We start from the raw sequence: 1,064,929 nt of genomic DNA on the forward strand, positions 1-1,064,929 counted from the left end.
TTGTAAAGGTGATGAGCAGAGGGGTTACAGTTGCATACATAAGGTCATGAGTACATTTCTTGTCAAATATTGTTACCCCAAATCCTTCATGTTTTAAAGTCATTTAGAAAGGTGTTCTCAGTTAGGGATTAGGAAAATAAATTTTAATTTAAAGTGAATTTTTATATGTTTTGATCATATGTTTTTATAGAGATTGGTTTTCATTTCATTTTTGATTTGGCATATATTTTAATATGAGGATGTTCATTGGTGACAGTTCTATGTATGTACAAAGTACAATTTAAACTAATTCACCTCCTATACCACATTCCCATTCCTACTCTTTCTCCTTTTCAAACAGCACTTGACAGAATTTATTGAGAGGATTAATTATTATGCACACATATGCATATGTGTGTGTGTGTGTGTGTGCGTGTGTGTGTGTGTGTGTGTGTGTGAACCTTTGGTCTTCCTCATCCTTCAGTATTACTTGTGAACTTATCTCCTTTTTACTTCCCATTTCCATTACTACTCTTAATAGGGTTAATACTCTTACTTCTCTTAATAGATAATTTCTTTAACCTATTTATATTCCAACCATTTCTAAATTTTTGTCCTCCATGTCTAATCATTGATGTTTCTTGCCAGACTAACCCCCCCCCCAAAAGTAGACAATATCCTTTACTTGGATAAAACCCATCTTCTTGGTCTTTATTAATAAGCGTCTCAATATGCATTAAAAGGACAATTTTAATCAATTAAATGGTAAGCAGGTTTACTGTCTCTGAAATGTTGGGTCAAATAGCTGGCCACTGGCTGTCACATAGCCAGAGTGGCTTTTCATTGTCTCTTTGTGACCCTGTAGCTTTTCTACTGTATTTTGTGTTCTGGGTCAGAATGCTATAGCCTGCAAATGTTGTGGTGTTGGTAGGATTAATTCTCCTCTGTCCAGCATTAGAAGCACCTTGCTGTTTTGTAATCTCATGATTGACTTTCCCAGTTGGACATTCTCAGTGTGGCAGAGGGAGCTCAGATATATTCGCTTTCACCTCACTTACCCCTATGATGTGGACTGTTTACTCAATTTATCTTTTTTACTTTGTTATTATCTCACTGGAAATTTCAGCTCCACAACAGCAGATGAATCCTCTCCTTTGCACAATGCTAACAATAATCTCACCTATTAAGAAGATGTTCAAGCCAGACACCAGCAACTCACACTTAGAATCCTAGATACTCAGGAGGCAAAGGTGTGAGTACAGTTCAAAGCCTGCCCTAGCAGGAAATTTGTGGTACTCTGATCTCCAATAAACTACAAAAAGCCAGAAGTAGAGCTGTAACTCAAGTAGTGGAATGAACAAAACAAACTCAAGTATAGCACCCAGGCCTTAAGTTCAAGCTTCAGAACTGACAGATGTGAATTTTTGTGTGGCATTATTAAGATTCACATCATTAATATTAATGCTAATACCAGAACAAATAGTGTTCTTTAAATCCTTCCTACCATAGCAAACATATGGAATCAACCCAGATGCCCTTTAGGTAGATAAAGATACGGTCCTTATACACAATGGAATTCTATGCAGCCATCAGAAAGAATGACATCACTCCATTTGTAAGTTAATGGAAAGATTTGGAAAAAATTATATTAAGTGAAGTAAGCCAGACCCAAAGGAACATAGGCTCATTGGTTTCTCTCATTTGTAATAATTAGTACATATCTAGGACTCTCCTAGCAAAGGATTACAGTAGCTCAAACTCTAGGTACATAAGTCATCTAGGATGAGACTAAATGAAAGGATCTCTAGGATATGGAAACAAGAGCTTTGTCGTGTGTGATTGTTGTTCTTAATGTACTATGTAATATCTCCTCTTTTGTTGCCCTTTAGTTAATCTCATATTGTTACTATATTCGACTTTGTTATCTGGCATATCGTATATACATTTATTTGTTTATTTGAAATATGAAAGGGAAGGAGGGAAAACAAGAGGGAGTGGGGGAAGGGAAATGGGACAATAACATGAGAAGGGGTACCAATGTGTGAGAAGTAATGCACCTACTATCTGGCGATTGTAACTGTAACCCCTCTTAACATTACCTTGACAATAAAAAGTAAAATTTTAAAAAATTAAAAATCCTTCTGTTCCATTGTTTATTCTCATCTTTAACTCTTTCATCCCATTCCTAATTATTCTAATTTTCCATCTAGAATCCTGGTCATTTATTAAGGTTTCTCTCATTTGGCTTTGTCAATCAACCTCTGGATATATGCATGACTGCAGAAACTAATTCCGGAAAAAGCAAAGTATATTATATTTTCATCCTTTTCCCTATGAAGTTGGACACGAACAGAAAAAGAGTGGGTTTTGAATACATAATGGACTTTTAGTACAACAAATAATTCTAGCAGAATCCTTTAGAATGACCAGGGAAATCTTTACTTTTCCAGACATATTGTACCCACCATTATTCTCTATTGATATTTCAAACTTTCTTTATCTACTCAATTTCCTTGATTCACTATTTTCTCCTCATGCTCATCCCTAGTTGACTAGAATAGATTCTAAAATGCACAATTATTACTACATGTCCACCATTCTCTTTACAAGTGAGGTATCTTTCGGTATACTGAAGGTCTCAAAACCCTCTTGAGCAAAAAGGAAGCATGAGCATTGACACTTCTTAATTGAAAATATATTGTTTCAATCATGTCCTTTTTCTACACTGTTAATGAAACTCTAAATATAGTTATTTTCTTTTTTTTTTAATTTTTTTATTGTAATTAGTGAAAGGGTTACATGATATTTGCCAGATAGAAGGTGCATTAATTCACATACATTGATACCCTTTCACATGTCTTGGTCTTAGAAATTTTGAAAATATTGTTTAATCTTCCTGAAAAGTTTAGTTGCATGTCTTAAATTTGACTTTTTTTTTTTTGCAGAAAACCGCTTATTCTTCTATCAGGAGAAGATACAAAATGATTCAGTAAGCCTTAAAAGAAAAATGGGTAAATAGAAAACCGTAAAAACAGGATATAATAATTTTCCTTGAAATTAAAAGTAGATTTTTTAAAGGTATTCGATACCTTGGGAACATTATCCATAGGTATAAAGTAGCAAGAATGGTGAGTGAATTTGGCAAATAAGGAAATAAAATGAATGTCTTTGATTGTGAGGTTAATATCTATCTATCTATCCTCTCTCTCTCTCTCTCTCTCTCTCTCTCTCTCTCTCTCTCTCTCTCTCTCTCTCTCTCTCTCTCTCTCCTCTCTCTCCTCTCTCTCCTCTCTCTCCTCTCTCTCTCTCGTTCTCTAATGGGTACTGGGGCTTGAATTTAGGACCTTAGTGCTGTCCTCGAGCTTTTTTGCTTAAGACTAGTGCTCTACTATTTAATGTACAACTATACTTCTGGGAGGGGGGCGGTGGTTTGGCTTATTTTAATGTAGTCCAACTTATGGAAACAAGTTGTTTTTGTTTGTTGTTGTTCTTTATTAGTGTACTGTGTGATGTTATTTATTTTTACTTACTTTTGCTCCCTTTGACTTATCACCTGTTGTCACTGTATTTGATTTTGGGTCCCTGTGTTTTCTACATACACTTATCTGAATTAGGGAAGGGAAGGGGAACAACAAAATGGTGAGACAAAGGACAGAGGTGAACCAATGCAACAGCGATACTCACAATATTTTGGAAATGAACTTTATAACTTGGGGATGAGGAGTGGGGCAAAACTAGGAAGGAGTAACAAAGTTTGCCAAGAAATGTACTCATGGCCTGGCAAAGTGGGTCACGCCTATATTCCTAGCTACTCAGGAGGCTGAGATCTGAGGATCAGGGTTTAAAGCTAGCTTGGGCAGCAAAGTTCCTTGGGATTCTTATCTTCAATTAAACACCATAGAATTGGAAGTGATTCTGTGGATCAATGGTTAGGGCAGTAACCTTGAGCTGAAGAGCTCAGGGACAGCACCCAGTCTCAGACTTCAAGCCCCATAACCAACAACAACCAAAAAATGAAACGTACTCATTACCTTACATATATAACTGCAACCTTTCTGTACATCACCTTGACAATAATTTTATGTTTAAAATAAAAAAGAACCTCATATAATTTCCAGTGGTCCAGTAGGGCTGTCTTTGAACCATGATCCTCATAGCTCAGTTCCCTAGAGTCTTAGAATTACAGTTGTAAGCCAGCAGTATTGGTGTGAGAATGATATTTTGAGAGACACAAAAAAGGAGAATACAATTCAGATTGGAAGAAAAATTTAGTAAGCAATCAAATTGTGGATTTGTGTGAGTCTACAATCTTCTACTGTAATCACTTAAAAAGAAATGAATTTCCAATTCAGATATCTGACAGGTAACACTGTGGAACAGATTCTGAATATTATTGCCATATACTTAGATAATGTCTAGGGAAATATTCTGTATATATAAACATGAATACGTATTCCTACTAGCTTGGACAAATTATGATTTGTATAACCTTATATGTGTTCAGATTATGTTTTTCACCTAAATATAATCATAGCTGCTAAAGTAGAAAAAATGTGTTATTTTAGAGATATTTATATCTTGAAGTCTGAGAAAAATTAAATAGAATGTATTATAGACAGATATGAAGAATCAGAATACAGTACAAAAAATCAGAAATAAATACCCATCTATTTAATTTATAATGAGAAATGTAGTTTAAAATGATCCATGGATTGCACTCAATATATGAAATAAAAGTAGAAAGAATTAACCATAGTGAACTTTATGTTTAAGGTCAGAGGAAACGGGAATAAATCAAAGACGAAAATAGTTTCAAACCATGATCCTAAGATCTCAGCTTCCTGAGTAGCTAGAGTTACAAGAGTGAGCCACTGGTGCTGAGCTAGTTTCAGAGGTTTTAATTGTGTATTTATATCTTGGTTTAGATAAAATAATCACCCATTTTGTATCATAAATACCTATGTTTTTGCCAATCATGCGCGTGAGCTCAGGGACTGAGCACTGCCCTTGGGTTTTCTCAAGGCTAAAGCTCTACCACTTGAGCCACAGCACCATTTCTGGTTTTTTGCTATGCATGTGATACCGAGGAATCAAACCTGGTTCTTTGGGCATGCTAGGCAAGCACTCTACCACTAGGCCAAACTCCCGGTCCCAAATACATAAATTTTTAATAAGCCACTGCTGTCTTTTTAATTTTGCTCTGTCCCTGAACTTTTTTACTCAAGGCCAGCACCCTACCAATTGAAGCACAGTTCTAATTTTAACACAACTAATTCTTAAAATAAAAATCAATTTTTAACATTTTTTTGTTAAAGAAGAAATATTATTTAATCTCCAAGTGGGTAAAATACAATTTGAAGGTTATGGCTTGAAAACAATCTTTATGAATTATGAAATATTTATGCAGTTATATGAATAAAATTAAACTTTTTATGAATTTATTATAAAAATAAGTAAGGATGTCTATGTCCTATAGGGGATTTGGAATATTTATTATTAAAATGTCATGCTAAAATAAGTGTTACTTTGAAGTTTTAAATGTTCAAATTTTCAAAATTTACCATAGCACACAAAATTGGAAAGACAAATGAACAATACTAGCTTAAAATGCCATTAATATAGATTTATAGAGATGTTCACTTAAATATCAAACCAGCTAATTTATCATAAGCCACAAAAGCCGGTAGATGAAATTAATTCCACATTTCAACAATTTGTGAGTCTAAATGAATGTTAATTTAACATCAGCTAAACATTTGATATGACTTCTTTACTTGTCTGCCATAAACTTCACATTACATTAAAATGTTAGAGACAGACTTACAACTTACCTCTAAAGTGACATTGAAGTATTTTGTTGCTCAGTTCTATACGTCATTGATCTAGCACATAACCCATGCCTATCACGATGCTCATTAACATTTGCCTGGGAGGGAGTACTGAGGCCTAACCTCAGGTCTTGGGAATTTAGTGCTTAGTTCTATCCCTCAAAGCTACTGCTCTACCACTTGAGCCATAGCTCCACTTTTCATTTTTTTAGTAGATACTTGGAGAAGAGACTTGCTTATCTGGGCTTGTTTGAAACCATAATCTTAAAATCTTAGCCTGTTGAGTAGCAAGAATTACAGGTATGATCCACTGGCACTGAGTTATATTCAAGCTATGGCTTCCCTTGATTGGGGGAAAATAGATATTTTTAAAAAAATTTTATATGAATTTGTTGGAATAACATTTAAAAACACATGACTGAACATTGAGCAGGTTTATTATATTTTAAAATATTATTACAACATCCTTTAAATAGTCTGATTTTAAATATAATCAGTTTGGGGTGAAATATGGCAGAAAATGAGGAGTGTTATTGAATTAAGATGCATTGAATTTATAAGTTGAACAGACTTTTAGAATTAAAATCACTTTATAATGACTAAATAAATATTTTTAAAACAGTAATTACTCTTTCTTGTGAATATATTTATATATTTATAGTCCATGTACTAATATCTTTTAGTAAACTTTTCATTATAGTTCAGTTTTTAAGAGTTAAGCATTGAATTTCCTGTTTTTTTTAGTTTGTTGTCAAAAATAATATTAAGTTTCACTATAAAATTTCCACACAGTGCCTTGTTCCTAGTTACCCAAAAATTCTTCCTTAAGAAATTCTAATACCTATTATAACTTTAAACTATATATTGGAGTACTAACAAAAAGGAATCACAACAGAGATACTTTCTTTCCAAAAATAAATGCTATTACGTGAGTCAAGTTAGTTCTCATAGGAAATTATATTAAAATATTCATTGACATTATTACTTAATTTCCCCTTTTTTTATACTTATAAATCATAAAATATATTATAAAACAGCACACATGATGGGAATAAATCAGCCAAACCTACAAGCCTCTGCTTCAATACCAAACCAGGTTAATCAAATAAAATTTTTTTCATATATTTTTATTGTAATTAATAGAAGGGTTACATGATATTTTCCAGATAGATGGTGCATTAATTCCCATACATTGATACCCTTTCACATGTCTTGGTCCCCAAATAAAATTTTATAATATATCAAAGACTTAACAATAATTTTCATTATGACTGATGCACTTACAGATGATCACTATATTGGACACTTGTGAAATAAAAATAACATACTGTTTTGTGAAATATAGAGACTCAGAAAATATTGCATAAACTTAAGCAGCCATACAATCTTCCATTTTGAAATGACTGGTTTCATTTTTTTCTACTTGTGGAATGGTTGAAAGGGCCAGGAGTTTTAAAAGACTACAGAGGATAGCATATTAGTTCTTGATTTATTTGTACTATTTTTCTCTCTTCCTCTCTATCATAGGAAATACAGAAGTCATAAGGAATAAGAGGTAGCATAAAAAACCGCATGTAGTTATTATATTCATCTCTTCTGGAGTGTAATTGACAGCAGTACTTGCATCCTAGCATTTGCCTGGGGCTCTGTCAAAGATTAATCTGTTGAAGGATAAACTGTCTTTAATTCATTGCTCTTTCATAATCTCTTAGATTTCTATGATATTACATTATATTACAACTCCTACTTCAAAGAGCTTGGAGTGCTACACAGATGTTATATATTAATTCTCAAACTCCCTCCAAGGTCATATCTACCAAGAATTATTTCCTCTATTTTATTTTTTTGCAATGAGGTTACTCTAAACATGTAGCTACTGCAGAGAAGTGTTCAGGGAACAGAACGTTTAACTTGTAGTAATAATTAATGTTAGTCTAAGAGCACATTTAAAGGTAAGAAAATACGTTTTGTTTTTTAGGTGAGGAAATATTTAACAGCAAATTCATCAATGGATAATAACATTTTAATTGTAATAGTTCTCTAATTTAAATTTCAGGGCTATAATACATAAAAAGTATTTTCAACGAGAATCATTTTGGGTTTGTTGTTAGTGTTACCTTTGGCCATGGGGCTTGATCTCAGAAACTAGGAGTTGTCCTTGAGTTCTTTCACTCAAGACTAGCATTCTACCAAAACATCACTTCTGGATTTTTTTTTTTTGTCAGTTGTGTGGTTTGGTCTCTGGGCCTGGGCTCTGTCTCGGAATTTCTCAGCTCAAGGCTACCACCCTACCCATTGAGCCACAGCTCCACTTACTCTTTTCTAGTGATTTATTGGAGATAAGAGTCTCAGGGTCTTTAGTGCCCAGGCTGGCTTTGAACCTAAATCCTCAGGTCTCAGCACCTGAGTAACTAGGATTAAAGGCAGGAGCCACTGCACCCAGCATTTGTGGATTTTTCTGAGACTTTTATTGAAGATAAAAGTCTTGCCGACTTTCCTGTTCAGGCTGGCATCCAACTGCAATCCCTGGATGGCAACAGCTTCCTGAGTAGCTAGGATCACAGGCGGGAGCCAGCAGTGCACAGCAAGAATCAATTTTTAAGTATACACATATGTAAATAATGTAGGTTTAACACATTTTTTCACATAACTCTTTCAAGATACATGAATACAGATTGAAATTATTCATTAAGCTAGTTAGCTTACAAGTTTCTAAAACTCCTGGGGTACTTTGAAAGTACCTGTAACCCATTGAATACCACATATGGTTATAATTTGAAGGTAGACAAAACATATTAGACATACTTTGTCTTCCAATTCAATGGGTATGTATACAGATTGTTGTGTATCAGCAATGGAGTCGATTAATAACCAGACATTTTGAATCTGAGTAGATAGCTTGCACCTGAAGCAAAATGAGTTCCACTTAATATTGCCTTTGTAACTTAAATAAAACTACAGAGGACATTCATAAAACAGAATCACAGAGTCCTCATGAATTTCAGTGTAGGCTCTGAACATCTTCATTTTTGTTTAGGTATCTAGTGGATACCTAACTTCCCTGTCTTACTAGCCACAATTTCTGTCTAGCTTCAGATGTTATGGTCACAGGTACTACAGTTTAATCAGATATGTATGACTAACTGAGCACTGGGTATTGATACCTGTAAACTTCACTATTCAAGAAGATACTTACCCATCAAAATTGTTTGCCTCCCCACCACACCCGAAACCTTGGACTTAGATACCACTTAGGCTTTTAGGTGTGTATCACCATACTCTGTCAATTCTTTGGTGCTATTAAATAATTATGAAATAGATGGTTCTATAGCAATGCCAACAAGATTTACATTGATGCTGAAAGAAACAGATCTCTACCTTTTGCCTGGGTAGTTGTCATAAGGGTTCAACAATGGGTCAAATACTTAAGCCTAGTGGAGAGGCTGGGTTCACAGCACTTGTAAGGTGGACATTGGGTGAAGATGGTTTTTACTTCAGCCTGGGTTCCAGACTGAGACCTACTCACACAAAAAAGGGGAGGAGCCTAAGAGAAAAAGACAAAGAAAACAATACTTAAGTACTCCATGTTTTCATGTTAAGGAAAAAAAATTGTTTAGCCATATGCTTGATTTAATTAGAAGAACATAAAAAATTACTTTTTTATATGAGGGCTCTCATGGAGAATGTTTCTAATTTTATCTAGGGATGTTACATGTTATCTCCAATTAAAATCTACATATGTATCTACTCTTTTCTAGGGTGGAAAATGTGGCTAGAATGAATGTTGTTTTTAATTTTTTTTTGCTAGTCTTAGCTTGAGCTCCAGACCTGAGCACTGTCCTTGAACTTTTCTCAAGGCTAGAGCTCTCTACCACTTGAGCCTCAACACTACTTCCTGCTTTTTTCTCTGTGTGTGGTACCGAGGACTCGAACCTGTGTCTTCGCGCATGCTAGACTAGCACTCTACCACTAGGCTAAATCCCCCGCCCCGAAACCCTTATTTTTAAACAGTAAAGCAAATAATATTAAGGACATATTTAAGCCTACATATGAATCAAGTGTGAAGTGTATTTGATTGCAAATAAATGTATTTCACCGAATATTTGAATCTTTCGGTCTGATATAGAGACAAGTTGTTCCAGCAGGGTTTATCGCATGAATGATATACAGAATCAAAACACAGAACATTGTAGCTTAATGATATACAGAATCAAAACACAGAACATTGTAGCTTAATTGTTGTGACAATAATTTATGGGAGTCAATAAGATAAGATTTTTTTGGCACTTTTAAGTTATTCTACATTGTTCTTATAGCAGGTGTCTATAGAAGTCACTCAGTAACACATAGCACAAAGGAAGTTGGGGGATATAAGTCACTTCAAATACAGTGTATAATATGTCATTTAGCCTCCTGAAAATATTATTTGTTTCTGTTATTTTTACTTCTTCACTAAGAAAGCAATTTGGTTGGGGTCCGGGGATTGATAATTATAATCCTCACTACTCAGAAGGCTGAGACCTGGAGAATCAAGACTCAAAGATACCCCACATAGAAAATTCTGAGACTTTGTCTCTAATTAACCAATGAAAATCAAGGCATTGCATCAGTGAGCCAGACAGCTGAGTGAAAATGTGAGGCCCTGAGTTCAAGCCCCACTACAAAGCAAAGCACAAAGCAAAGCTTGAAAAGAAAAGAATAGAACTAAGCAATATAGTTTTAACTGAGAACACACAACTCATTAATATTTGCTAAATACATGATATAAGGATAGATCAATGAGCAATAACGAAAGTAACTTCCACTTGGATTTATTAAGCACAGAAATATATCTTATTAGCTTGTTAACCTTTTGATGTTAAAGTAAGCAAACTCATTTCACAGGTTCTTCACTCCATTAACTCTTTATGATCACTCCTTAGAGTTTTTTTCTTTGCGCTTTCTTATCACTAATCATAAGAATTCATTAGTTGAAAAATATGTGATTATAATGTTTTTCAACAATTACTATAAATATATTGCCATTCATGTACTTTATTACAAATAATATATTTTCTATATTTATGATATTTCTAATTTTCAATTTTCCTATAAAGAGTATCATAAAATTTTGTGTTTGGTATTGAATGAAATATATATTTGAAACTGAGCACAAGTATATGAATATGATTATATGATGTTTTTTCATATGAGGGATGACAGAGGCCAGTGTTTTGGAATCTAAGGGGAGGCCCTAAGACCAATTATAAATGTATGTAGAGGAATAATTGTGTTGCTTTTCTTTAAGTTATCATGATGCCATTAATATGATTAATTTGCCAACAATGCAACTTTATGGAAGCTTTGTAGAAATACATTAGTTTTTCATTTAAAATGCTCTATTTCTGATTTGTTTGGTCAGCACCTATGTCTTACTATGCCCACGATTAGTGTAAATGAGTTAAAATACAAATGGCTTTTTAATCTTCATAACAAATTAATGAGGTTGGTCTTAAAATTACCCTCATTTTATTGATATGGCAATTAAAACATACAAAGATTAAACAATTTATTCAAGGTGATCCCACTAATGAGAATTAGGTTTGAGATTTATACAAAGAAATCTAGATCCAAGCAGTGCTTATATATATTACTTGGCCTAAGTTATTAGAATTGCCTTTTTTCAAAATCATTTGTGAACTTCATTTTATACTGGAGCATAATTATGCTCATTGTAGTTCTTCTAGCTAACCATACTGATTATGTTCTTATTATTCCTATAAGTACAGCTTCATTATCAGTCTTTGTATCTCATGGGATTTAGCTCCTTTACCTTTTCTTAAAATTTAATATAAACTTGTATTCTAGTCCATGTTCACATCTAACCTAGTAGCTGAGTTATGATCAGTCTACATTGGCAAAGGTAAAAAAAATAGCATAATTTTTCTTTTGTAATTTCCTGTCTCTTCTCCCTTTAAACACAAATTATTGGATCTTCCTTTCCTATACTTCAATGACACAACTGCAAGGACCAACAAATTTCTGGTAATTTTACCTCATTCACCTCAAACCCACATTTTAAAGTCATACTATTTATTAGAAATTTAATATTCCACCCAACTTTAACACTATTCTTCATCACATTCCCTTTCCTTGCCAGCACAGCTCTTATCTACAATTTATAACTCTGGATTCAAAAGTTGACATTGATGTGTGTGTGTGTGTGTGTGTGTGTGTGTGTGTGTGTGTGTGTGTGTGTTATTACATTCTATCCAAACTTTCACATCACACTTCTGGAACTCCAGAAAGCAAAAAGACAATAATGAAGGGGGGAAAAAGACACAGCTTAGGGAACTTGTCTTTTGGTGGGGCCTCTCTGTTTCAGGTGTTGTTGTGGTCTTTGGTCTTAGGAAGCAGAAATGCCATTGGGGATTCCTCCTGCTTCCCTCCCTACATACTGAAATGTAAGAGGCATCCATTTGAGGGCCTTTCTCTGAAACTGCTGGACCAGTGGGTCCTTGGGTCTGGTACCTGAAATTCAGTTCTTAGACTCAATATCAGTGTGTTCTGCAGCATTAACTAGAAGAAATCACACACACCCTTGTGTTCAAAGATCTCTCAGAGGTATTAAAGGGTATAGTTACTCCCTGCAGAAACTATCTTCTGTGTATTTAAACCCATGTTCTACATATCCTACACCATACTTTCTTAATATAGTCTCTGCATATTATTTGTATCTCTGAACCAGATAGATCCTGTAGATTCTGAAATTTTATCTATATCTGTGTATATATGTGTGCATTCTCTCCTTACTCATCCCCCCACAGCCTAGTCTTACCACTTCATAAACAATCACAGTGTATATCAGCATTCTAAAGCCATTGTTTCATATTTCTGTGAAATATAAATCACATATTCAGAGCTGTTGAAATGTTACATATGTGGTTATAAAAGGCTACAGCCTAGAAATCTATTATTTAGCAACAATTGATTTAAAAAGTTTTGGAGTATATTTTATGATCAGGTCTAAGAACATATTATGTAATATAGGTTTAATTGGCCCTTTGTCTTTGTTTGGTTTTGAGAATTGATTAAACCCAAGGCATTTTAATGCTAGGTAGATACTCTATCATTGAGAACTACATTTCTATCTCCAATTGCCTATACTTATCTAGTATGTATCATGTGCATGATTAGGTAAATCGTATGTGTCATACGTTTTTATTTTAAGTTAAGAATACTTTTGGAATTTTAAAATTATATACATTATATTTATGAATAGATATATCAAAGTTAATACCATATCTAAATTGAATATGTAAAGTTATGGGAAGAATGAAGAAAAATAGGAAATATCATTCTCAAAGATAAGAATAGACTGTGACTCTAATAATATCTAATTAAAATTTGCTCATACTATTGACAGTTAGCCAGATGAAACTAAAGCAAATTCTGTAATAAATTCAAAGAATAGTAATATAATCTGTGAAAATAGATAAAGTTGATAAAAATGCATATCTATAATAGTATGGTTGACTTACTTCCACTTTATTAGTCAACAGCATCAATAATTTGAAGGACATTTTTATAAATGGACACTGAAACAATATAAAGATGTGTTGGTGAGTCATTGAGAGTACTGCCCATGAATTAAATGTGTGTCACATTTATTCAATTACAATCTAGTTCTTAATAATCCCTGTTAATAGAGGAAGATGGATAAAATAATACATATTGGCAAATTCATCATTTAGCCATAATGGATGACATTTAACATTATGTTTTACAATAAATCATTTGGATATTGTCCTTACTGGAAATCACTTCTTGAATTATAAATGTTTTATTAAGATGCCATCAAGGGAGAGTCTCTTAGTGTTGAAAGCTCTATTTAATGGCTACACAGGAAATGTGTGTCTTTGAGAAAACTTTTAATGCTTCAGGCAACTATGTAAAATCTGGGGGGAAATGCTTTATAGCATCCAATAATGACTGAATCTAGTGCTGTTTTTACTTTGCTCTCACATATATACATACACACCATTGTCCTCAGTTGTTTTATTAAGAATTTATTAACATTGATTTTTACATCATATTTCAAATGCCATGTTTAACAAACAAGTATTCAAGAAGGGAATCTCTATATGCAATCACTGGCATTTAGATTTTAGAACACAATTAAAATTAATCTGAGGGTTTGTATGTCATAGATACATATTTATGTAATAAAACATTATTTCTACAGTCATAAAATTTTATGTCTATGTAGTTATGTTTATATCTCCAATACCATGTCCATAACATTGGGTACCCAAATATTGAGTCATCACTCTTGTACTACTTGCATCTAATATCCGCATATTAAAGATGTCATGCACATTGTTTTTAAAAATTAAATCACCTTTCGACCCCATGATAAAGATTTGTATGTAGATCAAGTCTTCATTTGAACTGACTTTGAACAGTCCTTAATTTTACAAAAATTTCCTTGGAGTATAAATGCCTGCCAAAGACCATCTGTCCTGGAATGACAAGCTGTGTCTTAAATGCCCAAATTATATTTCTGATAAGAGAAAAACTGAATATAACAGACATGTGGAGTCAAAGGGACCCACTATGTGACAGGGCAGAAGACTTGTATCAGTTATCATCTTGCTCTATACACTATAGGGAATTGTATGCACAGGAGTTACCTTCCTAGGAGGCAGGGCAGTGGCACAACTCTGTAAAATCTCCACAGTTAGGTCACATAAAATGAATCATTGCCATAGAATTCAATTTTCAAAAGTTAGTGATAGGTTTCTTGAAGGATATGTTAGAACACAGATTTCTAAGCACAGCTGAATGATATTCTCTTAATACTTCTGTGAAGCCTGAGAATGACATTTCTGTCATGACTGAGTAATGCACATTCAGGGCCCATGTTATGAAACCATTTCCCTAGAAGATCCTATTGTTACTGTGAATCATCTTTCCAAGGACTAGAGAAAGTCCACTCTCCATAAGTAATACTACTCTGTGACTCTATAGCTTTATAGATGATATTTCTATATCCATGGATTAAGGATGTATGAATTCAGTCAATTGTGATCTAGCTAGAAAGGCTGTTTCAATTTTAAATATTAGAGATAATTTTATAGTCATTATTACCTAATGATATATTATCCAATAATTGACATACCACTTACATTAAAAATAGTCTGCAGCATATTTAAATTGCATGAGGTTATAAGTAGATCAAATACCAGGAAACATTCTTGTAAGAAATCCTATGAAATAGATGGAAGTTACTTTACCCTTTTTGAAGTCTACTTATCATTATCTTTCCAAATCCTGAGCACTCAAGCTCTACTCAAACTCTTGCTTTATACTGTTTTCTAGTAGCAAAATGAGTTGGGCAAAATGAGGTGGGCTGGGAATGTCTGACAATCTGGCAAATATCAAGTGTCTCTAAGAATAATTACCTTAAAATAGTTCTGAGTTGTTTCATGGGGAGTGGAAATACAACAATATTTCTTACCTAAGAGGAAACCAGTTTATTCAAAACAATGTTGTCTTTGAACGTAATTACTTTGAGTTGTCGTTGTGTTTGTATATGTGTGTGTATACATATATATGTATGTGTTTATATATTAATATATATGTATATACATACATATATATATATATAGAGAGAGAGAGAGAGAGAGAGAAAGGATGATACACCAGGAGAAAAAAATCAGTTTTTCTAACTTCTAATGTCTCCAATATGATCATAAGATATATCTCACATTTCTCTTGAAAAAGTAGACATAGGGCTGGGATTTTGGCCTAGTGGTAGAGTGATTGCCTAGCATGCACAAAGGCCTGAGTTTGATTCCTTGGTACCACATACATAGAAAAAAGCTAGAAGTGGTGCTGTGGCTCAAGTGGTAGATCTCTAGCCTTGTGAAGACCTAAGGACAGTGCTCAAGCCCTGAGCCCAAGCCCAGGACTGGCAAAAAAAAAAAAGCAGACATAGATATCACTAGCTCCAATGGAGGAATAATCATTATGTAGCATTCTATTATAAAATTGTCAATAATAACATTGTCATTTTTGAGATTTATAATGTGTTTGATGAAGTAATTGTACATGCTTCTGAGCTACAGCATTAGTTTTCAACACTGCATACCATAATCTCAGACATTTCTCATTCCTCTCTTTCAGTGTCATTCACAATGCTTACCACTATTTATTTTGAAGCATATTATTAGTGGTGTGAATACAACTTTGATTAAAAAATTAAGTTTACATATATATATATTTTCTTAATTTAAAAGTGATTACCTATCAATTTTGAAGATAAATATATTTGAGCTTTCTTAGCTTTCTTTATAAAATTTATTTTTGAATCAAAGAGTAAAAGTTTTACCAACTCTATTCAAAATTTCAACTAGCTAAACTGGGCACCCTGAAAAAAATACTTCATACAGTATATATCAAAATACTTCATACAGTATATATCATAGATAAATCTTCCTGAAAATGCAAAGAAAATGAGTTAAGCAAAATCAAAAATTTAATTAGAGGCTGAGAGTTTGACCCAGTGGTAAGAGTGCTTGCCTAGCATGCATGAAGACCCAGGTTTGATTCCTAGATGCCACATGCATAGCAAAAAGCTGGAAGTGGTGCTCTGGGTCAAGTGGTAGAGTTCTAGCCTTGAAAAGGCCAGGAAAGTGCTCAGGCCCTAGGTTCTATCCCCAAGATTGGGAAAAGTTTTTTAATTAATTGTATAGGACATCTATGGAATAAGACATTACTATTATGAGGTAGACAATAATTGAACATTAAAGCACTCATCTCTATATCATTTCACAACAGATACTACTTTTTATCAGGTTTTTAATGGATAATTTATTGTGAGAGATAGAAATTGAAAGTATGGAAATTCACTAAACTAAAACCAATTTGGCTTTTGCTATGATATGATATTAAAAGTTATTTCATCCAGTCACGTCAATTGTTCTCTTTTACACATCCTCAGTCATTTGTTTACACACAGAAATAATTTCAGTTTTTCTAGTTGAAGACTCAGGTCGTTATGATGATCATATTTTTGTGACAGAAATAGTGTTAATTTATAGTTAAAAGTGATTGATTAGCTCAAGTTTTATTTCCTCTCATTACTGAAAGCAGTGGCATCTAATTTATCCTAATATGCTGTCTTGCTAAATTTTCCTAATTTTAATATCATAAAAGCTAGGAAAGTTACTTTGAAGGACTCAAAATGTTTCTTAAGGAAAGTAAGCAAAGTTTATATAATTCAGTTATACAAGGTGAAAAATATAAGATATATGAATTTAAGAATGAGCTACATTTGATATAATTATATTTCTTTCTTTCTTTTTTTTTTGCCTGTCCTGGGCTTGAGCTCAGGGCCTGAGCACTGTCCTTGGACTTTCTCAAGGCTAGAGCTCTGCCACTTGAGCCTCAGCACCACTTCCGGCTTTTTTGTATGTATGTGGTACCGAGGAATCGAACCCGGGTCTTCGTCTTCGAGCATGCTAGGCAAGCACTTTAACCACTAGGCCAAACTCCCGGCCTTATCTTTCAAATACATGACATGTTGTAGAACATGACAGTTATCCATTAAAAATTCTCCAAAACTGCAAAAACTGAGAAGAATATTAGGAAGAGAGACAAACAGTAAAGAGTGTGTATGTGGGGAGAGAAGAACTATATACAAGAAACAGAATTTTCTGTAATTTTTCAAAGTATAGACAAATTTATTCATGTTTCTTCATGTTCTACACACCACTTGTAGAACATATGAATGACTGACAAACGCAAAAATTCAGTTTGGAAATGATTTGTCACTGAATCATCAGATAAGGTTTAAATATGAAATGACCCCACACACTAGTATGCAGGCTCAAGATCTAGGCTATTTAAAATCTATGAGGTTGGGTTTTGCTGGAGGAAGTGTGTCACTAGAAGCAGGATCTTGAATGATTTCTTGTCCTTGGCTTCTTCCTATCTCTCTGCTTCTTAGATACCATGATGTGAGCAGCCCTGCTTAACCACATGCTTTCACTCATGTTTGGTCTGACGACATTCCTCCAGCAATGGCACCAAGCCATGTGGACTGAAATCCCTGTACCATGAAAGCAAGATAAATCCTTCCTCTCATTAATCTATTAGGTATATCCAGTGTTTAATTCAGGGATAAGCAGCTAACTAACACATTCCCCCAGCCAGTATTTACCATTAATGGTATATGACGGTCCACATATGATTGGATTGAGAACAGCCTACAAAACTTTACACGTTTCTCGGTGTAACAGTCAGAGCACCTGTCCTCAATGGAGGGAGGACCATCCCCTACCCCCACTCCAGGATGCCGAAGTGGAATCTAAACAATAAAAGACAGTGCCTACTGATGAAGGAAAATACTCAAGTACTCTGCTGCCTACAGCTCTGAATTGAAATCTCTGCCTTCCTTAGTCCAACTTCTGTCATATGGTCCTGCCTTGTCAAAAGACCCGACATCGAATTTCCCTATCATAGCCTGAAATTAGGAGACAGAATAATCCCTTTCTCCTCAAGTTGTTTCCTGGAGTGTTTTGTCACAAAAAAGTCTAACTTACAAAATTTTTACCAGAGCAATAGAGTTGTTGCTGTAATTTAGCCTAACATGTGATTCTTAAGCCTTTGGAAATGATTTGTGGGAAGAATTTGGCAGAGTTTGGAAAGGCAGGATAAATGAAGTCTGAAATACTCTAAGCATGGTTTAATTTGTGGGACTTTAGAAGGCCAAAAGGCCAAGAGAAATTCTGTCAGTAATGAATGAGTTTTTTGAGTTTTAGAATAATCTATTGAGAATGGAACTAGAGGGAATAACTGTTACATTTCAGCAAATATCTTGAGATTTAGCTTGAGGCTACATTTAAAGGTAGCCTGGCTAACATGGCAAAGAAATTTGTAGCCACCTCAGTTTTCAGGCTGTGGCATTGTTATTGCTTGTCTCTGCTTACACAGGCATACAGTGAGAATTGTAAGGCAAAAGCAAAGTGAAAAGGTTGGAAAATATCGTAGTTTGCCCAGCAATGCAGCATAAGGAAAGCTGGAGCTAACCTGACACATTATAATATGAAGCTAGGAGGGAGAAGCTGAAGAAACAATGAAGAGCTCACAAAGCTAGAGATGCCTGAAGTCTAAAGAATAAATAAACATATATAGAATATACCATGTAACAAAGTCAAATATTGTAATAATGATATTAACCAAAAAGCAACAAAAGAGAAGAGAAAAAACATAGTACATTAAGAATAAAAATCACTCATAATTAAGCTTTGTTTCCATGTCCTAGAGGTCCATTAATTTAGCCATATCCTATATGGCCTTATGTATATAGGGTTTGAGCAATTGTAATCCTCTGCTAGGAGGATCCTAGGTTTTTACTAATTATTATAAATGAGGGAAAAGATGAGGAGAGGAGGTAGGGGCAGGGAAATGTGGACAAAAGCATGAGATGGGGTATCAATGTGTGAGAAGTAATGAACCTTCTATCTGGAGAATATAACTGTAACCCCTCTACACATTAAGATAAAACTTAAAAAAAAGGAATAAAGCATATGGCAATGAACAAAGCCAGTCTTAACAGGCTATCCTCAGATTTGTAACTGGCAAGGCTGTAAGCATAAGAGCTTATATCATAAAATGAATATCCTAGGTGTTAGACATGGATCTACAGAATCTAATATTTGTCCTCCCTGCTTTCCATTGTACTTGCTTGGGTCAGGTCTCTCCATTTCATTTCCCATTCTGCCCTGAGGAAAGGAAATGTCTATTCTGTGCCATTGTGTGTTGGAACTGTATAACTTGTCCTGAATTTTGTTAGAGCTCAAAGCTAAACATTTGCCTTGATACATGGTAGGCACTGCCGTATATGGAATGTTCTAGTTTAAAGAATCTTGTTCTATTTCCAGGATGGAGCCTGGAGATGATTAATTTTGATTGTTACCTTAGTTGGTTTGAGAAAGATATTAGGTTTTTAATTTTGCAAAGAGGACTAGCAAAGGTGGGAAGATCAACTATGAATATAAGCAATGACATTTACAAGGCTGAGGCACATAGTCAAATAAAATAAAGAAACATTGGCTAGAGCAGGCATTCTTTCGGTGTTTCCTTAACACTGTGAGGAAAGTTGCTCTTCTGAATGGCATCTGGCTTACCATTGAAGCCGAGTGCCAAAGTCTTCCCTACTTTAGTGTGTTGCTGTCAAATATTTGTCATCATAAAGTCTAACAAAAACATTTCAGTGGTTCGTAGCTCCATATTAAAAAACAAATATCTGTACAAAATTTATTAAAGCATTTCTTCCTAACATTCACCAAATAGCTAATTATAAATCACAACTATTAAAAATCAAGCTCATTCAGACCACGGAAATTTAGTTTTTAATAAATTTCAGATACAATAATATTCTCAATGGGGAAATAAAATGAGAAAGTCTTATTGGTAAAATTTTAAAAATGGATACTTGAAAGCAGAATTTAGGAGTGGAAATTCAAAGCAGAAATGGGGACTGCATATAACATTCTAACTTCCTACAGTGGGAAGGGGTACTAAAATATCAAAGAAACAAGATTAACTCATCAAAAGAGACCTAGTTTGTCAAATTTTCAGTTGGGGCTTAAAAATTGGCTAGGTTTCATGAATGGATGCCTAACATTTTACATTTGAGATATTCATTTCATTTCGTTCTGAGAAATATGAAGAAATGGGTATTTTGGCCAAACAGTAAAACTTAAAATAAGGAAATATTGTTTTAAAATTCAGTGAAAAATTAATGTAAATGTTTAAAAAATTTAACCACAAAAACTGAGAAATAAAGTAACCCTACTAATTACCATTATGGATTTAAGATATACGCTACTAGTTTAACATTAATTCAAGAAATATTGAAGAATAAGTAAAAAAAATTCATTAATAGATTGTGAGGAAAAGTATATTATCTCAAACATTAAATATTTAACTAAAAAAGTACTAAAGTAGGGGCCGGGAATTTGGCCTAGTGGTTAAAGTGCTTGCCTAGCATGCATGAAGACCCGGCTTCGATTCCTCGGTACCACATACATAGAAAAAAGCTGGAAGTGGTGCTGAGGCTCAAGTGGTAGAGCTCTAGCCTTGAGAAAGTCCAAGGACAGTGCTCAGGACCTGAGCTCAAGCCCAGGACTGGCAAAAAAAAAAAAGTACTAAAGTAATATTCCATGTTTCTAAGTGATTTGATTCATAGGTAAAATAGTGAAAATGCTTATATATATACAAATAATAATATAATAATGAGATGAGGTGTCTAATTTACATACAAAAAAACTAAAAAGAAGAATATTATTTAAAGAGTTTAGAAATAATTGAACAGAGTTTCAATTGCCAAAAGGAAGACATACTTACTCGTGTACTCATTTAGCAGCAGGACAAAAACAAATGTACAAGCCAATCAAATGCTCTGATTTTTTCCATATATTTTTTATTGTAATTAATGGAAGGGTTACATTTTATTCACCAGATTGAAAGTGCATTACTTTACATGCATTGATACCCTTTCTCATGTCTTGGTCCCCATTTCCCTCCCTTCACCCCCACACCTTATCTTGTATTCCCCCATTCCCTATCTGATTTCAAATAACCAAATACGCACATATATCGGTTAATAAGGTGAAATACTGTAAAAATATGAGATAACCAAGGGACAGCAAAAGAGATGAGAGATAGCACAGTACATTAAGGACAGCAATCACTAATTATATGGCTTTTGTTTCTATATCCTGGAGGTCCTTTCATTTAGCAACATATTATATGGCCTTATATATCTAGGTTTTGTTCTACAGTAGATCACTGTTAGGAGAGCTCAAGGTTTCTACTGATTATGACAAATGAGAGAAACCATTGAGCATATATTTCTTTGAGTATGGCTTATTTCACTTAATATGGTTTTTCCTAAGTCTTTCCATTTCCTTACAAATGGGGCGATGTCATTCTTTTTGATGGCAGCATAGAATTCCATTGTGTATACATACCACATCTTGTTGATCCACTCATCAATTGAGGGGACTCTGGGTTGAGTTTGCTATGGTAAATAGTGCTGCTAGGAACATCGTTGTGCTAGTGGCTTTAGTATGTCCTTGTTTCTGGACAGTTGGGTAAAGGCAAAGAGTGGAATTGCTGGGTTGGAGAGATCTATGTTTAATCATTTGAGGAACTGCCATTCTATTTTCCTTAGTGGTTAAATTAGTTTGCATTCCCATCCACAATCTAGTAATGGTCCCTCCTGGCAACCTCCCCTCCAGCATCTGTTGTTATTAGATTTCTTGTTCATGGCCATTCTCACTGCAGTGATGTGGAATCTTAGTGTTGTTTTGATTTACATTTCTTTTATGGCCAGTGATGTCCAGCATTTCTTCATGTGTCTATACGTCATTCTTATTTCTTCTTCAGAGAAGACTCTTCAAGTCTTTGGCCAATCTTTTAATGGGATGGTTGTTTCGTTGGAGATTAGTTTTGGAGTGATTCAATTTTTTGAGCTGTTGATTAATTTTAGATAGGAGGTCTTTGTCAGTTGTATGTTTACTAAAGATCGTCTCCCACTTTGTAGGATTTCTAGATGATTTTCTAGCTATGTCCTTTGCCATACAGAAGCTCTGCAGTCTAATGCAGAACCACTTATCCAGCCTTTGTCGGATTTGTTGTGCTTCTTGGTCCTGGGTAAGAAAGTTTCGACATGTGCCAAGGAGACCTAGCGAATCTCCTATTCCTTCTTGTAAAGTTTTCAGTGTGTCTGCTTTTAACTCAAGGTCTTCGATCCATTTGGAGTTAATCCCGATGTAGAGTGACAGAGAAGGTTCCAACTTTAGTTTTCTGCAGGTGCTTAACCAGTTCTGCCAGCACCATTTGTTGAAGAGGCTGTCTTTCTTTCATTCTATTTTTTTGGCTCCCTTATCACAGATTAGGTGGCTATAGGTCTGTGGTTTAATATCTGGGTCCTCATTTCTATTCCATTGGTCTTCAGGCGTGTTCTTGTGCCAGTACCAATCTGTTTTGATCACTATTGCTCCGTAATAAGAGTCTCAAGTTTGGTATTGAAATTCCACCTGTGCTGTTCTTTCTGCTAAGAATTGTTTTTGCTATACAGGGTCCTTTATTATTCCATATGAAATTTTGGATTGCCTCTTCTATTTCTTTAAAGAATGACAATGGGATATTGATGGGTATTGCATTGAATCTATAGATAGCCCTAGGCAAGATTGCCATTTTCACAATTTTGATTCTTCCAATCCAGAAGCATGGGAGGTTTTTCCATTTCCTCAGTTCTGCTTTAATTTCCTTTTTCAGGGTTTTAAAGTTTTCATCAAAAAGGTCTTTTCCATTCTTAGTTAAGTTAATTCCTAGGTACTTTATTTTCTTTGAGGCTATTGCAAAAGGAGTTGCTTTCCTGATTGTTGCCTCGTTCCTCTCACTGTTGGTATATAGGAAGGCAGTTGATTTTTGAGGGTTAATTTTATACCGTGCTACCTTGCCAAAGTTTTGAATCAGCTCAAGGACCTTGAGAGTGGAGTCTACAGGGTTCTTTAAAAACAGAATCATGTCATTTGCAAAGAGGGAAAGTTTCACTTCCTCTTTCCCTATTTGGATTCCCTTATGCTTGCTTCTTGCCTTATTGCTCTGGCTAGGAATTCTAACACTATGTTAAAGAGGAGTGGAGAGAGTGGGCATCCTTGTCTCGTTCCTGATTTTAGAGGGAATGGCTTTAGCTTTTCGCCATTAAGTATAACGCTAGCTGTGGGCTTGTCATACACAGCCTTTATTATATTGAGGAATGTTCTGTGGATTCCTAGTTTCTCCAGAGCTTTTAACCTAAAGGGGTGTTGGATCTTGTCAAATGCCTTTTCTGCATCTGTTGAGACAATCATGTGATTTTTTGTCCTTGCTCCTGTTGATGTGTTGAATTATAGTAATTGATTTGCATATGTTGAACCAGCTTTGCCTCCCTGTGATGAATCCTGTTTGATCATAGTGTATGATTTTTTTGATGAGTCGTTGAAGACGGTTGGCCAGTATTTTGTTGAGAAGTTTAGCATCAATATTCATCAAAGAAATGGGTCTCTTTCTTTGATGAATCTCTGTCTGGTTTGGGGATGAGGGTTATACTGGCTTCATAAAATGAGTTTGGCAAAGAGCCTTCCTTTTCAGTTTTGTTGAAGAGCTTGAGGAGTATTGGTGTGAGCTCTGCTTTGAAGACCTTATAGAATTCAGCTGTGAATCCATCTGGCCCTGGGCTTTTCTTAGGTGGAAGGTCTCTTATTGCCATTTCTATTTCAGTGCTTAAAATAGGTCTGTTTAGTTGGATTAGGTCTTCTTGGTTCAGTGTGAGTATGTTAACATTGGCTAGAAATTCATCCATTTCTTCTAGATTCTCACATTTGTTTGCATAAAGGTTTGAAAAGTATTCCCGTATGATGCTCTGGATCTTGGTAATTTCTGTCATGATATTACCATTCTCGTCTGTGATTTTGTTTATTTGGGTGTGACCACTTCTTTTTTTGGTAAGATTTGCTAAGGGTCTGTCACTTTTGTTAATTTTATCAGAGGACCAACTCCTTGTTTTGTTGAATCTTTGTATAGATTTTTTACTCCATTTAATTCTGCTTTGTTTTTAATAATTGGCTTCCTTCTACTGGATTAAGGTTGGTTTGTTGCTCTTTTTCCAGGAGCTTAAGGTGACACATTAAATTATTTGTTTTTGATTTTTCTAATTTGTTATTGTAGGCACTCAGAGCTATAGTTTTTCCTCTGAGTACTTCCTTTGCTGTGTCCCAAAGGAGCTGGTATTTTGTGTGCTCCTTTTGTTAAATTTCATAAACTGTTGAATTTCTGTTCTGATCTCTTTGATGACCCATTGGTGATTCAACAATGTGTTGTTCAATCTCCATGAGTACAGGGTTTTTGTTGGTGGAGATTGGTTTTCAGTTCCAATTTGATGCACTTATTATCTGAGAAAATGCCGGGAATAATATCAGTGTTTCTGAATCTTCACAGGTTTGTTTTATACCCTAAAATGTGGTCTATTTTGGAAAATATTCCATATGCTGCTTAAAAAAAAACCTTTATTGTGATGTTGCTGGGTGGAATGTTGCAGATGTCTTTTACATCTATTTGATATATTCAGGTATTCAATTCTGAGGTTTCTCTGTTTATTTTTTCCCTGGTGGATCTGTCCATAGATGAGAGTGGTGTATTAAAGTCAATGAGAATCACTGTGTTTTGATCTAGGTGTGGTTTTAATAAATGTAAATTTTTGTTCATGAATTTCAGTGCTCTGGGATTTGGTGTGTCGATATTTAGGATGGTTATGTCCTCCTGGAGGAGGGATCCCATTATTAGTATGTAATAACCTTCTATGTCTTTTCTCACTAATTTTAGTTTAAAGTTTATTTTATCTGATATGAGGATGGTAACTCCAGCCTGTTTATCGGGGCCGTTCGCTTGACAAAATTTATTGCAATCTCTCACATTCAAAAAATGTTTTTTTTTTAATTTGGCAAGATGTGTGTCATGAAGACACCAGAACTAAGAATCTTTCTTTTTGATATAATTAGACTGTCCATGCTGTTTAATTGGAGAGTTAAGTCCATTTATATTGAGGGTTAAGTTTGAAAAATATTTACTAGTTCCTGCCATTTTTAAAAGCTTTTATTGAAGCCCGTGGCTTGACAGTTCTTGGGGTAGCTAGCTGGTCTTATATTTAGGTGCCATTTCTTTGTCAGTATCGCGTTTGTGTTGGTTTTCAATGTGTAGAACATCTTTGAGAATTTTCTGTAATGCTGTTTTGGTTGCTACGTAACGTTGCAACTTTTCTTTGGAATGGAAGGTTTTTATTGTTCCTTCAGTTATGATTGAGAGCTTAGCTGGGTACAGTATTCTTGGTAGTTATTTGTCTTAAGGGCATGATATATATCCTTCCAATCTCTTCTTGGTTGCATGGTCTCTGCTGAGAAATCTGGTTTTCCTTTGCAGGTGATTATTATCTTCTCCCTGGCTGCTATTAGGATCCTTTCTTTGGTCTCTATTGATCCTGCACAGTTTATAATATGGCTGTGGAATGTCCTTTTTGGTCAGGTCTGTATGGGGTTCTAAAAGCTTCTTGTATTTGCATGGGCCTACCTTCTGGATATCTGGGAAGTTCTCTGAGATGATTCCCTGAAGTATATTTGCAATGCCATTTACCTCTTTCTCCAGGCCCTCCTCAATAGCAATTAGTCTCAAATGAGGCTTCTTAATTCTATCTTGGACCTCCTGAAGCATTCTCTCATATTTCCTAGATATGGTTTGGCTCATTTTCTGCTCTTTCTCTATAAAAACTGGATTATCTTCAACCCTGGAAATTCTCTCTTCTGCATTGTCTAAGCTGCTATCAATACTTTCTACTTTATTCTTCATCTCCCCCATTCCACTTGCTCATTTTTGATGCCTGGTATCTCTTGTTTTAGATCCATGTATGGACTTCTTTAACTCCTTGATTTCCATTTGTTTGTTTAACTCAGCAGCTTTACTCTCATTGGACATTCGTTGGAGTTCGATCAGCTTTTTGTTTGTGGATTCTATGAATTCAACCATATTTCTTTCTTTAGCTTCCTCATGTTCATGTAAATCCTTTTTTATTATGGCCTCCTTTATAGCTTCCTCATGTTCACATATCACATTCTTTATGGTTTCATCTCGTTTAGATATGGCTTCCTCTCGTATCTCTTACTGTATGTTTTCACACTATTCATTAATGATTTTTATCAATTGCATTTGTATAGCATTTAGATGACTCTCATCTAGTATTGCCATTGACTGCTCTATTGCCTATTTATCATGGGTGGGATATGCTATTCCATTATTTGCCATTTTTCTTAGTTTGTTGTGCTGCCCATTTGAAAATGGAAGCAGGATTAATACTGCAAAAGATTACAATTTATTAGATATAACCAACCTAGAGCTCTTTAGCTGGCCAGACAATAGATGTTCACAATCTAAATTTGTATTGTCACTCTCTCTGTTTCTTGTGCACTTACAAACCAAACTAATACCATCCCCTGTCACTGTGTTATGACTAAAAACAAACCCCACAATCCAATCTCTATTGTATTTAAGCCCCTGCAGTATAATTGAACATCTAGATATACAGTATTGCTCAACAAATATCAACTGTAGATCCATGCATTATAAAAGTTGAAGGATGAACAGAGGACCAGAGGTAGAAAAATAGCATGAAAAATAAGAGGGGCGTTATGAAAAGATGGCCGACATCTGGCTAATCTGCCTCTGGAAAAACCTTTGCCCTTTTGAATGATAGCATTGCCAGCACCACTTCTCAGTTGGTTTGGCAGGGTCTTCACCAGCAGTCAAGATCGAGCTGCTCTCAGCTGGTGGGGGAGGGGATTCCTTCCCAATGCTGTTCCACAAGCAGAAGTGGAAACTTCTCCATGGAGGTACTCATAATACTCATAAATTGCAGGGTTTTCTGGTTCCATGAAGCTGGCAGGTCCACACCATGGCCGGGTGATGGCTCTGGGCTCGCCCAGGCTCTGTCTGGCTCTGTCTAGAGCCGGCAGGTCTGTGCTGCAGAGAAACACTGTCTGTCCAGATTCCAAGGGAGGCTTTGTCTCTCCAAATGCTCAGATTTTTCTCTCTGTTTTCCATAGTAGAGCTAATAGTTTTCCTTATACTAGGGCAGGTAATGTTACAAGGTGAGCATGGGAAGTCTGACAGAAAGTAAGCGATCAGGTAGAAGAATATATATACAAAATATTATATATATATGAAATATGTTAAGGCTTAGATGCAGAAAATGTGCAACTATTTGCACATTAAGATAATCACTTTGGTTTCTGTTGTGTATGAAAAACCTTTAAGTTTGAATTCATGTTGACTTATAAAGCAAGATGAGTAACCTTACAATAGTATAATACTTGTGGTGATTACTATATCAACTCCTTATTCAATAACTCAAAGATCAATTTCACATCAATAGTTATGTGGATAACTTTTTCTAAGGTGAGAACCCATTTATTTAATATAGAAAGTATGTTATTTTTTTAAATGTGTTCTATACAGATTCTAATAAAATAATTGATCCAGGCTAGAATTATCAGTAGAAACCATTATCCACCTTGAGTTAAAGTGGATGAAGTGAGGCACTGAGAATTAAAAGATATGTCTGCTAACATGTTAAACAAACTATAACCTAGTACTACTATAGCATTGATACACTACCATTGATATACATCAATAAAGGGAAGATCCACTGACCTTCTGTGTCCTGATGTTTCCACAGGTGACATACACAAAGTGGCTTCAGTTAAATCTAACCAATTGTTTAAGCCTGAATTCCATTTTCTTGGAAATAGAAGATTTCAAGCATTCTAGTTACAAACAATCTAGACACAAACAGAGCAATGTAGAGAGTATGACATTCCACAAGAAAATAGCACTTGTTTCTTCAACCAAGAAGGAAAATATGACAGATGATTCTGTGTCCAGACTCAAAACTTCAGTGTATTCAACATGCTACATGTGAACATTAAAAAACCTAGAAAAAGTGTTCTGATACAATTATGAAAATAATAGTGAATGTGATATTAACTGATAGAGGGTGGATTCTGGGTTCTAAAATCAAAGTCTTGAAATCTTTTTAGCTCATATTAATGAGGGCTCATATTAATGTAGGTGGGCTCTCTTTGAGTTTTTGCCTTGATTGACTTTGAACCACAGTCAGCCAGACTTTCTGAGCCAGTCTTTTGATCTGCTAGCATTATTAGTATGAGCCATCAATACCTAGCTTGAGAAAGCATTTAATTGTGTGTGGGATTTAAAACCCCTACATTTAGCAGAAATGCACTGAACATTATTTCCATTGCTTCCTGCCTATATAGCAACTGTGGTAATATGCAAAATATGTGGAATCTAAGGACTTTGTGTATAGTGGTCCTTTGAACTAATCAGCTTTTTCAATATTTAAAAATATATTGTAATAGGTATAATAAAATATTATTGCCTTCAGCTTCTGTTGGTCTTTATATCATTGTCATTTTGCTGTCTCTTACTGAGGTATGTATTTTAACAGGAAGTTTATTCCTTTAAGATTAATTTAAACAGCTATTCTCCTGAACATTCTACCAAACTTCACAGTAACAACAATCCATGCCTATTGTGTGTGTGTGTGTGTGTGTGTGTGTGTGTGTGTGTGTATGCCTGTCTGTGTTTCTCTAATAATTTTATCATTGCTATTACACAAATTGTGTTCTATTTCTCTCATTTTATGTCCAGTTTTAAATACTTTCTTAACTCTAGTATCTTTTTCTATGTGATTAAATTCTTAAGATTTAACTTTCATAAATCCAGTATTTTACATCCATAATATTTTAGATTATAGACAGTTGGAAAATTTTTACACTGTTACACTGTATTTTATTATAACATGGTACTCAACCTGTGCAAGGAATGTATCTCTTCTGTTAAAAATAACAAGCACATTATAATTAAGTACATCTATTGAAGTCTTGAGGAGAATTTTAACATCCTTCTTTGAGTTTTGAGTAAAACTTAAATCATAATATGGATTTTATAACATATTGGAAATAAAATATTCTAAGAAATTTAACATTTTACATAATAAAAATATCTGCACCAAATTTACTCCTAAACTTTATACTGTACAATCTGGTACTTACAACCTGATAAAAATCACTAGGAATGATATTCAAAGAAGTTGAAGAGTTTTGTTTTTAAATCTTATTTTATTTTACTGGTTTTTGGGGTTTGAACTCCAGGCCTCAGACTGACTCACCTTTCTTACACTGCTGGCACTTTTCTACTTCTGCCACATCTCCAGTTCTACTGGAGGTTTGCTAGTTAGTTTCAATCACTATTTTGGAGGTGAAACTCGAACAGTTTTCTACAGAGCTCAGCTTTCAATCCCGATACAGACATGAGTTACCTAGGTCTAACTAAATTGCCTATTTAGTAACCTAGACGTTTTATGCTCTAATCATACACTTCTTAAAACTATTTTGGCAACTTTATTTCCCCATGAAATTGTTTCCATAATAATATGTGATAAGTATGAAATTTAAAAAAAAAGCTCTCAATAACGAGAAATTCTAACTAAGGTCCTCTAATGTGCTTCTGCTGAGGGCGTCATTGATCTCATTGCTGTTAGCTTTCTGTTACCATTACTGACACTTTAATACCACACTTTTTGTGAGAGAATTTAGGTAATGAGTGGTGTAGCATTTAATTAGCTTCTCACCAATCCTATAGTTTAGATGACAAAATCAATTTCTTTAATATACAGAACTAAAATTACAAAATCATCACCTCATTTTGTCTATTGATTTCTTTTACTTTTTGCTGTTATGTATATATATTTTTTTCTTATGCTTGGATTGTAGTTTAGGTTTACAGCTATGGATATTGCTATACTACCTAGTACTAGAAATGAAATAAAATACCATTCTTTTTGCTGAACTGCTTGGCCTTATCATAGAATTAGAAACCTTATTCCCTCTCTCATACGAGTGGCACAGCTGCTTTTATGAAAAGATGCGACATCCATATGTATTAGACAAGGCATCAAGCACTGGGCTGCTATGTAATGCTTTTCAAGCACCCAGAGCTTGTTCACTGCTTATATCTCAACACTGGAGAGAAACAAAAGGCTTATGGAGGCTTCTGTTTGTTCTGAGGTCTTAGTTTATTCTGCCAAGTAGAACTACAAAAGGCTTTAGAGTTCTGTGTCTTTTTTGATGATGAGTCCACAAAGGAAATAATTTATATGGCTACTCTTCTGATACATTGCCCCGTAACTCAAAAGAAATACACTTTAAAATAATGGATATTATTAAAAACAAAAGCACTAATTCAAATACACTCACAGGCTCTAGTCTCTCTAAGCATTGATTCTCCAACAGGATTTCAGGATTGTTCAACTTAAATAATTATTTCCTTTTAAGTGGCAACCGAAACAAATGAGAAGGCGACTAGGCATTTTTCTCTTGTCAGGTTGCATTATTCCAGGGCTGAAGAATAGGAGCAAAGCTATTCTGAAACTTTTTCTCAGTATCAGCCTAAATAAGGATAGTAAAATTATGACTTTTTGTATAATCCTTCATGTTGTAAAAGTATGAAAGGATTCTACGATAGGTATACACATTTCATATTACATCTATTACAAGTAGGATTAAAAGCTCTTTGGGGTCAAGTAATTTCTTAACGCAAAGTACACCCGTAATTAACAGATCATTCTTTTATGGTCTTGATGCTATTTTGTAGAAGCAATGACCATCAATGGTTATAAATAATTAGATTCTGAACTCAGACTCTTAAAGTGTTTTCGGTTTGGTTGTTGTTAATGTTAGCTTTGTAAATTCTATCCATTGGCAGCTGTGTACATTTATTTCAAGCTTCTGTGCCTGCATTTCCTCACATATATATTTAGTTTTAGAAGTATGCAAATAATATCTCCGGAAAAAGTTCAGGCATGTTAGGTAGAAACACTCCTCGCTGAGCCACATTACATCATTCAGATGAAAAGGAAATGGAAACCTGGAACTTATTCAATATATATTATGTGGCCAAACTACATCCCACAAGTAATCCTTTAAATTCTAGTACTCCAAAATCGAAAGAAGCTGTATATAAAGAGTTGGATTATCTTGTACTTGTATAGTGGTATTTTTACTTCTCTAGCCTTGCATTTGTTTCTGAAAGTATAAATGCATCTTTCTTCTTTTATTTGCATGTAGTGATTAAAAATTCAACGTCTCTCTTTCTTGCTACTGAATTTGATAGAGTTCTTATAGGTTACTGATTGACAGTAGGAACAAGTGTGTGAAGAAAGTTTTCAGAACCTTAAGTATGAAGGTTCTTTTTGAGCCACACACAAAATCCCTGGGATTCCCTTCTCTTCCTGTGCTCACACAGCTAGCTTATTGCATGACACACTCATAATTCATATCATACATTCCCTTCTTTGCTAAAATTTGACTTCTAGTACCCTTCTTCAATCTTTCTGTTTGTATGCAAAGCCAACTGTCAACTGAGAACATTTGAATAGATACTCATGCATGTGTTTTAAGTACAGTGACAGTTAAGAAAGCTTTGTATGCTCAGAACAGATGGAAGTTCTGGGCAGGGTGAGATGGGTGCTACCTCATCCATATTTGGTACATCATTATATAAACTTCTGCCAAAAAGAGATAAGAAATATCATCACAAATGCATCAGATTCTTTTTTTCATATATTTTTATTGTAATGAACAGAAAGGTTACATTATACTCACCAGATAGGAGGTGCATTACTTCACATACATTGATACCCTTTCTCATGTCTTAGTCCCTATTTTCCTCCCCCCACCCCCATCCCTGATCTTATTTTCCTACTTTCCCTATCCAACTTCAAATAACCAAATACACATATATACAATATATCATATAACCAGGTGAAATACTGTAAAAATATGAGATAACCAAGGGACAACAAAAGAGATGAGAGATAAAATAATACATTAAAGACAACAATCACTCATTATATGGCTTTTGTTCCTCATTTGTCATAATCAGTAGAAACCTTGGGCTCTCCTAGCGGAGATAAAACAAAACCTAGATAATTAAGGCCATATAGAATGACGCTAAATGAAAGGACCTCCAGTATATAGGTACATCAGATTCTTTAGTCCTACTTTTTGCTCCTCATAAAAATAAATTCTGTTAGATCATGGATTTTTTAAAGTATTTTGTAGATGAAATCTATTCATCATCATAACACAGTAATTATCTACCAATAGAATGAAAAGAAGTCTGTTGTTTATATTAGATTACCAATTCTTCAGAAAATCAGGAGAAATGTTCTATCTAGCTTTATAAATGAAAATATTACTTTGATAATAATATGAAATATTTAAGGACCATTTATTAGATATACTGATGGGAGTTACATGCTTTCATCTGTTGCTTAGTGAAAGACAATAAGGCAAATTATCTAAAGATTTCTGTGCCTATTTCTATACTACGATTGGAAGCATATACAATGGTCTGTGGGTCATATTAAGATATTTCAAGTGTGCACATGAGGTAAAGGTTTTTCTGGAAAGTGTGATAATTAAAATCAGTTCCAAGGAAATCATTTTTTAAAACTGAGTAAAGCACTCAGAAGACTGAAAAAGAAAAATGAAGTACAATTCAGGAAAATGCAACATGACTCGGGACTGGGTTGTAGAAGGAAATAAAGAAAAGGAGGTAAGATTGACTAGAGGAAAAAAGCAACAGGAAACATTTTATTTTTTGTTTAAAATGATTAATATATTAAAATAACAAAAGCATTTCCTAATATTCGTAATGCTTGCAGTTTCTTTTTCTCACCCATTACCTCAACTTTGAAACTTTTGCTTCCTTAGAGAAAATACTGTTTCATAGCTGATTGTCCAGGCTGACAATGAACCTCAATTTCGAGATCTTAGCTTCTCAAGTAGCTGGAAACATAGTCATGAATCACCAGCATTCAGTATTATGTTTGTTTTTTGTTTGTCTTTTTTTGTTTTTGTATTGGCCTTGGTGTTTGAGCTCTGGGCCTGATCACCATCTCTATGCTCTTCAGCTCAAGGCTAACACTCTGCTTTCTGAGCTATTGGGCTACTTCCTGTTTTCTGGTGGTTGATTGAAGATAAGAGTCTCAAGACATTCCTGCCCTACCTGGCTTTGAATCATTATCCTGAGATTTCAGCCTCCTGAATAGCAAGGATTACAGATGTAAGCCACTGGCATCAGGATTCAGTATTGTGTTTTCTAATAAGACTAAAAATACTGTGTGTTTGTCTACAACAACATAAAATGAAAGCATGAGAAATAGACCAACTAGATCTAACAGACATCTGCAGATTATTTCACCCAGAAACAACAAAACATACATTTTTCAGCAGCACATGGAACATTTTCTAAAATAGACCACATTTTAGGGTATAAAACAAACCTGTGAAGATTCAGAAACATTGAAATTATTCCCGGCATTCTCTCAGACCATAAAGGAATCAAACTGGAATGGAACACCAATCTCCACCAATGACAAACTTGTAACTCATGGAGATTGAACAACACATTGTTGAATCACCAATGGGTCATCAAAGAGATCAGAACAGAAATTCAACAGTTTATGAAATTTAACAAAAGGAGCACACAAAATACCAGCTCCTTTGGGACACAGCAAAGGAAGTACTCAGAGGAAAAACTATAGCTCTGAGTGCCTACAATAACAAATTAGAAAAATCAAAAACAAATAATTTAATGTGTCACCTTAAGCTCCTGGAAAAAGAGCAACAAACCAACCTTAATCCAGTAGAAGGAAGCCAATTATTAAAAACAAAGCAGAATTAAATGGAGTAAAAAATCTATACAAAGATTCAACAAAACAAGGAGTTGGTCCTCTGATAAAATTAACAAAAGTGACAGACCCTTAGCAAATCTTACCAAAAAAAGAAGTGGTCACACCCAAATAAACAAAATCACAGACGAGAATGGTAATATCATGACAGAAATTACCAAGATCCAGAGCATCATACGGGAATACTTTTCAAACCTTTATGCAAACAAATGTGAGAATCTAGAAGAAATGGATGAATTTCTAGCCAATGTTAACATACTCACACTGAACCAAGAAGACCTAATCCAACTAAACAGACCTATTTTAAGCACTGAAATAGAAATGGCAATAAGAGACCTTCCACCTAAGAAAAGCCCAGGGCCAGATGGATTCACAGCTGAATTCTATAAGGTCTTCAAAGCAGAGCTCACACCAATACTCCTCAAGCTCTTCAACAAAACTGAAAAGGAAGGCTCTTTGCCAAACTCATTTTATGAAGCCAGTATAACCCTCATCCCCAAACCAGACAGAGATTCATCAAAGAAAGAGACCCATTTCTTTGATGAATATTGATGCTAAACTTCTCAACAAAATACTGGCCAACCGTCTTCAACGACTCATCAAAAAAATCATACACTATGATCAAACAGGATTCATCACAGGGAGGCAAAGCTGGTTCAACATACACAAATCAATTACTATAATTCAACACATCAACAGGAGCAAGGACAAAAATTCACATGATTGTCTCAACAGATGCAGAAAAGGCATTTGACAAGATCCAACACCCCTTTAGGTTAAAAGCTCTGGAGAAACTAGGAATCCACAGAACATTCCTCAATATAATAAAGGCTGTGTATGACAAGCCCACAGCTAGCGTTATACTTAATGGCGAAAAGCTAAAGCCATTTCCTCTGAAATCAGGAACGAGACAAGGATGCCCACTCTCTCCACTCCTCTTTAACATAGTGTTAGAATTCCTAGCCAGAGCAATAAGGCAAGAAGCAAGCATAAGGGAATCCAAATAGGGAAAGAGGAAGTGAAACTTTCCCTCTTTGCAAATGACATGATTCTGTTTTTAAAGAACCCTGTAGACTCCACTCTCAAGGTCCTTGAGCTGATTCAAAACTTTGGCAAGGTAGCACGGTATAAAATTAACCCTCAAAAATCAACTGCCTTCCTATATGCCAACAGTGAGAGGAACGAGGCAATAATCAGGAAAGCAACTCCTTTTGCAATAGCCTCAAAGAAAATAAAGTACCTAAGAATTAACTAAGAATGGAAAGGACCTTTTTGATGAAAACTTTAAAACCCTGAAAAAGGAAATTAAAGCAGAACTGAGGAAATGGAAAAACCTCCCATGCTTCTGGATTGGAAGAATCAAAATTGTGAAAATGGCAATCTTGCCTAGGGCTATCTACAGATTCAATGCAATACCCATCAATATCCCATTGTCATTCTTTAAAGAAATAGAAGAGGCAATCCAAAATTTCATATGGAATAATAAAGGACCCTGTGTAGCAAAAACAATTCTTAGCAGAAAGAACAGCACAGGTGGAATTTCAATACCAAACTTGAGACTCTATTACGGAGCAATAGTGATCAAAACAGATTGGTACTGGCACAAGAACACGCCTGAAGACCAATGGAATAGAAATGAGGACCTAGATATTAACCACAGACCTATAGCCACCTAATCTGTGATAAGGGAGCCAAAAAAATAGAATGGAAGAAAGACAGCCTCTTCAACAAATGGTGCTGGCAGAACTGGTTAAGCACCTTCAGAAAACTAAAGTTTGATCCTTCTTTATCACCCTGCACTAGGCGATCCAAATGGATCGAAGACCTCGAGGTAAAAGCCAATGCATTGAAAACTTTACAAGAAGGAATAGGAGAAAGACTATAGATACATGAAGAAATGCTCGACATTTCTAATTATAAAAGAAATGCAAATCAAAAGAACTCTAAGATTTCACCTTACTCCAGTTAGAATGGCCAGGATCAAGAAATCTAATAACAACAGATGCTGGATGGGATGTGGCCAGCATGGATCACTACTACGCTGTTGGTGGGAGTGCAATTTCATTCAGCCACTATATGGAAAGCAATATGGCAGTTCCTCAAAGACTAAATATAGAACTCCCCTATGACCCAATCGTCTAGAAATGAGGACATACTAAATCCACTAGCATGATATTCATTGCAGCACTATTTACCATAGCAAAGATATGGAACCAACCCAGATGCCCCTCAGTTGATGAGTGGATCAACAAAATGTGGTATTTATACACAATGGAATTCTATGCTGCTGTCAGAAAGAACGACATAACCCCATTTGTAAGGAAATGGAAAGACTTAGAAAAAATCATATTAAGTGAAGTAATCTAGACTCAAAGGAACATAGTTTCAATGATTTCCCTCATTTGTCATAATCAGTAGAAACCTTCGGCTCTGCTAGCAGCGACTTACAATAGAACAAAATCTAGATTCATAGAGCCATATAGTATGATGCTAAATGTGTGGACCTCCAGGATTTAGAAACAAAAGCCATATAATGAATGATTATTGTCCTTAATGTACTATGTTATCTCTCATCTCTTTTGCTGTCCCTTGGTTATCTCATATTGTTTCAATATTTCATCTTGTTATCTGATATATTTTATATATTTGTATTTAGTTATTTGAAATAGGATAGGGAAAGGGGGAAATCAAGATGCGCGGGAGGTGGGAGGAGGGAAATGTGGACCTTAACGTGCGAAAAGGTATCAATATTTGCGAAGTAATGTACCTTCTATCTGGTGAATATAATGTAACCCTTCTATTAATTACAATAAAAATATAGGAAAAAAAGAAAGCATGAAAAAAGAAGAGAGAGAACCCCATTATCCACTTCAAATTAAAATTTTTATTTTTTTAAGTTTTAATTTAGAACTATATGATCTCTCTATTGTTGAAGAATATGAATTAAAAGAAAGCTATGGAGCTAAACAATCAACATTTTACACATGAATCAATAGTCAGATCTACATTGAAATTATTACATTTAACTGCTACCAGCATTACTCATTTCCAAATAGGAAATAGTTTTTCTAGATGTAGATGTGTTCCACAGATCAAGGATAGGTGGTCAAGGCTTATGGATGTAGCATACTGGTTGAGTGCTTGTCAAGCATAGATGAGACCCACCCTCATTTCGTAGGTATAGACGAGCATACACCAATATGTACCTATACACATATTTACATATACATATTCACGCAGGCACACAAACACACATGCTTCCATCAGGAATGTAACCTCTTCATATTTGTTTTCATAGTCACTGGAGAGATGATCTTCCAAAAATCTAACAAAACTTAATCTCAGCACAGTAAGCAGCTCTTGAGTGTAACATTCAAAAATATAGGAACGAACTTAACTAGGCCACAGAAGCACAGCTACAACAAAACTACAAATTATCCATGAAGATTTAGCAGGGATGACTGAGCCTTATAGTCCTAGATACTCATGAGGCAGATATACGGAGGTTAACAGTTAACAGCAGATTCAGTCAGAAAGGTTCATGATAACTTTCTTCTCAAACATTAGCTGGCACCTTTTATCCTACCATTTGGCTTAGCAAAAGTAGTTGAATTCTAGTCACAATCATGCATTCAGTTAGGATGGATGAAATAACCTAGATCCCAGAAGTAAGTAGTAGCGTATATTACTGGAAATATAGCTCAGCAGAAGAGCACCTGCCCAGCAAGAATGAATCCCTGAAAGTTCAAATCCCAGTATCACCAAAAACAATCAATATTTGGTATCTTTGGGACTGAACAGTAAACTTCAAAATGTAAAACCAACATTTTTAAGTTACTGTATCAATGTTAGTATCTTGTCTGTGATATATTGTAGTTTTATAAAGAATTTATTTTTTACATCATGTTTAACAAATAAGTATTCAAGAAGCAATCTCTATATAAAATCATTAGCACTTAGATTTTAGAACATAATTAAAATTAAGCAGAGGGTTTGTATATCATAGGTATATATTAATGTAATTAATAAAACATTTTAAACATATATATTTTATCTCAAACTGGCTCATGAAGAATATATAATGAATTTATTTCATGGAGTATAGTTAGAATTATTGAAGATTTATTTATATGTCTTATCTGAGAAGTGAACCAAAATGCTTCTTCATGAAAAACTTGATTCTAATTACTGCTACTAACTTTTAAATACCTTAAATTAATATCCATTGGTAGAAGAAGACATGCCTGGCATCTGCTGCTTTATATTTTTATTATCACACTGTTCAATGTAGAAACCACAGAGGAGAACCTTGTTAAAGACAATACACCCTGACAATAAAATAAAATTAAAATAATATAAAATAAAACCACACAATATTGTCATACCGCAAGCCCTCACCATTGCGCAGGAAAGTATATTTGTCATTCATGTTTGTGTCTTAACAATGAGCATGATTTACAAATTAAACATGTGATGTTCTACTCTTTATGTGAATCATAGCCCTAGCACTGAAATGATTGACTCAGCCATCTATTTTCTTCACTATTATCACAACAGATTGCAGTGCAACAATTGGAGCCTTGGGACTGAAGACCTTATTACTTCCTTTCACCTGCCTCCACTTCCATCTGCCACTATGTAAGTCTGCTATTTCCTTAGAAACTGCCTGCACCAGAAGGAATTGATGGAGTTTTTAATAAAATAAACTGGGATCTCTGATTTAACAACATTAAGTCAAATATGTTTACCTCATTTCCACTAAATTAAATAACTAAATAAATAAATACTCCAATATCAAGAGAAAAAGTAATATGGAAAGAAGCCTTTGGTGCAACTGATATTCTAAAAAGATTCAAATAAGTAAATTTCTTGAGGTAAGTGGTGTATTAGATGGTCATTTTCTTTTTTCTTATTTTATTTGATTGTCAGTGTGAAGTATAGAGGAGTTACAGTTATATTTGACAGACACAGGGTACATTACTTCTAGAACATTTTTACACCTTCCCATTATTTCTCCCACTTTCTCTCCCTCTGCCCCTCCCAATTATCTTGTGTCTCCCCTTCCCTTCTCTATTTAAAATGAAGAAACTAACATATATACAATATGCCAGGTACCAAAGTCAGATACAGTAACAACAGGGGATAAACAACATGAGGAAAAAAAATAGAAAAAAATAACTTCACATAGTACATTAAAAACAAAAAGCAGAGATAAACCTCTTGTTTCCATATCCTCGAGTTCATTTCTCATGGACCCATACTATATGGCCATATGAACATAGCATTTAAGCTATTGTGACTGTCTTCTTGAAAAATCCTAGACATATACTAACTAGTACAAATGAGGTAAACCATGGAGCCTATGTTTTTTGGGGACTGGCATTCTTCACTTAATATGACTTTTTCCAAGTTTTCAATTTCCTTGCAAATGGGGCAATGCCATTCTTTCTGATTGCAGCATAGAATTTCATTATGCATAAATACCACATTGTCTTGATCCATTCAGTTACTGAGGGGCATCTGGGTTGGTTTCATATCTTAGCTGTGGTAAATAATGTTAAGATGAACACGGTTGTGCTGATAGCTTTAGTATGGCCTTGTTTATGGATGTTTGGGTAAATGCCTAGGAGTGGGATTGCTGGGTCATAGGGGAGCTCTATGTTTAAACTTTTGAGGCATTACCATAGTGCTTTACAGAGTAGTTGAACAAGTTTACATTCCCACCAACAGTGTAGTAGGAATGCCTTGTGGCCACATCCCCACCAGCATCTGTTTTTACTATATTTCTTGATAACAGCCTGTCTAACTGGAGTGATATGGAATCTCAAAGTTGTTTTGATTTGTATTTCTTTTATGGCCAGAAGGGTGGAGCATTTCTTCATGTGTCTATAGACCATTCTTATTTCCTCTTCAGAGAAATCTGTCTTTAATTCTTTAGCCCACCTTTTAATGAGATGGTTCTTTCTTTGCATGACTTATTTTTGAGAGATTCAATTTTTTGAGCTGTAGGTACATTTTAGATATGAGGGCCTTGTCAGTTGTATGGCTAGTGAAGATCTTTTCCCATTTTGTGGGCTTTCTCTTTATCTTGCTAGCTATATCCTTTTCCACACAGAAGCTCTATAATTTACTGAAGTCAAGTTTGTCCAAACTTTCTTTGATTTGTTGTGCTTTGAGGCCTTTCTTAAGAAAGTTTCAGCCTGTGTCAAGGAGTCCTACTGTATCTCCTATTCCTTCCTGTAAATTTTTCAGGGTATCTGCTTTTACCTCAAGGTCTTTGATATATTTGGAATTAATTCTGGTGTCGGGTGACATATAGGATTTAATTTTAGCTTTTTACATATGTGTAACCTATTCTGCCGGCACCATTTGCTGAAGAGGCTTTCTTTCTTCTTAGATGGTCATTTCTGATGAGAAAAGCATGATGGGAGTTTTAAGGGATGAAAGGGAAAGATATCTCTTCTTTAAGGGAGATACAGAAAAGGCTATATTTTTTATTGTAAATAATAAAAGGGTTACATGATATTTGCCAGATAGAAGGTGCATTAATTCACATACATTGATACCCATTCACATGTCTTGGTACCCATTACCCTCCCCCCACCCCCAACCCCCATCTTGGTTTTCCCCCCTTCCCTATCAAATTTCAAATAACCAAATACAAATAAATTCAATATATCAGATAACAAAGTGAGATACTGTAACAATATGAGATACCCAAGGGACAGCAAAGGAGATGAGAGATAACATAGTACATTAAGGACAACAATCATGCGTTATATGGCTTTTGTTTCAATATCCTGGAGGTCCTTTCAATTAGCTTCATACTATATGGCTCTTATGTATCTAGGTTTTGCTCTATTGCAGATCTCTGCTAGTAGAGCCTAAGGTTTCTACTGATTATGACAAATGAGGGAAACCATTGAGCCTAAGTTCCTTTGAGTCTGGCTTACTTCACTTAATATGATTTTTTCTAAGTCTTTCCATTTCCTAACAAATGGGTCGATGTCATTTTTTCTGACAGCAGCATAGAATTCCATTGTGTACAAATACCACAACTTGTTGATCCACTCATGCAATTCCACTACTTGGCATTTACCCAACCATCCAGAATCTAGGGCATACTAAATCCACTAGCACAACAATGTTCATTGCAGCATTATTCACCATAGCAAAGATATGGAACCAACCTAGATGTCCCTCAGTTGATGAGCGGATCAGCAAAGGCTATCTTTACAGCATGCAATCACTCTGATATTGGCATGGAAATAAATAGCTTCTCTAGATGCCTTGCTTCATCCTCTTCCATGTATTCTAAAAGCAAAGACCCAAGAACTTCCTTCCCACTTTTCAGGGTGTCTTTGTAGAGAGACAGAGGGGAAGGGAAGTTACATCCTGAAGAGGAAGCACATAAAACAGGAACCAATGGCTTCCAGCTGTAATTCTAGCTACCTGGATGCCTGAGAATAGGTAGATCGTGATTTAAGAACAGCCTGGGCACAGAGGTTTTTTAAAACCTTTTCTTTAAAGCATAGTAGTTGGGTACAGTGGCACGTAACTGTTACCTCAAACTACAAAGGAAACAGTGATTTGGAAGATCACAGGGCCTGACCAACTCAGATAGGAGTGTGTGTGTGTTTATTTGAGAGAGAGAGAGAGAGAGAGAGAGAGAGAGAGAGAGAGAGAGAGAGAGAGAGAGAGAGAGAGAGAGAGAGAGACTGACTCATTTTCACAGGGAGAAAAGAAGCTAGACACCTTGTTTCACTCCTGTGAGACTAGTGACAATGGAAAGCCTAGAATAAGTACATCAAACCTCAGGCATGCATCCAGATGCCAAGGAAGACCCTATGCTAAAAATAATCAATACAAACCAAGTATTTACCTTAGTGATATCATGCCAACCTAGTAAACATGAGATCCTGACTTCAAAAGCTCAATGCCATCAGAAGTACAAAACACAAAAGGAACATCACCTCCACCTTAGTTCCGTGTTTAACGACATATTCTTTAGTAACAAATTTGGAAGAGATGGGTGTAGTAAAAGGAAGACACATCTAAACGTATAGCATGCTTTCCTGAAGTCATGTCTAGTCAGAATGAAGAGAAAAGCCTCACAAATTTCTAATATAAAGGTCCACTTTCTTAATTGGCATCATTGTGTGCCATATAAATGAAATACAAGGATGAAATATTTCTTAATGTTTTGATGAGAAAACGTTTTCTCTGACAGCTAGAAATCCATATCAGGAAGCATTAAGTAAGAGAGAATTGTTAGAAAATACCACACAATTTTTCAGACATGTCTTAAATAATAAACTCAAGGATTTCACATATAAAATATATTGTACATTTTCTTTTTTTAACCAAGATCAACTAATGTTTTGGTTTTTTTTCATTTTTTATTGTAATTAGTTACATGATATTTGCCAGATAGAAGGTGCATTAATTCACATACATTGATACCCTTTCACATGTCTTGGTACCCATTTCCCTCTCCCCCCACACCCCCCACCCATCTTGGTTTTCCCCCCTTCCCTATCAAATTTCAAATATCCAAATACAAATAAATTCAATATATCAGATAACAAAGTGAGATATTATACCAATATGAGATAACCAAGGGACAGCAAAGGAGATGAGAGACAACATAGTACATTAAGGACAACAATCATTCATTATATGGCTTTTGTTTCAATATCCTGAGGGTCCTTTCAATTAGCTTCACATTATATGGCCTTATGTATCAAGATTTTGCTCTATTGCAGATCTCTGCTAGTAGAGCCCAAGGTTTCTACTGATTATGACGAATGAGGGAAACCATTGAGCCTAAGTTCTTTGAGCCTGGCTTACTTCACTTAATATGATTTTTTCTAAGTCTTTCCATTTCCTAACAAATGGGGCAATGTCATTCTTTCTAACAGCAGCATAGAATTCCATTGTGAACAAATACCACAACTTGTTGATCCACTCATCAACTGAGGGACATCTAGGTTGGGTCCATATCTTTGCTATGGTGAATAGTGCTGCAATGAACATTGTTGTGCTAGTGGATTTAGTATGTCCTTGTTTCTGGATGATTGGGTAAATGCCAAGTAGTGGAATTGCTGGGTCATAGGGGAGTTCTATGTTTAGCCTTTTGAGGCACTGCCACACTGTTTTCCATAGTGGTTGAAGGAGTTTGCACTCCCACCAACAGTGTAGTAGTGATCCCTCCTGGCCACATCCCCTCCAGCATCTGTTGTTATTCATTTTCCTGATCCTGGCCATTCTAACTGGAGTGAGGTGGAATCTTAGAGTTGTTTTGATTTGCATTTCTTTTATGACCAGAGATGTTGAGCATTTCTTCATGTGTCTATAGGCCATTTTTGTTTCTTCTTCAGAGAAGACTCTCTTTAAGTCTTTGGCCCATTTTTTAATGGGATGGTTGTTACTTTGGCGGTTAGTTTTGGAGTGATTCAATTTTTTGAGTTGTTGATATATTTTAGATATGAGGCCTTTGTCCGTTGTTTGGTTGGTGAAGATCTTCTCCCACTCTGTAGGCTTCCTGATTAGTTTACTCACTATGTCCTTTGCCATACAAAAGCTCTGCAGTTTAATGCAGTCCCACTTATCCAGCCTTTCTCTGATTTGTTGTGATTCTTGGTCCTTATTAAGAAAGTTTCGACCTATGCCAAGGAGGCCTAGTGTATCTCCTATTCCTTCCTGTAAAGTTTTCAGTGTGTCAGCTTTTACTTCGAGGTCTTTGATCCATTTGGAGTTAATTCTAGTGCAAGGTGACAAAGAAGGATCCAAATTTAGTTTTCTGCAGGTGCTTAACCAGTTCTGCCAGCACAACTTGTTGAAGAGGCTGTCTTTCTTCCATTCTATTTTTTTGGCTCCCTTGTTAAAGATTAGGTGGCCATAGGTCTGTGGTTTAATATCTGGGTCCTCAGTTCTATTCCATTGGTCTTCAGGCCTGTTCCTGTGCCAGTACCAAGCTGTTTTGATAATTATAGCTCTGTAATAGAGTCTAAAGTTTGGAATTGAAATTCCTCCAGCGCTGTTCTTCTGTAACACTTTAAAAAGGTACACCAGCAACATAATGTAAAAATTGAAAAAAGGAAGTAGAAGAAGATTTAAAAACTATTTTTCTGACATACAAACATTTAAGGAACATATTTGACATGTATTTAATTTATAAATATGTATATGATTATAAATAAATCTATACTGATGCATAGCAGACTGATAAAATGATCATGAAACTCAAGATATTCAAAGAACAAATATTAAACATAATATCTTGTCAAATTGGAAAGCCGTACATTTTGTTTGCATTATTTTAATGATGATGGTGCTATTTATACTCATATGAGAACTTACTATCAGTAGGCCATAGTATAACTGGTGTAGCAAGCATGAAATTAGTCTGTAATTTTGAAATAGTCATAACATTTTAGAAAAAGAAATGTGAATATATCATTACAGAATGTTTTCCCTATCATAAATCTAAGGCTTATGGTAATAGGTAAGTATATTTATATTAATTTGGAGGTAATACTTAGTATTGACCCTAGGGTCATATGCATGTTAGACAAGCATTCTACCACTGTACTGTTCCGTAAACCTCTTTGCCTTTTTCTTAATTATAGTTTTTAAAATGATTTATAAGTTTGGTACTCACAAAATATTTTGTTTGTGTAACAAAAATCAAATAATAAAAATACAGGAAAGTTGGTTATATGATGAATATTTCAGTAGTTTTCGTTAGAAAATTAATGAAACATTTAGAAACATAAAGAAAACATTTAATAGTAAATATATGTCATATTTTAAAAATTTATCTTTTGCTTTTAATTTCCCTTCTGAAGATCTCTTTATCTTTCTATATCTTGACAGCAACTTTACTTATGTCCTAAGTGAAGTACTAACTTTTTATACTACCAAATCAGTTGCTAATTGATTTTGTAACTGAAGGTGATATTAGAAGCAAAACAATTATTTCAAAGTAGAATTGTGAGAGATTAGGTCAGGATAAAGTGATAAATTTAAATTTAAAATACTTAATCTATTAAATATTTACATTTTTCTGGTATGGTCTTTCACTATGTAAGATGTTCAATCAATAGTAAATAAAATAGTACTATGCTCACTCACTATGTAGCGAACAATCTCAACCATCAGATATTTAATTTTCTGTCTTGTAAACTTTCTCTAAAGTGATGTGAAAGGTGATTGATGGGTTTCAAGTATTTCAATCATAGTCATATATATAATCTTTATTTAAAGAACATATCTTAATTATCTTATCCTAATTATGTTAAATATTTTATGTATTTAATTCTCCTTGTTTAGACACAACATATGGCAGAAAATCTACTGATTTATTGTCATCATCGTCCTCATTATCTTCATCATCTACACAAGTAGATCCCATAAATGATGCATGTTCAACATGTTAATTTTGAGAATTAATGGTTCTGTAAAAATGACTAAAACAAATAAAAATACCTAAAGATTTTCTAAGCCACCAGAATCACTTAAGAGAGCACTGATGTTCTAGTTTGTTGAAATAGAATATAAGAAATATGCAATATAATTTAATATATAAAGAAAACATACAGTTGGGCACACACCTGTTATCCTATTTATACAGGAGGCTAGGATCTGAGGTACAAAGCTCAAAGTTAGCACAATAGAAAAGCCTGTGAGACTCTTACCTACAATTACATTAGAAATGGAGCTAGGGCTCAAGTAGTACAACCCTACCTTCAATTAAAAGGTACTATACTAAGTCCCTGAGTTCAAGCATCAGGGACTGGTGGGGGAAAAAAGTAAAGCAAAAATGAAAATATACAAACAACACAATTAAGTATTTATAAATTTGTCGTAGATTTCATGTTCAATTGCAATTTTAAACTACATGGCTTTTCATTCAAAAGACAAATATTTTATTATTAAATTGTGTATTCTTAATTTAGTGACACATAAGGATTTCAGATTACCTGTAATTATATTAATCTAATGATATAGAATCCAATTATGTGGGAATATAATCATGTATCCCCCTACTTTTGGCCCTATACCTCTAGATCAGATTTCAGAAGAATATCCCGTTACCAGCTATACTCACCTCTATTTAAATTACCAAAAGAAATCTTAAAACACTTACTGAAAAACCTTGTTACTAGTTACACTGCTAGAGGTAAGGATTTTTATTTTATTATTTTATGATAAAATGTAGTGCAATATAAGAAAACTATTATAGTGACATTAACAATTACAATTGATTTTCATGAAACATTTCAACTTGGAGTTTTCTAATGTGCATTTTGATATTTTAACAATGTTTTCAGACTGTATAAGTTAAAGCTGCATCCTTATAACTCATTATATTTGATCTCAATTATATGAAACAACACACACACACACACACACACACACACACACACACATACACACACACACCACCTGCCCCTTCAAAAAAACAGAAAAGGTACTTTGGATTAATACTATTGTCTCAGCTACTCTGGAGGTGGCTGTGAGAAGAATTAAAATCAGAAAGTCACTTCAATGCAAGTCCCTTGTGGGGCTTGAACTTGTGGCCTTGGCACTCTCTCTGATCTCTTTTCCTCAAGGCTAGTGCTCTACCACTTTGAAACAGAGACTCACTTCCAGGTTTTAAGTGATTAATTGAAGATAAGAGTTTCATGGGGACTTTTCTTCCAAGCCTGGCTTCAAATCTCCATTCTCAGATCTCATCCTCTTGTGTAGCTAGAATTTCAGGCATGAACCACCAGCCCCAGGCCTAAGGGAAAAATATGATACACTATCTGAAAAAAACAACAATGAAACTTCATCTTTAAATGCAATTTGAAATTATTTATACATTACTTTTATAAAAGAAAATTGGTCTTTAGAAAAATGAAAAAAATGCAAGTTAAATTGGAAACTAAGCTGCCTCTAAACTTATAAAAGATTCAAAACCTCTAAATTAGGCTGTGTATGAAAGTTAGCCCAAACTCAACAAACTTTGGGAGAGATTATTTTTACCCAATGTTAGTTTGCATACTCCACATTTGCAAAATAGTCAAAGGTCATATGATTACCAGACTTGTTCCCACATTGCAAAAATTGTGAACATTTATAGAGATGAAAAGTTATTTATATAATCAGAACTGTGAAATTTAAAGCTCAAGCTTTAATAAAATTAAGTACAAAATGGACATATCTTCTAACTGTAATATTGTGTAGTTATTGATACCTTTCAATTGAAAAAAAGGCCATTAGGTACACACAAATAATCATTCAGAACAAAATATTGATTAATTTAGTCAATAAAATATTGAGTGCAAGCAGGCAGGCAGGAAGTGAAGTTAGAAACCAAAGGAGATGGGTCTGAAGAAAAAAGTCTGTTAATATAATATAGTATTCCTAAGAGCAAAATGGAAAGGCAGTGAAGGCTACTTCTTAACCAAGAGACATATATGAAAGAGCAGTAATAGCTCATTAATAACTTTTTTAATTCTGAAATTTGATAGAGTATTTACATTTAAAGTATGTTGACAACCAGAAGAAGATGGCACCCAAACAACAGGGACCAAGCCTAGCTCTCTTCCACAAATGAGAGAGTTGGGGAGTCCGAGGAGCCAACTATGCTAAGAAATGAACAACTACAAATTTACAAATCAACAGAGAACTATACAAATGGGAAAAGAAACACAGATAAGCTTATAACCAATGCTCTCAAAGAATTAGAGACTTGAGGACCTCTTCCCCACCCTATATCACAGAGCCTCCTAGCCGTAAAAGCAGCTTCATCCCACAGATGCATGGCTGATTTATCATTTGAAAATCAATTAATGTAATCATATCAATAGAGCTAAGGTTAAGAATCATAGGATAATTTCTCTTGATGAAAAGCCATTTGACAAAATACAGCATCCATTCATGTTGAAATCCCTAGAGAAAATAGGAATAGGAGGTGCATTCTTTAAAATAATTAAAGCCATGTATGACAAAATGCTCATCATCTCTGGCTATAAAAGAAATACAAATCAAATCAACTTTGAGATTCCACCGACTCCAGTTAGAATGGCCATTATCAAGAAATCTAAAAACAACAGATGCTGGCAGGGATGTGTCCAGGAGAGATCACTACTACAGTGTTGGTGGGAATGTAAACTCATTTAACCACTATGGAAAGCAGTATGGTGGTTCCTCAAAAGACTAAATATAGAGCTCCCCTTTGACCAAGCAATTCCTCTCCTTGGAATTTACCCAATCATCCAGAAACAAGTACATACTCATTGCAGCATTGTTTACAATATCGGATCATGCCTGCAATCCTAGCTACTCAGGAAGTAAAATCGGTGGTTTGAAGCCAGTCTGGGCAGGAAAGTCAGTAAGACTCTAATCTCCAAGTATCAGCCCAAAAGTCCTTAGTGACACCATGACACCGTATTAGGGTATTAATCTTCAAAAAAAAAATTCAGGGACACTGCCTAGCCCATGACTTCAAGTCTTGGGACCAGCACAAAGTAAAAATAAAAACAAAACAACAACAACCACATCAAAAACAATGTAGCACAAGATTACAGAATGGGTTCTCTTCATTAAGGAACATTTTCCATTTGGAAATCGTTAATTGTATTTTTTGTAGGGGTGATCTGCTACTAGAAAGAAGAATGTACTCTTTAAGTGGCAGGGAAAACAAAAGCCAGATCAAAGTAGTAGAAATAAGAGTATATATGATGACATATATAGAATACATATTATATAATAAATATATACATATAAGAACACGAATGCCAGTTTAATACATCACCCCCTTTGGGTACCCAAGTTTATGGACATGGTCTTGGAGATATAAACATAATTACATAGACATAAAATCTATGATGAGATATACATATACTCTCTATGTATGGGATATATACTCTATAAACAATGTTCTATAGATCTATATGTATCTATAACATACAAACTCTCAGCTTAATTTTAATTTTGTACTTATATTTATGTGCCAGTGATTGAATATAGAGATAGCATTCTTGAGTATTTACTTGTCAAGCTTGACCTTTGATATATGATGTAAAAAAATCAATGTTAATAAAACCTTTTTTAAAAAAGTATGTTGAAAACACCATACAATAAAGTCCCTTATCACTAAACTTTCCCCAAAGGAGGGAATTCCTCCATTATCATTTTCTTAACTCCTCAGTGTGTAATTGGAAATGATATACATAGCAACATGGCAGATTAGTAACCAATGCATCATTTGTTTGACCTTTCAGTGTGAATTAGTACAGTGGGAAAGGACAAGCAGAAACTCTATGACTAAACCACAATCAATACTGCATTCCAGGAGGGCAATAGAAACTCCTGTCATCATTAAGCATTTCACGGATGCAAAAGCAGTGATCTCTACCATTTTACATTAGCTTGCCCACACAGAAAACACGTGGAAACTGTGGATTCACTGTGGTCTGCAACAGGCTTCATGGAGCATAAATGTTGGCTATGGTAGATGCAGTATCATGCCTACAGAAAACCACTGATCATGTAATATACATTGGTTTGTGGCAAAGAGTTTGGGTAACTGAGTGCATTTGCTCATAGTTTAAAAAGAATTAGAAGCACTTTCATTCACTTGGAATGTATGGCAATTATTAATTGCTGCTTTTTGAAGACTAACAGTAATGTAGTCTGAGGATGTATCAATAGTACATTGATATTTCATGAACCTTCAAACATCCGTGTATTTATGGCATTCTCTTCATTTAATAGGTCATGCGAATTGTGACTAGTACAATAAAAATCCTTATAAACCAGACATCATCTAGAAGCTCAAGAGGACACAGGTTCAGTGAGGCACTAGGGAGTAGTACTTAGGAAAAAAAGGTCCTCTCTTTAATTTGAAAGGAAAGTCAACAGGCATGATCCACTGGCATCCACTGTTCATCCTTGAAATGCCAATTTTTTCCTCTGGATAAAATTAGAATGTATGTACAACACACACACACACACACACACACACACACACACACACACACACACACACACACATTCTACCCTAACAGCCTCAGCCAGCACCATTACCAGGAAAATTATGGAATGGTTGATTCAAAAGAGAAAATATAGCATAGATAGTGGCCATGACTGTTCAAATTCAGCCATTTGTGTGGAAACTCCAGAAAACTGTACACAAAACATTCTTGTGATGACCATTGGAGGCCAAATTCTGACCAAACCATGTGAGATCTCGTAGGACTGTGTATATTCACCCATTTAGAGATTTTCAATGTTGGTATGTGAATAATACAATAGTAATGAATTATCACTCAACATATATAAAGGATATACTTAAGCATAACAGATAAAATGCATGGTAATATACTGAAATGCACCTGATATATACGAATTTGAGGAACATTGTGAGCTGATAGATATATCTACTATTTCATCCTCTTCCCATGTTTTCCTTTAGGCTGCATTTCATCTGAGACAGAGTGAAGCTAAGGGTAATTCTTGCCTTTCCCTGTGGGACATAGGATCCATTCAGAGAAATTGCAATATGTGTAATTTTTAGGAATGTTATTATACTTAGATATTCTCAGCTGAGTGCACTGGTTCATAACTAGAATCCTAGTTACACTAGAAGTTGAGATAAGGAAGATCCATTCTTGGCCAACAAAGTTTAAAATAAAAAGTTCATCAAATTCTATCTCAACAGAAAGAGCTGGGTGTGGTTATGCATGCAAAACATCCCAACTATGGTAGGAAAAATAAGTAGGAAAATTGTGGTGCCAGGCTGGTCTGGCAAAAGAGTGAGACCCTATCTCCAAAATAATAGAACAAAAAAGGCTGGAGAAATGGCTCAGTGGTAGAACATCTGCCTAGAAAGAAAAATAGTTCAAACCCTACTACTACCTCTATCAAATTATTTTTGTACATAAGTTATAATAGATAAGGAGCCTCTATCACACAGTGTATGTCTCGTCAACCCAGAAATCCTTTTGAATTACTGAGAAAAATTAATGAAATATGTTGAAAAGTTCTTGGTCCATTATTGAATATGTTGATAGGAATACTAATTAGGCATCAAAATAATTAAATCCTCACATCCAAAATTTACATATCTGGTGATAGAAAAAAATCTACAGATTAGCTTCTGTCTACATACACCATTTTACTACATGTTTGCTATATATAATAAAGATTTTGATCATGATATTGTCATGCATATCAAAAATATAATTATATTATTTTTACCCTTCCATTATTTTGCATATACTCCTTCACTCTCCTCTTTTTTTCTACACTCACATAACTTTATTATTTTCTTTTACTTATTTTCTCTGTTGTGTCCATCTAAAAAAGAAAATATTCAAAAATACTTGACTTTGTGGGAGTAACTGTTTTCACAAAATATTACAATATAAAATTTCATCCTTTTACCAGCAAAATACATGTTTTCATATTTCTTCATTGATGAGTAAAATCTGATTGCATATGTACTATATCTTCTTTATTCATCTGTTGATGGACTTTAAGACGGATTCAATAATTTGTCTATTATGAATAATGATGAGACAAACATGTATATGCAGGTATCCTGTGGTAATATGATGAATTTGAATTTTTCTATCCATAACCGAAGGGATAACAGTAAGCTTAATTTTTTGAGGCTACTCCATAATTATTTCAATTGAGGCTGGACAAATTTATATTACCAAAAGCAGTGCACAGAGTGTTTTTTTCAGTACATTCTTGCCAGCATTTCTGTTGTATGGCTTTTTGATGATTGCCATTCTGACTATCTTAAAATGGAGTGCATATGCAGTTTAAATTTACATTTGCCCCAGAACTAAAGATATTGAAACACTTTCTCATCTTCTTATAGGCTTCATGGATGTCACTTGAAGTGTATTTGTTTAGATTAATTACTTATTTATTGACTGAATTGTTTACTGTGAGTGTAACTTTTTAAGTCCTATGAACATTCTAGAATAAATATGAAGATGTAGAAAATATAAGTATAAATATCTGCCAAAAACTTTTCTCCCTGTCCACTGGTTGTGTCTTCATTCTACTCTTGTAATTGTTTTCGTCATTATACAGAACTTTTTAATTTGATGCCTTCCAATTTTTCAATTCTTATTTTTATTGGCTTGGACACAGGAGTCCTAGTCAGAAAGTCACTTGATATGATTCTCCCATACTTCACTCCAGCAGTTTCAAAGTTTCAGTTCTTATTCTAAGACCTTTGATCTATTTTAGATTGATTTTTGTATGGGTTCATCTTAAATCTTATTTATACTGTATGAGGACATATAGTTTGTATTGTATTCTATAAAGAATATAGAAGAGAAACCATAAGCTCATGACTTCAGGTCAAGGAATGTGTTGGCATAAAGCAAAAATATTTCTGACAAAATAAAAAAAACCATGTTTAACTGTATGTAAACCACATAAATCTCACTTATTCTCTACTCAAAATACCCTGCCAAATTCCCATAATATTTTGGCATCTTCAATATTTTCCAGCACAACAAACATTGGAAATCTAAGTGTAAAGAAATAGCAAAGCTAACTAATTTTGTTCCAAGCATTCGAGCCGATTTTACACATGTTTACATGTCACTACATGAAATGGTGCTTATTGAAATGAACTTCAAGAAATGGAAACATGAGCTTTTTTATTGCATTCTTTTAGTTATTTCTTTTTTTCCTTCTTAGTTTTTTTCTTTGGTTTATTCCCCATTGCCATTGCTTTTGATTTCTGTATCTTCTATTTGTTTGTAAGTTTACCTGATCTGGGGAAGAAAATGGGAATCACAAAGGATGAGTAACTAGTGATAATCACTATACACTATGTTGGAAAATGAACTTTACAACTTGAGGGGAGTGGGGGAATAAGAAAAACTGAGGGAGTAGCTAACACTATTCCAAAAGAAATGTACTCATTACCTTTCTTATGTAGCTGTAATCTCTCAGTACATCACCTTTACAATAAAATTTAAATTAAAATGATAATATGAACATATTTATATTGAAACCACAACTTCAGTCCCTTGAAAGAAATCTTGAAAAACATATCACTTTGTAGATTAGAATATATTCACTTTATGGTTCATGTGTCCTTTACCTTCAACAAATGTACATGTTCATTTCCTTCTCGTAAATTTTCTATATCAGTTAATACATTCATCCCAAATTCCAGATTACTCATAAATTCTCTCATTTTTTGTGTACTTATCCATAAGGCCATTCTTTTGCCTGGACTGTTAGGATATTGTCATCTTCTTGCTAATTATATTGATGTTAGAATCACTTAGTGTGAGACAGAGTGACTCAGATTCTTCCACACAGAAACAAGAGAATGGGAGTACAAAATTAGGATGATCTCAAATTGTCTCCAGCTGTTTTCAGCTTCTTTGGAAATACACTGTGATAATCCTTCCGAATATAACTTTATTGATAAGTCTACACAGAAATTCTTAGGTCCTGTCCTTTTGTCACAGATCCGAAGACATCTCTTAAGTGCTCATCTTATTTATGAAGGCCAATACTTCCTTCTCATATGATGTTATTGCTTTTGACTTTCAGGAAAAGTTATAATACAATAGTAATTGATTGTTTTTGTTTTTGTTTTTTGTTTTGGTCAGTCGTGGGACTTTGTCCTCTGGGCCTGGGTGCTATCTCTGAGCTCTTCAGCTCAAGACTACCACAGTGAGCCACAGTGCCATTTCTGCTTTTCTAGTGATTAATTGGAGATAAGAGTCTCAAGGTCTTTGTTGACCAGGCTGCCTTTGAACCGAGATCCTCAGATCTCAGCCTTCTGAATAGCTAAGATTACAGGCATTAGCCACAGCACCCAACCCAGTAATTTCATTTCTTGTTATACAAAAGATTTCTAATGTTTGGTAAGGTAGGATAGACAAGGTGGTTTTTTTGTTTTCTTTCTTTTCTCTTTTTTCTGCTTATGATGAATAATTGCTCTCAAATATTTAAAATAGGTATCTCATGTAGAAAAAATACATTAGACCTTAACCTTAGTTTAATAACAACTAAGCAATCAAATACTAATGCATTTAATTTAATGATTTTTTTTAATCTGCCCTAGGGCTTGAACACCATCTGGTTGCCTGAATGCTTTTTGTGAAGGGTAGGTAGTGGTTTACCACCGTGAGACACAGCACCACTTCTGGTGTTCTGGTGGTTCACTAGAGGTAAGAGTCTCACAGACTTTGCTTCCTGGGCTGGCTTTGAGGCACAATCCTCAGTTCTCAGGCTCCAGCTCTCAGTCTGTTGGGATTACAGACATGAGCCACCAGCACCTGGCTTGTGAGATTTGTTTAATGACATCAGCACAAGAGAAATATATTAAATCTCCTGATGGAGAAAAGCAAACTGCCGTGCCTAGTGCAGGTGAGCTTCATGAAGTCACGTGAAGGCTGGAACAAACAAAGCAGGAGAGTCAGGAGCCTTCCTGACTGCCTCCCTTGCTCAGGGACCCTGCCTCCACAATGGGAAGTGTCTGCTCTTCCCCAGTCTTGTGCCTGTCCTCTTATGGACTAGAGCAACACCATCAGCTCTCTGAGCTCTCTAATTGGAAGACTCATCTGTAATAACATACGTAATTACAATTATTTTTAACAACTAACTAAGGAAATAAATACCATCTTGACTACTTCCCTGGAAAACTCTAATAGACTGATACTGCTTGGTTCCTAATACTCAATATCCTGTGTTTTTCTTGATCATTATTTTTTCTTTTGTATCTAGGTAGACACCCAGGGGAAATACTAAGAACTACATGAACTATTTTGGTACATACAATGAAAATTTGAAGCATTATATAAGTTTATTTACCCTTATTAATGTTTGTGTCATTTCTTATATATATCCTTTTACTTAGACCACCCTTCCTTATTGTTTATCATGTATGGTTCTATTTTAATTAAATTTACATGTTTTATGATCTGTTCTTTGAAATCTCTACCATGAATGAATACATGAAAATATTTTTCTTTCGGTTTGTATATAACAAAACATTTTAAGACATTCATAATTTTTCTTAAGTATACAATAAATCAGTTTTCTATATGCATCAGCATTTATCTCATTTCTGGTAGATATCAAGCATAATAAATGATAATAATGTAATAGTTTACACAGATTTCATTTTTTAATTTTATTATATTGTTGGGATAATGTATAGAGTGGTTACAGTTACATCCATCACATAATGGGCATATTATTTCTTGAAACATGATACCCCTTCTCATGTTTTAGTCCCCCTTTACTTCCTCTTATCCCCTCCCAATCATTTTATTTTCCCCCTTTCCTTTCTTATTTCAAATATACAAATAAGTTCAGTAAATTCAGTATACCAGGTAAGAAAGTCAGATGCAGTAACCACATGAGATTAACCATAAGTGGAAAAAGAGAGAAAAGAAACAACTTCATTTAGTGCAATAGGAACAATAATAAAGATAAACCTCGTGTTTCCATATCTTAGAGTTCATTCAGTTTAGTCTCATCCTGTATGACCATATATACATAATTTTTGAGGTATTGTGATCCTCTGCTAGGACAATCCTAGTTGTGTATTATATTTCACTTTTAATGTAATTCTTGAATACATTTACTAGTCTCTCCTTTGGCATTTCTGCTCATTTTATCCTGAACGTACCACGGCAATATTCTTATCTCTTTGTTTCCCCAAGTTTTGACTCAAGATAGCCAATATACAGGCCCTCCTAACTTTCCCCTGTTGCTGCTTGTCAGGTTATACCAATTTCATATGATGCCAATTTCTATCCACAAGGGACAACACTACCTAGCTGATAAAGCCATTATGTTCAGATTTTTGTTCCTTGTCTTTTTTCTACCATGGAGATTACTAAGAAGTGCAGTAATTATTTTCATAGCCTGACTTCTAGACAGTATTGCTACCATGACAATCACATCCACATTATGGAAAGAAACCTTATATCCCCAAACAATAAGATAAACATCTAATAAAAACAAATGAAAGATTTGTCAAAAAATTTGATTAAGTATATATATATGTGTGTGTGTGTGTATACGTATATATATACATATATACGTATACACACACATATGGTTAGGAATGTAGCCTAGCAGCAGAGGGCTTGCCTAGCATACATGAAATTCTGAGTTCAATTCTTTGGTTCCACATATGCAGAAAAAGCCAGAAGTGGTCCTGTGGCTCAAGTGGTAGAGGTCTAGCCTTGGGACAGCTCAAGAGCAGTGCCCAGGCCCAGAGTTCAAGCTGCAGGCCTGACAAAAGAATGTGTGTGTGTGTGTGTGTGTGTGTGTGTGTGTGTGTGTGTGTGTGTGTGTGTGTGATGAGCTGAAACTTAGGCCAATAATTCTAGTTTCTCAGGAAACTAAAATCTGAGTAGCCTGGAAGCCACCCCAGCAGACAAAATTAGGAGACTCTTACCTTCAATTAACCAGAAAAAAAAACCAAACAGAATTGAGTTTTGACAGGTGGTAGAACACCAGCCCTTAAGCTACAACATGTGATTTAGAGTTCAAGCTCCAGTACTGGTACACACACAAAAGAGATAGGTAATTCACCAGTGAACAAATATACAGATAAATAGCATTTGTTATCTGAGAATACCACTGCAATTTCACTGTAATTAGCACTAGCACATATTTGTGAGGCTGAGACACCAGCACAACTCTCCTTTGCTTATAAAATTGTAAGAAGAGCACACCTCTTGAAATCAGCAATTTAAGTGATAGGCACTGCTTCAGAATAAATGAAAGCACAATCCCAACAAAAGTTTGTGATATGTGTTTAGAGTATCTGTATCACTAAATATCACCAAATTGCAATCAATCAAAGTGCCCAACAAGGAAACAGATCCACATAATAATAGAGCAATATACTAAAAATTAAAAGAATAATCTTCTAAATAGAATACTGTGGATTAGTTCGAATACTGATTGAGCCATTAAAGCAGGACAAATGATATCTATCTCAACTTACAGAACATTTCCAAAGCCTCAAAATGAATTTATATAGTCAAGAAATAGAATACAGCCTTCCCAACACCTAGAGTGGAGATGAGTTAGAATGGACAAAAGTAAAGGGTTAAAGAATATAGTCTATATACTTTCAGCCCTGATGGAAATAATATCTATTTTGACTGCATTAGTATTTATCAAACTATACTTGATTTATTAACAACTAATTAAACTACATTTTAAAGTAGGAAAATAACAGACTAGTAAAACTGATTAAGTTTAAAAATTCCAAATGCTTTTTAATCAGATTATATTAATTTTCAATTTCATATGTCATATATAAAACATTGGGATTTTAAATTATTTTCTTTAATTTTAATTTCTTTTTTTTGCCAGTCCTGGGCTTGAGCTCAGGACCTGAGCACTGTCCTTGGACTTTCTCAAGGCTAGAGCTCTACCACTTGAGCCTCAGCACCACTTCCGGCTTTTTTCTATGTATGTGGTACCGAGGAATTGAACCCGGGTCTTCATGCATGCTAGGCAAGCACTTTAACCACTAGGCCAAACTCCCAGCCTTTAATTTTAATTTCAATCACATATTTTTTTCCTTACTAGCTACCTGTCTGTGTTATACATGCCTAAACAGTGCCTTCAAATATGTGTGTGCAAGTATGTTTTGATTTGTACTATTTCTACCCTCAAAACAGAGCCATGGGTTTGGAGGTAGGGGAGCAAAATTAATTTAACCATAAATTTTCTATATTTTAAATTACGTGTAGTAAGACCATTAAAATCCATATAAACTTCAAGGATATCCATCCCCTTAGAAGCTTTTCAGTCGGGTTCAGGAGGCCAATACAAATGCAGCAGTAATGTGATAATAATTGCAATGCAGGAAATATACACACTTCCACAGCTGGGTGAGAGCACAAATGCTCTACACCAATGCAGCTACAGTAATTGGTTTGTTCTGCTCCAAATTCAATCTGAAATGACAATTATTTTTTCAATGTGTGATTTAAATCATTAAGGATATATTATAGGAAAAAGGAAAAAGCTTTCGAATTGAAATGTAGAGTCACACAACTAGTTATGGTGAAGAAAATTAGTGTCCATGAGATAACATTTAAACTTTATGTTATGACTTCAATCAAGAATGAATTTAAATTGTAGAATGTATTATAAGTGCCTATGAATATATAAGACAAACCATTTAAATATGACTCTAAAACTGATTGTTCAATTGTAATTAAAGGTAGTAAATGAAATCTTATTCAATATGGCTGCTTGCCACATTCTGAATTCATAAATATCTATCAATGTTTCTCTATGTGTTTTGCATATGTTTTATCAATAGTATGATATTATACAGCAGATGAGATGATCTGGATTGAATGATGTCAGGTTCTTTCCATTCATCACAAATGCTTCTTTGCAAATAAATGTATACATGTGATTGTTTGGATAAAAAAATACACAATTTGATTGAGTGATGAATTAAATATGACTTAAAAAATGTCATTACATTTAAATTTCAATATGGTGAATGTACTGGGAACTAATAAATTATTATGAATCTCTTGGTGAATAAATTATACCAGAGACATATTGTACTGGTATATTCATTTTATATATGAAATTACAAAATTGTTCTAAGAGTTTCTTTAATTATAAATATAATTATTTATATTATTATTATTATTTCCTTTTTCTTGTAATGCAGTGGAACTTAGCATGTTTATCATTTCTATTTTACCATGATTTTCTCTATTACACCATGTAGTTTCCCACCAGAAATACAATAACCTGCCAGGCATGGTGGCTTGCTACTCAGGAGGCTGAGATCTGAGGATCAAGGTTGAAAGCCAGCCTGGGCACAAAAAGACCTGAAACTCTTATCTCCAATTAACCTCTAGAAAATGGGAAGTGGGGCTTGGCTCAAAGGTAGGGAAGTAGCCTTGAGCTAAAGAGCTCAGGGACAATGCCAAATGCATGTTCAAGCCCCATGACCTACGGAAAAAAATACAATAAACTATATTCCCCTTATATAATGTTTAATATATAAGTTCTATATAATGTTTTATATAAGGTTTTAACCAACAAGATAACCTGACAATTTTTACATATATTTTTATTTCATTTCTTTATGGTTGTACCCACTCCTTGGAAATGATTTTGACTACAATCACTAATAATCTGCAGTGGGACAGAATGTGTAATAAATGGGATCAGTGCATTTCCACAAAGACAAAAAAACCAACATAGTATGGACACCTGACTTTTAGCAAAGAGACATTCTAAAGATAGATAGGTTTTCTTTTTATAACATAGAATTAGGAACAAAACCAGAGCAGCTTAGAGGAGGATTTAAAATAACAATGTATTATATTTAATTATGTACTTATTCTAGGCACTGTGATATATAATTATCTCCACATAAAATTTTATTTCTTCTGGCCTAAACAAAGTATCATGTGGTTATTATCACTTTAAGACAACAGCTAAGAAATTAAATTTGTAAAGATGTTTCAAATTTGGGTTAACCTTTGATAAATGTGTGATGTCTCTGCTCCGTCTCTGTCTCTGTCTCTGTCTCTGTCTCTGTCTCTGTCTCTCTCTCTCTCTCTCTCTCTCTCTCTCTCTCTCTCTCTCTCTCTCTCTCTCTCACACACACACACACACACACACACATACACACAGCATTTTTTACACATATTTTTTAAGGTTCAAAATTTCAGGCATATTTGATTTTTATCTATTAGTTCTTATAACAAAATATTTTATCTATTAGTTTACATAAAAGGTGCTAGATTTTTGTTCACCATTACAAAATATATGACATAAATAATTTTTATGTTTAAGAAATGGCCATCTGCATTGGAAAGCTCAATTGTATTTGGGCTGTAGTGAAGCACATCATAGGTGGAGGCAGAGCAGTCCACTCTGTCCTGGCTGCACAGCAAAGGGACAGCTAAAAATGGGAAATGGGTACCAAGACATGTGAAAGGGTATCAATGTATGTGAATTAATGTACCTTCTATCTAGCAAATATCATATAACCCTTTTACTAACTACAATTAAAAAAAAAAAGAAAAAGCCAAAAAAAACCCAAAACTCTTCTGAAGTAATCACAAACAAGGGGCAAAAATAATTCAAGAAATGCCAAATATGCAAATATTTTGTAATAGGTATATATAAATATAAGTGTATATTATATAAATGTATATATAAGTATGTATACCTATATAAACATATTATAGTGCATTGTAAATATGCATTAATATGTACATTGTAAGGTGCAATTATTTCACTTCTTTTATTTAAACTATCCTGTAGAAAAATTTCTGGATATACAAATGTGTTTTTCACACATCCATTAATGTATGATTTTTTAGTGTACTATGTTATTATGGATTATATTAGTTGATCTCAAAATATTGGATTAAGTTTACATCATTATAATAAAATTACCTGGTCATGATGAAATAAAATTTCGCTAAAAGTACTTTGTAAAATATATATCATGTAAATATGACATAAAATTTAAGTATGAATGTAAAATTAAACCAATTTTTCTAAAGCACAATTAGGGAATTATATGAAATTTTTCTGATGTTATGTAAATAAATATATATATATGAAAAACAGTATTACTGTTAATATATATGTGGGAAATCTTTTAAGTAATGTAATAATTCCTTGAACTAAACTCAACATGCTGCTGGGAAAATATCAAGAAACTGGTTTTAAACAATAATCCACAATGAATCACAGTTTGCTCCTTTAACTATGTTATGCTTATCACTTTAAAATATTTTTTCTTGCAAAGTAACATAGAAAGTTGATGACTTGGCATTTAGAATAAAAAGAATTTAAGTTAGACACCAGGACTTGGAGCTCATTTCTTTTCCCACAATATAGAGATATTTAACTGTAATCAACATGCTGAGATTTCCCATTTGTCATTGAATCTTATAATATTCTTTCATCAAAAGGATGACTAATTTGTGAGAAGAATTGCAAAACAACTTGATTATGCTCACTTATTATTGAGAATTATATATGAATTAATCAAGATATTTATTAACTAATTCTCACAGCCACTGATCCTATCATGTGAAGTTTAATCAGAACAGTTCCTTAATTATTTGTAAGTGAGCTTCCTTTCAAATCCCCTTGGTAGCATTCAACTATGTTTGCTCATTTATGTAAACCTTAATGAGTGCAGACAGAATAAAGTTTCATTTTTTCTCTCTTTTTTTCCTCTAGATTGTAGAGAAAAAAAACTATATAATGAAATAAGGAAAAATTTGTTAGTGTTGTATCTGGGCAAATATTCCAACAATATTATATCCTTTACAAGAGATACTTTTGAACTCAGTTTAAATGTATGTCCAATAATGAGATTGTTAAGTGTTTTTCCAGAAATAAAAACTATCATGTATGCTAGTAATGTTCATTATAGGGAAAACCTTACAAGGAACTAACTATCTATAGGTTTCTATGTTTTAATTCTATGTTTTGGTCAAAGCCACGGCAGAGTGCCTTGACTGTTCTGGGTCCATGAAACTGTAGGTAAGTTTGAAAACAAGCCAAATCTTTGAGCACTTCAAGACAATGATAAAGATATCAACTTATAAAAACTAGTTCCTACGCTGAGCTAAATTCCTTTAGCTTTAATATGAATATTTATACTCTAACCCACTTTCTGGATATCCCTAAACAAAATGACTTTCTTTTAAGAGCTTTCTGTCAGGAAGATGCTGTAGCCTACTCTAATGAAATTCTCATAATGCGTACTTTAGACTGATTATTGTGACAGTAAGTGTTTATTTATTTGTTTACTTTTTGAAATCCTAACTGGTTTCATCTTGGGTGATTTGGGTTAACTTCACCTGTCCATATATGATCTCTCTTTCCTCTAATTTAACTAGACATTAGGTAAGCTGTTTCCCCCAGTATTTTAAAGCAGTAAGAACTTTATAAGAAGTTTTGTTTAGAGGCCAACTCTAAACCATCAATATAGTTTATTAACTTTATCAGGAAGAGTAAGATGAAAAATAGTTTTCAATAGAAAAATAAGTTGTAAGTAAATGGATATAAGCACATGTTTTTACTTAAAAAATCCTGAAACTAACAAATATGAGAATATATCTCCAGGTCCTTCCATTTTTTTTGCTAATGATGCAATATCAGTCTTTCTAATGGATGCATAAAATCCATCCTTCTATATTTTTGCTAGTTATGCATTATCAGTATTGCTAATATATGAATAATATTTTATTGTGTCCATATACCACATATCAATTGTCATTTGAAGGGTATCTGTGTTGATTCTATCTCTTGGCTATGGTGAGCACTGCTGCAATGGACATGGGTTTGCTGATGTCTTCACTTTATCTTGATTTTCAGTCTTTTTGATGAGTGCCGAAGTATGGAATTGCTTCATCATAGAAGATTTTTTGAGGAATCCCCATACTATTTTCTACAGTCATTGAATAAGTTTTACATTTCCACCAACAGTGTATTAAGGTTCCTTTTTGCCCACATTTTTTGGCAGCATCTATTATTATTTGTATTCTTGATGAAGGCCTTTCTAACTGGTGTAAAAAGGGAGAGTGCTTAACTTGCAAGGCAAACGCCCAGAGTTTCAATGAATAATAACTGTTCTGTATTATCTTGTAATTGTGTCATGGAGTAAAAATTAGTTCTGAGAGGATGATAAAATTATATTTTTTATATATTTTTATTGTAATTAATGAAAGTGTTACATGATATTTGCCAGATACAAGGTGCATTAATTCACATACATTGATACCCTTTCACATGTTTTGGTCCCCATTTCCCTCCCCCCACCCACCACCCATTCCCTATTGGTTTTCCCCTCTTCCCTATCAAGTTTCAGATAACCAAATACAAATAAATTCAATAGATCAGATAACAAAGTGAGATACTGTAACAATATGAGATACCCAAGGGACAGCACAGGAGATGAGGGATAACATAGTACATTAAGGACAAAAATCATTCGTTATATGGCTTTTGTTTCAATATCCTGGAGGTCCTTTCAATTAGCTTCATACTATGTGGCCTTATGTGTCAAGGTTTTGCTCTATTGCAGATCTCTGCTAGTAGAGCCCAAGGTTTCTACTGATTATGACAAATGAGGGAAACCATTGAGCCTAAGTTCCTTTGAGTCTGCTTACTTCACTTAATATGATTTTTTCTAAGTCTTTCCATTTTCTAACAATTCATATCCTATTAGAAGTACTTTTCCACAAGTTGTTTTAATGATTTCTTTTCCTATTTACCATAGATAAAAAGTAAACAATATACACAAATCTACAATTTGAAGATTTAGATATCTAAATACATCTTTCCCAATTAATAGTTTATATGTAAAAATTACATGAGCTAATATTTAAGGAAACATTTATATTATATTGTGCTGTTGTGCATATAATTAAATACATTATATATATATATATATCCTGTCCTTCCCATTTTCTTCTTTATGCTCTTTGCAATCATTAAAAACAGTTCCTATATTATGCAATTTCACTTAGCTAAGCAATTCATTAAAAGATTAAATTTTATCACAAAATTAAGTGATTGCTTTAACAAAAAAACCCTCAAATATTGTTGAATGAAATGTTGATTTATTTTTTAAACAGATACAATGAATGCTAGTTACCATCTTGAAATTTAGAAGAAGAAAACTGGAATGATAAATGTGTTCTCCCTCTAAAAGCAAATTCATGACAGAAACAGATCATGTTAAAGCACTACACAATGGGTCTATTTTCTTGAAAATTGCATTATTTTAATGTACTCATCTGTAGTTAAAAACTGTCTATTTTCACTCTGCCTTTCTGTAGTGCTTTGATTCTCTGATCACCTCTATATGCTGATATATTCCCAGTAATTGGAGTTGACACTTCAGATACTATGGCTCTGTACATGGTGATTTTTTGTAGTTATCTTAGCTACTTTTATTACCTTTTTTCCATATATTTTTATTATAATTAATAGAAGTGTTGCATTATATTCACCAAATAGAAGGTGTATTACTTCACAAACATTGATACCCTTTCTCATGTCTTAGTCCCCATTTCCCTCCCCCACCCCACCCCTCATCTTGTTTCCCCCACCTTCCTTATCCTATTTCAAATAGCCAAACAAGCATATATCCACTATATCAGATAACAAAGTGAAATACTGTAATAATATGATATAACCAAGGGACAGCAAAAGAGATGAGAGATAACACAGTACATTAAGGACAACAATCACTCATTATATGGCTTTTGTTTCTATATCCTGGCGGTCCTTTCATTTAGTGTCATACTCTATGGCCTTATGTATCTAGGTTTTGTTCTAGGCTTGACATCTCTGGGCATAAAAGAAATGCAAATCAAAACAACTCTAAGATTCCACCTCACTCCAGTTAGAATGGCCAGGATCAAGAAATCTAATAACAACAGATGCTGGAGGGGATGTAGCCAGGAAGGATCACTACTACACTCTTGTTGACAGTGCAAATTCGTTCAACCACTGTGGAAAGTAGTATGACAGTTCCTCAAAAGACTAAACATAGAGCTCCCCTATGACCCAGCAATTCCACTACTTGGCATTTACCCAATTATCCAGAAACAAGGACATACTTAATCCACTAGCACAATTATGTTCATTGCAGCACTATTTACCATAGCAAAGATATGGAACCAACCCAGATGCCCCTCAGTTGATGAATGGATCAACAAGATGTGGTATTTACACATAATGGAATTCTATGCTGCTGTCAGAAAGAACGACATGGCCTAATTTGTAAGGAAATGGAAAGACTTAGAAAAAATCATATTAAGTGAAGTAAGCCAGACTCAAAGGAACATAGGCTCAATGGTTTCCCTCATTTGTCATAATCAGTTGAAAACTTGGACTCTCCTAACATGGTGATTTTTTTTTGAATTTTAAATAAATAATACTAGTTTATTCACATCTTGTGGTGCAAGTAGAGTTCTAGGGCCCTGACTCTGCTTGCTGTTGGTCAAATTCACCTATTAGTCTTTTGATATGAGCCAGCTTGTTATGGAGATACTCGCATCTGTATTTTTCTTCATGGTAATTAGGACTAGACTGCTTGATCTTCTGATATTCCTGTAAGACTTCATCACAAACATGCTGATACTCCTCTGAGCCTGGAGAAAGGTGCTTTCATTGAACATCCAGTTTAATAAACCTTCTAGCCACGGTCTCCATCCTGGCATGTAAAGCCCTGTATTAATTGTACTCTGCATTGAAGTCATCCTTATAATTCTGGCGTTGCTCATAGGAGACAATAGCAATATATTTTATCAAATAATCTGGGAGTTCAACTGTATAAGAAGGCTCCATGGAAGCAGTGCAGTCCTCTTTAAATCTTTCACTGGAATTTGGACTGGAACATGGTCATTTTTTAAAACTATGCTCTCAGCCTTGCTGTAGATAGAAGGGTCATTGCCAACTACCTCCCTAACAAAATGTCTTTGTGTACCCTAGTGTGTATTTCTTTACTTGAATATTATTTCTTTGATTGTTCTAACAGAACCAATATGTTTTCCTTGAGTTCATCTATCACAAAACAATTTACAGTCCCTCACAAACCTCACTACCTAAGAAAGAATGCATTTATGTTTTCTTTGGCTCAGAGCGAATAGCTCAAGCAGTGCCATATCCCTAAGGCCTTGTTCTTTAGGTCCTTTCCATTTAAAGAAAATACGTTTAGGTCAGACTCTGAAAAAGGAGCTATGTTTCTGTAGCTGTAGAACCAGGGGTGGAAAACGCATGGCAAGGAAACTTTCCTAGCAAAAGTTTGCTGAATTTAAGAGAACTATAGCTTAAACTGTCTGCAGCCTTACATTATTTAAAATTACTGAAGAAGACATTTATCTAATACCATAGGATGTCTTCTATTAGAATTCTACCAGCATCCATGATATATCTATGATTCAGGGAGAAATCAAACAAATTGTTTTCATGACATATTAAAACAAAACTGTAGAATTTATATCCATTACAGGGATCACAGTATAAGAATTCTGTAAAGTGAAAACATTTGGGAGAAATTATATTTCCTTTTGATTTTTTTCTTCCAGTTCTTTTGTTTATATTAGTATTATCATTACATATAGTGCAGGAAGATTTTCCAAGGCATTTTGAGTTATTTCAGAGTCAAAGAAAACTATACTCCCTGATAATGTATGGGGAATGTTTCTCAAGCTCTGCTTGAAAACTGCACTAGTTTTGGAAGATAGGAAAGAAGTGTTTCCTGACAGCCAGGCCAGAACTGCAGGTGTTGCTGTGGCTCACATCTATTATTGATCTCAAGACACAGTATCATTCTCCTGTACAATCTCCACCTTTGAATTAAATGTTGTTGTAGGAAAGGGTGCATATTTGAGGAGATGGAATTAGTACTTTTTACAGGTCATTCCCAACATCACAGTACAATCTAAAGAAAAATAGGAAGAACTATCCGTTCATCCTGGGACTCAGTGTAGTTTTCCAGATTCCATTTGGTTCTTAAGGTTTCCAAAGATTCTACTATTGCCTTATTTGGCACACAACTTCTACTCTTCTCTATTCCTCTGTTAAACTAAGGTGGGAATTTGAGGCCAGTCATCAGAAGGCATTTGCATTAAGGCATTCGCATTAGGCCTCATTCCAAGACAGTGTATAGGGTAGACACTAGAGAATATCTCTTTAATACCATTTCTCATTCCCCTCAATGTTTCTGGTTTCCTTATAAATCACAATGACATATATGTTGTTAAGGAAAAGAAAATGCTATTCATTTCCAAATTTCATGACATGTTTCCATCATATTTCCTTATATCAAACCAAACTGATATCACCAAATATCACCTGTTTATCTTCCAGTGCCCCCTCAATATTTTTCTCCTGGCTGAAATCATTAAATGAAAGAAAACAAGCACAAAAAGACAAAGACTACATTTTCTCAATCATATAGGGAAGCTAAGTGAGTGGATCACATAGGAAGTGAGATTAACAGTTACCAGAGACTGGACAGTATGGTTAGAAAACAGTTGTATACAAGTTAGTGATCATAGTAAGTTGATTTTTATGCCACAGGACAATGATTGCTGCTAGTAGCAATTTATTTTATACTTCAAAAAGCTAAAGACTTTCAAATGCTAAAACAAGCAAGGACATGCTGAATATTTGCATGATACATATGATGATTTTTTCTGATTTGAACATTATGCAGTATCTACATGCATCAAAATCTTGCATTGAACTCCTAAGTGTGTATGAACAATTTTCCAATTAAAGTTAATTTTTAAATAGTGATTCAAAATTTAACAAAATCCTCATATAGACATTAATTTAGAGGTTTTTTTTTTACATTTTGGGAGCATTTTCAGGTTTTGTGTCATTATTGTTTCGTGTTATATTGTGCAATTTTCCATGCAATTTAATTCTCATCATTTTCTTGACACAAAAATCTGCTTTTTACTAAATAAAACATGGTTTTCTCCTACAATAAAATATTCTTTAACTAAAGGCAATTTTAAAATCTGAACAGGTGTAGAATATATATTTTCTAGACTTGTAATATGAGTTCAATATTATTCTTTCTTTACTCAATACTTGACTTGGAAGAAATTTTTCATAATTTTGTCTATCTGAATTCAAAGAGAATATCTTCTCACATATTCACAGAGTACATTACATTTTGCTAGATACTGCTTCTTTCTTTAATTTTTTTTATTTCAATGTATAGAGGGGTTACAATTATATTCCCCAGTTAGAGGGTGCATTACTTCTCACACAAAGATATCCCTTCTTATGTTTTTGTCCCCTTTTCCTTTCCCCACCACCTCCCCTCATTTTTCCCCTCTTATTTCAAATAAATAAGCAAACATCTATATAATATACCAGGTAACAAAGTGGGATACTGTAACAATATGAGATTAACCAAAGGGCAACACAAGAGAAGGAAGAAAAACATAATACATAAAGAATAACAGTCACTTATGATTAAGGTCTTGTTTCCATGTCCTGGAAGTCCATTGACTTGGCCTCATTCTATATGGCCTTATGTATTTAGGGTTTGAGCTATTGTAATCTTCTGCTAGGATAGTTTTAGATGTGTACTAATTATAACAGAATGACCCCACATAGCAAAAACTATTCTTAGCAGAAAGAACAGTGCAGGAGGAATGTCAATACCAAACTTTAGACTCTATTACAGAACTATAGTAATTAAAACATCTTAGTCCTTGCACAAGAACAGGACTGAGGACTAATGGAATAGAACTGAAGACCCAGAAATCAACCAACAGCCCTATGGCCACCTAATCTTTGACAAGGGAGACAAAAAATAGAATAGAAGGAAGACAGCCTCTTCAACAAATGGTGCTGGCAGAACTGGTTAAACACCTACAGAAAACTAAATTTGGATTCTTCTTTGTCACCCTACACCAGGATTAATTCCAAATCGATCAAAGACCTCGAGGTAAAAGCAGACATCCTAAAATCTTTAAAAGAAGGAATAGGAGATACCCTAGGCCTCCTTGGCACAGGTCAAAACTTTCTTAATAAAGACCCAGAAACACAACAAATTAAAGATAGCTTGGACAAATGGGAATGCATTAAGTTGCAGAGCTTCTGTATTACAAAGGAGAAAGCTAGGAAGTTAAATAGAAAGCACACAGAGTGGGAGAAGATCTTCTAACCTTACAAAAAACAAAGGCCTCATATCTAAAATATTATAGCTAAAAAAATTGAACCAATCTAAAACAAATCTCCAAAGAAACAACCATCCCATTAAAAGATTGGCCAGAGACTTAAAGAGACTTCTCTGAAGAAGAAATAATAATAGTCATCTTATTTATACAGAAATTCTGATTCATTAACATAAAGCTCAGTAATCATATTGCATCAGTCCACTTGGTAATGCTCCCTTTAAGAGTTTAAGAGTTTTAAAAATACATTTCCAAGGGTGGGAGTTTGGCCTAGTGATAGAGTCCTTCCTAGCCTGCACAAAGACCCAGGTTCGAGCCCTCAGTACCACATACATAGAAAAAGCCAGAAGTGAGTGGTGCTATGGGTCTAGTGGTAGAGCTCTAGCCTTGAGAAAGTCCAAGGACAATGTTCATACTCTGAGCTCAAGCCCAGGACTGGCAAAAAAATCCATTTCCAATAATTTAACTATATTTTCAATCGTTTAGTTTAAATGATTCACAAAATATCTTTGAAATTACAAGCCTGAGAACAGAGTAGGAAATTTGTATATGTCTTTTCTCAACAGCAGTGAGACAATTATAATGATTTTTGGAATTTTTAGAGGAAATAGTTCCCAGTTGGTCCTATCCTAAAATTTCTCACTGCCTGTCCTCTGTCATATATCACCAAGATACTGACTTTGGAAAACAATAAGAACTAATTCATTCCTCAGTTTCTTTGGCTTCATGATTTAGTCCAGGAATTTCAAGAGTGAAATTATTACAAAAATATCTTCTAACTGCTTAATATTCTTTAATGTTGACTATTATCTTTATGCAAAGCAAATGGAAAGCAAAAATGATCCCTCTCTTCTATATGTCTTGGAATAATTAATCCTATAGTTTCAAATAAATGAAGCTATAGAACAACATTAGGAAAGTTGTTCTTGTTTTTCTACATCATTCACAAAATGCATGGAAATAGGTTAAAACATGATTTATATTGAATGGTGCTAAGATCCTTATGGCACAATGTTAAAAGATGTGTGCTCAAGTAGTCAAGTAGGATCGATATTAAATGCTAGCACTCTTACAAATAGATTATATGGGAAGTCAATAATGAAAATATAAGCGTTATCCAGAGTAGTGGCTCACATCTATACTCCAAGATACTTGGAAGGCAATCAGGAAGATGACAGTTTGGAGTTTTCCTGGGTAAAAAAAGAAAAAAATATATAGGAAGACCCTGTTTTGATCAGTAGCTGGGCAGGATGCCACAAACTTGTGGTCCTAGTTTCATGAAAAGTAAAAATAGGAGAATAATGACCCCAAAAGTCATCCAAGAATTTATTTTGTAAAATAAAGCCACAAGAATAAAAATGTCCGGAATCATGGTATATGTGGCAGAATGTTTGGCTAACAATGTGAAGCCCTCAATTAGTTAGCAGTATGACTAAAAAGTAAAGAGAAGGGAGGACAATGGAGAAAGAGGATAGTAAAGAAGAAAAGAGAGAGTAAAAAGGAACGAAGGGAGGGAGGAAAGGAAGGAAGGAGGGAAAGAAAGTGAAGGAGAAATATGTGAGAGAGGAGGAGAATGGATGAATAAAGGAAAGGAAGGGAAGTGAAGGGAAGGGGAAAGTAGAAAGGGTAAAGAGGTAGTAGAAATTGAGAAGGAGGAATGGGGATATGAAAGTGATATATAAATGTTGACTTGCTAGAGTAGATCCCTGAAGACTGGTCTATCATTGAAACCAAACCACCACTGCTGAGCTTCTAAGGAGGTAAACTCAGATGGTAGTAAATGTGCAGACCTAGCACATGGCGTTGGTGTAAGTTTGAATCTCCGTTCTCCCCTACAATGGTTATTTTTTGCTAGTGTCATCGTTTTGCCCATTATTCTATTAAACTCCCTTAACTACCCTGTAAAGCCAGGGTGGGATGAGACCTTTGTAATTGTGCAGGTATCAATAGAAATGAGAACTGGTTCAGTTCCTCTCCAAGATTCTGCTATTAAGTCCTGTTCCATCCTTGATCCATGACCCAAAATGTAATTGGTGACCAAGGCCCACATCCCTACCACTGACCCTGCCATTCAATGGACGCCCATAAATTGCTCCTCAAGCTCTGGTGGTGTTTGTTCTAACCCCTCATTTGACCTTGTTTGCTTCAATTCATATTTCGCTTTTCCATTGTGCGTTTCTCTGTAACCTTCCAACACAGCATTGTAGTACCCTTATATGAACTGAATGTAAAGTTCAAATTCTGTCTACAGTATTCTTGTGTTTATGTCTTAATGATCATCTATTCCTTAGAACTCAAGTCAAATGTTATTTTTCCATGTTTTACCAAACTTCCCTGCTAAAATTACGCTGGGATAATCAGCTTATTTTGTATTGAATTTACAGCTTCTTCATTTTCTAGAAAAGCACATAAAATCATGGTTTGGTTTTATTTTATTTGATAGATTTACTTTCCCAGAAAAATAGGTTTATACAGTTAGGCAACATTTATCCTTTGCTTCCTCTCACTTAGCACCATGATTAAGGCAAAGCACCAGGCATTTGCTATATTTGTGAAATCTGAACTCTGCCATGAAAACATGATTTGGATTTACTATGACATAAATAACCAAAATATTTAGATAATAAAGTTCAAAGCTACAATTTGAATGAAAATGATGCCACCATCTGGTTTATGTCAAAGAAAATGAACTTCAAAAAATAATTTCTCAGAACACTGATTATGAAGTCAAAACATATTTTGCAAGTCTTTGAGGGAAACAAAAGGTTTATCAGAAATGTTTCCTTTAAATGCCACTCACAATTTCAAAATATAATTGGAGAATTTGAATTTGAACAAATATGAGATACATTTACACAGTAATTGATGAGGATCTCTGATCTCTGAAAAAGAATCTGTCATTCCAATTACTTACTTTTATATTTAATTACATAATGTTATCTGCCTTAAAATAATTTATTTAGACATATGATTCAAATCCTGTAATTTATTCGATAAAACAGCTCCCTGACATGTGAAAGGGTATCAATATATGTGAATTAATGCACCTTCTATCTGGCAAATATCATGTAACCCTTTTATTAATTACAATAAAAAATAAAAAAACATCAGCTCCCTGAAATTGCAGGTGGTAAATATTTCTTCAGCTATTGATATACCTTGTACTCTATGCCACATATTAATTTTTTCACATATATTTGACTCTTTCTCTACCACTTGGCATAATCTTAGCTCACTGATGGTATTTTCAAAGATAACAGACATTTTGTTTTCTCATTTTAGAATATAGACATGAAACCTAAGCAAGAAGAGTATGTGGGTGTTTTTCCTTCCTCATGGAAATGAATAGGTAAATATTCGACAAGAATGCTGCATGGAGGAGGAAAATCCAGAATGGTTATGGAATCTATGAAGGGGAGAGACATTGTCCTTTGACCAAAATTAAAGTAAGACTAAGAAAACAAAAAACACAGCACAGTAGGTTGAAATTGAACTACCCACAACTTGTGGGTAGGAATGAGAGGAAAAACTGGGAGATAAAGGGAAGAGATGACATGGACCAAAAAGGAATGTACTCTTTACCTGAGTAATATGACTATATACCATCTGTAACAATACTTTTATAATAATGATTTAATTTTTTAAAGAAATATAAGGAAAAACAGAAACATTGAAACTGAAAAGTCTTATCACAGCTTGACTAACATTGTCCTGAATACATGAATCCAAAAATGCAACCAAGATGATGGCAAATGCTTGTAATCCCAGTATACTTGACTCCAAGACTGAGACAGAAGAGTATGGCCTTTTGAGGACAGCTTGGGATATATACCAAGATGCTGACTCAAAGAAAAGAAGTAAGTCAAAACTGACTTGTGCTTTTGAATTTCTGTCCCTAAACAAAATCTCATTGCCTATATCAATATCTTGAATTATTTTCCTTACTTTCTTAGAGAAAATATATGATGAGCATAGATTCATAAATAAATGCTTTGTGGAATTTCATGAAACTGAATTTAAACCTAATAAAGATTAACATACTATGGTCACATGAGATTTTCTGAGAGAATCAAAGATGGATATACATATACAAGTGAATAAAAAATTTTTAAATCATGAGACATTTATATTAGCAGCAGATGTAGGAAAAGCATTCATGATAAAAGACCTAAAATAATCAGGTAGGGAAATAACATATTTCTAATTACTCAAGGCTAAAATAAATATGAAAGACACATAGGAAATATCATCCTGAATGGTTAAAACTGAAAGTATTTCCATTAAACTTAAGGAAATGATTTTTGCTTCTAGCACATTTACTTAATATCATCTTTGAAAGGGGAATCTGGAGGGGGGAAGAAAAAGAAGTAAACTGGAAAAGGTGAAGTTAACCTGTGCATACTTTGTGTATAAAGAAGTCTAAATAATCCATCAACAATGACATGTCATATGTATGAAAATAAAAGGAAAAATCTAATTTCTAAGTCCAGTGTCATGTAGCTTATTTTTTTCCAGGAGCAGTAGTTAATAGAGGAATCCTCTGTGAAACCACACCTTTCATTGTTACAAAATGAATTTTATGCCAAACTTATCACACATATGTTTGGTATATGAGTCATGAGAAAGGGTCAGAGTGTGAAATCAGATTTGGTCTGTTACAAGTTTTTACATAGTTGAACACTAAACTATTAAGAATTTTAAATGGGTGTTTAATAATCATTGGCGAAGAGCAGAGATGTAGTGGTTTTGCAGTGTGCCTTTCTACCTTCCTGGGTAAAGCTGTTCCAGCTAAATTGTGGATTCAAAATAAGAAAATGTGTGATTTCTTCGTTTTCATAATCAGGACATATTTTAGTAATAAACTCTCTGTTTTCTCTCCATATATTTCTTATGTGACATTTTCAGACTCATGTCCCATTACTTCATAAATTCCAGGTCTATCATAAATAGTCACAAAGCAAAAGCCATCTTAGTCAATAGGTTTGCAAGAGCATATATCACGTGCAGGCAAAGGCTTTTTTGTTGTCATTTATAATTAGTTTGCTGGAAAAGTGAGATTTTACAAGGATTATTCATAAGGATATTAGTCCAGGAATACCTATTTGTATCTGGGGGTTCTTCAACTACAAGAAAGGGGATAAAATGGATGCAAGTAAGTTCCAAGTAAGTCATTAATTTTTCCAGATCATCTACTTTAAGTGAATACAACCCAATATGAAAAAGTTAGGAGTAGAAACTTCAGATATTAATAACCAATAATAGATCAATTTAAGTTGATGGTAATCCAACAACAATAAACAAACTATTGCAAATGAGCTAAGGTAAAAAAAAAAAAAAAACGTGTTAGCTCTATGGCAAGTCTACAAAAATCCAGTGCCAAAATTGGTGAAGGTTTTATTCACAGGCATCTATAACTTTTGAAACTGAATTCTTCAATTTAACTTCCCTATGTTGTACTTTATACCTCTAAATTGTTTTTAAGTACATAACTTCAGAATATGTAGGTTAAATTTGACAAGCTTCACATTATCAATTCTTATTTTTTTCTATAATAAAAAATACATAATTCTCTGTAGAAAGGATATGAAAGTAAATAAATCTCACAGAAAGAATGATGTTGCTTTTGAGCTTTAAAAAGCAACCTACAGTCAGGGCATGGTGGCTCATGCCTGTAATCCTCTTAGCTACTAAGGAGCCTGAGATCAGAAGATCAAGGTTCAAAGCCACTCCACACACTAAAGGACCTGAGACTCTTATCTCCAATTAATCACAAGAAAATGGGAAGTGGGGCTGTAGCTCAAGGGGTAGGGCCATAGCCTTGAGTGTAAGAACTCAGAGACAGCTCCCAGGCCCAGAGTTCAAGCCCCATAACTCACAAAAAAGGCAACCTACAGAATGAATAGTGGCACTAAAATGTATATTATGCAACATAATGTAAAAATAAAGCAAAATCTATCTAGCTAAAATACTTAATTGAATCCCTTTGTGACTTACTTAAAATTACATAACATTACTTAACATTTAGCTGCTAACTACACCATCATTCTTTAAGCTCTTTGTTGGATTTTTAAATAATAAATGCTATTAATTATACTTTAAAGCCTTCAGTCAAATTTTTATGAATATCTTCAGTAATCATCATTGTCACATTTATTATTTACCTGCTAAATAATAAAAACTATAAGAATGAGGCCAAGAGTTTGACCTAGTGGTAGAGTGCTTGCCTAGAATGCACAAAGACCTGGGTTCGATTCCTCAGTACCACATACTTAGAAAAAGCTAAAAATGGTGCTGCGGGTCAAGTGGCAGAGTGCTAGCCTTGAAGAAAAAGTCCCAAGGACAGTGCTCAGGTCCTGAGTTCAAGCCCCAGGACTGGCAAAAAAAAGAATTGTTGATTGAGTCAAATATTGATCAAAAATGAAATTAAATATTATCCTTTGATATCTAAAGTAAAACCACAAATAAAAATAGAAAATGTGTTACTGGGATAATAATTTATGGCAAATTTACAAAAAAATGTTCTACTGCCTTGAACAAAATGAGTAAAAATACTGTGATGATTACTTAAGACTGAGTATTTACAAGAAGAACTTAACTAGTATGTTCCTTTATATCTTTATCTGAAATAGGGAAGGAAAGGGAAAAATAAGATGATTGGGAGGGGATGGAGGAGAACATGAGAAGGGGTATCAATGTTCAAGAAGTAATGTACCTAATACCTGACGAATGTAACTGCAATTCCTCTGTACATGACCCCAAGAATAAAATACAATTAGAAAAAAAAGAAATTGCCATGTATATTTTTGAAAAGAATTGTCATATTTTCTATTTTAAATAGTTTGCACGAAGTTGGAAAAAATTAAGTCATTTTTTAAACTTTTACTTCATGCCCATTTTGTGGCATGGCTGGGAGGAGGAGGTAAATTCAATTTGAGCATATATTTGTAAATTCTAATGCAAAATTATAGTTTTTCCTAAAAACAATACCAGTTTTAATTAGGGAGTATTTCTCTAGCCTGATTTTCAGTCTAGAAGAAAAAGCAATGAGTAAAACAAATAAAAGGATTACAGTGCTGCATAGTCTGAAGTTAGCACATCTTGACTGGATCATCTGCTTAGAATACATGTATTACAAGTCTGTATGGCAAGTTTGCAGCAAGACCATGTGCATATCATCCCATTGTAAAGTGACTTCAAAAATATGGGAACATGGTTAGTTATTTTTACAGAGTTCTTTTTGTTTTTGTGTGTATGTGCCATCGCTTGTCGACAGGACCTTTTGTTTTCCTCAATAGGGAGTGTTGCTCATTTGTGAGCCTTCATTAATTCAAAGTGAAATGGTCAAAAATATTTTTTCTGTTAGAATAGGCTACATCTTTTTAACAACTAATTAAAAAAAAACTAAAGCTCTGGCTTTTGAGATGACTTATACTAATTTACATTGTTTACCAAGCTGTAGTGCTTTAAGAATACTATTTAAAAAGCAAAATAAACTTGGTTTACATTTTTAAAAAATACCTGTTCACATTTTGTTCTGTGAATAAATTCTAAGTAACCCCTGATGAGACCATACTAATAAACTTCTGTGATCATAAAAAAACTTAAAATGCACAAATATATTTACTATTTGAGCTAAGATATCATAACAAAACTCTTAATACATTCAAGGTGATTTTCTTTTCATATAATTAGGGATAATTAATAGAAAGGCAAACCAACTGGTCATCAAAGAAAAGAATGACTGTCTTTTATGTATTACTAACTGTATTTTCATTTTTATTAAAATATCCTCATCTCAAAACTGTGCATATGTCTTTTCTAAATCATTAATGTCTTTTGGGATACCAAGTACAAGATGCAAGGATTATATTTCTGTAATATATATGTCATATAAAGTATATTTTAGCTTGTGATAATAATCTTTTTTGCCAATAACATTGTTAATATTTTATTTTTGAATAGCTTTTTCTGCTGTACTGAATTGTAACTTAACATATTTTTTATTGTAATTAGTAAAAGGGTTACATGATATTTGCCAGATAGAAGGTGCATTAATTCACATACAATGATACCCTTACACATGTCTTGGTACCCGTTTCCCTCCCCCCCCACACCCCCCACCCATCTTGGTTTTCCCCCCTTCCCTATCAAATTTCAAATATCCAAATACAAATAAATTCAATATATCAGATAAGAAAGTGAGATACTATACCAATATGAGATAACCAAGGGACAGCAAAGGAGATGAGAGAAAACATAGTACATTAAGGATAACAATCATTCATTATATGGCTTTTGTTTCACTATCCTGGAGGTCCTTTCAATTAGCTTCACATTATATGTCCTTATGTATCAAGGTTTTGCTCTATTGCAAATCTCTGCTAGTAGAGCCCAAGGTTTCTACTGATTATGACAAATGAGGGAAACCATTGAGCCTAAGTTCCTTTGAGTCTGGCTTACTTCACTTAATATGATTTTTTCTAAGTCTTTCCATTTCCTAACAAATGGGGCGATGTCATTCTTTCTGACACAGCATAGAATTCCATTGTGTACAAATACCACACCTTGTTGATCCACTCATCAACTGAGGGACATCTAGGTTGGTTCCATATCTTTGCTATGGTGAATAGTGCTGCAATAAACATTGTTGTGCTAGTGGGTTTAGTATGTCCTTGTTTCTGGATGGTTGGGTAAATGCCAAGTAGTGGAATTGCTGGGTCATAGGGGAGCTCTATGTTTAGCCTTTTGAGGCACTGCCACACTGCTTTCCATAGTGGTTGAACAAGTTTGCACTCCCACCAACAGTGTAGTAGTGATCCCTCCTGGCCACATCCCCTCCAGCATCTGTTGTCATTCATTTTCCTGATCCTGGCCATTCTAGCTGGAGTGAGGTGGAATCTTAGAGTTGTTTTGATTTGCATTTCTTTTATGACCAGAGATGTTGAGCATTTCTTCATGTGTCTATAGGCCATTTTTGTTTCTTCTTCAGAGAAGACTCTCTTTAAGTCTTTGGCCCATTTTTTAATGGGATGGTTGTTACTTTGGAGGTTAGTTTTGGAGTGATTCAATTTTTTGAGTTGTTGATATATTTTAGATATGAGGCCTTTGTCCGTTGTTTGGTTGGTGAAGATCTTCTCCCACTCTGTAGGCTTCCTGATTAGTTTAGTAGCTATGTCCTTTGCCATGCAAAAGCTCTGCAGTTTAATGCAGTCCCACTTATCCAGCCGTTCTCTGATTTGTTGTGATTCTTGGTCCTTATTAAGAAAGTTTCGACCTGTGCCAAGGAGGCCTAGTGTATCTCCTATTCCTTCCTGTAGAGTTTTCAGTGTGTCAGCTTTTACCTCCATGTCTTTGATCCATTTGGAGTTAATTCTAGTGCAAGGTGACAAAGAAGGATCCAGCTTTAGTTTTCTGCAGGTGCTTAACCAGTTCTGCCAGCACAACTTGTTGAAGAGGCTGTCTTTCTTCCATTCTATTTTTTTGGCTCCTTTGTCAAAGATTAGGTGGCCATAGGTCTGTGGTTTAATATCTGGGTCCTCAGTTCTATTCCATTGGTCTTCAGGCCTGTTCCTGTGCCAGTACCAAGCTGTTTTGATAATTATAGCTCTGTAATAGAGTCTAAAGTTTGGAATTGAAATTCCTCCAGCGCTGTTCTTTCTGCTAAGAAGTGTTTTTGCTATACGGGGTCTTTTATTATTCCATATGAAATTTTGGATTGCCTCTTCTATTTCTTTAAAGAATGACATTGGGATGTTGATGGGTATTGCATTGAATTTGTAGATAGCTCTTGGCAAGATTGTCATTTTCACAATGTTGATTCTTCCAATCCAGGAGCATGGGAAGTTTTTCCATTTCCTTAGTTCTGTTTTAATTTCCTTTTTTAGGGTTTTAAAGTTTTCATCAAACAGGTCCTTTACATTCTTAGTTAAGCTAATTCCTAGGTACTTTATTTTCTTTGAGGCTATTGTGAAAGGAGTTTCTTTCCTGATTATTGCCTCGTTCCTCTCACTGTTGGCATAAAGGAAGGCAGTTGATTTTTGAGGGTTGATTTTATAGCCTGCTACTCTTCCAAAGCTTTGGATCAGCTCAAGGAGCTTGGGAGTAGAGTCTATAGGATTCTTTAAATACAGAATCATGTCATCTGCAAAGAGGGATAGTTTTATTTCCTCTTTCCCTACTTGGATCCCCTTTATGCTTGCTTCTTGCCTTATTGCACTGGCTAGGAATTCTAGTACTATGTTGAAGAGGAGTGGAGAGAGTGGGCATCCTTGTCTCGTTCCCGATTTTAGAGGGAATGGCTTTAGATTTTCACCATTAAGTGTAATACTAGCAGTAGGTTTCTCATACACAGCCTTTATTACATTGAGGAATGTTCCATGGATTCCTAGTTTCTCCAGAGCTTTTAACATAAAGGGCTGTTGGATCTTGTCAAATGCCTTTTCCGCGTCTATTGAGACAATCATGTGATTTTTGTCTTTGCTCCTGAATTATATTAATTGATTTGCATATGTTGAACCAGATTTGCCTCCCTGTGATGAATCCAGTTTGATCATAGTGTATAATTTTTTTGATGAGTTGTTGTAGACGGTTGGCCAGTATTTTGTTGAGAAGATTTGCATCGATGTTTATCAAAGATATAGGTCTATAGTTGTCTTTCTTTGATGAATCTCTGTCTGGTTTGGGGATGCGGGTTATACTGGCATCATAGAATGAGTTTGGTAAGGAACCTTCATTTTCAATTTTGTTGAAGAGCCTGAGGAGTATTGGTGTCAGCTCTGCTTTGAAGACCTTATAGAATTCAGCTGTGAATCCATCTGGCCCTGGGCTTTTCTTAGGTGGAAGTTCTCTAATTGCCATTTCTATTTCAGAGCTTGAAATAGGCCTGTTGAGTTGGCTTAGTTCTTCTTGGTTCAGTGTGGGTGTATTAATATTGGCTAGGAATTCATCCATTTCATCTAGATTCTCAAATTTGTTGGCATAAAGGTTTGAGAAGTATTCCCTCATGATATTCTGGATCTTGGTAATTTCTGTCGTGATATTACCATTTTCATCTGCGATTTTGTTTATTTCGATATGCTCTCTTCTTTTTTTGGTAAGATTTGCTAAGGGCTTGTCAATTTTGTTAATTCTTTCAAAGAACCAACTCCTTGTTTTGTTGATTCTTTCTATAGTTTTTTTGGATTCCGAATCATTTAATTCTGATTTGATTTTAATTATTTGCTTTCTTCTACTGGGATTAGGGTTGGTTTGTTGCTCTTTTTCCAGGAGCTTAAGGTGCGACATTAACTTGTTGGTTTGCAATTTTTCCAACTGGTTGTTGTAGGCACTCAGCGCTATAAATTTTCCTCTGAGTACTGCCTTTGCTGTGTCCCAAAGGAGTTGGTATTTTGTGTGCTCCTTACTGTTAAATTTCATAAACTGTTGGATTTCTGTTCTGATCTCTTCGATGACCCATTGGTGATTCAACAATGTGTTGTTCAGTCTCCATGAGTTACAGGGTTTTCGTTGGTGGAGATGTGTGTTCAGTTCCAGTTTGATGCCTTTGTGGTCTGAGAGTGTGCATGGAATAATTTCTGTGTTTCTGAATCTGTCCAGGTTTGTTTTATGGCCTACGAGGTGGTCTGTTTTGGAAAATGTTCCATGTGCTGCTGAGAAAAACGTATATTGTGTTGTTGCTGGGTGGAATATTCTGCAGATGTCTGTTAGATCTAGTTGTTCTATATAGTTGTTCAGTTCTAAGGTTTCTCTGTTGAGTTTTTGCCTTGTTGATCTGTCCATAGGTGAAAGTGGTCTGTTAAAGTCACCGACAATCACTGTATTTCGATCTATGTATGGTTTCAGTGCAAGTAAAGTTTGCTTGATGAAGTTTGGAGCTCCATGATTGGGTGTGTAAATATTTAGGATCGTTATGTCTTCCTGGAGGAAAGACCCCTTTAGTAGTATGTAGTAACCTTCTTTGTCTTTTCTTACTAATTTTGGTTTGAAGTCTATTTTATCTGATATGAGGATGGCAACTCCAGCCTGTTTATCGGGCCGTTAGCTTGATAGAGTTTATTCCAACCTCTCACTTTCAAAAGATGCTTGTTTTTTTGGGTAAGATGTGTCTCTTGAAGACAGCAGAACGATGGCTCTTGCTTTTTGATCCAACTAGACAGCCTATGCCGTTTAATTGGAGAGTTGAGTCCATTGATATTGAGAGTTAGGATTGAGAGATATTTATTAGGTCCTACCATTTTTAAAAGCTTTTATTTGGGCCTGTGTCTTGACAGTTCTTGTGGTCCTTATGTGGTATGCTGTTTAGGTGCCATTTCTTTGCCCATATTGCCTTTATTTTGGTTTTCTATGTATAGAACATCTTTCAGAATTCTCTGTAGTGTTGGTTTTGTTGCAACATATTGTTGCAGCTTTTCCCTGGAATGGAATGTTTTAATTGTTCCCTCAGTTATGAATGAGAGCTTAGCTGGGTACAGTATTCTTGGTTGGTAGTTATTTGACTTAAGGGCATGACATATATGCTTCCAGTCACTTCTTGCTTGCATGGTCTCTGCTGAGTAATCTGGTGTTATTCTGATTGGTTTTCCTTTATAGGTTACTGAACCCTTTTCCCTGGCTGCCTTTAGGGTCCTTTGTTTGGTTCTACTGATCCAGTTCGGATTACGATGTGGCTGTGAGATGTTCTTTTCTGGTCAGGTCTGTTTGGGGTTCTAAAAGCTTCTTGTATCTGGATGGGTCTGCCCTTCTGGATATTTGGGAAGTTCTCTGAGATGATTCCCTGAAGTATATTTCCAATACCATTGACCTCTTTCTCTAGACCCTACTCAATACCAATTAGCCTTAAATTAGGCTTCCTAATTGTATCTTGGACCTCCTGAAGCGCTCTCTCATTTTTCCTAGATTTGGATTGACTCATTTTCTGTTCTTTCTCTACAATAGCTAAATTATCTTCAGCCCCGGAAATTCTCTCCTCTACATTGTCTAACCTGCTATCAAAGCTATCTACTTTATTTTTCATCTCCCTTGCTACTAATTGCTCATTTTTGATGCCTTGCATCTCTTCTTTTAGATCATGTATGGATTTCTTTAGCTCCTTGATCTCCATTTGAGTGGTTAGCTCAATAGCTTTATTTTCTTTGAACATTTGCTGGAGTTCGGTCACCTTTTTATTTGTGGATTCTATGAATTCATCCATCTTTCTTTGAACAGCCTTTATTATGGCTTCCTTTATGGCTCCTTCTTTTTCACTTATCACCTTGTTTATGGTTTCCTCTTGTTCAGATATGGCTTCCTCCCTTATCTCTTTCTTTATATTTTCACATTTTTCATTAATGATGTTTATCAATTGCATTTGTATAGCACTTGGAAGACTCTCCTCTAGGCTTGCCAGTGTCTGTTCCATTGGCTGTTTACATTGGGTGGGGGAGGTGGGAGATGTTGTTTCTTGATTTGACATTTTTCTTGAGTTTCTTGTTCTGCCCATTTGAAAATGGGAGCAAGATTAATACTAAACACGATTATAGTTTTTCAGATATAACCAACCTAGACCTCTGTAGTTGGTAGACTCTAGATGTTCACAAGTTTTGATTGGTGTTATCACTCTTTCTTTCGTGCAGTTACTGACTAGTCTAATTATTCACTGATAAGCGATTTATATCCAAAACAATAAGCCTCTCAATCCAATCTCTATTGTCTTTAAGTCCCTCTGAGCCTAGAGGATAATTAAACACCTAAATATACAATGTTGCTCAACAGCCATCAAGTGTAGATCCATGCAGTATAAGGGTTGAAAGAGGATTAGAGGTCCAGAGATAGAAAAATAGAATGAGAGAGGTCAGGGGGTAAGTAGGTAGAGTATTTGAGTACAAAGTTTGGAAAGTATTAGAATAAAACTTATGTGTTGCTGCGCGACTAGTTCTTAGCCCAACCAGTGGCCTCACAGTGGACCATGGGATGGATCTGCGAGCTTCCCTCTGAGCGTGGTTGGCGGACGTTTTCCAGTGCTGCTTCCAGGGGCGGCCCCAAGCCAAGGGTCTGGGGATTGAGAGTTTCAGGAGCTCTCAGCAGGACCAGCAGGAGGCCCCTCTGTTCCCAGGGGGGGGCCCACCTGGGGACCTGGGCTCCAAGGGTGGAGCCCCGCCTTTTTGGTTCTCAGAGGGGGAGCTTGGCTGCTGGTTGGCCCTTCAGATCTCTGCTGTGTTTCCACTGCTTTGTCAGAGTCTGTGACTGTGGGGGGGGGCCCTCGGTGGTGTCTTGCTCAGGATTCCCAGCTGGAGGATGCCCTGCTCAAGAATTGAGGGGGGCAGATGCTGGCTCCTATTTACCCGCACCCCCTACCCACTGTTGTAAGGCAGGGTCTCAAAATCCTCCACTCTCCAGATCCAGTGGCCTGGGTGAGGAGCCTGGTGGGCGGGTGGGAGCTGGGACAGCTCCGCCTCCCCTGGTGGGGTGCTGAGTCTTAGGGTCCGCCTGCTTGTCAGTCTCCAGTCAGAGGGCTGGGGGTTGAGCCCGTTGGGCGGGTGGGAGTTGTGGCAGCCCTGCCTCCCTTGGTGGGGTGCTGGGTCTTATGGGTAGCCCGCCTGTCAATCTCCAGTCAATGGCCTGAGGGAGGGGGCTGTTGAGGGGAGGGACAGGATTCTAAATTCCTTGCCCCACTGCTCCTGCCAGTCTTTCTCGGGCGGGGTGTTGGGGTCTGAGTTAAGTTCTATTGCTTGGCACCCGCTCCGCTTTCCCGATGTGTTTGGGGATGCGCTGTATTACTCACGCCTCTGCGTCCGTCTGCGGGTGCTCCCCGGTGGTGGGGAGTCTTTCACTCCCCTCGGGTCTCCGCCACCGCCTGTGATCTGTGTCTGGGTTCCGCTGCTTGCTGTTCTTGTGATAATATTCTATATGCCTGTCATTTCAACATTTATTTATATGATATTTAAGTAGTAATTAACTTTTCACTTTCTGTGTTCACATAAAGCATTCAGAGGCATGCCATATAGCATTTATGTGTTTAAAAATTACTATGGAAAGCCGGGAGTTTGGCCTAGTGGTAGAGTGCTTGCCTAGCATGCACGAAGACCCAGGTTTGATTCCTAGGTACCACATACATAGTAAAAAGCCAGAAGTGGTGCTGAGGCTCAAGTGGTAGAGCTCTTGCCTTAGAAAGTCCAAGGACAGTGCTCAGGCCCTGAGCTCAAGCCCAGGTCTGGCAAAAAAAAAAATTACTATGGATAACTTAATTAAAGTACCTTCTGATAATTAGGTACTATTATTCATCACTGAGAAAATGTAAGTCGATAAGCCATGAAAACGCATGGGAGAATCTTAAGTTCTTAAGTGAATGAAGCCAATAAAAATAACTATAGACCTACTTAGTCCTCAAGAAGAAACTAAAAGAAAAAGCAAAACAAAATAGAAGAAAAACTAACAAGACAGTAAAAGAAACGATGATGGCCAGGGTTAGATAAAAATGGAGGGATGATGCACAGAGAGCAGAATTTGAGAGAGTCAAAACATAGTGTGACACTGCGTGAGGAACACATGCAATGCATTCTGCTTTTGTCCAAATCCACAAATTGAACACAGTGTAAAACAGGCTGGGTGATGCAAATGAGCCATGCAACACTGGGATAGACACAGAGAAGAGGGACAGGTTATGTATGTGTGTGAGGAAAATAAATATGGGAAATCACTTTTCATTCCAATTAGTTTTTCTGTAGACCAAAATTAGCATAAAAATAAAGATTAAATAGGTATATCACAGTAAAAAATGATCATCTCTTTTGATTACTGTTAAAAATTATGAAAAGCAATACTGTAATAATAAGTATATGTATTAGTCAGAGGACTCCAGGAAAGTAGAACAGATAGATCTCTCTCTCTTTCTCTTTCATATATATATATATATATACATATATATATCAGCATATATGTTTATAATATATCTGCTATCTACATCTGAAGCTGTTTTATATTAAAGAACTAAGTTTTATATTTATAAAGACAATACTGGGATTCCCCTATCAGGGGAACTAGGAGAGTTGCTGATCGTGTTCAGGCAGAAGCTGAGACATCATTGGTCTAAGGAGAATAGGGAGGCATTTGTGACAGGCTTCAATCTAGTTGACCTCTCTGCAGGGGGTCAAACCAGGAACAAAGAATACCAATAATAACAAAGAATATATTTGCTGACTTTCAGCCAGTACAATTTTGTGCATTTTTACTAACAAAATAAAATGGAATAGTTGGCTTACTGTATTTTCTTTATTGCAATTTAAGTATGGGTAAAATAATACACCTGTGTGAACCTGTGTGAAAAAAATGTACTCTGTTTATATGCATATGCATGCACATGCACAAACAGAAGTTGTTATATTCTGTTTCCTTTTATAAAGCATATAGATTTCCAATGTTCTGTTTGCATTTTCTTATTTTGTTTTTACAACCTGTATTTTTATTCCTAACCTTAGATTTGAAAAATAATTCTGCTTGATTGTTCTAATACACCTTTCCCTGACATTCCAGATGCCTCACTGTAGTTTTAACCTCTACTTTTATATTTATTTGTGCTCCTAACAATGAAGGTCAGTTATGTATGTATTCCTATGTCCAACATTTCTGATGGTTGTGCCTTTATTTATGTGTTTCCTTACACCTGGAAACCATTTCATGTTCTTTCTTTTGTATTCCTCAAAAATGATTTCTTCTACAAATGATTTCTTCTGAAGACCTTGAACTGCACTGGGAGTTAACAGTTGATAACTGCAAAATAAAAAGGCCAATTCAGAAACAGCCCAAAGAAGTAGTGCAGAAACTCTTTTCCTTCTTTCTTTTGTATAGAAAAAAACTCAAAGGAAATGGTTGATGGTTTTAAGAACAATATAGAATGTGTGAAAAGATACTGAGAAATCTTTGTTTAGAAAGACATAAAGAAAAAGATGTCAAATGAGATACGAAGACACTCTCAAAAATCCCCTAGTTTGATAGAAACAGAGAAAAGAAGGTCATTTTTGTTGCATTCTTGCACAATGTGAAGAAAGGAAACTATAGCCTATTTGAGGTTTTATATTTTGAAAAATATAAAGATAAAATACAAGCACACCAGTTAGATAGATAGATAGATAGATAGATAGATAGATAGATAGATAGATTTTATTTGGCCTCTGGCTTCTTACATCTATTTAATTCCTTGCATAATTATTATTATTCAAAACAAATTATTTTTAATAATACTGTTAAAGATTGATCATAGGGCAAAATTAAGTAAAAGATGTCACTTACAACTAATCTTTCACAGGATGCATGAATTTGATGTGATGATGACAAAAACAGAATAATATAATTGCCTAATGGAAATCTTTCCTCATGGAAAGATTGTGTATGTTTTTATATTCTATTATGTTTCTTAGAACTCCTGAAAGTCATATGATCCTTAGTTGCTAAAATAACTTTCTGCTGCCTTGCAATAAATTTCTTTAAATTGTGGAGGAAATAAAATCATATTTTTATGTTTTCTACCTCCAGTAAGTTAAGATTTCTTGGACTTCAGATAGTTGATTGAACAAGGTATATTATTTGAAATATAACTTTAACATCATTCTTGTGTGCCTGGGACAATTGTGTATCATCACTGCTGTGTGTTCCTAGGTTCACGTTCTTAAGATTTTGGAACTTTCTTCAGTTTTATGGAACAGTTTGAGATGTAATGGACTGAGGTTTTCTTTTTCTTAAGTTCGGTATAATTTGACAATGAAAGCATCTCTGTTAGACTTTCTGTTTTCAACCCCATTAAGCACTTTTGATTTTTTTCAGCTTTTCAATATACCCATGTTCAATTTTTGCTGTATTATACATTCTAAAATCATTTATTTCTTCCAGATTTTCAAATTTGTTGACATGCAGTTCTTCAGTCTAGACCTTGATGATATTTTGCATTTCTATGGTATCAGTTGTATGCTATTTAATTTGTGACTTCCTTAATAGTTAAATACTTTATTTATTATACTTCAGATTTTATAAAGGCATACTATATATCAAACACAAATCCCAGAGAGTCTAGCTGAGACATATCATCAATCAAAACCCTTAAAAAAAAAGCCTCAGGGGAATGAAGTCTCATTCTCCCAAGAGAGAACAAACTAAATGAACTTACTTCTCTGATCCTTTAAGATTCACAGTGGTAAAGCTGAATATCAAGGGCATCTCTAGTCAATGGATCCGTGTTTAAAAAAATAAACCCCATGATTAAGAAAAATATATCAATAAGCCCTTCATTCCCAGAATGAAATAAAACTTTGACACCCAAATGACAGCCCTCTCAGTCTCCATGTGCAGAACCGGTGTTAGCCTACCCCAGAGGCAGCATATCAAGTCCTATGCACTTGTTGTATAAGGTACATTTCATTGTGACAATTCCAAAGTTACATGCAATGTACACCATCAAACTCATTACGTCTGTCATTTCAATATTTTATTCATTTTAGTGTTCTCATTTTATTTTCATTGTTCAAAACACTTGTCAATTGTGTTCAACTTTTTAAAATATAGCACTTATTTTCTACTTGGCAGTATTTTTTTAAGTTTTATTTTGACGCGTTTTGCATTGATCTCTTTCTTTTAATATATGTATATATATACACATATATATATGTATATATATACATATATATACATATATATATGTGTATATATATACATATATACAAAAATATATATATTTAAATGTTATATATACAAATTTCTGCATACATATCTCTATATACATTAATATGTATACGCATGCATATTTGTATATGTTGTGTATGTGTATATATGTGTGTATATGTATATATGAATGCCTATATGTATGTATATACATATGTATATGTACATGAATATATGTATATATATGTATAAATGTTCTATAAGCCACACCATTGATTCTCAATTATTCATTTGTGAGTGTGGCTATGTCTTTATTGTGAGACATGCTTCCCATTTAATCCAATGTAATGTTTTGACTTTCAACATATTATTTTCATTTACTGAGTTTGTTTAGCTTCAAGATTTAGCTCTTCTTTATGTCTTCTAACTTTTGATTTTCTCACTTAGAAAATGAATTTGCTTTCCTGATTTCATTTAAAGTGGGTGGTTTGTGTAACCCAATTACTTTCTGAAACTCTGAGGAGCAAGCTGCTAAATTCAATCTTCCAGAAAGTTTAGCAGTTTATGCATGAAGAAACGAGAATATTATTTTCAATGTTTAGAGCATTAATATTAAAAAGGTTTTCTAATATTTTACATTTAAAACATTCAAAGAAAAAAAAATCAAACAAGTGGTTTTGCAAAATGAAAACAACGTAGAAAAAAAGAAAATTGTAGCCAGCAATATCTAATGGCAATCGTATAAACAGGAGAAAAGACAATAGGACAAAAAATAGATATATAAGAAAACAGGTATAAAGTAGGGCTGAGTTACTAGGTCTTAACTTTTTGAAATGGTATTGAATAGCCTAATTATTTAATATTGTTTTCTCTGTCTATGATCAAGCTATCAGTATATGTATGCTTATATGAATAAAATGTATAAAAATACAAAGAAGAATTTCAGTATTTATGCATATATAGGACTGAGTGGGGGAATATCCACATTACCTTGTTTATGCATTTTCTAAGAAAGGGGAATGTTACTCAAGAGAGTTTAGGATAGACTGTCAGGATTGCACAAGGTAGTCCTAATTTAGGAAAAAAAATTACTTGGTCAAATAGTTTGAGCTTTTCAAAGAGAGTCGTTACTTATTTCCAAATGTACTTAAAAAATGTATCATTGGGGCCGGGAGTTTGGCCTCGTGGTAGAGTGCTTGCCTAGTATGCACGAAGACCTGGATTCAATTCTTCAGTACCACGTACATAGAAAAAAAAGCCAGAAGCCAGAAGTGGTGCTGAAGCTCAAGTGGTAGAGCTCTAGCCTTGAGAAAATCCAAGGACAGTGCTCAGGCCCTGAGATCAAGCCCAGTACTGGCCAAAAAATATGTATCATTAATATGTATCTATGACATACAAACCCTCAGCTTAATTTTAATTATGTTCTAAAATCTAAGTGCCAGTGATTGTATATAGAGATTCCCTTCTTGAATACTTGTTTGTTAAACAGGTCATTTGAAATATGATGTAAAAATCAATGTTAATAAATTGTTTTATACAAAATAAATAAATTTAAAAATATCAAAAGGTTAATTTCTACTTTTAATTAAATGACTAGTAAACATCTGTCTTCTTCATTCTAACCTCTGGTAAATCGTGATCTAAATTTATCTGCTTACTAAAGACATTAAGCCCCCTTTTAAGCATTAAGAAATCTATTTTCTCATTTAACTGCATATCATAGTGTTGTTGACAGCTAGCCTTTTATCCATAAGACTCTTATTTTCAATTAATCACCAAAGAGTTGGAAATGGAGTTGTAGCTCATGTGGTAGAACAATAAAAGTTAATGGACAAAGCCCCAACCCAGAGTTCAAGCCTCAATACCATTACAAACAAAAAAGTTTTGATTAAAATAAGAATGTATCCATGGAAAACAAAAGAGAAGTATGGTAGATGGTGGATAAAAAGAGATTAAGGAATAGCTAATTAAATAAAAAATAAGTTTAAAGGCAAAATAAATGTAGATTTAAAGATTGAAAGGTTAGGTAATTTGCAATTTATTTAAGGGAAATAATGAAAGAGCCAAAATCTGAGAGAATATGATTTATCCTAACTTCTATAATTGTAGGAAGAAAAGCAAAATAAATTTTTTGTGTATGCATAAGCATATGCTTCTTTTGAAAATTTAGTTGCTAGCACAGTTTTACACACACACACACACACACACACACATAAATAAAACATAATTTTCACATACTAAGTGATATAGATTCTGATATTATTCCCAACATCTCTGGTATACAGATTTTACACTGAAACAAATACTATGTAATAAAACAACAGTTAGCATGTCAGTATGACAAATAAGAATTATATTTCCAAGACAGCAGAGTTTATTAGAATAATTTAATTAGAAGATGAGTCTTAACTGCATCAACTGATACACATTTCTATGTGGTCCTTTGTGTTAGGGAACAAGGACCCTGGGAAAGGCCATGTTTATGAGGCCCTCTGGTGAGAGGCTGCAACATTCCCTAGAATTATGAAAAGAGAGTTCAGAAGATTTGGTGTAAATGCCTGAGGCAAGCTTGAACATTTTAACTCACATTATGTCCTTTTGCTGGAGAAATGCCAAAGCAAAAAAGTAGTTAGAAGATTCATAGGTAAGAATGTCTTAAGAAATTAGAAGACAAGAATAAACTGACAGAATATAATACATACTGAAATGTGTGTGTGTGTGTGTGTGTGTGTGTGTGTGTGTGTGTGTGTGTTACTAGGAAACTAACTCTGGGCCTCACATTTGTTAGGCAAATCCTCTAACGCCAGAGACAAACATCGAGTCCTTTTTTGTTTTTGCTTTTTTTTTTAAATTTAGATTGTTGTTTCAGATGAAGTCTCAAATTCTCTGATTCTCTCTGAATAGACCCTGAACTGTGACACTCTCTTTTTAAAAAATATTTTTATTGTAATTAATAAAAGGGTTACATGATATTTGCCAGATAGAAGGTGCATTAATTCACATACTTTGATACCCATTCACATGTCTTGGTACCCATTACTCTCCCCCCCAACCCCCAACCCATCTTGGTTTTCCCCCCTTCCCTATCAAATTTCAAATAACCAAATACAAATAAATTCAATATATCAGATAAAAAAGTGAGATACTGTAACAATATGAGATACCCAAGGGACAGCAAAGGAGATGAGGGATAACATAGTACATTAAGGACAACAATCATTCATTATATGGCTTTTGTTTCAATATCCTGGAGGTCCTTTCAATTAGCTTCATACTATATGGCGTTATGTATCAAGATTTTGCTCCATTACAGATTTCTGCTAGTAGAGCCCAAGGTTTCTACTGATTATGACAAATGAGGGAAACCATTGAACCTAAGTTCCTTTGAGTCTGGCTTACTTCACTTAATATGATTTTTTCTAAGTCTTTACATTTCCTTACAAATGGGTCGATGTCGTTCTTTCTGACAGCAGCATAGAATTCCATTGTGTACAAATACCACAACTTGTTGATCCATTCATCAACTGAGGGACATCTAGGTTGGTTCCCTATCTTTGCTATGGTGAATAATGCTGCAATGAACATTGTTTTGCTAGTGGATTTAGTATGCCCTAGTTTCTGGATGGTTGGGTAAATGCCAAGTAGTGGAATTGCTGGGTCATAGGGGAGCTCTATGTTTAGCCTTTTGAGGCATTGCCACACTGCTTTCCATAGTGGTTGAACAAGTTTGCACTCCCACCAACAGTGTAGTAGTGATCCCTCCTGGCCACATCCCCTCCAGCATCTGTTATTATTCTTTTTCCTGATCCTGGCCATTCTAACTGGAGTGAGGTGGAATCTTAGAGTTGTTTTGATTTGCATTTCTTCTATGACCAGAGATGTTGAGCATTTCTTCATGTGTCCATAGGCCATTTTTGTTTCTTCTTCAGAGAAGACTCTCTTTAAGTCTTTGGCCCATTTTTTAATGGGATGGTTGTTACTTTGGAGGTTAGTTTTGGAGTGATTCAATTTGTTGAGCTGTTGATATATTTTAGATATGAGGCCTTTATCTGTTGTTTGCTTGATGAAGATCTTCTCCCACTCTGTAGGCTTCCTAATTAATTTACTAGCTATGTCCTTTGCCATGCAAAAGCTCTGCAGTCCCAGTTATCCAGCCTTTCTCTGATTTGTTGTGATTCTTGGTCCTTATTAAGAAAGTTTCGACCTGTGCCAAGGAGGCCTAGTGTATCTCCTATTCCTTCTTGTAAAGTTTTCAGTGTGTCAGCTTTTACCTCCAGGTCTTTGATCCATTTGGAGTTAATTCTAGTGCAGTGTGACAAAGAAGAATCCAACTTTAGTTTTCTGCAGTTCTGTCAGCACAACTTGTTGAACAGGCTGTCTTTCTTCCATTCTACTTTTTTGGCTCCCTTGTCAAAGATTAGGTGGCCATAGGTCTGTGGTTTAATATCTGGGTCCTCAGTTCTATTCCATTGGTCTTCAGGCCTGTTCTTGTGCCAGTACCAAGTTGTTTTGAGAATTATAGCTCTGTAATAGAGTCTAAAGTTTGGAATTGAAATTCCTCCAGCACTGTTCTTTCTGCTAAGAAGTGTTTTTGCTATACAGGGTCTTTTATTATTCCAAATGAAATTTTGGATTGCCTCTTCTATTTCTTTAAAGATTGCCATCAGGATATTGATGGGTATTGCGTTGAATTTGTAGATAGCCCTTGACAAGATTGTCATTTTCACAATGTTGATTCTTCCAATCCAGGAGCATGGAAGGTTTTTCCATTTCCTTAGTTCTGCTTTAATTACCTTTTTTAGGGTTTTCAAGTTTTCATCAAAAAGGTCCTTTACGTTCTTAGTTAAGCTAATTCCTAGGTACTTTATTTTCTTTGAGGCTATTGGGAAAGGAGTTGCTTTCCTGATTGTTGCCCCATTCCTCTCACTGTTGGCATAGAGGAAGGCAGCTGATTTTTGAGGGTTAATTTTATAGCCTGCTCCTCTTCCAAAGTTTTGAATCAGCTCAAGGAGCTTGGGAGTAAGTCTATAAGATTCTTTAAATACAGAATCATGTCATCTGCAAAGAGGGAAAGTTTTAATTCCTCTTTCCCTAATTGGATCCCCTTTATGCTTGCTTCTTGCCTTATTGCACTGGCTAGGAATTCTAGTACTATGTTAAAGAGTAGTGGAGAGAGTGGCCATCCTTGTCTCATTCCTGATTTTAGAGGGAATGGCTTTAGATTTTCACCATTAAGTGTAACACTAGCCGTGGGTTTCTCATACACAGCCGTCATTATATTGAGGAATGTTCCATGGATTCCTAGTTTCTCCAGAGCTTTCAACATAAAGGGGTGTTGGATCTTGTCAAGTGCGTTTTCCACATCTATTGAGACAATCATGTGATTTTTGTCCCTGCTCCTGCTGATGTGTTGAATTATATTATTTGATTTCATATGTTGAACCAGCTTTGCCTCCCTATGATGAATCCAGTTTGATCATAGTGTATAATTTTTTTGATGAGTTGTTGTAGACAGTTGGCCAGTATTTTGTTGAGAAGATTTGCATCGATGTTCATCAAAGAAATAGGTCCATAGTTCTCTTTCTTTGATGAATTTCTGTCTAGTTTGGGGATGAGGGTTATACTGGCTTCATAAAATGAGTTTGGCAAAGAGCCTTCCGTTTCAGTTTTGTTGAAGAGCTTGAGGAGTATTGGTGTGAGCTCTGCTTTGAAGACCTTATAGAATTCAGCTGTGAATCCATCTGGTCCTGGGCTTTTCTTAGGTGGAAGTTCTCTAATTGCCATTTCTATTTCAGAGCTTGAAATAGGCCTGTTGAGTTGGCTTAGTTCTTCTTGGTTCAGTGTGGGTATGTTAATATTGGCTAGGAATTCATCCATTTCTTCTAGATTCTCAAGTTTGTTGGCATAAAGGTTTGAGAAGTATTCCCTCATGATATTCTGGATCTTGGTAATTTCTGTCGTGATATTACCATTTTCATCTGCGATTTTGTTTATTTCGATATGCTCTCTTCTTTTTTTGGTAAGATTTGCTAAGGGTCTGTCAATTTGGTTAATTCTTTCAAAGAACCAACTCCTTGTTTTGTTGATTCATTCTATAGTTTTTTCTGGTTCCAAATGATTTAATTCTGCTTTGATTTTAATAATTTGCTTCCTTCTACTGGGATTAGGGTTGGTTTGTTGCTCTTTTTCCAGGAGCTTAAGGTGAGACATTAACTTGTTGGTTTGCGATTTTTCCAACTTGTTGTTGTAGGTACTCAGCACTATAAATTTTCCTCTGAGTATTGCCTTTGCTGTGTCCCAGCAAAGGTATTTTGTGTGCTCCTTACTGTTAAATTTCATAAACTGTTGGATTTCTGTTCTGATCTCCTTATTACCCATTGGTGATTCAACAATATGTTGTTCAGTCTCCATGAGTTACAGGGTTTTCATTGGTGGAGATGTGTGTTCACTTCCAATTTGATACCTTTGTGGTCTGAGAGAGTGCAGGGAAAATTTCAATGTTTCTGAATCTGTCCAGGTTTGTTTTATGGCCTAAGATGTGGTCTATTTTGGAAAATGTTCCATGTGCTGCTGAGAAAAACATATATTGTGTTGTTGCTGAGTGGAATATTCCATAGATGTCTGTTAGATCTAGTTGGTCTATATATTTGTTCAGTTCTAAGGTTTCTCTGTTGAGTTTTTGCCTTGTTGATCTGTCCATAGGTGAGAGTGGTACGTTAAAGTCACTGACAATCACTGTGTTTCGATCTATGTATGGTTTCATTGTAAGTAAAGTTTCCTTGATGAAGTTCGGAGCTCCATGATTGGGTTTGTAAATATTTAGGATCGTTATATCTTCCTGGAGGAAAGATCCCTTTAGTAGTATGTAGTAACCTTCTTTGTCTTTTCTTACTAATTTTGGTTTGAAGTCTATTTTATCTGATATGAGGATGGCAACTCCAGCCTGTTTATAGGGGCCGTTAGCTTGATACAGTTTATTCCAACCTCTCACTTTCAAAAGATGCTTGTTTTTTTGGGTAAGATGTGTCTCTTGAAGACAAAAGAACAATGGCTCTTGCTTTTTGATCCAACTGGACAGTCTATGCCGTTTAATTGGAGAGTTAAGTCCATTGATATTGAGAGTTAGGATTGAGAGATATTTATTAGGTCCTACCATTTTTAAACCTTTTATTAGGGCCTGTGTCTTGAATGTTCTTGTGGTCCTTAGATGGTATGCTGTTTATGTGCCATTTCTTTCCCTATATTGCATTTATTTTGGTTTTCTGTGTATAGAACATCTCTGAGAATTCTCTGTAGTGTTGGTTTTGTTGCTATATATTGTTGCAGCTTTTCCCTGGAATGGAATTTTTCTATTGTTCCCTCAGTTATGAATGAGAGCTTAGTTGGGTACAGTATTCTTGGTTGCTAGTTATTTGACTTAAGGGCATGACATATATGCTTCCAGTCACTTCCTGCTTTCATGGTCTCTGCTGAGAAATCTGGGGTTATTCTGATTGGTTTGCCTTTATAGGTTACTGATCCCTTTTCCCTGGCTGCCTTTAGGATCCTTTCTTTGGTTTCTATTGATCCAGTTCAGATTATGATGTGGCGGTGGCATGTTCTTTTCTGGTCAGGTCTGTTTGGGGTTCTAAAAGCTTCTTGTATCTGGATGGGCCTGCCCTTCTGGATATTTGGGAAATTCTCTGAGATGATTGCCTGAAGTATATTTCAAATACCATTGACCTCTTTCTCCAGACCCTTTTCAATACCAATTAGCCTTAAATTAGGCTTCCTAATTGTATCTTGGACCTCCTGAAGCGCTCTCTCATTTTTCCTAGATTTGGATTGACTCATTTTCTGTTCTTTCTCTATAATAACTAAATTATCTTCAGCCCCGGAAATTCTCTCCTCTGCCTTGTCTAACCTGCTATCAAAGCTGTCTACTTTATTTTTCATCTCCCTTGCTTCTAATTGCTCATTTTTGATGCCTTGCATCTCTTCTTTTAGATCATGTATGGATTTGTTTAGCTCCTTGATTTCCATTTGTGTGGTTAGCTCATTAGCTTTATTTTCTTTGGACATTTGCTGGAGTAAGATCACTTTTTTATTTGTGGATTCTATGAATTCATGCATCTTTCTTTGAAAATCTTTTATTATGTCCTCCTTTATGGTTTCTTCTTTTTCACTTATCACCTTCTTTATGGTTTCCTCTTGTTTAACTATGAGTTCCTCCCTTATCTCTTTCTTTATATTTTCATGTTTTTCAGTAATGATGTTTATCAATTGCATTTGTATAGCACTTGGAAGAATCTCCTCTACGTTTGCCAGTTACTGTTCCATTGTCTGTTTACATTGGGTGGGGGATGTTGATTCTTGATTTGACATTTTTGAGTTTCTTGTTCTGCCCATTTGAAAATGGGAGCAAGATTAATACTAAACACAATTATAGTTTTTCAGATATAACCAACCTAGACCTCTGTAGCTGGCACACTAGATGTTCACAATTTTTGATTGGTGTTATCACTCTTTCTTTTTGTGCACTTACAGACCAGTCTAATATAACCACTGGTAAGCGATTTATACCCAAAACAATAAGCCTCTCAATCCAATCTCTATTGTCTTTAAGTCTCTCTGAGCCTAGAGAATAATTAAACACCTTGATATACAGTATTGCTCAACAGCCTTCAAGTGTATATCCGTGCAGTATAAGGGTTGAAAGATGAACAGAGGTCCAGAGATAGAAAAATAGAATGAGAGAGGGCAGGGGAGGTACAAGAGGATTAACGTAAGAGTGTAAGAATATTGTAGTAATGAAGAAAAGGTATAGCGTAAGGATAACTGACCTAAGTTGATAAGTAGGTAGCGTATTTGAGTACAAAGTTTGTAAAGTGTTAGAATAAAACTTTTGTGTTGCTGCATGACTAGCTCTTAGCCCAACCAGTGGCCTCACAGTGAACCATGGGATGGATCTGCGAGCTTCAATCTGAGTGCGCTGGGCAGATGTTTTCCTGTGCTGCTTCCAGGGGCGGCCCCTACCCAAGGGTCTGGGGATTGAGAGTTTCCAGGGGCTTTCAGTAGGACCAGCAGGAGACAGCTCTGTTTCCAGGGGCTGTGCCCAGCTGAGGACTTGGGCTCCAAGGGCGGAGCCTCACCTTTTTGATTCTGAGATATTTCACTCGCTATACATGACCATTTTACTGTGACAGGAACAAACCTTCTGTTTCACACAGAAGAACCAAAATGGCATATTCATATACAATCTTATTTAAATACACTGAAATGAAAATTCTTGAAAAGACAGAGATGGTTTTCACTGAACAGGCTAACAAATCCAGCTGGAGCAGGGCAGTGATCAGCTGAGATTCACAGAAGAAACCCACTAAGGAAAGTGTGAAGGGCAGGAGATGATGAAATGTGATTATAGAGTTTGGGATATACTCATAACATGAGGGACAGACTGGAGGGACAAAATGAGAAGTGTTCACAAAGCATTTGCCAACATCTGCTTTAGCCCAGCTCAAGCAGTGCTCTCATTCGTGAGTGCTCTGTGTAACACAATCTATTGGTTACAGCCTGTCAAACTTAGACGTCCATTTGAGAGAGACAATGAATATGCATGTCAATGCTTGTGTACAAAGGTATGGAATTGTTCCAAAAGCCCTTTATAAAATGTGCATAGTAGCTATAGATGAAAATGCTAGGTATGTGTGGCATGTTGTAGATATTTTGTATGTATGTATCTGTTCTGGGACTTGAACTCAGAGCCTGGGTGCCATCCCTTAGCTCTTTTGCTCAAGGCTGGTGCTTGGTAACTTGAGCCACTTCTAATTTATCTTTGGAGAGTGGTGGTAGTAGTACTTAAGTAGAGATAAGAATATCGTAATTTTATGGGGCCGGGGGTTTGGCCTAGTGGTAAAGTGCTTACCTAGCATGCACGAAGGCCCGGATTCGATTACTCGGTACCACATACATAGCAAAAAGCCTGAATTTGTGCTTAGGCTCAAGTGGTAGAGTTCTGAAGTCCAAGGACAGGGCTCAGGCTCTAAGATCAAGCTAAGACTGTCAAAAAAAACCCCAGAATATCACACTTTTTTCTGCCTGAGCTGGCTTTAAACCGTAATCTTCAGAACTTCCCTCTCCCTACAAGTAACTAGTATTATAGGCAAGAGCAGCCATTTTAGTAGCTCCATAGTCTTCAACTTTGCACAGCTGGGTGTGTGGGGAGGAGATGGATAATTTGGTCTGTATGTAATTATTGTCCTGTACTTCTGTGTAGGAAGTGTTTTTAATGTGTTCAGTAGAAAATAGAGCCTTTCTGGAGGCTTTAGTGAGGACTTTTGAAAGAATTTTCAACAAGAATTAGTTGTCCACTGGGCAGTGACATCTCAGCCTTTCCTGTCTTGTCTCTGTTTGCTTGCTGCTGTTCTGCTCCTGTGAAGGCAGCAGGACCCTGTACCCCATACTTCATTAAGAATCCTGTGGAAGAAAAGGCACAGCTGAAGAGATGCTTTCAATGAAAACACTGGGGTTTGCTTTCTTCTGAAAAAAGTAAATAACCGTCTGTTCTTTGTTCTTAAACTCCTGCAAGTCAACTTAACTGAAACTCATCAACTGCTTCCAATTTTCAGAGGAAAGTGCTCTTCTATTTGTTTTGCTGTCTAGCTCAGACCAACTCACCTTTCCATCTGTTTACCCTGTAAATATCTGAATAATCTGTCCTTGATGAAGCACTTAGAAAGGATAAGAGCTGGAAATAGGGCTATGGTTCAAAGGGTAGGGCAGTAGCATTGAGCTGAAAAGCTCAGGGACAACACCCAGGCCCAGAGTTCAAATCCCAAGACTGACAAAGAAAGAAAGGAAGGAAGGAAGAAAGGAAGGAAGGAAGGAAGGAAGGAAGGAAGGAAGGAAGAAAGAAAGAAAGAAAGAAAGAAAGAAAGAAAGAAAGAAAGAAAGAAAGAAAGAAAGGGATCTGTTCACTTAAATAAAGGAAATATGGCAACACCAGTGGTTGATGTGGAGTTTTCCCTTCCTCTCTTTGAGGCTCTGTTAATTTTATTTTTGATTAAATGATTGACAAGTAAAGATGTAAATATTTTCTGTTCTTCCATATCTACCACCAGTTTTCCTGATTCTAATGTTGCAAATGTGAAGTGAAGAAAATGCTAACAACTTGTAGTTCGAAGTATACATGCAAATTAAAAACCTATCTCTCTGATAGCTAATAGAACAATTTAAAATTTTACAACAACTCTACTCTTAGGAAATGTAGCTTTCATTAATGAATAATAAGAGTGGTGTTATTCCAATCATCTCTTTGTGCATAAGGGGATAAAACTGACATTTACTTTTATTCTTTTCAAATATCTACAAGGAACAAGAGCAAAACGATAAGTATTCTGAACTACTTGTTTGAATTGCTATTTAATACAAGTCCTAGATTTTGTTGTTTGAGGAGTATTCCTTTGACAATAATATAATTATTATTTAAAAGGAATAGAGTGTGGGAATAAGACATTGTGTTCAACTTCTGGCTCCCTCCTGTTTTCTGAGTTTCTAAGAGCTACCTTCCTTCTCCCTTCTGGGCAAGTAAAGAAGATAAGGCACTTTGAATTTTACCTTCTGCTCATTGGTTTCTTCTGGCTATGCTGTTCCTGAAGGAAATAGAAAGTGTCAGGAAGATTAGAAAGTAGCTTATATGTTATCTAGGCTCTTTTTCCACTCTGCTTGCTTAATAAGGCAGCATGGGAAAATTTACATTCCTCATACTCTTAGGCCTTTTTGGCTAAAAAGAGAGAGAGAGAGCAATGGATTATTTTTTAAATGCTTACATAGAGAGATTTATCAAGTAATAGAAGGGTGGTACAGGGCCAGGAGTTTGGCCTAGTGGTTAAAGTGCTTGCCTAGCATGCATGAAGACCCGGGTTCGATTCCTCGGTACCACATATAGAAAAAAGCTGGAAGTGGTGCTGAGGCTCAAGTGGTAGAGCTCTAGCCTTGAGAAAGTCCAAGGACAGTGCTCAGGCCCTGTGCTCAAGCCCAGGACTGGCAAAAAAAAAAAAGAAGGGTGGTACAAATAGTTCACAGTTTCCCTTTATTTTGGCCACTTATATTGCCAAAAATATGAATAAAAATTAAAGAAGCTAGTGTTGAAACATGCTCTTAACTACAATAAAGAATTTGATTTTACTTCCTCAATGTTTTCTATCATTACTCTATTTGTGACCTTAAAAAACAATCTAAGAACTCATACCATAATTGTCATGGCTTCTAATACTTTTCCAATATAAGAGATAGCTTAACATTTCATTTTGTTTTGCTCTATTTTTGTGGGTAATGAGACTTGAACTCAGCCTGAGAGCTCTCCATGAGCTCTTCAGCTCAAGGCTACTGTCCTACCCCTGGAGCCACAGCCTCACTTTCCATTTTCTAATGGTTAATTGGAGATAAGAGTCACATTTTTTAGTGCCCGGCTGGTTTTGAACCATAGTCCCCAGATTTCAGCATCCTGAGTAGCTAGAATTACAGGCATGAACCACCATGCCCAGCCTTATTAACTTCTTTTCCTTTGGTTTTCTTTTCTATTATTGGCCACAAATTTGTAACTTTTGACATAAAAAGTATTTATTATGAATTACTAATGTAAGGTTGCCATTTTCACTTTGAAATTCTTATTTTATCGATAATACCTTGAGACTATACATATATTCTGTTCCTATTTAATTTTTTGTCTCTAATTTCTATGTCTATAAGTAGACTGATTATTTGCCATGGTTTGCATCCATTCTACTATACTTGGATTGTTACTGTTGGTATTTTCCTGAGTTTATTGATTTATTTTGTTTCTTGTATCATACAGTTGCACTGATGTTTAGTTTACTTTTAGGGTTATAATTGAATGCTATCATTAGTGTCCAAGGTCTTGTAACTTTGACTCTGGAGAGGTGTTTCAAGAAGGCTTCTAGGCCCTTGGACATTACCAGTCTTTTCTCTATAGGACTTTGTTTTAAAAAATAGTTATTTTCCTATATTCAGGCATCAAAGGATGCTCCAGGAATCTTTTGTATTTCCTTTCTCTCTCTTGAGAATCAGTCATTATCCAGAGTGTGCAGATTCTGTTCTTGAAAGAAAATTGTATTTAGAAACCAAATTTTGGCTATAGTTTTGTTTACAGGGAGCCTATACTATAATATAAATTGTTTCATTTTCCTCAGGAAAGGGTTCCTTGTTTTCTCTAAAATAATTTAGTGTAGTCACTATGGAAATCAGTATGGTTCCTCAACAAAACTAAAAATAGAATTGTTCATTCCTGGATATATATATGAAGAAATATATTGCAGTATTCCACAGAAATACTTGCATTACCATGCTAGTTTATTGAATGCTTCAGAATAGCCAACCCGTAAAAGTAGATTTGGTGCCCATCAACTGGAGAATGGATTTTAAAAAAGTCTAAATCTACATAACAGAGTATTATTCATCTGTAAACAAGAATGCAATTATGTAGTTTGCAGGAAACTGGAGATCATATTGAGTGATATAAACCAAAATCAAAAAGACAAATACCATGCATTTTCTTTTGTATGTAAGATATAAACTTGAAAAATGACATAAATGTAGAATGACGAATGTTGAAGGAAGGTTAAGGAAGAGGATATGAAAGTAGAATAATAAGCTTAAACAAAATTAAGAAAATGACTTAGAGAAAAAGAACAATGAGGTGAATTATCAAAGTACATTGGCACGTTCTGGTGGTTCATGCTTCCAGTCCTTGCAGTACAAGCGACTGAGGATCAGGATTCAAAATTAGCCTGGGAAGAAAATTCATAGCGATTGTATCTCCAAACAACCAGAAAAGAATCTACACTCTAGGTATGTGTCAAGATGTAAAGCACCAGCCATTACAAAAAAAGAAAAAAGGTGAACAAGAGTCCAAGTTCCTCGGTATAAATACTAGTACAGCCAAATTTATTTTTGATACTAACTGATATGGCATATTATTTTTGAAAGCTTGCTTATCATCATGATTTTACTAAAACTTTTAATAAAAGTTTGGACAAGCCTGAGGTTTTTTTTAAATTCATACTTAGACTGTGTGAAGTTTTGGGGGAATAAATAATGTAACATGTCAGAATATAATAGAGGGCTGAGGAGAGACTAGAAACAGCAATTCTCAAACAGCACAGAGAGACTCTAAACCAGAACCCGATTAGAGGATGACTTGAGAAAATAATTTATCAGTTACTGCCATTCCTAATTTAAGTTTCAAGATTTTATTACCAATATGTAAACAACCTACTTTGAAAACAATCTTTGAAATAAGAAGACATAAATATATGCCCTATTCATACATCATTATCTTATTTTTTTGTTGTTGGTACTAGGACTGGTATTGGCCTGATCACTGTCTCTGAGTTCTTCAGCTCAAAGCCCTACCAATTGAACTACAGCACCACTTCTCATTTTTTGGTGGTTAATCTGGCTGGCTTTGAACCTTGATCCTCAGATCTCAGACTGAGAGCTGAGTAGCTAGGATTACAGGGGTGAGCCACCACGCCTGGCTTATTATCTTCATTCGTAAAGTCATTGTTATGCTGTCTACTATGACTATATTTACTTATAAGGTAGTTCCTTGACATACTTTACAAAGATGTATCTCCAAAAAACAGCAAAAAGAGAGAGTTATAGGGTAAAATGAAAAGCATGCTGCACTCTCTCAACTCAGAGTCTATAGTTTGAAGAGACTATAAAATAATTATATAAACACATCTCATTTTCAGAGACTCAATGCAGGTCTTGGGCCAAGAATAGATAACTATTCCAAGGAGAGTATAGTTAAACCAGAATCCAGAATTCCTATCTTACAATGGAAGAATATATATATACACATACACACACAGGCAGAGTTACACACACAGGCAGAAGTAAACAATGACATCCAGAGATACACGCATATATAGATATACACATACTCACACATACAAGGTAAACAAACACAGAAACTTTTCTGAATACATTGAAAATAACAAATATCATTGATTCAGTAAACATATACTAGGTACAATGTTAATTGTAAATACAGGGCCAACTGACTTATTTGACTTTTATAATTGTAGAAATGTTCTAACCATACATAAGTAAGATTGTGTATTGAAACAAATAATATAATTCAAGGATATGACTTCTAATTTTGAATGAAGTTTAAATGTAAAGGCATAAAATATTTTGACAACAGAATTCTTGAAGAATTTTAGTTGTTTATAATACAGCATGCTAAAATTTCATTCAGGACAAGGACAGTATGCTTTGAGTGTCATTACATAGAAATCAGAGAGACAAAGAGGTACTGCATTTTCTGACAGCTGAGGCCATCAATGAAGGAGGAAGTCATGTAAAACTCCGGTACTGTCCAGGCTCATAGCACAGGTCATTACTGGTTATTCTGAGAGTAAAGAAACTTAGCATGTAAAGGAATTTCAGGGAGATAGTCATTTTTCCAGAATAGCATTTTTCCCATTGATAGGAGATTCTTTTGCTTAATTATGAAAAATACCAAAGGAGAAAAATTAACCATATGGCCTCAGGATTATGGTGACAAATTCATTCCAGTTTTGCTATAAAAATTTAATTGACAAAAATATTTTTCTAGGAACCGGAATTTAGCCTAGTGGTAGAGTGCTTGCCTAGCATGCACAAAGACCAGGGTTCGATTCCTCAGTACCACATACATAGAAAAAAAAGCCAGAAGTGGTGTGAGGCTCAAGTGTTAGAGCTCTAGCCCAGGACTGGAAAAATTATTTTTCTATATTTGTAGGGTATGATGAACTATATGAATATATTATAGCAATATATTTTAAATATGAATATATTGTATTAAAGGTAAATTAAGCTGCCCATCAAAAAAGAGTTCAACAGGGAGCTGAGTGTACAAATATCCAGTTTGTAAGGACATATAGTGAGCACCAGTAGGTGATGGCTATCATGTTTAAAGAAAGGGTTGGCTATTGGGTTCGGCAGCAAGAATAAAAGCTACAATGTGACTGTGAGAAGAAAGGGAATCCTTGAAACTATGCTCATGCCAGAACCTGGGGTATGGAAGCAATGTGTAATGAGCAAAGTCTTCAGAAGTTATAGTAAATTTAAATCCTAAAGGGCCTTGTAAGCTACTGGACTGAAATGAAGTATCCCAAGGTTCATGTACACTAACCTACTGCTAATACTCAGTATGAAGTCATTTGTGGAAAAGGAAGAGGTTTGTGTATACAAGTCAATAGAATGGCTATTGTTTAATACACTTTTATCATTCAGCCTTATCACTTTCAATGGAAGGTGTAATTTAATATCAGACATTACCCTTGTTCATGTAAATTGAATATCTTAGAATAAATTCTTAGAATTCAAGTATTTAGTTCTTTTGGAATGCCAAAATCAGTTACAAAAAGCCAACTCAATATTAGTTACACTACATTATAGCAAATTCATAAGGACCATCAATGAAATGATTTGAAAGTTCTGTACAAAACCTTATAATAGACTTTTTTAATAATAAAGTTCAGTTTCCACAGCAAATGAAGAGTCTGAAAGGAGAGGAGAAACACACAGTCCACTGCCTTTTCTATAATGCAACTTTTGCTTCTATTTCTTGCTCCAATCTAGGGCCCATCACTATGACAAGTGGAGGTGGCAAAGGTCAAAACTCTAGAAGTGATGAACTCAATCATTATGAAAACTATAGAAAAGACATGAATAATATTTCCGTGGAGTGAAATAGCAATGTATATATATAGTATGTATATATATATAATAAAATATTTCCAGCTGTCTGCCAAAAATCTAGGCTGTTTTTCTCATAATTTGGAAATCAGTTCTTGATTATCTAAGCTAATTGGAGAAGTAGTGGCATACCAATGCTGAATTCCTTTGTACGAGATGACTGACTCAAGAGCACTTCACAATGCTCATGGTCTGTTGAGATTCTTAGAGGACCCCATACCACTGATCTAACACTGGTATTCTAATATGAATTCTTAATATTCATATAGTGCCCTTGAGAAAACTGAAAAGGAGTAAGGCACAAAAATGGGCCTTCTATTTAAAATCATTAACACTAAAGAACAGGACAGGCATGGCATTATCAACGAACATATAATTGTCACTGGACTGTCCTGGATATGTCATTTACACACAGTTTAAAATTTAGTCCTCTAATGAAAACACTGTCTTTAAAACTTACATCAAATAAAACCTAGTATAAATTTACTATATTATTAAACACTGATCAGCTATACATATTCACAATCAAGCTTCAGAGATAAACATTTATAATTCTGACTAGTTAGATTTGCAAGAATAACCCCACAAAAATCTCTCTCTCTCTAGCTCTCTCTCTCTCCCTACCCCACCACACATATTCGCACATAGATTCTGTATGTCTGTATCTGTGTGTGCTTTACAGATCAGTTTGTAATTCTGATGAAAATTATAAACACTCATTTGACCAAAACAGTGTATCAGTTTTGTCAAATAAATTATAGTTTGAGGAAATTCACCAATTCTCAAAGAACTACCATGTTAAACAGTAAGTTTTCATTCCAGGCTCAAGGCCTTCCATTTTAGCTGAAACTCTCTCAAGTTAGACTGGCCTTATATTCTTGGAAGGAAACATTATACTTGTCTTTCTTCTGGGTTCATGACTGAGAAATGACAATATACAATGTTATATTAATATTGTATAAACACCACCACTGTGTATAACTTAAGTTAAAGGAAGCATTTGTTTAAAATAACTGGGTGAGGTTAATCAATTAATTTGTAATATATGTCTTGCTCAGCTTGCTTGTTCAGCTAGCACTCTGCCACTTGAGCCAGGCTCCCAGCCTAGTGTTTTGCTAATTATTTTAGAGAAGAAATCTTGTAGGGTGACTTCAAGTTATATCCTAACGATCTTAGCTGCCTAGGTATGTTGGTTGACACACATGAACCATAGTTTACAGATAAATTTTACCGTTTTCTGTTTTTATTTTTTTAGATACTTTAGCCAAAGATGTTGACTTAGTTTAAGTGTTCCATTAGGTCTGAATTATTAAAAGACTGAACTAGATCAAATTAAGCAATAATTCTTCATGCTGCATTTGATAAAAAGCCTATCTCTACTTTGACATCAGGTACTTTGTTACTGACATTGTTTTTCTTTATATATGGTGTCATGGTAGACAGGGCAAATTTAAGTTATTTTAAGAAGAAAGTCAAATAATCATACCTCTGCTTGAGAAGCATAAGGGAATCGTAAAGATGGTAATAAATAGTAAGCAAACCGTCATCTATCATTACTGGTAAACACTGTAACATCAGCCCAGCCTTCCTTGGCTGTCTAAGATAAAGATCCAGATACCCAGAGCCTTTGGAAGTTGACACAAACTTAGAAATTCCACGTGAGATAGCCAAAGAGATATCACACTTCTTATAGATTTTGAGATTCTTACTTGGATTAGTGACCTACAATGTGGGGCCAAAAGATGTATGCTTTTTTCCATTCTGAGGCCATATATATGCCCTAGCACCTTTCCCTATTACAATTGCCCTGATTATTTAGTATTTTTTTCCTTAACCCTTTCCATCCTTGTGGCAACACAGTTGTATGTCTATTCTTAGGTGATTTAGAAAAATATTAACATATTCTCACATGATTTGACCTTATCTTGTATTATTCTTTCTTCAGCTTCAAAGCCTGGCTTTTATTGCTGTGCTACCATTTCAACCTACAAATAGTTCCAACATTTTTGGTTGTCAAAAAGAGTAGGAATATGCAAATCGTCCATCTACAAATCCAATAACCTTTTAACCTACCCATTCATTCAACATGTTCAAGACAGCTGAGCAAACTCACATGAGCCACTGAGTTCAAATAGTACAGATGAAATTGTAACAAAGGAATCAGAAATAATGAAGACAAATTGCTCATCATGAAGGATATCAAGGCCTACAGAGAAGAATAACCACATAAATAGAATCCAAGAAACATAGAATATGGCTTGGCTTTGTTTTGCAGTGGAGATTTGGGAGAAAATATCTCTGACAGCACAATATCAGAATGAAAGTGTGGTTAATTTCTGAGAGTATTTCTTTCCTGTATTAGAAGAAATGCTTGTTACAAAGTTATCTAAGTTCACCATTTGATTGAATGGGTTGTGGGTAGGAAAGAGAACAGATATACGGAAATTCAATCCAAGTTGTAATGTCAATGTCAGCACAAATCCACATTCTATAACAAAGAATAATCCTTAGTTAGCAAAAAGAGCAATAGAACAGAACCACAACTATCTTCATCCAAAAATTTATTGCAGCTATTTACTGTTGTGTCCTACAAATGTTCTATTGCATTTGGCATCTGAAATTACTTATGCCTGGTCAGTAGTGGCCAAGATAATCTATAAATCAGGCTCCATTTACTGACCTCTGCTAGTGTCACTCGAAGAACAATCAGCATCTGAACTCCGAGTCCATCTCTGCTGCAAAAAAGAAAAAAATCACTTTTGCTACTCATTCTGACCACCTGCCACCAGATTTCTTCATCTTTTTCTCTAAATATAACCTTTATATAGATGTAGGCATGACAGACCATCTAACAGCTTTCTTGCAAAGACGGGGCACACATGTGTGTATGTTCATTTGAATTTTAAGCGACTATTATGTGTTTCTTTGTACTTGTGCCTACTTGCAAAATTCCCACTGCCAGTTCCATATTTTTGCTATTAACATTTGCAGAGGCTGCCAAGTTTTGGGTTAAATACCCGAGGTGAGTTTATAATTCAGATAGTTGTGGCAGACACAAAAATGTGTCATTTGCTTCTGTGACTCAAGTAAGGAAGTAAATAATATCTGCATTGTTCCTGACACCTAGCAGGAAACAGTCAAATCACTCACCTGTTTCAATCTCAAATGCCATTGTCTTTAAATATTACCTTGTATGTGTATACCCTTTTAATAAATAAGTATTTATTAAATAAATTTAATATTTAATAAATAAATATTTAATAAATAATCACATACTCAAAAATCAGAGGACTGTAAGCTCTCTCTCTCTCTCTCTCTCTCTCTCTCTCTCTCTCTCTTTCTCCCTCTCCCTCTTCCTCTGTCTCTCTCCCTCTCTCCCTCTCTCTGTTTTCTCCACCACAAAGTGCACTCTTTCTTTTGTCATCAGATTTCAGAACTTTAAGTTTGAGGGTTGTTCCTTGCCTATTTTGCTCAAGATTAATACTTTAACACTAGTGTTGCAACTCCAATCCAAATACTTTTGGTGGCTAATTGGAAATAGGAGTCTCATGGACTTACTTGCCTCCCTGACTTCAAATCTTAATTCTCAGATCTCAGTCTATTGAATATCTAGGACTACAATCTTGAGCCACAGCCTCCCAACTGCCTTTGTCATTTTTGAGGTAAATATTGCTATATGCCTTTGCTCCCCTGGCTTGAAATCCTAAAATTGTTTCTTCCTTTCTGGGGGACACCTAGCAAATGTGCCTTCCCTCAAACCAGAGTGACAGTCAGATACTATTCTGCCAAGCCATTGGTTGAGATAGAACCTTGCAAATATTTTTGTTGTTGTTCTCACCACACAAGTAGGAAGACTTGAAACATAGCACTAGTCTTCATCTTTAGGTTTAATTAGGAACCAAATCACCCATGGCCATTAAGGAAGAATGGAAAATAAAATCCATGTTTTGTTTACTTATTTATTTACTTAATTACATATTTATTTATTTATTTAACTAAGGGATTGCCAATTGGGATTCAATTGAAGAAGTCAGATTCTGAGTACAGTGCATCTTAATGAAGGCTACCCCTGCCATTTTTCTTCCAATCTTTCCCCATCTCATTCTAGCTTATGCAGGTGCAATCAGTGATTTTCCTAATCTTAATTTTCTATTTGTTTAAATGAAACCTCTTTGACAATATCAGAGGTGATGTAAAAAACTAAAATAAAAAATATAAGTTGCTAAAGCATCAACTTAAAAAAATAATATTCTCTATACTTCTGCCAATTTAGAAGTTTATCCTTTAGCCATTTCCGAGGTTCATTTGTAAAAATGCTTTTGCTGAGTGCTATAATTTATTCATTCTGCTTTAATGATGCCATTTTCTATACTTTTAATTTGACAATAGCACTCGCTTGTTTCTTCAGAGGATCAAGGACAGCTGTAGAAGTCAGGCCCCATTGCAGGCTGGCAGCAGCCCACACACATAGAAGGCTGTTTGGGATACAAATGTAGTTTAATTTAGGTTGATGAGAAAACACATCAGAGTTTGCTTGTCAGAAATTTGAACACATTGTTGATGAATATTTAAGCACTTCTAAATTTCTCTACCATTTTTATGAAATATTATGTTTGTCTTTTAGCATTTTGTGTATTAAAGTGCTTGGAATTTCCTCAAAGCTTTTTTGTTAACTTTTTTTAGTTTTATTTTTATTGTAAAGGTGATGTACAGAACAGTAACTGTTTCATAAGCCAGGTATTGAGTAGATTTCTTTTTGAAGTTTCAACCCTTCCCTCACTTTCTCCCAGGTTTTTCACTTCTTTCTCTTTTACCCCACAATCCTGTATAGTACATTTCCAACACAGTGTCTAGAGAGTATCTCTTCCTAATACTAGCTTCTAATCACTTGGTCAAATATGATATTCCAAAAGTGAGAGAATCAGTCCTGTGAAGCTGAGGGATGTTTTAAAAGCTGAGCTAGTCAACTGGAAACTGAATTTCAGGATCCCTATTGTTCTGTTAAGAAAGAATTATAAAATAGTTTTTTTCTGAATTGGGTGCCAGTCATTCATACCTATAATCCTAGTTACTCTGGAGACTGAAATCAGAGGTTCTGAACTTCACTGTTCAAAGCCAGTTGGGACAGGAAAGGGCATAAAACACTAACCTTCAATTAACCAATAGAAAACTGGAAGTGGATCTATGACCCAAGTGGTAAAGTGCCTAGACCCTGAATCCAAGACCAGAATTGACACATACACATGCATACCCACATACACACACCACATATTTTCTGAATGAATTTCTAGCTATAATAATGCAGACTCATAAATACCATTTCCACCTCAGATACTTACCTGATATAAAATACCACAGGACCATTATATAATAATCATAGTTCTCTAAAATCATTATAACAATTCCCTTCTCTGCTTTTTCATTTGGAGTTAGATATCTTTACTTACTTAAAAGTTTTATATACTGATTCTATCTCCAAATGACCACCCAAAAACCCAGAAGTGGAGCTATGACTCAAGTGGAAGACCACTAACTTTGGGGAAAAATGTTCAAAGACAGCACAACAGCCCTAAATTTAAAATCCCAGTACTTGCACAATATTAATATTTTTTGCCAGCCCTTGCCTTTGAACTCAGGGCCTGAGCACTGTCCTTGGGCTTTCTCAAGGCTAGAGCTCTTCCACCTGAACCACAGCACCACTTCTGGCTTTTTTTTTATGTATTTGGTACTGAGGAATCAAACCTGGGTCTTTGTGCATGCTAGACAAGCACTCAACCACTAGGCCAAATTCCCGGCCCCCATAATAATATTTTTAAAGTTCTGCTTGTAATAATTTTTGAGAAATTTAGATTTTGTTCTCTTTTTTCCTCTTCAGTTTGTCTGTTTTTAACTTGCTCTATACTGGTTAAGGCCAGTATCTCCATTTGTTAATGTGAGAGGACTGTGTGAGGAACTACAATCAAGAGGCAGGATGTGTTGCAATCACTTTCTGAGTGAACTAGCATTTTAGGAAAGAATCAAATATAAGAAAATGCAGGGAACTTCATGGCAATAATAGGGAATGTAGAAAGAAATATAAAAATGGAAAGGCCAATGGCATGAGAAAGGAGATTTTCTTAGTTATTTTGTTAGGACTTTGATGTGGAATAATGAAAGAGTGAGACGGTATTAGATTATCTTCTAATTTTATCCTTCCCAATAATAACCTACTTGACTGATTTTTATTTGTGCATCTCCCAGGCTGATGTGATACTGATGGGACTTTTTTGAACATATTGCAGCATCCCTAATGAATTGCAACTGACACAATTTCACTTTGGCATCTGTACTACTGTACACATTATTTTACTAAATGTTTATTAGAATGTTACTCAATAAAAGGACACTTTTGTCAATATTTTAGTGTTCTTTATAGTATCTACCCTCTGACTTAACTTTCTAAAGACGTTTAAGGGTTCACCACAAAGAATACAATATTGAGATACTTCTAACATTTATCTCATATATTATTATCCACTATCAGGAAGTAAAAATCAATCATATACCTAAATCTCTCTATATCCATGTGCAATGATTTTTCATAGTAAGTATCCCCTTTCTAAATCTTGACTACAAGTTCAGGTAGGGTCCTTCTTGTTAGCCAAAGCTACTTTAGTTTGGAAGGAAAAAAGACAGATTGCCTTTATACTATGTTTGTTCTGTTTATGTTGTATTTCTAGACACCCCATTTTCTGGAAAAACTTACAAAGGAAGCCCAACAGTTGGAAAGAAAGAAGGTACCAGCCTGAGGACATGTTATTAAACAAGGTAATGGATTATTTCACAAGATATATTTGGAATCTGTAAAGGGAGAAAACTAGAATTACTGTACTAAAAATTAATTATCAATTACATATGCAAGCAAGAGAAGTACAGAAGAATGTGCATAGCACTTCATACTCTTAGAGACAATCCTCATTCACCTTGCATCTTTCTCTTACTAACAATTTTGATATAATATGTTATCATGGTGAAAAACAAAGTCAAGAACACTGCAATGCTGAGATAGGTTCATTTTTATTAGCGTGAGCCAATTATTTAACCTGTAACAAAAAGGCTAGCCATTACCCTTTAGAATATCGACTACAACACTATGACATTTTATTATTGCTAGTGTGGTGCATGTGCACTCATATGTGTATGGGGGAGGAGTATATGATGAGGTTTCTAGGGCTTGATCTCAAGATGTGGGCACTGTCCCTTAGCTTTTTTGCTCAAGGCTATCTGTCAACAACTGGAGCTATGCCTCTACTTTGTTGTTTTTGGAATTTTGGAGGGGAGTTGATAGTTGGAAATAAGAATTTCAGAGACTTTCATATCCAAAATTGCTTTAATCCATGATACTCAGATCCTTGACTCCTGAATAGTTAGGATTTGATGAGTAAACAACTGTCATTCAGTGATGTTACTTATTACTTATGTATGTGTATATTTATTTATTTATTTTTACTAAGGCAACTACAGGAGAAAAATATCCGACTATCCTTTCAGCCTCTGTCAATATGTCTATACCAGCACCATGCACACAGTGCTAGCTGCACATACAGGGGGAGCAGTGAGGTGTTGACAGATTATCAAGCCATGTCAAATGATCCTAGAGGACCCTTCAAGAACAGTGCATGGAAATTAGGACTGAACTCAGGACAAAGAAGTATGTTAATGACCATAGAAACACTGATACACTGAACTATAAAAGAAAATGGGAATATTCTAGAACAAGAGCTCAACTTTGCCTTTAGTATTCACTCTTACTCATACAAAGAAAATCATTTCCTGTGAAATGGAATTCACTAGGTATTTCAATTGCATTATTTTTTTTAATTACATACTTTCCAACTAAAAGCTTTTTGGAACCTTTAAATGATGAACTACTTTTAAATACCTTCATAATATTGTACCTAGTGTACAATTTTTTAGAGCAAAAAATAGCAGCTGGTAAAACATTACTTATTAAGGAGAGATATCAAGCTCTTTAAAAAAAGCTGGAAATGCATTACTCTGGCACATTCTAAACACAGATCGTTGGAAACCTCCAATTAACAATACATTGAAATGTATCTCTGTCATACCCACTAATCACGAATGAAAACATATATTCTTTTCAGTAGACTTATTTTAATGCTGAATATCAAAATGTAAATATGCCCCTATGGAAAACATCAACAACTAAATTCCCTTAGTGACATTCTACAATTAATTTCAATATCTATGAACTAATCACATAAATTCCTCTAGCAGCAGCATATGCAAATGTGTTTCCGAATATCTTTGAAGTAGCTCTTATTAAATGCAGATACCATCTCTTCTTGAGCAGGCAGAGCATTAAAATAATATTTGCAAAATAACAAAAGAGTCTGTATATTATTTTCTAGATGGTTTTTTTATTTAATAATTTTCTTTGGACAAGAAGTTCAAAAATATTGGAATAAATTCCATAAATTATATTCATGAAATGAAATGTGAGTCTCTGAATAAACAAGGGAAATTTAAAATAATTAAAATTAACATCCTCTACTACAGAGAAAAAGAAACAATTAAATTAAGGAATTTAATCCTAAAGAAACACTGCTTAATAAATTCAATTAGACATATAATCAAATTAATTTTCACAAATGGTAAATTTATATTATGTTTTATATGTACTGTATTATGAAAGAACATCATCAATCATATAAACAAAAGTTTTAATCAATAGGTTTTGAAAACCAAAATATTGTTAGGTACTTTGCACAAGTAAGGATGTGAACCAATACAGTATTCATGTAACAAAGCTTAGAAAAATATGTGGGTACATATGCATATCATTCAATAAATTCTTGTAGTAATTGCCATACATTGTTCAGACTGATATTTGAAATACAACACTGCTTATCTGATGAAAAGTGACTTCTCAAGTGTAACTGGGAAAAATTGGGGGATTATAAAGTTGAAATCTAGGCATCACATTGAAGCCCTTACTTTAGATTTGGTTAATATTATTATAGGCAAATATCTTTAAATATTTATGGTTAACTTGGAGGAAATTACATATATTGTAATGGAAGAAAAAAGAGCTTATGAACTGTGAAAGATGAAGTATCTGTAAATTTCCAAGCTCATCATTCAGTAAGTCTCCGAAAATGTATTTAAATTGGAATTTGATGAAGAAACATACAACCAAGTGTAATTCTTACTGACAGGTCACTTTCCATATCACTGCCTTGTTTTGTATATTTCTGGTGAACAACAGACAGTCATTTAAGATATATTTAGTGTAGAAGTGGTTCCCCAAAGAAGGGAAATATTAGTTAAGGAGATGTGATTTTAAAGAACAATAAAGATTTCAAAAGCTCATGGGTATTTTCCACAATGAAAAAAAAACTAGTCCCATTTCAAAATTAGATCTTAGAAAATAGCATTTCATCAATAGCTCAAGAATGAGAATGAGTGGAAAAGAATTTAGGAAGTACCTCCTATTTCTTTCAGTATAATTGACTAAAGATCCTAAAGAAATGAATCATAAATAAGTAATTAAAATATTACATATTTTATTCAAATGTAATATATTAATATTTCTCTGAGATGGTACTCATTTCCCTAAAACAATTTCAATGAGATACAATTAAAATTTAATAAACTATACATACTCAAGGAATATAATTTTATATATTTTGAATATATATACTTAAATATATACTCAAGAAAAATTTACCAGGTTTACCTAATGAATATATCTATCTTCCAAAAGATTCCTTCTAGAAAGCTCTTTGATATATTTTTGAAGTCTTTTCCTTCAAGTCCTTCCTTAAATTTCCTGTCTTTAGGCAATTTCAAATTTTCTTTATTTAATTTTTTTATTTTTATTTATTACTTTTTATTTAATTTTTATTATTGAGGTAATGTATAGAGGGGTTACAGTTACAATTGCCAGGTAGTAGGTGCGTTACTTCTCACACATTTATATCCCTTATGTTTTGGGGGTTTTTTTGTTGTTTTTTTAAAATATTTTTATTGTATTTAATAAAAGGGTTACATGATATTTGCCAGGTAGAAGGTGCATTAATTCACATACATTGATACCCTTCCACATGTCTTGGTCCCCATTACCTTCCCCCCTAACCTCCCTCTTGGTTTTCCCCCCTTCCCTGTCCAATTTCAAATAACCAAATACAAATGTATCCAATATATCAGATAACAAATTGAGATATTGTGACAATATGAGATAAAAAAGGAACAGCAAAAGAGATGAGAGATAACATAGCACCTTAAGGACAGCAATCATTCATTATATGGCTTTTGTTTCAATATCCTAGAGGTCCATTCAATTAGCTTCATACTATATGGCCTTATGTATCAAGTTCCATTTTCCTCCTCCCACCCACTCCCACTCATCTTGTTTTCCCCACTTCCTTACCCTATTTCAAATAAGCAATTGAACAGATATACAATATACTGGGTAACAAAATCAGACGCAGAAACAATATGAGATTAACCAAAGGGCAACAAAGGAGTAGAGAAATAAAATAGTACATTAAGAACAATAATCACTCAAGAAAGATAATCTTGTTTCCATAATCCTAGAGATCCTTTCATTTAGTCTCATCCTATATGACTTTATGTACCTAGGTTTTGCGTTATTGTAATCCTCTGCTAGGAGAGTCCTACATGTGTACCAGTTATTACAAATGAGGGAAACCACTGAGCCTATGTTCCTTTGGGTCTGGCTTACTTCATTTAATATGATTTTTTTCCAAGTCTTTCCATTTCTTATAAATGAGGCAGCATAGAATTCCATTGTGTATAAGTACCACAACTTCTTGATCCAATCGCAAATTCAAATTTTCTTAATTTTATTTTTCTTTATTTTTTGCCATCCCTGGGGCTTGTACTCAGGATCTGGCCACTGAGCTTTCTAAAGGCTATTGCTTTAGCATTTGAGTCACAGCACGACTTCTGGCTTTTTGTGTGTGTGTATGTGGTATTAAGGAATCGAATCCAATGCTTTGTGTATGCTAAGCAAGCACTCTGGCCCCCAAATTATACATTTTTTAAGCCACTAGAGTGTGAATTTTATATGTATTATACCACACCATCTATTTGTTTCTGTCTGAATTTCTTTTTTTTTTTTACTAGCTAAAGCACACACCAGTTGTTCATTCTACCGATCAGTAAAGACTTTCTAAAAGAATATTCTGAGATCGGCGGAAGATTGTGGCGGTTCAGGGTGAGACGTACTGAGCTCCTGCCAAGATTCATGTACTGGCAGTGCAGGAGACAATACTCTATCAGAAATTGATCCTAAGTAAGCTTTAGGACCACAGAGAACTCAGGCAGAGAGGAAAAAAAGGCAGAATACCTGTGCGAGAAGAGAGCAGGAAGCTCCGCCATGGAGCGGCCAGGGAGACAAAGGCTCTTCTGAATCAGAGCAAAGACAGCACTGTCTGGACAGCGCAGACCCGCCAACTGCAGACAGAGCCACACAGAGCCTGCGTGAGCCCAGAGCCGATACCCGGCTGTGCACTGACCTGCCAGCTTCATGGAACCGGAGAATCCAGCAATTTGTGAGTAGCTCTGAGGGGAAGTTTCCACTTCTGCTCCAGGAACGGCATTGGGAGGGAGCCCCTCCCCCGCCCGCTGGGAGCAGCACCATCTTGACTGCTGGCAAAGACCCAGGCCAAAGCAATTGGAGCCTGAGAGGTGTTGCTGACAGCACCACCATTCTAACTGGCAAAGGATTTCCCAGAGATCCCTTAGCCAGAAATCCAGTCCCAGTGCTGCTGAAGTCCATCCCCCTGCACCGCCCTCAGACCTGGTAAACAAAGCTGCCCGGGGATCTTTCAGCTTTGTTTTACCAAACAAGCAATCTGATCCAAAAAACCACAAAGCCAAATCACAAGAGAAAAAGACTTTGTGAAGTGTTTAGATGCCGAATTTAGTGGAGACACAAGTTTCCTATCCTGCCACCCCACAGAAAAAAAAAAAAAAAAAACACTGAAGAATACCCTTTTTTTTCTTGTACCCCATTTAATTTGCATTTTTAAATGTTCTTATTTTTCTCTTTGCAATTTAACCTACACCTTCTTTTCTAATGTTATGATTCGTTCCTTTTTTTAAAATTCTTTTTTTTCTTTTTTTCTCCTCTCTTTTCCCGAAATCCTGCTGTCACGGTGGTCATTCCTAGAAACACAGTGACAGCTCTGGGTACAGTCTGAATAAAAACAATACCCATATTGATACAATCACCTGCTTTTTAAACTCCTGGTTCTCAACCCTAGTATCTCTTGGGTAAGAACTCAGAACAGTGAGGAATCTCCCCCCACCTTTTTTTATTTTTTAATTTTGGTGTGTGTGTGTGTTCTTTTTTCTTTTATTTTGTTGCTGTTTTGTTTCCTTTTTCTTTTTTTTCTTTCTTTTTAAAATTTGTATCATTGAAATCTATATCTACCTCCCTCTTTTCTCTATATATTCTTCTTATTACTCTTCTTTTTTGATTTTTTTATTACTCTTCTCAGACTCCTGCATTATTCTTTTCCTACCTACCTTGTTGTCTTTCATATTGTTTTTCTATCCCTGGTCCTCTGTTCATCCTTCAATTCTTATAATGCATAGATCTACATTTGATGGTTGTTGAGCAATGCTGTGTATCTAGGTGTTCAATTATACTCTAGGACCAGAGGGACTTAAATGCAATAGAGATTGGATTGAGAGGCTTATTGTTTTGGGTATAAATTGGTCATCTGTGATTGTATTAGATTTATATGTCAGTGTACAAAAAGAAAGAGAGAGTGATATTCCCAATCTAAAAGAGCGAACATCTATTGTCAGCCAACTAAAAAGGTTTAGGTTGGTTCTATCTCAAAAATCATAATCTTGTTTAGTATTAATCTTGCTCCCATCTTCAAAGGGGCAGAACAAGAAATTCAAGAAAAATGTTAAATCAAGGAATAGCATCTCCCACCCAACATAAACAGGCAATGGAACAGTCACTGGCAAACCTAGAGGAGAGCCTTCCAAGTGCTATACAAATGCAATTGATAAACATCATTAATGAAAAATGTGAAAACATAAAGAAAGAGATAAGGAAGGAAGCCACAGCTAAACAAGAGGAAACCATAAACAAGGTGATATGTGAAAAAGGGGAAGCCATAAAGGAGGCCATAATAAAGGTTTTTCAAAGAAAAATGGATGAATTCATAGAATCCACAAACAAAAAGGTGACTGAACTCCAACGAATGTCCAAAGAGAATAAAGGTGCTGAGCTAACCACTCAAATGGAAATCAAGGAGCTAAAGAAATCCATACATGATCTAAAACAAGAGATGCAAGGCATCAAAAATGAGCAATTAGAAGCAAGAGAGATGAGAATAAAGTAGATAGCTTTGATAGCAGGTTAGACAATGCAGAAGAGAGAATTTCCCGGGTTGAAGATAATTTAGTTGTTATAGAAAAAGAACAGAAAATAAGTCAAATCAAATGTAGGAAATATGAGAGATTGCTTCAGGAGATACAAGATACAATTAGGAAGCCTAATTTCAGGATAATTGGTATTGAGGAGGGTCTAGAGAAAGAGGTCAATGGTATTGGAAATATACTTCAGGGAATCATCTCAGAGAACTTCCCAAATATCCAGAAGGGCAGGCCCATACAGATATAAGAAGCTTTTAGAACCCCAAACAGACCTGACCAGAAAAGGACATCCCACCGCCACATTGTAATCCGAACTGGATCAATAGAGGCCAAAAATAGGATCCTAAAAGCAGCCAGGGAGAAGAGAATAATCACCTATAAAATCAAACTAATCAGAATAACCCCAGACTTCTGAGCAGAGACCATGCAAGCAAGAAGAGATTGGAAGGATGTATGCCATGCCCTGAGGTCAAATAACAACCAACCAAGAATACTGTACCCAACTAAGCTCTCATTCATAACTGAAGGAATAACAAAAACATTCCATTCCAGGGAAAAGCTGCAACATTTTGTAGCAACAAAACCAATATTACAGAAAATTCTCAGAGATGGTCTACACATAGAAAACCAACACAAATGTAATACAGAGAAAGACATGGCACATAAAACTCATAACATCTAAGTACCGCAAGAACTATCAAGACACAGGCCCTAATGAAAGCTTGTAAAAATGGCAAGAAAAATAAATATTACTCAATCCTGACTCTCAATATCAATGGAGTTAACTCTCCATTTAAACGATATAGATTATCCAGTTGGTTCAAAAAACAAGACACATCGTTTCACTGTCTTCAAGAGACATATCTTACCCCCCAAAACAAACATTATTTGAAAGTGAGAGGTTGGAATAAACTCTATCAATATAAGGCCCCCATAAACAGGCTGGAGTTGCCATCCTCATATCAGATAAAAGACTTCAAGCTAAAATTACTGAGAAAAGACAAAAAAGGTATTACATACTACTAAAGGAATCTTTCCTCTAGGAGGACATAACCATCCTAAATATCTACACACCGAATCCCGGAGCTCCAAACTTCATCAAGCAAACTTCACTTTCACTGAAACCATAAATAGATCAAAACACAGTGACTTTAACACACAACTCTCACCTTTGGACAGATCAACAAGGCAAAAACTCAACAGAGAAACCTTAGAATTGAACAACTATAGACACCAACTAGATCTAACAGACATCTACAGATTATTCCACCCAGCAACAACACAATATATGTTTTTTTCAGCAGCACATAGAACATTCTCCAAATTAGACCACATTTCAGGCAATAAAAGAAACCTGGACAGATTCAGAAACACTGAAAATATTCCCTGCACTCTCTCAGACCACAAGGACATCAAATTGGAATTGAACACCCATCTCCACCAATGAAACCTCTGTAACTCATGGAGATTGAACAACACATTGTTGAATCACCAATTGGTCATCAAAGAGATCAGAACAGAAATCCAACAGTTTATGAAATTTAACAATAAGGAGCACACAAAAGACCAACTCCTTTGGGACACCGCAAAGCAGTACTCAGAGGAAAATTTATAGTTCTGAGTGCCTACATTAACAAGTTGGAAAAATTGCAAAGCCACAATTTAATGTGTCACCTTAAGCTCCTGGAAAAAGAGCAACAAACCAACCCTAATCCCACTAGAAGGAAGCAAATTATTAAAATCAAAGCAGAATTAATTGAACTAGAATCCAAAAAAACTATACAAAGAATCAGCAAAACAAGGAGATGGTTCTTTGAAAGAATGAATAAAATTGACAAACCCTTAGCAAATCTTACCAAAAAAAGAAGGGAGCATACTGAAATAAACAAAATCACAGACAAAAACGTAATGTCACGACAGAAATTACCAAAATCCAGAGTATCATGAGGGAATCCTTATCAAACTTTTACGCCAACAAATTTGAGAATCCAGAAGAAATGGACGAATTCCTAGCCAATATTAACATACCCACACTGAACCAAGAACTAACCCAAATAAACAGGCCTATTTCAAGCACTAAAATAGAAATGGCAATAAGAGACCTTCTACCTAAGAAAATCCCAGGGCCAGATGGATTCACAGCTGAATTCTATAAGGTCTTCAAAGCAGAGCTCACACCCATATTCCTCAAGCTCTTCAACAAAACTGAAAATCAAGGTTCTTTACCAAACTCATTTTACGAAGCCAGTATAACCCTCATCCCTAAACCAGACAGAGATTCATCAAAGAAAGAGAACTATAGACCAATTTCTTTGGTGAACATTGATGCAAAACTTCTCAACAAAATACTGACCAAACGTCTACAACAACTCATCAAAAAAATTATACACTATGATCAAACTGGATTCATCACAGGGAGGCAAAGCTGGTTCAACATACACAAATCAAATAATATAATTCAACACATCAACAGGAGCAGGGACAAAAATCACATGATTGTCTCAATAGATGTGGAAAACGCACTTGACAAGATCCAACACCCCTTTATGTTGAAAGCTCTGGAGAAACTAGGAATCCATGGAACATTCCTCAATATAATAAAGGCTGTGTATGAAAAACCCATTGCTAGTATTACACTTAATGGTGAAAATCTAAAGCCATTCCCTCTGAAATCAGGAACAAGACAAGAATGCCCACGCACTCCACTACTCTTTAACATAGTACTAGAATTCCTAGCCAGTGCAATAAAGCAAGAAGCAAGCATAAAGGAGCTCCAAGTAGGAAATGAGGAAGTAAAACTTTCCCTCTTTGCAGACTCTCAAGCTCCTTGAGCTGATTCAAAACTTTGGAAGGATAGGAGGCTATAAAATGAACCCTCAAAAATCAACTGCCTTCCTCTATGCCAACAGTGAGAGGAATGAGGCAACAATCAGGAAAGCAACTCCTTTTGCAATAGCCTCAAAGAAAATAAAGTACCTAGGAATTACCTTAACTAATAATGTAAAGGACCGTTTTGATGAAAACTTTAAAACCCTGAAAAAGGAAACTAAAGCAGAACTGCTCCTGGATTGGAAGAATCATGAAAATGACAAACTTGTCAAGGGCTATCTACAAATTCAATGCAATATCCATCAATATCCCAACGTCATTCTTAAAGAGATAGAAGAGGCAATCCAAAATTTCATATGGAATAATAAAAGACCCCATATAGCAAAAACACTTCTTAGCAGAAAGAACATCGCCGGAGGAATTTCAATTAAAAACTTTAGACTCTATTACAGAGCTATAATTCTCAAAACAGCTTGGTACTGGCACAAGAACAGGCTTGAAGACCAATGGAATAGAACTGAGGACCCAGCTATTAAACCACAAACCTGTGGCCACCTAATCTTTGACAAGGGAGCCAAAAAAAAAGGAATGGAAGAAAGATAGCCTCTTCAACAAGTGGTGTTGGCAGAACTGGTTAAGCACCTGCAGAAAACTAAAGTTGGATCCTTTTTTGTCACCCTGTGCTAGAAATAACTCCAAATGGATCAAAGACCTGGAGGTAAAAGCCAAAACTCTGAAAACTTTAAAAGAAGGAAAACGAGATACACTAGGCCTCCTTGGCACAGGTCCAAACTTTCTTAATAACGACCAAGAATCACAACAAATCAGAGAAAGGCTCGATAAGTAGGGACTGCATTAAACTGCAGAGTTTCTGTAGGGCAAAGGATATAGGTAGTAAATTAAATAGGAATCTTGCAGAATGGGAGAAGATCTTCACTAACCATACAATGGACAAAGGTCTCATATCTAAAATATATCAACAGCTCAAAAACATGAAATCACTCCAAAACTAATCTCAAAGGAGCAATCATCCCATTAAAAGATGGGCCAAATACTTAAAGAGAGTCTTCTCTGAAGAAGAAACAAAAATGGCCTATAGACACATGAAGAAATGCTCAACATCTCTGGTCATAAAAGAAATGCAATTCAAAACAACGCTAAGATTCCACCTCAGTCCAGTTAGAATGGCCAGGATCAAGAAAACTAATAGCAACAGATTCTGGAGGGGTTGTGGCCAGGAGGGATCACTACTACACTGTTGGTGGGAGTACAAACTCATTCAACCACTATGGAAAGCAGTGTGGCAGTGCCTCAAAAGACTAAACATAGAGCTCCCTATGACCCAGCAATTCCACTACTTGGCATTTACCCAATCATCTAGAAACAAGGACAAACTAAATCCACCAACAGCACTATTTACCATTGCAAAGATATGGAACAAACCTAGATGTCCCTCAGTTGATTAATGGATCAACAAGATGTGGTATTTGTACACAATGGAATTCTATGAGGCTGTTCAGAAAGAATGACATCGCCCCATTTGTTAGGAAATGGAAAAACTTAGAAAAAATCATATTAAGTGAAGTAAGCCAGACTCAAAGAACTTAGGCTACATGGTTTCCCTCATTTGTCATAATCAGTAGAAACCTTGGGCTCTCCTAGCAGAGATTTGCAATAGAGCAAAACCTCGATACAAAAGGCCATATAGTATGACGATAAATGAAAAGATCTCTAGGATATAGAAACATAAGCCATATAATGAATGATTGTTGTCCTTAAGGTACTATGTTATCTCTCATCTCTTTTGCTGTCCCTTGGTTATCTCATATTGTTATAGTATCTCACTTTGTTACCTGATATATCGGATATATTTGTACTTGGTCATTTGAAATTTGAATTGGCAAATATCATGTAACCCTTCTAGTAATTACAAGAAAAATATATGAGAAAAAGAATATTCTATCATTTAACAGATGATGGACATTTGAACTATTTCTATTTTTTGGCTCTTAGAAATAAAAATGCAGTGAACAGTCATGTAGAGATATTTAGTTACATTGTGTTTAGAACAACTATATCATGCAAAGGGATTACTCTTAAATCTGAAACTTCAGTTTTTTTTTTCAATGTGGATGTAATGGTTTACATTCCCCCTAGAAATGATACAAGTAATAGTTCTCCCCATCTTGCCAACATTTTTATGACAAAACTGTTTAAGTTTAGCCATTTTAATACTTGTATATTAGTATCTTGTTCTGGCTTTAATTTACATTTTTCTAATGACTAATAGTGTTAAATGTCTTTTCATTTGCATATTCCCCATCTGTGAATTCTGAAGTACCTGCGTTAATATTCACATTGAAGTGTTAGGTCAAACTTTGACTCATTTTTTTCTCTTCTCTCATTTTCATTACATGCGTTTATGTACACACAGGCATGTATACATGTACATGTATATGTGCATACATACATGCAAGCATATATTCAGAAACCATGTGTGCACAAACATGTGTATGCATGTATGCACATAGTATATGCATATAAATACATATGTAGAGCAAGAATATTAAACACATGATAGGAAATAATTCAAAACCACAGAGATGTTAGAAATCACAGCTTTATTAGCTTTATGTGACTGATATTTATTTCTTTTTTCTTTTTGACATTTCTGGGACTTGAACTCAGGGGCTGAGCAATGTCCTTGAACTTTCCTTGAAAGTTCATTGTCCTTGAACTTTCTTAAGGCTAGAGTTCTAACACTTGAATCACAGCATTGCTTCCACTTTTTTCTATGTATATCGTAGTGAGGAATTGAATGCTAGTTTTCATGCATGCTAGGCAAGCCTTATACCACTAGGCCAAATTCCTGGCCCAGTGACTGATCTTTCTAGTCATGTCATGTTTTCCCAAATATACAAGCCACATAAATTTTTATTTTATGACAGACATATTGATTTCATCTCTACTTGATTTTGGATATTTCTGGATATTTTTAATGATTTTTATAATATATAGGTAGCTGAACAAAGGATTACTGTATAACAAAATTAGTGTACAAGTAGAATGCATGTTGTTTCACTACTTTCATCACCCCCCAGCTCTCTCCAAACTCATATTCACCCTTCAGTTTTCCTTTTTCATAGGATATACATCGAATAATATGACTTTATTATTTACCTGCTTGTCTACCATCCCTCTTCTTGAACCCACCTTTCCATAATATTTCATGTTTTTATTTTGGTGGATTGTGAGTTCATTTTTCTAAGGAATTGCAACATTTAGAAATATTCTTGACTATGTTTCTATGATTCAGTTATGTGGAAACTATTCCTTTTTGTTTTGGGATTTTTAAAATTTCTTTTTTTTATCTAAAGATAAATATATTTTTATTGTAATTAATAGAATGGTTACATGATATTTGCCAAATAGAAGGTGCATTAATTCACATACATTGATACCCTTTCACATGTCTTGGTTCCCATTTCCCTCCCCCAACCCCATCCCTCATCTTGTTTTCACCCCTTCCCTATCCAATTTCAAATAACCTAATACAAATATATCCAATATATCAGGTAACAAAGTGAGATACTGTAACAATATGAGATAACCAAGGGACAGCAAAAGAGATGAGAGATAACATAGTACCTTAAGAACAACAATCATTCATTATGTGGCTTATGTTTCTATATCCTAGATATCCTTTCATTTAACGTCATACTATATGGCCTTATGTTTTGCTCTATTGCAAATCTCTGCTAAGAGAGCCCAAGGTTTCTACTGATTATGAAAAATGAGGGAAACCATTGAGCCTAGGTTTCTTTGAGTCTGGCTTACTTCACTTAATATGATTTTTTCTAAGTCTTTCCATTTCCTAACAAATGGGGCAATGTCCTTCTTTCTGACAGCAGCTTAGAATTCCATTGTGTACAAATGGATCAACATCTTGTTGATCCATTAATTAACTGAGGGACATCTAGGTTTGTTCCATATCCTTGCTATGGTAAATAGTGCTGCAATGAACATTGTTGTGCTGGTGGATTTAGTATGTCTTTGTTTCTGGATGATTGGGTAAATACCAAGTAGTGGAATTGCTAGGTCATAGGGGAGCTCTATGTTTAGTCTTTTGAGGAACTGCCATACTGCTTTCCATAGTGGTTGAACGAGTTTACACTGCCACCAACTGTGTAGTAGTGATCCCTCCTGGCCACATCCTCTTCAGCATCTGTTGTTATTACATTTCTTGATCCTGGCCATTCTAACTGGAGTGAGGTGGAATCTTAGCGTTGTTTTGATTTGCATTTCTTTTATGACCAGAGATGTTGAGCATTTCTTCATGTGTCTATATGCCATTTTTGTTTCTTCTTCAGAGAAGACTCTCTTTAAGTCTTTGTTTCATCTTTTAATGGGATGGTTGTTACTTTGGAGATTAGTTTTGGATTGATTCAACTTTTTGAGCTGTTGATATATTTTAAATATGAGGCCTTTTTAAAATTTCTAAATTTGCACCCATGCTAAGCACAGTATTTGGAGTCAGGATTACTTTTCTGTCATCATATTTCTTGAATTATAATACATTATTTCTCTCAATCTGCCTAGAAGGAGCCAGGCACTCTGCCCAGTCTTTTCTGAGTCACATACAGTACAACCCTTAAATTTTTGAAGGCTGATTTATATAGACATACTACATATGAATACACAGGTGTAAATGTACATGAAACATAATACATAACAAGACATTTAATTGCTTTCATTGGTGAAACTAATGTAGAATAACATTTTATTGTGATATTTTCCTGCATGTGTATATCATGGTGATCAGATGTGTCCCATATTATTCTTCTTACCCATCCTCACGTCCTTGATCTTCCTCTATCTCTCTTTCAATACCAGATGGATTTTGAGCTGAAATATAACGTACACATTCTTAAATAATTCTAAACAATGTGGACAAATCTACCCTTGACCTTTAATGTGGGAGTGATATTCTCCAATATTTAAAAAAGAGTAAGCATTCTAAAGAAAAATTAGTAAATTAAATTCAAAGTAAGAAAATTCTGTTATTCTAAGTTTGTAGTGGGAAAGTACAATTTTGGGCCCACTAACTGGAAGACATTTCAACAGTTTGCCAGTTAGTAAGCCAGAATTTCATTATAATAGAAAACTCAACTATTGATACAGGAACGGTATTTTTCCATGAGAAAACAAAAATGAATAATAAATACAAGGATTAATATTCAACAATAGAATATGTGTGTTAAACTTGCCACAAGGAAGCATTTCACAATAAGAAACTTCTAGAATGTAAAGTATACTGCTGATGTTTTAAGCAGGAGGAACAATGTCCTGATACCATGTTCCTGATGCCAACACTTTATAAAATGTCACCATTTGTTCTTAATGTTAATTGTGTGATTTTGTGGACAAGCATGGGGAAGTGCCCCAAAAAAATGTATCATGAAAACTTCATTGTGGAAAAACCTATGTTTTTCAAGATAGGGTGGCAAAATATAGGGATTAAAAATAGAAAGTAGAGAGCCAGGAGCATGGCCTAGTGGTAGATTGCTTATGCTGCAAGCACAAAGCCCTGGGTTTGATTCTTGGTACTGAGTGCACACACATAAAAAAAAAGCCAGAAGTGGTAGTGTGGTTCAAGTGGTAGAATGCTGGCCTTGAGAAAGCCCAAGAACAGAGCCCAGGTCCCGGGTTCAAGCTATGGACCGGCAAAAAAAATACACATGAGAACTCAAATAGCATAATCCTCTAGAAAGGCAAAATGATTGTTCACTAGAGTAAATATCAGGATTCTGGAAACATGAGATGCCTTAGTGACAAAGGGAAAGGGTAGACAAATGAAGAAGAAAAAGGGAAGAATGCAGTCAAGAATTCCATATGGGGGGCAGGGAGTTTGGCCTAGTGGTAGAGTGCTTGCCTAGCATGCTCGAATACCCGGGTTCAATTCCTCAGTACCACATACATAGAAGAAAGCCAGAAGTGGTGCTGAGGTTCAAGTGGTAGAGCTCTAGCCTTGAGAAAGTCCAAGGACAGTGCTCAGACCCTGAGCTCAAACCCAGGACTGGCAAAAAAGAAAAAAGAATGGACCCTACATGATTAAGAATTAGAGAGATCCAGGAGTTTGGCCTAGTGATAATAGTGCTTGCCTAGCATGCACTAGGATCCGGGTTCGATTCCTAGGTGACAGGCATATAGAAAATAGCTGGAAATGGTGCTGTGGCACAGGTGGTAGAGCTCTAGACTTGAGCTCAAAACCCAGGGCAGCACTCTCTCCACTCCTCTTTAACATAGTATTAAAATTCCTAGCCAGAGCAATAAGGCAAAAAGCAAGCCTAAAGGGGATCCAAATAGGGAAAGAGGAAGTAAAACTTTCCCTCTTTGCAGATAACATGATCCTGTATTTAAAGAACCCTATAGAGTCTACTCCCAAGCTCCTTGAGCTGATTCAAAACTTTGGAAGGGTAGGAGGCTATAAAATTAACCCTCAAAAATCAACTGCCTTCCTCTATGCCAACAGTGAGAGGAATGAGGCAACAATCAGGAAAGCAACTCCTTTTGCAATAGCCGCAAAGAAAATAAAGTACCTAGGAATTAACTTAACCAAGAATGTAAAGGAGTTTTTGATGAAAACTTTAAAACCCTGAAAAAGGAAATTAAAGCAGAACTGAGAAAATGGAAAACCTCCTGTGCTCCTGGATTGGAAGAATCAACATTGTGAAAATGACAATCTTGCCAAGGGCTATCTACAAATTCAATGCAATACCCATCAAAATCCCAACGTCATTCTTGAAAAAATAGAAGAGGCAATCCAAAATTTGATATGGAATAATAAAAGACCCCGTATAGCAAAAACACTTCTTAGCAGAAAGAACATCGCCGGAGGAATTTCAATTAAAAACTTTAGACTCTATTACAGAGCTATAATTCTCAAAACAGCTTGGTACTGGCACAAGAACAGGCCTGAAGACCAATGGAATAGAACTGAAGACCCAGATATTAAACCACAGACCTATGGCCACCTAATCTTTGACAAGGGAGTCAAAAAAATAGAATGGAAGAAAGATAGCCTCTTCAACAAGTGGTGTTGGCAGAACTGGTTAAGCACCTGCAGAAAACTAAAGTTGAATCCTTCTTTGTCACCCTGCGCAAGAATTAACTCCAAGTGGATCAAAGACCTCGAGGTAAAAGCCATATATTCTTTTTTTAATCTTTGAAATTTCTGTATTAGTTTTTAAAACTTAAATTCATTATGTTGGGTGGTAATCTTGTTGAAAACCCTTTGCTACTCTACTAGAGGAATGATTTTAAATATAAAAATATGTCATGTGAAACATTTCGAGCCTTAATAATCATATGCCTTACAGTTATTAAAACACCAAAAGATTAGGACACAGTAATGAACATGATTGTTTATTCACACATAAAAGTCTTCTGAAAATGATTCTAATAAGTACTGTAAGTTCAAAGGCATGATTTAATAAATAGTATTTGATGCAGCTGTCACAAGTTCAGAGATATGAAACTGTCAGAGATTTTCCCTGATGACAAATCATAGGTGCTTTTAATGGTACTGTGGATTGTTATCTATATAATATAAAAAATGCTAAATCTCTTTTTTTGCATGAGCTTGGGTTTCAAATTCAAAACTTTGAACTTGGTAGGTTATTTACCACTTGAACCATGCCATTTTAGTTTTTGTTGTTTTTTTATTTATCTATTTATTTATTTATGCCAGTCCTGGGGATTGAACTCAGGGCTTTGGCACTGTCCTTTGGATTTCTTAAGGCTAGAGCTCTACCACTTGAGCTACAGCACCACTTCCAGGTTTTTTTTGTGTGTGTATGTAGTACTAAAGAATAGTAGACCATGCTTCATGCCTGCTAGGCAAGCACTATATCACTAGGCCATGTTCCTGCCCATTATGTATTTTTTAAGCTAGGATTTTGTGAATTTACTCAGTCAGTCTCAGACTGCAATCCTCTTATCGTTGCATCATGCATAACTAGCATTACAAGAGTGAGTCCTTATGCCTCAATTGCTTTTGAAGATAAGGGCAAACTATCTTGCCAGGGCCAGTGACTTTAAACTGTGACTCTTATTCCATTTCTATCTCTCATGTAGCTGGAGTTACAAACATGCATCACCATACCAACACAAGAAGTGTTAAATTTCAAAGAGAGCTTATTCAAATTATTAGACCCCCTGAAAATCTATATTCTACAAATACTTCTTTGAGTATGTCACCCAGTCCTGATGGCACATGTCTGTAATACCAGCATTGGGGAGGGGAGCCAAGAGGATAGCAAGTTTCGAGGGCAGTCTAGGGTAATGAATCCCTGTCTCAACAACAACAAAAAAAGATGTCTAAACAATCTGCAGATATCTATGAAAACCAGACCACCAAGTTACATTTGGGAAAATAGTCTTTTCAACTTTATTTTTTTAATTCTATGATTTTAAAAAAAATCCTTGAGGGTAATGTATAGAGGGGTTACATTTACATTCATCAGGTAGTGGGTACCTATTTCTTGAACACTGATACCCCTTCCCATGTTTTTCTCCCACTTTCCCTCCCCCCACATCCTCCCAATCTTCTTGTTTGCCTCATTAGTAATAATGAATACATGTCTAGGATAGTCCTAGAAGAGAATCACAAGAGCTCAATAGCTACGTATAATATGACCATATATTGCTAAGTGCAATGAACTGCAACATATGGAAACAAGAGGGCTTTCATCATTGTTGTTTTTAAAGTTTTTTTTCTTTCATTTTTTTCCTTAAATTTATCCCTTGTTGTCACTGTATTTGACTTTGGCAACCTGTGTCTTGTATATATGTTTATCTGAATTGGGGAAATGGATGAGAATAACAAAATGGTGAGACAAAGGACAAAGGGTGAACCAATGTAATAATGATACTCACAAAACAATATGGTGGAAATGAAGTTTACAGCTTGTGGGGAGGGGGGACTGGGAGGAAAAGTACGAAAAAATGAGGAAGAGGATAGCAATGTTTAACAAGAAATGTACTCTCCACCTTATGTGTGTCATTATAACTCCTCTGTATATCACTTTGACAATAAAATTAAATTGAAAAAATAAAAATAAAAAGAGTGCATTTCTTTTCCAACAGTATCACAGGATACTGAATTCCAATAGGGATGAATTTTTTTTCTTCTGTTACCACCACCCCCTCCGTGCTTTTGAACATGCAGTGATCTTTCTTACAAGATCTTCAAAAGCTGTTTCCTCCTATTGCTTGCATGATGCCTCCTGCTGATCCCATGCACACCAACACTAATCTCCATGCATCTTTATTCCTCACGATTCATTCCTTGTCTCTATATATTTTCTAATGAAAACATCTTGTACTACACTGATTCATATCTTTTGTAGAATTGGGTATATTTCCAACTGTAGACTCAGAGTTACTCAGAGCGGTCAATATACAAATACATGCTTTTGCTCAATTCTCAGCTCAGGGCTTAACACAAAATGAATTTTAATAAATGTTTATGAGATAAATGACCAAACTCATGTGAAACTTCAGGAGGAGAAAAACGCAGTAAGCAGAGTACAATTGTTCAGGAGGCTGTGACTCTGCTGGACACTGAAACTGTGAGTCTGGGTGAGCAAGTGCATATGCAAGACTGTCAGGAGCAACAGCAAAGGACCAAATATTAAACCATGTAAATTAAATAAATGATCCATTGGAACAAAAGTTCAGAGAAGAATATTAATTAAATTGGGACTGCAACCTAGTAATTAAATTGAGATTGTAAGATAAACTATCATTCAAGAGGTAACAACTGAACTCACTTTAGTCGTGCCCATATATTCTTCTAAGACTAATTCAAGTAGTCAGAAAATGTTGTCTGAGGATCACAGTTTGAAGCCAACATGAGCAGGAAAGTCTTTGGGAGGGAAAGACCATGAAGCTCAAGTCACCAAGTATCCACCATAAGACTGTAAAGTAAAGCTGTGGCTCAAGTAGTAGAATGCTATCCTTAAGCGAAAAAGCAAAGGACTATGATGTTTCAAGCTCTTTGACCTCACACAAGTACACACACACCCCCACACACATACAATATGTAATTATAGTGCAACTGAAATGGCTCCAGTGAATCCAAATTTAAATCAAATAATGCCCTCTTGTCTCAAATACAACGATATGCCTATAACAATAACCTCACCAGTTAATTCCTTTATCCCTCAGGTATCCCATAGGACATATTTGCAAAGTTTCAGCCTTGAAGACAGAGATGGAAAAGTGATTATTTCATGGCTCCATAGCTTGCTATGTGAGGGCCAGGAATATGTAATTTCATGAATAACCCCTGGTCTGTAGCAGTGTTTTTGACTAAATGAATTTCAGTCAGCAGGTATGCAGAGAGGGAAAAAAGACATAAACCTAACTCAGACACTTACTAATGGTGTGATCTTGTCTGTACTTGTCTTTCTCCATCTGTAACATGGGATAATTATCTTTTCTTCTAAGGAATTATAGGAGAATATAGTGACAGAACTATTGGCCTCTTATACAGAACTCAGCACGGGCCTAGCTTTTAATCTAGTTGTTATTAATGAAAATAGGAATCAATCTCATTTTTCTCCTGTTCACATTATTAGGTGCTGCTATGGCTAGTTATATTTTACACTGAGAAATGTTAGAAAGGGGGCTTAAATCTCTTCAAATAAGAATTTTAATCGATATGTGAGATCATATATTATTTTGTCCCTTGGGGCAGAAATTTTGTAAAGAATGATTTTTATCTCATCTTGGCTAAATTAATTCTTCTATGAGGCAACATAAAATATCACAATTTTCATTTAAGTAGAGTGTTTAAATAATGGTACTATTTAGGCCCAATTATATTTTAGTTATTTTATGGTTATAGTAGCTCAAGCATATAATCCTAGCCACTCAGCTTCCTAAGATTTGAGAATCAAAGTTTGAGATGGGCTTGAAGAGCTATATCTATTAGATTCTTAGCTCCAATTAATATTGCAAAAAGCCAGAAATGGAAGCATGGCTCAAGTGTTTCAGTACCAGTTGTGAGCAAGTAAGGAATACCCTGAGTTCAAGACCCAGTACAAATACAAAACATAACAATGAAAAACAAACAAAATTGTATATGTATGTCTGTGATAGGATTCTGGTTTGAGGTGTATATCACTCCATTTCTAATCCCTACCCTTCAACCTTGCATGCTGCCCAAACCTGGGGAAATGATGATATATTACTTCCATAATTAAATTACATGTTATGTAACATTTTCTGTTTAGATTACATGTTCTTTTCCAGGACACAAGGGCATGGAAATAGGGCTGAGAACTAAAGTGAAAGCATCTCCCAGAAGCTCTCTAGGAACTGAACAGGGACGCGTGTATCTGTCCAATGGCTCAAGGAAATGAATTCTGCCAACAATCTTGTGAGGGTTTAAGCTTCAGGAAATGGGATGAATTCGCTCTGAGTGACCTTGAACAGAAGACCCAGTGTGACCATATCCAAATATTAGACCAGTGGAAACTGTGAGATAATAAAATTGGTTTAACTACTTAAATTTGGGATAATTTGTTAATGCATAGGTATTAAGCTTAAGAAGAAAAATGACTGATAACAGCGAGTAATCACAGTAAAGCATGAGGATATTGCTCTCCAAAAGAGCAGATTTTCTAGTTTTAAGTGAAAGGGTTAATTGTTTTTGAAGAGGGGCTCTGAACTGTTTTACACAGCGTTAACACTGAATTAGGCATACCTACAGCACGCAGTCAGTGAGAATGTTTTCAGAGTCATTTGTCTCATCAGTTTTATATGTATATATATATTATATAAATACAATATATATGTGTATACATATACACTATATATAGTACATATATATTATATAAATATAAATATACATATATAAAGTCTGAATATTCCTACAAACTTTTCCCCAAGAGGCACTCTTCAGAAAATGAAAAATATGAAGAATTCTTAAAGTGAGAGGAAATACAATGTGGCTTTCTAATAAAATGTATCTCATGAAAAATTAAGAATGAGGGGAGGGAGGCATGGGTTACAGTGTTGATACAATGCACTCATAAAGTGTTTTGTTAAAAGGCAACTCCTGTGTACAACTACTTAAAGATGAGAATGAATATAGAAAATATTGAAAGGAAATGCATTTTATTGACTGTTCTGCTTTAACTGGCTTCAAATTACAGTCCTCCACATCTCAGTCCCCTTAGTAGCTGTGATTACCAAGAGTGAGCCCCCAGTGCCTGACAAATTATTTTTAAATGACTACACTTAGATATTTTACTTCTTTAAAAGATGACATAATAATTTACTATTGCTGTTATAACAAATAACAACAGTGAAATCAAATGACACAGATTTATATTCTCATAATTTTAGGTGGAAAGCCTAAAATTAACTTTACAAGGCTATAATCAAGAGAATGGTAGCACGGATTTTGCTGGAGACCTTTCCCTCTAGATTTTTTTTTCTCAGTAGTGAGGCTTGAGCTCTGGGCCTGGGCTTCTCCAGGGGGCTGATGCCTTATCCATTAGGCAACTTGGTCACCACGGCCTAGGCTTTCTCTAAGCTCTTCAGCTCAAGGCTATCACTCCATTCCGGGCCACTTCCGGGTTTCTGGTGGTTAATTGGAGATAAGATTCTCATGGACTTTTTGTGCCTGGCCTGGCTTTGAAACTGTAATCCTCAAATCACAGCCTCCTGAGTAGCTAGGATTACAGGAGCAAGCCACTGGATTCCTGGTCTCTTTGTAGCTTCTGGGAGCACTCAGCTTTCCTCAGCTTCAATAGGGCTATCATATATTCCCCATGGGTGGTCATGTCTCGGTCTCCTCTCTGTGGACCTTGTCCTTACCTTTTGTATGGGACTCTGGAAATGCATTGGGTCTCCTGAGATATTCCTGTTCAATATTCTCATTTCAACATCCTGATGTCATCCCATCTGCAAACCATCACTGAAAACACTGGTGCATAGGTATTATTAAAGGCTATTATTTCGACTAGTACGGAAGTACCTACTTCACTTTCCAAATGAGAAAACATATCAATTATTACCACATTATGGGAAAGGAGACTATTTGACACACAATAAGCACTTACAAGCTATATATTGAACCAGGTAAGCTGTCCAGTTACTGTTACTATCCCAAGAACGTTTATAAAATTTATTTTCTTTTATCCATTTTAAACTAAGTATTTATTATTCTAATCAAAAGGTTCAAATACTCAAAAATATCAGTATACAATTGTTGCTAGAAATTGGGCTGCATTATCAGAACTGGGAACGAGAAGTTACTGGAAAAAGAAGACTTCTGGAGATTGCAGACTTTCCTGCCAGGCCTGGCTTATATTCATAATCTTCAGATCTCAGCTTCCTGCATGGATAAGATTACAACTTTGAGCTGGCTAAGAACAAATAAGAAATGAAAGCAAATCCCATGGAAAGTATATTAGTGTTTGGCATTGTGGAAGAAGAGCAGTGAACATAGTTCAAATCTGGAAGCAGGATTAGAAATTAGATTAGTCAGACATACTATACACCTTACACAACTCTTTTGAATGTATTATTATTATTTCATTTATTTGAAATTCCACAAGGTTTTCTAGTTCAATCTTCACTCATTCACATAAAAAATGAACTAGTTTATAACTATCTTGCAAATGTCAAATTATAATCTCATATATAGTTTCCTTATGCAGGGACCAGTTGGAGAACAGTCACACAAATGAGTTTAGAAAAACACTGACATATACAGAAGATTAATGACAATTAAGATTTCCTATAATTATGAAGAAAGTATGTTTACACACTTGCATAATTGTTATATTATTACTGTATCTTTAGCATTTTTATCATGTGCATTTTAGCACATCATCACTGAATGAATACTAGAGAACCATCCTTTCACATTACAGACAGCCGTAAAAAATTTTCCAAGCATTTTGCAAATTTATTCTTAAGGCAATGTTCTGAGATTATTGAAACTTGACAGAAAATTGCCTTTGGAATCCCAATAAAGCCGTGAAATTGGAATTTGTTTATGGTAACTTGGGACTGGTGCAATAGATAGCACAATACAATGTAGTCACGGTCCAGAGAGTTTTAAAGTTCAGTTTTATGTATGTATACATGGGATTATGGAACCAGAGTTTATACATAATTTTACAGAAGTTCCAACATGTAATTTTATGTTTATGTATCCTATGGGATTTTCTTGGGTAAGAAATTACCCAAGTGTTTACAAAGACCACTTTATCTTTCAGGGGAGATGTATAATGAAAATGTTCCTAGTTTATAATACAGAACACGTGAGGAATTTCTTTAGGGTTATTCATACATTGGAGCTTTCAAAAAATAAAATGGCAATCTTATTCTACAGAAGACTTATTTAGGTGAAATCGGTATGCAGAAACTTGCATATATTTAAGATGCTTGATTAGTGACTTTTTTATTCATCTGTAATCCATCACCAAAATCTATATCAGAAGCACACACTTCTTCCAGAAGTTTCTTCTTAATTTCTTTACTAATTATTATATATCTTCATTCCCATTTTCCCTTCATTTAGGAAAACATGGTTAAGAGACTAAAATAGTGATAATTTAATGCCAAAATAACTACCTAGGTAGTTAAAAAAAACCAATGTTGTTCTGTAACTTTTCAACACAATGACATAAATATCTTTAGACAAATGCTTAATTTGATTTTCCCTTATTTGTGACTTGTTTTAAGACTAATTCTTTGTTGTCCAGGTTTTATCATTTCTATAGTTCATCTTTATATTTCTCTGTGCTTTTCCATTGAACTTCCATTCAGTTAGCATATTCTGTCTCATTATTTTCTATTTCTTTACATCTTTGATAACTTTACTGAAGTTTTTTTATTTTTCCATTTGTTTGTACTATGTTCAGAATTTTCATTGAAGAATTTTTAAAAGATTATGATTGCTTTAAGTTTTATATGCAGTGATTTTAGTTTATGAATTGAAAGATTGTACAAAAATGTCTTCTCTTGCATATTTGTTAATCTATTGTGAATGATGTTACTAGAATATTAAAAACTTTAAATTTGCTTTTTCCTATGCTGTCTTTTTCTGATAAAGAAGGTATTACTATGCATCTCAGAGTAGACTCAAACTCTAGTTCCTTCTGCCTCGGTTTCCTGCGTACTGGGATTAGAGACCTGAGCCACAATCTCCAGGTTATTTTTTCCTACCATTTGCCTTTATTCTTCTGCAGAACATCAGGAACATTATGGAACATTATGAAATCTTGTCTTTAAAGCATTCCTTAACCCAGTCCTTATAAGGCAGACATTTGGAAACAATACATTTGGTCATGGAATAGATAACAAAAGGGTTATCATAAACAAGATTTACAAACAACTTCATTAGAAATAAGGTGAGCATCATAAATTTTGATTGATTTACTATTTGAAAAGGGGAAGTTAATCACCCATATCAGGCAGACTTGGTTAATGACAGTTTACAAATCTATAAAAAAAAAATAGTGGAAAAATAGAACAGACTCACTTGTCTAAATTGCAGCATAAACATTTTCTCTATTTCCAAGTAACAATAGAATTATTATTTTATTTTCCTCAGTGAAGATCCACCACAGCTTTAAGTAGAGCTTACTAGGAGAACATGCAGTGGGAAACATACACAAGAGAGTTATTTAGCCTAGATCTGCTTTTCAAGTCTAGTATAAAATGTGGTGTCAGTTGCAACACACAAAACCTAAGCTGTTTAATTGCCCTCCAAGTGGAAAAGTATGGTTCTAAGCAGCCACTTAAAATAGTTATCTAAATTTAATGATTTCATACTGTGGCAAGTTTAAGCACAATTAAGTTTGACTCTCTCGTATCTTACCTATTAGAAATAACTTTTTATGGAAATCATTTTATCTGACATTTCATTTAAAACTGGCTTTAATATCAGTATAAAATATTGTGTATTAATAAGTGAAAATCATCATAAAAATGAGAAAATAAGTAAGAGCTACTTTCATTTCATTTATATTACATACAATATGCAAGCCTGTCTTGCAATACTTGTTTTCAAGGTAAAACATGCCCTTTGTCTAGACTGTCATTGAGTCCAGATGCCTGTCAATGCAAGATTCCTTCCTCCATTTATAAAACAGATTTTTCTAGGTGTATCTTGTATTTTGCATAAGTCTCAAATATCAAGGAGATCAAATACAGGTAATTATTTCATTCATTTGAGAAATAGTTATTGTATGCCCATTCTATGTTAGGCAGTAGTACGTAAAAATTGCACTATCCTAGCCCTTAAGGTGACCTCATTAATAGAAAAAGTAATCCAGTATAAGGCATTCTTCAAAGGCAAGTACCTAACTCATGGAGGTGAATTTGTAGATTTGGGAGAAGAAGGTTGGTCATCTCTTTAAATTATGCAAAGCCAATACATTTGATTCCTTAGAAAATATGATTCCATACTTTTGTCCAGAAGAGCAAAAGGCATGTAGCACCAATTATGTCAAAAAGTACTACTGTAAACAAAAAAAAATTGGATTTGAGTAAAGGGAGAGCAATGATATGATCTGGTAGTGTGAGATTGATTTGATAATGCAGAGAAACAAAAATAGGGTGCCAGAGCCCCTTGAGCTTATCATGAATATAAGACTCTGTCTTTTCACTCAAGAGAACAATTGAAAGATTTAAACCAATTTTTTGAAAAAAAAAACAACTATTCCCATTTATACTTTAGAAAAATCACTATGAGAGTTGCATAAAGGAGAAATCTGAAATGAAACAAAGATTGTAAGCCATGACTGAGACTTATAAGCCATGACTGAGATGAGGATGGCCCATCCTGCAGCAATATAAATAAGACTAGGGAGAAAGCAATGGATTTTAGGAAAGTTTATAGTCAAAGGATAAAAAGGTGAAACAAATGATAAAATAAATTCACTGAAATCTACAAAACATAAAAGAAACAAAGCTTACATTTCTATCAGTGGAAAACTGAATGTTGCATGTTGTGAAAGCTTCTTTACAAAACAGCGGGAGAGCCAGGCTCGGTGGATCATGCCTGTAATCTCAGGAGGCTGAGATCTGAGGATCAAAGCCAGCCTGGGCCATAGAAAGCCTTGAGACTCTTACCTCCAATTAATCTCTACAAAACGGAAAGCCAAGCCGGTGCTATGGCTGGAGGGTAGGGCTGAAGAGCGCAGGGACACAGCCCAGGCCAGAGTTCAAACATCAAGACAAAAAAAATAAAAGAAAAAAATAGTGGGAGAAAATATGTACATGCTAAGGGTGTTTTTTGGAAGATAGAACTTTAGGAAAGAGAAACAATAGTTATCTAGAGGAAGGGAACTTGAAGATCAATGAAAGTGTGTGTGTATGTGTATGTGTATGTGTGTATGTGTGTGTGTGTCTATGTACCAGGGTTTGTAAATATTTTATTTATTTTCAATTCTATGTTATAAAATTGCAGAAACAGAAATCAACTGGTAGGTTAGAAACTGATAAATGTGAACTGTGGAAGAATAAACAGAAAAGTAATTTCTCGTAACAACAATGTTTTATAACAGTGACAAAGAAATAGGGTAAACACACTAGAACTTTGGCATTAGACAATCAGAAGAAGAAAGAGCTGTAAGCTGACTGTATTATAAGTTAATTTAGACCTTCCTAGAAGATCTCCAGATGTGTTTAAAAAAAGGATGTTATGTTTTGTATATTTATTTGTGCTGTCAATTTTCTCTGAGACATATAGGACTGAAGTACTTAATACTATGATGATGTGCTTTGTTAGCACTCTGTTTATTCATATTTTCTCTGCCATATTAACTGTTTAAAGTGAGGTCTAATTGTGTAACTAGGTCACCACCAATCTTTGAATGCTGTGCCTTTGTTATATTTAACCAAATGAGCAAATAACATTTTCTTCTGGGTAATATATTGGGCAAGGTTCCAAAGCTTACTACTCTAATTGTACCCTAAGTACTGGAAATAAAGAATATGACCTCCCAACTTGTCAAGTAGTTCAGGAACCTCATATAGTTTTATGCCTGTTTTCCTTTCACAGTTTTTCATAGTAAAGCAGTCACTCTCAAATATGTCTTGGTTTGGATGAGAAATAAAAGAAGTGCAAAATGAGGACAATATAAACAACTCTACTGAGGTACAAAATTAACAAATAAATCAAATCAGAGACAGTCAGGCACATCAAATGACAGAATAAGTAATAAAAAAAAAAGATTTAAGGATATCTCAATTGGAAAGGAAAAATAAAATGGAAGTTTATTTGCAGATGTCATGATCTTTTACATAGAAAAATCCTAAAGTCTCCACAAGAAAATTTTATAATACTATTATAGTTAGTTGCTGAAGTTGCAGGATACAAAGAATCATGCAAAAGGTTCTATGATGGTTTTCTACATGCAAAAATGAATTTTCAGAGAAAAATTTGAAAAATATTCCCATTAACAATAACAAGTAAGGAAGAACTAGAAATTTGAAAAATATTTCCAATAATAATAACAAGTAATGAAAAACTTAGAGATAAATATAGAAAAAATATATATCTATACTGAACACTATGAAGCATTGGGGAAAGAAGAAAGACATTAAGAAATGGAAACATTTCTGTGTTCATGGATTAGAAGACAGTATTTTATATATATGTGTGTGTACATATGATAATGTTATCAGTAGATACAAATAATAAAGCTTTAGAATCACTTTCTAAGTTGCAAACACATATCAATGGTATAGCAAAATTCAGTAGGTTACTGGCATAAGGATCACACAAACCCCGGGAGTGAGGAATGATTTCTCTGCCAAGAGCCATTTGAATATTTATAACATAATTTTCAGTCCATAATGAATTGTCAACTTAGCAACTTTATGCCATGTTTGTTCAGATTAATTCACACTAAACATGATAGCTTCTCTTCATTTAGATCTTATATAAAAAATGACTAAAGAGAAGAAAACTGAGATCATAGCTTCAGTATTTAGTAGTAAAGTAGCTATCTAACAAGAATGGGATCCTAAATTTATGCTTATGTAATGCCCCCCAAAAGAATATACATGTATATATAATGTATATATATTGAGAAAATAAAAATAAATCTCAAAGATGTTCTCATTCCTATGTCAATTTCAGCATTCATCTTGATAATCAATGCTGTAGAAATGATTTAAATGATTACTTATAGTTAGATGAATATGCAAACTGTGATATGAACATAGAATACTATCTAGTATTTCAAAAACAGGAAACTGCATCATGTAACAATATGGATGAAAGTTCAAATATGTGGCAAATGAAATAATCTAGTCACAGAAAGACCAACATTGTGGGTTGTGATGGCTCACACCCGTAATCCTAGCTACTCAGGAGGCTGAGTTCTGATGATCCAGGTTCAAAGCTAGACCAGGCACTAAAGTCCATGAGACTCTTATCTCCAATTAACCTCTAGAAAATGGGAGGTGGTGCTGTGGCTCAAGGGGTAGGGCAAAAGCCTTGAGCTGAATAGCTCAGGGACAACATCCAGGCGGAGTGTTCAAGCCCCATGACCAACAAAATGAAAAGCAATATTACTTTATTCCAGTTAGTATAATAAGTTTAGGTAAGTGAAGTTTGAATAAAGGCTTGCAGAGCCTGCAGAGACAGAAGACTAGGAATGTAATGATAATGAATGACTATTAGCTTTGGTTAGAAAAAATCCATAACTTCAAGTGATCTGTTGTAAATTATCATAGCTAAATTCAGCAATAGAGTATCATGCAAATAAAATGTATTAAGAGATTTGGTATGATGTGTTCCTGTCAAAATGTGTTAGTAATTGGAAGATAGTGACATATACAATAAAAATCTTATTCTTCTTGGAAATGTGTTAGTGAACAATCGAAGCTGGTGCATGCATGGCTCCTATGGAGAAATGCTCTGACCCTGGTTGTTTTCTCTCATTTATTCACTGTAAAAATCCTAACTTCATTAAGAAGATGGAGGAGTGTGGTCATTCTGATTCTATGATATTTACCACATTTACAGTTTTATCACTAGTTCTAATACTGTGTTTACTAAGGATCATTTCAATAGTCTTTATTTCATGAAAGACTACACATATACCCTTCTTTTTTGGCTTTAAAGCCTGCCATGTGTCATGAGTTTTGGTAGAAGCCAGGTACCTGTGGCTCATACCTTTTAATTCTAGCTACTTAGGATGCTGAGATCTAGGGATCTCAGTTCATGGCCAGCCCAGGCTGGAAAGTCCTTGACACTCTTATCTCCAATTTGGAAAGTCAGAAATGGAGCTTTTTAGGCACTCAGAGCTATAAATTTTCCTCTGAGTACTGCCTTTGCCGTGTCCCAAAGGAGCTGGTATTTTGTGTGCTCCTTTTTGTTAAATTTCATAAACTGTTGGATTTCTGTTCTGATCTCTTCAAGGACCCATTGGTCATTCAACAATGTGTTGTTCAATCTCCATGAGTTACAGGGTTTTCGTGGGTGGAGATGGGTGTTCAGTTCCAATTTGATGCCCTTGTGGCCTGAGAGAGTGCAGGGAATAACTTCAGTGTTTCTGTAACTGTCCAGATTTGTTTTATGGCCTAAAATGTGGTCTATTTTGGAAAATGTTCCATGTGCTGCTGAAAAAAACATATATTGTGTTGTTGCTGGGTGGAATAACCTGCAGATATCTGTTAGATCTAGTTGGTATGTATAGTTGTTCAGTTCTAAGGTTTCTCTGTTGAGTTTTTGCCTTGTTGATCTGTCCAAAGGTGAGAGTGGTATGTTAAAGTCACCAACAATCACTGTGTTTTGATCTATTTATGGTTTTAGTGAAAGTAAAGTTTGCTTGATGAAGTTCGGAGCTCCAGGATTCGGTGTGTAAATATTTAGGTTCCTTATGTCTTCCTGGAGGAAAGATCCCTTTAGTAGTATGTAGTAACCTTTTTTGTCTTTTCTCACTAATTTTAGTTTGAAGTCTATTTTATCTGATATGAGGATGGCAACTCCAGCTTGTTTATGGGGGCCGTTAGCTTGATAGAGTTTATTTCAACCTCTCATTTACAAAAGGTGTTTGTTTTTCGAGGTAAGATGTGTCTCTTGAAGACAGCAGAATGATGGATCTTGTTTTTTGATCCAAATAGATAATCTACAGCGTTTAATTGGAGAGTTAAGTCCATTGATATTGAGAGTCAGGATTGAGAAATATTTATTAGTTCCTGCCATTTTTACAAGTTTTCATTAGGGCCTATGTCTTCATAGTTCTTGTGGTTCTTAGATGTTATGAGTTTTAGGTGCCATGTCTTTCTCTGTATTACATTTGTGTTGGTTTTCCATGTGTAGAACATCTTGAGAATTTTCTGTAGTATTGGTTTTGTTGCTACATAATGTTGAAGCTTTTCCTTAGAATGGAATGTATTTATTGTTCCCTCATTCATGAATGAGACTTAGCTGGGTACAGTATTCTTGGTTGGTAGTTATTTGACTTCAGGGCATGGTATATATCATTCCAATCTCTTCTTGCTTGCATGGTCTCTGCTGAGAAATCTGGGGTTATTCTGATTGGTTTGCCTATATATGTGATCTCTTCTCCCTGGCTGCTTTTAGGATCCTATCTATTGATCCAGTTCGGATTACAATGTGGCGGTGGGATGTCCTTTTCTGGTCAGGTCTGTTTAGGGTTCTAAAAGCTTCTTGTATCTGTATGGGCCTGCCCTTCTGGATATTTGGGAAGTTCTCTGAGATGATTCCCTGAAGTATATTTCCAATACCATTGACCCTCCTCAATACCAATTAGCCCTAAATTAGGCTTCCTAATTGTATCTTGGCTCTCCTGTACCATTTTCTCAAATTTCCTAGATTTGAATTGATTCATTTTCTGTTCTTTTTCTATAGCAACTAAATTATCTTCAACCCGGGAAATTCTCTCCTCTGCCTTGTCTAACCTGCTATCAAAGCTATCTACTTTATTCTTCATCGCTCTTGCTTCTAATTGCTCATTTTTGATGCCTTGCATCTCTTGTTTTAGCTCTGAGTGCCTACAATGACAAACTGGAAAAATCATAAACCAACAATTTAATATGTCACCTTAAGCTCCTGAAAAAAGAGCAACAAACCAACCCTAATCCCACTAGAAGGAAGCAAATTATTAAAATCAAAGCAGAATTAAATGAATTGGAATCCAAAAAAACTATAGAATCAACAAAACAAGGAGTTGGTTCTTTCAAATAATTAACAAAATTGACAAACCCTCAGCAAATCTTACCAAAAAAAGAAGGGACCATACTGAAATAAACAAAATCACAGACGAAGATGGTAATGTCACGACAAAAATTACCAAGATCCAGGGTATCATGAGGGAATGCTGCTCAAACCTTTACACCAACAAATTTGAGAATCTAGAAGAAATGGACGAATTCTTAGCCAATATTAACATACCCACACTGAACCAAGAAGAACTAACCCAACTAAACAGGCCTATTTCAAGCACTAAAATAGAAATGGCAGTAAGAGACCTTCTACCTAAGAAAAGCCCAGGGCCAGGTGGATTCACAGCTGAATTCTATAAGGTCTTCAAAGCAGAGCTCACACCAATACTCCTCAAGCTCTTCAACAAAATTGAAAATCAAGGTTCTTTACCAAACTCATTCTATGAAGCCAGTAAAACCCTCATCCCCAAACCAGACGGAGATTCATCAAAGAAAGAGAACTATGGACCTATTTCTTTGATGAACATCGATGCAAAACTTCTCAAAAAAATACTGGCCAACCGTCTACAACAACTCATCACAAAAATTATACACTATGATCAAACAGATTCATCACAGGAAGGCAAAGCTGGTTCAACATACACAAATCTAATATAATTCAACACATCAACAGGAGCAGGGACAAAAATCACATGATTGTCTCAATAGATCCAGAAAAGGCATTTGACAAGATCCAACACCCCTTTATGTTAAAAGCTCTGGAGAAAATAGGAATCCATGGAACATTCCTCAATATAATAAAGGCTGTGTATGACAAACCCACTGCTAGTATTACACTTAATGGTGAAAATCTAAAGCCATTCCCTCTAAAATCAGGAACGAGACAAGGATGCCCACTCTCTCCACTCCTCTTTAACATAGTACTAGAATTCCTAGCCAGTGCAATAAGGCTAGAAGCAAGCATAAAGGAGATCCAAGTGGGGAAAGAGGAAGTAAAACTTTCCCTCTTTGCAGATGACATGATTCTGTATTTAAAGAATGCTATAGACTCTACTCCCAAGCTCCTTGAGCTGATTCAAAACTTTGGAAGGGTAGCAGGCTATAAAATTAACGCTCAAAAATCAACTGCCTTCCTATATGCCAACAGTGAGGGGAATGAGGCAACAATCAGGAAAGCAACTCCTTTTGCAATAGCCTCAAAGAAAATAAAGTACCTAGGAATTACCTTAACTAAGAATGTAAAGGACCGTTTTGATGAAAACTTTAAAACCCTGAAAAAGGAAACGAAAGCAGAACTGAGGAAATGGAAATCCTCCCATGCTCCTGGATTGGAAGAATCAACATTGTGAAAATGACAATCTTGCCAAGGGCTATCTACAAATTCAATGCAATACACATCAATATCCCAACATCATTCTTAAAGAAACAGAAGAGGCAATCCAAAATTTCATATGGAATAATAAAAGACCCCGTATAGCAAAAACACTTCTTAGCAGAAAGAACAGTGCAGGAGGAATTTCAATACCAAACTTTAGACTCTATTACAGAGCTATAATTCTCAAAACAGCTTGGTACTGGCACAAGAACAGGCCTGAAGACCAATGGAACAGAACTGAGGACCCAGATATTAATCCACAGACCTATAGCCACCTAAACTTTGACAAGGGAGCCAAAAAAATGGAATGGAAGAAAGATAGCCTCTTCAACAAGTGTTTCTGTCAGAACTGGTTAAGCACCTGCAGAAAACTAAAGTTGGATCCTTTTTTGTCACCCTGTACTAGAAATAACTCCAAATGGATCAAAGACCTGGAGGTAAAAGCTGACACTCTGAAAACTTTAAAAGAAGGAAAAGGAGATACACTAGACCTCCTTGGCATAGGTCAAAACTTTCTTAATAACGACCAAGAATCACAAGAAATCAGAGAAAGGCTGGATAAGTGGGACTGCATTAAATGTAGTGCTTTTGTATGGCAAAGGACATAGCTAGTAAACTAATTAGGAATCCTGCAGAATGGGAGAAGATCTTCACTAACCATACAATGGACAAAGGTCTCATATCTAAAATATATCAACTGCTCAAAAAATTGTATCAATCCAAAACTAATCTCCAAAGTAACAACCATCCCATTAAAAGATGGACCAAAGACTTAAAGAGTCTTCTCTGAAGAAGAAACAAAAATAGCCTATAGACACATGAAGAAATGCTCAACATCTCTGGTCATAAAAGAAATGCAAATCAAAACAACTCTAAGATTCCACCTCAGTCCAGTTAGAATGGCCAGGATCAAGAAAACTAATAGCAACAGATTCTGGAGGGGTTGTGGCCAGGAGGGATCACTACTACACTGTTGGTGGGAGTGTTAACCGGTATGGAAAGCAGTATGGCAGTGCCTCAAAAGACTAAACATAGAGCTCCCCTATGACCCAGCAATTCCACTACTTGGCATTTATCCAATCATCCAGAAACAAGGACATACTAAATCCACCAGCACAACAATGTTCATTGCAGCACTATTTACTATAGCAAAGATATGGAACCAACCTAGATGTCCCTCAGTTGATGAATGGATCCACAAGATGTGGTATTTGTACACAATGGAATTCTATGCTGCTGTCAGAAAAAACGACATCGCCCCATTTGTTAGGAAATGGAAAGACTTAGAAAAGATCATATTAAGTGAAGTAAGCCAGACTCAAAGGAACTCAGGCTCCATGGTTTCCCTCATTTGTCATAATCAGTAGAAACCTTGGGCTCTCCTAGCAGAGATTTGCAATAGAGCAAAACCTCAATACACAAGGCCATATAGTAGGACGCTAAATGAAAAGATCTCTAGGATATAGAAACATAAGCCATATAATGAATGATTGTTGTCCTTAAGGTACTATGGTATCTCTCATCTCTTTTGCTGTCCCTTGGTTATCTCATATTGTTACAGTATCTCACTTTGTTACCTGATATATTGGATATATTTATATTGGGTTATTTGAAATTGGATAGGGAATGGGGGAAAACAAGGTGAGGGGTGGAGGTTGGGGGGAGGGAAATGGGGACCAAGACATGTGAAAGGGTATCAATGTATGTGAATTAATGCAACATCTATCTGGCTAATATCATTACAATAAAAATATATGAAAAAATTTTAAAAAAAAGAATTGCTTTTTTATTTATATATGTGTGACTTATATAATATATGTGTATATATAAATTGAAACACTTTTATAAAAAAAAGAAATGGAGCTTTGGCTTACATGGTAAAGAGCTAACTTTGAGCAAATTTAAATTTAGGACAGCACGAAGGCCCTGAGTTCAAGTCCCAGAACGGCACCAGAACACACCTGCATCCCTACCCTCTCAACACACACACTCACACACACGCACACACACACACACACACACACACACACACACTATTGTGGTAGACATTGAAGCTATTAAGATGGAACCTGCACTCAGGAAGCCAATAATATGTACACTAACAAGTCACAGGTAAGATCTTAGGTATAAGCAACAGTGGCTAAAATCAGTTCTACTGAAATCACATGAATTGCAGGCAAATTCTACATTGGCTGTTGGATATATATACTTTTCCCTACCTTGTATACACACTTCTTATAATTATTTGGTAGGGTTCAACAACCTTGTTTATATTCCACATACATTTCTGCTGAGCAGTATTAATTCAACTGCATACTCCGATGAGTCTTGCTTTAACTTCTTAGAATTCTCCCTGTTATCAACTTTCTTCTCCACCCTGTACATCTTAGTTGTTTTGGGATTCCCAGGCATTTAGGACAACAATGTAAACTCTGGGAGAAAAATCACTAGTAATCACTCTTAGGACTCATCATCATTTTGTATCTCCTTTTCAAGTTCCAGAGTATATTATTTCATATTATTTTGTTTGTTGTTTTATTTTTCAGGTGGAGGAGAAATTATGAGCTCTCTTACTTCCCATTGTCCAGAAGTAAAAATATGATATATACCTCTAGAAATGGATTTAACAAGCTTTTAAAATTTATATTCTGGGGGCCGGGAGTTTGACCTAGTGGTTAAAGTGCTTGCCTAGCATGCATGAAGACCCGGGTTCGATTCCTCGGTACCACATACGTAGAAAAAAGTTGGAAGTGGTGCTGAGGCTCAAGTGGTAGAGCAGAGCCTTGAGAAAGTCCAAGGACAGTGCTCAGGCCCTGAGCTCAAGCCCAGGACTGGCAAAAAAAAATAAAATAAAATAAAATTTATATTCTGTGGGGCTGGGGTTTAACTCTATGGCAAAGCACTTGCCTAGCAAGTGCAATGTCCTGGGTTCAATCCCCACTACCAAAAAGAAATAGACAAAAATATATATTCAATTAACTGCAGAATATATTCTCCTATGTAAGAATTCGCTAACACCTACAAATATATATTAACTGCAAAATATATAAATCTATGTATAAATGTTCCTCAAATACATATATATATTTACAAAACATGTAGATTCCTTTTGATTCTGCAATCCCTCATGGAACACCAGATTTCCTATACAACATTTTTTTAAAATTTTTCTACTTGTGTTTTAATATTCTATAGGTTTCAACAAATTCCTAAGATCCTGAAAATATAGTACCATACACATTAGTGACACCTCTGGAAAGTATATCCAATGCTTTACCAGTTTAACTTTAACATATAAATATCTAAATAAAGTAATTTATATTTAAGACACATCAATGTGTCAATGTTTTATGTGACTTGATGTGAGAAAACATTATGTTTCATGTACAGTTGTTTATATGTGCATGCAGGTATCGAAAGGAATATTGGACTCTTTCAGTGATTACAAATACTTGTGTGAATATTTATGAAATTGGAAGCATAAATATTTGTGAGGACAATTCTTTAATCATATGACATAATGGTATGTAAGAAACTGTTGAAATGTCTCCTGCTAAAATGTGTGGCTATACTGATTTGCTTTCCCACTAAAAGAAATAAGATCCAGATGCTTGAGGCAGGAAAGCATGGGACTAATCTCTCTTTAATCACCAAGAAAGCCAGAAATGGAGCTCTGATACAGTGCTATCCTTGAGAAAGAACAAAAGCTCAGGGATAGCACTTAGGACCTGAATTCAAACCCTAAGACTGGCATTCAGATTAAATAAGTAAATACATACCTGGTACTGTTAAACTTCACCAAATATATGTTGGATATGAGAAAATCTTCAATAAATATTGGTTTAAAAAGTGTATGTCATTACATCTCTGATTTCTTGAGTTTCTTATAGTTTTGAATTCAGGAGTCAGTTCCCACATTGCAACACATCTCTTCTTCAGATTACATTGTCATATTGCATGTGTGACTTTACAGAGGGTATTTTTCTATTCCATTGGTGAATGTTTGAAACATTCTTAATTAATATTGTTGATACGTTTCTATCACTTTATTTCTATTATATTTGGGACGACTTCTGAACATCAGCTACTCCAACATATTGTATGTATTTATTTTAATTATAGCCATTGTGAAATGTTTAATTTTTCTCTTTATCAATTTGTCTATTTTTTTACATTAATATGGAATTAAAATTAAATATTTTAGTTATGAATAATTTGATGATTTATTATGATTAGCTAAATCTGGATTGTAGGTTTGTATTTGTATGTTTTTTACATTGACAATTTTGTTGTATTACTGAGTATATATTAACTTCTTAATTATCCTTTTGTTATTATGAAATATTGTCAATTTTCACATGAGTTACATGCAAATTGCAAATTCTTGGGATTTTTTAAAATTTGCTGTGATAACCTTGTTAATAGATTGGCTATGTTCATCTTTTGTAATCTTTAGTTCTGTTGATCGGGTAGTTTCAAGCTAGCGTTGTTATTACAGGCTCGCTATATTAGTAATAAAGGGAACTGTCTTTTCTTTCAAATGAAATCTGAAGGTTCTACTTTTCTGCTTAGCCAATGTATTTTACAAAATTATTCTGTATTAATCTCATCATAACCATTCTCTGGTACCTTTCTGCTTGCCCAATATATTTTACAAAATTCTTTTTATCCAATATGAATATTGATTCTCCTGTCTTTTAGTTTTTCATATATAATAAAGCAAATTTTTCATAACACATTTTCCATTATACATGCTTTACAAATATGCCAGTAGTTAATTATTGATATGAATTTTTATGAGTTAAATAATTACACAGAAGAATATTCTTAGTACATAAAAAGGAAAATGCTTTCATACAATTTGTAATTTTAATAACATGATCATGGTGATCATTAACATAGGAATATTATTTCTACCATGTTATTTTTTCTACCATATTTTTATGACTTTGCATTTTTAAGCTGCTAATTTTTATTGCTTTTCTGGTAATCTTGTAATTTGAATATATGGCTTTTTACATTTACTTTAAACAATACAACTATAAACCTATCTACAGCTTTTTGTAAAATGAAATAAAAGGACACAAAACCACAGTAAATATCTCACATTAAAATGTCAATCTATCCAAAAAAGAGACTTTTTTCTTTTTTCTTTTTTGTGGGTCATGGGACTTGAACTCTTCCTGGGCACTCCCCTTGAATTCTTCAGCTACCCCTGGGCCTGGGGCTTGTCCCTGAGCTCTTAAGCTCAAGCCTACCACCCTACCCTTGAGCCAACCCCTACTTCCCATCTTCTACAGGTTAATTTGAGAAAAGATTCTCAGGTCCTTTTATGCCAAGACTGGCTTTGATACTTGATCTTTAGATCTCAGCCTTTTGAGCAGGTAAGATGACAGGCATGAGCCACCGCACCTGGCAGACATTTTTCATTTTTAACAAATGCATAGCTGTTGAAGTATTAAGTGGATTCATATGGTAACATTAACATTTTAGGAAAATGTGATAGCTTGAGTTTTATGAAGGTTTAGAGGGATATTAAGATAAAAGAAATAGAGGAAGGGAGATAGTGAGGAGGAAGGGGAAGAAGAAGGAAGGGAGGGAGGGAAAAGAGAGGAAAGTCAAGAGAAAGAAAAGAAAGAGAAAGAAAGAGAGAGAGAGAAAAAGAAAGAAAGAAAGAAAGAAAGAAAGAAAGAAAGAAAGAAAGAAAGAAAGAAAGAACGAAGGAAGGAAGGAAGGAAGGAAGGAAAGAAAGAAAGAAAGAAAGAAAGAAAGAAAGAAAGAAAGGAAGGAAGGAAGGAAGGAAGGAAAGAAAAGAAAGAAAGAAAGAAAGAAAGAAAGAAAGAAAGAAAGAAGGAAGGAAGGAAAGAAGGAAGAAAGAAAGAAAGAAAGAAAGAAAGAAAAGAAAGGAAGAAGGAAAGAAAGGAGTAAAGGAAGGAGTAAAGGAAGGAAGAAAGAAAGAAAAAGAAGGAAGGGAAGAAGGAAGGAAAGAAAGAAAACAAAAAAGGAAGGGGGAGGGAGGGAGGAAAAGAAGGAGGGAGGGAAATGCTAAATATCTGGTATTAAATTTTGCTACACATAATAACAAAATCTGAACATTGAAAAGATGATAAAATCAAAACCAACTTTGAAAATTAACTCCCATAAATCAGGAAACAGAAGTAAAAAAAAAAGATTAAATTGTTTGTGAAATGAAGATAAAGGAAGATTAAATACGACTTCAGGTTCCCAGTTTGGGTAATAGTGTGTAATATTGTAATACACATGGGAAGGATGTCACAGAATGGTGAGAACTACAATTTTTTCTCCATCAGTCCTGTACTCAATTACCATTAAATTGTAATAATTTCCTCTAAAGAAATTTTGAATATATATTTTCTGTGAAACTCTACCAGTGCTTCACTTTAGAAATCATACAGTAACTTATTACCTAGTCTATGGCCTCCTCATCTTACTTAAAGAAGTCTCAAAACTTCTGACAGAATCACACTTTAAATTAGCTAGATTGAGCAAGGTGGCATAGCACTGTATTCATTCAGAAAATGGAAATAGAATAGGAGAATTGTAAATCCCAGACCCATTCTGCTATGGAAAAGAAGGAATTACCTGGAAATAGCCACAAGCCAGGGTCATCCAGAACTTATCTATTGTAATATGAATGACACATGGACCATACTGAAGATTTTCTTCTATGAGTCTCTACACATGTGGACTGTTATTTTTGCATTTATCTCTTATACATCATGTCAAATAATTATTTAATGAGTCAAGTCAAATATTTTTGAATTGGTAAATTTATGAATCCATGAGAGAACAGCAGAAAGATACTTAAGTTTGGATTTTTAGAGAGATTACAGTGAGAAATAAGGTTGACCCATGACTTGTGAAAGTCTAAAAACTTTATTTCACCTACATTAGAAATCTTTGAGGAGACACAGTATAATACACAGACTAGAATCTAATATATCCTGCAATCTAAGTGAATGGGTAGAGGAGGGATGGATGTAAAAGTGGTGACAGTGATCAAGATATATTGTATTCATGAATCCATTTGTTAAATGACAACTCCTTCCTAGAAGCAATGCAACCACTACCTGAGGAATGTAACTGTAAGCCACCTTTACATTTCCCAGACAATAAAATACAATAAAAAAGAAAAAAGAAAACAACAACAAAAACAATTACTTAAAGATAATAACAATATTTAATAGTAACAACAATAATAAATACAAAAACAATCATTGACTTTAGTAGAAATGTCTTTTGGAATTCGTATCTTTAAATCTGTATGATGTATTCATGGAAACATTGGTTGCTTTACAAGGTTTATCAACATCAGTTGCATTTTATCATGGATTTCAGGATATTAATTGGAAATAGCCCTGTCCAGCAGAACTCTTTGATAACAGAAATGCCACTGTACTAAAGTAGGTATCAACCACATCGGACCATTAGGCATTGAAATAGGGCTTTGAGTAATTGGTGAACAGAAAATAGAGTTTTACTTAGCTGCAACTGTTTTAACCAGAAGCATAAATAGTTGCATGTGGCTGGTGGCAATTTATTATATAATGAGAAACTAAAAAAGGATGTTTTGTCTTCCAATTTGAATCCTGAATAACTAATAAATATTACATGCGCTTTAGCTGTTTCATTTGCATCTGGTTTGATCAATTTGACTGTCAATTTGCCTCTTCTAACTATGCTTAGGAAAACTGTCATTGATCTCATAATCTATCCTACTCTCAAACTCACAATTGCTTTTCCCAAACTCAAGTTCAGAGTTCTCTGATTTTAAAACTATTTGCAGATTGACTAAAACTCTCAATCTTTTTACTCTTTCATACATGCCATGAAGGTCATCATCATCCTTGAAACACAGGCAGGCCCAAAAAATATATTTTTAAAATATTAAATAATATTCTACTAGGACCACTAGATGATATTAGATAAGTAGCAGATCCTGGAAATATGTAACTCTTGATATCAGTATAAATAGATGAACATACAAATCAATAGCTACAGGTGACAAGACAAAGTAAATATTAGAAAATATATACATATACATATATACATATACGTTCATATACAAATACACATTTATGTGTATGTATATAATATGTACAGTATATGTGCACATATAAACATATGCATATGTATATATTCATATGTACATATGCATACATATACACACCATATGTGTACATATACATGTGCAGCATATATGTGCATATATGTATATATACATGTATATATATGTCATGACTAACAAGCTAGAGCAGCATATAACCAAGTCGTGAAAGGAGAGAAAAAGCAGTGAGGTAAAGATAATGCTGTAAGAAGTGATGTCAAAAACTTCACCAAAATGCAGAGAGCCATCTGGCCTCTACAATCCCATTAAAGTCAGGAAAAGACAAAGAAGTAGACTTTTTTCTACCACATTCAATATAACGGAGTCAAAGAGAGAGGGAGACAGGGAAACAGAGACAGAGTAAAAGACAGCCCCAAACAGAAAAGAAAATTTAAAACAATATAAAAAAATGGAAGAGCTGGGAATGTGGCTCCGTGATAGAGTTCTTGTCGAGCGGGCATGAAGCCCTGGATTCTATTACTCAGTGCAACATAAACAGAAAGGCTGAATGTGGTTCTGGGGCTCATGTGGTAGAGTACTAGCCTTGACCAAAAGAAGCTCAGGGACAGTGCCAGGCCCTGAGTTCAAGCCCCAGGACCGTCAAGGAAAAGTAATTATTTACACATAATGATTGCTTACATTGAAATAAGTGTCTAGATACAAACAGATAAAACTAAAGAGAATTTAATAAGGTGTCTAAGTTCATGAAATATAAAAGTAAGTGTGTTTATGTCTTGTACTCATTTAAAAACAATGAAAAACAGGATTTAAAAAATACAAATCTATACTAGTTACAAGTTCTTAAAAATCTATGGACAAATTAAACAAATATATGTGGGAACTCTAGAAAAAATGTCATAAATATATATAAGTATTTATGAAAATAATATCAAGCAAATGTAAATATTTCTAATGATTTTATTTTATTTCAATCAAAATTCTAATATTTATGTGTGCATATTTGTATGAATCTATTTCTGGAAACAATGAATGAGGAATAGGTTTTTTTCCATGCCAGAAACAAGTTAAGATATTATAAAGCTATAGCAATTGAGATAATAAAGCATTAGTATAGTAAAAGATGATGTAATAAAAAGAATTCATAGAGCCCAGAAATAAATGTATATGAAATACAATGTTCCAGGTACAGCATCTCACAAGGAACTGATATTAAGGATAGGAATACAGAAGTAGGGATGTTGAATCTAACCCTAGCCTTGTTGGCTATGTAGTGGATGATAGATTATTGGGTTTAACTGGTGCCATCTTGTTTTCATGGTAGAAGCAGGCAAGTCCACCTCCCAAGTGATGGGTGTGTCTGCATTCATAGAGAGTGGTCAGGGATTTGGGCAGGAGATTACTAGACCTGCCATCCAAGTTGCTTGTTGTAAACTCTGAAGTTCCTTGTGACCCTGACCCCCTGACCTGACCATATTTTGGGCCAGACCAGCTCATATTCAGGATGCCACACATCTCCTTATTCTTGTCCTGTCTCTTGTCTCTTGTCTCTTCTCTGGTCACTATGGTGTCCCACTTCAGCTGTCCATTAGAGGTGATCTGGTTTGTTGGCATTGGGGTTTTTTTTCTGCTCTTTCTTTTCTGGCTCTCTTGGCTCCGTTTTCTGACAGTGTTCATTGCATTCGCCAGGCTGTGGATCTTTGGAACAAGAGCTCTTCTGCAGAAGCCCAACTTTTAATAGATTCCCAATTCAGCCTTTCAGAATTGGCTTCTCCATTTTCTCATGGTACAACAATACACTTTAAAATGTTTTGAAAAAGTAAACAGATAAATATAATTCTGTTATCACTAAAGGCAATATTTCTTAAACAAAATAAAATGTGCCCCCTCAAAGTTTATAGTCTGCTAATAATGACAATATTAAAATAATAAAATGTTTGTCATCAAAGTATACTTTAAAGAAAGTGAAAATTATTAAAGCATTGTGAGAAGACAAAAAAATAAAAGTTAAGTAACATGTAGATAGCCTCTTTCATGTTTGGAATCCTAGGGACCATTAAAAAACCGGAAATTTGAAAGACATTTCACAGACAATTAAATACATGCAGCTACAGGGCATGGAGAAATAGCAGAGAATCCATTCACAGCAAAACACAAAATAAGAGCACCATGTTATTGCATCCCTGAGATAAATAAAAATTAAAAAATTGACAAGACAGAGTTGGAGTAGGACCATATTATAACATTATCTTCATTGTCTATAATCACACGACTAATTTGAACATTGACTGGACCATGTTGATTTTTTAAAAATTGCAAAGCAAGGTCATTGGATCAAAGTAATAATGTAAGATAAATAAGTAACTAAATGAAAGATGCAGACAATGATACTACTCACTGCAATCTCTTCTATTAACTTTCAAGAGAAATAGCCATAAAGAAAGAAATGAAATTTCCAGTCTGGAAGAGGATATGGGAAAACATTAAAATATGAAAGAATCTGCTAGTCACATTTGGACAGAAAGTCTACTGAGATTGATAATAAAAGGAAGGCATCAATGTAACAGATTTGGGGAATCTGGAATAAACAGATGTTTCAGATCTCATAGACATTTACATTTGTTTCTGTATCTGCATTTATTTAATTATCAAAGCCTATGACATGTAACAAGCACATTGCTGTCTGATACCATTCCCAGAAACTTCAACTAGGTGAGTATGTGACTAATTTCTGACCAAGGGAATTAATGGGTATGAAATATCTTCATAAGAGCTAGGCTTGTTTCTTTCAAGTTTCCTTCTGGTAGAAAGGTGGATATGATGCTTGCAGCTACAGAATCCATCTTGAACTACAGAAAGACCTCACACAAGAAGTTGTGTAAATGTTACAAATATTTTTAATTGTTATAGGTAAAACATTAGTTTAGTGTGTTTTTTTGTTGAGCCCTTAAACTGAAATATTTTGATTAGGGTGAATGGAATTTATAATTTTCAATTGGTTAATAATATTTGATTAGATACTAAATACTACAAATTAACCTTAAGGTTAACTATATTGACAGCTGAAAGTAGTATAATTTTTGGAAGTATAATATTATAGAACTACCAGAAAAGTAGTAAAACAGTTATTATCCTTGGTAAACAGGTATAGAAAATTTTTTGAAATCTTTTCCAAATTAGATTCATAATAAATATAAACATGATACTATGTGAAGCCATATATTGAAGATAAGTCTTAAGATTTTATATTTCAATAAGAAAGTATTCCTCATCTATATTGTAACACGTTTCTTGAACTTTGTAAAAAAATTGAACTGACAGTGTTTTCAATTAGATGTAAGCCCTGAGGGTATAAATTACATGGCTTCCAAATTTAGCACTGCTTGACAGATACTAAAATAGAAAGATTCCTCATTTCAGAAATGTTCTTGGCTCCATTTTGCTCAATAATTTTATGAAAGTCATATTTGTATTAATTGTGAATATGTTTTTAGAAATTTTTTAGAAATTATATTCAAGTGTAAACATAACTACTATTTCACTATATTCAACTTAGAATAGTTAGAGTTTATATTTGTTTCTTACGCTTTTCAAAAAAGAAGCTTTAATTCCAGGTAAGAATGAAAGATTAAAGATATTTATATAGCTTTCTAATTTTGCTCCCAATTCAACCATAAAAAACAGTAGTACAGTACTGATTTTTCTTCTTTTTTAAAAAATCAAGTACAAGGAGCCAGGCATCAGTGGCTCATACATCTAGGAGCCTGGGATCCGAGGATTACTGTTAGAAGCTAGCCCAAGAAAGAAAGTCCATAAGATTCTTATCTCCAGTTAACTACTAAAAACAGAAGTGGATCTGTGGTTAAAGTGGTGGAGTGCTGGTCTTGAGAAAAACTCAGCATAGCACCAGAAGCCTGAGTTTAAGCCCAAGACTGGTCATACACTTACACACACACACACACACACACACACACACACACACACACACACACACACACATGCACACCAAGGAAGATGAAAGGAGAGAAAAATTGGCAAATATATAGAAGCAAATAAAGCACATGAACAAATAATAGTTAAGAGCCTTCTTGAGTAAAGCTAACTTGCAAGATGAAAGCAGAAGCAAACAGAAAGTGATTTTCAACTTAGGATTCCTACATCTAGCAGAACAAGCAAGTATTTGCAAAGGTTGAATAAAACCAAGTTTAGAATTGAACCTTTCATCTGGTTCATGATTGTGTAGTTGGGATGTACGTGCCTCCACTAATTGCTTCAAGTCACATGGTCAGTTATTGGCTAGGGAAGCAGATTATCTTCATCTTACGATTTGATCATTGCTGTTTAGAAATATGGCTACTCCAGTATATTAGTTGCTTTTCTTTCATTGATCAAAGTAACTCAGATTTCATTAATAATTATGCTTACCATCTCCTATATGAATAATCAACTAATAGGTTGATAAATACCTTTTTCTAAGAAATCATGGATATCTTCCTAGAATTTGATTTTAAAACAATATTATATATATTACATGTATTTTGCATCTATGTTATGTTCAGAATGACAAGACAAAATATTTTTAAGTCATTAAGGTAGCAATTATCAACATTTTCTAGAAATGTATTTTCTGACTTCTTATCAATAAGGATGCATTTTTCTACCCATTAGGAACTGAAAAATAATAGAGAAGGCTGTCAGTATGGTGTAGTGGTATAGTGCTTGCCTAGAATACAGGAAACCCTGGATTCATTTCCTTGGTCTCACATGCATAGAAAACTTCAGAATTGGTGGGTTGGCTCAAGCTCTAGCTTTAAGAAAGCGCAAAGAATGTGCGCAGACCCTGAATTCAAGTCCCAGGACTGGCAAAAGATAAATAAATAATTGAAATCTAAAGGTAATTGAAATGAAATTGGTATTCAAATGCTAAAAGGATTATCGTTATCTAAAACCTAAATAAATATGTTTACTATGTTACTAATTATCTGATTTTCATTAAAGGACCTTACTCCTGTTTTTCCTCTTTCTTCAGTCTTGCTACTGGCAATTGAACACACAGCTTCTTGCTCTGGGTATTTTCTTTCTTTCGTTCTTTTCCCCTGAAGACTAGTGCTCTATCATGTGAGTTATACCTCCAGTTCAGGCTTTTGACAGGTTAATTTGAACGTAAGTCTCTCAAGGACTTTTCTGCACAGGCAGGCTTGAAGCTGCCATCCTTGGATCTCTGCCTTCTGAGTAGCTAGGTTGATAGGTGCAAGGTACTAGTGCCTGGCTCCCAATCTGTATATTTATAAATTAACCCTGTGCCAAAATTATTACTGAACTATGGTTTTAAATATTTTGAGAGGACTTGAATGTTTTGTGATTTATCTAAAATAAAATTTGATTATGAATAATTGGAATTAGAATAAATATTTCACAGGTTTTCTTCCCCCTTCTTTGGTCATAAAATATAAGCAAATTTTTGAGAAAGAAGTTTCCAGTAGTATGTGGACATCGAAATGTCATCATTGATTATTAATATTGAGTTTAAATCCTCCTTTTCCTTTGATGAACTAAATTGAATAATTCATGTGCAAGTAATTCTTACAGTAGGAGTTGAATATCAAATGTATGAATGAATATTCCAACAAACTCTCCAGATAAGTTAGACTATGACTGAAAATTTAGAATATTTAATGACTTTTCTTTCCCATTTTAGATACCTAACTTTCAAGACATTTGTATAGCCCAGTCCAGGTTTGCCTTATTCTGAGTGGCACTCTATCTATCTATCTATCTATCTATCTATCTATCTATCTATCTATCTATCTACCTATCTATCTATCCATCCATCTATCACCTACCTACCTTTTCTCCAGAAAATTGGGCAGTGCACTCTAGGAGCTGATTACTCACAAGGCATCAGGATATTTTCCTGAATGCAAAGAGGAGAAGAGATATTTACTACACATGCAAGAGAAAAACCCAAGTCAAAGCTGAAAGTAAAATGGACATAATTTTAATGATTTTTTTTTAAATTTTGTGCATTGGATTCAAACAGCAAACTGTGTGCACTCAACTCTTATCACAATGTTGTCAAGAGGTCTGTGTCTTTTTTTTTCACCGTTTTACACACAATTGTTCAATACAGCATGTTGTCAGCCTCATGGAAACCTGGGGTGTGGATGGTAAGCAGTGGTGGTAGTGCACCTAGCCTTTATATTATCTAACTTGAAAATATGTCTCTTCTATGATTCCTTTTTTTTTCTTGATAAAAATAGTTTTCACCAAACGTTGGTGGTGCACACGCACTACCATTCATGCTTCACAGCAACACCCCGGACAGAAACACAGGTTCTTATTTTGTTGATAAAAAGTATTACAAAAATTTCCATACAAAAACTATTTTCATAGAAATCTTGCATTTCCACAAATAAACCTGAACATTTTTTTTGAAAAAAAAACTGCTCAAGAATTTTGTTCATTTAACATTGTGACTGTACCGATCATCGCAGTCCACTTCAAAGTTCTTGGCACAGACTTTTCGGTAGATGACAAGTTCCCTTTCTCTCATCACCAAGATCTGCCCAGACTCTATCAAGTTCATGTATAACAGATTAGCAAGTTTAGACTGATGTATCTGAATACTAGAACAAAAGCTTCAGTCATTCACATAGCCATCAGTTACTGAACCCTCCTTTACAATTTGAGATTACAAAATGCCATCTCTTTAATTTAGAATCAGTGAAGCAACTGTTGCATTTTTTTCTTTCTTCTGTTTTAAATTTCTAGTGTGGGATAAGGGACAGAGAAGTGGGTATGAATCTGGTAGAATTGCACATGAAATCTCCTGCCTTGAGAAGCAAGAAAACATTATTGCCTTGGTTAATTTCTATCTCAATCATTGACACAGACTATCAGGGGAGGGAAGGGGAAGAAAAAGGAAGAAAAAGAACTGATGAAAATTGGCTTTATATTCCACTTGTGGTGGAATTCAGATGTGTTTTGCATTACATGTTTTTCACATCCTATAAACACATATTGCCTAGTCAGATGATAATTATACTGAGCGTGGGGTACGGCTAGGAACACGATCACCTCTATTTATCAGTAAACTGTATTGTTTATCACTAGAATTTCTGCTGATTCCCAGTACTTTTTATTTTTAAAAGACTCTTAACTTGTTACCCCATTGGGCACTGATATTCCATCTCCTGGCAACAGTTGGGCTTCAGAAGGAACCTGTAATTTCTCACTGGACTGCATTTGAAACCAGCCACAAAAATGCGTATGTAACATTCACTCAGAAGAAGGGAGGAACCCATGATAACCAGTGTAACCCCGTGTTAACTTGGTTGATCCAGGATGCTTGTAAATCAAGTCTGATCACTGCAACTGCTCAGATCACAGAGTCTCTAGTTCATAGACACAGCGGCATGAGGTAACTCATTTTTATTTTGCACAGGTTGCATATTTCCACAGGAAACATTCTCGCTAAATTGTTTGGAAAAAAAAAAAGACGACAGTTTGTGCTTGGGTGTTTGGCCTCCCAGCTTCATGCCATGGTTTCTTTACCTGGCAGCCTTCTGTCGTTAAATGTGTGCATGTTGATAACTTCTTCTGTTTTCACAATAACCGGGGCCTGCGGCTTATGTTTTAGCCGGCGCTGACACTTCAGAGATATCCTCAGCTCTTCTACCATAGCACTACAGAAGGACCTCTACAGAAGAACACAGAAAAATTGAACATTACAAAACAGAACGACTGTAAATGCCCCCAAGCAGTGTCAAAATCATACTTAACAAACATACTTGTCAACAAAATAGCCTTGAAGTAGCCTCTCGTTACAAAGGTTATCACAAATTGTTACATTTTTAAAGTACAGAACACATGATAGTTGATACATGCCAGCTAAGTAATATAGTTTAAAGAAAATTTCCACATGGGGGACAAAAAACCCTCTCCAGTCATAAAGATGTAATTCACACATACATATTTAAATTGAATTAGATTTTTTCTGATGACACTATTGTAAAATTGGCATAGGACAGAATACTACCCTATGATTTAAATACAAATATACCCATAACTGTACCAGAAATTCATTATAATGCTTTCCAATTCTTAAGCAAAGATATGTAAATTTTCTCTAAACTTGGATTTTTCTCCTTGTACATTTCAAAACAATGAAAACAGCACTCACACAGACATAAAAATATAAAAGAAAACTTTCCAGTAGTTAATTACATATTTTGTGATTATTCCTATAAAACATGGATGATGATTAGAAACAAACACGATCTAATCACAATAGGACATTTTGTAACATTTTAAGCATCAACAAACAAATATTATTTTAATTTTGTCATCAATTTGAGAGCTAGAATTTATCTCATGACAAAAATACATTTATAATATACTATATATTATATATAAATATATACAGATATATTTATATATAATATATACATTCCCATTTCTGGCAATAGATTTTCCTATATCTTCTGAACATCTGGGTCTTGGGTTCCTTCTAATTCATATTGCAGAATAATAATATATAGTACAGAAAAAAATTTAGTTTTTCTTCCCACCTGTGGTTAAGATACACGTGGGTTAGTTACACATAGATCAGATTCTTGAACGGACTACAAAACTCAGTTGAAGCTCACATGGGCTGATTCTCTGATTCTTATATTAGAGTATTTCATACAAGGAACAAAAATGTAAACAGTGATCAAACAAGCGTGCATGGATGAGAAATTTCTACAATTCTAAAAGTGCTCTGAGAATATGATGAAGTAAATCTAATCAAATAAGGATGGGAAGAGGTGTTGGTTGATTTAGGTGTTGTTACATTATTGTTTCTGATTCCAAATTCATATAAGATAAAAAAAATTTAATGATACATATACATCTAAATCTGCATAGATAGATGTATAAAACATAAAACTGAAATTTAAATGTATTTATGTATTTAATGTATTGCATGATCCTTTGCAGCATTCATAACAATATTATGAATTAATTAAAATTTTCTATATTGGACAACTACTAAGTCAGAAAGAAAGTAAATAAAATTTTGCAGTTCACACCTGCAACTCCAATATAACATGCTGACACCCAAGTTTATGATTTTGACCCTGTTCTTGGACCTTTACATTTATGTGTGGATATAACTTCCTTTTATTTATTTATTTTGAACAATTCTGGGACTTGAACTCAGGGCCTGGATGCTGTCTCTGAGCAAAAGAAGCTCAGGGACATCACCCACCTGCTTGAGCCTCAGCTTCACTTTCACCATTTTTGAGTAGTGTATTGGAGATAAGATTCACAGACTCTCCTTCCCAGACTGGCTTTGAACCGTGATACATCTCAGCTTCCTGAGTAGCTAGGATTACAAGAATGATCCATTGACACCCAGCTCCTTCCCCCCATCCATCTTCTTAGGTTCTTTAAACAATTTGCTTGATGTTTCTCCTATTGTGTGTTTCAACTGCAAGGGTACACTATTACCAGGATGAACTTTCTTTTAATGTCAAATACTAATAATGTTTTCTTCTTTAAGCAACAGTCCAAATCTGTTTCCCCCATTATCTAACTCCCATTCTGACTTTTCTGAACTACTCTTCTACCTTTCTCCTTACCAGGCTGTCATTCTGTCCTTCCTCTCACAAAGCCTTCTCAGCTTTTCTCCTTTGCTTATCCTTGCTCTGAAACCCTGCTGTGTTCTTGTATCTTGCACATAGCTCCAACTTCATCCCTTACCACAGGATATGACTCAAGTTTTACCTTATTTTGAAAGCTCTTACCCTGAGCTCATTACTCTCAGTTCTTTTAGATTATGCCCTCAGTATTTTTCACTTGTCTCCATATTTTTCTTGATGGCTTCCGGGTTTTCTATGTAACAATCTGTCACTAAATTGTAAAGAATAAATTTCAAGTTTTCGTGCCACTATTTCATTCACATATGTGTTCTTTAACTATTGATCAAGTTAATAATGGCTACACTTAACCCAAATATTTCTATTATTATTAACATTATTTTGGGGATTCCAGTTGCTTAAAGGGATTCTTTTTTCACGTTTAGAAGCATAGCAAGCTGTATTGTAAAACATTAGTGCTTGTTTTAATATTATTGAATTAATAAAAACATTAAGTCATTAGAAATTGTCTTGAATGATGATTAACTGCTGCCCATGAATTGTCCATTAACTACAGAGTCACTGCTGTGCCTTAGGTATTCTGTGTTTAATTTTACACTCCTAATATTTATGAATTATACTTTAATTGAAGTATCTATATGTCATTTGATGGTCAGAATATGGTCACAATGTTTTGTGTTGTTTAATACCTACTATTAGATGAATTTATTAAGAACATGATGATAATGATGATGAAGAAGATGATGATGATGAAGACAACACAGTAGGAATGGAAAAATCTGACTCCAAAAGGGGGAGGAATACATAGTCTTGAGGCAACTTAGTCTTGGCTCTCTGTTGAAACATTTAACAGAAAATCGGTTAGATAATACAATAGGGTGAAAACCTGGTACCATTGACATCATAAAATGTTAAAGGATGTGAGTGATCTTAAACTATTCGAGCAATAACTGATTAATCCAAACAAATTCATTCAGAATTCCAGTATCTTCACTTTGCAATTTCAAACTTTCAGACATTTTGTGTGATCTTGAAATGAAATGTTGGAGTTTTTTTTGCTATATACAAAAGAAAGACTAAGGAATGAATTTTCTTAGCAAAAAAAATCCTATAAAGGTACAGAAATATCCAGCTATGAAATAACAATTTATTTCTGGTAAATTGAGAATATTAAATGATTAGTACCTGCGTTGTTTCACTATAAAACCATACATGTTTAAGAATATATATAAAACATAAAATTTGTAATACTAAAAAATAAACCATCTACAAAGCCCAGAATATTTTATTTTTTAATTTAAAATTTTTAAGGTAATTGTATTTAAAATTACAAACTATCTTAAAGCTAAAATTTAATAATCCTTTACCATTTTATAATTTTTATATTTTATAAACAATTCTATAAAAATACTACTCAAAATTTTTAATCAGATCAATAACTTTATTTGCATAATGTCAAAATATCGTTTAACTTTTTAACTGAAAAAGCTAAATTTTGCCAGTACTTTTTTATTTTTCATGTAATGTCGGCCAATAAACAGTTTTGAGTTATTAAAAATTATGTGGTATATTTGTTATGTAGAGAATAATTAAAATCCAACATAAGACTTTGATGATCTTTAGATTTGAGTAAGAATTTAGAATTGAAAGGTAAATTAAATGGATTTAAAGATACAACAATAAAATATTACTTACTCATGTACTAATGCAAGCATTCTCCTTATTCTCCCTTCCTCCCTTTCTTTCTCTCTCTCCATCTGTTAAAGCTCTAGAATGTAAATATAAATTATCTACCTTTATCTTAATATTGATTTGTGTATCTACAATGGAAATCACATAGAGGTGTGTTAGAGTCCTTACTCAGTGTATGTAACCAAAATTTTACTGTCATCTTAAAATAAAATTTTGACGGTGTTATCTAACAAAATTGTTTTGCGTACTACTGGTAATGTTTGGAAACTTCAAGGACTTGATTGTACTATGTCAATAAGTCTTTAAAACCTTCATGTGAATGCAATAGGATTTTACAAGTTTATCATAAGAAAACAGGAATAGAAGGAAGAAGGAGAAGAAGAAGGAAGGAGAGAGGGAGAAACAGAGAGAGAGAGGAAGGAAGGAAAAAAAGAAAGGAGGAAGGACAGAAGAATGAAAGGAAGAAAGGAAGAAAAGAACAAAAGCTATATACATATGGTCATACATGATGAGACTAAATGAAAGGAACTCCAAAATAGGGAAACAAGAGGCTTATTGTTGTATTTGTTATTGTTGTATTTGTTATCCTTAATATACTATATGAAATTATTTCTTTTCTTTATTTCCCCTTATGATTAATGTCATATGGTTACTGTAGCTGAATTTGTTACTTGGCATATTGTATATACATTTATTTGTCTATTTGAAATAGGGAAAGGAAGAGGGAAAACAAGATGATTGTGGGAGGTGGGGGAGGGAAAGGGGGACAAAAATATGAGAAAGGCTATCAAGTTTTGAGAAATAATGCACCCACTACCTGACAAATGTAACTATAACCCTTCTATATACTACCCTGAAAATAAAATACCATAAAAGACAAGGAAAAGAAAGAAAAAAAGAAAGAAAGAAAAAAAGAAAAAGAAAGAAAGACAGAAAGAAAGAGGGAAGGATGGAGGGAGGAAAGAAGAGGGAGGGAAGGGAAGGGAAGGGAAGGGAAGGGAAGAAAGTAGGAAGGAAGGAAGGAAGGAAGGAAGGAAGGAAGAAGGAAGGAAGGAAGAAGGAAGGAAGGAAGGAAGGACACAAGCAAGCAGTGAAGAGTGGGGCAAGGAGAAAGGGAAGGGAGGAGGGAAAAAAGAAAGGAGAAAGGGAGAAAGGGACAGAGAGAGGGAGGGAGAGAAAACCTTAAAAATATATTTCCTTTGAGGAGAGAAATGGATACTGTACAGTGTGTCCTCAGATAAAAAAGTATTAGTCCTAAGAATGAAAACAACAGTAAAAATGTTTTTCACATTAAGTTAACATACTACAGAAAGAAAAAAAGAAAGCCACAAGGATACTAACCATTATTAAAAACCTCTTTTAGTAACTTTCAAAAGTTTACTAAACAGTGTCTGGATGGTATGGTGGCACTAACCAAATAGAAGATTCCTGAAAATGAAAATTTACATCTTTGAGCCATTAGCATATATAATCGCATTAAATAAGTAAAACTCTCCATATTTTGCTATACTGAATGAAGCAACTTGTATTAGCATATCCCTAATTCTTGAAATAACAAAGGCCTGGAAATATGAAAGTAAGAATTTTATAATAATGACATTAGTTTTTTTAAAAAAAGTCCTTTGGCATATAGAAGCTAATAAAACACACATATCTAGTTCACAGATAAATATTTTCACAATTGTCATTGTTGGTGTTGCACAAATATTGATTCTTAATAGTTTAACTTACTAATTTAGACATACATTTGAATATATAATGTGATATCATTTGGAGAAGCACAGGTATATTATATATTGGCAATATAGTTGGAAATATGCTTCACCATGAAAACTGACATATTTCAACTTTAGTTTTTTTGAACCATCAGTTAATGAAAAGGTAATGTTTGCTTTCTTTAACCTTCAGGCCATCTCTATGTTGAATAAATGTATTAATTTGTCCCCCGAATCATAAAATATGTTACTATTAAATGTACATTGATACACTTTTGTTTTTATGAATAGAGGTCTCTTTTGTGTGTCTTGCTATGCTATAACAATACTCCAGTTTTTACTCAGAATAATTCCCAATAATGTTTATATGCAGTTCTTACTGAATCTCTGTAGAAACTGCTTTGAGCTGCTTTTCTATGATAGATTGTTGGTCAATGCTCTAATATCCACCAGCATATATCAAACAACATATTTCAGTTTTGTATTTATCTTTTCAACAGTTTCTTAGCCAATTATCAGTACATATGGGCAGTCCATTGTTTAACACCTCCAGTTACATTCTGTTTCTATTGGCCAATTTGTTCTTGAATCATGAATCAGATGAGAACAAGGAAAGACAAAATGGTAAATGCAGTTAGCTGGAGAAAGTTAGATCTCATTAAATAAATAATAGCCATACTAGATAAAATGGAATAAAACATGTATAAGATATAATATTAAATACTTATGTCCATAAGTTATAGTAAATAAGGAAAACAATAATTCCATGTAATGTGCTGATTTAAGTATCTTTAATTGGCAACCTTTAAAACAATATCAAACACCTAATGCCATACAGCACAAGTCAGAGCTGATTTAAAGCTACAGGATACATACACTGAAGCTATGTGATAAAAATGATGCCTGGTTAGCCTGTCTCTTGGGCTCACACCTATAACCCTAGGTACTCAGGAGGATGAGATCTGAGTGTCATAGTTCAAACACAGCCTGGGCAAGAAAATGCTGAGCCTCTTATCTCGAATTAACCACTGGAAAACTGAAGTGGCTCAAAGGTAAAGCATTAGGCCGTTAGCCAAAGAACTCAGAGAAAGTGCCCAAGCCATAAATTCAAGACCTAAGACAGACAAAAACAACAACAAAAAAAAGAAAAGGAAAGTAAACTGGCTGGTTAAAATACTCTTGTTCAAAACTATGTGGCAACTTTGATCATGATATTCACTTTGGTTCCAGCTTTGATTTTGAAAATGTTAGCATTCAAATAAGCTTCATAGCTAGCAGTCAGAAGAAACTTTATGGGGAGAGGTTTTCTTTAGCAATCCTGTTGCTTAATCACTACAATTTTACAGAAACAGTAACTAAAACATAAGGAGTAAAGTTACAAATTGAAGGCTAGGCACATAACTGATATCAGAGCTGGGACAGGAACAAAGACTTATCTTAACTCTCATCCTACAAATGTGATCGTACTGGAGTCTGCTTTGATCCAGGTCTCAAAAAGGATTTTTTCAACTGGAGTCTGTCCTTAAATTAAAATTTTTCCTCATACTAACTTAAAAAGCACACAGGAGAAATTGTGAAATTTCAGTGAAATAATGATGAAAAGAATCATCAAATATGCTAAAGAATTAAACAAAGTACAAACTTGAAGGTAAGTTAATCAGCATTTTCATAATGCATTTTCCAAACACCATGAGAAAGAGAAAAAAATGGAGCAACATTGGGTACATTTACACTTCCTCTATTTTAACAACAAAAGTCACTATGTGAGGTCTGACAAGCTCTATCACCATTTTAGTCACTGGAAAAGTAAAATACACCTTAAAAAGCAATGTCTATAATCACATTTTTGTTGATAGCCAAATGAGTCACCTTTCTAAAGCATCTAAAAAACGAATGCTTATTTCTTTCTAAACAAGCTCTCTTCCAATAAGATAAAGTAGTTAGAGGGTCTTGTCTTTAAGGATGACAGAAATTATATAAATATAACAGATGCCTTTTATGCTGAGTTGCTTGAAAAAAATTTGACTTATCTTGATTATCTGAACTTTGAAAGTTTAAGATCCCCAGCTCATGTATCATATAAATAGTGCACACGTTCCTAGGGGCAATAGCACCTGTATATATACATATATGATGCTGTCTAATACCTCTCTCTCCCTTTATTATTTCTTTACAGAGAATATATTCAAACACACACTTCCAGCTTGTTCTCATATGGAATATATTATCAGTATCAGTAGTTTCCCCATTCGGCAATAGCACACCAGAGCTTTCGCTGCCTTTGTAAGTGTAGAATAGTACACATTAGTCAGCCTGATCTCATTCCTCCCCTTCACCCTCTCTACAGCTACTGCTAACAAATTCTATTCTCAATGTCTATGAGATGAACTCGTAGATTCCACATGTAAGTGAAGCCATGGAGGTTAATTTTCTCGGTTTTTCTCAACATGATAATATCTAATCCTATCCATGTTGTCTAAAATAGCAAGATTTCATAACTTATTTCTTAAAATACTATATAAAAAGAAGTTAATTTACAGGGGCAGGGGGATGATGATGGAAGGGGTGATATCAAACAAGATGCACTGAATTTCTGAATGGATTTATTAAATGGTAGCACCTTTGTATAACCACTTAATGGTAATGAAAATATAATTTAAAAGATAAAACAAAATGGTTAATCCAGCTAAAGCCTGGCAGCTAGTGTTCAAAGTCTGGTTCATGACTCTAATTATTTGATTATTTTTCTTAAAAAGTAAAAGGCAAATAAGTTTAAACATGGTAAATTGAGACATGATTGCAAGAACATAAATGCCTTCTGAATAATTTGATAAGTGATATAGACAATACCACATTTTTCTAATTGTTAATCTGTGTATTTCATCAATAGAGCTTGAGAAAAAATCAAGAAAAATGTTCTATATTCAAAGTACATTTTCTGTGGTATCGTTTGAACAGTATTGGACTGAGTATCTTTGACTTTGGGTATCAAGCTTTGTCTCTAAGATACTCCTCATCTGCATAATGTAGATAATAGCATTTCATGGCTCCCTAAGATGTTTTGTACTTAATGAGGTATTACATTTCTAAAATCTTTAAAGTCATTTATAAAACTTAGCAAAATGGTTATTTGTCAAAGTACAACTTTAGTTTCAAACTGTTTGTTATAGGAATAAAAATAGTACAGACAGAGACATAAAAATCCTCTAGATGACTTGGAAGAAAGTGAATAAAATGAAAAGACATATCTCATGTTGATGTATTTTATGAAAATACACATAAAGGTACATTTTTAACATTGCCTGTCTCACCATTATATGCACGTTATTTATAGAAACTGAATGATGCTTTGTTCTCAAGGACTATGACATACATATAATACAAAACTGACCATTTGTTCAAAGTTTATTTATAACTATTAAGTAATAAATGAGGATTCATTTTTGTAGCTAAATTTTCTTCACTATAAACCAGCTAAAAGCTTTTGACCATTGAAAGAAAAAATACAGTTAAAATTTCTTGCATTAAAGGAAATATATGGACAGTAAAAATACTTTACAATTTGTAAAATAAACATCAATGGGAACATGACATAAATGTTAAAATAAAACATTACAAATGATTCAGAACACTGTCTACCATGCATTCTGGAATCAATTTACTTTTTTAAGATAAATACTACAATTAAAATGAATTAAACATTGTGAAACAACTTCTTAATAGGAACGTGAGGACAATATATTTTCTATGAAATGCGATTCAGGAAGCTTTGAAATGTGGCTTGATAAGCAGTAGGCTCCCCAATCTTATCAATTTAATCTAAAAACTCCAATTTTCTACTTACCCAGATGGTACTGTTTCATTTTATTTGTGTTTCAACTGCTCTGATCTACAGTCAACTTCTAAAAATTTGAAAAAAATCTATATTTGTTCGTTACCTATAAATGAAAATAACATGTATGTCCTCCAACATCTTATTCTACGCTATCAGTACCTAGGAGAGATTAACTTGAAAAAAGTGTATCAATGGGAATTGGCCAAAAGTAGACCAAAATAGACAAGGTCTTAAAAGAAAACCACCATACTACTGAGATCTTGTAATAATACATACTTTAACCATCCCAGAGAAAACTTAGAACAAATACGTGTTTAAAATATACAACTTGAATATCTAAACAATTTATCTCTGACATATTGACAATTGTGCATATACTAAATAAAATGTATAGATACACTTTATAAAATGAAAAACTCTTATTATCATTTAATTTTTCTAAAAAACTCAATAAGTCATGGTCAAGCCATCTAAGGTACATAATTTGAACAGGGAAATTCATTTTCTATTACAGAAGGAAGAAAATATTATGTATGTAACCCTGATAAAATATATAAAACTAAACTTTTTACTACCCTTACTCAAAAGTGAAAGATAGAATAATGGATATCTTTTAAGTGAGGACATTCTGTAATTAATAAATCATTTAAATGCAAATTAACAAACCACAATCATGATGTAATTTTATTTTAAAAATTCAAGTATTCTAATTATTTTATAAAGCCAAGATTCTACATGTAAAATTTTGTTTGAGGTATCGATAAGTACATAAAGAGTAAACAAGACCTTTCCAACAAATTTATGTGCCTAAATCTCAATGCTATTTATACCTTAAGTAGTAATATATTCAAAGAATTAGAGGGAAACCCAGAAGAAAATCAAGTATAAAAGATATTTAGGGATTGGTAATTTTTCAGATATATCTACACAAGAAAAAATTTTTTATGATAATACCTTTCTAAATGGTCACACTAAAGTGTCAGAAAAAAATACTATCTCAAAAGTTTGAACAAGAGCTACAAGATCTTAGATGTATTAATATTTGCATAAAAAGCCATTATTTTAGAAAATAAGAGCAAATTGTGATTATCTTATAAAAGACTTAATATTTTTAAAATGTCTACTTTATTTTGTGATTTCATTTTTAGATTTTCCTTTTAAAATCATAAATTGTTATAATAGGCTTATTTATCAAACAACTTGGAGATATGAAGAAGACTATGTTACCAAGAACTATAAATTCCTATTAATATTTTATAGTATAAATGCTAAAAAGGACATTTTATATTCATAGTTGAATAATTATACTCATTGTGATATTTTATCATCATCAATGCTATCACTAGGGATGTCTTAATACTGAAATACATTAGGGCTTTAATTCACTAACTTGTGCTCTTACGTGGCTATTTTGCTCACAACTAATATTCTCCCACTTGTGCCAACTTCTACTTCCATCTTCTACATAGTTAGCTAGAGGTAAATCTCATATATTTGTCTGTTCAGGATGCTGTAGAACTAATTCTCTAATTTCTAAGTAGTTAGGACTTTAGGGTTGTGTCATATATACTTATCAGTTCATTTTGTGAAATTCATACTTAACTATAATATATATAGTATACATATTGTATCTGGCAGTATATCTAGATTTAAATTGTTTTTTCAAAAATAAAAATGATAAACATTATTAAAATAATATAAGCCAGAGAAGAAAAATAAGAGAAAATATAATATAGCAATCTAAGGCTGGAATATTTAATAATATATTCTTACTTAAAATTGAATACATGAAGCAATTCATTGTGGCTGTGGCTTTTAATAAATTTTGTTGTGTAATTTCACAAGGGTTTTCATCATTTCTAAAACAGAAGAGGTTCAAGAAAGAGTCTAATAAATGTAAATAAGTTGGAGACTTCTGTTTGTACTCATACAAATTTAATAATAAAAGTAAATATATGTCATGTTCAATTTTAATAAGTCTAATAGGTTGTTAAATAGCTACATTAACCAGTTTAGGAGAATTCTTATGAAAAATTGAGAATTGAGTCAAAAATCAATCATGACAATAAAAGATATGAGGGTAGTGAGACAGAGAGATTTCCTAAACATAGAAAAACCAAACAACAAAAACCACTAAGAACTTGGTCTAAAAGGAACAAAATATAACAATTTATTAGGGTAAAGATGCTTCTAATCAGATTTCAAATATTAATTCAATTATGTGCTGAGAAATTATGATGATATACTTAGGATTCATAGGGAAGAGTTATCTGTGTGTAATGATGAAAATGAACTTTCCTAAGAAACGTACACTTCCCATCCTTCATGATGATACAAGAATACATTAAATGAGAATTAAAACCTGAGAGGAACTTAGGCAAACAGAAAGAAAGAGAAAGGGAGAGGTAAAAAAAAATATCAAATCACTATTCAGTCTTGTAAAAAAAAAATACACTGTGCTCAGCACATCTATCCATTGGGGAATCCTTCTGGGAAATTGAATGCCCAGCTTTATTTACTTGTGCTTGTTTGTTTTTAACAGGCAAGGGCCTTGAATTTGAGGCTTGGTGCTGCCATTGATACCTCTCGCCACTTTGAGCCAGATTTCCATTTCCTAGTGCCCAGTTTTGAATGTTTATTTAAATTAAGGGTAACATTTCAAGATAGGGAAAGGGGAAAGCCTTGCTCCAGCCAAAGTGAGAGCCTTAGTTTGGGAAATAGACAGTACTTTGTCCTAGTTAAGAAAGAGGATAAAGACAAAAGTATAAGTGCACAGGAGCATGTTCTCCAAGGTCTCGTGCAAAAGTGGAGATTTTGGAAGTCATTAGGGCAGCTACCAAGAGGTTTTGTGAAAGCATTCAGGAGAATGCTAAAATAGTTAATATCAATACAAGTATTCTTTCTCTTCAGTATCAAAAACCTCATCTGTATTGGCTTAAAAATACACTAACTCTTTTTTAGCAATCTATAGAAGGTCCTATAGATCTGTAGAACTTCAAGCAGTCTTTGAAAAACTCAACTAAGTTGGTTATATTGAATAACAATGAGGTAAACAGTTTCAAAATTAAATTATCATGCCCTTTCTTTATGTTTTACAAAGGATAGTTTAAGGAAAATGTATTAGGACACAAACTACATTAACCAAATAAACAAGACACCTTGAGATAAGGACAATTGAATACCACATATTGTCAGGGTGAATTTGTTTATTTTACTATTAAGATATAACTTATGAAAAACATTACATATGGATTATTGGAGATTCCACTAGAAAAAAGCCAATTTCTTTCTATAAATTTTGTATTTGAGCATTAAATAATCAAATATTACACTTATTGGTAAATTGTAGTAAAGTGGTAGTTGGTGAGATAATATTTTTCTCTTAGTCTTTGAATTTAATATCAAAGATAATTTTGACATTATAAATGAAATGATAACACAAGAAATGTCCATAGTAAAGTAAGTAGCCACAAGTCCAACAAATGTTTGGCATGAGCAGCCAGTGTTAATATACTAGGAAAATAAATTGTGTGATATTCTGAAGTCTTCAAAATTTAAAAATGTTTAAGAATAGATAATAGGGGTTATTAAAATATTCATTTCTATAATAAATATTTTGAAATATTTACAGATATTTCATTATTTATACATGTCAAGTACCATAATAAAATTAAAATGATTCTGTAATTAAATTTCTGATTTCAAGAAGGGTTACTATTCATTTTTTCAATGAAAAGGAAGACATTTTTCAACTATGTTTTCCAACATAGTTTAGAAGATCAAGTAATTCAAAGAATTGCAGCACAATATTTTCTTTTTACTAGTATTTGATATTACTTTTTAAATGCTACCTTTTTTGGACTTTGTATTTACCAATAAAATTTAATACACCTTTCAGGCATTAAAGAGAGTATAATCTTACTCTTATAGGTTATAAAATTAAGACAGTTTCCATTAAAACAAAAGAGCTGTTTACATTCAAATAAACTGATAAAGTGCTGGAAGAGTTCAAAGTACTAATTTATACTAGTGCTATAAATTTACATACAAATCATAACATATATTCTCAGAGAAAAGTAATTTTTGGTTTTCCTCGTATTTATAGCAATGAGGAAATTGTAGAACTAGAAATATAAATTTCAAGTCAAGTCACAAACTTTACAAGAATAGTATACAAAAGCATTTATACAAATGGTTAAGGGCATTAAAATACAAAGAATATTCTAAGTTTCAACATTTTTTCAACATAAAGACTCTGGAATAAGGAAACAAAAGACTACCTAAGAATACTATTAAGTGGCATAAAAGAAACAATGTCTTTTCATACATTCATTATCATGGAAAAATTGATAATTATTTCTAAAATTCAAGCTAAGATTTTTAACCACAAATATATTAGACTATTATGTTCAAATGACATATTCAATTACTCTCTTGTTTTAAACAGTTAAGTAACTGCATCTTTACATCTTTTATATCTGTTCTGTTTGATTTTTATTTCCAATCTCTCCTAATTTTTGCTTCCCCATAAATTACCCCCAATCTGGTAAACTAACTGCAATGAAATTCAGCCACCATTCTCCTTATTCAGTCTTCAATGAAATGGAAATAGCCATTCATCCTGAAAATGGCTGCAATTGAATTTATTTTAAAATCATGAGGATGATCATGTGGCCTTTTTTGAAATACATTATATTTCACAAAAAATATAATTTTTGTTGTGTGATGAATGACAGGAGACATTAAGAGCCGTACTTCTAAGCATTCCACTTGGTTTGAAAGGTAACCACCAGAAAAACTTCCTATCATTTCATTTGTGTTTTATCATAACAAAAATAAGTCTTTTGAATTGCAAGAAAGTTATATTTACCTTTTCTAACTGAGCGTTTTTTTTGGATTTGTATAAAAACTCTCCCACTGCCACAAAAACTGAGAGCACCAAGCCGGCTGCCAGAACAATGAAGATTCCGCCAATATTCTGCACCCCCAGGGCACTGGCCTCCTTGCTTTCCTCCTCTGGACAACCGTTGCCTCTCCACCACTTCTCCTTCATCATGTGCAGCTTGCCTTCCTCCTGCAGCTGAAGGATTGCTATGGTGATTTTGTCTCGATATGGAGAACCTATAAAAGGAGAAGGTAGGTTAACTATTTCAAGGAAAACAGAATTCCCTGGTTAGAGGAGAGAGTTTAATGGAGGCATAAAGGAGAGCCAACGGAGAGGATGAAGGATGGGAATATGGCCAACATACTTAATTTACACATGAAAATGGAACAGAGGTACACTGGGATGGGGCACATGTGGAGGAAGGAGAGGTGAGTCTGCAGTCTTAACATTCATTTGCATATCCCATGCCAGTCCTGGGCTTGAGCTCAGGGCCTGAGCACTGTCCTTGGATTTTTCTCAAGGCTTGAGCTCTACCACTTGAGCCTCAGCACCACTTCCGGCTTTTTCTAAGTATATGGTACCAAGGAACCGAACCCGGGTCTTCATGCATGCTAGGCAAGCACTCTACCACTAGGCCAAACTCCTGGCCCCGATTACAAGAATATTTCTTTGGAATAAAATATATCAATACATGGGTCTATTCAACCACCAAATCCATCTAACCATCTATCCATCCATCTACCCATCCATCTATCTACCAATTTCTTTGACTTCCTTGCATAATGAGAGGAATATTGTATCTAATTAATAGCATTCTTATCTTAAAGTTTAAACAACAGTCTTATGATTTGGGTCTTTCTGATGTAGTAACACAATCAATTAGGGCTAGGTTTGTTTGTTTTTGTTCTTTTTTAAGTCAGCAATCTACAGTTACTGAGTTAATAATACAATTCACTAGATGCATTAGGTCAGATGTGATGTCACTAAAGTAAGCCTTATTCTGAAATAAGCATTCTTTAATGTTTTGACCTTGAATTCATAGCCTCATGTTCATTTCAGCTTGCTTGTTCAGCTGGTACTCTACTTCTTGACCCTCTAATCTGGTCCTGATGTTTGCTAGTTATTTGGGAACCAAAAATTCAACCTTGTTTCCCAAGTGAGCTTAAAACATGTATCCTCCAGACTTCAACCTCCCTTAGTAGCTAAGACTAAAGGTGTGAGCCACTGGTATCCAGTTCAAAAGAACTGTTATTACTACTGCTTTTATCAATATTCAATTGTTCATATAACTAGTTTATCAGTTTTGGTTTTACAGTTAGAATCGCAGTTTCTGAAATAAACCGAGTATTGAGAATATTTGGAAAGATGATTGCATCTGTCTAACAGAAAAAGGTTTTTTGTGTATGTGTATAAATACAATTGTAAGAAAGATTATGGTGTTTTTTTCATTGCATAATAGGCTCTTTCCACATCCTGACCAATACTGAAAGAATAATATATTATTGTCAATTGCAATAATCATTCAACTGTATTGGGATGCTTATGTTAATGTCTTTAAATAAAACATTCTCACTATGTTTTCACGCACCAAACAGCCTACAAAAAGATTCACTTCTCGGCAAGTGATGAACATCTCTTATTTTTTGTCACCTGAGTTTCTTATTTCCAGTGATATTAAAATATTCTATTGCTAGAAAATCTCAAGACACTTTCCTAGACATTGTAGTTTGTAATCCACATTTGCGTTAACAACACATAAAATTACTATGCATCATTTTGAGTTTTTAACAATGAAGTGGTGAATGGCAGAAAATCGCTAAAGTTCTACTTAGTTTTCTGTCGTTTATTTAGTTCAAGTTTTTTATTTTGTTTTGTTTTTAAGGAAAGGTGTTTGAACAATGAATCATTATGTCTTCTATAGAAAATAGGATGTGTTGCACACAGGAAAGAATTCCTGTTCCTACATGGATTCTATCAGAATTCAAATATGGGCTGTAATTTCATCAGATTGAGAAAGTTCAAGGACATCTGAGATTAAAAAGCAAAGATGTCTTTCATTCTCCTTGGGGCATGAGTAGCCATCCACTTACCCTTAATGAAATGATCAGTCATTAGTTAGTTAGGGAGATAGAACTTTTCTATATTCCAGTTCTATAAGCCAGAAAGCAAGGAACTGCCAGTAGTAAAGGTAAATGTAGGGATGCTAAAGGCTTATACTGTAAGCTTAAGAAAAAGGTGAACAGGAAATAACTGAGGAAATTATCAATATGTCTATTATAACATGAAAGCAACTCATGTGGAACCTCAAATATTCTGAGAGCAGAAAACTTTTGTAAATGAAGAAAGGTACGTGGGTATATGGAAAGATGCAATGTCCAGAATAAATAGGGGTGCACTACAGTTTCAACTGTCTTAAAATAATAGAGGTTTTGCATATTTTCTTTATTAGGGACATCATAGGAAATATTGGTTTGAAAAATCTGTACATTTTAAATGTAAGCAAATATGAAATTTGAAAAAAACAATCACAAATAAGCAGAATTTAGCTATAGTGTCTTCATTATGTAATCTCTACCTTTAGTTTTTATAACGTTTCTATTCTGAGAATTTGATTATTTAAACATATGCTATATACACAGAAGTGAACTATTATTTTTCTAATTACCATTTTTTGGAAGATAACAAATCCCATCTGCAAGGTAGAAAGTGTTCTAATTTTCAAAGAAAGATGAGGGAGTCAGAGAGAGGTAAGGGAAATAAGGGAGGGAGAAAGGAAGGGAGAATAGAAGAAAAAAATGAAACAAAAAAGGAAGGAAGGGAGAAAGAAATAAGGGAGGAAAGAAGACATGCATATTTAATAGACAAGTGTTTTCATGTGTCAAGATTTGAAGCATAAAATGAACCTTTCCTCATTCTTTTCTTTCTTTCTTCCTGACCTCCTTCCACTCTCCCTTTTTCCTTCCCCTTTCTCTTTTTTTCTTACCCTCCTTCCCTTCTTATTCCCTTCCTTCTCCCCCTTCATTCCCATTTTCCCTTTACTTACCTTCCTTATTTCTTGTTTCTGTCCTCCCTTGCCTCTTCTTTCTCTTAATCCTTCTACTCTTGCATTTCTACCACTTTGTCTTTTTTCCTTTTTACTATTTTTGTCACCCTCTGCCTTTGTCTTCCCTTTAGTTCCTTCCCTCCATTCCATTTTCTTTCATTCCATTCCCTCTGCTGCTCTCTTCTCTTTTGTCCTATTTTTCATCCCCTTCCTTCTCTCCCTCCTTTTATCAGTTTTAAGTGACTTCCTTTCAGAATGCACCACACATGCAGGAACATAATTTGTTCTAAATTTTAACCCAGCTATACACAATTTATTGATAATTACCTTAATGAAACATGTCAAAATCAATCTTCCCTAAAATGGCAATTTCTCATCCATACTCATAACAGTTTCTTTTCAACAATAGATTTCTGTATAGTGTGATCAATTATAAAAAATAAGCAATGAAGCTGGAAGCCTGAAGTTCACCTTTAGAATATGACCTCCTTAGGAAGATAAGATCTGAGGATTAAGATTGGAAGTCACTACTAGGAAGAAAAGTCCTCTGGACTCTAGGTCCAATTAATCCAGAAAACACTGGATTGCCAGTGTGACTCAGGTGGCATGGTGCCAATGGGAGAGTAAAAATTCATGCAAGAGCTCTAGGCTTTGAGTTCAAACCCCAGTAGAAGCTAATTAAGTAATTAAGAAATGAGATAGGTCAGGAGTATGCCCTACTGGTAGAATGCTTGCCTGACGTGTGCCAAGCCCTGGGTTTGATTCCTTTGTACCACATACATAGAAGTGGCACTGTAGCTCAAGTGGTAGAGTGCTAGCCTTGAGAAAAGAACATGATCAGGGCTAAGGCCCTGAGCTTAAGTCCCTATAATGGCAAGAAAAAAAATTCGGTGACTTTTTCCCATCAATATATCTTCTAAAACTCATACAACATTATTTTCCAAACCTGTATTTTTTCACTTTGGGGAAACATAGCTGGGTTTCATTTCTTGATCAACGAATCCTGAGCAGTATCATATATATATATATATATATATATATATATAGTAATTTTATATATATTATACTTATATACATGTTGCAAATTTGCTTAACATAATAGAAAGACTAAAGACTTCTATCAATCCATTAATGGACAAAATAAAGCAAAAGCAAAATTTATTTATAGTGTACAAGATCATAAATTTATTATCTGAAAAGTGACTCTATAGGTGATTACACAAATGATTAAATTAAAACATCCTTTAATTATAAGAATCATGCTCTAGAGACTTTCGATGCACTATTTTTCTTTTTTGGGGGGCAGATCATGAGGCTCTATCTCTGGCCTTGGCGTTGTCCCTGAGCTCTTCAGCTCAAGGCTACCACCCTAAACTTGAGCCACTGCCCCACTTCCTATGTTCTAGTCATTAATTGGAAATGAGTCTCTCAGCTTTGTAATGCCCAGGCTGGCTTTGAACCTCAATCCTCCAATCTCAGTCTCCTGAGTAGCTAAGATTACAGGTGTGAGCTACTGTGCCTGACTCGATGCACTATTTTTCATGTTTATTATATTTACTTACAGGGGAAGAAAATTTCTCTTGCATCTTTTGATGCCCCCAAGTCCTTTCAATTTCAATTTTTACTTAGAAATAATAGTATTTTCCCATTGTATGCCACTACCATATATAACAGTAATTACTACTAGTGTTATATTTTTTCTCCACTCAGAAATAGGTTGTTCCTTTTTAGATCCTCTGCCTGGTCTTGTCCCTATGTCCCTTTCCCTGTCTTTGAATTTACACAGTGTGGTACCCAAGAAAGTAAGATGTATTTCCATCCCCTAATCCATTGGTTTCACAGACGTTCATCCTAAGAGAATTGTCATCACAGTGAGGGCTCTATGTCTGGCTTTCAAGTTTCTGTAAGGTTATGTTGAGATACAAATGTTATAAGAATTATTTAATTTATGCCCGTGCCAAAACTCACGAAACTAGTTTTGAAAGAAAAAAAAAGGATACCGTTTTTGTTCTGTACTCAAATCCTTTTAAATATTTTATCAGAAGCCTAGACTGGAAGTGGTGGCTTGCTTCTATAATTGTAACTACTGAAGATGCCAAGTTCCAGAGGATTAACAGATAAAGCCAGACCAGGTAAGATGTCTGTGTGATTCAAGAAAAAAGAGTGAACATGGTACATGTGTCTGCCACCCTAGCTATGACAGGAAGCAAAATAAGAAGAATGTAGTCCAAGAAGGCCTAGACAAAAGTGACCTTTTCTCACCAGAAAATAGAATGAAATGGTGTTGGGCATATGATCAAGGATTAGGGACTAGCATGTATAAATCCCTCAATTCAAACCCCAGATAAAATCATCTGAACCAAAAGTATGTACAACCATAGGTGATTCATCCCTATAACACTGGCTACTCAAGAGAACAAGCAAGACCAGAGTGGAAGATCAAATTCATTTTCAACAGAAAAGTCTTCTGGATAATACTTCCAAAATAACTAGCAAAACCTGTAGGAATCAGTCAAGATACCCCTCAATGGACAAATGGATCAAGAAAGAGTGGTAAATAAACAATAGAATTTTCTATATTTGTTAGGAAGAATGATAAGTGCCATCCCTAAGGAAATAGAAAGATTTAGAAAAGATGGACATTGGTGGCTTACATCTGTAATCCTAGCTACACAGAAGGCTGAGATCTGAGGGTCACAGTACAAAGCCAGCCTGGACAGGAAAGTCCTGGAGAGACTTTTATCTCCATTAAATAACTAGAAAATAAAAGTGATAGTGTACTGACCTTAAGCACAAATGCTCAGAGAGAATGCTCAGGTCCTGAGTTCAAGCTCCAAGATTAATAATAATTAATAATAATAATAATGACTTAAAAATATATTAAGTGATGTAAGCAGGTCCAGAGAAACAAAGGTTGCATGGTTTTCCCTCATTTATGGTAAATAGAAGGTACGTATAATTCTATTAGTGTACACAGTGGTATGCAAGTAGTTACAAATGAATTAATGGATGTACAATTGCCTCTAAAAAGAGCTCAAATAGTAAAATCTTTTATAAAGACTAGGTCAAAGCCCAACAAAATACCCAGGAAATGGGTATATGTGAGAAGAGGAGTGGGACCAAAGGAAAGGGGTAAATGAATGAAAGAATTAACTGTATATGCCACAAAATTAAGAAAGGTAAGAGAGAGGGGATCAAAGGGGTGGTGCGAATGTTGAAAGGATGAGACAGATACATTGTATTCATAAACACATTGTTAAATGGCACCTTCTTTGTACATCTACCTAAAGTCAATAATTAATTTTTAAAAGAAAAGGAAGTAACCACCTCAAAAAATGAAAATAAAGCAGGCTTAATCAGACTTCGAATTCAAATGTCACTACTGGAAAGAATAAGTCTAACATGCTTTTGAATATTGTTCAAATTTGTAGTAATACGTATTGTCTGGTTGATTTCTAGAAGACCTCAGATTTCTTCATTTTATATCTCTTCTACATTCAGATATAATTATGTGTTGATCATGATCAAAAATTATGTAATTGCCTAGTAAATAGTGTTCTTTGGGAATTTGGAGAGATATATTTAGTGAAGTAACATATTAACATATCTTTGAGACTATTAACATTCCAAAATAGTTTTCACTCTGAAGTAATCATCTGTATATCTGTAGATAGATAATTAAACCATAAATTTTTGCCATGTATGTGCTAGTAGTAGAGCTTAAACTTGGAGCCTGTGCTCTCACTCTGATTCTTTGCTCACCACTTGAGCTCTACAATTTAGAGCAAATCTCTGCTTCTGGATTTTGCTTGGTATTTGGAGATAAGCATCGTCTGGATTGGTTTTTTTGTATTATAATCCTTAGATGTCAGTCTTCCAGGAAGCAAAGATTATGAGTCACTGGTTCTTAATTTATACCATGTAGAATTCTAGAGAATAATGCAACAGTGATACTCACAATACAATATGTTGGAAATGAACTTACAACTTCATTCGACAAGGAATGTACTTATTGCTTACTATGAAACTGTATCTTGTCTGTACATCAACTTGACAATAAAATTTAAATAAGTAAACAACTAATCCCCTCCCAAAATCTTAGAAATACCTTAATTGTTCCTTTGAAATACTTTAATCTGGTAAATATTTTCAAGAAATATATGTATTAAATTCCTTTAAATCTTAGGTTAGGGGCCAGGATTTCAGCCTAGTGGTGGAGTACTTGCCTACCATGCAAGAAGACTCAGGTTTGATTCCTCAGTACCACATACATAGAGAAAGTTGGAAATGGTGCTGTGGCTCAAGAGCCCTAGCCTTCAGAAAGTCCATCGACAGTGCTCAGGCTCTGAGTTCAAGCCCCTGGACTGGCAAAATCAATCAATCAATCAATCAATAAATCTCAAGATAGCACTAGGATACTTGTCAGTGTAAGCAGTCAATCAATATTTATTTCATTTCATTCAGAATTAGCCCAGTGGCCAGCTCCTGGTCAGCATTTAGAAAATGTTTATAAATAATGAGGGGTAACAATGATGGATAAGAAATGTACTCACCACCTCACATAGGTAACTGTAACTGTATATTATCTTGACAGTAAAACTAAATTAAATTAAAAACTAATTCAATACATTGTTATTCTAATGAGGCTAATATGCCAAAATAAAATATGTGAGCACCTCACACAATCATGGAATTATTGGAGTTGAGTCCATTTAATACATCTGGGGCTAGACACTTGAGGAAGCAAGCATGAAAGCCATACTTATAAATTCCTTTACTTATTTCAATAAATCAGAGTTTCCTTGGGCAATGCCTTAAAAAATCACAGTAGTGTAGCACAAAATAGTCTGAAGGTATCTGTCAGAATCATCAGCTTTGGACATAGAAGAAAGTTCTGCTGGCTGTATTAAATCTTATGAAACAGGTCCACACTTCTTAGGCTGAGATGAGTACCCAAAGGCACAACAGATTTTGAGTGCTTTTTTGAGATTTTTCTTTTCTAGACATTCTTTCCATGACAAAATATTTTAAGAAGATTGGAACCGTGGGCATTTTCTTATTGAAAGCTGAGTAATTTTTATCCTTAATAGTACCACCTGTTCGCTAAAACCAAAGAACTGCTAAGTCAAACTGATACTTAAATTTCAGATTGCATTTCATATCAATGCCTTTCCATTCTGGTATTTTCATTTCAACAATATTTTACAATGTAAAAACACATTTATTGCTTTTGATTTTGCTGATATTAGAGCCTGAATTGGACTGACACTTGAGCCATACCTGAAACTCTACCCTCAACTGGAGAAGGAGTCTCAAAAACTTTTGACTTTGATGGTTTCAAATCATGATTCGCCAGGTCATGGCCACTTGTAGCAGTTAGGCATAAGCATAAGCCACGGGTACCCAATCAACACTATTATAACTATAATTATTTACATGATTATATTATATATATTATTTATTACAGAATTGCATAGCAATTATGTAGTAACTATGACTACTATACTGAGGTTTGAACTTGGGGCCTTGCATTTGCCAGGCTAGTAGTCTACAGCTGACCCAAACATCCAGGAAACATCTTTATTCCTTTGTTCTGTAGAGTTTGCTTTGGTTTACAACAAAAATCATTTCTGTGATCACTGATTAATGCATATTTCCCTAGCAGAGTATAACTTTCAGGACTCTTCCTATTTTTCAGTATTCTATTTGGAGCAAAGTAAGTATATAATAGTTTTTGTGCAAGTCGTTGGGCTAAAATTCAGAGCTTGGGCACTGTCCCTGAGCTTTTTTGCTCAAGGCTAGTGCTTTACCACTTAAGCCACAGCTCCAGTTTGGTTTTATTTTTAGTAATTAATTATAGATAAAAGTAACACAGACTTTCCTTTTCAGGCTGGCTTCAAACCACAATCCTCAGATTTCAGCATCTATGTAGCTAGAGGTATGAGCCACCAGAACCTAGCTAGAAATTGTTCTATATTCCTTTATAGCAGATCCCAAAGTTTAATATCATATGATCTCCTGATAAAAACATAATGCATTCTACTTGAAGAAAAAGTTGGTAACATACGTCACCTACAATATATAATTAAAAAATCTAATTATTGACTGTATCAAAGACAATCCCCTTTTAATCACATTGTCTAAATTATGTGAAAAGGGAAATGGAAGACCAAAGTTATGAAATCCTAACAAAACAGTCTGATGTCTTCACTGGTGCTCAACCAGTTCATTTATTTTAGTTAAAATAGATGACAACATTTTTGTAACCTTAATGAGTAATGAAACTCTTATAGTGTTGAACATGTAAGTAATTTGGGGGGGGGGGTCATAGGGCTTGAACACAGCCTGAGCACTGTCCCTGAGCTCTTCAGCTCAAAGCTACCGCCCTATCCCAGGGCCTGGGCATTGTACCTAAGCTCTTCAGCTCAAGGCTACCACCCTATCCTTGAGCCAAGACCCACTTCCCATTTTCAAGATGTTAATTGGAGATAAGAGTCTCAAGTCTTGTTGTGCCCAGGATGGCACTCAGCCTCCTGAGTAGTTAGTATTGCAGGCATGAGCCACAGTGCCAAGCACATGTAAGTAGTTTTATCCAATAAACTCTGCTCTCCTTGTGATTTTGACATTTTGTTGGTGATTATTTGATTGTGGTAGAAATGGATAAGATTTTCTCACTATAATGCTTTTGTTCCAATTTTAGTGTATGATCTCAATGTATAAATTACAAAAGTTGGGCTATGCTAAGTAAGTAAAAATGTTAATTGAGAAGGGAATCAATTTTTTAATGAGTAATTAGCCATTTATTTTTCAGTGATGGGACTTGAACTCAGGGTCTGGGCACTGTCCCTGAGCTTTTTTACTCAAGTTCAGCACTCTACCATTTTGAGCCACAGCTCCACTTCTGGTTTACAGGTGGTTAGTTAGAGGTAAATTTGACATGGACTTTTCTGGCTTGGGCTGGCTTTGAACAGCAAACCTCAGATCTCAATGTCCTAAGTAGCTAGGATTACAGGCATGACCCACCAGCACCCAGCAATCATTCTGTTATAAAACTTTTGCTTTTAAAATAGATGTTTGTATTTGTGGTGTTCATGACATTTAGAAGTCTACTTTGTGGCATAAATGTTATAGCTAATTAGTGTATTTATTGCTTCACAAAGTTGTTAGTTTCTGTAAAAAGAACATTTCATAATCACTGTCTTAGTATTTTCCAGGTACAAATAGCACATATTCTTCCAATTATTAGAAAACAGTTTTTGAGAAAAATCCTTTATAATAATTTTATGTATTTTTTGCTTGCTTTTAGATTGACAGATAAGACAACATGTGTTTCTTATGTTCAGCATGATGTTTTGAAGCACATGTATGTTTTGGCATGACTGAATCATCCTTGGCCACACATATGCTCTTGCTCAAATATTCTGCCTATAATGAATTTCATTCTTTTCACTAAGAAGAATATGTTGACAATACTAAATCCATTAAGTCTCAGAGGAGCTCAGTATATTTCTCTAGTATTCTTCAAAAAGGAAAAAAAAAACCAAGGTTTTCCCAAATTTATCAGGATATGAAGGCTAAGGACACTGTGCAGCAGGCTAAGAATAAACTTAACATGTCCATGTGTTGGCTAACTTTTTTCTAGTAAGAGTGATTCATTGTACTTAGCCTGATTAAGTGAAAGGTCTAGTATAATCAGACAGAGGTAATTTTAAACAGAATTCAGATCCATAGCCTTGGACTAAAAGAATTAAATGATCTAGTCTTTGTGCATAAAAATTATCCACACTAGCTCTGGTTTTATGTAAATTACCCCTTTCCTCATTGTTTGGATACCATTTAGTCATCATTTTTAATATTAATGAAGGCGCCTTTCACTGGTGCTCTCAATTCATCAAATTCCCCTTGGAAACTTCCTAGTTTCTAGAATGCAGAGTCTGTTGAGTGTATTTGTGGAGTAGGCAATGCTTACTGAGACGCTCATTTGTTTTCACTGACACACAATCTAGATTTTAAAAATTATCCCAGGAATGCACAGCTTCTACAGGTGTAACTTGACTTTTTTTCAAAAATCAGTTTCTGAAAATTATTAGATCTCAATTTATCCTTGGCAAATTCACATCAATAATATTAAGATTATGCTGCTTATGCAAAGACAAAATAGAATGCTTTTTAAAGGCAGGCTTGATCTGCAGAAAGATGAATAATTTGCATCAAATTTTGTGCATTATGTTAAACTAATGAAGACAAATGTATGCATTCATTCTAGAAAAGCTGAAAAGCTGAAGGCTGGCAATTTTATGCATCTATAACGATGAATATTACAATGCTTATTACATGATGAACTGGGAATTCTAGAAGTTGATGGTGAGGAGAACTAGAAGAAAACATTTCCGGTACTGATTTCTAGTATTTAAAACACTGCAGTCTGACTCAAACAGTATGCATCCTTGAGTACCAATTTTATATCTCATTCTTTATTAAATAATGAAAATAATGCAATGCATCTCATGTAGAGAATGCATGTCATGTTAGAGAATCAAAATAATGACATATCATACTCAAATGTTAAGGTAGATCATTTGTACAATGAGACAGTGATATAACCAACCCATTCTTACATGTGTTACTTTCGGCTAAGTATGGATAATGACATTTCGATTAACTAAAATTTGCATGAGAATTATTTAACAGGATTACTCTCATTATACACACATTATTATAAAAGTATTTTATAGCATTATGTATATATCTACTTCATATTCACATTCTGCTCTAATTTCTGTAATTCTATAGCTATGACATGACAAATTATTTAGTAATGAAATATACTTTGATTTATAATAATTATACAATAAATGTGTAGAAGTATTATTGTATAATTCCACCATTAAGAAAGGTATATCATCAACAGTTTTCAGTCATGAGCACAATGCTCTACATCCCGTTCCTGTGGCCCTGTACTGCATATACATTAGGAAAACTGTGAATGAAGTAGGAAGTGAAGGAAACAAGTTATTAGCTTATTGCTCAGCATAGAAACAGTAGTGAGACACTTTATTCAATTTCAATATTCCTGCCAAATTGAACAGAGAAAAGAATAATAACACAAACTGGCTTTTGTGAATTTTTCTTTCTTCTAGGTCTCCCCCCACCCCTCCGTGTTCTTCTTCCCTTCCCTCCCTTCCCTCCTTTCCTCCCTTCCTCCCTCCTTCCCATCCTTTTTTCCTCCTTCCTTCCTTTTCTTCTTTCTTTCTTCTTTTCCTCCCTCCATCTCTCCTTCCCTCCTTTATTCCTTTATTCCTTCCTTCCTTCTTTCCTTCGTTCCTTCTTTCCTCTTTTCCTCCCTTCATCTCTTACCCTTCTTTCTTCTTTCCATCCTTCCTTCCTTCTTTTTCTACTGGCTCATAGAGTAATGGGTGTGATTGCTTGGTCCCAATATTGTCATATTCATCCAAACTTTGAAATATGGAAACCAAGAGCACTTTTAATATGGAGAGTTCAGACAGAGGTAAACCAGCCAAAAATTCCATTAAGTAGAAAGGCTACCTGTTCCAAAAAATAGATTATCTTCTATGGTAAAGTAAGTAGAAAGATTATAGAAATTCAGGCATTCTAAATATTTCATAATGAAACTGCTGTGATTTGCTTTAACCTCACCTAGAGCTTTTTGGAAAACATCTTTTTGAATGAAATAGGGAAGTTCAGTTAACTTACTATGATGAGTAAAATCATCTACAACTCTCAACATATACCACCCAGTAAATGCCACATTAAAATAACATTGCTGCTGTCAGGAAAACTGTGAAAGAAATTTAATGTCATTCAAAACTTAATTAAAACAGCTTATGCTTACTTAGCATGTACCTCCACATCATTGTTGATGGCTCCACTAAGGAATTTTTGTGTAAACAGAGCTTTCCTAATTAAATAGCTCATATCTGAGTCATTTGGTGATTTCATAGCATACTTTGGGCAGTAATCATCCCACTAAATATGGTGGGAGGCCCCTAAGTGAGTCACAAAGGAGAAGGCCTAGCAGGCTTAGATTCCATGGGAAAAAACTAATAGGAAAATTGGGGACCACGTATAAGTTTGAAAACTTGTTTTTTCATTTCCAATTCTAAAGGAGTCAGTCTGTTTTCTGTGTTAATTTACTTTATGAATGCATTAAAAAGCTCCATAACAATGTCAAAATCTGAACAGTGATCAAAGCAAAGAAAGGAAGCACCTCTCTTATTAATCACACTAAGAATATTGGTAAAGATGAGGTTTTCTTAAGGGACTGTAGCTCCTGAAGATATAAATTCAACATCCCAGAGAATTTCTGGAAATGTTCTAAATTTTGTCTAAAATTGGCCATTGATATTCATTAAGAAAAGAATTAAGGCCTTAAAAACCATTTTTTCCTCATCTCTAAATGCATGTTTTATTGGTGTTTGACTAGTGAAAAACTGAAAACAAAGTAACTGCAGTGTATTAGCAATATTTTTTATAATGACCAGCCAATAAGAAGAGGAAACGCAAATGCTAATTAACTAGTTGACAATTTTAGATAGTAGTGGTATTTGCCAGACTGTGGTAAGTCAAGGCATTCATGTATTACATTTGTGTAATCATCGTATACCTGTGTGGCATTGTACTTATTAATGCCTAACAAATATAAATAATTCATGGAGGCACGTTTCTAGCAGAAGTATGAAGTGGGAAATCATAAATTACTGCCTGACACATGTTTCTATTCAGGTAAGTAAAGTATGAAACGTCTGTCTCTAATCAAACTTCTTTTAAAAGGTCCTATGAGAAAGTAGAGTCATGTAATGTGCTGAATCTAAAATTAATTTTTATGTTATGCTCTGCTTTGAATGAATAGGATTTGACTCATCAAAGCTAAGAACTTATCAGTGTCACATTAAAAAGGACAACAAGCTATGTAAGTAAAAGATATAAAAATTGTATTTCAATGTCTAGAAATGAAAAATAGAATTTAAGATTCATTCCTTTGAATTTGCATTACTGTGTTTGAATATGAGGTTCATTCAAAAACAGATTTATTAAATATAGTAAATATATTTCAACTAGATCTTGAACTCAGGGCCTCTCACACTCTCTTGGCTCTATTACTCAAGGCTCTTGTTCCACCACTCAAGCCCCACCTCACTTCTGACTTTTTGCTGGTTATTTGAAGGTAAGAATCTCATAGAAACTACCTATGCTCCCTTTGAACTAGAATTCCTAGATCCGCAGGTTTTTGCCTCCCAAGGAACTATAATTACAGGGATGAATGACCAGCATCATCCTTATAAAAATGACATTGTAATAAATTTCAATACAGCATTATTTGATAAAGAAATAAAAAATTGAGCTAAAATATTATTTGCATCATAGTACTTGTAATATCAAAATATTATTCTAATGTGCTTAAAATTTTTATTACTTTACACTGAAGTTTTAGTAAGGTCTTCATGTATATCAAGTTGTTGTGAACTGTTGACTTATTTTTTAATTATTTAAATACAAATATAAATATACCATATATTATATGGCACCAGTTCACATAATAAAGCTATCTACCTAGATATGTACTGTAAGTCTACTTTACTAGATTGCTCATTCAAGTGGCCTTTCCAGTATCCATGAATTTGTTTCACAATAACTCAATCTTTCTCTGGAAAAACAGAATTGATCTGAGGAATGCAGATTTAAACTGATAACAGGAAAATTTTCTCCATCGTCAGGCTTATACTAATTATTTGCTTTCTCATGTCGATGACAAAACTGAGCTTAAAATTAGAAGAAACAGAAGCTAAAATTAGTTTATGAAAACATAACTAAATGCTTTGTGTGGGATATGCAAGTGAATAAAATACATTAACTGACATAAAGGACATACAGGAGAGAATTCAAACAGCATAAATCCTGGTTCAATAAAATAAACACCAGGAAATGAGTACTTGAAAGGGTTGAGTTGGGGTCAATCGGTGTGGAGTACAGGAACAAAATGAAGAGGAAGGGTGAATGCAGTTAAAACTTCAATTTCTATATCCTATACAAGTAAGAAAAGTGAGGAAGTGAATGGGTCACAAGAGATGGGTAAAAATGTTGAAATGGTGATATTGATCAAGATGTATTGTACTGTTTTACTGATTGGTAACTTCTAAGTACAACTACTTAATGGTAATCAAAATATGAAGAAAAGAAAACTTACATGATGAATTTAATCATTCCCTAGTATACTGTGTTACACTAGTCATCATGTCTATGTATCTATCAATATGTTTCCAACAGGCACTTAGCAGAATGAAAATCTGGCTTCCCTGGCCCCATTTCAAGTCTGTTCCTTTTACTGTAACTCTCCCTCTTGCATCACCATGGGCTCAAGGAAGAACAAGACTGATGGATACTTCGTTACAACATGGGATGGAAACTCTTCTCCAGGAAATGAACAGACTAGCTTCACAGACAATGTTACCCCAAATGAGTAATATTATAATGATTCTGACCCAGGTGCCATGCCAACAATCCTTGCTACTCAAGTGGATGATATCTGATGTTTGCAAAGCAAAGCCAGCCCAGGCCAAAGAAGAAAAGAAAAATGTCTGTGACACTTCATCTCCAATTTCTCCAACTGAGAAGTCAAGGCTGCTCAAATAATAGACTCCCAGGGCATGAGTAACAAGAGAGTGCAAAGTTTTGAGTTCAAGTCCTAGCACTGGTAAAATTATTATTATTATTATTGCTTCTATTAATACTGCAAGATTACACTTCAAAATAATGAATGATTGTATCAATGAAACCACATTACTTTTCTGAAGTGTTGATAGTCATAACAATTTTGCCTGAGACTCTTTAAATTCAGTACAACTCTCTCCCCTGCTCCAGTTCATCCTCTGTTAGAGCCTAAAGTTCAAGTTTGTACCCTACAGATGAGCACAAATTCTTGTTTTGTCACTTCCTGTCACATAATAAGAATGTGTTCATTTCCTTTCACCACTGCCTGTCCCTTTATTTGGCCTGTGGGAACGAGGACTGATTCTGAAATGTCAGAATCTCAAGAGTTAGGCCACTGGCCTAGAATCCTAGCTACTTAGTGTATTGCTTTCTAATAAAATTCCTTTGGTAAATAAGTTATATCTTTTAATGGTGTCAGAGATAAGGTGAGATCTTCCTGCTTCATTTTTACAAATAATTACAGAGAACTCAGAACAGATCCAATTGTTTTCTTTCATTTAAAAATGGCCCTCAGAACAGAAATCTTCTTATTAGCTTTTGAAATTTATAAAATATATTATTCTAATTTATTTTTAACCAAGATTCTCTCAGAGCAAGCCAGTATGATTAAGAGAATCTGGCATGTGGGCAGATTATAGTCAGAAAAGAAGAAAACAAATAAAGAACTCAATTAAAGTTTATATTAAGGTGTAAGTCAAAACTCTTGAGAAATTTTGATGAGTGTTTTCTGTAACTCTCAATAATAAATAACATCTGCTACATGAACTACAATTTACACACCTACTTTCCAAATAGGATCACTAATTACTGAACTTAGTATCTCACTTTTGAATTCTTCCCTAAGTCAAATAAACAATAGTACTCAATTTCACTTATTTAATGAAGTCATCAATTTAATAATGCAACATTCCATGCTCATATAGTTCTAAAAGTAATTTATTTTCTTATTTATAAATCTTGCTGCACTATCATATCTTTAGATGGAAATTTTATTTTTCTGGAAATAATAACTAAGGCCCCACAGAGAACAGATAGACTGTGTATTAATCACAATGATACTAACACAAAATTGCCCATAATCTTTGCCATCATCCAGACAACACAAACCAGCCAAAGAAGCAGAGAGGGATACATGAGAATTGCTCCTTTCCAAATCCGCACTGATAGGTGAACACATTTTCTTCTAGCTCTTTACAAGTAAGAGTGTAAGGCAATAAGAGCAGAGAAAGTTCCTGCTCTTTCCCTCAGACTCTAAGCATATGTCTGACCTTACTTCTCCATGTAATTTGTTGAACTACATAGATACGATTCTAGATATCTATTGGGCACATTATTTGAAAAGTGACTCCAAGTTTACTATTTAAAGCATATTCTGGTAATGTAAGCATCTTATTTTATAATAATAAAGTTCCTTTTTAGCAAAAAGGAACTTAGCCAGGTACAGTGGTGGAGGGAGTACTTGGAAGGACAGAGTAACAAGGAGAGTTAGTTGTACACAAATTAATAAGAGGTGCAAGAGTTGAAAATGTAGGACTTCTTTTTTTTAATTCTTACTAAGGCAAAGGACCATATAGTATCTACCTCTGGAGAATGTGATGGTTAGAGCACTCCAACAACAGACAAGCCGAACAGCAAATCTGAGACTTATGTGAAATAAGGATAACATTGCACAATTTTTAGTCAGTCCTGGGGCTTGAACTTAGGGCCTGAACACTGCCCTTGGTCTTTCTCAAGGCTAGCACTCTACTACTTGAGCCACAGCACCATATCCGGCTTTTTTTTCTATGTATGTGGTACAAAGGAATAGAATTCCCGTCTTGAAGCATGCTAGGCAAGCACTCTACCACGAGGCCAAATTCCAGGCCCAAATATCACATATTTTTTAAAGTATGTTTCCAACATAGTTTCTTGTGACTATTGCTGTTGTGTTCTCTCTCTCCCTATGTGCTTTGTCTCACTATTTTGTTACAACTTGGGGAGGATAGGAGTCAGGGAGGAGGGAAAAGGAGAGAGAGGACACACAGTTGGACAAGAAATGTTCTCATTCCCTTATGTATGTAACTGGAGTCCCTTTGTATATCACCATTTCAGTAAAATGAAACAAAACAAAATGAAAAATTATTTCTAGGATCATGCAGTCATTTTATGTATTTATTATGTTTAAGATTAGTTATGAAGCTGTTTTGAATTTATACGTGGCATAGATCACAGAGACCCAGCTACCAGGATGTTCACTGATATAGAAATAAACATTGCATGCTCACTACAGAATTTAACAACAGTTGTAGCATCAGATATCACAATGCATTGCCAGGTCTAATATACATTAGAGATAGAATATTCCTCCTTGAAAATACCTTTTAGTAGAAAAATGTTCTAAGAAATTACCTTTTGTCTTTTGTTAAAGTAAATGTTCATGTTTTTTATTCCCTCATAAACATCATATGCAAGTTGGAAATTAATTTTTTAATGCAAAACATATTAGATCCCAGAAAGGTGTGGGCTGATTTATACTTGTACATTTCTGGATGAAGAACATGGATCCTTAGTTCTTTGAACTACTAAAATGACTTCAAGTATTTTTAAATCTACAATATAAAAGCTGAAATGTGTTGTACTATACAAATTAGAATCTGGAAATTTTCTTTTTTTATTGCCATTCTAAGTTATTTTGAATCCTAATGAATTTTAGATGATGTTACCAAATATAATAGGATACAATGTGAATTTTATTTTTGAAAGTATCTGGAAATGATCTGAAAGGACAAAGAAATGAATAGTAAGTATTGTACATTCTGTAACTTTTAAGAAATGATGTTTTTGCACTTGTGTTTCCAACTTTCTAATTCTGTATGAATTTTGGTTCATTTTAGAAAAAGTTCTCAAAAGTAAAATTAAATTATTAGTGAAACATATTGATAATTATAGTTTAAATATCTATTGAAACATGACTATATGCTTTATTTTCAGTAAACCACTCAAATTGTTTACTGTGATGAATAGCTAATATATGCTTTCTTCTCTTCTTTAAATATATACTGTTCAAATTAAAATGTGTCCATTATTGTTTTCTCATTTTGTAAAATGAGTTGCCTGTTGCTATCACAAATTTCCATGAACTACGTTCTTAGCCACATTGCCTAACTTTATTATCTCACAGTTCTGTTACCAAAATGACTACCTTAGGATTTACTCAGGTAAAGATACCAAAGACCATATAGGATAAGGCTAAATGAATGGATCTCCAGGATATGGACACAAGAGCTATATAAAGTGTGATTGTTGTTCTTAATGTATTATGTTTTTTCTCATTTTTTTTGTTGCCCCCTGGTTATTCTCATATTGTTACAGTATCTTACATTGTTATCTGGTATATTGTATATACATGTGATTGTTTATTTGAAATAGGAAAGGGAGCAGAGAGAAACAAGATGAGGGGAGGGGGTGGGGGGAGGATAATGGGGACAAAAACATGAGAAGGGGTATCAGTGTATGTGAAGTAATGCACCTTCTATCTGCTGAATATAATTGTAACCCTTCAATTAATTACAATAAAAAAATTTAAAAAATTACTCAGGTAAATCCCTGATTCTCAAGATGATTAATTTAGTTGTGACTGCTACAGAGTTAGAGAATTTGTGTATTATCTCTTTGGTAAATCATTATTCTGTCTCAAGTACACAAATGTACAGTTATGTGGCTTATATATTTATACTACATATGATACATATTATAAATATGTGTTCATATATTATCAAGATCTTCATTATGCTTTTTGAAAATATTTCTCTGTAAAAAGTTTTCCCTGTGCCAGGAACATGGCTTAGTGTTAGAGTGCTTGCCTAGCATGCACGAAGCCTTAGTTTCCATTCTTTGGTACCACATACACAAAAAAAGCTGGAAATGGTGCTGTGGCTCAGTGATAGAGTGCTAGCCTTGAGAAAGTCCAAGGGCAGTGCTTAGGCCCTGAGTTCAAACCCCCGGAATGGTAACACACAAAAAGAAGTTTTTCCCAGCCTTGCCTGGAGTTAGTCAGAGAAGCCTAACACCTAGTTTATCTTCATGCGTAATTAGATCTACACATGTGTGACATCTTGGTTAGCGTGAAAAACTACTGTTTTGTTTCATCCTAATATTGTGAATGAAATAACTTTGCCACTTGTAGCTGTGTGGGAACCTTGTAATAGTCAATTAACCCTGAGTATAAAATATTGTAAATATTATGTCACTAAATTGCCTGTTATTTGTTTTTGTTTTCCCCTAATGTGAGACAATTAAAATAATATCTACAGGAAACATTGTGGTTTCCTCTTTTATTGAACTCTTGAACTAATAATCAAATCTAAAAAGTAAATTGCTAAGCTGGGCACAGGTTGCTCATGCCTTTAATCCTAGCTACTTAGTTGTTTGACATCTGAGGAAAGCCAGTCCAGCCAGGAAAATCCTTGACACAATTATCTCCAATGCACTACATAAAAAAAAAAAAATCCAGAAATGATGTTGTGGCTCAAGTAGCAGATTGCTAGATGTCAGCAAAAGAAGCTCAGTGACAGTACCTAGACCATGAGTTCAAGCCCCAGGACTGGCAAAAAACAATGCTATTGCAAAAATCTATTTATAGGAGCCAAGAGTTTGGCCTAGTGGTAGAGTGCTTGCCTAGCATGCACATGCTCTGAGTTCAATTCCTTGGCACCACATACTGAAAAAAGCCAGAAATGGTGCCATGCCTCAAGTGGTAGAGTGCTGGCCTTGAGGAAAGCCCGAGGACAATGCTCAGGCCCTGAGTTCAAGTATCAGGACAGGCAAAAAAAATCTATTTATACTGGTAATACTATTAATGAACATAATATTGGGCACAGTAGCTCTTTAAGGAACTGCCATATGAAGAATGTATCCTGCGATTACTTGTTTATTCATTAAGAAACATGAACATCATGAAACTACTTTTCTCTAAAGATTAAAGAAAAGAATAATACCCACCAAGTACATACAACATTTTCTTTCTTTTTTTCTTTACTTTTTTTTTTTCATTTGGTCACAGCAACTTAGATCAATGTTCAAAGCAGAAAAAGCTGGCATATAACTTACCCATGGGCGTGCCAACACCATAGCCTTTGGAGTCTATCAGACCACCGATCTGTGTCAGGTTACAGTTCCTCTGGGTGACAAACTCAATGGTTGTGGACTCCATGAGGAATGCATAGTCTGAGGTAAGGACTCGTTGGATCCCTTCTTCATTACTCTTCACCAGCACAGACTGTCTCCTGCTACTCATAAAAGCCCACATTTTGTCATATGTGGAGATTTTTGATTTCTGGAGAAAAAAATGATTACACATTTTAATGATCATGATCTTAGCTGTCACATGATCCTACAATATTTAGACACAATCGCCTTCATTTAATTCACTCCCACCATCCTATAGTTGGTTGATAAATAATAAAAATTCCTACTGGAAATAATGTTAAAGTCTACAAAGCTCCTCTCAGTACTTCTTTTTTGTATTGCCAGGTGTAATATTAATTTATTTAGTAAATACATTAAAAGAGTCTTGCTTCTAATAAAGGTTAAAACAATGAAATTACAGAAAGTAATGAAACTATCACAAATAACTGAGTTGTCTTCATAATCATGGAAAAGAGTTAATAATACCCACTTATGAGAGCTCATCTCTGAAACCCTCTTCATTTGACTCATAAAATACAAAATAAAGACAGAATTGATAAACATAAAGAGGAGAAACTATGATCATTCATTTTTATTTTCAAGAAGAGAAACAAATCTAAGGAAACAAAGGGTCAAAGTGAAGAATATTAAGGCGATGACAAAATTCTTACTGATATTATCATGACCAACTGTGAAGGCTTGCTTGATCTCATTTGTCTACAAAAATCAGCAACACACTAAGACTGGCTAAAAGAAATTCATTTTCTTTACACAGTAAATATTTTTTCTTCTCATATTTTGGAGTGAAGACTATATGAAAATAAAATTAAAATGATCAGATACCTGTAGACTGAAGAAGTTTTATATTAAAAAGACACTATTTCTGTCTTAGTCATTGTGAGATAAACAAAAGTAAACATGATATAAGTGAGATTACACTGTATTTTCATGTGTGAGCATTTAAAAGTAAACATATATAAAGTGAGTAATGATGATATTTAAATCCTAGTGTCATAATATACATTATAAGGCCAAACACTAGAAAACATTAACTAGGTTTATGAAAAATTATTCTGTGTACATTGGCTGAAAAATTTGTCTAATTGATCTTCTTTCCTCTGCTTATCTGGAAATTAACAGAAATGTATTTTATTATTTTTGTGATTTTAATTCTATTTTATGCTATGTTCTTTCTATTGTTGAGTTCATTGTAAATAAACAGGACTAGAATTTTTCCTGAAAGAAAACAGAACATATGATTATCATAAAGTAATCACAAAAACATCATGACGTTTCAAGACATGTTTTTATAAATATCAAAGTAATACTTTCAAATTTAAATATTGTTTAGGCAGCATAAACTGTTTTGACTGTATTGAAAATTGTTCATAAGTACATTTATCCATAAATATAAGTGGTAAAATATATCAAGCCCATTTTTTAGTTAAAATGATTAGTGCTTTTTTTAAAAATGTTACAACTTTATTATGCAGAAACATATACCATTTAAAATAATGTATAGCAAAGTATGTTGACATATTAACCATTAATAAAAAAAGTTTTTATAGGATGCTTTCACTTGAAATTCCTAAAACACTTTCTAAAAATAATTCTTCACTGGGTGCTTTCTACAATGTGAAATATATACTCATTTTGAAACTAATAATTTTCTATGTCCTTTGCTATTTTTTTTATTTATTGCTTGCTAATTTTCAGGATCTATTGTCTATAACTTGCATCCATCCTGTGTAAAGAAAGTATATTTCCATTATTCATTAAATTACATGATAGCATTTGTTAGAAAAGTCATCACAATTGTTTCGATTTTAAAAATAAATACAAAAATTTATATGAATACAGCATTTAAAGAAGTATGATTACGTGGTAGTCATATTATATCAGTGTAAAAGGAGTCAATTTTTTTTTATGAGACTGATGTTCTGCCTACTATGCTAAGGAGGCAGATTGGAGTTTAATTTTCTAACAACTGTCTCTGTTATTTGTTTACTTGTTTTGTTATATAGTTACCCTTTCTGTGTAAATATTTGTTTGTATCTCCCAATAACGGCATGTCAGTGCCATAATTCAATGCCTTAAGTGGGAGAGATATGACAGAAATATGCACCACTACCTTTTTGTATGTGTGCTTTATTTACTTCGCTAATTAGAACTTCTTATGTAGGTAAACAATATTAGAAAATTGGCATTTTAGAATTTTAAAGATGGCCACATTACCTTAAGTTTTTTGTTTAATCTATCTTGGACAAAAATCTAACCATATTTTTGTGATCCCAGCAATGTCATAACAATCAAGCAAATTTTCTGAAATTCCGGCCTATTAAATAATTCACCTCATAACTATTCCCACACAAATGTAAAAGGAGACCAAATATTTGACATTTTTAAGCAGTTCTATTACTTCTATCATTTCTAAAGCTGTGATTAATGGTTTAGACAAGTCTGTATAGCAAGAATATTATCTGAATTCTGGCATTTGAAAATAATTAAGAGTAATTGTAAAAAGTTTTTGATGCAAATTCTCAGACTGAAAAAGAATGCTTTATTTTTTTCTGTATAACTCTGACCATTGGTAAATAATTGATTACAATTATTTAGGTAACATACAAGTGAACTTTGAAGAGAGGGTTACAGAAATAGTTAAAAATAAAAAAAAATTAGATTAATTATTAATTCAATATGTATTGGTATGTCAACTATTTAAGCTCTCAAATTTCAATTTCTACAGCAACCAGATGTATTTGCTGAGCTTACAGGTTCATTTTGAACATCAAATGAGATACTGTTGGGAAATGCCTGAAACACCAATAAAGGATGTTTACATTTTAATTTTTTTTAAAGAAAGTAAAGAGATTCCTCCTTGTTGCCCATCTCTTCAGAGAAGAGAGTTTCTCTACTTTCATTTGCACCTTTCCTTTTGCCTTTGACTACCTTGCAGAATGAGAGGGAGGTTGAGGTTGAGGGAGACAGACAGACAGACAGAGAGTCAGACAGAGTTACTATGATTTCATAAAACTAATACCCACTACCAAGCAAAGGTTAAAGACACTTTCTTCCTATGCCACAAGGAGATCCAGAATGGGAAGAGAAATAGACACTAAGTCATTTTGGAAGTTGGAAAGCAAATGCTTTGTAAAAATTAACTAAAACTTTAGAGCCCAACTCGCCACACAACACAGAAATACAAAAGACTGGCCCTGCCAGTCTCCTAAAACCAGAACCAACATAGATCAAAACATTCGTGATTTGGAGATGAAGGCAGAGCATAGTGGAAAGAGGATCTGTGGAGACCCTACTGAAATTAGAACAGATGAGTCGTGCAACCAATATCTGGTCTGCTCTACTATCTGGGTTGCTTCTTAGAATTCTTGCAGGAAGAACCATAGAAGATGTTCCTAAGCAAAGCAGACATATCCAGAGAGATGCCAGCAAGAGATATTACAAGAAGAAGAAGGAGGAGGAGGAGGAGGTGGAGGAGGAGGAGGAGGAGGAGGAGGAGGAGGAGGAGGAGGAGGAGGAGGAGGAGGAGGAGGAAATTTCAGCATATACCAGATAATTGTAAATTACTTAGACACACTAAATAAAATTTTAATTCATCTTCTGTGAAATTATGAAACTTACGGGGAAGAGTTAAGTTGAGGAAAATGATGAAAGGTCTGCTATCATTAAAGATGCTCTGTATAAACTAATTTGTATAATAGTAACCTCCCTTGTAAGTATAAATAAAAAAAAAAAGCAGGTGTCTCCCACCTGTAATCCTAGCTGTTCAGGAGGCTGTGATCTGAGGACCAAAGCTTGAAAACTAAACAGGGCAGGAAAGTCCATGAGTCTCTTCTCTCCCATTAATGAACAAAGCAGGCAAACGTAGAACTCTGAGTCAGGTGAATGGCTAGCTTTGAACATAAACTCAGACAAGTAACCAGGACCTGAGTTCAAGCCCTAGGACTGGTGCATACAAGAAAGAAGAAAGAAAGGAAAAAAAGAAAGAAAGAAAAAAAGAAAGAAAGAAGGAAGGAAGGAAGGAAGGAAGGAAGGAAGGAAGACAATAAAATGAAATTTTAATTTTGAAGAGCTTTTATAAATTTATGTTTCTTATATAGGGGACACTGATAGAAAAAAGTGAAAACTAGCTGGCACAGTGGCTCATACCTCATAGCTACTCAGGAGGCTGAGATCTTTGGATCAAGGTACAAAGGCAGCCCAGGCACTAAAGAATGTGAGTCTCTTATCTCCAATTAATCACTGGAAAATGGAAAGTGGGGCTGTGGCTCTAGGGGTAGGGAGGTAGCCTTGAGTTGAAGAGCTCAGAGACTGCATCCATGCCCAGAGTTCAAGTTCCATGGCACACACACACACACACACACACACACACACACACACACACACACGAGACAGTGAAAACTTCAGGTGAAGTATTTGAAGACAGATTTAAAGAAATCTGACACAGAGTAGAATATAAATTAAAGGACAGTAAAGGACAGGAATTTCCTGCAGGAAATAAAATGAACAGATTAAAGTACATGTTGAATATATTGAGAAAGGTCAAGAAAGATCTAGATCCAGAAGAAACTTAAACATTTATAAGATGCTGTATGAACATGAATGTGACATGTGAGACAGGACAGTACCCTCTGTCTGAAGCAAGAAGAGCCAAGAAATGTGGTGCTTAGAAATACATTATTATTATCTATGTGTCATCTAGATATCATATAGATAAGGATAACGATAACAAGGAATATAAAGCTCTTTATTCGCTTTCTAAATTGTAAAAGGCTCTTCCTTGCTCCATGTGCCTGATGGCAAGTTCTCCCAGACCTTGGCTTAATTCAGTTGGCCTTCAACTAAGATCTTTCCCCTCCTTTCTCTTAGCTCATTACCTGAGGAACCTTGAAACTGTAAGAATTTTTCTTGGTCAGTTTGGGACATAATTCTTTTTGAAAATTTTACAACTGAGGGTTGTCTCTTCGAAGGGTCTGAGAAAAAGTAAAATCATCAAATACCTTTCTATCTATTTTTCTTTTTCTGAAGACTCAGAAAAGCCCAAATGTAAGGGATATGTTTAAGTTGGAAAAATATCTGCTTTTTGCTTTGACTAAGTCCCATGAGCAAACATTGATTGCAATTATGCCCTCTACCTCTTTCAGCTCTTAACAACAGGTCTATAAACCCTAGGAACAGAGCATTTTAGAGAGCCCTGCACCCCTGTTTAATTAGCACAGCACCATTCACAATGCAGAAAAACAGAATCAGCCTCTATGCTCATTATCAGATAAGTGTACACAGAGAGTGTGGGATAAACATCCAATAAAGTATTAATATGTCATGAAGAACTCAAATCATCTGTTTTCTGGAAGGCAAATAGAATTGAAGATGGTTATATAAATAAAGCAGATTAAGAGACAAACACAATATATTTTTCTCTGATATATAAGAGCTAGATGAACTTGAAAAGAAGACATGAAAGTAGATGGGAGACTATTTGGGAAGAAAGAAATTGATGGGAGAAGGAGGAGTGATAGGAGAGTGTAATAGAGAGTATAATATGATTAAGTGTTTTATATATATATAGAGAGAGAGAGAGACAGAGACAGAGACAGAGAGACAGAGAGACAGAGAGACAGAGACAGAGAAATTCTAATCCATTATTGTGTATAAATAACATATTCTAATTTGGGGAGGGTGAAGGAGGATTTGGTGGTTTGAACTCAGAGCTTTGGCACTGTATCTGAGCATGTTTCTCAAGACTAGCACTCTGTGGCTTGAGCTATAGCTCCAGAAGCTACAGTTTGTGGTTTATTGTAGATCAGGGTCTCACAGATTTTACTGCATGGATTGGCCTTAAATAGCAGCCTCAGACTACTGATGAGCTAGAAGTACAGGTGTGAGCCACTGGTGTCCAGCTAACTTTTATTTTTGCCAGTCCTAGGGATTTAACTCAGGGCCTAAGCACTGTCCTTGACTTTTCTCAAGGATATCCCTCTACCACTTGAGCCACAGCATCACTCCCTGCTTTTTCTGTGTATGTGGTACTGAGGAATTGAACCTAGGAATGGATATATGCTAGTCAAGCACTCTTACCAGTAGGTCATACTCCAGACCCCTCTCCTGCCCACCCCCTGCAGCTAACTTTTAAAGATGTTCATCTAAAAATTCTTCCTACTTTTTTTTCAGTTTCATTAGTTTTTTTTTCTTTCTCCCATGTTGCTAGAATAAACTTTGCTAATTTAAATGTGGAAAATGAACAGGATTAGACTTGCTTAATTACTACTGGGTTTCTGGTTTAAACTTGAGTTTCACTGACAAAATGCAAAATGAAAGGCTAGTTTGGTGTCTGAAGTCCTATTTTGTTGTTACTTGTGCCTTAAGAGCCTCCAAATAGATCTTTCATGTGAAATAAGATCCTGGTGTTAAATTCAGTGTAGCAGCCAAAGCTAAAAATGGAGGTTTCTAGAACCATCCTTCAATATATTTGCCAAAAACAGTAGCAAGAAAGAAGGTAAAGAAACAGTAGAAGATGAAGTGGATTTTAGGATTAAGTTTTGTTGCCTACTGACTGGCATAGGAATAAAGTGCACTAATCGACAAAAGAGAATGAACAAAGATGAAGAAAGAAAACCTGGAAACTAAGGTCTCCAAGAAGTTATAGTTCAGTGAAGCAGAAATCACTCTTACTTTTTTCAAAACAAGCAAACAACCCTACAAATAATACTCAATTTTGTTTGAATGTGTAAATAGAGTATTCCTAAGTTAGCAGGAATTAATTAAGGAGAGTAAAGGATTTAGCAGTCATATTAAATTGGAAATGTTAGGAGAAAGTATATCTGAGCTAGAAAGTGAAAAAATAATAATTAAAAGGCAGAACACTGAAGAAAAAAGGATTATCAAGACCAGTAAGACATTTTGCTTTGAGTAAGATTTTTATGATTGAAGAGATTTGAACATGTTTAAATGTCAGTGGGTGGGATATATAAAAAGAAAAGGAAAAATGAAAATGTCAGCCTAAGAAAGATAAATAACTCCAAATTCACTTGACTAGCATCTTTCTAGATCCACCTCCAACCTTTCAACACACATACACACACAAACAAACCACACACACACACACACACACACACACACACACACATGTAGCCACAATTCTACTGTCTGCTTCTGTAAGTTTTACCTCGGCAATTCCATACATGAGATCATATAGTATTTGTCCTTCTGTTTGTGACATTCACCACTTTGCATGGTCACCAAAGATAATTATATTGTATTTCATACTTGATATTTGTGAATCATTATATCTAAAATGGTTATCATAAAAATAAATAAAAGTAAATATCATGGTAGATATATCAATTATTTTGATTTTTATTAGAGATATCATTTTATAATGTATGCATATATCAAAAGCAACATGATTCTTGTCAGCTGTATCTCAATACAGTTGGAAAAATAATGCTGGTTTTCTAATAATAATTACTTTCAAGTAGAACTTAAAATGTCAAGTAGAATTTCAAATGCTCAAGGTCTGATTTCAACATAATTTCATTAAACACACCTGAAATTATGTTCACATTTTAAGCTCTCTTATATAGAAGAAACTAAAACAGGCAAAGACCGAGTTAGTTTCAATGAAGTAGGAAGTTGATGAGCATTCTTAAAGTAAAACAGGCTATAGAATCAGGAAGACTAACTTAACAGATGAAACCTGCTTAATTAAAAAAAAGAAAAATATATTTAAGATGAGTGAACAGCTAAATAAAGCAAAATTAATAACCAAATATGTGTACATGGTTGTCAAATGAAAGATATATGACTTCAAAAAGACCTATGAAGTTATAGTGTGCATTAGAGATAATTAGATGAAGCTTATGGGTGTATTTAAGGAACCAACTGTAATAATTTTTACAAAATTTCTTCTGACATGGGTTAGTTTCAGTTTATGAAGCAGTTACAGATCATAGTCAAGTCACTTGACAAAGCGATACCACAGGACTACATGGCTGCACCAAAACATCCATAGCCTTCAAGATATCTGGTCACACTATTGTGGAGAGAAGTGTACTAAGAAAAAATACTAGGAAAAACTCACTGAAGGGCTCACTGATGCTACAAATTTTATTAAGAAAGTCTTTTGAAGAAATGCAAATCAAAACAACTCTAAGATTCCACCTCACTCCAGTTAGAATGGCCAGGATCAAGAAAAGTAATAACAACAGATGCTGGAGGGGATGTGGCCAGGAGGGATCACTACTACACTGTTAGTGGGAGTGCAAACTTGTTCAACCACTATGAAAAGCAGTATGGCAGTTCCTCAAAAGACTAAACATAGAGCTCCCCTATGACCCAGCAATTCCACTACCAGGCATTTACCCAATTGTCCAGAAACAAGGACATACTAAATCCACTAGCACAACGCTGTTCATCGCAGCATTATTTACCATAGCAAAGATATGGAACCAACCTACATGTCCCTCAGTTGATGAGTGGATCAACAAGATGTGGTATTTGTACACAATAGAATTCTACGCTGCTATCATCAAGAATGGCATTGCCCCATATGTTAGGAAATGGAAAGACTTAGAAAAAATCATATTAAGTGAAGTAAGCCAGACTCAAAGGAACATAGGCTCAATGTTTTCCCTCATTTGTCCTAATCAGTAGAAACCTTGGGCTCTCCTAGCAGAGATTTGCAATAGAGCAAAACCTAGATACATAAGGCCATACAGTATGATACTAAATGAAAGGACCTGTAGGATATAGAAACAAAAGCCATATAATGAGTGATTGTTGTCCTTAATGTACTATGTTATCTCTCATCTCTTTTGCTGTCCTTTGGTTATCTTATATTGTTACAGTATCTCACTTTGTTATCTGATATATTGGATATATTTGTATTTGGTTATTTGAAATTGGATAGGGAAGGGGGAAAACAAGATGAGGGCTTTAGATAAGAATGTTAAGTACTACAATGCATAACAATATTTCTTGCAAAAAATGTAAAACACCCTTAGATTATCTTTTGAGTTATGGTACACGTAGTAGTTAAGACACATACGGCTAGCAAAACAACTTTAAATTATATTGAAGAAAATTCCCATGAAATACAAAGGGAACCAAATACATAAAATGTAAATAGAATGGTTCTGTCACAGCCAGTGCCTGTGGCTTATGTCTATAATCCTAGTTACTCAGGAGACTGAGGATAGCCATTCAAAGCCAGCCCTGGCACTAAAGTCTGAGGCTTTTTTTCATATATTTTTATTGTCATTAATAGAATGGTTACATTATATTCAATAGATAGAAGGTACATTACTTCACAAACATTGATACCCTTTCTCATGTCTTGATCCCCATTTCCATCCCCCATCCCCACCCCTCACCTTGTTTCTCCCCTTTCTTTCCTATTTCAAATAACCAAATATGTATATTTATAATATATCAAATAACAAGGTAAAATACTGTAACAATATAAGATAACCAAGCAAAAGAAACAAGAGATAACATAGTACATTAAGGGCAACAATCACTCATTATATGACTTTTGTTTCTATATCCTGATGGTCCTTTCATTTACCATCATATTATATGGCCTTATGTATCTAGGTTTTGCTCTATTGCAGATCTCTGCTAGTAGAGCCCAAGGTTTCTACTGATTATGACAAATGAGGGAAACCATTGAGCCCATGTTCCTTTGAGGCTGGCTTACTTCACTTAATATGATTTTTCCTAAGTCTTTCCATTTCCTAACAAATGGGGCAATGTCATTCTTTCTGACAGCAGCATAGAATTGCATTGTGTATAAATACCACATCTTGTTGACCCACTCATCAACTGAGAGACATCTGGGTTGGTTCCATATCTTTACTATGGTAAATAAGGCTGCAGTGAACATCATTGTGCTAGTGGATTTAGTATGCTCTTGTTTCTGGACAATTGGTAAATGCCAAGTAGTGGAATTGATGGGTCATTAGGGAGCTCTATGTTTAGTCTTTTAAGGAACCACCATACTTCATTTCATAGTGGTTGAACGAGTTTGCACTCCCACCAACAGTGTAGTAATGATCCCTCCAGGCCACATCCCTGCCAGCATCTGCTTGTTATTAGAGTTCTTGATTATGGCCATTCTAACTGGTTTGAGTTGGATTCTTAGAGTTGTTTTGATTTGCATTAACCCACAGACCTATGGTCACCTAATCTTTGATAAGGAAGCCAAAAATATAGAATTGAAGAAAGACAGCCTCTTCAACAAGTAGTGCTGGAAGAACTGGTTAAGCACCTGCAGAAAACTAAAGTTGGATCCTTCTTTGTCACCCTGCACCAGGATTAACTCAAATGGATCAAAGACCTGGAGGTAAAAGCAGTTACACTGGAAACTTTACAAGAAGGAATAGGAGATACACTAGGCCTCCTTGGCACAGGTCAAAACTTGCTTAATATGGACCCAGAAACACAACAAATCAAAGAAAGGCTGGGTAAGTGGGACTGCAGAGTCTGTATGGCAATAGACATAGCTAGCAAACTAACCAGAAAACCTACAGAGTGGGAGAAGATCTTCACTAACCTTACAACAGACAAAGGCCTCATATCTAAAATATATCAACAGCTCAAAAAATTGAATCACTCCAAAACTAATCTCCAAAGAAACAAGCATCCCATTAAAAGATAGGCCAAAGACTTAAAGAGAGTCTTCTCTGAAGAAGAAATAAGAATGGCCGATAGACACATGAAGAAATGCTCGACGTCTGTGAGACTTTTATCTCCAATTAAACACCAGAAAACCAGAAGTGGTGCTGTGGCTGAAGAGCCCAGGGACAATGCGCAGGCCCAGAGTTCAAGCCCCACAGCTGACAAAAAACAAAAAAGTAAAAAAAAAAAAGTAATTATGTCATTCAAAGTTATAGTATTTTCTATTGTGAACACTAGTACAGATTACTTCCTATTTTATTCATTGTTTGTTTAAATGTTGTCCATATACATAATATTCTCTGTTCAGTGAATGATGGGACCTCTCTGTTTAGGAGTGATTATTTTATCCCAGTGCTGAATGAAGCTTGGGAGCTGCTTTGTTTTCACACTGTCATCACAAAGCCAATGAGATCAATTCATAACACACTGTCTCCTTATAAAGGCAGCTTCCATGAACTAAAAAAATATCAACAAACACATAAAAGGAAAGATCTTGGATAAATATTAAGTTAGATCAGTGTGTCATTTTCCAAAATTTCTTCACAGTTGCCTGTAGATTTTGTGCCTTGCAAAAATCATTTGAAATAAATATTTATGAATCTATATTTATACACATATCTATAGAGATATGTACTTATTTATAGATTTATTTTAAATATATCTCTAATAATTTATAACTAATATATATATTAGTTCCTTTGCAGCTAGAATTCCAAATAAACCTGCCATTTCAAAATTATTTAGCCTTTGGCAATTTCTAAATAATGAGATTTAGGCACTTTTCATCTACTTTACAATCATTTGCTGAATTGATGCAATATCACTGCAAAGATAGTACCTTGTAGCTTTATTTCTATTTTGTTAAAAGATTATGCAACACTGAGAATGTAGAGAGCATTAATATCATGAGAATGGGTTTTCATTTTGCTTAGTCTGTTCATTACATTCTTTAAAATATTAAGATACATTATTTTTCTTCTTTTTTATTATAATTAATAGGGGGATTATAGTTATATTTGCCAGATACTAGGTGCATTACATCTCATACATTGATACCCCTTCTCATGCTTTTGTCCCCATTTCCCTCTCCCACCACCTCCCAATCATACTGTTTTCCCACTTCCCTTTCCTATTTCAAATAAACAAATATATGTGTATACAATAAAGTTGTAACAACTTTATCTTAAGGAATAAAATTTTTATATCCTCTGTTTATCTTGCTTGCTGTCAAGTACAAATTAAAATTTAGAAAACATCATGAGCTCACTATTATAAGCCTGACAGACTGCTCTAAGAGATAAAATGGCATTATCAATATTTTTATGAATAGTGACATTTTACTAATGAAAATATCTTAATTTCACCAGTGATTAAGCTATTTTTTTATTGTAATGTATATTCGCTGGAAGGTAGGGTGCAATACTTCTTAGACATTGATACCCCTTCGCATGCTTTTGTCCTCATTTCCTACCACCCACCACCTCACAGTCATCTTGTTTTCTCTCCTTCCCTTTACTATTTCAAATAAACAAATAAAAGTATATACAATATGCCAAATTGTAAGAACACAGAATTTTTTAAGTATGTGCTATGTAAGTTTGTCTCCATGCATTAAATGAAAAATCTATATCTGTGATTTTGTTTTAAACCTCATAACAATAAAGTACCAAGAATAGAAAAAAATGGGTGATGGCTTCAATGTTTTATTAATCATATTAGAACTGCTGACCTCAGGATTTTAAAATTTTTAGCCACACGGTAGCTACCAAAACATATTTTTGATTTCACAAAAACAAATTCAATTAGTTCTAACTTAGAAAATAAACATTCATGAATAATTGGTTAATCTCTTAAGTCATAAGTTTTATGTATTTATTTAAACTGTTATATAAAGGAATATGGTAAAATTACTACCAGGAAAGAAAGTAGTAATTTCTGACCAATTTTCTTGAGGTAAATTGGGTTGTACTTAGAATTCATTGAAATTATTTCCTATTAATAAATTGCACAGGACAAATATTCTCTCGAATATTAAATATTTGGTGATGAGTTTTATATTAACTTCTTTTATTTAGTAAAAGTAACCTGCCATGGATCCTAGTGTATGGTTTGAGAAAAGCCCATAACAAGCTCTCCCTTGGTAACTGAGAATTTGGCTGAGATTTGCATTTTAATTTTTTATTACAGTAAATAAATTGCCAACAATACTGGAACATATGTGCTAGGTAAGAACAGCTGAGCCCAACCTGGACTCATCTGACCTTGGTCACTAGGAAATTGAAGTTAATTCAGGAAAACAGGACTGAAGCCATATGTGGCTCTTAAGCAGAAATGGATCTGAGACCAGTGCAGTGATCTGAAAAGCCTTGGTTGTTAGCAAGCCTGTCACTCCTTGGAGGTATTCTGGCAGTTCTATCTCCAAGCATCTGCAGTCTCCTACAACAGGATATTTGAAGGAGATGACAATGAAGCAGAAGGAGTGGCTCATCTAGGTGTTATTCTCTGTGATATTAAACTAAGCATCTAAGACAGGCAGCAAGTTTAAAAATGTTTGGTGCAGCTGGGAGGTTAATTTTCTTGGGGTTGAAACAGTGTCTGGTTACTTTTCCTTTCCCTTCCATTCATTATCTTTCAGAGAATTTCCTGATCATTACATCTAATTTATATACTTAAGTTATTATGTAATTATTTATTTATTGTGGTACTGGGTACTGCATCTAGGGGCTTGCATTTGTTAGGAATACACTATATACCTTGAGTTATATTCTCAGTCTAGTTTTGCATTTAGTTTGTTTAGTTATTATTATAAATTATAACTTTGCCCTAGCTGATCTTGAACTTTTAACCTTCCTTGCCTCTGTCTCCTAGATAGCTGGGTTTTTAGGCATGCTTTAGAATACTGACCTGACATTGTATTCTTTAATAAGATTGTAAATCTCTCTCTTATTAATTATAGCAATCAACAATGTGTTTGCTTTTATTTAGATAAAATAAAATAAAATTAGAAATCTTGACCAGACTAAGTCAATAAAAGCCCTCCAATAAGCTACAAATTCTCTGCTCTCTCTAATAAAAATCTTCCTTATCAATTATTACAAATTATGGAAACCATTGAGTCTATGTTCTTTTGAGTCTGGCTTACTTCATCAATATGATTTTTTTCCAAGTCTTTCCATTTCCTTATTAAAGGGGTGATGCCATTCTTTCTGACAGCAGCATACAATAAATACCACATCTTCTTGATCCATTCATCTACTGAGGGGCATCTGGGTTGGTTCCATATTTTAGCTATGGTAAATAATGCTGCAATGAACATTGTTGTGCTAGTAGCTTTTGTATGCCCTTGCTTGTGGACATTTGGGTAAATGCCAAGGAGTGGGATTGCTGGGTCATTGGGGAGCTCTATGTTTAGTCTTTTGAGGAACTACCATACTTCTTTCCAGAGTGGATGAATGAGTTTACACTCCCACCAACAGCGTAGTAGTGATCCCTCCTGGGCACATCCCTGCCAGTGTCTGCCATTATTAGATTTTTTGATAATGGCCATTCTAATTGGAAAGTTGTTTTGATTTGCATTTCTTTTATGGCCAGAGATGTCAAGCATTTCTTCTTGTGTCTATCAGCCAGTTTTATTCCTTATTCAGAGAAGCCTCTCTTTAAATCTTTAGTCTGCCTTTAAATGAGATGGTTTTTCAGAGTAATTTGTACACATCTAGGATTCTCCTAACAAAGTATCACAATAGCTCAAAAGCTATGTATGTATGCTCATTCAGGATGAGACTAAATGAAATTATCTCTAGGATATAGAAACTAGAGCTTTCTTTTTATGATTGTTCTTAATTGACTATATGAAGTTATTTCTTTTCTCTTTTTTCCCCTTATGGTTAACCTCATGTGTTACTGTATCTGACTTTGTTTCCTGGTACACTGCATATACCTTTATTTTTTTTATTTGAAATAGGGTAGGAAAGGGGGAAAAAAGATGATTGGGAGGGTGGGGGAAAGAAAAGGGGACAAAAACATAAGAAGGGATATCAAGTAATGTACCCATTACCTGATGAATATAACTGTAACCTCTCTATACATTATCCCAACAATAAATACAATTTTAAAAAATCTTCCTTATCAATATCATCAACATTGTGAAAGTTGATCTAAAAATCTTCCTGAAAGCCATACTGATGCCAAAAACATCAGAGCTTACTACTGACAATTTATGTAATTAATGAAAATAAAAAGTTTATATAATATTACTGTATAACACAATATACTTATGCTTGCATACATGCCTTTAGATTTAGAATAACTTGTATTCATAAGGTTGGAAAAACATTCTTCCTTTCTTCACTCTGATAAGCTCTCATAGCAAAAGAACTCTGAGATTTCACCAGTGCTCCAGAAGGTCTTTAAGCAACATGTCCTATAATGGCTGCACTTTCCAAATAAAGAACCTCCAAGGTTCCAAGTTTTCTTTTTGATTTTCAGCTCCCTCTATTCAATAATTCACTTGCTTTTCCCAATCTTAGTTGAACACTGGTGAGCCTGCCGGGCTCTGCTTACACAGAAATTAACCAAAAGGAAAGCATGGCTTGTTTTCTGGCAAAGCTTAAAATCTCATGGTACATGACAAGGAAACTGAGAATCAAAAACAATCTGGTGAATGTCATGACAAATGACAGACTCAGGGGATGTAATTACTAATTCTTCAATTGCTAGTCACAGTTTTGCTGGCTCTCTTCCTTATCTTTCTAACTGAAGTTCCCATCTATGTATAGCAATAGAATAACAACAACAACAGCAAGGACAAAAATAGCCTCTGCTTTGAGACTTTCAAAAGAGCTTCACTCTAAGCCATCACCTTCTCTAAGGTTGCTAAACTTCCCATTTGCTGAAGCTAACTAACTAGAATAACTAAATACCTAAATGAAAAGAAAATGGTAATCTTGAATTCTTAAATATGCATAAATTCCCTCTTTTTCTTTCCTAACACTAACTAAATGGCTTAAACTGTGTCCTAGGAAAAAAGATAAACCATTCTACCTACAACTTCATCCACAGCTAGAAAAGCCTACTTGACAACAATGATAAAAAAAATTTGAGATCTGTATAGTGACTGCATCCATGATTACTCAAATTATTAATTTGAGACATACTTCAATTAGAAGAACCACATGCTAGTTTACAACTTTGAATGCATTATTGTTCATGGCTAGAGAGACATATCTAGTAAATTCAGTTTAATTTGATCTAATCTCTCCACCACCTTTTCATGACTTTTGACATTAATCTTATTCATAATTAAAATCCCTACTTGATCACAGAGATCCCTATCTTCCTCCTATATAATTACCATCCACAACATTTAATGACTATGTAGTATATTCCTAATTTCTTTTGCTACCTCTTCATCTGTTCCGTTTCTAAACTCCACCTACTAGATGTTAAATTTTCAAGGTCAGAATTTTTGTTTCTCTTTACATCTCTTGTAAATGCCCATTTTATATTAAATACCAATAGCTATCTATTGAATAGATTAGAAATAAACATTAGTAACTAAATGGGTACTATGAAATTCTTCCTATTGCACTGGAATTTGAAAATGTAATATTAGCTTTGCTTCTCTCATAATCAATGTCCGTGATCTTACTCTCAGATTTTGTTTATGGCTTAATTCGGTAAATAAAAGTATCACTGGCCTAGTTTCACAGCAGGGTAGAAAGACAGTTGGATCCTTGCTCTGAATAAACAATTCTAAGCTGTATTTAACATAAAATTGCGGCTTTAATTCCTTAATGAAAATAAATTTCACATCCCACATACATCAAGAATAGTATGTAGCAGCCAGGTGTAGTGGTTCACACCTGTAATCCTAGCTGCTCAGGAAGCAGAAATTGAGAGGATCACAGTCTGCAAGTAATGGAGGCAAAATGATAAAGACACCACCTTAAAAAAAGCTGGGCATGGCGATGCTTGCTTGTCATTCCAGCTAAGAGAGAAGTAAGAGGTTCTTGGTTCAGAACTACTGGACAAAAACGCTACACCATACCTGAACACTAACTAAAGCAAATATGTGAAGTAGGTATGGCTCAAATGGGATAGCTCCTCCCTGGAAAGAATAAAGTCATGAGTTCTAACACCAGTATCACAATATGGGTAAGTCCCTCCATTTCATGTACATTGATCTCATTCTTAAGTATGTTCAACAATATGCTTAATGTTCAACAACTATTTTTCATCTGTGCTTTTGTTGGTTTTGAATATTTTTATTTATATTTCAGTGTTGCTGGCTGATATCAACTTCCAGACCCAAGGTCATCAAAATTATAAAATTTCTGAAAGTCAGACCAAAGTCTACAGGTCCTCAGCAACTCTTCAGCCATTTAAAATTTTTACCAAAATCCATGATTATATGATTATTATTAATTCCCAAAAGTTTCTCTGCATTCAAGATCAATGAAAAATATCCCGCTGTATGATTGACACTTGATTATTTATTATGTTTTTTCTCTGATGTTAATTTCTCAATACCTCTGGAGTCCCAGACCTACCAAAAGCATACAGTCATAAATTATGAGGTACTACTCCTTTGTTTATTTATAATTTGTGTGAACATCCATGCTCCACTGAGTATGGCCAATATCCTAAATCATTAAATGCTCTATTAGGGGTAACATGGAGCACAACTTCCATGCTAAACAATTCCAACTATCAGTGTTCTGTCAGTCTGTTCCCAGCAGCCCAATGTATCTGAAGAAATGCATACCACTGAGTGTGAAGCTGGAGTAGGTGTACAACATTGTTCACAAATTTTATTACTTATCATAGTATCTCTTCTACACATTGTCCTTTCTAGAAACTCCAAAACTTCTGTGAAATCATTCATTTTAGACAGTTAGCTCTGCCTTTAGTTCACAGAGAAATATTAAAACTTATATGGGACCATACTCAAAAGCAGTTCAAACTTCTCTTTACATAAAAAGTATTCCTCTATTTCTTTAAAAATGTCTTCCAAAACAGCTTGGTACTGGCACAAGAACAGGCCTGAAGACCAATGGAATAGAACTGAGGACCCGATATTAACCCACAGACTTATGGCCACCTAATTGTTGATAAGGGAGCCAAAAATATAGAATGGAAGAAAGACAGCCTCTTCAACAAGTGGTGTTGGCAGAACTGGTTAAGCACCTGCAGAAAACTAAAGTTGGAACCTTCTTTGTTACCCTGCAGCAGGATTAACTCAAATGGATCAAAGACCTGGAGGTAAAAGCAGTTACACTGGAAACTTTAGAAGAAGGAATAGGAGATATACTAGGTCTCCTTGGCACAGGTCAAAACTTGCTTAATATGGGCCCAGAAACACAACAAATCAAAGAAAGGCTGGGTAAGTGGGACTGCATTAAACTGCAGAGAGTCTGTATGGCAATAGACATAGCTAACCAGAAAACCTACAGAGTGGGAGAAGATCTTCACTAACCCTACAACAGACAAAGGCCTCATATCTAAAATATATCAACAGCTCAAAAAATTGAATCACTCCAAAACTAATCTCGAAAGAAACAAGCATCCAATTAAAAGATGGGCCAAAGACTTAACGAGAGTCTTCTCTGAAGAAGAAATAACAATGGCCTATAGACACATGAAGAAAGGCTCAACATCTCTGGCTATAAAAGAAATGAAAATCAAAACAACTCTAAGATTCCACCTCACTCCAGTGAGAGTGGCCATGATCAAGAAGTCGAACAACAACAGATGCTGGAGGGGATGTGGCCAGGAGGGATCAATACTACACTGTTGGTGGGACTATAAATTTGTTCAACCACTATGGAAAGCAGTATGGCAGTTCCTCAAAAGACTAAACATAGAGCTCCCCTATGACCCAGCAATTCCACTACTTGGCATTTACCCAATTGTCCAGAAACAAGGACATACTAAATCCACAAGCACAATGATGTTCATTGCAGCACTATTTACAATAGTCACGGTATGAAACCAACTCAGATGCCCCTCAGTTGATGAGTGGATCAACAAGATATGGTATTTATACACAATGGAATTCTATGCTGCTGTCAGAAAGAATGACATCACCCCATTTGTTAGGAAATGGAAAGACTTAGAAAAAATCATATTAAGTGAAGTAAGCCAGACTCAAAGGAACATAAGCTCAATGTTTTCCATCATTTGTCATAATCAGTAGAAACCTTGGGCTCTACTAGCAGAGATTTACAATAGAACAAAACGTATATACGTAAGGCCATATAGTATGATGCTAAATGAAAGGACCTCCAGGATGTAGAACCAAAAGCCATATAATGAGTGATTGTTGTCCTTAATGTACTATGTTATCTCTCATCTCTTTTGCTGTCCCTTGGTTATCTCATGTTGTTTTTATATTTCACCTTCTTATCTGATACACTGTATATATGCGTATTTGGTTATTTGAAATTGGATAGGGAAGGGGGAAAACAAAATGAGGGGCAGGGGGTGGGGGTTGGGGAGGGAAATGGGGACCAAAACATGTTTGTCAAGTAATGCACCTTCTATCTGGTGAATAGAATGTAACCCTCCTATTAATTACAATAAAAAATATATGGAATAAAAGAAAGGAAAAAAATGTCTTCCATTTCCTTGTTTTCCACAGCAATCTCTATCATCGACCATCATCCTTTATTAATAGATTTTTGAAAATGTCATTTATTCATATCCAACCTACAATACTTTTAACTACTCTTCTAATCACAGACCCTCAGCTAGCACCTCTCTGTGTACCACTGTTTCTGACAATCAGGGGATGGTTTTTAGAAATCTCAAATTCCATGTTTTCAACCCATACTTTATTAACTCACTTAGAAAACCTCATGTTACTATCACAATAAAATAAAACCAAGGTTCCTTGTTACTCCTGGGACAAAAACAAGTAATATGTTGTTTCAAGAGTCTATCAGGTTTAGCAAGTCAGCTATGAGGCATAGCTAATCATCTATCATGTGCTTCTAGCCCCATATTCATCCTACACTCCCTTTCATAGCAAGATGGACATGTGAATGCATCATACCCACTTGTATAATAGTAAAACATAAATAATACTTATTTTTTTTGTTGTTGTAGGGCTTGAACTCATAGCTTTGGTGTTATCTCTGAGCTCTTTAGCTCAAGGCTAACATTCTACTACTTCAGCCACAGGTCCACTTCCAGTTTTTGTTTTTTTTGTTTGTTGTTTTGCCAGTCCTGGGCCTTGAACTCAGGTCCTGAATGTTGTCCTTGGGCTTTCTCAAGGCTAGAGCTCTAGCATTTTAGCCATAGCACCACTTCCGGCTTTTTTTCTATGTATGTGGTACTGAGGAATCAAACCCAGGTCTTATTGCATGTTCCGGCTAGACCAAACTCCCAGCTCCTCCACTTCCAATTTTTTAGTCTCACAGGGACTTTCCTGCTCAGGTTGGCTTCAAACTTCAATCCTCAGATCCAGGCTCTTGAGTAGCTAATATTGCAGATGGAAGCCAACAACACCTGGCTTTTCTGATCACCAGCTCTTCATGAAAGAGAGTCATGTCTATAATTTCCCAAAGACCCACAGTATAATGTAGTCAATTTGTAGGATATTGTAAATTTTATATTTTATTATCTTTAAATAGCTGTCCAGAGTGATTTTAATTACATATTTAAATGTTCTATTAAATATTTGCATGGTTGATATCCATAAACTGCATGATCTTTATTGCAACCATTGTTCTTTCATATATAGTATTGGTATGACAGAAAGCAACTGGCTACATGGTTGAAAAAGTAGCTGCTGTGAACTAAGGAAATAATAAAAGAGCTATTAACTATGGAAATTCAAATTGTGAGGTATGTTACTTCAAATGCATCTTAAGGGAGAATTTAATAATATGTTTTTCTTAATTCATCTTTCTTAATTAATGATGCATAAATTTATTATAAAGTACCTAAGAAAATATTCAATCAACCATTTATTAAAGTTCATAATCATGTGGATAAATTTAAATCATGATCTAACTACATTAATCTCACAAACCATTAAAAGATAGGTACTATTCTTAATAGTACCTATTCTTAATAATGAAACACTAGAATCATTTTTATAGTACAAAATGAAAATTAAGCTACTTAGAAGTCTAAATTAAACTAATACCAATAATTCTAGAACATTAACTTCATGACTGTTAATCAATATTAAAATGTCATTAATATTCACTACATTATATAAATATATATTTTAGTGAGTAGCATTATGAGAACTGAGTTAAATATAAAATTTTTCCAACACAAAGTGAAAACCAGGGTGCTGGGAGTTTGGTCTGGTGGTAGAGTGCTTGCCTAGCATGAACTAAGTCCGGGGTTCAATTCCTAGGTACCACATACATAGAAAAAAGCTGAAAGTGATGCTGAGGCTCAAGTGGTAGAGCTCTAGCTTTGAGAAAGTCCAAGGATAGTGCTCAGTCCCTTAGCTCAAGCCCAGAACTGACAAAAATAAAGTGAAATCCAGTATGAATATTGTAGGTGGACTCTTTATTTCTATATAGCTTACATCATTGCTCATTTTTATAGATTGCTATAACTAATTACTATTAGGAAAGCTAAAAACAATGCCAATTAAGGTTTTATAGTTGATTTGAAATAACAGTTTTTCATAAGAGTACAATTGTCCTATATTATATGACTTTGTTATTGTTCTTCTAGAATCAGAGGTAATTAGTTTTGCATTGACTGACCCTTCAACAAGCTCCTAAATTCATCATAAACCAGGATCAGTTATTGTAGGACATTCCTCTTGCTTTATTAGCAATGACCATAAGAATCCTATCAAGTTACTCTTTGTCTACTATGTCCTATGTGACATCCAATTCCCTGGCTCATCTGCAGTAAGGATCTCATCAGATGAATTTAACCCCTTACGATTCCTTCTAGAATCAAATTCAACCAGTAATTCTTACCCTGCCACCTGATTATAAATTCTTACTTCCATGATATATTTGGAGTTGAACCTAATCTTTTCTCAAGTATGAAATGATCCAGAAAAAAAGGCTACCATACTTGAGAAAGCATGTTTTCTTTAACACTATCAAGCAGCTCATATGTAGATGGTTTATAACAACTTGAAAATAAAAGCTGCAAGTATTTTGTTAGTGATTATACTAGCAGCAACACTTTGGGTCTCTTCCATTGTTCAATGGCTGTCATTCTTTTATGAATGTATTGCATTAAAAACAAAACTACATCTTAATATGTAAAACACTTTTAACATCTTTATGGTAATAGGATGTTAACCAAAAATAATTTTAATTGAGACACAAAGAAATTATGGACTAAGCAGAATGGGAAATAAGTAACTGAACATACCTTGTCGTAAGTGATCTAGAAAGCAATTAGATGCTTGTTTGGACAATGGACATCTAAAAATATAATAAAATCACTTGACAAGTTATTCTGAGAGAAACCTGTTAGAAGAGAAAGAGATTCTGGCCCTGTGATTGTTGACACTGTTTGCCTTGAGTGGGTATGAATGTGGAATGTATGTCATCTTCCAAGCATGATGAGAAATGACAATTTAGAGATGTACAAAAATCCTGCATGTCATCAAACAGAGAACTGGTGTGCCACAGAGATAAGAAAGCTGGAGGATACATAATAGAAGTCACTGTGCCCTTCCAAGGATGTAAGTTGACATTTAAACGTGAAAAACAAATGGAACCATGTGAGTCTGAATGTTCAGCTAGAGATGGTGTAATTGTACATCTTTCCAATACAGTAGTTATAACAAGAGAAAATACCTCTTATGGTTGGCACAAACTCAGCAGCTGCTGAGGTAGATGTTAAAGTAACTCCTCCAGAACATGTTTGTTAAAAGATGATTCAAGTGCCTAGGTACCCAGCCTTTGCTGATGGGAAGGTTCCTGTAACACCATCCATCAAAAAGATACCATGTCCGGACGACATCACACCAGATGGTAAAGACAAGTTTTGAGATGACAGTTTGACTGACTCTAGCCCTAAATTTCTGCTGATACATCATTTTGATTTGATAAAAGTAAGCAGAATTGCTAAAATAACCAACTGATTTGCCAGAACAACTGCTAGTAACAAAAGATATATGTAAATGAAATGTAAGCAAATTTTATAGTGTTCACAAATTTAGTTGAACACATGGTTGCTCACGACCTTTTAAATGAAAAACCCCCATGAGTGCTTTGAAAACTGACTTCAAACAAAATTGCCACACAACTAGAGTCTCTCACAGAATATTGTAATTGCTGCTTACTTGAAAAAAATACATTGTTACATTAGTTAAAATCAAGATTTTTTTCAAGCCTACATTAAAAAATGCTGCTTGCAAACTAGTATATGAGTTTTAGAAATCATCACACAAACACACAAAAGCTGAACAACCAAAGAATCAACAGTAAAGAGATTTGACTGGAGAAACTACTGCCGTAGGAGAGACAGGTAAGAATAAAACATTTCATCTCACTGAAATGAGCCTATCTTGGAATAAGTCTTTTGGGCAGAAAACTATACTGTCACAGGTAAGTTGATGGGGGTTCAGATATATATTTGTATACATACATAAACTTACAGCAAAGTCAGAAGGCTTCAATACGTGTACTATAATGTAGGCTTTCTAAACTATATGAACATTATTTACTATTACATTTTCTTGTTGCTAACAGTCTTTTAATATTTTCTCAAGGAATAGTCCATATTCTTAGCTCTCTTCCCTACAGAGTTATTATTTCCCCCCTCATGTATGTCTCTGCTGAGCACACACACAGTAGAGAGGTGTATGGTAAGACTTTGGAAAACTAAAGGCAAGGTTAAGGAAATAAGCCGTCCAGAGGATGGGAATTCTTTCAGCAAGGAACTTGGAGGTTTATGTATTTAAGTAACCCCTATTCTTTTCTTTTTGAGGGCAGGGTGGGGGGGTCACTGAGCTTGAACTCTACCTGAGAGCACTGTCTCTGAGCTCTTCAGCTCAGGGCTACTGCCCTACCCTTGAGCCAAGCCTCACTTCCTGTTTTCTAGAGGTTAACTGGAGATAGTCTCAGGTCCTTTTGTGCCCGGGCTGGCTTTGAACCTTGATCCTCAGATCTCAGCCTCCAAAGTAGCTACAGGTGGTACGGTAGTATTACAGGTGTGAGCCACTGAACCTGGCAGGAGAGCTTGTTCTTTTTTTTTTTTTTTTTTTTTTTTGTCGGTCCTGGGCTTGAGCTCAGGGCCTGAGCACTTACTCTACCACTTGAGCCTCAGCACCACTTCTGGCTTTTTTCTATGTACGTGGTACCGAGGAATCGAACCCGGGTCTTCGTGCATGCTAGGCAAACACTTTAACCACTAGTCCAAACTCCCGGCCCGAGAGCTTGTTCTTAAGTCATTATTTTCTATCTAAGCAGTGTATGACTGCCTTTAGGGCTGGCATTTTGGGGAAAAAGTTTAATTTCTCCACCAGTTTCTGTCAAAGGCAATTCATGGGGAGAAACTGAACTAAACAAGAACATTAGCCAAAGAAATTCATATCGATCATAAACTAGGAAAAGAAAATAATATGGCATTAAATAACCGTAGTTTCTAGAGATGCCTATAACCCCTTAGCTTCAAATAACTGATTCAGAGAATTGGAACTTACATAAAACAGCTTTTAGAAATAGCCTCAACATGATGTAAAGAGGGACTCTGTTCAAATGCAGTGAACACTGTGTAGCTTGTGGTGAAAGAGCACACAATGGAAAATTAAAAATTTCCTTAATTCTATCTGCCAGTTTTTTTTACTGTTCTTATATTTAGAGAATGCAGACTAATTCCCTATATGTTTCATAAAGTAATGAAAATAAAATCAATAGAATGATGATTACATGTGAGTTTTTGAAATATTTGTCTATATAAATTTATGTCAATTAAAATAAATGTATATAAAATTTATAGATTCATGTCAATAAATGTATATCAATTAAACCTGTAATTCTGTTTAAGGTTACTTTCAAGTGTATTGATCTAAACCTGTTATATAATTTAAGTAAATAGTGGTTCAATGTAACAAATTCATGGCCAATCTTTGCCGAGTAAATGTTGGTTTTTAGTGGTTTAGATCAATGAGGAAACACGCCATGCAAATAGAAGAATGCTAAAGCTAACAAAGGACTCTATCTTGCTCTGCTTGCTTTCTGATGAGATCATAAACATTCAAAATACAAAGATTACTACTCAGCAGTAGCAACCTCTTCCTTGTCTCCATTCCATGTCGGCAAATAAAACATTCATCAAGCTAATACAGTAATCAAATGACAGTAGCACTGAATAAGTTTTGCACACAAAGGTATTCTGCTGGAAGATCCACTTATTGTTTTTTATATCAATAAAAATTTAAAGAATAGTCATGCCCATTATTTTCTAAGACTGTAAAACAGAAGCAAAGCTAATTGCAGATGCTGTATATGGATATTTGTTCAACAAATACAGAGAAATGAAGTAATAGCATTTAACACATAATCAGTCTTTTTATATTCAAAGACCAAATACATTTTTTAACTATAATGTTGTGGAATTTAAGGCTAGAGAATAATGAATCATTCATTACCATTATTTGAAAACTATATATGAGCTTAATACCGTTATCTTTTCTTTCTGTATGTAGTCTTTCTTCAAATGGACATTGGTGATACAATAATTGGAATAAAAGACAAGGGAAATAACTGGGGATGTAAGTAAATGACCTAAATGAGGAAACTTCAGTTTGAGATCACTGAGAGATTTGGATTATCTATAGAGAGAATATCCAATAAAATATTAAACCACGGGACCTAATTTAACTGAATGTGACTTTGGGAATAGACAGACTACAACATTAGCTTAATATCTTTCCCACACAGAGAAACAAATATATGCATAGACTATATGATTATGTACATGTATACTAGTATGACAGATTTACATACACTGCTTGTCAAGGATTACTATCTGTGTACTGATTAACATGTATATCTGCCAAAAGAAAGAAAATTAAGAATTTAAACAATTCTTTCAATGTCAAACTATGGCATTATTGTTTAGTGACAAGGTGAAGTAGACTTTTATTTTAGACACCAACCTGTCCCAACTTGTAGCTACTTATGAAACTACCACTAAATTATTAATGTTGCAAAACAAAAACCCTATAGGTCTGATCATCTCTGAGCCTTTGTTAGTTCTTGGAAGATACCTTACATTGTGAGTGTTTAAGAAGCTGAATTAACAATAGATGTATTTGAAAAATATTCTAAAATGAATAAAATAGGTTTACCTCTTGACAAATTTTCAGATATTTGTATTATGTGAATAAGATCTGTATTACTGTTGTAGCCTGCTTCTTCCTGTTGCTACTGCTCCTGCTTTTGCAATCCAGAGTCAGCAAAATGAGGGTGGAAAAATTCTTTGCCTTGATTCTACTAAACATTTGTCACAACTGGATCCAGCAAGGTCACAGGATACAAGTAACAGAAGTATTTCAAAACAAGAACATATACACAAACCCAAATATGCACCTATGAAAAAGATCTATTAACACACCCTTAAAATTATAAATGCACATACACTCATACATGTATTTTTCGTATGTGATATAAAGCTGCATCTAACTTGTGTGTGGAAGAAAATCTACACACATTTTGAAATTTCTTTCTAAAAAGACTACTTTAAGCATCCCGAGTGATAAAATTCCTTGATAAAAGCTTCGTTCATCGTTTGATTTCATCCTTAGAATATCCTATCGCTTTTTCTGTTGATTAAAATAAAAGTTTAGTTTGTCTGGAGAGTTCAAACTCTCTTCTCTTAGAAAGCTCTGCTGAGAAGTCATTAAAGATTGCCTACTGTGCTTCTACAAGCTGAGCCTGATCTTGTGACCTTTGTGCTTCACTTTTAAAACTTCAATCTGTCTGAAATCACTAGCTAGATTTTCTTTTTGCCTTCACCCAAATCCTCTCTGTTGACCTCGGTTAGTTTGGCCCTCACCCATATGCACTGTGATTAATATCAAAGAGGAGCTGCATTAGGCATTTTGCTTCCACTCCCTCATTATCTCTCGTCTTGGTTATTTTTCTTTGAGTTTTTTTTCAGATGTATGAATTCATTAGAAACTGACTGGAGGCTTTTGGCTATCTTATGCCCCCTAAAAAGGCTTTTTATCTCTGTCATTTCAAATGCTAGAGCAATACTAAAATATTTCTTGAGAACATGGAGTAATCTTATTTGTTTCAAAAACAAATAATAGGGAAGAGAGTTAATTGGAGGTCAACGTTACTGTTTTACTCGGGAAACAGCAGATTGAAACTCTGTGGAGAAGCTATTTACAGCTGACTTCTGTGTCTGATCATTTCCCTTATACTCTTCTCCTAATTAATATAAATATGAACACCATTGAGCATAAGAACGTCTGAAGAAAAATAAGAATTTTTTTTGTTTTTGCCAATCAGTCAAATACACTGCAGAGAAATTTCCCTTTTCTGTATTATTCCTAGAAAACAATTTTATCCTTTCTAGAAATACAGTATTATCATGCTCTATAAATGAGTCCACTTGTATGTACATTTATACACATTTACATATAGTTTTCCATGATATATTTCATGTATCACATATGCATGAATACTTCTAGAAAGTTAAAATATTATCTAGTTCAGTGCTTTCACTCATAATATACCTGGACACTTCTTTATACCACAAACTATTCAATGTGGGTACTGCAGAACCAAAAGAAGAAAAACAAGCTAATAAGATAGGTTAGAATGCTAAAAGAGATGACAAGATGCACTGTATTCATAAACTGCTTTGTTAAATGTCAACTCTTTTGTACAACTAATTAAAGTTTTTAAAAAGGAAAAAATGTTAGACAATAGTCTGAAGAACTTTGGATATTTCTGCCAACAACAATGAGAGAATTAGATATATTCACTAATACATAATAGGTATATTGTAAATATATTAGACATATATTAATATATTTCATATATTTTAACTAGGAATACAAGAAATGTTTAATTTTTAATTTTATAGAGAGTTAAATTTGCTATAAGTCTCTGTATTTCTTTGAGAAAATATTTCATTATTTTATTTTGCCAATATAAAAACTGGGGATTTTAAAAAGCTATATTTCAATTTCCTCTAACATGTTGCTATTGTATATTTTTCATTTATTAGTATTGATAAAATAAGGGAAGTAAGGGCCGGGAGTTTGGCCTAGTGGTTAAAGTGCTTGCCTGAAGACCCGGGTTCGATTCCTTGGTACCACATACATAGAAAAAAGCTGGAAGTGGTGCTGAGGCTCAAGTGGTAGAGCTCTAGCCTTGAGAAAGTCCAAGGACAGTGCTCAGGCCCTGAGCTCAATCCCAGGACTGGCAAAAAAAAAAAAAAATAAGGGAAGTAAATCACAAGCCGTAAAAAGAAATCTAATAAGGTCCTGGGTATTAGAGTCAGATATGCTAGCTGTTTACTAATATTTCCTATTGTCACTAGGCAAGTTGTTAAACTTCTCTAAGTTTCAATTTCTACATCTATTGTATAATTCAGCTATATTAACACTGAAGAAGTCTCTTAAGACAAAAGAAGTTACCAGTAGCTCAGGCTTCTAATCCTAGCTACTCTGGAGGCTAAGAGGATCATGGTTTGAAGCCAGCTTGGGCAGGAAAGTTCTTGAGTGAGATTTAAGTATCAGAGTAAATGATTGTTGTATTGAAAGTATTAATCTAATATGACACAATAAAAGTGAATTATAAAATTATTATTTATATTTTTGTGTATGTTTTACACAAAACATACATAAATCTTTTGTAAAACATGCATTTGTCAATATTTAGCTCTTTTATTAGATAGATTATTTGCTCACAATGAAATGATTTAGCATACACCTTCACCACTAAAATAAAGCAGTATTTTTTCATTATAATATTCCATGCTAAGGAATATTCTCTAAGTAAGATGCAAAAAACTGAAATTTATAACAATGAGACAATATTCCCTCAGTGACTCTCATAATTTTTGTGTCATTTTGTTACTTTACACAATTCCTTATTTCTGACATGAAGAAGAGCATTGTAAAACACAATACTGTAAATAACTTAAAACTTGTGAATTGCCTTAAAAATTCTTTTGACTATAATATTCTGGTTATGAATTGTCCCCTTTACTAATATGTAATGGCCACCATTATCTTTATGTGCTGATTTTACTGAAAAGTTAATTTTGTCAGAGATTAGTATTGCTACTCCTGCTTTTTTGCATGGTGCATTGAGTGGAAAATTCTTTTCCATCTCTTCAGTTGCAATTTGTTTTTGTCTTTGGCAGTGAGGGGGGTATCTTGGAGGCAACATATTGATGGGTCTTGTTTCTTAATCCAATCTGCTGCTCTATGTCTTTTGACTGGACTGTTCAGCCCATTTACATTTAGGGAAATTATGGACATGGTATTGGAAATATAAACACAACTACATGGACACAAAAATTTATAACTATATAGACATAATGTTTTATTACATAGATTAATATGTACCTATGACATACAAACCCTCAGCCTAATTTTAATTATGTTCTAAAATCTAAGTGCCAGTGATTGTATATAGAGATTCCCTTCTTGAATACTTATTTGTTAAACACGTCATTTGAAATATGATGTAAAAATCAATGTTAATAAATTCTTTAAATAAAAACTTCTTTTGACTGCCTCCAATAAAATTAGAAATAGAATGCATTTTAAAAGGATCTTTGCTCTCTTCCTTATCTAGCATTGTATGCTCTTATTTCAATTTATCTTCTATGTTTTAATCGTCTCTTTTCAACCCTAGAGCTCTTCAAGCTTCAAGGCATGTCACTATGAACATTCCAACTTTCGTTGCTTTTCAGAGAAAATGAAAGTATTAAGCGAAAGCTGGAGTTCACAAAAGAGCAGAAATTCAGTAGTTTGGAAGTATGGTTTGAGTTCATACCTTTGCTGTGACACTTTGTCTTCCATCATTCCTCAAGTCTTATAACCTGTCACTACCCTGCATTTATAATGTGGCTAAAAGGATTTGCTCAGATCACACATTCTTCATGAAAACTATTAGGACAAAATGCATATGAAAAACTGCCTTGGCTCAGGATGCTCTATGACTCACGGATACTCATTGATGGAAGACTTACCCACAACAATTTGAGTAGAAATAATGAGTCTATCCTCCAAAGAGGAAATGTACCCTCAGTACCACTACAACTAGAAGTGTCACAATCACTGCATGTATTATCCACAGTGAAATCAAAGTTATGTTTCTGAAAAACAAGTAGATTTTCTGAGAAAATATCCTTTATAGATGACATATTCTTATCCAATCTCATTTTTTCTCTAATGATTATAGTGGATTCAAAAAACATAAGCAAAACATTTATCAAATCTTTCTTCCTATTGTTAGCATGTTTACTAAATTACCACCTCAGATTCTATTCTGAGAATGTCAAACAGTAATAAAAACATTTTTGATCTTATGATTGTCATTAAAGAAGTGATCCTTAAACTTAGAACAAATCATATTAAGTGAAGTAAGCCAGACTCAAAGGAACATAGGCCCAAGAGTCTCCCTCATTTGTCAAAATCAGTAGAAACGTTGGGCTCTCCTAGCAGAGATTTACAATAGAACAAAATCCAGAGACATAAGGCCAATAGTATGACACTAAATGTAAGGATCTTCAGGATAAGGAAACAAAAGCCATATAAAGAGTGATTGTTGTCCTTAATGTACTATGTTATCTCTCATCCCTTTTGCTGTCCCTTGGTTATCTCATATTGTTACATTATTTCACCTTGTTATCTGATATATTTTGTATGTACTTAATTGGTTATTTAAAATTGGATAGGGAACGGAGGGAAATCAAGATGAGGGTGGGGAGGGTGGGAGGGAAATGGGGACCATGTCATGAGAAAGGGTATCAATGTTTGTGAAGTAATGCACTTTCTATCTGGTGAATATAATGTAACCCTTCTATTAATTACAATAAAAAAATTTTAAAAAAATCCTTAAAAAAAGACGTGATCCTTTGTTATATACCAATAAAGATCCAGGCTTTCCTTATTTTGTACTGTTCAATTGCAAATTACTAAGAATTTTACACAGTAGGCTTAGGTTTGAGATAAACTGAATAAACTGAAGTTCAGCATCGCAACTTCTTGGGGTGAAATAACTGAAAAATGTTATTAGGTTCTTATTAAATACAAAGCTATTTGTCTTTGAAGGTCATTCACTTATTTATATGAACAAAATTGTGGTCACTACCAAAAATACTACCTATATATTTTTGCCTCTACTTTCCCTTTGTTTTCTTCCCCTAAAGGAACTGATCAGAAGACTTAATACCAAGTAAAAATGTTTTAAGTAGCTTGGCAAATTAAAAATCATGTGCTCTATCCATGCATGTTTACCTCAATTCATAATGAGCTGAAGTCATAACATAACAGAATATTCAAAGGCCTTAGTTTAATTTAATTTCTGTGTATCTTTGATGTGTTAAGAATCGCCAAATACAAAAACCACTATGATATATTCACAAATCAAAAGCTTTGAGATGTGCCACAGAAATAGGCCATTTGCACAGATATTTCAAAGTAATTAATGAGCTCCTTCAGGCATCATTATAATTTTTTTAAATTTAATATGTTTTAACTTCAAAAGTTGGGCTCAAAAGTAAATCTATAGTATTTATCAGTTTGAGGTTTATTTCATTAATATTTATTGCTGAGGCTATGAATGTAAAGATGCAAATTGAATCACTTTTCAGATCATTAGTAATGTATTATCCGATGTCTTAAATTAAAAATAATCTGTTTTCAGTTTGGGTAGTTATATGTATGTATAATATACATATACACAAATATTCATACAAAAATACACATATACTTCTATCTATCTATATCTGTATATAATATTGTCATGTTAATGAATCCATGAAATAGCTTCTTTTATTTCATTTTATTTAACAGAAAAGTTACAGAACATTAAGTAACTTTTCTAGAGACACACACGTAATATTTGGTGGACCCAGAATCAGACTTAGGCCATGTAGCTCCCAAATCTATATTGTTTTCTGATAGATTGTGCTGTCTTTCATAGAATGGGTTAGATATACAAATCCACAACATTGTACATATCTTACAAATAAAATAGTTTCCTACACAGTTAGAAAGATTAAAAGTCATGAGAGAAGATATTTCAGTATCCACATTTTAGACTTATAAGCAGATGTCCTGTAAAAGTGGTAAAAAGAAATATACAAGATTTCTAAGCTTAATTTATAGTCAGTCATCCATTCTCATTTCTCCACAAACACACATGCTCTGACACAAGTACACAAGTTGAATCTGCTCATTTCCCACAGCACCGACTTAGGTAAAGCAACAGATGCAGGAAGAAGAAGGTAGTTAAAAAAAAATAAAGAAAAATGCTCTTTAAATAGTTTCCAAGATAACTGGATACAGACATTGAATCTATAATCAGGAGAATTGAGGGGTCTGTTCTCAAGAAAAAAAGGAAAATTAATGCTAAAACAAAATAGTTAATAAAACCAAATCAAATGAAAAATTAAGCTCATAGGAAACACCAAAAGGAGTTATGGAAAAATGTACTTATGTTGATTATGTATAGCTACAAATCTATAATTACTAGCCTTTAGAAAAATGAAGTTATTAAAATGCACATTTAAATATAGAACATAATATAAATATTTATATGGTTAGATATAATTATACATATAATTACTTGCATATTTACTTGTCTGTTAATAATTTATATAAATGAAATTAATTATAATGAGCTAATTTTGTTAAGAATTCATTAGTTTTAGCATAGTCTTTATCAGTCCTATGTGTTTTATGTTGTGTCTTTTCATCATTTACATACTAAAGATGAACTTACAATCATATTACAAGGATCAAAGAGGAATGGAGAAGCACTTCAAAGGCAAAGATTTGTCTTATCTATTCAATGCTCACAGAGATCCACACTACCACAGAAAATATCAATCATCCATTTATATTGCAGTTAAAACTTTAGGGACAAAGAAAACTACGAAAGCAAATTCCTGGTCCATAACATAGGACCAACCACATTCTGGTTTTATTTGCATAACATTAGAATTCCAATTCTTTCATTCTAAAGGGCTAACCTAAAATATAGTCACATCTGTGTCTTAACTAACACATATGCATAAAAATTCCAAAAGATGAACATAAAGTGCATAAAAAATTGCAAAGGATAAACATAAAATGAGTAAAAACACACTTTTCATCACTTGCCAGTGGCTCACCCCTGTAATCCTAGCTACACAGGAGGCTGAGTTCTGAGGATTGTAGTTCAAAGCCAGCCCAGACAAAAAATTCCACGAGACTCTGATCTCCAATTAGTACCAAAAATCCTGGTGTAGAGCTATGGCTTAATAGTAGCGTGCCAACCATAAGCAAAAAAGCTAAGGGACGGTACTCAGGCCATGAGGATTGTCAAAAAAATTAAAAGACTGGCATAAGACTGGCAAAACAATCTTTTCATGTAGTGATGGAAAGACTAAAGTTCTTAAACCAAGAATTTATATAATAGAGCAAGGCAAACAATGTACTTCTCTTGTAGTGAAATGCATACCATAATTTTTGAAGTAAGAGTTGCTTTTAAGCTTTCTACATTCCTAGAATGGATTTTCTTGTTGAGAGATTTACTCGATGAGGTCTAATCTCTGTTTCAGGCAGGAAATGAAACAGAATGATTTGATCTGGTCCAAAAATCATAATCAGGCTTAAGTGCAATATTCTTCCACAGCCTCAACAACGTATACAAGAAGAAAAATATTAATGTGTCAAGACAAAACAAATGTGTAAGTTCCTACGTTCAAGTATATATAATTAAGTAAATAAACTCTCAAACTTTTGGTCATTCCTCACTCTTGTACTTTCATGAATTTTAATGTCCCATTACTAGTTCAGCAGAGTGCAGTCAAGGTCAAACTTCAAGAGACAATATGAAATCTGAGATGTGTGTTCATGTGGGGAACTATTCGGTTAACAGTATGCCAGGATGTTCATGAACTATTAAGTAGGTTCTCTCTTTTAGGGTATGTGGTACAACTTTGTCATGCACATTGAGTATATAAATGTAAAGTGAAAGAATAATTTCAGGAAAAAAATCCTTTTTCTTTGATCCTAATTTTTGTGTTTTTTTCTGTCATTTGAAAAAATAAAAACTGTCTTCCATTTGAGAGTAATTGTAACTCACTACAATAAAATCATTATATTTATGAGAGCTTGGAAAAAAAGTCCAATGGCATTTAAAGTATATCAAAATGCAGTTAGTTCAATTTAATTGCTAATTTGCAAGAGATTGAAATCCAGACATTGAGATAAAAGCTCATAAATTTATATTCAAATGTAGTCCTTCATAGTATAAAATGAACATGGCATGAACTTTATAGGAGAAGCAGTTTAGTATCAGGATAATAAAAGACACAATATATATTTATATATTTTTTCTTTGTTAGTGGATAATATTTGACATTATTGTATAATGAGGAAAATACATAAATGTATAATTAAATAAAAATTATGTTCACTCTCTATTGACTTCCATACGTCATTTTCTATATTTAATGTTTTTCTTTCCTACCTCTCTATTATAATTCATGTTCTTTGCATATACACTTTTAGATGGTTTTGAACTATTCTTTCACAATTTGTCACAATTATTTCCTTTTTTCCTAAGACAATGGTCTAAGTGCTATGTACTTTTATAGTTTGTGGTTTCTACGGGTGAGATGCTCCTCATTTATTGACCATTTCAGCTTTGTCCAGCAACGTTAACAGTCAATATATTCAGAAAATATTAAGGTATACATCACACTGCCAAAGGTCTTAAAAAATCTTTGAAGATTTAGTAGCTATTCAAGAAGGCTGTAAACAAAATTAAAACAGATTGTCTCTGAGTAGATTGTTGAACTGTGACTCTGGATTGTCAGCAGAGCTGGGGCTTCAACATATCACATGGCCTAAACATTAAAGACAGTGATGGCTTATAGGAATAAACTAAAATGTATCTCTAAAGAATGCCACGACACTCATCCAGAATGTGTTACGAAAGTATTCTCCAAACAAAAGAAGAATTTACAGACATGTTTTCTTTGACGGACCACAATTTTCTATTGAATATGAAAGCAAGATTTAGGGAATGATGTGGAATCCAAATTACTTCTCTTCCACCACTAGCAAAATTTACTTCCTTTGCTTATTACCAGAATGCTTGCTTCCGTGTTTGGTGATTTCTAATTCATAGCAACATGCTTGCTGCTATGATCTGCCAGGCTATTGGATTTAACAGGGGAGTTAATAGAGTTTTCCCAGAAGACAAGGGTGCAGAGAAAACTGGACTACCATGTTCTTCATGGGGCAGCAATGAATTCAACAGTTGGGTAAGTGTTATTAATAATAGTATTTTTAGAAATAGCACTCTTTGTTTCATAAATAGTACTCCTTGTTTAAATAAAATGGAAAAAATTCTGCTTCAAAAATGTAGTTTATTTTCATCAGTGGATCTGATTTATTGATCATGTTATAATTAGTTATAAGGAAACCAATTTTAACTTGCACGACTGCTATTCCTGTTTCATAGAATTTGTGTATGTGTGTGCACACACATCACAAATAATTGTTTACTATCATATCAGTACACAATTGTGGAGGAGTACCACAAAACTTAAAATAACATTTGATAATGATATTAGCAGCACCCAATTGCATAAAATGTAGGCCAAACCAAAAGGAGATACTATGGACCTATTCTTGTTATTACTCTCTGTGACTCAGTGCATTGATATATACTAGATATTAAAGCATTTTTCACACTTACTTATTCTTAATAAGGCTTTTCATCTCCACTATATCTTAAGAGAACAATGTTCAAAAATTCATTTCAAATAATACTAATAATTTGCTGATTTATAAGTCACTTGGATTCACTTGCACGTATGTGTTTGTGTGACTATTATCACACATTGTTTTTCCAGAAAAGTTCAATCTCTATGAGAAATAGGCACATCAAGGAAAAACAAATTTCGCATAGCTGATTCAAACAACCTCAAATTGTCATACAAGTTTCTATCATGGTAGCTGTTATGAGAGTCTGGAATTTAATAATTAACAGAAAAAATTTCAAGCATTGACATCACATTAAATTTTCAAACTCTCCAGTGTCTCTCTGTTATTGTGCCAGTCTTTCTGTCTGTCTCTCCACTTGGTTGTCTGTTCATCTGTCTGTCTATGTCATTCCTTGATCTCTATTTTCATTGTCCTGTTTTACTTTCTTTGTTTCTTTACTTTTTTCTTTTTTTCCCTGACAAGTAAATGATTTTTGTTTGGGGAAGATCTTTGGTGCAAGTCTTGGGACTTGAAATCAGGGCCTGTATGCTGTCCCTGAACATTTTTGCTTTTGGCCAGCACTCTACCACTTGAAACACGCCTTTTTGTGATTGGAGGTAAGAGTCCTTTTTTATGATAGCAATGTTTGAGAATTTGATATTTTTCACTCTGACCACTAGTTGATGCCTGTCAGATAGATGATGAAAATCTATTCCTTCTGGGATGGAAAGGAAGGAGATTCTGGTTTGTTGGCTATTTTACTTATTTGGTTAGAGCACTAGTCAATTGAGTCCACTGAAATGAAAATCGCTTTTTTATAGTACTGGTGTTGCATTTTCTTTTGACCATTGATCCTCGTAGTAGGAGTCCAGTTTTGACTTATATTTCTGATATGACTGGTTTCTACCTTTAAGGATATTCTTTATGTATATCTCCTGAGAATATGATTGCATTAAATTACAAAAAAATAAAAAATGAGCAATTAGAAGCAAGGGAGATGAAGAATAAAGTAGAAAGCTTTGATAGCAGGTTAGACAATGCAGAAGAGAGAATTTCCGGTGTTGAAGATAATTTAGTTATTATAGAGAAAGAACAGAAAATGAGTCAATTCAAATCTAGGAAATATGAGAAAACGCTACAGGAGGTCCAAGATACAATTAGGAAGCCTAATTTAAGGCTGATCGGTATTGAGGATCTAGAGAAAGAGGTCAATGGTATCAGAGATATACTTCAATGAATCAGAGAACTTTCCAAATATCCAGAAGGGGAGGCCCATCCACATACGAGAAGCTTTTAGAACCCCAAACAGTCCTGACCAGAAAAGGACCTCCCACCACCACATTATAATCCTAACTGGGTCAATGGAGACCAAAGAAAGGATGCTAAAAGCAGCCAGGAAGAAGAGAACAATCACCTATAAAGGCAACCCAATCAGAATAACCCCAGATTTCTCAGCAGAGACCATGCAAGCAAGAAGAGATTGGAAGCATATATGTCATGCCCTGAAGTCAAATAACTACCAACCAAGAATACTGTACCCAGCTAAGCTCTCATTCATAAATGAGGGAACAATAAAAAAATTCCATTCCAGGGAAAAGCTTCAACATTATGTAGCAACCAAACCAACGTTACAGAAAATTCTCAAAGGTGTTCTACACCTTTGAGAACACAAAATACCAGCCTCTTTGGGACACGGCAAAGGCAGTACTCAGAGAAAAATTTATAGCTCTGAGTGCCTACAATAACAAATTGGAAAAATCGCAAACCAACAATTTAATGTCGCACCATAAGGTCCTGTAAAAAGAGCAACAAACTATCCCTAATCTCAGTAGAATGAAGCAAATTATTAAAATCAAAGCAGAATTAAATGAATTGGAGTCCAAAACAACTATAGAAAGAATCAACAAAACAAGAAGTTGGTTCTTTGAAAAAATTAACAAAATTGACAGACCCTTAGCAAATCTTACCAAAAAAAAAGGGAGCATACCGAAATAAACAAAATCACAGACGAAAATGGTAATATCACAACAGGAATTACTAAGATCCAGAGTATCATGAGGGAATACATCTCAAACCTTTACACCAACAAATCTGAAAATCTAGAAGAAATGGACTAATTACCATAGCAAAGATATGGAACCAACCCAGATATTCCTCAGTTGATGAGTGGATCAACAAGATGTGGTATTTATACACAATGGAATTCTATGCTGCTCTTAGAGAGAATGACATTGCCCCATTTATTAGGAAATGGATAGACTTAGAAAAAATTATATAAGTGAAGTAAGCCAGACTCAAAGGAACATAGGCTCAATGGTTTCCCTCATTTGTAATAATAAGTAGAAACCTTGGGCTCTACTAGCAGAGATTTGCAATAGAGTAAAATCTAGATACATAATGCCATACAGTATGATGCTAAATGAAAGGACCTTTAGGATATAGAAACAAAAGCCATATAATGAGTGATTGTTGTCCTTAATGTACTATGATATCTCTCATCTCTTTTGCTGTCACTTGGTTATCTCATATTGTTACAGTATCTCACTTTGTTATCTGATATATTGGATATATTTGTATTTGGTTATTTGAAATTGGATAGGGAAAGGGAGAAAACAAGATGAGGGGTGGGCATGGAGTGGAGGTAAATGGGGACCAAGACAAGAGAAAGGGTATCAATGTATGTGTATTAATGCACCTTCAATCTGGCAAATATAATGTAACCCTTCTATTAATTACAATAAAAATATATGAACAAAATTCAATTAAAAAATTGACATCCTGTTTAGTTCACCAAAATTAATGAAATGATTGCAGAAAGTGCATACTCATAAATACTTAGAAAAATGAGTTTTAACAAATAGGTTTCTAAAATTAAAGATGCTCCCCAAATAACATGTTATACAACAATTTAAATATAACAGGTTTATTGATTTTGATTTAAATGTAAAAACAATCCTTTTTATGAGTTCATGTTAAATTGTCAATATTTAATAATACTAACAATCAATTTCATTTTTTTCCTGTCTGTCATGGGGCTTGAATTCCAGGCCTATGTGCTTTTTGCTCAAGGCTAATAGTCTATCACTTTGATCCACAGTTCCATTTCCAGCCTGTATGGAAATATGAATTTCTGGCCAGTCTGGCTTTGAACTATGATCCACAAATTGCAGCCTCCTGAGTAGCTAGCATTATGATCATGAGCCAAGAGCACCTGGCTTCAATTTCATTTCTGTAAAGCATATTTTACTTCTCATTATACCAGGTTTATTTAATCTGAATGTCTAACAATTCCTATACTGGGTTTCAAATAAACATAAATTTACTCATGTGGAAATATTTAATGTAAAACTTTATTTCTAAAAAAATTGGAGTCATTTCTTCTGTCTTTTGTACTGGGATAATCCCCTCTGTGTAGTTCTAGATTTGAACCTGAGGTCTTATGTTTGCCAATCAGATGCTCTATCATTCAGAACATGCGCTTCACCCTGTTGACTTTTGTTTTATCATTTTATTTTTTTCTCAGATAGGAAGTTGCATTTATGTTCAGACTGGATAGAGGCATCATAGTCCAAGCTAGCCTGGACATAAAGAATGATGCTACCTTGAAAAGTAACAGGCTAGGAGAGTGACTCAGGTGATAGATTGCCTCCTTAGCAAGCATGAGAGCCTGTGTTCTAACCCTACACATATGAAAAGTTAAAAAAATATTAAATATGAAATAAATTAACCCAACACTATTTGTAGAATCAGAAATAATGGGCTATATTAAACCATATGTTTAATTAGCTAATTTCTTTGGTAATTTTAAAGATCTCAGTAAGTATTAAGGGTTTAATATCAAAGAAACATCTTTCTTAGTTTCAGATGAAGAGATAAATCATTATTAGAATAAAATATAAAATAATTTAAAGTTTTACTAAAGGACCTGGCCATGTTTAGAATATTCACTTTTTATTTATTTTATTTTTTTAATTTAATTTAATTTTTTATTGTCAGGGTAATTTATAGAGGGGTTACAGTTATAATCAGCAAGTGATAGGCACATTACTTATTACACATTAATGCCCCTTCTCATTTTTTTGTTTGTATTTTCTCCCCCCCACCGCTCCCAATCTTCTTGTTTGTTGTTGTTAGTGGTGGTGGACTTGGGGCTTGAACTCTGGGCCTGAGCTATGTCCTGAACTCTTCAGCTCAAGGCTACTGCCTTACCCCTTGAGCCACAACACCACTTCTGGTTTTCTGGGGCTTAATTGGAGATAAGAGTCTCATGGACTTTAGTGCCCAGGCTGGCTTTGAACTCGTCTCAGCCTCCTAAATAGCTAGGATTAGAGGCATAAGCCACTCCAAGCAGAATATTCTTACTTAAGTGAATTTACTGGACAAACTTTTATCAAAGTTATGTGTTCAGTGAATGAAGAGTTTAACATCTCTCTGTTTTAATATCATTTGAAGCCAGATGCCAGTAACTGATATCTATAATCTTATCTCTTAAGGAGGCAGAAATCTGAGGATCTAAGCCAGCCCAAGCAATAAAGTCTAATACTTGTCTCCAATTACTCACCAAAAACCTGCAATGAAGATATGTATCAAGTGGTATAGAAGCTATGTCTCAAGTGGTAGCGTTGATTAAGAAAAGCTCAAGGAGAGTGCCCAGACTCTGTGCTCAAGCCCTAGGATAGTCACACATACACACAAATACACATACCCACACCACATTTGTTACTGGAATAATGTTTTTATAAAGGCTCTGCCAAAAACTTGTGGATGAAGTGTGTGCATTTAACAAAGGGCTTTCAAGAACTTTGTGGGAAGGCTATATATATACTTTAGGTTCTTCATGATTAATACTAGATTCTTAAGCTTAAGCTTCAAAGTGACATTCCTCAGAAACTTATCAGGCTATAACAATAGACCGAGTTAGGACTTCCTGGGCTCATTCACACAACTGTGGAGTGATTTCATTAATACTGCCCTAAGATCAAAGAAGCAAGCATTGATAACAGAAGAATTTGTTGATAAGGAAAACTGAATTGAGGTAAGTTTTTTTTTCAGAATATTGTCAACATTCCCTTTCATACTATGTCATCATGGTAATATGAGAAAGCATCAATTTCCTAAATTGCTTGATATTTAATTTTGTTAATTTATTTTGCCAGTCATGGGGCTGGAGCTCAGGCACTGAGAACTGTACTTGGCTTTTCTCAAGATCAGAGCTCTACCACTTGAGCCACAGAACCACTTCCAGCTTTTTCTATGTATGTAGTACTGAGGAATTGGACCCAGATCTTTGTGCATGCTAGGCAAGCAATCTAGCATTAGCCAAACTTCTGGCCAATTTTGCCAATATTTAATTTTGGTAAACATTAATGAACCTATCAAATTATGGCAAATTCCCCAAAAGTTCACCAATTCTTGTTAAATCCCCTTATTCTATATGTCAATAAATGATTTGTATTGAGTGTATAAAAGCATTAACTACGACGTCATTAGACTTTGTGAACAAAACTTTATCTAAAGTGTCATATTTGGTGATAAATTCCTATATAACCTGGCATGCAAGCTTATTGTTAGCAGTAAAGTTTAATTGCCTAAGGTAGCCAAAAGATGAGAATTCCTTAAAGTGGCCTATATTTGCTTTAAATGTCCCAGTCTTATCACTGGTCAGCAAAGTAACTTCTGAGTTATGCATGAAACACAGGAAAAGGGATTCATCTAAATTCAAAGAGGCCAAAGGAAAAAACATGTGGGAAAAGTTCCTTAATCTTAGTCAAGAAAGAGAAGCTTTTTGAGTTCCAGTACACGACTACTTAAACATAGGTCCAGACAATAATTCTATGTGGCAGTCACTGAAAAATACTGCATAGGTCTAGATTTACACAGTAAACCTGAAATGCGACTGCTATTGCATGTATGCAATCAGCCACAAAAGTGTCAAATCAGATTGTTATTGCATGTATGCAATTAGCCTGCTTTCACTGATTTTGTTACTAAAATAATCAGTGAAATTATGCCCAAAGAAAAATATTGTCCATATCTAAGAAACTGGAAAATGGAGTTGTGAGGTGTCTCAGTGGAGTGTAGAATAGTATCCAGGCTGATTCTACAAGAATTAAGCACTGGAAAATTTAAGAGCAAGATAAAGAAAAGTATTGGTACTACCTGTAAATTAACACATTAATTACTAAATTAATGACAGTTGGAAAAGCCATGGGCCAAAGCATCTTATTTTAACAAAGATGATCCCTGTATTTCTAGGAGACAAATTGTATTAACACCTATTTTCTGGATGAAGAACTTAAAACCTAGAGATGTTATACTCATATGTTTACATAGGTGGTAATAAAGATGTTCCAATCTGCTTGACAAAAAAAAAAAAGATTTAAGCACTGGACCAGGAGTGTGGCCTACTGATAGAGTGCCTGCCTAATATGCACTAAGCCCTGGGTTGAATTCCTCAGTACCACATACACAGAAAAACCTGTAAGTGGTGCTGGGGTTCAAATGGTACAGTGCTAGCCTTGAGAAAGCTCAATGACAGTGCCCAGGCCCTGAGTTCAAGCCCCAGGACTGGAAAATATTAAAAATAAATAAATAAAAAGAATTAAGCACTGACTACACTATGAAAAATCACATAAGGTTGCAATTCAGAGTCATATAAATAAATCTTGTTCACATCAATACAAATTAATTATAAGTAGTAGAAATAAATTAGTTTTTAAATCCATGTATGTTTATTAAATTATACAAAAATTCAGAATTTTGCAGCTGTTAACTAATCATTTCTACATTTCTGAAGCAATTATCCTGGGTTTTTCTAAGGTGGAAGTTTTACTATGAATTTATTTTAGCCTAACAAAGATAAAGTAGGTAGAAATAAAAAGAAAAGTGGGAAATTTTCCTTTTTCTCCAGGTAAGAAATAGGAGTTAAAAACCCTTCAGGGTTTCTTTTATATGATTATCAACATTTTTGAGTTACAGAGATGAGTAAAATCCTTGATGTGTTTGTTCTTTTTATATTTTTACACCTCATGTTTTTCACTTTAAAACAATTACTGTTTAGCATCACAAATATTTTGTGAAGTGTCTTTGAAGTATCCACTTACTTGGATTTGAAAAAGCATAATGCAAAAAGGATGTTTTAACACTAGCCCTGAACTCTCTCTAGTGACAATGACATTTAAATTCTCTGTGTTCTTCAGAATGGCTGGTATATTAAAGAAGAAATACAGAAAAAATATATCAAGACACTTTGGTCCTCATTTTGCAGATTTAGTTTTGGTTGGTCTTCTGATTCATATATTTAAAAACTGTTCTGTTGATTTAAAGATAGGTGTGGATTAAAGTCTAATGTATTTTTCTATCATACTTAAACCACAGCTAAGAACAAGTGTTGAAAGTCTATTGTCTACCCTTTTTATATATTACCCACATTTTTTAAAGCTCTTGTAAAGATTGGTGTTATTCTTCTCATCTCCAGCTGCCTATCAGTTATACTCAAAAACACTCAGTTTAAATCAGACTACCATTTTTTAACACATACTCTCCTATTTATATAGCCTTCCTTTTATTCTAATCTGGAAGCAACTTCTCCCTCATCTGTCAGTTTCCAAAAGTTGATTCTGTACAGTACCTTCTCTGAATGTCCTGTCTTTGCATGAAAATTCTGACATTGACATTCCTTCAAAATTAAATAAATTTAATCTTTTTTTACTTTCTCTTATAATGTATCATATGTGCATGATCCCAGATAACATTACTATCATATCATGAGATAATTTATTTTTAATAACATTGCTCTGCTCAAATTCTTCATCACAACCCCTTAATTCTTCAGCCTGCAAACACTTCAATCTATCCTCAAAAAAAAAAATACCCAATTCCAAATCAGAAAGAGAACTGATACAGGCAGGTACTGTCATATAGTCTGAGTTTAAAAACAAAAACAAAGAACAAAAAAAACACACAAAAAGAAAGGCCCAAAGCCGGAAAGTAAAAAGAAGAATAATTTTCTTTTAGACACTGATTCAGAACTATGGCAAATTTTTTATTATCTATATTCAGAACCACTCATAAAGCGGAGGAGTTATTTAAAAGACCTGATGCAGAATATGCTTTCTTAGGCTTTCACATTTCACTTGCTCATCTGACTCCCTTGATTGTGTGAGTATTTATTAGAAATCACTCAGCCTCTTTCATTTCTCCACACACTAGAATCAGCCACACACTGACAATTTGTAGAGCACTTCCACAATATCCTTGGTTACATTATGCACTCAAGAGCAACAGGTAACTTTAACATTCAAGTCCTCTTTGTATCTTGCTTTAGGAGTTAAAATCCAAACAATTAGAAAAGAGTAGATTTTGTAGTGTGCTTGTCTTCTTCCAGGAACTGTCAGCCTTTTAAAAAACTATCCTTACAATGGAATTCTATGCTGCTGTCAGAAAAAACGACATTGCCCCATTGTTAGGAAATGGAAAGACTTAGAAAAAATCATATTAAGTGAAGTAAGCCAGACTCAAAGGAACTTAGGCTCAATGTTTTCCCTCATTTGTCCTAATCAGTAGAAACCTTGGGCTCTCCTAGCAGAGATTTGCAATAGAACAAAATCTTGATACATAAGGCCATATAGTATGAAGCAAATTGAAAGGATCTCCAGGATATTGAAACAAAAGCCATATAATGAATGATTGTTGTCCTTCATGTACTATGTTATCTCTCATCTCTTTTGCTGTCCCTTGGTTATCTCATATTGTTACAGTATCTCACTTTGTTATCTGATATATTGGATATATTTGTATTTGGTTATTTGAAATTGGATAGGAAAGGGGGGAAAACCAAGATGGGGGATGGGGGGGAGGGTAATGGGGACCAAGACATGTGAAAGGGTATCAATGTATGTGAATTAATGCACCTTCTATCTGGCAAATGTCATGTAACCATTTTATTAATTACAATGAAAATATTTTTTAAAAAACTATCCTTTCTGTCAGCCTAGAAACCTATAGAACACCACTTCTTTCATCTCATTTTTCCTGATTTCTTCCTTGCTCTGACCTAGGACAATCAATCACATCATTCTTTATGCCTTTTAATTTTCTTATTTCTCCCACAAGAACTGTAATAAAATAGAATGTCATTATTGATTACATACTGGAAGTACCTAAATTGATTATTTTATGTATTAACTTATTTATTTGTTGGAATGAAATAACTCTGCTTTGGAAAATGCTTATAAAATATATCAGTTCTCTTGGCAACATGTTTTTGATGAGGATTCTGAACTACATCTTCACATTATTCTTTATAACAAAAGTAGACATTTGATGTCGGTTATTAACATTCCATTGCTTAACAGCATTTGTGTAGCTGGAGACTCTGGGTTACATTCACAGCACTAAAAATAAACCATGAATGTAAGAAATATATGCACAGTAAAAATTCAAAAGGTATAGACTAGACTAAAAATTTAGCAAAATAATTATAACTGAAGCTGAAGATAAACCTTCTCTCTGGTTATAGACATGGATGCTTTCATGAGGGTGACAAGGTTGAGTAAGTCAGAAATAAAATGTTTTATCTTTTGAGTCGTTACTATGGGCAGATGTTTCAGCAGGTTTTCCAATCTAGTCCAATATGCAATACAGTATTATAAAGCTGATCCTGTATGCATTAAAGCAAATATCCAAATATCAGAAAGTACATGATAAGAAGTGGCCGAGACATGTATTTCTGATAGGATCAGAAAGGGTATACAAAGGTATTTACCTCTAACTAGGCATAACTTGTTACATACACAATCACACACATACACATACACATACACATACACATACCACACATCTATTCATGTACACACATATCTTTTAAGTATTTAGAAATAGTTTTATTCTACATTCAGAATATTAAAGGGAAGAGTATAGGAAACTACTACATCTGACTAAGAGCAACCAAAGTACAATGGTGTTGGAACTGCAGCTGTTCGAATCTTTCAGTTATCATTACAGACCAATGGCTCATATGTTGCCCAAGCATAGAAGCAAGATATGGAAAATGAGAAATCTGAAGCTCTTTTCGAAAGAAATAATTTGATTTGGTGTAGAATATGAGTAAGTTCAAAGTACACTGTCTGAAACACAGGAAATTCTGAGGATAAAGGATTCAGTGGAAACTGGTAGAACCATGTCATATTATTGGATTTTTTAATACTATATTGGTGAATTGTTAGCTTTGTATCATATAGAGAAATAATAAATAAAAATTATGTCATTAAAAGGAAACCTAGACATATAGCTGTATGATTTCATCAGTTACAGAAATTCAAAACTTTGCTTAACATTTGTCCAACAAACACTGGACAAATAATTCAAAGTTATTTGCAAATCACATCAGAAGATTTTACATTTACTTCCACTGTTGTTTTTTTTTAAGGCTTTGTGTGTCAAGATTTTGGTAATATAACTGCAAGATGGATTCAATCTGATGTTTTGACTAACTATAACATAATATAACCCTTATCTTTAAAAGTTGAGATTCCTGCTATACACTTTGTATGTGAGCCTGCCTTAAGGGGACATAGAAATTATTTAACTGGTCTTTGCTCAACTGGAAGTGCCAAATTCCTCTTACTGAAGCCTAAAAAACCCAGAACATCGTCAAATTGGAGGAAAATAAAATAAAAGAGAATTATCTAAAGAAACTAGATAGATTTTTTTTATTTCTGACAGTGATTTCACAGCAAAAGAAGGAATAATTTGAAATCTGCTTTTTTAAAGTTTCAATGTGATACAAAGCTACCAGAAATCTATAAAACAGGTTAGAGCATTCACAAAGTTAAAAAATGGAGAAATTTAAAAATATCAAGAGATAGAAAAGAAAATTAATATTACAATGTTTAAAGGGAAACTATAAAGTAAGATTATAAAAATAATTATAGATAGTAAATGCGGAAATTTTCAAAAGAAATCAATGGCATAAAATAGTGCTGACATTTTTTCTAAACTGTTAGAAGTAAAAAAAACTAGGTAAAATAATGAGAAAGTTCTTTGATAGTTAGGTCATTAAACACAGCCAGCCTGTTAATGCTTTGGACAATTCCGTTCTAGCCCAGGACATGAAATCAGAACCAACATAATTGAAAAGAAGTTTCCAAAGCTGACCAAAAGCACAATTCTGAATGTGTATGTAAAATGTACATAATATATTTTATCATAACCTTTAACAGTTATAAACTTAAAGGGAGTTCATATATCTCAAATCTTGGTCTTTCATTCCAAACTTGAGAATCACAAGAAAGTCCACGGATACATATGTTATTGTTAGCATAAATTTAAGTTGTCAAAACTTTATTAGCCAAGGGGTATATTTAATAATTAAAAGTATTTATTTTCTCAGAGTAAAATACTAAAAGGTGCATGGGTCATAAATGAAGGGATCTGTACCATTATGGAACATTTACAAAATTACATAACACAGTTCTATAACTGTATAAATATGCCATGGCTTTGCTTCAGAGTGGCAATATGTTACCTATTATCTTGCTTAATGATGAAATATAATTTGCTTGTTTTGCCCTAAAACCTTTAGAGTATTTGATTCTATGTCTGACAACTTTATGTACGTACATACACATTGTCATGTATAAAAATACAGAAGTAAAAAACCAATCACATGTGAAAAATGGTTGTATCCAAATTCTGTACTTTGTATCCAAATTCTGTACTTTGACTCTATCTAAAAACTAGTGAATTGGAGCTTATATTACTTGATAATTAGAGTGTTATATTACAAAACATTACAGCTTCAGAAGTCTACAAATCCTTTCCTGGTTAAGTGATTCTACATTCACATATCTCTCACTACTTCAAACAGCCACCCTTGCCACATACACCATAACTCAGTTATCCTGATGTCTCTTATTTTGCTTAAACGTATTTTTACAATCTTTAACACTTTTTTTCTTTAAGCACTGGTAGTCTCCAATCATTTATTTCCCAAATAAAGTTTAAAATCTTGTACAGATTTCATTTAAATTTAGTTATTATTTCAAATAATATTTGTCAAAATTTTTCACAGTTTCTATATTTTGACAAATGTTTATATGGATTTTTTTCAATGTACTAGGAAGACAGCCAAATAGATGCTTGGGAGTATAGTCAAAGTTTTCTGACACAAATTAGTATCTGAAAGTATATATTCAGAAGATCTGCCTTGAAGTAACATAACATTTGGAATCAAAGTAAGGATCTGTCATATGTGCCAAAGCCTATATTACAATAAGGAGGTAAGTTTTCCATATCCAAAACATGTTAATCCAAAATTTCATTTATCTGTTAATAAGACTAGCAAAAGTAGATAAAACTAATTTACTAGATAAGATATTATTCTTTTGTATTAGATTTCCTCAGCCTGGATACCATGTAATTATTCATCTGCTGAATGATATTAATATAAATCTGTATGTAGATAGATTTCTCATAAAGAATTGCTGCTTATAGATCAAGAAACATAGTAGAATGCAGACTACACAGAACTTATTTTTTTGCCAGTCGTGGGGCTTGAGCTCAGGGCCTGACACTTTCCTTGGACTTTTCTCAAGGCTAGGGATCTACCACTTGAGCCACAGCACCATTTCTAGCTTTTTTTTAGGTATATGGTACTGAAGAATCAAACCTGGGTCTTTGTGCATGGTAGGCAAGCACTCTACCACTAGGCCAGACTCCTGGCCCCCACACAGAACTTTTAAGCACAACTTACAACAATAAAATTTCCATTTTTAAGATTTTTTAATTTAACTTATATGTTATTAATAGAAATTGTGGAAGAATTGAATATATCACCAACAAATTGATCTGTTTTTGTTAATAATACTGCTCTTATAAAGCTCTAAAATGTTAGTACTAAAAGTTAACAGAGCTGGAAGCAGGTCTCTCGCCTGTAATCCTAGCTACTTAAAAGATTGAGATGTGAGGATTGCAGTTCAAAGCCAACTCGGGCACTAAAGACCTTGAGACTCATCTCCAATTAACCACTAGGAAGTAGGATGTGGCACTGTGGCTCCAGGGGTAGGGTAGTAGCCTTAAGCTGAAGAGCTCAGGGACAACGCCTAGGTCCAGAGTTCAAGCCCCAGGACCAACCAAAAAAAAAGAAAGTTAACAATTATGTTACCATATTGAAAAAAATTTTCCATTCTTCAAATATAAAAGAAACAAAAAAATTCAAGCCACATAAGGCATTGTAAAGGAGCAAAAATATAAACAATAAAAATATAACATGAGCAATAAGTATTACAGTACTTTATACCTGATACCATCTCCTTTACTAAACATCACTAGTACTGTGATTAAAATTCACACCACAATCAAGGTGGGAAGAAACAGCCACTCTACCACATGGCTTTGGTATCAAAGGTCATTCCAGTATGTTTAAACGCTTGGGGTCACTAGTGAAGTCATCTTGGATTTGTATTAAATGGATTTTTCTAACTTGAAGTCCCTGAGCTCCATATTTGTTCAGAAGTTACTTTAGACGACTTGAAATTATAAACCCTCTCTCTCCCTTTGAGAGGTAATGTGTTTTAAAACTTCCTGTGAAATCACAAAACAGCAGTAGCTTTTTCCAAAATTAACAGCCCTCTCTTCAAACCTTAAACTTCCAGGAAGGTAGGTAGTATCCCTATCTCACACTCCGTGGGAGATGCAGAGCTAAAATCCAACAGAGGTTGAGCCAAAATGATCAGCTTGCTCCTTGAAAAAAAGACTACAAAGTGCAATTCCCCTTGGATAAATTCAATTGGCACAAACAGGCAGACTACGATTCAGTTGGGAAAATGAGTGACACTACTTTGGTTAACTTATACTGAGAAAAAGAAATAAAAATGGAACCTAATGTGCACTTGCTGTTTTCTCTTTTTTCTCATGACTCTATAAACTAGTAGAATCACAATATTTCTGCACACATACGTATATATGCAAACTATGTACAGTACATACATAGTAAGTAATATCTGCAACTGAGACTAATGCATTGAAGAGTGAGTCAGAAAAGTGCACACCCATAATTCTGACAGAAAAGAATAGCATAATAAGGAGAACATCAGGCTCCATTTCAAATTCTGATAAATCTGGATTGCTTTATTTAACTTAGTTTGGGACATCAATCATAGTGATAGCAACAAAGCAAGCCATATTATTCTACTTATCTCTGGAATTCTCCTCTGATAACTTTTAAACTACTACATAGATTAAAAAAAATATCTAAGCCATCAGTTTGTGGTTTTAGTACAGACACTACCATTTCTAGGTGGTACATGGTGGCATAAGGCTATAAGCTAAGCTTTATGGGATATGGAAATCCCCAAGATTAGACAGTGGAAAATATGAAACCTTGTTTGACAAACTAAATCCAAAAACACTGAATGCATGTCTCAAGTGGTAGAGCACTTACTTAAGAAATGTAAGGCACTGAGTTTAAACCCTAGTTTCACCAGAAAAAAATATAGTGGATTTAAACAGAGAAATCCCTCTATTTAAGCCTTAATTCTGAGCATAAATTGTTTATCAACTTAAACGCAACCTCTATTTTTATTTCTATGAGAACCTGCAAATTCAAGTGAAAATCATATCTCTTTCATTGCAGAGGTACAATAATACATAGTAATAAAAATGACTACTAATTAAACAGGCATACATTAGAAATGGATTGTGGCTCAAGTTATAGAGTCTCAGAAATGGGAGTAATAGTTACACACACAATGACATCCATGCACCATTATAGCATTATAAAGAGAAGTTTTATGGTGTAATATAACATAAATGTGTATAGTATATATATTATACAGCATACATATATAATATCTGCTATAACAAGACATAATCTAGCCCTGTATTACACAAGGCAGTCATAAATTTTGGCAAACTTATACTATATCTAGTATCAATAATGAAACACTGTATTAACAGTAGGCTTTAGGTAATGGGGTCCCACTGTAGGGTCATCAATTATAAGAAATGCACCATTCTGTCTGGAGATGCTGCTGCTGTGCATGTGTCCACAAAGGGAATATAGGGAAAAGATTTCTATTTCTGCTGTTTCACCATGAATCTGAAATTGCTCTGAAACAAGACTTTGTTAAAAATAAACTACCTGTAATTTATGGATGAAATTAGAGCAGCAGTATGTTTACTTTTCAGTGTATCAAAAAGTGGACCAGAATATTTTATTTTCTTTTGTCACCTACAAGCAAGCCAAAATCATTAATGAAACAGGAATTCAATTCAATATCAGATGTCAGTAGTAAGGTTAACTGTATTGTATTTCAAGGAGTGTAAACATTCATACTGGAAAAAGAGATTTTTGTCACAGAGTTCAACTATTAAGCTCTACAAAATATAATAGGACTGCTGATAAATGGATATTGAGACGTCATTATGTATTTAGTGCTTAAATAAACAATCCTAAGACATAGACTTATACCTCTAACTTCCTTTTGAAAAATCATAAGCTCCAAGAAGTTAAATAGACTCCTACTCATTGGATATTTAGAGTTGCATGCTGCAATTTAGCTTATACATATAGTCATTATATTAAACTATTCCATTGACTGCAGAATCATTCACATCCCTTATTATGCTGCTTTCCAACTCTTCAGTCTTTAATTATTTTATAATAAATTAAAAAACATAAGCTCATAAAGTTCTGAAAACAGTCAAGGGACCCACAAAGCAAAATAATTTATTGTGCAGCTTGTAATTAGCTGTAATTACAATGTTTAATAAATGAAACACCTACATTTAGAGATAATCAAATCCTTTCACTGAACTCTATGACTGCTATTGTGTATACAATAGGCTAATAACAATCAGAAGCATTATTCAAATGCTGTCAAGAAGTGTAAAATGTAATTTATTGCCAATCCTGAACTATTCTTCTTCTAAAGTAGATTTAATATGGATACTTGGTATAAGAAAAATGAATTACAAATCCTCTACAACTTAACTGTAATTCAGATAGCATATCTTATTCAAACAAAACATTCTCAATCAGGTATACATGCACACACACACACACACGCGCGCGCGGACACATTCAGTCATCTGGGAAGTTCTTTATGAAGTAACAAAAGAATTTCTCTACATATAGTAGGTGAATGAAAGTGCTAACAAATTGTGCATTAGAGAATGAAACAAGTCTGACACGGTGACTACCACATAAGTCACCATATAAAGATGAATTCAATTGTTTTCCATTTTGGTATCGGGAAGAATAGGACATTGTCCCTTTTATTGTGTTCTTTGTTTTGTTTTGGATTCATTTGGTATATTTGTTTTTCAGTTTCACAAACCAATAAAAAGGCTTTTAAATTTTATTCAGTCCTTTCTACTTGTCTATCAGAGATAGAAGGGAAGGTGGAATTAAATGGGGTTCAGGTTTCTTGTGAAAATACATGAGAGAGATAAGATCATTGCCCAACAGAAGGGTACATAGCTTTTGTGTTTTCGCCAAAGAAGAAAAGGAAGTATTGCACTGTATTTCAATGTTTAGAGAGCCTAAGCATTGAAGATGACAGCAGTAGTAAAATTAAAAGTAGTAAAATCTAACAAATCTTCTTTCACATTTTACGAAAAGAAAAAAGAAATATCTATCATGTGGTATGGTCTGTTTACTCTTAATCATTAACAACATAATATTACCACTACTAGTTTTGTCCCTAGGAAGGGTAACAGAAGGCAGATGAACAAAGAAAAAGAAAATTCAACTCACCAAACATTGTGGCTGTTTTTTTTAACATTTATTGTTGCCATAAAAAAGCTTCCCCCAGAAAAGAAAGCATAAGCATAAAAATCCATGAACACAAAGTGCAAAGTATATTATGGATACATATGAATTGCAGGATATAAATCACATAAGTAAAGGACTACATAAAGAAATAAAGATGCTCTGTCTTTTTAGTACTTTCAAGTAGAAACTTTCTGACAAAGAAAGGAAAGGAAAAGAAACTCAGAAAGCAACACTGACCATGATGCCAATAAATACAATTTTCTCAAAGTATCCACATTGTTTGCCTGCTTGTTTAGAAATCAAATAATATTTTTATTCAGCAGTAGATGGACAGTGAATGGGATTTTCCATTTAGTTATTTCATGGAAGAAACAAGCACCTTCGTTTTCACAACGCTAAGGTTATACTTTCAGTAATATTTATGACAGCCTATCTTCTGTGTCCAAAAATATGTCCTGCTCAAATTTCCTTCAAAATGTTGCCTAACCAGTGGCTACAAACTCTCACAGTGAAAACTATGATCTATTATCCAGCACTTGTCATGCCAGCTCACCATCACTCTATTAACTGACTTGAGTTTTCTCACTCCCTGCGGGGCCCTGGCTTCTAAGATTGATGAGGTAAGACATGGAATTTGAGTCTTCCTCCCTGACTTGACGAACATCACAAATGGCCCTTTGGCTGGCAAGGAGGAGAGCAGGTAGACAGGAGAAAGAGAAAAGACAGCCACACTGCATTCCTGAAACTCTGGAATGGCAGCCACCTTGTACACTGCCTGCTTTCCAAGGCAATTTGAAAATCGTTTAGCAGATTTTACACTCGAGTCTAACACAAAGCTTTCTTTCTACAATTAAAGTGCCCCAATGTTGCATTAGGACAGATTGCAAATGTAACAATTAGAAAGGGATTAAACTTCTGTCCCTCAGATATCTCAGAGAAGCGACTTTCTAAGATAAAAGTTGCTGCTCCTTCCAACTTTAACTACACTAAAACTCTAATCACTTCTTATAATTCCCAAAATGGTGTTATCGCTTTCTTTTTTAACTATTGAATTCACTCTGGCAGAGCTCCGGCAATAAAACCCATCATATTCTGATTTTCAGACAGCTTGATAGAACCAATGTTCTCGCTATAGATAAAGTGTAATGAAGCACTTTCTTTCCCATAGGAAAGTCTTTGACTCATATGCTTTGATGCCAACTAGCCTTCGCATCTGCTGCTTCACCATTGATGGCTGTAACTTGGCATGCTAAACTAGTGTCTGATGAAGAAGCTTTACTCAAAGGCACCATTTTATTTCTTGCAATGAGAGCATAGTAAAATGGTGTTGGTTTCCTGTAGGCCTTATGCAAATCCCTGTAATAAACACAGGATCAGGCCTCCCTTACAATAAATTGTGTGTTAGACAAGGAGGAGGAGGAGGGAGACAATCTCCTTGGGTAAAAATAACTCCTTTAAAGGCAAAGAAAACAAATGAATTACTTTATTTAAAATAGGACACATAGGTATCAAAATTTTATTAGATAATAATAACAATTTTAGTATACCAAACTGATTTTTATTAAACAACTTTTTCCATTAAAATACCACCTTCATATACTTTATTACCACTTAATCTAATTTTAAGAGGAATGTATTGCCCACAGCCAAATATTTGGTACCATTCATAAAGAAAAAATGACTTGAAAGAGAGAAATTAACTATTAAAACCTTCACTGCTAACATGTTCTTCTTTTCAGATATGTTATTAAGTAGAATATAAACTAAAGCAACCACAACTATGTCTGTTGTACCATTGTTTGCCATAGTCAAGAAATAGAATCTAACCAAATGTCCCTCAACAGAAAAATGGATAAAGAAAGTGTTGAGTACTAAGAAGTGTTTTTGCTATACGGGGTCTTTTATTATTCCATATGAAATTTTGGATTGCCTTCTATTTCTTTAAAGAATGACATTGGGATATTGATGGGTATTGCGTTGAATTTGTAGATAGCCCTTGGCAAGAATGTCATCTTCACAATTTTGATTCTTCCAATCCAGGACCATGGGAGGTTTTTCCATTTCCTTAGTTCTGCTTTAATTTCCTTTTTCAGGGTTTTAAAGTTTTCATCAAAAAGATCCTTTACATTCTTAGTTAAGGTAATTCCTAGGTACTTTATTTTCTTTGAGGCTATTGCAAAAGGAGTTGCTTTCCTGATTGTTGCCTTGTTCCTCTCACTGTTGGCGTAGAGGAAGGCAGTTGATTTTTGAGGGTTAATTTTATACCCTGCTACCCTTCCAAAGTTTTGAATCAGCTCAAGAAGCTTGGGAGTAGAGTCTATAAGATTCTTTAAATATAGGATCATGTCCTCTGAAATGGCCTATAAACACATGAAGAAATGCTCAACATCTCTGGTCATAAAATAAATGCAAATCAAAACAACTCTAAGATTCCACCTCACTCCAGTTAGAATGGCCAGGATCAAGAAAACTAATAACAACAGATGCTGGAGGGGATGTGGCCAGGAGGGATCACTACTAAACTGTTGGTGGGAGTACAAACTCATTCAACCACTATGAAATGAAGTATGGCAGTTCCTCAAAAGACTAAACATAGAGCTCCTCTATGACCCAGCAATTCCACTACTTGGCATTTACCCAATCATCCAGAAACAAAGACATACTAAATCCACCAGCACAATAATGTTCATTGCAGCACTATTTACCATAGCAAAGATATGGAACCAACCTAGATGTCCCTCAGTTGATGAGTGGATCAACAAGATGTGGTATTTGTACACAATGGGATTCTATGCTGCTGTCAGGAAGAATGACATTGCCACATTTGTAAGGAAATGGAAAGACTTAGGAAAGATCGTATTTTTTAAATATTTTTTATTGTATTTAATAAAAGGGTTACATGATATTTGCCAGATAGAAGGTGCATTAATTCACATACATTGATACCCTTCCACATGTCTTGGTCCCCATTACCCTGCCCCCCACCCCCGTCTTGGTTTTCCCCCCTTCCCTGTCCAATTTCAAGTAACCATAAAAAGATCATATTAAGTGAAGTAAGCTGGACTCAAAGGAACTTAGGCTCAATGGTTTCCTTCATTTGTCATAATCAGTAGAAACCTTGGGCTCTCCTAGCAGAGATTTGCAATAGAGCAAAACCTTGATACAAAAGGCCATATAGTAGTAGGACGCTAAATGAAAGGATCTCTAGGATATAGAAATATAAGCCATATAATGAATGATTGTTGTTCTTAAGGTACTATGTTATCTCTCATCTCTTTTGCTGTCCCTTTGTTATCTCATATTGTTACAGTATCTCACTTTGTTACCTGATATATCAGATATATTTGTATTTGGTTATTTGAAATTGGATAGGGAAGGGTGGAAAACAAGATGAGGGGTGTTTGTGGAGGGAGGGAAATGGGGACCAAGACATGTGAAAGGGTATCAATGTATGGGAATTAATGCACCATCTATCTGGCAAATATCATTTAACCCTTCTATTAATTACAATAAAAAATATATGAAAAAAGAGAGTGTTGAGTGCTTATTACCTAAAGGACATAAAAATGTATTTTTAATATAAAGAGCAGATGAACATTTAAAGAACCCTATCAATAATGAATCTAAATTTACCACTCTGAAGCAATTAGTATTAAGAAACCTATATAAGCTGCAATTTTTAAGCATTGTCTAAGACATTTCAATATGAAGAAGAAATGAATGGACTCCACAAACTTCAACATGTGAAACAAAAAATATTAAAAATAAAATCTCTATATATTGTAAACTACCAAAGTTATTTTCAATTTGTGATTTACAAACAAGTTGGCAAGAATAGCCCTTGGCTGATTAAGTCTATTAGGTTTTTCATCAACCAAATTTTGAGCAGAATATTATATTTTATACATATTTTGTTTTGATTTGCAAAGTGATATTGACAACTCTTCAACAATTAAAATATTTTATCCACAATACGGAAAGGAGTAAACATAGTCCACAAAATTACAGGGTCAGATAGCATACTAGGATAACAAAACTACATCATCTCCAATCTAAAACTCTTGTTTAGAACCCACCTTAATGTAAACATACAGATTTGGGCAAGTTAATGCTAACGGTTTAATGTCAATTATAAGCCATGTTTTTAGTGGCAAATAACTTTCTTAGAGTCAATTAAAATAACTTAATTTACTCCCTAGAAGGTAAGTACACCATTTATTTGTCAAACCTTTCTATGACTTTACTATATTTCCTTATATGTCTGTTCTCTAATGTTCCACTCAGGCAGACAAACCAGCAACGAATTTCTGCAAAGAAACCAGAACATAGCTGGGCGTGGTGGCTCACTCCAGTAATCTTAGCTACTCAGGAGGCTGAGATCTGAGGATTAAAGTCAGCCCTGCACAAAAGGACCTGAGACTCTTTTTTTTTTAAATAACCAAATACAAATATATCCAATATATCAGATAACAAAGTGAGATACTGTAACAATATGATATAACCAAGGGACAGCAAAAGAGATGAGAGATAACATAGTACATTAAGGACAACAATCATTCATTATATGGCTTTTGCTTCAATATCCTGGAGGTCCTTTCAATTAGCTTCATACTATATGGCCTTATGTATCAAGGTTTTGCTCTATTGCAAATCTCTGCTAGTAGAGCCCAAGGTTTCTACTGATTATGACAAATGAGGGAAACCATTGAGCCTAAGTTCCTTTGAGTCTGGCTTACTTCACTTAATATGATTTTTTCTAAGTCTTTCCATTTCCTAACAAATGGGGCGATGTCATTCTTCCTGACAGCAGCATAGAATTCCATCTCCAAATAACCTCTAAAAAATGGGAAGTGGGGCTTGGCTCAAGGGTAGGTAGGTAGCCTGGAGCTGAGAAGCTAACCAACAGTGGCCAAGCCCAGGGGTAGGGCAGTAGCCTTGAGCTAAAGAGCCCAGGCTAAGTTTAAGCCCATGACCCACAAAGTTAAATAAAAAAAGAAAAGAAAACCATAACATAGACTCTCCAGGATTTATCTTAGAGTCGGCAACAACAATGAGTCAGGATTCATCCCACAATAAAACCCTTAGAAATAAATATTTAGCTTTCTCCATCCTGATCTATGCCAATTCACACATTTGTTTATTAGAATCCTCTAAAAATATTATCAAAAAAACATGTAATGCCATTTGCTCTTTGAAAAAGATATAATTCTGTTAAGTAACTTGTAAAGAATAAGATCATAGGCAGAAATTTATTATATCATGCTTTTGTTTGATTTTCTATTAAGTCTGAGTATCACAAAAAATAACCAACTAGCAAAGCAAAGAAATGGAATTAGATGTGATCAGTTATTAATATCAGTATCAAAAAGTAGATATTTCAATTAGTAGGGTTTTTTTTGTTTTTTTGGCTGTCCTGGGCTTGAGCTCAGGGCCTGAGCACTATCCTTGGACTTTCTCAAGGCTAGAGCTCTACCACTTGAGCCTCAGCACCACTTCCGGCTTTTTTCTATGTATGTGGTACCAAGGAATTGAACCCGAGTCTTTGTGCATGCTAGGCAGGCACTTTAACCACTAGGCCAAACTCACGGCCCCCAATTATAGTTTTAATAAATATGTATATAATAGATTCACTCAAGTAAATATTTTTACAAAATTAACAGATCTGATTTGGAGCCTTGATCTCATGATTCTCTAAAAGCTTCTCAAATGATTCTAATGTATTAGTGTCCAGTTGTATTGAGAATTGCTGGCTTAAATATAGACATATTTTATTATACTATTAATTAATATTGTTTTTACAATTTTACTTAAGAATGATTGATAAAAATTGTCTATAGTTAAGGTTTACATCATAATGTGGATGATGAAACAAGCTAATTAACACATCCATTACCTGACAAATTTAACTCTTGTGTGGTGCATGTATGGTGGAAATATTTCAGATCTATTCTTTTTTTTGTGTGAGTCATGGGGCTTGAGCTCAACCTGGGTGCTGTGTCTGAGCTCTTCAGCTCAAGGCTACCACCCTACACTTGAGCCAAGCCCTACTTCCCGTTTTCAAGAGGTTAATTGGAGATAAGAGTCTCAGGTCCTTTTGGTTTTGGTCCAGGCTGGTTTTGAACCTTGATCTTCAGATCTCAGCCTCGTGAATAGTTAAGGATTACAGGCATAAGCCATGGCACCCGGCTTTTCAGACCTATTCTTGAAACATATTTCCTGTATGTGATTTGTTATTTTTTTGGTATTATTACCATATTAATTCTTAGTAGTTCTCTAGGACTAATTCACAATTGGAATACATGACTAAGTAACATTGCACAGATGTTTAAAACTTGTTGAATAATGCATACAAGGAGGTCATTATTGTAATTGTCCCTCAACAAAAGGAAATGTGATATAAAAACACAGCAACTTATCATAGTGATATAATGTTATGTCCTTAAATTACTAAGTTTCCTAGAAACCTGAATGCTATCCAGCCATTCTGGTTTTAGCATGGATACATTCCCTACAATTTTGGCATTTAAAAAAAAAAAACACTGTCCTAGATAACTTAAAATTTTCATTTATCTGAGTATTCTGATAAAATAGACAATATCCTTAACATTGCTAGACAGTGATATAGACTTTTCAGATGTATACATAGGGCAGTATAATGTACAAAAACCAAACCAAAACAAAAATAATAAAAGGGGCCTGGAGCATAGCTTAGTGGAAGAATGCTTGCCTAGCATGCACAAAGCCCAGGATTTGATTCCTTGATACCACACACAGAGAAAAAACTGGAAGTGGTGCTGTGGTTCAAGTGGCAGGGCAGAGTATTAGACTCCAGCAAGAAGTGTCGACAGACAGTGCCCAGGCCCTGAGTTCAAGCCCCAAGACTGGCATAAAAATAAAAGTAAGAAAATAAATAAATACACAAGTTTTTGAGCTAACATACATATTTATGTTAATTTTTGACTTTTAAACTGTTATTTTTTTTAGAATAGAGACAATATCACTTATGAGCTGTAACTTGAAAAGTTATTCCCCTACACTTGGGGAATAAGAAAGAATGTTGGGCCAGGAGTTTGGCCTAGTGGTAGAGTGCTTGTTTATTATGAAGACCCAGGTTTGATTCCTTGGTATCACATACATAGAAGAAAAGTGGAAGTGGTGCTGAGCTTAAGGGGTAGAGCTCTAGCCTTGAGAAAGTTCAAAGACAGAGCTCAGGCCCTAAGCTCAAGTCAAGGACTGGCAAAAAAACAAAAAACAAAAAACAAGAATGTCATTACTAGCTTAAGCTGACTCTGAATATGTAATGATGATCTGATTAGTTATCTCTAAGGCTATTCTGACACCAGTCATTACTAATAAGAATTCAATCCTGATTTTATTGAAGTACCATACATAGTGTCTAAATATCATATTGCTAAAAAAAACTCTACCTAAACAGAGGTGATAAATAATTACAATATATAGTACTTGGTAAATATGTGCACATTTAAAGTCATAACTCAATATGTCTCCCTGTGTTAATCAGTAATTGCTGGATCTTCTATATTAAATCATTTACTTGTATGAAAACTGGTCTGCTTATACTATAAATAACAGACAAAAATTATTACTTGCATTCATTAGAGAATGATATATTTTTATAAGTCTACTCACTAAGCCTATGCTATACATTGAAAATGTGTCACATTTTTATCCTTCCTTTTGAAAATTGTGATTCCCTCTTGTTCAAAAAGTCAAATGACTCAAGTTCTGAAATCATTGCATGGCAGGTTAGCACCTGCATTATCAGTCCAACATAATTTAATTTAGGAGCTCATTGAGCTGATGACATCAGGATAAGTATCAGTATCTACTGAACCTGTTGTAGCTGTATCTGTTCTGATGGCATAAATGTTTCAAGAGTTTAATGAGATCCAACAGTTGAGGTCATGAGGTAAACCACAAAGACTAATACACTTAGCTCTTCTGAGTAATGATGGTTATGTCACAATGTCTTTCATTATTACTTTTAGTATGATACAATGATCCCCTTGATTATTGCTTTCATAATGAATAAGTCATTTAACCTCTCAGTGGCCCAGTTTTCCTATCTATTAAATGAGAATAATGGTAATTACTTCCCACCTTTCTTAAGGGTCTATGAAGAATAATGATCTGGTGGTTAGAACATAATATGTTTTCTCCTACAACAGGAGCGTTGTGAGTTGTGTGTGCAAGAGAGAGATAGAGACAGAGGCAGAGAGAAAGAGAGACAGAGAGGGAAAGGAAGAGGAATAGGGGAGACACAGACAGACAGACAGACAAACAGATAGACAGACAGAATAAACAGCTTTTCTATTTTTAGACATTGGGAGGTAAAACTTTATGGCCCAGATAGAATAATGCAGAGAATTTCACCACACATTCAAATGCACTGACTTTCAACCAACAGATATAGGCAATACTATGTAAAACCAAGGATTCTGAAGAAAATATTTTACTTAACAACAGTATTGTGTTAGTAATTAAATATCGTTATAGCACCTTTGCCTATGTCTTTATTGCTGTCAGAACAAATCAAATCTAGGTCTGATACCTTGAGCTACTTCTTGTTTGTAGTATTCAAAAATACACCACTTTGTGAAACTTGAACTGAAAATTCCAAAACAATCGGGTAACAGTGAAATCAGCAGAAACATACAGAAGATTCTTTTAGAAGCAAAGCCTTAATAAGTATTTTCTAGTTAATTCAAAAAAATAATGTTATCAAATATAGAGAATATATGCTACTCCGTAGCTTATTTTAATTCCTAAATGAGTCTGCACTTATTTGAATTCCTAATTGTTGTATTTTAAAAATTGTATAGCATGGCTAGTATATCCACATAATTTAATAAACCAAGGCATGAAATTAAAATTAGAATCTCTAAAGGCTACACTAAAACACCCCAAAAAATTAAGTTTTGACTTTTTCCTGATTTCAACAGTAAGCATTCAGAATGACCAAAATGACAACATAAGGTAATTGTTAGCTCAGTGATTATCTCTGTATGGTTGTTATTTTAACTGTACATTCCAGAAGGCTTCCATTCCAAAGGAAATCTGTGCCATTGGAAATAAACTTGCTTCCCATCAATTTTCTCCATGTCCTAGAAGTATCCTATTGTGCCAGAAAGGAAAATAATAGATGAAAGGAGATGGTAAGAAGAAAATCAGTAGCAAGGAAAAGTTATGGTAAAACAAAAATGACACTACATATGGGAACTGAACTGAGAACAAAGAACAAAAGGTTGAGAAGTCATACAAAGCAGAAAACAAGATTAGAAAAGAAAAAAACATGATACAAGTTGTTGAGGATAGAAATTGTTTTTGGAATTGGATTTTGTAAGATAAGCTTTTTTCATAATATATTCATTCTTAGAAGGTTTCTACTAATTTTGGAGAAAAAAACTGAAATTAAAACTCTGAAATATCTGTGGGATATAATAATATGCCAATGTGTGCAGAGTAGAATAGCATACCAAACACCACAATTTGACACTGCTGATTACACTGAAAATTCAACTTCAAAAGTTCCTGAATACTGTAATGATTTAAACATATCACATATTCACTTCTTGCAAATTTCTTTACCTGAAAAATGCACTTTTAGCAATTCCAATGTTTGAATACCTAAAAAATGTAAGCCAAGTTTTATAAGAAAGACTCCCTATAATAATTCCAATTAACTAGGAAAAAACACTGGCTTATTTTATTTAATATAGTCAAAGAGCACCTGGTTGAACAAAATGTTTTGTTCAAATTTGGCAGTTCAGTAAATTTAACAAAGAAATAATAATTTTCATTGAGATATATCAAAACTTTAGCCATATGAGAAATTCATTTTGAAAATAAATTTTAAATGGTATTGATCAATTAAATGAAATCTATAATTTTTAAAAAGTTGAACAAAACAATTTAGTATGAGGTTTTTCAAAAAAAATGTATTACTTGACAAATCACATAAAGGAAAACAATTCTACAGTTTCAGAATTTTGCATCCATTTTCTGCTAACTATATAATCCCTTAGGAAAAGATAATTATGTCATATTTAATATAGAATTCCCAAGCAATACACTTTGTGGAACTCTGTAGGTACGTGGTGCTTGCTTGATAAAAGAACTGTCCAGCTTGACCCAACTGATTTTTAAACAATATCTCCCACTTCTACTGTGCATTTGATCTTCCACCTGTATATATATGACAATGCAAGGGAAATACCAGTCCTTAAATTTTTGCCAAACCTACCTACACATCTTTAAAAATAATGTATAAAATAGAACTATAAAGGGGCCGGGAGTTTGGCCTAGTGGTTAAAGTGCTTGCCTAGCATGCATGAGGACCCAGGTTCGATTCCTCGGTACCACGTACATAGAAAAAAGCCGGAAGTGGTGGTGAGGCTCAAGCGGAAGAGCTCTAGCCTTGAGAAAGTCCAAGGACAGTGCTCAAGCCCTGGGCCCAAGCCCAGGACTGGCAAAAAAAAAAAAATAGAACTATAAAATGATACTAACTTTTTAAAGTGAAATGCTATTCCCACTAAGAGTAGTAGGAGAAAGGAAAGAAAAAAAAAAAAAAACAGAAAAACCACAAACACAGAACAACAACCAAAGGGGCAGGATACTCTATATGCCAGAAATTTCACCCCACCACATTTTCCAAGTAAATGTTCCACAGAGTTGCCTCTCTAGAACTCACTTTGAATTCCACAGAGTAGCTTATTTCCAGACTCCATTCCTTGCCAGATATTAAATAGATAAGTATACAGATAACAAGAACTGATTCTTCCTGAACTTGGTATGTACTTCCTCATTTCCACACAAGTAAATGTACACACAAGAAATAATTCCTGCATGTAAGTGTTCTGTTATGGAATAATCAGTGTTTATAGAACTTGAATCTACTACTATACTTTTATTTTGCCAGTTGTGGGACTTGAACTCAGGGCCTGAGCACTGTCCTTGGACTTTTCTCAAGGCTAGTGCTCTACCACTTGAGCCGCAGCACCACTTCCAACTTATTTTATGTATGTGGTACTAAGGAATCGAACCCTGGTCTTCGTGCATGCTAGGCAAACATTCTACCACTAGGCCAAAATCCGGGTCCCAGACTATTCTTTTTTTTTTCCCCTTTAGGGGAAGGGAGGGGAGGCAATACTGGGGCTTGAACTATGGGCCTGGATACAGTCATTAAGCTTTTCTTCTCCAGGCTAGCAATCTACCACTTGAGCCACAGCACTATCCTCAGCTTTTTTCTGAGTTTATTGGAGATAAGCGTCTCACAAACTCCTCTGCCCTGGGTTGGATTTGAACTGCGATCTTTAGATCTCATCTTCCTGAGTAGCTAGAGCAAGTAGGCATGAGGGGCCCGGGAGCCCAGCTATAACTCCATTTTTAATAAATGTATTTACTTATTTCTTCAAATAAAATTTGATCAAGAAGAAATGTTACCTTTGGGCAGATTTTCCTTAAAGAAGAAGCAAATGCATAAGATTCTCACCATTTTTCAGAGATTAAAATTTGTCCCCATGGTCATATACTGACTTGTATGGCTCTGTATACTTTCAGGTAAAGGAAATTAATCATTTGATGCAAATCATAGCATTGCTACTCCTGTTAGATTTATGAATAGACAGAGAATTACTTGTGCCTTATCACATTGGTATGTAACTATTAGTAAGAAAGTAGGACTTACCTTGAAAAAAGTCATGGTTGCACCATCCTCCACTGCTCCATACTCTATCTTGGTTTGTTTAGCTAAATCGTCAGCAGAATCAATAGGGGATTCCATGCGTTCCACTGTCAGAAAGGCGGCTAGGTTAGCAGTATACGAAGAAATGATGATAAGTGTGAAAAACCACCAAATGCCTCCCACTATCCTGGTGGACAGCGCTTTGGGCATGAGCTCAGAACCTAACAGAGATTGGGGGAAAGGTAAAACGAATACAAAGAGTTGGATCAGCAATCAGATACTTTAGTTCACAGTGAAGGGATGGGATCACTGTGTAATAAAAGGTTAAGCCATAGATCGATGTCCTGCTTTCATAATAAGCAAGCAACAACCATTAAAAGAGCAGATGCTAACTCCAAGATAATAGACATACTTTTCAAGTGCTTGGGTTTAAGGATAGTAACAGGAGACACTGGTTTTTAAGATGTTACAATGGACCAGGTAAAACATCACTGCATCACATTTATAATGCTCTAAAAATTCTCTGTAGCCTATAAACTCTATTTGTAGCTGTTCATATTCTTGCTGCTTGGGGGCTCAGATGAAACCTTTAGCATCTGCTTAAATTCAATTTTTTAGTAAGTTTTACACAAGGTTTCATTTTCCATGTGTATATAAGCCCAAATATTTTGTCTCATTTAAAAAGAAATATTGCAAATGAAAAAATAATTTTAATTGCCCACGATCCTTCAGATGGGGTTTTAGTCCAATGTTTATTACCATACATCATTTCCTATGCATAAGCAAACATCTCCCATCACTATGGCTTGCTTTAGTGAGGAAAGTTAGGATAAGAATAAATGATAAAAATTGTCACAAATTTGTTTTTATACATATAGAAATATTTCAGATCATACTACATGGCTGGAGTTGCCTGCCCATAGTATTAATAAAATAATAAGATCTAAGAATAATTTTAATTGATTATTAAAATTTAAAAAACATTTAGATTACCTTAATTTTTTTAATTGGCTTTATAGTTTGAATTTATTTAACACATTTAATCCTTCTGCCACATTACGTCAATAATATGATTGAAATATCAGAATGTAAAGTTTAATTAAAGTATAAACTAAATTTATAGGTATATAAATGTGACCATTATCTTTTTGAATCATTTTGAATCTATAATCAGAAAAGTGTTTCTTAAAAATAGTGAATTTTTAACTGGGTTTCAGTAAAATGGAATGAAGCAAAGATGGACTCTTTTTTGGCTGACTTGTTTAGAGTCAGATCTTCAACATAATCATTGATGCAATCAATGGAATAACACATTCTTGAAGACTGGAAAAGTTAAATAAATTGTACAAGTTAACACTGAAATATGTGATATTATGACTGCAGTTTCTCAAAACAGCCCATCTTACACCACAGTTCATCTTACCCTTGCAATTTCAAACAAACAAAATAAAAATTTGAAAGTAGGAAGAACTGGACATGACAGCCAACTCCAGCTCCAAACTCTACCTACCGCTCTGCAAGGAAAACAAAAAACAAAAATAACAAAAACAAAAAAAAAACAGGAAAGTACCTTTCTGATGTAGTTGCTCCTAGGCCCTTTTCAGACACACAAATGGAACACTGAAACACTAAAATACTTCCAAAAGGACCTGTAGCTGCGGCTGAATATTTTGCTTTTTAATTATTTTTTTTAAAAAAAACAATAAAGTCAAACAAGACTGGGAAAGAAAACAATAGTGGAGACATTTGACAAAAAATGGCCCAATTACCACAAGTTTGTATCTTACCCAAGGACTGAAATTCAGCAAATACCTCGTAGGCTTGTGAATCAGAGCCTGGTTAGGGGCTGACTGTCATGTACTCAAGGTAACGTCATGTCCAACACTATATCCCACTAATTCCTGAGGATCTGGGCATCAGCCAGGATAGTATGGGGTCCTCTTTCATGTATCCACCAGCAATAAAGGTGATGTGTGGCAAGGTAATGTATATTTGACTGTTTCATTCTTTAATTACTTCAGAGATTGAGATTGCAGGTATAGTCATTCCTAACTAGCATTACTGAAAGTAAGTTCATTTTGTGAACATACAAATTCTCAAAGACTTCCAACAACTTCAGAGAATTTAAAAAAATTTTAAGAGTTAGTTTACTATTCAATGTGGTATCAAAATGTTTTAAATAAATCATTACAGAGGTTTATTATTAGTAAAGCTCACTCCACAGTATTAAATTTCATATTTGACAGGTCACTAGCAGTTTGTCTATATGAATTGTATTTTATGCAATGACGCCTATAAAAGAATTACCCCCATAAATTTAGGCTTTCATTTACTACTAATATTTTGAAAGAACTCCAATATTGTCTTCCAAGTGTGCATAAGCCTATGCAAGAAAAACAACCTTACCTTGATCCCAAAATATAGGAAAGGGAAAATACAACTGTTTACACCTCACTTTAGAGTTAAAAAAAGAGATGCCACAAACTAAGATTAGCTCATATAATACATATGTTCATATTTTATAAGGAGAGATTTATTTCAACATGGTAGGTTTTACTAACAATATACATTAAACACTATTTAATGGTAAATTGTTGCTTTTATCAAGTCTATTCTCACTTTACAAAAATTTATAAATGAGTATTAATAGTTAATATATTTATGTATAATATTAAACATAGGATTTTATTGTATCTTTTAAAAACATTTTATTAGTGCACAATAAATTTTCATTCCTTTGGGTCTATAATAGAATAATAAAATGAATTTTTTTTTTGCCAGTCCTGGGCTTGGGCACAGGGCCTGAACACTATCCTTTCTCAAGGCTAGAGCTCTACCACTTGAGCCTCAGCAACATTTCCGGCTTTATTCTATGTATGTGGTACTGAGGAATCGAACCCGGGTCTACGTGCATGCTAGGCAAGCACTCTACCACCAGGCCAAACTCTCGGTCGTAAAATGAATTTTTTAAAAAAGATAATCAACCCACCACCAAACTTTACAGAAAAACATTATGGCAGGTGAAGTAATTTTTACAGGAATATGTTTACCTCCTTACTCCATTGATTTCCAGTTGTTCAACTTTCAGATACAATCTGTGTCTATTAATTTTAAATCTTAAATATTACATTTCATGTACATAAAATCTTACATCTTGATTAACCTCTTATTTTGAGTAATAAACTATAGAAATGTTCAAATTTTAGTTATATATTAAAATATTAATAAAAGAAAACCAACAAAACATATCTGAAAAATTGTAATATATTCATATAAAACATTAACATATCATTACATGTATGTTATCACTTTCTAAAATATAGCCTTTACTATTAACATTTATATGATAAATTTTAAATAACTATATAAAAGTATTTTTGCATGCATTCCTGAGCATGCAATAAAGTATATTCTTATATGCTATTAAATGCAGCTAATATTTTACTTAAAATCTAATTTTAAATGGTTTCAGATTTTAATTTTACATATTTATATGCAGTGGTTTAGTAATCATGCAATGCATCTAATCATCAAGAATTAATATGAAAGAGGATAAGTTTTTACATCAAAATGAGACAGGAAACAGGAAGATCACACTGTATTCTTGTCTCAAGGAGATGTAATTTTAGTAGTACCTTAAATGCAGCTTCTAGCTAATGAGTCAGGTTAGCTTTGTTATCTATGAAATAATGTACCTACTGTGGGTTAAGAAAAGAAAATTAGATGAGAATACACTATGTGGATTTGCAAAAGAATTTCTCTGGGATAAGATTTGAGAAGGCCTACAGGCATTAGGTAGATGGAGAAGCTGGATTATGGTTACATGCATAGAGGCACCCATGCAAGCGACTTTTGCCAGCAAGAGCTGTCACCCCCAGCAAAAAGTGGGATATGGTGCCCAAGGGAATAGCAGGCTGAATCGTATACCTTGCTGCATGAGAGCTCCAACTCCAAACCAGAAACTATTTAGCAAGGTAAAATTGTTTTCCACCACGTCTGAGTCAGGATTGCAAGGGTGTGGGTTATACCACTCATAAGGACTAAACCTGTGGTAATTGACAGAAAAAAGAATATATTTAAATTGCAGTGAGAAGAAATCCTATCCAGCATTTTTGCTGTAAAAGAAACAAAAAGACAGGTAAGATTAAATAGAATCCAGAAATAGACATTCTTATAGTAAGATTTCATATGCATGACAGCAAGTGTGAAATTTTAAAGATCCCTGTCCTTATCAGTTAATTTCCATTCGAAGATAAGAAATGACATTTCTTTACAGTACTCTCAGTGCAAGAAGAAAAACTGTGTATCAGTCAACCAAGAATTTTTTTAAAGGGGCATTTTCATACTCCAGATTTGTTTAAAAACTCATTTAAAAGAAACCTAGAAAAACAATCATTGAAAAAGGAAGCAACTTTAGTTTAAGAAATGAACACTTTGTTGGACTAAGGAAACATTATTAAAGACAAGAAGAAATTGACAATCATCTCTACACTGTCACTATATAATAGAAACTACCAGTAATAAATTAAAATAATTTATACACATTTACATAACCTAAGAGAATGATACTGCATGCTTTCATATGTGAACAGTAACAACTCTGAACAACAAAAAACCCCAAAATCTCTGTATTCTAACAAGGTTTCAATATCATTCTGAGTTTTAGAACTTCTAACAATATGTATATTATCTGCATTATGTAAAAAAAAACCTGAAAACAGAAGATGGCTTTTTCTCTTTTACTCTGGGCTCAAAGAAGAATTCATTTGAATTACATGTTAAGATAAAGAAAATCACATGTAATGTTACGAAATATCAGCACCCTTCATATAATTCAAACTGAAGACCTTTTTAATTGGCAACTTCACATAGAAATTTATTTGTGTTAATTAAAACCCAGACTTATTTATCAATTAATAGAAGTATTCAAACACATCATCTCCATAATTAAAGTATAATTAATAAACTAAAATATTTCCCCCAAATCTCAAATTTAAAGCCACTCTTTTATAAAACAAATAACTATATATACCTTTTATGAAAGTATATATTTTTAAATCTTGCTTTCAATAAAGGTTATGTAAATATTGTATCTATCACTTCAGAGAGCCCAATTTTCTCCAAAATAATCTTTCTGACCTTTTAAAATTCAGAAGATCAAACAACCATTTTTTGCTAATGCAATTTTAGAACACACTTGTTTTGATAATCTATGCTTAACAAATGAAGGGTTTTGCATCAAACTCCAAGTTAAACTAGCATGATGAACACAAAGTCATTAAACCTTTTGATCTGATATAATATGCATGAGTATAATTGAACTAGCATTGTTAGACTTTTGTTTTTAATTTATATTGCCTTTTACACTAGTGAGGATAGTTTGTATATTATTGTTAAACATCAGATTGTTTTTCAATTTCTATTGATATATGTATATATGTAATTTTTAAACCACTCTTTTATGAAGCATACATACACACACACATATATATAGATATATGTGTGTACACATAAATATATAAGTGTGTGTTTGTGGGTGTGTTTGTTTATATTTTGTGTGTATTGTACTGGACTTGAACTCAGACCTTCAAATTGAGGGCCGTATTTTCTCTCTTGGCTTTTTTTAATCCTTTGCTGGCACACTGTCATTTGAAGTATACCTCTAGTCTCACTGTCTCATTGGAGATGGATTCTCTACGCTCTTTCTATAATGGTGATTTTTAATTTTGATCCTCAAATTTCAGCCTCCTGAGTAATTAACCACCCATACGAATGGACTACAGTCTTTATACAAAACTATTTTCTTTTTTTTTTAATTCACCAGTAAATTATTTAAAATACCATAGTTCATGAGAAGCAACGTCATCTAGTCGTTATAGGTGATGACATTTGTATTTCAACCACAGATCTCAACTATGGTGCCTGTATTCCTTCACCTCAACAAGGAAAGGAGTAAAATGAACTAGTTGTAAGGATTTCAGGTTGAAAAAGGTTGTGAACTCACCTTCAGTTACTTAATTTTAGTTTTTGAATAATTAAATATTATTTTCCTACTCCTGAAAATGTATGAACTCTAAACTCCAAAAACCTAGTGGAAAAAAGGGCTCTCAAAAGACAAAAGTCTAACTTACAAAAGTCAAACTTGAATATTCAACTTTGTCTTCCTCTGTGTCCCTTTGATTTATTGCCCTTATCCCATTGGCAATCTCCCACCCCTCTTCCCTCCCCAGGGTTATTGAGTTAGGACTTTCAAGCGATACTCCAACATTGAAATATTCTCTCTTACTGACCTTGCCCTGTTTGTACATAAAATGTTCTCTCTCCTTCATGTATTGGCACAGCTCCTCTTCTAAACTTTGTTTCTAAGCTAAATGACCCTTTCCCTCTAAGGTTAAGTGCTTTTATTACCACTGTCCACTTTAACTCCAGCATTTTACTCCTATTTCAAAACTTAATTTTATTATGAGTTAATTTACTTCACTGTCATTATTATTAGACAAAAGCCTAAACTTTCACACCTGAATTTTGACAAGTTGGAAGGAATTATTGCTTGAAAATGTACACATTGTAACTATGATTTTTCTATTTTTTTAAACTTGACCTTATTCTGGTTAATTACTTCGTTGTCGATACAGAGATTTCCCATCACATTTTATCCATTGGAACAGGAAAATGGTGAGCTTTTCAACTGAATCCATCTCAAAGAAAATAGACACAAACATTTCCAAAATGAATTAAAAAATAAAATACTGCAATGTATGAGATATACAAAACTTCTTAATATTACATGCAACTTAGTAGGTTGGCTGTGGTTTTATCATTTCATGATCATAGACTTAAAGGGTGTTTGGAGACCATCTATCTTTGGCTACTTTTCAGTTTAAGTTCCAAGTAACTTAAAAATTCAAAATGTGATGCCCAGTTTTCAACTGTTAATTCTGCCATTTGTGCAAACAATCTTATTTTGTTCACTTGTTTAATTAGAATTGAGGCAGGTACTAAATAAAAATACTGCAGATTTCTTATAAGAAAGAAAAATTGATAAAATAGCTTATTTCACCCAATTTTTTTTTTTTTTTGTGGTTCATGGGGCTTGAACTTCAGCTCAAAGCTACCACCCTACCTCTGGGTCTGGGTTTTGTTCATGAGCTTTTCAGTTTAAGGCTACCGCCCTACCCTTGAGCCACACCCACTTCCCCCGCTATGCTATCTGGAGGTTAATTGGAGATACGAGTCTCAGCCCAGGCTGGTTTTGAACTTTGATCCTCAGATCTCAGCCTCCTGAGTAGCTAGGATTACAGGTGTGAGCCACTGCACCCAGCATCACCCAATTTTTAATAAATCAGCATGACATGGTTTTGGGTGTAATAACAAGATCCAGGTTAACATCTATACATATTAGACTTATTTAACTTAGTAAAAATTAACCTAGATTAGAACTCTTCACATGACTAGAAACCATTTTCTCTTAATTTAGAAACCATTTTTATAGTCTTAAGTTTTTTAAGAATCACTGGCTGCTGCCACGTGCTTTCAAACATAGATGAACAGAGCTGGTTGATGCTAACACAGATGAGTATGAAAACATTGACTTGTTTTACTTCCATTGTAGAGCATGAGAGAGAAATTCATAGCCACTTCAGTCATAAAAGCAAATAGACACAAATGACAATGTATTTCTAGAATCTAGACTCCTAATAGTCACAAGGGTAACTTTGTTTATAAGGTGCAGAGTTCCTGTTAGTGAGTTTAGCTTGGAAATGCCACATTCAGGACCAACTATAAGAGCAGTCATACTAGGTAGGTAGTAAGGCAAATTAAACCAAAATAAAAATAGGAAAATTACTCCTGGCAGGCTAGCCAGGGCATGAACAATCTGAGCCTATTTTGTGTGCCCTGTTAAAACTAAGCTGTTCTGATATGTTGGGAACAGGCATTAAACAAAATTCTTTTTGAAAAGCAAACAAACCTTCTACTGAGAGCATAAGAGAAGATGCCGTAAAGGAGAACTTTAGGCATTCCTGATGAAGTGAGCTTTCATAATAAACTATGAACATGAGACATGTAATTATTACCTTATATCTGTTTCAAACTTGATGATTATACAACATCCAGCTTTTTTATTTCATTTATGATAATGAATGATCTAAGATCATCACTATTCTTAGGATTTATAAATGATTTTTTATAAAATAGTAATATTGCCAAGAGTCCACAAATGACTAGTGCCAAATCAGTCATGGAGGCCACTGGTAAGCAACATTTTAATCTCTTACTGAAATTCATTTCAATTCAATTTTTATCAACTTGCAAAGAAATAGAAAGTATATTTATATGATGAATGCACTCCCTATTGACAATAGTATAATAATTTCTAGTTGTCGTATGCTCTAATGTTTAAGGGATTTTTCACTATTTATCCAGGACAGAATATTCTTTCTTTCATATTTTAGTACATTAATATCCTGCACTTCTGAGAGCAAACTCAGTAACACTGAAATACTTATAAAGATTTTCATCATAGCACACATCAGACTACAAAAACTTCATTTTATTCCAAGATAAAATCATATTTGTATTAAGGGAATTGAATACTGATTTCTATTAAAACTAAAACAAATGACTTTTTATCTGTCATCACACGAAACCCCTAATACTGAATGGTTTAAATGCTACCATTAATTTATACACCATCCATATATATATGAAATCCTTCAAGAATTTCAAACTCATTCAAAGTCTACACTAATCCTCCAGTATTATTGTCTTATATCTTTCTATTGCCAGCCAAGTTTTAAAAGTGGAGCAAATTGAATAGAATATTTCCTCTTTTATACTTTAAGAAGTTAACTTTTTAAATCCAGGAAGAAATGATTAAACATGACAGAAGCCTCAGAAATTTTAGTGAATCATCACTAAAATATTTGAAAAAAATAAATCAAGCTCAATGTATTAGAAGAAGAGAGAAAGAAATCTTCCTGGGTAGATTATATTTCAAAACTATTTATTTATAATTAATGTGCTCATAAAATAAATATCAATAAATAAGCCTAAAACATCTTAAGTCAAACAAATATAAAGTGATATAACTTCAGAATATGTACCATGTCCTACATACTGTTAGTTATCTTTCTAATATGTTGACCATGAGAAAACTTCTGAAAAATGTGCCTTTGCTGCTTTCAAGTTTAGTCTGTGCTGTTACCTTTGATAAAGTTATTAGAAATCTAAAATACTGATCTCATATTTAAGTGATATTTTACTTCATAATAAACCAAATAATTACTTCTTTTCAGTAGCCTCTTCTAGCAACATTCCATATGATTATGAGAAATTGTTCTGGGGATGGTTTGCATTTAACTGGCAAGTAGAATTTCACCTGTGGATGTGTGCTTCATAAATTTATTCCTTAAGTCATTCTAAACAGATATTATCCAGAAAATTACTGTGACTAATATTCCATAGTTTTCACAGCTTAAGTAGGCTTAAATGATCCCTTTTAGAGAAAATAAAGAATGCTTGATATTCTTTCAGCTGATATTATACAGCATATGTTGTTATATATTACACACATATTACAAAAAATATTCCCTATTGTTCAATGTGTTAATTTTTACACTCTAAAATGCAGTTTAAGTTGGACCTCTAATGACTCATCTTGTAATCCTACCTGTTCAGGAGGCTCAGATCTAAGGACATAGGTTTGAAACAAACCCCAGTGGGAAAGTCCATGAGACTCTTATTTCCAATTAACCACTGGAAAACCAGAAGTAATGCTGTGTCTCAAAGTGGTAAAGTGCTAGCCTTGAGCCTTGAGCTCAGGGACAGCACCCAGGGCCTGAGTTTAAGCTGTATGCATACTCCTCCTCTACAAACAAACACAAAGTAGTTCTCCATGCATTAGAATATAAGACATACATTGTAATATGGAATTATTTAATTGGAAATATCTTACTTAAAATTTGAATTTTAATTATATATGCAATTCAACAGTACATACTTGCTTAACATAGGCAAAGGTCTGGATATGATTCCTAGCTTGCCAAAACTTAATTATCAATAATAATAGTAATAATAACAATAAGTTGCAATAGTAGTAGTTTCTAAGAAGAGAAATCCCTTGATACAGTTTACTCTAGTTATCTTCCAAATTATTAATGAGCAGGATATTAATTAAGGTAGTGTTTTCTATGCTCAGATGTTTAAGACTGGATAATGTAAAATGATATGGTGATATTTTCAAGTTGGATGGTTAACCAAAGTTAGGAAAGAATGGAAGACACAAAACACTCAGGAAACACTAGTGTATGAACAAAAGGCACAATTAAAAACCTAGAATGGCAATTTTCTATAAAAAAATGCAATTTGATATAAGTAGATTTGATCCAATTAAACACATCACCAGGCTTCAGAATTAACAGACATGTATACCCACATTAACTGATAAATAAACATTGTGGCTATCTATTAGCCATTAGCACTATGTTTACACTGTACATTTCGAAACACTTCCATATCTCCAAATAGTAATGTCAATACTTTGTTCATTCAACCATCATCAGGAAGTTTTGATTCTCTTATCCACATTTCCTTTTAGGCAAGATTTCTCAAACTTTAGTCCTCTAGTGCTCTTAGATTAAAACTTGGCAACAAGTCCTATTCCTTTCCATTCAGTTCTAAACTCTTCTACCTAATATTGAAGGCTTCAATAAGCTGTTAGTTCATCATGGTCTCTACAAAGCTCTAAGAATATATTATAATTTATTTAATTAAAACAATAAAGCTCATGTGTGATATTCATACCAGCACTTTTACTTCCCTGATGAAATATTTTCTATTAGAGGCAATTAGTTCATATCCTGCTTATATATTAAAATCAACTTTACTTGAATGATAAGTTCTTTAGTAGGAGAGGAAATGCTCTATTTTATTTAACATCTTTTTATTTTTATTTTATCTAAATTTTATCTCTATTACTCTTAACATTTTCTTCATGTTTTAAAGTCTAACTTACTTACTTTTTTGTGATAATAAACTTTTTAAAGGGAAGGAATATGTTATTTTATTTTATATTTCTTCCAGCATAAGAAAAATACTGAGTACAGAAGTGATCAGTAATAGTTTTACATTATTTAGCTGGTATATAAAAATGCAATCCTTTCTTTCCAGAAGATCCTCTGAGTATAATTAAGAATAAATAATAACAATGGATATAGAAGATTCAGAAGAGGATAACTTTCTCAAGGCTAGTGCTTGAGCCACAGCACCACTTCTGGTGTTTTTGGTCTTATGCAGAGGAATCTAACCCAGGGCTTTGTGCATGGTAGGCAAGCAGTCTACCAATTAGCCACACTCTCTATCTTAGTAAGTAATTACTATCATAATATTGCTTTTCAAAAAATAATACACAGAAATATCTTAATTATCCTACAGAAACATGGTAGTTTGTTCAAGTACTATAAAAATGTGTCTGTTCTACATGAGAAAGGGTAGCAATGTTTGTGAAGTAATGCACCTTTTATCTGGCTAATATAATGTAACCCTTCTATTAATTACAATAAAATATATTTTAAAATGTGTCTGTTCTTTATTTCCCATCTTATGAGGCAAGGAGACCATATTCATCACAACAGCTAGTCAATATTTAACACTTAGGAAAAGCAGCATTTGTCTTCATTTCCTGTGTTCCCTTGTCTACTTGTCATGTTTGTAATCTCCTTTCTGAACATAATTACTTCCTAAACTAATGGAATGGAATAAATATTGTTCCTTTGTATAACAACACATACTCAGAATCGTATTTTTATCCAATCAAATCTTTCCCTACACAATAAACAAAAATGCCTAGATAAATGTCAGCATACAAAAATATGTAGTTAAAAATAAACATTTCATTAAGTAAGAATTTCCTCAGAGAAATGCTTGGGGAGTTCTACAATATAGTTGGTTTATAAACTCCATCTAATAGATACATTTCCTCTAGCACATATAATAATAATTAGAACTTCACACAACTGTTGGATAGACAGCCTCCATGAAAACAGGATAAAAAAATGGGTGAAAGATATTTTCTGGTGGAAGAAAGAAGAAAAAGAAGAAGAAAGGAAAAAAAAGAAATTAGATGTGGTGAATGGACATTCCAAGAAACAACAAATCCCTTCTGAAATGCAGGAGTAGGAACAATACTCTCTAGCCCTGTTAGCAGAATCTTGGCTAGGAATGAAAGCATTACTTCTTAAAGTGAAGGGAGAGAAGGGAGTCATATTCATTATTCAACCTTTTCAAGCTCAGCTTTCCCACCACCGCTAATCATTGTTGATAACATGATCTCCAGCAAGAATTAAAGACCAGAGTGTGTAAATACTGGAAACTGACAGGGATGGAAAACTGGTTGGCATCCTTGGAAATGCTATGTACTGAAGTTTAGGTAGCCTGCTGAAATTATAATAACAATAATAGTAATAGTAATAATAATTAGCAAACAGAATCATAATAGTAATACAACTTTTCAAAACCTACTTTTTGCTGTACTTCCTGACATTATCTGAAGTGCCTAAAGTGCTTATACAAGTGAATTAGAAACCCAGAGAATCATAAAATTAATAGGGATAAAACACATCACTGCATGTAATCTTGTCTATGATGTGGCTTTCTCTCCGCCCCCCTCCCCTTTCTGTGTGTCTGTCTGTCTGTCTGTGTGTCTGTCTGTCTGTCTTTCTCTCTCTCTCTCTCGGATGATGGATGATAAAATAAAGCACTGTTTTTTATTCTCTTAATATGACTCCCACCATGAAAACAAAGAATCCTTTGTGGAGACCTTGGTTGAGACTATTTGAATTATTTTAAAGGTCAGATTCAATATGCTTGGGAATGAGGGCTTCTATTGATCAGAAGGAGATGAGAGAGGAGGAAGGGAAGTGCTAAAACTATTTAATTGCATAAAATACAAATATCCTATTCAAATATCTAGACAAACAAATTAAATTGTTTTAGTTAATTGCTCATAAATTTAAAGGATGTGTAGTATAACTCAACTGTCCCTAATAAAACAGGTTGAAACTGTAACAAACTCAAGAAAACTATTAATAGAAGGAAAGGAAAGATTATGTTAGAATCTACTTATTGGCCTAAAACAGCCAATAAACTAAAATGAAGTATTCTGTATTACACTGTATAGTATATGGAACTCTAAATTTATGCTGTCTTAAAGGTTAAATACTTTCAAAGAGCTTCTAAAGGAAGAAGAGGACACAAATTAGAAGCCATAAACCAAAACTAATGAACTAATGCTAATAAACTAATAAAATAAACCCTAAGTAACAGATTTCCTCTGAAAACTTCTAAGCCCATTTTTAGGTATATGTGTTAACATCCTACAAATTCAAGATTTTAAACTTCGAGCTTTGCTAATTATAAGTGGTAAAGTTCACTTAAGGCCTACAATAGGTTGGAAAAATCTTGCCTTCCTGTTGTATGTGATGTGTTCTCTGTTGCTGGTACCTTGGTTTCTATTCTCTGATTAAAAATTAGTCTGGGGGGCCGGGAGTTTGGCCTAGTGGTAGAGTGCTTGCCTAGCATGCACGAAGACCCGGGTTCGATTCCTAGGTACCACATACTTAGAAAAAGCCAAAAGTGGGGCTGAGGCTCAAGTGGTAGAGCTCTAGCCTTGAGAAAAATCCAAGGACAGTCCTCAGGCCCTGAGCTTAAGCCCAGGCCTGGCAAAAAAAAAAAAAAAAAAAAAGTCTGGGTCATTTTGCTTTATTTCTTTGTTCTTTTCTGCATTTACATGAGTTTCTCCTGATTATTTGTTAAGCATTTTAATATCAAATAGGGACCAATACTTTTACATATTTTTCCATTTGAAATAGTATGTGCTCTCTTTATTAGTCATATAATTCAGTTTACAAGTCACAATGCGCCTAGCACTATTCATATACCATTCTTGTCATTTCTGAAAACTAATCTGCCTATGTGAAAATTCTGCTAGAACTTAAAATTTTATTTTAGTAAGTAGGATAATCAAAATTCCAAAGTCTAATTTAAACACTATGCAGAATATTTCAATTCTGCATCATCTTTACATAGCTAACATTTATTTAAACTTAGACTTTCAAATCATCCAGATGATCTTCAGAATTGTATCCAGCAATTCAATTGCCTTTACTTTAAAAGGCATTTCATCCTTTTTACATTGTTTTCATAACTTTTATCATTTGGCAGTCTTGCTCATGAAGCTTCATCTATTGTTTCTATTTGGATAGCCATGCAACAAGTGCTTTCTTTTTAAAATAATAAATGAGGAAAACAGTAATTTAAGCAATTGTTTGTGAAACTAACACATTCTAATATAGGCTAATATCTTCTACGTTTGTAAACCCAAGTATCAGTAGGTAAGAGGTAAGGAACAGAGCTAAAATTATAAATAAATTCACTATTATATTCATATAGTCTTTAAACATAGACAAACATGAATAGAATCACATCATTTGTAGGCTGTGCTTGATACTGAAATGCCAGCCATGTCTTTTCAGCCTTCTTTGTGAGTCTGTGCAGATTTGTTCCCTTATGGGGACTGTAGTTTCATCTGTGTGACTTTTACCCTTCTGTCTCTGGATACACTGCTTTGCTAGTACTTAGGATCTTCCTATGCACATTTGTTCTTTGCAATACTAAATAAAATATCTCCTATTTAGATGGTATATACATTAAATTGGTATTTTTTCGCATTGCTTAGAATGAATTTTCAAATTTTTAGGAGTAAATGATTTTACTCCCCAAAGGGCATCTGAGCCAATTCCCTATCTTGGCTAATGAGTACTGCTGTACAGTGGTGCTGGTGGATTTACAGTCTTCTGGTTTGTGATCTTTGGGATAGATGCCCAGGAATGTCATTGCTAGATCATAGGGTGGTGGTTTGTTTCTTCTTTCTTCTCTTTATCTCTTTTTTTTTTTTTGAGGAACCTCCTTATTGCTCTCCAAAGTAGTTGAAAGCATTAACCTTTGTGCTAAAAGTGTATTAGACTACCTCTGCCCACATCCAAATCAGTATCTGTTATTATATATGTTCTTGATGATGGCCATTATAACTCAGATAAGGTGGAATGTCAGTGTAGTTTTGATTTGAATTCCATTTATGGCCAAATAGGTTGAACATTTCTTACAATGGAATTTTACTGTTACATAAGACAAAATGATTTTTCATCATTTGCAAAGAAATAGGACTTGGAAAATATGTAAGATGAAGTAAATAAGGCCCAGAGACACAAAAGTTGCATCGCTTCTCCAATTTGTGGAAGCTAGAATTGATTCGTAGATGCATAATCTCTTGGGTGGTATATAAGCAGACATAAATGTATTAATTGAATTACAGTGGATTTAGAGGAGTAGTCATACAATATATGATATTTAAATGAACAAAATAAACATCAGAAAACTGATAGAGTTGGGATAGGATCAAGGAGAAAGGAGAAGACAAAAGAAGATACGGAGGAGAAAGAAGAAATTTAACGTATATCGTATAAAAATTAAGTGAGGGAAGTGATAGGTTGGGAGGGATAGGTGAGAATCATGAGCATGACCACATTGATCACTGCTTTGTTGAATGGCAATCAACACCTTAATATCAGGGCAATAAGTAGTTGTAGAGAGACTATTATTATAGATTAATAGGTATGTTCCATGGCAAAAAACATTGAGGAACAAATTCACTTGTCTTCTTTATTTGTAGAGCCTCCATTTATTATTTGTATTCTTATCCTAAGGGGAGAAAGTATTACCAAGTCCTCCTGACATTTTATGACTATGGAGTTCTTTTCCAACCTAGAAATCGTTTGCCATCTGAGGTCCTGAAATATGTCCTAATATATACTGAATTGTTTATATTGTATAAGCATTATGGAGACAACACAGGAAGAAGTGACATCTATGAAGATTTGTTGTACAGATAAACTGGCATGCCCTTTTAATTGAAGCCCCTGTTTGCCTAGTCCTAGACTATATTCTTGAGGTACAACTATGTTGCCAATTGTTGGCAAAATACTAATGAATTATCATATAATATCTTAAGTGATGTTATAAAATTCAACTATTCAATGCTATAAATAACTATTTATAATGTGAAACATCTCAATATACTAATTTTAGACCTTCCCATTTATGAACTATTCAGTCAGGTTTCCCGTTAGCAAGTGAACTTACTTTAAGTTGCTAATGGTCTTTTGGAGGACCAAAATAATTGTGCATAATAATGGTACTGAAAGATTTTAGAAAATCCTTTTCAATAAGAATTTAGTTTTTGACATTAGAAACAAGCTCAATAATTCAGAACACATTAGTATCCACAATGATTCATCCCTTAAGATGATCATGTAGCTAAATACCTAATTTATTTTTTCTTCGAGACATATTCATACTAATTTAACCTTCAACTTCTATGAAAATTACCTAAATATCAAATTATATTTGTAATCCTGAGGATAAATTAGCAACTATTAATGCTTTAAAAATAATACAAATATCTGAAATTCCTTGACAACAACAACAAACTCCACCCCTTTCCATTGCTATCAGGCCTGCACCTTATAAACTTCTACATATTCTTCTCATCCATTCCACCCAGCTTTGTAAACACATTCTACCTGAACAATTGCTTATTCACACTCACCTACTGTTACTCTCTCTTGTTTTATATATGGCAGATGGATAGACGGACAGACAGACAGACAGATGACAGGTAGATGTGGTAGATAATATGGATATATGATAGAGAGATAAAATGAAAGATTTGTGATAAAAGAAGGGAAATGAAATAAAGGGCAGCAATAAAAGGAAAATGAGGAGAAAAAAGGACAAAGTAGGAGAGAAGGGGGAAGGAAGAAAGGGCATGAGAGGTATGACAAAACCTCTTCAAGCTGCCTTTGAGAATCAGTCTTCAAACTATTTCTAACTCTGGATTCAGAAAATCTTTTCACATAGCTTAATACTGGATACAAGTTAGAATATTTAAATGGCCCTGGAAACTGGCAAATGTATAAACCATAGCCTCTTTCACGACCATAGACAAATGATTACATTTGTATCATTGAACAATATTGTGTTAATTTTTTTTCATTAATTAACCTGGATACTGTTTAATTGGATGTTGGTCACCTACAAAATTACCAGAATTACAGTATAACATGCAAGAATTATTTATGTGAATTGTAATAATATGCTCTTTAGCATATTATTAAATAGATCTCAATGCATTGGAAGTTTATGAAATGGTAATGGTGAATATTTCCGCTGCTTCATAATATAATGAAAAACTTGAATTGTGAATAAATAAAGAAGATAAAATGATGAGTATTTAAAGTGCAGTCCTCACTGCTGGATCATATTCAAAATTTAAATAAAATAAAAAATAAACTTCATTAACATGCAGACTCCTATTCCAAGGATTATTTTAAAGAAAACCTAAGTCAAAATGGAAGAATGAACCTTATTTACTTCTTTTGCTAAAATTGTGTTTGCCATTAGAGGATTTAAAAACTCTTTATTAGAATCCTTGATTGGTCAAGCTATTTGGAGGAAAATAATCATACTCTTAGTGATAAAATTTTCTAAAGTAATGGAAAAGCATAATTCTACTCTTAAAACTAAAAATCTAAAATTACACAATGGCTTTAATATATTCCCATTATTTGAGAAATCTGTTTTTTTAATACTCAATCGCTCCATCAAATTAATTTAAGAGTGGCTTTAAATTGAGAATAATAAGGGAAGCGGATCACAAATCATGGTGGAAATAGACGTGCCATAAATTTGTTTCTTACAAGTTAACTATTTGTTGCAAATGAAGTACCAAACATTAAAAAGGAGATATTTTGCAATAAATATCAGCATCATTTACATTTCAAAAATTCTCTCTTAGACTTACAGATTAGAAGCAAGTGGTTATCTTGTGCTACCCTTGCTAAGGATTTTAAAAGCAGTAAGTCCAGAATTAAAAGGCTCAAGGCAGACTGCAGATCAGTCAGATAGTCATGTGGTATCTAACACTGAAAAATGAAGCAGACTATGCCTTTTTTTAAAAAAAAAAAAGATAAGAATAAAATGGACACTCAATCAAAAGATGTTATCAACAAGAACTTGAATCTAACATTTGAAAGGTAACATTAAATATTTTTGTCATCATTTGGCAATTTAATTTGAATTATTAACTAATGTGTAACTGGGCTTATACAAACTTACAAATGTCAGCAATTACAAACATGCAAGAAATTTACACTTTTATTCCTTGGCTAACTAGGAGTTTTAATTATAAAAACTATTTTGATAAGAATATCCACTTACATTTAATAATTGATAAACTTCCTATTTTTCTGACTGGAAATGTCTTGAAAATATACAAGGTGGCATCAAAGAAATTAATAAAATATGGTTTAGTCCTTAAAACAATAATGGCATGTTCAGAACTTGTTTCATTTTGTACTAAATTATCCATATTAGTAACAATAAAAATTCTTGACAAATAGAAAATTTGAAATATCTGTCATATCTTTCTTTTTGTTTTCATTTTTGCCCATCCTGGGGCTTGAACTCAGGGACTGAGCACTGTCCCTGAGCCTCTTTGTGCTCAAGGCTACCACTCTATTATGTGAACCACAGGGCTACTCCTGGCATTTTCTAAGTAATTTATTGAAGATGAGAGTCTCATGGACTTTACTGCCCGGGCTGGCTTTGAACTATGATCCTCAGATCTCAGCCTTCTAAATGAGTAGCAAACACTTGGCTGAAAATTGAAATAGAAATGAAGTATGTTTCAATAAACATATATTTCAGTGAATGTGAACTTCTTTTTTGTTTCTCTATCTACAGGAATTTTTGGTTTACTATTTTTATTTTTTGCTTGCAAAATCACTTTAGAAATACAAGTTTCCAAAACATCTCTCCAGTCTAGTTATTAAATAAATTTATATTAATAGACATCTCCCAACACCCCCATTCTCAATATCAATAAGTAAGGGAAGCAGGGAAACACTTACCTAGTTTAATTACATTAAAATAATATTCAGGTGCATATTCTGAACCAACTTAGATGACAGTTGTAGCCCTATTCTGGTTATAATGTTTATCATGCCAGTAACATTGAAAACCTACAATTTCACCTTTGCTTCAAATATCAAGTTCATTGGTTTCAATAATAAAAATCTATTGTAAATTTATTTAGTTCTTTTTATCACTTCAAGTGTAGAGAAAAACTGGAGTATAAGGAAATAAAAAATGCTTTCAAATAAGATTATGCAACTTTCTTGAGAAATATTAGGAAACTGCTATATCCAGATTAGGGGTGGAAAAAGAGTTATCCCTTATTTAAATTAGTAGATATTAGAAACTAAAGTCTGTGTCAGTTCCATAGGCATTAATGGAAATAGAATCACTATAGCTTTAAAATGCAGATGTAGATAATTATTTCATTAGCAACATTTTTCTTCCTAAATATATAAATTTTATTTCTTTGCTTTCAAACAAAATTTCAAAGCTAGGTGTAAAACCAATGCATTTCTAAAATAAATAACCTTACCTTTTCATTGTCCCTAATTATGCGAGGATTAACTAGACATATTTAAAGCTGTACATTGAATATCAATTGAGTAGTATGTATTGTTTTACTAATTTGTACACAAAACAAATGTATTCAAGTTCTTTCTACCCAAATATATTAAAATGCTCATTAGTATTGGATAGAGCCACAATATTTTTTCTAACAAAACTCCCTCCCTCTCTCTCACTCTATTCAACAGGATTGATATGAAAACAATTTAACTTGAATGATGTAATTATGTAATGAAATGTAAAAAATTATAGCAATTGAGGTGTTGTGACATGCTCTAATGAATGAAGTTATACTGGTCGATGGCACTGTACCTCCTACTCATTAATTATTTGGATAGAGGGCATTATTTTTCTTAATATGAAGAAATAAAGTCATAAGTTACAACTAAAAGTTTTGTCTCTACATTGTCATTTCATATTGATGATACTTCTCTCACAAACATGACTCAGAAAAAATAAAGTAATCCCAAGTAGCACTTGATTCTCAAGGAAAAAAAACCTCATAATGCATTTATATTTTTCACTTTACACAGCTAGCAAATTTTGGGAAAAGAAATTAGGATTTCTTGGAATAGGATCACAAGACAACTGTGATTCACTAAATTTTAAACGTTCTTACTTTTTAAGATAATAAAAGAAACATAATGTAAGTAATAAAATAGACAGTCTACTCTTTCATTGTGCAATTTAACATAAAAACTTTGGCCTTTCTTGATTAGACGTTGTAAAATATTTTCCAAATAACTTCTAAAAAAGCAGTTGGCACTGGTGTCTCACACTGCTAATCCTTAGCTACTGAGAAGGCTGGGAACTAAGGATTGTGATTTCAATTAGTGCCCAAGCAGATAAAATGAGAGACTCTTATCACCAGCAAAAAGGGAAGTGAAGTTATAGATGGAGAGGTAAAGGGAAAGCCTTCAGGGAAAATGTCAAGCAAAATTATGAGGCCCTGAGTAAGCACTGATTTTTTTTCAAGATAGTATTAAATAATGAAGACCTTTAAATCTTAAATTGACTGAAACGATAAAACGTCATGGGTGAATATTTTTTCTAATCACTAGGAAAAAGCAGAAGTTCATCTATATTTAGAAAATTGACAGAAGCAAACTGTGACCAAATTTATGAACAAAACTGAGATACATCTATGTGGTAAGAAATTAAATTTATGACCTTCAGGAAGCTAAGTGGATAATCTACCAAGTTACATGCTCAGACCTGAGGTACCATTTTGGTAGGGAAAAAGTAACCATTTAATATGTATTACACTGTAAACATTTAATTTCAAATGTTTAGTATTCTTCAATTGCTTAGTGTCATCCCAAACAGAATACATTGTCAAAATTCATTTCTGTGATTAACTGAGAGAGACACTGTGTAACTTCCAATTGGAAACAACTGTCACAGAATGACCATAGTTGTCAAAAGTTTTTTGGTCACAGTATTTATTAATTATACACACCTAACCACATCTAAAGAGACATTCAGTTCTTTGGTATCCAGGAAACTTTTAAGTTCAAATCTGATAAGGCAGCAAAGAGAGGCATAGTGGTAACTGATTTACCCATAAGATTTGAAAAAAAAATCTGTTAAATTTTTACTCATTCTTGCATATTTAGTTTTGACCTAACAATCAAGAACAAGTAATCTGGAACTATCTGAAAGGCTCAGTAGAAGAATGTTTATCTAACATTCTGTAGACCCTGGGTTCAATTCCCAGGGCTAAAAGTAAAATTTTAAAGCAAATAAATAAATGGCATAGGGAGGAGAGAAACAAAACCTTATAAAATTATGCTCACATAATTATTCAAAAGAGAAAATACTAACAAATGTAGATTATAGAAAATATGAGAAAAAAACATTGTAATCTCTTGCTATCTCAGGTCCTAATCTCATGTTATCTCAAATAAACTTATTGTTGTAAATTGCTGATAGTAAACAGAAAAGTGGAAACACCTCCCAGTAATATTGGGTTTTCTATTCTTTTCTAGTTAATCTGTTTTGATCTCTGCTGCCTGATATCTCTTCGCCAGAACTGAAAAGAAATCAGTTTTCAGTTAATATACTTTATTTAAGCTAGGAACTGAGGGAGAGGTTAGTTAGTATCTCCACCTCTATCTTATAGCCAGGAACATGTTGAAACTATGACAAGTGGTGCATTGTGAAAATATGAGCCTACCGAATAATAATTGAGAGAAAAAAAATCATTTGGAGTAGAAATAGCTTCACCACTTGTGGCAGTTATTTACTTCCTAGTGTGATAGTGTGTCTTGGTGTTTAGTAATTTTAGTGTTTTTGTTTCTTCATTAAAATAAACATGTTGATATGTAATGAATTTTTGCAAACATTTTCATATATGTTAAATGCAGAACATCCCTTTTGTTTCTAATACTGGAGATTGAACTCAGGCTCTGGGCACTGTTGCTGAGGGGTGTTTTGCTCAAGGTTAGCATGCTACCAACATAGCCACAGCTCCATTATTGGTTTTTAGATTGTTAAATGAAGATAAGTCTCATGGCTTTTCCTGCCTGGATTGGCTTTCAAAGGCAGTCCCCAGATCTTTCCAGAGTAGCTAGGATTCCAAGTATAGGTTGCTAAGACCTGGCCAAAGCAGTACTTAAAACCCAAACAAGTAAATTCTAGAAAAATTGGCTAAATGGAAAGAGTAATAATAAATAGGCTTCTTTATGAAAGTCAGAATAGGTCTCAAACTGTAGCCTATGGAAAGGAAAACTCAAGTGTTTTCCTGAGTAAGTGGTTTGCAAGTTGATGGCATAGGCACACAACAAAATAGGCATTTCATTTTAATGTGACAACCATCTCTTTGACAGCAGATTAGTTTAACACTGAACATCCCACCCAAACAGTTATCCATTTCTAAGTGCATAATAATTCATTGTTGCCCTTCACTGTATAGGAAATGTCACCCATCATTGTGACAGAAATATAAAAGCTATTGAAGTCAGGAGCCAAGATCAAAGCTGTTAAAGCAAGCATTTTGGGCATGCTTTTCTATCACTCGTTAAACCATCCAAACATCTATGTTTAGTACATTTTTACCTCTAAGCTCCAGAGGAGCACAGAATATTTTTTAAGTGTAGGAATTCTTAGTAAGAATACAGATATGTCATCTTGAAACTACAAGCCATGTTAGAGACAAAAATGTATGTCAAGACATTCTGTTTTTTCCTGTAGTAATAAACCCTTGAATAGATTCTAAAAGCCACACATTACATAATCTAACAGTATTATGGGTAATATTCTATTATTTTTAAAAATCATGCAAGTTAATTCAACATCAAAGCAAAAGAAATTTCATGTTTGTTTGTTTACTTAAGAAACTTATGTGATATATTCAACACATTGAGTATTCTTGTTTTGCGACTCAGTGAAGAAAAGCAGGTTAGCTAATCCCCTAAATATTTTTACTGTTGTTTCTTTGTGTAGCCAAACTCCTTTGTTCATTTCAGCAGCCAAAAGTTTTGGGTCATGTTTTTGATATAAAATTTGCTATACTATTACTTCTTTTCTCAGATTTTATTTTATTGCATTTAAAATATAAATGCAAAATAGGTGTATAATAGTCTTACATGCTTAGTAAAAAAAAAAACTGAAGTCACATCAATCCTGTTGAATAGGAATGTGTATACTTCTCCCATCTTTCAGTTTTTGTCCTCTGTTATTAATGTGTATACCAAACTACAAAGAATCCTAGAACAAGATTTAGATGCTAAATTTAAGAACAGCTGTGGTTGTCTTAAAGCTCTTTGTAGTTGAAAGAAAAAAAATCTCTCATAGCAATGGGAATTTAAATGGACTCATATTTTAGCTAACATTTATAGTATTTTCTGTTTATAGGAAATATTTGAAGCAAGGTGAAAATAACTCTTATCCATATAATGCGTGGGTGCCCTAATCAGTCTTATGTGACTAACTGCTTTCATAATAATCTTAAATCTAAGTCAAAGAAAAAGAGAAAAAAGAAGGAAAAATAAAAAAGAAGAGTTCATTATAACTATGTGACAGTCCCCTGTGAACAGATCTCTTTCTAAATATTTGACAGTCGAGATCTACTCTTAAAATACTTGAGATATGTCCTCGCATTCTCTGTATGGAATGCAGCATCCCAGCCTCCTCTTTAGTCTTCAGTGAGTTCTCAGCTAATTCAGAGAAGCATGCTGATTATGTCATTATGCTATAAGAGACCATACAATGTAAAACTATACTAAGACAAACATAAATGGCATGGCTCCTTTTGATGACATTGGTAAAATCCATTTAGAGCATTTCTGATTTATTCTTAGAGGTGTTATGTATAGACTAAATGAGAGAAAAGATTTAAAGTTCATTATTCAAACTATATATTTTTAAATATATCTCTAAATACCTGAATCTTAATAATCACTAACTTTTTAAAAAATTTTCACTAAAGTTATTAATACTATGTTAGAGTGATGTTCAACAACCTTCAGTCAAAACAATATGCACAATTTTTTTAGTGGAACTTTTTTTCTCCAGTGAAATAGGTATTTTGAAAAGCATTTTTGAAAGTCTGCTAAAATATATGCATTCATAAAAATATTAGGATAGCAATAAAATATTCTCATGTGGTGTTTGCCATCAGATTAATATCTGACAGTGGACTATTTTATGAATAAGAATATCCAATCATCTCTATCCTTGAACTTATTATCTGGTACAATTCTTACTTAGCACATTATACATAGTAAGTAGAAAATTGTTCAATAAATTGTAAATAGACGACAGATAAACTTTTTTGAATATGTTAGTGAATACATGGGGAGACAAATTATACTGCTGTGGGATTCAAGTACATCCTTACTAGAGGCTTAATGGTTATTTGACTAATTATGTGAGCGACTGATGGAATAATTAAGTCAGTATAAGACAAATTGAACATATAGCTCAATAGCTAAAATGGCACAGATTAATTATAAGAATAAAAATATAAAAACAAAGAATGGTCAATTTTTAAATCACTTATATTTCACATTTGAAATCAATGATCTAAGTATGTACCCTTCATTATATACTATCCTAAAATTTAATGACGTAGCCTAATGACTAATGAATTTTGTTAATGATGTGCTTTATGTAGACCTTTGTGTTTATTATTGTCAAAGAATATGAGTTGCACATCAAAGAATTACATTTAAACACACTTTTCCTTTGTAATTTTCATGGAGATTAAATATATGTATAAAGAAAATACTGTATAGTGTTATAAATAACATAAAATGATACCTAATTTAGAGGAGTCATTAAGCTCTACAACCTAGATATTACAATTTACACTTTCATTTTAGAAGTAAAATTGAATCGATTCAAATATTTCTTTAGATTGGGTTTTCAGTATTTTTTCTTCCTGAGTAGAAAGTGTTTCTAAACAAGATTATTTCATTATTCAGAACTGAACAATATATTGTGTAAAAGATTATTTTAACTCTATATTATGTATTACATTATAATGATTGCATATTATGCATTACTTTTTTCAAATAGTATTTATTATTTAACACATGCTACCTAACATTTAGAATTTAATAGCATATCTATTAATTCATCCATAAAGTGCTTTTAGAAAAGTAGTTATGAGTTTGTATTAATATTGTTCAATAAGAAGTAGAAATCAGATCATTTTAAAATTTACTAATGACAAAATATATTAGCAACTTTCCAAAGTTATAATGTACTAGAAAATGATACAACATCTAAGTTTATATTTTCAAATACAATGATATGGATGAATTCCTTTTTGGTAAAAAAGCAATACAACTACCAAAATGATAAAGGCATTTAATCAACACAATAACACAGTTACATAAGATTTCACTTTGATACAAAGTGAGATTTAAAGATATATATATATATATGTATATATATGCCATTTGTCTGTATTATCCAAGTGGTTCTAAAGTGGAAGAGAAATTACATCTTTCAGTACTTGCTCCTGATTTCAATTTCAACAGATCTGGTGCTAGCCCTGTGCTGGTGGCTCAGGCTGAAATCCTAGCTTCTCAGGAGGCTAAAATCTGGGGATCAGGGTTTGAATCCAGTTTTGGAAGGAAAGTCCATGAGACTTATCTCCAACTAATCACCACAAAAGCTTAAAGTGGAGCTTTCAATGAAGTGGTAGAGCATTTACCTTAATTACAAAATGCTCAGTGTCCAGGACCTGAGGTCAAATGTCAGGATGGGCACACACACACATAGACACACACAATCTGAGATTGGGAAGATTAGGTATCTCTAAAATCTCTCACACAAATTCAGAATACCATAAACATCCAAATTTAAGAGCTCCAGCCAGCTACAGTTAGACTTTTCTTGGCTGCCATGTACATAGTTCCTCAACATTTTCTCAGGAAATGACTTATGATCCTCAAATCTCAGTCTTCTGGGTAGCTAGGATTACAGGCATGAGCCACCAATGCCTGTCTTGTGTTCATTTTTATAGAATCTGAAATTGTTTCAGCTAAAAGCTTCTGAACTTCATGCTAATTACTCATATTTGAGGAAATTAAGACAAATACTAACAGACTACCCTTATTCTTCAAATGTTACAAGATCATGTGATTCTAATATACATTTTTCAGGCATGGGAAAATGATCATTGTTTTAAATTCTCCAGTCTAAATTTAGAATCAATTCAGTAAAAATTTTACATTTATATAATAATTTATATAATAAATTAATATATAATAATTTTGTATAATTGATATAATTTTATAGTATTTATCGTGACTACATAAAATAGAAGTGTATAAAATATTCTACATCTTTAATTGATTTTATTTTAAAAATTAATGAATTAGATAACTGTTTTACTATGATGAAATTAATGGCGCCCTCAGAAAATTTTAATGAAGGAAAAATATTTTACCAAGGAATTTATGAAAATGTAATCAAGGTCAAGACATTTTCATATTTAATTTTGTCATAGGATAAAAAGTTACATATAATTTACATGTTAAAAACTTTTAAACATAAAAAGTTATATGTAAGATTCAAACTTATTTTGGAATCATATATATCTTTTACTACCTAATAGAATATTTTATGTCAAAGAACAAAAAACATACATGACTGTCAATGTTACAATTCAGTGGACTTCTAAGCCCTGAGACACAATTGTAATCTTAATTAGGTCAAGATAAAACTAACTCATGTTGAAATGACTTATCAGCTAAAAGTTTGGTAGAAATGTAAATATCAAATTATCACAAATATCCAGAAACACAGTGGAAACACCCACATGGATTACAATGTTTCACAGATTTTATAAGCCATCATAATAATTTCAGAACTATTCATTTTCTACTGAGGCATTTAGCTTTCTACTTAGAAACATACACGAATGCCAATAACAAGATTAAATTGTTGAAATGCTGTATTTATTCTGTGACAAAAACAACAAATTTCAATGCAGAAAACCATGGTGATGTTTTTAAACTTAAAATGATTGTTTTAAAAATAATTGCCTAGGCTCCTTGTAAAGAGGGTCTCCTTTCAAAATTTACTGGTTTGATTTTATTCTTATGTCTGAATTACTCATTTAAGTGTGTGAAATATGCTATATTTTGGTTCAAAGGTATTTTCAAAAAGAAGAACTTATCCTTTTATCAGAATAATTGTGCCGGGTTTTTGAGTTGATTAAGAGCCCTATCATACTTATAGCTTACTGACACAACCAGCATGCTTTCTGCCCCCAAATAAGGTGGCCCTGTAGTACATTGAAGTAAGTGCATGTAACTCTTCAAGTTCCTCCTGTCTTTCTTTAGCACCCATGGGTTATAAAAGGAAAAGAGAAGTAAAATTGATTGTGACTTTTGACAATTATTAGTTAGAAAAAGGAGGTAACAATTGCCAAAAAAATCACAAAAGTGAGCATGTTACCTGGCTATGACAAAGAGCACACAACTGACACCCAAGTAAGCCAGCAGAATATACATCCAGATATCAGGGGAGAGAGGATTCAGGAAGGAGAAGACGCCTGGGTTTGTACCATTGGGCTTGCGGTACAAAATACTTATTCCAAGTGTCATAAAGGGCTTGGAAAAGTCGATGACCTTCTCTCGAACGTAGGTAATAGCCAGTGGAGCAACTGCAAGGTCAGCTTTCTGTGGAGAGAAACACAAAGGAAAAGAAAGAGAAAAGATTGGTATGACTCACAAGAAAATCAGGCCGCTGAACAAAAATTTTACTTTTGAGAATGTTTTTGTAGCACTTACAGTAAAATTGAAAGCATTCATCCCTCTGAAATGAATCACCTAATTTCCTAAAATATTCCAGATTAGCAAATCAGTATTTATCACAAGCAGTGAGCAAAACTACTGAAGAAATTTGTATACATCCAGGATGTATATTCTTATTCTATTATCCGTTACATAGTTGCTTTCACTTTAGGTTAAAAAAATTCTAGTTAGTATCTATTATAATTTTCTAAATGCATTAGTTTAAATCCTAATTGGAATAGTAACTATAAAGACTTATTTATCTGAAAATCAAGAAAGTTTTTTTTTTCCTGGTTGGGAAGACATAGAACAATGTAATTTTAATGCTTCAGTCTTCCATTAGATAAAACATTCTTGAAATCATCATTTATTATGATTCTGTTTACTACCTCTGAGTCTTCTATCCTTCTTATTTGTTTTATATTTTTCAATGAAAATCCTTGCAGCTTTGCCTAAATTGCATTAGGAAATGAGATTTCTTTTTCCAATTTTCACAAAGTTGCTAATTTTCCACGGAAGCTTAAAAATGTTAAATTACTCATGCTTTTAACTCATCATATTATAACCATCTGTCAGGGATTAGTTTATGCTCTAAAATATTGCAAGAAATGATTCTAATATTTTAAGACAACAAAAACATCTCTGTTGAAAAGCTGTATCACTGCATTTGTTTTCTTTATGATAAAATTTTCAGAAAATGAATAAAAATGGTTCATTTTAAAACACAACAGAGAGAATTAGAGCAAAACAAAATGAACTCTGTTCGCTTTTTCCTACTCATTTTCTGCAGGATTTGGAGAGGAATCATCTGCAATATCTAAAACTTTATTGGCAATATTATTCTGTATGTGTGCTCAAAAGTTGGTTTGTGTGAGAAAAACAGAGCCATTCATATGTTTGGAGAGAAGGTGTTTGAGAAAACGTAGAGAGAAAGAAAAATAGTGTTTCCATATACTAAGAAAAATCAATGTCAGAAGTACTGCTGTTGTTCAAGGGGTAGGATAGTGGCCTTGAGCTGAAGAGCTCAGGGACAACGCCCAGGCCCAGAGCTAAAAAAAAAAAAATCAATGCCATACTGATCCTGAGAAAGGAATTTTACAGGTATCAAAGAGAAAAAGCATTAAATTCAAAATTATTGTTAAACTTCTTTATAATTCACTGGGAAGCAAATCTTGTACTAGGAGCTTCATATGAATTATGGTATTTAATCCATATGCATTCCTACCATTATTTCCTCTTTGAAACAGTAAAATAACACTTGGTATCTTAGATCTGAGTTCACTGTCAAAATGGGATCACCTGGCGTCTATGTTGAGAGCTTTACCATGCCATGATCTCTACAGTTAGTAAAGGACTCATGGAGACATTGTTCATTCACTCAAGCTAATGGAAACATACAAGGCTAACAATCCACAATTACAATCCTTTATTTCAGAGGCTAGTGAAGACTTCAAGTCTGGGAAGATAGAAAACAGGCTGCAAAAGTAAGCAACCTTATGAGAGAAAGAAAGAATTATAGAAATAGAAAGTACAAGTAAAAGCCGGCAAGAGGATGTCATGGTTAACCCTGTTGTGGAGGGTGAAACACAACACAGTGCAGTTCAAGTGCCTCTCCACTCAAGGCATCTTCCTGTGGAAGATGGCAGCTAGGTCATTGTCCCACCCATTATTTCACGTGGCTATCATTTGTGATGGGAATTCTTAGCTCTTAATTAATATCATCTTCATAAATGGAATCTAAGAGAGTAGATGTCTTAAAAGTACAGTGTGTAATATCTGGTACAGGCAACAGCCACAGGGACCAGAGCAAGAGTGGATGGGAAGTTAGGAGGATGCATGCACAGAATAACAAGTTTTGATTGAGCAGTACACATAAGTTCAGAAATATAGTATTCCACAAAATGGTGACTACTGTAAATGATAACATTTTAGTCTTGAGAAAGAGTAAAATATTTTTAACAAATGACAACAATTTCATGAAACAATTCAAATAATATATTAAACAATACCATCATCTAACTCTATTTTTTCTAAAGGTATGTATTAGCAGGAGTGACAATACAATTCCCTAAAATAAAAAATTATCTTCCAAATATTATGGGGGGGACTAAAACAAACATTAGAAAAGTAAAGTATTTTGAACTATAAAGTCAGTCATTCAAGCAAAATACCAGTGGGTTCTTCCTAATAATGAAAAATAAACAAATAAATAAAGCAAAATGCATGTACATCCATACAGTGGAGTATTGAAAATAAAAAATAAGATTCTATGAAATGACATGGAGGAGGTCTAAATACATATTATGTAAAGGATTAAATTTTGTAGGGTTCCATGTATCTTCAAGTAAAGAAGTGGCTAGGACTCTTGGAAGATGGCGCCGAGACAATAGGGACTCTGCCTAGCTCTCTCTCACAAAAAGTGAGAACCAGGGAGTCACACGAGCCAACTACCTTAAGAAATCCACAACAACAAACTCAAAAAGTAACGGAGAAGGACTCAAACTGGAAAAGAAATCCAGATAAAGATCACATCCAACTTTCTCAAAGAATTCAGAATGGGAGGACCACTCCCCCACCCCTCGCCTCTGGCTCCAAGCCGCGAAAAGCCGTGAGGAAGGCAGCCCCGACCACGGTAGAAACCAGCATAGGACGGGCCAGCTAGCCGCAGAAGCAGCTGAACCCAGACGCGGAACCAGAACAGCAAGCAGCAGAACCCAGACGTGGACACAGGCAGCAGCGGAGATCCAATGGGAGTGAAAGACTCCCCACCACCATGGAACACCCACAGACGGAATGCAGAGGTGTGAGTAACACAGCGGGTCCCCAAACCCACTGGGAAATCAGAGTTGGTGCCAAGCAATAGAACTTAACTCAGACCCCTCCATCCCGCCTGAGAAAGACTGACAGGAGCAGGGGGGCAAGGAATTTAGAATCCTGTCCCTTCCCTCAACAACCCCCTCCCCAGGCCATTGACTGGAGAATGACAGGCGGGCTACCCTAAGACCCAGCACCCCACCAAGGGAGGCGGAGTTGTCCCAGCCCACACCCACACAACAGGCTCCTCTCCCAGGCCTCTGAATGGAGACTGACAGGCGGGCGGTCGCTAAGACCCAGCACCCCACCACAGGAGGCAGAGGTGTCCCAGCTCCAACCCGCCCTACAAGTTCCTCTCACAGGCCACTGGGTCTGGAGAGTGGAGGGCGCTGAGACCCTGCCTTACAACAGTGGGTGGGGTGTATGGGAAAATAGGAGCCAGCATCTGTCCCCTCAAATCTTGAGCCGGGCACCCTCCAGGTGGGAATTCTGAGCAAGACAGCACCAAGGGGCCCCCCATAGTCACAGACTCCTGGCCAAAGCGGCAGAAACACAGCAGGGAACAGAAGGGCTAACCAGCAGCCAGGCACCTCTTTCTGAGAATTAGAAAGGTTCGGCTTTGCCCTTGGAGCCCAAGTCCTCAGCTGGGCCCCGCCCCTGGGAATGGAACAGACACCTGCTGGTCCTGCTGAGAGCCGCTGGAAACTCCCAAACCCCAGACCCTTGGCCAGGGGCCTGCCCCTGGAGGCAACACAGAAAAACCAACCCTCTGCCCAGCACGCTCAGACTGAAGCTTGCAGATCCATCCCATGGCCTACTGTGAGGCCACTGGTTGGGCCGAGAGCTACTCGTGCAGCAACACATAAGTTTTATCTAATACTTTCCAAACTTTGTACTCAAATACGCTACATGCTTACCAACTTAGGTCAGTTATCCTTACGCTATACCTTTTCTTCATTACTATAATAATCTTACACTTCTACGTAATTCCTCTTGTACCTACCCTGTTCTCTCTCATACTATTTTTATATCTCTGGTCCTCTGATCATCTTTCAATCCTTCTAATGCATGCATCTACACTTGATGAGTGTTGAGCAATACTGTATATCTAGGTGTTCAATTATACTCTAGGTCCAGAGGGACTTAAATACAATAGAGATTGGATTGAGAGGCTTACTGTTTTGGTCATAAATTGGTTATCAGTGGTTGTACTAGGCTGGTCTGTAAGTGCACAAAAAGAAAGAGTGATAACACCAATCAAAAATTTTGAACATCTAGTGTCTGCCAGCTAAAGAGGTCTAGGTTGGTTATATCTGACAACAATAATCGTGTTTAGTATTAATCTTCCTCCCATTTTCAAATGGGCAGAACAAGAAACTCAAGAAAAATGTCAAATCAAGGAATAACATCCCCAACCTAATATAAACAGACAATGGAACAGTCACTGGCAAACCTAGAGGAGAGTCTTCCAAATGCTATACAAATGCAATTGATAAACATCATTAATGAAAAATGTGAAAATATAAAGAAAGAGATAAGGGAGGAAGCCATAGCTAAACAAGAAGAAACCATAAACAAGGTATAAGTGAAAAAGGAGAAGCAATAAAGGAGACCAAAATAAAGGTTTTTCAAAGAAAAATGGATGAATTCATAGTATCCACAAAAAGGTGAATGAACTCCAGAAAATGTCCAAAGAAAATAAAGCTACTGAGCTAACCACTCAAATGGAAATCAAGGTGCTAAAGAAATCCATACATGATCTAAAAGAAGAGATGCAAGGCATCAAAAATGAGCAACTAGAAGCAAAGGAGATGAAGAATAAAGTAGATAGCTTTGATAGCAGGTTAGACAATTCAGAAGAGAGAATTTCCGGGGCTGAAGATAATTTAGTTGTTATAGAGAAATAACAGAAAATGAGTCAATCCAAATCTAGGAAATATGAGAGAGCTCTTCAGGAGGTCCAAGATACAATTAGGAAGCATAATTTAAGGCTAATTGGTATTGAGGAGGGTCTGGAGAAAGAGGTCAATGGTATTGGAAATATACTTCAGGGAATCATCTCAGAGAATTTCCCAAATAACTAGAAGGGCAGGCCCATCCAGATACAAGAAGCTTTTAGAACCCCAAACAGACCTGACCAGAAAAGAACATCCCACCGCCACATTATAATCCAAACTGGATCAATAGAGACCAAAGAAAGGATCCTAAAGGCAGCCAGGGAGAAGGGATCAATCACGTATAAAGGCAAACCAATCAGAAAAACCCCAGACTTCTCAGCAGAGACCATGCAAGCAAGAAGGGACTGGAAGCATATATGTCATGCCCTGAAGTCAAATAACTACCAACCAAGAATACTGTACCCAGCTAAGCTCTCATTCATAAATGAGGGAACAATAAAAACATTCCATTCCAGGGAAAAGCTTCAACATTATGTAGCAACCAAACCAACATTACAGAAAATTCTCAAAGGTGTTCTACACATAGAAAACCAACACAAATGTAATGCAGAGAAAGAAATGGCATCTAAAACTCATACCATCTAAGTACCACAAGAACTGTCAAGGCACAGGCCCTAATGAAAGCTTTTAAAAATGGCAGGAACTAATAAATATTTCTCAATCCTGACTCTCAATATCAAGGACTTAACTCTCCAATTAAAAGACAGAGATTATCTAGTTGGATCAAAAAGCAAGATCCATCGTTCTGCTGTCTTCAAGAGACACATCTTACCCAAAAAAACAAATGTTTTTTGAAAGTGAGAGGTTGGAATAAACTTTATCAAGCTAACGGCCCCCATAAACAGGCTGGAGTTGCCATCCTCATATCAGATAAAATAGACTTCAAACTAAAATTAGTGAGAAAAGATAAAGAAGATAACTAAATATTATTAAAGTGATCTTTTCTCCAGGAGGACATAACCATCCTAAATATCTACACACCAAATTCCGGAGCACCAAACTTCATCAAGCAAACTTTACATTATTTGAAACCATACATAGATCAAAACACAGTGATCATTGGTGACTTTAATACACCACTCTCACCTACTGACAGATCAACCATGCAAAAATTCAACAAAGAAACCTTAGAATTGAACAACTGTACAGACCAACTCGATCTAACAGACATCTGTAAATTATTCCACTCAGCCACAACACAATATACGTTTTTTTCAGCAGCACATGGGACATTCTCCAAAATAGACCACATTTTAGGGCATAAAACAAACCTGGGAAGATTCAGAAACACTGAATTATTCCCTGCACTCTCTCAGACCACAAAGGCATCAAATTGGAACTGAACACCCATAACCACCAATGAAAACCCTGTAACTCATAGAGATTGAACAACACATTGTTAAATCAAAAATGAGTCACTGAAGAGATCAAAACAGAAATCCAACAGTTTATGAAATTTAACAAAAAGAAGAACACAAAATACCAGCTTTTTTGGGACACAGCAAAGGCAGTTCTCAGAGGAAAATTTATAGCTCTGAGTGCCTACAATAACAAATTGGAAAAATCGCAAACCAACAATTTAATGTCACACTTTAAGGTGCTGGAAAAAGAGCAACAAACCATCCCTAATGTCAGGAGAATGAAGCAAATTATTAAAATCAAAGTGGAATTAAATGAATTGGAGTCCAAAAAAACTATAGAAAGAATCAACAAAACAAGAAGTTGGTTCTTTGAAAAAATTAACAAAATTGACAGACACTTAGCAAATCCTACCAAAAAAAGAAGGGAGCATACCGAAATAAACAAAATCACAGACGAAAATGGTAATAGCATGAGAGAAATTATGAAGAACAAGAGTATCATGAGGGAATACTTCTCAAACCTTTACGCCAACCAATTTGAGAATCTACAAGAAATAAATGAATTCCTAGCCAATATTAACATACACACACTGAACCAAGAAGAACTATCCCAACTAAACAGGCTTATTTCAAGCACTGAAATAGAAATGGCAATAAGAGACCTTCCACCTAAGAAAAGCCCAGGGCCAGATGAATTCACAGTTGAATTCTATAAGGTCTTCAAAGCAGAGCTCACACCAATACTCCTCAAGCTCTTCAACGAAATTGAAAATGAAGGTTCTTTACCAAACTCATTCTGTGAAGCCAGTATAACCCTCTTCCCCAAACCAGACAGAGATTCATCAAAGAAAGAGAACTATAGACCTATTTCTTTGATGAACATCGATGCAAAACTTCTCAACAAAATACTGGCCAACCGTCTACAACTTATCAAAAAAATTATACACTATGATCAAACAGGATTCATCACAGGGAGGCAAAACTGGTTGAACATACGCAAATCAATCAATATAATTCAACACATCAACAGGAGCAAGGATAAAAATCACATGATTGTCTCAATAGATGCAGAAAAGGCATTTGACAAGATCCAACACCCTTTATGTTAAAAGCTCTGGAGAAACTAGGAATCCATGGAACATTCCTCAATATAATAAAGGCTGTGTATGACAAACCCACAGCTAGTATTATACTTAATGGCGAAAAGCTAAAGCCATTCCCTCTAAAATCAGGAACGAGACAAGGATGCCCACTCTCTCCACTCCTCTTTAACATAGTATTAGAATTCCTAGCCAGTGCAATAGGCAAGAAGCAAGCATAAAGGGGATCCAAATAGGGAAAGAGGAAGTAAAACTTTCCCTCTTTGCAGATGACATGATTCTGTATTTAAAGAATCCTATAGACTCTACTCCCAAGCTCCTTGAGCTGATTCAAAACTTTGGCAAGGTAGCACGGTATAAAATTAACCGTCAAAAATCAACTGCCTTCCTCTATGCCAACAGTGAGAGGAACGAGGGAACAATCAGGAAAGCAACTCCTTTTGCAATAGCCTCAAAGAAAATAAAGTACCTAGGAATTAGCTTAACTAAGAATGTAAAGGACCATTTTGATGAAAACTTTAAAACCCTAAAAAAGGAAATTAAAGCAGAACTAAGGAAATGGAAAAACCTCCCATGCTCCTGGATTGGAAGAATCAACATTGTGAAAATGACAATCTTGCCAAGGGCTATCTACAAATTCAATGCAGTACCCATCAATATCCCAATGTCATTCTTTAAAGAAATAGAAGAGGCAATCCAAAATTTCATATGGAATAATAAAAGACCCTGTATAGCAAAAACGCTTCTTAGCAGAAAGAACAGTGCAGGAGGAATTTCAATACCAAACTTTAGACTCTATTACAGAGCTATAATTATCAAAACAACTTGGTACTGGCACACGAACAGGCCTGAAGATCTATGGAATAGAACTGAGGACCCAGATATTAAACCACAGACCTATGGCCACCTAATCTTTGACAAGGGAGCCAAAAAAATAGAATGGAAGAAAGACAACCTCTTCCACAAATGGTGCTGACAGAACTGGTTAAGCACCTGCAGAAAACTAAAGTTGGATCCTTCTTTGTCACCCTGCACTAGAATTAACTCCAAATGAATCTAAGACCTGGAGGTAAAAGCTGACACACTGAAACCTTTACAAGAAGGAACAGGAGATACACTAGGCCTCCTTGGCATAGGTAGAAACTTTCTTAATAAAGACTAAGAATCACAACAAATCAGAGAAAGGCTGAATAAGTGGGACTGCATTAAACTGCAGAGCTTTTGTATGGCAAAGGACATAGCTAGTAAATTAATTAGGAAGCCTACAGAGTGGGAAAAGATCTTCACCAACCATACAACAAAGGCCTCTTATCTAAAATATATCTACAGCTCAAAAAATTGAATCACTCCAAAACTAATCTCCAAATAACAACCATCCCATTAAAAAATGGGCCAAAGACTTAAAGAGAGTCTTCTCTGAAGAAGAAACAAAAATGGCCTATAGACACATGAAGAAATGCCCGACATCTCTGGTCATAAAAGAAATGCAAATCAAAACAACTCTAAGATTCCACCTCACTCTAGTTAGAATGGCCAGGATCAAGAAAACTAATAACAACAGATGCTGGAGGGGATGTGGCCAGGAGGGATCACTACTACATTGTTGGTGAGAGTGCAAATTCATTCAACCACTATGGAAAGCAGTATGGCAGTTCCTCAAAAGACTAAACATAGAGCTCCCCTATGACCCAGCAATTCCACTACTTGGCATTTACCCAAATGTCCAGAAACAAGGACATACTAAATCCACTAGCACAACAATGTTCATTGCAGTACTATTTACCATAGCAAAGATATAGAACCAACCTAGATGTCCCTCAGTTGATGAATGGATCAACTAGATGTGGTATTTGTACACAATGGAATTCTATGCTGCTGTCAGAAAGAATAATATTGGCCCATTTGTAAGGAAATGGAAAGACTTAGAAACAAATCATATTAAGTGAAGTAAGCCAGACTCAAAGGAACTCAGGCTCAATGTCAAAATCATTTGTCAAAAACAGTGGAAACCTTGGACTCTCCTAGCAGGGATTTGCAATAGAGCAAAACCTTGTTACTAAAGGCCATATAGTAGGATGCTAAATGAAAGGATCTCTAGTATATAAGCCATATAATGAATGATTGTTGTCCTTAAGGAACTATGTTATCTGTCATCTCTTTGGCTGTTCCTTGGTTAGCTCATATTGTTACAGTATCACACTTTGTTATCTGATATATTGGATATATTTGTATTTGTTTATTTGAAATTGGATAGGGAAGGGGGAAAACCTAAATGAGGGGGTGGGGGGGAGGGTAATGGGGACCAAGACATGTGAAAGGGTATCAATGTATGTGAATTAATGCACCTTCTATCTGGCAAATATCATGTAACCCTTTCATTAATTACAGTAAAAATTATTTAAAAAAAGAAGTGGCTAAACCTAGTCTTGGTTGTCAAGTATCTATAGGGGAAGAAAGAGAAGAAAACACAAATCACATTTAAAGAATAGGAGCAATACATGCATTGTACATTTACCCAAATTCACAAAACTTTGCTTTTGATAATAATGAATTCACCAACAATCTTCATCAATTTTAACAAAAAATAGCACACTAATATAAAGTGTTAATAAAAGAAGAGTTGCACTGAAGGTATCAAGAATTGCACTGGCAGTAGGTACCTGAAAATTCTACTTTCGGAACAATTTTTCTATAAACCTTAAAATTTTCTCTAAAATTATATTTTATCAATTTTGATATATCAACTGGTTGTTTTTACTATATTCTCATTTATTTTGCTGATGACCACATATTTAATATATTGTTGATTAATGAAGTAGAATTTTTTTGCTTCCATGATTGATCAGCCATCACTTATCAAACACGTGGTTTTCAACTGCACACTGAAAATCAGTTAATATGAATTTAATAAGTGAAATTTAAATACTCTCATAAGCAGTAAGACCGTCTTATTTACTTGTTTTCTGTGAACACAGTTTAAGTTTTATGACCATCTCTTAATAATATATTAATAACTTTGAATAAATAACTTTATTAAAGGTGTTCAAATGATAGCTGTGGTATTTTCCCACTAAATGTCATGCTATTAAGGAATAAGCACTTGAGAAATAAAACAGTCTAGTGATAATATTGAATAAATATTTTCTCTGTGGACAATGGTTAATATGATTTAATGAAAATAGCATTAATTGATTTCTGATTTTGAATAAAATAATCCTTCATTAGAGAAAACATTGTACAATTGTTTTAAAAGCCATTTTTAGCAAAATAAAAATGAGTGTGTTTTGTATTAGTAATAGAAAGGAAAAAGTGAGTTTACTTTTACTTGACTGAGTCAGAGAATTCTAGACTAAAATTCCAAAAACTTTCAACTTAAACAATGATTCTGAGTTGCCCAAATCCTAAATTGGAGAGTGTGTCCACAGCAAGAAATATAGTACCACAGAACTGGCTAGAATTAAATTTAGATTTATGGTCCAAGACTACATTATATTTTCCCCTATTACTTCCATTGACCCTCATTAGATCTCTTAACATTTTCAGTGACTTCTTAAGTGAAAAATAGAAACAGAATAAATACTTTCATCTAAGCAATTGTGACCCCAAAGTTAACTTAGCTACGCTTACCTATATCCCTTTAGTTTCCTGCATAATAATCAAGTGTGTCATATGCCACCTTGCCCTTTTGCCAGTTCTTCATTCCCTTGTCTAAAATGATCTCCTTTCTCCACTATCCACATTCTCCAACATACATATGTGATACTTTTCCTCCTTCATCAAATATTTTATCCAAATGTGTTTAGGTTCAGTGATTTGTGTAGCATTTGTATGCAAGCACAATCCAATTTATCACACATTAATATCTTGTGTTATTCCTTGTATATAGGTCAGCCACTATGGTGAGAGATATTTGAATATACTATTTTTATAATAATATTGTCCACATGCAAATGAGGCTTTAAGTATTTTATAACCTAGAGAGATTCATTAAAATCGAAACATATACCTCTGACCTGAAGAAATGGCAAAGTATCCCTCTGTGAAAATTTCAAGAACATATCTAGGAAGTGGATATCTTATCAAATTAATAAGCATTAATTTAATATTCTGTGTGAAACCTTGCCAATTGTTTTATTCACCTTTATAATTGTAATGAACCTAATATCCCTAAGGCGCTAGAGACCAAGGAACTGCCTGGTAAATGTTTGCTGAATATGATTTCAATCTAACTGAGCACAATTTTTAAAGATTAAAAGAAAAGTATTTGAAGAATTTTAACTGTTTTGGATTGTGTTCTAAGCCACATAAAATAAGGTTTCATTCTATAGTAAATATAATCCCAAATTAACTAACCATCTATAGAGAACAAGTAATTCATTTATGGGGGTGTAGCTATGAACAATCTTAGATCTTATAGAAACAATGATAGAAGTTATAATAAATTATACATTAATTAGACAACAAAGCGTATCTATACACATATATCCAAATTTGTCTGTAGTATGAAGACTTACTTTATAAACTATCACAAATCAATAAACACAATGATCTCATTTTATATGATCTTATTTTATATAATCATATCAGGGTAACATCTGAAACATACTTTTCAAAACTAAAGATTTAATAATGGTAAACAAATTCTAAGAATTTTTTTCTTGCTTGTGATATTATAAAATTCTTAATGAAGTGGGAAAAATCAGGAATCAAGTGTATAAATCAAATTTACAAGAACATTTTAATCTCACTTAACTAAAACTTTTTAATCTCACTTAGCTAAAACTTTTTAATCTCTCTAAGAATGTTAAGCTAGTTAATTAAGCCTAACCATTTTAATCTCACAGGAAGTCTGTATCACACTTTCGTAAATGCTGCACTGTATAACTATAGTCAAATACTTTGTGAATCCGTAGTGAAATACACTTGGCTCTGTGGAATGTCATCTCCACTGTTAATAGCCTCAGCCTCTAATATCTTGCGTGTATATTTTTGCTGAGGTAGGATCTGTTCTACACCTTAACGTTCTAAGACACACAGCAGATCACTGCATTCTTAGAACTGAGCGATGGTTTCTAGCACAGACAGTCTCTGAACACTTCCTTAACATCTGTTCATCATATTCTCAGGCTCCCTTTCAGTGCCTTACCTCTTCAGATAAAAACTAATCACTCACAGCCGAGTCCAAGTCCGGTGGCTCACTCTGCAATCCTAGCTACTCAGGAGGATGAGATCTGAGGAGTTCAAAGCCAGCCCAGACACTAAAGGCCATGAGAATCTTATCTCCAATTAACCAGAAGAAAACCCGAAATGGGGGCTATGGCTCAAGGGGTAGGGTGATAGCCTTGAGCTGAAGAGCTCAGGGACAGCACCCAGGCCCAGTTTGAATGCCCCATGACCTACAAAAGAAAAAAATAACAACAAACAAAAACAAAATCAACTGACAACTCACTCGTTCATCCACAGGTGCCCTCTCAATCCCCTCAGATCTCAGCCTCCTAAGTAGATAGGAGTACATCTATAAACTACAAGCACCCAGCTTATGTTTAGATTGAATTGAAGGAACATACATTTCAAATATAAGAAAATTCAAGTTTCTATAATAGCATGTATATAAATAATGTATCTATACTTAAATATATCTATATGTAGATATATTTATATATGCATGTAAGTATATAGAGATTATATGGATATATAATATACCTATATCTAGATAAATTGTAATACATATAATATGTATACATATACATACACTGCTACACAAATCTGAATACCTACTCCTTGGTTTAAAAAAAAACAAGATTTCATTTTAGAAGTGAGTATTTTATTCAAATCAATAGTTACTACATAGTATACATACAGTGAAAAGCAGAAAACTGCAGTGTAACATATGGGGATTTCTTTCACACTAGTGGGTCCTGAATTGAAATAATTAAGGAAACATGATTACTTCCACAGTAGATTTAGCTGCTGTTTTAACAGCGTCACTGTTATGTAAAATGGTCTGTGATAATTTCAAACCAAACTAACCAAGTCTGCCAAACCTGCCCTCGATAGCAGAATGAAAATGAACTTTTGAAATGGGTTAGTTCAAAGAAGTCCCTAGGACCTCATGAAGCTTGGAGAGGACGAATTTGTTTGTTGCACTTTGTTTTAAAACAATTTACTTTTTGTACATTTTCAAATTATGTAGTTTGTTAAATATTTAGACTCACGCACTATATCTTTTGCAATATTGTTTTTACTTAACTCTGTCCATTGGACATATTAATATTTCAATGCCATTTGAATAAGTTCAGTTCCCTAGAGAACATATGTATCTAGAATTGGTAATGGAAAGTAAAACAAAGTTATTTAAAAATAATCAGAATTAGTATATGTCAGTAATCTAAAGTAAAAGTTAAGGTGTGTATTTTTCTGAGAAGCATGGTATTTATTGTCTTACTTTGCAGGATTAGTAATTTCCTTTCATAAATGTAATCACTACGTTTAAAATATATTTTGTGAAAGTTATTATATCAAGAATAGTCACCTATATACAAAAGATGTTCTGTTATGTTCTACATTTATTATTGTTTAACTTAGATAGTACAGAAGGAAAAACAGTGCTACTCAAAAGCAGAGTTATTTTTTAAAGCAAATAGTTGAGGAAAAAAGACAAAATTGTAATATAATGTATGTATGCAGATTTTCAAAACACAATTAGAATGTTTGTAGTTAGTATTAGCCCCTCTAAAATATTCATACTAATTCTGTGTTTGATTTTCAGTGATTCCATCTATATATTTCCTGGTAATCCTATTTTACAATCCCAGCTCAAATGGCTATGGAACCATAGCCAGTGTTTTAGCTAGCAAATACTAACACTAAGCTGGATGGTAATTGACAAGCTACTGAAATCCTGAATTTCTAATTCTGTTCTAGTAAATCTTTCTTCATTTGGCAATAAATAAATGTATTGAATTTCCATGTTCTCCTTTTTAAAAACAGGTAAGGGATAATGGTTATAGAAAGATAATTTGGAGGTCAGTAGCCTTGTGCTGAAGTGATCAGGGACAGAGCCCAAGCCCATAGCCCAAGCCTCAGGACCAACAAAAAATAAATAAGTAAATACAAATAAAAATAAAGTGGATACTATTTAGTTTATGCTATTTACCAAAACAAAAACTTCAGTTTTTCATCCAACAGAAAAAGTAAACCATTTGATGCATGTACTATAACATTGCTAACCTGCTTTTCTAAATGAATTCACATTTTATGCTGAATTACTAAATAAATTCTGTTTTACAATGGGACAAATTCTGTTTTATATGCTTATAGTCAGAACAAAATCTACATTAATATTTGTTAAACAGCTAAACTCTTAGGCTAGCATAAGAATATTATACAACAAAATATTTAAATATATATAAATAGCTCTAATTATTAATATAGGCATACCCCTTTACAATCCAATAATGTTATTTCATAATAGGTTCTATCTGTTCCATTAACAAGTGACATTTTCTGAAATAGCACCATTTAATCAAGTTTGTTATATGTTGAATTATAATTTTGTAATAAAATATTTTTTGAATTTTTTGAAATATGAATGCTTGCAAAATCCTCCATTTAACTGAATGTCATTTATATAACACATTCTACCTTCAAAACTTTCATTATGCAAGTAAGACACAATAAATCCACAAATTTTTATGGTTTGTTTATTTAAGCATATCAATATGAAGATACATATACAAAACGTTCTATTTGACCTCAGTTTATAGATAAGCTGCAGTAAAAAACATTACTTATGTTTAAAAAACAAAGTTTAAATGAGGTAAAGATTTAAAAGACTACTGTTTATTGGTTTCAGTTTCTAACAGGCAGCCAATATAATTTCCTATTTTGAGGACAAAGACAAATAAGCTTTCTTTTCCTAGATCTATTTATACCTGCATAGTTCTGATGGAAACACTGATATAGAATATTAAACTCTATATTGGAGGAAATTTTTGCTACTGCATTTGAAGGTTACTGATTTTTATCTCATACATTCATGTACTTTTTCCAGGAATAAGAAGGAACAATCATCAACCAGATTGCCTATATTTGCGTTTAAAAAATAAGACTTAGAACACAACCAAAAATAGAGATATTAAATGATTTCAGGAAGAAATTACCAATCCTTTCTCTTTTTAAAATATTGAAGTAAGGGGCCATGAAGTGTGGCCAAGTGGTAGAATGCTTGACTAACATGCACAAAGCCCTAGGTTTGATTCCTTGGTACCACATACACAGGAAATGGTGTTGTGGCTCAAGTGGTACAACACTAGCCTTGAAGGAAGTCCAAGAACAAGGTCCAGTCCCTGAGTACAAACTCTAGGACAGACCAAATACATTACATATATGTATATATTCCATTACATATTATATATACAAAATCTATTAATCAGTATTTACTGATGGAATAGGAAGAATGGAATTACAAAGGCATTTATATGTGTTCTATCTTACAGCTATATGCATTTTCTTGAAGCAAGAAATATCCAGAGAAACCATAAGATCACAAATGAATTATCTGAGAAATTGGTCAATGCTTTCATTATATGAATATTCACCAAATAGTTGAGACAAACTAATAGTAAAACCAATATAGTAAAATCAATATAGCTGTTACTAAACATGGTATGCCCTAAACTTTCCACCATTTAGTAGCCATCATTTTTTTTCATACTTGGTTGCCCAGAGAAATATATTATATTTGTATATTCAGCACATTGGTTATAGCTCCAGTCACAGCTAAAGAGGGATTCATGCTGACACAACTAAAGTACAAAATGTCAGATACTAGAGACACACAAGATCTACAACTATAAATATTTCTGCATCATTTTCATAATAAGACTGCCCTTCCACTGCCCATGTCATCATTTGGAAGCTAAAGCATTGTTTTGACATCCTGAAGCATTCAACACCCTTATTATTAGGGACAGTATAAAGTGATGATAATTTGACCCTAGCATAACACCTTGGGTGATTGTACTGACTACTACCCCTTGAATGAGCTCTGATGTCACCCAGCTCTCCCCACAAATTCTCTCCTGTAGAGAATTCATTCCCTGCAGATATATAACTGCCCTACCCAATTTTTACTGTAATTTTTGAAGGGTTTTTTTTGCCATTTTCTCAACTTGAGTGCTATTTTCCCTCTAAATGTATTTTCATTTTGATATAGATTTGTTCTTATTTTGTCCCTTATTCAAAATATACATTTCATTTAAGTGTTACATGTTTTCTATCAATATTCCCTCAAAATTGTTAGCTGTTATTTCTTTAATGTTATTCTAAAATCTTTTCATATGTTTGACCTTCTCTTGTCTTATTTCTGACCTGCTACTCAATATTTGGTGGTACTCTTCTTACTTCCCATGTCTATTAGTCCTATCATATACTGTAATCAAATCATTTTATCTTCTGTGCTGTCTACTAATTAAATCTATAAACATTTTCTGACAGTTCACAAGTTTTCCTTAGAGGGAATAACAAAACAGTAGGTATGATAAAGAAAATAATAAAAATGTTACAAGAAAAGGATGATGTCTGAAGAAGAGAAAAAAAGATCAAATCTTCTTGAATAAATAAGATGGAATGGAACAGTGAGATGGAAAGGATAGCTACAAACAGGAAAGCAATCTCTTCATCAAATCCAAAAGGAGGTTGAAAGGATGGGTGTTAATGGAGAGATTTGTCAACTTTCTGGAACACAGAGTACAGAGTTTCTTATTTACCAGTTTCTATTTGTCAAAAAATTCAAAATCAGTATTTATGCTACAGGTTACAGAGTATTGAGTATCATGCACAAACAGAATGGAAGTTAGAGGATTTTTGCAGAACATGAGAATGCATGGTGGCTATACATACTCAGAATCACAGCGCAATTGAGATGGTTCACTGTAATTTCCAGTAATTCTGTTCTTTTCACTTGGTTGAAAATTCTCCGTCCTGACTCTCTCTTTAAGTAAAGATTATAAAGGCAGAACTTTCAGTGAAGTAAGCCAGGCTTACAGACTCAAAGGGTACATGTCTTCTCTCACAGGGGAAGTTAGATCTAAAGTACAACTATGAACAGTAACATATGCAAGGCTCCATGCATTTACAGACAAACAAGCTGACCAAAGAAGAATGTAGTTAAAGGAAGAATCCAACAGCAGAATTCTAAAAACAACAACAAGAAAAATTAATGTACTGTTTGTAAAAAGGAATGCCAAAGCATGGAAACATTTTTAGGAGGAAGGATGAGCAAATGTAGTCATTATATTCAATCCTCATTATGTAAGAATGAACTCTGTAATTTGGGAGCAGGGATATGAGGGGAAAAATAGCAAAAAAACAATGATTGACATTTACCCAAAAGAATTGTGCTCATTCCCCAATTTATGGAATTGTAAATCCTTTGTATCAATAGTTAATAATTCTTTTAAAAACCAAGAAGATTCCTATAGCATCAGATTTTTAGAGGAAACAAGGGTAATTACTAACAATGACAAAGTAAGTTTAATATTGGAAGACTGACTCTAATAAAAGCCATATAAATATGATAAAAATAAATGATTGACCAACTTGTAGATTTGATGGGACCCAACCAAAAAGTACTGAAATCAACTAAATCTGTAATAAAGAAAAAGAGCTAAGTTTATAAATTGTTGACCTAAATGTTAGTGTAGCTTGGGTTATGGTCCAGTATTATCTAGTACTCATTAGGCAGACGCTTATTTTATTGGTATATGTGTGTGTGTGTGTGTGTGTATGTGTGTGTGTGTGTGCCGGTACTGGGGCTTGATTGTGATATGACTGTAAGTATGTGGCTGAGAGGTGCCTCAGAGTGAAGAAACCAATCTTAATGTCCAGGATGAAGGATGATTCTTCTATAAAGACATTGAATTGACCTATAATTAAGAAACTACCCTGAAGTAAAGGCTATGAATGAGTCACTTGCAAAAATTAGCAGTGGAGGAGTGAAGAGGAGTAAGTGGGAGGAAATGAGGGTAACAGTGTTTAAAAAGAAATGTACTCATTACCTCATTGCAGTAAATATAATAAAAGAAAGATTAACAGTAGTTGAATAACCATGATCAGGAAGTGTGTAGGTGTGTGGGTGATAATATAAGAAAGAAACAAGCCACTGGGGTGCATATGGTTTCATTGGGGTCTAAGCAACTCATGATTTAGAAAGAATTTTAGGGATCCTGGGTAACTGCTGACACTCAGTTACACTCCATATAGTTTGTCTGCAAAGTACACAAGAAATTGCACATCATTTTTCCTCTGAATATGCATGCAACTTGCTTTAGTTAAGTGGAGATAGTAGAATTGGTATACTGTCACTTCTGTGAAGATATGCTCTTGTTCTGCCTCCCAGAAAGGACAAGCCATCACAGAGTGAACCTTTGAAGACTCACTTGAAAGCTCAGGTAAGAAAGCACAGTTGAGAGCCTCAGCTAACCAGTAATCTAACTGCAATGATGAGGGGACACAATCTCTGTGGGTAAAAGTGACTATAATTTTTTAAATGGTGTAACACTGGGATTCCCTGGTTCATGATATTACATGAGCTGGAATCTTTAAGTAGAATGTGAGAGATGTTGTAGTGCTTTGTGGGTATTGACAGAACACTGGAGGAAATGGTTTTAATACAAAGAAAAAGAAAGAAAATAGGACAGTAAAATATCAAAGAAGAATTTGGTGATCAAAGACTATGAATGATGAAAGAAGATGAAAATACATAAAAGATAATGAACCACTTGGTGGGGGGTTGGGAAGAATAATAACTTGGGTCAGTGTAAAGTCAACAAAAGATCAATGCATTCTGAATAGTAAAGTAGACTCAAAAGTGCAGAAGTTTTACAAATTCCAACAATAATTTTGTGAAGAATATTTTTAATTTTCTCATCTGTTTACAATATAATTCTCAGACTGAGATTTTGCATAATTCACCAAGGACAGTGCTCAGGCCCTGAGTTCAAGCTCAGGACTGACAAAAAACAAACAAACAAAATAAATGGCTTGATGATGTCAGAAATGTTTTAAGCACTTAGAGAAAGTTAACTCTAGTCAGTAGTTTTTCTTTCCATATACAATTATTAGCAAAATCTCTGAGTTGCTCATTTCCTCTTTCATTCTTCACCCCCTTTCTCATGAAAGTTAACAGAATAACCAAATTAGGAAATCTCTTCATTTCTAGGGGAATCTACACCGGAATCACAAAATTTCAAGGTTAGGTTTTCTAGTACAGTATGTTTCACTGACATTTTCATTCATAGGGTATTTTTGGTGGTACTGGGGTTTGAACTTGATACGCAGATACTCTACCACTTCAGCCATTATTGTCTTAGTAATTTTTTGAAAAAGCTTCCAGAGTTTCCCTGGGACCACGCCTAGCTTTGTCTACCTAAATACTTAACTTGTATTCAGATAGTTTAATTGCTTCAAAATAGACTTTAGTATTGGAGATATAGCTCACCCAGTAGAACAATTATCAAATAATCATGAAGCCTTCAGTACTACTCAAATATTAGTTCTACCAAAATGGAAGACCCCATATCATATTTTGTATACATAAACAGTCATATGTTAATGAAGATTCATAGAAATATACGCATACATACATTTAATTCCTTCATTAAATTGTAATGTTCACAGTATATATGTGCATGCATGTATGTACAACTGTAATATTTCACTAAGAACTTAAAAAACTGTAAAGTCAAAATGCACAGTGAATTGTATAGAGGCAATGTAAAAGCATACCAGAGGATTAAGATTAAAATTAGCATGCACATTACATATTCCAGCTTGATTAATCTACTGATCCTCTGCTGTTATGACAAATCCTAACATAAATAATTTATGTAAAGAAATGTATGGAAATGAGTGACTCTACACAAAACACCTAGAAGTGAAGCATCTCTCACTTATGGAGATAAAATGACCTGAAAAAACTGGCTGGCAAAAAAAGACTCATCAAGATTCAAAAAATTCTTTACACAGTGATAGATTGATCTGAAAACAGAAGGGCAGTGGGTGTTTTGTTACTATGGCTCTTCTGGGTAGTAATTCAGGGACTGCAACTACACAACCTCACAAAGAGCTTGGAAATTGACTGCCTTAACAAAGGGGCTCAGCAGGACAGTGAGTGCTGCACATTAAATCTCACTGTGCATTGATGAGCTCCTTTTGAATTTTGCCAGGGATTAAACAAAGGAGACAGGTCTCTGGCACTTTCAGGATCTGAGTTCTATGGAGAGGGTCTTTTGTTTTGTTATGTTTATGTGGGAAACCTCATTGTCATCACTCAGACTAGATCTTATTCCTATTATAGCTGAGATCTAAGGAAAGCATGCAAAATATCAGGAAAGAGGATTCAGGATAATTTTCAGGTGAAGAATAGAAACCAGAGTTCCTTTTTGATTTTTGCATTTAACTTCCAAGTAAACAAAGCTGTTGCAGATATTTTAATAATATCATGAGGGAGAAAAATACAGATATTTCATCATGTTAAATATTTAATAATTTTATTTAGCTTATAAGAGTGATTTCATGTTTTTGTCCAGTATTGTTGATACAAATAAAATTTATCCAAGTGTTTTTCTTCTTAAATTTTGATTTAAATACTGATTTTAGGTTTACATATATATATAACTCAAATTTTATATCTATATTTGCAAAGTTCATTTAAAACTCATAGATTTTTACAGTATCTGTACATTTGTTTGTATGTGTGCAATGTGTACATGTGTATTTCAACGAAATTCTAGAGGAAAATGTGATCTACCAGAAGATCTGTGCTATGGGAAGAGATAATGAAATAAATGTACTTGGAATATGTTACATAAAAACTAATAGTGTTAATAGCTTTTCGTAATGTTTAAAGTGAATAACACTAGAAATAAGATAACAAATGTCAGTAGAGACTTTACCAACTTAAGATGAGTAAAATATGAACTGAAGGCAGGGGGTGGTGGCTGAGAATGTAGATCCAAAGTGACTCCATCTTAGAACCAAGCGGCCATCTTAACCTCCAGATAGCCTGCATCCTCCTGGAAAAGTCACAAGAAAGCATGCACCTCTTGACTAATCCCCTTGACTAATCCTCCAAAAAGTAAGCTTTTCCAGTTTGATTTTGAAATGCAATTTGATTCTGAAATTTGAATTGTGAGTCAATCAGAATGCATCTACTATGTTGCTATGTTCCAAACCTAAATGTCAACCGGGTATGTGTATGTTAAGCTTGAATTCCCCTAGACTTGATTACCTAGCATCATAAAAGCTGCTGTAAAACTGAGCTCAGGGCCTCTTAGCATCACAGGGCAACAGAGTGCTCAGAGGATCAAGCTTGAGCTTGCAATAAAGGACTCTCATGTGCTTACATTGGATTCGGCTCCTTGGTGGCCTTTGGGGACCCCCAATTCTGGGCACAACAAGATCACCATCAGTGTCTGCACAGGCAAGAAAGTCCATGAGACTCTTATTCCAGTTAGCCACCAAAATGCCAGAAGTGGTACTGTGGCTCAGCTGGTAGAGTGCTAGCCTCAGAGACAGCACCAAGACACTGAGTTCAAGCCTCATGATCTTACACAAGAAAGGTCAGACAGACAGACAAACAGGATTTTTGTTGTTGCTGTTTTAGTATTCGTGAGACTGTGGAAGAAAGCTCTTCATTTCAAGGCCAGCCTATGCAACACAATGACATCCTGTCTAATAAAGCCAATGTAACTGAATAAATGATTTTACATCTCATTGATGTTTTTTTCTTCTGAGAAGATATATAAAAATCTACATAGAAATAAGGGGGAAATAGGACAATTTTTTCTTCCTATGTAAGGATGCTTTGTTTCTTAGATCCTGGCATAAGTGCTTAGAAAAATAGCTTTTCAACATTTAAGTCCTCTGTTTACTAAAGCTATACCCTTTATCTTGACCATAGATCTGTAAATTCACTTCTAATTGAAGCCATGAATGAGAATTAGAAGGATGAAGTGGGTTTGGACCTGGTTACATTGACTTAGACATTAATATACTACCTTATAAATCAGTCCTTTGTGTTTAGATAGTTCAATAACCTTAACATAAACACTAAGGATTTGTCTAACTAAAGTCTAGTCACAATCAGGAAACCTAGACAGAATCTCACACAGGCATTGCTGTTTTACCTTTTGATTCATAAACAAGTTTGTCAACATACATTTGAACAAATAATGATATTCAAATTATTTAAATTCTGGTTGAAAATTGAACCAACAATTAAACTTAATTGTGTGTGTGCATGTGTGTGTGTTAAAAGAAAGTAAGGCCAGGTTTAATGTGAGGAAATTCAGAGTAAGTTAAAGAGAATAAGCAATAAGAAAGAGATACAGTGAGATAGTAAGCATACTGCAGAATATTGCAAGCAGAAGAAGAAAATAAGCTTATAAAAGAGGTAAGAAGAAATAAAAGTCCATGGTTACAAAAATATGCCTGCATAGTTTCATGTACAAAATATGAATAAGATATTTGGAAGATACAGATTTCATATTTCTGGGTGAATGAAATGTAAATTATAAGATTATCATAAGAACATCATACAGGTAAAAAGTTCCAGATGGGGAATAAAATACTTGTAAATAAATTCTAGAAATGTCTATTCTATGAAGAATATATTAAAGTGCTTAGGAAATTTTAGACAAACTCAGTGGTGCCCTTGTGACACAATCCTATATTACTAGCTACTCAGGAGATTGAGATCTGTGGATTGACCTTTGAAGTCAGCCTGGCAGGGAAATCTCTGAAATTCTCATGTCCAATTCACCACCAAAATCCCAGAAGTACAGCTGTGACTCAGATGGTAGTGTACCAGCCTTGAGTTAAATCTTAAGAGGCAGAACCCATGCCCTTAGTTGACCAAGCTCCCTTACTCTCACTTTCCTATCATACTGATGCTAAAATTGTTCCTTTCATATGGATGGCATGTTAATTATAGGATGCAGTTCATTCCCAGTGTACATCAATTTTGAAGATATGCAATATCTGTACATATGCAGTTATATCTTTTTTGAATTATTCCAATATAATAAGAGACAATTACTGGATTTTATTCAAAAGTCTTGAATTTTATGTTTTCTTACAACATTTAAGACAAAGTATTGAGAATTTCCTATAGGACATGTCTGCCTCATATCATGACATTTTGTCTGCCTAAGTAATATCTAGGAATAGTCTTATTGTGTGTGTACAGTTGGGTTATTGTGTGTTTCAAAATGTGCTTTTATCTATTATTTCATTATAACTTTTCCTGTATTTTATAATATTTTGGAACTATTTTGTGCTGATCCCAAGAGTTAAGAGTCAAGACCTAGGCACTGTACTTGAGCTTTTCTACTCAGGGCTGATGCTATAACTCTTGGGCTACAACTCCATCTCTATTTTTTTTATTGTTGTTTGTTTTTTGGTGTGTGTGTGTGTGTGTGTGTGTGTGTGTGTGTGTGTGTGTGTGTGTATCAAATGAAGACAATGAAGACAAGAGTCTCCTGGGTTTTCCTGCTAGGCTGGATGTTTGCTTTGAACCATGATCCTCAAATCTCAGTCTTCCGAGTAGCAAGGATTACAGATGTGGGCCACCAGTGCTTAACTTTTTTATTTCTACTTTAAAATTCTAACTGTAAATATTCAACATCTTACTCCCCCTGCCCTCCTCTTTTGTTGCCCAGGATAAATCTGTGATTTTATCACAGCTAATGTTTTTAAGTCCTCAAGATGTGGTACAAAGTTCATTGGACCACACAAATATCTAGGATTATAGGCCTGAGCTGCTGGGCCTGTCTGCATAGCTTATACTCTAACTACAAAAAGGTCCTAAAGATGTATCTATTGAAAAGTAGGAGATAATGCTTGATTTTTTTTCAGTTCTGTAGTTTTTGAACTTAAGGCTTTACAATTGCACATCAAGCACTCTGCCTCTTACAACATGACCCCTACCCCTTTTTGCTTTAATACCATTTCAGGTAGGATCTAATATTTTTCTGCCCAGGCAGGCTTTGAGTCACAAATCCTCCTACTATGCCCTCTCTAAAATAGCTTGGATTACAGTAAAGTTCCACCATTCTTCTCTTACTTGCCAGGATAAGATCTCACTGACTTTTGTCTGAATTGTACTCCAATTGCAATTCTTCCTATGCCTCTCTCTCAAGTAACTGGCATTTCAGGTATAAACCATCTTACTAGGCTAGAGAGGTAGGTGTGTGTGTGGGCGTGCGTGCGTGCGTGTGTGCATGTGTGTGTGTGTGTGTGTGTGTGTGTGTGTGTATGCTGGTATCAGTGATTGAACTTATAGGTGTATGCTTTAGCTTAGGTTTCTTGTTCCACAGTTAATCTGAAATCCAGTTATTCCTCAATGTGTATAAATGTGTATCTGATCAAATCGCACGTCATTTAGTCAACCATTTGTGCTATTATATACAATAGCATCCTTTAGGTAGAATTATATGCTGAAATTAATTGTAGCATAAAAATAGGAATTTGCAGAAAGTATCTGTCACTCTCATATAGTTCACACTGAAGAACTTCCCTGGTCCCTTTGCTTCTGAACAGGATTAAAGATTTCCTCCTGTTTCCTAAAATACCTTAGAAAGATATCTGTATTTTATTGACTAAAATGTATAGAAAATAATTTCACTCTTACCTAGAATTTATCCTCTTTATATCTTCAGTGCCCTAAAACTATTGACATAGAACTAATGATATAATAAATTATGTACCTATTCAGGACTATCACGAAGAATATCTTTAGCAACTGTATTATTTCCATTATTCAAATTTACTTTAAAAAGAAATGATATAATTTCATGTGAAATGAAACTAGTCTACAGTGGAAATTTTTTTCTGTTAAAGAAATTTCCTATTTTGGTTTTCCTTTTATCAACAATTTATTTTAGATTTTGCTTAGGGATCTTGTTTTCTTCATTTACTTTGTTCTGTGTTTGAAGGAAAGCATCTCCTATAAAAATTCCCTATTTGTTTGTGCCTGTTTTCAGTTACATATATTCTACTTTCTAGTAATAGATGCAAATCAGTGTTTATTATTTAATAGCACAGAGATGTTCTGTATACCACAGATAAACAGATTTTCCAGCCTACTGCTTCAGCAGTGTCTCTGAAAATTTGCTCTCTGAACCAAATACAAACATTTTATTAATGACTCAACGAATCCTGGTGTTTTTGAATATGCTTAGATTGACAGCTTCCTTTCAGCATACTCTTGCCCTTAGTTTATATTTATAGTTCATTTTCACTTCAGATTTCATTTGTTTGAATGAGTAAATTCCTACCTTCAAATCTTTTCCATTCTTGTTTTCTTTGTTCATTTAAGAAGGCTTTGTTGAGCAATAGTTTTTATAGATACTTTCCTGAAAGGCAAGGTTCCAAGTCTGGCAGAGGGAGATTAACTAGTTGGTACACATTTATAAATTTTATAAAGAGGATATTTTATAAAGTAAGTTTTATCAAGATAATATATAGGCAGGTATAAAGGCTCCTATGCAATTATAAGTATTACAATCTTTATAATATTGATTTTGTATTTTACTTTCTTTTAGCTTCAAATTTTGTCTTTGTGTTAATTATGTTTTCTCTAGTAGCATATTTATAGCAGTTTTACGAATATTTTAAATACCTTAACTTCAAGAATCATGTCTGAAGAACTTAGTAGTTTACCCAGGGCAAATTCAGTCAACCATATATAACAAAATTACAAAATAGGATAATCTTAATTGTCTAATTTTAGCCATTATAATTATAGACAATTATCAAAAAAATTCTTGCTAGGAAAATTGTCCCATTAAACAAAAAGTACTTTTCTCAGAACAGACATTCACTGAATATTTGTTGAGTATCTACCATAGGATAATTTCCAGTGAAATAAATCTAATACCGTACAAATCATAATTATACTTGTTGGTGATAACCTGTCTCTGATGGTTTGCTTATTCATATCTAACAACACTTTCTGCTTAAATCTGCAAAAAATAGAGAAAGTTCAGTTAAAAACATTTATACTAAGCTAAGTTTGGTAGGACAGGCCTGCAATTCTAGCATTTAGAATGCTGAGGTAGAAGGATCAAGACTTTAAGACCAAAAAGAGCTACTAAGGAAGCCATGTTTAAAACAAACATGAAAACAGACAAGCAATTTTTATGTATATGTGTATATTTAAACTGGTGCTTTTAAAAATGTTATTGCTTTCCCTAATTTCTAATGCTTTTCATGCTTTAAAAATAATCACAGGGTTTTTCATTAACTGTAAAAATAAATTCCTTTCCAAGTCTTTTTTTTTTCATAGCAAAGAAGTGTGTTTCAGCCTTAAGTAATTTTTGGCATAGTGTCATAAAGAATGTAGAGAAAACTTAGACTGCTACTTAAGTGGAGATCCAATGAATATTCTATGAATGATTAGTAGGTGGACAAAAGCACTCTGAAAGGGTAAAACTTTAAGACTCCTGCATTTTTACATGTGATAAATGTGCACTTGTACATTTTTAAATTATTAACAATGACACTGATAATCACGTTACTATCCAAAAATATCTCTTGGTTTTTGTTAGCAGTGGCTACTGTTTACATTTATTTGCTTTCACCACAAGTACTAAAGCAAAGTATAATGTGGTCCCCTAAGACTCATTGATAAATCCTAAAAGCCTTGGATATCAATTGCAATGCCAAGACTCCATGTTGAGTCACCCAGGCAGCTGGAAACACAGGGTCTGTAGGTCTGCATAAAAATAGTATAAAGCATGAGTGAATTCTGACTTCAATGGACTTCTCCATTTACAATAGTTATTTCAGAGCCTGAAATAGAACTGCCTTCCCATTCTGTTTCTCTGAGAAACCATATCAAATGTTCATGTGTTCATAGTGAAAATGTAACTAGTATTTGAATTTACAACAAAAAAGTGGAAAGAAATAGCATTAATGGCCATAAAAGAAATGCAAATCAAAACAATTTTGAGATTCCACCACACCTCAGTTAGAGTGGCCATTATCAAGGAATCTAATAATAACTGATGCTGGCGGGGATATGGCCAGAAGGATTCAACAACTCTGGAAAGCAGTATGGCAGTTCCTCAAAAGACTAACCATAGAGCTCCCCTGTGACTCAGAAATCCCTGTACTGGGCATTTATGCAATGTCCATAAAAAAGGCCATATTAAATCTACTATGTTCATTGCAGCATTATTCACCATAGCTAAGATATGGAACCAACCCAGATGCCCCTCAATAGTACTTCAAGAAAATGATGTACTTACACACAATGGAATTCTATGCTGCCATCAGAAAGAATGCCATTGCTCCATTTGTGACGAAATGGAAAGACTTGGAAAAAATATTAAGTGAAGTAAGCCAGTCCCAAAGGAACATAGGCTCCATGGTTTCCCTCATTTATAATAATTAGTATTTATACAGGACTTTCCTAGCTGAGAAGCACAATAACTCAAAAGCTCTGTGCATATGGCCATATAGGAAGAAGTTAAGAAGGATAAAGAAAAAAAGAGACTTATCCTTGTGGTTGTTGTTTTTAATATTCTGTGTGGAGATATACTTTTCTTTTTTTCATTTTTTGGGGGGATTGTGGGGCTTGAACTCTGGGCATGGGCTCTTCAGCTCAAGGCTACCTTTCTATGCCTAGGCCTGGGCACTGTCCCTGAGTTCTTCAGCTCAAGGCTACCACCCTCCTCATTGAGCCACAGTGCCACTTCAAGTTTTCAAGTGGTTAACTGGAGATGAGTCTTCATGCCCAGTCTGGCTTTGAACTGTGATCATCAGATCTTAGCCTCCTGAATGGCTAGGATTACAGGTGTGAGCCACCACACTAGGCTGAAGATATTTCTTTACCCCCCATTTAAAAAATAATAATTATAATTAGAATAAAGATCTCATGTAGATCTGTTGAGATGAGTACAAAATATCACTTTCATGTTTTGGCCACATTGTAACATGAGGTTGCAGAACTTAGAACCTATCCCTGTCTTTTAAACCTACTCTGTAAAGTTTCTTCAGATGAATTTGATTGTGAGTGAGAGATGTAAGGATGAGTAACTTTAAGTATTAAGGAATGTTTACAATGTAATATCAAAAGTAGTTCTCCAAGTGTCCATGAGAATAGTCTCTAAAAGAGTGACATCCTAAGAAGAGCCCAGTGGAGCAGGCTCCAAATCTCTGGCAGTGATCTTTATTTTTTATTGTGATTAATAGAAGGGTTACATTATATTCACCAGATAGAAGGTGCATTACTTCACATACATTGATAACCTTTCTCATTTCTTGGTCTCCATTTCCCTCCCCCCACCCCTTCCCTCATCTTGTTTTCCCCCCTTCCCTATCCAATTTCAAATAACCAAATAAACATATATACAATATACCAGATAACAAGGTAAGATACTCTAACAATATGAGATTAACCAAGGAACAATGATAGTATATTAGGAACAATAATCACTCATTATGTGGCTTTTGTTTCCATATCCTGGAGGTCCTTTCATTTAGCACCATACTTTATGGCCTTATGTATCTAGGCTTTGTCCTATTGTAAATCTCTGCTAGGAGAGTCCAAGGTTTATACTAATTATGACAAATGAGGGAAATCATTGAGCCTATGTTCCTTTGGGTCTGGCTTACTTCTCTTAATATGATTTTTTCCATGTCTTTCCATTTCCTTACAAATGGGGAGATGTTCTTTCTGACAGCAGCACAGAATTCCATTGTGCATCTGGGTTGGTTTCATAACTTTGCTTGGGTAAATAGTGCTCTGGCAGTGATCTTTCAGTAAGAAGCTGAAGATTGCATAAACCATGGGATGTCAGAGACATTGAGAAAATAGTTAAGGCCAACAGAAATGCTTGGAATTGTATAATGTGCTCTTTCAAGATCTTCTAAGTTTTTCTTTATTAAGAATGTCTTGAAAAAGCATTCATGACTAAATAAAAATACGAATGTGATGTGTAATTTCAATTCTAGAGAAGTTATTAGAATTATCTAACCCAAAATGATGTTGTAAATATTTGAGCTTTATTGGTGGATGAAAAAGTAAAGGGTGGGGACAGAGCTGAAGCCTCTTTTTAACTGGTACATCATGATATTTTATGTAGTGTTTTATTAGCTTCTATAGGAATGTTTACAACCATGAATCATTCTAAGGTTTTTCTGTGCCAAGGGAACCATCACCAAGGACTTGAAAGAAATGTAACTACCCTTGTCACTTTTAAGTAGTCTCAAAATGTTGCTAGCTGATTACAGCTTAACTATTTCCCTTCATGCTGATGAATAATTCTAGTTGGAGAGGGGGGGAACATATTTAACAAATGTCTCTTAAAGACAGAATGAGTTATTAGCTAGAAAGGTGATTCAGAAGTGAAAGCTGCAAGTAAAATTTATGTCCAACTTAATATACTATGCTCATTCCTGATTTTACTGTGGTTTTCTTACTAAGGTAAGCTACCTTGAGGAGTGAAGAACTTGATCAAATACATTATAAAATGGTATACAGAAAGTTCTGATGTTTTAATTTTAGAATGAAGTATGACACTGTCTATTTCTCTGCTGGTTCTTAAGTAAAAGATTCTCTTGGAAGGCAAAATATGCATAGAAGCATTTGGAAAATATATACCTAGTCTCTAAGGAGCGTGGTGCTTGAGTTTAACATTTGTTATATAACTTTGAAGAAAATTTGTGTCATTCGTTTAATAAATACTGTTGTATGCTGAATGTTTCCAGCACTCGTATTATTTATGTCTCCAAGTTATTTTCAATACATGTGAAGCAGATGGATGATGGAAACTGTACTACAACCATAGGGCTATGGAGGCAATGAAATAAGAGAAGAAAAAGGTGTCCTAATTTATAGCCAGATCAGTCTCATGGTTCATGAAAATGATCTTTTTCTTTTTAACAGACGAACAGCAAAATTCAAATTAGAATGAAACAGGTCACCGCAGTCATCAGCAGATCTCAAAATCTCAGCATGATGGAAGGGCCTCCTAGAATTAAAATATATTTTAAGTATTTCTCTACAAAGGGTATGAATCTAAATGTTTTCTTACCTTCCTCTATAGTAGAACAAAATATTAGCAACATTTCAAAAATATCACTAACATTTTTATTTTCTAAAAATTGAAGTTGTGACAAACTGGGTCACATCTTTAAGAACTTAAACAAGGAAAGGAAAACAAATCATGTTTAGCCTTTCATGTAATTCAAATCTTACACCCTATTAAAATCTACAATAAGACGATCATACATTTCCAGAAAAGGACAAATAATACATAATGGTACAACCCAATGACAAACTCCTAATTTCAGCCTTGTGGGTTAGTTCTGAGGTGGGCACTAGTTCATTCTTGGGAAATTGATTTACTCTATATTGCTATTATTACTACATAGATTTTGCTGACTTTCTTTCTGAAAAAAAAAAAAGACCCAGATAAAGCCTGGAGGAGAGACTATCAGCTTCAGTATGATCAACATTAGAGCACATAATTATTTGATGTAGGAGGCTGCCTTGTGGAATGGTGGTTTGTGAAAGAAAGAGGAAGTATTAGGTAGAATAAAAAGTGGAAGGCATACCGACTGACTGATAACATGACCCATCATGGAGCTTCTTGTTCCACAGTGCCTTGGGCTCCTGTTAAATTATTTACTTATAGTTACCTGGATGAACACTCAAGAAGAAAAAGGTGCCAGAATGGTACATACAAAGGCCATCAAGCAATGAGCATAAAGCCCAAGGAAGAACATATGGGAGGAGTCCACAGTATAATAACCATGATCTAATAAGACTCTGCTGGACTCTTCTCTGGGGCCTCTCTTTGAATATAGTCTCTCTACTTCACAGCTTTCCTTTTGCTTTCAAATAAACTTACTCTATTTACCTTAAACATTTTCCTGCTTTTTAATTCTTTAATAGAAAATGAATATGTGCTTCTAAACGGCATTAGGGGAGATACAGGAACATAGAGCATAACCCTCGACAATTGAATATTTCTCTGAACATTGCCAAATATCCTAAGGAAAGCTGAAGTTGTCACCCACAACCACAGAGATTATGGACAGTGTGTGTGTGTGTGTGTGTGTGTGTGTGTGTGTGTGTGTGTGTGTGTGTGAAAGAGAGAGAAACATTGAGGATCAAACTGAGGGTCACAGACTTGCTAGGAAAGCAGTGTAACATTGAATGAAGTCACCAGTCCATTTCTGCTTTTGTTGGTCTTTCAGATGGGTTCACTCATTGACCCAGGCCAACTTTGGTAGGTCTTACAACCTAGTCCTCCTTACTACTATGGTTAGAGTTGTGAAGCTCCCTAAATGATTTATCTTGCACATCTTTGTCACTATGTGGAAAGGAAGTGTATTGCTAATCCAAAATTAATGAAAAAAATTTTATGACTATATCTTTTTCAAAGCTCTGCCTTATATCAAAATATAAGAAATAAAAGTGAATGTTAAATTTGTTTATAGAGAAATGAGACTACAGACAAATGTGTCTGCATTGTGAATAGCTTGTACATTTTATGTTTACTCAGTGCCTGATCTAAGCTTGAGCTTGGCTTTGAATTGTAAGTATGCTTACACTTTGACGTTATTTTGAAATAAGAAAATAAACTAAAATATAAAGAAATTAAAAACAAATGTGGCAATGAAACACTAATAAATTAATTAAAATAATTTTAAAAAGGCTTGATAAAGCACACTAAGTATTTTCTCTCTTTTTCTTTTCTTTTTTTTGGTGTCTTATGGTTTATCCTTCATCACTGCTGTATCTGACTTCGGTACCTGTTGTATTGAATACACATTTATTTGTTTATTTGAATAAGAGAAGAGAAGGGGAAAAATAAAATGATGAGACAAAAGATGAGCCAGTGTAACAGTGATATTCACAAGACAATGTGGTACAAATGAACTTAGTAGGGTGTGGGAGGAAGGAAAGTGGGGAAAACAAAGATGGAAAGGGGAAACAATGTTCAAAAAGTAATTACTCACTACCTTATGAATGTACCTGTACCTCCTCTATATATCACTGGGATAATAAAATTTTAAAATAAAGACTAATTAAGTGAGTGTTAAAGAAAGTGGTAGAAAGGAAGAAGTAACCTAAAGAATAAGAGTAACACAAGTCCATGTGGCTGGAGAGTTCAAAAAATCAAAACACAGAAAAGTATATCAATAAGGAGACAGACAGACCAGACTGCAAACTCAGGTAAAAATAAATGAGTAGGATCTAGGTACTATGAGGCTAATACTATAGAAAGGATAATGGTAAAGCCCTGATTCTCATCTATTAAGGAATATTATAATCACAAGATGGGCTTTTTAAAAGACATTTCTAGGCATTATTCCAGAGTTTCACTTTCAGTAGATCTAAGGATAGACACTAAATTGTGCATATCTAACTAGTTTGTAAATGATGTCCATTCTGTGGCTGTGTGGGACACATCCTGAGAACCAATAGACAGAACAACAATTTTAAAGGATAATGCTGAAACCTGAGGCTAGTAGCATCAGAAAGGCAATCATTCAACTTTGAGGCTAGAGCAGATTCCACACAACAGGGGAGACTTGCATGCTGCATGCATCATTACTAGGAACTGTGGCATTCCATGTAGGATCACAGCCGTGTCTGACACAGCATTGCATCAAGGGATGATAAGGACTTTGTGTTCACTTTTCCTTTTTTTTTTTTTAACCTACCTTGAATCTGCAGTTCAGGAGCCTTGTTGATTCCATCCCTACACAATTTCTGTGTTTGGAGGTTGAACAGAAGCATAAGTCTTATTTCTTTTTGGTACTTACGAGATATTTATAAGGAAAAACATAAGAGGTATTTAGATGCAGTAGTATAAATAATCTCAGCCTAATTTTTACATAAGCTGGCTACTCAGAGTTCTGTACATTGAATTAGGTTTCACTGTACTTTATTCAAGAATAAACACTTCAATTTCCTCATGATAACCCGAGTTCCTAATTTAAAATCGATATAGCTTTACTGTATATAATCAAGGTTCTTGATTAAGTGACCATTTGCTCCAAATTTTCCCATGAGACCATTTTCCTCTGAACTAGATAATTTGTTTTGGCTTCATCCACAATATGGTTTCTGACTATTATTTTGTAATTGTGACTGGTAGTGGGTATATTCATCAACCTGGGCACTAATATGAAATTATTAAACTATAAGTGCTCTATTTCTGCCTGCATGATTAATCTAGAGCTGCTTAGTGGAAAGTCTTCTTGAGAGACACCTCTTGAGAGACACATGTTAAAAAAAGTAAAACAAATGCAGAAGGTGAAAAGTGATTATAATTAGAATCCAGATTCTAAATGCTGATGTTTGGATTGTACCACATTTGTGACCTTTTGGTTCCTCTGGACTAAGTTATCATTTTTGCTTAACCAGCATCAGATACAATTCTAGAATTTATGATCTTGTTAAAACATGTAATATAAAAATTCAAAGACAAAGGTCAGAAGATGGCGCCGAGACAATAGGGACCCAGCCTAGCTCTCTCCCATAAAAAAAGAAGAGAATCAGGGAATCCCACCAGCCAACTACCTTAAGAAACCTACAACTACAAATTCAAGAAGCAACGGAGAAGTACACAAACCAGAAAAGAAACCCAGATAAAGCTTATATCCAACATTCTCAAAAACTCCAAAACACAAGGACCCCTCCCACACCCCTCCAGAAATAGAACCACATACCTATAGTCAACTTGCATTTGACAAAGGAGCCAAAGATATACAGTGGAACAAACACAGTCTATTCAATTATTGGTGGGGCAAAACTGAACAGCCACATGCAGAAAACTAAAAATTGACCCTAGCCTTTCCCCATGCATAATCATTAACTCAAAGTGGATCAAAGACCTTAATGTCAGACCGGAAACCATGAAACTGCTACATGATAGAGTAGGAGAACTCATAGGCACAGGCAAAACATTCCCGAACAGAATCCCAGGGTCACAACAGATTGAAGAGGGACTCAATAAATGGGACTACTTAAAAATAAAAAGTTTCTGCACAAGAGATTCACAAAAGAACAAAATCTAGATACATAAGGCCATATAGGATGACACTAAATGTAAGGACCTCCAGGATATAGAAACAAAAGCCATATAATGAGTGATTGTTGTCCTTAATGTTATCTCTCATCTCATTGGCTGTCCCTTGGTTATCTCATATTGTTACAATATTTCACCTTGTTATCTGATATATTTTATATATGCTTAATTGGTTATTTGAAATAGGATAGGGAAGGGGAGAAATCATGATGAGTGGGGGGAAGGGGAGAAGAAATGGGGACCATGACATGAGAAAGGGTATCAATATTTGTGAAGTAATGTACCTTCTATCTGGTGAATATAATGTAATCCTTCTATTAAATACAATAAAAATATATGAAAAAAAGTTTCTGCACAGTTAAAAGCATAGCCACAAAAGTAGAGAGACAGCCAACCAACTGGGAAAAGATATTTACCAATAATACATCTGACAAATGCTAATATCCAGTATCTACAGGGAACTCAAGAAACTAATACCGCCCCCCCAACCCAACAAACCATTTACTAAATGGGCAAGGGAACTAAAGAGAAACTTATCAAAAGAAGAAACTAAAATGGCAGAAAATGTTCATCATCCATTGTCATAAAGGAAATGCAAATAAAAGCAACCCTAAGATACCACCTTACCCCAACAAGAATGGCCAAAATTTTGAACTTAGACAATGACAGATGCTGGCGGGGTTGTGGAGAAAAAGGAACCCTACTACACTGCTGGTGGGATTGTAAGCAAGTTCAGCCACTCTGGAAAGCAGTGTTGAGGATTCTTAAAGAACTGAAAATTGACTTTCCCTACGATCCTGCCATGCCACTTCTGGGCATCCACCCTGAACATCATAACCCATGATATGATAAGGACACCTGCTCAGCTATGTTCATGTCTGCACTATTCACAATAGCCAGGCGATGGAAACAACTCAGATGCCCTACTGCAGATGAATGAATACAGATAATGTGATATATATATATATATATATATAATATACACAATGGAATTCTACATAGCCAACAGACAAGATAAACTAATGGCATTTGCAGGGAAGTGGATGAATCTAGAGCGAATCATGTTCGGCGAGACAAGTCAAGACCAAAGGAACAAAAGATGCATGGTATCCTTAATATGTGGCTATTAGATCCAAACAGTGCAAGATCGAGGACTCAATATTTGCCATACCCAATGATATGGACATAGTATGGGAAATATAAACACAACTACACAGACATAAAAACTTATGACTTTATAGACATAATGTTTTATTATATTGATTAATATGTATCTATGATATATAAACCCTTAGCCTAATTTTGATTATGTTCTAAAAATTAAGAGCCTGTGATTGTCTATAGAGATTCCCTTCTTGAATACTTGTTTGTTAAACACATCATTTGAAATATGATGAAAAAATCAATGTTAATAAATTCTTTAATTAAAAAAATAAAAATACATAAAACTGGAAAAGTTAAAAAATTATGTTTAGCTTTAATTCATGTATCTGACTTTTTTGTTTTGTTTTGTTTTACCACAGTGTTACCAAATAAACAGTGGTTATTCTCATGCAAAAAAAATTCAAAGACAAGCACTCAGATACATTTTGTCATTTTCCCATAGGCCACAAAGTTGATATGCAGATATTCTACTTGTGGGTCACTGTTAGCTCATACCTGTAATCCTTGCTACTCAGGAGGCTGAGATCTGAGGATAGCAATTCTAACCCAGCCTAGGCATGAAAGTCCTTGAGACATTTATCTCTAGCCATCAGAAAAATGGAGGTAATGCTGTGACTCAGTGGTAACATATTAGCCTTGAGCTGAAAAGCTCAGGGACAGGGCCAGCCCAGACTTCAAGCCCCACAAGTGACCTCCCCATATATATACATATATATATATATGTGTGTGTGTGTGTGTGTGTGTGTGTGTATGTGTGTATGTGTGTTTGTGTGTGTGTGTATTATATATTATATATTATATATATTCTACTTAACCAGATTCTGAGAATAACTGCAATGTCTAGAACATGAGATTGTATTTAATTAAACTCCAAATTATTAGAAAAAACATGTAAAAATCTGAAGAAATAAATGTATTATTAATACTTTATGTTGTTACTCTGCTTCTACCTAAAGCCTAATTTCTCTTATTTTTTAAAATTCAGTTTTTATCTTTATTTCAGTAATAAACATTATTTTTTAGTGTCAGTATTGAAGCAATAGCAATAAAGTTCTTTCAAAAGACTGTGCAAATTAATGTTTTATTAGTGTGACTGTGTAGTTAGAGATTTCTTCAGCTCAAGGCTACTGCTCTATCCCTGGAGTCACAGTCCCATTTCTGGTTTTCTAGTGGTTAATGGAGTCTCACAGACTTTAGTGCCCAGGCTAGCTTTGAACAGTGATCCTTTGCCTCCTGAATAGCTAGAATTACAGACATGAGCCACCATGCCTAGCTCATTGTTATTGTTCTGTGAAATTGTAATCTTAGTAATAATTATGTACCTATTATTATTGAAAATTTCAAAATAAATATAAAACAAAATGAAATTCAATTTATCATATAGAAAGTATATCTCAAAGAGATGAATTGACACTATCATCTCAGAAGTTCTGAAATAATGCTAGTCTGAAGAACTTTTCAACTAAATAAAAAAGTGTATATGACAGTCAATTAATTTAATATTCTTATTTGATTTTTATATTATCTAATTTTACTCTTTTTCTTATAAATGATAAAAGGATTATCTATTGAATTAAGAAATATCTTGTTCCAGTTCATGAATCATTTAGCACTAAATTGAGACTGTCTCACTTATACTCTCTGTTGATTCAAAAGTTAGCAGGAAAAATAAAGAAAATACACACTAGTGGGAAATCCATGCCAATTTGTAAATTAAGATCAACCATTTCAAAATATTAAACCTGTATATAAATGTAAGACAAATATCTATTTCTCCTAGGTTTTATATGTTTTTCTTAGATTTTGTGATGAAAATAAAATACCTTGACTGTAATTCTTTTTTTTTTTGGCAGTCCTGGGCTTGAGCTCAGGACCTAAGCACTGTCCTTGGACTTTCTCAAGGCTAGAGCTCTACTACTTGAGCCTCAGCACCACTTCCGGCTTTTTTCTATGTATGTGGTACCGAGGAATTGAACCCGGGTCTTCGTGCATGCTAGGCAAGCACTCTACCACTAGGCCAAACTCCCGGCCCTGGCTGTAATTCTTGAAGAGAATACATAATTGATATATACCTCTTGAACTTTTAAACATAAAGAGAAAGCAAATCTCCTAACAATCTATCCAAAGTATGTAATAATAAAATACTCACATGATCAATTAGTTCACGAACCATTCCATTCCACTGTCCATTAGCATCATCCTGGGCTCCATATTTCCCATCCTCTACAAGCCTAATTTCATACGTAAAGCCAAGGATCGTAGACAACTCTCTGAGGAGATCAATGCAATAGCCCTCAAATCGGTCATTCCCATAGAGAGGCTTGTCAGACTTCTTAAACAGGACATAAGGCTCTTCCTGGAAACATTGAATATGAAACAGGAGTTATCAATTAACCTTGTGACTTGCCATCAGAATGACATCTTTTTTGTAAGATAGATAAATTTTTCCATTAATTTAGAAAAAAAAAGCTACCTTAAACAGTATTTGATACAGTTTGAAATTTAGCAAAAGAAGGAAGGAACTCAGGGAATGAGTACTTCATGAGAAAATATTTAACTATATAATTGTATAATATATATATATAAATTATATAAAATTGTATCAAATTTTATATATTATCTATTACCACAATAAATATTTTACAGGTGGTATATGATATATATAATAATGTACTATTTCAACATGAATATTATATCCCAATTTGAGTTATTCTGGTGAACAAATTATTATTGCACCCTATATCAGGCATGGATGAAAAATAATTCATTGGTCATATAAACAAAATGCACTAAGAATTGGAATGAGAATTTCTCAATACATAATGAATCTCTGTCCTAAAACTATAAAAATTTCAACTGCTTTATATAGCTAAAATGGAAAAAGTAATCACGATTTTAAGTTCAGTGAAATGAACATAAATTAAGTGCTTAAACATTCATCCAATTTCTTTTGTGGGGCACCTAGCAAAAGCTAGCCCTCTCATAAAGGAACAAAAAGAAATCCTTCAGCCATGAAATTCATGATATAGAATAAACAAATATGTAAGTAATAAATGTTCAAACAAATAGGATGTATAACTTCAGATACTGATATGTGTCACCAAAATATAAAATTGATCAGTAGTGTGAAAAACTGCAAGGTACTCAGGAAGATAAGACAAAATTGAGTAATATAAGTTGATGTATTTTAAAATGAGGCAAGAATTACTGTAGAACCTAAAATATGAGGAATCTATTTCTTAAAAATGGAGAGAGAGAGAAAGAGAAAGAGAGAGAGAACATTTATTTGTTTATTTGAAATAAGAAAGGGAAGGGGGAAAACAAGATGATTGGGAGGGGATGGAGGGAGAGAAATGGGGACAAAAACATGAGAAGGAATATTAATGTGTGAGAAGTAATGTACTGTCTATCTGGCAAATATAACTGTAACCCCTCTATACATTACAATTTTTAAAAAAAGAAAAAGAAAAGATAAGGGACACAGTAAATAACAAAACTCTGACACCAAAATGATATTGAAGAGTTTCAGGAAGAAACAGTAGCTCCATTACTAAAGCTATATACAGTACTTAAAGGAATTCAGAATGATACAAATGAAGAATCAAACAGGGAGAATCCAAACCCTATGAGACTCTAACCAAGCATGCCACACAAACATTTGTATTTTAAACACACGTGTTTTTGGTTTCAGACTGAGTCCCTTGCCTGATCTTTTCCTCCTTCCCTACTTAAGGCAACCATTAGTCTTATCTCTAAAATTTGCCTTTTTCAGAATGTCTCATAGAGCAGATACTATAACAAGTTTTACCTTTTGGAATGGTTTTATTTCACTTCGTAATATGCCCTGACATTTCCTCAATGTTCCTCCATGGCTTCATAGTTCATTTCATGTTAGTATTGAACAGTTTTACATGGTTTGAATTTGCCAAAATTAACTTTTCCCATCATCTATGAGAGGAAAATTTTGGTAGCTTCTAAGTTTTGATAATTATAGACAAAGCTGCTATAAATATTTATGTTCCAGGTTTTGTATGGACATAAATGCATAGTTTATTTTTTGCAAATGCCATGGAGCTCTCAATTGAGAGACCACCATTAAGTTGTTTAGTAATAGACAAATCAATCTTCCAAAGTGGCTGTAGCATTCTGCATTTCGATGAATTATGAAGAAAAGTTCTTATAATAATAAGAGCTCCATCATCATGGGAATTTGTTATGGTCAGTGATCTAGATGCCGGACCTTATAAATTGCCTTATTGTTGTTTACAATTGCAGATCTCTAATGAATCATAATCTTAAGTATTTTCATATGCTCTGACCTTTTATTCAGATTGTATTACTGTTACTATTCCAATATGAAGAGTTTAAATAAGTTTCCTCAGTCTGATAGCTAAAAGGAGTTGATGAACAACTAAGAAGAGACAAAGAATCTTGAATCAAAGTTCAAGCTCTCCTAAATTGATTTTTTTTTCTTTTTCTTTTTTGCCAGTCCTAAGGCTTAAACTCGGACTGGGCACTGCCCTTGGACTTTTTGTTCAGTGTTAACACTCTGAGACTTGAGTCGCTTTTGACTTTTTCTGTTATGTGGTATTGATGAATTGATCTCAGGGCTTCGTGCATGCTAGATGAATACTCTACCATTAGGCTATGCCTCCTGCCTATAGTCATTTTTAACACCATAGCATTAATTGGGAGAGAAACATATATGCTAGATTTTTGTGAGTAACTAAATTAAAAAGGAATATAAACAGTACCTGTAATTATATCCACTACTAAATATTTGGCCTCTCTATAAGTTGAAGAGATGGTTCAATATGATCTAAATTTTATGTGTCATCTGATCACATACAAAATTTATTCCATGCAGGTATGATGGAAATTATGTTCCTCCACCACAGGTGTTACTAACATCCATTTACCTCACTTACTCTTCCTGGCTTTTTAGTCCTCTAAGTTAGTGAATTCATTTCTATAAATCACAGCTGTCATGTCCTCCTTGTCCTAAAAGGATAGACTGGCTAATCATCCCTCTGAACTGAGTATATATTTTTTTTCAAGGATCTCTTTCTCGTGCTCATTCACTTTTGCACACTTTGTAACACCTATTGTGCTGGTATAAAATGTTGATTTACACTGCTGACTTGAGCAATTTATTTGAAAATACAATTTTTTAAGGGAGAGTCTAAGAATTCTGAGTTAGTAGAATGGTAATCAAAGAAGCACACAGGTAGTAGATTAACTACTATGAAGGACTTCATGCTTAGGATTTAACAAATTGAATACCTTCATATTAACAAAGATAAATTTTATTTTCTTTAACTAAAAAGGCACAGAGACTGATAATTTGTTAAGCCCCAGGTACTATGAGCTCTAGCATATCCAGTATTTTTGATGCACATAGAATGTACCAAGCTGTGTTATACATGCTTTAATTCTATTAACTTATATATACCACTGTGGCTGTTTAGATGAGGAGGAAGATCCCAAAAGGGAGGAGCTATAACTCTGGCTGCCTTGTGACTTCCTACAATTATTGAAATCAGTAATATTACAATATGATTTGTCCCGTGTTAGGAAGGAAAATATTGAAAAGAAAGGTGCTATTTTAAATTTTATTATTTATTTATTTTTTACTCCACCCAAATCTCCAGTATACAACCCAGGTAGCCAGAATGCTTGGCACCTACTATCACACTATGATTCCAGGTTCAAAATACTTGCAGTCATCATTTACAATCCATTTGCCAGTGAATAATTGCCCATACTTCATTCCATAATAAATACATAGTATATTGCCTTATTATTGTCCTAGACATTTGGTTTATGTCACAAATTTAAGCCCCTGGGCCTATCGTAACAGAGAATTATATTACTGATTGCACTGTGAAACATTAAAGGAAAAAATAAGAAATGTATGCATGTTTGTTTTCTACATAAGAATACATCTTCTCTGCATAGTGATACATCTTAGTAAATATACTTTCAGCATTTGAAAAGGTTGCAGGTCAAGTTCATTGTATTCAGAAGATAACAATTTGAGTACTGATGTTTTAAATTTACTGATTACATCATCATTATATTTAATATTTATTCTGAAATAGTCTGATGTATTTTGTACTCTGTAATTTAAAACTTGAAAAATAAGGTAAATAATCACTTAATACTAAGTAAGACAGAGGAAGGATATAATTGTGCAAGGAACAGAACTGTAGCAAAAATATTTTTAAATGTTTGTAATTTAGATCACATTGATAAAAGTTTGCTAAGTAGCCACTGTACTGTTTAATTGATTCTCTTTATCTACAAGCTAATAAGAAAATATCTGTAATTCCAAAAAAATGTTAATCCATGAAATATCAAAGTCTGTGAGAAGCAGATTTGCACATCAGTAGAAGAAAATATAGGTCTGATTGCTTCTTTTAGTATTTATGTATCTCTGCAATGTCAAGTGTTACTGTCCTCATATTTAATTCTGATATGTAAGACACAGTTTTCTAGCTAAGATTCCCATCTCCATTTATAGTGTGTCAAAAGATAGTTTTATATCAAGTTATGACTCCCTTTTAAATTCTCTTTCTCTTTTTCACATGGCATAAGGATAAATAATAACCTCGTGTAAGGATAAGAAAAATGGTACCAGAAGCAATTACTGCATCATGGACAGAGTTCAATGAATAATATGATAAACTCTCCTGGGCAACTTTACTGATTTCTCAGTCTTAAATCTGCACATCAGCATTTGCTGGAGGTAAAGACACTTCATTCCACTGGCATCTGTAATGAGGACTTCTCTGAATTTCCTCTTTTCAAGACTAGTTTTAAGGAGCACACCAATAACTCATGTATTTTTATCTGTATTACACTGGAAGTTGGCACAAAATGAATCTAAAAAATGAAGTGTGAAAAGTGAAATATGTTTTAAGGTTTGGGGGAGCAAATGTTTTATTTAAATATAATAAAACTTTTAATAATTTTAAAGTATATAACTCATACAACCCTCAGCTCGGATCTAGGACTCAACTATCATTTCTATGTGTTAGCCTTTAGTTGTCATTATCATGTTCATACTTTTCAAAATGGGACATAAAAATGCAAATTACTTTGATGTGCTATATGTAATATACCTAGTAAGACTGAACTAATTAATGAACGTCCATATGTACAGAACCTCTGTCCCAGTTTCTGTTAGGAACTGCAAACAAAATAACACAGAAATCCCTAGTCTCATAGAACTTCCAATCTAGTGATGAATTAAAAATTCTTATGTTACCCAATATTTGCTATTATTTCCATCTGTATGCCTATTTAATAAATCCTAGAGATAAAGTATTCATCAAGAACCATAAATATACTTTTTCTAATATACTTGCTTTGACCTTGCTTTCCTTGCTTGAGTCATACATCTAGTCAAGCTTTTGCTTGTTATTTGGGGATGTAGTCTCACAATTTTTATGCCCATGGTATTATGAGCTATAATCCTCTAGATTTTGTGACCTTTTTTGACATTGATTTGTTGTAATCAGCTGAAAACCAAGCTACATGAGTAGTAATACATTTAGAAAGTGCTGTTAATGGTGCTTAATTTAATCTTACTAAAAGTAGAGCTGATGAAGCAAAACAAGTTTTTTTCTTAAAAACAAAATATAAATGCAATGGACCAAAAGAAAAATATACTGAAAAATAATACTGATAATAAAACACAATTATTTGCGCAACAACAAGGAGCAGTTGATACTTTCCTTCCTTCTATTTTCTCAGTCTTACCTTTACTGGGTTTTTCTTGTGTCTTATTACTTCCCTAACCCACAAGTCAATAAATCATAAATAGTAACAGAGAATCTGGAGTTTTAGAGTAAGGTGATAAAAAAAGGCATCGGGAGGTGAGAAGTTGACTGACAACAGAAGGTGATTGGATGGGTATCAGGTAGAGCAGGGTAAAGTAAGCACTGAAGTCAGCCCTGAGGAAGGTGAGTCAGCTAGGAAATCTTCCTAAGAGACAAAAGAAAGTACAATCCTCATGCCCCACTGCATGACTACTCAAGAGAATCTGAAGTATACAATCCTATTTCTACAGGATATAAGGATATAAGGACATAACCAGGGGGACAGCAATAAGAAGGAGGGAAAGAGATAAAAATGTGACACCGTCCCAACCCTGAACTTTCTCACTGTTCATAAGAATCCCTACTTGAATAAAAGAGGAAAACTACCAATGTAACATATTATGCAACATATCCATAGTATTCTGTTGTGCTGAAAAATTCAGAGGGCCAAGGACCTGGGTGGCTCATAGCTGTAATCCTAACTATTCAAGAGATCATTCTAGTTCATAGCCAGCTAATACAAGAAACGTCAAGAGACACTTTTCTCTCATCGACCACCAAAATTCACCAAAAAGAAAAGTGAAAGTGGCATTATGACTCAACTTATAGGGCATCAATACCAAGTCAGAAGCTAAGGGATAGACACAAGTGCCAGAATTATCACAAAAATAAATTAAATCAATGATTTCTTGAGTAGCTAGGATCACAGGTATGAATCACCAACACCCAACTGGTTTGGCTTTGTTTGATAGGGTAAAGTCCTTACTTCCTCTTTGAATCACTATAGTGAGGTTAACTGGAGTCAAGATACAGTCTATCATTTAGAACACACAATAAATCACAAATGAAGAGAACTAATTAGGAATCAATATCAAGTAATCAAGTGGTGATTGAAAAACACAGAGATCGGGACCTGAAAATCAGATATTTATCAAAGACAATGAAGTTGGGTTGTACGTAACTGACACAATTGAGGGCCTTCTGGATCTTGAATGTTTTATGGTTGTCATCTCACAAACAGCCCTTCCCTGTATGTATGAAGACCTTTTGAGCCCACCATAAAGCATAATGCAGATTGTCTCTGATTTAAAGCTACTACAAATTACCACTTTTAACTATAATGATGCTTAAGCATACACATTTAGTGAGCCACGAGTACCTGTATTTTAAGTTTGTTTTTTTTTAGTGATGCTTATAAGTGGCAGCCAGCCACAGTGCCCAGAAAGCCACAAAATCACAACAGGAAGCAATAAGTTATCTTCAGGAGAGTGTGTTGCTTGTCTATGATGCTTAGACTTCAGGTGTACTATGTGTATTTTAATGTTGGTTCTTTTGACATGGTTTCTATTTAAGACTCTTAAACTTCCTTGGAAGCCCTAACTAGATATTTGCTCATCATGCCAAAGAGCATTAGAATAGAATAAACAGAAGGATCAGGCCAGGAAAGAAATATGAGTGAAGCAATGTCCCAATATGTATGATAGTAAACACCATTTCCAACTCTCATTTCCAGACCAAATTTTACTACACCTACAAATGGCATTGTGATAAATGTGCCATGAATAAATGAATGCAATATATTTGTAATTAAATTCATTTTAAGCTGGGCGCTGGTTGGCTAATGTCTACAGTAGGCTGAGATATGAGGATCAGCAGTTCAAAATCGGCATGGGCAGGAAAGCCCATGAAACTCTTATCCCCAATTAATCCTCAAAATGCTAGAAGTGGAGCTGATGCTCAAGTGGTATAGCACTAGCTTTGAGCTAGTGACAGCACTTAGGCCTGAAGTCTAAGTCCTATACATGGATACCACACACACACACACACACACACACACTCACACACACACACACTCACCTGCATAAGTACAGAAAAACTGTCTTAAGAGTAATGCTACATTTTCTAAACATAAGAAGTGCATCTCTCATATGTAGGTCACAATTACTACTTCATGGGGGAAGGAATCAAGATGAGGGAGGGGTGGGCAAAGGAAATAGGGACAAAAACATGAGAAGGGGTAGCAATGTTTGTTAAGTAATGCACCTTCTATCTGGCCAATATAATGTAACCCTTCTATTAATTACAATAAAAAAGAAAGGAAGAACATAAAAGAAAATAAAAAACAATTACTACTTCATGGGAGAATGACAGAGGTCAGAAAGTGAGCTTCTGAGGATTTCTCAAACACCAAAATACCATATATTGGGACAATGTGTCAGAAATCCTATCAGTAATTTTGCATGTCAATTTGGAAAATGAATTAAACAGAAGGTCACAGAACCTCATGAAGGCTTAGTCCCTTAGCCATGGTTTGAAAGGCATCTTCTTTCCCAATCAAAAGTCCTTGTCCAGAAGTCTGTATTCTGTACCAAATGAAACTATCTGCCTTTAATAATTTTCTTTTTGTATGTTCCTCTAGTTAGATTAGGTAATGCTTGTCTTTCTGTTTCTAGTTTACTTTAATTGAGCCAGTGTGTTCTAGAGTCACCTAGGTTGTGGTCTGCTGCTGGAGAATGCAAGCAGACAAATTTGCATCACCCGGAAAGCAGAATGGACGAATCATTTCAGAAATTATACAGCACAAGATAAAAGAAATGTAGGTCTAGTTGACTGTCTGCATCCATGGAAATATTAGGGTCACTAACTCTAGTAACTATGCCATACTACAGTTCGCCCATTTTCAGGCTACACACACACACACACATTTCTCTAAAGAAACACATTCTCTAACGAGCACATTCTTAAGAAAAGACAAGAGGAGTTTCTACTATCAAGTTATAAACAAAACAGAGAAAATAAAATACACATAAAAATAAAACAATAAAGAATACATGAAAACGGTTATTTTTTAACTCTACACTATTTTGAACCAATGCTATTTTAAAACTTGGCAAAATCTTTTGGAAATTAAATTTGTAAGAAAAAGAAAAATATTTAAACCATTGTGTGGTCTGGAGATAAAGTTGCAGGTTTTTATAAATTTATTTTATAGTATAAAGACTTTTTTTTTGTAAGAAAGTTACAGCTTGAGGTTCCTTACAATTATCTAAGGATAGCTGGGTATGATAGCACATTCCTCTAATTCCAACACTCAGGGAGTCAGGTGCTTCATCACCATATTATTTGAGTTTCTTTTCTGTGGAAGCTATATGTGGTACACAGCCCCGTCTTATTTGCCTCTTGTCTCTAACAAAAAAAAACTAAGCGGTTTCTTCAATCACTAAAGAAATTCTGTGTTCTAGTTCTTCTAAAGTATATAAGTTATGATCATTCTCCTATATGTGGGAGTTAATGATTTATTCTGTCTGACTGATTCAAAAAGGGATATTATATATGGATATATAACTACATTAATGAAAATGTTAATGAATTAAATTATAAAAGGTCATAGTTATCAGGAAAAAAATTAAAAACTAAATACTGGAACCTTCTGTGGCCTAATATAAATAAATGATGTCATGACACATAGGTTGTTTCTGTGCATAGCAAATTCTTTGAAACAAGATTATCTCTATTTTTTTTAGAAGTGAACAATGCATATATAAAGAAACAAAATTTCTGATGGTATATATCCAACATAGAGCAAGAGCATCTGCTTAAATAGACAATAGCAACCAAACTAGAACAGTTCATTAAAATATTTTTCAAGTATAAACAAAACTGGTTTATTTCCAGGTTATAAATGTTTTATTATTTGAAAAGTATTAATGGAGGGGCCAGGAATTTGGCCTAGTGGTAGCGTGCATGCTACCACATGCAGGTTCGATTCCTCAGTCCCAATTACGTAAAAAAAAAAAAAACAGAAGTGGTGCTGTGGCTCAAGTGGTAGAGCTCTGGCCTTGAGAAAGCCCAAGGACAGTGCTCATGCCCTGAACTGAATCCCAGGACTAGAAAAAAAGAAAATTAATGGGGGCCAGGAGTTTGGCGAAGTGGTGGAGTGCTTGCCTAGCATACAGGAAGAGCAGGGTTTGATTCCTTGGTACCATATACATAGAAAAAGCCAGAAAAAGCCTTGAGAAAGCCCAAGGACAATTCTCAGCCTTGAGTTCAAGCTCTAGTACTGGTTTTAAAAAAAGAAGTGATTAATCATGACAGCAAATGCAACCATGATAATTAATGACAAACTTCTGTAGGTGACTAAGTGATTCAATCATCTAGTACCCATTCTTTAAACATAATCTTTTGGGCTAAGTGCCAAGGGTTCATGCCCGCAATCCAAGCTATTAAGGAGAATAGCATCAGACAAGCCTCTGAGGCCTACCTAGGCCAAAAGGTACTCAAGACTTTATATCCAAAATAACTATCTGTGGGGCACAGATAACTTCAAAAAGCCTGAGAAGAGGCATGATTCACCAAGCAAGACTGAGCATGAATTAAACCACGGTGTTAGAAAAACTAATAGTAAAAGACTTTGTTGATCATAAATCTGTTATCTTAGTTAATAATAAAATAGTGTTAAATCATATAAAAATACATGCTGAAAGTTTTAAAGTAGGCAGAGTAAGAAAGAATAAGCTTGCATCTTGTCAAAAGTTTACTTTATAAATAAATGGAAATATAATGAAAATACCTTCAATTCATATATGCTACGTGTCAGGGTGGGTGTTGTGTGATGTGTGTACAGAGTAACAGATGTGGATGTGTTCGAATACTGGGACTTGAACTCTACACTTGGCATTTTTCTGGTACACTACCACTTAGCCACACCTCTAATCCATAGTTTAAAAACAAATTCAGAGTACAATTATCAAATTCAAATAAAATAAATATTGATAAAGAGGAATGAAGTTTGACTTTAATGAATTATTAAATATTAATTGTAGATCTCACAGAGTATTATTTCCATAGAAACACTCATGCTAAGAGCCATATTAAAAAATAAACTACTTAGCTGGGTGCAGTAGCTCACGCCTGTAATCCCAGTTTCTCAGGAGGCTGAAATTTGAGGATCACAGTTCAAAGACAGCCTAGGTCCTAGAGACCCTGGGACTCTTATCTCCAATTTACCATTAGAAAATTGGAAGTGGCACTGTGGCTCAAGGGGTAGAATGGTAGCCTTGAGCTGAAGAGTTCAGGGACAACTCCCAGGCCCAGGGGTAGGGCGGTAGCCTTGAGATAAAGAGCTGAGGGACAGCACTCAGGCCTAGAGTTCAAGCCTTATGATCAACAAAATTAAAAAGAAAAAGAAAAAGAAAAGAAAAGCTACTTTCCTTTCATTAGAACAGAGTATTTTTTAATCATTAAACCATAAACTCCAATTAGTGTATATTCTAGTGAAGTTGTGATAAAAGGATCTTTTAAGCTTTAATCCATCATATCATATTTTAAAGCATTTTTTGTGAATTTTTTTTTCTCTGAATCTTCATGGGAATTTTACCTAAGCAAATCTTTTACAGTACCTACCATTGACAATACCTACCATTATAAACATCTATGAGATTATTTTGTTGATTTTCCAGTAATTCTAAAAATTTGCTCTACAAAGCCAACACTAGAATATAAAAAGGAGCACCAGCACCATATGATATATGATGAAAAATAAGACAAACATAAAGGACCAGGCTCTTCATAAAGGAGAATTCTGTGTTTTATTTCTGTAGCTTCTCTGCTTCTTCAGATCTACTGCGCAGATATCGTAACCAGTTTTCTAAAGAACCCTCTCTCTCCTCTTCAACTTGTTAGCTGGCGTAGGATTCCAGGCCATGGTCAGCCAGATCCAAAAAAAATGAGAAGTGTCCTAATTGAATAATTTCTACTTTTTCCTCCAGAAGATATGTTTTCTTATTTAACTTCAAGGACTTCAGACCAGGTGTTACTTGATTTTAATTTAAAAACTGGATTGTGATGAGAAAAGAAAGTTTCTAGATGTTTATTCTGTTACGTTTTGATTAATATACATGACTGAATTTGTAAATCTCATAATTGGCAAATGATTTTCAAAATAATTTCATAGTTTTTGTGTGAGAGTCCTGGAACTTGAACTCAGTCTAAGCACTGTCATTGAGCTCTTTTTTTTCAAGGTACTTGAGCCACAGTGCAATTTCTGACTTTTTAGTGGTTAATTGGACAGAAGAGTCTCACGGACTTTGCTGCCTGAGTTTACTTCAAACCATGATCCTCAGATCTCAGTCTCCTAAACAATCAGGATTACAGTCTTGAGCCACCAGCACCTGGCTCATAATTACTAATATTAGGAAAGAAAATATATAAATGATAATTGAGTCAATTATGTTTTATATATTTTTAGAAACGAAAGCAGAGGTAAAGATTGTTACATTACACAAAAATTATTTTTGTAAGTCATTGCTTTGCATTATTTTAAAAGGATACTGTTAAATATAATGAAGTGTAATGATAAGTCAATATCACTATTATTTGTAAATATAACTATTCAGTTTTCCAGCATTCAGTTTTATGCAGGGCCTGTAGGGGATTCTAAGCTTATAATTTCAATTCATGTCTTATAATAAATACCACTACTAGCCTAAATAATATTTTGTCCCTTTAAACAGAATCCTCAGTTATTTTTTTTCCAAACCAAATTGAATTTTGTAAATATAGGTAGCAACATTTATATCTCAGAAAGGGAAAGGTGCAAATTTCTAAGGGAATAGTTGACAATTAGGTTGATTTCTAGCATTTTGATTGCATTCAGTGATTCATAGTACTCTAAAAGCAGTAGGAAAATTTCACATAAATTAAGCAATGCAAACCCCAAATAAATTTCTAACACAGTCATAAGAGATGGTTGATAGAATAGTACAGAAAGGTGTAAATAACAACTTGAGCTGTTTATTACTATTCTGTGGACAAGCCACTACTTGTTCATTTCTATTTTTCTGCTTTTGCCACTACAGAAAATATTGTGCCTTTTCTGCTGTATAGACAAGAATATTTCCATTGTCCAAAACTTGGTCTTTCAATTTTCTTTTATTCACAGTGGCTCTTAAAAGTCTGAATTTTGTCATCCCTAATTAGCATTCAGGTCAGAAAACCATGGTGCAGGACAGGTTATCCCAATGGGAAGCCTGAATACCAGGAGGAACACGGAAAAGGACTAGCAGCTGCCATGAGAACAAATTAATGTTTTCAAACATAGGAAATACTAAAGATGACTAATTTGTTAAGAATCAAAAGTACTATGAAGTGAATCCCGATCTGGACTCCTATGTTTTTCTCTTGCCTGGAAAACAAATGCCATTTCCTTATCTCACTATTTTAAAAGGTACGAATCACATCACCTACTAAGATAGAAAAAAAAACAATCTGGAGTGTAGGTTTCAAACACAAATGGAAACATGCAACAGGCAAATAGACCAATATTTTACTTTTGTAATTTTTTTTTTGTTATTGCTGAAGACTGAACTCAGGTTCAGGTCCTACACTGTCTCTGAGCTTTCCCAAGGACAGTATACTGCTACTTAAACCACAGTACCATTTCTGACTTTTTCTGTGTATGTGTACCAAGGAATTGAACCCAGGTTTTCGTGCATGTTAGGCAAGCACTATACCACTAGGCCATGCTCCTGGCACTTTAATAACTTTTTAGTAAACTATACTATCTATTTACTTTTTAAAACAAATTGGAAATATATCATGAAATGACCTATAAAACTTTTTTCAATTTCCAACTTTCTCTTTATTTTCCTCCCTCCTTTCCTTCCTTCCTTCCTTTGTTCCCCTTCCTTCCTTCCTTCTTTCCTTCCTGTCTTACTCCCACCTCTTTCCCTTTCTCCTTCTTTCTCTTTCTTCTTTAATTTTGTAAGTCTGTTATTCAAAAGCACTTTTTGTAGAAAACATCTTGCTTTTACTTTATAACTAGAAAAAATGTACTGAAAGTGGTGAAGTTGGCAAGAATATCTTCCTTTTTGAAAAAAATAATATGTATGCACTTGCAATTACAGTGTATCCTATAGAAATAATGTCTATATTACAGTTGAACTCATATTTCAATGAAACAGCCAAAGATTTTCAAGTTTTGTTGTTTAAAATTTCAGGAAAGGTATTTTGTGATGCCAGAATGACACAAATTAAAAGAAGGAATGAGCATACTAATTATTAAGCACACTTGTATAAAGAAAAATGTACCCTACTGTAGTAAAACCTGGCATGCCTTTAACCTCTTCCACTTGATTGAAATATCAGTTTATGTAGGAGGCCTTGCATGTTACTATCTTTCTGTTGATATTGATATTTTGGCCATTAAATAGTTCATTAGCTTAATTCACAAGAACAAAAATGAGGAAAAAGGTGAAGTTCAAATCAATCAAATGTACCATTTCACTGCTTTTCCAGTAAAAGATTTGATGGGAAAGAAGACTGCCCCTATTAGCTAATCTCCAAACTGAGATTTGTATCCATCTAATTTATTATCCCCTCACATTAATTATTGATATTTGACTGCACAAAATTTATTGCCAGCATCTCCATTCATACATGACTAAATTGAATCCATTGTCTCCTTTCTCAACACACTTTCCACAAACAGTAGTAACAACCCTGCCCTCTAGATCTTTAACTACAGACCTATCTCTCTAATGAACACAGATGCAAAACTTCTCAATAAAATATTAGCCAACAGAATCCAGAAACAAATTTTTAAAGTTATATACTATGATCAAGTAGGCTTCATCCCTCAGATGCAAGGCTGGTTTAACATTCACAAATCAATCAATGTAATACATTACATTAATAGAGCTAAGGATAAGAATCATATGATAATTTCTCTGGACATGGAGAAGGCATTTGACAAAATACAACATCCACTCATACTGAAAGCACTAGAAAAAAATCGGAATAAGAGGTACAATCCTTAAAATAATTAAAGCCATATATGACAAACCTACAGCCAATATTATACTAAACAGTGAAAGACTGAAACCATTTACCTTAAAATCAGGAACTAGACAGGGATGCCCACTCTCTCCACTGCTCTTCAATATAGTGCTGGAACCCTTAGCCAGAGCAATAAGATAAGATAAGGACATCAAAGGGATCCACATAGGGAAAGAAGAAATTAAACTATCCCTGTTCACAGATGACATGATCCTCTACCTGAGTGACCCAATAAACTCGACTCCCAAACTCCTAGAATTAATAAACAGCAAAGTGGCAGAATACAAAATTAACTTTCAGAAGTCAGTAGCCTTTTTGTATACCAACAATACACAAACAGAAGGCCAAATCAAGAAAATGATTCTGTTCACAATAGCCCCCAAAAGAATAAAATAATTAGGAATTAACTTAACCTTTAATGAAAACTATAAAAGCCTAACAAAAGAAATTAAAAAGGACACCAGGAAATGGAAAGACATCCTATGCTCATGGGTAGGGAGAACCAATATATTGAAAATGGCCATACTTTCAAAACTTATATACAAATTCAATGCAATCCCATCAAAATCCCAAAGACATTCTTTACTGAAATAGAAGATACAATCCAATGGTTCATATGGAACAAGAAAAGACCTAGAATAGCCAAAACAATTCTAGGCAAAAAGAGCAATGCAGGTGGTATTAAAATACCAGACTTCAAACTCTACTATAGAGCCATAATAACAAAAGCAGTGTGGTATTGGCACAAACATACACCAGAAGATCAATGGAATACAATAGAAGATAGAGAAATAGAACCACATACCTATAGTCAATTTGTATTTGACAAAGGAGCCAAAGATATACAGTGGAACTAACACAGTGTATTCAATTATTGGTGCAGGAAAAACTGGGCAGCCACATGCAGAAAACTAAAAATTGACCCTGGGCCTTTCACCATGCACAAGCATTAACTCAAAATGAATCAAAGACCTCAATGTCAGACTGGAAACCTTGAAACAACTACACGACAGAGCTGGAGAGACACTGGAACTCATAGGCAAAGGCAAAAAATTCCTCAACAGAATCCCAGAGTCACAACAGATTGGAGAGAGACTCGATAAATGGGACTTCCTAAAAATAAAAAGTTTCTGCACAGATAAAGCAGAGCCACTAAAGTAGAAAGACAACCAACCAACTGGGAAAAGATATTTACCAATAATACATCAGACAAATGCTTAATATCCAGTATCGACTGGGAACTCAAGAAACGAATCCCCCCCCCAAAAAAACCACAATCCAATCACTAAATGGGCAAGGGATCTAAAGAGAGACTTATCAAAAGAAGAGGTTAAAATGGCAGAAAAGCATATGAAAAAATGTTCATCATCCATGGTCATAAAGGAAATGCAAATAAAAGCAACACTAAGATACCACCTTACCCCAACAAGAATGGCCAAGATTTGTGAACTGTGGGGTTGTGGAGAAAAAGAAACCCTACTGCACTGCTGGTGGGATTGTAAGCAAGTTCAGCCACTCTGGAAAGCAGTGTGGAGGTTTCTTAAAGAACTGAAAATTGACTTTCCCTATGATCACACCATACCACTCCTGGGCATCTATCCTGAACATCATAACCCATGATATGATAAGGACACCGGGTCAGCTATGTTCATCTCTGCACTATTCACAATAGCCAGGTGATGGAAACAATTCAGATGCCCTACTGCAGATGAATGGATTCAGATAATGTGATATATATATATATATATATATGTACAATGGAATTCTACATAGCCAACAGACAAGATAAACTAATGGCATTTGCAAGGAAGTGGATGAATCTAGAGAGAATCATGTTCAGTGAGACAAGTCAAGACCAAAGGAACAAAAGGTGCATGGTATCCTTAATATGTGGCTATTAGATCCAAATAGTACAAGAGTGAGGACTCAATATTTACATACACAATGCTATGCACATGGTATTGGAAATATAAACACAACTACATAGACATAAAAACTTATGACTCTATGGACATAATGTTTTAATATATAGATTAATATGTACCTATGACATACAAACCCTCCGCCTAATTTTAATTATGTTCAAAGTCTAAGTGCCAGTGATTGTCTATAGAGGTTCCCTTCTTGAATACTTGTTTGTTAAACACGTCATTTGAAATATGATGAAAAAATCAATATTAATAAATTCTTTAATTAAAAAATATGCATTACCAGACCAGGAGTGTCGCCTAGAGGTAGTATGCTCTCCTAGCATGCACCAAGTCCTGGGTTTGATTCCCCAGAACCACATACTCAGAAAACATCAGAAGTGAGTCTCAAGAAAAAAAAAATTCAATTGTCTCTCTTCTTTCTTCTGTAGAAAACAATATATTGTTCGTATTAAAGTAGTCCTCAACAGAATTATAGTGTGGGCAATAATTTTGACAATAATAAAATCATAATAAATATAATTGCTAGACTGATAAAAATTGCTGAAAATCAAATTGCTTATGGATCTTGATGTTCATAGAAAACTGAAGTAGACAGATGAAATAACTAGAAAAGAGAGTTTGCTTTTGCGAATGCACTTGTTTGTATGTATATGTGTGTATGTGTGCATAGTAAAAATTAAAGAATAAAAATAAAGTTCAGGTGAATATACTATAACCCTTCTATTAATTAAAATAAAAATATATGAAAAAAATAAAGTTCTGGTCAGCTAAAATGCTTTAAAATTAAGATGATTGGGTTTAAGAAATTAATTATAATTATATATCAAAAATCTTGTTTTCTATTTTTCCACCTTTTTACCATCACAAATAGCATTATAGGTGAGAGAATGATAAATAAAATACTTTAGAGATGGGCCAAAAGTTTGGCCTAGTGGTAGAGAGCTTGCCTAGAATGAATGAAGACCCAGGTTCGATTCCTTGGTACCATAAACATAGGGGAAAAAAAAAGCCAGAAGTGGTCCTGTGGCCAAGTGGTAGAGGCCTAGCGTTGAGAATGCCCAAAGAACAGTGCTCAGACCCTGAGTTCAAGCCAGGACTGGCAAAAAAATACTTTAGATGTAAAAATACAGCTGTCAGAGCTGAAATGATGAAAATGAATGTAATCTCAATATACAGTCTTCAGTAGGAGAAAGTAAGGTGAGAAAGGTTTGATTGCCTTAGAACACAAAGATTACAGGAATTGGATACAAGATTATGTTATGCCAAATCCTTCTTACCTTACAGGCTGGAATGTAAAGTATTGCCCATGTGACTCTAGTACATATTCCATACATTATTTGACCCTATTAGTTCCACAATATATGCTTATGCCTGTTTAGATGCATGAAGATCTTTTTCTTTGTGAAGCTGTAGTTGTGTAGGTTTCCAAACCTGAATGCTGTACAACTCTCTAAGAAGAACTACATATGAAATAGGCTTTCTAGGACAATGGATTAAAGAAGAATCAAAGGGAAAAGTGATTGTAATGGCAGATTGGAATCCTTTGTTGGTATTATAGAAGAAGCTGCAAAACCACTCAGGGGAAGACATGGTCACTTCTCTCTTTTGTACTGTGAATCTTTCTGTTGTCCTTGGGAGTTTGCTCCCAGATAAGCCTCTGTATCTGTGAACTGTAACAAAAAAGCTTTACAAGCATAAGCAAGTAAACTGGAGACTCAAATATACAATCTTCCACATAATACCAGGGGATGGGAGGGGTAGGGGGAATAAATAAGGCTTAAGTTGTAGGTTCAGGCACATTTGTTAAATTCATTGAGCAACTGGGAAGAAAAAAACTACCATCTTGAAAGTAAATGCTTTCCTAGAAAAAGTAATGCATAGCTGCAAAGCATTGCTATTTGCATACTAAAGTGCTTCCAGTCAGGAAAGGAAAGAAATGTACAGTTACATTTAAATGCTAGTAATCTTTTGATGGACAAAAATCAATTATTATGCAGAAGAAACACAGTGGGAAGCACTCAACATGTTTAGACGAGACCAAAAAAAATCTATTGAATACCAAGAAATTTGAGGGGAAATAGGCACTCCATAAATGAACTTAAATAAGTATTCAGTCATCCAATCCTCCCTCTAGCTAGTGGATGTATAAAAGACAGAAGAATCATGGATTAAACGAAAGCTTTTAGCACAAGTTATTCTGAAGACTAGGACTTATTTTCATTAGTAGGAATATAATTTAAGCAAAGACATGACAAATAAAATTATTATGCAAGAAAACATGATTCCAATCAGTTTTGTTATATGAAGAATGAAAAACAAATGAAACCATGTTGAACTTCAACTTCAAAGGCCAGAAAAGCAGTATGTGAAAAGAGAAGATATTTGACTGTAGCAGGAAATCTGAACATTTCCAGATTTGTGATATCTTAAAAAATATTGAAGCATTAAAGGAATCTATATATTACAAAGATGGTTAGTGCTTTCTAAAATGAATTTTCTTCATAATATACCTGCATATATTGGGTCTATTGCCAAGATGAATAAAATATTTATATACAACCTCAGTTCTTCATCCAGTTTCTAAAAATAAAAATAATAAGTTCCTATTATATTTTAAACCAACAAGAATCTGAAATTTTGGGGGACAGGAGTTTGGCCTATACTGGTAAAGTGCCTGCCTCGCATGTAGAAAGATCTGGAGTTGATTCCTCGATACCAACATACATAGAAAAAGCAAGAAGTGGTACAGTGGTTCAAGTAGTAGAACTCTAGCATTGAGAAAACCAAAGGACAGTGCTCAAGTCCTGAGTTCAAGCCCCTTGACTGGTAAAAAAAAAATAGTCTGAAATTTTGATGTACAAAAGCTCAAAGTAAACTAATATTAAATTTGGACAATACAGAATCTAGAGGCCTATTATATCCAAGAATAATGGCCTAAGTACTATCCTCTGTAGAGGAAATACTAAGATACTTGGTGACACACTCACAAGACCATCATAGCACTTGCATACATGACATAGGTTCTGATGACAAGTAGTGCTTTTGGTGAGTGATTCTCAATCAAGGTGCTGTTTTCTTAAGAAATGGGTGAAAGGGGAAAAACAAGATGAAGAGATAAAGGACCAAGGGTGAATGGACATAACAGTAATATTCACAATACAATATGTTGAAAATTAACTTTACAACTTGGGTGGGGGGTGAGAAAGACATGGGAAAAACATGGGAAGTGGTTACAAATGTAACTGTAACCTTTCTATTCATCACTTTGACAGAAAAAAGAAAAGAAATGATGTGCCAGATACCTCATTGTACAGGGTGATATTGAGTTACAATGGTGCTATTAGATTTTTCCATTGTAGAGCACTGGAAATTTATTTACAAGATATTAGTAGTTCAATCTGATTAAATATATTCTAAGTGACTCTACTGCTTTTTGGCTGTACTAACTATAAGAAGATACAAAATAGTGCTATCTATAACAAAAATTCAGATGCCAATTTCACATATGCATGGAAAGTGTATACCTACACAGTAGGTATACAATAAATTCCTGCTATTCCCTTTGCAATTAACCACAATTACCTATGTATGAGCTGAACAAAGCAAGGCACCATCCTCAGTCATTATGGATTTCCTTTAATTCTGAAATCTTTCTGGTATAGTTTTGGTTTAAGATCTTTGCATATATGATTGTGTATGACTATCATACTCTTTTTCCTTCTTTTGCTAATTTCTTCCACAATTGAATTTTAATTGCCTATCTATCCACTGGGAGTTCCAATGTGACTTGTCTTTCTATTCTTAATTTTCAGTATAGTTCAGTTTCACTCATAAAGTGAATTATCTCATCATTTTTTCCTTATATTATAATCACAAGCTATTCATACATAATTTTCCACAGGAATCAAGTAAATCTTTTTAAAAATTTCATAAGAACAAAAACTATATCTATTTCATTCATCAAATACAGCTAAATTAGATAGATGATGGTTAAATAAGATAACGAATGGATTAACTTAAATAAATGGGTTTTAATATGCTGGACAGGAATTGTTGCTCCCCAGTAACACCAGTATGAGAGGGACATCCAGGGCCAGCCTGAAGTCCCAAGGAGCTCAGCCCGATGTCAAGTATCGATAACCCAGCCCTCCCCCAATTACCGGGATAAAACATCACTGAGCCAGGAGCTGTGTCAGCCATGAAAGCGCAGCAGATCTCTCTTCTACTGCGTTGGGCACTTAGTTATATACTATGGGGAAAAGAGGAGGTGGGAAAGGGGAAAGGAACCAATAGAAAGAGGCCAAGGTGCTATCACTAAGGGTCAGGGCAAACTTTCAGGTTTTGAAATACTGGGCAGGATGGGTCCAGGAATGCCTGTGGGCTGAGGACCTGCGCTATGGGGTTCAGTTGAGTCATGTACACAGAAATACCTCAAGACAGGTATGCAAGGAATGCCTGGCCAAAGCCCTTTAATGGCCGCTGAGCCAGAATGGTGAACAGGCCCGAGACAGCGATCAGGCCCCAACAAGGAATGGATAAAATTTCACTTTTTTTCAAAGAACATATCATAAAAGTAGGGAATAAGAACCATAAATGAATTGCTCTTTGTGTCCCCTCTACATGACAGTGACTTTGAGAGACATATCATTAATCACAAGATACCTAGGATTTCCTTTGAGATTTTTCTGAAAGAGAAAAACAAAGAAGACTAGCCATAACATTAATCAAGTGATCCAAATCTCTCCATAAATAATAAATGAAATAGTAGTAAAGTATACTGAGCTTCAAGTTCACATAAATCAGGTAAATAGTCGCTCTAAGTTTGATCTCTTAAGTTTTCAGTACCTGATGACCAACATTTTGAGAAATGGAATAAAAAAAAAACACTATAAAGAAAAGAGACTCTTTTTTCTTGTAGACATAATATCTTTTTAGAAACTAACAGTATTTTATTCTTAAATTAAAATAACCTACTTATGGTATCTAATCATGGAGCAAGTTTGATAATTACACTTCATTTAGTTATAATAAGTATTGATTAAAGCACTTCTCATGTGTAGTTGTACGTCAACAGTCTTTGTGGAATTTTAAAAGATGAAGCTATCAAGCCCAAAGCTGAAATACACTGCTTCAAATGGTATAAAGTATGTTTGGAATAGCAGAGGTTTTCCTAAAGCCTTATGGCTGGCTCTAGCATAAATTTAAAATTAAATGTTACTTGATTATAGATAAATATAAAATTCTTCCTCATTAAGAAAATATCTGAATATTTCCCATAAATTTACCTTGAGCAATTAAACAAGACTGAGAAGCTACATCAGTAATATTACACATCTGATTTGTTTTCATTAAGATTGCAATAACTGCTATACTTGAAAAATATTTTAGAGCAGTTATTTAAAGGTAGGTTATTCCCCTCAACTGCTCATTTAATTAAATACCACTTATTAAATTTAATTTGATAAACCTTCATTGAATGTGCTGCTGTGCTCAAGGCTTCTTTCCTGAAACCTTGAGAAACATAAAATATTAAACTTCCAAATATAAGATTAGATTATTGACCTTGTATAACTCAGTTCATATGGAGATAGAGACACACAAAATTGTGTTTTGCAAATTAAAAAGAAATGCTTGGTAAGGGCCATTATGAAAGATTATGGTAGGTGAAATGTATAACCTCCTGCTCGTAAGACACTCTCAACAAAGAGATGGAAGAGTTTTATGGAATGGACAGCACCTAGAATGAGTCTAGAATGATGAATTGCATTTATCCAAAAGAAAATAAAGAACTGAGCGATGACTTTGTAGGCCTAGAATAAAGGATAGATTTAAGAGTACTTGTTTCATGGAGATTACAGAAAGGAATATGGTGGCAGTATTGCTGAGGTTACAGATTCCTTCTGCATAACCTTCCTTACCTCAGCAAGCATTACAGAGGACATGTGGTATTGGGGGAGAGAGAGAGAGAGAGAGAGAGAGAGAGAGAGAGAGAGAGAGAGAGAGAGAGAGAGAGAGAGAGAGAGAGAGAGAGAGAGAGAGAGAGAGAGAGGGAGATTGACACAGAGGTACTCATCAAATTCTATCATTCCAAGGATCTTCAGGGTGTCTGGAAAAATAAGGTACCCAAGAAATAACTGAATAGCAAGATATCTATTCTGACTCACAGATAGTACAAACAAATACTACACTACCATAAATGGAAAGGAACATCTTGCAAAGAGAGAACAGAGTATACACAATGGATGTAAGTTGCAGGCTACCTGGTTTCATACTTCCGTTAAAGCACAGACTGAAAGGCGAAAATAGAATAAACACCAGAATAAGTTAAGATAGTAGAAGGCCTCGCATATTAAGACTGGAATTTTTGAGCTTGAGAAGTTCTCAGAGATTCTCTAAAAAATTATCTAAGTAAACAGGGAAGTAGAATTCCATTTGTAAAATGGAACTCACTGTTAGTGAGGATACAAAGCACTGAGAAGGAGTAAGGATGTAGGCATGGAGAAGAGATGGTTACAGTTACTGCAACAATTCTAGCATGGTAGAATGTGGTCACCCACAAAGGGTGGATAGAACAGGTGTATTACTGTCTTGTGAGCATACTTTGACTAAATCATATGGCTACCTTGTTTCTATGAGAATTGATTTTGAAAAGAGAGATCTAAAAATCACATTTAAAAAGGACTCCAAGTTTAGATACAGATGAAAAAAAGTGAACTGCGGTCTTTTGTAGGGCAGTAATTAAAGGCTTGACTAGTTCCAATGCTCCTTATAATTGCCTTCTTTGCTTCACTGTCAAAAAAGTCTTTAACTCAATCTATATTCTTTGGACATTTCTAGTTCTAACAACCCTTTTGCTAGTGAAAGTATAATATTATTGAGTCCTTTTGGCTTGATTTGTCACTTTAAATCAAACTAAGAAATTATAGAAATGTTGAACATTTCTAAGTGACTTGTTGGATGCTCGTTTGATGACTGAAGTGGTCTAAGAATGAGCATTGATAAACTTCCACAGGTAAAAAGTACTATCTAGATAATTGTATGAGTTCCTTGATTATTCTACAACTAAAATTCCCCTTGGCAAGCAAAATAAGTGACCATTATTTTGCAGTCTAATTAAAGTATATAATTACAACAGCAGTAAAAAAAATCTAGGGTATCAGTAATGATGTGATTATTTTATGTTGGAAGTATTCCTGCCATCTGAAAGCACTTGTTATCTGATTTTTCTAAGGGAGAACAGTGGGGAATAAATTATTCCCCAAACTAAAAACAATGAAACTGAAAGGAGAGATAAAATCAATATTAAAAAACAAATGTTATAACCCCTGAAATACATTTGCAAGGAAGAAATAGAAATAAAGTTCACATCTGTCTTTATTGAACCGTACCTCTATATCTACATGTTTGTGTATATTTCAAATCTTGATGTTGGCATTTCTTTGGTAGTGACTAACTCTAATGGAAAATATATGAAACTATATTAATCAGTACAAACACCCTGAACAATATCCTTGAACTTACATCATGCAAGATTAAAAAAATAAATAAACATTTACTGAATTACCATTGATTAGTCTGCTATGCAGTAATTGCTAAATAACTACAAAATATACTACATTCTGTTCATTACTGTTTCAAATATAATGCACTTTTCTTTCTATGTGGATGAAATCTAAGCTTGTCTGAAAATAATGGAAAATAAATACTTACCAAAATGGTGGTAACAATCAAAGAACGATTTGATAAGGAGTCTGTGATGTTAGCTGGTTTCCCTTTTTGACTTTCAGTCATATTCAGACCACTGGCTGGATCCCAAGTTCCAATCTATAAAACAGCACATGTACTTTGTAAATTGTCCATCAGGTACCTCAGAGCAAATACTGCAGGTGGAAGTTAAGACTGCCAGCACTTATTATTCACCTCTGCTGCATTATGTGCTGTCGTTAAAGGCTGCTTGTTTTAAGCATGATTCACTGCTCTGTGAAGTGTGTCCAGTGAAGTGTGACACTGAAGAACAAAATGAGCCATGGAACTGCCCCAGTCAGTGTGAAAGTTTAATTTTCCATTCAAACTTCCTTCCATTCACTCAGATAAACCACATCCAATCATATTTTGATACTGGCTAGAAACTCATAAATAAGGTATATCTTTAAGTGTAATGGGCCTATTATATACCTCATTATGAAGCAAGTAAGCCATATTATACATGCCCGACTTAAAAGACAGAGAAAAACCTGGGATAAAGGCAGACACCTTCTTTCCAGTAAAACAGTTCTTGGAATTATCTTTGGAAATTATATATATATATATATATATATATAAATTACTTCTTTGTATTTTAAAAAATATTCTCCAAAAGAAGCTTACAGCAAAATCTTATTTAGATACATTATTCTCATATTTCCTCTTGTACTATAATAGAGATTTTAATGAAAGTGATACTTTCAGTTAGAATAGGCCACAATACATGATTATGTAGGTCTCACATGTTCAAACATGTTATACCCACACAACACAGTGAATGGATGCTTACAGACAGGCCTCTGGACAAACAGATGAGGCCAGAATCACACCAAATACATCATTTGGTTAGTTTATGGAAGCTGCATTACCATGTTCTCTATGATCATCATTAACTGAAAAGAAAACCAAAAAAAAAGAGAAAGCAGTAATTCTTTGCCTTTACTCATCAATCCTGGGAGTCATAAGTAATGAAACTTGCCTTCCATTCTACCCTAGCCAATTATTTCAGTTACTTATAGGAAGTAAAACTTCTGGCCTACTTTCAAGAAGAATGTTGCCTATAAATTACATTTATTTATTCATTTATTGGTGATCATGGGGCTTGAACTCTGGGCCTGGGCACTGTCCTTGGGCTATTCAGCTCAAGGCTAGCACTCTAACACTGGAACTACAGTAACAATTACTAAATTATTTTTAATATGACATTGATTTGTCAGTTATTATATTGTTCTACTTATCAAAGGTGCTAAGTTTTCAGTATAAGTATTGATATCTTTTTTACTCTTCTAGTTCAGTATATTCACTCAGTTGGGCCCCCTTCTCATTTATATGACATTCTTAGTAACCTATACACACAAATGTTTGAAGCATTATAATATTACAAAAAAGAGAAAAGAAATAACTTCACATACTGCATTCAACAATCAGGCTCTTGCCTGTAATCCTAGCTACTCAAAAGGCTGAGATCTGAGGATCAAGGTTCAAATCACTAAAGGACCTGAGACTCTATCTCTAATTAACCTCTAGAAAATAGGAAGTGGGGCTTGGCTCAAGGGTAAGGAGGTAGCCTTGAGCTGAAGAGCTCAGGGACAGCCCCCTGGCCTAGTTCAAGCCCCATGACCTACAAAAGTAAAAATAAAAGAACAACAATCACAAAGATAAACCTCTTATTTATCTCACCTCTTGTTTAGGATGAAGTTAAGCAAAACAAACATTCTTAATTACATTTTGTAGCTCAGATATATTCAAGTTAAAAATTAAATGGAATTAAAATTATACTTTTGGACTCTGTTTTTAGACTCATCTTCTGACTAAGAGCTTCTGCTACTTTCTTTTATAGTTTTTCTTTCCCTTTCTGATAAACTTACTTCTTTTACCTTGAAAAACTTACATTTTATTTTTACTTAACTTAGACATAGACTCTATTAAGTATACTTTACACTAAGTAGACATAGAATAGATTCTTACGTGATTTAAAAGAAGGAAACATCAAAATCTTTCTATACCCTAATTTCATTTAGCTTAAACTTAAGTACTCTAAGGGTTGAGATTTTTATAAGTATTTTAGCCTAAGGATTTGTATATACAGTTTCTTAAGCACATTATATACTTCTTTAGCCATTTGTTAGATAAAGAAATGTGTTATTGTCCTAATCTTAGAACAACACATATATTACTTTGAATTGAATTAATGTCTCAAAAAAATCTTCCTTCTCATATAAAAATGTGTTTATTGGTAATTTTCAATGGACTTACCAGAAAAAATCTAAATGCATACATTACAAATGTGAACCAACATACAGTGAAAATATTCTTTAAGTACATTCTTAAGTTCTACAAACCTTTGTTCTTTAAGGTAGAATTAAGTAAGATAATCCAGTGTAGTATTTACATTTGGGTTCAGACCTAATTTACTTTATGAAACATTAAGTTAGATATTTCTTTGAAATATGACTCAGTAATGCATGTTTACATATAACTAGTTCACTTTTATAGACTACTCTAAGTAGGAAAGCCCAAAAGAAAGTAAAAGCTGTATATATAAAAAAATACTAAACCAATTTTTGTAGTTATCACATAAAATGTTAAGCCTAATTAAGATTAGGTACAATATAAGTATAGTTATGTATTGTTAGCCAAGATTGTACACACCGAAAAAAAATCCCAAACCCATGTGAAAATAAACTGTTCCAAGTGTCTTAGGACATTTTATTCTTGAATCTTTTGTCAACTCATATTTGACATAACAAATTGAAGTTCCATATTTCAGAATTACTTAGTGAAATTGAATATAAGTGAAATGAGTCAACTGCAAATATTTTTTAATCTTACATTTCCATCTTACATTTCACTTCATAATCAAAGTAAGTAAACTGAAGAAGTCAAGTACCTTTTCTAGACCTTCTTCTTTGAGACTGATCACATCCAAATCAAAATCTGTTCGTAAGCCATTGGTTTTATTGAAAGTAATTCTGCCTGTGAGACCTTCCCAATGAGCCTATAAGAAAAGGAAAAATGAAAAATATACAGCTTTTAGTAAAAAAGATAAGATTAAATGTTTTTCTGCAAACACTAGGGAAAATATTATCTTTAGTTTAACATAAATTTACATTGATCTAGATTTTAATTTTTTTTAAATTTTCTTCTTTAATATGGAGAACATCTTTTCTAAATAACGTATCATGGATTTGCTATGAAATTTGCTGTACCTTCATTTTCTACAATTTTTTGTTTCCAAGGCTCCATGAGAAATTTTGATGATTAAATAGGGAACTCTTTTAAACAGTAAGAAGCACTTAGTCTCTTGAGATACTGAATATCTTGTATATTGTACATAAAATGGTTAGAAAACAGCACCTCTAAGTTTAGAATAATAAGAAATTTACAATAATAGTAAAAAAGATCATTACAGTAAAATCAGTCATCTATAAGAAACCAGTTTTAGCCAGGCGTGGTGGCTCCTGCCTGTAATCCCACTCAGGAGGCTGAGATCTGAGGTCATAGTTCAAAGCTAGCCAAGGCAATACAAAGCTGTGAGACTCTTATCTCCAATTAATCACTAGAAAACGGGAATTGGAGCTGTGGCTCAATGGGAAGATGGTAACCTTGAGCTGAAGAGTTCAGGGAGAGTACCCAGGCCCAGAGTTCAAGCCCCATGATCAAATTAAAAAAAGGAAAAGAAAAAGGAAGAAACCAGTTGGACTTCTTCAATTATGTAATTTCCCCTACAATAATTACTTTCTCACATTGCTATTCCCTAAGACTTGCAAGAATGTATCATAATTATTTTCTATCTAGCTATATTTAGCTTTCGATACACATTTAATTATCAATCTAAAAATTTCTCCAAGGTGAGCAAATATGTAAATTTATTTCTTTGGCAATATAGTGTTTTGAACTCGGGACCTCTCATTTGCTAGGTAGGCACTTTGTCCCCTGAGCTATGCCTCCATCGCTTTCTGATTTATTTTTTTAATAGAACACCCCATTGGTGTCCCAAGTAGGCCTACACAGAGTTGCTTTTATTTGTAATTCTCACATAGTTGGGAATACCTTTGATTCGAATTTTTTTATTTGAATCTCATCAACTATTTATCTGGGTTGACTTTAAAGTGATCCCTCAATCTCTGCTTCATGAATGTCAGTCAAGAGCAAATAAGCCAACTTGGACTTTTTTTTGGGGGGGTGGGGGTCAGTTATGGGATTTGAGCTTTGCTCCAGAGCCTGGGCACTATTCCTGAGCTCTTTTGCTCAAGGCTGTTTCTCTAACACTTAGAGCCACAGCACCACTACTGGTTTTCTGATGGTAACCTAACAGTCTCATGGACTTTCCTGCCTAAGCTGGCTTTGAACATCAATCCTTAAATCTCAGCTTCCTGTGTACCTAGGTTTACAAGTATGAGCCACTGGTGCCCAGCATTTTTCTTTTTCTTATTTTTTTTATTTCTGTTCTCTTGATTGAATAAATGAAGTTAAATGTTCTTCATGAGTTGACCTTTGAAATATCTTGGAAAAAAATTATGTGAAAAATAACTGGTAAAATGTACATTCACAACTAGTGTTTAAATAAAATACACTAGACTAACATAAGTAGATCTCCATAGTTAAAGATAATATTTAAATAATGTTTGAAATTAAATACCTTTATTTGCAATACCTCTTGGTCTCCTTGTGTGTTTCTTATTTACTAACTTACAGGATTTAAAAACAGGTTTAAGGGAATAAATATAAATAAAAGAAAAATATTGTCATCTTTAGGCATATTGCGATATGCTTTCACTAAAGCATTTGTTAACTAATTTAAGAAGAATTATATTTTTACTCAGTTTTATCACAAGAGAAAATTTTGGTTAGCAGAAAAAAATAACAATATAAAACCGACAAAACAATCAGCAGTTAAAACAATACATCTGCTACAGTTCTATCACAAATCGAATATTTAACTTTCTCAGACAACCAATGCAGAAAAGACAGGATGAAGAAAAACCAATATAAAAGATCACAGTTGTTGACCTGCCATCTGCTCAGAAGAAACAGCTTTTTCTGGTGTTGAGAGACATCTCTCCTGCTGGTCCTCTCAAAGGAAGCCCGGGGTGTTTTAATGGACATACTTCTTACTTACACCCTATGGTAAATACAACTGGGAAGGGGAATGCCATACAAATATCTCTTTTAGTACTGCTTGACACACATCATAGTCTCAGTGTTCATGTGCTGAGTTCAGAAAAATTGATTTTTTTTCAGCTCCTGAGACCTGTGATCTATGTTACAACTCTGTGGTGCCTGGTTTTAAGCCAGATGTCGATTGGTAGTGTGGAGTAGCTAATAAACTCAGATTCTTCAGGGAGCAGCATCAACTTGCCTACTGAAAAGTATAGTGAAGAATTAGACAAGGAAACTTTGTTAATAAATCTTTGCCAAGAACTAGATGTTCTTGTTCCTGATCTCATTAAGACTTTTATTTCCATAAAATCATTTTTTTTTTTTGCCAGTCCTGGGGCTTGGGCTCAGAGCCTGAACACTGTCCTTGAGCTTTCTGCAAGGCAAATGCTCTACCACTTGAGCCACAACACCACTTCTGCCCTTTTTTTCTATATATGTGGTACTGAGGAATTGAACCCAGGTCTTCATGCATGCTAGGCAAGCACTCTACCACTAGGCCAAACTCCCAGCCACATAAAGTCAATTTTTACAAACTTGATAATTGATTTAAGCAAATAAAATATTCTTATGTGGTAGTAATCTTATGTGATTCCTTTGCAGTGAAGATTAAGAATTACTTAAAAATTCATCTATAAAAAGTACAAGAGGGTAAGAAATGTCTTGATTTACATGACAAGAGGAAAACAATGAGCCCTATGCCAGTGTCTGTCTCCTCCCTGTAATTCTAGCTACTAAGAAGGCTGAAATCTAAAGAATGTACTTTGAAGTCAGCCCAGGAAGAAAAATCTGTAAGACTCTTATCTTCAATCAATCACAAAAAAAAGAGAGAAAGAAACAAATACACATGTTCATGTATGTATAATTTTCTTTCTTTCCCACTTTTTTCTACTTTAGACTTGCTCAATGTATAAAAAAAACTAATTAGAAATGATAGATGGTTACATTATTTGATATGATGTGAAATTTTCACTTCTTTGAATAGATACTTTCAATTTTTGTTTAAAGATCTTACAAATATAACTGGACATTATATTTTAAGATACTAAGTCAAAATAACTGCATTTTAAAACTCATACATTTGATAATTATTTAAATGTACCTATAGCATCTATGTTAAAAATACATTTGTTTTATTACTTAATATATTCTTTCCACTATTTTTCCACTATCATTATAGAAACATCTGTATCTCTCTAAAACAATACAAAGATTTACAGAAGAAAAAGCTAACAGTACCATAAATTACAATTTTTTTTTATGATTCACCAACTTTTTTTTTTTTTTGCCAAGTCCTGGGCTTGAGGTCAGGGCCTGAGCACTGTCCTTGGACTTTCTCAAGGCTAGAGCTCTACCACTTGAGCCTCAGCACCACTTCTGGCTTTTTCCTATGTATGTGGTACCAAGGAATCAAACCCGGGTCTTCGTGCATGCTAGGCAAGCACTTTAACCACTAGGCCAAACTCCCGGCTCTGATTCACCAACTTTTTAATGTTCAAACCAATTTAATTTTCTATTGTTTGGTAATAATTTTTCTTGGGGTGAAATGAAAGCTTGGTATAAAAGATGGAAGATAACCTTGTGTGGAGTGTGTGCAATACTCTCACCTCTTTCTTTTTTCTTTTTTTTTTTTCCTCTTTCAATGGAGGACAGACACAAGGTGAGAGAGTTCCTCCCCTGACTTACCTCTTTGATTAAGCTCATAAAGCGGGTGCCAAAACGCCAGGGTTTGTGTCGGTTGCACTGTAAAGAACTGACCGTCATCTGGGGAAACTGCTGGACTGCCACGGACACAACATGCACAGCATCATACATTAGAGCAGCATCCGTCTGAAAACCAAAAGAACATTGATTGAATACACACGTGCAACAGAAGCTAGTTTGAAATTGAAGAGGACAAGTGAAGGAAATACATATGCAGTCTTTCTTAATACTAGAAAGCATGCATTGTGTTTCCCTATTTTACCTGGGACATTGTGGTTTAATAACCACACCAATTCCATTAAAATACTTGTAATAATTCTATTAAAATACCCATTTCCTGGCGTTTATTTTGCTTGGCTTTGACACAGTCTTTCTAAAAGATTGTGCTCTTTGAGTTCTCCATAGATTCTATTGTATATCAGTTAATTTATGTGTAACCACTTGTGTACCAGCCAATGTGTTTGCTCATGAATTTATAGGTACAGTTTACCCCAAATGAAGAAAATCATGCACATTTATATCTTTGGGTCTGTTTTACTTCTTCACTATAATTTCTTTCCAAGTCTTTCCATTTCTTTAGGAATGGTACACTATCATTCTAATTATTCATTTTCTCCGTGCCTACTTCCTTTCTCTCTCTCTCCTCTCTCTCTCTCTCTCTCTCTCTCTCTCTCTCTCTCTCTCTCTCTCTCTCTCTCTCTCTCTCTCTGTTTCTCTCTCTCTCACACACACACACACACTGAATTTAATTCCTAACATTTTGAATGACTATACAGATCCCATGTGGAATCCAATAACTAAGCGGTTCTCTTGTACAGTAGGAAGAAAAGAAAGATTTTAAAGCCTATTCACTCCAAAGGCTTAAGGATATAAACCCTAATCATTTCTTCAACTCTATTTCTGAAATATGCAGTCTCAGCAATGGTGTCACAGTTTTGAATCTCAATACCTGCATTAATCCCCTTTCAAGAAAACAAGCTTAATCCTTTGTGCTATTTTCTTCCCGCAAAATTTCCATATCAATACAAGTTCATTTGGCTTCTCAAGGAAAAAGAATAGGAATGAATGCTACTGAGCTGCACCTGCTTAAATGACCAACTAGAGGTTCATGATTTAAAAAAAAAAAATGTTTGCGAGTCTTAACAAGACAGAAATGTTTGCGAGTCTTAACAAGACAGAAACTTAGTTACTGTCCTGTGCTGTGGTACATGGACTCTTATTTGATTGATCTATAACAGGTTCAGTACCTCACTGACAGGGCTCATGAGCTTTGAGCTATCAGTGTAAGATGCTTCAGAATACAAACATATATTTCCTCTTCCTCTTGAGGCAATTAGTGAGCTGTGAAATGAATTAAAAAAAGAATCAAGACCTTATAGATTGCAATGCTTGATACCCTACTGTACAAATGGTAGTTGCCATGCAAATGGGTACTGAGGAGCTTTATCCTCTTTAGCTGGAAGACAGGTCAAGAGCACATAAAACCTACAGAACACCACAGCAAAGCCATGGCAGACCATATTTTTGAGACATACCAACTGAGTCTTCACTTCTTTTTAGAATTATCAAGCTGATTATTGCATTGGGTAGCTGAAGTGAAATGGGGAGTTAGTATAGTTAATATAAACTGTGAGCCCGAGGATTGCGCTAATAATTATCTTCTGTCTTCATTAACAGTCAACAGATACTTAATACATCACACCTGTAGTCACAAAAACAATTACCCAAATGTAAAAGGTGTATGCTCATGTCAAAATAAAATGAATTTTTAAAATATGTGATGCTTAAAAATATAGAAAAGCTAACTCTTTTAGTTACTGGTAAAAGAATATGAAAGACTATTACTATATCACTCTAATGGTGTCATAAGGATATCCCTATTCCTTCCAACTCATCATTCTTCTTTTTGGAATTTGTCCTAAGAAAATCAGGGATGAGAACAAAGGCTGAACACAATAGTTGTTTTCTGAAGTGTTATTTCTTTTTTAAATTGTAGCTATATCACTCTTTTGGACCACATTGTCTTAAAACTGAAAATTAATAATAAAAATGGTAGCTACATAAATAGCAGAAATTGAATAGCTCCCACTAGAACAATCAAAATAGACCCAGTTACAATTAAGAAGTAAACAAAGAAAGTTTTAAACAGCAAGAATGGAGATACAGGATTAGAAAACTTATGTGGTACAAGAGCAGACCTAAAAGAAAAGAAAAGCAAGATTTGAAATATGAAACTTAGTGCTCTACCTAAGAAACTGGAAGAATTAAAAATAAACAAAGTCCTAAACTAGTAAAAGAAAAGAAACAACAAAGATCAGAGCAGAAACAATTAAAAGGCATATTTACAAATGTTTGAAGCTGAATGCTGGTTAATCTAGTAACATTTACTACTCTGTAGACTGAGATCTGATGATCACAGTTCAAAACCAGCCAATGGCAGAAAAGTCCATGAGGCTCTTATTTCTAACTACTTAAAAGCCAGTAGAAGAATGCCATCCTTGAGTGCAAACACTAAAGGACAGCCCCTTGGCCCTGAGTTCAAACCCTACTACTGGTAAAAAAAAAATTAGATAGATAGATTGATAGATAGATAGATAGATAGATAGATAGATAGATAGATAGATATAAAATAATATAAACAATCAAAAAACTGAAATGTTGTCTTTCAAAAAGACAAGGAAAATCAAAAGAGGGTAAGATTTAAAGTAAGATATGAAAAGATATCCAATTATTCCAATTAACACTGCTAACATTCAATAGATACAGAACTCAAGGGTAAAAAGGTAGAGCTTACTGGACACTGATGAAAGTGAACTATATAATCTGGTGGGTGGAGATGAAAAGGAGAAACTGGGAGAAAATGAGGGAACAAAAGACACTGCATGAAAGGAAATGCACTCATTACGTGACTCATGTAATTATAATCCCTCTGTATATCACCTCATAACAACAAAAAAGTAAATGAATAAAAATTAAAATAAAGTGAATAAAATAAAATACAGTGGATGATCAGAAGTTATTATGATTATAAAAATTTGGTCACCTGCAGGAAATGGATAACTTCCTGACCATATGAACCTTAATAACATTGTACTATGAAGAAACAAAAACTGAACATATCAATGATGAATAGTAACATGATTTAATCAGTCATAAAAGGTTTTCCAACAAAGAAAAGCTCAGAACCAGATGTCTTCATTGCAACTTCAATAGAATATTTAAAGGAGTTAAATTGTCTAAGTCAATCCTTAAAGACCATCATTCCCTGATACTGTTATAAGTTGCAAAAACACAGAAGCCACATTTTGAAAGGTTAAATCTTGGAGTCTTTATTAAAGGGCTGGTGACTGCCTGGTGGACTCCTGTCTCAAGACCAGCAGCCAGCAAATACAAATAACAGTGTTAGGAAGCTGAGCCATGAAGACCAGAGATGAAAGAAAGAACAAAAACAATACCAACAAATTGAATTGGGATGATTTGGTGACTTGAGAAGAGGCAGAAGTCAAGAACCAGGACAGTAACGTGAGACACCTGGCATGGCACAATTGTATCTGAATTAGTACAGGCCTAAATAGGGTCAGGTCAAGAGGCAGAGTCACAGGAAACTCACAGTCCCTGTCCCTGGACTGACCAGTTTAGTGACCTATCAGCCAAGTGCCCACTTGTGTCATCAGGGATTCAGGCACATCCATCCCCTGGGAGACTGGTGCTTCATCCTCTCTCACCACGAAGACAAGATACCAGACCCTAAGATCCATCATGCGGACAAGATGGAGCTGGGCAGATCATAAATTCTATTAAGAACAACGAAAAAAGAAAACTGAATACCCTAATTAATATAAATGCAAAACTCAAGAAAATACTAGTAGGTTGTTTCGAATGGCACTGTGAAATGAAGGTCTCAAGTGCACAAATCAGTAAGCACAGATAGAATAAGATACAAAAATCATGTGATCTTTACATTAGATGCAGATAAGTCATTTGACAAAATCGAATATCATTTCATGATAACATTTCTGCACAATTTCCTACAGAAAGAGTAAATATTCATCATACTAAAGGTCATTGTCCCAAGTCAACAGCTTATATCACTTTGAAAGGGGAATAGGTAAAGATTTTTGCCTGTAAAATTTGCAATTAAAAAAATGTTGCCTGCTTGGACTACTTTTATCTGGTCTAGTGCTGGCCTAGCCAGGGCAATTAGGCAAGGAAAATAAAGGATATCTGATTAGCGAAGAAGTCACAATGTTATTCTTTAGAGCTGACCTAACCTTATTGGAAACTTCAAAAAAATGCTATCAAAAGTTATTTAAATTAATAAATCAATTCAGCACATCATAAATCTAACACAGAAATAAATTACATTGCTCTACAGCATACTTAATTATCTGAAAAAAATCAAGAATACAACGTTACTTAAAGCAGTTCCCTAAAATAAAATAACTAGAAATATGTTTAATGGAAGAGATAAAAGGTCTCTACAGTGTAACTATAAAACACTAATGGAAGAAATTGAAGAAGATGCAAAAAAACTGGAAAGACATCTGGTGTTGATGAATTAGAAAAATAAGTACTACTGAAATATCCAAACCACCTAATGTAGATTAGAAATGTAAGGATTTGTTTTATATCAAAATGCCAACAGCTTTTTTCACAGAAAGCTAAGATAAATAATGCTAAAATTTGTACACAAACACATAAATTAGAAAAATACATAAAGTAGCCAAACAATCTAAATGTAAAGAATAACATAAGGGAGACTATAGTACCTAAATTCAAATTGCAAACATTATAGTCAAAATAGCATGAAAGCATCATGAAAATAGCCATACAGTTCAACGGTACAGAACAGAGAACATGGAAATAAATAGATACTTCACAGACAACTGATTTGCAAAATATGCTAAGAGCATGCAATAAAGCTATTCAATAAATGGTGCATATATCGATATATATGTATATATGCATATATTTCTATATATCCATATATAATTTTGATAATTAGTAAATATTTGCTTAATAAAAATGCACTGAAAATTAAGGAGAGTTACAGATTAAGGAGTGTTTGCATATATAACTCTATGGAAAAGAAATACATAGGTTCAGTAATAATGGAGATTGTCAGTATAGTGGAATAACATCTGCTCACAGAACTAAACTGAAAGCCACATGAAAAAGAAATCAGATTGCTAAGAGTACACACACAAACATTTAGGTATATGTACTTCTTTATAGATATCAAAGGAATTAGAACACATTACAATCAGTAAGATTTCCTAAAATTCTTAAGCCTTTTTATAAACAACACCATATTGATCATTTACTTCAAAAACATTGGTCTATATTGTAAAGATTTTAAAAATAAATATTCTAAGATTTAAAAGAAGTTAAAGTAGAATATACAATTTAAGCTTGCAAGTGTGGTTAAAGACAGATAAAGTTGTGGGCCTCATTTTCAGGTCTTGACTGAGTCACCACACACCCTGCAGAAAGTCCAAATATCTCTGATCATGATCAAGTAATTAATAAAATTTGATCACTACATAAAAAGAGAAGTTATCTACACATGATTACATAAAATTTATATAAAAAGTAGAGAGGCCTGGGCCGAGAGTTTGGCCTAGTGGTTAAAGTGCTTGCCTAGCATGCATGAAGACCCGGGTTCGATTCCTCGGTACCACATACATAGAAAGTGGTGTTGAGGCTCAAGTGGTAGAGCTCTAGCCTTGAGAAAGTCCAAGGACAGTTTTCAGGCCCTGTGCTCAAGTCCAGGACTGGCAAAAAAAAAAAAAATTAGAGGCCTAAGATTGTCCAAAAAAAGATAACCTTAAAAATATGAAAAAAAGTCAGTAATAAATGAGAATTGAATTCTAAAGAGTAACATCAGAATAAGATTCTTAGAAATACTGACCCAAGCAGTTACAAAGATGAGTTTTATATTAAGTGAAGTAAGCCAGACCCAAAGGAACATAGGCTCCATGGTTTCCCTTATTTTAATAATTAGTACAAACCTAGGACTCTCCTAACAGAGGATTACAATAGCTCAAAACCTAGGTACATATAGAATGAAACTAAATGGAAGGCTCTCTAGGATATGGAAACAAGAGCTTTGTGTGATTGTTGTTCTTAATGTACTATGTTATTTCTCATCTCCTTTGTTGCCCTTTGGTTAATCTCTTATTGTTACAGTATCTGACTTGGTTACCTGGCATATTGTATTTGTTTATTTAAAATAGGAATGGGAAGGGGGGAAACAAGACGATTGGGAGAGGATAGGGGGAGGGAAATGTGGACAAAAACATGAGAGGGGATATTAATGTGTGAGAAGTAAGGCACCTACTATCTGGCGAATGTAACTGCAACCTCTCTCTACATTACTCTGAAAATTTTAAAAAAAATAACAAAAAGTATTTAGTTCATGGACACTGGTAAAACTCTAATCTAATGCAACATTTTTTTTTTTTTTTGGCCCCCTTCTCTTTCTGGCCCCGCTCGCTCCGGCCACCACTCGGTTGGGCTCCTCTTGCTTGCTTTCGCTCTCTGTCGCTTGTTGCAGTCTCGTCTCTGCCACTTCCGGCTTGGTTGTGTATGTGGGATACCGAGGAATCGAACCCGGGTCTTTGTGCATGCTAGGCAAGCACTTTAACCGCTAGGCCAAACTCCCGGGCCCTAATGCAACATTTCTTAAAGGCCCTCTTCCTCACTCTGATTTTCTATCTGGTTATCAGGAGATGTTTCAAAGAAGTGTCTTTCAAGCTCAAGGTTAAAACTGAAAGTTTTTCTTACTCCGAAATGTATAGATTTAGCTGCTTCTAAATCTTCTTGTGTTAATTCTATAATCCTTTCCTTTACTCTTATAAAAAAAAAAAAAAGAACTTAGGAGAAATGAATGGATGGGTGTAATAGAGGGGACATGTTAGAGGAGATACAGGTCAGACTTTAATGCCATTATTTTTATGCTGTTTTCACTGTAGTCATATTGATGCTTACTCTATGAAGCACTGCTGATAATTCCTTTACATGAAAAATCTCATTGAATTCCCACAAAAGGCTTATATTTTCAGTATTACTATTTAAGCTCCCAAAGGTTAAGAAAATTCAAATTCTTAACGAGATAGGCAAAAGCAAAATTCAACACTTAGTAGTCCCCAAGGACCATATTCCTACAGTCTTAGCAAGCAAGATTTAGTTCATAGGAGGAAAGGGAACAGATATGTCAAGGGCTCCTATTTAGAGATGTTCTCATGAGTACCAAAAAATATATATGACTCCGGTTATCTTGGAGTGAACAAGAGCTTAGAGTGGATTTGGTTCCTAAACCAGGTGTCTGTTTCTGTTTGTTTGTCTGATTTTTTTATTCTATAGCTACTATAAAAAGTACCTTCAGAGGTATCAGCAATAAATAATGCACAATTTACCCTATTTTCCTGGAGTACATGACAGAGCAAGGTTATTAATAGATTGGGTAGGTAGACTGAGGTAATAGGACAGAAGCATATATGGACTTCCCTACTTCTTCACTAGTTTAAGAATCTATCTATTGGATTAGGAGCAACTCTGAATGCCTATCTTAGAGGAGATTGGATAATTTTGTCAGACATCTGTAACATCACCACATACATTTCAGTGGAAGTGCTCTTTCCAAATAGTTACCTGAAAACAATTTTAAATGCCTGCAAATACATTTAAAGCCTGGGCTAAATTTCTCACTTTCTTGGTTTATCATACTAATTGCAATTATTTTAGGAATAGAGTATCTAACAGGGATGCCCATACATGAGTGACAAATCGTAGTTTCTGTCATGCCTGTAGAGATGGTTGACCATGTCAATACTTAATAAAATGCACAATTCTAACGTGGGATATTTATAGAATACAATTTTATCCCAATGTAAGTGTTAAAATTGAATACTATTTCTGCAATTCTCTGGCATAGTGGTTCAGACATGGAATTGTTTCCCAGTTGAATCTAGAATCTTACTAAATACCACTGTTCTACATCTTCCTTTCTCACACATTCCAAATTTCTCAAAACTGTTTATGGTTTGTTCATCTTTTAAAAAAAATCTAACTTTTCACAACTCATCATTTTTTTGTATACTAACAATTCAGTACCCCACCCAACATTTTGTATAGTGTCCTCCTAGTGTCTTAAGAGCATTTTCAAGTGAATACATAACTTCAAAAGGTTCATTTAAAGAATCTGTGTTTGAAAAGTCCGAATAACAATCACACTTTGCCACCTAAGCTAGAATGTATTACGTCCCAGAGGTACAGTGAACCAAATCTGCCAGCTGCACCATCCTGGGAGGAATGTGAGAGCAGCTTCTGTCCCATTTCTAAATGAATTTATAGTAACAGCTCTGCAAACACATTTATCTTTCCATTAAGTAAGTGCAGGCAGGTCCCCTTTGAGAGAAGAATGCTAGCTGGCAGGAGGCATATCCATTGTAGAATGCCTGTGTCTCAGATTGTGCTCCTTTCTGACTTTTCAAAGAAAGAGCTACACGGTTTAATAAATGGAACATAAGTGCACAGATTCTGTGTTTTTAATTGGTTTAGCCTTTACACTAAAACAAATAATCAAACAAAATATTCCTTCAGCGTAGGTTACTCCAATTATAATTGGAAATAAAAAGTGATATCTGCCAAAGGACTTCCTTGTTGGAATAAAAAGTCAAACAGCCACTTCCAGGAGCAATACAATTTCACATATGGACTGTTTATTTAGAAAATAAGGATATTAAGGGTAATATGGTTAAAGGAGTAGATAATCCACCTCACCTCCTCTCCTGCATGGTCAGCACAACTCTAAATGGGACAGAGATTCAACTATTTCTCTGAGGTAGGAAGTGAGATCACACATAGAAGTCAGGCCGGTATTCACTCATTCAGCTGGCACACTGTGCCCAGCACAAAGCAAGTACATTAAGGCTGTTAAATAGATGTGAAGGGATGATGAGGAAAATGCCCTCAGAACCAATCAGAGCCATTGTCAGAGACAATTCTACGAGTTCCACTGCAGCTGCCATGATGTGTTCTCTCTCTGTTGCCAGCTCTTTGTACCACTCTGAAACGGAGCTCTTTACCAACAGCTGCGTGGGCCGCCCAAGCTGCTGAGATAATACATTAAAGCAGTTTGCACAGTTCCTGGCAAGTTGTGCACAGACAGGTGTTAGACGATGGTGGTGATGATCACCAGAAGACTAGGAATCTCATGAAGATGGATCCCCTCCAAAACAAAGAGCGGGTTGACAAAACATAAAGTTTCAACCTTTCCGTACCCACTGTTAACTGAACATGAGGACTAGGCCTCGTGTTATTGAAGAAAACCAAACAGCTACTAGAGAGAGAAGGAGCGAGAGGTAACTGGCATACAAACTGGATCCCTATGAAATGTGATGTGGGCCCAATGCTGCAATTCAGCTGAGGTCAAACCTTAAAAAAGTAAATAAATAAAACCTGTTACACATGATTTATAATTGAGAGTTTAAGAGAAAAAATATAGAGGAAGTTACTATATTGTTATTAAAAAGAAACTATTTGAGCTGGGCGTTGTTGGCTCATACCTGTAATGGTAGGTACTCAGGAGGCTGAGACCTGAGGAACATGGTTCAAAGCCAGCCTGTGCATGAAAGTCCCTGAGACTCTTCTCTCCAATGAACTACCCCAAATCAGAAGTGGTGCTGTGGCTCCAGGGGTACGGTGGTAGCCTCGAACTGAAGAGCTCAGGGGCAGAGCCCAGGCCAAGAGTTCAAGTCCCATGACCAACAAACAAAACAAAACAAAACTACTATTTGATTTATTTATTTTTGTGCCCACACAAAGGCCTGAACTCAGAGCCTGGGCTTTTTTTGCTCAAGGCTAGCACTCTTTAATTTCAACCACAGCCACAGTGCTACCAGGACTGTCTTTTGAACTAGTTAATTTTGGTAAGAGTCCCATGTACTACCTACCTTTGCTGGTTTCAAACTGTGATCCTCAGATCTTAGCCTCCTGAGTAGTTATGATTACAGGGATGAGCCATCAGCAACAAGCTATATTGTTTTCTGTTTGTTATTGAATGAAGGATTCTTATTGGACAGAAAATTTCACATTATCAATGTGAATATGGACAAGCTTCACTCATTGTTTCCCAAACCTAACATGCCTCATTTGTAAAAGGAAGGGACACAACCAAGTTGACAGTAAATGTCATTAGACATTCTACATCTGATTACTAGGAATTCTGTGACTTATTCTAATATTATATTGGTCTTTTTAGTTCTATCATAATCTTTGTCTACCTTTTTAGTTTTTTGTTATGGTTTGTGTGTCCATTAAAACATTTCTTTATAGAGAAAATGTAAAAAGAAGGAAGGAAGTAGGGTAAGTTGTCTCATTGACAAATTGATAAATTAGGAAGACAATCAAAATTCAACTATGTCTGAAGATTAAATGAAGACCATAGAGACAGTCGCTGCTGATATTAGGTAAGAAATGGCTTGGGCCTGAATTAATGTCATGAGCAACTTACACAGAGAACTATTTGGTGTTTCTGTGAAGTTCCACCTACTAAAAATGTACATGTATAAATAAATGTTTATGCCTCTCTAAACCATACTTTCTAACTCAAACTAATTGTTTTATTTTGAACACTATGAAGTATAGCCTAAAATATGACAGAAGCTAATTATGACACTAAGAATTTTTCTTAGTCTTTTCTGTTTACACATTTTGGGCTCTCAATCTTTCAGTAATATTTGATGTGTCATTTCTCTTTACCATTCAATAAGGTAATCATTGAAACAATGCGATTTCCTGTAAGCTTTTAGAGATTTTTAAGGAATGAAATTCAGTACATTGGGTTTTAAAGTTGAAATTGTTAAAGCTTAAAGAGAAGATTGCTCTGAATTGTTTCTAAAAAGTGCATGCGTTTATCGTGAATCTTGCCTATATTTTTTCTGACATACATATTTAAAATGCACAATTTCCCAAGTAAAAATTCTATTTGTTTTTATTGGTCACACTTTCTAAACTCCTTCAAACATTTTTAGTCTATTTCCCAGGTATTTAGATTTCTTTCTGAGTTATGTAGAGGTATTCTTCACTTTATAAAACTAAATGATTAAGGCCCAGCTGTTCAGTAGGTTAAAAAATGCCAACAGGTTTTCAATTAAAAGTTCCATTTAACTGATGTAATTATTCTTACCTAATTAATTTTTTTCCACCAAGATCAGTCCATTGAGATATCTTTCTCTTTTAAAATGTTCCATGAAGCTCTTACCAGTGTCCATGAGCCATGCTGTATTGATGAGATTGTTAATGAACTCTCCAGCAACAATGCACAGGCCTTAATAATTTAGATCCTGTTAAGTCTTGTCTGGTTTTTACTACATTTGAAAGTGCTATTGATCTAAACAAGAGTCAATATCATGGAGAAGAATTTTTTGAGCCACCAGCTGGTCTCCAATGCATCCAATTACCTTGATATTTGCAGTTTAAAATAGCTTCTTGCATGAAAAAATTTTATCCATCAATATTGCTTATATTTACTTTTAATATAATTTATATTTATACTTAAAATATATTTATATTTATATATAATATTGTTTATATTTACTTTTTAAAAATAAAGTTAGAAAGTTTTATGGTGCTGACTTTGATCCTTTCCTAAGTGAAATTCATAAACAAACATATATAGAAATATAAGTGCATCTATAAATGCATATACCAGAAATTAAAGATTGTAATTTTACATGTTCATATGAGGACTAATTCCAGATATCTGTAAAAAGCAGTTAAAAACTCATAATAAGTTACCTGATACAAAAGTTATGACTAAGATCTACTTTAACCATGATGCAATGTATAAAAATATACATAAATTTCTGAAAAGCTAAAATAATATTTATGGAAATAAATAAAAATATGTGTGATTTACAGATTTTTTGTTATTGTGCTTTGTATATTTATTTAGCTTTATATATTGTGCTTGTTATTGTCCTATAAAAGTCATAATAACATCTAAAAATGTGAAAAAGTAAAAGTGTGTATATGTATATGTATGTATGTATATATACCTATACACACAATGGAAGTCTATGCTTTCATCAGAAATAATTCAGAAGGAAATGGAAAGACTTGGAAAAAAATAATTTTAAGTGAAATAAGCCAGATTCAAAGAAACATAGGCTCCATGGTTTCCCTCATTTCTCTCTCTTTTTTTTTTTAAATTTGGCTTACAATTTAATGTATTTAGTGCCTTTTATCTTTACTTTATTTTAATTTTTGACAGTTATGGTGTTTGAACTCAGGGCCTGAGCACTATTCTTGGGCTTTCTCAAGGCTAGAGATCTACCACTTGAGCCACAGCACCACTTCCAGCTTTTTTCTATGTATGTGGTACCGAGGAATTAAACCCAGGTCTTAGTGCATGTTAGGCAAGCCCTCTACCCCTAGGTCAAACATCCAACCCCGTGTATTTAGTGCCTTTTAAACATTATCTTTAAGTTGTTGTACTTAACAAAAGAGATTCCACTTAACAAAACAGTTTATGAATGCAATGCAGTTTTACCAATATCACCCATTTCAATATGCTCATCCATCCCTCCCCTTCTACTCTTTCTCTCGCTGATTTAAAATTTTTAAGATATACATTGTATTGTTGACTGCATTCTCCTCTTCTTCATTTGTCTAATTTCTACCCCTATTACCTGTTTCCTTTTTATTTTGTGGAATTTTGACTTTGTGTCACTAAGGATATGCACTATCCAAGGTCTCCCTTGAGTCTACCATGTTTCAGTTAATACATTTGTATACACTAGTTATGTTTTACAAACAAGTATTCAAAAAGAGAAATGCTATATGCAATCACTGGCACATAAATTTAAGAACATAATTAAAATTAAGTGGAGTTCTTGTATGTCAGATACACATTTATCTATATAATATATCAATATGTCTACAGAATATATATCCCATCATAGACTTATATGTCTATATAGATATATCTATATCTTCAAATTCATGTCAGTGGCCTGGAGTACCTGAGTATGAAGTCATTGCTCTGTACTATTTGGATATAACACCCACATATCAAAGAGACCATGTACCTTTTGTTCCTTTGGTCTTGGATTATCTCTCAACATGATTTGCTCAAGTCCCATCCACTTCCAAGCAAATGCCATTATTTCATCTTGTCTGGTGGCTATGTAGTTTTATTGTGTATTTGTACCACATTTTTTTGCATCTATTCATCTGTAGTGGGGCATCTGAGTTGTTTCCATCACTTTGCTATTATGAATAGTGCAGTGATGCCCTCCTTTCTAATAATTAGTATATGTCTAGGATTCTCCTAGCAGAGGATCACAATAACTATGCATATATTACAATATGAAATTATGCTAATAGAAATAAACTCTAAGATATGAAAACAAGATGATTTATTCTGCCATTCCTGGGGCTTAAAATCATGGCCTGGGCTTTCTCTTCGAGCACTTTTGCTCAAGGCTAGTACTTTGCCACTGGAGCCACAATACCACTTTTCCAGCTTGCTCTGTGTATGTTGTACCAATGTATATAACGTAGGGCTTTGCTCATGCTAGGTGCACTCAATCACTAGGTCACACTCTCAGCCTTTTGTTTTTGTTTCTTTTTGTGGTATGTGTTTAATTTACTGTGTGAAGTTATTTCTGCGTTCTTTCCTTTGGTTTATCCTGTTTTGTCACTGTTTTTGATTTTTGATTTGGAATTTGATTTTGGGATATTTACAGTAAGACAAGTAAGATAATCTTTCTTAAGATAATGCCATATGCAAGGTAAAAGAGGAATGTGCAATTATATCAGGAGTAGTGCTGGGAGCTGAGTGCAGGGTCAGGCTCGCCCATGAATCTGCATCACTGAGTAGGATAACCACACAAAGAAATGAGCTGTCAGGTATGAACACCATGTCTAACTTGGAGCTATATCATCGGTATTGTGAATCATTTTCTGCTGACACTTGATTACAACTGGTTATGAATGTGTTATTGCTTTATCGCTCTCTGCTGAGACCTATAATGAGAGTAAACACATGGACCTCCCTGTCCTGCCCACCTTTGTGCTGATAGGCTCCAGCATCCGATATTAGCTTGAGGGACTTTCTCAATAAAGGAGTTCCTCGCTGACACATCTGATTGTCCTCTGGCAAGGGAGTGCTGGGTGCGGGCAGTCAGTGGGCCTTTTCTTTTCTCAGCTTGTCCTGGTAGGGGCATGTTCTCCCTATCCCTCCTGCAAGTTCAGAGGGATCAAGGACTACAAATCCTGATATTCTGGCACCCAATGTGGGGCACAAAAAGAGTGCTCATCAAAAGCGACTCCGTCAGCGAGTCGAGCGAAGCAAGGTATTTGAGTCTGTGATCATTCCCAGTCTGCCTCCAAAGTGATGCATCCTTGTGGCAGGCAGGGACAGATTAGTGCTTACTAATGCTGAAAATTATTCATTATTTTGATAGATGTTCTTTTAATATTAGTAAGATCAAAAAATAGGAATGGAGAAAGTGTTTAAAAAGTAAAAGGTGGAAGAAATGGTAGTCTAATAAACTTGTCAAACCAGCAATCTCATGAATCTTTTCAAAGATTTTTCTTAGGTTGTTATCTACTTTCAGACCATAAAATTCACTTGTCATTTTGTGGAACAAATATTAAGATATTTTCTATATTCCTCATACTTCTGCAGAGAAAGACTACAAGAATTTCATGACTCAGTAAACAAGTTAGGTTTGAGTCAAGCACCATTTTTGATGAGATGCATTGTTTTTCTTTTTTTCATCTCTTCTCATTTATTACAAGCAATCCTCTTCACCAGACTTTTCCCTAACTTAATCTAGTTTTAAGGTGTGAAGAGGTCTGGTCACAAGTATTTCCTAGGGTATGAATGACTACATGGGAACATGGGTCAAGAGTTTAACTAGGATCTTCTAAGGAAGGCAACCAGAAATAGACACATGTTTCTCCCAGATTTCTCTGCTGGTAGAATTTTTCCTTCAATACCATTCTGCACATAGCTGGAGAAATAAAGCAATTGAGAGAAAAGTGACCAGTTGATAAGAACTTCATTTCTACACCGAATCCAACTGTGTTTAAAGACAGATTCATCTGTGGTGCTTTGTCAGTCAGAAGACTAATAAGCTTTCCTTCACAACTCATGGTAACAGAATTTTAGAGAATTCGGTGGAGAGAAAAAATAGTCTCAGACTTCAATTCCCTTAAGGAAAAAAATTATTCTTTTATCCTCAAAGAGTTATACTAATATTTTTTACAGATTTAATAAGAAAAATCCATTGTGGAAATAACCATTTATAATACAGAGGAAATTCTTAGATAGTTAATGATGTTTACCAAAGAGTACTATAAAAACACACTGAAACAAATGTGACACAGGAGCATTCCATAGCCGTCAAAATACATGGGTTAAATTCTCTCTATATTAGCTTTACTCCTCTTTAAATAAACCATACAGGTTCAGGAAAAATCATGATATTAACTGGAGGAAAATCTTTCATGGTACACTGCTAAACATTAATAATAAACAAAGAACTCTAAAACCAAATGCACACTAATGTAAACCATGTCCTTTTAGCTAATAGGTTAATAGCCTGGCATCAAGATCGGCAGCCAATTAAACAGTATCACTTAATTCTTGACATTTATACTTTTGAGTTTTATACTTGATTAAACAAATTATAAATCATAAACCAGGACACAAAAGGCTCTCAGTATAACAAGAGAGTTTTTTTGTACTTCTATTTCATTCAGAAAATTAATTCAAAATAAACAAAGCACGGGAGGGAAGAGCCATCCCATTTTGCTTGGAAGAAAAAGAAATAGCATCATAAACTTCACTTGCTTGACGTGATCACTGAACAGCTGCAGCCAAAGTAAGAAGGAAGGGTGGTGTGTGGGCAAGAGTGCAAAGGAAAGCTTGAAGAAATAGTAGCATATTTGAGGAGAACTTAGCAGCAAGAGGATGTTAGAAATGTCATGAAATCCATGGTGGTCTTGTCAGAACACAATATATGTGTATGTGGAACATCATGATGAAAACCTGCATGGAATTAATATATACTAATGGAAAATGTCACAAGAGAAAACAAAGAACCACCATGTGAAGTAAACAAATATTACAGTGATAAGAGTCGTAAAGACAAACTACAGAATAAAATATTCTTAGTGGAAACAAAGTAATTCAATACAGTTGTTTTATAAAAAGAACTCAAGTTAATGTTATTCAGGATTTATTCAAGTCCATTCCTGAGCATGACTGTGAGAACTGGGGGATTTCATAGAAGAATACTATGAAATCAATATTGCCCATTGCAATGAAGGCCCCTGACAGTAATCCAAGGAACTTTCATCCAAGGATATACCTGTTCTGTAAAAACTTAGGTTTTGCCATGCACAGTGGTCATATCTGTAATCCTAGCTACTCAGGAGGCTGAGATCTGAGGATCTCAGTTCAAAGCCAGCCCAGGCGTTAAAGAACCCAAGCCTCATCTCCAATTAACAACTAGCAAACAGGAAGTGCGGCTGTGGCTCAAGGGGCAGGGTAGCAGCCTGCCCCTTGAGTGGAAAAGCTCAGGGACAACACCTAAGACCAGGAGAAGGGTGGTAGCCTTGAGCTGAAGAGCTCAGGGACAGAACCCAGACCCAGAGTTCAAGCCCCATGGCCTACAAAAACAACAACAGAAACAAACAAACAAAAAAACCAACTTAGGTCTTTCACTGTTTCATAACATCGCACTTATATATTGAGAATATGCATCACAGCTTCCTAATTATACTTACTACTTCTTTTCCCTTCACTTATTTTTTGCTAAACTACCCTAAAGTATTACAACATGACTGATATTTCATGACCAATAAATATTTGTAAACTAATATAAAAATTCCCCAACATTTTAAATTGGTAATTATACATTCCACTGTGTTATTTATTTTGGCTAGTGTGGTTATTTTTGCGGTAAACATGGGAGGGTAGATATTTCTGACAGGCTGACTTCATGTCCTGTGAATATATACCTAGTTGTGACCTCACTGGATCTGATGGTAAGAACTTTGCATTTTAATGGGATTAAGCTTATACATTAAAAAAATGTAAGGTTTATTCATGATGTTAAACAAAGGAAAAAGCACTTGTAGCATTTAGCATTTTTTTGACAAACTAAGCGGTATGAAGCATACAGGGAAATATAAATCTGCCTTTTGCTATGTTTCTAAATTCTAGATCAAGTGTCATTTCACTCAAATTAATCTCAACTGAACCTTAATTAAACATAGTGCAGATTTTTTTTTCAAGAATATAGGCTATTCTACTATGGGGCAAATTTCTGCTACATGGAGAGGAAGAAAAAAAGACAGGTTTCATATGATGAGACTTCTCACCTGTCTTCACGACTGCTCCAGGGAGTATATCTTGTATGTGCCTATGGGTTAGGTAGGTTCCTTTGAAGATTGACCTTTGAAGCTTTTGCAAAAGAGAAAATAGATGTAGTCTCTAAATGAAAAGGCATCTGAAATAATTGAATCACTCCATTATTTTTCATAGCAAATGCCAACTATTCAAATTTCTGTTCCCACCATCATCTGTATTTAGATAGAAGCTGATTAACATGCTCGTAACAATATTTACATTCAGTAGGAGATCAAAATACAGAGAAAGAGGATATATCACTTGATATTCAGCTGCCCTGGGATAGGCACTGTGCTAATGCAAATGACAAAACCATAAGGAAGATAGATGTAACGCCTGTCTTTATGAAGTTCATGCCCAGTAAAATTGAAGCAATTCAAGATGCAGTAAAAATAAAGTGTGCTAAGTGCTAAAATTGAAATAGGATCAGAGAGCTATAATAGGCATAGACCAAAAAACCCTAACTTAACTTGAAGGACTCACAGAAGGCTTTCAAGAGAAAGTGGTGTTGGCACTGAGGCAAGGGGTGGGCAGATAGAGAGGGAGAAGAATGTGTGACAGCTGAGAATGCAGGGGAAAGCAAATCCATTCTGAGGAGCCCAGCAAAGTTCCCTATAAAGAAATCCCTCACTTCAGTTTGCAAATAAAAATTAGAAAATTAAAGGTTTTATCAGTCATGCATGGAGTGTACATTTTACCTGGAGGACAAGGAGAAAAGTCATTAAAGTGCTTTATGTGCAAGGTGAATGATCAGAGTGCAAAATAGAGGCAAAGAAATATTCAGGGGCCTTATCCAAATAATCCTAGTGACTGAAGACAGCAATATACATCTACATACTAAGACCAAGGAGAAAATTGGATGAATTCAAGACATATTTGGAAGTAGGGTTGATCATAGACTGGGAACTAAGGCTCTGCCTTGGCAAGCAGGGAGAAGGCTGTAAAAGTTCCCAGATTGATTATTGTCTGGAGCCACTGATCATATTCATTATTTATAGATAAATACTGTCAGAAATATGCTCTCACAATTATTTTTTTTTGTCTTATGTGGGGTTCTCCCCCAACCCCCCGCCCCCAAGCACTTACATTTTAAATGTGCAAAAATCTCTGCTGAGCCACAATCTCCATGGGTACAGAAATTTGATTGGCTGCTGCATCCACATTAGTAGACTAAAGGTTTCACATGGAATGATAATGTTAAGCCTGAATTGTATCAAACCACCATGCGAATAGCACTAACTATCTGCACAATGGGACAAATACAGGAGATCATGGCTCAGAAGCTAGAGATTATCCTTGGAGATAAACTTTCAATAGACAAGAATAAAAACCATGACAGCAAATAACACTCGAGTGTAAGTACAGAATAAGAGAATAAAAGCCCTGCCAGCCATTCATATATAAAAAAGAAGAGCATGAGGAAAATGTTGCCTACAAAGAACTTAAAAGAACAGTGGTTTAAGGAAAGTCAAAGCCTTCCTATATGATTTCCTGAATTTGAATTCACCTTCCTTTAATATATTTTTTATCTGTCTTTCATGTCAGACAAAAAGTCCATATTACTTTTGGTCTAAGGCTTAGTTAATTGTGCAAGTACAGACTCTTCAAATCTATTTATTACAGCAAATACAAATGTGTATATTGCTTGTATAGTTCAGTGAAAAACAAAAATGTACAATTCCTTATACAAATAGTACTACTAAATGAGGTACTGAGTAAATATTTGGGTCACACACATCCAAAAAAGTAGTATAGAGAATGATGTTTACATTTCAATCTGGTTTACTACATTAGGTAAGAATATAGTTTTTTTTTACTAGAATTTCTCTATTTTATCTACCCAAATTTCTTAAGTCTTGAGGGAGGGAGAAGGATGTTTGAAGTTTCCTTTTTCCACAACTAACAGGCAAACAGTTCCCTCCAAAAGGGAATTGGTTTGACTAGAAAAGAAAGACAATCTTGATTGGTTGAGTAATTGAAAATGAGATGCTGACATCCTTATGTTAAGAAAAGAAATGTGTCTCTTTGGAGATCTATAAATACTTACAACACATGCATGTAGTCAGTTAATTTGTGTTGCTTAATCAGTTGCCAACAAAGAACAGACAGTCACAAAATAAGACCAATATTCTGTTTCTAGAAGCATTAGATTCCGGACTTTATCAAAATGGAGTGAATTAGGACAATTACACAGGCCCAGAGCTTTGGTGTCCAGGGAATCATTCAGTTGTGAAAAGCAAATCCTGCAACTCCACTGTTTTTTCCAAATTGTCACTGAATGAAAGCAGTAGGGACAGACCCTTTGATTTTCTGCCAAGACCCTCGATCAGTACATTGTCCTTTTGTCACTTCTCGCTCCTCTGGAGGATGCCCTTGATGTTCTTTAAAACATTATTTCATTTGTACATGAGAGTCTCGAAGGAGCACCAGCATGATTTGTCGTGGCACTGTAGCCTCCTGTTGACAGTTCTGGATCTCTACCTGCTGCTGACACTGGTCAGACCTCTTCTAGCTGGATGCAGTAAGAATCAGTTCTATAACCCACTGATTGAGAAACCAATGTTCCTCAACAGCTACAACAATCTGGCACTAAAATGATAATCCTTCCATTTTTAAAACAATCCCATGGGAGTCTGAAACTAATCTACCTGTTATACAAGCTTTTTAGTTGAAAAATTAACTAGACAAGAAAATTGTAATTAGCATCTTGAATTTGGACAAACTTCTGACCCTGTCAAAGCATATACTGAATGACACCATTTTTAGACTCAGCCATTAATCAGTCATCCAGAGAAATGCTGATTGTGTCATTTTGGGCACAGGGTTCAGCAGCAAACAAAAGCCAATCCATTCCTTCTTGTTCTAAGTACAGTAAGAACCGTGGAATATGTTCTGATTTTTTTTTATTAATGAGAGCATTTTAAGGTGTAATGTGGTAAAACTTTTGCATTTTGGTTTTGTTAAACATTTAAACTAAAAATATTGTGGTGATAAAAGTGTTCGTCTAATATACATTTGGAGACATCTCAAGGTTTTCTAACATCCTCTTCTTGTGAAAAATTAAATAATACATGAATTTATTGCTACAGAGAAAAGGTTTATTGATTGAATAATTGGAAAAAGAAATATTTCAAAATAACCATGCCATGACTATCAGAAAATGAAGAAACTACAATTATAAAATATTTGGCTGAACTCATTTTCATAGGGGTCAGTTATATTTACCTCTGAAGAATGTGCTTTATATAGGTGAAAGAGAGGGCAATGGGAAGGGAAGACAGGTAGGGAAGGAGAAAGGAAGGAAGTGATAATAAAGAATGGCAGGTATAATTCCCCAGTCATACTGTCATAAATACATCCTTTTCACTTCACTTTCCTGTATCAGCACCCAACACTAGACTTAAAAATCAATCCATCTTATTTCTGTTTAGAGCTATGAACTGTAACACTGATAATCCCAGTACTGTAGATGTACTTGGAAGAACTAACTTGTAACTAGTATTCTTCCCTTCTTGAATTCCATGAGCTTTCTAAAAAGACTCAAAAAGACAATTTCAATACGTGATTTCTTGGGGACATTTAGCTGTCTTTCACAGTTTTGCTAATTTCACATGAAACTTCATGGCAGTGATCATCTAAAAGCTATTATTTAATAAACTATTAAATATCTTACATGAAACATCTCTTGTAGAGATGTTTAAAGAGAATGGCTGACAAAAAAGATTAAAAAAACCAATTTTGTGTGACAATCTAACTCTCCATAGAAACTAAACTCTCGAAATAAAATTGTACACAGCATAGACAGCATAGATTGTTTCACCCTAAATATACATATATATACACATATATGTGTATATATATACACATATATACATATATATATATGTATATATGTGTATCGATTCTATAATTTACCTAATTAAATTTCACCCAGATAATACTAAGTAGTTTCTGAAAACTTTCACAGGTTAATGATCACTCAGTGTTGTTAAATGTTTTTCAATGTATTTTTATTTACACAAACTATCCAGTTAGTGATTATTTAAAATTATTATTGGTATAATTCATAGATGTCATTTACAAAAATGCAATTATGATTCTGGAATAAAATGCTTCCTAACAAATACCAATACTAAATGTTGGTTGGTTAATATAGAGCCAAAGTTGGGTGTTATTGTGACTTAAACTCTTGTGCTAAACTTTTTCAAACTTAACCAACTCCGTCCAGCAGTACCTCAGAACTTTACCCAAATCCACTTTCCTCATCTCATTTAGAGGGAATATCAACCGCTCTCTTTCCTGAAACAGAACATAATCAGCTCCAAGGATGCTATGTGTCTATTTACCTCTATACATTAAAAAATTGGTATCCAGCTTTGGGGAAAAGTGTCATTTGTAATCAAAACATTTTTCTCAACTCCAACAAAGGAAAAAAATTCAGGAAATCTTGTATATGTAATCTATATTCTCCAGTGGCAGATTCAGTGATAAGTGATATTTCTCTAAGTGATAAGCAACATGTGGAAGAAATAAACTTGAAAAGTAAGTTATTACACATCTATATAAAGCTTCAATATAATTATTGTAGGTACAAATAATGTGCCTCAGGAACATTTTAATTTGCTACTTGAAATGCGAAAATGGAATTATCTCAAATCGCATTGCTGTCGAGCACCATTTAGTTAGAAGGCATTTCAAATGGATATTAAAAAGAGGAAAATTGGTCAATTCTACCTGATCACAAAATACTTTACAATATTTCAGTCCTAATTTCAATATGATTTTCACAAGATTATTTTACGCTTCTGAAATTAAACAAATAAATGAAAGCTCTTAGTAGTTTCCAATTTATTTCTTTTGTTTCCATAAAGCTTTCCCATATAAGACAATTATTTCCAAAGAATGAATTAAGAAGAAACAGCTTTAAAAGAAGACTAATTCCATCACTTTATCAGGTAATAAAATCTATTAACCCTGAAATCATTTCACGTAATTCTCACTTGCTCATATATTCCATACTCCATTTTGCTGAGTGAAATTTAATAAATCTCTCAGTCTGGGATTAAATTTTACTGTTTTATGAACTGTTAAATTGCATTGTATGCTTATTAAAGCTGGTATTCTCTCACTTCTAAACACATTCTCATCCCTACCCTAGGGTACAATTAAATGAACTGCAGAGATTTTGTTTTCCATTGTAGTATCTTCCAACAGGGAGCAATTGATGAACATTAGCAAGTCATTTAACTATGAACAATGTGCACTTAATAATCTGTGCATACTTTCAACTACATAAACTATATTTCAAAGAGAGGAAGGCGTGAAATGAATAGAAATCTTCATAAGTTTTGCCTTAGCATAAAATAGGTAAGGAGACAGACTGTCAACAAACATTAATAGGCTTTAGGAATATAAAATACTTTTTAGTCAACCTGGCTAAAATAATTTTCATGATTACAGAATGTGTCCACTTCTTTTTCATTCATACTGGTCCCTGGGGCTTGATCTCAGCGTCTGTGCACTGACCTTGAGTTATTTTTTTTTTGTCTTGCCTTTTTTTTTTTTCTCAAGGCTAATGTTCTACCAATTGAGCCACAGATCCATGCTTCCGTATTTTTCTTCCTTTCTTTCTTTCTTTCTTTCTTTCTTTCTTTCTTTCTTTCTGTCCTTTTTTTCTTCAGTAGCTTATTGGAGATGAGTCTCATGGGCTTTTCCTGCCTAGAATGTATTCAAACCATAATCTTGATATCTCAATTTTTAAGTAGTTAGGATTACAGGTGTGAGCTATTATAGGGGCCCAGCTGTGTTTACATCTTAATGACAGAAAGGGAAGTGCCATTTAACATTCTGATAAAAACTATAAATAGGAGTCTACTACATTATATTATAAATATATATACAAAGATGTATATCTATATATACAAATATGAAATACTAGAATAAGTGATAAACTTTAGAATAGATGAGAAAGACATAAGAAAACATTTGCTTCCATTTGCAGCACACTACAGTAGACTTCTCAGATTATTCCTGAGTGAGGAACTACAGGCATAGTTCTGGTGGTAGGGTCTGTGCCTAGCCAGATCTGGGGCTTGAATACAATCACCAGCAACACCACAGAGAAAATTCCGATTCAGCTAATGCAGTTAATTCATGTATGGATTGATCAAAGAGAAATTCTAGGAATTCAAATTGTGAGAAAGATGGGAAGACACATCAACTGTAGACTGTGTAGTTAGACAAGTTGACTCTCCCCTCTAACCTTTATGTATTCACCCATGAATTAGGAGAGTGGTAGTGTTTCCCTCAATTGACAGTTGAGAAATAAAGTAAATTTAGTCCCACTTGGAAAATTAACATAAAATAATATAAAAGGATCACTCTATAGGATAAACCAGCCCCCAAAACAGCTTTTATTCTATATATACTCTGACAGTATATATTAAACTTTAGTTTAATACTTGCATGTAAGCAGTGCATCATATCTATTATAACTTTTTTTTCTTACTGTATCATATGCTCCCTGAAGAAGTGGACTTTACTGAAATTTATTATTTCCCCTACAATACATATTGAGTACCATGTAAATATTTATTGACTCCATTGGAAAATGGTGTCCAAAATCTCAATTTTCGTGTTACAAAATAAATTTATTTTGATAGATAATATAGCAAAGGGCTCCAACCTTTTATTAACTTAAAGACAACAAAAGCATAATAATCCAGATGGCCTTATCAATGGCTACACAAAGATGTTATTTTCTCCTTCCTTGCCAACACTGTTCCATCAGGTATTGATGGAACTTGCAGTGAATAATGACTTACTGGTTTCAGAGTCTCAGATTTTAAAATTAAATGAATATTTTCTAAAGATATACTTTTTAAATCTCCATGATATTTTTAAGAAAATCCATGTGATTTGAGGATGAGTGCATTCTTTGTATAACAGCAGAAGGAAAGTTGAGTTGATAAATTCATGAAAACCAGCTCTATTTTATACAAATAAAAATTGGAGGCAACTCATCTAACAAACTGTAGTGTTGTTGCCTTTGCAGTTAACTCTGACTTTTTAACAGACTACTTCATAAAAACAAGATGCTGACCATTTGAAGAAATTATTTTTGTAGAGTGAGCTCAAGATCTGCTTTCAAACTAAGTCTTCATAAGCCTGTCTTATTATTAAGAATCTGTAGGAACCCCCAGATTAAATGGCCTGTTATCAGCCAGGGAGATTCAAGTTTGGCATGAAGCTTTTGCTGAGGGGAAAAAAAATCATTATTGAAATGCTATTAGAATTAAATGCTTATGTTTTATTTATTTTTTTCATATATTTTTATTGTAATTAATAGAAGGGTTACATGATATTTGCCAGACAGAAGGTGCATTAATTCACATACATTGATACCCTTCCACCTGTCTTGGTCCCCATTTCCCTCCCCCCCTCCACCCCTCATCTTGTTTTCCTCCCTTCCCTATCTAATTTCAAATAACCAAATACAAAAATATCCGATATATCAGGTAACAAAGTGAGATACTGTAACAATATGAGATAACCAAGGGACAGCAAAAGAGATGAGAGATAACATAGTACCTTAAGGACAACAATCATTCATTATATGGCTTTTGTTTCTATATCCTAGAGGTCCTTTCATTTAGCATCATACTGTATGGCCTTATTATGTATCAAGGTTTTCCTCTATTGCAAATCTCTGCTAGGAGAGCTCAACGTTTCTACTGATTATGACAAATGAGGGAAACCACTGATCCTAAGTTCCTTTGAGTCTGGCTTACTTCACTTAATATAATTTTTTCTAAGTCTTTCCATTTCCTAACAAATGGGGCAATGTCATTCTTTCTGACAAAATGCTTATGTTTTGTAAGTGTAACCTTTTATAAATATATCCAATTGTGGAAACTAGAAACTTATTTTCCTAAGCAAAGTTATTTCCAAAATGCTTTCGGAGGCTCAAAGGTGGATAATAAGCTTTGTCTTCCTTTGGCCTCTGTTGTGCTTTTTTTCACTTGTGCTTGCTTGTGGACTCTAATTTGTTTTCTAAATATCCCAGTGCTTCCCTCAGTTTAATTAATTTTCTCACTACTCCCTTAGGGAAATTTACCTCTTTTCCTAGTCCTGTCTGAAAGTGTTCAGCAACCGTGCTAACAAGGAATAACACTGCATGCCCTCAGACATTATTAAAGAACACCATGCCAGAGGAAGTCCCCTTCCAGGTCCTCTACATCTTCTGGACAAATCCTTAAGGATGAAACTGTTCAAATGGACTGTCCTCATGCCTACCTTTAACATGCTATTCTTTATAAACATGTTCCCTGAGGAGTTAAAGTTGTAGTTTTTAATAACTAATTAAAAATGCAATTTTCATTTCAATAATGATTCTTAAATTGGTTTCCTCCAGTGATATGAATTGCATAAATCAGTTTTGAGACAGTGCTGAGAGAATAACATATTTCAGAGTAGTTAGTCACTATTCTGTAATATGTTAATTTTTTATAATGCTGTATCTGATTCTGCTCCAAGTACCAAAATTCAGTAGTGACAATGTGGAGACAATGTACTAACTTAATGGAAGAATAAAACATTTCTTCTCCTCTACATGAAGATAAACCTTCTTGAGAACTTTTTAGAAACCAAACTAGAAGGCAATCTTGTCATTTTCGATAGCATAAAAAATGGAGGAAATGACAATGTAGGGGGGCTGGGAGTTTGGCCTAGTGGTAGAGTGCTTGTCTAGCATGCACGAAGACCAGGGTTCGATTCCTTGGTACCACATACACAGAAAAGGCCAGAAGTAGTGCCATGGCTCAAGTGGTAGAGCTATAGCCCTGAGCCCTGAGGAAAGCCCAAGGACAGTGCTCAGGCCCTGAATTCATGCCCCAGGACTGGCAAAAAAAACAAGACCATGTGTTTTTTTAATCATATATCTAATCTTACAAAAGCTGATCTAACAGAAATAGAGACACCAATGAAGGTTCTCTAAGAGTGCCTCACTACTGCCAGGATCAAATCCTTACTGTCCCTGTGGCTTGTGAAGCACTAAGTAGGCCCCTCTCATCCCATCACTCTCTTGTTTGTCCCAGGATCCCTGATCCCTTTAAGTTCCATGATTTGGAAGCGATAGCTAACTTCCTCCTTATGGCCACACTCCTCATCATTGATCCTCTGTACATCTTGGGCCTTCTCTATGGCATCACTCACTCTTTTTCCCAAGTGTCAGTTTTCACACACCTTAGGCTGTATCTCCTTAGTTACCCAGGAAGTAGACTACAAGTCTCTACCTTGAATCACAAGGGACCTCTCAAGAGATTTATTTTGATACAAATTATGGCACATTTGAGGTGATATTATGATAGCTATATGTTAAAATCTAATTTCCAGTAAGATGCAGCTTCACAGTCATTTAGTCTATGAAAATGTACAATTCCTGAACTCTAAAAGTAATTCTGAACATGCACAATCATAATCATACATTTTATGTGACCAGTGTGATGTATTTTTCATTACTTTTTTCTTTTGTGTGTCAGTACAGGGGCTTGAACTCATGGCTGAGTACTATCCCTCAGCATTTTTGCTCAAGGTTAGTGCTCTATCCCTTGAACCATAGCTCCATTTCTAGCTTTTCAGTGGTTATTTAGTTCAGGCTAGCTTCAAACTGTAATCCTCAGATCTGAGCCTCCTGGTATCTATGATTATGTGTTTGAGCCGCCACTGCCCAGCCCAATGCCATATTTAAATAGAAAGTGTAATCTACAGAGGAGATATTAGGATGTTTCTTCTTTAGCAATTGCTAACCAGATAATTGCTACTGTTTTTATTTAATAAAACTAATATAGTGTCACCTTTCATATCAGAACTCAATATAAATTCAAGTATTTTTTGATGGCTTCAGTTTATGGGACTTACAATATACACTAAACCTTTAAAAAGGAAGGATGTATTACATTTATTTAACTAATAAAAATTTTAATTGACAAAATCACTGTTTTCCCATTCAATTTATACTCTTATTTTAATATAGTCCATGTAATCAATGATTCACATTATTACACACAGTAGAAAGCCTCAGCACACCTTACCAATGTCAGGAAACTTAATTTTTGTTTGGCATAAATAGAAACCACAAACTTCCATTAGTGTTCTATCCCTCATCTTTGTCCTATGAACATAAAACCCGCTTGATTAGTAGTTACTAATGTTCAAAGAGATGACCTTTAAAAGTGAAAGAAATAAATTAGTGCTCCTAAGCATTGTATCTGGAAACAAATGTTCACCTTTCATGTATGATATTAGTACCTATCAAATTCACTTTCCTCATAAATATGATAAAACTATTGGATATGGGAAGCAGTGATAGATTCTAGGTGCTAAGAATGACCTAACGTCTCAGGAAATTTTACACTTATGGGAATATTGTAGAAAAGCATTGTGCAAGAAGAAGCACAGGAATCACCATTTTTTCCCTTCCATTGTTTGTCTTTCAGGATTATCTTTCAGCAAAACCTAGGCAAGTGCGGATTCTACCTAAGCCACACCTTTATCTTTTGAATAAAGCCTTCTGCTTCTTGCCTAGGTCAGCTTCAGATTACAACAATCCTGCCTAGCTTGGATTGCAGGTATAAAATAACTACATCCAGATGACTAATTTTTGTCTAGTCTGGTCTCAAACCATGATTCAACTAGTCTCTACCCTCCAAGTAGCTTAGATTGCAAGCTACACTGTATTTATTTAAAATATTCAGTTTCTAACTGTGTACCAGAGGCTCACGCTTATAATCCTAGCTACTCAGGAGGATCTAAGATCTGAGGATCACTGTTCAAAGCCAGCCTGGGCATGAAAGTCCCTGAGACTCTTACCTTCAATTAATCACCAGAAAACTGGAAGTGGCACTGTGGTTCAAGGTGGCAGAGTACTAGCCTTGAGCAGTAGAGCTCAGAGACAGTACATAGGCCCTGAATTAAAACCCCAGTACCAACAAAAAAAGAAAAGAAAAAAATTCAGTGGTTTGTGTTTCAGATCAATAATTCAAAGTTTACCTATTACTATTTCTGTCAGTATGTATCATAATTATAAATTTTTATCCTTTGGAGATGTATGTGACCACTTCGAAATATATTTGTGATTACACCTAAAAACAACTGAATTCTTTGCAGGACAATGGTTTATCATGTATTTTTACACATAAAATATTACTCCTCTATACACTATCATCACAATACATAGTAATGTTCTAACTGCTGATCAGAGACCCTTTCATGTGTGCATGGCATAAAGCAAAGGATAAACACATGGTAGCCTAATTCTTTCCTATGTATTATCACTGGAAAGCTAGGGTCTCATATCTGGGGAAGGAAAATAAAGATATAAGATATTAAAAGATTCCACAGAAAGCTCTAAATTGGAATAGGAATTACAAAAGTCAATCCTGCATTTACTTATCATTTATTTATTACTATATTTACTTCCTACTATTATTTACTTATTCATTGGACAGTACTGGAATTTGAGAAAATTACTCTTTTAAGGCTAGAAAAGGAATGAAGAGCAAAGGAAAGAGTCGTGAATGAAGGAGCCAGTAGAACTGCTATGAAAAGGATCATGGGTTGCCCAGGGAAGAAATACTGGCTATGTATCGACAGGTAAAGGGATTTCTCTACAAGGTTGATATCTTTTACTTTCTATACAACAGTCAATAAATATGATTTGATGATTTTTTTAAACAAACATTTATGTGGGATTCCATGAGCAGGTAAAACAGAAAGAAAAAAATAGAGAAAATACCATTCATACATTATAAAATCTGGCTCCCAAGAGAAGGGCTGCACTATTTTTTTAATCATTATAATGTATGAGCTTTTAATTTCCTGATACTTGTGTTTAAATCATATTAGGACATTTCCCTACTATGTATGCAACATTGGCCAACTTGATCTTTCTTAGAATTTACAATGATGAACTAGTAAGCAATTATGAGAGTTACCAGAGGCGGTATATGATAATATTTATCTTGGAAGCTAGAATATACAAGAATTCAATAAGCTGCAGTTATGACACTTTATTATTGCTATTGACTGGATCTAATATGATGACACACATTGAGAACTTGCATTTACTGAAGAGTCCTCCTTGTTTACGATGTAGAAATGGAATGAAACAAGTCAGATACTTGTGCCTTACTTATTTAGAGTAGTCTTACTATAAAGAAATACTGTCTTCATATTTACTTCAATGGAATACACTTATGAAGTTTTGTTATTAGACTAGGTAAAGGCCACACTCTAGAAATCAGGATGTAGATCTAATTCCTAAAGATACAGCTCTGAAATCTTTTTAGAAGAAATAATTGTTCTTAAAACCCATTAAAACATTTTCATAGGTGAATTTATTAAAAATCAAATCTCTTTTCTTTGTCGAATTCAGTTTTCTTAAAATGGAATGAAAAGATACATTACATTTTTTCACTATTTTATGTGAACTACATTGCATGTAATCTTTGCAGTAAATGGTGACATAATTTGGAGGTAGATAATACCTTGTAAATATTTTAGTCACTTAATCTGAATATTGGATGCAACTGTTCTGGAGAGTGGTCTTAAGATTTTAGCAAACTAATTTCTGCATTTCAAGATTTTTTTTTACCACCTTCCAGGCATCTGGTGCTGTGCTAAATACCAATAATTTTGCCTTAATGCAATAAAAAACTGGTGGAAAGAGAAATTTATGCCAGTTTTCATATTGAAAATGGACTTGAAATACTATTTAGGTTGAAGCATATGAAATAATAGCAATCATTTTCACTCATAAAAATGGCAATGTCTTATGTTTCTATTGACATATTATTTGCCATCCTTGGTTGTTGCTGTTGTTGTTTGGTACTGCTCCTGGGACTTGAACTCAGATTGAGCTCTGTCCTGAGCTTTTTTGCTAACTTGCCACTTGCGCTCCAGTTATACTTTCAGCATTTTTGTTTGCTTAATTGGAGATAAGAGTCTCATGGGCTTCACTGCCTGGGCTCACTTTCCACCATAGTGGAAATGATTTTAGCAATCCCAGAATTTCATAACATTGATCTTTTCTTCAAAACTCATAATTTCTTGAATCTAAATTTGTTATCATTCCTAAAAGTTTTGATTACTCTAATTTTATAGTGATCCAAAGGATCACAGAATAAAATTGGAACTTTGTTTTATAATTTGCCCTCACAGAGAACGTAACTTTGTCCATTTTATTTCTGACATCAAAGAGGAAAAGAAATAGTTAATAGGAATTTTTCATCACTTTGCCTGCCTGTAAATATTGCAGTTACATACTTCACATGATTACATCCTATAACTTACATTTTGCTTTCTAAAGTAGGTATTATAGCATTATCATTCTACTAATCTTTGTCCAGAATACAAACATTTTATGTAGAAATTCTAGCATTTGCAATGTCAGATTCCTTGGCTGCTGTCTGACTTGGCACTCTTTGAATCTCTCCTGCAGAGGCTCTGGCTACTGGCCTCTGCCACATGCCTGCCAGCATAGGACAAAGTAAAATATAATTGTTATTCAGTAAAATTCCAACATATGTTATGCATTTCAGGTTTCTTTCTTTCATGAGTTATGGTCACAAAAATTGCACAGCATAGACACACATTCTATTTTCATCTGGATTTAATTAGTAATCCAGATAGTTAAATGACCCCAATAAGAGTAAATGATGTGTCTACCCAAATTAATGCTGGTACTGTTATGACAAAATAGCACTATAAATCATTGCATTATTTTTGAAATTCATTAATATTGACTCCATAATTGAAGACAGTGCATACATCTTAATTTTATTTATCAGAAGTAAATTATAAACATTCTCAAAATACCAAAAATCAGATATTCATGACTTAGGGGAAAAGTTTTCAGTTCTACACAAAAAGGGATGCAGGGGCCAGGACTTTAGCCTAGTGGTAGAGTGAGTGCCTAGCATGCACAAAGAGCCAGGTTTGATTCATCGATACCACCTACACATAGAAAAAAACCGGAAATGGTGCTGTGGCTCAAGTGGCAGAGCTCTAGCCTTAAGAAAGCCCAAGGACAGTGCTCAGACCCTGAGTTCAAGCTGTAGGACTGGCAAAAAAAAGGGATGCAATCCTGTAACTGAATAATGCCTTTCAATAACCAAGAAGGCAGAGTAAATAGGGGTGTGTGTGTACGTGTGTGTAATGTGTGTGTGTTTGTGTGTCTGTGTGTGTACATGCTTGTGTGCATTCATGTGTGACTGTGTGGATGTGTATGCCAGTACTGAAGCTTGAACTAGGGCCTCAAGCTCTTGCTTAGATATTTGACTCAAAGCTACCAGTTGAGCAACAGCTCTTCTTGCTTTTAAATGAAGTTGATTGAATGAAGATAAGAATCTTAAAGTTTTTCCTGAGTAGCTAGAATTACATGCATGAGCCAGTACAGCCTGGCTCAGAGACAAATATATACAAACATATAGGTAGATAGATAGATAGATACAAACACACATACACACACATACACACACACACACACACACACACACACACACACACACACACACACATTCACACACACATACTTCACATGGCCACAAAGAAAGTACATTGTCCTGGTAGCTTGCATCCAGGCCAAAAGAGAGCAACCATCTAGCAAATGCCAGGGTCTGCTGATTTCTGTATGAATGATAGTGTCATGATACAAATGTAACTCATTTTCAGAAGCCATTATACACCAGGCAGAAAACTAAAGGACTCCAAGGACTCAGATTTTTTAAAAACTCTTATAATTCAATGTATGGTTAGGGGAAAAAATTTAAATGCCAAGCAACGGTTTCCACAGGTAGGAGTAGAATTATTATTTCAGATATCCAAATGGGTGGCATGGTTGGGTAGAGATTCCATTTTTATTGGGATAAGTGGCGGTATTATTTCTCTGATGAGCCACTAATTTAGGGAATTTTCAAGCAAAATTTTTCAGAGGGAATGAAAATATCAAAGTGTTAACAAACCAACAAAGTGAAATGCAGAGGAAAAAGCACTAGGGAAATAACCCAAGGTATTATTAGGAAAACATAGCTATATGCTTAATATATCAATGGCCAGGATAAAATAAAATGGAGAAGCATGTATATGGTATTTATATATAAATGAGTACATATATATTTACCAGCAATCACAGAGAATTTCAGTGTTGGAATGGAAGAATGTAGGTGGATATCTTAATAGAAGAATCTAGTGTAATAGATTCTTTTTTATCCTTCCTTCTATGAAGGATAGAAAAGAAATCTTGTCCACTAGACCTCAGGATATTTTTACTTAAGTAATCTGGAGTATTACTGGCACCATTTGTGTGGGCAATCTGGATTATTCTGCTATGATATTAAATTGATGATTTTTCCACAATTATGCAAAAAGTTTGGAGAGAATAGTTTTTTGCTGTACAGAAACAAAACAAAACAAAATGAAAAAAAAAGACACTCGATTCTCCTAGAATCATTACCCAACCAAAGAAGTTTATTTCTCCACCTTCATGGCAAGGTGTCAATTTAATCCCTCATATGCCAAAAGAGTTGTCAAAGTTACTTTGGATCTTTAAAAAAAAAAAGGAAATGATATTGAGTTTGTTATGAGAAAAGTCTATGAACATAACTTGTGACCTGTATATTAGGGGAAGGATATTAGAAGATGAGGTTAATGATATACAATTATAAGTGATGCCCCAGAAGTGGTGGCTCATGCCTCTAATCCTAGCTATTCAGGAGGTTGAGATTTGAAGATCATGTTCAAAGCCAGTCCTTGAGACTCTTATCTCCAATTAACCATCAGAAAACCATAAGAGGCACTGTGGGTCAAAGGGTAGGGTAGTAGCCTTTAGCTGAAGAGCTCAGGGACAGTGCCTGAGCCCAGAGTTCAAGTCCCATAATAGACAAAAAAATTATAAGTGATGAAGTATGATATACAATTATAACTAAAATGAATGTACAATTATAAATGAAGATGCACAATTATAAATGCTTTAAGAAACTACTCTGTACAAGACTTTCAGAAAATGAAGAATCCTAAAAATTCTTTAACAGTGAGATAGTTCAATTAGGAAAGATTTAAACGGAACCCTTTGAAAGCGAAAATTGAACTATTACAATCCTAAATGGTTCCATTAAGGAAGGATGTTAAGGAATACTAAAAATAGAAATGCAAGTAGAGCTTTTGAAAGGCATTTGCAAAATCCAAAAATGAATAAAATTAAGAATGTGCATTATTTTCTCTTTCCATATTGTCATATTTTGTAATTGTTATGAAATTTGGATGACCTTCCATCTATTTTAATGTAAAGCTTCTTTCCATCCATTTCAGCAGATTGGCAGCCATTTTTTATAATGCATCAACTGTTGGCACAACAGAATAGCAGGGCTCTTGTCCAGCTGTTTGCCATGAACAGACTGTCAAAAGTTAGGTTTGGAACTGACTCTTGCCAGATGATTCAATGTGGCTTGCTGGCTATTCACTCTGATCCAGTTTCTCAGTTGTCTAAACCTAGAAGGTAGACCTCAAAAATGCCTAACACTTTTGATTCCAGCCGATATCTTTTCATTAAATAATATCTTTGATCAAAAATTTTAAAACAAAGGAAATAAATATAGTCTAGTCTCCAAGGTCTCTGTATAAATACCGCGCGCTAACCGATTGAGCCACTGGAGCTCCTCTCAAGGTCTCTGAATGGAATCCTTGTGACAAGGAAGGCTAAGATGGTTGTGGTCACAGTTGCAGGCTAAATCAGCAGAAATAAAAATAACCCATAAAATTCTTTCTCAATAAAGAGCTAGAGTCAGTGTGTTGTGCTTTCTTTCCCTAGTTACTGAGAAGCCTAACACAGGTGGATCGTGTTACAGGGACTCAGTGCAGCAGGATGGGAAATCCTACCCTCTCCAAAATACAAGCAAAAAATCGGGGGTGAAGGCATAATGCAACAGTTAGTGCCTACCTTGCAAGTGCTAAGACTTCAGTTTAAACTCTACTACCACCTCTGATCCTGAATCAAATAACCTCAAAAAAATGTTATTAAGATCGTCCCTTGAATAAGGTAAGCACAATGGTATGTACATATAGTCCTTGCTACTTGGGAGACTGCATTAAAAAGATCGTGAATCTGAGACCATACTGAGAAAGGTAGCAAAATACTACATCAAAAGAGCCATGTTTTAAATATTCCATATACAATCTTGGATTTAATAAATTTGTCATATAGTGCATAAAAAGTTATCATCTCAAATAAACTATACAATTTTCTTTTATTGCCAAAAAGGCTGTATACTTTATTTTTTGTATGTTCTTGGCCTTATCTACAAAGGAAGCTCCTAATAAAAATTGTGTTCAAAGTCAGCTAAGGAATCCCAAATACTTTCCTTAAGTAGATGTAATTTCAACATCATTTATTTTTGAGGAAGAAGAAAAAGAAGTGATGAGACTTGGCACACAGAAGTTTTGTGATCGAAAATAAAGATTAGGGCAGATATTAGTAATCAGAGAAAGAGCAAGAGGGGGGAAGGAGGAGGGAGGGAGGGGGGCAAAGGGAATTAGATTGGAGCTGTTAGCTGATTTAAATAAATTTCTGTACTGAAGTGAAATGTTTCTTAGTATGCTTAATATACTCAAGCCCAGTTAAAAATGGCATAAAAAATAACCCAGGCCAGGCACCAGTGGCTCATGCTTGTCATCCTAGTCACTTAGCAGACTGAGATCTGAGGATTTCTGTTATCTCCGTTCAGGGCCCAGCTAAGTAAGGAATGTTTGTAAGACCCTTATTGTCAGAAGTGGGGATGAAGTTCAAGTGATAGAGTGCTAGCCTTGGGCAAAAGAAGCTCAGGGACAGTGCTCAGGCCCAGAGATCAAGTACCAGGACTGGCAAAAATAAAGAGAGAAATAAACAAATAAAGCAATAGAGCTACGAATTTGAATTTTGTCCAAAGTAAAAGAAACAAGAAGCAACTATATTGTGAGAATCTTACCAAGAAAAAATCATTGGCTTATTTATTAACCTCCATGGAGCTGAAAGCATCAATTAAGGCATACTTACAAACAACACTGCCCTTGAAGTCAGGTGAGCCTGAGTTAGTCCTGGCCATTCTCTTTATCTGCTGGTGACAATGAACAAATTGTGTGACTTGGATTACAAAGCTAGGACAGAGTAGCACTCAGTTTTACTACACTAGTACCACTTGCTGCTATGTACATTTATGGTTAGTTTTATATGTCTCTGCTTTTCAGAGTTATCAGATATAAACAGATGGCCTTTTGATATAAAGAATATTTTAAAGTGAAAACCTTTGAGGTGCCAAAGATGAAAAAGAAATCTTTGTTGAATGGTCCTTATCTGAGTTAAGCAGAATGCCCTCACAATATAACTTCCATTAACCCCTCCATAGAAGTTTCCTGTGAATTCAGCTACCAGGAGGATAGACTGTCCACTCTCATTAGTATCAAAAGGCCTCATAGGTTTCCTATGCTTTCACATGCAGACTTAAAAAGAAAATATCTGTGATGAAATGACACGTGCATTTCATATTAGTTACCAATCATTACATATTCACACATGCTCAGACATAAAAAATTGTTTTCTTTCCCTGTTAATCTGCTTACTGTCAGTTATCTCAAGATGCCTAACCATCTGAAGCCAAGTTGTAGTAGAACTACTTCCTTCCTAAATAGATGGCTTTTTAAACAGAAGTTCTGCATTTCAATGGGGAAATACATTATATTCACCTGATGGGTATGTTAAAAATTCTACCATCTAAGTCAGATCCTATTCAAAATTATACAAAAGATGGAAAAATCACTCTCCTCAGATGAAAGTTCTAGTTGGATCCTTGCCTCCTGTGACTTTCCCTAGCCTTGTCCTCTTCAAAGTGATGTGCATTGTTCTATTTTAATCTGAATTTTTACATCCATGTTTAGCTTTTTAAAATTGTTTATGAAAGCCACCAAAGCCAATTAAAATATCAGATGACAGGTTGAAACATGGGATCAAATCAGGAACATAAAAGAAAAATAGAAGCAATAATTATATTCTGAACATACTTTAAGTGCAAGTAAGCACTATACAAATGTACAAAATAGGGCTAAGTCTTGAAAGAAATAGTTTTCTCTTTCTCCCTTCTCTCCTCACTTTTGGTGATTATTACTAGGAATCAACTCTAAGAGTACGAGTTTATCAACTCCCATGTACTATGCTAATAGTTTACTACAAAACTCAATTCATACAAAGCAGCTAATATATTTAACTCTGTATAGCCAAAGAATTTTTCAGGGACATTAAATGGCTGGGAAGGTTAAAGCAACAGAGAGAGGAAGAGTCTGACAGTAGAAATGCTAGCTAAGCTACTTTCTCACAATACACACACACACACACACACACACACACACACACACACACACGCACACGCACACACACACACAGAGCAGGCCTAGGCTTGATTGTGTGTAGAAATTTTATCACATGCATTCTCAATTAGGCAGACTGAGATTTGGCAGGGCCAGTGGGATTCACTTCTTCCTATCCATGCTTGTACTATACTTTTGGAGAGGGGAAATATTTGTAGATAATTCACACTTATGCCATCAACATTTAGAACAGTTAGGAAAATAACTTCTAAAAGTTTTCTTGAGGTCCAGGGAGTGACAAGGAAAAGAACCACTACACTTCTAGAGAAAAAAAAAGATTTAATTGTCTTGTTGGCCACTAGAGAAACTCTTATGCTCACACACCTTCAAGTTGTTCTAACTTTTTGTTTCAGCTAAAACGCTGGTGAAACTGAGATCCATCAAGACCAGAGAGCCCTTTGATTCATTCTATTAGACCTGAAGGTGACTATTGAACTGAGCTTGCCTAGAAGTGTTTATAAATGTGAATCAACTTTACTTTTTAGTACTTTGGCCTTAAATTACGTTTGCCCGCACTATAGCCTTAAATTAAGTATGCTTATATATGTTCAACTTAAACCATGCATATCCAAGAAGGTGGACATCTTTATTGCATGAATATACTATATATGCTTTAATACATTCACACCTAGAACTCCCTAAATAAAAACTTCCTTATTCCCTTATTTGTGGAGGAAAAGCAATTCCAGTCAGCTCCATATCCTCTGAGGGTAGATCTCATTGTACCCGAGTTAGCACTCTTGAAGCGTTGAACCCATTGTATGTAATTGCCTCTTCTTTCTGATGAGACCACAGCCTACAGAAAGTTCTGTTAGGATTTCTATACACGGGACACAGTCTAGAAAACTATAGGGAGATTGGTGCAGGTGGTAAGGGATCTGAAATTCTTAAGCAGATAAAAAGATGAGTAAGGTGAATGGAAAGAATATGAAGCAAAAAAAAATCATGACTTATTCTTCCTCTGCATCAATAATATCTGGGGGAAAAAGAACAAACCACCCTTAACTGCTGCTCAGAGTTTTAAAGAAAAAATTTTCTTAAAATATTTTAATAGATGATTTTTTTTCACTTAGTGCACATCACAGAAAAGCTGATGATAAAAAAGATGTAAGAGTCTTTGGAGAAGATGTGAAAGGTGAGATGATTTGCCCAAGTGAACAGCAAAGCCTGAACTTCCTTCTAAGAATCTCACAGTTCGCGTATCTTCCATTCAGAATCCTGACAATTTGCGAACCCATAAAATTGTCAGGTTTGCCATAAGATAGATGAAAATAATGTAATAAACAGAAATTAACAGACGGTTTTAAATAAATACACCCTCCCATCACCCACAGAAAGTCTGTGTGACTTATTGATCTTTATGTCTTCCAGTGGCGGAAACAGGACAGTGAAATCAATAAGCTGTGATAGTCCATTTGGAGCTATAAATACTCTATTCAGTTGAGATTCTTGACATATTTAGAAAACATCTTTACTGTGACTGTGGCATTTTGTAAATAGTCAAGAGCCAGAAATAATTTAATCATGCAAATAATATATCATGCCCTTGCCTTAATTGGTGATTTCACAGACAAGCTCTCAGTGAGTGATGGCATCTGTGAAAGAAACAGGGCTTTTACATCTCTGCACCACATGGATCGGTGTCCCTGATAAGAAAGCTTTAGAATCCCTGTCCCTGCTGCCTCCTTTATCATAGCTCCAGTTCTGACTTGAGCTTATACAGTTCATCACTGCTTATATTTTGCTACATTATATTTTTATAGTCCATTTCATTCCTATAAAACAATGGTTCTTTTCAAGGCCACTTTTATCAATTGGAGAATAAAGGTACTGTTTGGAGGTGTTTTTTGAGACCCACAGCAACCGTAGAAATAAAGAATGCTACTAAACACCATCATAGCATTCAAAAGACTCTTACAAGAAAGAATACACAGTTCCCAGTGCCAACAGTGCTAAGGGGGAGAATTCTTCCAGTAAGATGCAAGCATTGAGAAACTAGAATATCTTTAGTTTTGCTGAAAAAATCTGTACCATTCAAATACATATATGGATAGATGAAGGAAGAAATTAATTAATGGTCTAGAACAATGGTCAGGAAAATAGACAAACTGACAACATGATAGTCTGAAGATAACTTGAAAATGTATATTAAGTTCTTGAGCTCTCATTTCAGAGAATTTTAAACTAATTCTGAAAACAATAGTGGTCTTTAATCTAAAATATATGCCTATATATACAAGCATAAAGCTGAAAAATAAAATATCACTTATGTTGTTTCTGTTTGCCATATTGCGATAATTTTCAAGACAGTAAAATTTCAAATTACACAGAATGAATAGTTTCACATTTATCCTCAGCAGGAAAAAATAAATACATTTCATAATCTTCTTAGAACTGATATTTGTGAGTAATCAATAACTCATTTGCCTCTAGAGCTCACTTAATTATTCTCATTCTCAATATCCTGTTGACATTGAAATATTTTCCTCATTTTAATAAATTCTGACATGGATTGATTATTTTGTTTAACCTCTTCTTTCACAGTGGCCCATCATGCACTTTCACATCTGCAGCCAAATTTGAAAGAGATTCTGTAAGAATATATCTTGCTGACAAATGTATAATAATCCATAAAGCATCATCAAAAGATAAAGCAAAAGTCTTAGTTAGGGAAGCTCTGGTGCCTCTTCCTTTACTAAAAATGAATGTGTTTTCAAATGATCATCTTTCTGTTTTTCTCTCTTCCTTCTTTCATTTCCCTTCTTCTTACCTCCTTCTATCTACTCTCCTCTAATTTCTTCTGTGTGTATTATTAGACATTGGATTTAGGGCTTAATGCTTACTACTCAGGAATTTTAATACTTGACATATACCTACATTCACGTTTTCCTTTTATGTTTGTTTTAAGATAGTGTCACACTAACTTTGTGCTTGTTAGTAATTGCTCATTTCATCATGTTTTTACTGTTCTGACCAGATTATTTCAATTTTCTTTTTACAGTTCACCAACAGCTTACCATTGTCTTAAGAAAAAAGACCAACTCCTTGAATATATCCTGCATGGCCCTGTGAAATGACTCTGCTTCCTTTCCATCCATGTTAAAATCTTTACCTCTGTGCTTCCAGTGAGGAGGGTCACAAGGTATCAAAGTGTTTGGATAAATGTTATCCTGCTTGTATTTTTGATAAAATAATAGACGTTACTTGGCAGGCTGAGTAAAGATTTCCCTCCCATATAGGCATTATCTAACCAGTTGAGGATCTCAAAGGAACAAAAATACTAGTTCTTCCCTTAATAAGAGGGAACTACATTTGCTTGACTCTATTGAGCTGGAATATTCATCTATATGTTAACTAAATTAAATATTAAATAAATTAAAATGTTGGCTCTTAAAAAATAATCATTTTTTTATTTTCCTTAGTCGTTCATAAGAGTATCAATTCAACTTGCCAATTTGTTTATAATTAGTCTTGATCCGTGTCATCCCTTTCATCACCCTCCTCTCCATTAATTCCAACCCAGATTCCCTTTCCAGTTTCACAAGTTTACATATGTACTTTTATGACTCTAGTTTTAATACTGGAACTACAATATCATTTCCCCTCAGTTTCCAGCTTGCCAACTGAAGTTAGATCATCCAGTGCCTAATATATATATTTAACATACTATATATTAATATTAATATATGGTATAATATATTATAATATGAAATATAATCTATATTATATTATATTATATTTTTAGTTCCATATTTATTTCTGAGGTCTCAGAAATACAGACATGTTATTAGAAACAAGGAAATATGACTATTGCTATTAAAAGGCAAATAACATGGCTGACCTATGTTCTAGAGCTTGTAGAAATTCTGACTTATGGAAGATATAACTAGATGTTTAGCTGAAGACATTTCTAATCAAAGAATTGATGAAACAAGTTGGTTTGTTCCTCCTAACTACTTCCAATAAAATGTAAATAAGAGAGTAAGAGGAAATTGTTGAACAACAAAAAGGAAACTAACATCAAAATTAATAAAAATTTTCAGTCTGTTAATACTACACAAAAGTGACAAAGCCTATTCTAAAGAGAATACTAAAGATGTGACTTAAACTAATCATTTGATAAGGAGATCCTGGGCTAACACTACTGGATTCAGTAAGCCATTTTTACAGAGATTAGAAGAGTCGGAATTATTCAAGCAAAGGTATATCCAGATTTATCTAAAGAGACAGAGGCAGAGAGAATGAAGAATGGTTGTCAGGCATTCTGGATGTCACAGGATCATTAGCCACTCATTTTTCTGTATTCTTTACAAAAAGGGAATAATAATGTTAAAAGCAATCCAGATATCAGAGTCCCCTCCTCAGTTCCAAGGTTGGATCCCATAAGTTCAGTTTCAAAAGACCATAGAGAAGTATTGAATCTTTTTTCATGTCTATTGCTCCCTTTTGGGATAGGATGTTTGTGCTATGCTCATTGCACCACAATATGGTAGAAGCCCATAACTTGTCTAGTTTCACTTGTTCACAGCTGGAGACCCAGTTTTTAGTTAGGATAAAATAATTTTGTGAGTCTCATAGACAGATGACTTTAAGTTGATGCTGCATTCAACTCTCATCCAGGGTCTGCTTGGGCAGAAGGAAGGTATTTTTTCCTTCAATGGAATGATCTTCAGAGGCTGGGAGTAGAATGAAAGCTACTCAAAAATTGTTGAAACCCTAAACTTCTATGTGATGGTTATTACACGGGGAGGTGAATTGATTTAAGACCACCTGAGTAAAGCTCTCATAATGGGATCGGTGTCTTAATAAAAAGGGATCTTTTTCACATTCTATATCTAAGTCACCTCGAGGAGGTTGGTATTTGCAAGCCAGGAAGTAAAAGGGATAAAAGTAAAATGAAGGGTAGTCTGTATACACCAGATCAAGCAGAAGCTGAAATACTTTGGTAAAGAATGTATGACTGAATATTTTTTAAGCTGGGAGGCCAGTGTGATGATCTGCTTGATTTTATAAAAATATGAATAAAAGGTACACTTTGATTAAGGGATGCTTTTATCCAAATTACCAACCAGAGTGAATATAATGTTCTAATAAGAGTCTCATTATAAAGATAATGGAAGAACAGAGATAATCAGTATGAATGTTTGCAATTCTCTATAATATTTAAATTTTGCTTTGAAAAAAATTTCATTTGTGTTGGAGTTAAAAGAAAATGAGTTATACAATAAAGAGAAGTATGTATTACATTGAAGCAAAAACCAGCCCTTCTAAAACTGTTTAGAATACTAGGAATACTCATCTTTTCTCTTGAACAATAAATAACATTGTAAGTAGTTAGTTGATGCAATCTGAGTAAGGTGAAAGCTCCTAAATTAGTCTAATATATTAAATAAATATAGCATTTCTTCTATTTAAATACAGATGCCAGCTACTTTGTTTTATTCAGAAAGATAATGTCTCATTTCAAAGATTAGATCAATTGATTAGACCAAATGATTTATTTATTCATTTTTCTTAAAATGTAAAAAAATTGATCATATTAATAAAGAGGTTCCAGTTAATTTCCACATTCCTTTGGGAAAAAAAGTTGTGTCCCACTCATAGCCTGTAAGTGTATCTGATCTTCAGCTTCACCATTCAGTAATTATGATTTCTGTCTGGTTTCCTTGTGAGGTATGTAACATTGAATATGGGTTCATTTATATTGGCAGGAGGGCCATTACTGTTACCTTTTACCTTAAAATGATGGCTTATGTAAAATATAAATTTTGATTTTTCTCTTATTAAACACCTTAGGAGAAACCCAAAGTGGTAATGTTAGTGTAATTTGTCTTTCTATTTTTTATTCTAAAATATACACTCAATTTTCTCATACAGTCTTGGAAAAATCACCAGCACTGTGATTTTGCCTACTAGTTTTATTAGTTATGGTAAATTTCGGTAGAGACTTTGTATATAGTTTATTTTTACTCTTTCTTAAAAATCTATTGTTATTAATTTTTTGCCAGTCCAGGGGCTTGAAACTCAGAGCCTGAGCACTATTCTTGGACTTTCTCAAGGCTAGATCTCTACAACTTGAGCCACAGCACCACTTCCAGATTTTTCTATGTATGTGATAACAAGGAATTGAACCCGGGTCTTTGTGCATGCTAGACAATCACTCTACCACTAGGCCAATCCCCCGGCCCTCCATCATCACATCATCATCATCATCATCATCATCATCACCATCAAGTAGTTGAACAAAGGGGTTTCAATTCAATTTATGAGAATAATGCATATAGATCAATATCAGGCTTTTTGAAATTTTTGAAAATGGCCCTCTCTGAGGTACGCTCTAAAAAATGAGTGAAATAAACAAAGGAAAGAATGAAATACAACTATGGGAAGCAGCAAAGAAGTTCCTAAGGCAGCTGCATTACTAGCCACTGATCACGAGTCCCAGTTGTTTTTTATTTTTAGTATATTCCTCAAGATGAGTAAAGCTACCTTCATTGCTTGGACAATGTCTAAGATTTGTTAGCCATACAACTGTAGAGAAGTTGTTGAAACTCTGCTTGTAAATAAAGTGAGAAAACTATGAACAGTAATCAATAATCTATTTTGCATTTCAAAGTGGTGATAACATTTCATAAGCTTTTGAAGATGAATATTCAAGTAAGTTGCAGAATGTGAGGAGCATGCTTTACTAACACTTCAGACTCAAACTTATTTTCCCTGTTTCCCTCAGTATTCTCTTAAATCTTTTCACTTTGATTCCTCTACATCTTGCCTAGCTGTGTGATATCCATTCCTTCTGTTGTTCTTCCTCTTCCTTTTTCTTCACCTTTTCTTTTTTTGCCAGTTTTCTTCTCCAGTCTCCTTTTTATTTATTTTTCTTGTTTCTGGTGTAAATTGAGAGACCAATTAAAGGAAAAGAAGAAGAGAAAGATAACTGGTATATAACAATCGCTTTTGGCAAGAGATTAGCATTTATTAGTAATAATTACTTGATAGCTTTTATGACAGTTAAATAGTGTCAACATTGTGTGTATGTGTCTGTGAGTGTGTTTGTGTATCTGTGTGGGTTTATGTCTGTGCCTGTGCCTGTGATTTTGTGTGTGTCTATGTCTGCCTGCCTGTCTGTACTGGGCATTGTACTTGATCTGGGTGCTGTCACTGAGCATGTTTTTTCAAGGCTAACTTTCTAGCTCATGAGCTAAAGTTCCACTTCTGACTCCTTCTCCCTCCCCTAGTAGTTAATTGGAGATAAGAGTCTCATGGGCTTCCTGCTCAGGTTGGCTCTCAAACTGATGCTCATATTTTAGGTTGCTAGGTTTATAGATGTGATCTACCAACATTAGCTCTCAGCATTCTTTCTATTCTTCTTTTCTTTTAAACTTCAGTAGTTGTCCTGGAGAGAAAAGAATACAGTTTAGTGATGTAATGAGAAAAAAAACTGCATTAGAGACTCCCCATTTTTGAACCAATGGGGGTTACCTTCCATGGTCTTACAAAAAGGGCTATATTTTATTATTGTTGCTGTTGTTGTTGGGAGTAGTAATAGTAGTGTGGTGGTGGTGGTATTTTGGTCATTGTGTATGCTGGTCCTTAGGCTTGAACTCAGGGCCTGGGTGCTGTACCTGAACGTTTTTGTGCAGGAGGAGCATTGCATTCTACCACTTGAGCCACAGCTCCATTTCCAGCAGTTTTGGAAGGTAATTGGAGATAGAGCCACATGGCCTTTCCTGCCTGGGCTGGCTTCAAACCACATCCTCAGCTCTTAGTCTCTGCAGTTGCGAGAATTACAACTATGAGCTGATTATAGAGATGGAGATGCTCACATGGGGCTTGAATTGTGTTCCCCAGTGATCGCTTTAGATCATGCCTGTAACACTAGATATAACATATACGAGTGTATTTTAACACTTGACTTTTACTTCCCTGTGGTTCACTGATCATTTATTCTGCACTTTAGGGTCCAGAGGTTCTTTCTTCACTGCTTTAGATTTAAACTCAGGGCACTGCTTCAGTAAATCTGAATTCTGCATACCTATACTGTGTTTTGGGAGTTTCTTTTGTTTGTTTCTTTTTAAAAAATTTTTTTTTATTGTAATTAGTAAAAGGGTTACATGATATTTGCCAGATAGAAGGTGCATTAATTCACATACATTGATACCCTTTCACATGTCTTGGTACCCATTTCCCTCCCCCCCCCACACACCCCCACCCGTCTTGGTTTTCCCCCCTTCCCTGTTTGTTTCTTTTTAAGTGAAAATAAAAATCTGCAAAAATACCATCTAGTTTATCATTAGTTAACATTATGAAAGCCTCAAAGTGACATTTCACTTATCAAAATCTGTAGATCTGAAACACCTATGACCATTTACAGTTTACAAATAATTAGGTAAACTTTGACTCAATAATCACCTAATTGCTATTCATATAATGAATCACTGATAAGTAATTGAATTTTTATATAAAGTGGCTTTCATTCTTCAAATATCTCTAAAATATCACTATTATTAAAAGAAAAAAAGGATAAGATATCCAAGCTATCTATTTCTAAATAAATGTTTCTAAATTAGCATATATTCACAATAGTAAAATTTGGATATAGCAAAAATCTAACTTTTTTCAATAACTGATCTTTTATGCAGGATAACTGCTTCTCTTCATTTTCTTTTTCTATCAGTTGGTCTGTCTTCTCTGTCTGTATCTCTGCTTGCACAGTACTATTTCATTGACCTAATTGTTAACCTCTATATAATCTCAAATTATGATAATCCAAATTGGAGCCCTTTGGGATGCTGAGGAAATAGAGAGCAAATAGAGATTGGAAGACTTAATTCAGGAATAATCTTCCTCTGCATCTCACCTCCTGCTCCTTCTCCCCCAGCCTCCAGCCGCCCCCCCCCCACCCGCCACAGTGATCTAATAGAATTCCTATTCTCTAAAACAGGGCATAGAAATCCACCCCTTTACCCCAAAGCAAGTCATACAACCTAAGAAATGCAATCCTTTCTGACAATGAGTCTTACCCCATACTTTGGAGGAAGGAAGGCTTTAGGGTGGAAGAAATATCCAGACAGATGTACTTTGCTGTGATTTTATTTTTCTCCTCACTCCTTAAGATCATAGCTTTTTCTTTAAACGTTCCATATGGGTATCGATTCCTCAACTAATCTAAGTATAAGATCAATTTTATGAAGCATCAGATGTTGATTTCTGAAGGCTCACAGGGCAAATATACAATAAATTAAGTATTTCATTCCTTTCTCTTATTAATCTGTTTTATTTGTTGTTATTACTATTGCTATTGTTAGCATGCCAATCATGATCTTTATATTAGAGAAAAGGTATCATATTTTTGCTTTTACTGCTCCAAAGTTCTAAATCTGACAATTCTTTGGAATGATAACAAGTAATGTTTCAGTTAGTCAATAAATATATTTATTCACCTTAATTATAATTTATCAAGAAAGGCTTACAGTCAGGAAGTGGTGGCTCCCACCTGTAATAACTAATTTTCCGAGGCCATCCCAGAGAGAACCATCTAGACTGTGTGATTCAGCCTCGAATTAAACCAATAAAAAGCTGAAATTTCAGGTGATGCTCAAATGTTAGAACATCAACCTTGATTGAAAAAAAAAAGGAAGCTGTGTGCAGTTGGCTCACACCTGTAATCCTAGCTCTTCAGGAGGCTGAGATTTTAGGATTATGATTCAAAGCCAGCCCAGACAGAATAGTCCTCATGAGGCAATCAGGTCCAATAAACTACTCACAAAAGCCAAAGGAATCTGAAAAGCCCTGAATTCAAGTCCCAGTATTCTGATTACAAGTACTCTGTATACACTACTCTCTTTGCAAGCTTACAAAGCAGGAAATTTAGCCATATATGTACAATATCTAACCTATTTATATTAAGTAATAACAGATCCTATAATTTCATAATTAGTACTTTATGTACTCCAAGGAACAATTATCCAAGACATTTCAGCTATTTTGAGAGAGTAAAATTAATGTCTAAAATGGCTTTATATGTCTGTGTAACTATGTTTCTATATTTATAAGTGTAAGTCAATGCATACATCCATCTATACATAGATTGATAGAGAAATAAAAAATTGGGGACAAACATACTTCTCTAATTAAATGTATAATCATGGATGCTGATCCATGTTACTGATGCTAAATGTTTTTTCCTTTAATGAGGCATTTTAAACGAAATGGTTGCCTGTAATTAGACATCTGCAATCCAAGGAAAGCAAGCCAGCTTTGAAGCTGGCTGCCAGAGTTACAGTGCATTCCTCCATAGGACAATGAAGAGAAAGAATAGTTGTAATTATAACATATACATCTTTAGTGCTTCAGTAGTTGACAGCATGTGCAAAACAAGGCTTTCTAATATATTTAATTGCTCACTGCTAATAAAGAGTTGTCATGAAGAATTGCCTTTAATATATCTATATTCCATTAACAAGATTAATATTCACAAGGCACCTATGTCAACACAGGAGCTATCTGAGAACTAGTAAGTGACTTTTTTATAGGCTTCAGCCATTTGTGTAGCATCACAGGAAAAGGGTCATGTAGATTGTCCATTATGTTCCTTACATTGCCTTTTAGACAACTAATGACACCCTTAAAATATTTTCATGAACATCAACAAAGCAATACTTCTCAGATAACTCAGTCCGTTATTATAAAATATCCATAATACCAACTGCTTATTTTATGTTAAAATAGAGTAACTTAAATTCAAATGAGGAAAGTCACCACAATAGTGGTTATCATAATTTAAACACAAGTCTGATTTTCTTTCAAGTCCATTCTTTATTAATTTAGTTTATTTCATTTCTTCCCTTTTAAAACAATGTGCTAATGTTACAGTTGTACATGCTACTTAGATATTCCATTTTTTGATTAAGCTGTTGCGCCTCTTTTTGTTTTGCACTCATTTTCTTTGTATATCCAATGGAAATACAAATAGATACTATGCATTGTTGATCATAGACTTGAAAGACAGTATCTATTTTATGTTGTCCATTAATGTACATTCAGTGATTTGACTTATGTAGTCACAGGTATATGACTCAAATTGCTTAATAGCTTGAGCTGGCTACAGCTGTGATAAGCTAATAAACTCAACTTCAATATCCTTCATTGAAATGAGAAATTTCTCCTTATTTTAATGAAATAATCTCATGATATTACATGCAGAGAGGATCTTACTATGGTGAGTTAACTGCACTCAAACTCTTGGTTGGCCTTGTTTCAATCTCAAAATTTTAGGATTTCAAGCATTCATCCCCATATCTGGCTAAGGAAATTATTTTACCTTTGGTGGTCTGCAAGTATAAATAATGTATCAATCGAAAGGTAGAAGATTTACAAGAGAACTCAAACTGTGCAAAAATTTCTTGGAGAAAAATGAAAATCATAGTTCGACAAAAAATTGGACACTGGGAAATGGATATTTGAAAAGAGGAAGAGGAAGTCAAGAAGAGTGGGGAGATGAGTGAATAGAAGAAGAGAATGAAGTAGCAAATTCAAGTGAGTTGGAAGGATAGCTGTGCAAGATGAAAGGGGTAATATTAATAGATCAATGTGCATTGTATTCATAAACTGCATTGTTGAATGGCCACTCCTTAAAATAAAATGAATAAACAACAGTAAAATGAATAAATAATTACCAGTATTTACTCATTTCTATGAGTACCATTTGATGGTTTATTCACAGCCATCTGACATAGGTCTTTTTGCAGTTATTGATAAGATCAATCAATAAATATGTCTCATTATTCCATCATTTCATGTTAACTATTCAACTGTGTCCCCTTGTTATTCTCACGCACACATATCTGCTTCATGTACAAGCAGGTAACTCTCAGTTATCCATAGGCCATCATTTTCTACCTTTTAGCTTCCTATTTCACACTTATATCTCTCTTCTATAGTTATTGTATAATTTGTATTCTGCTCACGACTCAATGAAAAATGAACTGGACCCTCATTATAACAGAGCCATGAGGAAAACCTATGAAAGCACAATTCCAAATAACTCTGCTTTCCATCCAGGAAAAATGGAAAATAGACAGAAAAAAATGCTAAAAGATTAAAAGGAAATGTATAAGATCTGATGGGTCAATCTTATTCCTGCCTGTTGAGCTAAGCCAAAATAAAGTTGATGAGTTGCATAGGAAAGCAAAGCTTGGTTACCTATGTGGAATCTCTGATTTCTTAAGGTTCTGTACAGTCTAAGGATATCTGTATCCTTATTTGAGGCTTTATTCTTTAAAGGACATCCCATGTTAAATATCTTCTATTTTCTTCTAGGTCTACAATAATCAGAATAGTATTACTTGAAACATGAGCTAACATCCATCTTCCTCAGACTTTTACTATAGAGGATTGCCTATATCTGACTATACAGAAAAAGATCATGTAAATCAAAATGAGTGTCTCATGTTGGAAAATCAACATTATTTGGAGGAAATATATATATAAATATATATACATTAACTTTTATAATATATACCTGATACAGATTAGTTCCTCAAAATAAATGTTTAATATAATGTACATTTGTTGGAAGGAATTCTGGCCCACAAAAGATACAAAATAATTTACTGGGAAATATAAAATATCTGATACTAAAACACAAAGATAATATGGTTTACATAATAGCATCAATATTTAATTTTAAACTTTCACATGTGTATTCAGTTTATATATAGTTTAAAGAAGGCCAACAATCAAACAACATCAAAGCATAAAACTACTTTAAATGCTTTTGGCCTGTTTGCTATGTACAGGTTAATTTTAAAAACTCACTATTTCGTATCAACCACTGTTTTCATTTCTTTTTTATCCTTTTTTCTTTTTGACAGTCCTGGGGCTTGAACTCAGGATCTGGGCATTGTCCTTTGTCTTTTTCAAGGCCTGCTTTCTACCACTTTAGCCACAGCACCACTTCCATATATTTCTGGGTATGTAGTACCAAGGAATTGAACCCAGGGCTTTTTGCATGCCAGGCAAGCATTCTATCACTAGGCCACATTCCTCGCCCCTGTTTTCATTTCTTAAAAATTTTTGTTATTGTTAATAAGGTATTGTACAGAGAGGTTACCATTTCATAAGTCTGGTAAAATGGGCATTTTTTTTGACAATGACTCTCTTTACTTCCTTTCCTTTTCTCCTGGGTCCCCCTCTCCTATCTCTGCCCATAATAAACCCAAACCCAAAACAAACACTTCCACCATCATCATCAACAGTAAGAACAAGAAAAAGGTTCCATTTCCTGTATAAATAGTATTTTAAAGGTTCAGAGAAGTTACATATTTGTGTTCTTCCTCTAATATTCCTCCTTTAGTCTGATTAAACAGAGTATGAATGCCTACAATAATGCATGGGTTATCCTGTCATTGTATTTGAAATCTACATTCCACATATAAGAGAAAACATGCACCATTTCTCTTTCTTAACTTGGCTTATCACTGTTTTCAGTTTGTAAGAAGCAAAACAAATGTGAAATTTGGCCAAATAAACGGGAGAATGCACAAAATTATATATTACTTCCACATATATATACATATTTGTGTGTGTGTATATGCATACACTGAAAATCAAGGTTTAATTTTTTTTTGCCAGTCCCCAGGCTTGAACTCAGGGCCTGGGCAGTGTCCTTGGGCTTTCTCAAGACTAGAGCTCTACCACTTGAGCCACAGTACCACTTCTGGCTTTTTCTATGTATGTGGTACCGAGGAATCAAATCTGGGTCTTCGTGCTAAACAAGCACTAGTTTAATATTTTAAAAATATATTAAATTGGGTGTAATGCCTCATTTTTACCAGCATAATCCTTGCTTTCATTTTTAGGCAACTCTAATCATTAATGAAACTGTCATAGATTTATTTCCTATCAGACGAGTGCTTACAAACGTTGGAACCCTGCTGCCACATTAGATTCCCCTCTGAATATTTTGAATTAATATTTGTATGCGTTACAAGTTTACTTTCAAATCTGAGCTAGAAGCAATATCATTCAAATTTTTGTTTTGTTGCAGTTCGGGGCATTATAGTCCTGATCTATGTCATCAGCCATTTTCAATACCGCTTAGTTTTGAGACAGAGTCTTGCTGTGTAGGCAGGAAATTCATTCTGGACTGCAATCCATCCATTTTAAGTTTCCTCTCCTAGCTGGTAAAGCGCATATCAGCATGCTTAGATGGAATCTCTTGGGACTTTTCTGCCTGGGTGTGCCTGCCATCAGAGACCACCCCGTGTCAGTCTTCCCTGCCGCTGGGAGAAAAAGAATGACACTGGCTTCTATGTGCAGATATTCAATGGGTCTTGATACTTTTCTGCCTGAATTGGTCTTTCATTCTCAGCCTCTCAAGTAGCTAGCAGAGCCTAGCTTCGAGTTTTCAAGTGAAAAAAAGGAAAAGTAGATCATTGATCAATTATAATAACTTTCATTACATTTTGGGAAACTATGACCGTCATCTTCTGAATCCACATACATAGTCCTTACACTAGTAAGTTGACTTTTATGTTAAACAAAGGCTAACCATCATAACCACTTTCAAGGAGGACTAAATATTTTCTCCGGACAATGTTGGCTTGAATGGCTAGCCAGCAAAGGAGGATATTTCTTCAAATCCTTCAAGTGAAGAAAATGATAGGAAGTCCTCAAGGCCCATGCTAGGATTGCTTTGTATATAAGAGTAAAAAAATATCATTCTTTATATGATTAAAAATATCCTGAAAAAATCCAATGGTTATATTTAAAATGAATTGATTAGTTTTATTAATTGAATGTGTAGAACACCATCATTGTAAGTTACTTCCGGTTTTATAATCAATCATCAAGTAATTCACATTAGGAAAAGTAAAAGTGTCATTTATTAATATATAAAGTTTATCTTCATTTTCTGTCGAGTCAAGCAATCAAGAAAGTATGGTATATATCCTCACCTAACCATAAACACCTCTCACACACATTTGGCATATCACATAAATCTATTCTGTAAAGACAATGCCGAAGGTTAGCCTCGAGGGGTTGATGAGATTGAATGATGTTTTTACAACAATCAAATTAAGGGAATGAAATATCTCCAAAGCAAAACAAAATATAAAACCTTTGACCTAAGAAAAATGTAACTACAACTTTTTTAAGAGTTAATATATAAACAGTTATGGAACTATTAAATTATATTTTTAATATATATACCTATGAATTATATACAGGAACTTCAGAGCATTTCATTTTCTTTCTTGAGTTCCACTTACTATTTATTCACTTTCCCAGTATTTTTGACTTTGGCTTTGGACAGGAAACAGTAGCTGCTGATCTACCTTCAGGATATATATGCTTTACATTTTCTTCATTCTTCTGAGAGACCCATCCATTCCCTCCCTACATGGGAAAGTGATCTTCCAATGGTAAGAAATATTTCACTCTTGAATACCACATTTACATGCATTAAACATAGCAAGGATTTTCTTACTCCTGAAATATTTTAAGCAGTGAAGAATCTTAGAACTACAGTAAGCAATTTAAATTTTCTCAGGGTTAACACCAGCTTAGCTCTGGTGTTTTCAAAGAGCAAACTGCTGTATTTGGGGGAGGTGCAGCAAAAATGGTAGTGATCTACATTATTACTGTAAGTCCCTCACAAACATGTTAGTCTGAAATTTAGCAGAACTGAAAATAATAGTACACATGTTTTTGTTGTTGTTGTTGTTGTTGTTGCTGCAAAGCAAAGGCTAAGTAGTGAATTGTTATCCAGGTATTGGTGGTTCATGCTTGTAATCCTAGATATGTGGGAGGCTAAGATTAGAAGTATCAAGCTTCCATGCCAGTCAGGCAGAAAAGACGGACATGGAGGCAAGTACTGGTTGTGACAAGTTCCGGTTATGCCAGTACTGAAGGGAACCCAGCACAGGCAAATTGCAACTTAGGCAAATGATCAGGCAGGAATCAAAACACTATCCTAAAACTAACTGGTGAGAATTTGGATTGGAGAGATGGCTCAACAGGACTGTGACAGTTTAGCAAACCTCACCAAAATTTTGAATTATTTTATGTCAATAGTAATTGTACCTTACAAAGCAAACCTTAGATATATAATACCAGTCTTTGAAATATGCTTAAAAAAGTCTTCTGGGAGAAAGTCTATAATATTAATTTTTATGTACTTACTGATGGATCGTTTCCTTCCTGTTTTAAGGAATGTGCTTTTTTCCTTTTAATTTAACCACTAGCAACACTTCCAATCATATCGGTTCCCTTCATTGCATTAAAAAGTGTTCCTTGGTGTTTGAAGGCAATGATTCCATAACTTATCTCTTCTAAATTGCTGAACAATTGCATAGTAACTTGAACATATGTACCGACTTACACTTTACTATACAGGGGCTGTTGAGTATCTATCTCAAAAGCTTTATTGGATTCCACCTACAATCTGTTCATTTAGCCAGATGGATTTTAGGACTGTGCCAATTGATTAGTGAAGTACCTTTCCATTCTGTAATTGTAGGTTATTGAAATATAGTACAAAATGTATCCTCAGCCAAAGAGGCAGGGCATTGCAAGATATTTTTTAAGATAAATATCTTCCAGGTTTCTCCTTACTTACTTACGCAAAAATGTTACTAGGTATTCTCTTTTTATATTTCCATGATAATATTTACTTGAGATGTTCAGTGAAATATGAATCATCTTCACAGCAAGACTCGGTGGAGTTCTATTATAAAAGATTGATAAACACTCTCTGTCTTTACATAAAATTTTTACTTTTGAATCCTGAAGATTCAGTGTTTGTGGAAGAATAGATCTGGAAGTAAAAAGTATAAAGGTAAGTTTTCATGTCTATATCAATACTAGCAGAGAAATTGTTACCTTTTGTATTTGAGGGTGAAATTATTGCTCAATTCAGAGTTTTGCATATGCTTTCAGATCAATTTTTCCCTAAAAGTGACCATAGATAAAATCTATCTATCCATATTGTCTATTTATTTCTAGATGTAATTAAGCATAACTTTCCACAAGACTAATATTAAAATGCAATGCCTATAAAACATATGGTTAGGATGCACCATGATTAAGAATACTGGTGGCTGGGCGTGGTGGCTCATGACTGTAATCCTAGCTACTCAGGAGACTGAGACCTGAGGATCACGGTTCAAAGCCAGCCCAAGCACTAAAGAACATGAGACTCATCTCCAATTAATCACTAGAAAACGGGAAGTGGGGCTGTGGCTCCAGGGGAGCTAAAGAGCTCAGGAGCAACACCCAGGCCAGAGTTTAAGCACGATGACCCACAAAAAAAAAAAAAGAAAGGAAAGAATACTGGCATGTGACAATAGCTGGAACTTAAAAGTGACTGCCTGAGGTTGGGAGTTTGACCTACTGGTAGAGTGCTTGCCTAGCATGCACGAAGACCCAGGTTTGATTACTTGGTACCACATGCATACATGCACAGAAAAAAGCCAGGAGTGGTGCTGAGGCTCAAGTGGTAGAGTTTTAGCCTTGAGAAACTCCAAGGACAATGCTCAGACCCTGAGCGCAAGCCGAGGACTGGCAAAAAAAAAAAAGTGACTGCCTGACTCCAAAATATTCTATTGATCACGTGATCACATAGACTTCCTTTGCTTTGGTCCTTAATCTACTTAACAATCAGTTCTAAGGATGAAGTTTGTTAACCTTAATGCCTTGCATGTATGTAGTCCAGGTAAGAATTAAACAGAACTAAAACTGCATCTTGAATCACTAGCTTTGAGCTTATTGGCATTATAAGCTTCATAGATCTGAGTTATTTTCTAGTTATCTATATAGACCTCTTCAGAAATAAATGTTGTACAGCTCATGAAAATAAACATGATCAAATCACAAATAGATTTAAATGTTACTAGTATAGAAGTCAAAAGAAATAAGACAGAAAAAGTGTAGCAATTGGTATATTTTAATACAACAGCATAAGATTAAATCAGGTTAGAACTATTGAAAGATTTGGTAGACACACAGACTCATCTACTTCTGCTGTAGAGATAGTTAAGCTTTTATAATGAAAGAAGAACAGAAAGATTGAATTTGATCTAAGAACATTATATACCATTATGTAAATAGCATGATGAAACCCCATTGTACTACTAATACGCATTAACAAAAAAAGAAAGAGAAAAATGAGGCATCCAAATAGCTTCTAATCATTTATACCATAATTTTTCTGCTTAAAATAAGAGCTTCAGAAATTACTAAAATGATCAAGGTGTAGAAATAACAACAACATTTAAAATATAGCTTAAGTCAGGTGCCAGTGGCTCGTTTCTGTAATTCTAGCTACTCAGGAGGCTGAGATTTGAGGACTGCAGTTCAATACCAGCCCAGACAGAAAAGTCTCCATGGGACTCTTGTCTTCAATTAGCCACTTAAAACCCCAAAATGGTTCTGTGGTTGAAGTAGTAGAGAGCTAATCTTGTGCACAGAGAGGCTCAGAGATAGCAGCTGTGCCCTGAGTTCAAGACCTACAATAAACAACAACAAAAAAAGAAGGACACAGCTTAACACAGCTCCTCAGAGGAGGGAAGGCAGAGGAGAGGGATGGAAAATGAATCACTTGGAGTTACAGTGAAGATCCAAGTTAAACAACAACAGCAACTGTTTCTTAAAATGGATAATTGAATCAATTCGATTTATTTTTCATGCAAAACATCGTTTTCTTTTTCTCCTTTTATTCCTGAAAAAAAAGATACGTAAGAGCTAAAATATATATAACAACTTGTGCCTCTTTAGAAATAACGGAGTGCCATCACCATGGTGGCTGTAGGAGGAGAGTTAATGGACTATTAAATGGGAAATCATCTGTTTTCAGATTTTACTTTGCCATCATTACATTCCTCCAGTGAGCTGTTTTCTGGTGGAAGGGGACTTAATCGCTTCCTGTACTGGCAGAAAAACCTCCATGCATTTAGTACAGCTATTCAAATCATAACGTGCAACCATCTCCACAAAAAAAAAAATCCAGCTGAAATACATACTTTCCCAGTAGAGCACAGTCAGTGCATCTAACTGTCCACTGAGCTCCAAAGACCATACCCCAGCATGCTGAAGGCTCATTATTTAATTGGATAACTCAAAGTTGCTTAATCCTCCCTCTCCCATTTTATTTTTTTTCCTCTTGGGTTTTAGTCCTTCTGTTTAAGACATTCACAGACTTAAGTAAATGCTATAAAACCCATATATTACTAGATCATGTATACAATCTATTAACAGTGAAAGTATATTTTGCTAACAACTCTGCCTGCTCTAGCTGTGTGGTTCATGGTGAGAGGATCTGAAAGCAAAATAGCAACCAGTAGGCCTAGAGAGAATGTAGTTGATACTTTCCCTAAACAGCTGCCACTCTATTAACAAAATCTACCATGCACCAAATTAAAAAATGTCTAAAACAATTATGGTAGCCATGGAAAAAAGCCCTTGCAGTATGTAGGACATTTCTAGAAATATATTTACATATATTATTTAAAAAACTATGAATATATTCAAATTCATACATAGGTATGTGTTGTTGTTTTTGTTGTTGTTGTGTGTATATAGTTCCTCGAGAAAATGTGAAATAAAGTCTTGTTCTTGAGAAAAGTGATACAAATATTTTACATATGAATTCTCCATGCTTAATAATTGTACACATTTTCACCAAGCTGTTTTCTTTTAAGGTGTAAGATTACTTTATATAAGCTATATATATAACGACTTTATTCAAGGTATGAAGGCACTGTGCCAAAGTTCAGGTATGATATGAGTGTGCACCACGATGGCTGACATGTGAGAGCTTACTCTCCATTAAAATATGTTGCACTGATAGACTCTTGACTAGGTAAAGCTTAAAGGAAGATACTTTATGGTGGCATCTTAAAAAAAGATTAATGTAGCTCTAGTGGATGCTAGAGTGAGATCAAAATTTTTTAAAAAGAGCAAGCCTGGCTCCCCAAAATTACTTGACTTCCTTCCAATCTGTGATATAATATCACCTTTCTGAATATGGACTACTCCCTTTCCATTTCCCCAGCGTGGTATGAGGCATTTGCTCAGATGCTGGTGCCATTGTGTTCAACTCATTAAGCTAGCAGAGTGATTGCCAAATAATATTCTTTAATTTCCAAAGAAAAGTACAATTTCTGGTCTCTTTTTTAAAGGCAGAATATAAACTAGCATACTATACCATATCAGCACTTAAACTCACTCTTCATTGGGACTCACATGCGTGATTTCTAATCAAATCTTCACTTCCAAAAGACTATAGAGTTTGAAATATGGTATTGATATCCCTTCAGCACTGTTTTTCCTGATAAAGATTATTTTTGCTATTCAGGGTCTTCTATTATTCCTTATGAATTTTTGTGTCACTTCTATTTCATTAAAGAATGGTATTGGGATTTTGATGTGTATTGGATTGAATCTGTAGATAGTTTAGGGCAATATTGCCCTTTCACAATGTTAAACCTGCCAATACAGGAACATGGAAGGCTCGAATTTTCTTTTCCTGGTCTTCAAATTAATGCTAGGTATTTTATTTTTTTGAGTCTTCTACAAATAGAGCTACTTTTTTATTTCAACCTCATTCTTATCATTGTTGGCATTCTGGGGGTTAATTTTATGCCCTGCTACTATGTCAAAGTTTTGGATCAGTGCAAGTAACTTGGGAGAGAAATCTGCACAATTCTTTATATATAGGATATGTCATCTGGAAAGAAGGAGAGTTTTACTTCTTTCCCTATTTAAATCCCTTTTCATTTATGTCTTCCTTTATTGCTCTTCCTAGGAATTATATGAAAGACTGGAGAGAGTGGACCTCCTTGTCTCCTTCTTGATTTTAGAGAAAATGATTTTAACTTTTTGCCATTAAATACAATGCTGGCTGTCATATACAGCTGGCTTGTTGTATATAGCCTTTATTATACTGAGGAGGGTTCCATGAATTTGTAGCATCTCCTGAAGTTTTTTTAATCATAAATGGATATTGGATCTTCTCAAATGCTTCTTAATCTATTGAGATAGTCATGTGGTTCTCATCCTTGTTCCTAATGATGTGTTGAATCATATCAATTGACTTGCATATATTGAATCAGCTTTGCACCATGGAATGGATATATTTGATCAGTGTATAATTTTTGATTAGTTGTTGAATTCGGTTGGCCAGAATTCTATTGAGAAGTTTTGCATCATTGTTCATCAAAACGCCATAGTAATAAAAACACCTCAAAGTAATAAAAAAAGTTTGATAACAATAGATAGATGACCCAGAAATGAACCCACAAACCTATAGTCACCAAATATTTGATTAGGGAATCCAGAGCACAGGATGGAAGAAAGACAGCCTCTTCAACAAATGGTGCTGGCAGAATTGGTTATACACATGCCAAAAACTGAAGTTGGATCCTCACATATCACCCTCTGCCAGAATCAAAGACCTCAATGTAAGACCAGATACCCTGAAAATATTGTGGGAAGGGATAGGAGAAATAATAGAGCACCTTGGCTCAATTAGTAACTTCCAAAAAATAAAGAACCAAAATCACAACAAATCAAAAAAAGACTGGATAAATGGGATTGCACCAAACTGTAGATTTTCCATATGACAAAGGACATACTTAACAAGTTAAATAGAAAGCCCATAGAATGGGCTTTGCATCAGATAAGGAAACTCATATCTAAAATATACGGAGGGTTCAAAAAAATTAAATCCCCAAAAGCAAGTCCCCAAAGAAACAACAATACAATTAATAAATAGGCTAATGACTTTCACAGAAACTTCTCGGAAGAAGAAATAAGAATGGCCAATACACCCATGAAGAGATGTTCAACATCTCTGGTCATAAAAGAAAAGCAAATCAAAACAACATTGAGATTCTACCTTGCCCCAGTTACAATTCCCATTATCAAGAAAACTAACAGTTCCAATGTTGATGTGAATGGTGTGGCCAAAAGGGAACATAAGTACACTGTTCCTGGTTATATAAACTTATTTATCCACTCTGTAAAGCAGTATGGAGGATTCTCAAACTTTCCTATGATGCAGCAATCCTACTCTGGGGCATCTATCCAATTGACTACAAACTAAAGCCATCACCACAATCATGTTCATTTCATCATTTTTTTCTTTAGCTAAGATGTGGAATCAACTAATATACCTTTCAGTGAATGAAAGAAAATGTGACATATATACAATGAAAATCTATGCTTCCATCAGAAAGAATGGCATTACCCCCATCTGTAGGAAAATGGAAACACTTGGAAAAGTACTAAGCAAAGCAAGCTAGACCTAAAGAAACATAAACTTCATGGTTTCTGATATTTTTAATAATTAGAATGTGCCTATAAATCTACAAATAAGCCCAATGGATAGTAAAAGACAAAAAAATTATACTTGGACATGATTAATTAAACTGGACTCTACATATTAACAGGGTGAGACTAAAGTAAGATAGTCTTAGGAGAAGATGACAAGGTCTCAATCGTTACGTGCATATGATTTTATAAAATGATGCTATGGGGCCTAGTGACAGATACTCACCTAGCATGCACAAAGCCCTGGATTCAATTCCTCAGTCTACAGAGAAAAAACCAGAAGTGGTATGTGGCTCAAGTGGTAGAGCAGTAGCTTTAAGAAGGCCCAAGGACAGGACTCAGGCCTTGAGTTCAAACCTGAGGCCTGGCAAAAATATTATGTTTACAGAAATTAACTCCAAGAAGTGGAAACAAGAGGTTCTTTTATTGCCTCTCTCTCTCCTGTCCTTCTTTAATTCCTTCCTTCCTTTCTTCCTTCCTTCTTTCCCTTTTTTTCCTATGATTTATCTTTTTGCTGCTTCTTTTGATTGCTATACCCTTTGTATTGTATATAAGTTTTTCTGATTTGTGGAGGGAAAATACAGGGGACAAAGGGATAACCAATTCAGCAATGACCTCACTAGACACTAAATTGAAAATGAACTATACAATCGGGATTAAGGAAGCTCATGAGGGAAGAAGTAACACTATCAATAAAAGAATTGTACTCATTACCTGACCAATGTAACTGTAACCCCACTGTACATCACATTCATAATAAAAAAAAGGAAATGAAATGAAAAAAACTATAATGGTATAAGCTCCAAAGATGTCTCTGGGCCTCAGTGTGCCCACATAATATTAAAGACAGAACACTAGATAATTTTTAAAAATGAATAAAAACTTCTCCTTAGAACAGAATATAATCACATATACATGTTATGCTTACACAAGGATATTTCTCAGTAACCTGGAAAAAAAAACAAGATGAAGGGATGTAGGGATCTGAGATTCATAATCCTTACTTCAAAAAAGACTTGCAACTGAAAAGTAATTTGTAAGAATTGTGTATCTTCAATTGTTATTGGGATATCAGTTTTTAGTAAGTCATGAAATATTTTGCATCCAAATTAACAACTTAATGTCTGGTCTCTTGTCTTATATTTGTCATGAAATTGAATTGTTAGTAGTACAATGGTTCTTACAATTTGTAGCACAATTGTATATTTTACATTAAATTGCTTTCTAGCTCTTTTATGCCATAACTATTTTTCCTTATATTAAAATGTTCTACAAAGTAGCAAATATATTTTTATTTTTCTTAAAAGGCACCTAGAATAAAATTAATGTCTTTACCAATGGAAAGAATGAGCCTTGCCCTACACTAAATTGATATTAATATGACTATTTCTCTTTTATTGTAATAAATGAAACAAAATAACAATCGTAATCAAATAATTTTCTGGCATAAGAATATAGCAACTGGTACAAAAATCATGAGCAAGAAACTAAATAATATTGTATTAATAAATATATTTATGTTGATAAGAAGAATGGCTAACAATTATATTTTTTAAATTATCTTCATGTAAGTTTTACAGAAGTTTCCATTTCAGTTTATAATTATGATGTATCTTGATCACTGTCATTCCTTTTTTAAGCAAACATAATTTAATATGACATTTTATGATTTACAGGAGCCAGATATTTATGAGCCTAGAATGTTGAGTAGAAATTAAAAGCCTTTCCCTAAATATACAGAGCCAAACTATTTATACACAGCTTGTTAATGAAAGGGACTTCTCCAATTCCTCCCCACCTTACCCCTCTTTGGGGGTAAGGAAACTCCCTCCCTTTCCTTTGTAGTCAGAGCAGTGCGCCAGAAACCCACCGAGATGATAGGCCCCTTCAAACAGCAAAGGTGTCAGTGGTTGCCCCAGCCATCAATCAACTATGTTGAATTCCATTGGCCACTTGTGTATGGCCAGCCTAGCCACATGGCTGGCGGTCTATAAAGGTAGATTAAGGTAGATTAAAGGTAGATTAAGGTAGGTAAGATTAGGTGGTGTCGCTCTCTCACTCCCATCTTAGAGTCAGCCCTGACCGGTCAGTATGATTCTCGATGCTAGGCGCGGAATAAAACTCTGTTTAACTTAACTTCCAACTTCCACTTTTGTGTCAGACTTGTTCCTTTAATCACGGACCCTAACAGTTAATTGCACAAAAACATTATTTGGGAAGATTATTATGAATTTAATCTCTTAGTATGGGAATATGGGATAACTTCAGCTTTAATGATAGCTTTAAAATGATATTATCTATGTCAACTTACCCTTCAATAGAGATGCACTAATTTCAGTACATCTATACTGAACATAACATTCCAGCCACTGTTTTAGATCTATCAAGAAAACACATAAATTCCTTACTACAAATATTAATAAATATATGTAGAGTTTTATCCCATTGATTTGCATTACATCAAAGAGAATTCTAAAATACAATATTTAAGGAATCAATTTTTGCCATTTATAACAACTTCAAATGATACTCTGCAAATTCTAAATTCATAACAAAACTAGTAATTTAGAATGTAGCTACTGCTGATGAATGTACTGAGTGGTGTCACATATGAAAGAAAAAGAACTTTCTTATATTTAAAGTTTTATTTAGCTTTGTTAAAAAGAAGTATCATTGAAGAAGGAGTCAATGAGAGATGGTTTACTTTTCCATGAAGATATGTCAGGCATTACACTAAAATTCCAACCTCTGTCTTTTGCTCTTTGCTCATCTTTTGCTCCTACTCATGGCTCCTTTTTCAACACCTCATTCATAAGACTTGCTACACCAGAAACACCCCTAGAACAACTCTAAACACTTTGCATTCTTCCTTCAAACATCCATTTCCTCCACAAAGCTACTTAATTAGATGGAAGTGAAGTGCTAATTTGCTGAGGGGGAAAGATCATTTGCATATCAATTTACATGCTTTTCTCCAAGTATTTATAATTAGAGAGCAATCAACAAGCTTTTGAAGGCTGATAGAAAGGAGAAAATGATTCTGGTGGAGATTAAAGAGCCCTTAAAAAAATGTAAAGGAAAGGGCACCAGAGAGAAAGCCAGATGGCTTCAGGTCACACAATTAATTTAATCTTTCAAAATCTTTATTTTTTTTTAGCCATGGAATGGGAATGACCATGCTTACTTTAAATCTTTTATAGGTGACCAAGACTTAATTCACAGGGTCCAAATCTCAGAGACTTCAATTTATAAAGACCCAAATACAAAGATCTTGTCATCATGACTGCCAATACAGTCAATTAGGAATTCTTCCGTAAGCTTTTATTGGCACTAATGCTCTATAAACAGAAAGAAATGTACTTATACCTGATGTGTTTGCAAGTTTAAATAAAAACAAGATATTTGAAACATCTAACAAATAAAAAGTAATAAACATTGCCTCCAATGCCTATTTTAGTAATAGACTTTACTGTAGTTTAATGATTTTCATAGAGTATTATGACCTAAACTTGTATAACATTCTTAAGCTGTTCATTCCTTCTTTGGTGTATCCCATCTATACTGCAAAATATTGTATTACCTCAGTTCCCCAAATTTATTGCTTTTCTGTATTTTTCTTCTTTCCTGTACAAATTAGCCAATTGAACATTTGTTACTATAAATACAATATAATGTCACAAATTAATATTCAGTCCAGTATTGTAGCCATTAAGTCTGCTGATAATTTTTGTTCATATGTTTTACAGGTTACTATATTAGTGCATTTGTTTACAGTATAAGTGTCATTTAAACTTGCAAAGCATTTCAAATTACTTAATATTTGTTAGCATCCTAAGACATTAAAATATCAATTTTCCTAATTTGAAAATATAAACAAAAATAAACACTTCTAAGTGCAGAGATTACACACATTAAAGATTAAAAAAACAAAACCATAGGCTTGACAAAGCAATTAAGAAGTAAAATATGAAGAATGAAGTTAGAGATGTACATGACTTAAACATGAGAGCAAATAAGATATCAAAACAAGTAAGCACTTGTGTGAGAGCAGATCTCGAATGGCTGCCTGAAAAAATTCTAAGCTGAATACAACCATTTAAAAAATAATACCAAATAGCAATTTTAAAGAATTACTCTTGAACATAGAATTCAGGTGTAGTCTTTTTTTTAAAAAAAGTTAAACTCACAAGTGTTCATTAAACACTTTGAAATATAGGGAAAGACATATCTATTTACTTTAAAGATCACAAGGCTTTTACAGAAATTATTTCTAATAGTAATCTTAAAAATTGATTTTCTAATTCATTTTAATTTGAAGGTATAACTCACAATTTTAATTTAGAGTACAGTTCTTCTAGCGTCAAAGTTGTCTATTTGTTGACAAATATCTGTAAATTGGTAATACTAAAACGTCTTATCAATCTGGCAGCCTGTGTCCTTGAGTCTGATAAATACCTAACATATGGGCTCCAATGAACATGCTGGTCTTACATATTTCAGTAGAGCAAGTAGGAAGGTGTTTATTTTTGTAAGATGAAAGCTTGTTTTGTAAGCAATATACTTCTGGGGATAGTTTGCATTTTTCAAAGTGGGTTAAAAGTAAATTCAATGTAAACAAAGAAATAGTCTTAGAACTTTCAGAGTATTGTATGCTTTACCCTTATCACATTTTCACATTTAAAAGATGAGAAGGTCTATCTGGCAAATATCATTTAACCCTTCTATTAATTACAATAAAAAATATATGAAAAAAAAGATGAGAAGGTAAAAGGACAACAGACACCTGCTTCAGCGAAAAGAGACATCTAAAAAGATAAGAATTAGAAGTTTAACTTTGTCAATCACAGGTACAGTCAGAAGTATGTCCATTTATTAATCACTGCTATTACAAAAAGGAATTTCAATGTCCTGAATGCCAGAGACAGAGTTTAAATGCTAATACAGAAGCTAGCAGTTACTTATTGTATAGACAGTGGAAAGCAGTAAGAATGAAGATGGCAAAGTAGCTTCGGTGAAAAGAAACTTAACATCATCTCTTAATATTTTACATCACTTCATACATCTTGTGGTTGAAGGTGAGAAAGCCCACTTAGACCTTTTACTATGATAAACACATGTCTCCAGTTACATCTTTTGTCTAACTAAGCAGAAATTGAAGACATGTTTGTAAACAAAATATTCCACTTGATTGGGGTCATCACTAACCCAACCAACTGAAGGAAACTGGCTAATGGTGTGACCAAGAACATAATAGCACCATTTATTAGAGCCTTGGGAAGCTGCATTCACATGAGTTATAAAACTTAAAGAAGGAAAGGTCAGGAGGGTGTTTTTCATGCATACAAATCAGTAATGATGACAGACATCATGCCTCTAAGTGGATTAATGGTATAATTTTTCTCTGTAGAATGAACAGTTCCCCCAACCTGAAAGACAGTGGGCCTTGACCTTTGATCACACTCTCATCTCTCTTCTGACAGCTGCCCTCCTACACACAGAGAGGGGCTGCATTCAGTCCTTCTTTCACACTCTGTCCTTTGTGACAAGTTCTGGCATGAACAGAAAAATTGGAAGGTTTTTTTTCCCTCTGATTTTTTCATATATATTAGTGGTATGGTTTTGCTTATATAATTAAACAATCTCACTGCACAGGCAGGCCCTAAACTCTTGAAGAACAACACTGAGTATGAAAAAGCGTATATTATTGGAAGAGAAAAAAATCTGATTGTATCAATTGTGTGGATTTTAAAACAGGAGGGAATCTCTTACTTGAAGACTAATTGGGAACTGAAAATAAATTTTATGCTGCTGAATTCTGATTTGAGAAAATTCTTTATAGACAGATAATGGCATTGACTTGATGGATATAGGGATGTGGTGTATCTCTCCATAGTGATAAAAATGGAAATTAAGTTGACACCCATTACTAAGAAATGCTTTGTTGCTTTAATGAAGTATCTGGGTAGTTTTAAATCTTCTAGGAACAACAAAAAGAAAATCAATACCTAGTTAGTGGAATATAAAATACATGTTGCAACAGTTTACTCATGAATGTGGTTTCCATGGCTTCACATATATACAGAAAGATAGTTGGTATTTATGTTAAAATTAATAAGGTATTGCAGCTTACCTTGGTGGGTAGTTCATGCTTATTATCCACAAGCAAAAATGCAAAAGTATATGGCAATATTTTAAAGGAGCACATCCTCAACTTTCATGGGCATATAAATCACAGAAGGGCTTGTTAAAAGGCAGTCTGGATTATGGTTCAGAATTCCATGTTTCAGCCCCAATATCGATACTATTGCCCAGTGGACAGACAAAGAGCAATGTTATTCTAACTAATAGTCATCAGCTTTAGTTCATCCTGTGGTTGAACATTTATGTGTCAAGAAGCTAAATATCTCCCCTATTACGTGGTTAAGTTTAGTTAATGTGGATTATATTTCCAACTATAATTGGAAAAAATTCTAGTCTTGTCTATGTTGAAAATTTGTTCAGCCATCGAGAGTTATCAGACCTATGTGTATGTGGGAGAGTGGCATTTGCACTTCTGATTTTACCTATTGAAAGTAAATTAAAACAAAATTACTTCAATCTTTGTATAAATTTATGTTAGTATTGATAGGAACCCCTTAAATATGAATTTGTTCTAGACATTAAGTAGTATGCCACATTCTAATTCATTTGTTTGTTTGTTTATTGTCAGTCCTGGGGCTTGAACTCAGGGCCTGGGTACTGTCCTTGAGCCACAGCACCACTTCTGGCTTTTTCTGTATATGTGGTACTGAAGAGTCCAACACAGGTCTTCAAGCATGCTAGGCAAGCACTCTACCACTAGGTCATGCTCCCAACCACTAACTTATTTTTAAGAGAAAAGTTTCCAGCTTTTATCAGCTAACATTTTTGGTTAATTCTTGCTGATATGTGCATCTAGAATATACAAAAATGCCACTAGATGTTTTTAGTTAAAATTCTTTGAGTATAGATTGAAGTGAGAATTCTTTCCTGACTTTGGTTTATCTGTCATAACACACTTCTTTTGATCTTACAGCAAGTAAATAGTACTCTCTGACATTTAAATTCTCATCATAACATTAAAGAAATTCCATTTTGCTTCTTTGCTTCAAAGGGCTTGAATAGCAGTCACTTGTTTGTCAAGAAAGTTAGGTGTCATAAGCAATGCCAAATCTCTTTAAACTCAATCATGACCTTTTATGCAAATTACTATATTATGCAGTTTACTAATTTTACAACTACCTGTGAAGCATGAATGTACAGAAATATGTTCACCATTATCATGAGAATTGCTTTTCAGATTTCAAATGAGAAGTATGAATTTTTTCTATCTCATCATAGAATAAAATTGAGTATGCATATGGATAAAACATACACAAGTTTTAGAAAATCTATTTTATATCAATTAGCTATATCATTGTCAAATTATTTGCTATATTGTCAGTATATTTTATTATAACAGGAATTCGTTTCAATAACTGTATCTGTGATTTTAAACATTCATAATTTACCTTCTTTACATTTACTAGATAGACATTAATTGTAATCACAGCTACTCAGGCAGTGGAGACAAAGGGATCTCAGTACTAGGACAGGCTGGGAAAAGGTAGGGAGAGCCTATCAGACCTTGTCAGAAAACAAATGGGTTGTGATTGCACACATCTGCAGTCCCCCAGCAGAGGGAGAATAGTAGGGAGGCAGAATCAGAAAGGTCATCAGTTCTAGACCAACCAGGTTAATAAAACCTTCTATCAAAATAAGTAAGTTAATTAAATTAATTACAAAACAAAGTGACTAGGAGCATAGCTCTGATGGTAGAGCACATTCCTAACATTCACAAAGGCCTGTGTTCAATCTCCTTTCAGAGAGAGAGATAGAGATAGAGAGAGAGAGAGAGAGAAACAGACAGACAAACAGACAGACAGACAGAGTCCAACAGAGAGAGACAGACAGAGACAGACAGAGAAATAGAGAGAGACAGAGACTACTGTTAGCTATAATTAGGAAACAGAGCAGGCCTGTGAGGTAGTAAAACAGGTAGCAAACAGAGTGACCCAAAAAATTGTGTCTACAATGAAGTGAATGGAGTAGATGAAGAGTGACACTCAAGATGTGACCAGACCTGCATGAGGACAAGTGGTGCAGCTAGTGTAACGTGAATGCAAAGGATGGGGAACACTTTAAAATTCTACCAATAGAAATCATGTCCCTGTAGAAGCAATGGTCTGAAACATTTTTGTGCCAAATGCTACAAGTAGATCATGTTTGTAGAACAAGATGAGAGGGAAAAAAGATTCCTTTATAATCGAAACGTGCACGGACTCAAGTAAGGAGACATTCTACTGACACTCATGTTTCACTCCGGCTTTTAGATCAGCGACATAGATATAAGACGTGTGTCTGATCTTCATTTTAAGAGTACCTGACTCAGAGTCTTCATAATTTGTTAGAGCAGTAAATAGCATACATCAGGAATTTCTAAAGATCATCTTTCTCAAAATTCCTTATCTGCTGTATTTACTTACAACCAACCAGAACTTTCGTCCTCATGAACAGGACTGAATCCTGACTGAATTCTGTTTGCAAAACTGCTTTACTGTTTTATTGTTTCACCTCCTGCTTTACTGTTAGGACTAGAAGGCCAAGTGTCTTGAGAATTCTGAAATGTCATGTCAAAACACTTAACATTTTTCAGGTGAGATACAAACAAAGCCCTTTCAAGGAATAGTAGATGACAAAGCAGATTTATCCTTGAAGTATTTTCTTATTGTCAAAACAGAAAAGATACTTTTATCAAAGTTATTATCAGATTGTATACTCTGAAAGGCATAATGGTGCAGGAATTGTGGCATATGATCCAGAACAATAAGTCTTATGATCTCATATTAAGGTAGAACCTCCTTAGAAAGTAAAGTAACCCTGGAGTAGAATCTGTGAGCTCTCCTGAATGATTCTTCCCCCCTGAATCAAACAAACATCCATCTATTGTACAGCATGTGCTTTTATCCCTTGATTATATATTACTCACGTTTCATTAGTAATAATATACCCACAAAACCAAATCACTTTTAATTCAAACCAAAACTGCTAGATCAGAAAAACTGCACATTTTTAGCATGCAGGATTTCTAAAATGTATTCACATTTGACCTCTACAATAGGGTGTGTGTGTGTGTGTGTATGTGTGTGTGTGTGTACCAGTAATGGAGCAGGATTTAGGCACTGTCCTTTGGCATTTTTTTTTGCTCAAAGACTATGACACAGGTCTACTGGCTTTTTAGTTGTTAATTAGCGCTAAAAGTCTCACAACTTTCTTGTCTAGATTGGCTATGAACCATAATCCTCAGATCACAACCTCCTCACTAACTAGTGTTACAGAAGTGAACCAAAAGCACACAACTACAACTTTTGAGGTATATTTTGTAAATCTCATTTGGCCAATGAGAAAACAGAGTTCAAGTCACCATTCAGTCACCATTCGAAGGATCCAGCTAGCATGGTAAAAGGCAAGGATGAAAACATAGCTCTTTGTGGGGCCCCTGCCCTCCCATCTTACTTGAATACCTCATGCTGCTCAGCTCTCTCCTCACTCTAGAAGATGACATTTACAATACATTCTACTTGAATGTATGTATTCTCTTAGTGAGAACTCATCAGTGGACTCTTCTACTTACAACACAATAAATATCATTCTCATCAATTCACTGGAAGACCAACCATATCGGAGAGTGGTATTATAGTTTTGTATGCACCTTTACCTCTCAGGAGGCAATCCCCAGATGCCAATAATAAACACAGACTATTCCTGAATTAGACACTGTCAGAAGCTCCTTTCAATCCAGAATGAACCCCACATATATCAGCATCCTAGTTCAACTCTTATAAGAGCAAGCTGAACATTAACTGTGAGAATTCTCTGCTTTCTTTCACAGAAATAGCAGACGTTTCTGTGCCATCCTAAACCTGTGCCAAAATCTGAAGCCTAGAGATAAAAGACTTTCCAAGAGTCAGAAGCATGAGTTTGAACCCTGCAATCCAGACACTACCATGGTCATAAGCTTAAATACCTATTCATTTCAAGGCTCAGCAATTCAGCTGGAGGGATGGTACTTAAGCTATCGAATTAATGGAAATTTCCATTCCTTCAGCTTTTCCCCATAGTAACTGGAGAAAATGGATTAAATCCTTTTTTATTAAAAATGAATAGGTGGGTTGGGGGTTGGGTTGGGAGTTTGGTCTAGTGGTAGAGTGCTTGCCTAGCATGCACGAAGACCCGAGTTCAATTCCTCGGTATCATATACATAGACAAAAGCCAGAAGTGGTACTGAGGCTCAAGTGGTAGAGCTCTAGTCTTGAAAAAGTCCAAGGGCTCAGTCAGGCCCTGAGCTCAAGCCAAGGACTGTCAAAAAATTAAAATAGAAATGTATTATACATGTATAAGCTATCTGAGTATTTTCAACTCAGTTGTTAGGTTGATGTATGTGCTTGTTATAGGATTGTTCTTTCCTCCATGCTTAAAAGTATGTTTTCCTATTTAATTCAGTATTTAAGGAATTCTTCACTAAAATGTAACCGCTACTGCAAGTTTGCATACATCTATTAGTATCATTATGTGTTAACCTCAAATGTGTGTATATTCACTTGCAAACATGTAAAGGCCTATACTGAATATCTCAGCCTGATGAAAAACTTCTAATGTGAAATGGAAATTCTATAAATCCCCATGTACCTAATTCAGAATTTCTGCATTGTAGTCTCAGGCTCTCAGGCCATTATCCACTATTGCATACACTATTATCTTCCCTATTCTCTTTTCACAGGTTTCAGACTGGCATATTGGTTGGTTAAAAAAAATCTCTTCATAGTCTATTTTTCTGCCTCTTTATTCTCCATAAAGATATATGCTAATAAATGGTAAATCCATCTAATCTCTTCTTATTAGTTTCCTGGAGGGCCAAAGCCTGCACAATGATGAATGTATCTTAGTTGTGAAGTTAAAGGTAACTGATATTCACAATAGTAATGTTAAGGATTTCCAAAACGTAGGCCAATATGATAAAATTCTGAACAACAAATGCTCGAGCACATGAGTTAGGATGACATAAGATTTTTCCCCATGAGGATGGTAGCTCCCAAATTCATTTAATTTGGCCAAACATTTTCTAATACCTTCAAAAGTTTATTTTATAAGACTGCCATGTGCAAAGCAATGTATCTGCTAGAACAAAGACAAGCAAGGTCAACTTTATAAGGAGCCTAAAACAAAACATGATAAGTCATTCCTTCAGTGGCGTTCTCATGATGCTTGCTTTTGAACTGCAAATAAAAATCAAAGCCTAAAGCACATTCATTGATTGCAAGTTGAGTCACATACAGGCAATACAGATCTTCTAAAAATCACAGAAGACTATTCAGCCCAATACTGTTCTTGTGGGTATACTGTGGTAAAAGCAAATATTGAGTACAAAGCCATTACTAAGAACAGGATTCTGCAAATCTCCTTGTATGTTTTCTATCATTTTTTAAAAAAAAAAAACTTGATTTACCTTTCACTGGATTTCCTCAAGACTTATTAAAGGGGAATAGAAACAATGCAGTTTAGTGAATTGCTGCTTCAGTGTTTAAAAGGTGAAGATAAGCAAGGAGGTGGTCAATGTAATTAAAACAGAGTGAAAACAGTTTGGTAATCAACTTACACTTCTGAGAAATGAATGGCAAGAGTGTAAAACAGATTCTATCCACATGGAGAGGGGAGTGTGAATGGAGAGTGCAAAGAAAAGAGTGTGTATGGTCAAAATACTTTATGTACATGCATGAAAGTGGAATAAGCTGAAATGGACTTGGGAAGAAGAAAATGAGGAGGGAGAGTGGTAAAGGAAAGTCTGATGAAAGTCAGTTGTCCACATATATGGATACATGAAGATGAAACTTGGTGGAACTAATTGATGCTTAGACAATATGGAAATAGATGAATAAATAAAATGTAAGTACTACAAAATTGGATGGAGAAATTAATAAAATACTTTATCATATTTAAATTCACCATTTGGCAGCAATGATGAAAGATTATTGTCATCCATTGGTACCTTATTGAAAGAGTAGCTTCAGCTGCTTATCACATCTTTAATTTTACTTTATATAGAATAGGATAGATTTTACCAAACTGCATGTTTTCTTTAGGTCTGTGGTCTTCTGAAGCCTGCGTACTAAAATGTTTCAGTGCTTTTTAAATGAATGTTGCCATCTTTCAAAAAGAGACAGGCATTAAAAGGAAAGTTGCAAAAAGCAATGAGCATTTAAGTATATTACCCAATTAGCAAGTGGGATTTTCTGCATTTCCTCTTATGATATGAGGATAATAAGTCTGAAGTCTCACTCTGCACTCTGCATCTGTTTTTACGATGAGAAAAATAAACGTCTGCTTGTGCCTAACTCCCTGTCAATATCTCATTCCTGCACTTCAACTTTGCAGAAGGGTTTCTCTTTCTCACTTCACTAGTTATTTTCCATTTTACAATACAAACATGCCTTAGCAACTAAACTTGGGAAAAAACCTCCATGTACTTGATTATGTCACTTCTGTGATATCCTGAGTGGAACTCTCTCAATTACTCTACAGATTATATCTGAAATCACCCCCTTCTAATCTCACAATTCCTCCCCACACACACATACACACAGAAAATAATTCCATGTGTTTACTGATTATATTTGAAACTTCCCTCATCTCACCTCACAACTTCACCACACACACATACACACAGAAAATAATTTTGATATGGTCACTAATAACTTATTATTTTCAAATCAAAAGCATAGAGTCTCTAATCTTACAACATTCCAGTTCTGTTAATAGCATGGTTTGACTCAAATGACCACTCAGGTCAGTCCAGACAGGAAAGTACATGATACACTCATCTCTAAATAACTAAGAGAGTCTCATCTTCGATTAACCACCCAAAAAGCAGAAGTGGAGCTGTGACTCAAGTGGTAGGATGCTACCTTGTACAAAAAAGCCAAGACGCTCGCACACACCTGCACATACGCGAGCACACACACACACATACACACACACACACACACACACACACACACACACACACACACAAAGTGAAAGTCTATCTTAAAAATAAATGGAACAAAAAGGACTGTGGATTAGAAGTAGGGTGCCTGTCTAGCAAACATAGACCCTGAGTTTATAGGTCAGTAGTGTCAGAAACCTAATTCATTTTCTAGGAAAAAATATTGTGTTCCTGTTATGTAAGGATACTGTTAAAGCACAAAATAGAGAACAAAATATATTATTGGAAATTCAGTTACATAGGTCAAAAGGGTACTCTATTTTTTTTCCTGTGAATTCATGAAAGAGTAATTTCTTTCTTTCTCTCAGCCACACCTTGTTGATTCTCATGCAAAGGAATTCTTACAAGCTTCTCCATGTCCCTGAGATGCTTCTTTAATAAGTCTTTCTTTAGTATCTCTTGCCATTTAAGATTTTTTTCTATCCCTTCCCACATCCTAAAAGAGCTTCCCCACTTGTAGTCATACTCTATACTCTTACACTGATTTGTTTTCTTCCATTTAACTCTTCTATGTACCAAATGGAAGAGAAACTTTACCTTTGTTTCACTTACCACTGTATTCCTATTCCTAACACAGCACACTTCAAATTAATACTATGTTAATTATGCGAAAAACATACATGCCTTAAGTGCCATAGAATATTTTGTAGAAATAAATGCATAAATGACCTTTATTTCCAAAGCAAACACAAATAATATCTCACCAGTTAATTAAAATGGTCTGCTAAAGCATATATATTTAAATTTTATTTTAATGAAAGGCATCTAACTGTAAACTTGTCTCTTAAAACTTTGTCCTATATTTGCTGATTAGAAATCTAGTCTTATATATAATTTCCAGACATATTAGGTTTTCTGTTTCCAACTTTAAGTACTTTCAGGGGAAGTATAATAGACACTTAACACAGAAATCTCCATGTAGAATAAAGTTTTCAAGATTACCTTGCATATACAAAGCAAGGTATCTTAAGTCACCTGCTTTTTTCAAGTTTTTCCCATGTAATAATCTCAGTTTCAAAGAAACAATGTAGTATTTTATGTTATTTCCCTATTTTCTACAATGTTTAATTGACTTATGGAATTAATAAGTACAACAGATAAACTAATTATAAAAGAAGCATTATTGACCAATTTAAAATCGTCCACACTTGGGGGCAAAATGCAGGGGAGTGACAGACTAATTTAGTAGCTAGTTTTTGAATATTTTTGAAGATTTTACTGATATCAGTCAATTTTTATTTAACTAATAGAGAGCTCTGTTTACTTCTAAAACCTGCTAAGGGAATGCAGATCAACAGATCTTCTGATGATTGTTCAAATGGCAATTATTACATTGGTTGTTGTGTTAATTACAAAAATGCTTTTGTATTTGAAATATTTGCTAAGGTTTACACATTTTCACAGGCTTTGGTATCTATGAAAAAATATTTTTTAACAGACACGTGTTTGTGCATCTGTGGCACCATAGGGCACACTGTAGTGTAAAGTTGAACATTCATGACCAAAGCTCACTACTATAGTTCAGGGACCCGGGGCTACTTCCCTATGATGCCATCAACATTTCTAAAATCTCCAATAGGAAGATTTCATTTCTCAGGGCACATATATCAACATTTTCCTCTCAAAACACATATATCCACATTCTCCTCTCAAAAGGATATTTCCATAACAGGCAATATTAAAAACAGAAGGGAAATAATCACAAGCAAATTAGTAAGTAACATCTGTATTTACCTCATTGCAATTTTGATCATTCCAAATTGTATTTAAAATTTTACTTAAAACCTTTTAATTTGCCATTCTCAAATCAAGAAAGTTATGTGTGAGGATTTCTTCTTTAATTCATTTGTTGTTGTTTTTTTAAAGAGGAATTTATGTATCTCTTCTTAGAGGTTAGAGAAATTTATGCTTCAAGGTTTTTCCCAGTCTTTATCACACTCATTTCCATTTTCCTTTTGATAAAGGATTGAGAAAGATGAATAAATATTTAATAGATGAAAATGAAGTTTGAGAAATTGATTCTTAAAGACAATATTTAGCAACTGTCTAGAATTAGAATTCAAATTAACATCTCGTTCTGAAAGCATTCTTTCCAAGAACTAAATATAAGCCTTCTGGTTCCTTAGGCTGATCTTAATCAGTACTGAGAAATAAAGGCACTAGAAGATGTAAGATTGCTTTACTAACATTCAAGAATCCTTAAAATCTCTAGCTTTCAGAGTTTGAGATACGTGGCTCAAAAGGTTAGATAAGTTTTTGTCCATAAAGAGTTGTAATCATGTGCTTAAAGGAATCAGGGGTATTTTCCCTGTTGCATTCACAGCCAATATTACTATAAACATCTTAAGTTATTATTGTGGTGAAAGAGTACTCCAGCTCTTACATTTGCAAATACTCAATTCTTTGGCTATCAAAATAGTCTCAAATTCTTCATATCTTTTTGTTGTTGTTTTTGTTGTTGCTGTTATATGACACTGTTCATTTGTGATTATACGGCAAACATGACCATCGAAATGAAAATTAACTGTGCCTTATATAAGAAGGAGACATAAGCAGGAAATCTATTCACATCATCACCAACAGATGAATCTGGAATCCTATAATATCACATACCTACATAATTCTCACAGAACCAATATTATATTACTGATCCAGGATTCACTAGTCTATAATCAAGAGTCGGATGAATGAAAGATTTGATTGATAGCAAACAGGTTTTTCAGCTTCATGACCATAGAAACATAGACAATTTTCTACTCAGATTGTAAATATTATGAGACACATGGCCTTCTTTCCTGAGGAATAAATGTAAGAGTTATATTTTACATATTAGATAAAAATGTTCATTTAAGGAAAATGACAAAACAAGATACATACAGTCTCATCTAAGAATCACATACAATGAAATGTTTAGTCACTTTGTTATTTATAAAGTATTATCAGTGTTTAGTGATTTTAAGGTTTGTTAATATCATTTCTTTCTCAAACTTCCTGTTCTTCTAGACAGCCCAATTTTTATTAAAATCTCGGAAATACTTCCAATCACCTGAATTAAAAACTCAGCCTCTTCTATCTCCCTGTTCATATTCCTACTTCAAAAAAGTTTCCTATTCAGTTACTCTTTAAAGAACCCCCTGCTCTTTCCTAGTCTTTATTACTTCAGACTTGGATTATAGCACTCTGTACCCAGCTAGAGTGTGTTTGATGTATCTGAGCTTCTCCAGGAATAAGGCATAATAGGATGAACACAAGTTATGCCATTAGAACAACTTCTCCGTTTAGATGTACCTTTCTAGGACACTCTTGAATGACCTTGGACAATATACTACAGCTTCAGTCTTATCATCTGCAAAGTGAGAAATAATAAATTCTACAAAATAGTTTTAAATGAAGAATTGGTATAAATCCTCATTATATCTTCTCTATCCCAAGTGGCATGTGTGACCAAGATAAATATAGCTTTTATTATAAACTGTTTATAATGTCCCATTCTTATTAGAAAATCATATTCTAGCTCTCGTCTATTCTTATCAAAATGCTATTTTGTGTTCAAATACACATTCAATATCCAGGTCAAAAAATTAACTCCTCCAAATTCCTTTCCCAATCACTTCAAAGTTGAATTTTTACAACACAACAGAGGTGTGTCCAGTACTTTGTAATACTGAAATTACAGCAAAAATATAGTAATATTAAGTTATCACTGAAAAAGAGAAACATCCAATTTACAAGTAATATATGTCTCCTGGATCCATAAGTGATTAAACAAAATGTAAATAGATGAAAGCTGATTCTGCTCCATTTTCCTAGCAATCAATGTACCAAGCAATTGAATTTATAAGTAACAGGGCATTTGAAAATGATGAAGAAGTGAATACATTTGCAAAAGGGTCTAGGAAACCACAATCAGAAGAGAAAGAAGAATTTAGATCTGAGAGAAGGCACAATCTCGATAATTCTCAGTTTTGGAGAAAGGCTGGATCTAGAAACTCCTGTATCTACATGGGCCAGATTTTACAGGACATGTGTGTTGCATAATCTAAGTATTTAACATAACAAAGTGATGAAAGAGAGACCAGGTCAATTTGTGTGTGTGTGTGAGAATTTAATCGCTGATTCAAGAGATCAGTGACTAGAGAGAGGATGTAGAGAGATAACTGAGAAAAACTGATCTCAAATACCCCAGGGTACAGAAGTGTGAGTAGACAGAGATAACCATTTGACTACTAAATTATAAGTGGAAATCCTAGGACACAGTACAATTCCAGGATAGTATTCATACTTCCTATAATGCTTCAAATCTGGTAGCATCTATGAAATCCTTCCACTGTCACCGAGCTAAGTAAGCTGAACATACTACAATAGAGCCTATAGCTCAATAGGCCTGATCAACCTAGTTCAGTTTCTACATTTCCTGGAAATGTAGAAATTTATGTGGAAATGAACATTATTTCCTACACAAAATGGGTTAAAACTCTCTAAAAAATACACTATTTTTCACATACTTTAAATTCCAGGTGGACGTTGTCTAAAACATTGATGCATATACTGTATTTTGCTTACTAAAATGACACTTTCAATATTTATTTTCAATAAATATTTGGAGAATGGGTGAATACATAATAATGCACAGAAATTTTTTCATAAAGGATTGATATGGATGTCATCTCAATATAGTGTCTGTTTAATAACTTTACTTTTCTCTCCTGGTCCAATTTGGTCACAGGGTATTTTGAAGATTAATGAATAAAATATTTATGAGCTCTTTTAGAAAGACAAATGAAAGATCAACATAATATTTCTCCTCTGCATAATAAAGCACAAGAATTCCTAATATCCCTTAGGCAGATTCACCCTAAAATTCTTTATTTCATTTTGTCTGAAATATTCTTTTGATTTATTAATGTGGATTTAAAGAGTATTGGCCAAGCATGGCACGGGAATTACTGAATCAAAGTAGATTGACTATTTCTCAAGCTTTTATATCTCAAAACTGCATAGACAGCATACTGTAAAATATATTTAAAGTAAATATAATTACTGGAATATTAATGTCACGAAGTAAACAATACCAGCTTGGTTTTGAAACTAGTTCTGATTCATGTTTACTCACTTTGCCCAACAAATGCATTTTAATGCTTACTTTATTGAACAATTTCCTGAATTTAGATTTTTAAAGGTGGCATTTACTCAGTTGCATTCAAATTCACTTGTAAAATTTGTACAAAACAAGCCAACAAAATACTCTAAAAATAATAAACTTTAACCTGATTAGAAATAGTACCTTCACTTATACACAAGAATATCTTTGCCCCGATATGGGAGCTCTGTGTAGCATGCTTAGGATACTGACGTGAAGCAGTATAAATGCTACTTATTTAATTTTCATATTACCATTATGATGTTAGCAATACTATTTCCTTTGAATATATGACATAATATTTTGCCAGTCTTGGGGCTTGGACTCAGGGCCTGAGCACTGTCCTTGGGCTTCTTCAAGGCTAGAGCTTTACCAGTTGAGCCACAGCACCATTTCCAGCTCTTACTATGTATGTAATACTGAGGAATCAAACCTGGATTTTCGTGCATGCTAGGCAAACACTCTATCACTAGGCCAAACTCCTGGCCCAAAGCTCAGAGATATTACATATTAACAGAGGGCTACAAAAGATAGAAGGAGCAGAATTAGATTCAGTAATCAGATTCTGATTACAAAGATATTGCTCTAAGATAGAAAAACAATAAACTCAGCTGTATTCTACAATAGGTGTAAAAAACACTAAGCAAAAATCCATCCTTCACTTTAATGGCCAAAAAGACATATACTTACCTAATAAAAAAACATCCTGGCACTTAGAATTAGTTAATAGCATACTCTTTTGATTAATTGTTTTGGGGCTAAAACTCAACACCACACACACATCTATAGATATACACACACACAACATATACTTACTATAAGTGTTACTAAGATAATAAACAGAAATAAAATAACGCTTAATAATCAATTAATGAATATATTAATTGAAATATAATGTTCTCCAAGTTGGCAGTAGGAGTTTAAAAGGAATCAATAATACAAAATAATAAGAAAACAGTATATATTTATAATTTTATGTAAATGTAGCATAACATTAGGTTAATTCATAGCATAATTTTATATGTAAATTTATTTCTTTCAGTTCTTTAGAACAGACTCCTACAATTCATTCTTTCTATGATAAGAGAGGTTCAAGGACCCTGTCTTACTTTCCTCAAGTAATGGCATTAGTAAAATGTGAAAATGTAATTCAGCTATTCTTCTGTAACCATTATGTAAGACTTAAATGAGAAGGAGTGCTCAGAAAATCAAATATTTACTAACAGAGCAATCTGCATAAGAAACTTTACTAACTTAACTTTAATTTTGGTCAGTTTACCCATATATTTACCTTTTCACAGTTCTCACCACAAACCCTTAACAAACAAATCCCCTTTCTTTTGTCTTGTTATTTTCTACAAATTATTACTCTTTGTTAACATGCTTATTTTTTATGGGCCCCTTTGATTTAGTTCCATGAGGTCTCTATAATGTATGTTCAATGCCTTCATTTAGGTAAGTTTTGATCGTTGGTCTTTTGTTAGTGTTTCTTTTAGATGACTAATTTGAAAGGCTAATCAAAGAATCTAAGGAGTTAGCTTAACTTACACTGAAAACTAAGTTAAGAATCTAGGGAAAAAAAGCTGAGGGAAATCATGAGAAGAAATGTATTAATTCTATAGAAATGCCTCAATGAAATACCTTTGTACAATTAAGATATTCCAGTATAAAAGAGAAAAAATAAAGGCATTTATCCTTACTGATATTTATTGCACAATTTGATAGCAATGCTTTGAAGGCAAAATTTTGCACTTTAAAATGGAGGGAAATACAAATATTTTATTCAGCCTTTTTTTGCTGAGAAAAAAATTTTATTTCCCTAAAAACAAAGGTATCTATGGAGATAATGCTTCACTGCAAATGCCATTTTCCATGTAAACAATAATTACTTTAAATAGAAATTTCATCCATTCACACAATTTAAATAAATGCCAATTATTTAATCTTCCCAAGAACAAAGCAAATAAGATGGAATGCTCTATGATAAAAGATGGAGATTTCTAGATGATCTCAATTTTTCATATTCGGTTTCTAATTGAAGCCTACTTTGTCATAGAAGATGGAGAGATATATGCAAACACATTCCATGTCCTTTCACATCCTTTAAATCATGCATACATAAACATAATGAATGGGACACTTGTGACTTCACTGCAAACTATGAAATATCTTATACAAATATATCTGTCATGTTTGATTATACTATGGACCGCAACATATTTCTTCCATGGTAGTGCCAAGAATAACACTAACAGTTATAAAAATTTATATTATCAGCTATAAAATTTATATTAACAAGTTTTATATAATGTTGCCCATTTTTCAACAAAATACTCAAGGTTATATAAAATCCCTCTAAACATACTGCATAAGGTAAACTCAGGGGAGTTCATTGATTTCATCTGATATGTTGCAATAGATTTCAACAGAATAGACCAAATAAAGTGGAGTTACTTATACTAAATGCAATGTAATTGCACTAAAACTTTTAGGAAACAGTCTGAGTTTTTGCGGGATGTTTATATATGCATGCACCAAAGCCTTATATTTATTCTCATTTTAATTGAAATTAAGAATGATAGCTACCAATAATTAAGATGGATAGACAGCCGCCAGGGAGGCTAGCAGTGCCAGTAAAACCTAGTATGTGCTTGGTCATATTTTATTTCCCTGTGGTCTTATTCTCATTGACTTGATAGGCAAGTGATTGAATAGTAACCGAGTGGTTTCTTATGATCCCTTAATGTAGGAGCTAACCCATTTCTGTGAATAATATATGTGACACGCTCACCTCTAAGTTAAAATGGTCAAATAATGAGAGAAATTTGGAGTTTTCTGGTCTGTAATTTATTACTTAAAATCTTATCCTTAATAGTTGCTATCTGGGAGAGGATTTCAAGCACAAAAAGACTCACATCTCTGATGAACATTCTTTCTTCCTTTGTAAAAGAATAGGAATTGTTCTAATCCATTGTGCTTTTGCTATTTAATCAAATGCACTTCTAAGCTTTCATCTGGTGGAGGTATTTTTTTTAACAAATAATTGAGACTAGCTTATTTGAATTTTCCAAATGATTAGCTAATTTGATAATAGAGTGGAAGTAGATAAATTTCAAAAAGTCTTCAAGATATATTTGGAGGAAACAGAGCACCTACTGATTAGAACCACATGTAATATGTTAAAATATCTTCTTGTAAATACAAGTCATTCTTTCATTATGGAACCTATATCGTACCAGACAGTAAAGTGGGCATACGCACTTCAAAGAGGTAATACATCTTTCTTATATCCGTTGGGTATGGACTATGAAGATAATCAAAAGCATTATCATTATAGTTCAACATGAAATTCTCTGTAACATGCATAAATAATCAACCTCATTTATAATGTTGAACAGACTCAGTAAGTTCACAAAAAGCTATAACTTGTCTGAAAAAAAATTGAGTGCATAGGGTAAGATGACATATTAAAGTAGGAGCAGGGGGTTTCAACAATGGGAACCCTCTGCTAAGATGGATGAGTGATGAAGGATGACATACCAAGGATATATTGATGGCTTATGGTAAAAGAAAATAGATGAATACAAGTTTGGACAAGTAAGCAGGAGCCAGAGCATGGAGAGTTTGCAAGCACTGCTAGTACGCTCAAGTATCACTTAGTAAATGATGAGCAACCATTATGTGGGGAGATCACACTAGAAAGAAGTTAGAAAGATATTAGAGAGATTGTTAGAAGTTTTTCTCTTCTTTAAAATGTCAAGAAGTGGACAATGAAAAGAGCATGAGGTTATAACTAAGATGAGTTTTAAAAAAGAGCATTTAAAAATATTGTTATTTTAGAACAAAGAGTGGTGCTTGTTTAGAAGAAAGAAGCTGGAGATTATAGGTAGTTTGCACAATTCAAAACACCAATTCTTCCATAGAAATCCCAGTGACAGATTTATTGATTTGTGCATATACCTGCATTATAGATGAACATATGGCATTATATAGCAGCACAGAAAAAGATTCATTATAATCATTAAGCCACCAGCGGGATTATGGACACATTCATATTAATATATGAATATGAGGCCTACTGGATTCACTGGGAAGGATTTGTGAATTGTAGGTATTCCACTTAAATTTTACTTTGAGTTATATGTCCCTCGTTCCACTCTCTTGAGTTAAGATGGCTACAAACTCATTGGACTAATAATGAGTACAATTATCATAAAGCTCTGAACTCATTGTCAACTCCTAATAACCACTCAGAGAGCACAGACAGCATTTGGGCATTTGAGGCTGGAGGAAAAAGTGTTTCATTATGCAGAAACAGACAGTACAGTGCTCACACAGAGGGACTGCCCCATGCCTAGCAGCAGGAAAAGGGGTAAATGTCTACTAGAGAATGAATGGTACATCAAGAACTGGTTTTCAAACATGGGCTCATGTATAGGAACTTTACAGTATTATCTGGATAGCAGTGTATGAACATAAAAGAGTAGAACTAAGGGTAATAAAAAAAAGAAGAAAGAAACTCTTCTTGTATAAAAGAAACTTAGGTCTTTCCTTTAATTAGGTAGCATATATGGTAAGAGTTGGTTGATTCATTGTATTTATCCTGGTGAAGATAAAAGTTGATTCTTCAGTAGATTTATAACAAGTGAAGATAAAATCTGCACGGAGACAAGGAACATTAACACTTTTGATAGAAAGGCCAAAGACTATAAAACAAGGAACTTACAACTGGAAAAGTGTTCTTCTATTCACTAGCCATGTAGCTGATAAACAGTTATCCTAGAGGGCAATTAAGATGCTAACTCAACCAGAAAAAACTTTTATGAGTGCAATTCATTGTTTCCTTTTATAGCTCAAACATGAAGAGAGGATGTGGGAGCTGTAAGCACTATGATCTTACATAGTGGCAAATGACTATGATACTGATAATGATAGGTCTTGCTCCATGCAGTAAGGACTTGGCTGATAATTCCATTTCTTTATGGACCATAGTGTGGGGGGGTGTCAAGAAATTCATAAACACTGAGGTCTCCTGAATTGACTGAAGGGAATATTGCCAATGCCATATTGCCAGCCTGTAATTCTTCTTTTTTATAACTAAAATCCCCTTAATTTCCTGAGTCTATTTTGAGTGGAAATAGCCCATTAAATTTACTTCCTAAACATATAGTGACTTAGGAATATGTTTATACTCTAATACTAAAATAGCAAAAAAAATGAACACTCATGCAAGCCACTAATATATCGATATTTTAGCACAGAGGCTATATTGCTATTATTTTTACTTTTGTAAAAATCAGTGCATTTTGTAATAAAAAGAATAACTGTTATATAAAGAAAAGATTTCATGTATAATCCACATTTATGTTTTATATAATAAAAGGATTTGTAAAATATACTGTCAAATTTATAAAAGAAGACTTGCAAAAACAATTTACCCATCTTGGAAGAAATTGATATATTAAAAAAATGCTCATATATATTTCAGAAATATATTGATGTTTCTTTTATACATATAACAAGTAATAATATACAGTTCTAATGAGAAATATTATTCAAAGAATGTTCATACAAGTTAACTTCCCCACAGCACATTTAAAAAAATGTTCTTATAAGTCTCCTAGTAAAATCTTTATGGTTTGCAATAACTCAGAACCAATACACATGAAGCTGTAATTATTTATGTTAGAATTTTCCAGAGTTTCCTATTTAAGGTGTTATTTGAAATGTATTCCCGGTTTAAATAAAAAAGTGTCACATTCAGAATTTTACAATTCTATGTTCCATATACAATGCCTACAATAATAGGCTAATTTTCTCAGTGGTTTACATTTACTCTGTCATTTATTTACTTCACAATATCACTTGCAAGTTCATAAAAGCAGAACAGAGAAAGAGGAGATCATAATACTTCCTGACGCCCTGATGCCATTACCATCACTAAGGGTGAATTCTGTCCAAGCAGCCCTGCTTTTCTAGGCAAGAAATTAATATAACCTACTTCATATTTATCTGTCTTCAATAGTCTATGTAAGTTTCTACAAAGTCATTTTAGGGCATGACTTGATTTTTCAAAGGATGACTCATACAAAAGCTGGAGCAATACAAATATTTTGAAGTAAATTTTGATGTTTTTTAGTATTCATCTATATAGAAAAGAACACTGCTCTGTGGATACATCAGTAGAAGTCTTTTTTTTTTTTTTTTTGCCAGTCCTGGGCTTGAGCTCAGGGCCTGAGCACTGTCCTTGGACTTTCTCAAGGCTAGAGCTCTACCACTTGAGCCTCAGCACCACTTCCGGCTTTTTTCTATGTATGTGGTACCGAGGAATCGAACCTGGGTCTTCATGCATGCTAGGCAAGCACTTTAACCACTAGGCCAAACTCCCGGCCCCCCAGTAGAAGTCTTACAGTGCAAAAGTATTGAGGTTGTCATAATGTCACTTGATTAACTTTTCCTAAAATTTTTCAATTGTAGCTTATGAATCTAAATGATAAGACATTCATTCTGAAACTAAAGAATTATATTAAAATATAATTATAAAATACCTTTTATACTATAATTAAATTATCATGTATAAGATATGAATGCCATACACATAATTAAACAATAATTTAGAGTACGAGTCCTAGATTTACAAGTAACAATGTCTTAATTTCCAAAAATTTTCTTCAACATGTCTATATTGGTAATAAAATGTAGTATTGGCATCTAGAAACAAGTACATGCTAAATCCACTAGCACAACGATGTTCATTGCAGCACTATTTACCATAGCAAAGATATGGAACCAAACCAGATGGCCCTCATTTGATGAGTGGATCAACAAGATGTGGTATTTATGCACAATAGAATTCTATGCTGCTGTCAGAAAGAATGACATTGCCCCATTTGTAAGGAAATGGAAGGACTTAGAAAAAAATCATATTAAGTGAACTAAGCCAGACTCAATAGGTTTCCCTCATTTGTCATGATCAATAGAAACCTTGGGCTCTCCTAGCAGAGATTTACAATAGAACAAAACCTAGGTACATAAGGCCATATAGTATGATGCTAAATGAAAGGACCTCCAAGATATAGAAACAAAAGCCATATAATGAGTGATTGTTGTCCTTAATGGACTATGTTATCTCTCATCTCTTTTGCTGTCCCTTGGTTATTTCATATTATTTCAGTATTTCACCTTGTTATCTGATACATTGTATATATGTGTATTTGGTTTTTTGAAATCAGATAGGGAAGGGGGAAAACAAGATGAGGGGCTGTGGTGGGAGGAAGGAAATGGGAACCAAGACATGAGAAAGGGTATCAATGTTTGTGAAATAATGCACCTTCTATCTGGTGAATATAAGATAATGCTTCTATTAATTATAATAAAAATATATGAAAAAATGTAGTATTGGTAGCTTATAAGTTTATATTTCATCTGGCAATATGTTGAATAATATTTTGATTTTAAAGTTATATATGAGTTATTTTCTACCAAAAACAGCTCTCAGGTGTATCTTAAGTTAAAAATAAAGTAATAAAACAATTCAATTATCACTCATATGCAAGATATTCAATTTCCTCTCAGGTATTTCTTTAAAAATTAATGTAGCTATAAGATATTTAGAATTTCTTTTTATTTTAATTTTATTTTTATTGTAATGCATAGAGGGGTTACAGTTATATTCACCAGATAGTATGTGCATTACTTCTCACACACTGATAGCCCCCTTTTCAAGTTTTTGTTCTCATTTCCCTCTCCCACCCCTCCAATCATCTTGTTTACCCCCTTTCCTTTCCTACTTCAAATAAACAAATAAACATATATACAATATGCCAGGTAACAAAGTCAGATACTATAACAATATGAGATTAACCAAAGGGCAACAAAAGAGAAGAGAAATAATAGCACATTAAGAATAACAAACATACAAGATAAAGTTTTGTTTCCATATCCTGGAGATTTAATGAAGTCTTTTGGATTTTTTTTTTTTTTTTTTGCTTGCCTGGTCTGGCTCTAAGCAACACTGCTCAGATTTCAAGTTCTGGGGCTGCTAAGATTAACGGTGAGAGCCTAGCTACATAATGTAAGCTTTTGAATTTTCCCCTGAAAATGTTATGGTACTAACTGATGAAATCTACTCATCCTAAACTTTGACATGTTTTTAAGTTTATTTTCCCATGAATGATGGGTGATATTTAGAATTTCTTGGTGAATATTTTTTGGAATTAAAAGACACAAAGTATCTTTTGCTTCCTATCACAAAGGTGGTGCCTTAAACTGCAACCATGTTTATCTTCACAGTTTCTGTGAAGGTATTTGGTTTACTAAATCTCCTATATGAAAAAAAAAATCAAGTATCTCCTTTATCTTGCGATGGTATTACAAATTATATTTAAGTCTTCCTTGAAATAATTAATAGAAAAATAATAATCATAAAGGAAAAATTTGAAGTGTTAAAATAAAACAGTTTCCATTTTATAAAGTTGCCATTTAATCTAATTCTCACTAAAAACCTATGAAATTCAAACATTGCCATAGTACTGAGCTATTTTCTAAACTGCATAATAATTTAGTCTGAAGACAATGGATTTAATAGGAACACATTTTTGTTTCATTTTTGTCAGTTCTGGTCTTGAACTCAGGGCCATGATGGAGCTTGGCCTCTGTCCCTGAGTCTCTTGCTCTACCACTTGAGCACAATGCTACTTCTGGTTTTGAGTGGTTAATTGAAGATAAGAGTCTCAATATGACTTTTCTGCCATTGCTGGCTTTGATCTGCGATCCTCAGATCTCAGTTTCTTGAGTCAGTAGGATTACAGGCATAAGCCACTGGTGCCTGGCAAGAACATATTTTTAAAGGATAAACTATAAACCAACCTGTCTTTTCAAGATAGCTATTAGCCATAAGACTACTGGGAAAATGTGACTATAAAATAACTCATCTCACTCAATATGCATGGTATCAAGTACACAGCAACCTACAAAGACTTAATGGGAAAAATAATGCAAAGTATCAGATATAGTTTTATACATCTATTGCCAATGAACATTTTATACAAGGCACATGGTCACTTTTAAATTTCTGATAGTTATGTAAAAATGTTATTAATTTGTTTTATTAAAGTAGTGCAATGAAAATCATATTCTTCATCCAACTCAACCGTTAATTGAAGATAGTTTATACATCAGTTCATTTTCTAAGCTTAAATTAGGTACTGATCATGAAAAATGTGATTGTTGGTTAATATTAAGCTCAGGGAAGATTTTTTGAGTGGTATTAAGTCATTCATATAACACCAGAAATCCAAAACCATCATGACAAAAACATATTGGGAAGTATGATCAGACTAATGGCATTTTTCAATTTTTTATTGGTCTATATTACCCTGGATGGCTTTAGAGAAATTCCCATATTGTCATAGCCTAATGATGGTTGTAATATCATTGAAATTTTAATGGATAAAAATATAAACTAGTCAGGTAAACTTTTGTAAACCAAAAGTTTTGTAAACTTTCAAAAGTGTTCATAAAGTTCTTTGCAATAGTAGCTTTAATATCATACCTTTACTGTTAAATAAATAGAACCTAATAATTTAGGCAATATTATTTAGGAATATACAAAGTGATCTTTAAATGGTTATTCATACCGTCATAAATCCATCCAGCAAACCTGAATCGGGTTTCGGAGGGGCCTGCAAACGTTCCATTGACCACTTTTCGATGATGGAGGAGACTTGAATATTTTCTGTATTTAATATTCTGAACCCTGTCATATTAACACCACTGTATCTGTAGGGTTCTACATCAAGAGCGAATAGGTCCTGAAAAATAATTTTCTCATGTTATTACAGGTAGACTTGATTCATGTACAAATATTGAAACAGTCACTTGCTCTTAGTTTCCTTAAAATAATAATTATTATTGTCTCTTGAACAATGTTAAACATCACACCTCAGCAAGGTTCAAATAGAATTTCCTCATTCTTCCACAATGCAGATATGTATGGACTATACATAGACATATATGAAGGAACCATATATTTGCATTTAAGATTTGTGTAAGCTTTCTTTCCCATGTTAAGGATAGATTGCTTTTATGTTTTGTGCAGTTCCACTTTACTACACACTAACAGATTTTTTTTTCCCCATGTCTTGCTTTCTTAAGCCTATATTGTCAGATGATTTTAATTTGTTTGGTCTGAAGTTTTTATTTCTTTAAAACACAGATCATGAATAGGGCTTTTGACTAATAATAGAACTATATGAATTATAAGGGAGAGAAAGTTAGAAAAGAACATTAGCCCTGTTGGTTGTAGATCCCAGACATCCTTTGTCTATCAGCAACTTTACCCTAAAGATTACTTTGATTTCTGTTGCACTTCTTGGGTCCTTTTGCAATGAATGGCTCTGGCTTTCTTTTCCTAGGAAATGAGAGACCAAAGCCATGGAGAGAGCTGAGTGGACATGCAGCCAGTGGGATTACTAGCCTTTCTATGTGACATTGGCTCACCCTCAGATCTTACAGACAATATTGAGAACCAGAGTAAGACAGAGGCCAGTGCCCTGTGCACAGCTTGTCTAGACTAGACAGCAGGAATAAAATTCCATGGAAAGCAAACTGGCATTGATCTGAGTCATACTCAATGCTCTTGGACTTGCTTTAGGCTTATTTTAATGTTCATGGTAACACCCAGGAGATAATATATTTTCTAGGCATATACATATAATACACGACACTATTTGCTATGGGATAAATTAGTGAAAATAATAAGCAAAATAGAAGTTAGAAGCAAAACAAACAACTGAATTTTATTTTTAAGGAAAACAGAACTTCCTTTGTGATGCAGCTCAGAAAACTGGCAATTTGAGTGGTTGTTTCTTTTGTTGTTGTTTTTTGCTTTTTATTTTTTTTAGGGTAAGAACAATCCTGGAGCTTGAACTTAGGGACCAGTGCTGCTTGTGAACTTTTAACCTAGCGACTAGGGCTCTATCATTTGAGTCACAGTTTTACTTCTGGCTTTTTGGTGATTAACTGAAGATAAGAATCTCACAGACTTTGTTGTCTGAATTGGCTTTGACCTGCAGGCCTCACATCCCAGCCTTCTGAGTAGCTAGGATTACAGGCATGAGCCATCAGTGCCTCATATCTGAATATTTTAACCTGAAGAAAATTGGGAAAGCTGCAGAATGAGATGGGTCACTATCTACCTTGAAATGAACCACAAAGTACTCTTTCACTTACCAAAAAAATCCTACCCTTAAAAGTAGGTCATAGACCCTCATCTTATATGTATCCAGTCTAATACTTTAAAACCAAAAAGCATCTGACCAAAGATTTATTAAATTCCCCCAGTTTATTCTCCTTTATACATTTCTGTATAACTGCCCACTCCTCATCAAACAAATGCATGACATAGATAAATTTCCCTGTCTTGTTTTGTGTGGCCTCCATGTGTCATTCACCTACAATTAAAAGAGGTATTTTTTTCTTGCTAATCAGTCTGTTGCTATAGATGACTCAACCATGAACTTTGTTTATTTGAATCAAGGAAGGGAAGGAGATAAACAAGATGATGAGACAAAGAACAAAGGATAAACCAGTTTAACAGCAATATGCAAAAGATAATACATTGGAAGTGAACTTTACAACTTGTTTGGGGGAAGAAAAGTGGGAGGAAAACATGGGAAGGGGTAACAATGTTCAAGAAGTAAGGTACTCAAAACCCTATGAATGTCATTGTAACCCCTCTATATATCACTCTGACAATAAAATTTTAAAAGCAGAAAAGAAAAATGACAAAAATATGAGTAGATGCCAGGATCGTGTGGCTCCTATCTAATCTGGAGGCTGAGATTGGGAAAATCATAATTCCAAGACAGCCTGAGCAAAAATGTTTGCAAAACTCCATCTCAACAGAAAATATTAGTTATGGTGGTAAACACCTGTCAGAGTGGTTATGACAGAAAGTACATACAAGTAGATCTCAGTCAATCCAGCCTGGACCATAAAATAACCAAAGCAAAGGAAATGAAAGGAAAAGTGGCAGAGTCCAAAATGAAATGTACTCATTACTTGACTTATGAAAGAGTAACCTCTCCCTATAACACCTGAACAAAAAAACAAAATTATATTAAAATAATAACTAAAGCAAAAACGGCTACCTCAAATGGTAGAGCACCTACCTGTCTAGCAGGTAAAAAAACTTCAAGTTTAAATCCCAGAAAACAAAGTAAGTAAAGACATAAATATGAGAAAATATAGTTGCTAGGCATGGGGTTTTTCTAGATCTGTTTGGTTGTCAATAAGAATTCATCAAGGGAGATCAGAAGAAACTAAAATGTGGCAGTGAGCATTGAAGTATCAAAAGCCTTAAAAACTAATGAGTTGCAGCTGTCCTAAACAAGTTGTTCCGTTGTTTTCTTAAAGGATTATTTCCATTTTCGTGAAGCCTTGTGATTTTAATAGAGTTTAGTTGTAAGATCACTCAATATAGTTTACTGATGAGGAGAAGCCCTCAATGTCACCTGCCAACCACTACATTTCTTATAAGCTACAAAAATATCACCAAATAAGAGAGGATGTGGAGACACAGTTGAACCAGTCTAGCTTTCTACAAATGAAGTTCAACCTAGGACATGAAGTATTGTCTGTTGGATAGTTTTCCTCCTCACAGGAAGCTATTGGGTTAACCACATTTTAGTCATTTGCTCAGGCAACACTGAGAATTCCAAAAGCAAGAAAAGCTAACAGAAAGATTGTGTGTGTGTGTGTGTGTGTGTGTGTGTGTGTGTGTGTGTGTGTGTGTGTGTGAAGAGGACAACCATCAGGCTGGTCAGTGGGGAAACAGAAGAAGATAGATGAAAGTGGCCAGCAGAAGAAAACCAACAGTAGAATTTGGTGTGTGGTACAACCATCAGAGATAAGGCAAGTTGTGAGCAGATTTGGAGAACAAGAGTTAAGATTTAACCATTTAAAACCTATCCTTTTTATGTGCTCATGGGGCTAGCTAGGCAAATGTTTTACCAGTGAACCATATCTCCATTCTTTCTGTGATAGTTCTTTCTAAGGTAGATTTTGCTACCTGCTAAACCAGTTCTGGGATAACAGACTCATAAGATGATGCCTACATCTTTCTAGGAAGATGGAGTCCTGCTGACTTTTTTATTTGAGCTGACTGATAAGTGCACTTCCATTGTATACAGTTATTGGATGAGAATGGTTTGGTAAATTTTTCTGCTTGAACTGACCTAAAATTCTAATTCTTCTGATTTGTGCCTCCCAACAAACTGTGATTATAGGGATAAGCCATCAGCAAACACCATTTCCAATTACCTTACTGTCATGGTCATTTATAGAACTTTAAACAGATACTACCAACTCTAAATTAAAATAAATGAAAAAATGGGGCTGGGAGATTGGCCTAGTTGTAGAGTGCTTGCCTAGCATGCACAAAGACCTGGGTTCAATTCCTCAGTACCACATACATAGAAAAAAGTCGGAAGTGGTGCTGAGGCTCAAGTGGTAGAGCGCTAGTCTTGAGAAAGTCCAAGGACCGTGGTCAGGCCCTGATCCCAAGCCCAGGACTGGCAAAAATAAATAAATAAGTAAATAAAATAAAATAAATGAAAAGGAAAAGACAATAGGATGGATGTCCAAACTTGAATTCTATCATCATAATTTCAAAATCAGTAGTAAATAATTAATTAGTGAGGAAGAAAGAAAATCTTTCCACATGGAAGGGAAGACATGGTCATTTGTGGATAGAGAAATAAAACATGCTGCGTGTGATAATATGTACTTATATTCTCAGCACTATGAAGGAAGCAGCAGGATGACTGTGAATTTAGAGCTAGCCTGTAATAAATACCTTATCTCAAAAGAATGAAAGAAAACTAAGAGTAAGGATTGATTTTATAAAAACAATCATCTATTCATGAATAGAATAAAACAATGAGTTGAGTATGTTAAGACAAAACATAAACATAAAGTGCAATTTACTAATTGCAAATTAAAACATTCTGGTTTTCAGAAAACCTAACTGAATATAGAAAATTTAATCTACTGAAAGGGCAACTTGAGAAAAACCTGATTTTCATAAAATGAAGAAAGCTAATAGAATGGTATTAGAATCTGTGCTTGTCTAAGACATTGATTTTTTTCAACAAACTAATTTTAAAATCCATTATGTTCTGAAAGTCCTCTGAAGCAGTATAAAAATGTCATAAAATAGTTTGAATTGATATTTTGGATGATATTATTTCATCAACTTCCTACCAGGAGTAGTAGTTGTCTCATAATTCCCATTGACATATTTTTTAATTTTTAAAAGTTTTATTGTACAGAATGGTTATAGTTGTATAATTCAGGTAATGAATATATTCCCACTTGAACAGTGTCACTCCTTCCCTCATTTTCTACCAGTTACCCCTTTCCCATCCCTCTTTAGATTGTATAGTTCATTTCCATCATAAAAATATGATCTGAATATGGTTTTGCTCACTGATAATCTCAGGAACAATATAAAAATATTGCAGTCTGAGGATGTAAAGGCAAAGAGGGGTGACCTTATCAGAAACAAATTATAAAGCCAAAACAACTGGGAGCTTGGATCAAGTGGCAGAGCACTAGCCTAACAAGAACTAGGCCCAGAATTCAATGCTTAGTAATGCCAATTATAGTACTAGTAATTGTTGCAATAATAGTAGCAATAAAGTATAAATACAAACTTGTCATTCCTCATATAATTTCTTCTCACTCAAAACCATTTCTTTTGCAGTTTTAACAATCATACTTAGAGAATTTTCTTTATTCTTTACTAAATTACTTACCAGAGTGGTAAAGATATAATGGTAATATTCTGTCATCATTCCCATAGCTAGTGCCTAAGATATAAAAAATGAAAATGTTACTAATGGAGATAAGCATAACATGATATACATTATGTCAGTCAATAAGAGAGGAGAGATATAATGAAAACTTCAACCATGTTATCAAGTTAAATCTTTTCCCAATAGTTAAGAATGATAACCCATTAATGAAATTTCTGAACTAATTTTCTTGATAGAAAGGCTAATTTTTTTTAACATTTGGAGTTGATAGCTTTACACTTTACAGAGACAATAAATTAGAACAAAAATGATTCTGAAATTTGCCTATCTTTGTTCCTTATACTTTTTAATGTCTTCAGTGCAAATCATTTTTATTCAGACAAACATTTTAACTCAGGAAAAATACATTAAATACAATCTAAACTGTAATTTTAAGTACTTTGGTGTACTTTTGCAATGTTAATGAAGGAAATATGAGTCACAACCATGAAGAAAGTACAGATAACTAAAGAAATATTTGTTATTAATATGCCAGTTGAAAATGCATAACTTCAAGTCAGGGTGGCTCACACTTGGAATCTTAGCTACTCAAGAGGCTGAGATCAGAGGATGGTAGTTCAAAGCCAGTGTGGGCACTCAAGTCCCTGGGACTCTTATCTCCAATTAACCACTAGAAAAGTGGAAGTGGCACTGTGGCTCAAGCAATTAGTCAGTAGCCTTGAGCTGAAGAGCTCCGGGACAGTGCCCAGGCCCAGAGATCAAGCCCCACAACTGACAAAACAAAAACAAAAACAAAAAAAAAAACCAGAAAATGTATAATTTGTTTCATTTTCATAGTCCTTAGCAAATTTAGATGATCAGTCTTAAAGCAAGCTCATTGCAATTCAAAATTCAAGTAATAAGTGTCATCATATTTCTTAGTGAAAATAGAGTATGTGCTTGAAATAACTGCTGATCAATGAGCAATCACTGGAAATGGTAATTTAAAACAATGTGTTTCTTTAACTTAATGAAAAGCTCTTAGTAAAAATAAGTATTTTCAAATGCATCTAACAGAGTTCACAGACTGCATATCACAGAAACTCATTTCTAAGGCACGCTTAGCTAAACTTTGCATTGTAAATAAAGAAAAATTAACTTGATGATTGGTCAGCAATAATCAGTTGAGTAAAATTTATAATTTTATAATGGGAGACATTTGACTATAAAATGATAGAGACACATGCAATTTTGAGGCATAGCAAATACATGAAAGAAAAATGTAACATTGCTTTAATGAAAACCAGCATCAGCTGGGCAAAGGAAAGAAATGCAAGAATCATCAAATAATAACTCTTAAATGAACAATCAATATATGAACTTCTAATGTGCTGACAGTTATCTTAAAAATTTTAAACTTCTCTTACTAAATAAAATTTACATTCTTAATTTTTATTCCATTCCTTCATTTCTCCATTTCTCATGTATATGTACATATGTATATGTATATATATTTCTCCATTGATTATATATCTTTTTCCATTTTCTCATATATATACATAAATATAAGAAAATGTATAGACATGGAGAAAATATATCTGTATATATATTCACATATAATTATATGAGTCTTTTTGGTAATACTGAACTCTATTGATTTTCAACTCAGTAGATGAAGAAACAGTACATAGCTCTCTAGAGTTATATACATATAGATAAATAGCCATAAATATACACACATGACACACATAGCTATGTGTGTATGATATTTGTATCATGTGTGAGAACAATATATATTGAGTGCAATGTGAGGTACAATAAGCTTACAGTGTTTTAAGCTACATAAAAACCTTAGGAGTTAATATTCATAAATGACGAGACTAAGGCAAAAGTACGACGAATAAATTGTTTGAAAAATGAGACAGTGAATCAACATAGACACTGTGACCAAGTAGTAGAATGCTAGCCTTGAACAAAAGAGCTCAGGGTCAGCGTCCAGGCTTTGGCTTCAATCAAAACTACCAAAAAAAAAAAAAGAGAGAGAGAGAAGAGAGAGAGAGAGAGAGAGAGAGAGAGAGAGAGAGAGAGAGAGAGAGAGAGAGAGAGAGAGAGAGAGAGAAAAGAAAGAAAGAAAAAGAAAAAAGGGAGTGGAAGAAAAAAAGTAAAAAGAAAATTGGATTATTTTGGTTCAGTCCAAAGCTCAATCAGCTTGAACCTGCAGCCTGTTACAAAGGTAAGTGCTATTTTAATCTTTTTTTTGACATTATTACAGACTATGACATTTCAAAAATTACATAAAGATGTTAATCCATTTTAGAATCGCATGTGTGTATATGTATGGATATTTCTTTTTCCTTTATAATTTGAAAATTTTAGCACTCTAGGCCAGTGCATATGATCTTGGTGGTAGGGTAGAAGAGAGTTGAAATAGATGAGGTGGGGCTCAAGGTTAGCAAAAGAGAGCAGTAAGACTCTGCAGAAATCTTACATTTGAGTTTATTTTGCTTTCATAGAAGTTTATTTGCATCGGCTCTTACATTTTTTTCCCACCAAAGGTAAAACTTTTTGTTTCATACCCTTTGATCTAAACCTTGAAGGTCTTGATTACTATTCTCCCTGCATGACAGAATATCCTTGTGAGGTTTTCCTTCTGGAATATCTTGTTTCTGCCCTAGAGGCTTCTCCATAACCAATCTGGATAGAGGAGGAATCCTCCATCTGAAGCACGCACAAATGAAGCACCATTTGTCACTGAGGAATCCACACAGTCGTACCCCCTTTTCACTTTTCAATCAAACAACACATTCTTCAATTTCAACTGCTCAGTGTTTAGTCAATGCTTGATTAGTTTAAATAAATACCCTAAATAAATTGAGCAAACAAATCAACAAGGTTAACTTGACAAAAGCCTGTTCCTTTGTCCTGATTCTCCTGGTATTGGTAAATGAAGCCAGATTGGCTGAAAGCTGCCTTTCACTCCTCCACAGTCACCTGCCACACACTCCCGCTTGACAGTGAGTAATCTCAGAAATTTCGATAAATCACAGCACAACTTCTTACTAACTTTACTGCTGCAGTTATTAGAAGGAAGTTATTCGCTTTCTTCTTAAATTGGCTTTCCATAACAACTAACAAATGCAACACAAATTCTAACACCAGCTACATTAACACACACACACATATATATAATATATCCATATATATATTAGCCACATATACTATATAATATATACCACATTATATATCCATGTATGTACATATGTCTACTAGTGCTGCAGGCCATTACAGAAACTTTTAGGACATTATTTTCACCACTCACTACACTTTGACTTACATATTTTTCTCTTTAACTTTGCTCTAATATTTCATTTACTGGTCTTATTAAACTTGCAGATTTCTTTCTGTTGAATATATTTATCATTATCGTCCTGTATTTCACAGAGCACTTTACATAAAAGAAACCAAAACATAATAATGGATAAACAAATAGAAGGCAGAAAGCAAATTTGCCTTATCAATGGTAATGATATTCTTAACTTTTCATACAGGAAAAATGAATTTGAATTAGTTCTTTAGTGAAAAGACAACTGATTTTATATTTTTTGGAGACTGGGAGAAACAGCATAGCAAAGTGACTGAAACAGTAGAGAGCTTTGAATATAGAAAGTATCCTTTCCAAATCTGTATTCTAAATGAGATTGGAAATTATATGAAAAAAATCTCTCTAGAATTCAGTAGTAATGTTATTAATTTTTTTAATTTATTATTAAAACAAGTCAAAGAGGGCTGGGAGTTTGGCCTACTGGCAGAGTGCTTGCCTAGCATGCACAAAGACCGAGATTCGATTTCTTGGTATCACATACATAGAATTGGTGCTGTGGCTCAAGTGGTAGAATTCTAGCATTGAAAAAGCCCAAGGACAGTGCTCAGGCACTGAGCTCAAGCCCCAGGACTGGCAAAAAATATGGTTTTCTACTATCCATTTAATTCTATTTTCCAGTTTGCTGTTAGTTATGAAGAGTATAATGTACAACTTTGTTTTATTGCTAAAAATTTTTTCATTTGATTGATTTAGCAACATCCTTTTAGTTAGTCATTGCTTTATTGTAAACAAATTTCTCAAGTGGAATATATTTCCTTGGACTATTTTTTGTTGTAACTAGTCAATCACTCAATCATTCCAAGAGGAGACTAGGTTTCTTTGTAAAGTGAAGGTAGTCCCTACTTTCTGTCTATAGTAATCATGAAATATTGATATAACATAATAATATATAATAATGTAATAATGATAAAATATGAAGGCATCTCATATTCTAAATACAGAGTAAATGTGTTTGATTGGCATGGATGAGGAAAGTATTCAATTATGGACTCAAATTATATTCCCTTATTTCAATAAAAGACAGAAATGTCTATTTCATGAATCAACAATCTCAATAATAAGCAGGGTTGTTGGTGTTTGAAAATAACCTCACCACTTCAGACTCCTTTGGTGGCAGTATTTACCTTATATTTCCTTTAAGACAAATAACTAAAAGCACTTCTCAGACTTTCTGTTATAAAATAACTTCCAGGTGATGTCTCTGGCTTTTAATTATGCAGCGTTAGCCCTGTATTACCTTTTTCTCTTTGAAAAAGATCATAGTTTAAGTGGAAGCTTACAAAGGAACCAAAAATTTTAGCAATTTAAAGCTTACCTGTTTGAGAATACCTGCTGCCATTTCATGGCTACAGTCGAAAATTACATGGAACTCCTTGCCTCTTTTCATTTCTTTCAATAAGGGCTTTGCATCCTTTGTATCAGAAGGCAGCTGACGGATTTTAAGTCGAAGATTGTACCTTGATGGAGCTTTGATAAGCTCCTGCAAACGAATGAGACCTAGAATTAAAAAGGGAAAAAGATATTAGAGGCAAATCAGATTGGATGTGGAGGCACATTCTTTATGATGCAGAATTTTGTGCATTCTTTATGATGCACAATTTTCATCATGTATAAATGCATTTCATGAACATTCAAATTTCCTATTTGAAGAAACTTCAGTGTGTTGTTTTTGTTAGGATACTGAGCTTTCAAATTCCTTAAAGGATATTTCAAATAATGAAACCCATGATTAGAAATTAACATAAAACTACAAATATGTAAAAAGATATAGTGTGAGCTAGCCTGGCCCCATAACCAGGATTTGGCTGTGGGCTGTTAATATCTGTGACTCACTGTATATTGTTCATAATTTTTTCATTGCACTCACACATTTACACATACAATTTTGTTCTGTTGGATTGTTTTTACAGTATATTAATTACCTATTTTTGACAAGGGCAGAGAGGTCTTTGTAAATCATCAACCATTATTCTAGTTTGTCCTTAAAGAACATTGTGTTCTATCATGCACCTAATTTATAAAGCTACAAGATTTTAGTAAAGACTCTAGTTGCTTCTATGTTGTCTTTAATGCTATGGTATATATACATGTACACATATATTTAGTACATATATTTATATTAGGATGAAATAATTTTTCATTATAAATTAAGTTGTGAATAACTCGAAATATATTTAATTACAATTGCTTTAAGAAATAAAATTAACATTCTTGTTTTTTTGGGGGGTTAGTCATGGGGTTTGAACTCAGAGCCTAGCGACTGTCCCTGGACTATTTCGTTCAAGACTCGCACTTTATCACTTTGAACCACAGCTCCACTTCCCAGTTTTTGAGTAGTTAATTAGGGATAAGAGTCTCACTAGGATTTTCTGTCTGGGCTGGCTTCAAACTGTGACCTTTCAATCTCAGCCTCCAGAGTAGCAACAATTAAAAGTATGAGCCACCTCGCCTGGCACACAGTTAACATTCTTTGTGCAATTTTCTAGGCATTTCATTCTAAGTAATGGCAATATACTGTGTAAGTGGCTCCTGATTATGTTTCAAAATATAGCAAATTAATGGATAAATTAATAAGCCATAGAAAATATAAATTAAAAGTACAGATCATTTAATTTATTCCTTTATATAATGTTCAGGTAATGAAACACGTGTAATAGCTAATTTAGAAAGTCCAGTATAAGGCGAGGGCACAGAAAAGAAAAAAAAAAGAACTGATTCAATTCCAAACAAGGGAAACAATTTCTTTTTCACCTCTAAATCTTCACCTCTTTTTTTAAAAAAAATCATCTGTATATTTCTCCCTTCCCTAAAAAAATCTCTGTTTATCAAAGATTAAAATATTTTTTTAGGAAGTGAACATGTTCCCAAAGAGAAAGAAACTATACAGTTACTGAAGAGCTCAAGAGTTTGGGATTGAAATAGCTCCACTAAGTCAGAAAGTGAACTGTTCTGAAGGATAGCAGACTAAAGAGCATTTGTAGAGTTCCTCTCCTCCTAAGTATAAATACTGTCAAGTACTTTCAAGTCTCTTAGGAGTTCATGTGGATGGTTGATTGAGCCATCGGGTACAACAAATGTTTATAATTCTCTTCACATGTACACACCTTTGCTGGCATTAATGAAACAGATTTCAGTTTGTAAACTTCCCTAGGGAATTATAGGGATAGGGAAAAGCAAGGAAGATAATATATATATATATATATATATATATATGTACATGTCTTCTATGGACAAGATACTGCTTCAGCGATGAATATAATCATAGTAATAATAGTATTTACTCAGTCTTTTCACTGCATGAGATATATAGTCTGACTATGGCATTATAATGATTTTCATGTCAATTTTTCGAATAAAAATGATGCACCATTTCAATCACAAATCTAGAGAGCAATTTGAATGCTAAAGTCAAAATAGGATTTCTAAATCCTAATTGCTATCTCTCCCTGTATCCAGTACTTGGAGTCTTCACTTTCAAGCCTTTGTTGCTCTTGTCATGTGATCCTGTTTCTCATTCTCCATATTTCCATTCTCTGTCTTTTGCCTTCCACATTCCTTAACATTTAGAAATCTCCATTTGAATTTTAACATTTAGAGGACTTTGGATGAAAGGGGGAGGGTAGAGAGAAAAAGGACATAATTGTTGTTGCTTTATATTTGCACTTATTTCAGAGAAACTTTTAAGAATGACCATTTTCCACCCATTTTATGCAAAGTACTTGATAGCTACCAAGTAGTATAATTTGTAAAGGTGAAGTGTTTATTCAAAGGAAAACAGCTTATTAGCAGTGATGTCTTTTATCTCTACTATTGGCAGTGCATTTTCCTTTTCGGGTCTCTGTCTGTTCTCCTCCCCCTGGTCTTCTTTTTGTAAAACATTATGTTTGGAAAATGCCATTTATTTTCTTTCTGAAAAATGATTACTCAATTTAAACCGATCATTATGCAAAAAAAATTTGTATCTCTTTAAAAATAAAAGATCATTTTCTTCTTAAATAAAAATTGCTTTCACCCCTCAAGAATGATATGGCTATGCATAATTCTGTACATAAGAAATAAAGAACACATTTATTAAATAAAGTAGATATCAATTCAAATCAAAATCAATTCTGCTGAAAAAAATGATGAATCCAAATAATTTGCACACAACAGTTTTCAAAATTATTGTTTACTTTAACAAATTTGGCACTCACTTAAGTTATTTAATGAAAAGTAGAATTATAACTCTTTAAAACCGTCTTTTAATTAAAATGCCCCCTTTCCCCTAATGTAATTAGTTTATGTAATGATAATAAAAAAGCAACAATCTGCACAGATGGGTTCCTAAAATTCTCCTCACAAAACAGAGCACCACATTGCAATTATCTCCTTATTTTAGTAGATGAGTAATGTTCCATTACCTCTAATTCCTTCAGTGAAAGTATATTATTGTTGTTTTATTTTAACCTTTTGGTTCTTTCACTGATTTCAGCAGTAGCTGAAGTAAAGGTTTATCTTTATCTTGCAGGGGCAGAGATCTGAGCTGTTCTTTTCAGAAGTTGCCATCAATTTAGCTTTTAAGGAGAATCCAGAAGGAGCCATTTATGCACACTCCAGCTGGCATTCTCTCGGAAGGAGATCAATCACATCACTTCTTAGGCAGGTCCAGCTTCCCCCAGCCCTGGGAGGGAGTCCCAAGCCTCCTCCCTACTCAGTATCCATTTCAGCAGCCACATGAACTTCAGTTTGGCCACCTGGCTCCATCAACAGTATCATTTATCATTTGTGTTAGGGTAGTCTTTGTGCAAGCTCAAAGTACAACCATTTATGACAAGCAAAATAAACAATATAAAAAGAAAGAAAACTGACTGTTTTTCATCATTACATTATTTTCAGCTAAGAAAAGATAACAATAATAATAGAAACTAGAGCAAATCATGTTGAGTAAGGTAAGTCAACACCAAAAGAACAAAAGGTGCATGGTATCCTTAATACGTGGATATTAGAACCAAACAGTACAACAACGAGGACTCAATATTTGGGTACCCAAGGTTATGGACAGGGTCTTGGAGATATAAACATAACTACATGGACACAAAAATCTATGATGGGCCATAACTCTATAGACATAATACTGTGACATACAAACCTCAGCCTAATTTTAATTATGTTCTAAATTCTATGTGCCAGTGATTTGTATATAGTGATTCCCTTCTTGAATACTTGTTTGTTAAACATGACATTTGAAATGTGATGTAAAAATCAATTTTAATAAAATCTAAAAATATTCACAGATTAGCAATTCATCAATACCAATAATAATAATAATAATAATAATAATAATAATAATGGTATTTCCATCAGTGGTTTTTAATTAGAGTATTTTTACCTGAAATACAAAAGTAATTTAAATCAAAGTCAAAAGTGCAAGCATACTTGCATGGATCTTTTGTATGTCATTTGCAAAAAATAAAGAAGGGAGATGATAATAACAAGAAATGGTTTTGTTAGAAATGACAACTTGGTATTAATTTTAAAAATACAACTCTTTTCTCTACTTTTTATCAGCCATCTTCTTATAAGGGGTATGGTAGTTATTTTTAGTACAGAGATAGGAGATAGGACTCTAGCTAATAGTATGCATGGATTTATTATATATACATATTGTTTCATATCATTATCTGAAGAGGTGAACACTGTTCACAAATTCAGTGGGATTGGAAAATCAAGACTCTCTTGGGCTCAGCTATATGCATATCTGTGATAAGCCATGATTAACTCAATTTCTTCCACTGTTGTAAATTATAATATCATTGAAGGGACCATTTCCAGTAAATTTGAGGCACCAGAGTGGATGATCTTGATGAATCTTGAAGTTGTAGTTCATGTTATAAATGAGAACAGTCTTGGAGGTCCTTGACTTTTGGTATTCTTTGGGACTCAAAGAATTTTGCTACACCTCTGTGTGATGTCTAGTAGATACTCCAGATGGTATATCTCACCTGGTTTTTCAACCTGGTCCCCTCCAAAGTTGCTGCCCCATCATTTGCCTCTACCTAGAATTAGGTTAATTTTAAGCTTTCTAGTTACTCAGGTCAAAACACACCAGTGTCATGTAAGATTGCTCTACTGCTGGCACATACCATCTCTACCATTTTATTTAGTCCTACCCTCAAAATATACCTAGTAAAGGACTGACAAAATAAACCTGGCCACCATGATTTCTCATTAGGTCATTGCAATACCCTGTTATCTAGGCTTGCATTTATTGTACAGTCTCCATAGCTTACGTTGAAGCTAATGCTCTGTACATTTATGGGACAAGAAGTTAGGAGTGAAGAAGGAAGAAATGAACAAAAAGATTTGGTTCAGGACTGAACACCCTGAGACAAGCTAAATTAAGCCACAGTGAGTGGTCATTAAATTATGGAGGCTTGACATTTAACTCCATGTACAAAAAATTCCAAAGCAAGAGTACATTGTGATAATGGCTTGAAATTCTCTATGTTTGCAGTGAGAAAAGCTTCAGGGGTTGGCATATTTGAAGGGACACAGTACTCCCTATCCAGTGTGAGCCAAGAGTAGATGTGGTATGCAAGATAAGCTGCATGGATGTGCCATCGGACTCTGGACATTCCAGGATACGTTGACATCTTTCTGAAATGATATACAATGATGGAAAAAGACCCCTGGGGAGCCCTCGGAAGATATTTCAACCACGTCAATGTAGAACTCAGTCTCCTTGGAAAGAAAAGGAAGAGGCTTCAGGTTGACAAATGGAGGGGAGACAAAGGAAGTGGACTTCCTCACTCCCTGTAGTGATGCACAGAAACTGATCGAGGCTGTTACTCTGTGCTTCAGTTAAAAGAAGAGGTCTGGGTCTGCTCACTTCCCCATCAGCTTCCATATTCAGGAGAATGGATCTCTGAAATATCTGAAGGGTTCACATGTGGACAGATGTTGCTTGGTCAGTATCTCCAGCCCAGAAAGATGAGTCAGTGATTGAAATAAATGATCTTGACCTTGTCTGAAATTCAGCTGCTTTGATTCAGCAAGAAACAACTGTTGAAAAGAAGGATTCCAGAAAATTCTGGGATAGAATCTATCTTTCTGTGAAAGAAACCATTCAACAGGCTGATGAATAAGACCTAAATGTTTTTTAGTTTGTTTGTTTTTTCTTTTTTTTTACAGTTAAACCAGCTTCAGAGACACCATCCAGGATCCTGATACTACTTTGTGGCATTTCAGTGATGCAATGAAAGAATTATATTAAAGAAAAAAGAAAATGTAAGTTGCATATCACCGAGAGGGGTATTTCTGGACAGAGACACTATTAAAGACAGATACTACATGGAGTTTACTGGGAATTTAGCAGTAAATTATGAAACAAGTTAGGAACTATCAGACTACTTCTCCTAAAGTCAGCCAAAATGTGCCTTCTCTGACTCTTCTGACAGTAATGTGAGAAAAGCAATTGTGCCACATTTTAAAAGTAAACTGTGCTTTGACTACACTGAGCAAATCCCTATGACTTCCAAAGCTTTCGGTTCTAAGTTCAAAGTGTCTTAAAGTCAATTCTTTATTCAAAATTAATATTTTGGTTTAAAATTAATTTCCTTTGCCTTTATTTTTATTTATTTTAAATAATTAGTTAATTGATTCTTTTGCTGGTACTGAGCTTGAACTTGCAGCCTTCTGATCTTATTTGGTTATTTCATTTTAAGCTATCACATTACCACTTGAGCCCCACCTCTACATCTGGCTTTTGCTGGTTAGTTGGAGATAAGAGTCTTGCATTTGATTATCCAAGTTTGTTATAAACTATGATTCTCAGATCTCAGCCTGCCAAACTGTTAGAATTACAGGAGAGTGCCACTGACATCTGGCTCCTCTGCTTATTGCCAATAAAATAGTTTTATACCTCAATTATGGAAGAACTAGAACTGTAATGACTGGCTCATGTGTTGTCCTCACCTGGGTCACCTCAGTCATGGTAAGTGACATTGTTCTAGTCTGGTGTAATGTTATACCCATCATATCATCTAATGTTTTGTTGTCCGACTTATATAAATACTCTCACTGATGTGTGTTGTAATACACCACGTAAAAGTTAGATGGTTTAATAAAACAGGAATTGTGTTTTCAGGACCCTTTGGATTGTATGTGCAGATGCAATTGAAACTACACTGAACAATAAAAAAAAAGTCACATAGCTGAAAATAAATGCCAGGTTGAAGCAAGAAGTTATTTTTCTTATGGCTCATTTTGATTTTCCTCTATATTGCCTCCATTACTTAACGATACAGATGACCCACAGAACTTCACAATGATGAAAACTGATTTCCCACAAAGGTTCTGCCACAGACCACAGAAGCATCAGGTTATTTGGTCAGGGGGAAGAAGCAAGTCTGAATGCTTAGCCATGTGGCCTTAGAGAGTGGTGAGTGAAGAACATGAAAGTTATCTGAACAGTTTAGACTAAGAAAATTCCTTCCAGAATGACTTCAGAAAACCCAACATAAATTAAAAAAAAAACACTCAGAAATATATCACAGTATGCTTCAGAAAACTCTCTGAACAGGATGAGAGTACATTGGTTTGTGAGTTCTACTTGGCAAGATTTTGAGTCGATGATTGCTTACATGTCCAATCCACTATCTTTTTTATTATACTGTACTTATGAAGAGCAACAAGGATAGATGCAAGTACTAAATAGTAAGAAGAGGATAGCGTGCACACTCTAGGGACATACTGGATAAAGTAGGAGGTTTTCCTTTTAATTCCTCTTCCTCCCCAGCATGCTTCATATTGCCTCTGACTTCCTTCATCATTACCCTGGCACTGATCCTGACCCACCCCCAGTGGGATTGACATACGCTTTGTTCAGTTCTGATTACTATGTTGACGTTCCTTTGTTTCCTGACAACCAGCCCAGATGTACACCTGTCCTTCTGTCATTCTTGCTGCCCTCTCTGTGTGTGATAACCCAACTTCAGCTCTCCAGATAGTGGCTGATTAGATAGCCTGCTGTCCTTTAATCCTCACTTGTGTCCAGGTCAGTGCAACTGTGAAGCAACAATCTTTCACAGCTCTTATTTTGGCTCTGTCCCAGGATGCTGCTGTTACTAGCTTTCCCCTGCCACTTCATACATCACATAGGATTTGAACATGACAATGACAAATTAGCCTAAGAAGCTTCATATGGTTGCACTCATAACTAAGAATAATTACCAGAACCACTATATGCTTTAGCATGTGTCTGTTTAAGGGCTCAGATTTCATGTCACCATTTTTTTTTGCTCCAGGAAAATTAATCACCATCAAACACAAGCATTTGATTAATGAATTTACAGAGCATACATCTCATGTTATTGAGTAGTTGGAAGTCATGAATACATGAAAACATAGGGCACATATGTTTTTTCACAAATGGTTGATTTGTTAGTAAGTTTTTTTTACCTAATTTTACACTATATAATCTATTATATTATATGCTTATGTAGATATGTGTATATGTGCAATATGTGATAATCTTATGCCTATAAGTAAGGATATTGTAATATTATCAGGTATAACATATATGCATATATGCTTTTCTTTAATTATGTTTTAAGGTTACTATTTTGGAAATCATAGAATAATATCTTGGGAGGCAGAGAGGCAACTATGGAGTCATTTACAAGCCAATAGGAACTAGCACAAAAATGTTAATATGGTATTTTTTCAATATTTACATATGCTGAAAGCAAAAAAAAAGACCTCATGAATCCTTTAACTTCATATAGATGACTTTCTTTTACACAGTTAGTTATCAAAAAATATTGCTTCCAATAGAGGCAGACCACTGAACAGATAAGAATAGAACATAGCTAAAAGCTTTATTTGCTCTAAATTTGCTTCTCATGAACACAAAAGTCTTTCAAAATTGAGAACCATGTAAAAAACACTTTGGCAAAGCTAAGTAATATGTGTTTTGAACTCAGAGGCAGAAATTAATATAGAAATATAAACCATATTAAAAATAATTTTTCTACAATGAGTTATTTTACATAAAGTACAAGGGGAGGTGTGGAGAGTGCCTGGGTAGATGACCATTTAGTTTGTGAAGTAGAAAAGTGGATTTGAGAAAGATAAAATATGTAAAATGCACCCTTTTTGGAAAGTGTAGAAGTCAGCTTGATACCTAGAGGTAGAGATTGAAATAACAGCTCTGCCTGACAGGAGAAGAGGTTAGATTATCACTGGTAGATAAAATCCACTGAAGAAAAGCATCATGATATATGGTACTTTCTAAGAACTACATAGCTGCAGTTATTTTCAAAACAAATTTCCATTGCTTAAACAAAAAAGTAACACTTACTAGAATAAAATTAGGAGGTTTCACAAAAATCTGTTGTGTAAATTCATTCTTTCTTTAGAAATGAGTAGAAAAGAACTTTTACATCTTTCACTTTTGTTCTTTTATGTGTGTCTGCTTCATCCCTTCCTTTCTAACAAGAATAAATGTTCCAGAATTATACTTCATGTAGAAGACTCAGCCATTTTTTCAGCTCCGGAGTTGACTTGTTACAGGTTCAGTAGCTAGTAGAAACTCACTAGTTTATAACTCAACTGTGAAATCCTGCAAGCCCACTTGATCACACTCTGATCAACTTTAACAAGGCACAGACTCACTCACCTTAAGGCCTGAATGTGATAGGTTGAGCCTCATCTTTGATGATTAGGAAAATGAGGTGTTCTGTGAATGAGGTATACTTCCCCTGCCCATTCATATCCACTAAAGGAACTACGAACGATATCAACACATTTCTCTGTAGAATGATCACTGGTGTGTCTCTAAGATTGGAGTTATCAGGGCTGGGATTCTGGCCTAGTGGTAGAATGCTTGCCTAGCAGGCACAAAGACCATGCCACATACATGAAAATAAAAGCTGGAAGTGGTGCTCTGGCTCAAGTGGTAGAGTCCTAGCCTTGAAAAGGCCCAAGGACAGTGCTCAGGTCCTGAGTTCAAGCCCCAGGACTGGAAAAAAAAGATTAGAGTTCTCAGTGGTGAACTAAGGCATTGAGATAGTAGTACAATGTATTACTGAGGAGGTGATCGTCTTTAGTCCTTTTTGGCCTTAAATGAGAAAAAAAACCCGGGGGTATTTGATGTCTTCTTTCATTCAAGATTAATAGATGATTAATCTATCATGTTTCTGTATTAATTCTCTGTTTTTATTTCATTAGAAATAAAAAGTGTTCATTTGGAAATGCATTGTGGTTCAAGTGATAAAGTGAGCACAGGGACAGTGCCCAGGCCCAGAGTTCAAACCCCACAAACAACCAAAAAGTAAAAGAAAAAAGAGAGGACCTGGGAGGTGTTAAAAAAAAAAATAAAGTGCAGTTTAGGTACACTAGCACTTGGTGGAACTTGTCTGTTAGAGCAACACGAGTCTAGCTTTAACAAAAAAGCAAACTCTGTATATATTACAATGGGTTGTACAGACTTTTTCTAGAATAAGGCATGAATCCATGTATCAAAACTCTTCCTAAAATGATCATAGGTGAATTGTACAAAGTTCAGATGTTTTAAAGGGTGACATTGATGGAGGTGCATCGTACTCAGAAAGTGGCAGGTTGAATTGAAACCCCTTTGTATCACTACTTAAAGATAGTAACAATCAATGTGTGAGAAGTAAGGCACCTACTATCTGGAGAATGTAACTGTAACCCCTCTATACATTACAATAAAATTTTTTAAAAATAATAACAAAAAAGTTTTCATGGGTTGTTCTTTTTGGTAGTGTTCAAGGTTCAATTCAACAACCTTATACTTCCTATATAGGAATTCTACTATTTAAACCATACCTCCAGCCCAAGTTTGCTTTATTTTTCAGACAAATCTTGTAATTTTACATGGGGCAACTTCAGATCAACATTGTCCTATCTACATTCTCATGAACATGCAGGCCCATAAGTAGCAGGCCCAGCTTATTAACAGAGAAGAGGTGGTCATCTCAGCAACTTTTTACTCAGGCTGGCCTCAAACTGTGATCCTTCCAACCTTCTCTAGAATTACAGATTGGTGGCAGAACCCAAATCTATAATTTCCACATAGAATAATTAAGGACTAAGACTATTTGGTTACCAGTTATGACACAGGCTCTGTTATGCATTGAGTTTTCCTTTGAGAGGCATTGGACCAATCTTGCCTTCATCTGAAATGGCCCTTGTCCTGATTTCTGATGACCTTTCAGGTTCTGATCACCTTTGAGTACCATGATCAATTTCACCCTTAATTTCACTTACTCCATTACTCCATGCTTCCAGGATACCTCACATCCTTGATTTTTCCCATATTTGTGGGTAATTTCCCAGACTTTGTTTAGACTCCTCTGGTGACGATACCCAGTTTCATGACTTCTATGTTCTTTTCTTTTTTTGTTTTTCATTCTTTCCTTTTAAAGTTTTATGCAAATGTATCATGTACAAACAAGCATTTGAAACAATACACTGTTTACCTCTACTGTCTTTTTTTTTTTTTTGGTCTTGGGGCTTGAAATCGAGGCCTGGGCACTGTCCCTAAGCTCTTCAGCTCAAGGCCAGCACTCTACTACTTTGAGCCTCAGTGCTGCTTCTTTCTATGTTATTTTCAAATAAATATTTTAGCTAAAGCCTTACTGGATTTCTAGACTCCTGTTCCAACTGTACATTATCACATATATACCAGAATGTTAGTGGAATTAGCTACTTTATCTATACCTAAATCAGAGCTCTGTCTCTGTCTTCCAAGCCAGTTCAGGCTCCCTCTGATTTCTAGTTCTTTTGTCTGGAATATTTTATTATTTATCTACATAACCTGCTCTCTCATCCACATTGACTATTTTTTTTACTAATTACCCAGTTAATTTTTTATGCTCCAGATTCTGTGCACATTGGTACACTGCTTTCTGTTGTTTGTCATTTTTAACATATTCTATATTTTATATATTTATAACATTGATTTAATTAAAAAATGTATCTCTACTAGACTATAAACTCCACGGAGCAGGGGGTTGTCTGATGAATTCTTGGTTTTCTCACAAGTGATTAGAATGTGTTTAGCATGTAGTGGAGGTTTAGACAGGTTTGTTGAGTGAACGAATGGCATGACATGAACGTTAATATTGGGATGCTTGTAGTCCATTTGGAGAAAAAAATTATATGTTGAAGAAAATTAAAAAAGGATGTCTGCCAGTATGCGACAGAATGTGCCAAGGGATAAGTGAGGAGAACAGACCTAAAGTGCTAAAGCTTTGTTTTTTCTAAGGATTCAGAAGACTGGGCTCAATTTGAATAATTCATTCTGTGGGAAAATTGATCATAATCTAGAGAAGTGGAGATGAGAGTAAAACATTTCAGATGACAGCAATTTAAGGCCTCAATGCCATTTCATCTCTGAATTTAAAAGGAGGCTATTTGTTGCCAAAAAAGTATATATAAAAGGATTTCATTCCAACTGAAGTTCTCTTTCTTCTTTGTGTGCTGATCTGCAAAACAATACTCCAATAATAGGTCTTTTGGTGAATGCATATGCTATGGTTGTTACTAGGATGTGGGGAAGGGAATCTGTGCAAGGAAAGAAAAAACTCATTTGGGAGCTCCATTTCAAACCAGATGTTTTCAAGTCAGTTAACTGACAAATAAAAGGGAGGGGGAGATTAAAAAAAGAAAAAAAGTAAGTGAAAGTGAGCCAAAGGGAAAGCTCTGAAATCAAATGTGGAAAAATGTCAATGCTGACTCCGGCCCTGATGCTTCAACCACTTTGAAGTGCTTATTTCTAATGGAGAAAAAAAGGGGGGCGGGGAGACAGGCACTTATGAGCAGCAGGCTGGAGTCTCTTTGGGCCACCCTTAATTGCTTACTGTCAACATACCTTGAGGTTTGGGGTTGTTTTTTGTTTTTTTGGGGTTTTTTTGCTGATATAACCCCTCCAATTGTCAGCTGTGCCCATGCACAGGAAATTATGAACTGAAACCAACCATTTGTTAGCTGAGTATTTGGGACATTTTGGGCTCTGTTGAAAAGGGAATGGATGAATTTTGCTTTTGCCCTTTGAATCCCTTCATTGTGCTTTCTCACAGCCTATGGGAGAACTGTCTCTGGTACTAAAGGAAACCAAATGGATTGTGTGCTTTCCCTTGTTCCTGGGTCCAAACAAGGAGTAGTTATATGCCTGATCACTTAGATTGACAGACACACACACATATATATAGCTTTCTAGTCTGTTTCCTCTCTTGAGGATTATTAGCATTTTTCTATCTTCACTTTTCAGGGTGGTCTGCACACAGTTATCTGCTTTGGGAGGTTAACTGATGTACCTGAATTGAACATTAATTTGTCAGGCTGGTCCAAAGAGCTAGTACAGGGGCATTTACTCAGCTGAGATTGTATGAGATATTCTTGGGGGAAAAAACAATAACTAGAAATCATAGTGATTCCACAGTTCTGTACACTCATCCTTTACACAATACACCTCTTGTCCCTCCTTTCCTTAGCTACATGCTATCAGCTATCAGCTATACCTGGGGCATATACTCTAGATTTTCTCTGTTCTTGGTTGATTTCTGCTCAGATTTCCCTAGCCTTGCTTTGAAGCACGATAACATTGCTCATGCCTGGAACATTCTATAAATTCACTGTCCTGCTCTATGTAAGTCTTAAGCCTCCAAGCCCATTATGGAGAATGTCATCAGAAATGATAGTAGGGAGACTCTAAGGATAGATTGTAATTCTATACAGACTGACATTATTTAGAAGAGCTAGACTGGTTATCAGCTAGTAGATTCTTCAGTGGTGTAATGACTAGTGTTTATTACCTATGAAGAAAATGATCACATAATATTTTATAGGTATAAGTCAAATCTCTACAATCCAGAGGCAAAATGGAAGAGATATTAAAGCAGAGACTTGATACTGGGGCAGACATAGATACCAAGTCTTGTGTGATGTGGTCAGAACTCAACTTTGACTATGCTGTCTCTAATTCCTCTCTTTTTCCTACAGGAATTAAAGAAAATGATAGAAATGAAATATTTAACCATTTCTGGAGCTATAATTGTATCAGTGGTTGATTTTTAGTAAAAATCCTGAATTTCCTTTATAGATGAAAATTGAAAAAGTAGTAGAACAATGCTTCTTAAAAGTAATTATTTTTCCATCTCCTACAATTATGTAACAAAGTGATATTTTAAAATGTCATGCTAGCAAATAATGGACAAGCTATGTTTATACCATGGAATACGAATTTTTACTTTTTCATGTGATGGGTACTAAGAGTTGAAATCAGGGATTTCACTTGCTAGGTAGACTCTACCATTTGACAGTACATTTTAGTTTTACTTGTGCTTTAAATGGTCTCAAAATTCTGCCTGGGAAGGCCTGTATTACAGTCCTTCTGTTTAAGCTTCTCATGCAGCAGGGCTAACAGGTACACAACTACCTACCCCTTATTGACTGAAATGGAGCATGACACTCACGTTTTACTTAGCTCATCTCAAATGACCTTCAACTTCTTCTAGCAAATATTTATGGGCATAATCCATATGCCCAGCTCACAAATTTTATAATGTATACAACCTTCATTTTTGTCAAGAACAATAATGGCATGTGCATGTTATTTTGTATCATTTCTTTTAAAAGAAAAAAACCTAAAAAATAGTTTCACAAGGAATGTTTACATCCATTTCTCACAGGGGAATAGTATGTAAATGAAAATATTTCTACCTAGTCATAAGTGAAGAGGATTCACAAATCTGTTGCTTCTGAGATCCAACAGAAGAAAGAAAAAAGAGTAAGATTAATAAAATAAAATAGTTTATCTAATCTTTGGTCCAATTTGAATCTTAAATGTGCCATTTAATTTGTGTCTATAGAACCTGGAATAACGTCAAGCACTTAGTATGTGCCTAACCAACGCTTATGTGACAATGTGTTTTCCAATTCCTACTGTATTCTTGTCTATGCTACAGAAAGATTTTCAAGCCGGAGCATACCTAAAGTTGTAGCTTAACTTTATTGCAAGTCTGCAACATAACTCTTGAATCAATAGCTATTTGAGATATATCCCACAGTTCTCCACCAAGGGTGATAATATTTTCAGGGATCATTTAGCAATTATCAAAAAATCTCATTTGGAGGTTTATTTGATTGGTATAACTAGAGCAGGGAGCAGAGACTGACAGCTACTGGCTAGAGACTAGAAACGCTGATAGACATCCTATAATACATGGAATAGTTTCCAGAATAATGGGGGCTATTCAAGAGAATGAGAGCTGAGAATCATCATCCAAAGCTAGCCTGAGAAGACAAATTCATGAAATTTTTATTTCCAGTTAATTAGAAAAAGGCTGAAGGAAGGTGTTACTCAAGTGGTAGAGCACCAGCACCAAGAAATACAGCCAACTGAGAGAGACACCGAGTTTAAACCTCAATACATACACAACACACACACACACACACACACACACACACACACACACACACAGAGCTATCTGGCTATCTGGGCCCAGTCAAAATGGATAAAATTGATCTAAGCTAGGAATACTTGAAACTAATGATGCTGCTTACCATTAAAGCACGGGGTGCTTTATCTACTAGTTCCTAAGATGTGCAGTCCAGCCATATAGATATGTTTTCCATAATTGAACTTTAAATTGCCTGTCCTTTTGCAATATAGCAGAAACTATCCATCCTAAGGGGAAAAATACTGTATTCCAGGAGGCGCATGATATACCCTTTTTATAGTGACAATGGCCTGTTTCTGATATAAACTTTTTCCTCTAAAACGAAAGATGCTATGTACCGTTTACTCTTCTCTGTGTATCTCCTACTTTTCTTTGTCTGGCTGTTTCTTATGTCTCAAAAAATAAAACTTGACCTAACGTGCACTTTCTTATGGCATTAGAGAAGATTTCGGATGATCAAAATTGCATGCAGGGCAAGATTTGGAAAAAAATCACAACAGTTATTACTTCATTCTACTGCTTTTTGAATGCTTTAACATTCCACTCTCTAGAGTCACTTATCTATATCAGAGCTCTGTTTTGCAGAAAACATTCAATGGAAGGGAAGTTTAGACCTTGAGTCCCTTTTAGTACTAAATGCTCTCACTTTTCATTGTTTCTGAATGTATGTATATGTATATGTATGTTTAAATGTATATATTTATGAGTAATACTTTGTGACATATATATATACATATATGATATATTGGGTCCAATTTCTGAGTGTGTCATATGATAACAGTGTCTCTTGGGAAATGTCATGAAGCCTCATATTTCACATTTGTTTATGTAAGAGCATGACAAAAATTTTCATAAATAGGAAAAAGAAAGCATGCTAAATGTCTGAAGAATATCTTTTATTTTTTTTTATTTTTTATTTTTTTGCCAGTCCTGGGCTTGAGCTCAGGGCCTGAGCACTGTCCTTGGACTTTCTCAAGGCTAGAGCTCTGCCACTTGAGCCTCAGCACCACTTCCAGCTTTTTCTATATATGTGGTACCAAGGAATCGAACCCAGGTCTTCGTGCATGCTAGGCAAGCACTTTAACCACTAGGCCAAGTTCCTGGCCCTGAAGAATATCTTTTAAATAGCAATTTTTTAATGTCTAGTTTCATTATGATCTATACTGATACTCTCATGCATTTATGTCTTTTCCCTTGTCATTTGTACTTTAATATTATTAGTACAATTACCTTCCAAAAATCTATTTATCACCCAACTCAATTTAAAAGTTATAACAATCTTAGAATTCTAATTTTTCTCTGACAAGGTATGTAAAGATTCTATTGGCAAATAATTTTTTAAATTATTTTTAAGTATTGAACAAAGGGACTATAAGTAAAATGTGTCTTTATCAACATCACTTCTTCATCATTTACTTCCATCACTCCTAATTCCAACCCTTTCCTCTACTTTCCTAGTTATGCTTTCTTCAGTGATATTTGAAAATCCTGAAAGGTAGCTGCAGAATTTTAACAGAAAGGATTCAATTGGAAAATGAACCAGTTAAACATGTTAGTCTTATTGTCTTTAGATTTTTTTTCTAATTCTCTCTGGTAAAACTAAAAGAAAGTAGTTGTACATACACACACACACACACACACACACAAGTGATCACCACCAGAGTAATTTCACAAGTATTTCCTTTACCAATTAATCTTCCTTTTTGGCCCCATATAATGATGCTTACTCAATCAGAAGGAAAGGAGGTAAGAATTAACTGGATTTACATGAAAGCCTTAAAATGTCCAAATGACATATACAGCATTATAATTAAGTCACTAATATAAAATTTTTCCTTTAAACTCCAATTAAAGAATATAGATGTCAAATTATGAGTTCTTGGGCTTAAAATTGAACATATTTTCTCATTTGTTCAACCAAATGAATAGGCATTAACAGTAAATAAATAGGTAATAGTGCTTTAATATAGGGCTCAGTTTTGGCAGCACATACACTGAATTTGAAAAATACAGAAATTACTACTGTGCTAGGGCAAGCACGACACACACATTTATGAAGATTCTTTTTGTAGCTTGTATAAAAAGAAAAGAAGGAAGAAAGGAAAGAAGGAGGTAGAAAAAAAACTTGTGAAACCATTAGGACAAACCTAGGACACTCCTAGCATAGGATTACAATAGTTGGAACCCTAGAGACATAAGGCCATATAGCATGAGGCCAAACCAATGGACCTCCAGGACATGGAAACAAGAGTTTAATTATGAGTGATTGTTGTTCTTAATGTATTATACTTTTTCTCTTTTCTTTTGTTGCCCTTTGATTAATCTCATTTTGTTACAGTATCTGACTTTGTTACCTGGTATTTTATATATACATATTTGTTCATTTGAAATAGAAAAGGGAAGGGGGTATAAAAGAGGAGGGGAGGGAGTGGGAGAAGGAAAATGGGGACAAAAACATGAGAAGGGATGTCAATGTATGAGAAGTAATACACCTTCTATCTGGTGAATATAACTACAACCCCTCTACACATTAAAATAAAAATGTAAAGCTGTGAGTTAGATTCTATAAAGAAAAGTTCTCAGCTTGTCAGAGCTTAGCTCATTTATTTATTTAGTTAGTTCGTTAGTTGTTGTTCATGGGGCTTGAACTTGCGCTGTCCCTGAGTTCTTCAGCTCAAGGCTACTGCCCTACCCTTGAGCCAAGCCTCACTTCTCATTTTCTAGAGGTTATCTGGAGATAGGAGTCTCAGGTCCATTTGTGCCCAGTATGGCTTTGAACCTTCTTCTCAGCCTCCTGAGTAGCTAGGATTATAGGCATGAGCCACTGTGCCTGGCTGAGCTCAGTTCTTTTTGAAGTGGGGTAAGGTGGCTCTACCCATCATAATTCCCAAACCTCCATTTTGGAACTTGTCCTCATTATCCTTATTATCACCAACATTACCATTACCATCATGGCATGGGGAAGGAAGTGTGACAAATGGAGCATTCAATTTTAGAGTGTCTTCCAAAAGATTTGGTATTTTCACTCAAGTTTCATTAACCAAGCAAAATGACATGGAACTGTCTAGATTTTTGAAGAATATGAGAAAATACATTTCTGCTTAGAATCTGAGAATAGAACCAGATATGCTCAGTTAATGAGATCAATAACTAGAGAACTTAATCACTACTTCATATTTTATATAGCTTATCACTTTAACAGACATATTAAGAACAATTTCTGCCCCAATTTTGGACATATTTTTTTGCAACAGTTGAGAAATCTATTTTGAAATTCATATGGAATTTCATACTCAAGTGATTCTGAGTAGCCACGACACTCTTGAAAACAAAGGACAAAATTGGAATATACACAGATCCTGATTTGCAAACTGACTACAAAGCTTTGATAATTGTACTGGCATAAAGACAGACAAACCAATGGAATAGAACAGAAAATTCAAAAATAAACTCTAGCATATATGGTCAGATAATTCTCCATAAGAGTGCCAAGATTACTAAGTCAAGGTAGGACAACATTTTCAAAATTAATTTCCACATACAAATGTATGGAGTTGGTGTCCTCCCTTTTACAAAACAGAAAACTAAATTAAAACAGGAGCCAGGAGCATAGCATTGTGGTAGAATGCTCACCAACCATGCACAAAGCCCTGGGTTTAATTCCTTGGTACCACATACACAGAAAAGGCCAGAAATGGTACTGTGGCTCAAATGACAGAGTGCTAGCTTTGAGCAAAAGTGTCTGATGACAATGCCCAGGTATCGAGTTCAAGCCCCAGGACTGACAAAATCAATCAATCAATCACCAAATACTTTAATGTTGAATCTAGAGCCTACAAAACAATTGAAAGAAATCACAAGAGGAAATCCTCTTGATACTGATTTGTAATCATTTCTTGAGTATCACTGCCATAGATACAAGCAAAGAAAAGAGTAGTAGATAAACTATACTATTTTTTCATAAATATATTAAAGGATATGATCACCAGAAGACAAAACAAACTATGCAATATGAAAAAAAATCAAGAGTTTTACATGAGAAGGTGTATTAACACCTCGGAATATTTTTTAAAAAGTCTTTTGTAATGGAAACAAAAAAAAATCTACCAGCTCAAATGCAAGCCTAGTAGCTAAGAGCCAGTGGCTCACACATACTAGCTACTTAAGAGTCTTAGGTGTGAAGATCAAACTCCAGGACTCACCACATACACACACACACACACACACACACACACACACACACACACACACACACACACACTGTATGGACCAATAGACAATGCGATAAGTATGATGGAATAGTATTTAGCCTTAAACAAAATAAAGTCTGACATGTGATACTAAATTGATGCTCATCTCTTGCCTATCACTCTCATCCACAAGTCATCCTGATTTTTCTAAATTTTGTAGACTATACACTGAATTTTAAAACTTTCATTTTCCATATGAGAAAGGGCATCAATGTATGTGAAGTAATGTACCTTCTATATGGTGAATATAATGTACTCTTTCTATTAACTACAATAAAAAAATGAAAGAAAAAAATTCATTTTCTCCCCTTCCACTCAAGCAGTCAAGTCTACATATTGTAAAGGGATATTCAAGATTGTCAAGGAACTTTTGGAGCCCACACTATTTTTTCAAATGCCAAGGCATTTGCAAGATTTTAAACATTTCTGAGGAAAGTGCATAACAAATGTGTAAACTATCATAGCAGGTCACAGTGTAAGTGAAATCTGTTCTGCCTGATTTCCATAGAAAGATTGGAAAAGAGGGAAGATAGAAAGATAGGACAGGGAGAGGAGAGGAAGATGTAGAGAGGGAAGACAAAGGAGGGAGATGGAGAGATTAAAAACCATTATTTAAGGGCAAAGAAAACTACTCTTTGTATCTACCTATACCCTGTGTGACTATTCTTTGATTTTTGCTAGTGGTTGAAAGTCTTTATGTCAATAACATAAGAGCAAAGGTTTGGACAATGTTTCCAAGCTCCTTATATTTGTCTTCTTTCAACACATAAATAACACAAATCTCAATGTTGTGTTTTTTTCAGAATATATCATAGCCTTTACATTTTTGGTGAATAAATTTTGTATCAAGTCTGGTAGCCCATATCAGTAAATTCAGATACTCAAGAGATGGAAATCAGGAAGATTTGAGGTACAAGGCCAGCCAAACTCAAGTTAGGTGGAGCTGATTTTTCAAGACACCAACTCTACCAAGCCATACTAAAGATTGTATAATCCCAACTACAATAGATGCATATGTCAGAGGAATACAGCTCAATTATGAAAAAGAATAGGTTTTTAAAAAACTATTCTTTAAAATAATGATCCAATCCATTGGCCTCATCGTCTTTTGTAATATTTGGTCTCTAGGTATGCCAGTTAAAGTAGCTCTCTGACCTTCAGACATACTTTAGGAAAGGGAATTATAGCTTGTCATTTTTTTATTGTGCAATTAATAGGGTAATTAAGAAGTTGTGTTAAGATTTCAAGGGCTGATTTAATTTGCTGTCTTTAATGCCACGCCAATTAGTTCAATCATATAAAAAGTTAATTGTAAAAATGGAAATAAAAAATTAAAGCTAATCAACAAATAAAAATTGTTACCTGCACAATGAATAGTTTTTGAAAATCATCAAAAGTTAAATTAAAAAGTATTTGCAATTTTTATGAAATAGATATAAAGCATTAGATCAACACAAGATTCTTTAAAATTTTTAAAGTTTAAATTTGATTATTTTTTCTGAAAGCTATGTCATGTTGAAGTTACTGCAAAACCTTTTTAAATTAAAAAATTTATTCACATTGATTTTTACATCATATTTCAAATGACATTTTTAACAAACAAGTATTCAAGAAGGGAATCTCTATAGACAATCACTGGCACTTCGATTTTAGAATATAATTAAAATTCGGCTGAGGGTTTGTATGTCATAGATACATATTAATCTATGTAAAAAACATTATGTCTATAGAGTCATAAATTTTTATGTCTATGTGGTTGTGTTTATATTTCTAATACAATGTCAATAACATTGGGTACACAAATATTGGGTCCTTGCTCTTGTACTGTTTGGATCTAATAGCCACATATTAAGGATACCATGCGCCTTTTGTTCCTTTGGTCTTGACTTGTCTCACAGAACATGATTCGCTCTAGATTCATCCACTTCCCTGTGAATGCCATTATTTTATCTTGTCTGTTGGCTATGAAGAATTCCATTGTATCTATATACCACATTTTTTGTATCCATTCATCTTCAGTAGGGCATCTGGATTGTTTCCATCGCCTGGCTATTGTGAATAGTGCAGAGATGAACATAGTTGAGCAGGTGTCCATGGTCATAAAGGAAATGCAAATAAAAACAACCCTAAGATACCACCTTATCCCAATTAGAATGGCCAAGAATTTGAACTCAGACAATGACAGATGTTGGCGGGGTTGTGGAGAAAAAGAAAGCCTACTGCACTGCTGGTGGGATTGTGAGCAAGTTCAGCCATTCTAGAAAGCAGTGTGGAGGTTTCATAAAGAAGTGAAAATTGACTTTCCCTATGATCCCGCCATACCACTCCTAGGCATCTATCCTGAACATCATAACCCAGGATATGCAAAACTGTTTTAAACACTGTAAGAACAAAAACATTGAAGAGAATTGGTAGTGTTCAGAACTTCAAGCAAATGAAATAAATATTTTTTGAAAGTTATAATTTTGCTTGGCAACGGTGGCTTATGCCTGGAATTCTAACTAATCAGGAGGCAAGTTCTGAGGATCTCTGTTTGAAACCAGCCCAGGCAGGAAGGCCATGAGATTGTTCTCACCAATTAACCACACAAAAAATTGGAAGTAAAACTGTCCCACGTGGTAGAGCTCCACTAGCACTAAGCAAAATGTTAAGGGACCAAAGTCAGGTCCTGAATACTGTCACATATACACATAAATACTCACAGTAATCATTTTGTCAATGTTCAACCACTATAAAACAATTCCAAATTCAGTTTGAATTCTTAAATTGTTTTTTATAAATGATGCCCCTGTTCATATATTGACAAATTTAAATTACTATCAAATATTTTTAATATATAAATATGTGTATTTGTTAAGATTTCTTTGGGGAGTATATTTATATAGCAATCCCTAAGTTTGTTACATAGCATTGCACTATTTGAGCTAAGTTGCAGCTTTGGATTTTCTTTATTAGCATCAATTTTTGTTTTTAAATATATGTTTATTATTTTTAAGTAGTTGTACAAAGAGGCTATAATTCACCAAAACAGTTAATGTTTAAGATGAGTCTTGATCAATGTGATCCCTTTCAGCATTCTCACCCACCCTTCTTAAACCACACTTTCCATTACTATTCTTAATTTTATATTATGTCTGGAGGCTTTGACTTTAAACAAAGCAATTTGTGCATATAATGCCTCTTCTTCTGTCTCATCACTTCTACATCTTCCCTTCCCTTTGATCCATCCCTTCCATTATGATTATGTCTCAATTCTGTGGTATGTACAGTCAATTCCTGCTTGCTTTTTCCATCTTCCCCATCTTCATCTTTCTATCTTTCTCCCCTGACCATAATCTTCCCTCTTTCAAGTACCCATTTTCTAGCACTTGTTTTGCTGGGCTTTGAATTTGTCTTTTAAGAGTTTCTCTATTTGTGTTCTCTATAGAGTCAATTACACTTCAGTTAATTCATTTGTAACCCATTATTTACCACCTAATGTGTTTACTCACAGGTTTGCAGGTACCTTCTAGCCAGCAAAAATGATGGAAACCATACAACCTACATTTCTCTGGGTCTGGATTACTTCACTTAATATAATTTTTTCCAAGTCTTTCTATTTCCTTATGAATTGCACAATATCATTCCTTCAGGTGATTGGGTAGAATTCCAGTGTGCATATATTTTCTTGACCATTCATTAATTGAGAGGCATTTGGCTGATTCCATATCTTGGATATGGTAAATAATGCTATAATAAACATGGTTGTGTTGGTAGCTTTAGTGTGACCTTATTTGTGTTCTATTAGATAAATTCCCAGGAGTCAAATTGCTGGGTCATAGCGTAGCTTTATGTTTACTTTTTAGAGGAACCTCCTTATTGCTTTCCCTAGTGGTTGAATAAGCTTATGTTCCCATCAACAGTATCCTTTTGGACAGATTTATTATTGTTTAAGTTGGCCATTCTCTGTCATGAAGTGGAATCCTAATGTTGTTTTGATCTGCATTTTCTTGGTACTAGTAACATTACACATTTCTTTTTTGTGTAATGCGTGAATTTACTTCTGAGAAATCTCTCTTAAGTCACTTGCCCATTTACTACTTGGGTAATTGTTTCTGAGAGTTTATATTTAGGGGCGGCAGAGAAGCATATATTGGATGTTAGGACTCTGTCTCATATTTAGCTGGTAAAAATTTTCCAGGGACGGGAGTTTGGCCTACTGGTAGAGTGCTTGCATGCACGAAGACCCAGGTTCAATTTCGCGGTTACAGCGTAACATAGAAAAAAATGCCAGAAGTAGTGCTGTGGCTCAAGTGGTAGAGCTCTAGCCTTGAGAAAACCCAAGGACAAAGCTCAGACCCTGAACCCAAGCCCAAGACTGGGAAAAAAAATCTCCCATTCTGCAGGCTTTCTGTTTATTAGGAGGTAAAGACCATAAGGATATTTTTTTTCATTTGGCTCACTATTTTATCTCTGTCGTCAAATGGTCAAATGCGCAGTTGTTACATGACAGCTACTTAAATAATAGTTGGGGTAAAAAAAATAAGTAAGTAAATAGATAAATGAATTTTACCACATTTAGTGCTCTCATGTCCTGAAAAGCATCAGCACTGCAAAATGGGTTACATGAGTAACATGAAAATCAGGACTGCTACAAAACTGCTGGTAAAGTTAACAACTAGATTAATGCTGCATCATATCCATTAAAAACAAAGTTATCAGCTCACAGAAGGTTATGTTCACAAGGTGATTTTGAGGTGCATTTTGAAGGTAATGAGTAGGTCTCTAAATGGAGCACACACATCAGGCAAAGAGAATAGCCTGTTCACAGCCCAAAGACTGAGACTGCAGAGTATGATGGGTAAGGGAAAATCACAAGTATTCAAGGAAATTTATGTTGAAGGAGCTAAGAAGAAATAACAGGATCATAAAACCAGAGGATGGCATGTGATTGACACAGATGTAGGTTAGGCTCATCCTGCTGCTTCCAAGAACTGGGTAGCAGCTGAAAAGTTTAATGCCAAAAATAACATCATTAGACTTCCATTTCAAAAATGTTAATTTTGTCTGTGTCAGATAGAAGAACTTCTATAGGAAAGACAAGACATAATTTAGGCAGTGAATGGCAAGAAGACTGAGACAAGTGATAGGGTTGCAGGCAAGGAGAAATTTTTAAGAAATTTGAGATAACAATGAGAATTATTATTAGTCAATTATAAATTAGGGATGCTGAAGAGATAAAGATCTTCAATTGTCACTAGGGATTAGACTGAGAACTTCTGATGAATAGGGTAATGCAAGAAAGTAAATTTTGGAAGAAACATACCAAGTTGTGTTTTGTTCTGTTTCTATTGGACATCTAATTACTAGTGACCAATAAGTACCTAGATCTTTGAGTATGAGAAATCTGGAAACCAGTGTCTCTCTCTCTCTCTCTCTCTCTCTCTCTCTCTCTCTCTCTCTCTCTCTCTCTCTCTCTCTCTCTCTCTCTCTCTCTCTCTCTCTCCTCTCTCTTTTGGTGGGCCATGGGCACTATCTTGAGCTCTTCAGCTCAAGGCTACCGCTCTACCTTTGAGCCAAGCCCCACTTCCCACTTCCCATTTTCTAGGGGTTAATTCGAGATAAGAGTTTAAGGTTCTTTTGTGCCCAAGATAGCTTTGAACCTTGATCCTCAGATCTCAGCCTCCTGAGTAGCTAGGATTACAGGCCTGAGCCACCGTTCCCAGCTATACATCAATTTCTGTCTATAACACATTCACAGAGGAGAGAAAACTGAGAGTAAAATATGCAAAAAAGAAAACACGATGACTTGGAATAAACTCTTAGAAAAAATAAGCACTTAAAGAACAAGTTAAGAGAGAAGAGTGCAAGAGCCTGTAAATGGGAATTTATGGCTAGAAAAGAGAATGGTGGCATAGAAACCAAGGCAGGAGAGCTTTGTTTTCTCATGGAAGGAGAAGTCACCATAAGCAAGTACTTCAAAGGAATCATTTTCTTTCCTATGTGCTGCATAGAGAAGGATAGAGAAAAGAAAAAGGAAAGGCTTCAGGTGGGTACCTGCCAACATGCCAGGTTCACTATGAACAAATTTGAAAATTTTAAATTTAGTTAAGCTGGCAAGTATCTGGCCATCCTCATGAGAATTATTTTCACTTAATAGATTTCTTTTTCAGCAAAGGCAAATATAACTGACCACTAAAATGTGTAATAAAACCTGCCCTATATATTTTTTTTAAATATATTTATGTATTTCACTATCTGCAGCTATATGCATTATGTGAGCATTGTTGATTAGACATTTCATTCTTGTCTTTTCCTGTGGCATACCACAAATGAAAAACTTAGATAACCAATTAGTCTGATGAATATGATCATGTAATCAGAGCCCAGGAACTAGGACTTTAAATAAAAAGAAAACAGGAGGAAACAAACCAAGTTCAAACAAAACCAATTTTGTGGAAAAACTACTAGGGAAAGATATATAATCTACTATATCCAAATAATTAGGTTTAACTTGTAATTACTAATTGTATTTTCAATTGTAATTACAGCACACAATATTTGAAACTTTGTACTTAAAATGTGCAACATATAATCATTTTAGATTTAAATGATCCCATACCCCAAAATAAAATTAATATTATTTTGTTCTATTCCGTGCAATACAAAAATTGTTATATTCTTCAAAATTAGTATCTTCTAGGACTATTTCTACATTAACATATTTATTGAATTATTTTATTTCATTTTATTCTTCTTACATACATATAGTGAATAAAATAAAATTCATTCTTCACTATTGACTTTATATTTTCATTAAAACAATACCAAAACCACACAGTTGTATTTAGAATGTGTGTGTGTATGTGTGGGTGTATGTTATAAGGAAAGTGTCATTATTTAAGGTACTGAGTTAGGCATTTTTTAAAAATGATTATATTATAAAACCTAATTAAAGTTGAAGTAGTTATGTGTTACAATTCCTAAAACAGTCGTTGTTTTTCAATTGCTAATGAAAAGAATTTACATTTTATCTTCTCTTTTTATGTCTGCATATTTAGTGACTGCTAACACATGAACATAACTCAGCATTCTCATACTACAATTCTATTAGTCTTATTGGGTTAGGAACTTTAAATTGGCCAACAAGGGACTGAGCAAACCACCAATGATATTATTGGTTGCTCATTCAAAATTCCTATTTTTTGAAGTTATAAAAACCTATAAATATTTTTGATACTTCAAATTTAATGCGAAAATTTAATTTTCACTGCCTCCTCCTCTATGTATGTCTTTTGTTCCACTTCCTAGACCAGAATTTATAGGTTAATATTTTATTTTTCTTTATCCTCACTCCCTTATCTCCTCCTATATACTAAGTATCCATTTCTCAAATCATAGAGTTGTCTTACTCAACATCATTCTATATAAAGTTCCTTACTAGAAACTGTACTGTGTTCTCAGACACTTCTCTGTGTCTGCTCTTGCCTTATTCAGCCTCATATCTCAATAATCCCAACAAATTTTCCACACTGGAATCAGAAACTCTGTATTATAAATTACTCTAGCTATGCCATTTGCTTATATTAAATACAGACAAAACTGGCTAACGAAAGGAAGGAAGGAAGAGGAGAGATAAGGAAAGAAGAAAGAGAAAGGAAGGAAGGAAGGAAGGAAGGAAGGAAGGAAGGAAGGAAGGAAGGAAGGAAGGAAGGAAGGAAGGAGAAAGAAGACATGTTATAGAATTCAATGAAGTGGTTTCTGGAGTTAATTGCCTAAATATGTCAAGATTCAAAACTTTTTTATATCCAAATTACCAATCAATATTTTCTCATGTTAGCAAATGATTAACAGCTCTTTTTCATAATGTATGGTGACATACAGAAGACACACTGCATATGGTATTTACATTGTTGCAAATTCTTTTCTTTCCTTTTTTCTTTATTTATTTTTTGATTGGTGTGGGGGTTGAATTCAGGTCCTGCATGCTGTCCCTAACTCACTTTGTGCCTAAGGCTAGCACTTGAGCCACAGTGCCACTTATGGTTTTGAGTGGTTGACTGAAGGTAAAAGTCTCACAGGGATTTTTCCACCCCATCTGGTTTCAAACTGTGATCCTCAGATCTCAGCTTTCTAAGTAGCTATGATTACAGATGTGAGCTGCCAGCATCCCTTTCATTTTTGAGAGTTTTAAGCATGAATTACATGTGCTATAAGTAATTATTTCATAAAGTATGTCAACAATTCTATGAAATACGTCCTGTCTTCAATGGAAAAGGCTTCAGCCCAGGCTTTTGGAAGTTGTTAAGGGTTACACAACAGGGTCAGGATATCCAATTTAGAATATTGTGGAACCAAAAGTTGTAGGAACTATGTTTGTCCATGCTTGCACATTCTTTCTCTTGGTCTCCTTTTCTGAGTCCCTTAATATATTCCCATTTTTTTTTTGCCAGTCCTGGGCTTGAGCTCAGGGCATGAACCCTGTCCTTGGACTTTCTCAAGGCTAGAGCTCTACCACTTGAGCCTCAGCACCACTTCCGGCTTTTTTCTATGTATGTGTTACCAAGGAATTGAACCCGGGTCTTCGTGCATGCTAGGCAAGCACTTTAACCACTAGGCCAAACTCCTGGCCCTACCCTAAGTAATCTTATGGTTGGTAGGCAAAATACTTCTTTGAGTAATAAAAATATAAGAAATATAGGATAAAGCAGCATTTTAGTAATCAAGAATTTTGTATGCTAGGCAAGCACTCTACCACTAGGCCAAACTCCCGGCCCTATATTCCCATTTGTGAGGCAAACATTTACTACTTAACCAATACTGCCATAAAGATGTGTACTCCAGGTCATCAAAATGGGACAAAAAATGTTAGGACATCAAATTGAAATGTCTCAGTGATCTTTTCTACCCTAGTTTTTTTTTTTTTTTGCCATGTTTCCCTCCCAATTCCTTAACTTCCTGTTTCTGAAAATCCCTCACAGGGAAGTACTTGCAGTTCACTAACAAACCTTATATTCATACACACACACACACTTTTCCAGTTGGCACACATCCATTAATCTTTCAGGATAATTTCATGATCATGCCATTTGTCTTTTCTCAAAGCTATAAGCTCCTCCTCTCTGAGCAGTCATAGTTTGCTTCTTCCCTCTCAGATCTTTTTATACCACAGTAGTGTCAGCTACTCTCCCCACTCTACTCTGAGCTGTGCCTCTGCTTAGGGAAGCACATGATATGCAGAAGAAAGTTGGATTGTGATTTTCAAATCAATTAATAAGTATTTACTTATCACTAAAATAGGATATAGATCCAATTTGCTTTAATTTTCTAACAAATAATGGAAGAGATTATGTAAACATCTGTGAAAATCATCATTCATTTCATTTAACTGAAAGTATTTATAAGGTACTAACTGGACTTGACTTTGGGCAGATCACATAACTCACTGACATTCACGGTTTTTTTCACATATTTTTATTGTAATTAATAGAAGGGTTACATTATATTCGCCAGATAGATGGTGCATTACTTCAAATACACTAATACCCTTTCTTGTGACTTGGTCCCCATTTCCCTCCTCTCACCCCAGCCCCTCATCTTGTTTTCCTCCCTTCCTTATCCGACTTCTAATACCCAAATATGCATATGTACAATATATTAGATAGCCATGAGAAATACTGTAACAATATGAGATAATCTAGCAAAAGACATGAGAGATAACCTCATATTGGTATAGTATCTCACTTTGTTATCTGATATATTGAATTTATTTGTATTTGGATATTTGAAATTTGATAGGGAAGGGGGGAAAACCAAGACAGTTGTGGGGTGTGGGGGGGGGAGGGAAACGGGTACCAAGACATGTGAAAGGGTATCAATGTATGTGAATTAATGCACCTTGTATCTGGCAAATATCATGTAACCCTTTTACTAATTACAATAAAAAAAAGAAAAAAAAGAGATGAGAGATAACATAGTACATTAAGGACAACAATCACTCATTATATGGCCTTTGTTTCTATATCCTGGAGGTCCTTTCATTTAGCATCATACTATATGGCCTTATGAATCTAGGTTTTGTTCTACTGTAGAGCCCAAGGTTTCTACTGATTATGACAAATGAGGGAGACCATTGAGCCTATGTTCCTTTGAGTCTGGCTTACTTCACTTAATATGATTTTTTCTGTCTTTCCATTTCCTTACAATTTGGGTGATGCCACTCTTTCTGATGGCAGCATAGAATTCCATTGTGTATAAATACCACATCTTGTTGATCCACTCATAAACTGAAGGGCATCTGGTTTGGTTCCATACCTTTGCTATGGTAAATAGTGCTGCAATGAACATCATTGTGCTAATGGATTTAGTATGTCCTTGTTTCTGGACTATTGCGTAAATGCCAAGTAGTGGAATTGCTGGGTCATAGGGAATTTCTATGTTTAATCTTCTGAGAAACTGCCATATTACTTTTCATAGTGGTTGAACAAGTTTGCACTCCCACCAAGAGTGTAGTAGTGATCCCTCCTGGCCACATCTACTCCAGCATCTGTTATTATTAAATTTCTTGATCCTGGCCATTCTAACTGGAGTGAGGTGGAATCTTAGAGTTGTTTTGATTTGCATTTCTTTTATGGCCAGAAATACCAAGAAACACAACAAATCAGAGAAAGTCTGGATAAGTGGGACTGCATTAAACTGCAGAGCTTCTGTATAGCAAAGGACATAGCGAGGAAATTAACTAAAAAGAGTACAGAGTGGGAGATATTTATTAGCCATACAACAGAGAAAGGCCTCATATCTAAAATATATCAACAGCTCAAAAAATTGAATCACTCCAAAACTAATCTCCAAAGAAACAACCATCCCATTAAAAGATGGGCCAAAGACTTAAAGAGAGTCTTCTCTGAAGAAGAAATAAGAATGGCCTATAGAAGAAATGCTCATTGGCATTTCCTTATCTAAGTAATGGGTAATAATACCTTCAAGTCTTTATTCCATAAATACTTATTAAAGTATACCCAGGTAATATTTTTTGAATACTGTTGATAAAAATGACAGTTTTTTAGTACATCCTGTTTATATCTTGGTTCAGTGGAAGAAACAACCAGAAAAAAAATTATTTTCAGTGTGACAAACATTCTCATGGGCAGTGTCATAGGAATTACTGTGGTGTTTTGGAAATGTGTTTGGGTGAGACCTGTTCTAGATATTGAAAAGGGAGCCAGGAAACTCTTTCTTTGTGACATTCAAGGCAGATGGTACTTATAATCTATGTGAAACTATGCATGTACACACATGTGTACACCTTGTATTAGGAAGGGGTGGCAGGAATAGGATCTTTCACATGAACAAAATTGTATTTTTAACAATTGAAATACATTTAACAGTTGATTTTGAAAGGAATAAATTTTTTTTCAAGATTAAAGCATCATTGGAAAATGAAAGGGACTAGATCATTTACAAAGTATCTTTAAAAGCTTTGACTTTCAACCAACGAGAAGCTAATAAAGAGAAATCAATCAAAGCTGTATTTTTAATGAAATGTAGACACTGGATTATAGAAATGCAAACTGAAATGGAGAGTTCAGTTCAGTGACGGAATTTATGAAAGGTAATGCTAATTATGGTGACTCCATATGGAAGGAATAAATGAAGAGGATAGACTTGACATTTAGGGCTTGACCGTGGAACCTATGTAAGGAAGTAATCAAGGAAGGTGTTTCTTTCTCTTTTAGGCTGCTAGTGGATAGGAAAGTCAGTCATAAGAAGCATGGTAAAGTGATAGCCTGGGTTTTTTTGGGGGAATGCACTGAATTGCTTGAAAGATTAAGTAAAATAATTTATTTGAAAGCAACTATCACAATGCATAATGCACAAAAGCTTATTTCTATAGTCATTTCCACCTATATCTTCTTCCATTGCTGTTCGAATATTTTAATAGCAAAACTGGGAGTAGAATCCCAGGCTTCTGGTTCATAGCACAGAATTCTTTGCTAATGGGCTGCTGATTTATAAACAAAGATGAAACACAGAAAATTTTAAGCAAATATTCACAACTTGTTCTGGATTGGCTTACAAGCTGACAGCTATCCAAGTTATTTTTAGTTTATATTTAAAATGAATCATATGTTCTAAAATGACTGACAGAAACACAGCTTTGTTTCCAAAACCAATTCTTTTCCATCATTTTTGGACGTCATTCAGAGCTATAACAGATTTGCATGGTGTTTAAAAGCATTCATCCAGGACGACAACAAATGCTAATTATCATAAAAATAAATAGATCCTGTTAATATCGTTTTAAGAATTTCTCCTTCCCCAGCCCAATATTTCATTGTCTATGCCATCTGTTTTGGGACAGGATCAAGGACTGAAAATATAATGTTCATGTATTAAACTGGACAACACTGTGGAAATGAAAGGGATATAAATAAAAGTATCACACATAATAAATAAATTTGGAAAAAGAAAGAGGAGTCATGTTAGTGATAGTTTGTGTGTGCCCTGTAGTAAACAGTTGATAGGGAGGTCCAAAATAGAGTCAATAATGTTTATCTTGCTGGGTTTGAGGGAGGAAATACTCATTTCCGTTCACAGTTCCCGCTGTCATATCACTTTCCATAGTGTCACATAATAATCCTGTTTATTTGGGAAGTTTACAAATCCTTTTTTGACTTCTTTTACTAAGAATCTATCATGGAACTTTAAAATACAAATAAAAAAGACCAAAGGAACATGTAAGTTTATTAATGAATACAGTTCAGAAGGACTCCTTTACTTATTTTTCAGTCAATTACCTTATATCAAATAATGAGTTCTGTAGTTACCCCTTGTTTTCTACTTCTTTCAGGTAACTTAGAACACTCACCTTCAACCAAAAGTGATATAAAATAAGAGAGATAACAAGTGAGCAGTTACAAATAAAATTAGCTCATTAGGAATAATCAAATGTCTAGGCTATGCTCCAATCAACATGGTTATGTTGGTGGGCTTATTGTATCCTACTTTGTAATTTTCTGGGTAAATGCCCATGAGAAACATAGGTGGATTATAGGGTAGTTTTATGGGTAATTTTTTGAGGGACCTCCAATTGTTTTGCAGATTAGTTAAATATTTATGTTCATATGGTGTATAGGGTTCCCTTTTGGCCACATACTCACCAGGCACCTGTTGTTTCCTTTCTTGAAAATAACCAGTCTAACTGAGGTCAAATAGAATTTCAATGTTGTTTTGATTTGCATTTTCTTTATGGACAGAGATGTTGAGCATTTCTGCTTATCTGTCTTGGCCAATTTCATGTCTTCTGAGAAGAATCCTTTTTAGCTCATTTGTTCATTAATTGGCCCACTAATTAATTTTCGTAGCTGTTAAGAATCTCCCAATTTAGTATGTTTTCTTTTGCCCTGCTAGCTATGTCCTTTGTTATGTAGACACTTTCGAGTTTTATGCAGTCCCATTCATCAAGTCTTTTTTCGATTTACTGTGATTCTATAATTTTACTCAGAAAGTTTCCACTCATGCTCAGGGGCCTGAATGTTATTCTTACCCTTTCCTGTAATAGTTCCGTGTTTTCAAGTCTTACATTGGATCTTTGATCCATTTTGAATTGATGCTGGGACAAGGTAATAAATAAGGATCTAGTTCCAGTTTTTTGCACATAGATATCTATTTTTGCAGATCCAAGTTATTGAATTAGCCCAGGTTCCTCTAAACAGACAAATGGATCAAGAAAATTTGGTATATATATACCCAATGGATTTTATTCTTCAACTAGAAAGAATGATAATGTACCATTTGTAAAGAAATGACTTGGAGGATGTGGCACTGTGGCTCAAGGGGTAAAGTAGTAGTTTTGAGCTGAAGAGCTAAGGGACAATTCCCAGGCCCAGAGTTCAAGTCCCATGAGCAACAAAAAAAGAAGAAAAGAAAAAGAAAAAGAAATGACATGAAGGGTCCAGTAGTATGGCCTAGCATGCACAAAGCCATAGGTTCAATATCTTGGAACCATAAGCCAGAAGTGGTGTGTGGCTTAAGAGGTAGAGCACTAGCTTTGAGAAAGTCCAAGGACAGTTCCCAGGCCCTAAGCTCAAGCCCTAGGACTGGCAAATAAAAAAAAAGAAATGACATGGAAAAATTATGTTAAATGAACTAATTCAGCCCAAAGAGAAAGAGCATTTATGCTCTTCCTTATATATGGAAGCTAGACTTAGCTTATAAACATAAGTAAATGTTTTGGGTGGTATGCAAGTGTGTGGAAATGTTTTAACTGAAATGTATTAACTGAAAAGAGGTAGATTCAAGAAAAAATTCAAAGAGTGCAATTCTCTAGAAAGGCAAAATTAGTAAAATAAAACCTCAGGTTTTGGGTTCTTGTAATAAGTGGATATAACCAAGGAGAAATGGGTAGACAAATGGAGAACAGAGGTATCAAAGAATGCAGTCAAGAATCCTACAAAATTAAGAAGAGTGAGGGAAGGGATGGGTAGAAGTGGGGTGGGTAAGAATATTGGAAAGAGCATGCATTATATTCAGAAACGACTTTGTTAAATGGAAACACCTTTGTAAAACTACTTAATGATAATAATAATGATAATAAATTAAGTCTTAGAAAGAAAGAATTAAGCACACTTTATTGTAAATTAGAAGTTTAACAAAGGGAAGGGCTTTGTTTCTACACTGACCTATAAACACATGTATAATCACAGTGCAGGTGTCCATTTGATATGTGTTAAGTGAATTGTTTAATAATATGGACGATTAATAAACATTGTTTTTTCCAGAGGACTTTAAGGCATATATTCTGTAAACCAATGTCATAATTTTAGATTACAAAGATTTAAATAATCGATGACCTTTGAAATATTCAAGTATGTGTGTTATATTAAAAATAAGAAAATGAAATTTTTTCTGTTAATAATAATTTAACTATTTTAATTCATTTAGTCTTAGGTCAGTAACCTACTAAAATTGCCTAAGTAGAAAAGTCTATAACAGGCTATTTCAGCTGATCTTGATCATAGACATGTTTACAATAATATTTGCAGCAAGGGGATATTAATTTCACATACAGCTTTACCAAGTTGGAGTATAACTTGTTCAGAAATTTGATTATTTTTTACTCACTCAAGAAGTTTCATATAGCTGAAATAGCTGCCAATTTCCTTCTTAGCCTGGAGAGTTGTAAGAATGCAAAATATCACACATACCTGTGTACATTATAGTTGTTCATATGAAGTTGTAAGATATTTGAATAATATTTGGAGAATACATTATTCACCTATGGCTCATGCTGAAAATGGATCCATTTTCTATGCTTCTGCGACCAGCTACCATATACATGAAGTGAACCAATTTATAAAGAATACTTGGATCATTACACATAATGCAGACCTAACAAAACATTCATCCCTCACCTCCCACTCAAATTAAATTATAGAACTTTACAAATAAACAAAAAATGATTTTGGTAAAATCATAATACACAATAATATCTCATTTGAGTTAAAAGACAAAGATTGTTGAATAATTTAAGGGCATGTATGGATATAAACCTAAATATTTTCATAAATATTTAATGTTTTTCAGGAAAACAACATTATTCTATTAATTTATATTTAGGCTATTTATCTTAATAAATACAACTTCATAGTTTTTTTTGTTTTTGTTTTTGTTTTTGTTTTTTGCTAGTCCTGGGCTTGAGCTCAGGGCCTGAGCACTGTCCTTGGACTTTCTCAAGGCTAAAGCTCTACCACTTGAGTTTCAGCACCACTTCCGGCTTTTTTCTATATGTGGTACCAAGGAATCGAACCTGGGTCTTCATGCATCCTAGGCAAGCACTCTACCACTAGGCCAAACTCCCGGCCCCAACTTCATAGTTTTTTTTAACTGCAATTTTCTATTCCCTAGGAAGAATTCTTGTCCATTGGTTTGTAATGATCAATTTTACTAACAAATGCAAAAAAATTCTACATTGAATTTTGTACTCTGCCAGCATACAAAGTGAATAAACACAAAGGACTAAAGTACGTTCCTGTCATATTTATGGATGATCTAAATTCTAGTAAATTTCAATCATGATATAAATTTGAAAGCCTACTGAAATGTTCTAAAATGAAATGCTTTACATCTTAATTTGAAGACCACTACTTAGACTGCATAATAAAACATCCTTGAATGATCTTTGGCCATAACAACCTGAATGCACTTATCTCATCTAAAACATCCATGAATGCAATCATGTGTCATTGTATATTTAGCAGGACAGTTTCTTTACCAATACCACTGTCAACAATTCTTGAAGGTTAAACTTTGGGGTTTATTTTCTTCTAATTTTCTGAAATTTGTTTTTCATTAACCCAAGGTAACCATTCATATATAAATACCATAATGAAATTAAAAGAAGAAAGCAGAGACAATAGTGAAAATATACTTTTATGATACTGAAATAAAGACTATTGTAATAAATTTTATTTTCTAGTGTCCACACAAAAATGGCTCTAGAACTCTGGAATGCTTCAGTCAGTATTATGTTGTTCCATGTTAAAACTGCATTGTGCCTTACAGATGCAAATTTTATTAATGTACATATATACTACATTTAAGACGGAAAAGAATGTTAAAGCAAATTTGTGAATTTTCTTAAGGAGTTTCATTGACAACCAACCCTGAAGCTTTGCTCTAAGAAGGGGCTCTTCACTTATAAATACTGCAGACGAATATTTCAATGTTGTATTTTACCTGCTTCTATTGTTTATTCCATCTATAGTTCAAGCTAGGTGATATTTCACTGAAAAGTAGACTATATCTCACAAATACAGAAAAAAAGTCTAAGTTAGCTGGTATTTTGTCTGGAAATGTAACATGAAAATTGGTATTCACTTCTTTTAAAGTTGGTCTAAAAAAAAGTGAAGAGTCCCAGTAACACAAAGGACAAAACCACAGTGAAAATCTGGGATGGTGAGAAGAAATGTATTCACTATCTTACATAGGGCACTACAACCCTTCTGTACATCACCCTGACAATAAAATTAAATTAAAAACAGAAAGAATGCGGAATGGGACCCCAGAGAACGAGGCACATTTAACACGTAGCCCAAAGGCTAGTGAGTTTTCTTACCAGTGCTGTCATCATACACCACGGTGACTGTTTTCCACTTGAAAAACTGCACCAGGTCTAAAATGGCACGGCTGAGTGAAGAGAAGTCTGGGTAGAGACTGACGTAGAAGGAATCTTTGTTGTCCGACACCTGGTGTTTCCAGCGAGTCTGGATGTGTGGAACGCCTAGAGCATTGCAGATGGACTGCACTGCATTGGCTGAGGAGCTGTGCGAAGGCCCGAAGATGGCAGCCACCCCCAGAGACAGCTGATCACAGGCTGAAGGAGACAAAAGTCCCGTTAGTAAGACAAGGGTGGGGGAGCCAGTGTGTGAACACTCAAATCGCGTTAGTATTAAATGTCACAGGCATCGTCCTGATGAAAGACTTGCCTTTAATATGTGCTTAGTCCATACATTTTATGATTTACCTCTGACCATTTTCAAGTGGCTATGAGAGGGTTAATTTGGGCTGGGAGTTTGACCTAGTGATACAGTGCTTGCCTAGCATGCACGAAGACCAGGGTTCGATTCTTCAGTACCACATATATAGAAAAAAAGCCAGAAGTAGTGCTGTGGCTCAAGTGATAGAGTGCTAGCCTTGAGAAAACACATGGACAGTGCTTAGTGCTCAGGCCCTGAGTTCAAGCCCCAGGACTGCCCCCCCAAAAAAGAGAGAGAGAGAGAGAGAGAATGAGGGTTAATTCAGCCAAATGTCTGAAAGTCAGAGCTAAATAAATCCATAAATAATGCTAAGGAAGAGAAACAGAGGCTAAAAAAATACATATTTTATTTATTTATTTATTTATTCTTTATGGTGTGAGCCATTTGGTATGGCTTAAACTCAGGGCCTGTGCTCTGTCCCTGATATTTCCTGCTTAAGGCTAGTGCTCTACCACTTGAACCACAGCTGTTCTTCAAGCTTTTCTGGTACTATTAATGGGAGATAAGAGTCGCATAGACTTTCTTCCTGTGCTGGCTTCGAATTGTGATCCTTAGGTCTCAGCCACTTGAAAAGCTGGAATTACAGGCTTCAGCCACCAGCATTTGTCTCAAAACAAATACTTTTTAGCTGCCAGTGGGAATGACATGTTTACTTCAGAAGATAGTAGTTCATAATATGAATGTAGAAAAATAGCATCATTTCACAAATTCATTGGTAATTAGGATATCCGTGTGTGTGTGTGTGTGTGTGTGTGTGTGGTGTGTGTGTGTGTGTGTGTGTGTGTGTGTGTGTGTGTGTGTGCATAGATGCAAGATGAACTCAGGGTTTCATAGTTGCTCTTGGCTTTTTTCCTCAATACTGGTACTCTGCCATTTGAATCATAGCTCTCTTTCCTAAACTTTCAAATTCTTAACATAATGAAATTTTGTTCCTTCCCCCCACTGAATTATATATATGTACATATATATATATATATATATAACAATGAGAAGAAATTTATAGACACAGTCCAAATATTCAGAAAAATCCTTACTAAATATATTAGGAAGAACAGCAAAATTATTAATTATTCAATACAAAATTATTAGGTAAGTATTCACTTATCTATAAATTAATGGTTTTTGTGTTATACACCTTTTATATTACCCCCAAATACAAATTTTAGAGTCAACACTTACAGAAAAATTTGCTTGCATAGATAATAATTGTAATTATGAGCAGAAGAAACATACTAGAGTATTCAGATTAAAACACACATACCAGTAACTATGAATCTATAAGTTACACTGAACCAGATGGTGAGTTTGTGTCTAGAAAGTAAATAATTTTGGAAACATGAAAATTATCTTTAAACATCCAAAGACCTAGTCAGGGAAATGTCCTTTGTTTTATTTAACTTTCTAAAGGAGAATTAGAAGGAATGGTCGGAAGTTTCTCATGGATTTTGATCCAAGTCAAGGTTATAAAAACTGTAAGGAAAATAGAAAATATACCCAAATGAAATAGTTTAGCCCAAGAGGAAATGGCTCTTCAGCAACAGTAACTGCAGTATTTAAACAGAACTAAGTAGCATTACAGACACAAAATAGGTGTTAAATCTCAATTCTTACCAAGTATAAAGTCGACAATTCTGAGAAAACTTTTTTCTATCTTCTACATAAAATATAGCATGATGTATGAGTTCTTAAACAAAGAGGCACTAAACCAATGTGATCTAAATAAATTGATTCTGAATCTATACATTCTTCCTAAATGATTTTTACAATTCTGAGTCAGCAGGAAGGAGGATGGAAATTTTCACTCTACCTAGGATTTTCTTATATACATTGAGAACAAATGATCTTTTTAACTTTGTAATTTTGACCAATTACAATCCAAGATGAACTAAAGAGAATTATATTTGGCCAGGTATATTTCAAATAATATAAGTATCTTTTATTTTCTCTTTGAGACATGGTGTCTGTGTTCAGGTTAGCCTCAAACACAAACCCTCCTGCCTCTTCCTCCAAAGTTTAAAGGGAGATGCTCTGCTTAAGAGAGCTTTTAAAAAAAATAATGTAGATGTGACATAATAAGTCATGTTCTAGTATATCAACTATTTTGTTAACAGAGGAAAATAATTTTACTTATTAAATGTGTACGAGAAAAGAAACGGAAATCTTACATTTAATTTCTAATTGTTTTTATTTTACTTTTGATGTGGTAGTAGGGTTTAGACTCAGTATCTCATGATTATATATATATATATATAGTATTATACTATATATATATATATATGTACCAGTCCTGAGGTTTGAACTCAGGGCCTGATCACTGTCCTTGTCCTTGGGCTTTCTCAAGGCTAGTGCTCAATCACTTCTGAGACACAGCACTACTTCTAGCTTTTTCTGTGCTTGTGGCTCCAAGGACGCAAACCCTATCCTCGTGGGTGCTAGGCAAACACTCAACAACTAAGCCAAATTCCCAGCCATGATCTTATATTTTTAAGTTAGTAAAGTAATTCAAAATAATTCATATACTTTGAAAATGGATTTTTCCCCTTACATTGTATTTCCAACATATTAACCTATCAAACATTTCTGCATTCTATAAGATGTAATAGGTCAACAAACAAGATCAAAATTGCACTCAACATTATAATATTATAATCTTCTAAAAAGGTACTCACAGACTTTTATTAGCTTTTCCTAGCTTCAGGCCAGTGTCAATGAATATGTTTTATTTCCTGTGGATGACAAATTCCTTGATGTTTTGGAAATAAGTTGACTTCATCAACTTATAAGTTTGCTAAAGTATGTCAGGCATAGTATTCTTGTGTTTTTATGCCACTTCTTTGAAATTTTGGTAAAGAAATCTATTAATATTTTATCTATATTGTACTCACATCATATTCTGAATGCTTTCATTTGAGGCAGAGAGTCTTGTTCCTAATGAAAATAATCATGAACTATGCCACTAATCAAAGGCACTTGTCTTGCAATTCATGACTTATTTTGTGCTTGTGATGACAAATACAGCATATTTTTTTGATAAACTTTAACCTTTTCTCCTATCAGCCCTCCAAGCCTCTCATCATCCTGATACGATTCTGAAATGTGGAAATTTATTTGTATTCATAAATATATGAATTCAAAGGGCAGGAAGAAAAGAGCTTTGATAAACACAAGTTAGCAGCTGGGGGAAAAAGAAAGTTCTTTTCATCTTGAGCAACACTGTTCTTTATCACCTGCTATTAATATTAATAATCTTAGCAGAAATATTCACAAACTCAGAATTTCAAGTAATTATGCACATTTTTAGTAAGGTAAGGTACTAACAAAGCAATGTTATCACTGCCTCCAGGCAAACATTGGTGGCAAGTATGAAATGACATTCAGGCCCTGGCTGTTTGCTACTATTCAGGAGTCCTAGCTAAGGAAGCTGGAACAAGAATTGTGGTTCAAAGCCTGCCTGGGTTGGAAAATCTACAAGACTCCTTCTACAAATAACCAGAAAAATAAGCTAGGCTAGAAGCACGTTTCTGGTGGCAAAACACTATCTGAGAAAGCAAAAGGAGCAAGTGAAATGGTCTGAGTTCAAATCTCTGAACTGGCAGAGAGCTGGAGTTGGGGGTAGGGTGGGGGGAGGGAGTGGAAGTGACAAGTGTCCTGTAAGCCCAGTCCTTTAAGAAAGTTATATTCTAGAAAGTTATATTCTAGAAATACTTTGTATTTTTTTCAATTAAGATCGGACATTTTTCTTTGGCAGTACTAGGGTTGAAATCAGGACCTAATACTTTACAGGCAAGTACTCTACAACTTGAACCATCGTTAGCCTTTTGGGCATTCATTGTTTTCAATGTAGGGCCTTGAATTTATCACCAGACTGAATCAACAGGCATGGCTTGCAGGCCTCTTACTTATGTTTCCTACATTGCTGTGAAGAAAGGTTTGTGCCACTGTTGTTGGATTTCATTGGTTGAGATGGAGTATCATTGCTGGCCTCAAAGTTTGATTTACCTAATCTCAGCTTCCAAAAGAATTAGGATTGATATTGGACACTGGTGGCTCACACCTATAATCCTAGTTACTCAGGAGGGTGAGATCTGAATATCTTGGTTCAAAACCAGCCAGGTCAGGAAGTCTGTGAGATTTTTATCTATGATTAACCATCAGAAAACCAGAAATAGCTCTGTGACTCAAAGTAATAGAGAGGTAGCCTTGAGTGAAAGAGCTCAGAGAGAGCATCCAGGCTCCAAGTTCAGGCCCCACAACCAACAGAAAGAAAAAAAGAAAAAAGAAATAGAATTAGGATTATAGGTATGAGCTCTGAGTCTTCTGGACTGATCTTTTAAAGCCACAAACCTTTTTTGAGGTAGTCAATAAATGGTAATACAGTAAGAATATAATAGGGCTGATGTTGGTAATAAAAATAAAAATTTAAGAATGTCAAGATTCACTGAAGTTATTTTATTTTAGTGGGCTTATAAAATTAGATACAGTTTAATTACAAGGCAGAAGAATCAATAGCAGAAAAACAGTTGACAATATTAGATTTAATTGTACGTATATGTAGATACTTTTGGACAGTTATAAAAGTTTACCTTCCTTATAAAAGTTAGGTACATTTTCCTTTTTTTTTTTTTTGTGGGTCATCGGGCCTGAAGTTGGCCTAGGCACTGTTCCTTATCTCCAGGCTCATACCCTACCCTTGAACCAAGCTCCACTTCCTGTTTTCTAGAGGTGAATTGGAGATGAGTCTCATGTCTCTTTGTGCTAGGGCTGGCTTTGAACCTTGATTGTCAGATCTCAGCCTCTTGAGTAGCTAGGATTACAGACGTGAACCACCACACTCTGAGTTTTGTACATATTCAAATGAACTCTTCACATGCAATCATTTTTAACAATTTATTGAGTACATGATCAAATAAAGAAATCTCTTCAGAAAACTTGGGAATTTGAAACCCAGAAACATAATCTCAAATATCAACTAATTACCTTTCTTGGATGCTTCAAAACTGTCATAGAGGTTTATCTTCTGGGTATCATAAGTTAGGGTGGTATTGGGCAACAGAGTTCTGTTTCGGTTGATGGTATTCACAGCAAATCGGAAAGCCAGTTCCTCCGCTCCCATTGGGCCAGATTCCACATATTCAAAAATACCTCCTAGCAAAACAAGAGAGAATAATCACACAGCTCTTACAACACAAAGAACATGTCAGATAATTCCTGGATTTCATGTCAGGGTGTTTGTGAGTATGTGTGTGTGTGTGTGTGTGTGTGTGTGAGTGTGTGTGTAAAATCTCTTTTAAGTGAATAAATTTTGTGCCTATTTTCTTTGAGCTTTAGAATAGAGCTCTTTAAATAAATGAAAACTGACCAAATTGCCTCAGTATTTCTGCCAAAATTTAATATTACTTAAATGTAATTTTTCTCTTTCATTTTTAGCAATGATATATTTCTTTAATAAGCATTTATGGATGTTGTCTTAGTAAGGAAAATTATCCCCAAAAATTTTGAGCATAATCCCAGAATCGTAAATTATCTGTGATGTCACCAACTCTAAAGCTTAGCATGGGCAAGAGACAGAAGTTAGAATTCATTCAAATTTTATGATGTTAAACTTGTTAATATTCCAAAATAATATCAAAGCCATCTTACAGCGAAAATAAAGTAGTACGTCTCCGTTCATTTTATTTTTAGGCCCTTTCAGAAAGTACTTGATGTATATGGTGTATACTTCTCCAAAAAAAATGCATATCTCCTAATTAATAACATTGCAGCATACTATATATATATATATATATATAACTGAAAACAATATAACTGAAAACAAGTCCCTTCATTTTGCTACTGTCTACCAGCTGTGTCTCTGCCTAGCTGCCTCCTTCTGTCCTCTGCCTTGTTCCCTGGAATCTCTCTCTTCAGCTGGGAGAAACCTGAGATTTTACGTTAATAGTATATCCTTTGTTAGTTTGTTGAGTAGAAGGAAAGAAGAAGCACCTAATAATGCTAGACTCTCTTCTATTTTGGTCACTAATGAACTAATTCCTTAGATTGAAGAGCCACATCCACAGATAGGTATTTTGATTCAGGAATATCAACTGACCACAGTACAAGCATACCACCTATTCCTCTAGCTCTGAGGTGCTGTAACTTTTTTTTTTTTTGGCCAGTCCTGGACCTTGAACTCAGGGCCTGAGCACTGTCTTTGAGCTTTCTCAAGGCTAGAGCTCTACCACTTGAGCCACAGCACTATTTCTGGCTTTTTCTATGTATATGTGGTACCAAGGAATCAAACCCTGGTCTTCGTGCATGTTAGGCAAGCACTCTACCACTAGGCCAAATTTCTGGCCCAGAAGCTGTAACTTCTAAGACACAATGATATAAGGAAATTTGAAGATGGGAAATGCCTATAAGGGATGGAAGAGAGGTCTCAAAGGAGTCTCTATTTTAGGGGAAATCAAGAAAGGGGTCCCTTCATTCCCCCCTTGTTTTGGAAAATGAGTCAAATCCTTGACTCTTCCTCTTATCCCATGTCCTCCTGTCATAAGGGCCATATTGAGTCCACATCACTGGGATTTTAACCGCTCCTACTCTCCTTTGTACAAATGATCATTAGTACAATGCAGGGGCCAAAAGCAACATTAGTAAAACTAGGGATTATGCAATTGCAGATATTCAGGATGTCATCCATGGACACGAGCTGGATAAGGTTTTATACACCATCCTTGGGACCCAGGTTTCTCTTTTGATCAAATCTCTTTTATAGAAATTTCCCATGTTCATGACAAAGGAGTACCTGACTTGCTGAACATCAAGCTGGGGGCTATAAATTCCCTGATAACAGACCTAAGATTACAAGAGCAGCTTAACCAAGTGGAGTTACCAGAGTTCCTTCCCCATCCTACCCCCTTCACATGCCAGGAAACTCCCTCCCTTTCCTTTGTTGTCAGAGCAGTGCACTAGAAGACTGTGGAGATGATAGGTTAGCTCAAATAGCAAAGGTGACTGTCAGGGGTTGCCCCAGCCATCACTCAAGTATGTTGAGATCCTATTGGCCACCTGTGTATGGCCAATCCCAACCACATGGCTGGTGGCCTATAAAAGTAGCCTGTAAGATTAGGCTGCATTGCTCTCTCACTCACATCTTAGAGATGGCCCTGACCAGTCTGTATGATTCTCCAGGCTAGGTGCGGAGTAAAACTCTGCATAACTTCCAAAAAAGAAAAAGACTATTTGATCCCATATTGATTTTAACCAATGAATAAAATATGCTTTAAAATGAAACTTCACTATTAATAAGTATCACAAAATGGTTGAAAGACGAGCATATTAAATCCCAGGGTTTGAAGGCATTTTTTAATGATAAGAAAGACAAAGTGGCTGGGAGTTTGGCCTAGTGGTAGAGTGCTTGCCTAGCATGCACAAAGACCCAGGTTTGATTCCTCCTTATGACATATACATAGAAAAGCCAGAAGTGGCACTGTGGCTCAAGTGGTAGAATGCTAGCCTTGAGAAAAACCCAAGGACAGTGCTCACGCCCTGAGTTCAAACCGCAAGACTGGCAAAAAAGAAAAAGAAAGAAAGAAGAAAGAGGAAAGAAAGAAAGAAAGAAAGAAAGAAAGAAAGAAAGAAAGAAAGAAAGAAGGAAAGAAAGAAAGCCAATGTGTACTTGCAAGGACATAAAATGAACAGGAAAGAAATTCTAAGTTATATGAAAGAGAAGTCAGAAATAGTTATGTGGAAACAAGGGTTGGCAAGAGCAAAAGCCTGGGAAATAAGGCTAAGTGCTGGGAGAAAGGGCATTTCATTCACCAAAGTAAGATGAAACTACCTGTAATTTGCAGTTAGGAGATGAACAAGAAAGAGAGAGAAATGTGTCTCCTCTGCTCACTTTGTGAAACAGAAATGAAATCTACAATGAACCAGTTAGCTTTATTCAAAAAGGATTCTTTTGATTTTAATAAAATGCTATTAAAAATTAAATAGCAAATTGTGAAGTACTTTTCTGCCTCTTTATGAATTTGCAAAATAATAAATGTTCACATGATTTGAGCAGGCCTTTCCTCTTCATATAGCTTAAAAGCATAATGATATTCATTTAGTGCTCTGTATCTCCTGCAAAAATAAGTGTTTAGACTTACCCATTTTATGCTGAAGCATCAGAGCAGCAGGTAGGTAATGCTTCATAAGCATGTATACATGGAAAGAGTATTGGTACCCTAAGTAATCTTTTTTTTTTTTTTTGCCAGTCCTGGGCTTGAGCTCAGGGCCTGAGCACTGTCCTTGGACTTTCTCAAGGCTAGAGCTCTACCACTTGAAGCACCACTTCCGGCTTTTTTCTATGTATGTGGTACCGAGGAATCAAACCCGGGTCTTCGTGCATGCTAGGCAAGCACTTTAACCACTAGGCCAAACTCCTGGCCCTACCCTAAGTAATCTTATGGTTGGTAGGCAAAATACTTCTTTGAGTAATAAAAATATAAGAAATATAGGATAAAGCAGCATTTTAGTAATCAAGAATTTTGTGTTTACTCTCCAACAAGCATTCGTTCCATTTCAACTTTCTTTGAGTACCTTGGGACCCTTTGTTGTTTTCAAATCCTACATTTTCTGTGGACTTACATATATATTACTTGTTCTCACACTTAACACTGGATTTTTCAGCTTTGAAAGCATCATCTAATTTTATCCACCTTACAGCTATCTTTTTTTCATATATTTTTATTTTAATTAATAGAAAGGTTACATTATAGTCACCAGATAGAAGGTGCATTATTTCACATACATTGATACCCTTTCTCATGTCTTGGTCCCCATTTCGCTTCCCCCCACCCCCTCCCCTCATCTTGTTTTCCCCCCTTCCCTATCCAATTTCATATAACCAAATATGCATTTATCCAATATATCAGATAACAAACTGAAATACTGTATCAATATGAGATAACCAAGGGACAGCAAAAGAGATGAGAGATAACATAGTACATTAAGGACAACAATAACTCATTATATGGCTTTTATTTTTATATCCTACAGGTCCTTTCATTTAGCGTCATACTGTATGGCCTTATGTATCTAGGTTTTGCCCTATTGCAAATCTCTTCTAGGAGAGCCCAAGGTTTCTACTGATTATGACAAATGAGGGAAACCATTGAGCCTATGTTCCTTTGAGTCTGGCTTACTTCACTTAATATGATTTTTTCTAAGTCTTTCCATTTCCTAACAAATGGGACGATGTCGTTCTTCCTGACAGCAGCATAGAATTCCATTGTGTATAAATACCACATATTGTTGATACACTCATCAACTGAGGGACATCTGGGTTGGTTCCATTCTTTGCTATGGTAAATAGTGCTGCAATGAACATCATTGTGCTAATGGATTTAGTATGTCTTTGTTTCTGCACGGTTGGGTAAATACCAAGTAGTGGAATAGCTGGGTCATAGGGGAGCTCTATGTTTAGTCTTTTGAGGAACTGCCAGACTGCTTACCATAGTGGTTGAACGACTTTGCACTCCCACCAAGAGAGTAGTAGTGATCCCTCCTGGCCACATCCCCTCCAGCATCTGTTGTTACTAGATTTTTTTATCCTGGTCATTCTAACTGGAGTGAGGTGGAATCTTAGAGTTGTTTTGATTTGCATTTCTTTTATGACCAGAGATGTCGAGCATTTCTTCACGTGTCTATAGGCCATATTTGTTTCTTCTTCAGAGAAGACCTTCTTTAAGTCTTTGGCCCATCTTTTAATGGGATAGTTGTTTCTTTGGAGATTAGTTTTGGAGTGATTCAATGATTCTGTATTTAAAGAACCTTATAGACTCCACTTCCAAGCTCATTGAGCTGATTCAAAACTTTGGAAAGGTAGCAGGGTATAAAATTCACCCTCAAAAATCAACTGCCTTCCTCTATGCCAACAGTGAGAGGAATGAGGCAACAATCAGGAAAGCAACTACTTTTGCAATAAAGTACCTATGAATTATTTTAACTAAAAATGTAAAGGACCTTTTTGATGAAAACTTTAAAATCCTGAAAAAGGAAATTAAAGCAGAACTGAGGAAATGGAAAAAACTCCCATGCTCCTGGATCAAAAGAATCAACATCATGAAAATGACAGTCTTGCCAAGGGCTATCTACAAATTCAATGCAATACCCATCAATATCCCAATGTCATTCTTTAAAGAAACAGAAAAGGCAATCCAAAATTTCATATGGAATAATAAAAGACCCCGTATAGCAAAAATATTTCTTAGCAGAAAGAACAGTGCAGGAGGAATTTCAATACCAAACTTTAGACTCTATTACAGATCTATAATTGTCTAAACAGCTTGGTATTGGCACAAGAACAGGCCTGAAGACCAATGGAATAGAACTGAGGACCCAGATATTAAACCACAGACCTATGGCTACCTAATCTTTGACAAGGGAGCCAAAAAAATAGAATGGAAGAAAGATAGCCTCTTCAACAAGTGCTGCTGGCAGAACTGGTTAAGCACCTGCAGAAAACTAAAGTTGGATCCTTCTCTGTCACCCTGCACTAGAATTAACTCCAAATGGATCAGAGACCTGGAGGTAAAAGCTGACACACTGAAAACTTTACAAGAAGGAATAGGAGATACACTAGGCCTCCTTGGCACAGGTCGAAACTTTCTCAATAAGGACCAAGAATCACAACAAATCAGAGAAAGGCTGAATAAGTGGGACTGCATTAAACTGCAGAGCTTCTGTATGGCAAAGGACATAGCTAGTAAACTAATTAGGAAGCCTACAGACTGGGAGAAGATCTTCACTAACCATACAATGGACAAATGCCTCATATCTAAAATATATCTACAGCTACCTTTTTATCTGGTTGGTTTCTTCTACTACAAGAAAAGTTTTCCCATCTTCTATACCATCCCTCTATATGGAACAATAAAATCCCTGAAGTTCTTTATTACGTATTTATATTAAAATTTAAAGAACTTCTTGGTCTACTGCAAGCTGACTGAAGAAAGGAGAATTGGGTTTTTTTGTTTGTTTTTTGTTTTTTTTTTGGAAACACAGCTTTCCCTCTTTGTTTTGGAGATGAGAGAACACCCAGTGCTGAAACTTGTCCCATCTCGGCCGCTGACTCTTGAAAGAACAGCCTGGCTCGCTTCAAAATGAAAGATTTATTAGTCAACGCTGAAACCTAGCCAATGCCTTTCTCTTACAGATCAATTTTAACTATCACTATGGATTGTGTGACTCATAAATCTGTGATGGATGGTCCCTTCTAACCTCTGATACTGTCCAGACCAGTACTATCTTACAGTGGGTACAATCACTGCAATACAGTCTTTCAATTTAATAAGGAGACTGATGTTCTTTCTGAATGACAAATTATCTATTGTTCTCCAAGAGGTATGCTCCTATTTTCAGTTGTTTTACTAAACTGATTTGCATCTATACAAAAAAGTGACCCCCCTGGTTTGTAATTTTGTTTGAGTCATTATCCAAAGAATACAGATCATTAAGCTTCTTTAATGTTGATAAAAATACAATATCAGTCATTTTTTAAATGTTCTAGATATTAAGTGCTATTAGAGATTTCTTTTTGTTTTTTTTACTCCTCCAGTAAATTATAGTAGAATGGTTATTTCAGAAAACATATTTGTTCTTAGGTCACCAATATTGAAGTCCTCAGATATAAAGAGAACCACAATAGCAAAGTAGGGAAAATAATTATGAAGGTAATAATTATATGAGTATTTGTTACTTAATACTTAAACTTTTCTCTGGATACTCAGAACATCTTTCCTCTATTCTACAAATTACAAATGGGCCTCCAGGAATGAACCTGCTACCTACTTGCTGTGGTCCTGTTGCCTTCCAGAAAACTCTATCACAAGGTTCCCTTATGTATGTATTAACACATCCTTTCCTCACCTAAGAATTATAATTATTCTGACTGGCATGTACTTATACTCAACTCACACAATATCACCTTCTAAATTTTGAAAAGATACTTCATCTTTTAATTGTATTTCTTTTAGTCCAGTCAAAACTTCCATATTTTATTTTTTTATTTTTGCCAGTCCTGGGGCTTGAACTCAGGGCCTGAGCATTGTCCTTGGGCTTTTTCAAGGCTAGAGCTCTACCACTTGAGCCACAGCACCACTTCTGGCTTTTTTTTTCCATATATGTGGTACTAAGGAATCGAACCTGGGTCTTTGTGTATGCTAGGCAAGCACTCTACCACTTGGCCAACTCTCAGCCCCAAACTTCCAAATCTTTTGATTGTCATATAACTATCTTTACTTTCTTTTCTTTTTAGCTCATTTAAAAAAAAAACACTCCATGTGGTAATACCAATTATAATGGAGCTGTCAATTCATTGGTTATACATAAAAATGAGCAGTAACATTTTTGTTCCAAAGTACAAAATCTGCTAATTCATCTTAAGTATGCTGTTGAAAAAGAGTAAGATTGCTAAGCACTATCTTCCTTTCTATTTATTCTTTTTAATTTCCATGCACCACTGATTTGTAGAATTTAGTAAGAATTGATCTAATTTTCTAACTAAGTCTATTCAGATTCTGATGCTAACATCCATTGTTAGTTTAAACTTCTAAAATATCATGGCAACTTATGGTTAATCTCATTTTGTTATTGTATCTGACTTTGTTACCTGGTATATTGTATATATATTTGTTTATTTGAAATATGAAAGTAAAGGGGGAAAAACAAGATGATTGGGAGATGGTAGGGGGAGAGAAAAAGAGACAAAAACATGACAGGGAGTATCAATGTTTGAGAAGTAATGTCCCTACTACCTGGCGAATATAACTGTAACCCCTCTATAAATTATCCCAACAATAAAAAATTAATTAATTAAAAAAATGAAATATCATGGCAAGCTGTTAAATCTACAAAAGTGTATGAGATGTTTTCATTTTCCTATATTTTTAGGTTATTCATAGTTTTGCCTCCATTTCCAAATAAGTAATAAAAGTCATAAAGTCACAGTGTGTTAGGGTCAAAGCCACATATCACAACTTTATAGATATACTAATTGAAGACTATCACACCAACTAATGCCCTGTTCAATTAACCCACCTGATAGTTTATAGGCCTCTACTATTTCTACAGCTATGTTACCATAAACCTTTTCATATACACGCCTAAGACTGAATACAATATCTTCCATCCTATCCTAATGTGTCTCCGTGGGATTTTTCATAGATTCCAGCTCCCACATGGCTTGTCAGTTATTGCTCTCCATCGCAAACAGTTTGCATTTCTAAAGTGTGCCTCTGAGCCTGTGTGGATTCAACTCTCTCAATAATTATTAAGCATTAAGCTTTAGGTTGTTTTGAATGTACCTGACACCCACATTTCCCTGCTCCTTTCTTACCCTCTTTGTCAAGAAATTTAAATTATTTACACTATCTTTAATATATAGAGTGTTATATATTTTATGGGTTTATTTTATTTATACGGAGAGGGGTTTCACTGTATCCCCACATATTGACAATACAGTCAATTCCACCCTTTCTATCTCACTTCCTGACTCTTCTTCCTAAGAAGTAGTATCCCCGATGGATTCTTTTTCCATTTTCATAGTTGCAAGTAGTCTATTTAGTCAGTATTCAAACTCCTCTATCCTCCCTAGCAGCACAATGCCTTCCACTAGTCCCTACCAGCCCTTTGTCTAATCCTCTTTCCCTACTCCTTGTTGATTATCAGATTCTGTTGAGTTTCTCTGTGCTGTTCTCATATATATATGTACAATGTATTATGAGGATATTCACTTTATTTTTTCATTCTCCTTGCTCCTTCTGAGCAATCTTTTACCTTTATTCCTGTTCTATGTTTAATCATAAATGTTTATTCATGGAATGGATATACACATAATTATATACACACACACCTATGTATGTTTTATATTTTAAGTTTGAATGTAATTGTGATATTTAAATTCTCCAAATTACTCAGCCCCTACGATCCACGAAGTATTTTAACCCTTCTCTTAAACCACCTGCTTCCATGGGGTTGTGCTTTAACAACACCTTACAGCAGGTTCAGCATCTTGAGTATCTTGCCTAAGGTCAGTTCCACACTCAGCAAGGAGTGGAAAAAGGATTAAAACACAAGAGACCCGAAGCCAAACTTTTTTAATCACCATACTGTACTGCTTCCTGCCAGGCAATCAGTCTTCAGATTGAACTTTGGTTGTTTCCTCAACAGTTTTCCTCATTCTAAATGATACATTTCTAATAGCAAGAATAAGGAGTTTGGGAAGTTTTCAACATTAAGAGATAATAAATATCTCCAAAAATATTTTTCATCTGACTTATTCATTATGTGACACATGCATGTATTAAACTTTACATAGCATTCTATTAATATGGATAACAGTTATATTTTTATGTCAATTAAAAAATAGAAGAACGAATTGTAACTAATTTTAATTCCCTAAAACAAGTTCTTACTGTTTTCCTTCCACACGAAGCATGATCATAATATGCTGAAAATGGTGAGGTTGGTGGGACCTTTGCTTCCTAGGTTCATGCAGGTAGAAAAATACATGTATACTTGGGCCCTAATGATTGACAATCACAAAGTGATTGAATGGAGATGACTAGAGCAATCAAAGACTTTTGCAGCTAAGAAATGATGATAGATCTTCTTTTCATACATGAACACTCATGTCCCCAAGAATAGGAGACACATGTTGCATGCCCTCCTTGCTTTTGATTTTCTTGAGCCAGGAAGGAACACATATTTCCAGTATAATAAAGTATAATAAAATTACCTCCAATAATTTCATCCAGCTTTTGAATTCCAATGGCATCAAAATGAAATGAAAACACATACAAATGCATACAAGTTAGCACTTTGGTCAATATTTTAGGGAAAATAAAACTATGCAAATATGTGATCAATGATAACTTTATCTGAGAAATGTATTCAAATTGGTATGGTTCTAAAACTCTTCAGTGTGGGGAATTTTGAGGCTATTCTTGGATACTTTCTTCTACTCCTATTGTATTTTCTACAACTCAAGCTTGTACTAGAGATTGGGGAAAGGGAAGTTGCTTCAGCAGTCTAGTATAAAGTGTGAGGGGAAAGGTGGTATATAAACTGGAATCAAGTGGCAGGAAATAATGGAATGCTGACATTAAACAGGCACTGGTTGTTCATGGGTATATGAATGTGATTTCTTACTTTAAAAATAAATAAGCTTTGAACTTTACAAACAGCCTACTGTTTTCAACATGTTTTTCATTAGTGGACAGGAAATAGGTGCTGACTTCTTCCTAAACAGACACTTAAAATTCTAGGGGAAGCCTCAGAGCAACATATTCAAGTCATATTAATTTTGAAGTAAATTTACTACATACTGAGAGGAAAATTGAAAAATGACTACTTAAATGTTAGCAGTTTTGGACATAGAAGGAAGGCATACTGATGAGAAAGGCAGATGCTTGAATAATATCAAGAGAAAAATAGAAGTGATGAAACAGAGTTAACAAGAAATACCAAGAATGATCACCTTATATACAACATAATATCAACCATTTGAGGGCCAAGAACACAAACATTAATTATATTGATTAAAAAAAAGAGAGATCAACTAATTGGAAACAAAAAGGCAAACATGTGATTGAAGAAGCAAGCCCTTTATCTATTCTATACAAACAACCCTAAAATTACATGTGTTCAAGAATTTTTGTGACAGAATCATTTTTATTAATGAAATAAACTAGAGGAAATCTAAAAATATTTAATCTGGGAGATGGCTCTCTAAAAGATTGGAAACCACCAGAATAATTAAAATATCAGGGCAGACTCACATTTGCAGAAATGGAAATTATCCAGAGAATATTGCTAAAAGAGGATTACAATAGCTCAAACCCTAGATACACACGGCCATAAGGATGAGGCCAAATCAATGGACCTCCAGGACATGGAAAAAAGAGCTTAATTATGAGTGACTGTTATTCTTAACATATTCTGTTTTCCCCTCTTTTTGTGTTGCCCTTTGGTTAATCTCATATTGTTACAGTATCCCACTTTGTTACCTGGTATATTATATAGATGTTTACTTCTTTATTTGAAATAGGAGGAGAAAAATGAGGGGAGGGGGATGTGGGTAGGGAAATGGGGACAAAAACATGAGAAGGGGTATCAATGTGTGAGGAGCAGTGCACCCTCTATCTGGGAAACATAACTGTAACCTGTCTATACATTAAAATTAAAAAATAAATAGAAAAAAATATATTGCTAAAAATGCAAAGGTAATATTGCATAATGATTAAAAAATAGGGCCCTGAAATTAGTCTTTTCACAATTCCTATTGCAAACTTTTTGCCTAGTGGTATGAGGTAAATTGCCTAAGTTTAGTTTCTTAAATTCTATATTACTGATATCATCAAGAAACAACTTTGTAGAATTACCATGAAAATGAAATGAGAGAATGAATTAAAATTCTAAGAATATCATATCCCCAAATGGCAATACTGGCAAAAGCTGTCTACAGATTAAATGCAATATTGGTCAAAATTGCAACACCAGTCTTCAATGAAATATAAGAAGCAATCCAAAAATTCATATGGAATAATAAAAGACCCTCAATAGCAAAAACAATCCTTAGCAGACAGAACAGTGGTGGAGGAATATCAAAATCAAACCTCAAACTCTATTACAAAGACAGTAATAAAAACAACTTGGTACTGGCACAAGATCAGGCTGAGGACTGATGGAATAGAACTAAAGTGCCAGAAATGAACCTGTAGATCTATGGCCACCTAATCTTTGATAAGGAAGCTGAAAAAATAGGGTGGAAGAAAGACAGACTCTTCAACAAATGGTGCTGGGGGAATTGTTTAAACACCTGTAGTAAAAAAGGAAAAGAAAAAGAAAACGAATGTTAGAGCAGGATGTGGTGGCGCAGGCCTGTAATCCTAGCTATTTAGTCCCCAACACTAACATTTGTGAGACTCTTATCTTCAATTAACCACCAGAAAACTGGAAATGGTGCTGTGGCTCAAGGGGTAGGGTGGTAGCCTGAGTTGAACTGCTTAGGGACAGTGCCCAGACCCAGAGTTCAAGTACCACGACCTGAAAAAAACAAACAAACAAACAAAAAACTAAAGAAAGAAAGAAAACTGAAAGTTAGAGGTAAAAGCAAATGCCCTGAAACTATTACAGGAAGGAATAGGAGAAACACTAAGACTCCTTGATACAGCTCAAAACTTTCCTAATAAAGACCAAGAAACACAACAAATAAGAGAAAGGTTGGACAAATTGGATTGCATTAAATTGCAGAGTTCCTGCCTGGCAAAGGACATAGCTAACAAGATAAGTAGAAAGCTCACAGTGCAACCATGCTCATTACAGAATTATTTACTATAGCTAAGATATGGAACATATTAAGTGAAATTAATCCAGACCCAAAGAAACACAGGCTCAATGATTTCTCTCTTTTTTTGTAATAATTAGGTATTTAGGATAGTCCTAGGAAAGGATCCCAATAGCTCAATAGTTATGTATATATGACCATATAAGATGATACTAAATGAAATGAATTCCAAGATATGGAAACAAGATTTTTTTCTTAGTTGTCTTTTCAGTTGTTGCTTTTTAATATACTGTGTAAAGTTATTTCCTTTTCCTTTTCCTCTTTCTGCTTTAGTTTATCCTCTGTTGTCACTGTAGTTGATTTTGGTACCCTTTGTCTTCTATATACATTTATCAAAGGAAGGGGAACAACAAAATCGTGAAACAAAGGACAAAGTTTGAACCAATGCAACAGTGATACTGGCAAGACAATATGTTCGAAATGAACTTTACAACTTGTCAGGGGTTAGGGGAAGTTGGGGAGGGAAAATGGGAGAAAAACAAGAGAGGGGGTAATAATGTTGGACAAGAAATATACTTATTACCTCATGTATATAACTGTAACCTCTTTGTACTTCACCTTGACAATAAAATTGAATTAAAGAAAACAAAAAAAGAACATTGCATCTCATTACTGTCATGATAATTTATTTTCCCTCTACGAAACAAAGAGTTTGAAAGTTAAACAAAAACATCATCTGGTTTTAGAAAATGACTAAGACCAACCATTCCTTAACTGTAGTTCTTTCTACTATTTCTTGAGTATGTAAATGACTTGACTGAAATTTTCTTTCCAGAATTCAATATGCTATTTAGAGTTACAATCAAATTATAGCTTAAATTTGAAATCATTTCTGAGTAGAATGAGGGGAAAAAAAGAAATTAGAAGATATTTAGAAATCAATGCAAAGCAAGTATATGAGAAGGATTTTTAAAATGCTCTCTTCAAATGTTTTTCTGTTTGTAGCTATGTTGACACAGAAAAGGTAAATGACAAATCTTTTTTTAAATTAAATTTTATTGTAAAGTTGATGGATTATGATTACTTTTCACAATTCTGAGATAGGAATCTTGATACTGTAAAGAGAGTTTGCAAAATATCAGCAACGAATGGGTCCTACCTGCTTTTAAAGATTATTTCAGTATTTTTCTCTTTCAGGAAAAAGAATGAAAAAGTAACCTTTATTTAATTCATTTGTCCCCCATAGCTTTTGCTACTTAGGTCCAAACTTACTAAGTGCATCCTCAAGTGCATGCAGATTCTAGGTTGAAGCATTACTTCTCAGATGTCTTGTTAGTCTGAGGTTACTCTGTTTTTAATTACTTTTCTTATACTACTATACAAATCACAATGAAAGATAAACTATTTGATTCCACAAAGAAAACCAGCAAACAGCACTCATGTGAAAACAATAAAAAGTAACTCCTGTTTCTACCTCTGCTAAGCTCAAGAATGATAAATCTCAGCAACATTTTCAAACATTGCCATTTGCATAAAGCCACAGATCAGAAGAGTGACTTTTAGTGCTTGACAATTCAAAAATCAACTCTCATTCACTGTTTCATTTATCATAACATATGTTCTAATCATCATTCCCAGGTCACCATGGAGAGTGTAAATGTTTATATAATTAACAAGAGAGAAGAGGTTAAAACACTGTGCCTCATCCAATACTGCCAACAATTACTCGACCCAACACTTCACATACAAGGGAACTGCAAGAGAGTAAATGCAAGTACTATAAACATACAGAAGCCACTACTAACCCAACCTTCAGAAATGGATTCCTCTTGGTAGCCACACCAGACCAGTACAGCTTATCTCCTCATTTTTCTTTCTGTGACCTTTGGAAGGAAGACTAGAAACTTACACTAAACCTCTGCTACATTTATGGATGTCATTCATTTATGTTTAGTATTTGTCAGAGATAATAGATACACCATATTCTTAGTTTAAGTGAAAGCATTATTTTGTATTTTCACATACTTATTAGTGACATAGAAAACATGACACAAGGCACAGACTATAGAAAAGATGAGAGAAGGTTATCAGTAGATTCATAGGACAAAGATTCTGAGAAAATGGTATAAACATGAACAAATCTTTTATTTATTTTTTCACTAAAGCAGTAAAAGGTTTTCTTGGCTTTTTATTTATATGGCAATAACTCCACCCACCTTAATTCTTCTGGTATCTATTGTTAATTTTTTATGAATTTAAGTACTGATAACAACAAATCATTCTTATACGTTTTATATTATACATGTGTGACTTTGTGAGAAAAAGTTAAATGCCAACTGGCTGAGTTTCTACTTCTGACTCTAGCACTAACAGATTCCATTTGAAACAAGTCAATTAAGTATTCAGGGCCTCAGTTTACCACTCTATGAACTGAAGAGCATGACATAATCCTGTGCTGTCTTTTTTTCAACAACTTAATTCTAGGACGTAGGACAACACTTATTCCATAAGCTAAGTGAACATGGATGGAAATAAAGGAGTGAATAATTTTTATAGATCAGTGATTGAAGGCATTTATAAGCTCCTTGCTGATCTAAACTGCTTGTGATATTATGTAGTTCATTTTCAAAGCTGGGAAAATGAAATCCTGTTACTGAGGAAACAGTGTATTTTCTGAAATATGTAATAATATCTAGAGAGTAATATTACAGTACCACAAACTAAATCCCCTGTCCGTCCAATGTGAATCATGCACCTGTCTGGAAGATACAGGGTTCATATAATGACTTAGCCTACTCAGCCAGTGAGAGCCCAGTAATACAGACAAAGTTAGAGACCCCATCCATGATCAAATTTCCACTAGTGGTGACTTAATTAACCATTGACCTTGTTCTGAACAGCAGAAACCATAACTATGGATTTCTGTCAGCCTACTGCCTTTTCTGCTAGTGCTACCTCCACCAGCAATTTATTATCTTGTTCCAGAATAGAAATCCAACTCAACTATAGAGAAACAAAGTACTTATATGAAATAGAATCTGATCTTTTACTTCTATCCTCTGAAATTATTATGTTAATGATTTGCTCTCTACAAAATCATTCTTCATGCCTTTCCTTCAAGCTTAGGAGAAAAGTTTAGGAAAAAATAACACAGATTTGAGCCTACACAAAAGTAAGCAACAGATTTCTGGTGACTTTGTAGTTACATAACAACTGAAGACCAGCATAAAAGGTAAAAATTGGAAGTAGAGGGTTTATTAAAATCATACCTAACCTGTAGCAACATGAGGAGTAATTATTTAAAATTTTGTTATTTTTAAGACATCTTCCTTAGTAGTGTTACAAAGATGAGAAAGGAGAAAAGGAGATACAAGTGGAAAGAAAAAGGAATTGAAGAACTGATCATGATTCAAAAGCACTTGGTAATTTACACAACATAAGCCAGCAGATTTGCCAGGGGAAGAGGAAGAGTGGTACTGCTAACCGTTTGACTAAGAAATCAGAGACTTACTCAGAAAAATCAAGGGACTTGTTTAAGATCATGTAGTAAAAGTGATTAAGACTGAAACTTGGAATAATCTGTATGAAATCACCAAACTTCTCCATTTCATATCAGCCATGACATATACATTTGCTGATATAGCACGAGAAAATATGACTTGATTTTACAAACAAAACCAGTGACAATCTGTGCCTCTTGGATGCTCTCGTGCAATTTCTCTTTTCTGTATGTCAGCCAAAAGTAAGGGACAGAAAGTAATGAGTAATTCTATAACGTTCCAAAAAAATCATTAGTAATTGTGAGCTCTTCCCATCTTAATATATACTTTCTTGTTGTTGTCCCAAATTTCTAATTCTATGTTAATTTTCATGGCTCAAGCTACCTACAATAAGAACTGAATTGTTTCCATAGAATGAAAAATTTCCTAATATTATTTTTTAAATGTTGTATGTTATCACAGGATAAAAGTAAGATATTATATCTTGTTTAGCAATGCAGTAAAAATGCTCATTGTAAAACAGATAATTATATATTTAAGTGAACTATTAGCATTTAAATCTCATTATGTGCATAATTAACCAATCTTATCTACTAACATCCTTCAAACAGCATAGGATATCATCCTCAGTTCTGAATTTCCTCTGTGGACATTGATTATTAAAATGAATACAATGAATGTTACAATTTTTGGAAAATATTTCTTCTTAAATATTTACTTCTAGGACCAGGAGTTTGGTCTAGTGGTAGAGTGCTTGCCTAGCATGCACGAAGACCCGGGTTCAATTCCTTGGTACCACATACTTAGAAAAAGCCAGAAGTGGTGCTGAGGCTCACGTGGTAGAGCTCTAGCATTGAGAAAGTCCAAGGACAGTGCTCAGGCCCTGAGCTCAAGGCCTAGGACTGGCAAAAAAAAATTTACTTCTAAATCCCACCAACAATTTAAAGCTGTGCAGTTTATCACTTGTTTACACATTGCCTGTCTCATTTTTCATTTCTGTTACCGTGTCATGGCTATAAAATTAGAAGGCCTGAGATTATGACTCCATTGCACAACTGCCTAGGCAGCATGAGATTCTGAACTCAAATTCTTGTATCAACAAAGAAAGAAAGAGAAGGAAAAGGAGAAAAAGAAGAAAAGGAAAGAAGGAAGAAAAAAAGACAAAAAGAATGGTAAGTCCCAGCAGCCCAAGCCTAAAATTTTAGCTACTTGAAGGAAGAGATTATTAGGATATTGATATTCAAGGCCAACTTGGACAAAACTTTAAAGTACTCTGACTCAATGACTAGCTACAAGGAAAGCACAAATAGGAGGAAAACAATCTAAATAGACCATTTCCAATAAAATTTTCCCCATAGTAATTACATTCCTACTATTCAACTTAGAAATTGTGCTCCTTCTCCCAGACATAAAACAAGATCCTTTCTCAAAATAACTAAATGGAAAAGGTTTTGTGGAGTTGCTAAACTGATAAAGTAGCTTCCTATAAGGGTAAGGTTCTAAAGTCAAACCAATAATATTCACAAGACATTGCCAAGCAGATAACAGTTTATTGTTTAGTATCAAGAAGCCAAGAGCATCCACAACATACTTTCTTATATGTGGACCTGTTATCATCATATAATTGCATATTAATTAAGATTTTATTTTGAAATGCTTAATTTTGGAACGAAAAATGTTAAACAGTTTTTAAATGGTATTAACCTTTTAATGAGAAACAAGGGACTTAATCTGCATTTTAATTTTCTTGAAATTATTTGTAACTAATCTTTTCTTCTTCTAACAAAGATAAATTCTCTATAGGATTTCAATTTCAATTTTAGTAAATTACTACTGGTACTACAAATTTTCAAAATGCTATACAAACACTTTTTCATTTATATGATTTTTTGTGGCAGTAGTATACTATTCGATATTTACATTTTATGGCATATTATCTGACTCCTCACAACTAAAATTCATAATGAATAGAAAACTCCGATTTTAAATCTAGAAAGTGTATATTCTTATTCTTAGCAATTATAAAAGTAATTATGAAGAAGATTGTTGGTCAGATGTGTGAAATTCCTGGTTGCTAAAGCCCCAGCTCATAGCTTCTGCTTTAATGAAATATGTCATACAATGCATAGTTCTCTAATATCATTTAACCCATAAATTGGGCTTCTGACCCCTTTCGTCAATTGAGCAGAGAATACAAAGAATAGGATTCATTATAAATTCATGGAGCTTCTAAAACATGAAGAGATACTGGTTATAATTCATTCATGAGTTATTTTCAGTTTATGAAAGAAGACTTTGCCAAAGAAGATACTAAAAGCCAAATCATATTAAATCATAAAATTAGACTTTGCTGAGCATGAATTTTTAAGTTTCCCACAGCTTCAGTGTCAATCTCATTCCTAGTATTAAACATATCTTCCTCAACATGGGGATATCAGCATGACAACCAAAGATCTTTATCAAACATGCAGTTATGCTCATCTTCTTTTTCACAGAGATCTACCAGACCCCTTCTCTCCACAGCCCATACTTCTCACCTCCTCCTCCATCTGTTTCACAAAACAAAACCATCACCTCCTTCTATGGTGTCTGTTGTAAGAACACTAGAATACTATGGTGCCTGTTGTAAGAACACTAGAATAGGTGATACTGAGTTTAATTTGTTTTGTATGGCAGTACTTGTTCTTTTCTTTTTGCCAGTCCTGGGGCTTGAACTCAGGGCCTGGACACTTTCCTTGGGCTTTCTCAAGGCTAGTGCTCTACTTTTGAGCCACAGCACCACTTCAGGGGTTTTCTGTGTATGTGGTACTGAGGAATCGAACCCAAGCTGCATGGTAGGAAAGCATTCTTCCACTAGGCCAGGCATCCAGCCCTTGTTTTGTTTGTCAGTTGTGGTACTTGAACTCAGGACCTGGGTGCTGTCTCTGAGCCTCTTTTTGGTCAAGGCTATTGCTCTACCACTTAATCCACAGCTCCACTTCTGGTTTTTGAGTGATTAATTGGATATAAGAGTGTCACAGGGACTTTTCTGCCTAGGCTAGCTTCCTACTGTGATCCTCAGATCTCACCCTCTTGAGTAGCTGGGACTACAGGCTTGAGCCACAGATGCCTGAGGCAGTGATCGTTACTTGTTCTTTTAGATGTTTCATAGCCTAAAGTTACATTTTTTTTTCAGATCAAAGATTGTTTCAATGATTTGATTTATGCTTTCATTGAGGGAGTTAACATATTGAAATAACAATTTGGATATTTATCAGGCAAATAAAAACTGCATTATAATATATCCAACAAGAAGTCAGAAAGACAAACGCTGCATTTTCACACAAATGTAGAATTAAAGCTGAAAAATCACAGCCATACAAGTCAGGCGTGGTGGCTCACACGTGTAATCCTAGCTACTCAGGAGGCTGAGATCTGAGGATCAAGGTTCAAAGCCAGCCCCTGTACAAAAGAACCTGAGACTCTTATCTCCAATTAACCTCTAGAAAACCAGAAGTAGGGCTTGGCTCAAGGGGTGGGTGGTAGCCTTGAGCTGAAGAGCTCAGGGACAGTGCCCAGAGGGAGTTCAAGCTTCAAGATCCCCCCCCGCACACAAATAGTCATACAGCATGACTGGTTCAGAAGGGGAATCAGTTGGTGGGTGGGACAAGACAGAAAGGAGCTGATAATTTTAGAAAGCTATATTATTTATTTATTTATGTCACATTTAGGGCTTGAACTCAGGGGTCCAGATGTTGTCCCTGAGCTCTTTTGCTCAAGGATAGCACTCTAACACTTTAAGCCACGGCTTCATGTCCAGTTTTTGATTGATTACTTGGAGATTAGAGAAATCTCATAGATTTTTGTAGAGAAATCTCATAGAAACCTCTTAGAGATTTTTCTGCTTAGGCTGGCTTCTGGTTGGCCTAGAACCACAATCTTCAGATCTCAGCCTCCTGAGTAGCTAGGATTACAGATGGGAGATACTAATGCCCTGCTGTACTCTCCCTCCCTCTCTCTCTCTCTCTCTCTCTCTCTCTCTCTCTCTCTCTCTCTCTCTCTCTCTCTCTCTCTCTCTCTCTCTCTCTCTCTCTCTCTGTATATATATGAAATGCTCTAATGAAACCCAGCAAAAATTGTCAAAAGGTGGGAAGTCAAGGAGCAATATGGGGCCGGGAGTTTGGCCTAGTGGTTAAAGTGCTTGCCTAGCATGCACGAAGACCCAGGTTTGATTCCTTGGTACCACATACATACAAAAAAGCCGGAAGTGGTGCTGAGGCTCAAGTGGTAGATCTCTAGCCTTGAGAAAGTCCAAGGACAGTGCTCAGGCCCTGAGCTCAAGCCCGGGACTGGAAAAAAAAAAAAGAAGGAGCAATATGTCCAAGTGTAGAAACCATAAATACCTCAATGAAGATTCCTTGTATAGCTAATTTATGCTAATACTTTTAAAATATTAAAATGAGAAGAAAATGATGTAGACTGAACATTTATTTCACTGCCTGCTATAAGAAAGTAGAATGTGAACAAAAGAAAGTACAATATACATAGATTGCAATTTCATCCTGGAAGCTAACTTTCTCTGATTAGTAAATACCTCATGCAACTTCATGCAAATCACTCAGGAACTCAAATTAAGAATGATTCCACTGTTAATATAAGTATAGAACATTCATAAAAACAAGATTGCCTCCTTCCAATTAAACATAATCATCCTTCTACTTTATTATAAAATTATGCAACATACAAAGGCCAACTCACCACCTATTTTATGCTTTCTTCTTTCTTTAGATCATGTTTGTTAGTGGATTCTATTGTATCAATATAGAAACTGGACTCATTATCAAAATTTTAGACTCTAAAAATCATGTGAATGTGGAAGTAAAATATATGCAGTTCTTCCCTTTCTTAAAGTTATTTTATTACTTGAAACTTTTTTTTCTTTGTCTGTCCTGGGGATTGAACTCAGGGCCTGGGTACTGTCCTTGAGCTTTCTCAAGGCCAGCACTCTACCACTTGTGCCATAGCATCACTTCTGGCATTTTCTACATATGTAGTACTGAGGAATTGAGCCCAGTACTTTGTGCATGCTGGGCAAGCACTCTACCACTAGGCCATGCTCCTGGCCAATTATTTGTAACTTTCTTTATAGCAAAATCCCTATCTACTTCAAGTTCTGAACAATAAAACCATCAGAAAGTACTAGGGTCTAAGCAACAGGAAGACAAACAGGTATGTTTTATTTCAAGTTGTTAGAAGCTTCAATTATACCTTAAATACTACAAGCCATTGAGTCAATGCCTTTCTATCCAAAAGAAGATTTAGTGATTATCTCTTCCAACTATACTTGGACACTTCTCCTGATGACAGACTAATTGACTGATGAAGCCTGGCACATTACGTTTTATTTTCAAATTGGTTCAACATTGTCAAATTGCCTCTATCACATTATTAAATCATTCTGAGTTTTTTTTTCTTTTTCAGATATCTTAAGGAAAGCAATGTCTTTCTAAATGAAGAAAACCAGTATTACTTATGCATTATAATTTTACTCTTATATGCAGTGTTTTTATTCCTGAGAGGTTTTGTTTATATAACATAAATATAGCTACCTACACATGGTTTTTACTGGGGAAATATGCATGTTAGCCAAATACTTGTATTATCATCTGTCTGAAAATTGTGGTATGTTTTCCAATAGTGGGAGGTCCCCCAGATGTGAGATTACACTGAAGATAACATATGAAGCTGTCATCTGCTCAAAAGCTAAACTTGCTCATTCGGAAGTAAAAAATGAAAAAGTCAACGTTAATATTACTTGGTGTCTTCTTTTGGCAGCATAATCTATAACTCCTAATTTTATGAGACTGTAGTGTTCAAATATGAACTCCTACTCATCTTGTAAAAAGAATTCTGTGGTCTATCTTCCTACTTGAATCTACGGTGAAAATAAACTTTGTAGCTTGAAGAACTTTAATAGTGAGAACAGAATAATAACATCTGAATAGGTATTAGTCTTCACTTCTGAGCATGGAGCATTTCCGGTTCTCTCTGGCTTGTGGCATGCTTGGGTCAGATGAACAATGAGATCACTCTATGAAATACAAATAGACCCATATTGTTTTTATCCTCAAAAGAAGATATAAAAGTTGGATCAAAATGTGCAAGATAAATACTGAGGCCTGTGGGAAATTGTAAAGGAAGAAATCAACTGGGCACAGATAAAGATTTTTGAAAGAAATTTCCTCTCTTCTCATCATTTTCTCTGCCATCTCTAACTAGTTTGCCCAGTTGTCCACTGGCTCTTGCTTTCCTAATAGTCTAATTTACTGCACCACCATCAGAGTTAGCTCTAACAATGGTCTTCACAATCTTTTGTTTATACACCCATCAGAACACCTAAGATTTTAGAAGAAGTTTAAACTCCCTATTTCAATTTATTTTATCCTTATTTCCAACTGCTAAGTGTCCCTAACTTTCCACATCAGCTAATTTCCTGTAGTAATGATTGTATATATCATTAATTTGGTAATTTGTTTTTATTTGTTCCAGCAAAGACTTACTGTGGCTCATTTGGCAATTAATCATGTAATGTAATATGTAATTCCTTGTGGCATCTGTTCCACTGCTGCATCAAACATTACTTAAGTTTTTCTTTCCTTTAGTGTTTCCTTTTTCTTTTCTCAGGAAGACACTACTTACAATTAAAAATTGGCACTATATTTTAAACTTCTCCCCACATCCATACTCCCTGGATCATGCATACGACTTTGTTTAAATTTAGTCCTCAGTATTGATTAACTAATGAATAACAATAAAATTGAATAACTAATCAGTGCCAGGGTCATAGGCCTAGTGCTTTCATCCCATCTATGGCAAATCTGAAGGTCAACTCAGCTTCGAAGCATCCTTGAATATATAGCTCATGCCAGTTTGTATTTCCACTGTAGCCAACTTCTCCCTTACATTCTGCATAAATTTAATCTGAGTTAGGTATAACTGTGGATCACATATGATTTAGTAATTTTTATCAATCTCCCTCTTTATGCTCTTGTTTTTTCTTTTTAAGAGTAAATTTAACACTGATTATCACTGTTAATTCATTTTTAAACAAGTTATCTGTTATATAAACCATCAAAATCAATAACATGTTTTAAAGAATACAAAAATAAAAATGGTCTTGAAAGAAAGATTGAAGACATAATCGTTAATTCCCTTTAAGAGTAGTATAATATCTACAAAGGTTCAAGAAAGAAAAATTTCATGGATGATGCAGACTCCAGAAAATGAGCAGAATCAGAGATCAGAAAGAAAGATGGAAAATTAAGCAGTGATTAAATTCAAGTCATACAAATAAAATATGTAATATATAGACATACATTTTATGTGTGCTAGATAATCAATATATTATATCCACTTATGTGGATGGAATTTTATAGAAATTTAAACCAGATCTCAAATCCCAGGAATCAGATTTTTAAAAAACTCACACAGAGGGGCTGGGAGTTTGGCCTAATTGTAGAGTGCTTGCCTAGTATGCACGAAGACTGGGATTCGATTCCTCGATACTACATACATAGAAAAAATTTAAAAAGTCATTAGTGGTTCTGTGGCTCAAGTGGTAGAGCTCTAGTCTCAAGAAAGTCCAAGGACAGTGCTCAGGCCCTGAGCTCAAGCCCAGGACTAGCAAAAAAAAAAAAAAAAAAAAAAAAGAAAGAAATGGGTTGGGCACTGTGTCTCCCTCCTGTAATCTTAGCCACTCCAGAGGCTGAGATCTGAGGAGAGTGGTTCAAAACCAGTTTGGCAAGATTATCAGTGAGCCTCTTTGCTCTAATAAACCACTAAAAACCTGGAAATGGAGATGTGGATCAAGTGGTAGAGTACTAACTTTCAGAAAAAGTGCTCAAAAATGGCACCTAGGCTCTAAGTTCAAGTGACAGGTTCAGAATCCAGTAAAAGCAAACAACCAAGCATGAAAGAATAACACCATAATAAACCCTCTTCTTCACAACCTGATCCATGTCTTTGCAGACAGCATCCTATCTTGCTCTCTAGTCAAGCCCAGAACTAAACCTTTCATCTTTTATTCTCCTTTCAAGTCATTCTCTAAATTGTACCAGTTTTTCAAAATATTTTTTCTTCTCACTTGGTCACTTGTTCTCTCTGTCATCATCTTACATCAGTCTACTTTGGGTCTCATTTAGAACTCAACCTGTCTTTCCACTGTTTCCAGAATGGCCTATCAAAAAGAGCCAACTGAATTTATCATCTTTATACAGCTTTTGATATGAAGTATGAAGATCTTTACAACTGTTTATCACCACTACTGCATCATATATTGGCCTAGAGACATTTTTCCCTACAAACCTTAACCTACATCCATCCTGTCCAAAAATTTTGACCTTTGCAGTTTCTAAATGTAACTGGAATCCCAGACTTTCAAGCTTTTAAATATAGGTCTTTACTGCTCACATTTTACTAATTTTCATTTTGAACTATTTTTCTTACCTTCAAAATAATATCTACTTGTATTTGGATACCTTTCACATATTAAGTTAAATTTATATGTGAGTCTAACAAAGTAGATCAATGGAAATTCCATCTTTTCTCCTTAATACAAATTATGGACAATGTTATTCTGTCTAATGAGATTCTCTTCTTTCTGTTTTGTATTACATTTCCATCTTTTTGGCTGCTGCCATAAATAATACTTAGAACTATTTACACCTATTTCTTTACCAATTCATCCTATAATACTTCACAATTATATGAGACGATAAACAAAACATTATTGCAAATGTCAACAGTTACTTATATAGCTAGATGGTTTGTATGGAAGATTCTTTTCCTTTTCCTTTTACACTCTTTGCTTTCTCTTGTCTTTTTATATTTATAAGAATATGAAATGAAATCAGTTGGACACCAGTGGCTCCCACCTATAATTTTAAATGCTTAGAAAGCTGATAATAGAATTTTGCTTTTAGGCAAGTCCAGGAAGAATCATTCACAAAACCCAAACATAATCTATACCTATGAGTAGTACATGGATCTGCTATCCTAAGCTCTGTGGATGGCTGAGTCTAAAAGGAACATGGTACCAAACCGGCTAGGGCAGAAAAGTTTAAAAGAGTCTGAGTTAAGAGGAAAGCTGGAAGATACCGCAATATCATCCCAGAAACTATGAGGAGACTAAACTAGGCGGATCATGATTCAAGTATGTGCCTGGGCAAGAAGTAAGGCCTTATTTCCAACATAATCAGTATAAAGCCGTCATGGAGGTACATGCAGTAGAGTGCCTACCCTGCAAAGCACAGGCCCTGAGTTCAAATCCCACTCTACCAAAGTAAGAAAAGAAAAGGAAATCAAATTTAAAAGGTTACTCAAGTGTAAGAAAATGAGAAATGCTCACTTATTGAATTTTCCTTCTTGTAAGAACATAGTCACCTACTGGAATTTTATCATGTAACTTGGTCAGGTCCCATGGCTTTGCCTTTTGTGTGACTTCTGACACATAGTTATATAAATAAATGTGTAAGTCTTTATAAGCAGTTATCACATTAGACATTTGAGAAGCCCTTGCCACACTAATCCTGAAATTTTCTAACATATAATCTGGGTAATATTGTGATACCTTTGTTTGAACATGCTGATTTAAATTTCTGTCTGCTATATTGGTTAAATCTATAAAAACTGAAACAATGGTGCATTGTAGCTACAGCTACTGTCAGCATTTAAGCTGAATCAGTCAACACAAATGTGTTTTTGTTTTGATTTTATTCTTCTAGATTTTCTTCCTTAACTACTTTTCCTAAATTCAGATTTCTTATGGTATTTTTTAAAGGTTGGTGTATCACGGAAAGGACTTCTGATATGGAACAAAGTAGCACATGTATTAGTCTCTTTTTGAAAAGAAAAAAGTAAGTTCTGTGAAATTGCATTATACACATCCATTTTCAGTTAGAAACTTAAGAGGTCTGAGTTGCTCTGCAGAGAAAAAGATATCTTCCTCTGGTGAAAAAGAAACAAATGTTATAAATGCTGAAAGAATTTTAATTTTCTCTGACTAGACAGGAACAATGAATTGGAGGAAAATATTTGATTCGTTTTGAGGATTCTTTCAAGAGAACTGGGTTGTACCACTAGATCCAAGAAAGAAAAAGTACATACTACAAATGAATATAATTAAAATATTTTTAGGATGGAGGAACACCTTAAACATAAGTTCACATCAAAATATTATAATTAATTCAAATCTTTTCAAAAGAGAGATAACAATAAGAACTTGCAAAGCAAAATCCAATTTTTATTTTATCCATTTATTATTTATTTCTTTTATTTATTTATTCCATTTTATATATTACTGTATAATTAATCAATTATAACCATAGTATTCAATGACAGTTGGCATATGGTATAAAGAAGTCTAGTTATGTACATCTACATCATATTAAATCTTCCATATTAAAAAGGCTTTTGCTCATATTAAAGCAACTTCCAATTTTCTCTGCCAGAGTAAGAAATTTATTAGACGACATGTTTGATAGGAGCAATTGAATTCCTATTTTTTCAAGACATTGACGTATTTCATGGATAAGACATAAGCATCCAACAAAAGCACAAAATGTAATAACAGAAGAAAATGCTGAGAATTTTTTGACTAATTTTTCATTAGATTAGGTTTGTTCTGTTTCTAGCTGTTGAACTACAATAGACTACTTTCTGGCAATAGTATTCTATATAGAAAATACAGAAGCAATATTTCATTAAAATCATAGAAAGTTTTTTCACTGTTACATAAACCCTTGAAAAGCATCCATTCAGTTCACTTTGTCGAAGTACTGCAGTTCCACAGAGGAAGCCAGTAACTTGAGGGTAAATGACTTCGAACAATACCCTCAAGATGAAAGAAACAGCAACTAACGCAGACAATGTAAAATAACGAGGACATATGGCATAGTGACAGGAGGTGTTGAGGCAGAAAGATGCTCACAGAAATCAAAGAGAAGTTTTTCATTATTCAGGATCAATATACTGCTCATCGTATTGCTCCAACAGCATGCTGTAAGACCAAGCATCTACACATGATCCTGACCTTAATATATCCTGGTAAGCAAAGCCTAGATACACAAGTCCTGGCTTCTCTCAGTGTTTTCTGGTTTGTTTGTTTTGTTTTTTGACTAATTTTCCTTCTGTCCACAGGCTACTTTTTTCTTGTATATTATTTTTCTCACCTCAATCAGTCTCTTTTCAAACATTCATTAAACCTTTATTTAATTACAACTTCTGTGTTATCTACAAATACTTGTAACTTCTACTTACTCATGATTCCTTCTGGCTTCTCCCTGCCTTATGACCTTTCTGTTATACGGCTGTTACTCTGGTCTAATTGGCTCTTTATTTTATTGTTCACTTTCCCAGGAGGCAAAACCTGATTCACTTGAATAATTATTTCAGCTTGCGAGAACAATGCTTTCCATAATAGGTTATTCAGAGGATTTTTCTCACTATTGATTTTATTGTCTATGGACAAAGGAGAGCTCAAGAAAGTGGGAAAATTACATGGAAATCATGTGGTTTCCATTTGCCAGAGACATGCATTGTCTACGTCCATTACACAGAGCATCACTCCCTTAATGTGAATGTTGCCTTCATTCTTCTCAAATTTCAATGCAATCAGTTTTTTGCATGCAGTATACATGTTCCCATTTGTATGTAGATTTGCTCCATTTCGTCCTTCTATAAATCTATACATATGGGCCAGGAGTTTGGCTTAGTGGTAGAATGCTTGCCTAGCATGCATAAAGATTCAGGTTTGATTCCTCAGTACCACATACATAGAAAAAAGCTGGAGGTGGTGCTGAGGCTCAATTGGTAGAGCTCTAGCCTTGAGAAAGTCCAAGGACAGTGCTCATGCCCTGAGATCAAGCCCAGGACTTACAAAAAAAAATCTATAATGTTTCAATCTTCAACTCTTCCTTCCTCTTTCAGACACTGTCAAATACTCAGGATCCACTTTTCCAGAGTCTTTCCTCAAAGGATTTTAACCTTTCTTTCTCACATTGTAATTATTTATGCCATTTACCATGTTCTCTCTTATATGATAATTATATGTGTTTATTTCATAAACTCCATTTTATTTTTTTAAGTGTAAAATATTTATTTCCTTATCTACCCTAAGTAGCATCTGGGATGATGATTGATATCTCATCTTTAGTAAATTCAGGGCTGGACAAATTCATTTAACTGTTCCGTAGTATTTGTTGAGTAATTCATACTTGCCACGCTAACATACAGTAGTGACATGAAAATACAAAACTTCCTGATCTTTTGAAACTTATTTCCTACCAGAGGAAACAAGTAGATAAACAAATGTGTGTGTGTGTGTGTGTGTGTGTATGCACACATACATGTATCTTTGAAGCTAACAATATTTGATAAGAATATCTGAAGAAGAAGCATTCCCGATAGCAAAAACAGCCAAGTAGGATTGGCCATGAATATGAAAACAACTGACATATCTAGAAAAGTACAAAGAACTCACAAGGACTAAAGAAAAATGAGAGAAGAGGAGGGTCCAAGGACAGAACGATCAGGGTGACCTTAAAAATAATTGAGAAGGTTTTTGAATTTTTAAAATTAAATTCTATAAAATGACCTACAAGTTCAGAAGAACACATGAATTGTTCATAAACAAAAGAAAGAAAAAGGTCCTAAACAAAGGCATGGGGTCAGAAGCAATGTTTCTGTAGTAACTGTAATAATACAGGTAAGGGATTCCAGTGTCTTAGGACAGAAAGGTCACTGTAGCAAATGCAGAAACAGATCAGATTCTAGATTTTAGATATAACTTGAAGAGGGGGGTGACAGTTTGGTTGGTATCACACATGTGACATAAGGAAAAAAAAATTGACAAAGAATTTCATTTTCTTTTCTTTTTTTTTAATTGTAATTAGTAAAAGGGTTACATGATATTTGCCAGATAGAAGGTGCATTAATTCACATACATTGATACCCTTTCACATGTCTTGGTACCCATTTCCCTCCCCCCCCCCACATCCCCCACCCATCTTGGTTTTCCTCCCTTCCCTATCAAATTTCAAATATCCAAATACAAATAAATTCAATATATCAGATAACAAAGTGAGATACTATACCAATATGAGATAACCAAGGGACAGCAAAGGAGATGAGAGACAACATAGTACATTAAGGACAACAATCATTCATTATATGGCTTTTGTTTCAATATCCTAGAGGTCCTTTCATTTAGCTTCACATTATATGGCCTTATGTATCAAGATTTTGCTCTATTGCAGATCTCTGCTAGTAGAGCCCAAGGTTTCTACTGATTATGACAAATGAGGGAAACCATTGAGCCTAAGTTCCTTTGAGTCTGGCTTACTTCACTTAATATGATTTTTTCTAAGTCTTTCCATTTCCTAACAAATGGGGCGATGTCATTCTTTCTGACAGCAGCATAGAATTCCATTGTGTACAAATACCACAACTTGTTGATCCACTCATCAACTGAGGGACATCTAGGTTGGTTCCATATCTTTGCTATGGTGAACAGTGCTGAAATGAACATGGTTGTGCTAGTGGGTTTAGTATGTCCTTGTTTCTGGATGGTTGGGTAAATGCCAAGTAGTGGGATTGCTGGGTCATAGGGGAGTTCTATGTTTAGCCTTTTGAGGCACTGCCACACTGCTTTCCATAGTGGTTGAACGAGTTTGCACTCCCACCAACAGTGTAGTAGTGATCCCTCCTGGCCACATCCCCTCCAGCATCTGTTGTTATTCATTTTCCTGATCCTGGCCATTCTAACTGGAGTGAGTTGGAATCTTAGAGTTGTTTTGATTTGCATTTCTTTTATGACCAGAGATGTTGAGCATTTCTTCATGTGTCTCTAGGCCATTTTTGTTTCTTCTTCAGAGAAGACTCTCTTTAAGTCTTTGGCCCATTTTTTAATGGGATGGTTGTTACTTTGGAGGTTAGTTTTGGAGTGATTCAATTTTTTGAGTTGTTGATACATTTTAGATATGAGGCCTTTGTCCGTTGTTTGGTTGGTGAAGATCTTCTCCCACTCTGTAGGCTTCCTGATTAGTTTACTAGCTATGTCCTTTGCCATACAAAAGCTCTGCAGTTTAATGCAGTCCCACTTATCCAGCCTTTCTCTGATTAAAATCACATGATTGTCTCAATAGACGCGGAAAAGGCATTTGACAAGATCCAACACCCCTTTATGTTAAAAGCTCTGGAGAAACTAGGAATCTATGGAACATTCCTCAATGTAATAAAGGCTGTGTATGAGAAACCCACTGCTAGTATTACACTTAATGGTGAAAATCTAAAGCCATTCCCTCTAAAATCAGGAATGAGACAAGGATGCCCACTCTCTCCACTCCTCTTTAACATAGTACTAGAATTCCTAACCAGTGCAATAAGGCAAGAAGCAAGCATAAAGGGGATCCAAGTAGGGAAAGAGGAAATAAAACTATCCCTCTTTGCAGATGACATGATTCTGTATTTAAAGAATCCTATAGACTCTACTCCCAAGCTCCTTGAGCTGATTCAAAGCTTTGGAAGAGTAGTAGGCTATAAAATCAACCCTCAAAAATCAACTGCCTTCCTTTATGCCAACAGTGAGAGGAACAAGGCAATAATCAGGAAAGAAACTCCTTTCACAATAGCCTCAAAGAAAATAAAGTACCTAGGAATTAGCTTAACTAAGAATGTAAAGGACCTTTTTTTACGAAAACTTTAAAACCCTAAAAAAGGAAATTAAAGCAGAACTAAGGAAATGGAAAAACCTCCCATGCTCCTGGATTGGAAGAATCAACATTGTGAAAATGACAATCTTGCCAAGAGCTATCTACAAATTCAATGCAATACCCATCAATATCCCAATGTCATTCTTTAAAGAAATAGAAGAGGCAATCCAAAATTTCATATGGAATAATAAAAGACCCCGTATAGCAAAAACACTTCATTTTCTTTTCTTGTAATACCCACTTACTAAATTAGGGAAGATTGCATATATATATATATATGTATATATATATATATATATAATGTTGAAGAATAATATAAGCCATTCAACTTGAGTCTCATGTAGAACAAGAGAGCCATGATTGAGATATGAATCTGAGAGTTATCAGATTATAGAGGATATTTAAAGTCTTAAAGAATAGGCACATATCTCAGAACAATCCTGTAAAGAAATCTACCAATGACTGTAAATCCTGATATAAAATTCAAGAAGAATCTCAAAGATGTTCCAGGGAGAACAACAATCAAGGTGGGGTGAGGGGGAGAATCAAAAGTGTTGGCAAGCCCCAAAGCCAAGACAAAATAAAGTTTCTCTTGAAGCATATTTAGCAAGTTTTTGTAGAAAATAAAATTTTTCAAATGTTTTGAAATTAAACTAAGCCATTGTAAAAAAATAAATAGCAATCGAGGGAGATCTATGGAACAATTAGAAGGAAATTTCTTTTCATTTTTTGTTCTTTTTTGTTTTTTTTTTTTTTTTGCCAGTCGTGGTGCTTGAGCTCGGGCATTAGGACTCTCCTTGGACTTTCGCAAAGACAGAGCTCTACCACTTGAGCCTCAGCACCATTTCCGGATTTTTTTTCTATGTATGTGGTACCAAGGAATTGAACCCAGGTCTTTGTGCATGCTAGGCAAGCACTCCCAGCCCCTTTTTGTTCTTATTGTTAGGAAAGTTCTTTTAAAGCAATTTTCCTGGTAAGAAAAAATATATTAAGATTATGAGTTAATGTAAGATGAACACTAATCATGAAATATATAAACCTCTGATTTGATTCCTTATTATATTAGAATGTTTATTGGACTTGTGTATTTGTTTGTGTATCTCAAATCGGGTATTATGGGGCTTTCAGCATACTGGGTCAAGTACTGGGTTAAATGCACATGCATGCTTACTTTATACATTCAGCACTACCATGCTAATTTCTATCAAGATTCCCAGCAAAAGAGCACACAGACATTGAATGTATGTATTCATACTAATAAACAGCACAGTTGTGCTTGAAACCTGTAAGATCTGTCTGGCATCAAAACTGTTCTCAATTACCTTTTTATTTTGCATATGAGTGGATGAAATTCCTAGGATGTCTGATGCAAAACAGATATTTAATAAAGGTTCACTGAAGTTGAATAGGCCCTCAGAAAGACTATTATAAATCTGTAAATAAATCATCATTAAATAGCTCATGAACAATTTAGGAAAACATCCATGAAGGCAAAGGGGAATCTTCAGGTAAAGAAGGTTGGGAAAGCCAAGGAATGTAATTTAGGCCACTTACAAGTAGAGTGGCCACAGCTGTTTCATCCCCTCACCGCTACCTCTCAAGTTACCAAGAAATACCCAATGCTTCTGAAATGGCCCAAATGCACAACCAGGTAGTTAACATCCATTTCCTTGTTCAAATGTCCCATATGTGAGACTCTGATTAGCTTTCTTGGCATTGGCACACATACCAATCTAGGGTGGTTGTTTTCTGGCTTGTAGTAATCTGTAATAAAGTAGAGCTGAGACTCAAACAAAATGAAATGTTAATTCGATGCCAAAGCTATTCTACTCTTTAAATTCCAATCACCAATACTGAAAATGAATAGTTCAGATTTTACCCACTGGGATCTGCCATTTGGTTCCTAGGATGCTGTCAATAATATGTTGACATTATACTCAGTCCTGCCCACTACATGGCTCATGACATCTACATTAGTGCTCTGTTGATAGCTGCAAAAAGAAAGAAAAGAGACCATTAAGTGTTATAGATAGACAAAACTGCCTCCCTGGCCCTAGCAAAAAATGCACTGCTGGATATATATCTGCTGAAAGTAGCTATTGATATCTTCTGGATGAAGATTCCTGGGCTCTTGTCATGTCTGAGAGAGGGGACCTGAGGTGAAAGACCCTTACGATATCAATTCACACTGCATGGATTGACTTCCAGTTACATGGAGCAGGCCAGGTTTGTGACCATCCTCCCCACATTTCCTATCTTTTCTCCAAAGAAATAGAGAAAGTCCTTTTCCATTTATCAGATTGGTGATACTTTTATTTGTTCCTTTTAATAAGGCAATTTCTATAGGGGGGTAAAGACAAGAAAGAATTATATTGTACTGACCTATCTTCTACAAAGATCCACTCAGTATGATAAGCAATCTGTTAGCTTGATCGTATTAAGGAACAGAAATGTAAAGAGTCACTCATTCTCCTTAATTCCTGCACTGACCTGTGATCTTTATTCTTAATATGTATTTACAATATTACCAATATTCAACATGCTATTGCTGGGCTAACAAGCTTAATAATTACGCTTTAAAAGTTAACTATTACTTGCAATCTAATGACACATTCAGAATAGCTAATTTCTAATATCAAAGCACAATTTTAAGTAGTTTATTCATTAGCTTTGTTATTTTAAATTTTTAGATAAAATTATATCCACTTACAAGTATTATAGGATGTCTTAAAAATACTCATTTTTCCTTCTTAAAATGACAGAAAAATGGAATATTTTGGTAATATCGAACAAAATTTTTCAGTATATATACATTATGAGATAGATACATCTAGCCCATTAACATATAACACTTCCCATAGTTATTTGTGTTATGAGAACCTTTCTAATGAAAGGTTGAACGTGACATCATTTGCTTCTAAATACAAGCTAATTATGCTTCTAAATATAAAACACAAACATCATTTTGTATTTAAAAAATTCAGATTTACTTATGCATCAAAAGGGAGAAATACTTTTCTGAAATGGCTTTGTTTGCACTTCTTTACCTATTGCTACAATAAAACCCTTAGATAAAAACAGAAATCAGTAGACATTTTTCATATTCAAGTCGTATGTGTCTCAGCAACACGCCTTATTTGTACAAGAAAGCAATATACAAAGGTCATTCTTTTTTCAACAGTCAAATGCTTATGTTTTTGTCTTGGTAAGCCAACAACAAAAGAGATTAATTTGGCAATGAAAGCCAACATAAAATTCACTTCTATGCATATTGAGACAGATACTTTAACCTGTGTGTATGATCTCAAACAGTCAAATAACAAAACATCAGGAAACATACCAATTTCTTACATAAAAATACAAGGATGGAACATACTTGCCCAAGGTAAATAATAGTTTTCTCTGGGATAAAAAAGACAAAAACAAGAGTAATTTCATTAACTTTAAAACTTGTACTGGGAGTTTCAGATTATGATGTCTTAACAACTAGCATTAATATTATAACTGCCTTCCAGACCATAGCAGTGACCTGTAGTGACTTATCTGTAGATTGACAAGCTGAAGAAATTTAAAGCAAAATCCTGGTTATCAATGCCTTCTAGAATTACTACCTCCTTGCAGTCTTGGTCATTGCCCTCTAACATTGTGAGTGCTGGAAAAAAAAATATATATATATATATTTCTTTTTCTTATCAGTGAAGTTGAGCACACTGTGGAATATGTGTGGAAATGTGTGACAAAAACAACCCATTTTATTCTATCACAGTAAATCCAAATAGAGACAAATTTCAGATACAAACACATGATCATTTAGCGAAGTCACAATTATTTCTCAGTTTTCCAGAAATAAGTATAAATCGAAATGGATTGGGATAACATGTATGTATCATCACATGGACTGCATGAAAGAAGGATAGAGTAAACACAGAAGATGATAAGGAGGGAAACATAGATCTGGCTACAGAGGTGAGTTGATGATAGCACAGTACAAGATGTAACCAGCTGCCAAATAAACATAATTAATCTCATTATTTGTGATGTGAAGATTTTAGTACTAAGGCTTAATGATTTTAATAAAAATAGAAATAAGGGCTTGAAGTTTGGCTTTGTGCTTGCTAGCATGCACAAAGACCTGGGTTCAATTCCTTGGTACCGCATACATAGAAAAAAGCCAGAAGTGGTGCAGTGACTCAAGTGGTAGAGGTCTAGCCTTGAGAAAGCCCAAGGACAATACTCAAGCCCTGAATTCAAGCTCTAGGGCAGGCAAAAAAGTTAAAAAGAAAATACAAACAAAGTTACTATTGCTTTGAGACAACTGAAGAGAAGCAAAAGAATGTTATATATACTGTGTATCAGAATTCATGATTCAATTTAAAGTAAACTACACAAAATGTAAGAAGACCTAGTTTGGATTACCAACAAAATGAAATATATATTTAGTAATGTAGATTTGTTACAGCTAAAATATTCAGAATTTTCTGAATGGACAAAACCAAAAGTTATACAACTATTTATGTCATTTACTATTATATTTACTTATGTATATATTTATTATTCTTAGATCTTATTTAACAATTTTTTTCAGAGTAATGCCTCATTTTCACACCTGTGGTTAAAATCTGTTCTTTCTATTGGAAGTTAGGAAAGCATTATATTAATTAACTGCATAAACTAAACCAATGTAAAATTACTTACTCCTTTCCTTATGTAATGTCTCCATCAACAATTAAGAAATTTAATTGGTTAGCACCTGCGAAGAATTTTATTGTACTTTTCCTTTTTCTTTGAAGATAAAGAGACACATATTTCAAGTAAGAATAAAATTATTCTAAAATATGAGTAAATGGCTAATTATCCAGAAACAAGGACATATTAACCCCACTAGCACAATGATGTTCATTTCAGCACTATTTTCCATAGCAAAGATATGGAACCAACCCAGATGCCCCTCAGTTGATGAGTAGATCAACAAGATGTAGTATTTATACACAATGGAATTCTATGCTGCCATCAGAAAGAATGACATCACCCCATTTGTAAGGAACTGGAAAGACTTGGAAAAAATCATATTAAGTGAAGTAAGCCAGACTCAAAGGAACATAGGCTCAATGGTTTCCCTCATTTGTCATAATTAGTATAAACGGTGGACTCTCCTAGCAGAGATTTACAATAGGGAAAAACCTAGATACATAATGTCATATAGGATGACGCTAAATGAAAGGACCTCCAGGATATAGAAAAAAAAGCCATACAATGAGTGATTGTTGTTCTTAATGTACCATGTTAACTTTCATCTCTTTGCTGTCCCTTGATTATCTCATATTGCTACAGCATTTTACCTTATTATCCGACACATTGTATATATGCTTATTTGTTTATTTGAAAGAGGATAGGGAAGGGGTAAACAAGATGAGAGGAGGGGGTGGAGGGAGAGAAATGGGGACCAAGACATGAGAAAGGGTATCAATGTTTGTGAAGTAATGGACCTATCTGGTGAATATAATGTAACCCTCTATTAATTATAATAAAAGATAAAATATGAGTAAATGAGTAATGATATTATATATCAGATGTAATATATTTTCATTATAGAAAGTCAATTATCCAAGCCGGGTGCAGTGGCTCATGCCTATAATGCTAGCTACTCAGGAGGATGAGATCTGAGGATCAAAGCTCAAAGTCATCCTGGGCACAAAAAGATCTGAGATTCTTATCTTCAATTAACTTCTAGAAAATGGGGAAGTGGGGCTGGGCTCAAGGATAGGGCAGTAGCCTTGAACTGAAGATCTGAGAGACAATGCCCAGGCCCAAAATTAGGGCAGTAGCCTTGAACTAAATAGCTCAGGGACAGCCCCCACACTTAGTTCAAGTCCCATGACCCACAAAAAAAAAAGGAAAAAAAGAAAGTTAATTATCCACAAAATTGTAGAGGTATTTGTTTTCAATTAATTTATACATTATAATTTCAATGAATATAATAAGGTTGTTATTTTATCCTTGTGTTGTTGTTTTAATGTAGTATGTGAAGTTATTTCTTTAGGTTTTTTTTCTTCTTTTTCCTTATAGTTTATCCCCTCTTGTTATATGATCATATGCATATAGCTATTGAGACCTTATGAGCCTCTCCTGAGAATATCCTTCTTTGGTCACACTGTGTAGATGCTTAGAGTCCTGTTTAATTTGAAATGGAATAGGAATCTGATGTCAATGTAGGGAATGCTGGTTTCAGAAGAAAAGAATCAAGGTATTTCTGTTTTCATTGAGTGCCTTTTATCAATAAGTGATCTGTCTGCTGTGTATCAGTATGACATCAGAAATAGAAATATGGAATGCTGAGATGGAAAATAAACAGTAGATACATGATTGTACAACTTAGAAACCAAAACTTTACAGAATCAACTGAAAAATAAGTACACAAATTTTGTATACAATAATACACAAAACAAAAATGGGAATATAAAAAACTTCTATAGCTAAGAGGCAGCATTGTAAACATTGGCATAGCTATTATAAGTTGGCATAACAAAATATCCTACATAATGAAAACCTACATAAATTATCTCATAGTTGTCACAATGATTCTTTTTTTTTTTTTTTTGCTTTGATCTCGAGGCCTGAGCACTGTCCTTGGACTTTCTCAAGCTAGAGCTCTACCACCTGAACATCAGTAACACCTCCGGCTTTTTTCTATATATATGGTACTGAGGAATGGAATCTGGGTCTTCATGCATGCTAGCAAGCGCTCTATCACTAGGCCAAACATCCAGCCCCGTCATGAAGATTTTTTTAAAATTTCCCTTTGTATCAAAACAAAATGGATCTTAACTTTATAATGGGCAAAGCATTATAAGGATCTTTCTCTGCCTCTGAATCAAGATTATTAGCGTTAATTTTCATGACATTTAAGTGCTGTAAAATATGTCAAGAAATTTCAGGTAGCAGGAATGAAGAAAAAGCAATTAACAGTCTGTTATATTTATAAGTATAAATGTATTTGAGCTTTTGAAATTATTTTAAAACATTAGACTGAATTGAATCCAGAGTTCAACTAAAACTATCCTAAAATTTGGCTTATATATACACCTAATGAAATCTTTAGAGCGCATATTCTTATATGAATTAAAAAGTAAATTTAGTTATTTTGTCATATGAACTGTACTGACTTGAATATGTGTTTATTTTAATCCACTATAAAATACCATAACCTTATCATATCATTTGTCTTTCTTTAAAAATCAATATCAAGTACCTTTCTAAAATATAGTAAAATGGTTAAGAGCCTGAGATTTGACATTAAATAAACCTGTTTGAATATTTAATCCTCCATTTAGTAGCTAAGCAATCTAGACAAGATGCTTATAATGCCCACACCTGGTACCTCTTTTGTGCACTGGGAAAGCACAAATCTAACAGGTTTATTATAAAAATAAAAGAACCTGCTGTATCTGAAGAATTTCCTAGGGCAAATAGCAGAGGAATATCATAATAAATGTTAGTTATTGTGCCATTTTTGAATTCTTATAATCTATTTATTTTTATATTTTTTTCAATAATTAAAATAATACATGAAATACATGGGCAATGACAACTGTTAATTTTTGAAATAATTTAATTTAAAAAATATTTACAAGCCAGGTTGGTGGCTCTCACCTGTAATCCTCCCTACACAGGAGGATGAGATCTGAGGATCAAAGTTCAAAGCCGGGGCACAAAAGGACCTAGAAAACGGGAAGTGGGGCATGGCTCAAGGGTAGGCAGTAACCTTGAGTTAAAGAGCTCAGGGATAACACCCAGGCCCAGAGGTAGGGCAGTAGCCTTGAGCTGAAGAGCTCAGGGACAGCACCCAGGCCAAGTTCAAGCCCCATAAACCCCCCACCCCCCCACACACAAATGAGCTAAAGATTTAAAAAGAGACTTCTCTGAGAAGAAATAAGAATGGCCAATAGACATATCTCTGGCCATAAAAGAAATGTAAATCAGACAGCCCTGAGATTCAACCTTATCCCAGGCATAATGGCCATTAGCAAAAATAAAAACTGATACTATGGGGATATGGCCCAAAACAAACACTATTATACTGTTGGTGGGAATGTAACCTTGTTCAACCACCCTGGAAAACAGTATGGAGTTTCCTCGAAAGACTAAACATGGAATTTCCCTATGACTCAGCAGTTCCACTCCTGGGAATTTATCCAATTGACTACAAACCAGCCCACAGTAAAGTGACAGACAACTGTTCACTGGAGCATTATTTACCAAGGTTAATATATGGAATCATCCCAGATGGTCCTTAGCAGATGAATGGATTAAGAAAATGAGGTATACATACACAATGGAGTTCTATGCTTCCATTGTAAAGGAAAGCATTGCCCCATTCACAAGGAAATGGAAAGACTTATATTACATTCACTTATATTAAGTGAAGTAAGCCAGGCCCCAAGAAGGATAGGGTGCATGTTTTCTCTCATTTGTAATAGTTAGAATATGTCTATATATGTACAAGTTAATGCAATTGTAGTAAAAGATAAATATACTTAATCGAGATGGAATAAACAGCACTCTAAGCATTCACACAGTGAGAACAAAGGAGGATCATCTTAGGAAAGGATCACAATGGTTCAAAAGCTATGTACATATGACCATATAAAATGATGCTTATTGAAATGAACTCCAAGAATTGGAAACAAGAGGGTTTTTTTTATTGCACTGTTTGCAATTAATTCCGTTATTATTTCTTTCTTTTCCTTTAGTTTATTCCCTTTTTTCACTAGTTTTATTTCTGTATGCTTTGTCTTGTATATAACTTTATCTGATTTGGGGACGGGAAACAGAATCACAGAAATGGTGGGACAAAGCGGTGAACCAACTCAACAATAATACTCAGTAAACACTATGCTGGAAAAGAATTGTACAGCTTAGAGTGGTGTGGGATCAGGAGGGAAAAGTGGAAGAAAATGAAGTAGAGCATCATAATGTTCAAAAAGAAATATACTTATTACCTGACTTAGGTAACTATAACCCCTCTGTACATCACTTTTACAATAAAATGAAAACAAGAAAGAAAACTTTTACTATGTAACTAATATTCTAATATATGTAGCTAAATTAAACGAGAAACAATACTTTCATTATTAAAACTGTACAAAGTTATTTTAGATAATTTTCAAAAGTGCTACAATCTTGTGATTATTAACATTTATGTAATTATGTAAATATTTGTAACTTGAAGATATATACTATATAACCAAAATTGTACTTTGTCAAAGTATTTATGAACTGCCAATACTAAAAATGCAATGAACTCCTAAAAATTTCAGTGTTTGATACTTTATAACCAGGTTCTAATTTCTTCCTCCTTTATTAGCTAATTTATTTTGGTTTTCCTTCTTGTATCAATATGTAGTGTTACAGTGGTTTGTTCAACATTTATTATTCCACATGAAAGAAAATTTCTCTACTATAATGTGTTTATTTTTGTCTCAATAAAAGTCAGTAAAAATACATTAAATAAGACAGTCAAAATGACCATGTATGCATTTTTTCTACTTGTTAGATTACTGATTCATGAAAATGCAATTGAAAAAGCAGTGTTTAGTAACATAATTAGTATTTAAACATTTTACCAACTATTTTAATGAGTCTCCATTAAATAAATAAGCTTAGTACACTATTACAATGATGTTCATTTTATGTGGCTCAAAATGGTAGAACACTAGCCTTGAAGGAAAGAGCTCAGTGACAGCACCCAGGTCCCGAATTTAAGATCCCACCAAGAGAGGAGAGAGGAAGAGAGAGGGAGAGGGAGAGGGAGACTGAGAGGGGAGCAAGGGGAGGGAAGAGGGGGTTGAGAGGGAATGGAGAGAAGGGGAAGGGATAGAGAAAAAAGAGGAAGAAGGAAAGAGAATGGGGGAGTAAGGAAGGAGGTGGGGAAAGGAAAAAAAAAAAAGGAAAGGCAAAAATTCCTGAGCCAGATGTTTCCTAAAAATCAAGAGAATTCTCACATTTCTCACATGTGTGCTGCTCGTCCTGAGAAAGATTATGTCCTGTTTCCTCCACAGGAACCCTTTAACTCCCTTGAAGGGGAAACTGGCAACTAGCTTTACTTGAAACAGAACACATCCTCCTACTGAGTGGGACATTCATTTACACTGAAAACTAATAGGATTTTTGTTTCTAATCACAAGTATAAAAGCAAAGAGATCCCCCCAAAAAGAAGCACTAAAGTTGAAATTTCAAAGTTTAGGTTTCTCCAGAGGGAGACCAAAAAATACAATTATTAAATGGGAAAAAAATTGTAAACAGGAGAATTCGTTGAAGTTCTATTGAAATTTTTCTGGTTTTTGTAAACTACAAGTACACAACAGCAGTAAAGAATGATGTGAAAATTATATTTAATGATAACTAATTGTTAAATTTTCCTTTTTGTATATTATCCATACACTGGAGATATTTCATATAAATATAATTGAAAAATCAATACTAAAAGCAGTGCATTTTATAACAAAGAGCTGCCTCCTCCTCTTCCTCCTTCTCTTCCTCTTCCTTCTCCTCCTCCTCCTCCTCTTCCTCCTTCTCTTCCTCTTCCTTTTCCTCCTCCTCCTCCTCTTCCTCCTCCTCCTCCTCCTCCTCCTCCTCTTCCTCCTCCTCCTCCTCCTCTTACTCTTCCTCCTCCTCCTTTTTCGAGTCCTGGAGCTTGAACTCAGGGCCTGAGCACTGTCCTTAGGCTTCTTCCTCAAGGCTAGATCTCTACCACTAGAGCCACAGCACCACTGCCAGCTTTTCATGATTTACCCAGTTTCTCCCATTTTAACTTTGTTCATATTCTTTTAACGAATAGACCCATGTGGCTCCTCTAATTGTCCAGAACTTAGTCATATTTGCATAATTCTACAAACAACAGTAATACTGTGTGTGTGTGTGTGTGTGTGTGTGTGTGTGTGTGTTACCTAAAGGGTGATGCATTCATTCCTTAGGTTTTTATAGAGAATGCATTATCTCCAGGATCTGCTGTAACTTCTAAGGTTACCGCAGGGTTCAAGGTAATTCTTCACCAATCAGCAGTTTCTACACAATGAAATGTTTGAGCTCTGACAATTTTAGAAACTAAACGTGCCCCCGATAATAACACATTTTGACCTAACTGATGAATCTGTGATATGTTCTCAAACCCTGGAATCTTAGAAAGACCTCGCCATTTACCCACGAAAAGGGAAATGAACATCGTGAAATCTACAACAGTCTGTGTAACTCCAGCTGACTCTGTCAGCATATTTCATGTCCCATATCTCCAGTACCTGACAGAAAACTGGCCTTGACTATGGAGTGAATGAGAATGAAATATTCACTGATATAGCTATCAGGCACAAGTAATATATGATCACTTACATTTCCAAAAATAATTATAAGTAGACATTAAAAAACATGCTCTTGGACAACTCTCCCAGATATAGGAGATTCTAGTCATCTGACCTTCAGGTATAGATTGCTTTGAGACTATTTCCCATGGCTTACCTTTGAACACCAAGAAAACAGTCAGCAGACACCTCAAGCGCTAAAAGAGGACTTTTCATTTGTAGTGTTTAAATTCCCAAGAGAAAGAACATTTGTAATAAAGTGTTGAGAACATCACTTTTTCAATTCTCAGGAGGGTGGACAGCAGGCCCAACACAGCTGCACTGGGATTAGTGCCTCATGGAATGCACTGATGCATCCAAAAGGCCAGCCACACTGAATGAACACAAGAAGATTTCCTACCCATATATAATGTAATGGTGGAGCACAGACAAAATCTACTTCAAGGGCAGAAACCTTCATTCGAATCTCTAATGGAACCAAGTGCCAGTCACTCATTCCTGTAATCCCAGCTACTCACAGGGATTAACTCTTAGAGGATCATGATTCAAAACTAGCCCAGGAAGAACAGTCAGTGAGATGCCACTTCCAGCTAACTAGCGAAATGCTGTACTAGAGGACAGAGTGGCAGCCATGAGCAATAAAGCTAAAAGCATGAAGTCTTAAAGTCAAATCTTGGAAGTAGCAAAAACAAAATACAAAGAAACATTTTAAAAAGAGTCTCTAATGTTTGAGGAACATGTGGTTCATGCCTCTAATCCCCTTCTCCTCAGAAGGCAGAAACTGATGATGCAAGGTTGAAGAACAGGTTGACAAAAAAAAAATTGTTTAACTTTACACTCTTCCCCATTTATCCAAGTGCCTGTGATTCTAGCTACAGAAAATGTCCAATGTAGAAAGATCATGGCCAGCATTAGCCAAAAATCAATGGCCCAATTAAAGCAAAGATGGGTGGAGGATCTGTCCTAAGTATTAGAGCCTCTACCTACCACTTGGCAAATTAGCTCAAACCCCCATATCATTAGCATCAAAAAGGAGATAAAGAAAAAGAGAAAGAGAGAAAGGAAGGTAGGAAGAAAGGAAGAATGGAGGGAGAGAAGAAAAGGATCTCTAATAATCATCAAAAGATAATAATCTAAAAGACCGTATAAGACCATATAAGAATAGGAAGAAACCCAAAAGACTTTCTCTAAAGGAACATAGCCAAAATGGAAGAATGAAAATATGTGCATGAGATCCATAAAGCAATACCAGAGAAAAAGCAAACAAGTAACAGAGATCCTTAAAGTTATCATAAAAGTAGAGTTAAGAATGTTATCCCTCTACTTCCACACCAGAGACTGCTCAGTGAATTTCTATATAATTCTGATATAACATTTGAAATATTTCAACTCAGATTTCCTCCCCTGCCTACTAACAGGAATAGCTGAGTGCATTTATTCAGTGTGATTGTGAGTTCTCGCCCACATTCCTGATATGCTCGTACGAAACACTACTACACAGTTTTTCTCCATTCTCTTTTACCTAGTATTCTTTTAGAAATCCCACACATGCAGCTATGGGTGGTGAAAGCCTGTAATCTGTGCTACACTGGAGGCTGAGATGCAAAGGATCACAGTTTGAGGCCAGTCTAGGCAGAAGAGTCTATAAGATCCCTACTTTTTTTCATATATTTTATTGTAATTAATAGAAGGGTTACATTATATTTACCAGATAGTGGGTGCATTACTTCACATATATTGATACCCTTTCTCATGTCTTGGTCCCCATTTCCCTCCCCCCACCCCCACTCCTCATCTGATTTCAAATAACCAAATACGCATATATACAATATATTAGATAACCAGGAAAAATACTGTAATAATATGAGATAACCAAGGGACATCAAAAGAGATGAGAGATAACATAGTACATTAAGGACAACAATCACTCTTTATATGGCTTTTGTTTCCTTATCCTGAAGATCCTTACATTTAGTGTCATACTATATGGCCTTAGGTATCTTAGGTTTTGTTCTATTGTAAATCTCTGATAGGAGAGCTCAAAGTTTCTAGTGATTATGACAAATGAGGGAAATCATTGAGCCTATGTTCCTTTGATTCTGGCTTACTTCACTTGATATGATTTTTTCTAAGTCTTTCCATTTCTTTACACAATGGAAGGCTATGCTGCCTCATTTGTAAAGAAATGGAAAGATCCCTTCTTAATGAGAGCAGAACACCATAGCAAGTGCCTATTATCCTAGCTAGGCAGAAAGCTTAACATAGGTTTGTCATGCCCAGGTGGGGATCCTGTCTCAAAAATAACCAACAAAAGCAGGTATGAAGTTGAAGCTCAGCAGTTGATCACCTACCTAGTAACTATGAAGCCCCCAGTACAAACTCAAGTGTCACTAAAACAGAAGCAATCCAACAAAACATACCTACTTCATTCTTAGTCACTTCCCGCTATAACCAAGCCTCTTGACAGATAAAATTAAAATGTATCCAATACTATGAATTTATCGATTTATTACTTTAGGTCAGCATTATGGGTAATGTTGAAGAAGCTTTATGTTAATCTCAACTCAAAATGTTTGCCACACTAACTGAAAGTGAGCAGGTTGCTAGATATTTACATTTATTTCTATTTTATTAATACTTTGCTATTTCCTAGTACTATCTTTTGTGATTAGATAGGCGCCTAAAAATCAAAAAAGTAAGGGAAAGGTAGAATTACCTTAAACAAAAGATCATGACTAGATGAAATTCAGCTGCTATCTCAGTACTGAATGCTTTCTGCTGTAAGTCTTATCAAGTCAGGGGTTTGGTAGAACTTGATGTTTTCTGTGTTCTTAAGATCTAAAACAGTGCCTGGTGTCTTATGAATTCACAAAAATTTCATTCCTATTAAGTGAGACAACAGAACTAACTGGAATTCAGTCCAGTTCAATGCTAATGATAAGCTGGCCAAAAGCTTAGGCTTCCAGATCCTAACTATAACAGTGTCTTGTTTCTCAACATTTTGTATTCTATCTTAATCCCTATGGGTAGTGGTAAATGATGTATTTTATTAAATTATGAATTCTTAGCATGCATTTAAAAGTGAAATTGAAGATGATAAAAAAGCAAACACCACATTGAAGCCAGGATACAGCTTCAAGCCCACGTTTGCAATTGCCGTGTGAATGAACCACATTCAAATAGAATCATACTTAAAGTAGCCAACTAGAAACCAGTTGTACAATAATCCAAAAAGTACTCATATTCGTTATGAATATGAATTTACAATAAGGTCAACATAAGGTCTCTCAGGATAATGGAGTAGGAAGGAGCAAATTACAATGAATTAGCTGAAGCTACCCATCCTTGGGGAGGCAAAAGTTGATGTGTGAAGGTAAAGAACTTATCTGAGTCTTCTCTTACACATCTTAAGGAAAAGATCAGAATGGTGAGAACAGCAAAATTCCTAATATCAATAGATATAGCTGACTTTATCTCTGACTCTAACCCTCTAGTCTAGGTAAAGAAAGAAAAATGAGGGAAATGAAGATACAAGTTACTCAACTTACTAGTGGCAGATTGTTTTCTTTCTAAATCATAAATGCTTTGAAAGGAAAGCTACATCCACCGTGTGTGTGCATACACAGCTTCTTTCTGCATGTACTCTATATATGGGCATGTGCCATTCACTGTTGTGTAGATTAAAAAGGTAAATTTGGGCCAATGCATATTTAATTCCCTACTGTAATAGTTTTACATTCTGCCTTCAGACAGCTGGCATAAGTGATGACAGCTTGGAACCCCTGAGGATATCCAAACTGTGGCAATTGAAGAAAAAGACGTAAGTACCAAGCACTGCAAGACCTACTCAATGACATTACAAAACTGATTCAAACTATCATCTTGGATCCTCAATATCCAATCTAGGAACAATAGACATAATTAAACATAGAAAGCTGTAAATTAAGCAAGCTAAATGATAGGACAAATCATTTCATATTTTGCACCTGTGAAGTACAGTATGTCATTGTTACTTTTTTACATCCACCCCTCAGAAAAAAAATGTAGAGAGAACAGACTCGTTCACGGACAATTATCAAAAGGGTTCAGAGTAGTAGCAGCTACTCCAGACAATAGATTTTTTTTCAAAGACTAAAAGGATATCAGTGAATGTTAGCTTTCAAATCAAAGTGAGGAATACACAGCAGCTGCCATGGATTCTATTTAATATATTTCAATGTTACTAATTAAATTTTTTTTTAAACTTAGGTTTTTCTATTCTCAAGTTAGTTTAAAAAACAGCAGAGAATACAGAAATACAAGCTATAATTTTGTAGTCATGGCAAAAGAGCTTTTTGTTTGCTTTGAGCCTGGTAGCTATAGAAAATAGCGTGTGCAGTAAAGCACCTGGCTTAGAAATGATTGTACAAATTTGTTAGGAAATGGAAAGACTTAGAAAAGATCATATTAAGTGAAGTAAGCCAGACTCAAAGGAACTTAGGCTCAATGGTTTCCCTCATTTGTCATAATCAGTAAAAAACCTTGGGCTCTCCTAGCAGAGATTTGCAATAGAGCAAAACCTTGATACCAAAGGCCATATAGTAGGACGCTAAATGAAAGGATCTCTAGGATATAGAAACATAAGCCATATAATGAATGATTGTTGTTCTTAAGGTACTATGTTATCTCTCATCTCTTTTGTTGTCCCTTGGTTATCTCATATTGTTACAGTATCTCACTTTGTTATATATATATATATATCGGATATATTTGTATTTGGTTATTTGAAATTGGATAGGGGAGGGGGGAAGACAAGATGAGGAGTGGGGGTGGGGGGGAGGGAAATGGGGACCAAGACATGTGAAAGGGTATCAATGTATGGGAATTAATGCACCATCTATCTGGCAAATATCATGTAACCCTTCTATTAATTACAATAAAACATATATTAAAAAAAAGAAATGTTTGTACAAACAAGATGGTGCCACAGCTAAGAGCATAGATTTGAGGGACAGAGACCCGGGTACAAATTCTGCTTTACTATCTATGTAGCCTTAGGCAAGTTAAATAACCACTCTATATTTTGCTTCCTTTATCAATAAAATAAAAACAATGTAATTATTTTTATAATAATAGAAATAAGGATATGTATAGTTTCTTTCTCATTGAATTATTATGAGAATTGAAGCAATAGTATATACAAAACACTAAAAAAATACAGTCATTGTGGCCACTGTACAAGTGTGCATTTTATTATTTTGGTTTAAATAGTGGATATATTTTAAATTGTATCAAATTATCACATCTATCTTAATATCTATTCTTCTCCTAACATTTTGAGAGCTGATTCATGACAGCAATCAAGGAAATGTCATTTTCAAAAAGCTTTCCAAAATTATGTATTATAATGGAAATCTACATTGAAATCAGATAAAAAGTAAATAAACATGTATGCCAATACACAGTGGAAAAGTATTGACAAGGAGAGGAAGAACATTGAGAGAGAGGGAGGGGGAAGAGAGAGAGAGAGAGAGAGAGAGAGAGAGAGAGAGAGAGAGAGAGAGAGAGAGAGAGAGAGAGAGAGAGACAGAACAGTGTCACCTCCACCCTGTATTGAACTAAAAGAGCTAAGGGTAAAATCTGCCAATGAGCCCACCACGAACTAGCATAAAACCACCTGCAAAAGCTATTCAAGCATCTGTGTCTGTGAAATGCCAAACTTCCTCCTCTCACCCCACCAGCTGGCTCCATTTCACAGAGAGCAATTCCATGGGCCATCTTCTCTTTCATTTATCATTGCTGGAACTCCTCCATTTGATCTTCCCAGGTGGGATTATGTGAAATCCTACAGAGAAATGCATTCTCCTTCCAGTTCACAATAGATGCTCGTATTGGCTTTTCCTGCTAATTGATTACCTGCCAAACTCAGTCAGGATGATCCATATATTCAAGCATGAGGCATGTTTAATATCCCTTGAATTAATCTTCACATTTTTTTGTGAGAGAAATAAATGGTGGACATGAGTTTGTCATACCCATGGCAGGTCACTATCTTCTGAAGGATTAAAGAAGAGAAGGAAGCATGGATTTTTTTTTAGGATATCATTTTTTTTTCTGAAGCATTGTGAAGGTAAGAAAGCAGTGAGATGAGCATCTACAGACTTGCATTTCCATGTCTATAACTCAGGTAATACGATTGCTTACTTTATGTGATTTCTGTGACTAGTAAACTACATAAAAGTTTTAAAATGCTTAGACTATTTCTTGGAAAGTCCTAACTATGCATAAATTCCAGACATGGTAAGGCCATAATCATAATTGTCATGAGATAATGATGATGATGATGATGATGATGATGATGATGATGATGATGATGGTACAATGACAATAGTACAAGGAACTGCTAATGGTCAAGGCACCTAATACTGTGAAGTGATGTGATAGAAATTTAGAGAGAAAAATTAGAACATACAGTTTATGTTCTGCTTTTAACTTTACACATTATAACGGGAAAGGAAGAAAACATACTGTAATAACAATAATTTATTTCATAGACATGTGCTTAAAAATGGATAAGAGTTACAGGAAATAGAAAAGCTAGAATAGGAAAGGGATTCTATAACAATTAATAATTATAAGAAAGTAAAATGATATTATAGAACAATATTCATAACTATTCATCACTTATATTATCAAGCACTGTCTTATTTAGTCTTTAAGATATATTAATAATTTAATCCACGCAACAATTCTGTGTGCTAAGAACAGTTATTCTCAGAAAATTTCCTCAAGGTCTCATTATTGAAAAAATGGCTTTAAAAAGAGATTTAATATTTTCAGCTGGTTTTTCTCTGATCTTTGCTTTTAACTTCACTCCTGCAATATCCTCTAGCATATGGAGAAACAAACCTTCCTCAAATCTTTAGCTTATTAAGAAAATTAAAGCAAAATTATTGGAAAGATATAAAAAATAGTCAAGTAAAAGACAACAGTGAGGGTACAAGGTTAATTATTTTGAATGATTAGTATGCAGTGTTTGAAGTGAGGAGATTCTGTTCCAGGATAGAAACTTTTATTGCTTTTTATATAATCACTTTTAAGAAAACCATACTATTTTATATTTTTATTTTAATATTAAAGTTACTTGGTCTAGATAAGTGTTTCCTGATGTTTATCATGAGTTATCACAGTTCAGTATCAATATTGCCTGTGGGAAAATGGAAATTATCCTCCAATATTTGACAGCTCACAATCTAAAAGTGAATAACCATGAATATAATCAGTGTATAACATATGCATGTATAGAAAAATGTCATTATGAAACCCAGTCCTCTGTATAATCAATATGTTCTATTGTAAAAGTCCTGCAACACATTAAAATAAATATATTTTAATAAATTCTTTTGTCATATGAATTAATAAATATAAATAAAATTTAGAATTAAATAAAATCCAAATAAGATTTTTATTACATTTGACCCAAGAGAGAGATAGAAGGGACAGATGAAAAAGGTGGAGGATTCTGGCTAGAACAAAAATATTGAGCAAAACTGGCAGTTCAGATACTATGGAAATAAGGAAGGAGACTTAAAAATAGTAAAAGAAGAAAAATATTAAATATCTCATCACACTAATTGTAAATGCAGGCTAATTATAAAATGCAAATCGATTTTAATTCCTGTGCAAAATCCTTAAACGTGTTCCTTAAACACGTAATATAGCCCCTCAGACTAACCTATTTCAAGCCAAGTGAAAAGTTGCATATATGAAAGGGTGCTACGTAGATTTTATTACTCAAGTTCACAGCATGTTATTTTTTTGTTTACACCAAAGCCAAGCCAAATGCCTGTGAAACATCAGAAATAGAATCACTCATGTTGAAAAATTACACTGTGCCACATATTTTCAGAAATGATTCTATCATCTGGTTTTGTAGGTTTCCACATGAACCTTAATTTTCCATGAGCTCTGTGATTATCAGGGTGCAGCACTCTTGTTTGAATCTAAAATATCCCAACTATAGCTCAAATGTTAAAAAGTTTGTCTGCCAAGTAATGGGCTTGATGAATTGGTGGATTCATATTATGGTCAAATTATTGGCGCGGGGCAGGGAGTGTTGAAAAGTTGGTGATGGGATCATGTTGAAGGAATTAGGTATAGGGGCATACTCTAGGAGGAATATATTCCTTGTTTCTAGTCCCTTCCTGCCTCTCTCTCAGATTCCTAGGTACCATGTGGTAAGGAACTTCCTTCCATCACACTCTTTTATGATGTTTTAGCCTATGAGCCTATGAGCAAGAGTCTGCCAACCACATACTAAAATCTCTACAACAATCAGCCCAAATAAATCATTTCTCCTTTTGTTTTTCTCAAGTAGTTTTTATCGTAGCAATAAAAGCAGTCTAATATGCAATATTCTCTTCCTAAAACATAAGCACACTGGGAGGGGGAGAAAGAAAGGAAATAGGTAAAAAAAAACATGAGAAGGGGTATCAAGGTTCGAGAAGTAATGTACCACTAACTGACAAATGTAACTATAACCCCTCTAAACATTATCCCAATAATAAAACACGGTAAAAAGCATGAATCTGTCCAAGATAAACAAGGTACAAAAGCCTACATAGGAACATTTTATTGAAAAGTTGAGAAACACAGTGCTTTGTATTTTAACATACTTCTCTGTATTTCAGAGTAAAATGCAGCTGTATGGGGAATTTACAAGAAGAAACAGCAGACTCCCAGGTAATTTTCCTTGAAAACAAGTCATTTCAGGATATTCAAGTTGAGAAGATTCACTTAAAAACTGGGCTTTTAATGACTTTTAGGTAACTAAACTATAGGCTGGAAGAATGACAGCTTCTTCAGCAAATGATGCTGTGATAATTGGTCACCCATATGCAGAAAACTGAGACAGGAACCTTATTTATCATCCCGCACCAGTATCAATTCAAAATGGATTAAAGTTCTCAAAGTAAAACCATGAAAGTCTTACAAAGAGACGTAGAAGTAATGGTGCATGGAATTCCATCAAACTAAAAAGTTTCTGCATGGCAAAGAATATAGCAAACAAGTGAAAATGATAGCCTACAGAATGTGAGAATATTTTTTTGCCAGCTATACCTCATCCAATGGCCTAATATCCAGAATATGTAGAGCTTAAAAAGTAAACCCTCAGGACAAGGAGTTTGGCCTAGTGGTTGAGTGCTTGCCTAGCATGAATGAAGATGCAGTTTCAATTCCTTGGTATCACACGCATTGAAAAAGCCAGAAGTGGTTTTGTGGTTCAAGTGGTAGAGCTCTAACCTTAAGTCCAAGGACAGTGCTCAAGCCCTGAGTTCAAGCCCCAGAAGTGGCACAAAAAAAAAAAACCCTACGTGGGAAACCATTTCAATTATTTTCCCCATTGGTAATCTTCACTAGATTTTATTATTTTTATTTGGCTTTCGAACTCAAGGTCTCATGCTAGTTAGACAAGCACTCTACTATTTGATTCATGCCATGCCTCTAGCCCACTTTTAAACATAAGAGGACAAAGGACAAAGGAGTGATAAGATAAAGGGGAATGAAAACCAGAAAAACAAAGATAAACCTCTTGTTTCCATATATCTCACCCCTACATTAAAATGCAATAAAAATTTTTACAAAGGGAATAAAAACTACATTTGCTACAATACTGAAAAAAAAGATGAAAGAAGCAGACCCAGCTAGTGCTATTTTGACACTCTTCCATCAAGAAAGCCTAGTGTCTGTTTATTTTAAGTAATTACAACCCCGGGTTCATGACATATGCTCAACCAGTATCCCACAGAGAGCACAGTGCTTCTTCTGTTACATTATACTCAGCATACTTAATCATTTTCTATTACCCAGCATCGTTTGGTACACATAGCTAAAAGCAGTATGTTGGCTTTCTCCTTACTAAGCATTGTAACTGACTATTTTATTATCTGGGTTATATTTTGTTCTCAATAGCATGTATGTCCCATTGATTGCAGACCAGTGACTGCTTAAACACTTTTATAACGTTTTAGTTCTAACAATGCTTAATGGCCAAGAACTCACATCCTTACAAGGCACTCAAGCAATCATAGCACAGAGAATTTGAATCACTTATCTAAACCTATAGCACTTGGCAGAGTTGCAGTTTGAATCAAGGCCCAGGAATCTATGATATACCTGATGGGCCAGTGATTCCTAGTTATCATCTTAGCTGCTCAAGAGGGTGAGATCTGAGGATTGCTGTCTGAAGCCAGCCCACCCAGTAAAGTGAGACTCTTATTTCTGATCAACCACAAAAAGCCAGAAATGTAACTGTGGTGTAACTGTAGAATACCAGCCTCCAGTGAAAAAGCTAAAGGACACTGCCCAGGTCCTGGAGTTCAAGCCCAGATTTACTACAAAAAAACAATAAATTAACAGCTAATAGTGTTCCTCCCAAGCAGAAATAAATAGTTATGTAATATGTATTTACAATGTTTAATATTCCATGTACATTTATAGTATAAAATGTATGTTGTTTATTGTTATCATATGCATTGATAATTACAAAATGAGATTGAAAAATAACTGGAAGTTAGTAACAGCTAAATAATTGTTAGACTTTTATTTTATGATGATATTGTTCTTAATGGGTAACAACTTATTATATGATCCTTCTGGTATGGTTTATTTGATTTGTTTCATTGGTCAACCTTTTTTTGTGTGTGTGGTTCTACTCATAGGGCTTAAACTCAATTCTTGGGTACTTTCCCTGAGTATTTATGCTCCAGTCTAACACTTGAGTCACAGATCAAATTCCTGAGTCATGGCAGTTAACTGGAGAGTCTACAGATCTTCTTGCCAAGAATGGCTTCAAACTGTACTCCTTAAGCCTAGCCTCCTGTGTAGCTTGGATTATATGGTTGAGCCACTGGCACATGGCACAACCTTCTGCATATTGGTGCAATGGTTTATGTTTCCAAGGATTAAAAAAAAAAACACTGAGAGAGACCAAATGATATTTTCTTAAAGTTCTTTTTAATTCTATGAGATCCAAATAAAATAAAATATTAAAACTTGGGATTTTGTTTAGGCAAGGTTTACTAGATGAATAAACATCTAGGCTTAAAACATCTGTCTTTCCGACATATGGGAAAGTAGTACTGATACATTACAATGATATATTAGGGACATTCATAAAACCAGGCTTTCAACAACGATTTCTGTAGCATAAGCAAGCAAAACAGATTCTTAGGGAGGACAGCTATCGCTTGCAGAATTGAATGAAAAATGAGCATTAGAATTTAGAGAAGGATGGGATCCTTGGCAGCCCTGAATCTCAACACAATCAGTTGACAGCTTACTTTACAAACTCTGACATCCTTCAGGGCCTCTATTCAGTATTCAATTTCCAGCAAAAATCAATGTATCCTAAGACACAGTTCAGGGATACGCTGCTCATATAGCCACACCAGGGAATATAAAAGGATATTACTAGGAGAGGAGAAAGTATCAAGGACTAGGAAGACTGTTAGCTGAGAGTTGTACATAGAAAGAGAAACAGTTGGACTGGCACAAAATAAAGAATAAAGATCTTTCTTAAAGAATGTGATAGGAGTGAGGAATGCTGAAAGCTAAAACAATCTGTGGAGCCAGGAGTTTGGCCTAGTGGTTGGTTGAGTGCATGAAAACCCAGGTTCGATTCCTCAGTACAACATGCACAGGAAAAAGCCAGAAATGGATCTATGGCTTAAGTGGTAGAACCCTAGCCTTGAGAAAGGTTAAGGACAGTGTCCTAGGCCCAGAGTTCAAACCCCAGGAACAGGAAAAAAATACAAACAATTTGTTGTTTTATTTTATATTTCTGTCTCCCTAGTGGCCTCTAAGATCCTTGGAGTCAAGGATTATGTCTTTTTCACTGTGAATCTTCAACCTTTCCCACTACCTTTCACACACAAAATTTGGGGACATAAATACTTGTTGAGAGCTCAAATAAATAAATAAACTATATGAATTTAAACTATTATATTAGGAGTTTATTGGGAAACATTAGATAGCTGTGAAAAATACTACTTAAGCTTATTGATTTACTGACCTGCATAGGATATTTAAATAGGTGCTCTCTTTTGATCCTTTTATTAAATATTCCTTCCTTGCTTCTCCCTGTCTGACCTCTTCCCTGTCTTCACTTGTTTTCTTTCAATAATACTATTTACTCTTATGGTCCATAAAGACAATGCAAATTCTTTTTTGCTTCATTAACAAAATATAACTATTCATCATTATTTCAATGAGAGCTATTGTTTGTATTCTCATAATTATTGAATGCAGCGGATGGACTGTATGATTCTTTGCCAAAAACATCTTGAGGTTTTTTTTTTTTTACTGTTTCTGATGTTTCTAAGGAAACTGAAATAATCAAGTACCTTAACTGATACTTTTAAGCTTTGATGAAACCGAGTTCAAAAGTAGACCTAATCAATTTAAAATGAGCTTTGAGAGAATTTTTTCTTGTAAATTCAAAGTGAAAAAAATGACAGAATTATTAGAGAATTCAAAATGCTATTACAAGGCTGAAATTCTTGGTGAAATTAGAAATGAGCATCTTTAATACAAGTTGCATATATCTATATATACATATGAGAGTTGTTGTAGCAACATTTGAAAAAATATCCGCAGAAACTCTGGACTCTCTGCATTTTTAGCAGTTTATCTATACAAATGTTTACATACTGATAACATACCTTTAAAATGTCACTATAGCAAGGAGATTGTATTTCATGCATAATATCTAGAAGAAGCAGTAGCATATTCTTTAAAAAGTGAATTTCTTTCTGTCAGCAAATGTACATTAAAGATAACAACTTTCACTATTTCAAGTACTATGTCAGCAAGTCTAAGACTACTTACAAATAGCAATTGGAAAAAACTCTATGCATATTGGAGTTTTATACATATATTATTATATATTAACTGTGAGAGCATAAATAAACTCACAGTTAAGGCAAAAAATAACTAGACTATGAATTATTAATTTCCACATAAAATGAAATTCAATGACCTTAAAATGCTACATTAATAACCACAAATGGCTATTTGGAGGATTGTCATGTCTTATTCAGTTGCTCCAAGCTTGCTACAAAAGAAGAAGAAACAATAAGTAACAACTGGAAGTATACCTTTTCTTCCCCCCACCCACCTTTTTTTCCCATTTTAATACTCATTTGGGGGCATGAACTCAGCTCCTGAGCACTTTCAAGGCTCATGGCTTGTTGTCTATCACTTAAACTCATCTCCACTTTAGGCTTTTTAGTAGCTTATTGTAGATAAAGACTCTTGCAGATTTACCTGCTTCGTCGAGCTTCAAGCCATCTCAGTCTTCAGAGAACCTAGGATTATAGGAATAAGACACAAGCACTTGGCTTAAAACTTTTATTTCATGGAGAATTCCCTGTGTGTTAAGCCATATAAGAATAAAGTACATTAAATACAAAATTGGCTCTTTTCATCTGTAATATATATATATACATACATATACATATGTGTGTGCTTAGAACTGGAATGCTAAACAGTATTAAAAATAGAAACAAAAATAAAAGGATGAAACAAGAAAATAGCCAGATGCAGTGGCCTACACCTATAATCCTAGCTATTCAGGAGGTTGAGATCTGAGGATAGAGCTTCAGAGCCAGCCTGGGGAAGTAAAGTTCCTGAAACTTATCTCCAATTAACCACCAAAAACTGAAAATGGTGCTGTGGCCCAAGGGGTAGGGTAGTAGCCTTGAGCTGAATAGCTCAGGGGCAATGCCCAGGCCCAGAGTTCATACCCCATGATCAACAACAACAACAACAAAAAAGAAAATAGCATATTTCCTTCTCTCTCTAAGTAATCAATTACGTGAGTACCTGTAACTTGACATTGGGAGAGCTTTCTTCCATACAGGACAGTGTCACTGCTTTTGAAGACCCTGTCCTATACATACAGCTGTTCTTTAATATACTCATTGGTGGGCAACTCACATTGCACTGGATGCTCCTACTTGTCAGAATGACATGGCATGTAGCTAAGAGTCATTTGCTCATACTTTTTCATCTTACATCTTTTCAATGAACATTAATGTATTTTGTCATTTTCCAAAAAGGCCTAAAGTTAACTTGACACAATTTTCTTACATGCTCCACCATAAACTGTCAAAACAGACTCAAATTCCTCTAAGATGGAGAGGCAAAAGAGTATGCATCCATACGGACTTCAACTTCTACCACAGAAAAATAGCCATGCTTGAATAGATATTAAAAGATCAGGTAAAAAAAAATGCCAAGAACTACTGACCTTTTATGACAAGCTGCCACAAAAATGAGTATTTTTTGGCAGATATTGCAGCTTCAAAGGCCAAGTATCAATGGATGCACAGTCATCTTCCCCTGTTTAATATGATTCAATGAATCTTAGAATTGATAAGGACTTGAGTAGTTAAGAAGCTAAAATCCTACCATGTACTGGGAACTCACTGCTTGTCTCTAAATAAAACTGCTGCCACTTCTTAAAACTTGGATTTCTAAAACAAAATTTTTGGTGATTTAAATATGAAAACACTTCTATATCTAGAGGAATTAGGACCTTAAGAGTTGGATTCCTTTATGACTCAGCTATCTAAAACACAAAACTGAAGGTGGAATTTTCATGCTACTTGGGAAATATCAGCCTAGCAAAAGTTACAAAAGACTGCTCACCAGAAATTCAGATAACATAAAAGCAATAGTCCCTTATTACTGGCTCTCCTACCCAGATGACTATTGCAAAAACTTCAAAATTGAATTTCAGTTTTAAACTAGTTAAATGAGATAAAAAAAATAAAACTTTAGGCTGCATGGTGGTAGATTACACCTTTCATCCTTATGACTCAGGAGTCAGAGGTTCAAGAATCAATGTTTGAAGCCAGCCTGGGCAGAAACATCTGTAAGACTCTTACCTCCAGTGTATGACTAAGAAAAAGCTGGAAGTGGTGCTCTGGCTCAAGTGGCAGCACACTAGTCTTGAACAAAATTAAGTTCAGGGACAGTATTCAGGCTCTGAGTTCAAATCCCAGGGCAACAACAACAACAAAAAATCATTTCAAAATTTCATGATTTAATATCTTTTAAAGAAAAACTTTTAATTATTAAAATTATTTCTTCCCTTCAATTGCCATCAAATTTGTATTACTGTTCTGGAATCTGCAGTTAAGAGGCTAGGGCCTGAACGCAGAGGCCCATCAGAGATGTGTTTTCACCAAATAGTTATGCTTACTCTATGCATGATTGCCTATACAATCTGATAGGAATTTTGCAAAGTAAATAAGGTTAACAAGTTAGATTTACTATGAAGAACTAAAGTAAATTGTCCTTCAGAAGCATTGTTTGTTTTTTTATTTCAAGAATTTGTTACTCATTATTTAACCAAAGGCATGAAGTGACAGTTCAATTTCGTTTCTCTAAGTAATGATTATTTGTTGATTGGCTCAATATTCTTCAATTGACTTGCTAGATGAACCCTGAAACTGTCTTTTCTTCTCCTACCTGCCCATACTCTCGTCTTGGGCAGCAGTGGGTCTGGTGGCACTTTCACAGCATAGTAATGTCTCCAATTGTCCACAAGTTAGCCATCCAGCATTTTGAATGGGGTGGAATTTGACTGTAATTAGGAGTTGATAAGGCAATTCTGCATACATTTTTATAAAATGTTCAGTAGGAGATCCACAGTTTAATTATTAGGAGTGAACAGATACAATTAGAGCCTGTTTGTTCTTGTTCTACAAATATTTCTAAACTATTCCCAGGGTTGCAAAATGATAATTAAATGAATATACAGAAAGCTAATACACTGGACGCAGCTAAGGTGTAGTCATTTTGAAAATGGCACTATGGTAGTGTGGATTCATTTAGACTAAATACAAGCAATGACACATTAAAGTACACATAGTCCTAATACAAGTATTGGCTCCTAAACATGGGTCTGGAGTATAAAGAACATTTTTATATGTGTTTTATATGTATAAGAACATAAGAACATATTACCTATCAATAAATATTCTATTATAAATGCTTAACTTTTTTAAAGTACTTGTACTTTAAGTCTTAACTTTATAGGAAAATTGCCTTGAAAAGGAATCATTTTTAGTATTTTTAATAATATACAACAACTATACACATTCATGTGATTTTTTAGAAACTATACCCTCAAATTTACTCACATGCTCAGCAGTTCATTTGCTACCAATACATTCACTTATGTTATACTCTGAGAAACCTAATTGGTTATCACTGCATCCAAGGCAGTCCCACTTCTATGACTAGCACGCCAGTACACAAGTGGACATTCTAATAAAAACATAACCAAGGTTATATTGTAAGGAAAAGATGCCAGCTTATGATGTATCAATCCTTGTGGGTAATAAATGCTGTCACTGTGCCTGCTTTGTTGTTTCCTTTTCTTTCAGCTTCTCTTGTCAGTCTAAACCTGAATGTTGCACCTCTGTTGCATTTCATAATTCTTTACGCAAACAATACTATTCAGATAGCTTTAGACAATCTTAACATGCTATGAAAAGAAATGTCTGCTCAACATCAGGCACCAGTGGCTTATGCCTGTAATCCTAGCTACTCAGGAGGCTGAGATCTGAAGATTGCAGTTCAAGCCAGTCCCAACACAAAATGTCCATGAGACTCTTATCTCTAATTAACTGCCAGAATTCCAGAGGTGGCACTTAAGAGGTAGAGCCTTGACCTGATGTGCTCAGGGACAGCACCCAGGCACAGTGTTCAAGCCACACGACCAACCAAAAAAGAAATAAAAAAAAGTCTGCTCAAACACACACACACTCTCTCTCTCTCTCTCTCTCTCTCTCTCTCTCTCTCTCTCTCTCTCTCTCTCTCTCTCTCTCTCTCTCTCTCTCCCCCACACTCTTCCACTAATTTTGTTGAGCTATTTAGTTTAATAGCAGCAGCAAGTGTAAAGAAGTATAAACAATGATCTGTACCAGTCACCTAATGACTACAATCATGTTTTCTAAAGTAAATAGAAAATTAGGGAAACCATTGGCAGTTGCTATGAGTTCATAGGAAAATTTGAAATCCTCTCAAACTGTTGTACTTTGCCAAGCAATTATACATACGCTTTTTGTGGAATAAATTAGTGTCTCGGCAGACAAGGGAACAGAGATCAAGACTCTCTGAAATATTTTCTTTCTGCCTCTCACTCTCATTTTAGCACATAAAATAATTGTTAAACTATTAATTTGTATCAACTAACTTGCTTTGGCAAAAATATGAACATTCCTACCTTGATTAAAGTGAATATCAATTCATCAAGCAAAACAGATATCCTAATTTATTTAATAATTAAAATACATTATAAATATCCTTTTAGTCTATAGTGAAAAGAAAATATTTAATGCAAATGGAAAATACGAGGAATCAAAATAAGGAGCCCAAAGTACTTCACAGAAAATAATGGATCAGCCCCAGAAGAACTTGAACTCCTCTGACATATAAGAAGATTGTTTCTTGTTCTCTCAGGAAAAAAAAACAGTAACTCCAGGGACCTCAGTCCTTAGTGCAGTTCTAACCCATTTTTTTTCATATATTTTTTATTGTAATTAATAGAAGGGTTACATGGCATTCACCAAATGGAAGGTGCAATACTTCACATACATTGATACCCATTCTCATGTCTTCTAACCCATTTTTTTGAATACCACTCACTTTAAAGGCCGTGCCTTTACAATTTGTCTTCATACATACTCCATTAGAAAATAAAAGTTATATAGTATTCATGAATGAACAATGTTAGATGCATTTGGATTATAATATTGTAGCATTGATTAAAACAAGAACTAAAGAACAAATAGAACAAATGTAGTGTGTGTGTGTGTGTGTGTGTGTGTGTGTGTGTGTGTGTGTGTGTGCATGCGCCTATCATAGAGCTTCAACTCAGGACCTGGGCACTGCACTGTCCCTGAAGTTCCTGAACAAGGTTGGTATGCTACCACTTTAGTCACATTTAGTCACAGCTCCACCTCTGGCATATGTGGTATATAATTAGAGATAAGAGTCTCATGGACTTTCCTGCCCTGCCTGGCTTGAACCTGATCTTTAGACCTCAGCCTACTGAGTAGCTAAGGTTACAGATGTGAGCCACTGATATCTGGCTTCAAATGTAGCTTTTTATTTTTTCCCTTTTTTAAAGAATTCTATTTTTAAAATTTTTATTGTAATTAATAGAGTGGTTACAGTTATATTCACCAGAAAGAAGGTGCATTACTTCTCACACATTGATACCCCTTCTCATGTTTTTGTCCCCATTTCCCCCACCCCCTCTGCTCATCTTGTTTTTCCCTTTCCCTTTCCTATTTCAAATAAACAAATAAACATATATACAATATACCAAATAACAAGGTCAGATACTGTAACAATATGGGATTAATCAAGGGGCAACAGAAGAGATGAGATAATATAGTACATTAAGAACAATAATCACACAGTATAAAGCTCTTGTTAAACCTTTGACTCCCCTAACAGGATTACAATAGCTCAAAACCTAGATACATATGGCCATATAGGATGAGGTTAAATTAAAGAATTTTATTTTATTATTGTCAGGATAATGTATAGAGTTACATTCATCGGGTAATGGACATTACTTCTATCCCTTCTCATGTTTTTGTCCCCTTTTCCCTCCCCCCACTCCCTTCCCATCATCTTGTTTTCCCCTTCCCTATCCTATTTCAAATAAACAATTAAACAGACATACAATATACTAGGTAATAAGTCAGATACAATAACCACCTGAGATGAATCATAAGTGGAAAAAGAAAAGAAATAACTTCCCATAGCACTTTAAGAATAACAATCACAAAGTTAAAACCTCTTGTTCCCATATCCCAGAGTTCATTTTGTTTAGTCTCATCCTATATGACCCTATATATCTAGGCTTTGCATTTTTGTAATCCTCTGCTAGGAGAGATGTGTACTAATTATTACAAATGAGGGAAACCATGGAGCCTATGTTCCTTTGGGTCTGGCTTACTTCACTTAATTTGATTTTTTCCAGGTCTTTCCATTTCCTTATGAATGGGGCAATGTCATTCTTTCTGATGGCAGCATAGAATTCCATTGTGTATAAGTATGACATTTCAAATGTAGCTTTTTAACTAAAATAATTACTCAATGGAATCAACTAAATGAATGTTGCAAAACTTTTTGAAGGAAAATTCCAATAGTTTTTATAAAAATTAGATCATATTCCAAAATATGTAGCTAAGTGTCTATTAAAAAATACTAAAATATCCCTCAGTAGATGATTGGATCAAGAAGATGTGGTACTTATACACAATGGAATTCTATGCTGTCATCAGAAAGAAGAGTAAGCCAGACTCAAAGGAACATAAGCTCAATGGTTTAACTCATTCGTAATAATTAGTACACATCTAGAATTCTGAGCAGAGGATTACAATAGCTCAAAACCTAGGTACATAAGCTCAGATAGGATGAGATGAAACGAAAGGATCTCTAGGATATGGAAACAAGAGCTCTACTTTGTATGATTGTTGTTTTTAATGTACTATGTTATTTCTCTTCTCTTTTTTTGCCCTTTGGTTAATCTCATATTGTTACTGTATCTGACTTCTTTACCTGGTATATTGTAAATACCTTTATTTGTTTGTTTGAAATAGAGTAGGGAAGGGAGAAAACAAGATAATTGGGAGAGAGTGGGGGAGGGAAATGGGGACAAAAGCCATGAAAAGTGGTATTAACGTTTGAGAAGTAATACACCTACTACATGAGGAATGTAACTGTAACCCTCTATACATTACCCTGACAATAATAAATAAAATGAAAAAAAATACTAAAGAAGTTTTGCCAACTGGAGAAATTTCATGTCACTTTTTTTTTGCCAGTTCTGGGGCTTGAACTCACGTCTTGGGCAATGTCCTTGGGCTCTCTCAAGGATAGAGTTCTACCACTTGAGCCATAACAACACTTCTGACTTTTTTCTATGTATGTGGTACCAAGGAATCAAACCCAGGTTTTTGTGCATACTAGGCAAGCACCCTATCACTAGGCCAAACTCCCGGCCCTCAGATCACATCTTTAAAATGAAAAACAGAACAGAACAGAACAGAACAGAACAATCCAAATAATAATAATAAGATAGGGAATCAAAGAGATATAACTCCTTTAAATATCTTTAAAAGTCTTGTTATTTGGTGTGGGCTGTTCTCCAACCCTTGTCCTCATCTCCTAGTTTTTCATATCTAAAGAAAACAAAATCTACAGATTTCATTCTGATCAAACCTAACTGAATTAGGAGAAGATGGGCATGTAAGAACTAAAAAAGATATGCCCGAGATACTGGAGATCATTCTTGAAAATTGAGTACATTTGTTTGTAATTTAATAGCATTCTATTCAAGTACTCTAGAAACCATTCTGATACACATCCCTGATACGCAATATAAATCAAGTATGTTGAGGAAATCTCTGTGATTTCTGAGCACTTCTATTATTAAAAAAACATATTTGAGGGTTAGAAGTCAGTTCACACAAAAAGAAACAACATCCATTACCCATACAAAATGTCAATGAAACAAATATAAAATGAAATTCGTAATAAGCACTTAGTATAATAATGTCAGATGATCGTGAAATTATTGTTTTCCCATTCAGCTTTTCTATCTGTCACCATGTAAACAGGAAGGATCAAATTCATGAATACTAACAAAATGAAAATATGCTTTAGAATCTGCTAGCAGGCTATATATTTTATCTGTGAAGTATGCCTTGTTAATTGGTTTGATGTTTTGCTAAACCTAAAAGTGTGTGACCAAAACATTGTCACAATACTTCATTTAGGTGCTTACTGCCGTTTAAAAGCAGAATTTTTCAACATGAAAATGTTCTGTCTTCATAAAATATGTCAGCATAATGAAAGAAAAGAGAAAGGAAAAAAAATCTTGTAAATTGTTTCATGTAACTCATCCATGAGAATATAATTGTAACACTACCATTGCTTTTGCCACAGAAGACAATCCAACAATTGTACAGCATGGTCCTGTTTATGCATTAGAATTTCATTCATAGAAGAAAGATGGGACATGAGAAAATATACTGAAAACTGTAATAAGAATGTTGGTAATTATTTGATTACCACTTTAATATTTTTAAGCCACTTCTAATTCCTCTGGCTTCCCCGAACAAAGCCATCTTGGGATACTGGATTTTATCTGGCTTATATTTTCTTTACATTAACAACAAGAAGTCATGCAATATAGACAGGAAAGGAGTCATGCCTTAGATCAAAAAGTGAATTTTCATTTTCATGTGGTACAACTAGGCAGTTATATTCTGTTAGATGACAAGTATGATATTGCTACCATACTGATGTAATCTCAGCTTAAGTCCAATATTTCATGAATGTTTCTCATTTCTAGCCAAGATTTAGAGATATCAACAGTAAACACATCATGCTTTTATGGCAGTTTTCCTTCCCCTCTGACACACCATTTTAGTGATACATTTTGTTACATTAATAGAATTCTGCCTTTTTATTTTTTTTACAAGACTGAAGCAATACCTAGTTATTTTCAGAGAAATCATACTTTTTACTACTTGGAGAAAATGTGGGGTATTATGCCACGAAATGAAACTACTTTGCTTTTTCTCATAGGCAATATGTTAATGATGTAGCTCAGAGCCCAGTAAAATAATGTCAAACTAATCTGCAATCTGCCCAGAAAAAAATGAAATGTCAGCCAATTCCACCAAATGGCAAATGGCTTTGCTGTTCAAGTACATGGCTTATAAATCTGCTGGTATAGAGCAAGAAAAGAAAGGAAAGAAAAATCAGAAGCTCTGAAATTTCACTATATTAGTAGTCTTTTATTCTTCCACAGGACAAGATACTGAAATTTTTGTTGATGAGGTTTCAATTAATAAGTTTTGTTTGGTTCTTGTTTTTTGAATCTTTCAAAGGTATGCTTCAATTGTAAGTTACTCACTAGAATTTAAGCAACATAAATAAGATACAAAATATTACATTAATATTTTTATTAGAATGTATAGCATATATCTTACAATGATATTTTAAGTATTAAGAGTTTAACTAAAATATACCATTATTTTGTCTTTTCTTTTTAAAAATATTTATCTTTAAGTAGGTGTACCAAGCAGTTGTCAGCCAAAGCAGTTTATTAATACAATGCATCTTGATCAATTCCATCCCTTTCAACATTTTCACTCACTGCCTTCAACACACCACTTTAGGTTATGTATTGAATTATTTTTGCTATTTAACAAGCAGCTAATGTGTACAATGCATCTTAATCTGTGTCACCACTTAGGGGCATTTTCACCCCCTTTGACCTAACTCTTCCTATTTTGTTCTTAATGAAGTGAGAATAATTGAGTTAGTAACTCAAAGATGTGTCACAATTTTTTCAAGGTTTTCATCACACTATGCTTCAGAAGAATTATCCACAAGGAAAGAATGTCTTTCTCAAACTGTAGCTCTTCTTAATATAACTAAAACTAATAAGTGAATTATTATATAACATGTGATCTACTTGTGTCAAGATTCACAAGACCTTTGAGGTTGTATTCAAAATCCATCATAATGAAAAGTAAGACCTATAAAACACAAACTGATATATGTGCCAACACACATTTTTGGGCAAATTTTAGAACCATCCATCACAGAATTAACATGTTGATTTAATATTTACTGGGAAGAAAACAAAGCAGTGAATTCAGAAGCAACCTATTTTAAATACTACTTCTTTTCTTAGTGACTTAAATACCACAAACAGGATGATATCTGTCTTATTAGAAGCAAAATTTGAAATTATTCAATAGTACTCTTCAGCACAATGTTAAATAATTCTAACGTCAATAATAAACACTGGGATACAGAAACTGAGAATATTCTGAACACTACTTTTTCTAAAGCTAGAGGTATTTCTAGATTTTGTAAAGTAACATCTGAATAAATTAAGATGTGGTTTATACCACAATTTCCACTTCCCATTAGCTTAATGTCATCACTTTCTTAGAAAAGTGGGGAGATGTTTGATCTTGGTGTTCTTGTTGTTATTCTGGAAACTCTTCTCTTTTGATGGCCTGAGGAAGAAGTCAGTGATATTGAGTATGAGGTCTTTTTAACTATGAAATATGTAAACAAATAGAAATATTCATATAAAATCCAATGACTGCAAGAACTGAGAAGTTACAGGTTGTTACTAATGATAATGTTACTGCTGTTTAAATTCCTTCACGTCGAAATGAAGTGGTTCTGCAGCTGTAGTCAAATCACTGAACTCTAAGGGTTAGGCCCTCATGGTTAAAACCAGAACTCAGTTAAGATGGCTCTACAATGTGAAAGACTTAGCAGCACTATGAGCATTCGGCGTGTGACAGCCACTCAGTACATCCCAGCTGTTTAAGAGACCATTCGAAATTTCCACACAGTTCTGCCATTTCGAAAGAACTAAACATTCTCCTGTAGATACTGTGATATCTTTAAGAGTACTAAAGAATGCCTTCCAGACAGAGACCAAAACAAAGAATGGAAGCTATTAATGCTGTTCCCCAAAGACCCATGCCTCTTCTCCAGGCCCCAAGAGTTAGTTGACTTCCAGTTACTGTGTGTGTATCTTCTGATACATTACATAAATGTTTCTTTTTGTTCTTTATGCAACATTAATACCTGTGTGGTTATTGATGCTTGGATGTTCATGCTATGTTTTTGCAGCAACTTTTGATAAATTTAGATCATATAAAGGATCATTTCCAAATGACACTCATTCTCTGGGTATATAAAGAGTTTCTCTCTGCATAACAGGCCTAAGTCAAAGTGTTTATGATGTGTCTCTTTTTTTCCTCTTTTTTCTTTTTCTTGCCAGTCCTGGGTTGGGGACTCAGGGTCTGAGCCTCTTTGTGCTCAAGGCTAGTGTTTTACCACTTGAGCCACTTTCAGCATTTTCTGAGTAGTTTGTTGGAGGAAAGAGTCTCATGAACTGTTCTGCCCAAGATGGCTTCCAATCATAATTCTCAGATCTAGCCTCCTGAGAAGCTAGGATTACAAGCATGAGCCACCAGTGCCTGGTTTATCATCTCACTTAAACGCCCCCCCAAGCTTTTGGGGCCGAGAGTTTGGCCTAGTGGTAGAGTGCTTGCCTAGCTTGCACGAGGACCCAGGTTCCTCCCTACCACATACACAGAAAAAGCTGGAAGTGGCGTTTTAGTTAAAGTGATAGAGCTCTAGCCTTAAGAAACCCAAGGACAGTGCCCAGGCACAGAATTCAAGCCCCAAGGACAGCCAAAACAAAACAAAACAAAACACACCTCTCTGTACTCTGGCATCAAATCTGTCACTGATCTTGCAGATGGCCAGCCTGCCAAAATAAAAGGATGAAGAAACATGTACATCCACTTTGAAAGTTTCATGGAAATGTCTGTGATCAGCTGACCCTTACTGTTTATGTTGTCTTCATATCAATTTCCTAGAAAACTTTCCTTCTTTCCACCAAAACCCCCTCAACTACTTCCCTGATGTTACATGTAAACATACAGAACTATGTGTTAAACACTAAAGACACAAAGACGGTCAAGACAAAAACATCTCTTTCTCTCTCATTGTCTTCTCTCTTTCTTACTCAGAACTATATTCTTAAAACTTTGACTTGATTATTCTACAGCATTCTATATTGTCCCTTAGGTCTTCCCATCCAAATCTTTCAGAACTTCTATACATATGTATTCATATGACATATTTAGATCATTCCTATGCACACAGAATACACACAGACATTTACATAAATATGTAAATAGAAGTATACAATATATCATTGGAGAGTTGTATCTCCAATTAACCAGAAAAATGCCAGACAGAAAAGAGCTATGGCTCAAATGGTACAACACCAACCTTGAGTAAAGAAGCTAATAAACAAGGTCCTGAGTTCAAGCCCCTGTACCAGAAAAAAGAACATTCATTGTGAATAGGGTCAATATTCAACCAATATGAATGTACCAGGAAAGTGGACCCATCGGCATCATCCATTCTGAAAAGCAAAGCACCTCTTTGTAATTTTAGTTTTAGAAGTATACCTAATTTAACTAATCAACTATTCCTTGATGAATAATCAAACGAAATTATTTCAACCTTTTTTAAATGAAGATGAATGGTATTTTATCTTAGTGTATTTTTTGTTTTTTGGTTGTGGCGCTTGAACTCTGGGCCTGACCACTGTTTCTGAACACTTCAGCTCAAGGCTGCTGCTCTACCATTTGAGCTACAATGCCTCTTCCAGTTTTCTGGTGGTTAGAGATAGGAGTCTCACAAACTTTAGGTCCAGAGGTGGCTTTGAACTGCGCTCCTCAAATCTCAGCCTCCTTAATAGCTATGATTACAGGCATGAGCCACTAGTGCTCAGCTTTACTGTACTTTTAATGAAAATTTGCTCCATTGAAACATTTTTGAAATTTCTAACCAGAAATGATATTTATCTTTCTTTTGAATTCCCAAAGGTCAAGCCACTGCATTCATAATCTTTGACCTTAAATTGTAATTCTTTTAGTCTTCCTTCCCTAATAAAATAAAAGCTCTTTTAGGACAATTCTTTTTATAGATTCCACAGTAGCTGGATCAATAACTTGCATATTACAAACATTCAAAATTGTTTGTTTAATAAATGGCCATATTAGGGTGGGGGGGAGGGTAATGGGGACCAAGACATGTGAAAGGGTATCAATGTATGTGAATTAATGCACCCTCTATCTGGCAAATATCATGTAACCCTTTTATTAATTACAATAAAAAATATAAAAATAAATAAATAAATAAATGGCCATATTAATGAGTGTCGAAAATAGATCACCAGAGAATACTGTATCATCAGGCCAATTTGGAATTTAGTATGTTGAGATTATTTGTAAATGTTCAAATAAAATATGTAACCTAGCCTAAATTATCTAGTAAGTAAATTAGCAACTGCCAATGAAATGAGAAAGAAAAGAAAGGAGTAAGACTTATTAAATAACTATTTCTCATAAAGCAATTAGGAAAGCAATTAATAAGTGGTGATCCTTGGAGATTATTCTGGAATTATTGGATAGAAGGCATTTGTTTAGCCATCATTTTCTTAACTGTCAAGCAAAATCCCACAAAGTTATTTGTTGATGGTCCTCTTCTTTGAAGACTCTAAAGGAGTTTTGTCGGCATCAATAGAACCCTGGAGAATTTGGAAATGTAAAGAAAAACACAAGATAGATAAATAATGCAAATTTACATTCTGAGTGCATGAGATTCTTATGTACTCCTGTTTTTGTGTGGATGAGAAAGAATTCTAGCTTCATACTCCATCTGAACCATTATGTAGATAAAATGAGAAGTGATGATCTTGTGTAATAGAGAAACTAATCATAGGCTAAGCTATAGTCGAACCCAGCCTTAGGCTTTAATTAGCTAATTTTCTCGATACCAATGGTATCATTAAGAAAATGCTTTTCCTTGACTTTCCTAAATGTCTTAACCAAAAGAATGGTATGAATCTTCCATAGGAAGGAATAGCTGCAAAGGATAAGACCATAATAAGAGCGTGGCTTATTATTTAAACCTGTGAATCAACATTTTAGCCTAGACTCATTACTATGCATGGCTTCTACTTATTGACATCAGTGATATAAAAAGTTTCAGGACAAAGCTCTAGTATTAGAACCTTGCAGGTAAGCCCTGGGTTCTAAATATCAATTCATCCCTGGACCTAGCTTTAGAAAAAATAAAAAATAAAAATAAATAAACTGAAGCAAGTACCTGGGTGGCTACAACACTGAGTTTCACCCGCATGTACATCTTTTCTACAAGACTGTTTCAGATATAACGGAGGCAATAATGGGTTTGATCTAAGGGCCTCATGCTTGCATGTATGGGTGTTCTACCACTTGAGCTACATCTTTAGCTCTGATATTTTTTGCTAGTTATTTTGGAAATGAAATATAGAGAAATTTTCTGTCCAAGATGGCCTTGAATTATAATCTTCCAAAATCCATCCTCCTATATATCTTGGATGACAAATGTGTCAGTAACTTTATGATAGTAGATCTTACTCTTTCCTCACTTGTAGGTGTCAGGAGAAATGCAGTTCCTTATCCACACTCATTCAACTCTGAGTCTTGGCTCTCTTTATAATGTTCCAGTTACCTGAATAAAAATGAACTGTCTCTAACTACACATCTGGAACTAGCAAAACATCTGCCATTATTTAATTTGCCATATTTGACTGAAATTAACTAGAAAAATAACTGATTTCATTATTTTCTTATCTAGCAAATATCTCATAAAATGAATTAAAATTTTCTGATTTATTTTTTGTTTTATGTCTGGTTAAACATCTTAAATAAAGCAATTTTGAATGGCTTTTTATAGCCATCCTAATTGCTAGAATTTCTAAACTAACTTTCCTGCTCAATTTTCATTTTTAATATCCTGTCAGTAAACATTACTTTTTAAAATATAATACATAATAAATCATGAATTGTTACAGAGTGAACAGACAAACAATCCATTATTAGTTTAAAAAATGTTAGCAATGGTATCACTGATGGAAGTTTTTTTTGTTTTGTTTTGGTTTGTTTTCCTAAAGTCCAGGATGACTATAGACAATAACAAGAAATGAGCTGACTGCCTGGAACCAGACAGATCCTGGGTACAGATTAGGAATCGATTTGCCACATCAATCCTGGGGCTGTTTCTTGTTTATACATTCTAATTAATCCTCACAACCCCAATGCATCTTGCTAAACAGCACTTCTGTTTGATTCTTTACCACATGACACTTTCTATAGCATAGGTAATGTTTGTTTTCCTCCCTGTGATTCACCACATTATGCACTCCTTGAAATAGCAGTGGGATTCCAAGGAAGAATATGTGAAAGAATGAGCCTGATTAACATGCCAATTTGGTAGTCTACCCCCATAGAATAGAATCGACAGTGTGTAATTATACAAAGTGCATTATTTTCTTAAAGACATACGCTTGGTTCATATTGGAAATTCCATGTGCACTTGTAATATTTTACAAAATGAGAGCTAGCATCCAAAATACCTTGAACTCATCCTAAAGGATGAGGAAATTAAAACCAGAGCTTGGAAGTACAGAAATGATTACAACTTTGCTTTTCTTTAAGTTTCAAAGGTGGTCCTTTATATGTATCAGGTGACACTGGGCATGGTGGCACATACCTAGAATCTAAGTACACAGGAGACAGAAGCAAGAGGATTGTGAGTTTGAAGTCAGTCTGGGATACAGCCTGGGATACGAAGCAAAACACTACCACAACCAAAAGTAAATACATAATCATTTGAAAGTAAAGGTTTTAGATGTTTAACAAGGGAGGAAACTGTTCATTAGAGTCCTATGTTTCCACATCAGTATTTTCTCCATATCACTACTTTCCTACATACCTGAAAATAGGATTTAGTCTTTTTATAAGTTAAATGATTCTAGCGCATTGTCAGTATTAAGAATAAGCACACCATCAAAGCAACAGAATACTGAAACCCCAGAGCCAGTATTACACACAGTTCTCTGAGTCTTTCAAAGTAATCATAAATACTAGTTTCTGTTATGAATGCCCATTCTTCTGATAATATGAATCCAATCTAAATAGAAACTATCATTTATGTGTAAGTGACTACATAAAAAGATAATTACATTATGCTTTTCTTAGAATAAAAACATACACATAATCTTGTTTAAGATACAGAGATAATAGATAACAATAGATAGATAATGATATAGAGAACGAGATGAGGTAGATAAACAATGAGAGCTGTGCACAATGTACTATCAATAACTCTAGTGAATAAATTAGTGTATTCTTACTTTTCTGCCAACTCCCTTAGAAATTTGTTTCTTTTTAAAATATATTTAATTTTATTTTCGAGGTGATGTCCAAAAGCGTTACAAGTACACATGTACGGTTGTGGGTACAATTTTGTCGAACATTGTTAGCTTCTTTCTCATTTTCTAATATGTGTATGTATATGCATATGTGTGTGTGTATATATATAGCTAGATATTAAAGAGCATTGGTTATATGTCTATTATCGTAATTATAGTGCCAAACTCAAAATGACAGTGATTATATGTAAAAAATAGTTATTCTGGTTCATAATAGAAGAGTTTTGGTTTGTACTGCAGGTATCCAAGAGAGAAACTCTCACCTGTCAGCTTCAAAGTTATGGAACAGAAGTATAAAAATACCAGGTAGTCTTCTTAGTAATTTGGCTCAGAAATGATTGACATAAATTCTGTACTGAGCCTATTGACCTGAATTTGTCAAATTTTCCCTCATAATAGCAAAAGAGAAACATAATCCTGTTTTTTTGGTGGTGATTAGAAAAAAACAAAGGATGTTATTGAGCAAACCTATGTTCAATGTGAACATGGGAACAGATTTCCATACTTCTTTCTTCTTCAATGGCCTGCTGCCCTTTTCAATATGCTCAAGCATGGAATGCCCAGGCCAAATGCTCCTTCACATGTAAAGCACCTCCTGGTATACCTTGTATAAATTTACTGTTGATAGGTGATCTAGAAATGATAGCTCAATACTTGGACAGATATGCAGTCATTCTTAGTATTTTAAATAGTATCAATTATATAATATATACTATACAGGTGATTTGTTCATTTAGAAAAAAATTTCTTGCCACATAGTAGGTGTACATCAAAATTAAACCATGGGAATCTAAAAACAATTAACACAGACCCAACTGAAGTATTTGAAATCCGAATTAGATGTTAACTATAGAAACACATTAGTTCATAATTCAACCATGGTTGTTTTGTTTGTTATATGATATAAATAAAAAAATGAATAGACACAGCTCCACAAATTCTGAGGCTTACAGTCAAAAGGATGAAAAACTATAAGATCCCTTATGATAATGGTTACAGAAGAGACAAATTGCAGAGATGAATCCAGAGGAGAAAGATGAATAAAGTGTGGGCATGCCCCCCCACAAGTACGAGAGCGTGTGTGCACGTATTTCCACACACACACTTTTTTTGTACAGAAGGATGGAAGAAAATGTGAATACCCACCAGCATTGCCTTTTTAGAATATGAGCGCAAATATTAGTTCCAGAAAGAAATTCTACAAAAAATGGCTTCAGATGGACGCACATAAGAAACACAGACACCACATTAAGAACAGCAGGCCCTAACAGCCAATTTTTATACACAACATCCTCGAATGAGATTTCACTCACATTTTAGTTTGCTAGGACTCTGAGGTTTTGGTCTTTCACTTACTATATCATAGTTTATTGGTGATTAGCTAATTAAAAAAAAAAAGACAAGGAAAGAGGAAAGGTACAAATGAGTTGAGGAAAGGAAAAGTAAATGTTTGGGGTCAAAAATAAATATTTTATGGAATTGGAAAAAATTAACTTCATAATTTAAACTGCAAAGCTTCCTAACTACTTAATTTTTAGAGATTTTCTTCAAAGTTGTTTGTTGTTCCTGAGTTTCTGATAGTTGTAAAGATCTCAGATACCCATCAATTTTATAGTGATGCATCTCATTTCCATAAAACTTTTGAAACTATGTTCATGAAAACATGCACTCCAAATATGTATTGAACTTTCAATAAGTAAAAACAGTCTGTCTTAATGTAAATATTTTTTATTTACTTATTCTAAACAATATATTTCCCCCAAAATAAAACTTTTATGTTTGGATTAAAAATGTCAAGCCTTTTCTATTCATTTCTTATTAATCTCTCTAAAAAGCATAAACCAGGAAAGAAGAAGGGTAAAGGAGTACAAAATGAGTCCTCAACTTAATTCACAATAAATGTAAATTGTCACTAAGGAAACTACACAATGGTTTTACTATATAGTAATGGCTTTTTAAAAGCACTTTCTTTCTTTTCTGTAAGTCGTGGGCTTGACCTCAAGGTCTGGGCACTGTACCTGAGCCTCCTTGTGTTCATGGTTAGCGCTATAGCACTTAAGTCATAGCGCCACTTTTGGATTTTCAGTGGTTAATTGGAGATAAGAGTCAAGGGGACTTTTCTGCCCAGGTTGGCTTCAAACCAGGATCCTCAGATCTCCGCCTCCTGAGTACAGCGTGGATTATAGGCTTGAGTCACTGGCACCAGGCTTTTTCATCTTCCTTTGAAATGAAAAACTTCTACTGCACTCAATATTTGCAAATAAAATCTTTATAGAACAAAGTTTTATGCTGACAAGGAACGTAGTGTGAGTAAAGAATGCATATATGTGTCTGTGTAACGATGCTTTAAATAGCTAATTTCTGGAACTAATAACTCCTTAAAATAACACTCTGAAATATATAGAAAAAATCTTATCAGTGTTGATTTGCCAATAAAGTTAATGATATGTCTCAATGTTTTATTTATTAATAAATAAGTTAACAGCTATTAAAATACATCTGAACTCAATTAAATCTAGATGAGCTTTATGATAGTTTCATTTTCCCAGATACATAAGAAAACACCAGTTACTAGAAATTGCAATTGGTATGTATTCTTGAAATTATAACTTTTAGGCTTTCATTTCTTTAGAGAAACTAATTACAGAAAATGAGTATAAATATTTTCATCTGGAAGTATAATATTTTTCAAAATGCCATCTGTATAATTATGTAAAGAAACAATAACTGGGACAAATGCTACCATTTGCTTTTTTACTTATTAACTTTCTTTTTAAATATTTTATTTAAATGTATGTATTTGTATATGATAATTATATGCAGTGTACATGTAGCAATTTTGAACATATTATACATGACAATAATCAGAGACAGCACTGAATTTTCTTGAAGATCATAAGACACTGCTATGCCTAATAAGACTGTAATGATAATTCTCGTTGAGTGGTATTGAATTGTGGAAGGTACTAATGAGATCGTTTAAGTACTTTCTAAGAAGAGACTCAAATGCTTGAGCCACTTTCTGGCTTCTTTTGATATAGTTATTTTTGAACAGAGTCTTACTTTTAGCCTGAGACAATTTGACAGGTATCCTCCTATTTATTCTTCCTATCATAGCATGGAAAACAGGTGTGAATCACAAAACCTAGCTTTTTCTATTGATATTGTGTCTTATGAAGATTTTTGTCTTGTCTGGCCTAGAATATTAATCTACTTAATTTCTACACTCAAGTATCTAGAATGATAGTTTGAGTCAGCAGAAGCCAGCTGAGACAGTGTCTTGCTCTTCTACACCTATGCAATCAGTTCACATTTGTTTGCATTCTTTAAATTCTTAGTCAGATTGCTGACCATAACAATTAATTTTCTCAAAAATCAGTTGAAAATCTTATGTAAAATAAAATTGGTTACCAAATAAACAAGAAGTTTCTGGCCCATTTGCTCTATTCAATAAGATTGGGAAATTTTAGAAGCCCTATTACCATTGTGCTCAATTCCAATTCCCCATGTACCTTCCTTTTATACTCTGTTCTCATTTGACAATCCAAATCCTGCAATATTAAATGTATAATAGCTGTTTATTAGTAACTACTCAATTCTCTGTACAAAGTCCCTCCATTGATTACTAAACCCTCTCAAAAATTATTGGAATAAGCAAATAATAAAAAGCATACTGAGCAGTCTGAAAAAAAAATCCCCAGAATAAGTTAGCTAAGAAATTTAAGGAAAAGTTTGAAAAAAATGTAGTCAAAAACAAATCCTCAAAGAAACAACCATTCCATTAAAAGGTGGACTAAAGACTTTAAAGAGCGATTCCTCTGAAGAGGAAATAAGAATGGCCAATAGTCACATGAAGAAATGCTTGACATCTCTGGCCATAAAAGAAATGCAAATCAAAACTTTGAGATTCCACCTCACTCCAGTTAGAAAGACCATAATCAAGAAATCTAATAACAACAGATGCTGGTGGGAATGTGTCCAGAAAGAAATGCTACTACATTGTTGGTTGGAGTGTAAACTCTTTTACCACTCTGGAAAGAAGTATGGTGATTCCTCAAGAGACTAAATAAAGAGCTTGCCTACAACCCAGCATTTCCACTCCTTGGCATTTACCCAAATGTCAAGAAACAAGGGAATACTAAACTTACTAGCACAATGATTTTCATTCCAGCATTATTTACCATAGCTAAGATATGGAACCAACCCAAATGCCCCTCAGTAGATGAATGGATCAAGAAGATGTGGTACTTATACACAATGAAATTGTATGCTGCCATCAGAAAGAATGATATCACCCCATTTGTGAGCAAATGGAAAAACTTGGAAAAAATCATATTAAGTGAAGTAAGCCAGACCCAAAGGAGCATAGGCTCCATGGTTTCCCTCATTTGTAATAATTAGTGCACATCTAGGAATCTCCTAGCAGAGGATTACAATGCCTCAAAATTTATGTACATATGGTCACACAGGATGAGACTAAAAAAATGAACTCTAGGATTTGGAAACAAGAGGTTTACCTCTGTGATGGTTGTTCTTAATGTACTATTTGAAGTTATTTCTTTTTTTCCTCTCTGGTTAATCTCATGTTGTTACTGTATCTGACTTTGTTACCTGGTATATTGTACATACATTTATTTTTTTATTTAAAATAAGGAAGGGAAGGGGGAAAACAAGAGGATTGGAAGAGGTAGGGTAGTGGGAAACGGACAAAAACATGAGAAGGGGGATCAATGTGAAAGAAGTAATGCACCCACTAGCTGACTAATGTAACTGTTACCCCTCTATATATTACCCTCACAATAAAAAATGTAGATACTTTAGAGTTTTGAATATAGAATATTTCTCTCACATTTTTAAGGTATAAAGTAACAACTTTGTGAGGTTCCATGCATTTGAGAATTTTATACTTGATCGTCATCATTATTAATCATCATCATCACCATCATCAACATCATCATTATTAAATTTATACATCAGAATAAACTAAACCCAGGGTGGAGAGTCTCATAGCTTTTGGAGCAACAAATTTGAAGCAATCTGCTTTCCAGTCAATCTTTCTCATGTGTCCTGCAATGGAAAATAAATATTTGTTTCTTTTACAAATCAAATTTCAGTTTCAACTCTGATTACAGTAAAAGAAAAGAATGACAGTCAAACTGTTGTTTGAATATCTTCTTCATGTTGGATATTATAAAATTCCTCAAGAGAAACTAAGGTACCAAGCACCAGATAAGCAGTTTAACTTGTTCCATTTAAATCATGAGAAGTTCAGAACTTACTTCTGAACTTCATGCTTTGTATGCAAGTATACGGTGGAACAGAAGTGCCAGCAGTGGTTCAGAACCTCTCCTTTTAATATCCCATTAAAAACTGTCAAATAACATGAGTCTCAATAGGATAGCAACCTCATTTTTCCCTCAGAAAAATTTAGAAGACATTTGTATATTCACAGACTTTCGAAAACACTCTCAAGATAATACAATAAACGAACTAAATTCCAACTTCCCAATGGAATGGCTTATTTATTTATTTATTTATTTATTTATTTATTTATTTGCCAGAACTGGGCTTGAGCTCAGAGTCTGAGCACTGTCCTTGGACTTTCTCAAGGATAGAGCTCTACCACTTGAGCCTCAGCACTACTTCCGGCTTTTTTTCAGGGTCTTGGTGCATGCTAGGCAAGCACTCTAACACTAGGCCAAACTCCAGGCCCAGAATGACTAATTTCTTACAGCCCTTAGCAATTTGATTTGGAGAAATTAAATATAACTTCCATTTTTGAAGTGTGACATAATAGCATTAATATCATGACTTTTGAAATACAATAAAATAATAAAATGTTTATGTACCTGCCTGACATATGACAATACCACCAGCAAAAATGCAAAACAACAACAAAAAACACAACTTTAATTTCATAATATACCAAGTGTTCATCTGGGCTTAGAATTTGGAGTTTCAAGTTCATGTTTATATCTCTTCCATCAAAATATTGCTGGTACACTATGGGCACTGTCAGTCCCACCTGTTCCAGAAATCTTTTCCCAGTCCTTCTGGCCTCCATACATGCATGTGTACACTTCATCACAGTATCATATGCTGTGTGTATTCCATCATCCAAAGAAACACAAGGAAATATTGTGAAGAATATTTTATGCCATGCCAAGGAGATTGCTCTTATAAAAGGGAAGCTTCTGAATATAGGTAAACTACTAGAAGTATGATTTCCCCAGCCAAAAAAGTACTTATATCTTGTATTTTTACTTGTGTTGCCAAATTTTCCTCCTCCTGAAAAGTTGTTAAAATCTCCACTGATCTCAATAACTCTTTGCAAAAGATAACACTTTTTAACTCAGCAGTTAAGCCTTTAATAGTAAGCATTCCCCACCTCTAACGGGATGCTCTAATAATTTAATAATTCATTAGACTCTAAGAAATATTTCTCTAATGTGTGTTCTTACAGGAGACACATAGAACATAGTAAAAAACAATCTTCACAATTGCTTGGACAAATGATTTTATAGGCTTGCTTATAGCAGGCCCTTGAGTATGTAAGACAGGAGCTGCCAAGCTCTGAAGGAAATACATATTGAGCCACATTTCCCAAACATATTTGGCCAGAGCATTTCAACAAAATAATGTTTATGGAGTATTTCAGGAAGTGCTGATTGGTGCCTCTAGTTTTATCATCTCTACATTCATCAGCACATACTGCTATCTGCATCATGTGGAAGATTTCTTTCCTCTTCAATGTGATAGGCAGCCACTTGCCATCTTTGCATCTTACCATCTTACCATCTTTGCATTCGGCAGAAAAAAATAACACAACACAAAGTGCAAAAAAAGATATGCAATCAATCTTTACTGATTAGCTGGCAGATTACATGTTTAACAAAAGGGAATTATATATGCTCCGAGTTCAAAGAGTACATGTAAAAGCAGAGCTTTTATGTAAGTGGGACCCAAAACCATTTCCATCTTTTTAACTAATGAAAGTACTTTTTGCTTTTATCACACACAGAAGTGCCATTTAAAGCTGTTATACATTAACAGTGACTATTTTCTCTCTAACTACAATTAAACAAACAGCACCGCTTTTCTCTTCACTTTATTGCCAACATATTTGTCTTAGCAACAAGACATATTCCAATAAACGCTTCATGGTTTTAATAACTCAAATCACTTGGGGGCTCAAAACATTCATAACAGCTCTATTTGAGAGGAATATAAAATTATTTTTCCTGCTTAAAGAAGAACAGCTTCAAGTTAGAATGTTGGCAGCTTAGAATATTCAAATAACTTCTGATGGATAAAAGACAAGGGAGTTAATTCCTAAGTATGAAAACCATAAAGGGAAAAGAAGGTCAATTATCAAATAACTAATAATGCCACAATTAACTCTCTCCTTCAAACATCTTAATTTATCATTAGTTTGTCAAATAGAATAGAATTTGAAATTTCATCAAAATTGTTGACATGTGCTACTTCATAGAAAGGTAGTGAGTATTATATAATATCTAATTAGAAGGTATGTGTTTTCAGTAATTACAGCCAAGATTTAAAAGTCAACCGAGTAGGTTTCTATTTGCGTAATGCCTAGCAAAAGCACAAGATAAAGCTTAACCTAGAAGACAATACAGAGTTGGAAAACTCTTTTGGAATGCTGGATTTCTCAAACATGGTAAACACAACATCCAATAATATTTTACCAAAGGTGAAAATAAAACAGATAAACATATGATTTCTTGATTGGCTCCTAATGACAATTTCTTTGTATGCAATGCAAATTAATTTTGTTAGTAACAGCCAATGTCCTTTCTCCTATATGAGTCTACCACTTGTGTGAGGTCAACAATATTCCTGGTTTTACAGCTAGTAAATGACAAGCCTCAGTCCCACGCTCAGTCATTAGCTTGTTCTTCCTGTATAACCTAATAGTGACTATCAACATTGTCACAGTCTCTCTTAATATCTTGTTTAGTATAGCAAACTGTTTATTAAGCCTGCATGCTTGGTAACTAAAAGTAAAAGTGATTAAGCAATTAATGTATTTAATAGATATAGGAAACACACAGAATTAAATTCTAGAAAAAAATATTGCTTAAACAGGAACCTATACATCTTTCTAATTTGTTCCATCAGTGCATCTAAGAATACAAAACTGAGGTACTGTTGTTGCTAATTGTCAGAGTCAAAATTACCAAAATGATAATGTGTTCCCTTTCTCTCTCTCTTTTGCTTTTTCTCTTGTGCTTTTTCTTTATCAAACACACACAGATGAAGATACCAACTTGTTTAATAGAGGAGGAAATTGAGTTTTTATATACTTGCCTTTTGCTGGGAAGGCAGCCAAATTTCTAACTCAATGTAAGTCTATATTTTATTCTAGTTACGTGCATGTAAATGAACAGTGTATAAAACATAGGCAGTTTGCTTTCAGGTTATTTAAACCAGGAGGGATTATTGTACCACTGAGGAAGTATTCAGTGATCCATCTTCTTCAGATGCTGAGGATTTCAAGATGTCCTCAAAAATTATATTTGTCATTTCAGGAATTCAGTGTTTCCATGAATCTATATGAAAGAGCTACTTTACTTTATCTAAAAACATATGATCTCACTTTGAATAAATCTAGTTGTGCATGTCTTTATTAGAGATGTCATTTAATTACGATCTTGTTCTCTTCAGAAAAGCCCCTGTTCAACTTTCATTCAGGACCGCCATACAGCTCTGACTCTAGCATGTCTCTGACTGCTATATTGGTTTGATAGCTTCAATAAGAAAATATAACTGTAATAGCAAATCAGTCCCTTAAAACTAGTATCTCATGATAAAACTTAGTAAATATCACATATGATAGTGTCAGACTAGGTAAAATATTGCATACCTTAGAGACTGTAACAATATCACTCACAGAAAAGCCACTATTTATATGAGGCATTAGCAAGAGATTTTGCCATAAGATTTAAAGTCAGAAGTTTCCTGAATGTGAAGGGGGTTTGTCAGAGCAGTAAACCTGTTGATAAGATGATTTTCAGCTACTGTGAATCTTTATAATTCTATGCATTGAGATGGAAGTGAACATAATTGCTATTTATGAGCATTGTGGGTTTTGTGTAAAAAGTAATTTATTGAAGAGAGCTAATACTATAAAAATAAAAATGGGATAGAAGTGGTACTTAGAAATATTTTACTTATGTGAAATATTCTGGGAAATATTTTTGTGAAATATTTTACATGATTTTGAAGCGATGTGCTCAAAATATGTCTATCATTTTGCAAATAGAATAAGCGACTCTGTGGTCATAATTCATCCACTGGATTTCAGCAGTCTTGGCAAATTTTGGCCAACAATTTGTGTTTTCAATCTTTCTATCTTCATGAGTTATCACCTTAGGGTAATATGCATTAAATATCCAATAAATCAATGCTTTTTCTCATCATCATCTCAATGTCAACAAATCAAAGCCCTAAGCCAAGTTGTAAAATAATGCCAATATTTAATTGTCTCACCTTACATTTCATTGCTCAGTTGTTTTAAGGCAAAAATGTTTCTACTAGGAATAAAACAACAAAAACTTTTTTCCTCAAAGATAAGTTCTCAATGTTGCAGTGATTCTCACTAGATTCTATGTTGAAAATGACTATAAAATTTGTGTTTGGGATGGGAGGGAAAAATTGGGAAAGAGTAAAGGAAGGGATACATTGCCAAAAATGAAATGTACACTTTATCTTGTGTATGCAACTGTAACCCCTCTGTAAATTACCTTTATAATAACAATTTTTTATAGATCATGGGGCTTCGACTTGGCCTGGGCATTGTCCCTGAGCTCTTCAACTGAAGGCTACAGCCCTACCCTTGAACCAAGCCCCACTTCCATTTTCTAGAGGTTAACTGGAGTTAAGAGTCTCAGGTTCTTTAGTACCGGGGCTGGTCTTGAACCTTGATCCTCAGATCTCTTGAGCAGCTAAGATTACAGGTATGAGCCACCACGCCCACCAACAATCAATTTTTAACTCAGCTGTCTATGTTTATTTTATTTTTAAGATTTCTACACTGTATTTTTAAAATATGTATGGTAGAATTTAAAGATATATATTATATACATATTACAATTATTACATTATATTACATAGATTATTACTAGTATAAGCATATATATTTAAACCAATGATATTAAACAAAACTTGCTTTAAAGAAATATTTTTAGCTTAATTTTTAGACTACTTTCTTTGGGTAGTTTCCTAATTTCACCTTATGGCCAATAATTATATGGGAAGTACCAACAACTATGTTACCAACTCATTTTTCTCAGAGTTGGCTTACAAAGATAAACTACATCTTATAAACTAATTGTTTTAGCCAACATGTAAATAAATCAGGAATAAGACTATTTGAAAGAATACTGGCCCATCATGGTGGTACACTCCTGTAATCTCAGCTACTCAAGAAGCAGAGCAGTAATGTAAATGAACTAAAGTCTTGGCAAACTTGGAGACCCTATATCAAAAACAAAGTACAAGACATACGAAACCAAATTCAAAACAGAACAAGTTTAGCTCCACTGAAGTGTTTGCCAGCATGGTATAGACCTGAGTACAAAGTACTACAAGAAGAAGAAAAATAATGCTATTTTAGAGGTGTGTGATTAACAACCTATGATAAATCCATTAGAGACTGTGACTAACAATCACATGCCATTTGTTATTAAATTCATTTTTATTATCTTTAAATAATTATACAATGGGGCTTAATTTTACCTTGTCAATTTCTTGCAAAATCGATCTTGATCAATGTCACTCCTTGAATTGTTTTTTCCTGCATCTATCCCCAACCTACCTTTATCCAGAAAGGTTAAGATTTTTTATTATCCATTATGCTAATTTCCTACCAGAGAAATAGAGACAATAATCTATTTTTCTATTTGCTTTTCTAATAATATGTTTGTATTTTTATAATTTGAGGGAGAACAAATATGTAATATTTGTAAACTAGGTGATATGCACATAAATTTTAAGTAAATATTAAGTAAAATCAGAAGAGAATCTCTGTAAGAGATCTTACTCTGTTTAATCTTAATTTTATGTGTAATACTCAGAGCTACATGAGTTTAATATTTTATATAATTTTAACAAATCTTATAAATCTTTCCTAACAATCTCATTCTTCAAGTAATTGAGGGAAGACCGGAAATTCAATACTTACAGGTCAAGAAGCCAGGTCATATAAACCTCTATCCACTACTTTCTCCATTAAGCCACATAAATAGATGCAGACTTATGGCCAAATTAAATTGTAATGAATGATTTGTTACTGGAAGTGAGTGTTTCTGGTAAATCTTTAAAGAATTCTCTTCATGATAAGTAGCTGTAATTGGTATTTCCAGTCTGAAAAAGTATTTACCTGGCTTCCCCAAGGCCCAGGTAACTAGATACTTATAACATCCTGAAAGTTTCCTATAACATTATGAAAAAAAATAGAATATCTCCTATTTCGAATCGATTATTGTGTGCTGATTTGTAAGTCCTATTTTATTAGATATTTATCATTTATTGCCTGCCTGGCTGACATTCATTGTACGTTCTTTTGGTAACAGCAATATTATTTTTTGTTTGAAAATTTATTCCTCCCCAACACTTCCAACCTTTAGAACACAATATAGGTCATTAAAATACATTGACAGGTTGAGGACATGAGGGGGGGCACAAAAATAAAACAAACAACGGAGAAGCTTGAAAAATGAAACCATAGAAGCAACAGAGATAATTTTCAGCTGTCACTACTAGAAGTTTAATACCACCTTAGAGCATATACCTTAATGGATTCTTTCACGATAAGCTTTCCTTTGGAGCCAGGCATGTTTCTTCACTGCACTTTCTCTGATAGGGCCAAGAATAAGCTCTTTGCCATGCAATTGTGTGAAATCACAGGATGTACTTGTTGTGAATGTAAGTCATGCCTTCTCTTCTACTTTTGTGCATGAATTTAATTAGTTCAATACAAAATTGACTCAGAGTCTCTTCTCCTTAGTGATCAAATCTGATGTAATTTCCATTCTCATCTCACCTTAGCAAACTTTCTAGTCTCTTCTTGCAAAACAATTGCTTCATCAGTAGTTTATGTATCATTTATCTTTTAACTTGGGCCAAGGTACAGGCATGAAAGTATGTTTGAGGTTTGTTTTCACATCTGAAATTATTGTGCAATGGCAATTATAAAATTGTTTGGTTTTTAGGAATTTTATTTTCTCTTGTTTAAAATTTTATCAATATTCAATAACTGAAAGCATGAATACATTTTCATTTCTATCAAAAATTTTCTATCAAAATATGTTTTTGTGATTGTGCACAGTACAGCCCATGTTGCAGGATTATACCTCTACCAAGTACATAACCCTTAAGTAACAAGTTAGTAACAACTTTTTCCACATGTCTCCCAAGTGTCAGGACAATGTATCTCAAACTTACTTATGCGTTTGAATTACTAAGGGGTCTTAGTATAATGTAGGTTGCTGTATTTATTTATTTATTTATTTATTGCCAGTCCTAGGGCTTGAACTCAGGTCCTGGGCACTGTCCTTGGACACTTTTTTTCTCAAGGCTAGTGTTCTGCCACTTGAGCCACAGCTCCACTTCTGTCTTTTCCTGAGTATGTGGTGCTGTGGAATCGAACCCAGGGCTTCATGTATTCTAAGTGAGCACTCTACCATGGCTGTACTCCCAGCCCTATAAAGCAGGATTTTACTCATATATTTAGTAACCAAGCAAAGCTTTCCTTGGTCCAAGAAAATATATACAAAGAGCAAAGATGAGAGCCACTCTGAAGGATATGTCAGTGTTTCCCATTCATCTCACTTGTACATAGTTATAGTCACATTCTTTCAATCAAACAAGGCTTGTCTTCCATATTCCTACAAAGGCTTGCTTTCCAGGTGTAGGGTTAAAATACCTAAACATCTTTAAAATGTGTTTATATCAAATAAGCAAAAGAAACAAACTAATAAAAACACTGAATTATTATAAACTAAAATGTACAAGGTATAATTAAACAATAAATGCTGAGGCTGGGAGTTTTGCCTAGTGGTAGAGTATTTCCCTAGCATGCACGAAGACCCTGGTTCCATTCCTTGGTACCACATAGGTAGGAAAAAAAAAAAAAAAAAAAGCTAGAAGTGGTGCTGTGGCTCAAGTGGTAGAGCTCTAGCCTTGAGAAAGCCTAAGGACAATGTTCAGGCCTTAAGTTCAATCCCCAGAACTAGAAAAAAATAAAAAATTAGAAAAATTTTCAAAAACACCATTAACTCTAAACTATAATGCTTTGAGTTTTAAAACTGATTTGTACTCCAGCTCTTGTATTTTTATTTATTAAGAAAAAGAAGCAAAACCTAGGGATAGCAGAACACATCTGAATTTTCCATTGGAAGCAGATGTGGAAGAAACTTATTTCAAAGGCAGCCTTGATCAAGGTTAGGGAGACTGTCTACAGAGCAAAACCAAAAGGACTAGGGCCAAAAAGAAGTTGTAGAACTCTTATCTGTGAAGCAAAAGGCCCTGCCTTCAATCCCCAGTACCAAAAACAAAGAAATAAAGAACAAACAAATAAGACCCTCCTGATAGCAATGCTTTTTTGATAAAATAAAAATGATGCAGCTTGCAGTTCTTTGTTTGAAATCACTCAGAGTGGACTCAGGTGCCTTTAATTCCTAGGTCACTGAAATATTTATTTACACTATAAAGATCCATACAATCATTTTAGTGAAATTGCATATATATTAGTAAATTTTACAAAATGATTTTAAAAATGTAACCATCGATAAATATGCATTTCCAAAAAACTCTCATGCATTTCTTACTTTAATAAGGAAATATTACACTCTATAAAATGAAAATGCATCATGGAAGTTTTGTATTTTTTTTCTTTGTCTTTTAGAAATGGTTGAACCAAGTAGAGGGGAAGAAGTCAATGTAAACTATGTACTCTGGGCTATGACTCCACACACAGGGTGACATTTCCACACTCAGCTGCCATGAATCACAGGAATCAAGCAGAGAATATCAAACTGCAAGTAATTCAAATATCATTTGGAATGAGTGTGTTGCCTTCTATTTGATTACAAATACCCTTGATGTCCTAGAATTTACAGGCAGGACATTGAACTAACCAACAAAGCCAATAAGCCAATATTAATATCTAACTCGGGAACAGATGGAAAGTTTCCCAGATCCTTCATCTTCTTTTTTGGATCATTTCCTGTCTGTGCCTATTCCTTCCCAGATGAAAGGAACGAAACAATCTGCTGATCATCACAATGATTTCTTCCTAAGTGTTCAGCCCATGATCTGAAGATAACTGTTCATTTTTCTTTAGAACATTTTTATGACAACCTAGCTAGAGCATTAAACACCTTTGACTAGCAGTTCTTACTAGTGAATTCATTTAAAAATTCAGTTGCTAGCAAGTCACTGTGGCCCACACCTGAAATCCTAGCTACTCAGGAGGCTGAGACTCTTATCTCCAATTAACCTCTAGAAAATGAGAAGTGGGGCGTGGCTCAAGGGTAGGAAGGTAGCATTGAACTGAAGAGCTCAGAGACAGCACCCAGGCCTAGGGGTAGGGTAGTAGCCTTGAGCTGAAGAGCTTAGGGACAGTGCCCAGGCCAAGTTCAAGCCTCATGCCCCTCCCCCCCCCAAAAATGGCTGAGGACTAGAATTAGTCCTCAGAAGAAATTCAGTTTGTGCCTATTGAAGGCCTTATTTTTAAGCTGTCTTAAATCTTTTCTATCACAGTCCTTACTATATAACAGCTCCTGTGCACAAGCTGATAAGGGGCCTTTATGTACATCATGAAATTGAATCCTCACAGTTCTATGTGAGCATACTACCAACTCCACTGCACAGGTACAGAAACTGAGGCTTCAATAAGTGGTTAAGTAAATAAGTGGTTCAGTACACAATTTATCTCGAGTTGTTAAAAATGGGATGAAAATGTCAGACTGGGACTTGAAATGAAGCATTTCCTAAATAAATACAAATCTGATTGTTAGGGAAAGGAGGAGGATTTATTTAGTAAAAAAATACATCATAATATCGTAGTCCAAAAGTCCCTAGCATGAAAATAAATAATCCTTTAAAGAAGCTGCAACACCGTTATTTCAAGGAATTGATACCTTCAATTTAAGATCACAATCTAGTGAAAAGGATACTCCCAAGGGAATCCTCAAACTCATTTTTTTTTTGGTCAGTCGTTAGGCTTGACTCTGGGACTGGCACTGCACTGTCCCTGAGAACTTCAGCTCAAGGCTTTCTCCCTACCTCTTGAGCAACGGTGCCATTTCCAGATTTCTGGTGGTTAATTGGAGATAAGAGTCCCACTGACTTTAGTGCCCAGACTGTCTTTGAACAATGATCCTCACATCTCAGCCTCCTGAGTAGCTAGGATTATAGGTGTGAATCACTGTACCCAGCTTCTCGAACTCAATTTTTGTCTAGATCTATTTGTTGTATGATGTTTTCCCTTTTTATAATTTTTACTAGCATCTTAAGATGGTTTACTCTTGAGACTTGCTCATTTAAATTTGCCTGACGGATTGTGTTTTCAGACTGTAGCCTTAAGAGACCTTCAAGGTCCCAATAAACAGACATCTCTCTTCCTCACTCTAGCAGAAAGGAACCTGAGTCTTTAAAGTAGTGAGTGAACTCCATAGATATTTGTTAAACTTAATTTTTGCATATGCTTTTAGTATGGAAAACAGTAAGCATTACAATATGAAGCTTTAAAGAAGGACAAAAATATCAGTAAGTCTATTTTTGATCTCATGGTCACATGACAACATTTCATTTGCCTCAGTGTTCCATTTTACTAGTATCTCTTAAGGCATATATAAGACAAACAACAAAAATTAACTACTGTCTTTCATCTTTATCCTTTATGTAGCAATTAATTGATCACAAATAATAAACATTTATGCAATCTGAGGAACAAAATGATCAAAGTAACTCTTGTGGTCCCAACAATTAACCAAAATCCTATAATTTTCCCATCATCATTCCCCCATCACCAACTTACTACCCCATGGCCACATTTTCTGACTTTGGGGTCTACTTTTATTCTTGCCTCTTTTTTTAATAGAAAATTAATTCTTTTTTTCTTTCATATATTTTTATTGTAATTAATAGAAGGGTTACATCATATTTGCCAGATAGAAGGTGCATTATTTCACATACATTGATACCCTTTCTCATGTCTTGGTCCCCATTTCCCTCTCCCCCACACCCACCCCTCATCTTGTTTCCTCCCTTCCCTATCCAATTTCAAATAACCAAATACAAATATATCAGATAACAAAGTGAGATACATAAGGCCATATAGTGTGACACTAAATGAAAGGACCTCTAGGATATGAAAACAAAAGCCATATAATGAGTGATTGTTGTCCTTAATGTACTATGTTATCTCTCATCTCTTTTGCTGTCCCTTGGTTATCTCATATTGTTACAATATCTTGCCTCTATTTTTAAAAAGAATAGTGTTATTATGTTTGATTTTCACTTATATATGTGTGTGGGTGTGGGTGTCTTACTTTTATTTTATAATGTCTTATTTTTATATTAAAATATTATATATTACATTTTGTTTTATTTTGAGCTTTATAAAAATAGGACAATCCAGGTATATTAGCCTATGCTTGTAATAGTAGCTAGCTGCGAGGCAGGGGTTGTTATATTAGAGTTTGAGGCCATCCCTGGATACAAAAGTTTTTGAGAGTACATCTCAACCTATGGGTGGATGCAATGCTGTGCATCTGATACGCTAGCAATACAGGAAGGATCTCAGCCCAGGATGACCCAGGCATAAATCCAGACACTTAAAATAACAATGGAAAAGGTGTTGGATTCTCCTTTAATTCTTTGCCCAATTCACAGATTCCACAAAATATGTCCATAAGGTTATAATTTGAGACATTTGAACATATAATAGTCATTTAAAATGTATCACAAGCTATCAATATCAACAGCAGTTTTCAACATTGAAACAAAAAGCTCTAATGATATATTGATCTTTTCTATGTTTATGGAAGTCTGATCTTTGAAAAATGTTTACTCATGCAATATCCATAAACCAAATACATGAACAGAAGTTGAAACGTTCAGCCTTAAGCTCATGTACATAGAATATTCATGTTTGCTGTTTGAATAACATTCTAAAATAATTCATGTTTACTATTTACTAACTATATTACTATTTTACATGCCTGGCATTCAGGTATAAAACAAATAGCTGTATATTGCCTTGAAAAATAAGACAGCAGAAAAAAGTTTTAAAAATTGGGTTTTCCTTAACCATTCAGAATTTCCAAACAAATATTTAGTCTAATATCTTTTGAATAGCAGGACAAAAGCCAATCTTTGAACCTTGTTTTCGTATCTATGAAGAGTGATCCTAACTTAGACATGTCTGTGGATAGGGTTGGCCTATGAGTGCTAAAGCCACCCTCCTTGGCTGTGCACTCCAGGAGTGCCACTCCTCTGTGGGCACAAAAGAATTACACAATGCATGATTTTCCTCATCTATAAAATGAGAACAATGACAAGAAGTAATACACTGAGTGATAGTGAGCCCTAACTTGGTTCACCTGTTTAATGGCCTCAGAACAATCTCACCACATAAGAATTGTTAGTGTGTATTTTGTAACTCAATGTCTAATATACCCCTTCCTAATTTAAAACCACCTCATGTCGTCTACAGACATGAACATTGTGTATTACTAAAAATACGTTCATCAAACGAGTGGAGATCATCAGCTTTTTGCTCTACTATTCCAATAAAAATCAAAGCATTTTTTTGGTTTTCAACTTTCTCCATAGTTTGAACCTTCCTGATATCCTCCTTACAATATTTCTAATTAAGTCAAACTTTTTTTCCTGTACCTTCCAGGATAGAAGGAGGCATGGAATTGATTGAAATAAATCATACTCACTGTAAAACCCAAAGTGTTTTAAAAGAGCACAAGGAACTTTGTTTAGGTTGTAGAATAAGTGGGCAAGAAGATTCTGAAATTTACATCATAAATTATGGATGCAGCGAATTCAGAGTGGGAGATTTGCAAGGTTATTAAACAATGTTTTATCCATCAAAATCTCAGCAAAGTTTCAAGAAAAAAAGTCAAAATTAGAGCAAAGTAACTTTTTTGGAAGTCTTCCAAGAAAAAGTAATCACAAACTGCACATCTAAAGAACATAATTGATTTGCTGTTTTGGTTAATCACTTGAGGTTTGGATGCTTACCAAGAATGATGACTTTTGATAGGTAACATAAAATATAAAATTGCCTTCAAAAGTCAGTAAGTGAAGGACAGACTGTCTTTCCCTTCCCTAATTTTTTCTCCCTCCAACTCACTGCTAGGTATTTTGAAAGGAGTGATCTATAGTAGAGGCATTCTCACTTTCTGTATATCTATTTATTTTGAGCAAGATACTGTCTTGCCTTCTAACTCTTTTGTAACTGTCATCAACAAGGTCAACAAATATCGCTCTGTACTTTAAAAAAATCAAAACAAATAAGAAAATTAAAAATAAAAACAACTCTTTTCCAAACTTAATGTATTTGACTTCATTACAGGTTTTCACATCATTAGTAATTCCTTTCTTAAAACTTTGTGTATTCCTTTCTAATACCTGAATCTTCTGGCTTCCTTCTATCTTCCTATTTACTTCTTTGGCTCCTCTGCAGAGGTTACTTTGTTCAACCTTTCCCTGATTTTTATAGGTCCTTTTATCCTTTGTCTGAGACATAAACCTCACAATCATCTGTCTCTTCACTAGAGCAGTTATCTTCAGTTCCAGGAGGGGTGGGGGAATTTATAGAGCATTGGCAGTAAAGAGGGAGATACTAAATGCATCTAAAAAAAAAAAGCTCTGGTCTCATGGATGAGAAATTGTCTAATTGTGAAGATTCCGGGTCCTCTAGCCAGTTATATCAATATGATATTTTGTATACAAACCTATAACCAAATTCAGGTCATATTCTTACTAAACCTGATGGCTTGACATGATAACAAATGGGTTCATTAAAGAAAATAGTAGTTTAATAAAGTCCCTCAAGTCCTTTGAGAATTTGCCTGTGTTCTAAGGTATCCTGTCCTGTTTAGTGAGAAGGACACTCTGAACTAGAGTGTTGATGGTAATGGGGTGAATGGCAGTGGTCACATAGCTAGCTAGTAAGCAAACCAAGTTTCACCTCAGATTAATCCAGTTTTTCCTCCAGACCTTGCAGCTTTTAAAAAGAGGACACATGGGGAAGTCAAATGTAGTCCAATGTATTCCAGTGTATAGACTATGTTGATTAGTAATTGCCTCACTTCACAATTAGAATGTAAAGCCATCAAACTTTTGTCTAGACACAATGAAGTGTGGCTAGTGAGTAGATAAATATGACATATGCTGCCTTTGAAAGATCTGTGCACCAATTATGCAATCTGTAATTACAAGCAAGTTAATTGGTGTAAGTAATTTGACAAAATCATTACTTACCGTAATGATTTTAGTTTATATTTTATGCATAATATTAACTTTTAGTTAATGGCATAGTCTGCAAAAATGAAACTAGGACTGGCTCTAAGACTCTTATTAGTCTTGAAAATTGCTTTCAAAGAAGGACGTTTCTTGAATTCAATGAAGTTTTTTTTTAATCCACTCTAAATAAGGTTACAGAATTAGAAACAAATACCAAAATATATGCTGTAATGTCTGAAAGGCATAACCAGATATCTCTCTTATTCAAGACAATCTTAGGGAGCTTTATTTACTTCCAAATATGTTATGGGATTGCCTGAAGGAGTTGTACTTCAAGTGGAGAAAATATCTGTCATCAATATTCAAAGTCTAATGCACTATCATAATTACCTTAATGACAATCCCAGTTTTCAAATGAAGAACAATCTAGACTGGGCCTTGTGGTCACACCTGTAATTCCAGCTGTTCTGAAAACAGATTAAATCATAGCTCAAAGCCAGCCTGGGGAAAGTGTGGAAAGTTTCCATCTCAACAAAAACAGCTGGACATGGGGACACGTGTCTGTCAGCCTGCTCTACACAAGATATAAATAAAATAATCACAGTCCAGTATGGGTCAAGAATACCATATTACACCCTACATGAAAATAAACCATGCAGGGGTTGGGGGCATGGCTTAACCGTAGACTGACTGCTTAGCAAGTGTTAGTGTCTAAGGAAAGAACAACTAGAAAGTCATTAAACAACAAAATATTGCTAATAACACCTAGCATTTATCAAGCATTTCAGTAGGCACTAATATAAACTTTGACACAACTTATCTTGATGCTTCATTAACCTCTTGCAGACATGCTAACCTCAATTCACAGGTATACCTAACCTCCCTTTAACTCACTGCTAAATATTTTGAAAGGAGTGATCTATGAAGCTAGTTGACAGTACAAACTATGGTTGGAATACCAAAAGTAGATTGCTTTATAATTCCATCCCAGAAATGTATAGATATGAGTTATCACCGATAAAATGAGCTACCAAGAAACACCAGTAAAAGTCTTTCAAGGATAAACATTTTCAAACAACAATTCCTGTCTTTCCGAGATTATTTTTCCTTTAGAATGTATTTTATTCAGTCATATAGGACATAGTTATTATCAAGAGAAACAAATTCATATTTTTTTTTGCTAGTCCTGGGCTTGAGCTCAGGCCCTACGCACTGTTCTTAGGATTTCTCAAGGCTAGAGCTCTACCACTTGAGCCACAGCAACACATCCAGCTTTTTCTATGTATGTGGTACAGAGGAATTGAACCTGGGTCTTTGTGCATGCGAGGCAAACATTCTATCACTAGGCCAAACTCCTGATTCAGAGATATTATATTTTAACAGAGGGTTACAAAGGATACAAGGAGCAGAATTAGATTCAATAATCAGATTCTGATTACAAAGATATTGCTCTAAATAGAAAAACAATAAACTCAGCAGAAAGAAAATATTCTACCTTGAAGACAACAAATAAAAATGGAATAATTGAAAAAAATACTACAAATAATGAAAATGCATTTCTGTAAAATTAACTAATTTTACACTCAAATGGAAAACCTAAAATAAAATGATGTATAAGGGAATCACAAAAAATAGCATTTTAATATTTCCTGAAGTCTACAAATATTGACATATGTCTATTTATCCCAGCATTCAGGAGGCTGAGACAGGAGAGTTGTGAATTTGACGTCACTCAGCTACATACTGTGACAGTGTGATAAAATCCTAAACAATAAAATTAAGATGTACTTAAATATCATTGTCACAAGCTGAGTGTGGTGGCTCATACCTGTAATCCAAGCTACTCAGGAGGCTGAAATCTGAGGACTGTGGTTCAAAGCCAGCTCAAGCACTAAAAAGTCCATAAAACTCTCATCTCCAATTAACCACCAGAATACCAGAAGTAGTGCTGTGACTCAAGGGGTAGGGCAGTAGCCTGGAGCTGAAGAGCTCAGGGACAGCGCCCAGACCCAGAGTTCAATTCCAACAACTAAAAAATTATATATATATATATATATATAATTGTCATTTTCCTATAACAGTATAAGACTTTATTTGTTGTAAAATTAATATATTCTTTCCAAGTAAAGAGAATTATACTAGGGTTACTATACAAAGTACTAACATAACAATAAACTAATATTTTATTTTAGATTTGCCAAGATATACATATTTGGTAGGTGAAAGCAATTATTGTTATTTGAAATAACACTATATTTTCCTAAATCAGATTTTATAAATATATCTCATCTTTACAATGTTGCTAGCAGTGTTTATTAATATAAAGTTAAGTTTGCAAAAATAAAAAATGTTTAACATTTAAATGGTAGTATTTAATATACATACTTATGAGCATTTTAGCCATTTTAAATCTGCTTTATAATTTAAAGGAAAATGTCATACCATTTCAAAAATGCAGGCTGTAAAGTTATCCTTAAATTAGCTGTGAATGTGAGCCCATGGCACCTTTTAGATAAGGAAAAAAATCTTTGTATGAACTATATGGTATTGAATATATAAACAAAAGCATAAGCGTATAGTAGGTTCAACATTTTTTTCAGCTTCATACTTCCATCTGGTGGAACAAAAATGTTATTACTTTATTTGAAAATGTGACAACGGCACAAATGTTACATTTAAACAAAGCTAGATTCGAAAATGGATAAAATCCCAACCTTCTCAACTCTGTATATTTTTTCTAAATCAGTCATTTTGGTTCCTTGGCTTTTTATGAAGCCTGTAAAATATTTATTGAGTGGCTGCTATGGTGTCCAGAATTTTGGCAGGTACTAGAATCTGACTGAAAAGCTAGATCTGGTATGTGAAATTTGGGGTCTTATCAACGAACATAGGAGATGAGGACTGAATACACTCATGAAAAGAAGTCCACAGAAATGCAGGTTTGGTAGTTTACAAAAGAAACGAGAAGTGAAGGGAGAAAAAGAGAAGTGTTAGCTTTCTCAGACTGCCCTGTGCAAAGAAATAGATTGTTGTAATTAGCTAAGAAAGTGAATATGAGAAAGCTTTGAAGTGGGAAGGAAATAAATGTTTTCAATAGAGCAGCTGTAGAAGAAGTTGGAGAGGAAGAGAAGGCAGGGAAGGGAATGAAAGGTGGACGACGGGAGAGGAGAGAAGGGGAAAAGTGCAGGAGAGGAGAGAAGCCTAGGTGATTCTGATTTGGCTGTATATTTTGTTCAAGAAGTAATGCATTCAATACCTGATGAATGTAATTGTAACCCCTCTATACATTACCCCAACAATAAAAATAAAGGAAAAATGTATATATTTATTTTAATAATTGTTCAGCATATTTTGTCCATTTTATCAGATATAAAAAAAGAAATCAATAAGAAATGAAATGTTAGCCAGGTGCAGAGGCTCATGCCTGTAATCCTAGCTACTCAGGAGGCTGAGATCTGAGGATCACAGTTCAAAGCCAGCCCAGGCACTAAAGAGTCTAATATCTTCAATTAACCACTAAAAAAACACTATGATGTATTTCATTGTTACTACATCCTTAGACTGTTTACTAAATCCACTAAGCGAGATATCCACCTAAAATAAGTAACATTCTAATCCATTCTTTGGGTCTGATGTTAGTACATGATCACTCAAACTTCAGAAAAAATCTAATCACATCTTTGTCAATTAGACATAAAAACTATAATTTATGTATCTTGAGACCTTAGTTGCTTTACACAACTGTGTATTTTAGAAAAGGCAGAAATGCTGTTTCTCTTGGATGTTAGAAAAATGAAGCATTTTCTAGATGCCAAGTTAATTCTTGTTGGCAAAATACATACTGTGCAGAGTGTTTGTGCAATTTGTAATTACAAACTGACACCCACTGACAGTGTAGAATAGCTTGTACCCCAGCAAGTAGTTTCCAATATTGAACACCATTGTCTGATCCCATAAGGCATGCCATTAACTTTCATTATTACTAATGGGAGTTATGGGCCTAGTTCCAAAGTAAATCATAGACATTGTGTCCCACCATTGCTCTCAGAAGGGCTTTATTTTCAGGTTGAATATTTTTAGCCACATAGGCTTTTAGCTATTTTATTCTTCTTTTTAGAAAAAGGATAGACATGCAAAATACATACCAGGGCACATTCTTCCTTTCTCATCCTATTTACTTTCCTTGTAAGGATGATTTAGGAAATAAAATAAAAGCAGCTTAAATGTTTAATTGGAAAATACATTAAGAAAAGCAAAACCTCACCAGGCAATGGTGGCTCATGCCTGTAATCACAGCTACTCAAGAGGCTGAGACCCTAGGATCAAGGTTTGAAGTCAGTTTTGGCAGGAAAGTCAGTGAGACTCTTATCTACAATAAGAGTCAGAAGTAGCAGAAATGGTGCTGTGGCTCAAGTGGTAGAGCTCTAGCCTTGAGAAAGCCCTAGGGCAGTGCCTAGGTCCGGAGTGTAAGGCCCAGGACTGGCAAAATAAATAATTAAATAAATTCAAACTAATGTAATTCTCAAAATATAATTAAATATGCACATGTGCCCAAGAGGTGGCAAACATCTTAGAGAAATCAGTGAAGTTTTCATAATGCCTAGAAATGAGTTCAATGTTGTCTGCATCTTAGAAGCTGAATGACACACGAATAACTAGAAACGTGGAAAAATAGGCAAAGGGATTGTAATTGGGTCATGTATATATATATATATATGTAGACAATAGATCCTATAATAAAACATTAAAATAATGATATTTATTATAAATAAGTGATAAAATGGAATTGTTTGAACATATAGACATTTAGCAAATGAAGAAATTACAGATAGTTTTCTTCATTCTACTATATGGTGTTGCACAATATGGAATATTGTTTGAATATGAGTTGTAAAATATATATTGTGAACTATATTGTTTGGGATATTCAATTATCTATAATGAATACTTAGGGTTGTTTTTGTTGTTGTTGCTGCTGCTGCTGTTTGTAGTCCTGGGATTAGAACTCCAAGTCTGGGCACTGTCCCTTAGCTGCTTTTGCTCAAGGCTAGTGCTCTACCACTTGAACCATAGTGCCACTTCCAGCTTTTTAAAGTAGTTTAATAAGAGTCCAACAAACTTTTCTGCCCATGCTGGCTTCAAACCATGAACTTCAGATTTCAGCATCCAAGGTATCTAGGATTAAAAGGATAAACTACAAGTGCCCAGCTGATACTAAGTTTTATAAACAAGATAATCACCCAAAACAAAATTTTCGAAGATTTTAAACTTTCATACTTATATACATGTGTGTGTGTATTTTTTTTCTTTGCAAAAGGAGCTTTCTAAGCCAAGCACCACGGGCTCATGCCTGAAATCATAACTACTCAGGAGCCTGAAGATCATGGTTCAGAGCCAGCTTGAGCAGGAAAGTCTGTGAAATTCTTATCAACTATTAACCACTAACAAGCCAATGGGTAAGAGTGCTGCTCCTGAGCAAAACAACTGAGGAACAGTGTCTGGTCCTGCTTTTAAACCCCCAAAATGGCACAAAAAGGAGAAACAGGTAAACAGTTCAGCCTGCTCAGCCTCCTTCACTGGCCTTCCACTTGTCCTCACAGTTCCACCTTATGCAGCCTTTCCTCTATGTATGTGAGTTAGACATTTATTTCTATTCCTTTTATGTTTACCCTAGAAATTATAACAGTGAACTTAAGAAGACTCTAAATTTAATTGTAAGATAGCACAAGTGATCCTTCTAAATTTAATTCACTACATTTTGATTGGTTAAGAAACATTTCTCAATATTTGCTGTCTGGTAATATTTGTTTTGTTATGTTTGGAAACAATAATGTAACTAAGTATATAATTCTATGATAAGAAAGAGTTACTGTCTCTTAGAAATACAAAATATTCTTTCACTAATTTTTAGTTCCCATTGTTTCTGTCCAGAAGTGAACTATCAATCAAATTTGATTCTTCTGTAAGTACTTTATTTTTCTATTACTTGCTCTTGGGATTTTTTTTCAGTCTGTCATTATTATTGTGCAATTACATCGCAATGTGTCTAGTTAGGAAATTCTCTTTTGTAAGATTTTCTGAATAACAGGATTCGTCATTTTAATATTTCCAAAATCTGTTTCACCATTATCTCTTTGAATCTTGTCTTTATTCTCTCTAGTGGAACTCAGTAGCCTGATTAAATATGTATTATATTCTATCTTCTACATCTGAATCTCTCATTAGTACTCTATTGTGGATAATTTGACCAATTTTTTTAGATTATTAGTTCTCTGAACTGTGTCAAACCTACCACTGAAGCCATATTTATAATACTGTGTGTGTGTGTGTGTGTGTGTGTGAGAGAGAGAGAGAGAGAGAGAGAGAGAGAGAGAGAGAGAGAGAGAGAGAGAGAGAGAGAGAGGCAGACAGACAGACAGACAGACAGAGACAGAGGAAGTGTATGATTTCAATACACAGCATGATATTACTATGATGCATACATATGGTTAGAAGGGATACAATATTGAAGCAAATGGACGTACTCATCTACATACACCCTACCTCTTATGACAAGTAAAGCTACAGCTTAGTCCTTTAGAAAACCTCTTGCTAAGTTTAGGTTGTACAATAAGTTCTGGTCTTGTTCACCCTACATATTTTTTTTCATATATTTTTATTGTAATTAATAGAAGGGTTACATTATATTCGCCAGATAGAATGCATTAATTCACATACATTGCTATTTCTATTGTCTGACCACCTTCTTCTAATTTTCTTAACCCTCCACACACAGAACCTTTGTTTTATTCACAGTTTCTCTATTTGTCAAATTTTTAGATTATACACAGAAGTGATATTCAATTTTTTCTTCCTATATTTGGCTCATTTTTACTTGCAGAATTTAACCCAGAAAGAATTAACTTGAAAGAATTAAAAAGTAACAGAACATTTTAAACCATCTTTTGCTTTCAAATTCACATGTTGTTCATGTATTCTGATTCTGGTCTGCAATCCTTTAAAAAGACTAAATGAAAGTCCAACAAAAAATAAGTACCAGGAAAGGGGTACTTGCAAGAAAGGAGGCTGGGTCAAAGGGAGAAAAATAGAAGAATGAAGACAGAAGTTGGTAGAATGCAGGATAGAATTTATTGTACATGCTACAGAATTGAGAAATAGAAGGGAAGGGGTGGATGGAAGAGGAGTAAAGATGGAAAGTGATGATACAGATCAAGATGTTTGTATATATAAACTGCTTTGTTAAATTGAAAAAATGAATATATAACCAAAAGGTAATATAAGTAATGAAAGGGGTAGTTTGGGAGGGGTGTGTGAAAATATTGAGAGGGATAACAGTGATGGAGTGACTCTATTTATAAACTGCTTCAGCAAAAGGAAACTCCTTTGTACAAGTAAATATTCAAAAAAAGAGGAGAAATCACTGCTAAAGCTGATGGTAAGGAGCTGTTCCCCAATGTGTTCTTTAACTTCAATAAATATTCTTATTTTACCTTCAAGAAATTATATTCACTCTTCTTAAAACCTGCCTGGTCATTTTGGCCTGTGTATTTTTTTTTTGCGTTGTTTTGTTGGTTTTAGGGCTTAGGGGTTTTTTTTTAATTTTTCACAATTCACTTTTAATTCTACAAATATTACAAGCATAATGCTTTTTAATATAATTGGAATATTTATAAATTCTGATGTTCTGATTCTAGAATTTGCATTTTTGCTATCTGTAGTGAGATTCATGGCTTGTATGCTTTTTCACTGAGCCCTTGTAAAGTTTATCCAAGGGAACTGTTTATCTTTAAAAAGACTCTTCGGTGTCTCCCTGAAGAAAAGCATAATTTCAGATCTGGAACTGGTAAGGAACACACAGATCCCAGAACACGTTTTGCTATACAAGAAGCACACTCTCAAAAAAAACAAATAAAAGCATATAAAAAGATATAAATGATAGACAATATGGTCTTCAAAGAATAATAACAGTAATTTATTGTAAAAATGAAATAAGTATTTGAAAAAAGTGAATCATTATGATGCTCAAGAAAGAGAAAAAGGTGAGAGGAAAGATTCTTGTTTAACTGTGGTAATTGTAATTGATGCTTGTATGTTATAACCTTCTCTGTAGATGAAAAGATAAATATATATGTATATATCCTTTAGCTGACACAATTCATTCCCAATAGATGAATGAATAAGCATCTCTGTGGAAGAATATCAGCTTCTAATGTTAAACACCAATGAATAAATATCAACCCTCAGACTATTTTATTCAACTATGACACTGAAACTAATGGCTGAGAAGTTACTTTGAAAGAAGACATCCTAATGATGTAACATCCTAATGATAACTTATTAGTTGCAAATAATACATTTATTAGAAAGCTGAGTACATTTATTAGAAATTCTGTAATCAACATTTTAACTAAGCTACTAACCTAATAGCCCGATTAATAGCTCAACATTGAAACATCTGGACTCCAGGTAAGAAGCAATATGAAATGTGTAAGAGAAAAAGATTCTTATTTATAAAAGTTTATACCTCCCTGGCATGTAAAATCAATTTCAATACATTAGCACTTAAAATATTCACCTATACACACTGCATATATGCATATATATCATATGACATACATAAATCATATTGGAACAGTGGTTGGAAAAAATGACTAAAAAGATTATGGAAATTTGATAATTTATGAATTATTCTAAATATATTTTAAAATAATGTCATATACAACACAGTTTTTTGAGAAAATATATGTTGAAATATTTATTTATGGATAAAGTATTATGGATATCTTCAGGTTCAAAATGAGATAAAAAATGTAAAGACAATAGCAAGGTAAATTTTTCAAAAGGCTGACTTACAAAACCTAAATAGTGACAGAGTATGGTTGCTCATGCCTGTAATCCTAGGTACTCAGGAGGCTGAGATCTGAGGATCTCAGTTCAAAGCCAGCCCTGGCACTAAAAATCATGAGACAATAATCTCCAATTAACCACCAGAAAACCGAAAGCAATGCTGTGGCTCCAGGGGTAAGGATGTAGCCTTGAGCTGTAGAGCTCAGGGACAATGCCCAGACCCAGAGTTCAAATCCCATGACTCCCACCACACACACACCAAAAAAAAAAAAAAGAAAAACATAAGTAATAAATTATGTGTGCTCATTGTACTATCCTTTCATATTCACATCTGAATTAAAAAATATTTATTCCTATTGTAAGATTGTGGTTGCTCCTACATGGGTCACAATATTTATTCCTGTTGTAAGATTGTGTTTGCTCCTACATGGGTCACAATACCAATGACTACTGTATTTCTTTTTTATAGATATACTTTACAAGGGATTTCATGTTGTGACTTTTCCACACATGCATGCATAAACTTTAATCCGATTCACCATCTCTAATAATTTTCCTTATAACACCCCTTTTAAAAAACAATTCTGATAGGTTTCCTTGTTTACTTAACTATATTTTTAATTTGAAATTTTCTGGGTCATAGCCAACAGGATATACACTCCATCACCAAATAAATAAAAATAATTTTGAAGACTTAATAATTTGAAGACTGAAGAAAACATTTTCATGTGATGTACTTTGTCGTTTTAGTTACAGCCTTTACCATCACATTCCTAGAGCTAATGGGCTGGCTGCAGTTGACTGCTGTTTTCTAGATGAAAGAATTCTTCCCAAAGGAAGGACAAATACCAATGTCATATTAATAATATGACCTCTTTTAGCAACATCTATCTTACATCTCTGTCTCTGTCCAAAACAATTCTACCCCCTTGAATGCCTTCACTTGCATATTATACATTTCTAAGCAGACCTTCAGAAATGATTTTGCTAACTCTTTCTTTTTCTGAAACTTGACAGCAATTATTTTCTGGACTATATCCCCTCACCGGTACAAGATTGTAGGGAGGTTAATAACATAGAGTATTCAAACTTGTCTCTCTCACTAATGTATATATATGTGCTGGATATCTGAAGATTGTTTTTAAGTTTCCTGTGTTTTTGTTACCTCATATGCAAATTTGTCAGAAATTCCTTTTTATTGCATTCTATTCATGGCCAAATGAGATGACACGGAAGAGTGGCATAGACCATGGCATGTAGTAAATCATAAATATAATCCAATGCTCATTTTGTTCCATCTAAAATTCATTTGTCCTTGTAGACCACAAGACTTTTATTGAAAAAGCCACATTGCATGCATGTTTGGGGTGTCTATATTAAGATAATTACTCTAGTTATTTAAGAATATCACCATTATTTTCCTTTTCCTTATGAGCATATGGGAATGTTGCATCCACATCTTCTTTTCTTTCTGCCAAAGCACTTGCCTAACCTGAAGAAACAAGCTCTCTAATAATGGGACTCTCTAATAACAAGCTCTCTAATAATCGATAAACATCCGATAGAGAAGTAACCTTGGGTACTTGGATTTGCCTCCACCTATAAAATCATGATGAAAGCAAAAACAAACAAATAATAAGTAAATTAAGTAATGCTGCATCTTTGAGGATGAGATACGACACAACACCACAGGTTTGGCTAGTCAATCTAGTAAGAAGATTGCTTTGGCCTAACAGTGTGGACTGGTTAAACAACAGCAACAACACCCCACTATCCTACCAATCTTGGCAATGTGTTGCATTCACAAATCTATCTACAAAAGAAGTGTCTCCAGATATCACTGTTACAGAATTAAAATGCTGGACTCTGTCTATACCTGAAATAAATGGGTTTCCACAGTAAATAATTAAATGATACTCATTCTTCATAAGAAAAGCTTCCATGGAAGACACCGTGCTCTGCTTCTACTTTGCAGGATTCCCCATTTTCTGACGGTAAATTGGAGATAAGAGAGTCTCAGGAACTTTAGTTCCCCGGATGGCTCTGAACCATGATCCTCAGATCTCTACCTCTTGAGTAGTAGGATTACAGCTTACAAGTAGATATTTTAAGGATCATAGTTCAAGTTTAGCCAGGCAATGCCTGACTTTTCACTCATCTCCGCCTATCTCTATGTGAGGCAGAAGCAGGAGGTGAGCAATCCAAGGCTGGTAAGAGCAAAAAAATGTGCAAGACTCTATCTCAAAGGGATGGTGGCCAATTCTAGTACACTGCCAAATATATGCATGCACACTGGGGAAGCCCTGAAAGAGTAAATGATCATCATTAGCAAGTAACAGGATAAACACATTGTTTGCTTCTGACAATAAGCATATTTCTCATATTTGAAATCACAGTGTGTAGTAAACCTCACAACCCATGGCCTCTTTTACCTGTTTCCTCAATATGTCCTGTCAGTAATGGTATGAACTTTGAGATCCCTCAAGTATTTATGTTTAATGGCTGTTCTCAGAGAAAACTCTTAGATCTTTTAATAAGCATTCTATATTTTAAAGTAGCAAACAAGTCAGGATAATTTGGATAAATACGGGCATGATGATTCTTTATAAGGGAAATGGAAAACACTTTAAAATATTATTAGAAGCCCTAATGATGTCTAAATATTTTGTGCTTTGCTCATGTCTATTTTTATGTTTCCTTGTACTCAAATGTAAATGCATTCTAAAGAGAGAAAAAAATGATAGGAATTTTAAAAATTCACTATCTGGCAAATATAATGTAACCCTTCTTTTAATTACAATAAAAATATATGAAAAAAATGTAGCTGAAATCCACTAAACACAATTTTGGGCTAGTCATAAAGAACAGAGTTTTCTTTTTCTAACATAATGTGTTTTCTTCCTTTCCCTAAAGAAATAAATGATAGTACATGATAATACAATTTAATTATTTTTATTTTCTATGTGATTCTGATAAAAAATAAAATACCTATTTTTTCTCTCCCATCTCATAGAAACCTTTTAATAAATTCATATTAAATTCTATTTTTTAATGTTCATAATTCTAAAACCTAGAATACCATAAAGTATCACTAGTATATCAAACTAATAAGCATTTGAGCACATAGTGGAAAGAGATGTCAGACCTCAAGATCAGTAAATATCAGGAGTTGAGGTTTTGGAATAATCTTTGGAGTTCAGTGTGAAATGTAAGTGGTCTTCACAACAAGCAAATCCTCAAGGAGGTCTACCCAGGTGTGTGTGTGTGTGTGTGTGTGTGTGTGTGTGTCTGTCTGTCTGTCTGCCTGTCTGTCTGTCTGCCTGTCTATGTGTATAGTGCACACAGTACTTGAACTCAGGACTTAGAGCTCTTCCTTGGTTTATTGCCATTTTCTCTCCAAAATAGTATGGACTGGTAGTATCTGCCTCCGGGTTGTACATGAAGGTCTGAGGTTCAGGGGGTAGGAAGACCTACTCCCTAAAGCAGTTGTGTGCAACAGTTAGGGTCTGAGACATGAAATGCCACAGTCTCTGTGACACCAGTGTCCATTTCCAGGAGATATGCTGAGATTTTCTTTGACTTAAATGAAACAACCTAGGGCATTTTAACCATCTCATAAGTAAATCTTAGTAAAAAATTTAAATTTTCATATAGTAGTACTGTATCAACAGATTACTTCCTACATATAAGCTTATTTCTTAACAGCACTAAATAAGTGGGAGGGATTATTATGTGAGAACATAACTCAATACAAAAGCAAAGAAAAGGTCATTTGTGTGATAGGATTTTATCAGCCCTTCAATTCCCTTAGATTCCCCTCAGATTCCCTCTAATCTGTGACTTAGATTGAATAAAAGAAGATGAACTAAGGAGAGATTGATCCTGAACAATAGTGTTACCCAAATTAGCAAACTGCAAGACCTATCACTGAAGCCAAATACACACACACACACACACACACACACACACACACACACACACACACACACACAAAGAGGTAACAGTGGGGTTTGAATTCAAGGTCTAATAATTGCTAGACTGGTGCCTTATCCCCTGAACCATACCTCCACCCCAAGTTTCCCTAATTTATGCAGGGTATTTTTGAGATATGGAGTCTTGCCTCTCAGGAGCCATGTCTCGAAGCTATGATCTATCTGCTTTAGGCTTCCCAGCATCGCTGGGGTCTCTAAGACATGCCACTGCAGCCGGGGCCTAGAGGACATGCCATTGCACCCAATGTCTCTCTGTAAAGAGGAATCTTGGGGATTTTTCTGCCTGTCAGGCATGGCACCGTGATCATCCCAATGTCAGCTTCTACACCATGCGGGACGATGGGACATCCCATCATGCTTGATCTAGAAACACCATCTTCCATTTGTAGCTTCCCAAGCTTCAAGTCAGGAGCCCTGCTGTTAGCCAAACATACTTGAAAGTACATTTAGACACTTGCTCTTGCACTATGGAACACATTCTTAGTGAAATTCCATCCTATTTCACATACTTAATCACTGAGAGTTAATAAGTACTTCAGTGTTGCTACAGAGAATCTTATGGATGCCAGTATTTCAAGTAGATTACCTGAACTCTACCTTCTGTTCTATATTATCATATACCCTCAGTGATTTATTGCTATCAACTATGAAAGATGAACTTAAGAAATAGGTGTGAGGTTTTTATTGGAGTCCACTTTCATATTCTACTAGCAAACATGCAATATTATCGTGATTCTTTCCCAATCTGATCTTCCTTGACTCAGCAATGAGTTGGTCTGTCTTCTGGAAATATACCTTAGGGACATTTTTTTTAACACTTGGCATATATTATGCAGAAAGAGGACCACTTGATTTGGCAGGCTTTCTGCAAGTACTTGTTCTCTTTCTCACCCTTTCTGCAAGTTTCCATTATTTTGTTCCCCATGCAGATCTCATGTCGATCTTTTATGTATTATATATGTATCCTATGCATATACACTCAGCAAGGTGCCTTGCAGTGTAACTGCAAAGGACTATTTTTCCCCATACCTTCTCAAACTATAGATTGCCTAATTACTCACTTCCTCCCCTTCATATAAGTTTTTCCTTTATCTAAGTTCTACCCATTAAAAGTTCTAAACAGGATTGGTGTGACATCACACTTATAATCCCACCAGAAAATTGGAATCAAAAGATTATGAGTTTGAAGCTGGTCTGATCTACATAAAATGAACTTGCCTTAAAAAACATTTCTAGACCACCAAAGATTCATATGGAACAGGCAAAGACCTAGAATAGCCAAAACAATTCTAGGCAAAAAGAGCAATGCTTGAAACTCTACTATAGAGCCATAATAACAAAAACCACTTGGTATTAGCACAAAAACAGACCAGAAGATCAGTGAAACAGAATAGAAAACCCAGAAATAGAACCACATGCCTATAGTCAACTTGTATTTGACAAAGGAGCCAAAGATATACAGTGGAACAAGCACAGTCTATTCAATTATTGGTGCTGGCAAAACTGGGCAGCTACATGCTAACCCTAGCCTTTCGTCATGCACCAGCATTAACGCAAAGTGGATCAAAGACCACAATGTCAGACCAGAAACTGCGAAACTGCTACATGATAGAATAGGAGACACTGGAACTCATAGGCACAGGCAAAAGATTCCTGAACAGAATGTCAGGGTCACAACAGATTGGAGAGAGACTCAATAAATGGGACTACCTAAAAGTAAAAGTTTTCTGTACAGATAAAAGGATAGTCACAAAAGTAGAGAGACAGCCAACCAACGGGGAAAAGATATCTATCAATAATACATCTGACAAATGCTTAATATCCAGTATCTACAGGGAACTCAAGAAACTAACCCCCCCAACCCCAACAAACCATTCAATAAATGTGCAAGGGAACTAAAGAGAAGCTTATCAGAATAAGAGATTAAAATGGCAGAAAAGTATATGAGAAAATGTTCATCATCTATGGTCATAAAGGAAATGCAAATAAAAACAACCTAAGATACCACCTTACCCCAACAAGAATGGCCAAGACTGAACTCAGACAATGACACTCTGGAAAGCAATGTGGAGGTTTCTTAAGGAACTGAAAATTGACCTTCCCTACGATCCAGCCATACCACTTCTAGGCATCTACCCTGAACATCATAACCCAAGATATGATAAGGACACCTGCTCAGCTATGTTCATCTCTGCGCTATTCACAATAGTCAGGCAATGGAAACAATCCAGATGCCCTACTGCAGATGAATGGATACTGAAAATGTGATATATATATATATATATATATATATATATACACACAATGGAATTCTACATAGCCAACAGACAAGATAAAATAGTGGCATTCACAGAGAAGTGGATGAATCTAGAGCAAATCATGTTGAGTGAGACAAGTCAAGACCAGAGGAACAAAAGGCGCCTGGTATCCTTAATATGTGACTATTAGATCCAAAGAGTACAAAAGCGAGGACTCAATATTTTCATACCCAAAGCTATGGACATGGTAATGGAAATATAAACATAACTATATAGACATAAAAACCAATGACCCTATAGACATGTTTTATTCCATAAATTAATATGTATCTGATATACAAACCCTTAGCCTAATTTTGATTAAGTTCTAAAAACTAAGTGCCAGTGATTGTATATAGAGATTCCCTTCGTGAACACTTGTTTGTTAAACATGTCATTTGAAATATGATGTAAATATCAATGTTAATAAATTCTTTAATAAAAAAAATTTCTAGACCAAAAGAGACTGAAAGCAGGCACTAGTGTGTGATTCCTCACCTCCCCCAGGAAACACTTTTACCTGGGAAAATACTAATATAAGGTTAAAATTTATCTGTTCTCACTAATTTCATTACTAAAAGGTTGACATATTTAATTTCATATAACTATATAACAGTATACCTAGGAAGCTATAAATTTCATATCATAATGCTTTACATACCACCATTTTCCCCTTAAGACAAATCTCTTTTTACTAAGTATAAAATAACACATGAATACAGTTAACTTAAAATTATAAAATTCCTTTGGATCACATAGCATGGATCAAAAGATACAATGCTTTTTCTTTGCCTATACTATATGTAGCTGTAATTGTATTATTTTTCTAAAAAATATTGATATTGAAGACTTCAATTTTATATTCACATTTTATCATCCAAGTTTATTTCAGTGTAATTGCCCCTTTCCTCATAAATCCTTCCTGACTGGTGTTAACAAATCTCCTAATATTTATGGGATAAATCCTTTTCTAACTTCCTTAAGAATTACTTTTCAGAATTAATGATTAAAACAAATTACTAACCAATAATGCTATCATTATATTTTGTATAAACATCTAAAGTTCTCCCAAAATATTCTAAGTGTCTGTCTCTGTACTAGGTTTTCTTAAGACTACAAAGTTCTCAAAATATTTCCATATACATAATTAAAGAGAAGTTACTAGTTATTCCAAATAGTTGATTCTGCCTAACCATCTAAATTTACTGCAGTGCAAGATTACTGGATTTGGTTCAAATAATGGGTCATATATTATATTCCCCCTTGGCCACTCACCATCTGCTTGGTCTTAGGAAGATAATTTAACCTCTATGGGATCTACATGATCTCTTCTAAGAATTTAAGACATTGGCTTTTGCTCTTTGTTAGTTTCTTTCACAATAGATGACTGTAAAGTGGTTCACATAATTTAGAGCAAGATATAGGATTTAATATATGGGTATACTAAAGCCTGTTTCTTTTCCTGAAGCAAATAATCTGTGTTTTGCCAACTATGTTGCCCTCACATTATGCAAAGTCAAAGGTATCTGATGTATTTGTTTTCCTGATATGGAATGTTGTTTGATTGAATTACAGGGGACTTTGCAGCTTGATTCCTTGAAGACAGCAGCAGTCTGCTGTCTGTCAGCTCTGCCAATAAAAGTGATAAATGTTTCCTGTGATTAAGTTATTTGTCAATAATAGAAGAAGCATTCTGAACTCATAAATTCCACACCTATAATTTCACACTTGTCTAGAAATACATAATCTATATAAGCATTGAGATAAAACTGGAGTTGCTGAAAAAAGCCAACAGTATGTTTTCTAGGTTAAAGAAATATATTTTGGCTCAAATTTCTGTGATGCCTGAGGGAAAAAAAATCTCAATAATCACAATGATGATGATGATGATGATGATGATGGTTATAGTGATACACTTGAAACTTTCAATTGACACATTGAGAGAAATGCTTATCATCTTCATACCACAAAGCCAGATATTTTTCCTCACCAGTCATAAATATCTATTGATCATATCCCATGGCAATACAAACATAATCACATATACATGTCAAATATATTACAAATACAATATAAAATCAATTAATCATATTTCAAAATAGAATACATTTTAAGTTATTTTCTAATCTGTTAGTATTTGAAAGAAAATCTTTCAAAAAATACAAAATTGGCAATATGCTGAAGTAGTAATGAGTAGGCTGTAGCAGGTCTTGAGGGAAATATTTTGTGTTCCCTTCAGCTCTCATGGAAAATCTAAGTAAACAAACCCCAAGCAGCAGGATTGTTTTCCCTCTGAAAGTAGGTGGTTATAGATGTATTAAGGAATATAGCATATGCTATTAAATGTGAATAGTGAATAATTTATATGTGCTATCAAAAGAGCTGAGAAGCTAGGACGATTATGCTGCTAAAGTTACCTTTTGGCTCTTTGTTGTCTATGTCAATCAGCGGATTCACAGGGTAAATGAAAATAGTGTTGACTGCAAAGTTGTAAGAAAAACAAACCAATTAAACTTAGGTTCTAAACCAGTTTTAACACATTTCCCTATTTTGAAAAAGCCTACAAAACTCTTAACGGTCTCCCTGATCTCTCTTCATAATCTAAGTCATGCAATAGGAAAATATTCATATTATTTTTTCATCTTAATAAAACTTTGAAGAGAAAAACAAAGTGGACCGACAAAAACTGAAACAGGTAAATTACATAACTCTTTCAACTACAGAGACTTTTGTGAGTAGAGATTAAAATGGACAGTCATTGCCTACAACATTCAAACATTTACATACACAGGTGAACATAAATATGTCTCAGAAGTTGGCATGGAATCAAAAGTTTTAGAAGTAACATTTCTGAGCCTACAAATGATACCGCAGATGAGTAAACAAAAATAGGAGGTACTAATTTAATAAATATTGTGTGTGTGTGTGTGTGTGTGTGTGTGTGTGTGTGTGTGTGCTTATTGGCTTGAACTGAGTGACCAGGCACTGTCCCTGAATATTTTTGTTGTTCAAGGCTAATACTGTACCAGTTCAGCCACAACTCCATTTGTCGCTTTGAGGTACGTACTTGGAAATGGGAGGCTCATAGATCTTCCTGCCTAAGTTAGCTTCAAATCTGGATCCTCATATTTCAGCCTCCTGAGTGGATGGGATACAAAAGTGAGCCGAGTGCCCAGCTTAACAAAATATTCTTTGATAGTAAAATCCTTACAAGAGGTGGTATTGTCCCCTATCAAGCACAGCATCTGTCACAGTGAAAATCCAAAATGCAAATTTCAGACAGAACTCCATAAATCATAAAACCCACTACCATAAACTCCGCATCATTTTAAATCTATGAAGAAATGAAACAGAATGACCTCTACTTCTGAAAGACAATATAGGATGATTTATGATGACTGTGATGCATTTGCAATCTAGTTTTATTTGAATATCTTTCTGTCACAGAGCTGATGTATAAAAGTCACATATTTGATGCAAGTAACTTTTATTCAAAGTGACAAATATAAAATAATTCTCAGTTTCCCTTTGCATAATTTGGTAAAATACCAGGCAAAACCACTTCTGTATGCACACTGCAGGATAGCCAAATTTCAGTTAATAATGGGCATGGCCATTTCAGAATTGTGCCTTATTCCCCTCTCTTTCACTATATCCTAAGACATTGACAGAGCTAACCCTTCCACTTTTATGTTCTTCTCCAATCCCATTCCACTACTTTAATCTAGTCCTGCCATTTCTTACCTACTGTAACCCAGAAATGGTCTCTTTCTTTCCCTGTTCTTTAAATTCACCTAAATACTTCTAGTCCCTAAATACTTTACAAATCTTCATGCCTTCTGCAATGATTACCCTTAAATACAAATCAGATGCTCTTCCTTTGCTCAAAAATCTTTCAAATGTTTATTAAGCTTTATACTTTATATAGTAGTTCATAGGCACTGGTTTAGATCCATTTTTCATATCTTACTCACACTTCTCTCTGTCACTTCATCTTTAGCTCTGTCCTCCTTTATTCCTTTTTCTTGTAGGCAACATAAATTATTTGATGTGCCTGGATAATAGAGGGCACTCTCACCCCTCACATCCTTGGTTCATATCACTTAGTGTGCTTTTCCCTCATCCTGCTTACAGTAGCCTACAATTTCCAGTTGGTGCCACCAGTTCTGCAAATCCCAAGCTCCAAAACATGTTGTGAATGTCCAACATTACATGTTATTTCATTCTGAGCAGTAACTAAGAAAAATGTGCCATGGAAAATTCATCTTGCCTGTTGAAAATTAGGTAAATCTATTAAGAAGTAGCGGTATGAATCATTTTGCTTTTACAATGCTGAGCATAGATTTCAAAACATTAGGTGCTCAATAAATATTTATTTTATTCATGAATGCAACATGAGCAGCTTTGATCTAACTAAAGGGAAATACAGCATCTGTAATCATCAGTGATCTGGGTCTAAAAAGCAACTACTTACCCATGGCAAAAATATACTTGACATTTCTTAAGTTAAATTTATTTCATTAACTGAACGATATAAAATTGTAGTTTGCTGAAAATACTATGCACTTAGTACCTGAATATACTTTGGAGATTCCCTTTAAATTGATATAAAGTGATTATAAGTTTCAAATGAATATTGAATACTTTTACAATATAATAAAGCCTTGTTTTACAAATGTACTATAAGTAATGCCTTCAACATATCAACATTATCGTCTACACATGTGTGATAGGAAATACTAATTAATTGATCATGATTGCTTTACAAAGAACTATGAAGATTCATTTTGGACTTGCTTCGGGTGGAATGGATGGAACAGAATAACTTTCTGTATTAATTCCAAGTGGCACAAACAGCCAATAAGCTCCCTTGAAAAAATAAAAATAAACAAGACTTCAACATTTATATGAGGTCCTAACCCCAACCAAACAGGACTCCCAAGAAAAACCCGAAATATATATTCCCTCAGTTATATTAGAGAAAATCAATGTCAGTTTGTCACCAAGGAGTTTTTTTTCTAATTACACAAACTTTAGAGTGAAATCAAATGGAAACTGAATCATAACATCAAAATTGTCCTTGGGTTCAGAAATGGGTTTATCTATACATTTCTAAATTGTACTTTCATTTTGTGTATGTGATTGTCCAGACATTATCTATGACAGCTTCCTTACTTCACATGGATCACTTTGTACTCTGATACTTTTGAATTGCCAAAATATCAATAGTTGGTTTTATGTTTCTATACCAACATTTATTATTATGGAGCTTTTGTATGTTTTTTGATAATCTACTAATATTACCAAGACTAACAAAAAGAAAACCAAATTAAGTAAACATTATATATGGCATTTTGCATTTTGTATGCATCTAGAACTATTTTGAGTATGCAATCTGCAAAAGAAATCATCAGCAACAATCTAAAGGATTATTATCTTAGCAGACGGTTAAAAAAAAGTTTTTGTTACAGAGGAAATTTTTCCTCTGGGAACACCTTGCACACACCTATGGAAATAATGTTTGGTAATGGTGGAAGCCAAAGAAACAGTGAAACTTTGTAGGTAATGGGAAAATGAAATGTCCTTTGAAGTAGAAAATGAGTTTGGTTTTTTTCTGCAACAGTAGGAAGACAACATCAGAGAGGATGATAGAGACAAGATGAAATCCAGTAGAATCAGAGGATGTTGAGACCAGCTGAAATCATGATAGATAGCATAACAACAAGAGTTTTAAATTCAAATTGAAAGTGATTGAAAGTGATCTGATAATATCCTCCTCTCTTGTTCTCCTAAAAATCTCAACAAAGTTTATTGTTCTTGAAACTAATTTTTATTGCTGCTGCTGTTGTTGTTTTTCTGGGCATTGATGAAGACACTGATTCCACCCTTCCTTGCTAAGATGCACAACAGAAACTTCTACAAAAGCAGCAAAAATGCTTTGGCAGAATGAGCTTGAACACCCCTCTGTAAATTTGTAGATATGGTAAGAGACTGGTCTTGAATAGGACCCACTAGAGGCTGGTGAAGTCAATAATGTTAAATTTTCTGATAATGTTTAAGTTGCTTTCTATGTTTATCAGAGTTAGTTAGTTCTACCTTTCTGCCTACTAAAGTAGGCAATGCTCCTTAAAACTGAAATATTTTACATAAAAATATTTCAGAATCATCAAGTAAAACTGGCAAAAGTTTTGACTTTTCTTCAGAAAAGTAAAGCACAATGGTACATGAGGATTAAAGAGTCATCTAGTGCTTCTTATTTTCTCTTTAAGATTATTTTATGATCCTTTTAGGAAACATAACATTTCTTTTCTTTTCCCTTATTTCATTTTATTTTTTTCTTGTTGGTCATGGAGCTTGAACTCTAGGTCTGGACGCTATCCCTAAGCTCTTAGATCAAGGCTAATGTTCTACCACTTGAGCCTTAGCACCACTTTCAGTTTTCTGGTGGTTAATTGGAGCTAATAGTCTCACAGACTTTGGTGCCTAGGCTGGCTTTGAACTGCAATCTTCAAATCTCAGACTCCTGAGTAGGTAATATTACACACGTGAGCTATAGGCACCTGACTAACATTTCTTTTTAATATCTTGACTATAGCTTTTACAGTTTAACAAAAACTCATGTTGTTGTTAATTTCTTATAAACTCACCAATTCTGATTGAAAACAAAAAGACATCTAGCACCAACATTTAACAGTCAATGAACTCAAATGACCAGTAATAAAACCTATTACATTAACAAAAGTAACTTGGAATATTCATGTTAAAAATCTGTTGCAATAAGTAAGAAGAATTAAAAGTTAGGAAATAATGAACTTGGTGAAACTTTTAAAATGATAATTTCACTGGCAAAAGTTAAGAATTTCAAAACTGTAATGTTGGGGTGTGTGTGTGTGTGTGTGTGTGTGTGTGTGTGTGTATACATGTGCATACCATCACAAGTCCTAGGTCTTGAATTCAGGACCTTGATGCTGTCCCTGAGCTATTTTGCTCAAGGATAGTGCTCTACTATTTAAGCCACAGCAGCTCACTTTGTTGGTTAAATGGAGATATGAGTCTCCAGGATTTTCCTGTGTAGGCTGACTTTGAACCTTGATCCTCAGATCTTAGCCTCTGAGTAACTGAGATTACAGGAAGGAGCTGCTGGCATCCAGTTGTAATTGTTGATTTTTAAAGCTAATGTTAAATACAAATCATGGGCTGGAAGCATGGCCTAGTGGTAGAGTGCTTGCCTAGCATGCACAAAGCCCTGGGTTTGATTCCTCCGTATCACATATACACATAAAGCCAGAAGTGGTGCTGTGGTTCAAGTAGTAGAGCACTAGCCTTGAGAAAAGCCCAAGGACAGTGCTCAGGTCCTGAGTTCAAGCACCAAGACTGGTAAAAACAACAGCAACAACAACAAAGATACAAATCATGGTCTGTACATTTACAATCAAAAAAATTTTTTTTGCCTCCTCATTAGTATGTATTTACCAAATGAATACATAGGGGAAATAGCCATGATGGTAAATGACTAGGTTAGTTTTTTCAACCATAGGAATTCATCTTTACCTTAAAATGCAAAGGAATTTCTTCCTCTCTGAGAAGGGAATACTTACAAGATTTAACTAGTTAGAAAATATTTCTTTATGCCACCTTTATATCAGATATTTTCATGATCATTGCTAATAATAGTTAAAAAGGGGTATAAACTGCTAAGAATAAAGGTTACAGAGAAAAATAAGTCCCAAGAAATGAGATTAGCAACTGTAGTTAGTGGTAGGAATGAGAGCTTCAGCCTATCTAGACATTCCCTGTCTAATTTGCGTAATTGTGTAAGATCAAGTTTTAAAACCAAAATAAAATAAAGGCAAACTATCAATTTCCTTATTAATTTGTTTTTTGTGTATCCTTATTGTCCTCAACTAAGAAAAATATTGCTGATTTTGTAGCTAATATCATCATGATAATCTACTTCAATAAAATACCAATATAAGCTTGAAGAATTATGATTATGCTACTGCAAATAATACATAAGGGTTTTACCCAACAAGGTAGATATAATAAATAGAAGAAAACTGAATATTATACACATCAACAGAAAAGTCAACCTTCAATTTTTTTCACCACTTCTTAAAGTAGATGTTATATTAAAAAGATGAGGAAAAGTATAAGTTTACTCCTCTGCAATTTTAATAGAACTTTAAAATAACCTCCATATCATGTCTTATTTAAACCCTTTCTGATCATTTTAAACATTTATCCTGTTTTTGAAACTGTTTACAGAATATGCTAAACAAAACTTTATTTGAAACCATAGTATTCAAATAACACCCATGTTATTTGAATATATTAGCTGTGTATTCATAACTAAGCTATTACCAATATTTTAAGTACTTTATAGTTTGAAAATAATGGACTCAAGAAAATTCACTCATATTTAAAACTTGGGTTTAAACACCATATTCACTAATTTTTTAAAGTGTCAGTAAATAAAGTTCCCCATTAAAGCATCATATATTTTTTTCATTATTTAAGTCAGGAGAGTTCATAACACACCTAAGACATTCCATGGAAATTCAAAGGTGATCACTCATCCATCTCAGCTTGTTTTAAGCAGTGGCTGGCACAAATAGCATATATTTGATTTTAAAGACATTTGCATTTTTAAAAGCTACCTATAGCTCTATTTCTAGGAATGGCATGCAGTATAGCCCCATAGATATCAAAGGTATTACAATAAAAAATGCAATTTACAATATAAATATAAATGATGCCCTACACTGGTGAAGAGTGGAATCAATTAAAGTTTAATCCATTGGAAGTTCATTCTAAAAGTCTCCACGAATAAAACACACCTCCCTCCTGTTGCTCATTTGATACTGGCATTTCTATGTGGCAGATGGCAACCTTATCCCTGTGCTTCAGCTAAAAAGATTTTTATTAAAGCTAAACAAGTGTGAACAGTGCTAATTTCTTACAGCAGGCAGATATGAATAAATCTCTAGAATGAGTAGAAGTGCTCTGCCTCACCATATGGCTAAGGTCCATATCCTGCCAATAGATTGGTCTGAAAAATAGCCAGTATGTTCAAATCCTGCCCTGATCCCTAGGTTCCATCATTAGCCAGTGAGGCAAAGAACAACCCCAAAGGAAGAGAGATCATAACGGATAGAAAACATAATTTGATGAATTGCTTAGTGGGCTAAACTCTAAAAAAAATAAGTCCAATGTGGCTAAACTCTGAACTAATGAGAAGACTTTTCAAGATTTTCATATTCTTGTGCTTCACTCACTTTTCTCCCAAACATCAAACCACTCTGTTTCCCTCAACATAAAGCCCAAGGACTGCTGATAATTATATGTCTGGTAAAAAAAAAAATCCCAAAGAGTTCCTTAAATTATGTATTCCTCACTCTTTACTCTTGAAGAATCTATGCATCCTCTTTAAAGAGAATAACAGATTTAAAACCATTCATTATTTTACCATGTTTCCTAAATCCATAAGAATTAGGTATAATCTAGTGGTACTGTAGGCCATACAGAATTCAAAATTTTTTTAAATGATTTAACTACACAATTCATAAATTTAAATTAACTCTGCTTTGCTGCCTTATAATTGTGATTTACTGTTTGAGATTTGAACATGCATAAATTCTCTTACATTAGCCATATTGCACCAAAAGGGACCAGCGATCTCGTGACCTTGTCTACTACCTGGGCCGATATGAAAATTCATTCGGGGAGAATGATATTACATTATTGGCAAAGAAAAAATTGGAAAAAAATTATGTTAAGTGAAATAATTCAAGCACAGAGAGACAAAGGACTCAAGTTTTCTCTTACATGTCGAAGCTAAACCTATTTTACTAATGTACACGTAAACACCTACAAGGCTGTATATATCTATGCGCAAATGTATTAACCAATGAACAATATTTGCAAGGGGGGATTTAAATGCTTTAATTCCTTAGAAAAACAAACTCATAGTACAACAAAATGAATACCAGGAAACTGATACTTGAAGGCTGGGAGTGAGGGGAGAGTAGAAGCGTTAAGGGAAGAAAGTAGACAAATGAAGAAAGGAAGGGAAAGGAATGCAGTCCTAATATTCAAAGCACATGCTGTGAAACTAGGACTACTGAGAAGAGAGGTGGGGTTAAGAAGTGTAGGAGAGAATGATGAAACAGGTGATATTGATCAACAAGTATTGTGCTTATAAACTGTTTTGTTGAATGCCAACCCCTTTATGTAACTACTGAAAGATGATACAAATACAATACTAATAAAGAAAAAGCAAATAATAAAGAAAAATTCATCCATAAAGACTGGCTTGTCAAAACTTGGTTTAAACATTGTATAAATGCAAAGCATAAGCCTAATTTCTGCTCAGCTCAATAGCTAGATCTTTCAGAAATTGATGCAGACCAGGATTGTTTCATAAGCCATCAACATGAGTTTTCAAAATATTAAATGTTCTTATGGGAGAGTTTTAAGAACTATTGTAAAATTTCCTCCCCTCTCTCCCTTGCTACAATATAATTACCACATAAGTAATATGCAGTGAACCCTTTCCAAGTTTCCAGTTCTTTCTGTGTCTCATTTCTAACAATCCATCCTATAAAATAGACCCTGTAATTATCCCAATTTTATGGATGAAAATAATAAGAACGCAGTTAGTATGCAAGCAAGTCTTGGTGGGCTCAGCAGCCGTTCCCGTTAGTCATTCCAATGCATTGCCTGCCAACTTCTTCTCATCTAATGGTCCGGTTAAAAGTATCCTGCCAGTTAACTTTCTTAAAGAAATTATCTCTTCGCCTCTTGACATTTGAGATTCTCAATTTCATACCAACCAATATGCAGAACAATAAAAATAGAGGTGATTTGTGAAAGAATGTTTCTCAAATAAAGAAATATTTCTTGCACATAAATACTTATCCACATAATTGTTGACCATTTAGCTCTAAATCCCAAGATCCATTGTATCAACCAACTATTTTGTTAAATGGCAACTTCTTTACATATTTCTTTACACATTTTTAACTGACTGAAGTTTACAGTCTAGTTTAAAATGCTATTAATCCCAAATCTTGTTAACTGCACCCTATACAGATATATTTCCTATATAGTATTAATATATACTTTATCATTTTGACAGACTGAAGAATACGCTAATGATGATAAAACAAAATAAACTCAGTATGGATTTGTTCACCAAGTCGACTTTTTTTTAAAATTTGCTTCACACAAAAAGATGACAGAATCCTACTTGTGAGGGAAAGCATCAGATCTCCAGAACACATTACACCCTTCCAAGGATATTTCAGTTTCTAACATGTTTTAGCCTTCACATGTGTTATCACTCATCAAAGACTCAGAGAAGGCACATAAAATTTCTCTCAAGAATTCTTTTTTCTGAGGCCTCAAAGGAAGTCTTCTATAATTGATCAACATAAGAGTCACACCTTCTGGTTATCTGGGAAATTCAAATGATCCATGTAATGAAGCACTCTCATGTTACCTTGCATGGGATCATAGAAAGGAAAAAAAATCTGTCTACTGAATGAGTACGACAAAAAAACTGCTCTAAAGACTTTCATTTACAATGATACATATTATACACCCCAGACTGTGCACTACTTACAGTCCATATGACATGAGCTTTCTTTCAAACAAGTATCTATATTCTATATTCACCCTAGTACATTAGTTATGAAAAGTTATCTAATATTCCATTTGAATCCTGTGACTTGGGCTGTGAAAAGACTAAGTAGGGAAAACCCGCCACACTGCCTGCTTTTCTTATGGAATCTGAATTTATTTCAGAGTTTAACGATGAAAATAGTTCCATTAAACTACTGCTTAATAGAAATATTAAGTAGAGTATAAGCATCTTGGATTTGTATTCTAGTAGTAAGAGTTTTATAGGAATAGTGGCTTCATTGTATGTAAATCACCAGACACCAAAGTGGGAGATGTAATAACCAATTCTGAACTCATCATAAATAAGACATTTTAATTGCATAATTTAGTACTTGCTACACTTATATTAAATGTAAACCTCCATAACACTAAGAAAGAGTTGTTATCCTGTAGGAAACTAAAATTGGATCCTTATTTGTCACCTGAACCAGAATCAACTCCAAGTGGATCAAAGACCTTGAGGTAAAAGCAGATACCCTAAAAGTTTTTCAGGAAGGAATTGAAGATATACTAGAGCTCCTTAGCATGGGTCAAAATTTTCTCAATAAAGGCCCAGAAACACAACAAATCAAAGAAAGTTTGGAGACAAGTGAGACTGGATTAAACTAGAGCCTCGGTATGGCATTTGTAATAATTAGTACACATCTAGGATTCTTCTAGCAGAGGAGCACAAGAGCTCAAAAACAAGCCATACAACTTAATCTTGTGTGATTATTGTTCTTGGTTTACTATGTTATTTCTCTTCTATTTTTTGCTCTTTGGTTAATCTCATAGTGTTACTGTATCTGACTTTGTTATCTGCTGGTATATTGTATATACATTTATTTGTTTATGAAGTAGGAAAGGGAAGGGGGGAAACAAAATAACTGGGAGGTTATGGGGGGAGAGAAATGGGGACAAAAACATGAGGATTATCAGTGTGTAGGAAGTAATGCACCTACCACTTGGAGAATGTAACTGTAACCTTTGTATACATTACTCCAACAAGAAATAAATAAAATAAAATAAAATAAAAAAGATGAGCCTAAGTGAAATGAACTGCAGGATAGGGAAATGAGATTTAGCCTGGTGGTTGTGGTTTTCAATGTTCAAGAAGTAATGTACTCACTACCTCAAGAATGTAATGGTAACTCTTTTGTACATCACCTGCCAATAATTTTTTTAAAAAAGATGTTACAAGTTTTCCCCATGTTCTGGCCATTTCAGTCCTCCTCAGATACATAATTTTTAATGGACAACTTTAAATCTTCAATCCCAGATGATTGGGGCATTTTAAAGGTCTTTGTGACAATATTTAAAAATTTTATTCAAGTAGATTTATTTTAAGTGAATAAACTGATAGCAACATTTAATTCAGTACAAAATAACCAAAACTACGTGTGGAGAGATGATATGACATCAGCATAACAGGCTAGGAAAGGAATGTTTCTTGTCTCTTGGTCCTCTCACCCTAAATGCACTCTCCAAACCTCTTCTCCAGGAACAATAACATAAGAGCTATTCAACAGGCAAGGGGTGGAGGAAGGAAGGCATGAAAAGAACTAGATGTATTTGGCTAAGTGGCTGACAAGTAAAAAGGAATCAGGAATCAGGATTTGTAGCCATAAAATGGTGGGAGTATGTGTTAATATTGGTACAAAATTTTGCATGAGTTTAATTTGTCGCATGTAAAATAAAGCAAAATGAGAGACAGCAACATCTGCTGCTCATTTTCGTGTGTGTATGTGCTTTCCATTCAGTGATCGATCACCACATCTATTCCTCAAAGCTATGAATGTGTTTTACTTTAGGATGGAGTAAATGAATAAAATTTGTTACAACCTCAAAGACATCCACCATGTTGAGAACATGGGGGGAAAATCAGTCCAAAACTAGTAAAAGAACCAATTGCTTCATTTATTATTATGTCTTAGAACAAAATATAAGCTATCCCAATGGCAGCAAAAGATAGTTTTATCAAAATTAGTCACTGGAAATCATTGGCTCAATTCCAGTTTCTTTTCGTGCTTCTGAAAGAAAATAATTTGTTTCCATATACAGACTGTTAGAACAATAAAACATAAATCACTAACATTATGGAGCCCAGCAGAATATTCAATGATTGTTATTAATGAGGAGTCACATTCCAAAGGTCTCCCAAATCAAGGTGGAAAACAGGATAGCATGCACAAAGAAAAAATGGAAGTAGTACTTGTAATAAAAACCCTAACATTCTTTCAGTTCTTAAAAGAAGCAATAAATAAGTAACATCTCAAAGCTGAAATCAATTTATTACTTTTCTAATGTAGTATATCAGATTCTAAATTAAACAGGGAACACTAAGGAAGAGTGGCATTCATTGTTTCTTATTGTATGTGTTTGTGTGCCTGCATATGTTAAGAAATTATACAGAAATGAAAGAATGTTCCATAAATCAACACAAGATAGGCTCAATTAGAAATAGCCTCAATTTTATTTATCAAGCCTCTTTTACTTCTCTCCTCACATCTATTCTAAAGTTTCTGTTAAGCTAAAAAAATAAAAAACTGAAAAAAGAATATGATTTGTTGTTTTCCAAATTCTGAATATATCATGTTTTTCATTCTGAAATGAGTATCAGTTTTTAAAATTAGCAATCATAGAACTTTCAAAGAAGACAGTGCAGAAACTGCATAATGATTTTAAATCACTAGAAGGAATAGCTGCCAATCAGCTAATTGTAATTATGTATTGTGCCAGCTCCAATAGAACCTGAAATGGAAATTGTTTCTTATTCACACACTTAAAAATAAATTTCAGTCTGCACAAACTTCATAAATTTTGAGTAGTCTTTAGTCATGTGTCTCTCAAATCATGAGAGATTTTCCTGATTTCATAAGAATCAAAAAAAGCCTTTAGTGCCTTTATATTTTTGTAAATATGTTTTGAATGCATTTATTTTAAATGCATATATTCAGTATGAGGCAATCTATGATGTGTCTCCTAGGATTCCACACTGAATACTAAAGTCAAACTACATAACCCTGGGTATTTTGAAAGATACCAGAACAAAAGGTAATCTTCAGTATCAATGTTTCTAAATAGTAATATACCTCTATGGGGAACACAATTTCAACAAAAATAAGGCTCAAAGGAAACTATGTCTTTGAAAGACGATTTTTGGTGCTAAAATTTTCTAACAGAAAACTATCCCAAAAGGGAAGCTTTAAAAGAAATCTAAATACTGTCAATCATAACATAACATCTAAAAGAGTAACCTTCAAAGACACATTTTTTTAAGAAAAAGTTATTCCTCTTTGGCAAACAAATACTGTAAGTAACTACACTAAGCTAAATAGCAACAAAGTCCTTAGCAGTTCAAATCCAATAATCAGATTCCTATAAGAAAAACAATATTTCAAATGTGGCTTACTAGCAAGAAGTATATTCTTTTTTTGAAGAACATTTCTTTACATACAAGACACTATGACTTATATGGTACATAGAGCTTACCTTAAATTCACAACATGTTGACATCTATTCCATTAAAGGGTATTATTACTAACAGAAACACACCAAAGGGGAATTAATATCAATGTGAAGGCATGGTTAGGCTTTATCTATACAAACAATGTTTAAGAATTCATCATTTTAAGCCATCTATTTATGAGTCAGAATGCTAAATTCTTTAATGAGATATATTGCATTTCATAGACTTGGCAAGTAATAACAAGATTAAAACTATGATGATCTTAATTTTAAAAATTGATCTTTCACAAAGATCAGAGCAATCCAGGTTCCTGCTAACTACTTTAATTATTGCAAAATAATCATATTGTTAGTGTTTAGTTGTTAGATATGTTTTTCACCTTGTGAAATTAAATGCTAGTACTCTATGTCCAAAGCATTGATTGTTCTACTTTGAAATGGTTATATAAAATTAAATTACCAGCCGGGCCAGTGGCTCAGGCCAGTAATCCTAGCTTCTCAAGAGGCTGAGATTTAAGGATCAAGGTACAAAGCCAGCCTGGGCACAAAAGGACCTGAGACTCTTTTCTCCAATTAACCTCTAGAAAATGGGAAGTGGGAATTGGCTCAAGGGTAGGGTGGTAGCCTTGAGCTGAAGAGCTCAGAGACAGAGCCCAGGTCAAGTTCAAGCCCCATGACCCACAAAAGAAAGAAAGAAAAGAAAGGAAAGAAGGAATGTTAAATAAGCACTTAATCTCCCAAAGAACTTAGTAAAATCAGATGACAGATGAAAAACGTTAGACAAATTCGTTATGTAATTGGCTTAATACTGGTTTTATATTAGGTATAATATAAGTAGTCAAACAGAATTTTTCCAAAAGTACATGTAAACTTAAAATGTTGGCTACACCACAGGAGAACAAATAGAACTGATAAAACACATAATTCAGCTGGGTGCCAGTGGATTATATCTGTAATCCTAGCTACTCAGGAGGTTGAGATCTGAGAATCAAAGTTCAAAACTGCTGGGACATGAAAGTCAGGAGACTCTTATCTCCAGTTAACCACCAGAAAATCAGACATGGCACTGTGGCTCAAAATGAGGGAACAGTAGATTTGAGCTGAAGAGCTCAGGGATCATGCCCAGTTCCAGACCTCAAGCCTCACAATTGACAAAAACAAAACAAAACAACATGGTTATTATGATGAGTTAAAACACAAGAAAAGTACTAAAAGATATTCATACTTTCATAATTATATTCAACTTAAAACTGTGTTCCCAAATATATTACTACTTGTAAAAATCATGACTGTATCACTCAGTCCACTCAATGGTTTCATATATATAAAATATATAACAGGCAGAGATGTAGAATACTTATTCCATTGAAAAATGCTATAAAATGATGTGTTAGGTTATATTTCCTTTGTTGAATTTAATATCAGTGTGTGGGAAGATGGTGAATTTCCTGTTTCTCTGCAATCTGTGACTAAGCTTACAGACAGTGGAGAAAGGCTAAGTAAATTTGAAGATAATTATTCTCTTGTGGGCAGCCAAGCCTCACTAACATAATCACCTTACTCTTGCCCATTCTAGGATAAATACCTTCTAACACAGAATGCTTTATATGAGTAGATGGTTTGAAAAAAAAATGTCACCTTAAAGTGCCAGACTTTACAAAAAAAAAAAAAAGACAGGATTTTTTTGTTTTCTTCTAGAGGTCTTAGGCAACAGTTCCGTAATTATCCCCATATATAACTGAGCAATGAAAGAGAATGGAAAAGAGATGGCATGTTAAAGAGAAACAGGTTGTAGAACAAATTGCCTTAGCAAAAATGTAAGAGGATACCTTGGGTCAAGAGAGGAGAATCACTTGAAGACATTTTACTAGCACTTCACTCAAAAGAGAAAAACATTAAGGAAAGCTCGGCTGCATGAACTGCCTGAGACAGAGCTAAGGTGCATAAAGGAAGTCAAGACAGGTTTGCTTATTTAAATGACCGCAGTGAGGCCACATGAAGCCTCTGAAGAACTGGAAGAGACCTGCTACCACATCTGCGGAGGCATCAAAACCTTGCTAAATGAAAGGACCTCCAGGATATAGAAACAAAAGCCATATAATGAGTGATTGCTGTCCTTAATGTACTATGTTATCTCTCATCTCTTTTGCTGTCCCTTGGTTATCTCATATTGTTACAATATTTTACCTTGTTATCTGATATATTGTATATATGTTTATTTGGTTATTTGAAATAGGATAGGGAAGAAGGGAAAACAAGATGAAGGATGGGGGTGGGGAGAAATGGGGACCAAAACATGAGAAAGAGTATCAATGTTTGTGAAGTAATGCACCTTCTATCTGGGGAATATAATGTAACCCTCCTATTAATTGCAATAAAACATATGAAAAAAATAATATTTTCCTTTGTCTTGAGTTAAGAAGTATAAGAAGAGTAATTATCTCATCTGTAATGGTTTCTCCCCCTTTTTCACCTGCACTATCTTCCAATGTTATTGAAAAAATAATTAGTATTTTGAGTGGTGAAATAGTTTAGATAATTGATCCAGAAAACTAATGTGAAAACACAAGCATCAATGGTTTTGAACAAACCATTTTGTTGTCTCTACTACAGAGCTTCAACCACATAATTTTCTAATTGGAGAATTATCCATTTCTCACTTATGCAGACAATTTTCTTTCTAATTTCTGAAGGGCAACACCCAAACTCTACCAGTGTTCCAGTAGACCTGGAGCAATCTTTCAGCCTACCCTTCTTCAGTCCACAAACCTGCTGCGTTTGCTGTTGCCCAACAGAAATGAATCTAACTGACCTGTGTTGGGAATAAGGAAATATCAGGAGATATTAGGTTATTATAATATGGAGCTTTGGAAACATACAATGATTTTTTTCTTTATTGATCATATATAGAAGAGAATGTAAACTAATTCTGTGACTTAACAGCACACCACAGTCCTAGAAAGCTCCTAAAATTCTACTTGTGAAATATCATCACCTTTTCCATATAGTATTTGATTATATGAGGATTTAGGCAGACAAATTGGGTCCAGTAAAATGAATTTCATCTAGCATTATAATCTTATCTATTTTAAATGGGAATGATTCTTGAATCTGTATCAAAAGCAAACTAAAAATTACGAGAGGTAACCCATTCATACATTGTAACTATGTTGGCTAAAACAGCATTTTTTTAAAGCAAAATAAAGTCTGTCCTGAGTTTTCCTTACAAGGTTCATTGTAAGTTCCAGAGATAACAATTTTAGCTTTGGTTCCACACTAAAAATGAATGCACACTTATAAAAAGCCATTTGAGGTAACTGGAATTGCAACTAATGTTTCTTTTGGATCTACTCCCGTACTATTGGCAGATTCAAATCCAAACCTTCTCGTGTGGAATTAAACTTTAATGAAAAATAGAGAAGTGAACTGAACTCATGTATAAAAGGTAGAAAAGAATGAGTAAGTAGTATAGCAGCACACAGTAGGTTCTTTCTTAGGAAACATAGATTCCCTAGATTCCCTCTCACCTCAGAGGTGTATTTATTGTGAATATTGAAGTGCATAAGGTCTATATGTTGATGTCTTAATTGACTGTTAAGCTTAGATAATATAAGGAGGTAGAGATGTTACCAGTTGGAATGTAATATTTCCCTTGCAATCTATTGTCAATTTTGTTACTAGCAAAGTATATAAAGGTGATACTGAATAATGGGAGCTCGAGCCCAGTTTGTTAACTCTGGATGTTAATAAGGATGGAAGACTCCAGCTTCCTCTCTTCTGCATTTGAATCATGATTCATTTTAACCAAGCTACAAAGAGACATTGAAAACCTTGTTCCAGATCCAAACCTTGAAAGCTTTTTATCTTTTATAAAATCTCTGGTTATGTTAATGCAGCACAATCCATAATTGGCCTATCCGTGTTACTTTAGCATCTGGCAGTTTTACAGACTTGACTAAAAATATATGCTTAAAGCCCACTACTGTATAATTAAATGAAATTTGGCTTTATTCAAAAATGCAAATGAATTCTTGGCTTTTTCTCTTATTCATTTTCAATTATTTATATGTATTCCTCATTCATAGTACTTTCACGGATCCAGAAAAAAATCATTTTCAAATATTTTCAATTTGTTTAAAATTTTACACAGAAAATGATTTTAAATTATACAATTTAAATATATATATGTTGCTGGAAAAGAGTATAAAATATGTCTTGCGATATGTAAGCTTCTCATCTAGATATGAATGGACACTTCATTTAATTATATATGACACTGCTACTATTCATGTATATTAGTAGATACTTAGATCAAATCTCAGAATAAAATTTATTTTTACAAAATATGTGAAAGCAATTATCAAACATCTTAAAAATTCATTCATACTTTGAAATACTATCCTTTAAGTTGCTCACATCTATAATCCTAATTAGCTACTCAAGGGGGCTGAGATCTGAGGATCATGGCTCAAAGCCATCCTGGGCACAAAAGTCTATGAGACTCTTACCTCCTTTTAACCATCAGAAAACCAGAAGTGGTGCTGTGGCTCAAATGTTCTAGCTCTATCCTTGAGCTGAAGAGCTCAGGGACTGTGCCAGGGCCGTGAGTTCAAGTCCCATGACCCACAAAAAAGAAAGAAAGAGAGAGAGAGAGGGAGAGAGGGAGAGAGCGAGAGGGAGGGAGGGAAGGAAGGAAGGAAGGAAGGAAGGAAGGAAGGAAGGAAGGAAGGAAGGAAGGAAGGAAGGAAGGAAGGCAGGCAGGCAGGCAGGCAGGCAAGCAAAAAGCAAATGGGGGATGATTCCCTATTTTTGTATAAGCAACAGCCAACATTTCTACACTTCAACCTTGATCATTTGTAAGAATTTTCACTCAAAGTCATCAAAGTATATAATAAATCTCTCAAAATACAAGAGTTTTTATAGTTCCCTAAAATTTTTGATTCTCCTTTGCTCTTTATAAAGCTGAAATGTCAAGAACATTTCTTACATCCTATATGAATGAAAAGCAATTTATGCCACCTAACAAGTCAAAGTACATAAACAGCTTTTCAGAGAGTTCCAAACTCTACTTCATATATCAAAGTAACCATTGAGCACATCTGCATTAACTTAAAAAGGCTTTCTTTACATGCCATTGAATCTAAGTGTGATGTAAACACCAATAAAAATTAAATCATGCAAGATATCTCCAATTGATTGATGATCTGTGTGCAATATGGGCCAATCGTGGGGCTTGAACTCAGGACCTGGGTACCGGACCCTGAGCTTCTTTTACTCACAGCTAGCACTTTACTACTTGAGCTACAGTGCCACTTCTGGCTTTTTCTAAGTAATTTATTGGAGATCAGAGGTTTACAGACTTTCCTGCATGGGCTGGCTTTGAACTGAGAGGCTCAGAGTTCATTCTGTTATGTAGCTAGGATTATGGCATGAGCCAACAGAACCTAGCTGACTGATGATCATTTTTAAGGATGTTCAATACATTGACATGCTACTGATACCAGTAATGTAATTGTAATGTCAATTGAGCTATTGGATAGGGAGGGGGGAAAACAAGATGAGGGGTGGGGGTGGGGGGGAGGGAAATGGGGGCCAAGACATGTGAAAGGGTATCAATGTATGGGAATTAATGCACCATCTATCTGGCAAATATCATGTAATCCTATTATTAATTACAATAATAAATATATGAAAAAATAAAATAAATAAAATAAAATGTAGCAAATGTTGAATATTAATCTTCTAATCTTATCTTTTAAGTAAAATTAACAAAATGGGATTTTATTAATAAACATATCAAACATTACAGACTCCCAACATGTGACTCTTTTTTTAGACAAACAGAATTAAAATAATGCAATAGTTACTTTCAATGGAAGGAAAATTTAGAAGTTTCAAGGTGATGATACTGTGGCCTAGAACAAGTACTTTGACAAATTAAAAACACTGGCAATGACAAAACAAATATATTTTGGAAACTGAAGAAGTGTAAGCCACAATAACCTAAAGAGTGAATGATCATAGCATTGACTGGAAGCCAAGAATTAAATAAACCTGCTTGTGATTTACTGTTGCTCTTAGTTTTTAAATCATTAGGGCATATGATTTTACCTAATGCTTTTAGACATTGCCTCCTCCTAGTCAAAACAGTACTCAACTCCCATATGACTGGAATTAATTTAATCTTAATCTTCAAATTGAGGATAATTTTCTTTCTGAGAAATGTTGCTAAATTCTTGACCTGACTGGAATCTTAATATATCTGAATTGCCTTGATTAAAATAACAAGAACGGCCTGCTTGACATTTCCCAGATTGTTTTTTTTTTCATTTTGCAGTTTCCAAGAGTCTCCTCAGATTAATGGTTTCTATATCTCCTACCTGAGAAATCTCTGAGCCATTTTCTCTAAATCTGAAGTTTGACAAGACAGTTTCATAAGTTCTCCAAGAAAAGTTAAGGTTGACTTCATTTCAAATCCATGGCCTCCTTGGACATTTTTTATTTCAAAACTGCCTGAGAGTGTGCTACAGGTGATGAAAATGTAGGAAAAGATTGAGGAAGTGCTTTGGGTAAGGCTGACTTACAATAAAAACAAAGCAAAACAAAAAAAAGAAATGATCCATTTTCCCCAAATACTCCATCTCTGCCAAGTATTAATCCTTTCCAAGAACATACCACATTTTATAAGAAGGTACAGTAAAAAGAAAAAAGTATAATGAACCATCTTGCAATGGCTTATGACCACAAGCAAAGTTCATAACCTGTTCCACTGAAGCATTTCCTTCCTCAAGGGAGACCCAATAAATCTCTAAACTGTAAACATCTAACTCTAGCTGACCACAGCATTGAATTGTCTTCAGTTAACTAAAGTCACCTATATTATTGCTACATGACTTACTAGACTGCATCCTTGATAAGGATTTTACTTTTTTGTATTCTGTATTTTGCACATCTCTTTTTTCCCTGAGATTGTCTAAACTGCTCACTTCCAAGTCTGTATTGATGCCTTGCTCCCTGTTTCCTCCTTGGTTGTATCTGTCTGTGTACAGACACATCACCTACATGACTTCACAGAAATGAAACCCCTATTGAAGAGGAGGAGAAGGAGTAGGAAGAGGAAAAGGAAGAAGAGGAGGAGGAAGAGGAAAAAGAAGAGGAGAAGGAGAAAAGAAGGAGAAGGAGGAGGAGGAAGAGGTGGTAGTGGTGATCTTTTCAATCTAGATACAAACACAAGTTGCTCATTAAAAGAAAAATGAAGGTATCTTAAATCCTATCAAGAAATATCAAAGTAAAAAGGATTCTCCAAGGCTGCTTAGTTTACACTAAGAAAGGGAGAACCAAAACCAGTCAACGGCTAACATGAGAAAAATGCTAAGTTCCACCACCATGAACTAAAGCTGGTCTAGGAGAGGGAAATAAGTTGCACAATCTCCAGTGACGACCTGGATCACCAATAACAGCCTGTCAACAAGAACAGAGACCTGAGAATTCAATGATTCTCTATAGGCCTTTCTTGTTAAATGTATTAAACATTGTATTAATACTAACTGGTACACATGGACTGTGAAAATAAGCTGACCTCTTACACGAAGAAACAGTTCCAGAGATCTGATTTTCATTCCCCAGAACACAGATCAAGACAGATCAATGCTTATACTTTCCAAGATGTATCTGTATCTACCTTTAAAAAGAAAAGAAAGACTACATTATAATGTAGAAAGATTTTTAAAACAGCACCTTGGGGCCAGGAGTTTGGCCTAGTGGTAGAGTGCTTACCTAGCATGCACAAAGACCTGGGTTCAATTCCTTGGTTCCACATACATAGAAAAGGCCAGAAATGGTTCTGTGGTTCAAATGGCAGAGTGCTGGCCTTGAGGGAGGAAAAGCCCAAGTACAGTGCTCAGGCACTGAGTTCAAGCTCCCAGGACAGGCAAAAAAAAGAAAAATACAAAACCTTGGTTTTGATTTCAGGAGAGAGAGAGAGAGAAAAACAGAGAGACTGTCTTCATAGATGATTTTAACCTTCTGAGAAATTGCAAATATTCTTCCAACTTCAAAATAATCATTCCTCAGGAAATCTACTCTCCAATTATATCATTGCTTTTTAGAAAATGATTGGGTTCACTTCCAGATGCAGCATACTTTTACACAAGATTAAAGGTTTATTAAATGAGGTATATTGGAGTACTTTATACCAATGTATGGTATTGTCACAATGGAATATAACTCATACTATACATGTATTATAGATAACTCATATAGAATTATAAAATTATTTTTAACATGTATAATTTTATAATTATCTGTAACTCATGCATAATTATGTATAATTCATATACTGATAGACCCGAACAATTCTAATGGAACAATTCATTAGCAAGCTAACATTTAACATTATGAAAAAGGTAGTAAAATAGACCCTTTTTGTCTGCAGTTACATGATTTACAGGAGAATACCAAGGAAACACCCTGATTCCTTAAGATGCATAAGGTTCACTATTGTGATTGCTTGATTCATTTTTCCCATAATGCTATCTATCTCCCATCATGACATAACCCACCACCAAATCTAAACTTTTCCCTTTCAAATGATCACTTCAAGTAGTTTGGATGGGAAAATTATCAAGATTTTCACCTCTTTTGGGCAGTGTTACAAAATCATTTATTTTGTCTTTGGGGGAGGAATATTTTTGCAAAAATAAGTGCATGAGAACAACAAATAGATAACACAACAACTTAAACTGATGATAATCCTGTGCTTTCCGAAAGCTTCTCCACATCAAGAGAGCTGTGTAATATGCACCTAGTGATTTAAATTTTACTTATTTTTTTCACCACTCTTGGTCAAAACTGCATATGTTAAATCCGTAAATAAAGTGGGCTTACTTTATCTCTGTTTCACCTGAACAAGATTAGGCACAGACAAGTTGCATAAATTCTCTCACTGAGGTGTTGAGAATCAAGTAATTTAGAACTGACATTCACGTGCAGGCAGCAATGTGAATCAATACTTCAAGTATCTTAATAGTTAATAACTCTGTTACTGGTGGCTCCTACCTGTAATCCTAGCTATTCAGAAGGCTGAGATCAGAGGAGGATCAATGTTCGAAAACAGCCTAGGCAGGAAAACGAGGTGCTTATATCCAATTGGCCACCAAAAAGTCTTAAACCAACCACAAAGCATCAAAAACAGCAAACAGCACCCAGGTACTGAGTTCAAGCCTCAAGTCAAGCGTACACACACACACACACACACACACACACACACACACACACAATTAATATCAAGGCCTATAACTTTCTGACATTCTGATTCTGTACAGAAACTATTATCTGTGAAAACAACTGGTATCTAGAGCTTAAAAATGAAATTATAATTCTATTTTGGGGGAAATGGAAGTAATATAACTCAGATAATGTTAAGTGGTTTTAGCAACTGGCAACTAAGAATTATGACACTCATGTTCTTTAGCATGTGCTATGTACATTGTGTACATTTACTCCCTGGAATCTGGGACTGTTACCTGAAGGGGCAAAAGGAAGATGCAGAGGTGATTAAGATTTCACACCTGGGCATGTGGAAATTATTACAGATTTTCCTGGTAAACTAAATCTAATCCCATGAATTTTAAAAATTAGACATTTTTACTGGCTATGAGATCATACCTGGCTCTCTCATTGCGTTTGCTTTTTTGTATTAAAAGTTTTAAAATATGACTCTCATACCCTAACACTGATCCATTTTTAAAGTATGCGATCCAGTGATTTTTTTTTTAGTTTTTTTTTCACATAATCTGGAAGATAGCAGCACGGTAAATTTTTGGACATTTTGATCACCCAAAAAATAAACTCCATGTCACTTTTACAAACCCCATCTTTCAATCCCAAGTAATCTCTTATTTACTTCCTGTATCTATATGCTGGCCTTTAAAATAATAAAGCTTCTATCTCATTATAATTTCATGTACTCTGACCAGGATCTACTAGTACTCTTTTCTTCCTAACCACTCACACCTTTGGCCATCATTACCTGGCCTCTACTCCTAAATGATGAGCCTTTAAGGTTTCACATATGAGAGCAACTGTGTCGTGTGACTTTCTGTACCTGACTTATTTTCACATAACAAAGTTCTCCAAGAACATCAACATTAGGTTAAAATCGCAGGAACAGGCCTTGAGAAAAGGCCAGTGTTAGTATCTAGAACCTAGGCCTTGACCAGCAGCAATATATTAATGGGATTTCAGTGCTGTAGTCTCAAGGAATAGAATGCTGTTAAAAGGCAAAATATGCAGGAAATTGATTTTACTCTAGATCCTTGAGAAATAATGCAACCCTGCCAACACCTTTAAGTTACAAAGCACAAGAACCAGTCCTGAATTCTTATCCACAAAATAATGAAAAAATTAGATCCATGCAGTTTTAAGCCATGAAATCTGGGTTAATTCTTTATGGGAGTACCCAAGCCATTGTCAATATCTGTAAAAAGCCCACAAGGGCTCATCTCCAGAATTTCAGAACTAGGAAGTTATTAAATCTTTTGTCTTTGTTAAAGAATACTAACAAAACTAGAGCTTTGTCTACACATGGCATCACCCTATTAGATCTCTGTTTAGTGAGATTCAGGATAATGTCACACACACTATACACATCCACACACACCCACTGTTAAAGAATCTTACAGCTGGGCAACAGTGGCTCACACCTGTAAGCCTAGCTACTTAGGAACCTGAGATCTGAGAATCCTGGTTCAAAGCCAAGCTGGGCAGGAAAGTCCATGAGACTCTTATGTCCATTAAACTACACATAAAAAAAAGCTGAAAGTGGCACTGTGGCTCATTAGCCTTGCACAATAAGAAGTTTGGGACAGCATCCAGGACCAGAGTTCAACCCCCTGACTGGCAAAAATTGAAAAATTGTTCAATGCCAGCCAGGGCAAAGACGTCTATGAGACTCGTATCTCCAATTAACCACCAGAACCAGACATGAAGTTGTGACTCAAAGTGCTAGCTAGAGTGCTAGAAAGAGCTCAGGAACAGTACCCAGGCCCCAAATTCAAGCCCCATAACCAATAAAACAAAAGTCTTACCTGTCATCTCTGATTCTCAACATAAAATGGCCACATACATAAATTTCACTGCAAGGATTCAATTTCTTGTTAAGCCAATATAAAAATGACAGATGAATTCTCATCAAAGAAAAAAAAATGACTTCTCAGGAATGTTCTGCTTTCCCTCCAACTTCTAAGGACACAAAGTCTGATGTTAGAACTGGGTATTTAGTTCCTCCAGGGATCCTTCCACAGAAAATTAAGGAATTACCTAGTGGGAATTGAAGAGTCTCTATATGAAGATAACCCCCTGCTGTTAAAGCACACATAGTGGTGTGCTTTATCATTCCTACTCTATTAGAGAACAGGAAAACTGCAGAAGATGATCCTATTGTATTTGCAACACCTTTTCCCGGTGTTAAGAACATGCACACAGATGCAAATGAGATTATGAACTTGTGTTGCATTACTAATGCAGTAAATTTACTTTAATATCCATCATTCTAGTCAAGGAGAAACAAGCTTCCAATTAAGAAATACCTTCACCTTCGAATTTCATCAGAATGTTATACACTGTCTCTTAGGCTTATAAGATTATTTCTTTAGAAAAATGCTTTTACTTCTTTCAACATTTGTCCAAATGTGAACAAACCAAAATGACCCCAGGGAGAAAAAGCACACACAGTGGCCCTTTATTTGAGGAGCAAGAATCTGGAGCAAAACCAGAAAGTGCTTTCTAGTGCAAGTGAGCTTCAACTGTGGTTTTGGAATTGTCATGCCTCATGGAGTAAACTGAGAGGCACACGAAGGAAAGCAGAAATGAAGTAGAGGCAGAATTTAGAAGACATGCTTGTGTGAGCAAGAGCAATTAGAGCAATTTCCATGGTCAAAAAGTGTTGGTAGGGATGAAATAGGTGACATGGATTAACATTTATTGTATTCTTAAGCTTCTTTGTTGAATGGTGACTCTATACAGTTATGTAAAGACAACTTTTAAAAATATTTTTGATTAAAGAAAAGACCAGCTTTATCAAGTGACAACTCATCTCAAAAATGAATGAATAGATAATATTTTTAATATTTTTATTGTGACTAATAGAAGGGTTACATTATATTCACCAGCTAGAAGGTGCATAACTTCACAAACATTGATACCCTTTCTCATGACATGGTCCCCATTTCCCTCCCCTCCTCCCCCCGCTTATCTTGATTTCTCCTCTTCCCTATCCAATTACAAATAACCAATTAAGCACATACAAAATATATCAGATAACAAGGTGAAATATTGTAACAATATGAGATAACCAAGGGATGGCAAAAGAGATGAAAGATGACATAGTACATTAAGGACAACAGTCACTCATTATATGGCTTTTGTTTCCTTATCCTGGAGGTCCTTACATTTAGTGTCTTAGTATTTTTTAAAGTTTTAAAAGAACAAAATATCCCTCAAACTACAAGACTATGAGACTACATAAGGCTATCCTGTTTGGGATTAGCTCATTGATCACATCTCTTCATATAAAAAATGCAAATCTGGAACTTTGAGTTTCTTCTATGCATAGTTGAGATTCACCTAAGCTATGTGTTTAAAAGAATATATTGCTGGGTGCCAGTGGCTCATGCACTTAATCTTAGCTACTCGGGAAGTGAGAAGTGAGGAAGGTCATTCAAAGACAGCCTCGGCATGAAAGCCTGTGAGACTTTTATCTCCAATTTACCACCAGAAAACCGGAAGTAGTGCTGTGGCTCAAGTGATAAAGAGGTAGTCTTGAGCTGAACAGTTCAGGAACAGTGCCCAAAAGCACAGAATTCAAGCCCCACAACTGACAATATTTTTTTCTTCTTCTCTGACAACAACTATCCTATGGTGAATATATCAACAGTGAATGGGAAGGAAATTTCGGTTAAGTACACAATATAATGTGTTTCCTTAAGGTGCATACTAGGTATACTGATGCCTCCAGGTGGAAAACCAAATGGTTTCCTCTACACTGACAGAAACTGTAAAATATGAACATTACTATGCTTCCTCTTTGAACTGAATCATGTTTTAAAATGACAACATTCAAAAGTTCGATTCAATTTAGGTAATCATCACAAATGTCAACTGCCTTTCAAAAGATCCTTGGAGCCTGCCAAATTATGCTTGCCCTCATGCATGGATAGAATCCCTTGACAGATTCGGCTTCTGGTCAATAAAATCATGTTCCTATGAAGAGAATATGCTGGATACCTTAACCTCTCAGTATTAACCTCCCAAATAGCACTGAAGCAGAAAGCAGAAATCCCAGAAATCTTCATAGTTCCCATTAATGAGAATCCATCTTTGGACATAAAAACACAAGTTTTGATGCACTGAATACTTGTAGTTTCTTCAAATACTTAATGCACAAAATTTAGTGGTCATCATCAAAAAAAAAACCCAAAACGCAAAAAAGTCTGAATTATTTTAACCCATACTACCTATATTCTTACCTATTAAAAATAAATAAATGTGAGCTGAATGCTGTGTATCATACTTATACTCCTAGTAAGTTAGGAGGTAGAGATGTAAGAATTGTGGCTTGAGAAAGGCAAAAGTTAATGGGGCATTATCTCAATGTAAACTCTGGGCATGGTAATACCCACATGTAATTCCAGCTATATGATAGGCATAAGTAGAACATTTGTGGTCCCACCTCTGTGTAAGCGAAAAAAATAAAAATAAAATAGTATGAGACCCTATCTGAAAAATGAACTACAGCACAAAAGACTGGTGATCCTATCTCAAGCAATAAAGTACTTGCCTAGCAAGTTTAAAACACTGTCAACCCTTCTTGCTACTGAGTCCACAGCTCAGAACCGGGAACTTTCATGACCAGATGTGTGCCAGGTTTCCCCAGTGAATTTGGGTCCTGCACAGAATCCAGAGGGAATCCTGATCTTCTTTGATGGGTCTTTGTACCATGGTGGATTCAATCGAAGGCAAATCTGAGAATGTTGCTGATCATAAAAGCCTCTGAAGAGGTACAGGCTTGTAGGGTATGGCAGGAGGCTGGAACAAGCATAGGCCTTGGGCCAGAAGCTTATAGCTGTCAGCATCCTTCCTTTTATCACAGGCCATGCAAATCTGATGGCTTTCTATATACGATGGAATGTGAAAAATGCATAAAGCCCTAAACTAAAACAAAATAATTATTCCCATCAAGAAAGATGAGGAACAAACTAGGAATATACCTGCCAAAAACAAACAAAAAGTTTGGCTCACAGCTTTTCACAATCAGAACTCTATGGAATAAATCACTCAGTAGCATAAAATCCTTGCAATAACAATAGAGAAAATAATTTTCATGTTTTTTTTCTTTTTTAAATTTTATTTTAATGTACAGAGGGGTTACAGTTGTATTCACCAGATAGAAGGTGTATTATTTCTCACACATTGATACTTTTACTCATGTTTCTGTCCCTACTTCCCTCCTCCTACCCTCTCCCCTAACCTTTTTTCCCCTTCTATTTCAAATAAACATATATATAATATACCAGGTAACAAAGTCAAATACTGTAGCACTATGAGATTAACCAAAGAGCAACACAAGAGAAGAGAAAAAAAGTAGTACATTAAGAACAATAGTCAATCATAATTAAGCTCCTGTTTCCATGTCCTTGAAGCCCATCAATTTGACCTTATCCTAAATGGCCTTATGAATCTAGGTTTTGCCCTATTGTAGACCTCTACTAAGAGAGTCCTAGATTTGTACAAATTATTACAAATGAGGGAAACCAATGAGCCTATGTTCCTTTGGGTCTGGCTTACTTCACTTAATATGATTTTTTCTAAGTCCATTTCCTTACAAATGGGGCAATGTCATTCTTTCTGACAGCAGCATAGAATTCCATTGTGTACAAATACCACATCTTGTTGATCCACTCACTCATCAACTGAAGGACCTCTGGGTTGGTTCCATATCTTTGCTATTGTAAATAGTGCTGCAATGAACATCGTTGTGCTAGTGGATTTAGCATGCCCTTGTTTCTGGACTTTTGGGTAAATATGTCAAGTAGTGGAATTGTTGGGTCATGGGGGAGATCTATATTTAGTCTTTTGAGGAATCGTCATACTGCTTTCCATAGTAGTTGAATGAGTTTGCACTCCCACCAACAGTGTAGTAGTGATCCCTCCTGGCCAGATCCCTGCCAGCATCTGTTATAGGATTTCTTGATCATGGCCATTCTAACTGGAGTAAGGTGGAATCTCAGAGTTGCTTTGATTTGCATTTCTTTTATGGCAGAAATATTGAGCATTTCTTCATGTGTCTATGGGCCATTCTTGTTTCTTCTTCAGAGAAGTCTCTCTTTAAGTCTTTGGCCCATCTTTTAATGGGATGGTTGTTTCTTTGAAGATTCGTTTTGGAGAGATTCAATTTTTTGAGCTGTAGATATATTTTAGACATGAGGCCTTTGACAACTGTATGGTTTGTGAAGATCTTCTCCCACTCAGTGGGCTTTCTATTTAACTTGCTAGCTAATTTTCATGTTTTTTAATCAAGAATTTTTCTTTTAAAATATTAGATTCCATCTTAGAAGAAAAAAATTCTATTATGATACAAAACCAAAATAAGAAAATGTAATCGCTCAGTACAGTAATTTAGTTAAGTAATAGAAATGTATGATTTAGTATTTTCTAATTAGGGCCATTGTGTTTTAATTGTAACATACATTCATTTGCCCTAAAAGAATCTTCAGACATGATGATTTGAAGTACCTTTTTGTTCTTTATCTTTCAAAGTAATTTACTTTCAAATATTTGAAAATGATATTTAATGGTTTAAAATAAAAAATACTCTGGAAAGGTTAATGGTTGCAATTTCACTATAAGAGACTTTTTTTGTTTCTCAGTGAGTAGTGCTCACCTTTGACATCAGGCTAAAAGCCATAGGATTCTCAGTCAGTTAAGGAGCTGTCTAATGAGACATAGCTAGCCATAATTTCTAATTTCAAGTCAGCCTTGTTAGAAACAAGAAAACATTCAAAGAAATAACCATCTGTGACATCTCAAATCTCTGAAGCTTAATGACATTGAAATTCCTTGCTCAGTATAAGAGAATGAAGCCAGGCATAGCAGTGCATGCCTGTAATATCAGCACGTGGTAAGCTGAGGCAGGAATATTGCAAGTTTGAGGCCAGCCAAGGACATATAACCATCATAATCAGTTCCAAGGCAATCTTGGCTACATAGCCAGGCCTCATCAAAACAAACAAACATAAAAACATCCCATGTGTGTTTCTGGCAAGTAAATATAACTTGACTGAGCTGTAAATTATGAATATTAAAGCCAAAAAACTGAGCAAATTTGGTGGAAATAGAAAAATTTTAGTGCTATTTAAGATGGGTTTAATGTTGAGAATCACTGCCAATACATATCATCAATGCAAAATGCAAAGATAGGAATTTGATTAATACAGATTACAGACATGTGTGCAAAAGAAAAGTTATTGACATCTCAATTATGGTAAGTACCATCCTGCTACATTGCTAAGTTGTATTTAGTACCATCTTGTTATTATTTCCATGAGGAATTACTCTATTAAATGCAAGGTAACAAGCTTTGCTAATAATCAATATGTGACCTCAAGAGTTGCTAAGTTATTAACAATACTTATGCTTCACTAAGTTTAGCATGCCTTCTTACAATCACCTAATTTTGAATATTGATGTTGATATTATGTACACAAATAGATGAGTAGATGTACTCAGAATGTGTTAATGAATTCTGATGTAAGGGTTTGATTACAGATATTCATCTGCTGCTTAATAAAGAGAAGACTGTTAATCATATTCTGGGATCCCCTGATCATAAACACATATACAAAAAAATCCATGAATTGTTTAAAAATCCACTCAATAATCCATCTCCTCTAAATTCTATGTTTTCATCATGGCTTTCTTTAAATAGGCAACTAGCATCAATCTATTTGAGAAGTTGCTCAATCAAAAATGAATTGTGGCTAGGCACGATGGCTTACTTCTGTAATCCTAGCTACTCTGGAGGCTGAGATCTGAGGTTCAAAGCCCAGGCACAAAAGGACCTGAGACTCTTATCTCCAATTTACACCTAGAAAACAGGAAGTGGGGCTTATGTCAAGGGTAGGATGGTAGCTTTGAGCTGAAGAGCTCCAGGAAAGTGTCCAAGCTGAGTTCAAGGCCCATGACCCACCAAAAACAAAAAACAACAAAACTGTGTATGCTTCAGATTTTTCTCTGGCATTATTTGGCAAGGTACTTTTCATCTATGAAAGTTTATTTTTCTTGTGTATTATAACATAAAAATATTTTAAAACACATATTTAGATTAAAAATATGAATGTAGCTACAAATGAATGCTTTACCCAGTAATATAAAGGTCAACATTTTAAAAAGAAGGAATACAGAAATGGCTTACATTATTACCTTCTTTATTTTTTGAAACTTAGGTTGTATTTACCCACAAATACACATATGCACATTGCAACATATATTTGAAACTCAGTTGAACCATGTTATTTTTTGCATTCTTCCAAGAAAAATGAGCATTTGTTATTATGTCCTATCTTGCTCTCCAGGTACAATCTATATACAATTTTTCACTTCAAAAAATATTACTGCAATTTTTCAGAATTTGATTTTTCAGCCCAGACTTGACTAGGTGACACTATACTTATCTTTCCCTCAGCCCTATCTACTCGGCCTAAGCAAGTTTGAGTATAAATTATCTTTAGAAAACCTTTTCAACTCAGTTTTAAATATATCCATACCCAATTCTGGGTTTCCTGAAGCATTTTTGAGTCCTAGGATTTCAAAATACCTCTTCTTTCAAACCAGGGCCGTATTTTTCAAAAGCAAAGTTTCCTTTTAGTGTCATCTTGCCTTCACATGTCTCTTTCATCATTCTTTCTTTATCAAATTTCCCATAATTCTTTGGGCTAGTGTGTCATCATCTAGATCTTAGAAACAATCCTTGGGGTTCATAACCTAGACCCCTAATTTATTATTATTATTATTGTTATTATTATTATCTCTTCTTCTTCTTCTTCTTCTTCTTCTTCTTCTTCTTCTTCTTCTTCTTCTTCTTCTTCTTCTTCTTTTTCTTCTTCGTCTTCTTTCCTCTTTCTTCTTTCTTCTTCTTATGGGATGTGAAATCTGGGCCTGGGCACTGTACCTGAGCTCTTCAGCTCAAGGCTACTGCCTACCCCTTGAGTCTCAGCCCAACTTCCTATTTTCTAGTGGTTAATTGGAAAGTCTCATGTTCTTTAGTGAGCAGGCTGACTGGACTGGCTTTGAACTATGATTTTTAGATCTCTGCCTCCTGAGCAACTAATAATACAGGCTGAGCCACCACACTCAGCCCCTAATCTCTTCTATACTAGGCACTTCTCAGAAGCAAAGCATCCAGCCTCTAATCTTTTCTATACTAGACACTTCTCAGAAGCAATGTGAGCATTTATTGAAGGCATTTTCAGGCCCAGCATCAATTTCCTTATAAGTGCATTCCCTAATGAACAGCAGCCAGTTTATCTGATAAGCCAAGCTAATGTGTTAATATGCCCAACCAGGATAACAGATAACTTTTCACAGTAATATATCACATGTTAATAGGAGATGCCTAAAGGCACTTCCCTAAACTTCAAGAATTATTGCAATAGTTGAGAAGACAAGCTTTCAATTTGCAAGCTATTTCAGATGTGGAATGAACATTCAAGATCTAGCCGAAACTCTTCATTTTCAGATGAAGAAATGGAATGCAGAAGTCTATTTTTTCTCTATCTTTTTAAGACCTTGTATCTGGTCCCCAAAATGTAAGCTGCAGATTTCTTTTACCTTAATACATTAAATGTTTCTCTCATTTTGGGATAAACTACCAGTTGTTTTATTGAATTATATGTTGAGCAAACTTAGAGCTTATACAACTGTCATTCCAATTTGATGATACTCACTAGCAAAGTCATTATAGCATAAGCAGATCGCATAAAAAATAAAGTTGGTTATCTTATCAAATCATAAATAGCTTTCTTTAATCCTCTGCTAAAACCTGTTACTTAATCCCTGAGGTTTTTAAATGAGGTTCATAGTTAATGTTGCTCATTGTCATGCTTATTTGATGATTTCTAAATCAACTTAGTACCCACCTATACCAACCAAGTAAATAAATTATTGAGAAAGAATCTAGAAAAAATCAATATACCCTTATTTAAAAAATCAACTTTCCATTAAAATTAACTTAGGAATATAACAATAGACTGGATATAGTTATTTTATGACACAACATGTATAACACTTCTTTGATAAAGTATCCAAGCCTTCTAGAATATAAGAATTATGCAGTAAGGAATTCAAATTAGAAAATAAGTTGCAAAAATATACCTTCCTATAATGTTCTGCCCTGTCCATTTAGCAAGCATAGTCTTCAATTACTAAATTTTGCTCAGAAAATTATCAACGTGCAATGTAGTGTTAAAAATCATTAGAATTAAAGAATTTGTTATCATTTATTTTCATATGTATGTGTATATCACAGACCTCAAAACAAAGAAATCTATACATATGTCTAGCAGAGAGCAACTCTTCTCTCTTTCTAGACAGCATACACACTTAATCTGTTAACAATAATTACTGTATATAAAATGTGGGAAATGTCCATAAATTGTAAATCTTAAAAATGATTACAAATCTCAAAGAAAATTCAAAATCACATGAAAAAATAACATTAAAAAGGTGGGTGTCAGTGGCTCATGCCTGTAATCCTCTCTAGTCAGGAAGCTGAATCTAAGAATTGCTGTTCAAAGCCAGCCCAAGCAGAAAAAGTCCCCAAGAGACTCTTATTACTGATTAATCACTCAAAAACTAGAAGTGGAGCTGTTGCTGAAAGTCATAGAGCGCTAGCCTTGAAGACAAAGGCTTAAGGACAGTGCTCATGCCCTGTGAGTTCAAACCTCATGACCAAAAATGATGATGATGATGATGATGATGATGATGATGATGATGACGACGACGACGACGATGATAGCATCAAACATTAGACAAAGTGACACACGTGAAATTTTTAGAATGCTCAATTATGTGGATGTCATTATTCTTCACGGCCAATGTCTGAAAATCTTGAGAACTAAACAAATCTTTAAAGATAAGCTCACTTTCCTTCCCAGGTATACGCTAAAATAGATAGCCACATAGCTCTCACAAGGCACTGTCCAGTAAGCTTTATGCCTCACTATAGAAAAATAGACAATAAATCTGTAGCTTCTTCACTGGCAAGTTTATTAGAACTTCCCTCTAATACTATAAAATATACAGCAGGATGCAATGAACTCTAATTGTTATGTTGACCTTTCCATGGTTTTAGTTCTTAAAATTCTGAAAGGAGGGCGCTCAGTTGAGTGGTCTCATAGTCCAGCCCATGTGCTTGCTAAAAACCAGTTAATCTTCTATATTGAACCAGAACAAGTAACTGGAGGGCAAGAAACAGGATCAATGGCTTATCTTGGAGAGTTGCACCTTTTTCAGGCCCTGTCCCTCTTGAGAAGGTCTAACATGTTTGACCATATTCAAGTGAGAGCCAGAAGCAGGACAGGGTAATTCTTATTGGTATATCATGAATGTATATTGAATCTCTCAGAATGCTTTAAAAAAAAAAGCTCAGTCTCATAAATAATTGATCATTTTCACCTTATTAGAATGTATGATTATAAACAAATAGCCTTTGGCATTCTGGAATTTATAAATTCTGAATAGTTTCTTTGTCTAGAAAGAAAGTAAAAGAATTAAAACTATTTTACACTAAGCCAGATGCTTTATTTAATTGGTCATGCTACCCAAACAAGAAGACTAATAGCAAAAATGCAGAAAGGGAAGAAGAAGGCAACAGGAAAATAGGCATTCTATTTCAATTTAGCATAGGAAAGCACACCTCTTCTTAATGACAAAGATGAGGAGTAAGATTTCTCTTTGTCTTCCTTTATTTAGTGTAGTGATTAATAGATGTTTAATATATCAGGATTTTTTTACTTTTCATGTTATGCTTTGTTCAAATAATCAAGAGTCTTCAAAGCCTAATAGTGGAAATCAGTGTTTTATATAAAATTCTAAAATATGCATTTTTAGAAAGAACACGTAGAGAAACAAAAAGGGAAAAATTATTTCTCACAAAATATCATGTACATGTGAAAAATAGGTGCTTAAAAAACATGAAAGAACAGACTCAAGGCACATGGAATCAAAGGCCCTACAACATTTAATTGCATAGCATCCTTGGGGAATCTATCCAACAGATATTTTAGAAGAAAAAGGTCACATCTGTATTGCCCTAGTGATTGGATAGTTACCAATAACATATTTTGAATGTATCACATCCAACACTGTGGAAACCTATCCTTATTAAACTAAGTTAACACTATCAATTTAAAGTCTACTTCTAACAGTTCAAATACAGTTTTGGCCATCTAATACGTTTGCAAGTCTTAAATGGTTCCACATTTCTCTAAACCATAATAAGAGCATAGCATGAATATTTAAGCAGCTTTGCTTTGATTTAAATATATTTGCTCAGGATATGCTTGGCAGTCACCCAAAATGTAGTGTAATACCCTCAAAAGCTGGCAATTCCAAACTCATTTAAGAAAGCAGATAATATGGGCTGGCAGCATTAAAGCAAATAAAGTCAATTAATTTTTTTTCTTAATTTGTTTCTTCTAGCTTGAAATTGCCAAAGCTAGATAAATCTGATGATGAATTTTAAAAAGGAAATTACTGGGAAGGAAACAGAAACATAAAAAAGAAAAAAAGTAAAGCTGCTATTTCTTATTCTCATCTTAATAGAAGGTTACAGTTGAATAATAGCATTATCTATTGGATGGCACTGACATGTAGGGAGAAATATCTATTTTGAAAACATTAATATGTAGAAAATCAATACATCACTTTCACAAGCCATAGCCTAAAATGCATGTGAGAGTTGTTTTTGAGCACAATCATGTGACAGAAAAATACATTTTATAGTAAATGAAGATGTAAGTTTACTGCATAAAAGAAAGCTGCCATTTTCTTTTATTGACACTAATCACATAGCTTGAATATTGATCACTTGTAGATTGAGACTACTAAAACCTGAAATATTTCGATAGACCACCCTCAGCAATCTGTATCTCTTCAACCCATTTTAGTTTATTTTGGGGCTATAAAGTCTTTCTTTGAAGATAGGATGGGCAAGCAATAAAGAAACATATTGAAATGGAATTCTAACTTGCTTTCCAATAAAAACACTGTTTGCATTATTTAGGTTTTGCTGGAAGGCATTTCAATTTTTGATGCCGAAAACTGCCTTAAGTGTTAGGCAAACATATCTTTCATACTATCATAACCACCTTTTTAGAGGGAAAAAATAACCCTCACAATGTCAAGTAATTTTTGAGGAACTTAAAGGCAATGTCTTATTTTATCCTTTGAGAACAGCAGCTCTCATTCTTGTCCATATTTAGAAAGCATTGGAAAAAAAAAAAGAAAACTCCTTGAGCATAGACTTAGATCAATTGAATAACAATGTCTATGAGTAAAACCTTAGCCATTGTCCAAGTTTCAAACTTCCCCAGGTATATCTGTATGTGGCCAATCTTGAGACTCATTAGTAAAAAAATTTTTTGCCAGTCCTGTGCTTGAGCTAAGGGCTTGAGCACTGTTCTTGGACTTTCTCAAGGCTAGAGCTCTACCACTTCAGCCTCAGCACCACTTTCAGCTTTTTTATATGTATATGGTACCAGGGAATAGAACCCAGGTTTTTGTGCATGCTAAACAAGCACTCTATTGCTAGGCCAAACTCCCAGCCTCTCGCTCATAAAATTTTTATCCATTATTATTAGGATTTGCACTATTGTCAAATATAGGATAATAGTCTTTAGTTAAGTCAGGCCACAATACTCTGTTGATTATTCATAGCATAGATATTTTCCTTGAAGGAAGTACTCAACGTATCTATATATCCATACATTCTGCAGGCAACATTCAAAATGCCATTTTAGCCTGTTGTCGCTTTCAGAAGAAATATACCAACATGTATGAGCTCAGTAATAGAAGGATATTGAATACATCCATACCATAATTAGAAATGAATAAAATATTATCTACTCCATCTTCATGCAAAAGCACTTATTGCTATGTTATTAGAAAATAGCATTAATTATATATTAATGAATACTTTATTTATACTATAATATCTTAATGTCTCAATGTTATTTATCAACAAAGATAAAACATCATAAAACAAAAATAAATCATATAAAAATCAAAGTTCTAACTTTCATTAAGTGTGGTAAACAAGAAACTGAGCATTTGAAAGGAACATGCTCTAGTTAGTCCATTAACATATACTGTAACATCTTCTTAAAATAAGACCAGGAAAGAACTGGTAACCCTCCTCATTATGGGTGTGAAATGAAGTCTGAATGGTGCCTGCATAGTTAAAACTGAGGTTCAAACAATGCATCTAAAATAAATGAACGTTCAAGCTTGCCACTGATGGCTCACACCTGTAATTCTAGTTACTGAAGAGGCTGAGGTCTGAGGATTATGGTTCAAAGCTCGGCTGGGCACAAAATTCCATGAAACACTTATCTCTAACCACCAGAAAACTGTAAGTGGCACTGTGGCTCAAGTTATAGAGCTGTAGCTTTGAGCTGATGAGCTTAGGGACAGCACCCAGGTCTAGAGTTCAAGCCCCTTGAACAACAAAGAAGGAGGAGGAAGAGGAGGAGGAGGAGGAGGAGGAGGAGGAGGAGGAGGAGGAGGAGGAGGAGGAGGAGGAGGAGGAGGTGGTGGTGGTTTTTCAGAGATTGGTACAAAGTGGTGAGATTATTTGAAGAATAGAAGATATAAATGATGATGTGAGCCAAGCGAGTCAGTTTTCACCAATGAGATCATAATCAAAAGACCTGAAAGCCACCTTAAGGAGGCGTAGGCAGGATCTTCTAATCTAACCCTGAACAGACTAAAGCTCTGATGCCTTATGTGTCACCATCGTACCAGTAAAGGCTGGCAGACTAAATGTAAAAATAGCTCTCAGTAATCTTACTTCAGTTCCTTCTCCTGCCATTCTTCCTCCTTTACCCCTTTCCTTCTTTTCTATTTTTTAACTCCTTTCCTAGTTTTCTTTTCATTTCACTTTTGCTACAAGAAGGATAAGGAAGGCCACACTATGGTAGGCACATTAAACAGCATGAGGGAATGTTGACTTAAATCACCTAAGCCAAGAGTAGTTCTTGCTGTACTTCAGAAGACCTCATACTTAATAGGAAAATGTTTTCTCATGTATACATCAAATCTTCAGACAGTTGGCTACTGGACTATAACTTCTGAAGCCAATCCTGAAAATGCTCCTGGCCTAGAACCACACTGATATAGACTTCAGTCTCCCTAAATTTCTTACATGTTAATGAATCTCAATATGCCGTATTTGCTGAACATACCACCTAAAGCCAATGTTTCCATATATGTTGCCTCATTTTAATGTTTCACTTCCCAATTTCTTTAAAGTTGAAACAGAATGTCTCTTATTAGTTTTTATACTCTCTAAATCTGGTTATTACTAGAGCTACAAATGTTCAGGCTTTTGGGCAGGAGATTTGTAATTTCCAAGATTTCTCTTGCTAATTAGAAGCCCACAAACCAATGGCCATCAGAAAAAAAAATGTATACATTTCTTGAATTTCAGGATGGCTCTCAAGAGACTTACTAATATTCTAGAGTTTTCAAGTCACAGAACAGTACACTTACAAAAATAATTTTTCTAGAAAAACAGTAAAGAAAATTAGTACTCTAGGATGAAGTCATGATGTTCAATTTAATTCAACTTTTCCCAATTTGGTAAATATTTCCATTTCCCAGTTTTATCCTCAAAGTTTTAATCTTAGTTTTGTTAACATTTGTACTTCCAGAATATCATATATAAAGTTTCTTCATAATTTATTCCTCCTCTTATACCCTAAAATACATACTAAAGACATCTCAAATACGTGGAAAATATTAGCTTGTTAATAACTATACATAGGGTTGTAATTCTGAAGTAAAGCACTTACCTAGCATATAAGGCCATTGATTTGATCCTCCCAACCAAAAAGGAACAAAGATGAAGTGATAAACATATTCAAGATATTATGCCATTATCAGGAAACAGCGTAAATATTCACAATGAAATACTAGTGAAGTCTCCAGAATGTATGACATTACAATGGCTTTCAATGTGCCTCACTTCTGAAAACCAAAATATCTTTAACTGATGCATGCAATTGATTTAACAAGTTGTTAATTTCATAGGTGAATTGCATTGCGCAGAAAATGTACTAAAAATTTAATCCTAAAAATATTACCTAAAATGAACTAGTCTCAATTTAGGTGGAACATATAGTCAATATTAGTCAATCATATAACTATACAGATTCTAGCTTTCATCATTTTGGCATTGTTGGAATATTGACAGTTATCTAGAAACTTACTCGTGAGTAAGAGTTGTGGATTTCACAGTTATTCAGGACTTTAAATTCTTTATATAAACTATTATGGCAAGGAATTTTAGATACTCAGGTTGGGGTACCAGTTCTGGAAGACTGACCTAAGAACCAGACTCAAATTTTGTCCAAGTGATCTTCACGTGAAGATTTAATGAAGGAAAGCATTCAGTTAAAATTTTTAATTGGAGCATATTAATTGGCATTTTATATAATTTCTCTGATATTACATGAATGATGATTTCAATCAATATGAAATCTGACCTTCTCATGAAATAAGTATTCTAGGTGACATTCCAATTTCAAGTTTATTCAAATGGAACCTAATTGTAAAAGTCATATATATAATAAATTAATAACTGAATATAATTATATATTAAATAATTTAAGCTACAAATTTAACATTGATGTTTTCATGTAAGTGAAGCTAACAATGTATGGTATTTTGGAAAAAAGATACATACACATAAGTATGCATTTTCTATAGAATTATCATTTTCAAATATATATACACATAGGTATGCATTCTCTGTAGAATTATCATTCTCAAATATATATATATATACTGTATACATATGCAGTATACTAAAAATATACCAATAAGAATTCTTCAAGAGAAAAATATGAAAGCACTGATGTATCCAACCTCTTTAAAATAATATAGACTAATGTTCATCCTAATTAGCACTTGCTGGGATTTATGTCTTAACTAACATACATATAGCAACAACAACAAAAATGCTCCAAAGTACATAATATCATCAATAGAAGTATTCAGCATGGCTCCTAGAAGGACATTTATCCATGAAAATTATAGTAGAGGAAACTTGAGAAATGAAACATATAGCAGCTAAGTTCTTCCTCATGCATCTTAACAAGTAGAGAAATCTATAGGCCACTAAAGATCAGTAAAAATAGTATTTCCATATTTTTTGAAAATATCCTAAAATGTTACATAACCAATAGCTTAGAATGATATATGACCTACCTTCCCAGATTATTTGTAATGAAAATTCCTGAAACATTATTCCAAGGACATAAAGAAAGCAAACACAAACCTGCCTCATCATTCTCCACTGGACTTTAAGAATTATTGGGTCTGATTATATCAAATGGTTGGGCAGAAATCAAATGTATAATTTAAAGTCCACATTGAGAATTTTGGTTAATTGAAAACCTACTTGTAAACTTCTAGGCCCTTATGCAAATAATTTCCCTGTAAGGGTCCAAGATCCTGGGTCTCCACTTGCCCTCTCACTGTGATGACAAAACAAGGTTTTAGGTGCCTGCTGTTATTAAGGGAAATGGTAATACTCCTCAGATGTATTGGAAGACGAAAAAGAAGCATGATGGTATATGCACTAAGTCCTTTTCACAGTCAACAAGTTATAATCAAAAGCAAAGCTAAATAGTGATTGAAATGCCTCTGATCAGGCAGAAGAGGCATGTCTGCAATTTTTCTCTCTGAAATATTTTTAAAAGCCATGTGTGAACTGTTTTGACACGTAATACAATTGTCCTTCAAGGTGCAAGACTTTAAGGGACATTTTGAAAATACATAGTTTGAATGAAGTTATTTTTCTAAAGAGTTGACAAGAAAATAGATCTATCAATCTATTTTCCTTGCTAAGGGCTCATTCAAAAATATGATTTACCAACAAGAAGCTGATTATCTGATGTGATTAAGCTATTTTGTAAGATGTTATCTTTTGCTACCAAAGGCATAGAATTTCTAGTACTTTAAAAAGGAATGCATTATCACTAAATAGAAACACCAGAACACTGTGATTTTATTCTGTGTATTAAATTTACTTTCCTTATAATAAAGTACAATGGTAAATTTTATAAATAAAGAGAACCTAAATTCACATAAGTCATATGAATAATTCCAGAAACTTTTGCTATCGGGAATATGTTTCTAAATTTGAAAAATGCCCCTCAATTTAATTGTGTTCAACATAATTGGTTTATTTATCCAACTCAATAAAAAGCATTGAACTAACCACTATCAAGATTAACTGGACCACAGAGTCTTACAGTCAGGATTATCCCAGATAAAAATATCAAGTCATCAAAGCCAACAAGAATTTTCTGAAGTGCCTAGTAAAGAGAGGTCAAAAAGAAGGAAATAGTATTTGAGCTAAATCTTCAGGTTGCAGGAGGGTATCACAGACAGACATCAGAATGAATGAAACACTAAGTTTGTAAAGTGTGAGATGTATTTACAGAATGAGAAGAATATGAAGGTCTTCACCATGTTACCTCAGTAAGTCCTCACAAGGTTTATTAATGTAAGCACGGCAAAGATTTCAATGTTAGTCATAGGTGAGGACTCATATAGAAATAGCTTCTATGTGTGTGAGTGACAGGAAAAATCCTGGGATCCTACAATTTATAGAAGCGTCTTATCACCCCAACAGTGAATGCATGAACTAGAGGTGAAAAAAAATAGCTGTGACTTAACTCCCTCAAAATTGCAAGCGTGTACTTCCAAGTTAGTTAGGGAGCAGTCATTTGGGTCCATAGCTCATGTCAATTAAATTTGTTGGCCCATTACAAAACAAAAGGACACAAGAGAATAGCTTGAGCTGTGGAAGGATGAAAGGAAATTGGTAAGAGATCAAAGGGACAATAGATTCTAAAGAGGTTGAATGTACACTTTTGAAATGTCAGTCTCCAGAGTAGAAGCTGAACATTTAAACAGATGAAGTAAGATGCAGAGGACATATGAGAAGGACAGAATGACTCAGGGGAGGAAATAAATGAAGAGTTCATTACGAGAGCAAGGGGAAGATGCGGCATAAGAACTCTTATAAATAGAACGTGTTCAAGTAATGATAGTGTAATCAGAATGACAGGAAGTTCAGACTGAACAGAACCAAATGTCAGTAGGTTTTAGGAGGCAAAACCATTGGGAGATGTGAATTACCCCAGTTTGAGGACATGGTTTCTAGATAGATGGTAAGACAAAATCACTGAAGTTACCAAAGAAGCTACCAAAGAAGAGAATAGTTGTTCACACTGGCTCAGGATGTTGGGGCATCCCATATGAATAAGGATACCAACTTGAAAAGAAGTTGGCAAGGCAAAGTTCACTTCTGTAGAAGGGTGCAACATCAGTCAAAACTCCCTAATACAGCAGGCCCTGCATCTCAATTCAAAATGGCTGACTCCAGGTTCACCATCTACTCATGACTGTCTACTTTGAAAAGGATAATATAGCTTAATTGCTCACACCTTCTATTTTCTTTACCTGCTGATATTGTCTTAGCAGAATGATCAGTAAGAGCCCAGCCACCATGCCAAAGCAAGAACTTTTAAGCAACCCAGTTTAAGGAGCAAATTGAGCATACCTCTCATTTCCAGAATTATCAAGGAGAAGCAAGCAGCATGTGCAGGAGAGGAATTTTGGAGAGTCCTGAAATTTGATGTTATTTAACAAGAAAAGGGACAGAGTAGGCAAGTATAAGAAAATGATACAATATGGTGACAAACAGAGAAGACTCTGTCGAAAAAAAGGCACAGAAAGTAAATAAATAAAAGCTCACAGTTCAGAAATGAGACAAAAATAGGAAGAGACAACAAGGAAATTAATAGAAAAGTCTCTGGTACCATCCACCATGTGGAGCAAATATATCTTGTGTTTCAATCTGAAAAAAAAAGCATAGATTTTCCAATAAGAAGATCTACAATTCTCATACTGGGAACCGTTGATTAGTCAATGAAGTATATGCTTGTATTACAAAATGGAATTAAGGTGGACTTCACATGAAAACCAGTGGAGAGCCAATGGTTCCTGTCCATACTCCTACTTGAGAAGAAAGCCAAGCTCCAGAGGACTGTGATCCAAAACCAATACAGAAAAGTCCATTTTGCCAAAATAAACTCAGCATTGATTAACAGCAGAATACCAGTCAAGCAAGGGAAAGGCCATGAGGTCAAGCCTCCGTTATACAAAAGATTTTCTTTTTAAAAGGAAGAGAAAGTGAGACAAGTCAAGACCTAAGGAACAAAAGACGCATGGTATCCTTAATATGTGGCTATAAATCCAAACAGTGCAAGAGCGAAGACTCAATATCTGCATGCCCAATGCTATGGACATGGTAACGGAAATATAAACATAACTATGTAGACATAAAAACCTATGACTCTATAGACATAATGTCTTATTTCATAAATTAATATGTTTCTATGACATACAAACCCTTAGCCTAATTTTGATTAAGTTCTAAATACTAAGTCCCACTGATTGTAAATAGAGATTCCCTTATTGAACATTTGTTTGTTAAACTTGTCATTTAAAATATTATGTAAAAATCAACGTTAATAAATTCTTTAATAAAAAAAGGAAGAGAGGGCTGGGAGTTTGGCCTAATGGTAGAGTGCTTGCCTACCATGCACGAAGACCCGGGTTCGATTCCTCGGTACCACATACATAGAAAAAAGCCAGAAATGGTGCTGAGGCTCAAGTGGTAGAGCTCTAACCTTGAGAAAATCCAAGGACAGTGCTCAGACCCTGAGCACAAGCCCACGACTGGCAAAAAAAAAAAAAAGAATACTGAAGAGTAAAAGAGAAAACTAGAATCCAACAGTCCCTATAGACTAGTAAACTATGATTTTTGTCACAATTCAGAAACCTTAACATATTTTCTAAGCAACATTTTACAAATTATGTATTTATATAGCAAAGGCTTGTGGATGAGCCATTTTCAAAAATTTAATATAAACTTTAAAAATTTCTAAATCATAAAAGGAGTAACTATAAGAACACCTACAAATATAACTCCATCTAGACTTTACCTCAGCACATAAAAACATTCTTATTTGAGAAATGAGTAATTTAGGAATATATACAATTTTAGACTGAGATACAGAAAATTACATTTTCAGTAAGAATATGTTTGGATAGTATCATATTTGCAGGATGAGGAATAAAAAGGAAATAAAAAACTATTAAATAATAGCTTTGTTATCATGGATTAGTACATGTATATCATAAAACAATCTACCTTACTACACGATCCAGTAATAATTTCCATTGACACATAGCAATGATTAACACCTTCAAAATGATTTTTTTAGGATAAAAAAAATCATTTCATTGAGTCTAAAATTAACTTCCCCACTTCAACTTTCTTCTTGTCTCAGAACATATGGCAGAACAAAATTGAATTCCCTTATTAAAATTCAAAACCACATATCCATTTATTTGCCCTGAGGAATAATCACAATACAACTACATAATTTATTTTGATGTCTAATATATTCTGCTTTTTAATATCAATCACTAGATGTTTTGGTGCTTTCCTATGTGGTAGTATTTTTTATGTAAATTGAAATTAAATTACTTATTTTTAAAATACATATTTTGTATAGTAACTGACATTTTTTCTTTATTTTCTCTCAAGAGATCTGCTTGATACTTGAAAAGAAAAGCAATATTCTGGTATTCACTTTTCACCTGTACATAGGATGTTATTTACATCTCTTGTTCCCTAAGTATGTATGTTTCTCTTATCCTGGATATTTTATTTTATTTTGTTTGGGGCCTGGGAGAGGTGACATTGTGAGCTTGAATTCATGGTCTGGGCACTGTCTGAGCTTTTCAGCCCAAGGCTAATCCTCTCCTCCAGCCATTAGAGTGCTTGTTTGTGGGGGTGGGAGGGGGGAAGAGCAAGTTAAGTAATGAGACTATGTCTATGTGACCATGTGTGAGACTAATTGGAGATTAGAGTCTCACAGGCTTTCCTGCCTGGGCTAGCTTTGAACTTCAGTCCTCAGATCTCAGCCTCCTGAGTAACCAGCATTACTAGTGTAAACACTAGCACCTGGCTTAGAATTTTTTCTTGAAGATTGCTTTTTTACTTCAGAAATTTAAAAATAAGAATCAGCCAACTTTAAGGTGATAGCTCTGTGATCTGCTCTATGACACTGAGATGCAATGTGACTCATTGCATTTTTTTACATGATAAAATGCAAACAAAGAGAGCAGAAAGAAAAAGCAAGCGTATTCATGTTTAATTCTGTACAAATATTATAGAAAATAAAGACAGAGATTCAGACATCTGTGCTGTTTCTTTACTGGCTCATGAGATACAATAATTGCAATAGTAACACATGTCACCTCTATGCAGTGCTAAAAGGATTTGGGTCTTCAATGCAGACAATCACATTTGGGGGTCAATGCAGGGTGAATGTCTTGGGATGGGAGATGCAGATAAACTTTGAGCTGCTCTATATGATAAAAATCAACAGAAGAATGAATGTGTCAACCTGTTCCAGAGCCCAGATGAAATCCAATCATTCATTTCAGTTATTCCTTAGTTGCAAAGACCTAGAGTAGTAGAGCATTCACGAATGTGGATCTTATCCTAAAAGTACAAAGATGTGCAGCTATCAGTCCCCGCACCCTGTCCAGTTACTTTCTACTGGGCACAATAATCTTCTTCAAATGATTTTCCTTCAAAGCTCACTGATCTTAGAATTGGTTGATTACTGGATTGACTGTGCAAGCATTTGTCCTAGGGTTCTGTGGATCCAAACCATTGGATAAAAAAATAGAGTCAAGTGTCTCAGCAGGATTATCTTAATTACTGACTAACAATGCACTGACCTAAATTACAAGTTAGTTCATTTCTCCGCAAAATCCAGTATTTCCCTGCAGATTTTTATAGATATTCACCGACCCTTACCAAATAAAATCAGTTCGTGCTTTGTTTCAGACCTAATTCCATTGAATTTTTCTCTGTTTACCTTGATGACTTTGAGCATTATTCTAATTCTTGTCCAAGTATGTTTCATGAAAATATAGTTTCACTTGAATATTTCATTTCTTTTCTGTGACTGTGTGTGTCTTAAAGTATATGTTTCCTAGAATTTATTTCTTCTATTGGAACCTGATGGCATTGATCTAATAAACATTTTCATTAAACATTAAAGTTTGCTGTGACTGTATTATTTTTTTTCTCCAGATGGCTCAGTATTTGAAAAGATCTACGTTCCATTCAGGGGTTACATATAAACATTTATTTTTAAATCTAATAGTAGAAATAGTCACAGGATGTATTACTCTTTATCATTTTAAATAGCTCAATAAAATTCATCTAAAGAATTAAAGACTTGTGCCACTTCAAAACAAATCATTCTGGTCAATTATATCATTTTGTGAAAACATTTCATTTTACTAAGCTCAAAACATGAAGAAATCAACAGCAATAACAAATAGAAATCTTCTCTGAACTAACTAGATCCTTATCTACTTCTAGAGCCACAAGGATCACTAACATTAGAATGAAAAGAAGCTTCTTGTATATATCACACATTTGTCACTTAACCAAATCATATCCAGTTAAAAACAGAACAATACGAGGACTCTAGGTCCTTTCATTTTTAACTGAAAATGCTTTGATAGGAAATGGGTACTTGCAAGGAAGGAGGGGGTCAAGAAGAGAGGAGTAGAAGAATGAACAGTAGAAATTTGTAGAATGCAGGCAAGCATGCATTGAATATGCCAAAGAATCGAGAAAAATAAGGGGAAGGGTGGGCTGACAGAAGGGTGAAGCTGTTGAAAGCATAACAAAGATCAAGATGTAGTATATACATAAATTGCTTTGTTAAATGGCAAATATCCAATGCACTCCCTAAAAATTAAGGAAAGTGAGGGAAGGGATGAAGTGGGAGAGGCGGATGTGAAAGTGAAAAGGGGAGACATTGATAAAAAGGTACTATATTCATAAACTGCTCTGTTGGATGGCAATTCCTTTGCACCGTTACCTAAAGAAAATTAAAACATGTTAAAAGAATAAACAAAAGAAAGAAGACCCAGAAAAGGTTAGATTATGTGAAGTAAGTCAGGCCCAGACTGACAGAGTTTTCATATTTTTTTCATATGTGGAAGCTAGAATTGATCTATACTAAATATCTTGGATGGTATGCAAGTGTACCCAAATGTATTAACAGAAATAAGGCAAATTCAGGAAAGAACTCAGCATTCTAAGTCTTTAGAAAGTTCAATTCATATTTCCACAAAAATGAACAAAATAAAAACTAGGAAACAGATCACAACAAATCAGAGAAAGGCTGGATAAGTGGGACTGCATTAAACTGCAGAGCTTTTGTATGGCAAAGGACATAGCTAGTAAACTAATCAGGAAGCCTACAGAGTGGGAGAAGATCTTCACCAACCAAACAATGGACAAAGGCCTCATATCTAAAATATATCAACAGCTCAAAAAATTGAATCACTCCAAAACTAACCTCCAAAGTAACAACCATCCCATTAAAAAATGGGCCAAAGACTTAAAGAGAGTCTTCTCTGAAGAAGAAACAAAAATGGCCTATAGACACATGAAGAAATGCTCAACATCTCTGGTCATAAAAGAAATGCAAATCAAAACAACTCTAAGATTCCACCTCACTCCAGCTAGAATGGCCAGGATCAGGAAAACGAATGACAACAGATGCTGGAGGGGATGTGGCCAGGAGGGATCACTACTACACTGTTGGTGGGAGTGCAAACTCGTCCAACCACTATGGAAAGCAGTGTGGCAGTGCCTCAAAAGGCTAAACATAGAACTCCCCTATGACCCAGCAATCCCACTACTTGGCATTTACCCAACCATCCAGAAACAAGGACATACTAAACCCACTAGCACAACAATGTTCATTGCAGCACTATTCACCATAGCAAAGATATGGAACCAACCTAGATGTCCCTCAGTGGAGGAGTGGATCAACAAGTTGTGGTATTTGTACACAATGGAATTCTATGCTGCTGTCAGAAAGAATGACATCGCCCCATTTGTTAGGAAATGGAAAGACTTAGAAAAAAATCATATTAAGTGAAGTAAGCCAGACTCAAAGGAACTTAGGCTCAATGGTTTCCCTCATTCGTCATAATCATTAGAAACCTCGGGCTCTACTAGCAGAGATTTGCAATAGAGCAAAATCTTGATACATAAGGCCATATAATGTGAAGCTAATTAAAAGGACCTCCAGGATAGTGAAACAAAAGCCATATAATGAATGATTGTTGTCCTTAATGTACTATGTTGTCTCTCATCTCCTTTGCTGTCCCTTGGTTATCTCATATTGTTACAGTATTTCACTTTGTTATCTGATATATTGGATATATGCATATTTTGTTATTTGAAATTGGATAGGAAAGGGGGGAAAACAAGATGAGGGTGGGGGTGGGGGGGAGGGAAATGGGGACCAAGACATGAGAAAGGGTATCAATGTATGTGAAGTAATGCACCTTCCATCTGGCGAATGTACTGTAACCCTCTATTAATTACAATAAAATATATGAAAAAAATATATATGTGTGTATATATATATATACACACACACATTTTTTCAGTCCTGGGGCTTGAACTCAATGCCTTAGCATTGTCCTTGGGCTTTCTCAAAGCTAGGGTTCTACCATTTAAGCCACAACACCACTTCAAGCTTTTTCTATGTATGTGGAACCAAGGAATCGAACGCAGGGCTTCGTGCATGCTAGGCAAACACTCTACCACTAGGCCAAAATAATTTTTAAGGAAATTTACAAAAGAAGAGGAAGGAAAGGGATGGCTTGGGAGGGATGGATGAGAATGTTGAAAGAGATGTCATCGATTGAGACGTGTTGTATATATACACTGCTTTGTTGAAAGACAACTCCTTTGAATGGCTAATTAAAGATAATAAAAATATTGTTTAAAAAAACTTCTGCCAATGACTCAACTGGACATACATAATGAATTTGTTATCTAATTAGGACCCCACAGACATAGAAATTTGAGGGGTCCTTACTGAGTACCATTTGCCCCCTCATTGTCTTATAATTCATTTTATTTTTTTATTTATATTTGTATGTGTATCTCGCTACAAGAAAATAACTAAAGAAGAATCGAGTGTTGGAATTGAGCTTGGAAATGTATATAGATGAAAATATCAAATACTCTGCTAGTAGTTTTACATGTGTCAGTTCCTTTATTTGCTATATTTCTATGTTTCTCCCTATTCTACAGGTAAATTTTAAGAGACACCATTTAGGTAATGCTAAAGGCCATACAATGGTGAGATGGGCACTTTGGACATGTTAGGAAAACAGGATTATAATTTATATACTAAAGGAAAGTCAATAAATACAATTTACCTTATTCCTGAAGATGTTAAGAGCATACTGCTACTTATTTATAGCCCTTTCTTATTCATATGAAACTGATACAAACACTCAGCTTAATTTTAAATATGTTCTAAAATCTATGTGCCAGTGATTGCATATAGATTCCCTTCTTGAATACTTGTTAAACATGACATTTGAAATATGACGTAAAATTCAGTGTTAATAAAATCTTTCAAAAAACTGTCCTGTAAAATGACAAATTCTTAAAATCATAATGAAAAACTAGAAAAAACTGTCATCACAGTCTTTTCTGTATAGCAATTGAAAATCCACTGAGGGTCTCTGAAATGAATGGAAATGGAGAAAGCAATCCTTTTTGTCCTAATAGGTACCATAGCCAGCAATTGTGAGGTACATTAGATACTCAACACTTTATGTTTCCATTATGCAGCCAGACATTATCAATAATGGAAAAAGAAAATACTTGCTAAGATTTCCATTAAGTAAATAGGACTCGTGGAGGAATGCAAGGCAACATTTTTGCTGATGTCTTTCCCTTTGTGAGAATCAAAAATTGAAGATTTTCCTGAATATAAAAATTTGAGCCAGCAATGAGGCCTACTGCTTGCTTGCTAGCACCAAGTGGCAGGAATCTGATTCTCTTCCAGCCTTTGGTAAACTAAAGGCTATTTCATTGCCAGCTACCCTGCGTAATAAAACCAATAATGAGGGCCATTTTATAGTTTAATTAAAATTTAAAATGCAGTATATATATACATATATATATCTTCATGTGTGCATTTAAATCTAAAATTATTTTCACAACATACACAGTATAAAATAATTATAAACTAAATCAGATTTGTATTGCAACCACTATGAAAACGGTCATTTCAAATCTTAATTTAGAAGAAATTTATACCACAATTGTAAAAATGCAAGATTATTTTATACTTTAAATTGCTGATTGTAGGAAAAAATGAAAAGTTTTGGGTTAAAATCTGGTGATTTAGTTCTAGGAAAAAATTATACATGAAATGAATTGAGAAGGATCTAAAATTTTGCAGAAAATACCAATTCCCAAATTATATAGTCTTTATCCACACTAGTACTTGCTCCCACATAAAAATCTTGCTTCAGTAGGAGCAAGGGTAACACAAATCATAGGATCTAAATATGGAAAAAAAACTAATTATCTACCACACCCCCACTCTATTCAGGCTTTGCCACAGAACATTTTTCTCATGAGGCAAATGCAAAATGTCTCAGTACATAGCCTTGTAGCTGGAAAAAAAGAAATTTAACAATGTCACTAAGAGTTCAACACATGCACACATACCCACATATGAATTTTTGTCTCAAAATATTTCTGATTTTTGAATATTCTGAGACACTTAAAAATAAGGTATCCTCTAGGAACATAGCGTACATAAACCTTCAAAAATATAGCATTAAAATATAACTTAAATTCATTGACTTTTTATAAAGGGGTATTTAAGTACTTAAATATGTCAATTTCTTCAAACTTTTACCTTGGAAACTTTACTCTGAACAGATAGGAAGTATATGGGAAAAGTCTAACGTTAAATTTGGTAGGAAAAATTATACATGACCTTAGATCAAATTTTGAAAAGGGTAAAAAAACAGGTCCTCCTAAAACTACATATATAAATATATGTGTGTATTTATATATATTTATATATATGAATTATGTCTATATATAGCCCTTACATACTGATAAGAAACATCCTGTAAAATGCCACATTCTTAAAAACACAATAATGAATAACTAGAAAAATATATATGGATGTATATAGCTATATATCTATATGTAAATGTCCATATGAAAGAAAAGAAAGTAAGAGTGAGGATAAACAGACCAATAATGAAGCATTCAGTCATCCATGAGTGAAAGCAGAGCACCTGGCTGCACATATGCAGATGTGTACTTCCAGATGCATAAAAAATACATGTCTTCCAGGCCTGAAAAAAAATCATCTGACCTGGGACTAAGAAGAGGGAAAATGTCAAAGACAAAACCAAGTTTCCAAGTCCAAGGGAATGGAGAATTATTATAAGGAGTACGAGTTAGAAAAGTTTACATGATTTTATATCTAATTGGCCAGCCACAATGTCAGATTGGAGGTTTATCTCAAGTGGTAATGTACCAGTCAGCAAGAAAGCTAAGCAAATACAAGGCTGGGTGCTGAGTCCCTTGTACCCCCACAAAAAGAAAGGATAAAAAAGTGGGCTCCAGGGCACATTCATCTTGGGTGCCTAAAGACATTTTGATGACCCAGAACCAAAACTATAGATTTAGAAGTCATATGTTTGTAGGAACTAAAGATGGAAATTATTATTAACAAGGTGCAAAGGAAATTTCTGAAGTCATTGGTATGAAGGCAATGGAGAAAGGAGATGGCAACAGATGTCAACAGCAGACTGGGAAGGGAACAGTTGGGGATCACAGAGAGAAAAGCAGACGAATGACATATTTGGGGTAGTGAGACAGGAAGATAAAAGAGGATTGTAATACCCTGCTTTAAAATATCTATTTTAAACATTGTTATAGTCAAAAGAAAAACCTCACCATGCATCCTCACAATGTAGATAATTGGAAGAATTGTCTCATTCTTGGCATGGTCAAGCCAGGCAAAGAAAGTCTGAATCTTTAGGGACCTGATTTGGCTCTGAACAGTGAGGGAAAATGTTCCCATCAAACACAAAATGATCCCTTGGTTCACAAAAGCTACTGAGGAATTGAGCACAAGACATTGTTAACTGCTGCTGAGTCACCCCACATTATAAGTGAAGAATAGAGAAGGCCACTCACTGGTACTGAATGAAAGCACTCCAGAATCTTATCTCAAAACTGTTCTATAGAGCGGGAGAGGGGGTGGGAAGAGGTGTCAATAAAAAAGAAAGAAAAACAAATTTAACTGGGACTCTGTGATTTTATTATTTTTCTTTAAAATGAAGGCTCAGTTTGAACAGCCTAAATTTCACTGAATTGTTGTCTTTTCTCCGTGGGCTTGCTTCTTCATGAGCAAGATGCACCAAGGACTGCACTTGTTCCCCTGGGGAGAAAAATTAACCCAGCCATCTTTATTCCTCCTGTGTCTGGTTTGTTCTCCAGAGATGATAGTCAGCAGTTGAAGAAAGGAGAGTTCTATTTATCCTGGTGCATCTACTGACATGTCTGTCCTTTAAGAAGAACACAGAGCCTACTGCAAGGCCAGGTTTCTGACTTATTAGGCGACAACTGAAAAACTAACAAACCCCCTTCACTTTGTTCACAGGAACACTTTGGGTCTTTCCAAACCATGGCAAGATACAAGGTTACTTTAAAAAGCTAAGTCTACAGAGTGATGTTCAAACCACTAACTTAAACTAGATAGAGCTCTAAGGTTTTCCAAGATTCCAACACTTTTCAGTTATATATATATATATATATATATATATATACACACACACATATATATGTAGTTATATAGTTATATAGTTGACTTTTTCCTGCATCTTCTAATAACAAAGTTGCTCAACGAAAGAGTTAAACTAAATAAATACCAATGGGTGGAAGCAGGGGAAGAGAGAAAGGCTATGAGAATGTTGAAAAGGATGACACTGGTCAAGATGCATTGTATTTGTTGGGCTCTGGTGGCTCATGCCTATAATCCTAGCTACTCCATAGGCTGAGATCTGAGGATAGTGGTTCAAAGCCAGCCCACCTGAGAAAGTCCATGAAATTCTTATCTCCAATTAACTACTAGAAAATCAGATGTAGAGATGTAGTTCAAGTGGTAAAGAGCTAGCCTTGAGCTGAAGAGCTCAGGGATAGCACCCAGGCCCAGAGTTCAAGCCCCATGACCTACAAAAACATGCATTATATTCATAAACTGCTTTGTTAGCTGATACCTTCTTTGCACAACTACTTAAAGATGATAAAATAGAGTTTTTCGATATGACATAAAACAAAGAAGTTGAAACATCTCTTAGCTGAAGGGGGTGAAGACTAGAAGGTGAGTAGATGAATGAACAGAGAAGTGATGGGCAAATATGACTATAGTACTCACAATGCATGCATGAACACTGAACTGGGAAAGTGGAGGAGATTGTGCTTCTCTAGGGAGATGAACTGGGCTCACCCATAGACTGATCATAGCACTCTTTCCTCACAAGCAGTTCTAAGACCTGTGCCTTACTCTTCATTTCCCCCATACCTCCGGTTGGAATTTCCATTCCAGAATTCTCTTCTAAAATCCTGCTTCCCTAGATAATGCCATCTCATGTGCAGAAGTAGCAGCAGCAAACCCAGGAGCTTGCTTTCACACTATTTCCTTTGGACTATTCAGTAGCCATATGTCCTCACACTGCCTTACATTTAAGGTGACCTTCACGTCAGCTACCCTTTCTTCTACCAGAAGGCCACAGGAAGATTCAGAGTTACCATGTTGGTATGGCTGTCATGCACTGTTTATCCTGACATAGTAAAGAAGGGCTTCAAATCTCTAGTCACTGTTTTAAGATCTATTTCTAGCTTGCAGGGCTCATAAAGTGTTCCTGACACTACTCTTGGGAGTCATTGCCTTGGCAATGGAGATTGTTAATTGGGGACTGTGAATGTAGGCAAATAGGGAATAAATAAATGTAGAAACTTTCTATGTTAATCAAACCACTCACCTCTAAGATTCAACATAGAGAAGTTCTTGTCTCCACAGACCATTTACTCCATTGTAGAACACAAAGCTGTGTATCTGTCTCTTCAGTATGCAGAAAAAGGTATTAGAACAACAAGGGGGAGAATTAAATATCTGAGGTAAATGCCATTGATTTTCTATTTTATGCCAGTACTGAGTCTTGAGCCCTGAACCTAAGGTCTGGGCTCTTTAACTTGAGCCACAGCTTCACTTCTCACATTTTACTGTGTAGACTCTCATAGACTTTCCTAACCAGTCTACCTTTGATCAGAAATCCTCAGATCTCTGCCTCCTGTGTTGCTGGATTACAGACGTGACCCATGGGGGGCTCAACTTAGATAGATTCTCCTGAGAAAAATCAAAGATAATGTTTAGACACATCAGACAATAGAAAAACGAAGGGACAAAAATATAAATTTCTATTCTGAGATATAACATACACATGTAATGAAATACATGTATTGCACTAACACATATAAGACACAGGGCTAAACATACTGCCTATGTAATCTCTTTAATACATCATGCAATGCAGTTAAAATATTGTCTTCTTTTTATAGATGAATAAATTGAAGTTTAAAGAGGTGAGGCAATTTGCTCAGGGTCATAAAGCTATACAAATAGCAAGCCATAAAGTCTTTTTTACAGTGTCAAAAGCCACAGGGGCAAGATATGAAGTAAACTTGCACTTCTGAAGCATTTTTTGGATATCCAGAACTTAATTGGGCATTTGTGTGTGCATGTGTGCACGTGCGTGAGTGCGTGTGTGTGTGTGTGTGTGTGTGTGTGTGTGTATGTGTATGTACATATGCATATCACAGTAGCCCTCAGGTATCATTGACACTGATTTACAGAAAAGATCACTTGAAATTTTGCAGTTCTGAACCCCTCTATTTTCTATGCTGACACAAGGAAACTATAATCTCCACTCAGACAGGGGCAGTGTCTCCAATGCTCTGTCTCCAAGTTTCCAAGGACACGAACTAAGCTGTGGCATTTATGCTTATCTATTCCTCCTTTTCCTCCTTCCTGTTCTCAATCTTCCTTTAACTTTCCTCCATCTTCCCTGATCTCTATCTTCCTTGTACTCCATCTCATTTTCTTTTTACTTCCCTGTTGCTTCCTCCACCTTCAATCACTTCTTCCTCTTCTCTAAAATCACCAGGCCTGAAAAAGGACTGGGGTCTTATTCCTATGATTCATGCTTTCCTTAATAGTTTCCCATTGTACTCATTTCTTTGTTGATTTGACACAGGGGACATAAAAGAATATTTAGAAGACACTTTTCAAGACGGTAGCCCTTCTTGTATGGTTACAATTAGCCTCTTGCTTCTTATTCTGGAGTAAGAAAAACTGAATATTATTTTCATCATTTCCATAGCAAATTCTAATCATCACCCTGCTACCAAAAGCAGATGGAAGCATAGACAAACTAAAATAGAGTTGTTATATTTATTTTTAAACATCATGTAATCATCAATTACATGTTGTAGACTAGTAGCCAACTATATAGACTAGTCAGCAAACTACGGAATTGAGCCTTATATATCTTTGTACTCCCTCATGAATTGTTCAATAAATATTTACTGAGTAGACAGTTGTTGAATATTAGCATGGCAGGATATATTTTTTAATCCTATGTTTGAGACTTTAATAGTTAATTGGTATGACTACGTCAAATCAGATCTAAAGAACTAAGGCATTAGAATACAAACTTTATGTGGCCAAGGTTGTGGTCTACTGGTAGAGTACTTACCTAACATGCACAAAGCTGTGGATTCTATTCCTTGGTATCACATATACAGAAAAAGATGGAAGTGGTGCTGTGGCTCAAGTGGTAGAGCAAGCCCAAGAACAATGCCCAGGCTCTGAGTTCAAGCACCAGGACTGGCAAAAAAAAAAAAAGAATACAAACTTTAAGAGACCAATGACTTTTCTTTCTAGTTGATACACAAACAGATTCAGGAGTCACATGAGGGCAGGGAGGGAGAGACAGACCTAATTGGTCAAGGTAGAAAGCCCCCAGAAAAGCCCTGGGAAGAGGAGAGGAGATATAAGATCATGGGTTTGGAGAGGAGTAGAAAGATATCTAATGAAATAAAATAGCAATTAAGCAGCCCTAGGACACTGTGTGCATAAGTATTATTTCTTTACAAATTCCACCACATGAACTATTAGCTTCTTGTCTGCGACTAATAGAAGACTGGAGATTCTGCTTTCTGCGTTAGAGTGTTGCCTGACTCTCCCTGCAGTTTATCCACATCTGAAGAAAATTACTCATGGGATGTCACTTAAAACTGTGATCCTATGTCTAGGGTTTCATATTCTAATCTAATTATTCAGTGGCTGAAGTTTCTTCTCTTTACATAAAATATTAAATCAACACTTATAATGCATCTAGTCAGACCCAGGGACAACTGAGTATTTCATTTATCAAGTGGCCAAACTCATGCTAAGTACAAATGTAAGCCTGAAATGAATGCTATAGGTTAAGTTCATGTTAATCACATACTCCCCTCCACATGTGCATAAATGCACCAAGCACGTACATCTAGAATCAAACTATTACCTCCCTTCCATCCTCCCTGCAGTAGGCCTGTTCAGGGTTTTCTCTCTTCCTCGAAGCCCAGAGTCCTTTCTATGGCTCCAGACCAAGAACTTTTTCCAGGTTGCCACTGAGAGAAAAGATGTTAATTATCTAGTTAGCACTTTCTTTTTAGACTGTCAGTACTAACCGCTCTTCATTTCTCTGCCAAGATAATTCTTGGTCTGTTATCCAGAGCTCTGAAGCCCTTATGCTACCATTCTGACTCACAGCTGTGAATTATCCTGCTCAAAATATAAAGGGAGAAGGACAGTGCATACATAATAAGTGCACTACGTGTCTTTCTAGTTAAGATTCAATGAAACATTGAACAGTGACAAGAATCTGATTTTTCTTGGGCTTACATGAATTTTCTCATTCATCTGAACCATGATTCTCCTTATCTGCTGCAAAATCAAGGGCCATATGGTGCTTGAATTAGAAATGCAAGGTAAAATCACTACTTTTGGAACATTTTACCTGTGAATTCCATTCAACTCATGGCCATTGGATGTTACTAAGGACACCAAAGCTACTATGAATTCTGTTGATCTCAGTGGCAAACACAAAATGCAAGTGGGAACGCACAACCTTTCCTCTAGTCATTTAAGTAAGTTTCAGCATTCTAAAGCTGTGGTTAATAAAAGGAGATCTCATTTTTCAATTCAGATTTATTGTAAAATTCAAATATATACTAATCTGTGTTTAGCATTGGGAGATGCGATGGTCCATTCTCATCAAGAACAAAGATGGGAAGAGAAAGAGCGAGTGGTGAAAGAGGGGGAAGGGATGGAGGAAAACTAAACAAGTCTAAGAAAATTTGAGAAAAGAAAGAAGGGAACCATACAATCAATTTGGAAGAGCGACAGTTGGCTGCTGTGAAGAGCACAGAACTGGGACTTGAGAGACACAGGTAGGAGTCTAATCCTTGCCACCCACAGACTCCACTAAGCAATTGCTTGGATACCTACATTTCTAAGGGAGGAAATGAGGTTATTGAATATCATGACTTTTAAGGAACACTTTGCTTTTAAACTGAAATTTTAACTGAGTCATAGTTGAGGGTAAGTATCCTAGGGTTTGAACTCAGGACCTGGGCATTGTCTTGAACTTTTTCACTCTAGGCTAGTGCTGTACCATTTGAGCCACTCCTGGCCATTTTGATTGAAGGTAACAGTCCTAAGGACTTTCCTGCCAAGGTTTGTTTAAAATTGGAGTCCTCAGATCTCAGCCTCCTGAATAGTGGATTACAGGCATGAGCCCTACTATCTATTACTAAGTTACATTATATAAACTAACAAATAGATTTTTAGTCCAGCTTGGTTCTTTACAGAAACAGAGACATTTCGAGCCAGGCATAGTGACTCATGCCTGTAACCCTAGCTACGCAGGAAAATGAGATCTAAGGATCAAGGTTCAAAGCCAGCCTGGGAACAAAAAAGGCCTGAGACTTTTATCTCCAATTAACCTCTAGAAAACCAAGAAATGGGGCTTGGCTCAAGAGTAGGGAGGTAGCCTTGAGCTGAAGAATTCAGGGACAGCGCCCAGGCCCAGGAGTAGGGTGATAGCCTTGAGCTGAAGAGTTCAGGTACAATGCCCAGGCCGAGTTAAAGGCCCATGACCCACAAAAAAAATAAAAAAAGGAAAAAAGAAAAAAAGAAAGAAGGAAAGAAAGAGAAAGACATTTCAAACTGCTTAATAGTATTAATAATTTATTTGTTTTTATTTATTTGTCGGCAACGGGGCTTGAACTCTAGGGCTGGGCATTGTCTCTGAGCTCTACAGCTCAAGGCTAGTGACCTACCCTTTGAGCCACAGTGCCACATCAACAATTTCTTTATATAATTTCCTTTTCAATACCATGGCATGTTTTGCTGTTGATAAGGCAGTAATCAGTTCTGAAGTCAGGGTTGCCTGTTTGGTAGGCAGGCATTCTACCAATTAGGCTATGCTTAGTCCATTTTTACTTTAGCTGTTTTTAGATAGTCTATTGTGTTTTGGACCAGAAAGAGTCTCAGGTTGCAGTCCACCAACCTATAGATAGCATCCTTAATAGCAAGGACTACAGATGTATATCATCATGCCAGTTTTACTGGTTGAGATGGGACTCGGTAACTTTTTTCTTGGACTGGGCTCAAACTGACCTACTTTTTAAAAAGTTTAGATGCCCATGTATCTGAAAGATTGCAAGATAAAATAAAGGCCTCTGTACATCCATAACCACAGAAGCACTATTCACAATAGCCAACTAATGGAAACAGCTCAGATGACCTAAAATGAATACATGGATCAAGAAAAAATATACATACATATATGTATATACACATATATAATGGAACCATAAATATATGACAAGGAAAGCTATAAAAATATATATGTGTAAACATATAATGTATGTGATAAAATGTTACTCAGCCATCAGGAAAAAAAGAATTCATGTCATTTGCAAGAATTGCCTGAATCTGAAAAAAATGCTAGGTGAGATAAACCAGCTCCAGAAAGCCAAAGAACATATTTATGTCATATGGATTGTAGACTCAAAATACAACCTCTTCAGTAAACACTCATAGGGGTGTATAAACAACCTGACTAAAATATAAATTCCACGGGACAAGTCATACGAAAAATGAGAAGAGAGTTTAATAACTTTGGTATTAAGAAGGAAGCCGAAACATGTTTTGAACTGAGGGAGAAAGCTTATGGGAGGACAATGATAGAAAAGGGAACAGAATGAATGCAGTGATAATATTCAATGAATGTGTGAATAGCAGGGAGCAGGAAGAAGAGAGAGGAAGAGAAGAGATGAAATAAGTAACTCTGACCAGGATAATTGTAAGCATAATTATACATGTGAAATTGTATCCTCCTTTTATAATTGCTTGTAGATTAAAATCAATTTTTTGAAAAAGTTAAATGTCAAACCTTTAGGCTTTTTCTTCTGTGTTAGTAGTTGACTTACAAAACTCATCTGCCATTTTGTTCTTTCTGAATGTTGCAAAAGTAGTTAGAAATGACAGAAATGCATTTCCCTCACTGGGATATGAAAAGTTAATATACTACATCTGCATTTTAACAAATCAAAGTTGCTCTAAAGAATGTTTCAAGACACAGCGAGCTCACAGAGCAGACAACAAGGCAATCACCAAGCTCAAGAGAAGCCTAGATTTGCTGTTTCTTCTTTAATGTTGATGATTCTTGTTTAGAAATTACCATTGTGTGTTGAACTAGTTCACATGAAAGAAAATCACTGACATTCTTGTTTATTGACGACACAGTATGGACTATTACCTGTGACACAGATAGTAATTCCAAATGAGCTACTTAACATCTCATTACAGGAGACATTGTGCATAAGATCATTCCAGAACTACTTTCTATACAGATAGTTTGAAAATTCAGAAATTAGAAAGGCATTTGCCTTTTCTTAATATAAATACTGCGTATTATGTAGGTGACTCAAAGGGTCCCCTTGGAAACCTCACAATAGCATGAAAACCACCACTACCCATCAGCTCTGAATTGTTAACATTCTTTAATAAGGTACTAAATAACCAGACTAATGATAGATAAGCTGACTGAAAGACTGACGGAGGCCAGAATGACTCATGGACAGATGAAATGACCTGTTCATATAAACAGACAATTTAATTTGTAAATGTATTTTATTGTCTTTAAATAGTAATAGAAATGAGTTGCCACTCCATAAATCAGTTTATGAATACAATGTGTCTTGATCAATTTTAGCCTTTTCTTTACTCTTTCCCACCCTCCTAATTCTACCCCTTCCCTCAATTTTCTTCATGTAAGATACATGTTGAATTGTATCACTGCATTCCTCTCCTTTCCTCTCTTCATTCCCTCTTCCCCTTGGGGCTTCATTTAATTTTGTCAAATATTTCAGCTTTCTACATTCTTACAGAATAAATAGATACAAGATACTGTAATCCAAAATAATGCAAATCTTGTAACTAGAAGCCCGTGTGCTTTTGGAGGCATACAAGAACCTTCTCTGCCAACAATGAAAAGGATTTGGCTGTTCTCTAAGCAACAATTCACAGAGCAGCTAGGGGGAGCATCACTAGAAACACAAAAATGAGCAGTGTACAGTTGTGCCTTTGAGCAGGTGTTCAGCTAGTTGGTCATCCATAAGTAATTCGATGTGTTCCTATATTAATATTAAGGGCAACAAAATAGGCTGGGTTGCTGATGGCTCATGCCTATAATCCTATGTGCTCAGGAGGCTAAGATCGGAGGCTCACAGTTCAGTGCCAGCCCAGGCAGAAGAGTCTTATGTCTCATTAAATCACAGAAAAAAAAAAAACTAGAAGTGGTGCTGTGGCTCAAAAGAAGAGGTTTAACCTCAGGCAAAAGAGGTCAGGGACAATGCCTAGTATTCAAGGCTTAGAACCAGGAAGAAAAAAAAAAAAAGCTGTTATTTAAAAGTAACATTTCATTTAAGGCAAAGTTTTTTTTTTTTTCAATGTGTAAGAATTCCAACAAGAGCCTGGCACTGGTGGCTCACACATGTAATCCTAGCTACTCAGGAGGCTGAGATCAAGGTTCAAAGCCAGCCTTGGCACGTAAGTCAGTCAGTGAGACTCTTATGTCCAGTTAGCCACCAGAAAACCAGAAGTGTTGCAGTGGCTCACATAGTAAAGCACTAGCCTTGAGCTGAAGAGATCAGGGACAGCACCCAGACCCAGAGTTCAAGCACCACAACTGACAGGGGAAAGAAAAAGAAAGAATTCTGACAAGTGTTCAATGAACATGAGGCAGATCATAAGATGGCAGGTAGGTAAAGACAGGCTCTCTTGGGGAAGCATCAAGTATCAGCAGCACAGGGAGAGTGAACAGAAAGCATGTATGAGGAAGATTGTGGTCTAAGCAGCTCATGTGCACAGATGAAAATGGAAGGAACATTGAAGCCTGTTGAAATTGGCTTAGGAAAGTGGGAGAGATTTAAAGGAGAGTGATGAAAGATGAGGTGTGAGATTATCACAATGAAACCCCCAACAATGCTAATATAAAAAAATTAATTAAAGGTAGGAACTTGCCAAGAGCTGGCATCCAGTTGGCATGCCTCAGCTGTAGTTAAGACTGAGATTTTCCTATCCATATTAGGTTTTAATTGGCTTCTGTCTCCAGCTGCACTAGGGTGCTTTTCCTTCCCGGTGGCTGTGGGGTACTCTTTCATGGGGCTTTCCACATGAGGCAATGATAATTCTGACCTATGGTAACCTGATTCCCTCACACTGCAGCTTGCGGTCTGTCCCTGCGCTTTACGGGTTAGTACAGTTCATCTTTAAACTAAGTCTTTTGAGGGAAAACCTCATCTTTACAGGTAGGACTGAGGTTTTCTCACTTCACAGGTAGGACTGAGGTTTAGATAGTGAAAGAGAAAAAAAACACAAAGAGAATGCATAATAGCAAAACTGTATTTTTGTCTTTGGTCATAGTAAAAATGAGAAATAAAATTATGCCTACTGGAAAAACTGAAGTACGATATGTGGAAATACAGTGCTAAGTACGTATGGTCTTGTGCTTGTGAATGTTGTCTTAACATTCTTAGTTTTCCTTATTTTCTGTGATATCACAAATCCTTATAATAAAATATATTTGTTAAAGTATAGTGGGACTAGTAAAACATTAAATGGGTCAATACTAATTTAACTAAATATGCTACAGCCTTGATTTTATCCACTCTCTCTACTAATTTTCTTGTGTTGATCCTAAAAATTGCGTACATATACATGGATACACAAATAAGCTTACATGGTATTATAAATCTACAATATGTATGTATGTTTATCACTGTTGTAATAAAAAAACCAAAGTGCTACTAGATAGATGCATAGTGTTACTACATAGACAGATAGACAGATAGATAGATCTAGAGAATAAAGGGAAAGACAAGGAGGAATAATAGAGGAGACTAAAGTCCATTATATGCATACATGGAAAAATTACAATGGGATCCCTTTCAAGAATTAATATTTGCTAATAAATTTTAATTTAAAATGTAAGTTGTTAAAGTATTGCAAAGAAAAAGTTATCTGCCTCACTTATCTAAGTAAAAGGGTTTCCCTTGGATCTTCTAAATCAAATCAATCTGAAAAATATACTCAGCTGTGCACTGGTTAGACACTTAGAGTAGAAACTGAGATTCTCAGAGTGTTCTATTGAGTCTAAGGATGCTGAACTTGTTGAGCAGTTTTTCTTTGTGTGGATGGTGAGCTGAAAAAAGCAAGTCCTAAAGATTGAAGTTCATTGTTGGAGACAGCTGAATAGCCAACATTGCATTCAGACTTGGATATTGCAGCATGTGCTAAAGTACACAAGGCCATCTGTCATGTGGTAGGACACATCACACATGGTAACAGAAACATGAAGGGTCATATGAATTCTCTAAGAGCCATAAGAAAAACAATCACGCTAAAAAACTACAAAGACCCCATAATGTCCACATAATTAATTTTCCTGTATGGGGACCAATCTTGGATAATTTGGATAAATAGTGATTTGACATCCAAAGTATATCACTTGCTTTTCAGTGGGTAGAAATGAGGGTGAATCCAAGGAGTTTTATTAGCATATGTTATTGTACACAGGGGTTTCATTGTGCTATGCCTGTACACACACACACACACACACACACACACACCACTCCATTGTTTTATCCCTCTTCACTCCCTTTCTTTAAATCATTTTAATGTGTTTCATTGTTCTGTTTCCCATTCATATTTTCTCATACTTTGATCACAGCCATCATCTACTCCTTTCACCCCTCCAACTCATTCCCTTACTCCAAAGTATTTCCCTTTCACATTCATATCAAGATTTAATTTGTATTCAGAAGTATTCCTTTGGGTTTCTTCTTCTTTTTACTCAAGGGTAGGAGTGGAGTGGATATGAAAGCCTAGAAGGGTTTCTTTCCAACAATATGTTCAATGAAATTTTAACTTGAAGTGGCTCTCTAAAAGGTCTGAATAAGAAAGGAGGGCTTCATCAGGTGGATCATAAAACTGCTAAACATTGTGAACTCAGAGTCATGATAATGCTCCAAATTGGCTTCCCTGAGGAGGGGATTCTGGCCGCAGCCTTTGTTAAGTACTGTAATATATAGTGAGTAAAATGAATTATTCATGGAATACTTGAGCATACTCTGGGAATTTTTGAAGGACTCTGGGAGAAAAATATGATTTGTCTTTCTGGTGATGAGAAGAATCTAGATTTTGAATTCAAGTAAGTAATATAATCCAAGAGCAGCTTGCATTGATTTCATAACCTTTAGAATTTCCCTCCTTGGTTAAAGCAGAGGAAATATAATTCAATCAACTGAAAAAGAAATCTGGGCTGCTTATGAAAACACTCTGCTGAATTCTCAGAGGTAGGATGTCCATTCCTAATGCATGATATGCATTTGGCTTGCCTTTTCAAAGTACACAACTGTTGTTTGTCTAAAGTGAGTCATTTATCCTGCGAAGAACCAGAATTGTATTTGAGGATTTAAATCAAATTATGCACTAATAAGAGGAACAACATCTTAATGTCATAAAGGGTCACCTGTATTTAAAAGGCAAAGTATCCTCCCACTATATACCTTCAAATTCTAGTTTCCTTATTAAAGTTTATGTTAAATCATTGTCTAAGCTGTTACCAGTGGAAGGGAGAGAATCCAAAGGAGAATCAGCATTCATTTACTTGGAATTTTTTTAAGTTCCTGATTTACTGATTTTTTTTTCCCTAAGAGAATGCAACAAATGTTTGGAAACTTGGTGGCACAAATGGCCTAGTAATTTTTTTTTCAGATTGCCTTTACTTAAGCCACATGACATGATCCTAAGTTAGTATTTTGAAAAAAGGGTATCTAGTAAAGAATAAGAAAATTAGAACACAAGATTATTATGATTTTAAAATAATACTCAACAGAGTTTCATAAACTTTAAGAAATCATGAGCTTTGTTGAAGTAGAAGAATTGTAGGCATAATTGCCTTTTGGATCATAAAGGAATAATAAACATGTCAAGAAGCATGGTATTCCAGCTGAATAAGCGAAGATTGAACATTATTCTCCATACTCACTGACGTGAATCCTTGTGATTAAAACGTAGGCCAACCTCTAGGCTGCTGAGGGTAGAGAATCCTGCCACGCTAAACAGCTTCCCAAAGGTTAAAAAAAAGACAAATTTCTGGAATAAAGTCTTTTCTGTATCCCTGCTGTCTGTCTAAGAAATAGAGCTTCTCAGAGAAAAAGGTCAGACAACTTAAGGAAGAGGTTAAATCCTTTAGAAGGGCCTAAACAAGCAGAGCATTCAATATTCCTCATTCTCCCATTCTTAGAAGTAGACCTGTTTCACACTTCCACACTTCATTGTGATTCCAAGCAAAAAGGGCACCCTACAGAGGTAGGAAAGAGAAAGGGAATGGAGAGGAAGATAAGAAATTTGAGTATGATAGCACTTAACACTGGCCCCACCTCTACTTCTACCTTCCAGTCCCTGCATCAGTGGTTGTCTGTCTTAATTTGTGCCCAACCAGATGACGAGAGAATAACTTTTTGTCCACTCTGACTTTTTTCAAAGGATTCCATTACTTGAGAGGATATCTAGTAACCACCGGTGTCCTGATCTATTCATAACATAATCAGTGCACCCAAACATTTTGTTCAGTGGGTTCACTGCATTAAACACAGCTTCAACTTATGATTCTTTCACCTGATAATGAGCTTATCCAGATATAACCAGGTAAGTTTATGAGCAGCTCTAAATAACATGAAAAATAATAGCTACATATTTGTACTCCTCAAAGATTTGCCTCTTCAGACAAGTACAAACTCTGTAAGGGCGAGAGGCATGTTTATCTGTTCATACTGCAAGCATTCTCACTTCCACAGCTTCAGCAGGGAGCATAGCTCTGATAGGTTAAATTAGCCTGTGGTTGCCAAATTTTCAACAATGTCAGAACTTGTTCAACCTATGTCAGTCTCCAATTAAGGAATTCTTATCTAGTTTCTAATGCAGTAGGTTCTGGGTCAACCTGAGAGAGTGCATTGCTAGTAAGTTCTGTAGTGACACCGAAGCTTCTAGCCCAGGAAACACATTTTGAGGACCACTTTATCAATCCACGTAAAAAACATCACATTGGTTGGTTCCATATTGTCATCCATTACAGAACTAATATAGTCCAAACTAACATATTTATGAAGTAATATTTATGAACAGGTTGTCGAATATAACATACATCTTTATTTTTTTATATTTTTTATTCTTTTTAAATAATTGTATAAAGGGGGGTTCAATTCAACATGTCAGTTCATGAAAATAATGCATCTTGATTAGTATCATTATTTTTATCATTTTCCCTGTTGTTTTATTCTTTATTGAGATTTATCATCCAAAAACAGCATAAATGCATATTACTGACTAGAGGCCCTGGAACCACACAATTCTATAGGCATGTTCTCCCTGTGACATTATGATACTAACTAGATGTGAAGCCCCAGGTAAATGGCCTACCATCCTGAAGCCTCCATTTTTTTTGCCCTCCAAAGTAGATCCAAGTCTCTTCTTTGACAACTGATTGAAATAGCATGCATAGTATAATTATAATTCCCTGGTAAAGAGTAGCCAAGGTTACATTGATTACTAGTGTCATCATCTCAACAGTCATCAATAAACTAGAGATTAGAATACCTCCATAAACCTCTCTCTGCTTTCTGTGTGTAAAAGTGAACCTCAATTGGAAATAGAGTTGTTTCAAAAGAACAAGAAGATAGCTCCTGCAGAGATGGGTCCACTTGGATGCAACCCCCACTCCAGATCCAATGTTGTTGCAAAATCTAACATTCCAATTATGAAGTCGTGAAGTTCAATTTAGTTCGAATGCAAGTTGTTGGGGGGAACAGGAACATAAACCTAAACATAAACCAACTTCAAATGCATCAATATTTGACATGTTTGGAACAAATCATTTATTTTCCACCCCCAGCCTTCTCTTTGTTGATGAAAGATTAATAGTAAATACTCCATAGGCTTAGTATAGAGCATAAGTTCTGTACAAGCAAATACCTATAAAATGTAAAGCACAACACACTTTACATAAGCAGTGAGGAAGTAGAAGTTCCAATCACACTATATGGTCTTCTAAATTCACCCAAATCCACTAGACCTCTGCACGGATTTAGGGTGTATAATATGGATGTTGTGGCTGTGTTCTTAGCACCTACACCATCCTTATTTAAACAGACAGCTCAAATACCTATTTGTATCCCTCGCTGGGCTCTTCACAGACTTGGATGGAGTTACTGAATCAATGAATACACAAAGAAGTAAAAATCTGTGCTGAGAAAGCATGGCCACAGGTAGAAAGAACTGGAAGTACACCCTAGAACATTAAAGGAGTGATAAAAATAGATCCTACATCATGATAGATAACATGTTATAGGCTAAAACAAACTAAGAGAAGTGGGTAAAACTATCTTGATACTTAACTTGGGAAAGAAGAAAAAGGCAAAGTATCCTCTTCCCCACTCCCAGCCCCCAAAGAATGAATCAAAGTCACTACAGCAGGTAAGAAGAGTACGTACTATAGAAGAGGCTTTCTTCCTCCTGATCATGGACAAAGATAGTTAAGATTCACCTCTACACTTAAAGGTTAGGAAAGTCATGTAAAAGAGATAATATTAAAAGTAGTATATCCAATTAGTTCCAGTAAGGATGTTAAATCACCTTCACATGTCAGGGTGACCTGTTACTGGGGCGTTAAATGAAGGGACAGTGGTGACCAGCATAGATTTGGGGACTTGATTTCTTTTAAATTTCATAAATGTCATTTTGCATATGCTGTTTAGAATAGCTTTTTTCTTATGCAATGGATGCTGAAAGTACTGGCTCTTCTATTATGAGAATTTAGAGAGAGGACAAATAGAGTAATTGATTAAAAGAGGGGAGGTTACAACAGCAGAAACTAAGTGCTTCTTTTTCTCACATTCCCTCTTATGCCTACCTCTGATCCTCAAAGACACTCCAAACACCTAGATAGGAACCCCTGGGCAAATCAAGTAGACAGATGGAGAAAAGAATTGAGGAAACAAGGGACAATCCTTTGCAAAGTATAGTCTCAGACTTCTATAAGGTAACATTTTTAATCATGGAAAGTTAAATCCAATGTTTTACATAGCTCAGTGTAAAAACTATCATCCATCTGCTCCTACAGATATAATCAAATAGTAGTCCAAAAAAGGTCTAAAGTTTGAACAGATCTCTTCATAAAAAGAAAGTGTTCCTTTTATCTTCAGCAGCAAAGGAATTCCTGTGCATATGTGGAGAGTCTAGGGTTATATAAGGATGGAAAAGAAAAACACTTGAGAAAATATTGTCACTTACATCCAGCTTTGCTGTAGCAATACCCATCACAAGCAGCCCAGAACAGTCCTAACACACAACGCAATTCAGAAGCAACTCATCACTGCCACTGTAATTACAGGTGCCTGGCTGCCTTCCTCCTCACAGATCTGCGGGTAAAAGCCTACAGCTGAATTTGTAACTAAGCAGTACAGAAGCCAAAGCCTAGTGCTCAATAAACACATAGAATTCTTCATTTGACAAACAAGCACTTGCAGAATACAGGGCTAATCAGTTGCTCCAAAACGAATTCTTCATTTGACAAACAAGCACTTGCAGAATACAGGGCTAATCAGTTGCTCCAAAACTCCTCCAAATGCAAACTTTCAGGCTTACAATAAAGGAAGGGGAGTTTTGGACCCTTTCTAAATGGAAAAGCTTGATTTCTGTTAATCCTAAAATGATCAAAGGAGTCTTATTTCTCCAATAAGAAGGAAGCCTCAAAATTTGTGTTACAACCCTTACAGGTGGTAGAACTGGTACTGGATTCCAATTTTCCCAACCACAGTTTCCAAACTTTTTAAAAATATTAATCTAACAGCTTCTAATAATATCAGGCTATTATTAGCAGTTTGGAAAGACTTCTCAGAAAGTAATACTTAGCAATATTCATAAAATGCAATATAGAAAATCCTGTACTGTGTCATTTTAGAAAGAGGAGCAACAATTGAGATGTATAATTCCCATATATCCATACAATATCTATGTGGAGTCAAATTATGAAATATTTAGCTTAATGCCAATTTAACAAGGGTTGAGAATCTCCAAAAATTAATAGTGGGAGAATATTGCAGCAACACAGAAGCTCTAGAATTTCTGTGTTACTAAAATGAGGCTGAAAACTTTGTACTAAGATTATAGAGACACCATTAGAAAATGAGAACAATGTCCATAAACCACATACAAATTCACCTTCTTGTACACATGCAGGACACCACAGCCATTGTGCTGTACTAAAAAGAAAACCACTCACTTCTGTGTAATTAAGCTTCCTCCAGTGATGGACATTTCTCCCAAATAGAGAATCTAGGAAAATAATCTCTAATTTCTTACACCATAGCTGCCAGCATTAGTCTGTACCAAAGATTCTAGGAGCAAATTCCCATGCCGTTATGAATTTTTAATGTGATCAACTTTTAAAAGAATAATCTCAAACCAATACAACAAATAAAAAAAGCCCTAGGTAAACTCACCTAAAAGAAACCCTGAGGAATTACCCATTTCAAAATGTTAATTGTTATGTGCAAGTGGCTTTTGAAGTTCAATTTAATTTCCTGAAAGCATCAAACAACTCCATTTCCCTACAGAAAATAATTAAGCAGCAGGGATGATAATGTGATTAGCAAGTAAGACATCTGGAATTCACTCAGCAAATCAGAAAGCAAAGAGGAGATGGTTATTGAGAAGCCTCCCTCCCTTATCCAACCACAACAGCAGCACTGAGAAAGCATTCTAGGATACATCCTAGGATACAAGCCAGAAACCCAAGAAAGGCTTAGCGTAGCACATAAGAATTTAAAAGGTGCTCTTTTCTCCTATAAAACCAATCTTGCCTAGTGGTAGAGTGCTTGTCATGCACTGAAAAAGCAGGAAGTAGTGCTGTGGCTCAAGTGGTAGAGAGCGAGCCTTGAGAAAGCACAAGGACAGTGCCCAGGGCCTGACTTCAAACCCCAGAACTAGAAAACACACACACACACACACACACACACACACACACACACACACACACACACACACATACACACACACACCCTGATCCTCCCTTGTTTTATAATGATAGAGCCCCTTTGCCATCTATCTCATATATCCTCACTTTACATTTTGTCCTTTGCCCTGGTGCGAATACCAGACGCCTTCCTAAACCTAAATGTCAATAAGATTGGAGTGAGATATACCTAGATGATTAGTAAATGCCATCTCTGGAACAAAGTTTGGGGGATACTGCTTTAGAGACAATTAAAGCACTCTGTTCTAATCATGAATTAATCCCTTGGTGATTCATAATACGAAGGTGTTATTGGGAAGTAGTAAAAGGTAAAAAAAAAAAGTGAGGCCTACTTATCTGGTGGGCCTGGCTTCTTTGTGTGTATTTCTCTGTTTCCTGTTCAACATTAGATGAATTTTCTCTTCTACGCAGTCCTGTTACCATGATATCTTGTCCAAGCTCAAAACCAAAGATAAAGCTGATGAAGCTGAGTGCTGGTGTAATTTAGCTATGCAGGAGGCTGAGATCAGAAGATCAGAATTTGGAGCCTGTCCAGGCAGAAAAGTCTGTGAGATTTTTATCTCCAATTAGCCATTAAGAAGCTGAAAGTGGAGCCATGCAAATGATAGAGTGCAGGCCTTGAGAAGAAAAAAAAAAGAAAAAGGAAGGAAGGAAGGAAGGAAGGAAGGAAGGAAGGAAGGAAGGAAGGAAGGAAGGAAGGAAGGAAGGAAAGAAGGAAAGAAGGAAAGAAGGAAAGAAAGGAAACGAGCTCAGAGAAAGTACCTAGGCTCTAAGTTCAAGTCTCAGTACCAGTATACTACTCATGTGTGCTTTTACACACCTAAAAGCTAGAAATTTGATATCAGGAGTGACGTTGTCATTGTGATTAACATGGCCCCATTTTATAACTTTGAAATTCATTTTCAGAATTTGGAAGAATTCAGAGTTGTGACCTAGATGTACCTTAAGATGATGAAAATAGAGTTTAATGGCCTACTCCTATGGGAGCTGATAGGATGCTTATGGGACTGCAAATATTAAAGAGCTTTCAAGTAGGAATTAGGACTCTGTTGGAATCTGGACTAAACAACATTTTTTTGCTCATGTTGTTTTCTGCCAAAGACCTTGTCCACATATATTCTACATTCTAAAATGTGTGGGAAGCTGCAAGTTGTGTGTGTGAGTGTGTGTGTGTGGGGGGGGTGTGTGTGTGTATTGCTGGGGATTGAACCCAGAGATTTGTGAATGCTAGATAAGTGTTCGAGATGGAATGTAAACACAAATTAAATTAGAAGAAACTTTAAGGCAGTGTAGCATTCAGTCTGTGGCATACTTATTGCTGGCTACTTTTAGCCACATTTACAGTGACAATGAGGAATGAAATTTGAAATATGTGCAATCTAACAGAAAAAGAAGGAATTAGAAGTAATGGGCAAGTAGGGAAGGGCTATTAAATAGACTTGTACCATTACAAACAAGCCAAACACTTTGTACTGACATCATAGCAAAGGTTCCTTGACTCTCAGGAATTGAATAGCTTCGCTCATTGCCAAATTCAGGGTTTACAATTATGAATTTATTTGAAAGATGCCACCTTAAAAATGCTCCCACGGTTAGCCTGTTTGCCTAGATCTGCCTACATAGTCCATGGTAAAATAGAATTTGTTTCACTGTGCTCAGCTTCCTTGGCTAAAATCATGAGCCAAATAAGTGTTTCTTAATCCCTTTTAAATTGTTCTGGCAGGTATCTTTCACAGCTACAAAATGTCTGACTAACTTGTCCCTGTACCAAAGATCATCTGAGTCCTCAGAGTTTACTTGTTTTTAGTATGTAGGATTGCACTTAGGGTCTTATGGATCCTAGCCAAGCATCCCACCACTGAACTACACCCCTGTTCAGTCCATTACATTTCTAACCAGGTATTATCATTCTTATTTTATAAATAAGGACCGTAAATCTTAGGATGATTCAACTGTATAGTCCCATCATTGAGCTCAAAAGCATCAAGAGTGAAGTTCAAATTCAAGTATTTCCGATTCTAAAATTCAAGCTCAATACTCTGTAAACACGTACCCAAAGGAAAGTAAGATGCTGCTAAAAATGATTACAAAAAATAGAGAATGGAAAAAAATTAAGGTAAAGTATTAAAATATTAAATGAGAACATTTAACAAGGTGAAGTATCAGAATATTAGATGAAAAAATTAGCAAAACATGTGTAGTAAGATCAAAGGTAATTCCCAAAGGTGCCTATGGTGTGAAAATAGTTGAATTTTTAATATAATGTTATATGGTTTCCATTATCTACAATATGTATTATTTTATAATCAACTAAAATACTTTGTTTGGCTTAACTTTTCAAAAGGTAACTACTTACTAGACCCAAAATAATAACATTGATTATGGGTATTATAATTATTGGAGCTTATATTTTCACTTTTATATTACTTCATATTTCCTAAGTATACTACAAAGCATTAGTTTATGGCAAAAACAATTAGTTGCGTGCACACATATACACACACAATGTTTGAAATTTTAAAGGGATAGTTTGTGAAATCTTTAAATAGATGCCTATGATCCTTGTTTGTACATTTTTCATATCTTTCTCAAGAACAGACCCCAAGGTTTTCAACTGAGAATTTTTTTAATAATATGGATTCAATTCACAGCCACTGTGCACTAAGTGAAGAGTGTCCAGTCTACTGTTGGGAAAGTGAATGAAATTACTAGAGCTCCCTTTTATCCTATGAGAAAGGACAGATACCAGATTAGACTGCCCTGAGCCATGTGAGCCCCAGACAGAAGGTTTCAGCTCTAATTTGTCTGTCCAAAATTTAGAAAGAAAGGTGAGAATTGAACACCTATCTTCTTGTTTGGTTTGGTTTTGTTTTGAAAATGGATGTATGATATGCCACTGAGTTTAGATTCTAACTAAAACTGTTTCTAAGTACTTGCAATTCTAGGTTTCTTTTTAAAAAATATTGTCTGTGATGCCTATAAAATAAATATATAAAAATAGAATATATATAAGTGGCATCACTATTCAAGACTAGAAGCCCAGCTGGGACTCATGGGTAATAGGTGCTGTGGAGAAAAGAAGCACAAACAACTTAAAGAACAGAATTTCTCAGTGGAGTCCTCAGTACATCACCAGTCAGAGACAAATACAAATGACAGGATGTGGAAATACTTCATTGTTGAGGCAGCCAGATGCCTTTCTTCATTAAAGAAGAATTATTTACACATTCTAGTGCACAGTGGTCACATTGTTTGCAATTTTCTTTTCTATGGCTACTCATACCTATAAATCAGGATGCTCTTGATGCAGACACCTGTTCATTTTACTTGCAAATTTTCAGAGCAAAAATATCCAGCCCAGAATCTCACACATAGTAAGACAAAGTGTATTTAAACAGTAAGTAAGTGAGTGAAAGTAAACAGTAATAAAATGTAAATGAAAAGAAAAATGAATTTTAAAAAATAAGTTGGATTATTGATTAATTGCCTAAAAAAATATGAAAATGTCACATAACCATTTCCAAGAACATTTCCTTAACTTATACAGCTGAATCAAATGCAATTTTTTTTAAGTAAAACCCAGTAAATGATTATGAAGCTCTCCTTTAGGAGAAAGTCAAAAGGGAAAAGTTCCACAACCATACATCATCTTCGACATTATTTTTAAACAACATCTGTTTAAAATCCCTTTGGGATGTGAGGTTGGCTATGTGCACATGAATGAATATTATAAACCTAAGAGTTTAGAGATTCGGTCAATCATTTAGTGGTGTGCCAATTTTGTTTGCTGTGTAAGGAATGGTAAAACATCAAAGACTCAGCCATGACCAACAAAATATACTCCTCATTTTTCATTGTCTAATAGTGATTATTAACTGCCAATCTAGAAAACTGATATGTAGTCACATTATAAGCAAAGGAAGTAACATAAAAAATCCCACATAAATATATAATTTGTGATTGGTTCTAAACTTAGAGTTTGATTTTAAATACTTAGAAGTCTTCCAAAATGAATAAAAGGACATAATGCCCACCAAATAGGTCTATTCAATTGATTCAAAATATTTAGTAAGAAATTTAATCAAAAAATAAAGACCAAGTTACTACGAAAGAAACTCAAGAAGACAAGAAGTAATAGAAAGATATCCCAGCTTCATGGGAGAACAAAATACCTGCAGCTCCAGAGTCTACATCTTTGAGGACCAGGAATTAATTATTTAAATCCTTTAACTTCTGATGTGCAACCAAGTCGAAAAATTATTGAGATAATCACATTTTTCTGGTGATTACAGAAAATGATTCCAATGATTCTGATGATTCCAATTTTATGACAGAATACTTATCTAGAATTGACCTCTGGAAGATAAGAAAACATGGCTTTAATTTTAAAACATAATGAATTTGTAGAATAGTACAAATAAGTGAAATGGATCTAAGAGAGCCCAAAAGACACAAACTAAGAAAGAATAAAAAAAAAAAAAAACTAAAAAAAAAAATATGGAACGATAATATAGGAGACTGTTTTCAGCCAGTACTTAGTCTATTCCAACTTGAAACTAACTTAAAAATCGTGGAACTGCCCCTACTTGAAATTATCATAAAAATTTTAAAACTTGGCTGGGGGCAGTGGCTCATGCCTGCAATCATAGCTACTCAGGAGGCAGAGATCTGAGGATCAAGGTTCAAAGCCAGTCTGGGCATAAAAGGACCTGAGACTCTTATCTCCAATTAACCTCTAGAAAACAGGAAGTGGGGCTTAGCTCAAAGGTAGGGTGGTAGCCTTGAGCAAAGCTCAAGGACAATTACCAGGCCCAGAGGTAGGGTGGTAACCTTGAGCTGAAGAGCTCAGGGACAGCACTCAGACCGAGTTCAAGCCCCATGACCCACCAAAAAAAATTAAAACTGCCTCATTTCCAACACACACACACACACACACACACACACACACACACACACACACACACACACACACACATTTCCAAACTGCCAAACTATTCAAAGCCTAAGTATGATCAGTAGCCATAAAATCTTTTAATAAACTTCACAACAGAATTTTCTAATTCAAAATATAAACATGTACTAAGTATATTAATTTTTTAAATGATCTGCTGAATAATGTGATGTGACACCACTGGTTGGAAGGATTACAGGCTCTAACCACATCTATGCTGAGTCCACTCTCCCCAAAATTACAGTAGACCTTTTAAAAAGAAGAATCCAAGGTAACATATAAGAGTCATCAAGGAACAATGGTAGACTAATGGTATAAAGTGATGGCATGGACTGATAAATAATAAGTACAAATTTTAATTTAAAATACACGTATAATATAAAATTACTTGGAAAGCTATCACCGATATAAAAATATATCCAAATATGTCATGTTCCAGGTGTCTTGGAACTAGGTATAAAATATTGAGAAGTCCTGAAAGTGACTTTTTATACCACAAAAAAACCCCAAGTAAATGCAAAAGCAACTTTTGAATTTTCTTCTGATTCTTTGATTCTTGAGATTGACACTTTTCCTGGAGTCATTTGAACTGTTTAGGTGCCAATCAAACATCTTTTATTTTCTGTCAGAATTTTGCTTAGGAACTATCTGCATGATGTTTCACTTTATATATCAACTGTGTAAGAAGATGAAGGGCTCAGATATTTGCTCAAACATACTGTACATGTCTATGAAGGTCCTTAGGGGTGAGATCAGTACTTGAATCATAAACCAAGTAAAGTGGACAACTCTCCTTATTATGGTTTCTGTTCCTCTGAAGACCAAGACTAAGAAGATCTCTAAACTCAAATCAAACCCATTTCAGTAGGTGCTGTGGTCTGAACCTAGAGCCTTGTACAGGGCAGACAAGCAATATAAGACTGAACTATTCCCCACAGCACCCAAGAATTTCTTAAAAGGATTCAGCGATCAAAAACAAAATGAGATAATCGATTCCATTTCAGTAATACAGAGAAAGGATCTGACTTGTTCATAAAATGAAAGCAGCAGACTATAAACATCACTGGAGTTCCCATTACAGATCAATTCCAGGCTATTCTCTCACTTTCAGTAACCATCCAGAGGATTCACACAAGAATCCAAACTCTAGAATCTAAATGTTAAAGTTCTACAGCACTAAGAACTTTAACCTTTCTAGTTCATTAATTCCCTCAAAGCTCACCTTCTTAATTTACATCTAAAACAGAAAGCTACAACTAATGGAATCAACAACATTGTCATCATCATCATTGTTGTCATCATCGTCGTAGTTGTCATCGTTGCCATCATCATCATCACTATCACCATCATAATTATCATCATCATCCAATTTAATTTACTGAAAAGGCATATTATTTAGTAGTGAGGATTTTCTTGTTTGGGAGCTAAAATCTGTTACTGATAGTCATTATGAAAAATATGACTCAGAATACTTTCTTTAATTTCCTTTGGAATTAATCTCTAAACTTGGGGTATTAGACATCTCATCAGTCCAGAAAACTTAGGATTCTGTACTTTTTACTAATATTGAGGATTGCCATTTCTTTTCTTCTAGGAAAAAAAGAACTGGATCCATTAAGAGTCAGTCTATACTGAATGTAGAAATTATAGAAAAGTAGAAAGGAAAGCAAGATGAAAAGACCATCTCTAGAAATATACTGAAGCTTCAGAGGAGGATTTCTTCAATATGTTTTGTTTATTTATTTGATCATTTTGGCAAGCAATATTCCCAGTGTGATAGGTCAAGAACTCAGCTAGAGAGAAATGAAAGCTAGAGGCAACATATTCCACATGCAGGGCTTCCTTCAGTGACAAAATATTAGCCCACCAACTTGAAAGAAGGAAAAAGAAGCCTCCATGATCCTTTTGATTGGGAAGAAATATGTCAAAATAACAATCCTGGCATCTCATTTAAAATGATCACATATGCACAAAAATTTGGACCCATATAAGCAAAAAGACCAATTCACAAAGCATGAAGACAGACCCCTGTCAGTAAAATTGGAAAATATGGAGTATCAAACCCCATTTAGCTCAGCCTCCCTATTCATTCAGCACTCCCTTAGGAATCCAGCATTCTCTTTCGTGTCTAAGCATAGATAGAATTGATTGATCTAATAAACTCATCTTAACTCTACAGTCTTGTCACTATGCACACTCTCTCTTCCAGAATATGCTTGTCTTAAAAAGCAAGGCCATGGGAGACATATAATGCTTAACCAAAGAAAAAGAAAAGAAAAGAAAAACTTGATAAAACTATATATATATATATATATATATATATATATATATATATATCAGTAAAGCACAATTCCTCAGACCTGTCTAGTGACTTGTCTCTCCACAAAATCCAGAAAAGTATACTAAGGAAACTTCTATAGACAGAAAACTAGAAATCAAATGGCTATATCCCAAGGTCACTGTCTTTGAACAAGTTCCTTGAAGCCTAAACATGTAACTAAAATGAAAAAAATGAATCTTCAGAATCTTGCAGAATCCTCACTAATCTCTCACTCAGGTTATCATCATTTCATCTGATGATACTTGTCATTCTGAAAATTAAAAAATGTTAAATAGTTGGCCCCAAGGGCGTAGGAAGAGATCTGTTTATGGACCAATTGGAAGTGAGCAGAGCATGTGACCTTTAGAAAACTTGCTACTTTGGATAAGGGTGAGGACATAGAGGATGAAAGTAGGTGATATCTAGGCCACATCTACGTGCTAAATGCTCTGGATTCGTTCCACACAGATTTTCAAAACATTTTTCAACATTGTCTACAATAAAATGTTAGGCAGTTTGATATGAAATGTTGAGTTTCAGGTGTATCTAGAAATATCAAAGACACTTGCAGCCTTGAGTAGACTTTTTACCTTCTGAGTCATCATATCTGAGATTTTTCAACATAAAATGTGGAATTGCTCCTTCTAGGACATGAGGTGGTGAAATAAAGGAACTTGAACACAATAAAATATTATAGTATGATTGTACAGTTGCTATAAGAAAAAGAAAGCCAACAATGACAACAAATAAAAACAATACCTGTTAATGGGTTGAAACTTTAGAAAGATAACATCCCTTTACTATCTCTGTAATATCTACTACTTATAAATTTCATTTCTGAGAGAAAACTCTCAGCATAATTTTAATTATGTTCTAAAATCTAAGTGCCAGTGATTGTATATAGATATTCCCTTCTTGAATACTTGTTTGTTAAACACATCATTTGGAATATGATGTAAAAGTCAATGTTAATAAATTCTTTAATAAAAAAACTTAAAAAAATCAAGGTGTTTTCTTTTTAATTGAAGAAATGAAAGGATTCATCACAACCCTTTCCCTCACCACACTGTGTATTTTTAATGAATTTAAAATGCCTTTTGCTTTTGGAATGAAAGAAAACTATACTTCCATTTATGAAGTCTCTCTTAAAAATATCTCTATTGAAACTTGGTCCCAAATCTAGGTTCACAGTACACATGAGGTAGGTCTACCAAAAAAAAAAAAAAACTTATTTAACTTACATTAAATCTTAATAATGCATTAATGAGTCTTTTAAAGGGATAATTTTAATTCCCCCATCTTCTATCATAAAGACTATACAGTGCTAATCTGCCTTGCCCTTTCAATTAAACTTGTTAAGGGCTTTCTATTTAGTCAGCACCCTGAATGGGCCATTAAAATTCTTGTTCGGTAAGAGTTGTGTTCAATCTGTGCTCTGTTGTTTTAAATTCCATTAAATCCAAATGGTCTTTATCGCCCCATGACCACTGTGACTTCAATCAGCCAATTTAATTACCTTACAAAATTGTCAGCAGAAGCAGCTAGGAAAAACAGGAAGCCCTATGACGTTATCAGAGTGAAATCTTCCTCTTAGGTGTTTAATCTGCACTGGTCAATAGTGTTGAGGTACACTTAAGTCCTTTCCCTTACAGGAGCTTCTGACCTTCCCTTTCAAGCTAAGATTTAGAGGTGCAGATTCATTTGGAGCACTTCTAATACTTTGATTAGTGGGCTACAAATTGAAAGCTCTCAGAAGAAAGGGCTTCACCACCCAAATGAAAAACAATCAACACTTGCATTTTAATATATCTATTCAAATTTATCAGTTGAAAAAGATCTACCTAGTTCTGGTACTGTGCCTTCAGTAGATTTGTGGCATTAAATGTTACTGTACTTGAAAGTAGGTAAACTACTTTTGGCTCTGATGTGTAAAAATGGTCAACAAGAATTTCTGGGAAACAGATGTAGAAATCAATTCTCCACGTGAATGTAAAAGTTCTAACTCAAGAGGGTAAAACATTTTCTACATCAGAAATTAGGATAACTAAATGGCATGAAAGATCATATCCTCATATCACAGGCAGTACTTTATTTTCTGTGAAAACAGACTTGAAAAGACTCTGATAATCAATGATACAATCCTAGTTTGGCCCATGGTATTTTCCTCCTTTGTGTGACAGCCATTCATGTTAACTTTCCTGTGCTGGATAAATGTTGAAAGTGTCTTTTGGCAACTCAAGGAATGAACACACTATAATGATCACTTGCATTAAACCAAAAAGCAAAACTTGTCTGAAGGAATGTTCACTGACATATAAACTGCTTTTTCACTTTTGAAAAGCAACCTCCCAACACCAAAAAAAAAGTGTTGCGTTTCATGTGCCTGGGTGGAGAAGTGCTATTTCTACAGCCAAAAAGATCATTTTTCAAAGTCATTTTCTGAAGTGACTGTGCTCCGTGGATGGATCGCCTCAAGTTGTTCTTTGAAGCTTTCAGAGTAATCGAGAAAACTTGTCAGAAAAAACGGCTTTAAAACTAAAAAAAAAAAAAGTGTGCCCATTGTCTTGGTGATTCCAGGAAAGACTTCCTCTCAAGCTACCCCAGAGGTCAGCAGAACAGGTGTTGGGTTTTATCTGTTAGAGATAGTAGCAGCTGTCACTCCTACATTCCCACCTCCCAAGAGAGGATTTTCTACTCCCCAGATGTATGGCCACTCCTCCTGCCCGCCCACTGGAGCTCCCAAAGGAAGAAAAATCTCTTTCATAGAACTTGTGGTGAGTGGCGTTTCCAAGATCAGTCAATTCCGTCTCATTCCTCGATGGTGCAGTGCATCTGCTACCAATTATTCTATCTGGGAGCACATGGGCTGCCCAGAAAAGTAGTGCAGCCCCCTGTCACACTGTAGGCTTTATACTGAGCATCAGCTCCTGAAGGAGCAGACTAGCAGCCTTGGGCTTATGCAAGGAAGATGACTGCTGGCTCCCAAGGGGCCAGAGAACAGTGCCAGGGACATCCAAGTGCCTCCAAGAGCAAAGACCTGAACATCAGGAAGCCTTCTAATAAAGAGCCGCTCTACCGGCATGTTTCAGAAAAAGAAAAGAGAGAATGCAAAACAAGAAGCAACCTGCCATGGGCTCAGGCCTCTAGTAAAGCACCAACTTGGAGAAAGTGCTCTGGAGTTCCGCAGAAAGTTTAGGCTTAGCTTATTTGCTTCCTACATCCCAAATTACATTTTAAAGAAAGATTTTGAATAATAATCTAAGACAAAGATTTAAAAAAAAAAAAACAACAGCAGCGGTTTGGGAATGGGTTTCCCTAGGAGATGCTCAAACACACCAGGGCCTGGAGGGAGCAGGGGGCACAGACAGCAAAGGGAAGCAGGTATCTTGGCACTTCCCCTGGGGCAGAGTGCCCTGCAAACCCAGAAGCTGGGAGAGAAAAACTAGCTAAGGTCACCAAGATATTCCAGGCCCAGTGGGCGCTGTGATCCCTCTCTATGACCACAACTGGACTGGAGCCCAGCTTGGGGGTGGGGGGGGGGAAGGTTGGTCCGCTGCACAACACTGAGGCTTGTTATGTGTAAGAGCACACGGGTCTAGGAAAGAATCCAAGCGGGTGAGGGGTGGGAATCTCCTAGGCTCAGTGCCCTGAAAGCCGGCACACTCAAGCAGCTAACTGGACTTGGGACAGACAGTGGACTTTCTAAGATGCTCCTTACCGGTATCCACGCAAACATGCCGATTGGTCGGCCCAAGAGAAGCCATGTTGCGCCAACTTCCCATCAAAGGCAAGGAAATACGACTGCGACCCAAGGCGCCATGCCCATCCACCCTCCCACCAGAAACTGTCATTTGGCTAAGCCACAAAGCCAGTTCCCCCACTGTCTGGAAGCTAGGACTGCGCTTTCCGCCAGCACCTGCCCACGAGATGAGCTGCTAGTAAAAGATCAGCCCGGGGCACAGCCCCATGGCATCAAGTCTGAGGAGGGACTGGACGCCCCTAGCTACCACTGCAAAGTTTTCTAGCGCACAATAGTGGAGTTACTGCTTCCAAGAGCGCACGTGCCAGCTGTGAGTGTGAGTGTGTGTGTGTGTGTGTGTGTGTGTGTGTGTGTGTGTGTGTGTGTGCGCGCCCCCGCCGGTGCCAGAGAGGGGGAGTGTGTGGGCAGAAGGTAGGCAGGAGAGGAAGGGACACAGCCAGGGTCAGTACCCTGAATTGGGCACTCCTCCACGCACTGGCTGTGGTAGGAGGAGGAAGAACAGCACCACAGCTCTATTGGCAGCTGCTGAAACGTGGCTAGAGCTTCTTGGGGTGAATTTCCACCTTGGACCAGGAAGGGGGGGTGGCCGTCCCTCAGCGCTTCCCGGTTGCCATAGCTCCGCTCCACCCCGGTAGTGCTTCTAGCCTGGAAACAACCAGCCCCGCCTGGCTGGAGGGCGAGGCCAGGGCCGAGGGAGGAGGGATGCTCTAAACTGCCACTCCCCCCACACCCGCAGGCCAATGGTCTCACCAGGACTGGGGAGTCAGCCTTCCAGCATCCGCTGCTCTACTAGAAACCCAACCCCTGGCACCAGGCCAGGGATAAGGCACAAGTTCAACTTTTAAACCAAAGTTGAGAATTAACAACCTTCTCCAGTATCTAACACTTCCTTCATCAATCATTCAATTCACTCAGAACCCATTTACCCCAGAAGATAATAAAACTCCCAACATGGCTATAAAATAGTTCCAAAAGGGAAATAAACGTTCCAGTGATAACAACTGTAAGCAACCCTTTCCCATAACTCCCGATCAGATATGAGAGAAAATAGATCTCCACATGGAAGATGTTTAAAGCTATGGTAGAAAAATAACAGTTCATCCAGAAACCAAACTCTTGCTTTAGGATATCAAAGGACTGGTAGTACCCTATTTCTGACGAAGATTCTTAGTATGAATTGGTCTAGGGAAGTGTGTTTTTGTGTATGTGTCAGCTCTTTTGGAAAGCTGCTACACACTCTGCTACAGTCGCCAAGATTTTTAATATGAAGATATGAAATGATCAGCGAATGTAACAATCTAATGATTCAGCAAATATGATGCTGCAACACCCGGGTAGCAATAATTAAACTATAGCGTATTGGTGGAAGTTTCCCAGCTCCAAGGCTTCTTTATTTTTTATGCGGTCCACAAACACACTAACTCAATTATTCACAAACATATAATGAAAGATATTGAAAGATAAAAGTATGTTGTGATATTCACAATATGGGTTCAAACTATCATATGGTACCATTTTTACATGCTTGGAGCTGAACTGCTAAAGACACACACACACACACACACACACACACACACACTCCAGTAATAGAATGAGGGATCTATTTAATCCTGTCCATAGAAACATGCATTCCTCTGGAAGCTTGTTGCCAAGAGCAACATGCTTAAGTACCATCTAAGAACATGAAAAAGCAGGGAAATGCTGCCCTGGGAATAAAATATACCCTATTGTCTCTTTTGTTATTGGCAGACTTCTTAGCTTCAGGTGTCTTCTATGTAAGGATTGGTAGGAACAGTTGTTGACATTCTTTTTTAATATATATATATAATATATATATGCATCCCTGCTTTTCTTTTCACAAAGCATGATAACAATAATGAATTTTATCATGAGGGGAAAGAAACATCTGGGGGGAACTAAAGGGGAGAAAGATGCCACTGGTGTCAACAGAAAATGCAGACAATCACTCCGCTTTAAATTGGACTGAATAACTTAATGCATTTGCTTTTATCTCAAAGGCACATGCTCCGGATTATATGGTTTCCCTACACTCTCTGGTTTAAATCCACTTGAACTGACAAAGAAGCTGCCTACAGTGGAAGCTTTACCCTGTTAGCTTGCTCCTCCTTTTCTCTTCTCTACTTCAGGAAACTTTCGCTGACTAGTTCTGCTCCTACTAAAATTCCATTGGCCATAGGGAGCTACATGAGCCTTTCCTGTGATTCATCTCTCAGCAAATCTCCTGACCACAGATTCCGCTGGAGTCTCACCTCTAGATTTCCTCTCTAGCTCCAAAGAAACCTGGGTTCTTAGGAAAGCTGCAAATGCTCCTGAAATGCAACCTAGCTCAGGGCTTTTATGGCAGACTGAAACAACCTCCCTCCCCCGCCCCAAACACACACACAAACACACACACACACACACACACACACACACACACACACACACACACACAAACTCAATTCTCCTGCCTCCCCTTGAATCCTGTTCATCATGTTCTCAGTCCAGAGTTCTGACAGCAAAAGCTATGATAAAGGGCCACAGCAAGTTATACACAAAAACAAACAAGAAGCCTGGTTTTGTTTTTGTTTTACTATGATTGCAGTTTTACTGGGATGCTTCTCCCCACCCCCCCTTCTTAGAAAAGCTCTGAATATTGCATTATTTTGTTTGAAAGCTCTGCATCCCAATAAGGCTGTTAGACGGGGCATGGACAAGAGAGGCAATGAATCAATAAGGCTCTCAGGGAGAAGACCCCCAAAGAGGCTTAGCGCCCTTTCCTTTGCACGTGACGAGTGGCCTGCGTCCCCAGACCGAAGCGGACAGACGCGACTCGCCCTGGAGTTCGCAGGGATCCGCGCCTGGGCGGCTCTGAGTCTGACCGCCTCGGAGCTCACTCCAACCCGGGACGGCGCTGCCCTCTGGGGCCGGAAGTCTCCAGGGTGGGGAAGGAGAGAGCCGCGGAGGACGCGCTGGCCGTGTCTCCCCCCCTCCCCACCACACACACACACCCCGGGCGTCCGCGCCACCACTGTGGCTGACCACTCCGGAAGAGGCGATCCGGGCACCGAGCACTGCCAACACACCGGCACCCACGTCTTCCCCTCCCGCGGCCAAACACATCAAATAAAATAAGGAGGAAGAAAGCCGGGGGTCGGCTGGGGGTGGGGGGGAGCGCGGGGAGGGCGGAGGAGAGAACACCCGGTGGAACACCCCGGAGGAACCCTGCGCCCGAGCGCGGAGCCCCAGCGCCAGGGCTGGGCGAAGCCGCCAGTCTACACCCGGCTCTGGCTGAACCCCCACGCCGGGGCGGCGGGAGAGGGCTGGGGCGCAGAGGGCTGGGGTGAGGGGGGGGGCGGTGATCTTACCAAATCTTAACACATGTGTGGTTCCTTGAGAATATCCAATCCACAGGACACAGAGCAGGAGTTGAAGGGAGCGCCTGAAGACTGGATGACTTAGAATCGGGGGAGAAATCTTCATGGTGTTCCCGTGCCTACCCGCGCGCGGCACCCGCTTCCCCGGTCGAGCGTTGGGCAGGCGGTCAGGGCGAGGGAGGAGGATGCGTCGTCGGAGTGAGTGGCCGCCAGCAGACAGGATCACGGCATGGTCACAGACGGAGGCAGGAATCTCCGTTTCCCCAACCCATTAGCAATCGCTGCATGCTCTTCAAGTCACTGCTGCGCCAAGGAGCCAGCTTCCACTGCAAGGGATGGCGGGACATCCATGTTAGTCCGGGAGCATCCGGGAGGATCCGGCACGAACACCCACCACGTCCGGCCACGCGAGCCTGGGGGGAGCAAAGCCGGAGGAAAATCAATAGGAAAATCCGACCTCGGAACCTCCCCCCCAACACACACACACCACCCCAACCAGATGCTGTGGGCTCAGGAGCAACCGTCACCGCACAAAAGACGCTCTGCTCAGAGAAGAATAAAATAAAATAAAATAAAATAAAGGAGGAGGGGGGGAGGTAGCCAGGCCCTGTTCTTACTGCACTGCTACACAGCTTCTGACGTGAAGCCAAGATTAACTGAGAAAAATTGAGATAGCTTGTCTCTGGAGGCTGCCTGCCAGTGAGAGTCCCAATATCTCTTATGCAACCAATCTGACAGCCCGCCTGGAGTCGCTCAAAAATGAAGAAGAGGAAGAAGAAGAGGAGGAGGAGGAGAAGGAGAAGGAGGAAGAAGAAAAAGACGAAGAAGACGAAGACGAAGACGAAGACGAAGACGAAGACGAAGACGAAGAAGAAGAAGAAGAAGAAGAAGAAGAAGAAGAAGAAGAAGAAGAAGAAGAAGAAAAAGAGGACAAGAAGAGAATTATGTACATGATGGAAGTTGCTTTGATTTTTCTGTAAGAACCCGTTAGAGAGCTAGACTGATACATGCAAGCAGAAGCCTTACAAACAACAGCTGGATTTTAATAAATGACCAGCAAAGTCAAAGTCATTCTGCTCAGGAGTTGTACAAAAGGCAGTGTTCCAAGACAGGAGGTTTTCTGTAAGTTTAACTTGCCCTTAAGTTAAAAAGTATATAACTTATACGATTCTTTACTACTATCTTAACTTGGAAAGAAAACCGAGTAATGCAATTAGAGAGAAAAACTTGGTTTTTCAGAACTTGAGTTGAGCATCCATTGCTACCCAAGTGCAAAGAGAAATTTCTGCAAGATTTTCAGAGAGAAAATGCTGACTTAAAAGGAAAGGATCTTGCATTCACCCCCTTATTAGCTCATCTGAAATATTTCTGAATATTTAAAAGATACTCATATTTGAAGTGGTACAGCAAACTCGGAAGGTCTCTTATGCCTTAGCTGCTTCACATAATGTTGGGATTTTTTTCAATATTTTTGTTTTGAAGAGTGGGATATCATAGCTTTCTCTGAAAATATCATTTGCTGAATTTCTGATGAGAATATGTAGAATCCCCTCTCAGGGACTGCACACAAGTAACAATTTATTCAAGATGAAAAAAGGTCTGGAAATATACTTAGGTTTTAAGATAAATATTTTATTATTGAAATAGTCCATAGAATCAAATTATTCAAAAATCCAATAATAGCATTATTTACATTAGTAATTCAAACTAACACATTTAGCAATAAATGTATCACCGTGAACATGTTTAGCTGACTAAGTTGCACAAAAGACATACTATGGAACATATTTTTTACAATTAATCACATTTTCATAACCAAATAAAAGGGCTTGGGTTAAACTTAAAAAAAACTACTTAAGATTATGCCTAATTGAAGTGTTCAATTTTAAATAAGGACATAAACATATTTAAGTCTTGCTATGTTTCTTTCAAATACCTCGAAAATGCAGAAATGTGTTCATTCAATCATTGTGATGTTTTCTAATCAATACTTTTGCAAGAGATTCTAGAAAGCTGATTTGGAGAAAAAACTACATTTTTACATTTTTTTTTGCAAAGGTATAAGTGTCATTTATCTTTTTTTTAAGATGGAGGCATAACCAAAATGTCAAAAACAAACTCCACGAGTGGCTAGTTCTGCAGCCTTGCAAGCAATTCAATCAAATAATCTGTCTGTTGGAGCACTTTAAAAGGAACACCTAGGGCTAAAAACAAGGGTATCTAGCGACTCCTTCAGTCCATATTTAAAACATCTCTTGCAAAACTTGCATAGCCCAACATGCTCTATCTTATATCTGCTGTCTCATTTATTCCATCCTATTTGTTCTTTTCTTTCATCCTGTCAGAGATAATAATGACTTCCAAGACAAAAAATAAATATTCTTAGTTGTTTTTTCATCTCCCAATATAACTGATATCTACTATTTTAAATTAGTATGTCCTATTGTGGTTAATTAAAAGATTGTTTTGCAGTGTAGTTGGCATTTAGTAGAATCTGAGAAAAAAATATACTACAACTCCTTGTTCATGTATTCTGTTACTACAATGGCATTGGCATAACAGATTTAGTACACCTACTTAAAACTGGTATTCTCAATTAGTTTGTGTGGGGTCATTTGTTGTATGTCTAATGGAAAAAAGTGAAAGAACAAGCTTCCAGGTTCATGAAATCCATACAATACTAACAGAAAAAAAAAGCCTACCATACATTCTTCTTACTACTTAATTATTCCCCCCCAAAATCAGTTTTACACATATTTTACCTTTTGTTCATTTAAGTCCATCAATGAAGTTGAAAAGCTTAAACACTGCAGTGATCAACTCCACCTGTCCAAATGAACTTTAGCAAGACCTAGAGACAGAACCTATCTTCAGGACCTTGGACAGCGCTCCAGGCATCTATTTATTTTGAGGTTGTCATTGAAAATAGCACAATGCATTGTAATATGCCATTTGGAATGACAATGTGCATGCTTCTATTACAGAGTCCAGGAATTTGAATTATTGCAGCATACACTGTCAGGAGGACAATGTTGTCAACTGTGGTGAGTGTATTTCTCAGTCTGAATAATAGGATTGCTTGAACCTATCCAGATGTGCTAGCTGTTATCCCATTTCTGAACATATGACTACAAAGGCCACTCACATTTTCTGGGAGACGCCCCTCATGAGCAGTTCACTCACTGCTTGTTTTCAATACAAAAAATATTCTGAAGGATTACACAGAAATGCAGATAATGAAACAAGCTGTCAGAATTCAGTGGCTAAAGACATTTCTAAAATGTACGATTAGTTATCACTTTTAATTCTCCACCTCCAGATTTCCATCTGTTGTGAGGGTAATAAGATTAATTGCCACTTTCTTCCTCAACTTCACTCCTTCCCCAGAGCAATAGCAGCAAAGCTAAAAAAAAAATTGACTTCTCCAAGACAACATAATGATTTGGTGGTATGGGAGATGTCCTATTGTCTGGGTATTTTGAAATTATCACAAGTTTTTCCCCAATATGAAAAGTATAATAATAGTCCTGAGTCTATATGAAGGATTAATGGTCATTATATACTATTTACACTGACCACACTTAACCAGTTTGGTGACAGTACTGTAATTTGTTCCTTTTATAAAAGAAAAAACTGCTACAACTGGATGACAGATGATAGCTCGTATTTACTAACAGTGAGATTTTCTATACTTTGCCCTTTGGTCTCATTTGCTTTATTATCAGTTTAACTACATGGCAATTTCTATTGGTAAGAGCTATCAGTATGTGGGTTCCAAGGTCAAAGCTGAGATTTTTTTTTTAAAAAAAGGAAAGACTGCGCGCAAACACACACACACACACACACACACGCACGCACACACACACACAGAGGCTTGTGGGGGGAGGTAGTTGTGGCTAGAAGCCTTGAAAAAATACCACAGAAGCCTATGACAAATAATGAATTAAAATGCACATATATCCATGCAAAAATCCCTACAGCAGTGTATTTTCTCTATCTTTTGCTGTATTTTTTGTATTTGCTGACACTAATGACCTCTTATTCTTGGGCAATATTACTTGAGAAGCAATTTTAGTTTCCTATTCTCCTGGTGAAAATGAATCTTATTCTAGTTAGCTGCCACCTGCTGGGGCATGAACAAATGTGTAATAATCCTGATAGAACAATATTTAAAAAGACAATGCCTATACCTTTTTTTTCTGGAAACAGGAAATGTTATATCTATCTTTATATATCCATATATATATATTATATATCAGAACAACCTGAATTTTAACAGTATTCCTAAGATTTTTTCATGTGATATGTATATTTAAGTTTGTGGGGTTTTTATCCACACGGAAATCATTCCTAAAGATTCTACTTTACTTTGTACGGGAGTTCTGCTGTTATGAGATCTTCTGGAAAACCTCATCTTATAGTAACACTTAACCTACTCCTTCATGCAAATGACCAGTTGTATTGTGGTGTAAAAGTAAACAGTTTGTTTTCACATGGCATTGCAAAGGCCAAAGAATAAAGTGAGAACTAAGGTTAGTGAGACTACTTGTATACTTGCATACTTGTCCTTCAGTTTCCCTTATCTGCAATACTATGCTATCACATTCTCATCTATGCTACTGACATTCTGCTGCATTGATGGTTAATGGCATTTCAAATGGCAATTCATGTTTAAATGCCAAAGAGATATGCATCATAATTAAGAGTTGGAAGTGGAGTAGACTTGCATAGCCTAAAATCCTTTCGAAAAATTCAGAACGTGCGATCTTGGACGGTCTTGAATAAGAGAAAATAAACAGGACTTGTAGGCATCCTTCATTTGTTTACCACCTTCCCCAGGTGCAGTTCAACTTGTTTCACTCATAAATAAGGAAAGGACACCGGATAAGCGGTGGATAAGCAGCCCTTGGTAGTTACAGAGATGCGTTCTACAAAGTTGTAAAGCAATGAACTAAGAAAAGTCAAGCCCGAAATAAGATTGCTTATCTGCCGGCTACTAACCCACAGACTAAGACTCAAATGAATCAAGCACCCAGTGCGCAATGAAAATAATCATTGATCTAGAAGACAGCTTCTGATGTCAGAATACTTACAGTATGAAGAAATGACAGAAGGTAATCTGTGCGTTACCAAGAGGTTCTGAGTAGTGAGTGAGTTTCCTAATACTCTTTCCTATTCTTGGATCAGTCTTGGTAGTTTAACACCTCTCTCTCTCTCTCTCTCTCTCTCTCTCTCTCTCTCTCTCTCTCTCTCTCTCTCTCTCTCTCTCTCTCTCTCTCTCTCTCTCTCTCTCTCTCTCTCAATATGTGGTTAGTTAAAAAGTTGTGGGCATTTAAGATCCTCTGCAGAAGCATTCTGTTTTCTTTACCCTGAATGGGATGCCCGCCGGAGTTTGGGGTTGATTTGTTTTTAGCAGCTCAGAATCCAGAGGTGAGAAAACTAAGGCTCGGGGTTCCCGGGAGGACGGACGGTCGGCCAGACAGAAAGCAGGACGGGGGGTTCCTCAGACCCGCAGGCGCGTGGAGACACACAGCTTCTGGCCCTCTGCTCCCGGTCAGTGGCGGAGGCCACTTCCCGACACGTCCTTCATTGCGTTCTTCTCCGCGGGCCGAGAATGGAGGGAGCCGGCGGCGGGGTGGCAGGGCTGGCGAGCGCGGGGTCTGGGCGCGGGGTCCAGCGGGTGCCTGGGGCGCCCGGGGCCGGGCGCGCCCCGCTCGCCCTCCTCCTCCTCCTTCTCCTCCTCCTCTGCCTTCTTGCGGGCGGGCGGCCGGCGGAGCACGCTGCGCGCCCACCCGCGATCTCCCCGCGCCCCGCGAGTTCCCACACCCCGGGGGCCGGAGCCGGCCGGCCAGCACGGGGGAAGTCCTTACCTGGAGCTGCGGGGAGGTTGGGGCGGGTGGGGGGGACGCGGGTGGGCCTGCCGCCCTCCCGGGGTGGGGGGCACTGCGGCGCGCGGGAGGAGGTCGGTCCGGGTGGTGTTCTCGGGGGGCTCCGAAGACCGAGCCACGCAAGCCGCCGGCGCCGAGCGCGAGTGACGGCGGGCGGGCGGGTGGCGGGGAGGACGGAGACCGCCGGGCGGCGGCGGCGGCGGCGGCGGCGGCGGGGACTGACACGCCTCCTGGCGGGGGTTCCGGGGCGCCTGCTTTAAAGGCGCCGCGCTCCTTTCCCGCGGCGGGGACTCACTCCTGCCCACCCGGGGCCGCCCGGCCTCCGCGACCGCTTCCCGGGGGAAAAAAAAAAAAAATATATATATATATATATATATATATATATATGAGAGGGAGAGAGAGAGAGAGAGAGAGAGAGAGAGAGAGACAGAGAGAGAGAGAGAGAGACAGAGAGAGAATATCCAGGCGCCGCCACACTTGTAGCCAAGTGCAGCAATGGGGAGGGACTGAGGTTGGAGAGGGGACTGGAGCCCCCAGATGCTCTCTTCCGAGGGTGGATTAGTCGGTCGAGCCAAGGTGGGGGTGGAGGGGAGGTATCGGAGGTGGGGGGGTGGGATTTCCTGGCCCTGGGAGGCCGCTACTACACCTACCCGGAAACCCTAGCACGTTTGGTTCTGGGTGCTGATGGCTTTCGTACCTCTCCGAAACCATAGCAACGCAACTTCTTCGCCGCCGCCGGGGCTTGGGGAGCAGCTGGCGGTCTTCGAAGTGACCCTCCCTGTACAGCCGCGATTGCTTTTGGAGGTCTGGGTGAAAGAAGTACACCTGCGCACTGCCCCACCCCCACCCCCAATCCCTGTCCTCCCCTCGGGGCCACCGATGAGTGGTTCTGGAACTCAGACACACACTCGGGGATGTCGAGGCGCTCCCCTCCCTGCCTCAGATACTGCCCACGAATGCCTGGGGAAGAGTCAGGCCCCTTAATCCCCACTCCTCATTAAGCCCCTAACTCTCAGCTTTGCAGAGGGCTCTGGGAGGGAGGGGGGATTTGAGACCCAGTGGTTACTAGAACACTAGAACGAGAAGTCGAAGTCTCAAAGGTGGAGGAAAGGAGTCTTAGGAGCAGCTGAGCCGGGCATATACAGTGCTTTGCTTGGATTTTGTTTTTCTTTAAGGCCTTGCCAGAGCTCCACTTCTAGGATGGGTCTGGTCTGGTGACTGGCTTGCCCCTCCACCCCCAGCTTCTCTGTGTGAGTGTGGGGGTGAGCGATTAGCTTCTGCAAACAGTCTCGGATTTCCTTTCCTCTGGGTCAGAAAAGTCAACACCTACTCAATATGGGTTCTATTGTATCCCCAGCCCTACAATATAAACTAGAGCAGAGACTTCGCGGGTTTCCCCAGAGTCAGTTAGTGGGCTGCTACTGGCAAGGAGTGGTAAAAGCCAGAGTGGGAACAGCCAGGCATCTGGAGACACCTTTCCCACCGTCTGTACCAGGCTGGAGGCAGGTAGGGGGAAGAGGCTTCTTTAGAAGCCCAGGTAGCCGCAATTCCCATTCAGTCCACAAAAGACCCCCGGCAGCAGTTGTCTGGGCTGGCCAGGGGCATTGTCCTTTAGCTGCCTCAGCCCCCAGAGAGGTAAGTCTTCCTGGATCCTGGCGCAAGAACTGCCACCCTTCACACCCTGGGGCAATTGACCTACTCTGGCTCAGAAGCTCACAAACTCCCTTCCACCAACATCACCAGTCCCCAACCCATCTCCCTAACCATCCAGTGCTCCCTGAGCCACTCCCGCGTGTCTAATGTGCCTGTCTGGGTGTGGACAGCCTGGCTTAGTTGAAGGGGAGAGGAGACTGGCCATGGAGAGCCCCAGTCACCGTTTAAAAATCCCCGGGGGATGGAGATTGGGGGATGGCTGGGAGGTTCCAGTAATTAAGTCAACAGCAGCCCTGTTGTAAGGAGAAACTAAATTGTCAATGAGTCCTTTGTGCGTCCTGGAGCGGGTGGCACAGACGCGTGACTGACTCTGGGCGCCTGGGCTCCAGCTGCTGTGACCTGCAACCTAATGGGTCCTCCAAGCACAGTCCAGTTTGGGCCAGGCTCGGGAAAATGCCCTATTCAAGTTCCATTTCCCTCGTGGGAGTAATGAAGACAACTTGTCTTCTAGCCAAGGCCATTCTCTGTGGCATCAGAAAGCCCTGCCCCTTCCAAGAGGGCGGAGTCCAGAGATGGTCTCCTGAAGAAGATTCAGGTCTGTTTTGTAGTAATCTGAGAGTGTAGAACATGGAACCTATCGAATTTACTTTTTTTTAGTGTCTATGATAAGGCCTGACATGTAGTATGTGCCAAATAAAAAAATGAATGGTAAAATTACTGGGATCTGTCTTCACCATTCATCGTGCTGTTCCCAGACTCTTATCTATGTGGGGAGGAAAGAACATATAAAACGTTCTGTGTGTGATCTTAGAATCTACTTATGGGTCTCTACTGTAGAATAAACAACTCAGGCTCATTAAGAACTACGGAAAAGTTAAAGGTAAGGGCCCAGATAAAAGCTGGTAGAAAAGTGGGACTGATCAAAATTATGCATTTCCTTAAAGCAAAAGGTTATCCTGATTCAAACGAGAAAAGTAAAAAAAGATTGTTAGACCAAACCTGTCCATTCAACCCTTCAAAAAAAAATTTCTCCAATACTAAAGAGACCTTTGTCAAAATTATCCTCAGGCTTTATGAAGTTAAAAATTTACAAAATCTGAATTCCCAGTTCCCTTTTAGGGGACAGCCAAGAAACTTTGTCCACTCCATTCTTAGCCACACTAAGACCACCCTTCTAAATTGAAGAAGGCTGATCAGTCCCTTGGATAACAAAAGAAGCACCTCCCCATTCCTTTATCTTATGAAAGGGATTTTTAGAACATTATCAGCTGGGTTCCTGTCTCCCAGAGTGAAATGACATATGTGACTTCTCAAGTTTACTATCTATATTATGGCCTAGTTTGATTTAGTTGTGAAGAAAATTAGAATGCATTATTTGGGATCATTTCCACTGCCTTTACCTTAGAGGTAATAAAAAGTATCACTGAAGGAATGACTTGCTCAGAGTGTGGCAGGATTGTTGCTGCTTTCTAGCTGTGCAGAGATGCATCTGGCTGCCTTCTGTCATCCCCTTTCAAAACTTAGGCTCATGTGAAGTTAGGATTAAAGGAAAGCTTTCATGGGGTGAAGAGGATCTTGCTAAGTCAGAGAATGCTTGTGTAGTTTGCACAAAACATTGGGTTTAATTCCTAGTAGCACCAATAAGTAAATAAAAATAAATATATTTCTAAAATATTAAAGAAAAATACAAATGGAAATTCAAACTTCAAAGACATTCGAGTTCCGTAGACATTTCTTTCTCCTTCTTCCAGCTTAGCATATAATGAATAAAATGTGCATATTTCCTACAGACTCCAAGCTGGTGAGAGCTCCTAAGCCACAGATCAAGAATCATTGATCTGGGTCAATTATGTCATTTTACAGATGAGAAAATCTTGAACATACAAGATTTACTTAGAGTACCAGAGTGAGTTGTGGACAGTTTTTGAAACGAAGTATGCTGATTCTCAACTGGTCTTTTTAACTGCAATTGGATGTAGATTACAACGAAACATAAATAATTAACCACAGCATACTCTGTTCTCCTCCCAGAAAAAAGAAATGCTATAATTTCTTAGAAGATGAGATCTATTATTCATTTCTGAAACCTACTGATACTAAGTGCATGCTATCTGTTAACATTTGGTTCTAGTGTTAGCAAAACAAACAGTAGTGAACTGTTTACACAGATTTCTGCCCTTACTGAGCCTTTCTTTAGTTTTGAGACAGGAAGATAGATAATAAACAAGAAAATACGTAAGATGTCAGACAATGCAGTGTTATGAGGCAAAATAAAACTGAGTAGTCATAATAGAGCATTTTGGAAAGACAGGTGTGAGAATGTGGACATTTATGTAGATAGATGAATTGAGGTCTCTCATTCAGTGCTTGACTAATTGACATTTGAATAGTAACCTAAAGGAATTATAAAAACATTCTTGGGAGCTGGGAGAAATAGAAAGTGGAAAGGTCTTAAAGTATAAAACCTCTGAAGAAGGGCAAAGAAGTAAATTCTCAAAATGAGAGAGAAAGCTGCTAGAAAATCCAATTAGATGAGAAGAGAGGAAAACCAGACAAAAGCAGACTGTGAATAGAACCAGAACCGTGTCAGAAAAATGCTATAAGTGGTCAGATTATAAATTCCTTTTAATGCTAATCTGAAAAATTTGCAAATGGATCAAATGAAAAAATGGTTTTGGTTTGGGGCCAGGAGTTTGGCCTAGTGGTAGAGTGCTTGCCTAGCATGCACAAAGACCAGGGTTCAATTCTTTCATTCCACATACATAGAAAAAGCTGGAAATGGTGCCATGGTTCAAGTGGTGAAGTGCTAGCCTTGAGGAAGCCCAAGGACAGTGCTCAGGCTCTGAATTCAAGCCCCAAGACTGGCAAAAAAATGGTTTTGATTTTCCTTTTGGTCTGAAGAAATAGAAAATGCATTTGTTGAGATAAGAAATACTGAAGGAGACCAAGTTCAGCAGACATTTGAAGAAAAATGAGTGAGAATTTGGATATACAAAGTTTGTGTCATGCATTGGATGCATATGTAGAAATACTGAGCAGGTAGTTGCATACATAGATCTAGAGTCCCAAGACCTATATATTTACCAGGCTCCTAGACATGAGTAACAAAGAAAAAGATAATACAGAGAATAACTGTACACAGAAAACTGAAGAGTTCTCAAAACTGAGCCTTAAAATGTTCTGAAGGGTATGCATTGTACCCTTTGTCTTGTATATAAGTGTACTTGATTTGGGGAGGGGCAGGGGAAGCATAGAAAGAGTAGGACAAAGGATAAACCAATTCAGGAATGAAACCCACTGGCACGATGTTGGAAATGAACTATACAACTTTGTGGGGTGGTAGGTTGAGAGGGGAAAACCTGGGAGAAGATGAGGGAAGAGGTGACACATTTCAAAAAGAAATGTACTTATTACCTAACTCATGTAATGGTAACCCTTCTGTATATTACCTTTATTATATACATACATACATACATATATGTGTATATATTTAAAGAAGGATGTAGCCAAGATCAAGAAGCTGCCATTGAGGTAAAGAACCAAGGGTTTCTTGAAGCCAAGTAAAGTATCCCACCAATGATTCTTAGTAGGTGCCAATCATTGGTCAGATACAATGGTATGAAAGCCACCAGTGATCCTGATAATAGTGGTGACCATAATTAACATTTGAAATAGAAAGTGCGGATAAAATCATTGTTCTCAGGGATTTTTGTTCTTCAGTAAGAGTATGAGCTGGGCAGTACCTGAAAGACACCTGCAGGAAAGAAGGATTTTATATTTATACAGACAATAGGTGTAGCATGTTATATTCTGGTATGATTGGCAGTGAATAAGTGTTCTTGACTTTTCAAGAAAAGATGGACTCTGAACAGAGAAGGGTTAATTTGCTTAATGAAAATGAGAGAGCTAGAGCATATAGTACAGTTGTTAATTGTTCTTGAATATGGCATTGGTTGTCCTATTTTCCTACACGAACTCCAAAGCTGCTTGCTGGATTGTTTTATTCAATAGTCACCTCCACACCACCTTCCAGCTCCCATCCTCCTCACTCCCAAACACATCCTGCTCATTTGGTCCCATCTTACAAATTCAGCAACGACCTCTGCGAGAAGAAAAGGTGACAGAAAGTAGGAACAGTAAGAAAACTAAAGACCTCTTGTTGTTCTTTGTGTTTCTTCATAAAACAGAATTTAAAAAGATGTTGAGAGTCTTGAGAGGGGAGAAAGTATTACATGGTGAGAGAGAATAAAATGCAACTTTTAAAAGAATCTAGGAGCGTGGAGGTGTGAAAGAATCATGAAATGTAGTTGGCTGGCACTTAAGGCCACTCTACTTTTACAGTTTGCAAATCTTTGAATGTTCCAAATACGCTAGGTCATCCTTTCTATAAATGTAAATATTATACTATTGAGGTTTAAATCATTTGCAGTGTGTTTTCTCATCTGCTCCCATTAATGTCGTTGATACACTCATCAATCCTACCCCGTTTCAACAGTCAGCTAGTCCCCTTGAGTAGGTACTTTCTGAGTATCCCCTTGGGAGGTCTTCCTAAAGACAACCGATGACTTCAATTAGCAAGCTTCTGGTATTTCTGATTCTCTTTTTTGGAGAAAACAGGAATGTAGACTGAACAGTAAAGCTCTTATCACTTCAAAGTAGAGAAGCAAGGAGAATTATTGGGAGTATGGCAACTTGGAAATACACTTTCACCCTTGGTAGGAAGACATTCCAACACTGAAAGATACATTTTTTTTTTTCCAAACCACAGGGACCAAATTCTACCAAACTCTGTAGAAAAAAAAAAACAAATACAAACCCTCATGACTACATCTTATGCATCTCTGCTCTCTACTCACTTCTACATGTTAAGTGCAAAAATTCAAGGAAAGATTCATCCATTATTTACTTAAAATCTTTTCTAATATAGACACCTATTCACATAAAATATCTCATTTGACTTATAAGTCTGTGTATGTGTGTATGAGAGTGAAAGACAGAGAGAGAGAGAGAGAGAGAGAGAGAGAGAGAGAGAGAGAGAGAGAGAGAGATCCCTTATGTCCTAGGATTTAAACTTGGGACCTAGGAACAGTTCTTGAGCTTTTGGATCAAAGAGAGTGCTCTACCAATTGAGCCACTGTTCCATTTTAGGATTTTTGGTGTTTAATTGAAAATAAGAGTCTCACAGACTTTCCTGTCTTGGCTGATTTGAACCATGATCCTGATCCTCAGATCTCAACTTTCTTGAGTAGCTAGTATTACAGGCATGAGCCACTGGTACTTGGCACTGATTTTTAAATCTTTAAATAGTTTTAGCAAGCGCACATTTCTCTTCAAAAAGATGAGAAAATGAACGTGGAGAGAAGTCATGTCATATGCCTATGTACACATAGCTAATTCAGTCAGAATTAGGATTCACATACTAGTTTATTATCCTTACTGGTATATCAGAGGAGGTTGGTGGAAAAGTGGGGCCTGTCCCTCTCTTAGATCAAAGGGTTTCATATGTCTGAAGGATGTGATGGATAAATTTCATCAGAACTGGATAGGAATATGAGGAGGGTTGGGAATAGGGAGAATATGGAAATATGGGACTATGCTCCCTTCCCAGTACTTTGAGAAAAGGGTTTGAAGCCAAAACATTCAGAGGAGCTTTCTCTCTTTAAGAAAGACAGTCAGGGGGCCGGGAGTTTGGCCTAGTGGTTAAAGTGCTTGCCTAGAATGCATAAAGACCCGGGTTCGATTCCTCGGTACCACATACACAGAAAAAAAAAAAGCCGGAAGTGGTGCTGAGGCTCAAGTGCTACAGCTCTAGCCTTGAGAAAGTCCAAGAACAGTGCTTAGGCCATGAGCTCAAGCCCAGGACTGGCTAAATAAATAAATAAATAAATAAATAAATAAATAAATAAATAAAAAAGAAAGACAGTCAGTAGAGAGAATATTTAAGCCTTTGACAGACTCTAGGTAGAATTCCAGATCTTGATTTGAAGCCCTAAGAGTGTTCCTAACAGAGCCCAAAGGCCACCATCTGTCAAGAGTGAAAACTGAAGTAACAAACCACTTTTATTACCCTTAACCCACATTGAAAATACCTTCCTAATGATTATATTCTAAGACAAACCTCTATCTACCAGCCATTCATGCTCTCTAATTAATTCTTTTTAGTCCATTGGAAAGAGACAAAATGAGACCTGGAGATGATTTGTGAAAGTGTTATATTTCCAGGTGGTTCCAGTGATAGTGTAGAAATGTATATTGGCAGACTTTTTTTAAAGATGAAACTTTATCAGTAATCTGGTGGTTTATGCCTGCTATCCTAGCTACCCTAGAGGTAGAGATCTTATGATCAAGCTTCAAAGCCAGGCCAGGTAGAAAAGTCCATGGCAGGCCTAGGATATAGCTCAGTGGCAAAGTGCACACACACACACACACACACACAGAGAACCCAGAAAATCCCATGGCATTTTATCTCCAATTAATGAAAAAAATACCCTGGAGGTAATGTTTAAATGGTAGAGCTCAGAAAGAGACGAGAGAACAGGGAGCTCTGAATTTAAGCCCTGTTATTGGCCTAAAGAAAAAGAAAGCAAGCTAGAGGAGAAAGAAAGAGAAGAAGGGATGCAGGGAGAGGGTAGAAAAGGAAAAAAAGAAGGGAAGAAGAAAAAAGGAAAATTTACACTTGTTGAATAAACAATTTATACTTTTCATATAAGCCTTTTATGTATATCATACATAGTTATAGGTACTCATATATATATATGAATATATATAGGTAGATGTTTATAACCATAACTACATATCTATACAAGTTATACTACATATTTTTGGAATACATAGTGAAATAAAAGCTAATCAAGATATCTAGCTAACCTATTTATTTTTGTAGTTGTGGAAGCACTTAAGATCTACTGTCAGCAATATCTGATTGAGTCAGTTCACCATAGAAATTGCTTCAATACAGAATTAAGACTGTTCCCTTAATGGCTTTTCCTAAAGGGGTCTGCCTGCCACCAGGGAGAACCTTTACAAACTGACCAGGATGTCAATGGATTTTCTTCCTCTAATTTAATGAAGTGATTCTAATTAGAAATGTTTCCAAACTTCTTGCAGGTGAGCTCAACATCTAGGGCTCCTGTTCATTATGGATATTGACACTCTGCTGACCCCCTCCATTTCATTTTCCTTCCTACCAAAGAGTCACACAGGAAGCTGGATTAGGGCTGCATGGTGTAGCACGGACATGCACGGTTGGAGAGCACACAACAGAAGTAATAGAATTCAGTTTTGGGTTTTAATTTGGTAAATTAACAGAAGAGGCAGTAAGCTTTAAGCAAAAGGGAAACAAAGAGGAGGCGAGAATAAAAATGTCAATTCATACTCTGCATTATTATAGAAAGTGTGAAAACCAGAAAAAAACTTTTATTTTGCAATCTGTTGTCCCAACAAACTTTTAATATGAACTTTTTTTCACTCTGCTTGAAGACCAGCATCACTTTGTAAACACATGTTTAATTTGAGCACAAAGAGAATAACAATATCAACGCATCACTTAACTGCATCAATATTTTATGTAGCTGATCATGTAAAACTCAAAAACAGATTTTGACTTTTCTGTGGACTTTAGGGACTAAGCATTTGTTGACCACGTTTCCATTTCATAAGCAGAATTACCCAACCAAGACCTGTTTACAAACTGGAATTATGGTTATACACATTGTTCCTCTTGGACTGAAAAATGGATATCACTGGAGTTATTTTTATAGAAATAATTATATATATTAGACAATTAGCAGGAAAGAAGTGGTTGTATGGACACTAAAAATGCCTGATCACCAGGAATTGTTGTTGGTGGAGCAATCAGAAAAAGGAAATTAGTATTCAACTTTCATTTCAATTAAGACATAAAATTCATATTTTAAATGAACTGCATTTGATTGATAACATTTCAAGAACAGTGTCAGGAATTAGCTTGGCATTGGTAAATCACACTTGGAATCACTCACAATTCAGGATGCTGAGATCTGAGGATCACAGTTTAAAGCCAGTGAGACACTGATCTCCAATTAACTACCTAAAAAGCCAGAAGTGGAGCTGTGCCTCAAATGGTAATGCACTAGCTTTGAACAGAAAAGGTAAAGGAGAGCCCAGTCCCTGAGTTCACATCTTACTATTATTACCAAAAAGAAAACAAAAGTATCAGAAATCAGGATCCAGATACAGATATTAGACTTAAGAAAACTGGGCTCCACTGTAGGGTGTACAAGCAAGAATGTATACAACTTATTTGCTTACTTCTCATGCTATATAATCATCCTTAAAGAACAACAAAAGATTCACTGTCCTCATTTTATAAATTAGGAGGAAGTAAAGTCCAGATTTTCCATGAAATTGCATGAGCAATATAACCCAAAAGTTCTACCTAGGAATCTATACTAAAATATAACCTTTTTTTTTTGTTTTGGTAAGTAGCTTAATCCCTTTCATGCATCTGATTTCCCACTTACAAAATCTGGAGCAGAATTTTTTTTTAACTCTGTGAAATACCTGAAGTGCAAAAAGAAAATCTATGGGTGGCTTTGTTGTTGCTGCATGGTTGGGTGGTTTGCTTGTTTTCAACAGAACCAGTACTAGAGTCACCTCTGGAATGGACTACTCAGAACCCTTGATTTTCACCAGTCTTAATGATCAGCTATCTGAAACCATGGACTGAATTGCACAAGGCATGCAACTTTTTTTTTTTGATGCTTCATTCGAAGTCACCAGATATACACAAATATTACAATCTGACTGTTTTCCCCAAGTGACTATTTAAGAGTTTGGCATGGGGTGGAAATGTGGCTTCGTGGTAGAGTGCTGGCCTAGCATGAATAAAGCCCTAGGTTTGATTCCTCAGGACCATGTAAAAGCTAAAGACCAGAAGTAGCACTGTGGCTCAAGTGGTAGACTGCTAGCCTTGAGCAAAAGAAGCTCAGACAGTGTCTAGGCCCTGAGTTCAAGCATCAAGACTAGAAAGAAAAAAAAGAGTTTGACAGGCAATTCATATTCAACTCTATCCTATAAAGTCTGATGAAAGGAGAGAAAAGAGTAAAGATGTAACTCAGATATTTTTTTTCTGACTTCTTTTTTCTGACTCTTTAGGATGGAAGACAAATGGATCTTTAATTAATAGCTATTACATGGATATTTTGTTAGGTATTTTGGACTTTTTGCCTCAATTATTTCTCCAGGGACAAATCTTAAGACTATACAAAGGTTGCCTCTGAAGGGTCTTTTGATTCCAAGTCTGCCAGTCATTGCTGAGTATAGCTCTGTTTTCTTCCAAAGTTCATATTTTTTCACTTTACTTTCTGGGAATGACTTACAATAAAAGAATACTATTTTTAAATGAAATTCTTAAGAGGCCTTCTTCTGTTTCAGCTTATAATTTGAAAATATACTTGGTTTCCTATCAATATCTTAAGGAAACTTCAAAAATAGTCTTCCCCTATTTTCTATAAAGGTGGTCTAGTTCCAGAACTTCAAAACAGTGTAAGAATAAACCAATTTTCAGGATTTTATCTCATTATATTGTTGAAATGTCCTGTACCTTTGTCAGGTTTCTTATACTTCTTCAGACTGACAACAAAAATCAGTTGCTGATTTTTTTCAGCTGGGTTGAAATAACTTTTAAGCAGAAAAGAATCCTAACTCCCAATTCCACTGACCCTTGTAAACTCTTCAACCTCAAAACTGATTTTTAAGTTTGGCAGTTTCTATTACCTGCAATATAAAGGTGAGGGAAATCTAAGATTAGTCCTTCAAGTGTGGGAATAGAAGATGTAATTGATAGACTCTAGAAGGTACAGGTTCCAGCTCGCTTCTGCAAGAGAAGAACAATATACTTCAGTTGAAGATATTTTCTGGACTGAAGTGTATTGATGAAAAAAATGATAGCTGTATTGAAAATCTGTTCAGATGTATGTTAATTTATGTACTTCTTGTATCCCTAATGCTGAATTGGAACACATGATCTGACTATAGAACGAAGTAAATTAAATCAGACACTCTCTGTAAAATTCTTAAATTATGTTCACAGAACACATAATTTTTGCTGATAAAAAGCAAGAATGTTTAATCATATGTGTGCCTGTTGCAATTATTTAATACTTTATTTATTTCTTAACCCCTCTTTCTCCTTTAACACTACACAGACATACAGTGATTTTTTTCCCTCTTTGTCAAAGAAAGTTTTACTATTTCTAAAGCTTCCTATTGAATGTTTATGAGCCATAGCCAAGAGCTATTTCAAAATGAGGACAGATTTCTTTTCTCCCCGGGGACAGACAGCATGATGCTTCTTCAGCCCTGCTTTCTAAGCCCTTTCTCTCTCAGATCTTGTCCAACACCAGAAGCAAAATAAGAGACTTCTACTATTAAAATGATGACTGCAATTAAGGTGATATTAAGCCCATTTGTATTCATTTCATGTTAAATTCAGTCATCTGCAGTTTTATAACACTGAATTTAGCCATTCCCTTAAAGAGAAACAAAAGAGATTTCAACTAACCCATTGGAATGGAAACAAGAATTGAATTGTTCTTCTCCATGGGTCAACAACAGGTCATTGTGAATACAGTTGAACATAATTATGACATACATTCATAATTCCTGGCACTGTCTCCAATCTAATCAAGAAGCATTCAAAGAAAGTATTCTGCAGGGCAAAGGTTACAACCATCCCATCTTTCTGGCCCATTGCTGTTTTGTTTTGTTGGTTTTTTTTTTTTCAAACCTGCCTTTCCCTTTCATTTTATTTGCACCTGCTATAATAAAACAACAGTGCATTTTGTTATTGTTATAGAGTTTTCCAAATATAGATCCCTTTACATATTTTCATAGAGCTTAACCAATGTCAGATAAATTCTCACAACATCCCTTCAGCGTTCCATGTGGATTCAAACATACTTTGCATTTATGTCATTTATACCCATAGACAGATACCAAGACAAATTCCAGTTTTAACAGTTTTTTCTGCACCCAACCATTTTACTCCTCTCTGGAAAAAAAAATCTGTGATAGATGATTACAAAAAAGTTCAAGTAAATATGACAGGGGATCATGTTTATGGTATTGAGTCAAGCCTTGTCTCTCCTATTGTTCTGAACTTGATAAAGTTTGGGCACAGATGAAGCTAACATCATTTTAATCCATCATTTGAATGACCTTCCTGTTTAACACAGAGGTTGGGAGGATGGAAGAAGGAGAAGGGGGAGTTACATATTTTGAGTGTGAAACATTTGCTTTACAAGGGGCTACAGTGTTACTTGATAAAGTTCAAATATTCGACTATTATGAAAAGAAACTAAGCTAAAAATGGTAATATTTTACCTCAACTATCATCTTAGTGTTTCCTTGTGCTACTTTTAGGGTGTATAAGTGATATATATATATATATATAATATTTTTAAAGATAGGATTCATATCACCATTACCGAATTCTCTTAACCTTGCTAAGTTTCTAGTTTGATGCTTGGAATAGATTTAAGCTTATCAAGAGCATAGCACTATAGATGCTCTTTGCCTGCCTATTACTCTAACAGCTCAGTCAAAAGTGAAATAGCACCTAAAGGAGGGCCAAAACAATGTGTGAGGTTGGGCAGAAGTCAGACATAGTTATAAACAGGATTGTTGACAATAAGATGCCAGGTTGTACCTCATGAAGGAACACAGATAAGTGATCAGTCCAAGAAAGAATCAGTATCAGAACACAGGTTCCAAAAGCTGGGATTAATGATCTCAGAAGCCGCAGTGGAGACTTAGGCATTGAACAGCACCTGGAGACAAGTCTAGGAAGCAAAAACCAAACCAAACAACAACAAAATGGATGCACTATTGTATCATGAAAAGACATGGAAAGACCTGAAATTATATTACTAAGAAAAGAAAGGCAATTTGAAACTATGTAGCTCTAACTATAAGATAAGCTGGAGAAAACAAAACTGGATTTGAGTTTTCAGGTTTAGGAAGGAGGATGGGATGGATAGATACAACACAGAGGATCTGGGGGCAGTGAAAACATTCTCTATAAGGCCATCCTAGGGGAATCAGTGACCTTAAACATATGTCAATATTCAAAATGTATTACATCAAGCTGGAAACCTAATCATAAACAATGGACTTCAAGTGGTAACAATGTTTCAGTGTAGGTTCAGCAATTACAATAAATGTACCAGTCTTTTGTGAGATGTTGATATCAGTGTATCCATTGTGATATTGCGGGTGTGAGGGCGTCTGTGTGCTCTGCAAGCTGTTGAATCCTGTGAATCCAAACCTGCTTTTTATAAAGCCTACTTACAGAACAGTACCATCATTGCTAGAGCAGTGCCAGCAACAGAACAACCTGATCACAGATCCAAGCAAAACAAAGGGAGTGGGGGGTCAGTATTAGGAATAAAGAAGCAAGTCTGAATCTAGAATAAGGTGATGCCAAGGACTAAATTGTGCTCTCTGCCCAAATTCATATGGAAGCTGTAACCTCCAGAGTGATGGCATTTGGAGATGGGGCCTTTGGTAAGTATTTAGGTTAACAAAGGTCATGAAGATGATACTCATGGTGGTATTAATGTACTCATGAGAAGATAGGATCCCTTTGGCTGAGGACACTCCAAGAGTGTGTGAGGATATTCCTCATGCAGGGATCTTGTTCTTCCGGAACCTGGCCATAGTTGCAGCTTGATCAAAAACTTTCAGCTTCCAGAACTGAGAGAAGTTTATTGTTTTGTTTTGTTTGTTTTTTGCCAGTCATGGGGCTTGAACTCAAAGGGCACTGTCCTTGGAGTTTTCTCAAGGAAAGTGCTCTACCACTTGAACCACAGCACCACTTCAACTTCAGTCTTCTTTCTTTTTTTTTTGTAGTATGCTATTCTCTATTAACTTATGGATTAAAATACTAATTACTGGACACAATGTTGCAAATGAATTTACAACTTGATGGGGTGGTGGGAGGAGGAAATGGGAGAAAATGAGGGAGGGGATAACACTGTTCCAAAAGAAATATACTCATGGCCGGCAGAGGGGGGAGCAGGGGGTGGTGGCTCATGCCTGTAACCCTAGCTACTCAGGTGGCTGAGATCCGAGGATCAAGGTTCAAAGCCAGCCCAGGCACAAAAGGACCTGAGACTCTTATCTCTAATTAACCTCTAGAAAACAGGAAGTAGGGCTTAGCTCAAGGGTAGGGCAATAGCCTTGAGCTGAAGAGCTCAGGGATAGGGCCCAGGCCAAGTTCAAGCTCCATGACCCACAAAAAAAGAAAGGAAGGAAGGAAGGAAGGAAGGAACTCATTGCCTGACTTAGGTAACTATAACCCCACTGTATATCACCTTTACAATAAAATAAAAATAAATGGTAATGTAGTTTACATGGAGAAAAGTATTAGTTGATCAAAATTATTTTTGCTGCATGGAAAGGAAAAACTTAAAATGTGAAGGGTAGGAAGAGCAGAGGAGCTGATGTCGGGATCGTGTAGATGGAGGAGGGGCCATGCCTCTGGATGTCTTTACTTTGTCATAGGACAGTTCAGACTGTACAGGCTCCTGAGCAGGAAAGGGGTTCAGTGAGAAAGGATAATTTGGTGACTTGGCTAGAACTAGAAGTCTCATAGTTGAAAAAGACTGACAAAAGGCAACTTGTCTCTGCTCATTTCATGTATTTTCAGGAAATGGAGTCATTAGAAGTGACAGAAGACAATGGAACCAGGCAGCATTCTCACTTTTGCCTATGTATGTCTTGGACATGACTTCTTTTGGTGGTAGAAAGAATGTTTTTGCTTTCATATTAGAACAAAACTTTTTTTTTCTCATTTTTTTCTTTGCTTTATTTTTTTTATTGTAATTAGTAAAAGGGTTACATGATATTTGCCAGATAGAAGGTGCATTAATTCACATACATTGATACCCTTTCACATGTCTTGGTACCCATTTCCCTCCCCCCCCACACCCCCAACCCGTCTTGGTTTTCCCCCCTTCCCTATCAAATTTCAAATATCCAAATACAAATAAATTCAATATATCAGATAACAAAGTGAGATACTATACCAATATGAGATAACCAAGGGACAGCAAAGGAGATGAGAGACAACATAGTACATTAAGGACAACAATCATTCATTATATGGCTTTTGTTTCACTATCCTGGAGGTCCTTTCAATTAGCTTCACATTTTATGTCCTTATGTATCAAGATTTTGCTCTATTGCAAATCTCTGCTGGTAGAGCCCAAGGTTTCTACTGATTATAACGAATGAGGGAAACCACTGAGCCTAAGTTCCTTTGAGTCTGGCTTACTTCACTTAATATGATTTTTTCTAAGTCTTTCCATTTCCTAACAAATGGGGCGATGTCATTCTTTCTGACAGCAGCATAGAATTCCATTGTATACAAATACCACAACTTGTTGATCCATTCATCAACTGAGGGGCATCTAGGTTGGTTCCATATCTTTGCTATGGTGAATAGTGCTGCAATGAACATTGTTGTGCTAGTGGGTTTAGTATGTCCTTGTTTCTGGATGGTTGGGTAAATGCCAAGTAGTGGAATTGCTGGGTCATAGGGGAGTTCTATGGTTAGCCTTTTGAGGCACTGCCACACTGCTTTCCATAGTGGTTGAACGAGTTTGCACTCCCAACAACAGTGTAGTAGTGATCCCTCCTGTCCACATCCCCTCCAGCATCTGTTGTCATTCGTTTTCCTGATCCTGGCCATTCTAGCTGGAGTGAGGTGAAATCTTAGAGTTGTTTTGATTTGCATTTCTTTTATGACCAGAGATGTTGAGCATTTCTTCATGTGTCTATAGGCCATTTTTGTTTCTTCTTCAGAGAAGACTCTCTGTAAGTCTTTGGCCCATTTTTTAATGGGATGGTTGTTACTTTGGAGGTTAGTTTTGGAGTGATTCAATTTTTTGAGTTGTTGATATATTTTAGATATGAGGCCTTTGTCCGTTGTTTGGTTGGTGAAGATCTTCTCCCACTCTGTAGGCTTCCTGATTAGTTTACTAGCTATGTCCTTTGCCATACAAAAGCTCTGCAGTTTAATGCAGTCCCACTTATCCAGCCTTTCTCTGATTTGTTGTGATTCTTGGTCCTTATTAAGAAAGTTTCGACCTGTGCCAAGGAGGCCTAGTGTATCTCCTATTCCTTCCTGTAGAGTTTTCAATGTGTCAGCTTTTACCTCCAGGTCTTTGATCCATTTGGAGTTAATTCTAGTGCAAGGTGACAAAGAAGGATCCAGCTTTAGTTTTCTGCAGGTGCTTAACCAGTTCTGCCAGCACAACTTGTTGAAGAGGCTGTCTTTCTTCTATTCTATTTTTTTGGCTCCCTTGTCAAAGATTAGGTGGCCATAGGTCTGTGGTTTAATATCTGGGTCCTCAGTAGAACAAAATTTTTTAAGTGCAGAAAGTAAGGCACATATCTTTGATATCCTTGAGTACATTTTTTTTTCCATTTGCTGTATGGATTGATGACATTTACTCCTAGGCTTGTCATTGCTTCTTGGACTTCATTTCTTCTAACAGATTTTTCTGGCAATTAATTCCTCTACTGGTCTGTGCTTACAGTTTTGTAGGTATATTTGGGATTTTTAGAGTTGTTGGTAGCATTTAGTAGTATTCTTGGGGAAACAGCAGAATGAAGCCTTCCTAGTTGAACATTTGACATATTTTGAGGACCATATAGCTGAAAAGATGATTCTTTTTTTTTTATTAAATTTTTTTATTGTAATTAGTAAAAGGGTTACATGATATTTGCCAGATAGAAGGTGCATTAATTCACATACATTGATACCCTTTCACATGTCTTGGTAGCCATTCCCCCCCCCCCCACACCCCCAACCCGTCTTGGTTTTCCCCCCTTCCCTATCAAATTTCAAATATCCAAATACAAATAAATTCAATATATCAGATAACAAAGTGAGATACTATACCAATATGAGATAACCAAGGGACAGCAAAGGAGATGAGAGACAACATAGTACATTAAGGACAACAATCATTCATTATATGGCTTTTGTTTCACTATCCTGGAGGTCCTTTCAATTAGCTTCGTATTTTATGTCCTTATGTATCAAGATTTTGCTCTATTGCAAATCTTTGCTAGTAGAGCCCAAGGTTTCTACTGATTATGACGAATGAGGGAAACCATTGAGCCTAAGTTCCTTTGAGTCTGGCTTACTTCACTTAATATGATTTTTTCTAAGTCTTTCCATTTCCTAACAAATGGGGAGATGTCATTCTTTCTGACAGCAGCATAGAATTCCATTGTGTACAAATACCACAACTTGTTGATCCACTCATCAACTGAGGTGTTGGGAGCCAGAGTGGAATCAAACTGTACCTTGATTTGCATCAGACAATGGCTTTATTGTCTTATTGTTTTCTGGCCTTATTCTATGTAAATGACCTGAGATTTACCATATGAATGTAACACCTGGAGGTTGCCTGGGTCTGAAGGAGGGAAGAAGCGGGAGTCTTTACCTGGACTGCGGACATCCTGGACCGGTGTGTCTGTCTCTCTTCTATTCCTTCCTAGTCCTTGCCCCCTATTTCAGGAACCCCAATCTGCAAACCCTGGTTTGTTGCCGGTTGGCCCCGGCACTGAGGGACATCTAGGTTGGTTCCATATCTTTGCTATGGTGAATAGTGCTGCAATGAACATTGTTGTGCTAGTGGGTTTAGTATGTCCTTGTTTCTGGATGGTTGGGTAAATGCCAAGTAGTGGATTTGCTGGGTCATAGGGGAGTTCTATGTTTAGCCTTTTGAGGCACTGCCATGCTGCTTTCCATAGTGGTTGAACGAGTTTGCACTCCCACCAACAGTGTAGTAGTGATCCCTCCTGGACACATCCCCTGCAGCATCTGTTGTCATTCGTTTTCAGTCTTCTTTCTTTCTTTCTTTCTTTCCTTCCTTCTTCCCTTTCTCTTTCTTTCTTTCTCTCTTTCTTTCTTTCTCTCTTTCTTTCTTTCTTTCTTCTTTCTTTTCTTTCTTTCTTTCTTTCTTTCATTCTTTCTTTCTTTCTTTCTAGCTAGGGGCTTGAACTCTAGGTCTAGGTCTGGGCACTGTCACTGACTTCTCAAGGCTACCATCCTACACCTGGATTCAAAGGCCACTTCCCATTTTTTAGTGGTTAATTGGAAATTAGAGTCTCATGGACTTTAGTGCTCAGGCTGGCTTTGAACAGTGATCCTCAGATCTCAGCCTCCTGAGTAGCTAGGATTATAGGCATGAGCCACCTTGTGAGGCACTTCAGGCCCTTTCTGTGCATGTGGTACAGAGGAATTGACCCCAGAGCTTTGTTCATGTTAGGCAAGCACTCTATCACTAGGCCCCAATCCCAGCCCATAGAATTTTTTTTTAAACTTGAGCTACTCTATGGTATCTTATTACAGTAGCCAGAGCAGATCAATACACATGATATCTGCCTGGTCCACTTCTCTTAAACCAAGTTCTCTAAAGCCCAACCTAAAATTTGGATGTGCTAAATATTCACTGTACTTTTTGATCCTTGCAAACTTCAAGGCCTTTCTATCTTTACTCTGCAGACAGAAGAATTTAAATCTTTCGCTAGGTATAGGAGAAATTGCTGAAGGCAAAAAAATATTTAAATATCCATAATCCAATTTGCTTTTCGAATGAGTATAACATTACTCCATATGAATACCCATTTTTTGGTACAAAATCAGTGAGAATACTTAGGAATAAAAATATATTTAAGGTGGGGAATATGACTGCAAATCTCCCCTGGCCTTTGTGTTCTGTTCTGGCCTTTCTGAAAATACCAAAGGAAATAGAACCATATAGATAAACATGATGCTTTATTTAAATTGTTTTAGCTCCCTATCATTAAAATCATTTCAAATAATGGTTGCCCTATGGTTTTTCTACATCTAGATTCATCTAATAATTTTATATTCATTCTTCCCATTCTCCATTTATTCTAACTCTTATAACCAGAAAAGTGTCATACATAGTTGTTAATGTATTGGTTGTGTTTTGCATTTCTCTCAAGAAACAATGATTAGAATGTGGTGGTATGCCCCAGTAAATGGCATACTGGGGCTGGGAGCATGACTTAGTGATAGAGTGCTTGCCTAGCATGCACAAATCCTTGGGTTCAAATCCCTAGTAACACAAACACAGAAAAGGCCGGAACATGGCTCAGGTGGTAAAGCTCTAACCTTGAGCTAAATTATTCAGGGACAGTGCCCAGGCCCAGACACCCATGGCTGACAGAAAAACAAAACAAAACAACAACAAAAAACAGCATAAAGACATACTGCATACTGGAAGGCTTTGTGATTGACCATTATACAAGTTGCCACATTTCCAGAGTCTATGTTCAGAGACTGGGGAAGAGGGTACAGAGTAAACATGAAGAGGCTGCTTCTGTGAAGCACTCTGTGCATACAAAAGCAAGCAAATTAATACCTGTGGCTTCACCAGTCTCAGCAAGAAGAAAAAATTCAAAAATTTTTTTGGCATGATGCTTGAGGTGACAAACTCAAAAATCTAAAAATCTAAAAGGAAACACAATTTCAATAAAGAAAAATCAACATTTCCACAACATTAAAAGAAAGGAAGCTGGGAGCCAGTGTCACATGCCAGTAATTCTATCTATTCAGGAAGTTGAGAGCTGAGGATCATGGTTTGAAGCCATCCCAGACATGAAAGTCTATGAGACTCCCAATAAAATGCTCAAAAAGAGCTGGAAGTGGCACTGTGGCTGAAGTGGTAGAATGCTAGCCATGACAACAAGAAGCTCAGGGATAGAACCCAGGTCCTGAGTTGAAGCCTCAGGATCAGGAAGGAAGGAAGGAAGGAAGGAAGGAAGGAAGGAAGGAAGGAAGGAAGGAAGGAAGGAAGGAAGGAAGGAAGGAAATCTGAATACCTCAGTAGGCATGGGATAGTAAAAGGAGAAACTTGAAGGAATGAAGCAGAAATTAGAATTGCTATTCCGCCCCCCCCCACATACCTAGTAGCCTATTCTCTGAATACTGTGTCACTAAAATGAACTCATATCCACAGCCTCTATCTGCTCACACTGACTTTAGAGATTCTCTCTGAAAGACGAGCCTTTCTCTCCATTATTATAATTCATTAAAATAATAAGGCCGTCAACTTCTTGTACTATAACCATGTACTGAAGGTCTAGAAAGCACTAGACATATCACATTCTTTCATCTAATACTTTGAACAACTTCTGAAATAGACCCCCCCAGCCCCATTTTCTTTGTAGTACTCAGAGATGCAGAAAGGGCACCAAACTTGACTGAAGTCATAAAACTAACAAAAATGAAAGATACTATTTTGCCCTATATTTCTAGTATTGTGGTCTACTTGTCAGAATATGTGGTAGTATGACAAGTGTGTAATTGGGACATTATTTTACATTAAAATGTGACTGCATGGGTATTCAATATAACTCAGTGTCAAGCTGATCAAAATATTTAGATAAAGTATGGGACTACAAATAAATTCCAAAGGTTTTAGGCTACTGAGGGATATGTTGCAGTTTCTTCTTCACTTTCACCTGTCGGATTAGATATGGGACTAAAAGTAGAATGCCCCATCCATGCAACCTCTTCTATCATATTCAGAAGTACAGTGTTGGTGATTTTTATTGCAAACATATCAAAGAAACTATGCCAATTAAAAAAATCCCTTAACTGTAGAAAAACAGAATCTTGAAACATTTGTTTTGATTGGCAGGTACCCCCAGTTCTCACTTTATCCTTGTCTGATTAGCACTAGACAAAACTACAAGACTGCCAGTTTAGACTTGAGTTGCCACTATGCTTGTTTTCAGGAATTCAAAGATTTGCCTCCCCCTCCCCCATCCCCGTATTTGCGTTTTGTCTGCTCTCGGGGAAGGGCATACTATCTAGTTCTGGCTTCATTTTGCTTGGACTAGAATCTTCTTCACATTCAGAGCCGTTTCCATGTGGCCTACAACTCAATTCACACGCTCTGCTTCATAATCTGAGAGCCAGCAACAGACACTTGCAGGCTTCTCCCCCAGGGCATTTGTACATTGTAGTCCTCTCCACCTAGCATATGACCCAATCCTTTCTACACTGCATTCCGTTCAGCCATCAACAATACTCCCAACTTCCCATATAAAATTTCCAGTCTTGGGCTGAGAGTTTGGCCTAGTGCTAGAGTGCTTGCCCAGCGTGCACGAAGACCCAGGTTCGATTCCTCAGTACCACATACATAGAAAAAAGCCGGAAGTGGTGCTGAGGCTCAAGTGGTAGAGCTCTAGCCTTGAGAAAGTCCAAGGACAGCGCTTAGCCCCTGAGCTCAAACGCAGGACTGGCAAACAACAACAAAAAATTCCAGTCTAGATGAGCACAAGAAGCTGATCTCCTAAGTATCCAAATCATTTCCATGCTTCTGACACTTTCCAGGTAGACTTCCTATGACGTTTCAAACTAGGTTGTGTCTACCAAGGACCGGCCAAGAATGTTTTTGTCCCAGGTAGAAATGTTTAAGCATCACAACTTTGAAATCCTCAAGGAGGATTCCATAATCTAAAATTAAAAGGAAATTTGTTATAGATATAGAGTTAAAAAAATTTAGAAACGAGATCTTAGAACAACTATCTCTACAAGCCCAGCCAGCTTTTACCTCTGTTTCCCTGCTTAGTTACCATGTTCCATCAAAATGTCCAATTATGGGGCCAGGAGTTTGGCCTAGTGGTTAAAGTGCTTGCCTAGCATGCACGAAGACCCGGGTTCGATTCCTTGGTACCACATATATAGAAAAAAGCTGGAAGTGGTGCTGAGGCTCAAGTGGTAGAGCACTAGCCTTGAGAAACTCCAAGGACAGTGCTCAGGCCCTGAGCTCAAGCCCAGGACTGGCAAAAAAAAAAAATGTCCAATTATGGAAACAGAACCTGGAGTGACGTACAGAAAGTGGTGAATGAATAGTAAACCTATGTTTCGTTCTCAAATGTTAGAAGCTACAGATCCAAATGATTCCTCCTGAGGTGAAATGAGTGGGAGTGTTCCCAGCTGAAGCAGATTACTGTTGTCCTGTTTCCATCAACCACATTACAAACCAGTAGAGCTGGCAGTTATCTTCATGGACTCACAAGGCCTGGTGCCTTCTAGCTGCTGTCCTCCTACCACAGTAATCGCTTTTATTCCTAGCACTCAAACAGTGGACATAGCCTTTCATTGGTGAAATTCTATTTTAAAACTTATAGAGGAAAGTCTCTAAATATAGAGGTGTCTTATCCCACTGTTTCCTGTTTCTGCTTTGCAGAGAATTCCATAATGAAAAACTCATAAGAAATAACTCTTCATTGCCCTATCTCTGTTCAAATGAATTTATGAATCTTCTAGTTTGTCCTTTTATCAAAAATTTACCAGATTTGAAAGCCTACAAGATAGGGCCCAAACTCACCCCATTCTGCTTCAATCACAAAAGCATAATATTTTTTCATTTTTTTAGTCGCATATGACTTTGGTGTAGAAGTCCTTTATTTTGATATAAATCTCATTCAGCAAGAAAACATGAATAGTCAATATTTCCTCATGTATCATTCTTCTCATCTACAATAACCAATTTACTCAAAGAGATTTATTACCTTACCACAAGCCACTGCTTAGCACTGACAAAGCTGATAAGAAAATCACTATATTTTATGAAACTCCAGCCCTTTTGGTGAGGTAAAGGGAGGTATATATAAAGATGTGCAATCTGAGTATGTTCTTCCACAATTACAGATGGGACCACAGCGTGGTAAAACTGGCATAGACGCCTTGAAGAACCAAGTGCTAGGAAACATGGCTGAGACTCCCCTGGGTACCGTTTAGGAGCGCTTCTTTTAAGCAGAGATTGTGCGGATGAAAATGCTAACTCCTTCATATCTTTGACAAGTGTCAGTGTTAAGTTTCCATTAAATGCAAATTTGATCTTTTATAAAATCATGTTTAAAGTTAATATCACAGTGCATCAATTAGACTTCTGCATGCTTTTAAGAGGCTGAATAATTGCATTCATTTAGAAGCTACCTTGTGATATGTATAAAGCAGAATTTCAAATTTAGCAAATTGAAACATAAGTCAAATCCCATTTCCAAAATGCAAATAAAGCTATACCACTATATTTTGCTGGGTTGTTTTATCTCCAAATTCTGCTCCTTGAAATCCATAGTGCCTGCTTTTCTCCGTAGTATTTCAATGACTCGAAGCGCATACAGTTTTGATTTTGATTTTACTCCTTTTCTTTACTCTTTAGGGCATATACAGCAGCATTTTTTAGTAAATCGGGGTGGGGGAACCCAAAATTCTGAAAAATTAGATGACATTTTCAAAGATATTAATCTTCTGAGTCAAAAACACAATACTTGCATCTTGTATCTTTTTCCTTCACTCCCCCAACAAAAAGGAAGCAATCAATGTATTCCTCTTTACAGAAAATACAATTTTTAGAAAAACCGAAGGAATCCATGGAAGCACTATTATAATTGATAAAACACCAGAAATGTAGAAAAATGCAAAGTTAACGTGTAAACTTAGGAGTACAGGAAAGTAAAAATAAGAAACTTCCTGTTAAACAATATCATGAAAACAACCCTTTATGGATCTTGAATTTGCATAAATATTTAGAAGTGAAATTTGAAAGCCTTTCTTACTTTGAGTTTTAATGTTTTTCAAAGTTTATAAAGTATGTATTACAGATATTTAACATCTTAGCATTTTTTCTCAGCATAAAAATTGCTAATTTCACTGTTGTATTGACTTGTGGTGTCTGAAGTCTTCCTGATGGGCTATTGCCTGTGTTTTCCATTGACTAGGTATTAGACTGTTGAATAAGATTGTCCTTCCACAGTGTGGGTGTCTGTCACCTCCGGTATTTTATTCTAGTCTAGATAGATTGAAGTTGTACATACAATAACATATCACAGTTCACTTTATCTACATCTCCAGTCTCCCTTTAAAAAAATAATAAATTTTATCACCTTTCAGTAGTTGCAGAAAAGGGGTTGCCATTCAACACATCTGTTCATAAGCACACTGCATCTTGATCAATATCACCCTTTTCTATCATTCTCTCTCATCCAACACAACCTCTCCCCTCCACATTCCTACTTTCATAGCTATAAGTGACATGTTATGACTGCATCCCTCTTTCCTTTCTTCATTCATCTTCTTCCTCTGCCTTCTCCTCCATACCTTCTAAGTACCTGTGTCATATAAAAACCTGTATTTTTAGATTGCACAGAAGTGTTCGTTTTGTCAATAAAGATTTTAGAAAATATACTTAGTTCTCTATTTTATAAAATATCTGCTTCCCAAGATAGTTTCAAATTATCTTGATGAATTTAAAAATACATTTTTTTAAGAATTGGCAAATAGAACTGTATGCCATATATTGCTATTTTCTGTACTTTTGAATATGGATTATTGTTATTCCCCTCAACCGTGGAATTCTAAAATTCTCTTCAGTTCTGACTGTGGGCAAGGATCTCTCGAGGACTTCATACCCTCAGCATAGTGTAATTAATCCACTAGTATCCCTCATCTCATCTACTTTTGCCACTCTGTCAACGCATCATTGAGCATTTTCAAATACACTGAAATGTCTTTTCCTGTGGTCCTTACTTTTCCTCACTCAGAGAACAGGGAATATTAGTAATTGATACATTAGATTGTGAAACATGACACATATACAATGGAATTCTATGCTGCCATTAGAAAGAATGTCATCGCCATAATTGTAAGGAAACAGAAAGACTTGGAAAAATTCATATTAAGTGAAGTAAGCCAGACCCAAAGGAACATAGGCTCAAGGTTCCCTTCATTTGAAATAATTAGTACACATCTAAGATCTTCCTAGCAGAGGATCACAATAGTTCGTTAGCTATGTGATATGGCCATATGGTTTTCAAGACATGGAAACAGAGGTTTTTCTTTGTGGCTGTTGTTTTTAAGGTGCTATGTGAAATTATTTCTTTTTTGCTTTCCTTTTTTTGCCTATAACTTATTCCCTATTGTCACTGTATTTGATTTTTGCACCATATGTATATTGTACATACATTTATTTGAACTAAGGAGGGGAAGGGGAACAACAAAATGGTGAGACAAAGGATAAAGCGTGAACCACCAGTGGTACAGGAGAATATGCTGGAAATGAATTTTACAACTTGGGAGGGGCCTAATTGGGAGATGGAAAAGTGGGAGAAAAACGTGGCAGGGAGCAGCAATGTTCAACAAGAAATGTATTCACCCGGACACTAAAATCAGATTTTGAAAGAAGATTGTGAAAGGTATAGCTTAGAGTCTGAAATCCTCAACCTCCTTCTCTGATCCCTCATAAAATGATATTCACACAAGCATGATTTACATCCCTGACACATAAGCCACCAAGATACTAATTCCTTAGTCCTAGTGATTAGTCCCTAAGATTATGGATGAGTGCCCACAGTATTATGCTAAAATAAAATTATTATCCTAAAATTAAATGTGAATTCTTGGTAGGTTTTTCTGTTTTTTTTTTTTTTGTCTACCACCCTAAACTATAGCAAAACAGAACATTTAGACTTCAAAACATTCAGGTGTCAGAAATGAGAAGATAGATTTTTCTGGAAAAATTTGGGTTCAGAGAAGTAGGTGGTGGCAGTGCGGAAGTTCTGGTTCCCAGGGCTTGGATGAGGAATCTACCACTCTGTTTCATAGAGCAAATACAAATCTCAGGTTAAAATATTTGATAAAGGCAGCACTTTGCTTTTAAAATTACACTATTTATTGGATTAAAAGATGATTTATCTTTTAAAAAAACCCACAATGAATGTAATTATAATACCAAATGCACAGATGTGAAATAGAACATGGTAACTGAAGGGTTTGAGAGGGACTGGTAGATGAGGGAGAATGATGAAAGGTGTCACTGATCAGGACATGTTGAACTCAAAAATGGACATGTTGACTTGAAAACTCTGCACTACTATGTAAAGATAATACAAAACTGTTTTTGTTTACATGCTGGATACACAAGACAAAACAATGAGATGCTACAGTACACAATGTTATTACTGGTAGAGACAGAGCCTATAAACAGCTCACCAAACCAGGATAACAAGCAAGGCAGCCCCAAAATTCAGCCACCTTCAGTAAACAATTTGCAGTGGGTCTTAAGCAATGTTCTTGAACAACAAAGCAAAACAAAATGCAGAAAATCTACATCAAATTATGAGATAAAATCATGAAGTCTAATGGTTGTTTGAAATATAGCTTCACTTGAATACGTTGAATTATAAAGAATTAAACAAGAAACACGATCAAAAATTTTCTCTAAAAGTAAAGTCAAATCTTGAGGAAGAAAAAAGATAATTGAAGATGAATACTTAAGCAAATTTTGTAAAACTGGTAGAACAGATTCATTTTTAGTAAGCTTTTTCTCTTAACACACATTAGCAAATTCAGAATGTACTTAGTATAAATAGATTTGAATGTAGAATTATTTCAATCCCAAATGTGCAGCTAAAATATTTAACACTTCATAGACTATATATGTCAAGGTCTTTGAACTTATAGACAGCTATCAACAAACAACCATTAGATATCCATTCAGAGGGAAAAAAAGGACAGAGAAAGGACAAAAAAACAATTGGATTACTCAGTCTCCTAAAGACATTACTTGAGTCAGGAAAATAACAGGTTAATTGAGAATGTGAAATTGCTTATAATAATTTTGTTAAATTATTATATAATTTTGTTTCAAAGTTCTGAACAAAAGACTTTATTCCATAACTAGGTTTACCATTCTTATTACCTTGTGCTATTAGTATTTTTAAACATTGTCCAAAAGCAGCCACCTCTGTTTTGAAACAGTTATGAGAAATTTTTATTTACAGTAAATAGAAACAAATAAAATATATATACCTCTATTTTAAATAATTTCAAGTTTCCAAAATTTAAACAATATGAAAATCTTATACACTAATAAAATTGAAATATAACATATCTGATTATAGAATATTTGTAAGGTAAGGATGTTCATATATATAACTGAAATTCCTATTAAATATATGTAGATTCCATTTTAACAATAGGATTGCTTTTCTTTATATTCTTAATTAAATTAATAATTCTTAATATGCATTTACAAAATAATTAAAAACTTTAATTTTGGAGTAGTCCAAACATTTTTTGAGTTTTATTAATGTATAGCATCAACACACAATGACTCGTCTAGCACCTGTTGGACTGCTTTTAGTTAAAATTAATATAGGTACTGGAGCATGGTTCAAGTGACAGAGAGGTTTCAGCAAATATCAGGCCCTGGTTTTAATCACAGCAAAAGTAAAATTAATTTAACTTAATTAGAATTTAGAAGTCATTACTGGTGTGGTTTTATTTTCATGATTGCAAGCTCCAAGAAGAGGATCTCTCTCTTTTTCCCTCTCTCTCTCTCTGCACATGTATGTGTTTGTGCACGTGCATGTATGCGTGCACACTCATCTCTCTTCTCTCTGTCTCTTTCTCTCCTTTGTCTCTGACTCTGTCTCTATCTCCCCTTCCTCTCTCCCTCTGTTTCTGTTAACCTCGTCAATTCCCAATTTTCCTTGTGGATAATCTATCAGTCCTTTGTCTGATATAGTATGACTTACAAGAGAAAAACTGTCAATTACATTTCTTCCTTTGGTTCATACTCTTATTCTTAATGTTCACCTTTGCTCAAAGAAGTGTAAGATATTATTTTCAGAGATAGGATTTTTTTTTTACCAGTCCTGGGGCTTGAACTCAGGACGTGGGCATTGTCCTTGAACACTTTTTGCTCAAGGCTGGAGCCTTGCCACTTGAGCCACAACACCACTTCCAGCTTTTTCTGTGTATGTGGTACTGAGGAATCAAACCCAGGGCTTTGTGCATGTGAGGCAAGCACTCTACCAATAGGCTATGCTCCCGGTCCCAGGATTTTACTATAGGGTGTTGCTTTTTAATATGGATTGCAGAATCTTCAGAATGTATTGTCACTTGGGTTTAGCTATTATTTGGTTTAGTTTGGTTTGGTTTTTAAATTCCTGTCAAGCTTCCTCCTCAAGGAAGTCAACTGTCTAAGACAAATATTCTACTTTATTCAGTGGAACTAGGAGATTGACATGTATGGGATAAGTTAAGATGTTCTAAGGATGATCATTTTAAAAAGATATATTGCTAAACTATGTTTAAAATATCATTCAATTTACTTGGAAAATATTTTTCAAATTATTATAGAAATAAAAGTTTTGAAAAGATAAAATATAAACATCATAAAGATTGAAAGTATCCCCTTTTTGTTACATGCCCATTAACAGAAGTCAATCAGGAAAACACTCTGTGAAGTTCATCTCCTGCAAGGCAATACATTTCAGCACTCAAGAAAGAGAGGCCAGACTGTACATTTTGCTGTCTATTACTAAGAAATAATTCATCATTATTTGTCTCATGGAAACTATGTTTAGGCATGTGTTCATTCTTCAGCTTGTAGTCCTGAATGTCTGTAACAGAAGAAAAGACCAAAACTATTTCAAGATGTCTTTACATTTATAATTCTATTGTGGGCTGCTTTAAAAATCTCAGTTTTACTTTGTTTAAGAAATGCATGCTCATTGTTAAAAAATGCAAATCACCACAAAGCATATGGCTTAGAAACTGAAAATACAACCTCAAAGGGATGAACATTAACCAATAATGAATATACTTCTCATGTTTTACAAATATTAATGTGTGTATGTGCACATGTGTGTATGCTTGTATATTTATACAGGCAACTCTATGAATATGTATTTACAGAAACAGAATCATGCTAATATATTGTGCTGATGCAGTCATGTTTATCCAGTATTATGTCTTATAAAAGCCTTCACAATTAAAACAAATAGATACATCTCTTTTTGTAAAATAGCAGCACAATCTTTTTATGACTATACTATAAAATATTCATCTGATTCCAAATTGGTAAGCAGGCACATTTTATATCTTATCTTTGCATTCTTGAAGTGAACATTTCTTCACTTAGATCTTTCTTTTATATTACTGCAGGTTGTTTTCTAGAAATAGAATGTCTGGATCAAAGACGATGCACTTTGAAAACATTTTAACAACCCAGATCCACAGAAAAGCAAATACTAACTTGCCCTTTCATCAACCTGAATAAAAATGAACTTGATTTCACACTCACTAACGGTGAATATCAATGTTTTCACTATTTAAAGTTTTATTTGGATTTTAATTATTGCTGAAGTTACCGAGCAATTATTTTTCAAGTATTATTCAAAGGTTAAAAAATAAATTTGGGATGTTTGCATTTTTTCCTCTATAATTCTTACAAATATTTTTGTCAAATTGTTTCTTTTGAAGTTGGCCATCATGTTCAAGTTATTTTTTTTGCCACAGAAAACCATATGGGTTAGTAAAGTTTTCCAATATACACAAAATATTCAACATATTCCTAGCTTGAAGGAGGTAGAAGAAGATGGATGATATATAGAAATAGATATATTGATAAGGTCTATGTTCTATCTCTTTAGTATAACTTTTATATTACAAACCAAATCTCATTTCTAGATTTCTGTTTTTCTTTTAACCACTTGACCACTTTTCATATCAAGAATGTGATAGAAAACATTCCTCTAAAAGCTAAAACACTATTCTAGCATCCATTGAACTAATCCATTTCACTCTAGTGTTACAAAGGCAAATTTCATTTTATCCCACATATTTAAGTAGTAGGAAAAAGGATTTGAGCAAAGGCTCTATTAGAGGATCATTCCCAAGTTCTGGGGCTGATAATGCACCAGTGTGGCTGCTGGTGGGCAGAGGCACAGAGGAGGTCCCTAGAGGCAGGGTGGGTTGGGTCCCCTTGTTGTGACCCTCCCAAACCACTCTAAGCTGCTCCAGATTTCTCTTCTTCTAAACTTGTGTATCTTATTTTGTTGGTAGTATTTAATGTATGCAGTTGGAGAGGTGAAGGCTTGTGAAAAGCTTGCAAATTTTTCTCATTTTTATTTACTTATTAAATTGTCTTGTCTTTTAATATTAATTTCAATCATTCCTAATTTCAAAGCCATTAATTTTTAAAAATTTTTGTTTGCCAGTCCTGGGGCTCGCAACTTTCTAGAGCTTCTTTTGCTCAAGACTAGCATTCTACCACTTGAGCCACACTGCTGCTTCAGGCTTTATGTGGTATTAAAGAATCAAAGCCAGGGCTTTCATGCATGCTAGGCAAGCACTTTACCACTAAACCACATTTCCAGCCCTAAAACCATTAATTTAATCTATCATTTGATTGAATTCATTAAAATGAAAGATACAAATAAGTATTATAGCATTTATAGGATTTAATCTCCTTCAGTCCATAGGCATTTTTCTTATGTATACTTTTTCTTTCTTTTTAAATTTTATATTTATTTTTATAAAATCAAATCTGACTTCAGTATATTAATATATTATTTTTCCTGTTTATACTTTTCTTTAAAGTTACTTTCCTTTATATTCTTTTTTTTTTTTTGTAGGTCATGAGGCTTGAACTCACCCTGGGCTCTGTCCCTGAGATCTTCAGCTCAAAGCTACTGTTCTATCTTTGAGCCAGCTCCCAGTTCCTGTTTTCTACAGGTTAATTGGAGTGTCAGATCTCAGCCTCCTAAATTAGGATTACAGGAGTGAGCCACCACACCTGGTTTCTTTATATTCTTGGAATTTACTTTCTTTTCCTAATTTGAGTCTGATTTTAAATTATTTATTTTTATTGTACACTATTTTAATAAATTATTCTAAATATTTTCTTTTAGGTTCATTATTATCTATGTTTTATTGCTTTTGAATTATTATGTAGTATCTTTGTAATTTTGAAATTCTGCAACTGGTTTTTATTTATTCTTGATATAAAAAATGTGTAAAAGAAAGTTTTGTTGCTCTTTTGTTTCCAGGCTTTTTGCTTTCTAATTTTTTTAATAATTTTTGTATTATTACATTTAATAAACATTGAGGTTTATACTTCTTTTATTTATTAAAATATATAGGATTTACACTTTTAGTCAGTATTAAATTCTTTCTAAATTTTTAATACATTACTTACATTTGGCATTCACTATTTAATACAAATATTTTTCACTCTGAACTGATGACAAATCTCAAACAGTCATGGAACTAATCTAAAGATATTATTTTTTATTAGTGTATTGATTATATTATCAATTAATAAAATCAATTAAATTTAGTCAATACAACAGTGTATCTATTTTGTGCTCAAATGTAGGCTACCTTTGTAAATGAACTGTAATCTTTTCATTTCTCACCACAGAAGACTTAGTGAAAAAGAGTTGTGTAAAATTAAAAATAAAAGACAGAAAGTCACAAAGTCTGGTGAGAAAACTCAATAAGGAGAGGCTTGTGTGGAAAGAAGGATTGTTTTAATCTAGCCAAATCTCTACTACTTACTGTTGGACATACTAACACACCACTGAGATCACGAGAAACAACATTGTCATGATATGCTAATCAAGCCTCAAAATATCATAAAGCTTATGTGATAGATGCCATAAAGGCTTATATGGTAAAAAATGTTCTAGTACATATATTCTGATGCAAAACCTTTGGCAAAACTTAGTAAACTATTTCTCAGACAATAACAACCATACATTTTTTAGATTTAATAATTGTATTTTATTGTCGGAGTGATGTATTGAGGGTTTGCAGTATGTTCATCACGCATTGAGTACATTACGTCTTGACCATGGATACCCCTTCCCATGTTTTTCTCCCAATTTCCCTCCTACCAGCCCTTCCAGTTATCTTGTTTTTCTCCTTTCTCCATATTTCAAATAAACAAATAAATGTATATACAATATACAAGTACCAAGGTCAGATATAGTAACAACATGAGCTAAACCATAAGGAGAGAAAAAGAGAGAGGGAAAATAACTTCACATAGTATGTTAAGAACAACCTCCACAAAGATAAACCTTTTTTTTTCCCCCATATCCTGGAGTCCATTTCACTTAGTCTCACCTACATGGCAACCACACATCTTTAAGAGTGTCTTATGTGGATTTATATTTGCAATCATGAATCTCTGAGACCATGGTAAAAACTATCAGAGAAAATGTGTCCAGATAAGGAAAGGAAGGTTTTGATAAAACAAAACCGGGCATCTTTCTTATTATTACAACATGCTGTAGAACTCTAGGGATTGGGGTGCTCAGGTGCAAAATAATAAACCTTGATTTAGCAATGAAAAATTCTGCAAAGCGTCCAATAAAATGCTAGGTTTCATTAATGTAAGGTTTTTGAATGCTGTTTTTGTTGTTGTTGTTTTGGATTTTTACATTTCTACCATGATTTTCATTCTCCATTTTCTCAAAATGTGTTCTCTTCACTGAAATTACTATGAGGGTAATCTTATGGCCACCTTGGGGGAAAGATGCTAGTGATGTGTTTTTTACATAAAAACATCAAGATCATATGCACAAGAAAGGGAAAACAAAACTACCCACCAAGAAGTTTTAGAAATATTGAAAGCCAGGAGGTTAACTTTAGATTATTTATTTACAAGGGAAGGATGGGCAGAGTCTGTCTGGGGGTCATCAGGTCTGCTCTCATGACAAGCAAACACGGATTACATGAATTGACCATGACTGTGTATATTCTATATTTTCACTCTTTGAAGCCACAGCCAGGGAGCCACACCTGAACTCGTGGATTAGGGGCTTCACTAATGATGTTGTGCCTACTTCCAATGACACCTCTTCTAGGATAGAGATGACCTCCTTTACAACATTTTTTCTTTTTCTTTAATCTTGAATTAGCATGAAGCTACCAGCCAACTCTCAGTTTGCGCAGAAGAAACTAGTTATGAAGGAACAGGCTTGACTCTGTCTACCCCAACAGTACAGCTGTGACTACCCACTTCCCTAGACATCTCTCCTCTCTTTCCTTTCTCCTCTCTCTTCTCCTCCCCACCCCTCCCTTTCTGGTTATGGGGCTTGAATTCAGGGCCTATATTTTATGACAATGAATATCGATGTTAACAAATCCTGAGTGTTTTATCCCCCTCAAGTGTAGCATTATACGACTTGAGCCACGGATCCATTGGTATTCTTTTGGTGGTTAATTGGAGAGTGTCACAGACTTTTCTGCCTGGATGACTTTGAACAATGATTGTCCGATTCCAGCCTACTGAATAGCTAGAATTATAGGTATGGGCCACTGGCACCCAGTTGACAACTCTTTGGAAATAAAATGATATGAATTTTTTTCTGAAAGAGGCAATTGTATATTTTATTTATCAAAGAAGCAGGAAGTAGGACTTGTTCTGTAAATGACCTCTATATTGACAAGTACTCTAATCCTCCTAGACCTTGGGTGAACTGTGTCCAATGTGTGGATTCTAGCAGATTTCCTCAGAACTTAAAGCAAATCCTCTATTAATTCAAAAAGAAAAAGGAAATCAATTTTTATTGGTATGACAATAGACTCAAGTTTGAGTTCTTGACTTTGGGAAAGTGACCTGGTCAATTCTTGTCTACACATCCTAATCTGTAAGATTAGCCATACCTGCCCAAGGTTTAACTAGAAAGTGCTGAGAATAATTCCTCACATATGGAATTTATTCCTTAGAAACATCAGAGCTGTATGCATGTGCCAGTCCTGGGATTTGAGCTCAGAGCCTGGACACTGTTCCTAAGCATTTTTTGCTCAAAGCTAGTGCTCTACTAGTTGAGACATGGCTCTGTTTCTAGCTTTTTGGTGATTAGTTAGAAATAAGAATCTCACATACTTTCCTGCCCTCACTGAGTCTCAATCCTCAGGTCTCAGCCACTTTAATAGTTATCCATGTCAGCCATTGGTGCTTAATTACACCTACTATTTTTAATGGTCAGATTAAGCAATGTAAAGTCAGACTGAAATTTTTTTCACTAACAATAAACTATAAAAAATTAAAATTGTATAACCAAACAAACCAATACTTTATATATGTATCTATATATACATATATATACATGTATATATATATACAAGTTGATTAGAATTTTTTCATGCCTCGTTCCCTCAGTATTATAATGCAGACAATTCTTTCTGTCACTAATATTTTCAACAAGTTACAATTTTTAATATCTTAAGATATATTATAATATAGTTTAAATCCCCTATTGTTTAAAAATAGTCTCAACTTCAATTAGAATAGTATTAAGATAAATATCATTGTGTGCAAATATTGGATAAAATAATTGATTTTTCTTTCTGCAGCATGCCTTCTCTGAATAACATTCTTTAGACAATAGTAATTATTCCCAGGTCTCATCACATATAACTCCCAATGGCATTCCCCAAAGGTTGTACTAATTTGCTCTTCCTTGTGGAATTTGAGTGTTCTAGCCAAGCCTCATTCTATTTGGCATTAGATATTGACTACATGTTAGTGAAATATCTTTGCTAACCACACGTTATACGTTTTTTTTTTCTTGTGGTCAGTAATTTTTGCATTCTTCTTTTTCTGAGTATGTGCTACTAAGGAACCGAACCCAGGGTTTTGCTCATACTAGGTGAGCACTTTACGACTAGGCTACCCTCCCAGCCCAATGTTTTAATTCTTCCTTGTATTGTCTATAGATTTCTCTTGACACTCTTTTTCACTATAGGACTATTGCTTATTGTTGTATTACTACTTTGTATTTTATAATATAACCCTTTGTTATATACATGGATATACATATATATCGTATATATGTATATATAACATCTATGTTATGCATATATGTACATATAACAAAGGGTTAAATATTAGGAAATGGAAAGACTTGGAAAAAATCATATTAAGGGAAGTAAGCCAGATCCAAAGGAACACGGGCTCAATGGTTTCCCTCATTTGTCATAATTAGTATAAACCTTGGAGTCTCCTAGCAGAGGTTTACAATAGGGCAAAACTAAGATACATAAGACCATATAGGATGAGGCTAAATGAAAGGACCTTCAGGATATGGAAACAAGACCTATATAATGTGTGATTGTTGTTCTTAATGTACTATGTTATTTCGCATCTCTTTTTTTGTCCCTTGGTTATCTCATATTGTTACAGTATCTTACTTGTTATATGATACATTGTATATGTTTGTTTATTTGAAATAGGATAGGGAATGCCGGGAGGGAAACACGATGAGGGGGAGGGGATGGAGGAGGGAAATGGGGACAAAAACATCAGAAGGAGTATCACTGTTTGTGAAGAAATGCACCTTGTATCTGGTAAATAAAATGTAACCCTTCTATTAATTACAATAAAATTAAATGAAGTTTGTAGCAAGGAAAAAAGGGGGTTATATGCATGTATATATATATACATATATATATATATATACATAGATGTTACTTTCAGTTGCTGCTTATCCCTACTTGTTGGTTTCAAGTGATATTTCATTTGTTAACAATTACTTTTAAAAATTAACTATGTTTCTATCACCATCCAAGCCTTGGGGAAATAAGGCAATGTTCTCTGTATAGTAAATAAAAGAGACCATCATAGAAATTCTTTGCCCAGAGACAAAGATGAAACAGAGCATAGTAAGAGAATGGTATAATAAATAATATAATAAAATTGATATAGATAGATAGATAGATAGATATAGATGATGTTGATTCTTTTTCATCTGCCCGAATATCACAATACCCATGTCATTCACTAATTATTGAATTTAAACAGCGGTTCTCAGAACACAAAAAAGTGGACTCAGTCAAAGGATAACAACAGTAGTCTGGACTCCCTTCTGTCCCAATAGGAGGGATCTTGATTCTGTCTGTATATTGATGCACTATTGTTCCAATATCCATGCCTACCTCACCATGTATCTTCAGTGAAGTCATGTGTGTAGATTCTTTTTAATAAAGCTTTCCATGTGATTCTAATGTCTACTCACTGTTAAGAGTAATATTAGCCACTGATGCCTTCCTATATCTTTGGAAACAAAGAGATTGTTAAATAAAACCTGGAAGGGAACTCTAGATCATCATGGGTTGGAGATGAAAGCTCCCAACTCTCTTCCTTTCTGAATAAATTCTTTTTTTTTTCTAGTCCTGGGTCTTGAACTCAAGGACTGCTAGCACTCTACCACTCAAGACACAGCATCACTTCTGTTTTTTTCTGTGTATATGGTACTATTACAGGGATTAGATTAAGCATATCTTCTTAGGGCTTTGAAGACCCTTGGTCTAAATAACCTAAACCACCAAGGAATCAAACCAGGGCTCCATGAATGCTAGGCAAGCACTCAATCACTCCCAGCCCTGACTAAATTCTGGTGGCTCAAAATCAGATTTCAAACTGCCTGCCCTCAGCTAATAAAAAAGGCCTCTGCATCTATGCCTAATAGATAAGTAAGATAAAAGTAATAGAGACAGCTTGGATGCGCCAGCATCCTTGCTACTCAGGGAGTGGAGACCTGAGGATTTCTCCCCAGGCAGAAAAGTCTTGATATTCGATCTCAAATTAAACACTGAAAAAACAAAAGCCATTTGTGGAGCTGTAGCACAAATGGTAGAATGTGATCCTTGAACAGAAACACTCCAGACAGTGCCCATGCCCTGAGTTCAAGCCACAGTACTGGCACAAATAGAGTAAACAAACAAACAAATAACCCTTAAAAACTGAGAGAGGAACAACGGGTGGTGTGGAAAAAAACCTGAATCAAAATTGAAGCTACTTTGAAGCAGGATAAGATTATGCTTTAGCATTAACATGGCAACTCCCAAACACAATTCTTAATAGTTCTGAACCATAGCATTTTATTCCTTGGTCTGAGTAAGCATCCTATGAGAGCTGGCAAGAAGTGCTGCACTGAAGTCACACTCAGAATGCCAAGCTATCACACAAATGTAAACTCAAAGAAATACTAGCGAATGAAAATCAGAATACCATCTTTTTCTAACTGGAAATCACCATAGTCATTATTGCTCTTTGCTTTCTAACTCCACGACACAACAATAGCTGGGTAGAAAGTTGTCTATAAATGCTTAGTCTTACACTCGGGCAAAATGGTGTACAATATGCCTTCCCAAAGCTGAATTCAGCAAAAGAGAAAGAAAGTAAAATAAGGCTAGTTAAGAATTTTTACCCATGTGACTCCTGCCTATCAGAACTATGGCTCTGGCACGTGCCCACTCAATATTTTTTCTTCCTCCTGTATGTGTGGATGTCAGGATAATTGACCTAAGAAAGCAGGCAAAGGTGAGAACCAATGAGTATTTCCAAATATTCCTCGCCAACTATAAACATTTGTAGACTAATGGAACATGTAGAGAAGGACAGAAAGAAATGTCAGATAAAACAGGATGGTTTTATTATAGCCAGCTGATGCACATTGACTGGTGACAATATTTGCATGACCCATTGTTTCAGCTGGCTGATATGCACTTTCCTGAAATCATCCTCATTGTAAACCACAGGAACTTGATCCTTACACCAGTTTAGGACTCTTGAAAATAAGTAATGATTAGGATAAAAGAGGCTCTACTTTTTCCATTAAAATACTTCTCATTTTCAGGAAAGGAACTCAGGATACCAGTCTCTCAGAGTTAAAAAATAATAGTCACGTGGGGAGTAAAATGACTCTTCTCTATGACTTCCTCTATGGCCTTTTAAACCTGCTGTGAGGTTCACACTTGAGAAATGTAAGACTATTTGGAAATGAGTACAGAGAACTGGTGACATGAGAACTGTGCAAGCCTAGAAACACTTTTCTATGAACCAGAAAAACATGCGGCAGATTAATTTGAATGGCACAGGCACACAGTAATACATTGTAAATGATGACTTGTTAACACTGTTTCCATTTTCTTGTCATTCCTGAAGGTATTTTAGGGTCGTTTTCCTATTGTTTTAATGAAAGGCTTATTAATTGACTGCTTATTTAAAGTTTGTAAATATACTGAATTGGAGTCAGTTCCATTCCAAAAATATTCATTTTTTTATTGCTTGCTCCTTCTTACCTTAGTTGTACCGTTCTTCTTTCAGAAAAATAAGGAAACCAAAATGATGTTCGACAAACTGGGATGAAAGATAATCAAGCAAGAACAGCAATAAAATTGTAGCTACTATGGAATCTTTGTCAATGTGTTGCAGAGGGATAGATTTTTGTCAAGACCTTATTCTGCCCACCCCTGCCCAAACACATTCTCCAAAAAATTATTCAGGGCTACCTTCCATCACTGATTTACCACTGGCAACATGAACTAGAACAAAGAAGATGACTTGGGTCCTTTTTATGACAATCTATGACACCCATGCCATCTTCCTTACAATTTCAGGAGCTCCTTTTTCTCTTCAACATATTACTCAATTCCTCTGCTCCAATTTTCCACCAAATATGCTCTTAAAATCCACATGTGCTAAAATTGGAAAAACCTTTTATAAACATTGTATTGGTATTTATTAATTATACAAGAGTCTCATTTTGGTATTTTCATAGACTCATATATTGTATAAAAGTTCTGAACCAAATTTTCAAAGAAAAAAAACTAGTACGATGACAGACTACATAAATGGTATATTCAAAAGTCTTTTACAATATTTTCTATTAAGAAGATGAAAGTTAATTTATTAGAGTTTCACTCAAATGAAAATGCATTTCCCTAGCTTTAAGCAGATTCTAGAAGTACAACATTCTTTTGCAATGGTATGCTTGGAAGGAAGGACAATACACATTTTTATTTTAGAGGTTATTATTATTTATTTTTATTTTATTTTTTTGTTGTAATTAGTAAAAGGGTTACATGATATTTGCCAGATAGAAGGTGCATTAATTCACATACATTGATACCCTTTCACATGTCTTGGTACCCATTACCCTCCCCCCCACACCCTCCAGAGATTATTTTTGTGTAAGAAGTTTATGCACATAGACCGGGAGTGTAGCCTAGTAGTAGAGTGCTTGCCTAGCATGCATGAAGCCCTGCGTTTGATTCCTCAGTACCACATATACTGAAAAAGCCAGAGGTGGTGCTATGGCTCCAGTGGTGGAGCATTAGCCTTGAGCAGAAAGTATCCAAGGACAGTGCCTAGGCCCTGAGTTCAAGCCCCAGGACTGGCAAAAACAAAAAAAAACCCAAAACCCCAAAAACCATCCATGCATATTCCATGTCAGACATTTTCTCCCACACAATTTGGTAACTATAAACATACTAGAGACTTGATGTTTGGTAGGGGATTCTCATTAATGTCCCCAAGACAAGGTAGGATGTCTATCAGAATACCATAGGATCTGTGCTCTTGCACTAACCTCTGTGCTTTAGCTGCCCTGTTTCAGAGAAGTCTGGCCTCCAAGATCTTCAGTGCTGTCATCCATGCGTAAAGAGATCTTTGGCTCATGATCTCCAAGCTGCATAAAAACTAGCATTCAAATGAAAGCTGAGAGGAGGCCTGAAGAATAATTTGAAGACTACTGGCATATGTATTTACTGATGACCTACTGTGTTTCTCCCACCATTTCCTTTCCTTTTCTATTTGCAGGTAAATGCTCTAAATGTTCCCTAACACATTTATGCCTTCACGTTTCATCAAAGGGTAATATTTTAGTGAATATGTTGGTATTCTTCTCCTCACCAAACAGGGGAGCATAAAGTTGGCATCTCTCAAGAATCACAAAAGACACTAAAGATAAATTATGAAGGCTAATGCTTTCAAATTTTAAGAGCTAGCATTATGTTTGCTTCTGTAGCTTCCTTCATGTTTGTTTTCCATTTGTTTGAAGTGCTAATGACATTCATTGCTTTTGAGATTTATCAGATTAGCACCACTGTAACAGTTTATGGTGTTACATTTTACAAGATTCACTTAATATAATTTTAATTATCACTGAAAAATGGCTTCTAGTCATAAAAGTACTTTAAAATTACAAGTTCAACCTTTCCTAAATTAAAAATCAGGGCTTGTGCGATTAATAATAATTGTATGAAATGAAAATGTCACATGGTACAGTAACTCAACATTGAAATATTCATAATTTACAATCACAAGAAACACATCTACAAATATACAAGTGCCAAATTAAGTAGATTCTTTGTAGAACTTCATACTAGTGTGGACTTTTACTGGGGTGACAATTATAGGTTATTAGCGATGTACATTATTGCATGAAATAAATTTTAATTTAGAATCATAGAATTATGTAATAATATGGTGGTTCATAATAGTTCAAATAGTCCAAGACCCCATCAGAAGCTATGGTACCATAAAGCCTACTTAGAAAATAGGCACACATAATTTTAAATCATTTGTAATAGAAACTTTCAAAAATGTTCTAATAATAGGACAAATAGGATTTGTTAATCAAGGAGAAAGGACAGGAAAAAACCCAAAAATAATTTTTAATATTTTTTTTAAAAACTCAAGGAACCCTTTCAGGCAAAGATCAGAGAAGTTGGTTCTGGGAGATTAAATTCATCCTTTGGGAGGACAAGAGCGATAATTAAGATTTGACTGTAATTTGTATAGATTCCTGAGGTTTTGAACTCCAGTTACATGCCCTCAGTGACAAATGAATCAGTTTCCAAAATAGCTAAACTAGGTCTCAGGTGAGGGGATGCAAACCTAGAGGACCATTTCCCTACTTTTCTGTGGCCCTTACTACCTGCCTCTACTTCAGCTTCTGAATTCCAACAGTAATTGGTACTGCCTTCTCATATTTCCTATGGAGAATATACTATGATGGTATTGTTTTCAAAATATATTTAAGTTCATTGTTGATTTTCCATGAAATCTGAGACATTATCTTCAGTCCCTTTTCCCATTTCCAAAGAAAGAGGCACAAGCAGTGTTAGTAAACATTTGTGGAGAATGATGACTGTGTAAAACTGGATGGAGAGTGCTGGAAAGGTATTGATTATGAATACTCAAAATGTCCACCAATATTGAGGGAAAAGGGGCAAAGTTATTGACTTTGGAAACCACATATTACCTCAGTGGGTTTCCAAATATCAGACAAACAGGTTTTCAGATTAACAGCAAAAAATTTAAGTCCTTGCCTGAGGTAGCACAGAGGGCTCAATTTTAGGAGAGATGAAGAGAGAAAGCACATGAGCAGTATGATTAACTTAAAATTATTTAGATGAGCAAAAATTTCAAAAATCATCTTTCAAATACTTATAGAAAAAGTGATTAAATACATTGAAAAGAGAAAATTTTAAGAGGCTTTTAAAGTGTATGATTAAAACCAAATGAATGGAAGAAAGTAAAAGGAAATGAGGCTCAAAATCAAGAAAAGATTTTGGTAGCAGAGCCATTATCCTGAAGTATAGAGAAGCAGATAGAAGGATTAAAGATACTTTGAATAGATAAATCTTATCATTGCCCTAGGGAACAGACTAGATTTCTGAGTTCATCATTTCTCATACAAGTAGGGAGATGCTTTGTAAACTAATTGGTACTATTGTGGAACTGTAAAAAGCTTGCTTATAAGAGTGTTTATGTTTATGAAAAGATTGACAATTTTCTGTCTCAGGATTCTATCGTCTTTCCCTTTGTGATGCTGGAGGCTTATGTATACATGTGCATTTACCAGGCACACACACACACACACACACACACACACACACACACACACACACACACACGGAGAAAACAGGTATCTGTTCCATGCAGCTTTAAGATACGAAGTTTAGAGATACCTTATTTTCAACTGCTTGAATACAGTCCTGGCTGACACCAGAGTCCTACTGAGGACAAATGAGAGACAGTACATCATCAGGTTCACTCAACAGCTGGGCCTAGTTATTGAAGTGTGCCCAGAGCACTATCTATTAACATGGAAGCTCTATTCACCTGAACTTCCCAAAGGGAGAAGTGTCACACAGTAAGATCTTGTCCACTGTAAGCAGCAGTCAAGGTAAATAGATCTTAGCACACAAGCCCAAGGCTATTTTGTTGGAAGAAACCTGGAAGCTCTCCACCAAATAGCTTAATTAGAGTCCCTAGATGGACAAACAGAGCCCCCAGACATAAAGCTGCTGGCTGGCAATGACAGAATACTCTTTCAGACTTTTGGGACCAAAATTTTCAGTAATATTCTCTATTTTAGGCAGTTTACTGGCCTTGAAAAGACTTAGAAGACAAGAGCAGATCTTTAAACATGAGTGGTGGTGAAAGTATTGGCTACACAATTATTTTCCAAATTCCTTTCCATTGTGTAGATATCTTTCCATCTTAGTAATGGCATTTTCAAAGACGAGAGAATACATCACAGATACGTCATAACTGAGAAAGTGCTCTCATCAACAAGCCTTCCACTCATGAGTATAACCCTCTAACAACTGAATTCAGTTATTTCAATTCACTCAGAAGACCTTGAAAGTGCTGTGCTCCCCTCAATCAGAAGCTTTGACCCCATTGCATTCCTTTAGTCTCTAAACACACATGCACTTATTTCTTTATTCTCCCACTCAATAATGGCTGCTAGGTTCTGGCCACTGTTCTATATTATAGGAGTGGCTACAGTGATCTATTTTAGCCTTTAGCCTTGAATTCTGGCAGAAATATAGGTTGGACCAAATATGACATGACTTCTATGAGGAAACACAGTTATAGTTAAAACTATTGCTCACAAATAGGAAATTCATGAAAATAATTTTTGGATGTCTCTTCAGCCCTTTCACTTTGTATCTAGTAGAATAATTGTTGGCTATTATAAGTGTAATGACAACGTTAACATTTCTATAATATAAACTTCCATTCAAGGAGCAAATTACAATATCAGATATTTCTTGTTTTCTTTTTCCTGTCGAACAGTCTCACAGTTTTCAGAGACAATCACTATTCCTGCTCTTCACCTTAGGATATTGTGTTCCAGGAGAAAGTGTAAAAAATTTTGGGAGTTAGTCCTAGCAAAGGTCAAGGTGATCTTAGTTCTCCTCTACCTTCCTTTTGTTCCTCCTGCTCTTATTTCTTGCCATCATTTGCAGGGTACCCAGGGTTGCATAAATAGAACACTTGTGAGGAAAACAAAAAAATCACTTTACCTTGATTTTGTTCCCAGAGCCCACAGAAAACAAATTTAGCAACTTTATTTCCTAAAGCTAATCCATATAGATTCATCCTTTGTATGTAACTCATTAGATAAAGAATACACAAATAAAATATTAAAACCTCAGAAACTCCATTCATTTTCATTTTAGTTTAAATGCTCGGGCATAGAAAAAGAATTACCATAGAAGAAGCTCAAGTGAAATCTGAAATAATCAGCAAATCATTTGCTTTTCATTTATCAGCTTTGCCCTTCTATAATACAATTTAGCAGCATTTTGTGGATTCTCTAATTCCACTCTCCTAAACTTGATTTCCTGAGGACTATTAATATTAAATCACCATGAAGTGGCATATTATTCATGAAACACATAGTTGGCAACTAAATAATGTATCAAAGTTCAAGTTAGATTGTCTAAAATAAAATCTCATGTTTTTATTTATTGCTCCTGAGAAATGATTTTGTAGCTCTGAAACCCTAGGAAAGTGTAAGGGCTTGTGCTTTTCTTAATCAACAAATATTTACATGGTAAATAGAATGCCTTTGGCCAAGAACTTACATGTTGACTTGCATCCTGATGGAAATTTAAATAGCTGATTAAACTCCTCAAACACAGGATTTATAATGGATGCCACTATCATTTTGCAAAGTAATTTAATGCATATTTAGTGCAATTATTATGTCCTCTTTTCATAAGGAGACCCAGCTGTGATTCTGCAAGTGCAAGAAAGAGAGCAATTTGTGTCAGGGCAGCCTGTTGTTGAGGTCTGTGAGAAGAATGTCTTCGGAGCCCCACTCCGCTAGAGACAGGTAACCAGAAAATCTTCACAGTGTTACAATTATACAGTGTGTGCATGCAGAGGTGAAGTAGATAAACAGAATGTGTCACCGCAAAACAGTCTATTTTGATGCTCCTATTCCAAATAAAACAAGTGGACTTAAGTGAACACCACCATGGTAAGTCACTTATTAGGCTATTGTGAAATCAATGCTCTAAACACAAATGAAGAGAACAAAGTAATACATCATCATCATCATCATCATCATCAGTAGTAGTATGTGTGTGTGTGTGTGTGTTTATATCTTTGTGTGCTAACACTGGGTCCAGGACTCAGGTCCTACGCACTGTGCTTCAGGTTCTGTTTTGTTTCAAGGCTGGTGCTCTCCTACTTAAATCACAGCTCCATTGGACTCCTTAATGGCTAGAGATAAGAGTCTCATGGACTTTCCTGGCTAGGCTGGCTTTCAACTGCAGTCTTCAGATCTCAGCGTGATTACAGGATTACAGACATGAGCCGCTGGCACCTATCTTCATAGTACCATCTAGTGTGCACATCTATGCACACACACAGAAACAAAGAAAAAGAATCAGAGAGAATAGAGAAGACAGACTCAAATTAATCTATTCTTTACTGTGTAAATAAGCAATAAACACTTAGTGTTAGTTAAGCCAGTAAAAAATTCTTGCCCCAATAATAGTACTTTCTTTTTTAAATATACTCTTTTTTTTTGCCAGTCCTGGGCTTGAGCTCAGGGCCTGAGCACTGTCCTTGGACTTTCTCAAGGCTAGAGCTCTACCACCTGAGCCTCAGCACCACTTCCAGATGTTTTGTATGTATGTGGTATCAAAGAATCAAACCCGAGTCTTCATGCATGCTAGGCAAGCACTTTAACCACTAGGCCAAACTCCTGGCCCTTTAAATATATTCTTATTGTAATTAATAGAAGGGTTACATTATAAACACGAGATAGAAGATGCATTACTTCACAAACATTGATACCCTTTCTCATGTCTTGGTCCCCATTTCCCTCTCCCTATCTCCTCCCCTCATCTTGTTTTCCCCACTTCCCTATCCTATTTCAAATAAACAAATAAACATATATACAATATACAGATAACTAGGTAAGATACTGTAACAATATAAGACTACAAAAGAGATGAGAAATAACAGTACATTAAGAACAACAATCACACATTATGTGGGTCTTGTTTCTATATCCTGGAGGTCCTTTCATTTCGCCTCATCCTATATGGCCCTAAGCATCTAGATTTTGCCCCACTGTAAGTTTTTATCATTTTTTACATTATTTTATTTTATTGTACAGGTGATATAAGAGGGGTTACAGTTATATAAGTAAGGTAATGAGTACATTTCTTGTCAAATAATGTTACCTCTCCCCTCATTCTTTCCCACTTCCCTTCCACTCCCCTTCTCAAGTTGTAAAGTTCATTTCCAACACAGTGTCTGGTGATTATCACTGTCATATTGTTTCGCCCTGTGTCCTTTTTCTCACCACTTTGTAATTCTCCTTCCCTTCCCCATATCAGATAAATGTATATATAAGACACAGGGCATCAAAACCAAAAGCAGTGACAACAGAGGATGAACTGAAGGGGGAGGAGATGAATGAAAAAAAGAAATAACTTACACAATATATTTTAAAAACCCACTTAACTTCCATTGCTTGTAGTTTATTTATATTAGCATCATTTTATATGGTCACATGTACACAGCTATTCAGCTATTGTGATCCTCTGCTAGGATTATCTTTTTTTTGATATTTTTTATTGTAATTAATAAAAGGGTTACATGATAGGATTATCTTTCAGAACTGTCTTTGGATTGTTCTAGGATGAGAATGGTTGTTTGTTTGGTTGGTTGGTTGGTTGTTTTACTAGTGATTCTTAGGAACTCCAAATTCATGTTCTTCTACTCTTTGAGGAGGTTATTATACAAAAGTTGTGAAGAAGACATAGAACACCTGGTGCTTCCCAGACAGGAAACAGGAAGCTAAAGGTAACTGAGAAAACAAAAATTCATGAAAACCTAGCCAGTTCAGCCTCACAATATATTTGTACGTTGTCTATAGTTTGCACTACTAACATATTCTCATCCTAGATGGTTTTGTGAAAGGAAAATTTATTTTTTCATATATTTTTATTGTAATTAATAGAAGGGTTACATGATATTTGCCAGATAGATGGTGCATTAATTCCCATACATTTATACCCTTTCACATGTCTTGGTCCCCATTTCCCTCCCCCCGACTCCCACCCCTCATCTTGTTTTCCTCCGTTCCCTATCCAATTTCAAATAACCAAATACAAATATATCCGATATATCAGGTAACAAAGTGAGATACTGTAACAATATGAGATAACCAAGGGATAGCAAAAGAGATGAGAGATAACATAGTACCTTAAGAACAACAATCATTCATTATATGGCTTATGTTTCTATATCCTAGAGATCGTGAAAGGAAAATTTAAAAAGCTTATTTAGTGCATCATGATTTCCATGCTTCTTTCTTTTCATTTTAATAAAAAGGCTATGAAATCTTTCCATTGTGTTGTGATGTCATTTATTCACATCACTCAGCCTGTAATATGCAGGTAAGAAGATGCTTCCTCCCTATAAACTACTGAAATTTTATCAATACCTATTCCCCTCCCAAGAAGCATAATAATTATTTAGCCCTCTGAACCCAATTTTATTGACATGTTTAGACTGTTAGCAAAAATTTCAACTTTTTGCCTCTCTTTGAATAAAATCAAAGATTAGCTCTAGAAATATTAAATAATTGTAGGAAACTAGTAGAATAATTTACAACAGATGAGAAGCAGGAGGGTTTTTCTATAAGGGAAACATTACAAAGATGCCATGCACTGATTTTAGCATCAAGGTTATAAGCTATACGGTTTCATCCCCTCAATCTGCTATCTCCAGAAGAAAGACACAGCTGACACAGAACACAATTTTCCACCTTTGGTTCATAGGAGAATAAGCAGAGAACTACACTGAGAGGTATTTTAAGGTAGGTTTCACATTAGTATAAGTAACTCCCAGGACCTTTGGAGCTTAGTTCATTCAACTTTTGTGAAAACATCCTCTCAACCTAGCAATAAAAACCAAAAGATGGCATGAGAGACAAGGAGACAGAACCTCAGTTATTGTGCGTTCTAATTAAATTCACCAATGCACTCTATTTCATATCAGTATGCTTAATAACCATGGTTGAATATATCAGTCATTTGTTTGCTTGTTTTATGTATTTGGGCAAGGGCTGGAAGGGAAGAAAGGTATCTTTTGCATAAGTCTCCAGAGGAGCTCAGCTATGATACAAAGAAGCATTGGGGCACAAGACAACCGGGGAGTCTTTTGTACCTCTTCGCCAAGAGAGACCAGTAAGTGGAGGCACAGTTTTTATAGTTTTGTTCAAAATACACTGGGATTTTCCCTTCGAACTGACAGAACAGGAAGCATAAAGCTTCTTCCTTAAAACACTGGGCGAAGAAACAGATGCCAATTTCCTCTGACTTGGGTTTTTACAGAGAAACATAGATGTTTAAAGTGTATGTTACACAGAAAACCGGAAGTAGTATTAAATTACTTTGGAGCCAATGTTTGTGATCTTGCATCCTACGTTTTAGTGATTCATGTCACTCATTGATTCCAACACAGTTTAGCATGTATCTTTTGGTGTTCCAGTGTACTTCTATATTTGGGGTATGATGTATGAGTGAACCAACTCGCATTCCTTTTCAGCAGAATGCAATAAGGCCATCCTATAAGTATGGGGGAAAAAAACCCCAACAATAACAAATGGGATTGTCACCATCCTAGAGAAATGTTCAGTCTACTTGAGGTGCTTACAAAGAGAATTTTTCTACTGATTGCAGGAAGGTGTGTCTCTTGTGTTGGGTGGTCACAATGTAGAGTTTGGTTAAAAGGATTTTGTATGAAGAGTGCAACTCAGTGGCAGAGTCATCAATTCAAGTTTTACTTTTGAATAGATTTTAATAAGAAAGGATAATCAAAATTTCAAATTGTTCTCAGTTCTCTGGAGTTTGAGACTCCACCAGTGAGTTCTGTTATAATGTCTTCTAAACTGAATGAGTTCTACAGTCTACCATGTCTTTTCTTTCTTTTCATATCCTTTTATTTTAGTTTAGTTTTGGTCAAAGTTGCCTTTGGTGTATCAATAATACTGGTGGGGCTCTGTATAGACACAAAAGAGACTCTTCTAATACTCCTTCAGATTCAAGTTTTAGGGCATCTTGAGGAATAATTAAGAGACACTGTGATAAAGATCAATGGCATTTATGTACTGGAGGAAATCTGATTTTACTGCTAGCATAGGTCTCACTTATGAAAATAATTTCTAGCTGGCAATAGATGATGTGTAATGTATACTTTCATCACAAGACATCAAAAGCTCAGTAGAGCTATATTTTTCAACACTCTACCCAGAAACTTGTTTTCCTTTTAGATTGCCTCAAGGATCCACTTCTCTGTCTGAGATGCAGGTGAGGTTGGAGATGGGGATTCATTGGTATTAAGTAACAGAACTAACTTTTTATATGAAAGCTAATCTAGGGAGAAGACTATTTAGAAATAATGCCTTCGTACACCATACGATGTGGGCTGGGGACAAATTAATTGAAACTACCACAGAACCACTTACTTAGAAGATCTGAGAAAATGAACAGTAGAAATATAAATAAATGAACATTCAGGATTTAAGCACAGGTAATATTAACTATTTTTTTAATAATAACTATTTTTGTTTTTGTAGCTTGAACTCAGGGTTTGGGAGCCATCCCTGAGCTCTTTTACTCAAGGCTAGTGCTCTTGCTCTATCACTTTGAGCCACAGTGCCACACCTGGTTTTCTGGTGGTAATTAGAGATAAGATTCTAATGGGCTTTCCTGTCAGGTCTAGCTTTGAACAGTGATCCTCAGATTTCAGCCTCCTGAGTAGTTAGGATTACAGGTTCACACTCTTGTACCCATACACAGAGGATTGGCAGGTGGTATTGTCCACAAAACTGCATATGTGATATAGACAAAGACAGAGACCTACCTCATGAAGATTTAGAAATGAAAAAGAAAGTGTACAGTTTAGTCTCCCGTGAACCTCTGTAGAAGCCTTACCATTCAAACAAGGATAAGAGAATCTTCTGAATTTTCAACAGACTATCACACTCTGCTTTCCTAGGGAGTACATGAACCCAAGAATCCAAAGAATATTTATAGTTATTCTTCAAATTTGAAAAATAAGAAAACAGAACCTTTCCTAGGGTCAGTTACCCATCCATCCCTCTTCACCCATTACTGTAAGTAACTAATCTGTCCTCAGCCATTGCATCCTCTTCTGAAAAATGAAGATGAAAATATTTACTTCTGAGTTAAATACAAAAGAACTTTTAATCAAATTTATGGTACTCTGAATATGAAAATAGATCAGGTAAAAAAGAATGGCAAGAATAGCCTCACAATTGTGTTCAGGCCTGGAAACTAGAACAAAACAGACAAAAAATACAAAAAACAAAAAGGGGCTCATGGCTCACTGGTGGGTTAAAGGAAAAGCGATTGCATTTAAATGGAGACAACTTCAAAGGAATTGGTTTTCAATGCGCGGCTTGGGTGGATAGGGCTCTTCCACCCACAGCCAGCTGTGCACACAGAAAACTCAGTCCCTATATTGGGTGGCACCTGGTCTGCCTAGAAAGTTTGAGGAACAGTTCTATTTCTGGCCATCTCAAAACTCCCCAGGCAAACTCCTCCACAACATGCAATTTAAACGGCACTTTCCCTGGATTGCCTGCCTTCTCTTCATTCCTATTTCATGTTATACAGCCTTTGTAGAATGAAAGAATTCTTTTTTAAAAAATTAATTTTAGGGCTGGGAGTTTGGCCTAGTGGTAGAGTGCTTGCCTAGCATGCACAAATACCTGGGTTCAATTCCTCTGTACCACATACATGGAAAAAAGCCAGAAGTGGTGCTGAATCTCAAGTGGTAGAGCTCTAGTCTTGAGAAAGTCCAAGGATAGTGCTCAGGCCCTTAGCTCAAGCCCAGGACTGGCAAAAAAAATAATTTTATTTTCCAGGTGTTGTAAAGAGGGTTTACAGTTATGCAAGTATGAGATCATGAAGTTATTTATGTTTTCTTTTGTTCCTCCCCACCCTGTTTGGTTTGTCCCTTGTTTCCACCCACTGCATTTGATTTTGGCACTCTGTGTCTTGTATATAAGTTTATCTGATTTAGGGAAGGGAAGAGAAGCTACAAAATGGTTAGACAAAGAACAAGGGTCAGCCAATGTAACAGTGATATTCACAAGGCATTATGCTGGAAATGAACTTTACAACTTGTGGAATGGGGGTTGAGAGGGAAGGAAAATGGGACAAAAAGGAGGGTGAGGGTAGCAATGTTTCAACAAGAAACATAGTCAAATCATTCTTATTTGCACTCCTTTTGGTCTTCCTAAAATGGATAATCCAAACATGACTCCTTTCCCCAAGTAAGGATGAAAGAGGGAAAAAATAGTGGAGGAGAGGAGGAAAATGAGAGAGAGCTACAGAGAGAGAGAGAGAGAGAGAGAGAGAGAGAGAGAGAGAGAGAGAGAGAGAGAGAGAGAGAGAGAGAGAGAGAGAGAGAGAGAGACAGAGAGAGAGAGACAGAGAGAGAGACAGAGAGACAGAGAGAGAGAGAGAGAGAGAAAGAGAGAGAGAGAGAGAGAGAGGGAGAGAGAGAGAGACAGAGAGAGACAGAGAGACAGAGAGACAGAGACAGAGAGAGAGAGACAGAGAGAGAGACAGAGACAGAGACAGAGAGACAGAGACAGAGACAGAGAGAGAGAGAGAGACCATTGTCTACAAATCTACAAATGTTTCTTTTTTCTTGTGCAAACCCTCAAACTCAATATTACTGAATTTCTTACAAAAAAGTCTTTTAGTCCAGTACTGGGAATAAATGATAGATGATATGAACAGCATAATATTTAACAGGAGACTTCATGGGTTTCTTTCCTTTGCTAAAAGTCAGAATTCTGTCATGCTTCCCTTTATAAAAAGCTCCCAAACAACTCATCTTATTATAACTCTGATGATCTGTGTGCTATATATCTGAAACTCATATATTATGTAATAGATCTGAAAATAAACTTCAGATACAATTATGAATCAATTTTGTTTCTTTCAAAACCTTTTGGTCAGCATTACATTTGTACAGTGTTCCATTTTGTACTCACCTTCAACACTGGCTTCCTCTCTCATCACTTGACTGTAGCTGCTTCCTGCAGATTATAACCTGAGACCTCAACCATCTTAAAGTCATAAATATTTGACACTTTCCATCCTACTCTAGAGATCTTCTCCACTGATTTTAAATAGATGTCTCATCTCACCTTATCCTATCTCTATCTCTGTTCTCTCTGCCTGTAACACATTAACTTAAAGATGAATGGGATTGTAATAAAGTCCAGCACAAATGAGGAGGGCTTCTCCATCTCTGAAAAGACTTCCTGAATTCCCAGTAGTTCAGTCTTTCTTTCAAGTAACCTGAAACATACACAGTGGGGAGTTCCTTCTACTATAACATGTGGGTGATTGATTGCACCTTATGGTATTCACCTGTGTGCATAATTAGTAAATGAGATTTTCAATTATTGAGCCATGATGTACAAGAAATAATATCCAAAAAAAGTATTTTTAAAAGTCTGTGCTAAGGAATATTATAGAATCCCCACGATATTCATAGTACAGAATGACTATTCTGGCTTCTGTTAGTAGTGCCAGTTCTTGATCTTTATATGAATCAAACCCTATAACTGTCACATTTTTTTTATGTGTTTGAGGTTTGTCCAAGTTGTCAAATGTAGAAATACTTCATTTTTTGTTTTATGCATTTTATGGCATTGTATAGTAGTTTATGAATTTTGCACCATTTTGCTGTTAATGGATGTTTGTTTCCAGTTTTCCTGAATAAATAAATGAATGAATAAACTGTAAACATAAAAAATCTTGTGTTGAATTGCTATAGCAATATACAAAGGAGAAATAAAATTTTAGAATCATATAAAATCTAATGAAGAGAAATTATAATAAGTGGCAATAAGTCACTTGGAAATAATAAACAACCAGCAAATATTAGCATTGTGTTTGCTATAAAATATTTATAGCAAAGCATTTCTTCTACAATTGAATCCCGTTCAGTAGTCCATCTATAGTTGCACTTTCTTCACTCTCTAACCATAGTCACCTTGTCATGGAATGAGTCATATAGATGTATTTATTGTAATATATCTCATATACTAAGCTATTTATAAATGATGTAAGTATTTTGTGCATTTCAATGTCTTAATAAGCAATATCACTTAGTGATATATATTTTCCATTCAGAATTATGCTTTTTTTCCTTTTGTTATTGGAGATCAAACCTAGGGCTTTGCATATGCTAGGCAAGCTTTCTACCATCAATGTACATCCCTTAACTTAATGCTAGATTTAATTACTAATATGAAGTAATAACTAATAGTAACTACTTATAGCAAGATATGCACATGAATCAGTCATCTTTTTGGTGTGTATGCTTATCTTAGAAGTAGAATTCAGGTCCTGATTGCTGTTATTGAGTCTGTTTGCTCAAAGCTAGCTCTCTACCACTTTGGGCTACCACTCCACTTCTGTTTTTTTTGCTGATTAATTGGAGATAAGTGTCTCACAAATTTTCTTGCTAAAACTGGCTTTAAACCACAATCTTAGCCTCTTGAGTTGCTAGCATTATAGGCATGAGCCACCACCACCAAGCTAAGCTATCTTATGATAGGGACAATTTCATAAGATTTACTATGAAAAATATTTAAAAGAACAAAATTCAGTGCCTAGCAACAGAAGAATGGATAAAGAAAATATGTTTACACAGCAAAATATTATTGAATCATAATTAATTAAGGCATTTTCTTCATTTTGTTGACTCATTTATTAAAATATGGGTCCTTGAGCAATTTTTATTCCCCATGTTAGTATGCTAAATTTATTTCAACAAGTAGGTGAGAGATCTATGAACAAGGTTATAATTTTAAGTAGTATACATTTTTTTCCTGTGCTGTAACAGAACCAATAGTCTCATGTAAGTGTTCTACTACTGAACTTTCCAATCTCATTATTATTCTTTTGTAATTATTGTGTACAAAATTTTAGAAGAATACAAAAATGCAGGAAAGTTTCAGTAATGTACAATTCCACTACACTAATAACTATTATTTAAGGCATCTTTTTAAGGAAAATAGATCCAACTGGAGGAGAGCATCCTGTTATGATTAAATCAGCCAGTCCCGTGAAGGAAAGCAATGCAAATTTTCCTTTGTGTGTGGTGTCTCAGGAGACATAAGAACAAGAAAATAAAAGTGAAACTATGAGCAATATGGGAAAATGGGGAAAATCAAGAACAGGTTATAGTGGCTACAAATACAATGAAAGCACATAATATGTGTGGAAATGACAAAATGAAAATCCTTTGTATAATTAATACAAACTAATTAAAAAGGAGAAAAGTTGTCCTTGTCTTATCTACTCATATTGGTGCATATATAGTGATTTGATATATTTCATTTAAAAATATACCATAGTATATTGAACAATTATAAATAAATGTATATATATATTAAAATTATCCCTGGTTTTTTGATCTTGTGCACAGTGCTTCAAAGAGTGTGTGTGCCATATCTGCCATCTCTACACCTATGCAAGTGTTCCACTGGAATTCATTGCTCAACATTATCTGCATTCCAACGTCAATACTACCAAGTATAATCCCCTCAAATGGTGGCTGAGGATTGAGACATTTAAATAAAATTCAAAGTGAAGTGAATAAATGCATAGTTTTTTAATCATAATTGATGAATCTCAGAGCCAAATAAAATAACAAGAAAGTAAGCGATACCATAGTTTTGCAATTGGTGGCAATTTATTACTGCCAGTCAACAACCAAGAAAGCCTGAGGTGTAAAGGCCTGGATATAGTAAATTCTGTAGTATATCATCACTTCAGCAGGTGTGGAATTTTATGAAAATCATTTTTGTTTATAAATAGCTAAATTTCACTCGTATCACATACATGTGCCAGAACAGATAGGCCCACTATTTTCCTATTTGTTTTAACTTTTTTTTCTATTTTTTTTATTGTAATTAGTAAAAGGGTTACATGATATTTGCCAGATGGAAGGTGCATTAATTCACATACATTGATACCCTTTCACATGTCTTGGTACCCATTTCCCTCCCCCCCCACACCCCCCACCCGTCTTGGTTTTCCCCCCTTCCCTATCAAATTTCAAATAACTAAATACAAATAAATTCAATATATCAGATAACAAAGTGAGATACTATACCAATATGAGATAACCTAGGGACAGCAAAGGAGATGAGAGACAACATAGTACATTAAGGACAACAATCATTCATTATATGGCTTTTGTTTCAATATCCTGGAGGTCCTTTCAATTAGCTTCACATTATATGGCCTTATGTATCCAGATTTTGCTCTATTGCAGATCTCTGCTAGTAGAGCCCAAGGTTTCTACTGATTATGACGAATGAGCGAAACCATTGAGCCTAAGTTCCTTTGAGTCTGGCTTACTTCACTTAATATGATTTTTTCTAAGTCTTTCCATTTCCTAACAAATGGGGCGATGTCATTTTTTTCTGACAGCAGCATAGAATTCCATTGTGTACAAATACCACAACTTGGTGATCCACTCATCAACTGAGGGACAACTAGGTTGGTTCCATATCTTTGCTATGGTGAATAGTGCTGCAATGAACATTGCTGTGCTAGTGGGTTTAGTATGTCCTTGTTTCTGGATGGTTGGGTAAATGCCAAGTAGTGGAATTGCTGGGTCATAGGGGAGTTCTATATTTAGCCTTTTGAGGCACTGCCACACTGCTTTCCATAGTGGTTGAACGAGTTTGCACTCCCACCAACAGTGTAGTAGTGATCCCTCCTGGCCACATCCCCTCCAGCATCTGTTGTCATTCGTTTTCCTGATTCTGGCCATTCTAACTGGAGTGAGGTGAAATCTTAGAGTTGTTTTGATTTGCATTTCTTTTATGACCAGAGATGTGGAGCATTTCTTCATGTGTCTATAGGCCATTTTTGTTTCTTCTTTAGAGAAGACTCTCTTTAAGTCTTTGGCCCATTTTTTAATGGGATGGTTGTTACTTTGGAGGTTAGTTTTGGAGTGATTCAATTTTTTGAGTTGTTGATATATTTTAGATATGAGGCCTTTGTCCGTTGTTTGGTTGGTGAACATCTTCTCCCACTCTGTAGGCTTCCTGATTAGTTTACTAGCTATGTCCTTTGCCATACAAAACCTCCACATTTTAGTGCAGTCCCACTTATCCAGCCTTTCTCTGATCTGTGGTGACTCTTGGTCGTTATTAAGAAAGTTTCAACCTGTGCCAAGGAGGCCTAGTGTATCTTCTATTCCTTCCTGTAAAGTTTTCAGTGTGTCAGCTTTTACCCCCAGGTCTTTGATCCATTTGGAGTTAATTCTAGTGCAAGGTGACAAAGAAGGATCCAGCTTTAGTTTTCTGCAGGTGCTTAACCAGTTCTGCCAGCACAACATGTTGAAGAGGCTGTCTTTCTTCCATTCTATTTTTTTGGCTCCCTTGTCAAAGATTAGGTGGCCATAGGTCTGTAGTTTAATATCTGGGTCCTCAGTTCTATTCCATTGGTCTTCAGGCCTGTTCCTGTGCCAGTACCAAGCTGTTTTGATAATTATAGCTCTGTAATAGAGTCTAAAGTTTGGAATTGAAATTCCTCCAGCGCTGTTCTTTCTGCTAAGAAGTGTTTTTTCTATATGGGGTCTTTTATTATTCCATATGAAATTTTGGATTGCCTCTTCTATTTCTTTAAAGAATGACATTGGGATATTGATGGGTATTGCATTGAATTTGTAGATAGCTCTTGGCAAGATTGTCATTTTCACAATGTTGATTCTTCCAATCCAGGAGCATGGGAGGTTTTTCCATTTCCTTAGTTCTGCTTTAATTTGCTTTTTTAGGGTTTTAAAGTTTTCGTCAAAAAGGTCCTTTACATTCTTAGTTAAGCTAATTCCTAGGTACTTTATTTTCTTTGAGGCTATTGTGAAAGGAGTTTCTTTCCTGATTATTGCCTCGTTCCTCTCACTGTTGGCGTAAAGGAAGGCAGTTGATTTTTAGGGTTGATTTTATAGCCTGCTACTCTTCCAAAGCTTTGAATCAGCTCAAGGAGCTTGGGAGTAGAGTCTATAGGATTCTTTAAATACAGAATCATGTCATCTGCAAAGAGGGATAGTTTTATTTCCTCTTTCCCTACTTGGATCCCCTTTATGCTTGCTTCTTGCCTTATTGCACTAGCTAGGAATTCTAGTACTATGTTAAAGAGGAGTGGAGAAAGTGGGAATCCTTGTCTCGTTCCTGATTTTAGAGGGAATGGCTTTAGCTTTTCACCATTAAGTGTAATACTAGCAGTAGGTTTCTCATACACAGCCTTTATTACATTGAGGAATGTTCCATGGATTCCTAGTTTCTCCAGAGCTTTTAACATGAAGTGGTGTTGGATCTTGTCAAATGCCTTTTCCGCGTCTATTGAGACAATCATGTGATTTTTGTCCTTGCTCCTGTTGATGTGTTGAAGTATATTAATTGATTTGCATATGTTGAACCAGCTTTGCCTCCCCGTGATGAATCCAGTTTGATCATAGTGTATAATTTTTTTGATGAGTTGTTGTAGACAGTTGGCCAGTATTTTGTTGAGAAGTTTTGCATTGATGTTCATCAAAGATATAGGTCTATAGTTCTCTTTCTTTGATGAATCTCTGTCTGGTTTGGGGATGCGGGTTATACTGGCTTCATAGAATGAGTTTGGTAAGGAACCTTCATTTTCAATTTCGTTGAAGAGCTTGAGGAGTATTGGTGTGAGCTCCTTTGAAGACCTTATAGAATTCAGCTGTGAATCCATCTGGCCCTGGGCTTTTCTTAGGTGGAAGTTCTCTAATTGCCATTTCTATTTCAGAGCTTGAAATAGGCCTGTTGAGTTGGCTTAGTTCTTCTTGGTTCAGTGTGGGTATGTTAATATTGGCTAGGAATTTATCCATTTCATCTAGATTCTCAAATTTGTTGGCATAAAGGTTTGAGAAGTATTCCCTCATGATATTCTGGATCTTGGTAATTTCTGTCGTGATATTACAATTTTCATCTGCGATTTTGTTTATTTCGATATGCTCTTTTCTTTTTTTGGTAAGATTTGCTAAGGGCTTGTCAATTTTGTTAATTCTGTCAAAGAACCAACTCCTTGTTTTGTTGATTCTTTCTATAGTTTTTTTGGATTCCAAATCATTTAATTCTGCTTTGATTTTAATTATTTGCTTTCTTCTACTAGGATTAGGGTTGGTTTGTTGCTCTTTTTCCAGGAGCTTAAGGTGAGACATTAACTTGTTGGTTTGCAATTTTTCCAACTTGTTGTTGTAGGCACTCAGCACTAAAAATTTTCCTCTGAATACTGCCTTTGCTGTGTCCCAAAGGAGTTGGTATTTTGTGTGCTCCTTACTGTTACATTTCATAAACTGTTGGATTTCTGTTCTGATCTCTTCGATGACCTATTGGTGATTCAACAATGTGTTGTTCAGTCTCCATGAGTTACAGGGTTTTCGTTGGTGGAGATGTGTGTTCAGTTCCAGTTTGATGCCTTTGTGGTCTGAGAGTGTGCATGGAATAATTTCAGTGTTTTTGAATCTGTCCAGGTTTGTTTTATGGCCTAAGATGTGATCTATTTTGGAAAATGTTCCATGTGCTGCTGAGAAAAACGTATATTGTGTTGTTGCTGGGTGGAATATTCTGCAGATGTCTGTTAGATCTAGTTGGTCTATATAGTTGTTCAGTTCTAAGGTTTCTCTGTTGAGTTTTTGCCTTGTTGATCTGTCCATAGGTGAGAGTGGTGTGTTAAAGTCACTGACAATCACTGTATTTCGATCTATGTATGGTTTCAGTGTAAGTAAAGTTTTCTTGATGAAGTTTGGAGCTCCGGGATTGGGTGTGTAAATATTTAGGATCGTTATGTCTTCCTGGAGGAAAGATGCCTTAGTAGTATGTAGTAACCTTCTTTGTCTTTTCTTACTAATTTTAGTTTGAAGTCTATTTTATCTGATATGAGGATAGCAACTCCAGCCTGTTTATGGGGGCCATTAGCTTGATAGAGTTTATTCCAACCTCTCACTTTCAAAAGATGATTGTTTTTTTTGGGTGAGATATGTCTCTTGAAGACAGCAGAACAATGGCTCTTGCTTTTTGATCCAACTAGACAGCCTATGCCGTTTAATTGGAGAGTTAAGTCCATTGATATTGAGAGTTAGGATTGAGAGATATTTATTAGGTCCTACCATTTTTAAAAGCTTTTATTTGGGCCTGTGTCTTGACAGTTCTTGTGGTCCTTAGATGGTATGCTGTTTAGGTGCCATTTCTTTCCCTATATTGCATTTATTTTGGTTTTCTATGTATAGAACATCTTTGAGAATTCTCTGTAGTGTTGGTTTTGTTGCAACATATTGTTGCAGCTTTTCCCTGGAATGGAATGTTTTTATTGTTCCCTCAGTTATGAATGAGAGCAGTATTCTTGGTTGGTAGTTATTTGACTTAAGGGCATGACATATATGCTTCCAGTCACTTCTTGCTTGCATGGTCTCTGCTGAGAAATCTGGGGTTATTCTTATTGGTTTTCCTTTATAGGTTACTGAACCCTTTTCCCTGGCTGCCTTTAGGATCCTTTTTTTGGTTTCTATTGATCCAGTTCGGATTACGATGTGGAGGTGGGATGTTCTTTTCTGGTCAGGTCTGTTTGGGGTTCTAAAAGCTTCTTGTATCTGGACGGGCCTGCCCTTCTGGATATTTGGGAAATTCTCTGAGATGATTCCCTGAAGTATATTTCCAATACCATTGACCTCTTTCTCCAAGCCCTCCTAAATACCAATTAGCCTTAAATTAGGCTTCCTAATTGTATCTTGGACCTCCTGAAGCGCTCTGTCATTTTTCCTAGATTTGGATTGACTCATTTTCTGTTCTTTCTCTATAATAACTAAATTATCTTCAGCCCCGGAAATTCTCTCCTCTGCATTGTCTAACCTGCTATCAAAGCTATCTACTTTATTTTTCATCTCCCTTGCTACTAATTGCTCATTTTTGATGCCTTGCATTTCTTCTTTTAGATCATGTATGGATTTCTTTAGCTCCTTGATTTCCATTTGAGTGGTTAGCTCAGTAGCTTTATTTTCTTTGAACATTTGCTGGAGTTCGGTCACCTTTTTATTTGTGGATTCTATGAATTCTTCCATCTTTCTTTGAAAAACCTTTATTATGGCCTCCTTTGTGGCTTCTTCTTTTTCACTTATCACCTTGTTTATGGTTTCCTCTTGTTCAGCTATGGCTTCCTCCCTTATCTCTTTCTTTATATTTTCACATTTTTCATTAATGATGTTTATCAATTGCATTTGTACAGCACTTGGAAGACTCTCCTCTAGGTTTGCCAGTGACTGTTCCATTGGCTGTTTACATTGGGGGGGGTGGGGGATGTTGTTTCTTGATTTGACATTTTTCTTGAGTTTCTTGTTCTGCCCATTTGAAAATGGGAGCAAGATTAATGCTAAACACGATTATAGTTTTTCAGATATAACCAACCTAGACCTCTGTAGCTGGCAGACTCTAGATGTTCACAAGTTTTGATTGGTGTTATCACTCTTTCTTTTTGTGCAGTTACCGACCAGTCTAATAATCCACTGATAAGCGATTTATACCCAAAACAATAAGCCTCTCAATCCAATCTCTATTGTCTTTAAGTCCCTCTGAGCCTAGAGAATAATTAAACACCTAGATATACAGTGTTGCTCAACAGCCATCAAGTGTAGATTCATGCAGTATAAGGGTTGAAAGACGAGCAGAGGTCCAGAGATAGAAAAATAGAATGAGAGAGCTCAAGGGGTAAGTAGGTAGAGTATTTGAGTACGAAGTTTGGAAAGTATTAGAATAAAACTTATGTTTTGCTGCGCGACTAGCTCTTAGCCCAACCAGTGGCCTCACAGTGGACCATGGGATGGATCTGTGAGCTTCCGTCTGAGCGTGGTTGGCGGACGTTTTCCTGTGCTGCTTCCAGGGGCGGCCCCAAGCCAAGGGTCTGGGGATTAAGAGTTTCAGGGGCTCTCAGCAGGACCAGGAGGAGACCCCTCTGTTCCCAGGGGTGGGGCCCAGCTGGGGGCGTGGGCTCCAAGGGCGGAGCCGCGCCCTTTTGGTTCTCAGAAGGGGAGCTTGGCTGCTGGTCGGCCCTTCAGATCCCTGCTGTGTTTCCACTGCTTTGTCAGAGTCTGTGACTGTGGGGGGGGCCCTCGGTGGTGTCTTGCTCAGGATTCCCAGCTGGAGGATGCCCCGCTCAAGAATTGAGGGGGGGCAGATGCAGGCTCCTATTTACCGGCACCCCCTACCCACTGTTGTAAGGCAGGGTCCCAACGCCCTCCACTCTCCAGATCCAGTGGCCTGGGAGAGGAGCCTGGTGGGCGGGTGGGAGCTGGGACAGCTCCACCTCCCCTGGTAGGGTGCTGAGTCTTAGGGTCTGCCCGCTTATCAGTCTCCAGTCAGAGGGCTGGGGGTTGAGCTCATTGGGCAGGTGGGAGTTGGGACTGCCCCGCCTCCCCTGGTGGGGTGCTGGGTCTTATAGGTAGCCCGCCTGTCAATCTCCAATCAATGGCCTGAGGGAGGGGGCTGTTGAGGGGAGGGACAGGATTCTAAATTCCTTGCCCCCCTGCTCCCGCCAGTCTTTCTCGGGCGGGTATTGGGGTCTGAGTTAAGTTCTATTGCTTGGCACCCGCTCCGCTTTCCCGTTGTGTTTGGGGATGCGCTGTATTACTCACGCCTCTGCGTCCGTCTGCGGGTGCTCCTCGGTGGTGGGGAGTCTTTCACTCCCCTCGGGTCTCCGCCGCCGCCTGTGTTCTGCATCTGGGTTCTGCTGCTTGCTGTCTGGTTCCGCGTCTGGGTTCCGCTGCTTCCGCCGTTCGCTGGCCCGGTTCTGTGCTGGTTTCTGCAGCCGTTGGGCTCCCAGCCTGGCGCACTCCACTGCCGCCGCTTTTCGTGGATTAGAGTCGGTGCCCGCCGCCGCTTTCCCAGCGTGGAGCCGGCACCCGCTCAAGCCGCTTTTCGTGGCTTTCCGCAGCTTTCACAGGTTGAATCTGGCGGCGAGAGGTGGGGGAGGGGTCCTCGTGTTGCGAATTCTTTGAGAAAGTTGGATGTGAGCTTTATCTGGATTTCTTTTCCGGTTTGAGTCCTTCTCCGTTGCTTTTTGAGTTTGTTGTTGTGGATTTCTTTAGATAGTTGGCTCGTGGGACTCCCTGGTTCTCTCTTTTTGTCAGAGAGAGCTAGGCAGTGTCCCTATTGTCTCAGTGCCATCTTCCTTCCAAATATTTGTTTTAACTTTTTTAAAACTTTTTAATTATATTTTTGTTAACTTTAAGTAGATGTACAAACTTGGTTACCATTCAGCAAGTTGATAATGAAATATAAGTCACTTTGACCAATGACAACTCTTTCATCCTTCTTCCTCATCCCTCACTAACCAACCCTTCCCCTCAATTTACATAATTTCATTCTCCTTCATTTTTTCTTCATTCCTCTTTTGCCACTTGATTCCAACACCCTGACCCCCCACCCCGACATTTTTAGTCACCTTTTACTGTTCCTGGTATTCATTTCGTTGTACCATTTAGTAAGGAACTATACCTTCTGAATTCTCCCCTGAATATGCCATACCTCACTTAATAAATTTGTGTATATTTGCATATATTCCATAAGTTGTAAATTAGGTCTAGTTTCCACACATGAGTTGAAAACATGCATCCTTTGTTGTCTCTCTGGGTCTGAATTACTTCACAGATAATTTTTTTACAGATCTATCATTTCTTTGCAAATAATGTAAGATTGTCCTTCCTAATAGATGAGTAAAATTTCATCCTCTAAATATACTATTTTTAATTCAGTTATTCATTGAGGAGCATCTGTGCTCTTTCTATACTTTTCTGTGGTGAATGGTGCAGCAATAAACATGGTTATCACTCCTTTGTTTAATGCCCAGGAGTAGAATTGTGTGTTATAGGGTAGTTCTATGTTTAGTTTTTGGAGGAATCTCCATAGTGCTTTGAGACAGTTCCTTTTCCTCTTCATCTGTGCCTGGATCAATTATTCATTGTATTCTTGATAGTAGCCTTTCTAATGTGTGAGGGGGAATCTCCTATTTTACTTTCTTATACTTTTTTTTTTGCTTTCTACTTCAAAACAGTTTTTAAAATATCCCACAATTTAGAAGAGCAAATAACTTTTCTTCCATGGTCTGTAGGATTCTATTAATTTGAAAGCAAAGTCCAAGGTAATTCAGGGACAACCTGACACTTTTCATTGATTAACAAAAAAAAGCAGGGGGAAAAAAAGTAATGAAGAATACCAATTAGCCACAAGTGTTGGTTTAATTAGATGAAATAATTGTTTTCTTTAGGATAAAGAGAAACTTGAGTAACCACTTCAGCTACTGAACAGTTTGGGAAGAACAGATTTGGATTCACCAGTTCCCATTTCTTCTTAGATTTTCTCAAATATGTTGAGCACCTGGTGTTCAAGCACAGAGTGACTGCTGGAAAGCTACCAGATAACACCCACAATTAAAGCTCCATCAACTGTAAAGAAGTAAAAATCACCATGGATGTAGAAGTCACCACAGTTTTGTGGGGAAACTGTTCCCAGATAACAAATAGATTAAATGTACACTTGAGGAAAGCCAAGAAAATCAGAAGAAACTCATTTGTCACTCAACCCAATTCATCCCAGTCTCCCTTGCTTTCCTATAGCTCTGTGCAAATACTGGAAGTACACTGATATTAACCTGGTTTTGTCTCTTTGGACATGTTTTATAGTGTCTTAGTTGTATACGTGTTTGTTTGGTTTTTTGTTTGTTTGTTTATGTGCAGGCTTTTGAGGATTTTACTATCCCAGGACAAAGAAAAAGGAATATAAGCTCAAACATTTTGTGAACCAGGTGACGGGAATTGAAAGCTAGCAACTTCCTCATAATTCAGGCTTCTGTGGTTAAAAGCAGTAATCACTAATAAGAAACGTATTTGAGCTGGCACGGCAGTTCACACGTGTAATCCTAGCTACTTAGGAGGCTGAGATCTGAGGATTGCAGTTCAAAGCCAACCCGGATACTAAAAATCTGTGAGACTCTCATCTCTAATTTACCACCAGAAAACCGGAAGTGGCGCTGTGGCTAAAGGGGTAGGGCGGTAGCCTTGAGCTGAAGAGATCAGGGACAGCACCCAGGCCCAGAATTCAACCCCATGATGACCAAAAACAAACAAAAGTCAGTATTTTACTGTAATCTACTCACAAATCTGAATATGGCAACAGTATGTAACCAGATTTATCAGTTAATAATAATTGTTTTTCTAGTTAGCACACAGTAAAATTTAGTTATAAAGTTTTGTGTAGGCCTTTAAAATAACCTTTAGACAGATCCAGCAGAATTTGGGGGAAGGTATTTTCATAGAAGAATTGAGACTTAGAATTGGCCTCAGTTTTCTTACTGCAGGAGAACCTTGGCTAATATCAGAGTTTGGTCCTAGACAAATCCCCTCAATTTGCAAGGAAGTCTAGAGGAAATTCCAAAAGGTGATGCCTAAAGCAAGGATAACTAATACACTTAATTAGCCCCAAGCACAGGACAAAGGGCCACAGCTACACTCTAACTGTGGGGAACCAGTATTCAAACTTGTAGCTTGTACAGTCTGTGAGGAAAGAGGCAAGTGATGTGCAGAAAAACAAAAACAAAGATGTCAATTAATTTGATATCGTGCACTGGAATCTGGATTTGTTTTTCTAAATAAAGTTGGAAAAGAAAAAAAATTGTTATCTTGAATCATGAACATTAGAACACATCACAATAGCCTCCACGAAGTGAAAGAACAAGAAAATCTATCAACGTTGCATATTTTACTCAGCAAAAGTATCTTTCAAAAATACTTTTGAGAGCATAGAAAAAGAAATGGTTTGTTCCCAGCTGATGTGCATTCTAAAGGTATAATTTTTAGAATAAGCTTTTTAGGCAGGTTGGACAGGAAACCTGAATTAGAAGTGACTGATGAGTAGTGTACATTATAACTACGCAACTAAAATATAATGTTTTATCATTTATTATCCATTAACATTTATTACTAGTATAAAGGGGTTAATTGTGATATTTCTATGCATGCACATAACATCTTCTGATCAAATTTACTCCCTAATCACTCTCTCATCCCTTCTCCTTCCTTCTTTGAAAAGCTTACACAAGTTTCATTATTCTCTTTTCATATATGTATACAAAGTGCTTCCAATATATTACACTTCTTCATCTTTTCAACTAAGATCCAACCCCTCCTACTAATATCCACTCTTGAAGAAACTGTTACATATTCCTGTAGTATGCTTTCTTTAGAGTATATTGATTGTGTAAAAGGATTTCAGCATATTTTATGCCTTCATATATTATGCTTTAGTAACACCCTGTAATGCTTTCTCTTTCTGTATCCCTTTTACTTTCACCAATGATCAATATAAAATAATCTGACTGTAACTGTATGGGCATATTTCTGAGTCACTGATTTCATTGGTCTACATGTTTGTTCTTGTATCATTCTATTTTTGTTAAGGTAGCTCTGTCGTTCATTTTGAAGTAAGGAATTGTGATATCACAATTGCCTGTTTTGCACAATTGCCCCGCAATAGCCTGTTTTGCTCCAGATTGCTTTGACTGCTCAAGTATTTTTGAGATTACACATGAACTTTGGGACTGGTTTTCCTGTATGTGAAGAATGTCATTGACATTTTGATGAGGATTGTACTGCATGTATCGATTGCATTTGGTTGTATGACTATATTCACAGATTTATGAGCACAGAAGGTCTTTCCGTTTTCCAGTGACTTTTTCAATTTCTTCTGTCATTTATCATTTTTCATTTTAGAAATTTCTCATTTCCTTACCTATTAATTCATAAGGGTTTTATTTTTGAGGATAATATGAATGTGGTTATTTCTTCAATTTTTTTCCCAAGGTGTTCATTGTTTCTTATATTGACTTTATATTCTGATACATTGTCAAAAAGAGTTTGTTATATCTAGGAATTGTAGTACAGAACTGTATCATCTAAAAACAAGGATAACTTTACTCAGTCATGCTTTTTGTATCAATTTTATTTTTTTCTCTTGCATTGGTTGTCTTGTTAGAAATTCCAGAACTATGTTGAGGGACTGGTCCTCCTTCTCACATTCCTAATTTCAGAGGAACTTGTTTTTCTCTATTTGGCTCGATGTTGGCTATAGGTTTATCATATATTCCTTTATCGTGCTGAGGTATAATCCTATTTCTAGTTTCTTCTGAACTTTTTGAACTAGTGAATGTTAAATTTTCTCAAAGGTGTTTTCTACCTTCATTAAGATGATCATGTAGTCTTTATTTTTATTCTGTATTCTGTTTATGTGCTGTATTTTATTAATTGATTTGTGTACATTGGGTTATTCTTGAATCTATGAAATTAATGTGAAGTGTCCTTTATCTCTTCTGACTAGGTGTTTATTGGTTGAATTATTTTGTCTGATATGAATTTAGCTATTCCTTCTTGTTCTGACTTTCTCTAGATTTGTTAGCATTTTTCCATCCTTTTCATTTTATTCCTCAGTGTGTTTTTGTGAAGTGTAAATAACAAATTGCTACTGGGGATTGAACTCAGGGTCTAGAAATTTCCCTGTAGCTTTTTCACTCACAGATGGCAATCTACCACATAAGACATAGCTCCACTTTTAGCTTTTGATGGTTGACAGGAAAAATAGAGTCTGAGGTACTTTTCTGCCTGGGATGGCTTTCATGTATAATCCTTAGATATAAGCCTCTGGAGTAGCTAGGATTATAGGCTTGAAGAACCACTGCCCAGCTTGAGTTAACCAATGCTGCCAATTTTTTTAAAACTTCTTTTCAGTTTTCTTTTTTTATAAATTGTATTTTATTGTCAGGGTGTTGCTTAGAGGGATTAAAGTTGCATTCATCAGTTAGTGGGTATATTACTTCTTGAACATTATATCCCTTCCCATATTTTTTCCCACTTTCTCTTCCCCGAACCTTCTCCCAATCATCTTGTTTTGCCCTTCCCTTCCCTATTTCAAGCAAACAAACAAACATATATGCAAGATACCTGGTAACAAAGTCAGATAGTGTAACAACATGAGATAAAGCATAAGGAGAAACAAAAGGGAAAAGAAGTACATTAAGAACAACAATCACAAAGCTAACCTTCTTGTTTCCATATCCTGGAATTCATTTCACTTAGCCTCATCTTCTGAGGCCGTATGTACATAGCTTTTGAGGTATTGCAATCCTCTGCTAGGAGAATCCTAGATGTGTACTAATTATTACAAATAAGTGAAACCATGGAGCCCATGTTTCTTTGGGTCTGCCTTATTTCACTTGATATATTTTTCCAAGTTTTTCTATTTTCTTATTAATAAGGTGTTATCATACTGATGACAGCATAGAATGCCATTCTGTATAAACACAACATCTTGATCAATTCATCTACTGAGCAGCATCTGGGTTGGTTCTATACCTTAGCTATGGTAAGTAATGCAGCAATGAACATGGTTGTGCTAGTAGCTTTAATAAGGCATTTTTTTAATGGACATTTGGTAAATTCCAAGGAGTGGAATTGCTGGATCATAGGATTGCTCTCTGTATGTTTAGTCTTTTGAGGCACTGCCACACTGCTTTCAAGAGCGGTTGAACAAGTTTATACTCTCACCAACAGTGTAGTAACATTCCCTTCTGGCCACATCCCCACCAACATCTGTTGTTATTAAATTTCTTGACAATGACCATTCTACCTGGAATGAGGTAGAATCTCAAAGTGTTTTGATTTGCATTTCTTTATGTATCTACTGGCCATTCTTATTTCCTTTTCAGAGAGGTTTCTCTGTAAGTCTTTAGCCCACCTTTTAATGGAATGATTGTTTCTTTGAGAGTTTGTTCTTGAGAGATTCAATTTTTTTTGAGCTGTAGGTATATTTTAGATATAAGACCCTTGTCTATTGTATGGCTAGTGAAGATCTTCTCCCACTCTGTGGACTTTCTATTTAATTTGCTAGCTATGTCCTTTGCCATACAGAAGCTCTGTAGTTTAATACAGTCCCATTTGCCTAAACTTTCTTTAATTTGTTTTGTTTGTGAGCCTTTATTAAGAAAGTTTCAACCTGTGCCAAGAAGCCTAGTATATCTCCCATTCCTTCCTGTAAAGTATTCAGGGTATCTGCTTTTACCTCAAGGTACAATTTGTTTTTTTGATTGGGGAATTAAGCCCATCAGCCTTCTTGGTTATGAATGAAAAGTATTTAATTTTTTACTGAAATTCCATTGTTTGTTTTGTCCCCACCCCAGGTTTATTCAAATGTTGTCTGTTTCTTTCAATATCATTCATTTTTCAATTTTTCTGTTTTGTTAGGCCAAGTATGTTTGATACTTTCTTAGTTCTCATGTTTTCCAGTATTTCCCTCTTAAATTTTTTCTTTCTTGCACTCTCACTTATGATTGTCTCTCTTCCTATTTTTTGTAACACTCCTTTGGTTATTGTCTACAGTGCAGATTAAATGGATATAAACTGTTGTCACTCATTCTTATCCTAGAAGTATTTCATTTCTATTTTCATCATCATCATTATTTTAGAATGCATGGGAACATAAGATATTTGGTTTTGGAGTCATTCAAAAGGATGATTTCCAGGTCATGCAAATGACATAATTTCATTTCCTCCCTCATGGACTTAGAGTAGGGTCTCATCTCACTTCCTGCCCAAGTTTGTGCCTAGTCCACGAACCTTCTATTTTCTGTTTCCCCGGTAGTTTGGACAATAGATGTTCACAACCAAACCAGCTTCTTCCACTGAGATGAAGTCTCATGGACATTTCTGACCAAGCTGCTTAGAATATTGGCTCTTTCTACTTCAGCTTTTTCAGTAGTTACAAATTGCAGATATCAGCCAATGTCTCAAATCTATAAAGTACTCTCCATGCACTACCATGACTGGAGAAGAGAAAATTGTAACTCTCACTAGCTCCTAGGCTAGGAAAGTCCTTTATAATTTCTGAGACAAAACTTGGCAGGAGAAGAAATAAGTTCTAATTTTACTTACAGTGTCTGTATTTTCTGTGTAAGAATCTTCTCAGGTAAAGGAAAAATAGATTTTTAGTTTTACCTTTGGAAATAAGAACTTTGTCTTTGACAGCTAAGACACCTACTCTTTCTTTTTAACATGAGGGAAATGTTAGGTGTAATAGATGTGAAGTGATTTTCCAAGGTCATCTATGAAGTATGGTATAGAAACAGAAAGTCATAACAATTTAAATCTCATATTTTATCATATTATTATCTTATTCCATAAAGGTATAAAATATGCAAGATAGTGGGAATATTCATTAAGGCCAATAGTTTAAAGGTGAAATTAATGGAAAACAGAAGGGTAAAAAAAAAGCACAAATACCAGAGACCTCAAAAAGATTACTGTCAAACTAAACAAAATAATCTCTTTGGAAGATCAAAGAGGTCCTCAAGTATAATAGTTCACTTTGGAGTACTATGACCAGAATACATGAAAATACTTAAGAAGAGAAGTGATTTATTTTAGCTATGACTTCAGGGCTATTATGAGGGGGAAGGAATGTTATACCAGAGCAGTTTCATGTCATAGTACCCAGGTAGAAGAGAAAGGGAATACAGAAAGAAGACACAACAATTTATATAGCATGGAGGCCCTTCATCCCTTAACTAGACCCCGTCTCCTCCATTTAATTATCTCATATAATGATATAATATGAGGCATCAAAGAATTAAATGAAAATGTTTCTGTGGAAACATGCCCCTCCCAGAAATAAGCTCTCCAAACTACAGGTATTTCTCGATTTGATGATTAAGATTCACAATCAAATATGTTGAAAGTAATTTTAATATGTGACAAAGATTGCCATTTCTAGTTGCTGGATCTAGTAATAAATAAACATCATCTTTATATGTGAATCTTTTTTTAAGAAATAAAATCAGTTAGTAATGTATTACCTACTAAGAAAAATTAATCCAAATAGATCTTCCATTATATACACCCATCAACAAGAAACACCAATATCCAAATGAGAATATACTCCATTCTGGAAAAAAAGTGATGCAATGACATTGAATATTTAATAAATCATTCACATACTGTAACTACTTAAGAACATCTGAAATCTAGTTACAGATAAAAATCAATGGAAAGGGGCCGGGAGTTTGGCCTAGCGGTAGAGTGCTTGCCTAGTATGCACGAAGACTCGGGTTCGTTTCCTCGGTACCACATACATAGAAAAAAGCTGGAAGTGGTGCTGAGGCTCAAGTGGTAGAGCTCTAGCCTTGAGAAAGTCCAAGGACAGTGCTCAGGCTCTGAGCCCAAGCCCAGGACTGGCCCCCCCCCAAAAAAAAATCAATGCAAAGTTTTCTAAAGAAGTGTCAGTGATTGTATCAGAAAGTATTGAGAAGTATTGGTGACAACATCAGAAAGTATTAATCTACTTTTAATAATAAGTAATTTAACCAGACAGAAAATAAGCAATTAAGTAAAAAAGTGAAGAAATAATTAGACCTAACAGATGCAAGGAATACTCTCTCCAACCACGTTCTCCCCAAATCCACGTAGAATGTCTCAGGACTGAACATATGTTAAAGTAAAAAGAAAGTACTACAAAAGTTTAAATGCCGGTCGGGAGTTTGGCCTAATGGTAGAGTGCTTGCCTAGCATGCATAAAGTCCCAGGTTTGATTACTCTGCACCTCATACATAGAAAAAAGAAGGAAATTGTGCTGAAGCTCAAGTGGTAGAGCTCTGGCCTTGAGAAAGTCCAAGGACAGTGCTTAGGCCCTGAGCTCAAGCCCAGGATTGGCAAAAAAAAGTTTAAATGCTTAAGTTATATCATGTGTGTTTTTCTCAGAAGAATATAATAAAGTTAGAAATCAATAGCAAAAGGAATAAATAAAAAATTCACACAGAAAATTGTGGATATAAATCACTAGACGAGACAGACAAACACAGACACACAGATAGAACTTTGAGGAAACCTCACATTATTTTCTATAATGGGTAGTAGAGATTGTTGCCAAAAGTCTATGATTGTTATCTATCTTCTATTCTTTATTGATATTTGTCAAAATTTGTGGTTTTTTGACAACAGTTATCTAAACTAGAGTGAGACAAGGGTTCATTGTGGTTCTATCTTGCATCCCCCACCCATGATGAGTGATATGCCATTTTTTGTTTTTGACATTTTAGCAAGGATTTATTTTGGTACAATGTAACAAGGCAGATAGAAAATTAAGAAAGCAGAGGGTATGGATTTCTTCCCTTCATGTAGGAAACAGAAGTAAAAGAATTCCTTATTTGGGGACTAGCCAAAGTGCTTTTCCAGCATGTAGGGAACCCTGGATTTGATTCCTTGGTACCACATATACAGAAAATGCTGGAAATGGTGTTGTTGCTCAAAGGTAGAGTGCTATTCTTGAGAAAGCTCAAGGACAGTGCCCAGATCCTGATTTTAAGCCCAGGAATGGGATGGGGGTGGGGGAAGAGAAGAATAATTCCTTATTTTTATGTACCTAGTGCTCATTTGCATATCTTCTTTAGAAAAGTGTCTAACCAGACAATATGCTCACTTTCAGATATTATCAGTCTTGGTGAATTAAAGAAAAGAACAAGAAGGATAACAAGCATTCATAGAATTAAAAAAATAAACCAACAATCTGGAACCCTGCAGAAGTTTTATTATAAGTAATATAGTTCTGGGTTCAGCTTGCCTCTGGATGTGAGAGAACTTTAAAAAGCTTGGGAAATTTCTCTGTTCACTTTTGAGTGAATTATAAATCTTCTAGACCCTTCCAGAGTTTAAGCAGAATGATAGCGATGGGAAAGAGTCCAGGGGCGATACATACTGTGTTCCTGTTAGAAAGAGGAACATGTTCTGGTGGACGCTGGCACAGTAGGTTAAATTTAGATAGCAATAACGTACATGGAAAGTTTACCCTAAAATTATAGGTGCTTGAGGAGATGTTTAAGCTATTTAAAATGTGATAGAATATATGTACACCTTTAAGCATAATATGCATACATTATTTTAAACATGACAAAGCAACTTACTGTTTTACATTATAAGCTAAAATAATTTTTATAGTTTTTTCATTCAATTTCCTTTATTTATTTTTTGTCAGTGCAGTACTAATGAAGGGAACCCAGGGCTTCATGCGTGCCAGATAATCACTTTATCACTAAACCACATTCCCAGCCCTAAAATAGTTTCTAATACAGGAAAAATTATTATGAAAAAATGTGTTCTTAGAATCATGGAGTCTTTCGCTCTGACATCATTACTTTGGACTCCAAAATATTTCGGAATCCCAAATGATGCCATGCAGGTGAGAACTTTTTTTTTTCTTTCTGTTGGTCGTGGGAATTGAACTCTGGGCATGGGTGCTGTCCCTGAGTTCTTCATCCCAAGGCCAGCACTTTACCACTTTGAGCCACAATGTCACTTCCAATTTGCTGGTGGTTAATTGGAAATGAGTCTAAAGGACTTTAGTGCCTGGGCTGGCTTTGAAACTCAATCCTCAGAACTCAGCCTCCTGAGTAGCTAGGATGACAGGTGTGATCCACTGGCGCCTAGCCATAGGTAAGAATTTTGAAAAATAAAAACAATAATTAATAGAAAATTCAGAGAAAATCAGTATATAAGAAAACAAAAAAGTAACAGTATAAATTCTATTACAATAATAACTCTGAAAACTTAAACACTTGGCTGACTGTTTAAAACTTAGTTTAAATAGCTAGTTCCTCTAGTTTGTTCTTCTGCACTAATCTCTCATTCAACTGAACTTGTATTTTAGCTGTTAGTGAGATAGATTTATGGCAGCATGTTGACAATTTACTAGGGAATAATAAGAGATATTCATTTTGACCATTAACTACTCCCTAAAGTTTTCCATTTGAATGTTATATCTTATTGAATCTGAAACTAAGGTTGTATGAAAATTCCCATAGAGTAATTTGCAATATTCTCTGTTTTTCTTCTTTCATGAGAAAATTTGCTTAAGGTTACCTTGGCACTGGCAAGGAAAGTCACTTTTTTCTAATTGCCATCACATGAGAAATGTAAACGATTAAGACTCATCATGAAATTTCAGCGGTTATCTGAGGGTCTCTGCTAATCCCTGTGGATCTAATGGGCTGGGGGGTAAATTTCCTGAAACCATTCCAGGCTAAGAAAGTAGCAAGGCCTTCAAAAAACTTATTACACTCATGTAAATAGAGCCAAATAAAACTGTAAATTGTATGGACACTAAAAATGTAAGAATCTACAATTTTTTTCATATAATTTGACTTTTTCATTAAAATTGAAAAAGAGAGTAGGAAAAAGAGGCTGAAATAGTGGAGTTGAACAAGAGACAGGGTAAGTAAAAAGGATGTTATGAAGTAATCTCCACAATCCTGATAGACTATTTGGTAATAGCCAAGATACAAGTATGCATAACTGTTGAATGATGTCAGCTGGAGCAAGGAAAATCATTTCTTACAAAAGATGATCAAATAGGTAAGAAAAATAAATTCCTTAAATGTATCATTAACTTTCCAGTAGTATAGGGGTAAAGTCTATATTGAATCGAAAATGGGTAAGTACTATATAGCATTTATCCTTAAGTGCTACAAAACAAAGGAAATAAAAAGAAGGAAGATGAAAGAGTTTGATGAGGGAATTTCAAACCTATAGTCCTAGCCACTTAAGAAGCTATGATCTAGAAAAGCACAGTTTGAAGCCAATGTGGCAAAAATAATAGTTTGTTATATATTATCTCCAAAATATCAATATCATCTATCTATCTATCTATCTATCTATCTATCTATCTATCTATCTATCTATCTATCATCTACCTACTTATTCACAATGGAATTCTATGCTTCCATCAGAAAGAATGACATGGCCCCTTTCATAAGGAAATAGAAAGACATGGAAAAAAATCACATTAAATGAAGTAAGTCAGACACAAAGAAACATAGGATGCTTGGTTTCCCTCATTTGCAATAATTATTATATGTCTCAGATAATTCTAGCAGAGGATCACAATAGCCCAATAGCTATATATGTATGACCTTATAAAATGAGGCTAACTGAAATGAACTACAAGATATGGAAATGAAGGTTTGTTTGATTTTTTTCCCTTAGGATATTATATAATTTTATCTCTTTTTTCTTTCATTTCTTTTTTCCTTTTGGTTCACCTCATGTTGTCACTGTTTTTTATTTTGGAAACCTTTGTAATGAATATAAGGTTATCTGATTTGGCCAAGGGAAGGGGATTCACAGAAATGATGAGACGAAGGACAATGGGTGAACCACTTTGAAAGTGATACTCACAAGACACTATACTGGAAATGAACTTCAAAACTTGCTTGGGTGAAAGGGAAGGAAAGCAGGAGAAAAAAAAGGAGGGGGTAACACTGTTAAAAAAGAAATGGACTCCTTACCTGTCTTATATAACTGTACCTCCTTAGAGATTAATTTTAGAGTGATTCAATTTTTTGAGCTGTTGATATATTTTAGATATGAGGCCTTTGTCCGTTGTATGGTTAGTGAAGATCTTCTCCCACTCTGTAGGCTTTCTAGTTAATTTGCTAGCTATGTCCTTTGCCATACAAAAGCTCTGCAGTTTAATGCAGTCCCACTTATCCAGCCTTTCTCTGATTTGTTGGGTTTGTTGGTCCTTATTAAGAAAGTTTCGACCTGTGCCTAGGTGACCTAGTGTATCTCCTGTTCCTTCTTGTAAAGTTTTCAGTGTATCTGGTTTTACCTTGAGGTCTTTCATCCATTTGGAGTTAATCCTAGTGCAGGGTGACAAAGAAGGATCCAGCTTTAGTTTTCTGCAGGTGCTTAACCAGTTCTGCCAGCACCATTTGTTGAAGAGGCTGTCTTTCTTCCATTCTGGTTTTTTTTGGCTCCCTTATCAAAGATTAAGTGGCCATAGGTCTGTGGTTTAATATCTGGGTCCTCAGTTCTATTCCATTGGTCTTCAGGCCTGTTCTTGTGCCAGTACCAAGCTGTTTTGGTCACTAGAGCGCTGTAATAGAATCTAAGGTTTGGTATTGAAATTCCTCCTGCACAGTTCTTTCTGCTAAGAGTCTTTTATTATTTCATATGAAATTTTGGATTGCCTCTTCTATTTCTTTAAAGAATGACATTGGAATATTGATGGGTATTGTGCTAAATTTGTAGATAGCCCTCGGCAAGATTGCCATTTTCACGATGTTAATTCTTCCAATCCAGGAGCATGGGAGGTTTTTCCATTTCCTCAGTTCTGCTTTAATTTCCTTTTTTCAGGGTTTTAAAGTTTTCATCAAAAAGGTCCTTTACATTCTTAGTTAAGGTAATTCCTAGGTACTTTATTTTCTTTGAGGCTATTGTTAAAGGAGTTGCTTTCCAGGTTGTTGCCTTGTTCCTCTCATTGTTGGCATATATGAAGGCAGATGATTTTTGAGGGTTAACTTTATACCTTGCTACCTTGCCAAAGTTTTGAAGCAGCTTAAGCAGCATAGAACTCCCCTATGATCCAGCAATTCCACTACTTGGCATTTACCCAATCGTTCAGAAACAAGGACATACTAAATCCACTAGCACAACGATGTTCATTGCAGCACTATTTACCATAGCAAAGACATGGAACCAACCCAGATGTCCCTCAGTTTATGAGTGGATCAACAAGATGTGGTATTTATACACAATGGAATTCTATGCTGCTGTCAGAAAAAAGGACATTTCCCCATTTGTAAGGAAATGGAAAGACTTAGAAAAAAATCATATTAAGTGAAGTAAGCCAGACTCAAAGGAACATAGGCTCAATGGTTTCCCTCATTTGTCACAATCAGTAGAAACTTTGGACTCTCGTAGCAGAGATTTACAATAGAACAAAACCTAGATACATAAGGCCAGATAGTATGACACTAAATGAAAGGACCTCCGGGATATAGAAACAAAAGCCATGTAATGAGTGATTGTTGTCCTTAATGTACTAGGTTATCTCTCATCTCTTCTGCTGTCCCTTGTTTATCTCATATTGTTTTGGTATTTCACCTTGTTATCTGATTGGTTATTTGAAATTGGATAGAGAAGGGGGGAAAACAACATGGTGGGGGGAGGGGAGGGAAATGGGAATCATGACATGAGAAAGGGTATCAATGTATACGAAGTAATGCACCTTCTATCTGGTGAATATTAATTGCAATAAAAGTATATGAAAAAAATAACTGTACCTCCTCTGTACATCACATTTAAAAAAAAACTGTGAGCCTGAAGATATGGTCAAAGTGATAGAGTACCAGTCAAACTTATAACACATAGGGATGAGAATAAAGCTATAAAAATTATGTAGGGAAAGGAATGGAAAATTGCTGAAGGACATATTTAGAAGTAATACTATGATGAAAAATATGAACAAAATAATAACAAACCAAAGCCAATATCATACAAGAAAAATAATTATTTTGTTATGTTGGATTCTTTTCAATGATGATTTGGTGATTTAAGATAAATAAATAAATAAATATAGATCTACATAATAGCAGTAGAATGGAAAACAAAAACTAAAGGATAGATGCAGAAAGAATTTGTGATAAAATTCAGCATCACTTCAAATCAAATCAGTGAGAACGGATTGTATTTCAACATAATAAAGGTCCTATATAACAGGCCAACAGCCCACATCACACCATCTTAGAAACAGATTGTGTCCTCTCTGAGATCTGGAACAAGACAAAGGAGCTCACGTTTATGACTTGCTTTCAACATAGTACTGGAAGTCCCAGAATAAAAAGAACAAGTAGGCAAGGGAAAGAAAAATAGGGAATCAAAATTAGATGAGTAAAAATCAAATTATTGTGTTTTCAGGACACATGATCTTATATGGAGCAAACCCCTAAGACACCAGTCTAAATCATTAGAATTGATCAGAAAATTCAGGAAAGTTCCAAAAGTGGAAGAAGGGAAAGTATTTCATATTCATGGAATCTCAAAAACTGTAAATCTCAGTAGTTGAACTGAGAAGGAAGTTAGAATTAGGAAAGAATGAAACATTATCAACATAGTAACTCACCAGCCCTGCCAGAAACATCATGGAGAAAGAAAATAACCAATAGCTGAATCTACCTGGAAATAAAATCAATTCATCCACAGGAATTAGTACATACCACTCAATATAAAACTGAAGTGTAAGTTGTCTTAATTCTTCAATTAAATGACAAACACTTATTAAAACATCAACAGGAAAAAAAAGAATCCAGTTTTTTCTTATTTTCCAGGAAAGTACTTCACAGAATATGCTTGGACTGAATGTGAAAGGATGCAAAATGTTATTCTAACTCTGACAGCAAGTAGGAGTAGCTATACACACAATTGAACAAAGAAAGATCTTAACACAAAATTTATTCCAAAAGATAAAGGTGGTGACATAATAACAAAAGAAATGAGTTATCAACTAGATATAGCAATTTCAAAGCATTGTATCACTTTACACATGTGCAACAAATTTCATAAAATAAACAGTAGTAAACATAAAAGGACAGATAGATCCAGATACTGTAACAATGGAGATTTTGGGAGTCTTTATGTTCATTTCTTACATAATGAGACAAAAGTTTTTTTCTCCTTTTCAATTCCTATTTACTTCACTTCTTACACTAAAATGAATTCTTCCTAAAAGCTTAAAAATGTAGGTGCTGACTTTGATAACTCACTCTTATCAACAAGTGTATCACATATACAGCTATCAAAAAGGAAAACTAGTTAAACTGAATAATAAATTAAATTATCAAATTTAATAGAGACCTACAGAATATTCCTGCCAACACATATGAAATATATATTTTTCTTCTCAGATACCTATGAAACATTATCTATACACCATAATACAAGACTTACAATACAAAAATTGTATCATAGCATACATGGAACTAGAGAAACAATAGAAAATTTATAAACATAAGAATATAGAACAACCTACTGTTGAATCGCAAGTGAGGTATTACAGAAGTCAAGGGAAATACTGAAATTCCTAGGAAAAAATTAACATGAAAATACTGCTTACCAGGAGATATAGAATATAACAAAAACTATTATAAGAGGGAAATTTGTAGATTATTTTAAAAAATCAACAAGATATTAAATACACAACCTCAGTGTCTTACAAATACAAGACAAATTAAAATTAGTATGGGGAAAGAACTAAATCAGTAACATTAAAGATGAAAAAGGAGCCAGTTGAGGTGTCTCACACCTATACTCCTAGATACTCAGAAGGCTGAGATCTGAGGATGAAGGTTCAAAGCCATCCTGAACACAGAAGAACCTGAGACTCTTATCTCCAGTTAACTTCTAGCAAACTGGAAGTGGGGCTTGGCTCAAGGGTAGGGAGATAGCCTTGAGCTGAAGAGCTCAAGGACAGCGCCCAGGCAGAGTTCAAGCCCCGTAACACACACACACACACACACACACACACACACACACACACACACACACACACACACACGAAGGTGAAAAAGGAGACATTACTACCATTGACACTGAAATTCAGAGGTTATTTAGATTATAATTTGAAAACTCATATCCTGAAAAATAAGGAAAACACAGTATAAAGGATATATTTCCTGACACACATGAACTACCAAAGCTGAAAAAAAAGGAAGCCAACAGAAACAGTTCCATCATGATAATACAGAAGCCATAAAAATCTCTCAAAGGAGAAAAATTCACTGCTGAATCCTTTCAGATCTTTAGAGAAGAATTGACACCAATCTTCAAGCTATTCCATAAAAATAGAAAGAGAAGAAATTCTTCCAAAACATTCTATCAAGCCAGTGATTATCCTGATCCCCAAATCAGATAAGGGCATGTGGCAACAGATAAAATCTATTGAAATTGGGCCAGGAGCATAGCCTAGTGGTAGAGTGTTTGCCTAACATGCATGAAGCCCTGGGTTCTGTTCCTTGGTACCCCATTCACAGAAAAAGCCGGTAGTGACAGGTGGCAGAGTGCCAGCCTTCAGAAAAAAGTGTCCAAGGACAGTTTCCAGGCCCTGAGTTCAAGTTGAGGACTGAAAAAAAAAACTATTGAAATTTACTTGATTAACAGAGATTTTAAAATTTCTTGAGAACTTGAATCATACTTTCAAAACAGTACATACATTGATCAAACTGATTTTATTCTAGGACTGCATGCTTAAATGCATGAATGCATTATATAGTACATACATGGAGATAAAGCCTTGGGAAAAATTCAATATCCCTTCATGAACAAAAAGCCCTGAAGGAACTGAGTAGAAGTAGCATACATCAGCATAATAAAGGCTATCTACAACAAACCCCAAACAACAACAACAACAAACCTTGAAATCAATTCCTTTAAAATCAGAAACAAAATAAAGGTAACCACTTTCACCACATTTACTCAACATATTGCTTAAAATGTTAGCAGATTGATTTTACTAGCATATGTTAATTATGCAAGTCAATTTTCTTTGTTATGTGATTTCTATATAGGTATATGCTATACTTGGGTCATTTTCACTTTTATTACCCTTTTCCATCTTTTTTCCCCCTCTTTTATCTCTTTCACATCCCTAATAGTACCCATCTACTCTTTATGTCTGCTTTCTTTATTAAATTCCTTGTCATACTTAAAAATAAATATATGAAATAAAATATTAGCCATAGTACCATATTACAAAAATGAAAGAGATGGATATTACTCAGTTAATCCCCTAATCATTGCTACTGAGAATCTGAGGATTGTAGCTTGAAGCCAGCCCAAGAAAGAAAGTACATAAAACTCCATTTTTCTTGTCCTTGTTTGTTTGTTTGGAGTTATTTTTTATTTTTAAATTTCTATTGTAAAGGTGTTGTACAGAGGGGTTGCAGTTAGGTAAAACAGGCAATGAGGACATTTGTTTTTGAACAGTGTCGCTCCCTCATTTTCTCCCAGCTTTTCTTTTTTTCATATAATTTTTATTGTAATTAATAGAAGGGTTACATTATATTCACCAGATAGAAGGTGCATTACTTCACAAACATTGATACCCTTTCTCATGTCATGGTCCCCATTTCCCTCCCCCCACTCCCTCCCCTCATCTTGTTTTCCCCCTTCCCTATCCTATTTCAAATAACCAGATAAACATTATATATATATATATATATCAGATAACAAGGTAAAATGCTGTAACAATATAATATAACCAAGGGACAGACATCAAAAGAGATGAGAGATAACATAGTACATTAAGGACAATAGTCACTCATTATATGGCTTTTGTTTCTATGTCCTGGAAGTCCTTTTATTTATCGTCATCCCATATGGCCTTATGTATCTAGATTTTGTTCTAGTGTAAATCTCTGCTAGGAGAGCCCAAGGTTTCTACTGATTATGACAAATGAGGGAAACCACTGAGCCTATGTTCCTTTGAGTCTGTCTTACTTTACTTAATTTCCTTACAAATGTCTCCCAGCTTTTCTTATCCTGATATCCCTTCTCACCTAAGTTGTGTAGTTCATTTCCAACATAGTGTCTAGGAAGTATCATTGCATGATACTCTCTACAAATAACCACAAAAAATAGAATAAATAAAATAAAGCTCCAAATGAAGTAGTGGCTTAAGTAACAGTACTTAAACAGCACTAACTATCTCAAAAAGCTAGGGACAGTGCTCAGGCACTGAGTTCAAACCTGAGAACTGGCACAAAAATAAAAATAAATATGGCTGATGGCCTGGCTTAGTGGGAGAGTGCTTGTCTAGCATGCAGGAAGCCCTGGGTTTGATTCCTTGGTACCACATACACAGAAAAAGCTGGAAGTGATACAGTCACTCAAGTGGTAGAGTGCTAGCCCTGAGAAAGCTCAAGGCAGTGCCCAAGCCCTGAGTTCAATCTCTATGATTGTGGCTCCCCTCGAAAAAATACATTAAAAAATAAATAAATAAATAAAAGAGGCACAAAAAAGAAAGAAAAAAGTGAAATTAATTGTATTTGCCAATCCAATCTTATAATTAGAAGCCCATACAAGGCAATCCATTATATAAATCTTAATTCAATAAACTCTAAGCTAAGTAAAAGGATCCTATATAGCCAACATAGAAAAATCAATAGCTTTTTAATATACCAAAACCAAAATTAACTAAAAAGTTAGGCTTACAACTCTATACCAAATACCTGGGAAAAGGTCATCTATTGTGGCATAACCTTAATCAAATAATTTAAAAATGTGTACAATGAGAACAATACAATTCTGTAAAAAGACATTGAAGAAGTACAAAGTGGGAAAAAATATTCATTATCATGAGGTGGCATAAATATTATTGTTAAAGCTGCTATACAAAGCCAGGTATCAGTGGCTCAATTATTACAATTCCTCCTACTCAGGAGGAATTGAGAATCATGGTTTGAGAATCATGGTTTGAATATAGTTGGGGTTCAAAGATAGCCAGGGCAGGAAAGTCTATGAGCCTCTTATCTCTAATACTACTCAGGAAAAGCTGGAAGTGGGTCAAGTGGTAGGGTGCTAGCCTTGAACAGAAATGCCTAAGGGACAGGGACAGGACCCACAGCTCAAGCCCCAGAATGGGCAAAACAAAACAAATAATAAAAACAAGACAAAAACTCTGCTATATTACCAAAAGAGATATCAAGATTCAATACATCCCCATCAAAATTCTGTTCACAGAAAGACAGAGGAGTAATATAATTAACTCAGAATTAAGCTCATATAGTATAGCCATCTGATTCTTTTAAAAAAATCATGTAAGTCTAGCATTTATATTGTAAGAATCAAAATAAAATATAGAAACACATAACATTAGCAGTCATTTATCTTCATAAAACACAATAATTTTAATAATCAGAATACTTGAATTCATTTGTCTTATTTCTTTCCTGTTCTTAGAAGATATAAAAAAAACACATTGGAAAAACATCTCTTGAACAAGAATGGGAATAATTTGATATCCATATATGCTGCAAAACCAGACACTAGATCCCTATCTCTCACATTATACAAAAATCAACTCAAATTGGATGAAAGACCTCATGGTAAGACCTAAAACTTTAAACTTGCTAGAAGAAAATCCAAGTAAAGAATTTCAGGATATAGATATAGGTAATAGCTTTCTGAGTAGAAATTCAGGAACCTGAAAAATAATAGAAATAATTAGGAAATGGGATTATTTCAGATTAAAACCACTTGTTGGCAACCAAAGAAATATTATCACAGTGAAGAAACAGTCTTCAGGATTACAACAATCTTAGTCATTTGAGAGAATATAATTCATTTTTAAAATCCTAAAAGTTTAAACACTAGAGGACTAGATAAACTAACAAATGGGCAAATCAGTTGAACAGATACTATAAAAGAAAGACAAATGGTAAGCAAATATGTGAAGAAACATTTGATATTCTTAGTTATAAAGGAAATACAGATAAAAAAATCACACCCATTTCATTTTATCACAGACAAAATGACATTAATCAAGAAAACCAATAACAAATACTGGTGAATACGCAGGTGAAAAATGAGCCCTTATGCACTGTTTGCCTGGATCTAATTAGCTGTAATTAGCACATGCACACCATGAAAATAAGTAGAGAGCTTTACAAGAAAAAAATAAACAAGTGAAAACAGATCTATCATATGATTGTGTTCTATCACTTCTGGCTGTGTACCTTAAGGAATTAAAGTCAGCGTACCAATAGAACTAATAATAAGTAAAATAGCCAAACTCAGAAAGACCTGTGTCATATTTTCTTTTATATAAGTTGACTTTGGTAAAAGAAGATGGCAGGGCATGAAAGTAAAAACACAAACAAAAACAACAACAACAAAAAACCTACTAGACATGGGGAAGAGAGGGGAGATCATAAAGTGGAGTGAATATAATCAAAGTGCACTAAATGTTTACCTGAAAATGTTATAGTAAAACCCATTACTTAGTACTCTCATTAATACTGACACCTAAACCAATAGAACAGAATACAGAATGAAGTAAACACTTATATTCAAGTGACTATAGACACAACTTCTAAGAGCATGCTGGTACAATGAAAACAGGATATCCATATGCAAGTCTTAAAGCCATGTATTTATTATAGTTTTTTTTAATTAAAAATCATTCCTCAAGTCTAGAAGGTTTACTTAATTTTTTTTATTTTTACTTTTACAGCTTTGATGAACTGTCCTCTGAAAAACTAAGTCATATAAGGACCAGATCTCTCTCTGAACAGTGTGTGTGTGTGTGTGTGTGTGTGTGTGTGTGTGTGTGTGTGTGTGTGTGTGTGTGTGTGTTGTTGTTACTGTTTTGTCAGTATTGTAGCAGGTTTGAATTCAAAGCCTTGTACTGGCTAAGCCAGCATGCTACTTCCTGAACCACATACCCAACATTTTCATACTTACTTTTTAATTTGAAAAATTTTTTTTAATGTTTTGGCCAATTCTGGGGATTGAACTCAAGGCTTGGGCATAGTCCTTGAGCTTTACCAAGACTAGCACTCTATCACTTGAGCTGCAGCATCACTTTTGGCTTTTTCTGTTCCAAGGAATCAAATGCAGGGTTTTGTGCAGGCTAGGCTAGCACTCTAAGGCCAGCACACACTCCAGGCCCTGTGCTTACTTTTAAAGTTATTTAAAAGTAAGATTACACATTTTTGCCTGGCCATTCTTCTACCTAAGCCATCTCCCCATCCACACAAAAATGCCTGCCATCATGCTCAGATTATTGGTTGGAAAGGAGTTTGATCGTTGTTTTCTGCACTTGTTCTCAGGATTATCATCTTCATGGTCTCTACATTTTGAATAATTTGAATTACAGGCATGAGCAATGACACTCAGTGATGAGTTCAGTTTTAAAGTAAGGGTATAATATGAGATCTCTTCACTTTGTTTATTGTCAGGGCTTACATCGTAAGAAGCAATCTGTGTCTTTGTAAAAGGAAGCATAATGAGTAAAGCCTTGGTCTTGATTCAATGTACAGGAGTCACAAAATTTAAATGATCAATTCTTAAACAAGGGGCTTTATATTTTTCCTTTCTTACAAGACCATAAAAGTCATTTAGGTCTTTCTGTTTATGAAGATGAAGAGTTAAGTGCATATGTACTGCATATTTTTTTGGACATTTTTGAAATCTCTACACCAACTCACATAAGTTTTACACAACTGAGTCAAAACCTTATCCCAAATACTTGAGGAAAATTTTTCTTCTGTTTCACATTTTAACAATATTGTTATCAGATTAAATTTTAGAGCACAAAAATCTTTCCTGCAATGTGAGCTATAAAATTCCTTGTAGAATTGTATATTTTAAAGCCAAGTAATAATTGAATCCCCACAGACAAACACTATCACTTAGCAGCCTGCACAACAGGAAAGACTAAAAGCTTTTAATTAGACTTTTACTCAATAGGGGAGGAAAAATAATTTAAAAGACTGAGGGCTAACGCTGAATTGTTAGTTTTAACTTTGAACACAATGAAGAAACAATTTGACTAAATTAGTTTAGCTGTGTATTCATTAGCCTTTAATAGAAATGTGAATGCAAACTGACTCTATGTTATTGTACTTAGAACCAGTTTTTTAATTAGTGATTGGCAAAATGTTTATCTAGTTTGTTGTTGGAATGCTGAACCATTTACACAACAGGACTGTTGTAAACCTTTATGTAATCTTAATTGGATCTTTCAGAAAAACAAGATTTCATGTATATAAAATCCCAAACTATAGCAATAAAGTTAGATAATATTTTATAGAATCTGGCACTTAGAGGAAAAAAGTTGTGTTATGTGGCTCAATGAAGCAGAAAAATGGTTGACATCTTTTTAAAAGTTAGTTAACTTGATGCTCAGTTGAACTTGAGCCAGCATTGATTATCTCTAGCTTTAAAGCTAGATAGCTATGAGTTCCATGTGATAAGGGCATTATCACTAATCTTTTGAAATCACTTGCCTCTTTAAGTTTCCTAACCTCTAAAATGGGAGTATTATAACAGAACTATTTATTAAAGCCCAGTCACAGACACTCTGTGCCTGGTACCTATTATCAGCACATGATCATTACATTATCTCAGCATCACATCTCAACATTATCATCACCACTGTATTATCATCACCTTGTCATCCTATCATCATTATCATATCATTATAATGATTATGTCATTATCATTGTATCATCATCCTTATCACCAAATCATCATGCTATCACATCATCATTATGATCATTATTATCATCACACCAAATCATCATCATCACACATCATTACACCATGATCACATGGTCATCACCATATCATCAGCATGCTATCATATCATCAGTATCATCATCATATCATCATAACACTATATCATCACATCATCATCATTACATTACCAGTATTATGCCATCACATATCACATTGTCATCCATCATTACATGTTCTTTACTTTTAATACCTTTACTGCTTTTAAAATAGTATTAATCACATGTGTAATTCAAATTTATACAAGAATAAAAATTTTAAAGGAGATACAGAGTAAATTAACATTTCATTCACAAATAATGTGGCATATTAGATTTGTTGTTTAGTAGTTTACTATGTCAAACTCCTGTTATGTGTTTATATGATAGTAATTTTTCCTGAATAATATTTTGGATTAATATATATATATAAAGGCTCTTTATCTTTTGTAATGTTTACAGGGGTATACCATGATTAAATTAAGTACTGTATTAATTACCATTGAAACATTAGATTATTCCATCCTTTTTTGATGGTAAATATACCAAAGTAAATTTCCTTCTTCATAAAGTATTTGCACTTGTGTAAGTACAGTGGCACAATAGCCTTCAACCACTAGATTCTATGATAATTGGCTTGTTTTCTAAAAACATTTTTAGCTAGTTGTGTTTATATTGTAATTTTATTGAAATTCTAATAGCTTCTTTATACCCCATTTTTGTTAGCACCAATTAATTATACATGAGGTTTTCATTTTGACATGTCTATATATGAATACCGTGTCCCTTGATCAAACTCACCTTATGCACCATTTTCCCTCTTATTATAATCTCTGAGTCCTTATTTCCCTGACATACTTATTTTTTCCTTTTCTCACTCATTTATTCAATTGGCTAATGCTATCTGTTTTATTGTATGATAGTAATGTTATTATTATATTTACTAAATCAGCTCTTGCATTTTTCATTTAATTATGGTATGGTGCTTTGCCCATTTTGTGTTGCCAGTTAGCTCTTTTTCTACTATCACTTCACAATAACTTATTGCTTTCTATGTATATATTATTCCTCTTATTACAATTTTAGCTACACAGAATTAACTCTTCTACATGTTATTACTATTATTACGTGCCAGTTATTTTGCAGCTGTTATTTTCTATATATTTGAAATTTTTGACTGGGAATTCCTTCACTAACAAGTTTTTCTCGTTTATCATTTTCAGGTGATGTATTTTTTTCTGGTGACAGAATAGACATAGAATATTGTGTTCCGTGTGTGTGTGTGTGTGTGTGTGTGTGTGTGTGTGTGTGTGTGTGCTGGTCTAGGGGCTTGAATTCAGAACCTGGAAACAGTTTCTGAGCTTTTCTGCTCAAGGCTAGTGTTCTACTACTTCAGCCAGAACTTTACTTCCAGCCACTTGCTGGACTATTTGTAGCTGAGTTTCAGGGATTTTCCTGTATGGACTGACTTCAAACACAGATCCTCAGATTTCAGCTTCCTGATAGCCTGAATCACAAGTTGGAGCGACCAATACCCGACTATCTTTACTCTTTTTATATTTCTATTTTATTTAGTTTTGTTGTATCAAAACTGTGTCATATTAAGTATTATAAGCACCTTTTTAACTTTTTTTTTTTCTGTTCATGGGGCTTGAACTCTGGGCCTGGGCGCTGTCCCTGAGTTCTTTAGCTCAAGGCTACCGCTCTGTTCCTTGAGCCACAGCCCCACTTCCCATTTTCTAGTGATTAACTGGAGATCAGAATCTCATGTCTTTAGTGCTCCAGCTGGCTTTGAACCCTGATCCTCAGATCTCAGCCTCCTGAGTAGCTAAGATTACAGGTATAAGCCACTATGCCCGGCTTATAAACACCTTTTGAAAAGGTATGTGCTCTATTTTCTTTGAACAGTTTGCTATTAATAGATTAATATATACTCAAATACTTCTAGCTCACTAGTATTTTATTTTTCTGTACCTATGCTTACTTTTCATCCTTTAACTTTTTTAAAAAATTTTCTGGAATAAGTAAGTTCAACAATATTATTTTGCCCTGTATTTTGAGACTGATGTCTGGCAATTAGTTATACATGATTATCAAATCTTTTCTTTTGGTTTTCATCACAATAAAGTTACTTTCTCTCTCTGAAGCTTCTGTATTATACATTCACTCATATTAAGATAGTGCATTAGCATACTTATTCTTTGCTTGAACTTTTCTGGAATGTTCAGGTCAGTGGTAATCAAGAAGGAATAAACTAACAAATGGCAAATTTTCATAGATGTTAATTTTACAGTGTAAGATCAGAGAAACAGATTTAATATAAAACTGGAGGAATGAAAATAATAAATAACTACATAAAGTAATTCACAGAATAAAATATTCAGTGTTAGATTCACATCCACTAATTTAAAATATAGTAGTACTGGCAATACAATAGCAAAATGCATGCTCCTTAAAAAATATAAATGTTGCTGGAAAAACATGGTGATCATATAAAAAGCAACAACCTTATCCTACATTTTAAAGCCTATACAAAAATCAATTAAAGTCAAGTAAAATAGCACTAAATGCAAAAGGTAAACATTTTAAAATATGGGAGAGTTAAAGAAGAGAATCTCTGCAATCTTAGAATATGAAAATATTCCTTGATCACCCATAAAATTGATAAATTAATATTTCAATCCATTTCCTGCACTAGTAACTATGCATGATAAACAGCAATTTTATAAAGAAAAGGTTCATTCAGCTCACAGTTCTGGAGGCTGGGAAATTCATGATTAAGACAGACTTCTGAATTTATTCTATTTCAGTTAACTCAAATGGTAAAATTTCTTTCAAAGCCTAACTCAGGTTCCATCAAAATAAATACCAGGAAATGAGTATTTAAAATGGAAGTATTGAAGGAAAGGAGTAGATGAATGAAGAGAGAAACAGGGCGAGAATCCAGTCATGAAATTCAATGCATTTTCTACAAAATTAAGAATGTTGAGGGAAGAGGTGAGTGGGGGGGAGCAGAACAACGAAGGTTTAAAGGGTTGAAATTGATCAGGATGCACTGCGTTCACAAGTTGCCTTTTGAATAGCATCTTTTTATACAACTACTTAAAGATAATTTTAAAAATTGGAAAAAAAAAAGTACAAGCCCTGTCTGGAAAGGTGTTTCTTACTGGTGAGGACTTTTTGAAAGGACATAGTAAGAAGAATGAATGTTCTTTGTTCAAGCCTGTCAATTTCTTCTAGAGTTAACTAAATTAGGATCACATTCTAATGATCACATTTAAATTGAGTTATTTCACAAGGGTACCACCTATAAATGTCATAAATAGTTTAATTTTCTGATTTCCTAATAACTAATAAGGAGTTAACTGTCAAAGAGTTTTCACAGGGATATTGATTTAGACTTTATCAAAATAAAGCCAACCCAGTAGAAGATACATAAATTTCTAATATACATAAAAATTCAATATGATTAATCATCAGCAAAAAAAATAAGAAAAACTATACTAATCTAAAGCATACTCACCAAAACAGCTATCATTAAAAAGTCCAGCTATATGAATCTTGAGGGAAAATATGGGCTGAAAACTATAGGTTCATAAAATATGGATGCATGAAAGACAGGTTCACTGCACTAGAAATATAAAATGATTAAACCATTTTAGAAAAGGGTTGGCAATTTTTCATAAAGTTGGACATGCCATAGCATGTAAATATTCTCTTTTATGCCTTATGCAAGAAGAATGGAAACATATCTCCATATAAAACTTGTTCAAGAATATTTATATAGAGGCTGAGGGTATACCCAATAATAGGAGTGAACACCAACTATGTGCAAATTCCCAAGCCCAATCCCCAGACTTGGAAAAACAAAACAAAACAAAAATACTTAAGTGATTTTATTCTCAATAGTCAAAATACGGGAATAAGCCACATATCCAACATCAGATGAATGAATGAGCTGTTTTAAATACCTATAAGGAAATAGTCCTCTGTGGGAAAAGCAAAACAAACAAAAACACTTGTTACTTATCTTTGCAAAAATGTAGATCAGTGTCAAAAATAATAATATGCAAAACAAACAAATAGACAAATGAAGAATGTAATCAAATGTGATTCCCTTTATATGAAAGCCTAAAAGCAGGGAAATGTAATTTATACTAACAGTTTCATTCAGTGATTATGGGGGATAGGATGAGAAGTGGGATTGATAAAGAAGGACATGCAGAAAATATATTTTTTTTCTCTTTCTTGAGAGTGGTGATTCTTGTTTGCTTAACCTCATGAAACTGCATTTATGATGGATGTTTTTTTTTTCCACAAAAATCATGATGCTGATCAGTTATACCGATTTATTTTTAGTTTTACTTTTTTTTTTGGTCAGTCGTAGAGCTGGAAATCACTGTCCCTGAGCTTTTTCACTCAAGGCTAAAAGCTCTATCATTTTGAAAACAGTGCCACTTCTGGTTTTCTGGTGGTTAATTGGAATTAAGGTTCTCATGGACTTTTATGCCGGGGCTGGCTTCCAACTGCCATCCTCACATTTCAGTCGCCTGAGTAGCTAGGATTACGGGTATGAGCCACCGACGTATGGCTTAAAACTGAATTTTTAAGTAAAGTGTTTACCTTGTGCTGGAGTTAGTGATGAATCTCTATGTGAGTGATGGCATCCAATGGCACACTGTTTGGTAATGGGACGTTTTATAGGCTAGATTCTGTATCTACATTACAGTGTTTTCTATTTGGATGTTTGATTACAATGCATTCTGCTGCTCTTAAATGAGTTTCATGACTTCCTATTCTCACACATACTCACAATTCTGGATATAAGAGTTCCAAGCATTTAGCAACATAAACCACATGCAGTTCTTTGTTTGTTTTGTTTTGCGTTCTCTTTCTCTTTCTTGCTTTAAATTGTTTGTTGTAATTAATAGAAGGGTTACATTATATTCACCAGATACAAGGTAAATTTCTTAACAATCATTGCTACCCCTTCTCATGTTTTTGTCCCCATTTCCCTTCCCCACACCCTCCTTGTTATATATCCCTTACTAACCTCTCTCCTATCTAACCTCTGTAAGGAATGACAGAAAACCCAGTTTCTCCAACTGCTTTCATCCAAAAGGCCCTGCTTATTCCTTTGAAAAAAGTATGCTGTTGTACAGCATACTTTTATACTCTGTGTATATGTAGGGTTCCTTAATTTAAAATAATTCTTAGCAAAGCCTATGGCTGGCAACATTGTTGATGCAGTTTGTAGCATTGTGTTGCCTATAGCGATGTGTCCAGATATGTAAATATACATTAAATCTGAACATTCAACTTTTCTGCATAAGTGATAAACCATCCAGTTGATAATAGATATTAGATAGATTGATAAATATAGAAGCAATGTACAAATATCAGATTGAAAATTTCATATAATAATAGATAGTAGAATGCTTCCTACTAAATAGCTTTCAAGGTAACATCAAATCATTATTAGCCAATAAATGGGTACAACATATAAAAAAAGATGTTTGGGGTACGGGAGTTTGGCCTAGTGGTAGAGTGCTTGCCTAGTATGCATGAAGATCAGGTTCGATTCTTTGGTACCACATACACAGAAGAAAAAGCTGGAAGTGGTGCTCAGGCTCAAGTGGTAGAGTTCTGGCCTTGAGGAAAGTTCAAGGACAGTGTTTAAGCCCAGAGTCCAAGCCCCAGGACTGGCAAAAAAAAAAAAAAAAAAAGATGTTCGGACTTCTTTTTTTTTTTTTTCTTTTTAAAATGTTATTGTTGGGGTGATGTACAGAGGAGTTACAGGTACAATCACCAGGTAGTGGGTACATTACTTTTTGAGCAATGTTACCCCTTCCATGTTTTTCTACCTCTTTCCCTCTCCCGCACTTCTTTACTTTGCTATTCACCTCTTCTGCTGTATTCCATCAATAACTACACAAATCCATTCTTGGAAGACAAATCCTTGAATGACAAGTCTCTGATGGTTGACTTTTTTCTCTATTCAAATAAGAAATCTAATCCCAATGTTCCTCTTCATGACTGAGAAAAACCAGAGACATGGCAAATGTAAGACTTCACGGAGAAAGTGACAAACTGCAGGGAAGGATGGATGAACAAAAGAGAACACTAGCCTCAGCAGACATCATAGGTAAGAAATAAACTGAGGAACCTTATAGTTATTCTAGCTTTTATATGTAGTTTGAAAGGAGGTGGTGAGAAATAAGACAACAAAGTCAGATTGGGGTCACATTACTGAGGGCTTTTTGGGGAAAAAATATACAATTTAAGATTTACATGGTAATTAATGAATAGAAATGCTTCTTGACCAAAAGAATGATTGGTCAGCACTGTACTGGTAATAATACAAAGAACAACTGGAGGTTAATGACATAATTATATAATCCAAGTGTGTGGAAATTAGAAATTTATATAGAATGAGACCTCAAATCAGAGAAACTATCAGTAGTAAAAAGCACTATTGTTTTATAAGTGACTACAAAAGATCATAAAGCACTGGTGATTAAACTACAGGACAATCCTTCATTGATTATAAGACATGTGCTGTTTCAAAGACATTAACATTCGAACAAATATCCATGTTAGAGCAAAGAAATGCAGTACAATGCTTATAATGAAAAAGATGAAGAGACTAAAAGTTTTGACAGAATTGAATAAATGAATTACTGAAGATAAATCAGGAAAAGAAGAACTCAAATGAAGTTGAAATTTGAGGTTTTGTTTATTTTTTTAAGTGCTAGTGTCAAAGACTGAGAAGAAATAAAGGGAAAATGATTTCATTTTAGTGGCATAGGAACTTCTGAATGTTGTCAATCAAAGAGTTGGAAATGGAAAATAGAACTTGAAAACAAGGTTATTATTTGAAAATAATTTGCTTATGGGTAATCACTGAAGCTATGGGAGCACATGAGTTCCTTGAGTAATAGTGAAAGAAGAGATTGTTAATACATAGGAAATTAACTGGAAGAGAAGAAAGGGAGAAAAAACAACCAAAAGGAGTAGAAGAGCAGTAGAAAAGCATTCATGCTATGATAGATAGCAAAGAAGAAAACTTTTGGTTCTGTTTGAACCAAAGTTAATTAAATAAAATTGAGACTTCACATGCTGAAGAGTATTCTCAAAGAAACATGGTGAACAGATTTTATGTTCTTTTCATTTCTGGGAATTTTCCAGCATTTAAGAGGGACACATTTTATTTTTAAAAGCTAGTATATAGGTGTTTAGAATCTGCCTCCCCCAAATTTAAAAGCTAATGCATGCAATTTATCAGTAATCTAAACCAAATCTGAAACATAGCTGTCATAATAACTTCTCTCGTTCCCAGAACTGCAGATGGCTATAAGAAATTTCAAAGAGGAAAAAAATGAATGTAGCATCCAGAAATATAAAAACAAAGAGCAAAACATTTCAGCAAATGAATAAATAAATACTAATATGAATCTTATTACAAGTACTTTCTCACAGCGGATGAGGATCCTGATGTATATTCTTCCAAAACCCAAAGCTCTTATTTTCATATATTTTATTGCAATTAATAGAAGGGTTACAGTATATTCACCAGATAGAAGGTGCATTACTTCACAAACATTGGTACCCTTTCTCATGTCTTGGTCCCCATTTCCCTCCCCCCAACCCCTGCCCCTCATCTTGTTTTCCCCCCTTCCCTATTCTATTTCAAATAACCAAATAAACATATATACAATATATGAGATAACAAGGTAAAATACTGTGACAATATGAGATAACCAAGGCATAGCAAAAGAGATGAGAGATAACATAGTACATTAAGGACAACAATCACTCTTTATATGGCTTTTGTTTCTATTTCCTGGAAGTACTTTCATTTAAGGTCATACTATGGGGCCTTATGCATCTAGGTTTTGCTCTATTGTAAATCTCTGCTAGAAGAACCCACATTTTCTACTGATTATTTGGGTCTGGCTTACTTCACTTAATATGATTCTTTTCAAGTCTTTCCATTTCCTTACAAATGGGGCGATGTCCTTCTTTCTGACAGCAGCATAGAATTCCATTGTATAAAAATACTGCATCTTGTTGATCCACTCATCAATTGACGGGCATCTGGGTTGGTTCCATATCTTCGCTATGGTAAACAGTGCTCCAATGAACATCGTTGTGCTAGTGGATTTAGTCTGTCCTTGTTTCTGGACCATGGGGTAAATGCTGTGTAGTGGAATTGCTGGGTCATAGGGGAGCTCTATGTTTAGTCTTTTGAGGAACCGCCATACTGCTTTCCATAGTGGCAAAACCATAAGCTCTTCCAGTCACATCTTCTCATTTGGAGCATATTTTCTTTTTTTTTTTGTTTGAACATTTTAGATATATTACAACATACATGAACTTCAAGAATGCGATAAGTGAAGGAATGCAGAAATAAACAACTGCACATTGTATAATTCTCTGCAAGTGATATTTCCAGAAAAGGAAAGCTGATAGAAACACTGTTGGGAGCCAGAGTGGAATCAAACTGTACCTTGATTTGCATCAGACAACGGCTTTATTGCCTTATTGTTTTCTGGCCTTATTCTGTTTAAATGACCTGAGATTTACCATATGAATGTAACACCTGGAAGTTCCCTGGGTTTCAAGAAGGGAGATGAGCCTGGAGTTGAAAAACGAGGCTGCAGTTTTTACCTGGGCTGCAGACCTCCCGGACCTGATGTGTTTGTCTCTCTGCTATTTTTTCCAGTCCCTGCCCCCTATTTCAGGAACCCCAATTTGCTGCAGGTAGGCCCCGGCAAAACACAGAGTTATAGGCAGATCTGTGGTTCTCTGGGATTGGGGAAGGGATCAAATATTGGCTGAAAGTAGCATGGGGTGACTTGGGATGATAGGAATGCTTTTAAAACTTGACTGTATTAGTATTGCATATGTGTATAAATGTACTATAACCTACTGACTTGCATTCTTGAAATGGAAAAGTTTTAAAAGTATCTGTTAAGCCTGAAAAAATCTGCTAATTAGAGCTGGATGAAGCATAGCAGAACAATTGTGAGTTTAACAATACACTGGGCTATATAGTGGGATGCCATCTCAATAAATTAAAAAAAAGTTCCCACATCATGGGCAGTAGATATGGAGCAAGCTTGTTCTTGTAATGATGATGCTTGAGGATGAATGATAGATAATGAGGGTTCATATGGAGCATATTTTCATTAAAAGGAAGCACTTCTTCCCGGGCCCTGATCCTCAACCTACCTGTGCCATTTCCAGTAAAGACTGAGGCTTCTATGTGATCATAAATGTGTAGATCTCTCCCTATGCCAGCTTTTTCCAATTCCTACTGTACTTTCCAATGGAATAATAACCCATCATTTTGGTACATCTATTGTTGGAGATGGTGTTTTTACTTTTCAGGAAATTATAAAGTTATACTTATCTCCAAAGAAACAAAACTCTTTATTCAAATAGAGTATAACTGAACATTTCTAAACTGAAAATTTCAAGAAGATGGGCCTTAGGATCATAAGATGATTATCTTACAATCAGTGAAGGATTGTCCTATAGTTTAACCCTGAAGCTGGGCTGTAACACCAGGAAAAGTTTAAAGGGTTAGAAGGCTGCATGCTTGGTACTCAGAAGACTGAGAACTGGACCTTGAAAAGATTGGAACAGAAAAAAGCAAGATGGACGTCTAAGTTATATTTAAGGTGCAGTCTTAGCCCCCCCTTCCAAAAATAGGGGGTCAGGTGTCATCATGCACACAAACTCTAATGTCAATGGTTGTAAAAGCAAAGTAGATCGATGTATTGTTTACTGAATGTATTTATTGTAACCTTCCTTGTAATAAACTAAACAATTAGGTTTGCTAATGAGAATCTGGTGTTCAAGAGCCAGTGAGCCTTGTACTCCCTGCTCCTCACTTGCCATCTCCCTCCCTCCCTCCCCCTCTCTCTCTGTCTCTCTCTCTATCTCTGCCTCTCTGTCTCTGTCTCTCTCTGTATCTCTGTCTCTCTCTGTCTCTATGTCTCTGTCTCTGTCTCTCTGTCTCTCTCTCTGTCTCTGTCTCTCTGTCTCTCTCTGTCTCTCTGTCTGTCTCTGTTTGTCTGTCTGTCTGTTTGTCTGTCTCTCTCTCTCTCTCTCTCTCTCTCTCTCTCTCTCTCTCTCTCTCTCTCTCTCTCTCTCTCTCTCTCTCTCTCTCTCTCTGTCTCTCTCTCCCTGTCTCTCTTGGTTCCAGGTTGTGGGAAGCAACATCAAGTAAAGCCTTGATGCAACAGAAAAGGGGGCTCAAAAAAAGGACAGACACTGACGTATGTTGAGAATTTATCTCTGCAACCAATCTGTGAGATGCCCTGATTGTATTATTTTTGCCTCATTCTGAAAACTACACTTGGTTGAATATATATTATAAGCTCTAATAAGGAAGAACAAAGGAGTTATTTGCACATAACCACATTGCTACGGATCAGGATTCAAATTGAGATCTATCTGGTTCCCAAATCATGGTATTTTTAGCCCCACAATAGGCAGCCTTTATGGACTGGTTGTGCATGTGCAGGGCTCAGAATCCGACATACACAGGCATCACATTCCCACGATGAACTTCTGTGTCATGGACAACAAAAAGAAGTGGCCAAGCGAACCCCTAATCTGTCAAAGAGTTGTAATAGTATTTATTTCCTAATGTTACTGTGAAAATTAGATCATCCATTTGCTCAAAAACTATAATTGAGCAGAAGTTACATGTGAATCACTCAGTTGCGTAATTCATCCAGTATGAGTTTCCAGATCATGAATCGCATCTCGAAGAATTACAAAAGAGTAGAGAAACAACTTGTAAAGTTGGCTGGCCTAAGCATAAATTCTGGAAGGTTCATTGGTCACTAAGGATCTTCAGAGATTCATTTCTATACACACATAGACAATACAGCATTGTATACATGGTACACATGGTATAAATTGACACCTGTATATTGGCCTCTGGTGCATTTTTTTTTTAACAGAAGGCTAGGGCTGTTAAAACAAAGCTTGCCAAGCTCAATCTTTTACACATCCAATGACGTAGTCATTTCAGCCATCTCATTATGCTCTACTCAATACCTCTTTATTATAGAAAAGGCTATTCAAAAACAACAAAGATCTTTTGTAAGAAACTAGCCATAGGGGACAGAAAAAGTACTTCCAAAGTTTGCTGGGCACTGATGGCACATGCCTGTAATCCTAGCTAGTCAGGAGGCTGAGATCTAACAGTCATGGTTCAAAGCCATCCTGGATACAAAAGACTGTGACATTTGTATTGCCAATTAACTACTAGAAAAAAACTAAAGTGGCACTGTGGTTCAAGTGGTAGAGCACTAGCTTTGAGCTGAAGAGTTCAAGGACAATGCCCAGGCCTAGAGTTCAAGCCCCATGAACCACCCCCACAAAAAGACAGTTGAACAATATTTCATTATACCCTCTCAAACCAGATTTACAATCATAAGATTTCTAATAAAGCATCATAGAGGAAAGTACTTTAAAATAAAATAAAAGGAAAATGTGTTGCAATTTTGGAACTTTGTATACAAAAACTCTACCTTATTAATATGTTAACAGTGAGCGGTTGATACATAGCAGCTATATTGCCACAGGTCGTTGTCTGGAGTTAATATATGGTATGTTAGTATGGAAAAAGTAGAGACTTTGGGGGAAGAAAATCTATCTGGTGGGAGCATATTTAACCCATTAAAATATAATTTGAAAGTGCTGCAGGGCATTATTTATATGCAAATAGAAACAGCAAGTAATAAACTATCAGTTTATGGAAAGCAGTGTGTTACATTATATATTATTTTAAACATTGGGCTAAGTTTAAATCTCAGGTTAGCAATTAAATAGTTGTGAACTGGAAAAAGTTACTTATCTTTTCTGGGACTGTTTGCCAAGTCAAAAATAACATTTGGAATGATATAAAATTGCTGAATACTGAACAGGTTTTTACCAACAAAGAAGGTAAATTTATATGGTAAAATCTAATAAGTAACTCTAATATGTATGCTGATAGAATTATAGAGGTACTTGAGGAAGCATGTAGCCCACTTTCTACAATATAGCCAACCAACAGCTATGTTCCCTCAATTTCTCTCAATTCTTCATGGATGATACCAGCTTTGAGTTATACTCTGTTCTCAACTTTGTATGGTAAGTGAAGATAATAACCAAAGAATGGGGAAAACCAAGAGTAGCCAGTAGCAGTCAGATACTATAAGTACTGAATATAGTATATATTATTCCAGTCTATTAATTTTTCAGATGAGGAAGCTAAATTTAGCCACCAATCTAGAAAGCCTTCTCTATCCTAGCTTAAGATCATGAGTCTATAAATGTGCTGATTATTTTTGGGGGGTGCTAATTTGGGGGCTTGAACTCAGAGCTTGGTCACTGCCTTAGAACTTCTTTTGCTCAAAGCTAGCACTATACCAGTTGAATCACAATCCACTTCTAGTCTTTTAGTGGTTTATTGAAGTTAAGAGTCTTACAGGCTCTCCTGTCTGTCTGGCTTCAAATTGTGATCCTCAGGTCTCAGCCTCCTGAGTGGCTAGTTTTACAGGGGTGAGACATTAGCACCTGGTTCCCTTATGCCTATGTTTTATACATCATTAAGGCCTTCTAGGCTTAATTGTTCCATGTAAACTTTAACATATCAACACAACATTCACAAAGAATTTTTAAAAATAGTATCAGCTTTACAATTTTTTAAATTGCATTTTAGTGTTGGAGTAACATTTAGAAGGGTTTCGGTTATATTCATCAAGTAATGGGAGCATTACTTCTTGAACATTGATACCCCTTCTCAAGTTTTTCTCCCAATTTTCCTCTTCCCTCTCCCTCCCAATCATCTTGTTTTCCCTTTTCCCTTCCCTATTTCAAATAAACTAGGATATAGAAATATGAGGTTTATCTTTGTGATTGTTGTTTTTATGTACTATGTGAAGTTATTTCTTTTCTCTTTTTTTCCTTCATGGTTTATCAGATTTACAATTTTAAGCATAGTGTTATTTTATTATTTGCTATAATATCGTTATCTCTATCTATCTATCTATGTATGTATGTATGTATGTATGTATCTATCTATCTATCTATCTATCTATCTATCTATCTATCTATCTATCATCTATCTATCTATGCTATATCCAAAATAAGAATGTCAGGCTGGGAGTTTAGCCTAATGATAGAGTGCTTGCCTAGTATGCATGAAGACCTGGGTTCGATTCCTTGGTGCCAAGAGCAGGAAATGGTGCTGTGACTCAAGTGGTATAGCTCTAGCCTTAATAAAGCCAAGGACAGTGTTCAGGCCCTGAGCTCAAGCCTCGGGCTGGAAAAATGTAAAGAAAACAATAATAGTGACAACAAAAAGAATATTATTAGCAAGATAGAGCAGAGATTCATGAACACTTCTTTTTATTTTATTGTTGGGATGATGTGTAGAGGAGTTACAATTACAATTGTCAGGTAGTGAGTACATTGTTTCCTGAACCTTAATATCCCTTCTCATGTTTTTGCCCCCCCTGCCCTCTCCCTCCCCATCACAGTTCATGATGACTTCTATTAAAAGTTGTAGACATTTATTAGCTTAGCTAAAAACTATACTTTGGTTTTGAAAAAAATAGCTGAAGTTTGGCCTCAAATAGATTCCAAACTGTCAAACAGCATATATATTGATTTGTGGCCACTGACAGAAAACCCACAAATTCTTTCCTGGACATGAAATGAAGGCATATATATTTCATTTTTCATCTGTATATACCTCATCACAGAAATCAAAGCAATTTCTTCTTTGGCTAATGTTTTACTGAGCTGAATAGAACAGCAACTCAGAAATATACTTATGCCCATTCTCAATAAAAGGACACTAAATAACTGCTTTTATTTGCGATAGTACCATAGAAAAATAAGAAAAAAATATTTGAGTCAGCTAAAGTCAACAAGGACCTCAAAGAGTCAGCATCACAGCATCTACATGACACATTACCAAAGTGCTGTAAAAGGTGTTTATAGCTTTGCAGTCACAAAATACACATAGCATTCCTATCAGAACTCATCTCCTATATTAACTCTATTGTACTCATTCCCTATCAGAACTCATTTATGAGTTCATTTTTTCCTGATCAGTTTTATAAGAATAATACTGAAATCAATGCCCTGTGAATTTTGCCTCTGATACCCTGGTCAACCAAATGTGAAAGTGGCATATGGCTTAGAAGCAAGAGGCAGATGGCCCAACAACAGCCATGCACATCTGGCAGCTAGCTGTTTGATTCTGTCCTTGCCAACTCACCAGATGACTCTTCCTGGAGAGAAGCCCAATATGAGAAATTCACTCATCTTCCTTCTACAGGCTCAATGTTTTGGTCACTTTTGTCACCCTTATCTATACAATCTCAAAATAATGATGGATCCTTAACTCTCTTAAAAATGGTATGCCAATACATTTTGGTGGCAAATAGCACTGGATCCCATGGTTTCACAAGCTCTGTCTTTGGAAAAATTACTTAAATAGCCTATAAAATGGAAGAACATTTGGTACAATGATTACATAGTGGTAAGAATAACTGAGAGAAATCCAAGAATATCACTTTCCCTCCAAAAGCTTTGCAGTTAGATATTACGATCAAGCTGGCAAGATATTTTAAATCTCACCAAATTTCACACCATAAATCCAATTGGAACAGAAAGAACTCACTCGTTTGTTACATGAATTATTTTGGGTCCTGGAAAGATTTATAACTTCTATGGAGTGAATATTCTTTAAGCATAGACTATATGCATAAGATAACTGCATAATTCTTTTTTGCAGCCCTTTCTGCCATTTTTATTCACTCTTTGACAGATCTTTGTGACTCTTTAACTTGCTTTGGCTAATGACATTTGAGTGAAAGTGGCGTATGCCATTTCTGAGTATAAGACTGAAAAGCTAATGTGTGTCACTCAAGATTCTGAATCAAATGTCATGATCATTCTTGAATTCCATATTTCTGATTCTGTCAGCTCTTTTTTTTAAATATCAATTCTGTTTCTAAGCTTGTCTCCTCTCATCATCATTTGTGGGACTATAGGTCAAAATTTCATAAAATTTCTCCAGGGATAGATATCACCAGTAAACTTCCCTTTGCATGCAGACTTAGCTACTGAAGTAATCTTAGAAGTATATGCAGAGAAGAAGCCAACTTTGTCTTCCAAATAACTACTATGAAAGAGTTTCCTTTGCTGCAAACTTACCTTTATACTTAGAAACTGAGTGAGAAACTCTGTTAATCACCCAGTGTGAGAGGAGTTCACTATATGGCTCACCTAACCTTCCTAATATGAAGTCAAATAAAAATTTCATGAACATAATCATCTCAAATTTAAGCTTAATGAAAAGAGTGAACATAATTTAGAAACTAATTCTTAGAAAATAAAACAATCATATTTAGAACTATCAAAAGACTGCAGTATTGAATTGGAAAGTAGTGACTGGTTTCTAATGTCTTTTTCTCCTCTCCCCACCTTGTTTCTGCTTAACATCAGAGAGATGTTACCAGAGAAATTCTGAAGATAAAATCGTGGGACCTTTATTTTATAGAGCTATATTCAAGATTTTCACTCTCTTTCTATGCTATGGTAAGATATCATCCTTAATAGAATCTTTCAGCGGATACTTCACCTCATAGTACAAAACAGAAAAGGAAGGAAATCTTAAGTTGTCAGGATATTTTTTCTGTCTTTCTTCCCTCCCCCACTTTCTTTTCTCATGAGCTGATAGAAGCTTAAAGATTTGCCTTTTCCTTATAGATGACTAGAAATATCAAGCTCAGAAATATAGTGGTGGATAGCGCAAAACCTAGATACATAAGGTTATATAGGATGAAACTAAATGAAAGGGTCTCTAGAATATGTAAACAAGAGCTTTATCCTTTTTTTGCCAGTCATGGGGCTTGAACTCAGGACCTGAGCACTTTCCTTGGACACTTTTTGCTCAAAGCTAGCACTCTGCCACTTGAGCCACAGCTCCACATCTGGCTTTTTCAGAATATGTGTTACCAAGGAATCGAACCCAGGGTTTCATGCGTGCATGGCTTGTAGATACTTTGTTACCTGGTATATTGTATATAAGTTTATTTGTTTATTTGAAATAGGAAAAGGAAGTGTGGAAAACAAGATGATTGGGTGGGGGTTGTGGAGGGAAATGGGGCCAAAAACATGAGAAAGGGTATCAATGTAAGAGAAGTAATGCACCTACTACCTGTCGAATGTAGCTGTAACCCCTCTATATATTAAAAAAAAAAAAAGAAAAGAAAAGAAATATAGTGTTGGTCATACCAGCATGTGCCCACCTGAAACTTTCTTCATCCCTCACATTCAATATATCCAAAATGAAACAAATCTCCTTAAAATCACTGTCTCCAACTAAAGAACTCAATCACAATAGTGGAGTCACCATCACTCAATATTCTGAATCGAAAGTCATGATCATCCTTGACTTCCATAGTTCTGATTCAGCCATTTAAAAAAAATATCTATTCTGTTTCTAAGCTTGTCTCGTCTCATCACCATTTCTGGGATTGTAGGTCAAAATTTCTTAAAATTTTCCCCAGGCGATTGATATCACCAGTTAATCTTTGCTTCTGAGTATCTAGGATTACAAGTATGAGCCACAGCACCCAGATAATATTTTTTTTTCTCTGTAGACATGAATCTTACTGTGGTAGCAATGCCTCATTTTAGCTGTATTAATAATAATTTTTTAAAAGTTGTAAAGGAATGACATCTCTAATTATGAGAATAAGTAATCCATATGATGAAGTATACATATATGAATATTATAAAGGGATGGTTGCTGTCTACTCCCTGTTGCTACATGGTGTTTTAGTATATGGGGGTGTGTTCCCTCAGCTTCTCTTCTTCCAAGGATCATAATTATATAACATTAAGACACTTTCTCAATAAAATCTACTTTGGGGCGGCCGGGAGTTTTGGCCTAGTGGTAGAGTGCTTTTCTAGCATGCACGAAGACCTGGGTTCCATTCCTCAGTACCACATACATAGAAAAAGCTGGAAGTGGTGCTGTGGCTCAAGTGGTAGAGTGCTAGACTTGAGAAAAGCCCAAGGACAGTGCTCAGGCTCTGAATTCAAGCCCCACGTCTAGCAAAAAAAAAAAAATCTAATTTTTGTAGTGATGATGATTAAAACCAGGATCTTGCATGTACTCTAGCAAGCACTCAATATAACACAGCTCCAATATAACCACTTTTATCTTAATCACCTCTTTAAAGACCCTATCTGCAAATACACTCATTACCTTCTGATGGACTGAGAGCTAGATTGTCAGGAAAGAATTTCTGAAAGCAATTCATGATGTGACAACTATATTGTAAATAACTTGAGAGTCAAAGCTGTCATTACCATTTACATATTTCCAGTTTCAAATTCAAACTGAAACAGATAACGAAGAAAAGCTTTTAAATATTTTTCCTAGAAATAATTATGTAGAGATAGAAGTTAAAGGCAAACTGGAATCCATAGTGAGAAGAGACTGAAAGAATACATGTGAGTAGCATTAGTGCACAATATTACATGGTACCTATTCAATCATACTCTGGTCTGAGTAAGTGCTAGCCATAAGACAATACATGTTGAATCAAAGTGTGGGGAGCTGCGAGGGCTGCGCCTTAAAGATGGCGCCGGTTTCCGCCTTCCGCCATCCCGACTGCGAGTGCTCTCTGTGAAAAACAACTCCTTATATGGCTAAGTTTTGGCTTCTGGCTTGCTTCCGCGTAGTTGGCCCTATCGGCATCTCCCACGTGGCTTTCCAGGATTGGCCGGGCGGAGGTCATATAAGACCAGGGATAGTCCCGGAAAAAGAAGAAGAAGAAGAGAGAAGGAGAAAGGAAGAAGCTTGTTAAGGGTTCCTGAATAAACCACTTGGAGAAGAATCCTGTGTCGCGTCTTCCTTGCTGGTCGAGGCGGAAGCGACATCAAAGTAATGATGCTGTTGCTTCATTGACAAGCTTCTCAAAATTAAGTGATGTATCTTTCCTTCAAGAACCCAGATAAACAACTTGAAGCTAGATTCAAAACTTTCAGGTTTGAAAAGAGACTGCTAAGATGCTCTGCATCTCAGCAAACTAGGCCTTTAACCAATGGGGTTCAGTCCCCTAAGTACCAAGCAAATTCAATAGCAAAGTCCACTTTACACTGATGTGAGCTATTTGGCCGGCAAAACCTGTTTCCACCATCCTATTTTATAATAGTTATGTGTTCATTATTGGATCTGGTTATTTGGGATCCAAATATATACAAGATGTAAAGACATCAGGGAACGTCTGAAATCAAACACAGTTACCTTGTTAATAACAAAATTCCTCCTGGGACCAAAGTTGATTCAGGTCTATGCCTGTAGTGTCAGTACAAACCCCATAAGAGAAAGGAATAGATAAACAAGGCATTGTGGCCTCAAAGTTTCAATGGAAAGTGGCTGAGACATTGATTCTTCAAATCAATAGGAATTCTGGCAAAGTGTATCATTAGTATATGAATTCACTACTGTATCACAGAAATCACTAAAGTAATGAAAGCTTCATACTAGAAGTTTTCTAGCATGAAAACTTTAGTTTTTTTCTTCCCCTAAATATTTGTAAGATATAATGACTTGCTTTGACTTGACTTGACTTGCTTTGGAGGCAATTAGATACTAATATTAATTAAATACCTGAATGGAAATTATTCAAGCTCTTTATGATGGGCTTTATTGTCTCCTAAATCTATACTGCTCTCTGCCTTAGTTCATTCTCATCTAAGAAGCATTGCGATAAGCACTAGTCTAGCTACAATGGTTCATACTAAAAAATCTCTGAATATACCAAATTCTTTCTTCTGTCTGTGCTTTTACCTCCACCATTTCCATTTCTTGGAACATTTTCTTAAAACATTCCTATGATGGTACTTTTCTCACATTCAGATCTCTGCTCAAGTGCCTGAAAGAGGCCTTTCTTTAAATAAAAAGCATTTCCTTTAGAACAACAGCAAAAAAGTCACCAGGTTCCAGTGGCTCATTCCTATAATACTGGCTACTCAGGAGGCTGAAGTCTGAGGATCATAGTTCAAGGCCAGCCCAGGTAGAAAACTTCCTGTCAAACTTATATCTCTAGTTAATTACTCAAAAACTGGTAATGGAACTGTGACTCAAAGTGGCAGAGTGCTAACTTTGAGCACAAAGAGCTCAAGGATAGTACCCAAGCCCTCAGTTCAAGTCTCATGAGTGATAAAAACAAAAACAAAAACAAAAAACTTCTTTTCAAAAATCTAACAGCATCTTCCTCAGACACCTTTGTTTCTTTTGGTTTGTTTTCCCTTATGACACTTACCATTAACATTACCTACTATTAAGACTAAATGTCTCTCCAGAGACAGTACATATCTGTTCAATGAATTTATTAATGAATGAATAAGAGAATCCAAGCAGAACCACCAGTGAGACTGATTCTGAGTTTAAGATGCCTGGGAGTCTCAATACAGGTGAGTAATACTCTTTCTTATAGGTCTGATCCCAAACTTTGATATGATACTAATTAGGATGATCAGGATTTAATTATAACTGTCAACACATGTTGACTCAATTATATAGAGTCTTTGGGTGATGTAGGTGCAGTATAGCATACTTTATATGTATGAACTTATCTAGTCCTTGGATAACCTTACAACACAGGATACCACTGTTATGTGCATATTACAGGCAAAGACCTGGGTAATTCCAATAAGTAAACATAACAGCATAGAGAGTGCAGAGATGTTTGGCTTAAAGCAAAAGAGCCCAGTGCTGTGACAACTTGCTATACAGCATAGTGCCTTTTTGTCCTTCTTGGTTTCAGTGGCTTTTCCACTAAAATATGGCTGTAATTACATCAGAACATGTCTGCTTCATTTGCACACTTCATTTCCCTCTGGCTACTGAGGACTTACATTGTAGAACAAACCTTAACTCTTCTTTTCCATCCTGGGTTATTATAACCTTGATGATTGAGGAAGCTTCATGAATCTCTCCATAAAGGTCCTTGAACCATGTACGTTTCCTATACTCTGTCTATGTTGGTTAATTCCTAACAATTATCATGCTTTTCTTGCATTTTCCTCACCTGAGATTCTCTGTGACTGACTACTGTGTTTGGAGCACCTTCTAACTAAATTCACAGTCTCTTTAGTACATAAAATTAGATTATCCATACTTAGATTTGAATTTACTAGTCAATGTGGACTTACTTTCTGCTTTGAGGATTTTAATATTCCCATTAGAGTTAGTCTCAATAAATTTCATTATGGTCTTTTCTGATTTCATCTATTTTTTTTTCGTCTTACCTTTTTTATTTAGAGAACTTCAGATAGGAAGAGGCATCTCTCAGGTAACTTCCAGAAATCTAATTTTCTGCTTTGGTAGCTATATTTAGAGTGTATATACACATTCACTTTCCTAAAGTCTACCAGAGGAAGGAGCATTTCTCATGACAGATCTGGGGCCCAGTTTATTTTTCTTTTAATGTATCCACAAAAACAGAAGAATGAGCAAAGAAATGGTAACAATGGGGTGAGAGCAGACTAATGAAGAGAGGAAGGGTGGGAGAACATAGATATAATATCCTTTGATATATATGTATGTGAATATGAAGTTAGGAATATTGAAGAGAGGGGAAGGTTTGGGAGAGACAGGGAAGAACAATAAAGGTATAACATTGAGATGCACTGTACTGATGTATTGAAATTTTTGTATAACTAAAGATAGTAATGACAATAATAATAATAGCACATGAGGTATTAGTATTCATAGCACTGGTCAAAAGAAAGATGAATTATGAGTCCTGACCTTGAAAGAAGAGGAAAATTATAGGTTTCTGTTTTAGCATTTTGTTTTATAAGGAAGTATTCTTCATAAGCACTTCTTATTCTATGGAAAAATAAAATTATTTGCCCCAATATACATAATCATAGAGAGATATGTAGATAGATAGGTAGATAGATAGATAGATAGATAGATAAAACACAATCTGAGGGACTACATGAAAGAGGCAAGAGATAAAGAAAGATAATGAATAATCTTAAAATATATTTCAAGCATATATAAAAACAACATAAAGAATCACAATGAAGCCAGGTGCTGTGGCTCACGCCTGTAATCCTAACTATTCAGAAGGCTGAGATCTGAGGATGAAGGTTCAAAGCCAGCCTGGGCAAAAGGACCTAAGACTCTTAACTCCAATTAATCTCTAGAAAATGGGAAGTGGGGCTTGGCTCAGGGTAGGGAGGTAGCCTTGAGCTGAAGAGCTCAGGGACAACGCCCAGGCCAAGATCAAGCCCCAAGACCCCCCCAAAAATAAAATAAAAATAAAAGAATCCCAATGAAAGCTGTTGATCAATAAAAGGTTTCATGGGAAAGAGGTTCATGTGAATGAGGTTCATGGGAAAGAAAGAAGAAATCTACTCATTACCTTATGTATGTGACTGTAACCACTTTGTGCATCACCTTGGCAATAAATTTAAACTAAAATAATAAAGAGGTTTCTTTTGGGAGGGTGGTAATGGAAGGGGTTGGGCTAACAAGAAGGACAAAGGGAAATCACTAAGACCAAAGTAGATTGTTTGCATACATAAAGAGAAAACAATGAAACCTATTGAAATTGTTTAAGATGGAAGAAAGGGGGTAGGGAGTGTAATAGAAGGAGTGAGATTGATTGGAAATCATTGCAAACATGTGGGAGAAAGTCATAATGAAGTCCTCATCCCCTCATACAATTACCAGATGTCATTTATTTAAAAAATGAAATTTATTATTTGCCAGTAAATACCACTGAGATTCTGCTCAATGCTTTTGCATTATTTTAGAAGTTTGTCAGTCATTCTGATAGAAATTTATATATAAACACCAGCTCTAGTCTACACATTATTCCTTCTAATTCACAGCCTGAAATGTGTGCTGTCCATTTATTTTCGATGTATTTCATGTGGTTCCTCTCATTTTTATTTTTACATACGGCTGGTTAAATATAAAATGGCATGAAATCAAAGTTAAGTAAATAATAATCATAGGAGCAAAGCAAAATCAGCCTACACCAATAAAGCTTTGTAAGGAGAGACTGCAATAGTAATTGAGATATGTATTTGAGAGATGCTGCTGCAGCCATCGGCTCTGGAGGAGTAAATATCTATGTCCTAATCAGATCTGATCTTAATAGGAAGTGCCATACAGAAAATACCCATGTGTAAAAAGGTCTAAGTTCATGGCTCTGAAATTAATCCTATACTAAATCTACACATCAAACTCCATGAACTTTAACTGAAGTTGGGAAAGACAATTTCAGAACCTGGCTGTGAGCAGATAATTTACAGCATAGTACGAAATAAAGGACTTTCTATACCTGAGCAACACAAAGGGCAAAATTTACCGTCGTCAATTACTTTTATACTACAGCAGGGTCAGCCTCTGCCCCCAATTACTCAAGTGCAGAAACTGAACAAGTAGCACGAAAATCAACACAATCTCAGAGATCGAAAAAAAAACTTGTAAGAAGACTGAACAAATCATAATGTTTGGCCTTCAGTACCATGAAAGTGTTGTGACTTTAAGATACCTATAATTGGGCATCTTGAAATTCTAGTTTATAAGAATGTCTTGGATTTGGTTCTTCTTATATCCCAGGACATCCTTGGAAGAATGTCTATTCATATCCCATTTTTTTCTTAAACAATTACTGAATCAGAACATTGTAGATGTCTTGGTACCAGAGCAAATCTTTTATTATTTAATTTTTTTCCAGTCCTTGGCTTGAGCTTGGGCCTGAGCACTGTCTTTGGGCTTTCTCAAGGCTAGAGCTCTACCACTTGAGCCTCAGTACCACTTCTGGCTTTTATCTATGTATGTGGTACTGAGGAATTGAACACAGGCCTTCTTTCATGCTAGGCAAGCACTCTATCACAAGGCCAAACTCCTGACCCTTATTTAATTTTATTTTATTGTAAGGTGATAAACAGAGAGATTATAGTTACATAAGGAAAGAAATGAGTACATTTCTTGTTAAACCCAGGTACATCCTCCTTTGTTTTCTTTCATTTTCCCTCTTCCTTGACTCCCTCTCCACCAAGTTGTAAAGTTCATTTCCAACATAGTGTCTTGTGAGTATTGCAGATGCATAGGTTCACCCTTAGTCCTTTGTCCCACAATTTTTTTGTTCCCTTTCCTTCCTCAAGTCAGATAAACATATATTCAAGACACAGAGTACCAAAATCAAAACCTGTGACAACAGAGGATAAATCAAAAGAAAAAAAATGGAAGAAAAAAGAAAGAACTTCACACAATATATTTTTAAAAAAGAAAGAAAAAGAAAAGAAACAAAAAAAACCCTCTGTGTTTGCATATCTTGGAGTTCATTTCAATTAGTATCATTTTATATGGTCATATGTATGTTGCTATCATGATACTCTGCTAGGACCGTCCTAGACATATGCTAATTATTACAAACCATGAAGACTATGTTTCTTTGGGTCTGACTTACTATCAAAGTCCAATAGGAGACATATATGTCTGTAGAGATAATGATTTGCCTAAGAAAAGAAAGTAATAGCTATGGATGGATGTAGGACAGAATAGCACAATGATTCACTTTAATTTTTCAACTGTGCCCTTTATTGGAGTGGTTGAGGGACCCTGGCCTTGAACTCTGGGTCTGAGCTCTGTCCCGAGATTCTTTAGCTCTACCACTTCCAGCTTTTTTCTGGGTACTTCATTGGAGATAAGAGTCTCAAGACTTTCCTGACAATCCTCAGATCTCAGCCTTCTGAGTAGATAGAATTACAAGTATGAACTACCCACTGCCGCACAGCACCTGTGCCCTTCTGAGGAAGAGGAGAGTGATGGATAACATTCCAAACAAGACCAAGGTGCTTATAGGTCATAGGGAGGAGAGAAACCTTAAATCTTCATGATGTAAAACTAATCATAATGTCTTTTCTGGTTTGAATATGTCCTTGAAAAGCTCTTATGTTGGAAACCTAACCCCTCCAACTCAAATGTTGATGTTATTTGGAGGTGGAGCCTTTGGGAGGGAATTCGGATTAAATAGTTTTGAGAGTGGAGCCCTGCCAACACATGAGTGGCCTTACTTGACCTGCTGGACTTGTGATACCCTGTCATGCTATGATATAACAGGAAACTCTCACCACATGCCAGCAAGATGCTGCCACTAAGCTCTTGGCCTTCCCAGTCTCCAGAACCATGGGTTAGATACTCCTATTTTTAATAAATTGCTGTTTCTAAATATTCAATTAAAACCACATAAAACAAATGAACACAAATCCTCATTAAGATTGTACCTACCCAACAAGAAAACAGCTTGAAGTTCTGCTAATTTTATTTTATTTTTGAGCTGCAGAGAAGTCTGAGGACCTAAAACAAAGAGATGATGCACTTAGCATTAAGATTAGTGAAGAATGCTGGGGAGTTAAGTAAGCAGAGAGGGTGTGTGCATACACACACATACACATACTCATATATATGTGTGTGTGTGTGCATATATAGTGACAAAATATACAACCAATGTATTTAAGAACATATGGATTAAAATATCCTGAGATTTCTTCTAAAAATAGAAGAAAAAAATCCAGATTGAGATTAAACAGAGAAGTACAATAGGGTACAAAACTAAGCAGTTGGCCATCTGGGGGCTCATAGGTGTGAAGGAATAGTGACATCATGAGCACAGATGAGCAGCTCAGATCGAGCACATTGGATATGTGTTTCAGATAATAACAATTACTGGCTCCCGCAGCACACAAAAGGGATTCACTAACTCATTTTAAAGATGAACTGGTAGTGTGTGAGAGAACTCTATGATGTTCCATTATGTATTGCCTATTATGTGTATTTGGTTCTAGTTCTCCATACCAGAAATATGGGTATATTATCAGATTCTTGTAACTGCAAGTAATAGCATTTCATTACTTCTTACTTCTGAGTTAATATTTCAGTGCTGGTATGTCATGGTATGTCATATATCTCATTTTTCCATAATGTTTAAATGCGCTCAGATAATAAGATACCATAAAGTGGTGGTTCAAAGACAATAATTTCCCCACAGATTTGGAAGTTGGAAGTACAAGAATAGAAGGAAGCACAGTAAGATAATGCTGGGAGCCATTTTCCTAAGTTTGCAGGAAGCACGTTTTTTGTTGTTGTTTTTTTTCTTTTCTTTTGTAGGCCTGGGGCTTGAACTCAGAGTCTGGGCACTGGTCCTGTGCTTCTTTTGCTCAAGGCTAGTGCTCTACCTTTTGAGCCACAGTGCCATTTCTGGCTTTTTCCTTTTATGTGGAACTGAGGAATTGAACCCAGGGTTTCATGCATGCTAGCCAAGCATACTACCAGTAAGCCACATTCTTAGCCTTGTAGGAAACACTTTGATGAATCAAACCTTTGTAGTACCTGAATTTAAAAATAAAAATAGTTTCAACTAAGCTGTAATAACTGTCCCAAAGTCAGATTTGACTTTCTGATAAACATGCATTTGATATAAATGAATGTAACATCACTTATCCTCAAAAGTACAAACTGAAATAATAATAAAACTCTAGCAAGCCACATGTACCATCTATAACAACAAAAGGGAATGACTGTGGGAGCTTTTGATATTTATTCAGAAATGGATCAACAAAAAAGAACACTAAACCCATATTGCCTTGATTGGGGGACATATTCCCAAGACTTTCTCTGTACTGGAAAACAATAAACCAGATGTTCCCATGGTCCAAACACTGGTACCCTGCAAATGACACTGGGATAGTTTGCTGAGAATGGGAAGTCTTAATATCATCCAGCACATTAGTATTCTAGAAGAGAAAAAGTAAAAATCGCCCTGTCACTTAGTAGAACTGAAGGCTAGGAAAATTAGACTTCCTCATGATTAATGTTAGTGCTGTCATCTTCCACTCTGTCACCTACTTCTACGGAAACTGAGCTTGCACCATAGCAGGAAGAAGCAGTTAAAGCAAGCAGCAAGGCAAAAACAGAACCAGCTTTTAAAGAAAGATTGCTTTAACTCTTCAAAGAACCTCCCCTTTCACATACATCATGCCTCTTTCTGTGGCTGGCGCAGATCAGTGAGTATAATTAGACTGAATCTCTAGTGGCAGGGCAGGTGGCAGCTGAATGGCTAGAAAATTACACACTTTGCTTCTATGCTGCCAGAAGTTCCCATTTTCCTGTTTCAGATTTTTGTTCTTTGGGGGGAAAAAGTTTTTCCAATGAACAACTTTAAGTAGAGCTTTTGATTCAAAAGCTTTTCAAAACAGCTATTATTATAGAAAGGCAATATACAACTACTAGTTCTTATTGAAGTTGATCCATGTGTTATATAATATTAATACGCATCAGACAGAATAAGGAACAAAAGTAGTGATATCAATTGTAGACAGATGGTTACGAATTCATATCAAAATCTAATCATAAGTTGAAGGCAAGATCTTGATCCTTCAGCTCCTAATTAGACATGCTTATTTTCATCTTAAAAACTCTTAAAATTAACTAAAGTTGTGACTCCTCTCTAAAAGAAAAATTAGCATGTAAACATTTATGGTAGAGTACTACCACTTATAGAACAGTAGAAACATTTATTTTCAATCTTTCTCAACATCTTATTCATGATATAGTAGATTTTGAAACACTAAAAATATAAGACTTATAAAAGGACAATTCCAAGTTATACATCAAGCTTGTCCGATATTTAAGTGTGATAGTGTTATTCTCTAGAGTAGTGTTTAGGGTTTGTGAACATACAGTGTGCCATAAATTAAGGAAAGTTTTGCTGAGGTATATCAGTGGTAGAATGTTTACCTAACCTATACAGGCCTATGGTTCAATCCCTAGCACTTCAAGGAAAATAATAAATACAACAAGATCATTATAAACAAGCAACTTTTTTTTTTAGGAAAAGGAAAGAATAAGAAAAGATTGTAAAAGGCTTTAATTGATGAATGTGCAAAATAGAAAGAATGGGGATTGAATGAAAGGAAAGAACAAAGATATATAATGATATCTGCATCATAAGTAGAGCACTCTGCATCATAGAGCTGTTGAAAAGAGGAATACCTTGGCATGTGAAGACGAGAAAGGCTGAGGATAATTTTCAAAATGATGTCAAAGGGAAAATAAGCATAGGAGTTAGAAGACATGAAATGAATGGAAAAGGAAGTTTATTATTTGGTTAAGAGAATTAAGAAACATAAGAAATGAGATTCAAAGATAAATTACAAATCTGAGAAACGGTAAAAGGAAAGGAGTTAATTAAAAAGCTTAGAAGATGACAGATTAGTAACTATTGTGGCAACCTTCAGAAATAAACTAATTATACTACTGGAGATCTTAGATCAATCTTAGAGAAGTCCAAACATGCCTGGGGTAGGGTGTGGATGGAAGAGCCTTTTAGTGATTTCTCTCAACTGCATATCCACTCCCTTCATTTCTTCTCCTTAACAAATATGAAACATTCTGTGTGTGTGTGTGTGTGTGTGTGTGTGTGTGTGTGTGTGTGTGTGTGTTGACCAAACCAGGACCTTGTACATCCTATACTCAGGCTTTGCTTCTGAGCTACATCCCCTGCCACTTGAGGTATATTTAGATCTCTTGGGTGATTCCCAAACAAATTCTTGCACCACACCAAGGAAAGCATGCTTGCTATGTTTAAGCTTCTTAACTTGTCTTTTTAGTCTACAGGCTGTATTTAGTTGGAATTAGCCTCCTTGGTGTATAATCTCTCCCAAATCGATCTCTTGCTTTGGTCTTCCTCATACACTTGCAGTTACCTCTTAAGAGACATGGACACACTGCAAGAAAAGTTCAGCTGACTCTCCCTGTGCAACAGATACAATCTTTCACTGTGCCCACTCTATGTGTCCTGTCTTTCTAAAGACATTTTTACTTATTAGTCTCTAAAGCTACAAAATCTGAAATTGTTCCTTTGTTCTTTTCCTTTTCCTTTGTATCAATTTGGTCATGAAGTCTAAAATTTTTGTTGTTGGTTGTGAGACTTGAACTCTGGGCCTGGGCATTGTCCCTGAGTTCTGCATCTCAAGCCTTACCCCTTGAGCCACAATGCCACTTCCGGCTTTCTAATGATTAATTGGAGATAAGAGTCTCGTTGACTTTTTAGTGCCTGGGTTGGCTTTGAACTGAGATGATCAGATCTCAGCCTCCTGAGTAGTTAGGATTACTGGCATGAGCCACCACACCAGGATAATGTCTCACAAATTTTAACTTTAGAAATGTACCTCAAATTGAGTATTTTCTAAGCATAGGTATAAATTAGTTTAAATATCTATCACTGGTCTATTCCATCCATTTACTTTATTACTGGCCTCCCTGTTCCCAGACTGACTCTTCTCCCAGCTATCTTGTTCAGATATCTATTCTTACAGTCATATATGTACTAGAATTCATAGTACTCCTTTGCTTAAAAGATGTCATGGTTTCCATTTGCCTACAGAAAGAAGCAAAGATTTGCAATCAGGATGGGGTGTTCCTTTAGATTCACCTGAAACTGACTTTTTGAGCTTTGGTCCTCTCACCTCCTGATTGCCACCTTCCTATACCAAACTCAACCCTCCCAGACGTACTGAGCAATGCACTTTGACCAGAAACATCCTACTCATTTTCAGAACCATGCAATATTATTCCTTAGATATCCCTAAAATTATGGGCTCAATTTTTCCACCTTTAATATATACTTCTGTACTAAAGTGATTCAGACCCTATCATGATAGGTACCTAGAAAATATGGTAACATGCTCAGCTCTTTTAATTCAGTAGATTAGCTCTAAAAATAGATTTCACAATTGATTACAAATGCTGAAACCTCAAAGTTGTATTCTAACATGCACTTTTCTTAACATATACTTTCCCTTTTCCTATTTTAACATATACTTTTCATACATTGACTGGTGTCCCAAATGTATAGAGCATACCTGAACAGCCATTATAATGTATCAAAATGGGCTAGGTAAAGACATTTTTCCAACTATTCAAAATTACCTATGAAAAGAATCGAAAGTGCACATACTGTTTTGCCATATGCTTTCTCAGGCTAGATTTCCAAATAGAAAGGTTTGTGTGTAGCACCATATATATTTTAAAATACACACTTACTTGTAATTCATTGCATGAACATCAAAGAAAGTCACAGACATATGTGAGGGAAGTAGGAGAAGTTGGAGGTTTCTTCCCATAACTGAAATAAGAAAATAAGCACAAAAGATAAACACATTCCTTGAGATAATTGAAGAGGCAAACATCCACACTGAAAAATCAAGCAGTTATTAGGATATATCTGGATGCAGAGCTTCCAACTGGAAAACTTCTTGTGGAATTGAACTCAATAAACTTTCAAAGAAAGAGACTAACATACATTTAGTCCATTTATCTAAAATTTTATTACAATTGCATCATTCACAAACATAAGTACATTGTTTAGATAGGCAGATAGTTCAGGCCAAGGGAAATACCTTATCTTTCTGAAAGCTACATTTCTCATTTCAGATTAATAAACTACATTTGTATTTTTATATACTGGTCTTTTGTGAGCTTTGATTATTTGATTTTAACGTGTCTTATCATTTGGGAATAGAGAAAAGATTGAGTTTCACACTTTATAACACTGGTTGTTGGATTTACCAATCACATGACATAATCTTTATAACAATTTTCTCTCTTTCAACAATAATTTTATCAAATAAAAACAGAGAAAATGCAGTGTAATTAGTTCCAGTTATAAAAGAAACAAATTGAGATTCATAACATGATAAAACATTGCAAACTGACAAAAAAACCCTCTCTGAAATAAGAAGTAAGAAGAGAGAAGAGCAAACATTATTTCTGAATTAAAAAGTGTGATTTCAAGGAGGAATATGAACCAGAGGATGGGGCGAGATCACACACTTTAGAACTAGTCTTAAGAATGTAATTTTAATGAACCAGAAACTAGTTGATATCAAAGGAAAAACTGAGTTAACAAAGTGAGTCTTCTAATGCACAAGGTAAGGGTCATGACAAGACTCCATACAAACATGAAGTCTTTCGAAATTTGCTCCCAGACCTGCAATAAAGCATTGGGTCATGAGTATACAAAGGTGACTAGAAAGGCAAGAGAGTTCAGAAAAGCATTAGCCAAAAACAAAGTGATCAGTCAATGTTAATTGCATGAAATGAAAATTAGAATTGATCTGTAGGTCTTGCTTTCCAACTGTACCAACCACAAGAGGCAGAAAAAGATCAAAGTTTGAGTTCAATACAGGGGCTGTTGGATCAAATGTCTACATCACAACTTCTACCTTCTTTACCACAGCAAAATCAAGATTCTCATGTCCTAATTTGGTTCACATACAGATTTTGACATCAGTTTCTAGTGCTGAAGAAAGACTCCCATTCCAAATTTGTAAAGTTAAGAAGCTTTTCTTTTACTCTATGAATATGGATTCCTTTTAGGTGCAAGGTAAATGTTCAGTATTTTTGAATAGGAAATTGAAAGTAAGAAGATCAATAACATATACTTAGAAAAGATTATCTAAGCCACTAGTGTTTATCATGACTTATCTTGTCTCTAATAGTTAGAAGACTTTTTTATAATTTAGATATTGAAGTAGGATAAGCTCAAACAAGCATTTGTTCCCCGAAATGATGTCCTTAAGGAAGAAAATCAAGATGTGCAACTTACATTTTTTTTAAGTCAAAAGGAAAATAACACACCATGTCACTGAGAAGGTAAATAAGGTACAAGCCTTTTCCGTATTTTATTTCTACATGGAGAACAGAAATTCCAAGGCCTTTCAACTTTTATTGGATTAGACCAACAGACCAACAAGATCTTTGAGAAGTTGATGAACTAAGTCATGCTTCTGTGTTCTAACATAACTTAGCACCCAAGGAATGCTCAAGCTTTGGAGCAAATTACTGGATTTCCAGCAGAAGCCATGTTTTTATTTTCTTTTCATTTTATTTTATTGTCAAGGTGATACACAATGGGGTTACAGTTACATACATAAGGTAGTGAATACATTTCTTGTCAAACATTGTTACCCTTTTCCTTATTTTTCTCCCAATTTCCTTCCCTCCTAATCCCTTCCCCAAGTTGTAAAGTTCATTTCCAACATACTATCTTTGAATATTGCTGTTGCATTGATTCACAACTTTGTCCTTTGTCTCACACTTTGTTTTTATTTGGTTCTGCTCGGAAGTTGCAATACTGAGACAAAAGGATAAGAAAACATTTATGACAAAGGCGAATTGTACTTATTTGAAGTCTTACAAATATCAATAAATTGCACATTTAATATTAAAAATGTATATAGAGGAAATTTGAAATGATATTTTAAAACTATTCATCTATTTACCCATTTCTGGGAAATCATGAATCATTTCTGGATATTGACGTCACCTTCCATAGTAAAAATCACATACATACATTCAGGCATATATATGTACCTACCTACATACATACATACAACCATTCAACACATCAGTTGACCTAATAATAGTGTAAAGAATTTTATACAATATAGATCCTTGAAGCAAGAACTATTATGTCTCTACTAAACCCTGCCAACTTACTCCTATGATAATATTTCATTTTCTGTTCACTACCTATATCAAACCTACCAGTTTCATTTCTATATTGTTAATCTCAATCACTATGTGGTCTGAATGTAAGCTTGTATTTATTTTCCTTCTACAAGGGAAACTCCTGCCTAGAACAATGCAAAATTTTAGCTTGCTTTTTTATTTTTTAATAGTAATTCATTGTGCATTGTATTTTAGTGGTATAACTTTGTGATTTGTGTAACTCAATTGAATTAATTTAAAAACACAATATAATTGTGGCTTCTCAGAAGCCAAAGTTTTGCCTAAGGAGTTTGAAAATTCATGAAAAATCCTAGAGTTAAGTTCAATAAAAACAGATGTTTTACCACAATTAAGTGCCACAGCACAGAATAAGGTTAATACAACTGAACAAAATCTAACAATAGAAAATGTTGGTGGATGTGAAGCTCCTGGAATTTGCCTATATATCTGGTGGGGTTGCAAAACACTACAAGTTTTGAACTTTCTTAGGCAATTTTTAAATATATTTTTTTCTAATTTTTAAACATGCAACTACATCAACACTGTTCCATGTCTTAGTTTATAGTTAAAGGAAAATGTAGATGTGTTAAAAATATTCATAGCTTTTCTTGTAGTAGTCAACAAGCAAAAAAAATTTTTTTAATGTATAAACTAGTTACACTATAGTTACTAGAAAAATACTACAATATAAAGAGCAAATCACAACACAACATGGACTTCAAAAACACTATAATCATACCAAGTGTGATGGTAGATGCTGATAATCCCAGCTGCTTGAATTCAGAGGTAGGAAATCTATAAATCCTGGACAATGTGGTCAAAAGCACAAACTAGGGGCCGGGAGTTTGGCCTAGTGGTAGAGTGCTTGCCTTGAATGCATTAAGACCCGGGTTCAATTCCTCAGTACCACATACATAGAAAAGGCTGGAAGTGGTGCTGTGGTTCAAGTGGTAGAGTGCTAGCCTTGAAAAAGCCTAAGGACAGTGCTCAGGCCCAGAGTTCAATCTCTTTATTACATGGTTCTTTATCACATGGTTCAGTTCATGCTCAGCAAACCTGCAGCCTTGAGTTTACTAGACAGCATACCACAAAGCCCCACAAAACTGAGTGAAAAAGTCATGAGCAGATCAAAGATGAACAGAATGAACCATGGAGAAAATCAGAGCAATGTTTATCCCTGAGGAACGGATTTTGTTCATGGGAACTTTTGAGGGGCCGGAATTGTTTTAGATTGTTTTCAATCCCGAATCAATGGGTAGATTAAGAAGTTGCATGTATTTTTAAAAATCCATTAAACTATATATTCTTTTTCATTTTACTGTTACAGAATTATAGCACAATTTATTTTCTTTAAAAATATCTAAGTAATGATACTGACTTTATCTCTGAAGTAGTAAAAAAAATACAAAAAAAAAGTGAAGAGTTTTAATCAAAATAGAAGCCTCTAGAAGAAAGCAAGGGATACATCACAGGAACAATCTATAGACAAAGTCACAGGTTTCCTTGTGTAAATCTATCACATGCAGCCAACTCTTCCTTCTTTAACTGCCAGTACTTCCCAATATCTATCTCTCTAAAACAAGGTGCTTGCTTCTTAGTTCTTCCTTACATTATTCAGTCTACATGTTATCTTCTTGTGACAACATTTAAAGTTCTCACTGAGAGCCATCATCCGGCACCCATCCCTTTCCATCGCCTCTCATCCAAGTGCCAGGTTCATTTCATCAAGGCACAACAAAGAACCTGAGGCTATTCTATTCCGTGACCATTAATAAAGATCATTTAGCAACCCACTTCTGATTAGCCTCTTACTCAACTGGAATTTATTCATGAGAAAAAAACCCTCTATAAAAATAATCTTTATATTGCCAAGCCTAAATCATTTAAAACATTCAACCAAGGGTATTGAGCCTAACTCAAAAGAAACTGGACATCTCATAAACATCCCTTTCTGGGTTCAGCACTCTAACTATACAAAGGCTTCCTCTACATCTTATCTTGACACTGTTCCTTACTGTACTTCGCTACATTTAAACTTCATCATTGAAGTTCACACAAACAGCACTCTGTAGAAAACTATATGCCTTCCATATGTTTTTTCTCCTAAAAGAAATCTATTTCATATCATGTCCATCACTTTTAACTAGCTAACTCCTCAAACACCAGTTCCCCATCAAATGATATCCTTCAGGAAGCTGTTTATTTAGCACTCAGTCTGTTACAAAAGTGGTATGCTATGCACCTGGCTCATAAACGGATGTAGGAGACAGGTGTCTTTCCCATGTAAGGCTCAGTGACATCGTTTGGAAAACCTCAATCAAACCTGCTTAATATAGATACCTAACCTGTGGGGATCAATAAATGCTATCAATCAGGAGAGAGTGCATTTCCTTTCACAGAAAGAGGTAAATATTCACTGGTGCTAATTATGAGTTCTATCTTAATTATTTTATTGTCATGATCTTAAATAGAATCCCACTAAACTAAAACCATTGATTTGTTTATGTCATTCTATTTCTAAATTATTTCCCATAGATTTTTATTTATATCCTTAGCTTCTATCACATGTACAAATATTCGACAAATATTCTTTAAATATTCATTAAATAATGAAGGAGAATATAATTACTTATTTTATTGATCCTTTGGGATTCTCTTCATTTGAGTTACAGCCTAACTTTAATTAAGGTGACTACCAAGCTTCAGGAATAAGGAACCAAATTATTTGACCTATTTTATTTTAGATGTAAAGGTGAAAATTATGAGAATAAATATTTTAAGAGAAAAAACCCACCCTGAATGCAATAATCAATAAAGAGCTTTTATTCATAAAATTTAAAACATGACAATTGGAAAACATTCACCTTTGTGGACACTGGTTGGAGAGAGAAACAGAAATAGAGAAAGCATGGAGGAAAGAGCAAGAGAAGGCAATCAAAAGTCTATTAAGAGACATTAGTGAGAATGAGGATGCTGCATCCTAGTGGAGGAAAAAAGCTCAGAAAGATGGGGCTGATCAACTCTGCAATGATATAAGGCCTACCTGACAGCAACTTAACAGACTTAACAGGAAGATTTGCCCAGTTTTCCCACAAATAGATGGCCATGATAATTTGAGGCCCTGTCCCTGATTTGCACATACTGAGAAACAGCAGTTTGTAATCTGACCATAAATTTACCTATGTTAATTTTTTCATTCCATTAATAAGAGAAGAATTGAGGTGAACATTTCTTGAGTAGAGATTTTACTCATAAAATAGAAATGATACCAATTTTGTGTGGCTTATTTATGGAATTATAAAATTATTGTAATTATAAAGGAAGTACATACCCAGTTGAAAGCTACTCAGTCAGAAAAAAATGTCAATTTATAACATTTCAACAGTAAAAAAAATTTATGGGGTGTGTGTGTGTGTGCATGTGTGTGTGTGTGCATGTGTGTTCATAAAATCAATAAATTTAATTGAATGCCTGATTTGCTCGGTAAGTACTCTACCCATTAAGCTGTGACCCCAGATCTTTTTTGGTGTTTAGGTATGTTCTGTCAGCTAGCACGGTACATTTGGTCCCAGGCCAGTTCTAAAACAATTCCGTAACTTTTTTCTCCTATTTAGCTGAGATTACAGGCATGTACCACCAGGATTGGCTTATAGTGGTATTCATTAAAAGTAATTTTGAATACTTTGCAGTATTATTTCATCTGTCCTTAAAATATTTATAAAATTTTAATTGTGCAATATGTATATATAATTACCATCATGACTAATTTTAAGTACAGTGCAGAAATATGCAGTCAAAATGTCATATTGTTATATAATCAATACCTAAAATGTTTTATTTTGTACAACTGAAACTGTTTTACCAATAATTGGGAAGCTTTATTCCCAATTTTTCTCTTTTCCTTATTCCTTAAAAACCTCCTTCTATATTTCTGTGAGTTTGGCTATTATAGATAATTCATGTAATCAGAATCATCCCTAACATTCTTGCAATTCATTCATATTAAAGAACTTGTCAAAATTTCCTTCCTTAAAAATCATATTAAGTGAAGTAAGCCAGACCCAAAGGAGCATAGGCTCCATGGTTTCCCTCATTTGTAACAATTAATACACATCTAGAACTCTCTTAGCAGAGGATCACAATTCCTCAAAAGCTATGCACACATGATCATACAGGATGAGACTAAGTGAAATGAACTCTAGGTTATAGAAGCAAGAGGTTTATCTTTGTGATTGCTGTTCTTAATGTACTATGTGAAGTTACTTCTTTTCTTATTTTCTTCCACTTATGGTTAATCTCATGTGGTTACTCTACTTGACTTTGTTGCCTGGTATACTGTATATACTTATTTGTTTATTTGAATTAGGGAAGGGAAAGCAGAAAACAAGATGATGGGGAAGGGGGAAGGGGAGGGAAAGGGAGAAAAATATGAGAAGGGGTACCAAGGTTTGAGAAGTAATGTACCCATTACCTGATGAATGTAACTGTATAATGTATAGAGGGATACATTATCCAGACAATAAAATACAATAATTAAAAAAAATCCTTTCTAAGGCTGAGAAATAACTCATTGTGCAGGCATACCTCATACATTGCTTATCCATTCTTGTGCTATGGATATGAGTTGCTTCATGAACGGTATTGTTATGAATGTGGATATGCCTAAATAACAATTTTAAATTAACTCTCTTAATATTTATAAAGTATAATGATCCTGGAAGTTAACGAAACTGGGAAAATCTAAATCAAACACTATGATCTTGGCAATAGCCTAATAAAAATTTCCATGAGATAAAAAGATCGGCAATTTAACAATCTTTACCAAGTTCAACTTGAAATATCATGTACTTGCCAAATACATAATTAGAAGGAACTTTTAGAAAATGAAAATAATATGCTTCAGCTTTACATATGTAAAACCTCTAGATTTTACTAAATATGTTAAATTATTGAAAACTAAATGCAGATATGATACCATTTCTTCAAAACTGCTCAATGAAATACAAAAAATATATAACCAAACTTCCTTCAATAAATGACCTGTATTAAAAAGAAACATTATGTGAGGTAGTCAAATAGCAAACAGAATCATTATAAAGATGTATACATTAGATAAGAGAATGATTCAACATATGGCTAGTTCTGCAACTATATCTTAACAGATGGCTAATACAAAGTTTGAAAAACTGAAATGGAATTCCTTAGCATCTCAATACACCATGTGATCCTATTTACCTACTTTATGACTTCCATGTTTTCCTGAAACATTTATGCATTTGTAGTTAGTAAAAAAAAAGGAAGTAGGAAACTGTAACTATTTGCCACATAACGATATTAATTGGCTTCCAAATATACTATAATATACCAGTTTATTTATGAGCTTCACTAAACCATGCCTACGCTGTACTGCATGGATTACATTGACTTTAATACAAGAAGCCTCTGACACCCATGCTAATTATTTTGATGTCTTAATTTGAAGATTAGTGATAGTGTTATATACTTAAAGAAGTAATGAGCTACCTAAAAGGACCTTTACCTTCCCCAAGCTCATTCATGTGTTTGATAGCAAAGTATCCAGATGGATTGTGATATAGTCACAGAGAAGTAGCATTTGAAGTCTTTTATAACAATAGTCTACATATTTTAATTTTTTTTGCCAGTCCTGGGCTTAAGCTCAGGGCCTGAGCACTGTCCTTGGATTTTTCTCAAGGCTAGAACTCTACCACTTGAGCCTCAGCACCACTTCTGGCTTTTTCTAAGTATGTGGAACCAAGGAATTGAACCCGGGTCTTCATGCATGCTAGACAAGCACTCTACCACTAGGCCAAACTCCCAGCCCATATTTTAATTTTTTATGCAAAGGTTTAAAGTATCAATTATTTGATTGACACAGAATAGGTAAGAGTTACACAAAATTAGTTACATTATTCAGGGAAATACATGTCTAACAGTAATCATGAGGATTACTCATTGACATGGAGTAGTAATGAAATCTAGTTTTGTGGAAGAAAAAATTGCATCATTAAATATTTTGTTAGTTCTGATTATTTCAAATAGTTATGTCCTATATAATCACCATGTACACTAAACTATTGCCCTTAGAAGTAATGGTTAGGTTTCTAAAGCAGTATGGCAGTTCCTCAGTTTTTATTGAAAATATCTAAAATATTTACAACTTACAACACACAAGCTTCTTTGCCACTGCCCTCATTGAACAAATCATTCTCCTCAAGATTGAAAATTGGTTCTTCCCAGTTACTTTTTCCTGCACCACACACAACAGGCACTTACAAATTCTTCTTCAATGTTGTGTTCTTCACAACTTGCCTCACCTGAAAGTTTAAAAGTCTTTGCATTATAAGGGCTTTTGTAATGCATGTGCCAGCAACAACTGGCTTAGAATAGTTTAACATGTCTCTCATGGTGGGTAATAAGGACCATAATTTTTTTGGCAAAGAAAATTAGTCTCATAACACAATTATCCACAACATTTTGAAAATAAGTTATCTCAACCAGGAAATGAAATGAGCTTCCAGTTCATGGACTGGCATAATTAATATCATAAGAGTGGCTATAGTACCAAAAGCAATTCCCATCAAAATCTCAGTATCATTCTCTGCAGAGATAGAAATTTCAATACTAAATCATAGGGAAACAAAAAGGCAATTTGAGCAAAAACAGCAGTGCTCATGTCTCACATAATACCATACTTCAAATTATACCATAGAGCCATAGTAATGGACAAAGCATGGTACTGACACAGAAACAGATACACACATGGATAGTACAGAAGACACTGAAATAAAATCATACAGATACAGCCATCTAATTTGTGACAAATGAGCAAAAAGATATACACTGAACAAAAAAGACATCTTATTCAATATAGAAGAGGTAAGAGTTACACAAATGCTGGGAAAACACAAACGGGCTGTTGACATGGAAAACACAAACTAGATCTCTACTTCTCACTCTTTACAATGAATAGATTCTACATGGATGAGATTTGCATCATGTGACCTAAAATTTTGAAATGACTTCTGGGAGACTGCAGTTTTCCAAGGTGAGCTCTGGAAGAGATTGTCAGGAGTCACTGGTGTGTGTGTGTGTGTGTGTGTGTGTGTGTGTGTGTGTGTGAGAGAGAGAGAGAGAGAGAGAGAGAGAGAGAGAGAGAGAGAGAGAGAGAGAGAGAGAAATAAAAAGCATCAAACATTGACAAAGAGGAAGAGAGAGAGTAAGAAATGGTGGAGGGAATGAATTTGTTAAAACTACATTTGATGCATATATGAAGCTAATCTATAGAATCCCTCTCATCATAAATGCGATTTAATTCAAAAGTAAAATAAGAATCGGTAAATAATAAAAAGACCCTTGTAGTTGAACTCTGGTGGCTCACACCTCTAACACTCACTACTCAGGAGGCTGAGATGGGAAGATCACTATTCCAAGCCAGCCTGGGCAGAAAATTTCCCGTTAAACTCCTATCTCCAATTTACCACTAAAAATCTAGACATGGAGCTGTGGCTTGAGGTGGTGGAGCACTAGTTTTGAGCAAAGGAGTTCAGGGATAGCACCCAAGCCCTGAGTTCAAGCCTCACATCTGACCATAAGCAAAAAACGAAGAAGTCATTTATTATCTCAAGGATACATAAATCCTTTCCACAGTAGCATCACCCACATAATGCTGCATCATCTCTGGCATGGCTGCCTTATAATTTGAGGAATATTTTCTTCCTTATTCTAGATATGTAGATTTATTGGTGGTGAGCTTACTGTACACATTACTGTGCCAATGCCTAAATGAGACTTCCGGTGATCCTTATATTTTTCTTCAGTAGGGCACATTGCAGCCTGATTTCACTTTGGATTGGTCTACAGCACTTCAACATTATAGCAGGGACCCAGAACAAAAAGGGAAATAGCCAAGATAAAATTTGAAAATGTGAACATATGGCACTAAGAAGAACCAGAAAAGGACTCAGTCGGAGGACTTGTTCCCCTGGAACGTATCAGTTGGACAGGAGATGCAAATTTTCACATGCCCAAAATGACTGTGGAAGTATTAAACTATTAATCTGGGAAGCTACAGATACGTTTTAATGAATAAGTGAACTCGTAAGTACGGAATCTACATATGCCAAGGAAGTATTGCATCCATAAAGAAGAAATACATGGACTGGGAGTTTGGCCTAGTGACAAAGTGCTTGCCAAGCATGTACGAAGACCTGGATTCCTCCGTAGCCAGAAGTGGCGCTGTGGCTCAAATGGTAGAGCTCTAACCTTGAGAAAGCCCAAGGACAGTGCTCAGGCCCTGAACTCAAGGCCCAGGATTGGCAAAAAAAAAAAAAAAAAAAAAAAAAAAAAGAAGAAGAAATACATGCTTGCTTTTTTGGGAGCATGGCTGCTAAAATTCATTAAGGGGAATATAGCAAAACACACAAAACACTTAAAAAGTGACACTATGCAGACTTAGTTGTAGTGCATGGCCCACCTGTCTAAAAGGATCTGCCTTTTATAATGATGGTCTGTTACCATCATCTGTAGGTAAGTTCAGCCTAAACTGGAAAATTAAGTCAACTACAGGGTCCCAAAAAATGGCCAATAAAATGCACAGAAATGCTGCGCATAATTTCAGTTCTTATACAGTGAAATTTCCTGATAACAGAAGGAAACTATACTTAGTACAATTTGGCCAAAAAAGTTAAAAGTATACAACCATTAGGGAAAAAAAGCCAAAAGAGTAATGTAATATATAAATAATATGTAAAATTCAATATTAAATTATTAAAAACATATTCCATAATATACAAAAAGGGTGATGTACAAATAAAATATATGCTCAAAATAAAGAATTACATATTTAAAAGAATAAACCTGAAGAATAGAAACCCAGCACTGTTCACTATAGCCAAGATATGGAATTAGTCCAAATATCCTTCAGTAGGTGAATGGATCAAGAAGTTGCGGTATGTATACACAATGAAATTTCACTCATCCATTAAAAATAATGATATTATGCTATTTTAAAAGAAATGTAAAACTTGAAAAAATTATCTTCAGTAAGGCCCAAATAGACAAAGGATCCTTGTTTTCCTTTAGCTATGAAAGCTAAATTTAGTTTACAAACTCATAAATAAAGATATGTAGTATGCAAGGATGTACAAATATAGTAGATCCACGGAAAATCCCAAATAGCATAAATCCTTAGAAAGTAAAAATGAGAGTTTAGAAAATAAAACACCAGCAAGCAGGTACTCAAAATGTGGGGATAAAGGGTAGATAAATGAAGAGAAGAGGGAGAAAATACAGAAGCAAGTGGTAAGTAGGGGAAGGATGAATGTGAATATTGCAAGGGGTCATATTGAGATTTATTGTATTAATATATTATATTCATAAACTCCTTTGTTAAATAGCAACTCCTTTGTACAACCCTTAAACATAATAAAAATTAAAAATAAAAGAATAATATATAATAACAATAAAAATAATTGTATGTAAAAATAAAAATAGAAAAATAATATATACAAGAAAATATATAATGAAAATAAAGTATAATGTATATACATTATACTTTGAAATTAGATGATATTAGAGGCTAGGAGTTTGGCCTAGTGATAGAGTGCTTGTTAAGTGAGCACAAAGACCCAGATTTGATTCCTCGGTACAACATACATAGAAAAAGCTGGAAGTGGTGCTGTGACTTAAGTGGCAGAGTTCTAGCCTTGAGAAATTTTAAGGATAGTATTCAGGCCCTGAGTTCAAGCCTCAGAACTGGCAAAAACCACCACAAAAAAAAACAAGCAAAAATAAACAATATATAAAGTGAAGAAAGAATAATACATAAAAATAAAAAATATGATAAAAAGCTATATACGTAAAATTTTAAAGTACTAACCTGCTACAATTCTGCCTCTTTGTCCCACAAGGCTGAGATTATAGTTGCATGATCCCATACCTTTCATATTCAAGATTAAACTCTTGCCAACTTTTTTCTGAAGTGACATTGAACACTGAGTCTTCTAATCTGCGCTTCCTAAGCAGGTGAGATTATAGGCGTTTGCCACTGTGTCCAGTTCCCTCTGACTTACAGCTATGTTCAGCCACTGGAAAGTATCAGCAAGGAAATGGAAAGAGAGGCTAGACAATACATCCCTTACATGTAGTAATAAGTCTGCTAACATGTATTTATGTGTTAAAGTGATAGACACTGAGAGTTCCCATCAAAAGCCTGCAAATTCCCATTTAATGTCTAAATGAGGGCACTAATAGCTCACAATATTCTGAAGATTAAATAAAATACTACAGCAAAACAGATTATAAAGTTTTCCCAAACCATGATATAAATGCAAGATAAATATTTTTCTTAAAAATTAGAACAGAAGTGGAACTGTGGCTGGAGTAGTAGAGCACTAGCCTTGAGCTCAAGAGCTCAGAGACAGCATTCAGGCCCAGAGTTCAAGTCACACCACCAACAAAAAAAATTGAACAAAACCTAAAAAAACATTTACAACAAGAAAAAGTAAATGACGGAAGCAAGGTCAAAATAAATCATAGATTTGTAAGTGGACACATGTTGCTCCTATCTGGGGCAGCAATACGGGAATGGGGAGGAACACACAGGGCCAGCCTGTAGTCCCCCGGGGGGCCAAGAGATGGTAAGTGTTGATGACCCAGCCCTCCCCCAATTACCAGGGAAGAAAAAACCACGCTGAGTCAGAAGCAGTGTTAACCATGAAAGCGCATCAGATCTCTCTGCTGATCTCTGCTGATCTGATCTGCTGTTCTCTCATGTTCTCTGATGCTCTCATGCCTTTATTGCATCAGACAATTAGTTATATAATGTTAGGGTAGGAGAAGGTGGGAACTGGGAAGCTTGCCAATAAGAAGAGGGCCCCTGTGCTACCACTAAGGGTCTGGGTGGGGCTTTCAGGTACTGGGCAGGACAGGTGCAAGAAAGCTCCAGAGACCTGAGCTGCTGCAAGACCCGCGAAGCTGCGAGGGGTTCAATCGAGTCACCGTACACAGAGATGCCTTAAGAGAGGTATGCAAAGGACCGAATGCCTGGTCAAAGCCCTTTAATTGCCACTGTGCCAGAATCAGGCCTCAGAGATGGAGGTCAGGCCCCAACAGACACAAATTGACTGCTTTCCAATTTTTAACTACATGTGGCTACCAGACTGTTATCAACGACCAGAGTAATGTCAGTCTAGTGAAGATATCCAACTCCAGGTTTCCTTGGTTCTCGGGCTGACAGACTACAAATCAAGTAGAAATGTAAAGACTTTGAGCACTGAGATCTTCAAACTCCCTGAGAGAAGAAAAAACTACTCTCCTTTTTACAACTCTAGAAAGTCAAATAAATACCTTTGTAATTAGAGATGTTATTTCTTAATGTTTTTATTATGGTAAATGTGAAGTAAAATAAATTATGTATAATTAAAACACATGATAGTTTGTGACAAACATACAAATCTATGAAACAATCATCACAATCAAATAATGAATACATGTTTTCATACACAAAAGTTCCTGTGTCTTTATGATCATACTTCCAACCCTTTGAAACCACTCCTCTCCCTGATTCCTCTTCCTCTTTCTGTGTAACTATTTATCTAATTTTTTTACAATGAATTTATATTTTCTAGAATTTTGTGTAAATCAAATGATCACAATCATGTGGGGATTTATGGTGGAAGTCACATTTTATTCAACATATTGTTTTTTAAATGTATTTTATTGTCAGGTGACCAATATTTTGTTTTTGAAATTCACACTAGTAGTTGCATATGTCAATAGCTGATCTCTTTTGATTGTTGAGTGTTAAAAATCATGTGACTGGTCATCATTACTGACAGGCTTTGATATTGTGTCTTGTTTGGAGTCATTGACAATTCCATTTCTGTGAAGGTCTAATTGAAAGTCATGTATAGACAGTGTTAGGACACCATGCCTCATAAATATTTCTGCTTTTCTATATGGTCAGAACTTCCTCAGCAAAGATGATATCCACTGGGGTTTAGGGATGATTGAGCTTCAATTCTCAATACTAAAACCTCCCAAGTAGATACGAAGTCTTATCTTTTCCTAAAACCATCAAATACTTCCATTTGAAAAGATGATAGAACTATGGAACATACACCCTCTCTAGAGAAGATTTACTTACATTCTATACTATCTATAGCAATCCTCTTCCTTTCTCATCTGAATGGGTTCTATTAGCCAACTGTTCTAAATAAATTGAGATTTGAACTGGGGAATTAATCTCTGATGAAAATTTCTTTAGTTGCACAAAGGTGATAGATTATCAGGTCTCATTGTAGCAGCCTGTCATAGTACTCAAGCATGAAGAAATGTCACCAGATGCTCTTTGAGTAGTTAATTCATCTATGGTCTGATCCAGAATTTCTTATCAGGCCACATAAGTTAAGTGTAGATATACAACCTCAGCTTGTGTATCCCTTCATTTCTTTGAGTAACTATCTAAGAGGGGAGCAGCTAGAACATAAGATAGATATATGTTTTAGTTTATTAAACTAACTTTCTAGCTGGCTTATAAAATAGTAATATCATTTTATATATTTAGTGCATGAGAATCCTCATTTCTTCATTGTCCCTAGCACTTACATTGCTCATATTCTTTGAGTTTAGTCATTTAGTAAGAATGCTATGTTATCTATAATGGATATTACGTGCATTTTCCTCCAGATTAATGATAGTGAATGCACTTATATGTGTTAAAATTTCCCATGTATAAACCTTTGACTGCTCAATTCTTTGACCCTATTTAGATGGGCATTTTGTTATGAATTAAAAGACTCCCACATTCAATTGGTATGCCAAGGTCTTTGTCAGGTACATTTGGCAAATATATTTTTTTTCATAAAACCTCTCATCATTTTATTTTCATAGCAATGCCTTTAAAATGGTAAAAAAAAATTAGAAAAAATTTATAAAGTCAAACTAATTGACTTTTCTTATATAGTTCATAACTTCTGTGTGCTATTATAAAATTCTATGTGAAAGTTGAGATCATTACTTTCCTAACTCCTAGAAGTTTTAGAGGCTCACATTTTAAATATAAGCCATGTGATCAATTTTGAGTTGTTGAAAGTTATATAATTACCAGATCCAAGAGCTTTTCTGGCAAATAGATACCAAATCATATGACACAAATCAGTGAGAGGTAATTTTTCCCCTTTGGGCCTATTGTCCATGTCTGTGCAATCTTTCTCAACTCTCTCTCCTCTCCTGTGAGTCACTGTTTATCTAATGTTACAACATCTTGACAAGGGTAATTTTATGATATCTTGAGATCAGATAGGTTTTTTTTTCTCATTGAACTATTGTACTTATTCTATGATTTTTATATTTCTACATGAATTTTAGTATCATCTTGTCAATTAGGAAAAAAGAGAACACTACTTTGGTTTTGAGTAGAATTTCTTTGAATTATTAATCTGGGCTGAAATGACAGGGTCGCACTGCTGAGACATCTGACCCATCAGCCTATATTATATACCAGTAATTCCTTTGTTCATTAATTCCTCTTAGCAGTGCAATGTGGTTTTCAGGGTCTATGATGGTACATTTGTTAAGTTCATTCTCAAGTATTTGGGGTTCCTTTTGCTATTATATTGCTTTCTGATTGCAGCTTTGATTATTTATCATTAGTATGTGGAAATACAATTGTTTATTCTGAAATGTTGATAAAAATCACTTCAGATATGCTTCAACTTTACATTTTCCACTATTGTTTCCTAAAATAGTGGCTCTTGGAAGCAAAGATACAGCAGTTTATTAAGTTAATTTGGATAATCCTTTTCATTTGCAGAACTAGATCCATGTAATTCCTAAGATTGTATTTCTTTCTCATTCTGACTGAATCCTGTTGATTTGCCTGGACTTACACTTTATCCTAGCACAACGTCTTATACATTCCAGAGCTCGCAAGTGTCATACTTGCTTTTCCACACTTAAATCCACTGTATCTTTTTAGATAATTTTGATTGTGGCTTGTTCAAGTCCTTTCATCCTACCTTTTTAAATTTTTAATCTGTTTATTTGTATCTCTGAGTACTTTTTCCTAAAGTATTAATCAGACAGTGTTTTATTTCAGTTATTGTGGTTTTTCTTTCTAGAAACTCATTTTGGGTCTTTTCTATATTGCCTAGTTTTCAACTTAAATGCTGGAAGACTAAATGTGGAGTCAATTACCACAACATCTGTATTTGTTCATTCTAACACCTTTGAGTTTCTGTTGAGTTTTCACTTCATCATAATTTGTGTTTTCCAGCTCTATTTCATGCCTGGAAATATATTATTGGGTTTCATACACTGTGAAATTTTCCTTACTTGTTACTGAATATTTGTGTATGTGTGGATATATTCTTTAAATTATTTTTGTTAGTGGACTATAGGAATAAAATTAAATGGCTTGGTAAGAGTTTGATTTCTCTTGTTTCATATGTTTTTCTTGGTAGCCAAAGACTAACATTTTGTGTGCAAAAGCAATTATTTCCCTCTACTGAGTCAAGACTCTTCTCAGTATTCTACCCAGGGCTCTGTTGATTCATGAGGTTCTCTAGACCGACTTCAAGTCTATTCTTAATCCTGTGGTAATCACTGGGTGCTATTCCCTGTACCAATTTTGTGTGGTCCTTCTCACTTCTGTGGACTTTTTCCTTTATGTTTTTATTGATCAGTACTCAAGAGGGAATCTAAAGCTGTCTGTGGTGTCTGTACAGATCTTCTGTTTCTGCCACTCTGTAATAGTTTTCTACTAGTATTAAAAAAAAATCACAGAAAATGAAGAGAAAAGATTTATTTGGGCCTGCTATGGAAGGCTCAATCCGTGATCATGTGGCCCTGCTGCTTTTATGCTTCCAGCAAGGTTGCACATTGTGGCAGAAACCCAGGACAGAGAAAAGATAATCAGCCAAGAAGAGATAACAAGGAGGAAATACCTGAATCTAAAAAGCCCCATTGATAGTCTTCCCCCAGTTACTGATGACCTCCTACTAGGTTCTTCTCCTTACAAACCCCACCACTTCCCAAGAGTGCTACTCCAAGTACATTGAGAAATAGTTAAGACCCAAAGGATAACTCATAGGAGAGTTCTTGCAAATGTAATTCTTCCTGAGTTCCTTCAATGGGAAGTCTGACACAGTCTAATTTTGTCTTCTTGCCCTGAGTCCAGCCTAGAAATTCTGTCTAGACAGTTGTCTAGGACAATTACAGGGCACATCTTGTCACTTTGCACATCAAAAGGCTTATGGCTGCTTCATCCCCATTGTCTGGAAAATTATTGTTGTGTTTATTGTGTCCAGATTATGTGGTGATTACGCTGTAATTGAGAGTAGTGTGGTGCTTGTCTCTTTCTTTTCACAAAACAGGAGATTTCTGGGTTTTTTTTGTGGGGGAGCTACATTGTCACAAGAGATATTTTCTTATAATTTTATGGGAAATTATCAGAATTTTCAGATATACTGTTCTAAAAATTCAGTCTTAGAATATTTGATCTAACCTTTCACGGATGTTAAGTATACATTCTGCAGCTTGTCTTGCTTGTAGTAAAGTAGGTAGAAATATATCCAGCTGACACACTAAGAGGATCACTGTGACTTTAAGAGCATTGTGTTCTGCCTCAGACAGCCCACATCTCTGTCAACTTCAGGAACACATATATTCAGCAGCACCTGAGAGTCATATAGAAATGGTTCCTTGAAAACAATCAAGGTCCTATTGTAAGAAGGACAGATGGATGCCTAAGTGGTAAAATGAAACACACACAACCAGAAAGCAAACAGTTTCTACTCATGGTTTATTTTGTATTAAAAATGAGGAAACTACAAATATAAACCTATTTTTACTAAGCAATTTGAAACTGTATCTTCCCCTAAATTAATCAAGGCTACTAATTCCTTTTTGACTGTGGATTTTTTTTTCACTGCCTCTTGTGAGTAGATCAAATGAGAGGTGAGATGGCTTGTGAGTAGATAGATGCATCCTGGGGAACACAACAATACTTCCATCAAAGTACACATTATTTTTCCAATGACCTTTTCCACATGTTCTACACTTACCTTAAAAGTAGCCTTACTGTTAAAATGCAGCTGAAAAGTGTCATTCAATCCATCTTCCATTTTTTTAAATTTTCACTACCAGTGAGTAGAAAGTAATCATACAGCTTATATTAGGATCTTTCCATCTTGCAACTCCAGCTGTTCAAAGTGGCATGGAATTCATTTAAAAACTTTCAGAAAAACTGATCTAAATATTCTCAAAATCCAAATTTTATGGCATAAATAAAGTGATATCCTCCTGACTGTTAAAACAATAGACTGCCTAACAGGAAGTACGAGGTGGGGGATACTACATCTGATGCATTTAATTTACACCTGGCTTCTCCTTACAATCTACCCATAATTGCAAACAGATATAATTATCTAAAGTTTGAATGTCTTTATTTTTGCATGCATCAGTGTATTTGCTTCTGATATACTTAAGCTTTACATTTGTCCTCTATTCTTTTCCTAAAATGGTGGTTCTTAGAAGAAAATGATACTTTGGCTCATCAAGTTAATTTGAATAATCCTTTTCATCCTAAGAACTGCATCCTTGTAATCCATATGATTTTTATCATTTCTTTCTCATCTCATCCTGATTGGATCGTGATTTGCTTGTTCTTACATTTTATCCTAACTAAAATTCCTTTCAGAAGAATTCTTTTTTTTTTTTTTCCAGTCCTGGGCTTAAGCTCAGGGTCTGAGCACTGTCCTTGGACTTTCTCAAGGCTAGAGCTCTACCACTTGAGCCTCAGCCCCATTTTCGGCTTTTTTTCTATGTATGTGGTACCGAGGAATCAAAGCCGGGTCTTCGTGCATGCTAGGCAAGCACTTTAACCACTAGGCCAAACTCCCGGCCCCGTAGAAGAATTCTTATTTGTAGACTCTATCTAAATGCATGAAAGCAATAAGAATAAAAAGTACATTAAATAATTAGAATTTCTATATTTTAAAATGGATACAAAGTATGATTTTGTTTTCCAGTCTTTTTTTCCTCAAAATTTCTTCATTTATTTTATATGAGCACATTGTCAAGTGATTTACATAGCTTCTACTCAGAAACAAGCATGTTATTTGTAATTTATTTGTGATATAAACTCATCCCTTAGTTATGTTTCCATATGGAAGGTCAATAAAATATTGATAGGTAGTTATTAAATAGATATACTTAAAATAAAAAATTAAGTGTACAGAATTGTCATTAGCGACACCAGATATTTAATGGGTTAAATCTTAAGCTTTGATTAAAAAGTAGTTGTACATTCATCAGAAATAATTTCTTATCCAATAAAAACATAGAAACCACATTTACACAGCTTCAAGTGTCAAAAGAAAAAAAAAACAACACTTCACTAGATATCACATAGAAATGTCTATTTCTAGAGCAAGAGGAAACTTTCTCAAAGCAGCATTTTGGGGGCGACAGTTTATCTTATTTTATGTTTCTTGCCTCTCAGAAAGAGTTTCTGGCATGCAAGCTGAGAATACAAGGCATGCACAGAAACACAAAAATGATGCCCAATATGGGAAGAAAATCAATGTATCAAAAACAGCTCACAACCGACATAGCTGTTAAAATTCACAAAAATTAACATAGTTATTACATAGCTGTTACAATTCACATAGTTATTAAAATGATTTCATATGATCAAAAAGTTATTGTATTTCCTTGTAAATAGAGACAAAAGTTACACACACACACACACACACACACACACACACACACACACACTACTACTACTACTTTCATGTACACACACAGCTTCTTTGGATAGTAAGAAATAGAAGATTGAAGTTCCAGGACAGCCCAAACTAAGGAAACTGTAAGACCCCATGTTAACAGAAGAAGATGGGTATGGGGCATGCACTTGTCATCTCAGTCATAGCAGGATAAACAAAATGTTTATGCTCCAGTCTGACCCAGGCAAAATGTGAGACCCTGTCTTAAAAAAAATAACCAGAATATGGGAGGATGGGATCAGGAGAAGTGTGTTTTTAAACCAGACAAGTTCTCAAAGCCCTTCCTCAACCCATAGCTGGGTGCAGTGACATGCACTTGTCATCTCAAGCTTTGTGAGAGGTTAAGATTGAAAATATCATGATTAGGCCAGCTCAAGAAGAAAAGTCTGTGAGATACCATTCCTACAGAAGAAAGCTGAACACAGCTGAAAGTAAATGGATTGTATCTCAGATGCATGTATAGATGGGATGAGCAACTTTATATAAAAAATAATCCGCAAAAAAGGAAGGCTGAGATACAGGTCAAGTAGTAGAGTGTTACACCAGCAAGCATCAAGCTGTGAGTTCAAATTCTAGTATTGCCATAATTAATTAAAAGAGATGAAGCAAAAGAACTAGAGGCATGGCTCAAATGGTGGAGTTCAAAACACAATGATGCCAAGAAAACACACACACACACACACACACACACACACACACACATACACACACATTAGACACTAGTAATTAAAAATTACATTGCATAAATGAAACATTTGCCAGATAAAATACATGTAGGTTTTGAACTTTGCAAAGAAAAATCTTGACAACCAAAAGAATGAGCAATATAAATTAAAAATTTAGAGAGAGAGAAAAGAGAGATAGCCTTATTAAACATAAATGAAGAGAGAATTTTTGAGCTGTTGTTTATTTAAATTACCCAATATGCATTTTCTTAATGTCCACACAGACGAAGAGGGAGAAGTCAAGAATTAGTCCAGAAAAGTCAAGAAATAGTTAAACTTGATGCAATGTACAAACCAACATGCTCAGAATCTCAACTTCCATGTATACAAAACACATAGAAAACTACAGCAAGTAACATCAAACTACTCAAAAAAGAGATAGAAAATCTCCATTGGTATTCCAGGGAAAATTATTCAGGGAAAAATGTGCTTTGTGTACAGAGAAGAGATATAAATAATAGCAAATTTCTCCTAAAAATGATACAAAATAGCAGATAGTAGAGCACTGTAATAAAAAGGAAAAGAAGAATATCAACTAAAAATTCTAAAGCCAGAAAATTGTTTCCCAAAAGTAAATGTGAAATAGACAAATAATAATAATACAATAACGAGTAGTAAGTGTGCAAAAATAAATGGCATGACCAAAAATAGCATCAAGGCTGAGAAACTCTAAATGAAAGGTGAAAAGTTCTTCAATCAAAATTGAATAATATCACCAAAAAGTAAGGTATCACCATGTCACATTCCTCAACTCTCAGAAATAAATCATACAGGGGCCAGGAGTTTGACCTAGTGTTAGAGTGCTTGCCTAGCATACATGAAGACCCAGAGAATTACAGGCCAATATACAGGCAAGCATAGAAACAAAAATCTCCATCAAAATACTAGCAAAAGAAACCTTTCCAGCACATTAAAAAGTCCACTCTATGATCTAGTGAGATTCATTCCAAGGATGGAAATATGGCTGGTTCAACAAGCTGAAGTCTATAAATGTTATATACAATATTAGCCTAATTATAACAGTAGATGCAGTAAGGCAAAACTCAGTTTAAAAACTATCATCTTGAACACAAAGGAAGCCATTTGAAATGAACTCATAGTAATCTTCACACTCAATTGGAAAATTGCAGCTATTTCTCAAAGGTCCAAAAAAGATTAGGCTGCCTACTGTTATTTCTGTTCAACATAATCACCTATGTTAAAAATGCTCCAATTTTTATTTTAAAAATTGTCTAAAATTAATAAATGAATTCAGCACAGTTATAAGACTCAAGAAATCAATGCACAAGAATTAATAATGTTTCTTTTTTAATTGAACAAAATAAATTCTTGTTTAATATTTTATCTTATTTTATTATTTTATTTTTTGGTCAGTCATGGGACTTGAACTCTGGGCCTGAGTGTTGTCCCTTAGCTCTTCAGCTCAAGATTACCACCTTACCATTGGGTCATAGCATCACTTCGGTATTCTGATGATTAATTGGAGATTAAAGTGACACAGACTTTTTAGTGTCTGGCCTGGCTTTGAACTGTGATCCCCAGACCTCAGCCTCCTGAGTAGCTAGGATTAAAGACATGAGCCACCGTGCCCAGCTCTTATTGATATTTTAATACATTTAATCAAATTTTAACAGATTCTGCACTTGCTTTTTTATTTAATTTTATGGTCAAGATGATGAACAGAAGGGTTACAGTTACACACATAACGTAAGGATTACATTTCTTGTTGAACCATGATGATATTTTAAAAAGAAAATAATTCCATATATTGTCACAAGGGTTAGATCTGCCCGGGGAGAAGTTCCACTTTTCTCCATGGAGACTGCACAGAGACTTCCTCCTCCCCCTTTGTTTTCCATGTATGTGTCCAACCCCCAGAAGTTTCCACTCAGCACCTGCTTTATCAGTTTCCCAGGTGACTGGAACCCTTCCCCTTTGTCTAAGGGACTGGACTGCCTTGGACACTCCTTCTTTGGACCCTGGAAGTTTCTCAGCAACCACCCTGGCCTTACCCACTCTCCACCCCTTCCTTACATTAACCCCATTTCCACCTGGTCTTGTCCCTTCTCTGTGCACCTTCACTGTGTGTGGGCCTGCAATGCAGATAATAAACTTTTCTGCCTGAACCACATGGTAGATCCTTTTGGCAAAACCTGATAGAAATAAATATGTCTATAGTAATATATTTAATCTTTGCTGGCAATAACATTTCCTTTGTTTTTAGTACCCAGATGTCTGTGTGTTTTTTTCTGACAATGTCTAACATATTCTAACACACATAGTTATTGAGCCCTTGTGATCCCCTCATAAGAATATTCTTTGTTCTCACTGTGTGAATGTTTAGGTTGCTGTCTAATTACATAAGTAATTAAACAGGTGTAATTATTTGTGTTTTAGTATTTATTGAGTTGACTTGTATGTTTATAGACACATTCTAGTTGTTACAAATGAGGGAAACTCTGCAGCCTATGTTTCTTTGGGTCTGGCTTACTTTGCTTAGTGTAATTCTTCCCAAGTCTTTCTATTCCCTTACAAATACTACAATGTTCTTCTTTTAGATTGAAGAGTAGAATTCCATTGCTGTTTTTAAATAGGCTTATCATCCACTTTCAAATCTCAGCCTCTTAACTTAGTGCTGAGCTAACACTGAAAGAGAGACTTCTCCTAAGACATAAGAATAGGCAATAGACAAGCATCTCTGGTCATAAAAGAAATGCAAACCAAAACAACATTGAGATTCTACCTCATTCCAGTTTGAATAGCCATTATCAAGAAAACTAGCAATAACAAATGCTGATGTGGAGGTGGCCAAAAGGGAGCTCTTGTACACTGCTGGTGGGAATGTAAACTTACTCAACCACTTTGGAAAGCAGTATAGAGACTCCTCAAAATACTAAACATTTATATTTATAGAGTTTTGTGTTAGATAATCGCTCTGTACAGGTCATTTACAATAACAATAAATAATAAATTTTAATTTTTTAAAAAGAAGTTTAGGTTAAAAAAAGGACTAAGCATAGGCCTTCCCTATGACCCAGCAATTCCACTCCTAGACATTTATCCAATAGACCACAAACAAGGCCATACTAAAGCCACCACAACCATATTCACTGCAGCATTGTTTACCACAAATGATGCTCAGCAGATGACTGGATCAAGAAAATGTATGCATGTACAATGCAATTTTAATCTTCCATCAGGAAGAGTGATATTATACCACTCGTAAGGAAATGGAAAGATCTGGAAAAAATTATATTAGGTGAAGTAAGCAAGACCCAAAGAAACATAGGTTGCATAGTTTACCTCATTTGTAGTAATGAATGTGCATGTAAATCTACACAGAATAAATATACACTGGACGGTAATAGACAAAGGAACACAAAGATACTATGTGCATCTGCTCATATAAAATAACATTTATCAGAATGAATTCCAGGAAATGGAAACAAGAGAGATTTGTTGTTGTTGCTGCTGCTATTTTTGTTTTCTTTACCTTTTTTTGTTTGTTCATTTTTTTTGGTACTTGGAAGGGTAAAGATGGGCACAGAAATGGCAGGACAAAGGTTTCATCAGTGAAACTCTAGATGCTATGTTGAAAATGAGCTATCCAATAATGTGAGTAGGGACAGGAGGGAAAACCTGGGAGATGGCGAAGGAAGAGGTGACATGGTTCAAAAAGAATTGTGCTCATTACTTGACTTACGTAACTCTAACCTCTCTGTACACTACCTTTACAATAAAAACGCATTTAAAAAAAAAGACTAGCCCTCCGAAGAAAAAGGGTTTTGACCTTACCTTCCCCAAATTGTTTTCTTTTCCTTTCTTTTTGATACGCTGAACTGAAGAGAGGTTATTTTATTTTACTTTTGTCAGTTGTGGGGCTTGAAAATATCCCTAAGCTTTTTTTTTTACTCAAGACTAGTGCTCTACTACTGTGAACTACAGCTCCACTGCCTATTTTCTGGTGGTTATTTGGAGATAAGGTTCTCACAACCTTTTCTGTCAAACCTGGCTTTGAACCACAATCCTCAGATCTCTGCTTTCTTAGCTAGGATTATAGGCATGAGCCAGTAGCTCACAGCTGAGAAGTTAAATACTCCTTTAAGGCATTCCCATATCAAATAATTCATTTAAAAGAAGTTGATTTGGGAGAGAAAGGTCCTTTAAAACTCTTGGTGAAATAGTCAAATATGAATGGGTTTATCTTACCTACCAAGACTCTCCAAGAAATATCAAATAAATGTGTCTTGAACTATGATATTCCTTGCTCATAATTTGAAAAAATAATATTGTTTAAATATTCATATTAGCCAAAAGGCTCTATCAAAGTTATTCCTATCAAAAGACCAATTATGCCATCATGTCTGTAATCTTCACTGAAATCTGAGAATCACTGTTTAACCCAGCCAGGGAAGGAGAACCTCTGAGACTCTTACCTCCCAAATAGTGGAGCTGTGCCCAAAGGGTAGAGTGCTAGCTTTGAACAAAGAAGCTCAGAGGTAGGACTCAGACCTTGAGTTCAAGTCCCAGGACTGTCACACAGAGGCATAAAAATACTAGAAAACACCAAAAAATCTCTGAATAGCACTTTTCATGACAGTAAGTATTTTTTTTCTTTTTTACAATACTGAACTTTGAACTCAGGGCCTCACCATTAATAAGAAAAAATTCTACAACTCCAACCAGTCCATGACCCACTTTTTGCATGTAGTTAATTTCAAGATAGGTTCTTGCTTAATGTCCGGGCTGGCTTGGACTGCAATCTTTTTAACTGTACAATACTTTGTGGCTGGGATGCAGGTATGTGTCACTGAGTCTAGTCAATCTGACTCCACATAGCTTGGGATAATAGGTGAACACTGTCAGGCCCAGTCATTGACTGAGAAAAAATCTTATTAATTTCCATGTTCAGGCTTGTCTAGATCCACAATCCCTTGGTCCAAGAATCTAGTACAATGAAATTTGAGCCATTTCAGTGAGATGAGTAGAGGTAATCTTAAATAATAAGAAAAAATTTGGAGGCATCATATTACTTTTCTTAAAATATACTATAAAGCATGATAGAAACTGATTTTGTACTAAAAATCTTTTTAAGCACTAAGAATTAAATTTAGGGCCTTTTATTTGTCAGACAAGGAGCATGTCTTTTTTGTTTGTTTTGTTTTTGCAATTTTTTCCAGTCCTGGAGATTGAACTCAGTCAGAGCACTGTCCTTGAACTTTCCTTAAGGCTATTGCTCTACCACTTGAGCCACAGCACCACTTTTGGCTTTTCTGTGTATGTGGTAGTGAGGAATGGAAACCCCTATCTTGGTGCATGCTATGCAAGCACTCTACCACTAGGCCAAACTGGCCTCAATATTTGTTTTTTTAAAATAGGATATAACTTGCTGAGGATAGCTTTTATGTCTTTTTTCATATATTTTTATTATAATTAATAAAATGGTGATAGCTTTAATGTCTTGATCTTATTTTTCCAACCTCTCAAATGCCACCAGGCCAAGATGTAGTTTAAAAACTTTTAAGCAAACTCTACTAGCAGATGACTTAATCAGTGTCTTTTCTTTCATATAACAGAGTAGGAAATGTCTTTCCAGTTCCTTATCGCTATTACCAACATTTTTAAATCTCTTTTTTTATTTTATTTTTTATTGTTGGGATAATATATAGAGGGGTTACAGTTATATTCGCCAGGTAGAAGGTACATTACTTCTCACACATTGAGACCCCTTCTCATGTTCTTGTCCCCATTTCTCTCCCCCCATCCACTCCCAATCATCTTGTTTTCCCCCTTTGTTATTTCAAATAAACAAATAAACATATACACATATACCAGGTAACAAAGCCAGATACAGTAACAATATGAGATAAACCAAAGGGCAAAAAAAGAGAAGAGAAGTAACATAGTACCTTAAGAACAACAATCACACAAGATAAAGCTCTTGTTTCCATATCCTAGACTCATCCTATGACCTTATGTACCTAGGTTTTCAGCTATTGTAATCCTCTGCTAGGAGAGTCCTAGATGTGTACTAATTATTATGAATTATTACCAAAATTTTACAAAATAAAACTTGATAATATAATGAAGAGATAGCACATTGATCAAATGGGATACATCCTGAAAAGTTAATACTCTAAATAAGTCATACTATAAAATTATAAAAATGTTAATACTCTAAATCACACTATAATTTTTGAAATCATATCCTCATTATCTATGTTGGAAAACAATATTTCATAATGAAAAAGTCATGAAGAAATGCTTGACATTTCTGGTCATAAAAATACAAATCAATGTTGTTCTTAATGCAACTATGTTATTTCTCTTTGCCTTTGTTGCCCTTTGGTTAATCTCAAATTATTACTGTATTTGACTTTGTTACCTGGTATATTGTATATATGTTTATTTGTTTATTTGAAATAGGAAAGGGAAGAGGGGAAACAAGATGATTGGGAGGGGGTGGAGAGAAGGAAATGGGTACAAAAACATAAGAAGGGGTGTCAATGTGTGAGAAGTACTGCACCTACTATCAGGCAAATGTAACTAACAATTCTGTACACTACCTCAATAACAAAAAAATAAAATAAATACAAATCAAAATAACTTTGAGTCCACCTCATTCCAATTAGAATGGCCATTATGAAGAAATCTAATAACATCTGATGCTGGCAGGGATGTGACAGGAGGGATCAATACTACATTGTTGGTGGATGTGCAAACTTGTCCAACCATTTTGGAAAGCAGTATGGAAGTTCCTCAAAGGACTAAAATAGAGCTCCATATGACTAGGCAATCACATGCCTGGGCATTTCCCCAAATGTCCACAAACAAGGACATACTAAACCTACCAGCCCAACCACATTCATTGAAACTAAGATATGGAACCAACCCAGGTGCTCTTCAGTAGGTGACTAGGTCAAGATGTAGAATAGAATTCTATGCTGCCATCAGAAAGAATGTCATAGCTCCATTCGTAAGGAAATGGAAAGACTTGGAAAAAAAATCACTTTAAGTGAAGTAAAGGAGCATATGGTTTTCCTCATTTGTAATAATCATACATCTAGGATTTTCCTAGCAGAGGATCACAGTAGCTCAAAAGCAGTGGGCATATGGCCGTGTAGAATGGGGCTAAGCAAAATAAACTCCAGGATATGGAAACAAGAGGTTATCTTTGTGATTGTTTTTAATGTACTAGGTGAAGTTATTTCCTTGCTCTTTTGTTGTTTTTATTTTTTCCCTTATGATTTATTCCCTGTTGTTGCTGTATCTGACGTTGGTACCTTTGATATATTGTATATACATTTATTTATCTGAATTAGGGAAGGGAAGAGGAAAACAAGATGATGTGACAAGGGACAAAGGATGAATCAATATAACAGTGACATTCAGAAGACAGTATGTTGGAAATGAACTGTACAACTTGGGAAGTGGTGGAGGGAAGGAGAGTAGGAGAAAGACGTGGGAAGGGGTAACAATGCTCAAGAAGTAATGTACTCACTACTTTACTAGTTTAACTGTAACCCCTCTATACAGCACTTTGACAATAAGATAAAATAATGCAAAAGACATTTTGGCAAAACTTAAATTAAAAAAATAATGCAATAGTGCAAAAACAAATTAGGGATAAATCAAAGAAAATGTGTTCCAGATTAACTGTCTAAAAACTAAATCATAATGTTAAGAGAATTTAAGACTAAAACACATGCAGTAATTAAATTTGACCTGTCCTTAAGATCCAATATTATTAAGATATCTGTTATCCTTAGCCAGAAATAAACTCCAAATCAAAACCACACTAACATTCAACTTCAATCCACCCAGAATGACATCTATTACAACAACAAATGCTGGTGAGAATGAGTAGGGAAAGAAACCCTTATATATTGTTGGTGTATATGCAAATTGGTTCAACCATTATGGAAAGTAGTATGAAGACTCTCCCACACTACAGTATAATACAGCAACATCATTCTTAGGCATTTTTCCAAAAAAACTGAAAAGGAGGATACAGTTAAGATACTTGCACCTCCATGTTCTTTAAAACAGTATTTTTCTTATGGAAAAAACAAAGGTGTCCTACAACCAATAAACCGATCAAAATATGGTATATAAATATAATGGAACTTTATTCACCTTTCAAGAAGAATAGCACCATGTAATTTGTAGGGAAATAGATGGGTATAAAAAACAAACAGAAAAACATCATACAAAGATAAACCAGGCCAAGTAAGACAAAAGGCACATGTTTCGGCTTATGTACACATATGTACTCATGTAATCATATACAGACTCCTGTGCATATACACACAAGCCACCTGACTAAAGTAGGGTGTATGCAGGAGCAAAATCACATGGCATAACCCTTTTGAAAAAATAATAGACAAATGAACCTTAAGAAGCTGAAGTACAACTTAGAAGAGGTACAAGTAGAAAGGGGGCAACAAATGATATATATTGTGTCAAAAATATCAAGGAGTTGGGAATGTGGTTTAGCAGTGCTTGCCTAATATGCATAAAGCCCAGGGTTCCATTCCTCAGTACCACATAATTTGAAAAAGCCAAAGTGGCACTGTGGCTCTAGTGGTAGAGTGCCAGCCTTGGGCAAAAGAAGCTCAGTGACAGTGCCCAGGTCCTGAGTTCAAACCCAGGACTGGCAAAAGGAAAAGAAGGAACAAATGATATAATTCAAACATATGCATCTTATGACATGCCAATATTTTTAAAGCTATAATAAAACAAGCACATATAGGCACTTGCCAGGAATAGATAACACACTGGATGTACCAGCATCTGAATTCAGATCTACCAGAGCACTTATTAGTTCATGTGAATAAACTTAGTCTTTGGACAAAAGAAAAAAAACTAAGAAAAATCAACCTGATGCAAATTATCTTTCTTTTAAATTTATCATCCAAGTAAATTTTCAATCAATAACTTATGAACAGTGGAGATGTTACATGACCAATAAACTAGAACAATTTCCACTGGACCTCCCAAAGCATGCTTCATAACATAGGGTTTCATTCCTGGCCAGCACAGGCCATAGGAGCAGAGGCAGCACTTCTCCTGTGTTCCAGGTCTATCCAGAGTCAACAGACTTAGTAAATAAAGAGACAAATAGTGCATGGGCTATGTTAGATGAAAATATTATTTGCTGTTTATCTGAAATTCAAAGGTGTCTAGGAACTCTGTAGTTTATCTGGCATCCCTAGGTGAGATAAACAACCCCAGATTTGCCTCTTTGACAGTCCATAACCTAGAAACATTTCTGTTACCAAACAGCAATCACTTCATTTATTCAAGCCAAATGGAAATGAATACAGAAAGCCCTGTGTTAAAATATACATTAAAAGGCTGAAGAATAAAAGCCAAGAAAGAAAGGCTCCTTCTATTTTCTGTAAGTTTACCAATAAATTTCAGGGAAATTTTTTTTCAGTGTGTAACTGAAGAAAACCAGTCCCATAGTCACGTACCTTCTAGACCAAGGGCATAATTGATAGGGAAGTCCTCTAGACGGCCCAAACAGGAAACACAGGCAAATGTTCATGTTCCCACATGTCTACTACAGTAAAAAAAAATTGGAATATTCCTATTAGCATTTTTATTAAAGTCTAAACCTGGTGATGATACAGATGTACAACTGTAGATCTGTAGGTTACAGACAAAAAAATAAAGGACAGTAAGTTTTTTAATGACTTACTACTAGACGCAAGGTAAAAATGAGATATTGCCATAAATAATAACATGGGTGAGTCTTACAAACAATATTTTAAATAAAAGAAGTCATACACAAAGAATGCATAGGTGTGTGTGTGTGTGTGTGTGTGTGTGTGTGTGTGTGTGTGTGTGTAAGGATGGAAGAAGAGAGAGGGAGGCAGGCAGGCAGGCAGGCAGGAGGGAAGGAAGGAAGGAAGGAGAAAGGAAAATAAGAAGGGGGAGAGGAGGGGCCAGGAGTTTGGCCTAGTGGTTAAAGTGCTTGCCTAGCATGCATGAAGACCCGGGTTCGATTCCTCGGTACCACATACATAGATAAAAGCCAGAAGTGGTGCTGAGGCTCAAGTGGTAGAGCTCTAGCCTTGAGAAAGTCCAAGGACAGTGCTCAGGCCCTGAGCTCAAGCCCAGGACTGGCAAAAAAAAAAAAAAAACGAAACGGGAGGGGAGGGAGAGGTGTGGAGGAGGGGAGGGGAGAAAAAGGAGAAAGGAGGGGAGGGAAAGGAGAAAATGCCGGGAATAATAGAGAGGACTACAATCTAAAATGCTATTAGTCAAAATTGTGCTTACTATCGAGATTGGATAGTGAGTACTGATAAGTGACATGTGACATGAAGGAAGCTTCTTGCAATTTAAAGTGTTCTATGTCTTTATAAGGTTGTTGCTTATACAAATATGTGTGAAATTATCAAGCTTTGGATTTTAACATTCGTGTATTTTACAAATACATGCCATGTCTGAATACAAATATATTGAGATACGTTTTTAAGATTCATGTTTTCTGAAATCCACATAAATATCTCCCACCAGTGGAGGAGGAATAATATTCCCTGCCTTACCTAAATTTCCAACTTGGTACACCAAGTGTTTCCCATTGGGGAAAACTGGAACCATCTCAACAAGGAATTCCAGGGAACTCAGTTCCCAGGATTGTGATGGTGAGAAACAAAGGAGTGTGAAGAAAACTGAAGGAACTGAGGCTGAGGACCCTTCACAATGCTTTTACATTCTGGAGAGTTACTCAGAAACAATGAATTTTTTAAAAAAAATGTTTTTAAGGGGCTGGGAGTTTGGCCTAATGGTAGAGTGCTTGCCTAGCATGCAGGAAGGCCAGGGTTTGATTCCTCAGTACCACATACATAGAAAAAGCCGGAAGTGGTGCTGAAGCTCAAGTGGTAGAGCTCTAGCCTTGAGAAATCCCAAGGACAGTGCTCAGGCCCTGAGCTCAAGCCCAGGACTGGCAAAAAAAAAAAAAAAAGTTTTTAAATGTGCCATTACAGGAGAAGGAAAAGTGGGAGAAAAGCATGGGAAGGGATATCAATGTTTAAGAAGTAATATACCTGGGGCCGGGAGTTTGGCCTAGTGGTTAAAGTGCTTGCCTAGCGTGCATGAAGACACGGGTTCGATTCCTCGGTACCACATATATAGAAAAAAGCCGGAAGTGGTGCTGAGGCTCAAGTGGTAGAGCTCTAGCCTTGAGAAAGTCCAAGGACAGTGCTCAGGCCCTGAGCTCAAGCCCAGGAGCGGCAAAAAAAAAAAAAAAAAAAGTAGTATACCCACTACCTGATGATTGTAATTATAGGACCCCAATACATCACTCCAACAATAAAATTTTTTAAACTCAAAAAATGTGCCATTAGAGATAATTTCAAAAAAGTAAAACATTTTTGGAATAACTTACAATATTTTCAGAATGGCCTAATATGTATTATCAAAATTTAAGTAATGTGTGGTTTAAATAAGATAATTATAACATAAAAACATTATGATACAAGGTTATATGCTTATTAGGACATTAAAATTATAGGTCCCTCTGTAAACATTAAAAATCTACAGATGCAAGGACAATCATCATCATTTAAAGACAAAAGAGCACTCATTTTAAAGACTATAATAGGACAAAACACAAGCTCTGATTTAAATAAGTTTTACTTAAATGACAAATACAATAAACTTAAAATAACATTTCAGAAACATTCCTACCATAATCCAAACTATAAAAGGTATATACTATATTTATGTTTCTATTTTTCTTATTTGCTTTGCCCAGAATAAAATAACAATATTGTACTCTACGCAGCTTTAAGATTATCAATTCAGTTTTAAGAATGTTTTTTAAAAAATTAGCACATTTTACTACAGAGGAAAAATATTTTGCCTGTTGCAAAATGTGTTATTGTTAACAATTGACTTGTCAGGCTTTTTGCATCCTATGACCTTGACATGATCATGTGACAAGCAGAGCCCACATTCTTTAGTCTAACCTTCATATGGATTCAGCACATTTCCTCATAAGGAGGAATTTCCTTATGACCACATAACCTAGACAGAATGCTTCATTCTACCTGTCATCTTGTTTTGTCCATGAACACAGAATGTGGGCGCCTTTAGTACTTTCACATATGTTGTCATCACATATTCTGGCGTGGTCCTCAAGGCGAGAAAACACCCTTCACTCTAACTTGGAATGCCTCCCTGCCTCCTCGTCACACATTTTACAATTTTAAGTGAACTGATCACTCCCCTCTGACTTTGACACACCACTCTGCTGCAATACCAATACTTGGTTATGGGACTAGTTGTCTGTAGCAGGATTACTGGGGAGAGAGAGAGAAGAGGGACCAGGAGGCAGAAACTTGACAAATGAATTCAAACAGTATCAAGGGGCTTTCTTCTCATTCTCTATTCAAAATCATGGTTACCACCTTAATTCACTATTGTAGTCATTTGACATTTTCCCACACATTATGGAAGACTTCGTCAGAATTACTGAGAACATTTTCAAATGCCTTCCAGAATCCTTATATAGATTAACTTCTCTAGCCAAGCTTTTGTTTATTCATTCTTTTTTTATTTCCATTTGCTATTTAACATCTTCTTTTTCCTAAATTTATGTTTTTAATGATTTCAGAGCTCATCTTAACATAATCATCAGTAATTCCTCTGTGCATCAAATTCATTGACACAAGTCTTCATATATATACATGTATATGTATATTTTTTCTAATGATACATTGATCCATAAGTGTTGTGCCTGCTGGTTTTTTATTTTCTCCCTATCATAACTGCACCTTATTATTCTTTCTATTTAATTATTTACTCTTATTATAATTACTTTGCTACTTCTTAGATAATACTAATGTTACTTCTTATTTATATATGTATATATATACATATATATGGACAAGTCATTTCCTTATCTAGCCATAGTTTTCTCAAATGTGAAAAGAAGCAGTTATTTCTACCCAAGACTTCAATTTCCATGATTATGTGGGTGATTAATACATGGTATTCAATATATTTCAGGAAAATGCACATCTTCAGCAACTGTTCAGTTTTCTCCTTTCTTTTGTTATCAAGGATAAGGAAATCAGTTTCTCCACAAAGGGCACCATAGCTGCGACCTGGTAGAAATATAGGGTTCCACAAATCCCTAGATCTATTTTTAATAACCCCTGGAGGAGTTCTTTATTTGAAGATTTTCCAGCAATGATAAAGGGATTTGTTGTCAATGACTGAATCAACACTCTATAAGGAAAATGACATAAAGTTTATTATACAGTGTGAATGTCAGCTCTAGCTCATTTCCTCTCCAGTGGTGACCTGACTTATCTCCTCACCAGTGTAATCAAGGGGACAGTATTTGTTTTGGTCCTGAATGGACTTGTAGATTTTGATTCATGTAGATGTCTCCTTCTTTGCCAAGATAGAAATACCCTGTCTTCCCAGCACCAAATTTATGAGCCTCCCTACATTTTCCCCTTTTTCTTTACCTTCATTCTGATAATCATGTAATGAGACCTGCCAGTCCTAGCACCAGGTTTTGTATCCACTCACTTATCTTATCTGGAACTTTTGTTCTTCTGTGTTCTCTACAGCCCATCTTGCGAACTGGATTCCTTCTTCCCTGTCTGTTGCCCAGACTGCCACTGACAGGTTATAGGTTTCACTCTCTTTCGAATGCAAATCTCCTTGCTAGGTTCTCTTATCACCTTGGACTTCACATTCTATCATTCATTCTTTTCACAAGAAAATGTCTATAGCAATCTGCTGTTTTGGTTTTACTTCCTCACCTTTTTATTTGTTCTGCAGTCACACAGTCTTCCTTTACTTTTGAATCCAAACTTCTTTTTCTGGAAATCATATCACTGCCTTGTCAAAGACATGCCTATGTCACTGGCCTCTGCCTTGATTTCTTAGTAATATTCATAGAGATCTTTTTTTTTTAACTGGGAATTATTTTATTGTCATTTCCCTATCACATTATCCTAGTTTTCCTTTTATTCTCCCTTCCTTTGCTAGACTATCTTTCTTTCTGATATCTTAATGTTCTTTTTAGTGGCTTTGATCTTCTGTAGACAAACACCATAAACAGGATGGTTTACATGCAAGAGAAATTTATTGTTCACAGTCCTTGATGCTGGGAATCTAAGATTCTCAGAGTATATACATAAGTGTACACAGGGATATCAGGCTGTGATGAAGATATTCTTCTGAGTTGCATAGATAATTTTTTATTCTGTCTTCACATGGCTGGAAGACATTAAGAAACTACTGATACCATTCGATCAAGGGACTAATCCTATTTACAAAAGCTCTTGTTTTAGTACCAAATTACATCCCCATAGCCCTACCTCCTAAACACCATCACATCTAGAGTAAGAATTTTTCACCAAGAAACTTTAAGGGAAAACAACATTCAGTTAATCACAGCATCAGAAGGAAAATTTATGAGAAGTATGCTTTTATGCTTTATATATAATCTTTCAGTGTGCAATTCTTTCCGGATACCTGGGTAGATTTTCTGTTTTTGAATTGGTTTCCAAAATCTTATCGCTGACATCAAACTCAATTCTTCCTTCTACTTGACATCTCTTCCTATATTTCTAGTAAGCATTTTGTATTTGACATATTTAAGTCAATCTTCCAATATAAACCCCACAGCTATTTTAGCATTATCCATCTCTTTAAATGGTATCATCATCATTTTTGTTATACAAGTTAAAATCACGGTCTTGTCCTTGACTCCCCTTCCCCCCACCCCCTGCGCAGCATTGAATTTAAGTTAGATAAACCCTGCCTGTTGCTTTTACCTAAGAAATATGTCCTACAATTTCTGTTTTCCCCTACCTCTGATACAACTATTTTTAAGCCATCTCTATTATTTTTCATGGAGAAATCCTAGATGGATAGAGATTAATATTCTATACCAAGGAGTTATCTGTTCTTCAGTTTTAGAATTTCAAGAAGGGGAATTTTAAAGAATAGAAGTACATGAAGAACTAGAATGAAAAGAAAGCAGGATAACTTTAGAGAGTACTTGGCCCATCAGCTAATATATTTTTGCTGTTGTTCAAAGCTCTAAGTATTAGCTAAGAGGTGCTAGTAATAATGAAAACAGTTGAATGTTGGAAATGATCTCATGATTTAAGCATTTGTCAATCCAAAATGATTGTTCTGTCTTTCTAATTTGAATATGTTACAAGTTGAATCTTTGTGTTTGCAATATAATCTGGCAATAAGTGAGATTTAAAATATTCTGATAGAAAAAAATCTCATGTGTGAGGTTTGAACTCAAAATAAATCTCATTATTCTTTAAACTTTTCCTCTTGCATGCCCAATGCTCACGTAGTCTGACAAACATTATTTCCAGACATGAATGTGTTATTCCCTCATATCCCAAAGGAGCAAATTACTGACACATAAGCATATAACTTTTTATGCGTACTTGGCAAACAACTCTTTTCTTATGTAGATCTTCCATTTCTGGAACACTCACTTCATTTGATGAGCAAGGAACTTCTAATTGGTTGGTGGGATGATTGGTGGGTTGGTTTCTTTGAGCCTTGACTGAGACAGCTGATGTAATACAATTATGGAAGGAGTTCTCCCTTGTAAAATCTTCTGCTCATGAGTATAGATAATGGAGCTAAGCATTTAGCTGTGTTTCTTCTCTCAGAAATAGTGTGTTCACTGCTAGTATTACACTTAATGGTGAAAAGCTAAAGCCATTCCCTCTAAAATCAGGAACGAGACAAGGATGCCCACTCTCTCCACTACTCTTTAACATAGTATTAGAATTCCTAGCCAGTGCAATAAGGCAAGAAGCAAGCATAAAGGGGACCCAAGTAGGGAAAGAGGAAGTAAAACTATCCCTCTTTGCAGATGACATGATTCTGTATTTAAAGAATCCTATAGACTCTATTTCCAAGCTCCTTGAGCTGATTCAAAACTTTGGAAGAGTAGCAGGCTATAAAATTAACCCTCAAAAATCAACTGCCTTCCTCTACGCCAACAGTGAGAGGAATGAGGCAACAATCAGGAAAGCAACTCCTTTCACAATAGCCTCAGAGAAAATAAAGTACCTAGGAATTACCTTAACTAAGAATATAAAGGACCTTTTTAATGAAAACTTTAAAACCCTAAAAAAGGAAATTAAAGCAGAACTAAGGAAATGGAAAAACCTCCCATGCTCCTGGATTGGAAGAATCAACACCGTGAAAATGACAATCTTGCCAAGGGCTATCTACAAATTCAACACAATACCCATCAATATCCCAATGTCATTCTTTAAAGAAATAGAAGAGGCAATCCAAAATTTCATATGGAATAATAAAAGATCCCCTATAGCAAACACACTTCTTAGCAGAAAGAACAGCGCAGGAGGAATTTCAATACCCAACTTTAGACTCTATTACAGAGCTATAATTCTCAAAACAGCTTGGTACTGGCACAAGAACAGGCCTGAAGAGCAATGGAATAGAACTGAGGACCCAGATATTAAACCACAGACCTATGGGCACCTAATCTTTGACAAGGGAGCCCAAAAAAAATAGAATGGAAGAAAGATAGACTCTTCAACAAGTTGTGCTGGCAGAACTGGATAAGCACCTGCAGAAAACTAAAGTTGGATCCTTCTTTGTCATCCTGCACTAAAATTAACTCCAAATGGATCAAAGACCTGGAGGTAAAAGCTGACACACTGAAAATTTACAAGAAGGAATAGGAGATACAGTAGGCCTCATTGGAACAGGGCAAAACTTTTTTAATAAGGACCAAGAATCACAACAAATCAGAGAAAGGCTGGATAAGTGGGACTGCATTAAACTGCAGAGCTTTTGTATGGCAAAGGACAAGCCAGTAAATTAATTAGGAAGCCTACAGAGTGTGAGAAAATCTTCACCAACCAAACAACGGACAAAGGCCTCATATCTAACAGCTCAAAAAATTGAATCACTCCAAAACTAATCTCCAAAGTAACAACCATCCCATTAAAAAATGGGCCAAAGACTTAGAGAGTCTTCTCTGAAGAAGAAACAAAACTGGCCTGCAGACACATGAAGAAATGCTCAACATCTCTGGTCATAAAAGAAATGCAAATCAAAATAACTCTAAGATTCCACCTCACTCCAATTAGAATGGCCAGGATCAGAAAACTAATAACAGATGCTGGAGGGGATGTAGCCAGGAGGGATCCCTACTACACTGTTGGTGGGAGTGCAAACTCTTTAAACCACTATGGAAAGCAGTATGGCAGTGCCTCAAAAGGCTAAACATAGAGCTCCCCTATGACCCAGCAATTCCACTACTTGGCATTTACCCAACCATCCAGAAACAAGGGCATATTAAATCCACTAGCACAACAATGTTCATTGCAGCATTATTCACCATAGCAAAAATATGGAACCAACCTTGATGTCCCTCAGTTGATGAGTGGATCAACAAGTTGTGGTATTTGTACACAATGGAATTCTATGCTGCTGTCAGAAAAAAACAACATCACCCCATTTGTTAGGAAATGGAAAGTCTTAGAAAAAAATCATATTAAGTGAAGTAAGCCAGACTCAAAGGAACTTAGGCTCAATGGTTTCCCTCATTTGTCATAATCAGTAGAAACCTTGGGCTCTACTAGCAGAGATCTGCAATAGAGCAAAACCTTGATACATAAGGCCATATAGTATGAAGCTAATTGAAAGGATCTCCAGGATATTGAAACAAAAGCCATATAATGAATGATTGTTGTTCTTAATGTACTATGTTATCTCTCATCTCTTTTGCTGTCTCTTGGTTATCTCATATTGTTACAGTATCTCACTTTGTTATCTGATATATTGGATTTATTTGTATTTGGTTATTTAAAATTGGATAGGGAAGTGGGGGAAAACCAAGATGGGAGGGGGGTGGAGGGGAGGGTAATGGGGACCAAGACATGTGAAAGGGTATCAATGTATGTGAATTAATGCACCTTCTATCTGGCAAATATCATGTAACCCTTTTATTAATTACAATAAAAAATATATAAAAAAAGAAATAGTGTGTTCAGAAGAGTGTCTGCTTGGGCCTCCAATATTTTAAGAGAATAATAATTTCATACTAGCTTTCCCATTATCATCTTTCTTACCCTGACTTTAGCCAATAATGATTTCTCCTGTCCTATAGCTTTCAAGAGGATTTAATTTTTCTTTCTCTATTTCCTCAAATATCTTTCTGCCAACTGAAATTACAACCTTGGTTACTGTATTTCATATTAAGTTCTTAATACAATTTTGTTTAATATATTTTCATTAAGTGACTCAAGAACTCTTTTGAAAACTTCTAGTTTCTCTCTCACTCAGTATATGCAGATTTCCAGTCTACCTTTTGACTTTTGATATAGTTCCCATATTTTTACCACTGTGATGGTCACAGGCGTGTCTCAGCCATTCACTTCTTGATCTTTTCTTATTTTTCTGGTGTTCTTTAGTCTTGATTTACTCACAAGAATCCTTAAAATCATTCCAGAATGTCTGGTTTCCTTTTTCTTTGTATGTATTCTCTAGAGTTGAATACATTTATTTTAAGCCCAAACTGAAGCTCTTAGCAAATTCATTATTAACAAGGATTTTAATTATCTCAAACATACCTCTTGTGCTCAATCCAACTGTGTTTCTAATCAGTATTCCCCGGTTGAACAGCTCTTCTGAGCCCCAGTGGCAAATGTTCATGTGATTCTTCCCTCTAAGACAGCCCCAGCAGCATTCCTTGTCCTCTCAGACACTGAACAAGTTCTTTCACAACTTCTTTTAAGCTCTTCCCTTAGTGAGTCCTTAAATTATTTCTTTAATCACAGAAATGGTGGGACAAAGAGTGGACAGATGCAGCAGTGATACACGTTAGCCACTCTGTTGAAAATGAACTTTATAGTTTATGGGTAGAGACAGGCAAGAAAATTTGGGAAAGGACAAAGGAAAGAGTGACATTTTCCAAACAGAAATATACTGTTTGCCAGATTTATGTAACTGTAACCCTTCGTACATCACCTTTACAATAGTAAAGAAACTAAAGAAAAAGCACCAAAAACCTTTTGTGTCCATTCGTCACCGTTTCTCAGTGAAGCTCTACCTTTTGAAAGTCCATATCTGCATTCGTTTTGACCCTGAGAGTGGGCTGGGCTGGTGCACAGTAATATGGATGAGAAGGTATGCTAAGTCATCTCTGCACAGCTGGCTTCCTCTGTGGCTCTCCCTCAAGCAAACTTTCCTTCTCCAGAAAGACTAGAACCTGAACATATATTGCTCTCTTCTTTCCCTTGGGTTCTTCAACACTTCAACTATGCATATCTTCAGGCTTCTATGAAAAATAAAAACCTTGAAAAATTTTTTCATAACTCTAATTCTTTACTCTTGGTACCATCACTAATTAAATCTGCTTTGCTTTCTCTTTGTTCTACCTTTCCCCTTCATCCCAGGGGAAGTCAAGCTGCCTTCTTCAGAAACACAGGCTTCCCTAGGGTAAAAGATGATCCACAGATTAAATTAACTAAGAATTCTAGTTATGTGTAATTATGACTAACCTAAAATTACAGGGATCCTCTGTGATATAGTTAGACATGGTAACACAATCAAAGAAATAGTCAAACAAACAAAAGTAAGTAAAACTGACTTTCAACCTTACATTTAGCTTCTAAGGAAGCCCCAGGGACACAGGAGAATATCTATAAAGTCTAGAAGCCTTGTTTAGCCATCACAATCACTGCCAGTATTTTCATATGAAGACCCCCCCAAAAAATTCTCAGCTTACTTAGGAAGATAAGGCAGGAAGAGGATAAGTTTAAGGCCATTTTCACAGCATCCCAGTGTGCAAAAAGATGGAGGTGTAATGCATGCTGTTCCTCTCACTGTAATCAGCATGTCACTCACACTATGTACAATGGAAGAAAACCTATGAGTGGAATCAATCTTTGAGGAATAAAATCATCCCTACTTAGTGGGATGCATTTGAGTAAGAAAGCATGTGAATATGTATTGTACTTTCTTTTCTAAAAGTTCAAAGTCTATATTACAACCATTTTCCTATGCTTAAAAGGAGGAGAAAGATATCTTCCCATCACTTTTTCTTCTCTGAAAGGCTTGGAACTAATCAATATCACTATCAAGTCTAGTGTACACAGAATACTTTGAAATGCAGTGGTGAATGACTACTGATTTAGGAGAAAAGTAAATCTCTGCACTGTCACTGTCTCTGTGGCATTTAACAAGTCATCTGATGTCTTAGTTTGGATTCTCCTGAAATACACACTAGTTCAAATATTTCGCTACAGTCAGTTGACTTGGGAGACAATTCCAGGAAAACATCAGTAGCTGAGTGGGTAAGTGAAACCAGAGAAAGAAAGAAGTTGATAACAAATGTGTGATGAATTGTGTTATCACAGTGTATAATTGGAATTTAATCCTGCTGGAAAAATCTGGGACATGAAGGGAGGAGAGGCCTCCAGGTTTTCTAAGTCCAAGATTATGAAGCTGTGCTAGTGTAACAGCAACTTCTATGCAGCATTAGTTGAGAACATGAATAGGGATTAAGTGTAGCCTTCATTAAAACAAGCACAAAAGGGTCTCAGGGTCAGAGTAAGCTTTTGGTTAAAAGGTCACAAGTCTCATGAGTTGGAGTTCTAGGCACAGCTTATTTGTAGTGTTACACTACCTCCTCCTCTTGCAGATTCACTTGTACCCCCATATGAACATGACTCCATCCTGGGACTAATTCACTAATGTGTAAAATTACAACAGGACAGCTAGTGGGCTGAATGCCATACTCCCTATTTTAGTTAATCCTGAAACTATAATGTTGCACTGTATCTTCTTCCTTGAACTCCCATAGTTTCCCCCAAAGTTCACTTATTGCTTCAGTTTCTCTAAGGGTTTGCCTAGAACAATGACCCAGATTTTCACTTGTCAGGGTTGTGGGCTCTGAGTTACTCTGGTCAAATACAGTTCTGTAGAGGTTATTGACAGTTATTGGTAGACATGTGGGCATAAAAGGGAGTCAGGACAATTTCCCAGAGTTCTACACATGCTTCTTCTTGCCTCTATTTGTAACCACAGTCTTAACTCGACTTGATAATCATTGCCAATCGGGAAGGCAATATGCTTCCTTCTTCCTTTCGCTGCTTGTCTGCTTTTGTGAGAGGCACTAAATGACCAGGTAATAGTCATGGCTAAGGAACACATGGCCGCTGGCCTTTCTGTTCTTGAGAACTGTTGTAGTTTGTAGTTGATACCCACCAAAAGCCCATGTTTTAAAGTTTTAGTCCATAGCTTATTACTATTTTAGAAGATGAGACTTATAATCTATTTCCCAAAAGGCTGTTCTGTTGGGAGCCAGAGTGGAATCAAACTGTACCTTGATTTGCATCAGACAATGGCTTTATTGTCTTATTGTTTTCTGGCCTTATTCTGTTTAAATGACCTGAGATTTACCATATGAATGTAAAACCTGGAAGTTCCCTGGGTTTGAAGAAGGGAAGGAAGCCTGGAGTTGAGAATAAACGAGGCAGCAGTTTTTACCTGGGCTGCAGACCTCCCGGAGGTGTGTTTGTCTCTCTTCTATTTTTTTCCAGTCCCTGCTCCCTATTTCAGGAACCCCAATTTGCTGCCGGTAGGCCCCGGCACTGTTCCATTGACAACTTTTGTATAATTGATAATAAGTAATTGATTTTTAAATAAAAACACTTGGGAAGTTTTCTTTTGGGAGTGGAGGAAGAAAGATTATTTACCTGCCCATGTTTGATTGACATTTTATTAAATTGGTTAAATTATTAAAGGAATGAACTAGTTTTATAAAAACTATGACTAAATAATACCCTTGATTATTTTAAGTCAAAAAGCAACCTTTATAATAAATTTTTAAATACAATTTCCAAACTTTCTGCATTATTTTTTTTGCCTAGCAGTAGTATTTTCTTCCAGCAAAGAACAGATCAGATTATTTCATACTCAGTAAGTACATAGCTTTTTTGTCAATGTTCAGGTCCTATTAAATTATATTAATATTTAATGTTGTAGAGAGAAAATGATGACATGGTCTTAGAAAGATGAGATCACACTGTGAAAACATATGAGTTGTACTAGCAGAGAGAAAAGTACTGCAAAGACATAGTAAAGAAATCAAATTGCAAAACAGGACTATTTTTGTAATAAAAACTGTTATATAAGAAAAAGAATGGAGGGGCCAGGTTGGAGGGGGGAAAAAAAAAGAAAAAGAATGGATCTAGCTTAGTTGGTCCAAACAGTAAGGTTCATGATCAAGGAAATCTTAGGGAGAGTAAAATTGGTCTCTCAGAAATGTATATACTTCCAATGCTGATCAACAAATTCAATTCAATCTTTATTGAAATCCCAATGTCATTTTTCAGAGATACTAAAAATTCAAAATTTCACATGGAAGCACAAAAGCCCTCAAATAGCCAAAGTAATCCTAAGCAAACAAAGCAATACTGGATATTTTCCAATTCCAGACTTCAAATTAAACTTCAGAAACATAGTGATTGGGGAAAAAGAAAAAAACAACATTGTGGTACTGGCATAAAAACAGACCTGAAGACCAGTGGAACAAATGAAAAACTCAGACATTAATGCAACTGCAGCCTCAGATATATGTGGAATAAGAAACAAAACTCTCCAACAAGCGGTGGCCCGAAAGCTGAATATTTACAGACCACTCTATGTGAATACAGCTGAGAAGTGGAAGATCACAGAGTGAAGTCAGACCAGCTAGAAAAGTCTTTGACACTTTATTTCCAATTCACCAGAAAAATGACAGACTGGCTTATAAGAGTGACAGATGTGTGCAACAAAACCAAGTGACCTCTTCCAAACCAGTGCCAAGAGATGATCATCTCTTGGGACAACTGGTACAAGCACAAGACAGGAGGCAAAGGAAAGTACTAACATATAAGGTGTAGGAGCTGGGATGCCAAGTGCCAACTCTAAGACTGGCCCCAGGTGCAGACACTGTCCGAGTTTAAGGAGGCAATAAATAGTACTGTGCTCTGAGGCTGGAAGCAAGCGATTTTTCCTGGGGCTCTGAGTGTTATACTTGTAAACCCAGGATTATAGACATTGTCTTCAATGTATCCAGCACTGAACTGGTCCACACCAAGACCTGCTGATGACGCACACTGCTCACCAACACACAGTACACTGACTGCGTTATGACCCTACCTACTGCTCACTGCCTCTGGCCACAAGGACGGGTTCAGGCTGATTCCCAATCAGGAAAAGAAGAAAATTAAGAAGAAATTCAATGAAAGGGATAAGAATGCCAAAACAAGGAATTTTTTGGAGGAGCAGTTCCAGTAGGTGAGGTACACCTGCATTGTATGAAGATCAGGCTGGTGGAGCTGAGCAGATGGCTATGTGCTAGGAGGGGAAAAAATAAACATAGAGTACTATTTGAGGAAGATCAAGGCCTGCAAAGGCAAATAAGTCATCCACCATCCTTAGGTCGTATAATAAGAGGTTGATCTACGAGAAAAAAAAAGAAAGAAAGAAAGAAAGAAAGAAAGAAAGAAAGAAAGAAAGAAAGGAAGGAAGAAAGAAACAAAGGAAGAAACAAAGAAACAAAGAAAGAAAGCCAAGCCTGAGCTCAACTACTGCATTCAAGCACTGAAACAAAGGAAGAAAGGAAGGAGGAAAAGAAGGGAAAAAAGGAAGAAAAGAAAAGAAGAGAAATAATTTAATTTGCAAAGAAACAGATGAATTTGGAAAGTTTCATAATAAAATGAGTCCAATTCAGAAACACAAAGGATAGATGTTTTATCTCATATGTGTAAGCTAGACCTCAAGCCTGTAATCCTAGCTACTCAGGAGGCTGAGACCTGAAGGACTGTGGTTCAAAACCACCAGGTAGAAAAGTGTACAGGGCTTCATCTCCAAATAATCAACCCCAGTACTCACAGAAAAAATAGAATGGAAGAAAGATAGACTCTTCAACAAGTTGTGCTGGCAGAACTGGTTAAGCACCTGCAGAAAACTACAGTTGGATCCTTCTTTGTCATCCTGCACTAAAATTAACTCCAAGTGGATCAAAGACCTGGAGGTAAACCTGACACACTGAAAACTTTACAAGAAGGAATAGGAGATACACTAGGCCTCCTTGGCACAGGTCAAAACTTTCTTAATAAGGACCAAGAATCACAACAAATCAGAGAAAGGCTGGATAAGTGGGACTGCATTAAACTGCAGAGCTTTTGTATGGCAAAGGACATAGCTAGTAAATTAATTAGGAAGCCTACAGAGTGGGAGAAGATATTCACCAACCATACAGCAGACAAAGGCCTCATATCTAAAATATATCAACAGCTCAAAAAATTGAATCACTCCAAAACTAATCTCCAAAGTAACAACCATCCCGTTAAAAAATGGGCCAAAGACTTAGAGAGTCTTCTCTGAAGAAGAAACAAAAATGGCCTATAGACACATGAAGAAATGCTCAACATCTCTGGTCATAAAAGAAATGCAAATCAAAACAACTCTAAGATTCCACCTCACTCCAGTTAGAATGGCCAGGATCAGGAATAACAACAGATGCTGGAGGGGATGTGGCCAGGAGGGATCCCTACTACACTGCTGGTGGAAGTGCAAACTCATTCAACCACTATGGAAAGCAGTGTGGCAGTCCCTCAAAAGGCTAAACATAGAGCTCCCCTATGACCCAGCAATTCTACTACTTGGCATTTACCCAACCATCCAGAAACTAGGGCACTCTAAATCCACTAGCACAACAATGTTTATTGCAGCACTATTCACCATAACAAAGATATGGAACCAACCTAGATGTCCCTCAGTTGATGAGTGGATCAACAAGTTGTGGTATTTGTACACAATGGAATTCTATGCTGCTGTCAGAAAAAAACAACATCACCCCATTTGTCAGGAAATGGAAAAACTTAGAAAACATCATATTAAGTGAAGTAAGCCAAACTCAAAGGAACTTAGGCTCAGTGGTTTCCCTCATTTGTCATAATCAGTAGAAACCTTGGGCTCTACTAGCAGAGATCTGCAATAGAGCAAAACCTTGATACATAAGGCCATATAGTATGAAGCTAATTGAAAGGACCTCCAGGATATTGAAACAAAAGCCATATAATGAATGATTGTTGTTCTTAATGTACTATGTTATCTCTCATCTCTTTTGCTGTCCCTTGGTTATCTCATATTGTTACAGTATCTTACTTTGTTATCTGATATATTGGATATATTTGTATTTGGTTATTTGAAATTGGATAGGGAAGGGGGGAAAACCAAGATGGGGAGTGGGGGGGAGGGTAATGGGGACCAAGACATGTGAAAGGGTATCAATGTATGTGAATTAATGCACCTTCTATCTGGCAAATATCATGTAACCCCTTTATTAATTACAATAAAAATATTAAAAAAAGAAACACACACATATATATATATAAATACAGGAATCAATATATGTGTATTACTGGAGAACAGTATAAACATATGTGAGACATTACAATGTGCAATTATCATGCACTTAAAATTCAACTTTAGGAAATTAAAACATGTATTACCTGGGGTTTAAAAACAGGTACAAGTAGAGGAGGTTCAGACAAAGGGTATGTGGGCAGAGACAGTGAATGTAGTTAAAATAGCTTATGTATATATATGAAAATAGACACAAGACTAATTTGGAAGGACAGAGAATGACAATACCTGTGATCAAGATGCACTGAATACATAAATATGAACATGATAAAATCAACTCCCATTGTACAAGTACAATCAAGTGATGCTAATTTTTAAATTTTAAAAACAAAGCATTTTTAGTCAGGTGCCAGCGATCGCTGCCCATAATTCTAACTATTCAGGAGGATCACAGTTCAAAGTTAATCCAGGCAGGAAACTCCATGAAACTCTTACCTCCAATAACCTATCCCCAAAAGTCAGCAATCAAGTCGTGACTCAACTGGTAGAGTGCTACCTTGACTATAAAAGCACAGAGCATTTAGGTCTTGAGTTAACATCCCAGGATTATAATAAAGCAAAAAAGCAGCAGTGGCAGACATTTGTCACATTGATAGATTCTTTTATTTCAATTTGCCTTCTCTTTTTCATTTGTTATCATGTTTTAATTCATATTGATATAGATATTTATAGGAAGACTATATACATATGTATCTTCCTATAAGTAAATATTAATAGCAACTTTTATGAAATTTCTGTAAAATCTCTTTTCACATTCCTCAGGCTGTTCAGTTATTCCCTCATAATGAAGAAATACCTTTTGCATTGTCTGTTCCAATACCAGAAACATAACAGGGAACAGAAAACCTTTGCTGCATCTGAAAAGTCTAGTTGGAAAAATCCTCAAATCTCAAAGCAATAAGAAAAATAATGGGCAAAGTCACACCAGGTAAAAAGATATGGTGAGATTCTTCATGTCCTTTACAAAGGGCATAGATGAAAAGGAGAAAATCATTAGTGACAACAAATGCCTGTCACAAGGCCTAGGGCTTGACAAACCAGAACTTATGGCTACACCAACATTCAAGATTAACGTTCTCTTTTGTTCACATGGGGAACCTTCAACATGATTAAAGGTCTGTTTCTCCACCACATCCCCACTGTGCTTTTCCCACAAACAAAGAAATTCCTTTTTGATCAGCCTTGGAAAAGGCAATGCCATTTCCTCATCACACTCAGGAAAAATTTGAGATTGTGAAGCAACCTGACTTTATGGATTTTAACTATATACACATTGACACAGCATATATATATATATATATATATATATATATAAATTTGCCTTTTGAAAATACATATATTTGCTGACCCTGCTAAAAGTTTAAAATATTGTTTTCTGCTGGCTCCAGACTACCAAATTCAATGTCTCCTAGGAATTTCTTGGAATGTTAATTCTGTTCCTCACCCCAGATGGAAGGAATAACATCTAATGGGGAGTCCCGAAATCTGTGCTTTAACAAGCCTTCTAAGTAATTCTCAGGTTTGAGACTATTGTGGGCCTGATGATGCTAGTAGGTTATATGTGTACCAAAGATACTCACTTGTGTGCAAGCCATGGGTGGCTTCTTGTAGGATCACAGAGGTTCACATTCTAGGGCAAAACATCAGGGAAATGATATTTTAGGAAGCTCATTCAAACAGATCAACAATGATTGTCATGCAGCATACATTTCCTGTCCATCTCAGACTGTTTTTCCCATAGCAAAAATGAACATTTGATCAGATTTCATACTTTACAAAGTCATTCAGGATGGCCTTGAAGGGGGCCAGCTTAAAGAGGGCATGTATCTGTGAATGCATTAGGGACATTTAATACCTCTAGCTTCAACTATCTTTAAAGTAGATTCAGTAGGGGGAAATAACTTTCATTGAAAAAGTATCCTCAGTTGTTGGGGACTGACTGTGGGGTCAGTGACCGTGACTGTGGGGTCAGTGACCTTGGACCCGCACAATTGAGTACACAAGGAAGTAAGCTCTTATCATGATTTTGGGCTGTGTCAATAGCTTCTCATTTAACCTGTTTGGGACTTGATAGCTTCTCATTCAACCTATTTCAGACTTGATACTGTTTGTACGAATGTAGCCCCTGGCAGTTCCCTAGTTTAAAGAAGTGTATTTAAGATTGAGAACTGGAAATAAACTGGGCTACGGTCTTGGGCTACAGGCTGCTTAAGCTGTGGCTCCTGATTTGGGCTGTAGCCCTCCTGAACCCCATCTGTTTGTCTCTCTTCTATTTTTTCTAGTCCTTGCCCCCTATTTCAGGAATCCCAATCTGCGAACCCTGGTTTGCTGCCGGTTGGCCCCGGCATCTGGCGCCCGAACAGGGACTTTGCTTTGCCCGGGGTTGGCTCAGAACTGCAGTTTTCAGGTCAGTGAGTCCTACAAAAGGCCACGTTACTCCAATTAAAGCAACAAGGTGGTCAACACAGAAATAGTCTCTAAGCATGAGCTTACCTAGAACCTGGTAAAAGCCAAAGTTACATCTGAATAAGGATTGCTGTTCTTCTCCATGGGCTAGCTGGAAGTTACTTTGGTAGTCCTGATTTTCCTTTTTTCTCTTTCTTAAAACATTTAAGACAACTTCACTTTCAAATATTATTCAGAAACCCATTTCTAATGTTCTTTAAAACGTTTACACTTTTTAACTTAAACACTTAACATTTTAGTCTTAATTTGCATTTGAAAAACCTTTAAGGGCTCAAGGCACTCCCTTTTCTCCAGGTCTCCTTGGGCTCAAGGAACGCCCTTTGCCTTCAGGCCTCCTTTTAGAAGAGGCATTTTTTTTTCTTTCCTTCAGTTAATATTGCTGCCTAGAACTCCCACAGTTTAAACCCAAATATGTTTTTCCTTAATGCAAGAACTACAAACATCATCAGTGCACCAAAAATCTAAGTCTGAACTTAGTTTCCTCCTTTTTCTAAGATACATCCAATTGCAATCCAGTAACATGAAACCAAATCATACAGAGATAAACCTTTAAACATTCCTTTAAAATACTAATCACATTATCCACATTTTACCATTAGATTTCTAGTGTCAGTTTGCAAGAAAAGACAGACAGACAAAGTTTCTTACGTTAATGAACAATTTTACATTTAAATCTCTAATACATGTCTCCAAACTTTAACTTAAGGTAATAAATCCCAAATTCCCTAATACCTCTGTGCTAAATAGGATACAATATTTGCAATGTAAACAGCTGTATGTATTGCAATACCAGATTTTTAAAATGCAGATTTCAGGATCTTTAGAAAAATACTTTTTACCAGTTTTTCTTTAAAACAATGCAATAATACTTTTAAGACATAGGAAACATTCAAACCTAATAATTTTGTTGAAGTTTTAAGCTTAGATTTACCCAATTGTCTTTGTGTTTAAGTATAAATCTATCCATTGTTTTATACAGCATGCTGACAATTTAACATTGAACATGTTCACTCACTCATTCACACACATTTATACTCAAAGATCATAAAGCGCACAATCTGTGAACCCTGGTTTGCTGCCGGTTCGCCCCGGCACTCAGTGGAGCCCCACTGTGTTGTGCTTTAAGAAAATGTGACATATGAAGATCTAGACTAGACAAACTAACCCAGGGACCCACAATATTCAACAAGTGATTTACAGCCTCTCCTGGTGTACCTAAATAGGATACCACTCAACAATTCATCACAAGCCATGTTTTAAGAACATCTCTGTTGCTTTTGACAAGACATGCCTGTTGTTACTCAGTTCATAACTGGTAAGTGCATGCTTGCATGTAATCCACTGTGATAAACAGTAGCTTATGACATATCCATCAGCAAGGAAGAGCGTGCTGACTCAGTACTATGTACAACAGGGCACAACACAACCCTGGTACTGGAAATTGGGCCCACAAACCCTCTGATGGTGGGAATTCAAATTCGCTTCTGAAATTCTCTACCCCTGGACTTAGATCCATAATGGGATCCCTAGAACTGTTTTAGAAACTCAGAGAAAGATCTGTTGATGCAGGTTTTGGGTACATTGGAGGTTTGGGGTACATTGGGTCTAGGTTGTTCTTAATATAGTTTGGCCCAAGCCAATTATTTAATCTAAACCATGTGTATATTGTTCTTGCATTTGTATGAAATTACCTCTACAATAACAATCACAAAACAAAAAGAATTGCCTTTGGGTTGTTTTGTGGTTTTGATAATACTTGAGCTTGCACTCAGGTCATTATACTTGCTAGGTAGGCAAAATACCACTTAAGTCACACCACCACTAACCCTTTTGGGTTGTGTTATTTTTGAATAAGGTTTTGCATTTAGTCACAACTGGCCTAGACTGTGATGCTTCCTTCCTGAAAAGCTGAAAGGTGGATAAATGCCACCAATGCTGGGGTTTTTGCCCAAGCTGTTCTTAAATCATGCTCCACCCAGTCCTAATCACGAGTAGTCCTAACCATCTAGTAAATAGCTCACTGGTGTGAGCTACCATGTCTACTTTCCACATGGTTTAATTTGAACTTCTCCAGTTCTGCTTTTTATTCTGCCAATGTGTATGTTCATACTACTATTTGGTATTCCATAGACTATGCATTGAAATTGGTCTTCTGGAGAAAATATTAGTTTGGATACTATCTAGGAGGAAAGGACTTTCTTCTTTTCTACCTCACCCTCGACCACATGAGAGCGTGTTATGCAATACACTAGGCACAGAAAAGAAAATACCTCTTTGTCTTATTCATGTAGATTCTAAGAATTTGAATCACTTGGGGCCTTGTAACTAATCCCCACCAAATACAAGTAGAATGGATGTATGTCATTCCACTGTAGAAGCCAGTGTGTGTTCACCATGCTGGATCCTTTGCATTAGCTAGTTTCATAGGACTTTGCTGTCTTAGTGTTAAGTCTTCTACAGGATGTATAAGACCCTATGTCTTTCAGTGAATGTGAGCATACTAACTTGGAAATTGTCCTTTTACTTTTGCTAAGCCATTGAAATTTAGGATTTTGTTGTTCTTACAGCTAAGATAAATATGCTACAGACTTCCTCAACTGTAATATGTCTAAACTCAGTTCTATTTCCCCATTATAATTCTCTCCCCATGCATCAATAGATATAGCATCAACCACTCAATTTCTCAGCCAGAACCTGTATGTTAGATAACATAAATACAGTGTATCTTTGTATTTCTATGTATCTCTACATTGTAAATCCAGTTATGGATGCTCCCTTCTGAAAAGCCAGTCAGTTCTTTGTCAGTGAACCAAGACAAAAATGCCAAATTTCTTGACATAGTCCTTTTCTGACAATTTAAATTCATTTTATTCTGTCAGGGGGCCTCTTAGTCCTTATTCTAGTCATAATTTAGTCTTAGATTAATTTTAAATGAACCTCATATGTTAGTAAAATGCCACATGCATGCAATCTCAGAAGAACATAATTACAATACAATAGCATCAATCAGTTTTGCTAATAGAATAGAGTAATCAGAGGTTTTAAAAAAAACTTCAGTAGAAGAAAATCTCCCCAGTGAAAGGCTTCATGTCTATCTCTGAACCTTCAGTAGGCTGGTCCATACTAATCTCTCAACAAATACATATTTGGTAGGTAAATGAACAATGAGCATACTCAAGTCCCTGCCTTTAATTAGTTGGAATTATTATATGCATGCTAGAGTAACTAAAACTGTATTTGTAAAAACAAATTAGCCAAAGGTTGCTTTAATAGACAAAAATCAACACATAGGTAATAGCATCATTTGCATATAAACAATGTGATGAAGTCTTCTAAAATTATGTTATCTCTCTCATAAAGGTTAAACAGCTCCATATTCTTTAAACTATTCATCCACTCATTTTAAACTTTCTTCAAGATAATGTGGAAGGAAATGTCAGCCTCAACAAATTCTAAATTAAGCAGAATCTGAATTAATAAGGTTTTTATCATATTTTCAAACCACCAAAAATTACAATGTTCAAGGTCAACACATCCATTTTAAATAACTTTGCTTTTTTAAATAACTGTGCTTTCAATAGTGATTCTAATGCTCTATGGTGTATTCATATCTTTGGAATCATATTTTAGGAAACATTAAAATAATTATCGCTCTGAAAAATTCATGGCCTCACTGTCATAGAAAATGCACATCTATGACTTTACAAATTCTATGTCTACTTTCGGATTTCCTTTATTTCAGCCTTCCTAGACAGTCTACAAATAAGAGAGAGAACTTATTTGAGTGTAGTCTTTAGGGGAAATAAGACCATTTTCTTAAAACCAAGCTGAATTTCCTGCCTCTATTTTCATTTCTTTACTTTTTTCAACTACTTACTGAGCTCTAAAAATCCAGTTCCTCTGGCTAACAAGCATTTGAAAAAAGTGGTAGGAAGTATAGCAAGAACTTAATTTTTCATTTTACCCATTCAGCTTTTGAGTAAAGCAGGGAGGATAGATAATTTGAAGAATGAAGTTTAGTAGGTGCCGACTTTCAAAAATACTGCTAAGATTTCCTTTCAGTTTAACTTATCGAAGTCAATGTTTAATACACGCCTACCTATCTGCTGTTACAAATTCAGGAGTGAACACCAAGACCTTGTCTTTATGTAGTTCACAAAGGAATAAGAAAGAGAGATTTTATGTCTGTGAACATGCATGTATCTTTGTAAAATGGAGTTCATGCTAAAATTCAGAGTAGATATTCAAGACTCATTCCAGCCACAAACTGATGATTAAATGAACCTCATTAATCAAAAGAGATAAAGAACGTAAAACCTAACACTGAATATGCAGAAGAGATGAAAAATACAAGAGATTTCTTGGTAGAAGACAGATTGCTGGGCTAGCTCTTTCTCACTAATCAACTTATCTCTACTAGCTTTTCTGACTAGCCTCAGTCTCAAAATTCTGGAATCTTTTATGATTGTTCTGTGTAGAAAATCTACTTGTAACAGACAAGGTAGAGCAAGGTGATTAGAGGAAGTCAGAGCTCCATGTTACTTTGTTACATGTGTAAATATGAAATGTTTACCAGCAGCAGCACTTAGGGAAATTAAGATAAAGCTGTGAACAATCAAAGGCAATTAAAAGTGCTAACAGTTTGGTCAAGCACCAGTGGCTCAAGCCTGTAATCCTAGCTACTCAGGAGGCTGAGACCTGAAGGACTGTGGTTCAAAATCACCAGGCAGAAAAGTCTACAGGACTTCATCTCCAAATAATCAACCCCAGTACTCACAGAAAATAGAAATATGATAAAGAATATGTTAAAATTCAATTACAATTAATCTAAGCACTACATGTGTGACTACACAAATTATATACTATATACTTTATATCTTTAGAAATAGAATATAGGGGCCAGGAGGTTAGCCTGGTGGTAGAGTGCTTACCTAGCATGCACGGATTTGATTCCTTGGTGCCATATACATAGAAAAAAGCCAGAAGTGATGATGTGGCTCAAGTGGTAGAGCTCTAGCCTTGAGAAAGTCCAAGGACAGTGCTCAGGCCCTGAGCTCAAGACCAGGACTGGAAAAAAAGAAATATAATATAATATAGTATATAAATGTATATAATATTTGTTTATATAATTAATATGTTTATACATATGTATGTACATATGCCCCCTTTAAGGTAAGTGTTAAGGAGTGTATTCATACATATCTCAGACAAATGGAATCAGACTAGTTATAACTGAAATATATCTTTTCATAAAGTCACTCAAAATCCACACCTTACAAGCCAAATAGCATTTTCATTTGTATGTAACAACTTATTTAACATAATCTAAGGAATAGTTTCTCTTAGGTTTCATTTAATATACCAATTATCTTTTTCTGTGCTTCCAGAACAATTATCAGTTTAAATCTAGAGTGCAAATGAGAACATTTTAATTATCACAATTAGCAAAGAAAATGTCATTCCACAATTCACTCAGGAGAGAAAGCACAGAGGAGAAATCGCATATGGAACAGCAACACTGAGCACAGTACCCTCCTTCTCTCAGCTTTCATTCTTCCCAAGGTTATTTTCATGGATTACTTCTACCCAATGAATAAAAGAACACAATGCATCCTTTTACAAAATTCTGCATGCAAGTTGATGAGACAGTGGTTCATGCCTGTAATCTTAGCTACTCAGGAGGCTAGATCTGAGAATTGTCATTCATAGCCAGCCCAAGTTGGAAAGGCAGTGAAACTCTTTTCTACAATTACCACAAAAGCTAGAAAAGGAGCTGTGACTGAACTGGAAAAGCACTAGCCTTGAACATAAAAGCTTAGGCACAAGCCAGGCATGGTGGCTCACACCTGAAATCCTGCTACTAAGGAAGCTGAGATCTGAGGATCACTGTTTAAAACCAGACTGGGCATAAAGCCCCTGAGACTCTTATCTCCAATTAACCACCAGAAAACTGGATGTGGCACTGTGGCTCAAGTGGTAGAGAAGTGGCTCAGGGACAGTGCCCAGGCCCACACTTCAAGCCCCATAAGCAACAAAAAAAGAAAAAAAACAGCTTAGTCACAGTGTCCAGGCCCCAAATTCAAGCATCATGACCCATACACACAAAGAAACTACCTGCATCATGCATACTCAAGCTATTTCAACATGTCCAGATTTCCAAGGATAATACCGAGCCTCGTGTTTGATGCATTTTTCATTGTAGTGACTGTTTGCTGTGTGGATGGGGGGAACAGAGAGAGATGGGGGAAGTGTTATACAGAAAGGAAAAGACAGAGGAAGCAAGTTCTTAAAGATAGGAAAATTATATTGGATAAAAGAGTTGGAAGTAATAATGAGGTAGAACACAATAAAGTGAGGACAGAGAAAGATGAAAGTAATTTTTAAAATCAATACATCTTCCTTACAGAAGAACAGCAAGGCTGTTCTGCTTTCCTAACATTTATGTGTTCACTAGTTCTTTCATTTATGTGTCCTTCACATTTACATTAGGGCAGAAATAAAATTATTTTTCAGTAGGTTCTGTTAGACCAATTATTTAGCTCCTTGCCAGATTTCTTTTTTATATCTCTCTGTTATAGAAACATTTTAAGATGATTTCATTTATCTACAAATTCAATGCAATACTCATCAATATCCCAATGGCATTCTTTAAAGAAATAGAAGAGGCAATTCAAAATTTCATATGGAATAATAAAAGACCCCGTATAGCAAAAACACTTCTTAGCAGAAAGAACAGCGCTGGAGGAATTTCAATTCCAAACTTTAGATTCTATTACAGGGCTATAATTATCAAAACAGCTTGGTACTGGCACAAGAACAGGCCTGAAGACCAGTAGAATAGAACTGAGGACCCAGATATTAAACCACAGACCTATAGGCACCTAATCTTTGACAAGGGAGCCAAAAAAAAATAGAATGGAAGAAAGCCTCTTCAACAAGTGGTGCTGGCAGAACTGGTTAAGCACCTGCAGAAAACTACAGTTGGATCCTTCTTTGTCACCCTGCACTAGAATTAACTCCAAATGGATCAAAGACCTGGAGGTAAAAGCTGACACACTGAAAACTTTACAGGAAGGAATAGGAGATACACTAGGCCTCCTTGGCACAGGTCAAAACTTTCTTAATAAGGACCAAGAATCACAACAAATCAGAGAAAGGCTGGATAAGTGGGACTGCATTAAACTGCAGAGCTTTTGTATGGCAAAGGACATAGCTAGTAAATTAATTAGGAAGCCTACAGAGTGGGAGAAGATATTCACCAACCATACAGCAAAGGCCTCATATCTAAAATATATCAACAGCTCAAAAAATTGAATCACTCCAAAACTAATCTCCAAAGTAACAACCATCCCATTAAAAAATGGGCCAAAGACTTAGAGAGTCTTCTCTGAAGAAGAAACAAAAATGGCCTATAGACACATGAAGAAATGCTCAACATCTCTGGTCATAAAAGAAATGCAAATCAAAACAACTCTAAGATTCCACCTCACTCCAGTTAGAATGGCCAGGAGCAGTTAAACGAATAATAACAGATGCTGGAGGGGATGTGGCCAGGAGGGATCCCTACTATACTGTTGGTGGGAGTGCAAACTCATTCAACCACTATGGAAAGCAGTGTGGCAGTGCCTCAAAAGGCTAAACATAGAACTCCCCTATGACCCAGCAATTCTACTACTTGGCATTTACCCAACCATCCAGAAACTAGGGCACTCTAAATCCACTAGCACAACAATGTTTATTGCAGCACTATTCACCATAGCAAAAATATGGAACCAACCTAGATGTCCCTCAGTTGATGAGTGGATCAACAAGTTGTGGTATTTGTACACAATGGAATTCTATGCAGCTGTCAGAAAAACCGACATAGACCCATTTGTTAGGAAATGGAAAGACTTAGAAAAAATCATATTAAGTGAAGTAAGCCAGACTCAAAGGAACTTAGGCTCAATGGTTTCCCTCATTTGTCATAATCAGTAGAAACCTTGGGCTTTCTTAGCAGAGATCTGCAATAGAGCAAAACCTTGATACATAAGGCCATATAGTATGAAGCTAATTGAAAGGACCTCCAGGATATTGAAACAAAAGCCATATAATGAATGATTGTTGTCCTTAATGTACTATGTTATCTCTTATTTCCTTTGCTGTCCCTTGGGTATTTCATATTGTTACAGTATCTCACTTTGTTATCTGATATATTGGATTTATTTGTATTTGGTTATTTGAAATTTGATAGGGAAGTGGGGAAAACCAAGATGGGTGGGGGGGTGGGGGGGAGGGTATTAGGTACCAAGACATGTGAAAGGGTATCAATGTATGTGAATTAATGCACCTTCTATCTGGCAAATATCATGTAACCCTTTTATTAATTACAACAAAAAATATAAACCCCCCCCCAAAAAGAAAGATGGTTTAATTTGTATCACCAAGCAAAATCAAACCACTTTAAGTGGACAAAAAGGAAACAAAGAAGGGAAAATAAAGATTGAAAATGAGATCCATTTTAATGCATGTTTTAAAATACACATTTGTTGGACATGGGCCATAAACTTCAACTTCCTCACATCTAATATACAGAAATCAGTATTTGTCACTTGACTCACATTAAATTTAAGATAAAGACAAAGTAGTTGCTTTGAAAAGGTACAAATACTCAGGTTTGATGTCCAAAGGAAATTTTCCCATATATTTCTCTTGGAGAACAAAGTGTAAATGTAATAGACAACACCCTTACACTGTTACAGAAATGCATTCCACCAGGTTTTTCTGGCAACATCCTTCAGCAAAAGTTAATATCATTGTGTCAGAGTACAAGTCAATACAAAAGAGATAGGAACAGACCATGCACCATCCCGGGTTGAGCAGACTATTTGTAAAACACATTTTTCTTAAGTTTCGCACAACAAAACTTCTAACAGGTGCTGAAAAGCAGTTATTATAATACTGCATGAAGATGTTATAAGTGCACCAAATATTAAAAGTGAGTAGAAAAAAATCTGTACAGGCCCAAATAATCCTTGATAAAAGCCCATCTCTTTGCTCTATGTGATATAGAACAGGTAGCTGTACATAATTTGGTGTCCTAAGTAGTCCATTGCAAAGGTCATATTCCAGATCATGGATACTTATCTCACAGAAGTAATGACATAGTTACTGTGTAATCTTTTGCTGCATAGTAAGCTTTGACAGAAGTAATTGTAGCAACATTACTTACCACAGTGCATAAACTTCACAGACATTGGCAACCTACCACTGTCATCAGGTGTCTGAGATGGAATATCCGATATAAATTCAGGCTTGTCAATATATCGGGCAAAAGAGTGACTTGCCTTTTAAAATTATTGTTTAGTAATGGTCTGTACATTTAAAAGAACTAAAACATTTCTGTTTTATTGAGAGGAACACAACAAAATTTGGGAGTTCACAAAATTAGATTTTTACCTATGGACTTGAACATTAAATTTTTAACTTTTGCTAGTGGCCAGTATTAGAGAGACTGTTGATTGTGTTAAGATTAGAAATTTCTCCCAAGCTGCTTTCTCTAGCTTAAAATTTTAATTTTATTCTACCTTGACTCTGCAAAGTTGTAGCAGGTGCCTTTGTTTTATATACTGGAAAGAGTAAATCTTACAGCTAGTAATTTCCTGGAGGTATTGTTCTTGTTAAATAAATGATCTCTAATTGATGGGAGTGTAGGCCTCTGTGGAACTCATACTCTAGAAAGGAATTGTTCCTATGTGCCCTTTGCCTGATAGATATAAGGATAAAATATGAAGGAAAAATATTTAAGCCCCTTTACTTCTTTCCTAGTCCTTGTGTTCTTCAAATGCAACACTTTTCTAGCATATTTCTAGCTTTATTATATATTTTCATTAAAAGCACTGAGATTTTACTCTGTACATACTCCAGATCTTGAAACAAATCATTACACATATTTTTGAATTATTGAATAAGAAATCCAATAGCATGCTTTCTCTAAATAAGCAACAACAGCAAAACAATGTTCTTTGAGATTTTAACATCTCCCATCTGTTAGACAGAGTCTAGAGAAGGCTATAAAAATATTGTAGTAAAGACTGCATAATATCACAATTTGGAAATATTCTTTCAGGTTTTTATTTCTGCAGAACATGTATAAATAAGCATACTTACTTATACAGTATGCATGCACAGGAGCAGAAGAGTTACTTTCTCATCAATATTACTTTGGATAATGTGTATAAGCTAAATATTTTAAGCTACAAATTGAATTCGTTTTAAAATGCATCCCTAATTTCAGCATTAGTGAAAAAAAGTAAATTTCTATAATTGAGATTGAATTTAATATGTAATGTATTTAGCCCAAGACACCAAACTGAATTCAGCTTGTGTTTCATTTTCTTGGACCTCATGAACAAAGTACATCATTTGAATAAGTGCTTAAATTTTTTTGCAGGTCTTGGGGCTTGAATTCAGGGCTTGGGCACTGTCTTTGAACATTTTATTTTAATTATATTTTATTGTTGGGATAATGCATAGGGGGCTTACACTTACATTCGTCAGGTAATGGGCACATTATTTCTCAGATCTTGACACCCTTTCTCATCTTTTCATCCGTTTCCCTCCTCCACCCCCTCCCAATCATCTTGTTTACCCCCTGCCCCTCCCTATTTCAAATAAACAAATAAGCATAAATACAATACACCAGGTAACCAAGTCAAATACAGTAACCATCTGATATTAACCATAGTAGAAAAAAAGAAATAACTTCACATAGTACATTAAGAACAACAATCATAAAATAATTGTTTCCATAACCTAGAGTTCATTTCATTTAGTCTCATCCTGTATGACCATATGTACATACGTTTTGAAGCATTGTGATCCTCTGCTAGGAGAGTCCTAGATGTGTATTAATTATTACAAATGAGGGACACCATGGAGCCTGTGCTGCTTTGGGTCTGGCTTACTTCACTTAATATGTTTTGTTTTTCCAAGTCTTTCCATTTCCTTACATATGGGGCAATGTCATTCTTTCTGATGGCAGCCTAGAATAAGTAAGTACCATATCTTGATCCGTTCATCTACTGAGGGTCATCTGGATTGGTTCCATATGGAACTATATTAGCTATGGTAAATATTGGTGCAATGAACATTATGTGTTAGTAGTAGCTTTAGTATGCCCTTGTTTCTGCACATTTGGGTGGGTGCAAAGGAGTTGATTGCTGGGTTATAGGAGAGTTCTATGTTTAGCAATAGCCTCAAAGAAAATTAAATACTTAGGAATTAACTAAGGATGTAAAGGACCTTTATGATGAAAACTTTAAAATATGGAAAAAGGAAATCAAAGCAGAGCTAAGGAAATGGAAAACAACCTCCCATGCTCCTGGATTGGAAGAATTAACATCATGAAAATGGCAGTCCTACTAAGGGCTATCTCAAATTCAATGCCATACCCATCAATACCTCAATGTCATTCTTTAATGAAATAGAGGAAGCAAACCAAAAATTCGTATGGAATAATAAAAGTCCTCGAATAGCAAAAATAATCCTTAGCAGAAAAACAGCACTGGAGGAATATCAATACCAAGCTTCAGACTATTACAGAGCTGTAGTAATCAAAACAGCTAGGTACTGGCATAAGAATAGGCCAGAGGACCAACGAAATAGAACTAAAGACCCAGAAATCAACCCACAGACCTATGGCTACAAAATCTTAGATAAGAGAGCCAAAATAATAACATGGAAGAAGACAGCCTCTTGAAAAATGGTGCCAGCAGAATTGGTTAAGCAACTGTGGAAAACTAAAGCTGGATTCTTCTATGTCACCCTGCACCAGAATTAATTCCAAATGGATCAAAGACCTTGATGTAAAAGCAGATTCCCTCATAACTTTACAGGAAGGAATGGGAGATACACTAGACTCATTGACACAAACACCACAAATTAAAGAGTTTGGACAAATGGAACTGCATTAAACTGCAGAGCTTCTGTATGGCAAAGGACTTAACTAGAAATAACCATCCTATTAAAAGGTGGGCCAAAGACTTAAAGAGAGACTTCTCTGAAAAAGAAATAAGAATGGCCTATAGACACAGGAAGTAATGCTCAACATCTCTGGCCATACAAGAAACTCAAATCAAAGCAACTTTGAGATTCCACCTCACTCCAGTTAGAATGGCCATGATCCAGAAATCTAATAACAACAGATGCTAGCAGGGATGTGGCTCAGAGGCATCACTATTAAACTGTTGGTGGGAGTGTTAACATGTTCAACCACTGTGGAAAGCAGTATGGTGATTCCTCAAAAGACTAAACGTAGAGCTCCTTGGACATATTTTGCTCAAGGCTAGAACTCTGCCACTTGAGTCACAGCACCATTTATGGCTTTTTCTGTGCATGTGGCACCAAGAAATCAAACCCAGAGCTTCATGCATTCTAGGAGAGCACTCTACCACTAGGCCATGCTCCCAGACTGATAAAACTTTAAACAATAGAAACCAGTAGAATCCTTGTCTAAAGAAAATAAAGGTTTTGCTCTATTGTAAATCTCTGCTAGGAGAGCCCAAGGTTTCTACTGATTATGACAAATGAGGTAAACCATTGAGCCTAAGTTCCTTTGAGTCTGGCTTACATCACTTAATATGATTTTTTTCTAAGTCTTTCCATTTCCTTACAAATAGGATGTCATTCTTTCTGACAATAGCATAGAATTCCATTTCATCTCTTTTGCTGTAACATATTTTACCTTGTTATCTGATATATTGTATATATGTTCATTTGGTTATTTGAAATAGGTTAGGGAAAGGGGGAAAGCAAGATGAGGGGCAGGGGTGGGAGGAGGGAAATGGGGACAAAGACATGAGAAAGGGTTTGTGAAGTAATGCACCTTCTATCTGGTGAATATAATATAACCCTTCTATTAATTACAATAAAAATATATGAAAAAAGAAAATAAAGGCCAGAATGATACATGTTTTAATTGTCCCATCTTTGGGAAGGAGATAATGAAGGGGAAAGATAGACAAAGAGAAGAGTCCTAGGGTTCCCTGGAAGAATGCAAATAAAAGAAGAAAATCCTTATTCATGGAATCAACTTATATTTGAATGTTTCCAACATGCCAAACATCCTATTGTGTGTTTTTCTGGTTTGTTTTTGTTTTTGTTTTCCAGAACTGGGCCTTCAATCCAGGGCTGGGCACTGTTCTTGGACACTTTTTGCTCAAGGCTAGCACTCTTCCACTTTAGCCACAGCACCACTTCTGGTATTTTCTATGTATGTGGTACTGAGTATCACACCCAGAGCTTTGTGTATGCTAAGCAAATATCGTATCTACTACTAGGCTATACTCTCAGCCCCATATTGTGTGTTTTTATGGAGTCGGTTTCAATGACATTCACCATTCAATGAAGTTTAACTGAGAAAGAGGAAGAAACGTGTACTGAGAAGTACAGTAATCACAACAGCCTGTGAGCAGAGTATCACAATCAGCCCAGCTCACTTGTAACAATGAAAACACATCAGCAGTTGAAGGATACCATAAGACTCAGGTTTCCTGTGTCTTATTTACTGTCTTGACACAGAAATATATTTTGTTTTTTTAGTTATTTATTAGAATATAAATCAGATTTCACAATTTAAAGGGATTTGTTCCTTGCAGGTTTTGGTAGGGCAGAAAACCTGCAGACAGGTGGATTCATAACTCTTGTGTGCATCCTTTTCAATTCCTTGCAAGGTGGTGCAAGTTTTGTATTTACAAGTGCCGAGTATGATTATGAGCATAATGGTGTCTGCTCGATGAGATAACTGAAGTTGTGTAGGACCTAAGATATTTCAGGGCTCCAGGATTCAGATGTCCCTTCATCCTCTTAATCACTCTTACCTCATCACTCTCTATTTGGAAAATAGCTGCAATGATGTCGTTTCTTATCTGATTGGGGTATTACATTTGTCCTCTGGCCCTGTCCCCCTGAGCCTTGCTGACGACAGATGCACCCTCCTTCTGCCAACTGCTTCCTGTTCCTTTCTTAATAAAATAACTAGACTGGATCATTCCTTAGACTGCCTGTACCTCCATTCATCCTGGAAAAACTTCTTAGGAAAATGGCATGTGTCACTTTACTGATAGTGTTTATATAAAAATTTTCAGTTTAATTTTATGGTCAAGGTTATGTACAGTTCTATTATAGTTGCATATGTAAGGTAATGAGTACAATTTTATCACCACAAATATATAGCATAATGTCCTAAATTCAATTAAAAGTAAGTCATTGAATGTTAAATCTGGCCAAATGATAAAAGAAAATCAGGTGCCAGTGGCTCATACCTGAAATCTTACCTACTCAGGAAACTGAGATCTCAGAATCATGGTTCAGAACTAGCTAGGGCAGAAAAGTCCCAGTGAAACTCTGATCACCAACAAACTACTCAAAACCCAGAAGTATTACTGTGGTTCAAGGGCTAGAGAACTAGCCTTGAATAAAAACAGGCTTACTGACAGTGTCCAGACCCTGAGTTTAAGTACCAGAACTGACAAAATCAAGAAAGCCCATTTGCCTTTTTATGACATAAACTATACATTTGAATTACACTTAGTTATTGATACAGTGAAAAGGTCTGCTTATACAGTTCATATAATAACTTCCATATTTTGATATTTCTATATCAACTATGCATTATAGTTTGTAATATAAACACTTTTCTCTTACAAGTATCACATATGTAATGAGCACCCTTTGTTTTCATAAAGGGTGTTTTGACAAAACTTACAGATTCAAGAATACTTTATATGGTCTGTAGTGGCTAAGACAACATTCCCTAAATTATGTCAGCCCAGAAGGCAATACTGACAAAAAGCTATTAGACCCTTTCAAGTTCTGACTTCCTTTTAACTTTTCTAAATGGATGAAATACTTTTTACATGCTAATGCAGACATGACATTTCAACCTTCATAGTTCATAATTTCTACAAAAGTCAAATGGCTATTACCAGTCCTCCAGAGCTGTCATAGGTTAGAAAGCAGTGGAGACCTTTTCAAGAGTTCATAATGATTATTTTTCTTAAAATATTGTGGCAAGCAACAAATGATATGCAGCTGCATTTAAGTCATTTTAATCGTTTGAGTGGATCACAATTTATCATTAGGACACAACGCTGAGGGCATTTCTTTTTTAATCTGTATGTACAAGTGATTGCTGCATACACATTACTTAACAAATGGCTCTCAGATTCTAGGTCTGAGGGCATGAAGATATCTTGAAACCCCAGCTTTATTTTATTACCTCATATTGATACACTTACACCGTGTCCTAAATATTATATAGCATTTTCTCTTTCCCATTTGCTCTTCATACCTACACATTTTGATGTATGTAACTATGACCAGAGGGAAGAAAATTTAAAAGCAATCGTTAATCATAGGTATGCCTTTGAAGTGATGTAGAAGACACGAATAATGAGCAACTCTATGTACTGGCTGGAGTGACAGGTGCAGATAAAGTCAAGTTCTGGTTATTAAGAAAGAAGAGGATACAACTCCGTCCTTACGAAAAGTGCACAGAAATTTGCTCCCTGGAGGTTGCAGAGCAAATGCTGAGGTCTGGATGACAGTTTCCATTTTCACTTACTGCTTGCAAAAGATTGATGACAAGTGGTAGATGAAAGGAGAAGATAGCCCTGGTGGTAGAGGCACACAGCATTTCTTAGCACTTTCCTTGGGAGCATCCAAGTTGCTGCTTTTACCTCTGAAGGCCTGATATAAAATTCACTCCCCAAACTCACAAAATACTTGAACCATGATTCCTATGCTAATACTCTCTACTCACTAGATCAGTGTGCTATCAAAAATGTGGTTCTGAAACATTAATAATAGCATTGATGGAAAACATGTGAATTGTGCAAAGTGCATGTCCTACATTTGAATTTCACTGAGGGTGGAATAGAATCACCTCTATTGTAACAAGTCCCCCAGCCACCACTGATGTAAATCCAAGTTTAAAAGTGTCATATCAGATCTTTTATTTTACTCTCCAAAACACAATCACTTCTTGTCCTTTAAATGGATAATTGGAAAAATCTATACACGTCTGTTTTTGTATTTATACAACTCAAATCTTTTCATCAATTACATCATGATATCGACAAGAAAGCACAAATACATTGAAATTGGGCTGAGATGTAGCTCAGTGGCAAAGCGCTTGCCTAGCAAGTGCGACATCCTGGGTTTGATCCCCAGTACCAGAAAGGACAAGAAATACATTGAAATTGTTTTAAGTGTATCTTCCCCAAATAATATTTCTTGGTTCAAATAGGGAAGAAGAAAAAGAGGAAGAACAAGAAGACAACTAAGAAAAAGAAGAAGAGAAGGAGGAGGAGGAGGAGGAGGAGGAGGAGGAGGAGGAGGAGGAGGAGGAAGAGGAAGAAGAAGAAGAAGAAGAAGAAGAAGAAGAAGAAGAAGAAGAAGGAGAAGAAGAAGGAGAAGAAGAAGAAAAAGAAGAGAAGGAGGAGGAGGAGGAAGAGTAGGGAGAGGGGGAGGAAAAGGAAAGAGATGAAGGGAGAAAGAAGAAAGAAGAAAGAATCTAGAAGTAGAGCTGGTGCCCAAGTGAGAGAGCCCTAGCCTTGAGCAAATAGCTCAGGGAAAGTTCTCAATCCTTGAGTTCCAGCCTCAGGACTAGACACACACACACATACACACACACACACACACACACACACACACACACACAAACATGCACACGTGCACACGTGCACACATGCACACACACGTATGCAGGAGGTCTTAAATACAAATTCGTTGTGTTTATTTCTGAAGGTTATTTTGGGGTAAAAGAAAATCTTTCCTTATAACACCCCTATGTATTAATTTCATGGCTTCTAAAGACACCACCTTTGGCATTTATGTATGGATTAAAATTAAGTTCTGGACAAACCACTTAATAGCCCTGTATCTTCAGCATAAAAATGGTTGGACCAGGAGGAAATGTTTCATTTATGAAATATAATGTCAAATGGGAGTTTGAAACAGGAAAAAAATGTTCAGTAGTCATCTAGATAGACATATTAAACACTGTTAGGAATGAAAACCTTGAGATTTCATGTGTGACATTTGCTTTCTCTGCAGCCATCTGTTGCTGCTCTACAACTTCTGAATCTTGTTTAAGAGCCCCATCTACAGCGAAAGGGAGTCAGTCACTAAAAGGTGAAGAGGAAACGAGAATGGATGCTATGTGGTTTCCCACTCAGATTCCTCATTGAGGACCAAGAAACTAATTCTCCTACCACTCAGCAATGTTCACTGCTTTACAGGTGATTTCTATGTTAAGAATTAACTCCAACTAAGTGTATATGGAGACAGCCCAGCATTATCCTGTTGTATTCAATTCTGAACATCCATCCTTTCCTTGGAGACTCCCCACAATGTCAACTGAATGTTGAAATTCCAGCTGCCTCCACTGCTCAGTCTGAAGGGCCTCTCTCTCCTGGATGTTCTTCCCCAACAGTTCTCCAAAGTAAAGCTCCCTTTACAGAGTCTGCTGACCAGAGCCAACACAGATGGGAACTGCAGCTTTCTTCCCTCACAAGAGTTGTTGGGGTAGAAAGAGTGCTAATGAACTATGTCTTTGTTAAGCTAACTAATCATATAATCTGCATAAATAACTTGATAAGGATATTTGGGTTACTTTTCCATTTTCATATTAAACATGACTACGATATTTACAGTAGACTTTAGACATTTAATTTATTTTGCTACTTCCCTGTACATTTAAAAACAACAGCTATGGATATGTAGATATATCAATACACTAATATGAAGGTATACTTACAATCAAGCAACCACTGTCAATTTAAACATTTTTAGACCAGCTTATATATTATGGAAATGATAATTAAAATATTAACCACACCAAGAATATAAGTATTATGAGCCTTACTTTCTCACTGAATTCCAGTTCTCAAAGGTTAGCATCTTAAAATGTGTTTTTTTAATCTTCAGACTGTCATTACAGTTCCAGATCATATAATTAAACATTTTGTAGCTTAGCAATTTAGATAGTGACATTTTATACCTCTTATTAAAGAATATTTTTACTGTGTTTTTTTTCCACACCAACTACTTTCTTATCTTGTTTCTTTATATTACAATAAGTAGGTCTTCTTATAGCTTTTCCTACAAGTATTTATAATATCAAAGTCTCAGATTCTCGATTTTGCATTATGAGTCACTGTGTATTAATTCCCTACTATTTATCACAATAGTAAATAGTATGATGGGAACCAAACAGGAAACAATTACAAATCCATTATTTTAAACAGAAAAGCTCAACTGGCACCAGTGGCTCATGCCTGTAATCCTAGCTACTCAGGAGGCTGAGATCTGAGGATGCTGTTTCAAAGCCAGCCTAGGCACAAAAGTCTATGAGATTCTTATCTCCAATTAATCATCAGAAGACTGGAAGTGATACTATGGTTCAAAGTGGTAGATAATTAGCCAGATTTCAAGCCCCACAACAAAAGAAAGGAAGAAAGAAAGAAAGAAAGAAAGAAAGAAAGAAAGAAAGAAAAAAAGAAAGAAAGAAAGAAAGAAAAGAAAAGAAAGAAGAAAAAGAGAAGAAAATATTTTAGGTATTGAGTTCTTCTGAATTACCTTTTAGTTTTTGTTATCTCATAGTCCAGTTATTTTATTATGTGGTGTCTTCCATGTATAAGTTAGCACACTCTTGGATCAATAGAGCTGTGGAGCAGAGTTATCTCATGATAACTGATGATAACATGATCCTGACTATTCTCTGGAAATACCAATACACAGGCTTTTGTAGTAGTCCAGCCTCAGATGCTAGAGATAGACATAGCCAATGATCTGGCCTACAGAGGACTGCAGGTAAATCTGCCGCCAAATTGAATGTAGATTGTGACAAAGAAGAGCCAAGGATGACTTTGAGATCTAGGAAATACGAAGTCAGTTACCAATTACTGAAATGAACACAAGGGAGGAGAAAAACAATATTTTCTTGTAACTTCGTTGTTGTTTTGTTGACAGCTTTTTATAAAATTTGAGCTCAGGACCTCTCACTTGCTAAGCAGGCACTTACTTTACTGCTTGTACCATACTCTGAGCTCTAGAAAGAGAGCCTTTGAAAAAGAGTATCTAGACAATCCCACAAGATGTACTTAGAATGCTTCCGCATGTTCCCAAACTGAACTCAAGTATTTAGTACATTTAAGCAGTCATGGATCTTCGCTTTCATTGCTCATTTCACTGATTATGAATCATTCAAAGTTGTCTGCTCTCTGTTAACCATGAGGTCCTCAATATGCCTGACCCATTAGTGCCACTTCTTTTCTTATAGTACATATACAACTTTGTTCTTTCCTCTGTGTCTAAATAACGTCAATGGAATTTTGATGAAAAGGGAGATGTGTATAAGCTCCCACCAGTAATGTTTAAAGTTGATGACAATTTAGAATAAGTATTGGCTCAACTTTATTGTCATTTAAAATGGCATGTATTCCAGATTTTAAATTACATTTAAAAAGTTGGAAAGGGGAAGGCTATGTTCTCATTATAGAAATTTGTAACAAAATAACAAATAGCTATACCCAAAGAAACATGAGGGCAACATGAAAATTATACAAGAAATCATATGAAAATATAACACTGAATTGAAAAGTTATAAAAAAATAAAAATTTCTTGAATCCCATAGCTTTTATCTTCGTGTTTTATTTTTTGTTTGTTTTACTTTTTTTTTTTTTTGGTCAGTTGTAGGGCTTACACACTGGGCCTGGATGTTGTCCCTGAGCTCTTCAGCTCAAGGCTACTGCTCTACGCCTTGAGCCACAGTGCCACTTTCCTCTTTTATTTCTTTATGTGAGAAGTTGGAGTTAAGAATGAGCATGTTAAATTCAACCACTATGGAAAGCAGTCTCGTGATTCCTTAAAAGACTAAACATAGAGCTCCCCTATTGTCGGGGTCCTTCTCCGACATCTGGGAGGGGGGTAGGGTGGAGACAGAGCCCACGAATAATCCTGGGAACACAGACTACAGAGACCAGACTCCAGGTGCAGATCTAACTTTATTTTTTAAAAAGTGCTTGCTTAAATACAGATCAAGCGGTGGCAGCGACATCATACCAGCAGCAAATAGGGACCTTCCTGAATGGACCGTCAGCCGATGGTGTCCTGAAACCTGCCCCACTTGCCAGGAGTATCCAGGAGCTCCTGCTGGAGGCAGAAGCAGCAAGGGCCCTCTGACTCTGGACTGCTCATGTCACTGAGTGTGCCCAGGAGCATATGTGCCTTTCGGCACAGAGTTAAGGAAGCACAGATAGCAACCTGAGCCCCTATACCACCAGCTAGGAGGCCCCACAGTTCCCCCTTTTTCTTTATTTATGGACACTCATAACGGATTGTAGGATAGGGCCTAAATGGTGCACAAAGGCATTAGCTGAACAGCATCCAGTAAAACCTGGATAAACTCAACCAACTTAGCTGGGTCTTGCTGCTGTGGAAATGAGCGTAGTGGGCCAAAGAGGACTCATCAAACCATGCATGACATCAGGCGGCATTTCACTGTCTTTTTAACTCCTTCCTTGATTTGCCTCCATACCTGGGTCATCCTATCTCTCATAATTCTTGAGTAAAAACAGCATTGTTCTCCTAGGGTTTTGTAAAGGCCTTTCTGTTGTCTCTGGAGTCTGTGTTCCCGGGATTATTCGTGGGCTCTATTGCCACTTTACCCCCTTCTCAGACAAACGAGAAGGACCCCAACACCCTATGACCCAGCAATTCCACTACTTGGCATTTACCCAATCGTCCAGAAACAAGGACATACTAAACCTACTAGCACAATGCTGTTCATTGCAGCACTATTTACCATCGCAAAGATATGGAACCAACCAAGATGCTCCTCCATAGATGACTGGATCAAAAAGATGTGGTATTTATATGCAATGGAATTCTATGCTGCCATCAGAAAGAATGACATTGCCCCATTTGTAAGGAAATGGAAAGGCTTGGAAAAAGTCATATTAAGTAAAGGAAACCAAACCCAAAGCATCATGGGCTCAATGGTTTCCCTTGTTTGTAATAATTAGTACAAACCTAGGACTCTCCTAGCAGAGGATTACAGTAGCTCAAACCTAGATACATAAGGCCACATAGGATGAGGCTAAATGAAAGGATCTCCAGGGTATGGAAACAAGAGCTTTACATTGTGTGATGTTGTTCTCAATGTACTATGTTATTTCTCTTCTCTTTTGTTGCCTTTTGGTTAATCTCGCATTGATACCTGGTATATTGTATATATGTCTATTTGTTTATTTGAAATAGGAAAGGGAAGGGGGGAAACAAGATGATTTGGAGGGGTTGGAGGGAGGGAAATGGGGACAAAAACATGAGAAGGGGTATCAATGTGTGAAAAGTAATGCACCCTCTATCTGATGAATATAACTAACCCCTCTATACATTACCAAAAAAAGAATGAGCATGTTATTTCTCTTCCTTAAATGGAGAATGGTTCCATTTGCAGAAGTGGTATTTTATAGATATTTGCTTTGTTTCTCCTATCCATTCTGAAAAGGGTATCACAATAGCTGATCCCACTGCTGGGCTGTACATCACAAAATACTGAACATTTCTGCCTTCAACACCCTACACCAACAAAAAAATTGCTTTTGCACAGTGTGATTTTAGAAAAAGGGTAATTGACTGATACACATGGAATCAGTTTTAAGTATTTCACACCATTGCCTCATTTCCACTATTAAAAGATTAAAATTTATTGGGCTCTTTCAAAAGCAAAGCAGCTTGGGATTTATGCAGAAGTTCAGGAGCAGGCAACCAATCTGATTTAAACATTATGTATGTTTTCTATGGATATAAAATACCATACACTACAAAGTATAAAGACATGACTACTCCTATTCACCTGGTGTGGGGACTGTGTGGAATAAAACTTACTATTAAATGATAAGCTGTCTTCTTTTCCTGAAGTGGGGTTTTCTAAATTTTAAGCTGTGAATAATGAAGAGGGAAGGAACTAAACCCTATGTTGTCTGATTCTAACCATCTGCTACTCAAACTTTTATTTTAAGAAGAACAAATAGGGACAAACCAATGAGATTATCTTCCACAGCAAACATGCTTTAAATCTTTTCTTTTAATATGTCTTAAACTAGAAATAATAACAGATGAAAATAACTGGAAAATGTAGTTACTTGCTTAAATATGAAAACAAACTATTGAGATATTTTTAATAAAAATGTCATATCAGCTTGGATTTGGACCTAGTGTTTTTGAAATATAAGGTACTTAAAACTGTTAATATTCTTTTGTTTGTTTTTAACAAGACATTATACATAGAAAGAGAGAAGAGAGAGAGAGCACAAGAGAGGAGATATATATATATATATATATATATATATAATTTAGAGAGCCAGTTAACATGATGAAACTTTTACACTTCTAGTTCTTTAAAACACACACACACACACACACACACACACACACAATTTTGCATTCATTTGATAAAAGCTATATTTTAAACATTTTTTTCTTTGCATTATCTCTTGTGAATGTACCAAATTGTTTGAGTGATTCAATAATTACGTAGGCTCTACTTTCTGTGTCTGGTTTGATTAGTTCTTTTCATAGTAATGAAGTAAATGAGAATTGTAAATTAACCAAAATAGTAAAACTCTTACTATCTACCTTAAAAAACCACAAAGTTTCTGTTGCAACTTAATCTTGTTCCCTGGTATCAGGAGGCAACTATGAAAAGGTTAAGAAAATATCCTTGAGACTGGTATCTAGGGCCTCTGTGCATATTCTAAAATCTTGAGTGAGTTTCCTTCCCTGACTATGCCCAACTCTTCTCATTGACAAAACCAGATGAAGTGATTGTGTCTACCTACTAATGTGAGTGGAGACTAATTTGCTTGATGCATGCAAAGCAAACACTTTGAGCCAACTTTAGCATGTAATCAGGAGCAGCTCTAGTAGACCACCTACTGGAAAAATTGAAAAAGGTTCCCAAACCACAAAAGACTGACTTAGGCAGCTTTAAGAGTAGAAGTTAGCACGAGTACATTTTGGAGATACAATCCCATCCCTACCATTAAAAGGGGGACTTTAGGAGAGTTCACAGCTGAAAGCCTATGTGCTGACACATCTCACAATTGGCCACCAAGCCCTTCCTTGTGGAGAGCCGAGCAACAGGCCACAGTATCTACCATAAAGAATCAAAGTCTTGGTAGATAGAGAAATGTCACTTCAATAAATATCTAGAAATCTTCCAATTTAGACATAGAACGGGTAAGGAATAAGGAAGAAAGAACTTCTAAAAAATATTGTTCACTTAAAAAAATATGGTGAAACTCCAGCTTCTGTTGGGTTTGGGAACAACATGGCGGACTGCCTCACACAGCTCCAAGACGAGGTGAACTCGCTCGCAAATCAGTTTTGTAATGCTATTGGAGTGTTGTAACAGTGTGATCCACCTACCCCATTTAATAACATTCAATCAGCAAATAACAAGGACCAGCCCATTAACCCCACAGAAGAATATGCTCAGCTTTTTCCTGCACTGATTGCCCAGACAGCAAAAGACATGGATGTTTGGATAGATTCCTTACCCAGTGAAGAATCCGTAGCTACTTTACAGGCTGCTAGTTTGTATAAGCTGAGGAAGAGAATCATGAAGCTACTACCTGTCTGGAAGACATTATTTATCAAGGAAACTTGCTTGTGGAAAAGACCTTGAGTGCACTGGCTGACATGGCTCAGTCCCAGCTGAAGACAGGAAGTGGGGCCCCCACCCAGCCTTTCCCAACCACTAGCAACGTCACACCCTGGGCTGAGAAAAGGACCAGTCCATGCCATTAGAATTCTGCAGCAGATAGACAATAACCTCTCATATGTGATGCCTTTCAGCTATTTTTAATGCAATCTTCATTGTTGATAAACATGCTCATAAAATCCTGATGGCATCTGATTTAAGCTGGGAAAAAAATGTGGTGGATAAGTAGAAAAAAAATCCAAGTTGAAAAAATTACCTGAACCTACCAAGCTCATAAAATCTCACAAGATAGACATTCTTAAAATTAATTTACTTTATTGTTAATATAGAGGTGATATATCTAGAGAGGGATTATGATCAAGGTTTTGTTTTTGAGTGTTCTATCGACCTATGGATTATTGATAGGCTCCATTCTAATCATGGTTCCCAAATTAAAGGGTTTTTTTTGTTGTTGTTGTTGTTGTTGTTTTTTTTGTCAGTAGTGGGGCTTGGACTCTGGGCCTTCAGTTCAAGGCAACCGCCCTACCCATGCAGCCTCAGTGCCACTTTTTGTTTCCTGGTGGTTAATTGGATATAAGTCTCACATACGTTAGTGCCCTGGCTGGCTTTGAACCGCGATCCTCAGATTTCAGCCTCCTGAGTAGCTAGGATTATAGGTGTGAGCCACCGCCCCCAGCCTCCAAATTAAAGGTCTTTGACTCATAGATGCAGGCCTCCCAACCCAGTACTTGAGGTCAAATGTGATCTAGTAAGCTCCCTCCATCCATGGAATAGTGATCATCTCCCATAGGATAGACCTAGCGAAGAACTTACAGCTCTAACCCCCTCACACTTCAATAAAAATGTGTGGCAGGGTAAAAAATCATTGCCGTCCTCACCTTAGAGATGACCCACTTTCAGTCTATTGAAAGCCTGTTCTCTTCTGAATAAGTCCTATCCCTCTCAACTAGGAAAAAAGTTAAAACAGTTGCTTTGCTGAGTTGTGGGAATGAGTGTAAAATATTTAAAATATCAAAGTATTTCAGAATTCGGCAGAAGTATTATTGTTATTTTTACATTTTAAAAAGCTCCATTTCATTAAAAAGCTAACAGCCTAATAATACATGCAAACCAGCTAAGGAGAATTTACTTTAACAACTCACTACTTTATTGTTCCTGTAACTGCCTCTGCTTGTATGACGAATCTACAGTTGCCTTCACAAAAAAAAGAATAAGAGAGAGAGACACACACACACACACACACACAGAGAGAGAGAGAGAGAGAGAGAGAGAGAGAGAGAGAGAGAGAGACAGACAGACAGACAGACAGACAGAGAGAGCGACAGAGAGAGAGACAGAGAGACAGAGACAGAGACGGAGAGGGAGAGAGAGAAAGATGTCAGATACCCTGTATAATTTTTCTCCATCATTGTAGCCTGACTTCATTGGGAAGGAGAAAATATTAAATGCTAATGAGAAGCTAAACAATAATTTGAAGACTCCCCTCAATATAAATATGCAATGAGCAATGGCCCCTTGTTTCAAAGAATAGCACTTGAGGATAAAAAATGACAGTTCCTTCCATAATGAGGCAGTGGTTCAGGGAGAAAGGCTGCAGGGACTTAAGCCAAAGTACTCAGCTGCCAAATGATAGCAGAGACAACCATTCCAGATGCTGTCTGAGCACCACAGAGCATGAGAAAAATGGCTTCAGAATAAATGCCTTAGCATAAGGGCCAGTTAAGAGACAGAATGAACAGTATTCAGAGCTTGTGCTGACCCTCAATCCTTTCTCCTTTTAAAACGTTATTCATTGTGTATGCATATATTTAACTGTTTCATGCACCATCATATGAAATGGTATTGATTTTTTTAATAAAAAATATTATACCTGTGCTGTCTCTGGATGTATTTCCATCTTTATGTTCGTAAGTCCTGGTGTGCACCAAGCAGAGTGACTTCTCTGTTTGTGTCACCCTCCAATGTGCAGGCAATAACTTGAAGACCACAATGAGTTACCAGGGCATATCTTCTGCTTTGATTCACATTTGGCTTCCTTTCAGTCATCTGACATGCTCAAGGTGGAACTTCAGTTCCTGCTACCACTGCCTAACACCCATCCATTGTCAGTGTCTCATTCACATCTTTGCAAAGTGATGAACAGGCTTAGTTAGATTTTAAAGTGCCCACTGCAGCAAGTGTTACAGTATCCCCACTACCTAATTGTAACCAATGAGGCAAAGACTCCTCTAATCACTTCCGGGCCCATTTGAGGGATTGTTTTGTGGCTCATGGAATCTGGTCCCCACCAGCACCAACCCGTCAACAGCACATACTGATCCTTCGAACCAGAAGATAAGGAAATATGAGTCAAGACTATGGAGTTGTTGTCAGTAATATCCTGCAAAAGGAGTGAAATGGTCTATTTAAAGCTCATTTAAAACATTGGTTTGAGCAAAACACATTTGAGGATTCTAACTGCCATCCAGGAAACAGTATACAGACAACATGTAAAGTTCTTCCCAGTAGCTTAAGAAATGGGCTTAAGAAATGCCCATCTCACCATCACTACTTGTAACCTGCCCATAAAATGTGGGCAGGCCGGTTGCAGTGGCTCACACCTATAATCCCCGCTACTCAAGAGGCTGAGGTCTGTGAATCGCTGTTTGAAGCCAGCCCAGGCACTCAAGTCTGTGACTCTTATCTCCAATTAACCAGTAGAAAACTGGAAGTGGCACTGTGACTCAAGGGGTAGGGCAGCGGTAGGTAGCCTTAAGCTGAAGAGTTCAGGGACAGCACAAAGGCCCAGAGTTCAAGCCCCACCACAGAGAAAAATAAATAAAGAATAAAATTTGTGCGAAACAAAATCATAGAAACCAGAAGTGGGGAATCTTGTGTTTCAACAATGAAGTCTGCCACACCTTCTGTCTGAGAACATACTATATTGGAGACTGTGACTACCAGTTAGCCACTTTGAATATGTCATTGGACCAGCAGAATAAAAGGAGTATAACATTTGAGGAGACAACCAAAACTTTAACTACCATAACCTGCCACACAGCAGGGCAGGGAGGAGTGTGTCCAAGGCCTAAGGCATTCACCAGGTTTCCTTGCTAGTCACATGCCCTCTGACAACTGTCACTAGACAAGCAATATGAGTGTAACAGTATGAGTGTAACAAAGAACTCAAACCCATTCTTGAGACAAATCCTCCTGGCAAAAAGTCCTTGAGAAAGATGTTGGATATTAATTAATTACAGCTACATAAATAACATCAGAAGGGATGATCATTTGGCTTAAAGACAGTCACTTGTCAGCAACAGTACTTGGCTACCACAATGAAGAGATGTAATTGGTTGTATTTATACCTCTGTTCTTGGAGATACAACGAAGGCTCCTTGTCTTATGTGATTGGAGGTCCCACACTGAAATATCACAAATGGGTATGAATAGACAGGAATGGCACAAGAAGAGGATTGCACAGAACTTTTTTCATGTGCCTTCTTGGATTTGTACCACCTTGCCAGCCTTCTGCACTCTGAGCCGCTCAGAGAGCCTTGAAATTGCTTTTCCTTTCAGCACTCTCAGCTGTCTCTGCCACTCCCAGAGTAAGAGCTAGGCTGTGCCAGTTTCTATTACACCCACTGAGACAGGAACAGCCGCAGATCCAGACTGCAAGTCCGGATCCTGGCTTTTAACTCTTCCAGGCTCCAATGAAATATCACAGGCTGCAGGACATGCATTCTCTATGGGTTGTGTAAATGAGTCAGATGTGACAAGGTAGAAATATGAGACCAGGATACGAGAGAGAGAGACAGAGAGAGACAGAGAGACAGAGAGACAGAGACAGACAGACAGAGACAGTTTGAGAGACAGTTTGAGAGACAGTTTGAGAGACAGTTTGAGAAAGAGACGATTCCTTTCTCTACCTCTTTCTAGTAGACTGTTCCAAGTGTGGTGCTTTCTTCAGCTTATGTCATCCATATATGGAACACTGTTTACTTCCTATTGTCATATCAGCCTGATAATGACACCTAATGTTGGTGTTCCTCCTTTTCTGCCTCTCCTTTCTTTCTCTGCTACCCACAATTTGTAATTATATCTTCCAATTAGGCAAGGTAAAAATTTGCGTCCAGCTCTGTCTTCTCATGAATTCGGGCAGGACTAAATATTGTGAGTCAAGTGACTTTAAGAGAGGCACTTCAAAAATTGAAAACACATTCAATGTGCTTTTTTTCCAAGTTTATCCCAAAAGTTAGCTGGCTGCTACTCATGAATAATTGTCCTAATTTGTACTTAGAATAAAAATAAATTGTTTTGTTGGTTTAACTCTTTATCCCTTTAGAATGTTCAGATGTTCACTCTACTAAAACCTTTACTAAAGCATACTTCAAAGTCTTTGCCTTCCATTTATTTTAATTTATCAAACAAGTATCATTTCATAAACCTGTTTAAACTGGAAATATTTCCATGCTTTAGAAAATCTTTGATATCATTTAACTAATATAAAATGTGTTTTTATATATTTTTATAAAATATTTTTCTTTCCATAACTCAGTCTTAAAGTGGGGAGAGGGGTGTTGTTCTTACAATGACAGAGCCAGAAAGGATACATGTAAGAACAAGATGCTTCTAATTCTACCCAAAGTGAGCACATAAGACATATTTTTGGAGGATAAAATAGAGAAAGGAGTGACAATTTTGAAATACTATTCCATCACCTCGAGATTGCTGGATAGAAGAAAGGTCACACCATCAAAAGAAGAAAGTTAATCTATTAATGGAAAAAGCTGACAGAATTTTAGCTTATATATACATTCCTAATTTACAAGAAAAAAGGCTGTTTTGACTCAAAATGTCAGCTGAAGCTTTCACATATACTTACCAATTAAACAAAATGATGGTGATATATTGAAAATAATGTGATATTGAAAATAACGTGATAATGTGGTTCAGCTGAAGATTTCATATATACTTATCAATTAAACAAAATGGTGGTGATATATTGAAAATAATTACTGGAATATCCAAAGGATGCAGGGAGGCTAAATAGGTTCTGAAAGGGATGCTTGTAGAATTTCTGTTATCCCTTGAAGACGGGATGTTCAAGCAATAGGAGATTGTCATAGGTCATTACAACCAAGCAGAGAAAATGAAACATTTGCAATGGTACAGACTCTGAAAAGAAGGAAAATATAAGCTTCTCTGATTTTTAAAGTAAATTCTCAGTAGGGTTTTTAAGAGTTGTCTTCCCTAAGACACATCAGAAAGTCAAAGAATGCTTTCATTAAGCAGGTTCCAAGAAATCACAAAAGGAAACATGCAATTTAGAAGGTATCAGCTGAAATCTCAGCACAAAGGTGGTGATGTCTTAACAGCAACAAATCATTGACTGAAGACTGCGTGAACAGATGTCGACTGCTTCGGGGAAGTAGCTACACATCCATCTTGTTTTCCTTGGTGGGAAGCTGGGTGGATTATGGAATGCACACTTCTTCTCAGTTGATTCACAATGGCCTTTGCAAAGGCCATCAGTTCCCAAAGGATTTGAATCTCCTCCCAGTAAATTCAACCTTTATTGACATAACAAAAATTCTGAAATTTTATAGTGTGATCAGTGCAGTGAATAGTGGGGACTCCTTTGCCTCATTCTTTTACTTCCTTCCTTCCTCTCTCCCTCCCCCCAGCACCTCTTTCTCTCTTTGCAAGTCCTAGGGCTCAAGTGAACACAGAACCTGGGAACTGTTCTTAAGCCTTCTCAAGGCAAGCGTTCTACTACTTGAGCCACAGTACCATTTCTGGCTTTTTTGTGTGTATGTGGTACCAAGGAATAGAACCCAGAGCTTTGCTCATGCTAGGTGAGCACTCTACCACTAGACTTAACCCCCCCGGCCTTCCTTCTTCCTGTCTTCCTTTCTTTCTTCCCTCTCCCGCCTCTCTCTCTGTCTCTCTTTCTCTTTCTTTTTTTTCTTTTTTCCTTTTTTCTTTCTTTCTTTCTCCCTTCCTTTCTTTTTGTGCCTGTCTTTCTTCTACCAGTGTGTATTAGTTGTACAAAGGAAGTTTATTATTAAATTTTGATGTGTGTATATAATATATTTGATCTAATTACAGCTCAAATGTTACTTGAGTGTGCTATTTAATTCTATTTTTATTATATCATACTATTATTATTATTAAGTATTAATGTAATTGAATAATTATAAATTAATAATTGTTGACTCTAATTATTATTTTTATAGGTCTAGATTTTACCCATGAGAAACAATAAGTGATATTTGACCCTCTCACTCTAACATATTTTTCTTTACATGGTGATGCTTTAATCAAATAAATGTACATGAGCAAAAAATCTTCTTTAAAAAAATCAGGTACACTGATTAATATATTTGGCAAGAAGTGTTTATAAATCATTTAAAAGTTATGCTTTTAGTAAAATGCATTTCACTTTGTTTAAAATGTATTTGGGAGAACAATAAGAAAAAAGCAAAATCAGTCGTCTACTTTCTTATGAAGAAAACAATTTTATTTTTAGGAGCTAATAATTAGGAGGAAAGTGAAAACAGAAAGAAAAGCTAAGTAGGGTAGTTGTCTTGGCTAGAATAAAAATAACTATAGTCTGTTATAGATTGGAAATGCACCTATTGCTGATTGGAAGCCTGGCATGCTAGGGACACAGGAGAGGGAAGCAAAGGGAATGATTACCATATTTTTCTATTTTTGTCTGCAATAGGAACAATAAAAGCTATTAGAAACCAGCTTCATAGACAGTGAACTCTAGAACAAGGCTTGTGTCTTTTTTGTATTTTATCATCAGTTTGTTACACAGTGTATGTATATATAGAAGGATGTTTACTGAATGAATAAATGATTGTGCAGCTCTATTCTAGGCATTTGTCCGTGTAAGTATGATTAGAACCAAAATATGGTTAGCATATAGATGTTTTCTGTCACTGATCTCTACATCAAACCATACAATCTAATAGGCCTGTGTTCTATCTACTGTCTCTAACATTCCAGCTCTATGAGATTCCCAACAAAATGCTTCTCATGAAAAGAACTGAAAGATTTTGTTCTTTCTACATTTGAACCATTATGTAAGCCTACGATTCTTTCTTGAAACATGGAATTGTCTTTTGAAGTGGCGCTATAAACAAACTGCAACCATTCCATTGGGCACCAGTCCATTCACTCCATACTTATCTTCCCTGTTTTCTATGTGTGCTGAGCTCAGTATGATCTTACATCAGAGACACATTTATGAAGAATCACATTTACTTTATTTACTTGCTCAGCTCACAAATTCATTGCACCCATTGGATAGTGGAATAGCTTGGGAATGTATTCTAGACACACTTTATGTTTATAATTAAGAAAAGCATTGGCTTGAATTCCAATTTGTAAGATAAATCTTTCCCATCCACCACAGAATGTATTCAGTGCTATTTGTTTGGTAAAGTTTTATGTCCCCAAACACCAATTCAGAATGGAACACAGAGTAAGCCATTACTTAAAGCACAGTCATACTTTAAATTGACTGTTTAAGTGACCTTGTGGATTTTTGTTTTCTCTAGGTGACATACACATTATGTTTATTGTTGAACACATTATCCTGGGATTTACCAGGTTATCCATCCCAAAATGAGGTTCATATTATTGGACACTAACCATGATCACTCACTCCTTAAACAAAATGGACCTATGTGTCCATACATTCATACAGGAGCATCTACAACTACAGTTCTTCACAGTGGACTCCCAGACTGGCTGATATTCTTGTTTGGCACATAATTCTGTCATCCTAAGTAATGACCTTGTCCATTTCCCCACTGTCCATTCTGTCTCTCCATTTCTACAAGGCAATTTCATAAACAAAGCTATTTTTCTTTTCTATCCATCTCTACAATGCCTGGAACTAAGGGAACACTCTCACCTGTTTTTGATCTGACCTGCAGAAAAAGTCTACAATATATTTGTCTACTCTACACATGTCATATTTGTATATACTTAGGTATATAGTACATTGTTACATGTAGTATTATTATTCACCTACATAATTTCTTGGTATGATAAATTAGCAGCCAAATAGTATCTAAGACAAATATTTCCAACTCTCTACCATTTTGAGTTATAGCACCACTTCCAGTTTTCTTGTGGTTAATTGGAAATAAGAGTCTTAAGGATTTTCTTGCCCAGATTGCTTTGATCTTAGCTCTCTCAGTAGCTAGATTACAGGTGTGAGCCACCAGCACCTGGCTCAATATTTTTTTTCTTCTTTTTTGTGGGTCACAGGGCTTGAATTCAGCTTGGGCACTTTCCCTGAGCTTTTCAGCTCAAGGCTACTGCCCGACTCTTGAGCCTGGGCCTTTTCCCTGAGCTCTTCAGCTCAAGATTACTACCCTACCCTTGCTTAATATTTTTAAAGAAGTGCCATACATGCAAAAAATAGATGTAACCATATGACAATGCCTATTCTCACTTGCTGTTGTAGACCAGCAGACTTCAACCCAAGCAATGCCCTCACAGCACAACTATACAGGTAACACTCAACTTCTTTTTTGCCAGTCCTGCACTGTCCTTGGGCTTTCTCAAGGTTAGAGCTCTACCACTTGAGCCACAGCACCACTTTTGGCTTTTTCTATGTATGTGGTACTAGGTATCAAACCTGGGTCTTCCTGTATGCTAGGCAAACACTCTACCACTAGGCCAGCTCCCTGCCCATCTTCCAACTTTATCAGCTCCAACTCTCTCCAGAATTCTATTTTGGTTCACTTTGACCAGTCCAGTCTCCTTGATCTACTGATCCCATTTGTCCTGTCATAGACAGAATACATCACCAAAATCAATGGCCAAACTCTGCAAGGTTTGTTATGGTATCAGTGAAGGTCTATGCTAATATGGGTAATTGTTTATTAGTTATGATCTCAATCATACTAATCAGGAATGAAACTTTTCTAGAAATCTGCCCATCCTATCTACATAAGAATACTATAGTGTCTAGCTTCAGAATCTTTTTGTATTGTACTTAACCTATTATGCTAATCTCTAAGCATTCTTTAAAAGCTCTTATTGGGTATAGTCTTTCCTCTTATTGCTATTAGACCTTCTATGAAGCCTGACTCTTGTCTGTTAACCATATTTCAAATTAAGTACCTCAACAAAACAGATATAACATTCCTCCAAGATGTACTTGATGAATTCTATACTGAGTATTTTGCACTCAGTAAAATATTTTTTGACCTCTAGGATCAATTTTTTTGGAAGAAAGCCTGTGATTTGATTCAACAAGAGCTATTTCTATATGTGCCACTTTTAGATTTGTACTCCACTAAGTAATCAAATGTGATCTCAAGCTACAAGACTTCTTTTAAGATTTAATCCTAACAACACAGGCCACAAAATGTCTCTCATGGAAAAAATAATAAACCATCTCCATTAAGACAGAGGAAAATAAAACAGAAAAGAAAACTCCATTGATATGAGTGACTAAAAAAAAAACACCTAATAGCTAGAGAATAAAATGTCCCAGTCTCAGAAGTAATTATTATAAAAGTAATGGTGAATGAAATTGATTTTAAAACTCTGTCTTCAGATTGAAGTCCATTACCAATTCCAAATCTGGAAAAATAAAAATATAACTTTTTCCCACGAGCTATACATGGCACCTATTATAAATTTGCTAAATACACTGGTTACCACCCATATCATCCCCTTCCCCAAAGTCTGTGAAGCTTTTAAAGGCAGAGACCTTATCTGAGCCGGTTTTGCTCCTGGCACTCAGTTAACTGGAGATGAAGGTAGTACTTACTGATCACACCAACAAAACCTCTCCATTACTTGCTTTTGGTAGCAGCTGGTAATCATTTCCTAGACACATTATTACAGCCTTTCTCAAACAGACAAAACATTGTTGTTGTTAAAATACCCTAATAAAAGAACACAAACCTACCTCCCAGTTTTCCATGTTCTTATGCGCGTTTAAATTATTTTGATGAATGTGTATTACAGCAACTTGTTTAAAAAATAACATTGAAATTTGCTGCTGGGGATATAGCTCAGTGGTGCAGCACACACTTAGTATTATGAAGTCCTAAGTTTCACAAATCCCCAGAACAACTACCTCAACAAATTTCTAAAGGCACAGAGTTTTGTCAAATTGTCTGTCTAAAGCTACTCTACCAGGCTAAATATGAAGCCTAAGATGAACCCATGGACTCTCTTCTGCCTCCAATGCTCATGTCTCTTTACTCCTATATATCCAAGCCAGGAGAAGAGTCCCTAAGACAGAGAACCTACAATCAAACTAGAATAAAGCTGGAATTCCTTTAAGAAATGAAAACACAAGAAGAGCGAGGATGAAATCAGGAAAGCAACTCCTTTTGTAATAGCTTCAAAAATAAAAAAAAACCACTTAGGAACTAACTTAACCAAGGAAGTAAAGGACCTTTATAATGAAAACTTTAAAAACCCCAAAAAGGAAATTAAAACAGAACTAAGGAAGTAGAAAAACCTCCCATGCTCCTGGATTGGGAAGATTAACATCGTGAAAATGGCAATCGTGCCAAAGGCTATCCACAGATTCAATGCAATACCCAACAATATCCCAAATAGGACTACATTAAATTGCAGAGCTTCAGTATGGCAAACATAACTAGCAAGTTAATTAGAAAGCCCAGAGTGGGGGAAGATCTTCACAGCCATACAACAGACAAGAGCCTCATATCTAAAATATACCTACAGCTCAAAAAATTGAATTGCTCAAAAACAAATTTGCAAAGGAACAACCATCCCATTAAAAGACAGGCCAAAGACTTAAAAGAGGGACTTCTCTGAAAAGGAAGTAAGAATGGCCAATAGCCATATGAAGAAATACTCAACATCTCTGGCCATAAAAGAAATGCAAATCAAAACATTTAGGATCCTCCTAGCAGAGAATCATAATAACTCAAAACCTACATACATATGTCCATATAGGATGAGGCTAAGTGAAATGAACTACAGGATAAGGAAATATGAGTTTTATCTTTGTGATTGTTCTTAATGTACTATGTGAAGTTATTTCTTTTTTCTTTGTTTCCCCTTATGATTTATCTCATGTTGCTACTGTATCTGACTTTGAAATCTGGTATATTGTATATACATTAATCTGTTTACTTGAAATAGAGAAGGGAAGAGGAAAAACAAGATGATTTGGAGGGGTAGGAGGAGGAAAAGTGGGAGAAAAACATGAGACGGCTATAGAAACAAGAGCCATATAATGTGTGACTGTTGTTCTTAGTGTACTGTTATTTCATCTCTTTTGTTGTCCCGTGGTTATCTCATAGTATTACAGTATCTTACCTTGATATCTGATATATTGTATATATGTTTATCTGATTATTTGAAATAGGATAGGGAAGGGGGAAAACCAAGATGAGGGGAGGGGTTGGGGAAAGGAAATGGGGACAAAAACATGAGAAGGGGTAGCAAAGATTATTAAGTAATGCACCTTCTACCTGGCAAATATAATGTAACCCTTCTATTAATTATAATAAAATATATTTTAAAAAGAAAAACATGAGAAGGGGTATCAATGTTCAAGCAGTAATGTACCCATTATTTGATGAATGTATCTGTAATCCCTCTAAATATTACCTGGACAATAAAATATAATTTTTTAAAAAAGAAAACATCATCTGTCTCTCTGCATATGTGCTTCTGCAGGTGTGTAATCTCTGTCTTGCCTCATGGAATAATCAAAGAATGTAGCCTATGTTAGAATTGTGGCAAACAACAAAGATAACTTCTAATTTTTTGTCTTTTTATGCATTTTATATGTTCATAGGCTTTGGGGAGAAGGAAAAAGAAACAACGGGCAATGAGGAATATAGGCCAAAACTTCACTGTGCTTTTGAGAAACATATGTTCTCATTTCCAGTTTATTACAAAGAAAAAAAAAAGGTAACTTGCCAGATTTGGTTTGGTAATGCCTTCCTGTATTCCCAGATCCTCAGGAAGCAGAGATTAGGAGGATGTAGTTTGAGGCTTATCCAGCCAAAATGTGGGAGACATTATCTCAACAAGTACACTGGGGATGGTACTTGTTTGTAAGACCAGGTACACAAGAAGCACAAATAGAAAGTGAATGGTCTAAAACTAGCCTGCAACAAAGTAAGAAACCCTACCCTAAAAATAAATAAAGCAAAGAAATGGTCTCCAGATTCTTGAGAGGATTTCAGTTTGAGTTGAGAACAGGCACATGGTGAGTGCAAGTCCACCTCTGCCAATACAAATCTGGTTCTGAAAGAGTCCACCTGTTATCCCAGCTACATGTGAAGTGTAAGTAGGAGGATTGCAATCCAGGTTAGCCTGGATGTGAATGTCACACAGAATGTGCGTTCCTGTTCAAAAATCAATGGAAGGTAAAAGGGGTAGGGCATTGCTGAAGGTAGAAGGCCTGCCTGGAAACCTGAGACCTAAATTCAAATCTCAGTAACACAAAAAATAGGACTGAGCTGTACAATTAATGTACTACACTGTGCTTCCAACTAAGAAGACATAAAGCAATCCATTAAGAAAGGACCAGAACTTAGTATGTGAAGGTTCTAATCTTGATTAGAACCCATTACTGATATAAAATTATAGCTTCCTCTCTGTGGATAAAATGATCCCATTTGGATCTATATTGTGTTGATTTTTAGTGCTACATAACAAGTTTTGGCAAATAGCATAAACTGCATAACTTTATTATTCCAGCTTCTATGGGTCAAAAGTTGGTGAGAACATATCTGATCCTTTGCTCAGAGTTTAATAAGGCTGAAATCCCAGTATCAGCTAAGCTGTATTTTCATCTGGAGTGGTGGTGAGTCTACTTTCAAGTTCCCACTGTTAGAATTCATCCCCTTATAGCTTTGAGAGAGGATTCTATTTTCTTCTTGGAGATGGGAATTAAAGCAGGGGCTTTATTACATATTAAGTGCATGAGCATGATGCAGCATTGGGCTATCCTCTTTAAGACAGGGATGACAGGAAAGCACACACATAGTATAATATAGTTAGGGGGTAACACCGTAACTTCTTTGTCATATTCTGTTTATAAGAAGCAAACCGGAATCCCACTGGCATACTAGAAAAGGTCATAGACATGGAAACTGGCTTTCAGGTCGATCTACCAGATGTATGAACAACAAGACTTACATCATTATACGGTGAGTCAGGTTGTTTAATTTCACAATCAAACTAAAATTTAAAGTTAATACTAACTGCTATATAGTTAATCACAGCAGGAGAGACAGAAAATGTTAATTGAACAAATAGAGTATATAATTTTCACTCATAACAACTAAAACTAACACATAGCTTTAGATAGGGAAGAAAGTGAAAGTTTTTTTTTTCTGGTAACACTGATTGAGATAGATTCTTTAGTTTTCATGACAATGACAGGAAAAATAGATAAAGGGAAACCCAGATGATTGGTTATATGGCATAAACATCAGTGGGATCTATTAACTTTCCTCTGAACTCTCCTGCTATAATGATTTTCTTTTTCCTATGGTATTCATTTCTGTATTACTTTTACCCTTGTACCAAAAAAGCCCCCATGACATTGTAAAATTCATTTGACTTATAATTTGAGATGAAGGGTGGGGTTGGGTAGATGGAGACAATTATGAAAAGGGTGACAATGTTAAGATGCCTGTATTCCTGAATTAAACTGAATTGAATTGCTTTGTACAACTACATAGAGATAAAAAATGTTTAAAAGCTTCACTTGAATTATCTATCAGATAAAAATATTTTATTATTATAAGTATAAAAGCTAGATGGAAACAAAAATTATACTTTGATTTTTAAAGCTTTGGAAACTAACAAAAATTAAATTATTTAAATTCTAGATCAACCCTACTAATACTAGAGGAATCCATGAATGAAACCATATTTTCTTGAGTGTAAGACCATTTCCCATTCCTCTATATCACAATGCCCAAATATTTTTATCAAAAGTCAGAAAAGCTGGCTTTTTTTTAGTTCTAGCTTGGGATCTATCAACAGTGTTCTTTCGAGAAGTCATTAATTAAATTTCTCTTATAAATTCATGATCCAATAAAATTCTGTGGTTTTTCAACTCTTTTTAAACAGCAAAGTTTAGATTTCAAATGAAATTTTTGAGTTTTGGAATTTAACGAAAGCTCACGATGAAAGGCAAAAAAATCAAACTGAGTTTCACTGGGGGAAGAGGGCAATGTGACCACTTTATGTTCTTTTCAAACCTAACCAATTCTCTTTGAGATGACAGGGCTCTTTAAGGTGCGTGTAGCCCATTATCTAGATTTTGATTTAGGGACCCTGGGACAGGACAGAGAGTCTGAATTTCTAACAAAGCCCCACATTGTTTCTCTGCTCAGTATCATTGAGTAAGTCACTTGATGATCTCAACTTCTTTCCTAATGCTTAGATGGAATTTTACTTTCTTTTCACCGTTTAACCTCTCTCTCTCTCTGTCTCTCTCTCTCTGTCTCTCTCTCTGTCTCTCTCTCTGTCTCTCTCTCTCTCTGTCTCTCTGTCTCTCTCTCTCTCTCTCTCTGTCTCTCTCTCTCTCTCTCTCACTCACTCTCTCTCTCTCTCCCTCTCTCTTTTATGTGCCCCCCCTTGACTGAGACCAATAACAAAGAGTATTGCTGGCAGCTGGTTTACTAGTTCAGTTGCTGACATAAACAGTTCAAACATGAGCTGGCAGCACGAGTACAGCAACGTAGAACATGGTCTCTGGGTGGGATGTACTGGACTCAAGTCTCAATTTTCCCTCTTCCCGGCTGGGTGAGTTTGGCAATTAACTTCAGCACTCTAAGCACCAGATTTCTCATCTGTAAAATGGGGATAATGAAAGAAAGTTGCCGTGTAGGTCTCTGAGAGGATTGTAAGTGATATTGTGCTGGAAGGCACTCAGCCAGTGTATCAAATGTACACAACATTCAATGAACATCAGTAAAGGAGCATGGAGGATATTTTATAAAATGATGGCACAACCTGAATTCTAATATAAAATTCCCTGTGTCTAGATGATTCAATCTACTGGCTGCCAAAGATACAGTGTGTGGAACAAGAGTATCGAGAGAATGAAGCAGAAGAAAGTAATTGCATTGTTTTTACCAGAACCTCTCTGGTGATTTGCAGCCTAACAGGAAGTCGGTATCTTCATATCATTACAGCTACCCAATGTATTTGTAAAAACAGGTTATAAATAAATATAAAGCCAGATCAGATCATTTCTAAGTTCTAATTAAATCTTTCTTGAAACATTAATTGCATCATTTCAGCTTTTCTGCCACTTTTTAAATCAGATAAAATTGTATTGCTATAAGAAAAAAATGCATATTTACAAATGTCTTCAAAACCAAGCATTCACATATTCTTCCTCATATCAAATAAATTCTCTCTAATTTAATTTTTCACATCTCATCAGTACATGTACTACAATATTGCAACACTACAGAAATGTAGCTTTTGAACAGATATTAGAAACATTATCAAGACTACAGTGGTACTTTCTGGACTCTGGCTCTTCTTGGTGACATAGTACATAATTTATTGTGTGGGCTAGCCCAGGATTTCAGTGCTTTGGAGCTTTAGGCCTGATATTCTGTTGAACAAAATTAACGTATCACATTTTTATAGTAAACTGCAATAACCCTTGCACGGGTACTTTCTGAAAGCTTAGTTGTGAATACCCAGTCAATTTAAAAAAAAATTGGAAACATAATCTGTTACTAACTGTGTAACAGCAAAACAAAACAAAAATCCCTCAAATCTAAAACTTTATTGACTGACTACTGACTAAAGTCTGCACATACTTTCAAAAGCACTGATTAATTTATTAGAAGCATTATTTGTAACAGAATAGCAACACTAGAGGCAAGAAAGAAATTTGTGAGCCTTACTGACTTTCCCAGGCAATACCCAAAGAAAAAAGGTAGGAGATGGAGCTCACTCATATATGCCAGAAGGGTTTTGATTTCTCATATGGAAGAAGTAGTATACTGTTACTTATAACTTTCAGATTAAGGCATGGGACTTGGATTCCCACAACTTTAAAGAGCTTCATAATCATGGGTAAGCTATTTGATTTCTCTGCATTTTTCATTATATAAAGGAATTACCATCACAATCACAATTAAATACTTGTATTAAATGTAATTAAATACATGTAAATTCATACATTTTTCTATCTTTGTTCTGTTCTTGTTGATGTGTACTTACCTTTCACAAGTCTACAGTAACAAAATTTAAACAGGTAAATTTCATTTGAGAAGGATAAGTACATGAGAGACAGTGAGATAGAGATAGATTACATGTGAGAGAATATGTATGTTCAATATAGTGAATTTCCTTCTTTCTATAACTATAACAAGCTTACATTTTAGTATGAGGTGAGTTGTATAATTACATTGTTTCCTCCTGAAAGAGAAAGTGTGTAGCATTGGAATGCTGCTACACAGCAGGCTAAGAACTCACATATGTTGGTGTAAGAGGTGCCATGACCATTAGAATTGTTCCTTCTCTATAGAACTACTCTTATGTAATATTTCTTCTTACTCACTTCCCGAAATCACCGTGTCTTATTTGTGGTAGGCACTCAGTAAACACTTGCAGAACAAAATTGCATTTGAGCCAACTTAAAATCAGAGCAAAAGAAAAGGGGGGGGGTAGTTTCACCTTCTGAGACCCTTCCTCCCACTTTGCTAAACTTCTGTTTCTTACATCCATGCCCACGGTCCATCATTCCAATGAAGTCTGCACTTTCTCTAGTTCTCAGCCTGGAAACCCCTGCAGCTCAGCCACCTGCTTCCGGATAAAGTTAACCGGCATGTACCTCCCACACCAGATGGCTCCTTTCTCCTGTCTTTGCTTGGCAGGAATTTATAAACATATTTCCGCATGTCCAGTCTGGGACGCATCCAAGGGTTGAAGCTCTGTGTGGGCAGCAGAGGAGAAGCCCATGCAGCATAACTGAATGTGGGCGGTCTGAGTCCCTACACCCTTCTGCATTTTTGTTTTGTGTGCACTGTAATTTCTCTTCCTGGACAAATAGCTTTGTTTAGCAACTTTGTTTTCCTCAAATGTCTGAATTGCTTCATAGATTTTCTTAAGACTCCTACCAGGCCATGCCGGAGAACCGAAAAAAAGAATCCCTTTGTTTCTAGGTTTTATACTTTAACTCCCAATTATTTTTTAATATGGCTACCATTCCCAGCCCCACTTTAGTAATGAGATTAAGAACGAACTGCTTACTAATTAAAGATAATAATTTTTAATATTTTCCTTTCCAGAAAAAAGAGTGAACTTCTTCCTTCACGAAGGAACAGTTGCAGGTTTAGTTTGGGAGAGTGAGGAGTGTGTGGAGGATGTAGACCTGGTAATCAAATGGAAAGATCACTTGTGCAGGCTCTCAGAGCCATCTTTACTACCCACATTGCAAAGGCCTATTTCCTTTCACTCAGCTTTGATTCAAATGCCTCAAAAATGAATAGAATTCTTCATCAAAAGAGCAAAAGCATCATAGATTTGAGTTGTAATATGTATATTTTCCTCTTGGCTTATCTGTTATGAAGGAAGTAACAAAATCTCACTTTCTACCAATTTTGATCCTCTAATCACAAATCTTCAAATTACTGTACAACAGGAGGATAGCCAGTGGAGATGGCATAGTTGTAAAACTAAGTAAAAATAAAAGCAAAAATGTATTCCTAGTCTTTTATAATAATCAATATCCTACCCTGAAAAAATCATAATGGCTTAGGCTAGTTGATTAAATTGGGTAAGTGCATCATCTCATGAAAAAGTCCAAGGTTAGTAAATCCTTAATTTCTTTTTATAAACATACCATGATGTTCATGATACTGCAGAGTCCAATTTAATAGTGACAATTATATTTTCTACAATTTTACATTCAGAATAAACTAGTCATTTTTCCACAGTTTTGTAGCAACTTTTAAATTTAAACTTTAATACATATTGTCAACTGGCCCCATCTGCCCAACAAAGTTTGGTGTTGTTCAGTTGATTAGGAGTTACTTATTCTAAAAGTCAAGTTGATTTAGATGGCCTGTGGATGTTTCTTGATATTACTGGGGCCACTGAATATAAATTCTGTAAATATGAATGTATTGATTTGCATATTATTCAACCTCACAAGAGTATTCTCCACCCACTTGGAAAAGGAAATGAGAAAAATCAAGAAAGATGATACCCTTGAATAATTTCCACACCTACATATATTTTTCTCTCTTTGAAATAACAACCAGGGAAAAAGCTCTAAGATCAATCAGCTTCACAGCTGGTAACAGGGAAGAAATCTTGCCCATACATCATTTTCTTAAGTATGCTCCTCTAATTCAAAGTCATCTTTCCATTAAGGATTGTCTATGTATGAAGTACCCTGTGTCTACACAGGGGACTGAAACCAACACACTGTGACAATTACTGATATTTGTGGCTTCTTCACTATTGTCTGCCTATTGTTCTTGTCTGTCTCCATTATTTCTCACAGGATCATCATACACAATGGTGATCCTGGGAATCAATTGTTTTTTGCTTGCTTCCCCGAAATTTGGAAACTGCAATGCTTTTTATTTCCTAATGATAGTTTCTATAAATTCTCTCAAGAAATAAGTAAGGGAACAAATCAGAGAAAGAAAGAGAGAGGAAAAGGTTGGCAGGAAGCAGAAGAGAAGGGAAGGAAAAAGGAAGAAAGAGGAAGGAGAAGAGGGATGGACAGAGGAAAAAAAAGGGGTTGGAAAGGCAAGGAAAAGGAAGCCAAAGCAAGGGAAGGCAAGGGAAAGAAAGAGAAGCCAAAGGAAAGGAAGCTCTTCTAAGTAGAAAATGCAATGGCTGCCTGTCTATGATCCTTTGGGGGAAAAAGTTTTCCTTCCTGTCTCACAAATGACCATGTGTACCCATTTACTAATGCCAGAACCAGACATAATATGAGTCAAATTAACATACTGTGTTTTGTTAAAATATAATTGTAAACCCTAGGACCTTAAGTAGGTGATTTATGAGACTCATTCTCAAAAATAGATGCTTGATAAACATAATGGGATAAGAACAAGGATTAATATTTTTAAGGAAAGAAAACATACAGAATAAATTTTTCTTTGATACAGACAGGGAAACTGTCACTGCCTACCTTGAGGTCAGTATTAAGTCTTTAGTTAACAAGAAATAAAATCATACATTATTGTGATGCATTCACATTATTTTCCTTCTCTCAAAGAGCAATGGTCAAAACAATAGACATTGGCATTTGAGTACCTGTTTTTGAAGCCTGTCTATTTCATCTACACTCTAGGAAAATTTCAAAACATCATGTGACAACATCCACTCTCAATGTCTTCATCTAAAAACTGAATATAGAAGCAGTGTACCATTAAGTGAAGATGATGACATGAGGCACACAATCTTCTTTATTTAGTACCTTCCAAATACAAATCCTCCAAGAGTAGTTCTATTGTACTATCACATGAGAATACCACACATAAAAAAATTCTCTGTAATAAAATGAAATATTAAAACATTATTCTTGCCAGGCATAGTGGTACATGCTTATACTCTCAGTTACTTAGATTTCAACTTTGAGACCAGCACAGACAATGGTAGAAATACCTTATCTCAAAAACAAAACACAAAGGGATGAAGAATGGCTCAAGTAATACAATGCCCTGAGTTTAACTCCTAGTATTGTAACAATTATGTATTTTTCCATCTCACATTAATATTCCTGATAACAAAGTTCAGTGATAAATCTATGTTTTCCTAGTCTAGAAACCTCATCAGCATCTTCATCATCATTTACTGAGCAAGTTCTGAGGGCAAAATATTATGCTATGTTGTACCTTTAATATACAGTGCCCTAAAAGACAAACTAGTTTTTTTTGAAATAAGAACATTACTGTAGTTTCTATTGGTGCTAAGTAAACAAAATGTTATTTTTCATGTAGTATTTTAACTTCTAGGAGTCTTGCCAAGGAGAAAATCATTCCTATGTACAGTGCTTTTCAGAGCTGCATTCATTACTGTATAAACAGTGAGAAAGCCCAGGTCCTAGCAATACAAAAATAAGCAAATAAAAGGCTTACCCTTTTGATGAAATCCCACTTGGCAATTTAAAGTATATAGTGAGGAAATATTTAGTTCTATTAGAAGTCATTCAAGATATACAAGTAACTAGAGTGCCTTATACAATTATTTCACTACTAATACCATTATTTCATTTGGATAAATATTAGTACAAAGTACTAGCATAGAGTCTACTAAATCAAAATACACTTCATAGATAGACAGACAGACAGATAGATAGGTAGATAGATAGATTTTATTGTTAATGTAAAGGTGATGCACAGAGGGGTTACATTTACATAAGTCAGTTAATAAGTACATTTCTTTTTGAGCATGAAAATCTATACAAGAAAAACTACTGATTTTTAATCTTGATACATAAGGCCATATAGTATGAAGCTAATTGAAAGAACCTCCAGGATATCGAAACAAAAGCCATATAACGAATGATTGTTGTCCTTAATGTACTATGTTGTCTCTCATCTCCTTTGCTGTCCCTTGGTTATCTCATATTGTTATAGTATCTCACTTTGTTATCTGATATATTGAATTTATTTGTATTTGTATTTGTATTTGGTTATTTGAAATTTGTCAAGGAAAAGGATAAAAGGTGAAAGTATTGCAAATATCTTTGATTTCTGTAATCCATTAAAGGAAAGAAGAGAGGAAAGGAAGAAAGAAGGGAGAGGAGGAGAAGAAGAAGAAGAAGAAGAAGAAGAAGAAGAAGAAGAAGAAGGAGGAGGAGGAGGAGGAGGAGGAGGAGGAGGAGGAGGAGGAGGAGGAGGAGGAGGAGGAGGAGGAGGAGGAGGGGAGGAGAGAATGGGTTTACTCATTTACTGACCATGTCAACAAATAAACATTTCCAAGAAGCTCATCAAATATGAAACTTAACAGATAAGCATAGGCTTAGAAGTTGAGGGTGGAAACAGAACCTGGACAACTCTCAACAAGAGAAAAGAGACTCACAACTCTCAGTGCATGGTCAGAAATGAATAGGAAGTAGCAGTTAAAGAGCTGAAGAGTCACTGGGTTTAAAAATCTTTTACTAAGCTGGATGCTGGTGGCTCATGCCTATAATCCTACCTACTCAGAGGCTGACATCTAAGGATCAAGGTTTGTGGCCAGGCCAGATAGGAAAGGTCTGAAAGACTCTTGTCTCCAATAAACTACTTAGATAAAGCTAGAAGTAGCATTGTGGTTCAAGTGGTGGAGAGTTAACACTGAGAAAAAGAATCTCAGAGACAACTTCCAGGCCCAGAGTTCAAGCCTTATCCTTGGCATCAAGAGAAAAATGTCTTTAAAAGCAAAAAACAATGGGTAATGTAAGCCTCCTCAGGGCATCTAGATGTCTCCATCATGTTGGTCAACATGTTCTATATGAGATTCTCTATGCACAATTTCTAATTTTTTTTTACCTGTTCTGGGCTTGGACTTTCTCAAGACTAGCACTCTACCCCTTAAGGCTCAGCACCACTTCTGGCTTTTTTCTATGTATGTACCGAGGAATGAAACCCGGGTCTTTGTGCATGCTAGGCAAGCACTCTACACTAGGCCAAACTCCTGGCCCTTATGCCCAATTTCTTTTGGAGTTTGGTACTAGGACCAATGTTTGCTTCCCTGGAGAAGCAAGCTGTAAGCAAGGATATACAGAAGAATTTGGAAAGATTGTGGGCGTAGAGTCAATGTATGCAACTTACATTACAACCTTCTGCAATGCATTACCTGCGTGATCTGACTGTGCACTCACTTTAGCACAGGTGTCTTCAATTGAGAATTAGAAGTTATAGTGTAACTATTTCATGGACTTTAATGATAACTAAATGAGATGCTGCACACACACATGTATTTATAAATCAGAAATTACACATTAATATTAGCTGTTTTTGCTATTGTTATTGGATTATAAATTTTATTTCATGCATAGCCATTTAAGCCTATTTCTATAGCGCTTTAGACCAACTTAACTAAATACAATCTTCAGTTACAGTGATTTATCTTTCATAAATAGACTATTGGCTTATTTCACTGTTGCAAGATTATACTTTTCCATTTATACATTGCAGTACATTTAACATTTATCATAAAAAGGACTCAAGATCCTCAGAAGGAAATGACTATCTCTATTCCATTTCTTTTTCTAGCTACCACCCCTTCTCATCTCCTCAGGCTTGAACTTCTCCTACCAGTTCCCTCTGCTCAGTGCTAACTTGCCTTCAAACCACCCTGCTCAGCTTTTGCTCTATTATGGCCCAATTATGTCTCATTCTGAGATCATTGACCACTTCCAAGTAACTAAACCCAATGGGTATGTTCAATGCTCTGTGTAAATGTCTCTTTGATCCTAGACCACTAATATGTATCACTATTGAATGTTTGAAACATTCTCTTTTATTCCCCCCCACACACCCTATTTATTTAGTTATTCTTCAAATGCTTCTCGGTTCTTCCTTCCTTATCTCCTTTTAAGATTCATTCTTCCTTCATTGTCTTCAAGAGTTAGAAGTATTTCCTCCTCCCTTCACACCTTCTGAACTACACATTTATATATTTGCCTGGTGGTTTTTTTCTTTCCAATTGATTTCCAACTATCTCTAGCTCCTTATCTGTGTATCCAGCTCCCTGTCAGATTTTTGCACTTAGATGTCTCAGGGGCAACCAACTTAAGTGCAGTCCTCTATGACAAAATCATGGTTTCTCTGTTTGGGGAGTGACTTCATGAATAAACAGAAATATCAAAAGGATTGCTTTCTTTGGTTGAGTTTTTGGTACGTGCCTATTATCCTAGCTATTTTTTTTAATCCTAGCCATTTTAAAGGCAGAAATCAGAATGATCTTGATTCAAGGCTACTCCAGGAAGAAAATGTTCAGAAAACCCTATATCAAAAACATAAAAAAGCAAAAATCAGGGATGGAATTATGGGTCAAGTGCTAGACTCAAGCCCCATAGGGAGCTTGAAAATGACAGTTATCTCTCCCACTTTAAATCATTATCCTTCAAATCAGCTCACCTGGACTGCAGAATCTTGACTTATCTTACCCCATTCATCCCTCATTCTTACCCCACTCCCACTGCCTCCCTGGAGTTTTACTTGACCTCAGCTTTACACAAGTTCACACAGTTGAAATCTGTACTAGGTTCTGTCTCACGCCAACATTTTAATATTCTGGTCCTCCTGGCTGGGATATTGTTCTGTCTCCTCTTGTATGTTGAACACTTTTCTAACCTGATTTTATATTGAAGGTTACTTCCTCAAGGAAGCCTTCTCCATCTCTGCAGGATGAGGGAAAATGGTACACACCTTTCAGCTCCAACTCTCTTCCTTTTGTAGCCCACTCTGAGTTTACAATTATATCAATAAGATTTCTTAAGTCATTCTACTCACTTGAATTATTAATACAATGATAGGAAAAACCACCAATGTTGCTCATTAATATTGTTTAACACTCTGTGTTGGTTATCTAAAACATACTGACTAAATGGATGCAGGCCTTACTGACTTCTCTCCACTCTACAATTTCTGCTCAATCAAGCTTGCATTGGGCTTGATTTTTGGCTATTGCAAAAACCTCTCACTTACAATCCTGCCTCCCAGTCACTTCTCCCTTCTGCACATCTTTACAATTCTCCATCAGATTAATCTTCCAGGAGCACAGCTCTGATCATTTCATTCTCAACCCAGGAACCTTGAGTGGTTTCCAATTGCCTTCACAATAAAATCAAATTCCTCCCGGCCTCCAGGACACTGCTCTAATCTTACTTTCCTATTAACCACATACCTGTGCACAGTCAAACTGAACTATGTATAATATATGGAATTTCTGTAATTTTTTTGCCACATACTGCATTTCTTTTCTCATAATTTCTTATGCCTACACTATTTTATATGTTTCCAAATATCTGTTTAGGGTAATTATCCAAATCTACCCCAAACTTAACTCTTCCAACAAGCTATCTTTGATTTCTTCCAACTAAAACTTCATCTTTTTTGTTTTGAATCTCCATAATTCCTTTCTGAACCTTGCTAATGAAGACAGTCATTTTCTGCCTTTCTTGATAGCTGTGGATTATTATATGGTTGTCCCACTAGGTTATAAACCCCTTGGAGATAAGAACAAAACACCCAGCTCACTGCCACCACATTCTATGGCATATAGGCATATCTACTGATTTTTTTTTATTTATGTGAATTGTTTTAGTAAGATGTTCCATAAGGATTATTTCATAAATAGAAATTGGAAAAGACAACTTTATTGCTTCTCCTTTGAGGTTAGAAATAGATTTTATTGACCCAGGAGATATTTTTTTTTTGCGCACTCAAAGTCTTTTAATCACTAAAGTAGGAAAAAATAATAAAGGGGAAAATTACACTTTTAGACCATTCTTTTTCTTTTGATGGCAACTTCAAGAAAAGTACAGTGCTTCAGAACCTTTGACAGAATATAATTATGGTCTATAATTTTTTATCTGTTTTTTGTTATTTCTATTTGTGGTTTCATGCTGGCAATTGAATTTTTCACTTCCTTTTTCTTGAGATACTGTTTGATGCTACATGGAATAGTTCACACTGTGAACTAAGCCACAATTCCCAGTGAAAAAGAAAGTGATTTTCCTTATAATTTGAAAGAGTTTAAAGGGGAAATGAAGGGGTCTAGGAAAATGAATACTGATATCCTATAATTCTAAATTTAAGTGCATTTATGTTTGTTGTTGTTTTCTTGTGGTTTATATAAATATATTCTTAATGCCAATGAGATATGATCCAAATATCCAATTCTGATATTGAATATGATATTGAATTATATGTGAAAGATGTGTCACACATTGCTTCATAATGTAGAATTTTATATAGGAGATGACTTCATTTCCACATCTCAAGGAAAATGTTGTAATAAAAACCAGAACCTTCATCTGTCTACTATTTCTTTATCATAAGTTCATGAGAAAAATTCAAAATCTCTCTGAGCTTCAGAATTCTTTTATTCTGAGGTAGAAATAAAAATATCAAATTCTCCCGCGTCTCTGAATATTTGTGAGTCAAACAAGAGCAAACAAAACAATGTGTATGTAAGTGTGCTCTGAAATGAAAGCACATGATTATAGGGTGATGTTTTGAAGATAATCAAGTTATTGTACTATATAAAATTCAGATTTTTCAGAAAATATTAACATAATCCAAAATTGTACTTTGTTGATGTAACAAAATAAGATTCTAATCACATACTTCCTACATAATGGATGGTGATTTTTTCCTTGCTTCTTCAAGTAATTCATTTATATTTTCTTAGGTGAGTCGTTATTGCAAGATTTAGTCCTTGAAAACTGAAATAATTCTTTTTTTTTCTCAAAACCCTTTACAATATTTTTTGCCAGTCTTAGAGGCCTTAACTCAGAACTTGTGCACTGTTCTTGAGCTTTCTCAAGCGTATCGCTCTACCATGTGAGCCACAGCTTTCTCTGTGTATGTGGTATGGGGAATCAAACCCAGGGCTTTGTGCATACTAGGCAAGCACTCTACCACTAGGCCACACTCCCAGCCTCATACAAATTCATTTCAAACTGCTGATTGTATGAGCAAACAGGCTGAGCCATTGGTTATTAGTTTACTGTTGAACTTGATGATAGTATTGGCCCACACATCTTCCTTCTTACTGCATCACCACAGCAGCTGGTTTATAACAGCATCATTCATTCAGTAACATCTTTCACAAACCTCTTAAGTGGATAGAACAAGATAGTTACTATATATACCAGTGTCTGATGTTCTTTGGCTTTCCAGGAGTCTACATGTCCAGTAAATCATTAAAATATTCTGGTGCTATTAAGGAATGGGTTCTATGGCACCAAGGAGAATTTTTGTATTTTCTATGGAAGCTTTACTCTATCTAAGGAAGTAATCACCTTTTGAATCATATTTAGAAGAATATTTTCACTTCTCTCAGCAAAATACTTTGGTACCAGTGTTTACTAACATTATTCACATCTTTAAATATTTTTCTTTTCCAAGACATGGGAACTATTGGATTATTAAAAAGGCCCACCAGATTGTGTTTTCTACTCATAATCAAACTTGAGGCTAACCTAGGCTACATAGCAAGATTTTATATATTTAAAAAGTCTTTTTTTTTCAAGTAAAACTGTGTGCCATTGATATGCCATTCTTGCTCTCTAAATCTACACTAGCCTTTTTCTTTTCATGAAAGTTTAGTGTATAGTTAATGAGATTTGTGTCATAAACTGGATACTAGTGTCTGCTGAAATGACTGGACAGAGAAAGGATTTAGTTCTTTTTTTAAGCATATCAAATAATAGATTCAGACAAGTAGGTACTTGTCTTCAAATAACATATGGATATCATCCACTTTATATTTATATTTTACAAACAAACTTAACACATTAATAAAGTACCATTGGGTCACTTAGAAATAGTGATGACATCCCTTCTTAGTGTTTATTTTTACATATTTACTTGGTTGTTTGTTTTCTCTAGAATCCCAGTAACCATTCAATTGGACAAGTGCATTAATCATTATGCTGATGAATTTGGATTTCAACAATAATATGTAATACAAGCTAGCTTTATTTTTGATCAGTAAGAAGATTAGATGATTTAAACATTATACATGCATATGTAAATTAGAGAATAAGCATTACTTAGTAAATTTTTAAATATTACATTATGTTAATACATATTTGTTATAGATAAGAGCAGCATAAAGAATCTCAATAAAAGCTACTGATCAGTAGAAAGGTGAGGTGCATAGAAATAGACTGTGGGTTGAACAGGAGGGAGGTATGTCAAGTAAAGGGTAAAAAAGACTGCTACTGAAACTGTGCATTTACAATTGGAAAAAAAAAGAACAAGAAAACCTGTTAGAGGGAAGGGTATGCAGAGTGTGACACAAGGGACGAAGCTGATTAGAATATAAACATGTAAACTTGCGTGGAGATTGAAATTGCTTCAATTGTGAAAGGAATTAGGATATATTACATCATAAAAATAGAAATTTTCTTCTGATATATTAATATTGCTTCAAATTTGTGAGTTACCAAGACTTTCTTTCGTATTTTATATTTTAATCAAATATAATCATTACAAGCATGCAATATTCACTTTGATTTGCTTTTTAGTGTTCTTCTCACAATCTACCGTAGACAAATAATTCTAAAGAAGTCATGCATTCTTTGTTTTTATTAGTATGCAGGAATCATGTCATCCTTCCCCCAAAGAAGATTTGTTGAACTTTGAAAGATATATTCAAAGAAAAAAATCAAATGGGAAATCATTTGTGTTTGAAAGTATCTAGATGAACCAAAAAATAAGATTAAAGCCAGGCATTATAGTACATACCTATAATGCCAGAATTAATGAGGCTAAAACAAGAGAATGACTTGAGCCTAGGACTATGACACCAGCCTAGGTAACACATCAAGGTTGTATCTCATTTTCCCCAAAATTCCTCTGTACATTCACACACAGAAATTCTTTCATAATATGAACCTATGTGGTATTATTAGGGAGAGAACCAGAAAAATCAAAGCACTATACTACGGAAGTAAGTACCATCTTACAGGATTAAATTTCCTTTCCATGTGTGGAATAAAAGAAATGCTTCCATTTTTTTCCCTTTTGGAGGAGGCCATTGGTCACCGGGACCTCATTCTTCCTTATGCAAAAAGGATTCTTCTTTATCTTCTGTCCCTGATCTCTTTGATGTCACTAATCTCACAACCACCAACTGTGACCACATTATGAGTAATTGACAATATCTTGATTGATGTACTGTAAATGGAACCATGAATCCAGCACATCATAAAACATCTAGAATTATGTCATGCATTGTCATGGAGGCAAAATCAGTAAAGATGACATGATCAGGATATTTCATCCTAAGGACTTTGCAGAGAAAATATTTCATAATTCATCTAATATTGATACAGCAACCTTCCTTAAAGAAAGTGTTCCAGATGCAGGACTATTCATAGAGAAGACAAAAGCAAACTTTGTTAATAGCAAGGTTACATTGTACTAAGTAGCAAGGCCAGAGCTACCTCCCATGCAGTTCCCAGTGCTGTACTTTATTATTTTATTCAATTAACTTATAAATAACTACTGTCAAATGCATTGTTTCATACTGTCAAATATTATGTGAAACCTGGAGTCTGAGAGTATAATAATTTTGAAAATTGATGGCCCTTTATTAAATGTACAAGATGTCTGACCTCTTCAAAATTTGCCTCTAAGGTAAAGATAATTGCTACTTCACTGGGTTAACTGAGGAATGAATGGGGGGGTTATGTACATTAAAAGTCTCCTATTTTCTAGATGTTCAGTATATGTGAAATAGCTTGGATAATAGAAAGAAGGAGGAGAAGAAATAGGAAGATGAAAAATTAGTGAGGATATGGTTATTTGTTCCTGATTTCATGCATTGTATAAATGCACCTTTTAAAATTTTTGATTTGGTCAGAGAAAGGCTGGATAAGTGGGACTGCATTAAACTGCAGAGCTTTTGTATGGCAAAGGACATAGCTAGTAAATTAATTAGGAAGCCTACAGAGTGGGAGAAGATTTTCACCAACCAAACAACAGACAAAGTCCTCAACTCAAAAAATTGAATCACTCCAAAACTAATCTCCAAAGTAACAACCATCCCATTAACAAATGGGCCAAAGACTTAAAGAGAGTCTTCTCTGAAGAAGAAACAAAAATGGCCTATAGACACATGAAGAAATGCTCAACATCTCTGGTCATAAAAGAAATGCAAATCAAAACAACGCTAAGATTCCACCTCACTCCAGTTAGAATGGCCAGGATCAGGAAAATGAATAATAACAGATGCTGGAGGGGATGTGGCCAGGAGGGATCACTACTACACTGTTGGTGGGAGTGCAAACTCGTTCAACCACTATGGAAAACAGTATGGCAATGCCTCAAAAGGTTAAACATAGAACTCCCCTATAACCCAGCAATTCCACTACTTGGCATTTACCCAACCATCCAGAATCTAGGGCATACTAAATCCACTAGCACAACAATGTTCATTGCAGCATTATTCACCATAGCAAAGATAATGGAACCAACCTAGATGTCCCTCAGTTGATGAGTGGATCAACAAGTTGTGGTATTTGTACACAATGGAATTCTATGCTGCTGTCAGAAAAACCGACATCAACCCATTTGTTAGGAAATGGAAAGACTTAGAAAAAAAATCATATTAAGTGAAGTAAGCCAGACTCAAAGGAACTTAGGCTCAATGGTTTCCCTCATTTGTCATAATCAGTAGAAACCTTAGGCTCTACTAGCAGAGATCTGCAATAGAGCAAAATCTTGATACATAAGGCCATATAGTATGAAGCTAATTGAAAGGACCTCTAGGATATTGAAACAAAAGCTATATAATGAATGACTGTTGTTCTTAATGTACTATGTTATCTCTCATCTCTTTTTCTGTCCCTTGGTTATCTCATATTGTTACAGTATCTCACTTTGTTATCTGATATATTGAATTTATTTGTATTTGGTTATTTGAAATTTGATAGGGAAGTGGGGAAAACCAGGACGGGGGGGAGGTGGGGAGGTGGGAGGGAGGGTAATGGGTACCAAGACATGTGAAAGTGTATCAACGTATGTGAATTAATGCACCTTCTATCTGGCAAATTTCATGTAACCCTTTTATTAATTACAATAAAAAATATATAAAAAAATAAAAAAATAAAATTTTTGATTTGGTCTTGGTATAACATAGACTTCCAACAATTGCCCACCTGTATCATCTTTTGTGTCTGCATGTGTAATGTTGCGTCATTGTGAAGTAACAAGTAGAAATCAATTATTATTGGCAATCACAGGAAAGGATAAGACACATGTGGGACTCTAGTCTGCTGTATTTCATTTCACATGTCACACAGGAAGCTAGAGAAGAAAGAATGTCATCATAAAGATGAACTAAAATGTCAAAAGTCTAAAATGTCAACTATGAAGATTAGAGATGAAACAGTAGGAGCTTCTGGCCTACTTTCTACTCTGTATATAGTAGGTCATTACCACTTAGAATCCAGGACAGAGTAAGAATAGCAGTTAGCTTCCCTAACAACACAAAACAGGAACTCCAGCTCACATCTAGTGTGGCTTTTTTGTGTTTAGGTGACTAATGTTGCTTGAAGTCAGTTTGTGGGGACTGGTTAGATAAAACAAGAATAGAGTAGAGAACTTGCCAGTAATGAAGAAATTAAATGATTTTAAAATATTAGTATTTCAGAGAACTTGTAAGCTAGTTGAGAAAACATCAAATTCAATCCTTTACTTGGCAAAAAATAATGCACACAGATATCTAGTCTGTCACTTTCATACAATATAGTATTGGAAGTCCTAACCAGAGCAATCATAGAAGAGAAAGAAATGAAGGAAATACAGTGGGAAAGAGGAAATCTAGTTGTCACTATTTTCAGATAACATGAACTATTGAAATACCCAAACCACACAAACACACAATACTAATAAATAAACTTGGAAACAAAGTTACATAATAGGAGATGAATATGCAAATTCGTAGTATCATTATGTGCCAATGAAAACTTATTTAAATTGGAAATCAAGAAAACAATTCCATTCAAAATAGTTATAAAATTAAAACAAAGACATGGGACTGTGGCCTAGTGGTACAGTGCTCGCCCAGCATGCACGAAGCCCTGGGTTCAATTCCTTGGTACCACATATACTGAAAAAGCCAAAAATGGTGCTGTGGCTCAAATGGCAGAGCCCTAGCCTTGAGCAAAAAGTGTGCAAGGATAGTGTCCAGCCCTGAGTTCAAGCCCCAGGACTGGCAAAATATAAATAAATAAAAAGAAAAGAAAAGAAAGAAGCAGGAAGAAATTGAACCAAAAGGGTGTATGACCTGTACAAAAAAGTTACAAAAAATAAAATATGAGTGTGGAAAAATAAAGATACACTGCTTTCATTGATTAAAAACATCAACACTAAATGTCTATACTACACACATTAATCTACAGATTGAATGTAATCCTTATAAATTCAAAGGCATTGTTCACAGAATTTGAAAAGAACTATCCTAAACTTTGGATACTTCAATTGGACAAAGGAATTTTTTTTGTGTGGGTCATGGGGCTTGAACTCGACCTTGGCACTGTCCCTGAGCTCTTCAGGTCAAGGTTACCACCTTACCCCTGGGCCTGGGCCTGTACAGTGTCCCTGAGCTCTCCAGCTTTAGGCTTCCACCCTACCTTTTTTTTTTTTTGCCAATCCTGGGCTGGAGCTCAGGGCCTGGGCACTGTCCTTGGACTTTCTCAAGGCTAGAGCTCTACCACTTGAGCCTCAGCACCACTTCTGGCTATTTTTCTATGTATGTGGTAGCGAGGAATCGAACCTGGGTTTTCATGCATGCTAGGCAAGCACTTTAACCACTAGGCCAAACTCCCGGCCCCCACCCTACCTTTGAGCCAAGCCCAACTTCCCATTTTTTAGAGGTTAATTGAAGATTAGAGTCTCAGGTCCTTTTGTGCTTGGGCTGGCTTTAAACCTGATCTCACACCACACCTGGTGGACAAAGGAATATTTTAAAATATTTATTGAAAAGATAATGAGCAGGGGAATTACAGTTATATAAGTAAGGTAATGAGTACATTTCCTTTCAAATACTGTTACCACATCCCTCATTTTTCTCCCACTTACCCTTCTGTATTCCCCTTCCCCCAGAGTTGTGAAGTTCATTTTCAACATAATGTCAAGTGAGTATCAGTGTTGCCCTAGTTTATACTTTGTCCTGATGTTTCTGTAGTTCCCTTTCTCTTCCACAGTTTAAATAAATTTTTATACAAGACAAATAGTACAATATAAAAAAAACTCAAGCAAGAAAAAAGAAAGAACTATATATAGGACATAATAAGAACCTTTTGTTTCAATTCTTGGAGTTCATGTTGATACACTTCATTGTAAATGATCCTATGCACTTAGCAATTAGGCTCGTGATAAAAAATATCATAGATGTATTCTAGTTATTACAAATGAGGGAAACCATGCAACCCACTTTTGGGGAGCCTGCCTAACTTTTCTTAACATAATATTTCCCAGGTCTTTCTATTTCCTTATGAATGGGGTAATATCATTCTTTCTGATGAAAGCATAGAACTCCATTGTGTATGTATACCAACATTTTATTGATACATTCATTTACTGAGAGACATCTGAGTTGGTTACATATCCTAGCTATGCTGAATAATGCTACAACTGGTAACTTTAGTTTGGTCTTGTTTTTGGTCATTTGGGTAAATGCCCAGGAGTGGGACTGCTGGGTCATAGGGGAGCTCTACATTTAGTCTTTTGAGGAACCTCCATACTGCTTTCCAGAGTGGTTGAACAAGTTTACACTCCCACAAACATTGTAGTAGCATTTCTTATGGCTTCATCTCTGCCAGTATCTGTTATTAGACTTCTTGATCATGGCCATGCTATGACTGGGATAAGGTGGAATTTCAATGCTGGCTTTTTTTTTTGTATTCATTGAAAGCTTTGTGATATTCTTTTTTTCTTTTTTTTATTGTAATTAATAAAAGGGTTACATGATATTTGCCAGATAGAAGGTACATTAATTCACATACATTGATACCCTTTCACATGTCTTGGTATCCATTTCCCTCCCTGCCACCCCCCATCTTGGTTTTCCCCCCTTCCCTATCCAATTTTAAATGACCGAATACAAATAAATTCAATATATCAGATAACAAAGTGAGATACTGTAACAATATGAGATAACCAAGGGACAGAAAAAGAGATGAGAGATAACATAGTACATTAAGGACAGCAATCACTCATTATATGGCTTTTGTTTCAATATCCTAGAGGTCCTTTCAATTAGCTTCATACTATATGGCCTTATGTATCAAAGTTTTGCTCTATTGCAAATCTCTGCTGGTAGAGCCCAAGGTTTCGACTGATTATGACAAATGAGGGAAACCATTGAGCCTGAGTTCCTTTGAGTCTGGTTTACTTCACTTAATATGATTTTTTCTAAGCCTTTCCATTTCCTAACAAATGGGTTGATGTCGGTTTTTCTGACAGCAGCATAGAATTCCATTGTGTACAAATACCACGTCTTGTTGATCCACTCATCAACTGAAGGACATCTAGATTGGTTCCATATCTGTGCTATGGTGAATAATGCTGCAATGAACATTGTTGTGCTAGTGGATTTAGTATACCCTAGATTTAGTATGCCCTAGATTTAGTATGCCCTAGTGGAATTGCTGGGTCATAGGGGAGCTCCCACCAACAGTGTAGTAGTGATCCCTCCTGGCCAGATCCCCTCCAGCATCTGTTGTTATTAGTTTTCCTAATCCTGGCCACTCTAACTGGAGTGAGGTGGAATCATAGTGTTGTTTTGATTTGCATTTCTTTTATGACCAGAGATGTGGAGCATTTCTTCATGTGTCTATAGGCCATTTTTGTTTCTTGTTCAGAGAAGACTCTCTTTAAGTCTTTGGCCCATTTTTTTAATGGGATGATTGTTACTTTGGAGATTAGTTTTGTAGTGATTCAATTTTTTGAGCTGTTGATATATTTAGATATGAGGCCGTTGTCTGCTATATGGTTGGTGAAAATCTTCTCCCACTCTGTAGGCTTCCTAATTAATTTACTAGCTATGTCCTTTGCCATACAAAAGCTCTGCAATTTAATGCAGTCCCACTTATCCAGCCTTTCTCTGATTTGTTGTGATTCTTGGTCCTTATTAAGAAAGTTTCGACCTGTGCCAAGGAGGCCTAGTGTATCTCCAATTCCTTCTTGTAAAGTTTTCAGTGTGTCAGCTTTTACCTCCAGGTCTTTGATCCATTTGGAGTTAATTCTAGTGCAGGGTGACAAAGAAGGATCCAACTTTAATTGCCTGCAGGTGCTTAACCCGTTCTGCCACCACAACTTGTTGAAGAGGCTATCTTTCTTCCATTCTATTTTTTGGGCTCCCTTGTGAAAGATTAGGTGGCCATAGGTCTGTGGTTTAATATCTGGGTCCTCGGTTCTATTCCATTGGTCTTCAGGCCTGTTCTTGTGCCAATACCAAGCTGTTTAGATAATTATAGCTCTGTAATAGAGTCTAAAGTTTGGTATTGAAATTCCTCCTGTGCTGTTCTTCCTGCTAAGAAGTGTTTTTGCTATACGGGGTCTTTTATTATTCCATATGAAATTTTGGATTGCCTCTTCTATTTCTTTAAAGAATGACATTGGGATATTGATGGGTATTGTGTTGAATTTGTAGATAGCCCTTGGCAAAATTGTCATTTTCACGGTGTTGATTCTTCCAATCCAGAAGCATGGGAGGTTTTTCCATTTCCTTAGTTCTGCTTTAATTTCCTTTTTTAGGGTTTTAAAGTTTTCATCAAAAAGGTCCTTTACATTCTTAGTTAAGCTAATTCCTAGGTACTTTATTTTCTTTGAGTATTGTGAAAGGAGTTGCTTTCCTGATTGTTGCCTCATTCCTCTCACTGTTGGCGTAGAAGAAGGCAATTGATTTTTGAGGATTAATTTTATAGCATGCTACCCTTCCAAAGTTTTGAATCAGCTTGGGAGTAGAGCCTATAGTATTCTTTAAATACAGGATCATGTCATCTGCAAAGAGGGAAAGTTTTACTTCCTCTTTCCCTATTTGGATCCCCTTTATGCTTGCTTCTTGCCTTATAGCACTGGCTAGGAATTCTAACACTATGTTAAAGAGTAGTGGAGAGAGTGGGCATCCTTGTCTCATTCCTGATTTTAGAGGGAATGCCTTTAGCTTTTCGCCATTAAGTATAATACAAGCTGTGGGTTTCTCATACACAGCCTTTATTATATTGAGGAATGTTCCATGGATTCCTAGTTTCTCCAGAGCTTTTAACATGAAGGGGTGTTGGATCTTGTCAAATGCCTTTTCCACATCTATTGAGACAATCATGTGATTTTTGTCCTTGCTCCTCTTGATGTGTTGAATTATATTAAGTGATTTGCATATGTTGAACCAGGTTTGCCTCCCTGTGATGAATCCTGTTTGATCATAGTGTATAATTTTTTTGATGAGTTGTTGTAGACAGTTGGTCAGTATTTTGTTGAGAAGTTTTGCATCGATGTTCATCAAATAAATAGGTCTATAGTTCTCTTTCTTTGATGAATCTCTGTCTGGTTTGGGGATGAGGGTTATACTGGCTTCACAGAATGCATTTGGTAAAGAATCTTCATTTTCAATTTTATTGAAGAGCTTGAGGAATGTTGGTGTGAGCTCTGCTTTGAAGATCTTATAGAATTCAGCTGTGAATCCATCTGGCCCTGGGCCTTTCTTAGGTGGAAGGTCTCTTATTGCCATTTCTATTTCAGTGCTTGAAATAGGCCTGTTTAGTTAGGTTAGTTCTTCTTGGTTCCGTGTGGGTATGTTAATATTGCCTAGGAATTCATCCATTTCTTCTAGATTCTCAAATTTGTTGGTGTAAAGGTTTGAGAAGTATTCCCTCATGATACTCTTGATCTTGGTAATTTCTGTCATGATATTACCATTTTCATCTGAGATTTTGTTTATTTCGGTATACTCTCTTCTTTTTTGGTAAGATTTGCTAAGGGTTTGTCAATTTTGTTAAATCTTTCAAAGAACCAACTCCTTGTTTGGTTGATTTTTTCTATAGTTTTTTTGAATTCCAAATCATTTATTCTGCTTTGATTTTAGTAATTTGCTTCCTTCTACTGGGATTAGGGTTGGTTTGTTGCTCTTTTTTCCAGGAGCTTTAGGTGACACATTAACTTGTTGGTTTGCGATTTTTCCAACTTGTTGTTGGAGGCACTCAGAGCCATAAATTTTCCTCTGAGTACTGGGACTGGTATTTTGTGTGCTCCTTATTGTTAAATTTCATTAACTGTTGGATTTCTGTTCTGATCTCTTCAATGACCCATTGGTGATTCAACAATGTGTTGTTCAATCTCCATGAGTTACAGGGTTTTTATTGGTGGAGATGTGTGTTCAGTTCCAAGTTGATGCCTTTGTGGTCTGCGAGCATGCAGGGAATTATTTCAGTGTTTCTGAATCTGTTCAGGTTTGTTTTATGGCCTAAGATGTTGTCTATTTTGGAAAATGTTCCATATGCTGTTGAAAAAAAATGTATATTGTGTTGTTGCTGGGTGGAATATTCTGCAGATATCTGTTAGATCTAGTTGCTCTATATAGTTGTTCAATTCTAAGGTTTCTCTGTTGAGTTTTTGCCTTGTTGATCTGTCCATAGGTGAGAATGGTTGTTAAAGTCACCAACAATCACTGTGTTTCGATCTATGTATGGTTTCAGTGAAAGTAAAGTTTGCTTGATGAAGTTCAGAGCTTCGGGATTGGGTGTGTAGATATTTAGGATCGTTATGTCTTCCTGGAGGAAAGATCCCTTTAGTAGTATGTAGTAACCTTCTTTGTCTTTTCTTACTATTTTTAGTTTGAAGTCTATTTTATCTGAAATGAGGATGGCAACTGCAGCCTGTTTATGGGGGCCATTAGCTTGATAGAGTTTATTCCAACCTCTCATTTTCAAAAGGTGTTTTTTTGGGGGGTAAGATGTGTCTCTTGATGGTTCTTGCTTTTTGATCCAACTAGACAATCTCTGACATTTAATTGGAGAGTTAAGTCCATTGATATTGAGAAATATTTATTAGTTCCTGCCATTTTTACAAGCTTTCATTAGGACCTGTGTCTTGATAGTTTTTGTGGTACTTATATGTTATGAGTTTAAGGTGCCATGTCTTTCTCTGTATTACATTTGTGTTGGTTTTCTGTGTGGAACATCTTTGAGAATTTTCTGTAATGTTGGTTTGGTTGCTACATAATGTTGAAGCTTTTCCCTGGAATGGAATGTTTTTATTGTTCCTTCAGTCATGAATGAGAGCTTAGCTGGGTACAGTATTCTTGGTTGGTAGTTATTTGACTTCAGGGCATGACATATATGCTTCCAGTCCCTTCTTGCTTGCATGGTCTCTGCTGAGAAATCTGGGGTTATTCTGATTGGTTTGCCCTTATAGGTGATTGATCCCTTCTCCCTGGCTGCCTTTAGGATCCTTTCTTTGGTCTCTATTGATCCAGTTCGGATTATAATGTGGCGGTAGGATGTCCTTTTCTGGTCAGGTCTGTTTGGGGTTCTAAAAGGTTCTTGTATCTGGATGGGCCTGCCCTTCTGGATATTTGGGAAATTCTCTGAGATGATTCCCTGAAGTATATTTCCAATACCATTGACCTCTTTCTCCAGACCCTCCTCAATACCAATTAGCCTTAAATTAGGCTTCCTAATTGTATCTTGGACCTCCTGAAGCGCTCTCTCATATTTCCTAGATTTGGATTGACTCATTTTCTGTTCTTTCTCTATAACAACTAAATTATCTTCAGCCCTGGAAATTTTCTCTTCTGCCTTGTCTAGCCTACTATCAAAGCTATCTACTTAATTTTTCATCTCCCTTGCTTCTAATTGCTCATTTTTGATGCCTTGCATCTCTTCTTTTAGATCACATATGGATTTCTTTAGCTCCTTGATTTTCATTTGAGTGGTTAGCTCAGTAGCTTTATTTTCTTTGGACATTTGCTGGAGTTTGGTCACCTTTTTATTTGTGGATTCTATGAATTTGTCCATTTTTCTTTGAAAAGCCTTTATTATGGCCTCCTTTATGGCTTCTTCTTTTTCACTTATCACTTTGTTTATGGTTTCCTCTTGTTTAGCTATGGCTTCCTCCCTTATCTTTTTCTTTATATTTTCACATTTTTCATTAATGATGTTTATCAATTGCATTTGTATAGCGCTTGGAAGACTCTCCTCTAGGTTTGCCAGTGACTGTTCCATTGTCTGTTTATATTGGGTGGGGGATGTTATTCCTTGATTTGACATTTTTCTTGAGTTTCTTGTTCTGCCCATTTCAAAATGGAAGCAAGATTAATACTAAACATGATTATGGTTTTTCGGATATTACCAACCTAGACCTCTGTAGCTGGCAGACACTAGATGTTCACAATTTTTGATTGGTCTTATCACTCTTTCTTTTTGTGCACTTACAGACCAGTCTAATACAACCATTGATAACCGATTTATGACCAAAACAATAAGCCTCTCAATCCAATCTCTATTGTATTTAAGTCCCTCTGGACCTAGAGTATAATTGAACACCTAGATATACAGTATTGTTCAACAGCCATCAAGTGTAGATCCATGCATTATAAGTGTTGAAAGATGAACAGAGGACCAGAGATAGAAAAATAGTATAAGAGAGAACAGGGGAGGTACAAGAGTAATAATGTAGGAGTATAACATTATTATAGTAATGAAGAAAAGGTATAGCGTAAGGATAACTGACCTAAGTTGATAAGCAGGTAGCGTATTTGAGTACAAAATTTGGAAAGTATTAGATAAAACTTATGAAAGTAAGAAGCGTAATAAGAAGAATATATTGAGAAAAGAGGGAGGTAGATATAGGAGATTTCAATGATGAAAAAATTTTAAAAAGAAAGAAAAAGAAAGCAAAGCAAGACAACAACAACAACAAGCACAAAAAAAAACCATACAGAACGAAAAACAGAGAAACAAAAACAAAAAAGCAAAAACAAAAAAAAATCAAAAATAAGAAAAGAAAAAGAAAAAGGTGTGGGGAGATTCCTCACTATTGTGAGCTCTTATTTAAGAAATACTAGGGTTGAGACTAGGAGATTAAAAAGCAGGTGACTGTATAGATATCGTTTGTATTCAGACTGTACCCAGAGCTGTCACTATATTTCCAGGAGCAACCACAGTGACAGGATGTGGGAGAAAAAAGAGAAAAAAAAAGGTGTAGGTAGGATGGTAAAGAGAAAATAAGAACACCTAAAAATGCAAATAAAAGAAGGGGTGGAACTAAAAAAAGAAAAAAAAACCCAAAAACAAAGAAAAAGAACAAAAAAAAAAACAAAGAAAAAAAAGGGTATTCTTCAGGATTTTTTTTTGGGGGGGGGGGAGGGTGTCAGGGCAGGATAGGAAATTTGTGTCCCATTAAATTCGGGATCCAAACACTTCAGAAAGTCTTTTTCTCTTGTGATTTGGCTATGAGGTTTTTCGGACATCATTGTTTGTTTGGGAAAACGAAGCTGAAAGATCCATGGGTGGCTTTGTTTACCAGGTCTGCGGGCAGCGCAGGGGGATGGACTTCAGCAGGGCTGGGTCCGGATTTCCTGCTAAGGTAGCTCTGGGAAATCCTTTGCCAGTAAGAAAGGTGGCACTGTCAGCAACACCTCTCAGGGTCCAATTGCTTTGGCCAGGTCATTGCCAGTAGTCAAGATGGCGCTGCTCTCAGCTGGAGAGGGAGGGGCTCCCTCCCAATGCAGATCCCCAAGCAGAAGTGGAAACTTCTCCTAGGAGGTACTCACAAATTGCTGGATTCTCCGGTTCCGTGAAGCTGGCAGTCTGTGCATGGCCGGGTGTTGGCTCTGGGCTCCCCCAGGCTCTGTGTGGCTCTGACTGCAGCTGGCAGGTTGCAGCACCAAGAAGCGCTGCTGCTCAGATTCAGAAGAGGTGCTTTGTCTCTATGGCTGCTCTGAGTGGCTGGAACCGGTCCCCGCTGTCTTCTTTGTGCCGGATTTCTGCCTTTTTCCTCTGTGACTGAGGTCTCTGTATCTCACTAGAGCTTACTTAGGATAGATTTGAGGTATGTACTGTCCCCTACGCTGTCAAAACTGTTATCTTGGCGAGAACTCAGAAAGACTCAAACTGAACCACTGCCGTCTTCCACCTCCTCCGCTCTATGTTTAGTCTTTTTCTCAATGCTGTTTGATTTGCATTTCTTTTATGGCCAGAGGTGTTGAGCATTTGTTTAATATACCCATTGGCCATTCTTTAATCTTTCATCCAAGAAAAGTCCAAAACCATTTGATTTGCACAAAATTGGTGAGGAAATAAAGAAATACCGTCATTATGAAAACCAGTTAGGATAACTTCACAGAAAATTAATAATAGAACTCCTATTTGATGCAGCAATGTTACTACTAAGTGTGTTTTAAAGGAACTGAATCAGGCTGGAAGCTTAGCCCAGTGGTAGTGTGAACACTTAGCATGCATGAAGCGTTGGGTGTGATTCCTTGGTACCACAGAAAAAGGCAGAAGTGGTGCTGTGATGCAAGTGATAGAATGATAGCCTTGAGCAAATCATATCCAAGGACAGTGGCCAGGCCCTGAGTTCAAACCCTAGGACTGGCAAAAAAAAAAAAAGGGAAAGAACTGAATCATGTCAAAATGTCATCTACACTTCCATGCAGTGTTACTTACATTAGTCAAGATAGGGAAACAACCTGAATGACCATTAGATGATGAATGGATAAAGAAATGTGGCATATATACATACATAATATATAATGTATTTTAGGTAATGTGTGCCTTAAAAAAATACAGGATCTCACTCATTCATAAAATTCTAAGCAGATTTACCCCATGGAAATTAAGAATACAATCAATGGTGATTATCTGAGGCTAGGAGGATAAAGGTTGATATGAAAGACTCACCAGTTCGTTTAACTGACAGTAAGGAGCGAGATCTAGAGTGCTATTGCTACATAAGGTAGCTACAGATAATATATTGTACATTTCACAAAGATGGAAGAAAGAACTTTGAATGCTTTCACCACAAAAAGAACATAATAATAGTTGAGAAATTAGATGTGTTTCACCTTATGTACACATTACATAGTGTCATCATGTATCAAAATGTAGTGTCCAGTTAGTGGGTATAATTTTTATGCATATTCAACAGCTAAAGTGAATTTTTAAAAGTCTCTTGGAGAGTAGAAATACATGATAAAATAATCACAGCTGTTAGTCATTATTTTGGAGATCAGAAAATTTTCAATTTTAAAGAGAATCTGAAAGATCTTTCACCTATAATCTCTATTCTTTGACATAGTAATCAAAATATTAAAGTATATGTATGATGTGAACATTTACATTCTTGCCTTTGTAACTCAGACTCATTTCTGAGCCTAAACTTTCAGTATGAGCCCACAGGGTTTAGCTGGGGGTTGGGGGTAAAGGACAGTGCTAACTGTTGATGAAATGAAAGCACCTGGGCTTGCTAACACTGTGCACTTCTCTTCCCAAGTTCTTTGAGACAGGCTCAGCAGGTAATCTGTTCCCAAATATGTCTTATACAAAATCCCATTACAAAAACTAAGTGATTAGGGGCCGGGAGTTTGGCCTAGTGGTAGAGTGCTTGCCTAGCATGCACAAAGACCCGGGTTCGATTCCTTGGTACCACATACTTAGAAAAAGCCAGAAGTGGTGTGAAGGCTCAGTGGTAGAGCTCTAGCTTTGAGAAAAATCCAAGGACAGTGCTCAGGCACTGAGCTTAACTCCAGGACTGGCAAAAAAACAAAAACCAAAAAAACAAAAACTAAGTGATTAATGTAAAAACAGATCATCACACAAAATTATAAAATAATTTTGAGTTGCTTGGGCACTTAAAATCTAAAGTGTTTGTACATAGGAGTGTAAATTCGTTCAACCACTATGGAAAGCAATATGGTAGTTTCTCAAAAGACTAAACATAGAACTCCCCTATGACCCAGCAATTCCACTCCTTGGCGTTTACCCAAATGTCCAGAAACAAGGCCATATTAAAGCTACTAGCATAAAGATGTTCATTGCAGCATTATTTACCATAGGTAAGATACAGAACCAATTCAGAGGTCTCTCAGTAGACAAATGGATCAAGGAGATGTAGTACTTATACACAATGGAATTGTATGCTCCCATCAGAAAGAATGGCATTACCCCATTTGTAAGGAAATGGAAATACTTGGAAAAAATCATATTAAGTGAAGTAAGCCAAACCCAAAGGAACATAGGCTCCATGGCTTCTCTTATTTATAATAATTAGTACACATTTCTGATTCTCCTAACAAAGGATCATAATAGCTCAAAAGATGTGTATATAAGGTTGTACAGGATGAATCTAAACAAATGTGAAGTTATTTCTTTTCTCTTTTTTCCAATTATGATTAATCTCATGAGGTTAGTGTATCTGAATTTGTATGCTGATATAGTGTATATACACATTTGTTTATTTGAAATAGGGAATGGAAGGGGGAAAACAAGATGACTGGGAGGGGATGAGAGAGGGAAAGGAGAAAAGAAACATGAGGAGGGGTATCAAGGTTCCAGAAGTAATGTACCCACTACTTTGATGAATGTAACTGTAACCCTTCTGCATATTATCCCGACAAAAAAATACGATAGAAAAAATCTAAAGTGTTGTCAGGTGCTGGTGGCTTATGCCTGTAATCTTAGCTACTTAGAAGGCTACGATTTGAGGGTTGTGAAGCCAGCCCAAGCCAAAAAGTCCATGAGGCTCTTATATCCAATTAACATTCAAAAAAAATCTACCTACTAACATTCAAAAACTGAAGCTATGTCTCAAGTGGTAGATTTCACCAAGAGTGAAACTGTAACTTCTTCCTTGTGACCACAGGAAGTTGTAGATAGATAGATAGATAGATAGATAGATAGATAGATAGATAGATGATAGATAGATAATAGAGTGATAATATGAATATATATGTTCCTCACATATGGTAAGGTGAGGATCACAAAGGAACCCACAGAAAATTTCTCCTATGTTTATATGAATAGGAAATTTAAAATATAGAATACAAATTCAAGAAGCAATGGTTAACTGTTCTGTTTTATGTGCTCCTTAGCAAATGTTCACAATACAATGGACTTGGTGCCACATCAAATTAAGTTTCTCATTTTTATTCTCTAGGAAACGAAAGACCAATTTAGTCTTTGTTTAAAAAGGTCAGAATACTCAAATGGACCAGCTTCAATTTACATTTTTTTTGTTTTGTTTTGTTACACAGTAGTAATACAAAGCTTCCTCTGCCCAGTGGACATTGAGGATGACTTAACTGAATGTCAGAAGCAGTGATGGCCCAGAGAGAATTGGACTTCAATCCAATGACCTTGATTGGCTTTCTGGTTGCCTGAGGGCCCAACCTGAAACAGCAAAAGATTCTATTTGTGCCAAGCTTCTAAGACTAGCTTACCAGAATCCTCCGTTTTGATCTAATGTAGAGAGCAATCATTTCTGCCCATGAAGTTACAATGTTTTGTTTTACCTACTGACTTCAAAGATTATGGAAGAGTAAGAAAAGAAAGATATACAGAAAGATAATCTCAACATAATGGAGATATGCTTTTTTAAGATTAATTATCTAAGTAAAAATGTCTAAGAAGGCAATTTCCAACTACTATATACAAGGAGGGTAAATAAAAAGAATAATGTGTACTAGATATAAAACTGAATTGAAAAAGGAAACAAGCCAGTAAAATAAAGCACAAAGACTGAAATGCCACCCAAAGAAGAAATTCAGAAACCAGGTTGACATTTTATATCTACCATGTAAGCTGAAATTTCTTAAAATTTCTTAAATTTCTTTTCCTGTGTATTTTCATCAAACACTTATAGTAAAAAGCTAAGTCTAAAACACATCATGAAAGCAAGAGAAGAAAGAAAGGTTTAATGACTAAAAAATATAATAATAACTGCATGGAAAGGTAAGGGGTTTGGATAAAGTAAATTATTTCATGACACAATACCTTTCTAAATGTACAAATTTATCCTTTTCATCATTTTATGAAAACAAAGGAAAAGTTGAAATGTAAGGATCAGGTAATGACATTTCATCAGAAAGGTTTGATTCATCCTTTTGATTGCTTGAAGAACAGCTGAACTGACATAAGACAAAAAATGGAAATACAGTGTCCTTAGGAAAAATAGCTTATTTGTTACGTATATATTTTCCATATATTTTATTGTAATTAATAGAAGGGTTACATTATATTCATCAGACAGAGGGTGCATTACTTCACATATATTGATACCCTTTCTCATGTCCTGGTCCCCATTTCCCGTCCCCCAACCCTGCCCCTCATCTTGTTTTCCTCCCTTCCCTATCTGATTTCAAATAACCAAATATATATTTGATTACAAAATAATTTTTAAATCCTCCTCTAAACACTAAATCAGGGTGATGACCCAGTTCCTTAGTTTTTCCTTAGTTTTACCAATGGTCTAGGATCATTCTATAGAAATCTCAATAGGAGAGTATTTTTAACTGGACTCTGGCATCAGAAATTACTCCACATATGTGTGCACCAGTGGTAATGAAATGGAGTCACAACAAATTTCATTTGTATAAGTCCTAACCACCAGAGCCTTAGAACATGACTTTAATTGGAAATAGAGTCTTTGTAGATATAATTATTTTAAATGAGATCACACCAAAGAAAAGTGAATCTCTCATGAAATATGATGAGTGTCCTTACAAAAAGGGGAAGCTTTTTCTAGTTTTTTTCCAAAAAGAAATTGTTTTTAGTGAAATATAACTAAAATACAATGCAAAATCAATACAAAAATGCTGCAATATTTCATTATTTCACATATCAATTTTAACAAATAAGTATTCAAGAATGACGTATCTATATGCAATCACTGGCACATACATTTAAGAACAAATTAAAATGAAGTTGAGAGTTTGTATGTCACAGATACATATCGATCTATTTAATATTGTGTCTGTAGAGCATATATCCCATCGTAGATTTTTATGTCTATATAGTTATAGTTATATCCACAGACCATGTCAATGACCTTGAGTACCCGAATATTGAGTCATAGCTCTTGTATTGTTTGGATTTAATATCCACATATAAAGGAGACCATGCACCTTTTGTTCCTTTGATCTTGACTTATCTTACTCAACATGATTCGGTCTAGTTTCATCCACTTCCCAGAAAATGCCATTATTTTATCTTGTCTGGTGGCTATGTAGAATTCAATTGTATATATGTATCAGATTTTTTGTATTCATTCATCTATAGTGGGGCGTCTGGATTGTTCCCATCATTTGGCTACTGTGAATACGGCTGTGCAGGTGTCCTTATTATATCCTGGGTTATGGTGCTCAGGGTAGATGCCCAGGAGTGGTATGGCTGGATCATAGGGAAGGTCTATTTTTAGTTTTACCAGGAATCTCCAAACTGCCTTTCAGAGTCATATACTACTTTACATTCCCACCAGCAGTGCAGTAGGATTTCTCTTTCTCCACATCCCCACTGGCATTTGTTGTCTGAGTTCAGAATATTGGGATCTCTCATTGGGGAAAGGTGGTATCTTAGGGTAGTTTTTATTTGCATTTCCTTTATGACCATGGATGATGAGCATTTTCTCCATATGTTTCTTTGTCATTATAACCTTTTCTTTTGATAGGTCTCTCTTTAATCCCCTTGCCCATTTAATGATTGGTTTGTTGGGTTTGGAAGAGAAGGATTAGTTTCTTAAGTTCCCTGTACATATTGGATATTAAGCATTTGTCTGATGTATTATTGTCTTTTCCCAATTGGTTGATTGCCTTTTTACTTTTGTAGCTATGCCTTTGTCTTTGCAGAAACTTTTATTTTTAGGTAGTCCCATTTGTCGAGTCTCTCTCCAATCTGTTGTGACTCTGGGACTGTGTTCAAGAAGTTTTTGCTTGTGCCTATGAATTCCAGTGTCTCTCCTACTCTGTCATGTAGCAGTTTCAGAGTTTCAGGTCTGATATTGAGGTTTTTGATCCATGTTGAGTCAATGTTTGTGCATATGACAAGCTGGGATCCACTTTTAGGTTTTTGCATGTGGCTACCCAGTTTTTCCAGCACCAATAATTGAATAAACTATGTTTATTCCACTGTATATTTCTGAATCCTTTGTTGAACATAAGCTGAAATAGGTATGTGGTTCTATTTCTAGATCTTCTATTCTGTTCCATTGATCTTGTGATCTATTTTTGTGCCAATATCATGGTGGTTTTGTTATTGTAGCTCTATAGTAGAGTATTGTAATACCACCTGCAATGCCCTTTTTGCCTAGAATTGTTTTGGCTATTCTAGGTCTTTTGTTGTTCCATTGTTCCATATGAACCTTTGGATTGACTGTTTTGGTAAGGAATGTCCTTGAGATTTTGATGGGGATTACATTGAAATTATATATCAATTTTGGCAGCATTGCCATTTTCACTATGTTGGTTCTCCCTGTCCATGAGCATGGGATGTCTTCCCATTTCCTGATATCCTCTTTAATTTCTTTCTTTAGGCTTTTATAGTTTTCATTATATAATTCCTTTACATCCTTATGTATCAAGGTTTTGCTCTATTGTAAATCTCTGCTAGGAGAGCACAAGGTTTCTACTGATTATGACAAATGAGGGAAGCCATTGAGCCTAAGTTCCTTTGAGTCTGGCTTACTTGATACATAAGGCCATATAATATCACGCTAACTGAAAGGATCTCTAGGATATATAATGAATGATTGTTGTCTTTAAGGTACTATGTTCTCTCTCATCTGTTTTGCTGTCCCTTGGTTATCTCATATTGTTACAGTGTCTCACTTTGTTACCTGATATATCAGATATATTTGTATTTGGTTATTTGAAATTGGATAGGGAATGGGGGAAAACAAGATGAGGGGTGGGGGTGGGGGGAGGGAAATGGGGACCAAGACATGTGAAAGGGTATCAATGTATGTGAATTAATGCACCTTCCATCTGGCAAAAATCATGTAACTCTTCTATTAATTACAATAAAAATATATGAAAAAATAAATAAATAAAAATAAAAATAATTCCTTTACATCCATTATTAGGTTAATTCCTAAATATTTTATTCTTTTGGGAGCTATTGCAAATGGGATTATTTTCTTGATTTCTCCTGTTTGTGTATTGTTGGTGTACAGAAAGGCTACTAACTTTTGAAGGTTGATTTTATATCCTACCACTCTGCCAAAGTGGTTTATTAGTTCTAGGAATTCGGGAGTGGAATTTATTGGGTTGTTCAGGTGTAGGATCTTGTCATCTGCAAATAGGGATAGTTTTATTTCTTCTTTCCCTGTCTAGATCCCTTTGATGTCTTGCTTTATTGCTCTGGCTAAGTGTTCCAGTACTATACTGAAGAGAAGTGGCATCCCTGTCTTGTACCTGATTTTAAGGCAAATGGTTCTAGTATTCTCCATTTAGTATGAAACTGGCTGTAGGTTTGCTATATATGGCTTTAATTATTTTAAATAATGTACCTCCTATTCCTATTTTCTTCAGTGCTTTCAACATGGATGGATGCTATATTTTGTCAAATGCCTTCTCAGTGTCCAGAGAAGTTATCATATGATCCTTAACCTTAGCTCTATTGATATGATATATTATATTAATTGATTTGCAAATGTTAAACCAACCTTGCATCTGTGGGATGAAGCATAAGCAATCATAATGTTTAATTTTTTTGCTATATTTTGTCAAATGCCTTCTCAGTGTCCAGAGAAGTTATCATATGATCCTTAACCTTAGCTCTATTGATATGATATATCATATTAATTGATTTGCAAATGTTAAACCAGCCTTGCATCTGTGGGATGAAGCATAAGCAATCATAATGTTTAATTTTTTTTGCCAGTCCTGGGGCTCACATAAGCCTAGGAACAGGGAAGCAGACCTATTACTGATGTTTCCCTGGAACACTGAGAGTACATAGGATAGCCAACAGCTTCACCTTGGTTTTCAAGCCTCAAGAACTTGAGGATATTCAAGCCAATCATTTTATGGTACCAAGAACTAACATCATGGGATTAAAAATAATTCATTGGAGGCTGGAAGCATGGCCGAGTAGTAGAGTGCTCACCTAGCATGCCTGAAGCCCTGGGTTCACTTCTGCAGTAACACATATACAAAAAAGCTGGTAGTGGTGCTGTAGTTCAAGTGGTAGTGGGCTAGTCTTGAGAAATCTCAAGGACAGTGCTCCAGCCCTAAATTCAAGCCCCAGGACTGGCAAACATTAATAATAATTGATTGGATTAATAAATTGCTCACATACTGCTAATCCCATTCTTATAAATAGGAAAACCATGAGAATTGCTTCAGTACATTTAAGAATAGTCAGATATTGTATGTGGGGGAGGGAAAGTAGGAGAAAAACTGGGAAGGGGTAACAATATTTGACAAGAAATGTACATTACAAATGTAACTGTAACCCCTCTATATATCACCCTGACAATAAAATAAAAGAAAAATAGTCACATTATGTCAAGACCTAAAGCAAGAAAAGAGGTAACACCATTCAAAAAGAAATGTACTCATTACTTGACTTATGAAGCTACAACCCCTCTGTACATCACCTTTACCAATAAAAAGTATAGTCATCAACCAAATCACTTAAAATCAAATTCATCATTACAGTGGAATACTGTAGGAAGATATTTTGAATAATTATTGAAATTCCTTTAAATCATAGAAAATGTAAATATTCAGGTTACTTTAATACTTAGCTACTAAACATACAATGGGTCGCTGTGTTACACACTCTGAGGGTTGAATAATTCCATTTTAGAAGCCAACCAGTATCTACAGTGTTTTTTTTTTAGATCCTTGGATAACAGCTATGATTGAAAGATTCAACATATACAATATGTAAGCTTTGTTTCATAAAATAGCAGAAGTTAAACAAATGGAGATATATGGTAAGCATACAGAATAAAGCATGTCTACGGTTATTTGAACTTTTAATGTTTGAGAATCTTGTGGGGTTGCATTTATATTATTTAGATACTTCTGGATTAATAATTTTGTTTCATACAGTTTGATATATTAACTATATTGATTAGGTTGACAACTAAAAGCCATCTACCATCAGCTATGAGCCAAGCATTTATGAGGTGTACAAAAAAAAAACATAGAAGGATAAACTATATGTTATCATTCATCAAAGAGCAAACCACTGTTAAAGGAATTTATTAAAAATTAAATAAAAATAGCAATTATTAATAATGATACCTGCCCCACACCAGTGGCTCACATCTGTACACTAGCTGATAAGGGGATTGAAACTAGTCCAAGCAAGAAGGTCCATGGAACTCTTACTGCCAATTAAAAACCAAAATTCTGGAAGTGAATTTCAATAGTACAATGCTAACCCTAAAAAAAATCCCCAAAACTCAGAGACTGTGACCAGTATCTGAATTCAAGTCACCGGACTGGTACACACACATAAACACACACAAAACAAATTTTGCTTCACTAAATGATTATTTGAATCAATTGTCAATAATATGTTTTGTGTTGAGAATCTAGAATCTAAAATAGAGCTATCAGATTGTATAAATGCAAGATCGCTGAAAAGCCATACAAATAAAAATGAAAAAACAAGCACAAAGTACTTTCACCAATATACTTCAACAAGGTAGCTGAACCAAAACAATTGTGCCACATGGAAACCAGTAACAAACACCTAAAGAATTGGATGACTCGCCTGGACTCAGCAGAGTGGCATGAGGGGTGCCCTAGGGCAGAGGCAGACTGAGTTGTCTTTCATTGCCAGCCCCCGGTGAAGACAAGGCGATACTACCACCCAGCTGCGCCCAATCTCTAAGCAACCAAGTTGCAAGCTGCTGGCGCCTGCCAGCCACCTACCACTGGCTCCTCCTGGATAAAGTGGAGCTGATGCTGCAGAGAAACGGAGGTCTTTATATAACCACTCAGTAGATAATGAACCCAGAATGGCTCCCGCCAAGATCTTCCTTGCCTCTTCAATGGGGCCTTTAGAGGCCAAATGATAGGCTATTTGATACATCCCAGAACTCTGTTCTCTTTTGTCCCCCCTTGAGAAAATCCCTCCACTAAATTGGCCTCTCTGCCTTTCATCTTTAATCCAACATCTCTTCCCAAATCTGCACATTCCAAATCAGCCCCCGGCCTGAATCTATTGCATTTACTCCTTAACCACTTAAAATCCTGGGCCTTCAGATTTGATCCTTCTCAATTTTTTTTCTGCAACAAAAGGGTCTCAAGACCACCACAAAACCCTCTTTTCCTCCACGAATTATAACCTACACAGGAATGAGCTAGGCTGGTGGCTTGTCACCCTGGCAGGTATGAAGCAAACATTATACTTTCTCCAGTTCCGGCAGGTAAGTCCTACCCAATACTGATTATCTAGTCAAGGTCATTCCTCTTCTTGTAGGTCCTGTTTGCTTCTTTAAGTCTGTCGTACAATTACCGAAGAGATCTATCTGGACCTTTGCATTGGGTGGGTGGGTGGAGGGTTGGGGGGGGGAATATATATTGTTCACTCTACTACTTACTATAGGCATGACCTTGGAAAGAGAATTACATTTCTGTTCTGTGAGAATCACAAGTGGCATATATGCTCGATTCTTAGTGACCATTAATGTTCACTCTCTCTTCTACTGGAAAAAAAAATTCTTCTAAGAAACAAGAAGACCTCGATCCTTCCAACTACAGTTATAATACAGCTATATAATTCCATAAAATGGCAAGTAATAGTACTACTTTTGGCTGAGGACTAAAATCTATTACATTCTAAGATTTCTTTTCAAGCATAAAATTTATCAAGTAGGAAATTTTGTTGAAGAGTGAAAGACTGAAATGCTCCTGAAAAAGTGGGCTTTTTTATTCTCCCTCCATATCTAAATCTATATTTTGAAGTTGGTGTCATTATGAAGGTTGTTTGGTCCCACCCATATCTAATTGAGAAACAAACCTCAGGAGTTTTCACTGTTTGCTAAATCTTGATTTCCAGTTTGATAAGGGAGTGAAGTATACTTCTCTAGTAATTTTAATCATTAATATTTACTACAATATTGATCTCATTATAAGTTATCTTTAATAAGAAGTTATTACTGATGAAATTTAGTTAATTCTTTTTTATTGTATTTTATTGTCAGGATAATGTATAGAGGGGTTACACTTATATTTGTCAGGTAATGAGTACATTATTTCTCAAACCCTGATAGACCTTCTCATGTTTTTGTCCCCCTTTCCCTCCCCCTACCCCCTGCCAATCATTTTGTTTTCCCCCTTCCCTATTTCAAATAAACAAATAAATATGTACAATATACCAGGTAACAAAGTCAGACACAGAAACCACATGAGATTAGCCATAAGTGGAAAAAAAAGAACTTCACATAGTACATTAAGAAAAACAATCACGAAGATGAACTTCTTGTTTCCATAACCTAGAGTTCATTTCATTTACTCTCACCCTGTATGACCATATTTACATATCTTTTGAGCTATTGTGATTCTCTGCTAGGAGAGTTTTAGATGTGTACTAATTATTACAAGTGAGGGAAACCATTGAGCCTATGTTCCTTTGTGTCTGGCTTACTTCACTTAATATGATTTTTTTTTCTCCAAGTCTTTCCATTTCCTTAGGAATGGAGAAATGTCATTCTTTCTGATGGCAGCATAGAATGACATTGTGTATAAGTACCTCATCTTCTTGAGCCATTCATCTACTGAAGGGCATCTGAGTTGGTTCCATATATTAGTTACTCATACATGCAATTTTTTGAATTATGCTGTTGGACTTTTTTCCTTTTTTCTTTTTGCTTTTTTGTGTGCCAATCCTGGGGCTTGAACTTTGGGCCTGGGCCCTGTCCATAGCCTTTATGTGCACAGCTTTTTCTGAGTAGTTTATTGTAGGTAAGAGTTTCATGGGCTTTTCTGACCTGGCTAGCTTCAAACCACAATCCTCAGGTCTCAGCCTCCTTAGTAGCTAGGAATACAAGTGTGAGCCACCAGCACCTGGACTGTGGATATTTTTATTTAATTTAAACTTCCTTTTTAATTTGGGCTGTTTAATGACAATGATTTTCAAGTGAGATGCTCTGTAAATGATCATAGCATTCAGAATCAACTGAATTCTCCTAAGTCAACTCTGACCCAGACAGGATTTGAGTTTAAACCATAGAATAAGATCAGAGTAGAGGAGGAACAATTTCCAATTACTTGAAATAACACAGGATTGAAAGGTAGCCATGTTGAATTTTACCAAAGCCTGGGCTTTTAGATATCTATATTATAATATTTAACTCTTAGTATGAAAAGTACAGTATGTGTTTGACTTGGACATCTGTGTATTGGTTCTGTTCTTTTCCTTATAATATTTATGAACATTGAATGTCCAAGAGGATTTCATTGTGACTTGTGTATATATGTATACAGTATATCTTGTTGAGACTCAACCTGTCTGTCATTCTTCATCACGCTTCTCAAATGGATTAGTTCTTTAAATCTCTTTTCAGTGTAATGGAAGGTACTCAGTAACATTCAAAAGCCTGACAGACTGAGGTTGACTCTTGGCTCTGTGATCTTCACCTTAAAATTCCCAAACCTTTGTTCTCCAATCTGTGAAATGAGGAAAATAATTATGACCATTTGAAGGTTATTGTTAAAAATAAATGACACATTATCTCTAAAATATTCATCATTACTTCTAACAAATTTAGAGCTTGCTTTGATTTTGAATAATACAAACTATAGGTATTTTTGAAACTTACGATTGGAAAAGTCTAGTCACACCAAAATAGAAATGGAGAAGCATGAAGAAGAAGACTGAACAGTCACTAGAATAGAATAATGGTCATACTTGTTATCGTTATCCAGGGTGAATCTTCCCTTTGCATGGTATTGTTGCATAATTGCATTTGCTATTGAATCATCCTGTGAACATAACACTACATTCACATACAAGGGTTATTTTTAATGGTTTTCAAGACTAGAGTATTAATGTTTGGAAATTATATACTGATGATTCTTAAATTTTCAGATTTGTTTAGATCACTGACAAGTATTCTAAATGGCAAGAATGTTTATTTATCTAACAAGGCGCAGTGGCTCACGCTTGTAATCTTAGCTACTCAGGAAGCTGAGATCTGAGGAACAAGGAAGTGGTGCTGTGGCTCGAGTGGTAGAGCTCTAGCCTTGAGAAAAGTCCAAGGACAGTGCCCATGCCCTGTGTTCAAGTCCCATGACTGGCAAAAAATTAAAAAATAAACCATACAAAAGATCTCTACAACAAGAAACATAAATGCCTTCATAAAAAAGTAATGATAATAGCAACAATAATACCTTCATATCTGAACTGAACTTAGCCTATCACGGATATTATTCTAAACATATAACAAATAATGACACTATTCTAAACATATAGCAAATAACAACTGACTCCTAATAATGCAATGAAATAAGTAGATTATCATATTATCTTATTGATACTAGCATTCTGACTACTGAGGACAGAAGTTAAGATTTCAACATATGAATTTAGGAGAGAGATACTTGGCATGTAGGATTTTTTTGTCTCTCGTGGGGCTTGAATTCAGGGCTTGAGCACTGTCCTTGGACTTTTCTCAAGACTAGAGCTCTACCAGTTGAGCCAAGGCACCACTTCCAACTTTTTTCTATGTATGTATGTGGTACTGAGGAATCAGACCCAGGTCTTTGTGCATGCTAGGCAAGCACTCTACCACTAGGCCAAACTCCCGGCCCCCCCATGTAGGAATTTTTAAGTCAATAATATTTAAAATTGGAAAGTATTTGAAGATAAAGCATACAAAGAGTTTATATTTCTGCAAATCATTATGCAAGTTATGCCACTTAAATATTTCTAATTGCATTGTTCTAATTTCTAATTCCTATGTTCTGCTCTTTAACATTTGAATGTTTTATGATAAGGGAAAATCTGTTATATTGTGATATGAGTAGACTGTACCTCTGATGGCATAGGTCAAAGGGCCAAAAACCTATTTCACATTCCCAGAGTCAAATCAAAGATATAGGAATTGTCCCAAGCACTTCAAATCCTAAAGACGAGAAGCTTTTAGAAGAATTTGCAAAGGCTATTATAAGGTTTTCTATTATAAATGGACTTACTTGTTGCCATTTCTAAGTTTAATTCTTCATTGGCTTTACTAACACAATAAACAATATCACAAGAAGTTCATTTCCTGCTTAAATTACACTTAGCTTTGTTGCTTGTGCTGGATACTCTGACAAGCAAAGGAAGACACTACAGTTTCAGTGCCAGATGTAGAAAGTTGTATTAAGTCAAGAAGTTGTGAACAAGGCCTGTGGATAGTCCATCTTCCACAGGATGAAGCAAATTAAAGAGAAGAGTACACATTTCTATGCCCAAATGGTTGACTTGAGAGAAAAATACCAAAGCCTTTATCTGGAATCCCAAAGAAAGTATCTCTTAAGATCTCAGGGCTGATGTAGCCAGAGATCAAATTTAGGGTTTGGACAATGAATTTGTAGAATAATATCTATTGTGTTCAGAGCTGTTCCAGCTTTTCTTATATAAACATTTAGCACTGATGGAAAACAAGTCTCTAAACACTGGAATAGGTATGAATAAAATGCTTTAGAAGACCAAAGTTTTCTGAGCCCTGTTTTTGTAAGCCTCTCTCAACAGCTGATACATCTTGACCTCTGGGATTCTTCCTCTATTGCTTCTAGTCTTAGCTAAGGAAGTTGTCTTACAAAATAGTTTCGGTCCCACACCTCTCTGCCTCTTCTGTCTCAGTCCAGCAATCGTGGAAGGTCAAATCCATCATCAAAGGCTTCAGCATGCTCTCTTGAAACAGCTGCGAAGGATTATAACTGTTTGCTCAGCTGAGGACTAGATACTTGGACTCAGGGATGGACAACACCAAAATGAAGTTGACATGCCAAAAAGTCCTTGTTAATTTCCATTTGGAAATCCTATTGATTTTATGTTCAAAATATATCCAGGGACCCAACACTTCTGACCACTGTTAGCATCCTAATGTGTGTCACTATCATCTGCTAGGATTATTGGGAAGTCTCCTGCCTGGTTTGTGGGTATACTCCCATAGCTTGTCTACCCCTACTCCTACAGTTCGTCACCAATTCAGAAGCCAGATGGGACCCTTGAACACCTTAGTCATGCACTGACACTTCTGCTAAGGCCATGTAACATTTTTCAATTTTACACCTTATAATACTCCATGAATCTGTTCATGGTGCAGCTCACACATACCCTACAACCTTCTCAATCCACTGTCCTCCAGCTACACTGAACTTCCTGCTTTCAGTACCTGAACCTGGCAAGCATATGCCCTCTTAGGGTTTGGAATATACTGTGCCTCTTTTGGGACCATTCTGTTCTAAATAGCATATGATTATATTGCTCACCTTCTTGAAGTATTTGCTTGCCTTCCAAATTATCCTCTTTACTCTTGTCATCTGTCTCCAACTTGACACTCTTGATCTTCCCATATGTCATCCTTTACTTTTCTAATTCCCATTACATTCAGTCTACTAAATGTTACATAATAATATCCTTGAATTTTTTAATCATCATCATCTATCTTCGAGCTGTAATATAAGCCTCCAGATTTTTGGTCCTTTTCCTAGTGCCCAGTTTACCTCTTTTAACATAGTTGCCTTCCCAGGATTTTTTTTCACTCATTTTGTGTCTAGGAGGTGCTTCTTCCTAAAGGCTTCTTTCTCTAGATAGTCACCTTGGGCCAAAAGGATCTGAAAATCTGAAAATGGTAATAGGAGCCCAGCACCAGTGACTCATGCCCATAACCCTAACTCAGGAGGCTGAGATCAAGGCCATCCTGCACATGAAAGTCCATGAGACTCTTATCTCCAATTAACCCCCAGAAAACTGGAAGTGGCTCTGTGGCTTAAAGTGGTAGAGTGCTAGCCTTAAGCTGAAGCGCTTAGGCATATCACTCAGGCCCATAGTTCAATCCTCACAATGGATAGAAATACACACACACACACACACACACACACACACACACACACTCACACACACACAGAGAGAGCTAATAGGGATGGTCAAGTCAGTGCCATGTCTTTCACCCCAACTCTACAATGGCGCTGCAGAATCCTGATCTGAAAAAATCTTTATTGTTATTAGGATATTAGAATGTCATTATTTGGAATGAAGAGATTATTTACTAAACGGTAACCTGAAGGAGTTAATTTTACTTTCAAAAAGCCAGAACAAAATCAGGTCATATCTTTAGGTTATTTTGTTCAATTTATACTTAAGTATTTGTTTTGCTCTGTGTAGTTTTGCTCAAAATTCTGAAAACAGTATTATATTCACTTGAAAGGGCATAGAAGCTGAAAATTATTATAAACTTTCTCAAACCAATCTATCTTCTCTTGATTATTTCCTATAACTATTCCCTGGTGTTTCCTTCTGCCTTTTATGTTTTTTTGGAGTAGTTTTGCAGTGTTTCAGAAACAGTCCTGGTGAGCTAGCTGTGTGCTAGCATTCAAAAGTCTGTTTCCATATTTCCATCTGACAGTAGGCTATTTGTTCTTGGATATGTCCTGAGGCAATCTTGACACAGAAATGCAAAGTAATCACAGTTATCTGAAATCTTTGATTAAAACTTACAGTGATAGACTTGGCAGGAGAAATATTCTTATACAACAAGGTGTCATAAGGTTTGGTTTTTTTTTTCAGACAGTGATTAGATAATGACTCCACAAAACCCTGCAAAACTACTATTAAATTTATTAGAAGAACTACTATTTACCCAGCCAAGCTACAGCTAGGAAATTTATAAACATTACCCCCCTTTGAATTCTCACATCCCCTGTGGAAGCTGTACTATTACTATCCCCATTTTGCAGAGGAAAACTGAATATCATAGCAGCTAGCTGTAAGTGACAGAGGTGAGATTTATCCCTTAGATCTTTCTGATTCCAAGTCTTCAATTGTTCCCACTGTATATCCTGTATTGGACATCATAGAGGGTAGAAAGAAATGAAATAGGAATGCACAAATATCAACAATTTTTACAACACCCAGATAATACAACTTCACTTCAGAAATACCTATATATGTGTGTATATATATTCATTTATTCATTCAGACCAAGAGATTCATAAGACGATGGGATCACCATGCAGACAGTGTGATCATGACACTGTCTGCATTCTTTCATAAGGGAAATACCTATATATAATACATTATAAGCATTTTATTATTTTTCAATTTATAAGGGGAGAAATGAACTCAGCAGAGGTAAAGAGTCGTTGAAGAATCCACGTCAGGGTTTTTAATCCTCAGTCCCTCCTGACTTGCAAGAGGGATAGAGAGAACACGACCGGACCAGGACAAGCCGAGAAAGGAAATGGCCGACTGACCGCACTCACCCAGCCCTCCCTCGCCGGAGGACAATCAGACACGTCTGGGAGACCTGTTAAGGCAGGAACTCATTTATTGAGGAAGTCCATTCAGCTAATATAGGATGCAGGGGCCTATCAGCACAAAGACAGGCAGGGCGAGGGGAGGTAGGTAAAGAAGAGGAATCATGTGCTGTCCTGGAGGACAGAAGGGTTCGGGCCTATCCCAGAGGTAGCCTTACTTTACATCACAAACCACAGCCATGCCTTCCAACCAGGCAACAAGCAGGCTGGGTCCCAAAACCAGGGAAGGAGCACTGAGCCACAAGTTAGGCCTCCTTTTGCAACATAGGTTTCCATTTCCCTGATGTCACGTGCCCCACAAATCCATATATGTGCCTGTTGCTGAAAGAGACATTTTCAGACAATGTTTTATAATGTCTCTCAAACTCCCTATACAATTATTTTAGCTGAGAAAATTGAGTGAATTATCAAAATTTAGCAAGTTTTGGGGTTAACAGTTAAAACCAATATTCTTAAATCAGAATTCACTTAAACACTATGACTGACACATTGGTGTGGTGTGACCTCTGAACCACAGTGCAGCTTTGCTGAGTGCCTTTCATGTTCATGTAAAGTCATGTCACAGGAAAGCAACTCCAATTCCTTATATAACCATAGCACAGAGTATTAAAACAGTAGTACTTGAAGTCAACTAGATAAAGTTGTAAAACACACAACATAGAATTATTTGTTCTACAACACTTAAGAGAGAAGATTCAACTTCCCAACATATCAATGTAGAGAAACACCTTCAATCATAATAGGATTGAAAGTACATTGTATTTGGATACCCACATCTTTGTGTAGTCTTCCATATTGACTCTTAATATGGTGTGCACCTTACTTTTGACCAGTAGGGCAAGAGAAAACACACTGGTATGGGTTTCTTTTGGAATACAAACACTACTATGCAAAGAACTGAACAAAAGAATCAACAGTTCACTCCAGCCCAAACCATCGTTATAATAAGAGTTCTTTTCTTACTTTAATCTTCTAGGTTTGGAAGTAGCCTGATAATCAGAAATAGATAATGCACTGCTGTTGTTATGAACATACATGCACACATACAACGTATTCATATATAACATCATATCTTCATGTGGTGATGTAGAGAATGTTATAAGTGCAAATCATTAGTACTGTGAAAATCACTGATACTGATGTCTTTTGGGTTGTACTTTTACTAATCTCATAAATACTTCAAAAATACACATAATTAACCCATAAGCCTATCTGAACAATACCATGCACTCTAAAATATAAATGGTTAAAAATAATCCTTGACGCATACTAAATCCACTAGCACAATGATGTTCATTGCAGCACTATTTACCATAGCAAAGATATGGAACCAACCTAGATGCCCTTCAGTTGATGAGTAGATCAACAAGATGTGGTATTTATACACAATGGAATTCTATGCTGCTGTCAGAAAAAATGACATCACCCTATTTGTAAGGAAATGGAAAGACTTAGAAAAAATCACATTAAGTGAAGTAAGCCAGACTCAAAGGAATATAGGCTCAATGGTTTCCCTCACTTGTCATAATCAGTAGAAACCTTAAGCTCTACTAGCAGAGATTTACAATAGAGAAAAACCTAGACACATAAGGCCATATAGGATGAGCTAAATGAAAGGATCTCCTCCCGGATATAGAAACAAAAGCCATATAATGAATGATTGTTGTCCTTAATGTACTTTGTTATCTCTCATTTCTTTGGCTGTCTCTTGGTTATCTCATATTGTTATAGTATTTTACCTTGTGATCTGATATATTGTATATATGCTTATTTGGTTATTTGAAATCAGATAGGGAAGGGGGAAAACAAGATGAGGTGTGGGGAAAGGGGGAGGGAAATGGGGACCAAGACATGAGAAAGGGTATCAGTGTTTGTGAAGTAATGTACCTTCTATCTGGTGAATATAATGTAAACCTTCTATTAATTATAATAAAAATATATAAAAATGATTCTTGGCTTCCCTAGGGTAATTTGAAGGTATTGTAACTTCACAATGAGTTTGATACTTCAGAAGCAGAAGACACAGATGGATGGTTTGTGGACATGCTTATTGTTAGCAATGAGACTTATGTTTAACATCCATACATATAAGAGTTAATGCCCTGCCTTCCACTTTCAATGATTACATATACAATGCTGTAGCAAGGGGTGAGTTATATTTGGTAACTCAAGAACATTGACTTCAGAGCCAATTTTGAACAAAACTAGAAAAAAATACAGTCACCTCAATCATACAGAACTGGGTAAAATAGCAACAAGATGCTAAATATTATGGCATTGTGATTTGTCTGCAGTCAAAATGCAAATTCTTGGAGAGATAACAATCTTGTCATTTGTTAATAGCCCACTACTCTGATACTGTATTTCTTCTTAAACACTGGTTTCTTGGGCTATTAAGAAGAGTGTGAGAAATCAAGAATGGATGGAACATGACAAAGACAAAAAGCACAATGGGAAACACATTTGATCTATTATTCTCAGGACCTGGGATGGGATCAAGCCTTCAGGATGGTTGGAAAAAATAGTTATAATCACAGTGATAGGAATGTCGTGAATGTTGGATATTCTTAATTTCATTAATTTTCCATCCAACTCCCATCTCTCCTGGAAACCTGCTCAGCAGAGAAACAAAAACCTCTGTGAGCTTTTGCTAAATGAGTAAACACTGGAAATATTTAAAGTCCTACTACTTTGACCCAAGGTCTCCCAGTCTTACCCTAAAATGATAAAAATAAATCATTTTTACATGAGTGTTCTAAAACAAAGGTTAGCAAATTTTGTTTCCTCAGCCAAATCAGCTTATTCCTATATATTTTGTACAGTCTGTGAGCTAATTCTATTCCAGGCCATGAGGCAACATAGCCTCATATTCTTTACTAGAAATCAACAAAAATCATTTTTGCCCAAGTTTAATCATAATAAAATGCTACTAATAAATATTATAAGTTCTTGAGAGAATGAACTATGCTTCTGTTGGCTACCATGAACACAAAATTGTGCCTGGTCCTCAGAAGATTCATACAAAAAACTTTTGTGTGAATAAACCCACTCAAACATTTTTATCCATTACTAACAATTTAATTAGCTATCTTATTTGGTTATGTACAGACAGCAAAATTCTAATAAATGCAGAGAATATTGGATAATTAGAGTAATATAGACAAGAAAACCAATTTGCAGGATGGAATTGTTCAGACTGGCTGCCTTTACTACTCTAATTACATATAATAGCTCTGTTCCTGTCTGCATTGACTTGTTTGTGTGTACTTGGTCTTAAATGACAAAGTGGAGTATTTGAGGCCAAAGAAAGCAAAAGAGGGAGTATTTCAAAGAGAAACAGAGGAATCCTGGGAGCAGATGGGCAGATTAGAGAAAGCACAGCAGACCCGTGGCAGTAGCTGCACCTGTCAAAATTTGGCTGGAAAGTATGTTCCCAGTTGATCTGATTTTAGAGTAACAGGATGGGCCCATGAAATACTGATCCTGACACTTTAAAATTGTGGATTTTACGGTTTGCTGCTACTCCTGCTGGGCTGCCTGTTTCATTCAGCTATGCTGAATCCACATATCTGGAAGTGGCATCTCTTGTTAGAGAGAGAATTGCTTCCAAAATGGCCAGTTTAGCCCAAACAGACCCATGAGACAGTAAGCTCACAAGGTCTGGTATCCACTATAAGCCAACTAGAGAAATGAGAAGGATAAAATGTTAGAGCAAATATTGAGGCATTCAGTCAAATTGATAAGTCATAAACATATACCTAGCTCTAAGTCTTGCAGTGAAATTTGGTTTTAGTGAGCTGTGTGTTGTCAGTAGTGTTTGATTTTTAATGAAGACTATGAGCCAGGATGGATCATATCTGTAATCCTAGCCACTTGGGAGACTGAGATTGAAAGGACTTTTGAGGGCAGCCTAGCCAGAAAAGTTCAAGAGATCGTTTACTCATTGATATCCTCGTTACAACAAGAAGCTTATGACAGGTGGATTATGCTCAGGTAGTACTTGGGTGGAAGGTAAGATCTTTTCTCAAAAATGACCAGCAGAAAACAGGGCTTGAGATAGGGCTCACTCAAAAAGGGTGCACACCTAGCCATTGGGGGGCCCAAAGTTAAAATTCTACACTACTATAAATTATTTTCTAAGATTGTATATATTGTGGCTCTCATATTAGTGGAATACAGACACATGGACTCTGTGAACACAAGAAAGAAGGAAAGATAATGAGACTAGTTCAGAGATAGACAGGCAACCCTGAGCCTTCGTTCCTTATCATCTCATAGCCTCCTGTCCCACTCCCTCCTTAGACTAGTATATCTGACCTAAAACCACTTCCTAATTATCTGATACATTTGATCAACATTTCCCCCACAGACATTTCTTTTGACAAATCATTTACCAACAATATGGTAAGGAAAATAATGCTGAGGAAGGAAAGGATTACAATCTTGGTACAAAATTTTAAATACTTAAATTTGCCTGTGTATAAACAAGAATAAGAGATATTGATTGTATATACAAAGAGCCCCCAAATGCCCAGTGTATTAAAATCAGCTTTCACCTTGTGGAAATTTGCCAAATGCTGATCCAAATTTAGCTTCTGTTTTGAAGGCTATAGAATCTAAGATCATAAATGGGGTAGAGTCATCTATATTGTGCATTATTTAAAGACCTCAGTCTCAGTGGGAAGGTGAGAATGAATTTGAAATAATTCTACTCAACTACCTATCCTCAAAAACTGTAAATTGCTTTACTCTGGGTTATGGAGAAACCTGAGAGTTTGTAATCATAGCATAGATTTCATCTTACCCACTTTTTCTTAAATCCTCAAGCCACAACAGTAAAATACTTCTTGGCTGGCATGTAGTCCAGCAGTAAAACACATGTTTTGCATGTAAAAGGTCTGGGTGCAAAGTACACTACTGTAAATAAAAAAGTCTTTCAAATATTTTTGGAATGAAACTAGAGGAAGAATCTAGTAAGTCTAGCCTGCCTCAAGTAGCATTTATTCAGGTAAAACTGCAAGGTCAAATTTTATTCTCTTAGTCAGATCAATGTAAGGCTACAGAAAATAAGAAATGCTGCATGAAGGTAAAGAAGGGTAGTATCTGTCAGTGGTCAGTGCTTTCCTAGCATGGACTTAGCTTGGGTTCAATCCCCATCTCCACAATGAAAAATCAGGTGAGATATTGATAATACTTTGTGCTGAACTTGGTGGAAGATTGGAATGGAATAAAATTATAATGAGGAGAAATGTCAGAAATGTTTTGTCTGGTTCCCTTCTCACTCTCCCCATCCTTCTTCCCTCCCTCTTTAATGTTTCTGAAATTTAGTTTTAGAAAGTAAAAAACGACTCCTCTCTGTCCCTTGTCTTATGCTGAAATGAATGCTAATTGAAAACCTAGCTAGGAATTACAATAGTTAATACTTTTACAGAGAAGAAACTAACTTAATTGTGCCTAGGTAAAGCATTTTACTGAGAATGGGAACAAAGAGTGGGTAGGATATAGGACATAACAAAATTATCATCCTAATTAACATAAAATAGAACATATTCAATGGCTTTTCATAATAGTAATTCTCATTGTAGGTAAGAAAACATTTTCCCTTTAGATCATTTCTGAATTTTCTGATATCTTTTTTGGTGTCTACAGAAATTTTCTAGGTCATCACTTTGGATAGAAATTCCATCTCTCTATTTTGACATTACATGTACTTATTGTGTATATACAAATATGGGTATATTCATATATACATGTATACATGTTCAAACATGTACATACAACTTCCTATGTAGAAATATTTATTTGGCTTTGTTTTAGTTACTCCAGGCCAGTGTACATGCATTAATGCATTATATATGCTCAGACAGTATTTTTATAGTTGAAACAAAGATACTCCTATTGAAAATGGCATGAGGTCTCCATAAATGCTTTCTTTCATTTCAATATCAACCATAAAAGTACTCTTCAATACAAGAGAATGCAATATTCAATCTTTTTAACAGCATATACCCCAAACTATTAATATAAACAAGAAAACTATGCTCAGATAGGCTTTACTCTGAGTCAAAATAAAACTTCAAATGATGTCATTGATAGGTAATGCTGATGCTTCATGCCAGATAATGTATTTGAAATAAGGAAACAGCAAATACTTTTGTTCACATTCAATTTTGAATACAGATATCTCTCTAAGTGCTGAGTTTTTTCATATATTCTTTCTTTCTTGGCAAAAATATCTCATCTCCTCAAAATGTTTTGAAAAATTCAATTTAATAATGAAATATGATGTAATATAATGTCCTCCAACCATACTAGAGTGTATGAGAGAACATAATACAATAAATGGGTCACAGTAGCAACTTCAGCCCAGACTCCCAGTAGACTAAGTATTTAATGGTATCTCCCAATACAGAATATCTCTCTTCTATGTGATTGTTTTTCCCCAAACTTTCTGAGAAACAGACTTATCACAGCTCTATAAAAAATACCTTTAACTCATCTTTTTCTGAACTAAATCTTTGGTCTTTTCTCTCCCTTTTTAAGGAAAAAGATCAGTAGAGCTACATTGTAAGAATATGGATTTTTTCTGGATCTGTGCTAAGCACTTATTCGTGTAACTACATCGAAACAAATGAAGTAATTTTTTCCAGAAGTGGAGGAGTAGTCTCATACACAGCTAGAGAAAAAAGGCTTAATAATATCAGCCAATGAAGTATACTAAGAAAAGAATATAACCCTACTATCCCAGTCTATGATGAAATTTGGCTCTACGCAAACTATTCAAAATCACTGGTTTAATTATGTTTCTTATGTTTAAGAAACAATTCTACATGTCTATTTCTAGATACACTATATCTTCATCAATATCACCCCCTCTCATGAGTCTCCCTGTTTTCAACATCATATAAAATGAAACAACAGCCATGAGAACAGAGTTCTTACCCTACAAGGAGAGGGTTCCAGAACAACTACATCAGATCTTTACGTAATCATTTTCAGACCGCAAATGATATTCCTTGACAGAGATAATTAAAATGGCCTAATCTCAAAGTTTAGCACTGTATCTGATGGGGCGAAAGCCTAAATTTCACTATGGAGAAACTCTAATGAATAATATCACAGAAAGTTTAATGTGAGTTCAGGAAAGTCAGCAACTATCAGTTTTATATTTCTCTGAGTTGCTCTGAGGCACTATCTTGAGCAATCATGGTGTATAGAAAGATTCTCATCCTCTAACATCACTTAGTAAGCTATAGACAGAATGGTTTTACTCTAGGAATATTATAGGAAGATGAACAGTCCAGCACAGAATTAACACAGTGAAATATTATAGACATGGGTGGGACTGGGGGCACAGTCTCCATAGCGTCCAAGGGCTGACATGTTTTTAACCCTTAGTATTCTTAACTATCAAATGGAGTTAATTCCATACAACAAAGGCCTCAAATCTAAAATATATCTACAGCTAAAACAATTTAATCTCTCCAAAACAAATCTTCAAAGAAACAACCACCTCATTAAAAGGTAGACTAAAGACTTAAAAAGAGACTTCTCTGAAAAGGAAATAAGAATGTCCAATTGACATGTGAAGAAATGCTCCACATCTCTGGCCATAAGAGAAAAACGACTCAAAACAACTTTGAGATTCTACCTCACTCCAGTTAGAATAACCATCATCAAAAAAAATCTAATAACAACAGATGCTGCCGGGGATATGGCCAGGAAGGATCACTGGTACACTGTTGGTGGGAATGTAAACTCATCAACCACTATGGAAAGCAGTATGGAGAGTCCACAAAAGACTCAACATAGAGCTCCACTAATTCCATCCCTTGGCATTAACCCAATCGGCCAGAAACAATGACATACTAAAGCCACTAGCACAATGATGTTCATTACTGCATTATTTACCATAGCAAAGGTATGGAACCAACCCAGATGCCCCTAAGTAGATGATTGGATCAAGAAGATGTGGTATTTATACACAGTGGAATTCTATGTTGCCATCAGAAAGAATGGCATCGCCACATTTGTAAGGAAATGGAAAGACTTGGTAAAAATCATATTAAGTGAAGTAAGCCATACTCAAAGGACCATAGGCTCAATGGTTTCCCTCATTTGTAATAATTAGTACACATCTAGAACTCTCCTAGCAGAGGATTACAGTAGCCCAAAACCTAGGTACGTAAGTTCATTTAGGATGAGACTAATTGAAAGGATCTTTAGGATATGGAAGCAAGAACTTTATCTTATGTGATTGTTGCTCTTAATGTACTGTTATTTCTCTTCTCTTTTTTTTTGCCCTTTGTTTAAACTCATATTGTTACTGTATCTGACTTTGTTACCTGATATATTGTATGTATGTTTATTTGTTTACTTGAAACAGGAAAGGGAAGGGGGGAAACAAGATGACTGGGAGGGGGTTAGAGGAGGAAAATGGGGACAAAACATGAGAAAGGGCATCAATGTATGAGAAGTAATGCACCTACTACCTGGGCAATAACCCCTCTATATATTACTCTGACAATAAAAGTAAAATAAAATAAAATAAACAAAAAATAAATACATTACATATTACAAAGAAAAGAAAAGAAATGGAGCTTTAATGAAGTTTATTTTGTGGATGGGTATTAAGAGATTGAATTGAATGAAGTATGCAAAATATTTTGCATAGTACAGGTAAGAAATCACCAAAGAAGAATTATTATTCTAAGAACCAACAACTAGTTTGCAGAACATATAAAATAATTAACAGATGTTTACTCTTTCAAAAAAGACCTTCTCTAAGATAGATACAAGCGATGATTTTTTGCTTGAATCATCCATTCAATTCTTTGTATGTATTAAGTGATGGGTTCTTTTTCCTAATGCTATGGTAATTTGGTCCTTTTTGAAGGTCCATTTTTAATGAAGATAATTCTTGAGCCTCCTGGTTACACATATTTATAAACTCTGAGTTGAATTTCAGATGATTATGTGTGTGATGGAGGAGGGGCAAGTGAATGATCTTGGATAACAGGAATCTCTGATTCTTCATGTGGTTTGGGTGTAAATGACTGTCAGTCAAGTGTTACTGTGACAAGACTCTATTGAGCAGGTCCGGTTAGGACAAGATTAATGCTAAGTTGCTTTAAGTAGCTTTCTTTCATAAAATATTCTATTACAGTTCCTTTCTGCTTTATGCTGACACAGTTTCCATAATATTTAGCACTGTTAATTATATTTGGGCTTTTTTTTCAATAATGCCATCTTATTCATTTTTAGTAGATCCAATTTAACTAGCCTAATTTGACTATCATTCTATCATACATTACCATAAAATCCAAGCATACCAAAAATAAACATGCTACATTAAAGATCTCATGAAATCTCTGGCAGATTCTCTGATTTCTGCCTTTAAAGACAGGGAGGAAAGTTCAACACCATAAATGCTACATAAATTAAAACTTTGTCACATTGGTTTTAGTGTGGTGTTAATAAGTTGGCAGAGCACAGTTCGAAATATGGTGATACAAATGCTTAATCTCTGAGCAGAACAATAAAATTCAAAAACATTCCTTTGGGTAGGGAGGAGCTGCCTTTGAATGAGCTCAATAAAAAAATGCAAACTGATTACTCCAAGCACACTGAAAATTAGACATCGCCAGAAGGAACGTGTAAAAGGCTTTCTGATAGCTTGGATTTGAGACAACTATTCCCACAAAGCCTATCAGAGATAAATGAAATAAATGGAAGGAAGGCGCAAACCGGGTCTTTGTTCCAGTAATTGCTGAATGTCATATTAACATTCTCAACACAAAACCAAATGGTTGGCAAGATCATCTGTATGCAAATGGACAGTCAGTGACCCCTCCCTGGCTCCCTCGCTATTTTGAGATCATTGAAGTCCATGTTATAGGAAAGTAGCTTCCTTTATTAACTATGTTGCCTTTTCCATATACCTTAAAATTTTTATATGAATACTTACCACCTAAAATATTTTACTTTAACAGTTTAGACATTTGCTATTGCCGTAACTGCACCACATCTGAAACTCTTCAACTGTAATGTATCTGAAATGCCTTGCCACACGGAAATAACCAGGCTTTGTGTCTCTGAAAAGTCTAAGGAAATCAAAAGCTACCTCTGCTTGTCACCTACAAATTAGGATGGTGATGATTCAAGCTTCATCTGTCTAAGGTTCCTGCCTGCCACTTTGAATTGTACACAGTGACAGAAAGCAGAGTTTAGCATGCATTCCAAGAGGCATCTAACTGGGATGGCGGTGAGGGGTTTCGGGTGGCAGCAGAGACTCCAGAGGGTTGTCCTTAATGGGCTGTTCCTGCAGTTTGACCTTGATGGTGAATTTCTTGCTGCTGAATTTGCCAGCCTCCCTGCCCTGAGTGCAGCAGGGTCTTTAGGTTTCTCAATAAACAAGGGAGCTTTCTGATCTACTGCCAGCAAATCTCTCTGTTGCTGCAGTTAATGAGAGTCAGCATCTGATACTCGCAACAAAGAGCTCTGATTGACACAGGGAGGGCTTCCTTGTAAAATCCTATGGGTGCTACACTAGTATTTTATTTGGGGCAGTTAAAAAAAAAAGATTTGAAGGATATACACTCACAGTTCCACATACCTGTTTCTATCATTTAAAAAAGAACATCATAGCTCTAAGCATTGACTATATAAAATATGATCTTAGAGACAGAGTGGGATAGAATTATTAAAGTTTATTATTGGAATTGTGCTATGTTATGTAATAAGCACAACAAAGATTCAATGGCCAAGATTTACTAAAACTAATAGAACATGAACTTCTAGTACTTTCTAATTTCTTTTCTCTGTAAAGAACAAACAGTATGATAAAAATTTTCAGATGTACAGCTCCACATAAGGAAAACTGTAACGTCAAATGTAACTAGTAATCAGGTCCTGGAGGTTCACACCCCAAATCCAGGCTACTTGGAAGGTAAAGTTGGTGGATTGTAGACTGGGCCAGCCTAGACAGAAAGAAGTTTGAAACACTCCATATCTCAACCAGTGGCTGGTTACAATGGGTAAGTGCCTCTCCTCCCTAGCAACACTGAGGATGATGAAAGAAGGATTGAAATCTAGGTTGACCTAGGTAAAGGGCAAGGCCCTGCTTCAAAACTAATCATATATCTGCATGTTTTTAATCCTAGCTATTAAGAAGGCTGAGATCTGAGGATCACAATTCAAAGCGAGCATGGGCAGAAAAATCCATGAGATCCTTATTACCAATTAACCAGCAAAAAGCTGGAAGTGAAGGTTTGCTTCCAATGCTAGAGAACTAGCCTTGAAAAAAAAAAGCCAAGTAAGAGTATGAGATCCTTAGTACCAATTCACCAGCAAAAAGCTGGAAGTGAAGGTTTGCTTCCAGTGCTAGAGAACTAGCCTTGAAAAAAAAAAGCCAATGAGAGTACAGACTCTACATTTAAGCACAGTAATAACACACACAAATAATAATAATAATAATAATAATAATAATAATACCTAAAGGAATTGTGGTATGTTTCAAATGGTAGTAGCAAGCAGAATCACCCAAGTTCAACTCCAGTGTGTGTGTGTGTGTGTGTGTGTGTGTGTGTGTGTGTGTGTGTGTGTGTCTATAGACTTGAGGATGTATTGCAGAAAAATGACTAAGACTGCTGAGCTGGGTTCTAGTGCAGATTTGCCATTAACCAAGCATTTTTATATTCCACCCTCTTTATCTTTAAGATGTCAGAGGGCTGTGGGAATGAGTTGGACTATGAACATAGATTTGTAAACACAACACTAGTTATAAGAATGTCATCTTCCATGAGAAGTGGGGGTGGGGAGGAGGGAAATGGGGCGAAGACATGTGAAAGGGTATCAATGTATGTGATTTACTGCACCTTCTATCTGGCAAATATCATGTAACCCTTCTATTAAATACAATAAAAAATATATGGAAAAAAAAGAATATCATCTTCCAGTTCAGCAGTGACACACAGGATGATTGTGTGAACACACACACACACACACACACACACACACACAACATCTCTCTGACTCTTTTCTAAATTCCTTCATGAGTGTACTGGAATTTATATTTGGAGGATTGGCACAAATCACATTAGCATCTCTTCCTATCTTGCCCCTCAGAGATTTCACTAAAGAAGTCCATCTTTCTCCCATGCCTCAGGCCCAGGTTGCTGGGCTACTGGCACTGCTGTATTCTGGTCTATATCAGGTTTCATGAGAGAGGGAAAAAAAACCTTCACATTCACCCTGAGAATAATGTTAGCAGTTTGTTCTAGAATGAAAATATGAAAAAACAGCTCCTAGGGACATATAAATCGTCTGTCCCTTTAAAGATGAAATGTGGACTGGGAGTTTAGCCTAGTGGTAGAGTGCTTGCCTGGCATACACAAAGACCCAGGTTCTATTCCTTAGTGTCACATATACAGAAAAAGCCAGAAGTGCTGTGGCTCAAGTGGTAGAGATCTAGGCTTTGAGAAAGCCCAATGACAGTGCTCAGGCTCTGAACTCAAGCCCTGGGACTAGCAAAAAAATTTAAAAAAAAAAAGATTAAGTTCTCACACCCTTCCACTACTCCTTTTGGCCTTGGACCAATAATTGACTGATGAAAACTCATTCTGAAATTTCAGGTTATAGACTATTAGAACTACTCATTTGAGCCTGGTGCCAGTGGCTCATACTCAGGAGGCTGAGATCTGAGGATTGAATTCAAAGCCAGCCTGGGCAGAAAATTCAAGATACTCTCATGTCCAATTAACCAGCAAAAACTAGAAGTGGAAATGTGGCTCAAGTGGTAGAGCACCAGCCCCAGGTGAAAATGCCAAGTAAGATCTTGATGCCCTGAGTTCAAACCCCAGTGTCGAAGAAGGAGGAGGAGGAGGGGAGGAAGATGAGGAGGGGAGGAGGAGGAAGGGAAGGTGGTGGTGGTGGTGGTGGTGGTGGTGGTACAGCTGTCCCCTGTTTAAGAAATGACTACAAATCTTTGTCCCCAGAACATGACCCAAACCATTATGGTCCCCACACACCAGCTGCATCCTAATGAATCATCCAGTTCTCCATTCTGGCCTTCAGCTCTTTATTTTCCCAGTAACACTCTGAACAATCTGCTGGAACATAAGCCAAATCACCTCCCCAATCCTCACAGATATCTGCCCTTGTACTTAGAATAAAATCTAAGGGTCACACGGGTCACCTCAACTTCACCTTATTTGTGGTCATATCAAACCCCTCTGTCCTGGATTGTCCTGCCTCCCACTTGTGACCCCTTCTGTGGCCCTCTGTGTCAATTTTCCCTCTGCACCATTTATTTTTTACCCCTAGTCTTTGTAATATCCTATCAGCCAGATGCTAGCTTAGGTAGACCCAAGAACTCTCTTTTACTGTTTTACTTTCTGCAAGGATTTTTTTTAAGTCTGTTATATTTACTTCTCTCTTTTATATTCCCCCAATGGAGTTCAGCTCTATGCTGGGACCAATTCAGCTTTGTGTATCTTTCTGTCCTTAGTAACTCAAGCAATATTTGGCATACAGTGGCTATACTTGGCATACTCTGTCTGTGCAATGAATATTAGCTATTTCACTGATTTTATGGAATTTTTTAAATTTATATTTTATTGTTGGGTAATGTATAGAGGGGTTACAGTTACAGATAGTAGGTGCATTACTTCTCACACATTGATACCCCTTCTCATGTTTTTGTCCCCATTTCACTCTCCCCCACCCCCTCCCAAGCATTTTGTTTTTCCCCCTTCCCTTTCCTATTTGAAATCTCACCGACTTTTCATGAGTAATGGATCCTCTTTTGAAATACCAAAGACAATGGTTCCTGCAACATACTCCTCACACCCTTTTCTGAAAGTCTTTCTTGATGAACTGGTTTCTGCTACAAAGAAATGAAAATGGCTCCCTAGCCACCTGCAACTTTTGACTCTGCTAATCAATGCTTGTAGCCTCTGCCAGCTTTTACTCTCCTTTGTTGGCAGTGACTCATGCTAAGAACTAGCTTGTGCCTCTACATAGTAATACCACCCCCACTTCAAGGCCAAGAAAAACACTCACCACCCATCAAGGTGATGGAGGTAACAGAGTGGTTTCACATCAGGCTTCTGGTCCCCAACACTGGGGGAGAGGAGGCATCTCATTAAGGGAATCTGAATTTAAGTGTGCAATTCCATATTTTCACAGGAGGAAGTAGATGTGATTTTGGTGAAGAATTCCAGTCTGGGTCCTCATTTAGCCTTTTAATTCCTAAATGCAAGAGAAAGAAAAAGCCAAATAATCAGCTTCTTAGAATACATACATAAGAAGCCCGGTTTAACCCTAAGCTATTTAACACCTCAGTGGTTTTATAAGCACCAGAGTCTCATTAAATCTTATGTGTGTGTCTTTGCCTGGGTAAGGAAAAGGGTGGCTCAGGGTGATCATAGTCACACTGAACAATCACATTGAATGAGCCCTGGGACTGAAATTAGGACGCAAGCAACAGTGACATCTAGTGTAGGTAAAAAATGCCAATGTGGACAAACCTCTTCATAACAAAGGAGAACCTCTAACTGAGAGATAGGGGACACATTAGGGTCAGAAAGGGGATGTTGAAGTCCACTGTGAAAATAGAATGCTGACATCACAGATGACACAACTGGAAAAGATGCTATGAAATACCTTTTCCTCTAAATCTCCTCCCAAGTTATGTATTAGTATATATTTCATTCTCCTAATAAGTTCCTAAACTGATCCAGTTCACTCCACCCCACCACACACCTGTGGTTGCAAGGAAACCTGGATACCACCAGCCCTGAAACTCTTTCAAGGAAAAGCTCTTTTGTTTGTTTATCTCACCTGGTCTTCTTGCTGTGCTGGTAGGACAATAGATGACTATTATTCTTGCTTTCCATCCCCTGGCTCCTTCTCACCTCTTGAAAAAGGAGTCCTTTTGATTTGCCAAACTAGCATATGAGTATATGGGATATAAAACTCTGTCTTTGTACTGACTTTTATCATCTGTCAAACACCTGCTCATTCAAACTCATGTAATTTGATACTTGCTGTTGTGGCTCACAATTTTCCCCATGCTCATTTTTAGGCTCATTCACAACCTCTGGATGGATTGACATTCCACTCTTTCACTTCATCTCCAAGGCCTTCCTCTCCACCCCAGCCACCACTGGTCATCAGCAGAGTAGACAATCTCAGTGCTTCCATATAGGATGAGGCTAAATGAAAGGATCTCCAGGATATGGAAAAAAAGAGCTTTATCTTGAGTGATTGTTGTTCTTAATGTACTATGTTATTTTTCTTCTCATTTGTTGCCCTTTGGTTAATCTCATATTGTTACAGTATCTGACTTTGTTACCTGGTATGTTATATATACATTTATTTGAAATAGGAAAGGGAAGGGGGGGAAACAAAATGATTGGGAGGGAGAGGGAAATGGGTACAAAAACATGAGAAGTGGTATCAATGTGTGAGAAATAAGGCACCTTCTATCTGGTGAATATAACTCTAACTCCTCTATACATTACAATAAAAATTATAATAAAAAGAAAACCTTAGTGCTTCAAAAATTTAATCATAAGCCTCCCATTTCTCTACTTTAGTTCCAACTGTCCTATGTAACCCTTCCCTCCAGTTGCAGTGAAAAACTTAAATCCATTCACCATTTCCTTTCTTTACCTTTGTTCAATCCTTCCTTGGGCTCACTGACTCCTTACACAGCCTTTGTATTACGCGCCCTATATTTTATTTCTGCACAGTAAATATACTCAACCCCCTGATACCCTTCCCACACTGCCAATCTTGGGGCTAAAATGATGTATCAATGCCTGTTCGTAAGCAGCTGAACTTTCCTAAAGAAAGAAAAAAATCACCCAACTCACCTGATTGACTTCATGTACACTACATGCTCACTACAACTGACAATTCTATAATGTCTCTAAAGTATTTATTTCTCTCTCACCAAGAACTATGTTATGCATACTTAGTGCTCATTTCAGAATAAAGATCTTACCTCCTCACTCTAAAGCTAAGAAAGTCAGTGATCAGTTTTCTAGTCTCACCCCTAAACTGATAAACCTTCAGGTACCTGCCTCCATTGTTCCCTGCTGCCCTACTCCTCTCACACTCTGATTCTTACATCTCCATCCTTCTCTCTCACCTTCTCAAGGACTTCACTGCTTTACTCAATTCCTCCCCCATCTGCATCAGCAATTTTCTGCTCTCTACTGCATCCGTTCTATCTTTATACAACTATGCTGCAGAACCATGTAACTAAAAACGAAACAACCGTTCGACCCCCAGATTTTCCATTTACTCCTTCATAACCAAATTCTTCCAAAGAGTCATTTCTAGTGCTACCTCTACTTTCACCCTATTTCCTCTTCAATCCTCTTCAGTCTACTTTCTGACCCACCATGTTCGGTATGTGGTGATCTCACATACATTAGCGCTAATTACTCTATCTCCCCATCAGTGCCTGACTCCCCACTTGTTTTTCTTCCTACTTCTCATTCATTCCTTCTTGGTCTCATTCATACCTGAGACTGGGTTCTCAGAATAAGGAGAATTTTAAGTTAAAAACAAGATCTTTGCCATAGAAATCATAGTCAGTAGAGTAGCATAGGTCTGAATAAATAGTGATTAACACCCTAAAGTGCAAAAGAACAGAAGGAGCCACCAAAGGAGTGATTATGATGCACCATTTGAAGGTGGAAAAGATTATTTGGATAGCTTCAGATTCTCCTCTTAGAAGCCGTTGCTATCCATGAACTTGCCTCCGCTCTTGGAAAACTCTTTCCACCATTCCATGAGAAAACTTCCAAAATGGCCATTGAACAAAATACCCTTATGCCCTTGAACATTGAACTTGCTTCCAAATTATAGATATTGGAGGAGCCAGAATTAATTATGATTCAGTTTCACCCATGTTTACCTTATAGTAAATTAAACATTAAGTTAGGTTTTTTGACATATAATTCAGTGACAAAGCACATTATACATCTATTTTATTCTAGTAAACTGTCTTTCTTACTCCATCCACAATTTTTCAAAATGTAGATTCTTTTCCCTTTCTCCTTTTCTATCTCTTCTTTTATTTTTTACTTCATGTGCCAATCCTGGGACTTGAACTCAAGATCTAGATGCTGTCCTTAGAGCTTTTATGCTCAAAAAATAGAACTCTACCACTTGAGCCACAGCTCCACTTCTAGTTTTTTGGGAAATAGTTAGAAATGAGTCTCACAGACTTTTCTTCCTGAGATGGATTTGAACTGCTATCCTCAAAGCTTACCCTCCTGAGTAGCTAGAATTATAGTCATGAGCTACTGACACCCAACTCTATTTCCTTTGGATTCTCTCTCTCTCTCTCTCTCTCTCTCTCTCTCTCTCTCTCTCTCTCTCTCTCTCTCTCTCTCTCTCTCTCTCTCCACACACACACACACACACACACACACACACACACACACACACACACTATAAAATATGATCTGTGACTTGATTTCTCTCCAGCTCAGTGACCAGAATATAGTGAATCTTCACTATATAATTGATTGATGGAGAGATAAGATTTCCTTATAAGAGATTTTTAATTCTAAAGTTCTATTTCCTTCTCTATAAATTCTTACTTGCCTCACTTGAGTCCACTGCAGCCCTGAAAAGAAGCAAAATTTTAATTATATGCCTCAGAATTTTCTTAAACCATTATCAGTCTTCTGTAATTCTTCAGCAATGTTTTTCAATTTCAGCTGCACATTGCAATGAGTTGGGTATTTTTGAAAACACAACACACTAAAACAATTAGATCAGAATCTGGGGATTGAGGTGGGAGGTGGGGAGTGCAATACCCCAAAATCAGTACCTCCGAGAGCTATTCAGATGCTTCCCAAACATCAGCCATTGTTGAGCTCCATTGACCCAGCATTAGCTTTCTTATGCTGAGCCCCAATACCAATAATTCAACCTGTGTCTCAACCACCATTGCAATAAACAAATCCACAACTATTGAGTCCCCTAAGTATTTACTTCTGTGGCTAATTCTCTTGGACCACTGTTTGACATCTCTCAATTCTTGGTTTTAATAATGGCATTTTAAATTACCTTCCCAATTTGATCCTCTATATTCTCTCCTCACTTTCAGGTTTGCTTAGGATTTCAACTATGTCTGTATGTTCTTATCCAGTGCATTGGCTCCTCTATCTTGCTTTCATTCAATCTCATGTACCTGCCTTTATTTTTGTCTCAGTTATAGAAAGGAATAGCCAGAGGCTTTAAGACTCAGACTGACTCCTTTATTTGTTCTTCTTTTCTGTCTGTTCTGTCACTCTGACTTTGATAAGCACTTTTTCCTACAATAGCTAATAAACTAAATATGACACTCAACAAGATGGACACATTATTATTTATTGTTTCAATGTCTAAAGATAGTTTGTTAAAATACAGAACACCATTCATACATTCTAGCAAAGGCCCATGACCACAAATAGCAGTCACTTTAAAAGAAGGTGGAAAAAGGGCTCTTTCAAGTTGCACAAGTTAAAAACCCATGTATTCAAATACATAAATGTTTGGTGAAAATTGACGATTTCCCAAGCATTTTCTTAACATGTTAGTTAGCCCTGAATATGCACACACATACACACACACACATATAATCAAACTTCCCAGGGCCTGACATTGGTGCTAGACAGTAATATCTCAGCTTGCCTGAAGCCTAAACTTTCTATGTAGGTCCAGTTTGCCTAGACGTAGACAGAGTATGTAACTGGAAACCTGGGTGGGGACTTCTGTTGCTAGCAAATCACAATTTCATGAAGTTGTGCTTAATCCAGATATGGCGGAGGCAAATGGACAACATTAGAAATAATTATGATCATAAAAAGGAAGGATACTCACTCATCCACTCAACAAACATTTGCTCATTTCCTAAGTTGCCTCTGGGATTAAAAAAAATCAAGGGCAAGTGCAGGAAATAGATATTTTAAAATAAAGGTATCATGATTTAAACATTGAGATTACTAAAGTAGGTATCTAAATTTGCTGGGGACCAGGAGATAGTAATTTCAGAATTAACATAATACTACATCAATTAATTGAGAAAATAAATTACAGCCTACTTTGAAAAGATTAGTTTTATCAAAAAAAGCTCGTTAATGCTGGGTGCCAGTGGTTCGTGCCTAAAACCTTAGGTTGACAAGTCTGAGGTCTGAGAATTTGCAGTTTAGAGCCAAGCTAGACAGATAAATCCACAAAACGCTTATCTCTAAATAACTAGCCAAAAGACAGAGTTAGAGGTTGGTTCAAGCAGTAGAGCAGTAGCTGTTAGTGAAAAAGGAAAATGGTACTAACTAAATAATCAAGTGACATGCTATGTAGTAGCACATCTTATAAACCCATCTAATAAGAAGACCTCAGACTAACAAGTGCAAGCCTCTGTTCAAAGCCAATTTTCAGAAACATGCACACACACACACACACACACACACACACACACACACACACAAGCTGGACACTGGTAGCTTATACCTATAATCCTAGATACTCAGGAGGCTGAGATCTGAAGATTGTGTTCAAAGGCCAGGTGGGAAAATCTCCAATTCACCAGCATAAAATCTGGAAGTAGAGGTATGGCTCAAGTGGTAGAGCTGACAGATATACCCCAGAAACTGAGAGGCCCAACTCTGGCACAAGTAGAAAAATATAAAAAGGAGAGAGAAATTTTTTGAAAGGTTGTCATATCTATCACATAATCAAAACTCATTCTCTGGGATTTGAAGAGAAATTCTGATAGTATGAACCTCTGTCTGAAATCCTAGAGTTTAATATGCAGGATGGAGATTTAAAATCAGAGACCAGTAGAGAAAGAGATTACATTCACAGGCTCATACAGACCCTGGATATTCTAAAAGAAGGCTTCCTCCTAGTGAAACCAATGAATGGAAGGATCCACTCATAATATCTTTCCAAATACATACTGGTTTGAATGGGGTCGGGAGCATGATAATATGCTTGCTAGCATACACCAAGCGCTGGGTTCGATTCCTTGCATAGAAAATTTCAGAAATGGTGCTGTAGTTCAAGTGGTAGAGGGCTAACCTTGAGAAAAATCCAAGGATAGTGCTCAGGCCCTGAGTTCAAACCCCAGGACTGGCAAAAAAAAAATTTCTTAAATGTATTCATGTGGCCATTATCTAAAGCCTGAAACTCTATACCTCTTCCATGGTTTGTTGTGGACAGGCCCCCTGTAGCAGACCAGCAGCTCTCTGGTAACCTTTCCTCTAAGTGCTGTGCTTTAGCAGTTTGGAAAATGTGTTTTTTAGGCCATTCTACACTTTACTGTACTGTCCATATTTCACAGCCCTTCCAGAAGCTCCTGGTCATTTTATAGACTGAATTCTAATAATTCCAATAATGCTTTGAATTATAGGTTCATTTGCCCTACATGGGCCTATGTTGGCCACAGGAGCAAAATGTGATCAGAAAGCAAAACTCCATGCAACGTGTTCTCCATACCAAGAAAAGGGGTTAATGATATTTCAGCTACATTTCTTGCTGGTGAGCATGCCACAAATGAATATTTTCTAAATGAACATGAACAGTTTTAGGTGAATGCTCCTTAGATGTCACTGCCTATTAGTCATGCAAGGATCATTAAGGCTCTGAGAAGCAGGACTTGCACTTCTCAGCCAGGACATAGATTTTGAAGGAACCCTGTTGCTGTCAGCATTTGTCAAGCTCAGCTTGGCTGGTAATGATTATTAATGTAACTCAAGCATTTAATGGTTCGTTTTCTCGCATTTTTGTCTATATACAATATTTGTTAAATATGAAGGAAAAAGAGAAACGTTTTTGATGTGAGTCTTTGGGGAGAACAATAAAAAGTCTCAAGAGTGGATTCTGAATTACCTCCCATTAAAATTTAACAATAAATTAATGTTTCTGCTTATAATCAGAATATCTCTGCTAGTTAAGCACTTTCTCACTTTAGAGATATATGAATCACTAAGTGTAGCTTATGTTCAAATTCCAGTAGCTCACTATAGGTTTTCTTCCTTCCTTGATGCTTCTGTCAGTGAACGCTACTATCCAGTGTTAGCTGACCTTGAGATGGTGTTCCGTGGTGATTGTTGCCATGTTGGTTTGATTTGGTTTGCAAGAAGAGTAGCAACACTGGGTCCTCATGCTCACTATGCAGACACTACACCAGTGAATCATGCCCCTAGCCCTTCCTAAAGTAGCATTCATATGACATATGAATGGTAGATTTTTTATAATTCCTCTGCCAAACACGCCAAGTGGCCAATTATTTAGAACTTGTTAGGATATCAGATTATCTGAGTGCTGAGATTCAGCATCAAAGAAGATTCCTTGAAATGAATCATAAGCCCCAGGCAGCCCATCTGTCCTAAAGGCATCTCCTCCATGCTAGGGAGGGGAGCTGTGGAGCAGGTAAAGCCCTAGGAACTTTGCTCAGAAACAATACCTGTTTTCGGGACCACATTTCACATCCATCTCCTTAGACTCTGAGGAAATCATTTTATTTTAAAATGTTTCTTCATCCATAAAGTAGTAACTTCCTCATGGGATCATGAGAATGCTTAAGGCTGTTCATAAAGTTCTTTGAATAAAACCAGTGCTGTTTACTTGAAATTATAACAGCATTTTGAATTTAAAGACATTTTTCTCCTGAGTAATGCTAGTCACCGAGTACATTTTGTTAGTGCAATAAACTATTCTGTAAATAGGTAAAGCTAGACAGCTCAGTGTGAAAAGTTAGGACTGAGAATGGTGACTCATACTTAATCTCCACTACTCAGGAGATAAAGATCAGAAGTATCGTAGACCAATCAAGGCCAGCCTGAGAAAATTTAGTAAGATCTTATGTCGTAAACAGGCCAGGGCATGTGGGTCCTGTCTATAATCCAAGCTATATCAGGAGGCATGTAAGAGGATCATAGTCTGCTGCTGTCAGAAAGAATGACATCGCCCCATTTGTTAGGAAATAGAAAGACTTAGAAAAAATCATATTAAGTGAAGTAAGCCAGACTCAAAGGAACTTAGGCTCAATGGTTTCCCTCATTCATCATAATCAGTAGAAACCTTGGGCTCTACTAGCAGAGATCTGCAATAGAGCAAAATCTTGATACATAAGGCCATATAGTATGAAGCTAATTGAAAGGACCTCCAGGATATCGAAACAAAAGCCATATAACGAATGATTGTTGTCCTTAATGTACTATGTTGTCTCTCATCTCCTTTGCTGTCCCTTGGTTATCTCATATTGTTATAGTATCTCACTTTGTTATCTGATATATTGAATTTATTTGTATTTGGTTATTTGAAATTTGATAGGGAAGGGGGGAAAACCAAGATGGGTTGGGGGTGGGGGGGGAGGGAAATGGGTACCAAGACATGTGAAAGGGTATCAATGTACGTGAATTAATGCACCTTCTATCTGGCAAATATCATGTAACCCTTTTACTAATTACAATAAAAAAATGCAAAAAAAAAGAGGATCATAGTCTAAGGATGACCTAGGCAAAAAGCAGGAGATCCAAACCACAGTGCTGGCCTAACAAGTGCAAGACCCTGAGGGCAAACTTTAATACCACAAAAAAGAAAAGTGCAAAAAGTTGCTATTTGCATCTTAACTGTGCACAAAATCAAATAATGTTTATAAAACAGCAAATCCCTTTATGTAGATTAAATGAGTGAACTAACAAATAAAAATAACTGTAAGCTTCATTGTTGAACAATGAGTACTTGAATTGAGTAGAAATACCTTTGTCACAAAAACAAAGTCAGTGAATTCTATTGCCATTATGGTTACATGTTCAAGGTGCAGTGCTTTATATAAAAATCTATAACTAAATACCTAAAAATGAGATTCCTATCATACAAAACGGTCTTTTCTCTCTATTGAAAAGAAGTTGACATTCTTTTCAGGAGGAGATTATATATGATTTATATTACATCTATTAGATACAAAATTTTTCTGAGAAAGACCTTTCCTATCAACTTGATCATCAGTGTCCTGTGTATATAAAGTAAGAATCTCCCAATGAACCTGAAATGATTCTACAAACAGGCCTGCACGACACAGCTTCATTAAATTAGGTCCAGACACATGCACAGTTTACAGGAAACAGCATCAGAAACTTGCTGGGACCCTACAGAGTAGAAGAATGCCAGTCACTTCTCTTCCAGTTCAGACACACTTCCACTCCAGTTCTGTTATTTTAACTGTTTTAAACTGTAATTATTGTAACCCTATTAACTAGAATGCCCATACTCAAGATGCTCAATCATCAGGTCCAGTGGTCCTTAACAAACCAGTTACAAGGTGATGACTGAAAGGCAGGCATCTACAGATTTCCCAAGTTTTAAGCTGGCCAATGCTTGGTGCAAAAGAACCATGAGCTCAGCTTCCCAGAGTCTCTTTACTCCTAGCAAGGGCTACTTAGGCTGGATCTTAAGCACCAATGAGAACTATAGATAGAAGTAATGGCATCTCTTGAAGCCCCTTCTCTTCAATGGGCATAGACCCTTCATCAAACACATTCTGCTGAAGAATAAATGTAGAGCATAAAGGATTGAGCACACTTCAGGAAATTTTTAGTACAGGACTTACAAACTTACAGATGCTAGTGGTTATTGAGTCTTCGCAAGGCAGAAATATGATCCGCCCCATTTCACATGATATAGGATCATACTCACTTTTCATATTTGGAATATGTTGCATTAAAACAGGGTGTCATATTCATTGTGAAGTGAGTGCAGTGAGGGAGTACTGGAATAGCCAGTCAGCACATGAGCTCAGAATTTCTCCCCCTCAGCACTAGTGAAATTGGGACACATTGTTCTTTTTTTCTTTTTTGTCATTCCTGGGGCTTGAACTTAGGGCCTGAACACTGTCCTTGGGCATTTTCAAGGCTAGCACTCAACCACTTGAGCCACAACACCACTGTCGGCTTTTTCTATGTGTGTGGTACTGAGAAATAGAAACCAGATCTTAGTGCATGTTAAGCAAGCACTCCACCACTAGGCCAAACTCCCTCATTAGGACAGCCAACATCAGCAAGGCCTCCAGAAGGGGTTAAGAAATTATTACCACCAAGAAATGAGGATGGCACACACCTATAATCAAGAGGCAGAGAGCAAAGCTTGAGGCCAGCCCTGGCAGGGAAAGACTGTGAGACTTTTATCTCCACTAACCAGCAAAAAGCCCAAAGTAGAGCTATGCCTCAAGTGGTAGAACATTAGCCTTGGATGAAAAAGCCATGTGAGAGCAAAAGTCCCTGATTTCTTTTTTTTAATTGTAATTTTTAATATATTTTTATTGTAGTTAATAGAAGGGTTACATTATATTCACCAGATAGAAGGTACATTACACATATATTGATACCCTTTCTCATGTCATGGTCCCCATTTCCCTGCCCCCTCCCCCCACTCCTCTTGATTTCCCCCCTTCCCTATCCTATTTCAAATAACCAATTAAGCATATATAAAATATATCGGATAACAAGGTGAAATATTGTAACAATATGAGATAACCAAGGGACAGCAAAAGAGATGAGAGATAACATAGTACACTAAGGACAGCAATCACTCATTATGTAAGACCCTGATTTCTAACCCCAATATTAGCACATGCACAAAACATACTGACTTGAGGAGATTTAATGTTAACTTCAACTTAGGGCAGGATTCCCAGCTCTTCAGTCTTGTCTAACATTAGCTGCCCTAACATCTTGCAAAATGTCTGTCTGCTCAGCAAAGGCAGAATGTTATCATGTTGCTTTTCTAAAACACAATGTCAGAAAATAACCATCTGTTAAAGCCTACATGGTGTCACATCTACATTTTATTACAGGTAACATTTTGTGGAATGCTTAATTGGAAAAAAAAATAGAACTTGAAAACAAGTTAAAATGCCTCCATTTTTTTTCACTTACCTGAGCAAGCCTTGTTTCACACACACAAACACATATACACAACTACACACATGCATGCATATATGCATACATATTTGCAATGTATGCATGTGCAGAGGCATACATGCATACATACATGCATGCATTTGCACACACATACACATTGAGCCCCTGAGCACTACAAGTCAATAAATATTATAAAAAATCATTTTTATTTTTATTCATGATACAGAATGCTTTGAGCATTAAACTTACTCATGGGGTTTTGCAATATTTTCAGTTAGAAAAGCACATATATATTCAGGCAATAATACAAATTATACACAGAAGAAACTAAGAACTACAACTACCTTTATTTTTTGGAATCCCAAATGTATAGCTAGGGAAATAAAGTATGAGTTTATCTTTTTAGAAAAGCAACAAACTAAATGCACAGCATAATGAATGAGAAAGGATATAACACTGGATGGTAAAAAGATTTTTAAAACTAAGAAAATACTGTGTTAGCAATAACATCAGAATTATTTATGAAAAAATTTATAATCAAAAAGATTTAAGAAATTAAACAAAGTATCCAAGGACAGACTAGGCTCAGAGCTTTGAGGGTTTGGTTCATTTGATTTTGGCAGTCCTGGACTTTGAACTCAAGGCCTCTTGCCTACTAGGCCATAGCTCTACCAGTGTAACTACACAACCACCTCCCAGCCCTATGTTATGTTTCAGATAGGTTTTCCGACTTTTTGCCTGGGATAGAATCAGACCATAATCCTCCTTCTATACAAAAGTAAATCATCATATACAGAATATTAAGAGGTGTTTCATTAATGTTTTATCCAGGCTGGCCTCAAATTTCAGTCCTCATCTCTGAAACTATGCTTAGTTTTAAGGAAAAATTCACCAATATGGAAGATGCCTTTTTCAGAAATTGGGGAAATAGCATCCTAGGCAAAGGAGACAGCCAGAACAAAAGCTCTAAATTCAGATGATGCCTAGAAAGTCAAAGACTAGCATGTGAGAATGGAGTAAAGAGAAAGCATCAGAATGAAACAGGAGGAATAATGCAACCAGATCTTCCTGATCCACCTTATAAAGGCTTCAGCTTTCACTTGAGAGTGAAATACAGAGACAACTCTGGTGTGAGCAGAGCCTACAGAATGTGAGACCTCTCTTATAAGTGAATCGCTCTTGCTACTGTAATGAGCAGGGTCTACCTGGCAATGGGAAAAAGAGAAGAGGAAAAAGGAAATGGTTATGGCTTGCAGGCAAGAAAGCTGCTTAGACCAGCAAAACAATGCAGACTAATCAAAAAGAAACGTTCCCATGATTCCATCTCAGTGGCAGGAAGAAAGCAAATACAAAGCACAGAGTCCAGATGGTACTTTGCAAACACAAGGGAGGCCCTTAGCTCAGACTCTAGTAATAATAAAATGATAATAATACATTGACATAGTTCCTATGTCTGGCCAGTGAACAAACTGCATTGAAATTTTCCAACCTCATACATATCCCTTCTAATTTTTTACCAGCCTTAACATAATCCCCATACCTGACTTTTCAATGCATGTCACAGAAACCTAGCTATGGATGATATAGATGCTACTGATGTGCTCATATACACTTGAACGTTTCACCACCTTCTAAATCTCACTTCCTCCACTGATGTTCAAGTTCCCCTGTGATTGGGATAGTTCTGTTCTCTGCTCTTATTTGTCAATTTGCACCAACTTTTCTTGTTAAACCAAGACCCTAAGTGATTAAGAACTCAGAATTCAGTTGTGTACTTGTGTCTGGTTCCCATTATGCCTTTGCCTACATCAGTTTTCACAGCTTTATGTCCTGCTGGAAACGCTGTTCGGTCTCTTCTAGCACTGCATACAAACCTGTGGTAACTTCTCCTTTCAAATTCTCAGTAAGCAAAGAACTTATCCTGAATGTTGTGAGGATATTTACTAACAACTAAGTTATTTTATAAACTTCTGACCACAGAAAATTATTCATGTCATTTGTGTTCAGGGTAAGGAATATTAGCTCTTTTCATGTCTGATAGTCTATTGTATTATTGCTAATGTTCAATTTCAAGATAAGTTTATCCTTTGATATGTCATAACTGATGCTTTAAATTATTTATAGAAATCCTATTTTATGCTGCTTCAGATTAACTATTTTGGCTTCCATTGAGAAATATTTCCTCATGTACAGTCTTTAAAGAAAGCTAACCATGACAGTTAATTAAATTTCTCCTGTGTAAACATAACTATTTTAATATAAAAAGTCATTTCAGTATAAAATTATAAGTATCAGAAATATTAAGGTAATATAAAATTTATACTGAAAATGTTAAAATTAGACATTCTTAAGTTCTTTAATATTGCTAATATATTATGGACAAGATATAATAAGATCCAGAATATTCTAATAGGTGAGCCATGAAATATACCTTAGGGTTCTTGGCAAAACTTTGTAGTTACTTTCCTTAGGCTTTAATCAGAATAATTTACTTGAAAATGGAGCCCACTGAATTTAATGAATCTCTATGCCTGAAAAATCTAGGGCCCACTGCTGTTAACCATGGGGTTTTTTCCCTTTAATTTTTGCAAGAGGAAGAAGTTGTGAGAAGTTGCATGTGCAACAACCCAAGAAAGCTGCATGTGGATGAATGTTGGGGCCTGATCGCCATTTCTGGGGCCTGTTCACATTCTGGCTCAGCGACCATTAAAGGGCTTTGGCCAGGCATTCCTCGCATACCTCTCTTAAGGTATTTCCTCTGACTCAACTGAACCCCCTAGGTCAGGTACTCAGCCCCCGAGCTTTCCTGCACCCTTTCCTGCGTCGGTCCCCCCCAGTACCTGAAAGTTTGCCCTGACCCTTAGTGATAGCACCTTGGCCTTTTTTTTTTCTGTTGGCTCCTTTCCCAGTTTCCACCTCGTCTTTCCCCCACAGTATATAACTATGTGCCTGGTGCAACAAACCTGAGATCTGCTGCACTTTCATGGCTGACACAGCCCCTGGCTCAGTGTCGTTTTTCTCCCAGATAATTGGGGGAGGGCTGGGTTGTCGATACTTGCCACCTCGCTCGGCTATGTGGGACTTCAGGCTGGTCCTGGGTGTCCCTCTCATACCCGTGTTGCTGGAGAGCAACAGGTGAAGATGGCCATTACTCGTTAAAGAGGAAAACAATCATTACTGTGCGGAGTAATTATTAGGGAAAAGAAAAATGAGGGTCCAGAACACATATTGGTTCCAATACAGATCCTAATAACATAAGAGCTGGGTGGCCTTGTAGCTGAACATCTCTGAAGGATTGGTTTTCCTGTAAGACCTATCATCAGGCACAGTGAAAAGCAAAATAGTACTTGTAACAGCATAGGTAGAAGTATATTGTACACCCCAAAAAGCTATTTAATTTTTCTAAAACATTTTATCAACTAGTATAGAAATAATACATTTTCAAGGAAATGAGAAATAAAATTTTAATTTAAAAAGTAAAAAATATTAAAGTCATTGATAATTTTATCATTCAAGAATAGTTATTACATCATCTTTCTTTTTTCTCTTTTTCTTTTTTCTCTTTCCTTCTTTCTTTTTTCTTCCTCTCTTCTTTCTTTCTCTCTTCTTTCTTTCTTTCTTTCCTTCTTCCTTCCTTCCTCTCTCTCTCTCTCTCTCTCTCTCTCTCTCTCTCTCTCTCTCTTTCTTTCTTTCTTTCTTTCTTTCTTTTCTTTCATCATCAATCCCAAGGCTTGAACTAGAGGCCTGTGTTCTTTTGCTCAAGGCTAGCACACTACCACTTGAGCCAGAGCTCCACTTCCAGCTTGTTTTGTAGCTAACTGGTGATAAGAATTTCACAGACTTTCTTGCCTGGGATCGTTTTGAACTAGTTTTGAATTGCCATCTTCAGAGCTCAGCCTATTCAAGAGCTAGATTATAGACATGAGCTACCAGTACCCTACTGAATAATTATTATATTTATATGTACAGATACAAACATAACACAAGCATCTATTTAAGTTTCAAATTAGGTTACAGTTCCTTCTTTGGAAGCTGTATTTTTTTCATACAACAAAAAACTATGCAAATTTAAATATCATTACACATAAAGTTACAAGGAGATTGTACATTTTTTAAAGCTTCATAAACAAAGCCATTGTTTTATAGAGCAGGTAGAGAAATCCAAGTAAGAATGTACAGTGGGGTAGCAGTTTGGCAATGAAAATCTCTCCGAAAATCCTTGACTGTGAAACAAAAGAATTATCAAGATTAGGCTCTTTTTTCTTTTCCAATTGGGACTATCCCTAACTTATCCTTCTGGTCCTATCACAGGTAAAGGCACTTCCTATCTCACTTCTCATCCTGCAATCAAGCACAGTAAGCCACTGGCACTGCTTGCTTGTGAATATTCATATCCAGGAACTCCTCTGAAATGGCTCCCAACTGATGACTGGCCAAGACAAAGTCCAAAACTTGACCTACCTCATCACCTGGATAAATATTCTAAAGGGCCATTCTCACCAACTTGCAGGCAGGGCTCCAGAGAGCTAGCCCACACACCATTCTTCTCCTAACTTCCTCAACTTTCCAACTCAGAACTCTTGGTAACTTTTCTGTTAAAATAACATGGAAGGGGACTCAATTACAGGGAGAAAGTTTTACATAAAAAAATAACTTTCGTGGCTGGTTCTTCAAGTATGAGGTTAAGATCCAAGACCATCTGACACAAAGTTCTATTGGTGATTAGTTCTATAGGTGATTACTTTCTTAATAAAATGTATTTTATGATCTCCATTTTTTACCTTACACATGTAAAATATAGGTGAAAGAGCACAACTTAAGATAGTCATGCTTACATATTCTCTTCAGAGCCTATACGTGCTCTAAAAGTCTTAGGATTTTTCAAATGCTGAAAACTTTCATCATTTATTTCATACTAATTTCTTACTTACTCATAAATTTTGAGCTGTATTGGGAACTGCAAAATATTTAATATTGGTTGAAGGTTCTGGAATAAAGGCAATCTTGGAGGATCATCATCTCTTCCCCAAACTCTCTAAGTCTATAAAGTGACCTAATATTGTCTAGATTCAATCTTCTGTTGCTGAACACCTCATTACATATCATATATTTATGTAACAGTTTACTACACAAATTTAAGCATCAATACATATAAGTTATATGGAAATTTTATTTAAAACACTTCCATAAACAATCCAAGTAAAACTGTATACTAGAGTAACAACTAACAATAAAAATCTCTCTGAGAATATTTGATTATAAAATGAAGAGTCATCAAAAGTAAGATCTTTCTTTTCCAGTTAGGAATATCCCTAGTTTATCTTCCTTCCAAAGTTTAAACTTTATTCTCCAAACAAGGACCTTCCCTCCATGTTCATACAGACGTCTGGTTTCTCTCTACCTAGATTGTATTTTATCCATCTTCATACTTACTGTTTACCAAAAGTAACTCAAAATGAATGAAAGACTCAAGCACTAGACTTAAAATATGAAACTACAGAGGGAAAACTGCCAGGAATTGGCAAAATCACAAGAAACTAAAGTAAAAATAGGATTACCTCAAAATAAAAGCTTCTGCTCAGAAAAAGAAGACATCACAGAGTGAAGAGACAAACTACATGTTTACAAACTCTACATCTGACAAGGGGCTGATATCCAGAATATATGAGGAACTCCAAAATATTTAATCCTAATAATCATGATCTGGCTTAAAAACTGGCAGACTAAAAGAGACTTTTTTTCCTCAAGAGACATATATATATAGGAAGAATAGTTTAACATCATGAATCACCAAAGGACTCAAGTCAAAACTAGAATGAGACATCTCATTCTAGTAATAATGGCAATTATTTTTAAAAATTAAAACAAAAGACAAATGCTGGCAAAGATGTGAAGGACAAAAAATGCTTACACAGTTTGGAAGAGAATGTATTAGAGACTGGGGAGAGGAAGGAAACTAATGAGGCAGTAAAGGTTTGGGCTGGGGAGGTAGTTCAGTGGTATTTCACAAGCATGTGAGCAGATCAAAAAGATCTAGCATTCTGTTACATGACAGACTGACTTCAGAAAGTAATGCCATATTGTATGTTTCAAGGAAGTAGGAAGAAAGAGTTTGGGATGTTCTGATCACAAAAGCATAATTGAAGAGGTAGATATAATAGCCATGATCTGAACACTACAGGATGATTACATGTCACAAAATATCACAGGATTCTCTATAAGAATATATATTTTGTATGTGTCCACCTGCCATCTGTTCAAAAGAAAGTAAAGATAACGAAGGCTCAATGACTATGAGCCTATGATCATGTAAAGTAATGCTTATCAAAATGAACTCCAGGAACAGAAACACGATTTTTTTTTTCATTATTTTGCTTTTTGTTGTTTTTTATCTCATTTATCACTGCTTTTGTCTTCAGTGACTTTTGTCTTGTATGTAAGTGGATTTGTTTTAGGGAGGGTAAGGGTAGCACAGAAATGGTGGGAGAGAGGGTAAAGAGACACAGCAGTGATACTAGACACCATTGAAAATAGGTACTAAACCCACTAGCACAACCATGTTCATTGCAGCACTATTCACCATAGCAAAGATATGGAACCAACCTAGATGTCCCTCAGTTGATGAGTGGATCAACAAGTTGTGGTATTTGTACACAATGGAATTCTATGCTGCTGTCAGAAAGAATGACATTGCCCCATTTGTTAGGAAATGGAAAGACTTAGAAAAAATCATATTAAGTGAAGTAAGCCAGACTCAAAGGAACTTAGGCTCAATGGTTTCCCTCATTCATCATAATCAGTAGAAACCTTGGGCTCTACTAGCAGAGATTTGCAATAGAGCAAAATCTTGATACATAAGGACATATAATGTGAAGCTAATTGAAAGGACTTCCAGGATAGTGAAACAAAAGCCATATAATGAATGATTGTTGTCCTTAATGTACTATGTTGTCTCTCATCTCAAAAAAAAAAAAAAGAAAGAAAATAGGTAAGGCGAATTGGGAAGAAAAAATTGGGAGAAAAGGAGAGAAGACATGACACTGTTCAAAAATAACATTTTTTTTAAAAAAAGAGAAAGCAACAAAATTCTTTTTAGAATGATTGCATTTTTCCCTTGCATTTAAGTAAAAAAATACCATTAAGTATAAAATCATAAAGGTGTTTTTCTAATGCTTTTGAAAAAACATTTTAAAATATTTTATCTTGTTAGCTGCTATAGAAAAAAGTGAAGCATTCATTTAATAGATAGCATGTAGGAATATTTCCTGTAGTACCTGAAAGATATGGTTAATTTTCTAACATGTTCTGCCAAAAAAAATCTAGGGAATTCAATAGTTGCTTGTTATTTTCTCCTGTGTCTTGCTTTAAGTGCTTCTTGGCTAATATATATGTTATGAATTTATTTACTAATCAAATTGCTACTTATTATTCACAAAAGTTAAGTAAAAGATTAATTTACCACTATAAATTAATGGTTCTTAAGCAACATTTAATTTGAAATTCTAAAATTAAATTACATATAGAAGGTATGTAAATGAACATTTTTTAAATGGGCAATGTTTTTGGCCTTTCTCCAGGTTAGCACTCTACCACTTGAGCCACAGTATCATTTCTGGCTTTTTCTGTGTGTATGGTATCACACACAGAAAAATCAAACCCAGGACTTCATGCATGCGAGGCAACACTCTACCATTAGGCAATGCTCCTGGCCACTAAATAAACATTTTAAGAGTAATTGTGTTTCTCTAGTTCTCTGAAACTTAACAATGATGCATTTCTACAATGAAAGCCATTCCCCTTTGTTTTATCATACTTTTCCAGACTCAGCTTAGGACTACCAACCTCTATGCATGGCTCAATACTAAATAATTTTTTTCTGTGCATCAGTGCAAAATGATAAAGATGTGACAAAACTACTGAACTTAAGAATGGTGTGGTAGAGAGGATGGCATAAAATTTGTGCCTCTAACACCTCCATAAGCCAGTGTTTACATTATTTGATTTACCTAAGATTTTCTTTCTGAATCTGAGGATCTTATTTAGTCTAGATGATATGGTCTATATGCTAAAATCCATGACGATTTATAAAAACTGAGGATTAGTAATAATATGTACTATTCAAAATATGCTTAAGTTATTCTTAGCCCAATATTGGGCTTGGCGATTCATTATTTGAGCCATTTGTCTTTGAAATTGTTAATCTTACAATATTCACCTTCTGTACTTCATGGAAACATGGGAGAGTCATGTCACGCCTTTGTACCATCTCAGAATTGATGCTGTTCAGGTCAAATGCTATGTCATGTAAGTTATCTGAATTTTCCCTTTTAGACGTATGGTGCCTTGCAGATTCTTCCTGGATTTGTTAATGACAGGCACCAGTAGGACGTGAAGAAATAAAGGAAAGAATAGATGTTGACTTATTTTCATTGGTTCTTCCCTACCAAAGACAGAGGGGCAACAACTAAAATCCAACATCTAAGCCCAATTCATGTCCAGTGCTCTGCTCCTTCAGTTTCTTTAGGATTCTAATAATTGCTTCTTCCTCTTTGTTTCCTGCCAGGATCTTAAGAGATTCAAACAATGAGGCAGAAAACTGTCTTAGAATCACTCCTTCCCTTTCGAGGCTTGAATGTTTTTTCCTCTGTATTCCATTTCAGTGTATTAGGGGGAAAATACTTCTTCTTAAGAAGACATGACATTTCTCAAAAAAAAAAAAGAGCCCACTGTGAATTGTATTTATTTGATTTCAGTATCTGCCAGGCATCACAGTCCTCCAATTCCTGGAAAGGAGGATAGTACTATGCATTTATTACTTTCTTAATTACAAATGTGAAATCTACCTAAATAACTTCTATAAAATGATCATTTTATTATTCAAATTTCCTCAGTAATGTTGGAACATTACTTGGTGGTAGGAAAAAAACATTCATCTTATGATTCAAATAGAAAAGTGTACACAATCTGTAAAGTTTCTAAGACACTGTCATAAATACCCAAAAACATTAAATAAGGTAACTATTTAGAAAAAGGATTATGTATTTTTGTTGTTGTTTTCTTATTTTATTTTTTATTGTCAGGGTAATGTATAGAGGGGTTACAGTTATATGTGCCACTTAATAGGTACATTACTTCTCACACATTGCTACCTTTCTCATGTTCTTGTCCCCATTTCCTTCACCCAACCCCTCTCAATCATCTTATTTTCCCTCCTTCCCTTTCCTATGCAAAGGGATTATGTTTTTTAATCGAGTATAAGTCTAGTAACTGCATATGCTGATGGACAGAATTTAGTCTTGTTTTTGGTTTAATTGACTTTACATGAGTTATGAAGAAAAATTCAGTGGGTCTAATTAAAACACATATTTCCACCTCATGAGTTGCATGATCATTATAAAATTATGAATGCTCAAGTTATAATAGTCTAGTAATTACTATACCAAAATAGAAGAGAAATAATACATAGCAAAGTAAATAATGTTTCTTCACAACAGGTTCAACTGAACATTTGCTCTTCCTATTTATCATTCTTACCAGCTACATTATAAAATCTTATTCACACAGTTTAAAAATAGAAAAGTCATTGAAATTGAATCTAGCAGACATTTATTTAACTTTTCATTATGTAAATCAAAGAAGCAGAACAACCAGAGCTTTGACAAATGAAGATTAAGTACCCTATTTGTGTTGGTTAGTTCACTCTGTTTCACGAGCGACAGAACTACAGGAATTGAGAGGTGCCCCTTCCAGATTGAAAAACAAATTCTTCAAAAGAACTAGTCAATCTGCTACACCACAACTCTGCCTCACTAAGGGAGCTGAGCGTAATTACCTCTGATTAAAATTTAGGTTATATTAAAGAAAAGTTATCCCAGAAATGGATAAGAATGACAAGGAGATACATACTATCTGGGACTATGGGAAAGTCCTAACTCTGTGTGGTCAGCAGTTATGCTTAATTACTTTCAGGGAAAATTCTAGTCAATAATAAAATATAGCAGAGGTTCAGAGATGAATTAGGCCCTTGACATCCTGAGAAGTGATGTTCTACATAGTAAAGTATAAATGAGTTAAAAAGAAACAAATATAGGGGCCAGGAGTTTGGCCTAGTGGTAGAGTGTTTGCCTAACATGCACAAAGACCCAGGTTCAATTCCTTGCTACCACATACGCTGAAAAAGCTGGAAGTGGTACTGAGCCTCAAATGGTAGATAAAGCTTTATCCTTGAGAAAGTCCAAGGACCGTGCTCAGGCCCTGAGCTCAAGAAGAAAAAAAAAGTTAGAAAAATAAAGAAACAAATATAATAATAAACGTGATTAATATTTTTCACCTTGGAGATGAAATTATCTTTCTTCCTGTAAATTTGAATCTATTATTCACAAATTAATCCAAATTTTTCCTACAGAAACTCTAGAAAAATTCCTTTAACGATATTTCAGTATACATTTTAAAGGTAGGTAATTAGTATAAATATTAAAGTTTGTGAATACTCATGTATTAGAACATTACAGATATCAAGTAAGAAAAGCACTCATCCTGAATGAATTTTTCTTTAAAAATTTAATTGTAATGTTCATGTATTCATTTGATCAATTGCTCTTAAACTGTTTAATTTTATGAGTTATTAACATACCCTATGTGAATTATTTATACACTGAATAACTGTTGGCGATTATCACGCATTCTGTGGATGGTAACTTGATTGTGGTGATTGTTTCTTTTGATGTACACATTTGTCCATTATTTACAGAGTTGTTGATACTAAATATAATTCAGAAATTAATTGCCTATGCCTATTTCAATTATCAGTGTATTTATAATGTGAACTTCTCTTTTTTATATTTTAATAGTTTTTAATTTTTATTTATTTAGTTAGTTAGTTATTGCCAGTCCTGGGGCTTGAACTCCAGGCCTAGGCACTGTCCTTGGACACATTTTTGCTCAGAGCTAGAACTCTACCACTTGAGCCACAACTCCATTCCCGGCTTTTTCTTTATATGTGGTACCAAGGAATCAAATGCAGGGCTTCATGCATGCTAGGCGAGCACACTACCACTAAGCCCGAACATCTCTTAATTAAAGCTTTATCTACATATTACCTTTGGATTGAGTTGTATTATTGAAAGAAGGGAAATTAGTACTTTTGTGGAGCTAGTCTTACTGGAGTTTGGACTTAACCCTGGCACTAGCTAGCCTGGTGATTACCACTTGAGCCACACCTCCAGCCCTGTTTTTTTATTTGTTTTTTATTGTAGGGGTAATGTATAGAGGGATTACAGTTGCATTTGCCAGATAGTAGGTGCATTTACTTCTCACACACTGATACCCCTTCTCATGTTTTTGTCCCCATTTCCCTCCTCCAATCCCCTCCCAGTCATCTTGTTTCCCTCCCCCTTCCCTTTCCTATTTCAAATTAACAAATAAATATATATACAATAGACCAGGTAACAAAGTCAGATACAGTAACAATATGAAATTAAACAAAGGGCCAAAACAGAGAAGAAAAATAACATAGTATATTAAGAACAGCAATCACACAAGATGAACCTCTTGTTTCCATATCCTAGAGATCCTTTCATTAGTCTCATTCTATATGACCTTATGCACCCAGGTTTTGGGCTACTGTAATCCTCTGCTAAGAGAGTTTTACATGTGTACTGATTATTACAAATGAGGGAAACCATTGAGCCTTTGTTTTTTGGGTCTGGCTTACTTCACTTAATATAATTTTTTTCCTAGTCTTTCCATTTCCTTAAAAATGGGGCAGTGCCATTCTTTCTGATGGCAGCATAGAATTCCATTGTGTATAAGTACCACATCTTCTTGACCCAATCATCTACTGAGGGGCATCTGGGTTGGTTCCATATCTTTGCTATAATAAATAATGCTGAAATGAACATCATTGGGCTAGTGGCTTTAGTATGTCCTTGTTTCTGGACAATTGGGTAAATATCAAGCGTGGAACTACTGGGTCATAGGGGAGCTCTATGTTTAGTCTTTTGAGGAACTGCCATACTGCTTTCCATAGTGGTTGAATGAGTTTACACTTCTACCAACGGTGTAGTAGCAATCCCTCCTCAGCTCTGGTTTTCCTTGTTAATTTTTTATAGATGAAATCTAGCAAAATTTTCTGTCTGGGCTACTCTTGAACCCCTGTCCTCCATATCTTATCCCCCTGAGTAGCTAGGATTGTAAGTGTGATGCTTGAGCACTCAGGAAAAAATAGTTTATGCACATAATGGTTAGTATTTTCAAAAGAAAAGCCTTTTATTGTATGAAAGTATCATTTATTTGGTGGGTTTTAAGTAGTAATATATACTCAATATATTGAATACCCCTATGTTAATAAATAGTATGAGTAACTAAAGCAGTGTTTACAAAGCACTTTAATGAAATACAAAAAAATATTCTGAATATTATCTTGACTATTTTAATGAAGAAAAATTGCTTTGAAGTTAAACAGACAAGCACAACTTTGCTCAGTGCTGATATAGTATAGGTGAAACTAAACTCCCTGAGAATTTTTAGGCACTTGAATGTGGTGTGGAAAATATCAAAGGACTTCAGGAGCCAGGTTGCTCAATACATTTAAACTATTTGTTTGCTAAATTGGAAATTAGACTCCTACCTTTCTACTGGATGGAGACAGGAATACTATGCTTCTTAAGTATTTCATTTCATAAAGATGACTCCTAGAACCTTGAGAAAGACACCCCTGAGCCCCTGAGTTGCAGAAGATTTACATTCTGTGTGTGTGTGTGTGTGTGTGTGTGTGTGTGTGTGTGTGTGTGTGTGTGCGCGCGAGCCAGTCCTGGAGGTTGAGCTCAGGTCCTGGATGCTGTCCTTGAACTTTTTTTGTTTGCTTTACATTTGTGCCAAAGTTCCCTTTCAGCCTTTTAAATTTGGTAGTGAATTTCAGCCTCTTTAGTAGCTAAGTTCACTGATGTGAGAGGCCCCAGAGCGCAGATCTGCAGAAATAGAGAGACAAGCCACAATGACAAGTTTCCTAAAGTACACTGAGTAAGATCAGGGAGTCATGGTGAAAAGTGAAAATTGAGAGGAACATTAAGGCCAGTATAGTCATTGCTACTGTATGAAGACACTGTCCACAGCACTGGGCATGAAAACATAAGAACTGATCTGTTTTAATTAATTACTACAATTTCCTACTAAGTGTTCTGAAGGTCAAATAGTAAGAAAAGACATTTAGGAGATTGTGTGGCTGAACCATTCCAAGTGTCAACAAAAATATCCACATACAAAAGCTTAATTCCTTTCCCCTAGCCATTTCACAAATGGCATCTAGATGGACTTCTGATGCTGCACCCCAACAGCCCCTTCACTGTCTTTCATCATGGAAATAAATTTACAGTGGAATGAACTCCAAAGATTTGGGAGGCTTTCATTACCTTGTTACCCGCTATTCTAACAGAAAAGGAAGAACAAAACATCTTTTACCTATAAGGTAATTTGTGGTCAAATTTTCCACTGCTTGGGACACAAGTTACTTCTCAATTTAACCAACCCAGTAAAATATAGAACAAGATGTCCACACTAAACAGCTGCAAACAGTGGTGACTCATCTAACCTGAGAAGACAGAGATTTATTGCAAGCAGGCCACTTCTAGTCTGCTAAACTTCTGAAACACAAAACCTGTTGTTGGTAAGATTATTAGAAAGGTACAAACCCAAATTTTAATCCTGGAATGACCATACCAGTGAATTATTGAATGTTATACTTAAAAACCCATATATGTCAGGAAATGTTGATGTTTTTAAAGTCTAATCCAATTCAGTGACATTTTCAAGGACAATTATACTCCTATAGTTATTTAATCTGCAAAACATTTCTATGGCTTGAAATGTGATTAAAGCTTTCAGAAAATTTGAGGAAAATTAAATGTTTGGAATTTTGTAGCATATATTCCTAATTAGTATGTCCACTTAACCATACCACAAAATAAGTAACTTTTTCCTTTACAACTTTGGCTATCCATAGATATGTTTATATTATTTTTGCAGGAATTCTTCAGTAATGAAGAAACCAAAAGAACAATTTGTAGCAATATATAGGCAACTTCTCAAAGAGGCTGTTTTTATCAGTGTCTTTAATGAATTTGATATATTTTGCAAAGCATATTTTGATTCATTCTTACAGCATTATTAGTTATCTATACATACATGTATATACATATATATACATAGTTATATATGCATATATATGTACATATACATATATGTATGCATATATAACTTGCTATTAAAATTATGACTTGCAATGATCAGAGAATGGCATTCTTCTAAAAAGTCCAAAACAGTGACAGAAATTATTATACTTCAAATATAAGAACATTTATTAACTCCCCCCAAACTTTAATTTAGCTGTGTCCTTGTTTGCTTTTTTTAAATACCATTGTCCCAACAGATATGATGGCACATAACATGTATTCTTAGCTAATCAGGTCTCAGAGAAAGGAACACAATGGTTAATAGCTGGCCCAAGCAAAAGTGAGAGACTCTACCTTAAAGAAAAAAAAGAATAAAAGCAGCAATACCAGATACATTGCAGCACAAGTGGTAGAGAAGTTACCCAGCCCAAGGTCTTGGGGTCAATCCTCAGGTCCACAGGAGAAAAATAAATGAAAATCATAACAAAGGCACTGTCACTGCCATGGGAAAAATAAATTTAAAAAACCGTAATAAAGGCATTGTTATTATAAAGGCATATTTACTCAGGGTACAACCTCAGTGTATTCTGCTAACACCTTTTCCTATCCAGATTCCATATCTGGTCAAACCTTTATCATTTATGTCCTTTCCCTGAATCTGTGTACAACAGTACAAGAGCTACTTGTCTAAAGCAAAAATGCAAACTGGAACTCACAGTATGACATCATTATGCCAGAAAGACATAAAATAATTGCCAAAGTAACATTGTGATGTGGGTCAATAATGAAAGAGAAACATCTTACATATTTCAGGCAGGGGTAGAAATTGATGCAATTTCTCTGAAAGCCTTTGTTCCTAAAGAGGAAGAGATGTCAGTCTTTTAGCCATTGCCAAAATGACAGAGAATAATCTAACTATAAATTGTTCTCTGAGATAAAAACGACAGAACAATAAAAGTAGCTGTTTTTAACTAGACTATAAAAGGAAATAGTAACATACTTTTTATTTCTTCAACATACTCATGACTAGAGTATAATAAAATATTATGATTAGATTCAGCTGTGATAGACTACAGTTCATACATCCAATTATACACATCCAATTGAATTTAGCACTAAGAGCATCACCTATTTAGTACCCTCCTGTACATCCTTCTGGCTTTCTGGCAGCTGTTCAGTTCATTATAATCACATTCTTTGAGATCATTTATTTTCCTGCTTCCCCCCCTCAGTATTTTTCATCTATCAATTGTTTTGTTCTCAATTTATTTGTAGACAAAGAAAGAAACTTAAAGTGGCTCTTTATTTTTGTTGGATTCTTTTCAACATAATTTAGGAGGGAAGGCTACATTCAAAGAGAAATGAATCAAAAGCAATTTTTATTCCTCTTCTAAATAGAAAAGAAATGATCTTTTTGCAAATAAGAATCAGTATTTATCATCATTTTGATTGTTGTGTCTTCTACTTTATTCATATGAAAATATGAACGGTTCCTGTGAGATCTTTCATCATTTAGTTTTGGCTTTAATCTTTAGAAAGCAAGGTGAATCAATATACAGAAGATTGGTACCCAGGAGTTTGATGGCTATAAATAACTGAACTATTTGTCGTTTTTATTTTTAACTAGAGCTCAAAGCATCTCTCATGGCTGAAATACATCAACAAATAATATTGGCTGTCATATATTTATTCATTAGTTAAACCTTCCTGTGTTGGATGCAAGTTGAACAGCTTTACACCTATCAGTCCTCCTAATTATGACAGGAAATCAAATGGCACATGTTTTATTGCTGTGGGATAATCCAGTATGATATTTTTTGTCAACACATCCACTGCAAGTAATGGATATCAGTTATAATATGACTTGGACTTCTTTGGTTTATAATAAGTCATTTCCAAAGTGCCATGGCATTTTGAACTGTCAGTTAATTAATCTTTACTTTTGCTAAATACTCATTGTGCCGGTATGAATCATTTTATGACAAATAAAAATATCCTAAAAAAGAAAAGCTTGGAATATGCTAAGATACATTGTAACTGTGCATGTTGGACTCAAGGCAATAATAATTCTTCATGCTTCCTTTCAGATTACCTGTGTGTGTTTGGAACTGTGTCTAGTGCTATAAAGGGAAAATGAAATGCAAGACATAGTGTCAGTTCTTAAGAAGGCAAAAGAAGCAGAGTGATTGTTTTTAGTTTCATGGTTAATTTTAATGGTCATCTTGACAGAACTTAGAAACATATTGGTAAAGATATTGTTGGAAGTGTCTGTGAGTGTTGCCAAAGACAATTCAATGAGGGCTCTGGTCTAGTGAGTAGATTCTCCCTCGATGGATTCATAATATACTGGAATGACTGGGAAGGTGTGAAAGTTAGAAGACAGTGTCTAGTTGGAGAAAGTAAGTCACTGGAGGCTATGTCCTTTCAGAGGTGTATCTTGCCCTGTCCCTCCCCTCTGTTCCTTTCTGTCCAATGTTAGTCCCTGCTACACTAAGGACTGATTCACCATGGACCCAAAAATATAGTCAAGTGACCATGAACTGAACCCTCTGCAACTGCATGCCAAATTAAGTCCTCTGGCCATTCAAGTTGACCTTAGGCATTTGTCTTAGTGAGGCACAGTAACTGCAACCCATATATGTTACTTACTAACTTACAGAGAAAAACATGGGAACCTAAAGGAGAAAATGACTCATTTGAGGGATATGAGGGCTAGGCCATGCCCTATCTACCTTTTGTTATGTAGGAGAGAGATCTCAGAGATTCCAGAAAGATGAAGGGCCAGGTAGACAACGCCTGCCACCGAAACACAGCCTCTCCAGGAGAGAGCTTACTTTGTACTCACTCCCAGTCCACCCCCTAGAACTGCATTCGTTTTTAGTTTGTAAACTAAGTGATGGCATCAGGACACTTTAGTAAGTCTGCATTTATGTGGAATGGAGAAACTTTGTGAATGAATTTATCTCCTGCCTGAAAACTGAATTTATTATTAAAGCCATTAAGGCGAAGCACTTGAGCAGAACAATTGCAAAGTGTGTGTGTGTGTGTGTGTGTGTGTGTGTGTGTGTGTGTGTGTGTGTGTGTGTGACTGATCTTTGAAATATGCTAAAGGGCTTTTTTTCCTCTGGTTTAATAATCCAATTAAAGCTTAGAGAGTTCAACTTTATGGAAATGAAACTTTCTTCTTCTTCTTCTTCTTCTTCTTCTTCTTTTTCTTCTTCTTCTTCTTCTTCTTCTTCTTCTTCTTCTTCTTCTTCTTCTTCTTCTTCTTCTTCTTCTTCCCATAATGTTTGCTTTATGAGCTATGCTGTTATCTTTCAAGTTTCTTAACATTGAATACAGTTTTATTCTGTACCATTTGGCTTTCCAGTGAGCTGAAGATGAGGTAGTGAGTGAAAGAAGGAAAGCCATCTTCCATAGTTTCATCAGCTGATTTTATTTAGTAGGCTATATGGGAAAATGCATATATTACTACTGAGAATATGGCTCTAGTCCTCTCCCAAAACCTGTGTTCATAAGAGGTGACCTTTGAACCTGTTACAGGTCACCATGTCCAAGAGCATTATCAGTGACAAAACATGCTGAGAACACAAAACCGCATACTATCAGTGACATAAAGAGCTAGGATGTTTACCTAGTACAGTCCACATCAATTTTTTCCTTATCTTTCTTACATGTAAAGCCATTCTGGAATTCTAGAAATCAAAATGTCCATGATAAAACCTCCAGTAGTACAGAGGTTGAATTCAGGGCCTCACACTTGCTATGAAGGCCCTCTACCACTAGAAGAGACACATAGGCAGTCCTTGTATGCTTTAGTTATTATTATTTTTTTTAGTTAGGGTCTCCTGTCTTTTACTTGTTGGTTTTCAGAGGCTGAGCTTGACTGTAATCCTCCTATCCATGTCTCCTGTGCAGCTTGGATTACAAGAGTATATAGCACCACATCGACTTATTCATTGAGATTGTGATCTGACTAGCTTTTAAGATATGGAGGTGAGGGGTTGTGGGGGGAGGGAAAGTGGGGAAAAAACTTGGAGGGAATAACAATGTTCAACAAGAAATGTACTCACTACCTTACATATATAACTGTAACCCTCTGTTCATCACTAACAAAATTTCCTTCTATTTCCCTCTCCCACCCCGCCCAATCATCTTGGTCAATTTCACTACTTCCAAAATAGCTGAATTTCTAGATATAATTCACCATGCCTAACCCTTTCCATCATCAATATTTGTTCTAACAATACATTCACTAAGAAAATATCCATAAATCCAACATATACTTTTATCTTCCTGAGGATCCTTAGATATTAGAAATGCTTATATATGCAAGTGTTCAAACATGTACATCATGTAACATCTAATAATGTATCATTTCACAGACCATAAAATTCTCCTACCTGCCTCTCCTGCCTACCTCGAACATTATATCCATCAATTTGTCCTTTTATTACACCCTATAATTTTTTTAAATAATTAAAATTAAAATTTTAATTCCTTGAACATATTATGAATGATTCTTGCCTCAGGGCATTTGTACTTGGCTGTTTACTCTGCCTAGAATGATCTTTCACCAAGCAGCTCTCTCTCTTTCCCTCCCTCTCTCCCTCCCTCCCTTCCTGCCCCCCCCCCCCAGCCACCCCAGCCTCATGGCTTCAACCCAAGCTGCCCCCTGCTGGTGCTATAAAACAGTACCTTGAAAAGTCTCAGCCAGCAGCTGGTATCCATTGCCAGGCTGGTAAATGATCTGAGGACTCTTTAAGCCATTCCCAATAAAAATGATCTCTGCCACCTGTGGCCCAAATTGGAAGTAAAGTTAATGCAATCGTTGCAGGCTATTAGGTTTGGGGATAATTTTCAATGCAGATATAATAACTCGAACAAAACTTTGGTACATTGTTTGTACAGTATGACTGCACACATCATGTCTGCCATCAACAGGCTGTAGCAAATGGATCAGCAACTTGCATATTAGCCTGGGATACACTATAAAACTCAGAGAGAATGAGAGACAGAGGAGGGGTGGGGAACACCAATGGCTCACACCTGTAATTTTAGTCACTTAGCAACTGAGAATGGAGGGATTGAGGGTTGAGCCCAACCCAGTCAGAAAACTTCACTATTTCTCACTCTACAGCTGAAGAGAATGTTACTGTCTGTTATCCTAAGCTATATGTCAGGCAGAGATAGGAAGGGTTATTTGTCCAGGCTAGCACAGGCAGATAAAGAATGTGAGACTCCATCTCAATGGAGAGAAGTTGGGTTGTGGGGTATCTGCATGTCATCCCAGCAGTTATGGGAAACATGAACTAAGTGGATTTACATCAAGATGTGTGCCTGGGAAGTAAGTAAAAATTGCATTGTAAAAAATAACTACCAGAAAAGGCACAAGAACAGCACCCAAACCCTAAGTTAAAGCCCCATAACCAACACAGGAAAAATAAAAATAAAACAACAGCAACAACAACAACTACTACTACCAAAATGCAGAAGTGTGTTGTAGATAAACAGTACAATATCTGCCTCACAAAAGTGAGGCACTGGTCTGGGAGTTTGGCCTAGTGGTAGAGAGCTTGCCTAGCAAGCACGAAGACCTGGGTTCGATTCCTTGGTACCATGTACATAGAAAAAGCCAGAAGTTCCAAGACATGTGAAAGGGTATCAATGTATGTGAATTAATGCACCTTCTATCTGGCAAATATCATGTAACCCTCTTATTAATTACAATAAAAAATATTTTTTAAAAAAAGTGAGGCCCTGAGTTAAGACCTAGTACCACCAGAGGGAGGGGGAGAGGAAGGGAGGGGAGGGGAGATAAAAAATAAGCTAGGGATGTAGCTCAGTGACAAACCACTTTCCTAACATCTACAAAGACTTGGGACAATCACCTGCAAAAGAAAAAAGAAAGAAGGAAAGAAAGGAAACAAGGAAGGAAGGCAGGCAGGAAGGCAGGAAGGAAGGAAGGCAGGAAGGCAGGAAGGCAGGAAGGCAGGAAGGAAGGAAGGAAGGAAGGAAGGAAGGAAGGAAGGAAGGAAAGGGAAGGGAAGGGAAGGAAAGGGAAGGAGGGAGGGAAGGAGGGAGGGAAAGAAAATGAGCAAGAAAGAGAAGAAACAACAGAAGAAAGAGAAAGAAAAATCATTATTTGTCTATGTCAAAATCCTTTTACTCTTATTTTCTCTTTCTTATGTGTGTCATTATTTGGTCAACTTCATAGCTCTGGTATTTGGTCATTTTCTTTACTTAATATATTCCTGTATGTCTAGGCATGGTACCTCTGCCTCTAATCCTAGCTGCTTCAGAGGCAAGATAAGAGGATCTCAGTGAAAGGTCAGCCCAAGCAAAAGTCAGCCAGACTGGATCTCAAAAACAAGCTGGGAATGGTGGCAAGAAATCAGTAAACCCAGCTAATGGAAAAGTATATCAGAAAAATACAAGAAAATGGGCTTGCAGAGTGGCTCAAGTTGCGCAGTCTTTGAGTAGCAAGTGAGAGCTCCTCAACTCATTCCCAGCAGCAAGGGAGAGGGGGAAAATAGTATTCCTTTTGGGAATCTCCTATTTATCAATAAACTACTCATCCAGTGAGCTTCAGCTTTATTTTATATTTTACATATGTACAGTGAGCTTCAGATACAGCTCAGAGCCATTGTACATGCTCTTTGTAGGTGGAACTTATAGGTTCCTTTGGGGACACAATCCACTGTCATTGGAATAAATGGAAAATTACCACATATCAGAGAAGTATCATGGTAGTGAGACTATGTAAGGAAACTCTAGAAACCCAGTCCAGTATTTGGTACCAGCTTTCCCTTTGAGGCATTTGTTGATTTAAAGTGAGAAACAAGGTAGACAATTGGCTAAGAGAATGAGAGGCCTAGGAAAGATTGATCAAATCTCTGTTTTCAAAAACAGGGACCCTAATATTTTATTTGGAAGTCTAAAAGGGCTAATTTCTAAGAGTCAGGGCTTCCTAGTGAAAGCGTCATAAAATATCTCTCAGAATGATGGAGACTTCATTCTGAACAATCTCAACACCTAAATAAACTGTGGCATTTCTCTTTAGCCTAGTTGCCTGCCAAGAATAGCTGTTAATCCTTGCTGGTAGAAAAGAACAACATTCAGAGCTTTTGAAGTATTTGGCACTTAGTGCACAAACAACTAGATATAAAAAAGCTAATTGAATTATTTGCATTTCTTTTATGGCCAGAGATATGGAGCATTTCTTCATGTGTCTATAGGCCATTCTTATTTCTTCTGCTGAGAAGACTCTCTTTAAATCTTTAGCCAATCTTTTAATGGGATGGTTGTTTCTCTGGAGATTAGTTTGGGAGTGATTCATTTTTTGAGCTGTTGATATATTTTAGATATGAGGACTTTGTCTGTTGTATGGTTAGTGAAGATCTTCTCCCACTCTGTAGACTTTCTAGCTATGTCTTTTGCCATACAGAAGCTCTGCAGTTTAATGCATCCCACTTATCCAGACTTTCTCTGATAAGATTCCACCTCACTCCAGTTAGAATGGCTAGGATCAAGAAATCTAATAACAACAAATGCTGGAGGGGATGTGGCCAGGAGGGATCACTACTACACTGTTGGTGGGAGTGCAAACACCACTTCAACCACTATGGAAAGCAGTATGGAAGTTCCTCAAAAGACTAAACATAGAACTCCCCTGTGACCCAGCAATTCCACTACTTGGCATTTACCCACTCATCCAGAAACAAAGACATACTAAATCCACCAGCACAACAATGTTCTTTGCAGCACTATTTACCATAACAAAGATATGGAACCAACCCAGATGTCCCTCAGTTTATGAGTAGATCAACAAGATGTGGTGTACACAATGGAATTCTATGCTGCTGTCAGAAAGAATGGGATCACCTCATTTGTAAGGAAATGGAAAGACTTAGAAAAGATCATATTAAATGAAGTAAGCCAGACTCAAAGAAACTTAGGCTCAATGGTTTATTAGGCTTATTTTGCTCTACAGTGACTAGGATTATAACTGTAATTTCTTCTTCCAGGATCATTTCTTAATTTTTACACTTTAGATCATTAAAAATAATTTTTTTTGCCAGTCCTGGGCTTGAGCTCAGGGCCTGAGCACTGTCCTTGGACTTTCTCAAGGCCTAGAGCTCTACCACTTGAGCCTCAGCACCACTTCCGGCTTTTTTCTATGTATGTGGTACCGAGGAATCGAACCCGGGTCTTCGTGCATGCTAGGCAAGCACTTTAACCACTAGGCAAAACTCCCGGCCCTAAAAATAATTTTTGACAGGGCAATTAGAGATCATCCTCGATACAACAATGCTTCAACTTCACTGCTTTTACTTTGTATTTCAAATGAAATACAACTCATGAGGAATGGCACATGGAATTTGAAATGTGATCTTTTCCCAGGCTAACAATATTCTTAACAGTATTCTTAATGCTGGGCAATATTAATACTTTTCAGCTCTTACTTAGTCATAGGACTGGGAGGGAAAAATAACCAAACAGTACTCTACAGTTTGCTGGGTTGCTAAGCTATTATGTGAGGAGATTCAGTGTATTACATATACATGCTTTTTTATTGAGGATCTTTTCAACGTAGGATACATTTGTTGGGATGTAACCCCATTATAAATTAAGAATAATGTGTATTTTTGTTTTTATTCTCCCTAAAAAACTCTCTTTATTATCAGTTAGTGTGCATGCATGTATGTGGTGCATATGTGTGTGTTTGTATACATGTATGCATGCACAAAGGAGGGAAAAAAGTGGAACTGGATGAATCATATACTGAAAAGATGCAGAAATGTACTGGAAATGAATTCACTTTAAATAAGCTGGCTTTTACATCAGCCCAAATCTCATACTGATGGATGTTCAGTAACTCAAGAACATTTTAATGGAAGTTTGTTTTTAACCTCTCCTAATATTCATAGAGAAATATACCCTGTAGCTAACTTGAGACATTCTGTATATTTGAAAGTCATGGAGAGTCAATTTTCTGAGCCTGTTTAGAAGAGTCACTTCAGGGTGGGCTGTGACAGCTGGTGATAAAGCTCTGTGAATTTATGCCAGATGAATGCTTCAACAAACCTCTTCACACCAGAGGGGATATGACACACAAGTACTGCACAGCCACAATCAGTATCTCCAGATACTATGCTCTATGCTATTGGCATGGCTTCCAGAATAGAGATAGTTTCCTTACTTTTTCAAAAGAGCTAGTTCTGTCTGGGAACATCTGGATGGTAGATAAAAAGAGAAGATATCTGATCCTTGCACCATCTATCTGGTGAATATAATATAACCCTTCTATTCATTACAATAAAAATATAGGAAAAAAGAGAAAATAGCTGATCCAATCTAATATGGAATATAGTCAGAAGAAGGAAAATACAGTTAGAGGAGGAAGAAGACATACAAGATTTTTTCTTTCATCCCTTTCTAGTCATCCTGAAAGCTATTTAAAGATCTATTTTTAGAAATAGAGATGTGGCTCAAATTTCTTAGAAAGCTAGCCTTGAGCAAAAAAAGCTAAGCAAGTATGTGAGGACCCGAGTTCAAGCCCACTACTATAATCTGTATTAATTAATTAATTAATAGAGATGAACATTTTTGCTCTGTGAACGAAGAGTCTGCTCATCCAACTGGAATGCACTGGAAATCCTGTACCTTGAAGCTAGATGTCAGAAAGAAAAAGCCAAACACTGAAACCAAGCAGACGAATGTGGTAGAGTTCTAAGAGTATCGCTGACTTTATAAGTGAAAGAGAAGCAGAGAACAACACATCATACAGGAAGGCAAAGCCTGAAAGCACCAGGCTCTCTGCTCCTGAATAATGCATGGTGACATGTTTGCTAACAAGACAGAGGTCTTCAGTCCAGACCTTTTACATCACAAAAGTTCCGACTTTCTTCAGAGGAAGTTAAACTGGTCCTGGATGGAGTCTGTAAGCACTGAGAACAGTTGGCAGAGGGATTGGGTCTTCCAGTTCTCTTCTTTCCACAGAAGAGCCCAGGGTTCTTTTTGCCTCTTCCAATCTGGAATGCATTCTGGTTTTAAATGTGACATGTGCTTTGGATTTGGACACTTGTTCCTCTGGGAACAAAAACAGGGACCAGCATTAGGGAACTTTTTACCCCACAAGTTGTAAAGCTATCTGCAACCAGCACTGGCTCCCAGTACACAAAGAAGGGAATCCTCAGCAGTCATAGGTGGCTAATGCCTGTAATCCTGGCTTCTCAGGAGGCAGAGATCTGAGGATCATGCCAGTCCAGGCAGGAAAGTAGGACCCTTATCTCCAACAAACTACTGAAAGGAAAATAGCCCTGAAGCAGACAACTGACCCTTTTACAAGACTCCAGGTATTTTACCTCAATCTGAGCATCGCTGGGGCTCAATCCCAATGTCCTGGGGAATAAGAGGGTACAGAACCACAAACCATAATCAAGCTGTGGGATACAGCATCTCATTATTCTGCCTGAACAGTTCAACTACAGGTGACTGAACATTTCAACATTAAGACCATAGATGATTAAAATTTCAGGCCAATTACCTGCCTTCAGGTGCACAAATACAAGTCAAAAGCAAACTGTAAGGCGATTTGACCCATGAAAAAGTGAACAATTCCACTATAAAGGAACCTGAAGGATAATTTAAAACAAGAGATTTTAAATAAGAATGTAAACACATGATGATAAAAAAAACTGATTGACAAAATAAAAGAGAATAATCACAAGCACCTGAATGAATCTAAAGAATACAAATAAGTAGGTTTTTGTTTTTGTTTTTGTTTTTGTTTTTACCAGATCTTGGACTTGAACTCATTACCTGTGCACTGTCCTTGGGCTTTCTCAAGGATAGAGTTCTACCACTTGAGCCACAACACTGCTTCCAGCTTTTTTCTATATGTGGTACTGAGGAATAAAACCAGCATGCTAGGCAAGCACTTTTAAACTAGGCCACACAACCCGGCCCACAAATAAATATTTAAATGGAGAGAAAAAGGTAGGTGATAAATGATAGTAAATGTGGGCCAATAAAGATACAACAATCTTGAAAAATCAAATTGAAGTACTGGAAAAAGAAATAATAAAAATAAGGACAGAAATTAATGTACTGGAGATGAAAAATATAAAGAATCAATGGAACAAGAAGTTGATTATTTGAAAAGGATAAATAAGATTGACTTGGAAAAAAATCATATTAAGGGAAGTAAGCCAAACCCAAAGGAACATAGGCTCAATGGTTTCCCTTATTTGTAATAATTAGTACACATCTAGAGCTCTTCTAGCAGAGGATGACAATAGCTCAAAGTCTAAGTACATAAGGTCATATAGGATGATACTAAATGAAATGACCTCTAAGATATGGAAACAAGAGCTTTATCTTGTGTGATTGTTGTTCTTAATGTACTAGGTTATTTCTCTTCTCCTTTGTTGCCCTTTGATTAATCTCATATTGTCACTGTATCTGACTTGGTTACCTTATATATTATATATGTGTGTGTGTGTGTGTGTGTGTGTGTGTGTGTGTGTGTGTGTGTTTATTTGAAATAGGAAAGGGAAGTGGGGAAAATGAGGTGATTGGGAGGGGTAGGAAAGGGAAATGGAGACAGAAATATGAGAAGGGGTATCAATATGTGAGAATTAATGTACCTACTACATGGTGAATGTAACTGTAACCCCTCTGTACATTACCCCAACAATGAAATAAAATAAATTTTTTTTAAAAAAGAAAAAAATAAGATTGATAGGCTACTAGCCAGGCTGACAAAAAGAAGGAAAAAGACCCAAATCAATAAAATCACAAATGAAAATGAGAATGTCACAACAAATAACAGTGAAATCCACAAAGCCATAAAAGAAGACTCCTTCCAATAGAGGTCTTCGTATAAATTCCTATAAGCCAAGAAATCTCAGGCCAAGCTTTAGCCTACCTACATAATGAACTCCAAATATCCTTAGAACCACTGTAGAATACTTAGAGTCCTTAAAACCTCACTAGATTCATCTATAAAACTTAACCACATTAAGGATTTTACTCTCAGTGGTGCCTTGAAATGATATCATTAAGACCCTAGAAAGCATAATCAGGGGTAAATGATTTTCTACAGTCTCTGAAACAGTGATGCATAAAATATTAGCTCCTAATAAATTGTTTTTCAAAATCCTACTGAGGACCAGAAGAGCCAATAAGATCTTTAATAGTACTCCGATGGGAACAGTTCAAACATCTGTTCCATTTTACCATCAGTGAATACAGTTTTGAGAGCCTTGAAACAAAGTTTTAAACTGACCATGGATGTCCAGAGAATCCATACAAGGAACTAGAATGTCCTTTAATGATGTTTAACTCCCACGGGACTATGGATTTCAGGCTGTGTGAACCAAAGGCAAACTACCTGCATCCTTCCCAGGCATACACTTCAAAAGATCTGGTAATTACAAAAGTGAATTATCCTATTAACAAATGTTTCTATATGAAGTCCACGGAAGACAATCTGCACCTACAGGGTTGCTGTTGAGGTAAAGAATATAAAGGGGGGAATCTATGGCACAGATGCTAACAATATTATGAAGGAGTAAGACAAAAATCTTGGACGTTGAAGTGCCAATCAAAAACAAAATACAATAGAGGAAAGCTGTTATTTCCCTACGATTTTAACCTAGCCTTCCATAGCAGATAAAAGTAAGTGCTATATGGAGAAAGTCTTTTGTGGAAGAAGGTGCTAAATCTCCAATTATATCTCAGGGGAAAAAAAACTCAATAGTTACTCATCACAGAAAATGACACATATTGTGAGATCAAGAAGTCAGCCACCTGCCTGGCATATAGAGCAAAAGAAAGATTAAATATCCATCCTGTGCTCTGTGATAATATAAGTGTGATAAGAAAAATGATAGAGAAGATTAATACATAGAAGAACTGTGTGCTCATAGTTAAAATTAATGGCTTTCAGAGTTCTTCTCTGACTTTGTCATAAGTGTTCAAAAAAGCCCCTTTGAATTCTACAAAGTGTCATGTGGCAATCTGGGGTTGCAAGGAAGAAAAGCAAATAAAAATAATTTTGGAAGCCACTTTTAATTTCATACAGAAAAAAATCACATGTACATACAATATACACAGGTATGTATTTATACATAATTACCTGCATGGTGTTTTCCATACTCATCTTTTTTATCCTTAAAGTTAAATTCTTTTTTTTTTTTTTTTTTGCCAGTCCTGGGCTTGAGCACAGGGCCTGAGCACTGTCCTTGGACTTTCTCAAGACTAGAGCTCTACCACTTGAGCCTCAGCACCACTTCTGGCTTTTTTTTCCCTATCTATGTGGTACCGAGGAATCGAACCAGAGTCTTCATGCATGCTAGGCAAGCACTTTAACTACTAGGCCAAACTCCTGGCCCTTAAAGTTAAATTCTTTAATACGTTTATTTAGTTGCACAATGGTGTTGCTTTTTTTTTTTTTTTTGCCAGTCCTGGGCTTGAGCTCAGGGCCTAAGCACTGTCCTTGGACTTTCTCAAGGCTAGAGCTCTATCACTTGAGCCTCAGCACCATTTCCAGCTTTTTTCTATGTATGTGGTACCAAGGAATCGAACCCAGGTCTTCGTGCATGATAGACAAGCACGCTACCACTAGGCCAAACTCCCGGCCCCTGTTGTAATTATTTTAAATCACCTAATAATATTCCAAGAAAAAATGATTTAACTATATTATGCCCACCAAAAATAGTATGGCTTATAGCTAATTGATCTTTTTGCTATTTTTTGTTTTTTTAATCAAGATGCCTATCATGGTTTAATTATTATTATTGTTCTTAAGAAGCCATCTTTATGAAAGAGGTGACATTGATCAAAAGGCATTATACACATAAATGGAAATGTTAAATTGAAACAAATCTCTATGTATAATTGTTTAAAGAAAATGAAAAAAAGAAGCCTTTAGGCATGCATGGACTAATATGGAAGATTGACAGACTAGGGAGATATACAAATGTCTTCTTTTATTGGCCAAAACTCTGCAAGTAGAATCTTATCTATCCACAAAGGAAAATCAGTAAAGATTATATTGCATTCAACTCAGTTACCATTTTATTGTTAGTCTGAATATTGCTTCCTTCAACAATTGTATTTTCACAAGCAAAAATAATGAGAAAGTATGATCTATGCAAATATGAAAAGAAGTCTAAAATAATGCCCTCCTAAAGGCTTTTTTCATAAAAGCATCAGAACTGCTGAATAAAAGAACATGCATTCACACTCAAACCACCAGGTGTGTTTGTTGCTTTTATTTTGTTGTTTATGAAGCATTTTTATTACTAGTTTATACTGACAGTGGAAGAAATGTATTTGAATAGCATTTTTATGCCACAATTCAGGATTTCATCTACAATTATTCTGTGCATTTAATAACATCATATTCATAGGCATTATGGTGGATACTTAATTTTTTAGTGTTCAGGAGGCCAAAGAACAAACATAGTAAGACTCACCCAAAGCTGCTAAAAGTGTATTAATTTAAAAATTAAATTCCAATTGTTTTTTGGTTTGTTTGTTTGTTATGTCAGTCCCGGGACTTGAACACTGGGCCTGAACCTACCACTTGAGCTCAAGGGTAGCACTCTACCTCTTGAGCCATAGCACCACTTCCAGTTTTCTTATGGTTAATTGGAGATAAAAGTCTCATGGAGTTTTTTTGCCTGGGATGGCACTGAACTGCAATCCTCAGATCTCAGCCTCCTGAGTAACTAGAATGACAGGTATGAGCCACTGAAACCTGGCCCAATTTGGTGTTTAAAAAAAATTAAATAATCCTCTTAAAATAATCCTCTCTAAACATTGTTTCAATTTTGTCATACATTGGAAATTTTCCCAATAGAAAGCTAGAGCAAAAAATTGTCAAAGACAAATCATGTTTCACCTAATAGTGTTCTTTAATTGCATTAAATTTCTGAACAGAGATTCCAAAACATTCCATACTTTGATCCCTAAGACTTAGCTACTTCTATTTAAGTGGCTCTAGTTAAGGGATGATAAACATGGAGCATTGCAAGCTGTAACATGAGACCTGTATAAGGAAATGTACAATGTTGAATAGAGGACCTCCTGTGTCTCCAAGGAAATGTTTCCACAATTGACATCTGCAATTCTCAAATTAGAGGACTCCAAAGTCTACCATGATCACAATGACACATTGTGTCCCCCACCCCACAGAGGTTACTTGTCTGGAGCAGGTAGGGAAGCTTGAATGTCTTGTCTTCTTTGATATAATCCTTTCAAAAAACCATCTAATTGCTTTTATTTGCCTGGTTCCCAGTGTGTGTGATTTCTTTATATCTCACCATTTACATTTTGTGTAGTTTCTACAGCAGTCTCTTCCAGGCTGTTTCCAGTTCAGTCTTTCCCTTTTTTATAATTCTACCTAAATTCTACACTAGTGTCAAGAGACTCTTGAGCATGTCTGTTGAACATGAGTTTGTTAGCATGGTATTCCTGCCTAAAGATGTCCATCCATCATGTGACCCTAGGTTTGGCAGGTTTATAGTCTTTTGTTCCAGAAAGGATACACATGGTTGGAAAGGATACTACAGGCAAAATGAGACAACTGAACTGTAGATCAAACAACCAATCAACATTTATTAAATTCCTACAGAAACCAAGAATCTTTCATGTTGCCCCATCAAGAAAAGTAGGTTCTTCTTACCAGCTTCTTATGATTCCCAATGAACTAAAACACAAAGCTATTTTCAAAGCATGAGTTTCAGCTTATAGCTTTGAAAAAATTAATACTGTTTTTTTTTTGCCAGTTCTGGGGCTGGAACACAGGGCCTGGGCACTGTCCTTGGACTTTCTCAAGACTAGAGCTCTACTACTCGAGCCACTACACCACTTCCAGCTTTTTCTACATATGTGGTACTAAGGAATTGAATCCTGATCTTCATGCATGCTAGGCAAGCACTCTACCACTAGGCCAAACACCTGGCCCCTAATACTTTTACTTTTACCTAAGTTCAACATTCACAAAATAACATATAACAGTCTTCTGAGCCTACTAATAAAATTAGCACAATTGCAGCTCCATACATTGCTACTTAAAACCAACTAGAAGAAACAACCTCCTAAACTTTTATAGTTGATGGTTTGGATTTTAGATTTGGTTTGTATTTAGTGGTCAAAGTTCATGATACTCATTGTATGTAAGACAAAGATTAAGTGCATCATCATATTAACTCTGAGCCTTCATTATAACCTACAGGGTAGTAACGCCTTAGTACTCATTTTCTAGAGAAAAACAAATGTGCCAAGGTTACTAAACCAAGGTCATGTGATTGATGTCTGTAATCCAAGTAACCCTGGTTCATATCTCTGCTTATAGCCACAACTACATAGATAACACCAATGAATAGTTTTTGGCTACTATTAATTCTTCATTTTATTAGCCTTTGATTTTATATGATGTAAAATAATTTATACATCCTCCCTTCTATTGTGATTTTTTAAATTTTATTGTCTGGATAATGTGTAGAGGGGTTACAGTTACATTCACCAGGAAGGTGGTTAACGTATAGCGGAGTTAGAGTTACATTCACCAGGCAGTGTATACATTACTTTTCAAACCTTGATACCCATTCTCATGTTTTTGCCCCCTTTTCCTCTCCTCCCCCTCTCCCAGTCATCTTGTTTTCCCCCCTTTCCTTCCTTATTTCAAATAAACAAATAAGTGAATATACAGATTTTTTTCTTAACTTATTATTCAGTTTGATTTTTTGTAAAAGAGTCCATGATTCCTTTGGTTAATTTCATATTGTTACAGTATCTGACTTTGTTATCTGGTATATTATATGTATATTTGTTTATTTGAAACAGGAGGGGAAAAGTTTAGGGGAGGGAGTGGGTGGAGGGAAATGGGGACAAAAACATGAGAAGGGGTACCAATGTGTGAGAAATAATGCACCTTCTATCTGGCAAATATAACTGTAATCCCTCTATACATTAAAATAAAATAAAATTTTAAAAGAGTCCATGATAAGGGTATCAATGTATATGAATTAATGCACCTTTTATCTGGCAAATATCACGTAACCCTTCTATTAATTACAATAAAAATATCAAAAAAAAGAGTCCATGATTCATGATTGTATTTCTTTTCTTACATAGCTTTTTAGTTTGTAAGACTTTATTTTAAAGAAATTTATGCATCTTAAATTTCATACTTAATAATATTTAGTAAGCTTTTAGTCCTCTGAAAATAATTTATCTGTACAATAAAAAATATTAAATAATATTTTAATGTGTAAATAAACCCAAAGTTATGGTAAACAAATTTTATCCTTCTCAAAAATAGGTGAAATAGACAAAAAATCTGTGAGAATCTAGAATATTTTATCAATGTGACCAATGTGGTTAATAAATTATATTATATTATATTATATTATAAACATACATAGAACATTGTAGCCAAATTATACAACACATAACATCTTTTCAAATATGTCACATCATTTTTAAATTCACAGTTAGCTCAAAATGTAAATGAATAATCCATCAACATAGAAATCATTGGTCTTGAGACAAAAGCCATATAATGAGTGATGGTTATCTTTAATGTACTATGTTATCTCTCATCTCTTTTGCTGTCTCTTGACTATCTCATATTGTTACAGTATTTTACCTTGTTATCTGATATATTGTATATATGCTTATTTGGTTATTTGAAATAGGATAGGGAAGGGGGGAAAACAAGATGAGAAGCGGGGGGGGGGGGGGAGGGAAATGGGGACCAAGACATGGTAAAGGTTATCAATGTATGTGAAGTAATGCACCTTCTCTCTGGTGAATATAATGTAACCCCTCTATTTATTACAATAAAAATATATGAAAAAAAGAAATCAATAGTTTTCTGGAGTATAATTTCTCATTTTTATGTGAGACTTATCCTAGATATACAAGGCTGGCTTATCATTAAAAATCTCCATTAAGGGGTTCGGGAGTTTGGCCTAGTGGTAGAGTGCTTGCCTAGCATGCACAAAGACCCGGATTCGATTCCTTGGTACCACATACATAGAAAAAAGCTGCAAGTAGTGCTGAGGCTCAGGTGATAGAGTTCTAGCTTTGAGAAAATTCAAGGACAGTGCGCAGGCCCTGAGCTCAAGCGCAGGACTTGTAAAAAAAATCTGGGCTGGGCACCAGTGGCTCACTACTCTAATCCTAACTATTCAGGAGGCTGACATCTGAGAATTATAGTTCAAAGCCAGCCTGGTCAGGAAAGTTCATAACATTCTTATCTTCAGGAGAAGGAGAAGGAGAAAGAGAAAGAGAAGGAGAAGGGGAAGGAGACTGTATTTTTTTAAACCTATTCTCATTTAGAAAATATCTCTTCATCTAGTAATCTGACATTCTCTTTCATTCAGCATATTCTGTAGCATAGAATACTTACTGTTTTGTAATTTTTTTCTGCATCTATTCAGTTAAAAGCTCCTAAAAAAAGTTTATCTTTACTAGCCTTTTCTTCAAAGCTCCAAATTCAGAACCCAGCATAAAGGTCATTATCAGTTAATATTTCTTAAATAGAACAGAAATTTTCCACTAAATATCAGAATACTCTAATGCTTAACTGTCATCTAAAAATATCAAGCCATGTTCCTTCCACTCATTTAGAATGCTTCTTCTAGTCTAATGTGCTTTCCACTGACACAGTTGTTAAAATTCAAATAAAGCATTAATTAACTGCCACTCCAGTTCCTTTTTTTACAAGCATCTTGTGCTTTGGCAGCTGCACATACCAAGGAACTATAGCAGTTAAGCAAAGCAAATAGGACATTTTTTTTCTAAAGAGAAAAATATAATTAACAGTATCTTCTTCTTTTCCAACTGAACTTCAAAAACCTCTCATAGTTCTACTACCCAGGGAAATTGCTAAACTAATGCTTCACAAAAATGCACGCTGTTATAAGCCAAAACAGAATTACAGAACTGTAGCGACAGGTAATATAATTTTTTTCTCTATTCATCTCACAGATGGTGAGGTACAGAGTTTTGAGTTTATCAGAAATGGAACTCAAAAGCCAGAAATAATTAGATCATTTATTTATAATGAACTTCAACTAAAAACTCAATGTTTTGTGCCAAATACATTTCCAAATATCCTTTTTAATCGCTACTGCAAGGCACATTATTTTTTGGAAAAATATCAAAACATGCAAAAGTAGACTTTTACCAATAACATGACATTTTCCAGAATAGTGATATCTGTGCTCATTATTAGCAAGGCACATTTTCTTCAGGTTTGATATGGGAATCCCACTGACATGTGTAGACAGTATCTGTACTTAAAATCAGTTAAATAAATAAAATAACTGTAGGTACTATGTATTTGACATTGCAGCTTTCACATGTACTTTTGGGGGAATTAGATAATAGTTGCTTGGATGATAGAGGCTATAATATTTTTATGAAGAGAAAAAATGAAAAGGCCTCCAGTGCCTAGCACAGTGCATGTCACATGGTAACTAAAATGCTTATGTTGACAGACATAAGAGAGGAATGAAGGAAAGTCAAGGTAAGAATGAAACCTATGTCTTTTCAGCTCTATCAAAATAGATGCCTTGCAGTTATAGTCATATCCTGAAGATGAGCCATTAAAAATGAAAGTAACTGCATGAAACAAAGGCAAATTCTTCACAGAGGCAAAAATTAACTGCTGAAATTTGATTTCAGAATTCCTCTGGATGACTTCTTTCTAATCTCAGATAAAGCCTTTTGGGTGTCATTAAGATTATCTCTTCCAAGCTGGGTGCAGTAGCTCACGCCTGTAATCCTAGCTATTCAGGAGGCTGAAATCTGAGGATCACGGTTCAGCGCCAACCCAGGCATTAAAGTCTGTGAGACTCTTATCTCCAATTTAACCTCTAGAAAACTGAAAGTGGAGCTCTGGCTCCTGCAGTAGGGTGGTAGCCTTGAGCCAAATAGCTCAGGGACAGAGCCCAGGCCTAGAGTTCAAGCCCCACAACCAACGAAAAATAAAAAAGGATTATCTCTTCTATTTTTATACTTCCTCCCTTACTCATAGTTTTTCCTTTGGTTTTGCTTGCAGATGGTTCTGAAACTGTAGACTTTCAGCCTCCTTCCCTACTTATCACTACTGCACATTGAGATGACCTTGTCTCCTCTCCACAACGTCAATTCTCTTATTTGGTTGAGATATGAAATTAATGGCGCGTAATCACTTTGTGTCAAACTTTGGAGTAATTAGAAATAACTTGAGGTGAATTTTGCTTTTATCAAAAGTTACATAATAGTAATTCAGGCAAAGGATTTAACAAAAATGGGAGCCTTCTGTGTATATAACCAGGATGGTGATGTTAGGTCAACAGAGACTTCTGGAAATCCGTAAGTTGGATTTCTGCTCACTGTCTTCTTCCTGCCATGCTGAGCCTGCAATCACAGCTGCTGGAGATATACATGTTTCCGAGACAGACTTCTTTATAGGAAAATAAGCAATGCACAGCACACAATGGTGTTCCAGATTAATATTAGCAGCACCAGTAGCAATCATTCATCCTAATCAAGAGCCACTTTTACATTCTGGTATACTATGCTCATGTGAGTAAGTTTCATTCTGGGCCAAGGCACTGTTGGGTGACCTGGCCAACACATTTCAACTCTGGAGAGAAAGAGAGAGGGAGGGAGGAAGGGAGGGAGAGCAGACAGACAGACAGACAGACAGAGACAGACAGAGAGAGACAGAGACAGACAGACAGATAGACAGACACAGACAGACACAGACAGACACAGAGAGACAGAGAGAAGGACAGGAAAGTAACCACCAGCCTTTCTTGGCCATTGATCCATTTCCCTTAATACCATACAATAATGTGTTTTTATCATGAAAGCACAGGAGGATCATGTTTTCAAAAGCAGTTGCTTTTTTTTTTAGTTTATTCATGGTTGAGAGTTGCAATAAAGGAGAAAAGACAAGCTGGAGGACATTTACATGCAATCCATGCTTCTGAATGGCCAGAAATAAGATGGGAAATCAACATCCCTTCAAAATCCATCCTATACACTAAAGTAAAACGTATACAGCCACAACTCTTGCTACTGTCCTTACTTCAAAAATCTACAATGTTTTATGCATACTATTAGTTATTGTGTGATTGTTCATAGCAACAAAATATTCAAAGTAAAGCGGTTGCCCATAAGTAGGGAGCTTTTTAATAAATTAAGGCACAGCCTAAATATGAAGTGTCATGGAGCCACAGATGAAGGATCTCTAGGTTTTATTCTTGAACATCCCAATGTTCAAGTGATATTATTAAATAGAAATAACATTTGTGTAAGGAAGGAGATTCAAATCTGAAATGGTTTTACAGAGTTGTTTACATATGCCCACAGAAAATTGGAGAGCTGGGTATGATGGCTCATACCTGTAATCCTAGCTATTCAGAAAGCTGAAATCTGAGGATCAAGGTTCAAAGCCAACCCAGGAACAAAAGGACCTGAGACTCTCTCTTATCTCCAATTAACCCCTAGAAAATGGGGCTTGGCTGAAGGGTAGGGTTGTATCCTTGAGCTGAAGAGCTCAGGCACAGTGCCCAGGACAAGTTCAAGCCCGATGACCCACAAAAAAATAAAAAAGAGAGAGAGAGAGAAAAGAAAAGAAAAGAACAAATGAAAAACCAATAAAGCTGGTAACTTGTAGAAGAAACATAGGAAGCCAAAGAAGGCAATAACTAATACTTTTTTCATAGTATTTTGTTATATAGCTTGACTTTAGAACAAAATATTATTTTAGATATGTAAAAAATGATCAAGTAAGAAAAACTAGTCCATAAAAATTAAAACCAAACTTTAATTCAAGCAAAGCCTTGTGTCAAGTTAATGACAAAACTTGATAAAGATTTTCATTGAGTGACAGAAAGGCAGTGATTTTGCTGTGCATTCTGAGTAGGATACATAGAAGGGACATTTTTTTGTTTCCTATCTTTTTGTTTGCTTTAAATATTTCATAACATAGTCTTCTTTTAACTTAAGCAATGATGTTTGTGACACATCTGGGCATATAAATTATAACTTTGAATACAAGTAGAAATAAATTCAATTGTGCAAATCAGAACATAAACTGTAATCTAGCTCAAAAGCAACTTTTCACAAGAAACCTGCTGATGTTAATCATGATATGTCATGTTTTCAAAAGAAGCTATTTCTCCAATGAAGTGATTCCAGATGCCTAGTGCATTTCTAGGACAGATAAATGCAGGGGAGTACCTCCAGCTTTGTTAGCTGAGAAAGACTATGCCATCCAAAAGCACTGGATTGAGCGTCCATTATGGTTATGGAAACAAATGCCAAATAACCTATCTAGGTGTCAATTACAATGAAAAGAGAGAGAAATAAACTTTAAAATCAATTTTTAGAGTGGTTGACAAAAACTTAACTGTCACATTAAATGTTTCAACTCAAGTTGTTTCAAAAGAGTTATTAGGTAGGATTTATACAAGTTCAGTTGTCAGTTAAACAGACCTCTATTTGAGCCTTTGCTGGAAATTTTCAAGATCATGATTATTAAACAAAACTAATCGTGTGTGTGTGTGTGTGTGTGTGTGTGTGTGTACACCTTCTTTTTAGCCTACCATAGCATTCAAATGAACATTATATATTTGTAATGACTTTAGCTCTATTTTAAGCAATAGTCTCAAAAGGTTTGAAATTCAGAATGCCCATGCAAAGATGATGTGCTACATACAACCAATAGGGAGAATGCCTGAAAAGTTAGTTGCACATCCTTACAGAAGTGGGAAAAAATATTGTAACAGAAAGGAGATGAATTTGCAACTGGGATAAAACAAGAAACCTCCACTGAATACAAGACATAAGGACTTAACGTGCTAGCACAAGAAAAATTAGCCTAAGTAGCTGAGAGAATATAGAAATACAAGACAAAAGTCAGTATGGACTTGCATTGCTAAGCGGAGTTGGCTCCCAATAAAGTTATTTTGGAGCCACATAAAAGGAAAGAGTGAAAATCATGAACTTCCTTTTCCAAAATCTTTTTTTATTAGTAGTCACTTGAACGAATACATTGCAGAAGAAAAAAATACTAGAATTGTAGAAAGGCAGGTGTGCAAATTTCACTCTAGATTGGTTACATCTTCACTTTCAGAGCCTAGCAATGGCATCCGCAGTAGCCAGTAATATTGCTTCAGCACTAGAAAGAGAGTAAGCAGATGTCTCATGGGGAGTAGAATCCATCCTTTTGAATTTAGGCCATATCACTACTAATAGTCTTCTCCCTCCCTGCACCCCTCCCCCTCTTTCCTCAGGAGCTTATTCTCAAGGTATTTTCTACACTAAGTCAGTACTTTGAGTTAGTTAGAAGACTGCCATCGAAGTAAGTCTAGCTTATGTTTTGAAGTCAGTCCGGCTGGTAAGTAATCCAAGGTGTGTCGGCTGTTCATTCAGCTGAACACCCTATCCTAGAGTGTTCACCCACCATCCTAGAAACTGGAATTCAAGTAAAGTGCTAAGATAAGATGGTAGCAGATTCTGAGACTCTGAAACAAAGTATCTCTGTATGTCATTGCAAATACACTTTCAAATCATCTGAGCTTTTGTGGCTCTTTTGGTTACCTGGGGTAACTCCTCATGAAAAAGCCTATCTCCCTGTTGCGTATTACAGGTAGTTAATGGTGTGGTATGGCTTGGAATTCAGTGCATTTGTGTTCAAAGATATGTATCTGTCACCAAGTACATATGAAGTACATATAATAGTTTATACTGTAAGTATAAATTATTTTCCAAGTGGCTCATGACCCACAAAAAAAACAATTAATTAAATAAAATTAAAAAATCTTTAGTCTCTGGCCATTCAAGAAGCCCTAAAAAATAAATTTTTCAAAATATCGCAGTGTAAAAGTAGTGCTGAACGTGCAAATAAATGTAAATGAACGTAATTGACAGGTAAGAGGAACTAATTCATTGAACAATCAAAAATTAGAATCAACAATATTGGTCCACTATTTTAGTAGAGTTTAAAATTTGCTAATAATTCAGAATAAAAACAGCTATCTTGGTTAAGATAACTTTCTGTAAAATATTCTGGGTACCATAGGAAAGGGAAGGGGGAAATACAAGATGATTGGGAGTGGGTGGGGGAAGAGAAATGGGGACAAAAACATGAGGAGGGGTATGAATGTATGAGAAGTAATGCACCTACTACCTGATGAATGTAACTGTAACCCCTCTATACATTACCCCAAAAATAAAAAATGAGTTAAATGAAAAATACCGTAGGTACCACAGGTTCAGAAACTTAACTAAAAGAGATGCATAAAGAAAATACACAATATGGCCATATAGGATGAGGCTAAGTGAAATGAACTTCGCGATATGGAAACAAGAGGTTTATCTTTGTGATTGTTGTTCTTAACCTACTGTGTTATTTCTTTTCTCTTTTGTTTCCCTTTATGGTTTATCCCGTGTTGTTACTATATCTGACTTCACTACATGGTATATTGTATATATGTTTATTTGTTTACTTGAAAGAGAGAAGGGAAGAGGTAAAACAAGATAATTGGGTGGGAATAGAGGGAGGGAAAGTGGTTGAAAAACATGGGAAGTGGTATCAATGTTCAACAAGTAATGTACCTACTACCTGACAAATGTAACTATAGCCCCTCTATGCATCACCTTGACAAAAAACTAAATAAATAAATAAATAAAAATCCACCCCAAGAAGACACGGACCAGAATTCTGTCTCTACAGTTTCAGGAAATTCATATAAATGCATCACATGTGATATATATTTTGTGTCTCATTTTTTTTCACTTACAGTATTGGTATTTTGCTAGTCTTAGGATTTAAACTCAGGGCCCAGGCACTGTCCCTGCTCAAGGCTGATGTTCTACCACTTTATAACTCTACTATATTTTTGGTGGCTAATTGCAGATAAGAGTTTTACAGACTTCCTGCCTGGGTTTTAACCATAGTCCTTGGATCTAGTCTGTTGAGTAGCTAGTTGCATAGCCAATGGTACTTGACTTAACAAACTGATCTTGAAGTTTTATTTTGCTCCTTATATCAGTGATCATATTCTTTTTACTGCTAAGATTACTTAATAGGGTTAATATGCAGTAGTAGTAATACCATTCTATGGTTTTACTAGTTATATTTGTCCATTGGCATGCTGGTGAGTATTTGATCATTTAAAAACTGGGAGAGAATGAGAGAGGGGGTGACATTGTTAAAAAGGAAATGTACTCATTACCTAACTTACATAACAGTAACCCCTCTGTATAACAATTTTACAATAAAATTTAGAAGTAAAAAATAAAAAAGAAATTGCCAAGTGCTTGCATAAGTGACTGTATCATGTTACATTCTCAACAACAAATAAAGATGGGGTATACATTTGATTGTCATAAGTATATGAATGGCATTAAAACAGTATTTATGAGCCAAATAGTAGAAAAGTTCAAGACAACAACAGTGTCTCAGTGGCTCATAAAAGGATTTTCTGTTCATGTAACCTGTCCATAGGCACTAGTTGAACTGATACATTTCAGCTTCATTCTGGAACTCAGGTTGTTAGAGCAGGATATAAGAGATAAACTCATAATCAGTTGGTGTAAATAACTGCAAAGTCACACAGAAAAAGGTATGCATTTAAAGACTAATTGTTGTGGCCTTTTTTATAACCAGTCAAACTCTGGTTGGAGCTGATAAAGTGCAGTAACAGAAAGAAAAAAAAAAAACCTGTGAGCCAGGCACTGGTGGTTCATTCCTTTAATCTTGGCTACTCAGGAGGATGAGATCAGACGGTCCTGGTTTCTGGGTAAGAGAGTCTATGAGACTCTTATCTCCAATAAACTATTCAGGAAAGGCTCAAGGGGTACTGTGGTTTAAGTGGTAGAGCACTAGCCTTGAGCTCAGAGAGACTCAGGGACAGTACCCAGGCCCTGAGTTCAAGCCCCAGGACTAGCAAAAAGAAAGAAAGGAAGGAAGAAAGAGGGAGGGATAGAGAGAGGGAAAAAGGAATGAAAGAAATGAAGAAAGAAAGAAAGAAAGAAAGAAAGAAAGAAAGAAAGAAAGAAAGAAAGAAAGAAAGAAAGAAAGAAAGATGAACATTTGAACTGGCTGACTGTCAGGTGTCCATTAAATTCTTTCCTATTACCTCTTACAATCTTGTGATGATCAATAAAACAAATATATCCAAAGTCCACATTCGAGAAGACTGATAGTATGTTTGTAATGGATGTAAGTAGATAATTACTATTTTTTAAAGAATTTATTAACATTGATTTTTACATCATATTTCAAATGACAAGTTTAACAAACAAGTGTTCAAGAAGGGAATCTGTATATACAATCACTGGCACTTAGTTTTTAGAACTTAATCAAAATTAGGCTAAGGATTTTTATGTCATAGATACATATTAGTTTATGAAATTAAACATTATGTCTATAGAGTCATAGGTTTTTATGTCCATATAGTTATGTTTATATTTCCATTACCATGTCCATAGCATTGGGTATGCAAATATTGAGTCCTCGCTCTTGTACTCTTTGGATCTAATAGCCACATATTAAGGATACCATGTGCCTTTTGTTCGTTAGGTCTTGACTTGTCTCACTCAACATGATGATAATTACTATTTTAATAGTTCCAATTGCTCCAAATAATTGGAATATGAATAATTCTCCTGTAACCTTCTTAATATTTGAAGACTTGTATGGAATTGCTTAACTTCTCAAATATACCAGGACCCATTCTACAAAAACCTAGAGGCACATGACTTCTGGAACTTGAAATAAAGGCAAGATGTAAGAAGACTTGACAGAGAATGGTGTAGGCTTAGGCTTAAGAACAATTTCTAAATAAGAAATTTTATATTCAACTACCAACATCCAGCATAAGTTCCTTGCATCTAACATTTGGAAAACTAGAATATTATTCTTCTTGGAATTGGAAAGACAGTGAGTGATGATTTGAATGCCAATATCACTATGACTTATTAATCTTACATCAACGAACCTTTCTTCCCTTCACATCATTTTCCCCTCACTGAGGAGGTTTTTCTCCAGTCCTCTGGCTTGAAGCTGGCTGATCAGTTCAGGAACCTTCTTTGAGGTTGTTTTCTGCTGGTAAGAACACAGTTAGCTGCTGAAGCCAGCAGACAACAACAGACATTTTGTTTTTAAAACTGCAAGGTGCTCCACTGAGCATCACTCATTTGCAGAAATAGAACTCATTGAAATGAAATCAAATGCCTACATTTTTTTGAAAAAGAGGAAAGCTCTTAACTTCTTTGATGAAAGAATTCTAAATCATTTGCAAATCATTCACCTTACTCAATACATTGCAAGTGGGTCAACTGCTAAATATTTCATATCAAACTAATTCTACCAATAGACATTAACTATAACTTTATATGTGAAGAACCATGGCAATTGTAACCCAGACAGATAAGGGAGAGGTGCTCATTTTAGTCTGTTTTCTCCTCAGATAATGTATGTAACAAGAGGAGGAGATGGAGTTCAATTCCACTTCTCTTCCGCTGATTTACTGCCACTCACAGCCTGACAGAGCTTCATACCTGCGACATCAATATTCATCATGCCACATCTGTTCTCAATTTACCTCTCCATCTTTCCAAATGTTAATAGCATATACTAGTCCAGAATGGCAAAAGGGAAAGTTTGCAGAAAAGGTTTAAATATTTATTAGGAAAAGGTAGATATAAACATCAATCCAAGTATATTATATAATGTAAAAGGAATTTATAAACCTTTTGTGATTTGAAATTTCTTCTATCTATGGAACTATTATGCTTAAGTAGTAATCTTCTATGTCTCTGATACTATTTACTTATGAGTCTGTGGGAGAAATTCTACCATATTGACGATATTTTTGACAATTTGCTGTGACAAGACTAGTGAACTTTGAACAAAATTCATCTACCTTCTAAATCTTGAATTAAAATAATAGTGTGGTTGATAAATTTAGCATTCAGTTATCAATCAACCAAGGGAGAAATGAAAAATTACTGAAATTCTTTTTATATAAAAAATTGAGATGATTTATTGTTACCTCTATTTGTTTTCCTACACAAACTTCTTTTTAGACTGGGAAAAATAATAAAGACTGGGAAAAAATTCAACTCTGACCATTCCCTGTCCATCTTACTAAGAGTTTATAGCATCCAGAATTAATTTCAGGTACAAAAATTGACTTTCTTCCAAAGTGGCTTTAGAAAGCCTAGGAAGAAATAAAAGCTTGAGTAGTAGGTAACTCATCAATCTCTCTTTCTGGACTATGGTTTCTCATCTACAAAATGAAAATATGGACTGGGCGCTGGTGGCTCACGCCTAGAATCCTAGCTACTCAGGAGGATGAGATCCGAGGATCACAGTTCAAAGCAAGCTCAGGCATGAAAGTTCGTGAGTCTCTCCACGTAACCATTAGAAAACTGAAAGTGGCACTATGGCTTAAAGTGGCAGAGCACTAGCCATGAGCTGAAGAACTCAAGGACAGTGCCCAGGATCAGAGTTCAAGCCCCATAGCAGACAAAAAAATAAAAATAAAAATAAAATGGTAGCCTTCTTCCTAAGATTTGCCATAAGAACATATTCTGAAAATCTGAACAAGAGTCAGTCTGTCCAGGATGCAATTGGAAATAAGCAATCAGACTGTGGACAATGACAATTGACAGTAGACATTCCTTGCTGGCTGGCCTCTTTTTCTCTACCCAACAAGCCCAATTTTCTTATGTTTTGCTAGACTCTTATTTCTTGACCAGGAGCCAGTGGGTAAGAAAATCCATGGACATGATGGTATCTCAGCCTCATAGAGAGAAAAGCAAGGCAGAAGTGAGGAAAGACCTTCCCATCTGCATGGGCTATATTTTCTCCATCTCTTGAACATGATACAGATAGCAGTTAATGCACATTACTAATAAGTTTCCTTGTGTCCCTTCCTCCATTGACTTCATTTACAAGGCATTCTCATACCACCCTCTGCTAAACTTCTAGAAAAGAATACTCTAGAAATCATCTCTAAATCTTGTTTTTCTCTCTATTCTTCCTAATAATACCCTGGCAATGGCATAAACTTCCTTAGAGGTATTAGAGAAGAATTAAGAAAGCAAGGTCAGTAGCCTCTCTTACTGTTGAAAGCTGATAGAATTTCATGATGACATTTTCTTGTACAGTTACAAAGGTCTTCTGGCAGTTACTTTTGGAGTTTGCCCACTCTGCCTCCTTCCCTTTTTTCACATTGTTGTTAGAATGATTGGTGTACCCATAAACTTGACCCTTTCATTGGTTACAAAACATTCAAAAAGCTTCCTGCAATAGGCTGTGAAAATAACCACAATTCTCCACTTTTTCCTATACCCAGGTTCCTTGCAATGTGATCCATAGGTCCTCTTGTCAGTGGCATTACTCTCAGTCTTGGAGATGCTATTCCTCTCCTTACAAGCAAACCTAAACAGACCAGGATCATCACCCAGTATTCTTTATCAACAAAGTTAACAAAGAACCAAATACCCCAAGAACAAAACTCCCCTGCCAAACTAACCACAGTCATTTAAGCTAGATCAACTAAGATTTACATTTCTGATGAAAAAATAAAGCCCTTGTCAGAGAAATGGGGGGCCAAAAGATGATCAAGTGTAGCAGTGATACTCACTAGACACTATGTTGAAAACTATGCAAGTTGTGGATGGGGACAGGAAGGAAAAACTGGGAGAGAGACAGAGGAAAGGGGCGACATTGTTCAAAAAGAAATACACTCTTTACTTGACTTACATAACTTTAACCCCAGTATATATCACCTTTGTAATAACGATTTAAAATTCAAAAAAATATTTGACGGAAAAAGTAACAAAGCCCTTCCAAAAGCTAAAATAACTATTCAGTCTTATACTCTCTAAACTTGCCTAATTTAGCCCTTTGAGTCTGATCCAGGCTCCCCAAATAATTGTACATCTTTGCACTTTCAGGCTTTGCACAAATTGGAAGATTAAAAAAAAAAGATGCAAGCCAAGCACCTGTAGCTCACGTCTATAATCCAAACTACTCAGGAGGTGGAGATCTGAGGAATTCAGTTCAAAGCCAGCTCCAGAAGAAAAGTCCCCCATGAGACTTTTATCTCCAATAAATTACTAAAAAAAAAAAAAAAAAAAAAAAAGCTGGAAGTGGCACTGTGGTTCAAGTGGTAGAGTGCTAGCTTTGAGCAAAAAGAGGCTATAGGACAGCACACAGGTCTTTAGTTTAAGCCCCAGGGCAGGTGAAGAAGAAAAAGAACAAGGAGGAGAAGGAGAAGGAGAAGGAAGGAGGGAAGGAGGGGGAGGAGGAGGACAGGGAGGAGGAAGAGGACAGAGAGGGGGAAGAAGAAGAAAAGGAGAAGGAGGAAGAGGAGGAGGAAGAGGAGGAGGAGGAAGAGGAGGAGGAGGAGGAGGAAAGAAGTAAATTAACATTTACTAAAATTTACATTTCACTCATTTCCCTTTGCAATAACTTCTTGTTGTGGATTTGCATGTTCCCCAAAGGGTCACCTGTTGGAAGCTAGTAAGAGGAGGACCTCAGTGTGAGGTAATAAGATCACTGGGAGTGTTTCTCTCTGGATATATCAATTCTGGTCTCCTGGGGTGAGTTAGTTTCCATGAGAGTGTTATAGAATGAATAAGACCCATGCCTCCTTACTTTCTGGCTTTCCGTCTTACATGTGGCCTCCCTCCAACTTCTCACCAGGAAGCTATCTGCCTAGTGTTGAGCGCCATGCTTCTGGATCTCTATAACTGTGAGCTAAATAAATCTCTTTCCTTTACAAGTGCCCCAGCCTCATTTCAGTGAGTATCCCACAGGCACCAGCCTCAGAGGAATGAGGTTGGTGTTAGTAATTCTCTCTCGCAGAAATATGAAGATTGTTTCCTATGTTTTCAGTGCATCTTATGAAACCATTTGTTGTCATGACTAATAAAGCAAGCCTGTGTATAGCTTGGATTGGAAACTATTCTGACATATATTGAGTCATCAATCTAAATCCCGCTCTATGAAAAGTTTGTATGAGTATAAAGATAGTGAGGAATCACACAAACGAAAGGGAAGCCCTGTGGTGAAGTGATGTAAGAAATCAAATCAGTCATACACCCTGATGAAATGGTCACTTGATAAGAAACTGTGGGCCAGAAAATGGATGTGGTTTATTTATTAGGATGCAGCAGGATTAAGGTGATCATGAGACCAAGCTCAGTCAGTCACCAGTGGCTCAAGCTTTCACCCTCCTAACCGCCAGCGCTGACAGACAAGTCTGATAGGCTCTTTTCTTCAGTTAAACAGCAAAAAGCAGAAAGTGGAGGTGTGTCTCAGTGAGTAGAGCAACAACAAAAAGTTAAGGAAGAATGTGAGGCCATGCTCCTGCCCCAATACTGGCACACGTGCGCATGCGCTCGCGCACACACACATACACACACACACACACACACACAATGAGTTTAGTCCCAACAAGGGCTCTTCTAGGTACATTTTTATAAAGGAGAGTGCTATCAGCCTAGAACATAGTAGTCTGCTTTAGGCCCCGAATAGTACAAGGGTTTTTAATAAATGCCTCTAAAACTGAGACAATCTTCAAAAATTACCCTTCAATTGCCTAGGGCAATGTTTAGCTCAATATATCTTGATTTAACACAAAAACAAAAATGATATTGTTAAGATACATTACTTTGTTAAAATTAGTGAAAATTGTTGAGAAAGTGGGTGAGAAAAAATTAAAATATCAAACCAAAGGTGAACAATTTTATCCTAACTCATATATTTTATGTCTCTGAAGACATAATAGCTTATGGGGAAATTTTGAAACATAATTGAAAACTTGGGACCAATTCTGCATGTTTTCTTGTATTTTTCTCCACTAAAAACATTGGTTTCAGTTCTGTTTCCTTTTTTGCTTTTACCTGCCTGGAGTCATAATCTTCCAACTGTAACATAAAAAACCCTTTTCCAACACAACCAACTGTGATGCCTCAAACAGAAGACTACTCTTTGAGATTTGAAAAACAGCAGGTAATGACTGTCAAAAGTTCTTTAAAAAAGAAAAAAAAGAACCAAACAGTGGAAATTTAAAAAATATAACCTAGAAAGAGAAATGACCTAGAGAATATCTAATTTTCCCAAAGTGATGTGCTATGCTCTGTTAGGATACTTTTACCAAATATAATCAGCCATTATTGATCATGGAATAATCACCAACCTTTTTAGTACACAAAATTTAGGGCCTGGAGATTATTTAAAACTCATAAAGAATTTCATTATTCCAATGAGAAATCTCATGGAAAAAACCTAATTTCTCAAATATGAGTGAGCAAATAGTAAGGCAGGATAGGAATTGGATATGAAGGTAATAATAGAAATGGTTTTCACTTTCTATTAATGGTTTTCACTTTCTATTAAGTTACATGTTGCCTTTGTGTATTGAAGGAATTTTTAACCAGTATGCAACTCAGTAACAAAAGGTTTACCTGAAACAATGAAATCATTTTGAAGAGAAGCATTTCAATACTACTTAGATATTATCAAATTGTAAGATGAAAATCACCAAATGTATAACTCTTATCCAATATGAACCATACTATAAAAAGCCAAATATCACTAACATATAAAAAAATCAAGATTTTTGAGGGATGAAAAGTGATAATACATGCAAAAAACTTTATAAATATGGATGATCATTCTCCAGTTGAAAGAATTATAACAATCACTGCTAAAAGTACATTCCAGGATCTTTCAGAATGTATTTCACTTGACACTTTCAATTTTAAAATATTATTTGCTTTTATGATTTACTGAAGAAACATTTTCTTATTTGTCTTAAATAGTACATCTCTTGGGGAATATTTCAAGAAGATATATAAAAGGAAGGAAGATCTATTGGCTTCAAATCTAGCTCATATTAAAAGGCTTTTAGGTCTCAGAGTATGGATTTTCCTAGAAGCTCCAGAGGTGACAGCTTACCTGTAAAGGTGTTTGCTGAGATAAAGTAAGATAAAGACAAGTTATTAAAAATGATGGGTGTCTGAGGTCACTACAGTAACAACAGCTTAATTCTTCCAGGATTCCTGCGAATATTCAGAATTGAAGTGCGCTAGGCTGGACCTTTTATCCACAAATGCTAGCCTCCATTGAGTAATTGACTCCCATAAGACTGAGGAAGTACCCGCTACTTTGAGAAGATCCTGGGACAAAAAGAGTAAATCTTAGAGGGAGAATGTCATCAGGGTGAGCTGACTGGCCTCACACAAGACTATCTATAGCAGGGAAATATGTTACTACTGATGGATGTAAAAATAAACAACGACAAAAGGCAGCTTGAAACACTTATGTAAAAGGCAAAACGTATTCAACTAGAATTCAGTTAAATCACCACACACACACACACACACACACACACGTACTAGCTCACCATCTTTGAAGGTCAAAACTCTAGCATAACATAGCTAGACTGTCCACTCAGGCTGTCACCCAACTGAACTTAAAGTGTCAGTCAGGGGTAGGGTTCTCATCGGGACTCCCGAATGCTTCCAAGAACATAGGTTGTTAAAAAGAATCCATTCCCTCGTGGCTATTGAATCAAGGTGTTTTTTTCCTGTCTGCTGGGAACTGCTCTTGGTTCCTAAAGGCTACTCTCATTTTCTTGGCTCTTTCCGCCACCTCTACCTCAAGACCCCAGGCAGTTCACAATATGCTTTCTATGCTTTCTTTTGTTCAAGTAGAGGTCAATCTCTTTTGTCTTTCCTGCCACCAGTGAGAGGGAAAGTAAGTCTAGGTTTTTAAAGACTTCATGTAATCAGGTCCAATAATCTCCCTATCTTAAGATCAACTGATTGACCCTTCAAGTACTTCTGTTACATCTGCCTGAAGCAACTCCTAGATTACTATTTAATTGTAAGACAAGTGTGTGTATCAGGAGCTATCTTTGGCTTCTTGGCTTATTCTAAAATTTGAGAATTTTGCCTACCCTAGCCTAAGTTCAAGGATTGATTGACAGCTGTGACTTACAACACCAAAAGTATCTCTTCTGTCATTTTTTTAAATGAGTTTGCTTCCCTTGATAATTTAGCAAGGTGGCTCTGAATTAAGAGGTATGCCTGACTTGGGTTCAAGGAATTAATCTATTATATCTTTCTGGTACTTGACTAAAGAGCCCAACAAAATAGATCTCAGCACCCATCATAATCTAGGTTTTCAATTATTTTCTATGATCCCTTCTACATAGAGTGTTTGAATAGGTAGGTCTACTTAATAAGGGCTCTTCCATAAAACTGTGGTAAAGAACTGTGCAAATGCTAAAGGAGGTAAAGTAGGAGATTTTTAAAGATTTATTTCCCATTTATCGTGTATTGTGAACATTACTTGAATGAATTACAAGACTCAATTAATTTTTTCACACATAATTGTTACATTTTATCGAGTCTATTAAATCTAACATTTAAATTAAAAACCCCAGTTACTATAAATTAAATATCTGCCAATTTTATGGATATAAGCACATGCTAATCTTCATGCTGGAAGATGAGCCATGGAGATTGTGAGAAACTTAGCTATATTTAGAAGTCCATTAGTAGAGCTGGGTATTTAAATTTTAGCCCTGCTGGATATTATATGAAGTTCTTTTCCATTTTGTAAAAGTATGTTCTGCTAATTGTATTATTTGGCTACTGTAAAGTTTAAATACTAGGTGACTTTACCTATTTTTATGTAAACAATAGCAGTGTGGCCTTTGTGGTTACTGACTCCCAAGGATATTCTGATCTTTTCTGCCAGTTTTTTTTTTTTCCCCAGTCCTGGGCTTGAGCTCAAGGCCTGAGCACTGTCCTTGGATTTTCTCAAGGCTAGAGTTCTACCATTTGAACCTCAGCACCACTTCTGGCTTTTTTCTATGTATGTGGTACCGAAAAATCAAACCCGGGCCTTCCTGCATGCTAGGCAAGCACTCTACCACTAGGCCAAACTCCCTGCTTTTCTGCCAGCTTTGTATAACACTGATGAACATCTCAGCTCTTGAACTATGTCTGGTAAGCTCTTGAGCGATGGATGAGCAAATAAAGCACAAACCCCAGGGAGTGCCCTCTTCTTTCTGTGCACCCCAGTTTCCCTATTCCTTGTATACTCCTCTATACCAAGCACTATGATAAGAACTTTGTGTGCTTTATCTGCCTTTATTATTTTTCCTAAAAACTTTATGACCCAGGCAATGATAATATTCTCATTTTACTGATGAAGTGACAAAGGAAATGATGTGATTTGCATATGACAAATTAGGTCAGACCTATAATTAGCTAAAAAGAAACCAAATCTAAACAGCCTAACTCCATTGTTGATGCTCTGAAGCTTATATTGTGCAATCCTGGAGGTAGTGAATAGATTAATTTTCAAAATTGCTACTTAAGGTCAACAGAAATTACTAGAATTCCCTTCAGGTCCTTAAAACCAAGATGACTGGAAGATACAGCTTCATAAAGTACTACCTTCCCCCCCCAAAAAAAATGTTGCCTATAAATAAACCATCAAGTGCACTCTGATCTGAAGGAATGGAACATCCCGAGGCTTCTTTTCCTTTTATCCAACATTCCCTTAATGGAACTATCATTGGAACTTATCTAAGTAAGGTTTTCTCAGGTGAAAAGAAAACCATTGTAGAATTAATTTCTACTTTGAAGTTTTAGGTGTGTAAGCACCAGAGCAACAGTCTCAATACTAGAATTTGTTTTCTACTCATTGTTATCACTTTTGAAAACAAAGGCAAGATTATCTTCTAGTCCAAATACCTGAGATCTCTAGTAATAGGATAGCAGCACCACTCAAACTGTGTCCTAGCTTCTACATTCACCAGCCACAACTCCGTGCCCACAGGAAGGATAGAGCATGCATTTTCAAAGCAATCACTTGTAGAATCAAAATGATAGAAAATGGCTGTCATGTATAATGAGCATTTGCCATAGAAATTAACCTCTTGGAGGTTGGCTTTTTTCATATATTTTTATTGTAAGTAATAGAAGGGTTACATTATATTCACCAGATAGAGGGTGCATTACTTCACAAACATTGATACCCTTTCTCATGTCTTGGTCCCCATTTCCTTCCCTTCACCCTCGCCCTCATCTTGTTTTCCCCTCTTCCCTATCCTATTTCAAATGACCAAATAAACGTATATGCAATATATCAGATAACAAGGTAAAATACTGTAACAGAAGGAAACAAAATATCCTCCAGAATTTAAACATTAACTAATGGTGATCCATAGTTGTGCGCGAAGTTCCCTGGTTTACAAGCTCCAAAAGTAGAATATGAAACGAAGTCATAAATTTTCCATGAAGATTTTTGTAGCTTGTGTAAGCCCTCCTCCTCACTTCTGGTGATAGGTTTCATGAAGCTAAGAGCTAAAATCCTGAAATGTACTATGAATAAATGTCATTAAAGGTACTGCTTCTTCAAAGTTCCTGCTCACATCTCAGAATTTCATGTTATTGAGCAACCAACAGTGAAGCTTTAAAATTTTCTAGAAACAAAATTTTCCTTTTTTCTTTCCCTCCAAAAATACAAACTCTTTGTTTTAGTTCATCTAGGTTTCTATTACAAGATGCTTTAGATTCGGTAATGTAAACAATAGAAATTTATTTTTCACCTTTCTGGAAGCTAATATTCCAAGTTCAAGGCCCTAGCAAATGTCAGGTCCAGAAAGGATTCCTTCTTCTCAGATACGTCTTCCTGATGCATTTTTCACTGACAAAGGGGACAACCAAACTTCTGGAGCCTTTTATAAAGCTAACTGACATTAATCAATGCAGAATTCTCATTACCCAATGACTTCCTGAAACCATCATCCTTTTGGGGGTTAAATTCCAACACATGAATTATAAGAGGACATAAACAGTTAAACATCCCCAAACTCATTTTCTTCTCATATGAAAAATGAATTCATTCCATTCACATAGGCCAAAATTTTAACTCACTCTCATTCCTTCCAACTCAAACAACTAAAGTCCAAAGTCTTATCATAATGTGTAAGTAAGAAATAGCTAAGATCTATGATCCATCTCTCTAAGGTAAATTTCTTTCCAGCTAGAAGCTCTTGAAATCACACAACTTCTATGCCTCAAAACCACAGACATACAACATGTGTGCATGTGCACATACGCACGCACACATACACATACACACACCTTTCCTAAACTGAAGAAAGTAAAATTTACAATGCTGTGGTATTGTATATCAAGTTCAGTTATTCTTGTCTATTTTAATGAGTCAATATTTTAAAATGCCTTCTCTTACTCCTTCCCTGTGTTTCGCTGATGGATGTAAGTGTTAATTGCTATTTAATAAAATGTTGGCACACACACACACACACACACACACACACACACACACACACACACACCACAGTGATAGCACAAACAGGGAATCCACAATTGCTTTCCCAAGGGGAACATATGAAAAAAATAGGGGTTATGATTCCAAGATTCCAAGCAATCCCAGCACCATGACTTTGCTTAGCAGAGCTCATACTGCAGCTCTCATGAGTTGCAGTCAGATACACAAGGCTTTTCCAAGTTGGTATGTCTCACTGGTGGTTCCAGTTTTAGAATCTTCAGCGGAATATGGGGGAGTCTATTTCCAGAGCTTCCCTGGAAATTTCTCTAACTGGGGATCTCTTAGGCAGCCTCATTCCTATGGCTTCACTAGATTGCGATAATAAGGACTTCCCAAGAAGGCCCACCTCCTGTAGCAGCTCTCTGCTTCATTTGTGCCCTGAACACTACTCATTGAAATCAAGTGGAGGCAGTCATGTTCCTTGCAGCTCATGTACTCTACTTAACCAAGGTAGGTTGCCAGTGTTAATTGCCTGTACTTCCAAGAGACACAGCCACTGCAGCCCTCACTACACCAGTAATAGAGGTAATATTGACATTTAGAGAGTAGAATGTTGAGGCAGCACCTGGCAATGAGTGTTTAGGTGAGCAGAGTTCCTCTTGGACATAGTTCTGCACCTTAGACTTAGGCAATGTAGTCCTGCCACTGGGATGGTAGCCCTGATGAGCTGTGACATGTCCCTGGAGTCATTTAGTCATTTTCTTTCATTGTGTTTATTAATTGCTAGCACCGTCCCAGTCCCTCCTTTTTATATAGATGTTTGACCACACTTTGCATGTTCTTTTCTTTTTTTTTTTGCCAGTCCTGGGCTTGAGCTCAAGGCGTGAACATTGTCCTTAGACTTTCTCAAGACTAAGACTCTACCACTTGAGCTTCATTACCACTTCCAGCTTTTTTCTATGTATGTGGTACCGATGAATCGAACCTGGGTCTTTGTGCATGCTAGGCAAGCACTCTACCACTAGGCCAAACTCCCGGCCTGCATGTTCTTTTCTAAATATACTTTTTTTTTCCAGTCCTGGGGCTTGAACTTAGGGCCTGGACACTGTCCTGGAGCTTTCTCAAGGCTAAGACTCTACCACTTGAGCCACAGCACCACTTCCAGCTTTTTCTGTGCATGTGGATTCATTCCAAGGAATGGAATCTATGGCTTTGTGCATGCTAGGCAAGCATTCTACCCCTAGGCCACGCTTCAGCACCTAAATACGCTTTTTTAAAACACACATTCTTTATGACGTCTTTAGGCTGAGGATTTCTCAAAACTTTAATTTCTATATGCACTTTCATTATGAATTACATTGTTGATGCACCCCCTTTCATTTTATTAAAAGTAGTCAAGAGAAACTAAACCACACCTTCAACGCTCAGCTGTCGCTATTTTTCTACAAAAATATCCTAGCTTATAACCACTCAATTCTTTCTTCCTCAAAAACATAGGAGTGAGGCTCCCCACAACATGAACATAGCTTTGGCAAGTTCTTTGTCAATTCATAACAAAGATTTCTTTCTTTCAGTTATCAATAACATTCCTTTACAGTAACAATTTCTGTCATAGTTCAGGCTCAGGCTACAATGACAAAATAAACACTAAGTAACTTATAAAGAACATAGTGGTGGCTATGATACCATGTATAAATGCCAAGGATTTGCTGTGTAGTAAGAGCCCCCAGTCTTCAAGACAATGCTTTTATGTGTCTTCTTTAGCAGAATAGCAAGGCAGTTCTTTCAGGCATGTATTATAGGAGCACTAATTTCATTCGTGGGAACCAGGATCTCATGAATCACCTAATGGTCTAATCATTGTAAAATGTCCTGCCTACCCAAAGAAACTTGGGAGTTAGAATTACACCTAAGAATTTTCAGTGGGCTGGGCACAGGGGCTCATTCCTGTAACCCTAGCTACACAGGAGCATGGGATCTGAGGATCACAGTTCAAAGCTGGGGCACAAAAGACCAGGAAACTCTTATCTCCTGGAAGTGGGGCTGTGACTCCAGGGGTAGCGAAGTGGCCTTGAGCTGAAGAGCTCATGGACAGCTCCCAGGCCCAGAGTTCTCTGACCATAGCTTTCTCCACATAACTGAGTAGAAAATATTAGTAAACATTTTTCACTCACCTTTCTACTCTCAGAGATTACTCTCATAGCAGGGCGATGTCTTCCTATTTAAGAGGTATATATGTGTTCATTCTATTCTTTATACTTCTTTTGAACCAGTGCAGGTCCCTGGCACCAGACTAAATACAACAGGAATCTATTAGATTGTGTTGCTTGATTAATGAGGTTTATGCATCTTCTTTTCTATGCTGAACATGTGTCTTTCTGAATGATAATTCCTCAAATAATATCATTCCTCAAATGATATTGCTCAAATAATGTTAGATGACAGCTTCTAGACAGAGTATTCTCTGTTTCCCATTGACTATTAACTGAGTTGATGAGCGCTGGCATGCACAAGACACAGTTCTTTGTGTTTTGTAAGTTCTGTATTTGTATCCATTTACTTAGAATTTTGGTTAAAATGTAGGTTATGATTAAGTGAAAAATATTGGGGAGAAAAATGAACTGTAAAAATTATCTAGCCCCATCCCCTTCATTTTTTAGATTGGGAAAATAGCATGATAATATTTGTTCAAGAGCCAGGGATACCATCTTCTGATTTCAAATGGTTGGAACAAGCTACTCAGAATTCTTAACTACAATTTTTCATCAATAATTAAGGAAACAAGGAGGTATTTTAGGTCCCTTTCTACTCCAGGAATATAATAATATTCTGTTTGTATTTATTCTGCACTCTTTTTCAAAATAAAATCGGGGCTAGGGGTTTGGCCAAGTGGTAAAGTGCTTGGCTAGCATGCACGAAGACCCGGGTTCAATTCCTTGGTACCACATGCATAGAAAAAAACCAGAAGTGGTGGTGTGGCTCCAGTGGTAGAGTTCTAGTCTTGAGAATGCCCAAAGACAGTGCTCAGGCCCTGAGCTCAAGGCCCATGACTGGCAAAAAAAAAATAATAATAAATAAAATGAAATAGTAATGTTAATTTACCAATACAAATATAATACTCTTTCTCCTTATCCAAGTAAGAAATACATGAGGTAAACTGAATTTGTACAGACAAATGTCACAAAAAATATATGATAGGCCAGAGGTGGTGGCTCATGACTGTAATCTTAGCTAGGCAGGAGACAGATCTGAGGATTGCAGTTCAAAGCCATCCTAGGCACTAAAGAACCAGAGAGTTTTATCTCCAATTATTCTCTAGAAAATGGGAAGTGGGGCTGTGGCTCCAGGGTTGGGCCATAGCCTTGAGCTCAAGAGCTCAGTGACAGCGCCCAGGCTAAATTCAAGCCCCATGACCAATAAATACATATATACACGTGTGTGTGTGTGTGTGTGTGTGTGTGTGTGTGTGTGTATGGTAAGAGTTAATAAGCTTTTATTTAAAATCACTGTCAGTCAGTTATAGGAAAGCTTTAATTATGGACTCTGGGAAATATTTTAAATTTATAGATTTTCTTCCTATATCATTTTTATTTTTTATTTTTTATATATTTTTTATTGTAATTAATAAAAGGGTTACATGATATTTGCCAGATAGAAGGTGCATTAATTCACATACATTGATACCCTTTCACATGTCTTGGTACCCATTACCCTCCCCCCACCCCCCAACCATCTTGATTTTCCCCCCTTCCCTATCAAATTTCAAATAACCAAATACAAATAAATTCAATATATCAGATAACAAAGTGAGATACTGTAACAATATGAGATACCAAAGGAGATGAGAGATAACATAGTACATTAAGGACAACAATCATTCGTTATATGGCTTTTGTTTCATTTTCATTTTTTAAAAAAATCTATTTATAAGAATACAGTGACTAAATCTTCCTCAGTAAGAATACAGTGAATAAGTCTTCCTCAATATCTAGATTATGGCAAGGACATGAATTAAGGAGCGAAAGGAAATCATTTCCCTGTTTACACTGTTACTGACTATACAGAGCAAACAAATTATTAGATGAAGTTCATGAGATTTAGAAAACAGTAGCAGACTTTATAGTAGCATTCTAATAATATTGTCTGCAAATCAGATATGTTCTTATTCACAATAAACTGTAAGTACATAGTTATCAGCAAGAAATTTCTGTCACTCATGCACTAGGTAAAATTGTCCTCGAGTTCACCCTGATTCTACAACTTATGCAAGCCCAAAGGCTTCCTCTGATTTTCTGAGAATGATTTCATGCCTCTTCTGCATTATATAGGTGGAGCTTGTGTTTTTCCTCGTTAACAAACACAAATGTTAATTTCAATAGCCACTTCTTACAAAATTAAATTTCTGCCTCTCTCTGTTCTTAGCCACTCAGCCTACATACACATATAGACTACTCACATGACTGTGCCCTATTACTTCTTTCCATCTCTACCTAACACATTCCACACAGAGGACTGTTACAAGACTTTGCCTGTTAACTTTTCACATCCCAGACTCATAGAGGATCCTGATTTATAGAGACCCCTTGTTACTAGAGTACATTTCTGTCCTACCTCATAGAAAGCCATGTTAGTAGAAGCCCTGGCTTGTAGCAAATAAATCTCCCTAATTCAAATACCAGAGCCTTATACTATTTTTTGGCCAGTCCTGGACTTGAACTCAGGGCCTAAACACTGTCCTTGGGCTTTCTCAAGGCTAGAGCTCTACCACTTGAGCCTCAGCACCACTTCCGGCTTTTTCTGTGTATGTGGTACCAAGGAATCAAATCCAGGTCTTCGTGTATGCTAGGTGAGAACTCTACCACTAGGCCAAACTCCCAGCTCATACTTTTAAAATTTATTATTATTATTATTATTATTATTATTATTATTATTATTATTTGCCAGTCCTGGAGCTTGAACTCAAGGACTGGGCACTCTTCCTGAGCTTTCTCAAAGCTAGAGTTCTATCACTTGAGCTGCATCACCACTTCCAGCTTGAGGAGAAAAGACCAAGGGTGCTTAGGCCCTGAGTTCAAGACTCAGGACAAGGAGAGAAGGAAGGAAGGAAGGAAGGAAGGAAGGAAGGAAGGAAGGAAGGAAGGAAGGAAGAAAAGAAAGGGGGAAAGGAAAAGAGTCACAGTAGAAGGGAGAGAGAGAGAGACAGAGAGAGAGACAGAGACAGAGAGACAGAGACAGAGACAGAGAGACAGAGAGAGAGGGGGGGAAAGAGGGAGAGGGGAGAGGAGAGAGAGAGGGAGGGACAGAAGAAAGGAAAGAAGGGGCCAATTTATGTATCATATTACCTAAACAGGACCCACTGAAATATTACTTTGGATCATGTGGGATACTTCCTTTTCATCAAAATCAAGCTTTCAATCTCATAATAATCTTTTGGCCAACTAAGCTGCCTGGTTCTTCCTTTCGTATAAACTTCTGCTGAGCTAATGTTCCTCAATCCTGTATTTTGTAGCTCATTTTAAACACACTATTTCAGTTTGTGGCAGTTGTTTGTCTTAATGTTTTTGTTTACACACCTTAGTGAATTATGATTGACTATAAAAACATGACTAAGTATATGAATAAATTAGAAGTTTTTACAGCTGGTTCTTTTTCCCTTCTTTTACTAGGTCATAAATACATCTGTCATATGGAAAAAGGAATAGAGTCTCTCTATGATTCCCAGGGATAAAGGCAAGACAATGCTCTGTATGACAGCAAGATAAATTTTACCTGTCTATAAATAAAGTGTTGTAGCTACACAAAAATGGAAAGAACTGGGAAGTATGATGTTTCTGATGGTATTTAGGAAGATTACAGCATTATTCAAAATGATCTTTAAAGTCTTTCTAATAAAACTGAAAATGAAAATTCATAGTCTTACACCAACACCAAACTATAGGAGTGGAAAAAGGAAAAAAAAAAGATATCTACTATACTTTTACCTTATTTTGTTCTTGAGTGAAAATTCCCATTAAATGAACTCAAGAACACATCTCCCAGTTTAACAGAACTATGTTTTAGCTTAAAATCTGTACTAAGCTCTTTCACAGGGACATACCATCTCCTTTATTTTGTTAATGAGGGGTCAGGAATATTGTTAGTAATAAGAATACACAGAGGAGCCAGGAGTTTAGTGCTTGCCTAGCATGCACGAAAACCCAAGTTTGATTTCTGGGTTCCACATATATAGAAATAAAAAGCCAGAAGTGCTTTCAATTAGCCTCACATTATATGGCCTTATGTGTCAAGATTTTGCTCTATTGCAGATCTCTGCTAGTAGAGCCCAAGGTTTCTACTGATTATGACGAATGAGGGAAACCATTGAGCCTAAGTTCCTTTGAGTCTGGCTTACTTCACTTAATATGACCTCCAGGATATTGAAACAAAAGCCATATAATGAATGATTGTTGTCCTTAATGTACTATGTTGTCTCTCATCTCCTTTGCTATCCCTTGGGTATGTCATAATGGTATAGTATCTCACTTTGTTATCTGATATATTGAATTTATTTGTATTTGGATATTTGAAATTTGATATGGAAGGGGGGAAAACCAAGACGGGTGGAGGGTGTGGGGGGGGAGGGAAATGGGTACCAAGACATGTGAAAGGGTATCAATGTATGTGAATTAATGCACCTTCTATCTGGCAAATATCATGTAACCCTTTTACTAATTACAATAAAAAAAATTTAAAAAAAAAGCCAGAAGTGGTGCTGAGGCTCAAGTGGTAGAGCTCTAGCCTTGAGAAAGTCCAAGGACAGTGCTCAGGCCCTGAGTTCAAGCCCAGGACTGGCAAAAAAAAAAAAAAAAAAGAATACACAGAAGAGCAAAGGTCACAAGCTACTTCTGGGCTGACCTTCCAGTTCTAGATGAGCAATATTGACATGTTTCCCATCCTGTCTAGATAGCATTTGCCCACAATAACTATGTACTGGTCACTGGTAGCCCGATTTTTGCTGGGGGATGGGTATGCTAGAGCTCATGGCTCATGGCTGCACTGGCAGTTACATACTCCCATCATCCTGGGATCTTTTTGGAGTTGACACCAATCCTCTTTGTATTTTTCAGTTCAGTACAGTTTATCTATCCTAGGACATGTGGAAGTTCTAAGATCCCTTTATATCACACGTAAGCTAATGGAAATTGAAATAACAATGGTAGGCCTGCATATCAAGCACTTCCTCTCATTAATGCTACCTTAATACTACCTACTCACCTGGCATGTTACATTGCACCAATCAGATGACTTCTCTGGGAAACATTTGCTCTTATGAAGATTCACAGGAAAAGCAGAGAACTGATTGGAAAAGAAATTAAACTCAAACAAAGATCCGAGTATATTTATCTACTTTGTTCCATTTCCAGGGTTTCTCTTCCAACACAAGGAATGATCAACACTTTATTAAGAACCAACATTGTTCTCTCTCTTTTTCCTTGGTTTCTTATCAGTCATCTATTGTAAGATGAACACAGTGCAAGACTAGTCCAAAAGCTAAGTAGTCTTACACAATTGTCATGCAGTCTGGATTTAATCAGCTTAGCTTCAAGCTGAAGGTTTCATCTAAGTCATCTTCTGCTATTTTTTTTCCTCCTTAGTCAAGTGAAGTCTCCACATACATTATTCTGGCCATAGCAGAAGTTTAAGAGGCCAAACCCAAGCAAAATATCAATGCTATTCCTCTCTCACATATGTTAGCTTCTCACTAAGTCCTTGTCACTTACCAAGAGGCCCAATTAAATCACATGACCAAATCTGGCATGAGAGAGGCAGTGTACTCCACTGTGGAATCAGGTGAACAATTATGTACCCTATTATATTCCACTTTCCAGAATCAGGAAAGTTCCTATTCCCTATTTTGTCTGGTAGGAATAGAACAAAACAACTCTTGTAGCAGCAATCACTTTAGGGACTGAGAGCGTGGCCTAGTGGTAGAGTGCTTGCCTAGCATTCACAAAGCCGTGGATTCAATTCCTCAGTACCACATACACAGAAAAATCCAGAAGTGGCTCTGTGGTTCAAGTGGTAGAGTGATAGCCTTGAGCAAAAGAAGCTCAGGGGCAGTGCCCAGAACCTGAGTGCAAGCCCAGGACAAGCAAAAAAAAAATAATAATCACTTTATTTAACTTCCCACAGAAGTACTCTTTGGGATTGTTAGACACAGCAAGTACATGTAGTTATATGTTATGTTCTATCCCCCAAACAATTGTTCTATTCAATCTTATCCTGTGATTCAAAGCATTTCATTCTACCATAATACCTTGATACAATTTATTAATCCCTAAATCAATGGCTAACTTGAGAAACTTGGTCAAAGTCACCCAAATAAATAACAGAAACAGAATGCAAACTAAATTTTATGCGATTCAAGAATTTATTATCTCCAAGAATTCAAGTTCAGCAATGAAAGCTAGCAAAATACTTTTGCAATCTCCACTAATCTACCAGGAAGAGTTTGTTAGACTTTAAAGACTGCATCTTAATATTTGCCATAGACTTCCTGTTTCAACAAGCATTCATCATCCTGTCTTAGTGATCATTGGCATGCCACTAATTCATTTTGCTTATATTTTGCTCCAAATTTCACGGTTTGTCCATGAATCAGAAAGTAGGATATTCTCTATTAAACATCGTCTACTCTCCAGATAGAAGATATTGCTATCTGTCATGGTAACTTTATATCTTAATTTTGAGAAAATCAATAAGAGTAATAGGGGCAGTTTTCCTTTCAGAAACAGAAATCAGGAATGGAAATCTTCTTGTGTGAAACAAATAACAAGAAGGCCATCTGAAGATACACACATACACGCCATAAAATACCAAGGGAAGTCCCCAGATCTGCCACCATAAGTTATTACTACCACAAGATGTAAAATCAGTAATAACAACAGCAATGATTCAAGTTAATTGAATTTCAAACTCTTCTTGTTAGCCTAACACCCAAAGCAGTGTATGGGTCCTTTTTTCTGAATGTAATATCTATTGAAAACTTTCCACTTTGTCCTTCTATATCTTGCATATACTCAAATTTCTCTTTCTTTGGGCACTTTGTGAAATGGTTCAGTGAGTCCTAGACCCTTTGATCACCTTCTTTATAAAACATTTTCAGCTTGAAATGATCGTTCTCCTGTGATAAGTAGAGTAACGTTCTAGAATCTGAAAAGAAAGGTGAATAATACAGGTCACTGTTTATTTTAGAAAACAAAACACTGACAACAGTAAATGTGTGAACAATCACTTTATTTGTTATTATTGCTACAATCAACATAATGATGACTGGGGCTGGGAACAGACATTTTAGATGAGGTATAAGGAAAGATTGTTCGACTAGTGAATAGCAATAAAGACAGTCAACATTCTTCTATGGTAACAAGTGACCTCAAAATTTCAACAAGGTTGGGTGTTTCAGATTAGTATGAATCAGTATGATGTAGTTAAGGCTAATTAACATTTGCTTGGTGATTCAGGAGCATGAGCTGGTGGGGTCTCCATTTTCCTACAACTGAACCATAAGAAATAACCCACTTTTTCATCTTATATAGCACCTGACAAAAGACAGGAAGAAAGCACAGCCTGGGGATTTTTACTTTCATCTACCCTCAGACCCTGTGAGCCAGAGACAATCCTATAGGCCCACTGATATGCAGACCTCCACTTTTCTGAGTAGCGCTTCCTGCTACCATTCACCTTCTCACTTTCTCTGCTACAATCGTATCTATGTTTAACACCTTGAGATACCAGTCCTTTCTTTCCGGGAATCTTCTGTGACCTTCCAGAGCTGTATTACTCTTCTCTTCTGTGTTCCCAGAGAGCTCTGCGTTTACTTCAGTGCCCTACTCTATTACTAATTTCTCTTGCAAGTTCTCCACTGGACCACAAGCATATAAAGAGCGTAATAACCCTGTCATCCTAATTACTGAACCCCAAAGTAGGCTTATAAAACAGACAAGGCAACTGCATTTTTTTTGCCAGTCCTGGGCTTGAGCTCAGGGCCTGAGCACTGTCCTTGCACGTTCTCAAGGTTAGAGCTCTACCACTTGAGCTTCAGCACCACTTCTGGCTTTTTTTTTTTCTATGTATGTAGTGCCGAGGAATCGAACCCGGGTCTTCATACATGCCAGGCAAGCACTCTACCACTAGGCCAAACTCCCGGCCCCGGCAACTGCATTTTTTATTAAAGAAAATTCGGCTAGAAGAGATAACTTGCATGCTGGATTTCATTGTTGTTGACAAAGATCATGCTATTGATCAATAAAAGTGGTATAGTGGGAGAAAGCCAATTAATGCAAGAAGCATGAGAGCTAGAATTTTTGAGCATGTATCATAGGCCAAATCCTAGGCAAGAAGTTTTGTGAATATTCAAACCAAGATTGGACATAATTAATTTAAGATTCTAATGGAACAGTCATTGATTATGTTCAAAATATAGTTTCTATCAAAGTCCAGTTGTCATTGATAAAGATGCAAAGATTTCAGACTGATGTAGTTAATTGGTGAATATTGTCTGGCTCTCTGCATCTCTCAAACAGTGAATGAAGTGCTTGGTAGAAATAAAGTATAAAAGCTAGGTCTGGTCACCAGACAGGAACAGTTAGGTGATATAAAGGAAAAAGCAGACCTGACTTCCCATATCAGTGGGAACTCTAATAGGTATTCCCATGGCAAAATAAATAAGAGAAAAGGTTTGATGTTCAATAGTACAGTTTCTACTGGTGTTCATTTCTCTCTCTCTCTCTCTCTCTCTCTCTCTCTCTCTCTCTCTCTCTCTCTCTCTCTCTCTCTCTCACACACACACACACACACACACACACACACTTATTTGTGGCCTTTTGAAATTACTATTGTTTTTGAAAAGTGAAAGGCAAAGAGATCTTTTGTATACATTAAAGAACACTACATTGAGGAAGAGAGAAATCACGGAGGAACTGGGGTTTGGCACAGAATCTCATTCTAAATCACAGAAAAACACCAGCTAAAGACAAAGCTGTTAGGCATATTTGGGTATAACCATGGTATCTTCCTAATGATTAATTCCAAATTCATTAAATAAAGAAAAGAGCCAGAGGGAGAGCAAGAGAACAGAAGAAGCCAACAGGAATGAAAATAAATTAGTTACTACTTGCTTAATAGCAAAACAACAAAAAAAATCTACTTACAATTGGCCACTGGGAACTTTCTAAAAAGAAAATTGCTTTATTTGAATGGAAATGCTATTTCAATGTAATTTTACTTCAAATGTCATTCTTTTTAATGCAGAGAACACTTTACTGCCAATACAAATCTAGCAAATACAACATACTTGTTGCGTTCATCTGACTGCTGAGGAATTACATGTGGCTGAAATGGGCAATTCAATACATAATACTTCAGCTCCTGACATAGTCCCTGGGGATCGATGCTTACAACCTCCTGTTTTGTGCCTTTGGTGATGTTATATAGATTGCAGTAAACCAGAGGCAGGAAATCTTTTGTTCATGTCAGCTGAACTCCAGTCCGGTAAATACTGCTGTAATGAAGTTGTGCTTCAAGTCTCTTTGATTTTTACTTCATTTATCCAGAATCTGCAGTATACTGACATCTTCTAGCTTGAGGGTTGTTTTATCCTAAAAAAAATTCTCAAAACTGTCTACATTATTTCCTATAAATTCCCTATGATATCTAAAGTGTATTCTCATGAAAACATTCACTGTTAAACTATAAAATAAAGTAGCTTGTTTTATTTACTAGAAATGTTCTAACTTCTTTTTAAATATGGTTGTATCTACTACAATTTTCTTAAAGATCAAATGACTGTAAGGTTTTCCCAAACTTTCTTATTTGACCTTAGAACACATTTCATGGAGCATGCTTTAGGAAATATAAATCAACTTTAAGGCATGCCAGTGAAGATTAAATTTATTTTTTGATATGATTGGAATCATGCTGGTGGAATCCACAAATTCTTATCTGGTAATGACAGGAACTAAATTATAATTAATTTTACACTTCTGAGTGTGCAAATTACTGTAAAAGAAAAATTTAAGGCACTCTCACCTAGCATAGGAGCTGGGATTCAGCTTCTGTGTTTAAAACCAGAAAGATGGAGCTTTTTTTTGCTTTGTTTTTCCCAGACCTGGGACTTGAGCTTGGGGCCTGGTCACTGTCCTTGAGCTTTCTCAAGGTTAGTGTTCTGCCAATTGAGCCCCAGCACCACTTCTGGCTTTTTCTGTGTATGTGGTAACCAAGGAATTGAACCCAGGGTTTCATGCATGCTAGACAAGCACGCTACTGCTAGACCTCACCCCGGCCCTGCAAGATGGTTTTTATAGATGGAGACAAACATCCCAGGTAGTGGAAATAGAAAATCCAATATGTCCTAGGCAGGAGAAAGCATGGCCAATCACAAATGACAGCAATCCCTTAAAGCTGACAGTCAAGAAAGCAGCCCTCAGGGAGTAGATTATCTGCTTGGAGAGTATTTCAATACTTTTTGAAATCTAAACCATAAGGATCTCCTTTTCCAGCCAACTAGAAACGCACTAAGACTGATAGTCTCACTAAAAATAACTTGAGAATCAGGAATAAACATAAAATCAGGAACAAATTTTTTTTTAAATCAGTCATTTGGGGCCGGGAATTTGGCCTAGTGGTTGAGTGCTTGCCTAGCATGCACAAAGACCGGGGTTCGATTCCTCGGTACCACATACATAGAAAACAAAAAAAGCTGGAAGTGGTGCTGAGGCTCAAGTGGTAGAGCTCTAGCCTTAAGAAAGTCCAAGGACAGTGCTCGGGCCCTGAGCTCAAGCCCAGGACTGGAAAAAAAAAAAAAAAAAGAAAAAAAATCAGTCATTTGAAGGCATGAAGAAGTTACCAAAACAATGACAAAGTAAAAGAATGGCATTCTAAAAACAATGAAACACCCCAAAGGTGAGGTAAATGTGAGAGAAGCCTTATGTAGCCTGAATGCCATTCTAGCCAGTTTGACAGCATGAGCAGAAAGAATAAGAAACTTAGCAGAGTTCTCTCTGTATCCCAGGGCTGGGTTTGGTGCTACAAAAATTATGCCCAATATCTATCCAAAAGAAAAAAAGAACACAGGCTAAAACACAAAAAGGTTTCAGTTTAGAGAGAAAAAAGGAAAACTTACAAATATGAATATCAAAGTACAACCTCTAACTAAAGGCTAAATCCTAGTTTCAAATCAACTTAGTCTATATTTAGAATAAAGTGTTCTATTATCACTTAACAGCCTATAAAAAGCAAAAAAAGTATCTCATAAAGAAGAGATTATTTTTATCTTTTAATTACTACTATATACTATAATAATAATGGAAGTACACACACATATATTAAACACACATACATACAAAGCATATATATATATAACACATATATATTTATCAGTCAAAAAAAACCCACATTTTTTTTTGCCAGTCCTGGGGCTTGAACTCAGGGCCTGAGCTTCTTTTTGCTCAAGGCTAGTGCTCTACCACTTGAGCCACAGCTCCACTTCCAGCTTTTTCTGTGTATGTGGTAACCAAGGAATCAAACCCAGGGCATTGCACATGTGAGGTGAGCACTCTACTGATAAGGCAAACTCCCAGCCCCCAAAACACAAAATTTTAAAACAAGAAATAAAAATAAGAAATGTAGAATACTTCTTAGAAATTAGAGTCTGTCTAACATAACTTCAAATCTCAATGTAAGCTGAATTTGGTACACAGCTCCAATTCCAGCACTGGGGAAGCTGAAACCACAGGATTGTTTGATGTCTATCTTAGCTACATAGAAAAGGAAGACCCTATCTTAGTGAAAGTAACATATATGCATATGTAAAATTAGATGATGAATCCTGTTGAAATTGTTTTAAGTAGTGTGGAAAAGGAAAGCCAGAAAGTGATAGAAGGGGGGAGTTTAATAAGGGTATATGATATGTATGTGTGGAAATTTGATAACAAAACCAAGGTGAAGGGGTGAATCTTGCTCAGAGTTAAACCAACACAAAGGCTCTGTGCTAAATTTAGATTGTAGGACTACATTCAGAATAATGAACCTGGTTGCTCCTTATATAGAACAAAGTGAACACAGTAGTTAGTATTGGTGGAATATTAACAGAGTATCAGTACTCAAGAGAAATGTAACAAAAGTCCTTACATGGTTTTGAGATATTTGCCTATTTTATGTAAACGTCTTTAAAATATAATTTGTGTGGAAGGCAATCTCAATTTAGATGATTACCAAGTGCTACCACACAGCCCATGTATCTAAGTGGTACTGTGGTGACCAGTACAAGGCCTGAAGCACAGGAGTTAACATTCAGTCATCAGCTTTGTGGATGTTTCTCTAGCAACTCTATCCAGAACCTAAAGGCAAAAGAATGACATTTCAGTGTCATTGATTTTCGGTTGTCATCAACGGGAATCATATGAAAAAAGAGATAATTTTCCTAATGCATCAATTATATTTAGGAAACAAAGATGTCATTTACTGGGAAATAGGAGTCAATGGTAAAATATTGTCATGATCTATAAATAGGAACAGAGCACTTCTTGCTTGTGAAGTTCCCTAGTGGAAAGGTACTTGTTGAATATGACTCAAAACTAATACTGTGGTTTAGAAATTACACTCTGTTTTCTGGACTTATGAGACATTTCTCCTGAGCTTCCTGAATTGAGATCAGTGCTTCGTGAGCTATTATTGCCTTAAGTCACCTTTCAAGATGATGAAAATTGCTGTCTTTTCATTAGAAAATGACTAATGTTAGATACCTTCATCCCTGTTTATACAAAGTAGATTTTAATGAAACTACAAAAGGCTATGAGCCAGATGCCAGTGGCTCCCACCTGTGGCCCTAGATATTTAGGAGGTTGAGACTTGAGAATACTGGCTCAAAGCCAGCCAAGGCAGGGAGGTCCGGGAGATTCTCATCTTCAATTAATCATCAAAAGGTCAGAAGTGGAGATGTGGCACAAGTACTAATGTGCCAAGCTTGAACAACAAAAATGGGCTATGGGAACAAATCTCTATAATTAAATGAATTGTAGACATCACCCTTCTGGGAAGCTGTGGTTTCTCTTAGTGCCAAACCCTATATGTCATGCAGCCTCAGGGAATCCCCAGGCAACAGAAGTAAAATCAGATGGAATGAACAATAATCCTGATGTACATTGCTATTTTTTATTTTTCCATTGTTTCTACTATGTAAGCCTGTAATGTTCTATTATACATAAACTGTAACAGCTGACCCTGCTTAAGTTTCCCACAAACTTATATTGTTTCTATTGAGGCTGAGAATTTATTTTTATATGTCTTTCACAGATCTGAAAAATTATGTTACCAAACACAGTGTCAGATACTTTACAGTAGTGATTGTCTGGCTTTTATACAGAGCTGTAAGCCAGCATTCTTCCTGAGACTTTGTTACAGAAAAGGTTGTGATTGATGTCACTAAAAACAAGTAAAATCAGATCAAGGGTTGTAATCCGTAGCTCCTATTCTAGAGTATGAAAAAGAAAACATTTTTGTTAAAAAATGAAGAAAAATGTCTTAACTTTGATTGGATTAATACAAAACATCAACCCTTTTTTAAATTAATGTTTAGAGGTCTGATATTTTGCTACTGGCAGGTTAATGATAATCCTCACACATCCCATATTTCTAGTGAATTATGAGCTGTAGTTCCTTTCTGTTGGCTTAATATCTTATCCTTTCCTAGGCTATTCAAGCTTTCTTTCTGGTTGAAGATTTAATTAAGATGTTTCTATAGAGCTTAGAAAGTATTACACTAACGATCATTTATCATTAGATAATGCTGCCCATAAAAGAAATGTCATTACAATTTCCATTTATATCTATGACAAAGTAGCAACTAGCCAATTAATACACCAATAACAACTAGAAAACTAGATAATATACAAAAAATCATTTTGAAGATACTGAGCTCTCAAATCAGCCAGGTCTTAAGGAGCCAAGTATCCAAAGGGCACATTTTTTAGGGTCAACTCAACATTATGTGTTGCATCCTTTCTGATACTTACCAAGTCTGTAAGCTTTTCAGAAATAAACAAGAGGCTATCAAGAAATAAAAAGCAGAAATCAGCTGGTAAGGGGAGTGTCTCAAGGATATGAGCAAATAGTTACGTTCAGCCTCGATGAGGTAGCCAGGCCTTGAAAACTTAGAACCTGAAAACAAAGAATGAATCCAGTGTTCTCCCCACAAACACCCTACCAACATATCTCCTCCATCAACTAGGCAAAGGGGATGGCTAATAAGTTCTGAAAAGCAGGGCAAATCAGCCTGTAGGCTTTAGGCAGACATGCTTGAGGGCTGTATTCTAGACGCCTAGGCAAACCGGAGGTAGATGACCCTTACAAAGACTAAACCAGTCTTCACTAGATTGAAGAAAAATTTAAATCCTATTTAGAAATCATAAAAACCTCTACAACCGGTTTTGTGGGTTTGTTTGGAGTGAGAAGGGTCTTTTTATGTAGCCTAGATTAGCCTCCAAGTCATAATGTGCCACTCCACATCTAGATCATCTCTTTTTTATTTCTTGCACCAGTACTGGGGCACAGGACCTCATGTCAAGCCCTCACTTGGCTTGTTTTTTTTTGGGGGGGGGAGCCAGTCCTGGCATTTGAACTCAAAGCCTGAGCACTGTCATTGAGTTTTCTCAAGGCTAGCACTCTACATTGGAGCCACAGAACCACTTGGCTTTTTCTGTGTATGTGGTACAAAGGAATTGAACCTAGGACTTCATGTATGCTATGCAAACACTCTACCATTAGACCACACTCCCGGTCGCTCACTTGGCTTTTATTCACACCCAGCTGGCACTCTACCACTGGTGCCATGCATGCTCCATTTCTGTTTTGTTTTTGTTGCTTGTTTTACTTTTCTTTTTCCTGGATAATTGGAGACAAGAGTCTCTTGGATTTATTTGTTGGCCCAGGTTATCCGTGATCCTCAGATACTAAACTCCTGAGTAGCTAGGATTAAAAGTATGAGCAACTGGCTCCCAGATTCCCTACTATTTTTCATACAAAAGAACAACTAGTATACAAGTGAGTTTAGTGGCTCAAGCCTATAATCCTAGTTACTTGAGAGACAGGGATTGGGGATCCAAACTGCAAGGTCAATTGGAGAAAAAAAAAGTACCTGTGATCCCCAGAATCATGGAGAACTGTAAGTAGGGGATTAAAGGCCAGGCTTACTGGAGCACAAAGTAAGTTATAAAAAATTAATCATTGAAAAAGGGATTGGAGGTGTGCCTCAAGTGGTCAAGTACCTGTCTAACAAGAATAAGGCCCTGAAGTCAATCCCCAGCACACCCCCCAAATAATCTAAGCATATAATTTAAAAATTCTGAGACAAAAAATGTAGGATATTAGACAGAAAGGCAAGCAATAGAAGTGACCCACAGGTGATTCTAATTTTGGAATGATCAAAACAGAGTTTAAAATAATTTCAATTATGTAATTATAATTAGTAAAATGTTGTTTTATGTCTACACATACTGAACCTTATAGTATGCCCACGATTCTTGTACATCTTTAACAAATTGAATGAAGTGAGAAATAAAGAAAAAGTAATTTTACAAACTAAGTTCTGAAAGATAATGCCTTTAATCCTGCTTCTTTGCTATGACAAAAACATGACAGAGAAAAGACAAAGAAGCACTACAAAATAATCTTCTGGTTTGAGGTTGGTGCTTGCCAGATAAATACTTCTCTATAAGTGTATTCATTTTTTAGGGGAGAAAATAATTCTTGCTGCCATTCAGAGAAGACAGTAACAGATGATGGGATAATTACTGAGTCATTTAGTGACTCACATAGTAGCCCTAAATAAAATGCTTACCTGCTGACTGGAAGTCACTTCTGCCTAAATGTCAGAGGGAAATGAACATGGTAGATGTAGTAGATTACATAAATAAGCACATGCACTTTTAAAAACAGGTGATGTTAGCTGTGTCCTTCCAGGGCTTATGTCCATGTGTTTGCACCTTCATATGAACAACAAACAGGGAAATCCCAGAGCATTCAAGGAAAGTCTGTGCAGTAGTAGCATTCTTAAGCTCTTTCAAGTGTCTCTGAAAGGGTAGATACGAGCAAAGGAGCAGAAATGGCCGTAGCAGAACAGCAAGGCTATGCATCATTTCCTGTGGAGAATAAAGCAGAGAAAAATAGAGAAAGAAGCTAATACTGAGTTTATGGCAAAAGACAGGGAAAATCAGCACATGTGCATCTGTATAGAGACACCAACCCCAGTCACCTAGCTGGGTTTTGAGTAAGCACTGAGCCCCTTCCTATAAAAGGATGTGGGAAGAGGAAGAGGGAAGCCAGCAGGGAAAACTGCAGGTAGTATATATGGTTATTTGTTTATTTGTTTATTTGAAATAGAGAACGGAAGGGGGAAAACAAGATGATTGGGAGTGGTGGGGAGAGGGAAACAGGGACAAAAACATGAGAAGGGGTATCAATGTGCAAGAAGCAATGCACCTACTATCTGACCAATGTAACTGTAACCCTTCTCTACATATTATCCCGACAATAAAATAAAAAAAAGAAAGAAAACCGCAGGTAAAGACTAAAGCCATTATTGTCCTCTAGGAGGCAACACTAAAAGCACACTTTACATTGTAAAGCTGTTGGTGTCACTATGTAAAGCAGTATGGCAGTTCCTCAAAAGATTAAACATAGAACTCCTCTGTGACCCAGCAATTCCACTACTTGGCATTTACCCAATCATCCCGAAACAAGGACAGACTAAATCCACTAGCACAACAATGTTCATTGCAGCACTATTTACCATAGCAAAGATATGGAACCAACCTAGATGTCCCTCAGTTGATGAGTGGATCAACAAGATGTGGTATTCATACACAATGGAATTCTATGCTACTGTCAGAAAGAAAGACATCACCCCATTTGTAAGGAAATGGAAAGACAGAAAAAATCACATTAAGTGAAGTAAGCCAGACTCAAAGGAACATAGGCCCAAGAGTCTCCCTCATTTGTCAAAATCAGTAGAAACCTTGGGCTCTCCTATCAGAGATTCACAATAGAACAAAATATAGAGACATAAAGCCAAATAGTATGACACTAAATGTAAGGACCTCCATGATAAGGAAACAAAAGCCATATAATGAGTGATTGTTGTCCTTAATGTATTATGTTATCTCTCATCTCTTTTTGCTATCCCTTGGTTATCTCATAGTGTTACAATAGTCCACCTTGTTATCTGATATATTTTATATGTGCTTAATTGGTTATTTGAAATTGGATAGGGAAGGGGGGAAATCAAGATGAGCGGGAAAGGGGAGGAGCGGGAAGGGGGAGGGAAATGGGGACCATGTCATGAGAAAGGGTATCAATGTATGTGAAGTAATGCACCTTCTACCTGTGAATATAATGTAACCCTTCTATTAATTACAATAAAAAATCTAAATTAAAAAAAGCTGTTGGTGTTTAATTAAGCTACGGTGTGAATCCGGTTTCTATTTCATTTTTATGCTTAATTTAAAGAAAATTAATAAATACACTAAGTCCTAAAAGGGACTATTTTTCTTTTTTCTTTTTTTGAGACCAGTAATAAGACAGTTTCTCACAGGCATGTGTCTCTCTACCTAACAGAGGGAGGACTAAGACAATACAAAACCCTACTCTCAGTGCTGGGAGGGTTGCACGATCATGATTGTAATTGAATAGTATTCCTTCACTTTATAAGCAGTGCACAGCATTTCTTTTGTACCATAAGTTCCTCTGGTTAGGTTTGGTTTTGGGGATGTAAATTGGACTGAATTCCAGGGTTAATAAATACAGTCTAAAAAAACTTAAAATTAAAACTATTGTTAAAACTCATTAAGATCTACTAATAAATGCAAACTCATGAAAAATACATCCAAAATGCATTATTAAAGTTCTAAAACTAAAGAACAAATTGCACAGAAGTTAAAATGCTAATGAAATATCTTTCCCAGGAGAAAGGATGGAAAAGGATTAAATAAACTACTGTTGTGTGACTCCAACTTATGCAACAATATCCAGGAAGAACCTATTATCTCTTTTTTCCAGGCAAGTTATTTACTAAGTTCACTTTTTAAACTGCTCAAAATTGCCAAGTGCAATTCATTTTTTAAATAATTGGAAATCAGTATTGTGAATGGATTTTGATTGCTAGGGGAAAAAAACAGCTTCTTCTTATTAGCAAAGTGCAGCCAAAAATGAAGCAAGGCAAATAAAATATGGACTTGTTAATAGAGCCTGGAAAAATAAATGAGGTTTTTTTTTTTTTTAAATTTCTTAGTGACTGTGGAGAGAGTGTTTATGTCACAATGGGAAAGACAGTTCTGTCACAGCTCTGAAAATAAAGCAGGGAGTCAGGAACTCAATACTGAATTGGGTCAGACTGGTTCCCTTTTACCTTTCTAAAGATATTTTTTAGCAATAAGCTAAATATTAAATCACATTTTCAGACTTACTTTTTCTTATTTTTTCATGTTTTAATATACAGGAAATATCTGTATATTTATTTCACAGGCAATTCAACTTCCAAGGAATGTAACTTGATGGAAAGAATTCAGGCCTAAATGGTTCTGAACTTCTGAACATTCATTTACTCCTCTGTAAAACACAGAAGTGAATACCATCCAGCAAATCTAAATGTTCATTGTGAAAAGCAAGTAGAGATAGCAAAAAGAATAGTCTATTGAAAGTGACTTTGTAGGCTTCTCAGAAGTTTAACTAGACAAATGAAGTGTACATCAACGGAACAGCAGAGAGGCCAAATACTCCTCACAGACAGCAGGTAGTATTGATATCTATAAATCACACTCTCAACTACATCTACTGATGTATTTAAATAGCCTTCTGAGAATTCCATCCAAAAGGAAAGTCATTCTCTTCCTTTTGGAAAGTTATGAAAAGAATGTTTCTACCCTCCCAGGTGAAGCTGGGAAGGTCACAGAAATACCCAAGGAGACTTTAAAGAGCAAACCTCAGCATCTCATTGTGTGGCTGTATGTTTGCTGAGTGATTGATATTCATCGGCTTAATACTGGACTGTCACTGGAGTGAACAGTGCTTACATGGAACTTTGGTGGAAGTGCATATGTGTTCCTGTAGGATTCTGGACATACTTGGCTAAAGAAATGGATGCTTACTTCTTGACTAACAAACCACCAACCACCGAATCTGACAGTTACCCCGATTATGGAGTATCTATAATTTCCAAACAAGGGAAAACTCTGCAACGGGAAGCTCTCTGAAAACCAAGTAAGCAACCACAAGGATTGTAGTTGTCCTTATTTCCACTTTACCAAGGGGGTCACCAGAAATAAAGCACTTTGGAGTGATGCCCGAGAGGAATTTAGGGATCAAGAACATACTTCACAGGGGGTCAGCAATGGAAATCATCATCGTCGTCATCAAGAAATGAGGCAAGAATGCAATGCAACTCCCGGGAACACAAATGGCCAATAAGAAAATGCCCATGTTTGGAGCCAGGCAAGGTGGCTCACGCCTGGAATCCTAGCTACTCAGGAGGCTGAAATCTGAGGATCAAGGTTCAAAGCCACCCGGGGAACTAAGAACAATGAGTCTCTTATCAACAATTAACCACCAGAAAACCTGAAGTGGAGCTGTGTTTCAAGAGGTAGGGCGGTAGCCTTGAGCTGAAGAGCTCAGGGACAGGACAGCACCCAGATCCAGAGTTCAAAACCCATGGCCGACAACAAAAAAAACAAATGCCCATGTTTGGAAGCTTGCCATTCAGAGAATATCTGCAACCTAACAGAAACAGCCTTGCTACAGTGAGAAGTTTGATATTTTCGTCTCTAATCTGTTCTCTTGGTTAGGAGTTTAGAGGGCAAAAAGACGGAGGAGGAATGGGACGGGACAGCCTCCAACAACTCCTGCCCACTGCTGCAAAACCTCTACCAAAAAATTAGGGAGAGCCAGAAGAAAAGAAGAAAGGTGTCGAATATTGTCTGATAGTGATAGCTTTCTATGGACCAGAAGAAACCAGAAAACTTCTGAATTTCCTAGGAAATCTTGTGTAAAGATAATGATTCAGGGAAAACATAGAAGCACTGCAAATGTATACCTTGATTTTTCACTGTGCAATAAATGGGCAACACAGATTAAAATTTGCTTTGACATGGTTGACTTGATGTAGACATGTGACTATTGTTTATTTCAAGTCACAGAGACAGCTATAGAATAAATGTAGTGGATTATACATCTGTAATTTCAGCACTCAAAGGATGAAGCAAGTGGATCATGAGTTTGAGAACAGCCCAAGCTATTCAGTGAAATTCTATCTCAAGAACACTCAAAACTAAGCTGAAAAATATGCTTACTTTTTCTCTTTCTTAAATTAAAAAAAAGTATGTCAGAGAAACAATTCCTCATTTCTATCATATTATTCATCATCAATATTCTTCAGTGGATTTTCATCCATATCAAATCTAAGTATGTCCCATGTTATTAAAAATGAAACACTACGGGCTGGGAGCATGGCCTAGTGGTAGCATGCAGGAAGCTCTGGGTTCTATTCCTGAGAACACATACAAGAGTAGTAGATTTTCATATCAATATGTATAATTGTATTTCATGTGTTGGCTTCTTCTCCAGTAAATAACCGTTTTAGTATTTTCCCACATTTTTCACTCATCAATAACAAAAAATAAAACACCCTTTATCAACATTCTGTGGTCTTTCTAGGTTAGTGCCATAAACCTCCTACTTCAAAACAATTAAAATCCATAGCTAAATAACATTGCTATTTAGAATCATAGCCTTCTTCCTCCTTTCATTGCACAGACCTATCTGTGGGCTCAGGTAAGAGGAGAAACTGACCTTGGCATTTAGCTTTTTAGCCAGTATTGAGGCTTGAACTTAGGGCTTCACAACCTCACTTGGCTTTTTTGGTCAACACTCTACCATTTGAGCCACTGCTCCATTTCTGGCTTTTTGATAGTCAATTGAAGATAAGAGTTTCATAGATGTTTCGGCCCAGAATGATTTTGAACCATGATCCTCAGAGCTTGGTCTCCTGAATAAGTAGGATTATGGGCATGAGCCACCCTTTATTTATTTTTATTTTTATTTTTTGCCAATCCTGGGCTTGAGCTCAGGGCCTGAGCACTGTCCTTGGACTTTCTCAAGGCTAGAGCTCTACTACTTGAGCCTCAGCACCACTTCTGGCTTTTTTCTATGTATGTGGTACCAAGGAATCGAACCCGGGTCTTTGTGCATGCTAGGCAAGCATTCAACCACTAGTCCAAACTCCCGGCCAAACCCTTTATTTTTAAGAGCCAGGTGTTAGGGCATTGAAAACCTTTTCCTCTTAGGAGTGAACTACAAGTATATATAAGCTTGAGGAATAGCTATAATTATCTATAAGCTTGAAAGAGAGCAAGATGTTGATGACTTTTGGTTTGGGAGGAATCTGCAATAGGTGAGCCAATATAAAATATCTCTTAGTCTAAATACCCCACAAAGCCAATGGTAGGAAAAGAAGTTGAGGGTGCCACCTAGTTTTGTCACAGAACTTCATAAAAGCCAAGATTTTTTTATTTCAAATTGGTTCTTCTAGATAATTATGAAGGTCCACTTGTTAAATGAAGTAGAGTTGTTTGCAACTCTATACATTTAGACATTTGGTGTAGGGGCCTGCGTGTTCGCTCTTCTACCATCGTGTGATTTTAAAGGAAAGGAGGACAACCATTATCCTGAACATCACATGCTGATAGTAGAGCAGATAGGATATGCAGAAGGTGATCAGTGAAAAAGTTATGTCATTCGCTTTCTTAATATGTTATTTATTGTAATGTTTGTTTTCATGTGGCTTTAATTACCTTTGTTTAGCCCACCTTCAAAATATATCTAATAGGCATCCGGTAGTGAATTGTCCTGTCCATCTATGCCTGTTCTGGAAAATACAGACCTGCCTTACAACTCTGTTGAGCCAACCAAGGGCTATGGGAACCTTTTTCTGATTGAATGAAGGTGAAAATCTGATAAGACATGGGCAAATTATAATCTTCCAAAAAAAATCAGCTATTTCTTTAGGTCACTTGATCTAGTTAGTAAACAATATAATGCCAAGGTGGGTGTCACTATGCTAGGAACAAAAGAAGTCCATCTACAAACAGAGACTAATGAAGCAGATGCTCAGAAAGTCTGTCTGCAGAGATCCTTTATAGCTTATGAGAGAAGAGACATGTGAAGCTTGGGTGCTATTAGATGCTGAGCAAGCAACAGAGAAAAGGGAAAGAAAGGGGGAGGAGGAAGAAGAAGAGGAGGGAGAGGGACAGAGAAGAGGGAGGGAGAAGGAGAAGAAGGAGAAAGAGACACAAAAAAAGGAGTTCCTTAATTTGTGCAGCTTTTCACATCCTGCTCCCAGACCAAGTACTGACAACTACTTTTCTCCTTTGAATTCTAAAAACATATCATGTATACTTTTTTCTTTTTTTTTAAAGATTTTATTAACACTAATTTTTGCATCATATTTCAAATGTTATATTTAACAAACAAGTATTCAAGAAGGGAATCTCTATATGCAATCACCGGCACATAAATTTTAGAGCATCATTAAAATTAAGCTGAGGATTTGTATGTCATAGATACATATCAATCTATATAACATTATTTCCATAGTGTATATAACCCATCATCAATTTTTATATTTATGTAGTTATATTCGTATCTCTAAAACCATGTCCATAACCTTGGGTACCCGAATATTAAGTCATCGCTCTTGTACTGTTTGGATCTAATATTCACATATCAAGGAGACCATTCTGTAGGCTAGCATTTTTGAGCTGGGCTTATTGAACATGATTCATTTCTGTACTGCAGGGTGTCATTCATGCATTTGCAGCCATCTGACAAGTTTCATCAGAGGACATCTGGTTTTAGATGGCCTCATTCAGAGGTCTTAGACCCATGAATATTCTGGGAAAGTCTTAAAGGCCATTAGGGCTGGGAGCCCTGTGACTTAAAATGAATAAAGATCTTCTTGGTAAGGCCATTGTCTCATATGTGGTTATTACAGTTAATCTCAAGCAAGAGAAGCCTGTGGCCAGTAAACAGGAAAGGGGAGGCCTCTTCAACGAAGAAGGGAAGCCCAGGGATGCATGAGGGGCTCAAAATTCTTTGCTTCATCCACTTCCACCCAAATGTGCTAGACTCAATAGACTATTCCTTTTAAGTATTGCCCAGATGTTCACAAAGAAGCTTGGCTATTCTGTAAGCTGTTGATTTGGGTCTGGATTTACCCTGCCCCCAGGTCACATCTACTTATTCTTTTATCTGAAAAAAAAAAAAAAAGAGATTCCTTCAGGGCCAACTTAGAAGGCCACTGGTGTTTTGCAACTGATTTGAGGTGATATCTTGAATCTTGAGGTTTTCTTTTTGCAAGCAAGCTAGTGTAATCATAAGCCATCATCTTACTTCACATCCCTTAGAATCAGCTCTAACTACCACGATGATTAAATGCAACTACTACTTTTTCTCCAAAACCCTACTTTCTATTGGCATTCAACCCTAGCAAGAAACTTTGATGCTGCAGAAAGAAAATTCAAATATATTGTATATATGTTTATTTGAAATAGGATAGGGAAGGGGGAAAACAAGATGAGTGGAGGGGCTGGAGGAGGGAAATGGGGACAAAAACATGAGAATATAATGTAACCTTTGTATTAATTACAATAAAAATATATTAAAAAAAGAAAAAAAAGATGATACTGCAATCAATGCCGGTGCCAGTGCATGTAACTGAATACCAACATCCCATTCTTCAGAAAATGATCATGTATCCACTCTGAAACCACTGGGAGAAAGATTACCAGATGAGTATTTGAATGGTCTTTTGTCTACCTCTATCCATACTATGTGAGCTGAAAATAAGGATTATGATAGATCCCCAGGGGCAGGGATGCTGGAGAAGCAAATACCCAAATCCCGGCTATGAATTATTTTTTTTCTTCCTTATATTTTTATTGTAATTAATAGCTCAGTGACAAAGTGCTTGCCTAGCAGTGCCTTGGGCTCGATCCCATTTTAGAGGGTGATTCCGAGGACAACTGCCCTGAGCACTGATTGCAAAGGACAAATGCAGCTCATCATTCGAGCTCATCATATGAGTCACATGTGCCTCACACGTTCAGTCACAGCCCAGTCATGCGTGGTGTACACGGGCTCCCGTGATGTCTGATGAGACAGGCAGGATGCTGTCGACCCCAGGGCTTCTTCACATTTTCACTAGGTCAGCTTTTCTTTCCGTTTCGCTGTAGATTCTTGTAAGAGCATAGGTGAAATTTTGCACTCACAGTCCCAGCCTGGGCGCTCCACGTGGACAAGTGGGAGGGGCACGGACAGCATAGCCAGACGCTGATGCTTCCCAGGCAGAGTTTCCGAAAACGGTGTGTCCGTGCATACTGTTACAATGTTACTTAACTTATGCTGACTTAAATAGAATCCTGAAATTGTCATATTTCAACACAAAACTGTGTTGGTATCTCGAATTCAATTCTATGATGATCCTATGTTGTAGGCACTACTGTTATTGTAACTTTAAGAGGTGAAAACTCAGTCACAGAGAAGTTACTTACCCATCCAACCAGTAATTGTTATCATGCAAATAAGATTCAAAGGCTGTGTGGTTCCAGGAACCTTGCAATAATTATAATTTAGAGATCAATTTTCTTGGTATAATTCAAAATAATCATGTTTTACAGAGTGCTTACAATAACTCAGGAGTTAAAAATTACAGTAAGCAGAGTAAACAAAACAACATAGATATTAGAAAAGTAAATTAAAATATAATCTCAGGCCTTCTGAAATTATGAATTTGATCTGTAGATTTCAAGTTATAAAACCTCTAGCCTTTATTTATGGAATGCCTCATTGACCATCCTTTCTCAGAAGAATTACAAAGAAAATTGATATAATATAAAAAAATCACTAATAAAATTAAGGAATTTATTTAAATTTTCCAATGAATAAACAAAGATGAACTAGGCAGTAATAAGACAGAATATTTATAAAGTACTCCAGTGCTAGAGTACCAGTTTTTACACAGCTGAGAATCTCTTTTCAGCTTAAAATAATTCTGTATATAGCCCTTTTTTTGTAATATCTATTAGAACATAAGGATATACGACTATTGTATGACTAGATTTGAAGGTTTTATTCTTAGTGAAAACTACCCCCTTTGTCACAAAGTGCCAGTGTAAGGACCTATAATAGGAATGCAACAGTAACAATGGTATATAGATCACTAAAAATTATGTAATAACAATCAGCCATCTATAATCTGTGTCCAGTTTGAAAGGCCCAGCAGAAATAAAAGAACAAAGACTATGCCACAACAAACAGGAGATGAAGAGAAAGGAGGCACACTTGAGACATGTGTACTGTGATATAAGAATAACTTTTTTATTTGTTCATGCCATCAACCTATTAGAAAACTTTAAATAGCAGCATAGTTTCTAGCCATTCCTTGTGTAGTGTGAAATAAAAATGTAACAAAGAAGAGAGAAATTGGCAATGCAAATGTTGATAAGGGTGTCTGGAACAAGAAGAGGGATTTGTTTGGAAGGGAAAATAATGAAAGAAATGACAGCAATCAAGACTCATTGTATCCTATTATTGTATCTATAAACTGTTATAAATGCGTACTTTGTACAAGTACATAAAAGTGATAAAAATATATATCTTGTAGCAAGAACATAGTAGTCATACAGTAAGATCCACAGATGCATCATAAACATGTTTGGAAGCAGATACTACTCAATTGATCCTTCTTCCAACATCTACTCCTATGCCTAAGGGGCTAGAAGACAGTTTTCTCAATACTAGCAATGAGTCTTCAAGGGTGTAGGCAATCAGAGTGGTTCCATGTTTTCACCCATAGTATCTGACCAGGATTAAGGCAATCAGCATATGATTCCCTTTGGTCTGACTGACTTAAAGGAAGACATATGACTTGTAAGAAGGAATGCCTTGGGTCATATCAGTTACAAGTCAAGCAATCTGTGGCCTTCCTAGAAGCAAGTGGCCATTCTATGATAGGACAAAAAGGAAGGCAGAACAAAAAAGTGAACAAGAGCAAAACCATGGGTCTCTGGTTGTTGTATTTTTAAATATTGAAACCGAAAGTGTGGTTCTTCCTAATTATGGGAAAATAGAGATGGCTTCTTTTTTAGAAGTCTTTTCAGCATGTAATAGCACTGATTTCTGATTCTGTCCACAATCCTTAAAATGTGACACCTATCAGAATTTGGAGTTCTAGTCACATAATACTTTCACAGATAATATATCTTAACAATCAAGAAAATGCATAGGAGATTTTCAAAACATTTCCACTAGATGCAATATTGCCCATCCTACTTGACTTCAATGATTATCCCTTTATTAAAAGTGAAACACTATTTTCTATGCCTCTATCTCAGAGATAGCTTTGAGAGTCAGGGATTATGAAAAGACTATGTTGTGATAATGCATTTAGGAGCTTTTAGGAAGAATATAGCATAATTGCACTGAAATGAAAATCACTCCTAAGCCAGTTAATGGCCAAATTTATATTCCCTTCCAAGAACTGTTTTATGAATATGCTCTAGTTTCTAAAAACATTCAGAATACTAGTCATAAAACTTCTTTTGTCAATCAGAGTTCCATTGAATCATTTTCTTCTTCAACATACTTGGAAGCGTTTGTGATGTTGAAGCAGAAACAACATGAAAATAAGAGTGACTTAATAAAACTCCTATCTCAAATAAGAATACATTGAGGGAGGGGGGTGGGGGGGAGGGAAATGGGTACCAAGACATGTGAAAGGATATCAATGTATGTGAATTAATGCACCTTCTATCTGGAAAATATCATGTAACCCTTTTACTAATTACAATAAAAAACAAAAAAGAAAAGAAAAAAAGGAATACATTGAATGCAAACAATATATATTTCTTTAAAGTAAACTCGGTTACAATACCTACATTTCTTGTTTTCTCCTTAAAAAATCACCCTAAATTTTTTTCATTAATTACAGTCAGTAGAGTGTATGTAAAATTGAGGACACCCAAGAGTACCTTTTTCACTCAAATCTGTTTCATCACTTTACTTGCAACCAGACAACATATAAATATAGAACATTACCACTCAATTTGATAGATCAAAGACAAATGTTAACAAATGATTTCTATCAAGCTATGTTAGAAATATTGCCATTATTTTGAATGCTAAATGTTGTTCAGTACTTTAAATTTCTTTTTGTCTGCAATGTAATTTTTCACATTGTCCATAGTTGTTTGCCATTATATTATCTTTCTTACTTGTTAATTTGTATTAATACATTATATATACTTACGTTATATATACTTACAGTCTTGTGTGGATACAAATATGGAATGATAAGATGAACTAACTGGTATATTAACTGGTATATCGTCATTACCCTAAATATTTCTAACTTCTTTTTAATATTTTTATTGTCAGGATAATGTATAAAGGAGTTACAGTTACATTTCTCAGGTAGTAGGTGCATTACTTCTCACACATTGATACCCCTGCTCATGGATTTTCCCCATTTCCCTCAACATTTCCAATTTCTTTGTGACAGACACAAACACCCAGCCCCTCAACATTCTTCCTATTAGCTTTTCTGAAATAAACACTCAGTTATCACCAACTAGGCTATTGTTCTAATATGCACTAATAATATTGCTCTAATAATACTATTGTTCTAATATAGTAAGTTATTCTTAATATCCATCCTCAATATTCCCTTTCCATTTTCTCTCCCCATACCTGTATTCTTCTGGTTCCAGCCTAGCCAGTTTGAGAGAGCTATTTCTATATCATTTTCAAGCTATGCATGTAAGTTAAAAGGTATCTAAGTCTGACAAAATGAGCCCTCCTCTATCCATTCCCATCTTAGCTCACTGCCAACAACATGTTCCTGCAACCATGTAGAAAAGGATGGAACTATCAAGATCTCTGGGCCTGTGCAGGATTCATTTCTGTTTGAATATTGAACTACTTTTTCCTAACCTACATAAGGAAGGAATACAAGCTGAGAAACCAATCACAAGTAAGAACATTAGGTATCATTTGTATTTCTATGTCGGGCATATTGCACTCAACACAATGTCCTGCTCATCCTTGTTGCTGCAAGTTTCTACATATTTATGGATGATTATGAGCCCCTTGTATATAAATAAAACATTTACTTTGTTCATTCATCTATTGATGGACACTTGGATTGATTCCACATCCTGGTTGTGTGAATATTGGGGCAATGAGCACGGAAATACAAATATCCGTTCAGCATTCTAATATCATTCTCTTTGGAAATACACGCCATAGTAGAATGGCTGAATCATGAGATAGTTCTATTTATAGATATTTTAAGGAACATCCATATGATTCTCCCTAATGACCAACCTAATTTATATTCCCACCAACAGACCACAAGAGTTGCTCTTTCATCATATCCTTTCCAGCATATCTTTTCCAGCATTTGTATTTTTTTTGTCTCTTTGATAATAGCATTTTCTGACTGGGATGGGATGAGATCTCCATTGTTGCTTGATTTGCATTTTCCTAATGACTGTGATATTGAACATTTGTCATATACTAATTATTTAGATATTCCTTCTGAGAAATATCTACTCACATCATTTAATGGTTTTTAATTGAGTTATTTGGGGTTTTGCTGCTTGACTGAGTTCCAAACATATTTTGAATATTAATCTCATATCAGAAAAAAACAATTTGCACTTGATTTTTTCCATTTTGTAGATTCTTCTTAATTCTGTTTATTTCTTTGCTCTGAACAAGTTTGGTTTTTTTTTTGTTTTGTTTTGTTTTTTTTGCCAATCCTGGGCTTGAGCTCCGAGTATGAGCACTGTCCTTGGGATTTTGCCAGACTAGCGCTACTACCACTTGAGCCACAACACCATTTCTAGCTTTTTTTCTGTGTATGTGGTATCGAACCTGGGTCTTTGTACATGCTAGGCAAGCACTCTGCCACTAGGCCCAACACCCAGCCCATCTGGACAAGTTTTAGTTTCTTATATTCCTACTTGCCATTTTTTCTTTTGTTGTTTGGTCTTCTAAGGGTCCTACCCCAAAAGACTTTTTTTTTTTTTTTTTTTTTTTTTTTTTTGCCAGTCCTGGGCTTGAGCTCAGGGCCTAAGCACTGTCCTTGGACTTTCTCAAGGCTAGAGCTCTACCACTTGAACCTCAACACCACTTCTGGCTTTTTCTATATGTGGTACCGAGGAATCGAACCGGGGTCTTCATGCATGCTAGGCAAGCACTTTAACCACTAGGCCAAACTCCAGGCCCCCCAAAAGACTTTTCTAAAAACAATGACCTGAAGCAATTTTCTAATGTCTTGTCCTCATTTCATAGTCAGGTCTAATAGGTCTTTCATCCATTTCACCTTGCTTTTGTATTCAAGGGCAAAGAAGTGCCTAGTGTCTCATTTTTGCCTAAGAACAAGCAGAATTAACAGCATCATTTATTGAGGAAACTGTCCCTCTACCAATACTGTTTCTTCTTCCTCTTCCTCCTCCTCCTCCTTCTCCTTTGCTTCAACCCAGGACCTGAGTTATCTTGGTCAAGGCTAGTGCACCACCACTAGAGCCATAGCTCTACTTCTAGCTTTTCTGGTGCTTAGTTGGAGAAAACAACCTAACTTTTCTCCATGATCCTTAGATCTCAGACTCCTGGGTAGCTACGATTAAAAGCATGAGCCAATTGTTCCCACATCATGTAGTTAGTTTTCATTTCCTGCTGCATGCAAAACCCTTCTTTCTGCCTGTTTGAGAAACATTTTGCTTCCCATTTCTCCCAGAAGGATCACCGAGTATAATAGTAACTTTTTCCCTCTCTAGTCACTTGGAAGCATCTTAGTCTCTCCAGGCCTTCAAGCCTTCTGTGAATACAGCTGCTGTTAGTTTAAAAAAGATTCTACTAACTATGACTTTATGCTTTTTTTGTTGTTGTTGCTTTCAGATTCCTTCACTTTCATATTTTGGAAATTTGGTAATAATGTAAATTGGAGGGGATGTCTTTGGGTGGAGTCTAATATTGAGGAGTTCCGCAGATCAAGACACCTCTAACTCCCCCAAATTGAGATGTTTGGTGCCATTTTTTCTCTAACTAGGTTAACCAAAATACCTGATTTTGAGCTCAGAAAATATTTTCTCTGCTTCATCTTGTTTCTTTTAGGAGCTGTTTTGTATGCCTTTTTTAAAAAATGTATAAAATGAAACCTTTGGCTTCAATATTTGTTTGATTCTTCTTATGGTATGTTATTGAATATATTATTAAAATTGCTAAGGCTTTCCTGATTTCATTAAATTATTTATCTGTGCTCTAATTTTAGATGATTGTATCCTTGGTTTATTATTGTATTTAAGTAGCTGTACAAAGAGGTTAGCATTTAACAAAGGAGTCTATGAATAAAATGCATCTTTGCGACAATCTCACCCATCTCTCCCAAGCCCTTCCTTCCCTTCCTTTCCTTAATTTTGTAGGATATATATTGAATTCTTTGACTACATTCTTCCATTTTCTCTTTATTCATCTACACCCTTTCCCTTTTTCCCCACCCCAGCCCTTGCAAAGTACCCATATCCTGGTGGTTATTTTGGGGGACTCTGACTTTGCCTTTCCAAGGAATTACACTAGTTGAATTCTCCCTCAAAGGTAGCATGTTTCAGTTAATACATTTGTAAACACTTGCATACCACCCAATATGTTTACCTATAGGTTTATAGATAATTCTAGCTTCCATATGTGAGGGAGTACATGCAACCTTTGTCATTCTGGGCCCAATCACTATATTTTCCTATCTATGACATTGCAGGTTTTCTAAGGTCATTATTTTGAATAGAGTAGTTCAGTGACAGCTTGTTCTTTTGCATATGTCCTTTGATTATGGATGGTGGTGGTTGTGTGATTCCTGTTCAGTGTCATCTGCTTTAATCCTTTTCAGTAATGTGTGCAATTGGGTCATTAGGTCAAGCTGTGAATATCTGTGATTGTGGTAGCATCGAGTTGCTTTGCTTGGGCCAAAGCTACCATCTTGATGGCAGCCATCTGAGCTTAGGATATATCTGTGCCACAGTGAGTTTGTTCTGTGTTGAGTTCTCTGAAGCGACAGACATAACACCTGGAAGGCTTCAGTCTTGTTACAAGTTGATGTTGATGTGTAAAGGAGGGTGTAATTGTCTCCTGGGTGGATGTTAGGTCAGGCTTAGAACCATGGTAGCACTGTGAAATGGAAGGCTGGGCTTGCGGGGGGGGGGATTTACATAGCAGGAAAGGGCTGACACAGGTGTTGCTGGGCTGGGCACAGGTGTCCACTAGTGTATTGGGATGCATATTATGTGCTGGCTTTCTTAGTGCATGTCTGCTTCTTTCCTGGAGCCTCTAGTACCATGTCAATATGCAGTATGGTTATGATGTTCCTGCACCAGTGTGAGCAAAATATGATGACTTAGTCAATGAATGGAGCTTTGCTGTGAGCAGTGTACAATGTAGGTGCCATATATTTGGCAATACAGCTAAAGAGAACTCTAGGGAAGTCTGTTCTGGGCCAGAAAGGGCTATGAGTCTCTTGTGGGAAAGATACCTCAGTGTAATTACATTAATGTAAATTTCCAGTTTACCCTTACCACAGAAGAAAAGTCTGTCTTGGCTTCAAGTCAGTCAATGCAGGAGAGACAGAATGGAACCAGAGGAATGATCACCCAGCTTTCCAATACTCCCCTGAGATTCTGTACTTCGCAGGGATCTTATCAATTTTCTGCCACTCTCTACCATTCTTTCTCAGTCACTACATTTAGTCACTCTCTGTAATTATCCCTGATGTGAGTGAACAATAACAGACTACTTTGTTTGGCCACATTATATATGTTACTCTCATTTTTTTCTTTTTCCTCCACATTTTTCACATGAATTATTTGAACAAAGGAGTTTCATTTTGACATGTAATAAAGTTATGTTTATATGAACTCACTGTGTTCAGGACACAATTGGGTATAGAAACAATTATTTCATAATTAGAATTTTTGAGATACCTATAATTGGAAATTGATAGAAACAGAAAGTAGAATAGACATTTCCAGAGATGAAAGATTGAAGCACTGGTCGATAACTTCAGAGTTTTTAGTTTGGGAGTCATGTAAAGACTCTGGACTTCGATGGTAATAATTGATGTCATCTCTCCTCCCTTTATTCCTCTTCTCCCCTCTCCACCTCTTCCCTCTTCTCTCTTCTTTTATCTTCTCTTCCCTTCTCTTCTCTTCTCTCTTCACTCCCCTCTCCTCCCTTCTCTCCTCTTTCTCCCCTCTCCTTTCCTTACACCTTTCATTTTCCCTACTCTCCTTCATTTAAACATTTCAACTGAATTGTAAAGGAAGTATATATTACTATGATAAATCTCTTCAAAAGATGTTTTTTATGAGAATAAAAGTTAAAATACAAATCAAGTATTCAATAAGAGATTTGTAGTCGGAAAGCATAAAGAACTCTCAGTGGTTCATAATGAAGAAAGAAGCCTAATTTTTTAATGAGTCAGACAAATAATTTAAAAAATACATAATTGAGGGGCCAAGAGTTTGGCCTAGTGGTAGAGTGCCTGTCTAGCATGCACCAAGATCCGGGTTCAGTTCCTTGGTAACACATACATAGAAAAAGCTAGAAGTGGTGCTGTGGCTTAAGTGGTAGAGTTCTAGCCTTGAGAAAGTCCAAGGACAGTGCTCAGGGCCTGAGTTCAATGGCCCAGACTGGAAAAAAATACATAATTGTATAATTAATTGTATAATTACAATAAAATAATATTTTCATTTATCCAAATACTTGTTCTATAATTTCATGAAAATGTGAGAACAAGTATTCAAAATACTTATAAGCTGAATTAGTAAATGCATTCTCAAGGAAAAATTGAGTCTGGAGCATTATTCTGGAGCATTAAGAATGTTCACAAAGCTGAGCGCCAGTGGCTCACACCCATAATCCTAGCTACTCAGGAGACTGAGGTCTGAAGATTGTTGTTCAAAGACAGCCCAGACACAAAAGTCCATCTGTGAGACTCTTATCTCCAATTTACCACCAGAAAACTGGAAGTGGCACTCTAGCTCAATGTGGTAGAGCACAAGGCTAGTGTTGAAGAGCTCAGGTCTGCACCCATACCCAGAGTTCATGCCCCACGACCACCAGCACCAACACAAAGTACAGCCAATAAATTCACACACACACACACACACACACACACACGCACGCACGCACGCACACACACACACACACACACACACATACACTTCTCCTGCATCACCACATACTCTAATTAGGAAATAAAAAGCCAGGTTCTTTCTTAGTCTCCAGACTTACTTACTTTCTCTTGGATACACAGTTTCTTCTTGTTTCTGCAACATCTGTTTAAGCCTCCAAATGCTTTATTTATTAAAAAAAGTTTACTTCTTTGGCACTCCTTGATATTATTTCTGGATTATTAGAATTTATATCTTCAGTACATTTCAATGTAGGTGTCCTATTGCAATTGCTTTTCTCCTAGTTTTTCATTTATCCAAATTCTGTCCTCTATGATGAACATACCAAAAACAGAGACATTTTACTCCCCATAATTCTTTACAAGGGCAGACTCTCCATACTTCAAGATTTGAGTATGTTTGACATATATTATTAGGATTATTTGAAATTTGAGACATGAAAGTAATGATATTGAGGTGTTTATTCTCTTTGTTTTTTGTGATTCAATTTAAATACTTTAGTCCTATCCATAAAAGTATACATAAATTATTGCAAGCACTATCAGGAAACAATAAGGAATGGAATCTAAGAAAAGAGAGGAGATAATTATGAATTCATATGATTAATTATTTGAATTTTACAATTCTGTGCTATTTTAATTCTTCACATAACTTGCTTATGCTTTTTATGACAAAAATATCTCAGAAAGAATGTATTCTATTTTAGTATTAATCCAAATAAACATGGACCTATCTACTATGCTAAGCACATTAACCTGCTGACTTGGGACTATCTTTAAAAGAAAAAAACTAACATTCATTCACTGGAACAAGAACAAATAGAATAGGAAAACTGTTCACTGCTAGACTCAAGCAATTAGTTTTAAGTATCACTAGATGAATGATACTATGAGAAATAAATGCACTGAATAATAACAATGAAAGAAGATAAATTACAAAAGCAGCCCAAGTAAAAGCAGATATTCTAGCAGAAGCACTTGAAAATTAATTCCCACAACTATTATTGGATGGATCAAATGCAAAAGCCTATTAAAAGTTACTTTTTTAACTTTCATAACTGTCCCCATGGTAACACTCAGGTGTAATTCAGATGGAAAATTTAAATGAAGACCCATAACCTGGACAAAAAGAACAAATGTCCACAAATCTCTAACCTAATTGAACAGATGAATCTAGCTCTATTTCTGTCAGTACTTGGGTTTGAATTCAGGGCTTTGTGCTTGATTTAAACCTACATTATATTACATTATACTTTATATTTGCTAGGTAATTATCCTTTAGTTGAACCATGCCTTAGCTCAGTCCATATTATCTTTGTCTTTTCTTCTATTTCTTTTCTTTTTTTCTTTCTTTTTCTTTTTTTTTTGGGGGGGGGAAATCCAGGTCCTAGGACTTAAACCCTGGGCCTGCACTCAAATTTTTGTTATATCGCTTGACTCATGCCTCCATTCATCCATCTGAACTTAATGGCAAAGGTGTCTTTGTTATGAGGATAACTATGTCAGCTTAATGAATATTCAATATGCACGATGGGATAATGGCTAATAAAAATAGCATTTGTAAGGCACCAATAATGTACATACAATCCCTAATCTTCAAAACAATCCTAAAAGTAATACAATCTTTATTTTATAAAATAAAACTAGAGACCGACTTACATGATTAACTAAAGGCAAAGCCAAGATTCAGATCTCTCATTAAATTCAAACCCATAATCTATATACTATACGATGAACTTCTCCCAATTCTTTTTGCGCTGAACCTATGTTCACCGGGAGAATTTTGGAAAATATTTATGTCTGTATAAATTTTTCTTTCCAGACAATAAAATTGCATACTCATCTTTCATATGCCTTGTGAGACATATATTTTGTTTTAGATTATTTCAATTTTACTTATATAAATATAACCACAAAGGTATGAATCTTATGAAATGTATTATGGATAGGTTTCAACTAAAGTATCATCTTCAATATATAAAGGACTGCTCTACTAATATATAAAACATTAGTCTATAATGGTGCACACCTATAATTCCAGCACCGAGAGGTTGAGACAGAATAGCAAGTTCAAGACCAGCCTAAACTACAAGAGAAGATTCTCTTTCAAAGAAGAAACATGAAAAACAACACAACACAGCAAACATTCACCTAATCAGAAGGACCTAAATTCTAAGATTACTTTCAGAGCAAATGAAATATTAATACCTTGTATGCTTTACCTTATATGATTTTTTTATTCTCTTTACACTGCCTCCACCTTCCAATTGAGAACACTGGTTGTGATTAAGTGTTTTGACTCATGAAATATTCTGTCCCACAAATAAATCACATTCATGTCCTTGGCCTCATTAAAGCCAAAGCCATTCCACTAATCACCATTATTCAAATTTGCTTTTTAAACATTCCAACGGCAATTATCTTCTGTAGAATTCTTTTGGTAATTAATCATGCATTGCTGTATGACAAACATTGATTTCTTAGCTATTTTGTCCTTTACTCTATGCTATACTACATCTTTCATACTATCACAAAAATTTCTTCCTAATACCCAAGCATGGATGGCTTATACTACTAAGGAAGCTGAGATCTGAAAATCAGGTTTCAAAGTCATCCCGGGCATGAAAGTCCATGAGGCTCATACCATCAAAACTAAAAACAGAGGCAGCAGTGGAGCTGTGGCTTGAGAGGTAGAGAACTAGCCTTGAGCAGAGAAGCTCAAGGGCATCTCCCAGATCTTTATTTTAAGCCCCAAGACTGGAACACACATAAATTCTCCCTCTTCCTCTCCATCTCTACCTCTTCTTTTCCCTCTCCCTCTCCCCCTCTTTCTGTCTCTGTCTCTCTCTTCCTACACCATAAACTCTGTCTCTCTGTCTCTGTCTCTCTCTTTCCTTTCTTTCTTTCTTTCTTCCTTCCTTTCTTTCTTCCTTCCTTTCTTTCTTTCTTTCTTTCTTTCTCTCTCTCTCTTTTCTTTCTTTCTTTCTTTCTTTCTCTCTCTGTCTCTCTGTCTCTGTCTCTTTCTCTGTCTCTCTCTGTCTCTCTCTCTGTCTCTCTCTGTCTCTCTCTCTGTCTCTCTCTCTGTCTCTCTCTCTCTCTCTCTCTCTCTCTCTCTCTCTCTCTCTCTCTCTGTTTCTAACTCTCCTAGATCTCTGCTTCTGTAGCCACTTTTTTTTTACAAGAACCTCTTTTGTATTTTATTGTTGGGGTGATATATAGAGGGCATATAGTTAAATTCACCAGGTTGTGTGCACATCACTTCTTGAACACTGATACCTCTTCTTCACATGTTTTTCTCCCACTTTCCTGCTCCTCGCCTCCTCCCAATCATCTTATTTTTCCCCTTCCCTTCCCTATGTCAAGTAAACAGATTAAGGTATGTACAATATACCAGGCACCAAAGTCACATACAATAACAACATGAGATAAACATGTTATATGGCCATATGTATGTAGCTTTTGAGCTAGTGAATCCTCTGCTAGGAGAATCCTAGATGTATGCTAATTATTAAAAATTAGGGAAACCATGGAGCCTATGTTTTTGGGGGTCTGACTAACTTCATTTAATATGCTTCTCTTTTTTTTTTACAAACTCAAGGTATACAAAAGGTAATTAACATGTATAAAGTTACCTAGGTAAGTGAGTAGCAGAGCCAGGTAGTCTGGCTCTAAAATCCATGTTATTAACCACTTTAATACACTGGAGTTATAATTTAATAAAATTAATATCAACTAATCTAAAACAAAGTATAATACATATGTAGTATTCAACAATCAATGCATACTTTAAACACTTTAGAACAAACAGCAATTGTGCAAGTAAAATTAAAAACTAACAATACCACATAACTCCCAGCAGTTATTAATACCTTGGCATGTTAACAGTTGTTAATATCTTTTTTCATATATTTTTATTGTAATTAATAGAAGGGTTAAAAATTATATTAAGTGAAGTTCTGTAGCCACTTTTATCTGACTCTGATTTATCCTGCTTTCTTCTGCCTGGATGAAAACTCTTATCCTTTTTAGGTAATACATGCTCAAAAATAATTTCTCCATCTGGAAAATCAGGAGTCATCTGCAGACACTGTGATATCTGAGGTAAGTTCATTGGATAGACATTCTAATCACTTTCATTTTGTTGTCAATGTGTTCCCAAAATTCCAGCAGGACATTGTAGTAGGTACTAAGGCTTGCAATGCAGTTTCTCACTCCTGGACCAGGTACAGATTAGTGGCACAGCTTTTGACCACATTATCACCCACATTGTACCACTCAAAGGTAAACTTTTGGGGGCATCTTGTCTTTACTTGTGTTTGAGTTATATGTTATGTTTGGTTTGAGAGTGAGGCTGGCCAAAGGTTCAGGTGTCCATTTTATACTGCTTGCAACTCAGAAGTGCCCCTTCTTTAGGTACTGGACATCACTGCTGACCACATAGTGTGTTTCAGTCTATAAATAATGCAGCATACATGTAAGGTCCATACAATAACAACAGGTATAAAGGATAGTGCCAACAGAGATGCCCATTATAAATAGTCTAATATACATTTTAAATACTATTTTCTTATAAATACATTTATTTGTTTGTATATGTGTTTGTTTATTGTTTCTTTAATTGGTTGGTGAAATTCTGCAGTAAAGCCATTTGAGATTGGAGTTTCCATTGTAAAGAGGTTATTAGCTACAAATGCTATTCCTTTTATAGACAGGGTCTGTCTCCATATCCCCCGCCCAAAAGGTTTCATCACTTCCTAGCAACTTCTCATAGCAAAGAAGCTTTATAATACACGGGGACACTAAAGAGCTAACATTTAACAACACCTGACCTACCAAATATTATAGCTTAACAACATAGTACTCTGTAGACTATGAGACAGTTAGACTTGTGTTTGTATGATTGACACAGGATCTGAAACTCATTGCCTGTGACCTGCATCCAGGACAGAGAATTGGCTATCCCGACAGTCAAACTTTTCAGCATGATTTCTACTGAGTGTATATGGCTACTGAGTGTATTTTTTTTGGTAAAGTCAAGAAATTACTAAATCAAATTATACTAACTTTGTAATGTTGAGAAATGAGCATTGGGGCTGAGAATGTGGCCTTGAGGTACAGTTGCTTGCTTAGCATGCACAAAGACCTGAGTTCAATTCCTAGGCACCACATACACAGAAAACAGCTGGAAGTGGAGCTGTAGTTCAAGTGGCAGAGCACTAGCCTTGAGAAAAATGTCTTCAAGGATAGTGCCCAGGCCCTGAGTTCAAGCCCCAGGACTGACAAAAAAAGAGAGAGAGAAAGAAAAGAAAGAAAGAAAGAAATGAGCATAGATTTGGAATGCTCTGTAAAATTAGCCCCCTTCATAAAACAAAATAATATACAACACATGTAATATACTATATAAATATGATAATATATAACTTTTAATTGCATTTTATTTATTTATTTAGGTAGTATGATGACTTTCTGCTCCTCTCATTTCTTCTGTCCAAAGACTAAAATTTTCCAAGCAGTTACCCATTTAAAATCAAAACTATGCTTTATGCTGAGGAGCATTTCAAGCATTCCAATGGTGTAGGTCCTTTGAACAACTAACTTAGCAGTGGAACAAAACGAATATCAGGAAACTGGAATATGCTTTGTTTGGAGAGGAAAGGGACAAAGTCAAAGAGTAGGGAGAGGGAAGGGTGAATGAATGCAATCACAATAAGCAATGTACCTATATGAAAATGGAACCAAATAAAATGAGGGGATGGGCAGGGTTGGGAGAGATAGAGGAAAATGACAAAAGAAGTGACTTTCATCAAACCGTATGTGTTCACAAACTGACACATTGAACTGAAACTTCTTTTTTACAACTACTTAAGGATAATAAAAATGTAAAAACATTTGTGATAGCTTGAAAAAAGTTTACGAGTGAAAGGTACAGTCTTTCATTGATAAAGAAATAAGAAAAAGGAAGTAGAGTTGAGATGTTCATCTGCATGATTGTCTTGGTTAATCTCATGTGGTTACTGTAGCTGACCTTGTTACCTGGTATATTGTACATACTTTTATTTGTTATTTGAATAGGGAAGGGAAAGGGGGAAAACAAGATGATTGGGAGGGCGAAGGAAAGAGGGACAAGAACATAAGGGGTCAATATGCAGAAGTAATGTACCCAATACCTAAAGAATATAACTAACCTTTCTATACATTATCCCAATAATAAAAAAGAGATTTGTGTAGGGGAAGTATGTTTTGGTTAATTTTCAAAGTTATGAAATGCTTGTTTGGCTTATTGTGAATATTTTACATTATTAAATATTTTGCACTATGAGAATATCATTGTTATTTATATGATTGAATTCTGTAGAATTTCTAACTGTACTTTTTGAACCAAATATTTACTGGACTAAAAATTACAATGAATCCAAACCAAGCAAATAAAATTCATGATCATATTTTTAAAAATTTATGTTTATTTCTTTTAAAAAAGGAATGTCTACTCTGAAAAGCCTGACTTACTATATATTATATACTATATATTACTCTAGCTGTTCACAAATGATGGACTATTTATTGTGCATCCAGTTCATGATCTATTATTCACTTATTGAAACAATATTTTTAAATGCTAAAAAGTACGATCAACAAATGCTGCTTGTTTTTTAAAGCAATGAACATTTGACTACAAGAAAGATTTTTTTTTGTAATCATCAAGAACAACAACAAAAGAAGCTGCATGGATTATGGAAAGACAAAAAGATAAATGGTACACTATATTTTATGTTAGTGTCGTAATCTTACTTGTACAATAATCATGCTTCTTACAAATGAAATTTCTGTATGGTGTACGTTTTTTCATATTTAACATTTGATTTATTGAAATGGTTACCCAAGCTCACAAAATACAGAGTCATCTCACAGAGCCATTTACCCTGAAGCGCCTCAGAAGCTCAACTGTAATATTTTTGAGACAAAAGAGTTTAAAGAAACTAGTATATTTGGAAATGAAGCAGTAATTTCAAATTACAAAGCAAAAGTCCACCTGTACTGCACATGCTAAAGAAGACACTACTGAGAATACATAGAATAGAGTGAACTCTGAGTAGATGCCTATAACCTTCCCTTATTCATATCTCATCTTTTCCCATCCTCCTTAAATAATAAAGAACAATTGTCACATTTGGATTTGAAACTTGTTTCTTCAGTGTTCTTGCAGAGAACACTGAAAGATTAACTTTTGCTCTATCTCTCCTTTTCTCATATGTCATCTTTGGGTTTTTAATTTGATTTTACTTAAATCCTCTATAAATCTAAATTTCACATTGGCCATTCACTTACTTTTGTCCCTTAAAAGTAGTTTTCCTTCCCTTGGATTTACAGTAGCATTCTGATAAAAGCTTGCTTTTGTACACACAATTTTATTAAATTAATACACATTCAATGGAAATGTTCAGATATGATTGTTTTACTATTCACAGTATATAATTTGTTTCCCTTGAGAAATCATTTATTCTTTCAACAAATAACTTTGATAAAGTATAATAGCATAAGCTAGACTATGTAGATAGATTCTTTTCATTATGAGGATATAAAAAGGCTTACTACAAACACAGGCTTTTCCCTCAAGAACTTCTTACACATCAGCTTTAAAATGATGATGCAAAGGTATTCATGGCAGCTTAAACTAAAATAAGATTTTCATATAGAAAATGGCTAAATTTTTGTGTTTATAGTGCTAGCTTCATTGCCACTACATCATCTATCACTAACTATAAATTAACTTTTACTTATTTTTATTATTATTTTTAATCCTATGTGGTAAACCTTGATTTTAAAAAATAACATCAGGTTATGTTATGTCAATCATACCAGAAGAATTTTGAGGGTTTTTGTAGGCAACTTTTTAAGACTTTTATTATTGGGGTAATGTATAGAGGAGTTACAGTTACATTCAGCAGGTAGTAGGTACATTACTTCTTGAACATTAATAACCTGTCTCATGTTTTTGTCCTCCTCTTCCCTCACCCCAACCCCTCCCAATCATCTTGTTTTCCCTCCTTCCCTTTCCTGTTTCAAATAAATAAACCTATTGTAAAACACCAGGTAACAAAGTCAGACACAGTAACCACATGAGATTAACCATAGGGAGAAAAAAAAAAAGAAAAGAAATAACTGCACTTAGTACATTGAGAACAACAATCACAAAGATTAACCATTTGTTTCCATATCCTAGAGTTCATCTTGTTTAGTCTCATCCTATATGACCATATGTACATAGCTTTTGAGCTATTGTGATCCTCTGCTAGGAGAATCCTAGACATATACTCAAGATTACAAATGAGGAAAACCATGGAGCCTATGTTCCTTTGGGTATGACTTACTTCACTTAATATGTTTTTTTTTTTGCAGGTCTTTCCATTTCTTTACAAATGGGGCAATGTCATTCTATCTGGTGGTAGCATAGAATTCTAGTAGCTTTAGTATGTCCTTGATTCTGGACATTTTGGGTAAATTCCAAGGAGTATGGTTGCTGGGTCATAGGGGAGCTCTATGTTTAGTCTTTTGAGGAATCGCCATACTGCCTTCCAGAGTAATTGAACACACTGAACACCACCAACAGTGTAGGAGCGTTTCCTTCTGGCCATATCCCCACCCTCATCTGTTGTTACTAGATTTCTTAATAATGGCCATTCTAAATGGAGTGAGGTGGAATCTCAAAGATGTTTTGATTTACCTTTCTTTCTTTCTTTCTTTCTTTCTTTCTTTCTTTCTTTCTTTCTTTCTTTCTTTCTTTTTCTTCCTTTCTTTCTTCCTTTTCTTTTTTGCCAGTCTTGGGCTTGAGGTCAGGGCCTGAGCCCTGCCCTTGGAATTTCTCAGGGCTGGAGCTCTACCACTTGGGCCTCAGCACCACTTCCAGCTTTTTTCTATGTATGTGTTACCGAGGAATCGAACCCCGGGTCTTCGTGCATGCTAGGCAAGCACTGTACCACTAGGCCAAACTCCTGGTCCTGATTTACATTTCTTTTATGGACAGAGATGTTGAGCATTTCTTCAGGTGCCGATTGGACATTCTTATTTCCTCCTCAGAGAAGTCTCTTTTTAAGCCTTTAGCCCACCTTTTACTGGGATGGTTGTTTCTTTGCAGATTTGTTTTGGAGAGATTCAATTTTTTGAGCTGTAGGTATATTTTAGATATGAGACCCTTGTCTGCCATATGGCTGGTGAAGCCCACTCTGTGGACTTTCTATTTACCTTGCTGGCTATGTCTTCTGCCATACAGAAGCTCTGCAGTTTAATGCAGTACCGTTTGTCCAAATTATCTGTGATTTTCTATGTTTCTGGATCTTTATTAATAAAGTTTTGCCCTGTGTCTAGGAGGCCTAGTGTATCTCCTATTCCTTCTTGTAAAGTTTTCAGGGTATCTGCTTTTATCTCGAGGTCTTTGATCAACTTGGAATTAATTCTGATGCAGTGTGACATAGAAGGATCCAATTTTGGTTTCTGCAGGTCCTTAATCAATTCTGCCAGCACCATTTGTTGAGCAAGAATTTTGAGTTTTAATGAATATAACTTGGAGGTAATAGCTGAGATGTATATTCAGCAACAGCAAGGGGAGTAAGAGGAGTAAAAGTAAATGTAGATAATGACAAAGTGTTATCAAGAAACAAGACACAAGACTCTTGAGGTGGTTGCATTTCATTACACATGTGATGGGAAGCCATGGGGTCAGAATTGAGCAGGTGAGTACATTTTTCACACTAGCTTCTATGTGGTACTCAGACTGTGGAATGGGCAGCAGTAGAATCAGGGTAGTGGCAGCCATGAGCCAAGAACAATTGTCCTGTTAGTAAAATGTGGTCATATTCTGGAGACAAAGGTACTTAGAAAGAGAATTTACAGTCACATTTACCTGCTGTTAATGTTGTATCCTATTTATTCTTTCCTATCTTCCCACCCTTTCTTCCTTTCTCTTCCCCCACCTCCCACCATCTTGGTCTTTGTCTTTCCCCTTACCCACATCTCCCCCGACTTCCTAAATGTATGTGTGTTTCTCTACAAATAAAGGTAAATCTCATCAATCTGTATTTCTGTATTCCATGAGAAGAGCGTCATTATGAGAAACTACACAGATTTTACATAGCCAAATTATGAACTTAGTAAACTTAATTCTGACAAATCATTTTGTCTAGTTTATTATTTATACTTCAATCTTTAGTTTTCCAAGTAATATGTACACACTGAGACTCAGTCTCACTGGACTGAAACAAGTGACCCTCCTGCCTCTTCCTTCTGTGTACTACTGTGCATGTATCCAATAATATCCTTTATATTATTACTTTCCTCCAGTATAAAATGTAGTATTCCATTTAATTGCCGTGTTTCTGGGTTCCATTAATATAGAATATTTTTTAAAGGGGCCGGGAGTTTGGCCTAGTGGTAGAGTGCTTGCCTAGTATGCATGAAGACCTGGGTTCGATTCCTCGGTATCACATACATAGCAAAATGCCGGAAGTGGTGCTGAGGCTCAAGTGGTAGAGTGCTAGCCTTGAGAAAGTCCAAGGACAGTGCTCAAGCCCTGAACCCAAGCCCAGGACTGGCCAAAAAAAAGAATATTTTTTAAAGTATGGGTTATTTGTCTTTTTCTGATACATTTTAAGGGAGAAGCAATTGGTATGACTATTCACTTTATACAGATAGGTTTGATGTGGCTTTTGAGGGAATTAAGAATGATGGCAACATTTTTGGCTTGAGCAACTGAGTAGATGAATGGATCTCATATATTATTATGAAGATTAAGAAATGAGAATTAAGTATTAGGAATAGTGCTCACTGAGAAAGTGGCTCTATGAAAGAGACTTTCAGTGCTCACCAATGTGTGCTCTGCTTTCCTGTACACACTAGATTCTTAGAGCTCCTCACCATTGAATTATCTAAGGCTCTATAATCAGCTTTGCCAAGGATTATAAGGTTTCTGGCTATATACCCAAGGCAATCAAAGTCCAAAAATAATAGAGATCCATGCATATCTATGTTTACCAAAGCACAGTAGCCAAGTCATAAATCAATCTAGATGTTGATGAACACATTAATAGATATCAACAACATGGTTTATATATACAATGAAATAGTATTCAGCCATAAGAGTAAGAGGAATCATGTATATATGGATGGAATATTATAAATATATTTCAACATGTTTAGTGAAATGATGCAGCTTGAGATAGCTGAGTATCTTACGTTTTTCCTCATATGTGGAAATTTCAGAAACTTACAAAACATACATAAAATTAGACGAGGGTCAATGGGGGAGGAATGGAGAAAGGAAAAAAAAATCAATGGAAGGAAGACCAAGAAAAACCATGGGAGTTCATATGATTGAAACTCATTAATTCAAGTACTGAAATGCCATAATGAAATTTACTCTTCTATATAATTAAAATTTAGAAAAAAAATTTAGCCAAGTGCTGGTGACTCACATCATAATCCTAGCTATTCAAGAGGCTGAGATCTGAGGATTATGGTTCAAAGCCAGTCCAAGCAGGAAAGTACATGAGACTCTTATCTCCAATTAACCACCAGAAAAACCTGAAGTGTTGTTGTGGCTCAAGTGCTAGAGTACTAGCCTTGAGCAAAAGAACTCCGGGACAGTGACCAGGTATTTAATTCAAGCCCCAGGACCAACAACAACAAAAAAGAAAAAACAAAAAATTAAATGGGGCTTGACCTTCAGTCATGAAGTTATCCTGAAGATTGTTCAGACCTACCACCAACTTTGCAAAGAAACATTTTCTATTAAATTACTGAATTTGTGGGTTGATTCGTTCATCCTGTCCAGGCCATTATTGTACATACAAGTGGAGATGATAAATGTCCATTTGTACAAGATCTAAGAGTTGGGACAAACCAAACCTGGGGTTTTTGGGAAGTGTAACCAGACAAATGATGTTTAGAGTCAAAGGACCCCCTCCCCCATCCAGTGAGTATAAAAATATGTGGTTGAGAGCCAGGCACAGTGGCTCACACCTGTAATCCTAGCAACTCAGGAGGCTGAGATCTGAAGACTGCAGTTCAAAGCCAGCCCAGGCACTAAAGAACCTAAGACTCATGTCCAATTAATCACTAGAAAATGGGAAATGGAGCTTAGGCCCAGGGTTAGGGTCATAGCCTTGAACTAAAGAGCTCAGGCATAGTGCCTAAAACCAGCATTCAAGCCCCATGACCCACAAAAAAATGTGGTTGATTCATAAGGGATGATAGATAAATACATAATAGATAGGTAGATAGATAGATAGATAGATAGATAGATAGATAGATAGATAGATAGACAGATAGATAGATCCAGCCCTCATCCCCATGCCATAGACCACTGATGTAGGTAAATGCAACTGAACTAAGCCACTCCACATCTTTGGCAGGATTTTCCAACAGGTGAAAAACATGCTGAAAATTTAAAGGCTTAGCAAATATAGTGCCCATGAACTTTTATTTACTTAAAGATTCAACTGCAGAACTAAGCAATCAAAATAAGACATAGCTTACCACTGTTAGAGAGGAATGTGGATACAGGAAGAGTCTGAGCTTGCGTTCACTCCACTTTGTTTAAAGGCCTTTCAGTGAAATGTCTCTTTGTTCATTTTTAGAAAGAAGAGAGAGAGAGAGAGAGAGAGAGAGAGAGAGAGAGAGAGAGAGAGAGAGAGAGAGAGAGAGAGAGAGAGACTCTCACTGTATAGCTCCCCCCAGCCTGAAACTCATTTTGTTAGTTCATGCTGGCCTTGAACTCATGATTCTCTTGCTCTCATCCCTCAAGTGGTAGCATTGCAGATATACACAATTATGCCAGTACTTGGTTTTTAAATTGTGATTGATATTGCATAGTTTTGATATGTATTAACCCAAGTTCTGGATTAATTCAGTTGGTTAGGAGCAATCATGCATCTTTTGGTGCCTGAATAGAAACTAACAAAAATGGAAACAAATATTGAGACACCAACAGACAAATGGACACCAAAGCAAACAAGAAATGCATTATCTCTCCACATGCAGGTTTGTAAAGGAAAAATAAAGCCAAAATGCTGCTACATAATCTCTGAGAGCTTTCACCTAATCAAAAATCTAAAAATAATGTCAGGGAAGAGAAAGACAAACAACACTGGAGAGCCGAAGCACTATCCCTTAGCTTATCACTCAAAGCTGCCACTGTATTATTTGAACCACAGCTCCATTTCTGTCATTTGCTAGTTAATTTGAGATAAGAGTTTCATAGACTTCCTGGCCAGATTATCTTCACACAGCCACCCTCAGATCTCACTCATTTGAGTAGCTAGGATTACAGATATGATCCACAGGTGCTTGGCTCTGGTTTTTATTTGAAATATCTATTCTCTGTAGGTAATAGACACAAGTGAGTAATACTCTCTAATCTCAACTCAGGCAAGCCATATTGCAAGAAGACCATCTATTTAATGTACTTTTAAAACACAAAGAACTAGTGTTGAGTGACATCAGAAAGAGTTTAAATGAACTGTAAACTGGGATTTGATTTCACCTCAGGATGTCTAAGGCAAGAGGATGAATGCTGGATGGTGGAGGCAGGAGAGAATTGCTGTATTAGGACTGGCCTTTATTCCTAAAGATTATCACATGATCATGTTATTGGAGGTCTATGCTCCTGGTTCTTTGACCTTCAGATTTCAGGATTTATACGAGTTTCCTGCTCTTCTTTCACCTTACCCGTTTCCAAGTTTTTAACTGTGAGATGTATTGTTGGCTTTTCTGACTTTCGAATTCAGACTGAATCATATCCCCAGGCTTCCTGGTTCTCTAGCCTGCAAATGGTGGATTATACTCTTACAAGCTGCCACAGAAATGTGAGCCAATTCCTATAATACTTCTCTCTGCATATCCAAACAGGCTCTGCAACTCTGAAGATATGGAGAAGCATGGCTAATAGAACCCAATATGACCCATCTTAGCAGTCTTCTCTGAGGCTTACACCTGGTTCCATGCTACACTTCAGAACAATAACCCAGTCTGCAGTCCATTCAAATGTTTCCTAACATCAGGGAAACACCAGTTCTGTGGGTTTTCCAACTACATTAAATATATTTAAGAAAACTGAGGCTCACAGGATCAAGGAAACTAATAACAACAGATGCTGGAGGGGATGTGACCAGGAAGGATCACTACTACACTGTTGGTGGGAGTGCAAACTCGTTCAACCACTATGGCAGTTCCTCAAAAGACTAAACATAGACCTCCCCTATGATCCAGCAATTCCACTACTTGGCATTTATCTACTAAATCCACCAGCACAACAATGTTCACTGCAGCACTATTTACCATAGCAAAGATATGGAACCAACCTAGATGTCCCTCAGTTGATGAGTGGATCAACAAGATGTGGTATTTGTACACAATAGAATTCTATGCTGCTGTCAGAAAGAATGACATTGCCCCATTTGTTAGGAAATGGAAAGACTTAGAAAAGATCATACTAAGTGAAGTAAACCAGACTCAAAGGAACTTAGGCTCAATGGTTTCCCTCATTTATCATAATCAGTAGAAATCTTGGGCTCTCCGAGCAGAGATTTGCAATAGAGCAAAACCTTGATACAAAAGGCCATATTGTATGACGCTAAATGAAAGGATCTCTAGGATATAGAAACATAAGCCATATAATGAATAATTGTTGTTCTTAAGGTACTATGTTATCTCTCATCTCTTTTGCTGTCCTTTGGTTATCTCATATTGTTACAGTATCTCACTTTGTTACCTGATATATCGGATATATTTGTATTTGGTTATTTGAAATTAGATAGGGAAGGGGGGGGAACAAGATGAGAGGTAGGAGTGGGGGGGGGAGGGAAATGGGGACCAAGACATATGAAAGGGTATCAATGTATGAGAATTAATGCACCATCTATCTGGCAAATATCATGTAACCCTTCTATTAATTACAATAAAAAATATATGGAAAAAAAAAAAGAAAACTGAGGCTCAGTCCTCAGATCGTCCTTCTTCATGAAATTCCACAACTTGCCAAAAGATGGTGCTCATGTATCCAACACTGAAGCTGAAAAGTGCTAGAAAAGATAGGATTTGTTCTTTAAATATTGAAAAACAAGAAAAAAAAAGTGTGTCTCCCACAAGTGGCAAGGGTTTTTTGACAGAAAGATATGTCCATTTCAAAGCAACATTCAAGTAGCTCTGAGAGGTTTTCTTTCAGCTCTAGGGAAAACGTTTTAAGATACTCAATTTCTTTATCTGTGATACCTTGATAATAACTAATACACTCATGGAGTTCTGGAAAGGCAGGTAGTTGTACAAAAATGTGACTATCATATGAGAAAGCCAAAAGAGTTCATTGTCAGGTTCTGTGCTAACTTACAATAGGTGCTCAATATGTAGCAACGGAAGGAATGGATGAATAAAATTCTAAATGAACCAACAGTGATAGCAAACCATAGCTTTTCATCTGAGCTGCCTGGGACCCTCCTTTTTGCCTGACTTGACCTAGTTCTTTCTGGCCCATGTCTCCATCCATAAGAACTGTCTGCCTGACCTGTGACTAGATTGACATCAACAGACTCTACTTGAGCATTCACAGTGGTGCTTCCAGCATGGTTAATCAACTGAAAGTTCAGGGTTCTTAGTACAGCATCAGGATAAAAAAGAGATTGCAACTTGTATCTAGATTTGAAAGACTAACTCTATCCAATAGGTACTTGAAAATTATCTTAACAGAAGCTTGACATGTATCATGAATATTGGCCCATTCGCCTTTAAATCTTTTAGTTTTGTTTGAGGTTTGGGTCTAGGAAGAGGGTTTTACTATGCTGCCAGGCTGGTCTTGAACTCATATATTTAATTAATCCTGGTACAATGGTAAAGTCTCACTATGCCCAGCTGTTCAACTTGCAAATCTTGCAGTTTCACATTTATTATGATAGGACTAGTCCCACAGCCACAGCAATGACTTCTAGAAACATTCAAGTAAACATTGTTTTTAATTTTCAGGTAATTGAGAAGTCCATCATTCCTTTTAGAAGTCTTACAGTATCACTGTGTTCAGTTGATGAATCTGCAGATTCAAAAATCACTCCTTAGTTTTGTTTGTCATTCATTGTCAGTTCTGGCATTGCATTGAAATATGGAAACTTGAAGCTTGATTTTGTAAATATTACAATTACCTTATTTGTTTTATATATATATATATGTATATTGTTTTTGCCAGTCCTGGGCTTGGGCTCAGGGCCTGAGCACTGTCCTTGGACTTTCTCAAGGCTAGAGCTCTACTACTTGAACCTCAGTACCACTCCCCCCTATTTTCTATGTATCTGGTACTGAGGAATCAAACCCAGGCCTTTGTGCATGCTAGGTAAGCACTCTACCACTAGGCCAAACTCCTGGCCTGTTACTATACTTTTTAAAGAACAAGGTGGTATTCAGTAATTTTGGTACAATTATCATCTGTTTGTAAGTAGACAATTAGAGGTGTTGCAGGTTTGGATTCTGAAATGTTATCCAAAAGCTTAGTTAGCTGTTGAAGGCTTGGTCACTAATGCACCAGTGCTCAGAAGTGGGACCCTAGAAGTGACTGGGTCATGAGGGTTATAACCTTTCTCAATGAACAAACCTATTGATGTATTCCTTCTTTAAAGGACTATCTTTAGGAGGCAGGGCCTGGTTGGAGGAAGAAGATCTTTTTGGTTATGCCCTTGAAAGATTTACCTTGTCTCAGATCTCTCTGTTCCTCTCTGTGTCTTATTGTATCTCTGTATTTTTCTCTCTCATTCTTCCTCTGTCTGTCTGTCTGTCTGTCTGTCTGTCTGTCTCCTTCCTGGACTCTGTGATGTGAGCAGTCTCCTCAGTCTCACCGCTGATCTTCACAGTACACTGCTTCACCTCAGGCTCAAAGGATTGGAGCCAGGAGACCTTGGATTGGAAATCCTGAAACTGGGCCAAAGTAAAAATTGCTTTCTTTTTAATCATTTCCCTTGAATATTTACTCACAGCAAAGTAAAGGTGACTAACACAAGGGAAGAAATAGCATAATAGCACTGTTACTCAATCGTAATTCTTTTGACAAATATACTGAAATGGTTCATAATCATTCAAAAAATTGTCCTAGAGGGGATTTAAACTCAGTACCTGATACTTTGGCTCATTGGCTGGTGCTCTGCCAACTGAGCCAAGCTTCCAACCCTGATCAGTTAAAAATTTTAAGACCTCAAACTCATAAACTTAGTCATTCAGGAAAAAAATTATGATGAAACAATCTAATTGTGCAGTGTGAAATAAACAAATTTCCAGGTAAAGAAGTAAAAATTTAGAGGACGTATACTGGAGGATTTGTGATTGTCCAAAGACAAGGCCTGACTTTTGTTCCTGGCCTTAGGGAATTATGGGCTTGGCTGGGCTTGACTAAGCACCTTAGATCAAAGGGAAAATCTAACAATATGAGTCAGAGTCAGAACTAACCTCATCCTTATAGTTTTAGGTTGGAGGATGGCTAACAAGAAACAGTCAACAATGTCACTTAGAGTAGAATAGCTTTCTGTAACACACTATCAGTGGTTCTAGCATTGAAGCCCTATCTCCTGAAGAAAAAGAGGAAGAAAAAACAAACCCTTCAGGGAACTAGCATCAGGTGAACATCCCTGGGTGGTAAATCTCCTGTGCATTGTTGCATATATATGTAAGAATACCAATAGCTTGATTCTCTGCCTAAAGGACAATAGA

The 1,064,929-nt window shown here is 35.4% G+C and overlaps 1 protein-coding gene and 2 pseudogenes across 3 annotated transcripts; 2 read left to right on the forward strand and 1 right to left on the reverse strand.

The window, feature by feature from the left end:
• Positions 1-158,227: 158,227 nt before the first annotated feature.
• On the reverse strand, positions 158,228-691,576 carry Grik2 (glutamate ionotropic receptor kainate type subunit 2). 3 transcript variants are annotated; one of them, XM_090338375.1, is made up of 18 exons: positions 691,473-691,576; positions 685,594-686,015; positions 494,459-494,626; positions 489,061-489,318; positions 452,565-452,746; positions 447,889-447,942; positions 442,708-442,881; positions 355,601-355,744; positions 351,645-351,752; positions 348,722-348,835; positions 324,572-324,778; positions 286,572-286,795; positions 262,989-263,107; positions 259,065-259,282; positions 194,913-195,138; positions 174,038-174,288; positions 164,959-165,045; positions 159,901-159,983 (listed from the first exon to the last, which is right to left on the reverse strand). In XM_090338375.1, the coding sequence occupies exons 2-17, from the start codon at positions 685,706-685,708 to the stop codon at positions 164,998-165,000; spliced, it is 2,610 nt and encodes an 869-aa protein (XP_090194501.1). In that variant the 5' UTR covers positions 685,709-686,015; positions 691,473-691,576; the 3' UTR covers positions 159,901-159,983; positions 164,959-164,997. The 3 variants fall into 3 exon arrangements, with proteins under 3 accessions (XP_090194500.1, XP_090194499.1, XP_090194501.1); XM_090338374.1 differs by lacking the exon at positions 164,959-165,045 and having other exon boundaries at positions 158,228-159,983; positions 259,065-259,168; positions 691,473-691,574; XM_090338373.1 differs by lacking the exon at positions 164,959-165,045 and having other exon boundaries at positions 158,228-159,983; positions 691,473-691,573.
• LOC150059878 (large ribosomal subunit protein uL6 pseudogene) lies at positions 457,841-458,373 on the forward strand (annotated as a pseudogene).
• A 186,285-nt stretch (positions 691,577-877,861) lies between the features above and the next one.
• LOC150059879 (mediator of RNA polymerase II transcription subunit 21-like) lies at positions 877,862-878,340 on the forward strand (annotated as a pseudogene).
• The last annotated feature ends 186,589 nt before the right edge of the window (positions 878,341-1,064,929 follow it).

This window comes from Megascapheus bottae, chromosome 8, assembly GCF_031878675.1.
Source record: "Megascapheus bottae isolate mThoBot1 chromosome 8, mThoBot2.hap1, whole genome shotgun sequence".
In the NCBI taxonomy this organism is placed as follows: Eukaryota; Metazoa; Chordata; class Mammalia; order Rodentia; family Geomyidae; genus Megascapheus; species Megascapheus bottae.

What these genes read in the sequence shown, in the direction of transcription:
- Grik2 (XM_090338373.1), bottom strand. Translation starts at nt 685,708, where the DNA reads ATGAAGATTTCTCCCCCGATTCTAAGTCATCCAGTCTTCAGGCGCTCC. An exon ending in TTTTGAAGCATCCAAGAAAG is followed by an intron (nt 489,319 to 494,458) that starts GTAATTAGTTGA and finishes TGTCTCCTTCAG; the next exon opens with CCTGTGATCAGCTGTCTCTG. An exon ending in ATTATATCTTTACCACTCTG is followed by an intron (nt 442,882 to 447,888) that starts GTAAGTAATTTA and finishes ATTATTTTTCAG; the next exon opens with GACCTATTCGCTCTTGATGT.